The sequence below is a fragment of the Lampetra fluviatilis genome, chromosome 29 (assembly GCF_964198595.1).
Source record: "Lampetra fluviatilis chromosome 29, kcLamFluv1.1, whole genome shotgun sequence".
NCBI lineage: Eukaryota > Metazoa > Chordata > Hyperoartia > Petromyzontiformes > Petromyzontidae > Lampetra > Lampetra fluviatilis.
The window spans coordinates 10,535,401-11,495,425 of record NC_136303.1 but is presented as its reverse complement, the minus strand read 5'-3'; the positions used below and the strand labels follow the sequence as shown (position 1 = coordinate 11,495,425).

Here is a 960,025-nt window from a genome sequence, read left to right as displayed (position 1 = left end):
ATTGAATAATAATTAAGCGTGACTACCAATGAGAGAGATGCAGGATGCCTTATCCTGTCATGTGCAGATTATTTTTTGTTAATGAACAGCATTTCAGTGTAAGTATATACTTTAAACGTTTGTATTTATATACTTATTATCAGTTGGCCTCTCCAAATCATCCCGAATTCTGGCTTACCAAATCTGGCTTCGAGGGGTTTCACTGTGACAGTGGAGGTTATATGGGCTGTGTAATCGCACAAGTATTACACTTACGTTGTTGTAATGGTACATAATGTAGTCTGTGCAGTGCCGGATTAAACTAGTGCGGGGCCTGTAGCATATGTTATAAAGGGGCCCTAAATAAAAAAAACCCACAAATATTTAAAACATTGTTTTAACTTGCATAGTAATGTGATTTATCTTTTTCATTGGCTATACATCCAGATAATACGACAAATCGCTGACCTTAAAACCAGTCGTTCATACAAGTTGAAGGCAGTATAGTACTATAGTAATAGAGCAAGTGGAGAATCACTTAACCGGAATTGATAGATTGAAAGCATTTAGCGCGGGGCCCTTGAAAGTGCGGGGCCCGTAGCTACATGTGTTACTTGTGCTACTAGGATAATCCGGCACTGAGTCTGCGTCCAGTAAGAATTATAGTTAAATAGTGGGTTGTGGAAGAAACATCGCGCGGTTTTTCGAATGTAAATCCCATTCTAATCTGCGTCGAGACGTTAAAATCATGGGCAGGGGTAAACTGAGCCCATAATGCCTCTATAGTTGGTAAAACAGTACAATAGTCCCTCTGTTTACGATGCCAGCGATGGACGATATTTCTATTAAGGATCCACCTCCCATGAGGTCCCATTGTCTATATTAGCGATAGATGTTCGATGAACAATATGGGGGTTGACGATTTCACGCGGTTCCGCCAAATTCCTGCCAATCGGAGCGCTCCGAAATAGGCCTCAGCGGACCTCAGCCAATCAGCGATGCCCTTTTAATGACCGTTTTGAGTGCAACTGGTTGCTCGCTTTTCAATGCTTGGTGGTGCGTTGCTCATGAAAACAGCTCCCTTGAATACTTCATATGTTTACTTAAAAGTTTAATAAGATCAATAACAATGGCCCCGAAAATAAATGTGAAGAGAGACAAGAAAGTGGTGAGGAAACCAATGAGTGAAACTATTAAATATCTCCATCAACCCCTTGTGCCATCCATCTTCTTAGCCTAAGGTAAGAATGTTCATGTTATGCTCTATTGATTAATTGTTTGCCGATGTCTCTACTAATATTAGCGATTTCATATGTTCTCATAACGTTTATTTATTAAAATTGCGTGTTTAAATATTACAAGCTATATTTGTAGGGCGAAAAAGGTCAACTTCCGATCGTCTTGGAACAGATTAAGCCTTTCGCGTGCATTTCCTACATTCGATTAACGATCATTGCAATCAACGATGGTTTTTTTGGAACCAATTAATGCCGTTAACCGAGGGACCACTGTACCACTTTATAGAAAGTGAACGCTTAAATGTTTTTGTTCTATGTTGTTTTATATTCGTTTTGCTGTGATAGACTTTCCACAGCTATAGAGAGGTGGAATTTCCACCTCCGTCTAAGGACTTCTGATGAAGATATAACTACCCCTAAATATTTGAGCAAGGACACGATATGAATGTGCGCGTGTTTGACGTTCGCTGTGGGCATATAAATATGAACAGTCGTATCGCGAATAATGACAAAAAGGCAATTTCGTCAAACAACAACGAGGACTTTTTTTTATTTTGTCTGGAAATAATTCCAGAGGACGGGCACAACCAAGGAGCAAATGTTACGCAGGTTTTCCAGTCTGGAGCCGATTTCCAGCAGCAAGGGTTAATTTTAGATCTTTCTGCCGTCACAGACAGAGAGAGAGAGCGAGTGGATCGGGTTGTCACGAGCACTCACCCCGCGAGGCCGGGCCCGCGAGTGAGTCGCCTTTTGAGTGAGTCGCCCCGGTGAGTGAGTCGCCCCCGTGAGTCGCCCCGTGGCTGCGCTGCTGCTGCTCCCGAGTGACTCGGATCCGTGTCATCCAGCGCCTCTCCGTGAGTCGCCCTCACCGATCGGCCACCTCGTTTTCCGCTGAGGTCGGGCGGCGAGGGAAATTCGAGTCGATGTGATTCAGGCTTTACCGCTCAGCCTGCTCCTGCTGCCCGCCCCGTGCTGCCAAACGCTGCAACTCGCTACCTCCCCTGTCTGTCTCTCCCACGCTGAACACGTCGTCAGATTGATTGAATATAGTCGAGGTTTTGTGAGCTTTACATGTAAAATTAAAAATATCCCGTTGCATTCGAAATTCATATTTGATGTGATGCTACTGAAATTGTGTGCTATCAAATTGCCGCGAGGCTGATGGGATGTGTCAAATATACTTACCTTTAGTTTTACACAGAGGGATAGATATATGAAGGAGGCGCGTCACTGAAGGTTTCCCATGCAAAGTAGGCAGTGTGTCACGTGTCTCAACGGACCTGCATTTCCATCTGCTGGTTCAATTGCAGCATTCTGTTGTGGGTTTGCTGATGCTCATTAGGTTCACAATGTTGTAGGTCTATCCATAAGGGAGGTTTGTGGGTTATATCGCGTAAATATAAAAGTGTCGTTAAACCCGCCACCACCCGACAAAGCCTATTAGTAATGTTTGTCACGTGAACAAAACATCCAAATTCGTTACTAGTTCAGCACTAGCTGATGCGTTGGAGAGTAAATGTTGTAGGGAAACTCTCCAACACACGGGTTAGTGCTGATCTAGTAACTAACAATCTCTGTACGTGCACAGGGGTGACGGTGGGGTATGGAGGGGGACGAGTGGTGGTGTTCTTTGTGAACTCCACTGGTGAATTTCAGGCAAGGCGTCATCACTTACGACTCAGCGACCTTTCCGAGTGAAACGAAGTTTGTTTGATGCATAAAATAGGCACGCGAAGCAAATGCTTCCTCGACGCTTCATGGCCCGGGCATCATCATCATCGACATCATCAGTGATCCTTCGACTGTGGGGAGCCAGGCCGAGCTACTGCGATGAGTCACGAGTCGGCGCTGCACGTGAGAGCGTCTGCGTGATTTACCCAACCACCCACCCCTCCCATCTTATTGAGCCGGCGGCGATAAGAACCGAGTCGGCTAAGGGCACGCGGAGCACGCAGACTGCCCGCGATGACGCGCGTCCCTCCGTCCCTCCGTCCGTGTTGTTCCCTCGAGCGATTAAGGGCGCGCGTGCGAGATCCCACGGGCCCCGTTTCCACGCGAGGCCGTCACCGTCACCGGTGCTCGACGCGCGGCTGCCGGGTGCCACCCAAACAAAGAGCACGAGGCCAGAGCCCCCTTCGCGCCCGCCACACGCTGGTGCCCACAAGCGAGCCGAGAGGAGGGCCGCAAAGCCACATCCTTCCACACGAGGCGCCGATAACCCTCGCTCGCCTCGCCGAGATGACCGGAGACAGATAGGGCGCCCGCGGAGGGTATTTATAGCCCCCATCATGGCACACGACGAGACCGATGTGCACCTACAGCGGCGCGCTGACGAAGAAAGCGCGTGGCATCGTTTCCAGGAAATGTATTTGCGTGCCGCCGTATCGCAAGCGAGGAAATGATGTAATGTCGTCAAGTGTGGAGAGGACGCGAGATGATCAAATCGCTCGCCTGAACGGTGTCATCGGTCCACGCCGTCGTTGTTTTATCGACAGCCATTCTCTCAGATGGCCCCGGCCGCCGACCTCCCTGTGCGTGTCTCTCCACACCGTCACATCGCCTGCCTCCCACAAAGTGGCTCATGGTGACACAGAGAAATAAAAAAAATAACTTTGTCTAACTCACAGCTTGAGCTTTTTTGTTTTTCTTTAAATAATAAGACGTTTAATATGCGTAATTGCATATTGCCAACGACATTTGCGCAGAAGTTAAGGTGTGTTTTAAAATACAATATTGACGGCTTTTACCTTGTGAGTGTTTTTCTGGCCTGGTACAATATCCATCATGCAGTGCCCCTTTAACATTTTCGGATGTTTACAACAAATGCACCAAAATAAAAAAAAACAATTCATATTGGAACAAATGTTCAAAATCACCAGTCACCCACTTTTGTATCCATTTCATGGCATTCAAAAATTATCCCCTGAATAACAAATCGCTTAACAAAAAGCCAACAAACTTTCTCCACCCCAACCTCTGTTGACTGTCCGTCGTCGACACGCAAACTAGAGACGCGTCCCACTCGCGCTGCTATCGAGACGGGAAACTCGTCCCAAATGCGCAGTCTCCCCCTTCGCTTTGAAGCCTGCATGGCTCTCATTGCGGACGGGAGCTGTTCCACCCGTTAACAAAAACGTGGATTTCCCGCATCAATGTCAGAACAGGCGTCCCCGCCGTCCAGGGCTTTCACAGCTGACGGTTCACGCGCTGAACTTTTAATTGAGCGGGATTTTGTTGACGCTTGTCCATGACAAGATAAATGGCAGTAAAAAGGCACCGAGGGTTACGCATAGAATAGAGGGTGCTTCAGAAAAAATGTCAACACTTCTGAGGATTTGCAACAATACCACGAGAAATGCGCCTCTTGGCTCTGGAGACCACATGGAGAAGATTCCAGGCGTGTGTTGACAATGATGGCGAGCAAGTGGAGAGACTCTTTGACTTTTTGTCGTCATGTTACAGCGTATTATCGGTTCTTTTTTCATTAAAAACGATGTAAGTGTGAACATTGTTTTTGAAGCACCCTGTTTCGTGCGCAAGGCTAAGGGGGGGGGGGGGGGGGGGAAGGTGTGGAAAGCCACACTGCACTAACGTGGTCTAATTCACGTGGACGTGATCCAGCTCAACCACCTCGATGCGAGGAAGACGATCCCACGGTGTTTGTAGAAAGGCAGTTTCTCAGTTGTTGTCGCCAATCATGGATCAGATCGCTGCTTTCTCGAAGAGAATCGCCCCCTTTGAGTGCACAGGCTTCTCCTACTTGTGGATGTGCAGCTGCGACGATGTCTTTGTCTGCGTTGTGAATACCGCAGACGCACCAGGGGTGAGAGGACGTCTCATGGGGACGGTGAACTCGGCTCGCGCTGGGTCCACGGTTCGCTCCATCGCAGCTCGGCCAGAGACGGTGGCGGATCGATGATTCGCTCAGACAATACGAAGGGGAGGGGCTCAGTTTTCACCTCATCGATCCTCGTCCAGTGAAGTCATTTATTTGTACAGGGTTGTGGTCCAGATGTATTGTGACCCCCCCCAAATTAATTGCTCCCAATAAATTTTTCTTCCCCTTTACATATAAATTTCTATACTCTTTGGTTATTTCGGTAAAGTCACGTAGGTATAATATTCTCTACCCACGTGACTTTACCGAAATAACCAAAGAGTATGGATTCCTGCAGTCACGAAAGCTTCAAATCAAGATATTAATTTTTGATTTAAATTAAACTTGCTTTAGAAATAATAAGTCGTAGGGAATTAAATGAGCGGGGGCGCGGGGCGGTGGGGGCAGGTCACAAGACATCTGTACCACCCTGCACAACTCAAATGAAACGAGCGAAATCGTGTTAGTTGGCAGCCGTAAAGCGCAGGGAGATGGGCCCAGTGTGGCTGGGACGGCGTTTCTTTGGGATCGCTTCTTTGGGATCGCTTCTTTGGGTTCGCGCTGTCCTGGCGTGAAAGCAATTTTCCACTCACCACAAACACGGCGGGGAAGGTTGTGAGAATTCCGCGTTTAAGAAGTTTCGCGTTCTGAGTGAGCCTTACAAATTTCCGACTTACGCCCCCCCCCACCACCACAATCCCAATGATTACAAGACATTTGTGACTCAGTGCCGTGACTTTTAAAATTAGCCTCGGCTGCGGCTGTGTGTGTGTGGACGGCCTGTGTGTGTGTGTAAGGCGTGTGTGTGTATAAGACGTGTGTGTGTAAGGCGTGTGTGTGTGTGTAAGGCGTGTGTGTGTAAGACGTGTGTGTAAGGCGTGTGTGTGTGGGCCGCTGCGTTGGCAAAAGGACGATGGGTTTAGAAATAAAAAAAACGACAATCCAACCCATAATCAGCATGCGATGGGCAAGAACGCACGCAAGACCCCCATGCCCCATCCGGGCCGCGTGCGGCTCCAGGGAGCAACGCGCTGATCGAGGGCTGATTCACAACCACCGCGCACGCCGGCTGCGATAGCCGCCGCTACCGCTGCTGCTGTTGGCCACTCTGCACGTCACAGTGCGGAGAAGGTGTGACGTCACAGTGCGGAGGGGGCGTGACGTCACAGCGCGGAGGGGGCGTGACGTCACAGGGGCGGCTAGTGGTGACGCGTCAACAACAATGGTTGTGACCGAAATAGCTTCCCACAACCCCCGCTCGCCCCCACCCCCACCGCACCACCCCCACCGCACCACCCCCACCAACAGACTCGGCCAAAAGAAATCCACAGCAGCGCCTCGACTCAGATGGCGCGCGCGGCTCTGAGACTGACTGCCTGTCCAGTGCGAGCCCGGCGCCCCGAGCTCATCAGAATCAGCGTCTGTTTTTATCCTGCAGGAGTTATAAAGTTACTTTTCACTCATGTCCAGTTCGATTCCCGCTCGCGGCCAACACCAGTGGCGTTTATCTGAAGCGGTCCTGGGCCTCCCCTAGGTAGACTCAGCCTCAAATGAGTTCCCGGTGTGGTGTGCGGAAATCGCCACGAGGGAGACAAAGGCGGCCGGGCGTGTGGTGTTGGCCACCCACCCCCTCGTGTGCCGTGCCGGCCTTCATAGGTGCTACTCGCTAACGGCACTTGCCCCTACATTCTGTTAAGGATACACGGGGGAGCTTTGTCTTTGTTTTGCCTGCCTGGATGTCAGCTGACGTGAACTCCTGGGAGATTCATAATGGTTTCTCGCTATTGAGAAGCTTGTTTATGCAAATCATTAATCAACCCCCCCCCCCCCATTAATTTTTCAAGTGATTTTTTTCGTATTCATTGCTGCAGACATTTTTTTCTGGATTTTTGGGTGGTCATTAATTTTTGTCGCGGACACAGTTACAATTTGTGTTCTGCTGCACATATGTGAAAAAATTAACCCGTAAAAACAAAGTTTTTCACTATAAATCCTTTATATGCGTGGCATTGGTTTTATTTTATTATTCATTTCTGTTTTTCTTGAGTAAGAATTTCATTTTTATCACATTGGTATTTTAAATTAAATATAAGGAAAGTCGTATATAAGGACATTGGTCTTTTAAACGGGCGGCTAGAGTCCTCTCGTCCTCTGGCTTGAGATGGCTGCCACCTATGGGTCAGATGATTGCCTGCCACAATTAAGCAATTGGTAATTAAATATAACTTTTTTTTCCCTAAAAAGTGGAAAATTTAGGAATTTTTTTCACGAAAATAAATTGTCACGCACAACGAGTCTGTGAAAAATGTCAGCTCGATTGGATCACGGGAAGTGGGTTAAAAACGACCGAAATATTTGCACGGTCGTAAGCGCGCAAGCAAGTGAACTTAATATAAAGGATTTAAAAAGAGCTTCATAGCTCATCGGATTTCTCCAGAAAAAATACAATTTCTGATTCAGTTTGTATTCACCCAGTGCATTGCCTTTAGATTCTTTGTTGGTGTTCACGTGTCGCAGATGCCTCTCCTTGGGCAGCAATCTCTGGGTTACCTTAAAGTTCACGAGCCAGATTTGGAATTTAAATTTGCTGTATGTTTGTGTGTGTGTATGTATGTTGAACTTTTGAACTTATTTCGCACCGTACGTAGCCATCCGTGCTAATCCGAGGGGCGGGGAAAAGACAACAAACTAAACACAAAAAACAGTTTTAAAGAAATGAGTCTTCAATCGAGATTATTTAAAAGTGCACAGCTCCGGTGGCTTCCTAATGTCAGAAGGCAGAGCGTTCCAGACGGCAACAGAAGCGCATCTGAAAGCGCGCGATGCGGTGACCGCCGCCTTTATTCGATGGTTCGCCAAAAGCCGCTGCTGCTGCTGCTGCGAGGATGAGCGGAGTTTGCGTGATGATGGTTTGTGCTTCTTGACGAGATCAGGGAGGTATTGTGGCTCCTTGGTGGCAAGTACTTTGTGTGAGGCAGTTTGCTTGGCCCACAGAGTAGAACACGCGTTAGGTAGAGCGGCGTTTAGAGCGATAATACCATCTGTGATAGGGTGTATAATGAAGCCTGTTTATATGTTCAGCCTTAACATTTATGACACATTGAATTCTCCTTTTGATAAAGAAAATACTCAATGATTTTCTGTGCTTAAAACTGTATTTCTGGCCTTTTGCTTAAACGTTTGCATGGGTTCCATGTATGTATGTTGAACTTCTTTCGCACCGTACGTAGCCAACCGTGCTGATCAGAGGTGCGTAATGAGTGTCTATATGCGTGTATGTAAGAATCTGTAATGTTTGTACAAGGTGTGTATGCGTTTCAGTAACTTACAGTCCAGGGTACATCAAAATCATATAAGATACTAATTTTACTACAAATATAAAACGTGTTATGATGTGCCATTTGTAGCTTACCTATGAATACACTGGCCCTCGTCATTAGAATGTAAACTTTCCACCAATTATTCACAGCTGACAATGGAAATTAACATTGCCCAGTGCTGAGTTTAGTATGGAGACACTTATGCATTTAAAACGTACGTTTAAACAATATCTACACATGAGAATTGTCACCGTGGTAATGAATAGCAATATTACGAATGAGTGTGAGATTCAGTATATGTAATGGTCTACAAGGGAAGCAGAATTAAACGTAAGCCGAAAGCGACGTGTTTTGTTCTCTTACACTCTGAGTATGCCACGTGCCCATGTGGCGGACGTCGTGAAACGGCTTCGTTTCCTCTTTTGTAAACCAAAGAAAGCAATTAACACCAATAAAGTACCCAGAATAAAATGCAAGCATTTCCAAAATCTAAATAACCAATTAACATTCAGATGAACGTTTAACCGTGAAAATAAAGACCCTGGACGTGTAAATATATAGCGGAATACAGTATCTAATATTTAGATTTATGTCTATTAAAGATATGAAGGAATTTGACAGAAGCCTTTAACCACCCCGTACCATCGGATACTCTGAATATAAAGGTTTAATAGTGGGGTGCGTAAACTGTCATGGTCATCGCTAAGATGAACCTCTGAACAGTCGTATCTTGCTTCATCACATGGTGCTGGTTTGTAGTTGATTTTGATTCATCTTGGTATTGTTATCATAACAAGCTTTAGACAGGATCTTAGCACACTTTAAATTAATGAAATACTATGTTAGAGATGTTAAATTAATGTTTATTTTCATTCCATTAATTTAACCTCTCCTTTATTAAATTAGCAAAATACAAATAAATACTCACAGTTGCGTAATGCATTTCTCAGGGTTTCCTTTGCAAGGAATATCTGAGAAACTCTATCGACAGACAATTTGCTCGGATTATGTATCGTAGTTTATCTAGTTTATTTGCAGATATTTTTTGAAAACGAATTCAAGGCGACATTTGAAGAGGCGCCAACCCATACACAGTCTGTGGCCTCCATAATGGGAACGTGAAGGGTCTACACCCGGCTCGCTGGGTCCGTTGCGTGGTGCACGAACCACTGCACCACCACTCCCTTCTCAAGCTGGAGACATGCCTTCGATTCCTGGCCATAGCCAACATCCCCCAGCGAGCGATGTTTGAATCAGGCCTGGGCCTGCAACCTTCACCAACAATCATTGCGGAGGGCGATCAAACAGCTGACAGAGAATCCATCAGTGGCTCGACAAAAGGGGGCTGACGAGTATTTAGGATCGAGTCGAGGCTGTCCACGTGATTAATGGCGTTGGTTGCATGGAGTGGTTGGCACCACTCGTCACGAAACCGGTTTACCCGCGAAAGTCACCAGTTCCATTTCTGAAGCCGCCCAGTGATGATGGAGGGTAACCATTGTTGGAATTTCCATAAGCGGTTTGTATATATTTTTTAAAGTGGGCGTTTAAAAGCCCGTTGTGTGATTCAAGGCAGTGGGCCTTTACGTTCCGCTACTAAGGCGACCGCATTGCAAAAACAAATCTGAGCCCAAACTCGCGACGAACAAAGCGTGTCGCACACCCGGCTCCGAATTCGCATCTCGACGAAAAACTCTTCCCAACGCCGCGGACTTCCCAGGATTTCTCCCTCGAGCCCCCCCCCCCGCTTATCGCGCGCGCGCACGCGGCGGGGAGCGGCGCGTGCGCGCGCGCCACCTCCCGTGCGTGTGCGCGGGAGCGGTGGTGCAGCGGTCAGCGCTGCGCTGCGCTACGAACCTGGCCACTCGAGTTCGATTCCCCGCTCACGGGCCAACACCACCGGTGACGATTTATCTGAACCGGTCCTGGGACTCCCCGAGGTCGACTCAGCCTCAAATGAGTACCTGGCGCCGTGTGTAAATATTGCCACGAGGGAGACAAAGGCGGCCGGGCGTGCTGCTGGCCACCCACCCCCTCGTGTGCCGTGTCGGCCTTGATAGGTGCTACTCGCCAACAGCACTTGCCCCAACCGTCTTGTGAAGGCTACGCGGGGAGCTTTGTCTTTGTGTGTGACGTCGTGTTTTCACTTCGTGTGAACATCTGGCCATTTAAAAGGCCCCCGACTGTAGCCGCGTGGATTTTTTTTGGCAATGTCCGACTGTGATAGCAAAAATAAACACGTGTTACGCAGAGTAAGGCACGCACGCGCACCCAATGGCACGATGCGAGCAATGTTATATAAAACAAACTAAACCCCAGGTGTTTAGTCCAGAGAGCTTGCCATCTGGAGACGATGGGATTACCGGCGAAGTATTTTAAGTTCGCAAACTCGTTCTCTATTCTGGGGGTTGGAATCTCCCAGTTTGGTGTTTGCGTGGCATTATTCTACTATTATCAGAAGTACTCATGAGGGAATTATCAGCCCTCTGGAGTGGGCGGGGAGAGTCTCTTTAAACGAGCAATATATTTTTCAAAGGTTGTCTCATTGGGATAAACTTTCCCTCACCGTGGCAACGTGGAATTTCCCTACGCTGGTTCAGGGGGGCGGTGATAGACCTCGTTTGCCTCGCCCGGTTTGCGATGCGAGCCGAGGCGTTGCGGATGCCCCTCGGTTTGGCGGAGCGGCGAGTGAGTCGAGCGGACACGAAAGCGTCAACGAGTCCTGAATTGGCCGCACGCGGCGCGTCGCACCTCGAGACCCAGAAGGTGGAAACCGGCGCAGAGCTCCTAACCGTGAACGTGCGTGTCCGATGGTGACGTCGTTAGCTCTGTTCCACATTGCAGTCAATACTCATTTACACCTTGTCCACAAAGACAAAGATCCCCCATATTGTCTGCATAGACTGTTGAGGCAAGTGCTGTTAGCGAACACCTATAAAGGACATCACGGCAAACAAGGGGGTGGGTGGTCAACACCACTCCTGACCACCTTTGTCTCCCCACTGCCGATGCTTTTACACACCGTGCCCAGGTGCTCATTTGAGGCTGAGTCGACCTAGGGGAGGCCCTAGGACCGGTTTAGATAGTCATCACTGGTGTTGGCCGTGAGCGGGAATCGAACTCGGGTCGCCGGGTTCGTAGCGCGGCACGGTAACCGCTACACCACCGCTCCCCTCTAGGTCCATACGGACACACGCGCACATATATACATATACATGGCCCTCTGCTCCAGCGACCAAGGCCTGCGTTTCGTACCCCCCACCCCCCCCCCCCATGAGCCGCCACTCAAGAGGAAGTCTCTCGTTCTCCTTTGCTCTGGCGCCACTGTCTGCAACTCGCATCCGTTGGTCATTCTCACTGCGAAACGTCCCCTCGGTGCTCAAGTTCAGGGTGAAGTGCTTCCTCTTCTCGGCTGCCTCTGGCTCGGGCCCGGACTTGAACTCCATCCTCGTGTGCAGGGCACTGTAGTTCTTGTTTTGTTCGCTTCGTTAACCTTGGTGGGCAAAACAAAAAACACGCAAACAGACTCCCTGCCGTTGTCTTGGTGTGTGCTCGACGACTGTTCTTGCTGTTGTTTTGCTGTCTTGCACAACCTTGGGGATTGGTGTACAGAACTTATGCAAAATTTGAACTCATATATTTATTTATCTATTTTGAGTATTCATTTCTAGCCATGTAATTTTCCCCCATGTACTTTGCACTCCGATCGTTTTTTTTGCATTGTGTTGTTGTGACTTTTGATCCGCCCCGTCCGGACATCTGTGAAAAAGAGCTTCATAGCTCATCGGATTTCTCCAGGATAATAAAATATTCTGATTCTGAACTCCCTGCTTACACGCGCCTCTCACTCATCCTCCTTCAGCATCTTGAGAAAAAATTGTCCTTTCGATTTGACGTCAATACAAATAAAACAAATTATTTGAGTAGCTTGTTCTTGTTGATTAAGATAACGTGATTTCAATAGTGCTTCATTTCAGCCAGAAACAAATTATGAATCTCATTGAAAATTTTTTTTACCAGGTAAGGCCCACTGAGCTATGTAGCTCTTTCTTCAGAAGCGACCTGGCCGCAGATGATAGCTCAACGAAGTGGTTTATCATCATGTGGAAATTAATAGCAGCCCAATACTCTAAACGCACGTTTCTAAATGTGGAGGGAAAATCGGAGGAGCCGGAGAAAAATCCACGCAACCACGGGGAGAGAGACACGCAAACTCCAAATATACAGTTGTCAGGGTCGAGATCGATCCCACGACCTCCTGTATACAAGACGAGATAGTTAACATCTTTCCAACATTGTTTGTGAAATCCTGCGTATACAATTATTCTGGATCGCGGTTCCAAATGATTTTGACAAGCCACATCTCTCTCACCTTATTTAGTCAAGACGTAGTGGTGCTGTCTGGTGGTGGTGGTGTGTGTGGTGGTGGTGGTCGCCTTCCAAAAACAACAGAGGGCAGATGAGCAACGCTCACAACAACGAGCGGAGTGCCGGGCGGATAAAATGCTGCAAGTTGGCACAGTAAGGCGCACAGCTGGTGCATCTGCAAGTCATCTCAGTCGGTCAACCCATGGCACCTGCAGGGTCTGTCCCGTGACCTCCTCCTGTCAGCAGCGAGCCTTCGACACTTTACGTGGCCTCAAAGTGCACCTGGCCTGGCACAGGCGCCGTGGTGACGTCACCGTCACTTAGTGACGAATGGCGGCTGTTGGTATTGGTAGTGTGTTTGGGGTATGATGTGGTGAGTGTGGTGGCGGTGTTTACAATGGTGGTATGTGGTGGTTGGGTGCGAAGTGTTGTGAAAAATCCGTGCGTGAATAGCGCTCACGGCAACCAGATATCCTTAAGGACTGCAACTGGGAATATACAGGGTGCAATAATATCCGATTATTATGGACAGGTGTACCTTGTATTCTAGTGGTAGTGCCTTATGCCGATAATCCATACTCCAAGTCAGCCTAGCAGCATTCCAGAAAATATCGAGTGAGAAACTTAGTCCTGGTACCCAGCACAAAAAGGCCCCAAACATTTGGCTGTGTTTATCTCCCATCGCGTTGCACAAGTAGACTTGACCTCGTGAGTAAGTGGTGTGGAAAAGGAATATTTTAACGAGATGCCTTAATTAGCGCCGCTACGGAACGCTCTAATCGTAGCGGCGCGTTTCGTTGTTGGGGGAACAGAACGGCATTTGATGAGAGTCCACTTTTTATTGAAGGGTACGAAAAGGGCAGCATTTCTCAGGCATCTAAGCTTGTGATTAATTTGGCCCAGTGTGTGTGTATATATATATTTTACAACAGACGTTTTTCCAAGTATCAAACGCACTCCCTTGTGTTTTTCACTTTCCAGACGGCAGGGTGCCGTTGCGTCTGCCCTCCCGGAGCTTTCCAGCGGGAGTCCGTCGTGGTTTTCGGGACGGTCGCCTTCGCGAGGAAATCGCTTTCCGTGCCGCTCAGCAAACCGCTCGCCAAGGCCAGACGTGTGTCAGGCGACCTTTTCCCTTCCCCTTTGTAGGCATCGCGATATTAATTTATTTACGTGTTGTTTTAAATATATATATACAGTAGACTCTTGATTGTCGGCTCTAATGGCGGGGAGGACGAGCGCGGATAACTCAAATCGCAGATAATTCCAAAATATAAATTTTCGGTGAATAGCTATGCGAAAAACCACTCATATAGATATCAATTACCGATCGATAATGCATGTGCTCAGTGAGACCCCTTTCCTGGCTCCCGCCCAGCAGAAGACCCGGCCCACTAGGTGGACAGCAGAGCCACGCCGATCAGCATCAATCAAACTCCGCCCCACTGTTGCAACTACTGTACTGTAGAGGCGATCTCGTGGATTTCGGATTAACCGGAGCAACATATTTTTTCGGTTTAAGCATGTGACTTGTAAGAAACATTTCCAAGAATAACAATGTATAACTGTTTTAAGATGATTAATTTGGGCTGAAGTGAAAATCCATCAGTGTTTAATTTATGTAAAAATCTCAGGTGCGCGGTGAATCCGCAAATCTGATAAACCGCACATGGAGGATCAAGAGTCTACTGTATGTACATTATGTTTTTGAAGGCGAAACCTCACCGATCTACACGTGAACCCTGCCTCTCTTTCCCAAGTGTGAGCCACTGGATTTTTGAATTCGTCACAAAGCACATGTGCGATCCAATCGCAAGATATTTTATATCAAATGTAAACTTTCCTCGGGTTGAGACAAAGGGCATGTCATGCTTGGCCTTGCACGCTATCGCTGTAATCTGACGGTGGCGATAACAATTGTTTTGTAACATTTCCCCTCCTGGTATTTGCATAAACCGTTATCGGAACACGATATGCTTGAGTGTGAACGAGATACGTTAGTCGATTCTGATTGTGGCGTGCTCGTGAAGTTGAATCCGAAGGCTCCGTTTACACAACCATCCCTCAACATCTATTGCTGATCACTTGCTGCAGGGTGTCTCAGTCAATTTGCCACCGTTTCAAAATTTGATCACTTCTAAAGTACAAAAGCTACCACGGCGATTAATTTACCATGACACAGATGTCCATAGATGTTGGAATGCCGCACCCTGTTGTGTGGCATTCCAGAGAGCGACCTTGTCAAAGCATCACCATCAGTGTGGACGTCACCTGCATCAGGGCGCAGTTTCATGGCATCGTTCAATCTGCGAGGACACGTGAGTGGACTGTCGCAGGGCGCTTCGCGAGTAGGGGTGATGGCCCACGGTTTGAGAATGGCAATGGAGTGGCAGCCAAGGCATGGAGCCCGTCTGCATGCCCGTCTAGGAGACGGAGCGGAGAAATCGGTTCGTGTGCAAGGATGCTGGACGGGAAATTACATCGCGCGGTCGTGAGAAATGGTGCTGAATTGGGGGAGGCCCTCATCCAGCAGTGGATTGACCCACGGCTGATGATGATCGATGGCAGAATGTCGTTGGGCACATTTCCTCTGCACGTGCCTCGTTAGGGCGAGACATTCAGCCCGACCCGTGAGTTGAAAAAAAAACAAAAAACCGCACAAACTCTGACTCGCACGTTGCTCGCTTAACGCGTGATTTAATCCACCAGAATGGTTTAAAATAACGTGCAAAGCAAAGGGGCTCAATGAACCCACACGAAGTGCTGGACTAGCACATAGTCATAGTTAATCAGCCAACTCGACCTGTAATAAAGGAGTGACACATCAGCCCTTCAAACCCCAGAGGATGCTGGGGCTAACCATGCATAGTCACCTTTTCTTTGTGATATATTTAGCTCGACGATAGCTCTCTCTCTCTCTCGTGCGAGCTGCAGTTACAGCACTGCGAAAGAAAATTTAAAAAATCACGCAATCTGGAGGAATTGTGAAATATCCGTGTGTGTACGCACGTTTGTGTCCGCTGAATACATGCACTGAAGGGTATGCCTTTACTTCAGTGATTTCTAAGTGTCCTGTTGTTATGTTTGTGTGGATCTTCCCCGGGTTCTCCGGTTTCCTCCCCACATTTACGAACGCTCATTATTTATCTGAAAGCATTTTAGCATATAAAGAGGACTTCAAATCTTGGGCAATTGTTTGTAGTGCCGGCTCAATGCCTGCCTGCTGCCATCCAGCTGATCTGTGGTTCCTTGGCGGTTGTGAGAGACGCAATTTGCCTGAACGATAATGCTTCCTCTTTACTACATATATAAAACAAACAACTAAAACGTACAGTTGCCTTCGTTGTGTTTCGTAAGTTGCTGAATTTGTCGTAACGGTTTTGGGCGAAGCAGTTGGCTACGTGGTTGGCTTGTGGCTGCTGTGTTGTTGATTTGATGCTGTGGTCGATGATGTTTTTGTTTGTCACGGTGGTTGTATTTAAGTCGCTGTTGTGATGGTTTCGCTTGATCTTTAAACGCTCAATGGAGCTGGTTGTTGACTTGATCGTCGAGCGCTCGCTCCTTTCGTCTGGTTGCCGGGTCGTGGTTGGATCGATGACCACAGGCATCGGTGGCCGTTAAACGGGACGAGCTAACCACGGTCGCACGCTGCTGCGGGGACCGCGTCTTGCTTCTCGCTGCGACTTTGACTCGTCGGGCTCTCCTCCTTGCGCGCAGCAGCGGAGTTGGCCGCCACTGTGTGTACGGTCGCGCCCAAGGTTGGCGAGTGAGCCGGTGGACGGTCATGCCAAGGTTTAGTGAATGAGTTGGTGGACGCTTTCAGGAGCAGCCTCAGGGCGAAGATGCGAAACGCTGCTGGTCAATGTCTCGAAGCGGGCAGTGATGGTACTTGGGGCGCCACGGTGGCTAGGAGATGTTAACTGCCTCGCCTGGTGTACAGGAGGTCGTGGGTTCGATGCCGACCCTGACGCCTGTGTATTTGGAGTTTGCGTGTCTCTCTCTCCCCATGGTAGCGTGGATTTTTCTCGAGGCCCTCCGTTTTTTTTCCTCCACATTTTGAGACACGCATGTAGAGTAGTTGGTTGCTACGAATTTTCATGTCTTAAGCCACTTGGTCGAGCTTTCATTTGAGACCCCACTGAGCTATATTAGCTCAGTGGGGCCTTACCTGGTTATAAAAAAAAGAGTTACATTTCTTTCATAGTTTAACCAGCAACCATCGCCGCACATAATTAAGCATACCGACGCGTTCCTTGGGGAAGGGATATTTCGACCACACAACAAAACTCGACGCCGACTCTTTTTCAAATGTCAACGGATTGTTGAGCGCGGCTGCGAAGTCTCTACCGCTCCCTCTCTCCAGCGACAACCTCCACGTGGAGCCCAGTTCCTGTGCCGAACTCGCACGCGTCGGTCCGGGGAGTGAGCGGTGGCCTCCTGTTGGCCGTCTAGACACACTCCGACTTCTTCGTCTGGGGATTCCGGCGAAACGAGCAGCTTGCACAGAAGGCGCTGGGCCCCTGCCCTGCCTGGAACGGAGTCATCTCCCGTCCCTTCTTCAGCGCGTTCGCGTGGATGGCACTGAACCAATTCCCACCGTGGTGCCCTTTCTCTCGCCGGTATACACCTGGTATACAACTGGTATACAACTGGTCTGTACCTGGTATATAATTGGTATATACCTGGCATATACCTCGTGTATCCTGGTACGTACCTGGTATACACCTGGTCTAACTTGATCTAAGCTCCTATGCTGCCCACGTCTAAGCTCACCACATTCGCCAAACCCGCACTGAGCAGCGTGGTGAAGTATGGTCAAATAGCCCCCCCCGCCGCCACTCCCCCCGTACGACCAGCAGCGTGACGTGGCGAGGCCATCATCCAGCAGTGGATTGCATCCCTGCCGCTCGCTGCGCGCGACTCGTGCTCTGCGCGGGTGGAGACGGATCATCTCGCCTCTCCCACCCGGGGCGATTGGGGGAATTCACGGCCGCTGCTGCCGCCACGCAGCATCGGGGTTGCCGTTCAAATGTTTGTCGCATCGTGTTGACTGGTTTCGGGGGGGGGTGGTCACCCTAACCCAGGGGTCGGCAAGCAACATAACAAGAAGAGACATCTGTTTCGAATTCGGTAAAGTAAAAAAACAACAATTCATAATAAACGTTTTTGGGTTAGATCGCGTTATTTATAAATGTGTCGTAACCCTCCACCTCCCGACACGGCCAATCAGTCAAAAAAGTGTCAGATTGACAAAAGACAAATAGGTCACTACTTTAGCCCACCAGTGTGTTGAAGAGTGAATCCACAACATTTACAATTTTGGAGTACGATGTTTCGCTGGTAATTACATCCAGTTTACGACACATTTATAAATAACGCGATCTAACCCAAAAACGTTTATTATGAATAATATTGGTCGCGAAGGCCGACGTGTTAAACAAAAACAAAAAACAACTCCGTATTTCAAGAGCCGCAGTGCACTGTGGCGAATACGAGACGGCAGCCCTCAATGAATAAAGTCACGAAGCGTTGTCCTTAAAGAGCCGCATGCGGCTCTGGAGGCCCAACCCCAAACCAATTCACATACAAAATTGCTGTGCACCATATTGTATATACCGATTGAAAAAACAACAACCCACCAAGTTAATTCCGCCGTGAGTCCACCACACTGGGTCGCGAGCTTAAGAAGCGACGTTAATCACCGGCTGATGCGTGGCCCGTCGCTCGCACCCAGCGTGTCGAGGGGAACAGGTCATCGGCGTGAGCGACGGCTTGCGGCCTTCTTCTCACGTTACTCAACACTCGAGCGTTCACGTTACTCAACACTCGAGCGTTCACGTTACTCAACACTCGAGCGTTCACGTTACTCAACACTCGAGCGTTCACGTTACTCAACACTCGAGCGTTCACGTTACTCAACACTCGAGCGTTCACGTTACTCAACACTCGAGCGTTCACGTTACTCAACACTCGAGCGTTCACGTTACTCAACACTCGAGCGTTCACGTTACTCAACACTCGAGCGTTCACGTTACTCAACACTCGAGCGTTCACGTTACTCAACACTCGAGCGTTCACGTTACTCAACACTCGAGCGTTCACGTTACTCAACACTCGAGCGTTCACGTTACTCAACACTCGAGCGTTCACGTTACTCAACACTCGAGCGTTCACGTTACTCAACACTCGAGCGTTCACGTTACTCAAGACTCGAGCGTTCACGTTACTCAACACTCGAGCGTTCACGGTTTTCCTCAAATGTCGAGTCTTCCCGTGACTCAACCAGCGCTTTACGAATCGTCGCTCGACTTTGAAAATTGAAACCCGAAAAAAGTTGCCCGGCACCGATTTCTTTGCCTCCACTGCGGTCGATTCCAACCGACTCTGTAAAAGACGAGAAAAACCGACTTATCGTCACCACAGCCTAATAGTGCGGCCTGTAACAAGAACACACGGACATTTGCGTGTCTGTATGGTGATGGAACACCAGGAGACCACGATGCACTTCTTCAGGAAGTGTTGTTTTAAATGTGGCTGTCGCCTGATGAAGCTAGTTGTAATTACTGACGAAACGTCGTACTCAGATTGTAAATGTTGTGGCTTGTCTCTCCAATACACCGGTGTGCTGTACTAGTGACGAATTGGCACGTTCTGTTTACGTGACAACCCTTACTAGTTGGCTGTGTCGGGTGGTGGCGGGGTTAACGACACATTTATATATTTACGCTCTCTAACCCCCCAAAAAAGACCACTATTGTGGGTTTCTTTAGGCATCGCGCACGGTGGCTGTGCGCTGAGTGCACGCGTTTGTGTCGTGGTTCTCTCGTCGTTGTTCCCACGCAAATCTGTCCACAGCTCACTCTCCTCGACAGAGGCCTCGCTACAAGCCGTGGTCCTGGAAGCCATGCCCCAATAGGCCGATTAATGTATGTGTGTATGTGTGTGGCACAAGCGTCGTGGTGACGTCACCGCCACTTAGTGGCGAATGGCGGTTGTTGTTGTTGTTGTGTATGTGTAATAAAGGACTCTTTCTCAGTGTCGATCTCCGTTGTCCTTTATTTGGGTTCGTATAAATCTCACTCACACGGCGTCCTCGTTCAGGCCCGCGTCTCCTCCGACGATCACTCCACAGCCACCCTGCTGCTCCGTTCTGCAGCCTCACTGCTGCTCCGCCCTGCAGCCACACTGCTGCCCCGCTCTGCAGCCACCCTGCTGCTCCGCTCTGCAGCTAGCCTTCCACAGCCCGCTAGCCCTCTGCGTCCTGACACCAATGGCTGACGGTGCCGACGTCTCCCAACACGTGGCGATCGCGCCACTCTCCCCGTACTGCCCAGTGTGGCCTCCTCCCGTTTCACTCCGTCTCAACTCCCCGATCCCCTTCCGGTTCTCTCCCTAACTCCTCTCCCCCACGTGACCCTAACTCCTCCCTCTCCTCACGTGACCCAGACTCCGCCCCCCTCAATCCTTGCTCGCATTACACGACCCCCCCCCCCCTGATGAAAAACCCAGCCGTCCCCGGCTGCAACAGAATAAAATAATGCGAGCAACTTTTTAACCATCGGGCATCACCGGACAATGGAGATTATAACAAGACGATAACAAGAACAACAAGAACAAGAACAACAATCAACGAAAGGAAAGGGATTTGGAATGCGTGAGGGTCGCCGGCCCGTCCCGAATGGGCAGCGGCCCCCCAACAGACCGAGAACGCGACGGGGTTTCAAGAGCGACGGGATTAGAACTGCCCGCCACTGTTGGAGGCCCGTCAACGCCAAGGTCCCGTTCCCCAGAGAGACCCGAGTCCGGGGTCTCCCGCAACCGTGTCTGTGGTGGGGTTAGAGGGGCAGCGTGGTCAAGTGTCCCCGTCGCCGTGGTAGGCCCACCCAGAGCAGGATTCGCTGCATCCGCCTGTGTCACGGCCGGTTCGTCTGTAGAAGGCACGACAGGCGCGCTTGCAGGGTCAACATGCAAAGGCAGAGGTGCGTCGGGTGCAACAGACACCGGCAAGGCAACATCAAGAGATGACACATCCGTCAGCGGGGCCACGTAGGGCTTCAACCGAGACGTATGGACGTACCAGCGCCACGATCCGAACCAAACACGCGCGGACTGCGGGTTAGGGACCTCAATAAGCGTAACCGGCCCTTGCCATGGTTTGTGAAGCTTAGGGGGAGGTCCCCGCCCACACCTGCGGGCAGTGCAGCCATGCCATGTTCCCCACTCGCCAGGGGCATTTACCATTCGAGCGCCGGGCGCAACGTTCGTTTCGCGCCTGGGTCTTGGCAGTAGCCAATCGGGCCGCCTCCCGTGCCTCGGTGACGCATCGAACAGTGTCTTGAATGTATGCGGGGAGAGGCTTAACAGGACCCTTCACCCCCGTACCCAGCTGTACGTCCACCGGCGGCACATTCTCGCAGCCGTACATTAGAAAAAATGGAGAATACCCTGTGGACGCATGAGGCGTCATCCGATACGCGGAGAGTACCCCAGGTATATGCAAATCCCAATCAGCTTGTTTCTCGTTAACCGTGTGACATAGCATGGCCGACAGCATCCGATTAAGCCGTTCCACCATGCCATCCGTCTGCGGGTGGTAGGGAGACGTACGAACCTTCTTGGTTCCCAGAGCAGCGCACACTTCCGCCAACAATTTAGAAGAAAAATTTCGCCCCTGATCCGTGAGTAGCCTTTCCGGCGCCCCTTTGTCCAGTACATATCCAAACAGGAAGGCGTCCGTGATAGACGCCGCCGACTGGTCGGGTAAGGGCCAAGCCATCGGCCAGCGGGAAAGATATTCCACCCCGACCAGCAAAAATGTATTGCCCCTAGCGGATGGCGGGAAGGTTCCCAAAATATCCAACGCCACGAACTGTACCACCAGACGCCAGCGGTCGTGCAACCCCTCCCTCCGCATGAGCAACCCATCCCAGAGAGCAGCCCCCGGCGTCCTACCGGACAGCAGTCCCCCCGCTCCCTTCGCAGCCCGACTCCGTAAAGCCCCCAACGAGTCATCAAGCAATTGCTCGCGAATCCATACCGAGCGCGGCAGGTTCAGAACCCCATCGGCCGGTCCTGGGCACACCGGAGCCTCAGGCACCTCAACAGCTGACACAACAGGCCGAGGGGGTAGCTGAACCGGCGTACACCTATTCGTACCCGACGCGCAAGCGCAAGGGGAGAGCGCGTCCGCGTTCGCGTGACGCGACCCCTTCCGATATTGAATTTCGAAGGAAAATTCCTGCAGGGTTTCCAACCATCGTGCCAGTTGGCCAGATGGTTGGTCAACTCTCATGGCATATTGCAGAGCTGCATGGTCCGTGCACACAATAAACAAACGGCCGTATAGATACGGCCGATATTGGCAGAGAAAATAGCCAATAGTTCGCAGCGAGTAACGCAGTAGCGGGTTTCTGCCGGGGACAGCACGCGGCTACCGTAGGCTACCACGCGTTCCACGCCGCCCTTGGACTGTGACAGAACGGCCCCGATCCCGGTGTCACTAGCGTCCGTATCCAGAATAAAAGGTCGATCAAAATCCGGATAGTCCAATGTCGGCGCCGTCGCCAAACGATCGCGCAGGCCCTCAAACGCCATTTCCTCCGGCGGTCCCCAACTGAACCTCCGACCCTTCCCCGTAAGGAGGTGCAAGGGCCTAGCGATCATAGCAAAGTTCGGAACGAACCTGCGATAATATGAGGCGAACCCAAGGAAGCGACGTACGTCCCCAACTGAGGCCGGGGTTGGCCAGTTGCGAACGCACGTCGTCTTCTCTGGGTCCGTGGCCACCCCGTCCGCACTGACTATGTGTCGCAAATAACGCATGGATCGTTGCAGTAGGTGACACTTTTTGGGTTTAAATTTCAGATTGGCGGAGCGCATCCTAGCAAACACCGTCTCCAATTGCTGTAAATGTTCGTCAAATGTGCGGCTAAAGACGATGACATTGTCTAAATATATCAAACATGTCTCCCACTGCAGACCCGTTAACACCAGCTCCATCAACCGCTGAAAAGTGGCGGGGGCAGCATTCAAGCCCATCGGAAGACAATTAAACTGAAATAAGCCCTGCGGCGTACGGAAAGCCATCTTTTCCCTCGAGGACTCATCCAGGGAAGCTGCCAGAATCCCGAGGAGAGATCAAGCAAAACTTCGCCCCGGACAAGGCATCGAGGGAATCATCCATACGCGGCAGGGGGTACGCATCTGCCACGGACACTTTGTTTAATTTGCGAAAATCGATGCAAAATCGCAATTTCCCATCCTTTTTCTTCACAAGGACTACCGGCGCGCCCCATGGACTGTTAGACGGGGATATTATGTCAGCAGTCAGCATGTCCTCCACTGCAGCGCGAACATGATCCCGCTCCGTCGGGCTCCACCGATGCGAGTTCAACCGAATCGGAGCGGCGTCCCCCATATCAATGTGGTGGGAAAGCAAGGAGGTGCGTCCCAAGTCAAAATCATCCGAGCTGAACACGTCGGAATGGCTTAGCAACAGCGCGCGAAGCGCGGACCGTTGTTCCCCGGTCAGGGATGAGTTCTCCCCGCACAACTCGGCAACCCATCGATCATCTTGCCCCGTGGGGCCCGAAACCCCCCCTACCATGTCCCGGCGGCCCCGGTCGTCATGGGCCGTGAACGCAGTCGTGGCGTGAGCCAAAACCGTTCTGGCCGGTACGCTAACATTCTCCACACTCCCATTCAGCACTTGTAAAAACGGAGGCTGGCCTGGCCGGACAATCGTTTGTGCCCCAACTAGCGCCGAGCCGCCCGTTATAGCCGTGGATGGCGATAACAGAACCCCCGCCGCTCCCTCAATGCCAGGCACTGGTTTTCGATATCTCAACGGGATAAGCATCTGCGAACCAGGTGGAATGTCAACAGATACCTCGGACAGCGCCTGCACCTGGCAAACAGGGGCAGACTGGCCCCAGGGCGACGGCAAGAACGAAATTTTCCGACCCCCGGTAATTCAATGCAATTTTGATTAACCCTTATTTGAATGGGCATTTTTGCCAGGAAATCGGTCCCCAACAAACAGGGCACGGCGAGGGACCTGGAGATCAAAACGGTCCCTGAAGCCGACACCCCCCTATTCGATATGTTGGCATCCACCTGGCCCACAATGCCCATACCTCCCCCGTTCGCCGCTATGCAAGAGTTATAAACCGGTCGCACTCTCCCCGGCGGAATGCCCAAGAGATGGAAAATGACGTCCGAGATAATGGTCGCGGACGCACCGGAGTCCACCAAAATACGCACCTCGACCCCCTGAATAGAACCTGGCACAGTGGACGACCCAGTAGCGGCCGCAACCACCCTCCGTGCCAATCTCCGCCATTGCGTCAGCGAGCGACACGGGTCAATCGGCGGCCCCCCGTTGTTAATGACACACGGACCGCGCGGTGATGGTGATGCATGAGGTGACAGGCCTTGCCGGGTGTCTGATGCACACCGACTTGCCTGTCCTGGATGGTCCTTTCGCGTCACGTCCGTGGTCGAGGCCTCCTGTTGGGGCGGCCCCGGGATGCGAGCCCAACAATCCCTGGCGAAGTGGCCCTTACGGCCGCAGCGGAAACACTCCAAGTCGTTTCGGCGCGAGGCACCCCCTCTGTCCCGACGCTCCCGCGTCGGCGGCCCGGACCTCAGCCCCGCTCCCCCTCCGAGCAGGCCACTGGGCGGAGGCGGCCGTCAACTCCTGCGGACCCTTGTCGTCAGGAACGTAAACCGCCTTCTTAGGATCCCACCCCGTAGCACCGCCTTCGACGATGGGGCCCCCCGTCCAAGCTGACACCTGTTTCCAGCATCGGAGGTTAAATTGAGCATCCAAGCACTTAGCTGCAGCACGGGACGTCAACTTATCATGGCTGCACACCGGCATGGGGATCCCCAAGTCTCTAGATAATTCCAGCATCTTGCCCAACACGAGGGGTTCCAACAAATCCGGCTCCGTCTCGGGATATGCGGCCATCGCCAGTTCCAGAACGGCGCCTCGGAATGCCACCGGCGATTCTTCGGGCGCCCGTTGCCGCTGTACGAATCTACGATGGGCATCGTCCGGAGGCTCATACGCATCCGCCATTTCCTCAAAGACACCCAGTAGCGTCCTCTTCTTTTCGGCCTTGATGGAGCGGAAGAACCTGACGGACTCGTCGTCAAGAAGTGTTGGTAGAACTTCCAGGGCCTCCGCGTCCGTCCATTTTGCGGATCGTACAGCCGCTTGAAAACGGCAGGCGAACGCGCTCCAATCGCCGCCGATGGAGAATTCTTTAACAGTTGTTAAATGATGGCTGCGGGTCCTTGCTCCGCCGTCCTCCGTCGATGGTGACTCGCGCGGCAGCGACAAGATGGCGTCACTCCGCAACGTGTTCAAGATGGCAGCTTCCCGCGGTGGAGGGCGTAAGATGGCGGCTTCCCGCCGTTCCTCCTCAGCCACGCCCAAGATGGCGTCTTCGTGCCGCGTGGTGGAGAGGGCTGATGGCGACGGCAAGGCCCCGGCCCGCTGTTCCCCACTGGGCCTCCCCGAAGTCGTCGCCGGCGTCACGAGGTCGCGCAACTGCGTCAACACCATCTTCAGTGCCTCCAGTTGGGCCGCCACCTGTCGCCATCCTTCATCAACGTCCACTCGCGCGGATGGACCCACCGAAGCGGCAACGTCCTGCACCCCCGGACCGTCGATCGTCCCAGCGTCGCTTCCCCCCTCTATCGTCGGTAGCGCCACCGCTGGAGGGAGGTCGTCTTCAGAAGATGCTGCAGAAGATGGTGCAGGGACGTTCTTTCTTCTGAGCTGTTTTGACATGCCGTTTCACTTCTGATACCAATGTAATAAAGGACTCTTTCTCAGTGTCGATCTCCGTTGTCCTTTATTTGGGTTCGTATAAATCTCGCTCACATGGCGTCCTTGCTCAGGCCCGCGTCTCCTCCGACGATCACTCCACAGCCACCCTGCTGCTCCGTTCTGCAGCCTCACTGCTGCTCCGCCCTGCAGCCACACTGCTGCCCCGCTCTGCAGCCACCCTGCTGCTCCGCTCTGCAGCTAGCCTTCCACAGCCCGCTAGCCCTCTGCGTCCTGACACCAATGGCTGACGGTGCCGACGTCTCCCAACACGTGGCGATCGCGCCACTCTCCTCGTACTGCCCAACGTGGCCTCCTCCCGTTTCACTCCGTCTCAACTCCCCGATCCCCTTCCCTGTTCTCTCCCTAAATCCTCTCCCCCACGTGACCCTAACTCCTCCCTTTCCTCACGTGACCCAGACTCCGCCTCCCTCAATCCTTGCTCGCATTACATATGTATGTATGTGCGTATGTATGTGTGTATGTATGTATGTGTGTATGTATGTATGTATGCGGAACCTCTATTGCACCGTACGTCGCCAACCGTGCTAATCGGAGGTGCGATTGCTTTAGTTGGTGACACAGACTGGTGTCTCTGATCATTTTATTTCTGGAGTCACTTCAAGAGACCTTTCTGACCCAAAAACTAGATGGCACTCCTTCACGCGACGTGGAACACAATTTGCAGTTCGTAAATAACCCTTGTACTGCACGTGTAAATTGTGGCCCTCTTAGTCGGACGAGGCTGATTCAATGCAATGCAACCCCAAATGTGGATTCTGTGTTTTTTTTTTTTATAAATGTCAAACACCTCACGTACGTTCACATCTCACTGCTGCTACGCAGGCCCATGGGCAGACAACACGAGGTCAAGAGAGAGACCTCACACCAGAAAAGTTCGATGATGAAGCAACAGGCCCCGGAAGGCCTGGTGTGGACTGTACGGCAGCTGATGGATCTGGCAGAAGGAAGGGAGTGATGGCGAGGTGCGGTGGCATCAGCTGTGTTCCCCGTGGTGACCACTTGATCTGGACACTGTCCTTCTTCCCTCCACCCAGAGGTAGGACAGCTTCCACCTGACCTTCCGTACCCACACATTGCACTGCACACGTCTCGTCCTGCCAGCATGGCCACGATTCGTATGCTTGTGCCCCAATAATGAGTGGCACACACACATCTCTATTTGTGAATGACTGACATGAGATATTCATATGACGAACCACCTTATAATGCAAAATTTGCCCTTACATCGAAATAAACCTCACTATTATCACCATTAATATTGCTTTATTGTATAACAACATAGAGTTTCTGGTGAGGGGACTTTATCAAAAGTGGAATCAAGAATGCCCAGGATCCAGGAAGCCACTGAGATATGTTTTAGACACTGATTAACTATCAAACATATTTATTTATTTGTTTGTTTTACCAGGTAAGGCCCACTGAGCGACCTGGCAACACATTATAGCTCTTGGCTTATCATGTAGAAGTGTATAGCAGCCAAATACTCTCAACGCACCGGAGGACTCGGAGAAAAATCCATAGGACCACGGGGAAAACACGCAAACTCAAAATATTAAGGCGTCAGGGTCGGGATCGAATCCACAAGCTCCTGCACACCAGGCGAGGTAGTCAACATTTCGTCACCGCGGCCCAAAAAATAAACTTGATATTTTTTTTCAGAAGAATGTTTATAAGCCACAATTTATTACGATATATATATTCTGTAAACGTTTTTGATGGCCCTAGATTCCTCGTGATTTCCTAAACCTCTCCTGCGTTTCCTTTGAAATTTAATTAAATGGGTTACCGTGCGTTCTTGAAATCACGAATTGAGGTCATAAGTGTGTAATGCGTGATCTTGTAGCACTCGCGATTATATCACAATATATCAGGATAACGCTTCTATCAATGTTTAAACAACAAGTATCAGCACTCTCCACCGCTCTTCCTGATGGCCACGTGCTCCGCTTTTTGTATCTGCGTCTTGAGATGCGTACGCATTTAGACACTTTATTCACTTAAACTGTTGTGTATAAAATTCCCCACAGAGCAATTTTCCCAACATCAACCCATGCATGGAATTTCGCACTCTACGTGATTTAAAACCCAACCCCTAATCCGCCAGACGTATCGTCATCAGCACGGCTGTGTCTTCACGAGGTCGTTAGTTTCCCTTACCTCCGACGAGCACGGTTGGCTACGCGCGGTGCGAAAGAAGTTCGACAAACATCGCTAATAACTGAACTGTACTTTACACGGATTGACATAAATTTTCTCCTACTTCTCGTCTCAGACAAAGCGTCCCGATTAAAGTATCTCGCTTCATAAAGACGGTGCCGTTTCACCTCCCAACCGTGCAGTTTGGAGGTTGTGGCCAAAAGGCCACAGCTAAAGGAGCTGGTTCTACCAGTGTTCTTCTTCCTAGCGTTGTTCCCGCTGTGGCGCAGGGTCCGCTTTTCGGCATTGTCTTCTCCATTTGGCTCGGTCCAGGGCATCTTCAGGGGATGCGTTGACCGTCTTCATGTCTTCCTTTATTCGGTCCATCCATCGCTTCTTCGGACGCCCGCGTGGACGGCGGCCCTCTGGCTCAATACGCAAGGCAGTCTTGGCCACTGATGACTCTTCACTTCGCATCACATGGCCGTACCACCGAAGCCTTGCCTCAAGCATCTACCAGTGTGATTCGATTAAATAATTATCGTTCTCTTTGTGACACTGTGGTCCATATAGCGGCACCTAGTGGCGTCAGTGTCACACGAACCCACAACACACAAACACAGTCACTAACTCGCCTTCAACGAAGAGTTGATTCGTCAAGGATCTGGGTGGCAATTCGACTTAAGTATTAATTATTATTTGTGTTTACACTGTGGTGATTGTCGTGGCCACTAGTGGCTGCAGTGTCCGATGTTACATAAACAACATGGATTGTTCCAATCACGATTCGATGCATGTTTTTTTGAGCTTCAAAATCGATACCAATCGATGACTTGATGCATATTTACACCCAGACTATATAACAATGCATTGCTATTAACCAGTATTGTCAATGCTATATTTCCATCAGTATTTAATAATCATCGTCAGCCATGATCAATCCACTGCTGGATGAAGGCCTCCCGAAGCTGCCGCCATCTCTCACGGTCTCGCGATAGCTCAAATAATCCGCCCAGCAACGATTCCATCGCTCCATCTCCACGGTGGATATCCTCTTTTACGCGGTTTTTTTCCACGGCATTAATATTTTTACTGATTGTATCTATGTACGCATGTATGTCGAACTTGTTTCGTACCGTACGTAGCCAACCACGCTAATCGGAGGTGCAGGGGAAGGACAACAAACTAAACACAAAAAGCAGTTCTAAAGAAATGAGTTTCCAATGGAGATGATTTGAAAGTGCATAGCTCCAGTGGCTTCTGAATACTGTATCGGAAGGAAGAGCGTTCCAGACGCCTGCCAGAAGCGCATTTGAAAGTGTTAAAATATTAACAAAAAATCCTACTCGTATAATAGTATAACAGCAAGACTAAAAAATTACTGATAAAAACAATAATTCACTGGCCTGAGCAATGGCGTACAACATATTATTGGATGTATATTTTAATAAAGGTGCAAAACTGCAATTGCTGTAGTTATGGAGAGAACAACAACAACAACAAAAACAGTGCATTGAAACATTAGCATAACTTTTTGTTTATTCATTTACTTGCTTGAGTTTTCAGTGGAGTCGTATCTTATCAAGAGAGCATGAACACTTACACTACACGTAGGTCATTTTGGACTTAGTCACATGCCCGGCCTAGAAAGGTTAACAGAAACCACGAAACCCAAAGGCTGATTAGATGGCCACTACTTTACATCTCGATATGCACTCTCCCCCGCAATATACACGGGGCTGAGACGCTGTTTTCAAACACACGTGACACTCGCTGTGAGCGGCGATTGTTGTCCGTTCCAATTTTCCGACGGAATTTACTCGAGAAAGCTGTTCGCTGTCTGTGGTTTACAAACTCCGATTAACTGAGATAGCGAAAGGGCAGTTCTGACAAGAATGGTTGTAAATAATACGGCGTGAATACCTCTTTAGTTTTAACATTAAGTATTGGGGCTTTCGGTAACAACCCTAACCAACATATGTAATATGGGAAACAACGAAGCACATTGGAGTTAAATGTTTGAAGACAAACGGTGATTGGAGAGGGGACGAATTAATTCTGGGCGGTCACATCGCGTTGAACGTTACTCTCATCTCTACTGACTCCACTTTTTAATGCCATGTTTGCATTATAATTGATTCACTTGAACCGCCATCCACTCAGTATCAGCCCAGTTCGTTTGACGGGGGCAGAGGCGTGCACCGTGTGTGTATGTTGGAGATTAACACGAAGTGTTTGTCGTTTTGTGTCCGCTGTGTCTGTGTGTGTGTGAGAGTCACCTCACGCCCTGGAGAGCCATGCACACGAGACGTTCCATTATTCAGGCGGAATATTTAAATACATTAAATACATCAATTAATTATGAACCGTGGTGTGTATTTTGGTTTTATATTTCAACAAAAATGTACCGAGTGGTTATTCTTACACTGTTCTATAGATTTTACAAAAATGTTTATGGTATAATTCCATCGTCGCAACGAGTACGGCACAACTCTGCGCAGTGTGAACAAAGAGTTAAAGCGAATTTCCTTTTTACAATTTTCAGTGGAAATGTCACCTGACCAATAAAGAGCTTGGTTCGCATGTGTGTGTATGTGTGTGTATGTGTGTGTATATATGTGTGTTTGTATGTATGTATGTGTATGTATGTGTATGTATGTGTATGTATGTGTATGTATGTGTATGTATGTGTATGTGTGAATGTATATGTATGTATATGTATGTATGTGTATGTATGTGTATGTGTATGTATGTGTATATATGTGTATGTATGTATGTGTATGTATGTGTGTGAATGTGTATGTATGTATATGTATGTATGTCTATGTATGTGTATGTATGTATATTTATGTATGTGTATGGGGAGCGGTCGTGTAGCGGTTAGGGCGCTGCGCTACGAACCAAGTTCGATTCCTGCTCACGGCCAACACCAGTGACGATTATTTGAACCGGTCCTGGGCCTTCCCTAGGTCGACTCAGCCTCAAATGAGTACCTTGTCTCCCACTGGGGAGACAAAGACTGTCGGGCGTGGTGCTGGCCACCTACCCCCTGGTGTACCGTTCTGGCCTTCATATGTGCTCTCTAACAGCACTTGCTCCTACTGTATGTTATGTCTTTGGGTTAGATTGCGTAAGTATAAGTGTGTCGTTATACCGCCACCACCCGACGCAGCCAACCAGTAAGGTTTGTCACGTTAACAGAACGTGCCAATTCGTTACGAGTTCAGCCCACCGGTTGTGTATTGGAGAGTAAATCCACAACTTTGACAATTTGAGCCGCGTGACGTTTCGCTGGTAATTACATCCGGCGTCATCGGGCGATTTGGCCAGAATTATACGGACGTATGTTTAACTTCTTTCGCACAGTACTCAGCCAACCGTGCCAATTAGAGGTGCGGGGTTCACTGATGGCGAAGCGCTGCAGGCGCTGCGACCGTCGATTTGCGGAGCGCGCGTCCCCCGTCGCTTTGTTTCCATCAAAATCATTCCTCGCGAAATTAATTCCACCGTTGTCCGTGTGTTTTATTAACGAGCGTTGTTTTTTCTTTATTTCTAATACTCCTTTTTTAAACAAAAAACATTTCTCTTTCCGACACGTCAAACTGTCGGCGCCGTTGACTCACCCTCTTGCGAGCGCTCCGACTTTAATCTCGTGCTGAGGAGGAGTGCCGGCCCAGCCAGCGGCTCCGCGGAAAAGGTGGTGGCCCTCGATAGGTGAGCTCGCTGACAAATGTGCGGGCGGGCGGGTGGGCGGGCGTGCGTGCGGGTGGGTGCGTCGTGGGACACCATGAGAGGCGGTGGTGGAGGAGGAGGCTTGTGCAGGACGCTACTACTGGGCAGTTGGAGGCAGTCGCCCTTCGACAACAGCGGAGGGCGGAGGAGCGACGCTCACGAGAGGCGACGGGCGGAGAGTTGGCACAGTCGGGAGCCCAGCTGGTGGCCCAGTGTGGCAGATTCAAACAGGGTGATTGCCCCCCACACACACTCCGCCCCCTTGAGACCTTGAATATTGGTATCTTACTGATATTTACCAGCGAAGATACATTTTTTTTAAATGTGGGACCCTCTTCAAAAGACTCGAATATTTGGACTCCAACGCCCTCTCCCTCTGAAAGTGTCTCGATCCGCCTCTGCTGGTGCCTCTGCTCGGCCTGCACGAGTCCCTTGACCCTTGACCCGCCCTCTGCCGCGTGACCTCCTGCCAGCAGCAAGACACCGACGCTTCGCATGGCCCCAGGCTGCACCTAGCCTGGCACAAGCACCACGGTGACACCACCACCACTTAGCGGCGAATGACGGCTGTTGTTGTCCGGGCAGTGCACCTCGCTATGATCCAGTGACGCAGCTTCGATTACTCTTGTGATCTTGAACCGGGGTGAGGCTAAATTGGGCACTTTTCATTGTTTGACAAAGGGAACAGCGTTACGGCGGCGAGTGCACAGCGTTACGATGCTGGCGACTTGTGTTTGGTACCTTAAACCCGTGCCACTTATGTGTCATTGTAATGTGATCCTGGCCTGGCTCACCCCTGGGTCAGCGCAGCACAAAATGAGTGTGTCCAGTGTAGCGTGTCAACTTTCGCGCTTGTAGAGTTTAATGTGGCCACGTGCGGTGCAGGCCCCACATCCCTTTTGTGTTGCGCCGGCATTAATAGGCGCTCGCTAACCACAATCTGTGAGGATAAATACGCAGGTTACCTTGTTTTACACGTGGCAATGAGCTGCCGACAAGTGTTTTTAGATTTGATTTACATGTAATTGACTGTGCGTTGCATTTGTTTCTATTTTCTCTTCATGGCCATCTGCCATCTTCTGCATCCTTCCCTGGTTCTCTGAATTTAACAGAAAACACGGCGGAGAAATATTCCGTGCAGTTTATCCTCTGCACACAAAACGCAAGCGTCCTGCGTTAAGATGTAGCGAGTCTCTGCTCCTCTATTCAGGCCAGCACAGCAAACGTGGCGATGGGGATGTACTTGCGATGTATGTTGAACTTATTTCGCACCGTATATGGCCAACCTTGCACATCGGAGATACGTGGATAGTACAACAAACTCAACACACGCAAAGCAACCCTCGTGCGCACTGACACGCACTCTACATCGCCGTAGAGCAAAATTGTAATAGGAACTAAAAACCTACAAAATACATTCTGTGGACGATAAGAAGAGGTTTTACCCTTTCTGGCAATAAAACTGGTGTTGAGATGTTGTGAAGAGATGTTGAACGTATCTGTTTTATTGCCAGAAAGGTTAAACCCTATTTTTATTTTTCATACTTGGACACTGGCAAAAAAGGTCCCATTGATAATGTTATCGTCATTGTAAAGGCAGCATAGCGCTGCGCCGGTGTTGTCACGCTTGTGCTGTCTTCGGCTGCGTGTTCGAGCTGCCGTGGTTTTTGTTGCGCCACCGAATCATCGCTCCGCGACGAATCTCTCTCGCTGTTTCACTGCAAGAAGCCACGTGGCAGGGCTTCTGCGTGGAAAGATGGCCCGAGAGGAGAGTGGAAAATGTGTGTTCACCTCTCCCCCCACCACCCCATCGAGCGCGACCACACGAGCAATGTACGAAAGTGATTCATCTGTAGCGGCAGTGTGATGAATGCACTCGTGACACTCGATTTCTGCAAATAAATGCTCCCATCTTAGTTCGTGGAAATTGCGAAGGGGGTCTCTGTTGGTCGCCGCACTCCCCGCTGCAGTCGACTGCTCAAAGTGGAGCGGCAGCGCTGTGAGACACCGTCACCTCTAACATCGACATTGTATTTTATTTTCTAACACTAAGCAAACAATCTCTACACCTGTTATCCTGCCCTGAAGAAGGTCTCTGGACATGTCAGTCACAGTATTACTTCTACTCTGGCCTTAGTTTCTAGAATTTTTCTTCACTCTGCAAGGCTGACTTGGAATGGGAATTATCGGCATAAGGCACGACTAACTAACATTTTTATTTTTTTTTACCAGGTAAGGCTTATCATGTGCATATGTATAGCAAACAAATAATAAACGCATGTTGATTCTAAATGTGCAAGGAAAACCCGGAGGATCGGAACAAAGATCCACGCGACCACGGGGAGAGAGACATATAAACTCCAAATATACAGCAGCAGGCGTCAAGGTCGGGATCGAACCCACGCCCTCCTGTACACCAGGCGAGGTAGTGAACATCTCCTAGCCACCAGGGCACCCCATTCCCGGTGCAACGTATGCCTGTCCGTAATAATTCAAACATACTCGACCCCATTTTCCGATCAATCTTATGAGGAAAAAACAAGCAACGTCAGGGAAGACAGAATGAGGCGAGATGGATGTGGCTGCATGCCAAAATAAACCCTGGAGCACCGTCACGGACCGTTCCGGCTGAAATCAAGCGTGGGCTTCCCACTCGTATTTGACGCAGCTTGTGTGATGCCACTGCAGGCCACGAAGCCGCCAAACGTGCAGCAGGCAACGTCCGGACAGAAAGCGTGCGGCCATGAGCGGGCGTCGGGGTCGCGATGAGATTGCGTTATCTCTTGGCAGCTCTCCGAGTGCTGAGCTATGTTCATGCGCCACCCTCCCTGCGTACCTCCGGTGTCTAAATTCCTCTCAACATCGTCATCCATCATCGTCGTCGTCATCATTGTCATCATGCCATCGCAGGATTCAACTGTTGGTAAACAATGCGTGTGCTGTCTGAGACACGTGCACGTGCAGAGTGAACGGGCTCTTGAATTGGCCGCGGCGTGCTGCGTGTCGCACCTCTCATGGTGCCGATGAGACCCAGAAGGTGGAAACCGGTGCCGAGTTTGTGTTGCTCAAACAAATGCCGCCGTCTGATGTTGTTGGTCTCTGAGAGCCCACGGGCCGATTGGACTTCAACGCGGTCTGGTTCGTGTGTGGAGTCAGAGCGAGGTTCTACTCGCTCTCTCCTCTCCTCCTTGTTGGATGCGCCATCAACAAGGCCCATCGCCGCAGCCCGGAACGCAACCCGCTGTGGACGTCTCCCTCTGCAGGCCGCAGTGTCGTCGGCGAACGCATCGAGTTTTGTTATCGATGCAAAGTCCAAGGCGGTGTCCCTCGTGGCAAGGCCCGCGGGCCACTGCCGGCCCCTGGTGGCCTTTAGTGCGGCCCCCGACAGTAGAGAGAGAGTGACAACACCCCCATCATGATCATCATCATCGTGTTGCTGTCAAACCCAACAATGGTGTCAAATGTGTGGCGGCTCTCACATTGATGATGTCTTGTCGGCGAAAGTGCCTCCCCCCTTCTGAAAATGAGCGCAGAACACTGGGTGAACACTGGGTGAACACTGGGTGAACTCTGAGTGAACACCGGGTGAACACCGGGTGAACACTGGGTGAACACCGGGTGAACACTGGGTGAACTCTGAGTGAACACCGGGTGAACACCGGGTGAACACTGGGTGAACACCGGGTGAACACCGAGTGAACACTGGGTGAACACCGGGTGAACACCGGGTGAACACTGGGTGAACACTGGGTGAACACTGGGTGCATCGTATCGCCTCTTTTGCGCTTCTGCTGTACAACTCTCCGATGCGTTTTACGGGTCGTGGCGCGTGTTGTTCGGCACGATGTCCGACGTTTCGCTCCACGCGCTGACACGTTAAACAGAGCTGCGCTGCAAGATTTGTAAATAAAACTTATTTTTGTGTTGTACGGCTGATGTTGGTGTCGAGCAACAGCTTTAATTCCACATCGAGGTTGGCAAGCCCGATGACTGCGTCCGGAGTAGCAGAGTGGTGCAGATGCATCTTTGCGATGTCGCATTTGTAGCTGTGAATCGTCGGGCTTTGAGTCGTTACACGTCCCCTGCTTCTATTCCGGTTGGTGACTACAGGCACACATCGGAGAGTTTTTAATTCCCCATTTTCAGATTCAAATGCTGCTGCCATGGTTTGCGTGCGGGTGAAGTTCAACTATGACACTGTATTTTTTTATAATTTTTTTTATATTTCAATAAGAGCCCAGGACAGGTCTCGAACTCTGTGCTCCTGGTTTTAGATGAGGGAGGGGCGTGGGCTCACTGCCCCAGCCAAGTAGGGACCGCGAGCGGGTGGGGGATATGAACCTACAAAAAATACCACAATTTAAACCATAAATTATTCATTTTATTTTACCACGTAAGGCCCCCTGAGCGAAATTGCTTTTTTTAGAAGCGACCTGGCCACAAATGATAACCCAACGAAGTTGCTTATCACCACGTGGACATTTATAGCAGCAGCCTAATATGGTTGAGAGGTCGTGGCCACATGAGATGCATGACAGGGAGATCGAAGTCAGGGGGGAGGGGGGGAGTTCTTCTGCCTCGTGGGATCTGTCACGAGGACTCCTGTTCGTCTTTGCAAGCTTCATCGTCGTGGTTGAAGTTGCGTTGTCGAAGGCAACTCTGTAGACTCGTAACCGCTCTAGAAAGGGGCCATAATGTATTCACAAGCGAACGCGACCAATCGCGTTCACCTCCGGTTCGGGAAAAGACAGCCAGCTGGCAGCTCACTGACCTCACTGTTGCTGCATGGAGCAGGACTTCAACTTGACCTGGATTTCCAAACACGCGGGCGCGCTGTGACATCGGCGTCCCGATAAAGCGAAAATTTAAGGGAACGGCTCTCTCATCGGCGCTCTCCAGTTTGCACACGAACGGCGCACCAGCGAGAGGGTGGGGTGGGGGGATGAATGCTGCCAGAGCTTATCAGTGTTCTGTGAGTCTCTTTAAATGTCAGGAGTATGAGCTGTAAGCCCGGTTACACAACGGGAGCGATGATAACAGAGGCAGCCGGTGTTTACACTCGTATAGTTTTAGTTTTTTTTTAAAGTTCAGTTTCCCATCCGTAGTTGACCGCTCGCCGTGCGTGCGTGCGATGAGAGTGACCTCTGTGTGTGTGCGTGCCGTAAGGAGTAGCTGGTGCGATGTGTGGTAAACATCGCCACTCGGGAGACAAAGGCGGTCGGGCGTGGTGCTGGCCTCCCACCCCCTCGTGTACCGTGCCGGCCTTCATAGGTGCTCGCTAACAGCACTTGCCCCAACATTTTGTTGAGGCTACACGGGGGTTCTTTGTCTTTGTGTCTTAATAATGGCACGCAGTGCTCGGCTGCACTGCGATGATTTCACATTTGTCGTCCATCAAAGAGGACGTTTCAGATATAGTTGTTAGCTTCTGTATCGCGACTGTAGTGACGCACACCGTTCTATCTGCATTCTGAAATAAACTATATATTTAATGTTTTACCACGTAAGGCCCACTGAGCCATATAGCTCTTTTCTCAGAAGCGACCTGGCCACAATTAATAGCAGCGGATCGAAGTGGCTTATCAGGTGAACATTTACAGCGGCGAAATACTCTAAACGCGTGTTGATTTTTTAAAAGTGGAGGGAAAAAACGGAGGACCCAGAGAAAAATCCACGCGACCACAGGGAGAGAGACACCGCAAACTCCAAATATACAGCTGTGGTCAGGGTCGGGATCGAACCCAGAGGGTACTGCGGCAGAGTCCTGAGGGTGCAGGTAGAAAGTCGTGAACACAAAGCCTTCGTGGAGTTCAATTGCTCAATTCCTTTTGCCAATCCACTGCTGGATGAAGGCCTCTCCGCAAGGGAATTACCTCGCCTGGTTTACAGGAGATCGTGGGTTTGTTTGATCCCGACACTGACGCGTGCACATGTGGAGTTTGCGTGCCTCTCTCCCCGTGGTCGCGTGGATTTTTCTACGGGTCCTCCGGTATTTCCCTCCACATTTAGAATCAATGTGAGTTTTAGAGTATTTGGCTGCTATACATTTCCACACGATGATGATGATAAGCTACTTCCTTGAGCTGCTATCATTTGTGGCCATGCCGCTTCTTAAAAAGAGCGAAATAGCTCAGTGCAGGGTGTGGGGGGGAGGGGCTTATCTGGTAAAAAAAAAATAGTTTGTTTTTATGGGGCCGTCCATAAATGACGTCACGTGATTTTGGACGATGTTTGACCCCCCCCTCGTCACACGGCGTAACAAAAGTCAGACCTCCCCTCAAATATGACGTCACAAAGCTCTGCCCCCCCCCCAAAAAAATGAAACATGCTTCAAATCGCTTTTAACTATTGTCATTGTAGTGCGTATTTAATGTTGTAGGAGAAAACAATTATTAAAAAGTCTATTTTTTTAAGTAGAACGTGTTGTCTATATTTATTTAAAGTTGCGCATTTTAGTTCTTAGTGTAGACGCACAGCTGAAATTTCCGCATGCATCTCGGGGGGGGGGGGGGGGCGGCCGACCGAGGCGGCCGCTGCCTCGCAGCCAGCCGGAGCTGGAGGTCACTGGGACTGCACGCGGCCCTGGGTGGAACCCGGCCACGTTCCCCGCGACCGATACGCGAGAGGCCAGAGCCAAGCAGAGTTGACGCTTCGACGGGCGACTCGTGCACACCGCTGGGTGGTCGGAGTTTGGGTGAAATGATCCTGACGCAGGGTTCAGGCGCCGTCTGTGCGCAGTCCAAAGGGGTTCTTGGTTTGGCAGTGGTGCTACAATCCGTCACATTTGACATCGAACTAAAATCCTGTCTACTTGATCAATATCAAGTTATGCCATGATACTATTGATCAATAATAGAGGCGTTACACACAGTTACTGGGATAACATTTCTCTCTGAATAGAAAACGGTTCTTCCCGAATATCAGTCATGTCTTTTGGGGGTTCTGGAAAATCAAATATTAATAAGCAGAATGCCAGAAGTGCAGTGCATTGTTTCAGCAAAGGGTATTTCAAACTGGGCGCTAATACGGGATTACTGTGCTGTGCTTAGCTTGCTGTAAACGATGCACGTTGCATTACCGTTAAACATTCATTATGCAAATCCGGAATTTCTCGTTGTGCAACAATGATGTCAATTATGTAAATAAAGGATTACAATTGTATAAATCACTCGGTCGATTATGTAAATTTGCCCTTGCAGAGTTTGGAAAAGGCCAGCACTGGTCAACAGAGTAGTCAGAGGGCACAGCCAAAAACTCGTGAGATTGAACACAGAAACACCTCAATACAACAAGCAGAGGCGCTCCTGGAGATTCGTTCGTATATGGAAACTTCGTATATTGAATAACTTACAGCATTCGTAGCTTACTATAAACAGTTAATAACTATAAACAGTTGATAACTTACCTCCACACCCCTGATTAGCACGTCTGGCTACGTATGGTTGGAAAGAAGTCCAACATACATACATTCATATTGCAAACAAAGACAATTTATATTGAAAATCATATATTTTATACTGTACAGTGTTAAATATTAAAAACTGACGTAAAATAAACATAGTGAATAAACTTAAGTTGAAGAATAGGGTTTTCCCCTCTTTTTCTAGTAACAAAACTGAAACCTTTTTACAAGGAATCATGTTTGCATTAACCACAATACTTGTGGTCAGAATGCAAAAAAAACATACTCTGATAATTTCTGCATTGTCTTTGAAACTGATTGGTCCACACCAGAGACAGCTTTCTTTTGAGCCTCGTCTCAAACGGTGTTAGACCAGAGGACGCCAAAAGGCGTACTTTAACTTAAGTTTATTCTTTTTTGTATAGTACCGGAGATCGATAAATGTATTCTTTATTTAGTGATTTCAGTGGTAATGTATTATTTGCCTGCGTTTTTACCATTGAAATAATGATAATAAATTAGTTCTTGATGCTGAAACTTCGTATTTTGAATATTCGCATATCGAGGTATTACTGTAGATCATTGGCAGAAAATCCCCTAGGCATATGCCTCCCAAAGTCTGACATCCACTGCTCGTAACCTCGGAGTTACGAGTTCACATTTTGTCGCGGTGGCGAGATGTTAACCGCCTCGCCAGGTATGGAGGATGTTGTGGGTTCGATTCCGACCCTGATGCCTGCTGTATATTTGGAGTTTTGCATGTCTCTCTCTCTCTCCCTGTGACCGCGTGGCTTTTTCTCCGGGTCCTCCGGTTTTCCCTTCCACATCATCCATTTTGTGAGGTAGCCTAACTAGCTAAGTAACTGCAAGCGACTACAAATCAATTCAACGCACGCTTTGCGTGCGCAACATAATGTGTTAGCGCTCGCTGGCTACGCTAGGAAACCCACATTGTTTACGATCAATGAGTTTAGACAGGTAATCTATATCGTTCTCGGTTACCGTATGGATAGAAATGTTGTACTTATTTTATATCGGCAGATTCCTACGTGATTATTCACCAATTACTCTCATGATGGATATAATTTCACGCATTTAGAAATCACCTCGTGTACACCCTCGGCCATTGTCACGTGCCCCCGGGGGTCCGCGTACCCCCCCCCCCTCCCCACGGTTGAGAACCACCGCTCTGGAGAGGCCCTCCTGAGCCAACTCGAGTGGAGGCCCTTCCTACAGCTGCGTCCGTGAGCGGCAATTGCAGGGCTGCGCCTTTACCTTTTTTTACAACATCAGTGGAGTTGGCCTTGATGGTCTCTAATCCTCTTGCTCTTTGGCAGCGAATACGTCAACAACTGTGCATCTCACACACACGCACACGCACCTCTCTCTTCGTTACATGGAAGGGCTGACCAGCGCGAGTCTGGTGCCAAGGCGGGAGATCGCAAAGCCCTCGCGCTCACTTCGCCGTGAAGCTCGGCCACCCGCGGAGCAGCGAGCGAGCCAATGCGCTCCTCACCTGCTTCTGCTCACCGCGAGTCGCCGGCGTCGAACGTTGCCGCGCCAAGGGACGCGTCTCGCAACGGGGAAGTTTGCAGCTTCGTGCGAAAGTATCCACGCAGGGACTTGCGCTCTTCGAATTATCATAATAACTCTTGGAATTTGGTGGAAACTAAGACTCGAGATTCCGAAGCGATGACTGCTCCTGCGTGAGTAGAAGAGTAATGCATTCCGTCTTGGCGTGTGGGCGATAACGAGCAGCTGCGTGCATTTTATCTGGCCAGCCCGCCTCTTGGTGAAACGTGACCGGCATTCGATTCATCGTTGATCTTAGGGTGATGCGACGTGGTGATCTGGCCACATTTTTTCGGCGGGAAATCCTCCACCACCACTACCCGACGTAGCCAAGGGCATGACATTGTCGCCCGCACAAGTGGTTAACAACGCGCCCAAGCATTGAGTGTGTGTGGTGTGTGTGTGGTGTGTGTGGTGTGTGTGTGTGATGTGTGTGTGTGGTGTGTGTGGTTTGTGTGTGGTGTGTGTGTGGTGTGTGTGTGGTGTGTGTGTGGTGTGTGTGGTGTGTGTGTGATGTGTGTGTGTGGTGTGTGTGGTTTGTGTGTGGTGTGTGTGTGTGGTGTGGTGTGGTGTGTGTGGTGTGTGTGTGGTGTGTGTGTGTGGTGTGTGTGTGGTGTGTGTGTGGTGTGTGTGTGGTGTGTGTGGTGTGTGTGTGTGTGGAGTGGTGTGATGTGTGTGTGGTGTGTGTGGTGTGTGTGTGTGTGGTGTGTGTGTGGTGTGTGTGTGGTGTGTGTGGTGTGTGTGTGATGTGTGTGTGTGGTGTGTGTGGTTTGTGTGTGGTGTGTGTGGTGTGTGTGTGTGGTGTGGTGTGGTGTGTGTGGTGTGTGGTGTGTGTGTGTGAAGCTTAGGGATACTTCTCACAAGCAAACATATCAATTCGATTCAACGTTTCACGGGAAGCTGCATCAGGCATCCTCATGTCATGAAACCAGGAGAGTCATAATAAAAAATAATTGCATTTACCATCTGTTAATGTTTTAGGGTGCCATTAACGAGCAAGTTAAAGGAAAACGCAAGTTACTATAGTTTTACTCAGTCATTTTCCAGTTATGTCGTCAGCATCATGTAATTTTACGAATACACTTAATATTTCAACAACAACAACGACATACGCGGTACAGGGAAGAACTGGGCCAGAGTACGTGACATCCACACAAGCGGCGTAAACCTTAGCTGTGATCTAGCAAACAATGGGAATATCAAAACAAACAATGGAATATAAAAACAAAGAATGGGAATATAAACACAAACAAGGGAATATAAAAACAAACAATGGGAATATAAAAGCAAACAATGGAATATAAAAACAAACAATGGAATATGAAAACAAACAAGGGAATATGAAAACAAACAAGGTAATATAAAAACAAACAATGGGAATATAAAAACAAACAATGGAATATAAAAACAAACAGGGGAATATAAAAACAAACAATGGGAATATAAAAACAAACAAGGGAATATAAAAAACAAACAATGGAATATAAAAACAAACAATGGAATATAAAAAAACAATGGAATATGAAAACAAACAATGGAATATAAAAACAAACAATGGGAATATAAAAACAAACAATGGAATATAAAAACAAACAATGGAATATAAAAACAAACAAGGGAATATAAAAACAAACAATGGGAATATAAAAACAAACAAGGGAATATAAAAACAAACAGGGGAATATAAAAACAAACAATGGGAATATAAAAACAAACAAGGGAATATAAAAAACAAACAATGGAATATAAAAACAAACAATGGAATATAAAAAAACAATGGAATATGAAAACAAACAATGGAATATAAAAACAAACAATGGGAATATAAAAACAAACAATGGAATATAAAAACAAACAATGGAATATAAAAACAAACAAGGGAATATAAAAACAAACAATGGGAATATAAAAACAAACAAGGGAATATAAAAACAAACAATGGGAATATAAAAAACAAACAATGGGAATATAATAACAAACAATGGGAGTATAAAAACAAACAATGGAATATAAAAACAAACAAGGGGAATATAAAAACAAACAAGGGAATATAAAAACAAACAATGGAATATAAAAACAAACAATGGGAATATAAAAACAAACAATGGGAATATAAAAACAAACAATGGGACTATAAAAACAAACAATCTAACCTATATAATTCATTTTTTGTCTGTCTGTCCGTCCGTCTGCGTACGCTCCCTACCGGGGGATGTAGCACTCGGACCGTGGGGTTCGCCGAGATTACATTTTGCAGGTGGGCACGCCCCCGGCCCTGCGGTAAACTTAGGCATTTCCGATTTTTCGTCTCTAAACTTTAAATCGGACCGATTATCGATTTAGTGCGATTTCTCTTTAGTTATTTATTGTATTTTTATTTATTTATTTAATATTGCCGACCGGCGCGGACCACGGCGGTTGCCCCTGGCAACAGGTAGCAACGCCTTCGCTGCGGGGTGGACGCCATTTTTAATTCCCGTTAAAAATTTGCGCACGCATTAACACGCGACTCTGAGGTAAATTCATCAAAGTCTCACGTCCTCTTCACTCCCCCTCCCACCCCAATGTGTGCAATTACTATTATAGGGTCGGTAGATAATAAAATTATAGCGATTAGACAGTATTATTGTAGCGCGGGGGTGGGGGGGTAACGGCCCCAGTACCCAGCCTCAGCCGGCTGGGCAATCTAGGCGAGGCCGGAGGCTCTGCACGGTACGAGGCCTCGACACGCAACTCTGTCAGGCGACGACTTTGTGGTATAAACTCGATATACCCAGCGTTGCCTGGGGGAAAAATACATTTAAAATCTTCTGAAAACTTTAAAACATAACATACCAATGAAAATACAACTGTGTAATTAAAATTCTAAACCCGACCGCGCAAAGAATCGATTCTCTGAATCGCGAAAAGGAATCGAAGGTTGTAGATTCATTTAGAATCGCCCTGTTCCAGTTTCATATAAGTTTGTTATAGAGTCGATGTAAACTGCTACGAATGGGAAATATCCGGCGTTGACCGGGGCAAAAATATAATTAAAAACTCCTGAAAACTTTAAAACATAACATACCAATGAAAATAAAACTCTGTAATTAAATATGGAAACCTCCTACGCGCCAGGAATCGATTCTTTGAATCCGGCAAAGGAATCATCGAAGGTTGTAGATTCCTTTAGAATCGCCCTATTCCTGCCACGTTTGCTTAACATTTCCCACACACACATTCACACACTTAGCTTTTACATTTAACATACAAAACGTCAGCATGTACTGCTGTCATCATAGGTAAAAATATATACACCTTCACCACTCTCCCTCACCACTCTCCCTCACTCACCATCACCACTCACCCTCAACACTCACTATCACTCACTATCACTCACCACTCACTATCACTGACCACTCACCACTCACACTCACCCTCACCACTTACCCTCACAACTCACCCTCACCACTATTCCTCACTACTTACCCTCACCACTCTCCCTCACCAATCACCAATCACCCTCAAGCATACTTGGCGACACATAAGTAAGTTTTTAAAACGGGAATAGGGTGAGTGGTGGTGGTGAGGGTGAGTGTTGAGGGTGAGTGGTGAGTGGCTAGGGTGAGTAGTGAGGATGAGTGGTGAGCGTGAGTGGTGAGCGTGACTGGTGAGGGTGAGTGGTGAGGAAGAGTGGTGAGGGAGAGTGGTGAGGGAGAGTGGTGATTGGTGAGGGTGAGTGGTGAGGGTGTGATTGGTGAGGATGAGTGGTGAGGATGAGTAGTGAGGGTGAGTGGTTGTTGTGAAGGTGAGTGGTTGTTGTGAGGGTGAGTGGTGAGGGTGAGTGGTAAGAGTGAGTGGTGAGGGTGAGTGACGGTTGTGAGAGGTGATTAATGAGTGGTGAGGGTGAGTGGTGATTGTTGAGGGTGTGATTGGTGAGAATGAGTGGTGAGTGGTGAGGGTGAGTGGTTAGGGTGAGTGGCGGTTGTGAGTGGTGATTAATGAGGGGTGAGTGGTGAGGGTGAGCGTGAGTGGTGAGGGTGAGTGGTGAGGGTGAGCAGTGAGGGTGAGCAGTGAGGGTGAGTGGTGATTGGTGATTGGTGAGGGTGTGATTGGTGAGGATGAGTGGTGAGTGGTCAGGGTGAGTGGTGAGGGTGAGTGGTGAGCGGTGAGGGTGAGTGTTGAGGGTGAGTGGTGAGTAGTGAGGGTGAGTGGTGAGCGTGACTGGTTAGTGGTGAGGGTGAGTGGTGAGGGAGAGTGGTGAGGGAGAGTGGTGAGGGTGAATGGTGAGGGTGAGTGGTGAGGGTAAATGGTGAGGGTGAGTGGTGAGGGTGAGTAGTGAGTGGTGAGGGTGAGTGGTGAGGGTGAGTGGTGAGGGTGAGTGGTGATTGGTGAGGGTGAGTGGTGAGGGTGAGTGGTGATTGGTGAGGATAAGTGGTGAGGGTGAGTAGTGAGGGTGAGTGGTTGTTGTGAGGGTGAGTGGTGAGGGTGAGTGGTAAGAGTGAGTGGTGAGGGTGAGTGGCGGTTGCGAGTGGTGATTAGTGAGGGGTGAGTGGTGAGGGTGAGCGTGAGTGATGAGGGTGAGTGGTGAGGGTGAGCAGTGAGGGTGAGTGGTGATTGGTGAGGGTGTGATTGGTGAGGGTGTGATTGGTGAGGATGAGTGGTGAGGGTGAGTGGTGAGCGGTGAGGGTGAGTGTTGAGGGTGAGTGGTGAGTAGTGATGGTGAGTGGTGAGCATGACTGGTGAGTGGTGAGGGAGAGTGGTGAGGGAGAGTGGTGAGGGTGAATGGTGAGGGTGAGGGGTGAGTGGTGAGGGTGAGTGGCAAGTGGTGAGGGTGAGTGGTGAGGGTGAGTGGTGATTGGTGAGGGTGAGTGGTGAGGGTGAGTGGTGATTGGTGAGGATATGTGGTGAGGGTGAGTAGTGAGGGTGAGTGGTTGTTGTGAGAGTGAGTGGTGAGGGTGAGTGGTAAGAGTGAGTGGTGAGGGTGAGTGGCGGTTGTGAGTGGTGATTAGTGAGGGGTGAGTGGTGAGGGTGAGCGTGAGTGGTGAGGGTGAGTGGTGAGGGTGAGCAGTGAGGGTGAGTGGTGATTGGTGAGGGTGTGATTGGTGAGGATGAGTGGTGAGTGGTCAGGCTGAGTGGTGAGGGTGAGTGGTGAGCGGTGAGGGTGAGTGTTGAGGGTGAGTGGTGAGTAGTGATGGTGAGTGGTGAGCATGACTGGTGAGTGGTGAGGGAGAGTGGTGAGGGAGAGTGGTGAGGGTGAATGGTGAGGGTGAGTGGTGAGGGTGAGTGGCAAGTGGTGAGGGTGAGTGGTGATTGGTGAGGGTGGAATTGGTGAGGATGAGTGGTGAGTAGTGAGGGTGAGTGGGGAGGGTGAGTGGCGGTTGTGAGTGGTGATTAGTGAGGGGTGAGTGGTGAGGGTGAGGTTGAGTGGTGAGGGGAGGTTGAGTGGTGAGGGTGAGTGGTGAGCGGTGAGGGAGAGCAGTGAGGGTGAGTGGTAATATGTGAGGGTTTGATTGGTGAGGATGAGTGGTGAGTGGTGAGGGTGAGTAGTGAGGGTGAGTGGTGAGCGGTGAGGGTGAGTGGTTGTTATGAGGGTGAGTGGTGATTGGTGAGGGTGTGATTGGTGAGGATGAGTGGGCCAGAGTACTTGTCATCCAGAAAGGCGGCGTAAACCTTAGCTGTGATCTAGCAAACAATGGGAATATCAAAACAAACAATGGAATGTAAAAACAAAGAATGGGAATATAAACACAAACAAGGGAATATAAAAACAAACAATGGGAATATAAAAGCAAACAATGGAATATAAAAACAAACAATGGAATATGAAAACAAACAAGGGAATATAAAAACAAACAAGGTAATATAAAAACAAACAATGGGAATATAAAAACAAACAATGGAATATAAAAACAAACAGGGGAATATAAAAACAAACAATGGGAATATAAAAACAAACAAGGGAATATAAAAAACAAACAATGGAATATAAAAACAAACAATGGAATATAAAAAACAATGGAATATGAAAACAAACAATGGAATATAAAAACAAACAATGGGAATATAAAAACAAACAATGGAATATAAAAACAAACAATGGAATATAAAAACAAACAAGGGAATATAAAAACAAACAATGGGAATATAAAAACAAACAAGGGAATATAAAAACAAACAATGGGAATATAAAACAAACAATGGGAATATAAAAACAAACAATGGGAATATAAAAAACAAACAATGGGCATATAATAACAAACAATGGGACTATAACAACAAACAATGGAATATAAAAACAAACAAGGGGAATATAAAAACAAACAAGGGAATATAAAAACAAACAATGGAATATAAAAACAAACAATGGGAATATAAAAACAAACAATGGGAATATAAAAACAAACAATGGGACTATAAAACAAACAATCTAACCTATATAATTCATTTTTTGTCTGTCTGTCCGTACGTCTGCGTACGCTCCCTACCGGGGGATGTATCACTCGGACCGTGGGGTTCGCCGAGATTACATTTTGCAGGTGGGCACGCCCCCGGCCCTGCGGTAAACTTAGGCATTTCCGATTTTTCGTCTCTAAACTTTAAATCGGACCGATTATCGATTTAGTGCGATTTCTCTTTAGTTATTTATTTTTATTTATTTATTTAATATTGCCGACCGGCGCGGACCACGGCGGTTGCCCCTGGCAACGGGTAGCAACGCCTTCGCTGCGGGGTGGACGCCATTTTTAATTCCCGTTAAAAATATGCGCACGCATTAACACGCGACCCTGAGGTAAATTCATCAAAGTTTCACGTCCTCTTCACTCCCCCTCCCACCCCAATGTGTGCAATTACTATTATAGGGTCGGTAGATAATAAAATTATAGCGATTAGACAGTATTATTGTAGCGCGGGGGGGTGGGGGGTAACGGCCCCAGTACCCAGCCTCAGCCGAGTGGGCAATCTAGGCGAGGCCGGAGGCTCTGCACGGTACGAGGCCTCGACACGCAACTCTGTCAGGCGACGACTTTGTGGTATAAACTCGATATACCCAGCGTTGCCTGGGGGAAAAATACATTTAAAATCTTCTGAAAACTTTAAAACATAACATACCAATGAAAATACAACTGTGTAATTAAAATTCTAAACCCGACCGCGCCAAGAATCGATTCTCTGAATCGCGAAAAGGAATCGAAGGTTGTAGATTCATTTAGAATCGCCCTGTTCCAGTTTCATATAAGTTTGTTATAGAGTCGATGTAAACTGCTACGAATGGGAAATATCCGGCGTTGACCGGGGCAAAAATATAATTAAAAACTCCTGAAAACTTTAAAACATAACATACCAATGAAAATAAAACTCTGTAATTAAATATGGAAACCTCCTACGCGCCAGGAATCGATTCTTTGAATCCGGCAAAGGAATCATCGAAGGTTGTAGATTCCTTTAGAATTGCCCTATTCCTGCCACGTTTGCTTAACATTTCCCACACACACATTCACACATTTAGCTTTTACATTTTACATACAAAACGTCGGCATGTACTGCTGTCATCATAGGTAAAAATATATACACCTTCACCACTCTCCCTCACCACTCTCCCTCACTCACCATCACCACTCACCCTCAACACTCACTATCACTCACTATCACTCACCACTCACTATCACTGACCACTCACCACTCACACTCACCCTCACCACTTACCCTCACAACTCACCCTCACCACTATTCCTCACTACTTACCCTCACCACTCTCCCTCACCAATCACCAATCACCCTCAAGCATACTTGGCGACACATAAGTAAGTTTTTAAAACGGGAATAGGGTGAGTGGTGGTGGTGAGGGTGAGTGTTGAGGGTGAGTGGTGAGTGGCTAGGGTGAGTAGTGAGGATGAGTGGTGAGCGTGAGTGGTGAGCGTGACTGGTGAGGGTGAGTGGTGAGGAAGAGTGGTGAGGGAGAGTGGTGAGGGAGAGTGGTGATTGGTGAGGGTGAGTGGTGAGGGTGTGATTGGTGAGGATGAGTGGTGAGGATGAGTAGTGAGGGTGAGTGGTTCTTGTGAGGGTGAGTGGTTGTTGTGAGGGTGAGTGGTGAGGGTGAGTGGTAAGAGTGAGTGGTGAGGGTGAGTGACGGTTGTGAGAGGTGATTAATGAGTGGTGAGGGTGAGTGGTGATTGTTGAGGGTGTGATTGGTGAGAATGAGTGGTGAGTGGTGAGGGTGAGTGGTTAGGGTGAGTGGCGGTTGTGAGTGGTGATTAATGAGGGGTGAGTGGTGAGGGTGAGCGTGAGTTGTGAGGGTGAGTGGTGAGGGTGAGCAGTGAGGGTGAGCAGTGAGGGTGAGTGGTGATTGGTGATTGGTGAGGGTGTGATTGGTGAGGATGAGTGGTGAGTGGTCAGGGTGAGTGGTGAGGGTGAGTGGTGAGCGGTGAGGGTGAGTGTTGAGGGTGAGTGGTGAGTAGTGAGGGTGAGTGGTGAGCGTGACTGGTTAGTGGTGAGGGTGAGTGGTGAGGGAGAGTGGTAAAGGAGAGTGGTGAGGGAGAGTGGTGAGGGTGAATGGTGAGGGTGAGTGGTGAGGGTGAATGGTGAGGGTGAGTGGTGATGGTGAGTAGTGAGTGGTGAGGGTGAGTGGTGAGGGTGAGTGGTGAGGGTGAGTGGTGATTGGTGAGGGTGAGTGGTGAGGGTGAGTGGTGATTGGTGAGGATAAGTGGTGAGGGTGAGTAGTGAGGGTGAGTGGTTGTTGTGAGGGTGAGTGGTGAGGGTGAGTGGTAAGAGTGAGTGGTGAGGGTGAGTGGCGGTTGCGAGTAGTGATTAGTGAGGGGTGAGTGGTGAGGGTGAGCGTGAGTGATGAGGGTGAGTGGTGAGGGTGAGCAGTGAGGGTGAGTGGTGATTGGTGAGGGTGTGATTGGTGAGGGTGTGATTGGTGAGGATGAGTGGTGAGTGGTGAGGGTGAGTGGTGAGCGGTGAGGGTGAGTGTTGAGGGTGAGTGGTGAGTAGTGATGGTGAGTGGTGAGCATGACTGGTGAGTGGTGAGGGAGAGTGGTGAGGGAGAGTGGTGAGGGTGAATGGTGAGGGTGAGTGGTGAGTGGTGAGGGTGAGTGGCAAGTGGTGAGGGTGAGTGGTGATTGGTGAGGGTGTGATTGGTGAGGATGAGTGGTGAGTAGTGAGGGTGAGTGGTGAGGGTGAGTGGTGAGGGTGAGTGGTGATTGGTGAGGGTGAGTGGTGAGGGTGAGTGGTGATTGGTGAGGATATGTGGTGAGGGTGAGTAGTGAGGGTGAGTGGTTGTTGTGAGGGTGAGTGGTGAGGGTGAGTGGTAAGAGTGAGTGGTGAGGGTGAGTGGCAGTTGTGAGTGGTGATTAGTGAGGGGTGAGTGGTGAGGGTGAGCGTGAGTGGTGAGGGTGAGTGGTGAGGGTGAGCAGTGAGGGTGAGTGGTGATTGGTGAGGGTGTGATTGGTGAGGATGAGTGGTGAGTGGTCAGGGTGAGTGGTGAGGGTGAGTGGTGAGCGGTGAGGGTGAGTGTTGAGGGTGAGTGGTGAGTAGTGATGGTGAGTGGTGAGCATGACTGGTGAGTGGTGAGGGAGAGTGGTGAGGGAGAGTGGTGAGGGTGAATGGTGAGGGTGAGTGGTGAGGGTGAGTGGCAAATGGTGAGGGTGAGTGGTGATTGGTGAGGGTGTGATTGGTGAGGATGAGTGGTGAGTAGTGAGGGTGAATGGGGAGGGTGAGTGGCGGTTGTGAGTGGTGATTAGTGAGGGGTGAGTGGTGAGGGTGAGGTTGAGTGGTGAGGGGAGGTTTAGTGGTGAGGGTGAGTGGTGAGCGGTGAGGGTAAGCAGTGAGGGTGAGTGGTAATATGTGAGGGTTTGATTGGTGAGGATGAGTGGTGAGTGGTGAGGGTGAGTAGTGAGGGTGAGTGGTGAGCGGTGAGGGTGAGTGGTTGTTATGAGGGTGAGTGGTGAGTGGTGAGAGTGAGTGGTGAGGGTGAGTGGTTAGCGTGAGTGGTGAGGGTGAGTGGTGATTGTTGATGGTGTGATTGGTGAGGATGAGTGGTGAGTAGTGAGGGTGAGTGGTGAGGGTGAGTGGTGAGGGTGAGTGTTGAGTGGTGAGGGTGAGTGGCGGTTATGAGTAGTGATTAGTGAGGGGTGATTAGTGAGGGGTGAGTGGTGAGGGTGAGCGGTGAGTGGTGAGGGTGAGCAGTGCGGGTGAGTGGTGATTGGTGAGGGTGTGATTGGTGAGGATGAGTGGTGAGTGGTCAGGGTGAGTGGTGAGCGGTGAGGGTGAGTGGCGGTTGTGAGTGGTGATGGGTGAGTGGTGAGTGGTGAGGGGTGAGTGGTGAGCGTGAGTGGTGAGGTTGAGTGGTGAGGGTGAGTGCTGAGTGGTGAGGGTGAGTGGTGAGAGAGTGGTTAGTTTTGAGGGTGAGTGGTGAGGTTGAGTGGTGAGGGTTAGTGGAGAGTGGTGAGTGGTGATTGGTCAGTGTTGATTGGTGAGGATGAATGGTGAGTAGTGAGGGTGAGGTTGTGTGGTAAGGGTGAGTGGTGGTTGTGACGGTGAGTGGTGAGGGTGAGTGGTGAGGCTGAATGGTGAGGGTGAATGGTGAGAGTGAGTGGTGAGTGGTGATGGAGAGTGGTGAGGGAGAGTGGTGAGGATTAGTGGTGAGGGTTAGTGGTGAGGGTGAGTGGTGAGGGAGATTGGTGAGGGAGATTGGTGAGGGAGATTGGTGAGTGGTGAGTTGTGAGGGTGAATGGTGAATAGTGAGTGGGAGTGGTGAGTGGTGAGGATGAGTGGTAAGGGTGAGTTGTGAGTGGTGAATGGTGAGGGTGAATGATGAGTACAGTCAATATGCACTGCTGTAATCATAGCAGGTACCACCACCACAGAATGTGCTGCTGTCATCATAGCAGGTACCACCACAGTATGTACTGCTGTCGTCATAGCAGGTGCCACCACACTCGGTATGTACTGCTGTTATCATACCAGGTACCACCACCACAATATGTACTCCTCTCATCATAGCAGATACCACCACAGCAGTATGCACTGCTGTAATCATAGCAGGTACCAACACAGCAGTATGCACTGCTGTAGTGATAGCAGGTACGACCTCAGTCGGTATACACTGCTGTAGTGATAGTAGATACTGCTATCGAGTTGGTAGATACCGCTATAGTAAATACTAAAACAGTCAGTATATACCGCTACAGTCAGTCAATACTGCTATAGTCAGTATATACTACTATACAGTCAGTACATACTACCACGGTGGGTAGCTACTAGAGTCAGTAGATACTATTATAGAGTGAGTAGATACTGCTATAGATTTTGTAGTTACTACTATAGTCAGTGGATACAACTATAGAGTCAGCAGATACTATACAGTTAGTCGTTACGAGTATATAGTCGGTAGATACTACTGTAGGCCCAGTAAATACTACTATGGTCAGTAGTTATTACAGTCACTAAATACTACTACACAGTCAGTAGCTACTACTGGCTCAGTAGATACTCCGGTACAGTCAGTAGATACTACTACAGAGTCAATAGATACCACTTCCTCTGTTGTATGTAAGGTGTTGTTAGTATATATACCTACGAGGGGTAAAGATATTTTTTGAGGGGGGGGGGGGGAGACCATAATTTTCGGAAACCTTTTGACATCAACTATTTACCCCACACTTTCTAAAACTTTTTGGACTTGTGAAAGCCTCTTATATATTTCTTACAAACAGCCCACCGGGCTTTGACAATACCTTAGTATCTGTGTATATATATGTAAGGTTTTTAAAAAATATATTTTTCACCCGGGCAAAGCCGGGTACTTCCGCTAGTGGAATATAAAAACAAACAATGGGAATATAAAACAAACAATGGGAATATAAAAACAAACAATGGGACTATAAAAACAAACAATTGGAATATAAAAACAAACAATGGGAATATTAAAACAAACAATGGAATGTAAAAACAAACAATGGGAATATAATAACAAACAATGGGACTATAAAAACAAACAATGGAATACAAAAACAAACAATGGGAATATAAAAACAAACAATGGGAATATAAAAACAAACAATGGAATATAAAAACAAACAATGGGAATATAACAACAATCTTAATTTTAGAACTTTCGTGACTGCAGGAATTATTATTTGGTTCTTTCGGTTAAGTCACGTCTAAAGATAAAATAATAAATTAAATTAAATAATAGAATACGACGTTTCGATTGCAACACAAGCAATCATCATCAGGTATAATGAAATAGCGACATAAAATCTAACCAGAAAACTATAGACAGACATATTAGCAGACAGATATCACCAAGATACATAGCGAGAGCAACACAGGTAACAGAGAGGGGTGATCGTCTCTGTGGGGTGGCCTTAAATAGACAGAGGGGGGGGGCGGAGGCAGAGAGAGGGAGGGGGGTTAGAGAAAAAATTAGCATATCAATGAGTGGTCCACAGACAAGGCAAGCAAGCCTGAAAATCAGGAGAAGTACACACTCAAATTAAATAACCTACATTACATTTCGATATTAAATAACCTACATTACATTTCGATATTTTACTAGGTTATTTAATTTTAGTGTGTACTTCTCCTGATTTTCAGGCTTACTTGCCTTGTCTGTGGACCACTCATTGATATGCTAATTTTTTCTCTAACCCCCCTCCCTCTCTCTGCCTCCGCCCCCCCCTCTGTCTATTTAAGGCCACCCCACAGAGACGATCACCCCTCTCTGTTACCTGTGTTGCTCTCGCTATGTATCTTGGTGATATCTGTCTGCTAATATGTCTGTCTATAGTTTTCTGGTTAGATTTTATGTCGCTATTTCATTATACCTGATGATGATTGCTTGTGTTGCAATCGAAACGTCGTATTCTATTATTTAATTTAATTTATTATTTTATCTTTAGACGTGACTTAACCGAAAGAACCAAATAATAATATAACAACAATCAATGGGAATATAAAAACAAACAGGGGAATATAAAACAATCAATGGGAATATAAAAACAAACAATGGGAATATAAAAACACACAAGGGGATATAAAACCAAACAATGGGAATATAAAAACAAACAATGGAATATTAAAGCAAACAATGGGAAGATAAAAACAAACAATGACATTATAAAAATAAACAATGGGAATATAAAACATACAATGGGAATATAAAAACAAACAATGGAATATAAAAGCAAACAATGGGAATATTAAAACAAACAGGGGATTATAAAAACATACAATGGAATATAAAAACAAACAATGGGAATATAAAAACAAACAGGGGGATTATAAAAACATACAATGGAATATAAAAACAAACAATGGGAATATGAAAACAAACAAGTGGAATATCAAAACAAGGGAAAGGAAATGGAGAGAAAGTAAAGAACGGGAAGAGATAGACGAGACGATCAATATCTCTACCCCTTAATCTGACGGCGAGCAGTGCCCCACCGAATGTCAGAAGATGACATCACAGGACTGTTGCTGAAGTCGCTTCAGCAGCCTTCTGGGTCCACAAAGAACATTGCTATTAATCACGTGGCTCTCAAACTAACATTACCGAGTCCTCGCAGCTGAAATACGAACAGTTACGTGATGCCTTTTGGCGTCATCTGGTCCAACACCATGTGAGACTAGGCTCTAAAAAAAGCTGTCTCGGGTGTGGACCAATCAATTTCAAGGACAGTGCATACATTATCAGAGTTGTGTTTGTTTTGTTTGCATTCCGACCGCAGGTATTGTGGTCAATGCAAACATGACTCTTTGTAAGGAAGGTGTCAGTTTTGTTTCCAGATAAAAGGGTAAAACACCAATTATCAGTTACGTGATGTACCAACTTCAACGTGAATGATTTTATGCTTTCGTGAGTGACCGGGCTGAGACCATCAACTGATTGAACTTGAGAATTTGGTTTCATTGTGGGTGGCTTCAACCCAGATTTGAACCCAGAGTCTAAGCGGTGTTGGCTCTGCACAACTCAGACCCTTGGTGGCACCAGGGGGCTCGAGCCAACGCCGTAGGAAACCCGCGTGAAGAGCTCCCTACTCGAGTCCAGTGGGCGCCAAGGCAACGCTGCACTTGGGTTGTTGACGTGCTGGCCTGAAGCTGGTATGTGTGTATGTTGAACTTCTTTCGCACCATACATAGCCAACCGTGCTCATCTTGAGGTGCGGCAGAAGGACAACAAACTAAACACAAAAAGTTGTTGTAAAGATGGTGCACACATCATCTACTTAAGGAGCATTACCTCTGTGAAGGTATAGGCGCAGTCATGCAATTGCCTGCTCACGCTTCTGCTGGCAGAAGAGCGTCCACTGGAGTGGACGCGGCTGGTTACGTACGGTGCAAAAGAGATTCAACTGAACTATTTTTTCTTTTACCAGGTATGGCCCACTGAACTATATAACGCTCTTGCAGGAGCGAACTGGCCACAAATGATAGATCAACAAAGTGTCTTATTGCATGAAAATGTATTGCAGCCAAATACGCATGTTGATTCTAAAAACCACGAGGAGGGAGAGACACGTAAACTCCAAATATACAGTAGGCGTCAGGTTAGGGATTGAACCCATGACCTCCTGTATACCAGGCGAGGTAGTGAACATCTCGCTACCGTGGCGCCCTGGTGAATGGATTCTTACAATGTATTATATAACTATTTGATGCTGAGTGTCTGCTGCTGCTGTGCCTTGTACATCGCTTTGAGATCATTGATGAAAAGCCGCTATTTGAGTGGAATTATGATGATTATTATAAAACATTTAGCCCACTCTTCCATGCTGGCCAAACATCTTGGCCAGCATCGAAGAGTTACCCACAATGCAACTCCGCAACACACATGACCTGCATCGTCTCTGTAATGGGAGATTGCTCAGCGGTGCATTTGTGCATCCTTGCAAAGGTCATGCGCGCAGGCTGTGTTCGTGGTGCTGTCAGTGAACTCTGTTCCACCTACTTATCCAAGCAGCCCGAGGCATGCACGCCGAATCTTAAGTGCTTCCTCCCGTTTATCTGCCCGACCCTGAACCAAGAATAGTTCGGCACTAAACAGCCGAGGCCGCTCATCCAAAGTTCGAGTTCGGCGCCGCTGTGAAAGTCGAGCGCCGCTGTACCCCCAGCCGCTGTGTGCATATTTCAGCATTGCGGCAAAAGGCACAGCCGTGTGTAAGGGGCCGTCCATAAATGACGTCACGCGATTTTGGACGATTTTTGACCCCCCCCCCTCGTCACACGGCGTCACAAAAAGTCAGCCCCCCCCTAAAATATGACGTTACAAAGCTCTGCCCCCCCCAAAATAAAACATGCTTCAAATCGCTTTAAACTATTGTCATTGTCGTGCGTATTTAACGTGGCGCTGCACTCTGATGTTGTAGGAGAAAACATTTATTAAAAAGTCTATTTAATTAAGTAGAACGTGTTGTCTATATTTATTTAAAGTTGCGCATTTTGATGTGACCTCACACTTCTCACCCCCTCCCCCCTCGTCACACATCGTCACAAATGTCTGACCACCCCCCCTAGGTGCGTGACGTCATTTATGGACGGCCCCTAAGATGTCAATTTGTTAGCTGCTAGGCAAATCGTCGTCGTTTGTAACCTGAGTCCATTCAGACAAATCTATTTCCAATGGACCACTGCAGATGAGCGCGAATCCAATATAATATCATGTGTAGATAATGACCTGGCATTGGCGGATCGAATTATCAGAGTTGTCAGTACTGCGGTTTGTCAAACCGCCAACTTTAAAGTATTTTAGTGAACTCAACGGTGTGAATATATCTCAGTGCCACCGTCGAAACAAGTCGACCGCTTGGCAGGTTTTGACTTTGCTGAGTATCATCAGTGGAGTGTGGCCTGCTGACGAACGTGACGTGAGCTCTCCACCAACACCGTGGAGCTCAACACCCACCTGCAGCAAAGTGCCAGCAAGGTAAAAACAACTAAAGGCGCAGCCCTGCAATATCCTGCTCACGCCACTGCTGGCGGAAGAGCCTCCGCTGGAGGGTGCTCTAGAGAGGCCCTCTCGAGTGTACTTGGCCTACTCTTTCACGCTGACCAAATGTTTTGGGGGTACCCCCCCCCATTATTCCACAAGGTGCGACCTGCTGATGGACGAAATGCGGCGAACCCATTTACATTGCAGGGTGGATAAAGGCAGTGGGTGGGTGGGAGGATTTCAGAAAGGCGTCCCGTTGTTTCAGCTTCCGCGCCAAGAGATGGAGTTGAACGAATGCCCTCTGGAAGTCTGCTGGTGTCACGGTGCTCTCACCGTGACACTCAAGGCAACATCGCCGGAGCAAAGTTTAGAATCAACGCGCGTTTTGGGTATTTTTGCTGCTATGAATGTCCACGTGATCAGCCACTTCGTTGAGCTATCGTTTGCGGTCAGGTCACTTCTGAAAAAGAGCTGTACAGCTCGGTGAGCCTTACCTGCTAAAATAAAACTAGTTTAGTTTAGTTTAAAGTGTGACAAAACAAGAATGCTCAGACAAAACAGCCTTTCGCCCAGGATATCAGATTGACCACTGCCATGGGCTAGAGCCGTCCCTAGGAGACAGCGAATCGGGGCGGCCGGCCCGGGCCCCCTGCTTTGGGGGGCCCCCGCACTTCGATGTCATCGTGTCAGATGTAATACTTTCAGTTTAGTTTTAAAGCGTGGTGGGGGGGGGGGGGCACGCGGTGTGGTTTGGATCGCTCTTCGGACTGGAACAACGGTCTGGAACGCTCCGCCTTCTGATGTTAGGAAGACACTGGAGATATGCACTTTTAAATCATCATCTCGATTGAAAACTAAATTCTCGATAACTGCTTATCGTTGTGTTTAGTTTGTTGTCCTTACTTCTAGATGACAGCACACGTTCGCAGATATTTCCCCGCACCTCCGATTCGCGCGTTTGGCTACGTACGGCGCGAAAAGAGTTCACCATGCGCTCCGTCCGTTCTTCCCCCGGCCCCGCACCGCCCCCGTGTATGGCCCCTGTCCGGGGCAAGACTTTCCCACGAGCGCATCAAAGCCACCCACTCGCTGCCCGCGGTGCCCTCTTCTCAGTCCGGTCGACATTCGAACAGGCCCAGTTCAGTCCGGTGAACACGAGAGAGCAGCTGTGCGTACGATGCACTCCAGCCCCCCCCCCTCTCGCCGAGCTCCGCCACTCGTGCTGCTGCTGCTCGGCTGTTGACGCGGAGCGTGAAGAGTGCTCGAGGTGCCATCGAGCAGCGGCGGAGGCGGCCCAGTGGCCCACCGGGGGGGCTCTAAAAGCAGTGGACACTTACATTCGGCTTCCTCCTCTCTCGGCGTGTGACCTCCGCATGGGATGACAGAAGGAGTGCGGAACAACGAGATGCACATGAGATGGAGCTGTGGAGGAGGGAAGAGGCAGAGATCGTGCAGAGGTGGAAGAAGAGAGTCGTAGGCTAGAGACGGCTATGAGAGATGAGAGAGATGCAGACGACAGAGAGACGGGAGAGACTGGTGTATGGTTAGTCGCGCTGAATTGGAGATTACATTTTGGTCACCGCTATACATGTTTTTCTATCAATTCGAGTTCCCCCTCGGTCTGCTCGTGGCCCCAAAGTTCTTGTTTGGTTTCTGCTTCTTGCCCAAACGTCGCCTCCCTGTCCCCCAGGCCGGGGCTGTGGAGAGGATCCGTGGCGCGGGGCGCAGTGGCCGCGCGATCCTGTCGGCTGACCTCACGACCCCCTAGAAATGCACTCGCGGTGCGAATAGCAACGGGTCTCTTAACCCTTGATCCTCCATTCCTGCCCCCGCCATATCTCGCTTCTCTCGTATCTTGCTACTCTGACCCATCTCTCTCTCTGTGCCTCCCTCGTCCTGCGCCCAGTCTCCCTTCTTGCTCCCCTTCACTGGAACCAACTCCCACTGCAGCGCACAATAGCGGTCATCTTCACGATAACAACAACGAGCTGCAGATTCCGTTCCTCCCTGAAAACAACCCCCGTCTCTTCTCCCCTAGCCCATCACCATCCTGCTACTGATACTCCCTGCCTCCAGCCCCCAGCTACAACCAGGCCTCCCCAACCCCTATCACTTCCCCTTACCCTATTACTACCCCAACCCATATCACTACCCCTGACCCTATTACTACCCCTACCACTACCCCTTACCCTATTACTACCCCAACCCATATCACTACCCCTGACCCTATTACTACCCCAACCCCTATCACTTCCCCTTACCCTATTACTACCCCAACCCCTATCACTACCCCTGACCCTATTACTACCCCAACCCCTATCACTACCCCAGACCCTATTACTACCCCAACCCCTATCACTACACCTTACCCTATTACTACCCCAACCCCTATCACTACCCCTGACCCTATTACTACCCAACCCCTATCACTACCCCTGACCCTATTACTACCCCAACCCCTATCACTACCCCTTACCCTATTACTACCCCAACCCCTACCACTACCCCTTACCCTATTACTACTCCAACCCCTATCACTACTCCTAACCCTATTACTACCCCAACCCCTATCACTACTCTTTACCCTATTACTACCCCAACCCCTGACCCTATTACTAACCCAACGCCTATCACTACCCCTGACCCTATTACAACGCTAACCCCTACCACTACCCTGACCCTATTAATATCCCTACCCCTATCACTACCCCTGACCCTATTACTACCCCAACCCCTACCACTACCCCTTACCCTATTAGCAACTTTTGAAAACAGCACTCCGATTTCTGACGTGTCGCGCCCAGCACGAGGAGAGCTGTACGCCGCGGTGGCTAGGAGATGTTAACTACCTCGCCTGGTATACAGGAGGTCATGTGTTCGATCACAACCCTGGCGCCTGCTGTATATTTGGAGTTTACATGTTCTCTCTCTCTCTCGGTGGTCGCATGGATTTTTCTCCGACTCCTCCGGTTTCCCCCTCCACATTTAGAATCGACGTCACGCGTTTAGAGCGTTTGGCAGCTCCACATGTCCACGTGATAAGCCGCTTAGTTGAGCTATCATTTGTGGCCAGGTCACTTCTGATAAAGGTCTTTATATCTCAGTGGGCCTTTCTTGGTAAAATGAAGACTTAAAAAAAATAGTTTAAAATCGTTTACGTGAGAGAGACTTATTGATTTGCCCATTTTAATACGTCTGTTTACTGTTAATCTATTACACATTTAACAGTGCTGTGTGTTGCTGGCCGCTTTGCATTTGGACATTTGGGCATCTGCTTAGCAATTCAAATCCAATCGTCTTCATCAGTAATCTATCTTAATGTAGACCCCCGGTCTGAGCACCAATCCGTGTCCCTTGCCTGAGTGACGGAGCCCCAAGAGCTCACTCAAGGCAGGCAGGAGATCAGGGTAACGGGGTACTTATACTCGGGCCTAGTCTGACTTTACAAACATACTTAGTGTACAGAAACAAATGTGGAACTAAGGAGTGTCAAGGGACAAGCACCTGAACTGTATTCATCATCATCACCATCATTATTCATACATTATGGACCGTGCTTTGTATACTTCAGCATTGATTGATGATGGATGGACAGTGTTCTTGACAACCATTCTGTGCTGTCTTGTAACGAAATATGTGAAGGTGAAAAGCAGTGCACCATAACAAAAACAATCGATGCAATGTCTTGAGTGCGAGTGCTTCGTATTATGAAGCAGTAGCTAGTGGACACTTATTGTGTTTTTTTGCGTATTTTTTTTGTCATTCCCTCCTCCCCCCACTCCTAAATCGTCCAAGGAAAATCACAACATTGATATCACGAGAGGCGGCGGGGGGTTCGTTTCAAATGTTATAGGTGTTACAAACAATGGACATCGCAATATCGTTGGAGGTGGTGGAGGATTGGGGTGGAAGTCATCCAGCAGTAGATCGACCATGGCTGATGATTCTGGAGAGAGCAGACATCATGTTAGCGCTCGGCTCTTACAAAAATGGGTTTTCTTGGATCACTCCCTGGATTTTATACGGAGCCGTAACTGATGTAGATGACTTTGAAACCAGGCAAAACGGCTCAATGAGTGAACAAATTTAGTTACTTTGACAAAAAATATATATAGATTTACGTGAAAAGCGCAGACTGGATGGGCTGTGTGAGATTGAACAACGAGAGAGACGAGAGTGGAGAGAAAACCACTCAACTGGGTTGGCATGCACTGCCTCGGTTCTTAAAGCATTCAATACGCGTCAACAAACTCTATCAGCACTCGCAGCTTCAAGTGTGCCCTAGAGGCTGTCCTCTCCCACACTGAGCACACGGCCGCACGCCCGCACGCGCAAGGAATCACGAGCAGACGCACGCGCACAGACGCACGCGCACAGAATCGCGAGAGACGCACGCGCACAGACGCACGCGCTGACGCGCCGTGACGCGGAGTGACATTCGCCGCTCCCGACGCTCGCCGCGTTCACTCGACGACGGCGGTGGCGGCGTCAGCGGCGACAATCGCCAAACGCCGCTCCTGCGACCGAGCTGCGAAAATCGTCGCAAGGCCGCTCCGAGCGCCGGCCAGCTTACGCCGCGACACGCAAGCATCTGCGCGAGTGCACGCGCGTGTACGTGCGTGTTTGCTCCCCCCCCCAAAGAAGAAGTGCTCTTCTGAAGTTTTCCGCGTCTCGGATAGTTGACCGAGGACTTGGGAACGGCGTCGTGATCGCGAGGAGGGTCGTGAGCCCCCCGTCCGCAGGGAATATTGTCCCGCCGCTGGTTCGAGCGCTTGCGGTGCGGTGCCCCGGGCTGTTTCTGCGCGGCGCTCGCTGCAATGTTGAAGCAGCTGGGGCGCGGGGAGGACGACACGGAGGACGAGGACGTCAGCTTCGCCCGCTGGATGGGCAGCTTCTGGGGGAACAGGAACCGCGACGCGGCCTCTGCGGCCTCTGCGGGTGTCGCGGGGCCCTCCTCCTCCTCCAGCGGCCGTCGTTCCTCCGTGCCCTGCGCGGTGCGTGCTCTCCGACACGCCGGGAATGAACCACTTCGAGCGCGTGTAAACTAAGAATGGGTCTCGAGCCTTTACGGCGATGAAATAGGATGTGTTGAGATGTTCAACCGCCAAATCGATACCTGTTGCGAGCAGTCAGAGTCTGCATGAAGCGCACGTGGCGAACATGCAAACAAACGTGCTCTGGTAATGTTTGCATCGTCTTTGAAACTCATTGGCCTACACTAGAGACGGCCTTCTCTATGGCATTGCCTCACCAGTGTCAGACCAGAGAAAGCCAAAAGGCGATTTCTAGCTCGGGTTGAGCAGTTATATCTATGGGACCTTTTGCGAGTGTGTTGTTTTTTGGCCGGGCAGCGCCGTGGTTATAGAAACATAACGCATTCGAAACATTCGTCAATAACATCGAGAAAGAACCATTGCCTAGCTCGCGACGTGTTCCTTACTCATGTTGTTACTTCTATAGGTGTGGATGAGTCACGCTAGCGTCAATACGATTTTACACTTCTGCTTAGGTAACCAAGATGCGATGTGTTGGTAACTTAAAAAAAAACATTTTTTTTTTCTAAATACAAATTAGTTCATGAAATATTTTTCTTATACAATACGTATCTATGTTGAACTTCTTTCGCATCGTACGTAGCCAACCGTGTTAACCGGAGGTGCGGGGAAATGTCTACGAATGGGCAACTGTTCATCTGCTGTCATCTAGAAACGTCTTCACATTTCATTTTCACCAGAGCCCCATGGTGTAAATGGCTTATTGTTCGGTCTCTTTGGCCCTCTGTCTCTCTGCATTCCCAACAATCCCACCTCAACTGCTACTTTTAAGCTTCAGAATTAATGTTTGGGTTAGGCCACGTCATGAGTCCGAACCAATCTGTGTCGTCAAACCCCTCCACCACCCGACACAGCCAAACAAATCTATTGTCCCGTGGTGTGCCGGCATTTAACGTGCCAATTATGTATCAGCTGATTAGATAGTTTGCGTAGGCCTAATCCAAACATTAATTACGCATCCAAATATTAGCAGTGAAAACCCATTTGCTAAATTGTACTTTTGCTAAGCTGTCGTCAATCACACAGAATAACTTCATCCGCAACGAATGTTGGGGCCAGCTTTTCACTTTTTGTACCCGCTAATCCTGGATGTTGCTCACAGACACTTGACAGTCCGTTTGTATACGTACAGTATCGTAAAACACACGCACACATGCAATGCATCGGGTAAAGTAGACATACATTATCTTCTGCAATGACTCGAGTACCATATCTTTTTTACTGTATTTGCCAAAAGTGGGGGGTGGAGGTGGGGGAGGAAACAGTCATTATTTCAGCTGACAAAGCCTTCAAGGTCAGGACTCGTTTTCCATTGGCAATTGTTTGGCACGAGAGAGCTGGAACGGTGCCAGTGCTGTGCCTGGATGTCACAACGCAGGCGCCGACACCGAGGGTTGCCACCTCTGAGGCACAAACAAATACCGGGACACATCACGGGGAGAAAAAATATCTCGCAACGTCGGATAAGGGTCGAACTACGTGAAACTGTGATGTGTTGAGTGGTGTGCGGGACTATTATTACTGTGATGAAACAACTGGTTAAAAACGCGACTTTTAATGTCCTGGGAAGACTCGCAGACAGATATCCTAGGACATCGGTTTCTTCAAAAAGAGGATGATCCTGGGAAAACCAGAACGGGTTGCAACAATAACCAATACGAACAATATGGGATAAATTTAAACTGAAACTTTATTTTTTATTTTACGAGGTTAGGCCCACTGAGCTGTACAGCTCTTTTTCAGAAGCGACCCGGTCACAAACGATTTCTCAATGAAGTGGCGTATCACGTGTAAATGTATGTAAGCCGAATACTCTAAATGCACGTTGATTCTAAATGTGGAGGGAAAAACCAGAGGACCCAGAGAAAAATCCACACGACCATGGGGAGAACACGCAAACTCCAAATATGCAGGCATCAGGGTCGGGATCGGACTCACGACCTCCTGTACACCAGGCGAGGTATTTAACATCTTTCCACCAAAAGCAGGTTACAGCATTAGTGTGGATCTAATTAAAATAACTATATAGTACCTGCTCATACTGCACTCTCATCATGCTGTATTTGCGTGTTATTTGTATTTTCCTCTATTATCTGCTGCTATTCCTTCTCAACAGTTGAATTGTCACCGCTAAAACATTGCAGTTTTGGCATTTAATAAATTACTGACAAAAAATACATCACGAACGGGGTTTTGAATAACACGCGGTGCAGTTTTGATATGCAACGAACTTATCGACAGATAGCCATCTGTGTTACTCATGAGTGGACGCAGAGGGTGCACAGCAAGCATCGACGGGTTGAAGTCCCACGAGTTAGAGCTCCGAGGTAATATCAGAAACAACATTCGCACTCTGCATGCGGTTTTGGACTTATTTCCACATTTATTTAGTGTTGCTTAAACAACAAAAAACCGTGTTAATACAAGGAGGAAGCATTGGCTAATGTTTGGCCTTTATGCCATCACCCACACACAGTAAAATGCCTCAATCGCAACGGAATTCCCCCGCCCTGCCGATCGCCGCAACCATAGGGGCGGAGGTGCAGTGGGCTTTATTCGGCTGTATCGGGAAAATAACCGCGCAAGGCTTTCGAGAGGATGACCGCTCTCCGAAGAACCAGACGCCAGGCTTCCCAGATGTGCAATGCCCAGGTGGGGGCTCATAGCTTGCCCCAAATAAATAAATAATGCACAATCCTGCAATAAAACCCCATAGCAGCTGAGTAATGCGAGAGTCACGTTTCCAATAAGGCCACATTTCAGCAGCGCGCATACAATAAGTGCTGCCCACATTGCAGTACTTTGAAAAGTGTAGCTGCGTACCAGGAACAGTTAAGCAGTTTGCATTGCGAGATCATTCTTTTCAATTGGTCACCAAAAATAATATTATTTCGTTTGATTAGAGAGCATCTCGATAACGATATTCGACGTCCACTGTGTGGTATTTTAATAAGGTATCTTAATTTTATTTTTCAATAACACAATGTCTCTTTAGTTCAATCAGGCATTGGATAGTGGCCATCTCTTTTGCCAGACCTAAGCCAATGGTGGAAATTCTACATTCCTATGGTGTGGCCTTTTTCAAAAGGATGGCCACAATTTCTAATAAATGAATGTTAATTTATGGCCGATTTCTCTATAATATGCCCCACCTCAGAGCTAAACGTTGTATGCAATTTATTAGTTCATGTGGGTTCTGTAATTAGTTCATTTGAATTCCTCACAGCCACTAGAGGCCGTTACATTTACCGTAAAGTGTCAAGTAATTTTTACTCATATTTATGACAATTCACGGGTTAAACAAAGTAAACTATTACGATGATCGCCAACAGTGGAGGACCGTTTCTGCTGCAAGTTCGTGGACCCAGAGACCTCCATAAATGGCCAGTACGCCAAGGAGGATGAGGGATGATGGGCTCGGCAGGGGCTACTGGAGTCGGGCTGTAGTCAGCTGTTCGTGAGACATTCTTCGGGATTTCTGTGCCACCGATTCTAATGCGCTCGTGGCGCCCGCCACACCGCGCACGCCCACAGGAGCAGGAATTCCCGTGTCTCTTGCTGCTGGCCGGCCGGCCGGCTCGGCTAGCACCATCGCGATCACGGAGGCGATGGTTCGGGGGGGGGGGAAGGCAAAGCGTGGTCGTGCCGGAACGAATGCACGGACGTGTAATTTGATGCGACAGAGGCAGAATCTCTTTGGCTCGGGCGACTACAGCGAGGCCACAGGGAGGCCACAGGGAGGCCACAGGGAGGCCGCAGGGAGGCCACAGCGAGGCCACAGGGAGGCCACAGGGAGGCCACAGGGAGGCCACAGCGAGGCCACAGGGAGGCCACAGGGAGGCCACAGCGAGGCCACATGGAGGCCACAGGGAGGTTACAGAGAGGCCACAGCAAGGTCACAGGGAGGCCACAGCGAGGCCACAGGGAGGCCACAGCAAGGCCACAGGGAGGCCACAGGGAGGCCACAGGGAGGCCACAGCGAGGCCACAGGGAGGCCACATGGAGGCCACATGGAGGCCACAGGGAGGCCACATGGAGGCCACATGGAGGCCACAGCGAGGCCACAGCGAGGCCACAGGGAGGCCACATGGAGGCCACAGCGAGGCCACAGCGAGGCCACAGGGAGGCCACAGGGAGGCCACATGGAGGCCACAGGTAGGCCACAGGGAGGCTACAGGGAGGCCACAGCACGGCCACAGGGAGGCCACAGCGAGGCCACAGGTAGGCCACAGGGAGGCTACAGCGAGGCCACAGCGAGGCCACAGGGAGGCCACAGGGAGGCCACATGGAGGCCACAGGGAGGCCACATGGAGGCCACATGGAGGCGACGACAGGGAGGCTACAGGGAGGCCACAGCACGGCCACAGGGAGGCCACAGGGAGGCTACAGCGAGGCCACAGCGAGGCCACAGGGAGGCCACAGGGAGGCCACAGGGAGGCCACATGGAGGCCACAGCGAGGCCACAGCGAGGCCACAGGGAGGCCACAGGGAGGCCACATGGAGGCCACAGGTAGGCCACAGGGAGGCTACAGGGAGGCCACAGCACGGCCACAGGGAGGCCACAGCGAGGCCACAGGTAGGCCACAGGGAGGCTACAGCGAGGCCACAGCGAGGCCACAGGGAGGCCACAGGGAGGCCACATGGAGGCCACATGGAGGCGACGACAGGGAGGCTACAGGGAGGCCACAGCACGGCCACAGGTAGGCCACAGGGAGGCTACAGCGAGGCCACAGCGAGGCCACAGGGAGGCCACAGGGAGGCCACAGGGAGGCCACAGGGAGGCCACATGGAGCCCACATGGAGGCGACGACAGGGAGGCTACAGGGAGGCCACAGCAAGGCCACAGCGAGGCCACAGCGAGGCCACAGCGAGGCCACAGGGAGGCCACAGGGAGGCCACAGCAAGGCCACAGGGAGGCCACAGCAAGGCCACAGCGAGGCCACAGCGAGGCCACAGCGAGGCCACAGCGAGGCCACAGCGAGGCCACAGGGAGGCCACAGGGAGGCCACAGGGAGGTCACAGCGAGGCCACAGGGAGGCCACAGGGAGGCCACAGTGAGGCCATAGGGAGGCCACAGAGAGGCCACAGGGAGGCCGCGATGCAGTACCGATCAAGTCGGGTATCGTCTGGGAGAAAAATATTTCAGGTTTGTTTCTAAGAAATCTTTGTTCTCTGTATTTCAAGGAAATTGGCACTCTTGGATTTTTTCCGCTTCTATATTTACATCACTAATTGAGGACGTGTTTCTGTGGCGGAGCGTTCCTGCCGTGGCCCAAACCCCGAATATGAAAATTACGTTCGAGCATTTAACGAAAAATAATATCTCTCGCGATGGGACTGAGGTCATCCACACGTTCTGATGGCACACGTGACCATAATTTAATTGTCCCTATTCTCACGAATAATGCTTCAGTCTTGTGTCAGACAATGCAGGACTCACAGCCTCAACATGCCAATGCAAGATAAAAGCAACTTTTGGTTCATCGGTTTGCATTGTAATTCACGTCGTGTGCAGGTGCTGGGTAGATTATTTACGTCGCAGGGCCGTGAAAGGTGGAGGCGGCTTGGGGAGATCTTCATCCAGCAGTGGATTGACCATGGCTAATGCTTCTGATGATGATGAAGTTATATTTGTTTGATTGGACAATTAAAATTATATTGGAAGATTAAATGTGAAAAAGAAGTTGCAAATACTCAACTTTCCGGGAAATAACTATATTTTCAATTCGTATTAAACCCAATTTGTTACACACTGCACACACCTGATGATTGGTAATCTGAGTAAGCTGCACCTAGGGAGACGAAAAGGAATGGCATTTGAGAAACACTATCCCAGCGAGTGGACGTAATTGAACATCTTACTGTTGTGATCCATATTCCAGTTTATAAGAACATCTGCTTCGTCTAAAATTAGCAAATGGTATTATTTTCTCTCTGATCTGCGTCACTGGAATTCCCAAAGAACTCGGCGGTCAGTCATATACACAGTCCCCAGGGAGTCCGTTATCTGACGTAACCCTCTACCCAACGTTAGCTATCAAGACTTGCACTCTCCATCTCTCTGTAAGCCTCAATATTTCCAGTTAGCCATAAACATTGAGATGCTCCTCCCTTACCAATCACACTTGTGATGTCTGTTGTTGTTTTTTTTAATGTAATTTTTTCGTTTATCGAGGATTAGTTTAGAGAAGCAGAAGTTCGGAAAGCCAATCGGCCGTGGACCAACATTTTTTTGGATAGATGAGTGGAGACGCAGAATGGAGTTCTACTGTCTATGGAAAGGTGAACATCCACGCATTGTTTAGCGCAGCTGAGATGTGTCACTGTGAGTGAAACCTCTTTTCAAGGACACTTTAAGTGTGGCTAGAAGAGTGGCGGCCAACTTGACCTCACGTTTTCCAATCTCGGGTGACGCACAACGAGTGGTTTAATCGAATAATTGGAATACGATGAGAGTCGCCTCGTTAGAACTTACCCCCACCGGACGGTGGCATTGAAGTCGGCAGCTTCTCTAGTGAACCAGCCATGGGCGAGACCCTGATTCTGGGGCACTATTACACATTGGCCGCTTATTCCGCGTATCCTTGAGTCATCCGTTATGTGTCACTTGCAAGGGGAAAATGTTACATGGAGTTTGTCGCTTCAAACTTCAACCACGCCCCCCCCCCTCCCCCGAAAGAAACACAAACGATGTGAATTTGATGAAGCAGATTCTGAATATGACGTCTGCTGCGGCTACGTTCGTTTAAAGGTGCGGCACTGCAATTGCCTGCTCGCACCACTGCTGGTGGAAGGGCCCCTTCTGTGAGCAGCTCAACAGGAGCTACTCGACAGGGTATTTCGCCTGCTCGTGCACGCTCGCCAGACATCTGGAAAGAAGTGGGACTACCCACACTTTACCCCACCAAACGTGACCATTGCCGATTGACTATTTGGTGGAGTCATTTGTCGTACTGTCGTGCCGGGAGATCGAACGAGGGGCGACCCCTGGATTGCTGAGTTCCGTGTGATGGCCATGAACAAGGCAGCATCCGCTTTGGGTGAACGTAAACTGATATGTGCTCAAATAAAGGTGTGTTTGAGCAAATCCAAAAAAGACGTTCTAACGAGGAAGGAGAAGTTGCGAGTCACGATTGAGTGCACACTTTCCAAGAGCGAAATCTTCACTCTTATAAATTGGACAATGAGAACAAATGCGTTGAGTGATTTTTAGGGATGATGAGATTATGGATAGGGTTGATTTGGCCTCAACGAATTTAGACAGCTGTCCAAGCTGCAGAATAATGGTTTTACTCTTCATTTCAACAGTTTTTATTTGTACCAGAAAAAGCCCAATGAGCTTTTTAAAGGAGCAACCTGCCCACAAATGATGGCTCAACGAAGTGGTGTACCATGTGGACATTTAAACGTGGAGGAAAAAACTGGAAGACTCGGAAAAAAATCCACGCGACCGCAGGGAGAGCATGCCAGCTCCAAATCGACAGCAGGCGTCAGGGTCGGGATCGAACCCACGACCTCCTTGCACGCCAGACAGGGGAGATGACAACTCGCCACCACTGCGCAATGTCTTCACTTGCTTTCCTCTATTAACTCAGAGGAAGGGTTGGTGGATCACAAGCAGATGGAGCCTGCTGGGCAATGACGTGCTGTAAGAGGCAGCACAGCAAATAGGATGTGGATAATACAATGTCAGGATGGATTTTTTTTTGCGTGGGTTTTCCCTGGGCAAGGTTGGTTTTCCCCAAGCATACGAAATACTCAAAATAGAAAATGTCCATGCGGCCCAAGGTATGGCTCTCTCGCAAAGGTCTTGAGACTCAAAACCAGAGCAAGGAGACAGCATGTCACATCCTAGCTTAGAATGTCACAATTACCTTGATGAAGACAATATATTATAGCACATGCATATGTATGTAGCAGTTGCGGTAACTAAAAATACACGCGATGGTTTTGAGGCATTTCACAGTTGATATTTATAGAAATAACCACAACATTCATATAAACTTGACTCCTGTGGGTGTACGGGTTATTTATAGAATGTTATTGCTCGCTGCGTGCCGCTGCAGATAAGCCACTTCACTGTGTTTGGGGGAGAAGTACCGCATGACCCAGGATTCCAAGAATACATTCGTGTTGCAGGGCATTGTCTTCTGTGAAACCGTGGTGAAAATCCCCTGTTTGACACCAGCGTTTGCAGGTGTCGCTGCACCTAAGTGCTGTAATTTCCCTGAATGTAAAGGTCGCGCTCGCCAGCACACGTAAACACGCACAGTTCGGGCAGCGTTGGCAGTGCCGGTCGTTCATGCAAATAGACAAATTGGCGGTACACGGGCGCAGGATAACAAGACACCGGTCCTCTTTTTGATTTAAAGCTTTCATGACTGCAGGGATTCATATTCTTGGTTCTTTCGGTAAAGTCACGTAGAAGGGAAACAATAAAATAAAAAAAGGAAAAATAAAAAAATATAAAACAATACAATTCTCACTTTTATTGTTTTACATTTTTATTATTTTATTGTTTCACACAGGTCCTCGTCCTTGAGTGAGCTTCAGACTCTCAATCAGAAGTTGCACTTCGATTCAGCAGCTGCTCTACCATTGGAACGCGTGACAAGAATCACCATCTCTTAATGCCACCGTCCGCAAATAAATTATTCCGGGAATAAATCGAGGAACCGTCTGACCAAAGTCGAGAGTACGAGTCAGAATCTTGCCTTTGGAACACGGAGGCAGGCAATCGGCATCAGGCTGGGTGCTGCTGTACGGCAACAGACTGTGAAGCTCCTTCGTGTTCAGCCGCTCGCTAAAACGTTCGTCTTTCGGCCGCTTCGACATCACGAGAACGGATTTTGACGCGATACCACCACCACCACCACCCCATGATATTTTCTGACCGGGCTTTGCAAATTTCGGGAAAAAACAATAACTACTGCGAAAACTGCGGTTTCTTTTCTTTACCACGTACCGACCGGTGTACCGGCAATACGTTCAAATGTACAGTTGTGGAGAAAGAGGTTTCCAGGTGCAGTCCTGCAGCAACTGCTTGCATTTTGCGAGCAACGCAATACGGCTGACCTTCCTGCAAACATTGTGCGAGAGAGTGTGCGTGAATTGAGTCTATTGTACGGTTTGTCAGAGGTCGTGAGGCCTCGTCATTGTAGGTTCTGATGGCCTAGATACTGGATTCTATATCTGCGGCGTACATCTTGCTTGGTATACACTATATTCTTACACAAGCAGGCATGCACGTCTATTTGGTAAACAATGTTTTCACGTGAAAAAAAAACTGCTTGTACATTGTTGAGGTCAAGTGTTGTTAGTTAGCGCCAATAAGCTCACGGGATGCTCGATTCGTTGTGTGGCCATTGGCACGTCCTGATTAATCGATGCGAAGCACGACGCTTCACGCCAAACTGACCCAGAGTAAAAGCCCAGGTCAGATTCAGATACCAGTTTCCGCTGAACTCGGGTTACCTGGGTCACAGCACGTTCCCTAACGGCAGTGTCGTGGTTAGCGCCCTGAACTCCGAGCCCAGCGACCACAGTTCTACTTCCGCTCATGGCCAACATCAGCGGCGAATATCTGAACTGGCCCTGGGTCGTGTTGACCACATAGAGCATTAACAGACTGTAGGGGCAAGTGTTGTTAGCGAGCACCTATGAAGGCCGGCACGGCACACGAGGGGTGGGTGGCCAACACAACGCCCGGCCGCCTTTGTCTTCCTAGCGGCGATTTTTACACATCGTACCAGGTACTCATTAATATGCACACACACACACACTCCACACACCGATGCACTCACACACTGAGATGCCCCAAAACAAACTCTCCCCCCCCCCCCGGGCACTCTTCTTCTCGGCGTGCCAGCGAGAGAGCGAGTGCCAACATTTCGCTTGTTGTGTGGGAGTGGGGTTTTCTCTTGCCCACCCTCAGCAGCTTACCAGAAACGACAGCGACAAACACCCAGCTTGTGAGTTTCACCGAGCGGCTGAGTTCACAGAAAGCAAATGCGGCCACTCGGGAATTCCCACAGCTCTGAATGTGCACAGGGACACGAGCCCAGAGATTTTATCGGAGGTGATATTTTAGAGACAGTGTCGCTGCCTAAACCGCAACCGCTGCCCACACACGAGGAGATTGCAGTGAACCAACAGGTGGCGGTGTTGGCACGCGTACCTGTGTAGCCGTGCTCGTGGAAAGTTGGCACAGTCAGTGGGAAACACAATTGGTGCATCTGCCAGTCATCTCTTTCAGTCAGTCAACCCTGGTTCTGTTCCGTGACCTCCTCCTGCCAGCGAGCCTTCGACACTTCACGTGGCCTCAAAGTGCACCTGGCCTGGCACAGGCGCCGTGGTGACGTCGCCGCCACCGAGTGGCGAACGGCGGCTGCTGTTGCTGCTGCTGTTGATGTTTCCACATAGAGACATTTAAATTCAACCTGCGCTGCAGAGCTCAATGCCAGCCAAGGGAAATGAGAGTGACCCTTCGTGTCGAGAAGCAGGAAGTACGCCCCGTGCCCCAAGCGTCTCTATCGGACGCCGCTCCGCTCTCTAATTATTTGATGGCAGGATGATGGCCGTAATAGCGACACAAATTGAGGCCACTATCGCATGTTTAGCTCCGTGCCCTTCCCTGCTCTTGTGTTGTGGCCCTGTGGTGTTCTCGTCTCTCTTTTTTATGGAAAAATGTGGTTCGCAATGTCCAGCGTTTTAAGAATCAGTTTTGAGTGAATGCTGCTAAATAAAATAATAGTAATACTTGTTATTATTTCACGAGACTGCCATCTGGTTATATTGGCTACTACTGCTTGTAAATCAATTACAGTCGTCTAGAAACGTCTGAACTAACTCTGTGACGTCATGGCTCCTCAACAAAAGCCCCGTCACTTGTCCCATGGTCGCCCGCCCTCTGTTATGGAATTCTAGACTGTCTGTGCAGAATATTGTGAGTTATTTTAGCCATAGTACCAAAAACGAGAGTCATTTAGTTGATAGCCCACTCATTTCAAATGCTTCTCACGTAATTCACGATTGTTGTCCACTTTAAGTAATTGGAGCCACGACATTCATTGGCCCCCCAGGTGGTAGAGGCAGGTGATAGGTCTGGTCTGGGCTCATGGACTTTGACGCTTTGGTAGACTTATATATTCGTCTTCTTGTCCACGTGTTTTGTATTCGATTGGGATTCTCATTGGCTGAAAATTACATCAAGTTTTCATGATTATGAATAAGCACAATTGGATTAAATATGTGGCAAGATTGGTGAGCTCTACGATTAAGACTGTGACATCAATGATGGGCAGACTATTCACGTGGATAGAAAACAGAAGTTAGGCTCATTGAGCGAATTTCAGAAACACCACTTTTAAAACACTTTAACAATAGTAGTAGGTTTTTACCCTTTTAAACTGGTACAAAACCGATACCTTTATCATAGTGTAAATGCTTACCCCGAGCTCTCAATACTCTGATATTGCACTGTGTTTGAGTTGTACACCTTCTGGTGTCATCTGGTCCAACACCAATGGGGACTAGGCTCTAAAGAAAGCCGTCTCGGGTGTGGACCAATCAACTTCAAGGACAGTGCATATTATTATCATTATCAGAGTTGCTTCTTTTTGTTTGCTTTTTTGACTACATGTGTTGTGGTTATTGCAAACATGATGCCTTGAATAAAGGTGTCAGTTTTGTACCAGTTTAAAAGGGTAAAAACCTACTACTATATTTTGCCACTGGTAAAAGAGATCTCATAGTGTGAACACTTAAACAACTTTGCAATGCTGCTGTTACGCGATTCCAACAGGTGCACGCAAAAATGCATCTGTACAACCTCAAAACTTACGCCCACACCCACAACTAATTTCCAGGATATTTGTTCACTCGCCTTCGAGCAGACTGTCAGAGCAGTTGTGCTCTATTAGTGTCCCAGCTCTTGGTTCATCGTGAGGTTTTTTTTGCGTGCAATGGGTTGTGAATGTTTTTTTTGTCTTATTACGAAACAACGCAAGCCCAGTACAAAGCACCGATCACAGCACGAGGGGTCGGGGGGGGACAGAAACTCCGCAGGCAACAGTCCGAGCGAGAAGCGTCATGAGGAGGGAGATTTGGGCTCTCCGCTCCACCCACGTTGGTGGCTACGAGAAGGAACATGGCAGTTTACATGGGGAGGGAAGGGTGAGGGGGGAAAGACAACGCACCTCAAGTGGTGAAGGGGGTAAGGAAGCGGTGGGGAGGGGAGGGGAGTCCTGAATATGTTTGAAATGTGTCCTGGTAGCACCCATGAATAGAAAAGCACGGAGTTTGGGTTTTCATATGGATTTTTTTTTATCTTTTAATTCAATGTATTACTTCTACCCTTTTGTATGAAGATACACTGATATTGCTGCTATATTTACACAATGTATTGCGTGCAGGTTTCACACTTGGCCCGTGCCTTTGTTTGATAGTAAAAGCAGGTGCTGATTGCGCAAAAACGACAATGTATGTTTTGGGAAATTTTGTGACTGCGCTGAAGGAAACATGCAGTCACCTGGACTTAGCTGAAACGTTTCATTGCGTCCCTGGTGCCTTAAAGTACAATAATATATTGATTTAGGATCCAATGATATCTTGCTTTGGGATTATATTAAAATGGCACTTGTATTCAAACGCTAACAATGATCCATGAGTAAATTCATAGACTAGATTTATTGCGTTTACACACTACGCCTGTTTGATTATTTTTTTATCCGAGATAATGTCTGGTGAATATGTCAGGGTTATACAGAGTAATCATTTTTCATTTATGGGAAACTGGTGGTTCAGAGGTTTACGTGAAAAATGTTGTCTTGTTGAAAAGAAAAGCTTATTATTTATACCTTATTTTTTTCGAAACGTAAGGTTTCTTGGTATGATTTTATAATCTTGTAAATTCAGACGTCGGTCACTCTTACGTTGAAGTTAGTCATCTTTGCAATGATGCTGCTTACGTGCTTGGAATTAAAAGTGAGGGAGAGAAGAAAAAAAACCAGCCGCATGAATCAGGGAACAAACGCTCACCAGAGACATGGTGCTGACAGCAGTACACATCCCGAGATAGGGTGGATGATGGTGACAGGACGAGACCTGTGACCGAATGGCAGGCAAAGGAGAGAACCCGTCCAAGAGCGATGAGGTGATGAGATCGGCTCATCTGCGGGAGCGAGCTAGATGGCATCACGAGGGATGATGGTGATGGCGTGGGAAGGCTTTCGTCCAGCAGTAGATAGACAATATTTGATGCATACATATTTAAAACGTACATCTTTATTTCTTAGCTTCATCAAATGTCCTGCCTATTATAGCTGAGCTGGGCTTTTTTAAGCTATAAAATAACAGCTCTGAATATTAAACAAATTAGTTTGACTGTCATGCGATGGACATCACGGTTGTTGGCAAGGCAGGTGGGGAAGCGTTGCCCCCTACCGTGCGGTCTAGGGGGTCACTGTTAGAGATCTCAGCGGTAGCTCTGCCATATCTACTTCCGTGGGCGAGAGAGTTGCGTGGAGGATGCTTCGATAAATACTGCAAAAAAGCATCAGCGGTTTGTGGGGTGTGCATCTCGCATGTGCAATCAAACAATGCGACCTCCTTCCCGCTAAACCAGTCATACGCTCCGGTGTCTAGAGAGCCGAGGAGAGAGCAGCAAACGCGAGAGGGGAAGTCTTTCATTCGCGTTGCAATTGTGTGTGATTCACTCGACACGGTCGCCGCTATGAGGACCAGGGTGGCTATGTTGGACATAGGGTATCAGGAGAGTGTTGCAAGATTTAATAAGTGCATGGAGTTTGGTGGAAGACATGTAACATTTAGTTTTTATTATAATTTATCCCTATTTTTTGTGAGTATTTTTTTTATATATAAATGGATCACCCTGTACACAGAGTGTACGTGCATATACACACTAGCAGACAACACTGCTTAGACTGCTGACCACACAACCATGCGCTATGAATGTCCTCCACATTATAAGCTAATGTTAAAACTCGCAAGCATCATGAACTCTGCTTGTAACAAAATGAGAAATGTTTACAATGATAGAATTGTAATGCAAGCGAATGTTAATTCTGTTATCATTCGTAATCAATTTTTGGCGGGGGACACATCTTCTTCTTCTTTCGTACGGCCGATGTAGATGCAGAGCAACCACTACAATGTGTCACATCCAAGTGGTCAAGCCCAGACAGCCGCGTCAGGAGTAGCAGAGAAGACCGCTGCATCCAGCCACGCAATGATATGGCCACATTTGTGACGTCCTTGATTTTACCCTGACTTCCTAGAATCTTGTCCTGAAGATGATTGACACATTTTCAAGTGAAACGTCGCAAATCGAATTGCTAAATTTGGTTGTGAGGATTGTTATTCAACTTACCGATGAGAATCAACAATTATATTTGGCGCCTTTATGGCTTGTATACGTGACAATTTTAATTTGTTGGACTATGTTGGGTGGTGAAGGGTCTTCCGGCACAAATTTGACCAGACCATTATGTATTCTAACCCAGAAATCAATAATGAGCCGTAATATTGGCTGCAAAAACCTACGCATTGAATTCTGTTATTGTTCCCGCCCTCAGGTCTCGCAGTCCAAGTTGCCTCATGGGCATCGCCGCAGAGTCTCTGAAAATGCCCAGCAGATTTTCTCACATCCGGCCCAAGAGGAGCGTCTCAGGACTCCATCCCTACAAGCCTCTTCGACGCTACCCGGCTGCAGTCAGAAGCTCTTCACCAACACGTTTCACCCCGCATCGCAGGCCTCTCCAGGCTTTGCAGAAAAAGAGCACGGGGGCCGGGCGTCGTGGTTAGCGAGCAGAGGCCCATCGCAACCCTCGGGGCTACAGAGCGGGCAAGACGCTGCGTCGCTGCGTTCCAAGCCACAAAGGCTCCCCATCTCCAAGCGGAACAGCGTCTCGAGCCTCTTGGAACAACCGGCACGGGGAGTTCTGTCACAAAGTGAACGGGCGTCGGGCGTTCGTGCGGGCCCGGTGACACGGGCGGCGTCACCGTCGGAGTCGCCGCCCGACCGCTGCTCCTCCCGGCAAGGCCTCCGCGTGTGTGGCCCCAGACGAGGCGGCGGGGTCCCTTCCAGAGTGTCACCTGAGGGTGGGGAGCACAGCCTCCCTCCAGCTCCGCAGTCCTGGAAACTCGTCATCATGAAGAAGTTTGGCTGGTGGAGCAAAAAGTCGATGTCCTTTGTAAGTGTTGCTTTAAATAAAAATAACGTCAAAATTATTTCCGGCTCAAATGAGCATTGAGGCATTGGCGCCCATTTCCCGTTTACCGCCCTGAACCGGTGGTGGAAATTTTCCATGTTCCTGTGGCGGGGGCGAGTTTATCCATCGGACAACCACTTTTGACTTCCCCAGAAAGTAGTGCCTGTTTTATCGACCCCAGAGGAATTATGGGCTGACTGAACCCCCAACCAGGAATTGAACTGGCAAGCTTTTGATTATGAGCCACGAACGCTCAGCCACAATCCCTCAATAGTAACGGAGCAGCAATTCACTCCCTGTGACTGCTCTACCCCACAACTCTTTTTAATTTGTAATTTTATTCTCAAAAGTGAAAGATTTGCAATAGGTTATATATGGAAAACCCCTCATTCTTAAATGCTTATCCACCCTGGCCTCATTACTAACGAGGAATCACCTCAACTCTTTAGCTCTTTCGAGTCAATAAAATAAGCACCACTTTATTGGGAAGTTCAACAGCGGTTGTCCTCTTTTAAAACTCACCCCCAGCCATAGGAATGTGGAATTTCCAACACTGTCTCAGGGATTGAAAACGGACAATGAGCACTGCCCCATGCTCACTCAACTCGACGGGGGAAACCACTATGAATTTTGGGTCTTAGAAAGAGAAAAAAAAAGCCTATGCACCAGAGGTCACATCGAGTAATGCAGCACCGCGGCTCTTTTGAGGGGTTCAGGGGATTCGGAGCGATATTGGAGCCTGGCCAGCGGAGCTGGGCGTGCGGCCTCCACGTGGAGCCATTGTGGTCGGAAGTGGCCGCGTACGGTGCGTGGCCTTCCCTGGAGAGTAAGGCTCGGGCAATTGAAGCCACAGGACACAGTGACTCCCTGCTAAGATGACATTGGGATGATTTTCATCTCCGTTTGTGGCTCCGAGCTAGTGATGGAAATTCCACATTCTTATGGTCAGGGCCCAGTCTCTTCATATGACAACCGGTATTGGCTTCCCACTTCAGTGCTACCCATCACAGTGAATTAAATGGCTAAACATGTGGGTATTTGCTAAACGATTGCATTAAAAATGTAGTGGCAATCATTTGATTCTACACTTAATATGGTTAATTTTCATCTATGATCATTCAAATATCAGTTTGAGTGTTATGCAAAGAACATTACTCTCATTTGCATTTTCCCATGCACTCTACTAAAGTACCTTAAATGTGATATTTGCCTATACAGCGCATCAATTTGCATGTACAGTAATTTGTATAAACCAGAAAATATTGCTTTTTAGATGATTAAGTGCACATATTGGGACCGTGAGAAATATTTTTTTTCCTGGGCCCATGACTCTTGCAGACGAATTCTTGTTACACTCGTTGATCTCAGCGTGTTCTGCACAGAGGGTGCTTTGTGTGACGGGAGCGACTGCGTGTGGGCCTGTGGGGGGAGCGGTGTCGCAGCTGGCCTCTGCGTGACGAACCCAGCGATCCGAGTTCGAATCCCGCTCACGGCCGACTCCAGTGACGATTCTCTGAAACGGCCCTGGGCCTCCCCGAGGTCGACTCAACCTCAAATGTATACCTGGTGCGTTATGTCAAATTCGCCACTGGGGAGACGAAGGGGGTTCGGGCGTGGCGCTGGCCACCCACCCCCTCGTGTAGGTGCTCGCTTAACAGCACTTGCTCCAACAGTCTGTTAAGGCTATGCGGGGGATCTTAGTCTTTTGTGCTGTGTCTAGGACGATATGGAGGAGGTGTGCTCCGTGTGCAAGTCTGTCATGCACCCGGGCTCTGTGCAGCAAATCTGGTGCAGCCATCGCTTCCACAGGAAGGTGAGGGAGAGCAGCAGCTGGGCAGCATGAGGCTCGGCTCAATGTCACGTGTGAAGTAAATAACAATTGACGACGTGGCTGGTTTGTGTGAGAGCCGTCACAAAAACCTGTGGGTTTACTCTCCAACACACCGGTGTGCTGAACTAGTCCCGAATTGGCATGTTTTGTTTACTTGACAAACCTTAGGGGCCGTCCATAAATGACGTCACGCGATTTTGGACGATTTCTGACCCCCCCCCCTTCGTCACACGGCGTCACAAAGTCAGACCCCCCCTCAAATATGACGTCACAAAGCTCTGCCCCCCCCCTAAAAAAAGAAAACATGCTTCAAATCGCTTTAAACTATTGTCATTGTAGTGCGTATTTAACGTGGCGCTGCACTCTGATGTTGAAGGAGAAAACATTTATAAAAAAAGTATATTTAATTAAGTAGAACGTGTTGTTATTATTTATTTAAAGTTGCGCATTTTCATGTGACGTCACATTTCTCACCCCCCCCCATCATCTCCCCTCGTCACACATCGTCACAAATGTATGACCCCCACACCCCCCCCCCAGGTGCGTGACGTCATTTATGGACGGCCCCTTACTCATTGGCTGTGTCGAGTGGTAGCGGGTTTGTGATCGAGCTGTGTGCTCTGTCTGCTAGAATCATGGATGTTTAGCATCCTTTGTACTGTTTGGCTTGAGTGATTTTTAAAGTGAAAGTTGTAGGACACACAAACGCTGGACCAGTCCAGTTTGCTCAAACACAATCTGCCGAATAATATTGACCTCTATAGAATGCAAATAAACCGATGGATCAAAACGTGTACTTTTTATTTATATGTGGAGAGGGTACAGATGTGTGCCGACACAGGCCTTTACCCACCGTGAGGCCGTGTCTGTGTCCCTTGCGTGGGTCCCTGCGCCTCTGCTGCAGTGCATCCACGGGTGGCTGAAGCGACGGTGGAGCTGCCCAACCTGCCAGGCGAGGGCCCCTCCCCACGGAGGCCAGGGGGCAGCCTGAGCGGCCTCCTCCTCATCCTCCTCCAGGGTGCAGCCTGAGCGGCCTCCTCCTCATCCTCCTCCAGTATCCGTCCACTGCTGGATAAAGCCCTCTTCACTCTTCGTTTCTCATCTCTGATGTCCCACTTGAGTTCATCCCTTCCAACGGTTGCCACTCTGTCTCTCCGTTAAATGTAACCTGCAAGGGACTGCGTTGGCAGTGGCGGTAAAGAGGATGATTCCGATGCACCTCCCCCCACAGTGGTGATTGACGCTGCCTGCGTGGGGTTTCGCGTCTGTGTGTTTCGGCTCCCCGTTGTGCTTTCTGGATGTATCACGTGTTGTTCGGCGCGATGCCTCGACGTTTCGCCCCACAGCCTGGGAGCTTCTTCAGTGAAAGTTTAATATTCAATGCACCGATTGGCACGCGTGAATGTACAAACAACACTGCAGCCCAATTCACCACTGGGTACATTTTCGCTAGTTTTTCACTTAAAAGATAAAGGTGGAACCCTGCGATTGCTCGCTTGCTCGTAGGGAGCTTTAGAGGGTATTGATCTGATGTAATGATGACCAGACATCTTGGATAAGGTGGGCTTACCCACACTTTTATCCACCGCAGGCAACCTGCTGATCGACTGTGGTGAACTCATCTGTGCTGCTGGTGAACCGGAGATGGGGCATTCATGACACGTGCGCCATTCATTCAATTGCCATGCTGGGAGATGGAATAGAACCAGCGACCTCTGGGTTGCAAGTCAAGCATGCTCGTCATTTCACCATGGCAACTCCCTTCGTTTCTCGGTTACAAAGGTGAAATCGTAATATTTGTTTCTGGACATTTCTATATGTAATCGTTTTTTTCCGGTTAAAGAAAAATATATAGTTTAACAATCCTCGCGAGGATGTCCACCTACTCACGAGCTGTGACATGCTTGCGGCTGAATCACTGATTGGGCTGGGTGACCCGACTTTTCCAATGAGTAGGATGCAACTTGAAAGAGGCGCTGGGTGGAATCTACCAGCAAACAAATCTTCGCTCTGTATCTTTTTTTCTCGTGCAAGGTTTCAGCTGTGCCATATGCTATGGGAAATCCCAGCTGCTCTCACATCACCCCGTGGAATTCATGAACATTCACAAAATAAACAAATTACCCACCTGATTTTACAGGAGTTTTTTTTGCAGTCATAATTAATATTAATGTAATTACGTGTATTACAATGAATATGTATACTCCGTAGTTATTTTCATGTTAAATTATATGCGTACAAAAATATGGTCAGGGGATTTTCTAATTATTTTAAACAGTAATTGTTGATAAAATATCTAAAACTATTTTACTAACAATTAATCGTAAATTTTACCTCATTCCACAGTCATTGCGCTTCATATGCTATTCAGCAAAAATATTGCTTGACATTTTATTTTAAATTACAGTATTGGTTAAGTTCATTCGTAAGTGGTGATAACATTGGAAATGCCAAACATTTGGAGGTGTAATAATTTTCATAAACAGTTTTAGTATACTGTTGGATTCATGTAATTCCATAAATGTATGCCACAATGCTTTGGAACAAATTAATATCTGAGTATATGTTCATGATAAGGTTTCAAATAAAATATGTGGACGTCAGTTAATTGACTAAAGACTCGTATAAATAGTGTCCTGACGGATAAAAGACAAACATCAATATGATTTCAGTTGGTTAATAGTTAATACATTTTTTAATGGATAGTTTTTTTGAACGAGTTTGAAGGATGGATAAGTAGACCAAACACCCTCTAGAGGGGATTTCGAATGCTCCCTCTAGCAGATGCCATTCTGTCAGCAGTGGAATAAGAAAGCAATTATAGGGCTGAACCTTTGGCTTTTCTGGCCTTTTGATTTTCAGGAAATACAGAATGACAGCTGCAAAGTATGGAAGTGAAAAAAAAATCGGAAATGTTTTTACAACATTTCTGAATCTGTAAAGAACCATGTGATAATTATGGCATGTTTGTGTTATTCGAAACAATGGCTGTAAACATCGATTGCCATGGAGATTAGAGTAGCAATGGATAGTGATGGGAAATACCGTTAATAACGATGCATTTGGCTATCGGCAGAATTTGCCTAATTGCTCCTAAGACAGTCTTTGCAATACCAGCCTATACTGGGCAACAATAATGAGACTCGTGGTTACACTTGATCTTTTGAAAAAGATAGCACTAGTGAGAATAAGTACTGTACTGTACGTGGCAGGAAAACAAAAAAGGCAACAATCTTTTTGGCTTTGACGACAGACATTTTTGGCGTTTTACAAGAGGTTGCGATTAATGGTGCATATCGACATGCGATGTCGATATGCATTTGAGTTGTTTGTTGTTGTCACCTGAAATACAATTTATATTGGTAAAGCATCTATATGCAACCACGTCTCAAGATGTACAAAACTCGAGGGCATGCGTTGAGAGGGTGGTGAATATATTATCAGTGTGTTCGTGGAGAGGAAGATGGAGAGATAGATGTTGGTCATTTGTAAAAATAAGAAATGCTTAATTAGTTAAAATATATATTCTAAATCATATGTTTAACAAGCATTAATAACCAATCATTAATTTGGTAGTTTTAAGTTGGCAGGATCGTGATTTGTTGGAAATAATTAACCTGGAATAGAAACGAAAATATGTATGGAGGGTTCAATCTTCAACTGTTTATGTATGTTATCTGCGTATCGATGTATTCCTGTATTTATATTTAAATGTTTTACATTGGTAACGTATGTAGAAATTTTTTTTTAACAAAAAATAATATATCACGACGTTTCGATCGCAACACAAACGGTCATCCTCAGGCAGAAAAAATAATCCAGCAACCGGTTCAGCAGTTCCACTGCTGGATACATTTTTTTCCGCCTGAGGACGACCGCTTGTGTTGCGACCGAAACGTCGTGATATATACACAATTTCTACCTACGTGACTTTACTGAAAGAACCAAAGAGTATGGATTCCTGCAGTCACGAAATAATTGTATGAAATTTTACAAAATATTTTAAACAATAACTGAAAAGTGGTGGATGAAAATTAAGTATTTTTATTTTCGCTAAATACGATGAAACAATACATTTTAAGATGTGCTTCTGTATATATATAGATGGTAATGTTAAGAAATCTGACCATTCATGTGAGACAAACAGATAAAATAACAAAACAATAAATTGTCACCAGACAGGAAAACGAAACTATTCCTGAAACTGACCGAAATTAGCGAGTAAGCGAAACCCTAAAGTGGCTTGGGACATCTATAATAGTGCTGTATTATTCAAATGGATCTTTTCGTGGCTTTTTGAGTCTTTGGGGGTTTTCCACTGAATCCCAAGTCGTACATGTGCGTTTAAAACAGTGCGACTTTTTAAGCAAACGCTTATCCTAAAAATTCTTAACATTTTAACACTTTCAGGACTCAATTGTATTTAAACATGCTCACATCAAAAACCATGTATCCTTTGGTGATGGACGTCATTACTTTAAGTTGGTTGAGTCCTCCACCTCACACGCTACTCTTAATTGGTGCTGTATCAGCAGCATTAACACGTCGTCCCATTTTTTGTATGTATGTTTATGAACCTACTCAATCTAAATTCAAAACCATGGTACTGTACACAATTGTTTTTAATGCCAAAGCTCGAAATGGTGACACCTTCCTTTTCCTTTAAGTGAAATGTAATGTTTTTTTTCTTTCTTCATCGAAGCAGCAAATAAAAAAAATCTGTATCTTCATTTGGTTGAGGCAGCTTGTGGCAAGCCACGGATCTCGACTGGCCGTGAAGGCACGTGTTTCTTGTTTTCAATAATTGCTATTTATACGATCACAATTCTAGCAACACACACGTGCGTTGTGATTGCAAGTGCAGTGTGAAGTCACGTGTTTTTATTCTTTAACCAACGTGTTGTTTTCCCCTTAACTTGTCTGTGCTTCATATTGAGATTTGTTTATTGCATATTAACGGTCATTGGTGTGGTGATTAGATACGGTATCTCAGCAGGCACACAGAGATATTGTGTGTTGACAAAATGCATGTTGGTAGGCCTTGCAGTTACTGAAACTTTTGAGATGCTGGTTAAAATAATGCATCTCCCAAAGAAGAATGAAAAAAAAAAGAAATTCGTTATTGAAATTATGTATTTTAAATGTCGCCCGGCTTAATTTTCTTCATGTACAAGTTCAGCTGGCCGTACACAAGCTTGTAGTGAATGTTTTGTAGAAATAAAGCTATTTTCAATTATCACTTGTCTGAGTATTTCAAGAATCAATCCTAAATATTAACCACGACGCTCCTCAATCTTACACAAACCCGAGATGGAGGTGGCTCCTGCCTGTTTCAGAGCAATGTGCAGCACCACTGAGCCCCTGGGATGAAATCTGGGCAATTAGCCATGGTTAACCCGGGTCCTCAGCTGGAGCGAGTTGGTGATCTCGGACCATTTCACCAGAGACTACAAACACGCATCACTTAAATTCGGGTCTCACTTGCTGTAATTTGGCCTAATTCTAATCTGGCATGTCAAGTTCATACTTTGTTTTGTGGGGTGATTAACACACGGTGTGGAGAGATATTGTTAGCAGGACGATCAGAAGTCACATTCAAGTGGCTCCATGAGTATCGTAGTACTGGTAGTAACCTCCTGATTACACCAGCCCATAGGGGATTATTCTGTCCGTCCGTCGTGCATCCGAAAATGGGAGGGGAGGGGCTGGGTGGGGAGGGTGGGGAGAGGCTGGGTGGGGAGGGTGGGGCTGGGTGGGGGGTGGGGAGGGTGGGGCTGGGTGGGGGGTGGGAGGGGTGGGGCTGGGTGCGGAGGGGCTGGTCACCCCGTGGTGCCCTTATAAAACTCAACGTTTAACCTACTCACGCCGGTTTGTGCCCGCCCTCACAGTCGGGCATATTTGCGGAATACACCACGCCGCTGTTGACCCTGGCCATTGACCGAGCAACCCAACGTTCCTACCAGCTCCCTCCGCAGGAATATGTTTTTATGGTGTAATCTTTCATGGCCCTTCCCTGACACTTGTCAGGAGGCTATGGATTGTGGTTGAGTCTCCCAGACGGACACTTATTCACCTCAAGAATTCGTTTTGCTAACACTCGAATCATTTGCTGGGTAATTCATGTACTGTGCAATTGGTGATGACATAAAGAAGAAACGCTTTTGAAAGGTTGGTTTAAACGACGATGAAAGTCCAATCATTGTAATGCATAGAAATAAATGTTTGGTAACGAGAATTCCACGAATTACGCGGCAGGATGCTGCCACCTGGTGCAAGAATGTGGCCACTGCACAAATTAACGCGTTAATTCAGAATGTTGCAGGCTCGTTGAGATGCAGTTATTCTATAATCTTTCGCAAGGAGGGGACTTTCTAGACTTTTAAATTTGATATAATTTCTCAACAATGACACTTTGGGTCCCCATTGTCAGGGAGGTGAACATCGGATATCCACACATTTACAGCCCTTGGGCAGGATGGAGGCCTGCCACAACGTGTTGTTGATCATGGTGCTTATTTCACCATACTTCATCACACTGGTCAGTGCTAGTTTGTTCATTAGCTGCATTTTCATTAAAAAAATGTATATGATGGGATTTTTTTTATGCAAGACTCGACGTAACAAACACATTTTCTGAGGTAACATTGCGCATTTCGTAAGGCACTGTCACAATAAACTGCAAAAACCTCGCCAGTGAAAACCTTTGTTGCACTGTGTGTGGTTCGTTAGCTCTGACCATACCGTACATATTTCAGTTCTTTAGCGTCAATATATTAAATGCCTCTGTTGATATGTAAACTCTGACTTTAACATAGCCACTTCCGTGACCAGTTAAATGCTAATTCCTCACATTAACATCATGCTAATCTCCCAGTTACATGCTAATTTCTGACTTTAACATCCTGCTAATTTTCTCACATTAACACAGCTTATTCAATGCCAAATTCTTCTGTTGATATGTAAACTCCTTTGTCAAGGCGCTCTTCTCCTCCCACCCAGATTCAAATACGCTGCCAAGCTTAGCAGTGTTCATACTCTTAGGTTTTCTTCGGTAAAGTCACGTAGGGAAAAATAAATAATAATATAAATAATAATAGAAATAAAATTATGTTAAAAAAATACTTACTTTATTATTTCATTAATATTTTTTATTTATTTGTATTTACTTTTACCTACGTGACTTTACCGAAAAAAACCTAAGAGTATGAATCCTTGCAGTCACGAAAGCTTCAAATCTATAACTTAGCGGTGTTCATTGGAGCGCTGTCTTTCAGACAGCTCTGTCCGTCTTCACCTGAGGACGGCTGCTTGTGTTGTGGCCGAAACGTCGTGAGAATTTTATTTTATTATTCATTATATTTTAATATTTCCATTCTACGTGACTTTACCGAAAGAACCAATAAAAAAAAGAAAACCGTAGTGGCGTAGTACATACTTTACCATATGTCATGTGAAGTGGTGAGAAAATAAAAAAAGCGTTTTTCAATCGTTAATGGTTTACATCGCGGCCGCCGTAGCGGGTGTGGCCATTGCGAATAATGGCGGGAAAGCGCGCGAATGCAACACCAACAGCTTCATCAGAATAGCGACGTTAACAATTAGTAACATAATTAGACATTAACACGAGAGTTATATAACAGGCGCAAGTCGGTAACGCGGCCGGCTGTGGTCGTCTGCAGTAACCGGCATGGCTCCCCGCAGGAAGCGCGCTTCGCCTGCAGGTTCGATGGTGTAGGTTTCACTCGCGGGGGAGGGGGGGGGGGGGTTGGGGTTGGGGGGGAGGGGGGGGGGTCCAGATGTCTTGTGACCCCCCACCCATTTAGTTATCTAAAACTATCTAAGTTGCCTAAAAATGTCAAAAATTATATTTTACTAAGGCTTATTTAAAACATGCAAATGAAAACATGTTCGGGAGTCGATTAATTGGGGGGGTGTCACAAGACATCTGGACCACCCAGTGCACGGCATTCGTGTGTGCCTCGCTATCTTTCTATAATGTTTATGAGCATATTCTTGGGTCTTCCGGTAAAGTCACGTAGATAGGTTGAAAGAAAATAAAAAAATTTTGTTATGTTATTTTTGACACTTAATGCTCCGTGACGAATGTTATTTTTTGTTATTTTATTTGAACCTATCCACGTGACTTTACCGAATTGACCCTAGAATATGAATCCCTGCAGTCACGAAAGCTTTAAGTCAAGATTTGTATGCGAACATGCCGCCCTGGGTGGTGTAATGGTGTATAGCACTCTGGGTTTGCAAGCCAAATGCCCTCGGGGTCGATTCGATCTCCCGGCACGGCAGGTTAAACGACGGTGCGAGTCGTGACCCAGCACCCCATCCATCACCACCCGCCACCGCTGTTAAAGTGTGGGTGATTCCACCTCTTCCAAGACGTCCGAACAGCGTGGAAGAGTAGGCCAAATACCCTCTTGAGCTCCCTCGAGAGGCCCTTGCGCCAATAGTGTTTAGTTGTCCTATTAGCATGGTTGGCTGCGTACAGAACGAAAGAAGTATATAATCTTTATTTAGGTTGGATGAATCCGATGAGCTATGAAACTCTTGTTCACTGATGTCCAGTATTGGTGGGTCGTACATATACAGGGCATTGCAGGGCTGCGCCTCTACCCTTTACTGTGCACAGCACGGTGGACGTGAGCTTCCGTCAATAATGGCATCGTGGATTAACTTTCTTTATCCGCGGGGTAGGAAGAAGCTCTTGGAGCAAGGCAGGCTGCAGAGGAGTTGCGTTAGTGCAGCACTTGTGCATCTGGCCACTGTGCAGCAGAGGCTGAACCGAAGAGGAAGTCTGCCCGTGTGTCTGAGGAGGAGCGGAGGAGAAGCCCTGAGGATGGAGGGCAGCAGACTGACCGCTCGCACAAGGCTGATGCGGCTGATGCTGCTGCCACCAAGAAGTCTGCTGCTGCTGCCAAGACGTCATCAGGGTCAACCAAGGGACCCCGGGAGCCGTACACATGCTGGCTGATGAAGTCCGAGCCAGAGAGCCGCTTCGAGAATGGAGTAGACATGAAGGTGAATGTTGCTGTCGGTCATCGGCACTGTCGTCCAGAGCCTCGGTGAAACGGGTCCCTAGAATATATTGTTGCGTAGAGAGGCCAGAAAGTGAGTTTCCTTGCTGCGCGACAAGAACACATTTGCACATTCGTGCCACAAAATAGAGATGAGATTTATACATTTCGCTTCTACCCATAACAACTGCTTATAAATATCAAGTTCATCATCTTCATCACCATTATAATCATCATCATGACCACTATCATACTTCACCAGAATCATCGCTATCACCATAATTACCACCACAGCCACCATTCCAGCTCGCATGACAACCATCATCTCAATGAAGCTAAACATGGGAAGTGTTATCCCTACAGAAGAACACAAGTAAATGCCAAGAGTGGCATATTCTTAGGTTTTTTGTGCTTTTACCATCTACATGGCAGAGGCTCGGTCTCATTTGCAGCATTTTGTTATGTAGGCTAGGCGTAGTCACAAACCGAACCTCTCCATAATAAAGGCTCAGTCATTTGTTATGTAGTCTATTACCATCTACATGGCAGAGGCTCTGTCTCATATGCAGCATTTTGTTATGCAGGCTAGGCGTAGTCACAAACCGCACCTCTCCATAATAAAGGCTCAGTCATTTGTTATGTAGTCTATTCGTAGTCTCAAACCGCACCTTACCATAATAATGAAAAGTGAGCCGTTCCTGGCCCTTCCCCCCCCCCTCAACCATTATATATATACGGAGTGGTATCTCTTGTAATCTCTCATTGACTTGATACAGCTGTCGGGCTGTGACGGTTCCACCTGAAGACGGAAGCTTGCGTTGCCTCCGAAACGTCGTGATTTTTATTTTACTTTTATTAATTTTTATTTTTTACCTACGTGACTTTACCGAAAAAACCTAAGAATATGAATCCTTGCAGTCACGAAAGCTTCAAATCTAGAAAGAGTGGCATAGTTTGTCTCTTTTGCAAGTGAAATGGCAGTGTTCTGTGAGCCAGTAAAAGCAGCAAAAAATACAATTTCTGTGGATGTAATGGCTTTGTCCGGTATAACATTGTGTGAAATGAAACGCAGCAGGAGGGACTGATTGTTTTGAAATGTTCTTTAAGCTGAAGGCCTCATTACTACATTTTCGTGTCCAAAGGAATTAAAACGTACATTGCCGCCACAGCATATGGGCTTGCTGTTTCAAAGAGCAGTGAAAGTTCATTTTGACACTGCCTGCCTGCGTGCCTGTACATGTGTGTGTTTTGAAAATTAGAAATAATACTAAACTTGGAACGTTCTATTTTTTTTTTCTCTGTTCCTTTGTAGTTTGGCATTGAAGATCTGGCAGCCCTGCCAAACCGGATGTCATGTTGGGATGGAGTGCGAAACTACCAGGTACATCATTGACTCCCACCAATGTCTTATGTCGACAAAGAGCATTGCTGTTTTGTGTGCATCCGTGTGAGTAGATGTTAGTCAAATTATATTTGTGTATATATTAAGATATGCAAAACTCTATTTATGTAAGAGGACATCATAATTTTCATCTATTGTTAAAGTGAATGATATGTATTAATTATTCCAATTGACTAATTGTTTGGTAAAATTAACTGATGCAATATCAGGACAAATATCTGATATAAACAGAGGCAAGACAATACATGGTAAGAAGGTAATCCATTGGCCTGTATTGCTCAGTTTGTATTCAGTTTGACCAAATCAAAGGACATGGGCTAAAAGACAATGCCTTTTACTTCTCCTGCACTCTGAGTCTTCTTTCAAGGTGGCCTTTTCATCCTGACACGTTAAAACAAACAGCGAAGGGATCCATCACTGGGCTCAATTTGTGGAGCTTCAAAAAAGCACCTGCCACCAGACCAGCTAACTCTTTCAATTCTCCTCCCATTACACTGTAATCCCTCCCAGAATTGAGAATGGACTTGGGCTGCTGGAGCATCTGGGTTGCTGCAGGTGCTGCTATTGAGCAGCCATCACAGAGGGGATTCACGTTCAATAAAAATCAAGTCACACCCTTGCGTTGAGCAGCTCTGGGATCTATTATCTTCTAGCAGATAAAGCCAAGGCGAAAATGTTACGAAATGCCCTGGCGCTATAATTGCAACGTTGGAGTGCATTATTTGTTGTGGGCAGTTCCAATAAGTGAAGTTCCAACCGGGGAACTCACACTTTGCATTGTGAATGTATGTGCAACATTGGTGCATTTGTGTTTTCCCTCATTAAATGTAAATACAAGAGTCTTATTTATATTCTGGAAAACCGCACTGAGTCTCATGACTGCAAACAGTAGGGTTTTGCATTGGAAGGCAGGGCCAATTCCATGACGTGGATTTTGCATGAGGGATTAAACCAGTTGCTAGAGAAAATACACATATAAAAGGGAGTAATGTTTCTAATTCAAAACACATTGGCCAGTAACATATTTGCTGCACTGCTATATATAGGCTACATCTAAACCCAGCAGGTCGGTGTCCCACAGTGACATTTCCACAATTTCACTGTGGGAATTTTAGGTGCACGCATTTGAAAGAAATTAAATGGGCTTAGATAGGGCACAAGGGGAAGGTACCCAGGAGAGGGAATGTACACAAGGCCATGATCTAAGGTGAGATGGATGCTGGTGATTGTGAAATAATTTCCTACGGGTTGGGCATGAGTGCAGGACCTGAGAATCGATGGAGCAGCATCTGAATTATGGGAATTTTACAGGGCTGAGTTTTGCAGTGGTCCTTCCACAATTCGTGTTGTGTTTCTTTTAGGCACGTAATTTTATGCGGGCAATGAAGACTGGGCAAATGGCTTTTTTTTACCATAGCAACTGCAAAGTACCAGGCGTTGCTGGATTGGTCAAGGTATGTTCATTTTAATTTTACACAACAGTACCTAAAGATGTTTTTCTCTGATACCTTCTCCTCACCGTTTTCCCATTCAGCTTGCCCACTAGGAGGTTATTCCTCTGCTAGTCCAATAATATTACTTCCTTGTAATGTCTACCGTTTCGAAATCTCATTTCTTTAGAACAGTTTTTTGTGTTTAGTTTGTTCTTCCCCCGCACCTCCGATTAGCATAGTTGGCTACGCACGGTGCGAAAGAAGTTCAACATACATAACTTTTTTCTTCACCCCACTTTTTATCCAGGCGAAAGGCAGACTTATTGTGGTTTTCAGCCGACAACTTCCCACTGCTCGGCAAAGTACTCCCCTAGTTTTGTTCCATTCCTTCCGAGAAAACCAATAATAATATACACATTTTTGTAAGGCTCCTTCCACTAATGTCTAAGGCTGATAGACAATATACAGATGACTTAAACATCCCATCGCGCTCCTATTTCTTTATGAACACATGGAAGATTTACCGCAGTCACATAAAATAGAGACGAAACAATCCTCCAGATCTTTAGTCTGAATTTGATCTCGTTCAGTACATGAAGGTGATCAAACTCCATGGGCAGAACGCCTGGAGGTGTCCACTGCAATTATTGTCACTTGTTTCCACTTACCTCCTGTGCCAGCTTGCTGAGGCGATGCACATCTCTCTGGCACCAATCTCTTATGTCATCCAGCCATCCTCGACAGGGTCTTCCTCTTCTTCCAGTTCCCTCCATTATTCCCATCATTACAGTTTTATTTTTATTTTCCTGTTTTCCATTCTGCATATCTACCCAAACAAGCTGTTTCCTTCTCATTACCGTTTGCATTAAGTCTTCTGTTATGTTCAGCCTTTTTCATACTTCTACATGTGGTCACTCTTTGTATCTAACTAAGATGTGTTGTATTTTTTTGCGACAGATAGTTAAGGAAGCCTACACAGACCATACCCAGTTTGATCCCAAGGATGCACATTACGACCACAGCAGCAAGAAGAGCAGCCCCAAGTGGGACATGGTAAGGGTTAAGTCACCACATTTCCAGACTTGAGCATCACAGTGGTCTGCTGTATACAGTATAATTTAACCGACGATTTGGAATGAACCCTCAATTTATTTGTTGAATTGTTGCACAAAAGGTCATGGTTTAATGTTGCTACACTGCTTTGTTGCAGTAAAGCGTTTCAAAGTTAATTGTGGGAGAAATGCTTGTTTTATTATCTCCACTTTGTTTTGCATGTACGTGCATAAATATAAATTCAGTCATTTGGTGATCATCTGAAAGCAGGATCCTCATTAAAAACGAGTCCAGACACTCAGTAAATAGATTAAATTTTATAAATGTTCACCTCATATGCACAATCCAACCCTTCCTCTTGAGTAAATGGATTGCACGCTTATGCCACCATATCTACATTAGTGAATACAATTCCATTTATTTCATGTATATTTAACGAGGTGTTATCAGCATAACAGTAGACCAAAGTACCACTCCACGATTGTTAAAGGATGGAGTCGCTGACTGCTGGTGAGACACTGGAAACCAGTCTCGAGTTTTCTTGTGTTGAACCAATGCTGGTGAAACAATGCACTCTCAGAAGGCCGTGTGGCTGATGGGCTGTGTAATCACTTTTAATAAGAATGTTTTAGTATGTTTGTTTGTAATTCGCGCCATTATAACGCAAGGCCTTCACGAAGGCGCTATGTTTCACAGACAGTCTGCACTAGTTTCACAGTAGGTGGTGATTGTTGCTATGTATAATTCCAATTGAGTAATTTACAGGTACTTTTTTAATTTGGCAAACTTGGACTATTTTATGTGGAGGGACAGGTAAAGTGAAGGAGGAAGCATTTTGTAATTTTTTTTTTAAGGTTGGGAGTCACAGGTTGGATATTTTAGGCGCCACAGTGGCGAGATGTTAACTATTTCGCCTGGTATGCGAGGTAGGTAACATCTCTCCACTGTTGCCCCCAGGGTCTGGAATGCTATCACCAATAAACTGCAACTTGGATCACTTCCTGTGAGATCTTCACTCAAAACTGCTCTTGAGGAGTTGTCCACCCCTAGCTGCCACTCTATTCAGAATGGCCTGAAATCAAATGTATCATTCCGGATGACCGCTGCAAAGTATGATCTTGAGTTTTGATTATAGTGTGCTGATCTTTAAAGGTGTATTGAAAAATGTTGATTCTGCTACTGATACTCCTGCTGTTATGGTGTGACTCATGCAGCCAGCTATGGCTGCAAAGTGTGGTCGTACATGTTATGTATATCGTTTATTGTTAAATTTGAATCACAGTTCCTATGATCACTGTTACATCGCTTTTATAGCTTTATTTTGGTGATTTTGGAAACGTTTTGGTTTAGCCATGTTTGTTCGTTGTAGTCCAGAGTTAGCCTGATAACTTGAATCTACATTGTCTTATGGTTGTTATTGTTTGACTTGCATCCCACTGGGATTTTTTTCACACAGCGTTGAAATGCGGTGTTTTTTCTGGAAGACCGCTGTTTCTTCCTGGATTTTTCTGTTGCGTGTAGTCACTGTAAGATGTTTCGTGTTAATGTTTTTGTTTTGTTGCGGTTGCACCCGAGTCAATATCCGCATGGCTCACAGGGTTATACCAAATAAATGAAACTGAAAACTGAAACTGTTGACTCTATCGACCCTCACGCCTGTATATTTGGAGTTTGCATGTTTTCCTCATGGTCGCGTGGATTTTTCTCCGAGTCATCCGGTTTTAACCCTCCACGTTTAGAAACATGCATTTAGAGTATTTGGCTGCTGTACATTTCCACGTGATAAGCCACTTCGTTGAGCTATCATTTGTGGCCAGGTCACTTCTGAATTAGAGCTACATAGCTCAGTCGGCCTTACTGAGAAAATAAAAATAAGTTTAGTTTATAGTTTAGCTTGAGCTGAGAGTTAGGAACGAGGGTGCGCGTGGGCTGCCTGCAGGTGGACGTGCAGTTTGAGAGGAGGACCAAGCGCTTCCTGCCGCTGGCCGAGCTGAAGGAGTGGCACCTGAAGCACGCGTCGGAGGGTGGTCCGCTCCGCTCCATCGCCCTGTTCACAAGCGCTCGCCTCTCGGTGCAGCCGCTCACAAAGGGTGAGCCGTCCTTTAACCCCGACCTTAACGCTTAAACCGCCAGATACGCTTTTTCGTACGGCTTTTGAAATGCAATTGACAAAACAAAACTGCATTTTGAGTTTGATAATCCATTGAATGGCATCAGGTGTAGCTTCATGTACAGCATTCTTATCTCTTGTGTAAGTGTATAATGGGCAGTGGTCGGATATGCGATGGACAGATTGCACTTTATCACATTCACAATAGGACAACCTTCATATTAAACTATTTGTGAAGGATAGCCATCCTTGCCATGTATTCTTCGAACACAATTAAGCAAGGCCCATTGCCTTCTATGCAGTCTGAAGCCAGCTGTATTCTGCGTCGCATCTTGAAATAGTTTTTGTTCGGGACGTCACAGACCATCGACACTTGCACACACCTCCAGAGTGATTCTCATCATTTACGTAGGTGGTGGACTTAATTGTTTCCACCTCTGTAGTTTACATTTATCGAAGAATTTTCTCGTTAATTTTGCACCTAAAAGTACAGTGACATACAGCATTTTTAATCAAACTGTTCGTTCTTTGGAAAGTGGTGGATCAGTGGTGGGTGCTGGATGTTTAAAAGATTCATCGTAGTGCTATTATGAGGAAATGCATGTGGGGGCGCTCTTGCATTGTTCATGACACTGCTGTCATTGTTGCAAAGATAAGATGCTGTCACGCACAGCGCTTGTGTAGCTCTTACATAGTACGCTCTTAAAAAGTGGTACTCATCAATCCTCGATGGATGTCCTGTGTGGTCGCATATTCATTATCATGGAGATCGCATCGGTTATGTAAGTATTTTGATGTAGACTCGGATTTGCACCTGGTTTGGGTAAGGGTTCATGTTGATGTTAATATTTTTATTTATTATTATGGCATGCCACAGACAAATGATCAGAGGGAATGCATTTACGCTTTAAACCGTGGTTGGAAAGCATACACATATTTACGCATAGTCATTGATGTTGAGGCTGAGACCACCAACTCACTCATCTCTCTACAATTGATTTGGTATTGTTACTGGTAGTAACCTGGTTACACCAGCCCACATGGGATTATTGTGTCCGTCCGCCGTGCATCCAAAAATGGGAGGGGTGGGGCTGGGTGGAGAGGGGAGGGTGGGGAGGGGCTGGGTGGGGCTGGGTGGGGGGTGGGAGGGGTGGGGCTGGGTGGGGACGGGTTGGTCACCTCGTGGTGCCCTTTTAAAACTCAACGTTTAACCTACTCACGCTGGCTTGTGCCCGCCCTCACAGTCGGCCATATTTGCGGAATACACCACGCCGCCGTTGACCCTGGCTTTGACCGAGCAACCCAACGTTCCTACCAGCTACCTCCGCAGGGATGTGTTTATTGATGACGACTTGGGATTCCATCTGAGGACTCTTAGCATTGCCAGCTCCGTGCTCTGACATGGCCATTGTTTTCTTAAGCAACCTGAACTTCTTTGTGTGAGGGATATTTAAGAACAAACTCCTTCCTTATGGATATAATGTTTGAGTGCGTGTGTAGGTTTCATAACCCAGGCTCACAATCTGTTCACAGAATGTGATTATTTATTCATTCACCTATGATGTAGCATGCTTGGAATTAATTACAGCTTCTGTTGGCTGAAGCGATTTCCTTTCCAGTATGTCCAGCAGCCAAGCTTGCCTTGCTAATTAACAGAACGTAGGAATCAACATACAACGTGTAACTACATGGAACATGTCTTTTTTATGCTGACAATGGCTGTAGGCACATCCCATGCAAGGTTTTATAAAGATAACCTTGTAGGTCTGGCGTTACAACGATCCAATGTCAATGCTCCACCCTCGACAGACACGACTGTCATCAGCTTGAGAGCGTTAAGAATAATGTTTGCACTGGACAGCGGATGGTGTGGTCAGCACACTTGCCACCAAGGCAGTTTTGACAGGTTTGGCAATTCAAATCATTTCTGTTATCTGGTACATGTGAAGGGTATTTTAAGTGTGTTTTTTATCCTTTAAAATATTGAAAATGATGGTGAGGTCTAGTTTGTTTTAACAATGCTCTCACGCTATATGGGTAAATCTTTGACGTTGTGTGTGCACATATGTTAATATCGAGTACAAGCCCAACTTGTACGAACAACATAATAAAGGAAAAAATGGCATGGGCAGTTAACTTGTATTTGGAGCTATTTAATTATCTTTTGTAGTCAAATCGCTAAAGTTCGACATCTATGAACGTTTGTTTTGCAGAAGAGTTTGATTTTGTGTTGAGCTTGGAGGATGAAGAACCCGTTTGAAAAAAGGACAACGATCGATCATCGCCCTGGAAAACGGGACACATCTAAAAGTGGCAATGCATCTCTTGATTTTCAAAAGCACATTGTTATCGTGTCCACTTTGTAGTCAATGCGATGTCAGTTGTTACTTTTATGTATGTTTCTGAAAATGTAAACAATTTAACAAAACATGCCAATATGTTTACAACATTTTCTACTTTCTTCTTCTCATTTGTATATTTAGCTATACTTGCTCTTAACATGATCAGTTTGTCAGTCGTAACAAAAAAAAAGGGAAATTGTCAATGAGAAATACAAAATTAACCAAGGGGGGAAGCATTCAACGTACAGTTCTAGACACCTTCAAAAAAATGAAAGTTGACTGGTTCTTTCGGTAAAATCATGTATAAAATAAAATAATAATGGAATACAACGTTTCGTTTGCAACACAAGCAACCATCATCTTTCATTCTTAACTGATTATGGTTGCTTGTGTTGCAACCGAAACGTCGTATTCTATTTTTATTTTATTTTCTACGTGACTTTACCGAAAGAGCCAAAGAGTAATTCCTGTAGTCACGAAAGCTTCGAATCTAATGAAAGTTGAGTTTAGCCCTTTAACGTCGTGCCAATAAGGCAAACGTGGCAACCAATTAGACGGGGCATATATGACAAAGCGCTCTGTTTATTGCTTTAGCCAGAACACAAAGTTGTACATCTTCGAGGTTTTGGGTTTGAATCTGGACAGCCAGCTTTTCAAGTGTTGTAGGTTTGTCGTTTCGACAAGGTCAGCTTACTACATTCAGTTTTAACACTCACCTCAGCCTAGCCTCAGCTCAAACTGGTGACATTTGTAAATGTTGAGGATGATAGACATATTACAGTGAATGGCTTTTAAAGAAAGTTGCTGCTCCCAAAAAAGTTTGCTGCGTGATATACAATATAATACGTTCCAAATATTGGTATTGATTATTGAAATGCTGAGGTGTTAGATTCAATAATTCAAACTTGACATGGGTTCAGAGGGGAGGGTAGCTGATGTATTAGATTCATGCAGACAAGAGGAGGGGTTGGAAATTGTGGAAAGTTTGCTTTATGACATGTGTACATACGTTGCTGTTATTGCAGCTCAGAAAGGCATCCTAAAAATCACGACTTTACACAGACAATAAATGCCAAAAGACTGTCTCGTGTCCTCATGCACCCGCATTTAGAAAGCAAGTACCCTCACGAGTTGGCTGTTTTGCGATGTGCAGTACACTGAGACCGCTCAATCCAAATAAATAAACTGGAAACCTCTCCGATATGTCTTCGAGTTGTGTTGCTTGGCATGATGTCTGCCGGGTAAAAAAGCTTCCAGCACATGGAGCGCAACGTTGGACAATGCATGTCATGGTAAAACCCTGAACACACTTTGGGAAAGCTATATGGCACAACCACGAAAACCTGCGCAACAGAAAACCCGTTTTGCTGGCAATACTGTATTCTATCCAGAAGCCACATTTTTATAATACCCAAAAGTAAAATTGAGATTAAATGTGAAAAGGTCATTCGGCATTATGGAGGAGGGACGCTTCGGAGGTGCATCCCAATAGCCAATTAGACCCCAAACTAAACCTGACCCCATCATCCCTTGGGGTTAATCCAGCCTGCAGTCGCCTTCGTCCACCGTCTCACTTTTGGATATGACCTCACTTGAGAAATGATACTCCATTTTCCCTTGGAGTGCCATGCCTCCGTGTTTCCTGACTGCAAACGTTTTCGGATACGGCACTATTTGAGCTCCGCGAGCAACGTCCAGTGTTGTGTAAGCAAGGTCCTATGGAAGGTGACTGGCAGTAGTTTCAATAAAAAGTAGCAGCAATGTGCAGATTATGAGACGCAATAAATGGTCAGACTATACCTTCACACATACAAAGTTTAAACACATTCCTGCGGAGGGAGCTGGTAGGAACGTTGGGTTGCTCGGTCAATGGCCAGGGTCAACGGCGGCGTGGTGTCTTCCGCAAATATGCCCGACTGTGAGGGCGGGCACAAGCCGGCGTGAGTACGTTAAACGTTGAGTTTTATAAGGGCACCACGGGGTGACCAGCCCCTCCCCACCCAGCCCCACCCCTCCTACCCCCCACCCAGCCCCACCCTCCCCTCTCCACCCAGCCCCACCTCTCCCATTTTTGGATGCACGACGGACGGACACAATAATCCCCTGTGGGCTGGTGGAACCAGGAGGTTCCTACCAATACTATATATTGTTCACATCCAGGAAGCCACACGCACCGTCTGGGAGTGCATCACTTCAGCAGCATTGGTTCAACACACGCAAACTCTGGATATAGTTGTATGGTTCATCTTATGACACTTCACTGATAATTTAATCTGCCAAAGGACGTAAGCATATTTCTTTAACTCATAACTCCAATAGTATTACCAGGATATATGCAGTTGGCAAATATTGATCAAAAAGATAACAATGAATTCAATCGCACATACGTTCACGTAAACGTGTTGTGCACATTGGGAGTGTTTTAGTTTCACATTCATATTGTCCTTTCACACTGACATCCAGAATCTAGCAAGCTGTTTTGTACATTGTGGTGTTATATCTTGAAACCTATTTTATAAGTGGGAGACAATATAAAATAAAACAGTAATATTTTAATCTGCTGTTGTCTTGTTAATTATATTGTTCATTGGGATGTAGAATAAACTTGAAGCACTACTAACACCTCCACTTAACTTGTCTTATTGATTCTAGATTATCACTGGATGTTGAGTTTCCCCATGATTTGTGACCTCCCTGTCGAAGATAATTTTGGCTTATCCAGTTTATGGTGACTTCATATGCTTCAAGTGAGAAATTGGAAGGTAATTGGAGTGAAGTGATCAGTGTTTCTTCCACCAGATGTGTGCATGAAATCCAAGTATCTTTACAGAATAACCAGTCCGTTAACAGCCCAATGTTGCTCCATTATATATTTTCTTCCGATAACAATCAATCGATCCACCTTCATGTGTTAACTATAATTGGAAAACCAGAGACTCGACTAAAAGGGAGCTTACTAATTGTGTGGATCACATTTTAAAGCAATGGTGCTCGGTTCCCTGGTAAAATAATAGCATCTTGCATCAAGATGCCTAGAGCCATCCATGAGCAACGTGTGATCCAGAAAGTAGTCCTTGCTACAGAAACCACAATAACAGAAACATCTAAAGCATTTGATGTGTTACAAACCATGCCGAAGGTCACATAGCTCAATGTAACATGAGCATTGTTACTTGATTTTATTCTCCGGACTATCATTCGGAAGGCACATTGTTCTTTACTGGCTCCTGTTGCCTGTCAGATTCCCAGTGGAACTGGTGTACGAGGCCTCTCCTCGCTTATGAATCTTGGTGAAGTTGAAACGAGATCAGGGTTTCTTTGTTTAAACAAATGGCTCGAATGATGAAATGTTTTTATTTTGTCATTGAGTGATTTTTGTAAACTTGCATAATTTCTAAATATTTATGGCAGCAAATTACTGCATTCTTCAAACATGGTCATTTGTAATTTACACATGTAAGTCAGAATTTTTAAATTAGCTTTTTATCACGTGTTGCAAATTTGGAATGATTTCAATAGCTTTGCTCGTGTAATTGTGTGACGAGTATATATTAACATATTAATTTGAAAGATGTGGACTTACCTGTAATGTCGGCATATGTATGTGTTAACACATTTGGATTGTTTTGAATGTGTACGATTCAATTATAAAATATTTAAATGTTCATCTCAAATGTATATATTTTATTTAACAAGTGTTGAAGATGCGAGCCACTGTTGGGGTCCCATACCTTGTGTGCCAGCATTGCAGGCTGATGGGACTGTGGCCTGGATGCTGGCTTCAAGATTTAATAACGTTTAGAAATTCACCCAGTATAATTTCTCATCAGTACATTACATTATAGCTGTGTAAATGGTTATACCACCGTCAATCGGAAGGACATGTGTGGTGGAGTAAAGCGTTGAGCCCAACACATCCAGCTAGTGGTGGAAGAGTAGGCCACATACCCTCCAGAGGGACGTCTATAACTTCTGCGTGTGGAGGCCATTCTGATAGCAGCAGAATAAGCAAGCAAGCAAGCAATTACAGGGCTGTATCTTTACTATTTACATAAATTTACATGTATGAGCTTTCTATGGAGAGACTGGCCTCCAACATAGGAATGTTGAATTTATGGGGTCCCATGGTGGCAATAAGTTAATTCCCTTGCTTGCTATGCTGGAGGTTTTGGGTTCAATCCTGACCCTAAAGCCTGTATATTTTTAGTTTGCATGTTCTCCCCGTGGTCGCGTGAATTTTTCTTGGGGTCCTACAGTTTTTCCCTTCACATTTAGAAAAATGTGTTTAGTGGCTGCAACAAAAATTCCACATGCTAGACCACCTCGTTGAGCTAGCATTTGTGGCCATGTTGCTTCTGAAAAAGAGTGATATGGTAAAATAAAAACTTGGTTTAGAGCCACATAGGTGAGTGCTGGCCGAGTGTTTATTTGAACATAAATACATTTGGGTTTGACGTTTGTTACAAAAGCATTTAAATGACAAGCGTTTTCTTAATTTGGTACGATCTGTGTTTATAGTGAAGCATCATGAATTCTGGATCTTGCTACAATATTCAAACCATAAATCACAAGTGCCTCGAAGTGATATCATAGGGGTTTGGCAGATGTATTTAAAGGAACTATCTTACATAGCAACGAGGCTGCATTGTAAACTATACACGTGTAGTGACATAGAATTGGTCACTTAGCAGCATAGCGCTGGCTGCTGGCAGGGAATCTGCAGCTTGTAGCAGCCCTGACTGACAGCAGGCCACGTGATAGACCAGAGAGGGATATGGGAGAAAGGTTACGGAAGGGACACGTCGAGAGCCCGCTAGTCTGTTTCAGAAGAATGGACGATGTCTTTCCCACAGCATGGCTGCTTGCGTTAGTGTCGTCAGATTAGTCGTCCTTAAAACCTTAATCATCCTTCCTAACTTCGCCTCTCCCTTTCTCTATCGTCACCCTTCCTTGCCATCCGTTCCCCTGAACACTCAAACCCAATCCCTTTTCCCCATCAGCCAATACTAATGTACAACTTATAAATTTTGTATTAGCGCTTTCATAAAAAGTTCTATACAATCCTAGATAAGATAAATTATAATTGGTTGAATAATGTATTTATTAAATAATCAGCCCAACCTTGTAGAATGCTTGCTGATTTGGTCAAAGGCACTGTGTTCCACGGTGTTTGGTGACATTTTCTAAACTGAAAATTGCAATCGTGTGAAGCAAGTTACGTGATACTTTCTAAAGGGCTCTATCGAACCATTGTATGCGTCTTTGGGGAGAATGGTGTGGGTGAGGAGGAAGTTGTAAAAGTTGAGAATTACATTTATTGGCCACGTTTGACACTAATTGGTCTGGATTTTACTCGGAGAATATCTACAGCCTAAACCTGTGCTCGCCAAGATTTAATAAAAACATTTTTTTGGTTATTGATATATACTTCTGTAATACGTCTTCAGGGCCAATAATGTAATTCCAGGAATGCAATTGGCACATTATTCTTCAATAAGGAACTTTAAATGCCTGCCAAAAAGTTATCCGGAGAAATAGAAAAATGTCTCTGTGGCTAGCTGGCTTAAACGAGTTGTGACAATCTTACTCACATCTCGGAGTCCCGCATCACTGTACCGCGCTCTCACAATAGCCCAGTGGAAGCTCGTCATTGGGGCCAGTGAAAAAAGGAAGGAATAGGATCTCAACAGCACCCGCCTGCTTACTGTCAAGATTGTGACCTGCATACGACCAACCCCCTCCTTCCCTCGCTCCCCGGTCCCCCTTCCATCAATTTAATGACCCACGCGGCCACCACTGTATTCAGCTTTCCAAGTCTTAATTCCTCATCAACCTTCCTTAAGGTTGCTACTTTCACTTTAAATTTCGATGCGATTATATTCCCATCTATGACGGCACTACGTTCGGAGTGAAATGCCAACTTCGAGGTCTGCTATCCACGAGAGGGAATCGGGAGAGGGATCGTATCGTGCCACTCTGTGGAAGTGGCGCAGAATAAAGGCGACTTTTTTCGGCATTTAGTTCTGCTGATCACATTCTGGATTCTAATGAATGACGTTCATTTCGCCCAGTAGACGGTATTAGTTGTGTTTAAGGTGACAAGAAAACACGTTACAGGTGAGGACGAGGCTGGCCCCGTACGGTTGAAAAACGCCGCTATGTTACCTCCCCAGCTATTGAGGCGAAGACTGGCCACGTGGGGGTTTAAATGCCCCTGTGTCACCCACAGCTGTTGAGGCTGAGTTTGACCACGTGGGGGTTTAAATGCCCCTGTGTTATCCCCCAGCTGTTGAGGCTGAGACTGACCACGTGGGGGTTTAAATGCCCCTGTGTTACCCCAAGCTGTTGAGGCTGAGACTAACCACGTGGGGATTTAAATGCCCCTGTGTCAGTCCCAATTGTTGAGGCTGAGTTTGGCCACGTGGGGGTTTAAATGCCCCTGTGTCAGTCCCAGCTGTTGAGGCTGAGTTTGGCCACGTGGGGGTTTAAATGCCCCTGTGTCAGTCCCAGCTGTTGAGGCTGAGTTTGACCACGTGGGGGTTTAAATGCCCCTGTGTCAGTCCCAGCTGTTGCGGCTGAGTTTGACCACGTGGGGGTTTAAATACCCCTTTGTCAGTCCCAGCTGTTGAGGCTGAGTTTGGCCACGTGGGGGTTTAAATGCCCCTGTGTCAGTCCCAGCTGTTGAGGCTGAGTTTGACCACGTGGGGGTTTAAATGCCCCTGTGTCAGTCCCAGCTGTTGAGGCTGAGTTTGGCCACGTGGGGGTTTAAATGCCCCTGTGTCAGTCCCAGCTGTTGCGGCTGAGTTTGACCACGTGGGGGTTTAAATACCCCTTTGTCAGTCCCAGCTGTTGAGGCTGAGTTTGGCCACGTGGGGGTTTAAATGCCCCTGTGTCAGTCCCAGCTGTTGAGGCTGAGTTTGACCACGTGGGGGTTTAAATGCCCCTGTGTCAGTCCCAGCTGTTGGGGCTGAGTTTGGCCACGTGGGGGTTTAAATGCCCCTGTGTCAGTCCCAGCTGTTGAGGCTGAGTTTGACCACGTGGGGGTTTAAATGCCCCTGTGTCAGTCCTAGCTATTGGGGCTGAGGCTGGCCACGTGGGGGTTTAAATGCCCCTGTGTCAGTCCCAGCTGTTGAGGCTGAGTTTGACCACGTGGGGGTTTAAATGCCCCTGTGTCAGTCCCAGCTGTTGGGGCTGAGTTTGGCCACGTGGGGGTTTAAATGCCCCTGTGTCAGTCCCAGCTGTTGGGGCTGAGGCTGGCCACGTGGGGGTTTAAATGCCCCTGTGTCAGTCCCAGCTGTTGAGGCTGAGTTTGGCCACGTGGGGGTTTAAATGCCCCTGTGTCAGTCCCAGCTGTTGGGGCTGAGTTTGACCACGTGGGGGTTTAAATGCCCCTGTGTCAGTCCCAGCTGTTGAGGCTGAGTTTGGCCACGTGGGGGTTTAAATGCCCCTGTGTCAGTCCCAGCTGTTGGGGCTGAGTTTGACCACGTGGGGGTTTAAATGCCCCTGTGTCAGTCCCAGCTGTTGAGGCTGAGTTTGACCACGTGGGGGTTTAAATGCCCCTGTGTCAGTCCCAGCTGTTGAGGCTGAGTTTGGCCACGTGGGGGTTTAAATGCCCCTGTGTCAGTCCCAGCTGTTGCGGCTGAGTTTGGCCACGTGGGGGTTTAAATGCCTCTGTGTCAGTCCCAGCTGTTGAGGCTGAGTTTGGCCACGTGGGGGTTTAAATGCCCCTGTGTCAGTCCCAGCTGTTGGGGCTGAGTTTGACCACGTGGGGGTTTAAATGCCCCTGTGTCAGTCCCAGCTGTTGAGGCTGAGTTTGGCCACGTGGGGGTTTAAATGACCCTGTGTCAGTCCCAGCTGTTGAGGCTGAGTTTGGCCACGTGGGGGTTTAAATGCCCCTGTGTCAGTCCCAGCTGTTGAGGCTGAGTTTGACCACGTGGGGGTTTAAATGCCCCTGTGTCAGTCCCAGCTGTTGCGGCTGAGTTTGACCACGTGGGGGTTTAAATGCCCCTGTGTCAGTCCCAGCTGTTGGGGCTGAGTTTGACCACGTGGGGGTTTAAATGCCCCTGTGTCAGTCCCAGCTGTTGGGGCTGAGTTTGGCCACGTGGGGGTTTAAATGCCCCTGTGTCAGTCCCAGCTGTTGAGGCGGAGTTTGGCCACGTGGGGGTTTAAATGCCCCTGTGTCAGTCCCAGCTGTTGAGGCGGAGTTTGGCCACGTGGGGGTTTAAATGCCCCTGTGTCAGTCCCAGCTGTTGAGGCTGAGTTTGACCACGTGGGGGTTTAAATGCCCCTGTGTCAGTCCCAGCTGTTGCGGCTGAGTTTGACCACGTGGGGGTTTAAATGCCCCTTTGTCAGTCCCAGCTGTTGAGGCTGAGTTTGGCCACGTGGGGGTTTGAATGCCCCTGTGTCAGTCCCAGCTGTTGGGGCTGAGTTTGGCCACGTGGGGGTTTAAATGCCCCTGTGTCAGTCCCAGCTGTTGGGGCTGAGGCTGGCCACGTGGGGGTTTAAATGCCCCTGTGTCAGTCCCAGCTGTGGAGGCTGAGTTTGGCCACGTGGGGGTTTAAATTCTCCTGTGTCAGTCCCAGCTGTTGGGGCTGAGTTTGACCACGTGGGGGTTTAAATGCCCCTGTGTCAGTCCCAGCTGTTGAGGCTGAGTTTGGCCACGTGGGGGTTTAAATGCCTCTGTGTCAGTCCCAGCTGTTGGGGCTGAGTTTGGCCACGTGGGGGTTTAAATGCCTCTGTGTCAGTCCCAGCTGTTGGGGCTGAGTTTGGCCACGTGGGGGTTTAAATGCCTCTGTGTCAGTCCCAGCTGTTGGGGCTGAGTTTGGCCACGTGGGGGTTTAAATGCCTCTGTGTCAGTCCCAGCTGTTGGGGCTGAGTTTGGCCACGTGGGGGTTTAAATGCCCCTGTGTCAGTCCCAGCTGTTGGGGCTGAGTTTGGCCACGTGGGGGTTTAAATGCCTCTGTGTCAGTCCCAGCTGTTGGGGCTGAGTTTGGCCACGTGGGGGTTTAAATGCCTCTGTGTCAGTCCCAGCTGTTGAGGCTGAGTTTGGCCACGTGGGGGTTTAAATGCCCCTGTGTCAGTCCCAGCTGTTGGGGCTGAGTTTGGCCACGTGGGGGTTTAAATGCCCCTGTGTCAGTCCCAGCTGTTGGGGCTGAGTTTGGCCACGTGGGGGTTTAAATGCCTCTGTGTCAGTCCCAGCTGTTGGGGCTGAGTTTGGCCACGTGGGGGTTTAAATGCCCCTGTGTCAGTCCCAGCTGTTGAGGCTGAGTTTGGCCACGTGGGGGTTTAAATGCCTCTGTGTCAGTCCCAGCTGTTGAGGCTGAGTTTGGCCACGTGGGGGTTTAAATGCCTCTGTGTCAGTCCCAGCTGTTGAGGCTGAGTTTGGCCACGTGGGGGTTTAAATGCCTCTGTGTCAGTCCCAGCTGTTGAGGCTGAGTTTGGCCACGTGGGGGTTTAAATGCCTCTGTGTCAGTCCCAGCTGTTGAGGCTGAGTTTGGCCACGTGGGGGTTTAAATGCCTCTGTGTCAGTCCCAGCTGTGGAGGCTGAGTTTGGCCACGTGGGGGTTTAAATGCCTCTGTGTCAGTCCCAGCTGTGGAGGCTGAGTTTGGCCACGTGGGGGTTTAAATGCCTCTGTGTCAGTCCCAGCTGGGCTGGAGCCAGGCGGTGTCGCTCTGGAGTCTGCGTTGAGGAGGAGGAGCAGCTCGAAGCGATGGCGTCCGTGATGAGGCTGCTGCTACGCCGCCCGGCCGCCCTCAGGTCGCTCTCCACGGCCGCCTGCATTGACCGTAAGCCCTTGACCTTGACCTGACCTCAACTTATTGCTCCCCCTAGCCCCCCCCCCGCATAACCAATACTAACAGCAGCCTTTTAAATGGAGCGGTCGTCACGTGCAAGAAGCACAGCCGCGCACTGTGTGTTACACTGTGTGTGTCTTACACTGTGTGTGCCTTACACTGTGTGTGCCTTAACAGGTGCTCGCTAACAACAACTTTCCCCAGCAGCCTGTGAAGCTAAACGGGGCAGCTTTGTCTGTGTATGAGATTGTGTAAACTCCGCGCGTGAAAATTAGTCTTCATGTTGCACAGTGTGTGTGGTACAGTACACGTGATACAGTACACGTGATACAGTACACGTGTGTCATACAGTACACGTGGTACAGTACACGTGTGTGTGATACAGTATACGTGTGTGTGTCATACATGCACGTGGTACAGTACACGTGTGTGTGATACAGTATACGTGTGTGTCATACAGTGCACGTGGTACAGTGCACGTGTGTGTGATACAACAGTGGCCGTGTGTTACACGGTGTCATGCACCGTGTGTTACACTGTGTGTGTTACACTGTGTGTGTGTGTGCTACACTGTGTGTGTGTGCTACACTGTGTGTGTGTGTTACACTGTGTGTGTGTGTGCTACACTGTGTGTGTGTGTTACACTGTGTGTGTGTGTTACACTGTGTGTGTGTGTTACACTGTGTGTGTGTGTGCTACACTGTGTGTGTGTGCTACACTGTGTGTGTGTGTTACACTGTGTGTGTGTGTTACACTGTGTGTGTGTGTTACACTGTGTGTTACACTGTGTGTGTGTGTGTGTTACACTGTGTGTGTGTTACACTGTTACACTGTGTGTGTGTGTTACACTGTGTGTGTGTGTGTGTGTTACACTGTGTGTGAGTGTGTTACACTGTGTGTGAGTGTGTTACACTGTGTGTGAGTGTGTTACACTGTGTGTGAGTGTGTTACACTGTGTGTGAGTGTGTTACACTGTGTGTGAGTGTGTTACACTGTGTGTGAGTGTGTTACACTGTGTGTGAGTGTGTTACACTGTGTGTGTGTGTGTTACACTGTGTGTGTGTTACACTGTGTGTGTGTGTGTTACACTGTGTGTGAGTGTGTTACACTGTGTGTGAGTGTGTTACACTGTGTGTGAGTGTGTTACACTGTGTGTGAGTGTGTTACACTGTGTGTGAGTGTGTTACACTGTGTGTGAGTGTGTTACACTGTGTGTGAGTGTGTTACACTGTGTGTGTGTGTTACACTGTGTGTGTGTGTGTGTGTTACACTGTGTGTGTGTGTTACACTGTGTGTTACACTGTGTGTGTGTGTTACACTGTGTGTGTGTGTTACACTGTGTGTGTGTGTTACACTGTGTGTGTGTTACACTGTGTGTGAGTGTGTTACACTGTGTGTGTGTTACACTGTGTGTGAGTGTGTTACACTGTGTGTGTGTTACACTGTGTGTGAGTGTGTTACACTGTGTGTGAGTGTGTTACACTGTGTGTGAGTGTGTTACACTGTGTGTGAGTGTGTTACACTGTGTGTGTGTGTGTTACACTGTGTGTGTGTTACACTGTGTGTGTGTTACACTGTGTGTGAGTGTGTTACACTGTGTGTGAGTGTGTTACACTGTGTGTGAGTGTGTTACACTGTGTGTGTGTTACACTGTGTGTGAGTGTGTTACACTGTGTGTGTGTGTGTTACACTGTGTGTGTGTGTGTGTTACACTGTGTGTGTGTTACACTGTGTGTGAGTGTGTTACACTGTGTGTGTGTGTGTTACACTGTGTGTGTGTGTGTTACACTGTGTGTGAGTGTGTTACACTGTGTGTGTGTGTGTTACACTGTGTGTGAGTGTGTTACACTGTGTGTGAGTGTGTTACACTGTGTGTGTGTGTGTTACACTGTGTGTGTGTGTGTTACACTGTGTGTGTGTGTGTTACACTGTGTGTGTGTTACACTGTGTGTGAGTGTGTTACACTGTGTGTGAGTGTGTTACACTGTGTGTGAGTTTGTTACACTGTGTGTGAGTGTGTTACACTGTGTGTGTGTTACACTGTGTGTGTGTGTGTTACACTGTGTGTGTGTGTGTTACACTGTGTGTGAGTGTGTTACACTGTGTGTGAGTGTGTTACACTGTGTGTGAGTGTGTTACACTGTGTGTGAGTGTGTTACACTGTGTGTGAGTGTGTTACACTGTGTGTGAGTGTGTTACACTGTGTGTGAGTGTGTTACACTGTGTGTGAGTTTGTTACACTGTGTGTGAGTGTGTTACACTGTGTGTGAGTGTGTTACACTGTGTGTGAGTGTGTTACACTGTGTGTGAGTGTGTTACACTGTGTGTGAGTGTGTTACACTGTGTGTGTGTGTTACACTGTGTGTGTGTGTTACACTGTGTGTGTGTGTTACACTGTGTGTGTTACAGTGTGTGTATGTTACACTGTGGGTGTGTATGTTACACTGTGGGTGTGTGTTACACTGTGTGTGTTATACTGTGTGTGTGTGTTACAGTGTGTGTGAGTGTGTGTGTGTTACACTGTGTGTGTTACACTGTGTGTGTGTGTGTGTTACACTGTGTGTGTGTGTTACACTGTGTGTGTGTGTTACACTGTGTGTGTGTGTTACACTGTGGTGTGAGTGTGTGTGTGTTACACTGTGTGTGTGTGTTACACTGTGGTGTGAGTGTGTGTGTGTTACACTGTGTGTGTGTGTTACACTGTGGTGTGAGTGTGTGTGTGTTACACTGTGTGTGTTACACTGTGTGTGAGTGTGTGTGTGTTACACTGTGTGTGAGTGTGTGTGTGTTACACTGTGTGTGTGTGTGTGTGTTACACTGTGTGCTACACTGTGTGTGTTACACTGTGTGTGTGTGTTACACTGTGTGTGAGTATTGGCATAGTAGGGGACACGGTAGTGGGTTCACAGCTGGTCAATCTGCCAGTCACATCAACAGTCAGCCCATGGAACCTGCACGGTCTGTGCCGTGGCCTCAACGTGCACCTAGCCTGGCACAGCCGCCGTTGCGGATTTCTGCTCACGGCCAACATCGATGACGGATTCCTGGACCGGTCTCGAGTCTCTCCTAGGTTGACTCGGCCCTGAAATAAGTGCCTGGCGAGGTGTGTAAACATCATCATTGGGGAGACGAAGGCGGCCGGGCGTTATGCTGGACAACACCCACCCTCTTGGTGGGTAGTTCCCGCCTTAACAGGTGCTCGCCAACAGTCTGTGTGAAGGCGATACGGGGGGGGGGGGGGGGTCTTTGTTGTCTTACACTGGCGACCACCTTGTGCACAACGGGTGTTATAGGCTTGGGGGGGGGGGGGGGGCTACGTTGTGTGCAGCATTGTTGCAAACTCCGTTGTACCACACTGCGCTCCCACGTCTATGACCCCCCCTTCCTTCACCAATCCAAGTGGGCAAGTAACCCTCGAGACCTGCTCCTCCTCGGCCCACACCATAGGGTACAGAGCGAGGACGACGACACGAGAGCTTGGAGATGTGGCATCGCGTGATTCACTCCGTGGTGTCGTGTCAAGTCTATGGCGGGTGCACACTGTGGCAAGCCGTGTGAGCTGCAATTCGCGTGCTGCACGTGTGCTGACTTGTGTACACGTGGGTGGTGATGGTGATGTGGAAGGGGGGTGATGATGGTGATGCGATGTTACACTCGAGGGGCAAAACCGGTCGCGCCTGCAACACTGCGGTGCGGTCAAGACGTGGGCACAGGGCACCATCCCCCCGCTGTAAGCCGTGACACGGGTTGCACTGGTGAGGAGCGGTGGGTCACTGGTTAGGCGAGGACGCGACCACGTGGAGTGAAGATGAGGAGGCGCGGGGAGGGGCGGAGCTTGAAAGCTGCCGGTCTGCGAGCCTCTGATTGGCTGGAAGGCGGTGGGCGGAATTGCTTGGGCGAACGTGATTGGTCGGGATCGGGGGGGTGTGTCACCCACGTGCGTTGCATAACATTAAAACGACGACGACACGCAGGACACAATTATTGCTTTGTGGTGTCACCCACATCACTCGTTCCACTATGGTACGCACATTCCTCTGAACCCCTATCAGTGCCCTCTACCTTATTACAGACTAATTCAGACGTGATTGGTCCCCCCGTTCCCCTTCTACATCTCAACGTTCATCCTACAACGTCCCATCACAAGGGAGAAACACAAACAAATAGACATACATCTATTTTTGTTGCCCTATTGAAACGGCTGTACGCCGTATGGACCTGAACTCAAATTACCTGTAAAAGAATACCGTATACGGGTAAATCGTATGGGTTGACAGGTAACAACTCTATGTAAAAAAAAAACTTCCAGAACACGGGCCCAAAAGGGCCAAAACTTCAAACGGCCAACAGCAACAAACAGCACTTTTACAAATCAAAATTGTAAAAGTGCTTCTAGATTTGAAGTTTTCGTGACTGCAAGGCTTCATACTCTTAGGTTTTTTCGGTAAAGTCACGTAGGTAAAAATAAATAAATAAAAAATGTACATAATGGAAATAATAATAGAAATAAAATTAAAATAATAGAAATAATATAAATAAAATTAAAATAATAGAAATAAAAATAAATTGTTTTTATTATTATTTATATATATATATATTTTTTTACCTACGTGACTTTACCGAAAAAACCTAAGAGTATGAATCCTTGCAGTCACGAAAACTTCAAATCTAGAAGCACTTTTACAATTTTGATAAATAGATAAGTGTTGAACACATTTATTGAAAGAAGCCAGGATGGTATTGTGGACATTGTGACACGAGACGACGGGAGGGAATTCCAGTGGGGTGAGGTGCAGCATTTTTATTGAAAACGTGTGCTCACTTCAAAATGCTGATTTTTATTTTCTTAATTAACCACAGCATTTCAGTGTTGATACTGCACTGTGTGTACAGTATGCATGTTGCCAACCGTGCGAATGTGACAGCACACGTGTATACAGCACTTGCATATGTTTGTAAAGTAATGCTAAAATTAGCATGCTAAAATAGAATTCAACAATACAGTGGCCAATTTATAGATACCCCGCGGATTTTCTATCGACCCTCCAAGAGTACTCATGATCTCAGCCTACAACACAGTTTGAATGTTGTCCATTGTCGTGGTGTGTTGCCAGAGCACCCAGCCTGGCACAGGCGGTGCGGTGGTGAGGTCGCGACCACTTTTGGCTCTATGATAATAATGGTGTGCATGCACGCGTGAGCTTGCTCACATGCAGATTGCTAGTGACCCTCAGAGTACTGTACTTGGTTACTAAAAGGAAAGGTGCAGACCTGTAAATGCTTGCTCATGCCACTGCTGGCAGATGGGTATCTAGGAGAGAGAGCTCTAGAGAGTCACTTTAGAGGGTATTTAAGGACTCATTAATTAGCCAATAACACCTTAATAGATAGACGACCGCAGATCGTGGGCAATTGCTTTGGCACCGGCTTAACCGCGTTGCTGCCTTTCCTGCTTGTTTGTAGTCGTTCTCTAGGTTCGAGGGTTACTAAACTCTGTGCGCAGTGCAAGTTTGAAATGATTTAGGCCTGCTCTTTCAATGCTGCCCAGACGTGACTTGGAGATGGAATGAATATTTGTGGAATATACAATTATACAGCTGGGTGGACAGAGGCGGGATGGGATTTCAGGAAAACGGCCCATTTGTATGAACTGCCGCGCCGGCAGATCAAACCGGCGACCTCTGTCTTGCAAGTGCCGTACAACATTAACCATCACGACGTTCATTACCGTTGAAGTCTCGGAGTCCCGGTTCTCTACCCTCCTCCTCGCCTCACCTCGCCCGGCTGTGCCTCAACCCGTGATGCCCACCGTCTGCCCTGCCCGCTTGAAGCCGCTTTGAAGCAGCCGTCAGCAGGTCACTGTCATCGGTCACGAGTTGACAAACTCGGTTAGCGTGGACATCGCGTTCTCTTGCCTCGGTTATGGTTTTGTTTAGAACGAGGACCACGTGAACGAGGACCACGTGATTGAGGGCCACGTGAACGAGGGCCACGTGAACGACATCCACATGCCTTCACAGTGTCCACTGCACCTGGCCATCAATTGGAGTAATATGTATGTTTCTGCTTCATTCAAAATGTGAATCTCACTTGCCCTTGCTTCTATATCTCACTTTATATCGACATGGCTTAGCTCTGCAACACACCGGTGTGCTGTATTAGGGACGAATTGGCATGTTCTGTTTACGTGACAACCCTTACTAGTTGGCTGTTTCGGGTGGTGGCGGGTTTTAACGACACATTTATATATTTACGTGATCTAACCCAAAAAAACTGTTATGGATAATTAGTGTATGTTCTCTGATACAAGTGCCATGGTGGGGAGATGTTGACTGCCTCGCCTGGTATACAGGAGGTCGTGGGTTTGATCGCGACCCTGACGCCTGCTGTATATTTGGAGTTTGCATGTTCTCTCCATGGTCGTGTGTCCTTCCCCCGCACCTCCGATTAGCACAGTTGGCTACATACGGTGCGAAAGAAGTTCCAACATACCTACATGTTTTTCTCTGTCCGTATGTTACACAAGTCAGCAGATATGGGAAGTACATACTTTGTAATATCCCTGCACGGTTATTTCCCCACCCCACATAAGGGAAAGAATGATGACCAGATGAACGGTCAAAGCATACGGTGTGAAACAATACAGTGCCATCATTCACAAAGACGGACGGATGGGATAAGAATGATATTCGACGCTTAAGTGGACCATTGTTCATGGAGATACTAGAATGGAGAAGGTGTGGCTAATACACAGGTTCCACATACAATGTTCAAACAATTCCCAGGATCAATGGGATACAGATGAGACAGACGTTCTCTGTACACGGTGGCATGTAGCATCGTATTGACAAGGCTCAATTATTGCAACTCATAACTCGGCGGAACGTCTGACAAATACACTACCAAGCCGCAGTGTCTACAAAGTTCTGCTATATCCGACCTTGTCCATCCAGTGCTCGCCGAGCTGCATTGGCTTCCGGTTGCCGAACGAATCCATTATAAGGTCGCACTCATGACACAAAGTGCTTGCCACAGATGAACCACAATATCTCGCTGATCTCGTCAAGGAGCATACACCATCGCGCAAACTCCGGTCATCCTCGCAGTGGCTTTTGGCGAGCCATTGAACAAAGACGGTCACTGTCGCCCGCTTTTAGATGCGCTTCTGCGGCCATCTGGAACGCTCTTCCTTCCGATAGTAGAAAGCCACTGGAGCTATGCACTTTTAAATCTAAATTGAAAACTCTTATTTACAACTGCTTTTTTGTGTTTAGTTTGTTGTCATTCCCCGGCACCTCCGGGTTGCACAGTTGGCTACCTAGGGTGCGAAAAAAGTTCAACATGCATGACATCGACGGGTTTGGCATGTTGCATGTGCTTCCTCAAAGGGAACACTGGATGTCGCTATTTGCTGACAAAATCGCGAGACTTGAGCATTCCTGTCCAACAACGTGTTGATTCTCGTTTCAAACAACACACAAAAGCATGCACAAAAAGCACATTTATGCATTACGCAAAAAAAACCCATCAGCAGTTGCTGAAGAACTGCATGGTGGTCCTCTTGTCTTTCGTCGCAATTACATTTATATGAGCAAATGTGACCGACTGATGAACAGCAGTGACAACTGTCATTCAATTTCATAGTTATGAGGACGAATCGGTGCAGTGTAGTCACCAATGCTCACTGCTGCGAAGTTTGCCTCTGGGGATCATATATGTGGAGAGCCGCTGATTTTACTCTATGGGGCCCATTATGTTGGCTCATGCCTACAATAATCAAGATCATCATATTAGAAACAATGTGCATGCCAAAAAACCACGAGTTTTAAACAACACGCAAACACGTGTAAAAAAAGTTCCAGGCCTTTCGAATGGACTCTAAGTGTTTTCTTCAAGGCAGTTTGATTTCCGTTCACGGTCAACACCAGTGACAAATACCTGAACCGGTCCTGGGCCTCCCTTAGGTCGACTCAGCCTCACATGAGTACCTGTCCTGGTGTGGTGTGTAAACATCGCGGTGTTGGCGACCCACCACCTCGTGTGCCATGTCGGCCTTCATAGGTGCTCGCAAACAGCACTTGCTCCTGCAGTCTGTACGGGGGGGGGGGGTGGTCTTTGTCTTTAGACCATCGGGCATGAGCCCTCCCTAAGCCACCTTGCAACGTCCCAGTCGCTGAAACGCGTCCGCGTCAACCTGCTGTGACGCGGTGTCATTCCCAGCGCACGCAGCTTTCGCGCAGAACGGAGTGCTTGGCACGTTGCTTGAATGTATCCCGCGTGCAGATGTTGAAAGAAACAATCATGGCAATGTGCTAACCGGAGATAAAAGACACTCATGTTCTGCGTGGGGTTGGGGGGGGAATTTTAAAATAAAATTAATCCGCACCTACATTTTTGGGTGCAGACATGTGGCGACGTATATTTACAAGCACATTATTTTAATTGGTAACTCAGAACGATCTGTAAATATGGGGGCTCAAAAATAATTATTATAAAATATGTCCCAGAAACAAATGTAAACGGGTCTTCCATTTGGTAACCAATTCGATGGCCATTTATGGTGTGGTGCGGATAGAATCCAACAGCGTTACTTTGCACTTTAAACATGCAGCACAAACTTAATCCGACATTTGTTGTAAGCTTCTTTGCTTGGAAATTGTGAAGGTTTGGTACGTTCAAAGCTGTTGATGAGAGCCCATTTATTCGGGCACAAGCACACTGCCACAGTGGTGTGATGGTTTGCACTCTGAAGTTGAAATCCAGATGTTGTTGGTTCGATTCTGGCCAACGTGAAAGAATAGGCCAAATACCCTCAGAAGGGGCTTCCTCAAGTGGAGGCCCTTTCTACCACCAGTGGTGTGAGTGAGCAATTGCAGTCCTGCGCCTTTACCACCGTGAGCCCTGCTGTACTGATGGAGGTAACTCGTGCGAGGGCTGCGTGGTACTTTGCGCTGCGACAAGTAAGCGGTGATCAGTGTGTGAAAAAAACGGTGCCTGTAATGGGAATGTGGAATTTCCACGATTGGCGCCACAAAAAATAAACGATGAAGATTAGCACTGACCAATGGTCTTTTAAGCATGGGTTTACTTTGATTTTGGAATATGCCAATTACATATGCGATATGTATTCAGCTTTTGAAAGCTATTTTATTTTACTCTTTGGTTCTTTTGGTAAAGTCATGTAGAAATAAAATAAATCATAGAATACGACGTTTCGATTGCAACACAAGCAACCGTCGTCAGGTATGAATGAATGCAAGCCCGGAGAGAGAAACATATACCGAGAGAGAGAGACATTCACAGACACGGAGAGAGACACACAGAGAGAGAGAGACAAACACAGAGAGAGAGGCACGCAGAGAGAGACACACACACACACTTTTTTTCTCCCCCTCCTCTCTTTTAAACACAGGTGTGCGTGACGCTGACCCACGCCAATTTTGTCTGCAATTTAACAGTGATCATACGCTTCATTGTAGGACTGCCACTAAACGCATCGTATTGGAGAGAGGCACTTTCATAATCCACAGGGCCCAGAGCCAGCAATGGTAGCGCGTAGCGTGAACAAACATTGCATTCATACCTGCACTAAATGCACCACTTAAATCTGCTGCGTGTCTCACACCTGCACTAAATGCACCACTTAAATCTGCTGCGCATCTCACACCTGCGCAGCCACACCAGATCCGGGGAAGGAGATGCTCATTAGGACTTCAGAAGAGTGTGTCCCATTTTGAGCCATGAGGATGAGCACCGCTTGGCTTTATCACCAAATGCAGGATCAGAATGGCACGCAGCGCTTAAGTGGCCATTGTTTGTAGCAGTTCAACCTGATGTGCGGTGCCATGAAATATCGCCATTCCGGGGGCGTTGTCATTTGAGTCTTGCTTTTATATTGCGGTGCATTAAAATAATGGCGACAATGGGTCACACGTACCGATGATTCTCCACATGCACGGTTTGATGTGGCGTGACGAATTGATTTCAATCGATGAATTTTTGCATCGCTACAACCAGGGCTATGGCTCGCACAGAGTCAGAGCGCTGTGGTGCTGGCACTGCCCAGATCCTGGGCTCAAATCTCAGCAGCCAAGTCATCAGTGCCTGCACCAAACAAATACTGAATTTGGTTTTCACTTATTCTGCAAATGTTGGAGGACTGATGAGTTGATTTAACCTGAATGCGATTTCCAAGTTTGTAGATATGGCACCCTGAGTGCACTGCCATTGTCCTGTGCCAGTCCTTAATAGGTGCTGACAAACAGTACCTTATATTTAGATCAGTGAGATTACATGCCTTGGTGTGTTTACGAAATGGATGTGTGTGCGCGTGTGTATGTGTGTGGTAGTGTAGCAGTTAGCGCGCTGCAATTCGAACCCGGCGACCCGAGTTCGATTCCCGCTCACGGCCACCATCAGTGACGATTATGTGAACCGGTCCTGGGCCACCCGTAGGTCACTTGAACTGAGTACCTGGTGCGGTGTGTAGTAAACATCGCCTTTGGGGAGCCAAAGGGGGTCGGGCGTGGTGCTGGCCACCCACCCCCTCGTGTGCCGTGTCGGTCTGCATAGGTTCTCGTTAACGGCACTTGCCCCAAACGTATGTTAAGCTTATGTGGGGGATATTTGTCTTTGTCTTGTGCACAAGATAGGATTGTATGCCGCCGCTGTGAACTGGAGGAGCACACTGCCACACGCAGAAAGTTTCACTGGATCCTGAGGGTCTGTATAAAGCATCGTTTGTTCCCATTACTACATTACTAATGACCATGGATAATGGAAATCCATGAAAGAATTATTGCCGTTAAACAACATCAGTAAAAATGTTAATTAATTGTGGGAATTAAGCAATGAAAACCCCCCAAATGTCCCTTTTATTTCATTATCACAGTTGTGCAACTGGCATGTATGCACAGGGTAAGCTGTTTTACTCTCGAAGCCGCCCAGACAGGAGTGTTTAAAAGGAACCCACGCATTCCTTCTCATGCGCTGATTTCCGCTTGCTAAAACTTTGCTTGGTGAAAAGTATCTCCGCGTTATTGCTCCACGTTTCCGGAATACCCCTTGCCGCTTCTCGACAGCTTGACGCTCCCCCTCTTCGCTCACTCCTCTTTAATTTCCCGATGAGGCCAAAACATCGAGGATACTTCGGCACTTACTTGCACACGTGCCTTGACTTTTTTTTCTGGCACCTCTTGCTCCCCATGTGTTTGCGCTGCTCTTTTTCGGATGTCACCGTAAGACGAAAACATAGAGCTTGCTTGCACCTGTACCGAACTTTTTCTGGAACCTCTTGCGGTCATTAGATTTGCACAGGCATTTTGTTTTGGTATTTACGTGTGTTAAGTTTACGGCTGTTGAACACCTTTTTTAAGTGGTGCAAAATTGATTGAGGACCGTGCACTCGTTCTCCACAATGTCGATGTTTTTGTCATTGTTGTTGCTGCTGTGCTCGTGCACAGCACAGATCTCCCTTTGTGCAATTACCGGGAAAAGTGGCCGAACTGGATAATTCGTGTAGCAATCAGATCAACTCTCAAACTGACGGGTGAGCGTCTCCGTGTGGAATTCTCCACCAAATACGCACTCGGGGATGGGGGAAAAAAACGCGCGCTCAGCGTAAATCCAAATTGTAAATGTTGTGGGTGTTTTAATGTGTGCACGTCCATTTGGTAACCAGGCTGAAACCATCAATCCATCGCACTTTGGGAATCAATGGTTAATCACATGTAGTTGGACACATTATAACGGAGCCAATGATCCCGGCTCAGTATTTTGAGCAAGCCGGCATAAGCCTGCAATGTGTCACCCAGCCACGTCTGATTTTCGCCAATAAAACTTGCCAATGTTCACATTTCTAATAACAGGCTCAGGATAAATCCAAGAAAAAAAAACAAAGGTCACTAACAAGAAGTTCGATCAACAATCAGCCCTTCGAGGAGATGTAGCGATGAAATCGACTCGTGTGCAGGTGCTCTGTGTTTCTTTAAGGGATGGACTGATGCGGTACAGGAGGATGTGAAGCTGAGTGGACTTGCCGACGACTGATACCAGCAGTGTCAAGATAGGCCTCTATGGAGGACGCTACTGGGTAGTTGGAGCCAGTCGCACGCCAACAATAATTGAAGGCATAGGAGCGATGCTCATGATCGGAGCGCCGAGCAGCTAAAATTGTCTAAGTTGGCACACTAGGGGGCGCAGCTGGTGCATCTGCCAGTCATCTCAGTAAACCCATGGCACCTGGGTCTGTCCCGTGGCCTCCCGTTAGCGAGCCTTCGACATTTCACGTGGCCTCAAAGTGCACCTGGCCTGGCTCAGACGCCATGGTGACGTCACCGCCGCTTAGTGGCGAATGGCAGCCGTTGTTATTTAATCACGGGATTGTTTGAGATGGAGGTGGCTTGGGGAGGCCTTCATCCAGCAGTGGATTGACCATGGCTGATGACGACGACGATGAATAACATGGGCACAGTGAGCTGTACCCAGCCAGTTGGCGCAGTGGTCACGCTCCCAACTTGCAGACAGTTGAGACCTCACATCTGGGTCTAGGGTCGACTCGACCCATCCTGTCTCCGGAAAGATAAAGTGACTACCACTTTCTGGGAAGTCCACAGCGGGTCATAGCATGAAGAGAGCGCTCGTGAGAGTGTGGAATATTCATCGCTGGTCCAGGGCCAACATATGGCGAGCATCGTCAGATGTTCATTTTGAGCATGGAGGCATATTGACTTTTTCATTGTAATGGTACAAGGAAAATGTTTGATTTATTAGCGAATCTGTTTGATTTATTGCTCGTCGAATATGCGACCATTCTTATTCTAATACGGACAGGTGCTGTGTATTCATATGGGGCTACAGTATTACATTATTTCACTCTGTTTTTGCTGGACGATCTTTATATAAAAATGTATTTTTAAAGGCAAATGGAGCCCGACCCTGTGTTTGACAAGGAACAGAAAGAGGAAAACATTGCAAGGAAATGTGTTTCGTTACAAGAAATATGTATGGGAGGGCACAAATGTTATCACGTCGTAATACGTGTTCCTATAAAGCATGAGTATTATCAATATAAGCAATTGTGTACATTACGGTGAAAGGCAGGCAATACAAGCCACGTGTGTTTGTCATTTCACCTTCATGACATGATTGATGCTATGCACACGGATGTTCATTTGAATTCGTTCAAATTCATCACAGCAATAGCCTCCGTGTGTACAGAAACACGGTGCATGCGTGGTGGATTAGACCGGCGGTGCATTACTGCCATCTGATTAAAATAGAAAAGGCAGCTACCTAGATGAATTGAACATCAGCAGTGGCAATTTGCCTAGCTACAGGTGTCAGCGAGATGCTGCTTTATGTGCGCCGTCATCCCTTGAAATGCCGTAATAGCCGCCGCATTGTGCTCGCAGCTTTCACAGGGAACTATTCAAAGCCTCACTCCTTTGGCAATGCGCGCATAGTGCCCATTATTAAGTGGGCCATTGTTCATGGGTGATTGTGGAATATATTTATTTTTAATTATTTTCAATGTTATTATTTTCTCAGCACCTTCGGTGCACCAATCCCACTGTCGCTATCTCAATATGCAGCAAAATCAGATTTAGTTCCAGAGACGGAAGATCCATATCCAAAGGAGATCCATATTCATAGGAGATGCATATCCATAAAATATTGATTAGTATCTATAGGAGACTCGTATCCACAGAAGATCCACATCTATAGGAGATTCATATCTATTGGAGATCCATATCCATAGGAGATTCATATTCAAAGGAGATCCATATCCATACAGAGGCATTATCACTGGCCTCTCAGTATACCGCTGTTTGGAGCAGCAGTTGAAAGAATGGGGCCCGATTCCGAAATCCCCCTCTTCATCTCACTGGCTACTTAATTAATTGGCACGATTAAATTCGGGCATCAATTATATGTGAATGTAGCGGCCTATAGTTACGTTGGCGGTCATGTTAATCCATTAAAACAGCTATGAGTCTCGGAAGCGCCAATCCCTGTGCGTGCATTAAGAGTGAGACCAATCGATAGCGATCTAATCTAATCGGTTGAACTCTTGCCCACTCCATCTCTTGGGTCTCTCTGTGTGCTGTGAAGAAAGGCCATTGCCCAAAACGTCGCCCATTGTATTCGTTTCCTTTTGGGGGCAGTGTTGTTGACAGGTGGCGAGGAGATGTTAACTACCACGCCTGGTGAACAGGAGGTCGTGGGTTCGATCCCGACCCCTGTCGCCTGCTGTGTATTTGGAGTTCGCGGTGTCTTTCTCCCCGTGGTTACTTGGGTTTTCCTCCGGGTCCTCCGGTTTTTCTCTCCGCATTTAGAATCAACATCACGCGTTTAGAGTATTTGGCTGCTATAAATTTCCACGTGGTAAGCCACTTCGTTGAGCTATCATTTGTGGCCAGGTCGCTTCTGAAAAAAGAGCTATACAGCTCAGTGGGCCTTACCTGGTAAAATTAAACAAATTTAGTTTAGATGGGTTAGGTTTGTTTTTTTACACCGTCACACAGTATCACGGAACTAGCTCCTACTTCTCCGCATCGACTCGCACGCATTCACACTCACTCGGGTACTAACAAAGACAATTGGGAACTGAGGAGGAAAAAAATCATGCATTTGCATGGCTCCATGCTTGTGATGTGATCCCAGGATCTCGGCGGAGCTGGCCCGTCGCAGCGCTGTTAGCCCCCCGGAGGGGTGGCGAGGTCCCCAGCCACCTCGTGTGATTATTTTTGATGATGACACCGCAAACAGTGGGTCGCAGTCTCGCAACGGGCCAGGGAACGGACGTCCGACAGGCGTGTGCTCCCTTGCGAATTGCGGTTTGCACTGCACACGTCGCACGCACACACCGTGCAAACACACCATATATACACACCGTGCAAACACACCATATATACACACCATACATACACACGCGCATACACACGATGCAAATGCACGCTTTCAGATTCACATCGCACACACGCACCGTACACACACATGCACACTGTGCAAATACATGCACATAGACACCGTAGACAAAGATAAAGATCCCCCATATAGAATTTAACAGACTGTTAGGGCAAGTACTGTTAGCGAGCACCTATGAAGGCCGGCACAGCACACGTGGGGGTGGGTGGCCAGCACCACGCCCGGCCGCCTTTGTCTCCATAGTGGCGACGTTTACACACCAACAGGTACTCATTTGAGGCTTAGTCGACCTAGGGGAGGCCCATGGCCGTTTCAGATAATCGCCACTGGTGTTGGCCGTGAGCGGGAATGGAACTTGATTCGCCGGGTTCGAAGCACAGCTCGCTCAACGCTGCACTACCACTCCAACCGTGCAAACACACGCATGCACATACACCCGTACACACACAAGCATGCGCCCACACACGCATAGCACATCCATATGCATACACATTTATGCGTACATATGCGCACAGACACAGATTCTCCTGTTTAGCTGTATAGACCGTTGTGGAACGTGCCGTTGGTGAGCACCGATAAGGGCCAGCACTGCATGAAAGGTGTGTGGGTAAGAGCTACGCTGCCTTTTCTAGCCCCAGTGCTAATGTTTACACACTCGACCACGTAATTAGTTAAGGCTGAGTTGACCTGGGGGAGGCCGATGACCGGTTTAGATATACGCCACCGATGTTGGCCGTGAGTGGGAATCTATAGAATGCAATTCTACGACTACACTCTATATTTTTTATTTACCAGGTAAGGCCCACTGAGCTGTACAGCTCTTTTTCAGAAGCGACCTGGCCACAAATGATAGCTCAACGGAGTGGCTTATCATGTGGAAATTTATAGCCTAGCAAATACTCGAAATGCACGTCAATTCTAAATGTGGAGGGTTAAAACCGGAGGACCCGGAGAAAAATTCCACGCGATCCTCGGGAGAGAGACACGCAAACTCCAAATATACAGGCATTGTCAGGGTCGGGAGGGAACCTACGACCTCCTGCATGCCAGGCAAGTAAGTTAACATCTCACCACCGTGGTGCCCCAAACTCGAGCCACTGGTGGTAGGGTGGTGGTGCTAACCACTGTGTCGTCACTCCACTTGCATGCACATATAGACAAATATAAATATACCCCGTGTAGCCTGAACAGACTGTGCAAGTGCTGTTAGCGAGCACCTATGAAGGCTGGTGCGGCACATGAGGGGGTGGGTGGCCAGCACCACGCACGACCACCGCACCAGGTACTCATTTGAGGCTGAGTAGACCTAGGGGAAGCCCAGGACCGGTTCAGATATTCGTCACTGGTGTTGGCCGTCAGCGGGAATCGAACTCTGGCCGCTGGGTTCGTGGCGCAGCACGCTAACCACTACGCTGCCGCTCCACGCACGCACGGCACGCGCGGCACGCGCACGGCACGCGCACGGCACGCGCACGGCACGCGCACGGCACGCGCACGGCACACGCGGACACGGCATGAGATGCGTAAAGCTTTAGGTGGGAGATAGGGATGAGAGCGGGCGAATGCGTGAGCTCTGGGTCCAGAGCGTAATGAATCCAATCTCAACCCCGGTGGCTCCACTGCTGGGCGAGTGGTCGAGTAGGGCTCAGCTGGCGGCGGTGTTTGCACAGAATAGACCTCATCATCACACGCGCTCAAATGGATATCTGGATCTCGCATTTTGGTGGTTGCTCTCAAACTTTTTCTAGCTCTCAAAATGGCTTGAGGCCTGGGGCGGGGGGGAGGTATTGCTTTTGCAGGGGGAGGGGGAAACTGTTGGATGGTGGCGCGACAGTTTGCGTGCCAGTGTGTGTTTGTGTGTTTGCGTGCGAGTGTGTTTGTGTGCGAGTGTGTTTGTGTGTTTGCGCACGCGAGCGTGTGTGTTTGTGCGCCTCTCTGATGTGTTTTTCAAAAAAAGAGGAAAATATATCTATTTTTAAGGTTTTCTCAGTCATGTACAAACGACTCGGAGGAATGGGGGTTGAAAACATCGCTTGGGAATTGTTACGCTCTGATATGGAGAGGTACAATGAACACACTCAAACTCTCGACCCCATGGATTTGTTTAGACTAGCGCCTTTACCATATGAGACACTGCCTCACAGATGGCTGCAACACCATGTACGTGTTTAAATGATGGCCATTTATTTGGGCTGGAAACCTTCGATGAGTCTTAAGATCCCATTTCAGGAAGTTAGTGGAATATAACTAACTCTAATTAACATTTTTTTTATTTTACCAGGCAAGGTCCACCGAGCTAAATAGCTCTTTTTTCAGAAGTGGCCTGGTCAGAAATGATGGCTCAACGAAGTGGCTTATCGTGTGGAAATGTATAGCAAACAAATCGAACCCACCATCTCTTGCATACCCGGGAAGAGAGTTAACATCTCCCCACCATGGCACTTGTATCAGAGAACGTACGCAAATTGTCCATAAGAGGTTTTTTTGGGTTAGGTTGCGTAAATATATAAATGTGTCGTTAAAACCCAACTCCACCCGAAACAGCCAACTAGTAAGGGTTGTCACGTAAACAGAGCGTGCCAATTCGTCACGAGTACAGCACACCGGTGTGTTGGAGAGCCAAGCCACAACATTTACAACCTGGCTATCGCCTGATGAAGCCCCACTAATTCTGCAATGCGTGTCTTGCATGTAGAAGGAAACTGGAGTATCTGGAGAATACAATGCAAATGAGGTGATTTTACTCAAAACATATGCACAGGGTGGCCCAACATTCAGGACATGCAGGGTTATTATGTATATAGAACTGTCACCTACTTGCCATACTGCAATAGACTGGTCACCCCACAGCCCGGCTGATGGGTGTGTCCTGCAGATGATAATGCTTGTGCCATCAACCAACGCAGAGTTTAACATGCTGTATTCCCAGGCATGTCGTATTCATACCCACAGCATCAATCTGCCTGCCTGTCTGTTTCTGTCTGTCTCAGTCTGCAGGTCTGTCATGAGGTTGGCTACTAATGCTCTTAGTCTGCTCTAGTCTACATCTAATCTTGATTATAAGAGTTTTAGAGGTTGGTCGTGCATATTGGCACGTGTAATAGAGAAATAATCCAATTAGTTGTCATGCTATAAACCAAAAGATGTAGGTTGCAGCTCCTGTCATTTGGCAGAGGCTTACATTCACGTCCATTATTTCTGCCGTATTACGCTGCATTGTTATCAGATGTGACGTATTATATGCGATGCTTAAGGACGTGTGATCCTCGTGCTTGGGCGTTTTTCTAAGAACACCGGATAGAGCAGTTATTAAATGAACAATGTAAGGCAATAAAGTCGATGGATATGGAAACCATTCTGTGCGGCAGTAATGTCCCAGGCAGTGATGTCCATAGCTCAGTGGTCGCTTGCATCAATCGCATGAGACTTTAGCCGCAGGCAGTGGTGGATCTGGACACGGGGGCAGAGCTGCCCCCAGGGTACGGCAAATTTGGGCGACTGCATCGGGCCCCCCGCTTTGGGCGGCACCGTGTTTCATCGTCACGGTGTCTGATGTAATACTTCCGTATTCTTAGGGTCTTTCGGTAAAGCCCACGTAGATAGAAAAAATAATCAAAATAATAACAAAATCACGACGTTTCGATCGCAACACAAGCAATCGTCTTTGGGTGTTGCGATCGAAACGTCGTGATATTGTTATTATTTTGATTATTTTTTTCTATCTACGGGGCTTTACCGAAAGACCCAAAGAATATTAATTCCTGCAGTCACAAAAGCTTTAAGTCAAGTAATACTTCTGGTTTAAAACTACAACGTTTTTTTATTTTACCAGGTAAGGCCCACTGAGCTATGTAACTCCTTTTCAGAAGCGACCTGGCCACAAATGATAGCTCAAAGAAGTGGCTTATCATGTGGAAATTTATTGCAGCCAAATACTCCAAACGCTTGTTTCTAAATGTGTAGAGAAAAACCGGAGGACCAGGAGAAAAATCCACACGACCAAGGGGAGAACATACACACTCAAAATATATAGGCATCGTCAGGGTCAGGATTGAACATACAACCTCCTGTATACCAGGCGAGGTAGTTAACATCTCTCCACCACGGTGACCTCAGTTTGAAGGCATGGGGGGGGGGGGGTGTTTGCCCCAGGCTCTGCCCGCCTCCCCCCATGGAGTATGGGGGGGGGTCCCAAATATACATTTCCTCGGCTTTAACGGGTGTTGGGGCGATGATCGCCCGCATTGGCCCCCCCCATCCCCCACCTTTTATCTACCACTGGCCACAGTTTATTTTAGTGCTGATGTTTACTGTAATGTGTGGTCTGCATCGTGTCTAATGACACGTATGCACGCCATCCCTGAATCAGCCCAAGCCGATTCGTAATGGCCAGGTGCATGGCCAATGGATTTCGCTGGGAATTGCAGAGCAGATTCCGTGGACTGTTCAATTAGCCGCATTAGGTCCGCCGGGTGCACACACACACACGCACACGTCCGTGTCCACTCAGGCGGTTTCGTCGGTGCCCAAATAAGTTGTACCAGTGCATCGTGGAGACTTTGTGGTATGCTGTGTGTTTGGGGGATATTTACAGAGATGGTTTATTTACTCCTGGATGCTCCCGTGGTGGAATGGTTTAGGCCACTGGACTTGCAAATTAGAGGTCACCAATCTTGATTTGAAGCTTTCGTGATTGCAGGAATCCATACTCTTTGGTTCTTTCGGTAGTTAGACTACCTGACTTTACCGAAAGAACCAAAGAGTATAGAGGTCACCACTTGGATTTGCTGGTGCGGTTGAAACAACGAGGAAAGTTTTTTTTAAATTAAAAAAACAAGAATAGGCTTTACCTTTCTGGCAATTAAACATGTGTGTTAAGATGTTCAACACCGAATAGATACCTATTGCAAGGAATCAAGTCTGCATAAACCACACATACTTGTGGAAAAACATGCAAACAAACGTGCTCCGATAATTGTATATGCATTTGACTTTCCTACACCCGAGACAGCCTTCTCTATGGCCTTGTCTCGCCGGTGTTCTACTAGAGAACGCCAAAAGGCGATCAGTAAAAAGGCAATACAAGTAGCAAAGTATTAATAGATCGGCCACGAGTTGGAGCAGTTATATCTACGGAACCTTTTTTTGCCAGTATCAAAATGATGAACAAATACGAATAGGCTTTGCTTTTTCTGGCAATAAAACAGGTGTTGAGATGTTCAGGCACCAAATCGATGCCTACAACTCTGTCCACAAACAGCAGCATGAATGAGCACACCACAGTCAATTGATATGCCACGTGTGGTGGGGTAAAGTGTGGGTACGCTCACCTACCTGCAAAAGTGCCGGTCAGCATGGGAGAGTGGGCCCCCTAATGCCCTTCATGAAGAGGCTCTATAGGGCTCCCTCTAGCAAAGGCCCTTTCGCTGCCATTGGCGTGGGCAAGGAATTGCAGGGCTCCACATTTACCTTTAAATATTCACTCGGCAGTGTCTCTGAGAGCCAGTCTTGGGTGTACTCTGTGCCAGGCTCTGCAATGAAGCTGTTTTTTTCGCTTGTGCCAAGCAAGCAGTCAATATCACAGCTTCCCCTTTCTCACAGAAACTTAGACATCTCACCGTTATTTTAGTTCCTTTCAGAATTGACTGCTGTAGTGTTATTTTGAAAATTACAATATTTTCATCCCCGAGTGTAAAAATGCTTTTAGATGGGGTGCTGCATGGCATGATTGGCCAAATTTTTTTGGTATTTCCATGGATAATGTACACACACACTTATGGGATAGTTGTAGCAGGCATGGCTGTCTGTTACCGCTGTAATTTCTGCGCTAAGGGATGGGACAGCGCTTGAGAGGCATTGAGGCTTTGTGCATGGCGATTTAAGAGGAAGCACAGTCAGGGGCCGTGACTGAAGGGAAGATGGAGTGAGCACAAATACATCGGGTGGAATGCGAATGAGCAAATTTCATCGCAGCTTCACAGGGCGAGAGGCAGTGCTGCCAATAAGGGGACCGCCAAGTAGACGGATCGGGGTGGGATCTGGCATGAGACACTCAACGCCAGGGGCTAGCCAGGTGGCTTGGAGAATGCAGCACGGTACGAATGTGAGTTGGGGTTCAGTTCGGGGTAAGAGTGGGGGTTAGGTTGGGGTAAGAGTGGGGGTTAGGTTGGGGTTAGGTTGTGGTTGGGTTGGGTTAGGTTGGGTTTGAGGTTAGGGTTGGATTAGGGTTGAGGTTGGATTAGGGTTGGGTTAGGGCTAAGTTTGGGTTGGGGATAGGGGTTGGGTTGGGGTTAGGTGGAGGTTAGGTTGGGGTTGCATAGTTTGGTATCTGTGGGTGTTTTCAGTAACTTGTAACCCCCAATGCAAGTGTTGATGGGTGGGTGGGGGGGGTTGTCCTAGGTGCTTTCGTTTTCTCTCCTTTGCAGAAACGGTGACGAGACATGAAGTAGGGGGTGTCTGCTGACTTCTTCTGTTACAGTGAGACATTGCTCGAACATCCCAGCAGCTTTATTAAAGCCTCCCCGAAGCTCCGCCCGAGCAGCAGTTTCAATGGTTACCCTGCAGTCTCTCACCGTGTTTTTGAACTGTCTGGTCTGTAATGTCTTGTTTTGTCTTTAATTTGCTCGTGCTGTATATTTAAAACCCTGCTGTCTTCCTCGTTACGTCTTCATCGTGCTTTCCATCACATCAGCGTGTATTTGCACAATCAACGATAATGCATTATTGAGCATGTGATTTGATGCATGTAACGTTTTAGGGATAGAATAGATTGTTTTTATTAATGCCCCGATCCAGCTCTGTTTCCTACACGAAAGAGAGGGTTTCTCTACATGCCTCATTGTGACCCGTTGCATGAGCGGCAACTTGGAAGTGTAATTGGTGGATTACGTTGAATTTTGATGGCTTTCCAGACCTGCAGGACTGCCACGGAATTGGACCAAACACAGTCGAGCGAAAGTCCTTTGAATCTCGATTTGCGTGTCCTGTCGGTGCACGTGCGTGGAACATGTTGAGGAGCTGACTTTTTCGCGGGCAGTTGTCTCATCATTGTGCATGACATTGAAGTACTCCGAAAAATGTAGGTCGGTGCGGGGAAGTGTCAGATGAATAATTCACATCCATCTCCACTTCAGAAATGTCAGCACCAGATGGGTGCCTTAGGAAACTCGGGTTAGATCAGAAGGCAGTGTGTGTGACAATTGTTTGTGACCTTTAGAGACATTATAAGGGTGAGAGAGAGAGAGACGGCGAGTGGTTGTACATTGTTGTCTTCGTGCGATTGCACACAATTCAATGACTCCACTCCTTGCCTCCATTGAGTAGGCCATTGCATGCCAGTGTCATGGTCCAAATTCAGTTTAGAAATAAGTTACCCACAAAATGTCTGTTCATGAGATTACACGCAGCAGCAATCGTCGCTCCCTCACGGCAGACTAATGCCCACCTCCAGGCCTCGCAGGGACAGCTGGCACTGGGGGTGCCCTTTGAATGTTTGAGATATGATGCGATGTAAGGTGCTTTGAGTTGCTGAGGCGTTTAAGCAAGTGCTATATAAATGGAAAATATTATTTCAGAAGCAATCGGCCACACAAATGCAAAGAGTGGCTGTGATTTTTTTGGTCTTTCCTGTTTCCATACTGGTAACAATGGCATTTCAGTTGTCTTGAACTACAAGGTGATCCATGTATGGATATCCCACAAATAAGATCGAGACATGGAAGAGAAACAACAGTGTATTTCAAAGCCTCCACACATCTCCCGCCAATCTCAAGACACTTCTGGCATCTTTTAAGTCTGTAAGATGTGGGGGCCATCACTTTCTCAATATTCACTCGGCTGTCGAGAAGAGAGTGCGACGGGCGTTAGAAATCAATAGCTCATCTATCAATGGATTTCCATTTTAGTTAAAAAAAACATTAAAGCTGGTAAATAGCCCTTTGTACATCAGCGAAAATAACCAATATTAGTTTATCGCAAACCTTTTGACAAAGTCTTTCGACAAATCAATGACTTTGTTGAGGTTGATTGATTTTTCTCAACATTTTGACAAAAATACCCTCAACTCATTTCACGTAGATTTTCGTTGTTGTTATTGTTGTTGTGTGTCTACGCGATCGCATCAAACCGGATTATTTGCTTGCCTTTTGAAACGGCTGCCACGTTGCCCCCCCCACCCAAGCACAGATGCCCTCTAGAGCTCCCTCCGGTGAGGGGACATTGCGCCAGCAGTGTCCTGAGCAATCGCGGGGCTGCACTTGTGTTCATTCTTTTTTTTACGTTCACGCGAATTTCAATTCCGCATTTACATTCAGTGGCACTTCATAATAAGGACCGTTTCTTCAATGGGGGATTTACATACCCCCCCCCCGCCCCCCGACCATTCATGCCGTGCGATGCCGGGGCAGGGCTATAAATACTGCGCTTTAATTTCCGCAATATCTCCAGGGGCGTGCAATTCCCTGTGTGCGAGGCGTGTGTTATAAACAAAGCAAATCACCGTAATGGATGCAGGTTTTGCTTTAGAATGTGTTTAGACAATTACACAAATTAAATCGGTGCAAACGGATTACTTGAAACAATATTTAATTAACCCCGGGTTAAGCCTCCACATATCGGTAATGTATTATACGATTTTAATTATAGAAAGTTTCGCACCTTAAACTGTGATTTTAAAAAATCACTTTTGTCCATTGGGGAGAATGAGTTTGTGTTTGTATCCTAATTAATTAGAACATAGGAATAACAACATTTGTCATCCGTACACGTGTCCTGCCCAAGTGACGCTATCTTTTTTCCATGCAAAGTTTGTGAGCACAGCCCAAAAAGCCCAAAACGTCAAGTGGCAGAGTGAGAAGTGTTGCAGCATGGTGGTTGAGCGAGTGGATGGTGGAGTGGGTTAGTGACAAAGTGTGTGCGCGAGTGATAGCAGTGATGGAAGAGTGACCGGGAGGTTGCAGTGTACATGTCAACAATTTGGTTATGTTACATTTAGGCTGGAGAGAACAAAGCTTCAAAAAGAAGACATTAACAAAATAACCGATGAGTGATAGAAACTCGTCGGTAGCAATGAGACGGAAAAATGATCGATTCTCGAGTCGATTCGCCAAATTGAATTGCGACAATTCACTCATTTGTCAGGGATGGAGCTTTGCACCCTGAGTATTAAGCCGATAATTTATTAGCGCTATTTTATGTTTAGTTATTTTCTGTGCTGGATTTAATGCTCGGGCCCTGTGCGCTGTTTGTCAGAAATCTCCTTGCTCTGACCGGCTCAGAGCCTGGGTTCAACACTGGGTTTCAGCCACTTGTGGTTAAAACGCGTCAAGTAAAATTCTGGCAGAATCGCCCGATGGTGCTGGATGTAATTACCAGCGAAACGTCACGGTAACCAAATTTTACTCTCCAGCACACCGGTAGTGTGAAGTTGTAACTACTGTAATTTGAACATTTTGTTTCTGTGACAAACCTTACTAATTGGCTGTGTCGGGTGGTGGCGGGTTAACGACACATTTACACTTATGCGATCCAACCCAAAAAACCTTTATTATGAACAAGTTCAGCAAGTTGATGGTCTTCCCATGGCTGCACAATAAAACGGCACATGATAACTGGTTTGGCACGTAATTTTCTGTATATCGGTTTGTTATGTGACAAACGTATCTTTGTAGCAGTGTGTTCAGACTGGCTTTCATCGATGAGAACTACATTAATTTCACAAAATGCATCGTTGCAGTTCAGCCTAATTACTATAATCGTAATAATAATTCAAATGTCTAATGCTCATTCCATCCTGGGATCCCAATGCGCAATGCCTGAAAAGCAGGAAACAAAAACAATCAGGGCAACCGACCAACCTAAAGAGGGAAGGCCACTTTTAGAGATGGCTTAACTACATGGTTATAACACATTCCTGCGGAGGGAGCTGGTAGGAACGTTGGGTTGCTCGGTCAATGGCCAGGGTCAACGGCGGCGTGGTGTATTCCGCAAATATGCCCGACTGTGAGGGCGGGCACAAGCCGGCGTGAGTAGGTTAAACGTTGAGTTTTATAAGGGCACCACGGGGTGACCAGCCCCTCCCCACCCAGCCCCTCCCCTCCCACCCCACCCAGCCCCTCCCACCCCACCCAGCCTCTCCCTGCACGACGGACACAATAATCCCCTGTGGGCTGGTGTAACCAGGAGGTTCCTACCAGTAAAATGTTAAGGTATGATACTTTTTATGTACAGGTATCTTGGTTTTAAGAAAGGCACATTTTAAACGAAATACAGTTTAATTGATTGGTGACAAAGTGTGCAACCGAGCGTGTGGATTAAAAACACTTATAGGGGGATCCCAAAAGTAGTGCCTTGATGCCTCCTTCCGTAGGCCTGTCTTTGATGAAGTTGCATTCCTCTGTGAGAGTTCCAAATGGTCACTTCACCTCATTGACATGGAACTCTGGTACCACGAGAGGAATACAATTTAGGAATATATTGGCTGGATCAATCCCTGCAGACATGTCATTGATTTGGTTACACATTTTCCCTTTCTTCACCTTTATAGCAGGAGTATCACTGCTACAGTGATACTGTACATTCTACATGTACAGTGATGCTGTACATTGTACTGCTACAGTGATACTGTACACTGCTACAGTGATACTGTACATTCTACATGTACAGTGATACTGTACATTCTACATGTACAGTGATACTGTACATTCTACTGCTACAGTGATACTGTACATTCTACTGCTACAGTGATACTGTACACTGCTACAGTGATAGTGTACATTCTACTGCTACAGTGATACTGTACATTCTACTGCTACAGTGATACTGTACATTCTACTGCTACAGTGATACTGTACACTGCTACAGTGATACTGTACATTCCTCCGTGAGTTCGGAGGTCATTGTCATCCAGGTGACAGGTTGGGCCCTATGACTACGGGGTGACATCGAGGTGCTCGGTGAGCATCTCCTGGCAACCTCGGCTTTAAAACCCCTGTGACCAGTTGCATAAAACACTTCAAGTGTGAATCCCCCGTAATTGAAACTGATCTGCACAGGAAGCTGAGGGGAATTTCGTGCTTAAGTTGGTTCATGCAATGGACGCCATGGTTACCCGCCTATCGTAAAGATGGTAGAACAAACGAAGCCCAACTAAAATCGATGCATCAAATTAATTATAACGAGCGCAGTACAGGATTCGCAATCAATTATACAAAACTCCATCCGTTCTCTTCTTCCAGTCTCTTCACAGCCTTCATATCCATTCTCCCCTTTACCATCACCGTGTGATTGACAACTCCATGTACAGCACGTCTAATCGTATAAAAAGTCATGGCACAGTAAAAGGTACAGATGCAGCTTTGAAATTCCTTGCTTATAGTATTAATTATTATTATGTTTATTTACACGGGATAAGCCTCACGGAGTCTCATGGCCCTTTTTCAGGAGGGTCCTGCCAAGCAGTTACAGTAAATGGCAGCGATTGCTACAGATGTATTCCACTTGATTAATTTGCGTTGTAATGCTTTAACTTTGGCGAGTTCAAACCGTAGTGTCGGCGCACAATTCGCCTGCTCCTGCGAATGACGAAATTGCATCTTTAATTTCCGTTGTGCAACAGACGGGAGCCCTCGTATATTTACGGTGAATATAACCCTTGATACAACCCTTGCCCACGGTGCGGCGGTTGCTTCCGCTCAAGGGTGCGGCCTCTCGTCCCCCCAGCGTGCAGGAAATGCTACTGCTAGCTTTTCTCCGCGGTTGTCGTCGTTCGCGACGGACAGACCAAGAAGATTAACCGGGGCGGCCACTGGACTCGAACCGCAAACCTCTGCAACAAGCGGAGAACATGCCACTGCTGGGCTGCATCACCACCCTCGCAAACTCGGCCCAGCGTTTCATCCGCCGCACGGAGAGATGGAACCGGCGGACCTCTGGATTGCAAGCCCATCGTGGTGACCATTACACCACCGTGACAGCAATCTGTTTTTAATGGTCACAAAGTCAAATCCCATCTTCATTCAGGGGTAGGTAAAATAGGTACCACTTTGTTGGAGGGTTGCGGTGGTTTCCCCTGCAGAAGCTGTCTCGTGGGAGCGGTGACTTCCCACCCTCAGCTCAATGTCGACCAACTTACACACGAGCGCACGTCTCGGGTGGAAGCGGCCCATTGTTCAATTCGCTTGCTTCTAAAAACAATGTAATCTCATCTCAACCCATCGCTCGCTCCTTGAATTCACGAGGCCATGCTTGTTTCAAAGAACAATATCTCTCGGTCCCAAGGCCAATCATTAATTGTAACCTTACCCTCCTCTCATTAGGAAACCTCGATCCCAATGGATGTTTATTGTATTTGCATTACAAATCCAATGGACACTGGGTCTTGGTTGTGGTGTGGATGTTACCGTTCTTGGAAGAAACGTTCCCTGATGGCTGCACTTGGCGGCCTGTGCATAGGAGCATTGCTGTGACGTTAGAGACGGAGTTAGGCTGTGATATGCACATTCGTGGCAATTGTGTCAGTTTAACGTCAGCTCCCTCTGACTAACGTGGGTTTTGAGTCCATTCAGGTGAAGGTGTCATTGCTTATTATTGCTAAATTCTGCAACTGTTGCAAACTCGATATCCGTTCTCCAAGTTCTGCTCTTTCACTTCTTCCCCTAGGCCATTCTGAGTTTTGAAGTGTCTTGTCTGTCTTGCCAAGAAATTACTTTAAAAATATTATTATTTGTCCCGATGATATCCCGACTGTGCTTAAATATCCACTTGGCTATTTGCAGAACTCACGGATGCTTTTTAGCTCTTGGTCTGTTACAGGTTGGCCACCTCTGCTTTAAAGTAATCGGCTGCGATAAAATGTCCACTTGAAAAGCCACTTTGCGATAAAATGTCCACTTGAAAAGCCACTTTGTTGAGCTATCATTAGTGGCCAGGTCGCTTCTGAAAACGAGCTATATAGCTCAGTGGGCCTTACCTGGTAAAATAAAAGTAGTTTAGTATTGTATCATGGAGACAGGTAAGGGTTCCAGTCCGTTTATTCCATTTCAATCACACACAGCTCCCTCCTTCATCCACTGCCCCCCCACCCGTCACTCCTCCAATGCGTCCCCTCTCATCCACACGTTCCTCTCTCCCATTCCCTCTCTCGCTGGCCCCCCATCCCTGTCACCCGATTCTTCGGCCCCCAATCACATATCGCCATTTCTCAGACCATGGCCCCCCCCACCACCAATCAGATCGGCCCACCGCCGGGTTACTCCCTATCTCGTGGGAGCGTGGATTAACGTCTGTGTGTCGGTGGTAGGCAATGCCGATGTGGGGACCTTTGCGGAGGGACTGTTACATCGTGAACTGTGGAAACTGTAAGAGGATTACTAACAAACCTTTAAAAGTTTAAATAAAGTACTGCAAAGTTAAAGCGCCAATGGGTTGGTGAAGTATGGTCAAACGATCCCCACCACCAACAGCAATGTGGGGAGGCCCTCATCCAGCAGTGGATTTGCAAAGGGGCTGCACAGAAATGAACGAATATATTATATAGCACTCAAATATATATTTATTAATTCAAGAGCTTCAGACAGGAGTCTATTTTGATTAAACATTGGCAAACAGGAATGTGACTACATTTGAAAAGTCTGACAAAATTAAACTTTTTGCCGTATATCGTGTTTGGGAGCACCTTGGTATGAGTCGCTCAACTTCTATTTTATCCAACTGCCATCGGTCAACAAAAACTGCTTGCCGATTACAGTATTTACACAATGCACAGTGAATCTGTCCTCGAGTATTCTCCAACTATGCTGCCTGTTTCACTGTCATTCTGAAAATTAAGGGAAGCTGCCATAGCGGTACGTAGTGATCACAACCTGAGTTCCAGGTCGCTGGTTTGACCTCCGGTCCCAGCCGCTGAAATGAGGATGAGCGAGGTTCTTAACCTACCCCCTCACGTCTGGTCACCGAGCAGTGAAAATGGGTACAGCAGTCACGCCAATTTGCTGGTCGTGTGTGGTGGGGTGCATTGTGGGTACTCTCCCACCTCTCACAGCATGTCTGGCCAGCGTGGAGGAAGAGGCTGAAATACCCAATATGGTGTGGCCCCCTTAGAGGGAGCGCTTCCCTGCAGCGGGGGCTTCGCCAGCAGTGGGCATGAGCCAGTAATTGGTTGTTTCTCCGTGCCATTGCGCACGTACATACGCACACATACGCACACATACACGCGCGCGCGAGATAGGAGGCTCGCCTAGGAATTGTGATCCTTTCAATCGTGAGGAGACGGCGCGACGGAATCGACGGTATCCACAACTTAGCGGGGATTTTTGTTTTTTTTACGTTCCTGCTGCCTGAAATGCCAGTTTTGATCACTTTAAACCTAAGGAGGATAATCCCGCGGAGTGCGAGCACGGTGCCTCGAGTCTGTCAGTCGTGGGCGGCGGTGGAGGGATGAGGGGGAATGCGCGATATACGCGTGTCCCCGCGGGAACTCTGACCCAGCTCTCGGCTGCCGTGCCTACGGTTATAATTATCGCACAGTGGAAATCACAACTTTGCAGGATTTGTGAGTTTTGCAGATTGAGATCTTGGCACCTCCACGGGCTGTTTGCTATTGCAGTTAAGAGCGTATAATTGCCTTGGTGGCCTTAGGTGTGGCAGTTGCCGTGTCGGAACGTTGAGCCATCACCGCTGAGGTCTCGGGTTCAAATCCAGGCATTCGCCCAATGATGAGACAACGTGGTCGTGGTGGTTCACAGTCCTAGCGAGCCGAGGGCCACAGTTATTTCAACAAAGACCCTAGAGGCAAAGACGTCATCTAAATTGATGTGAGATTTTCACTGCACGTCGATGTTAGGGAGTTGTTTTTTTAAAAGACAATAATTTTTAAAATGTTCGAGACCATTTACGTGATGTTACGAGTTAACTCATCTTTGTGTGCAAACAAGTGACGTCTGTGGGGAAAAACGTGCGCACAATGGGTTTGAGGCCACCTACTTTGACGTCTACGTTTTCGGTATACAGTACAATATATTGCATGATTCATATTCTTTGGTTCTTTCGGTAAAGTCACGTAGATATAAAACAAAATAAATGTAATCACGACGTTTCGGGCGCAACACAAGCGTCCGTCATCATTTATTTTGTTTAAAATCTACGTGACTTTACCGAAAGAACCAAAGAGTATGGATCCCTGCAGTCACGAAAACTTCAAATCTAGATATTGCATGATTATTTTTGTGGTAAACCACGGTTATATGTATGTACGTATGTTGAACTTCTTTCGCACCGTACGTAGCCAACTGTGCTAATCGGAGGTGCAGGGGGAAGGACTAAAACCCAAACACAAAAAGCAGTTGTAAAGACATGAATTTTCAATCTAGATCGTTTAAAAGTGCATAGCTCCAGTGGCTTCCTAATATTGGAAGGAAGGGCATTCCAGACGGCCGCAGAAGCGCATCTAAAAGTGTGCGGTGCAGTTGACAGTCTTGGTGAACATGTTATGAAGCGGTGAGACCGAGTGCTTGGTAAGAGAAGCGTTTAGAAGCCACACAAAAGGGATGAAGGATTTGGTGTTGTTTTCTCGTAACCTCCCCTTGTTTGGCATGAGCTGCTTCTGACGAAAGCAGTTTTGGAGGGAACATTGCCATTTTGTGGCACGGCTCCACTGCCCAATTTGCGATGAAACTATAATTACCCAGTAAACGTGCAGCGTTGGGCCAAATTTGAAATGTGGTTGAAATCTTTGGACCAATGTTGGGGCCAGTTTTCCACATCTCAATAAAACGAAACAAGCGATTTAAAGATGATGGCGATAATCTCCTTTGCCATAGACTTGATAAATAAATGTTTAAAACCCATTGCTCCCAAACTCACTGGACATGTGTGAAAAAGAGCTGCATAGCTCATCGGATTTCTTCAGGATAAATAAAGATTTGTATTCTGATAAAGTGCTGCCATCACCTCTCCCTTGAACCACGGTGGTCGTGGGCAGGCTAGAGGCCTGGGCTCTCAATGCCCTCCGCTCCCGCCTGCCTGTGGCAGCGTCCCTGAGCTGCTCTGTCGGTTTAGCGTTCGGGGTAACGCATTATGAACAACACAGATTTATTTACCTTGGTATTTGTAGATAATATTTCGTAGCAGCCCAGTGGCAGATCCAAGGAGGGGATGGAGGACGGGGGGGGGGGGATTTCCCCCTCCTCAATACTCCCAATTGATATTTAGCAGAGAAGATCCGTTAAATGTTTTTATAACATTTCTAAGATTTTAATTTTAGGACTCCCTGCCCCCACGCCCCCTGGGACTGTGTCTCGCTGCGCGAAACTCGCACCGCGTGCTGTCTTCCGTGGTTTGACGAGACGTTTACAGCGATGATCGGAACATTCCCGCCGTTCAGCGACGTGCACGCTTCCAAACCTGTCCCTCGCATCCGAACTGCAAAGGCACCGGCGTCGGTGTGATGCGCCATTTAATTGTCCGCGCTACGCAGCCTCACTTTACGGCCTCGATCCGGTGCTCGGGCCCAGCGTACGTAGAGTTTAATTTGCTCGGTCAAATGGAACGGCGCAACATCACGGGGGCTGCGTTATTTGTGACTACCTGTAATGGGGTCGCCGCAGTGTTTACGCGAGTTTCTCCTGAGCGCATTTAAAAGCTCTAAAGACACCGTGACCTTCGCTTTGGTATTCATGACGGGGCGTAATAATGCGAAAATAAAATTTAGCTTTTTCATAACGAGCCTACTTCACGTTCCCTATTCGTGCAAATTGGTATTGATAGTACTGAACTATATTGTGTGCAAGTACATTTGTGAATGTGTGTGTATGTTGAAATTCTTTCGCACCGTACGTAGCCAACCGTGCTAATCGGAGGTCCACGGACCTCCCCCGAGATGAACTGGCCTCAAATGAGTCCCTGTTTGCGGTGTTTTAAACTGCGGCGCCGGGGAGACAAATAATGTTGGCAGACAACATCGCCTATCCTCCTGTGGCAGGATCGGTGTTGGGTTTGGATACCAAATGCCACCGGTGTTGTGAATAAAGCGCTGGCCAAGTAACAGCAGAGCGCCGCTTCAAATCACACCACGGCTCAACACAAAGACAAAGATCCCCCGTGTAGCTTTAATAGACTGTTGGGGCAAGTGCTGTTAGCGAGTAGCACCGATGAAGGCCGGCACAGCACACGAGGGGGTGGGTGGCCAACACCACGCCCGACCGCCTTTGTCTCCCCAGTGGCGATGTTTACACATTGCATCGGGTACTCATTGGAGGCTGAGTCGACTTAGGGAAGGCCCAGGACCGGTTCAGATACTCGCCACCGGTGTTGGCCGTGAACGGGAATCGAACTTTGGTCGCCAGATTTGTAGTGCAGCATAGCGCTAACCGCTACACTACCGCCCCCCACAGCTCACCAGACACACACATTCGTACACCCTCTCTCAATTTCACACACACACAGCAAGTGTAAATTAAGGATGGGTAAGAAGAAACGTTTTCGTACTCGGAGGCTCAAAACATGAACGGGCTGTCAGTCAGTCTGCCAGTTCTTGATTTTTCAACACGGCTCATGAATCCACTCATTCTTCTCATTTTGTAGACACGACAGTTTGATTTTGTAATGGAAATAACATTTGTATAACAATTTGTAAGTACAGTATCTCCTTCTCGCAAGCTTTCACGACACCCCTGTATTTTGTATAATATATAAACGTGCCCAAAATAATTAATAGAAGCGGTGTATAAGAGATGAACACTACAAGGCTTTCCATTTCTCAACAACTTTATCGACCACGTAGATTTTTGTTTTTTATGTATTCTTCGCGCAACTCAAGTTTGATGGACTCTGATCGGCCGTGGCCTCGGGGCAGCGACAGGGCGAGAGCGGCGCGCCGTGATGGCTCGCACACGGCCATGGGCCCCTGAAGCGACTCAGGCCACGGCGGGGCCACATTTGTGCCACCGATGGACGAGTTGCGGCCGATTCCGAGTGCAGCTGCTCGACTGCTCCGCAAACGTTGAGAGGCACGAGTGTAGCACGCCCAGCAGCACACGCTCGCCCACTCCACTCGCTCGGTCGTTGGCGGCCAGTTTTTGTCTCATCTGCAACGTTTTCAACCACCGCACTGCGGGTCACCAAACTTCTCTGTCTGCTTCTTCCCTCGCACTGCCCCACTTTGGAATTCCCTCCCATCGTATTTTCCTCGAGGTTTTAAAATACCCTTGCTCGTTTCACGAAGCGTGTTCACTCTGATCGAGTACAACTGTGTGCTGCTGGCTGCTTGTTAAGCAGTCGGTGTGCTCGCAGCTTCCAAACGGCTCAAACGTATCATCTCGCGAAAACTATTTCGGAGTGTCGAAATTAAAGTGGCTGGGTCGGCTAGAAGAAGGGCCGTTGCTTAACAGTGACAAAACACTGTTGACATTCAGTTCCGACCGTAGATGCGACCAAGTAAGTTTTAACTGGTTTTGCGTGAAATGGTTTTCAGACCGAACGGTGATCTCTCAGTAGCAGATAACACGCGGTGTGCCCGTCAGAGTTACCTTCTCAGCCATCGGGTAAAGTCTTTGCTGCGATCGATGAACTCCAAATGGAGCGTTGGCCACGACAGCAAATAAACAGTCAGATGGATACGCTTTGTATGGGATTCAGTACAGGAAGACTGAACATTGCGGTTTATTTGCAGAGATACCAACAGTGCAGTGTGAATACAACTGGTGGGAAAAAAAGCTGAACCCCTCTCCCCGACCGTCACGAGGCAGATCAATGGCAAGCGGGCATCATTACACGTGTTGGATTCTGCACGGAGCCGCAGTCGAGGTGGCGGGGAGTGACAAATAAAATAGCTTAAGTGGTAATTGAGACTTCAAGCCGTGAAGTCGGCGGACCTCGCTTTTGAAAGGCGTTGTGAAGTACACAACACGTTTTTTACTTTTCACATGCCGCCTACGAGTCACTGTGAAGTGGGAGGCATTCGATCGAATCTGCTTGACAGAGTTAAAGGTGCAGCCTTGTAATTTTTTAAAAGGAAACTATTTTATTTTACCCACTGAGGTTTGTAGCTCGTTTTCAGAAGCAACTTTGCTACAAATGATCGCTCGACGAAGCGGCTTTAGCGTGTGGATACTTATAGCAGCCATATACTCAAAACGCGTGTTTCTAAATGTGGAGGGAAAAACCGGAGGAGCCGGAGAAAAATCAACGCGACCACGGGGAGAGCGAGAGGCACGCAAACTCCAAATATACAGCAGGCGTCAGGGTCGGAATCGGACCCACGACCCTCCTGCATACTGGGCGAGGTAGTCAACATCTCCTAGCCACCGTGGCGCCCCACTGGGTATTTTTGACCGACTCTTCCAAGCTAGCCAGACTTGGAGCGAGTGAGGGAGTAGCCCACACTTTGCCACACCATACGCGAACTGCTGATCGACTCCGCGTGGTTGCACCCGCTGCTACCCGTGGGTGGACAGAGAGAGGCGGGGGGGGAGACTGAATATAAAAAAAACATCTCCCCCATTGTTTTGGCTGCCGTGCCGCGGCGTGGAATCGGTGACCGCTGGATTGCTCATCCTGTTCACTAAAACCGCTGCTTCACGCTGGCAGCATCGCAGCATGCGTAGTGCGTGTGCGAGCTGCGATCGAGGCACGAGCGTGCACACATTGAAACACGCGTGTGGAAATTTGCTACGTTATTATCTTTGCACTAATTCAGTCGAGGCTCTATTTTTGGAACTCGGGATGTGGACGTTGTGCGCGATGACGTCACTTTGTAGTTGATGGCATCATTTGGTGACAGTAAAATTGAGCTGAAGCAGGATTTATAAGGCGGCACGCATCACGGACAAAGCGCTCGCCACGAATGAACCATAGTACCTCGTCAAGGAGCATAAACCACGAACTCCGGTCATCCTGGCCACGGCTTTTGGCTAACCATCGAACAAAGATGGTCACTGCATCAGCGCGCTTTCAGATGCGCTTCTGCGTCCATCTGGAATGGTCACTGGAGCTGTGCACTTTTAAATCTAGATTGGGGAAAAGCGTGGGTACTGCGATCTTGTTCAAGACATCTGGCCAGCATAGATTGAAAACTAATCTCTCTAGAACTGGTTTTTGTGTTTAGTTTAGTATCCTTCCCCCGCACCTCCGATTAGCACGGTTGGCTACGTGTGGTGCGAAAGACATCCGTACGTACATATGAACTGCCTACCCCCATGCACGCTGCCTCACGATCACCTTGCAGCACGGGCGAGTGCTCGCGTGCACCATTCCACGTGGCCTGAATTCACATCTGGGCAAAGCGGCTGATGCCCCATCACCTTGGGGAGTTTTTTTCTCTCTTCGGTGGTAATAACGACCGTGCGGAGTTTTTTTTTAAATCTGAATATAAAAACATTGGCGACACGTTCGTTTGTCCTCGTGCGGAGTGAAGTGGCCCATTGCGTCTGGACACGAGAGCGCTTGCCAGTGGGTGCGACGTGGAACGCCGTTTTTGCCCCCCCTCCACCCTTGCGCGCGCGTGTGATGTTCAAGCATCGGCAGTGGCACCGGCGGCCTGCCAGAAGAGGTGACTGACGGGCAGCAGGCAGCAGCGGCAGCAGCAGCCGTATTTGAATTTGCTAATTGCATTTCAATTGATTGGCAGCACGCTTGGCAGGAAAGTGACGGTCCTATTTAACTCAAAATGAAGGCCATGATGCGCGCATGTCGTATTGATTTGTCGTCTCAAAAACAATCGATTTCCTTCTTGTTTTGGCTCCCTTAGACCTCCCTCCCCGCCTCGCTCCTTGGCCGCCGTTCTCCCGCACATTCTCTAGATTGCGAACGTCTCCCCTTTGTGCTCGACATTCCTTTTGATGTCTAAAATAATAAGCGCGGTGCCGAACGGAGGGTTTTGTCATTGAAATAACTTGTGAGGCTGCACGGGATGGTATTGTGTACTGGGGTGTTTTATGTTACACACACACAAAGGGACGGGCTCGCTGACAGCGAGGAGGAAACACGGCGCACGATTCGGCTGCCAGCGAAGATAAAGTGCGTGGCTTTCAAAATGCCTTTGTAAAGTCTCGGGCTTCAATTAGGAAGGGAGGGGGGAGGCGAGGGGCTAGCGTCGCCGATAAATACGGAGGCCCGGCGTGTGGGGGGCAGCCCTGGCGTGAGAAAGGTCTGCAGTTTAACGTCGTGGCTCACTCGGTCCAGGTTGAATCGAGCTGCAGCGCTGCCGATAGCCGCCCCCCACTCCTACCCTTCTCCGTCGCTCCGCCGCCCTTCGCCGAACCTATTCCGTCCGGAGGCTCTTTCTTATTACTTCGCCGATGTCTGCAACAATAATGAAAAGTGCAATTTCAAAGTAAATAAAACCGTGTGGCGCGTATTAAGTTTTCTTTGCACGCGCTCTGTATGGAGTGCGGGAGAGTGCACGAGAAGATAAGTCCATCTCGCCTGTGACCACGCTCGCAAAGTCACGGGACCAGCACACACTTCACACGATGCTTGAAAAGAGAAATGCGAGGTGTGCTTTTCCTGTGGTTATTATAAACGTTGCTGTCGGGAAAAGCTTAGACTTATGATTCGTGACAGCGTTGATTTGGTTTTGAAGTAAAGCTACTGGGCTGTGAAATGTGAATTGGTTATCAAAGCATTGGTTGTGATGGTGCTAACAGATTATTATGCTTGTTTACCCAGGAAAGCTTCAACACTCTTTTCAGGAGAGTTTTGCCAGATTTTGTGCTGTTGTTAGCCGTCCCAATTGAGTGATTTCCAAGTAATTTCTCAGCATTGGGACATTTGGCCAATACACGTTTAATGTTTTATTATATTACGGGAGAAAACCGGAGAATCCAGGGGAAAACCTAAGCAGGACAGGGGGAGAAGATTACAAACTTCGCTCAGGCGTGCCCTGAGTCGGGGATCAAACCCGGGAACTTATTTGCCGCGAGGCATGAGCGTCGCCACTGCTGCCACCCTGCCTCCTGCCAAAGCTTTTGGTTACATTTTCCGTGCTTGCGAGAAGTAGCGGTGGCAGATGGCTGCCATAGGGACACTAAAACGCAAACCGCCTCGCTCCTGTTTGGCTGCGACGGTGCCACAAGTCTCCCTGCTGTGCTCATGCCCGTGGCCTTGAAATGTGGTCTCCTGAAACTAAGTTTAAAGCGGCAAAGTGTCTTCGCGTCCCCTAAGCATTCGGCTTTTATGCTCGAGCCTAAGAATACAGACAAGGAGATGATGTGATGCCTCAGGGGGCTAAGTGCCCGTGTCGTGGCTACAATCCAGCACATCGTTGACACTTCCTTTTAAAGCGTCTCGTCCGCCAAGTAAAAACAGTCTCATGACTTCAAAATGGTTACATCGGCAAAAAAGATACCAGTCCTGTGGCTTTGACCAAGTGAATTCAATCTGTAAATGACGAGGAATCCCGTCGCAACGGAAATCGAGAGTGCAGGCTCGTAAATACGCATTCTAAACAACACGCAGAAGCATGTACAAAAAAAGCACTCTTCCCATTTCTTTATTTTGCAAAAGCCATCGGCGGTTCCTGGTGAACTGCAATGGTAGTCCTCCTGTCTTTAGTCACGATGAAATGAACTTGAGCAAATGTGACTGACTGATGAGCAGCAGCAGTCCCCCCCCCCCCCCCCCGTGTGATGCTATATTCCACGAGTGGACAAGCCTCCCCGCCCCACAGAGCTGAATTCCACGCGGGTAAATAAATTATGACCACCCAAGTCAACCTCGTCAAATAACAGCGCCGTGGTGTTTTTAAATGTAAAGGCGCGGCCCCGCAATTGCCCGCTAACGCCCACTGCTGGCGGAAGGACCTGCATTGGAGGGAGCTCTGTGGAGGCTATTCCGGTCTCCACTTCCACGCGGGGGGGCACCTTGGGGCCGGGTGGCAGAGAGTGGCGGGGGAGGGGGGCTACCGAGCCAATCCCCTGGGGCGCGTGCCGAGGTGCCGTCGTATATGCGCAGCGCTCGGGAACCGAACGGCGATCCTCTTTCCGCCCCGAGCTCTCTCTGACGGAGGGCGATCGCCCGCTCGGTCCGGCTGGTGCCACGGTGGGCCACAGGAGGGGCACTTTTACAAAACAAAAAAATCACGCAGCGAGAGAAAAATACAAATTAATACATTTTTGCAGCACCGCGGTGGAGGAGCCCTGCTGGGCGTCGTGGGACGCGTTTTCGTTCTGCCGCCTCTCCGCTTTCGTGTCCGCTTGGGTGAATGCTTCAACCTCTGATCCATTTTGCTTTCATTTCAGAGGCCACGGCCTGGAGTTTGACGTTATTAAATAGTCTTTTACTCATCCTTTTAAGATAAAACCTTCTAATATAGTGTATGCAAGTGTGTGTGTTGATTTATTTTAGCACTGTACATGGCCAACCGAGCTAATCGGAGGTGTGGGGGGAAGGACAACAAACTAAACACAATAAAGCAGTTGTAAAGAAATTCGTTTTCTATCTATATGATTTAAAAGTGCATAGCTGCGTCGGCTTCCTAATACCAGAAGGAAGAGCGTTCCAGACTGCCGCAGAATTGCATCTGAAAACGCGCGATGTGGTGGCCGTCTTTGTACGTTGGCGAGCCAAAAGCCGCTGCGAGAATGACTGGAGTTCGCGTGATGTTTTATGCTCCTTGACAAAATCAGCAAAGTCTTGTGGTTCATTTGTGGCAAGCATTTTGTGTGTAATGAGTGCGACCTTAAAGTGGTGTCGTCATCATCATCGTCAGCCATGGTCAATCCACTGCTGGATGAAGGCATTGCCAAGCCACCGCTGCCACCTCTCGCGATCCTGCGCATGAGCTGATTCTATCGCTCCATCTCCTTGGAGATGGTGCATATGAAATTAGGTGACCTTGCCAACGTTGTATTCCTGTCATGGCAGTTGAAGCTGTGGCAGAACGCTTAACAGTTGACCAGTAGGCCATGAGTTCAAGTCCTAGTCGACTGATCCTGTGGTCCATCGGAGAGTCGAGAAATGTGTTGCCACTGTGGGAGTTCATGTACGAGTGTCCTATGGATTGGTCATCGCCAATCGCGATGTCGATTTTCCACCACTAACTCGGGGCCACCATCAGAACAGCGCACTGTCTTGTTCTCATTTAAGTCTGGGCCACATTTTATTTTTTGCTTGAGATGCCTCTAAATGGCTTGCAAATGCAACATCTCAAAGAACATCCATTTTCCCTTCTCACTCTGGTTTCAGTTCATTATTAATATAAATAATTGGTAAATTCTCAGCTGCTGTAATTGCAAATTTATTATTAATTGAGTGGGGACGTGCCAGATTAGTTAACTGGATACAAAAATCACACTTTTGAGCGGATTTGCATGCTTCTCAAAATCTGATGTCTGTCATTTGACAATCATAACATTTCATCAGCCCAAGTGACTGGTCATATATAGGCTGTCTGCAGCACACGTGCCCTTGCGCTTGCCTGCCTGTGTGTGTGTGTGCTTACACCCGTGTGTGTGTTGTACTAAGATTGCGGGGAGCGGTAGTGTAGTGGTTAGCGCCCAGCGCTACCAACCCAGCGACCTGAGTTTGTTTCCTGCTCACAGCCACCAACACCGGTGACGATTATCTGAACTGGTCCTAGGCCTCTCCTAGGTCGACTCAACCTCAAATGAGTACCTTGTGCGGTGTGTCGTGAACATCGCCACTAAGGGAGACAAAAGTGGCCGGGCGTGGTGTTGGCCACCCACCCCCTCGTGTGCCGTGCCGTCCTTTATCGGTGCTATTCACTAACAGCACTTGCCCCAACATCTGTTAAGGCTATACGGGGGGATCCTTGTCTTTGCTTTTGTGCTCAGATTATATGCAGATGCGGTTAGCAAAATAAAAAAAGAAGAGCCCCATCTGCCCAAGATGCCTGGGGGCTTGTACGCTTTGTGCCGGGCACGTAAAATCTGTGTCATGTTACCCAGGAGGCAAGGGGAGGTTTTTTTCATTATCCAAAATTAACCGCGTCTCCACGACGGGCAAATTAACTTGGCACCCGCGGGCGGCGTGCGCGGAACGGCGTGCGACGCCGCCCGGCGGCCACGACGACGGCCGTGACGACGGCCGTGACGGCGCTCGCTCACCGGGGGCCCGGGCGGGCCAGGTGGCGCGGCCGCCGCGGCCACCACCGCAGCCGCCGCAGCCGCGCGACGTTCCACGTCGATGGAGACGGCTCGGGCACTCCCCGCGGGCTCTTTAGTTGTTTCGGTGACATCGTCATCGTCACGCTTCGGAAGTTCTCATTGAGTCTCGGGACCCCGTTTGAGGGAGGGTCCTGTCAAGTTGCGTGGAAGTAGGGGAGCGATGGGTTGCTGTGTACATTTCCAATGGAGTTAATTGTAGTGCCGTAGGCCACAGTGGCCTACTTTTGCGAATGACGTAAAGGGATCTTTAATGTCTACCGTGAGCCTTGGTAAGTTTACGGGTAATACACACGCAGCATTAACCAAGGCGGCCACTGGATTCGAACCAAGGCGGCCACTGGATTCGAACCGTGGGCCACTGCAACGAGTGGGGAAACAGTTGTGTCTCTGGCATGTTAGAGCTGGGTGTTGTGATGGTGCACAGTGGGAAGCGGTAGCATCGTAGCTAATGCACTGCGCTACAAACCCGGTAATCTAGAGTTTGATTCTTGGTTAATATCTGAACCGCCCATGGCCCTCCCCTAAGTGGTCTAAGCCCTAAATGGGTGCCTGGTGCCGACCTTCAAGGTGCTCGTTCACACACGATCGCCCTAACAGCCTGTGTGGACTGTATTTGGCGCAAAGATGAAGCTGCGTGCAAGAGTTGAGGTGGTACCTTTTAGTAGGTAGTACAGCAAGCGGGTTGTTGAATTAACCGTGTATGTATGCATGTTGAACTTCTTTCGCACCGGACCGAGCCAACCCTGCTAGTTAGTCGTTGCTCACAATAGGACACAATGACAATTAGCGACATTGTGCAGAATACAAGTGCCAAATGAATAAGCAGACAATATGCCTCTCCTTTCCCATACCTGAACGTTGATACCAGACTCAAGAGGATGAGCCTCTTGAGTCTGGCAAACATTGACAGGCGTGTCCACTTCGCCTCTGCCAACCAGCCCACGGCGCCTCCTCCGCGTGGAAGACGAGCCCGGAATAGCCTCCACAGAGTTCCCTCCAGCGGAGGTCCCTCCGCCAGCAGTGGGCGTGAGCGAGCAATTGCAGGGGCCGCGCCTTTACGTAAACAAAAAACACGGCGGCGCTGTTAATTTGACGAGGTATTACTTGGGTAATGAAACGTACTTTGCTGGCACGATGGCGATGATTTGTTTTCATCATCGCTGTTTGTTTTTACTTCTGGCGCTCCGACCTAAATCCTTGCCAATGCAGCAGCAGCGCTCTCTTGCCTGTTGCTACGCGGCGCCTTTGTGCCACGGTGAATTATTGATTTGAGAATTCGACGGTGAACGTGTTTCGACTTGTTTTACATGGCACAACAGATCCACTGTGTTCCATTAAACAAAATAAACGCATCCAAATGGGAAAAATAAGTTCAATGTAACATTCATTATATATTGCAACGGAATTAACCTTGCAGTTTTCCTTTCCAGATTGAAAATGCCGTATTCAAGTGTAAGTTTGCACAGCACAGTGGAATGAAAGTGCTATTTTGTACATATTCAATTGTCTTTAAGAGTACTCGTTACGTTAAATTGATTCATTTGCTCTAGTGCTATATGTGAATTAAATGTAATGCACCGTTATTTGTAAAAACAAATTATAGGTTTTACCATTTCTTGCAATAAAACAGATGTTAAGATGTTCAAACACCAAATAGAAACCTTTTGAAAGGAATCAAGTGCTGAATACATTAACTGCACGTAGTGGTGAACATGCAAACGAAACATCCTCTGAGCGGCCACCCTGGTTAACATCGATGCTGGCACACGTGGCCTTCTCTCTTTTTTTTGTAACACCGTCACGGGATATGTAACACCCGCCCTGAAGCAGACGATGCATCTTTCACTGTCAGTCTACTCGGGGTAACACGCTCGTCGTGTTAACCCGGGCGGCCTCCGGAATCGAACCGCGAGCCTCTGCGACGGGCGATGGTCGCGCTGCCGCTCGTCGCCACCGTACGGCTGGTCGTTGTGTACGAGAGATGGCTTGGAGGATGTCGGGCAAAGTTGTGCGGTTTGTCACTTCTGGATTGTTCCACGGCGTGACGCATCAGGATCTGAAATGGGACCCACCGACGCCTTTCCCTGCGACGAGATCTTGAGCACAATACGAGGATGCAATTTGTGAAAATGCAATAAAAACGATCCAACGCGTCAGCGCATATCAGCGCCACGCTCGTATTGGACAGTGCAGTTTGTATTTCTAGGTGGAGATATACAAAGTTTGTTTGCCCGCACAAGTTATTCCAAAAGCAATACGTTTCTAGTAAATGGAATATTGAATTGACACACACGGTAAAAATATCTTGCTTTCAAGTTTTACCACTATTTTTTAAAAAGATTAGATTTACGCCTCCCGATAAAATATGGCCACCTGGCACCTCGGATATACTTTATTGTTATCAGCTGGAGAGAATCGTATCTATCGCTATATCCGCGGATCAACTGGCACTCGAATGCATTTAATGTTGGCATTTTGCACAAATGCACGTATGCACATATATACCCAGACACAGTGACAACACAACCCCCAGTCAGCCCTGCAGACCGGAGTAGTCATTGCTATTAGTGAGCAAATATTAAGATTGGCAGGCAGCATCCACAGCTAGCCAGCTTTGTCTCCGTTTTGATATAATGCACCACCTCAGATGCAGGTAACCTCCTACGATTTTCCACTGGGTTTCTACCTGGCCAAGGATCGAACCCCGGTTTGTCGATGTGGTTGTGCGGGGCCCTTACCACCACGTCCCGTCTTACACACACCACGCATACAAATGACAGACACACACCTTGCTAAGTCAGACTGTTGGGGCAAGTGCTGTTAGCGAGCACCTATTAAGGCCAGCAAGAGCACACGAGGGCATGTGGAGCCAGGAACACGTCCGGCCGCCTTTGTCTCCCCAGTGCTGATATTTACACACACCAGTTACACATTTTAAGGCCGAACTGACCTAGCGGAGGCCCAGGTCCAGTTGACATAACCACCACTGATGTTAAGCCATGAGCGGTTATCAACTGCTGGATTGTCGCAGTGCGCTGACCACAACACCACAGCTCCCTACGTATGCACAGAGGGCTAAAAACAAACTTGTCCTGAAATGTCAAACTTCTTAAATAAGCCCCTCCCCCTACATTAATAACAAACAAAAACATTCCAATGTATTTCTCTGCTAATTATGATTACGAATAATATTGGTCGCGAAAGCCTACGCGTTCGTTGACATGGTGTTGATAATTACGGTGTTGACAATTATAAAACTCCATGCCAACGAACGCGTAGGCTTTCGCGACCAACATTATTCGTAGTAAAGTTGTGTTGGAGAGTAAATCCACAACATGTACAGTTGAGTACGACGTTTCGTGATAATTACATCCAGCATCATCGAGCGGATGTTGTGGATTTACTCTCCAACACACCGGTGGGCTGAATCAGTAACTAATCGGCACGTGTTGTTTACGTGACAAGCCTCACTGGCTGTGTCGGGTGGTGGAGGGTCACGACACATTTATACTTACGCGATCTAACCCAAAAAACCTTCACTATGGACCATGCCAATGTTCGGGGTCGCAGGAGGAGGCGGGTGGGAGAGGGGCAACCCCCTCCCATCTACCCCCACTCCGCACTCGGGATCCGTCACTGCCTCTCTCTCTCTAATGGGGTGGGGGGGGGACCTTGTGGATGTGATTCTGGGGGAGTGTGTGGCGTGGGGGGGGGGCACGCAGAGCTGCACAGGGGAACGATGCGAGGCTGGGTTCGTGCAGCAGAGGGCGCTGCTGTACCGACGTTGGGACCCGACCACGGCAGGAGGTGGTGTTTCTCTGCGGCAGCTGGTGCACGGGTATTCATCTTATTTGCACAATACTATGGGCTGAAACGGACCTCCTTGGGGAGGGGGGGGGGGGCACCATATTAAATTGGTGATTATAAATGACTCGCTCGGACATCTGATGCGTGCCCAGGAAAAAATCCACAGGCCACGGCGGGGCTGCGAACTGTTACCGCTGGCAGTGTCATTGCGGGAACGTCGAGACCTTTTCAGATTTAACAAAAAAATGCTTCGAGCGTTCAATGGAAATCTGGACGTAGTTTCCGCACGTTCGTACGTGTTGGGTTTTACGTACGTGGCAAAATGTGTGTCGCTGTCCAGCCATGCAAGGGAGGAGGGGTGGGTGTGTTTGTTATGTTTTAGTGCAGCCCCAAACAATACACATGGTGAAAACACCCCCCATCATCATCATTGTCATCGTGCTGTTGTCAAACCCAAAAATGGTTTCAAATGTGTGGCTGCTCTCACACACACTACTGATGTGAAGATCGCTGCTCTAAAGCGTCGTGGTTTTGTCTTCTCACCTTCGAGACGAGTTGCTTGTCAACGACGTTGCTCTGTTACCAGGTCACCTGACCAAACAGCCCCGTGGTTCGAAAACCCCAACGGGTAGTTCAAGCCATTGTAAACCCATCCAGGTCTTCTTTGCGGAAGTAACGTTGCATGTATTGCTCTCTACGATGTTGTTTCTTGCATCGTTTCCGCGCGTTGTTTGGCATTGCGTCCGCCGTTTCGCTCCCGGCTACCAACTCGGGCTCGATTCGGTTCCCAAAGAAGAAGCTGCCAGCAGCACATCGAACGAAACGTCGGACTTGGTTCCAAGCAGCGTGCGGTGCAACCTGACCACGCACGGGGAGAGCTGCACATTGCAACAGTGAACGACTACTCCGGAATTAAAGATTGTTTTGTGTGACTGTTGGGTTTTTGGTGAAGTTATAAATCAAGGGAATGTATTAAATGGAATCTAATTGGCTGGGTATTACATTAACAATACATGGGTATTGAGCACAGCATGAGCTGCCAATGCTTGGAAACTACAGGGGATCAACTTTGCTCATTACTCTTTTCTATGCGTCAATTGATTAAACCAGATTTTGTGAAATTGCTCTTACTCGGCTTATTGATGGATAATGTTTATGACTCATTCCGTATATATTTTTTCTCTGCTCTAATTGCATTGATTTCGTGTGCTTATAAAGTGTCAATAATTTCATTTTACATCAAAACCCTTTTGTGTAAAAGCAACAACCATGGATTGGTTTATTTAGGCATCAGCTCGTCACGTTCTGGGAGAAATATTTGTTGGTTTCGAGATCTTCGTTACGTGTTTCATCGTAGGCGGCTCTCTTCAGATTGATGACTCCTGGCCCGGTGGCTCAGCGGTAGAGCGAGTGGCTCTCAATGGGAAATTAACCAGAATCGAAAATTATTTATTTAGACTGCAGGAGGAATCCGATGAGCTATGCAGCTCTTTTTCAGAGATGTCCAGTTAGGAGGGGCAGATCAGAAAGTTACAGCAACGATACAAGGATGTGAGTTCAACTCCTGGTTTTGGAGTTGACTCGTCATAACATCCTTCTGCGGTGACTAAAATGAGTACCACTTTACGGGGAAGTGAACAATGGTTGTGCTATGGACAGATTTGACCCCGTCATAGAAATGTGGAATATCTACCACTGGCTCAAGGATCTGTGCGTGGGAGTAGAGCGTCGCCTCAATGTTCAGTTGAGCAGTGAATCACTGATTTGGCCTTTTATGAAGTGCTACAGTAGTTGTATTCTCTTAAGAGTACAGTAGTTTTAAACCCATACAAATGTCTTGGGATATATGTTATAGATTTCTGGTAAAAAGACATAATCTTAAAGGTGGCACATGTTCAAAGGGCTATTACTGTGTCCATATGAGAGTTAATCCAGCACCGGTGCAATTCTAAGTTAGTTTTTTTTTATTCCACGTAAGCTCAACCAGATTTTCCAGCAAAGTAAGTATGCGGCCTCAGCCTGGTGGCATGGTGATAGTGAAGTATTTTTTTTCTTTGCATCTAATTTAGTCAGCCTAGCAGCTTGGAGGACTTGTACAGTGGAAGCGTTGGCATCCTCACCATCACCACCACCACCACGTGTCATCCTCGTCATTGAGGGTCGATCTGCACGACTGATGCTTTCCACCTTTTATGTTCTTCAGCGTCTCTCATGCGTCATCCATTCCAGCTGCTCACATTGTCCCACCTTTCATTCTTCTTGGTCTCGTCCCTTCGACGTGTCTCTGCAGGATCAACTTCATCAGTTCTCCAGCTGAATATCTAAGGAGGCGTTCCGCGTACGATGCTTTTCTTCTCATCAGGCTCCCGAGTCTGCCCTGCTGTGTGTCCGTTCTCGTAGTCGCTCTTCGCTTATCTTCCTGTTATCCCAACTCACTCTTGACATTCGTTCTCCTCACTGCTGTGCGAGACTCGCTCTTAACCCTTTCTCGGTCCCGATGACATCGTCCACCGTGCACGTTATCGGGACGGGGCAGTTTTTCTTCCGCGTCCGTTCCGATGATGTGCGCGTACGCATTTTCAAAAACTGAAATAAAATCACTTTCGTTGGTACCCACGCTCCTACAAGGCCATGCAGGAGGAGGGCACAATGTGTCGCCGGCTATCGTAGAGTGCGGTCGTGTCGCTATGCTTCTCTGTGGCGAGTAACAATGTCTTTAAAGAAGCAACAACAACTGCGGCGCTACACCTCTATAGACAAAATTAACGCTGAGCCACCTGCACGTTCTGAGATCCGGTGGTGAACGGGACACCCCCCACGCCCCCCAACTTGCAGACAGTCTCGGAGCGGGAAAGGGTTAAGAGGGATATCGGGGAATGGCCGTCACTTCCATGCCCTTCTCTAATTGCACCTCGCATGCGACTTGTGGCTCTCGCTGTGTGATGATGGGGGCGGGGGCTTTGATGTTGCAAAAACTCCTCCTTTTGAGGGCATGGATGGTGGGATTGTAACGGTTGCGGCGCCGTTTAACGTGTCGGTCGTGTCTACGTTCTCGTATTCACCTGCCCGGAGGAGAAACGAATTGGTGCGAAACACAGTGGGATTCCTCTGATCCGCGACCCGAGTTTACGTGACTTTCTATACTGTAATTCCTCGTCAATGTGGCAGTGAAATTGCTGGCAGCGGTCCCAAGTTGAGCCTCCTGGAAAAACGCTCACATGATTTCCTTGTTCCTCAGTCAAAAGATATCCGATTAAATTCTGACAACGGACACACATGCTCCTCAATAAAAGCCCAGGTGTGCACGCAATCTGGCGATCTGGCCGAAACCGTTCAGATTTTTACGAAAAGGAAAACTACAAGTCAAGCGTAAATGCTTGTACGTATTGCGAAGTTGTAAATGTGGGGTTTGATTAAGAAAAAAAAACCACCGTCCGTATTTATTTGCTTAGAGTTTGGCCTAACGGTTCAATGTGACGCACCGTCGCGTTTGAGGCAACGCTGGCGATTGCCCGGGTCTGATGTCGAGCGTTAATATATTTTTATTTGAATGAAACGAAACACAGGCGCATCACGAGATTCGTATGACCGCCGTAAGCATTTGCGTGGGATCCATCCAATGCAGCTGTACTGACTCACAGGTCGGGGGAATTCATTCATTCTGATTGCTGAGACGCGTCTTGGGGAAAGCACCAGTCACCCCGGCTTGTCTGCCACCTCCAAGTCGGAAGCCAAATGTAAATGCCGATGAAGAGAGCCAGCCCTTTTGCGTCTTTCAAGGTGGGGGAGCCGCTGTTTTTTATAGACACTCTGAAGTACGTTGGTATCGTTCCATCACTTTTAAGTTAATTTATCTCACCGACGATGGTTTCACGTGATAAAATAATGCTTCTCACAAGGACAGGCCTTCATTACCTCCAATTACAACACTGCTGTTGGCTCACAAACGTAAACCTGGACATATAATTGGCACATTCTTGCCATATACTCGCAGAATAAGAAGACTACTGCAGTGTAATATATATTATTGTATGTAAATGGTGGATATAATATTCATGTTTGGGCCATAAAAATTGGCACTGTGATGCCTTACTCCTGTAAATTACATCACAGGTTCTTTCAATGTGCTCCATAAAGTGAGCCACACTTTGGCAAAACTATAATACCCAATGCTATGTTCAGCCATCTTTGGTAATTGAACCATAAACCCTGGGAAAACTGCCTAAACGTAGCAAATGTATCGTTACGCATGGGCCATGCTTAGCGCGATTCACACTGCTCAAGTAGCACCATTGGTTTGTGTTTGTGTAAAGTGTTCGATTGAAACTAAATTTAATCTAAACTTTAAATTTTACCAGGTAAGGCCCACTGAGCTACATAGCTCTCTTTGAGAAGTGGCCTGTCCACAAATGATAGCTCAACGAAGTGGCTTATCACGTGGCCATTTAGAGCAGCCAAATACTGTAAACGCACATTGATTCGAAATGTGGAGGGAAAAACCGGAGGACCCGGAGAAAAATCAACACGACCACAGGGAGAGAGACACGCAAACTTAAAATATACAGCAGGTGTCAGGGTCTGGATCGAACCCAAGACCTCCTGTATACGAGGCGAGGAAGTCAACATCTCGCCACTGCGTTGCTACTGTCATGTGACGCGGGTTTTTTTCTTTTCTGATTTCTGTTTGCTTCTTCGCTGCACTTATTTGTTTTGCTCTTATAATTTCGGTGACCCCCAGGTCACTTTTGAAAATGAGACTCTCCTCCTATCCTGGTCTCTCGAGCTCTCACCTTGTTAAACAAAATTAACTTAACTAGAGGGTTAAATCTTAAAGCCCACACATCGCTCATATTAATGATGTTTTTTCCTCTCTCGCAATTGAGAGGGCAACTGGATTATGATTTGTTCTTTGAAACATTCCCTTGGCTCGCAGCGGAGGAATTTGTTTCTCAGCGTAGGAGAGAAACACGAGGTGTTTGAAAGTCAACCCTACGCTGTAATCACTGCCTAACTTTTTTTTCATCCCCTTTTAGAAAATGCGTAGCGGTCTAATTAAAGCAGCCTGACTGGGGAATAGCAGAACAAAATGTGCGAGCGTCTAATTAATTTGGGGCTCCACGAAGCTTTAACTATATGCTGGGCCTGTTAACTGTGAACCTCAATGCTGATTACACAGTAATGTAGGGTGTCCGGTTGAGAGTTTAAAAAACAGAATGAAATAATGTTAGGATATACGTGTAATAATGAGCAGGAATAGCATGGTGGATTCAGGGCCATCTGGCGCTCCGCCACCACTATTCACTATTTCTCGCCGTGGTTGGCTCACGCGCACTTCAGAACTCCGAGCTCGGTGCTAAGACGACGAGGACAGGAGCCCTCTGATACCTCCTGTCCGCTGCACTGCCGGGCGGCGTCATGGCCTTGCCGTGCCAGTCTGCCGTGGCTCAGGAGTCGCCGGGTTTTGTTTTTTTCTATTGCAGGAGCCGAGCCGTGCCGCAGCGCGTCGCTCCACAGCGATGACGCGCGATGAGTCCGTGAACGGTGCGCTGCTTTTTGCGTTGAACCGGCCTCCGTAATTTCAGTGGAGTGGTCTCGCCAATAACATCCGGTAACCTCGGTAGCATTCATTGACCAAGCCTCACCATACTGTTGGGATCCAGAAGGTCACAACTGGGACAGAGTCTGCTTTCTTGAACAGATGCTGCTTACTAATATTGGTCCAGAGAGCCAATATGCTGATGGACTAAAACATATCTTGTGTGTGGAGACACAATACAGACTTCTGATCATATTTTCTTTCACCCATAAAATACTTCAGAAGTGAATCAATGTCACGAAGTGATACATTTCGGATTTTGCATTATGGTAATGTATATGGTACTGTAGAGGTTAGAGAGCTTAACTTGAACAAATAAACTACAATGCAGATGCTTGTGGCAAAGGCTATACGTGTAAATACCGTGACCTCTTATGACACGGCATGCCGATTGGAAGTTGAGAATAGGGCGTGGAAAGAAACGTTCGTTTCTCGTTTGTTTCTCAGTCCGCTTGTCCTGGTGAGGGTTGCGGCGACATCGTGTTGAGTAGTGGCGGTCCCCAGACCTCGTCCGGGGGAATTCCCGGGCGTTCCCAGGCCAGCCGAGCAACATAGTCCCGGCAGCAGCGTGTCCCGGGCAGGCATTTTTCGCGTGTAGTCAGGAAGAGGAGTTTGTGTGAATGGGGGAAGTATTTGCAGGGTGGAGGAGGGGGAATGTTGTTATTGAGACTGGCATTGGAGTGGCAGCACCGTGAGAGGTCCCAGGGGGGAAGAGCTGACTCGATGAGGCGCGAGGTTCTGAGAGGGGAGCGTGGAGGTCGCAGGGTGACTCTGGAAGCAGCAGTTGTGGCATCAGGCGCAAGGAAGTGAGGATGTCGATTGCTGTTGGCCGTGATTTATCCATCTCGAGAAGCTCCTCCTATTTGAGTCTGGTTTCAAAATTCAGGTATGGGGAAGAAGAGGCGAATGATACTTACGTAATCTAACCCAAAAGGCCTTCATGAAGGAGCAGCGTGTTGTCTGCTCCTTCATGTGGCACTTGTATTATTCGCAACAACGCTAATTATGAATGTGTTCTTTTGTTATGTACTGCTGTAATTAAACAAAGCTGTCAATTCCCCAACAATCTCAAGTTCACAGTCTCCTGTGCTGAAAGCAACAATGCAGCTTTGTATTTTCTTCGCATTTTTCCTGGCTAGAAAACACGTGCCCTAACACGTCTCGTGGCCATCGTCCAAATACACGGAGGACCTCAGCTTTTTAAATCCTTTATATTAAGTTCACTTGCTTGCTTGCTTGCGCGCTTACGACCGTACAAATCTTTCGGTCGTTTTTTAACCCACTTCCCGTGATCCAATCGAGCTGACATTTTGCACACAGACTCGTTGTGCGTGACAATTTATTTTCGTGAAATTTTTTTTCCAAAATTTTGCACTTTTTAGGAATTTTTTTTTTATATTTAATTACCAATTGCTTAATGGTGGCAGGCAATCATCTGACCCATAGGTGGCAGCCATCTCAAGCCAGAGGACGAGAGGACTCTAGCCGCCCGTTTCAAAGACCAATGTGGGCTGGGTTGTGGCCCATTGAACACGCATATAAAGGATTTATAGTGAAAAACTTTGTTTTTACGGGTTAATTTTTAAAGGTCCAATCTGGATGCGTGAAGCACCCCTTGGATTCTGTTCAGTGTTCAGGCTCTGCCCTATTGCCGTGTGGTTTAACACAATAAAATAAAAACATATAACGTGGCCAGCCGAATAAGCAATTCCGTGGAGTAGCCTTCACGTTCCAGGATTTAGAGCCACGTTGAAATAATTAAACGGAAGTGCAGACTTGACATAAAGTAGGATGCAATTTTGGGGAAATAAATCAATAAATAACGTGTGCTTTAATGTACAATAAACATTGTTTATTGAGTTGTCATGGTCTATGTGGCTAAAGTGGACACAGTATAATTAAAAAAAAAATTGTAATTAAAAAATTGGATGCTGCCGTGGTGTCAATGGTTCGCACGCTGTACTTGCAATCCAGAGGTCACTCGTTTGTTTTCCCGGCGCTGTCGTTGAAACAATAGGGGCACGTTTCTTGCCCTGCAACTGCTTCACTGTTGGCAAAAGTGCCTCCGCTTGTGGCAGCTCAATGGAGCCCCCTCTACGTGGGCATTTGGCCTACTCTTCCACACTGGCCAAACATCTGGGAAGGGGGTGAAGGTCGCCATACTTGACTTCACATGCTGATTGGCTCGCCATGGTTGCACCTGTTGATATGGCTGCTGGGTGGACAGAGGCGGAGGGATTTCAGAAACATGCCCCACTGCTTGAAATGTCGTTCCGGGAGGTCAAAAACGAAAGGGTGACCTCTGTATTGCAATTCCAGAGTGCTCGCCGTTACACCACAGTGGCAGCATCCTTCATATCACATTATCTACATCGGATTTGTGAAGCCACTGGCAAATCAGAGCAATTTAGGTTGGAATGAAATGATCGTTTTCTTTGTACATTCACAGCGCCTTCATCTTGGTGCCTCCGCCACCAAGTTTGGCCGCGATGTGGCGGTGTCTCCTCGCAAAGCGATGGGTCAATCAGTGGAGATAAGCCACGCTGCTAAAAGCGCACTTAACGTATGGGGCACTCGTGCTCGGATCGGCCGTCGGGGGGTTTTGATCATCCCTCCGGTTCCGGAGAGCGTGGTCCCCTGCTCCCCGAGTACGTTGAAGCCCCTCGCTATTCGTTATTCACCATGCTGCGCGCTCCCCGGAGGTTGGTTATTTTTTCCCACTCCCCCCCCCCCCCAGTGAAATCGCGGTCTGATGTCCACGCCCGCGAAAACCGCGAGATCGCAGGATCTCGTTAAAGCATTTTGGAAAAGAGCCGTTGGAGGAAATGCGGAATTGTTTTCGGCCATGTTTGCACGGTGCTCACTCGCCGTGTGTGAATGGTAATGCACGGTGTTTACAGTGTTGCACTCTCTCTGATGGACGGGTTCAATGGAGTTAAAGTCCCAACGCTCATTAGCGCAAGTAAAACAGATCAAATTGCAGCATGTATTAAAATGTAACTGTATTCGTTAAATATCTTTAATCGCCAAATTTCAAAAATTGTTATGGTGGGATTTGAAAGAATGTTGACGCCCATTCATTAGATTTTAAAAACGTTGAACATCAACTTCAAAGTGTGGCAATTTCGTGATTTTGTGCATGATCAAATATGCCTATTTACAGATAATTTATTTTTAATGCCCCTGATATAATCAGACAAGCGGTCATACAAATATTTGATCACTTATGCAAGAGAGGGACATATAATTACAATAAAAACGGGGTCTATTGCACATTCTGGGTTATCTTAGCCTCTCATTACGAGATTGTAATCAGCCTTGATCAATCCACTGCTGGATGAAGGCCTCCTTAAGCTGTCGCCATCCACCGTTACTACAAGCTTGACAAAATAAGTAACACTTTGGCAGATTTCAACAATCCTCTGGATAGACTGGCCCTCACATACAAATGTGGAATTTCCCACAAGTCTCTTTGGTCAGCTAACCGTATAACTTTAATGATCGACTTCTACTCACGAAAGTTTGAAGGCATTTCAAGCCCCCTTTTTTTCAGTGCAAATTCTTATTCATTTTTTCTCAACTTACGCGAGGAAAGGGGAGTACCCCCACAACATGGCAGAAGGGAACACTAAAAAATTGACCACTTTCTGGCAGCCCACTCGCCACACTACCCAATCCCCGCAGACAGCTTGTTGTCATTCAGGTGGGTGCTTCACCCGCACGTTTACTCACAGCAAAATACCCTGGCCATCGCAGCAAGTGGCATCACTCGGTCCGCTCCCAGGGAATGGGGATGTTGATTTTGACGGAGCCGGCGCCCTGAGAGAGCACCGACCGCTGGGCATTTCCGCTGAAAATGCAAGACCGGCGCCAGCGGAGGATGGTGCTGGACGGTCCCGATGGCCCCCGCGGGGCGCTGCCACGCGAGGGTGGCAGCTCTTGACGCGCTCCTCGTTAGCGAGGTAACGCGAACGAGGCAACGTGTCCGCCCACGCGCCCCACGCGCCCGCACTCCGTCCCTGGGGTCCTGCGTGTTATTAATCCCCCCTCCTGCCTACGAGGCCACTGATTTATTCACCTTCGCTGCACGGGAGGCACCGGTGCCGCAAAGCTTGGCATCGCCGCATGAGATTGTGTTGCGTGCTCGAGGGGTGGGATCGGAGGTGCAGCAGTTGGCGTGTCGCACTGCAGACCCGGTGGCCTGAGTCCAATTCCAAGGAAGGGCTAACATCAGTGGTGATTATCTCAACTCCTCTAGGTCGACTCAGCACGAGGACCCGGTGCGGTGTGTAAACATCAGCACTGGGGAGACACAAGCGGCCGGGGATGGTGTTGGCCCCACTTCTGCACCCTCGTGCGCCATGCCGCCCTTCACGGGTGCTCGTCAACAGCACTTGCCCCGACAGTCCAAATGTCGACGTGGAAGATCTCCTGTGTGCGTGTTTTTGCCAAACTATTTGCTCATTGGGGTAAAGTAAATCTCCTTTAATCCAATTCGAGAGTTTGACTCGGAAACTGGAGGGCTGTGAATTAAATCATGGCCACGAGGTCAACTGAACCCGTCACGCCTCTTGAGTTTTTGCCATGAGTATAGTTTACCCTTCATGAATTGAACAGAGACCATACTATGGAGAGACAGACCTCCAATGAATTGCCGATTGGGGAATGAGGCAGATGAGTGCCACTCTATTGCTTGTCTGAGTGTGGAGACATATCGATATGAATAGGCCACAGATAGATATGGCCTATTTGTGGAAAATTTAAATGAAATCCCCTCAAATGGGAGCCACAGTGGCGAGATGTTAACTACCTCGCCTGGTGCACAGGAGGTCTTGGGTTTGATCCCAAGCCTGACGCCTGTATATTTGGAGTTTGCATGTTCTCCCCGTGGTCGTGTGTTTTTTTTCTCTGAATCCAGGTTTTTCTCTCCACATTTAGAAACATACATTTAGAGTATTTGGCTGCTACACATTTCCACGTGATAAGCCACTTCGTTCAGCTATCATGGCCACGTCGCTTCTGAAAAAGAGCTATACAGCTCAGTGGGCCTTACGTGGTAATATATAAAAAAAAAATTAACTTTGTGGGTTTTCTCCAGGTGTTCTAGTTTATTACTCACCCAATCATATAAAAATGTGATGAAAAAAATTGGTTGCTTTTAATTTCAAAGTATCTTGGGTAAATGAACACTGTAATAAAGTAAGTGTTCTTAATTTAATCACCAATTATAATAATATATCATTTTGCAATGCAGACAAGGTTAATTGTAATTAAATTCAGTGCTGTTAAAACGTCTACAATCAGTTGTGAACCATTTGCAAGTCTAGGATTTGATCGGTGATAGGAGTACACAATGTCTAACATTGACAGATGTTGCTAAAGGGTCCTTAATGTTCTCATTACAGTTGGCTGTAAAGACCAAATACCCAAAAGAGCGAGCTCTAGAGAGGCCCTCTTGAGGGAGTTTTGCCCCACGCTTCCACGCTGGCCAAACATCTTGAAAGAGGTGGAAACGCTCACACTTTATCCCAACGCACACGCGAGATCTGTTGAATGTCCAACTGTATGTACTATGTATGTTGAACTTCTTTCGCACCGTATGTAGCTAACCGCGCTAATCGGTAAAGTCACATCGATACACTCAGCAGCTCTCCCGTGATATTTCTCACCTGATGATTGCTTGTGTTGCGATTGAAACTTTGTGATATTTTATTTATTTATTTACTTTATCATTTGATCTATCTACGTGGCTTTACCGAAAGACCCAATAATATCACATAGATAGGTTCAAAGAAAAAAACAAAAAACTACGACGTCATCAGAGACCTTACAACCATTCACTGGTAAGGCCGCCTCAGCTGTACTTAACTCAGCTCACCTGCTATCGTTAATTAAGGACATCTCACTATCTCCAGGTGATTTGCTCGTTAGTTTCGATGTAGTCTATTTGTTTACTAAAGTTCCTGTGCCTGACACCTTTGCAATCATTGAAGATTTGGTCCAACCAGGACTGAATGCTGATGTACCGGCCCTGGTGAGACGCTGCCTCACCAACACTTCACCTGGAATGGAACATTCTACAAACAAGTTGAAGATACCCAAATGGGTTCTCCCTTATCTCCAGTTGTAGCCAATGTTTTCATGGAAACAAATTTGAGACAGATGCCATCCAGGCATCCACTCTACGTCCGTCCTTGTGGAAGAGATACGTAGATGACACGTTCTTCATCTGGCCACATGGTCGACCAGCTCTGGACCAATTCCTCAACCACATCAACTCCATACACCCAGCCATCAGATTCCCCATGGAGGTGGAAAAGGATAGCAAGCTACCGTTCTTGGATGTTTTAGTCGAAAAAAGACCAGATGGCTCAATGGGCTATTTTATCTACAGGAAAGCAATCCTTATGGATGCCTACCTAGAACCTGACTCCTACCACCATCCATCCCAGAAGAATTCCCTCATCAAAACTCTACACCATAGAGCTCGATGTATTTCCGACCGTCATAACCTAGCCAGTGAACTGGAACATGTACACCAAGCCATCAAGATGAATGGATATTCAGACTACACAATCCGTAAAGCTATCACCACAACCGTTGGGAGATAACCATCTGAGGACCCAATCAAAACCATCACCTTGACATACATAGCAGGGGTCACCAAAAATATTTCCAAAATCATGAGCAAACACAAGATCCAGGTTTGATTTAACACAGTACATAAAATTCGTGATCTGATCCCATCTGTGAAGGATGTGATCCCTGACATGCAATAACCCGGCGTCTACAAACTAAGCTGTGTCTGCGACAGTTGTTACATTGGGGAAACTAAGCGACATGTCTCGGACCGTGTTTGTGAACATAAGGCAGATCTGAAACACAGTAGGACCAATACCTCGGCCGTGGCTAATCATTGTTTTAATGTGGTGGGCTCACACGAAATTGATTTCTCTAAGACGAAGGTACTTTGCAAATCCACTGGCTATCAACAAAGATTCGTTCATGAAGCCATCAATATATACAGACACAGACACAACTTCAACCGAGAAGATGGGTACAAACTCAGCAATCACTGGAAGGACATTATCAACCAGTTTAAGTCATAACTGGCTGTAATGTTTCCTTTTTAGACCTGGCAGCCCTTTCATTGGTGGAAGCCCACCACCGGAACCATCAGTGCCCACTACTACCATCACCACTAGCAGTAGTCCTTTATTGGTGGAAGCCCACCACTGCCCACTACTACCATCACCACTAGCAGTAGCCCTTGATTGGTGGAAGCCCACTACCAGTGCCGTTGTGGCCCTCTGCTACCATCACTTACATTAACATTAGCTGCCCCGCCCATGCTGCTACACCTGAGCTATGCCCAATGTTAAACCTTTACCTGGCAGCCCTTTAATTGGTGGAAACCCACCACCAGCGCCGTCGTTTCCCTCTACGAGTACCATCACTTTTACACCGCCCTACATCACCTTCTAGCACCCCCCTACATGCTGGGGCACGCCGTTTTTAATCCCTTACATTAACATTAGCTGCCCCGCCCATGCTGCTGACACTTGGGCTACGCCCATTTTAAACCTTTATAAACAGTTTGCCTTTTGAGGTTAACCCCCTTTTCCTGATGACGACCGCTTGTGTTGCGATCGAAACGTCGTGGTTTTCTTTGTTATTTTATATGAACCTATCTACGTGACTTTACCGAAAGACCCAAAGAATACAAAAAGCAGTTTTAACGAAATGAGTTTACAATCTAAATATAAATAGGCACACCTGCTGTGGCTTACCCATTATGCCAAGGAATTGTCCAGGCAGTAAAACAAAACAAAACTATTAAACTAAACTATTTTTATTTTACCAGGTGTAAGGCCCACTGAGCTATACTGGTATTGCTATTCTTCAGAGCCGACCTGACCACAAATGATAGCTCAGCGAAGTGCTTATTACGTCGACATTTTTGGAAGCCAAATAATCTAAATGCATGCTTCTAAATGTGGAGCCAAAAACCGGAGGACCCGGAGAAACATCCACATGACCACGGGGAGAACATGCAAACTCCAAATATACAGGCATCAGGGTCGTGATTGAGACCACGATCTCCTTCATACCAGGCAAGGTATTTAAGATCTCGCCACCACGGTGTTTGATCATCCATTGGTCATCCCTTGAAAATTACTAGACAGCTGCAGGGATTGAGCCACTATGTCCTGCATGCACTCTAATTACACTATTTAACACAGTTTTTGTTCCCGGGTAGTAAGTGTTATTTCGTAATTGCGTATGCCTAAAAAGTATAGAAAATGGCTATTATTCCCCACAAACTTTGCTTTTGTGACCAGGACAGAGCTATCTTGAAATGTACCTATTTTCAATGAGAAAACGGGCGATTTTGTGTCTTTACGTTTTCAGAAAATACCAACATATGAATCAAAATTAACATGTATTTATAATAAAGTAATAAAAAGATTCCTACAAAAGATTTAGAAGTGAGTAGTTTTTCGAGATTTACGATTATACTGTAAATCACTTTCACGAATCAGCCCCCAAATGTAGTCTCCTATCATGTTCTCGTTATACTGTCCTTAGTAGCGGCGTTCAAAGTCGAGTTTATCCTGGTGGAAGCGCTCACCTTGTTCCTCTGAGTATGCTCTCATGTTCTCCTTGAATTTATCAAGATGAGCATCAAGGATATGAACTTTGAGGGACATCCTACAGCCCATTGTGCCATAGTTCTTCACCAGAGTCTCAACCAGCTCCACATAGTTTTCGACCTTGTGATTGCCCAGGAAGCCGCGAACCACTGCGACAAAGCTGTTCCAAGCCGCTTTCTCCTTACTAGTGAGCTTCTTGGGAAATTAATTGCACTCCAGGATCTTCTTTATCTGTAGTCTGACGAAGACACTGGCTTTGACCTTTGCCTTAAACAGCTTAGGGAAGAAGTCTTGAAGGTACTTGAAGGCTGCCGACTCCTTATCTACAGCTCTGACAAATTGTTTCATAAGGCCCAATTTGATGTGCAGTGGTGGCATCAGCACCTTCCGGGGGTCCACCAGTGGCTCCCACTTGACGTTGTTCCTCCCCACAGAGAACTCAGTCCGCTGTGGCCAGTCCCGCCTTGGTGTCTAAATCTTTCGTAGTATTTTTTTATTACTCTAGTATAAATACATGTTTATTTTGATTGATATGTTTTTTTATGACTTTATGTGAACGAAAAGACACATTCGCCCGTTTTCTCATTGAAAATAAGTAAATTAAAAAATATCACTGTCCTGGGTCACAAAAAGCAAAGTTTGTGGGGAATGATAGCCATTTTCTGTACTTTTGAGGCATAAGCAATTAGGAAATAACACTTACTACCCAGGAACAATTGTTACACAGTGTTATCCTTATCAGCCATGGTCAATCCACTGGTGGATGAAGGCCTCCTCAAGCTGCCGCCACCTCTCCAGATCCTGCGATGTAACAATCCACCCAGCACTCTGCAGACCTGAGTCGACTTCGGGGAGGCCCAGGACTGATTCAGATAATCATCACTAGTGTTGGCCGTAAGCGGGATTCGAACTCGCGTCGCCAGGTTCATAGTGCAGCGTGCGAACAGCTACACTACCGCTCCCCTACAAAGATAAGCACACACATGCTCACAAACACGCGCACATTTACACACACAAATGCATAAATAAAGTAAAATCAGCCACCCAACAAATGTATGGGGTACGTAAAAAGATTGTCGCTGCTTAAGGTTAGAGTTTTAAGAGAGGTATTTACCAATCCTGTTAATATGCTGTAATGCGCCATAGGATGCAGGAACAAGCATGCGTGTTCCGGTTATGGAACTCTGCTGTCTCCAATGTACAAAACCAAATGTGTTTGTGCAGTACTGTACACATATAATCATACATACATTACTTACGCGTGCATTAGAGTCCCTTGAGATGCGCGTAATTTACATGGGGTTCCCAGAAATGTGACAGACCATACATCACATGCAGACAATCATAAATGAATCTTTAAAATAACTCTTGTTTAACCAGAGAAGCCTCACTGAGTCTCACAGATCTCTTTCAAGAGGGTCCTCGCTAAATGAATGGTTATATGACTGCAGTGTGTTTGCATGTAGAAGGAAATTACTGTTGCTGATGATAACTCATTCAAACACACACTGGGCCTGTCATAGGAATGTGGACTTTCCTCCACTTGTTCAATGCCATCGTTAGAGATAAACTCAACTTTTTATATTGCCAGGTAAGGCCCACTGAGCTACGTAGCTCTTTTTCAGAAGCGACCTGGCCACACAAGATAGCTCATCGAAGTGGCTTGTCTTGTGAAAATGTATAGCAGCCAAATGCTCTAAACGTGTGTATGTATGTTGAACTTATTTTGCCACCGTCCTTAGCCACCTGTGCAAATTGGAGTTGCGCATAGTTTTGAAAGTGGAGGGAAAAACCGGTGGATGCAGAAAAAAAATCCGTGCGACCACGGGGGGGGTGGGGGAGACCGTGCAAACTCCAAATATATAGGCGATAGGGTCGGGATCGAACGCAGGACTTCCTTTTTATCAGACGAGGTATGATAATAGGGGTTTCTCCTTTCTGGCAATAAAACAGGTGTTCAGATGTTAAAACAACAAACTGAAACCTTTGCAAGGAATCGTGTCTGCATTAACCACAGCCACTTGTGGTGAACATGCAACAAAAAAACATGCTCTGACAGTATGTGCATTGTCTTTGAAACTGTGATTGGTCCACACCAGAGTTAGTTTTCTTTAAAGCCTAGTCTCAAACGGTGTTAGACCAGGGGATGCCAAAAGGCGTCTCAAACAGTGCATGTTTACCACAAGTATATGTGGTTAATGCAGACATGATTCCTTGCAAAGGTTTCACTTTGGTGTTCTAAAATCTTAACACAACTGTTTTATTGCCAGGAAGGGGAAAACCCTATTATCCTCATTTAATACTGGCAAAGGAGTTATCATGAACCAGACGAGGTAGTTAACATCTCCTAGCCACCGCGTCGGCGTCCCGATGAGCAACTCCCCCGAGTGTTGTTTTGTTGCAATCGGAAAAGTAAAAAGAGGTGCAGCCCTGCAAGCGGCTTGTTCACTCCACTGCTGGTGGAAGGGCCTCCACTGGAGAAGAGCTCAAGAGATGTCCCTCTAGGTGGAGGGTGGCAGGGGGGGGGCAGGGGCGGTGTGAGGACTCATTCATGCTGACCCAGACGTCTTGGAAAGAGGTGGGAGCGACAATTTATTTCACTCGAATCCCATTGCAAGGTTGGGACACGGAATTTAAAGATAAAGCACAATCCACACACGACAGGCGGTGACACGCATTACTCGGGCAATGTTCGGTTTGAAAGAAGACCTCTCTGAATATTATTCCGGCTTTTCCCTTTCATGGCTGCTTGCCCTTCTGTGCCGGGAGGGGACGGGGGGGGGGGCACCGTGGCACGGAGGGGGCCCCGAGGCATTCCATCAGACACCGACATTAACGAAACAGCAGAGTCGGGGAGATGCTTTAATGAACGCTGACCCAGAGCGCAAGCCCTCTTTTTTTGGCCAGAGTGCTCCATTGTTCTGTAAAGCACACCGCACATTGAGTCACTGCAGAGCACGTGAACGCCTCGCTCTGCATCCGTCCTTGAAAGCTTTTCTAGTGTCACGACAATGGCGCCAACGGTCTCCGTTGAGCATGCACTTGTTGAGATGTGTTCTGTACAAGTGGACGGGACGAGTGACTTACTTTCTCTACTCTTGTATGCCACTGCTGCTGAAAGGGTCTCAACTGGAGTGAGCTCGAGACAGCCCCCTCTAGAAAGTCGTTTGTCCTAACCTTCTGTGCGTATGCGTTTATGTTGAACTTCATTCACATCGAGGTGCGGGTGAAGGACAACAAACTAAACACAAAACGCAGTTCTAAAGAAATGAGTTCTCAATCTATGCTGGCCATACGTTTCGAACAAGATTGGAGTTACCCACACCTTACCCCACCACACATGACCAGCGGATCGGCGAACTGCAGGTCACCCATTCATATTGCTCGGTGCACAGAGGCAGTGGGGTTGGGGTGGGGGTTAAGTGCCTTGCCCATTGTTTTTCAACTGCCACGCTGGCAGAATGAACTGAACCGGTGACCTCCATATCCCAAGTCCAGTGTGCTGACCATTCCACCTGGACCGCCACCCATTGTGGTGTTCGTATCGTATAGAAAAAAAAACCGTTGTGTTTATCGGCCGCGTGAATCAACAAATATTGTGTTGGTGCAACGTCCCGTTGCAATCGTTTGGACCTGCGGTGGTTTTGTGATGAATGCTTCGCGCGGCTCCTCCCAGGGGGCCCGGGTGACTCGGCTCGCGCCGAACCCAGGCCCTGTGGAGTCCGAGCCCCATTCGTCTCAATTAACACGCTCGCACGCAGCAGATGCATCATCTCGACGATCATTTGGAACTGTGATTTTCCCGCGCACTCTACATGACGTAAGCAAAAAAGTCACGTTTTGTGGAATGGGAGAAAATGAATAGATGGTTTGGCCAAATTGTCTTGAATAACAAAAAAATACTTTCTGCTGACTCGATAAAAAGCACGTTGTTTACAAATGCAAAATTATGATTTTACTTAACTTTTCTTTATTATTGCGATTCCCTTCTCATTAGGGTGTTCACCGTGAACCGTGTCACTGTGTAGGTTGGAGAACATTTACCCCGATAAATGTTATTAGAATATTTGACAGTCTGCTGGGAATTTCATTGTAGGACATTGGAGTGGATAAGGATGAGGAGTTAGGTGCAAAGGGCACCGACTTACACACCTCAGCAACTCCAATCCTCTTTCATAACATCTGAATTCAATCATTCCAATACCCGGCAGCCGTCCGGTCAACGCAACTGCCATGACCGACACTGCGTGGGGAGGCCTTCGTCTGACAAAAAGACCTGCGCATTTACGTCCCCAGTCCATCCATCCAGACAGTTCGGCAACCCACTTGCTGCCCTGCTTCTTCAAGGGTGCCTGGCGCACAGGACGGTGTTGGCCAGACGTCCCGGGGCCGACGTGCGAGACGCGCGATCGCATGTGCGCGTCCGCCGGAGCTGGATTATAATCAGGGGAGCAGGGTGGTGCGGACGGGGGGGGGGGCCCTCTTGGGAGGGAAATGTATCGTGTTGCACACATATAGAATTATGGTCCAACGCATGACCCACACCGTGACCCTGTGTTTCTTAATAAGAAGCCAGCAGTTAGGCGAATTAAACAAATGGCTCTCAATACCATTCATTCTTTTGTTGATGTATTGAATCCCCAGATTAAATGCCAATTATATACCAGAGCTAGATGCGTATCTCAGGGCTACAGGCTGCCCTGCTGTTATCTCTTGCGGGATTATCTACGCGTTATCCCCTATCATCCCTGGGAATGTTATTTTACACGTGTGTTTTACTTGCGGGTCAAACGCACCCGTGCGAGTGCATGCAGTGGTCCACGTGAGTGTGAGGAGCCACCGTGTGATGGGTGGAGTGGTGCCAGAGGGGGTGGGGGGGGGTGTTTTGTTTGAAGGATGTGGACATCACTGAAACACTGGGCATCTGTGAAAAGATCTTCACAGATCTTCACAGATTTCTCCAGGATCATTAAAAGATTTTGATTTCCGATTCGCTCATCCCAGTGAAATAAGACCGGGCAAACTTTCTACGATGTAATTGTACAACCCGTGATTATGCCTGTGTATAGAAATCGGGATGGAGCCACCGCGGTGTCTTGGTTCGTGCGCCCAGGGCGGCAATTTACACAACGGGGCAGGATTCCTGAATCGTGCTGCCTCTGTCCATCGAGCAGCATGAGCGGGTACACCAGGGTCAAGTTGGTTGGCAGGTTACATGTGTGTGGTGCATGATAGAGCAGGCCAAATGCCCTCGAGAGAGAGAGAGGGGTGGGGGTTTCAAGGGCTCTCGGTAGTGGAGGCCAGGCCTTTTTGCTAGCGGTTGCGTGAACATGCTGGCACGGCTGCACCGTTTCCCTTTGTAGCAAGGAATGCAGCCAAGCAAACCGACCACGTGTGCTCTTTGCCAGCCAGCAGCAGCAGTTGTTTCTCTCAGGGTGAATGTGCAGTGCCTTGTGCTGGTATTGCACTGCATGCTGTGCTGGGGTGAATGGGGTGCCACGGTTGCGAGATGTTAACTCTACCTCGCCTGTTATGCAGGAGATCGTGGGTTCGATCCCGACTATGATGCCTGTATATTTGGAGTTTGCATGTTCTCACTGTGGTCGTGTGTTTTTTTCTCTCGGTCCACTGGTTTTGCCCACCACATTTTGAAACGTATTTAGAGTATTTGGCTGCTATAAATGTGCACACGATAAGCCATTTCGTTGAGCGATCATTTGTGACCAGTTCACTTCTGAAAAAGAGCGATATAGCTCAGTGGGCCTTACCTGGTAAAGTAAAACACTATTTTAGTTTAGTTTAAAGTCAGAGCTTTGCTTCTTTTCCTTCAATAAAACATGAAGGCTTGGGTATTGAATGGGACTTTGCCCCATATTTTATTTTATTTATTGTGCTCTTACATTTTCATCACCAATTACACAACACACGTGTTTTAGAACCTGCTTCCATCAATTGATAGATTACTTTAATTTATGAGCAGCCTCTCTCGGTAAAGGGAGACTTGGGTTTAAAATAAATAAAGCAGCAAACACCTTATCATGACACAACAACCTTTCCCGAGTCCCGCTTAGATTTTTCATGTACAGCCCTGAGTCTGTCCGCCCAGCTGCAAATCACTTCACCAGAGTTAGTTGATCGGCAGGTCCGTGTGCCTGCCTGCCTGCCGGACGACTCGTCTTGTCCGTTGGCCTTGCTCTCCCACGCAGGTCAGACATCTTGAAGCAGGTGGCAGTACCATGCCTGGCAAGCCCTTCTCAGCGCCTACCTCGTTACAGACGAATTCAGACCGTATCGGTCACCTCGTGCCCCTTATAAATCTCAACGTTCATCCTACAAGGTCCCATCACGAGGGAGAAACACAAACACGTAGACATAACATGTTTTTTTGCCTGTCTTGAAGCGGATGTTCGCCGTATGGACCTGATAACTCAATTTCCCTTCCCTGTACAAGAATACAGAGTAAACCGTATGGGTTGACAGCTATGCAGTACCCACACCTCATCCCAACACATGTGACCTGTCGGTTGAATGACCATCAATTAACATTTACAACGCACATTGATAAGCAGAAGCCTGATTTCTCTCTCTCGAATATTAGCATAATTATACATTTTTAAAATATTGACTTTCATGGCATGCATAAGCATTGAACGCCAACAAAATGCAATGGATCCTAATCGGTGACAATATAATTGCATATGTGAGGGGAATACCATATGAGAGTTAGTGCATTGCGTGACAAACCCGGTGACACGAGTACAATTCCCACTCAAGGCCAATGAGTGGCGAAAATTGAAACTCGTCCTGTGCCTACCCTAGGTCCACTCAGCCTTAAAGTTAGTACCTGGTGCGGTGTGTAAATATCAGCATTGGAGAGACAAAGGCAGCCTGACATGGTGCTGGCTACCCACCTTCTCGTGTGCCGTGCCGGCCTTGCATAGGTGGTCTCCAACAGCACTTGCTCCGACAGTCTGTTAGAAGTAAAAAAAGATATCCCAAATTTATCAAAAGTGAAAAATAAAAATTGGAAGCACTTTTGAAATTATTCACGTTTGCTTGCGGATTCAATGGCTGAGTTTACTGGCGGTGAGACGGAGGGAGTTTGATGGCAACGATCCCAGCTGTGCCACCACTGCCCCCCCCGCCCCGAACCCTCGTCGCGTGCGGCCCGACGGGACCCGCGGTGCAGTGAGCGTTCCGCCGGCCCCTCGTCGCTCGGCCCAGTGGGCCGCATCGACGCATGACCGCGGCCCCTCCGTGCCCGGGATGTAGGCGTCACGCAGCCTTCCATTTACCTGTCGCTGCCTCCCGTGAGGCTGCCCCGACTCCCGTGCCTGCGCACACTTGTCCCGAGGCTTTAGTCCGCGGGGCGTGACATCCCTCGGCCACGCTCCTGAATTATTAAGACCGAGACCAAGGTCACCCGCCCCCCCGCTGTGTGGCCTTCACGTGCAACAGGCAGGTGCTGTTGGTGAGCGCCTATGGAGGCAGGCACGGCACACGATTGCGGTTGGGGAGGGGGGGTGGTGATGGTGGTGGTTGGTGTCGTGTGAATCGCGACTTAAAAACATAAAAGTCGATCACAATTCGGAGTCTCCAGATATTTATAGCTGGGCATATCATTCCGGTGAAAAACTGCAATGTACGGGCCTGCTTTTGGGGACGGCTTTAGTCAAACTCCTTTCCAAGTTACGTTGATGAAGGACAGCCTTATTGAACGGGACTGAGTTTGAATACATGCCATGGCATATGCAGTATTCATTTTGTTCGCAGTAAAAAATCGGGCAGCACGTAACAGCAACGTTTTCCCGTGGAAGCTGCATCATATTTATTCTCAGAATCAGGCCGCGCACTTAAATAATGCCTCTACGCGTCCGCGCAGAACCTGCCAAACAAAGCACCACGCTATAAGGTTACATTGACGGTGAGGTGACTTTACATTCTGTGCGGTTACATTGACGTTTGGTGACTTTGCATTTAGCACGTGGATGGGCCGTCTCGTCAGCGCGGTCTGGCTGGATCAGGCAGAGGCCACAGCAATTGGACAATCATGAAATACGATCCTCTGCGATGGCCAAAAACGGTGGTCTCATGGAGCTCGCGGCATTAAAGGTTTGGGTCAGAGAATCGGAACATCATGAGTTGAGACGTGCCCTTGTCCATATTCACCTGGGTAAAAGCGAGTCGCTGTTGGCAAGGAATATAATGAGGGGGTTTGCTCGCCTCTTGGCAGAGTAGAAACGCAACGACGTTTGTCAAGGTGTTTTGCGTCTGCGGGAGGCAAACGGTGGCCTCCCTTAGCAGCCTGATATGTCTGCAAGGCCATACTTGGTGAAATAAATACGGTATGACGGTATGTGCAGGGTATACTGCAGACCATGGCAGTATGCAAAGTGTCCACCGAGCATGGCAGTACACACAATACATGGTGTATACCGTTTAGCGTGTCGGTGTGTCGTGTAGACTGTAGTGCGTGTCGGTATACGCAATATTGTGGTCGGCGTGAGAGGAGGGGCTCGCGATGTCGCGGGGGTCCCGAGCCGGGCCCCGTGCAAGGACCTCGCCAGCGCGACAGAGCGGGCCGCGTCATCAGCGTGGGCCCGCGACTGCATGAGACCGACGAGCGTGGAGACACGGGACACGAGAAGGAGGAGAGGACGTCTGTTATAGCCAACCGCGCTAATCGGAGGTGCCGGGGGGCGGGGGGACACAACAAACCGAACACAGAAAGGCGTTCTAAAGAAATTAGTTTTCAATCTTGATTATTTAAAAGCACACAGCTCCGGCGGCTTTCTATTACGCTGTGTAACAAAAAGAATGTGTTCCTGGGTAGTAAGTATTATTTCCTCATTGCATATGCCTTAAAGGTACAGAAAATGGCTATTATTCCCCACAAACTTTGCTTCTGTGAGGGGCCATCCATAAATGACGTCACGCAATTTTGGACGATTTTTTACCCCCCCCCCACTCGTCACACGGCGTCACAAGGCGTCACAAAAAGTCAGACCCCCCTCAAATATGATGTCACAAAGCTTTGCCCCCCCCTCCCCCCAAAACCATGTTTCCATTTTTAAAATAAAACATACTTAAAATCGCTTTAAACTATTGTCATTGTAGTGCGTATTTAATGTGGCGCTGCACTCTGATGTTGTAGGAGATTTGTTATAACAATTAGTGTTGTTATAACAATCCTATATTCATTTAAAGTTGAGCATTTTGATGTGACGTCACATTTCTCACACCCCCCCCCCTCACAAATGTCTGACCCTCCCCCCCCCCCAGGTGCGTGACGTCATTTATGGACGGCCCCTGACCAGGACAGTGATATTTTGAAATGTACCTATTTTCAATGACAAAAACGTGTGCATTTGTGTCTTTCGTTCACATAAAGTCCTGGTCACAAAAGCAAAGTTTGTGGGGAATAATAGCCATTTTCTGTACTATTTTCTGTACTTTGGGTCTTTCGGTAAAGTCACGTAGATAGGTTGAAAGAAAATAACAAAAAATAACAAAAAACTACGAAGTTTCGATCACAGCGGCCGCTTGTGTTGTGATCGGAATGTCGTAGTTTTCTGTTATTTTCTTTCAACCTATCTACGTGACTTTACCGAAAGACCCAAATAATATGAATCCCTGCAGTTGCGAAAGCTTTAAGTCAAGATTTTCTGTACTTTTTAGGCATAAGAAATTAAATAATAACAATATCCAGGGACAACAAATTGTGTTACGTAGTGTTATCGGAAGGAAGAGCGTTCCAGACAGCCTCAGAAGCGCATCTGAAGGCGTGCGATGCGGTGACCGTCTTGGTTCGATGAATAACGTAAAGCCGCTGCGAGGATGACCGGAGTTCGCACGGTGGTTCATGCTCCTGGAGGTACAAAAAATGTGCCTCGTAATGAAAATATGTTCTGCCATGGGAATAGGAATGAGGGATGGATACAATTTGCATCACGCTGGTTACATATTTCCGTAGTTTTACAAAACAACTCAACACTTTTGCTCAGCTGGCTTTAATGCAAATTTTTTTTGTTGCGAAATTATGTCTGGTTATTTCACGAAGCCCTCCTGAGATGATCGCACGCGCAATGGCCCCCCAATCCAGTCAGAAATGTTCACACTGCAATACCGTGAAGATCGTGTGGCCGTGCCAGGTGACTTGTGTGCGTGTCCGAATGTCCCTGGCAGTCGTCTCTACGTGCTCAGTGCTGACACTTCTCATGTCCTAACAGCCGAGTCAGCGGAAACGAAGAAAGTGGATGAGGAAAAGAAAACCAAATGGCTGTAATGGGACAGAGCAAGTCTTGTTATGCCCTCTCATCGATATGCGAGCCACATTTGCAATCCTCCGATTCATCTGCTACTTAATGTATGACTTCGTGAGAACACGGTGAGATAAGTCTATATTTATTCTTAAGTATATGTGAGGCGTTGCGCAAGTAAGAAACAGTGGTAACAATGTTATTTGCAATGATCAACGCATGACGTTTATTATCAACATGATAGGAATTGACCTTAGTTCTCATTCCTGTCCCATTATGCTAATGTTTCGGGGAGTAATGATTCATAATAGAGATTTTTTTAGTTAGATCGTGTAAATATATAAATGTGTCGTTAAAACCCGCCACCATCCAACACAGCCAACTAGTAAGGGTTGTCACGTAAACAGGACGTGGCCAATTCGTCACTAGTACAGCACACCGGTGTGTTGGAGAGCCACGACGTTTTGCCAGTAATTACAACTAGCTTCATCAGGCGACAGCCACATTTGTGGAGAAGTCCACCTGTTTCGTTCCTTATAAGAGGCGTAGATGTGTTGACCACCCATCTGCGCTCTTGCACAATGATGGGGGGGGGGGGGTTACTGAGGCAACGTACATTATGCATGTGCATTATGTGAGCCCTTTGATATTTTCCTTCCTGTCTATTGTGTTTATTAAAATAGCCCTACCAACGGTAATCCCTATTGAAGTACGCTGCCCTTTGTAGGCATGCATTTAAATAATGTATTATATGTTGATTAGCTTGCACTAAGGCGGTTGCTATCCGAACGGTTAAAGTTATTTTGATTTCTTTCAATTTCGATAGATTCTCTAATTAGTCTTTGCCAGTAGTAGCTAGTTTTGCACAGAACTTCAACATTATCAAAATCAATTGAGTATCCTTGTTGGCACGCGTGTTCTGCTACTTCTGACAATTGTATTTGGGAGTATTTAATATTTTTCTGATGTTTTTTTAGGCTCATGCTGATCATTCGTCCTGTTTGCCCAACATAACATTTACCACACGTGCAGTTAACAACACATTTATATATATGTACGCGATCTAACCCAAAAACAACCTTATGGATGATATTGGTCGTGAAAGCCTACGTGTTAAACTGAGTAATGATTGATTTGCGCTCATTAATCATCCACGGTAAATTGAAGCATTTGAGCAATTTAGCAATGAAATTGAATAAAACATATTTTTATAACGTAGGAAATGTAGCAGCTCGTTCCTAACACTTAAATTGGTACATTTTGTATTCATTCCATTCTTATAGCGCGCCAGGCTATCGCTAAGGAGAGCACGGTTGTGTTTTGCAGACAGGCTGCGGTAGTTTCACAGTCGGGGGATGATGTCGAAGCTGTGTGCGTTCCCAATTGGGTAGTTTGCAGGTAATTGGCCCATGTCGCCAGCACGTGATGGCCTGCTCTTTTCAACGATGTAACAGGATAGATGAACGTTCACTGTGAAGCAGACAGCACATATTTTACAGAAACACAGCCGCAGTAATAACCAGGGCGGCCTGCTGGATTCAAACTGCAAAGTTCTGCAACAAGCGGCGAGACGCACTACTGCTGGGCCCCATGACGTCCCCAGACACACACGGCGCTTCCACACATGCGTTTGTACCGTGAGTTTAGAATCGACGAGTTAATGCATCGTTCTGATATTTGGTTGGAGGGGCTGAGGCTTGGGAGGTGGTGTGGCTTGGAGTGCTTTTCCTCCATGAGATGTGTGGGCAAAGTCGTAATTGGAGAGAAAATGTGGGAAAAAGTTTAATGCTTGTGGTGTCAAACAAACTTCAATATGATGATTAATTGCTGGGAAGTCATGTGACCGTGACTGCAACTGCTAGCCTTGGGAAGTATTTTTTTTTATAAATATGTATGAAATAAATCCCATTAAAAAGTCAAAGTGTCTCCCCGTGCTGAAATGAGCGTTGGCTTGTGGTCTGTCCATTGGGGATTGTGGGGCAGGGATGGAAGTTTCACAAACTTCTGGTGGGGGCCTACGTCTGCACAGGTTGGCCACTTCTGCCTTCTCACGAATCCTTGCGCATTTAATCAACCCTGAGATTGGGAACGCAACCTCACGATTCATTGCGAGTCTGCCATTGTGCCACATTGCCACACGGATTAATTTTTTAAATCAGTACTCAAGTGCATAGTAATCGGTCCACTTCTAAATGAAGGGTTGTCCACACTGTGTGATGCACTAAGTCCCCGTTCCAGTTTCTTTCCTTTGCCACCACGCCTGGTCAAATGCTCGCCGTTTCACCAGATTCATTTGTACTGTTATTGCCGTGGCGGAGCAGCCACTGGAGTGAAATCACCGGCATTTTGGTATTCGCGCTCTTCCGAGACGACTGCAAGTTGCAGGGTGGGTGTCCGGTTCACCGCTGAATCTCGGAACACGCGGGCGGTTCAGCGTTAATTTTATTTAGGTAGGAAAAGTGCCGTTGTTTTTTAGGACATTGAACTCACCGCAGAGAAACGTGGTCACACGACCGCATTCTAGGATAGCTGGCGGCAAACTGTGCCACGCGCCCTCCCGCATGGCTTTGTGGGAGCCTCGGTGCCGATAAAGTAATTTTAGTTCCTCTTTCGGATCTCTTCCGAAATGGAAGAAAAACTGATGACGTGCACGTACGTCATCGGAATGGGAAAGGGTTCACGTGCAAGCTCATAGTGCAGGGGCTATGTTTCACAGACGAAGGATAGTGTGCAGTGGTTTCCCAGTTGAGGGCACTATGTGGCTCTGCTCATTAAAGTATTTTGCGAGTCATTTTCTAATTCGGCACATTTGGACCGTGACGCCGGCACACGTGGCCCGGCCTTTTTTTTGGTCGTCGTCGTTTAATAACAATCGTGGGATCATTAACGCCCACTGTGAAGCAGACAGGCTCGCATTGTTCCGGCTGGGCCCGAACCGCCAACTCCTGCAACAGCGGCGATGCCGCTCGGCCACGCGACTTCGCCCACGAGGAGCGCTCTTCACAAACAGCGGCGCCGTCATCGCGAGCCTTGTCCTGTTGTTCCCGTCTTGTCGCCACCGACCGAATTCTCATTGGACGTGTGCCGCCACTACGGAGCCTGCTCCCCCGTTGACGGAGAATATTCATTGCAATCACGCATCGCACGCAGTGCTTTTGGACGTGTTTGGCAGCCCACCTTGGTGTTCGGAGCAATGGCGAGGCTATTTAGTTTTCATTAAGTTTCCAAATTGCCACTGCGGTGAGCCATTCGCGTGCGCACTTGTAATTTCCAAGCGCATTCAGCAACCGGGCACTTTAGCTTCCTTCAAATTGCCTCGCACAGCCCTAAACGCTGATTGCCGACGGCAAGGACCAATCACTCTTAAGTACTCCAGACGACCCGCACGTGACACACTTAACGCGGTAACGATAATCGTCTAGAGCTGGATTATATTGATCACGGACGCGTGGTGGGGGAAAGTGCCGGCCGGGGTCGTTTCTGCCACGAGGAAGAGACACGTGGCAGTGGTGACCGCAGGGCTGCCGGCGTTTCGTTACGTTGTGCCCCCTTTAAAAAAAAAAAATTGTATTTAAGGGCCACTCAGTTGACGGATCTGCTGCGCTGACCCCGCGGCACGGGGGAGAGTGTTGCCGGTGCGGGGGGTGTCCTCGACCTTGGGCACTTGATACGAGCGCGATTGCAGCTCGTCTGCGTTTGGTGTCGGTCGTCCTTACCCCGCACCTCCGATGGGCACAGTTGGCCACGTACGGCGGCGAAAGATTGCCAGCGTGCATCCTGCGCGTGCGTTGCAGAGAGGTTCGCGGCGGTTTGTATCCGGCAGGCCGCACCCGGTTATCGCTGAGGGTGTAATTGGTCATACGCACGCGCTGTCTTCTTCACAGTGGATGTGTAAACGTTCCAGTGACATCATTCGCAATGAGTAAGCTATTGTGTTTCGGCATTATGCGTCAAACATTAAACATTTAAAAATGTACCCACATATCACTCAATCATCGCCCTCCCCCGGCCTGCTGGCAGGCCGGGCGTTGAGTTGCCATGTGCAGCGCAGGGACAGCTCCCGCAGGGGCACCCTTTCATTCGTCTCTTCTTCGTCGTGATTCTCGTACCGGAAGCGATGCAGCAGCCAACAGCGAGAGAGAGAGAGAGTCTAGAGCAGCAGCAGCAGCAATTTGATACGATGAGCGAAGTGAGTTCTGGCTTTGGTTCCCTTGGATTTCCCCGCCTCTTTCTTTTCACTCGAATGTAAACGCGCACGCGCAAAAAAGAAGCACACAGAGGGCAAAGCGAAGTGACGTTGTCGCTTGTTAGTAATTTATTGAATTGCCCAATAGATTGGCGTAATTTTGTTTTGCACGGGTAGGTCGGTATAGCACGTGGGCAGGTGGACATATAGGCGAGCTGGTAGGCAAGTTGGTAGGTCGATTGCTGGGGAAAATAAGTAAGTTGGTATGTGGATTGCTAGGTGGGTAAACAAGTAAGTAGGTATGTTGCTAGGTAAATAAGTAAGTTGGTAGGTAGGTTGCTAGGCAGGTAAATAATTAAGTCGGGAGGTTGCTAGGCAGGTTAGTAAGTAAGTCAGTAGGTACTGTGGGTAGACAATAGACACAAGATACCCAGCTTCCAAGGAGTATCCTGACAGTCTCCCACCATCTGACTTTTGGATCTCCGCCGGGTCTCTGACCTCTGAGTGCCACCCTCATTTCTGGCTTAGGAAGCTGCCCCCCCTCTCTCTCTCCTGCGTGCATGCCCCACTCGTTACACAGCGGCGCGGCCCTACCACGCTCGCTCCCTCTCTCTCGTCACCGTCAGAGTTTCCGTCACTATCCCGTCAACAAACCCCCTCCTCCACATCCCCAACAAGCAGCTAAACCCAAAGGCCGGAACGTATTTTGTCGCTCGCACCATTCAAGCCCAGCTCCCCACCCTGCGCTGTGCTGCAGGCAGTGCTGTGGCGGGGAAGCGATGTTGTCATTGCATCTATGCAGACACTTTGATTCGTAAGTTAGGAGGCTGATAAATGGTTAATCGATCAGGGAGGTAGGCAGGTATGTAGTTATTCATGAAGTGCAAGATGTATATCTACTTTGTCGTGATATCATTCTTCTTGTCGAACTTAGTGTGAGCTTTTGGTAAATATGTCAGAATAATAAAAGGGTTGGTATTCTAATGATTAATGGGGCGTTGCTCATCTCTGTTTGAGACCTCGACGCAGCGATGTAAATTCCACATTCCTATGACATGGACCGGCCTCTTCCAAGCACAGGCGTTGTATAATTCGACAGCGCGGCACTCGGCTCATTGACCACGGAGGGATGACGGGCTGGGTCAACCCGCGACCAGGAGTTGAGCTCGTGACCCTTTGACATGGGGGCGAGCCACCGCACAGCAAGGACAAATGTGGGAACGGCGTTCGCAGGGCGGGCGTGCGGGTTGCCTTCATCACGCACAGAAACGCTTTCCGACCAAAGTTTTTGCATCCAAAGGACGTTTGAATAAAAAGCCCCGCACAAAAGCAATTTGTGCTTGAAACAATGCGCAGCGATGAATACATCTCAGTTCAGGTGATGCTGGCCACCACGGGGGAATCCGTCTGGTATGCGGCGTGCGTGCGCGTCGCATAAATACGAGGGCGCGTGCGTGCGCGCGCGTGGACAGCGATGGGTTATTTGCACTTTACCATCCGTACAGAGGGAGGAACTAATGCTGTGAAATTGCACATGCTGATAGATGACATGGTGGGGGGGGGGTCCCTCTGGGGGGTGCGGCCAATTGTACGGACGCGAGCAGCGGCTGCGCGCTGGGTATGACGCCTGGTGCGGCACGGGCTGCAATCAAACCCAGCAACACCACCAACAACAACAACAACACCAACAACACCACCAACAACAACACAACCAACACCACCAACAACACCACCACCAACAACACCACCACCACCAATACCAACAACAACACCACCAATACCAACAACAACACCACCAATACCAACAACAACACCACCAACAACACCCCCACCACCAACAACACCACCAATACCAACAACAACAACACTACCAATACCAACAACAACACCAACACCACCAACAACACCACCACCAACACCACCACCAACACCACCAACAACACCACCAACAACGAGGCGGGGGGCGAGGGGGAGGGCGAGGGGGAAATGTGGACGTGGGATAACGCCGTGCTGTGCAATCTTTAACACGCTAACCGCCGTGACTCGTCACCCGTTAACACGCTAACCGCCGTGACGCGTCACCCGTTAACACGCTAACCACCGTGATGAGTCACTCGTTAACACGCTAACCGCCGTGACTCGTCACCCGTTAACACGCTAACCGCCGTGACGCGTCACCCATTAACACGCTAACCGCCGTGACTCGTCATTCGTTAACACGCTAACCACCGTGACGAGTCACTCGTTAACACGCTAACCGCCGTGACTCGTCACCCGTTAACACGCTAACCGCCGTGACGCGTCACCCGTTAAAACGCTAACCACCGTGACGAGTCACTCGTTAACACGCTAACCGCCGTGACGCGTCACCCGTTAAAACGCTAACCACCGTGACGCGTCACTCGTTAACACGCTAACCGCCGTGACTCGTCACTCGTTAACACGCTAACCGCCGTGACTCGTCACTCGTTAACATGCTAACCGCCGTGACGCGTCACTCGTTAACACGCTAACCGCCGTGACTCGTCACTCGTTAACACGCTAACCGCCGTGACTCGTCACCCGTTAACACGCTAACCGCTGTGACGCGTCACCCGTTATTACGCTAACCACCGTGACTCGTCACTCGTTAACACGCTAACCGCCGTGACGCGTCATTCGTTAACACGCTAACCGCCGTGACTCGTCACTCGTTAACACGCTAACCGCCGTGACGCGTCACTCGTTAACACGCTAACCGCCGTGACTCGTCAATCGTTAACACGCTAACCGCCGTGACGCGTCACTCGTTAACACGCTAACCGCCGTGACGCGTCACTCGTTAACACGCTAACCGCCATGACGCGTCAATCGTTAACACGCTAACCGCTGTGACGCGTCAATCGTTAACACGCTAACCGCTGTGATGCGTCAATCGTTAACACGCTAACCGCTGTGACGCGTCAATCGTTAAAACGCTAACGGCCGTGACCCGTCAATCGTTAACACGCTAACCGCTGTGACGCGTCAATCATTAACACGCTAACCGCTGTGACGCGTCAATCGTTAACATGCTAACCGCCGTGACGCGTCAATCGTTAACACGCTAACCGCCGTGACACATCAAAATCTGCCGGGTTGCCAGCGGTGGCTGATCCAAGGCGGTGGTGGGTGGGTGGGGGGCTGTGGCAGCGATCACCCCCCTCGTGAGACCCCAGAAGTTGGTGTTTTATTCATAGTTCACAGAGAACATACATTTAATGTGTTTTTGATTGTTATTGTAGGGCTCAATATAAAATGCTGGAAATTATAAGTCTGCTCCCCCCTGGGCAAGGTTCGAGATCTGCATCTGGCTACGAATGAAGTGGCCAGGAATTTGCGGTACAGAAGATGGGTTCCTCACCTTTGATTTCAGATGTTGAATGTTATCCCCTTGCAATCCCCTTGCCATCCCCTTGCTATCCCCTTGCCATCCTCTTGCCATCCCCTTGCTATCCCCTTTCCATCCCCTTTCCATCCCCTTGCCATCCCCTTGCCATCCCCTTGCCATCCCCTTGCCATCCCCTTGCCATCCCCTTGCTATCCCCTTGCCATCCCCTTGCTATCCCCATGCTATCCCCTTGCTATCCCCTTGCCATCCCCTTGCTATCCCCTTGCCATCCCCTTGCCATCCCCTTGCCATCCCCTTGCCACCCCCTTGCTATCCCCTTGCCATCCCCTTGCTATCCCCTTCCCATCCATGGGTTTCCTCTCGAGGGTGCGATTTACCTCTCATGAAACATAAAGAATGCATCCGAATAAAAAAAATACACTTGACGACCTTTATAACAATAGTATTATAAATAAGTCCTGTTTGTGCGATCGGCATCGTGTCACAAGAACAGGACTCTCGTGCATCGCGCCATGCTAGAGAACGGTCCGCGGAAGCGAACGTCGCAGAACCACTCCCGAAATCTCTTCAAAGTGACCTCTCGTCGATGGTAAATGACAGCAAAATTGCCAGCCGCCGTGCTGCACAGTGACGCTGCTGGCACGGTGTCGAAACACCGCGAGCCCAACCCGTCGGGGTTACTTCGCCACGTTTCATTTGTCTCAACTTCTTTTCGTCTCATCTCCAACCGGTCTTATTCTCTCTCTTCCGCCTCTCGCTTTCCTCGCTCGCGCTCACGCTCGCTCCCTCCAGAACTTTGCTGCTCGACTGCCCCCGTGGTTATCACAGCGGGGTTTTTTCAGCTGGACGCTGGGTAAAAGTCCTAAAACTTCACAAAATTCAGACGCTTAATGAAAACGACACGGGTCCAGGTCGCGTAAAAATAGCACAAAGGATGCGTCTCCCGCGAAAGGTCTGCGATGGAAGACGCGGGGCACCTGTGTGCATTTCCAATTACCGTGACAGAAGCTCCGGGCTGCGTTGAACGGAAGAGCGTTTGTTCCTTCGCTGCGCTACGTAAGGGAAGGCTTTGAGGTGGCCGTGCGTGTGTGTGTGTGTTCACTCTATCGCTTAATGTGGGAGCCGTGGTGCAGCGGTTAGCGCTACGTTGCGCCACGAACCCGGCGACCCGAGTTCGATTCCCGCTCACGGCCAACGCCGGTGACGTTTTGTCTGAACCGGTCCTGGGCCTCCCCTACGTCGACTCGGCCTCAAATGAGTACTTGGTGCGGTGATGTGTAAACATCGCCACTGGGGAGACAAAGGCGGTGCTGGCTACCCACCCCCTCGTGTGCCGTACCGGCCTTCATAGGTGCTCGCTAACGGCACTTGCCCCAACAGTCTGTTAAGTCTATAATGTGGGGGATCTTTTTCTTTGTTCACTTTATCACGAGCAGCGTGAAAGCTCTGTGCTCTCTGGCGTTGCCAGCGCTGGGCCACGTGATCGCTCTGCATAGCGTGCCGCGTGGCACCAACCAAAAACGCGACAAAGCTCTTCCATGTGGAGCCAGACATCATCGGAGCGCATCAAAGAGGCGCGCCCCCGCACCAATTTTGTCACCGGAGCCGCTCTGAGCATTTCCTCAGCGTTTCCCAGCAGATTCGTGGCCGCGATAAAGAAATGGCAGTGATAATTGGTAAATGCGCTACACCTGTAAACAGAGCCTAAATACCTGTCTTGACTGGGACAACGAAGCCACTTGGCTGTCCCACTTCCCCTCCCCTCCTCCACAATTCGGATGCCCAATCATCAGCTGCTCTGTGGGACGAAGCGAGGACAACCGTCAGTTCCGTCAGGCATCTTGTCCGTCCGTGTGTCCGACCATGCCAGTGGCAGGCTGGGCCATGGAGCCCATGGAGCGCATGCATCTCAAACTGAAAATATTCTCAAGTTTTCTCCTGCTGCTGCTGTGCACAGCTCTCCAATGTATGCGCTGTTTATTGAATTTCATTCGCACCGTACGTAGCCAACCGTGCTAATCGGAGGTGTGGGGGAAGGACAACAAACGAAACACGAAAAGCATTTCTCAAGAAATGAGTTTTGATTCTAGATTTAAAGGTGAATAGCTCCCAATGACTTCCTGATATCGGAAGGAAGAGCATTCCAGACGGCTGCAGAAGCGCATCTGACATCAGCGGTCGGAGAGACGTGTGTTGAAAACAGGAAGAGCCCAACTAGGCACGGCATAGGCGATGGATGTTCGTTACTCAGCTTGATGAACTGTGATTGGCCATGGAGATATGACTCAATCCACCACAGTGCCGTGCCCAATACACAGAAGCTTGACCTTAGCCGAGGTTCGATGTTACGTGAGTGGACGTCAACTCGCGTAGCCACAGAGCCATGTGACGGCTTCCTCCAGGAGGTGCAGGACAACCAGTCCCCCCGGCACGCCGTGACGCACTGCACAGCCGGTGACGATGTGCGGCGGCCACCGTCTCCTGCTCTCCGCGCATTCCACACAGCGGGGTTGTAACGTAGTAGAACGCCCCATCGATGTTTGGAAGAAATCCGATGAGCTGTAAAGCACTTTTTCACGGATGCGTCCAGGTTTTACCGCCAGGTTTGCCAGGTGTGCGGCGCACACAACCGCTGCTGACCAACAGAGCGACGTGCACATTTGTCCGTGAAGTGTCCAGGCAAAAATGGGCGTTCATCAGACCACCATACCTCGCCCCGAAAGTGATGGGTCATGCTCATGCACCTGCACGCACATACACACACACGCACGAGAGCGAGAGCGAGCACACCTGAAGACAAAGATCCCCCAGGTAGATTACATTAACAGACTGTTGGAGCAAGTGCTGATAGTGAGGACCACTTGAAGGCTGGCACTTACACCGCATCTCCACACAAAGACGTGCCACCCTGTTTTAGTCTAAGATTTTTTCCTCAGTGTTGTTATTGACACGGTTTATGAGATGCTAACAGTGGCGGCTCCTGCAAAATCTCTCAGGGGGGGCAAATGTCTGGATGATTGATAAGGATAAGGTCCACCCATGCAATGGATAAATTAACAGCTTAAGCATGTAAAGGCAACTTCACTTCTTTAATATTAATGAAAAATAAAGTGACTCTTACAATACATCTTGTGTGTTTCTATACTCACTATTATTACAATCCACTCAGTTTCTTTTATTAAAGATTCCACTAGGTGGCGACAAATAATTTTGTTGACTGAAACGTGCTTACGTATGATGACGTAAGCACGTTAGTGCGAGCCCTCCCGGAAGCCATAGAGAATGCATTGCAGCGCCCGCCCTTCGAAAAAAAACATCTTTGAATGTAAGTCTATGGGACCACACGGGGCGATTCTCAGCCGTAGTGAAATCGCCCAAAAAGAGGCGGTACTCCACAGAACGTGACATGACGCTGATTGGACTATATCCAGAGGCACAGTAACGGCTAGCATAGCTCTGTGGTTGAATGAGATTGTTAATGTGATTGAAAAAGTCCCTTTCACACATTGGTGGTGCGTCGCCCAATCGCCCTAATGAAGAAACCGCCCCTGGATGCTAATATTAACAGTTGAGGCTACTGTTGTTCACGAATAAAACAATTAGGCCAATGTGGTTATAGTGAGTGGCATGGAAAACTCCACCAAACTCAATTCTGTACAAAGACAAAGATCCCTCGTATAGCCTTAACATACTTTCGGGGCAAGTGCTGTTAGCGACCACCTATGAAGGCCTGAACGGCACACGATGGGTGGGTGGCCAACACCACGCCCGACCACCTTTGTCTCCCTAGTGGCGATGTTTTTTAAGCACCACATACTCATTTGAGTCTAAGTCGACCTAGGGGAGGCCCAGGACTGGTTCAGATAATCGTCACCGGTGTTGGCCCGGCGCCGAAATCGAACCTCTCGTCACTAGGTTCGTAGCGCAGCGTGATAACTGCTACACTACCACTCCACCAAACTCAATTCTGTACACAGGCGCGCACACACACACAGAACATCTGTTTAATGAGTTAATCAGTGGACCATACAGGCAAATGTTGTAAATAATCGCCGACGATCAAGGCTGGTGGGGAGTTCATAAATAACCTTGTCCAATCTGATGGCAGCCGACAGCAACTATTAAGGCAGGTACTATTCCAAATCCCGAGGCTGGGTCGACCTAGGCGAGGCCCACCACCAGTTCAGCTCATCACCACTGATGGTAGCCGTGGCCAGGAATTGGAAGTGAGGTCGCGGAGTGTGTGGCTCGGTGCGGTAACCACTGGCGCCACCGCTCAACCCCTTCACACGCAAACAGTTCGCAATGTTGCACTATTTCTTCCAACATTATTTTTTACTTGCAAACATATGCCCTCTCCCTCCCCTCCACCACGAACGCACACCAACATCCCACATTTAATGGCCTCTGCCGTAAACGCGCTGGCTCCCTGTGGCGGCAGACAAATGCCATCTCCACAGCAGCGTGGAGTTTGTATAGTTGGAGCAAACTTCCTAATTTCCTGATAAACAAGGCCCCCTGCCGTGAGATGATGCTTAAAGCCCAACCTCGCCTCCACCAGCGAGTCCTGCATTATTTACAGACGGCGATGTTCAAGATTAAACATCCCCCATCTACCCGTTGTCACGTAGACGTTAGTAGTTAGGTCGTAGTTAGGTCGTATTTGTGTAGTGGTTATGCACCGAAGCTGTGTCCCGGCCATCCGACAAATGTTGGATGCTTAATGAGAAAAAAAAGACTTAAATTACGGTCGGATAATTCATCATGTTCCCATGGTGTGACGGTTATCGCGTTGGACTTGCAACCCAGACTTCGCTGGTTCGCTCCTCCAGCACGGCAGATGAAACTACGGGGGGGGGCAGTTGGTTAATCGGCAGGTCGCCTGCTCCTGCGGTGGTGGGGTGAAGCGTTTGGGTACTCCCACCTAGTGCGAGATGTCTGGACAGTGTGGAAGAGTAGGCCAAATGCCCTCCCTCCGGAGGAGGCGCCTTCGTCAGCAGTGGCATGAGCAAGTAATTGCGGGGCTGTACCATTACCTTAAACTTCACCGTCGCATTGTCAGAAGAAGGCAAACTTGGCTATTGTACTGTAATATCCTGCATCGTCTATGCTCCCCACCTTCAGCGCACCACACCCCACCCAGCACGGTCCAGACGGCGATGACAACAACGTACAATAACTTCCGCTGTCTGCCTCAATCAATCTCTCTTCCACAGGCGTTATCCGCTGCTCCGATTCACGCTGTTTTCCAAATGATGTTTTACCATGCAGCCATCACGACATTAAGAAACTCAGAGTTGTATTAAACCCAATTCACTGGAAAGCCGACAGCTGTTGTATTCTAGATTTTCGACGCAGTCATTGGCGGGCTGAACCGAGACCATTGCATTCGAAAGCAGAGATGTAATCTCGGCAGGGGAGCATGAGGGCTCGAACGCAGCAACCTGGAGTCACCCCCCTGAGCCTCTCCTTGTTTTCCACGTCGTGATGACCGGACCAATTAGCGATGGATGGAGGGAAAAACTCCGTTTGGTGTTTTGCCTCAAACCCAACCCCCCCACCCGGGCGACCGAAGGAAAGATGCGGGCCAGCGGTGTATCGCGCGCGGTGTGTTGCGCGCGGTGTCTTCAGTAACGCAGAGCCCTTGATGAAACGGAGGCTGCAAGGCTCAGCGGATCTCTTGGCACAGGTTAAATAGGGGGGCACCTGCAGTTGGCAACGGCTCGGTGAATTCTGCTCCCTTGAGACGTCTCGGTGCATTGTGGGCGCATTATAAATGTAAATTGTTGTTGTTGAGACTTTAATTAGCGAGGCTAATTTGTTCATCGAGTATTTTACACGTGACCAAATCCCGTGGATAATTAATTAGTGCTCCAGAGCACAAATTCAACACCTGGAGGTGGATTTCCACATTGTTATGGCGAGGACCAGTCTGTCTGTCGCGTAACCAACAGTCAGCTTCCCACAAGGTGGAACTCCTTTATTTAACATGCTGAGGGATTGTAGGCACAGCTAATCCCTGTCCTGCGACCTTGCATCTTGGAGTTAAACTAAACTAAACAATTTTTAGTTATTTTACCAGGTAAGGCCCACTCAGCTATATATCTCTTATTCAGAAGTGACCTGGCCAAAATAATAGCTCAACGAATTGGCTCATCAGCCAATTACTCTAAAACGCACGTTTATAAATGTGGAGGGAAAAACCAGAGCACCCGGAGAAAAAAGCCACGTGACCACGAGGAGCACACGCAAACTCTAAATATACAGGGGTCGGGGTCGAACCCATGACCTCCTGCATACGAGGCGATGGAATTCACATCACACCACCGGTGGCGCCTTTAGAGCAGCCCTGCAATTGCTCACTCACATCACTGCTGGCGGAAGGGCTTCCACTAGAGGGAGCCCTAAGGGAGCCACTCTTGAAGGTGTTTGGCCTACTTTTCCATGTGAGTAACGACACTTCACTCCACCACGTGTGACGTGCTTATTGACTGACTGTGGCGAACCTATTTACGTTTCTCGGTAGACAGAGGCAACATTGTTTCGGCTTGCCAACAGTCCACAATCTCATCGCATTGTGATCCGCCAATCCCACTCATAAAGGCACTTGTCACCATCGCCCAGGCGGATAAGTCACGGTTAAACGTGTAATGCCGGCAGCAATCGCTTAATAGCGTAGTCATATTAAAATTAGCATCAAGGAACCCTGAGGAGATAAACAAAAAAAACGCTTTGTTATTTAGATTGTAAAGAAATCAACGAAGCCCGTGGAATGCTAAATGAGGGAGATGCTCATCTTATTAAGTTGCGATTTGTGTAATGCATCAGCTCCTCTCCTCTTGTGATATTGGCGCAGGCCTGTGTGGGAACGAGCTGGATGCGCCTTTGTGAGCGAGACGCACCGCGTGCAATTACATTCGGGGGCCTGCTTCAATTGCACCTGAAAGGGCCCTTTAATGGAAGCTATTTTATATCCCTTCTCTCCAGATTTGCTTCAAAGTCCAGCTGCACTAACTGACGTGTGATGTGCGACACATGGATGAAAACGTGTAGATATCCAAGTTTCAAAGACACCGCTAATCCACTTGTATCGTCCTGCTGTGATTATCTTATGAGGAACTGCTGGAGCATTTAAGAGGACGGGACACTGAATGAGAACATAACACCCAAGCCCAATCTTCGTCGAGGCCTTTATCACCAGCTCCATGGTTACCCGCGGCCCTGCTATCCGTGAAACTGGCCTGGGCCACGTGTCTCTTGCTTGGCCTGGGTCGCGTGTCTCTCGCTTGGCCTGGGCCGCGTGTCTCTTGCTTGGCCTGGGCCGCGTGTCTCTCACTTGGCCTGGGCCGCGTGTCTCTTGCTTGGCCTGGGCCACGTGTCTCTCACTTGGCCTGGGCCACGTGTCTCTTGCTTGGCCTGGGCCACGTGTCTCTCACTTGGCCTGGGCCACGTGTCTCTCGCTTGGCCTGGGCCGCGTGTCTCTCACTTGGCCTGGGCCGCGTGTCTCTCACTTGGCCTGGGCCGCGTGTCTTTCACTTGGCCTGGGCCACGAGTCTCTCGTTTGGCCTGGGCCGCGTGTTTCTTGCTTGGCCTGGGCCACGAGTCTCTCGCTTGGCCTGGGCCACGAGTCTCTCGCTTGGCCTGGGTCACGTGTCTCTCACTTGGCCTGGGCCACAAGTCTCTCACTTGGCCTGGGCCGCGTGTCTCTTGCTTGGCCTGGGCCACGAGTCTCTCGCTTGGCCTGGGCCGCTTGTCTCTTGCTTGGCCTGGGCCACGAGTCTCTCGCTTGGCTTGGGCCACGTGTCTCTCACTTGGCCTGGGCCACGAGTCTCTCGCTTGGCCTGGGCCGTGTGTCTCTTGCTTGGCTTGGGCCACATGTTTCTCAATTGGCCTGGGCCGCGTGTCTCTCGCTTGGCCTGGGCCACGTGTCTCTTGCTTGGCCTGGGCCACGTGTCTCTTGCTTGGCCTGGGCCACGTGTCTCTCACTTGGCCTGGGCCGCGTGTCTCTCACTTGGCCTGGGCCGCGTGTCTCTTGCTTGACCTGGGCCGCGTGTCTCTCACTTGGCCTGTGCCGCGAGTCTCTCGCTTGGCCTGGGCCACGAGTCTCTCGCTTGGCTTGGGCCACGTGTCTCTCAATTGGCCTGGGCCACGTGTCTCTCACTTGGCCTGGGCCACGAGTCTCTCGCTTGGCCTGGGCCATGTGTCTCTCAATTGGCCTGGGCCGCGTGTCTCTTGCTTGGCCTGGGCCACGAGTCTCTCGCTTGGCCTGGGCCATGTGTCTCTCAATTGGCCTGGGCCGCATGTCTCTTGCTTGGCCTGGGCCACGTGTCTCTCACTTGGCCTGGGCCGCGTGTCTCTTGCTTGGCCTGGGCCATGTGTCTCTCACTTGGCCTGTGCCACGTGTCTCTTGCTTGGCCTGGGCCACGAGTCTCTCGCTTGGCCTGGGCCGCGTGTCTCTCACTTGGCCTGGGCCGCATGTCTCTTGCTTGGCCTGGGCCGCGTGTCTCTTGCTTGGCCTGGGCCACGTGTCTCTCGCTTGGCCTGGGCCGCGTGTCTCTCACTTGGCCTGGGCCGCGTGTCTCTCACTTGGCCTGGGCCGCGTGTCTCTTGCTTGGCCTGGGCCGCGTGTCTCTCGCTTGGCCTGGGCCGCGTGTCTCTCACTTGGCCTGGGCCGCGTGTCTCTTGCTTGGCCTGGGCCACAAGTCACTCGCTTGGCCTGGGCCGCGTGTCTCTCACTTGGCCTGGGCCACGAGTCTCTTGCTTGGCCTGGGCCGCGAGTCTTTTGCTTGGCCTGGGCCACAAGTCACTCGCTTGGCCTGGGCCGCGTGTCTCTCACTTGGCCTGGGCCACGAGTCTCTCGCTTGGCCTGGGCCGCGTGTCTCTCGCTTGGCCTGGGCCGCGAGTCTCTTGCTTGGCCTGGGCCGCGAGTCTCTTGCTTGGCCTGGGCCGCGTGTCTCTCACTTGGCCTGGGTCGCGTAGCTCCCTGAGCGCTTGCTCAGGGAGCTACGTGCGTTGCGAGTTTAGCCAAGGGGCCCTCGGATATAGTCGAGATGTCATCTACAGGGTCAAACCGCGGTACTTCTCCTTTGTGCGTACGGCTGCTGATGTAGATGCAGAGCAACAACTACAATGCCACATTCAGGTGGTGAAGCCAGACAACCGCGTCAGGATCAGCGGAGTTGTATCGCTGCGATGTCTCCTTCGTATTTGTGGATTGGGGCACTGCGTCATTATATGTTGGACGGTGTGTTCTGGATGACCACAGTTGCACATTATAGAGTTATTCATTTTACATTTTTTTACATCAGGTATCCGCATCTACCATGGTGTGTACGGATGCGGCTTAAGGTGACCATGAGCTTCATGGAGATCAAACGCGGGGATCTTCTGCATTGGGTCTTTCACAAGGTGTTTGTTTGTGAGCTCTTTTGAACTCCATTCAGCTCTTCAGGGTTAAACTCGCGGTAAATCATCGCGTCTCTTGCCAAGGTCAGCTGCACAGCTGTGTTGTGTAAGTCTCCAGTTTCGTTTCAACAGTGTGAGAACTCGAGACCAGGATAGTCCCATTTGCAAGTGACCTGGTCGTACAGGTTTCCGTGATGTTTCGATTACTTCCCTCGGTTTGCAGAGGGCAGGAAGGGGTCCAGTGCGGATGGGGTGAAGGGGTCGAGCCCCACGGAGAATCGGCAAAACAAAATGAGCCATGCTCCGCCGTCTTTAGAACATCACAGGGCGGCCGCGATGCTATAACGATGGCCAACTCTTCTGGCCAAATACTCAGTTTAGGATGATTGCCCAAACTTTGATCGCACAATGTCGGCGGCACTGATGCAATGCTCTTAACGTGTGAAGTTAGCCCTGGGCCAATGTTTGTAAATCGACACGTTTATATGCACTTACCTCCAATGTCACCTCTCTCTATGGTTGCGGTGGTGTGCAGATGTTGCCGATTGATTGAATTTGCACGGCACATCAAGGTTGTCGAGATACGTGTTACCTTCGGTAATTAATGCACTTTAAATCAAATTCTCAAGTAAGTTGACCGTATCAGTATGTTTGTTGCCTAACATACTGGCCTGTACCCACTCACGCCTTGGATAACTCCAAGTCAAACTTGGGGGTTCTTAACATCGGCACAGGACAGTTGTATGTATGTATGTTCTTTTGAACTTCTTTTGCACTGTGTGTAGCCAACCGTGCAAATAATTTGATCATAACCTGAGACAAACCGATGAGCTCCGAATGCAAAGCCTCGGCTTGCGTGGCAATGGTGGGACGTCACAGAGGAAGTTACATGAGTGGTTCAACTAAACAACCCGACTTAACTTGAACAAAACGACGGAATGATAGAGAGCAACAAAGAACAGCGATGGTGAAAATGCGCCCAAGTAGAGGATAAATTACGCTTCCAAATTCACGGTTATATAAAATCACAATTGTGGCTGTGGTTGCGGTATGTGTGTGTGTATGTTGAACTTCTTTCGCACCGTACGTAGCCAACCGAGCTAATCGGAGGTGCGGGGGGGAGGGACAACAAAGTAGTAGTTAAACACGTGACTGACAATTAAACACGTGACAGTTAAACACGTGAAAAGTTTAACACGTGAAACTTAAACACGTGAAAAGTTTAACACGTGAAAGGAAGTGGCTCACATTTTCGCAGTGAAATTCAGGAGGGGCATGCTGCATGTAAGATTGAGGAAAACAACAGAATTCCGTGATCGATAATTCCAACTTGCATTTGAACCGGCCTCTCCGCTCCATTTCCAGAGGCACCAAGCTGTTGGCTTCGCGCCCAGTTAACCTAGAGACGGTTATTTGTTTTAAGCTTCGATACTTTTTCTTAACTCTGTTATGACTCATCTTGCTCTTTCATCGCTATTCACATTTCACTTTAATTGAGCGTCTCTTAATTAAATGAGAGGCAATTGAGATGCATTTCTCAGCGATTGCACACAATTTGTATTAATAAGTGTATGAATGACGGGGGGGTCAGTGAGGGTCGATTATGGGGGGATTCATGCCCCCTAATCCAATGACGAAATGACACGATTGTTATATGGCAAGACAACGACAAAAGACCCCGTGTAACCTTAACATACTTTGGGGAAAGTGCTGTAAGCGAGCACCTATGAAAGCCGGCATGGCACACGAGGGAGTGGGTGGCCAACCCCCAACATAAAACATCTGAGCACAATGTTTTCGGGTGATTACAACAACCAGCTGCATCAGGCGATTTGCCAGAATTGGTGGGAGACTGCCGGGGCAGATCTCGTCTTCTGCTGCCACCCACGAGCTCATTGAATTGCCACCACTATCTCAGGGCCACGACTGGAGAACACCGTGATCCCACACTCATTTGAGTCTGCAGTAAAGTGCAAACTTAGAGACTAAAGCTGCCAAACCCATTATTGCCCCTATCACCACGTCGAGTACATCATTGGCTCTGCATTAAACGCATTGGAGGGATAATTAGGGGAGAGTGAAGGTAACGCAATGGGAACCTCAAGGATATGTTGCGCCTGCCGTCGACGCCCCTCGGGCCACGACGACGTCTCGGCCGTGGGGTTGAGAGAAGCCTGGCCGCCCGTGCCGACCGACGGAGGTGTCCCGTCATTGTGCATCGATGCGGCGGTGAACGCCAGAGCCTGCCCCGCACACGCGACGGCCGCGGGGGGGCTTCCAGTTTTGCAGGCCCCCCCCGCCCCGCGCTTAAACCCGCCAGAGATTTGTGTTGCCCACTGGCATTTATTGGTCATTACAGCCAGGTGTGTCGTGATATTAACGTGGAATTTCGCACTTGAAGTTTTTTTTTTTTAAAGCGGCGTAAAATCGTCTCGGTGCAAACCATTGTGGGTGCCTGTGGGTAGTTTCAAAAGGCAAGAAATGGGCCGCTGATAATTTTTTTGGTGGGGGAGGAGAAAAAAAAGTTAATACACCGTCGCAAAATGAGCGATTAAACGCAATTAAGGAATGTAATTACATTCCAGCCGTACGAGGCGTTCTAATTAGGCGGATGCTTTGGAAGAGATTGTTCAAAGCCGGCGGCGCGCCTTGCCCAGCGTTATCAAAGTGTCCGCTTGCCGTGCGTGGCTTGCAAGCAGGAAGCTCATGCTGCTGCAGGAGCCTCGTGCGGCCGACTTTCGTGGCTCTGAGAATGCATCGTGCGCCGACCGGTAGTTAAATTGCTCGAGCCCACGAAAGGAAGGTGGCAGTGAGATCGTTACTACGGTGGGTTTTGAAGGAGTTTGAACCTTGCTTGCCTGTGGACTTTGGTTCAGAGTGTAGCTGCTGCGCATAACTTTGCAGTACGCTTGATTAGGCTTGATTAAACGGGGTTCCAAGGACCTCAAAGAAAGTGAATAATGTGAGGTCCAGCCTCATTATTAAACTCTTCGTAAATGAAGGATTTGTGGTCCCTGTACACATGGCTGTGGTTTCTCATCAATTTTTACTTGCACCACTTATTCTCTAACCTTGTAAGTCAATGTAAGGCAGTTTGCATTCCGAAATGAGCATTGGGGTGGCACTGATGATCTAGCTCATGTTGGAACTCCACATTCCCACGGTGGGAGCCAGACTATATAGGACAACTAGTGACGAACTGCATAGTGTTACTCGTGTTATTGACCCTGGAAGGATGATGGCCTGATATTAACCCAGACTCGGATTTGAACTCTCACAACATTGCGATTGTGAGCAGAGTGCTCACACCACATTGCCTTCTGGCGAAGGGGGTTCTATTGCTCAGCAGATGATTGCTATTATTATTACCATCATCAATCATTTCTGTTTGTGCTGGAGTTTTGCATATGCTACAGCTGGGATAAATTAAAATCTGCATTGGGTGAGCTTTGACATGCCTTGCAACAGTGCCTGTGCTCAATTAATTTCATATTTTTGTGTAATTTGTCAAAAGTGATGCCCTAATTATTCCGTGGGAGTCAGATCCATCCGGATCATTTCCTGGCAGAAAAGTGACACCTCCACAAGCGATCCTGCAGAACACCCAAAATGCCACAGACCAAACTGGGGGCTTCTCCATCATTGTTCTCCATTAGCTAGATGGTGGAATACGGTCCACTTAATAATATTTTCGAGTGATCTTTCATCATGCAATTTGTAGTCAAATGGAGGCACTCCAAACTGGGATAACCAATCAAGCAAAAAGCCAAATTGTATAAATTTAGACACGGTGGAGCAGTGCACAGTGCATGGGCACTACGATCCCAGGAACCTGAGTTCAATTCCCAGCCAAAGCCAACAAGTGTTGGGAGATATCCCAACTGGTTCTGGCCATGCCCTCCCTGCCACACCAGCAATGGACGGACAAAGGCCTGTGAATTCAATTAAATTTGAGTCGCGGCATGCAATGAGAATTCTGTGCAGGGCATGTAAAAGATGATGTGGATAAAGACGCCAGTTTGGCGTGACCCCAGAAGTCTGCGCTGGGGCCAGTTCTCCTGCACAGGGTGATGCACCGCTCGCTGTCAGAGTTCCCAACGACACGGTGCCGAGAGCACACATGGCATGCACTTTCAAAAGAGCCGTAAGTAAAAACAATAAATCCAACGTGCAAAGATATCTCTAAACCAGTGGTTTTTAACCTGGGGTGCACGCACTCCGTGGGGGTGCAAGATGCCCTTTATGGGGGTGTAAGACGTGAACAGATTTCTTTTTTAGGAGGTAAATGATCGAAAACGCAAATTAAGCACGGGCACAGAAGTACAACTACTGTGTTTTATTAAAACCTATTTATTTTTTAACAGTGTACCTTTTTGAAATTATTGAAACCAAAGGGATGTAAAGCTGCAGCAAAGTTTAAGAGCCACTGCTGTAAACAATTATATATATATATTTTTTTTATAAGAGACCGGTACAAAGAGCGAGAAATAAAAGAAAGTGGCCCACAGGAATTCCGCGGACAGAAGCCCGAAACGCAGCGCTCACGGGTCAAGGGAGGATACGTGGGCTCGCTGTCCTCCTAACTTAGGGAAAACGGGCGGCAGAACGGAATAATGTTTTTTCAAGGCGAAGGGAAAGCAAGGGGAAATGGGACAAAAGTGAAGGGGATAAACAAAAGTTGGAGGTTAACAACGTATTTAACGATACTGTTTATCGTGGAGAGGGGGGGGGGGTACGCTATTAGAAACCAACATCAGCATGGCAAATATAAATTGTATCTGGAAACGACACTGGGAGGTGTGGCCGATTGCCTTTGCAGTTCCCCACTCCTTCGTTGGCTGAAAGCGTTTTGCGAGTGGTGCGAAACTGAGCATTGTGATGTCACCTTGCCAAGTACGCCGAGAGCAGAGGGAGAGGGCTTGCCAGAGTGGCTGGCGTGTCGCAGCCAATGGACGGAATCGGGGTTTTCTCATGGGCGACTAAACCTCAACTAATTAGACTCGCGTATGCCTACATCTTGTAGAGTGATGGGATTTGGTGTTCTACGTACGGCGTTTTAAGGACTGTAACATTGCAAGCACGTGTTAAGGCACTCAGCCCACCTGCTTTTGACGGCTTTGGTGTTGGTTGCTCAGCGTGTGGTTGGCAAGCCCATTTCAGATGTTATATCTGCCACTCATTTTAATTGTGGGGAGGAATCTAATTATATGATGCACGGTTCATAGTACTCTGTGGACGACTGTGCCAACCATATCCTTACGGATTATAATAATAATAATAAAGGCGTTAAGGTTCATCTACAGTTCCCCCACCAGCTTCATTAACGCTGCCTTGAAATAAATTATCCATTGTCGGGTCTTCTTTTTGCCAGTGGCCCTGCAGGGCAGATTGAATCAGTAATGACAACCTTCTGACCAACTCGCAGTAAGGAGACGAAATTTCACTCTGCAGTCGAGTTCCTTCAGAGCTCTGGAAGCATGGAGATGATTGAACATCGCTAAAAATTCTCACATGGTGCGGTATATTTATTACCCAGCATCTCATAGAAACTTGAGAAGTTATTTGAGCCCTTCTGAGAATCCAGCGTGCAAAGTAGATTGGCAAGAAATGTCATTTTTTGACCCATGACCCCTGCTCATTAACCCTGCAAGCTGAATTTTTTTCCAAATATAAGAATGGAAATTAGTCCAGGGTGAGGTAGGAAGGTGCATTTACACCAAGGGGGGCTATGGTCTACAACTGCAGCAGTGTTCGTGAGATCTGGACAATATCAAATGGTCTTTTGAGCGTTGACTACCATGTCATTTTGTAAAATCCACCCCATAAATCCCACTCTCCAAGCGCATGTGACCTGGGTACATATGATCTGTTGTATTACTCCCCCAGCCCACGTGGCCTGGAGTAAATATGATGCATTTTATTACAATGCACCTAAGCAGATATTATGGCTATTATGATTTGATTTTGATGAAGCGCCCTAAACACCAACGCATGTCAGAGCTCCTCTGGATCACGTATCATTACAAACGTTTCAAAGGAGACCCCCCCAGTGGCAGCTGTCCGTGTGGGTACAAGGTGACTCCGACATTAATCTGTCGGTAGGGGGTGATAATTGCTATGCATAATCACAAATGAGTAATTTGTGGATCATTTCAAATTTGGATGATTATATGAAGATATATATTTATTAGTTTTTTTTGGTTTGTTAAACAAAAAAAGGTTATTTTAGCATGGATAGGTTGTTAAGGGGAGCATACCACAGGACAGAGCAGTGGAGCCATTTCCCACACTTGCCCTGTAGTCCTTATCCAAGTCATGTGCTGATGTATTTAAAGGTAGGAGTTGGCTTGTCGGCCCCAGAAAGAGTTACATTGGGGTGAGACATGGGTGGGGAAAAATGAGATCCCTCTTCTGTGGGCATGACTGGACGTAGTGGCGAGATGTTGACTACTTCGCCTGGTATGCAGGAGGTCGTGGGTTCGATCCCAACTCTGACGCCTGCTGCTGTATATTTGGAGTTTGCATATTCTCCCAATAGTAATGTGAATTCTTCTCTGGGTCCTCCGGTTATTCCCTCCACATTTAGATTCAACATGCGTTTAGAGTATTTGACTGCTATAAATTTCCACGTGATCAACTACTTCGTTGAATTATGATGTGTGGCCAGGTCACTTCTGAAACAGAGCTGCATGTAGCTCAGTGAGCCTTACCTGGTCAAATTAAAATTAACTATTAAAGGAAATATGGTCCCCTGGTTCAGTGAACACCCAGACGGACATCATAATCGCACTTGTTAAAGGGGCAACTTTATATAAAAACGACGAAAATGAAAGCCACTTCATTTTACGTTTAATGAAATTGTTGAACATTCATCAGTCAATGTTATTTTTGGAAACACATTAGTGAAGGGTTAATCTTACCCACCCCTTCGACGTCACTCTACTGTGAAGATAAGAGTGGTCGGTGTCGTGATTTTAACAATTATTTTTATCACCATCAATTAATTTATTAAAAGCACAATTGTGCTTTTTAATAAAGACCATTATTTTTTAGCAATTAAATGAGATGCTCCTCCACTTTCTCATTAATCACAGTGCTAAGCTTTGCCAAATTGACCTCAATTTAATTGTCATTAAAATGCAACAAATGTCTCTGTAGTAGGTAAACACGAGTGTCACCATTAACCTTCGTACGCCCACCCATGTCAGAGCTGAAATCGGACACGAACGTTCAGTCACACACGACCTGTGAGGTCACAGTGCACGTTTGCAAATGGACTAGTTCACCATATCCTGTTTGCCTGCCTCAACGTTTCTCCAAATTAGCAATGTCTGTGTAAACACTGCCACCATGATGCATCTCTCACATGCAATGACTTATAAAAAAAATGATAATACGGTATAATTTGGATTCATATAGCATCTATATGGAACTGTCTCAAAACCTTTTACAACAATGGCATAGAAGCATCATGAGGGGGTGCCACCGTGGCTAGGAGATGTTAACTCCCTCGCCTGGTGTGCAGGAGGGCATGGGTTCGATCCCGACCCTGACGCCTGCTGTATATTTGGAGTTTGCTTGTCTCTCTTCCCGTGGTCGCGTGGATTTTTCTCTGGGTCCTCTAGGTTTTCCCTCCATGTTTAGAATCCACGTGCGTTTAGGGTATTTTTGGCTGATATAAATTGCCACGTGATAAGCCACTTCGTTGAAATATAGCTTGTGACCCGGTCGCTTCTGAAAAAGAGCTGCATAGCTCGGTGGGCCTTATCTGTAGTAATAGGTTTTACCATTTTAACTGGCAACAAAACTGACACCTTTATACAAGGGATCATGTTTGCATTAACCACAACACTTGCGGTCAAAATGCAAACAAAAAGACAACTCTGATAATGTATGCACTGTCCTTGAAATTGATTGGTCCAAACCCGAGACAGCTTTTCTTCGAGCCTAGTTTCACATGGTGTTGGACCAGATGACGCCAAAAGGCGCTGGAAGGCGTGAGACTAGGCTCGAAGAAAAGCTGTCTCGGGTGTGGACCAATCAATTTCAAGTACAGTGCATACATTATCAGAGTTGTCTTTTTGTTTGCATTTTGACTGCAAGTGTTGTGGTTAATGCACACATGATCCCTTGTATAAAGGTGTCAGTTTTGTTGCCAGTTAAAAGGTTAAAAACCTATTACTATATCTTGCTACTGGCAAAGGAGGTCTCAATGTAAAGGCCTTATCTGGTAAAATAAAAAATGGTTTAATAGTTTATAGAAAGATAGGTACAGAATAACTCCTCTTATCCATTAGCTTATTACCCTTGACTACTATTATCCATGGGAACTGCCCGTTTCATGAAAACTCTTATTACCCACAGTCATATTATTTCCCATTATCCACTGTTATGAGTGACCTTTCCCATCATGTCTGTTGGGACGGCGTCCAATTACACTGGTCTACAGCCAAAATGCTTCCGAAATAAATGTAGTCCAACTTTACTAATTCTGGGTCACTGAGAATGAAAATTATACTTTAAATTGTTGATTGGCTCTAGTTTTCAAGATATGCTACTGGGTCAGTATATACGACCCTTGACAATCCAAATACAAAAAAGGAGAGGAGAGTACTGTTAAACGCTGGGGATGTTAACACTCGGTAAAGTAGAATTGTACCTGTCAAATAAGATAGTCCAAATATGTGTAGTTAAATCTTTTTTTGCATGGTTAATAACATCTTTCCAATGATTACTCAGTTTGTACCTATCATCACGGTTGAAGTTATGTCTGTGTTTGTATATCTGGATGGCTTCGTGTACAAACCTTTGATGGTAGCCAGAAGGTTTGCAGACCACCTTGGTCTCGGAAAACACAATCTCATGGGAACTCACAGCATTGTAGCAGTGATCGGCAACGGCGGAAGACTCAATTTTGCCGTGTTTCAGATCTGACTTGTGCTCCGTGATGATGGGTACAAACTGAGTAATCATTTGAAAGATATTATTAACCATGCTAAAAATATTTAACTAAACATATTTGGACCATCTTATTTGACAGGCACTATTCTACTTTACCGAGTGTTGACATCTCCAGCGTTTAACAGCACTCTCCTCTCCTTTTTTGTATTTGGATTGTCAACCAACATCGAGTAAAACATCAACAAGATGCACCTACTGTCCTCTTTTAGCCCCGCCCACCCCCCCCCAACACGTTCCACTCATTGGCTTCCACATTCAGATAACCCCCTCCCCCTTCCCTCCCCCCTTAAACTTGTATTTAAGAGCTTGTGACGGTCCCACCTGATGACGGAGACATGTGTTACCTCCGAAACGTCGTGATTTATTATTCAAGTACCTCCTCGGAAAATTTCCAAGATTAAGTGAAGCTAAGATAAAGGAAGGTGTCTTTGTTGGTCTTCAGATTCGTGAACTTCTTCGAGATGATACATTTGACAGTGCACTGCGTGGCAAGGAAAAGACGGCATGGAAAGCCTTCCAGTTAGTGGCAACAAATTTTCTCAGAAACAACAAGGCAGACAACTACAGGGAGTTGGTGGAAAACCTCGTCAAGGCATACAAAAGCATTGGTTGCAACATGTCACTAAAGGTACATTTTTTTAACTCTCATCTAGATTTTTTCCCACCGAACTGCGGAGCAGTGAGCGACGAGCATGGCGAGCGACGTCACCAGGACATTGTGACAATGAAGAAACGCTATCAGGGCAAATGGAGCCCATCAATGCTTGCAGACTATTGCTGGACAGTGACAAAAGATGCTCCATTTAATGAATACAAGAGACAAGCCAAGAAGCGCCGAGTAGACACCGAATAAGGACTAAACTATGTACGTATATATACATAATAGTTTTTGCCTTTTTTTCCATAATTTTATTTAAATAACCCTTTTTGCTGATTTCGAAAGTGTTACATGAACATGACAGGTGACATGTTATCATGTAAAGCAACCATAAGCACATGAAAAGACCTAGGTTTACAATATACATAAACGTAAAATGTAACACTTTTTTATCTTGAAAACAGTAGCCAATCAGATGTTTTAATTGTCATATTTGAATTCAGCACGTCAAAATCTATAATAAAGAGCACATTTAATCTCTGAAGCAGATTACATCTAAAAAATCGTAGACCAATGTTATCAATAACATTTTGCAGATAAGAGGAGCCGCGTGGAATAATTATCCCATTATCTTCGAGTGTCTGTGATTATTTCCCACAGATAAGTGGACTAAATTTATGGATAACTCCACAGATAATATGATCCGTGGTGACGTTCTCCCACATCACAACAAATGAGAGGAGATCATTGTTTTTTTTACCCTTTTATCTGGCAATAAAACTGACACCTTTTTTTACGAGGAGTCATGTTTGCATTGACCACAATACCTGCAGTCGGAATGCAAACAAAACACATAACTCTGATAATGTATGCACTGTCCTTGAAATAAAAAAAGGTGTCAGTTTTGTTGCCAGATAAAAGGGTAAAAAAAACAATTATCATATTTTGCTACTGGCAAATGAGGTTCCAATGGTGTAAATGAGAGGAGTTTTGTATGTCCACATTCGCGACTGTAGTTACTTAAGTTTTGTTCTGCGTCTTCATGCAACATGCTGTGGAAAATGGTGGAGTAGCGGCGCACTGATGAGCGCTGCTACAAATCTGGCAAGCCGAGGTCAATTTCAAGGTGTGAGGAGGTCTTCATCCACCAGTGGATTGACAGAAGTTTCGTGACTTTAACTCTTATTGCTTTTGCAGAAACGTGCATGAAGAATAACGCGCTGGTAATTTCATAAGTTGGGGCAGGTTAACATCAGCAGCATGACCTATATATTGTCAAATGATGGCTTACAGGCCTATGCCACTTTGCTTCATTATCATGTAGTTTGTGTCCCTGCTCTCTCCATCCTCAGCCTCATGGCTATCGAGAAACAGTGGCCTGCTGAGGATTGGGATGGCGAACATCTGCCTCGCTCGACACTTGAGCTCCTCTCAATGGGGAGCCCAGGCTGAGCACAGTCAATTTGCATTCGCGGCCACATTTACAGAAAACACCAGGGTGGCTAGGGATATCAGTGTCCCCCCGCATGTGGAGGGGGAAACATAATTTATGGATGGATTTAGGAAAAGTTACACTTCTGTAAGTGGCGTGTATACATTTGGTAAAACTGCAGCATGGTCGAGAAGGATCCATATGGATGACTCCTCTAATTTCCCAAGGTCAGGTGGTTACATCATTAGCAGTGCTTTGTTTGAAGCATCTGCATGGCTCAAACGGCTCATGGCAGTTTCAGGGCACTTAGCCCTTGCACCTATCATGCTGGGTTCAAATCATGGACTGGCCCCTTAAAATAAAGCGACGTTTTTTACTTGTAGGTGGTTGATGGTGTCACTCAATGAACAATGCATTAGCACAGTCTTCGTGACTTAAAGTTTGTGTATAATTGTTGTTTGACTGAAATGTAGTTATTCACTCTTTAAATCCATCAGTGTGCCATCTAATGTTGTGCAAGACATTTAACGTTGAAACGACTCTTTAGCCATCTACTGAGGTAATCTTTCCATAGGAACATTGCTCTGCTGACCATAAGGATTATTCAAGGACATATGTGTCTCGGTTCTGGAAGGATAGTTTTGGTCTAAGTTAAAGACAATCATCAAAACTGTTAAGAGAAGTTAGTAGGTTTGGGCAGGATGTGTCGTGAGATGGGATGATGGCTGATGATGATGACACCATAATTAGTAATACAATCCCAAAAAAATAATGGATGACCCTTCTATAAATCACGGATGTATATATGCAGCATCCCTGTTGCTCCACCGGTTAGGGCAGCTTTACATCATGTGCTGTATCCTCCGGATTGATTGAAAAAAAGTCCGGGTGTTGGCACTGGCCCTGTGGGCTCCACTGCTGGACTGGATGTGCGGTAACGTTAAGCTCGCTGTGCGCGGTCACGCAGCCAACGGGGGGGGGGGGCGGGGGGGGGGTGTCCTGATTCGAGGCTGGCCTGCAGGCAATCCCCAGAGAGAGGGGGGGGGGGAGAAGTTTGATTTGATAATCCGGATGTTCACGTTGCTTTTCCCGGCCTGCACTCATCCATTCCTGCTGATGTCGAGAGGAAGATGAGCAAGCTGCTGTGTCGACTTGCAAGCGCTGTGGTGAAGGCGCAGTCCTGCAATTGCTCGCTCGAGCCACCGCTGATGGAATGAAGGCTGTTCTCTGGATGGCGTTCTAAGAGGTCCTCTAGAGCAGTGGATTCTTGACCTTCATTGCAGCCCGCACCCCTCTGGTTCTCAGGGCATCTCGCACCCCCAGGGTGTCTGTGCACTCCAGGGTAAACACCACTGCTCTAGAGGACGTTCTGGCCTACTCTGGCTCTTTGCCCAGCTGAACCAGAAACACAGCGCGATGCACCGGCCTTACAGACACAACTGAACCAGGCTCGGGGCCAAGCAGGGCCAGGTATGTGGTTAATCGTTTTGATCATACGTGTGAAGCGACTCGTTCATTGCATGTGACGATGGTGTCATAGCTCGGTTGCAAAGCGCAAAAGAGGTGTGAGAGAGTCGGTCTGATGTGTGGGCTCTACACATTTTATTTGCGATGGAGGTCTTTGTAAAATAATTCCTGTAATTCCAAGATTCATGTTGCTCTTCCCAGCCTGCACCTCGTCTCTTTCTTCTGGTGTAGGATGGATACCCACAGGAAAATTACAAGTGTGTTGTTTGGAAAAATGGAAGGAACCGGAAAGAGGAAGTCCTCAGAGAATGGCTTGATGACGACGACATATGAGATTGGTGCCTGAAAGATGTGGCCACGACTTTAGCATATTGGCAAAAGGCGGAGTAAAAATTGGAAACAAAAGACGAAATGTGAAGTAAACACCTATGGGCATTTTACCCATGGATCATGGTGATGATGAATTGCTACCATTTTTGCAATGGCAATAATCAACCGCCTATTTGCTATGCTCCTCTTGTAAAGCGAGACATTACTCACCTAGATTTACTGCCGAGTTTTCTTTGAGTGTGGATGTGAGCAGGTGATGGCGGTGAGGTTTAAGGTTCCATTTTCCTATTCCTGCCAGAGCTGGGATCGGTGTGTATATATTGTTGAATTTCTTTCACACCGTACGTAGCCAACCGTGCTAATCGGGGATGTTGATAAACCAAATGATTTTTGAGAAAGCAGGTACAGTTGGAGGACATGAGTTCAGATTACCAATGTTCAGTGTCTAGATCAGTGGTTCTTAGCCTGGGGTGCACGCACCCCCTGGGGGTGAGATGCCCTTTCCCTGGGGCGTGAGACATGCCAGATTTTTATTAGAAGATAAATCATCGAAACACAAATTAAGCACGAGCACGTAAGTACAACTACTTTATCATGGGACCTCCCTTGCCAGTATCAACATATAATAGCTTTTACCCTTTCTGGCAATAAAACAGGTGTTAAGATGTTAAAACACCAAACTGTTCAAATGTCCTGAGTGCATTGTCTTTGCACCGTTTTCTTTTTGGCATCCTCTGGTCTAACACTTTTTGAGACTAGGCTCTAAAGAAAGCTGTCTCTGGTTTGGACCAATCACTTTCAAAGATAATGCATCATATACTACCAGAGCATGTTTTTGTTTACACGTTCACCACAAGTATATGTGCTTAATGCTGACATGATTCCTTGCCGAAGGTTTCAGTTTGGTGTTTTCACATCTTAACACCTGTTTTATTGCCAGAAAGGGTAAAACCTATTCTTATACAACTGCATTGCTTCATCAAACCCACGTGTTTGTAATGACCGAAATTATTGGCCACTCAAATCAAGCAAATGTGCAGCCAAACAGACCTCCAGGGAGTAGGCCAAGGCCTCCTATTGGCGACGAGAGGCCTCCTCAATGATTGGCCCGGGGCGGGGGGGAAGTAAAGTTTGACGGGATTGGAGGAGAGGTTCAAACAGAAGGAGGCGGGAAGCGAAAGTCGAACCTGGCGGGGGGGGGGGGACCGTGAAGGCAAGAAGGACGGGGATTGGCTGGAGGAGAGGCGGTGACAGAAGGGGAGGAGACATTCGGGAGCGCGAGCTTCAAGCCACAACCCAAAAACCGCGCCTGGAGGTGATGCTGAGTTTAATGAAGAGGCTCCGAGTACAATGTGTGTCGGTGTCGTTAATTCTTATTCACGTGACTATACATTTATTTAATAATTGAGAACCAAAAGGGTGCAAGGCTGTAGCAAAGGGTAGAAACCACTGGTCCAGATAATAGTTTTGTTTGTGTGTTAAATCAGCCAACATTGCCTGCCACTGAAAAGTAATAAATTACTCTTTATTTTTTTTTAGAAAATTGTTCAGCAAACAGCAAAAACACAATTATTTATTCGCGCGAATTACAGTCTTCCCTCAATGCCAACTGTATCAAAGTGGGCAGATTTAATGAATAAGAATGTGACATTTGATAAAAGTATTTTAATATACGTATGTTACGTTTAGATTTATAAAGAAGCTGACAGGTTTTGTTTATCCCAGCCTCATTAATATTTCACTGCCCATAGGGAAAATTGCTGATTTTCTGTAGAGAAAAACATAACGAAAATCGCAGTAATTAGAAACAATGCAAGTTTGTTGTGGCAAAGAAGCCTTCATACTGTTTACAAAAGTAAATTGATGCAAATTAAGCAAATTGCTAGAATCATGCGTTTAGTTATTAATTGGTGGTTTAATCTTGTAATGTGGCTTTTGGTGCATCTGTAATTATAAAAAAAACATTACCAAGGACAATTCATAATTGGTTTACTCTGTGGGCTTGATCTTGTTGATACAATGATAATTTCAGCCATACCCGCAGCCATCTGACGGAGCCAATCAAATCAAGTTGTCACACGAGGGCAAACATAGCCAATTGATTTGGTACTGGTAGGAACCTCCTGGTTACACCAGCCCAAGGGGATTATTGTGTCCGTCGTGCAGGGAGGGGCTGGGTGGGGAGGGGAGGGTGGGGAGGGGCTGGGTGGGGAGGGTGGGGCGGGGCTGGGTGGGGGGTGGAAGGGGTGGGCTTTGGTGGGGAGGGTGGGGAGGGGCTGGATGGGGAGGGGCTGGGTGGGGAGGGGCTGGGTGGGGAGGGTGGGGAGGGGCTGGGTGTGGAGTGTGGGGCTGGGTGGGGAGGGGCTGGTCACCCCATGATGCCCTTATAAAACTCAACGTTTAACCTACTCACGCCGGCTTGTGCCCGCCCTCACAGTCGGGCATATTTGCGGAATACACCACGCCGCCATTGACCCTGGCCATTGACCGAGCAACTCAACGTTCCTACCAGCTCCCTCCGCAGGAATGTGTTTTATGGGCAAACTGTGTCGCTGAGCTACGTAGCTATTTTTCAGAAGCGACCTGTGCCACAATTGCCAGGACAACAAAGTGGCTTATCCTGTGGAAATTGAAAGCAGCCAAATGGTCTAAACTTGTGTTTCTCAAATGTGATGGGAGAAACACCGGAGGTCTCTGGAGAAAAAAAATCCACGCAGCCACGGGGAGTGAGACACGCAAACTCCAAATGTACAGGCGTCAGATTCGGGATTGAACTCGCCACCTCCTGGAATCCAGGCGAGGGAGTTAACATTTCGCCACCTTCTGCAAGCCTCTTTCCCTGTCAATCTCATTTCATAAACCCATCCTGGCAGTTTGTCCCCCGTGCATCCTTCTCGTGTGTCCATTACAATCGTAGTCTCGTGCGTTCTGTTTCACCTCCGAGTTGCTCCACTCGGCTGTTCCCCGATGGCCACGGTGGTTTTCATTCTGTCTCTTCTTGTTTTTCCCACCACGTGTCTCAGAAACCTAATTTCTGCTGCCCGTGTTTTCACTTTTCACTCGTGCTCCTCCGTGCTCCGTGTTGCTATCGCGTGCGCGAGGCGTAATACGAAACACGCCACGATATTGCACTGCGTGGGAATCTCAGTTTAATATAAAACCCTTCATGTAGCTGTAGAAATTGCCGGCTTTCTGATTCTGCTCCTGCTCTTCACCTCTGAACCTACCCTTCCATAGAGAACGGCGACTGTATTTGCAAAAGTTTTCAGTCTTCTGCGCAGGTTTTCGTGGTGGTGCTGCACAGCTATCCAACGTGTTGTCGGGTTTCCTGCCGATTGTTGCTTGGCACGATGTACGACTTTTCGCTCCATGTGTTGGGAGGTTCTTCAAGAAATGAATTGGTTCACTGCAACATTTCATATTTGTTCATGTTTTTGTCGGCGTAACTTTTTTCGTGCATTAGTAAGTGAAGTTATTTTTGGAGTGCATTGCTTCAGATAATATCCATAATTTCACAATAATGTGTTTAGACATAACAAGTGCAGTACATTATTGTACAGTATTTTAGTGGGTCCTAACCCAGATAAGTTGATTACAATGTGTTTGATAGAGACCTGGGTCTCACAGCTACATGGGTTGTTATGCAAGTAAATGAGGTAAAGGTACAGCCCTGCAAGTGCGTGTTTACATCAACCGCTGGTGGAAGGGCCTCACCAGTGGGTGATTTGGCCTACTATTCCCTGCTTGCCAGACGTCTTGAAAGAGATGGGAGTACCCACACTTTACCCCACCACGTGCCACTTGCCTGTTGGGTGAATCAGCACGGCAGCATCACTCCAATGTATTTCGACTCGCATCTGTTATAAGTACAGTACTGTATATTGGCACATTTTCACGCGTGGTATATTTATAGTTTTTTTCGTTACAACTTTTTCAGGTCTACCCATAACATGAACCATTTGCACATTTCAGATGCCCTACGTGCCTGGTGACCTTATTTAGGCATGGGATGTTTTGTTTGTTACGTGGAAATGTTTCTACAAAGTATACTGAATGCATTGAGGGACTTCCCTACCCTCAGATACGATTCAATATAAGAATGTTGTTTCAAGACGGAGGTTGATGTCGTGTCATGTCCACTTTAAGGTTGGCATATGATTGGACTATTTTCCAGCTTTGATGCACATTGAAGGCGACAGCTCTGCATTATCCTTGCAGAGCTAATTCTCTGTATTGCCATAGGTCCAATGCGCTTGACTTGTGATTGCAGTGTCGCATCCAGCACGGGGAGGTGGAAACTATTTTTAAGAACAACACTTGCTCCGCATAGTTTCGCAGATGTTAAAGACAATATGGTGACAAGTGTACGAATCGTGGGGAAGTTTTTTCCCTCCACATTTAGAATCAACGTGCGTATTTTTGGCTGCCATACATTTCCATGTTAAAAAGCCACTTTGTTGAGCTATCATTTGTGATTGCCAGGTCGCTTCTGAAAAAGAGCAATGTAGCTTCAGTGGGTCTTACCTGGAAAAAAAAATGATTATAGTTTTTAAAAAATCTAGATCTCTGTGGGAGTCTATACATCTCTGTATGAGTCCATTCTTAGACCAGATAGTGGGAGACTGTTAGGGCAGATCTATGGGTCTCTGTGTGAGGCTGTTGGTGTCTCTGCGAATCTGTAGATCTCTGTGTGAATTTGAGTCCCTGTGAGTCTCTGTGTGAGTTTATCTAAGAATAGATGGTGGGATACAGCCACAGCAGATCTTGAATGTTGCATGTCTATTGTGCAGCATCTTCATGATCTGCCAGAGGGTAGAATCAGTGGGCGAGGCGTGTCAGCATCAGCAGCAGCTTTGGCCATGGTAATATCTTGTTCTTGAGTGGAATCTGAATCACTAACTCGATGAAAATTATCCTGGCAGCCGATATGACCATGGAAAATTCAGTATTATTCAGGCTGACTTTGTATAATGCAGGCATAGAGAACACGTGGGCATGCTGCTGTGTGTCCAAGTCCCGAGTGGTTGTCAAATTTACTGAATGCTAAAGCTGCCAGCATCGCCATCAACTGCATGATGCAATTGTCAGTGTTCGTGGGGGGGCAAGAGTAACCCACGAGAGTTGGATGTGACGTGGTGTTTGCAGTGTGTTAAAAACGTAAGAGAAATTTGGCAGGTGATGTGGTATCATCTATATAATTAATTTGCTTCTACTTTTACAAGTAAATTAGTGCATTCAGATTGTATTTGGCCACAGTAAATCCTATAACAAAAGTAATATTTGTCCCATATTGATGTTTTTCCATAATTCACAACCCCCGCCTCTTTTCAATAAAGTGGCGGTTATTTACCAATGACATCTGAAGCATCTTTCAATATTAAAACAGAGGCATGGCGTACAGTAGTTCATAAACACTGTCCCGCTGACGCTGCTGCCACGGTGGTGTTGTGAATGGTGAGCAAACTGGGCCCGCGAACCAGAGGTCATGGTTCGACCCCATTGCCAGGGGCGGTTTGGTGAAACGGGATCTCTCCAACCCCCGCACTGAGGAGCGCACCAATGCCAACAACAGCCGCCATTCGCCACTAAGTGGCGGTGACGTCACCACGGCACCTGTGCCAGGTCAGGTGCACTTTGAGGCCACGTGAAGTGTCGAAGGCTCGCCGCTGGCAGGAGGTCATGGGACAGACCCAGGCGGTGCTATGGGTTGACTGACTGAGATGACGGGCAGATGTACCAGTTGTGTCCTCTACTGTGCCAACTTCCATTTAAGCCGCCCTGTGCTCCGCTCGTTGTTGTGAGCGTTGCTCCTCTGCCCTCCGTTGTTGTTGGAGGGTGGACTGCCTCCAACTGCCCTGTAGCGTCCTTCACGAGCCTCCTACATAGAGGCCGATCTTGACACCGCATAGTGAAGTATGATCATAAAACCGCTATGACCACCACAGCATGGGCAGCCCTTTATACATTCGTGGATTTACAAAGGGATGATAATAACGACTCATTTATAATTGTTTTACTCTGTCTAATTTCGAAAAGATGGGCTGCAGTGGGAGTTGGAAACCATTATTTTCATAGTTACAGTTGTGGGATATATACGAGTGTACAGGATGCCGAGGATAATATCAGAGTGACAGCCAAGGAATGGAACACCGAGGACAGAGAGCGATACCATCATCCCATGTGCCTGGAGGATTAGTATCCGGTGCCTGGTGGATTGTTACAATGCTGCGATTTCTAATTCAGCAGTGGGTTGATCGTTTTTGATGATTACGATGATGACACATTCATAGCTGTGGCAGCAGTTAATTGCTGCAAACTTCCCTTTCAGGAAACGTCAGGGACTGGTTCCGAAAAAGAAAGTGCAACATAATATATTCTCATTGCCTTAAGAGGGGAAAAATGAGGGCACGCTTCTTTTTTGTTAAATGATAATGCTTTATCATCTCGGCAAGAACTAAAATAATGTTATGCTATTACAACGCGGAAATTTCCTGTGGAGTTGAGCAATTTAAAACGTGGGTGCTCGTTATTTTAACATTAACATTCGGCTGTTTTTTAATGTTTCCTTTCGGTGGTACTTGGTCAAAGGGCATTGCTCTACTTGCTGGAAGCAAACGATTGCAGATCTGTTTCCAAAGCAGGCATATCCCCGCTTTTTTTTTGCGTAAAAGGGTTCAAGGCGCAGCCCTGTAATTGCTGGATTGCACCACTGCTGGTGGAAGGGTCTCCACGAGAAGGAGCTCTGGGGAGCCCCTCTAGAAGGTGTTTTTTGTGCCTATTCTCCTCCAGTGCCGCCCACCATTTTAGAAATGAAGCTATTTTGATCATCCATATTTAACGTATTATTTTTCTTATAAAAAAGGTGAATTTTTATATTGTGATTATGATTTATCTATACATTTTTTATTTCGCCTATTTGTCATTGTTTATTATTAATTTATTTCGCTGCCTATGTCAGTGTTGTTTTTTGTTGAGAAACCCCGATTTAAAATGTTTTGTCTCACAGGGTAATTCAAAGTAAACTGAACTGAACAGCAGCGGCTCGCCGTCTCAAGAGCAGCACGGCACCGTCGGAGCACGCTGTAGGTCCCTATCCCGTCGGTGGCCTCGGGATAGCCGGCAAAAACTCTGGTCCGACCGTGCTGTCGGCGAGTGCAATGCGTAACCAAGTATCGATTTTTTTTCGCCGATTATTTTTTGAACGATTAAACCTTCAGATGCCTGCAAGGGTGACGTGAACCCATTTCGCCCACCGCGCATTACAATTGGAAAGCAATTATTGTTGTAAATAAATGCTTCCGCATAGGGAGCTTCAGAATCGATATGAATTGATCAATGCGTCGCCGAGCGCCTACTATTTTTGTCACTTTTGAAAGAAAGATATAGAACACCGAGAACACGAAACTTATATTTAAATGAATCCTGAAGATCGATCATCATAATAACAATAATAATAATCCTGTCTTACCCAAGCAAGCCTCCCCTTTCACTCCCCAAACCCATATGTAGCAGCATCCTCAAGATGTTTTCATAAATTACCGGCTCGGTGTATTTGTGCATGGGACGAAACCAGAGTAACCTCAAAACGTAACACACGTTTCCAAGGAGGTACTTATGTCAAAATGTGTACAGGTAGTTCACCAAGGTATTCTACCTTTGTTGGGTATGTACGCTTGTAGGTCGAAATTATATCGCACTGTACGTATCCAGTTGTGCTAATGGGAGGTGCGGGGGAAGGACAACAAGCTAAACACAAGAAGAAAGTTGTAAAGAAATTAGTTTTCAACTTAGATAGTAGAGTTGGCAAAATGCCCTCTAGCAGGGCCCTCTCGAGCCTTCTCTCGCGGGAGCCCTTCCGCCAGTTACAGACGTTAGCAGGCAATCACAGGGCTCCGCACCCCTACCTTATGTAGGTGACCTCTTAGCTCAGCAGGTGTGTGTCATGCACGCACACGCGATGATGTCTTATTAGGAAGCCACTGGAGCTGTACACTTTTACATCTAGATTGAAAACTAATTTCTTGATAAATGCTTTTTGTCTTTAGTTGTCCTTCCCCCACACCACAGATTGGCACGGTTGGCTACATACGGTGCCAAATAAGTTCAACATATGTACATGCAAAGCCCGAGCCTGCACCTCAATACCAAAAGGGTATCATTGTGGTTGGAAGGCGTATAGCAGAGGGAGTTACCAAATAATATCAGTCTTCTAAAGAGCAGTGCAGCAACGGCGGTGAGAAGGTTCACATATTCGGAGGACAAATATAACTTCTTGACTTTATAAATCTAGGTCAGGACAGAAAACTACTGGGTTGGGAGATATCCAACGCATCTAAACTTTTTTAGAAGACCTTTGGTCTTGATGATCATGGCAGAAAAATGTATTCATCGACTCATTCACGTGACCTTTCATTACCTTTAGTGCACGTGAATGAGTCGATGATTACATTTTTTCTGCCATGATCATCAATGTAAGGCAAATAAATAACAGAGTGAGTTTACTGAAGTAACCAAACTAAATGTGATGAAAAAAATCAACTTGGCACGAAGCACCGTGATCAAGGATGTAATGCTCAAAAAATTATTCACGCATTTAAAGTTTTGGATCTCGTTAAATATGTTCAACGAATGACAACAGTAATTTATGGATGCAATCGCCTCGCCTTGAATTGTGTTGTTGCTGCAAAATGTATAGTAATTGGGCCTTTATAATTACAGGAAGCCACAGCTCAACATAAGAGACAGATATTGTCTTGTACAAACATTTCTTGGCTCTCTGTTTTGGCATGTCTTACAAAAAGTTTGGAGATTTGCTAACGAATAAAAATAATCGAAGTTTCTAGCCACGTGATCTTCACGCACACTGCTGTGGGAACACTCTTAATTAGCAAGATTGGCTACGTATGGTGCGAAAGAAGTTCAACATACATACGTACATGTTACGCCACAATTTGAGCCCTTTAAGTTATGCTTTTAAAAGTTGTAATCCCCACTGGTTATTCGCTCACCAGCGATTGGCTAGCTTATCACGTGAGTACCACAGCACTGAACTATAAAGAAATATCATCAACTATTTTTATTTTACCAGGTAAGGTCGACTGAGCTACATAGCTTTTTTTCAGAGGCGACCTGAGCACAAATGATAGCTCAACGAAGTGGCTTATCACGTGGACATTTATAGCAGCCAAATACTCTAAGCGAATGTTGATTTATAAACGTGGAGGGAAAAATCGGAGAACCAGGACAAAAATATATGTGATCACGGGAAGAGAGACACGCAAACTCCAAAATATGCAGGCGTTTAGGGTCGAGGTTGAACCCATGACATCCTGTATACAAGGCGAGGTAGTTAACATTTTGCCACTGTGGCACCCCTGTCTTAAAAGGAAAAACAATATAGGTAACGTTTTGTGCAAGGGCCCTTCCTTCTTCATAGCACATCGTGTTGTTATTTGTGCTTGTGCACTACTGCCAACGCAGAATCATCAAATATATTGCTACCACTATTCGAATAAACGTCACTCATCATCCGCACTACGTTCAACAATCACACTCCAGGTCACATCGACACAATATACTCACACATCCACTCACCCACTCACTCACCACACACTGCAGGTCACAATAACTTCCTCGCTCAACCATCCACTCACCCGCTCACTCGCCACACCGCTGGTCACCTCACTTCTCTTTCTGCTTCTTCCCTCGCACTGCTCCACGTTGGAATTCCCTCCCATCGTCGATTATCCCAAGTTCTTATAATAATCTTGCTCAGTTTAAGAAGCATATCGACTTTAGCTGGCATTGTGGGCTTTGGGGCCTGTGCTCAGCAATGGTGATGAAAGAAAAAGACCCCAGCTCCACCAACACGCACAGTGCGTGGCTATGCCAGCTTATGTCGCTTCACCCACAGACAGACGTTTCAAATTCTTGCTGGTGGCAAGCCTGAGTTGGCAGACGATTGCCTATTTTCCGGCTGGTGCTGTGTTCACCCTGTGCCGCCCAAGGGACAGCTGCCACTTGGGGGTCCCCTTGCCTAGATGTCAGCAGGGCAATGGGATAGTTGAGATTGAATGATGCGCTTTGTGTTGCTGAGACATTTAAGCAAGCACCATGTAGCCAGCATCTAAGAGTTGAATTTGCATATTCTTATTTATATTATATATATGAGCATATTTAAACTGACACCAAACTGTAGATCAATGTTGATAATGCAATGAAGTACATTATAACCGAGTAGTTATTTTACGTTCCGTCTTACTCTAAACATGTAGGCACTTTAACAACAGGAATCGACAATTGTATTCTTGAATCTATTTTTCACCGAGCCCTTGCCGCAGGACTCGATAGTACTTTTATTATCATCGTCAACATTAATGGCGACGCATTTAGTGAGAACGCACCGGAATGTTGATTTGGTTTATCAGCACCTCCGGTTGGCTACGTACGGTGCGAAAGAAATTTCGATTTAAAGCTTTCGTGACTGCAGGGATTCATCTTCTTGGTTCTTTCGGTAAAGTCACGTAGAAGGGAAGTAATAAAATAATAAAAATAAAACATAATAAAATAATTCTCACGACGTTTCGGCTACAACGCAAGCAGCCATCCTCACCTGAGGACGGCTGCTTGCGTTGTAGCCCTTCTACGTGACTTTACCGAAAGAACCAAGAAGGTAAGAAAGAAGTTTAAACATTCATATGGAACAAAGTTTTGGGAGCAAAGAGCAGGGCTTCGAGAGCCAGGTGGGTTTTTTCGGTGACTTGTATTTACGTGTTCACAAAGACATCCGCATCAATAAGATAATTGGCCTGCCGGTTCCCCAGGTAACGTGGAATGCGTCGGGGCATTTATAGTCGCGCTTTGCTCTTAAAAGATATTTGGTTTAATGCTAGTGAGTTTTAATTCGTGAAATAATTATGGCATTGCTTTTTTTTACTTACTCTCGTGTAGAAGTGTGACCCGCTTGGCGGTGCTGCTCGCCGAGTGCCGGACAGCGCAGATAGCGCCAGCCAGACATTCATCTCTTTAATTGGGGTCCGCAGTGACATTCGCCCAGCCCGTAATAAGGTTAGCGTATAATTACACGCATCAATTATCAGGCGGCACAATTATCGCACGCGGGGAACCGCGGGCTCGCAGAGTGGCGGTGGACGCTTTCCGTGCGGGAATGAACAGGTGAAAGAAAAAGAACACCCAAACCGAAGAATAAGAAGACTCTTCTTTTAACCCCTTATTTGAAAGGAATGGTTGTGTTTTTAATCAAGGGAATAGTGTTCGTCGGCATATATAGGTAGCATAATAACGTTAACTTCACCGTTTTTGCGCAGTGCCTGGGGACGTGAAATCAGCTGCGTGGTGTCCGCGGGTGTTGAGGTGTGCGGTTTTACCATTTGCTGTGGCTTTGATAGGGGAGAACGAGAAGGACCGCTGCATCACTGTTGCACCAATTTCACGGCCTGTGCCGGAGAGCACGACAGTAAAATATTTAATGGGGGGGGGGGGGGGGCAATAGCTGTGGAACTTTCTCGGAAAAGCGTAGAACATCTTAAAGCAAGAGAGGCCATGCGAGTGAAAAACGTGAACTCCCAGATGTGGCTTCGCTCCCAATTGCTCGATGTCACACCAGCCAATTCATGTCAGGATTCCGTCAACAACAAAAAAATGCAAGATATCTACATCATGATTCCTTGTAAAAATGTTTCAGTTTTGTTGCCAGAAAAAAGGGGAAAAACCTATTCTTATATTTTGGTACTGGAAAAGGTCTCATGATGTAGATGCACACCCCGAGCCCTCATTACTCTGATAGTGCATTGTCTTTTAGCTGTACGCCTTTTGGCGTCCTCTGGTTGAAACACCGTTTGAGACGAAGCTCAAAAGAAAGCCGTCTCTAGTGTAGACCAATCAGTTTCAAGGACAATGCATTTATTACCAGAGTATGTTTTTTGTTTGCATTCTGACCACAAGTATTGTGGTCAATGCACACATGATTCCTCGTGAAAAGGTTTCAGTTTTGTTGCCAGAAAAAAGGGGAAAACCTATTATTAAATGCAAGAAGTGTTTGGTAATGAGCTCTTAACAGCTGTCCCCTCGGCTATTTCCTGGTTGAGTCACCGAGGTCATAATTTGCGGTGGGTCAAAATGACAGTAAATTAACATTTGCTGAGCAAAACACTGTGCTTAATTTTGAGGTTTTTGCAGTGAGGTTGGAAGGCATTAAACGACGTTCACGTTGATGACGAAGGGTGTGTGGTGGTTCCCTCGGGTACGTGTCGTTTCGAGAATAAGACGTTTCACACGGGGAACCTATCGACCTTTTTTATGTTGCATTAAAGGAGGGGGGTGGTGCGCACTTCACACACACGTGTTCACGAGAGAGGCATCTTGGAGATCAATACTTTAAATAATCGAAGTTTTTCACTTAAAAATAAGTAATTGCACTCCACATTTATCTCGCATAAATCCTCAAGCTCCCTTAAAACTCCCCTTTGGCTATTTTTATCGTGGCATTTGTGGTAAAACCATTGGCATCCGGATAAGAGAGTGAAAAGCTGAAGTTTAAAAGTACTGACAGCAATTGTGATGAAATTATCATTGTTATCATGGGCATAGACTAACACTCATGGTTTACTAGCTCACGCATCCCGGAAATGTTATGAATCGTCACAATTCATAGACTTGGGTCTGGAGTTTGGGGAAGCACTGAGTAGGCGTGAGATCGAGTGGCTCTGCGGTAACAACCAGGGCAAAAGTGTACGGTTGGTGTCATGGCCACGTGTTGCTTCTTCTCCTTCTTTGTCCGTATGGCTGCTGATGTAGACGCAGAGCAACAACTACAATGTCACATTGAGGTGGTCAAGCCCAAATACGCACATCAGGAGCAGCGGAGTGTATGGCTGCGATGTCTCCTTCGTATTTGTGGACCCTGGGGCATTGCGTCGTTATATAAGTTGCACGGTCCCTTTTTAAATCCTTTATATTAAGTTCGCTTGCTTGCTTAGGACCGTGCAAATCTTTCGGTCGTTTTTTAACCCACTTCCCGTGATACAATCGAGCTGAAATTTTCCACACAGACTCGTTGTGCGTGACAATTAATGTTCGTGAAAATTTTTTTCAAAAATGTTACACTTTTTAGGACAAAAATATTATATTTAATTACCAATTGCTTAATGGTGCAATGCAATCATCTGACCCATAGGTGGCAGCCATCTCAAGCCAGAGGACGAGAGGACTCTAGCCGCCACGCATATAAAGGATTTATAGTGACAAACTTTGTTTTTACGGGTTATACTTATTTTATTCTGGATGATCACAGTCGCACACTGCTGCAGGAGAGTTTATAAGTTTCCATTTTGTGCATCAGGTGTCTGCATCTACTGCTGCTGACACGGTTAGTGCAGTGGATGCGATTTAGGGTGGACCATGATCACGTGTTGCTCGACACAATGGATTAATCTAGCAATTAACCCATTGAGTATTACTAATTAAGCGACTCATCAATTATTGCTATTAATATTTAATGCACTTAATCTCCCAAGCGGCCTACTGCTCATTCTGCTCATTCTGCCCAACGTAACTGATCGATATGAATTGAGTGCCCGAGTGCTGGGGTTTTAAACCCTTTTGCCCTGAAATATGCATTGCAATAAATAGTTTGGTAGTGACCGTTAATGGGCGTACCGTCCGTGCACCGTGTATTTCCATAGCCCCTCAATATAAATTTTCGTGTTATTAAACATTCATACGAGGGGCATTATTTTTTTAATTTATTCAGAAAGGTTAGAAAGTGTTTCATCCGCAAATTGAGCCCTAGGAGAGGAAACCTACTTCTAAAGACATCATCTGGCAATAATTATCCCTTCATACTTTTTTTGGGAGCAATTAGTGAACACGTAGACAGACGTACGTTCTGTTAATTGTGCAGTGGTATACTTTATATATATTTTATCCTTTTGACCATAATAAAACGTTATCAGGCACAATCCAGTGACTTGGAGATGGAGGGAAATAAATTACAGACACACCCATCAGCATAGCAGTTGGGTGCCTGCAAAGGCAGTCGAGCAGATAGGTTTTTGACTGTCTTCTCCTCTCACGTGTGAGTTGTCTCCAGGGTACGGTGCTTAGCAGCCGCATACAAAGCTGCTCGGAATGAATTGTCCAAACATTCATTCTAAGCGGGACCTTTCCATTAAATAGCATCGGACATTCATGAAGGCTTCTTCCGGGCACTAAATCACTACTCCAGCTGCTATCTTTATTCTGATAAAAGCATTAATGTCTTTATTACAAGAATTGCAATTACACGATAACGATGTAGTTTATGACATCAACACTACGTAAGTGTTTAATTAATCAAAGTGTTTTCCAAAACACTTCCTATTAATTGCACCTCCATTCAAATCCAGGGAGTGCTGTGAGGATTTTCAACGCTCCCAAAGCCACAATATTCTCTCCCCACGCCTCTGCAAATGAGTTGTGCACGGTGACAAGCAAGCATGCCGCCCGTGTTGACGACTTTGTTTACCAGGACTGACGGTGTTGTCTCGGCTCGACTTTGTTTAACGACCACACTGCAGGTCACAGCACTTATCTATTCTGCTTCTTCCCTGGCGCCGCTCGACTTTTGGAGTTCCCTCCCCACCGTCTCGATCCCCTTTGTGACGTTTTTGGGCCTTTGGGCCTGTGCTCTGCAATTGTGCAAAGCAATTTTTTTTGTTGATTATTAACGATGGCGGTTTCCGTTTATGGAAGCACGTTTCAAATGATGCAGGTTTTTCTTTCGTTGCCTCCCCGGAGGATCGCTTTTAAAGGCGTTCTTTGAGACAACTCAAGCGTTTCGCCTTGTTCGGCACCACTTCAGAGCCATTGCCCACCCTCAACCGATGCCCCGATGATGTTGCTCTCCCTTAACAAAGTTCCGGCTTCTGCCTCACTGCCATGAATGGATGTGCGCTCACAAGTAGCCGTTGAAACAATAGACCGTGTTGCTGCTGCAACTGCAGCTATGCCCAAGAATGTACGTTGTAGGTATGTTGAACTTCCATCGCTGCCAGCGGGCAGGCAACGATGGACTGAATAACTACTTGGAAGCTGAGCTGTGTGCATGTACATCCGTTAGGCCACTGTTAATCTGGCCAGATGGCTCGGCGCAAGATCGAAGAGGTTGCGAATTAAAATCCTAGTTTGGTCCTTGATGCAGCCCATCATCCATCCAGGGCCCATAAAACGAGTACCACTTTGTGGATCAGTCGATGATAGAATCACGCATTTCATAGAATGAGGAGATTCCACGACTGGCTTAGGGCTGTAAACGATAGGTGACCATATGTATCTATGTTGAACTTCTTTCGCACTGTATGTAGCCAACCACGCTCATCGGAGGTGCAGGGGAATGACAACAAAATAAAGACAAAAAGCAGTTCTAAAGAAATGAGTTTTCAATCTGTCGATAGTAATTTTACATGTCATGCAGAAGGCCTATTTGGCTGCTATACATTTCCTCATGATGGGCCATCTTGTTGAGCTATGATTTGTGGCCAGGTCGTTTCTGAAAAAGAGCTATATAGCTCAGTGGGCCTTACCAGGTGAAATAAAAATAGTTCAATCGTTTAATTTTCAAACTTTGCATATACTGTACTGTATTGGGATATAATGTGCGTTAAAGTCTAGTTTCCCATTCTACTGCGTATTTCGCTGCCCACGGAAGAACTATGGTGGTCCAAAGCCACGGGGTTCTGAAACGTTTAAAAAAAACAACCGCCGTGAAGGTAAGCAAACAATGGACTTCCCAGCCTGCCCTTGGAGCCGCGCTCTCCGTGGTGGTGGCGGCGGTGATGCATTCTGCTTTAGAGTCGTCACTTGTTGTGACTTATCGCTCACGTAATGCGCATGCCCTCATTATTATTTTTGTTGCTGAAATTCTACATTTGTTGGAGCGCACCGAAATTTGCGGACGATATTTTATTTCACGCGGTGGGGGTGAAAAGAAAGTAAAGCGCGCAGTGGGAAGGTTTGTAAGAATATAACACGATCAAACATATACATGCTAAATAAAAGCATCGCACAGACGCGTAAAACACACGTTTAAACACCTGCAATATATGAAATGTGTGTCTGCATACATGTGATTATATCTATTTATGGTGAATGCTCTTTATGTTTTCCAAGAGTAGATTGATAGTTGTGTATGTGTGTGGGCCTGGCTCTTGAGATAGAAATGTCCAGTGCCTGTAATTGCGTTCGCTTTTTTAAGTTTATGTTTTCATAAAGAGCACTTTGTGGAGGGGAAATAAGTCGCTTATCGATTGAGATCTCTGCTCAAGGGTGATCACGGGTTACTTATCATCAGCTGTGGTCTTACAGGTGGATCTTTGAGGTTGCCCGAGGGCAAATTGACCACGTGTGGAGTCGGTTTCAGAATGACGGTGCATTTTTTCCCCTTCACTCATTATTTGTTTCATACCACGTGCATTAGATGCATTATGTGTCATAAGCCAATGATAATGTGTCTCTGTCATAAATGTACATCTTATCTATTATCAGTGTCCCTTAGCCAGTGTTATAAGTTATACGTTTTCACGCGAACTCCGGTCATCCTCGCAGCAGCAGCAGCAGCAGCGGCTCTTGGCTGGACATTAAACAAAGAAGGTCACCGCATCGCGCGATTTCAGATGCCCTTCTGCGGCCGTCTGGAATGCTCTTCCTTCGGATATTAGGAAGCCGCTGGAGCTATGCACTTTAAAATCATTTAGATTGAAACTGATTTCTTTAGAACTGCCTTTTGCGTTTAGTTTATTGTCCTTCCTCCGCACCACCGATTAGCATAGTTGGTTACCTAGTTAAACATACATACATTCATATGGTAGGCATACGTCTATCCCCGGGCCAAGCACTGTTAAGGACAGGGATTTCCATTTACACAGAGCTTAAATACTACGACGGCATCTTAAAGCACATGCTGAACTCTCGCTGCTGCGTTACTCAGCATCACCGGGTGTGCTCAGTTTATGGACCCGTGGGGGAAGATTATGGCTGGGACTTGTGCTGACTCTTGGACTTGTGTTGGCCGTGGTTCGGATTTAAGCCCATATATACCCTTTCCCATTCCGATGACGTACGTGTCATCAGTACACGTACGTCATCGGAACTGAATCGGAAGTAAAAGGCGACGCGGGAGGGCGTGTGGCACAGTTTGGCGCCAGCTGTCATCGAGTGTGCGCTCGTGTCACTACAGTTCTCTGCAGTGAATAAAATTCACGCTGAACCCTTGCGCCTTCCGAGATTAAGCGGTGAACAGGACACCCAGCCTGCAACTTGCAGATGTTTCGGAACGGGTTAAGTAAGTACATTTATGTACGCGCAACTCTTATAACCTAGGTTATCAAAAGCGCCCTCTTGATGAGGATCCCTGAAGTCTGACCACGTGACACGGCAGCTCCAGGGCGCAGGAAGGCCGTGAGCGAGTCAAGGTGGGCGGTTCCCAAAATTACCGGTACTTTTCAGATGTTGTGCAGCCTTCAAATGAACTGGTGTTAGATTTGTGTGAACACTCATTATTGCGCAATAAATATCCGCTGTATCCTAAAACTTTCTGGAGGTTAAGCAAAGGCCACATCGACTTTAATTTCCACAGTGCCCTACAGCACTTTGAGTTGGGTTATTTAGAGCTGATGTATGTACTATGCACAATAAAGTCGAAATTCCATTCCAGGTTGCGATAGTATAGCAGCTGTAGGCTATATATGGAGGTATGTGTGTGTGTTTGCATGTAAAAGAAGAGAAGGGCTGATTGGGTACAGAAGGATGTGGAGCTGAGTGGACTTGCCAATGACTGGTACCAGCAGTGTCAAGATCGGCCTCTGTGGAGGAGGCTCATGAAAGATGCTACTGGGGAGTTGGAGGCAGTCGCCCTCCAGCAACAACGGAGGGGAGAGGAGCGACGCTCACAACAATGAGCAGAGCGCCGAGCGGCTAAAACTCACTGAGCTCGCACAGCGGGGAGCGCAGGTGGTGCATTTGCCAGTCATCCTAGTCAGTCAACCCATGGAAACCTGGGTCTTGTCTCTTGACCTGCAGTCAGCAAGCCTTCAGCACTTCACGTGGCCTCAAGGTGCACCTGGCCTGGCGCAAGTGCTGTGGTGATGTCACCGTCACTTACATGTATAAACGGCTGATCCCTCAATTTCCAATTTAAATGTTTCCTCTCCATTGCTCACCTCAATGTACCTCTGGCAGGCTTTCTGGTGCACACGTGATCACGCAGCTTTCACAACGCGCCGTCAAACCCCCAACGTGCTGGGACTGCCGGGTGATCAGGAGATGGCACTGGAGCAAGTGGGGTGTCTGTGACTGGTGTTGTCTGCTGTACGTTTTAGAGTCTTCTCCAGGCACTGTGGTTTCCTCCCAAGTCCAAAGCACCCGTTTGCAAATGAGCTCCCCAAGTATCCCAATGCAGGATCCTCCTAACACAGTCTTGAGACTCAGCGAGGATAATCTTGGTAAAAAAAAAAAGGACGTTGTTATGACAACGTTCTGACGAGTTCTGACGAAGTTGTTATGACACCATACTCTCTGGTTCTTTCAGTAAAGTCACGTAGATAGAAACAATAATAAAAGAAGACGGCCGCTTGTGTTGCGCCCGAAACGCCGTGTTTTCTTTGAACACGTTCCTTCGGAGTGGGCAGGTAGGAACTTGGTTGGACAGCGCATTCGTGCACGGCAAAAAGCTCGCGGTCACGTGACGCACTTCAACCAATCCGGGAGCGTACATGTTTGGGAGGGGCTATGCACGACAGACAAATAATCCCTGGTGGGCAGTGTGGAACTGTTGTTCCTACCTGTATTATTTTTTCTACCTACGTGAATTTACCGCAAGAACCATAGAGTATGGATTCCTGCAGTCACGAAAGCTTCAAATCAAGATTGTTATGACACCGTTGTAGTTGGGTTCGAAGCATCGCTGCGTCGATTGCGTCTCGGTGCAGCCTCCCTCGGTCTGTTGCACCGGTCCTCCTGGGACTCGAGTGAATCAGCGAGCGCTGGATCATCAACCAACGTAACTGCTCTCCCTCCACATTGAGTCACATGCTTTTAGATTATTTTGATTATTTGGCTGCTATACATTGCCACACGTTGAGCCACTTCGTTGAGCTATCGTTTGTGGCCAGGTCACTTCTGAAAAATAAGCTAATAGCTTAGTGGGCTTTACCTGAAAACATTTAAAATTGTTCAGTTTAATTGTATTTTTGCGTGTGATTTGTTTACCTTTCCTGTACTTTGCACTCCTATCGTGTTTTTGTCTTGTTTGTAGTTGTAACTTTCTGACACGCCCCCCCTGCTTTACAGCTCATAAGATTCCTCCGCAAGCATAAATAAACATTCCCGATTGTGATTTTCAAAATTGCGTTTCTGTGCTCGTGTATTTCAGCTGGAGCAGGCCTCACTGACGAGCAGAGGGAGTTCCAGAAGGTGGCTCTGGAGTTTGCCAAGAATGAGATGGCACCCCACATGGCCGAATGGGACCTCAAGGTGAGCTCGCGAAAAACCACCGCCCCTTCCGGCGCAATGCAGCGCGCAGGCCACAGTGGACTGAATCATCACTTGCTAGCCGAGTCGGATCATCCAGGTGATGGTGAGGGTTCACGTCGACTCCCCCGTGTGTGTTTGTGTTTCTGTATGTTGAACTTCTTTCGCGCGTGCGTAGCCAACCGTGCTAATTGGGAGTGCGTGTGCTAATCGGAGGTGGAACAAGTCGGGGGGGGGGGAAATGAACCTTTTAGTTTCTTTATATCATCAAGTAGGCCAATAGGTATGATGTTCGATGGCTTTTAGCTCTCCATCGAGAAAAGATGGTCACTGCATCGCGCGCTTCCAGGTGCGTTTCTGCAGCTGTTTGGAACGCTCTTCCAATATTAGGAAGCCATTGGAGCTTTGCACTTTAAAATCTCGGTGGAAAGCCCATGTCTTTGGAACTGCTTTTAGTGTTTAGTTTGTTGTCTTTCACCAGCACCTCCAATTAGCACGGTTGGCTATGTACGGTGCGAAAGAAGTTCAACATGCATACAGTACATACTCATGTGCAGGTGGTTAATGGTACGGGAGGTAATGCCCACCATTGGTTAATCTTCGTGCGCTACACACTCGGCTCCGACCAATCCCGTGAGAGGGCGGGCGGGAGTGAGCGAGCCATCTGCCCGCCCGGTTCCCGTGCCCTTCTGGGCAGGCATCCGTCGGGTTGTGCGTGAGAGAAGCTTCACCACGCGGCTCATCGTTGACTCTCGATGCCTCGTCAGCGCAACGCGGTGGGGAGGGACTCGGTTGAGCGGAACACAACGCAAGGGCACAAGCCAGAGGGGCACCTCCAGTTGATCCTCATGCAAACAATTCCCATCATTGTTGCGCTCATTCAACTTTACATTTGGATGAAGGATGGACACACAACACATGCCTGTCCATCCTCCCAGCCAGCTCCTTCTGAAATAGAGCGTGAGCATGTTGTACTTTTTTCAACATTGTTATGATAAAAAAAAGCTTACAATTATGCTTGACTGTTGTGGTGTGGACACTTGTGTTTAGTTTGTTGTCCTTCCCCTGCACCTTCGATTAGTACGGTTGGCTATGTCCAGTGCGAAAGATGCTCAACATACATACATCACTGAACGAGCACTTAATGCGTTGTCCAGGAACATGAAAAAAACACAGGGGATTTGCATTGAGCAGCATTCAATCCGAGTCAATTGTGGCTGTGAACGCAGCGTGTTGACCCATTCTACGCGACGCTTTGTGTTTACAAGTGGAACACAAACAACACGGACGCCTTAGCGGCAGCGCTTTTGATAGAATACTACTTGTGACGAATTGACCATTTGTATTCTGATCAATATTCTATTCCCCACACAGATAATGTGCTCCATCGGCAAGCCAATAAGCACAGCATTAACAGCAAACAACATAATCGTCTCTTGCTCGAGAGCGTTGCTCCGTCTCGGGTCAAGTGTTGCCACGTGTATTGATTTGCGTTGGATTCGAATGAGGACATGGGTGGATATACTCAGGTGGTTGACCATTTTCACTTCGTTGGAGACAAATTGCTGACGGATTTTAATTAACACTATTTATTAATGATTATTTTTGAAACAAGTGCAGGTGAAGAGCCACTGTGCGGGTGCCGCGCGGGTTTCCGCGCACGTCCGACTTGTTTACACGCAGCTCAGTGACTCCCGCGGAAACCTTGCGGGAAAAATATAAATCGTGGCCTTTTGTGAGTCCACGTTCTTCTGGCAGAGGGGTCTCCACTGGCAGAGGAGTCTCCACTAGAGGGAGCTCTAGTGGGGAGCCCCTCCACAGGGAATATTGGGCCTACTCTTCCATGCTGCATTGCGCGCTTTCAAATGCGCTTCTACGGACCTCTGGAACGCTCTTCTTTCCGATATTAGGACGCTATTGGAGCTATGAACTTTAAAATCTGAATTGAAAACTCATTTATTTAGAACTTATTTTTAGTGTTTAGTTTGTTGGCCTTCCATCCGATTAGCATGGTTGGCTACATACGGCGCGAAATAAGTTCAACATACATACGTACAATACATGCTGGTCACACATCTTTGATGAGGTGGCATCACCTTCTATTTACAAATACCAACACCCGCCATTCGTCACTTAATGGCTGTCACGTCGCCACGGCGCCTGTGCCAGGCCAGGTGCACTTTGAGGCCATGCGAAGTGTCGAAGGCTTGCTGGCAGGAGGTCACGGGACAGACCCTGCAGGTGCCATGGGTTGACCGAGTGAGATGACGGGCAGACGCAACAGCTATGCCCCTACCGGTGCCAACTTTACCAGACCACATGTGTGAGCTGCATTTCATTCTCTATCAATGTTTGTTCATGTGCGTTGTTGGCGGGATGAAGTTTAAAATGCAAAACAGCGCCGTGTTGCTCGAGTGGCTGTGGTTCTCCCTGCCCTGAGTGACGTGTTGATTTGTCTGCAAATGAACAACGGCCGGGTGACTTGGCTCCCCTGCGGAGCCTCGATCGGAGGGTTGCGAGTTCCAATCCTGTTTGGGGGTTGTCTCAGTCCATAATTCCTCTGGAGTGGTTAATTAAGATGAATACTACTTTGCAAGAAAGTCAAGAGTCATTGTTACGGATATGCTGATCCCAGCCATAGCAATGTGGAATTCCCACCACTGGCTCAGGGTTGTGAATAGTAGATAAGCATCACCTTAATGCTCATTTGGGCAAAAGTCACTTCAACCTTTTTTTAACAAAAAAAAACAACTTAAAAGTTTCAGGCGTGTGAGGGCTAATGTCAAGCATTGGCATGGCAATAATTGAATGATTAATAGTTTTTTTCCCCTCGCTCGCCACACTAATTCCACTTGACACAGCCGACTCTGGCAATTTGTGAAACCCATTTTGTCCTGTCACATGTAGTGAAAATTAAGTTTAGGTCTTACACAAGGTTTGAACAAAGCAGAGCATCGTTGAGTTGTTGTGCCAGGCAAGTAAGGGTGGTGGGCCTTGTTGTTTGAGAGGTCAAGCTGCATTATGGGAGCAATGCCACTGCTGGTTATTTCTGTAGAAGTGATCCAATGCGTTCACTGCTGGGCGGACAGAGCCAGGGACGTTTATGAAACTTGCCCCCATTGTTTCAACTGCCACATCGGGGCGATCAAAACTGACCCGGGGTGACCTCCTGAAATTTAACGGCCAGTGGAATAACTGCTACACCCAGGCAGCGTCCCTCTCTTGTGGCAGTTTTTAAAACATATATATATTTTCCATACACCACACAAAGTAAGAATGAAGTAATAAGAAAATGGATGCCAGCTGCCACAGTGAGCATGGGACAGCCGACTGGTCAGCGGTGCTGGCTCTGAGTGAGCGATTCAGTTGCTCAGAGTTGGCAGTTCAACTTGTGAGTTGGCACTCCAATTTCCACCGCTGCTGTTGAGTCAGCAGACATAGTTTGAAGTGCATTATATGCTCTACAGTCCCTGTGATCTCACCATTTATTAGATTAGTCCCCCTTGGTGTGCTGGAATCTAAGCCCAAGTCCAAAATGTAGTGCTCACAGTTCTCATTTAACTCAGGGTAGTTATCACACTGCTATGGACCATGCAGCATGATTTCGATTCTTGGCCAAAGCTAATATCAGTGTGGAGCAATATCTCAAACGGGCCTGCCCATCGGCCCTTGCCAACCCACACTGACCAGCGTGGTGAAGTATGGCCAAGCAACTTGCAGGACCATACATGGCCCTTGTCTAGCAGTGGATCAACAAAGGGCTGTAATTTTTACTTTGATTGTGCAACTACATTTACACGAATCTCCCTATAATCGTCTTAACACAAAATTTCACCCGCATTTAGAGATAAGCGCTACTTTGTGGGAAGTGATTAATGTGTTTTCTCGGGAAATACTGGTCCCCACTATATTGGCGCCACGGTGGCGAGATGTTAACTGACTCGCCCGGTATACAGGAAGTCCTGCGTTCGATCCCGACCCTGATGCCTGAATGTTTGGAGTTTGCACAGTCTCCCCGTGGTCGCACGAATTTTTTTTCTGCATCCACCGGTTTTCCCTCCACATTCATAAACATGCGCACCTCCGATTTGCACGGTTCGCTACAGACGGTGGCGAAAGAAGTTAAGGTGATGAGTTCGATCTTGACCATGACGCCTGCTGTATATTTGGAGTGTGCATGTTCTCTCCGTGGTGGCATGGAATTTTCTCCGGGTACTCTGGGTTTTTCCCTCCACATTTAGAAACACGCGTTTAGAGTCTTTGGCTGCTATAAATGTCCACGTGATAAGCCACATCATTAGGCTATCGTTTGTGGCCAGGTTGCTTCTGAAAAAGTGCTATATAACTTAGTGGGCTCTACGTGGTAAAATAAAAATTGTTTAGATTTAGATTACGTGCAATTTATACCAATTGCTCTGTGCTGCCAATAGTGATACGCTGCAGGAATACTTTTTTTCCTAGCAAAAGGATAATACACCTCAGGGGGGAGGGGGGGTATTCACCTGGTTAAATAAAGACCATTAAATTAAATTGTCCTCTCAGTCACAGTGTCTCCCTGCTCGAATGACCCTGGGGGCACTGCTCCTCATCTCCTTTGGTGACCCTCTGGCAGGGGGGAGACATTACCAATTCTGACCACTGTTGGCTTCCCACAATGCAACGTTATCTACCCCATACCTATCATCATGCTATAATGGAGCAAGTGTGAGTTACTCTGTCCAGAATTTGTTGTTGTTAAACAATCCCATTTTTCTTTATCGCATAACATTTGCGAAATATTATTCTGCAATTAGGTATTGAATTCACGTATTTTTTTTACATCAGTCAAGATGTTGATTTCAATATTTGGGAAAAATTGCATCCGTAATATCCATAATTGAGGTTTGTAGGTTAGATCGCGTAAATATAAATGTGTCATTAAACCTGCCACCACCCGACACAGCCAATTATTAAGGTGTGTCACGTAAACAAAACGTGCCAATTCGTTACTAGTTCATCACATTGGTGCATTGGGGAGTAAACCCACACCATGTACAATTCGAGTTCGAAATTTCGCTGGTAATTACAATCATCATCATCAAGCGACAGACAGAGTTGTGGAGAAATCCTCCTCCTGTTTCGGTCTCAAATGGAGGGATAGATGTGATGTTGTCACTTGTGAGCCAGTCGTGCGCATCCGGTTTACAAAACTGGGTGTAATGCGACGCACGTTTACGATGTGTATGGAGTATGAGGCCACCATTGATCGACTTGTGACACAGAAACCTCACTTACGACCCATCTTCCAAAGTGGCTGACACACACACGTGAGCGGCGATGTTTCTCCTGTGCAACGGAGTAGAAAGTCGGTGAGTTTTTTTTCGTCTCAAAAGGTAAACTCACTTTTGGCGCAGCAAGGAAGACGACAAAGGTAGGAAAACAATAATTGTCATCATTTGTATAAATGTAGTTGTGTAAATTTTGTGTTTTTGTTTGTGTGTGCGTGTCAATATCTTGTTTTGTTAACCGTGACGGGCTCAGTTGAGACCTGGCTAGGGATTTAACACGCAACTTTCATGTTGTATGTGGGGCACTCCAAGCAAAGGTTAATGCAATTAATTAAATCTGTATAATTATGCGGGGCGATCCAATTAGAGGCACCCCACTGATTTCTAATGAATCCCTAACTTTCTTCTCAACACGCGATTGCTATTGTGCAAGTGATGGCTCCAATGCTTACGGAGGAGGGAGAGTGTTATCGGTGCATTCAGATTGGTGGGGGATGTGTCGAGGGTTTGAAAAACTAGTTGTTTTCCCCATAATTTCAGTTTTATCATGGGGTGTTTATAAGTGGATCGCTATATATATTGTGACGTTTGTAGGGGTGATAATATTGATAATGAAACTTTCCCCTTGAGTCTGTTGATGATACCAAAACAACGCTTGATCATATGAAGTAAAGCCTGCAGCAAGCCTAACTTTCTTACTTATTCCTCCCGAATTAAAAACATGCCATGATTCAATAACTATTAGGCTTATATAAACGTGTTACCCTTATAGAGTAAGAAAAAAAACAATATTTCAAAATTACTTGTCAGCACATTGCATCTAAGGAGCTCACATAATTATCATTGCTACCCACTTCATGGTCCACAGATGTTTGTCTTGAGGTTGTTGTTGTTTGACTTGCATCCCACTGGGATTTTTGCACACAGTGCTGGTGTACGGTGCTTTTTCTGCAATATTTTGCTGTCTTTTCTTGGATTTTTTGTTTGCACATAGTCATGTTTTGGTTTTTTGTTTGTTGCGGTTGCACCCGATTCAAGAGCCAAATGGCTCACAGGGCTATACCAAATAAATGAAACTGAAAAACTGATAAGTGATCTCACGTGGGGTAAGGGAGAAACGCCACTGTAACTAGGCGCCAGATGTTAACTACCTCGCTTGGTATGCAAGAGGTCGTGGATTCGATCCCGATCCTGACGCCTTTTGTATATTTGGAATTTGCATATTCTCCCCGTGGTCACGCGGATTTTTCTCCGGGTCTTCTGGTTTTTCCCTCCGCATTTAGAATCATCATGCGTTTGGACTATTTGGCTGCTATACATTTCCACGTGATGACAAGCCACTTGGTTGAGCAATCACTTGTGGCCAGGTTGCTTCTGAAAAAGAGCTGCATAGCTCAGTGGACCTTAGCTGGTGAAATAAAGAAAATGTTTTTAGTTGTAGTTTTACCTCGCTGCGTGTACTCGTCCCGTGTCGTGGCCCCGTTAATTGGGCCAAGGCTTGAGAGAAGTTGTGTTTAGAGTGCGCAGCGTTAAGCAACGCGTTTCCTCGCTGCGAATTGAGTTCATGTCGACCGTCTCCGTAAGAGGGGTCGTTTTAGCAGTTTATGAGCGCAAGTTTTCCTGACTTGTATTTTTTTTTACTTCGACAGTTGATACCTGCGGTTGTTGCTTCTTTTGGTTATTTGTTTCTTATATTTCGAGAGAGAGAAAAAAAAGCAAACCACTTCTTTAAATGTGAAACGTGTATTCATGGGCCCTAATGGGGCGCCCATTCTTTGAAGTGCATTAGGCTGTGGAAACAGCACGAAGCCTCCGTGTCATCTCGCAGCCGGCAGCTGTGGGGAGAAGCGCTGTGCGGATCAATGGTGAGCCGACGGCTTTGTCACGGCCACAGAAAGTGGGATTGTGATCACGGCAGGATCCCCGCAAACGTGTTGCTTCATTGTGATCTGGGATTAAGTGTGTAGACAAAGCAGTAGCGGTGTAACTGTGCAACTATAGCAACAAATATAATCGTATGTTTTTTTATGAGAGGACGTGTATTGCGATGAGTGGACGGACGCATTCCGAGAGAAAAACGTCCACCGCAGAGATGGAGCGATGAAATCGATTCACGTCCAAATCCCAAGATCATGAGAGGTGGTGGCGGCTTAGAGAGGCCTTCAACCAGCTGTGGATTGACCATGGAAGATGATGATGATGATAAATTAAACGTTCGTTACTGGTTAACCTTTCATGGGAATTGAGAAATTACGTTTTATGATTGCTTATGAATGTGATTACTGTACTTCACAGCATTTTATTTTGGTTCTAAGCGCAGTTGTTTTCAAGGACACATTGCTGAGATGCGATCACGTAGAGTGCAGCCAGAAGTCGGAGTGCCTTCTCACTCAAACAAGTGTTGAGTGTTGCTCCTCTCCTTTGATGGTCCTGAGTGCTGGAAATAACAAAGTAGTACTTTGTGAAACCGTCACAGAACGATAGCTGTATCAAGTGAGAGAAATTCCAAGAAAACAGTCCTTGTATATATACTGGTTGAGGGTGGGAGGAGCCAAGGTAGGCCCTGAATATTATTTTTGTGAGGTTCGGTTCGGCTGAATCACACTCATTCCTAACAGCGTGCTTCAACCGCACCGAACCTCACAAAAATAATATTCAGGGCCTACCTTGGCTCCTCCCACCCTCAACCAGTATATATACAAGGACTGTTTTCTTGGAATTTCTCTCACTTGATACAGCTATCGTGCTGTGACGGTTCCACCTGAAGACGGAAGCTTGTGTTGCCTCCGAAACGTATTGATTTTTATTTTATTTTTATTTTACTTTTATTAATTTAAATTTTTTACCTACGTGACTTTACCGAAAAAAACTAAGAATATGAATCCTTGCAGTCACGAAAGCTTCAAATCTAGAATTAGTACTTTGTGTTTTAGACTAACGAGAGATGATGGGCTGCGTTGGTATTTTGAGATTTCAGCTTCGGCTTTTCAACTGTGAGTTGAGTGGTGGTCTGCCTCTGTGCCAAGTGATCTGTGATGGGAAGAAGAGTCTCACAATAGTGGCATGAGGAGCAAGCCATCGTAGGTGCAGCATGCTTGAAAACCCACAGTTGATGTGACTGAAAACAAACAGCTAAATAACATAGATTTTTTTTGCTTGTTAAAACAAGCTTTTATACTCATAGTCGTGTGGCACATTGTAGTACAGCAACTCTGTAAATCCAGTTTAAAACGTAACGCTGCTAAGCCAAATGTAAATCATTTTTTTACGCTGAGCATTGTTTCGGACCCATATTTTTTTTAGTGATGTATTTTTACAACCATTATTTTGTAAAATGTCATTGGCATGCCCCCATAAAAAAAAACACTTTTATTAGTTTAATTTATGTCTTCATGTGGCTCGTATAACTGTAATAGCATTGCACTTGTAATTCACGTTCAGTAATTGACATGTGCTGGGAAAAGACTTTCTAATTGCTGAGCCAGAACAGCGGTTAACAAATCCCATTTCGCTGTGAGTCTGCACCGCTGCCGTTTTGCAATATGACCGTTTTTGAACATCAAATGAAAGTGAGCAAATGCTCACTTTTGGCAAGGCTCCTTTATACCCCATTGTTTACAATCCTGCAGGCGGTGCTGTGGATAACCCACGCAGGTTGAAATTGGAAGTTACGAGTTTGAATCCGGTCCTGGGGTCGACTAAAAATATGTACATTGTGGATGGATGGGTGGCGTAGTGGCAACTTTCATCCCAGCAAGAAGGGTTTGAGTTAGACTCCCAACTCTGCACGTGGGTCTTCTTGGATCCCCACTTTTTTCCCGGAGCTAAAAACCCCACAATGTGAATTGTGTTGGCCAAACATCCCAAATGCTAACATATTACCTGCAACTCACTTAATTCAGATTACAATAAAAAAACAACAACAACTGCATTTGCAAATATTATTTGTAACGTTAATTCATCCTTACCCACGTATCGCTAGTTACATTTTAATGTGCAATTTTATTGAGGGACTGTCTGTCGTTGTCTTGGTGCGGTCTGGGACTCTTCTTGCTGTTGTTTTGCTGCCTTGCCGAAGCTTGGGAATTGGTGTGCTTATACAATTTGAACTTGTCTACTTGATCTGTGTTTTATGTATTTATCTTTATCGATTTGCTTTCCTTTCCTACACTTTGCACACCGATCATGTTTTTTGTATTGTTGTTGTTGCTGTAGTAACTTTCTGAACCCGCCCCTATTGGACATCTGTGAAAAAGAGCTTCATTGCTCATTGGATTTTTCCAGAGTAAATTCAGATTTTGATTCTGACCACCGCCCTCTACTGCAAAATAAACTTGGTCGGACCCTCCGGAAAAAACAGCCTTAAGACTCAGCGAGGCTTTTGTGGGTGAACGAGTTTAATGGAAGTGGAAAATGATGGCAAGCTACCATTCCTGAATGTTTTGACCGAGAAGAGACCTGATGGCTCGTTGGGACATTCTGTCTACAGGAAAGCCACCCACACGGATTCCTATCGAAAGCCTGATTCCCACCACCATTCAGCCCAAAAGAATTCCCTCATAAAAACACTACACCATAGGGCCCATTGCATCTCCAACCAGCGCCACCTAGCCAGTGAAACTGGAGCATGTACGCCAAGTCCTCAAGATGAATGGATATTTGGACCGCACAATCCACAAAGCTGTATCCCCAACAATGGGTAGAGAACTATCTGAGGACCCAATCAAAACCATCACCTTGTCATACATAGCAGGGGTTACCAAAATATTTACAAAATTTTAACAAACACAAGATCCAGGTAAGATTCAACACAGTACACAAAATCCGTGACCTGATCCCATCTGTGAAAGATGTGATTCCTGACATGCAACCCTGGTGTCTACAAACTAAGTTGTGTCTGTGGTAGCAGTTACATTGGGGAAACGAAATGACATGTCTTGGACCGTGTTCGCGAACACAAGGCAGATTTGAAACATGGCAGAACCAATACCTCTGCCGTAGCTCATCACTGATTGAACGCTGTGGGCTCACACGACATTGTTTTTTCCGAGACCAAGGTACTCTGCAAACCTTCGGGCTACCATCAAAGATTTGTTCATGAAGCCATCCAGATATATAAACACAGACATAACTTCAACCGAGAAGATGGGTACAAATTGAGCAATCATTGGAAGGACGTTATTAACCAGGTAAAGCCTTAACTGGTTGTTGATGTTTAGATTTAAAGCTTTCGTGACTGCAGGGATTCATCTTCTTGGTTCTTTCGGTAAAGAACCAAGAAGATGGTTGTTGATGTTTCCATCCTACTTGCCATTGTCAGCAGTTATTTCCGACTCTCTGAGTTACATTACTAATTTACTTTACCAAGTTAAATGTCTTTACATTAATGGGCTAAATGTCTCACTAACAAAACCAACGTTGCCCCTTTCTCTCGATGTGGCGGTGGCTCTCGTTTTTTTTAGCAGACTATAACTGGCTGTGATGTAGTTGTGTGTGTCTCTTTGTGTGTGTGTCTCTTTGTGTGTGTGTCTCTCGGTTTTGTGTATCTCTCTCTCTGTGTTTGTCTCCTGAAATGTCTCTCTCTGTCTTGTGTCTCTTTGTGTGTATGTGTGTGTCTCTCTGTGTGTGTGTCTCTCTCTGTGGCACCTGGGTCTGCCCCGTGACCTCCTGCCAGCGGGCGTTCGACACTTCACGTGGCCTCAAGGTGCACATGGCCTGGCACAAGCATCGTGGTGACGTCACCACCACTTAGTGGCGAATGGCGGTTGTTGTTGTTGTTGTGTCTCTCTCTGTTTCTCTCCTTATATGTCTCTCTCTGTCTTGTGTCTCTTTGTGTGTATGTGTGTTTCTCTCTCAGTTTGTCACTTTGTTGTGTACGTCTCAGTGTGTGTCTTTCTGTGTGTCTCTCTGGCTGTGTCCCTCTGTGTGCGTGTCTCTGTTTGTGTCTCTGTATGTGTCTCTGTATGTGTCTCTCTCTGTGTGTTTCTCTCTCTGTGTGGGTCTCTCTAGGTATTGTCTTTCTCTCTGTGTCTCTCTGTATGTGTGTCTCTCTCTCTGTGTGTCTCTCTCTCTGTGCTTGGGTGTGCCTCTCGGTGTGTGTCTCTCTCCTCCCCTCGATGTGGTGTAGTTCGTTTTCTAACGAGCTGGATGTTCTCACTAGCTTAGCCACCGTTGCGTTGGTGCGTCTGCATTGACATGCTAATCTCTCACAATACAATAGCAACCGCTCAGAACTCATCTCGGTCCCCATCTTTGGGTTTCCCACTCGCTCAGGCACAATCTCGAGCCCCCACCCTCTTTCCCGATGCGGCTACCCCCCTCCCCCCCTCTCGGCTCTGTATATATAAGGACTTGTTTCAGCAGCCTGTTTCACTTTCCCAACTGAGGAAGACCACTTGTGTGGCGATGGAAACGTCGTGATCTATTATTATTTTTCTACGTGACTTTACCCAAATAACCAAAAGTATGGATTCCTGCAGTCACAAAAGTTTCAAATCGAGATTTAATAATATCCTCGTATATAGGAGGTGTAAGTGCTCTGCATCAAGCAACTATGTATGTACGTTGAACTTCTTTCGCGCCGTATGTAACCAACCGTGCTAATCGGAGGGGTGATGCCTTCTATTTTATCTGATAATCCCATCAAATACATTACCACTTGATGTACAGTTATAATTCTGGTTTGCTTTTCAAGTGTCACACGAAATAAAAGTTACTCGCCCCTGCCATGGCAACGTGGAATATTCACTGCTGGCTAAAGGCTGTCAGCAGAAATGAGCACCCTTCCCCAGTGCTCATTTGAGTGTTTCACCAAATATCATTCTTCCAGTCCAAGCACCTTAACTCTTCACCCCCCAGCCTTGGAACGAGCCCTGATAGGTAGCAAACTCAAATTCGAAGCCAGGATTGCAACCCAGGATCTCTGCGCGTAGAGTCGTCTCAGTGCCCTGGCGGTTATTATGAACCCCTTGACCCAAGCGGTCACCTTATCATCTTAGATTTGATGGGATCAGGGGGACTGGTAGAGGTGGCACTCGCTTATTTTTAAATCGATAAACAAGTTATCCAACCCAGTCTGCCGTAGCTCGCACGGAGCGGAGCATTGTCGGCAAACCCGTGATGTAAATGCGCTCCTTTAGTATCTGCGTGAAAACTAAAATGTGGTTGTTTATTTTCCCATGTTAATTTCTACCTCGGTTTATAACAGAATAGTTTAGCACTATTTACCATTTCTTTCTTTCTAATTTTGTAAACCTATTTCACCGTTGTTGCGCCTCCTGAGAATATCTGCAGCTGTCTGTCCCTTTCACACATTTATTCCAGACGGGTCTCTCGTGCCACCTTAAATCTCTCTCGGGCTCACGTGATAAAGCCCAGAGCACTAATTCTGTCTCCGGCCTCGGCTTTTTTTTTATCACGGTTTGCCGAGCACATGGGACCCAAAAAACGGCAAAACCGTCCGGCAGCAAGCGCCACCATTGAAGTTGCATGGATAAGAGGGGGTCTTTATGCATTTCTTGAATTGAACGACATGTCATTAAGAGCTCGGTGGGGGGGGGGGCAGCGACGTGCTTTGGTAGATCGGGTCCTCAACATGGGCGGAGGAATCACTAATTCTAGATTTGAAGTTTTCGTGACTGCAAGGATTAATATTCTTTTTTTTTCGGTAAAGTCACGTAGGTAAAAAATAAAATAAATTAACTCACGACGTTTCGGAAGCAATACAAGCCTCCGTCATCAGGTGTAACTGCTCCAGTAAAATTGCTGTAGCGTATGAAGAGAGCTATTCAGAGACACCCGTTTTTTAGCACTCTATATAAAACTAAACACGTGTCTCCGAATATCTCTCTTCATACGCTACAGCAATTTTACTGGAGCAGTTACACCTGATGACGGAGGCTTGTATTGCTTCCGAAACGTCGTGAGTTAATTTATTTAAATGTTTCACCTACGTGACTTTACCGAAAAAACCAAAGAGAAGGAATCAGTAAGTTTAACCATGGTAGTAGGGATAGAAGATTGACAAGGAGGCGACTGGCTGGTTGATGTTCTAACCCAGAGGCTGTTCACCAGTGGCTTCGTTGGTGATGGAATCGGTTTTGTGCCTGACCACTCACCGGGTAAGGCTGCGTGATGGTTAGCATCTTCTTCCAGATAAGAAGAGTTCTGTACCTATATTTCTCTAAACTATGAAAACTGTTGTTTATTTTACCAGGTAAGGCCCACTGAGCTATGTAGATCATTTTTCAGAAGCGACCTGCCCACAAATGATAGCTCAACGAAGTGGCTCATCAAGTGGAATTTTTTCGCAGCCAAATGCTCGAAACGAATGTTAATTCTAAATGTGGAGGGATAAAACAGGGGGACCCGGATTAAAATCCATGTGGCCACGGGCAGAACATGCAAACTCCATATATACAGACGTCAGAGTCGGGCTCAAACCCAGGACCTCCTGTATACCAGGCGAGGTAGTTAACATCTCGCCACCATGGCACCCAAACAATCGCGACTCAGGTGGGATCCGAACCCACAACCCCAGCTACGGAGGGAGCCTGATGCCTCATCCGTTAGGCCACTGTTAATCTGGCCAGATGGCTCAGCGGAAGAGCGAGCGGCTTCCAACTGAAGAGGTTGTGAATTCAATCCTGGTTTGGGCTTGATGCAGCCCATCATCATCCAGGGCCGATAAAACGAGTACCACTTTGTGGATCAGTCTATGATAAAATCACGCATTCCATAGAATGAGGAAATTCCACCACTGGCTTAGGGCTGTAAATGATAGGTCACCATATGTATCTATGTTGAACTTCTTTCGGACCGTATGTAGCTAACCGTGCTAATCGAATGTGCAGGGGAAGGACAACAAACTTAACACAAAACGCAGTAACACAAAGAGCAGCCTGATAAACACACGTGATGGACTTTTACCGCTGAACCAGCTCGAACCTATCCGAATGGACCAGAGCTATCGTGCCAATAAGAGGCAAAGCTATAGACCACCCACCAAAACACAGAGGTCCTCTTTTTATCTGGTGTACCATCATTGATTGTGCTGACTGGTAAATCAACAGTGTTTTTTTTCTGTAATTCTCACCACTGACTCGTGACTGACAGTGGAGATTAGTGCTGCCCAATTAGGGAGAAACAATTTAAATTGCTCTGTTACCTGGGTAAATTAGCTACCTTCTCACGCGAAACGAATTACATTGGTATCGCGCGATAACAACGTACATTCTTTGTCAATCCCCTGCTGTATGAGGGCCTGCCGATGCCAAGTTGGTTATGAAGGTTGTTTGACCATACTTCACCATAGTGGTCAGTGTGGAATGATGAATCTTCTGGGAGGTTGGGCAGGAATTAGTTCAGATATTGCTCACAGCTGATGTTCGCCATGGCTGGGAATCGAACACGGTCCGCAGAGCTCGTAAGCACCTTGTGCTAACCTCTGCACCACGGCTTCGCCCCCCTCCCCCCGTACCTTATTCAAACCATATTTTTACGTGCGTTGCTGCTCGTGAAGAGTTAAACTTGATAATTTGTTTCAAATCGGTTTTTTTTCATGTTATATGTTATTAACACATATTCATTCTCACCAAAGAACTGAACAGTTGTGTCCCACTTACGGTAATCAGGAGGCTTTTAGCAAAGTGCAGTGTTTAGTTACAGGATGGTGGCTTGCTTAATGAGGCTTGTTTATTGAACATAATCAGACTGTGTATCTATTTCATGAGGGCCACGGCACAACACAATCTCGTCACGTGAACATTTACGTCGAGTTTTTAGTTTGTGTACAGAGTACAGCAGAGGGGCGGTGGAGTGGTGGCGCAGTGGTTAGCGCATTGCGGCATGAATCCGGGGACTGGAGCTATTCGATTGCAGGCTGCGGATAACATCGGTGGCAAATATCTGAAACCGGTCCTTCTCGTCACATCCAACTCACATTGGCCAACGTGGTGAAGTATGGTCAGACCACCCCATTACTGAAACGGCGTGGAGAGGTCTTTATCCATCAGTGGAATAACAAAGGCCTGTACATTGTGTATCGTTTAAAAGCAGAGGAACATCCTTGTCTTTATTTGTGTCGGAATCATTAGATTTTGAGACGTGCAGTACATGGAGTGTCGTTAACCATTAAAGCGTTAAAACCTTCAATATGAATCTGCTACTGTTGCTGTCGAAAGTGTTTTGGGTGCCGCGGTGGCGAGATGTTAACTACTCGCCTGGTATGCAGGAAGTCGTCGGTCAATCCCAACCCTGACGCCTGCTGCTGTATATTTTGAGTTTGGATATGCTCCCCATGGCCGTGTGGATTCTTCTTCGGGTCCTCTGGTTTTCCCCTCCACACATTCAGAATCAACATGTTTTTAGAGCATTTGGCTGCTTTCTATTTCCACATGATAAGCGACTTTCATTGAGCTTTCATTTGTGGCCAGGTCGCTTCTGAACCAGAGCTTTATGTAGCTCGGTGGGCCTGACCTGGTAAAATAAAAAAAAAATGTGTTTATCGATGTTTTTATTGAAAGCGTGGCCAAAGCTTCTTCGCTATCAGTGAGGCAGAGCGACCTTACTCTTGACCGCTCAGCAGTTCACCATGCACGCGGCTCTCAGGGCAGGAATCACAGCGCATTGTATCCTCAATGGGTCCTCATTCTCCTCAGCTGCAGTTGCAGCAGTCACAGCTCCAAGGCTTCTCCATTCACGTGTCAATCACCGACGATAATTTTGTCAATCCACTCTATGTAAAAAAAAATTTGTTATTCCCCTCAGGTATACCGTTAAGGGTTTCTATGTAATTTTCACGTTGCCTACAATCTACCGTGCCACTTTCGGTAAATGCCGCTGGACAATGGAGCCGGGTTGTTTGGGCTGTCTGCGCGCAGCTAAGAATGGGTAACGTGAGTCGTGTTTCGCCACGGCTTAGTCGACGGCGTACTGGGTTCCTTGATAGCCGAGTGGTCCAGGCAAGAGTCGCCTTGGAGTCAGGCGGCAGTGGGTTTGGGGGCTTGAACCCCCACACCTAGCCGAAGCCAGCAACCCCGCGTAAACGCGACGCGATTGGCGAGAACACCGCGAGAAAAGGGAAAAGCACAAACATGATGTGCGGTGTTTTGAGGTTTCTGGCTCTTCATTATAGCACCGAGATTATCCCAATTAGTTTTAGTTACATTTGTAATAAAAGACTCCGTCAGGCACTGCTGGTCTCCGCTTGTCTTTTATTCAGGTTCTTCTCCGCACCCCACTAGTCTCCTCCATGGACCAGCATCGTCTCACGCGCGCCCCCGCATGCGCTTCCTCCTCAGCTCCTCCACTCGTCCTCACACCCCGCTGGTCCTGACAAGGGACCAGCGTCTCCTCTTGCGTGCCACGCACGCTCCTCTCGCGTGCCACGCACGCTCCTCTCGCATGCCCCGCACGCTCCTCCGTCAGCTTCTTCTCCCGCTCCGCACACCGCTGGCCGACGGTGTGCCGAAGCCCCATCAGCCACATGGCTGATGGCGCGGCGGCCACCCAACGTGGTCCCCCCTCTTCACTCCATCAACTGGCCTCGATCTCTTCCGGGGTCCCCTCTATATCATCTCTCCCACGTGACCCTGACTCCTCCCTTCCGGATCGTCAGATCCGGCCTTCCCATACTGCCCTGCTGGCTCCACCTCCATTCACCTCGCTTCCCATTGGAGCCGAGGTGAACGGCGGCCCCTCTCACACGCCTCCCATACCGGGCTCCGCCCCCAATACCCCGGCCCGTGTGATTGGTCCAGAGTCCAGCAGCAACCCCATTTACGCTCGCATTACATGACCCCCCCCCCCCCCCGATGAAAAATCCAGCCGTCCCGGCTGCAATAGGATAAAATAATGCGAGCGACGGCATCACAATCAGGAATCACCCCATACACAACGGAGAGTACAACGACAAACACAATTAACGAAAGGGAAGGGATCAGGATCTGGTACGGAACATCGGCAAATCCTCCGCGCAACAAGCAAGAAGAATTAAGGAATGGAAAGCAATGCACAACAACGTTAACCGACACGCAAGAACGGCCGACGCGCATAAACCAGGAATGTGCCGAACTTGTCCAAATATTATTATTAAATAAAATTTTACGTTCCTCCTGTAATGCCCCATTTCCCCATTAGATGGCGCACTTTGTGTAATTCAACAAAACAAACAAAACTTAACTCCGAGTTCTCTCCGAATTTCACGAGTCCGTTCTAGACCCCACAGTTTTTTAAAGAGTTTTAAGCACAGAAAACATAATTAAAGTTTGAAAAATCATTAATTATACAAATTTTTCAATAATTTCCTTCTTCACTTCGATTAAAATTTTCTTTAAAAACTTCTTCTCACCAACATTACCACTCATTACCACTTTCTCCGAAGGCAAGTTTGTAAAAGAATACATGGTACAGACAGCAGACATCTTGTGTCCGGAGATCAAAAGCAAATTTGAAAAAGTCAGTTTATCACGCAGGACTGTGACTCGCCGTGTGGAACTGATTGATAAAAATATAGCCAGTCAATTAAACAAAAAGTCTGATTCCTTTGAATTATATTCACTAGCACTGGATGAAAGTACGGACGTAAAATACACTGCTCAGCTCCTCATTTTTATCCGAGGCATTGACGACAGTTTTGCGATAACAGAGGAGTTTTTGACCATTGAGTCCCTGAAAGGAACAACGCGGGGAGAGGACTTGTATAACCAGGTATCTGCTGTCATTGAAAGAATGAAGCTACCTTGGAGTAAACTTGTCAATGTCACAACGGATGGATCGCCAAATTTAACTGGAAAAAATGTTGGGCTGCTGAAAATAATCCAGGATAAAGTGAAAGAGGAACACCCTGTCCAGGATCTTATTTTCCTTCACTGCATCATCCATCAGGAATCCCTGTGTAAGTCTGTATTGCAGCTTAATCATGTCGTGAATCTAGTCGTAAAACTTGTGAACTTTATACGAGCAAGGGGACTTCAGCACCGTCAGTTTATTATGTTCCTGGAGGAAACTGATGCGGATCATCAGGACTTGCTGTACCACTCTCGTGTCCGCTGGTTAAGTTTGGGGAAAGTGTTACAACGAGTGTGGGAGCTGAAAGAGGACATCATCACATTTTTGGAGTTGATGGGGAAATCTGACGAATTCCCTGAGCTAAGCGACAAGAACTGACTTTAGTGACTTTGTGTTTGCTGTGGACATATTTTCACACATGAATGAGCTGAATGTGAAACTGCAGGGGAAAGATCAGTTTGTTCACGACATGTACAAACATGTGAAAGCCTTCAAATCCAAGCTCACTTTGTTCTCCGGACAAATTGCGAACAAATCTTTCGCTCATTTCCCCACACTTGCCATGCAGGAAGAGGCACCGCGAAACGCAAAAAAATACAGCAAATCGCTTGAGGACCTGGACGGAGAATTATGCCGTAGGTTCTCTGATTTCGAAAACATTGAACAGTCACTTCAGCTGGTGTCCTGTCCCCTGTCACAAGACCCTGAAACAGCACCACAGGAGCTGCAGTTGGAACTGATAGATCTTCAGTCTGACTCCGTCCTAAGGGAGAAGTTCAACTCTGTTAAACTGAATGACTTATATGCTTCACTTAACAGAGCCACGTTTCCAAACCTCCGGAGGACTGCACAGAAGATATTGACTTTGTTTGGCTCGACTTATGTGTGTGAGCAGACATTCAGCGTCATGAACGCCAACAAAGCCCGTCACAGATCAAAGTTAACGGATCAGCACCTCAGATATATCCTGAGAATTGCCACAACCAAAATAACTCCAGACTTGGATGCACTGGCAAGAATGGGAGATCAACAACACTGTTCCCACTGAAACTGAAAGTGATGATCTGTTGCTGCAGCGAAGTTGGAGCCAAATCTCCATCACACAGCCTGGGTGGCTGCACTAAGCTGTTATAGTAGATAATAAAAACGTTAAAGTGAGGTAATTGGTTTGGGCGCAGGCCTCAGATGTTTTCATGATGTTTCATCAGTCACGTTACAACATGTTTTTGTATTGTTCATGTTCGTGCAATTCATATTCTTAGGTTTTTTCAGTAAAGTCACGTAGGTATTGCAATTTGTTAAATTTCCTTGCAAATAAATGCTTTGCTACCTGTTAAAGGCCAAATCATTTCATGTAATGATTTTTACATGTCATTTATATTAGTTCACACAAACACTCCACCCATCTGTTCCTGGCCCGGCCCCTCTGTCAAATTTTAGAACCCATTGGGGGCCGCGAGTGAAAAAGTTTGCCCACCCCTGGGTTAGCACAACCGGTGACACCCAGTGTGGCAGGCGTCGGAGATCTGTGACGAAAAGGAGAACCCAACCCCTTGAGGCACAGCACAACGAAACGCACATATTTTATTATTTTCCTTCTACGTGACTTTACCGAAAGAACCAAAAAGTAATTCCTGCAGTCACGAAAGCTCCAAATTAAGATTGCACATCTGCATGTCGTACACGACAGCCACCTGGCCCCAGGGTAGTGGAGATGATCGAAATCCGGCCCGCGTAAAGAGAACCCCAATAAATACCCAAAAATCGACGCAATGGATGCCCCAGTATTCACATTTTAACTAAAAAATATTATTTACACGTGACAACAAAACATTTCCTGCTCTTGCCCATCAGCAGTCCTCCCTTGAGGACCAGCACAGACATCTCACATACACAGCATCTACCCACTGTCACTCGCAACACAGCCCCCGGCCGCACACCCTCGCATGGAGAGAGCCACGCTCCCCAGTGGCAACATTTAACTTGCCTTCGCCCACACCGTGGTTATCCAACCACAGCAACGTCCACTGGCCATACACTCGGCCAGTGCAATTTCGGGGACGAGGCAATGGCACATCGCAACAACTCAGCCACGCTCCATCCCGTACTATCCCATCACCAATGGACACACCCCAGCATCTTATAGTCTGACGCTTTACAGACAAGGGAAGGTTCATCCCTTGGCAAGGCCAGACCCCATCGACCCCCCCACGGGGCAATGTTCCCTTATACATTAAATAACGTCATAACCCAGAGCGGAACAAGTCCGCGGCCCTTCCCGCTGGAGGACCCGCAAGGGGAATCCCCGCCCCATGCTAGCCAGGTCTCCCCGTTCGCTGCCACGTAACGCAACCTCTACTTCTGAATTCCGTGAGCCCCCGGCCCACCAGGTTCACAGTCTGCCACCGCACGACGGAACCCCGACTCCCCGAGCCATATGAGCACACGGCCCATTAGTTTGAGACATACCACGGAGTGTCTCGCCTCCGGGCTGTCAGGTCAGCCATCAGCCATCGGCCATAGGCCGATGTGACCACAACTCGTGCATCACCCACTCAACAATGGCAGGCGTATACTGGTGAAATATTTGCCCCAGAATAGAACCCACGCCCCCCCTTAGTCAGACATGGGCCACTATGCTCCTGTTACCCCGATGGGCGCCAACACGCCAGCATTGCGCACAACACGCAATGCACGCACACAAGTTAGAGCGCAACACGAGCGTCAAGGGATGATATCCATAACCACATCCCCGCCGCTCGACGTATATACTCAAAATGGTGGCGGCACGCGCGAAGCGCCCCACGGAGGTTTTCCCCCCTGCGCTCAAAATGGCGGCCCCCTGCGCCAAGCGCATCCCCGCGATTTCCCGCGCGCGCTCAAAATGGCGGCCCCATGCGCCGAGCGCATCCCCGCGATTTCCCGCGCATGCTCAAAATGGCGGCCCCATGCGCCGAGCGCATCCCCGCGATTTGCCGCGCTAGCCAAAATGGCGGCCCAACGTGCGACCACGTCGGCAGTTTTCCCCCGTGCGTGCACCCCAGCTGCCCCTTGCTGGGGGTCACAACACACATCCCCTGTCACGTTTTAACAACCCCCAACGATAGGACGCATAGCCGCAGCTCGTTGCGCACAGCAGTTGTATCGGGGGAATTTTTAACCCATAGTTGACCAAGACGCATTGCTCATACACACCAACTCGCAATGCAACCCCTGGCCGCATGCAATCAATGGAAAGAGCGACGCCACTTGGCGGCAATTTATGGCCCCATCCCTCAACACTCGCAATTTACTATGAAGACACATGCAATCTCATGTGCACGAACACCCATACAACCAAAATTTAGGGTCCCCCCCGAATTGACCAATTTCCGAACAGGTACGCACAACTAATAACAATCCCAAACCCAATGGTCAAAACAATGCACCGCACTCCGTATCCGTACAGAAAGACAGTCTATACAGTACATGCAGTCAGCATATCGCGATTACAAGCAGCAAAGTTACACACAGGTCGTACATTATGCACAATCGCAAGTAGAGCTGCGGCAGACAACACACCGTTAACCCTGTCGCACCGTGCAGCAAAAAAAATCATTAAAATAACCACGTCGCACACAGCAACCCACGGGATGGTAACAGCGCGGGACACTCGACGCAACCGAATTAATAATTAACCTCGCCATCAAGATAACATCCCCATGCCGCAACGCATAACCACTATTTGACACAGAGCAACACAAGCAGACAGCCCGTCCATCCTCACACACACACACACATCCCGACCTGCGCTCCGCACGCTCGAGACATACAACAATCGCACCCCGGCACAAGCAAGATGGGTGAGGTGTGTGTTAGGGCCGGGTGCATATCGTGACGACTCGCCCATGGCTGCAGCGAGCAGAGGACAGCAGGGTGGTGACTTGAGAAGCCTCGAAGAACTCGGACGGTGAGCGCAGCATCCTCCTGCGACTGCTCCGGTGTCTCGCACACGAGTCAGGACGGGGGTGCTCCCGTCCCGGCAGCAGCAGCGTCGGCGCCCTCTCCTTGCGGCTCCTTCCCGCAAAACAGCTGCTCAGCAGCAGGATGCACACCACGCGGCGCCTCCGAGATGGCAGCGCATGGCAGCCTCTTCGCCGCGATGTTCAAGATGGCGGCGGCTTCCCGCCGTGGCGGCGACAAGATGGCGGCTTCCCGCCATTCGTCCACGACCACACCCAAGATGGCGGCGTCCTGCCGCATGTCGGGGAGGGCGGGAAGCGTCGCAAAGGCCCCAATGGTGGACGGCTCGGCCCCACCCGAAGGCTCCCCACTCGAAGGCCCGCAGCAAATGAAGCTGGACTGCCACGTGTCGCTAGCCGTCCTCGGCGCCCTTCGACGCAGACGGCCCGGCCGCCCCGATGACATCTTGTACTCCTGTCGTGTTGCTCGCTGCCACTTCGCCCACGCCTTCCATGGTCGGGACCCCTACCGCCGGAGGAAGGTCCTCTTCGTCTTCTGAAGATGGTGCAGGTATATTATTTTTCTTGAGATGTTTCGACATCTCGTTCCACTTTTGACACCGAGATTACCCCAATTAGTTTTAGTTACATTTGCAATAAAAGACTCCGTCAGGCACTGTTGGTCTCCGCTTGTCTTTTATTCAGGTTCTTCTCCACACCCAACTGGTCTCCTCCATGGACCAGCGTTGTCTCGCGCGCGCCCCCGCACGCGCTTCCTCCTCAGCTCCTCCACTCGTCCTCACACCCCGCTGGTCCGGACAAGGGACCAGCGTCTCCTCTCGCGTCCCACGCACGCTCCTCTCGCGTTCCCCGCACGCTCCTCTCGCGTGCCACGCACGCTCCTCTCGCGTGCCGTGCACGCTCCTCTCGCGTGCCCCGCACGCTCCTCCGTCAGCTCCTTCTCCCACTCCGCACACTGCTGGCCGACGGTGTGCCGAAACCCCATCAGCCACGTGGCTGATGGCGCGGCGGCCACCCAACGTGGTCCCGCCTCTTCACTCCATCAACTGGCCTCGATCTCTTCCGGGCTCCCCTCTATATCATCTCTCCCACGTGACCCTGACTCCTCCCTTCCGGATCGTCAGATCCGGCCTTCCCATACTGCCCTGCTGGCTCCACCTCCATTTACCTCGCTTCCCATTGGAGTCGAGGTGAACGGCGGCCCCTCTCACACGCCCCCCATACCGGGCTCTCCGCCCCCAATACCCCGGCTCGTGTGATTGGTCCAGAGTCCAGCAGCAACCCCATTTACGCTCGCATTACACATTGAACTATTATACCAGAGTGTGTGCTCTGTGGGGTCGTGGTTATTTGGTGAAGGGTCCACTCTAACCGCATCGTCCCTTTAGCAAAATATAATGCTTGTGATATTACGATAAAAAAATTTTCGATTATATTTCGAGACAAAATCTTTACGAAATGACAAACACAACAATTACAGTCCTCAATAAATACCTATTGCCCATGAAACAAGTGGTTTGAAGAAAGTTTCGTGGTGTAAATGATGGCATGGCGGTTATATCGTGTTTTCGTCGTTATAGTTTGCACATTTATTTAATTATTATTCTTATTATTTGTGTTACTGTCAGCATGCCCATTACAAGCGTTATTGATTTTAAAGGCGCAAATTATTAGAAGACGTTTTACTGGCTGATGTCGAGTGAGCTGTAGCTGAAAGGCGCTTAAGTAAATCGTTAACCGTGCAAAGCACAAAACAAAGCAATAAAAATGCGAAATACAGTTACAAGGTTATGCAGAACCAATAATCCGATAATCTTCATATCGTGAAACTTGACATCGTATCGTTTAATGAAGAATGATATCCTGGCAGCCCTAGTGGTCTGATGTAGAGATGACTGTAAAGGTCACATTGTATAATTTGCAAAAAGTAGGCCACTATGTGTTTAGTCCCATGACCCCAATCCAGTGATTTAAATTTACCATGATGACCCAAGTGACTGTATTGAGAATTGCCAGGCCTCAATTAGAAAGAGATGATGAATCTCCATTTGCTCTAAACCTCCCTAAAGGACATTGAATTGAATCAAAGGACATTGGCGAGGAAAGTAATTAAAGGACTTCACATTTGATTAAATTAGATACAGTTTCACCAGTTTCATTTCCTTAATTTCTTTTTTTAAGACGCCACGAATTAAGGTTGTCTTGTTCACTCAGCTGTCTTCGTATATGCACACTCGCCCAAAGTATAAACACGATTACATGCGTGTAATTTCATTACACAATGCTCCCTCTCTCCCTCCTGCCCCTTACACACACTGATCACACCCTTACGGCTGCACGGTATTTAACTCACCACGCTGCGATGGACAGCCTGCCATGGCTGGGAATGTTGAGGATTAGGTCTCCCAGACTCACTGTGTCGTCTGGAAGTGCCGGGAGATTATTTATCTCTCACGACGGCTGCGGGACCACGCTGAGACCACGCTGGGACTCGGCACGGGAGCGTGCGGCGGCGTCGTTCCACTTTGTTCCATGAAGCGGCAAGTCAAGAGAATCGCCAAACTTGCCACTGTGGCAAAGCCCCAAGCCATCAGAGGCATCACCGATGACAAGTGCACCGTCCGCGCACGTCCTGGCGGTATCGCCACAATCCATGCAGCGTTTACTGGGTGGAGGACCTTAACGTGCAACTGTGCCACTGTACAAAGTGTTGCGTCCCCACCCACCCCCATGCCATGTTTCGTCTCATCCACACTGTGTTCACCACACGTACTGCCAGTCAGTGGCAAGATGATAAATCCCTTGCCTGGTATGCAGGAGGTTGCCCTTTCGATCCCAACCCTGTATATTTGGAGTTTTGCATGCTCTTGCCGTGGTCGCGTGGATTTTCCTCTGGGTTCTTCAATTTTTCCCTCTACATTTAGAAACAACTTACGTTTAGAGTATTTGGCTGCTTTACATTTTTACATGATGAGCTACTTCGTTGAGCTATGTACTCGGCAGCTGTGCAAGCAAAACAAAATTAGGTGAAACTAATTTGTAGTGTAAGGTGTGGAGGTGACGGTGGAAATCCTGGCCAGACTGGTGGCCTGCGTTGTGAACCTTGGAACTTCAGTGGAGGCATTGAAGACATCCTCTGTGCATCTTTTCCTGGTGCTGTGCTTTAGAAATCAGACATTTACCTGAGTTCCTATCCTAAGCCACAGTAATTCCTATGACCGCTGCCCTCAATGTTCAAATTGGGAAAAATAATATCGTTTTATAATACAAAATAGTAAAATGTTAAGGGCACTTAACGATGCCTCGGCATCTTAAAGTGCCCTAGATCAGATCTCATCACAACCGTTCAAGAGGGGACACCTAGAATCACATTTGCCGAGGCCAGCGCAGGTTCCCGATCGCCAGACCTCCATTGTGGGCATCGTCGTGCACGCCGGACGGCTCGTTGTGCCAGTTCGTTCAGGGACAGCCTGCACCAGAGTGAGCGGTGATTCTAAAACGTATAAACAAGGCGATTTAGTTGACATTCACTGTTGTTGTCAGGACATGATTGCTCAGGAGTCTGGAGACAGTTTGTTTGGAGACAAGGCGTCCACGGGAACGTTATAACGAATGGCATGCACAGTAATTAGAACAAAAATCCCACGTGGTTAACGCACACCACTTGTCGGCAATAATTTCCAGTGAAATGACTTGCCACGGCTTGGATGTGTGGCGCTTCTGTAACGGCATTCAACTCACACTTCGAAAGTTTGTTAATTCCAATTTTGGTCGGTAAAACGGACCATGTTCCTGGGGGTCAATAAGGACCAGTTGTGTATGAAGCCAATGGTCGTCACGCTTTCAGGAGGCCTTTCCTCACCATTGCAAGATTGAATTTTCGCAGCTGGTTCAGGCTCGCAAATGAAGATGAGCATCTTCCCAGACTCACTTGAGCAGAGAGACGTTTTGATTTGACTTTGACACAACGCAGAGGGAATACATGAAATGGCATGTGAGCAAACATAATCATAAAACATATCAACACATTGTCAAAATAACTTTCAATGGGAAATGTTTGCAGACATTGTCGATCCAAAGCCACAACATCTAATTTTGCATCAAAGATGTGACAACTTCATATTGTTAAACTTTGGCAAATTTGGAAATAATTGTATCCCAAGACGCTGCATAATGGGAAGAACATCTGTTTACTGGGCGTGGGGGGAGTAGAGTAAACATCATCGGTTTACATCATCATCATTATCCGCCACAATCAACTGTTGGATGAAGGCCTCCTCAAGCCACCAGCTCTCACGATTCTGCGATAATACAATCCATCCAGCACTTGCAGAAGAGCCGATTTGATGATGATACATCCACTTGTTTTAGATGAACTCGATTTTTTTAAAATCTGAATAACTTAGATCGTAAATGAATGAATCAGAGGAGATGCTGAGGCAGCTGTTGACTTTGTAATGGTCTCCAGCCCAGCGTGAGTGCCCATATCTGAAGCCAACTCGAGATTGCGTTCATTGCGAGCAGAGTGGCCTGTTCCGCGTGCTTAAATCTGACTTGCGCCAGATGCGGAGGAAATTGAGCACATTGCAGTGTAAGCTCTTTTAAGAACCCATCCATATCGGCCACAGCTGGAGCAAAACGAAAAGCGCACGATCTGCAGTGGATGGATCCGTTCTGCTGCGAGGGGACGCGAGGGCACGCGAGCGGACGATGTCCGTGATACCTGCGCCGAGACGCGTCACGGTGGGTCCCTGCACGATGGAGGCGTCGTGATCGGCAGCGGGCGACGGCCTCTGTAACACGGCGTAGGCAAGCGCGACGGAACGCCCCCTCGCTCCGTCCGCCAGGCCAACCTCTTGCCAAAGCGCCCGTCGCGAGTCGCGGAATGAGCGCCGCCTCGGGAGGTTGCGTGGCTTGGTGGGAAGTCATCGGTGGTCGTCGTATGGATAGACTGGTTCCTGCCAAAAGGAATGTAAAATTTCTACCGCTGGCACGAGCGTGGAGACAACGTGATGTTGACGCGCGCGTCGCGTGTGATGTCATTGGTTGCTAGGTGTGTGACTGTCGATGTGAGGATGTGATGTCACGACGGGATGCTTTGTTTAGGAAAATATTTAAAAACGTGGAGATCCGCCAAAATGTTACGCTAAAATAATTATAAAAGTATGGGAAATTAATTCGTATAACAAAATCGATTGCTGTGTGATTGAAAGGATGGTTTTTTTTCATGTAAGATATGCATATTTCATATTGTATTGCTGATCTGCTTATTGTTAAGATATTTTAAAAAAATGTGTATTTTGTTTTTGCTAGGCCACGGCTTTGGGCAAGGGTTTCAGTAAGTATTCTCAGGGTGTCATATTTCACCAGTATTTTTGTATCTGAATTTGGCAAAAAAAAATACTTATCTAATTACAAATGCTCAAATTGTCTAATTTCACACAGGTATGTTCTAATGTGCTAAATGAAAATATAATTCCATTTTCAATTATCACAGTTAGAATTAAAGTTCGTGCAAATTAATTTTAGATGGTTGCACGATTGAATTAGACACCACTGCTCCTGTGTATTTAACCCTCTCTTGTCTTTCGTCTTTATTTTCCCCAGATAAATTCTGTGATTGTTAGGATTGTGTATCAGGCCCTGAATGCATCTGCGAGTTACCCGTTTTCTTTGTTTGCTTTTTGTTTCAACACAATCAAAAGCATCGAGTACTTGATCTCACGTCAGTTTGTGTGTCCATGATCGACGGTTGGTTTGCATGACAACAACTTCCACCTCAAGGGCCCAGTCTACAATGCTGCCGTGTTTCGGAACACTATTAAAACCACCGCTTTTTACCTGTTCATCACACACGAAAGAGCGAGTTGTCATCCCTATATCCATAATGGATCACACGAGGTCCCCGTGGCCAGGTGCTCGCTTGAAATGGCACATTTTGAAAAATGCATTGCGCCGATGTTTTTTAATGTATGGTCAAGTGACATGCGACAACACTTGCTAAGATGAGAACGGTGGTTTGCAACAAGACAGGATATGTGAACTACCTCGCCTGGTATACAGGAGGTTGTGGATTCGATTTCGACCCTGACGCTGGTATATTTGCAGTTTGCAGGGTCTCCCCCTGGTCGCTTGGATTTTTCTCCAGGTCATCCAGTTTTTCCCAACACATTTAGAAACACCCGTTTTGTGTATTTGGCTGCTATGCATTTCCATGCGACAAGCCAATTCGTTGAGCTATTGTTTGTGGCCAAGGTCACTTCTCAAAAAGAGCTGTACAGCTCAGTGGGCCTTTCCTGGTAAAATAAAAAATAGTTCAATGGCTTAGTTTAAACAAGCTTCATCGGCGTAGGGTTCATCGAAGAGCAGGTGGTGTGGTGTTGTGGGGGGACAGAGCAGCGACTGGATCTCTTGAGGCCAAAGTCTGACTGTGGAAAGAGGTGGAGGGGTTTCTTTATGGTAAAGGCGGCGAGGTCTTTGATTGCAGCCGTGACATATAGTATATTGTATGAGCTCGCTTTACACCTTAAAGCAGCGCTCTTCAATCATGTTTTCTCGCAGGGCCACATGGTAAAATTGGTGTGCTGGCAGGCCACCTGACGTCATAAGTTATGACATCACATGACGTCGTTGGGTCATAACATCTGCGCATGTGACCCCGTCTCCAGGCCTCTCATATCGCTGTTGTTCATCGAACTTGAATATCACTAATTTACAGCTCTCTCATCCATATCTCGTGTTTATCTCTCTGTTGTCCTGAACGTGTACCGTGTCTACATGAGCTATATCTCTCGGGGGACATTGCTTGACGGGGCCGCTCCAAGAGTCTTCACAGGCCTCGCCCAGCCCGCGGGCCGCCAGCTAAAGACCCGGCTTTAGAATGTGTTGCTGCTTCACCAAGCCAACACTAACACGACCGCATGCTCAAGGTACAAACGTGGCAGTGCTCATTTCCATTGCTGAGCCATTGTCATCAGCCATTGATCAACTCACCGCTGGATGAATTCCGCTCAAGCTGTCACCGTGTCTCCCCACGGGTTCTGAGATATCGCAATCCACTGAAGACCTGCGCACGGATCGATTGAATCACTTCATCTACTCTGTGCGCATCGTCCCGTTACGTTCCATTCCTTGGACCTTGAGCCAGCGGTCGAAACTCCACATTCATATGGTGGGGACCAGTCTTTCCCTAGAAGACCTATTGTTTACTTCCTACAAATTGATTTTCATCTCATTGATCCTGGAGGGATGATGGGCTGAGTGGAGCCCAGCCTGAGATTTGAATTTAACCTTCATTTAATCTTCATAATGCGAGCAGAGATCTCCAGATAAGGCACCACAGTAAATAACAAATAGAGCAGTTATTTCACAGAAGCCGTTAATACTATTCATATAATGTGCCCACACCCTTCTAACTGCCCCGCATCTGCGCGTTTATAGTGTCATTTAAAAGAAAAGTGTTTTTCAGCTCAGCGTTGATTGTCACAGCAGGAGACTTTGCAATTAAATTTGAACTTCATTTGCAAGTAAGGATAACATGAGCAGTCATTGTGAGCTCCTTGAGATATCTGGATGGCACAGAACAAGGCACTGCTACCTTTTTAATCTGACTAACAGCGCTAATCACTTGTGCAAACGGCTCTTTTAGGTAATTCCAGTTATCACTTTAATTGAATCCAAAATCTGGGAAATTGATTTCTATCAGACTTGGTAATGGCTTGCCATGGATCATCAGCTATGCATTGCAGGCTGCAAATGGGCACCCTTCATTAATTAACTTATTTAAATGTCAGTCTTAGATTTAAGTTTTTTTAAGGGTCAACAGTTATCTGGTATAGGAGAGAGAAGGACTAGAATTGTGTCCTTTTTTTATTCTTTTTAATGTGTGGCCCCAGGGATGTCTGGAATAACTTTAATGCCACCAAATCATTTTGGGTGATTGTCCAATTTCATGGCAATGGAATAAAATTGTTAAAATTGCATTGGCTGCCGCATTATTAAATGTCGACCGTGTTTCTAACATGCGTAGACTCGAGTCGCGAGGCAGTGCAACTGAACCATTTTGACATTCACTTTGAGCAGTAAGAAAAAAACATCGACAACCACTTTAATTCAACCACTTCAGCAACAACAACAGTTGCGTTAATATGAGAGCATAGCATTCAAACGTGGGTTAATTGCTTTAAGTTGCCGTACAACCCTCGGTGTCCAATGCATCTAAATACCACTGTGTCGTAAGATGCTCCGCATGGAAGTGTGGGGCACGTGGATTGCGTTTGTCTTGGGAAAGGAGTGGGATTTTTGCGGGTAGTAATTGTTTTGAGGAGACTGAATGTGTTCACAGTTTTAGAGCTTTCGGGGTTCGAGACATTAGGGATGGGAGATCTTTTTAATTTTTAATATCACAGTTTTCTGAACACGGGGCACCAAGGTCCCAAAACGTCAAGCGGCCGGCAGCACTATCAAAGTTGTAATAGACAAAGAGTTTGCAACACGTGGCTTGATGAACGAGGTTATTATAAGAGACGGTGGAAAGGGGATTCCAAAGTGGAGCAGTACGAGGGAAGAAGCTGAAAGAGAAGTGGTGTGGTGGGTGAGTGGGTGAGTGTGTTATTGTTACCTGCGGTGTGGTGAGTGGGTGGGTGAGTTACTGTGACCTGCGGTGTGGTGAGTGGGTGGGTGAGTGTGTGAGTGTGTTGTTCTAACCTGTTGTGTGGTGAGTGGATGGGTGAGTGTGTTGTTGTGACCTGCGGTGTGGTGAGTGGGTGGGTGGGTGAGTGTGTTGGTGTGACCTGCGTTGTTGTGACCTGCGGTGTGGTGAGTGGGTGAGTGTGTTGTTGTGACCTGCAGTGTGGTGAGTGGGTGGGTGGGTGAGTGGGTGAGTGTGTTGGTGTGACCTGCGTTGTTGCGACCTGCGTTGTGGTGAGTGGGTGGGTGAGTGCGTTGTTCTGACCTGTGGTATGGTGAGTGGGTGGGTGAGTGGTTGAGTGTGTTGTTGTGACCTACGTTGTGGTGAGTGAGTGGGTGAGTGGGTGAGTGCGTTGTTGTGACCTGCGGTGTGGTGAGTGGGTGAGTGAGTGGGCAGTGTGTTGTTGTAACCTACGGTGTGGTGAGTGGGTGGGTGAGTGGGTGAGTGTGTTGTTGTAACCTGCGGTGTGGTGAGTGGGTGAGTGAGTGGGTCAGTTTGTTGTTGTGACCTACGGTGTGGTGAGTGGGTGGGTGAGTGTGTTGGTGTGACCCTGTGTTGTGGTGAGTGGGTGGGTGAGTGAGTGTGTTGGTGTGACGTTGCGGTGTGGTGAGTGGGTGAGTGAGTTTGTTGTTGTGACCTGCGGTGTGGTGAGTGGGTGAGTGAGTGGGTGAGTTTGTTGTTGTCACCTACGGTGTGGTGAGTGGGTGGGTGAGTGTGTTGTTGTGACCTGCGGTGTGGTGAGTGGGTGGGTGAGTGTGTTGGTGTGACCCTGTGTTGTGGTGAGTGGGTGGGTGAGTGTGTTGTTGTGACCTGCGTTGTGGTGAGTGAGTGGCTGGGTGAGTGGGTGAGTGTGTTGTGGGGAAATCCCTCAGCCAGGAAAACAACGTGCACAAAGTGGGGAGGACCCTGCTGAGGCTGTGGTGCCTCAAATATTGGAGGAAGAAGTCGCCACCCCCTGTGAGTGGCTGGTTGAGGTGCCATCTGTTGAGGAAGTAGTGAAGGCGATCCAGAGTCTGAGACCAGGAAAGGCACCAGGCAGAGATGATCTCCCAAGCGAAATGCTGAGGGAGGGTGGCGTTTGTGGACAGACTGCCCTACATGACATGACATAATGACAACAGTCTGGACCACTGGACGGGTTCCACAGGATTGGAAGGATGCCCTGGTGGTCCCCCTCTTTAAGAAGGGGGACCACACAGACTGGAACAACTACAGGGGCATCTCACTCCTCAGTTTGCCGGGAAAGGACCTGGCAAGGATTATTCAACACCGCCTTGCCAGCCACGCTGAGGAGAGGCTTGCGGAGCCCCAATATAGTTTCAGGAAATGGCGGTCCTGCACAGATGCCATATTTTCTGTCCGTCTGCTACAGCAGAGGTGTAGGGAATTCCAACAAGACCTGCATTTCTGCTTTATTGACCTGGTCAAGGCCTATGATACCATCAGGAGGCCTGGGCTCTGGGTTGCTCTTCGTGCTTTCGGAGTCCCTGGCCCTCTGCTCACAATCATTAAGGATCTGTATGATGGTGAGCGGGCCCGGGTATAACTACGTGGCCGGGAGTTAGAGCCATTCCCTGTACACCTTGCATATGGTGCGTTGGTATCTTATAATCCAGTGATGTAATGATCCACTTAGCGCCACACGGACTGATTTAATTGCTCCGTCTCCGCTATGGACACACTCCTTAGACACCATTCCATCCTTGTTCTTGACTATCGTCCTTTCTCCGTGTTCTGCAGCTACGTAAAAAAACATAATTCTCGAATATTAATTTTGAATACCAATTGCCGCTTGAAAAACGAGAATTTGCTTTTCACCGGTTTAGAGGACAGGGCCGGTTTATATATTATTGATCTATGGCATGACAGGATTGGGGGCCAAAGGATGGCACACCTTTGACCATGAATGTTATTCTCTGTACACTGCGCTGCAGGGACACTGTGGAGCACAAAGAGTCTTATCGAGATATTCCTCTCTGCTAAAGGGTTTGGATAAGTTTTGTAAAGTTTGCGATGGTGCAGAGACGGTGGCCTTCACTTGCAAATGGTGCTTTGGTATGTTTTTTTCAAACCGAGCATACAAAGATATCCTCTGCCTTTGAATTGTACATTCAGTTCTGATTTTGTGCGAGGAGTTGGCGTATCACAGGGATGAGTCTTGCGGTGTTTGAAGTCGAAGCGCTGCGAATCCATCACCTTTGCACCTGTCGCCCACTTCTGGCAACCATCGTTATTCACTCGGGCAAAAAAATACGCGCAGGCAAGGTCAGCAACCTTGTTTCTGTCCTACATTCTGCAGGTGAGTGTCTCAAACATTTGCTGATTAACCGTGCACCCACGCTCTGAAGTTACCGATCTTCAAGCAGACACCAAGATGACCCCCTCCTCTCCCTGGCCACAAATATTGAGATAGAGCTGTCGCTTCGAGACAATTTTTTGTTCAGGCGCCGACCGTAGAGAAGCGGCGTCGCCTTATTGTTCCCCGTGGCTTACTTCTGAAAACAAGCGCTCCAGCAAGCAAGGCGGGACGTCTCCCCTTCAGAAGGACCACGCCTGCCGTTTCTGGAGCACCTTAATGGGAGACTCGAGATGGGCGCGTTCACACGGGCAAACTTTGTTTAAAACGTGAGAGCGCACGCGTGACCCCCCTAGGATTCTGGGCCAACCGAGACGCACCAATTACCATCACGGAAAGTGCTCATTCTCATCCGTGTTTGCTGTGATTGTTTTAAGGCCGCGCTAATTGGTGACAGCAGCTGTGGAGAGCGCAATAATGGGATGGTTTCGCGCGGGGTGGCGGTTGGGGCTTGCGGGCAACCGGCGCCAGATGACAGAGATGGATGCGCGCTTTTTTGCACGCGTGTTTGACTTACCAGAAAATTACGAGGAGAGATGAATGGCCACCGATTAGTGTCGTCGCCGCTTGGCCGTGGTTTCACAACATGCTCACGTGCTCTACAACGCGCTATGACAAACACCGCATAGATAATTGTCCGGTAAGTTAAGACTAAAGGTGCAGCCCTGGAATTTTTCGCTCACGTCACTGTCGGTCGAAGGGCCTCCACTCGAGAGCGTCTGTTTGGTTGCTAGAGGGACGCTCTAACAGAGCCCCTCTGGAGGGCGCTTAGTCTACTCTTCTGTGCGTCCGCGCAAGTTGCTTCATAGAGGCAAGCAGTTGGGTCGTGGTGGCCGACGTGCCGTTAGATTTACGGTATTTTAGTTTTGATCGATGCCGTGGCGTGTTGGGTGGTAGCACTGGGACTTGCAATCCTGACGTCGCCAGCTCGATCAGCCGGCTGCAGCATTTGAAGCAATGGGGGGGAACGGGGGGGGGGGGGGAGTTTTCTCTACTCCCCCTGCCGCTGCCTGCGCAGCAGCCAATGAATGGGGTCCGCCCGCAGTTAGTCGATCGGCAGGTGTCGTGTGGTGGGGTAAAGTGTGGGTACAACTTCCTCTCGAAGACGTCTGGCCGGCATGGAAGAGTGGGCCAAAATCCCCTCTCGGAGGGGCTCTCTAAAACTCCCGAATGGCGACAACGATAATCTATTTGCTTATCCAAAAAAAGGCTTCCAGTGTCAGGGCTTTCAGAAATGCTGCACCTTGTATATTTGGATATTACATTTTTCATACGCTGCTGTCGTTGTTGCTTGTGGGAGGAGACTTGGCATGCCCAGAATGAAACGAGAAGGCATTGTGGAATTCCCACTCGTGACTTGGGACGATGAACAATGGATGAGCGCATTACCATCACTCGTCCGAGCAATAATTCACTAATTTCTTTTGACTTTTGTGTTCAAGTCAACAGTGTTCGCCTCGTGGAGACGGCAATGAAAAGATTGTGTCCGAGTGTCTGTCTCGGTGGCTCGATCACTTCGAGATCCACCAACCCCACTTCCAAGTCTTTGGATTCTATTTACGCATCACCACTCAGAGCTTGCGTGCACCGTGATGGAATTGAAAAGTTTCGTGGGGTTTTCCACGGTGTCTTGCAACTAAATTATCTTTCAAAATAGCAAAAGTTTAACATTTAGCTCCCTGTATATTCTATTCAGCCACATTAAAGGTTGCATGACAATGTTAGATGATGCTATTGTGTGCCAGTGTCAAGGCCAAATTAATTCCTTGCTTCAGAGGCATACACCTTGCAAATGGACGTGGTCTTTTCTTGAGCAAACAGGACGCAAGCATTACAGAGATTGCCTGTGTAAGCATATGCATTTAAATATAATAAAGGACGAAATGGCAATCTCCTTTTGTCAGCCCGTGACTTAAAGGTCACCATTTCCTCTGCACGTGTTGTCTGAAAGTGCCGTGAGGGCATGGCCTTTGTGTCAGGCTCACTTTTTGCCTCGGGGACCTTGACTTGGGTCCGAAAATCACGACGCAGTCATCTGGTTGGAGCTTTTGAGTTGTTTCGTGCACGTGGGCACGGTTTGCACGTGTGTGGAAAACCGGTGCACACAAAACAAAGATCCCGTTATAACCTTTCAAGGACCGGTGTGGCAAGTGCTGATCGCGAGCATCGGAGAAGGTCGGCACGGCACACGAAGGGGCGGGTGGCCGGCCAACACCACGCCTGGCCACCTTTGTCTCCCGTTCACACACCGCACAAGGTACTCATTTAAAGCTGAGTCGACCTAGGGGAGGCCCAGAACCAGGTAAAAAAAAAGAACGTGCCAACGTTGTTGGTCATGAGCGGGAATCAAACTCGGTTTGCCGGGTTCGTAGTGCAGCGCGCGCTCACCACCGCACGCCCACTTTCCCCAGGCACAACTTACACGCTCGCGTGCTTGGACGCAGCGACCACCACCGTCGGCCACGAAGCGGTGGTGATGTCACCACCGTGGCACCTGTCTCTTGCTGCGTGGTGTTTTAGAGGCCGCGTGGGAAAAAGGGGACCCTTTTGAAATTGAGTTGAGAAGACTCGCTGGCGCTTGCCGAGGCTTGCCCATACGAACAAATACTTCGCTGTCAAAATATAACGCGTTGTTTTGTTATCTTCATATTCTCCAAACTTTTTGCTGAAGTAAAATATTACAGAGGAGGTAAATTGAACGTTGAATTGTACGTATTTTCAGTCCTGGTGTACAATACCACTTCATCTGGTTTCTTTAATTTGTATTGCTTTTGAATAAACCGTGAGTTGAGGAACTTAGCAACCCAAGGTGGTAATGGGGTCATCACCTGTTGCGTCGTGCCTTACTCTAAATCAATACAAACTCCCACGTCGAGACGTCACTTTCTCCACGCATTTCCAATTATCCGAGCCATGGGATGCCACTGTAATTAGATGATCCTTTAACCCCTTGCCACGCATCCGCACAAGAGAAAAAAGCAATAAGAACTACTCCCTCCTTTCAATTTACTTGCGTAGTTGTCCTAAAGCGTTTAAGTTCAGGTGGCGGCTTGCCCCTGGGGAATAACTCGGAGATTGAGTTCAGAGGTTGAGGCGGCGGCCGTGGCGGTGCAGTGGTTGTGGGCCGGTGGGTACGGCCGGCGTAGGGGGGGGGGGGTCACGGCGCGCGATCCGTTAACCCGTTTACTTGCTCGGGAGGATTCGACGGGCTCCGGCCGAACACGGGCGCTCGATGGACGAGTACCAGGGGTGGGAAGTGGGGAAATATTGAGCAGGAAGGAAAGCGCCGTTTTGTGGAGGATGCGACGGCACGATGGCGCGCGGTGAAAGCGAACATTTGTGAAATGCCAATGTTTGTTTTGATCGTGGTGCTTCGTGTCCACTCAGGCTGCTTGTAAGGGGCTGTGTACGATGCCGCAGCTGGTAGCTGTTCAGCTGCTGCACTCCTCTCGTCTCCTCGATTCGAATCCTCCACGTTTTCATTCACTAAAATAAAATAAATCCCTCCGAGGCAATTGTCACCAAGACAGCACACACACGGTCCCAATTCCATCGCGCCCGACTGTGTTCGTCGCTTCATATTTACAGGGGGCCTCCTGCCGACAAAGGGTGTGCAAAGCCACGTTGCTTACATTTGACTTCCAAGCTTTCCCTTCGAGTGGCCGCAGGTGGAAGGGCAAATGGCGAGCATCCCGAAAATGAGCGTTGTTTGCAAAATTACTGCTCCCGGGAAGTTGCACCACTCGTCCACGGCAATGGCAGCACGTGGGTTTAAACGACTTGCAGAGGCGCCTGGGTCCGTGTTTATTTAGCCGTTTAAGAAGCGTTTAGCACCACATGCCCCATTAAGCCCACGCAGCTGAGGACACTACCCAGTGTGCTCCGCTGCGTGGTGATTGTCAGGTGAATGCCGCGTGGCTTTGACGTGGACGCATCCCCCCCCCACCCCCCCAGGTCACTCTGAGAGACCAAGAGGAAGGCAGCAGCAGCAGCAGCTGCAGAGAAGCGCTATCAGGAACCCATGCAACACATGACCCATTACACAAGTGGTTTCTCACCTTTACTGCAGACTTGCAACCCTTTGGTTCTCAAATGTTATAAAAATGTACAATGTTAATAAATACACAGGGGTTTGATGAAACAAGGTGTTCGCACTTAAGTGCCCCGTGCTTAATTTGTTTTTCGATTATTTACCTTCTAAAAAATTATGTCCATGTCTCGCACACCCAGAAAGGGCATCTCGTACCCCCAGCGGGTGCATGCGCCCCAGGTTAAGAAGAACCACTGTGTTACACCATGGCCCAATATTCACTGTTTGGTGACATATCAGCTTTTTTAAAGGCATTCTTAATTATGAATGAGGTGAGTGTTTGTTTTGTGTGTGTGTGTGCACCACCGCCAACGCAGTATCACGTCTGTATTTATTTCATATTGGTGATGAGTTTATTTTTGTTTTCAAGCTGGCTGAGGTCAGCGTTGTGAACCGTGTAGTCGTGAGAGTGATCTCGTGGCCAAATGTGAATTGAGGTGGTGCCCCCTTGTCCTATTAACAGCCCCGAGTGAGTGGTGTACAATCCACATTCTCGTGCCAGAAGGAAGTCTCTCCATTGTATAACAATTGGGTTTACCCTTTTTGGCAATAAAACAGTTGTGTGTTATGATGTTAAAACATGAAACAGAATCCGTTTTCAAGGAATCCTGTCTGCATTAACCACATTTCCTTGTGGTGACCCCCGAGATATCAATGCCCTGATAGGGCATTGTCTTTGTGCTGTGAGCCTTTGGCGTTCTATGGTCTAACACTTTGAGACTAGGCTCTAAATAAAGCTGTCTCTGGTGTGGACCAATTAGTTTCAAAAATACAAAATGCCATATATATTATCAGAGCATGTTTTTTGTTTACATGTTCAGTACGTGCAGACAGGATTCCTTGAAAAATGATTCTGATTGGTGTTTTAACACAACTGTTTTATCGCCAGAAAGGGTTAAACCTATTATTATATTTTGATACTGTCAAGAAAGGTCCCATATTTTCTCTTTATTGTATGAATGTTGACCTTCCTTCGCAACGTACGTAGCCAACCCTGATAGCAATCGGACATCAACTGCTGACTTTCCCACAAAGCGCTACCCATTTTATTACCTTCGAGGGGTGATAGTTTGAATCACCCCCCCCCCCCCCCCCCAGTCAGGATTTGAACTCCTACCCTTCAGATTGCGAGCCGCTCTCTCTACCGCTGATCCGGGTGACTCAGCGGTAGAATGTCACCTTTCACCACGCTCTTCCAATCTTGTAAAATGTTCATCGTCTCGTCGTCCATTATTTCAGACTGTTTCTCACCCTGATTTTAACTTGACCAGTGACAACTTCTAATTTACCTTTCATATTAAAAAGTCCAATTGTTTCCCCCACTCCAATAAACATGGGGTGGTGCTCATCTCAACGCCTGTATATTTGGAGTTTGCGTGTTCTTCCTGTGGTAGCGTGGATTTTTCTCTGGGTCCTCCGGTTTTTCCGACCACGTTTAGAATCAACATCGTGCGTTTCGAGTATATGGCTACTGCTATACATTTCCACGTGATGAGCCACTTCGTTGAGCCATCATTTGTGGCGACCCAGGTGACTTCTGAAAAAGAGCTACATAGCTCAGAGGGCCTTACTTGGTAAAATAAAAAATAGTTTAAAATTAAGTTTAGAGCGATGGGAATATTGCGTTCCATTGGCGCGGACGATAGAACTTGAATTAATGTAACAACCGCGACCGGCTTTCATTGGAGTGTTACGCGCTGAGTAAACCCCAGAGTTAACGTCAGAGTTGACTCCAAACTGAGATTTGAATTTTGAACTTTGCAAAAGTGAATCAAACTGCTCTAGCCACGGTACATCCGTGTATGCCAATGGATTACATCGCAATTAATTTCAGTGATTTAATACACTGCCATTAATTAAATAAACACACACACGTATGTGTGTTGAATTACATTATGTCTCAAATTTGTCTTGTATGACTACCAGCTATACAGAGTGCATTTGCTTGCTTATTGAAACGGAAAGGCCCCTTCTAATTCATGAAGATCGAGCTAAATTAATCTAGGCATAAACTGAACCCGAATCATAATCAATTAATAGCACAGACGCATTCCCAGTGTTGAGGAACATACAAATCAAGCTTGTTCCCATGAAGCACATCACCACTGTCTTAACGCCTTGACTACGAACAATGCACTAGCACTATCAGTGGCTGCTATAAGAACATCTCGGCCCTCTCATATATGTAATTCCATCATCATCGTCATCCATGGTCAATCCACTGTTGAATAAAGGCCTCCGCAAGCTGGCATCATCTCCCTAGTTCCAGCAATGTGACGCTCCCCCGACACCTGCGCATACATCAGTGAATGTCATTCATTTAACCCTGCTCGGGTTTACTGAGATTCACTCTAAGGGGTATTCGCAATAACTGTATTTATATTCGAAAATTTGCAATGTTATAGCAATTATTGTTCGGTTTCTTTAAATTGTGATTTCACGTATCACAGCAGAGCACAATTCTGTCATCGTATGACCACTGCAAATGATAATGTCGCAAGGTATTTAATATCGCAGATGGGGCGCATGGGTAGTGCACGGGAGCATTCCTTGGTGGTTGCAGGACTGACCTCGTTTAAATTGGCTCTGCGATGATTCATTGTGATAATACACGTGCAGCTACATTGTCATCATCAGCCACGGTCAGTATACTGCTGGATGAATAGCTCCCAAAGCCACTGCACTCTCATATAATCCAGTGATGTAATGATCCACACGGACTGATTTAATTGCTCCGTCTCCACTATGGACACCCTGCTTAGACACCATTCCATCCTTGTTCTTGACTATCGTCCTTTCTCCGTGTTCTGCAGCTATGTAAAAAAACATAATTCTCAAATATGAATTTTAAAACATGTTTTAAAGTTATACATCAAAAGAGTATAAGGTATGATCTCCGCTAACTGGAATTGCAAGTGGACGGTGATTTCAATTGACATTTACCTATGTGCAGCTTAAGTAAAATACCTTCAGAGAAGTGACTCCAGTATAGATTCGAGTCATCGCTCTCAATAAATAATGCTGATGGAATGTCTTCGTGAGCCGCCCTCTTAGCTGAGCCGTAACCTGCGGTGTCAATCAATGATCACGTCAATAGCCTGACCTTCAACCTGGCCGCCAATGAGTGGCAGTTCAAATCTCAGAGGTGCCCATGTGATAAATGGAATCTTCAACCATTATGATAATGAAAAGAAAACATTGCGCGAGGAACCCGTACTGAACGGATGAAAATCCTTGAGGATTGCACGATGAGACACGCATGTAATTTCAATACCCCCGTTGAGTTGTAAAGGAACCCCATGGACTTGCAATGAGACAATCGTGCACAACGTAGCAATATATCGGTGTGTGTTCCACAAAACAACTCAAAAATTCAGCGATGTCTCTCGGCCAAAAAAAAATTATAACTTGGAGAAAAGCACTCCGGTGCTAGGCGATGCACACCAAAAGTGCACTTTACCCGCATAGGGGTTTCTAAATAAGCCGTGCCCAGCTACCAGCTGTAATAACTAATTGGGTCACTGTCAGTTATGAAAGCCAGAGACAAACTGCGCTGCCTCAGAGGCTTGCAGTAGCGCGAACGGTAGGGGTGCAACGATTGACTTTCGTCTCCCCGTCCCCGGGCAGTTGAAGGAATCGTTGCGGTTGAGGTTTTTTTCTGCGATTCCGCTCAAGAATGGATTCTCCCATCTTAGAGCCACGGCGACAGCCCGCCGGCCTCTGGAGCAGAGCCGCAGCCACGCCCGTGGAAGTTGGTGGGGTTCGACTCGTGCGGATGGTTCCCCGTGGTTACTGGGTAGGTTACGGGCAGGGTACGCGAAGTTTGCACCCCCACGTCATCACGGTTTGGATACGTTCTCTACTGTGCTCCAGTTATACTAAATCTAGCCACCTGCCGGCCACTGGCTCAGTGGTAAGCCGACCGTTCGTGCGCGACTGTCGTCATCATCATCAGTAGCCACCTTGTTGAAGGGAGAAAAATGTGGCGTCAACGACAAGGATTAGTATCCACAAACTTGTGGGGCTCTCTTAGCCACATCTAGACATGTAGTAGGTGTCTCTTAGTCACATCTAGACATGTAGTGAGTGTCTCTTAGCCACATCTAGACATGTAGTGGGTGTCTCCTAGCTACATCTAGACATGTAGTGGGTGTCTCTTAGTCACATCTAGACATGTAGTGAGTGTCTCTTAGTCACATCTAGAAATGTAGTGAGTGTCTCTTAGTCACATCTATACATGTAGTGAGTGTCTCTTAGCTACATATAGACATGTAGTGAGTGTCTCTTAGCTACATCTAGACATGTAGTGGGTGTCTCTTAGTCACATCTAGACATGTAGTGGGTGTCTCTTAGTCACATCTAGACATGTAGTGAGTGTCTCTTAGTCACATCTAGACATGTAGTGGGTGTCTCTTAGCTACATCTAGACATGTAGTGAGTGTCTCTTAGCTACATCTAGACATGTAGTGAGTGTCTCTTAGCTACATCTAGACATGTAGTGAGTGTCTCTTAGCTACATCTAGACATGTAGTGAGTGTCTCTTAGCTACATCTAGACATGTAGTGAGTGTCTCTTAGCTACATCTAGACATGCAGTGAGTGTCTCTTAGTCACATCTAGACATGCAGTGAGTGTCTCTTAGCTACATCTAGACATGTAGTGAGTGTCTCTTAGTCACATCTAGACATGTAGTGGGTGTCTCTTAGTCACATCTAGACATGTAGTGAGTGTCTCTTAGCTACATCTAGACATGTAGTGAGTGTCTCTTAGCTACATCTAGACATGCAGTGAGTGTCTCTTAGTCACATCTAGACATGCAGTGAGTGTCTCTTAGCTACATCTAGACATGTAGTGAGTGTCTCTTAGCCACATCTAGACATGTAGTGGGTGTCTCTTAGTCACATCTAGACATGTAGTGGGTGTCTCTTAGTCACATCTAGACATGTAGTGAGTGTCTCTTAGCCACATCTAGACATGTAGTGGGTGTCTCTTAGTCACATCTAGACATGTAGTGAGTGTCTCTTAGCCACATCTAGACATGTAGTGGGTGTCTCTTAGCTACATCTAGACATGTAGTGAGTGTCTCTTAGTCGCATCTAGACATGTAGTGAGTGTCTCTTAGCCACATCTAGACATGTAGTGGGTGTCTCTTAGCTACATCTAGACATGTAGTGAGTGTCTCTTAGTCACATCTATACATGTAGTGAGTGTCTCTTAGCTACATCTAGACATGTAGTGGGTGTCTCTTAGTCACATCTAGACATGCAGTGAGTGTCTCTTAGCCACATCTAGACATGTAGTGAGTGTCTCTTAGCTACATCTAGACATGTAGTGGGTGTCTCTTAGTCACATCTAGACATGCAGTGAGTGTCTCTTAGCCACATCTAGACATGTAGTGAGTGTCTCTTAGCTACATATAGACATGTAGTGAGTGTCTCTTAGTCACATCTAGACATGCAGTGAGTGTCTCTTAGCCACATCTAGACATGTAGTGGGTGTCTCTTAGTCACATCTAGACATGTAGTGAGTGTCTCTTAGCTACATCTAGACATGTAGTGAGTGTCTCTTAGCTACATATAGACATCTAGTGAGTGTCTCTTAGTTACATCTAGACATGTAGTGAGTGTCTCTTAGCTACATCTAGACATGTAGTGAGTGTCTCTTAGCTACATCTAGACATGTAGTGAGTGTCTCTTAGTCACATCTAGACATGTAGTGAGTGTCTCTTAGCTACATATAGACATCTAGTGAGTGTCTCTTAGCTACATCTAGACATGTAGTGAGTGTCTCTTAGCTACATCTAGACATGTAGTGGGTGTCTCTTAGCTACATCTAGACATGTAGTGGGTGTCTCTTAGTCACATCTAGACATGTAGTGAGTGTCTCTTAGTCACATCTAGACATGTAGTGAGTGTCTCTTAGCTACATCTAGACATGTAGTGGGTGTCTCTTAGTCACATATAGACATGTAGTGAGTGTCTCTTAGCTACATATAGACATCTAGTGAGTGTCTCTTAGCTACATCTAGACATGTAGTGAGTGTCTCTTAGCTACATCTAGACATGTAGTGGGTGTCTCTTAGCTACATCTAGACATGTAGTGGGTGTCTCTTAGTCACATCTAGACATGTAGTGAGTGTCTCTTAGTCACATCTAGACATGTAGTGAGTGTCTCTTAGCTACATCTAGACATGTAGTGGGTGTCTCTTAGTCACATCTAGACATGTAGTGGGTGTCTCTTAGCTACATCTAGACATGTAGTGGGTGTCTCTTAGTCACATCTAGACATGCAGTGAGTGTCTTTTAGCTACATCTAGACATGTAGTGAGTGTCTCTTAGTCACATCTAGACATGCAGTGAGTGTCTTTTAGCTACATCTAGACATGTAGTGAGTGTCTCTTAGTCACATCTAGACATGTAGTGAGTGTCTCTAAGCTACATCTAGACATGTAGTGAGTGTCTCTTAGTCACATCTAGACATGTAGTGAGTGTCTCTTAGCTACATCTAGACATGTAGTGAGTGTCTCTAAGCTACATCTAGACATGTAGTGAGTGTCTCTTAGCTACATCTAGACATGTAGTGAGTGTCTCTTAGCTACATCTAGACATGTAGTGAGTGTCTCTTAGCTACATCTAGACATGTAGTGAGTGTCTCTTAGCTACATCTAGACATGCAGTGAGTGTCTCTTAGCTACATCTAGACATGGTGTGAGCGTCTCTTAGCTACATCTAGACATGTAGTGAGTGTCTCTTAGCTACATCTAGACATGTAGTGAGTGTCTCTAAGCTACATCTAGACATGTAGTGAGTGTCTCTTAGCTACATCTAGACATGTAGTGAGTGTCTCTTAGCTACATCTAGACATGTAGTGAGTGTCTCTTAGCTACATCTAGACATGTAGTGAGTGTCTCTTAGCTACATCTAGACATGCAGTGAGTGTCTCTTAGCTACATCTAGACATGGTGTGAGCGTCTCTTAGCTACATCTAGACATGTAGTGAGTGTCTCTTAGCTACATCTAGACATGTAGTGAGTGTCTCTTAGCTACATCTAGACATGTAGTGAGTGTCTCTTAGTCGCATCTAGACATGTAGTGAGTGTCTCTTAGCTACATCTAGACATGTAGTGGGTGTCTCTTAGCTACATCTAGACATGTAGTGAGTGTCTCTTAGCTACATCTAGACATGTAGTGAGTGTCTCTTAGTCACATCTAGACATGTAGTGAGTGTCTCTTAGCCACATCTAGACATGTAGTGAGTGTCTCTTAGCTACATCTAGACATGTAGTGGGTGTCTCTTAGTCACATCTAGACATGTAGTGGGTGTCTCTTAGCTACATCTAGACATGTAGTGAGTGTCTCTTAGTCACATCTAGACATGTAGTGAGTGTCTCTTAGCTACATCTAGACATGTAGTGAGTGTCTCTTAGTCACATCTAGACATGTAGTGGGTGTCTCTTAGTCACATCTAGACATGTAGTGAGTGTCTCTTAGTCACATCTAGACATGTAGTGAGTGTCTCTTAGCCACATCTAGACATGTAGTGAGTGTCTCTTAGCTACATCTAGACATGTAGTGGGTGTCTCTTAGTCGCATCTAGACATGTAGTGAGTGTCTCTTAGTCACATCTAGACATGTAGTGAGTGTCTCTTAGCTACATCTAGACATGTAGTGGGTGTCTCTTAGTCGCATCTAGACATGTAGTGAGTGTCTCTTAGTCACATCTAGACATGTAGTGAGTGTCTCTTAGCTACATCTAGACATGTAGTGAGTGTCTCTTAGTCACATCTAGACATGTAGTGAGTGTCTCTTAGCTACATCTAGACATGTAGTGAGTGTCTCTTAGTCGCATCTAGACATGTAGTGAGTGTCTCTTAGCTACATCTAGACATGTAGTGAGTGTCTCTAAGCTAAATCTAGACATGTAGTGAGTGTCTCTTAGTCGCATCTAGACATGTAGTGAGTGTCTCTTAGCTACATCTAGACATGTAGTGTGTGTCTCTTAGCTACATCTAGACATGTAGTGAGTGTCTCTTAGCTACATCTAGACATGTAGTGAGTGTCTCTTAGTCACATCTAGACATGTAGTGAGTGTCTCTTAGCTACATCTAGACATGTAGTGAGTGTCTCTTAGCTACATCTAGACATGTAGTGAGTGTCTCTTAGCTACATCTAGACATGTAGTGGGTGTCTCTTAGTCGCATCTAGACATGTAGTGAGTGTCTCTTAGCTACATCTAGACATGTAGTGAGTGTCTCTTAGCTACATCTAGACATGTAGTGGGTGTCTCTTAGTCACATCTAGACATGTAGTGAGTGTCTCTTAGCTACATCTAGACATGTAGTGAGTGTCTCTTAGTCGCATCTAGACATGTAGTGAGTGTCTCTTAGCTACATCTAGACATGTAGTGGGTGTCTCTTAGTCACATCTAGACATGTAGTGAGTGTCTCTTAGTCGCATCTAGACATGTAGTGAGTGTCTCTTAGTCGCATCTAGACATGTAGTGAGTGTCTCTTAGCTACATCTAGACATGTAGTGAGTGTCTCTTAGTCACATCTAGACATGTAGTGAGTGTCTCTTAGCTACATCTAGACATGTAGTGAGTGTCTCTTAGCTACATCTAGACATGTAGTGGGTGTCTCTTAGTCGCATCTAGACATGTAGTGAGTGTCTCTTAGCTACATCTAGACATGTAGTGAGTGTCTCTTAGCTACATCTAGACATGTAGTGAGTGTCTCTTAGTCACATCTAGACATGTAGTGGGTGTCTCTTAGCTACATCTAGACATGTAGTGAGTGTCTCTTAGCTACATCTAGACATGTAGTGGGTGTCTCTTAGTCGCATCTAGACATGTAGTGAGTGTCTCTTAGCTACATCTAGACATGTAGTGAGTGTCTCTTAGCTACATCTAGACATGTAGTGAGTGTCTCTTAGTCACATCTAGACATGTAGTGGGTGTCTCTTAGTCACATCTAGACATGTAGTGAGTGTCTCTTAGTCGCATCTAGACATGTAGTGAGTGTCTCTTAGCTACATCTAGACATGTAGTGAGTGTCTCTTAGCTACATCTAGACATGTAGTGAGTGTCTCTTAGTCACATCTAGACATGTAGTGAGTGTCTCTTAGCTACATCTAGACATGTAGTGAGTGTCTCTTAGCTACATCTAGACATGTAGTGAGTGCCTCTTAGTCACATCTAGACATGTAGTGGGTGTTATTTAGCTACATCTAGACATGTAGTGGGTGTCTCTTAGTCACATCTAGACATGTAGTGAGTGTCTCTTAGCTACATTTAGACATGTAGTGGGTGTCTCCTAGTCACATCTAGACATGTAGTGGGTGTCTTTTAGCTACATCTAGACATGTAGTGGGTGTCTCTTAGTCACATCTAGACATGTAGTGGGTGTCTCTAAGCTACATCTAGACATTTATTGGGTGTCTCTTAGCTACATCTAGACATGTAGTGAGTGTCTCTTAGCCACATCTAGACATGTAGTGGGTGTCTCTTAGCTACATTTAGACATGTAGTGAGTGTCTCTTAGCTACATTGAAACACTTAGTGGCTGGGCTCCTGCAGGGCTCATATAGCTGAAGGGCATTGTGAATGTGCTACATACTACATGAATGCGCTACATACTACATGATGGATAGATTCTTCTACTCGTGATGCCATGCACAAAGGCGGCCGGGCGTGGTGTTGGCCACCCACCACCTCGTGTGCTGTGCCGGCCTTCATAGGTGCTCGCTAACAGCACTTGCCCCTGCAGTCTGTTACGTCTATTCGGGGGATCTTTGTCTTTGTCGTTACACCTCTGCTTGCTATTATATCAATGTTGCTTCAGCAAGGTTTATACACAAAAATAACGATAAATAAATTGGTAGGATTGCTCGCTGCGTTATTGATCTCACCCTTTCTGTCGGCTTGTCCTGAAGAAAGGCATTATGGGCACATCTCCAAGTGATTAGAGTGATCACGACTGAACTCGTTTGCACGAGTTGATGGTTCAATTCACACGGCCGATGGAAACTTCCGTTGGAATTAGTGGAGCTCTGCGTCAGCTGGAAAGTAAAGAGCACGCGGCGTGACATCTTGTGCAGAGGCAAATGCAATCCCGCAATTTGGCAAGTCGGAAGCGGGGTTGGTAAATCGCACCGAGATGGAAACTAATGTGATCGTGATGTTCACTCCTCGTCTTGGTAATGGGGTGGGGGTGCCTTTCAGAGGCAGTACAGAAAGTAGCTGTCTTTCATATTTACGTGATTTTTGAGTGTTCTCTCACATGTGTGGGTTCAATCAATCTTTATTTGATATGCCAATATCGCTTTCAAGTGGGCATCAGTGCACATTACAGCATAACGGGAACGGTGCAGGTGGCAGAGAGCAACCAGGAATGGGAAAAGAAACCCGTCACGACCTCAGCGGCTAACACAGACTGAGCAGAGTAAATTGCAACTGCCCGTGCCGAATACCATAAAAAAGTAGTTGGTGAATAGAAATAAACACAGTTCGTGAAAAGAAACGAGACGGTTTTGATGGTTAATTTGATGCGACGGCGAGTTTGAGTCGGTGTGCGTCTTGCACACATCACGGAATTGAGAGTCACTCGGCACGTTTCGGATATCCGGTGGCAGGCAGCGGGCGTGGTGGTGTTCCAGATTGTTGGGGCTTTGCTCGAGAAGGCTTCGTCCCCCCCACCAGCGTCAGGTGAACAATCCCGGGCACCCCAGTCCACTCCAATCCACGCCACTTGCAAAAGAGAAGTCTGAACTTGAAAGATCCAAAGCACCCTCTAGGCAAGGACTTATTAAGAGAGGGCTTTTTTGGCTCAAAATATTCAACGTAATTTGCAAGAGCAAGCCAACGTGTGATTAGTGCTGTCGCCCAAATCTCAAACTTGCTTGTTAGCTACAGCTATAGTACAATAGCTGCAGCTGTAGTACAATAGCTGCAGCTGTAGTACAATATAATGGTGGGACGGTTCACTTGGAGGTAGGTTAGTGTGTTCTCCCGTCACGGCAGTTGAAACAATGGTGCCCCTTCCTTAAAAAACCCGCCGCCTCCGTCCACCAGAGCAGGGTGAATGAATTCACCACAGTGGGTCGATCGGTAGGTCACGTGTGGTGGGGGTCACGTGTGGTGGGGTCAAGTGTGGTGGGGTCACGTGTGGTGGGGTCAAGTGTGGTGGGGTCACGTGAGGTGGGGTCACGTGTGGTGGGGTCAAGTGTGGTGGGGTCACGTGTGATGGGGTCACGTGTGGTGGGGGTCACGTGTGGTGGGGTCACGTGTGGTGGGGTCAAGTGTGGTGGGGTCACGTGTGGTGGGGTCACGTGTGGTGGGGTCACGTGTAGTGGGGTCAAGTGTGGGTACTCCCACCCATTCCCAGATGTTGGCCACTATGGAAGAGTGGGGCAACTGCCGTGTGGAGGGGCTCTCTAGGGAGCACTCTAGCGGAGGCCCATCCATCAGCAGTGTCTTGAGCAAGCAATATCAGGGCTGTGCCTTTACCTTGTATCGTAAGTTGAAAACAAAATTCCCCTTTGTAATCACTGTTGCTTTGTATTTCCTTGGTAAAGGACACTTTATTGGCCCTGTAGGCATGATGGACTGAGTAGATCCTCACAAATAGGCTGACAATTTGCGAAGATGCTCCCAGCACGTGGAGCGAAACGTCGGAAATCGTGCCGCATGAGATGTGGTACGACCCGGCAACGCATCAGAGAGCTGTGCAGCATCGCAACGAAAAGCCTACGCGGACACATGGATACTTCTCCTCGGTTTTAAGGAGATGATAACGTTGTGTTTTTTATACATTAGTGGGCTAAAACGTCGTATCTGAGTTAACTTGCTCAAGTAAGTGTGGGACAGTGTTCCTCTCCATGAAGCAGGAGTCGGGAAATTAATTTAAAATTGGCTGTAAATAATTGTCCATCGGCTCACCGTGTGAACACAAGTGAATGTAATTGCAAGAGCAAATCCCCGTTGCTGCATTAATTTAACGGTTGGGCTAATTTCAAGGTGGTGTCAAGAGTTTGTCGTTGATTGGTTCCAATCTTTTGTGGAGTTGGGTGTAATGAAATCTGAATATATGAAAAGCATTTTAGTGGTAATGATTTTTTTTTCCCATTTAAAACTACCATAGCTGATTAATTGTAATTTTTTTCTCCCGCATTAAATGGAAGAAATTGTGCAATTTAACAGAATTTGGATTGCTAAATAATGTCGTGAGTGAAGTCATTTGTGCGATACTGATCCATGCCTTGGATTAAATCCTTGGTCGACATTACCAGGTATTACTGTGTTTTGTATTAAATTAATTTAAATGGATGACTTTAATATGTTCCAAGGTATATTGTTAAAAATCACCATTTGGCAATCATTTTTCACAGTGTTGCCACAATGGCCTTTTCTCTCTTTGTTCAATATTCTCGTTGCTTTATGAGAAATAAAAGGCACACACGTGCTCGTATATGTAATAATCTGCCAATCCATCCTCCAGCAATAAATATTCCTGCAGTATTAAAAATAAAGAGAAGACAAGCAATGCACAGTTGGAAAGCTGTGGTTTCAAACCAGCGTATCAACTCTGGCATAAATAAAATGGGTATCATTTCGTGGGAAGGCAATCGTGGAAAAAGTGTTATTTAATATTTTATTTTATTATTAAACTATCCTTCAGGTATTCATACATTTATCTGCACAACCACTCAAAAACACAATATTGCTCGATGTAAAATCTCCAGGCTCTGGCACGAATAGCCCTGCAAGTTCCTTCGGAATGCCTGCGTCATTGCCTGGGTCCACTTAAAAGATTTAATGGAAAATAAATCAATTCCCATCGCTTTCTTTTTCCTTACTCAGATTAGTGACTCCAAAGAGTTCCCATGCCATCTCAAATTCAATTACTGCAGAAAATCTGGTCGAGCGATGTTGCTCTCTTGCCCATCACGGGTACCACATGTATGTGCACACACAGAAAGACCAAGGTGCCCCCCCCCCCCCCCCCCCGTAGCCTGCACAGGCCATTGGGGAAAGTGCTGTTCGCGAGCATCCATGAAGGCCCGCGTGGCACACGAGGGAGTGGTGTGGCCAGTAGCATGCCCGGCCGCAGTTATCTCTCCATTGCACTTGTTTACAGACCACATCGGGTGTTCATTTAAGGTTGAGTCAACCTAAGCGAGATTCAGGATCGGTTCAGATTTCAATCGCTGATGTTGGCTGTGAGGGGGAATTGATCTTGGATTACTGGGTTAGTAGCGCAGTGCGCTAACCACGACACTAACGCTCCACGCACATATGCATGCTCACACAAGTACATATATAACCACACATTTTTGTTTAATATTGAGATCCTTTGTGAGGCATCTTTGACCATTCTGACTGTCACAGCAAGTGCATGCTCAAGCCAATGTTTGGCAGTACCCATCTCCACTGGAGGTCTGGAATCATTTTAAATCACCCAGTGATATGGCTGGGACCTGTGTTTACGGAGAGTGTGTGTACCGATTCACCTTCAGATATTGTTTTGAAGGTGTGGAGGGTTATAGCAGACACCCTCGGTGGTCTTTTACCGTGGTGCATCACGCATCTCTTACACCTGATTCCGCACGCCTGACGTTCCCTGTGCAATCGTCCCTGCCATAAGATGTGCGCTGCTTAAAAAAAACACACGCACACAAACAAAGAACATCTCTCCCTGGGCAGGCGGCATGAGGCAACGGCGGAGGCTCTGCGTGGAAGGGTAATACGGTGCCGACTGCATTCACACCGGCCGCGTCTACGCGGTCCCACAAATCGTGACGGAAAGGCCAGGGTTCCACGTTCGTGCCTGCGTGTGCGAGCGTGCGCGAGCGTGCGCCTGTCGGGGTTTTTGTTACCGTATGTATGTTGGACTTCTTTCGCACCGTACATAGCCGTGAGGTGCATGGGATGCTTTACGAAAGGGTGGAAAGGAGGTTGTTTGAAGTGGGGGGGTTAGGCAGGTCGTAAAACGAAAAAAAACCCAACAAATGCAGTAATTACATAAAGGCGTTTCGAAGCCATGAAACTCCCCTCAGATGTGCCATTGTCTGTCTCTGGCATTACTCTTCCATTCCAGTCTCCGCGTCTGTCACGGGAGACCCGGTGCGGCTCGAGTTGTCTGTGTGAAATGCATCGCGGTCCTTGTGGAGTTTATCCAATTTCGCCAGGCCTCTCCTCAATGCACATGCGATAATGGTTTTCCCCATGTTTCTGAATAGATTACCACGGGGTCTCGTTCATTTTGGCTGCAGTTCCACGATGAAGGGTGGCATTTGGGCATTTGGGAAATACCCAGAGCTGGAGCAATCAGAGAGCCTCTCTTTTGCCTTGTGCCCAACAATGTTCAGAGTTTTGGCCAAGTACAGCTTTCGTTTCTAAGTCCTATAGCTGCCAAAATTGAGATATTTACAGATGTGTATCAGCAGCAACTGCAATTGGAATAACACCATTATCCCCAGATTATGAGATGCACACTTTTGCATGTATTTTTAAGCAAAAGTCCGAGGGGCCACATCTTATACTCCTCTACGTGTGTGTGTGTGTGTAACCAGTTTTGTTGTGACATGAATGGCGGCTGTTATTGTTTTTGTTGTTATTGAATATATTTGTATAACTTTACTGACACCAGGTAATAGTTTGCGGTGCATCTTACATAATAATCTGAAAAACCATATCCCAGGTGATAGTTCATGCAATAGATTCATCTCTTGGTTATGAAGAAGGGCCATTGTCTGAAAAGTCACCGATTATTATTTGGGTCTTTCGGTAAAGTCACGGAGATAGGTTCAAAGAAAATAACAAAAAACTACGACGTTTCGATCGCAACACAAGCGGTCATCATCAGGACGACCGCTTTTGTTGCGATCGAAACATGGTAGTTTTTTGTTATTTTGTTATTTTCTTTGAACCTATCTACGTGACTTTACCGAAAGTCCCACAGAATATTAATTCCTGCAGTCACGAAAGTTTTAAGTCAAGATATAAGTCACCGATTATATATATTTTTTACCTCTTTAGGACAAGGTCAGTCCATAGGCCAGAGCAGAAATTGGTACCACCTCAGGGAGCAAAACTTCAGTCGTACCGATGTATTCACATGGATAACACTGGTCAACACACTTTTTCTGGCATAAGGTATTCCAACGGTTTGAAGGCAATTTTGGGGTGCTGATTCCAAATCTGGCATCAGTTTTTGTCTATCACATCAGGTTTTTTTTTTGAGATATCAAATATTACATTTTCAATAAAAACTGAAGAAGAAAAATAAAATAAAAATACAGCACCATATTTTAACACTAAAGCAGTCACTGACTCGCAACAACTTGCAATCATAAGTGACAGAGTTAATTTCGGGTAAAATTTATAAAAATGGGGTATGCCGATATCATACAAATGAGATGTGATAGAGCAAATCTGAGATCAGATTTGGAATCAGCACCCTGAAATTAGTCTAAAACAGCTGCAAAAGTGCAGGCCAAAAAAAATGTTTTTTTCTTGACCAGTGTATTAAGTGTGAAAGATTTGACAACCCACTCAATTGTAATGGTGATCTCGTAATTCATTGTCGTGGGCCACAATAAGAAATTTGCGTCACTAAAGCTGTGCCACTTTATGTGGTACGGACGAGTGAAACACCAAGGCTTGGGCTCATGGACCGTGTTACAGATACATGGGGTGGCTGTTTGGCCTCTTATATATATATTTTTTTAACATGGAGATTTGAACCGTTTATGACTTTGCATTCAGAAGCTGGATGATTGGGTGGGTGGTTGAGGGGTTACTTGGGCCATGAAGCATGCAAACTTTTAGCACAAGGTGAATGTCACACCCAGCCAGGCAATGTATACTTGAAAATAAAATGAATAATTCACCGCGGTAGTGTGTGTCTTCAGAGCTGACCGTGCAACGAGTCTTTATAAAAACCACAGGTGAATGTTCCCTTGAAAAAAAACAAGCTGCACTTTCCGGGTGGCTGTGTCTGCTCCTGGCCAGTGAACTTGACGCTGAGCCACTTTGCATCGAGCTAGTCAATCCAAAGACTTCCACCCACCCTATTGAGTTTGTCGAGATCTTATTACTGCAATGTTACGTGCATAAAACAACCATTGTGATATCAAAAGCAGGCCTTTGTATATTACAGTGATGTCATCCACCTGACTTCAGAGCACATGGCAGTAGGTTAAGAATTGTAGCTAAAGTAGTCTCCTTTGCAGAGGAAAAACTGTGTTTTTTTCAGTAGGTGGATGAAGGTTATTAACGTAAATGTTTGTGATTGTGTACCATCATGAATTATTTCACCTTCAAACGCTGTGTTTTAAATTTTGGTTTAAAGCTTTTGTAACTGCAGGGATTCATATTCTTGCTTCTTTCGATAAAGTCACGTAGATTGGTTGAAAGAAAATACTAATAAAGAAATACAAACTATAACGTCATCAGGAGATAACGGTCGCTTGTGTTGCGATCGAAACGTCGTCGTTTTTTGTTGTTTTCTTTGAACCTATCTACGTGACTTTACCGAAAGACCCAAAGAATATAACGTTTATGTTACCAGCTGCTCTCACCTCATATAATGTTTGCACGGTTAATTTGTGTCATCCAAACTGTAACCAGTTATTTTGTCCAGCTTCAATATTGTGTCACAATGACCATTACATGACCGATGCTATTTTAATTTCCCTTGGGGGTACAGAGTTAGAGTGGTGTAAATTCCACATTCGTATGGTAGGAGCCACGTGTCAATGTCCAACACAGTGGCATTGCTATTGTAGCTGGTCCAACCCTGTCCCATCTCCTCCCTTCGTGAATCATTTCAGGGTGTGGGGCGGGAAGACAGTTCGGCTAAATAGACAACAATAACAACAACAACGTTTGGAGACGATGAGTCGTGACTCTGCGTTGTGTTCTGTCCTCCGGAGAAATGGGCGACTCGACAACAGCTGAACCCAGAGGGGAGGGGGAAGTTTGTGAAACGGCAGAACTTTATTTTAAAGGTCCTCTTCAGAAGGGCAACTTGTGTATTTGCTACGGCTATCAGAAACACCCTCCACGTCACAACATCGCAGCTGAATTCCTCGGTCCAAAATCCGCCCAAATCTAAATTGGGGACGTGCCTCGTACCTCTGCTGTGCACGTGGGGGGCTTGGGGTCCAATCTTTGATCACCATTTGCCTGATCTTAAATAATAATTTTAATACGCACCTAGCTACCTGCAGCTATGCACCATGGTTTCCCATATGCTACAGCGTGTACAATTACACGTGTGATTAATCACAGGTGGGCTCTCACCGGCTCCACTATCAATGCCAGATGGTTGATTGGCTGATGTGACCAATGACCTGATTTTGGAGCTCACAACCTTCAGATTGTAGCTGGACTTGTCACTCAGCTAATAAAAAAATATCTAAAAACGTATTGGCAGTATACCGGCGCGTTGTACCAGGGCTCGCAATAAAAAAAAAATTGTCGTCAATTTGAGCAAATTCTAATGTCGCATTGGCAAAATTGATGTAGCAGAAAAAGCCCAACTTCAAACTGATCCTGATACCAGAAAGGCTGGCCGAGTCGGCCGTCGTAACTGTGGCACCGAGCCTCACGAGTCCACCGGCGACTTGGTGCCTGTCACACCTTGGCGCTCGCAGGGAAAGGTTTGTTCATTAAAGTAGCGCAACATAGCCATTACCCGCAGGCTAGCTTGTGGTGCTACTCTTGATGAATTAATGCAAATGCCATGTGAGGTGTAAATTCACAAAGGAATTGGTCAGAGCACATTCCCATCTGCAGTCAAAAAAACCACCCCCAGTAGCTAATGAAGGCTGCCTCCATATTTCTATGAAAGGGCAAATGCCAAATTTGTTTAATTCACACTGCCGGGAATTATTTTGTGTGATCAGCGTATTTTATTCTCCTGATATTTTCTCATTTTATAAGCGTGGGGGGTGGGGGTTACATTTGTACCAGGTTGGAAGGCTGGTCCAGAGGACCTGGAATGCTCTTGTGGTGGTCCACTGTGCATTGGAACAGAGATACATTGCAACAAACCTGCGGCCCAGTAAATAAATGGACGAAGATATTCATGAACAGATATACATTTTTAAAACGTTACTCCGTGATTAATGGCGAAACTGCTGTTGGTTGCATGAGGAACACGTGCAGATGTAAGCGATACATATTACATTTTCTCAGGCTTAAGGCTTTATGACCCCTAGCTGTACTTTGTATCATGTTATTTTGACACTAGTTAAGTGCCCATACATCGGATATCACAGCATGACATGTTTGTTATTTATGAAAGAAAAAAAACACGTTGGTTCCCTTCCAGCCACACAAATTTCACTTCAGCCAGTGTCTGTGGAATATTTTAAGAACATTTTTATTATCGATGTCAGAAAAAGTGAATTCCCACCGTGCCGGGTATCTCGGTCCTCTAGCATAAGAACCCTGGCAGGGAGCAAAGGGGCGTAGATGGCAAGCCGTGCTTGCCGATATCCAACAAAAGCGAGAGCTCACGGAGCCGAACTGATTGGGAGGGAGAACCTTTCCGGTATGGGGGATGTCCGGTCACCAGTCACGTGTGTGACATGTGTGTGACACGTGTGGGCAACTATTACGAACTGTTTACATTGACTATGATCCCATGTGTACGTGTACACTGCGGTTTGTGTGCACGTGGGCATGTGGGGTGCAGTGGTGTAGCGCTTAGCGCGCTGCGCTACAAACCTGGCGACCCGGGTTTGATTCCTGCTCATGGTCAACACCAGTGACGATTATCTGAACCGGTCACGGGCCTCCCCGAGGTAGACTCAGCCTCAAATGAGTATCTGGTGTGGTGTGTAAATATCGCCACTCGAGAGGCAAAGGCGGCCGGGCGTGGTGCTGGCTACCCAGCACCACGCCGTGCCGGCCTTCATAAGTGCTTGCTCACAGCACTTGCCCCAACATTCTGTTAAAGCTCTACTGGGTGTCTTTGTCCTTGATGTGGGCATGTGTAGAATGGTGTCTAGCAAACTGTACTATGATCTTGGAGACGTGGATGTCATTCCTGGCCAATTTCAGTCACTTTAACACCAGTGGTGATTGGTATGGCATTTGCCCGTTATAGGCAATATAAAATGAGTATCCAATACGGTATTCTGTCATCAGCACTGGGGAGACAAAAGGTGGCTGGGCATGGGACTGAACTGAAATAAGCATTTAACCATAACTACGAGATTACTACTTTATGCTGCGTGGCTTCCTGTGCATTGTGGCAATCGGTGCAAAATTGTCTTCATCTTCACACAAGTGGTGGGTGGTGATAAATCTTCATTTGTAGCCCAAAGCCAGTATTGGAAATTCTACATTTCTCTGGTACGTGCCAGAATACACAAAGGGCAAGCACTGTTGGGTGTGTGAACAAGCCAAACTATACATTTGTGTATTTATCCTTCTGTATTCGGCTCAGTCAAATACGTGCAAAAGCTCATTTACTTTTTTTTTACGTTTTGTGCAATCTTCTTCTTTCATATGGCATTTTTGGGGATTGCAAAAGATTAAATAATGTATCTTGATTTGAAGCTTTCGTGACTGCAGGAATCCATACTCTTTGATTCTTTCGGTAAAGTCACGTAGGTATAATTATTTTTTTATTTTATACCTACGTGACTTTAAAGAGTATAAAAAATTTATGTCGAGATTTGACATCCATTCGACTGCTTCTGTAGTAGCCACGTGAATTTGTTTCAGATCGTCGTTGAATAATCCTATTGGGGCAGTCGTTCACGTTGTATAGTCGGAGATGTCGCACCACCACCACAGTCACAAACCTGGACTCTCGGTAATTTTTCCTTCATGGAGAAAGTGGCCACTTCTTCCGTGGAGTGTCCGGATCCGATTCAAGAAGGGCCAAATCTTCCTGGATAGGTCAGATCCGGGTTGGAGGATTGTGGGGGTCATTATCTTTGGTGACTTCTTGAGAACACTGTTGCCACGCAAGAAACAAGTTTTTAAAAAAATATTCTGGTGGGAGTCCAGATCTCGAAGCCCAGAGTCTCGGCGACGTTTGCCAAGTGCCCTGACACAGGCATCAGCCCCGTGGAATTGCCATCTACCTTGTGGTCTTCTCACCCACGGCTACCATCACATCAATAATATTGCCAATCAGCTGCGATCACTTCGAAGTTGTACAAGCTACCTGAATTTAGTTGTCTCTCCGTAAAAAAAAAAAGATTTTTTTTATTGTAACTGAACACGAGCTCGGCACAGAGCACAAACCCGTGACCAAGCAGGGAGGGCGCACAGAAACTCTGCAGAAGGGGGGGGGTAGTGAGGAATTGGGCTCACTACCCCACTCAGGTGGGGACGGTGAGCGTGAGAGTTTACATGGGCAGGGAAGGATGGGGGGGGGGAATGACAGAAGTAAGGGGATGAAGGGGAACCAGGAGGAGGGGCATGGGGAGAAGGGGAACAAGGAGAGGGGTGGGGGTACTTGACAAAATCTTCAAAGCAAAATAACTTACACACGCAAAGGTGAGCGTGTCACCAGCTGAGGTCCCGCGGAGCAGAGATTAGCTCCTGTCCGTCCCCGGAAGAGGGTAAAAACCCAAGGCAGCTGTCCCCTCCCCCCGACCTCCCTGCGTGCTTCCAGTTGCCTCTTCTAACGATGAGCACGATGTCTCGGATTTGTGTCTGTGTCTTGATGCGTGCGTTGTGTTTTTCTCCTCCTCTGGTCGCGCACATTGATCTGAAGATGGGATGGATTTTTTGCTCTTTGGTGCAGTTTTGAGCTTTTGTTCAATTATCTTCCTCGGTGACTATTTTTTATTGTCCATAAATGAAAGAATGATTGGACATTACAAAAAAAAAACACTTTTCTGGAGTACAGCAAAAAAATCCTGCAGCAATTGATGACCTCGTGAACAGGATGCCGACACGTGACCAATTCTGCCGTTAATCCATTATACAATTCAGTTGCGTACGATTGAGTGAGACTCACGTTCGCATGTGTGTGCCCAAATGAGAAATATCTGCAACTGGAATATGTTATTGCTGATGTGTGTTCGTGTGCCCTGATTCGTGCGGTAATTATTATTTATATAGTGTCAAATGGCAGGCTTGAATCCGAGTGAAACGTACTGTGGAGTTGCTCGTGTGAAATTGGTTGTACAAGATTTAGAGTCACCTTCAGGGTGTATGCCAGGCATGGCTGGAAAAAGATGGAAAATATTGAGTTGTATATTACAATCAGACGTTTCAATTACATTTCCACTGTGGGTGCATCTGGGATACCATTATTGTTGAGACATTGCTTCATATTTGACAATTGATTATGGATTCAAACATACATGCATTGGGTTCAGATCGGATTTGCTTTTGTGTTTGTTTGTTTTTTTAGCCAGAATGAAATTATGATTTATCGATTGCCAAGACGTGATCATACATTTTAAGGCAAAGTTTACAGCGTCGTAAAACGTACCAGGAAATTCATTTGCTTTTGATGAGCCCATGAAAAATTTCTTTGCTGTTACTTTCTGTCAAAAAGAGTAAATACCAATCTTGATTTGAAGCTTTTGTGACTGCAGGAATCCATACTCTTTGGTTCTTACGGTAAAGTCACGTAGGTATAAAAATTAAATAAAAATATATTATAATAAAATAAAAATAATATATGATTTTTATTTTATTAAATTTTTCTACCTACATGACTTTACCGAAAGAACCAAAGAGTATAGAGTAAATATCCTGTGTAAAACTTTTAAAGTGTATGTGTTTCATGATATCTTGTTCTGCTATTTTTCACATGCTCAATCACAGCCAACACGATATCGTGGTACTTTTGCTAAAATTTAGAATTCAACATGAAATCATATTTTTTGTTGCCATATTCCATTTTTGTTCGTGTCACCTCTCGCTGCGTCCCGCAAAATTGCGCAGTCGTAGCAACAGCGCAATGCGAAGAAGTATTCTTTGCAAACTTTCCGTTGGTTCGTGGGGAAGTGTGTCGTGCCAGGAGGGCCCTGAAATATGGCACTTGCGGACCGCTTCGAGGATCACACGGATAGGCCTCTCTTGCGCAACACTCGAGGGGCTCCTACACAGTTGGGTCGTCTCCACGGTACCTCCGCGTGGGCGTTTGTGCGGTTCTGTGCTGCTGCGTTTATCGGGTTGCACCTGAAGAAGCGGCCAGCACGTGGGGCGAAACGTCGGACATCGTGCCGAACGCCACGTGGTAAAGCCCTACAACACATGAGTGGTCTGTTGATGTCATTAAACTGATATATAAGAGTATTTAGAAATGTTATCTCTCAGTTTGAGTTGTACGTATGGATGTTGAACTTATTTTGCACCGTACGTAGCCAACCTTGCTAATCGGAGATGCGTGGGAAGGACAAAAAAATAAACACAAAAAGCAGCTCTAAAGAAATGAGTTTTCAATCTAGATTCTATGCTGGTCAGACAATGAAGAAAAAAATGATTACCGTATACAGCACTTAGTTTGGTTGAGAAGTTGTTAACTTACACAATTGATAACATTGCCCATAGTACACATAAATTAAATGCGTAAAGCTGTGTATAGATTGCACGTCTTCGGGGATCTATATTAGTTCAATACGAATGTCAAGCCTCCTAGGACAAGCTCAGTAGTATTTATTTGCAAGGGTTGATGTTTCTGATCCACGTGTAGTCGTACGTAGCTGACAATATGCGGTGATTGAGAACGTTGCTATTTAGGCGCGGCATTTTGTTACGCCACCGCAGCTACAGGAACTTTGAGCTCCTCGGACGTGGCAAGAGTTAACTATGAGGGAGTGTATGTTTGTGCATGCGGAGAAGAGCGCGGGGAAGTATTTTGTTGTATTTATTGTGCACATTAGCGCCATAAAAATGGGATGGGGGGGGGGCCTTAGAACCCATCTTGAGACGCAAGCAGGAGGAGGTGAATGGATCCGTAAATTTTGGGCCCCATGACATTTACAATTCGACTTTGGCCACGTGCAGATGGCTAGTCCGAGCAGTAAAACACGGGATAGTAAATAATGTCGTTACGCTGCTTGAATTCCCCGGCACTTTCTGCCGCTCCTTTTTAAGATGCCGCCGACTCGTAAGCTTTTCATCTGCTGGTACGTTTTGCATTTGCCGTGGGGTTTTTCTGGGAGGCGCGTTCAAGAAGCTGTCACTGTCCAGCCGACGTCCGGCCGCGTGCAGTTCGCTTCCCTCCACCGTTACGAATGCCTCCTTCCGCATGAGTAATGTTAAGCAGTGAATTACTCCATATTTACAATGTGGGGCCACCCCCCGACCAGAGCCAGTCTCTCCCCCCGCACACGTGTATGTGAGCGCGTGCATATGCGTGTGCGCACGGAGATTATTTTGCGAATGTAACATTCATGACGCCGTCGTTTAGCTCGAACGCCGATTTGAGCAGGCGGGCACGCGAACCGCATCGCGGCGTCCGCGGCAGTGCGGGGCCTCACATTTTCCTGCCGTCGTGAGATCGCAGCGACTCTAACAAAGACGGCTCTCCACGCCTGCGTGCGTGTCTTGAGGGGTCCGCGCCGCTGTGCGTGCCGTTGAGCACGGGCGCACTGACGTTTGGGAGCTTCAACGGGAAAACCGTAATTCGATACGCGGTAGAGCCCCCAAAACGCGTTGGAGGGCTTCATTCGTCAACAACAGCGGTGAAAACCTACACGGTAGTTTCACGTGAGTTTCATTGAACGCCGCATTGTCATTTGATAGTGTGTCATAGGAGTTGAAATGTGATGAGCGCAGTCCATCGATGAAGGAGAAGCCCCCCGGAATGTTTTGATTTTTGACGATGAGGTTGTCGGCGTGGAAAGTCTATCTTGTGAAATGTTACGGTCAAAAACGTAGATATGAATGAGCACAAAAGAGAGGCCCCTAACGAGGAAGCGTTGGGGAGTGCAAATTTTCTTTTTACCCCCAAAACAAACGCACTGGGTGCTGAAGGAATATGCGAAACCCAACTCAAAAAGCCCGATGCTCGGAGGTAATGTGGCATTTTAATGAAAATACACAACGCATTCCTCATGATTATTGATGGTTTTCGGGGATTGTATTTAAGCATGCCCTGGGCTTCTGCTGTTTCATGCATTGTGTGAATTTAAGGCTCCCTTACCCATGTGAGAATGCATTGAGATTAATGACCTCTTTTGCAAGTGGCATTTTCCCCTTAGTTTTTAATATTAAGTTGTACAAATGGAAAATGTCACCTAAAAGGTGTTTTACTCAGCTGGCTAACTGGGTGGCTGTACGTGCCAAAGAACATTTGTTAACGCGTTTCTTTGGGCGGCAGGGTGGTGGCGCAGTGGTAACACCGGGGCCTCGCAGCAAGAGGGGCCTGGGTTCGATCTCTGACTCGGGTGCCTTTTGTGTTTGTATGTTCTCCGCTTGTTCTGCTCCATGGGTTTCCACCCGACTGCGCTCTCCTCCCACAGTTAAAATAATGCACACTGTAACTGGTATTGGCCAAACATCCCAATGCTGAAGAAATTACATCCAAATGTGGGTGCCATGGTAGCAGGATGTTAACTCTCTTGCCTCGTATATAGGAGCGCGTGGGTTCAATCCCAACTCTGATTGACGCTTGTCTATTTGGCATTTGCATGTTCTTCCCGTGGTCATGTGGATTCTTCTCCGGGGCCTCCGGTTTTTTCCTCCACATTTCGAAAAAAAAACATGCATTTAGAGTATTTGACTGCTATACATTTCCATATGATAAACTACGTTGTTGAGTTATCATTTGTGGCCGTTGCGTCTGAAAAAGAGCTTTATAGCTCAGTGAGTTAATTGGGATCACACACACAGCGGCAACATCGTACCCGACTACAAAAATTTGGCAGGACCCTCCTGGAAAAGTATCTTGACACTCAGCTGAGCTGTCCAGGGTAAACGAGCATAAGAATAAAACAACACTCATGAAACGTGTAGGATTGTAATAAAAAAGTTAAGATGCAGCTGTGTGGTGCTCTCCACTCACAATCAGAAGGTTATGAGTTGAAATCCTGGTTAGGGGTAAACTCTCCTTATCATCCCTTCTAGATTGATAACAGTAATACTACTTTGTGGGGGGGTCAATATTGGGTGTCCTGTGGAGAGTTTGGTCCGGCCAGAATAATGGAACGGTACTGCTAACGGAGATGACAACACTCCATTGCTCATTTGAGTATGGAGACACTGAGGCTTGGGACATGAAAATGTCATGATGCTTATTTTCACATTTGCTATTTTGCTTCCAATTAAGTGTTATTTTTACACTCTCTTAACACATTTATAACATCTTTGCATTTTACATGTTTTCTGGTAGGGAATTTGCATGGTGCTCAACAATTAATTTCTACCCTTCTCAGTAAGGTGAAGGCGTAATTCTGGTAGTGTTAGTTCGCTCTTGGCGGTGTTTGGTCTCCTCCTCCACGCTGGCCAGTCGTCTTGGAAGAGGTGGACGTACCCACATTTTACCCCACCACACGTGACCTACTCATCAACTGGCTGATCGACCAGCTGACTGTGGCTAACCTCTGTACACTGCTAGTGGACAGAGATGGTGGGTGGGGAGATTTAGAAAACTTTCCCGGTGTAGTGACCGTTAGGCCACGGCGGTGCCCTTAACAAAAAAAACTGTCTAACATTTAAAAATAGATTTAGAATTTTGCACGCCTTTTTCTGAATAATAAATATTATATCTCAATAACAATGATTGATGAATTGATTGGATCATTGACATCAACATACATCAGTGTCTTTGGGGAATGATGGCAGCACATGCTCACGTGACCTTTGACATGCACAGGCAATAATTGGCCAGCCTCTGGGAATGAATGACAGCTGTCCTCGGTCAATAGCATTTGGATGAGGGGGGAGTTGTTCATTGAGACTTGAAATTAGAATCATCCATCATTAGTATTTCATTTTGCTTTTAATTGGTAATTTTGGCTTTTGGTGGCATCTTTCGTTCTGGATCATCATACACTATTAGCCGTGCTTCGTGATGGAGTCGCCAGTTCTCAGTGTGCTGACAACGCGACCAATGGTCGTTTCGTGGGTCGCTTTTCTCCTTGACGTTAAACAAATGTCTCTGGGATGCATTGACGAGGAAGATCCATTGGTCAGCGTGGTGAATGAACAAACACAAACGATATTTCTCGTACATTCATGCCTGGGCTGTGTGTATCCGAGGCCGTCTGAAACCACTTTGAATCTTCGTTCATCATCATTGATGAATCCACTGCTGGATGAAGGCCTCCTTAGGCCATCACGACCTGTCACGTCCATGCAGCAAATGACTTAGCGCTTGGCGCCCGCTTGTATCGGTATTTAAATGCTGTTTTCTAATTAAGCAAGTGATTACTCATTGAGATTCATTATTGTTTTGCAAGTTTCACCTTTGCATAGGGCCGTTAATTATGGTTCTACAAGTTAGTTGTGACAATTTTTTAATCAATGTATTGTTTGCATGTTAATGCTGACATTAACATGCATTGATTGGCCTACTTTTCAGAATGATTATGTCACATTGTCTTTTCAATGTACGCTTCGCTGCCGATGTGCTTTGGTAATTAATTTCAGAGGCAGCACGGAGACGCCGTATCCATCAGACTTTTGCACCTGGGTGGGTAGCAAGGAACGAGTACTTTTCAGTACAGCAAGTAGGTTTGTGCGCTCTCAAATTCGGCTTGTGACCACGTGTAACCGCTCACACATGGGTCATTCTTGCTCACGTTGCCTTCCTAGCACAAGCAAAGATGAAAGAAAACAAAAACATTGTCCATAATTCCAAAGCAAAAACTTCCAGAAAAGAGTCTGGATACCATTCTGTAGAGCTCTGACAAGGATATACTTTATAAATCTGGTATTAATGTCAAAGATAGTGGAACTTGTTTAAGCTGGATGTAGCGCATTCTGTTGTGCGTGTGTGCGTTCTCTAACATTTATTTGCGCCGTGTTGAAGCAACTGAATAATTCATTCTTAATCTTTACTCCCGCGAGCCTGACGGCAGGAGGGTATGGTTGGCACCTGTGCTGGTGCTTACAGCTCCTGAAGGCTGCTTTAGGAGTTTAGCACTCAGCTTGAGCGCCACGGTGGGAGGGGACAGACGCGGAATGACAAAACCGCGTTCGTCTCGTCGCATGCCACAACACACCGCGTCCCCTACAGCGGTGGCTAGGAGATGTTAATTACCTCGCCTGTTATGCAGGAGATCGTGGGTTCGATTCCGACCCTGACGCCTGCTGTATATTTGGAGTTTGCTTCTCTCCTTGTGGTCGTGTGGATTCTTCTCAAGGTCCTCCGGTTTTTCCCTTCACATTTAGAATCCACGTGCATTTAGAGTATTTGGTTTGCTATACATTTCCAAATGATGATAAGCCGCCACTTCATTGAGCTGTCATTTGTGGCCAGGTCTTTTTGAGAAAGAGCACTTATAGCTCAGTGGGCTTTACCTGGTAAAATAAAAGTTTAGTAGTTTAGTTTCGGTAGTCTTCATTCAAGGCAGTTTTACCTCATAATTCAAATGCAATAGAGGGTAAACGAAACACCAAAACCGCCGAAAATCCTGAACGGCACAGTGCTATGCTATGGTAGTCGCTGCCGTGTACGGCGCTAAACTGGGATCTGCCTGGTGAACGAGAATACTGCGCAGTGCGGAGATGCAGATGACGCGGAGTTTGTGTTGCTTTGCACGCTCTTCAACGCCTGAGATTGGGAATTATATTTGTAAATGTGTACAACAAATACATTCTTGATATCAGCAGCACATCGTTAAATATATGCCCATATTATTTAGAGGACACTTAGGGGACACTCGAATCGGTGTCAACAGCAGCTAGCACAGAAGGCTACGCAAGTACTTTAGGGGTGTAAGTACAGGAATTTATAGAGCAAAAGTGCGAATTGTATAGACGAAAAATAATAATAAAGAACCCGTTGAACTCCCAGGATAATTTGGGAGACTGCTTAGACATTTGTACCATTAATTTTAAATTTTGTCAGCTCATGACGATATCAAGTCTGCACAAGTGTAGCAACGACTACCAGTGATAATTAACGTTCCGAACTTTAAAAAAAACCTTGCAATCTAAAGTGAGAAAAAAAAAACACAAATAACAAACTCACAAATAGATAATTATTTATAATTGACTTGAAATGAAATATGGTATGGTATTGCACTGAATAAATCTATCGATCAGCTTCTTAAACATTTCCATTCATTACTTGATATAATGTTTTGGACATGTCATAATTTGGGCAAATTTGTATTGAAAGGCCCTCCACATACTGACACCTCCCATCACGGGCAGTTAATGATGCGCCAATTGTTACCACTTCAGCTAGACCGAAGTTAGCAATTGGTTATTAGATACTTAAGTAGCCCAACCTGAAAATGCTACTATAAATTATAATATTGACTGTGAAAACCCCAAGTTTAGATTTTACATTCATGTTTGCCAATAAGTGATTCAGTCTCTGAAATGTTATTTATTTGCATACTGCTCTCAACAGTCCCTCGGTGCTCATTAAAATCCTTCGCAAGTAACATCTGGCAACCAAAGCAGCATGCGTGCCCGAGTCTCTTTGGTGGATACTTACAAAATCGAGACAGGTTCATGGTTTACCTGCTTAAGCAAATACTGCTGGGAGACATCAATCTCAATGGCTCATAGGCTGATGGACTAAGCTATTTTTTTTCTTCTATGCGCTAGAACAGATCGTTCTGTTTAATTATTGTAGGCATTCCATTGACGTGCCATTAGTTGATCAGTAAGTGGCGTGTGGTGGGGTAAAGTGTGGGTACTTCCACCAATTTCCAAGATTTTTATCCAGAGTGGAAGAGTAGGCCAAACACCTCGAGAGCAGCACTCTATAGCTCTTCCAACTATTTATTTAAGATTTTTATGGATTCGTTATTTCACAAATGTTTTTAAATAGAAATATGGTGTTAAAAAGAGCAGATTCAATAGTTAGGATGTTGTGCATACCGGACGATACGATTCCCATGGACCTTATATCGTACGAAATATCGTAGTGTCACTGTATCGCGGAGATACTTAAGGTAAATTATGAAAAAAAGTCAGAGTGAATATAATGATCACAAAGAATAATATGATGTATCGGAACAGACTGCATCGCGGTTAAATAAATCATATAAATGAAAACCTCCAGTGAATCCAAAACAGTCGAGCGAGGCCTCTTCCTGCCGCATCTCTCCGGGCCTCACTGTCAGTGCGAAGCATTGCAAGCGCGTATCTTCAAAGTGTCGTTTCACCTTAATTTGGCGCCTTTGAATCCTCTCGAACTTCAGCGCCGCGCTGCCTCCAATTGAGCGTTCACTGTAAGCGGCACTTGCCCCGATCAGCCCTCGCAAAGATTGGCTTGGAAAAGCCACAGAGGCTGGCAGACGGACCTTTTTTTTTACTTTTACTTGTAGAAAATGGCAAATGTGTCAGGTAATTCTCTCGGACTCGTTCCGTGCCGGTGGCGTAATTGCACGTGCCCTGTGCGTGTGTGGCCTTCAGCCGTCCCGTGCGTCTTGGCTCGTGCTGCTTTCACACAGTCTTGGTGCCGTACATACGCACGTGTGTACGTTTCTTCACACTTTCCATCAATAAGCCCTCTCGCAAAATAAAAAAAAAACAATTGTGACGTTTCTATTGTAGGGAGATCGGTCAATTAGCAAGACAGTGATTTTCTCTGCAGGTTATGGAAGATAACGATTGTAGAGCAAGAATGAAATAGTTCCCGCAATGTTCTAATTATACAATTCGAGTTGTGCCACATCCGACCGGGTAGTACTGGTGAAGAAGAGCATTGACATCGCAATTGGAAGGTTTTGTTTGTTATATTGTTTGTTGTTATAACTCTCTGACCTCGTGCCCCGGCTGGACATCTGTAAAGAAAAAAAAAAGCTTTGTAGCTCATCGGATTTCTCCAGGATAAATAAACATTCTGATTCTGATTGTTTGACTCAGCCCATTGTCCTGCCAAGGTGTAGTCGACGCAATCTAAATAACGTTGTGGAAATTGGGCAACGGTTGCCCGATTCGACACACTGGCCCCTGCCATGGGAACGTGGAGTTGAATGACCCAGTGTGACGTTGGAATAGCAAAGCAGCGGAACCTCCGACACTCCCTCTGGACTCCCACCGTCATCAGGTAATCGAGAATGTCTCCCTTCTCAGGTGAGCATTCGGGTACCACCTCTCTCCACTCGTAGCCTTTAGCCGAGCGGAGGCATTCCTACATTGCCATGGCGAAAGGCAATCGCTCCACGAAAGTGGTTACCCATTCTACAGACCAGACGAGATGATGGGTCGCGTGGAGCTGCATCCCGAATGCGAAGTTGCAACCGTCCTGGTCGCTAACGGTGGCGGCGGTGCCGCTGAGCCGGTGCTGTGAGTGGCAGGTCGAGGTTTTGGGGTTTCTCGTTGTCGTTACCTTTGCCGGAGTAAAGCGAAACGAATGCATACAAAACACCGTTGTGTGCTTGTACAGTCAGGGCTTAAAATTATTCTGAGATGACCACATTGATTATTTTCACCGACTCACACTTGCCACTTTATCTTGCAATATACAAATCCTTACCATTCCAATAATTTTACAGTATGATTAGTGCTCACGCGGCAAGGTGAGCTCAATAACATATTAATAAGACTGTTTCACTGTCTGAAGCTCAGTAACCTTGCAATGTGTATTGTGTGTGTGCGCATGTGTGTGGGTGTGAGGAGTGGTTAAGAGTGGTGGCGTAGCGGTTAGCGCGCTGCGCTACGAACCTGCAGACTCGACTTCAAATCCTGCTCACGGCCAACACCGGTGACAATTTTCTGAAGCGGTCTTGGGCCTCCATTATGTCGACTTAGCCTAAAATGAGTACCTGGTGCGATTTGTAAAACATCGCCAATGGGGAGACAAAGGTGGCCGGGCGTGGTGTTGGCCACCCACCGCCTCATGTGCAGTGCCGGCCTTCGTAGGTGCTCGCTAACAGCACTTTCCCCCAACAGTCTGTTAAGGCTATACGGGGGATCTCTGTCTTTGTACTTGTGTGAAATGGTGGTGGCGTGGTTCGCGCACTCGCTGCGCTATGAACCTAGTGACTTGTGTTCAATTACTGGCCACACACAACACTATTAGAAATGCATATCCGGGCCTGACATGGGCATACTCCCAGGGTAACTCATGATAAAATGAATGCTCTGTGTGATGAGGTTAAATTTAGAACCGTGAAGCATAGGCAGTGATGTTGTGGTGAGGGTTTGTACCATGCCTGCAGGAGCTGTGAACATCACTCCCCCACAGCAGTCGCTTGGGCTAAGTAGGCATAATTTTTCTTTTTTCCGCATATTTAAAGTCACTTCATATATATGAAGTATGTCGAACACCCCACTTTGGACGTGTGTGTTTCTAACGCCGTTATTTTAAACAGGGTGGATTTCAACGCATAGATATTCCGACAACCTCAATAATATAGCGCATGAATAATTAAGTTCATATAAAAATGCATGAAGAAAATAAAGTGTTTTCAATTATCAGGAGCATGGGAGTCTGGAATTGAACATTTGACCCCTGAACTGAACCCCAGTTGGCCACTTGGGTTACCCTGGTGACATCACCAACACCCAAACACGTGCGGGCTTAACAACCGGGCGCTATCCACGCATACAAAATAGATAATGAAAAAAAATTAAACAAGTGCTGTTGATTGTCTGTTAATGGGAATGCAACTTTAATCGTACCATTTATTCTGGACGCATGTTTCGCATGTTTTATTCTGAGTGTGGTTGGGGGGAATTGCCTGATTTAGAATGGTTGGCTTGCATTGAGCAGGTTGCGAGTTCAAAACCCCATTAAAAGTGGGTCAACTCGGCATCTTACCCCTCCATAAAATGAGTCGCGCTTCTTTCGGAAGTCAAAAGCGGCTGTCCTTTGGAGATTCAAGCAACATCCTTAGGAGCGGTGACATTTCCACGGCAGCCCTTAAAGATCTCATTCACAATCATCATCTTCATAACCTTGTTCGTCATCAAGTATATTGATGAACGCCATGAAACCACCACGGGAATCCCAATCGACATAACAATGATGTAATGTTACCTAATCTATGCTGAGGTGAAAGATAATGAGAGTGTACATCACAGTATGAAATCCAACAAACAATGGTAAGCATTCCATTTGAACTACTTTTTGTATTGAGTTTGTTGTCCTTCCCGAGCACCTCCGATTAGCACGGTTGCCTACGTACGGTGCAAAAGAAGTTCAACATACATACATACATTCTTGGGCGTGATATAAATAACTCGATGTGATCCGCAACAAACGCCAATTATTATTTGGCGGTACGTGTTACGGAGTTTTGCGTGGATCTAGGACCCACATGAATATTTGCGTATAAACATCTGGGAAGTTCACAAGCGTTGGTTCCAGCGAGCCTGATGCTGCCTTTGAGACACTGAATGCTGAAACTGGTCCAGTGTTTGCTTGTGTTGAACAAATGCTGCTGAAATGATACATTCTCAGAGGGCTGTGTGGCCGATGGGATGTGTGAAAAAAAAGTACTTTTCGTTTTTACATGGAGGTACACATTTGTAAAGGAGGTGTATTGTCTACTTATATATTTTATGAACACGACATATACTTCAGATTTAAAATGAGTGTCTGGCCACCCACAGGTTTTGCTGCTATAAAACAGCAAAGCGGCAGCTAGATGTTCATGAAGTTCATGAGTGCTGCACGGAGGAACATTGTGGCCAGGCCTTGTGTAGAGCCACAAGCAGGGATGGCTGGGTTTGGCTGTGGAGCCGAAGGATTTATTGGTCACGAGACACACCCTGCCTGACTGCAGGTCCCAAACCGTTAGCGGGGGCATCTTGTCAAAATTCTTGAGCGTCCACATTTCACGTGGTCATTGCTCTTACATGATTGTGAATCTCATTTTCCCAAGACCAGCACAAGTTAATTCAACCTTGCACACTTTGACATCCCGTCCACACTGCAACGGCAATTAATGCATGCAGAAGTTTTTTTGCTTTCTTTTCTTCTTTGACTTATAACCCATTTCTGGTCAGGTGGCACTTCGAGACCTCTTTTTCCACTGTGCAACCAAGCCGTGCCGGGGCCAATGCCGGTGCTGTACCGGTGCCGTGCCAGGGCTCTGCCGGGGCCAGCCCGGCGCAGCTCAGAAGGTCCGAGGTCGTTTTTCGACTGCGTAATCAAAGCCATGCCGTTAATGTCAACTGGTCCCTCTAAACAATGCAACTGTGTTTGAGTGACAAGAATTGGCTTCTCATTGGGCTCAAGCCATGCAGTGTCTTGAGATACGTTTTTCATTTAGACGCCGTATGGATTAAAATTGTCATTATGATCCAGTGTTGATTTAACAATCAAAAGAAATATTCCTGTGAATAATACATTTGATAAATCGTGTGTAAGAATTGATTGTTTATGCAATGAAACAGTGGAATGTATGACAAGACAAATGATATAGTAACATTTAGATGCTGAAAATAGATCCTTAAATGAATTCTGCAGACAGCAGAATTGTTACGTGTCCGTCGGAAATTTTTTGAATGCTTGTTGTAGTCCTCTTTACTGGAGCAGATTATCCCATTTGACGTCATGACACCTATCAAATTTCAAACTCGCGCAAAAACTCTCTGTCCTTTCAAACCAGAATCATCAGCATCATTACCCGAATCTCTCACCAAATCAAACCACCGAGGTTTTCACCCCCCGAGTCCCCTACTAACCAGAAATCCCCGTCAACTCTCCATGTTGTTATCTCTGGCTCTATCCCAAATGTCTCTCCCACCGACACGGAGCTGGACGGGTCTCCCGTCTGACTCGCCGTGCACGTGACCAGTCCTGCAAAGTAAATCTTTGAATTATGGCGACACGCAATGTGCGGCGTTTGCTCCCCATCTGTTGTTCAGCTTGTTGCTTGATAACGTAGCAAAGCCATTTTATCTCTCGAATCCCTTTCACAATGCCTGCTGCCAGACCAGACTAGCTTTGTTTTTTGTTCTCATTGCTAATTGTTCTGCCTCGTGGCTCGGTGCTCTCGTGGCACATGGCTAATTAATCACAACGCGTGGGCAGTCGGCACACTCGCTGATGTTATCATTAAAAAGTACATCTCGCCTGATTCTCAACACTCTTCATTGGGACTCCACGCATTTGCATGATTGGTCAATTTCTGCTTTAGTAAAGGTTGCAGCCGTGCATTTGCTCCCTCACTCCACTCGAGGGAGCTCTGGAGAGCCTCTCTATAGGGTATTTGGCCTAATTTTCCATGCTGGTAAAACATCTTCGAAGAGGTGGGAGTAGCGATACTTTATTTCAAACGGGACTTGCCAGTTGACGAACTGGCATCTGGCAGGTTGGCAATGGACGGTGCGAAAGAAGTTCAAAATACAGACATGATGTGGTGGACACATTTACACCGCCAGGTGAGAAAAGGTTGGAGGGTTTCAGCACCCTGCCCATTGTTTCAGCTGGCACGTCGGGAGAGCGGCGGACGACCTCTCGATTGCAAACGTTGTCGCGGCAACAGCCCCCCTCCTCTTACGGTATTTATTTGTTGTTACATTGGAGGGGGCCCAAGGATGCCTGGAGAGGCACCCCCACGCAAGGCAGGTCAGCAGCTTAGTTGCTCGGCTGCCACCGATCGCGTCCTGTTTCCCGTCGTCGTGCATGTAACGGCTCGCCCAAACGAAGGGACACACGGACGATGGGCTCCATCGGCAACCCTGCCTGTTCTCCTCCATGCCGAGCCAGCCTTGATGCGCTGTGGATGGGTCATTCCAGAACCACGTCTTCTCATCACTGGAAGCGCAATTCACTGTTGTGAACGGGGATGACTTGTCTGCACGGTGGAAATTGAAGAGTCCTTTTTTTAAGCACTTCTCAATATTAAACGCGGCGTCCAAAATCGTAGTAATATATGTAATGTTGTGCGTGTCATCACGCAGTAATTGGTGAGCCATTAAGTGTGAACATTAATAAGGAATCGCTGCATAAGTTGGGGTAATAGACTGGTAAAATTGCACATTGGTCATGCGTCTCTGAATGCGTTGTTGAAATGCGCTCGCGTGCTTGCGTGCGCACGTGTGTGTGTGCTTGCTTGCGCACGCATTAACACGTTCTTTCCCAATTAGTCAAAGTCTGTTCCGTATCTTCGGCTATCCAAGCATCCAAACCTCCGTGCACTTAATTGTGTCACGGCAAAACAAAGCATGACCTCCTTTCCTCTCCCGCTAATTGAATGCCGTTTTTAACGGCTTTGAAAGACGGACGTTTTTTGGTTGTTTGAATTTGGATGCTTTTATGAGCCTGCGAGGCTCCGCTCTGCACCGTGCATTTCGTGTCCTGATCACGTTAACGACCTGACGTTGTCCCCCCTTTGCCTGCGATGAATAATTGATCTGGACACATGTTTTTACCCGGCGCGTCCCGCGATTGCAGCAGTGTCCTCCTGATTGCTCGCAAACTCTTTTCCATAGATTTGTAATTGTGCGCAACTCTTTGCCGCCAGTGGCGTTATTTCACTTGTGCGATTTGCAAGAATGCAGGTCTAAGGGGTCCTCGTGCCAACGCTGTTGATGCCACCGCGCCTTGCAAACACTTCCTTCCTTGTGCTCGTTTTCTCTCCGCTGTTTTCGCCGTTGATGCCCCACTCTCCCAGGTCTGCTCTCGTGGGCGCTCTCACTGTGCCCTCGATGTTGTCACTGCCCCTTGGTGATCGACACGATGGTCGCCACGCAGTCGCCCGTCTCGGCCGCCTGCACTCCCGCGACACACCATGTGAACACTGTCGGTGCAGTGTTTATTAGTTGAGGGGTGACATTTAGGATTCTGGATTTTCCCGTTTTTTAGCACAATTCTGTATATTTTTTGGGATGTTTGGATCGTTAACAACTAACTAATGGTTTGTATTTTATACAATATGAAATACCCATATACACTTTATTCAATAAGCAATGCAGCATACCTAAGAATATAATCCGATGCTACCTTCATAGAACATGTCCTGTAGCTTATATCATTACAAATCGACATGTACATTACTGTTCTCATTGTATGTGTATATAAATATACGATGCATCAGTAATGTGGATTTGAGGCAGTACATTTGCAGGAAAGGGTTAACATTATTATGTTCTGTGAATTACTAACGCCACATTGGATATCTCTGTTCAGTGCCCAAGCGTAAAGCGTAGCGCAGTAAGTTATTTGCCCGCCTTGTAAGATGACTGGTGTTTTATGTGAAAATGGATGAAATACACTTCCGTGCATTTATGAAACTCTATTCGGATGTGATCTACAGTCAGGCGTGCAGCCAGCACTACACATTTTTATTACGTGCGATATTGTCAGGGGTTTTTCCCCCCTCTTCTCTTCTTCTCTTCCCTCTCCTATGGCGTGGGATTCACACACGAGCGGCAAGGCAGAGCGAGCGAGTGGGTAAATAAATAATTAACGGGGGACTAGCGCGTTACCCGGCCGGGTGGCTCAGCGGTGGTGAATCGAAAGGTTGCGGAGAATCGGAAGTTTGCGGGTTGACATCCTGGATGGGGGCGGGGGGTTCGACTCAGCCCATCATCCCACTTTGTGGGGAGGTCAACGTTGGGTGACCCATGGAGCGACTCACCCTCGCCATGGGAATGTTGAATTTTCACTGGTGGCTCAAGGCCGTGAACGGGAGATGGGCACCGATGCTTCAGTGCTCATCGGAGCAGGACGACATCACTTTTATAGTGTAAAAACAAATATTTCTATGCTTTTTTGAAAAGAAAAATGTATATTAATAGTTGATAAGAGTTATGTTTGTGTTTGTTTTCATTGATAGCTTTGCTCATTTGAAAATAGAAGCAGAAGATTTGAAACTGCATTCTATCGGAGTTCTGATCGATGGCCAAACGTCCCTCTCCGGACAGAGGTGGCCTGACATGTCCACGCCAGGTGCTACTGACCTCATTTCGAGCTTCACCGCTTACTAGGATCGCCACCTGTGAGTCACAACATCCAGGACATGTCATGGAAAGGAGGGGAAGAAGAAGAATTCGTCACAATCGCGAGAGAGAAAATTCCATGCAAATGTGTTGTCTTCAGTGGCACATCGTCATGCAAACTGACAGACACGGGACTTTTCATGTTCTGTAAAGACCTAAAGGTGTCGCAGGACAGTGGCCTCAGAAAAGGGATGATCCTGGGAAAACCAGGCCCAGGCAGCATCACTAGCGGTCACATTGGCCACCCAATGTGAGTTTTGATCTCTGTGAAGAAATGTATTTAGGTGTTTTTTTGTAAATGGCTTCTTGAAGCTCAGAATCCCAAACTTTCGTGAAATAATGTTTTACAAAGTAATTATTAAAATGGACATTACAATTCCAGTGATGTTCTTTCACAGCGGTAGACTATTTTGTGCGAGCAACATGTTAGCTAAATCAAAGGGCACAATCTATTGTTAATTTGGTTATAAAAATCCCCCCTTAATATGCCTAGTGCATTATGAATTCCTTTAAAAGTCGATCCTAAATAATTATTACATAGCATTGGGTTGCTCCTAATTGTGTGGTTGGTCTGCGTTGTGTCTAATCCTCTGAAAGCCTTGTTTGTTACTGAAATGGCTGCAGATGCAATTGCAAGAGTTTTGCTACCCAGATATCCTGAAATTAGAAATACAATTGCACGTCTAGTGCTCTCGGTCGGTCGTCTCAACAGGAATATAGTCACATGTTCAGCTTTCCGAGCTGGTGATTTTTACGAGACTGAGAGCATTGTACATGCAATGTGGTGGTCACATCCCCCCGTCTCTTCTCTCTGGCCCATCCGACTGCGACTCCCTGCCGCTGTCCCCCCGCTACGACCACAGCCACCGCATCGTGCGCTTTCATATGCACTTCTCCGGCCGTCTGGAAGGCTCTCCCTTCTTATATTATGAAGTCACTGGGGCCTAACCCTTTCAAATAATCTAGATTGAACATTCATTTATGTATAGCTGCTTTCTTGTGTTTAGTTTGTTGTCCTTCCCCCGCACCTACGATGAGCAGGGTTGGCTATATACGGTGCGAAAGAAGTTCAACATAAAGCCTAGCCCAGCCCCTATCACTACCCCAGCCCCTATCACTACACCAGCCCCTATCACTACCCCAGCCCCTATCACTACCCCAGCCCCTATCACTACCCCAGCCCCTATCACTACCCCAACCCCTATCACTACCCCAACCTCTATCACTACCCCAGCCCCTATCACTACCCCAGCCCCTATCACTACCCCAACCCCTATCACTACCCCAGCCCCTATCACTACCCCAACCCCTATCACTACCCCAACCTCTATCACTTCCCCAGCCCCTATCACTACCCCAGCCCCTATCACTACCCCAACCTCTATCACTACCCCAGCCCCTATCACTACCCCAACCCCTATCACTACCCCAGCCCCTATCACTACCCCAGCCCCTATCACTACCCCAACCCCTATCACTACCCAACTCCTATCACTACCCCCACCCCTATAACTACCCGAACCCCTATCACTACCCCAGCCCCTATCACTACCCCAACTCCTATCACTACTCAACTCATATCACTACCCCAACCCCTATAACTACGTCTACAACTACCCTAGCCCCTATCACGACTCCTCCTTAACCACTCCCGCCTGTTCTCCTTTCACCGTAACTTCACCACCACTTTTAGAACAACCTCAATTTTAATCTCAACCACTATCATCTTATGTACAATTTTATAATTTTTTGCAAAGCACCTTGGAATAAGATAGGATAACAAGGATGCAAGGCATTTTGTTAGCTGCCTCCACACACTATCTAGAAGGGATGAGTTTGTATCATCATTTACAGAACGTGTTTAGTTTTGAATGTTCTGAAGTCTTTATTGTCGGTTGAAAATTAACCTTATTTTTCAGGCAGCTTAATGGTTTCGGGGGGAAATTGTTTAATGTTGGCAAAAAGCCCATCCCAGGATTGGAAATGCCAGTTTATAAAGATGATGCGAGTCAATATGACAATAAGTCTTCTTCCCTAACTCCTTAATGCAGTGCGTTATAGTACACTACATCAACACTTAATTTCAGCCGGAACAGTCCAGAATGCTGTTCCAGGAATAATTTAGACATGCCAAACACACCTTATTTTGTCTTCAAGATACTGCAGTGGTGTGTAGAAATATAGCGTACAAAAACACGCGATTATTATGGATAGGCCTACCTTGTATTCTAGTGGGTAGTGCTTTACGCTGATAATCCCGACTTACAAGTAGCAGCGTTTCAGAACATTTTGAGTGAGAAATTAAGCCCTGCATTACACTTAATAAAGTGTGAATATTCAGTTATTCAAGTAGCTACCAAACAAGTAGAGCAAAATCTTGATTTGAAGCTTTCATGACTGCAGGAATCCATACTAACATTATGCTAATCTCTCACATCATAGCTACTTCCGTGCCACGTTACATGCTAATTTCTCACATTAACATCATTAGACCCAGCCACTTCTTTATGACCCTTGGGCAACACCCATTTCAAACCTTTTAAAACAGTCTGCATCAGCAGCAGGCCACGCTTTCCCACCTGATGAAGGACGCTTGTGTTGCGCCTGAAAAGTCGTGATCTATTTTATTTTCTACCTACGTGACTTTACCGAAAGAACCAAATAGTATAGAGCGAAATCTTGGACACCAAAGCCGGAAAACACACGAAACAATCCGAAAAGACTTTGGAGAACTGATAAGAGCATCCTCTGCGAGCACAATAACGGATCACTTATCATTTTACCACTCATGTTAGCCATGGTCGGGAATGCAACTCGGGTCACCAGGTTTATAGCATGTTTGCGTGAACCACTGCTTGGCCACGACTCCACCCAGGATGAAGGGTTGACAGATGAATGTGTATATTGTAAACATGCTAAATAAGCATATGTGTAGATTTTTGTGTGTGCATATTTACACCTGTGGATAGAATAATGCCATGGAAAAAAGTAAGAATAGGTTTTATCCTTTCTGGCAATAAAACAAGAGGTGGTCAGACGTTCAAACACCAAAATAAAAACCTCTTGCAAGAAATCAAGTACTGCAATAACCACACAGAGTACGTGTGGTGAACATGCAAAACACAAAACATGCTCTGATAACATACTTGCGTTGTCTTTGAAACTGATTGGCATACACCAGAGGCGGCCTTCTTTGAGAACAATGCGTATGGCATCGCACTGCCTGTAGTCTTGCAAGTGTCCAGTAGAGGGCGGCAGCGCACTTCCATGGACCGCGTGCTACAGCCGTGTGGACGTGGAGCGCCTGGTGATTGTTCACAAAAGCCTTCTTCTCAAAGACAAAACAACCGTTGAGCCTCGTTGTGGAGAATAAGCAAACTGTGCGCAAACCTGACCCTCCACAGCGATGTGTAAGAGGGCGTTTCATTGTATTGTATTGTGGCCACGGTGGCTAGGAGATGTTAACTACTTCGCCTGGTATACAGTAGGTCGTGGGTTCGATCCCGACCCTGACGCCTGCTGTATATTTGGAGTTTGCGTGTTCTCCTTGTGGTCGTGTGGATTCTTCTCCCGGTCCTCCGATTTTTCCCTTCACATTTAGAATCGACGTGCATTTAGAGTATTTGGTTTGCTATACATTTCTAAATGATGATAAGGGTTTTCTCCAAGTCCTCCACATTTAGAATCAACACGCCTTTAGTTGATTTGGCTGTGAAACATTTCCACATGGTGATTAGCCACTTCGTTGAGCTATCATTTGTGGCCAGGTCGCTTCTGAAAAGGAGCTTTACAACTACGTGGGCATTACCTGGTAAAATAAAAGTCTTTAGTTCATAAGTCTTAACGTTCTTTGTGTCTTTGCGTTCTTTACAATAGAGATTATTACCGTCCCTGTGTTACAAAACATTGAATAACACTTCAATCGTAATATGGTATTATGGAAATATATTGCTTAAAAATCATAATAATGCCATCGCAAAAATTCGTTTTTAATGTATATGCAGGACTGTATTGCAGTATGTTGAACGTTTTTTTTGTGCTTATTTATATATGTATATTTAATTTCATGAAGTAACTTTTTAGTTTGTTGGGTGCTCAATGCATCGTGTATTTTAATATGCATTGCAAGGTGACTGGTGTATGATACCAAACTGACTTTACGAGCCCTCTCCGATCTTACATTTAACAGCAAATTTCTTACATTGACATGCTAATCTCTCACAATACAATGGCCACCTCCACAGCTTCGTTTGTCAAGATTTCTCCGATCTTACATTTACATGCAAATTTCATCTCTAGCCCCGCCCACTGGCCCTTGGGCTACACCAGACATGGGCAAAGCACGGCCCGCGGGCTGTATACGGCCCATTGGGCTTTTCAATCCGGCCCGCCGAACTTGTCCAAATATTATTATTAAATTAAATTTTACCTTCCTCCTGTAATGCCCCCATTTCCCCATTAGAGGGCGCATTTTGACCGTGAGCGTGGTGTTTCGGGCTCGAAAGGGCACATCATCTCGCAATGCTTTGTGGGCCATCAGCGCCATTTTCAGGGTTTGTTTACATTGCTGAGTTAGATACGGTGCTCCCTTTACTTTTTCGCTTTGCCCTGTGAGCCCTTCTGTAAAATGAGCGAATCAAGGAAATGAAAAGTGGACAATGAGTGCCGAGTGTTTAACACGGAGTGGACAGCAAAATACTTTTTCACTGAAGTCCAATCGAAGGCTGTATGCCTGATATGCCGAGAAAATATCGCAGTTTTCAAGGATTACAACATCAGCCGTCACTTTGCTACGAAGCATGCAAACTACACTAGCAAGTAGTCAACACAAGAACGGGCGGCTACGGCTCAGAGGTTGGCGGCTAATTTACAGACTCAGCAACATTAATTTCACCGACAAACTGTGATTCAAGAGTCAACTACCAAGGCAAGTTTTTTGGTGGCATTTGAAATAGCAAAGGCTAGCAAGCCTTTCTCCGAAGGCGAGTTTGTAAAAGAATGCATGGTACAGACAGCAGTCATGTTGTGTCCGGAGATCAAAAGCAAATTTTAAAAAGTCAGTTCATCACGCAGGACTGTGACTCGCCGTGTGGAACTGATTGATGAAAATATAGCCAGTCAATTAAACAAAAAGTCTGATTCCTTTGAATTATATTCACTAGCACTGGATGAAAGTACGGACGTAAAAGACACTGCTCAGCTCCTCATTTTTATCCGAGGCATTGACGACAGTTTTGCGATAACAAAGGAGTTTTTGACCATGGAGTCCCTGAAAGGAACAACGCGGGGAGAGGACTTGTATAACCAGGTATCTGCTGTCATCGAAAGAATGAAGCTACCTTGGAGTAAACTTGTCAATGTCACAACGGAAGGATCGCCAAATTTAACTGGAAAAAATGTTGGGCTGCTGAAAAGAATCCAGGATAAAGTGAAAGAGGAAAACCCTGTCCAGGATCTTATTTTCCTTCACTGCATCATCCATCAGGAATCCCTGTGTAAGTCTGTATTGCAGCTTAATCATGCCGTGAATCTAGTCGTAAAACTTGTGAACTTTATACGAGCAAGGGGACTTCAGCACCGTCAGTTTATTACGTTCCTGGAGGAAACTGATGCGGATCATCAGGACTTGCTGTACCACTCTCGTGTCCGCTTGTTAAGTTTGAGGAAAGTGTTACAACGAGTGTGGGAGCTGAAAGAGGACATCATCGCATTTTTGGAGTTGATGGGGAAATCTGACGAATTCCCTGAGCTAAGCTACAAGAACTGGCTTAATGACTTTGCGTTTGCTGTGGACATATTTTCACACATGAATGAGCTGAATATGAAACTGCAGCGGAAAGATCAGTTTGTTCACGACATGTACAAACATGTGAAAGCCTTCAAATCCAAGCTCACTTTGTTCTTCGGACAAATTGCGAACAAATCTTTCGCTCATCTCCCCACACTTGCCATGCAGGAAGAGGCACCGCGTAACGCAAAAAAATACAGCAAATCGCTTGAGGACCTGCACGGAGAATTCTGTCGTAGGTTCTCTGATTTAGAAAACATTGAACAGTCACTTCAGCTGGTGTCCTGTCCCCTGTCACAAGACCCTGAAACAGCACTACAGGAGCTGCAGTTGGAACTGATAAATCTTCAGTCTGACTCCGTCCTAAAGGAGAAGTTCAACTCTGTTAAACTGAATGACTTTTATGCTTCACTTAACAGAGCCACGTTTCCAAACCTCCGGAGGACTGCACAGAAGATACTGACTTTGTTTGGCTCGACTTATGTGTGTGAGCAGACATTCAGCGTCATGAACGCCAAAAAAGCCCGTCACAGATCAAAGTTAACGGATCAGTACCTCAGATATATCCTGAGAATTGCCACAACCAAAATAACTACAGACTTGGATGCACTGGCAAAAATGGGAGATCAACAACACTGTTCCCACTGAAACTGAAAGTGATGATGTGTTGCTGCAGCGAGGTTGGAGCCAAATCTCTGACACATAGCCTGCGTGGCTGCTCTAACCTGTTAATGTAGATAATAAAGAAGTTAAAGTGAGGTAATTGATTTGGGCGCAGGCCTCAGATGTTTTCATGATGTTTCATCAGTCACGTTACGACATGTTTTTGTATTGTTCATGTTCGTGCAATATGTTAAATTGCCTTGCAAATACATGCTTTGCTACCTGTTAAAGGCCAAATCCTTTCATGTAATGATTTTTACATGTCATTTATATTAGTTCACACAAACACTCCGTCCATCTGTTCCTGGCCCGGCCCCTCTGTCAAATTTTAGAACCCATTGTGGCCCGCGAGTGAAAAGGTTTGCCCACCCCTGGGCTACACCCATCTCAAACCTTTATAACATCCTGCCTCAGCAGCTCACCCGCGATATTTTTCACCTGATGACGATTGCTTGTGTTGCGATTGAAACGTCGTGATATTGTTATTCTATTTCTTTGATTATTTTCTATCTACGCGGCTTTACCGAAATACCCAGAGAATATAAATTTCTGCAGTGACGAAAGCTTAAAATCAAGATTTGACTTTATGAAGTAACAATGATAATTGACGTTTTATAAAGTGCTTTTCATATTGATATATCTCAAAGAACTCCACGTAAAAATATAAATCCAATCTAAATGCAGTAAAAGCCGATGATGATGATGATGATAACAACAACAATAATAACAGCTACACTCGCACGAGGGATATAATATAAAATACAACAGAGGCCAATCGTGATAAATACTCTACACTCACCTTACTGAGAACATCCAAGCAGACCACAGGGATCTTCACGTTCTGCAGATGTAGATGCCACTGGTTCTTCACGTTCTGCAGATGTAGATGCCTCTGGTTCTTAACGTTCTGTAGATGTAAATGCCACTGGTTCTTCATGTTCTGCAGATGTAGATGCCACTGGTTCTTCACGTTCTGCAGATGTAGATGCCACTGGTTCTTCACGTTCTGCAGATGTAAATGCAACTGGTTCTTCATGTTCTGCAGATGTAGATGCCACTGGTTCTTCACGTTCTGTAGATGTAGATGCCACTGGTTCTTCATGTTCTGCAGATGTAGATTCCACTGGTTGTTAATGTTCTGCAGATGTAGATGCCACAGGTTCTTCACGTTCTGTAGATGTAGATGCCACTAGTTTTTCACGTTCTGCAGATGTAGATGCCACTGGTTCTTCACGTTCTGCAGATGTAGATGCCACCACCACCATCTATTGTGCAGCAGTTGAACTCGCGACTCTCTGTCCGAACAGGCAACTGGATATACGGACAGGTTTGTTCGTATCTCTGAAAGTTCGTAAGTCGAATGTTCGTAAGTAGACGATTTCGGGCTGGATTTAAAAGTGCTGCTTACAGAGTCACTGCCCCCTGACGTGGGCAGGGACGGCAGCGTTTGCAGTCTTAGTGCGCAGCGACATAATGCGCCATCGCCTGTCTCCTCCTTGAGATTTGTTCAAAGAGCAGCAGCAGCCTGGATTTCAACGAGTGTACATTGCTAAAGTAACATAAAAAAGATACACCGTAATTTAACCCCGCCCCCCCCCCAAAAAAAAAATCACTCGTGTTGTAGATGTTAGTTTCGTGAGAAAAGTAACTGATCATTTGATCAGGAAAATAAAATGCACGCTATTATTATGCATGGGCTGTCATGATTCCCCCCCCAAATTCAGTAGCTTAAACATTACATTCCTACGCTACATACATCTAAATTGATATATTCACACTTGCATCGTTGTATGCATATATCATGAATGTAAGAAGCACTTTTAATAGATTATTAAATTTATTGCCAGACATCTATTAATAATCTATAACTCAAAGATGACAATGCCCTAGCGGTTGCAGCACCAAACTTTTGAAACAACCTTGTTTCTTCTCTTAACGTCATAAATCTTTCTTAAAAAAATATCCCGAAGCAGGAGATTAGTGCTGGACACAGCCACATTTGCTCACGCGATTTGTAACTTTGATCCTTACCCGTGTATTGAATGTTCACTTTTAACGTGCACTTTGATTGATGGAATGTGTGTTGTCTTGCTGTGGTCTGGGACTTGTTGTTTTGCTACCTTGCCCGACGATTGCATTTATTGTTGAAAAATCGGCAGGAATTGATATACTTTTGCAATTGGTACTTGTACACTATATTTACTTTTTCTCTTTTTAGTGACTTGCTTACCTTCCCTCGTACTTGTACTACTCTCCGTGTTTTGTATTGTCCTTGTATCTTTATGACCCCGTGCCCCTAACTGGACATCCGTGAAAAGGAGCTTCATAGCTTACCAGGTACCTCTCTTGCAGTCTAAACGAAGATTCATATTCAGCACCGGCCACCTCTGGACTGCAAGTCCAGTGTGCTAACCCATTATGGCCACGGCAGCGTTCACAGCTTGAGGAGGCAATCGGTAACTTGAGTTTTGCGGAGTTACCGTTCTCTCGTGAGCAATGCGACGTTGAGTTTCTTCTGTTGTTGACAGCACTGAGCTGATGGTGGACATTTCACGTTCCTACAGTGGAGGCCAGTCCTTATCAATTGTATAATAAAAGACTCTGTCAGGCGATGCTGGTCTCCGTTTGTCTTTTATTTAGGTTCTTCTCCGCACCCCCCACTGGCCTCCTCTCGGACCAGTGTCGTCTCGCGCGCGCCCCGCGCACGCTCCCTCTCGCGTGCCACGCACGCTCTCTCTCGCGTGCCACGCACGTTCTCTCTCGCGTGCCCCGCACGCTCCTCCGTTAGCTCCTCTATTCCCGCACTCCGCACACCGCTGGCCGACGGCGTGCTGAGGTCCTTCGGCCACGTGGCCGATGGCGCGGATCTTTCCTCACCACCCAACGTGGCTCAGCCTCTTAACTTCCCCGACTGCCCCGATCTCTTCCGGGCTCCCACTTACATACATTCCCCCCACGTGACCCTGACTCCTCCCCTTCCGGATCCTCAGATCCGGCCTTCCCATACTTCCCCGCTGGCTCCGCCCCCATTCACCTCGCCTCCAATTGGAGCCGAGGTGAACGGTGGCCCCTCCCACACGCCCCGCAGACCAGGCTCCGCCCCCCAATACCCCGGGCCGTGTGATTGGACCCGAGCCCAGCAACAACCCCATTTACGCTCGCATTACAATTGTATAGCCGCTGTTGACTTCCCATTAAGTGGTCCAGTACTCACTTTTTTGACTGGGAGGGATGAATGAAATCACATCCCTTTGATTGTGCTAGCCAATCATATTAAGAATCAAATAAATCATAGGGCTGAGCGGACCCTTCCCTGGAACTGAACTTGCAGCTTTCTGCTTGTGAGAACAGCACCACCTGTCTATATGTGACGAAATAATCCAGGCAGATTCGTCCTTAATTCACAATGTATCCCCCAAGTTATATATAAATATAATTACCACTATCGCCGGGGTTGCTTGTAAATACTCATTTACTGGTGGAAGTGCTGGATTTTGCTGCCTTTAAAAGCCACATTTGTGGAAAGAGATCTGTTGTTGAATTGTGTGTGCTTATCATAAGTGCTCTCCGCGGAACACACGGCACGATGCCAACTAGTGTTAAAGAAAACATAGTCAGGAACTGATGGTGGGTTTGACCATTTAGCAGCTTCAACAAAAGCTGCTTGTTGGATTTTTTTTTTTATAAGTAATGCATACATTAAATTGTTTCTTTATCCTGGGAATCCGGACAGAATCACATGCCTCGTTTTCATGAGAATTCTGTTTGGGAAAGTTTGGGCTGCCTGGTGCTTTATTGGCAAGAGATGCTCATGAACGCCGCTTGTCCACAATTCGCTTTGAGCAGTGCAGCAGCGTTGCATCGAATCGTTATCCACCATCCTGGTGGATTGTGTGTGAATGCATAAACAGATATATAGGTTAGGCATCGGTTTCATTGCTCAAATAGGACAACATTGAAGTAAATAGAAAATGGCCCTTAAGGATAAATATTTGTATTTAATCAGGGCACAGTCAGGACTGGTTTTGACTTTTATTGTTTCATCAGCAAGGTATGGTGTCTTGAACAAATGCTACTGGGTTGCCTGATGTTCTAGGTAAAATCCATTTGTTCAGTCGTGCGTGGACAGCAAAACAGATAGATCCACTGCTGGCCAGAGAGTGGGCATACAAGGTGAGTGAGACAGATGTGCAATGTTACAGACCGATGCACTTCTGAACAGATGTCAAGACAGACACGCACGGACACACACACTGCCTTGCAGTTGCGCGGGACAGCCGAGGCCGTCAGACAATTGCATACAGTGGCGGTCGCACACGAAGGCGCGCACTGTGACAACAACACTTCGTTGTGGATTAAAACCCAAAACGCAAATGAGATAAACCAACACAAGATCAACCACATCTAATTGAACGGCAAAGGTGTTTTTGTTGTTGTGCGGTGCAGCATATAATAGCATCACGCGCAGCCCTTGCCAATTATCGGGCAGGGTGCGCTTTGCTGAGCGCGCAGATGGTTCCATCCGTCCTCTCCGCGGGTCCTTCTCCCGGCTAACAAGCGGACGGGGAGGGGAGCAGGCTGCGCGTAAATCTGCGAGCGACGGAAATTCGCCCCCCCCACCACCCCCCCCCCCCCCCCAAAATGAGCAACTTTCCCCCCCTTGACAAATGGTCGCGGCGAGAGTAAAATTAAAGAGTTGAGGCCGGGGGGGGGGGTAGTAACGATGAGCAAAAAATAAAACATCGCGTTAGTTGACGCCATTAATTAGCCGACGACTGTCAAACAAATATTGCCATGGAGCACGGGAATTAATAACGCAACACAAATTGGCGCGTATTTTAGTGAACAAATGTTTTTCTCGAGGTTCCGACTGTGAGAGTGCATTGTGCGAGGCCTAAACATTAAGAGGGTGATGCGGATGGCTCTCTACACACATCCATATTTCGGTTTTTTTTCTGAGTTGTAAAACACAAACAAACCCTTGTTTGCATGCTTGTTTAGCTGCTGGCAATGTTTAAAGGAACACGTTTAATCTTTTTTGACCTTTGGTGATCCCTTCGCATATTAGGGTGGTGGGATTTGTGCTCATCTCCAGTCGATCTTTGAAACGCAAGCATCGCATTCTCCGTCGACATTATTGGGTGCCCGGCGCTCATAACACCATTTATTTAGGATGGCAATTAAGAAATTGATGATGCAAATGCAGTATTAACCAAGGTTTACATTTTCCTTCGTCATAGATGTCTGTGCACGAGTGCATGCGTGCACGTTGATGCAGCTATGTTGGCTTGTGGTTTACGGCGGGCTTGCTGCTGAGCCAATTAACTTTTAAGTGACTTGTTTGAATCGCGTACGCGCACGGACAACACCAAGACACTCTGCTTGCTGTGAACTCAACTCACTGAACATATTTAATTCACCGCCAATGTTATAATTTACAACAGTTTTATTTATTTATCCAGCAATGTTTCACCGAGTCTCAAGGCCATTGCCGTTTGGCAAATGTATATCGACTGAGCGTTTTGTATGTTGGTGTGGAAGCTCGGGTTGCCACCTGTGACGTACAAAAACCGAGATGTTTCATGGGAAGAAGAATAAGAATATCTCACAACACCGGACGAGGGCAGGACTGCACGTACATGCAATTTAACGTCCCGAAGACTCGCAGGTTTTTTTTCTCAGAGAACAGCAGCCACCTCAACACGCGGATGACCCTGGGAAAACCAGGACAGGTGGCAACCCTCAGTGAAAACTGGAGGGCCTGAACAGAACCCACATGTGAGAAGGTAACTCGTGAATACACATATATATAATGGACGCTCTGCTCAATACGCACAGATACTTTCACCAGCCACTGCATAGTTGGGGGTTATCGCACGTGACGAAATGTGCAAGATCAGCCAAGCCTCTCTTCAAAGGGCTTCAAGCAACTCGATTTTGGGAATGCACCCACCACCGTGCCTGGCTAATTATGTGAAGGGTTATCATTTACATACGTTTACAGACATCTGCTGTCTTTGGTGGAATGGTTGGCACGCTGGAATTGCTACCCAGAGTTCGCCGGTTCTATTCCAACTCTCGGTTCGGCAGTGCAAACAACGGAAGAGGTTTCCTAAATCTTCCCCCACTGATGTCGCTAACCCACCTCGAGGTGAGGCCCTAACCCTAAACTTTCCGCCAGCAGTAGTGTGAGCAAGCAATTACAGGGTTACTCCTTGACCTCACACGTAGATTGGGTTGGTGGATCCACAAGATATGAAGTTTACTTGACACACCCAGCCGCAGGGTAATGCTTGTAAGTCGGCAGTACAGCAGGTAAAAACAAAGTACAACTTGCTATGTGCCTTTGTGGTGCATGGTGAGTCGTAAAATGAACCGATTTCCTTCCATCATTCCACAATAATAACATGCTTGGAGGGCCAACAGCATAGGCATGTGGACTAAACGATATTTTATTTTTTATCTGGAGAGATTTTCTGCATATATTTATGGATATTGACTCTCATCCGTTAATCTGTGGGGCTTCTCCAGACACGGCAATTTCCTTCTACAGACATTCGGTTTAGCCTCAGTGTGGGTCTACGACACATACGGACCCATTCTTGAAGTTACGTCTGCTGATTTGTGGGCAATTTCCACACGTTCATTAAAAGTACATTATTAGTTAATTCTGTTGAGGCTACAAATAATATGCTGTCCTGAGTGAAACTTTCAAAATGGAAACATTTAAAATGTTTTACTGTTTGAGGCTACATTGAGCACAACATCCCAAATTACATTTGTGAGTTTAAAATAAACTTTTTGTGCATTAAATAATTGTGCTTTCTGCTCTCGTTTAAAATCACCCGACGTCTTCGCATCAATATTTCCCGTTAGGCAAAGCGAGTTGTCTAAGGAGAGTTTGGTTGTCGTATATGCACCTGCTTATCCTTGGCCTGCACTCGAGCGTCATGCATCCTTGACTCTTTTCCCATTGTATTTGTGTGTACGTTCAACTTCTTTCACGCCGTACATAGCCAACCGTGCTAATCGGGAGGTGCGGGTGAAGGACAAACAATTAAACACAAATAGCAGTTCGAAAGAAATGAGTTTTCAATTTAGATTTAAAAGTGGACAGCTCCAGTGGCTTCCTAATATCAGAAAGAAGAGCGTTCCAGACGGCCGCAAAAGCGCATCTGAGAGCGCGCGATGCGGTGACCGTCTTTGTTCGATGGCTAGCCAAAAGCAGCTGTGAGGATGATCTGAGTTTGCGTGATGATGGTTTATACTCCTTGACGAATTCAGCAAGGTATTGTGGTACAGCAGGGTACTGTGAATTCATGTTGCTCCTTCAACACTCATTCCTTGTTTTCTAAACACCGGATACAATGCACCCATTAATGCCAACATCCACAAATGTCCGCTCAGTTGGTATGGGGAGAGCAGTGTTGCCATTTGAGGTGCAACAAAAAGCCTGGACACATGGGTATAATTTCACAATATCGGAGGGAACCACTACGTGCATTATAGCTTCACAACTGAGTAAAACCCAAAACTTTTAAATGTTTCCTGAAGGATTATCATTTCTCAGGACAACTACTTCTAAAATGGAAATGAGAGAGAGACAAAACACAGACACGGAGACACACAGACAGACACACAAGCAAATTTAGCAATCTTTGGAAGAACGTAATCAACCAGGTAGGGTGTTGACTGTTGTGTTTGCCGACTCTCTGTGTTGTATTGCATTGCATTTCTAAGTTTACTAGGTTTGTTTTCTACCTGATGACGATTGTTTGTGCTGCAATCGACACGTCATATTCTGTTATAAAATGTATTTTCTTTCTACGTGACTTTACCGAAAGAACCAAAGAGTATTTTTTTTATTTCTCGTGCAATTCCCACAGCTCCGTGGCACTCTGGCATAACATCAGCAGCTTGACAGACAACAACAATACTCACTTAACTTCACTCGCATGTTTCCCTTTAAACTCAGAGCGCCAGAGGACCAGGTGCCACACGATATAAGCAGCGCTTCATTTCTCACTTAATCTTTCCTGAATGTCGCTCGGCTGGCTTGGGCTCGGGTTGATCGGCATAAGGCACTACCACTAGGCTACAAGGTATGCCTATCTATACTAATTCTGGATTATTTTGCCCTTTATTCCTATAAATCCTACGAACAGGTGAGATAGATTGAAAATAATTTCCAGAAAAAAATATTCTGGACTCTTAAGTGCTGTGCCAGTAATCTAGCAACATAATTGTGGGTTTTCTCGCTCCGTTTGCCTAAGCCATTGCAAGCAGAGCAGGCAGGCAGACTTAACATTCCATCCACAGTGTAACGAACTTCTTGATGTGTTTGCAAATGTGTGAATCCCGAGGCTAATTGTAATTGCTGGTACCTGTGGGCTTCTCTGCATAAAGACTCCCCCATTTCCAGAGCAGGTATGATCAATGATTATTGCAGCTCGGGATTTGCGCAGGCATTAACCTATTGCGTTACTTTACGTAGCAAATGCTCCAGTTGTAAAGTAGTAGAACTACTGTCTCATAGTACAACAATTGTGTTTTTGTAAAGGCATGCATGTTTTATATATATGAATGTATGTATGTTTAGACTGGAATAGACGTGCATGAGTGTGTATGTGTGTTTGGTTACTTAGAGGGAGTAGTAGCATCGTGGTTAACACACTGCACTATGAACCCGGTGACCCGTGTTCGATTTTTCCTCTTGGATAAGATCACTGATTAAGACATGATTCCCTCGTTATTCGCGAGGGATACATTCCGGAGGTGTTCGTGAAGAGAAAATTCCGTATTGGTCTATGAAAACCTATCGTTTTAATGAATTACCTTACGTAAATAAGCTGTTAAATATACCAAAAATATCATAACAAACAATTTTTTTGTTAAATATACATGTAAATAAAAATACCAAATTAATTATTAATTAGTTTATAAATGAACTTACCTTAAATTATGATAATCCTGTGCATCACCACTTTATCGCATCACATTGTCTCTCATCACTTCATCTCATCACTTTATCTCATCACTCTTTTTTCTTTCTCTCAATCTCTCAATGCAGTCGTGTAGAGTTCCGGAGGCGATTCGCGGATAGCAAGTTCGCGAATAACGAGGGAATACTGCATCTGAACCAGCCTCACTGATGCTGACTCAGCTGTAACTGCGTGCCTGATGCAGCGCGGAAACATCCGCGCTGGGGAGGCAAAGGTGGCCGGGGACACGACGTTGACCACGCCACCCCCCTTGTGCACTCAGAGATACTCGCTCGTCGCATTTGCCCCAACAGCCTCTCCAGGCTGTACAGGGAATCTTTACCTTTGTGTATTTGGTTAGTAGTTTTGGGGCCTCAGACTGTTATAATCAAGTTACTCTGGTTATTTCTCCACCTCACCAAAGTCCCAGGCATATTCACCGGGTGACACGAGCTGATTGATTTAAATGCGTCTTTTAATCGTCTGGAAGAGCATTACAACCGCCGTTTTGTGGAGAAATTGCATTAATATGACTTTCCTAGACCCCTGCCCCATGGGATCATTTGCGTTCAAAGCAAACATCCCCAAAGTACACTTCATCATATTTAAGCCGCTGGAATTGTTTTGTAGTTTGGGATGCGTGCAAGCGCATGTGGACTTGCTTGTAGAATCATCAGTCAGTGATGAGTCCGTATTTCTCTCACTTGCCCTTGGCTGTCCCGTGCGCATTGCTTTAAGCTGATGGTTTTGGTCACGTGAAGTTATCTTGCTTCTCTTCTCATTCGTCACCTCAGCCAACACAGACAAAGTTTAATTCACAGGTTTTTTAATGAGGGATGAAAATCAGATGCACGTATTGCAGATGCTGTTGAACTTCTTTCGCACCGTACACAGCCAACCGTGCTAATTCGAAGTGCAGGGGAAGGACAACAAATTAAGCACTAAAAACAGTTCTCATGAAATTAGTTTTCTATATAGATTATTTAAAAATTCATAGGTCCAGTGGCTTCCTAATATTGGAAGGAAGAGCATTCCAGATGACCGCAGAAGCGCAACTGAAAGTGTGCGATGCACTGACCGTCTTTGTTTGATAGCTAGCCAAAAGCCACTGTGAGGGATGACCGGAGTTTGTGTGATGAGATCAGCAAGTTATTGTGGTTCATTTGTGGCAAGCACTTCATGAGGTATGAGTGCGATTTTATAGGCCACGACTGTGTATCCATTTTCTCCAAACACTTGATCAATTTCTAATTGCAGTACTGCCGTGGTGTGATGGGCAGCACACTGGACAATCCAGGGGTCGCCGGTTTAATTCCAGCTCCCGGCGCGGCGGTGGAAACACTGGGCAAAGGTCTTAAATCTCTCTCCCCAACCTCGCACCGCCTCTGTCCACCCAGCGGTGTGAATTGATTCACCACAGTTGATTGGCAGGTCACCTGTTGGGGGGTAAAATGTAAGTACTCCAATTTATTCCAAGACTCCTGGCTGTTGTAGAAGAGGAGCCTTAAAATGACCTCTTGAGCGGCTTTTTAGAGGCCCTTCTGCCAGCAGTGCTGTGATTGAGCAATTGCAGGGATTTACCTTGAACTATCCACCCACTCACTTACTCTACCACCCACTCACCCACCCACTGCCCCACCCACTCACTCACGCACTCACCCACCCACTCACTCACCCATGCACGCACTCACCCACCCACTCACTTACCCACTCTCCCACCCACTCACCCATCCCACTCTCCCACCCACCCCACTCTCCCACCCACTCACCCACTCACTCACCCACTCACCCACCCTCCCACCCACTCACCCACCCTCCCACCCACTCACCCACCCTCCCACCCTCCCACCCACTCACCCACCCTCCCACCCTCCCACCCACCCACCCACCCACCCTCCCACCCACTCACCCACCCACTCACCCACCCACTCACCCACTCTCCCACCGACCCACTCACCCACTCACTCACCCACTCACTCGCTCACCAACCCACCCACTCACCCACTCTCCCAACGACCCACTCACTCACCCACTCTCCCACCCACTCACCCACTCTCCCACCGACCCACTCACCCACTTGACTCTATCTAAGGGACAATCGGGCTGGGTTTCAGGTCCCACTGTACGTTGATGTTGTGGATGGCCAGGAATAGAATCGGAGTAAACACAAAGTGTGGAAACCCCCAAAAGATGGTTCTTTATGCACACACATGCACACAAAACAAAGACAAAGATCCCCCGTATAGCATATAACAGACTTTTGGGGCAAGTGCTGTGAGCGAGCACCTAAGAAGGCCAGAACGGCACATGAGGCGGTGGGTGGCCAACACCACCACTCACCATGTTAAGAAAGAATAACGTCCCTTATATAGCTGTTAGCAGATTGGGGCAAGGGCTCTTAGTGAGTAGCACGGAGGAAGGCACGGCACACAAGGGTATGGGTGACCAGCAGACACCTTTTTTTTCTGAGTCGCAATGTTTAAACTCTGCACCAGGTACTCATTCGAGGCTGAGTCGACCTCGGGGAGGCCCATAACCGGTTCAGATAATCGGCACTGGTGTTGACCGTGAGCGGAAACCGAACTCGGGTCACCGGGTTCGTAGAGCACTGCACTAACCGCTACACTACTGCTCCGCACACACACACACAGCAATAACTGCTGACGTTCGCCACCAAGGGGATGTGACATAACCAGGGTGCTTGTGCCAGGCAAGGTACACTATGAGGCCACGTGAAGTCTCGGAGGCTCGCTTGCTGGCAGGATGTCATGGGAAAGACCGTGCAGGTGCCATGGGTTGACTGACTGAGGATGCTCCCCACCTTGCAAGCTCACACATTCACACAGACACACACTTGCACATATATACAATATACAACGATTCCCGTTTTCCCCTTCATAGACTGGTGCACACACTGTTGGTGAGCACCTATTAGGGCCGCCATGACACGTGAAGAGAGGGTTTGGTAAACCTCATGCCAGCCTGCCTTCGCCCACTCAGAGGTGATGGGTAACCACCGTGCCAGGTCCTCATTTAAAGCAGAGTTTGAATGTGGGAAGGCCTAGGAGGATGCCACTTGCTCTTCATGTTATTCGGACTCTGATATTATTTGTAGATTCCTTACTTATTTTAGTGACCCAGGTCATTCTTGCAAATGCATCTTTCCCTGCTCTCATCTCGAGTGCTCACCTGGTTAAACAAAATAAACCAAACAAATTGTTTGGTATCAAAATCCAGTTTTCCATAAATGTCGCGCGCTGTGTACCAACCACCGCGACACCGTTCCCTGCACACAGACACAACGTGTCTGGGTTTTCGTCTCATTTATCACTGATCTCCCCGAGGCAAGGCACAGATGTGTGGAGATGAAGATTTGTAACACGGTACAGAAGTTTCTTCACCGGGCTAATGAATGGTCTATGCAAGGAATATGATTGTCTCTGTGGATATTTCAGCGATGTAAACATATCTTTGGTCATTGTTGCTTCCAGCAATACTTTGTATCATTTAAACACTTCGAGGAGGAATATAAATTGTTGCTCCGTAAACTAGTACATTATTCAGCTGTTTTCATTAACTTAATTGAGTGTTTGTGAAATAAATATACTCGTTGTAGGACGTTGTTTCTCTCCTTTGGAGCACTGGATTTCCAAAAGGCAGATTATATTTTATTAATGAACCAAATGAACTGTATACGTCTATGCATATTCATACATTCTATTCATATCCATTATTTAAACTGGTGAGAATTCATTGATGTTCATAATTTATTTTGACGGGTAACCAGGGACACGTTGTGATAGATAAAATTTACTCCAACTTGGTTAAGGTTAGGCCTTTAAATTTGACTTTTGTATGATTATTCTACAATACATCACACAATCTTTAGAATCCACTTATTGTGGTATGGGGGCTCAACTTACCATCTGAAGGGTGTGAGTTGAAATCTTGGTCACGGGTCAACTCATCCAATCATCCCTATGTGGTCAAAGTAAGACGGACCACCATATCCAAAAGTTAACATTAGTTGTTCTGCAGAGGCACTATATCCCCACCGTAGGAATATGGAATTTCTAGCACTTGTTCAGGATGACCTGATGACCTGAATTCAAGATGACCTGAATTTTTAGCACTGGCTCAGGATGACCAACCGATTTACGGATCACTCCACACTCCTCTGTGAAAACACGTTGACATTGAATGGCAGCAGCTGTACTTTCGTCTTTACAATCCTCTTGTCGATTACTCGTCGCAGCAGGAGTTCTGCAGTCGGCCTCATGTACACACGCAGCAGCGACTCCCATCTATGCTGTTTGGCTCTTTGCATATAAAATCACACGTTATATTTTGGGTGGCTTGGAGGGGGGTGGTGGGAAGGTGGGCTAATGCCCTCAGGAAATCCAATTTCTTCCCACATCTGAACATCTCATTAATAAGGAAGTGGCCAACATCTCACACTGTGCAGAACTGAAACACGAGTCTTGATACTGAACGAGGCCTTCTTGGGTAGATAATGGTAATCTGTATTATCTTAAATCTTAACTTAAAGCTTTTGTGACTGCAGGAATTATATTCTTTGCGTATTTTTTTTTTACAAAAAACTACGACGTGTCGATCGCAACACAAGCGATCGTCATCAGGTGATGATGATCAGGCGATCGAAACGTCGTAGTTTTTTGTATTTTGTTTTTTAACCTATCTACGTGACTTTCGTATGGCAGATGTGGATGCAGAGCAACTATACGTGTGTGCACGTTGAACTTATTTTGCACCGTACATAGCCAATCGTGCTAATCGGAGGCGAGGGAGAGGGACGACAGCACTACAATTCTCACATTCAGGTGGTCAGGCCAGATAACCACGTCAGAAGCAGTGGAGTGTGTCGCTTCGATGTCTCCTTCATATTTGTGAATTGGGCATTGCATCGTTATACGTTGTATGGTGTCTTCTGGATGACCACAGGTCACATACTATTGGAGAGTTTTTAATTTCACATTTGTGCATCATGGTTTGTACGGATGTGGTTTAGGGTGGACCATGAGCTTCGTGTAAGATAGAAATAAAACAGGGATCTTCTGCGTTGGGTCTTTCATTAAGTTCACGTGTGGCCAGCGAGTCTCATGAGCTTGATCAGTGGCAGCACGTGACTATCAGGTGTGTGTGTGTGTGCGTGCGCGGTCGTACGAATCGGTCTGCTCGTTTGATGAAAAAAAAAGCGGAGATTTTTTTACGCTCGTGAAATGCATGCGAATCCGTGTCGCTTTCATCGAAGCACAAAGCCAAACGCAGGGGCCTTGAGAGGTGGAGGATCGGCAACTGTTATTCGTACGGAGCGTGGACCATGTGCTCACTGGTGTGAGGGGGGGGGGTTGGTTGGCCTGCGCTGTGAGTGCATTAATCCGTGCGTCCGTTTCGCGCAATGCTCACAAGGGCCCGGGTGCCGCAGACAAATAAGTCGCGATGTTTTTCAGCGGCGTCTGCCGCAGTGAGGAGTTAATTGAAGCGATGCTTCCTTAAAAGTTGCGCGGAGCCTGGCTCTGTGCCCGTGTAAGCCGTGAGTCCTTCGGGGACAGCGTTTTACATGTTGATGTGGAAGACAACTACATGGTTGATGGTGTCAATTAACCCGCGGCTCTGCAGGAACTTTGACCCTGCTGGCGGGAGGGAGCAATAAGAGGCAGGGCTCTGTTGGGGTTTGTCTGCTTGCGCGTAATAGCGCTGTAATAGGGACATTACTTTTGTGTCTCTGGCCACAGGCACTCACAGTCTTTTTTTCCTGTGCTCTTGTGTTTATCGCTCAGCTTTTGCAAATACTTAATTTGCTTGTACACCAACTTTCGAATATAATTTTTTTCATTTTGTTATTTGGATGTACACCCACTTCGAAAGAGTTTATCCTTGTTTCATAGCATTTGTTTTAAGGTTCATCGGCCGCTTATTGCATTTGCCGAGCTTGGCGGTACATGCCAGTAAATTCTCACCACTTCTTTGCAAATGGGATCGGAGAATCGCAGCAACAACGACCAAAGCGGCAGAGCATGTAGTGGAGCTGTGTGGACGAGCGAGTCCTGGGCTCTGTGTGTCTCTCTCGCCAGGTCCCCGCGGCTGCGTTTGAACCCGCGTTGAACGCAAATCTCAATTTCACGTGGATGTTCTTTGTCACGGCGCGGTCGTAGTGAGCACGTTGGGCTCATTCCGTGAGATTTTCATCTCTCGGAGGAAGCCCGAGACTTGAACCCAGGATGATCTCGGCGGTGCTGGCTCACAGGGCAAAATCTACTTGACAACTGCTTCTATATGAGTGTGTCGATCGTCACAGCCTTGAGTGGTGCACTTAATAGTCAATGGGGTTGGGTAGATGCTGTATGCCAGTTGACTAGAGAAATGTTCTTGGTTCTTTCGGTAAAGTCACGTAGAATGGAAATAATAAAATAATAAAAAGAAAACATAATAAAATAATTCTCACGACGTTAATTCTCACGACGTTTCAGTCTCTGTCTTCTCGACAGACCTGTTCTATACCTGAGGACGGCTGCTTGCGTTGTGGCCGAAACGTCGTGAGAATTATTTTATTATGTTTAAATTGTATTATTTTATTATTTCCATTCTATGTGACTTTACCGAAAGAACCAAGAAGATAGAGAAATGTTGGTTGTTGCATTGTCTTAGTCAACAGTGGCCTTTTGAAATGAATGTCTTGCTTCTTACCGAATGAAACTGTCAATACTAAATTGCCAACAACATCAGAGACGTACAGATAATTAACCTTTGTATTCTGAGCAAACACTGACCATTGTGCTGACATAACCAACCCCTTGAATATGTATTGTGTAACATTGAAAACGTGTTGCAAAATAAATATGCAGTGTACATGGCAGATGGCATTGAAGGGCTTGCAGCCATTAGATTGAATTCCTGGTGACAATTGTTCTCGGAGCTGCGTCTGGGTCTCCTCTGCGTCAACTCGGCCTCAGGTGACCACCTGCTGGGATACGTTACCGTCAGCACTGGAAGAGACGCGGAGCGCACGAGGCGCGCGTGGTGCTGACGATACCACGACCTCCTCGTGCGTCGTGCGCAGCTCACGTCACTGCCTCATGGTCACCAATGTAGAATGACTGCTGTCGAAAGCAAAAAACTAACTTAAAGTGATTTCCCGCTCAAATGAGCATTGAGATGGTGCTCATTGCCCGTTTACAGCCCAGAGTCAGTGGTGGGAATTCCACGTTACTGTGGTGGGGGGGGGGGGGTGCGAGCCTGTGGAAAGGGGCAAGCGCTTCTCAACGTGGTACTTGGCTTTTCGACCGTGAAAGGATGATGGGTTGAGTCAAGCCCACCCCAAGCGGTGGAAAATGAACTCGCAAGCTTTGGATTGTGAGTCACTCGCTCGACCGCTGAGCTACCTGGCCAGTTGCTCAATGGCTTCATTGAGCATGAAAAAAAGTTTTGACTAGACCACATATATATAGAAATGTAGATGGCCCATTTAAGTGAGAGTTGATTTGAAAAGTTTGGCAGGAGGAAAATGTAATAATAGCGAGTTGAATTCTTGAAGCTGCTGACATTTTTAAGATTTCGATTTAAATGCCAAGGTTCACTTGGTGGACTTCTTGTCTTAGCTTTCGGAATTAATTTGTTTTATTACAATTATCTCATGGGGTAAAGCATTTCAGTTGTACACGAAACATTGCCAAATTGAATTATGAATATTACATGACACTGTAATTGAACAACTTTCCTTGCAGGGGGAATCAACCCCCGATTTGAATGTTTTAAATCGTTGAGGACTAAATCTCGCGAGCAGTTACAATGGGGATCTGGTTAACGTGGCGTGACATCTCGGCGAATGATGTAAATGTCAAGAGCCTTTTAACAAAATAAATACATTTGCTCATAATTTGAAATGTACGAAATCTAGCTGCACGATTCTATGAAGCAATTTTCAGGGTGAATTTCGAATTTGCTGTTGAAAAATTGTTTGGTGTGGTAATGATACATTTTAAAGTGCTCAGACATTATGAGCGTTACTTGAGATTAAACATTTTGCACCCGTTATTTATGAATAATATTTACATAAGTTCTGCCTTTAGGGTTCCTGTATAAACAAGTAATTAATTCCTGTGCATATTTACATGCGCATCACACGACAATCCATCGATATTCAAAGGTTTCTTGGCCGTACATTTCACAGTTCACATTCAGGTTAATTTTGTTTAACCAGGTGAAAGCCCAAGAGACCAGCACCATCTCATTTGCAAGAATGACCCATGGGTCATTAACCCCAAAGTTCATCAAAATATCCTTGCATCTTCAATTTTCTTTAACAGATTGCGAAGAAGAACACCATCATTACGTACCTACCAAGCAGGGATTACATTTTAGGTGTTTTTTTTTGCACTTTTCGAGGAAAAGTAACACTGGAGCTATGCACTTTTAAATCATCTCGCTGGAAAACTCGTTTTTTTAGAAATTATTTTTGTGTTTAGTTTGTTGTCCTTCCCCCGCACCCGTGATTGGCACGTTTGGCCACGGACGGTGTGAAAGAAGTTCAACATACGGACACGGGTCTCTGCCATATTCGTGTAAGTACGTGGCCTCTTACAGAATGTGAGGTAGAACAGTCACACAGTTGGATACATAGCAGTGGTCACGATTCTTACGTGCCAATAACATACACAGCATAAGCAGAGGTTTGTGTCTCTACACACAAAGAGCATTTGTTTAAGTCATCATCTTCATCGCCTTATTGAGCAGTCTTTGTTTACGCATGCGATTTATGGACGCGTTTTGACCTTCTGGGTCTCATCAGCAGAGTAAGGGTTAAATTTCGATTTAAAGCTTTCGTGACTGCAGGGATTCATATTCTTGGATCTTTTGGTAAAGTCATGTACATGACTTTACCGAAAGATCCAAGAAAAAGAGTAAGGGTTAATAGAGGTGTTTTGGGTTACATCGCGTAAGTTTATAAATGTGTCGTTAAACCCGCCACCACCCGACAGCCAATTAGTAAGGTTGTCACGTAAACAGAACATGGCCAATTCGTCACTAGTACAGCACACCGGTGTGCTGGAGAGCAAGACCACAACATTTACAATCTGAGTCCGACGTTTTGCCAGTAATTACAACTAGCTTCATCAGGCAACAGCCTACGGGTTGAACAGTCAGGCTTATTAAGCAATTAGTGCTGGTTTGACAGATGACATTGGCAAGCGCACTCCATCTAAACGATGGGGGCCTTGTTTAATGCGATTTTTTTGTTATTTTACCAGGTAAGGCCCACTGAGCTATGTGTAACTCTTTTCCAGAAGCGACCTGGCCACAAATGATAGTTCAAAGCAGTGGTTTATCACGTGACAATTTATAACAGCCAAATACTCTAAGCACACGTTTCTAAATGTAGAGGGGAAAAAACGGAGGACCCGAAGAAAAATCATCGTGACCACGGGGAGAGAAAGAAGACATGCAAACTCCAAATATACGGGCGTCAGGGTCGGCATTGAACCCACGGCCTCCTGCATACCAGGCGAGGCAGTTAATATCTCGCTCGCGCGGCTCCCCTGGTGACCTTGCCTGTGACCTTGCCGTTGACCTTCCCGGTGACCTTCCCGCCCGTGAAACGACTCGGGCGGGCATCACGCGGCTCTCTGCGGTCCGTCGTGCGGCCCAAGTGCCGGGAATGGGCGGGGGGGGGGGTGTTCTGTCAGCCCGTGTGCGCGCGTGGCCTGCCCGGGGCCCCTCTTTGCGTGAGCGCAACGCTCACTCGGTCGCTTGCTCTCTGTCTCCGTTATTAATGATTTACGCTTGCATTTAATTGAATGGCCCGCTCCATTCCTGCTGCTTACCAGAGTCCCAGCACTGCGTGTGGGGGGGGGGGGGGGGGCTGAGGGGTGCTGCGGTTGGGGGCACGGTATTTTTACAATCGGCTGATAGTGAATGGCATCAATTCTACATCTCTGTGGGTTCTGCGTTATGAAAGCCAATGTCTCACAGAAATCGCTCTCTGTCCCAGCACTGCTTCTCTGGAAAACGTATGTACGCATGGTGGCGGGGTGTTTAATAATTTAGAAACGAGAGGTAAAAACCTGATTTGTGCCGCTTTGGGCTTTGGGCCGTCGCTACGCGTGCATCTCCCTTGTAAAACTTTTACTGATTTCCTCTGTGTGGTATTTGAGAGCGGGTGGCTCACTGGTGGAGAGAGCGGCTCGCAATTGGAAGGTTGCTAGCGAAATCCTGGTTTGGGGTTGACTCAGCCCATCATCCTTCAGGTGTCAATAAAATAACTACCACTCTGTGGGGAATTCAACAGTGGTTGTCCTATAGATGGACTTTCTCCCGTCATGGGAATGTGTAATCCCACCAGTGGCTGGGGTGAGGGCTGTGAACGGGTAATGAGGCACTGCGCCAATGCTCATTTGAGATGTATTATAAAACAGTGTGCGTGTGAGAGACCAGATTATTCCAAACGTGATTGCACAAGGCACGAGTTTGGGCTGCGTCTTACTTCCCGGAGAATCGTACAATCCGGATGTCACGGTAATTATTTTCTGGAACTCGCTGGAACTGCACACCTCCGATGAGCACGGTTGGCCACGTACGGTGCGAAATAAATTCAACGTGCATATGCACAGAGGGGGATGAATGGTCTGAGACTGGGTGTGGGCCCCCGTTAATCTGTGGATGGTGGGGGACTGGGCTAAGAGGGGGAATTTTGTTTATTGCCTCTTTGTTTACGGACGTCGTCGTTGTTGTTGCGTGTTTGCTGATTTTTTTAAAAGCAATTTTCCCATAATGTTGACACGCTGGTAGCACGTGAAAAAAGAGAATGGATATTGCATTTCGACCGGCCCTTGCGGCACCTTCAATAAAATAATTAATTGATTCACAAGCGAGCGCGAGTGAATATAGTTTTGTGAACAGGAGCACAAATGCATATTGTTTTATTATCCAGGCATACAAGCAAATATTAGTATTTTCTATAAACATGTCTTTGTCTTTTATTATTTATCTACTTTTATATAAGAACGAGAAAGGCCTGCCAGTCAAAATGTCAACACTTTTACATTTGCAGGTAATGGGTTTTATATTTTTACATATCCATGGTATGCAGGAATTGCCTCTGTGTGCATGCATGTGTGTGCATTCATATATATGTTGGGAGTGAGTTACACGGGCACTGTGATGCTAAGCACGTTGCACTATAGACCTGGTGACTCGGGTTCGATTCGTGGCCATGGAAAAACTGAAAGTGAGGTCCGTCTCCCAGGTCAGCTCGGCTGCAAATGGCAACATGGTTGTGCATGCTGACTGCATCAGCGTTCATCACTTCGCCTCTTCAACATAGGTGCTCACTAACATCGCTTATGTAACAATATAGGCAGCATTTTGTGTGTGTGTGTATATATATACGGTATATTGTTATTCGTGGGTCTTTCGGTAAAGTCACGTAGATAGGTTCAAAGAAAACGGCCACTTGTGTTGCGATCGAAACGTCGTAGTTTTTTGTTTGTTATTTTTTGTTCTTTTCTTTCAAATTATCCACGTGACTTTACCGAAAGACCCAAGAATATGAATTCCTGCAGTCACGAAAGCTTTAAGTCAGTATATTGTTGTGTGTTTGCATACATATCTTATGGCAATTTTTATGATACTAGCAAACCCTATGGCGCAGTCGTTATGCGTGTGTGGAAATTTGACCGAGGGGCACACCACATTGGCTTGTCCATGGCGACACGTGGTGCAGGACGTTTCCCACAATGCCACCGTGGATCTGCAGCCTTTCACTGCTCAGTTAGGAATTGGAGGGCTCTTGCTGCGTGGCGCACACAGCGAAGTGGCTTGTGCAAGCTCAGTGTGCGTTCGGGTGCATTTACTAACATCCGTGTTGCATGAGCTAAAATACCCAGTGGGAAGTACTGCTATGCATGTTGAGCTTTTTTCGCACCGTACGTAGCCAACCGTGTCAGTCGGAGGTGCGGGGGGAAGGACAACAAACTACAATTTCACATTCAGGTGGTCAAGCCCCAGATCACGACGTCTGGAGCAGCGGAGTGTAACCGCTGTGATGTATCCTTCGTATTTGTGAATTGGGCATTGCATCGTTATATATTGGTACAGTCTGTTCTACATGACACCAGTCGCATGTTGGAGCATTTTTTATTTTACATTTGTGCATCAGGTATCCGCATCTGTCGTGGCTTGTATGGATGCCGTTTAGGGTGGACCATGAGCTTCGTGGAAGAAACTACATTGCGATGGCAGGGACAAATCTCCCTGTTCGACCGTTTGTCGACCATGGAATGCAAACCGACTAACCCTGGAGGGATAACATGAGACAAGACAACCCTGGATGGGATTTGTGATCCACCATCTGAGTTCTACCCAACTGCACGTGTGCATATGACAAACACACACGCACACCATAGAATTCATCCTACCCATGCCCGATATAGATGGCGCCCGTCATAGATAAGCATACTTCTGGTTGGTAGGAATTTCCCCTTTGGGTACAGAGCTTTAATTGTCTTACCTTGAGTGATGTGTGTGTGTGGGATTAACAAACTGCAAAAACACGCTGTGGTCCACGGGATGATGGCCCACAAGACGTGTTTGGGTATTTGAGGTGAATGTCACCGCAGCACACACGTGTGACGTGTGCTTTGCTGCGTGATGCGACAGATGTACGCATTGTGGCCCAACCACGCGAGGTGTCTTTGCAGCTTGCACTCCTATGACAGGCTGTGGACATGTACACGTCCTGCAAAAAAGCCTCCAGAATATTAAAGATTGCAATTTATCGCAAGTGAAGTGAATGCAAATTTCTTAATTGTAGATAAACCAAAATGTTGAATGATAAAATGTCACCTTGGGCTACCAGTCACCCTCAGTACACATTTTCTCCCACCCCAAATATTAATTGGCGATGTTTATATTCGCTCCTGAGACGTAAGATATAATTTAAGATGAATTCCTTGGGTTGTGGACATGCAGGACATGGCAGCAAGAGTTAAAGTACAAGTACTCACGAAGAAACATATCAAGGCTGTGATGCATTGGAAGTAATTACTGCATAATGAGGCACGTAATAAAGTTTTAACTTTTCTTTCAGTGCGCTTCAAGCTTCACACCTCTGCAATGAGCACATCAGGGAGTTCCGCTGGTTAATAAAGTGGTCTGTGTAATATTTCTAACCGATGTTCGGCGGACATAATGGGGCTTTAGCTGACTTAAAACAAAGGGCATGGCTCGTGCTCCAAGTCTGTTAATATAAACGGAGTGTGTAGGAAGCAATACTCTGCCAGCCTTTGAAACACAAACATGACTCGGAGGGAGATTTGGTGGTGAGCCATGAGGTTGGCTGCCGCAGCAGTGTCACGCATTCGTTTAGCGTGATGTGAGACCGAGCATTGAGCGAGAAGTCACATTGAGCTAACACAGTGCATTGACCGAATCGTCATTATAATATTAAATGAGAAGGAATAACTGATGTACGATGATGGTATTGCACAGGGCTCTGTTTGAAGATAATAGCGTCTGTATATTCATTGAAATGTCATCAAAAGTATTTTTTTTTTGATATTGAGATTGCAGCATGCATATCAAAATAACGTTTTTACTGATAACAATTGTTATTTATCTTATGGTTGTGCTGTGGGCAGACTAGGCCCTTCCATGAGAATGTGGACTTTCCACCAATAGCTCAGGGCCCTCAAAATATACATGGCACCATCTCAATATTTTACTCTTTTAATTCCTAAAACTGCTCAATGTAAAAAGTTTAGTCCCTGTCCACTTAGCCCCCGACAATACTTGCACACAAGAGAAATACACTTTGTTTTCACTGAATTCTATCCAGCCCACACCTATGTCTCACAGTGAGGTCAATCAGCCGGTTGCCTGTGGTGGGGTGAAGTGTCGCTCCTCACGTCTCGTCGAAGACATTTGCCCGGCGTGGACGAGTTTGCCAAGGACCCTCCGTCGAGGGCTCCCTGGAGCTCCCTCTAGTAGAGACGCCCTTCTGTTAGCCGCGTGACGTGAGCGAGCACATTGCAGCCCTCCACCCTTACCAGATGTAGGGTCTTTGAATAATAGGTATTCATCGAATAATGAATGCAGCCTACTCCCCCATCGAGGAGTCTGGGTGAGAGGGATTCCACAAGGGAGACAGCAGAGGTGGTTCTGCGGTGTTCATCGCCCGCCTCGATCATTTGCCGGCGAAGATGCCACTCCGTGGGGATTTACTGGAATATGAGTCCTCCTTTGCCACGTGACTTGATACTAATGGCACAATTGGGAAATGCGGTAATTGGTGATTAAAGAGCAAAAACACTGAAAATGTGTTAAGTGCCACAGAGATGCTTGTTAATCTCAATGTTGTGTCTCACAGCATGCTCTGCCTTTCTATGGTGCTGAGAGTGAGCCTCAGACGTGACCACCACAACTGCCCTTTATACGTGCCACACAAGATAAAATTACAATGCAATGCGGATTTAAAACGCGACTAAATGCAATCCTGTTTTGAGACGATGTACAGGAGTAGGGGATGCAGCAGGGCCACGTAGGGTGAGGAGGGTGGGGTGAGAGGGTGGGGGGTTGAGGGGAGGAAAGGAGGTGATGGGAGGAGTGGGGGTGAGAGGGGGAAGGTGGGAGGGGGGTGAGGGAAAGGGGGTGGGGGGGGGAAGTTGGGGGGGGGGGGGGTGAGGAGAGGAGGGTGAGGAGAGGAGGGAAGGACGTGAGGGGGTAATGGGAGGAGGTGAGGGGGTGATTGGAGGAGTGGGAGTGAGAGGAGAAAGGTGGGGTTGAGGTGAGGAGGGTGAGGGGCAGTGGGTGAGGGGTTGGAGGAGAGTACATGGCATAGAGAAATAGATTGCTGGAGTGCATCATCATTATTCTTCTTCTGATTTTAAATCGTAGTTGTTGAGCACAGGCCCCATTGACCCAGAATGCCCAGTGGCCAGCAACGAGCACGGCTATTAAAATTGCAATATGTAAAGTAATCTGAAATATTAAAACATCATCTAAAACAATTCACGTTGCATTCGTGGAAGACAACGAAGCTGGAGCACCAAATCAGTTCGAGGAGGAGGAGGAGGAGGCGGAGGAAGAGAAAAATAGGAAACAGGGTCTTGAGCCAACACGCGGAAGATGTTCCAGACACACTCAGGGCAGCAGTGGAGAAAGAGCGACCTCCCACTGAGTGGAGCACCAGGGATGGTGCTAATAGATGCCCTTATCTGCTAGAGAGGAGGGCATCGGGAGCAGATGAAGTGAGATGAGGTGGAAGAGGTGGGCAGCAGTGAGTTTATGTGTTCACGATGGCTGCTGCTGCCGTGTATGAAGCTTTGAGGTCACAAACTCTCCCAGAAACTGCTGTTTGTTTATGCGCCGTAAGATTGATGTATATTGCAATTAATTGCAGAACTTGAGATTTCTGGGTGGAAGAGTTTGCACAAATGTTTACCGAAGCGCCCGGTCAACAGAGCCAATGTTGGGTTTAAGCCCAGGAACTATGTGGGTGTATTTGCCATTTTCAGCATTGAAAATTTGGCCATATCGGGGTTGCAACAAGGGATCCATAATGTTTTACTGGGATTGTTTGCGGATTCTTGTGCAAAGTGTGTGCTTTGACATAGGGAATACAAATGATAATCGCTTATTAAAAAAGATTGCGAAAATATATATCACGTTTGCTCTTTCCCTCCCTTCTGTAAACATTGGCACATAATGGAATTTAAGAGAGCGGCAGGCGAACAAAATTAGCTAAGCTTTAGTCTCTCCGTGGCGAGACAGATAGCCACTGCGCACAGAATAGGAGGAGGCTGGAAGGTCATTCACAGCTTGAGGCCAAACATTGCTTCTGCAGAAAGGTGACCTTTGCGAGGATGATTTTCTGTGTTTGTGCCAGACTTTGATGCCTATCACAATGTGTAACAGCTCTGCGCGGCCGTCTGCCGAGTTAATGGCCACTGATGGCTAACATCTGTCCCGGGCTAATGCCAAATCAAAAGGATCTGTGTAGCGCAGCAAACCTGAAGCTGATAGGACAAGCATTGATACGACTTAGTACTTCAATGTCAAAGTCATTTGAAGTTCAAATGAGCATTAGGTGATGCTAACTTCCGTCAGCTCAATGGTGGAAATGCTACGTTCCTATGGAAGGGGCAAGTGTTTCCAAAGGAAGGCTGTTGCTGACTGTCCGCAACTTTGGAATGATGATCACCGAGATGATCCTTGTCCGGGGTTTGAACCCAGAACCCTTTCATTGCGAGTTGAGCGTTTTGCACAAGCCACCCTTAAAAAAAGACATAGGGCCTCTATGTGTAATAGCCCATGGTATATGAAAAGTAGTTTCTTCAGTCCAATTAAAGTTTCAACCCAATTTTTCTCCATACATTTTTTTTACCATTTCATTCTTTCTGATTATGCATTTGTTCAATGTTCTCTTGCCCGCTGTAAAAAAAAAAGCCAGATCCATGTTCTTTTGAAACTCGGGGAGGGAAAAAACTTTGTAAATCTCACTCTAATTTTAGTCTTAATTAGGATCCGAAGGGAAAGTTCAATTGGTGTTTGGATACCTTATTAAAAGTCCATTGTCCGCTGAATGAAAGAACTTAATTAAAAAGTAAATAAGTAACTTTTCTTTAAAAACTGTTCAGTGGTACTTATTAAACAACCACGAATAATCTCCTCCCATATCCCAAGGTCTTTGACAGTTACTTTTTGTTGCAGGAGGTCGTTGTTTCTTAACATTAAACATTAATGAGAAATTGATTAATTGTACATTTAGAATAAAAACATCATGAAACATTGGAGATATTATTTTAGCACAATTAATGCAGTCATGTACTCTCAAAGTTTGACCGTGTTTCCATACTTTGTACATTTATTTAGCGAAAATGCTTTTTCACGTGACTGTCACACAGAGCACTCTACATATATGGAGTCTTTTGTTACCACTGAGGTGTAATTGTGAGCACGATGGACTTTCAATCCACAGGTCGTCTGTTTGATCTTCTGGGGAGGCAATTGAAACATTGCTGCATGTTTCTGAAATCCTCCTTACGGTACTTCTGTCCCTCAGCAGTACACATAGATGCACTGGGAGGATGAACTCTGATCATCCTCGCAGCGGCTTTTGGCTAGTCATCAAACAAATACGGTCACCACATCGCGCGCTTGCAGGTGCGCTTCCGCGGCCGTCTGGAACCCTCGTCCTTCCGATATTAGGAAGCCACTGGAGCTATGCACTTTTAAATCATCATCCAGATTGACAACTCATTTCTCTAGATCTGCTTTTTGCGTTTGGTTTGTTGTCATTCTCCTGCACCTGCGATGAGCACCGCTGGCTACGTACGGTGCTCAATAAATGTACAAAGTAATGGAAACACGGTCAAACTTTGACAGTACATGACTGCAATTATCGTGCTAAAATAACATCTCTATTGTTCCATTATGTTTTTCTTCTAAGTGTATAATTGTTCAAGGTTGAAAGCGTTAACGCTGCAGCCCTGCCCATCTATCCTTCTGTCCCTCCGTCTGTATGTTTAACTCTACGTTTACTGACGGGTTGACCAGAACTTGGCAATAGAAAAAACCCACCGTGAAATATTTGCCTTGTCCCCATTGCCATGGCATGCCATGGCACACGATGCCATCTCATAATTGTGGCTCGAACGCTGTTTTGCGGTGCATCTTCGTGAGCCGTGATCGATCCACTGCTGGATAAAGGCCTCCACAACAAACCACCTTTTCTCGCGCTCCTGCAATGCACATTGTTGACGTGCGATCGTGATCACGTGACACACCTTTAGGCTGCATAGCACCCTGTGAGACGCGATAAATACCATCCACCGGACTGTAATATGCTTGAGTATTTTATGGGCACTGGCAGTGCGCTTGCTCGGGATGTTGGTGAATGCGTGATCAGTCCAACCTCCTGTTAGGATAGAGTACTTGAGTGACAGTTAACATGTTACCATATTAACGGGTGAAATTGCCCGGACGGCTGCTGTGGGTGGCGCAACACGTTGCGTCGTGGTTTGCGACATCACATCAAAGTGCCTGACATCGCCTTGCAGCAACTCCTTGCACTCGCCCGTCCTAGCTGCCAGTTGCTCAATTTACAAAGAGGCCGAATTAGATATCCGCAGTGTCATCATGTTAACACCACTGTGTTCAGGATAAGTACACACTCTTTTCAATTACAGATATCCTCACCCTCATTGGGGGGTGGGGTGGGGTGCATTTTCAGGGTATGGCATTCTTCGCTGTAAGCCATGACGAGAAAAGCCATAATTCTGCTGTGGGGTAATGGTCTTTCATTCTCATATGAGGAAACCGCTGGAGCTATGCACTTTCAAATCGAGATAGACAACTCAATTATTTGGACCTGCTTTTTTGTGCTTGGTTTGTTGTCCTTTCCCCGCACCTCCGATGAGCACGATTGGCTACGTACGGTGCGAAAGAAGTTCAATGTACGTACGTACATGCTCAGCACACTGGGCTTGCAATTCAGAGGTCGCCGACTCCATCTGATCTCTCCGCAAGGCAGTTTAAATAACGTGGCAAGTTTATTAGTCCCCGCGCGCGTGCGTTAATGAGTACATGACGTCACTACTCGCGAACACGTGGTTTAATCACGACTGCCTCAAACTCGGATCGGGATCCCACGATTCGAATGGTGCTTCTTGCTCAGTCCTCTGACACAGCCACTGAGTCTCTTGAGGCGTACAGCCACATCAATTCAGATGTTTTTTGTATCAAACAACAAAAATGTAATTGCAATACTTTGAGCCTTCGCAAAGTGCCATTGTTCACATCAGGTTTCTAGAAGCTACTTTATATATTGTTTTCCCTGTGTGACAGGTAATGTGTGTTACATAGTCACGACAATGTTATTGGCTGAGCCCAGCTGGTCTCCCGAGGCCATCTCGACAAAACCAAACCCTGTTTGGATTCACGAAAGTGGTGGTGACACGTCCCCCGCTCTCATGAAATTGAGCTTCAAGCCATCGTTTTCAGAAATAAAAATCATAGCTTCGTGTTTCTTTACCCTCAAGCTAAAGGGGGACACAGACCCGCTTTGCAGGCGTGAAATTTCATTTGGGCGACACAATTCGGGATGGGGCATGGCCGTGGAGGAAGCCGGGAAGGCTGTAATGTCATTGTAGTCGTCCATAACAAAGTCGTTCTTATTAATCTTTGTCCCTGCTCCCCTTTACGGCTCAGGACATTCGTGGTATCGATTTAATAAAGTAGGTAATGTGTATATATATTTTTTTGGACTAGAAAAGCCTCGCGGAGTCTTACGATTCTTTTGTATGTCGAAAGAAAATGGAAATCTGGAGAAAACCCATGCACGCGGATTTAAATCTACTTGCTATACTGCCTCCAACAGACATTGTGTTGCCTTGCTAATATATTTCATGCTGGTCTTTGTCTTTGCATGATCTGCCAATCCTGTTAGTCCATGAGCCCAGACCAGATATTTGACCTGCCGATCCTGTAATACCCCGGTTTACGTCTCCCGTGTTGACGTCGTTTCGCAAATGCACCGTAACTTTTTTAACACCGCCACCTGATTAGTGTCGTCTTAACCCCACGCTTGCGTCGCTGAAAGCATAGCCAGTCCTTTCTGGTATCCGTCACCTCTCAGCCTTCACCTCCCATCTACCCTGTACGCGGGCTACTTTGCGTCGTGCATAAAGGAGTGTACTGTGCTATAGAGTACAATATATTATTCACTTACGGTATTTTGTTGATTTGGAAAAATTTGTTTGATTTTACATCGTTTCGATATTCGTCGTCGCACCTTTCAGAAACGCGTCCTCGACGTAAACCGGGGTATTAATGTGCCTCCTCTTATGTGGCCAATAACGGGATTATTTAATAACCGTTGAAAATGAGTGGGTTACCGAATGAGATACTCTTATTGGCCGTATCAGTAAATTGGTACTACTGACCTTAGATGGTACCACTTTCTCCTCTGGCACGTGGACTAAATCTCAAGCCATCTTATACATGGGTGCACTACCATCAGGCACCATACTTTGTGGATCTACAGTAAAAACACCTTGGAGTTACAATACTGTATTTCCTCAATGACAAACTTGAGTTACGTCAAATATATATATTAATACATAATGTGGGTTGTTTTGGGCACATTTCTCTTAAATATATATACCAGTCTTAAAAGATAATAATTCTGCTCCCTAGTGCATTTGGCTCAACGAGGAATGTCTTCAATGGCATTATGAACAAATAACAATATAATTAAATAAGTGGCCTTACTTTGGAACAGAATGTTGTCTCAATGAGCTTTCTGGATGGTATCAAGGCAGATCACTTAATTAGAAGTGTAAGGTTAAAAGTTAAATTCCTATTCAGTGGCCAACAGTGGTTGTCCTATTGAGAGACTTAAAATTTGGAAAATATGGAATTTCCACAATTGCCTTAGGGCCAGCAATGGAGGTGACCATTGCCCCACTGTTGTTTGACCAAGATGACAATTTGACGCGACTTAGGTCTTTAAAAAAGGTACCCTTATATTCTTGCATAATTTAAACTATAGGGTATTTGGCCTACTCTTCCACGCTGGTCAGACATCTTGGAAATGGTAGGAGTACCCAGACTTTACACTACCGTATATCCTGCTGGAGGGACAGAGACAGAGGAATTTAAGAAACGTTGCTGCTTTGTTTCAACTGGAGATCGAATCTGACCGGCGATCTCTGTGTATTGCAAGCTCACGGTGCTGACCATTGCGGCAGCTTTCGCAGGATAGTATTGTCTTGAAAAAGTTGCCTGATGATCCTGCAGCTTCAAATTGCAGTGAAGTAGTTTAAAAGGCTTGAGCTCTTGCAAAGTGCGGACTAAAATACCTGAACTCCAGAGTCCAAAGTTCACATCTAAAACATATATAGGGAGATAGTATTCTGGGTAGTGAATACTGTTTTTTCAAATGCTGGCTTTGAGTATAGAATGCGTGCCAAGGATGCTAGAAATTTCACCGCAGGACATAGACACACAACTTTGAGGTTCAGAGTCGAATATTGTGAATGCAATCAGGGATGAGAGGTTGTGATTCCTAGGGGCAGGATGAGGGCATCCTACTGGGACAGGTAATGGAGCAGAGAGGGCATAGATCAAGTGCAAGACCTAAAAGCCCATGGTGCATCGCTGGGCTTTCTGTGCTTGGTCACGAGAGCAAACCTGGGAGGTTGGATGTCAACTGTGCAGCAGCGCAGGATCTGTCAGAAGGAAGGAAGTCATTGTGACGTGGTGGGATCGAAGATATTGGCCATGGTGATCTCTTGGCCTCTGTCGAGTTGGGATTTGGGAATTGGCTCTCCATCACCGCAGATATGAAGGGATGTAGTCAATCGCAGCTCTGAAGGTTACAGATTTATTGCGATGTTTATTAATGATTTAGCTTTTTGTGAAGTTGCTGATGAAGTATGCTCAGTCTGTTTATTTAACACCGTCAAGTGGCAGCGTAATGTCTGAAACTTTCTGCCAAGAGGCCGGCACGCGCGCCTCTACAGGATGGGGAACATCTGCTAAATCTGACGTTAACAGGCAGGAACGACCGTGACAGAAACACAAATTACATCGGAAAGCGCAACCGGCAAAGGGCCCTACGCGGCAATAGTACCCCCAGAGCTCAGCGCTGTACACCTCCAGGTGCTTCGGCATTGGAAAGGGGATACCATTAGCCGTCGAGGCTCTGGATGGAAAATACAGCCTCGCGCTAAAAATGACCCACGCCGCTCCATAAATTACAGCCGGAGCCGCGCACTGAAGAAAAAAAGGCCACCAAAGAGAGTGGCGAGGGCTCGGAGAGCCCAACTAGAAAGCACGGCGACGGGCCACTGTTGGCGGAGCTAACAAGCAGCGGAGTGGCCGGGCGGCTCTGGGGAGGGGGGATAATGCGTCGTGTCAGGTATTCCGCGGTTAGCGTACGTGCAGTCCCGCCTGGAAAAACCCAGCGGTCGGCGGCTGGCAAAAACAAAAAACGCCATTCAACGTCGTTTGCAAGCGCGCGCGCACAGTCCGCTTTTTTTTAGGGCCCAATTAAAAAAAGTTAGTGAATAAATTTGTCGAAGTGCAATTATTTCTTCCCCCCCCAGTGATGTACAAATGCAAAAAAGGACGTGCGTACTACGTGTTCTGTTGGCCTAGGTAGACCGTTGGCTCCAGTGTTGTGAGCGAACACCTGTAATTGCCATCCCTAGCTTGCGCGCGACATCGCCGGGTGAGCTCTGCGCTTGCCGACACGCCTTTGTGCCTCCATTGTTGATCACAGGTGTAACGGGTACACAGATTAGTCTCATGGATCCATTTTCATTCGTGTACATGACTACAGTAGACGTTGAACCCTGGTCACCGGGATCATATGGAAGTGTGCCAACCACCACACCACCACTTACCATGTTAACAAAGACAAAGGCCTCCTATATAGCTGTTAGCAGATTGGGGCTATTAGCGAGTAGCACCTATGAAGGCACGGCACACGAGGATGTGGGTGACCAGCACAATGCCCGGCCGCCTTTTTCTCCAGAGTTGCGACGTTTACACTTGGCTGAGCCGACGTAGAGGAGGCCCAGGACCGGTTCAAATATTCGTCACTGGTGTTGACCGTGAGCGGGAATCGAACTCGGGTCGCTGGGTTCGTAGCGCAGCGCGCTACAGCTCCCCACTCACACACTTGCACACCACATACACACCACATACACACACGGGCAAGCACAAAGAAAGATGTTACACTTTTCCATTCACTGCGCCTGTGATGAATGCGCTTCTTTTTGACCCTTTCATTAAATTCTGAAAGGGAGGAGGAGGGAGAGTACCTTGCGTTTTCTGGCAGGGTATTCTCTGCCTGAGTGCTCACACCTATATGTGTGTGTGTGTGCGTCTGTATAGCTGCATCACTCTGGACGAGAATCCACATTTTTGGGGTGTAACGGGAATCCATACGGCTCAGTGCCCAACTTAGCCACCTTCAACAGAAAGTGCACGGCGCATATTCGAGTAGACCAAGACATCCGCAGAATATTGCAGTGTTATTACGTGCAGCTGCCATACAATCCCTGGCATATTACCCTTCACTCACTCTCATTGCTAGGGATCCTTCACTGTGGAATGTTTTATGGCAGTTGCAATCGAGGGAGGGAGTCGTCTCTGGAGAGCGGCCCGTGTGTGTGGTAGATTAAAGATGATTTTCGCGTGAGCTGGAATCCTACAAGCCGCTGAAATTGTTTACCGGTCTCGTGGACACGCTGTTATCGCCACCGACTCTCTGCACACCCAAAACAGTCAATATTTTCGTGGCTGCCAATCAACCGTGGGATGAAACGCATGGCGCTCAGCCGCGCCGTGACAGAGAAACCAAATTTACATGCAAATTGAGACAATGGTGACGTGGAAAGCTGAGCCATGTTGGACCCTGAGGCCGGAGAAGCCAATGCCATGTACTTAAGATCAGAACACGCCTTCCATTCCACACTCTCCCACCACTGTTTAAAGATTTATCGTAATGGAATTATAATGGGAATAGCAATCAGGGCTGCGTTCTGTGCAGACTGCAGATGGGTATGACTTTGCACATGCGTGTGTGCAGTGCACATTGCAGCGGAGTTGGTCGGTGTATGTTCTCGCGGGGTCTGGAGGTTTCCCAGGTTCACATCCGGGCCCTAGCTACTTTGGTCAGGCGGCTAGGGCACCCGGCTCACAGTCGGAAGGCTGCCCATTAAAATGCTACTTGGGATGAACTCAGCCTCGCATTCCTCTGAGTGGTGGATCCACTAACCACCAATTTGTGGGGAGTCAATCGACATCAATGTTGGAGAAAAAGGCTGCCACCATGGGGCATTAGGAATATCCACACGCGACTCAGAGGCGGTCACTAGAAATGACCATGGCCAAATACCCATTTTAGCGGAGATACAAGTTGCCTCTTGATTGGACGTATTCCTGAGTGCTGTCTCATTGCTCGAAACGTGGGCAGGGAGACGCCCTGCCCTCAGTGTGCTCTGGAGACGTGGTGAGAATATCTTCATCATCATGTGTGGCCTTCACGCAGTGGCCTTCAAAGCACGAGCACGCAAGCAAATGAGAAACACAGGTTTTTTTGGGGGGTTAGATTTAACCCACAAAACCTCATCAATAATATTGGTCGTGAAAGCCTTCGCGTTAAACCGAGAAACATCCCATTGACCAACTCTGTATTTAAATGTCAGGTTATAATAATGCCACTTCTCTGAATTTTAATTGGGAGAGATAACAGTACATAGCTTCGCTACTCTTCTCGACTAATGCCTTTGAGCTATATGCTATTTATGTTATCACAAGTAATAGGCAGTTGATTTAATTACTTTCACATCGTGCTGGTTTTTGGAATCAGTTCATCCCTGCTCTGCGATGGTACACATCCTCTCATGAATGTACAATTGTATAAGAGGTAAAAAATAATATCCCAAGGCTCTGATGGCAACAGCAGGCTGACGTGTCCTGCCGTGGTATGCCAGATGCGCAGAATCATCCAACTTCTTAGATTCTTGCCCGGGCCGGGCCAGACAGTGATGATTGGGAGACAAGTTTAATATGGCCCACTCTGAATGAGGCAATTCCTGGGATATGGATGGTGGTTTTGAGCTGTATGTGAATTTAGGCAACAACAGAAATCTGATCGTACATTTTGTGCAGTTCTTAGTGACCAGGCTGAGAGAATCAGCTGACTACCCTTGAGAATCGGTTGTCATCAGAGCAGCAACTGGGATTAAAATCTAGGGGCTTAGCGGTGCTGGCTCTGTGCACTGACGCATGAGCCACCCAATCACCTATTTTTAAATGTTATTGTGTTATGTTGAAAAATGCACACGCATATTGCATGTTCAACATTCCCAAAATAAATACATTTCCCTGTTTAGTGTGTTATAATAGTAGTAGACACGTGATATTCACCAATTTATATTCAAGGCAAGATGTTACATATGCATGTTTTTATTTTTATTTCAGGATTTGTTTGTTACTCAACAGCTGCTATTGGGGAATTGTTCATATGGTCACAGATCAATGTTGAACTTGTTCGTTCGTTTGTTAGTTGGCTTGTCCTGGTGAGAGTCGCGGCAGCAGCGTGTTGAGTAGAGGTGGTCCAGACTTCCCTCCCCCTGGTAACAGACTCCCCCAGCTCTTCCTGGGGAATTCCCAGGCGTTCCCAGGCCAGCCGAGCGACACAGCCCCGCCAGCAGTGTGTCCTGTGCCGGCCCCGGGGTCTTCGCCCAGTGGGACGATCTTGGTAGAGTTCCAGGGGGGAGTCTACCGGGGGGCATCCTTATCAGGTGCCCGAACCACCCCTCTCGATCCGGAGGAGCAGCGCGGCTCGACTCCGAGGCTCTCCCGGGTCACCGAGCTCCTCACTCGATCACGGAGGGTGGCGAGCCCGGCAACCCTGCAGAGAAACCTCAGTTCGGCCCCTTGTACCCGCGATCTCATCCTTTCAGTCATTACCCAAATCTGATGACCATAGGTGAGTGGGGGAATGTAGCTCGACCTGTAAACTTCGAGCTTTGTTCGAGAACTCAGCTCGCGATTCGTTTATTTTAAATTTCAGTTGCTGAGCACAGGCCTAAAAGGGCCACAATGTCAATTGGCCAGCAAGAAACAGATCTTTTGAGGGTGTTTATATATACAATGAGGGAAAAAGTATTTGATCCCCTGCTGATTTTGTACGTTTACCCACTGACAAAGAAATGATCAGTCTATAATTTTAATGGTAGGTTTATTTGAACAATGAAAGACAGAATAACAACAAAAAAATCCAGAAAAACGCATGTCAAAAATGTTATACATTGATTTGCATTTTAATGAGGGAAATAAGTATTTGACCCCTCTGCAAAACATGACTTAATACTTGGTGGCAAAACCCTTGTTGGCAATCACAGAGGTCAGACGTTTCTTGTAGTTGGCCACCAGGTTTGCACACATCTCAGGAGGGATTTTGTCCCACTCCTCTTTGCAGATCTTCTCCAAGTCATTAAGGTTTCGAGGCTGACGTTTGGCAACTCGAACCTTCAGCTCCCTCCACAGATTTTCTATGGGATTAAGGTCTGGAGACTGGCTAGGCGCCTCCAGGACCTTAATGTGCTTCTTCTTGAGCCACTCCTTTGTTGCCTTGGCCGTGTGTTTTGGGTCATTGTCATGCTGGAATACCCATCCATGACCCATTTTCAATGCCCTGGCTGAGAGAAGGAGGTTCTCACCCATGATTTGACGGTACATTGTCCCTTTGATGCGGTGAAGTTGTCCTGTCCCCTTAGCAGAAAAACACCCCCAAAGCATAATGTTTCCACCTCCATGTTTGACGGTGGGGATGGTGTTCTTGGGGTCATAGGCAGCATTCCTCCTCCTCTAAACACGGCGAGTTGAGTTGATGTCAAAGAGCTCCATTTTGGTCTCGTCTGACCACAACACTTTCACCCAGTTGTCCTCTGAATCATTCAGATGTTCATTGGCAAACTTCAGACGGGCATGTATATGTGCTTTCTTGAGCAGGGGGACCTTGCGGGCGCTGCAGGATTTCAGTCCTTCACAGCGTAGTGTGTTACCAACTGTTTTCATGGTGACTATGGTCCCAGCTGCCTTGAGATCATTGACAAGATACTCCCGTGTAGTTTTGGGCTGATTCCTCACCGTTCTCATGATCATTGCAACTCCACGAGGTGAGATCTTGCATGGAGCCCCAGGCCGAGGGAGATTGACAGTTCGTTTGTGTTTCTTCCATTTGCGAATGATCGCACCAATGTTGTCACCTTCTCACCAAGCTGCTTGGTGATGGTCTTGTAGCCCATTCCAGCCTTGTGTAGGTCTACAATCTTGCCCCTGATATCCTTGGAGAGCTCTTTGGTCTTGGCCATGGTGGAGAGTTTGGAATCTGATTGATTGATTTCTTCTGTGAACAGGTGTATTTTTTACAGGTAACACGCTGAGATTAGGAGCACTCCCTTTAAGAGTGTGCTCCTAATCTCAGCTCGTTACTTGTATAAAAGACACCTGGGAGCCAGCGATCTTTCTGATTAAGAGGGGGTCAAATACTTATTTCCCTCATTAAAATGCAAATCAATTTATAACATTTTTGACATGCGTTTTTCTGGATTTTGTTGTTGTTATTCTGTCTCTCACTGTTCAAATAAACCTACCATTAAAATTATAGACTGATCATTTCTTTGTCAGTGGGAAAACGTACAAAATCAGCAGGGGATCAAATACTTTTTTCCCTCACTGTATGTCGATACAACAGTTTATACATCCCTTGGCTTGAGCAAGGTTGTAATAACTTTGCGAAAAGTGACGCGATGGGTGGGAATTCTGAAGTGGAGAGCGGTGCGATGGAAGAAGCAGCAGAGAAGCTTTTCTTATTGGGTGCAATAGTGAACAACAGCCATATCAGACATGAGTACAATCAATCGGCATAATCATTGGTTCACTGCAGCTCAAAGACTCAGTTCCTACAAGGCGTGCGGTGAAGTTACGCGGTGTCCCCTGTGTGTGAGTTCGGCATTTGAAGGCCTGAAGACCAGAATTGGTGATCTCGCTGACAATGTGTTCATCAGGGAGGCAGTGCCGTATCTGGACAGCAGAGTGAAGGAGGCAGCTTCTGTCCAGGGAGCAATGTTCTGGCAACTGGGGGGGGGGGGGGGGGGAAGTGTTATGACCGTGCAGTGTGGTGGCTAAACTTGATGTGGTTGAGATGAAACGGTCAGAACTGGTTGACTGAACTGGTGTCAAACATCGATTGCCTCAGTTGCGGGATCTTCACGCAGGACTTTTCCGTAGATGAGTCCTGAGACTCGGCGAGGTTAAACCCTGACTTACAAAGTGCGTGCTGCAATTATGAATTTCGTAGGTGGACAACCAAGACATGCATTATCTGTTGAGTATTTAAATCAAACTAGATACGTAAAATCTTAATTTTAGAACTTTCGTGACTGCAGGAATTATTATTTGGTTCTTTCGGTTAAGTCACGTCTAAAGATAAAATAATAAATTAAATTAAATAATAGAATACGACGTTTCGATTGCAACACAAGCAATCATCATCAGGTATAATGAAATAGGGACATAATATCTAACCAGAAAACTATAGACAGACATATTAGCAGACAGATATCACAAGATACATACATAGCGAGAGCAACACAGGTGACAGAGAGGGGTGATCGTCTCTGTGGGGTGGCCTTAAATAGACAGAGGGGGGGCGGAGGCAGAGAGAGGGAGGGGGGTTAGAAAAAATTAGCATATCAATGAGTGGTCCAAAAGAAAACGTGGTGCTGCGAGTACGATGGCACAGCAAGCAAGCCTGAAAATCAGGAGAAAGACACACTAAAATTAAATAACCTAGTAAAATATCGAAATGTAATGTAATACAACACAGAGGGTCGGTCAACACACAATTAACGCATAGCCTGGTTGATTACGTATTTCAAAGATTGCTTGAAATACGTAATCAACCAGGCTATGCGTTAATTGTGTGTTGACCGACCCTCTGTGTTGTATTACATTACATTTCGATATTTTACTAGGTTATTTAATTTTAGTGTGTCTTTCTCCTGATTTTCAGGCTTGCTTGCTGTGCCATCGTACTCGCAGCACCACGTTTTCTTTTGGACCACTCATTGATATGCTAATTTTTTCTAACCCCCCTCCCTCTCTCTGCCTCCGCCCCCCCCTCTGTCTATTTAAGGCCACCCCACAGAGACGATCACCCCTCTCTGTCACCTGTGTTGCTCTCGCTATGTATGTATCTTGTGATATCTGTCTGCTAATATGTCTGTCTATAGTTTTCTGGTTAGATATTATGTCGCTATTTCATTATACCTGATGATGATTGCTTGTGTTGCAATCGAAACGTCGTATTCTATTATTTAATTTAATTTATTATTTTATCTTTAGACGTGACTTAACCGAAAGAACCAAATAATAGATACGTAAATTGAGTATTATTATTATTCAAGCTAAATTTGGATCCGTCCATTTTTGGCTTGCTGTGAACGGAATTTTTTGGATTGGTTTAAAATTAATTTCTAAAATCCGGCGCTATTTGAACGGAAACAATGCGCCCAATGATGTTGGAAGAGCAGGTTTTGTTCCGATTCTCAATAGTCATGCGGCACTGTTAATGCCCTGGCCACTGGCGGTTAAGTTACTTTATTACTCATATGTTTTCAGACCAATAAAATGTGGCATACAGATGTTTTGACAGTGTTCTATATGTAAATGGAATTTCACGATGATGATCCTAATTAAGTGCATTGTGTTGAGCACATGTTTAACTGTCAGCAGGCAGGCAAGGCTGCAGCCCATGTAGAAATAGTTGAATGAGATTTCTTTCTACTTTAGGTGAAGTGCTAAGTATCCTGTTCCCTGAAGTAAAAGTTTGCTTTGTTTTATTCAGATTCTATGCAAAACAAATCGAATGGCCAGAACAGAGAGTTCAATGTAAATCGAGCACACATCTTCTACCCACGTGACTTTACCGAAAGAACCAACGAGTATGGGATTCCTGCAGTCACGAAAGCTTCCAATCAAGATTCACACATCTTTCTTTTAAAGAGGTTAAGGTGGCGCCCTGAAATGTCTTGCCTACGCCACTGCTGTCGGAAGGGCATCCACTCGAGGGAGCTCTGGGGAGAGGCCCCTCCAGTGGGTCTTTGGTCTACTCTTCCACGCTCGCCGGGTGTCTTGGAAGAGGTGGGAGTGCCCACGCTTTACCCCATCACTAACTATCTTGTTTATACAAATATACAATACTATTATCAGCATATATGAGTTTGGTGTGTGTATATATACGCCACATTATATATATATAAAAACTACAGAACATGCAAATGCATTTCACCCAATGATTTTAAATGTCAGGAATGCTAAATGTTGAATTAAAACACGTGACTGTAATAACATTATCAGAGGCAGGTGAAGCCATCTTCCTACATAGTTATATTTTGACGATGTTATTGAATTACCATTGCTCAGCTTACGACAGTTCACTCCTGTCTATGATTACTGTCGTATTTTTTGTTGAATTAAAGGGGTAATGATGAGCTCAGCACCTTGGATCAGCATCAGACCGATAGCACAGCAGGTCATGCTGCAGAGCTGAAAATAATGCGATAGTGTCGTAATTTCAACTCAATCCTGTATTTGTCAATCCTGAAAAATCCATCAGTTTATCAGATTGCGCTACTTTGATAATACTCCAAAAAATATATTTATAACCCCTTGAGTAATCAGAGGCTGATCACATATCCAAAGTGATCGTTCAAACGCTCATCCAGCAGTTGCCTTAAGAAACCTTCTTTACACAACGTCAACATTCTACCTACTAAAATACCAATGGCTCAGTATGTTATATCTATGAATTCACAAAAAGCCTCACATCCAGAAGTGACCTACATTGGATTGTTTTATCAATTTCCTTTCCATAACAAAGTTGGACGTGGTGATAAACCACCGATGGGTTACCAACCCACTCACTTGCTGTTCCTCCATCAGCGAGCTATCTTGCAGCTGAGTCTCACAGCACGTGACTAAATAAGTGGGTGTGATTCACCAACCCTGTGTGCCACTACACGCCATAAAACGTGCTTTTCCCAGTGACGTAGAACACGTCCCATCTCTCCTGGTTTTCCAAGATGGCAGTGCCCGTGAACCAACAGCCTTCTTCACCGGTTGTACATTGAACAGGCTGGTCTGCACTTTCATGGCAAAACTAGACAGCCATGCAAATCTGTGATGACAGTGGCTTGAATTTGCTGATTTTTCTGGCTGGCAATTGCAACCAGCTGGCAGTGTGGCGTAGACGTCTGCTGAACACATTCAACATGCGAAATGTGGAGGGATAAAAAGTTTCATTTTTCGGGCTATAAAATTTCTCTGAACAAGGGCCTCTGCCATTTTATGAAGAGTTGTTATTGCCCATGTGTGAAGAAGGGCTATTGCCTGGCACATCCCTTCAGGGGCAGTGTCATTGACAAATGCGTAGAGGTTTTGTTATTTATGCGTTTGCTCCACTGATACCGCAGTTTTAACGTGATTTTTATATTTATTTAAGTGAAACGGTAGCGTTCGGTCATGAATTGGACAGACCCATTCGCAGGGCACTTGGGTTGCTTGTAAGTGGCAGTAAAGCAAGTAGGTTGTGAACACCTTTATTGTTCTTTCCTTTTCAGGATGTGGCAGTTTCCTCCCATATACAACATCACACAGCCAAGCAGGACCCTCTGAATATCGTGTCACGAGACTCAGTGGGGATCCTCTGGTTCAATAAAGCACTGATACCAGTAGAGTGTCAAGCTAAAGATTACCGTGACGGTATTAGAATGTTACGTGGGGTGCTATGGTGGCGAGATGTTAACAACCTTGCTGGTATACAGGAGGTTGGAGGTTCGATCTCAACCCCGACCCTTGCACCTGTATATTTGGAGTTCGAAAGTTCTCCCCATGGTCGCGTGGAATTTTTCCTGCGGGTCCTCCGATGCTCCCCTCCACATTTAGAATCAATGTGCGTTGAGAGTATTTGGCTTCTATACATTTCTACATGATAAATCACTTAATTGGGCTATCATTTCTGGCCAGGTCACTTCTGAAAAAAGAGCTATGTAGCTCAGTTGGCCTTGCCTGATGAAATGTTTTAGTTTAGTTTATAGTTGTATAGTTTTACATGTTACGTGTTCAAGAGAAAGAAAATAGGAAGAACGTTTTCTGGAAGGTATGACTTGGGTAAAAAATTAAGTTTAACCAAAGGATAATTACAACTAAAGACAGTATATATGCTTGGTTCTTTCGGTAAAGTCAAGTAGAAAAAAAATTAAAATTAAAAATGTGTTTAAAATAAAAGAAAAAAACCACCACGTTTCGATTGCAACACAAGCCTTCTTCATCAGGCATAGAGAAAAGAGGGGGCAAGCATCTGAGTTTAAAACCGTCGTCTCGGTTGAAATTGTGTGTATATATGGATGGCTTTGTGAATTAATCTTTGTTGATAGCCAGTCAGCTTGCAAAGTACCATCGTGAGGAAGGAGCCATCTGAAGATCCAATCAAAACCATCACCTTTTCTTACATAGCAGGGAAAACAAAAAATATTTCCAAAATCTTGAACAAACACAAGATCCAGGTCCGATTTAACACAGTGCATACAATTCATGATCTGATCCCATCTGCGAAGGACAAGATTCCTGACATGCAATATCCCGGCGTCTACAAACTAAGCTGTCTCTGCGGCAGCAGTTACATTGGGGAAACTAAACGACATGTCTAGGACCGTGTTCGTGAACATATGGCAGATTTGAAACACGACAGGACCAATACTTCTGCCGTGGCTGATCATTACTTTAATGCGGCTGGCTCACATGAAATTGATTTCTCTAAGACGATGGTACTTTGCAAGCCGACTGGCTCTCAACAAAGATTCGTTCACGAAGCCATCCATATATACAGACACAGACACAATTTCAACCGAGACGACGGTTTTCAACTCAGCAATCATTGGAAAGATGTCATCAACCACTTTGGGTCATGACTTGATTTGTGTTTTCTTGTAAACCTCTACCGTCAGCAGCGTGGATGGGTGTAGCGAGGTGCAATGCCCCCCCATCTCTACCCCCTCTCTCCCCCTATCTCTACCCCCACCTCTCTCCCCTGGCTCTGCTCCCTCCCTCCCTCCCCCCATTGTCTAACACACTTGGACTGCGCCCTCGCCTTCAGCTCCACCCCTATCTCTATCCCTCCCTCTCTTCCGCTGTTTCTGCCTCCTCCCTCTCCCTATTGTCTAACGCACTCGCTTTACTTGTGCCACTTGTACTTGTGGTGCTTTGTTCCGACATTGGCGCTGGTTGCCCCGCCCATTCTGTTGACGCCGCACAGCTTTGCTCACTCTGAAAGCGCCTTAGAAGCAGTTGCATTTGGAGGCGTGCCCCCTCTTTTCTCTCCGCCTGATGAAGACCGCTTTTTCTTGCGATCGAAACGTCGTGTTTTTTGCTTTTATTTTTATTTTTTATTTTATTTTTTATTTTAATCTATTTTAATTTTATTTTCTATCTACGTGACTTTACCTAAAGAACCAACAATATGAATTCCTGCAGTCAAGAAAGTTTTAAGTCAAAACTAAAGACAGCTTTGTTGAATTGAATATTTTACCAAATGATTTGTGAGCTGATGATTAACAATTTCACTCATCATAATAATAATTGTGTTCTCTTAAAGAGTAGATGATTAAGTAATTCATGTCGCTTCTTATTCTCTAATTTTAATTTGCAGCAACGAATGGCTAATTTATCTTTTTCTTCCTCCGTAAAGCACTGTTAGAATTTCACATTTAAAATATCGTTGTGCATTTAATATAGCATTTTCGCGAATTATTGTAGGGTGTGTTTCAACTCCCTGCAAGGATCCAATTGAGTTTGTAATGTCCCCTTAATATTTTTGTGTGACTATTACAAAAGTCACAGTTAAATAGCGCTGAAAAGGCCTAGTTATGAAATGCCATATATTAAAATGTAGATAATTCTGGCAATCGCATGACAAACCAGACTTGGCTATTACTCCTTTTCTTTTTAAAGCAACCTTTGTAACGAAAATCTAAAATTACACGTGACTATCTCCATTGTTATTTTTATTATAACGTTAAATAACAATTTATAACCTTTGCCAATCCGTTGCTTCATAAAGGCATCCCCATGTCTAATGTTCGTGAATCACTTCTCCGCTGATTCCCTCTGGTATATGTACATAGGTTTTTTTTTATTGACCAATGATGTTTTATGTGATATAAACATTTAAATATCCTGCTAAAATTCTGAGTCAACATTAAAGCTAAAAGGTAATATGAGAAAACGGAATATGCTATGTTCCAAAATGTTTTATCCAAACATTTTTGAAAATGTTTTATCCAAATATTTTCAATTTGTCGTGTGAAATTAAGTACCAATCCTGACAGTATTACACGTAATTGTGTTTACAACTTAATGTGAATTTCACTTGCAGTCACGTCACCATCGCGATACCAAATCTGCCTTTCACATTCCCTGCAACGCATATATATAACACATTTTTTCTGTATCGTGCATTAAATGTGTACACATGTGACACTCGTCACGTTCGTGATGTAAGAAATGAGGATGTCCAATGTGTTCTATTCTACTCGAAGCAACATGAAGCAATATATGGAAACAACGAGCAAGAGGAACATTTTGTTTTACTTGCGTGTGTCTAATGCGTGATGTCAGGAATTATTTCTCGGTGCCAAAACATGGGCCCAGGACCCTGGGACCGCATAGCCACCTGCCGTGTTCACTTTTGGAGGCAAGAGCGAACCCACTGGGGGGTATTTGTCAGCAGGAAGGTGAATGAAATTTAATCGATAACAACGTTGACAAATGATGGACGTAGACATCTTATGTTTGCCCCGTAATAAATACAGTATCGAATGGTTCAAGTCACACCCATTGGTTCCACCTGCTCTCCGAACTGCAGTTTACAGTTATTTATTGCGCGGAAAACCTTCAGAGAGTATCGGCACAAAATATCACACCTCGACTTTTGGGTATTGATTTCTGGCCGCAATGTGCATACGATTGCTTTTTTCGAACGTTGTTTGAACTTTGCTGTGATCGAACATCACACCGGGCGGTTAGCGTGCTCAGCTTACCATTTCAAAGTGTCATGAGTTGATATCCTGGTAAGGGGGGCAGGGGGGGTCAACTCAGCATTTCATCCCTCTGGGGTCAATAAATGGGTACGGCTTAGTGGGAAGTCAACGGTTCTTGTCCAACGTTTAGATTGTCTTCCGCTGTCGAATTTCTTTTTTATTACAGCTCTTTACGAGCCCGATACAAAGCCGCCGGTCGGTTACCGAACCAAGGAGAGGGTGGAAGGGGAACAAAAATTCCGCGAACAGCAGCCTCGAGTTGGACGCGAAAGGGCCCAGAGAATGGGGGACAGACTGGGCTCGCTCCCCCACCCAGGTGGTGGGGACCACATGCGGGAGGGACGTGGAATTTTTTGTTATATGAGATGGGGAAAAGGGGTAAGGGGGGAAGATGACCAACATACTGAGAAAATTAAAGGGACAGGGGGGTGGAGGGGAAGGGGGAGGGTCTGGGGGGGGGGCAAAAGAGGGGAAATGTAAAAAAAAGACCGCGCATAAAAATCATATACACACGACGCGTGAACGTGTGTGCTAGTGAATGTGTGTGCTAGTGAATGTGTGCGCTGGTGAACGTGTGAGCGAGTGAACATGTGTGCTAGTGAATGTGTGCTCACGTGCCCCAGGGCAGCACTCCGCTTCCGCCAGTTCCTGGCCAAGGGGCTCGACCCCCCCCCCCCCATTCACCCATCCCCTCCATCCCACCTCCTCACCCAGGAATCTTATTCTGGGCTCCGTAAGAATGGGGGGACCATATGTTCTCAACTCTCGTTTCCTGCCTTTAAGCTTGTGGCTTAAATGCCCAATGCCTACTCAGTTTAAGAGGGTGTTATGCCACTGTTTCCACGAAGGAGGTTTGTGATATTTCCAACTGGTCAATATTACCTTCCTGGCAGATAAGTGTGCTGATGTTTCAGGCCCCACAGAGTGATTTTGACCGAAGGAGTGAGATTGCCACAAATTGTTGGTATAGAAGTCCATGATATCCCGATGAAATGTAACTATGTCCGGGAATTCACATCACAGGCCCAGGGCCACCAACAGAGAAGAATATTGCCCCATGCTCGCTGGAGTGGCGATACACGTTACCTTCCTGGTTTTACGAGAGACGTTCCTGCTGTCCACGCTGAAGCTGTACTCCAGCCATGCGGTGCAGAAATGTAACCACAGTACCCCATCCTGGCAAATATTCCACACTTGGTGAAGACTCCATTAGAGTATGTGCCCAATCTGGCATTATGTCGGCAAAATACTACGTAGACTCTTTGAGGTGCCATTGATCCTGAACCCTCCTTTTGCTTGTACAGTATTCCGTTTGCATTTTTTTTTATTTACTTCTCAAATATTTTCCACGTGCGATTTGGTATTTACGTAATGCACTAAATAATATCACCTTGTTGGAATGCTTATGTTTAATTCAATTCATTAGGAAATATGAAAAGATCTGGAAATTATGTGGCAATGTAAGATCATATTCCACCTTCTTGTCTTTACATGCCCGTTTCCAATGTTGTTCCTTTGATCTCCTTTGGAGGTAGCCTTGTTCTTAGTATAAATTGAAAGGGGCCAAAGTGCCACGCAGTCATTGCTTCTTATAAAAGAGGCAATCTGATGCCAGCACATGTCCCATTGGTTGCTTCGCTTTTCATCTCCTCAGAAGCATTTGAATGCATTTATAATACAACAGGTGAACTCATCCGCTACTGCTTCCACAGTCATCTTCAAACGCATTAAAAATACTTTTGATTCGGAGAGAAAAAAACACCTCAAACTGAGCTGCCCTGCTGCCATGGGTTTCAAACTTTGCAAATGAAGTTCCATAATTGACGTTCCAATTATTGTCATGGTTTTTTACTTCTCGATCAGCTCGTGAGCAGCCTTCTCCCCTCGACTTTGGTATTGCCCTCTGCTAAGTCAGTTGAAACATCTCTTGTGGTAGAGTAAACTATGGGTGACTACATTCTCTCACGAACTTTGTGACCAGTGCAAAATGAAATGTTACTGGTAGGAACCACCTGGTTCCACCAGCCCACAAGAGATTTTTGTGTCCGTCCGTCGTGAATCCGAAAATGGGATGGGTGGGGCTGGGTGGAGAGGGGAGGGTGGGGAGGGGCTGGGTGGGGAGGGTGGGGAGGGGCTGGGTTGGGAGGGGCTGGTCACCCCGTGGTGCCCTTAAAAAAATCAATGTTTAACCTACTCACGCTGGCTTCTGCCCGCCCTCACAGTCGGCCATATTTATGGAATACACCACGCCGCCGTTGACCGTGGCCATTGACCGAGCAACCCAACGTTCCTACCAGCTCCCTCCGCAGGATAATGTGTTTGCTCCAATGTAATAATGGTGTGAAGGCCCTATGAAACACTCACACAGGAGGCCCTCGGTTAACGTTTTTAACTCCTAATCGAATCTTGACTTAAAGCTTTTGTGACTGCAGGAATTTATATTCTTTGGGTCTTTTGTTAAAGCCACGTGGATAGACATTTATTTTTTCTATCTACGTGGCTTTACCGAAAGACCCAAAGAATACTAATCGAATGTAGGGATTACACGTTAAAAGCTTTAATCCGTTCGAAGACAATCAGAAGTTAACCTTTTTGACCCGAAAAACATAATTTATGAGGCTAATTACTTTCCTCTTCCTCTTTTCCTTTTGCGAATTCCCTTTAGGGGCCATTACAATCACTATTAATTCACTTGTGACTTGAAAAATAAGTAAAAATCACTGAGTCTGCAAGAGAGCCGTTTGCACTGCCAAGACAGAAAATATAATGCAAAAAAAGCCAGTCGAGCTCTAAACACTCTTAGATGGGCATCGCTGATTGGCTGAGGGCATGGCTCGGCCCCACCTATGAGCGCTCGCATTGGCCAAAATTAGCGCCCGCGTGCAGAACGAAAATATTACCGTTAAATGGAATTTTAACGTTCGTCGAAACCATGGAGTCCTATGGGAGGCAAAACGTTAACCTTTAAACCGTGAACCGATGACAGTGTTAACCGAGGGACTCGACTGCATCTTGTTTGTAAAGCACAGGACTGCAACGGCATGTTTGTGAATAAGAGTTGAATGTGAGGATAGAACCACTTTTCGGTGGGGGTCTTCCGCATTTCAAGCGTTTAGGAAACAGAGTCGCTTGTGCAAATTATATTCAAAGTCGGCGCACAGCTCGAGTCTGACTCGGGTTTGGCTGTGGACCATAATCCTCTTCAGAACCGGATCCGATCCCAATCATTTGGGATTTGATTTAAATATATTGTGTAATAAAACTGCCAGTCGAAATTCCTGCTAAGAATTAGATATATTTTGCTTAAAAGGCGTTGTATAATTTAAAATATATACACGTATACATGTAAGCATATTAATACAGGAGATCACCATCTTGTTAAATACATGGTGTTGATACAGCGAATGTTACTTGATCGAGAAATATGTTTGAGACACCCCTAGGGGACCAGAAAATGCTCTTACATTTCGCATCATCACGACAATTGGACGAGTCATTAACCAAGCATAGTGTTAGCGAAGCAGAAAGGAGGTGGATATTGTGAATGCATTGATGTGAGAAATCAAGGGTCTCGTTTCCTGATCTTCAATAAGCCCGAAACTATAGTGCCATGATATATAGGCCAAGTCTGCGCAGTGCACTTCAGGATAGTTCAAAAGATTGCAACATGGTCATTGCTTTCGGTTGACAAAGATCAATGATTAGGTCACGCTCATGACACACAAAGTGCTTGCCACAATGAACTACAACACCTCGCTCATCTCATCGAGGAACCATGAACCAACACGCGAACTACGGTCATCCTCGCAGCAGATTTTGGCTGGCCACCGAATAATGAAGGCAATTCTTGCACTTTCAGATGCGCTTCTGCGGCCGTCTGGAACGTAATTAAAAAGCCACTGGAGCTATTCACTTTTAAATCTCGATTGAAAACTCATTTCCTGAGAACTGCATCTTGTGTTTAGTTTGTTGTCCCCCCCCCACCCACACCTTCGATTAGCGCGGTTGGCTACGTGCAGTGTGAAAGAAGTTCAACAAACATGCATTTCTTGGCCTTGTGTTGAGTTTATTGCAAATTAGTTGCAGTGTCCATAATACGGTGGAGGTTTTGACACCAAGGCCAAATCAGTGCATTGTTGTATAGAGCACAAGGTAATTGGTCAGACAGAGCTTTGGTTCTTGTCGTCACTAAACTTCTCTTCAATCTGTGCAATGGATAGAAAGTTAACATCGGTGGAAACAATATAATATAATCCACTTCATTCATTATGCGTTAATTATGGGCATTGCCATTATAATTAACGCATAATGAATGATGTGGATTATATTATATTGTCCTTTGTGTATTATTGAGGATCTCTGTTGGTAACAGCATGTGTTCATGCACACATTTTGAGCTCTGTCTCTCCATCTCGTAGTGCAATTGAAGACGAACACTTAATGCCTGTGCGCAGTCAGTCATGATTCTCTAATGTAAGATTTTAAATGAGTTACTTCACCTCACCACGAAGTGCACACAGTTATGCATATTACCATCACTCACAGGTGGACATGAGCATTACATGTAGCACATTGTTACAATGAGCGCGCGTTGGATTAGTGAGCAGAACATTCACGGAGAGTATTTCTGTCATCCATTCATGGCACCACGACAGTGCTGATTCCCGATAACAGGGAACTCCCTTCGCACCTGTGATTTTGATACGCTGCAATGACGTTGGGGTACCGCGGCGGCGAGATGTTAACTGGCTCGCCTTGTATACAGGGGTTCGTGGGTTCGATACCGACCCTGACGCCTGCTGTATATTTGTGGTTTGCGTGTCTCTCTCCCCGTGTTCGTGTGGATTTTTCTCCGGGTCCTCCGGTTTTTTCCTCCACATTAAAAAAACATGCGTTGTGAGTCCGACTACTATACATTTCCACGTGCTAAGCCACTTCGTTGAGCTATTATTTGTGGCCAGGTGGCTTCTGATAAAGAGCTATATAGCTCAGAGGGCCTTACCTGGTAAACAAAAAAATAGTTTAATTTAGTTTTATCGTTTGGGGGATGCTGACGTATCTTCTTGGTTCTTTCGGTAAAGTCACGTAGAAGGGAAGTAATAAAATAAAAAAAATAAAACATAATAAAATCAAATAATTATCTTATTTGATTTTATTATGTTCTACGTGACTTTACCGAAAGAACCAAGAAGATGAATCCCTGCAGTCACGAAAGCTTTAAATCGAAATTTGATGCTGACGTACTTTAGAGTCCACTGGAGTTGCAAGCTAGAGGTTGTCAGTTCGTTCTCACGGCATGGCACTTGAAACAATGGCCTGGTTTCTTGAATGCCCATGCCCTTTGTCCACCCGAATGGGTAGACCACAGTTCGTCGAATGATAGGTCTCGTGTGGCGGGGTGAAGTGTGGCTATGCCTACCTCTTCGAACACATAATCGTCAACATGGAAGCGTGGACCAAATGCCCTCTAGAGTTCGCTCAAGGGAGGCCTTTTTATTCAGCAGAGGCATGAGCAAGCGATTTCAGTACTGTGGCTTAACTTTTACGATGAAATGTAGATACTGCAGCTATACTCTTTATTTTTTTAAGCTGGTGGCTTGATGGAATTCTTATATTATCGTTTACAGGATATACACTTTGGAGCAGCTTGCAAGGTGTTGTGGGTGTTTTCCTGTGACGGCACGAGGTGTAAACATCTTTCACCTTCGTGCGTACGATTGGACACATCATTGAGCAATCTGTTGCGTTTCTCCTAAGCATAAATAATACCGCTTGTAACACACGTTTGTCATCGCTTTCTACTAAGGTTTGTGTGACAATGCTACCAATGTGATATGTCATGCCTTGTGATAATGAAACACAATGTACCGAGAAGATGGATTCTGGCTCAGCAATCATTGGAAGGACGTAATACACCACTTCGGATCTTAACTGATTGTTGTTCACGTTTATGGTGACTTTCAGACCGCAGTCCACTCACTGGCATTAACTGTGTATCTTGTGTTCTCCACAGGGAATGCATTATTTGCTCCGCTGCGGATCTCCTGCCACCGTTTTCCCATTCACATGTTTCATTGCTTCTACATACTATTAACATGCCCTCCCTTTGTTAATGCTACCCCCCCCTCCCTTTGGTGTTGCTGATCCTGCATAATGCATGGGCATAATATGACTTTGAAACCCCCCCGCCCACCTCCTACGCATTTCCCATGAATATGCTAAATTCCTCTTGATATGCACATTCTTTTGTTAAGGCTCTCTTCTTCTTCCACCTCCAACTCAACTTATATATAAGCTCCTAGCTTGGCAGTGTCTCATTCTTCACCTGAAGACGGCTGCTTGCATTGTAGCCGAAACGTCGTGAGAATTGTTTTATTATGTTTTATTTGTATTATTTTATTACTTCCCTTCTACGTGACTTTACCGAAAAAAACCAAGAAGAACAATGTACCTTTGTATTCTCATCTCCTAGTGCAGTAATCGGTAAATACATCACACCTTCATGCTGAATTATAAATGCTTCCATAATAAGATTCCTAATTACCTGCCCTCACAGTTGAGCACAGTTATCTCTGTGTGATCATCAGCCAAAGCAATAATGCAATGAAAGGTATTACAACATGTTAAAACGGCTCTGTATTGCATTTTGCCTGAGTGAGCCGAGAATACATGAAGTCGACTGTTACTCAAGATTACTTGCCTTGGATTTCCAAAAAATATATATAACTGATTAGATTTATAAGCAGATCTTTGAATAATGTTAGGATATCGAGGCATTCCGTTGCACATTACATTGATGCATCTTCACAGACTTTCCATGTGTTGTACAATTTCATCGCCGATATTTTTTTTCATCAGCGTATGAAGAATTCTTCCTTTCAAATATTACATGGTAAAGTGAGATATTTGGGTTGCACAGCATCGTTATGAAGATAAGTTACACCTATGCCAGCTAATATGTCTCAATGTGCACTCTAAATATTAGCACAGTCAGGGCGCGTCTCTTGGCCTCAACAAGATTCCCACCAAGTCTTACTAAGTGTCGTCCCATGAATAGTGGACGCCTCGGTGACGAGATGTTCACTACCTTGCCCGGTGTACAGGAGCTCGTGGGTTCGATCCCGACCCTGACGTCTCTATATTTGGAGGAGTTTGCATGTTCTCCCTGTGGTTGTATGGATTTTCTCGGGGTCCTCCGGTTTTTCCCTCCACATTGAAAATCAACATTCATTTAGGGTATTTGGCTGCTATAAAATTCAACATAAGCCACCACCTCGTTGAGCTATCTTTTGTGGTCAGGTCGATTCTGAAATAGAGCTATATAGCTCGTCAGCCTTACCTGGTAAAATTTTAATAGTTTATAGTTTTAGTTTATAGACTGGTTTATCTTATGTGATGTGTGGAACTTCTACGATTGACTCAGGGCCACCAAAGGAGTGACAAACTTTTAGTTGACTTTACATTTTTATTAAATAATATACAGCCAATTGTCAATACACTGCTAGATGAAGACACTCCCACCTTGTATGAGTCATGGGACTATTTGGCCATACTTCACTGCACTGGTTCGTGCGGGTTGGTGAAGGATGAGAGTTCAAATATCACTCGCGACTGATGTTACCTGTGGATGGGAATTGAACTCGGATCACCGTGGTCATGGAGGCGTGCATTCACCACCGTGGTCATGGTGGCGTGCATTCACCACCGTGGTCATGGTGGAGTGCATTCACCACCGTGGTCATGGTGGCGTGCATTCACCACCGTGGTCATGGTGGAGTGCATTCACCACCGTGGTCATGGTGGCGTGCATTCACCACCGTGGTCATGGTGGAGTGCATTCACCACCGTGGTCATGGTGGCGTGCATTCACCACCGTGGTCATGGTGGAGTGCATTCACCACCGTGGTCATGGTGGAGTGCATTCATCACCGTGGTCATGGTGGAGTGCATTCACCACCGTGGTCATGGTGGAGTGCATTCACCACCGTGGTCATGGTGGCGTGCATTCACCACCGTGGTCATGGTGGCATGCTTTCACCACCGTGGTCATGGTGGCGTGCATTCACCACCGTGGTCATGGTGGAGTGCATTCACCACCGTGGTCATGGTGGCGTGCATTCACCACCGTGGTCATGGTGGCATGCTTTCACCACCGTGGTCATGGTGGCGTGCATTCACCACCGTGGTCATGGTGGAGTGCATTCACCACCGTGGTCATGGTGGCGTGCATTCACCACCGTGCTTTCACTCTAGCCCACTTGCTTGCAGAGCTAGCATTATACATAATGGAGAATTACAATAATAATAAAATAATGAGCAATTTATATCTCGCATTGTGTACCTTAATCATCATCAACCCACCAATTGTATAGCCATAATGATGAACTCAATCATTTCACAGCTCGTGTTATAATCTCACTATCCTGATCATCAAGTTTCCAGCCACCGATAAAGCCAGCCGCCTCTCAATTGGTTGTCCATCTTCTACGCGGTGGGATGGAGCGGTGGTACAGTGGTTAGCACTGCAACTATGAAGCCTGCATCCTGTGTGCAATTCGCAGCCGCAGCCAACATCAGTGGCGAATGATGTCTGTACTGGTCCTGGGTACTTCCTTGGCCAGCCTACACCAACCAGCGTGGTGAAGTATGGTAAACCTACCCTGAAGACGAACACAGTGTGGGGAGGTTCTACTCGTCGATTGGCAAGAGGTTGTAAATTATTGTTATTTTCATGATAGGCTGACAAAACATACAAAAAAAAACAAACAAAACCTTGACACGAGTGGAAAAAAACACTTTGGAAAGGTTTTCCACAATCTGCAGCGGGACAGCCACACACGTGCGCACGTTCTACGTTTGCCCCTTTTGGAAAGGCAGACGATGTTATGTCAAGGGGTGACAAGTATTGTTGACTGTCAGTGAGCATGTTACGGTGTCTCATTATTTCCCAAAACAATACTTCCCCACCCCTCCTCTGCTGCTGTACTTTTAACCCCCCCAGCATTCGGTGCACGGCGTTTTTCAGAAGCGTTCCGCGGTCCTCTTGCGGATAAAGGGGGGAGGGGCAGTCAAGTTGCACAAATGCCATGTTTTTGTTTTCTCTGACAGAGAGCCGATCATTATTTTTCCGGTGTTCTCCCGCCCAGCCTCTGATCGTGCCCTTGATTCAAGAAGCTGCGTCTTCACTCGCACCCCCCTCTCACGTGTCGGTGGAAGGGCCAAAGCGGGGAGGGTTGGCGGGGAGGGTTGCCGGGGAGAAACCCGGCGAGACGGCTCGGCGGGAGAAAAGAGTGGGCCGCCGTTATCCAACTCCAGTCGCAAACTCATTCATCACCCCGAGCTTCTAAGGTCCCACCGCTGTGTACCTTCAACATCAGCCACACGTCCTTCCCTATAACTCACGGAGTTTTAATTAATCTGTGGCATAGTAGAGACATATGGAGTCCCGCAGAGGAGTAATGACACTGGCCGAGCACATTTTTTCTTTTTTCCTTTTTCCGGGTGCAGCGGCGATCTTTGCTTGAGGTGTTCAGAGGCACACCGTGGGTTTTGATGTTTAATTTAAATTGGTAAATATATAAATTAAGCCTTTTATCTAACCGAGTGAGAGACCATAGATGAATGTCTTTCTTTTTTACAGCAGTCCTGCTCAACTATAATTTTAGCATTCATTTGTATATTACGGTATAGGTTCATGTAATTTCCAGTGTTGAAATGTCATCTCTGATACAGCTGTACAATAGCCTTGTCCCGAGAATGGTTATCGTTTATTTATATATTTCGCCACCAATTATATCCCAAGCGCAGTGTGACAGTGATGTTGAAAGGCGACGAAATTAACGTTCACAACTCGGGCAAGCTTCTCGTCTTGCCAAAGAATATCCCCAGAACAACTTGCACGACATAGCTGCCATTGGAATAACGTGAGAAGGTTATCATATATGTAATGGCAGACCACTTGACTTGCAGTCTAAAGAGCATGGGTTTATATCCTGGAAAGTGGTGGACTCAACTCTTTGGAATAAAAAAAACAGTTGTATTGTGGGGGGAAATGGCATTGTTACAGCAATGTGGAATTTCCACTGCTCGTTAATATCCGTTTAACACGTAGGCTTTCGCGACCAATATTATGCATAAGAGGTTTTTGGGATATATCGCGTAAACATAAATGATTGGCTGTGTTGGGTGTTGGCGTGTTTAACGACACATTTATATTTACGCAATCTAACCCGAAAACCTCTATTATGAATCATTCATATCTATTAGCTAAGATAATAACTGTTTTATTACACTTTACACGTGGAAACATATTTTTTTTAAATAGCCTCAGTGAAATGTATAAACACACCTTATTTAAGAATGATAGTAATAATGTCAAATTTCCATCCCGAAAAGTCTCTTTTACTCCCAAGACGCTTCTATCGCAATGGTCCTCCTTTGCCATATTCGGGCAATGCCTTCATGGAGTGTTGTGAATATCGGAGAAAACGAGAAACACCCAGAGAGGCACACGCACAGATGTCTGGGGAAAACGATAACAGATTGGTCTGCATTCAGTTTGCGGTGTTGCCATCAACTGGCCACTTCATAGCCCAACACATGGGCCATCTACAACGGGATGAACACTGCCTGACTGCAGTGTTGTCAAATTATGGACAATATTTCTGCTACATGAGAGATACGGACTCTGCTATTTTGTAGAAACATTACACTGTAATTGTATTTATACAATTTAGTCATTGCACGCGTTTAGATTTGTGATTTGGAGCACTGATGCTGATAATTGTCTCAAGATATGTAATGTCCACTTAACCGCCTTGGTCATATATTTAGCAAATTTTCCATGCAATTTGTCAGGCAGGAGTAGGAATTGTCAAAACGGGGTTAGGGGTCCATATGTCTATCACCAAGCTATTCCGTGACTCCACAATAGTGTATCTGCTTGTGAGGTGTTCCAATTTATGAATGTGCGGTCGTATATTTTGCATAATAAAGATTTTTAGTTTTCGATTTAAAGCTTTTGTGACTGCAGGGATTCATATTCTTGGTTATTTCGGTATTGTCACGTAGAAGGGAAATAATAAAATAATAAAAATAATAAAAATTCTCACGACGTTTCGGCCACAACGCAAGCAGCTCAAAACAACCTTTATTATGAATACTATTGGTCGCGAAAGCCTATTATTTATCGTGTGATGTTTTTCTCATTGATAAATATGAGTTTCAGAACTTATTACCATCAAACGCATACAGATCAGTCGAGGAACACACATTGTTACAATGTGAGTCTTACAGCACGAAAATGTACATAAAGGAGAAATGGCCCTTTCATCCTGTCTGCCTCCATCCTGCTTTATTCATCTAGTCACTTTTAAATATTTGTTGTAAATCTGAAATACACACACGATATGCACAATTGCTTCGCTCTCTCCTTCATTACAAAGCCAACCTCAACCACTCTCTTCCTGTCATCACTCAACAGTCTGTTGAGTGTCTATCCGCCTCATCCTCTGCTGCTCTTGAAAGATAAACAAATGACAACTCTATATATATTTCTGTGACAGCAGGTTAAAAGTAGCATGTTACTGTGGGATTTGACAATTCATCTTGAGCAAATGTGAATGGCAGCAAGACGTTGAGGATTCCAAAAATAAAAATGGCAGCGATGGTATGATACAGACAACATGGGTGAGTAATATCTGAACTGGTTCTGGGTCTCCCTGAGGTCGACTCAGCCTTAAATGAGGACCTGGTGTGGTGTGTAAACATCAGCACTGGGGAAACAAAGGCGGCGTTTGCACCCAACCCCGTCAAGCGCCGTGTCGGCCTTAATAGGTGCTCGCTGACAGCGCTTGCCCCAACAGCCTATTAGGGGCTACACGAGAGGGTCTTTGCCTAAATACTTAAAGTATATGTGCGTGTATAATTCAAAGTGCTTTTGGCTTTGGGGGGAAAAATAACATTGCGACATCATAAATTCAGCGACGAGCACTGTTCTGGGAGGAACTGCGCTGCGTGCCGTTGAGTGGCTGTCTTGCCAGATACAATGCGATACTTTCTAATTGAATCCTGAGATCTAGCAAAATGTAATTATTTCCGAGAATGGAATGTCCCCAAAAATGCGCTTCATAGAGCGTTTTGGGGGTGTTGGGAGTGGCGTGGCTCGCTCTTTTTGTCAGCCGGGGCCCCCTCCTCTGTCTGTGTGACAACACACAATCTGGGCCATGAAAGTGACCCGAAGGCCACGAGGAGGCTAGGCGAGTCTTAATGCCCGACCGCTCCAGCGTTAAAAGTGTTTTTTTTGTTTTGTTTTATGCAGTGAATACAGAGCCCTCTATTTGCGACAATTCGGCTGAGGAGTATCCTTAGTCACAATTTTGAGTACCGGTCCTTTTGTATTGTCTGCGGAGAGGCGACGCTGCAGTGGCCATTAATGAGGCCCTACTTTTGTTTGGCTTCTTTTGAGGCCCATCGAACCCCACCGTCCTCCGCTTGCAATCCTCTCCGCAGGGTCCCTCCCGCTGCTCCAGCTGCCAGGAATCAAATGGCCAATCGTTAACATTGCACTCATTAACTTGGCACATCATGGGCAGGATAAATTGGGTTCAGGAATGGCTCGCTACGAATGTTGTGAAGGTACTTGAAAGCCAGCGTAGCCATTGGCGGGTAATAATGGCGCAGTGCTTTTGCTCCGTGTTGTGTTCACTGCCACACGTTGTGAGTCATCTGCAACACAACTTTTAACCACTATCTTGTTTCATTTAAAGTGTCTACTGTCATGCGAGCAACGTTTCAGGAGTAATGCATTAATAGGGCACGTATCGTATCAACGCAGGTACTGTCAAAAACAACAATGTTACAGCTCTTTGTTAATTCACTGACAGATGAAAGCTCATCCTTATAGAGTCAGTTGTTTGCTCCAACTTCACCACACTGATCTGTGCAGGTCGGGGAATGAGGCGTCTTGGAACTTGGTCCGTTCACAATTCGCCACCGATTTTCGCCATGGTCGGGAGTCAAAGTCGGACGGCTGGGTTCACGGTTGAGTACGACTACGGCCATGCCACGTCTCACCTGCGGCGCGTCAATGTCCTGAACAGCGTCGGCTACATTATTGTGATTCCAAACTCGGATGAAAAGGATTTATATGTGATTATTCTAATCACTACACTATTTAGCTACTTAGCAATGTTAATACATTAGTACTGAATTGTGGTTTTCCGCCTAATTTATTTTTCTTTCATAACAGATTTGTTTTATTTAGACTTGATCTTTGGCAAATGTTCACGTGACACAGTAGAGGGCCAAAATGTTAAGAGTCATTTGCTGATTTTTTTTATTCCATAATTCAGAAGTCAACTTTTCTTCCAGTTAATTTACCCCAGGCCAACTATTTGACTGATCAGTCCAACGCGTAGGCTTTCGTGACCAATATCATCCATTATAGAGGAGCGCAAGAGCGTGGTCACAACATCTACGCCTCTATATAAGGAACGAAACAGACTTCTCCACAAATCTGGCTGTCGCCTGATGAAGCTAGTTGTAATTACTGGTGAAACGTCGTACTCAGATTGTAAATGTTGTGGCTTCGCTCTCCAACACACCGGTTAGTACTGTACTAGTGACGAATTGGCACGTTCTGTTTACGTGACAACCCTTACTAGTTGGCTGTGTGGGGTGGTGGTGGGTATTAACGACACATTTATATATTTACACGATCTAACCCAAAAAACCTCTTATGTTTGACTGATGTTTTAATTTTCCCACAACTGTGAGTCCAATTGGAAACCCACATTACGATAATGACACATCGTCCACAATATTTCGGAAAATTATGTATAATTTCTGTTTTAATTAGCGAAAGTACAATCTTGTTTTTCACACTAATTAAAAACCTCATCACCCACATTTACATTATGTTTAGTTACGGACATTTCATTTTACTTCGTTTTCTAGCGTTATTGAGAGAACATACAATGATACATGCAACAGCAGAAACTTAGGGGAACTGGTTGAATTAGGATTTCCTGAGGAAAATGTTTCCTCGTAGCGGTTGATCAAGTATGCAGACTAATTGAGCTTTTTTGGCATAAATTAAAAAATAGTGAAAGAGCAAATGCATAATAAATGTAGAAATACATCAAACAAAAAACACATTTGAATGTAGACACACTGACTTTCTTACTCGAGGCAGCACAAATTGTCTGTACTTTTCCATTTAGTTAACTTATATCCCGACGAGTATTCATAACAACGAAATCGTAAAAAGGGGGTATGGAAATTTTGAACACAAGTTGTTAACGTTTTGAGGACTCTTGATATTTTTGAATTCACCGAAGGTTTAGGAACACACCGCAGATGTTTGGAAATATTGCACCGTTACAATTTGGCGTCGAACCAAACTGCGAGCGATCTACGGCATGTCGTCTCGTCCTGAAGCCGTCGCTCTTCTTGGGACATGAGCATTGAACTCGTGGCACGATTGAGTGGCGTGCGAAGCAGCAGAAGCAGCAGCACGCAATGATTGCCTGGGAAAGTCGTGGAACCGAACCTGGATATTCCGTGTGTAGCGGAGTGTGACATCTCCATCGTGACACGTGCCTTGCTTCCGCCCAGTCTCATACGCTGTACGGCTCAATAGATGCTCACTCACAAACCTTACCCCACGTGCGTATGTAAGTTAAAACCATACACTGTGTATTAGTTGTACATTGAAGTGCATCGGCATTCTCGATTTTCAGCATTTGATGACTACAGAATCAGATTATTTATTTTTATCCTGGAGGAGAAATCCGATGAGCTACGAAGCTTTTTTTCACAGGTGTCCTGTAGGGGCTCGGGGTCAGAAAGTGACAACAACAACAGCAATACATGATATTCTTGGTTCTTTCGGTAAAGTCACGTAGAAGGGAAATAATAAAATAATTACATATATTTTTAATAATAAAATATTTTATTTGTATTGTATTATTTCCCTTCTCCGTGACTTTACCGAAAGAACCAAGAATATGAATCCCTGCAGTCACGAAAGCTTTAAATCGAAATTTAACAATACATGATGCTATGGTTTCCCAAAAAAATTAGTCGCTTATATATGAGAGAACACTCAAAATATGCACATGTAGTTGAGCAAATCTGCTGTTTGTTGCCCTGTCCCAATCAGGAACCTCACTCTGCGTGATGCACGAATATCTCCGCACCTTGCACCAACCCTGCCTCCGAGTTGCTGGCTCACAGGGCATGTCGCCCCCCCCCGCGACGCGTCTGCATTTGATTTCCGACGCGTAGTGAAGCGTCCGCGTTCAACTTGGCGGGGCTTCGCGTCATACACTGGCGTACGGCGCGTAGATCAGAGGTGTCGCGCGGCAAGGCGCGGCGATTTGATGCTGAATTGATGTAACAACCATCGCTTGATTTCCCGAAACTGCGCGTTTTTTTCCTGGTGTTGCAGCGGCGTAAACCAATGTTGCCTGCCAACGTTATTGCCAAACATTGGCATGTGAGAGAGGAATGTGAAATAAATGTAACGTCATGGGCAATAGTCCTTCACAAATGTAGGTGAAGAGGCATTGCTTGAGACAGGATTTTATTTTTACACGTTAGCCATTTTTGTGGTGTATTTATATGGGAACAACGGGTATCAACTAACACTCGAATAGCCAGATGTTTAGCAGGATTTGAAACCTAATTTTTGTGATTTTTATTTTTTTATAAAGTGAAACTTTATTTACCAGTGGAAATTAGAAACATTAGCACCGTGACTTCCCTCGACATTCTTCTGAAGACACATCGTCCAGCGAGACATTTTCCTCGTCAACCCTGTGTTTACTGTGCTCTGAGGCACATATGTATACCAACATTAGAATGTTGATATCGAAGTGTTAATTATGTTTTATATTGACACACAAATGGGCATTCATACAAACGGTATTAATGTTTGGAGAATAAGATACATTTACTATAATTAACACAGAAACGTTTCACTAGCCTAAGGCTTCTTGGAAGCTTCATCTTTGTGCTAATTATAATCACCGGACTAGCCATTCCTGTGTTTTTCTTTCGTATATATGTGCACAGGCTGTGTATGATGCATTAAGACCCTTTTTGTGCACAAATCAGTTTGCCTCAGTGTCCTTTAGCCAGGAGATAGCCCTCGGCGATCTAAGGAAGGCGGTTATCATTATTCTTTTATACAGTGCACTTACTACATTGCTCCATAATTTGAGTTTCAGATTTGTACCTGGTGCATAACTGCCTAGCGCTCTCAACGTGATGTCACCATCATGACCATCATCAGCCTCGATCATCAGCCTCGATCATCAGCCATGATCATCAGCCACGTCTGGATGAAGGTGCACCAGGATAAAAACGGTGCAATAAAGAGGGGAACAAGGGCAGGGTTTGAGAGTGATTTTGGAAAACTGAATTTGATAATGAAATGTAGCGTTGTGAAGAAGGACATTTCCCGTCGGCTCACATTGCCAGCTATGCCATGATAATCATACACACAGACATGGGCAATACAAATGGAGCAAAAATTACTTTAATCTGCAAAGGCTCACGAAAGGATGCAAGCCTAAAATTAGACCGAGGGGCAGAAAAAAGGAACGAATCCAAACCAGAAGCGTCGCGTTGACTGCAGAGAAAGGGCTTGGGAGGACGGCGCATTGTTACAAGGATTGATGGTCAATGGACGTGACGGGTGATGGAATGACAGCCGAAGAAGAGGAGGACGATCACCACGGCGATGGAGCAGCGAGATGGCTTTGTGCGCAGGAGCGACATGGATTGTGGCCTTTCAGGACCATGAGGGAAGGTGATGGTGTGTTGGGATGTCTTCATCCGGCACTGGGTAGACCATGGCCTGCGATAATGATCGCTTTGTGCCACCTTGTTCTATCAAAAGGTGGCTCGTGATAATATTTTATCAAGGGCGACGAGGTTTTTCTAATTCGTCAAAAGCCTCCATCACTACGGAGGCTTTGCGTGGGAGGGGACTGTGGCGCATAATGCACAAATATAGAGATCGGTGACAGTGTGAGCCAAATCCCCACGGAACGCCAAGTCAATGAAAGGAAATTGAAGGGCGGATGCATTTTGTTATATGTTGATTGACATTATTGGTTCCACCTGGCGTGGGGAATTTTAAATTCCCATTGCGGATTAAAGCACCACATCCTATCCCCTGCTTCTATCTCTGCCTGCTCTGAGTCATTATGTTTATATTATGGGATTTGTGCAAACAAGCATCCAACAGCAGGTTGTGTGGTGTGTGAAGCCTATTCTTGGTGCTTAATTTTAGCCGGAATCAGGACCGCTGTTCCAAGAATTGTTTTAGCACGCCACATCCATCTCCTTGTTTTGTCCTCATTGTACTCTATATTGCTGTATGCCTGTTCTTAGGATGAAGGAAATATAGTTGCAGTAATGTAGGATTATTATGAATAGGCACACTCTCTGCTCTAGTCTTCTTCTTCTGCCGCTTGGTTTTGCTGTAGAATAGCAGATTTATATGTAGGGGAGCAGCGAATTATCAAAGGTTTTTGTCACAGATCTTTAGCCAGTCCAGGGCCTCTGGGGCAAGGTTGCAGATTTGCTTCGATTCAATTCATGCGGAGAGGCGCATCATTCGACGAGGTGCTCCATTGTTTATACGCTTCCGCAGTCACAGAGTGGGATGATGCTTTCAGTCTTCCACTTGTGGAGGAAATGAGCTCAGGGACCTTAAGATGCGTGGATTCTGGTCGGCGTGCACCACAGGCTGCATGGTCGGTGAAAGCCTGGCGGTGCTTGTGATGGGGTCATCGATGAGTTCTTTATTATTGACGTGGGATTCCATCTATTCCGCCTTCCCATCTGCCGTTGATTGCTTCGGATGTGCTTGTCACAAATGAACCACAACACCTCGCTGATCTCGTCAAGGAGTATAAACCATCATCACGTGAACTTCGGCCATCCTTGCTACAGCAGTTTTTGGCAAACAATCGAACAAAAACGGTGGTTATGCATCGCGCGCTTTCAGATGCGCTTCTGCGGCTGTCTGGAACGCTCTTCCGATATTAGGAAGCCACTGGAGCTCTGCACTTTTTAATCTAGATTGAAAACTCATTTTATTTTTTGAACGGCTTGGTGTTCAGTTTGCTGTCCTTCCGCTGGCACCTCTGATTCGCACGGTTGGCTGCATAAGGTTGCGAAAGACGTTCAGCGCCCATAACGTAACGTAACATCCGTGAGCCGAACCGGTTGGCGAGGATGTTGTCCGTTGTCTAGGTATATCTCGGCTTCGCTGCACACTCTCTCCAGCTCCCGCTAACTTGCCGCGTCCCGTCGAAGTCGAACCCGGGCGGTGGCGATTTTGGAAAGTGCTGGGAGCCACTGCAGAGGGGCGTCGATTTGAGGACTCCTGCGGTACGTCGCATTGCGGCGTCGAGGCCTAGCGTCGGCGGTCGCCGTGCGGCTGCCTCGCGCCCGGACGGGAACGCAGTGCTCGGCCGCTGAGGAGAATAACGAGCGGCAGAGTTGCGGAGGGCCAGCGTCGAGGCGGACGCTCTCCAATCGGTGCCCGAGGGGCTGCGCCCGATGTTGTGGCGTGCCTTTACTTTCTTGCTCTGTGAGGTGTGTGTGAGGTGCCCTTTGTACGTGTGCTCTCATTGGTGGAGTATGACGCCAAGGTGAATTGGTTTTTGCCTCGGAAACGCACTGTGTGGATCCACAGAAAGGAACGCGGAACCGTTCTGCTCGCTTCGCGGCTGGCCAGGTGAAAGGTGTCGGTCACGAAGCTTCGAGTCGAGCGCCAAGCGACTTTGTGGGTTGATATTCTGCCATTTTAGCTGAGCTGTATCACGGCCATCCCGTGATGGCTTGCTGCTCCGAAAGGGAGGCTGATGAACTGCATTCGGTCTGCCATTGTGATGGTATCGGTTTTGCTGAGCACTTAACAGAAAGGACCTCATAAATGTGAGCATCTTCCTCTCCTGTACTCTAGTGGTAGTGCCTCACACCAATATTCTCTACTCCACAGCAGTCTAGCAGAGTTCTGGAGTATGTCGAGCCAGCAGTTAAGCCCCATATGTATAAACTTACACCCACACATTATGGATGATGGTATGTTCCCTGCCAATCTATGGCTTGTCAAGCTTTTAAAAAATCTGGCAGAAGGAAGCGATGACGAAATATAGTGTTATAAGCAGTATTGGCCAAGATTACTTTTTTCATGTTGAGCTTGTGTTTTAGAGCCAGGCCATGCAAGGCAATGCATAAAATAAAGATTCGCCTCTGCTGTGAGCCATCTGCATGCAGTATGGATGAGAAGCAGCATGGTCGACTGCATGAAAGCCAAATATCCTGAATAGATTTTGAGCATCAGCACAACTTGTGACATATTCCACATCCAGTGCAGATATTGAGAAAATGCTGCAGATATTTTTTTTTGTATGTGCTGCAGCATCATATAATCATAGTTTAGTAAGAGTAGTTGTATGCCTGATTGCCAATCAGATACCAGTATTTTACACATGGACCTAAATGACCACCACGGAAATCAGGATGGAAAAATTTATCTCGGCTCTTTATGCGATTGCTTTGCAAATTTTGGTGGATAAAGTCTTGTTAACTCCCTCGCCTGGCATGCAGGAGTCGTGGGTTCGATCCCTACCCTGACGTTTGTATATTTGGAGTTTGCGTGTCTCTCCCCGTGGTCGCATACATTTTTCTCTGGGTCCTATGGTGTTTGCTCCATATATAGAAACGTGCCTTTTGGGTATTTGGCTGCTATACATTTCCACATAGTAAGCCACTTCGTTCAGCTATCATTTGTGACCAGGTCGCATTTGAAAAAGAGCTCTATAGCTCAGTGGGCCTGAACTGGAATTTTTTTTGTTTAGTATAAAGAGGAAAACCACTTCTGAAGAAAACAGGATGATGAGCATGGAAGCACCAGTGTGGACACTGAGAGGCAGGCATAGAAAGAGATGGTTCGAGGTGGTGAGCCAGGCGCGTAGAATGAACGTAGAGATGATGGCATGGGACAGGAGTGAGTGGAGAAGGGGACTCAGAAGGCAGGGCCCACACGAGTGGGAAACAACGACAGGAAGCAGAAGACATTTTATGTTAACAGATTTCCCAATCAAGCCACCCGTTGTTTTTTTTTTAAACACAAAGCGTCTATAAATGTTGGTGTGTCTGTATTACTGTGTGGGGAAAGGTGATCTAAGTTATCTCCTGTGAGGCCTGGTGTTCAGGTTCTGGGTTGTTGCTGGACGATGTGACGGGGATGGACTGTGTCGAAGGCAAAGGAGAGGAACACCCTCTAAATGTTCACATTTCTTTGCATAATTAACCAAAGAAGCCGGCATCAATACATCTGCCAATGCATAATTAGCTGTGCAATTTAATTACCATACACCACAGCTGCATATTCAGGGTAGGTAGGCTCCATTTTCTAAATTGCTGCACCTGAGAATATTTCAATGGGCCCTTTTCCCCCCAACATTAACTCAGCCGCCCCACCACCCCATCTCTCAGGTCTCGCCGACACGCAACACGCGTGCGCGTCTTTGTGTGTGTGTATGATGCCACGTGCCCAACATGGAACACGCCTAATTAAATGCACCGCAGCTGTGCTGCCACGTCGAGCCCCTGTGCAGCTGAGCAGGTGTATGCCGTTTAATTTGGATATTTTCCTCTGGGGTGTCATGAGGACTAGAGCCGGCTGATTTATGGCACAGCGGATGAAACGCGTGCTGTCAATGACGGGCAGGTTTTTAAAGGGTTATGCGGTAAGGATTAATTTTACTCCTAAACGAAGTCGCCAAATATGTTATGAGTGCCTGAGCATCATTTAGCTAACCAGGTTACATTCCATTCGTATCCAGGACTTCTTTTGAAAGCATAAATATTAAACGACAAAACTGTATTCGGCAAACTTAAATTACAGTGCCCTCCGGCAACCTCGAGGGTCGCTAAGCTTTGGAAAATTATCAGTATGCTTATAAACATTTCATAAAAAAATCCAATTATACATGACAGGAGTGAAATAACAGTAACGTGCAGTTTTTGCCCTCGCGCGTACATGGTTGGCTTATCTTTCCACATAACACCAGGCAGCAGAGTATCATTGGCTTAATTTTGTTAAGAAGCCCCGAAAGTTGCTGACGAGACTCAGAGAGGCGAAGGCGGTTCACTGTTTGCCTGCAAAAAACAAATGCTGCTCGAACGATTCTCCCAGAAGGCTCATAGGCTGGTGGACTACGACGTCCCATGATTTCGTCGCAGGAATAGGGCCTTTGACTGTTCACTAAACATTGACCCGCACGGTGATTCCTGACGTTTTACTTTTGTAGGCTGTTGCGCCGCTAGCTTGGTTCATCGCACCACGTGTTCACCTTTTCACTGCTAGCAACTTTGGAATTCCGAAGCCCTTTATCACCGTGCTTCATTCAAGCAAAGCGTCGACCCGAATCTACGACAACTCTGGGCTGTGCTAGTTGTTGCTGGCCTTGACATTACGGGCCAATGCTCGTCAACTGTGAAGCACAAAAGGTACTGTAAGTCATAAAATTGAAAATACCGTATGTATCAGATTATAGACTTGAAGTAGTTGCATTCTCCACAGAGGATGAAGACACGTCATACAGCATTGGGCAACGGATGCCTGTTGGAGTGATAGCAGATGTAGCTCTGTGGTTTTATTTTTCATGGCCGTTCTCTAATGTGCATTGAGGCCCTGCAAATGGAAGACCTTTCTGAATGAATTTTCTGCAGTACTCGTGATGCTGTCATGGTGGATCAGTCAGCACAGATGAATCGCAATCCAGAGGTCACCCATTCAGTCTCCACAAGTGGCAGTAAAAAAACCCAGAAATGGAGCCAGTTTCTTAAATCCACCACCAAGCCTCTGCCCACCGAGTTGTAATAAATGGTTGCACCCTCGGTCGACCGGCAAGTCGCGAGTTAGTGTGGCTAAAGTGTGGGTAAACCCACCTATGCCAAAAACGTCTGGCCATTGTGGAAGAAGAGACAAAATACCCTTCTGCAAGCAGTGGTGTTGTATCGTCTATGAGTGTACTATTGCACGATCGGAGCACCCTGCCTGATGGTAATACTCACAGCAGTGCTGGTAACTGCCACCACAATCCGCAGATTTCTGGGCCAATTGGGCGCATTTGCTGTTTGCCTATTTATTCCTTTTCTTCTTCCTAGCGTTGTTCCCGCTGTGGCGCAGGGTCCGCTTTTCGGCATTGTCTTCTGCCTATTTATTCCTTATGCCTATTTATTCCTGATGCCACCGCCTTGGGAATTTTGAAGGGAAATCTAATTTCTTTCATTAACACATCGGGCCCATTTCCTCGGTGTTTTTTTTTCCTTCTTCATGGTGTGACTAAATTATTTGAGGACTGAGTGAATTGCAATGACTCTAAATCCAAAAGTGAATCCACTGTCATGCTGTCATGTTGATTTCCGGCAATGTCAGCTTGTGCCGGCTGAGAATATTTTTCATCGGAGTAAGTTAATATTTTCTACCACAATCATCTGGGAACACAGTCTGTAAATTGTTACAGAAACATGTTCGCATATTGACAAAGCCTCACAGAAACTAAACAGTTTTACTCTACTTCAGTCATACATTTGCATTCCTGATTTTGTTAACCTAGTTGTGGGTGTTGTTTATATAGTATATTATATATTTTTAAATCCCACATGTTTTAATTGTGCTATAGGTGTGATGTCTGACGGCACACCTCTCCATGCAAAGAGTGTTAGCCACGTGACGAACAAGATTATTCGAGGCATTAGAAATGGATTATGTCGGAGTTAATGGAGAAAACCATCTTAAGTTGATGGACGTGAGCCCCTTAGATTTTCCCTTTTCACAAATTAGTGGTTCTGATTTGCCACAATGAAAAAAACCAAACTCAACACATTCGTCAATAAGACTTGCTTTGAAGAGGAAAATATATCATGAAAAAAATATATGATAGTGACATTTCACGCAAGGTCCTTTCTTCATGGTACAAACAAATATGCTATGAAGAATACTTTTAATGGGCTATGAAGAAGCTATGCTTGTGCAACGCAGTATCACCAAATCATTTGTAATGACTCTGTCCTTTGCACTCTCGTTCACGCTATTTCTGTACTATCTTGTATACACACCATGTGACCTGCATACACACCACGTGACCTGCATACACACCACGTGACCTGTATACACACCACGTGACCTGTATACACACCTCGTGACCTGTATACACACCACGTGACCTGCATACACACCACGTGACCTGCATAAACACCACGTGACCTGCATACACACCACGTAACCTGTGTACACACCTCGTGACCTGTGTACACACCTCGTGACCTGCGTACACACCACGTGACCTGCATACACACCTCGTGACCTGTGTACACACCTCGTGACCTGCATACACACCGCGTGACCTGTATACACACCACGTGACCTGTATACACGCCTCGTGACCTGTATACACACCTCGTGACCTGTATACACGCCTCGTGACCTGTATACACACCTCGTGACCTGTATACACGCCACGTGACCTGTATACACGCCACGTGACCTGTATACACACCACGTGACCTGTATACACGCCTCGTGACCTGTATACACACCTCGTGACCTGTATACACACCACGTGACCTGTATACACACCTCATGACCTGTATACACACCTCGTGACCTGTATACACGCCTCGTGACCTGTATACACGCCTCGTGACCTGTATACACACCTCGTGACCTGTATACACGCCACGTGACCTGTATACACGCCTCGTGACCTGTATACACACCTCGTGACCTGTATACACACCACGTGACCTGTATACACACCTCGTGACCTGTATACACACCACGTGACCTGTATACACACCACGTGACCTGTATACACGCCTCGTGACCTGTATACACATCTCGTGACCTGTATACACACCACGTGACCTGTATACACACCACGTGACCTGTATACACACCACGTGACCTGTATACACACCTCGTGACCTGTATACACACCACGTGACCTGTATACACGCCTCGTGACCTGTATACACACCTCGTGACCTGTATACACACCACGTGACCTGTATACACACCTCGTGACCTGTATACACACCTCGTGACCTGTATACACACCACGTGACCTGTATGCACACTTCGTGACCTGTATACACACCACGTGACCTGTATACACACCACGTGACCTGTATACGCACCTCGTGACCTGTATACACACCTCGTGACCTGTATACACGCCTCGTGACCTGTATACACGCCACGTGACCTGTATACACACCACGTGACCTGTATACACACCTCGTGACCTGTATACACACCTCGTGACCTGTATACACACCACGTGACCTGTATACACACCACGTGACCTGTATACACACCTCGTGACCTGTATACACACCTCGTGACCTGTATACACACCTCGTGACCTGTATGCACACCTCGTGACCTGTATACGCCCTCAAAGGCAGCCGCATTCGTCTCTGTCGCCGCCGCTGCCGCCGTGCGTGCTCGCGACGTTTGGGGCTCGTTCCACCTCTCCGCCTTTGGCTACACACCCCCCGCCCACCTCTTTAGACTTTTGCTGAGCGCTGAGGAGCGGGTCTCCCGATGCAACCCCTCACGCTCGCTCACGGACGCGCGTCCCGCTCGTGCGCCCCGCTCGTGTGCCCCGCTCGTGCGCCCCGCTCGTGCGCCCCGCTCGTGCACGGTCAGCAACCGCGGACAAATCGGGCGTGCGCACAAGCGAAGCGCTCTCCGTTACGCACGCCCGGGGAATGCTGGCGGTGATGTGAATGTGCTTTGGCCATGTGGTCCGGAGCGGGTGGCTCGCGAGTGGAAGGTTGCGAAATGAAATCCTCGTTGGGCGTTTGACTTGGCCCATCATCCCTGTACCACTCTGTGTGAAAGTCAGCGGCGGTTGTGCCGCGGTTTGTCTCGCGCCAAGAGGAGTGAGGAATTTGTATCACTTGGCTCAGGGCTCTAAACGGGAGGTGTGTACCACCTCAATGCTCATTTGAGCAGGAAATCACTTTGCCTATGTGAGTTCAAATCTTGGCTGGGTAGACATTCAGCACCTCAATCATCTGGGATTAATACAATTAATACTGCTTTGTGGAAAAACTACACAAAGTGCTCTTGGCCGGATTGACTGTCCTCTGCCATGATAATGTGGAATTTAAAACTGCTGGATCAGAGCCAAAAATAGAGATGAGCGGTGTTCCCTCTGTTTTTATACGCGTCATGGCATCTGCTATGAGCACGGTTGGCTACGTACAATGGGAAGAAGTTCAACATACATACAACATACACACGGTCTTTCTGTTCATTTGAACATTCACAACACTGGTAAGAGGGCCCCAAACCTGCCAGGATAAATTTTTTATTTAGACAGAAACATTTCAACTACAGTGGGAATGCGGTTAGAAATGCATTAAGGGGAATACATCCATGGGCATAGTTCAATCGTGTAAGCGAGTGATATGAGCCTTGATGCATATGTGACAGCCACGTGTGACGCAGCGCAGTAAGTTTCCAACCCAGGCGTGTGAGTTTGTGCATAATTATACACACTCATTATGCATCGTTGTGAACTATGGGTATAATAGTATATAACAATGCTCCACATAAACGCGTAAAGAGTCTGTATATAATATCGCCTTTTGCGTTGAAGAGTGGCCCTATCGTTTAAATGGAGTTTTCAAATAATATCTCCTTACTCTTTGGTTCTTTCGGTAAAGTCACGTAGGTGTAAAAATATAATAAAATAAATCACGACGTTTCGGGCGCAATACAAGCGTCCGTCATCAGGTGGGAAAGCATGGCCTGCTGCTGATGCAGACTGTTTAAAAGGTTTGAAATGGGTGTAGCCCAAAGGTTATGAAGGAGTGGCTGGGTCTAGTGATGTTAATGTGAGAAATTAGCATGTAACTGGGTACGGAAGTGGCTATGTTAATGTAAGAGATTAGCATGATGTTTTTAGCAAGTTACATGCTAATTTCTCACATTAACATCACTAGACCCAGCCACTCCTTTATAACCCTTGGGCTACACCCATTTCAAACCTTTAAAACAGTCTGCATCAGCAGCAGGCCATGCTTTCCAACCCGATGACGGATGCTTGTGTTGCGCCCGAAACGTCGTGATTTATTTTATTTAATTTTTATACCTACGTGACTTTACCGAAAGAACAAAAAAGTATGAATTCCTGCAGTCACGAAAGCTTCGAATCAATATCTCCTTACCTTGTTGGCTGCTGATGAGATCCAGAAGGTCCAAAGCGAGTTCACAGATCGCTTGCTTGAACAAATGGTTCTGAAAGAGGGTCGACTAATTGTGCTCCTCCCGGTGTACAAGGAGGAGCGTGCCATTACATCAACGATTGGACCAAAGATGTGGCCACTACTTGAGCATATTGGCACAAGACAGAGAGGAAAGTAGAAACAAATGAGTAAATGTGCAGTGGACAGCAACGGGTTAACTGCCCATGGATTGTGATGATGATGATTCATCCTCAACCTTCTCTTATCCTTTAACATTTCTGTCAATTATTAACAAACTCAATGCATCTTTGTAGAAGACAGTGGTGGATCAAACCAAGATGGGGGGGGGGGTGTTGAAACCCAAATATGTGGAGTTATTGCTGTTTACCACAGCAAAATAACATTGATAGTTTTATTATTATAGGATCTTCCCCGCACCCACACCCGTGGGGAGTGTATAGATCCGCGTCAGGTGGGGCAATAGACTCGAAGGACTAAAAAAATAACGTATTTAATTTCATGTGCAGAGAAATAGATAATAGAGTTGTTCTTGTGCAAATGCTTTTGCCCGTGAAGCTCCAGAAGAGCACCTGTCGTATCATTGGCATGGCTTTGTGGCAGCACCAGAGAGGGCTTTTGCGTGGGCCTTGTTGAGGTGGATTGGTTGCTCCTCGTGCCCCAGGAACACCATCAGGGCCACTCAGTGCCGTACGCCTAGCGTGGCCTTCCCACGCCCAGCTCGTTAATTAACTGTCAAACACATTTTTTTTATTTTTAGCTATGTATCTCTTTTCAGAAGCCACCTGGCCATCACAAATGATAGCTCAACTAAGTGGCTTGTCACGTGGACATTTATAGCAGCCAAATTCTCTAAACCACACGTTTCTAAATGTGGAGGGAAAAACCGGAGAACCCGGAGAAAAATCCATGCCAACACAGGGAAATGGATATGCAAATTCCAAATATACAGGTATCAAGGTAGAAATTTTACCTACAACCTTCTGTATACCAGGCGAGGTAGTTAACATCTTGCCACTGTGGCGACCTTGTGTGTAGATGCTGGCGAGCCACTGCAGCCCACTAATTCGTAAGGGGTTTGGTGGATCAAGCTTAAACATACCAGGGTCCTCCTATGAGGCAGTCAACCAGGTGACGGTCCGTGTGTTTGGGGTTTTGCAGAATCTTTTTTGAGGCATTTTGGTTCCCTCTGATTTGTAAATATGCTTGAGGTGGCTTTCATGTCAGTGCAGAGCCAGCACTGCCAAGATTCGGGCTTGAACACTCTACATGTCCCCTGCTCTCCACAATTAAACTGGGTTATTTAAGAGTCATGAGTTTATGATCCCCAATGGTTAAAAACAAAATATATATGTATGGTCAGGAAAGCCACAGAAAGTCTTTCTGACAAAAGACGTAATGTTAAGATGGTATGTATGCTGCTTGCGTACGTATGCACGTGCATGGGTGTCGGTTCATTTCGATGATTTTCTGAAGAAGTCATGCTGCAAAAAAATAATTGTATATATGTCAAAGCAATTAACATGACCAATGCCCGCATTTGACTGCATGCTGTGAATTCAAATGGAGGAGTGCATCATAATAATACCCCATGATCCTAAATATTTAGTGAAGCCGTTACGCATCCTTTCTGTTAATTGACGAAAAACCACACTCGATTTCTCTGCTCTTCGGCACTAATGCAAGTTGCCAATTACTGCGCAGCCATTACGCGCCGCTATAACCGCACGTTGCCTTCCTCAGTTCTTCGTCGGGGAAAGAAAAACAAAGAGTCCACTTTAATTTGGCGCGAACGAGAGCCGGTGGCTTCACCGGTTCTTGGCGACGCGTTCCGCCCCCCGCTCCAAGGTTAAGCGAAGGGATGACCGTCAGCGCAAACACGTGTCGCACGTTGAACTTTTGTCATCCGCCCCGCGCGCAAACAACGTCTTAACGAGCCGTTTTTGTAGCGAAGGCCCCTAATTAGGCGGCATCGAGGGCGAGCGGAGGGAGCGCCCTCGGCGCAAGAGAGAGAACCCGCGCCGCTATTGGCAGTTTTGATCGTACCGCCACCCGCTGGGATGAGGTGGCTCTTTTTTTGCCCAGGTGCGCGCAGAATAATTGGCGGCTGTGCTGTGAAGTGAAATATACACGAGCGTGGCGGTGGTGGAGGTGATGGCACGGTGCACATGCCACCTGCTCCTCCGCTTCCCACTCAACCTTGCCGTGGCGAAAAGGGAACTTGCAACTGAGGCAGCGGAACATTCAACATTTGGCTCTGGGTTATAAGCGGAGCGCTCAAAGCGTTTTCAAAAAAGCGATGCGAAGGAGTTGCATCAGTTCACGTGCAGGTGCTAGGTCAGGGGTCATCCACCTGTGGTTCAGAATCCGCACGCCCCTCTGTACGGACCTGCTTCGGGACGGAATGTACGTATGTGTAGCGACGTTCAGGGTGTCGCTATGGTGTTAGCGCCAGGCACTGGCATAAGAGTGCTGCTGTGCGTCTGGAACCTCTCCCTGGGGCCAAAGTGAGTGTGGCATGCGAGCGGGCCCTAGGGGGCATCGTCCTGGTGACGGCCTGAGAGAGGGCAAGTCAGGACACGGTAGTCTGGGTGAACCCGAAAGGTATTCACGTGCAATTGCGGCTTGTGAAATATTGAGTTTGTGTACCGAATTCGAAAAAAATAAACGGGTCTTATGGTTGCCGACCCCTGTGCTAGGTGGACCATTGCATGGGGTGGGGAGTGGTAGTGTCGTGGTTAGCGCTACGCTGCACTACGAACCCGGCAAGCCGAGTTCAATTCCCGCTCATGGCCACCAACACCAGTGACGATTATATGAACCTGTCCTTTGCCTCCCCCTAGGTCTACTCAGCCTCAAATAAGTACCTGGTGCGATGTGTAAACATCGCAACTTGGGAGGCAAAGGTGGCCGGCCATGGTGATGGCCACCCATCCTCTCGTGTGCTGAACCGGCCTTTTCTAGGTGCTCGCTAACAGCACTTTGCAAACAGCCTGTTAGGGGCTACAAGGAGGATTTTGTTGGTCTTTGTTATTACATGGGGTGACTTGTGAGAGGTAGCGGCAGCTTGGTGAGGCCTCGACCCAGCAATGGATTGAGCCATGGCTGATGGTGATGATGAATGTGTCTGTATCCACGTGAGTATGGCATGGTTGATGCGCTACAATCCCAGCCACATGGATTCCATTCCCGACCACGCACACAACATCAGTGGCAAGTGCCACCTAAAGTTTTCCTGGATTTTCTGTCGGTCGATTGAGTCTTGAATAAGTTCCTTGCACATCAATGCTGATGTGTATATACACATCAGCATTGGGGAAACAAGGCGAGGTGGGGATGTTATTCTCACCACAGCATCCCCTATTGGACCTCGCCAGCTTCACCGTGTGTTGAATAACAGCACTGCACCTAAATAACAATCATAGCGGGCTAAATTAAGGACTGTGTCTTCACGTGTGTGAGCACAAATAAAAAATGAGTCGAAGGCTCACCCTCTTACCCATCTTGAAACAACTTATTTTCTTTTCACCGTTGACATTTTGGCGACGTTCAAACCTCTCTCAATCCAGCGATGGTACCTTAAAAAATATAATTATTTCTCATTAGTAACTTTTCCATAACAACTTATAAAAGGGCGTTGTGTATAACGGTGTATGTATAAGGGCGTAGCCAGTATTCTTATTTTTAATTAATACAGTGATCCCTCGTTTATCGCGGTTAATGGGGACCGGAACCCCTTGCGATAGGTGAAAATCCACGAAGTAGGATTGGCCCCCTAGGAATTTCCGTATATGTGTGTGTGGGTACCAGGATGTTTAAAATATGTATATTTATACTTTATATATATATTTTACTTAAATCTATTTAATTATAAAACCTTAATATTATACATTCACTCTCTCTCTCCCTCATACGATACGTATTATGGTGTTCTACACTCACCAATGACAGTAGTATCTTGAGACTTGACTCCAGTAATGGCGACGACGATGACAATGACGATGACAATGACGACGATGACAGACCTGTGCAGTTATGATGAATGTGATGATGAATGATGATGATGATGGTGTTACTGCACAGGTATAATGAGGCCTTTAAATCAGTTCGAAAAATCCGCGATGCACTGAGGCCGCGAAACTTGAACCGCGAAGTGGCGAGGGATTACTGTACATTCAATTTACTGTGCATTTGCTAAATTACATCTACTGCTACTGCTTGGACGCTTTTGCCGAAGTCGTTTGTGGATTGACATCACGAACACGGAGTTGTGTTTAGAAATTAGGCCTCAAGCAAGGCTGCTTTCTTTTTAAAACAGCACTCTCATGTATGATGCTTTTCTTTTAATAATCGTTTACGTAAAAAAACCACGACGGGCTGAAAGGATGTCACAAGAAATACATAGTTACATTCTTTTATGGTTATGCGTTCAGTTAATTTGAAAATAATGGAATATTCTAAATCAAACGTTAAATCGATTTCTGACGAAAAGCCATTCTCATTTAAGATATACGGTTGAACAACTACGAATTGCTGAGATAGTTGTGCTGTTTTTGCTAATGCACCTGCTTTTTTTTACAATGACATGGGTTTTTTTTCAAATTGCTTCAAATGAGATGTATTGAAAAACGTTATTTCTTTATAAAACAAAAGTTGTTGAAGCATTTTTTGCTTAGCTTCATAATCATGTTTGTAACACTTTAGAGATGTTTCTGTTTGTCACATACTCATCTCACCCGGTGTGTTCAATCAAATCTCTAAATTTGGAGTATAATCCACAATACCAGAAATAATGAGTGCAGACCCCAAAACCATGCGTTTCACACAAGACACAAAGATGTGATCTTGTGTGATGTTTGAAACTCTGTGTGCGCTCTTATATTTACTGAATATCTGTGGTAAAGGTATGTTCTGAAAAAGAGCTATAAAGCTCGGTGGGCATTACCTGGTAAAATAAAAAAAAAATAGTTTAGTTTGTAGTTACCGGGTCTGGTTTGGTGAACGCCAGCAATTAAGGCATCTGAATTTGAATACTACTGGCCACAATAATTGTTGTACAGCATTATGGATTTAATAAGTAAGACTACTTCCCAGCAGGACCTATCCTCAAAGTACATAATACATCTAAATGACAAGTTGGTGGGTTTGGCCTACGTATGTGCACCCACTCTTGATTTGAGAACAGATGTGCGTAGTCATATCTTACTTATTGGCAGAGTATGTATACCGTTGCGATCAGGCATATTAGAGCTGTACGATTGGCCTATGTTTATAAATGTGAAATCATACTGATACACTAAAAACACATTTTAGTTGATATAATTCAAATAGAGTAATCCCTTGCACCAATGCACCTATTTTCACTTTTAAATGTTATTAACGGTGTTACTATGACTACTCAATAGACCAGCTAGCACATCTTGTTTTAAATTGAAACAAAAGCTGAATTTAATAACGCAGTCATAATAATAATAAACATCCAACAACTTGGGAATGTTGGCCAAGAAATGTCATCTCCTAATTTAACCGTAGTGGTTTATAGCTTAATTATGTTATAATTGCCCTTTAATGGAATGCTATACAATACTTATTTATTTATATTGACTCTTTGTTTTAAGCTGAGTAACACTTTGGTCGACTTGCGATCAGAAGATTGGAAGTTCAAATCCTGGCCGTGGGCCAGCTAGTCTCATTATACCTGCGGGTTGGATTAAGTAAGTTTCACTTATTGGGGAATAAGATACGAACCCTAGGTCGACTCAGCTGAAAGAAAATCCTGGGTTCGGATATGAACCCAGGATTTAGTGGCGCTGTCTCGGTGCACTGACAAGGACTCTACTCACTTTAGTGATCCAATTAGTTATTTTTCATTTGGTTGTGAGGCTTTCTCTACAACTTAGCAGGGGTCTGGAACAATTACGATTGGCACGTCAAACACGTGTACACGCATTGAAAACACCTGTAAACATGACAATATACTTCGTTTGGTGGAGGGATACACAACAAAAATTTGTCCAGATGATTACATGGTCTAACCAAAAAAATCTAATGATTCAATCCTATCACGGCAATTTCTGGTTTAGTTAGTCTCTAACATTGATCGCTGTTTTTTGTTTGCATTTGACTGCAAGTATTGTGGTTAATGTTAACATGATTCCTTGAAAAAGGTGTCAGTTTAGTTGCCAGAAAAAAAGGGGAAAACCTTATTAGTATAAGTGTATCCTGCCTGGGCACAGGAAGCTTGGTCATTTTTGTTCTACGTGTAAGTCTTATGTACTAAAGAAAGCTTCAAGAAACTTGTTGAAAAAAGATGCTGGTTTATTACAGGCACGCCTGTGGCTGAGGATGAAAAACTGCATGCAGCCAAAGAAGGCGTAGCTAATCGCGGGGAGCGTATCGCAGCGCATTTCTACTAAATAAACTAACTCGGCAAGCGGAATGCATTCTGCTCATGACAAAAGTATTGCGTTACACGAATTGTTGGTTCGCTTGGTATAGGCGCTGCGGCCTCTGTTGACGTCAGCAAATTTGAATAAGAACGATTTCCAGCACCTTGGATGCGATGGTAGAGACAATGATTCAAACCATTCTGCCTGATGGGTCTTTGTGGTCAGGTGCTGTTAATCAGCACTGAGCGTATCTAATGCAGCAGTGCGTTTTGATTTAGGTGACCTCGGTTTAATGCTGATGATCTGGATTCCTGGCTATATATGACATATTTCGTAAGTGGTTTCCGAATCTGTTTTGTTTCCCTAGATCTGCTCAGCCTTAAATGACAATTACGACTTAGTATCGTGTATGAATGTCAGTGGTGGAGAGACAAAGGTGGCCTGGTATGGTACTGGCCACTCCACCACCTTGTGTGCTGTGTCGGATATGTTTTAATCACAAGTATCGGCACAGACACAAAGACACGGACACATGCATACATATTGCCACAGAGATAAGCACACACACACGCACTCACATTACGTTGCATATTCATTAGTGTGGAGTATTTTGGTGTTGGTATAACCATTGGGAAGAGTGGCTGATTTTCCATAAATATAAACTCTTTGTTTATAAAAGTATTGACTTTCATTGAATTCCTGACTAATTGAAATTCGCTTGAAGGCTTTATTAATGGATTTAATCAGCTAAAACGTCTTGTTTATTTTTCACATTATTCCAATTAACGTCCTATTTATATGATGAGCTGTGTTGTGCCTTTTGAAAGAAATTAACATTTTAACCATTATACGCTTAACACTCGGCGTTAAACATAACAATGCACCTGCACAATTTGATTTTGTTTGCCGGGCAATTGCAGAACCTAATTGAGACCAGTCGGTTTGTTAAATTGTGTGCAATGGACATTAATTCATATTGCATGATCTCTAATTTGCAAGTTAAGCAGGGGATAAATATTCATTGGCTTTTGAATTCAACAGTACGCCCCATAGCGTGCGGTGGCTAGCTCAGAAAACAAATGCCTGGGGTACGTCGCAAAGGCGGTCGCGTAAGCGGTCGAGAATTTAAGGGGGTGCTGCAAACTACCCGAGCACCAGCTCTTCCTGCGTGGCATATAGAGTCGGCACTCCTGAGGTTTTGTACATTAATCTTGGGCAGTCAGCTGAGATGTAAAAAAAACAACAGATTTTCAAGTGCATTGAGCATATGGTCGCAGCCTGGGTCACCAATCAGTATGTAACGTGGCCAATCCAGTTCCGATGACATTACCCTACTTGCCAGATTATTTTGGCGCGGAATAAAAGCGTTCTAAAAAACGGTGTGAAGCGGAGCACCGGCTGGTGTCTGAGAGAGATGGGCCCTGCGGGGTTACACCGCGATACGCCGCTGTCTTGTCTTCATCATTCTTGGGGATAATCTGCTGGTGAATCTATCTCTCTGCTGCCAGCATGGAGAGATCTGGAGTTGGAAGGCTTTGCCTTATGACACGACTGATAGCGCATTTTGGGGCTGTAGCTTGTGGTAGAAAGTGAACCTCTCTCAATTGTAGTCAGCAAATTAAGTAAATTCAATATTCACCAGATGAGAGCAATTTGAGATTCGTTCGTGCCTCATTGGCGTGGCACTCCCAACTGCGTGTTCTGCAGCAAATGGGTTCCTGACTATCCCTGTGCAGATTTTAAATGGTATTCCCTTGTGTTCATGGGTTTTGTCTGGACACTCCAAAGTTTAGTACACATGCACTCAGAATATATTTATGCACACACACGTATAAATGTTGAGAAATATATCAACCAAACGTCCCTTTCAGAACCCATCTAAAATAAATATGTTTCTGGAAGAAATGTCTGCGCAGATGTGGACATCGAACAACAACCACCACCGTCTCTGAACAAAGCTGTTCGGTGACAAAATGCATTCATCTGAACAATGGATGGGATCGTAGAAATCCATCCGGAGGCTAAAGCAAGCGGCTCAACAGCAGAAGGTTGCAAGTTCAAATCCTGGTTGGGGGTTGACTCAGCCTCATCGCCCCTCTAGTGAAAAGTGGTTGTCCTATTAGAGAGGCTCGTCTCCCTCCATAGGAATGTGGAATTTCCATCAATGGCTCAGGGCAGTAAACAGGAGGGGAACACCGCCTTGACGCTTATCAGAGCAGGGCATTCCTTTGACTAAGGAGCATGCTTTACAGCGTTTAAAATGCTAAATCATAAGAAATGTCAACTGACCGTGTGGATAACCAATCCGCCTGATTGCAGAGCTGGAAATGATTGCCTCTGTTGAAATTAGACCAGCCCCAACAGCTGTCCTTACCGCACATCGGAGTCTCTGGATGCAGCACCGAATGAGCAAGAATGAATGAATGCTGATTTGGTGGCGGAGGCAAGTGCACCGATGCCCTGCTGGCTTGTAAGGCGAGTCACGGGAGGGTTTAATGTGTGGGCATCAAGATGGCCCCCCTGGGAAGGACAGCGGTCAGTGAAGCGTCGCGCTCGGCGCCGGGGGATCGGGCCGTGTCTTCTCAGGCAGCGGAACCCTCCGTTCCTCCAGCACGAGCCGCCTGTTGCTGTTTTACACCGTCGGACTGCCGATGCTGCCGTGGCGTTAAAGGTCAACGGACTGGACTCACAATCCAAAGGTCTCCTGTTCGTTGTCCCGGCGTGGCAGTTGAAGCAATGGGCAACGTTTCTTAACCCCTACCCCCTTTCCTCCCTTGTGCCTCTCTTGTGAGTACACCGCCTCTTCTAATACCTCTGGCCAAAATTGAAGAGTAGGCCGAATACCCTCCAGCAGCAGTGGCCAACTGGTGTCTACCGAGCTGCATGCGGATCTTTGATCCATCCACTACATACGGCTCTATCGAAGGTGCATAACGTAGAACGTACTGTCACATTAACAAAGAATAATGAATGTCTGCCGTGCTGTGTCGAAAACTGTCTATATACACACACACTTATATTCGTACACTTATATTCGTACACTTGGCTCTTTGCAGAACTCACGGGTACTGTTTGACTCTCGGTCTGTTACAGATTGGCCAACCCAGAACTAGAGGAGCTCTCTCTAGGAGAGGCCCTTCTGCCAGCTGAGGTGTGAACAAGCAATTGCAGGGTTGCCCCTCTACCTCCCGTTTTATGTTTGTCGCTTTGCATGCCGTCTCTTTAAACTGCCCAGGTCTGGCATTGGCTGCCCATTGTAATTGTCCTGTGGTGAGACTGTCACCTGCCATGGGAATGTGGAGTTCCCTGGCCCCTGGCTCAGAGTCGCCAGTGGAGATGAGCACACCCCCCCCTCCCCCCGGTGTCTGAGGAACACGGAGGAGACACTTTGACTTCTGGATTTGATCCCATATGTTGAATGATGGCTTCTGATGGCTTGTTCAGTGGTGGCACTTTGCTCAACACAACATACGGGTATTCTGGCACAAGAATGAGTTATATAACACAGCAAGGGGGTACACAAGACAATAAGCGCGGTATATAATACAGAACGGGGGTATATGACAGAGCCAGGGGGTATAGAAACAGTCAGGGCTACTATCTCAGTGTTCCTTAACACATTTGGAGGGTGGTAGTGTTCGTCATCTAATCTGGAAATTGGTTCGACATGCCGACCGGTGTGGGCTGTCAGGCCGTGCTGCACAGCAGAGAGTGTGTGTGTGTGCGTGCGCTGCGGTTGTGCGTGCAATATGAATCAGAATCATAATGTTTATTTATTCTGGAGGAATCCAATGAGCTATCAAGGCAGACACTTTTGTATCTTTGTAACATAGGACAAAAACAAACCCCCGCCTAAAAACATCCAAATTGTTTAAGTCGTAAAAAAGGGGGAATTTAATGGCATTTACTTCACATGTTTCAGTCAAAATTCGTTGAAAACATAAATAATGTGGCAGTAACTATTACATGCTTAACCACCAACATTGGCACTGCTTCACCGGCAATTACCTTGAGCATCATTTATTAACGATTTCAAAATACCCCAAAGCACAATATGTTCCCTTTGATGTCATACAACAAAATTAGTTATAATGAACAATTTCACTATGACTTTTAAAGGCGCGCAGGAGTACATCTATCCTCATTTCTATCACTGACAGTCAGAGGGATAATTTAAATGGCTGCATCTAAACGGTGCTTTACACTTCAAAACACGGTTTAAATCCATGTAGTCTGCACATCTTTAGGTGGTAGGCAGTGTTATGGTATTGAAATTCATATAGCACACAGATTAGCTTAAATATGCATTCACCGTTCATTATCATCCACTGGAAGATAGCATTGTGGGTAATGACATTACAAACATTGATTTAATTTGCGACTAAATACACGTTTTATCTGAACAGCTGTGAAAGCAAACAAAACGATGCATACATGTGAAGTGACTTTGTAAATTGAAAATGAATTTCTTTAGAACTGATGTTTGTGTTGAGCTTGTTCTCCATCCCCCGCATCTCCGATTAGCACGGTTGGCAACGTACGGTGCGAAAGACGTTCAACGTGTACATACTATACTACCATCAGTTTTCAACTTACAAACATGATGAGTTCATGAGGCCCGTTCGTAAGTCGAACGGTTCGTAATTCGGAACACAACAATGTACTCTATTTAAATGCCCATACGGTCATTGTAATGAAATGTATTACGGTTCAATAAAAAAGGGAATTTTTGTTATACTTACATATAAGAACTAATGTACATTTGCATGTAACACTGCAAATTTTGTATAGTGAATAAAACGTATAATGAAGTAACTTAATAGAATAAAAATCCGCTTTATATCCACTTACCTTGAGTCCCGATGCTGGGACTCAATGTAAGTGGTAGAGTCTGTGTGTGGTGCAGGCCATGTTGGTGTGAGTGGGGCATGATGTGTATGGAGATAGATCGGTGCGTGCGAGGGGCTGGTAACCCCTCCACCTGGCACTTTTCTCTACCTTGCATCACGGTGGAAACATCAAAATAAGCTTGTGCTAGAGACCAGGGGGAACAGGCGCTCATGATGCCATCTGGCCAAACTCCACCTGGCAGAGCCAGGAACCGGAGAACACTGGGATTGGTCATGGAATATTGCGGAGGAGAGGCTGCCACTCCTCTGACTGGAGATGGACTGGTACCACCTGGATTTTTGTGGAATACAGGAGGTCCGGTTGGACCGGTTCTGGTTCCAGTCATCCTGAGCGGTGGACAGTTCTCCACTCGGGGCAGGAAACGACCAAACAGCAAGGAGTGGCACTTCTTTTGAACAAAATAATGAAGGGGGTGTGGGACCGTGGCAGTGAGGTGTGGGAAGCTGTAAGTCCCAGGCTACTGTGGGCTCGCCTCCCCATCAACTAGAGGCGAGCAATGGTGGTGGTTGCTTACGCCCCCGCCAACGATGAACATCAGTGGAGGGATGCAGACAAGGCCAATGAGACAGACGCCTTCTATAACCTCCTTACCCAGGTGCGAGCTAAAGTGGCCCCTCGGGATAGAGTCATCCTGTTAGGTGACTTTAAGGCCTGAGTGGGTCATGACGCAGACTCCTGGGTTGGAGTGATTCGAAGGCATGGTCCAGATCAGCTCTAAAATAACGGACGATGCTGCTAGACTTCTGTGCAGCCCATGGGCTTGTAATTACGAACACGCTATTCCGGCAGCGACGCATCCGCACAACATCATGGATGCACACTGGGTCCAAACCAGAACATCTGCTGGACTATATAATTACGGACCAGTGGATGCGGGCCCATGTCATTGACACCAGGACCTACCGTGGAGCTGATCTGCTCACTGACCATCGAATTGTGATCTGTAAGATGTCCCTGCCATTCTTCCACTCCAGTGGTGGCTGTACATCGAGGACAATGTTGCACACATACGTGGGGGGCGTGCGCGTATGCACACAGACACACACAGACAAAGAGACACACGCACACAGACACACACTCCAACGACAGACTGTTGGAGAGCAGTGCTTATGAAGGCACCACGCTCAGCCACCAATGACCACCATTGACTCCCCAGTGGTGATGTTTACACATGGAACCAGGTATTCATTTAAGGCTGAGTCGACCTAGGGACCCATTCAGATCATCGTGTTGGTCGTGAGCAGGAATCTAACTTGGGTCACCTGGTTGGTAGCGCGGCGCACACAACATTGCACGACCACTCCACACACTCACACAGGGGCACGTGTATACACACGCGCGCGCATGCATGCACACACGCACACACACTCACTTTCACACGCACACATGTGCGCGGGTGCACACACACATGCACACACACTCACTCCCAGCGCGGGGTGACTCATTACATATGGTGAAGGATCGCTCCGCTGAAGGAAATAGTTCCGCGTTTCAGTTTGCAAGTGCGAGTTCACGTTTTAAGTCAACGTGAATTTTTTTTTACATTTCATGGAAGCTGGTTCGTAAGTGCAAGTGTTCATAAGTGGAGGACTGCCTGTATACACGACTATACACTACGTTATACACTACACATACATACTTGCAACCCGCACTGAGCGGTGTGGAGAGGTCTCCGTAGAGCAAGAGGATTAGCAGATGGTGGATACGTTACAATTATTAGGGCGGCAGATTTGCGCAGTGGCAACACTTGTGTCTTACAGTAAGAAGCCCTGGGCTCGATTCCTGACGCGGGCACCTTTCCGAGTGGAGATTGTATGTTATTTTCCTCTTCTGCATAGATTTGCTGCGGATATTTTGGTTTCCTTCCACAGCTAACAAGCATGCAATGTGATTGATGTTAGCCAAAGCAACCCAATGCAGGACCCTCGTGAAATATAGTCGTGAAGTATTGTGTGGCTAACCCGAGTAAATAAATAATAAAAACAATTATGGTAAATAACACTCGAGGGTAGAACGAGCTATGTCGATACGGCATTGCTTGTCCAATAAACCATTTATGCGGCCCGGATCGGAGCAAGGCCAACTGAACCACATCGTTTGTCACTGATACCTGATACATCCGATCCATTACCCCTCCGGACAGATGTCTGCGCAGCGCAGGTCGTCCGGTGGAATCTATTAAGGTAGCCTTGTTATAATTAAGAGGGCCCAGCGATTTGTCAATGTGGCAACCGTGAATTCCAACGTATTGGTCGACGAACGGAGTGTAATGAGCGTCCCAAGCGTGGCAGTGATGGAAATTCCGCACTGCTGCGTTCGCACCGCACCAGTGTCAGGTTGCGCGTGTGGGCCCGAGTAGGTAATTTGTGAACCAGAAGAAAACAGGTGGGCAGGTCAGGCTACAAAACGATGGTTTTATTCGTACATTTAATATTGGCATTGTGCAAACAATCAGATTGTGCCGGATTTCATCGCAGGAGTACATTAAGTGAAGCGTATGCCCTTTCTTACGGATGTACTTTGCGTATAATGTTCCTGCAAGTTTGCACTTATAATCTGTGTATGATATCCATTCTAAATGCTGAACTGCCCAAGTAGTATTGTGTTTGGGACATACAGTATAATTTACATTTATATTGCATTTAAATGTAACCATATCTCAAGACGCAGCAGTGGGAATATTTCTTTCATAGACAGACAGTCAGTCGTAGGCAGAAGGAAAAGCAAGGATCGTGAGTTTGGACTTGAAGAGGGAGTCAACAGCACGGGTGGCTGAGGGAAGAGTTCCAGACCGTGGCACAGCAGAGGAGAATGAGCGACCTCCCACCGAATGACGCTTGACCGGGAGCTTACACAGAAAGCCTTGGTTACTGGAGCGGAGAGACCGTGTAGAGCGAGAGTATATGATGGGGAGTAAATAGAGACGATAGGGGGAGAGGCGGGGGAGAGTGGGGAGCGAAGGAGAGTGGGATGAGATCAGGGGCGGATCGCAGGGGTGAGTCCGCGGAGGATCTTGAAGACGACGGCGATGAGTGTGATCGTCAAATCTAACTCTGTTTGGATTGGGAGCCAGGGGAAGAGAGTGAAGTGTTGGGATGGTGCCCATCTCATTTATGGGTGAGGTGGAGGAGTCTTGCAGTGGCGTTTTAAATGATCTGGAGCCTGGAGATGATTGGGGGAGGCTTCAGAGGAGAGAGGTACATTCGTGAGGTCTGGATATAGTGAAGGCAAGGATGAGGGTCTCCATGGCAGCCAGGCTAAGTTAGAGGTGGATGCAGGAGATGTCTCACAGTTGGAGGTATGAGGTCTTGTAGAGTTGAGAGACGTGGGAAGAAATCGTGGCAGGGATTGATTCATTTATTATTTTTGGGTCTGTATAATAACTACAAATGTGTGGGATGTCACTGGGGATTCTCCTACACATTGACTGGCTTTCGCCATAGGAATGTGGATATTTTACTGCTGGTTGCAGGCTTTATATGGAGATGAGCACTCCCCCAGGCGTATATTGTGTGCAGGGAGATACGTTTATATGAGTTTAAGCCGACCAACCTATTGATGGCAGCCCCTCCAGTGGTGAAATATCTTATACATCACATTGGTACGGTCTCAACCTGCTGTTAATATTCTTCGAGCGAGTCAAACGTATTCCCTCCAAGGCCATCAGATGCTCGTTAAATCTGTTCTGCTTTGACATCTAATCCGCAATTATCGCCCCCTATTCACGCTGAACTGCACGTGATGCCAATTCTTTTCTTAAAATTTCTAAACTATGGAACTCACTCTAGTGGGTATGTTATTTTTTTCACGAGGAAATCAATTGCTATCGGAACGTTACTGCTGAGGGTGTTAAGGATTAATGCACGTTACTGTATCTGACCAGTTTGGGCTGTGTGGCAGGATGCTTGACCTAATAACCAGAATGTTGTGCGTTTACATCCTGACCTGATCCAGCCTGTCATGGCTCCATGGTTCATGTCGTCGCTTATTGATTGTCCTCTTGAGAATGTTCAAGTTTCACCACTGGCCCAGGAAACGGTAATGTCTGTTTTTGAACGCGGATACACTGAGATTTCTTTTGGCTAAAAAATATGGAGACCGTCTCTCTGGCATAGATGTGATCTTTGCTCCATGTTATAATTTTCTCTGGTTTCAAATAACACATTCTCATCCGATGGGTAAGGCTCCCACTTTACTTTGCGTCATTCGAGAATATTATAATACATTTTTTGTTCTTTCTCTAAACTGTTAAAATACACATGTAACGAAGCATATTAAACCATTTTCCTTTGCAGATTAATTGTATGAGTGCTGGACAATAACGCTTTTTCATGGATATTCCCGTATGCAGACACAGGCAGACGCACAGTATGAGGCCAATTATCTGGATGAGTCAAAGTTAACTTAAAGATGTATATATGAAAACGAATCCTGAATTTGTCTCTTCAATTCTGACTGAATTTTTCCAAGGATTATGCTTCATTAAAGATAGTTATTAGCTGTTGCGAACATAGACTCCGAGTTTGTGTACATTGAGGCTGACAAAAAGATTGTTTTTGACCTCGCAGTATGTGATTGTAAAATGTGACCCTTGTAGAAAATATAAGTAAAAAAAACCCTCACTTTAAAAATGTACATTTTTGAGGTAGACAGATGGATCATAGGTCAGAGCACTGAGCCATGACTCCTGAGATTTGTGTTTGAATGCGGTTCTGTCATGTGTGATTAAACTGATTTCTAAAGTATCGCAAGCCGATGGTGGAGCCACAGTTAACATGGGAGACAAACCTGCAGCGCATTGTATTCACTGGCGGAGGCAGTCGAGAAAGTAGGATTCACAATATAAGCCCCCCTTCTCCTCATCACCCCTCTTACTTAAGTTGATCCTCCCTTGTCTTTCCTCGCCCACATAAAAGTCCCCACTCGGGGGGAGGGGGTGGGTAGTGAGCTGACTCTCCTCCCTCCTCTCAACGCAGGAGTATAGAGTCTGGGACCTGTGTCCCGTGGAGGTCCTGAAACCCCCTCACTGCGTCGCGCTTATTTAAGCACAATAACAAAAACAATACAGATGTAGTGGTGATACGCGCTGGGTGTGTACGTCATGTGCCAGCGCGTATGTACGTGTGTGTGTGGTGACGCGCGCTGACGGGGAGGAGCAGGCGTCAGTGCGCGGGTGGGGGTAGTGCTGCTGATTGGCTGTGTGCCGGTGACGCGCTGAGAGGGAGTGATCGGGTGGCAGCGCGGTGTGATTGGTCGAGGAGTGGAAACACGCGCTGGGCGGAAACGGATCGTAGAGATAGCGCGTGGTGATTGGGTAACTGAGGAGCGGTGCCGACGTTGAGGTCCGGATCCGCTCCGTCTCCCGGGAGGAAGAGATATATAAGATGATGCACAGAGGAGTAGAGGGCAGAAGTGGAACCATCTAAGAATGAAGACGAAGGTGCAGAGATAGAGCCCGGAGAGGAGAGTAATGGAGAGGAGAGGAGAGTAAGGGAGAGTAGAGGAGAGTAAGGTATAAGTGTGTAGCCAGAGAGAGAGAACGGTCTACACGAGCTGAGTGATGTATAGTGTGTAGCCAGAGAGAGAGAAAGGTCTACACGAGCCGAGTATGCATACGGTGTAGCCAGAGAGAGAGAAAGGTCTACACGAGCCGAGTATGCATACGGTGTAGCCAGAGAGAGATGCAAAGTCTACACGAGGCGAGTGGAGAGTGTAGCAGAGGCGCAGAGTCTACACGAGACGAGAGAAGAGTGTAGCCAAGGCGCGGAGTCTACACGAGGCACAGAGAGCCAGCAGCACAGAATCTAAGAGAGTCAAGAGAAGCGTAGGGTGAAGAAGAAGAGGTCACGAGTTGTACCGTTGTATGGTGACCGCATTGTGGAGAAGAGAGGCCACGCGTTGTATCGTTACAAGTCAAGATTTAATAAAAGAAGTGTGTTCCCGTCAAGGAGTTTCCTGCCGTCATTTTCCAATACTTCATCTGGCGTCAGAAGTGAAACGGGCTTCCAAGCATGGAGACAAGGAAGACCCGTAGGACCCACGGGATTGACCGCGAGGAAAACCTGGACGACTCGGGGCCGCTGGTGGCGGGGGGTGAGGAGGAGGACTTGCCCACGCTACAGGATCCGTCGACGGCGCCGGCCGAGCGACCGGGGACCAAGGCCGTGCTTCGTGAGGCGCACTCCCGACTGGCGGAGCTGCTGCTCGCCGCCGCGTCCATCTTGGCGGAGATCAGCTCGTCGGGAGGAGCGGGGACGGTGGGGGACATTTTACAAGGTCGCCCCGCAGATTCCCGCCAAAACGAATGGGGGATTCCCGCCATTGCGCCTGGGCCTACTTTTGGCGGGAACGGCGAGCGCCACGTGGTGGTGGGTTCCCAAGCGCGCGCATCGACGTCATCAGCGCGCGAGGGGGTCCGCCATTTTACGTCTGCCGCTGGAGCCGCCATCTTACACACCGACGGAGAGGCGGAGAGGAACCACGAGGCGGATGACTTCATTTTTCAGCAGCGTCTGCCCACGTTGTCAGCCTTCAAGGCGGAAGGCGGAGACTGGGGCAAATTTCAGCGAAGGTTTTTGGCGCATCAAGAGATGTCAGCGTGGTCCGATGCTACGGCGCTGCGGGCGTTGCCTGCCCTGCTGGACGACGATGCGCTCGCGGCCTTCAGGTCTGCACGGAAGTCGGACCGCTCCACGCTGAAGGATGCGCTGGGTTTGTTGGCCAGGGTCTACGGACCTCCCTCGGCGTGCCGCCATCATTTCTACGCAAGACGGAAAGCGGCCACGGAGACCGCGCTGGCCTATCGCACGGCGTTGCTGGCTCTTGCTGATGCTGCGTTCCCTCGGATGGACGAGGAGGGCCAAGACGCGATGGTTTTGGAGCAGCTGCTTAAGTTGGCGCAGGACCTGGGGGTCCCTATCAACACAGCTGACGAGATTGATATTTCTTCTTTGAGAGTCGCCACGAGTATTCAAGCGCACGAGGCCCTACAACGGAAACAAGGAGTTGGTTGCAACGCTGCTGTCGTCGCAGCTCCGGGTTCGGTGGTCACCGAACCCCAAGTCGTCAGCCCACGAGAGGAGGCGTTCGCCACGGGACGACCAGGGGACTGGAGGCCGGGGGCTCGGTCGCCTCTGCGATCGGGCCGAAAGTCGGAGCAACCAAGATCTACTCCGACCCTCGTCACGTGCTATAACTGCGGCCTCCGGGGCCACGTGGCGTCCGGGTGCCGCGCTCCGCGTCAGCGCGCCATGGGTGCTCGGCTGGACGACGACCGAGATCCCAAGTCATCTCTACAATCCCCGGCAAGTCGCGGCACCTCACACGCTCGGCCTGTTTATTCGGCACACATGGGACGCCGCGTTGCGGCGGAGGAGGGCCGGTTAAGGTTCGGGGATTCGGTTCGGCGAGGGGGGTTCGGCCGGGACCAGGGAGACATTGAATGGGCGGAATTGGGGCATAGAATTGTGGCTGCTTCGGCGGGTTCGTCCGTTGTTACGGGATCTATTGATGGGGTCGAGATTAGGGTGTTAGTGGACACGGGGGCATCGGCAACTATTATATCGGACCTCATTCATGATATTCTCCCAGTCCAATGTCGTCCGCTGCTTCCAGTGGATGTGCCATTTTACGCCGCTAATGGGGGATCGTTGGGCATTATCGGTCAGATTAGGGCGTCCATTTGCATTGGAAATATCAAATTGTCGGGACCCGTTTTCGTTTCGTCTTCTTTGGCGGTTCCGTGTCTTTTGGGCACTGATTTTTTGGCTAAAATGCCCATTAAAATTCTTATCGATCAACGATGCATTGAACTGCCATCGGGTCGCCGGATTGCATTTTTGACGAGCCCTACTGACATTCGGACGGCGTGCGCTACGATAAAAGCGGTGGCGACACAGACCGTGCATGTGCCCCCGGGTTCACAGATGTTGATTCCCCTCCGGTTGCGGAAACCATGGGTGAGGGAGGCTTCGGAACAAAGTATGCTTTTGGGTCCTTCTAACAAGGCTGTCGGGGGTCTTGATTTATCGGTGGCTCACACTTTGGTGCGGGCTGACAGGGATCCGTTTGTGATGGTTTTGAACGCGGGGTCGCGGCCAGCTGTCATTCCACAGGGCACCGTGCTGGCTCACGCGGCGCGGGTCCCTGTGGATGATGGGTTGGTTGCGCAGGTGGGCTCGAGCCCCGCGCGGAACGTTGAGCCAAGGGAAGACCTTGAGTGGGTCCATTCGCTATGCGCCGCCTCGGACGATTTGTCGGCGGCGCAGTTGGGTGCGCTGCGCGAGTTGCTCATAGAATTCTCTGATGTGTTCAGTAAACATGAGTATGACATTGGGTGCACGGTTTTGTTGCACCACCACATTGAAACGGGCGATGCGGCGCCGGTCAAGCTAAATCCCTTCCGACTGAGTCCCGTGGAGAAGGAACATGTTCAGTCGGCTGTTAACGAAATGCTAGAAGCCGATATTATTTCGCCCTCCTCTAGCCCGTGGGGAGCGCCTATTGTGCTGGTTAAGAAGCAGGACGGGTCCCTGCGATTCTGCGTTGATTTCCGTCGCCTGAATAAGATCTCTGTGGCTGACGCGTATCCGCTCCCCAGGATGGATGAGTCCCTCGATGCATTGTCTGGTGCGCGATATTTTTCGACTCTTGATTTGTTATCGGGGTTTTGGCAGTTGCCGCTCGACGAAGAGTCGAAACCTAAGACAGCATTTCGGACTCCAGGGGGGCTGTTCCAGTTTAACCGGTTACCCATGGGACTTCACTCCTCTCCAGCGACGTTTCAGCGACTTATGGAGTTGGTTTTGTCGGGCTTGCAGTGGGATACATGCTTGATTTATATGGACGATGTCATTGTTTTCAGTAAAACGTTTGAAGAACACCTCCAGCGATTGAGAGGGGTGTTCTTGCGAATGCGATCGGCTAAGCTGAAATTTAAACCGGCCAAATGTCACCTCCTTCGGAAGTCGGTTAGATACTTGGGTCACATTGTCGATTCTTCGGGGATCTCCACCGATCCCGCGAAGACGGATTGTGTCGGTTCGTGGCCGACACCTACGTCCGTTTCCGACGTGCGTAGTTTCATCGGGTTTGCTTCTTATTATCGGCGGTTCGTTGAGCACTTCGCCACTATTGCAAAACCCTTGCACGCTCTAACGGCGAAGGGAGTGAAGTTCAAATGGGGACCGGAGGAGAAGGCCGCGTTTCGCTCCCTCCGGGACGCCTTGGTGGGTGCCCCACCCTTGTGTTATCCCGATTTTGCGAGTCCCTTTTTGCTGGACACGGATGCTAGCAACACGGGCATTGGGGGGGTGCTATCCCAAGTCGTTGGGGGTGTCGAAAGAGTTGTCGCCTACGGTAGTAAGGTGTTGTCTCCGGCGGAGCAGCGCTACTGCGTCACCCGTCGCGAGCTGCTTGCCATTGTCTTTTTTGTGCAGCAGTTTAGGCCATATCTCTATGGTCGTCACTTTACGGTCCGAACGGACCACGCGGCGCTACAGTATTCATTGAGGGTCGCCCAACCCTCGGGCCAGTTGTCGCGTTGGTTGGAAGTCCTCCAGGACTATCAGTTTACGACTACGTACCGTAAGGGGTTGCGACACACAAATGCCGATTGCTTGTCGCGGTTGTTGCCTTGTGATGAATGCGCGTGTTTGTCGGGATCGGCGCGCTGTAAACCGACGCTTGCGGGGGAGATGGGGGCACTGGCTGCGACAGCGGGCGCACCGATCGTGGATGATTCCACTGCCTCTCAGGGTCGGGACTCGCTGCTCTCGTTGTCGCTCAGCGAATGGGGCCGTCTCCAGATGGCGGACAGCTCGCTGCTAGCATTGCGCCGCAAGGTTGGGGGTCCCGAGGGGGACCAGGAGCGTACCGGCTCCTATGTACTTGAGCAGGGCATGTTATTGAGATGGGACAGGTTGTCCCGGCGGAACGCACTCGTGGTGCCTTCCGCTGTAAGGGGGAGGGTTGTCTTGGCGGCACACGAACGCCTCTTGCACTTGGGAGTTAACAAGACGCTTGCCCTGCTTCAGCGTGACTATTACTGGCCGGGAATGGGAAGTGATGTGGTAAATATTCTGAAGGGGTGCGTTGAGTGCGCCAGGCGTAAACCACCGCCCGTGGCAGCTAATCCACCGCTGCAATCTATTCAGGTCTCGCGTACTAACGAGCTCGTTGCACTCGATATTTTGGGGCCCTTCCCAGTCACGCCGAGAGGGAATAAATATTTGTTAGTGGGGGTCGAATACTTTACCCGATGGCCTATGGCGTGGCCTCTCGCTAACCAGTCGGCAGCGGCTGTGACGGACGCCTTCGTCCAGGGCTATGTCCTGGACAAGGGGGCTCCCGAACGCCTGCTGACCGACCAAGGTAAAAATTTTTCGAGTAAATTGTTGCAAGAGGTGTGCGATCTGTTGGGTACCAAGAAGGTGCATACCTCCCCGTACCACCCGCAGACAGACGGGATGGTGGAGAGACTCCACAAAACTTTGACTTCCATGCTGTGCCAGCAGGTGTGCGAGGCACATGTAGATTGGGACCTGCAGGTCCCGGGAGTCCTTGCCGCGTATAGAATGGCCCCCCATGCAGCTACGGGGTTTTCCCCATTCTATTTGATGTACGGTCGGGAAGCTGACCCGCCAATGGAAACGCAACTTGGCCTGTCCGCTCCACGAACTAATTCTAAATTGGCAGAACATATTAAGTTTAATATTCACAAGCTGACAGAGGCGAGGGAGGCCGCACGGCTTAATTCCCGGGCTCGCCAAATTGCTAATGAACGGTTGCGGGCACGGAAGGTGTCCGGGCACGATTGGAAACCAGGTGACAGGGCCTGGCTGCATTGCCCTCAGGCACCCTTGGCTACGTCGCCTAAATTGTTGAGACCGTGGAGGAGACCCGTGGAGGTCGTGCGCGTTGCACGACCCCAGTGCGTTCAGATAAAGTGGGGAAAGCGCCGTTGGTACGTTCACCCCTCCCGACTGAAACCGTTCTCGCCTCCATATGGCCTCCCCTTGTGTCGTCATGGCCGAGCGTGTGACGTGACCGGCGACCCACAGGGGGAAATGTCTCTGCCTGATCCACGCGTATTTTCGCCTGATCTGCTCCCAGGTGTCTCGGATCTGACAGCTGCCGACCACCGGCGGCCGGATCTCCGCGGCGGGGCCGGCCCTTTCAGGCCCGTTCCGCGCCGTCTGGAGCAGCCGGAACCGTCGGACGGTCGTCAGTGTCCCGCCCCATACGACGGACCAGCCAGACGGACTCGCGCCAAGTCGTGCTACTTTGCGCGACCCGCCTCGTGAGGAGTCGGGGCTGTTGGTGCGCCTCGTCACTGCGTGTAGTCGCAGGGACGTGGGGCGCGTTCGTTTTTTGGAATTTGCTCGTATCGTGTTATTGTTGACTTTTCGTGTTCATTGTCAATCTGTACATAGTTATTCTTGTTGTTGTTGTTGTTATGTTACGGGGCACACTCGGGGGGTTACGGGTTTTTTTTTGTTGGTTGTCGTTTTATCGTCGCGGTTGGTTGTTGTTAGCAGCCGGGCCGGCTGCGAGCTATGTGGGAGGGGGTGATGTAGTGGTGATACGCGCTGGGTGTGTACGTCATGTGCCAGCGCGTATGTACGTGTGTGTGTGGTGACGCGCGCTGACGGGGAGGAGCAGGCGTCAGTGCGCGGGTGGGGGTAGTGCTGCTGATTGGCTGTGTGCCGGTGACGCGCTGAGAGGGAGTGATCGGGTGGCAGCGCGGTGTGATTGGTCGAGGAGTGGAAACACGCGCTGGGCGGAAACGGATCGTAGAGATAGCGCGTGGTGATTGGGTAACTGAGGAGCGGTGCCGACGTTGAGGTCCGGATCCGCTCCGTCTCCCGGGAGGAAGAGATATATAAGATGATGCACAGAGGAGTAGAGGGCAGAAGTGGAACCATCTAAGAATGAAGACGAAGGTGCAGAGATAGAGCCCGGAGAGGAGAGTAATGGAGAGGAGAGGAGAGTAAGGGAGAGTAGAGGAGAGTAAGGTATAAGTGTGTAGCCAGAGAGAGAGAACGGTCTACACGAGCTGAGTGATGTATAGTGTGTAGCCAGAGAGAGAGAAAGGTCTACACGAGCCGAGTATGCATACGGTGTAGCCAGAGAGAGAGAAAGGTCTACACGAGCCGAGTATGCATACGGTGTAGCCAGAGAGAGATGCAAAGTCTACACGAGGCGAGTGGAGAGTGTAGCAGAGGCGCAGAGTCTACACGAGACGAGAGAAGAGTGTAGCCAAGGCGCGGAGTCTACACGAGGCACAGAGAGCCAGCAGCACAGAATCTAAGAGAGTCAAGAGAAGCGTAGGGTGAAGAAGAAGAGGTCACGAGTTGTACCGTTGTATGGTGACCGCATTGTGGAGAAGAGAGGCCACGCGTTGTATCGTTACAAGTCAAGATTTAATAAAAGAAGTGTGTTCCCGTCAAGGAGTTTCCTGCCGTCATTTTCCAATACTTCACATACAATAAAACAAATATATATATATCAGTCTGGAATTTGCTTCGTCTCAAATCGCACGTCTTCCTTCAGGCACTCCAATTTCCCATCACATGCCAAAAAAACTTAATTTGGTCAAACATACCAATGGAACAAACCTCCCGTAAAAGGTAAATTGAGAGCCTATGACTTATAATTAACAATGTCAGAGGATACACATACTCGCACAAGTGTTTGGTGGTAATCATCATTGTTAGTAGTGCTGAATCAGTGGTGTAAAACAAACACTCTGCTGTGATGGGGACCTGCATCTTCATCGTGAATTTGCTTGTTCTCCATTACGAGCGCTGATGTGTTTTATGTTTTGCGCAGCGTTGCATTGCGTGCAATTCGCGTGCAAACGCAGAAGTCAACGTGTGTACCCCGTATTTTTTTCTGCATTGTCAAAATATTGATTTTGTATTCAGAATAATTTATTTAATCAATTTACATGTCTGAACCATTCCTTAGTGTGGCTTTCGCTTAAATTGTCGCCACATGACAAGGTAAGTATTGTTATCGATGTTATTATTTTTCCAAATGATCCTTATGGCCGTACCCTGGGGTACCAAATAATACAAAATGGCCGAGGCAATTAAATATTTTATTTCTAGGACACATTTTTTTACAGGGGTGTACTTCACTCCGCGACTGGGGTACCAATCAATCCGAAATCAGTGCTAATCCGCGATATCGAAACGCAGCGAGGACGATTGCGCTGAGACCCTGAAAGCTCGTACGCACCATAGTGGTGCATCGTGTACAGCTCGTCGAGATGATTCGATTGCTGCATCGCCGACCATCAACAGACTAAAAATGACTGCATCACGGACATTGTGAGAGAGCCGGGGTATTATAGAATGCCGTGGTACCGCCATAAGGTTCAATTAAGAGACTGCGACCGCCCCATCGTCCTTTTGGAATTTACATGACAACTTCGGCGTTACCTACTGATATGACCATGACATCACCCTATTAGACAGCTCGCTACTACCGTGACGTGGTGGGGTAAAGTGTGGGTAATCTCACCTCTTCCAACATTTAAGTCCAGCATGGATAAGTGGTCTAACTAAATACGTCATAGAAGGGCTACGAAGAGATCCCTCTAGTGGAGGCCCCTTCCTCCAGGCGGTGGCGTGGGCCAGCAATTGTTGGGCTGCACCTTTGACCTTTGCGACGACGATCAAACACAACGTCCACAAGTGAAATGCATAAAAAACGAATACGAGAAACGCACAATCGGCGATGAACCTCAATTCCTTTGTGTGATAATTGCACGCCGCTGTTGAAGCCGAGGCTCGTGCAGTCAGCTAGTGGTTTGCTCACAAAAAACGCTCGACGCTCATTTGCACAATTACAATTTAAGTTGTTTCACGCTGGGAGTAAAACTAGTTTTGATGAAACCCTATTGGCCAAACACTGACGATCTGCTATTTTTCTATCTCAGCACGACCTTAATTGCTGGATTATTTTCATCGTTTAATTTAATTCTGATGGGAAAGTGAACTGGTGTAAAACAACTTTTTGATACGTATATATCAAGGAGAACCAAAGTGTTATGAAATGTTGGAACATTTTATTTTAGGTGGTTGATGGCAGCATTAATTAATTCCATGCGAACACCAACGGCTATGTGTGTGTGTGGTTATTTCATATGGGACAGGTTCCAACCATTGGCATTAAAGCGATCCAGATATAACTGCAGTACAGTACATTTGAGCTGAACTACTTTTCTCGGGTTATCAATTTGAGCCAACAGATGAAAAGCTAATGGAGTCAACTCTTTATGATTTCACTCGGTATTATCCTCAGATTTGAGCGCTTTTAACCTGGCTGGGTGCCTCACCGAGCAAATGCCACTGCTGAGTTTCTCGGTTCAAATGCTGTCCCGGGCCTCACAATAAACTGGAGCTCTCAAGTACTGAACACTCTCAGCCAGGAGCGCTGAGTAAATGTAGTTTGTTACTTAATTATGTGGTCCAGCTCTGAGCATTAGATTGTGTGACCACCATGCAATGGATATTCTTGTTTGGAAGTCGTTTAAATGTACAGATAAAAGTCCTTCTACAAACACAAAATAAATCATTTATTTTGCTTCATATCTACGTGACTTTACTGAAAGAACCAAAGAGTATGGATTCCTGCAGTCACGAAAACTTCAAATCTATATTGATTCCTTCTACAAAGACTGTGAGTATTTTGTACGATGCGCTCTTCTGAGCAAGGTTCTCTGACACGGGGTGACGTTACGCTGCTCGCTGTGGGAGTTCCAGATGTAATTGTTTTTGTCTTGTTCAATGATAACGGTTCCAGAATTCGAATAAGTTGCGATAACTTAAAAAAAATTAACCGAGTGTGTATAGCGATCTTAACAATCAGCTTAATTAACAACGATTTTTACGTATTTTGATCTGCGCTTTCGCAACCGTCCGCACCGAACAAAAACATTGTCTCCCCATGCAATTGGGTTGAAGAAGTATGACATTGTGATGCATTTCCCCCCCCCCCCCCCCCCCCCAATAACACGCTCCGGGAATTCTCGATCTCACGCTCTGTTTCCCCCCTCGCCAGCCCTGGGAGAAGGGGTCCACCCCTTCCCCCCCCGTGCTTTGTCGAGATTTCCAGCGGCTGCTAACGGGGTAAGGTCCCCTGGAAAACGGCTGTGGGGGAACCCTGCTGGGTAGCGTGGAGCTGGAATTGATAAGCAACAATGTCCCTCCAGCCCCCGGACAGCTGTTAGCCATGTGCTGTGATGGATGCAGGCTGGGTCACGGGCAGAGCCCTGCCATCTGCTTCCTAAGCCGGGCCTCGCAATTTAATGCTCTGGCGCGGAGGGCAGCGTGCGAGAGTGACGGCTTCTCCGTGACGGGGGAACGGACCGCTGTTGTCTGTCGCGTTGCTTCGCGGCGGTTGTAGTCATGCATTTTATAATTTCACAACGCACAATTTCGTACATTGTGGTTGTAAAGTGTATCGAGATTTATATATGTGTGTGCATTATGGATTTTTCCTGGTAACCTGCGTTTGATTCTTGGCCATGCTCAGGTTGACTCAAGGTGGACAGGCGAGATGTGGGCCACACCACCACCTCATGTGCCTGTGTGGCCTTATTCGATGCTTATGAACAACGCTTGTCCTTACAAATTGAGGTTTTTTTTATATTACACTTAGGGGTTCGCAGCGAATGTCACAATGATTCATAATCGAGTTTTGCATTAGGCCGCGTTATCGATGTGACCGCGTTTGTGTCGTGAAACCCTCCACAACCAGACACATCCAAATAAATTAATTGTCACGCGGCGTGCGAGCGTTTGACACAACAGTCATCGTTGTTTCAGCTCACCGGTGAGTTAAAGAGCAACGCTCACAACCAAATGTTTCTTTGTTGCGGTGTGCGTGCGTGTGAGATTTTAGGCGCGTGGGCTGATGACTGTGAGGGACGACGAGAGGGTGACGGAGTCCAAGCTGGTTAAGGGAATCTGCAAAAGAAATGCGGAGGGTACCAGGGGGAATCATGTGCCTCGTTTGCCACCTCCACCCTTTGTAAACCTCAAGCTGCAAAATTAAACTAGTCACTGCGATGGCTTGCAAATGATACATTACCATGCTCAACAATAATTTGCCTTCAACTAATGATAAACTGCACAGTTTATGAAATAATTAGTTCGGGGTGAGACATTTATCAAGGCTCTTGATAGTGACTTCTACTGCATGCATTCATTACCCACAATGCAGTATTTATATGCACCCAACTGTGTTTTGTTTTTGTAATAATATAATTTGTAGTCAATAGATTCTTTAATTTTTAATTAGTTACTGAAATATGACATGTAGCGCAAATGTGTTGGATCTTCAATGCACAGTCGTTAGTTTGATTGAACTATTGCTGTCAATATGAAAATGATTGAATATTTTAATGAAGGCTTTCTCCATTGAGGTGTATATGAAGGATGAGTGCTGGTTGTTAATGCATTTGTTCTCGCATACATTACGTGCCATTTGTATATTTGGCCTTAAGTTCGTTATTTTTGGCAGACGATGATGCTGACAAAAACCATGATTTCAGTTTTTTTATACTCTTGCAAAATATTTTTTTAGACGTGCGTTCAGAGCGTTATAAATACATTTATCTTTGCTTTTAGACCTTAATTATAACCAATTACATCTAACTGTCAAAACATAAATTGTATACGTGAGCACTCACGGCCAATATTATAATTCGTAATTAGGTTTTTGGGTCAGGTCTTAGTGTAAAAATGTGTCGTAAACCCTCCTAAAATCGACACGGCCAATTAACACAAGTGTCACGCGAATCAAACGTGGCCATATGTACGACTGCTTCAGGAGCACCACTGGCGTTGTTGTTGTAGAGGAATCTCACAAACTTTACATGGGTGCGCGGACGTTTCGCTGGAGATGGCGCCCTGCATCGTCAGCTTTTTTGACCCAGATCTCGAGTGAAAACGCTACCTGATCCGAGTCAATGTGAGATCACATTTAAATATTTGAAAGCCTTATTTTACTAAACAATGTTTTATTTTACCAGCTAAGGCCCATTGAGCTATATAGCTCTTTTGTCAGAAGCGACCTGGCCACAATTGATAGCTTATAATGTGGAAATGTATAGCAGCCAAATACTATAAATGCATGATTATAAATGTGGGGGGGGGGGGGGGGAAACCGGAGAATGCAGAGAGAAATCCACGGCGAGAGAGAGAGACATGCAAACAACATATATACAGGTGTCGGGATCGGGATCGAACCTATGACCTCCTTCATGCCAAGCGAGGCAGTTAAGCGAGGCTGTCCTTACGTAGATGCAATGACGTCTTCAGTGTACAGTCATGCACGTGATCTAATAATATAATCAGTCGATTGGTTGTGACTGGCAGGTTATGTTGGGGCAATAAGCTGAATCTGTTGAGCCATTCATGAAAATAGGCTATCATTAACGGTACATACGTACGTATGTTGAACATCTTTCGCACCATACATAGCCGACGTACGGTAGGAGACCAAGTTTCGAATGGTGCCTTACAACGGTGCTCTTGGTCCACATGGGTTTCTTCCAGCTGCACGAAATCGATGTCATGAAATTTGAGGATCTTCGCAATATAATCACATTGTGCATCAGAGGCGCCTTCAACTTTCACATTTCTTAGGCCTTGGGAAGGCCCGTTTGTACTGTTGCTTATCAGGCCGAGATATACCTTTGTCGGGCAATCGGCCGCCAGTTTGATGGCATTCGTTGTGCTTGTAGCAGGCGAGACGGTGAGCATTTGTTCTTCAATCTGCTGGACCTACCGGGCATGGCCAGCGTGGATGCTGCCAGTCCAAGTAGACATATCTGCGGCAGCCGGGGCGTCCCGTGTCCTGACGCCAGGCATGCTGAACGGACTGCCTAGATGTTGAGAGGATGAGGCTCGCTCGTCAGGGGTTCTCCGACCAATTCCAGGCGCTGCTGTTAAAATCCAGGAGGCCACCCACGCGATGTCGCTAGAGAGGCCGTGGTCGTTGTGCCTGGTCTCCGTTGCCCCTTGGGACCTAGTGCCTGGGGTTGGACGTTCTCGCGAGGCCGCCGTATGAGCCGATGGCCACACCCTCCATGGCCCTGTGGAGTTTTGCTAATGTGTATAGAATAAGAACGGTATTTACTGGATAAACACGTTTTTCCACACATACAAAATCTAATTTATAACTGCAATTCCATCCATCTGGATGTTTGAATTAGAATAAACACTGAGCATTTAATTAGTGATCCTCTTATATATATCCAAGTTTTGTTCAATCACATTCTAAATAATTGCGGGTAACAAAGGCTGAAATTTGCTAAGACACTGATTCCCAGCAGTCTCATCTTGTAGAAGATGTCACAGAGTATTTAATGTACATTTTACAGTTGTTCATTTTGACAATTCCCTGCTGTGGGAATCATAGTCTAAATTGTGTTAAAATGGTTTTGCCTCGAGGCTACCAAGCGATCTCTTCCTGCAGGCAATACTTTTGACTTGGGATTTATTTTCATGGGATTCACAGTTGAGATAAATGCCTCACAATATTCCATTGTGGTCTTGCTGGTGGGATATGGTCACGTGCCAATGCAGATGGGGCCATTACGCGTTTGAAGTGGCGTTGCATAAAAAAAAACTACTCGGCAAAGTAAACGGCATACGTTGAGATGAATTACCTTCTACAGGCGTGGGACATTTTGGTTCATTAAAAGGCACAATTTGCAGTTAGGGAAATTTGTAATGTTGCTTTTCAAATGGAGCGCGGTGTTTAACATTACCGTGTGAGAGGGAAGGTTAGATGAGGAAAGGAGGAAAAGGAAATCACAGTGCATAGCACATTGCCTAGGGATAGGTTAATTATTTTTGACGGTGTATAAAATAAAAATTGTATTGCAGTCAGTGTTCGGCAGAGAGCTAATGTGATCGTACATTAGTCTGCTTTCGCGAATAAATCAACTGTAATTTCCACAGAAGAACACAACAGTGCTTTTAAGTAATTTTTTTGGCAACTCTAAACGATCAAAGTCATAATTTCAAGCATCGGTACCGTTTTTGCCGACTGGAAGATTCGGCACAGACACCTGGAATCGTGCCTGTTTCAAGAATGGCCCAACGCCATATTTAAATGTGAGGTTTGAAGTGTCACAGATAAAGAGCTTGTTATTTCAGGTGATATTGTTATTGTTATGTTCACGTGTCGTTTTCATTCTTTTTGAAAAGTGAGTAATCTCAGTGACTGATCTTACCTCATGCACATCTGTCTGCCCATCTGTTCCTCCATCCATCAGTCTGGTCCATCCATCCATCTAGCTGACTGTGTATGAATGATCGTTCATAAGATCTATGTACATATTCCACAGTGACTTACTTTACATCTACTTTACAGCTACAGCTCTCAACCCGTTTGTGTCACGACGACGATGATGATAATGCCATGAAAATTACATCACTCATCATGCCCTCTGTCAAAGCAATGCACAAATGGCACTCGATGATGATAGGTTTGAATCCAAGAATTCAACGGTGACCTCACAAAAGCACCCTACAATTTGTGTTGCAAGCAATGTTCCTCGGAACACAGCTGTGAGGGCTAAAAATCGTGAATGCATTGCGTTATTTTTGACGATTGACGGCCAGGAGCATCGTTTTACCGAGCGTGAAGGAATGGCGGATCAACGCTGAGTAAGAGCTGTTTGTAAACGTGACACTGGAAGCAGTCGTGGTACCGAATTGCAAAACTGTTCCTTGGTGAGTTGTGATATTCTGGTGAATAAGTGAATTGTGGCAAGACAATTTTCTGAAGTGATGTGTCATGAATCGAATACGATCATTGGCATGTAATTGGAGATAAAATATAAAAAAACAATATCGGTCAAATCACATTGGATTTGCCTGAAGTAGCAACATTCCTTTGTTACGAGACTATCCTGTAAATGTGCAGCTCCCTATATTATTGCGTCTAAAGTCTAAATGTGTTTTTATTTTCTGTTGGAAGGCCCCCATCCCCACTGTTAAAATGTGACCCAGAACGCAGCTAGAATCTGCTCATTGACCACCCCTGGAGATGAATACTGCGGGCCGCTGGTGTAACTTGAACGTCCACAACTAAACGTGTGTGTTACAGGTGTTATTTAAGAATGGCATAGCATTGATATCGTAACGGTCAAGCAGCCGCGGCAGAGGTGGGAATAAAAAAAACCTTGTGCAGTGGGAATTGTTTGCAGAAATGCACAGGCATCCCAGGGAAGAAGTGTAACGATCAGTCATCCTGATTGATGTCTGATGCATCGGTTCAGGCTGTATCTCAGGGGCCGTTTGTTGTTATTGACTTGAAACTTGGAAGTTGTAACACAAACACAAAAACCACCCCTTGGGGAATTTGTTGGATAATGTTGACTTTAACCTCCGGATCAATATGGCAGCCAGGTGGCCACCGTAAGCATTTTTTTTCTTTCTTCAAATCTCTTTCATTTCCAGTCTTTCCCATATTGTTGGACAGATGTTGCTGCCATTGTATTGTGGACTGACATTACTCCTGTGTTGGTTATATTTTGTTTAAGGAACGTATGATTGCTCTCCACTCATGCTGCACGCATGCCATTGCGGTAATACGTGCCCATTTGTGTCTGTGTATGCATCTTTGCTACTGCACCTGTTTCAGCAATGTCTAAAGCTAGTTGGGGGATAATTAACTTGTTCTCCTACACGAGGAACCCAGTTTATTTCTGTACATGCCCTGTGTTGTGAGCCAGGAATTTCACACATTGCATAAGTGTGGCCATATGTTTCCGCGTAGCCCACAGCCGTAGGTTTGTTTCTAGACATCCATGAGAATGTATTGGCTTAGGCGTGGCCTACAGACACATTTATTGACTTACCCACTCCTAATAATTGAGCAACATTGGGTTTTCTCGCCATTCGCAAATTTCAGGGCTATCACAAAGGAGCTGTGTTTCACAGAGGGATCGAGTCTTGCCAGGAGGGAGTGATGTTACAATGTGTGCATTTTTTACATTTGGACCACGACACAGGCACACAGTGGCCTTCTCCTTTTGAGTTAGGTCGAGGGATCTTTACCATCCACTGTGAGCCAGATGGACCCATGAACCTCTGGAACAAGCGGGATACGCGCTGCCACTGGGCACAAACCACCACCCTGACTTCTCGTTATGTAGATTTTGGGACCTGATGTGGTCTGCTTACAACCCCCCGAAGTCCAAATGTCTTCACTTTCCCCAGTTTAGTTACAACAGACACTGTGTTGTATAACTATTTCTCACACATGCAGTCCTCTTAACTTGCATTATTGACTAAAGTGACTCGCAGAAAAAAAAACATTGAATCCTCTTATTGTCTATATTTTGGCTATGTATGTAGCCAACCGTGCTTATCGGAAGTGCAGCTATTCCTGTCTATACATTAAAAATAGCAGGCTATTATATGACCTCCTCTAAGAGGTGCATTAGCCACTCCACATGGCCAAGCTTTGCACCAAGCCTAGCACAGTTACAGTGGTAATGGAACCGCAGTTTATTTTCTATCGTGCCACATTCCTGTTTACGATCAAGCAAACATGGGGTTGGTTCTTCGCTGTGTACAATAGCATAGTGAAGTGTTGTTAGCGAGCGCTTATTCAGGCAGGCAAGGCACGTAGGGTTGCCACCTGTCCTGTTTTTTCCAGGATTGTCTTTCCCTAGGTCGACTCAGCCTTCAATGAGTACTTGATTCAGGATTCCAACATCGGCACAGGGGAGACAAAGGTGGTGGGGTATGAGGCTAGCTATTAAACTTTCTCATGTTGTTACAACTGGGGATGTTTAATGGGAAGAATAATATCTTACCATTCCGGAAGAGGAGAAAACGCACGTGTGAATGTATTGTCTAGAGTTGCGAATGACTATTATCATTACACAGCTGACTAAGACTGGGACTTTTAATGTCCCGGGAAGATTCACATTTTTCCAGGACTGCAGAGTATCTTGATCCAACAATAGGACGATCCTGGAAAGAAAAAAAAACAAGACAAGGTGGCAACCCCCCTGCGTGCAATGGTGGCCTGGAATAGGCGCTCGCTAATATCACTTGCCTCTTGTGGTCTGTGTGCGTTGTTTTTGGTGTGCCACAGGAGATATTTCCAGTGGAGATGCTGCACAAGGCCGGGCAGCTGGGGTTTGGTGGGGTGTACGTGCAGCCAGAAGTGGGGGGCTCCGGCCTCTCCCGCCTGGAGACCACCGTCATCTTTGAGGCCTTGTCCACAGGCTGTGTCAGCTCAACGGCCTACATCAGCATTCACAAGTGAGCCCATCATCCACAGTTGAGCATTCACAAGCCTATCGTGCCAGAAGACGCATTGTCGCTTACGGACTCAACATTTTTTTAATATTCATAATAAAAAGGTAGCATTGCATGTCTTTTTTTTTAAATCCTTTATATTAAGTTCGCTTGCTTGCTTGCGTGCTTGCTTGCGTGCTTGCTTGCTTGCTTACGACCGTGCAAATCTTTCAGTCGTTTTTTAACCCACTTCCCGTGATCCAATCGAGCTGACATTTTCCACACAGACTCGTTGTGCGAGACAATTAATGTTCGTGAAAAAAAATTCCCAACATTTTACACTTTTTAGGCAAAAAAAAAATATTTTACATATATTCAAATAGAACGCACAGTGTAAGAGCCCAGAGCGTAACCCCTCCACAGGCCGTGGCGGAGTAGCGCAGTTGGTAGCGCCCTCGCTTCCCATGCCAAAGGTCGCGGGATCGATCCCCGCGTCCTCCACAGGCGAATATATTTTTAAATCCTTTATATTAAGTTCGCTGCCACGCATATAAAGGATTTATAGTGAAAAACTTCGTTTTTACGGGTTATACTTATTTACAGTGCATATGTAGTGGTGGTATTGACGTGCGCCGACTGTGACAGTGATAGATCACGGGGCGGCGCGGGGTGCGGGGTTGGGCACGCGTTGTGGGCGTGGTGTGGACGCGCGCGCCGGGAGTGACAGATGACGGTGCGGCGCGGCGTGAGTGGTGAGGCACGATGAGATGTGGGAAAAGAGGATCGTAGCCAGCGCCCGGCGATTGGTCGAATAAGTGGGTGCTCGCAGCGACGTCCGCAGGTGGGGTATAAAGGGGGACGCGCGAGAGCACTCGGGGAGAGTTACCCAGTTGAAGACCCGAAGACGGAGCTGAAGACCTAGTGCTCCGAGTAGCTCAGTGGCGTTAGTCGCCGAGTAGCTAAGTGGATGTTGGTCATCCGAGTAGCTCAGTGGCGTTAGTCGCCGAGTAGCTAAGTGGATGTTGGTCATCCGAGTAGCTCAGTGGGCGTTAGTCGCCAAGTAGCTAAGTGGGTGTTTGTCACCCGAGTACTAAGTGGATGTTGGTCATCCGAGTAGCTCAGTGGGCGTTAGTCGCCAAGTAGCTAAGTGGGTGTTTGTCACCCGAGTACTAAGTGGATGTTGGTCATCCGAGTAGCGAGTAGCTAAGTGGATGTTGGTCATCCGAGTAGCTCAGTGGGCGTTAGTCGCCAAGTAGCTAAGTGGGTGTTTGTCACCCGAGTACTAAGTGGATGTTGGTCATCCGAGTAGCTCAGTGGGCGTTAGTCGCCAAGTAGCTAAGTGGGTGTTTGTCACCCGAGTACTAAGTGGATGTTGGTCATCCGAGTAGCTCAGTGGGCGTTAGTCGCCAAGGAGCTAAGTGGGTGTTTGTCACCCGAGATACAAAGTAGGTGTTAGTCACCTGTAACCAAGTTTGATAAAATAAAGAGTGTGTTACCCGTGAAGTCGTCTCCCGCCGAGTTACTACATTACAACTGGCGTCAGAAGTAAACCTGTCTTCAAGAAGTATGGACACAAGGAAGACTACCCGTACCCACGAGCGAGGTCGGGACGACGACGGCGTACCGGGGACACCAACCTCGGGAGGAGAGGACGAGGAGTGGCCGCCGATGCAGCACCTCGCGGTGATGGCCGACGCTCTGCTTGCCTCCGACACCAGCCTCCAAGACGCACACTCCCGGTTGGCGGAGTTGCTGCTCGCCGCCGCTGCAATCTTGGCCGAGATCTCCGTTCCAGCGGGCGGGAAAACGGCTGCGGGGTTGGAGGAAGGAGCGAGGCTGGCGGGATCCCGCCAAAAGGCGCTTCGCGCCAAAAGTCTGGAAGTTCCCGCCGTTTTTGAGGGGCCGCCATTGATTGGCGGGAAAGACGGACGCCACGTGGCCGGACACCTCCGCGCAGCGCAGCCCACGTTATCAGCGCGCGCCGGAGCCCTCCATTTTGCGCCTGACAACCGAGCCGACATTTTACACAACTCCAGCGGAGCGCGGGAAAATCTCTCCGACGTCGACGACGATCGGGTCCTCCAGCAAAGATTGCCCGCGCTGTCGGCGTTCAAGGCGGATGGGGGCGACTGGGGAGCCTTCCAACGAAGGTTCCTCGCTCATCAGGAGATGTCGGGGTGGTCCGACACCACTGCCCTGCGTGCGTTGCCAGCGATGCTTGACGACGACGCGCTTGCAGCCTTCACATCTGCTGCAAGGTCGTCCCGCTCTACGCTCCAGGCCGCACTACACCTGATGGCGAAGGTGTTCGGGCCGCCCTCCACGTGTCGCCACCAGTTCTACGATCGGCGGAAGGTGGCTGGGGAAACGACGCTAGCCTACCGCACGGCACTACTCGCCTTGGCGGACGCAGCTTTTCCCCGCATGGATAAGGAGGGGAAGGACGCCATGGTGACGGAGCAGCTGCTGGTGTTGGCCCACGAGTTGGGGGTCCCCATCAACGTGGCAGACGAGATGGAGATCTGCTCCCTGGCGATCGCCACGAGCATTCACGCGTACGAGGTCCTCAAACGCAAGCCGGGGGTCGTCTGCAAATGGCCGGGGAACGCGGCACTGGCCGCCACGATCGCCGAACCTCAGCCAGCTGCGGTGCAGGAGCAGGCCTTCGCTGCATCGCGTCCGGGGGAGTGGAGAACGGGAGGTCGTTCGCCCACACGTTCGCCCCGCAAGCTGGAGCAACCGAAACCTACGACGTCCGTCGTCTGCTACAACTGCGGCCTTCGGGGTCACGTCGCAGCCGGGTGCCGGGCCCCGCGTCAGCGCGCCGCAGGACCACGTCGGGACGACGACCAGGGCCACAAGTCATCCCAACAAAACCCGGCAAGTCGCGGCACCTCACACGTTCGGTCCACAAACACGGCACATTCGGGTCGCCGCTTCGCGGTGGGGGGTTCGCGGCTGGGTGCCGGGGGTTCAATTCGGCGAGGGGGGTCCGTACGCGGCCCGCAAGCAGTCGAGTGGTCCGAATTGGCTCACAGGATCGTGGCTGCGTCGGCCGGGTCGTCCGTGGTAACGGGGTTCATTGACGGGGTTGAGGTCCGGGTGCTTGTTGACACGGGTGCGTCGGCCACCATCATCTCGGACCTTATTTATAACATTCTTCCCGTCCAAAGTAGACCCCTTCTGCCGGTAGACGTGCCATTTTATGCGGCGAATGGGGGATCCCTGGGGATCATCGGCCAGATTCGGGCGACTATTTGCATTGGTGACATTAAATTAGCGGGCCCTATTTTTGTATCATCATCGCTGGCCGTTCCCTGTTTGCTAGGTACGGACTTTTTGTCAAAAATGCCCATCAAAATTCTTATAGATCAGGCCTGCATAGAGCTTCCGTCAGGTCGGCGGGTTGCCTTCTTGTCGAGCCCTACCAAAGTGCGCACGGTTTGTGCGACGGTGCAGGCGCTGGCGACTCACACTGTACGGGTGCCCCCGGGATCGCAAATGTTAGTACCCCTTCGGTTCAGGAAGCCACTCGAGGTGGGTGCGGAGGCACAGGGGGTGCTGTTGGGGCCGTCAAACAGAGCCAGTAAGGGCCTCGACTTAGCGGTTGCTCAAACCATGGTGAGAGGGGACAGTGAGCCGTTCGTAATGGTCCTGAATACGGGGTCGCGGCCGGCCGTAATTGCGCAGGGAACGGTGCTGGCTCACGCCGCGCCGCTACCCGTTGAGGAACGGCTCGTGGCTCAAGCAGATTTCACTGTCAAGTCGCATCCTCAAAGTGATGAGGGGACTGAGTGGTTGGACTCGCTGTGTGCGGGTTCAGATAACTTGTCCGGGGTGCAATTGGGAGCATTGAGGGGTTTGCTCATCGAGTTTGCTGACGTGTTCAGCAAACATAAGTACGATATCGGCTGCACTGACCTGTTGCGCCACCACATAGCTACAGGGGACGCGGCCCCTATTCGTCAGAATCCCTTCCGGCTCAGCCCGGCCGAGAAGGAACATGTGCAATCGGCGGTTAATGATATGTTGGCGGCAGATATCATTTCGCCCTCTTCTAGTCCGTGGGGTGCTCCTATTGTCCTAGTAAAGAAACAGGACGGGTCCTTGCGGTTTTGTGTCGATTTCCGCCGCTTAAACAAAATCTCGATGGCGGATGCGTATCCGCTCCCCAGGATGGATGAGTCGCTGGATGCCTTGGCGGGAGCGCAGTTTTTTTCCACACTCGATCTGCTTTCTGGATTTTGGCAATTGCCACTCGATAACGAGTCTAAACCTAAAACTGCTTTCCGAACACCTGGGGGCCTATTTGAATTCAACCGTTTGCCCATGGGCTTACATTCCGCTCCCGCCACGTTCCAGAGACTCATGGAATTGGTTTTGTCGGGGCTCCAATGGGATACCTGTTTGATTTATCTTGACGATATTATCGTCTTTAGTCGGACTTTCGAGGAGCACCTCCAGCGGCTGAGAGCGGTGTTCCTCAGGATGCGTTCCGCTAAGCTTAAATTTAAACCGGCTAAATGTTTTCTGCTTCGGGAATCGGTCAGGTATTTGGGCCATATCGTGAGTCGTTCAGGGATCTCGACGGACCCTGCTAAGACGCATTGCGTCAGCTCATGGCCAACGCCAACCTCGGTCACGGAGGTTCGTAGTTTCATTGGTTTTGCCTCCTATTACCGTCGTTTTGTCAAGCAATTTGCCACCATAGCCAAGCCCCTGCACGCTTTGACGGCTAAGGGTGTGAGGTTTCACTGGGGGGCGGAAGAGGAGGCTGCGTTCTGCTCCCTCCGTGACGCTTTGGTGCAGGCTCCCCCCTTGTGTTACCCCGATTTCACACAACCGTTTTTGCTTGACACGGACGCCAGCAATACGGGTATCGGGGGGGTGCTCTCACAGGTGGTCGGGGGGGTTGAACGGGTGGTCGCCTACGGTAGTAGGGTTCTTTCCCCCGCAGAACAACGCTATTGCGTAACTCGTCGTGAATTGTTAGCCATTGTGGTTTTTACACAGCAATTCAGGCCGTATCTTTACGGCCGTCATTTTACGGTCCGGACGGACCATGCGGCTCTACAATACGCTATGCGCGTGGCACAGCCATCGGGCCAATTGTCCCGATGGTTGGAGGTCCTTCAAGACTACCAATTCACGACGATTTACCGCAAGGGGTTGCGGCACTCAAACGCGGACGCCTTGTCGCGGTTGCCGCCGTGCACGGACTGCACATGTTTGTTGGGATCAGCGCGGTGCAAACCCCCGGTCGCCGGCACCCCGGGAGTTGCGCTCGCCGCCACTGACACCCCGGGAGAGGACGCCCCCACGGGGAGGGATTCGCTGTTGTCGTTGTCCCTCATTGAGTGGGGCCGCCTCCAGATGTCCGACAGCTCCCTACTTACGCTGCGTCGGAAAGTTGGCGCTCCCGAAGAAGGGGAGGCGCGGGTCGGTTCCTGGGTGTGCAGACAGGGCCTTTTGATGAGGTGGGACAACATGTCCCGGCGTCACGTGCTCGTTGTGCCTGTTGCTATGCGGGGTAGGGTTGTTCTGGCAGCTCATGAACGGCTCATGCATCTGGGTTTTCACAAAACGCTCGCCCTAATCCAGCGAGACTATTATTGGCCGGGGATGGGTAACGACGTGGCGAATATTCTTAAGGGATGCGTAGGGTGCGCCAAAAGGAAACCGCCACCATTGGCAGCTAATCCACCGCTGCAATCCATTCAGGTTTCGCGTATAAACGAATTGGTAGCGTTGGACATCTTGGGGCCCTTTCCGGTTAAACCAAGGGGAAATAGGTTCCTGCTGGTTGGCGTGGAATACTTCACCCGATGGCCTATGGCATGGCCGCTCGCCAACCAGTCGGCTGCGGCGGTGGCGGACGCCTTTGTCCAGGGTTATGTGTTGGACAAGGGCGCCCCCGAACGCTTGCTGACGGATCAAGGGAAGAATTTTTCGAGCGTTTTGTTGCGCGAGGTGTGCGACCTGTTGGGTACAAAGAAAGTGCGTACTTCCCCCTACCACCCGCAGACTGACGGGATGGTTGAGCGTCTGAACAGGACGATTACGTCTATGTTGTGCCAACAGGTCTGCGACGATCAGGTTGATTGGGACTTACAGGTGCCGGGGGTACTCGCGGCCTATCGAATGGCCCCTCATGCGGCGACGGGGTTTTCCCCATTTTTTCTTATGTATGGGCGGGAGGCCGATCCGGCCATGGACGTCCAACTGGGGATTTCCCAGCCACGTGCAAAATCTAAATTGGCAGACCACATCAAATTTAATATCGCCAAATTGACTGAAGCGCGGGAGGCGGCAAGGTTGAATTCGCGGTCGCGGCAAATTGCAAACGAGAAATTGCATGAGCGGAGGGTGCATACGCATGATTGTAAACCAGGCGATAAGGCCTGGCTGCATTGTCCACATGCACCGTTGGCTACGTCCCCCAAGTTGTTGAGACCTTGGAGGGGACCGGTGGAAATTGTGCGGGTTGCACGGCCCCAGAGTATACAGATAAAATGGGGGAAACGCCGTTGGTATGTGCACCCCTCCCGACTGAAGCCCTATGCGGCACCGTGTGACCCCGTTCTGTGCCGTAACGACCGGGCGTGTGATGTGACCGTCGACTCGGGGAGGGAGGTGTCGCAGGCTGCTCCTCACGTGTTTCCACCTGACCCACCCCCAGGTGCCTCGGGCTTGACGGCTGCTGACCGTCGGGAGCCTGAACCCCGCGGCACGCACGGGTCCTCGGTGCCTGGCCGATGTCTTTCTGAACCGCCGGCACCACCGGACGTTCAACCGCGTCTGGTGCCGTACGACGGACCGGCAAGGCGGACTCGGGCTAGGGCTCGACAATTTTCATGAAGACGTTTTTTCTCTACACCGAGCTCGCCCGGTGTTCCCCTCTGCCGGGGTATTGTCCCGTTGTAGGGACGCTCGGAAAGAAGGGGACACCGCACGAGTCGAAAGAAAAAAAAAAAAAAATTTTGTCTATTTATTTTCCTTTCTGCATACACATTGCTATTGTCACTCGCCGGTTTGTATATATTGTTCTATTGTCGCGGTGGCATTGGTTGATGGTTGCTGATGGTAGTGTTCGCGTCGTGTTGTGTTGTTACGTTAGTTGTTGTTCTTGTTGTTGTGTTGTGTTACGGGGCACACAGGGCGGTTTGTATATTTTTATAGCAGCCGGGTCGGCTGCGAGCTATGTGGAAGGGGGTGATGTAGTGGTGGTATTGACGTGCGCCGACTGTGACAGTGATAGATCACGGGGCGGCGCGGGGTGCGGGGTTGGGCACGCGTTGTGGGCGTGGTGTGGACGCGCGCGCCGGGAGTGACAGATGACGGTGCGGCGCGGCGTGAGTGGTGAGGCACGATGAGATGTGGGAAAAGAGGATCGTAGCCAGCGCCCGGCGATTGGTCGAATAAGTGGGTGCTCGCAGCGACGTCCGCAGGTGGGGTATAAAGGGGGACGCGCGAGAGCACTCGGGGAGAGTTACCCAGTTGAAGACCCGAAGACGGAGCTGAAGACCTAGTGCTCCGAGTAGCTCAGTGGCGTTAGTCGCCGAGTAGCTAAGTGGATGTTGGTCATCCGAGTAGCTCAGTGGTGTTAGTCGCCGAGTAGCTAAGTGGATGTTGGTCATCCGAGTAGCTCAGTGGGCGTTAGTCGCCAAGTAGCTAAGTGGGTGTTTGTCACCCGAGTACTAAGTGGATGTTGGTCATCCGAGTAGCTCAGTGGGCGTTAGTCGCCAAGTAGCTAAGTGGGTGTTTGTCACCCGAGTACTAAGTGGATGTTGGTCATCCGAGTAGCGAGTAGCTAAGTGGATGTTGGTCATCCGAGTAGCTCAGTGGGCGTTAGTCGCCAAGTAGCTAAGTGGGTGTTTGTCACCCGAGTACTAAGTGGATGTTGGTCATCCGAGTAGCTCAGTGGGCGTTAGTCGCCAAGTAGCTAAGTGGGTGTTTGTCACCCGAGTACTAAGTGGATGTTGGTCATCCGAGTAGCTCAGTGGGCGTTAGTCGCCAAGGAGCTAAGTGGGTGTTTGTCACCCGAGATACAAAGTAGGTGTTAGTCACCTGTAACCAAGTTTGATAAAATAAAGAGTGTGTTACCCGTGAAGTCGTCTCCCGCCGAGTTACTACATTACACATACAACATACTTTGACATACGGCTCGGAAATATGGTCATTGATCAAAAACTTTGGGCAAAGAGTAAAAAGGGCACAAGGAAGCATAGAGAGAAGTGTGCTGAGAATGCCATTGAGAGACAGAAAGAGGGGCACCTGAAATAGAGGACTGACACAAACTACTGCCATTAGATCTGTTAAACACGTGTGTGAGCTTTGGGCAGATACGTGGCTGGAAGGGGTGTAGAGTGCTTCAGGCACAATCAGAACGTTAGTTTGAGTTTTGGTTGAGGGTCGATCTTTGATCGAACCAATTATCTCTCTGGGGGGTTTATGAAAAGAATACACTTTTGTGCAAAGTAAACGGTGATCATTTTATGGAGGAACTGGTACAGGGCACAGGAATATGGAATTTATACCTCTGGCTCAGGGCACCGCAGTGGAGAGGAGTACCGTACTTCCCAACGGCGTGTATGTGCAGTGAGACACTTTGAGTCGGCCTGAATTGTATTTCCTTGTGTCATACCACTGCTGTCCAAAATGACTTAAATGTTGTCCCCACAGTCTGTGTTAAATTGGCTATGGGGCTGAACCAGGGTCCGTCCTAGTAGGTGCAACCGCCAAGGGCCCGATTAACCAACAACAAGACCATGCAGGCTTACGGGACTCGGGGACAATCTGAGGGAGGAGATGAAGCCACAGCCGCTGACACGGTTGCGGTTGCGGTGAAAAAATATTGCAGTGACATCGCACTCACAGAGGCCTTTGTTGGTGCTTGGATGGCGGGTAGCTCAAGGGACTAATGCTATGGTCGTGTCAGAGCACTGAGTTAGCACTGTTGAGATCCCAAGTTCAAACCCCCGGCTCCCAGATAAAATAAAAGCATATTCTCTTGTGGTGGAGTGTTTGATTGTCTCAGCCTGTTCATCAATGACTGCACAAAAAGCTATTACATAAATTCAGTTCTTCACTTATTTTGTTTTATTACAGGTCTGAGAGATAAAATGTTTTTTGTATTGGATGATATATTGTACATTTATTCTTCGTGCATTGCGCTATGTGATGGACTCCGCCTTAAAGTGGGGGTTCGACACAGTCACTGGATTGAGGAGGCACTGGAAGGACTTGGGAAGTGGCGTGGGGGTCATTCTCCTTCACGTTATTTCTCTTCGGTGCACAAGTGCTTATTTATCTTTGGCTATGAAGGCACATTTGGGATACAGTTAGTGATAAAACTAACAAAAAAGCACATCTAAAACCTTTAAAATGTATTCACTATATATCTTTCAAAGTAGAACAAAGTATTTCACACCCCTATATATATTTAATCAGAACGGGGACACTATATGTATGAAATATTTTGCAAGGGAAACCTTGCAATAAAAAAAAAACATTTAATTTCGTGCCTTAAGGAGCAGATTTGCTGATTAATAAAGAAAGATACATATATGATAATGAGCAGCAACTTGTAGAAAGTTCACAGAAGTCATTTTTATCTAGAGACCTAGTGCATGCCTTTTGAAGGTGGAATTTCCACAGCTGGATCACCTGTGGTGATTCGTACAACCTTAGTGCTAAGTTGAGGATGGGCCCCACTTTCCCAATTGATTTCTCAATCCTTGTAAAATTGACTCAACGTGGTATGTGTGCTAGCCGCGTTCAGCCATCTGGAATTAAAACCTTTGTTCTGGTTACAGCAGCCACGCTTGTTTGTTCCACACACAGAATTGCCCGAGTGCACGCACAAGCAGGCACATCTGCCTCCAGTCTGCCAACTTGCCAGCCAGCCAGCACATTAGCCAGCGAGAGCGCTCATACACCTGCAAGCTAATGTCTAGACATTCACACACCTCCCCCGTGAGAGCTCGCAAGCAGATGTGAGTTGGCCTTAGCCCATGGCCATCGGCTCTGCAGAAATCATGGCTTGTCACTTGCCAGCTGCCGTGGCCGCTGTTACCGCCGCAATGGTGAGAGCCCGAGATAGGGAAACACTTAAAGGGTGTGCTCTGAATCCCATGCCAATGTGCGTATTCATGTTATGTATCCTTTACCACTCGCAGTTGTTTGCATGACACGCGATCCTGGCTACCCGTGTCGTACACAATAGCAGTGGCAAGAACTGTGGGAATCTGCCAAGGGATTTCCGCAGCCAACTTGGCCTCAGAATGGATACCTGGTATAACGTTTGCGTGAATATCAGCAATGAGTAGATAAAGGTGGCCGGGCGTGCATGGAGCTTGTACAATGCTATCCTCGGGAGGTGCTGGCTACCCTCCTATAATGGAATTAGCTGCGATGGTATTTAAAGGAAAATGGGTATATTTTACCATTGTGTAATACCATAACCAGAATCCTTATTTATACTGGAGGAATCTGATGAGCTATAGAGCTATCTTTCACAGATATCCAGTCGGGTGGGTCAGAAAGTTACAACAACAAACAGTACAAAAACACGATAGCAGTGCAAAGTATCTTAAAAGTATGCAAATTACTAATTAAAAAAACCTATTTTTTATTTCACTTGGTAAAGCCCACTGATCTATTCGCTTATTTTTCGTAAGCGACCTGGCCACAAATGATGATAGCTCAATAAAGTGGTTCATGTGGACATTTATCGCAGCCAAATAATCTAAATGCATATTTTCTAAATGTGGAGGGAAAAACCGGAGGACCCAGAGAATAATGCAGTCAGTGGTGGAAATTCAACATTCTGTGGCAGGGGCCTAGGATTTCCATGTTACAATGCTTTTGATTTCCCATCTAGTGGCACTCATCACTTTTGACCCTGATGTCACGGTAGCTGAGTTGCCGCTCGACTGGGACTTGAAGACTTTGAACTCGCAACCTTCCAATATGCTGTCCTGCGTGAGCGCGAGAACGCACGCATGCCTCTAGAAATCTTAAACTCCGCAGTCGATTATAAACACATTCAGTTTAACTCATTATATCGTTCTTCCTCCTGCTGTCAACATCGGCCACCTGCTCACTCTGCTCGGTAGAAGTGGTTGTAATACAAAACACAAACGCTGTAGTTGGCAACTCGGTCACAACCTATTTGTATCAGTGGTGGTATTTATGGTGATTGATGAGAGTAATATTAAATGGGTTTGGGGCATCGGACCCCAGAACACTTGACATGGTTCCTAAGCGAGTTAGGCACGAATCTCCAGGAAGGAAGGCTGAGCTGCAGAATGGCAGGTGCCCCCATGGCTCTCAGTGGGCTCCCTGTTGTGGCACCGTTTGTATATAATTACAGCAATCACTCCGAATAAAAACCACCGTGTTCCGGCTTCTTAATGTGATGTCGTTGTTACTGTTTGGCCATGCTGCACACGTGCGTGTGCTCATTTCCTTCATTGCTCTGCAAGGTGTCTTAAGAGTGGGACATTTGATTTTCGCCACAGAATATTTGTGTCTGTGTGTGATGTTTACGTGATGCATTTGTCCATTCATGTGCATCATTGGTCACGAGTGGTGTCTGAACTTACCACGGGCCTCCCCTAGGTCCGCTTAGCCTTAAATGAGTGCCTGAGGTGTGTGTGAACGTTGGTAATGAGGAGGCACATTTGGGCAACCGTGATGCTGGCCACAGCACCCCCCTCATGTGCCATGCAAGTATGAATAGTTGCTCACCAACAGCGCTCTCACTGCAGCAGTCTACAAGGCTATATGAGTGATCGTCACGTGTGTGTGTGTGTGTGGTACGATTGTATCGTGGTTAGCACGAGAGCTGGGTGATTCCTTCAGGAATCGTACTTAATTTCAACAACAGACCTGGGAGTGGAGTTTGCAACAGCTGCAGCGGCTGTGGGAAGGGAAAGAGCGATGGCAAGGTATAGATTGGCGGAGTCCACAGTTTTGTCATGACGACCTCCTCACCTCAATGCTTAGAAAAGGGATTGTGCAATGTACACCTGCTGTATATAATTTTATTCCAACACGGTTTTAAGTGCCCTGTCTTGTTTCGCCACCATTATTGGTGTTTTAGCATTGCTGTGGCTTCATCGTGAGTGCCTGTGAGTTTGTGAGCGCTGAGCAATGTGAGCTCGGCAGCATGGTGAAATTAACCAGAAGCACGCGGAGAGCAGTTTCAAGTTTTGTTTTCGGCAGTTTGGAAGGAGCGTGAAAGCCAATCCACGAAGGGAGCTTTAACGAGATGTGCGGGTGAAACGCGCACCTGCACACGCACGCACACGTTGTTGTTGTGTTCAGATATCCGTGTGCTCACGCGCATTCGTGCGCCTCATGCTGGGATGCTTGATTAGGGGTGCGCGGAGAAGCGTGGAGAGCTGCATGCTCGGAGTTACGTTGAGATGACAAGAAAGAGGAGTCGGGCTAGAAGGCTGCTTGAATGACAATCAGTTTGGGTGGGACACGTCTGTCGAGGGAGATGGAACGATGAACATCGGCTCGTGCGCAGGCGCTGAGTGACGGGTTGCGGCGGCCTTCATGCAGCAGCGTATTGATCATGGCTTAAGATTATTTTTTCGTCACGTATCTTTTTTTTTTCCCACAAGACCCGGTACGAATATCGTCATTGTTATTGATGAGCTGGTAGTAAGTTGTGCGGCGAATGCTGTCGGGGTCTTCTGATTATTGCGAAATGTGTTCAGTGTCCTCGGATAGAGGGACGGACGGATAGACAGACGTAATATTTCTCAGGCGTAGCAAAAAAACAGACTGCCAGCTCCTTCAACAGCAACTGCTGAAGAGGCACTTGAGATGTAGTTCAGGTGCTCCTCTGCATACAACTTAGAACGTTGGATTTCCCTTTGCAGGTGTTACTTGCTCTTTCCTGGAGAGCAGTCGTTAAGCTATTATACACGAGCACGGGTGCAATACTTTGGACAAATTGTTCAGCGTAAGTGTCAGTCCCTCCAGAAAAACGCGGAGTTTTTTGGTGATTGTTGCGGGCAAAAATCGTTGATTATGCGGCACGTTTTCTTAAAAAATGCGATGGAATATGCGGGATATTTATGCAATTTTATGCGATTAAATTACGGGAACTTGCAAAAATTGCGGGAACTTGCAAAAACTGCGGGAACTTGCAAAAACTGCGGTTTGATGAAAAAGAGAAAAAAAAGTGATTCCCCCAACACCCTATTCACTAGGCTACTACTTTAATGTAAAGAGTCATTTCTTATTACTTCCTATGATAAGCAAGCATACTACATCACAGAAAGTGCTGGGAATATTTAAGTTCTCATCTTGTTTTATTTCAGACCTTAACAAACAGATGGCTCAAACTTACAAAACATTGAGTCGAACAAGTTCTGTAGCTTTACAAAATGAATATGCTACAACTTCTGTAAAAATGAATAAATAAAATATAAAAAAATAAAATGTGTGCTTCCTGTTTTACAGAGGTAGCTATACAAAACAGACATCTTCTGTTAAAATAAGTGTTTTCAGTGCACAGTAACGTAAGCAATACAGTAACAGTACAGTCTTACAGTAATGTAAATTTACATACTACTAACAAAAAAGTGCAATCTTACAACTGCTTTGCGCGGTCTTTTGCGCTTATGTTTGTTGGTAAATGAGAAAGATTTGCGGGCTTCATCATGGTTTCATTGGCATCGCGGGGTTTGCAGCTTTTCAATGATGTCGCGTAATGAGTGACGTTACTTCATAACGTTCCCATGGCAACAGGGGAAATGGCTGCACTTGTGTGAAGTAAACACAACATTTTTCAACTTTCTGCTAAGATATATGTGACTTTTTGCAAGGAAAATGCGGGGATTATGAAATCATGCAAGCCCGCATATTTTGCGCGCGGAAATCTGCAATTTATGCGGCGAAAGTGCGGCGTATTTGAAAAAACGCGCCCCCCGCATAAATATGCGGACTTTGGCTGATTTTGCGTGGAATCATGCGATCGCATAATCGCGTTTTTCTGGAGGGACTGAAGTGTTGTTAACACATGGCAGTTATAGCTGTGTAAATTCAGAAAGAATGCGGAGGAGTAATACAATTAATAGGTTTGAGCTTTAAAATGCCTCTTACAATATCCAAATATCCAGTTCTCCCTCGTCGTACATGAGATGTTGTGCTGTTCCCTACATTCATTGAGTTGTTTCGTCCTTTGTAGAACGTAATTTCACGCAGGCTGTATTGTATTTGCATTGTTTATTTGCACACACAAAAAAACATGCGAACGACAAAGTGCAAATAAAAAAACAAGGGAAAAAAAGGTGACCAGGTGAGGTTGGAAACTCAAGAGGGCTTGTATGAAAAACCACACCAAAAAGAAGAACAATCTATATATATAAAATCGCAAATCTGTCTGTCTGTCTGTGTGTGTGTCTGTGTGTCGCCGGACCATACGCAGTTTCATTGGACGGCGGTTGCCCCTGGCAACAGGTAGCGACGCATTCGCTGCGGGGTGGACGCCATTTTTAATTCCCGTTAAAAATATGCGCACGCATTAACACGCGACTCTGAGGTAAATTCATCAAAGTTTCACGTCCTCTTCACTCCCTTCCCACCCCAATGTGTGCAATTACTATTATAGGGTCGGTAGATAATAAAATTATAGCGATTACACAGTATTATTGTAGCGCGGGGGGGGGGGGGGGGAACGGCACCCGTACCCAGCCTCAGCCGGGTGGGCTATTTAGGCGAGGCCGGAGGCTCTGCACGGTACTAGGCCTCGACACCCACCACGCGACTCTGAGGTAAATTCATCAAAGTTTCACGTCCTCTTCACTCCCCCCCCACCACAATGTGTGCAATTACTATTATAGGGTCGGTAGATAATAAAATTATAGCGATTACACAGTATTATTGTAGCGCGGGGGGGGGGGGGGGTAACGGCCCCGGTACCCAGCCTCAGCCGGGTGGGCAATCTAGGCGAGGCCGGAGGCTCTGCACAGTACTAGGCCTCGACACCCCACCCGTGTCAAGCGACGACTTTGTGGTATAAACTCGATATACCCAGCGTTGCCCGGGGGGAAAATACATTTAAAATCTTATGAAAACTTTCAAACATTACATACCAATGAAAAAACAACTGTGTAATTACTTTTAAACCCGACGCGCCAAGAATCGATTCTCTGAATCGCGCAAAGGAATCGAAGGTTGTAGATTCCTTTAGATTCCGACGATTCCCGTTTACTATAAGTTGCTTAAAGTCGATATAAACTGCTACGAACGGGAAATATCCGGCGTTGACCGGGGCAAAAATGTAATTAAAAACTCCTGAAAAAATAAAATAACAATGAAAATGAAACTCTATCATTCAAAATGTAAACCCCCAACATGCCAGGAATCGATTCTTTGAATCGCACAAAGGACTAATCGAAGGTTGTAAATTACTTTAGGATCGCGCTTCCTGTTTAATATAAGTTGGTTATAGAGTTGATATAAACTGCTACGAATGGGAAATATCCGGCGTTGACTGGGGCAAAAATATAATGGTGAGGGCGGTTGCGAGTGGCGATTGTGAGTGGTGATTAGTGAGTGGTGAGGGGAGGTTGAGTGGTGAGGGTGAGTGGTGAGGGTGAGTGGTGAGGGTGAGTGTTGAGGGTGAGTGGTGAGTGGTGATTGGTGAGGGTGTGATTGGTGAGGATGAGTGGTGAGGGAGAGTGGTGAGGGAGAGTGGTGAGGGTGAGTGGTGAGGGTGAGTGTTGAGGGTGAGTGGTGATTGGTGAGGGTGTGATTGGTGAGGATGAGTGGTGAGGGAGAGTGGTGAGGGAGAGTGGTGAGGGAGAGTGGTGAGGGAGAGTGGTGAGGGAGAGTGGTGAGGGAGAGTGGTGAGGGAGAGTGGTGAGGGAGAGTGGTGAGGGAGAGTGGTGAGGGAGAGTGGTGAGGGAGAGTGGTGAGGGAGAGTGGTGAGGGTGAATGGTGAGGGTGAGTGGTGAGTGGTGAGGGTGTGTATATATGTAAGGTTATTAAGAAATATATTTTTCACCCGGGTAACGCCAGGTACTACTGCTAGTGGAAATACAAAACCCTTCACACACCCACTTAAGTTGATTCATATTATATGAAGGCACACCCCCCCCCCCCAGCTTGACCTGTACACTCGTGCAGAGCTCCTTTGCATGCAGTTGGTAATGGTGCATCAGACCCTGTCCGTTGACTTATTATTAATAAATATATTTATTATTTGGAAATCCCAGAAATTGTATTCATTGCAATTGCAACTAATATATAGTACACGGACACTCAGTAAGTGAGCGATGTGAATTCCAGTGCTGTTCTGGATGAGATCACCTTAAATTTGCACAAATATAGTCGAAATTATTCTCATAACTAAAAGAGTCCCAAAACTACTACTTTCTTCAAGTTTGGGTTCCATAAAAATCGGGGCATCATGAACCGTTTGAATTTTAAACTTTGGTCGATACATATTTGCATCTGGAGGTCTTGAAAGGGGCTGAATCGAGATGTTATGATTCACAATTGGTTTATTTTGGGTTAGATCGTCATGACTTGTATGTATATTGAACTTATTCCGCACCTTACGTAGCGAACTGTGCTAATCGGGGGTGCGGGGGGAGGACAGCAAACGAAACAAAAAAGCAGATTTAAAGAAATGAGTTTGAAATCTAGATGATATAAAAGTGCATAGTTCCATTGGCTTCCTTAATATAGAAGGAAGATTGTTCCAGACGGCCGCAGAAACACATACGAAAGCACGCGATGCGGTGACTGTCTTTGTTCAATAGCCAGCCAGAATCTGCTGCGAGGATGACCGGAGTCCCTGTGATGGTTTATGTTCTTTGACGAGATTATCAAGGCATCGTGGTTCGTTTGTGGAACTTTGTGCGTAATAAGTGCCACCTTATAATGTATTAGTTCAGCAACCGGAATCCAATGCAGCTCAACGAGCACTGGACAGACATGGACGGATCTTGCAGTACCTGTCACAGCACGTGCCAAAGAATTGTGTACATGCTGCAACTTGGTTATGTTGTTGGCAGACCTCCCATAGAGCAGTGAGTTGCAATAACCGAGCCTTGTCGATACTATTGTCCTAGCCCTGACATCTCTTTGGTCACAATTGTGTCGTGAAACCCTCCTCCACCCGATACAGCCAATTAAAACAAGGGTAACGCGAATAAAACTTGGCCAAATGTATGACTGCTTCAGCAGCAGCAGCAGCATCTGTGTTGTGTTGTTGTCGTTGGAGAGAAATCTCACAACGATTATATGGGTGCGCACGACGTTTTGCTGGAGATGACCCCGAGCATTCTCAGGTCGGTAACAGGGGCCCAGATCTCGAGTGAAAGCGCTACCTGATTGGAGTCGGTGTGATATCACATTGAAATGTTTGAAAGCCTTATTTTATTAAACTATTTTATATTTTGCCAGGTAAAGCCCACTGAACTTTTTTTCATCAGCAACCTGGCCACAATTGATAGTTCAATGAAGTGGCTTATGTGGAAATTTATAGTAGCCCAATATTCTCAACGCATGTTTATAAATGTGGAGGGAAAAACCGGAGGAGCCAGAGAAAAACCCACACAACCACGGGGAGAACATGCACACTCCAAATATACAGGTGTCAGGATCAGGATCGAACCCACGACCTCCTTCAAACCAAGCAAGGCAGTTAACATCTTGCAAGAGCGTGGATAATAGATGTAGCGTCCCAATGCATGTATTTGGACTCTATAAACAAAAGAAGGGGCCCTTAAGGATTATGATGAATTTGCAATGGCTCCCAGATGGTTTTACCATACAAACATTCTTGTTTGTTTTTGCAACATGTCTGGCCAATTTATCTTCCTGTCTCCAAACCCATCAATAGTAGGGGGATATGATATTAGGTTTAGTCATTAATTGCATGGATTATAAAAGTTACAGTTAAAAAGTCTGCAGACAACAGCTAGTCCATTGTAATTCTTCTGGCATGTACCCAGCGAAGCCTCATTGTGGCTTAACCTGCATTACCAACTCTTCATGACTTTTTTTCCATATGGGAGGAAAGCAAGAGTGCCAGGTTTACACCGATGTACACAAAGCGTGAAGATTCAGAGCCTGCACAGGGAGGTAATCAACCTTCTTGCTGTACCGCCCCTAAGAGGTATCTCGGTCACATGCTTTTGATCCCCCTGTCATGATGGACGTCCAAGACGCTGGCTCGCAGACACGCACGGTCACACTCGGGGGGTGGCCATTCAGCGGGCCTCAACGCAATTCCGCACTGCAGGCTTAATCCTACGGTCAATCAGGCATGACCAAGCTGACACGTGCTCCTGGGTTCATCTCATTAAAACTGCTCAGCGTTGGAAAAGTGTAAAAAGTGTCAAGTGTCATCTTCCAATGCACTCTGCATCCAACTTCAGTGTTTGTGCATCTTGCCGGAGAAGACATTGGCTTTGCATGCTTCTAGAAAAATTCACTGCGAACATCACTTTACGTTAAATAATGTATACATTTGCCACGGCGTAGGTTTATTTCCCACTGAGAAATGTGCTTGCATTTGTGCACGTGCGTATTTGACAGCTTCCCATTTGAGGAGCAGTTCAAGTTTCGACACAGCCATTGATGCGTTGCACAGGGATTTTGCAAACGCCGTTCTGTTAAAATAATGAGACCCCAGCCGAGGGCTCCGACAGCAGCTGCTGCTGATGTCCTTCATGGCGTAGGTTTTCTGCTTTTAGTCCAAATTTAAGCCACCAATGATGCAATGACATACAAGTATGTATTTATGTTGAACTTCTTGCGCGTCGTACGTAGCCAACCGTGCCAATCGGAGGTGCTAATCGGAGGTACTCATCGGACATATGATTTCAAAACACGGTCGATTATTAACAAATATAATAATTGAACAAATACCAATAATGCGCAAAGAAACGTGAAGAGAAGCAGGCTTGGGAGTTGTGTTGAGTGACATAAAGAGGAACACGGGGATTACAGAACATACTCAGATTATTGCCACGATTCAAATTGTTTATAAGAGAAATTGGGCTTGGGCAGCGTACGTTGCTAGATGGGGTGATGGTCAAGACGAATTATGGGAAGGCTGCCACAGAATGGAGTTGCGATTCTGTTCAGAAGTGAACTAATTAGGACAGTTTTGTCAAGACGTCACGAGGCAATGGTGGTTTTCCTTTGAAATGCACTGGTCTATGCCATAGCAATGTGGGCGAACATCTCGGAGGACCAAGCTCTACGCCTTCTGATCACAAGTTCTAATCCCACAACATGAATGCTAACAATCAATTAATCAGGCCATGTCAAGCCTCAAAGTCTTCCAGTGTTTGCTGGTGCGTGTTGGGTTGTGAAATGCGCGTTCCGCGAGAGGTGTGTGTCTGTTGTGTGCGAGCGCTGCAATGCCTCACTTGCCATAAATGATAGTGCCTGTTGGGAGGCTGTTGGCTTCCACTCGAGGCAATGAGGAAGCTCAATGAAACGCAAATGCCAAAGCACAGGAAGAACGAGCAGGACATACACACAAGCGCGGAGCAATGTCACACCAAGCACAATACCGACCGCACACGTTACATCGCTGTCGCCGTGCGGCACCTTTGTTGCGTTGCATTCCCAGGCGAACTCCGCAACTTGGCTCTCCAATAGGTATTGGTGTTTCCGCCTCGCAGTGTAAATTAAAACAACAACAAAAATGTCTACAATTTCTTGACTTAAAACTTTCGTGACTGCAGGAATTAATGTTCTTGGTTCTTTCGGTAAACGTGACTGTACCGAAAGAACAAAGGATATGTATACAAACTCTTTCATTTGCCCAGGAAGGCCTCGTGGAGCCTTAACCATTCTTGTTTAGAAGCGTTCAGATATTTGGCAGGTGACATTCTTATTTTGAGTCTTAATTGCTAGTGGTTCTTCTTCTTTCATATTGCGAGGCGAAATTTGCAAGGCGATATTTGTATATCGAGGTTGCTGAGGCATTTTATAGCCTATGTAGTGGCTTGGTGGACACATTGCTGCCCTTATGAGTACAAAAGCATATGAAAACCTCACCATCCTTGCCTTTAACACTGGACTATAGCCTAAACACGTCTCGTGGCATAATCATGAGGCAATGACCCTTCTTGAGAGCAGAGGAGTTTGACTGGCGTATCGTCAACGATTAGCAATTTGCGATATGGAGCCTCTTAAACACAGGGGCATTTGGAAGGACTTGAAATATTCAGTTTTCCATATTGGGTATTTAACAAATCTCTAGGAAGTAAACAAAAAGTAGAAACATTTATTGATTTCAAGAACAAATGATAATTGATAAACGGTGATGTTATTTTATAGCTCTCCAGCGTGCTTTTTGGGTCATTCTGCGTGACGTTCGGCACGATGTCCGACATTTCATTCCACGTGCGGTAGCTTCTTCAGCAGCACCACGTGGGGCGTGCTTGTGAGGAAGTGGAGACTTTCACCCACCAGTGGCTTGACAAAGGGCTGAACATGATACAATTTTAAAGAGGGATTATTGCACGAGTCAACTTTCAACTTGGCTTTCGATTCATAACATCACACTACCACCAGGCCATCATTTGGATGTGATTGGTGATAAATGTAAAAACTGAAAATTAAAAGTGCATGCAGCTTAAATTATAAATGTGGTTATTACTTTTTAAAGTGACCTTTCGGCAGCTTAAGTAGTTGCCCGTGTCTTCTTGGCTTATGCCAAACACGTGAATGTTTGGTCTTTTATGCCGATCAATTCTGCAGGCCTGGTAAAGGTGGGGCCTGGAAATATCCCCGTCGCTGTCCTCACTCTAAATGATTAATGCAGAATGCATTTGTATTAAATTTGAATGTGGTGATGCTCCTGCTCTTTATATAATGCAAACAGGCCATACAAAATGTATAGTTGGAATATCCCTTTTTTTGCTTTGGGTGGATAATTTAAAATGCATGCAGCTTGCTTATGTGAAGCAACCACCCTCGATTAAAGGTACAGTGTGGAGTGGGCAGCACTATTTTCCCGCACCGCCGATTAGCATGGTTGGCTACGCGCGGTGTGAAAGAAGTTCATGAATACAGCCTTGTCTGCCTTCGAAGGAGCTCACTCGTAGTACTTTGCTCCATTACTCTACAGTATCACCTAACATTGAGTACATGTGCGCGCACATGTGTATGCGAGTGCATATACGTTTGTGTTCTTACCCCGTGCATGGTTGCATGTGTGCAGTTTCTCAATGCCTGCATGTGTGTCCTTCCGTGTGCATGTTCGTTCATGCGTGCAACGTGTCCGCCGCAGTTGCGTGCCCGTATTTGTACACACGTATGTGTGTGCATCTTTTGTGCGCGTGAGTATAATTAAACGTTTGCCTCGCGTGTGCATTCCTGTCCTAATCACTCGCAAGTTGAGATCAATTCAAGTGCTGGGGGCTTAGGGCTACTTTGGCTGGCATATTATTCATTAAATCCGGTGCTGTTTCTTTTGCCTCATAAATTAAATAAGCTCCCGGCTCTTAAACGAATAAGCCATCAAATTGGTATCGACTTGTCTGCACAGATAGAGTTGTTGTTGTCGTCGTCGTTGTCCTTGATTGAAAGATGATTGCGGCATGTCCGTCTGTCCTTTCCGCTCACAGCATGTGCAACTGGATGATTGATGTCTTCGGGACAGTGGAGCAGAGAGAAAAGTACTGCCCGGGACTGTGCAGCATGCACAGTCTGGCGGCGTACTGCCTCACTGAGCCAGGTGAGCCACCCCACATGCAAACACACGGGCGAGCGTCACGCACCACGGCCCAGGACACCTGCCGCGCCGTCTACACGAGACGTTCACACCACGGCGCGCCACGTGGCCAGGGGTGCCGCGCCACGTGGCCAAAAAGTAAATCCACGAGGACGCTGGTGGGGGGGGGGGTAAGGGAATGGAGGGGAACCTCCGAAACGATGATGCCCCCCCCCCCCCCCCCAAAAAAAATATAAAAACGGCTGACCCTGTCACAAGTCACTGCTTTATTGCGATTTAAGTTCAACCTTTGATTCAAGACTACAGTAAATGGTTTAACGATGCAGTTAATGTAGCGGCATCTAGAGGCTGCAGGAATAAATTAAACTCATTACATGCAATAAAACGAATCTTACACAAGCTAATCTGTGCAGGTACAATATTAGGAGCTTCAGAATGTACACGAATCCGTTCTATTCTATTCTTGCGCACGATGAAAATATGTTACCTAGGTAAGAGCCAATGTTGAGGTCTGCCAGTCACGAGCGGGCTTCAGGAGAGCGTTTACTCTTCCTTCATTGAAGAAGCGCAGGCTGCAGTGGTCTACGATATGTTCGCCAGTGAATAGATACATTGCTTTATCGCTATCGGCTCACTGAATTTGTTTCTGTTCTGAAGAATTGGGTGAGTGTTTTTGGTTTGTTCTAGTATGCAGGCACTCCTTGACATACGGGATGATAGAAGCGTTCCGGGAAAAGCGCGCGTATCTCAAAATCACGAATGTCAAAAGCAACTTTCCCATAAAAAATAATGGTAAAGGAGGGGGTTTTGGGGATTTCACTCACACTCGCAGACATAATCGCCTATATTACCCGAGCCCATATCAATACATGTACAGACAATATAATACTATAAATAAAAACCTAAATTACGGCAAATCTAATATAGTTCTTATAAAATAAAAAGAAAGAAATACAGAATCACTTACTTGTAATTACGCCGGAGTTGCATGGTGGAGACAAGGGGAAGAGTGGTGTACACGTGGCGAAATGCTGTCAAGTGTAGCACACTTGGTGATCGTACCGCACTCGCTGCTGGCAACGCAATTGGGTCACAGTGCCAGGCTAGGTGTGGCGAATGTCGCGTTGCGGATGAGGTTATGAAAGGCCTACATACAAATCGCGTGTTATTCCAAAATGGCGGACCACAAAACAGCGTAAACTGAGGATTGCCTGTACTACAACTACCAACACAGTCTTACTTTTAGTTCAGTAGAGTGTCAGGTTCTTTCATCCTCCCTCCCACCACCTAACCGGAGGTTTGCCATTGGGAAACAGGAGCGTGGTTTGCAAACATGATAATCATATGACCCCAGTCACTGGGCAATCCACATCACTGCTTCAATCACCAGCGTCATGCACCGAAACACCTCATGTCAACATCATCAGAGCAATTCCTTCTTGAATGCTCATGTTTTACTCAAAAGTAACACCACTGCTTAAAACATATTTGTTGTATGTATCTTGAACATCTTTCACACTGTAAGTATTTGTTGCTCTGAATCTGTGTGTAGTTTATATATGTAGTGGGTTCTAAATCGGCACACACCGAGTCTTGGAGGCAACACGTTTATTTACTAACACAACCCAAACCGGCTAACATAACAGATCGCTGCGCAACGCTCCGAGGTTAACTATGTACATTATAGGTTAACTACATAGGGTGGTGGCCACCGCTCCTAACCACCTAACCACTTGAACGGGATCACTATATGGTTGGACCAGGACAGCTAACACGCTGCCTGGCCCTCGTGCGCGAAGACCGAAGAGCGAGGATCGAAGAAGGCGGCTTCATTCCCGGGTCGAACAGCCCAGCTCCCTCTCGGGACTGGGTTTATATCTGTTGCGGCGTGACCGGGTTCCGCCCCTGGCCACGCCCCCTTCTAGATCCTTCGTGGAGGCTCTCGGTCCGTACCACGTGGCCCCCTCCCCGTGCCCCCTCGTCCGGTCACGTGCTCTGGCGGGTTCACACAGGCTGTCATGTCCTGACCCGACCTCCGTGACACCTGGACCCTGCCATCTAGTGAGCCCCTTAATGCGGTACACACACTGGTGCCATAGAACGCGTACAGTACCACTCTTCCCTCGGTACTGTCGCTGCACTGTAGTGATACCATTTATGTCGCTACACATATGTGGATGTGTATTTAGTGTAGTGATTAGTGTGCTGCGCTACGAACCCGGCTATCGTAGTTTGATTCCTGCTCACAGCCAACTCCAGTGACAATTATCTGAACTGATCCTCCCCTAGGTCGACTCCGTATCAAATGAGTACCTGGTGCGGGGTGTACAAATCAGCACTGGGTAGACAAAAGCTGCCGGGCGTGGTGCTAGCCACCCAGCGCTTGCCCCAGCAGTCTCTAAAGGGCTGTATGGGGGATCTTTGTGTGTCGGTGTACGTACCAGTGAGTAGACCTTTGATGGTTTAGTTCTGGCTAACAAATTAATTCCTGGCGGTTGTGAGGACGTTGTGCTGCCTGCCTTGTGACACACTTGACGAGAATAGGAGACGTTGAGATGATGCCACTTCCCAAGTCCGACATCTAAAATAAATGAACCTCAACTAATTCCATCACCCACCTCCCCCCCAATAAATCCATGATAGCCTCTTACTTGGTCAGAGAAGGGACATGAAATTGGATGTTTACTCTATCACCCGATGCAACACCAGTTTCGTTTGAAACGTTTTCAATGGGTTTCAGTGAGGCTTTGTTGTTGTTGTTATTGCCCCTTTCTTTCTTGGCAGCAATGGAGTGTTTAATGAAAGTGGCAGCATGCACAGCAGGAATGCACTTTATTTACAGTGGTGGGCTGAGACGATTGGTTACTGCGCGGTGCGGGGTATCGTGTTTGCCCCCTACCTTTGGGGCCGAGGTACGTCGGTCTCGGTACCTCTGATATAATATTGCAACGTCCATTTGTGATAAGCAGACCAATTTATTTTAAGTATTTTTAAAGCGCGCCCGGCTGGGCAAGCCATGTGGTTAGAATATTGGAATCGCGGGCGAGAAATGCTTGGGTTGAACCCTCGTCGTGGTTCAACTCGGTTCCACCATCCATTCACAGCCGATACAAAAGTATGATTCTGTGGAGTCACCAGTGGCGTTCTTGCAGAAGGACTGGTCTTTATTACGTAAATGTGGAATTTCAAGCCATGCTCGCAGCCTCTAACTACTCACCACTCCATTGAGCACGGAGACACCTTGACCATAAAAAAAAGAAACATGCCTTTTCAAGTATCTTTCTACGAGTCACTTTTCCACTAGCTGATAGGATGCGACTGGCTGTGTGCAAGCAATACCAAAAAGCTTGTGAAGTGGCAAAGAGGTCTAAAGCAATGGACTCGGCCAACATTACGAAGATCCTTTGTTTTAATCTCAGCTTCCTATGCAATATCAATGCAAGGTCATCTTGGATGTTCGCAAAAATAGCATCTGCTTATTCAACAGATTTAATGGAATCGAATTTTTTTTTTGCGCACGTATAAGTCAAGCTCTAATGGCGTTTTTGACAAATGCTCATGAGCTCAGTGACCCATTTGTTTGTACAAAGCGTACAGGCATTACTTTCTCAGATATACGCGCAATGCATTTTGAGAATGATGTTTCACGTGCAACAGCAAAGTGATGTAAATGTATCGACTCAACACGTGGGTTTTCTCAGCCAATATTGGGCTTCATTATTCAAGTTTAGATTTGGCCCACGTAATGATCTGACCAAATCTGTGACGGAAGACCCTCTACCACGTGATGCAGCAAACACATTAAATTGTCGCGTGCAAAAGTGTTTAATGCGCCAATCATGAGTGTCCAGCTCACTCACCGGTGAGATGGAAAATAATTCTCACAACCAAACATTGCGTTTAGATGCATGACTTTTTCGCTTGACACTGCATCAAGCATCTTCAGGAAAATCTAGGAAGTCAGAATACAAATCCAGCAAGTTTAGAATAACTGCCTCGTCTGTAACCCAGCTTGTCAAATATGTGTCATGACGTCAGTTTCAAAGTATGAAAAATAAGAAGAGGTTTTACCCTTTCTGGCAATAAAACAAGAGATGTTAAGATGTTTAAACACCAAATAGAAACCTTTTGTAAGGACTCAAGTACTGCATTAACCACACGTACTTGTGGTGAGCATGCAAACAAACATGCTCTGATAATCTCTGCATATATTTGTGGTCAACATGCAGACAAACATGCTCTGATAATATATGATGCATCAGTATCATATTCTTTGGGTCTTTCGGTAAAGTCACGTAGACAGATACAAAAAAAATGAATATAAAATAAACAAGAAACTACGACGTTTCGATCACAACACAAGCGATCGTCATCAGGAGGAAATAGGGGGAAACTGCTGAATAAGGTATAGTCCTAGGGTCATAAACGAAGTGGGCGGGGCTAGTGATGTTAATGTGAGCGATTAGCATGTTAATGTGCGCGGGTGGCTATGTTAATGTAGAGATTAGCATGTTAATGGGAGATCACAGAGCCACTGCGGGGTAGAGGTCGGCGTCTGGACGTCGCCGCGTTGGCGCGAGAAATTCAACCTGTTAATGTGAAATCGGAGAGCCGAAGCCATGGGGAAAAAATAAAAAAATAACATCGGAAGGTGGCATGATGGGAACATCACAGCCAGTTATGACTTAAACTGTTTGATGACGTCTTTCCAATGATTGCTGAGTTTGTACCCATCCGCTCAGTTGAAATTGTGTCTGTATATATGGATGGCTTCATGAACTAATCTTTGTTGATAGCCAGTGGGCTTGTAAAGTACCTTCGTCTTAGAGAAATCTATTTCGTGTGAGCCAACCGCATTAAAACAATGATCATCCCCGGCCGACGTGTTGGTTCTACCGTGTTTCAAATCTGCCTTATGCTCACGAACACGGTCCGAGACATGTCGCTTAGTTTAATTTGTACCTATCTACGTGACTTTACCGAAAGACCCAGAGAATATGAATTCCTGCTGTCACGAAAGCTTTAAGTCAACAATTTACATCAGTGTCAGTTTATATGAAGTTAAACGCCCCACTTATGGTTCACTGTCTCCGTAGAGCAGGTGAGGGGCTGGACAGTGACATTTTCGTAGGAAAATTCTAAATACATTGACTCGTAAACATTATTTTCCTAATATGGGGTGTGGAGTTCCCGCGCATGGCGGGGCTGGATCTTGTGATTGCTTGGGCAGTGTTTAGCGTGTGCATGCACATATATGAACCACCGTAGATCCTTTTCAGTGACTGGATACAAAATGTAAGCGCGTAGGTGAAATAGTGGCCCGGGTTGCATTGTTGGAATTGCTTTCTGCTCTTCCACCGAGTACAGCGAGGTCATATCACTTGAATGATGACGCTAATTCATTCTCCAGCCAGGAGGCACTCGGGCGGTAGGCTCCTCTTGCACTTGGAAGCCTACGAGTTCAAGTCCTGGGTGTGGTCAACCCCAGGCTATCATCTCTCCAATGGTTTTAAAATAAGTGTCGCTTTGCAGAAAGTCAACGGTAAAAAGATGATGATCGTCGCCATGGAAATGGAATGTGGGCGCTTGTATTAAAGAGGATATCTCATGTATGTATGTTGCATTTCTTTCGCATCGTACGTAGCCAGCTGTGCTAATTGGAGGTGTGGGGGAAGGACAGCAAACTGAACACAAAAGGAAGTTCTGAATATAGTTGATAAATATTTGTATAGAAAACACGTAAGTAGTTCCTACCTCACTGCACTGGATAGATTTCAAAGTGAAGCAGTCACAGTGATTGATGATCCAGTACTCACCAGGTTCACGCCAGGTCACTCGCTCACCAGCGGTCTGTCGCCTCCTTTTCACTCTTCTATCGCCACTACCCTGGTTACCGTTCTCGTGAACTTCACTCGTTGATTCCTCCACCCACGTTGAGGACTCGGGGTCAACCAGACACTCATCCACCACACTGCAGGTCTCAAGAGCACAACAAAGACAAAGATCCCCCTATAGCCTTAAACGTATTGTTGGGGCAAGTGCTGTTAGCAAGCACCTATGAAGGCCGGCACGGCACACTCGGGGGTGGGTGTCCAGCAACACGCCCGGCCGCCTTCGTCTCCCTAGTGGAGATATTTACACGTCGCAACAGGTACCCATTTACGGCTGAGTCGACCTAATGGAGGCCCAGACCGAATCAGATAATTGTCACTGGTGTCGGCCGTGAACGCGAATCGAACTCGGCTCGCCAAGTTCGTAGCGCAGTGCGCTAACCGCTACACGACCGCTCCTTGCTCTCAATAACCTGCTCACTCACCCACACTGCGGGTCACAAGCACTTCTTTTTCTGCTTCTTACCTTGCGCTGCTCCACTTCGGAATTCCCTCCCACCGTTGCTAACCGCACGTTGTTATGAATAATATTGCATAATTCCATCAACGTTTTACACGCTTACCTATTACAGCTTTGAGAGTGCTGCTCGTTGCTGGTCACTTGATGGTTTGCGACTTTGGGCCAGTGTATAGCAACCTGTACAAAAAATGGATACTAACATGTTGTCATGCAATGATACGCCCATTTACGCGCTCTTGTTTTAAGTACTTTCGCTATAACGTACTCAAATTATTGCATACCTGCCAACCCATACGGTTTACCCATATTCTTGTACAGGGAAATAGAGTTTTCAGGTCCATACGGCGTACAAGAATTTCAATACGGGCAAAAAGCCCCATAATTTTGATCTATTTGTGTTTCTCCCTTGTGATGGGACTTGGAGGATGAACGCTGAGATGTATAAGGGGCACGGGGTGACCAATAAGGTCTGAGTTGGTGTGTAATAAGGTAGGGCACCGATAAGGGATTGACAGGTACGTTATTGCGACCCAATCCCGTTTGATGTACTACTGTGATAGCTCGCCAGAACATACTCGCGAATTTACGAACTTTACCATTAAGACCCAACATTGTTTACGCTGCATAGCGACATTTATGCCCCAGATGGAGCCAAAGCATTAGCGTCCCTGACCACAGGGACGCTAATGTGTGCGCTCGATTCATATCCCCCCCCCCACGTACCGTATTTATGGCGACTATTTTTTATACACGTGTAAACCGTGTTTTCATACGATAAACAACGAATAAGAATAATACATTGAATATAATAGACAAAGGAATATATCGTAATATATCAATAACACTATGAAACACAATTTTTCTTCCTGGGTAGTAAGTGTTATTTCCTAATTGCCTAAAAAGTATAGAAAATGGCTATTATTCCCCACAAACTTTGCTTTTGTGACCAGGACAGTGATATTTTGAAATGTATGTATTTTCAATGAGAAAACGGGCGAATTTGTGTCTTTTCGTTCACATAAAGTCAGAAAAAAACAACGTAGTAATCATAATTAACATGTATTTATACTAAAGTAATACAAACATGACTACAAAAGATTTAGAAGTAAGTAGTTTTTCGAGATATACGATTATACTGTAAATCACTTTCACGAATGAGCCCCCAAATGTAGTCTCCCATTATGTTCTCGTTATACTGTCCTTGGTAGCGGCGTTAAAAGTCGAGTATATCCTGGTGGAAGTGCTCGCCTTGCTCCTCCGAGTATGCCCCCATGTTCTCCTTGAATTTATCAAGATGAGCATCAAGGATATGGACTTTGAGGGACATCATACAGCCCATTGTGCCGTAGTTTTTCACCAGTCTCAACCAGTTCCACATATTCTTGGTTCTTTTCGGTAAAGTAACTTAGAAGGGAAATAATAAAATAATAAAAATATAAAACAATACAAATTATCACGACGTTTCGACTGCAACACAAGCAATCATCATCAGGTGTAAAATCAACAGCAAGAAAATTTGAAAAAAGTGGCGTTTTATCCACCACTTTTTTCTAATTTTCTTGCTGTGGATTTTACACTTGATGATGATTGCTTGTGTTGCAGTCGAAACGTCGTGATAATTTTTATTTTTTATTTTTTATATTTTTATTATTTTATTATTTTCCTTCTACGTGACTTTACCGAAAGAACCAAGAATATGAATCCCTGCAGTCACGAAAGCTTTAAATAAAATTTCAGCTCCACATAGTTTTCAACCTTGTGATTGCCCAGGAAGCCAAGAACCACTGCGATAAAGCTGTTCCAAGCCGCTTTCTCCTTACTAATTCTAGATTTGAAGCTTTCGTGACTGCAAGGAATCATATTCTTATGTTTTTTCGGTAAAGTCACGTAGGTAAAACATCAAAATTAATGAAAATAAAATATTTTTTTTGGGGATTTTTGTTTTATTTTATTTTCATTAATTTTGATGTTTTACCTACGTGACTTTACCAAAAAAACCTAAGAATATTCTCCTTACTAGTTAGCTTTTTGGGGAATTCATTGCACTCCAGGATCTTCTTTATATGTAGTTAAAGATAGCAGGGAAACTTGGTAAAACCGCCTTGGAGACCCATCAGGAATGCCACCATTTTGAAGTCTCCGATGACCTCCCAGCCATACTCATCATACTTCAAAGCGTCCAGAAAGGTCTTGATGCTGTTGTAATTCTCTTTGAGGTGCACCGAGTGAGCCAGGGGAAGAGACGGGTACTTGTTACCATTATGGAGCAGCACGGCTTTGAGGCTCCTGGATGAGCTGTCTAATGAAGAGGCGCCACTCATTCTAGTTACAGGCGATTCCAATTGCTTCGAACAGACTTGTCACATTGTGGCAGAAGCAGAGCCCATCTTGACGGGTGAAGAAGCTGCAAAAAGGTTGGTGACGATTCCTCTGATCTGCGACTTACACACTTTCATTCAACAAGTTTTACTGCTTGAGGCTAGACGTCAAAAGCTCGGCATTGGACTTGGTGAGACCAAGGTCTCTGATCAAGTCGTTGAGATCTTTTTGGTTGTGGTAATTTCTCTCCTGAGCTCCACCTTTGAAATTGTCATTTGGATCTATGTCTTCCTCGCTCTCTGACTTGCTGCTCTCTTCTAAAAACGGCTGCTCTCCGGAGGAGTGGGTATGGGGAACTCATGGCAGTGTGGTACCGGGGTGATGGATGAAGGAAGGTCCGGATACATGATAGCAGGTGCATTCTTGCCAGTCCGACGTTTGTAAGGGTCCACCATGCAGAAGTAGCAGTTGCTTGAGTGGTCAGTGGGTTCCTGACAAATTATTTGGATAGCGAACTTCATGACTCTCTTTTCCCCTCTGTACCATCCTACAAAAATAAATTTATTTCACCTATGACTGTGTAAGAGATTCTCACAACATTTTTCAAACGTGGTATATTTTTTCAATAACATTGAAAATTGTAAAACATTTTAAAATTAAAAACTTTTATAATTTTGAAAATGGTAACAATTTTTTCACGTAAAATTCCGAGCAACAATTGTACATCTTACCTTCCAGAGTTTTTTTGCAATGCTCGCAGATGAAATGAGGTGCCCAGGGTTTGTCTTGATCCCCGACAGGCATGCCAAAATATGCCTTGTAGGCCTCACAAATCTTAGCAGATGCTTTCACAGAGTACTTTTTCGCTCTTGTCTTGATAAATTGGCTGCAGACATCGCAAAATGCAACTGCCGGATGCTTGCAGCCTCTTGATGCCATCTCAGAAAAATGTAGATATGTATCCACTTAGGCAGCTGGAACTAAACTTAACTGTTGGGCTTAAGGCCCCTGTATTTATACTATTTATATTACTGGAAAGTCCTAGAATGTTCTAGAAGTTACTCCAAGTCTACTCAGCACTGAATGTTCTGGAAAATAGATACATTTAAAAATATCACTGTCCTGGTCACAAAAGAAAAGTTTGTGGGGAATAAAAGCAATTTTATTTACTTTTGAGGCATAAGCAATTAGGAAATAACACTTACGACCCAGGAACAATAAAAACAATCTTACACTTTAATATATCACTTAATTTCCACACCGATGGCTGTTCAGTATAGATGCGCAATGGGTTGACTGAGAATCCTCTGCTGAGGTTATGTACCTACTCGTAATAGTACGTACTAGTAGTAGATTCCGTACCACGTTACAATCCACCAACTCTAGTAGTAGTAGTACCTACGACTATTACTAGCAGTATTCGGTACTGAATCACGTAACGATCAACCATCCCATCTCTTCGCATCTATTTCATTACTTTTGATAAGCATTCTGGTTTCCAGGAACGCATCCTGCTTGTATTTACCCCTTCTGCTTCTTATGTTCCGATATTCCCCGAGGTCTCCCTTGAAACGAGGATATCCATGCCTCAGTGTCCTCTTACCTGGCTTAATAATGACCACCAACCCACAGGGGAGATGCATCGTCAAGAGGTTATGTATTTTATTCCCAGTCACTGCATTGCCAACAGAACCATAATTTATCAGAGTATAACCATAATTTGGAGATATTGTTGTGCAGTATTTGATGGCAGTGCTAACACCATAAACTTACTACATGGGAAAACCTCGTAAAATGTTGGCTGAGGTATAAATTCTGGCACATTCCCTCTCTGCTCCAGAGCCCCTGCCACTTGGGGTGTATCCATTTCACCCAGTAGAGGGAGCACATGACCTTTGATATTGTCAAACAAGCTGTATATCGTTTAATTGAGCTTCTGTCTTGAATCATGGATTAATTTTATCCAACTCTGTCCGGTTCAATGATCCAAAAAAATATGTTTTCATCCGGCACACCACATTCAGTATTCCCCTCGCTATTTCTGCATGTGCTACCTACTCCAATCTACCAGTGACCCAAACATATGCAGTGATACAGTAAGACGTGTATACAATGCATGTTTTATAATGTCTGAAGTTACTTCCAATATCTCAATAAAGGGAAACTTTTATTCCAAAATTCTACTTGACTTCATACATAATTTCTTTTGCAATTTTCTTTGTTTCTAATTTGCATAATCAACTTGGAAAATTTAATCAAAATGATTTCCCCAGCGTTGCAGCACATATTAAACCAACAATACAGATATTAACATCAATGTCAGCTGCATTGCAGAAAAGTTGCACCATTTAAATCTGGCTTCACATTCACTTTTATCTTGCATATCATATAAAAAATAACCCTTGTACTGTGCCGTAATTTAGCATAGTTTCAATTTGCCTCAGAGAAACCACGGGCCTTTTATCAGTCATAGGAGGCATGTGTTCTTAGTCAGCCACAACGATGTGGGTATACAATGCACGTATATTAGCTCCCAGAGAGGGTAATTTTACATATGTGCATTTTATAATATCGAACCTGCTGTGATGCAGTGACCCACAGCCAGACAGTGCAGGACTTGCTTAATGAGACTTGGGAAATTGACACTTAAATCACATTGGAATTAACGTGCTGCACTCTTTCACCCACGCATAACTAATAGTTGTCTATCAAGTGTCCTTGAATAGCGGACTATTTAATAAGGCATTTGAGCAATTGTTTGGAAATTACCACACATTTGAATCCATCCATACCGTGGAAAGGAATGAGTCATTTTAGAATGTTTTCGGTTTTCTGGGTGCTCTCGTGGCCCGCACACTCGCCACTTAGCCGGTTTTCTTCGATGAGGCAGTGTGGTTCGTTCGATTTCCACTGCTGGCTAAAAATGTCTGGGAAATGAGACTAACCCTCCCGATGGCGAGCCTCGAGAATCAGTGAGGCTCTGTTGAATATATCTTAAGTCGGAGTGATATCCTGCACAAATGAGCATTGAGGTGGTGCTCATGTTATCTTTATAGTCCTGAGCCAGTGGTGGACATTACACACATGGGGACGCGTCTATCTCTGGGGACGAGTCTATCCATAGGACAAGCACTGTTGACTTCCCCACAAAGTAGTATTTATATTATTAACCTAAAGGGGATGATGGGCTGAGTGAACCCCCAACCAGGATTTAAACTCAAAACTTTCCCACTGTGAGCCGCTTGCTCTACCACATAGCCTGATTTTTTTACGCAAATAAAAAAAAATGCTGATTTGAATCACAGCAGTGGTATAACAGAAATGTATTACTGCATCTAGGTTATGCAAAATATACATACAGTGAGGGAAAAAAGTATTTGATCCCCTGCTGATTTTGTACGTTTTCCCACTGACAAAGGGATTATCAGTCTATAATTTTAATGGTAGGTTTATTTGAACAGTGAGAGACAGAATAACAACAACAAAAATCCAGAAAAACGCATGTCAAAAATTTTATGAATTGATTTGCATTTTAATGAGGGAAACAAGTATTTGACCCCTCTGCAAAACATGACTTAGTACTTGGTGGAAAAACCCTTGTTGGTATTCACAGAGGTCAGACGTTTCTTGTAGTTGGCCACCAGGTTTGCACACATCTCAGGAGGGATTTTGTCCCACTCATCTTTGCAGATCTTCTCCAAGTCATTAAGGTTTCGAGGCTGACATTTGGCAACTCGAACCTTCAGCTGCCTCCACAGATTTTCTATGGGATTAAGGTCTGGAGACTGGCTAGGCCACTCCAGGACCTTAATGTGCTTCTTCTTGAGCCACTCTTTTGTTGCTTTAGCCATGTGTTTAGGGTCATTGTCATGCTGGAATACCCATCCACGACTCATTTTCAATGCCCTGGCTGAGGGAAGGAGGTTCTCACCCAAGATTTGACGGTACATGGCCCGTCCATCGTCCCTTTGATGCGGTGAAGTTGTCCTGTCCCCTTAGCAGAAAAACACCCCCAAAGCATAACGTTTCCACCTCCATGTTTGACGGTGGGGATGGTGTTCTTGGGGTCATAGGCAGCATTCCTCCTCCTCCAAACACGGCGAGTTGAGTTGATGCCAAAGAGCTCCATTTTGGTCTCATCTGACCACAACACTTTCACCCTGTTGTCTTCTGAATCATTCAGATGTTCATTGGCAAACTTCAGACGGGCATGTATATGTGCTTTCTTGAGCACGGGGACCTTGCGGGCACTGCAGGATTTCAGTCCTTCACGGTGTAGTGTGTTAGCAACTGTTTTCTTGGTGACTATGATCCCAGCTGCCTTGAGATCATTGACAAGATTCTCCCGTGTAGTTCTGGGCTGATTCCTCACCGTTCTCATGATCATTGCAACTCCACGAGGTGAAATCTTGCATGGAGCCCCAGGCCGAGGGAGATTGACAGTTATTTTGTGTTTCTTCCATTTGCGAATAATCGCACCAACTGTTGTCACCTTCTCACCAAGCTGCTTGGCGATGGTCTTGTAGCCCATTCCAGCCTTGCGTCGGTCTACAATCTTGTCCCTAACATCCTTGGAGAGCTCTTTGGTCTTGGCCATGGTGGAGAGTTTGGAATCTGATTGATTGATTGCTTTTGCGAACAGGTGTCTTTTATACAGGTAACAAATTGAGATTAGGACCACTCCCTTTAAGAGTGTGCTCCTAATCTCAGCTCGTTACCTGTATAAAAGACACCTGGGAGCCAGAAATCTTTCTGATTGAGAGGGGGTCAAATACTTATTTCCCTCATTAAAATGCAAATCAATTAATAAAATTTTGACATGCGTTTTTCTGGATTTTGTTGTTATTCTGTCTCTTACTGTTCAAATAAACCTACCATTAAAATTATAGACTGATCATTTCTTTGTCAGTGGGCAAACGTACAAAATCAGCATGGGATCAAATACTTTTTTCCCTCACTGTACATGCATTGGGATATAAAGCGTATGTTTAAAAAAAATCACATCAACTCATCCATTTAAAATATGTAGCAATCTCTATTCCTTATTAATTGCAAAATAGGTAAGGGATGTTAATGGGGTTTCACCTGGTTAAGTAAAGGACATCAATTACTTGCGTTTTTTATTCATTTAAGAAATGACAATTTATTAGTGTCAGATTAACACCTATTTTAATAGGAATTTAACACCAACGTTTTGTTGTTGACACATAACTCTAAGGCTCTGTTGTGTGTAATGTTATTTTCCATTTAGTGCGAAAGCTGTGGTAATAGTAAACTAAAATTACTTTAAGCCACAATTTTACTTAGGAAATCTAACATGTCACATTTTAAGTTGAAAAAAGAAGAAGAAAAGATCTTGTAAATTAATTATTTATGTCGATTGCCCAACATCAGTGGTAGAAACTACACATCCTTCCGATGAACGCTGGACTGTTTAATAGACACCGACTGTTGACAAAATGGTGCTCATTTTATCAACACGGTAGGAGAATGATGGACAGTGTCACCCCTCAACTGAATTTTTAATTCAAAAACCGCCATCCTGCGATATTTTCGAGAATTATTTTGGAAATGTGATTTTGTTACAATGAAATGTAAACATAATTGGTTTAGGCCGTGACAAAATCAGACTCCCGGGCATAAGATGGATGAATTACTAGACAGATTTACTTTCTGCACATAAGTGATAACCTTTTCTAGTCCAGCAGCCTATGGGCACTCCAGGATACTGTGGTCCATGAACATTCGATAACGAAGCAAAATGCGAATGAGAAATCTGATGTCTTATTTATATATTGGCCATAATGCTATTTGGCAGTCCATTCTGGGTTTAAAATATATTATTTGATGATACTATGGTGGCAGTTGTGCACACGAATAATAACATATTTTTTAACAACACTGCTTTAAAAGGAAAATAATATAATAGACGATGGATTGACCTATGCTCCTTCTTCATTGCACTTAGAGAGATAGAGTGGAAAAGAGTTGGAAACTGAACTTTAACACCTTGGAGCCTGATACGATTTAAATGTAAAAGTGTTTCCTGATGAACAGTTATCAAATTGGAGCATGAATGATTACCTATTAGTGGATATCGAGTAACAGATAAATCCTTCAATAATCATAAGCGTATAACTAAATAAGCGAAATTGCATGAAAAGTCAAATTATTAAATGTTGCTGGCACATTGCATTGTGGGTAGAATTGTTGTAGTGAGGCCAATGAAAACATGATTAGCGAAGCCTTCCTTGATCCCAACTGTCAATTTAATAGTTATTGCAGTGTGTGCTAAACAGGCATCGTAGCCTGGTGGTTGGATCTCGCTAGCAATATCTGCGATCCCTGTAGTATTTCTTGAACAAACATGGCTGATAGTGAGACACACAGTCGAAGCTTGCCTAGCTATATTTTTTTACAAGAACAAATACTTACGGATAATATTAGCCTAAAGATCCTATCGGCTTATGGACTATATTATATTTATTTTTACATGGAGAAACGGATGTTTGTATTTTTTATTACTTATTTCCTCTTCCTCAATCCTCCGTGACAGTGCTCATGATGACTACTCTTAAAAATCTAATAGCTGTGCGTACTGACTGTGGTGGTACCTGCTATGATTACAGCAGTGCATACTGTGGTGGTACCTGCTATGATTAAAGCAGTGCATACTCTGGTGGTACCTGCTTTCATTGCAGCAGTGCATACTGTGGTGGTATCTGCTATGAGTACAGCAGTGTATACCGACTGTGGTGGTACCTGCTATGATTACAGCAGTGCATACTAACTGTGGTGGTACCTGCTATGATTACAGCAGTACATACCGACTGTGGTGGTGCCTGCTATCACTACAGTAGTACATGCTGACTCTATAGCAGTATTTATCGACTCTATAACACAAAGTACTCACCTGACAGAGTGGCGTGGTGAGGCCTAGTCCCGTGCAGAGCCTCAGGCCTCGCCTAGATTGTCCAGCTGGCCGAGGTGACACCTTGGCAGGCTGGGGCTGGGCTGCTACCCCTGAACCCTGAACCCCTCCCCCCCCAACCACGATCTCCCCGGCCGCTCTGCAGTAATATCTACGACCTATAGTGGTAGCATCTAGCGACTGTATATATTAGTAACTGCACGCATTGGGGCGGGGGGGGACATCACACAGTGAAGATTTAAGTTCAGCGTTTAGTGTATTTTTATAGCATTTTTAACGCGAAAGAAAATGTCCCCCTCACTCCCACCGAAGGCGTGCGACTTGGCACGGGCCACCCCCCCCACCAAAGGCACGTGAGTTGGTATGGTCGTGCACACGTCATAAATAAATAAAGAGATAGTACGCAAAAATCGCACTAAATCGCTAAATAAACTAATTTTAAATTTGATGGATGTGAAAAAGGAATAGCGCTTGCTCACGGCGGGGCTTACGGCGTGGTACCTGGCTATTTTCATTTAACGAAAACCCCACAGTTGGAGAGCCAAATCATTCGCAAGCGCGCGAACACACACAAAGCCACACACAAACCCACAAACAGACAATGTTTTACTTTTATGTATATAGATTAATGGTTTTGTTAATATATAGATTAATGTTGTGAATAATTCAACATTACATTTCACAATCGCCATACAGAAGCTTAACACTTTAGTTTGATATTCTATCAAGATGACAAGACGTATGTAAGAATTCAACTGTAAGCTCTTTAACAAACCAATCCAATCGAAAGTGCACAGGCTACTTCGCTATTCTGTAACCTTAAATGTAAATAAAAATGACTGCATTATAAAAAAAACTGAAAGTTGAGAATCATTTTAAAGTGAACACAATTTTCAATATTTCAGACCAAAGAATGCACGAGCGAGTTGTCGGCCTATCACAGTTTGATGTCATGCCACCAAGTTTGCAAGAGGCGTGCCATGAAGCTGTAATTTCAGTAAACAAAGCCAGCAGGTAATCTTTATGTTTCGAGATTTAGGCAGACATGTCCCTCAAAGCAATGTTTTTTATGCTCTGCGGTTAAAATTGGGCTTTTTCTTGACAACACATTTGGCATGAATTTTAGATGGAATTGACCACGGCACACTATAGTCTATCACACCTTGTCCTTCCCTTTAAACAATGTCATGAGAACAGAGTGAATGCGTTAAAATGATAAGTATAAAGTGTTTTCCTCACTTTTACCTTTTTGCAAATAAGAAATACAGATCTGCTGGTGTGTATTCATCTTTGAAACGCTATCATCCTGCCGTTTTAATTACGCTGCACTTTTCACATGCAATACGCCTCATAGCTCATAACCACAAAGACCATTCTGATATGTTTATTCGCAAAAAAATATCCTAAATTACGGAAATGGCACTCCGTTGCCTTATTATTGTTATTATTATGCCGTTGAAAATGTACTTCCTAAATTACATACAAAATGTTTTCATCTATTTTTATACCAAATTAGTAGTTATCCATATTTGCGTGTCCGTGTACCTGTGTACGTGTGTGTTTGGGCGAGGAGTGGTGGTGACGTGATTGTTCAAGCATTCCAATCACACACAACAACAGCAATAACAAAAGCAACAACTGCAACAACAACAGCTGCAGCAGCAACATCAACAACAACAGCACCAACATCAACAACAGCAGCACTAAAAACAGCAGTAACAACAGCAACAGCAGCAACATCTTGTGATGGCGACGCTATGACTGCTGCCCGGCTGCTTGCGGCTGGGCCCTGCTCTCACAGGACTCCGGCTAACTGAGCCGAGCGGTCTGGTCAAGCAATTCTTCCTCCCCTCCTCCCTGGACAATGGGGGGGGGGGCATACCAGTCTCTTGGCTCGGGTCGACAAAATAATTCCATCTCGCCTAAACGTCGCCAATGCTGCGGTGGGACTCGCCAGCAGACTCAGCCCCACATCCGATGTGCAGAAGGGAGTGCCGATCGGCCGACTTTCCTGTTCAAACTGCTCGAGTTCCGCACCCCACTGTGCTGTGATATTCTGTGGAAATGCAAACTTCCTACCCGACCATGCTCGTCACTTGTTGCAATACCTGACACATGGTTGTCCTGGAGATGTGGGTCAGTTCTTCTTCCGCCCTACATCTACACGATCATGGAAGAGTGCTTTCATCGCCATACCGCTGCTGATGTTGCGTTTTGAGCCAAACCCTGGACCAGGACTCCTCAGCTTTGAATTGGTCAACGCACCTTCCATGGTCAACAAGACGGCGCTGATCCGTGATCTGATGAACGATTGTGGACTCGACATATTGGGCGTTACCGAAACCTGGGTATATGACGACTCGCCGTGGGGCTGCACCTAACAGATACGCTATTGTACATCAGCATCGTCGTGGGAAGCCTGGCATCGGCAGCCCACATGGCGTTGGGATCGCACTGATCCACCGTGAAGACATATGCGTGAAAGTCCTGAGCGACTCATTAACAATCACGTCATTCGAGCTGCTACCTGTGAAAATAACGAACAGCATTCAGGGGCTTTTGATCGCTGTAATCTACTCAACTGCCGTCTTCACTGCTGTTGGAATTCTTTTCCAACCTTTCCGGTCTGCTAGGCTCTGGATCACGTGGCTCTCACTACATCACCTGTGGTGACCTGAACTGTCCCGGACCGACTAGTTGTTGTGGTGAAATCAACAGCGATCTCACCAAGATTATCGACAGTCACAGTTTAACCCAGCACGTCAGCGGTGCAACATGTCGCTTGGGAAACATACTGGATCCGCCGATGCCATAACTGTGGCTGACGTTGTTATTGAAGACGTAGGTATTTCAGACCACAGTCTTGTGACGTGCAAAGTGGCATTACCAATTATTCGCCAACCTATCACAACGATATAATAAATAGACTGGAAACAACTGGACCACAATGCTTTCCATCAGAAGATCCGGTCATCATCGGCGTGTCTAAATTCGGCATCGACGGTCAAGTAATTTGCAGCTCAATTAGAAAAGAACATCATGGCTGTTCTTGATCAATTCGTACCCATCTGAACAAGTGCAAAGAGAATGGGGAAAGCGTGCAGTAACTGGCTGTCACTGGAGGTGATCGGTGCGAAGCAGACGCGAAGGAGGCAGAAACGTCTTTGCAAGAAAACTGGTTTCGAGTTTGTCCGACTTTGTCTGACTCACTTACAGAACCACCTGCACATCTGCCAACTGACTCCAAATTGAGTCTTGCAGATCGTTTTATGCACTGCGTGTCAACGAGTTGGCTCGCGACCCCCATGCTCTGTGACACGTCGTGAAGGGTCTGCTGCACTCCTACCACCCATCAACCAGTCAACCCGGTCTGGGCACAGTACTTGTGACGTTCTTCGCCAATAAATAGTAACGATCAAAGGTGGTAGTTTCCAACTTGAAGGCAATGCATTCTCCCGTTCTGCCATCAAAGTTTGATCAACCTGGAAGCAATGCAAAACTCGAGACCCTGGAATCAACATCGGTGGTAGAGGTGTAGATGTTCATCGCACGGCTGCCAAAAAAGACATTGGTGCTCGACTACATCCACACGTCGATTCTCAAATCATACTTGGACGTGCTTGCACCACTGATTGTCCACCTGGAAAATATTTCATTCAGCGAGGGCTGTTTCTGAAACTGGTTCCAAATGGCGCAAGTAACACCGCTCCTGCAAAAAATAGGCTGGAGCCATAGTGACCCCGCAAACTATCACGCGATCTGAAACCTGAGTACGATATCAAAGTTCATAGAGTGCCTTTGTCTGAAGCGGTTACTTTCCCACGTCGCTTCGACAGGCAGATTAAACCCATTGCAGTCGGCATACCGGAAATTCCACAGCACTGAGACGGCTCTACTACAGATCACCGATAACCTCTACAAGATCGTGGATGACCTCTACAAGATCGTGGATGGCCTCTGCAAGATCGTGGATGCCCAGTGCAATGCAGCGTTGTTTGGTCTCGATCTTTCAGCTGCCTTCGACACCATGGACCGTGAGATACTCACTGGGTAGCTAAGGTTAACGTTCAGTGTATCGAGTACGGCACTGGAGTGGATTGAGTCGTACCTACATGGTCGATCACAGTCCATCAAGTTTGGTGATGAACAGTCGTTGCCGATGCCATGCCTGGTTGGTGTATCACAGGGGTCCGTCCTCAGGTCCTTCCTATTTTCAACGTACGTCTCTACGATCACTGATGTTACCTCATCGCATGACATCAAATCATCAATATGCTGATGATAAAAATTGCACACCGCAGTGAAGTCAAAGTTAGATATGGAGAGCCTTCGTAATGTTGAGGATTGCACGCGAGCAGTGCACGTGTGTTTTGCACAAAACGAAATGCTGCTTAATATTGGAAAATCAGAGGTTCTGCTGGTTGGCACTCAGGCGGGGGGGGGGGGGGGGTGGTGGAAGGTGTAGGTGGTCACAGACTCCAGGATTCAGTTTTGTACTCATCTAAAGAGCCTCGGCACCATGCTCGACCAGCATATGTCGTTTGATCACCACTTGCAAAATATAGTCACGTCCTGCAGTTCTCATATCAGGCCTCTACGACACATTTGACCACTAATCAGTTATGACATAGCCAACACAGTGGCATGTAGCATAGTATCGACAAGGCTCGATTATTGCAACTCACTACTCTATGGAATGTCTGGAAAAAACATGACCAAGCTGCACCGTGTAGTACATTCTTTGGCACATGTCGTAACGGGTACTGCAAGGTTCAACCGTGTCCGTCCAGTGCTGGCTGACTGCATTGGCTTATGGTTGCTGAATGAAGACATTCTAAGGCCGCACTCATTACACACACAGTGCTTTCCACAAATCAACCACAATACTTTTGCTGATCTCGTCAAGGAGCATAAACATCACACAAACTCTGGTCATCCTCACAGCGGCTTTTGGCTAACCATCGAACAAAGACGGTCACTGCATCGCCCACTTTCAGATATGCATCTGTGGCCGTCTGGAATGCTCTTCCCATATTAAGAAGCCACTGGCATTAGGCATTTTAAATCTAGATTAACAACGTATTTCTTTAGAACTGCTTTTTGTGTTTAGTTTGTTGTCCTACCCCCACACCTTCGATTAGCAGTTGGCTACGTATGATGTGAAAGAAGTTCAGTATACATACCTACGTAGTTCGCCGTGCCACAACTTCGGCAAACTGGGTGCAATTTCTCACCATTATAGCCAGTGGCACTCAGTGATTATGCCTGTCCTGGTTCACCTCTAATACCGCTTTTCCACTGCACATCCGAGCCGTTCCAGGCCCGTGTCGATCCAGACCCACGGGGCTTATAGGCACCAAGGTTGTACTTCCACTGCACAACCTGAGCCGTGTCACTGATGTTCCATATGCAATGTGTAATTGACTAACCCCTCTCCCGACCCTAGTTTCAGATGTCTTGCAAGGCCAGGGTATCACAGTTTATTTCCGGCTCAGCTCAGCAAACAGCCAGTGGAAAAGAAGTCGAACCATGAGGGCCCTGTGCTGGAGCGGCTCGGATGTAGTCGTGGAAAAAGAGGTACAGGTTGATGCTGGTTTACATGAGTAATTTGTATGGTTTGTATAGACATTACAACTGGGAAGACACATGTATGGTTGTGGTTCTCACCTCAGCACTCCCTCATGTGCTTTAGTATTAGTAGCACTTGCACTTACGCGTACAAGCCCACACACACACACCCACATGCACTCATACAAGCGCACATAGACATAAACACACACTCAAACACTCTACTTACATTTGGGATTTAACCAATCGCAAGTCATCCTCAAATAGATATGTTTTTAAATGAAATTTAAAGTCACCAGAATTGAATAGATAGCACATGTGAAGCAAGTTGCATTACCCGGGCATCGGGAAGAGCTGCAAAGCACCACTGGGGTTGCTGGGCTTAAAACTCTGAGCTGGGTGGAAAAAAATAAATGGATGTTGCCTTATGGGGCTTGAAGGGCTGGCTCTCAGAGGGCATTTAAAGTCCTCCATGTCTTTCGCTTGCTCCGAGAGTCAGCGGGTGGGGTGTTTTTGAGGGTTGGGTCTATAGCAGCAAGCAAAGTCTGGAAATCCGATTTAAAATGAAGATTATTGGAAGGGGCTCCTGGCCTTGCCTTGACGTCCGTGAATGTGTGCCGAGATTAGTTTGCACGGCATTACAAATGGGATTGAGCTGGATTATCCAATTATGATAAGTAATCTATGACTCAACTGATAATCAGTTCGACTATTCGATGGATCGGATAACGCCTCTGTTCCCACCGTGTGTGGCTGGGCAGGCGGTGACATAGTGTCCTTGTGGCTCGTCGGGAGTTTCTCGCCTTCGGGAGGCAGTGTGAGGTTCGCCGCCAATTTTTTAAAAAATGTTCCCGATGAAATCGACCATGAAACTGTAAAATTGCAATATGTAGACCATGAATTGACCTGGACTTAGTTGACGCATTGTCCCAGCTCTAAAATACAATGCATAGGTTATGAGTATTAACTAATTGTTAACAATGCAATCCATCTAGGTGTAACTAGTTAACTAAAACGATCAACCAATGTCTATCTTGGTTTAACAGGAGGTGGTTGAACTTGGACTGCTCTGTTCTCCCTCATCGTAATGTGGAATTTCCATCTCTGGATCTCAATGGCCAACAAAAATGAGCGCTACCCAACTCATCGGAAAATGGTGATACACGCGTTGGTCTTCGTCTACTATTCCCTATTCACGTCAGCGTTGAGGAAGGCACAGTCCGGCAATTAGGTAATGCCAGGTATCTCTTTTAATCTGCCTCCAATCCTGCCTTTTACAGAATAATAAATCACTTATCTGGGCCGGTGTCAAGGACTGTTGTGGTGGAAGTAGGCTATTTTTAAAAAAGCACAATAAAGGAACGGCATCAGAGTGAGACAGCGAGACAAAGGAGCCATTTCGTTGATCAAACTTAATTCTCGTTGGGTAAAAACCAGAACTATCATTCCCCTCCCTCCACGTTCCTTGCCTCCCGCCATCTTGGCTGCTATTGAACTATTAAACTTTGCTCCACGCGCTCGCACGTATGGACACTAATTGACTTTTTATTAGGAGCGCTGTGCAATTTAAGGAATGACTCCAAGTGGAGGCTCGTAGGTTTTAATCGAGTGAAATCATTGATTGAGCCAATTCGTTCAAAGTAATGTTTACATAAATAACTGTATCCTTTAAAAGCACTCAGAAACATTAGTGTTGAGTGTGCATATATATGTGTGTGTGTACGTACGTTGGGAAATTTAGTGAATTTAAATCAAACAAAGGCTCACCGAGGAGGGATGTCTCCATGATATTTGCAGCGGCAATCCACGTACGGGTGGAGGGGTGGCGCGGTGGTTCCTGCGCCGTGCTCTGAACCCGGCGGCGGCTTGCGTTTGATTGATAGCCATGGCTCACATCTGTGGTGCTGAGTGGCATCTGAAGCAATTCTGGGCCCTCCCCGTCGCCAACGGGCGCCGAACAGTTTGGCGAGGGATAGTCAAACAGTCCCCATGACCGACACGGCGTGCGGACGCCTGTATCCAGCAGTGGATTGATTGACAAAGGGCTGAAAATGATTATAAATGTTATCAATGTACATGTACACAAACACTTACATTTGGGCTTAGCTACTGTGGAGTAACGTTAGGTGAGTGACTTTCCTATCAACACCAGAATGTTACGGCTGAATCGGTGCACAGGAGACTCGGTAAAACTGCCACTGATGCTGTGCATGGACAGGAATGAAAGCCAAGTTCCCTAGCTCATTGCACAGTGCCCTCTGACATATACACAAAGACATAGATCCCTGCTTAGCCATGCTGGGTAAATAGTGATCATGCGCCCCTATTTAGGCCAGAATGGCGCAGACCAGAATCGTGCCCAGCTGCCTTTATATCCCCAGTGCTTGTGTTTACACACTGCACCAGGTACTTATTTTCAGGTTGGGTCAGAGACTTCAGGTGGAGTCGAATATCACCCGTCTCTGATGTTTGCTATGGCTTGGTAATCGAACTCAGACCACTGGGTCCATGCTACAGCTCCTCACTCATACGCCTATAAAACAAATATCTCCCATATAGCCTTAGCAGACTGGAGCGGCAAGTGCTGTTAGCGAGCACCTATGAAGGCCGGCACGACACACGAGGGGGTGAGTGGCCAGCACTACGCGCTGCCGCCTTTGTCTGTCCAGCGGCGATGTTTACACACAGCACCAAGTACTCATTTGAGGCTGTGCCGAACTCGAGGAGACCCAGGAGGAGTGCTGAGATATAATCGTCATCGGTGTTGGCCATGAGCGAGAATCGAACTTGGGTCGGCGGGTCCGTAGTGCAGCGCACTGACCGTTGCACTATCGCTCCCCACACACATATACAGACATACTGCGTACTCTGACTTTCTTTGTAAATGAAAAATCAACGGTTCCGATTGCGCGAGCTTTTATTTCATGTTTTGCCGAATGGTTTGATTAATTACGTTCGTGGATTGATTGTCACCAACGGTTGCCAAACGCGTTGAGTGCTGGTTATGGGTTTCATGAGCACATCAAGAAAGTCCACTTGAGAGCCCTTTCCCCAATGGGCGTGGGTTCAACTCCAGCATACGAGCGATTCACTTTGATTCGCCGCGTTGCCCAGTGAATGCCTCCCACAGGTCAACTTAAACGTGATGATGAGTAGCTGCTGCCCTGCTCGTGATGCCGAGGACGAGGGAATGAAAGCTACCGGAGCCTTCTCTTGTGCTGGCCGTGCTAATTTTCCTGCGCACTGCCACTCCCGGACGTGTGACAGTTGAGAGGCTCGAAAGTAACGTGTGATTTTTAAGTGAAGTTGTTTATTCTTTTGTCCTTCGCACATGCAATGTGTGTACGTACGTGTGTCTGTGGGGTGTGGTTGAGGGTGGGGTGTAGCGGTTAGCGCACTGCGCGATGAACCCGGGGACTCGATTCCCGCTCGTGGTCAACATCAGTGACGATTATCTGAAGCGGTCCTGGACCTCCCCGAGGTCGACTCAGCCTCAAATGAGTACCCAGTGCGGTGTATAAACATCGCCACTTAGGGAGACAAAGGCGGCCGGGAGTGGTGTTGGCCACCCACCCCCTCGTGTGCCGTGCCGGCCTTTATAGGTGCTCGCTAACAGCACTTGCCCCAACAGTCTGTTCAGGCTATAGGATGATTTTTGTCTTTGTTGTGATATCCCTGCACCTACTGACCCCTCCACACTCAACCGTCTAGCTTATTCCTTAAATGCTTTCTCTGCCATTTACATTCTGGAGCTGTCTACCACCATCTCCAAAACCCGCCCCACTTTTTTCCTCCCCTGATCCCCTTTCACCTTCCTTTCTTCCGTTCATTCTCCCCACGATTATTCCATTTCTCTTGGCTCTCTCTAACTCTTCCCGCTCCTCCGGCATCTTTTGCAACTCTTATTAAAGCACCATCATCGTACCACTTCTCAAAAAACCTTCTCGAGATCCTCCTGTCCCTGCACACTTTCGCCCTATATCTTTGCTTTCCTATTTCTCCAAACTGCTTGAACGCTTCGTCCACTCCTGCCTCTCATCCTACATCTCTTCCAGCTCACTGCATCCCCTCCACCAGTCTGGGTTCCGTCCTCTCCATTCCACTGAAACCGCCCTCCTTCACATCCACAACCAGCTGGCCAACTCGCGTCACTCCGGTCTATCCTCTGTCCTTATCTCTCTCGATCTGTCTTCTGCTTTCGACACCCTCGACCACTCCATCCTATCCACTCTCTCCAAACTCGACATCTCTGACACCCCGCTTTCTTGGATCCGTTCCGACCTGTCTTCCCGTTCACCGACTGTCTCTTTCAACCGCTTCTCTTCCTCCACCACCCCTTTCATGGTCGGTGTTCCCCAGGGCTCTGTGCTCGGTCCCCTTCTGTTCTCCATATACACACCTCCCCTAGAGTCGATTCTTTCTTCCTTCGATATCTCCTATCACCTCTTTGCCGATGACACTCAAATTTTCTTCTCCTTCTAAACCATTCACCCCCCAATCCTTCCCTCTCCGTGTCTCGTCCTGCCTGACAGCCGGAGAAGCGTGGATGACCGAACATTTCCTTTCCCTAAATCCTCCCAAAAGCTCGGTGCTTTTCTTTCCATCCTCTCGCTCACCCCCCTCCTGCACCCTCCATTTATTCCCCACCCCCGTAGCCTCTTCCCAAACTCTACCGCCCTGACTCTCCGTGTTACCTTCGATTCCACTTCCCACATTGGCAACGCCACTCGCACATGCTGTGACCGTTTGTACAACATCAGGATGTTCCGCCCACTCATCATTGCTACTGCTGCCAAACTCCTCATACACACTCCCCCTTGTCTTCAATCGTCTGGATTACGGCCACTCGCACCTGGTCGGTCTCCCTGCTTACGCCTTCAACCCTCTCCAACACATCCAACATGCAGCTGCACCGACATCTCACTGCTCTCCTCTCCTTCAACAACTTCACTGGCTTCCTGTCTATCACCGCTGTCTTTTTAAATACCTCACCCTCGAGTATTCAAAGCCTTGCACGGTATTGCCCTGCCCTACCTCTCTTCTCTCATTTCTTTATATGTCCCTTCACGCTCCCTTCAATCTCAATATGCCCGTCTTCTCGCTGTTCCGTCACCTCACTGCGCCGAGTCTCGCTTTCGTTCTTTCTCTCTTCTTGCCCCGTTGCACCCTGAGACAAACTCCCACTCCACGTCAGACTCTCACCCTCGCTTTCCACCTTTCGCTCGGCCCTCTGCTTCTTTCTGTTCTCGATCGCTTTTTCTCTTCCACTGCCTCCACCCCAAACGGTTCCTTCGCCCACCTCTAACCCAGTCATCTTCCTCCGACGCCCATAATTCCTGACCCGGCTCCGACATCTTGATTTCCATGTGCACCTGGCCACATCTCTCCCCCAGCCCTACACTGTGCTGTCCGGCCACCAGACCTCTGCCCCCACCACCCTCCGCCTATCTTCACCCGTGCCCATTTCACAACTTCAGGCATGTCCCCCATACCCCACTGCCTCTCATCCACGCTGCACCCATCAGACACCCTCACCCACCATCAGCTTCCACATTATTCTGCCTTGCCTACCCCTGCAACATCAGCTCCATTCCCAGCCCCTATCCCTCCATCAATTCCATCACCTTCCTCACTGAACGCCGTCGGATTTCATATTAAAGTGCCCTGGAAAAGGCGCTATATAAATGCGAAATAGAATATAATAGGCTATACGGGAGATCTTTGTGTGTGTGGGTGGTGCAGGCTGCGTGTGTGTAGGCCATGGTGCTGGTGGTGCAGACTGTGTGTAGGATGGTAGTTCGGTTAGTGTGTGTGTGAAGGGTTAGTAACCCCTCCACCAGACACTATTTTACTGCCAAATACCACGGTGGAAATGCCCAACAAAGCTTGAGCTGGAGGGCCCGGAGGGACAGGCGTTCATGACGACTTCTGGCAAAATCCTATTTGGCAGGGCCAGACTGAACCCCCCCTCTCGGGGTCCCTCAAGGAGCAGGAGACTTATTCTTGGTTCTTTCGGTAAAGTCACGTAGAAGGGAAGAAACAGAGCTGCAGACGGCTGCTTGCGTTGTGGCCGAGACGTCGTGAGAATTTCATTTTATTATGTTTTATTTGTATTATTTTTTTTTTCCCTTCTACATGACTTTACCGAAATAACCAAGAATATTAATCCCTGCAGTCACAAAAGCTTTAAATCGTAACAGGAGACTGTTGCATATGGCCACGTGGAATGTTTGAACTCCCGCTGCGGAGGAGAGGCTGCCAGTCCTCTGAAGGAAATGGACCGGTTACGACCTGGACCTCTGGAATACAGGAGATCCAGTGGACTGGTTCTGGAGAGTCCTCCACTCGGGGCACGAAACTGACAAACAACAGTGAATGGCATTGCTTCTAAGCCAAATAATGAAGGAGTGGGAAGCTGTGAGTCGCAGGCTGCTGTGGGCTAGCCTGCCCATCAACAAGAGTTGGGGAATGGTGGTGGTGGTTGCTTACATGCCTACCATAGACGAACATCAGTGGAGGGATGCAGACAAGGGCGATGAGTCGGATGTCTTCTGTAACCTCCTGTCCTAGGTGCTCACTAAAGTGGCCCCTCGGGATAGGGTCCTGCTGTTGGGTCACTCGAAGGAGTTGGAAGTTCTGCTGCTGAACTTGTAGCGTGCCACCAAGAGGTGAGGTCCTACCATCAGCCCCCCAAAATGTAGCACCTGCCTGGATATTTTTTATCATCCAATACTCCACCCCCTCAACTCCCCATGAGTGATGGGACAGTTGTGGAGAAGGTGGAGAAGTTTCCGTACCCTGGGTAGTATGCGTATGACAAGCTCCAGTTTGGCAGCAGAGGTTTCACTCTGAATCAGCCGAGTGGCATTATCTTTTCATCAGCTGCATAGCGCTGTGGAGAAATTACCTGATCTGTTGCCCTACACAACGCTCTGGGTCTTCTGAGCCACAGTCATGCCCTCTTTTTTCTTTGCTTGAGAAAGTGGACCCTTTTAATTGAGCATACGCGCCGGTTTGAAACTTTCAGGCTGGCCTGCCTACGATCCATCCTGGATTTCACCAAGCTGTATTGTGTGAGCTCACAAATCCTTGTAAGAGCTGGACACATCCTTTGAGTGAACTCTTCCGGTGGGCAAGGCTAAATTGGCTGGATCATGTAGTCCGTATGCCCAACTACAGCATGCCCAATCAGCTTCTGTTTGGCCGGATAGAGGGAGCTGAATGGGCATGGCACGGGCTGGAGAAGAGATGGAATGATGCAGTACAGGAGGATGTGAAGCTGAGTGGACTTGCCGAAGACTGGTACTAGTGGTGTCAAGATCGGCCTCGATTGAGGAGGCTCGTGAAGGATGCTACTTGGCAGTTGGAGGCAGTCACCCTCCATCTCTAGCAGAGGGCAGAGGGCAGAGGAGCAACGCTTACAACAATGAGCGGGGCGTCGAGCGGATAAAACGCAGCAACCCGTAGAACCTGGGTCTGTCCCGTGATCTCATGTCAGCGAGCCTTCAACACTTCAAGTGGCCTCGGTGTGCACCTGGCCTGGTACAAGCGCAATGATGATGTCACCGCCACTTAGTGGTGAACGGCGGTTATTGTTGTTGTGTCTATAGAATCTTTATCCCTGTGTTAATCCCTGCTACGGGCTAGCCATAAGTTAACAGTCCAGCAATGGATGTTTGAATCTATCAGCGTAGAGCTTAGAGTGTTATCAAGTCTTAAAAGTTCTCCGGGTATGCAATTGTGGTCGCCCAAAAAACAGCGCGTGGAATAAATAACGACTCGATGCCCGATTCCCGGAAACCATGAAAGGAATACACTCCGCTACTGCTGACACAGTTACCTGGCTCAAGCACATCAATTTAAACGTACAGCTCTGCAGTCAACATCATCCACACGGAGGGGGAGAAGTAGGAGAGAAGTGTGACGCCCTCACATGCGTGGGTGTTCGCGAGGGTACTCCGTGTCCTCCTCATGCCAAACACTCTTTGTTTTCTTTCCTGCCCGTGATGGCCGTTTGTTTTGTGTTTGTAATTTTATTCTCGTTTTTGATTGTAAAGGACTTTGGTACCTTTGTTTTTACGACTGGTTTCTTTATAAAACGTAAATATTCTTATTATTAGTCATGAAATTGGCCAAATATACCAGTGCTGGACCGTTGTGAAAAAATCTCTTGAGATTCAGTCAACTTGCCCGAGTAATTATTATCGTAAATTACAATGATCAAGTAAAGTCAATTGGGTCCTTCCACAAATGAGTGTGGCTCACTCCTGTCTCTGTTGCTCACGCTGAACATCTCTATGACAAGGGGCAGTCTCTGCATAGAACAACCACTGCGGACTTCCCACAAAGCGGTACATATTTTATTGAACCCAAAAGTAATGGTGGGCACAACTGACCCCGAACTCCCGAGTTCATTCTGCCACTTTAGTGTAATTCACCAGCAGCATGACAGGTCTCGGGCATTGGTTTTACCTATCCCTGTTTAAAATGATCAAAATTACCACATGCTTAAGAATTGATAATAGTGTAATGAATTATGTTGATAGTAATAGTAAAGGCCATTACGATAAGAGAACTGTTCCTCTTGACCTATGTTATACCTTATTGGAGCATTCTAAATTCAGCATCACCCAGCCAATTGGCGGGTCACCACTGCGGTATATAACGCGTTAAGTACTGCACGTTAATTTTGGCACGTAGTTAAATAAAAAGATTTACAGATTGGATTCTAATGACACGAAATAAATCTGCATAGACGCAATAAGAATTGTCTTTGAACAATAAATTGTTATATATTACAAATAAAAAAAACCCATTCCCTTTGTGAAATTAACATTGTAAATCCATAACATTTTCAGTGGCAGTGGCATTTATCTTCTGTCATTATCTTGTAATGAAATCATTGTAAGCATCAGTGAATGGAAGCCCAGGGCACATTAAAGCCTTAGACAGCACTTCATGGGAGAATGAGAAGCCATTGTCCTTCATTCAGATTCTGGAAATAGTTACCTTCAACCACAGTAATTGGCACCTAAACTGACTTTTATGAACAAATAAACTTTCGTATCTCCTTGCAGTATAATTTTACTATTTTTGTATTTGCTTATATAGAGGTTAGCATGTGGTTGAGCGGGTTTGTAGTCTGCAATAAGCCAAACACCAATCATATCCTGGGTTTGAATCTGGGCAGTGACCCATGATGAAACCGGGCTCTCCTCAAGTCTCATAAGTTGATGGTCTTGGGAAGGTCATCAAATGACTGCACAGGAATGTCATATCACGCTTGGTTTGTCATTTGCTTGTTTGATTTGTCATTTATTTGGTTTCTCATTTCTTTTTGGATGTTCTCCAACACGAGGTGGTATACTTTTTCACTACGAGAGCTCCTCATGGAAATTTAATTTTGTCAAGAGCACAACTGGAATATAATTTTGGGGGGTGAACACTTTTGATTTTTTATTAGATGAATTGTAAAATCTGTAACACTCACAAGTTCAGATAAAAAAGTACATTCAGAGGCATGAGATAATACATTAAAGAGCAAGTCTTTATATTATGACAGAAATAACGACACCGACGCCAAAATGCACAGTGAGAGAGGAGGGAGTGAATTATAGACGAATGGAGCTGCGGCAGAGAACAGAATGATAAATGTTGGGACAGTGCATCGGGTCCTCATGTATGATCTGTATATTATTACTGCAAGTTTTGTGAATGCCTCACTGCTTTTGGCTAGTGATCGAACAGAGGCTGTCATTGCATTGCATGCTTTCAGATGCGCTTCTGCAGCCGTCTGGAACGCTCTTCCTTCCGATATTAGAAAGCCACTGGGAGTTATGCATTTCGAAATCTAGATTTAAAACGAAATTATTTAGAACTGCTTTTTGTGTTTAGGTTGTTGTCTTTCCCTCGAACTTCCGGTGAACATGAATGGCTACATATGGTGCAAAAGAAGTTCAACATACGTACAATGTGATTTTGCATTGTACTCTGTGTTGTTTGGCATGCTGTCTGAGTTTTTTGCTCCACATGCTGGAAGCTTCATCAGGAACTGAACTAATCGATATTAGAGTTGTTTTGGATGAGATCGCGTAAATATAGCCGATTAGTAAGGTTTGTCACGTAAAAAAACATGCCAATTAGTTACTAGTTCAGCACATCAGTGTGTTGGAGAAAAAACCCACAGCATTTATTTTCCAAAACATTGGTCTGCTGAACTAGTAACTAATTGGCATGTTTTGTTAACGTGACAACCCTAAGAAATTGGCTGTATCAGGTGATTGTGGTTTTAACGACACATTTATATTTATGCAATCCAACCCTAAAAAAACCTCTGTTATAGATAATATTAGTCACGAAAGCCTACGTGCTAAACTAAGCTAATCGAGTCACCCAAGTGAAATCTCGGACGTGATGTCAAACAGGACACGGCAAAACAGCACAACTGCGAAAGCATCAATATGTCTCACTTATTGTTAGAACATCATTTTCAGAAGTCCACTGCTTTGGGCTGTTTTTTTTTTACGTGAATGTTTTCACGTGGAGAAGAAAGCAGGAATGACAGGAGAGAACCCACAGATTTTGAGAACAAACCATTAAAACCCTGCACAGATAGGTTCCTTGCATACTTTAACATATCCCAGTCATGCCATTAATATTTCAGCACAGAGCTTAATGTGTGTTCCTCTTCTGAAATCCTTTGCAATCGCGGAGCCACAGAGCTCACGCCATCCACGACACACAGTGATGCGGAGTGGTTGGCATGGCTCCTGGTGCACGGATTATTACACGGGAACCCCCCCCCCCCTCCTATCACATTTGCCCCTCTTGGTGCCCCGGCTCCTGGGCCCCTCCAGCCCTTAGGGGCCTAACGCACTCGATGTAGCTACGCCTCTGCAGCTGAGTGATTTCCCTTGCGCCGTTTGGAGGCGACGCCGATGTTGACCGATTTAAGTGCAAAACCGAAAGTATGAGCCGTTAAAAGTTTAATGGATAATACTTAAAAAAACATTTTAATGGATAATCCTTTCATGAAAAATGATATATATATTTTAATGGCTAATACTTTTATTAGCCACAAAATGTTTTTTGTCAATCTATAGCCTATAAAATATTTTTGTTATGTATTTTTTATATATTTGTTTTTATTTCATGCGTGGCCATTGGTGGATGGGCCTCGAGTGTGAAGCTCGCTACGCTTCAGAACGTTGCTTTTGTCACTGGCGGGAGCCCGCCGCATCTCAGTGGCGCTGGCTGCGCATCGACCCCCAGATCCATCCCGACGAGCTGAGGTCAGACTTTGTCGACGCTTGTACTGCGTTCCTAAATTATTGTTTGTTTTGAGTAGTTGCTAATAAATGTTGCTCGCCATTTTATTTTCTAAACAAATTTGAAATCGTTAAGATGAAGAAACAGTGTTAAATGGCTAGTGAGTAGTGCTAATTTACATATGTTGGCATAAGTGGTCACCAGTTTATCAAAACTGTGCTGATTTGACCCCTTCCCTCTGTGATCATAAGCAATTAATTATGAATCTACTGTTGGATCAAGGCCTCCCCAAGTCTTTTCCATCTTTCTAGCGGGGCCGTGATGTAAAATCTACTTAACATCTGCACACGAGCTGATGTCATCGCTCTGTCTCCTCAGTCGATGGACCCATGATCAACGTGTTCCCTCCTTTGACTGCCACTCTGTCGCTCGTCTCACCCACCGGCTGTCATCTATTCGAGTCGCATGGAACTCCTGAAGCCAATTTACTTTCCTTCACTTCCTACGTACGTCATCAGTTTTTCTTCCGACGAACATGTATGTTATTAGAACAGAATCAGGAAAAATGGGAAGAAAAACTAAAATAAAATAACTTTATCGGTCCCGTGGCTCCCACACGGGCCCCCACAAGGCCATGCGGGAAGGCGTGTGGCACAGTTTTGCGCCAGCTATCATCGAGTTGCGGTCGCGTATTTGACACTGTGACATTTTCACTTTGTCGAACTCAGGAAAATAAGGCAGTGAATTAAACTGACGAGCAGATATTGTTTGGCAACCACTGGGTCTGGTATTTTCAAGTTAATTCCACAAACTGATGCAAATGATGGCGCCGGTTTTTGATGTTTCATTACTTCTATTCAATTCAGTTCATAAACAGACACCGACAGCATTGCCGAAGCAGTAGTTTATGTGATAATGGTGACGTCGTGAGGTGTTTTTTTTCTTTCTCCAGTCCGTGCCATACACCTACTGCCAAGACAGTTGCTAAATTAGAACTATTCAGAATTTTCGAACTCCGGAAAAAAAGGTTCACGAACTCTGTTCGACGGGCATGTGCCACAGCATTGCGACCACTGTGATTTATGCGCATGGTTGTTGAAAGCCTCTACGGGGTCGTTGTCGTGAACCTGAATTTGGTGCGGCTCATGAGGCGGGTCCCTATTTCCCACTTCGCAGGGGCATATTGTTTATTTATCGCGGCGGCTCTGCTAAATTGGCCGTGGCACGGAAACACGACGGCTCTCTCTCGCACACAGAGTGTTGTGAGATGCCGTATGTCGGCAAACAAGAGTGGCAGGCGCTCGGCTGAAGCCAGACATTGTAAAGTGATGGGTTGGTGGTCGTGGATGGGTGAGCAGATGGACGTCATACACGTATAGACCCAGGTCGCTTGAAGTTGAGACGGAAGCAACATTTCGTCGCGCTCCATGCAAAGTGACGTCAAGCAAAGCGCTCCCTCCCCGGAGTGGAATTGTCCACTTTGGCGCGCGTGTGCGACTTGCAGGCGAGCATGCTTGGAAGCCGCGCATCGCTTTCAATTTACCGGCGCAGATATAAGCCGCGTTGGCGAGCAAGCCCATCACAGATTATAAAATATAATCATGAAGCGTCGCTGCGGAGAGACGCATATGGGATGGAGGAATTATTTGTCATTAACATTCACTGAAATAAAGCCAGTGATTGTTTTGCAAGGATGTTTGCCTATATAAACATCTGGCAATTCACCAGCATTGGTTTTAGCAAGCCTGACTCTGTTGATGGGATACTGGATGTTGAAACCGGCCCAGACTGTTTTTATAGAAGCAATGCTGCTGATGAGATGCACTCCCAGAATGCTGCGCAGCTGATGTTTAAAAGACACTTCTTTTTATGTGGAGAGACAAATATGGTAAAAGGAGGTGCTAATTAAATTTCGATTTAAAGCTTTCGTGACTGCAGGGATTCATCTTCTTGGTTCTTTCGGTAAAGTCACGTAGAAGGGAAGTAATAAAATAATAAAAATAAAACATAATAAAACAATTCTCACGACGTTTCGGCCACAACGCAAGCAGCCGTCCTCAGGCGAAGAATGAGAACATTATCAAGCTAGGAGCTTATATAGGTGTAGCGAGGAGGAGCGCCTTAACAAAAGAATGTGCATATGAAGAGGAATTTAGCATACCAATGGGCAATGCATAGGAGGTGGGCGGAGGGGTTTCAAAGTCCCATTATGCCCATGCATTATGCAGGATCAACAGCACCACGGGGGGGCGCAAGGAACAGCGTTAATAAAGGAAAGGAATGTTAGTGATATGTAGCTGCATTTGCCAAACAACCACGTTTGGCAAATGCAGCTACATATCACTAACATTCCTTTCCTTTATTAACGCTGTTCCTTGCGCCCCCCCGTGGTGCTGTTGATCCTGCATAATGCATGGGCATAATGGGACTTTGAAACCCCTCCGCCCACCTCCTATGCATTGCCCATTGGTATGCTAAATTCCTCTTCATATGCACATTCTTTTGTTAAGGCGCTCCTCCTCGCTACACCTATATAAGCTCCTAGCTTGATAATGTTCTCATTCTTCGCCTGAGGACGGCTGCTTGCGTTGTGGCCGAAACGTCGTGAGAATTGTTTTATTATGTTTTATTTTTATTATTTTATTACTTCCCTTCTACGTGACTTTACCGAAAGAACCAAGAAGATGAGGTGCTAATTATTTTTCTATAACAGATTATGTATTTTCACGCATGCTATTTTGTACCTAAACATTGCAAGAACATCTTACCCGCGTTTTTTTTTTAAGCAGTGAGTTTGATAATAGGGTTTTCCCTTTACTGGCAATAAAACAGGTGTTAAGATGTTAAAACACCAAACTGAAACCTTTGCAAGAAATCATGTCACTGCATTAACCACATATACTTGCGGTGAACATGCAAACAAAAAAAACATGCTCTGACAGTATGTGCATTGTCTTTGAAACTGATTGGTCCACACCAGAGACTGTCAGAATTTTTTTTGCATGTTCACCACAAGTATATGTGGTTAATGCAGACATGATTCCTTGTAAAGGTTTCAGTTTGGTGTTTTAACATTTTAACACCTGTTTCATTGCCAGAAAGGGGAAAACCCTATTATATTTTAATACTGGCAAAGGAGGTCTCATGATGTCAGTAAGTTTGATATTTACTGCTGGTTTGTAACTAATTCGGCACTTTCGTTTTATCTGAGGTGTAATTAATAGAAGCGTTATAATGTAAATGTACAAAATTGATACGTTAAACTTGGACGTGGCCGAGTGGCTCAGAGGTCAGGGCAGTCAAACGCTTGAACATAAGCACCATGAAGCTGAAAAGGAACGGTCCTCATTTCACACATTTATTTTTCATAGTAAGCTCATAAACCTACTTGCTATACTTCCACCTAGAAAATGTCCATGGCCCTCAAAGTGGGTCTCCAAGTAATCCTACAAATGTGACCGAAATGTTTGACGATGGATTTTTTTTTTGCTCATGGTGTAAAGTGATATTCTTGCTTCATTTGCCGTTTGATCCATTGTTACGAAGGCTTTATGAGTTTGCCTGTGCGTGACTCGGCAGGAGGGTAAAAATATCGCTGCCGTGTGCATTTGAGCGTAAACAATCTCAGCTGTGCTGCCTGCTGAATTGACACCCTCAGCCATCTAATTGTGTGAGCAGTCATAATAACACAGCCATATAATAGACTTTGCAGGAATTAGCTTATGTTCATTTGAAAGTTTTGTGGATTTATTTTGTGCCAAAGATAAACTGATTACAAATAAATCAGATATAGCTCCTAAGGGGTTTGTAATATATATATAATTCAAATTCACTAATTGTGTTTTTTCATCTCTTTACCAAATTAGAAGAACGTAATTACAGTCGGTTTTTTTCGTCTTTCCTCGACCATGCTGACATAGAGTACAATTATTTCGGGGAATTTCAGCACCACGGATGAACTTCATAACCATACAGCATAACTTAATTTCGATGTAAAGCTTTCGTGACTGCAGGGATTCATCTTCTTGGTTCTTTCGGTAAAGTCACGTAGAAGGGAAATAATAATACAATAAAAATAAAACATAATAAAATAATTCTCACGACGTTTCGGCCACAACGCAAGCAGCCGTCCTCAGGTGAAGAACAGGTCTGTCGGGAAGACAGCGTCTGTATGAAAAACCCCAGGCTTGGAGCGTATATTTAAGCTGGGTTGGAGGGGGAAGAGCGACTTGACAAAATAATTTGCATATCAAGAGGAATTTAGCATATTTATGGCAAATGCAGATATGGGATTAGTCACTACTTCTGAAATGCATAGGAGGTGGGCGGGGGGTTTCAAAGTCATATTATGCCCGTGCATTATGCAGGATTAGCAGCATCAAAGGGAGGGGATAGGGGTAGCATTAATAAAGGGAAGGAATGCTAATAGTATGTAGCTGCAGTAACTAAACCACCACGTAAAAAACTAAAGTATAAACTACATAGTATCAGCAGTATACTAAATATACTCTCCAATAGGCTGAGCTACTAACAGTAAGTAATACATTACAATTCTACGTCGCAAAAAAATATAATATGCTTCCAGCTAAACTTTTTTCTCTTACATCACACGGGTCCACCCCGTACTATATACTGCCATAGACAAACCCAACATTAAATTATATACTGTATTGCTATACACCACCCTATACCTTCGACTATACATTGTAATATTACACTATGTATTATTCTACCCACCCTACTGTATAACACACTGCTGTATATTCACTATACAATTACGATACTATATATTACCTTATACATTGTATTAAACATTACAATTTTATAATATTTATTATTATACAATCTGCTATACATTATACCATTGACCGTCGAGTGAAAGATGCTAAGAGGAAGCAACGAAATATGTCATTGGGAGAGTGGTGGTAGGAGACTTGCAGCGGAGCAAAGAATCCATTCCCTGCATAGAATACAAGATATATAGTCAATGCCAGTGAGTGGACTGCGGTCTGAAAGTCACCATAAACGTGAACACAATCAGTTAAGATCCGAAATGGTTTATTACGTCCTTCCAATGATTGCTGAGCCAGAATCCATCTTCTCGGTTGAAATTGTCTCTGTGTTTGTATATGTGGATCGCCTCATGAACGAATCTCTCATGGTAGCCAGATGGCTTGCAGAGAACCTCTGTCTTGGAGAAGTCAATGTCATGTGAGCCCACTGAATTGTAACAGTGATCTGCCACGGCTGAGGTGTTTGTCCTACCGTGTTTCAGGTCTGCTTTATGTTCACGGATGCGGTCCGAGACATGTCGTTTGGTTTCTCCAATGTAACTGCTACCACAGAGGCAACTTAGTTTGTAGACGCCAGGGTACTGTATGTCTGGAACCACATCTTTTACAGACGGGACCAGATCACGGATTTTATGTACTGTGTTGAATCGGACCTGGATCTTGTGTTTAATCAGGATTTTGGAGATCTTTTTTGTGACCCCAGCAAAGTAGGGTAAGGTGATGGTTTTGAAAGGCTCCTCAACAGGATCCTTCTTGATGGTTGGAGTGATGGCTTTGCGGATTGTGTAGTCGGAGTAACCATTAGCCTTAAGAGCTTGGCGTACGTGTTTGAGTTCACTGGCAATGTGTTTCTGGTCGGAGATGCATTGGGCTCTATAGTATAGAGTCTTGATGAGGGAATTCTTCTAGGATGGATGGTGGGAGGAATCCGGTTTTAGGTAAGCATCCGTATGGGTGGCTTTCCTGTAGACAGAGTGGCTCATTGAACCATCAGGTCTCCTTTTAATTAGGACATCCAAAAAGGGTAGTTTGCCATCTTTTTCGACTTCCATGGTGAATCTGATGGCTGGGTGTATGGAATTGATGTGGTCAAGGAATTGGTCTAGAGCAGGCCGGCCATGTGGCCAGATGACAAAAGTGTCATCTACGTACCTCTTCCATAAGGTCGGGCGTAAAGTGGCAGTCTGGATGGCGTCAGTCTCAAATATCTCCATGAAAACGTTGGCTTCAACCGGAGATAGGGGGCAGCCCATTGGGATGCCCTCAGTTTGTTTGTAGAAAGTTCCATTCCAGGTGAAGTATGTATTGGTTAAGCAGTGTCTCACTAGGGGGGTACCCCAGTATGCAGTCCTTGATGAACAAAGTCTTCAATGATTGCGATGGTGTCAGGTACAGGAACTTTGGTGAATAAGGAAACCACATCAAAACTGACAAGCAGGTTTTCTGGGGACAGGGAAATTCCCTTGATTGTCGATACCAGGTCAGTAGAGTTTAGTACCGCAGAGGTGGTTTTTCCAGTGAAAGGCCGCAGGATTTCAGACAAAAAACGAGCCAGTTTGTAGGTGGGGGAGTTGATAGTAGAGACAATGGGACGAAGAGGTGTATCTTCTTTATGTATCTTTGGCAAGCCATATTATCTTGGTGGCCTGGCTGCAGAAGGTTTCAACGAGAACTGTTTGGTTTGATCAATTAATGCGGTTGAATCAGAAATGATTTTGTTGGTTTTAATGACGAGGCTGTTGGTGGGGTCTCTTTTTATTTTTGTATAGCTGCCATCGTTGAGTAGTTCTTGAATTTTGTTGTTGTATTCTATTTTGTCCATGATGACAGTGGCATTGCCTTTGTCGGCTGAGAGGATGACAATGTCATCCCTCTTTTTTAATTGAGCTAATTCAAAACGTACATTGTCAGTAGACCCACCATACGCAAGCGTACGCATTTGGGTTAATTTGGGTTAATCCCCCCTCCCCCCTACATGCGTACGTACCAGATGGATGGCCCCCCAAATGCTTTGCCAACCTATTGTGATATTTTCAAATAGCGTTAAAAGGAGGTATTACCCATTTTTTTGTGATAATCGATTAAATATATTTACCCAGTTAAGCCTCAGTAAGTCTTGAGACTCTTTCACGGATTCCTGCTAAGTTTTGCTATCGAGTCATTTTGTGGGTATATTTTTTTCTTAAACATAAATTCGAACTGTGATAGGCTGTAATTTGGAGATCAAAGCAAAATAATAATACCCAATCCATTTGGCTGCTTACGAAATCAAGCGCCCACTCCACCCTCACCGCAAATGAGTACCTTTGTGCAAGTATTGCCAACTTTGTAGTCTCCAGCGTTATGGATTTGCTGTGCAGTTGAACAGAGTGGCATTGATGCTTGAAAGGCATTTACTGTGACAGCTGCAGGCTGTTGTGTAAACACCATGTCGGTGTAATGCATTTTTTTTTCTTTCCGGAGACAAATGGCATCTGAAAGGAAATAGTGTCTGCTTTCAGGCAAGCAAGGAATAGGAGAAGAAAACACCCCCCACACTTTTTCTGTTTGACTGCTCAGCTACGCGCTGCTTCATGTACAAATGTCGAAATGTAATTACCAAACATTTCGCATGGATGTAACCACTTTAGTCACATGTGTCGGACATGTGAGTGTTATCCATGAGCATTACCTTTTGGTTCATAACATTCACATCTTTGGTTTTAATATTGGTGATATTTATTTACATTCTTCGATAGTATTGTTGCTGGCGGTGCTTGTGATGGTTACATAATAAATGCATGTACATGTATATAACACAAATACCGTGTTTACTATCGAAGTTGAGTCGATGTACTCGGGAACCAGGTGCGGCTCACGGGGAGCGGTCTCTCTTCCCGTCTACACGTTGCAGCGGAAATTTGCCACTCATTTGGCTTAAAATGTAAATCTGATTGCCTGTGAGTGCGGGCGCGATTGTAATATTTCCCCCATTACTTTATCAGCGCTCTATTTACGTCCGCATCGACCGCTGCGCAGCGGCGGTGGCGCTCGCAACATTTTTTGTTCCCGCTGCCACTGTGATATCCGTGATAGCCCACGGGCAATGTTGCATTCGCCGCGTCCTGCGCACGATGCCTTTCCATTGCGGGGGGTGGGGGAGGGATAGTGCATGTCCCGTGTGATGCGGGGAGACGGTTGCACAGTGTGCGCCGGTAATGAGCTATCCCCGTTGCGTTACCTGGGTGGTGTTCTCTCCCTTGTTACCTGTGGGTTTTCTCCGGGGCGCTTGTGACCACACCTCTTGGTGCAGGGGATTTTTTTCAGACTCAATGAATGTTTGCTTTGGTTCAGATAATTTATTTGTTCCTCGGTTAGTGCTGTTTGTTGCTGGCCCACTGGCCGTTACATGCCTTTGGGCCTGTGCACAGAAACCGAAATAAATATTTGGATACTATTTGTTTTGGAAATAAAAAAGGGCCACTCTGTAAAATCAAAAGTTACCTTTGTAGTACGATAACAACTCAACACATTTTTCAACAAAACTGCCTTAAAAATTACATATTTAAAAAAATAGGCAATGTTTCTGGCATTGGTCCTTCTTTGTAGATTCACGCGACATTTTGTCTTTAAAGGCCACAGAGCTATTGATGAATGTGTTGAGTTTTTGTTGTTGTTGGTTAATTGTGCATGTTCACCACTGCCAACGCAGATTTACCAGTATATCGGACGACATGTCTAGATTGTCAAATTCAAGTGCCTCCATCCTTAAGCGTGTCTTGATAGCCTTGACCCAGTCGTAGAAACTCCACTTTCCTATGATGGAGACCAATCTTTTACCATTTCGGACGAACATGGTTAAATTCCCACCCACTGCTAACAGCGTGAGCAGTGCTGTGAATGTTACCCAGACTGTGAGGGATGTCGGAATTGACAACCTCCAACTGGGATTAGTCCTTATATCCTTTTGCTTATGAGTTGAGGACTCTTGCCACGGTGCCACCTCGCCAGTTTTAATATTTGTAGCAGAGTAAAACGTCTCTTGCCCATGACCCCCGATATTTTCTGTGACCCCCAAATTGCAACACCAAATTCATCAACGAAATTCCCCCCCTGTTTTATTAACCGGGATTTCGCATCCAGAAGCGGTCGTGAAAGGTGCTAAACTTCCTCCTATTCACCATCATTATTTAGCATGTAAATATGAGTCATGCAGTGATCGCTGGCGGCTACTAAATTAATCATATTATCTCGAATTTGCTTTGGATAAGAGGCGCACAAGATGACGGTTTCGATGATTATGATGAAGACACCAACAACTATGATGATAATGATCATAATCATGCTGTTCCTCCTGCTGTTACTGCTGCTAATGATGATGATCATAATGATATTCGTCATAACGTACACGATACACTTTTACATTGTAGATCTTTGGGTTTGCATGCAATCCCCAGAGACTACGCTGAGATCACCACCAACAACTGCACTTAGAAGTCAGTTTAATCATGGGTCACTGCCTCGATACAAGCATTAGGCGCCCTATGAGCCACTCAGCCACCTAAATTATAAACTTAAATAACACTCCAGATTAAAATTGCTACGCAGCAGAGTTTTGCTTCGCTAAATTTATAGATAGAGCAACTCATGTGGGCCAATATATGATTGTGTGTGTGTGCGTGACTCAAAGACAAAACTCAGTGGGGAGCGGCAGTGTAGATTCCCGCCCACGGCCAAAACCAGTGATGATTATCTGAACCGCTCCTGGGCCTCCCCTAGGTCCACTAAGCCTCAAATTAATACCTGGTGTGATGTGTAAACATCGCCACTGGGGAGACAAAGGCAGCCGGGTGTGGTGTTGGCCACCAACCCCCTCGTGTGCCGTGCCGGCCTTCGTAGGTGCTCGCTAACAACATTTGCCCCAACAGTCTGTTTAGGTTATACGGGGGGCCTTTGTGCGTGAATCAAAAGAGAGACCTTATTGTTGCCAGCTAGTGCTGCTGGCTGGGCAACATGCCTTTTGGTGATTAAATATCATAGCAATTAATGAAAATAATTTGTATTTTGTAGCCCGTGGGCCTCCTGGATCGCCAAATGAAGTGCTAATTAGCAGAGCATACGTTTGTTATACTTTCAAATTAATATTAAATAATCCAAAACTCTGAGTAATACTAAAACTAATAACCTTTAGAAATTGTACATGTTATAGTGACGTGTTATCGTGGCGTGTTAGAACGGTGTAATCTAAAATGAAAGTGGTGCAGTTGATGGGGCATTTTACTTGCATTTCAAGGCTTGTGAGTTCAAATCCTAAGCATACATTGATTAAACACATCATCCTCGTGGGGATAATAAAATAGCTATTATTTATTTGGATGTCAACAGTGTCCTGTGGAGTATCTGTCGCTGGCGACAGCCATGGCTGGAAATTGCACTCTGGTTGCTGGGCGAGTCGTGCAATGCGTCAACCGCTGAGCCACCACCCCACAGAATGCATTATTACTGAACAGAATAACTTTTCTTTGGTTTTGTAAAATAAAAAATCACCTGAAAAACAAAACAGTGTTGGCGAGTTAGACGGTAACGACCGTCGGCGAGCGAGCGGCTGCGCGTGAGGCTTTGCGAAGCCGCCCGCGTGCGTGGCGTTTGATTATGAGCAGCTTGAGTGGAACTAGCAGAGAGCTGCTGTGTGGAAGGGAATGGGGGGGGGACATCGGGGAAGGTTGCGGATACCCGGGGAGCCGAATACCCCTTAGCCGACCGTCCTTTCTCCTCACACGAATGTATTTGAATTGAGAATCAAAGTTTAGGCTCCAATGTGAATCTATTATACACGATGCTCGGTCCTTATGGTGGCGGTGAGATTCCGCACTCACACATTCCGTCCCGAAAGATCGAGTGCTCTGTGTGCGCGCGTGGGGTGCAGCGGTGAGGCTGTATTCCCAGAGATTTGAGCTTGATTTCAAAGCCATGCCCGCCATCATTTGAAAGTCGTACCTAAACCTGTCCTGGCTCCGTTCTAAGTCAATTCAGCCTTAAAATGAGTACCTGCTGCAGTATGTAAATATCGTAATTGGAGAGACAAAGGTGGCCAGGCTTTGTGATGGCCACAGCTCCAGAGAGACAAATATTTGTAAAGGAACTCACCTCTCTGAACCGCAACATCGTAAGCTCATGTTATATCAGTGTCACTCCTGTGGATAACAATTCCCTGTCAGGGGAATGTGTAATTTCAACCACTGGCTCAAAGCCACTGCCCCGTTGCTCATTTGAGACGCTGATATGCAGTACCATGTGACTTGGAGATATACATTTTTCTGAAAGTGAGTGGGCCTCGAGAAGACGCTACTGGAAGTGATAATGGCCGTTTGTGTAAAGAATGCATTAGCAGTAAGTATGGCCTTGATACGCAAAAAGATGCTTGCTAATGGTACATTTTTTTAAAGTTCCTTTAGCCCATCTCATTAAAACAAAAGTTTCAATAGCTTTTTTTTCATCGTGATGAATCACGACGTTTTTTTATTAACCTTGACAAAGTACGTTTCATTCTAGCTGTTCGTGTATGTGTCTGCGTGTATGTGGAGTGGCAATGTAGGTAGTGATAGTGCAGCGGTTTGCTCGCTGCGCTACGCAACTGGCAACCCGGGTTCCATTCCCGCTTACGGCCAATATCAATGATGAAGAGCTCTCAACTGTTCCTGGACCTCCCCTATGTTGACTCCGCCGTAAATGAGCACTTGGTGCAGTGTGTGAGCCTCGGTACTGGGGAGACAACGGCGGCTGGGTGTGGTGCTGGCCACGTGCAACGTCAGCCTTAATAAATGTTTGCTGTCAGCACTTGTCCCAACAGTCTGTCCAAGGCTACACGGGGGATCTTTTTCTTTGCCTGTGCGCACATCAGCGTGTGTCGTGCAGAGTGTGTTTTGTAAACATAAAGGGATGCAAACCATTAGTGAGGAGAAAAATCGAATCAATGCAAAAGTCCATTCTCTGTCACACAATGGAGATGACAGTGTCTGGAAATAAAGTGAAATCAATTCATACAATGCCGCAATAATCACAACTAGTATTTTGAGACTTTACTTTGAGAGTGTATTTACAGTTTTATTTAAGTGATATGTAGACAGACAGATAGCCAGTGCAAAAATAATCACGTGTTTTATTACATTTCATATTTGTTTTGTTTCAGTGTGTGCATTCAGAGCAACAGTGTTAAGAATAATATTTATTTGCCAAGGAAGTATTGCTGTGTATTCATCCTCATTTGCTTGTGATGTTTTATCCATTCATATGTGGATATTATTCCAAGTTGTGTCAGTGACCTGGGTTTGATCCCAAAGTCAAGGGCTATAACATCAGTGGCCAGTGACATGCGTATAGGGGCCTGCTCATCCTACACCAGTTCAGTAGCCGGCACTGACCGATGTGGTAAAGTATGGTCAAATATGGTTAAACAACACCCTTCACTGAGGTGGTATGGGGAGTCCTTCAACCAACAGCAGATCGGCAAAAAGGCTGTAAAATGTGTACTTTCTACATAAAAAAATATTATGGTGTAGTTTATTGAACTTCACCAGTTTGTTGTGTGTGCAACAACTTAAAAAAAGTTAACTGAATAAAAAGTCTACATTTGTGATTTGTGTACATATTTGTGTGTGTGTGTGTGTTTCTTGTTTTGTTATTTGTTGTTGTGTATCATGACAGATTTCAGTGTCTGCTGCGATTTCAACTGGGGGCAGAATAAATGTGTTTGCTCAGAATGAAGGGGGGGCCCTTTGAATTCACAGCATGTAGCACATCAGTATTGCAGGAATGTGCTTCTCCAGATTATGTGAAATGTGCTGTGTTTGTTCCATCAAAAGCAGCTGAGATGGAGAAGCGTTGAAACTCTTCAAGCACTCTGCAGGTAGAGAACACGGAGAGAGGAAGTGTGCTCAAAAGTTGCCGAGCCTGGACGATGGTAGGTGGCTTGGGAGAATAATGCATTTGTGAGGGCATTGAGGTAGCAACCACTGGGATTTAACACTTTGAATCCCACACTCACATCTGAGATAAACAAAAAAACAGTTTTTCTCTCTCATACATCCATCCAGTTGGTGGGCTCGACCCAATTCAAATGATGGCACGCAAAATACCACTGTGTGTAAAATTTGTTTTGCTCATCACTCAACGTGGCATATTCACACGGGATACCATCAGATGCTAGATAAGACGATACTCTTGCCATATGTATTGCACGTCATGGCTCTTTCCCTTGAAAATGATATCACCTGAAAAGGTCAGATGCTATAGTTGGTATAAATATTTGAATATATAAGTAATATATAAAAAAAAAACTTTTTTGAAAACACGCTTTAATGAAATGTACCGTACTAGTAATGAAAGAACTCCACGACTCCAGGAAGTGGCCCCGAAGCTTGCCATAACATAAGGGACCGTAGTGATTTACAGCCAACGTCAGTTGAGCGTGGACAATTAGACCCAACCTGAAACATAACATATTAAAAAGAATGTTTAAAAATATATATTTTATTTTTAATGATAGAATATAGTATTGTCATCAGTATGACATAAGTATACCAAGTTTGCAGTCTATACCACATTGGGAATTTGGTAAAATTTTACTTACAAGATTTGAGGATACAACAGACAAAGTTAATAAAAAAGACAGAGTTGGTAAAAAAGCGTGTAATAAAAGTAAAAAATAAAAAGGTGAATGTGCAGCATTCGTTGGCGCACGCCACCACGAGTGGGTCGTGTTTACCGATCACTTAGCCATTGGCATTTTTACTTTGCCCCCCCCCCCCCCCCACTTTCAGTGCGTTACATTGGAGCTATGCACTTTTTAGTACGCTGCGAAAGAAGTTCAACTCACGCGCAGATATTGTTCGCTGATTCGTTATTTAAATTGGTGACATCCATTTCATAATTTTACTTCTCTAGCGATTTGATTCCGTTTTTTTTTTTAAACCAGTCTTACGTTCTCCCACCTCTTGGACTAGACGTTGACCGTCTTGATTCTTCCACGCCGTCTCTCCTCCGCGTTGTGCTCGACTGTTGGTTGCCATTCGTCGATTAACTACTCAGAAGTCCCCGAAACTGCTTTTTTATTACTTTTTTTTGCTGAAGGAAATTACTCTAACTATGTTTGCGAAGAAGACTCACAACATAAATCTGCTTTTGGTTTAGAGGGCCATTTGACTCGCGGTGGTTAGCCTATTTATAGTGTGACGTTGGTTAATAGCGACACGGGTTTTGCCGTAGCCCCTAATGTTATTGGATATTTATGCCTGCAAGCTGCCCGGGCAGCACGCACAGATTTGTTCACTCCATAGGATGCGATGCTCTACAATACTGTGTCTGCCACGAGACACCGGGGGCTAGGATTTTACGTCAAAACAATAATCTTCACCGTGCTGTGGTCACAAGATCAAGCTAATGTAATTCTGTACGTGTCGCTCAGCTGCTGAAGGTCCGCGCTCCCGTCTGTGGGATTACTGAGTTCACATCCTGGGCAGGGCTGACCCAGCCTGTTGTACTTGACATGTCAACTCAAAAGCCAAATTGTCTCCCTGCTTCGCTCTGCAATGGAGCAATGTTCATCTCTCTTGGTGGCTCACAGCCAAAAGTTTTTGTAAATACAGAGTATTTTGTTAGTGCAACTACTCACTTTGACTCATCTCTTCGACGTGGTGAAAGAGAACAGTTTTAAGGAATAAAGAAATGAGGAAAAGAGCAGGGGCTCATTGAGGCTGCTGTCACAGCAAAAGGAGGCGAGTGGCAGTAGGCGGAAGGTGTCGTGAGAACGACTGACGAGAGGCGAAACTTAACGACGGAGCGGAGGCTGAGAGGAGGGAAGAGAATCGGAGGGAGGTGGCGGAAGAGACGGCATCAGCAGCAGCAGCAGAGAGACGATGTTGCAGAGAACGACTGACGAGAGGCGAAACTTAACGACGGAGCGGAGGCTGAGAGGAGGGAAGAGAATCGGAGGGAGGTGGCGGAAGAGACGGCATCAGCAGCAGCAGCAGCAGAGAGACGATGTTGCAGAGTTCAGAGGCCGCGACTGGACAGGAGCGTCCGAGCAGAGGAGGGGGGATGTAAGGGGATGAGGGAGGCCTTTGCCCAGCAGGGGGAAGTTGCAGGACGACAGCAACGCAACCTATTGAGAACACACGTTTATATACACTACGTGTGTATGTTGAACTTCTTTCACACCATACGTAGCCAACTGTGCTAATTGGAGGTGCGGGTGAAGGATCGCAAACTTAACACGAAAATCAGTTGTAAAGACATTAGTTTTAAATCTAAATTATTTAAAAGTGCATAGCTCCAGTGACTTCCTAATATCAGAGGGAAGAGCGTTCCAGATGGCCGCAGAAGCGCATCTGAAAGCGCACGATACTATGTCCATCTTTATTCGATGGCCAGCCAAAATCCGCTGCGAGGATGACCGGAGTTCTCATGATTTTTGTTTATGTTCCATGACGACATCAGCAAGGTATTGTGGTTCATTTGTGGCAAGCACTTTGTGTGTAATGAGTGCGACCATACATACTGTTTATATGGCACTCTAGCCCGGAATCAAAGGAATATGCTTCAATGAGCAAAGCATCACATCAGCGATCACCTCTGGGACGGTCGGTACCACAGAACCAGCTCTTGAGTCACTTCAATGGACAAATATTACCGAATGTCAAGGAAATCTCTTTCATGCTTTACAAAGAGCAGCTCTCTGCATGTTAATTACGTTAATTGTGTGACTTGGGTGCAGTCGTGCGTGATTACGCGGGGTTCTTAAGTGCAGCATCGTCACTACGTACTGAACAAAACATTACCACGATGTGACATTTTGGTGTTTCAATTAAATAAGTAATAAAACGTGGATTTATCTGCAGTTATATATTTGGTTTGTTCCTAATCTTTTAGACAATTTTGCGGAAAGTTTTTCACACTGAATAACCTCGTAATTAGCACATATTACTGAGAATGTGGTAACTGTTAAATTCTCCTCAAGTTTAAAGTATCTTTTTGTGCTCAGATGGGCATAGAGGACGTTGCTAATCTCCATTTACTGTCCCAAGTCAGCAGTATAAATTCCACATTCCTGTGACCAGGAATAGGGAACGGACAGTCACGTTCAACTTGTTACATTTGTGTTGAGGCATGGAGAGATGCTGGGCTGAGTCAACCCCCTGGCTGGGTTTGAAATTGCAGCCTTCCGGATTTTGACTTGGGTGCTCTAATCACAGTGCCACCCGGTGAGATATAATATCTGCAGCTATCCCACAGCGCCCGTGAGTCATTACCAGTGCATAAAATCTGCCTATTTGTAAGATGAGGCTTTTGTGCAGCTGACACAGTTCGTTATGAAAGGGTGGCAAAGTGGTGCAGTGGTAACACTTGTGCCTCATAGCACGAAGTTCCTTGGTTCGATTTCCAACTCGGATGCCTCTCTGTGGGGAGGTTGTATATTCCTCCGCATGCTTGACATGGTTTCCTACTCCACGTTTTCCAGTTTTTTCCCCATTGCTTCAATGAACAAATAAATACAATGTAACTGGTATTATCCAAACATCCCAATGCTGAAAAATTACCTGCAAGATATTAGTTTGGGATTGCTTAGAGCAACATCTAAAACTTGTCAGGACCCTCCTGAGAAGGGGTGCCACAGTGGCGAGATGTTAACTACCTTGCCTGGTATACAGGAGGTCATGGATTCGATCCCAACCCTGACGACTGTATATTTGGAATTTTCATGTCTCTCTTCCCGTGGTTGCGTGGCTTCTTCTCCGGGTCCTCCGGTTTTTCCTCCACATTTAACAACAGGCATTTAGATTATTTCGCTGCTATACATTTCCACATGATAAGCCACTTAATTGAGCTATCATTTGTGGCAATGTTGCTTCTGAAAAATAGCTATATAGCTCAGTTTAGACTCGGTGAGGCCTTACGTGGTAAACAAGTGTAATAATCATCATAATGTATAAATATGTATGCAGCACAGATTTTCTTTGGCACTGTTTGTCTCCTGGGAAACTTTTTAAGATCATCTCTGTGCATGTGTGTGTTTTGGCAGCAGAGGATATTGCCAGGCCTGGGAGGCATGTTGGAAAGGTAGCCACTTGCCACTGGGACCATGCTGCCAGCATGCAGACTCAATGTCAACCACTTAGCTAGACAATTGAAGCGTTGCCACTGTCTCTGAAATGGAACCGCGGTCAACTACCCCTTTCCTTCCATCCACTGGCTGCAAACCCAACCCATCGCTGATGATATACATCGATAAACCAGCTGGCGCAAGCCGAATTAGGGCTTTCAGCATGCAATGCGAAATTCAGAATTGATTTTGTGGCATGTTCAGCCACTCTCACACTTCTGCTATTGGCATTTCTCAAACAAGGATGTTGTGTATGCTGTACGGAATGCCATTTTATTGATCGATTAGATCAAAAGGGAGTCGATCAATCAATAAAGTTAATTACCTATGTTTACACAGCTCAGTGCTTATTGACATCCATTATCTGTTGTTTTTTTTTGCTAGGGAGACCTTGGGTGCCTGAGTAATCTATATATATAAAATCGCAAATCTGTCTGTCTGTGTGTGTGTCTGTGTGTCGCCGGACCATACGCAGTTTCATTCGACGGCGGTTGCCCCTGGCAACGGGTAGCGACGCATTCGCTGCGGGGTGGACGCCATTTTGAATTTCCGTAAAAAATATGCGCACGCATTAACACGCGACTCTCAGGTAAATTCATCAAAGTTTCACGTCCTCTTCACTCCCCCCCCACCACAATGTGTGCAATTACTATTATAGGCTCGGTAGATAATACAATTATAGCGATTAGACAGTATTATTGTAGCGCGGGGGGGGGGGGGGGGGGGAACGGCCCCGGTACCCAGCCTCAGCCGGGTGGGCAATCTAGGCGAGGCCGGAGGCTCTGCACGGTACTAGGCCTCGACACCCAGCACGCGACTCTGAGGTAAAATCATCAAAGTTTCACGTCCTCTTCACTCCCCCCCCCCACCACAATGTGTGCAATTACTATTATAGGGTCGGTAGATCATAAAATTATAGCGATTAGACAGTATTATTGTAGCGCGGGGGGGGGGGGGGGGTAACGGCCCCTGTACCCAGCCTCAGCCGGGTGGGCAATTTAGGCGAGGCCGGAGGCTCTGCACGGTACTAGGCCTCGACACCCCACCCGTGTCAAGCGACACCTTTGTGGTATAAACTCGATATACCCAGCGTTGCCCGGGGGGAAAATACATTTAAAATCTCCTGAAAACTTTCAAACATTACATACCAATGAAAAAACAACTGTGTAATTACTTTTAAACCCCACGTGCCAAGAATCGATTCTTTAAATGTTGACTGTACAAATAGTCATTAAGCTGGGTGAGCGTACTGCCAGTCTATAATGTAGACTGTAGCCTGGTTATTAAATTGGGTGAGTGTACTGCCAGTCTATAATGCAGACTGTAGCCTGGTTATTAAGCTGGGTGAGCGTACTGGCAGTCTATAATGTAGACTGTAGCCTGGTTATTAAGCTGGGTGGGTGTACTGGCAGTCTATAATGTTGACTGTAGCCTGGTTATTAAGTAAAGTTAGTCAATTTGTAACACGTACGCTTTCGCGACCATTATTCATAAACAACGTTATTGGGTTTAGATCGCCTTATTTATTAATGTGTTGTAACCCTCCAACACCCGACACGGCCAATCAGTAAAAAAGTGTCACGTTCATAAAAGACTAATAGTTCACTGCTTTAGCCCACCGGTGTGTTTAAGCGTGAAACCACAACAATTACCATTTCTGATGAAAAAACAACTGTGTAATTACTTTTAAACCCGACGCGCCAAAAATCGATTCTTTAAATGTTGACTGTTCAAATAGTCATTAAGCTGGGTGAGCGTACTGCCAGTCTATAATGTAGACTGTAGCCTGGTTATTAAGCTGGGTGGGTGTACTGGCAGTCTATAATGTAGACTGTAGCCTGGTTATTAAGTAAAGTGAGTCAATTTGTAACACGTAGGCTTTCGCGACCATTATTCATAAACAACGTTATTGGGTTTAGATCGCCTTATTTATTAATGTGTTGTAACCCTCCACCACCCGACACGGCCAATCAGTAAAAAAGTGTCACGTTGATAAAAGACTAATAGTTGGTAGTGAGGGGAACATTTTATTTTGCGTTAAAAATGCTTTAAAAATACACTAAACGCTCAGGTAAATTCTTCATTGCGTGATGTCCCCCCCACCCGATGCGTGCAGTGATTACTACTATACATTTTCTAGATGCTACCACTATAGGCCGTAGATATTACTGCACAGCGGCCGAGGAGATCGTGGCTGGGGGGGGGGCAGGGGTAGCAGGCCATCTGTGTATATATGTAAGGTTATTAAGGAATATTTTTTTCACCCGGGCAACGCTGGGTACTTCTGCTAGTAGTAGTATATTTTAGTTGTATCACTGTCATTGCAATTTGAATATATTTTTACTCTAGCCAGGTTGGCTCTGTGGCATTGCTCAGAAAGATGTGATTTCAAACCACAGTTAGGGGTTTCATGAGACCATTATTATCATCATCTCTGCAATAGATAAAAGCAGTGCAAAGTTGTAGGAAGTCATCAGTGATTGTACTGTCGAGAAATCGGTTGATCATTTAGCAGAGATAATTTATACAGCTGGCTCAAGGCCACCGATAGAGATTAGCACCACCCTCTTCTGATTTCAGCATGGTCACACTTTGGCCTGACCTTAATTTAATTGTAGGTAATTTGAAACTTGGCACTTGGCTCGTGACTCCGGCACACAGACGTCTATCCTTTTATATAACGCGACAAGGCCTTGAGCACACTCCGCACAACGGAATCCACAATTTGGCAATGCCTCAGAGTATTACCGGGGTGGGCGGGATAGGGGGTGCTGGGGGAAATTTGAAATGTGTGACCCTGTTCAACTCCTGTTTTGTAGCCTGCGTGCTGATCACGAGGATTTACAAGCATTAAGCCAGACCCACCGCACCTCGCATAAATGTCTCCACTCACGGGTGCATGGCTATTATATGTTCTCTCTGTGGTCGCATGGGTTTTTCTCTGGGTCCTCCAGTTTTTCCCCTCCTTATTTAGAAACATGCGTTTAGATTATTTGCCTGCTATACATTTTCGCATTATATGCCGCTTTCTTGAGCTGTCATTTGTGGCCAGGTTAATTTTGCAAAGAGCTATACAGCTCAGTAGGCTTTACCTGGCAAAAAAAAAAAATGAGACATTAAACTCAGAGGTGCTATTTTCCACATGGACATTAATCATCAAGTGAGACTTCTGAATAAGTGCAGCGACATTACTATGACGCCTTGGCTAAAATCCCAACAGGTTTATAAGCTAACTGGCATTGCCAAGAATCCTCCTCCATGGTGGCTAAAAGGTCGACTGAATTCCATGCACATGGAGACTGGGCATTGTTGCACGTATCTCAGATGTATGCAGCCCAGTAGATATATGGACGTATTGGCGGTACACCGGTGCAGCACAACATTCCGGTCCTTATAAAACAGTCAGAAATCAAAATTTGAACTGACATTCGTCTTCCAACTGCTTCAACATCATGAGAACTGATTTTGATGAACCTCGTGAGATTTTTCTGATCGGGGGGTTGCAAATCGAGGGAAAATAAATAATTATTTTTCGATTTAAAGCTTTCGTGACTGCAGGGATTCATATTCTTGGATCTTTCGGTAAAGTCACGTAGAAGGGAAATAATAAAATAATAAAAATAAAACAATCAAATTCTCACGACGTTTCGGCCATAAAAGATCCAAGAATATAAATAATTATTGTCAATTTCATTTTTTATACCGCACACCACCGGCGCATCGCCAATAGTTCATATGCAGCATATATGTATGCTTGGTTTGCACACTTTGGGTGTTTTAATTTGCACATGCGGATCAGTTTGTATTGAAAATACGACCCCATACTCATCAAATCAGGTCTATGATTCTACAGACCCGATCCGGATTGTTTTTTATTTATCATTGAATCCTGAGAGATTGTTTTTTTAAATGTAATCCTGAGAGATTGGGTTTTTAAATCATGTAATCCTGAGAGATTGGGGTTTTAAATCATGTAATCCTGAGATATTGTTTTTTTGTTTCATGTAATCCTGCGAGATTGGGGTTTTAAATCATGTAATCCTGTGAGATTGGGTTTTTATGTCATGTAATCCTGAAAGATTGGGTTTAAAAAAATCATGTAATCCTGAGAGATTGGGTTTTTAAATCATGTAATCCTGAAAGATTGGATTTTTAAATCATGTAATCCAGAGAGATTGGGGTTTTAAATCATGTAATCCTGAAAGATTGGGTTTTTAAATCATGTAATCCTGAGAGATTTGGGTTTTAAATCATGTAATCCTGAAAGATTGGGTTTTTAAATCATGTAATCCTGAGAGATTGGGTTTTTAAATCATGTAATCCTGAGAGAATGGGTTTTTAAATCATGTAATCCTGAAAGATTGGGTTTTTAAATCATGTAATCCTGAGAGATTGGGGTTTTAAATCATGTGATCCTGAAAGATTGGGTTTTTAAATCATGTAATCCTTAGAGATTGGGTTTTTAAATGATGTAATCCTGAAAGATTGGGTTTTTAAATAATGTAATCCTGAGAGATTGGGTTTTTAAATCATGTAATCCTGAAAAATTGGGGTTTTAAATCATGTAATCCTGAAATATAGTTTTTTTAAAATTAAGTAATCCTGAGAGATTGGGTTTTTAAATCATGTAATCCTGAAAGATTGGGTTTTTAAATCATGTAATCCTGAGAGATTGGGGTTTTAAATCATGTGATCCTGAAAAATTGGGTTTTTAAATCATGTATCCTGAGAGATTGGGTTTTTAAATAATGTAATCCTGAAAGATTGGGTTTTTAAATCATTTAATCCTGAAATATTGTTTTTTTATCAAGTAATCCTGAGAGATTGGGGTTTTTAAAATCATGTAATCCGGAAAGATTGTTTTTTTTTATCAAGTAATCCTGAGAGATTGGGGTTTTTAACCATGTAATCCTGAAAGATTGGGGTTTTTTTCATGTAGTCCTAAGAGATGTTTTTTTAAGCATGTAATCCTGAAATATTGGGTTTAAAAAAAAAATTTAATCCTGAAAAATTGAGTTTTTTTCATCATGTAATCCTGAGAGATTGGGTTTTTTAAAAGCATGTAATCCTGAGGGATTTGGGTTTTTAAATAATGTAATCCTGAAAGATTGTTTTATTATTATTATGTAATCCTTAGAGATTGAGGTTTTTAAATCATATAATCCTGGGAGATTGGGTTTCTTTTTTATCATGTAATCCTGAGGGATTGGTGTTTTAAAATCATGTAATCTTGAGAGATTGGGTTTGAATGCGACGGGGCACCTGCCCGCGAGCTGCCTTTTCTTGCGTGATTTCTTCAGTGGTTGTCCTCTCGGAGGCGTTCTGCCCCTTGGCTCGAATTCCATCGTCACTCTTGACCATAACAAGAGGTTTTTCTTGGGTCAGATTGTGTAAATGTAAATACTTTGTGAAACCCGCCGTCACCCGACATAGCCAATTAGTAAGTTTTGTCACGTTAACAAAGCATGCCAATTGGTTATGTGTACAGCACACCGGTGTGTTGGAGAGTAAACCCACAACATTTACAATGGGAATATAAAGGTCTCATATTTACAATTGGGAGTGCGCCGTTTCGCCAGTAATTACAACGAACATCATGATGATGCTAGTTTCGGTCCGAAAGAGGGATGTCGGCACCTGGTTGGCTCACAAAGGGGTGGGGGGTTAACGCTATTCTCACTAACAAGTCACTCTCGACCATCATCATCCCCTCTCGCGGACATGCCAGTCAAAACCCGGTCACTACTCTTAATTTTTTATTGATGTCTTTAAACGTCTTCCTCTTGCTGTCTCCCGGTGTAATTATGAGCGTGAACGTCTCCCTGCGTTGCGCAATTTTCGGTCTTTGTTAATTTGTTTTGGTTAATGACTGTTTCCCAACAATGTGTCATAGTAGTACCCACTGAAAAAAAAAACCTCTCTTCTGTAGGCACATCGGTATGCTCATTCCCACTATCAAGTTTAGCTTTCCAAAAGCTTCCAAAATCGATCGTTAGCTCTGAAATAATTACATCTGTGTATCCTTGGTAACAGATTATCACAGCACAAACTCACCGGCTTAAATAAAGGATAGCATATTAGAAATGCACAGAGCATTACATTATTATCGTTAAATCATATTTTTGGGGATTTGAGGTTGTCTAAAAAAAGACGAAAATACAGTCTAACTCGGTGGCTCTTCCCACACAAAAGCAGCATCTCACACAATCAATGTGCACCAATCAGCAGACTCCCGGTATCCCCTGAACAGGTAGACGCATTTGAACAGATCCGGGCATTTGGGATGTGGTGTCATGATGAATGCAATGGATATCAATGCCGCCGTTGGGTAATTGTTCGCACAGGGGACTGGTGAACCTGATGACTCCGGTTCAGTCTCCCTGCGTCAATGTTGAAAACAGTGGGGCAAGTTTCTTTACTCACCCCCTCCAAGCCTCTGTCCACCCAGCAGTGTCAATGGGAACACCACAATGAGTCAATCGGGCAGGTCACGTGTCGTTGAGGGAGGTAAAGTGTGGGTACTCTCCTACTTCTTCTGATACGGTGTCCAGGATGGAAAAGTGGCTCTCTATGGCTCTCAATAGTGGAGGCTGATCCGTCGGCAGTGGCGTGAGAAAACGATTGCTCTCTCAGCTGTTGCTTTCTCACGCCATTGCCCAAAATGTTGTCTACTCTATGTCTATGTGTTTCACTTTTAGAGAGTGTTTTTGATAATTGTGCTGGTTTTCTGTCGAGATAATTGACTTGAGTCAACACCTGAATGAAATGCACACCGCTCACACGACAGGATTGTCCTCGCTGTCAAAGGCATTGTCTGTGTACGGTTTACATATTGTTTATATTGTTATATTGTCATATGCTGCACACGTGTAAGTATAATTCCGAACGTTAAAACGAACGGCATGCACTGCACTGCAATCAGCGATTTTCATGTCTGTGGGAAGTCAACCGATTAGCCAGTAATCAACATTCCATATTCCTATGGCAGGGGCCACATTTTTTTTTAGGATCGCCAGTGGTAATTTCCACTCACTTGTTTGCCGAAGCGTATTTTAGTCACGATAATCTCAGCCGCGATCGTTACCTGAATGTACTGAACACAAGTCTGTTTATTAACATATCAATCACATTTAAGTTCACCGTTGCCATACATTGTAATTTAAACGCAGATCTCGCAGTATATTGAAGACAAATATGTGATTTTTTTTATACATTTGTTTAATTTAACTGTCATATTTACAATTGGATTTCGTCATACATTACAATTCTGCGTGCATGTGCTTGCATGCATTGTATCTGTATATTTTGAATATGTATATTAGTTATGGGAAGCAGGCACTGCATTGGACATTTAATTGTTCCTTGAACGTAATTATATGTGCATGCAATGCACAATATAACATTGCATTTGCCTTCGACCCACGTGAATTGAATGTTGGAGTTTCTTCGTGCGTGCTGTGTGTAGTTTGTCACACTATGTTTATTAATGCGTTTGCTGACAATGCCCTGAATGCAAAATATGAAATGAATTTGCAGCAGTGCATTTGACTTGATCGTGCATATGCTTTGCATCCTTAAGTTCAAGGAGCAGCTGCAGCGTTGGTGTGGCGGTCAGCGCACTGGACTTGCAATCCAGGGGTCGCCGGTTCGATTCTTTCTCCCGGTACGGCGGTTGAAGCAACGACGCAAGTTTCTTAAACAGCCCAGCGCCCGTCAGTATGAATGGGTACGTGGCAGTTCGTTGATCAGCAGGTCGTTCATGGTGGGGTCAAGCGTGGGTACTCCCACCTGTTCCAAAAAATCTTGTTAGTGTGGAAGATTAGGCAAAATGCCCTCTAGTGCTTCCTCTAATGGATGCCCTTGCACCAGCAGTGGCGTGGGCAAGTAGTAGCCAGGGCTGTATCTGGGCTGAGGTCCACGTGAAATTATTCAACTATACTGTATGTTTTTCCAGTACCACAGATAATCGGCTTGTGTAAGGATGAATGTTGAGGCCAAAAACATTCACAATTCAACGGAAAGAAATAAACTTTTCCTAGCCTGCACAAACGATGGCTGACTGTAATCTGTCATGTAAAAATATACGTGTGCAATACGATGTTGCCGTGATTTTCATGACTGAAAAGGGAAGGCAGCTTGGAGGTTTGGAAGTGTCACGGGAAACAATGTAGATGTAATCAACGAGAGGAGGTTGTGATTGATGGGGGCAGATTATCCAGGCATGCATTGGAGTGGCATCCAGAGGTAGTCGGCCAAGGGGAAGACTGATAGAATGATGATATAATACTCTGAGAGAAGACCTTGGAGGTCAAGTGTCAAGTGTGAAACAGCTGAGGGATGAGGGATGCGCCAGAAGAAAGCAATGATGAAGTGTGATGGCAAGAGGAGTATTGGCTGCAGTGACCCCCTTCACCTTGGTCTTGATCTTGGTGGGTTTTTTCAGAATAACTTCGCGAATTTAACGTACGGTGGATGTTGCTGACAGTAATTACAAACAAAATATTCGTACTGTATTCGAAACCCAGGCCGTGCTTTTCTTTGTCTTTGAGCAAGGTGCATTTAGGAGGCAGTACAGCAAGTAGGTTATTCGATCTATCTCCGTGGCGTTTCAGTCCCCCCCCCCCCCAAATTAGTTAGGTGGGCTTTCTCCATCTGCTTTCGTTTTATTGTAAATGTAAAATTAATAAAAAAAACGGAATTTGCAAAAAACGGAACATGCTGAGACAACGCCTAAATTCAGCATTTCATGAGTAAATCAGTGGTTATTGTTGCTAACAAGCCAGTTAAAGAAGGCCTTTTACCACCGTAAAAGGCAAATAAAGGTTCAGGCCTGCAATTGCTTTTTTGACACTGCTAGTGGAAGGGGATGCTCTCGAGTTTCTGCAGAGGGCTGTTTGGACTTAATCTTACACTCTGGGCAGATAATCTTGGATAAGGTGGGAATATACAAACATGACCCCACCATAAGCAGCCGGCCGATAGCCTAACCGTGGGTAGTGCAGCCGTAACGCCAGAAGCTGGAACCATCAAATCTCTGGATTGCAAGTCCGGTGTGCAAACCTTCACACCACGGCAGTATCCCTTTCCTCTTGTAAAGGCCCTAGATATAAGCATTACTGGGAGTCGGCGGGGCGGGGGAGACTCATTTCGGTTGGTGACCCAACGCCAGTCATGGAAACTTCCACGTCCACTTAGCGGAGAGCAAGTCTGTCGGACAAGCACTCTTGACTTCATGCCAAGGGAGCTCACGTCATCGCTCCGTCTCTATCGTGGTCATCCCCTCAGGCATGTTCCCTCTTTTGCCTGTGGGCATTCTGTAAACAAATTTCCATACATCGGGCCATCATCCCGGCAAGCGGCCGGGATTCAGCAGTGGTCATCCTGTGGAGGGACTGAAGTTGCTACCACTGGTTTAACGCCAATTAGAATCAGCTGCCCTAATGAGCATTTGACAGTGGGGACAGCCACTTTGACGTTTGGCTTCAAAGCCTGCAACGCACTGGATACATGAGATTACCAGCCTCTGGATTGTCTCTGTCCCATTCTAACTCAGCAAATAATGCTGCTCCTACTATTGCTCATGCATGGCGAAGAGCTGAGCCACTTCTTTGCCTGAATAACCTTCCCCTAACAGACACAACTTTCAATAATATGGTTTTCCCCTTTTTTCTGGCGACAAAACTAAATTTTTTTTCAAGGAATCATGTTTACTATAACCACAATACTTGCAGTCAAAATGCAAACAAAAAACAACACTCTTGGTAAAAAAACGACGCCAAAAGGCGTCATCTGGTCGAACACCGTATGAGACTAGGCTCTAAGGAAAGCTGTCTCTGGTGTGAACCGATCGGTTTCAAGAACAATAAGTAAATTAGTGTTGTTTTTTGTTTGCCGTTTGACTGCAAGTATTGTGGTTAATGTAAACATGATTCCTTGCTAAAGGTTTCAGTTTTGTCGCCAGAAAAAAAGTGGAAAAACCCCTATTATTATATTTTGGTACTGACAAAGGAGGCCTAATGATGTAGACACAACTTTGTTGCACTGTTTAAATGTAGACAAAGGACTTATCCCCCCTCCTACTGCATGAAATGATCTCATTTAACCTTCTCTGGTTCTGCAAAACCCCCACGTAACTTTCTTCCTAGCATCCAAAGACACTTCAAATGTGTGTCCTGGTGCTGTGCAAAGAAAATTCGGTAGAAATCTACGGAATGTAACTTTTGAAACTTGAATTACACATTTAAGGAAAGCACAGTCGGTTCATCTCTGAAGCTACAATAGGGAGTCGGAAAAACTTCAATTCGGGGAAAAAAACGGTGGAGCTCCCATAGGGGGCTGATGGAACCACAATGGGAGGTTTATGAAACACAATGGGGCATTCTTTGAAACTGCTGTAGGAGGTACGGGCGCTTCAGTAGAACGAATATTAATGAATAATTGGGTCTCGTGACATCACAATAAGACTCGACGGGAGCCAGAGAAAGGGCAGTGATGCAGCCACAAGTCGTTGCCTTTTAAAAGAGGGTCTGTGGGGGTTATGAAGTGAAATAAAATCGCTGTGCAAGGTGCGTTAAAGTTACATGCATTCCCATAAATAAATAGCGTTTATAAATAAGTCAGTGCTCTCTATATGAACTTATGACTGGTGCTGTTCACAGCTCACAGCTTCTCACGACAGACATGGAATAAATTTGCATTAAGGGGAAGTAGGTCCATACCAAACTTTATAAACTTTATGGCTGTGCTTTCTTCAGGAATACCCATTATGTAATGGGTATTCACACACAGCCATAAAGTTTACGTTTACCTAAACGTATGGATGGCAAATTACTTTGAAACAGGGGGCTTGCTATCCTCGCACACGGCTTACTTAGAGGAAATTCGGCTCCAGCAGAGTTACCGTGAATCAGTGGGAACATCAGAGAGCCTGCTATCCCAAGGCCATGGTTTACTTGCAGTGTGCTTCTCGAAATTCTATTTAGTTCTGTACCATTTGCATAAGCACATGAATTAAAGCTGCTAAACGGTAGAAGGAATCAAATGTTTCAGAGCTAAGTCTGCACTCATTTTCATCTCGCCACGGTGGCGAGACGTTATCTCCCTCGCCTGCTATAAAGGAGGGCGTGGGTTCGACCCCGACCCGTGGGTTCGACCCCGACCCTGATGACTCTATATTTGCAGTTTGCACGTCTCTCTCCCCATAGTCGCGTGAATTTTTCTCCGGGTCCTCCGATTTTCCCCTTCACATTTACAAAAAGGAATTTAGAGTATTTAGCTGCAATACATTTCCAAGTGGTTAGCCACTTCGTTGAGCTATCATTTGCAGCCAGGTCGCTTCTGAAAAAGTGCCATACAGCTGTGTGGGTCCTACCTGGTAACATAAATAATAGTTGAGTTGAGAAAAAGAGTATGGAGACTCAGTGAGGCCTTTCTTTGTGAACAAGTGTAATACTCATATTTTATAAATAACGAAGACTGAATGCAGCACACATTTTCTATGGTACTGTTTGTCTCCTCCGTAATAGAGGTTTTTTGGGTTCGATCGTGTAAATATATAAATGTGTCGTTAAAACCCGCCACCACCTGGCACAGCCAATTAGTAAGGGTTGTCACTTCATGTCGATTATGTGTATTAAAATAGCCGTACCAACGGTAATCCCTATTGAAGTATGCTGCCCTTCATAGGCATGCATTTAAATAATTTATTATTTGATTATTCGCTTGTACGCAGCACTAAGGCAGTAGCTATCGGAAGGGTTACAATTATTTTTATTCATTTAAATTTCGATAGATTCTCTAATTAGTCTTGGCCAGTAGTAGCTATAAGATGATATTGGTCGTGAAAGTCTCCGTGTTAAATTGTTTGTCTCCTGGGAGACTTTTCAAGATCACTTGGTTGAGCTATCGTTTGTGGCCATGTCGCTAATAAAAAAAAATAACAAAGCTCAATGGGCTTTATCGAATAAATAAAACATTGTAAATAGTTAATTTGAATGTAATTTGTTCTGAAATGAACACATTACATTAATAAATAATACTGAGCCCCTAAAAGAAAAAAATAATGCAGCGTTTTGAACAATGGCCCTTATTAATAGTGGAGAGATAAAAGGTTGATTTATTTTTAAAAAACAAACCACGGAATTAAATTCCATATACAATTGCAGACCTGATCAGAGTTCTAATCCCATCATTCCTCAGAGGTTAATATGGGAAGACTGACATTTTTTTCCGTGGGAATGTGGACTCTCCACTTCTGGATTTGGGTCACCAATGTATGTGGATGCAGTGACTGTTCAATTGAACCTTGTGGCAGGACCCCGGGGTCCCATAAGCCCCTGGCCCTCACATAAATTGCGTTGCGACGTAATTTTATGTCTGTTGAAGGTGAACGATATGGCAATCTATTCTTCTCGACGAACTCTACACGATGAGTTAATCAAAGTTTTGTTTCTTCTGCGCATTCGTCCTCGTTGAGCTTGGACGACACGACAACAGAATGAACCGTGCCAGGTGGGTCACGGCGTTTATAAATTAATTAGGATTTTGACTTCCGTTTATTCGGGACCCCGGGGTCCCGCCATAAGGTTCATGTCAGACTAATTGGATTTTTGTATTTTCTTCACATTTTTTTACTACCTCGAAACCTTATTAAAGTCGACATGACCTTAGCATGAGAATTCGTCGCACTACACAATTGGGAGACATCCAAAATGCCACAGTGGGGAAACTTGGCACACATTGACAACAGCTGAATGGAGTACGTGGCAATTTGTTGACATTGAATCTTGACCTTGACAACTCTGACAACTCATTTCAGAAATGGCTTGCAAACACATACACACATTCCTCACTGTACCTCATCTCTCGCCTCATTTTTGATGACAATGCCTGCCTGACTGTTCAAGGTTTTTCTTATCAGGGATACTTTGTCTATAGTACAATACAATAATACAATGATTGTTGCACAGTGAGCCACATGGAACACTTAACGAGCCCCTCAGGCCTGTAAGTGCTGCCTTGGCCTCGATTCTTCAGGCTATTGTGGGAATTCAAGCCGAGACTACTTGACCTGTTCATGAACGAGGCTGTCTCACTTTCCAATGGTCATGGGGACATGGCATTTGTCGGGAGGAGAGGGATGACTGCTCACGGTGTCCCTTTGTCTTTTCTTTGTAAATACACAGGACTTCACAGGGCTGGCTTTGGCCCAACATTGAACATAGAGACACAATGATTTGAATTCGCACTCTCGCTTGTGAGTGAAGTTGGCAGCTCTGAAACCATCCTCCCCCCCAGGTTGAAAACGACTCAGGGATTTACAGATCCTTGCGATATACTACATCATCGGAGTCTTTGTCTTTCGAGAACATTTCGCCACCTAGAAATGAACAATAAACTCTGAATATTGGGCAATGCATTGCATTGCTTTCATTACAGTTGATGTTTATCAACATATTCCCCCAGCCTGGAACTACGAAGTGTTGGCTTATAATAATAGCAGGCCAAATAGAGACAGTCTGGTGTTGAACAGATACAAACATGATGGTAATAATACAGTAATATAATATCCATATCACATTTTGAAAACAGGCAATAACATTTTAATATACCGCAAGCTGATATCCACATCTCCAGATTAAACGAATGTTGAATGCTTTATTGCGGGATTCCCGTCGTGACATGAGAAAGACAGTCTTATAAGAGATCACACAAACAAGATTAGCATTATAGAGAAGAGTATATCTATACATTTATAATGTTAATCTGTTATCCAAATGTAAGTGATGTCTCGGATGACTGTGTCAGTTTCAACTGTAAAGCGGATGTCTTTTGATGATGAAAGCAAGACAATTGTGTTTGATACCCAACGTCATATTTCGCCAATCCAGTGGATTACATAAATCTGGTCTATGGTAGCAAAACATTTCTCAAGTTATGTTGGCTAATACCTTCAAAAAAGGACGGAGAGATTATTCAAAACTTGCACAATTAATTGACTTCACAAAGAGAGTAGACAAATACAAGTGAGATAAGGAGTGAGACAGCGTGATATTCTCTCTAGAAGGTGCTGGACACGCTGGACAGACACTATGGTGGCTTTGTTTGTGTCGAGATACTCTTACAAGTCCGGTACAATGCACGTGGGGTGGGGGGGGGGCTTCTAGGGAGGGGGCCAGAAAAACCGCGATGGGAAAGGGGGGAGGAGGGAAAGGGGGGAGGGGAAAAGGAGGGGTGGGGAAAGGGGGGGATGGGGAAAGGGGGGAAGGAGGGAGGGGGAAACGGGAGAGGGGCAAACGGGGGAGGGAGAAACGGGGGAGGGGGAAACGGGGGAGGGGCGGAAGAGGGAGGGGCGGAAGAGGGAGGGGCTTTCCAGCTGCGCTTGCAGGAGTCTATGGGTGGGGAGAACAACATTGCTCGGTGCCCATACAGAGTGGGGGGGGGGTCCGACAGATGGGGGTAGAGGAGGAGCGGTGTGCTTATGGGGGGCCGGGGGAAAGAGGGGAAACCGCAACAAACGTTCTCGGGGTAGAATGTTGGTGCGGGCCAGGAGCACAGTGGTTTTCAATCAGTGCCTGCCACAGCATACGGATCAGAGGGCGTGGACGCTGACGAAGGATTTGGGACAACAGCTGAGAGATGCAGCTGCGGCGGGGGGTTGGGACAGGGGTGGGGACAGAGCCAGATGCAAACAAATATAAAGAGATATTCGATTGAAACGACTCGTGGAGAAAGAGCGAGCGGGCCACACGCGTGTCAGGGAACAGATGCAAATCGGAGGCATGTTGTTGGTTATAGAGGCGAGTGGCCACTGTTGGGGCACACGTTGGAGAGAAGATGATGGCTCGTGAACAAGGCTAGTGATGGAATGGCAGCCAAAAGACAAACGGTGCCCGAGGAGATGGAGAGATGAAATGCGTTTGTGTGCAGGAGCAAGATTGGCTGTGGGATTACAGGACCACGATGGATTGTGTGAGGAGCTCTTCATCCAGCGGTGGATAGATAATGAATGATGAGAATTAAATAATCGCTAATCATTCCCAGATTAGTAATGTAATTTAAATATAATTGTAAACACACTTGAACAGTTTTTTTTTTAATATATCACTGTTCAGTGTTATTCAATTACATTGATTCACTGCTTTGTGAAATGAAGCACGTTCCACTTATTTTCCTCCTACAGGTAATATCTTGTCCCCTTGCCACGACTCTGGCATATTATATGACGACTGTATATTTCTGCGGAAATTTCCAAAAGCAACCACTTTGGCATCTGATACCGATAAATTTAAAATCGCGTTCAAAACATGATCCTGGGTTAGACCGCCTGTACACAATAAAAAAACACTCATGTGCTTCAATCCACAGACAGAGGTCTGTGTGCTGCTATAAATTGTACCCAAAGTAGCAATATTTTACGATTGAACGGGTGAAAAAAACATTCATTGTACATTTGAAACCCATTCCAAATGGCAACAAATGTGGGTGTTTATGTAAAACGAACATCGTTGTAGTATGCATTGATGTCACCCTTCTGTTGGTGCTTGTGATGAAGCGGTTTGTCGTCGGTGCTCGCAAGTGGCACGGAGATTGCTGTAGCCTTGAAACACCGGGACAGCAGAGCTGCACGTTGGCCATCAGAGCTGCACATCGGCCAGTAGAGCTGCACGTTGGCCAGTAGAACGCAGTACAGAAAATAGATTGGTGACCTGGCTATCGCTACTGCTACTGAGACGATAACCTATCTCGTCACACTTTTTTTTATTTATTTAGAAGGGATTCTATGGCACTCGATAGCTCCGATTTAGGTAACTATTCACATGCCTATTTAAAAAAAAAAACTTGTCATCAGGAACCGTCTTTTAATTGTATATCTCACAAGGTCCCCCTTGGTGGAAAGTGCAGTCCTCCAATCCTCGTGAACCTTGTCTCTGACAACTCCTCGATGTGCCATGAAAAAGGGCCATTGCTTAAAACATCCCTGATTCTAAAAAAATTAAGCCATATTATTGGCGAATGTGTTGAATATATATATTAAAATCAGTACTGAGCGTCCCTTATTTGCATCTTGATTTATCTGGATGCAACGGTTTGTTCTCATGTAAATTACTCAACGAGGGATTGGCCAAGCATCTTGGGCATCATTAAAAGTCGTCTTGAGACTCAGTGAAGCCTCGTGGATAAATATTCATAATTGTTAGTTTTAATATCGTAATTAGCCAGTGCTCCATGCATACTTTCCATTACAAACGATTCAGTCTGCGAAAGAAGCGCGAGGTGCGGGCGAATGAGAGACGTTAGTTTGTTGATGCATTTCAAGTGCTCTCGCTTCTGCTACTGCTGCCGCTGCTGCCGCTGCTGCCGATGTTCCCTCAGGCAGTGGCAGCGATGCGGCCTCCCTGCTGACCATGGCCTCTCGGCAAGGAGATCGCTACGTCCTCAACGGCTCCAAGGTGAGCTGTCGGTAGGCCGCACGCGATGCGCCGCTTGCCGTGAGCTTTAGCATCGTGGCTTTGCCGTGTCCAGCGGTGTGGTCGCGGGGTACGTGCACGCAAACATCCTTGCGACGGTTTCACAATTTACATCGAGCTTAAGCCCCCCTCCGATTACCGTATTTTCCGCATTATATGACACGCTGCGTCAGTTTGAAAGCTGAAGTTGTTGGAGCGTCTTGTGAGCCCGCTACGTGGCCTGAAAGCTGGCACGTGGATGTTCAAAGTTAAAATTGCGCTCCGCCTCCAATCAGCGTGCAGCACTTTTGGCCTACTCATTGCCTTAGTCCAGTTAATGGGTTTTAGGAATTGTCCAGAGAGATAACTTTTATACAGGCCTTTGCACATACTTATTATACTTTTTTGTTCACATGCGGAGACATTTCGATTTAAAGCTTTCGTGACTGCAGGGATTCATCTTCTTGGTTCTTTCGGTAAAGTCACGTAGAAGGAAAATAATAAAATAATAAAAATAAAACATAATAAAATAATTTTCACGACGTTTCGGCCACAACGCAAGCAGCCGTCTTCAGGTGGAGAACAGGTCTGTCAAGTAGACAGAGTCTGAATGGCACGCCCCAGGCTTGGAGCGACTATTTATGCTGGGATGGAGGGGCGAAGAGCGCTTTGACTAAATAATTTGCATATCAAGAGGAATTTAGCATATTTATGGGGAATGCAGATATGCGATTAGTACTACTTGTGAAATGCGTAGGAGGTTTGGCGAGGGGTTTAAAGTCATTATGCCCATGCATTATGCAGGATTGGCAGTATCAAATTGGCAGTATCAAAAAAAGATGCGGAGACATGATATGGAGTTTCACGAATATGCTTTGACCTGTGCTGTTTCCAGTTTTTTGAGAACTAGTGCCATTGTGCGTCCTTTTTAATACAATGCAATGTTAGTGTGTCGTAGTACTCATATTTAAAATGTGTCTGGGCTGCACCTAGGTTTTCTCAACCTAAAATTGAATACCCAGTGCCGAATGTCCACTTCAGAAATGGAGAGCCAACAGCATATTTAGTCGTGTGTTGAAAATGCCCTCACTCTCATGTGCTCTGAGAACCTCAGTAGGTGCTCGCTAACATTCAGTGATCCTCCACTAAATTGTGTTTTTGTGTGAATAAGGGAAGCAACTGCATTCACAGAACTTAAATAAATCCGTTTAACACGTAGGCTTTCACGACCAATATCCATAATACAGATTTTATTTTGGGTTAGATTGCGTTCATATAATTTTCTAAATCTGGATGTTGCCTGATGATGCTAGTTGTAATTACTGGTGAAACGTCGTACTGGAATGGTAAATGTTGTGGGTTTACTCCCCAACACACCAGTGTGCTGAACTAGTAACGAATTGGCATGTTCTGTTTACGAAACAAACCTTACTAATTGGCTGTGTCGGGTGGTGTCGGGTTTAACGACAGATTTATATTCACGCGATCTACCCCAAAAAACCTGTATTATAAAATAAATCCATCGACGCAAAAGCGACAACATTTACTGCAGGGCAAAGCTTATGTTTATAGGAATACATGTGCTTAGGACACATAGAAAACACAATTGTACGTTGTTTAGTCGTAATGATCGTTTATGCACGCATGTCTATGGTGCACGTATATACATCTTGCCATCAATAAATAAATATCATTTGGTTGGCCGTACTGCAGTGTTAGTGCACGAATAACGTGGATTGTAAGTAAACCATGTCCGATGTAAATTACATTTAAATTATTGCACTGTTGTATGGTGGTACACAGCTCAATGTCAGAGGCAACATTTCCCACATTTCCCCCTTGCACAGCAGTCATGATTCTCAAGCACGTTATGGGGCATTGAATTGCATTGAATGACGTCACAGTTATCTTTTGTTGATTAGCAATGAAATCAATATATTGGTAAAGTTTTCTTTTAGGGTGTTATTGTAAAAAAAATAAACATCATTGTTCAGGGTCTTGCTAAACAAATATAATAGCAATGGACAGACACTTACTACACAAAGGGCAACTCAGATGAGTTGAATAGATTTTCGTGAAACATGCTGTGCTCACTGCATTATATTCATTGCATGCCAACATTGAGGCATGGTTGTCCTATGGCTTTTATCTAGAAAGACTGGCCCCTACCATAGACACGTGTGCTTTCTACCAATGGCTTAGTGGGCCACCGTTTGAAAGGATCATCACAAAATCCTTGTTTGAGCAGAGATACATTGGCACCTAACTTAACATTGAAGCGGATTGAGGCCATCGGTAAAGCCCCAACTCATGATGAACTGAAAAGGAGTCAATTAGGAGCCATGATTTGTCACTGTTTGTATTTAATAGGCCCATAACTGATCACGGTGCTGATAGTTGCCCCACGAGCAATTGCATATATATGTAAACACTTCCAAACAAAAAGTCACTGAAATGTAAAAAAAGATGAAATCGCTTTTGTTTTGGAGGAAGAAAAGCGATAAATGTCATCTGTTCTTGGCCCGCTTCCCATAGTTGATGTGGAAAAATTGAATGTGGGTGTTGTAAATGGAGAAATAAGGTCACCAGTGCCCCCAGCGTGAGGCACAAAGGGCTCCACAAGATAAATTGGAGGTCAAGACCGAGCTGTTTATTTTCCCCCAGCCGTTCCCTTCAAATTTAATTCAAATTTCTCATGCCTATTGCCAGAGGTCAGTGTACAATGAAAAGCCATGTTGCTGAACACTTGTGAAGGTTAGGGTTAAGACTTTGCCATGAATTTTCGAGCAGAGGAATGTTTACTATTCTTTGCTGATGTCCTTTAGCGGCCCTGTGCGGTAAATGTGATTTTTACAGTAATTTGTTTTTTTGTTGGCATTTTCTGGACTTCGAAAATGTAGGAATTTTTAAATTAAATCCAGATTTAGTTTTTTTTTTACGTTCCAAATATTTCCCCCGAGATATATTATTACCAGGGGTTGAGCGGTGGCACAGCGGGCAGCGCACTCCACTAAACAGCCATGACTGACATCAGTGGAGAGTGATATCAGAGGCAGCTATGGGCCCCCATTCACCAAATGGCACTGGTCAAGCAACAACCACGATTGACAAGATGTGGGGTGGAGACCTTTTCGACGAGCAGTGGTTTTGAAATAGTCTTATTACGTATGTGCAGAGCACACACTATGTATTTACATACCATATATGTGTAATATTTAATTTCCTTTATATACCATGGGGAATGGTGGCATGATGGGTTAACCACCTGTTTTGCAATCACGTCTACCCGGGTTCACTTCTTGAAATGAAGCAACATCAGTGGCAAGTGGTTCATAAACGTTGCCTTGGCCTCTTGCGTGAATGCCGTTACTGGTTTATGAATTATCAGCGGAGGAGAGGCAAGAGACGCCAGGAGTGTTTGCTGCTGACGGCTCGAGTGATTTGCGAGTAGCGTACGAATGTGGGTAAACTTTTGACCGTGACCGTACAAATGGCCCGGTCTCTTTTCGAATAACATCACGGGATCTTTAATTTAACACGTAGGCTTTCGCGGCCAGTATCATCCATCATAGAGGTTTTTGGGTTAGATCGCGTAAGTATATGAATGTGTCGTTAAAACTCGCCACCACCCGGCACAGCCAACTAGTAAGGGTTGTCACGTAAACAGAACGTGCCAATTCGTCACGAGTACAGCACACCGGTGTGTTGGAGAGCCAAGCCACAACATTTATAATCTGGCTGTCGCATGATTAAGCTGGTTGTAATTTACTGGTGAATCGTTGTACTAGTACGAATTGGCATGTTCTGTTTACGTGACAACAGCCAGAAGATTTGCGTTTAGCGTGCTCACGCTCACGAATCGTGCTCTGAAGTTTATTTGCATTGCCTTACTAGTTGGCTGTGTTGGGTGGTGGCGGGTTTTAACCACACATTTATATATTTACGCGATCTAACTCAAAAACCTCTATTAGGGATCTTTAATGTTCGCTGTGGAGCAGGCGGCCCGTTTTTGTTTAATTCGCCCGCAGTATTAACCGAGGTGGCCGCTGATCTTCAACCGCAAATTCGCTGCTGCTTGGCCGAGGGACAGCCGAGGATTTCGTTTTGTGCGTGCTGCAAAAAACGCGAGTTGCACAATGGTCGGTTGACGTGACCGACGGTTGGGGCTTCACCACTTACCAAGGAGACCTGCCAGGTACCATAGACTCACATGGAGATCCATGGATTGACACAGAGATCCATAGACCCAAGTGATTCCACTTAACGTGATTGCATCAAGAAAGACGGCATCGCGGTGGTATTGAAACTACATTTTTTTGTGTCGCCAGAAGATTTGCGTTTAGCGTGCTCACGCTCACGCTCACGAATCGTGCTCTGAAGTTTATTTGCATTGCGATTAACAACACGACAGCCTGCGCATTCCATGGGAGCTTGGGCAAGGGACACAAATGGGGCTGTTTGGACTGTCTGATTTTAAACCGTGCACAGCACCATTCATTGTTCATAAACAAATCTGTGCCGTTAACAGTGGAGTGTTATTTGTACGGTGGCCGCCAGCATACTCCCACTCCGTACATCAGGACACCGTCCTGTGACTGCCAGTTGTGCCTTTGTTAGTAAGCCGGGGACATTATTGATGGCATTACTGTTCGGCAATGTCATATACCCTTCTAAAAAATAATGCGTGCCTCACATTTTCTCACAATGCTGGCCAAACATCTTGGAAGAGGTGGGAGAACTCACACTTTACCCCACCGCACACGAACCTGACAATCGACTGGGGGGCAGGGGATAGGGGGCGATTTAATACATCCCTTCATCGTTTCAACTGCCTTGCCTGGAGATCAAAACAGGTGGCCTCTGCGTTACAAATAAACCAGGTGAGTGTACGAATCACCTTAACCAGCAGAGAGGCTAATAATCCCACCCTGTAACTGTTATCATCGGGTCATGACATTCCTCTTACTTAACGCACATCAGCCTTTTACGATTACTTTCACTTTCGATTTAAAGCGTTCATGACTGCAGGGATTCATCTTCTTGGTTCTTTAGGTAAAGTCACGTAGAAGGGAAGTAATACAATAATAAAAATAAAACATAATAAAATAATTCTCACGACGTTTCGGCCACAACGCAAGCAGCCGTCCTCAGGTGAACAACAGGTCTGTCGGGAAGACAGCTGTCTTCACTTTTTTGTTACAATTTGAGCGTATGCTTGATTTGAGCTTCGAACTCGCAACCTGGCTGAGAAAAATCCTAAAATAACATCCGCGAATCTACTTTTTTAGTGCAGTGCCTCATCAAGTCAAAGTGTTCTCTCCGCTCTCAAGCAATCTGTGGGTGGTGTTTGTCTGCATCAGAAGTTCCGAGCCAGCTGTAGTAATTCCACATTTTATGGTAGTACGAGGGGGGGGGGGGTGGAATTAATCCATCGTCCGCGATATCTCCGAATGAAAATTGCACTGTTGTAGTTTGCATTTGGAGGGATTTAGGTGCTTCGTGATGGAGGCTATGATTATAATCTCACAGTAATTATGCAGCTGTCATAAGGTCAATTATTATTCATTAACCACTATAATCAATGCTGCTTTGCCTATTCCCAAACATACATGTGGTAATCATTATTCGCCGCATGTGTTTATGCGTTTGTAATGCAAAGTATGATTTTGAATGCGGCATATATTTTTCAGTGGCGTACAAGTTCGATTTAATCAACAGCTCGCTAATATCTGCAGAGAATTTCGGCACTGCGCTATGGTGCACCGTGTGAACATTTCAGTTGCACATCTTAATTCACAAGAGCACACTACAATTTGGGATCAGAGCCCAAATCTCCTATTTTACTTTAATGCTAATAAATGATGTGCAGCCCTTTGTCAATCCACTGCTGAATGGAATCCTCTCTAAGCCATGTCGGTTGTCGGGGTTGTTTGACCAACACACTGGTCATTGTGGGTTGGTGACGGGACAGGGATCTATGTACATATCACTCACCACTGTTGTCAGCTCTGGCCAGGAATCAAACTCGGGTCGCTGGGATCAGCCCGCAGTTGGCTAACAACCGCACCATCACTGTCTCCATGGAGGCCCTTCCACCAGCAATGGTGTGAGCAAGACATTTCGGGGGCTGCACATTGACCTTTATTTACAGTCACAAACGTGAACGTTACCTTCAAACGTAAACCAAGAAAGGTTTGTTCATGGTTGCATACTCAATGGGCTGTCAACTCTTTAAATCAAATGGTGTATATATTCAGCTCACAAGTTACCAGGGCTCTGCGGTTGCCCTGTGCTGAGCTCACTGCATATGGATGTCATCTGCGGAATTTACGGACCTTTTAGACAAATCACAAACCTTGAAGAATAAGTGATCCGCTAAATTGAATGCAAGCCACAAAATAAGGATGAAGTAACTGAAGTTCAGCGTGCTGGGGTTTGGTTTTACTGGTTCCGGTGTGTGATCCCCTATTACGTGAAACATTGCTCAGTGTCTGTAAAATACATCGTCTAAGTCCACACGTTTGTGAGGCCGTTTATACCTATGTACACATAAACGATAAAATGACGCTCTTCTTTGCAGTAAAATATATTTTTTATTAAGTGTGACAAGAATACTAATACTATTTACCAAGTCAGAGCAATTGCCAAGCAACATTACTTTGTGTCAAAATGTTAATATAAGCACGCACAGCATGGCTTTGCCAATATCTCGTTGTGACTACTGACCCACAGATTTGACATTTAATCAATTGCAGAACAATAGTATTACAGTCCCAAAAAAACTACAATCTAATTTTGGGGAATTAGAATTCAACACTGGCATTGGCTCGATAATTAAGACAACTTTAAGGACCTTCGTGATGTGTGATTTTAAAAACATACAAGAGAAGTTATGAAAATCCCAACATGTATGTCACCACTGCTCTTGAGCAGCACCCAACACACACACACGTGTGAAAACGGGAACACTGATTCTTTGGCTTTATTTGTCAATAGAAAAACATGCGTAAAACAAATTACGTTTCTCAATGATGAAAAATTATGTGTTCATGTGTAAATAAATCTCAAGTAATAATCAAAATAGTGTAGAGCGTGAAGACTTTTGAGCAAGGTACTTAAATTGAGCACACAAATCACCGTAGCTTGCTGTTTTATCGTCGCATAATGGGACGCTACTATTACAAATGTCGGTGGTGATACGATAAAAAAAATTGCAGCTCCTTCTCTGTGTGGAGCATTTCATTGTGCGGTGTCTATAAGGCTTTGCGAAATTGCTGAGCTCCAGTTGCGCAGAGTGTTCCATGCACACTCGTGCGTGTTTATAGATATGCAAATGCACAGCTATTTTTGTTGAGTACCAAGAAGACAATATGTAGACTTGTGTAAATGCAACTTGTCACCATGCTCAAAAACGTTTCGGGGGCTGTTTTTCTGCATTTGCAGCACAGGGTCAGTGGTAAAAATTCCGCATTTCTATGGCGGAGGCTGATTTTGCATTGCTGAAGCTATGAAGACGTGATTTTTTAGGTAATGTGTACGAATACCGGGGGGGGGGCGGGGGGTCCTGCAACTCGCAAAGACATCACACACCTTTTGCCGTCTTTAATCCACGTGCGATGTGTTGTTCCGTGGCCTACCGTCGCACCGCCTCGCAAGAGGCAATCTTTATAATGGTGTCGCAGCACCCCGCAGTACCGCCGGTGTGTTTTTAATCAGAGCACCGGGCAGTAAAGCTGGATAACTTATAGTGCGACAAATACTGATGACGGTTATAAATTAGGTGAAACGGCGAGACCTTTCTCACGGCACTCGGCCGTCCGCGCTGTGCCGGTTCGCAGTGCGAGCGGCCGCAAGGCGTCGGATGCTCCACGTGAAAAATTGGAGGGCAGCCAAAGGCACACACAGTGCTTGTGTTGCCTGTTGTTTTGGGACATTTCAGTAACTTTATATTTAAAAAAAATAAACCGAAATTCAATGTTTTCCTGTCACTCTGGCCAGTCCATATCATGTCTACCACATACCCTTGATCATTTTGTTGTTGTTGTTTCTGTGTGGTGTTGTCATCTCTCTTTGAATGTCTTGGACTAAGGCACTCCATAATTCTATATAAGATGGGATAATGTAAATACGTGGTTCGCAGTGTTGAACATTTCGTAATGTATTTCACATTAATGAAGCTATACAGAATTGTATTGCTGTTATTGCTGGGACCGTGAGTTTGTAACCTTTCCCTGGAAAGCCTCACTGAGTCGCGAGATTCCTTTTCAGAAGGGTTCTTCGTGGGATATTTGGAGGACGCTATCATTTTGTTGAGTGTGTTCACCTGTGGGAGGAAATCGGAGCAAGCCAGGGAAGAAGCCACACGCGTGAAGAGAGAGCAACCGAAAGTGGCACGGAATAGTTATCCAACCTACTTGGTGTACTGCCTCGTCCACGCACCTCATTGGAGGAGTGCGCCTCGCACTCATGATAGCTCCATCTGTGTGCCATCAGACAACCGCGCCTCCAAGTCACGGAAGGAGGAGGGCATGCAGCATCATTACACCGAGCTATTACTTACACCATCCACCAAAGTGGTCAAATAGTCACTTACGCTTTTGGTATTAGTGTGTGCAGGCAGGACTGCAGATTATTAACGACACACACGCTACTATTTATTAGTTCCCTTATTTCCGTTGTGCTATCAGTCACTTTGCATCGCCTAGGAGCGTTTTACAATGCAATTTGCTTTACATAGCATTAGATTGCTAATGCATGTAGACACCACAAAGACAGGGAGGGTGAGAGAGAGAGGATTTTGCTGAATTAAATGCAACGTTCCCAAACGATGTAGAATGGCAAGCGAAAAAAGTATCGCCACACTCAAATGAACCAGTTTTTTGGGAAATTCCACATTACTATGACAAAGGTCATTTACCCAATAAGACTACCAATCCTGATCTCCTACGAATACTATAGAGTTCCTCTCATCTGCACCAGTATCACACGTGATTCCTATTATCTGCGGAAACTAAAGGGGTCCACGGTTATCTGGGCTTTTCCCCATCCTCCATTGCAGCATGGTTTCCAGATGTATTTTCACGTAAAAGTGGAGTACATTTGTGGATACCGTGATTGCCAAAACTCTGCTCGGCCAGATCAGTATACGGCTACATTCCTTATTTTACAAAATGTATTGATTTCAATTATAAACGTCGTTGGTTTGTTCATGTTTCAAGAGTTTATTATACTAGGATCGTTTTGCAGAGATGAAAAGAATTGCATACAAAGTATAAGCACTAATCAATGTGCCACACGTTATGTTACGACCTTAACGTTCAGCCAATTTTCACGAGTATATTGTTTATTTCTCAGTATTTGCCATCCAACGGATGGTCATACCTGTGCAATTGAATGATACGTAATGCCACACCTTGAGATTTTAACGATAAAACTTTTTTATTTTACGAGGTAAGGCCCACTGAGCTATATAGCTCTTTTTCAGAAGCAACCTGGCCACAAATGATAGCTAAATTAAGTGGTTTATTACGTCGAAATTTATAGCAGCCAAATACTTGAAACACACGTTTATAAATGTGGAGTGAAAAACCGGAGAATCCGAAGAATAATCCACGCGACTACAGGGAGGACATGCACACTCGAAATATACAGGCATCAGGGTCGGGATCGAACTCATGACCTTCTGTATACCAGGCGAGCGAGTTAACATCTCTCCACCATGGCGTCTCGGATGCTGATGATCACCTTCCACATGTCCCTTGACAAGACGAACACACCACAAACCACAATGGGGTGAATAATGGTGCTCTCGGGAGGAATGACCTCTGTGTGTGTTAAACACATTGCGCAACGTCGAAGCTCTGTTCACGTTGCCCCAGTAGCACTTCTAGGTGATTTGCGTCCCGAGATTTGGGACTGGTTTATTGCGCCTAATTATTAATGCGTTTCAAATCCTATGGCCATCTGACTTATGTGGTGTCGTTTGTCTTATCAGTGGAGTTTGTCACTTCAGAGAACACCACTGGGGGATGTTCTCACAGCGTGTGTGTGTTCCTCTTCTACGCCGTTTGCTTGATCATTGTCAGGGCTTCCCGGGGGGGAGGGGGGTTCGGGGTTAGGCTTAGGGGCAGAATCTGGCAATTTGCTCTGGGTTTCACACAAAAGAGGGCACCAGAACAGGCAAGATTCCATTGCATATTCTATCGCTGTAGGTGTCACGAACGCAAGTGCAAAGTAATAAATGGACATTGTTTTGATTGCGTTAGTGGACTTTTGTCTAAAAAAAAATGAGACGTAGGGTTTTGAACACCGTGGGTGGTGGAACGATGGCGGCCCACGTGGCATTTTGCCCTGGGCCTCCAGGCACCGCTGGGCAGCCCTGGTCATTGTTCTTCTGACCATGAAAACCCCCTTCACCCGAGGTTAGCGGGGAGCTTGTCTCAACCCACTATGCATTTGCCTCTACGTCTGCTGCAGAACTTGTGAATACAGAACTGCTCGGAGTTAATTCTATTCTTTGCTTGCATTATAGGACCATGTAATTGCATTGATCATCATCATGATCCTTGGTCAATCCACTGCTGGAGGAAGCTTCCCCAATTTGCCGTTGCTATTTCTCACGGTTCTGTGAAGTACCATTCCATCTATCACCTGTGCAGGAGCTGATTCCATCGCTCCCTTCACCTCGGTGACCATCCTTCTTGGTGTGATCCATTCCTTGACTGCCACTCCATCATTGTTCTTGACCATGGCTTCAGCAAATGAGAACACTGTCCCATGCCATCAGGCAGAGGTCGACTGCCTACCATCCTTCTAGGATCAATGGAATGTGTAAGTGTTCGCGACAAGTCAACGGTGTATTTTTATATTGATGGACTTTGCTCTGGCACAGGAAAGTGAAGTTTCCACCACTGCCTCATGTCATGAACAAAGATGAGAGTGGCGAGATATTAACTATGTCGCATGCTTCTTCTTGGTTCTTTCGGTAAAGTCACGTAGAAGGGAAGTAATAAAATAATAAATATAAAACATATTAAAATAATTCTCACGACGTTTCGGCCACAACGCGGGGGGGTTTCAAAGTCATATTTTGCCCGTGCATTATACAGGATTAGAAATGCAGGTATGTGATAATATGACTTTGAAACCCCCCCGCCCACCTCCTACGCATTTCACAAGTAGTACTAATCACATACCTGCATTTCCCATAAATATGCTAAATTCTTCTTGATATGCAAATTCTTTTGTCAAGGCGCCCTTCCCCCCTTCCAACCCAGCTTAAATATACGCTCCAAGCGTGGCAGTGTTTCATTCAGACCCTGTCTCCCCGACAGACCTGGTCTTCACCTGAGGACGGCTGCTTGCGTTGTGGCCGAAACGTCGTGAGAATTATTTTATTATGTTTTATTTGTATTATTTTATTACTTCCCTTCTACGTGACTTTATCGAAAGAACCAAGAAGATGAATCCCTGCAGTCACGAAAGCTTTAAATCGAAATATGTCGCATGCTATGCAGGAGTTCATGGGTTTCGATCCTGACCCTGACAGGCTGTATATTTGGAGTGTGCATGTTCTCCCCGTGGTCACGTGGATTTTTCTCCGGGTCCTCCGGTTTTTCTCTCCACATTTAGAAATATGCTTTTAGAAAATATTTGGCTGATAAAAAAATTCCACGCGATAAGCCCGGTCGCTTCTGAAAAAGAGCTATGTAGTTCAGTGTGCCTTACCTGGTAGAATAAAAAAATAGGTTTTGTTTAGTTTATTCATTTGAACATGGAGACACTTTAAATTCACGTGTTTCTCTGGGACAGCCTCCGCATTTAAAGACTTAGGAGGACATTGCTTGGGACGGTTGGCCAGTTTTTTGTTGGGTGTTTCTGTGTGTGGGAGGAAAATGGGTCTGAAACCTTAATGCTGTACTGCTGTCCACTGCAATCTTTGTAGCCTGTAGGGGAGGTTTCTTAAGAGCACGATAGCTCCATCTCAGCATGATCCACTACCCGGCTTCAAAAGCACTGGATTACAGGCCTGCACCACCACACCCAGAATGTGCGTGGCACAGTCAGATCAGCCTCTCCCCAGCCACTCTACTTTCAAGTTTAAGTGCCGGGGGGTGGGGGGGGGCTCTGCGAACCAATATAACGTACCGTAACATAAAATTGATCTTATCTGCCAATTTGCTTTTTTTTTAGACACCATCTGATTTGTTTATGAGTCCCACGTGACCACAGCTGCTTGCCGAGAGCATAGATCAGAGGCAGAGCAATGCGAACGGATACAAAAAGAGACAGATGGGGACGAGCATCTTCGTCTCGTTCCATAAATATCTGATGTTCTCGTGTCCTTGTGCGTGTGTTTGGCTTCTCGCGCTGCCTACCACACAGCCCCGTGGCCCTCTATTACGTTGGCGCGGACCATGGTGGATAATGTGGCAAAGATCATTCGCATTGATGCTCAAGGAGAGAGGGCTGTTAAGGGTTATGACTGCGGGAGAAAATAAAAAAAAGACCCAACAAAACAGGCTGATGGCAGACGCAGCAAAGTTGTGCCCGTCGTAGCGCGTCCATTTCTCTGATCAATCACCCATCTCGTCACCATTGTGCTGGAGATGGAAAACCTTGGGCTTTCATCGCGAGTAAGGAATCGCTGGGAGTTAACCAAACCAAACGGCTATGAATTGATAGGGTCGTGCTCTCTCCGCACAGTGCAGGTTTAGAAAATATGTCACTGGGTTGGCGTGGCTTCTATTGAACCGCTTAGTAATCTGGAAATGCGAAGGGGTCATGGCTGCTTGCAAATGCTGAGCCAATAGGTCGACGTTTATATCATCATAATCGTCATAATCATCAGCCATGATCAATCCGCTGCTGCATAAGGGCCTCACCAATCTGTTGCCACCTGTCAGTAAAATTGGCGATGTTTAGTCTATGAATTTGGTTGGCTCGTGCTGTGTTTGAGCAGGTGACTTTAAGTACAGAGAGGTTGCAAATTCAAATCCTGGTCAGCCATTGACACAACCGGACGATCCTCCATATAACAAATTGGAAGTCAACATGGGTTGTTCTTTGGAGAGACTGGACTCTGTCATAGGACAATGGAGTTTATACCACGGGCTTACAGGGCCACTGGTGGCCTAGTGAGCTAGTGGTAAGCCGTGAGAATACACTTTAGTGTGTTTGTGCGGGGGAGCGGTAGTGTAGTGGTTAGCGCTACTTTATGCTGCGCTACGAACCAGACGGCCCGAGTTCGATTCCCGCTCATAGCCAACACCAGTGGCGGCTATCAGAATCGGTCGTTGGCCTCCCCTAGGTCGACTCAACCTTAAATGAGTACTGTACCTGGTGCGGTGTGTAAACATTGCCATTGGGGAGACAAAGGCGTCCGGGCGTGGTTGCTGGCCACCTACTCCCTCGTATGCCATGCACCTCTTCATAGGTACTCGCTAACAGCACTTGTTGAGGCTATACGGGGGATCTTTGTCTTTGTGTGTACACTTGTAACTCAATAAATGCACTTCGAGACTTGGGGAGCCCCCCCATTGGTAGCTCCCATTGTAAGCCTCAATAACTCATCGGGAAATATTGACCAAGTAATCCCTGAGCCCAAAGGTACGACTGCAAATGCGCGCATTGTTGTTTTTGTAAGCCGTAGTTGCAAGCATCCCGGCAATAGGAACCTGTTTTCGGTGAATGCTAAACTCTCGACCATGGGGATTTGGAAGTTGGCTTTTCATAGACGAGCTCTGTGTTCACCCAGCCCTCCCGACATGCCTTCTGGTACAAATACACTCCACGGACTACTGACCGGTGGATTTAACTGTACACAAGAGGTGTGCAGAATTTGCGTGTACACAATTTCTCGGCCTTATTGAGACCACCAGCTCTCAGGAGAGCTGAATGTATTCTTGATTCTTTCGGTAAAGTCACGTAGAAGGGAAATAACAAAATAAGAAAAATAAAACAATACAATTCTCACGACGTTTCGATTGAAACACAAGCAATCATCATCAGGTGTGAAAACCACAGCAAGACATTTTTTGAAAAAAGTGGCGATTTTTTTCTTAACGTCAGCACCACGGGCAGCGACTGGCGGTTGTTCAGACGAAAGAGTCCATCTATGCTCGGAACGGAGGAGGGGAGAGAGAGGGAGAATGTGTGAGCCAGTTTGGTGGATCAGACCGCCAACTCAAAGGGTTGAGAAAATGTGGCCATCCCACAACGGGTGGCAGTGAAACGAAGACGCGTCGCGAATCTCAATACGCTTGTGAAATCTTCAAACACTCTTTTAAGACCTCGCCAGGCTTGTCCGCTTCTCGCATTCGGTGACCCTTAAGCTGCCGTCATTGAAATTTCAGTGGGGTATCTATAGATGGGTCACCCTATATGTATGTGTTGAACTTCTTTCGCACCGTACGTAGCCAACCGAGGTGCGGGTAAGGAAAAAAAATTAAACACGAACAAAAAACGCACATATATAGGTGTATGCAGAAGATGCTTGGGGAATTGTCTGGTGGGGTATTCCGTGGTAGGGTAAGCAACTCGGAAGCGTAATCGGGAGCAGGAGGTCAGCAGTGGGTAAGATAGAGGAGGGGGAGGGCTGCCGAGACAGACACTGGAGTGGCACCTCCTCGAGGCTAGAGTCCAAGGGGAAGCCCCGAAGGCAGACTGTGGGGTGCTGTAACAGCAACAACGGAGGTCCTTAGCAGAAGGAAGCGACGGCGAGGTGCGGAGACATCAAAGGCACCGACCGTGACGGCCTCTTCAAATGCGTCTCGTGTTTTTTTTCCCTCCTCGCCTGAGAGCGTCTCCTCTCACGCACGGGAAGGTGCATGCCTCGGCAAGGAGTTCCCGATCGATGACGCGGATCGCGCAATTGAATGAAAACTTTACTTATAAAATTGCAACAAAATATGAGTTTTTTTGTTTACCTCATCCTAAAATTATAATAGCATGGAGTAGCAATGAGCACTGATGCAGTCATCATCATCGTCATCATTACGACCCCGTAGGTGTCCACTGCACATTTCGTATTTTGTTTCCACTTTCCTCTGTCTTGTGCCAATTTGCTCAAGTCGTGGCCACATCTTTCTGGCATCAATCTCTTCTGTCATCGTCGTGTGAAGCCACTCTCTGTGAGGTCTTCCTCTCTTTCTGGTTCCTTCCATTTTTCCCGAACAACACACTTTTAATTTTCCTGTTGTCCATCCTACGCACGTGTCCAACACGTGACAGTTTCCTTCTCATCACTGCCTGCGTCGTCAGGTCTTCTTCAACGTGTGCAACCTTTTCCTTATACGTCGGTCACTCTTTGCGCATGATACTATTGACACAGTCTAATGCACCAACACGCACCTTCGGTTGTCCTGAGAGTGTCCATGACAACCGAGGGTCAATTCTCACACGGCCCGTCTTAGCAGCGACGGTTTTTTTTCTCCTGAGGGCTCGTGTTACGCTGTATAAGTTTTCCGCGCGTCACGCTTTGTTAGCACCCTCTTTTTTTAATGGCTCTGTGGCCAAAAGTGGAAATCCCGTTAATTCAATGTAATGTTGTTTTCTCACCCAATTATATGGTCCAACACCTATGGAGAGGTGTAACCCAATGATCGTGGCAGAAATGCCCCCCTCCCCTCAGCCGAGTCGATTTCTTTTATCCAGTCTGTTACTCTGCACACACTGAACGGAGTCAAGATGGTTATAAACAATCAGCATGAAATCGGTAGGGCATGCGTTTGTATTTACTGCGGCAAGAGCGGTTGACTCGCCATGCAAAGGTCGCAATCCAGTCAGAGGGTCAACTGAGCACATTGTCTCCTGGAGTCAATAAAGGTTGGCACCAATTTGTTGGAAGTCGGTAGTTGTCGCCTGTTGGAGAGAAGCCTCTGCCATGTGAACGTGGAATTTCCACCCCTGGCTTAGGGCTATTAACAGAGACGACAACAGCCCCACGCTCTCTTTGACTTGGCCTTTTACTTATTTTTTTGAAATTTGATTTGCTGCACGTGTATGCTGGAAGGAAAGCAGGTGTTAAACTATAATTACGAAAGATCAGCGGAGGTGGGTGTGAACCCGAGAATATGGTTTCTGCAGACGTTAGGGAGTGGCGGACCCAAGCAAGGCTATATATTGCCAGGGCATAGCTTGTATTGTATTGCATTTGAGACAATGTTGTGGGATGCGTCCGTAAAAAGGTACTTGCATTTCCCCTCGGCTATTTATGAAGTCCACAATCATCGAACTGGGTAAAGGTGCAGCCCTGCAATTGCCTGCTCAAACCACTGCAGGCAGAAGGGTGTCCACAAGAGGCAGCCCTAATAAGTGTTTGGCTACTACCAGTGCTGGATTATCCTAGTAGCAAAAGTAGCAAATGCTACGGGCCCCGCACTTTCAAGGGCCCCGCACTAAATGCTTACAATCTATCAATTCCGGTTCAGCGATTCTACACTTGCACTATTATTATAGTACTATACTGCCTTCAACTTTTATGAACGACTGGGTGTTTAAAGTTAGCGATTTGTCGTATTATCTGGCTGTATATAAAATGAAAAAAATACACTTACTTTACTATGCAAGTCAAATTTTTTTATTTTAATATTTAAGGTAGGCGGGGGTGAGTCCCTGATGGATCTTGAAGACAGTGACTGTGACATCAAAGTTGTCTCTGAGACTGGAATGGAAGCCAGTGGAGGGATTAGGGTATTTTGTTGTAAGGAAATGGTCGGAACCAAAAGATGTGACGCAGATGGGGGCATTCCCGAGGTCCTGCAGAGTTGAGATGCGCAAAGAGAATGACATCTCGGCATCAATGACAGCTCCAAAGTTGTGCCCACGCTTGAGCAGCGCGCGATGTCAGAACTCGGGAGGTAGACACACTCAATCCGGAGTCTTTACCAAGTGTATACTTTGTGCTAATTTGGGAGAATCCACCTCATGTCACCTCCAGCCACCAATTTGCTCAGTGACCTCGTATAACCAAAGCGAGTCAAGAAGGTGACATGGGAAGAATCGGGTCTGCAAGAGGCACACACAAAAGGTTCAAAGAGCAAGTTGACAACAGCAATGGCACCTCAACACAACCAGCGACCCAGACACCAACCTGTGACGTGTACATCATTTTGTGGCACGTGTCGTGACCGATGCTGCAAGATCCAACCACATCCATCCAGTGCTCGCTGAGCTGCATTGGCTTCCGGTTACACTCATGACACACAATTGTGCTTGCCACAGATGAACCACAATACCTTGTTGATCTCGTCAATAAGCGTAAACCGTCATCACGCGAACTCAGATCATCCTCGCAGGAGCAGCGGCTCTTGGCTGGCCATCGAACAAAGATGGTCAAGGCATCGCGCGCTTTCAGTTGCACTTCTGCGGCCGTCTGGACCGCTCCTCCTTCTGATATTAGGAAGCCACTTGAACTTTGCACTTAAACATAGCTTGAAAACTAATTTCTTTAGAACTGCTTTTCGTGTTTCTTCTTCTTTAGTGCTGCCTAACGGCGTGTGCGACTTCACGATGATATTGGTCCCGGTCTAGCACGGCGTGTAGAGTTTGTGCTGTTGTTAATTGTAGCCATGTTTTGATGTTACTGAGCCATGTCGTTTTTGGCCGTCCTGGTCGTTTTTTCCCTTCGATTTTTCCTTCCAGGATTTGCTTTAATAGCCGGTATTTGTGGTCGTTTCGGGCAATGTGGCCTAGGTAGTAACACTTCCTGCTAATGATGGTCTTCAGCAGTTGCCTGTCAGTGCCCATATCTTGCAGAACTTGTGTATTGGTGGTTTTGGCTGTCCATGGGATTTTCAGCATTCTTCGATACAGCCACATCTCGAAAGCTTCGAGCCTTTTTGTTGCTGTTGTTGTCAGTGTCCACGTCTCTACTCCGTACAGCAAAATTGACCAGATGTAGCATTTCAGTGTGCGCAGTTTCAGTGATGTTCTCAAGTGGCGGTCTGCAAGGAGTGTTTTCCATTTAATAAATGCTTGCCTTGCTTGTTCAATTCTGCTCTTGATTTCGACTTCATGGTTCAACTGATCGTCAATGATTACACCAAGGTATTTAAATCGGTGTACTTGTTCCAATTTTTCGCTGCCAAGCTTGATTGTTATTTCGCTTGTAGTTCGGCTGACCTTCATAACCTTTGTTTTCTTTTTATTAATTCGTAAGCCCCATATTTGACTCTCTGTGGCAACCTCGTCCAATATTTGTTGTAAGTCTTGTTCCGAATCGGCCAGCAGTGCAGTGTCGTCGGCATACCTGATGTTGTTGATGTATTGTCCATTGACTTTAATACCAATGTTTTTATCTGCTAGTGTTCGATCAAAAATCTGCTCCGAGTAGATGTTGAAAAGACTGGGTGAAAGTGGGCAGCCTTGTCGTACACCTTTTTGTATTGGTGTTGGGTCTGTCAATTCGTTGTCATATCGGAGTTGGGCTGTTTGCTTCCAATAAAGAGCAATGATGAAGTTGATGTCGTTTTTATCTAGTCCCAGTTGTTTTAATAGATCTGCTAGTCGGTCGTGGTCGACTGAGTCAAAGGCTTTCTCGTAATCTATGAAGCAGATGTACACTTCTTTCTGATGTTCGTAGCATCGCTGTAGTAGTATCTGTAGACAGAAGATTGCTTCTCTTGTGCCTAGTCCTTTGCAGAAGCCAAACTGTGTGTTCTTCAATGCATTTTCGCATGTGGAGCGTATGCGCTGTTGGATCACCTTCAGGAAGACTTTCAGCACGTGGCTCATCAAGCTTATCAGTCTGTAGTCCTCGCATTTCCGGCTTGTTGCTTTCTTTGGTATGGCCACAAAGATGGATTGTAGCCAGTCGGATGGAATTGTATTGCCATTGTATATTTGATTGTACCAATTAGTCAGTTGTCGTATGTTGTTACTGTCTAATAGTTTGAGCAATTCTACATGGATTTAGTTTGTTGTAATTCCCCTGCACCTCCGATTAGCATGGTTGGCTACGTACGGTGCGAAAGAAGTTCAACGTACACACGTACAAGTCCAAGTGTGCACGTATCTATCTTAACGAAATCGCTGGGAGCTTTGTGAAGGTGGAGAAATTGTTTGGGGGGGGGGAGGTGGGGGTGGGTGCGTAGCGTGTCGGTGGCCATCTGTGGAAAATGGGTTGAACGCAAGTGACAGAGGAAACGCCTTGCTGCTGTTTATTATTATTATTATTATCTTACAATGAAAACGTTATTCATTATCTACGTTCACTGAAGTATGATGCCTGACAGTTTTACATCAACACCATCAGTAAAATTAATGCTGATAATCTGGAACGTGCCGTGAGATGTAGGCGCGCAATTTGAACGTCTCCATAATAGTTTAAGTGGCTTCACTGAGGCCCTAGAACGATGCAATAAACATGCTTGGTGGTGATGATGGTGGTATTTTATGCGATTGCAGTCAATTCTGGTCGCTGTATATTAGGGTGCGCAGTGTGGTTGCCGTGTGGTGATAAAGCCCCAGATGAAGTGCCAGATAAGATGCTAATGGTGATCTACAGCAGGACTGCCCCTGTTGCCCAACCAGCTAATCGTCATAACCATTATCGCAGGACACTAACTCGCGTGAGGCAGCAAAGCCATTTCCCCACCTCTTTTTTGTGGGAATCCTTGTGGAGAAGCAAGAATCGTGCATATGTTGCCGCTTATAAATAGTGTAATATATTTTGGGCGTTCTCTTTACAGAAACTCTTTAAATTAAACGCATTGATTCCTGTTATAGACGTTGGTAATATTCAAGAAATGAAAAATTGTTGCTTCATCGTTTGTCCGATAGGCCTTCAAGAAAGGTGGACACAACATGGGACATGCGGATGCGTTTCACACTCCCCAGGACTCATCAGTGAGCCATGTCCAGCTACAGACTGCCATGAACAGCATTTGTGTTGTTTGCAAGGAGACTGCGGCTAAACTGTGGGTCCCTGAGACTGAATGAGGAATAAGTCAAATTCTAGATTTGAAATTTTCGTGACTGCAAGGATTCATACTCTTTGGTTTTTTCGGTGAAGTGCCAGATAAGACCCAATATGGCTGTTGGTAATGACATGCAAAGCAATTAAAAATATTTTTGTCAGCAAATATGCGATTTGTGCGCTGTTTGATGATACTTGAGGTATCGTGGAAGTGTGGCCCTGGTGTACGGCAGAAAAAGTCAAGTGATGCATCCCGGTGAGACGTGATTTCTGAAAGTACCGCATTTGTATGCAATTGTGTTTGATAGAGATCTAAGCAAAGGCAAGCTAAAGGTTTCTCGCAAAATGAAGATGATTAGACAACTGAGCCAATTGCCCTGGGGGGAAAAAATTATGCATTCAACCTTTTCTCTTGATTCCTGGTTAAAGTAATTTTTCCCTATACAGCATTGCCAACTCTATTATCGTATGAAGAGAAGTTAATGAGATGCGGAGTATCAACAGATGTGGGTTTTGATGAGTTAACTTCTGAAATCTGAAATGAAATGCTGTCCACCTGCTCATCCCCCATTGGCAGCCATGAGTTAGTGCTGGAAATTCCACATTCATATGCTGGGATCCGGCCTCTTTGTCAGACTGAGTTGAACCCCGACCCCTGCTCTGCGAGGATTCAAATTCTTGTTCTCTTCACCAAGTCAAATTTACCAAAACCAAAGCACCCAACCCCCTGCCCAACTAGTCGATGGGAAAATCGTAAGTGTCCATAAATGCCCGGGGTTGCATTGCATCTCGGTTGCCTGAGCATGGTGACGCATGGAGGCCGGCAGTGTGCAGCCACCCACCTGCGTCGCAGCAGTTTGTCCGTGAGAGGCAGCGAGGCGACTCGTTTGCTCGTCCGTTCGTGCAGCGTTTGGGTGTCACATTCTCTCATATACTGCGGTGTTTTCGAGACATTTGCAGTTTGCTCACCACGTGTGGATACAGGTGTGCAAGTAGATTTGTGAGCAAACTAATGTAGAAGATGAGTATTATACAAATATCGCAAGCGGAAACTTCATGAACAAAAACATACATCTTGAGAATTGGTGAAATGTTCGCGGATAACTAAATAAAAAAATAATTGACAGGAATAATTATATTATTGGTTGGATCATTCTTTCGAACAGGAAAACACGTACACAAATAACAAATACATACAGATTACCCTTCTTATATCGCTACATCCATGGTTACTGTGAACGTCTCTCACCAATCTTTCGACCCATGCCGAGGGCTCGGACTACCAGATAGACCGTTATGGCTCATCTTGCACACTGTTCAACCATCGCACTTCGGTTCCACAGCGGCGCACTCTTTCACTCGCTCGCCCACCGATCCACTCACTCGCCACATTGCAGGTAGAAAAACACTTCGTTTTTTGCTCCTTCCCTCACACCGCTCAACTTTGGAATGTGCTGCCACCTTCTCTTTTCCCATGCTCTTAATGACGTTCCTCAATTTAAGAAACGTGTTCACTTCGATAGTTAGTTTAGCACGTGGTAGGCTTTCGTGACCAATATTATCCACAGTAGACCGGTTTTTGGGTTAGATCACGTAAATAATAAAAAAATACTGTGATTGTGCTGTTTGCTTGCACGCTGCTTTATGGTTCGAGCCTTTGGGCCCTGCGCTCAGAAACTATCTAAAGTAAAAAAAAACGCACGAAGCAATGCAATTTCAGCAAACTGCATTAAAAATAAGCATACAAATAGGCGAGCCTTGTGCAATACAATATGTTTCTACAGGGGGAATCTTGATGAGGTAGGCTGGACAATGTTTTTTTTTTCAAATCGCACACTCGTGCTTATGCACAAAGAAATCCCGTGGGCACGCGCAGCTGCTTGTGCAGTAGAAATGACATGCACACATCCTCCCATCGACGTCCGCGTGCGCTCTCGAACGGCCCATCCAGCGGCACAAAAGACCACGAAAATGAATTAAGGCTTTGAAGCGAAACCAAATAGATTCAGAGCTACTCCTCACTTCTGTTAGACATGCTTTTGCATGTCAACAGGTGAAGGTCCGCAGGGATGTTTCTTTTTTTTTCTATGTGGGGGGGGGGGGGATACTGAACTAGCAGCACATGCATTTCAATTAGACACTTTGGTCAGCCGTGGAATTTTAAAACGGCATTTCTCTATGTTGACCGTAATTGAAATATCAATATTTTATCGCACACTCTGCAACGTCCAATTAACTCCTCCCAACCTATGACATTACTTTTGTTTTCTTGGTGCTGGTCGTACATTTAATAAAAAGGGCCTTTGTGTAGTGCTGGAAAATAAAGGTGTGGCCACTGCTATCCACAGCTATTCTTGCATGGGTTAAAAAAAGTATCTCTAATTTTCTTACGTAAAATAAGGTTGCAAGCTCTGCTTCATGGAATATTTTAAATATCCATTGATGTCATTAAAACGTATTGGCTTTTATTCGACAGTGAAATGGTTAATGGACATATACGCAATCTGTAATGGTATTCTGACAAATGATCTCTCAGTGATATTTTTTGTGGAATAATTTGCATTTTGTCATTGTGGAATGATCGAAGGGTATGAAAGTAATCCTTTGCACGCTATTGCTGTCCTGGTTAATTTGGCTCTTATGCTGACACAAATGCTTTCTCTTGGGATCAGTGCTTTTGTCTGCGCAGCAGGACACACATTTACTGAAACGTGCAATCTACAATCACATTTCATGGTCTAAGGGTACATGGCTTGTATGATGATAATCAGTTTTTATCTTTGAAAATGAGGGCCAAGTACATGTACACTTCAGATATTGGGGGTGATCGGAAAGTATGTGGCGTCTTAAAGAAAACAACTATTGACAGCAATTAAACTGTGCTCTTCTCTCTATAGTCCATTTAAGTACTTGCTGCATTGATTTAACAAACCTTGAATCCCTGTTCAGAAATACCTTGTTGGCCTTTCTCCATAACTGTTGTGACTTTACGTATGTGCCCTCGACTCCCAATCACAGGTGTTACGAAATCAAGTTCCAAGCCAGAGTTTATGTCGAATATAATTTCCTTGAGATACACTTGCATTTAGACATTGCAATCAATACAAAGTTGGCGGTATTGTTTCCAACTATGTGGGACAGTCAGCAGCGGTTGCCCTCATCATGGGCTGGTTCCCACATTCTGAATGTGGAGCTTCTACTCTGGGGTCACCAATGGAATAAATACCAGCTCATGCTCACAGCAACAAGGATATGCTTTGACTTTTTTTTTAAATGTTAATTTACATGACATTGCAGTTATATTTTGATTTAAAGCTTTCGTGACTGCAGGGATTCATATTCTTGGTTCTTTCGGTAAAGTCACGTAGAAGGGAAACAATAAAATAAGAAAAATATCAAACAATACAATGCTCACGACGTTTCGACTGCAACACAAGCAATCATCATCAGGTGTGAAAAACACTGCAAGAAAAGAAGAAAGTGGCGGTTTTTTTCTTAACGTTAGCACCACGGACAGCGATTTTGGCAGTTGTTCAGATGGACGAGTCCATCTACGTTCGAAAAAGAGGAGGGGGGAGAGGAAGAGAATGGAATGCGGTCTGAAAGTCACCGTAAGCGTGAACACGATAAATTATGACTCAATATGATTGATGAAATCCTTCCAATGATTGCTAAGCCAGAATCCTTCTACTCGGTTGAAATTGTCTCTGTTTGTATATGTGGATAGCCTCATGAACGAATCTCTCATGGTAGCCAGATGGCTTGCAGAGAACCTCTGTCTTGGAGAAGTCAATGTCATGTGAGCCCACTGAATTATACCAGTGATCTGCCACGGCCGAGGTGTTGGTCCTACCGTGTTTTAGGTCTGCTTTGTGTTCACGGATACATGTCATTTGGCTTATCCAATGTAACTACGACCACAGAGGCAACTCAGTTTGTAGATGCCAGGGTACTGTATGTCCGGAATCGCATCTTTTACAGATGGAACCAGATGACGGACTTTATGTAATGTGTTAAATCGGACCTGGATCTTGTGTTTATTCAAGATTTTGGAGATATTTTTTGTGATCCCCGCAATGTAGGGTAAGGTGATGGTTTTGAATGGCTCCTCAAGGTCCTTCTTCATGGTTGGAGTGATGGCTTTGCGGATTGTGTAGTCGGAGTAACCATTAGCCTTAAAAGCTTGGTGTACGTGCTTGAGTTCACTGGCAATATTTTCCTGGTCGTAGATGCATTGGGCTCTATGGTGCAGAGTCTTGATGAGGGAATTCTTCTGGGATGGATGGTGGTGGGAATCCGGTTTCAGGTAAGCATCCGTATGGGTAGCTTTCCTGTAGACAGAGTGGCTCATTGAACCATCAGGTCTCTTTTTTATTAGGACATCCAAAAAGGTAGCTTGCCATCTTTTTCGACTTCCATGGTAAATCTGATGGCTGAGTGTATGGAATTGATGTGGTCAATAAATTGGTGTAGAGCAGGCCGGCCATGTGGCCAGATGACGAAAGTATCATCCACGTACCTCTTCCATAAGGTTGGGCGCAGAGTGGCAGTCTGGATGGCGCCAGTCTCAAATTTCTCCATGAAAACGTTGGCTACAACCGGAGATAGGGGGGAGCCCATTGGGGTGCCCTCAGTTTGTTTGTAGAAAGTTCCATTCCAAGTGAAGTATGTATTGGTTAAGCAGTGTCTCACCAGGGGGGTACCTCAGTGTTCAGTCCTTGATGAACCAAGTCTTCAATGATTGCGATGGTGTCAGGTACATTAACTTTGGTGAATAAGGAAACTACATCAAAACTGACAAGCAGGTCGTCTGGGGACAGGGAAATACCCTTGATTGTCGATACCAGGTGAGTAGAGTTTAGTACCGCAGAGGTGGTTTTTCCAGTGTAAGGCCGCAGGATTTCAGACAAAAAAACGAGCCAGTTTGTAGGTGGGGGAGTTGATAGTAGAGACGATGGGACGAAAGGGTGTATCTTCTTTATGTATCTTTGGTAAGCCATATAATCTTGGTGGCCTGGCCGCAGAAGGTTTCAACGATAACTGTTTGGTTTGATCAATTAGTGCGGTTGAATCAGAAATTATTTTGTTGGTTTGTATGACGAGGCTGTTGCTGGGATCTCTTTTTATTTTTGTATAGCTGCCATCGTTGAGTAATTCTTTAATTTTGTTGTTATATTCTATTTTATCCATGATGACGGTGGCATTGCCCTTGTCGGCTGAGAGGATAACAATGTCATCCCTCTTTTTTTAATTATATAATTGAAAACGCTCAGTTATAATTTTGGATATTCCTTTTTTACATTACCACTTACGTTGACACCTAAGTCACAATAATGCAGTTATGGATGTCCTATTCATGGCAAGGTGCAGGTTGTGCTGCTAAACTAGGTAATGGAGAATGAGGTCACAATTGTAAAGGGAAGGTGATGTAAAATAGAAAAAACTGTTTCTTGACCATTATTGTCATATATTGTCATCCATATTCTGAAGCAACATTTTTTTTCTTAGAATAACCCAATGTGCAGAGATTATTTTATTTGAGGACAATGGATATGAATCACGTACCGAGGACAGAATTGTAACGTTAAACGTGTGATCTTTTTTTATAGGAATCTTTATAAGGTTTGTGAATCGACAAGGATGCTGTAATGAAGAGTTCACGATGATACGTGTAAATTATAGCCGTGACATTTTCTGTTTGGTGCTTACGAGTCGAGTTTCCATTGTTTCTAAATCACTCTGCCACTTAATTAACCTTCTGGGTGTGTATTTGCAAGCTACACAATGGCACAAAGTGAGATGTGATCATTCTTCACCTCATGGACAGGTATCGTGTATACGCAGTCTGATGCATGTGTTTTCATCACTGGGCAATGTATGGTTTGCTGCCATGTGTGTGTTCTTGTGAGAGAGGTCAATCGTTGATGTTCTGCAAGAAAGAGAGGCCCCACACGATGTTGTACAAATCAAAATAAAACAAAACGGGACTCGTTATAAACTGTCCAATAATTCCACGAATTATTTTATTTTCGATTTATCCAAACGTATAATGTCAGAGGAAATGGCATCACGTATCACATCACTTTCATAATTTTTCCTCCGTCAAGTGGCATTACAGTGGCAGCTCTCGCAGTACGACACAGGGTTGACCACCCTGGCCTGCCAACTGACATTTTACCAATTTGGTAAATTTTCACCGTGACGCTTGCACAACATGGCTATTTTGTCGTCGTTTCATATGCATGGAATGTATGTTGACATTTTTCGCACCGTACGGAGTCAATTGAACACAAAACACAATCACTTTAGCCAGCATGAAGAGAGACGTTAACTTAATACAAAATGTCAATTATTGAAAAAAAACTACTTTTTCTTTAATACCATTTCCGTGATCCTTTAACTTTCCATTCATTTCGGAATCGGTGATTGTAAGTTCACCGCTCGCGAGGAGGTGAACTGATACCTACTGAGCTTACCCAGTGAACACAGCAACATGAATCAATACCGATACAGTAAAGTACTGTATTACAGCAATACAAATGTTTAACTTACATTAGACACGAGGGGACTGCTGTTTGCTTGTACCTTTTCTTTTGTAAGCTTGGGTAAATGATGAAGGTGGTGAGGAGTGTTGTGCTCACGACATTTTAACCACGGCTCTTGACAGTAATAGAGCGCTGTTTGCATTTGTTACCTTAAATGCCATTATTTAGCAAGCGGTGTCAGTTCACTATTATTATAATAATAACATGACATTTTCTGGCAGCGTGGCACTTGTGTGCATTAGCTGTTCCTCATTAAGTTCCTGAAAGTTGACTCTTTCAAGCTACGTGACCGTATAAAATCTGAGATGTCGTCCTAAAAGTGAAGTTGACGTGCCCACACATTTTGCAAATAGCACAAGACAGCATAGGGCACACAAAACAAACCGCTGCAAACATTTAAACATCTGGTCATGCCCGTGGATTATTAAGCCGTATATTACTGGAACATGCAGGTTGTTGAGTGCCACTACTTTTTATATTTTATTTATTTGCAGACACACAAGTGGTGCAAGCGTCACCAGAGGGTGCTCGTTTTACTGATGAACCAACGAATTACAAGTCCTTATTAGTTATATAACAGATATTAAATTCATTGATGTAGTCGATTCAGAGAACGTCTCCACTCCAATAAGTGTGGGGTAGTGCCCTGCCTTCGTCGAAGGTTCCTGAACCATTGGTGACAATCAACTTTAGTTGCCTTCAACTCTAAAGCAGCGGTGGCCAACTGCCGTCTCCCGAGCCGAATGCGGCTCTTTAATCCACCACGTGCAGCTCTTTAATCAACCACACGCAGCTTCATGGAAGGGGCGTAACGTAGAACGTACTATCACAGTAGTAGCAAAGAGTAATGAATGTCTCCCGTGCTCGGCCGAAAACTGTCAATATATATACACATATATATACACATATATACACACATATATATATACACACTGGGCACTTTGCAGAACTCATGAGTATTGTTTTGGCTCTTGGTCTATTAACAGGTTGGGCTGCTCTAAACGTTTAAGGTAAAGCTGCAGCCCTGCAATGACTTGCTCGTGCGACTGCAGGCAGAAGGGCCTCTACTAGAGGGAGCTCTGGGAAACACCTCTCCAGAGGGTATTTGCCTCACCCTTCCACTCTGGCCACACACGCGATCAACTTGTGGTCATGACTGTGTTGGTACCACAGATCTCATTCCATGATTAAAATACTTTGGTCCTGGCCATTGTTTTAAAGTGTATAATAAAATACACATGTTGGTTATGGCATCCTACATTTTGGTATTCTGAGTTTGCAAAAAAAAAAAGTGTAGAACCCTATTCAAATTTATAAGAAAAAATATTCCACCAAAATACCGCCTTATGTCATAATGTTTTTTTTTTATGCACCTTTACCCAAGAAAGCATCGCACATTGTGAGAGTGGGGGGGGGGGGGGGCATGCTGCTGCTGTTTCATCCCAATTGAGTAATGTGGAGGTAATTTTTCAGCAATGGTATTTTGGCCAATACCCAGTTGCATTGGATGTTTTTTTAGAGTTATGTATAATGCATTTTATACGCAACACAACTATAACATCAACATACCCTTTTTTATGTATATTGATTTAACATGAAGTAAAACAACTATACACGGTAGGATTAAGTCATATATGTGTATCAGCATTTTAGTTTTCCCAGTTTATTTTGTTTAATCAGGTGAGAATTCAAGAGACAATGGTAAGTGCTTAACGTACTACGCTACGAAACCTATTGCCAAAGTTCAATTCCCGGCCAAAGCTAACATCATTGGTGATTATTTGAACCAATGTTGGCCTTTCCCCTAGTCGACTGAGCATTTAATGAGTACCTGGTGCAGTGTGTAAAGTTCAGCACTCGGTACATAAAGATGGCTTGGTGTGGTTTTCAGTTTTTTCAGTTTCATTTATTAGGTACTAGCTTTACTACCCAGCTTCGCCCAGGACTTGGATCCACCACGCGCGGCCGCCTTTGTCTCCCCAGTGGCGATGTTCACACACCACAGCAGTTACTCGTTTGAGGCTGAGTCGACCTAGGGGATGCCCAGGAGCGGTTGAAATAATCGTCTCCGGTGGTGGCCGTGAGCGGGAATCGAACTCGGGTCGCCGGGTTCGTAGCCCAGCGCGCTAACCACTACACTACAATGCGTTACGCTTTCACATGCGCGGGTCACGTGACAGATTTGACGTCACAGCTCACTTGCCGTGCAAAAAATATACATTATTGAGCTCCCTTCCCCCCCCCCAAAAAAAACAAAAGTGTATTTTTTAAATGTTTGCATGGTGTATAGTCTGGAAAGTACCCACATGGCAAATTTCAAGTTTGTTGCATGTCGGAAAGTACGCTAAACATTTTGAACAGACACACATATTCACAACTTTGCCTTTGATATATATGGAGATAACCCTGTGAGCCATGCGGCTCTTGACTCGGGTGCAACCGCAGCAAAACAAAAACATGAACAAGAAACATCTTAAAGTGACTAAAGTTGTGGTGCTGGCCACAACCACCACCCGCTCGTGTCCACGTTCACTGTGCCCGCCTTCATCGGCGCTCGCTAGCAGAGCTTGCCCCAGCAACCTGGCAAAGCTATATGGGGGATCTTAATCACGTGCACTTAACGAGCAGTGGTTCACGGGCAGTGCTATGATCGCGGCAAATGGCATGTGATATCTGAACCTATACCGGTCCTCCTGTACTTCTACTCAGCCTTAAATAAATACCTGTTGCGGTATGTCAACATTAGCACTGCAGAGACAAATGCATCTGTGCATGATAGGTTGTCATTCCCTCATCCGCAGTGTCGGTGTAATTGCTCCTACACAGGTGTCTGCAGTTGTTCTGTACAGCCCTCCAATGTTCTTTCGAGGGGCTGTACCGTGAGTTGTTCAGACATCGGTACGACCCAACAACTCACCGGAGACGTTATAATTAGTCGTTTCGTCCAACTGCAGCCGCCTGAAAAGCGTATGCAACGGCAAACAGGGGCGCCGCGTCTCTTGGTGTGTACTCGTAGGCGTTCATCAGTGGAGGCGGGGAAGCAGACATCTATGTGGTGATGTGTCGCACTGGCGGAAAGGGCGCCAAAGGCATCTCCTGCATCCTGGTGGAGAAGGGAACCCCTGGCCTCAGCTTTGGCAAGAAAGAAAATAAGGTACGTTGAAATAAACGCGCTGGTTCCATTGGCCTATGGACATTACTCAGAGCGAGAACGATCCGTAAATTGTGATTTTGACACTTAATTTGGCAGAAATATGGGCATGGGTGGCCGGGTGGCTCAAGGGGCCTCTATTGATGTACAGCGCTCAGCACATCAATAGAAGCTGGAATTCCCAATCCCAAATTACCAAATTAGCCTTTTTAACAAATGGAACACTCCACATGCAATGTCCCTCATGTGTTTATCTTCATGAGAGTGCTTTGCAAGGCTGCACACAGTTGTGTTTAGTTTGCTTCAAAGCTGAATTGGAAAATGCTCTCAATTTCTCTTAGGTTTTGCGAATTAACACGCTCTGTGCTGCCATAACCATCAGACCCAAACTTAACCCAGGGATTCGCTTATTTCAGATAAGATAAGAAATATGGCTGCGACGCAGGATATTTGACTTGCTAATATGAACTTCTTGTCACTCCTTTAAGCCTCGGACATTCCCGCAGAGACAGTGAGGAGTGCACTGATAGTGCGATGCAAGGCACAACATCGTGAGCGTTAATGAGCTCGTCGGCGCAGTTAAAAGGCAAATTACAAGTCTTACATGTGATGTCACCTCACACTACCACCACCACCCTTGGCTTTACATAGGAATAAATGGCAGGTGCTCAGTCATTAATTATTCATGACCAGATTGACTTCATTTTCTCCCCCGGCGCAGCAATATAATTTTAAATCAGATGTATTTTGTTTTTTTCCATCAAAAACCTTTGCAATGAAAATAATGGTAGTTCCAGGAAGTTCATTGATGTCGCCGAGATTAATGGCAGTAGGCCCCTCCGGTTGTGGATCCTCTTAAAGTACAGAGGAGAAACATGAGATCTTGGCTGTTTTTAGCTTTTTTCTGCCCTGTGTGTTTTGCCGTACCTACCGGCATAATCTCCAGTTCCCGAAGAGGCTACACAGCCCAACCACGAAAAAACACCCCACTTTGTAGTCTTCTCCATTGCTCGATGAATGGCAATCCCTGAGGCCTGAGTCCACGCTATCTGGACGGACAGCGTGGGACACTTTGCATTGTGGACGACGATGGGGGGAAGTGGCCCCGCATAGCGGGGCACAGCGGGAGGCTCGTGGCGTGGACACGGCGCAGACGACACGGCACAGCAACCCCGGTTAGCACAATTGGCTACGTGCGGTGCGACAAGTTCAATGTACGTACACACGTGCAGCCGACACGGCACGGCCGACATGGCACAGCGCTGCGGGAGCAGTCTCTCCATGGCGGAACTCGTTAGTCATCTTCAGTGTCTTATCGGTGTCCTCTTTAGGATGAAGAGGCACGGCTGCAACTTTGATTTGTTTCAGATATCGCCTGAATGTATGTCTTATTCCGATTATGTAATACACACGTAATGATTTGGAGCCCATTGTCAATCCACTGCTGGACGAAGGCCTCCCTTCACTCTGCTACTCATTTGGTTTGCTGACCATGTTTCACCGTGCTGAGCAGCATCGGTGATGAATGGGCTTGGAGGGAGGGCAAGTCCAGTTCACACAACACTCGTGACTGATGTTAGCCGTGACCAGGTTTATTGCAGAGTGGGCCAAGCACTGTGGTGGCCCGAGTCCACCTCCAAACAAAAGTTCAACTCGCGCACTTGCAGTTGTGAAGTCAAGCGCTCGGCCACATCATCACACAGTATGGATAACAAAAGAGTACCAAAGATGGTTGTTGAGACTTTTACAAAATAATCGTTTCAGCATTGAGACGACTAGCAACATATTGGCAAAACGAAATAATGATATCATAATAAATTGAGGCAAATGCACTCTCATATTTGTAGGAACTGCTTTTATCAGATTTACAGCTCATCCACAATTCACTCTCATTAAGCAATAAAACATGACACATTGGCACATCCATGGCTTTGCTATAAATAATAAGATTGCATCAATTACGCACCTCTCTAGCCAACCTTGCATGGGTCTTAGCACACCCAAGCGGGCAACATCGCTGCGTGGCACAACGCAACATGCGCGTTCTCCCCCGTGACATACAAACCGCTAATGATAGATGTATAGTGCGATGAATAATGAATGATTTATTATCGGATGTGAAGAGCCAACTGCAGCCGGCTCTTGATTGTAAAGTGACTCGAAATTAAAGGAAGGAAAGGTCAATGAGTAGGTGGAGGAGCGATGAAGCAGAGTGAACCATCAATCAAGTGTCGTATTGTGGGAATTTTATCAAATAAGCTTGCGATCCAGATGTTCCAGCTGCTAAATGGAGCGTATAATAATAAAAATAATAAAATATCTCACGGTATTGCAGGTGGCTTTGTGGCTCAGTGGATTATTCCATATCAAAGTACTTGTACTTATTAACACGTGGGGTTTCACAGACTATATTATGATTCATAATTAAGCTTTTGGTCAGTTCACGTAATGATGTCGCCAAGATGCTCTTGGAAGACCCACCACCCACCCAACATAGCCAAAATAATTAATTCTGAAATTATTGTATATATTTATGACTTCCTGGATTTTGTCCTGAAGATGTTCGATGCAGTTTCAAGCCAAACATCGTTATGTGGCCAAACCCAAAAGCAATTATGAATTGATTATATTTAATTTCTCATATTTTCAAAAGTTACCACATCAACGCATACACATGTATAGTGCACATATAAAGTAAACATGTGCATGTGCAGATACAAAGCACTGCACGAATGCAGTATATTAACGGGATATCCGACTGTGTGGACCACTCATCTAACATTTGGAAGGTTGTGATTTAAATTCCCACATAGGTGTTAACTCAACCCATCATTCTCATGGGATTGTTCAAATGAGTACTGCTTTGCGGTAATTGGTTGTCCAATGTGGACGTTGAACCTGCCATAGGAATGTAGAATTGGCATCACTGGCTCTGGGCCGCGAGTAGAAATGAGCATCCACTCATTCTCACCTGAGCAGGGAGAGGCTTTGACTTTGTTCTAAGATTGGCTCTCGGTTATTCGTGATTTCCTGAACCACGATGGACATCGAGTTCCCTGGAATACGGTCGCTCATGACTGTTTAGCAGATTCTTTGAGTGCAAGTCAAATTCCTTCCCATGACTCATTCTCAAAACCTAGTCAGAATCAGAATCATAATGAGAATATGTATTTGTCCTGGAGGAATCCGATGAGCTATGAAGCTCTTTTTTTACAGATGTCTAGTAGGGGCATGTTAGGAGTGCAAAATATAGGAAAGGCATACAAATCACGTAAAAAATTACAAATAAAGCAAAATTATTGTTATATTACCAGGTAAAGCCCACTGAGCTATTAGCTGATATTTCAGAAGCGACCTGGCCACAAATGAAAGCCCAACGAGTAGCATATCAAGTATGTTGAGCATCTTTTTAAAATTTTGAGTTCATTTCATGCAAAGTAGTTGCCTTGGGTAACAGAACTGCTGAACATATTTAGATTCTTTCATTTTAAAGGAGAGAATAGATTGTTTTTGCTGAGATATCTACTTCAATGAAATTGCATCTGTCAGCATCCTCCAATTTTCATGACGACCAAGTGTAAAGTGTTGGGTGGGAAGCCTCAACATCCAGTGAAATATTTAGTCCTTTTTGCTAGCTCCCAAGTTTGGAAATGTCCCCATGAAACAGAAGTAATATATTCTAAATAAACTGCCGCATTTCTTCAAGGGAAAGTGTTCACTGTGTATTCCAGCAGTCACCTTACATGTACACTTAGTGATCATAAGGTTTCTACTGAGGTACATCGGTCATAACAGTGGTGTTATAAAAGTCAAAGTGTCTTCATTCTCAATTGAATTTAAGGCCGCAATCATCCCCGTCATTTGCCATTTGTTTGATGGCGGGCAGTGTCTTGAACGGGCACTCACTCTCAACTTCCCACACATTGGCAATCATCATTTCATCAACCCCAGGGAGACGATGGGGCAAGTTGACCCTGTACCGAATTTGAACCCAGATTGTGAGCCAAGTTATTATTACTATTTTTACTATTTACTCTTTTTATTTTACTAGGTCAGGCCCCACTGAGCTGTATAGCTCTTTTTCAGAAGTAACCCAGCCACAGTTGATAGCTCAACGAATTGGCTTATCATCACGTTGAAATGTATAGCAGCCAAAGACTCTGAACGCACGTTGATTCTAAATGTGGAGGAAAAACTGGAGGACCCGGAGAAAAATACACACGACCACGGCAAGCTCCAAACATATAGGCGTCAGCGTCGGGATCGAACCCACGAACCCATGAACCCATGAACCCACGAACTCGTGTATACCAGGCGAGGTAGTTAGCACCTCGTCACCGCGGCACCCACTTATTGCCAAAGTGGCAGCACATTTAAATGTGCGGTGATATGATTTATTTTAAGTACTCTTTGGTTCTTTCGGTAAAGTCACGTAGGTATAAAATAAAATAAATTAAATCACGACGTTTCAGGCGCAGCACAAGAGTCCGTCATCAGGTGGGACAACCACAGCAAAGGAGTATGGATCCCTGCAGTCACGAAAACTTCAAATCTAGATCTTTGAAGTACCTGCTCCAATACACTCGCATGGTCTGTGAATATAAAGTGACTATGGTGTAATTCAGAATTTTCCCCTAATATTGCTAAAACTAAAGTTTGGTCCTTGCTTTGTTTGCTTGTAAAATATGCCTACCGAATAGCATTGGTTTTACATTACTGATGAGACTCGGTGATGTAGAAACCAGTGGTAGGAGTTGCCCTATTAATTTTTTTTACTAAAATACATTGATCACGCATTCTCCTAAGTTTTGTTGAATAAACAAAGCCCGCAGAGGGGTGCTCTGTAAGATCGCCGAAGCTCATAATTGGAAGGTCATTACTTGCAATCTTAGTCGGTTATCAACTGCGGATACCTTCCCTTCATGATTAGTACAACGAGTGCCAATTTTCTGAGTGAACAGTGATTGCTCTGTGGATAAACTGTGGAGTGTCCACCACTGGTTCAGGGATGTCAAATAGAGATGGCCAGATGGGTTGGCATTTTAGCAGGGAGCCACTTAGACTTGGCCGTTTAGTTCAGAGTTCTTCACTCATTGTCAAAGAGGGATCTGGGGGGCAGGGCAGGCACTTTCGCCGATAAGACATCATCAGTGTGTGAGGACCACCACAAATTTGAAACCATTGGGGGTTTGACAGCACGATAATGATGAGTTATGTTGTCACATGTTGTTTACTGTTGGGGGGGGGGGTGCACGTCAGGGGCCGCACTAAAGGCCACCGGGGGCTGCCAGTAGCCTCCAGTGGCCTTGAGTTTCTTTGTTTATTTACTGCCACGCATGTGACGGAAGAGTGCGTTGGCTCCGAATAATAACAGCTTCGAATGCCTTCGTATCAGCCTCTGTGAAGCTTCTTTCTTCGGTGCTTGAAAAATTATTAAGTTGTTTTCGAAATAAAATGTTAAGGTGAGAATGATAAATGAAGAGGACACCTCACACATAATGTAATGAGCTTAACCAAAAAAAATACCGAAATCGCTTATTAATTTAAGGCACGAGTTTGCCGTCACACGCAATTTGGAATTACTAGCCTTTTGCCCGTCCAAGGACGGGTTTATTGCAGTAAATCTGAAACCTGCAACCGAAAAGCAGACCGCGACGTGATATTCATTGCATCCATTCGTGTGCAATTTGTAAGGCCGCGGTGACACAGACTTAATTCATTTAAAGATTATAATCCCTTGTTCATCATGACATCCTTTTTACTTTGATGTCTCAATAGCGTTACGGAGATCACGTGACGTGAGGGTTCTGCCTTTGTAGTGAGGGTTGTAAGTTGACGCCGAGGAGGGGGGAGGAGGCGCCTCGGCCCCCCATGTGGAGTGACGTCACCCGCTAATTATTTTGAATGGGGAGGTGTCCATTTGGAGGACGTCACCAGTTCATGATTATTAATGAGGGGGGCTGTTCGATGTGGAGTGACGTAAACTGCTCATGATTATTAATGGGGGGTCCATGTGGAGGACGTCACCTGATGATTATTAATGATGGGGGCTGGCCTACGTGGAGTGACGTCACGCGTGGGACACACAGACATTCTCGGCTCATTGTCGTAGTAAATTTACTATTTGGGCAGCACGCGTCACTGGGAGGGCGAACTCTCGGTTCGTCGATGCGACGAGCGTGCTCATTGGCTAATCAGGTGACCCCCCCACCGCCCCCCCCTGCTTTCCAATCCCCGCCCTCCCCCCCAACCAATGCGCACCGTTCAATAAGAGCGAACATCCTCCTGCGCAGAGCGCTCTCTCCCCATTGGAAGGGCATCCCCCAGGTGTTTGAATGCACAAGCCCGCCACCTGAGTGGACGATCCCCCGTTGAGGTGTGATGTAGCGGCGACCGGCGTTCGTTGGCATCACCGCGTGGACTCTCGTGATTTTGACGTTGACTTTTAGAAATGGCCCCCCGCGACATCGCCCTCAGTGGACGTTCTCGGGCGAGGTTTGGTGCGCTTTGCTTACTGCAAGAGTAGGGGCCATCCATTTAGTACGTACGCATGGAGGGAGGAGGGGTGGTAATCCAAATGCGTACGCTTGCGTATGGGGTGGTCTACTGACAATGTACGCATAGGAAACGGGGGGGGGGGGGGTGTGAAGCCTCGATAATAATTTGTCTACTAATGAGTTCAATAGTCCGGCGGTGTGGACTATCTGTTTGCTTAAACACGTTAATAATATTAAACCTTGATCGTTTCTGCGTGGATTAAATATTGACCGTTCTATAGGATTCGGGGGGGGGGGGGTAAAAAATCTGCGTGCGTCCAGGGAGGGGTGGAGGGGTCAAGTTTTGACAGATTTTTGCGTACCTGCTAAATGGATGGGCCCGTACCAGGTGTTCTCATCTCGCATGATGGCACAGGGTATAATTTGGAGTCAGTAAATGAAAAGAAAACGATTGTCCTCTAAACATTTTGGTAAAACCTTGCTTTGTCTATGCGAGGCTCACGCATTTAAGTAACTCCTAAGAATCCTGTACGTACTTAAGATATATTTACATCGTAAATTAATGTGGCGTGTGAGATGCGGAGTATACACAGTACAAGTGCTCAAGAAGCCCCAGTCTAGCTACAGTGTTAATTCATTATTATTCAAATTGAGCTGCATTGGGATTCTGACCCAATTTATTAGTTGTTTTACGTCCAATGCTAATCAGATGGTAATTGAGGAGCTGATTGAATTTTTTTTGCCTGTCAGTCTAACTGTCAATTAATACCCGTTAACACCCGATCTGTTGCAAACTCACACCACAACATGCAAATTGTAGCTATTTTGGTAAATTGGACTCACATGTAAATACGAGCAATAAAATAGAATTATAATTAATCCCCTCAAGTGGAAGTTGCTTATTAGGAGCTTCAGGAATACATTGGCTAATAAGTTATTAATTAAAAACAACAAAGAAAATTGGTTTCTTAATGGGATTCTGACAGTCGCGGTGGTCAAAGGTAACGAGTGAATGAGGTGGTGGGTGTGAAATCTCTCCCACTGCATAAGAGTTTACATTGAAATCTCTTAACTGGCTCATCATCTGTTCATACGTGGGACGTCAACACTGGCTGTCTCGCGGAGAGATTCGCCGTCGTGATGTTGGCGTTCTCTCCCCACGCGATGAGGCCCATCAGTGGAGATGAGCAGCACTCCACGCATGCTGCGAAGGCAACAACCCCCGCGTGGTTCCACTGCACTCCCATGGGGTTGTCAGGGACGACGGTCATGTCGGAGCACTGAACTAACGACGTTTAGGAACCTGGGTTCGAATCACAGCAAGGCAACTGCGATTCAGTCTCAAGGAGTCGATGGTCTTGGTCTGGCCACCATTGACTGCGCTCAAATAGCCGTCGTGTTTCATTTGACTTTCTCTGAAGTTGTGTTTCAGCTATGAGGGCGGCACATAAATTATTTGGCTTTGTGTTTGCCCTGTTATAAACACTCTCCTGCTGTTCAGGCATGTGCAGGCATCGGTCACCGTCATTGGGCCAGGGACTGTTTGTCTGCATGAGTGTGCAGTTGACTCACAACAAGGAGCGGAGCGCCGGGTGGATAAAACACGGCAAGTTGGCACAGTAGGGGGCACAGGTGGTGCAATGGCCAGTCATCTCAGTCGGTCGAGCCGTGGCACCTGGGTCTGTCCCGTGACCTTCTGCCAGCTAGCGTTCGACACTTCACTTGGCCTTAACGTGCACATAGCCTGGCACAAGCACTGTGGTGACATCACCGCCACTTAGTGGCGAATGGCGGTTGTTGTTGTGCAGTTGGCGGTGGATAGAGAAAGAATGCAACGTGGTGGGGGGAATAAGGAAAGTAATGAGGTTGTTAAGCAATAAGGCACTACCATTAAAAGGTGCCACCGGTGCATATGCATTGTTATGCAAGTTTTGCTTTCAAATGTGGTGCCTTAAAACGAAGCCAAAGGACTAATCCTAAGTGCCTGCATGTCGATTTATTGGGATAATTAGCACTAATGCATTTTTAAATATGGTAATTGGCACTATAAGTATGACATGGGCACTAATTGCCGCTTAGATGTATGCATTATGTAAAACGGCCATTATCGTTTATTTGCTCCGTAAACAACGATGGCACGCTGCATTAGTGTCCTCGCTAAGCGTCGTGTTGATAAACATTGACAGTCCAAATATATTGTTAGGCTCTAATGGGGTCTGCAGCTCCACAAACAAAGGTAAACTTCCAACACTATTAGGTAAATATATAGATGCTGAAGCTTCTTCATGGATTTATTACAGGACTTTCCAGGCTTCAAGCAACCTCGACACAGTCACTTTAACAACTTGAATATCGAACATTCTCGTCGGTCTGAGAATTAGAACTCAGCCCTGTGAACACATCAGAGGACTACTCAGTACGACTGAAAACCTATGCGGCGGTGTCACCGTGCAATTCCTGGCATCCTCTGTGTGCCCCTCTATTCCAGTGCCACGGGTACATTTCGTGGTGAAGCTGCATTAAAGTCAACCTCTCTGATCTGCCACCCAGAAGTTCGGAAACCACACATCGCCGCACTGTTTTGGAAGTATGGCGGAAGCTTGAATTTCCTGGCGTTGTTGCCAAGTGCGTGTGCTGCTACCGCGAACGTCTGCAGGTTTCACCCGAGAAAGTGACTGTGCACGTTTCTGCAAATGGCGTGAAATTAATGGCTCGTATGGAGACACGGGTCAGGGACCTGAGTGGCTGTTGGCCTGGTTAGCGCACTGAGCATAAGTGTTCCAGCGTCTCCCTTACGGGGTTGAGATGTTTTTTTCGTCTCGAATTCTGGTTCCCAACTCAAAACATCGGCCGCCTAAAAATGACCGCCAATCTGGCCAGGTGGCACTGTGGCCGGATGGCTTGACGCACGATGGCAGGGTCGTGAAGCATTAGACGATTCGCAATCGAGTGGTGCTGGGTCTGGGTTCTTGTGTTACACTTAGGCGGCTGCAAGTTAAAATTCCATTAGCTAGTTCACTCAGCCCATCACACCTCTGCGGTTAATATAAGACGGAGACTTGTGTTGCCTCCGAAACGTCGTGATTTAATTGATTTATTTTAATTTATTATTATTTTATTTTTATAATTTTTTACCTACGTGACTTTACCGAAAAAACCTAAGAGTATTAATATAACGAGTTCCAACTTTTTTTGGAAGTCAACAGGAGTTGTCCCTTTGAATAGACTGGATTGTGCCATAAGCACGCGCACATTTCACCATGAGTTCTTGGTCACAAGTGGAGATGTCGGATGGCTCAACATTCGTCTCAGCAGGTTGACACTTTGACTTAACCGTATCTAAGTTCCATTTTGTGTGCTTTCTACCCTCGCGCAGTATATATACACACCCATGCAAACTCCGATTATCACGGTTGGCTACATACAGTGTGAAAGAAGTTCAACATATATGTGTACCCATCCCACGGATATAAAAAACATAATTTCGAGGGACTGTCGTGTAATGGTTATTGTACTGCACTACGACCATTAGAATTCTGACAATGGAGAATTCCACACAGGTTTTGCTTTATGAAAAAATAAAACATTGCTGCATCATCTTTCTCCAGATTTACTTTACCCAAAAATAAGCAACGGTTTCAATGGTTGGGGGAAAACATCAGCAGTGCCGCGCGTACGTGGGACATAACGATGTGCGCTTACTCAAAATGAAACGTGTCATCCCTAATGGGTGCTTATGAACAGTAATTGCACCAGCAGTCTGCAAGGCTAAATTCACAATCATATACTTTGTATACAAAGTTTGCACTTAAATTGTTTCGTTAAGATTTTTTCCAAAGATGTAATTGTCCTTTTTTTTCTATTGTAGTCATTACGTGTTAAAACAGAACAGCAATTGCTCCAGCCATTACTGCGTTATTGTGGTCCTAAAATTGTCCCCTGTGCAATGACTCACATGCAGTAGCTGACCTACAGTGAGGGAAAAAAGTATTTGATCCCCTGCTGATTTTGTACGTTTGCCCACTGACAAAGAAATGATCAGTCTATAATTTTAATGGTAGGTTTATTTGAACAGTGAGAGACAGAATAACAACAACAACAATCCAGAAAAACGCATGTCAAAAATGTTATAAATTGTTTGCATTTTAATGAGGGAAATAAGCATTTGATCCCCTCTCAATCAGAAAGATTTCTGGCTCCCAGGTGTTTTTTATACAGGTAACGAGCTGAGATTAGGAGCACACTCTTAAAGGGAGTGCTCCTAATCTCAGCTTGTTACCTGTATAAAAGACACCTGTTCACAGAAGCAATCAATCAATCAGATTCCAAACTCTCCACCATGGCCAAGACCAAAGAGCTCTCCAAGGATGTCAGTGACAAGATTGTAGACCTACACAAGGCTGGAATGGGCTACAAGACCATCGCCAAGCAGCTTGGTGAGAAGGTGACAACAGTTGGTGCGATTAGTCGCAAATGGAAGAAACACAAAAGAACTGTCAATCTCCCTCGGCCTGGGGCTCCATGCAAGATCTCACCTCGTGGAGTTGCAATGATCATGATAACGGTGAGGAATCAGCCCAGAACTACACGGAAGGATCTTGTCAATGATCTCAAGGCAGCTGGGATCATAGTCACCAAGAAAACAGTTGGTAACATACTACACCGTGAAGGACTGAAATCCTGCAGCGCCCGCAAGGTCCCCCTGCTCAAGAAAGCACATATACATTCCCGTCTGAAGTTTGCCAATGAACATCTGAATGATTCAGAGGACAACTGGGTGAAAGTGTTGTGGTCAGATGCGTCCAAAATTGAGCTCTTTGGCATCAACTCAACTCGCCGTGTTTGGAGGAGGAGGAATGCCGCCTATGACCCCAAGAACACCATCCCCACCGTCAAACATGGAGGTGGAAACATTATGCTTTGGGGGTGTTTTTCTGCTAAGGGGACAGGACAACTTCACTGCATCAAAGGGACGATGGACGGGGCCATGAACCGTCAAATATTGGGTGAGAACCTTCTTCCCTCAGCCAGGGCATTGAAAATGGGTCGTGGATGGGTATTCCAGCATGACAATGACCCAAAACACACGGCCAAGGCAACAAAGGAGTGGCTCAAGAAGAAGCACATTAAGGTCCTGGAGTGGCCTAGCCAGTCTCCAGACCTTAATCCCATAGAAAATCTGTGGAGGGAGCTGAAGGTTCGAGTTGCCAAACGTCAGCCTCGAAACCTTAATGACTTGGAGAAGATCTGCAAAGAGGAGTGGGACAAAATCCCTCCTGAGATGTGTGCAGACCTGGTGGCCAACTACAAGATACGTCTGACCTTTGTGATTGCCAACAAGGGTTTTGCCACCAAGTACTAAGTCATGTTTTGCAGAGGGGTCAAATACTTATTTCCTTCATTAAAATGCAAATCAATTTATAACATTTTTGACATGCGTTTTTCTGGATTTTGTTGTTGTTATTCTGTCTCTCACTGTTCAAATAAACCTACCATTAAAATTATAGACTGATCATTTCTTTGTCAGTGGGTAAACGTACAAAATCAGCAGGGGATCAAATACTTTTTTCCCTCACTGTAATGGTGGTGGGTGGGGGGGGACCACCAGATGATGAAAATAGAACTGCATGCCAGCAGAGGAATTGATGTTGTACATTCATTGCTCATGTATCTCAGTCTTGTAAAATGGGATTGTCTCTTCCCTGCATCCTATAAACGCTGCCCTTCATTTAATCCTTCAAGCGATTGTCATTTTCAATGTGGAACATTGTGTCTTATTATCATATCTCACCGAAACCTTGGACAGCGTTTGGTGGTTCTTGACAGCTGTGAAAGAGAGAAATACAGGGTAACTTTTAGCACAAGTTAAGAGCAGATGTTGTTGACTGTTGACTTTGCAGCACAGCGTGAGTGACGCATTGTGCTGTACTTGGTACCAAAGCTTCATTTTGTATCTAACGCCATCAATGTACAGTCTTCCCTTTCATGTAGGATTGTTTGAAAAGGGCATTCAGTGTACCCTCGTTATTGACGATAGATACGTTCCAGAGATGCTCGCGAATTTCACATTTCACGGATAATGACATTGGCCTTCGGAAACCTATCTGTTTAATTGATCACATTCTTAGGTTTTTTCGGTAAAGTCACGTAGGTAAAACATCAAAATTAATGAAAGTAAAATAAAATAAAAACAACATTATTTTATTTTCATTAATTTTGATGTTTTACCTACGTGACTTTACCGAAAAAACCTAAGAATATGATTCCTTGCAGTCACGAAAGCTTCAAATCTAGAATTAATTGATCACCTTAAATTTATACGTACATAATACATCTCATGACATTCTCTGACATCACTTTATATCCTCACTTTCTCCTATCACATTCTCATCACATTATCTAATCACTTTAATCTCATCACTCTATCTCTCGTCACTTTATTTCTCATCACTTGATCTCTCATCACTTGATCTCTCATCACATCACTGTCTTTCTCTCTCGATGCAGTCGTGTAGAGTTCCAGATGCGATTCGTGGATAGCAAGTTCGTGAATAATGAGGGAATACTGTACAAAGGCACGAACGCATCACTCAATAACCCCAAAATAAATCACTCTTTTTTGCCAAAAACCTAAAAAATATTTCCGCTAATTCTTGTCTTTCCAATGACTCGAGCACCGTAAAAACGCAGTAAGAGTATTGTACTTTATACATTGATGAGTGCTACTCGGTTTTGTTGGGTAGCCTGGGATGATTTGCCCTCATGTGCAATGGCTGATGAACGATTGGCCGATAATGCATTTGACACATCGATAACTTATCTCAAACGTTCATCATCTCATAAGTGATAGCTTTCCTTGCAAAGAGATCATAGCCCATATTAAATGATCTCATCAGCGATTTGCATCATCGGATCTGAGACACCGTTTGTTTTAAGAGAATAACCTTATTGAATCAAGGACCTATCGATTTTATCTTGTAAATAAAAATAAGAACACTTGTTATATGTTCTGCCTGGAGCATTGTACTCATTGGAAGCAGATGTTAATTTGAGGTATTAATGGTTGCGTTTGTTACAATAACTATTTCATTTAAGAAAATACAGAAATTGGTGACATTTATCCGACTGGTACTTTATATCGAGATACAACATCAGGCATTGCTACATTTTGACAAGAACATACGCAGTTTTTTTTACAATGAAAACATTTAATTATAAATCGAGATAACAAAAACTAGTGTTTACATTTTACGTATATGTTATATAATTAAAACAAAAACATTTTGGAGGTATCCAGGTGTCTATAGACCCGAGTGCGGAGCTGGCACCCCTGGGATCTTGGATGTGAATCCTGACGGCCCGCCAGTGATTAAATCGGGTTCTCAAGTGCAGAAAGTTGATGGTTTTCAGGCAGGTCACAAATGACTGCAGAAAAAAATATACAATTGTAGCTATGATGATTAAAAATATAGGTTTTTAATGTCATTTGAAAAATATTACTCTCACATGGGAAAGTACTGTCCTCTACTCGGGTTCACTTGGACCAGAGGTCACTTGAAGGATCTCAGAAGTAGCTCTGTGATATCTGCTTCCGAGGGCCGTTCTCCCAGATGCAGGGATTGCTCTGCAGATGCATTGTGGCCTCATACCAATAGCACAATCAGAATAACATTGAGAGGATATGACAAGAGAAACACATTTGTTGTAATAAATAACAGTAGATTCAACGTATAATTGATATTTCGTAACATTTATCATTAAACACACTGATGCAAACGTATTTAAATAATGTTATAGTCATTATCATGAGAAAAAAACATTTCTCGAACATGAATAATTGTAGCATCTGAAATACACCCGAGGCTATGAATTAGCAATGGCTCCACTTGAGTGTTTTTTTTTACATATTTGCTGAGTAACGAACGGCACTATGAAAGTTGTAATAGTGTGAGTTTATTATCTTGTTGCATGGGTGGTCCCGTTTAGCCAGCTTCCCGGCTATTTTACGGGGGAGATCCGTGGGGCGTGAGCACAGCAACGGCAGCAACAACAAAGCAAAGACAAAAACCGTTGACATTGCAGGCAACAATTACGGCGTCATTGGGAAACATTGTGCAGCCATCAAACGACGTATTTGACGGTCATAAATGAAACTCACGCGAATAATTACAAAAATTTGCAAATATGAGAGGAATTGCCGCCAGAAAAAGTGAGGTACTATTGCAAGTGAAGCTCTATATTTTAAACTTGATTTGAAGCTTTCGTGACTGCAGGAATTACTCTTTGGTTCTTTCGGTAAAGTCACGTAGAAAGAAAATAAATTAAATAATAGAATACGACGTTTCGATTGCAACAAAAGCAGTCGTCCTCAGGTAGAACTACATTTGAGTGAGAGACAAAACACAGATACGTGTTTTGTCTCTTCGTGTGTCTCTGTATTGTCTCTCTCTGCTTGTGTGTCTGTCTGTGTGTCTCCGTGTGTGTGTTTTGTCTCTCTCTCAAATTTAGTTCTACCTGATGACGGTTGCTTGTGTTGCAATCGAAACATCGTATTCTACTATTTAATTTATTTTCTTTCTACGTGACCATATTTTAGTCTAACGGTGACGTACACACAGGCGATTCGAAAAAGGCAATGTAAACGTGAGAGCAAGCGGTGCCACGCAAAAAAAAAAGTTAGGTAGACAGGAGTGAACACGTTTTTTGAATTGAGAGAGGTTATAAGGGCTTGGGAAAAAGAGACGATCGGAGGGGATTCCACTGCGGAGCAGTGCGGGGGAAGAAACGGAAAGAGAAGTGAGGTGACCTGCAGTGTGGTGAGTGAGTGAAATTAAAGTGTTGCCGTGACCTCCATTGTCGTGAATGTGTGAGTGTTGTGGAGGGGGAGTAAAGGAGAGTAGGGGGTACAGCTGGTGCATCTGCCAGTTATCTCAGCCAACCCATGGCACCTGGGTCTGTCCCGTGACCTGTTAGAGAGCCTTCGACACTTCACGTGGCCTAAAAGGGCACCTGGCCTGGCACAGGCGCTGTGGTCACATCAAAGTCAATTCGTGGCGAATGGCGGATATTGGTATTGTAGCGGTTAGTGCGCTGCGCTACAAACCTGGCGACCCAAGTCCTGCTCACGACCAACACCACTGACGATTTTCTGATCTGGTCACGGGCCTCCCCTAGGTGGACTGAGCCTTAAATCAGTACCTAGGGAGACAAACGCAGCCGGGCATGGTGCTGGCCACCCACCCCCTCTCATGTGCCGTGCCGGCCTTCACTGGTGCTCGCTAACAGCACTTGCCTCAACAGTCTGTCAAGGCTATACGGGGGATCTTTGTCTTTGCTGTGACCTGCAGTGTGCTGGTGAAATACAGCCGTGGCGAGTTCTCCATCGAATCCTTGACATCGGTGGAGGAATCAACGAGTGACTTACATGGGAGCAGTAACCATGGTAGTAGCGATAGAAGAGTGACATTTAAGTGGCTACCTGCTGGTGAGTGGATGATTGGAGTGAATCAATGAGTATTGGATCATCAATTGCCCGTGACTGCTTCAGTCTGAATTCTGTCTGGTGCAGTGAGGTAGGAATTCAGAATCAGAATCAGAATATTTATACTGGAGGAATCCGATGAGCTATAAAGCTCGTTTTCACAGATGTCCAGTCGGGGCGGGTCAGAACGTTACACATGGGCAGTAATTCTACACAGCCCTCCGTGCTTGTTTGTTTATAAGTCCAGTGTCCAGCTCGTCCGTCCCCCATGGACAGGAATTCCACACAACTCCCCCTCTGCCCCACCCCCCCTCTCTCTCTATTTAAGGCCTCGACACAGAGACGTTGTATTTCTGTGTGCCTATGTTTGTGTCTCTCTCTGCTTGTGTGTCTGTCTGTGTGTCTCCGTGTCCGACTGCTACAGCAGACCTACATCTTTGCTTTATTGACCTGGTCAAGGCCGATAATACCATCAAGTAGGCCTGGACTCTGGGTTGTTCTTCGTGCTTTCAGAGTCCCTGACCCTCTGCTCACGATCATTAAGGACCTTCATGATGGTGAGCGGGCCCGGGTAAAACTACGTGGCCAGGAGTCAGAGCTATTCCCTGTACACCTTGGGTGCGACAGGGATGTCCTCTGCCTCCCACATTATTTAACATCTATTTTGACCACGTAGTTCGTGAAGCCTTCAATAGCTGTACCGGGGGAATTTCCATTTGGTACAGATATAATGGGAGGCTGATCGATGACCGGGTGCGGTCAAGGGATGGCTCCCTATTGGTCAACCACGTTATGTATGCCGATGATCTGGTCATTGCTGCTCACTCAGATGAGTTGGAGGCACTGCTGCTGAACCTGGAGCTTACCATCAGCCCCACCAAAACTAAGCACCTGCCTGGGTATGTTTTACCATCGAACACTCCACCCCCACAACTCCCAATCAGTGATTGGGCAATTGTGGAGAGAGTAGAGAGTTTCCCATACCTGGGCAGTGTGCTCATGACCGGCTCCGGTTTGGCAGCAGAGGTCTCACTCCAAATCAGTCGAGTGGCAATATATTTTCATCGGTTGCGTAACACTGTGTGGAAGCTGCCTGGTCTGTCGCTCCGCACGGAGCTTCAGGTCTTCTCGGCTACAGTCATTCCCTCCCGTTTCTACGCTTGCGAAACGTGGACCCCCCTAATGGAGCATCTTCGCCGGTTAGAAACATGTAGGCTGGCCTGCCTACGATCCATCCTGGGTTTAACCCGGCTGGATTGTATGAGGAGCTCACAAATCCTTGAAAGATCTGGGAAAAGTCCCATTGATGAGCTCCTCCAGCAGGCAAGGCTGCGTTGGCTGGGTCATGTAGCCCGCAGGCCCAGCCACCGCATGCCTAAACAACTTTTGTTCGGCTGGATCGAGGGGGCTAAACGGGCGCAGCACGGGCTAGATAAGAGATGGAGTGATGTGGTACAGGAGGACGTGGAGCTGAGTGGGCTTGCCGATGACTGGTACCAGCGGTGTCAAGATCAGCCTCAGTTGAGGCGGCTGGTGAAGGACGCTACTGGGCAGTTGGAGGCAGTCGCCCTCCAACAACAACGGAGGGCGGAGGAGTGACGCTCACAACAACGAGCGGAGCACCGGGTGGATAAAGCACAGCAAGTTGGCACAGTAGGGGGCACAGGTGGTGCATCAGCCAGTCATCTCTGTCATCTGTCAGTCGACCCGTGGCACCTGGGTCTGCCCCATGACCTCCTGCCAGCGGGCGTTCGACACTTCACGTGGCCTCAAGGTGCACATGGCCTGGCACAAGCGTCGTGGTGACGTCACTGCCACTTAGTGGCGAATGGCGGTTGTTGTTGTAGTTGTGTCTCCGTGTCGATGTTTTGTCTCTCTCTCAAATTTAGCAATCTTTGGAAGAATGTAATCAACCAGGTGGGGTGTTGACTGTGTTGTTGGCCGACTCTGTGTTGTATTGCATTATATTTCGAAGTTTACTATGTTAGTTTTCTCATTCATTTGTACCTGATGATGGTTGCTTGTGTTGCAATCGAAACGTCGTATTCTATTATTATTTAATTAAATTTTTTTCTACACGACTTTACCGAAAGAACCAAAGAGTAATTCCTGCAGCCACGAAAGGTTCGAATCTAGTTTGAACGTGACAAAAATTGGGTGCTCCATGCCAGAAATGACAACAGGATTCCATCTTGATTTGAAGCTTTCGTGACTGCAGGAATCCATACTCTTTGGTTCTTTCGGTAAAGTCACTTAGATATAAAATTAATAGATCACGACGTTTCGATTGCAACACAAGCAACCGTCATCAGATGAGACAAACACAGCAGGAGAACTGCTGACGCAGGAGAAAAAGCTGCTGCAACACAGGATTCCAGCCGAAGCCGAACTCGTTCTTTTGTATAGCAGTGAACAATGTTCGAAATGTACAAACATGACCAAACATGGAGAAAGTTCCATCCACACTGAGTCTTATTGAGCCAGTTACTAAGCAGAGCACACTCGCGTTCGGGAAGCCACATGCGCGGGGAATACAATACCTCTCGATTAAGCGTCTTGTTGCCCAATAATGACTTCCAAGTTACAATTGATTACCACCCACAATCCATTTAGAGACACGGCATTCAATACACGGCGAGTTGGTTATAAATGTGTTGATTTCGAGGATTTCGTTCTCATTTTACATAACGGTAATGATTCATATTCAGCTACATTTGTTGTAATTTACTTAACGTTTCTGGATGTTTATGCCAACTAAAGGGAAAAATAATTGGACAATTCCAGATGGCACTGAGGTTGTTTTTCTCGGCTCGTATTGGGAAGACTGCGAGTTAAAATCCTCGCTGGGGATTAAAACAGTCCATTATCCATTTGGCATTGATAAATGAGGACTCTTCTATGTTGGGGGGGGTACCTGATTACCACCATAAAAACGTGGAATTTCCACCACTGGTCATTGGTGACGTGACACTTTGACTTAACTTGGCAATCTTTGCAATTGCCAGTCATAATTTCACGATAATAAAAACAAATCCAAAATTTCATTTCACATGTGAAAGGAACCTGGATTGCCGAGAGTACAACACTCATACTAAGCAGACATATGAACCAGCTTGCTGTGCTGCCTTCGATAAGCACCGCTGTGTTGACTTGTGAGGTAGATGTCTCATGTACACTGCGGTTCCATCCATGTCTGATACATAACCCCGCACTCCACATCGCATTCCAGTTGGGTTTATAGGCACATAAGCTCTGTGTGTCTCTGTGTTGTCTCTCTCTGCTTGTGTGTCTGTCTTTGTGTCTCCGTGTCTCTGTGTTTTGTCTCTCTCTAGTTCCACCTGATAACGACTGCTTGTGTTGCAATCGAAACGTCATATTCTATTATTTAATTTATTTTCTTTCTACATTATTTTACCGAAAGAACCAAGGAGTATATGCACATACTGTTTGAAAAGTATGTCACATGCTCTTAAAATCATGTTACCAAAGCCAGCGCTGTATGATACTAAGTTCATATTTGGCCTTCTATTCCTTGCTGGCCAGGCATCTTGGAAGAGGTAGGCGTAACCACACTTTACCCAACCACACACAGCCTGCTGATTAACTGTGGTGTACTCATTTAACTGCACGGTGGATAGAGGTGGGGGGGGGATTTAATAACTAGCGCGTTGTTTCGACTGCCGCAACTCTGGGCTTGCAAATGTAGTGTGCTAACCGTTGTTACACCAAGGCATAATCTCTCACTGCACGATAATGCTGCTCGCAATATAGTGAAGTGGCTGCCGGAACAAGATTGCTCCTGTCCTTGGCCCAGTAACAGCCTCACAACTCGGCTTTACAGCCACCTGAGTGGTCATCTCCATTACGTTTATGTCTCTTTAGGAATGTGCATTGGTGCCTGCTGAATATTGGCCACCAGCAATGATGAGCACCTACACATGCCTGTTTGAAGAGGAGGAACACTTTGCCTTTGACTATTAAAAGCAAAAAAAAATGCAAATGGATTAATTATTCACGGAAAATGGCAGACCAAAGCGCACGATTTAGACTTTGCCTTCCTGTTGTACCTTCAATGCGATTGAGATATAAATTTGGCGCACGTTTTCCAGAGATAAAAAAACTATGACTTTCAGTGGGGAAGCATACGTTCAGATTCGCTCCACTGCTTTTGAAAGCTTTTGAAACGCGACCCAGTGTTAAAGTTCCCCGCGTGCATTTTAATGGGTATCCCATGAGCACCGGGACTTAGAATATACAAAGCAAATCACAGGCATACATTGCTGAGAATAATATTTTTAATTGTACTGTGGTTCAAAGTATAAGGATTTATTTTAAACACGATGTAAATGTTATTTATTTTTGCATGTCATTTAACAAAAAAATCAAGTTTCAGGTTTTTTTAATGTCACACAAAAGTTAAAATGATGTGTAGGTAAAAAAAAGCCTAATCTCCCCGTAATGTATCTTCAAGCAATGAAATGTGTCCATGGTGCTGGTGATTGTGTTTGAATGTGCAACAATTTATATGTAGCATAATGGAAATTAAGCAATCCTGACGCCTTATATCCTCTGCTGAGAATGTGGCACATAAAGCAGGCTGTCCTGAAGTCATTTGGGGATAGCTTTTGCTGTTTCTCAATCATTGTTGTACACTAACAAAGCGAGGGCTGATCAAAACGTCTTTGGCCTGACGTAGTAGGCGATGGCTGACCTTGGTGAAACTGTGCTTTCTGTATAGTTCAATTCAAGTGCAATGCTCTTGGCCCATTGATATTCCAAGGCTTTTAATCCCCGCGAGGGAGAACTCTTTGCCTAGCTCCTAATACCACTTCTTCACACCATACATCACTTCATTGTCGCTAGGAAATCGCTTTCTCTGCAAGTAATTCTTTAAGTTGTGATACGTGGAAGGCAGCGGGATTCCAAAATCAGGTGAGTTTGGATTTGTAAAGAATTTTGCTGTAATTTTCACATTTCTATAGTTTTAAGTTATCATATCTTCCTCACGCTCATGCAAACAAAATTCATAACTCAAACAAAAAACATAACTCTGATAATGTATGCACTGTCCTTCAAGCATTATGACTGCAGGTATTGTGGTCTATGCAAACATGACTCCTCGTAAAAAAAGGTGTCAGTTTTGTTGCCAGATAAAAGGGTAACAAAAACAATTATCATCTTTTTTACTGGCAAATGAGGTACCAATGGTGTAAATACGTTTTAGCAGTGTTGGATGAAGTCGTCCCACGGCTTGGCTCGGATAGCTAAAGTCGCAGCTTCTTCAGTTAACTTGCAAGATTATTTCAAGTGCCTATATAAGTTGCATTGTTAATCTCTTACTGTGGAATGTATTAATTTGTCAATGATTACACATCATTTTAACTGAACATGCTCCATTCATAACTTGTTTTACTTTACTTTGCATTGAAGAGCAATTGCAATAGTTCCTAAATGACAAAAAATACCGTTGCTTCCATTAATACTACTTACTCATTCACTTCCAAATTTAATATTTCCACAAATTAGTTTAAATTCGGTTTACTTTGTGGAGAGTCAACGATGTTTGTTGTTGTCGCGTCCTGACCGCCGTGCCCCTCCTGGACATCTGTCAAAAAGAGCTTCATAGCTCATCGGATTCTTCATCCAGTATAAATACATTCTGATTCTCTGCTTCACATATAGTGGGGCTCCTGCTATGGAAATGTGGAATTGCCACTGTTTGCCCTTGGCCACTGAACATCTTTCCAGTGCTCATTTGAGGAGAGAGGTACCCTAACAAAGCGGTTTATGCGACAAGCAAACCTCGTCACCGAAAGAGAGAAAGCATATTATGTTATCCAAGCTCCCTGCTGGCAAGGGATTGATGGTAAATCCCATTGTCGTCTTTAACAAACTTCTCATCATCGCAGCACTTTTTCCAGCATCACATTCAATGAACTGCTCTTATCCACCCTGTAGGGAGCAATCTTTTGCCGCATGCAGTGACGAGTTGTTGCTTCATCGTATTTCCGCCGCTGTTTTTTTGTGTGCACCCTCCGAGATGGGTATCACTGAATCAAGTGCAAAAAACAATTTGGGATGGCATTTTAGCAGACACTAATTGGGCTGAGACCAACAAATGTGCTGTTGCATGACAACTTTTTTGTGCTTGACTCAAGGGGGCACCCAGGACTTTTGCAAGTGCTGCCTCTGTGAAATTGGGCACTAGCACTCCGAAACCACTCACACGCTTGTCTCAAAAAATGAAAGTCAAGCGATAATTTAAAATGTTCTGTCTGCTGGGACTACGCAGCTTACGGTGTTCCTCTCCACTGGCAGTTCCGTTCCACTTTTGTAAATTCCACATTCTCAATGTGGGGAGGTGGAGGGGGAAGTGGGACTACTTATTTGTAGATCAGAGGCATGGTGGAATAAATCAACCCCAATTGGGGATTTGAACTCATCAGCTTTCAGATTACAAGATTGCCTTAATTAAACAGATGCTACTGGGCAAGAGAATGTGGAGAAAGCTCTGGACAGAAAGCTCCGGACAGATTTATGTTTTCTTTGAGTGAAAAAAACGCTCTTAAAAAATGGACAGGCAAACTTGCCGATTGACAACAGATGTCAATGTCACAATAACTTAATAACGTAAGTTTTTTTTTTAATTGAAAGTGATGTGTTAAAGAATAGAAAATAGGGCCTGGGGGATATACATTTATTAACCAATAATTGTATTCTTAAAAACAACATGAAAAACGATGCTGCTTTTAAGTTATTATGTTGGATTAGCCCACTGATGAATCAATGCAAATTAAACCTTTTGTTTTAGCACTACAAGAAGTGTTAAGGCCAACGTGACAGCCTTGAGTGACCTGTAGAAGCTTCAGACCTTGCAATTCAGATGCCCTTGGTCTCCAAATGGGGTCTCAAATCGCACGTCGAGGATGAAACGAGTTTTTCTCTTTTTGGCACTGTGACAAAAAAATAAAAGCATCTGTGAGTACAAAGGCATTTGTCAAATCTACACTCACGCTGCCAGAAACGAAATAATTGAAGGAATAAACATCCGTAAGAGCGAGCGTTTGCGCTCAATCATCAGGCCAGATGGAACCGTGGTTCGACCGCTAAATGCACAATAATAAAAGTTGAGCTCAAATTCTGGCTGATGGTTGGCTCAGTCAGTTATGCTACCGATATTGGCCAAAATGAGTCTCGCTGTTTTGGGAAAGGAAAACTCGCATTTAGTGGACAGACTGTCCGATATCATAGCAATGTGGGCACGTCTCAGAACTATGAGCAGGGATGAGCATGGAGAGATGTTGCAACCTGCTCTTCGGGAGCTGGGTTATATTTCAATGTTCTGTTTGTCACGGGTTCCTATTGACGACACGCACACATTTCCAGCTTATTCATAGGCTGTCAAGACTAATGGCAGTGGCGTTTGAGGTGTGTGTTGGAGGAGCCAGGCAACGGTTATAATGTGTGGGTCCCACCTTCTCTGCCGTGCCACTGCTTGTCACCAGAGGCTGCCACCTGCAAGTATGATGCTTGTTTCAAGCAAACGAGGTGAAGGCAACCAACTGATTCAGTCGGGGACCTCCCTGTTTGTTTATGGGAGCAGAGGTTTGTTTTTAGTGAAATTAAGTTGTTGTGCGTGGTGCCAAATTAACATGATGCATTGTGCTACTCTGTGTGTGAGTCTTTAAAATGTATGAATGCAGTGTAGTACTTAGTCTGCAATGATGTGAAAATTGCAATTTGGGGCTGATACGATTCTTGATATTCAAGAATGGTTGTCTTAAATTATCAGACCCATGCAAGGTGAAATGTGATCATTTTAGGCAATGCCATTTTATGAAGGGGTGTTTTTGAGTGGATGGCATTATAGGTAATTCCCATCAAAGTAGATATCACCAGTGGTTAAAATCAGTAGGATTTAAAAATGTAGGCCTTAATAATATAGGATTATTATAAATAGACATACCTTTTACTTCAGTGGTATGTATGTATGTTGAACTTCTTTTGCACCTGCACGTAGCCAACCCAGCCTAGCATCAGTCAAGAAAAATATCAAGTGAGAAATTAAGCTCAAGTATGTGATATATATTCATATAGTAGGTAGTGTAAGATAAATAATGTGCTTCAGCATGAATGTCAAATATTGTTTATTTAAACGAATAGCAATATACAAATGATCACGCCCAAATAAATATGATACTGATTGTGACGAGACATTAGCTTACTCTTACATGCTGGCCAGAAGTCTTGGAAGAGGTGAGGGTACCACACTTCAACCCACCACACATGACCTGCCGATAACTTCACTATGGTGACCCCATTTATACTCCTGGGTAGACAGGCAGTGGGAAATCTAAGACACTTGTCCCATCGTTTCAGCAATGCGTCCGAACTGAACCGGTGACCTCTGGATTGCAAGTCCAGTGCGCTCACTATTATATAAGTTGCAGCATCTCCGTTACAGCTGGCCCGTGGTGGCTGTCCTCACCTGTAATCCAGCGCTGTGGAGGCGAGGGTTAATGGATCGCACAGTGTTGTGAAACTCCTCTCCCTGGCTTGCGATGAGAATGCGGTAGAGCAAAGTGCCGACTAAAATCACCCATCGGCATCTGTGTGGGATAGAGTGTTTAACAACATTCATTTAGAGTATTTGGCTGATATACATTTCCACGTGGTAAACCACTTCGTTGAGCTATCATTTTGTGGCCAGGTCGTTCATATAGCTCAGTGGGCGTTACCTGGTAAAATATGAATCATGTTAGTTTGTGTTGGGTTTTTCTCCGGTTTCCTCCCACACGTAAAAAAACACACTCATTATTAATTGGCTAAAAACTTTTTAAATGTAGGCATCTCCACGTTTGTGGTCTTTACGGCGTTGTGCGATGCAGTTTGCACAAACGCAAAACATACCCGTAATCCTCCTCGCGATGAGGACCCTCCAGAAAAAGTCTTAAGACTCGCTGAGGCTTTCTTGGTTAAATATTCCGATATATTATCTTTCTCGTTTGTCCAATTGAATGATGAACATTGTATCACTTACCAAAGAGCAGTGCTCGTTGTAAAATTGCAGCAGGCACGGTGAGCTTGGAGTCACCAATTAAAATTGAAACCACCCAAAAAAGTATATTTTTATGTTCTTGAATAATGAATAATAAATGAAACAAAAAATGAATCTCATTTTCACGCAACTTTCTTTTCCGTTAAATATTTAACTATAGTTATAAATGACCCTAATTTACACCACTGGCTTCGTGTATACACTCTTAATGAACCGTTGAGAAATAAGCTGAAGATAGTTAATAATTAGTCGAAAATATAATTGTTACATTTAGTTTACAATGACAATAACTTCATATTTACCATGCTAATTCATGTCATATGGTTCAATTAAAGCATCTAGTTTACGTTTCACAGAGTGCCAAGATTAATTGCACAATTGAGATGCCTTCCACTTTTTAACGAGCCTCGTAAATTAAAAATCACTTCACCTTTATGAATGGCACTACCCCGGTAATCAGGGGCTACGCAAACAAAATTGCCCTCCCGCTTTATTTTAGTCAGGTTAATGTTGGGGAGTCAGCACTTCAGAGTTATTCTTCACAGTCTAAAATGCGTTCTTTGCCCACGGCATACAATTTCTTAATCGGCGATGAAATACCCCGGACGTTTGTGTGCAGCTTTACCGTTTGAACTCTTTGAAGCTTTGACGTTTGTTTTTCAAATGTATGTGCCCAAACTAATCAGATGTCACAAGCTAAGCAGTTTGAGCCTGGATAGTGCTTGGATTGACAACTACCATGCATAAGGTCTTCTAGGCTGCTGTGGGACTGCATTATCAGCGGGGGGCAGTTTAAGCAACACAAATTGTTGTACTGTACTCTGCACTTACGTCTGTGCTTCCCACCTTCACCATCTCATACCGACCAGCATGCAATATCGTCAAATCACTCCCAAGACCCTGCACGGCATAGGGAGGCTCTCATCCAGCAGTGGGTTGACAAGGGGAGCTGCACAATTACCCGTGGGATCTAGCAGACAGAAACAGGCGGTGATCGTGTGTAATAGGCATCGCTGGCGATGGACATGATGACCACTTGACTCCTGAAACATGTGGTCACTATTTCCTACCACGAGCACGGAAAACAAACTTTTAACGCCCCCATTTCCATCACTTAAATTAACTTCCGTGTCCCATTATTGTTGGTGGCAATGGCACTTGTATTGATTCATCATAGCTTGTGCACTTGGCAATACACAATGCCTTACACTGCACGTATAAAAAATATATATAAATCCTTGCAAGCGCCGGATAAATTGCGAGTCTGTGGCACCGCAAGGTGCCAATCAAAGTCCCTAAAAGAGCGCTCTCCAGTTGCCGGCGCAGGATAGAAAATGCCAAGCCCGATTAGACGCAGGGGAAGGGAGAAAAATCCGAGAGGCTGGTGGTCTCCCTGTCTTGCCGGGCTGACATTGAGTAATGGAGGCTGCACACTGTGCCATTTATCTCGGGAGGTGTCTCGACTGCTTGTCACGGGGACAGACCAAGGACACTAGGGAAATGTGTGGGAGGCTGGGAGGGGTGGTGAGGGCAGGGTGAGAGAGGGGGGCAAGCAGACAACGAGGCAGGAGGGCAGGCAACGGGAAGGTTTGGGCGCATTAGCATTTCCCAGTGAGCAAACTCTGCCTTCGTGCAAGCTCTGTGAACAAGGGGTATGAGAATGTGTCATTGCGGAATATGTAAACAAGTGGAATGGCACTCTAGTGTTTGCTGACGTCCGCCGTGGTTAGCGCACTCGATTATATATTTCGGAGGTAGCGAAGTGAAAATCCTGAATCGGGGTCAACTTTCCGTTGGTCATCGTTCCTCTGGGGTCAATAAAATGAATGCCACTTTACGGGAAGTTCAGAAGAGCCGGGCAATCCCTGCGGGATGCACATCTGGTGCCTGTGATTGCACCACTGTATTATACCGGAAATAATCGTTACCCAGCAATGGGCGATTCTACCCCATTCTATTTATGGTTTTACCATTGCAGTAAGGGATGGCGGTGATGAAGATGATGTTGACATTTATGCTAATTCATCGTTTGCTCTGGGTGACAACGGATAACAAAAGTTATAATGATGTTGGTAAATTTCTATTTAAAGCTTTCGTGACTGCAGGGATTCATCTTCTTGGTTCTTTCGGTAAAGTCACGTATATTGGAAATAATAAAATAATAAAATAATGAACACCACCAAGCTTGGCAGCGGTGGTGTTCATTCAGACGCTGTCTTTCCGACAGACCTGTTTTCACCTGAGGACGGCTTCTTGCGTTGTGGCCGAAACATCGTGAGAATTGTATTTTATTATGTTTTATAATTTTTATTATTTTATTATTTCCCTTCTACGTGACTTTACCAAAAGAACCAAGAAGATTTTGGTAATGTGGATCAGAGTGTTGGTGCTGCCAAGTGCAGATGTAATGATCACTTGTAAAGGACTGTGGTGATAAAGCCACCGCTGCAAGTGGGTGATTGGCAAGAGGGGATTGCTGTGGGTGGGGTACGTGAGAAGGATGGAGGAGGTCAAGTTACCGAGACAGGCACAGGAGTGGCACTCAAAAGATTGGCGATCACACGCAAGTCCTCGGGCCAGATGCTTGAGATACCATGAGACTACGAGAGTAGGCCTTGGAAGTTAGGTGTTCACTAGCCAACAATTGAGGTATTGAGCATGAGGTAGAGGATGATGTGGTGCAGTAGCTTCAGTGGTGGTGGTCGTGAACAACCCTTGATCTTCATCTTCATGCAGCTTAAAAACATTCATCGTGGAAAGTCATTATCGTAAGTAGGCCGCCACCTTGAGAAATGAGTTGGCAAGGTGCTGGATACAGGAAGGGCTGAAATAACTGTTAGTTTCTCTGGGAGTGCTGAGGCTGTTGACAGGACAGTGTTTACAGATGCGTGTATTGACCTCAGCTGACAAATCAACGGCCCCAATTGATTTAATTTGATGGAGTTTTCTTTTTTACTGTGGTAGTTTACATTATGCAGGGCCCCACAGAATATTTTTCCTTGCCATTTTCACAAATGATGTCACCAAATAACATGCTGACACACTTCACCGATACAAAAGATGCATCTGTAGCAATGCTGGTATTCCAAATTTTGAGTGTGAAGCCTGTTTCTACCCCCATCTATCCTGCAGGTGATACAATCACCCATACATCTCCATGGTCCTTTTAGCTAAATCGCACTGAGAAAAACCACAGGTGAAGGTGCAGCCTCGCAATTGCACGCTTAGTCCACTGCTGAAAGAATGACCTGAATTAGAGAGGAGATGGGGCTTACCCACACTTTACCCCACCACACACGACCTGCCGATCGACAAAACCGTGGTGTGCCCCTTTATACTGCTGGATGGACAGAGGCAGGTGGATTTAATCAAATGTTGGCCTTTATTTTTTTTTATCTGAAGAAGCTTTGCCTTGACTTTACTAAAATTCCACACTGAATCCCGCAACCCTTTTTAGAGGCAGCTGCTTTGTGGAAGTAAAATTGTGCCTATGCAATTAACAGATATGCGGTTGTTGGCAAATGTTCGCATCTGTGGCTCGAGCCACGATATCAGCCATCGGCGCACAATGGTATGCTCTTGCAAAATACGTCACTGGAGTTTCTAGACACCCTGGACATATCCACCACATATCAGAAGGCAAATTGGGCAATTCCCCGCAGAAATTCACAAAAGGCTGCAGAAATAAAACTGTCAACCTCACGAAAGTATTTTACTTGCACGATCGATAACGGGCCAATTTAATTTCCGTTGTTTACTTCCATAAGCCAGCGACTCGATCTCAGCGATGGCGAATTATTTTCAGTGTTCCCTTCGCCGTGTTCCCACTCATGCAGATGACAGAGGACGTATAGTGTGTGCATCTGCAGAGTGCAGTGAGTCAGGGATGTATACAAAATTCGGATGTTGGCGCGATGAGTGATAAGCGGCGAGACGAGGTTATTGTGTGCGCTCGGAGATAGTTTGGCAAGTGACGCGGAGATGGGTCGCGCGCTCGCAGCACAGCCGTGTGGTGCCAGGGTCTCAAATGCAAGTTTAGCGGCACATAAGTCAGAGTGTCTCTAGAATGCCGCCTAACAGATGGCATTTTGGGGATAGCAGCAAAAGTAAAGGTGCAGCCCTGAAATTGCTTGCTCACGCTCCTGGTGGTGGAAGGGCCTCCACTTGAGGAAGCTCTAGAGAGGCCCCTTGATGGTACCGTGGTCGAACTCTCCCACACTGGCCAGATAATTTGTAAGAGGGAGGGAGTACCCACACTGGAATCCACCACGCGCTACCTGCCCATCGACTCACTTTAATGCACCCATGTATATTCCTCAGTGGATGGGGCGATTTGAGAACGATGCCCGAATGTTTTCAACTGCCGCGTCGGTAGATGGAACCGGGGACCTGTGGATTGCAAGCCCACGGTGCTGCTCACCGTTAGACCACGGTTGCGACATCCTTCAACTCGATGTCGAAGGATGATGCAACCGTGGTCAAACGTCAGTGTGTCTGCAAAAGGTGTTTTGAACATCTTAATACCACGTGTTTTTATTGCCAGAAAGGGTAAAACCTATTCTTATTTCTTCATCATTTTTTGATACTGGATAAAAGGTCTCGTAGCTGTAACTGCTCGACCCGAGCTATACGTCTTCTGATACTTGCATTGTCTTTGTACTGTTCGCCTTTTGGTGTTCTCTGGCCTAACAACACTGGCGAGACGCGGCCATAAAGAAGGCTGTCTCTGGTGTAGGCCAATCAGAGCATGTTTGTTTGCGTGTTTTACCACAAGTATGTGTGGTAAATGCAGACCTGATGCCTTGCAAAAGGTATCTTTATTTTAGTGTTTGAAAATCTTAATGCCTGTTTTATTGCCGGAAACCTATTCTTATTCTTTTAAATAATTTTTGACAGTGGCAAAAAGGTTCCATAGATGTGCGTCTTCGGTCAATTAAGCAAGGACGTGGCCATGTGCCAGTGGTGGGATATTCACATTCCCAACACGCGGGGAAGTCTCTTTCCATAGTACAACCACTTTTGGCTCGCCATCAAACAAAGACGGTCACTGCATCGCGCGCTGCGCTTCTGCGGCCGTCTGGAATGCTCTTCCTTCTGATATTAGGAAGCCACTGGAGGTATACAGTACACTTTTTAAAGCGAAATCGAAAACTAATTTCTTGAGAACTGCATTTTGTTCTAGATTTGAAGTTGTCGTGACTGCAATGATTCATCCTCTTTGGGTTTTTCGGTAAAGTCACATAGGTAAAAAATAAAAAAAGATTAAATCACGACGTTTCGGAGGCAACACAAGCTTCCGTCTTTAGGTGGAACCGTCACAGCAAAATTACTGTATCAAGTGAAGAGATTCACGAGAATATATACTGCATTTTCTGTTTAGTTTGTTGTCCTTCCCCCACACCTCGAATTAGCTCGGTTGGCTATGTACGGTGTGAAATAAGTTCAACATACATATAATATCGATCAAAGTGGTACTGAACAAATGCTGTTAGCAAGCACCTATTAAGGTTGACATGGGTAATGCGATGGTCGTGTAACCAGAACTTCACATGCAAGGTTGCCTTTGCCTTTCTAGCGCAGATGTTGAGCACATTGTAATGCTTACTCACTTGTGGCTGAATTCACCTTGAGAATACCACGTCCATATTTAAATGCCAATAGTCTCTGGAGTTGTGTACTGTATCATGACCAGGAATTACATTTGACATTCTGCAATTTGAGCGCAGTGTGCACTGCATAGTACCACCTCTCCGTACAGCATATGGCAGCACACACAAAGACAAAGATCCCCCATATAGGTTTAACAAACTGTTGGGGCAAGTGCTGTTAGCGTGCACCTATGAAGGATGTAACGGCACATGAGGGGGTGGGTGGCCAGCACCACGCCGGCCGCCTCTGTCCCCTTAGTGGCGATGTTTACACACCGCACCAGGTAGTGATTTGAGGCTGTGTCGACCTAAGGGAGGCCCAGGACCGGTTCAATTAGTAGCCTCTGGTGTTGTGTATTTTGTCCAGGAAGTATATTTGACATTCTGCAAATTGAGTGCACTGTGCACTGCATGGCAGCACCTATCCGTACAGCATACGGTAGCACACACCACGTCCTCCCCACACACGCATACACAAGGGCAGAATGTTGGGGCAAGTGCCGTTAGCGAGCAACTATGAAGGCCGACACGGACATGAGCGGGTGGGTGGCCAGGACCATGCCCGCCTGCCTTTGTCTCCCAAATGGCGATGTTTACACAACATAGCAGGTGCTCATTTGAGGCTGAGTGGACTTAGGAGAGGCCCAGGACTAATTCAGATAATCGTCACTGGTGTTGACTGCGAGCGGGAATCGAACTCAGGTTTCCAGGTTCGTAGCGCGTCGCACTAATCGCGATGTTACCACTCCCCAAGCACTGTGCACACACACACACGTGCACATCACGTGCCCATGCACACATTTTATTTTATTTCAGGACATGATCGAGGGCGTATTTTTACATCACATGCCCAGTCTCAGATTGTAATTATTCCTAACCCATCCCCTGGCATGCATGGTAGTCTAAAGGCGCTCACAGGATCGCTGCAGTTCACGTATCGCAATTCACGAGTGATGGTCCCCTATGGAGTACCCGCAACAGCCTCACCAGTGTGACTCACGCACGCTGTGTCTCACTCGAGAAGGCAACGCCAACACGAGGACACAAAGACGAAGATCCCCCGTATAGCCTGTAACAAACTATTGAGTTAAGTGCTGCTAGCGAGTAGCACCTATGAAGGCCGGCATGAAATACAAGGCAATTGGTGGCCAACACCACGCACGGCCGCCTCTTTCTCCTCAGTGGCGATGTTTACACGCTGCACCAGGTACTCATATTCTTAGGTTTTTTCGGTAAAGTCACGTAAGTAAAACATTAAAATTAAAATTAATAAAAGTTAAATTAAATAAAAAATTAAATAAAAATCACGACGTTTCGGAGGCAACACAAGCTTCCGTCTTCAGGTGGAACCGTCACAGCACGCTTGCTGTATCAAGTAAATGACTTACTTTTATTAATTTTAACTTTTTTACCTACGTGACTTTACCGAAAAAACCTAAGAATATGAATCCTTGCAGTCACTAAAGCTTCAAATCTAGAACCAGGTACTCATTTGAGGCTGAGTCGACCTAGGGGAGGCCCAGGACCGGTTTAAATAATCATCACTGGTGTTGGCCGTGAATGGGAGTCGAATTTAGGTCGCCGGATTCGGAGCGCGGCACGCTAACCGCTACACTACCACATGAGGACACACATACACACACGAGCATCTTCTCTTCTGTATGCATGCATGTATATTGAACTTACTTCACACCAGACGTAGCCAACCGTGCTATTAGGAGGTGCGGAGGACGGGCAACAAACCAAACACAAAAATAAGTTCCAAAGAAATTAGTTTTCAAACTTAAACGAAACAGTGAACATCGGTAAGAGCATTCCTCTTCCCTCCCCTCGCCCCCTCCACTTCTTCCCGTCCCTCCCCTGCGCTTTCGTGACCCGCGTGCGTCCTCTGTTACGGTCACTCTCTCATTTCCTCTTTCATTCACTCTCTTATTCCTCGGCCCTTGGACACCCCTGCCATCTAAATCACTCGATTTCTTTGTTACTGCTTTATGAACCACGTACCATCGCCCTTGAGCCAAGGTGCTCTATAAATACAAAATAAAGATGTTGGAATCTCAATTCGTAATTGGCGAATGCGTTTTCGTTTTTTTTAATGCTTGTGAAGGTCTTCTCCAAAAATGCCGGCAGTTTTAACTCGGTGTGCTGTGAACGGCAAAGTAACCTGCTGCTGTGTGTGCCAATATCCTGTCATTAGCTTTGGATTTTTATGCACCCCTGGTAAAAAAAAAAACATGTAAAATAAGGTTTTTGTCAGCACAACTTATCACTTGACAACTGTAGTTAATGACAGCGTTAGCAAATAACAGGTCACTGTACTGGTTGTACCACTGGCATTCATTAATTGGTAGGATACCGCCAACTTCCAATGCACGGCTATACCCCTGCGTATAAATGTTAACTAAAACAACATCATTCACTCATCGCGATAAGTAAGCTAAAGTAACCTCAATTGCGTCATAGAGATCTGTTACCTAAAGTAACCTCGTTTGCCCTCATAAAGATGTGTCAGAATTAGCAAACAACTGTTCACTGTGGATTTATAATTATCGAACCAAAAAAACACTGAGAACCCATTCGCTGGCAGTTGTACTCCTGCAACTGCCATAGTGCGGCTACAGGCCTGGTTTGCATACTGCGCTTAGCCAGTGAGCACCCCGTGGATATTTGCCTTTCAAAGAATGCATCTGGATGTTGGGATTTGTCCCGTGGAGCTGTTTACACGTTGCGCATTTCAATCAAATTAAGCACCCAAGCGTCACCTTCTTGTCCCCTGTACATTTGTGCGAACAGATTACCGCCATTATATATTTATTTCCTCGCCGCGCCTCGCTGTGCCCCAGGTGTGCGCACCGCACGTCTGATACAAAGGGACGGAAATTGACGGAAAGAGAGAGAGAGAAAAAAGAAGAGAATGGTGGCGCATAATGCCCGGTGATTGATGCAGTCATTGTCGGGGGTGGCACGTTACTTATATTTAATTATGAATTCCTCGCGCAGGTCGGCTGGAACTGCCAGCCTACGCGCGCCGTCATCTTTGAGGACTGCGCGGTGCCGGTGGCGAATCGCATTGGCGAGGAGGGCCAGGGATTCAGCATTGCCATGAAGGGCCTCAACGGCGGCCGCATTAACATCGGTAAGTGTTGCCCCCCCCCCTCCCTCGGCTATGATGAGGCCTTCCCTAACCTCCTTGACCTCTCCCGCCTCTGTCCTCCTAACTGTCACCGGGACCACACCGCCGCTTTTAATAACCCCGCTCCTCTTTATCTTGAACCCACTATCATCTTACGTACAATTTTATAGTTTCTGTCAAAGCGTCTTAGAATAAGCAGCTATATGAGGTAACAATTGGTCGCTGAGCTGACACCGTAGAGGGCCTGGGTTTGAATCCCAGTGTTTGGCACCTGTGATTCAACTCTAAACTATTTGTTATTTTAGCACGTAAGGCCCACTAAGCTATATCACTCTTTTCCAGAAGTGACGTGGCTTTCACAAATGATAGCTCCACGAAGTGGCTTATCACGTGGACATTTATAGCAGCCAAATACTCTGAATGCATGTTCATTCTAAACGTGGAGAGAAAAAACCAGAGGACCCGGAGAAAAATCCACGCGACCACGGGGAGATAGACATGCAAACTCCAAGTATACAGGCATCAGGCTCACAATCGAACCCAAGACCTCCTTTATACCAGGGGAGGTAGTGAACATCTGCACCACTGTCGAGTTGTGTTGTCACCCAGAGCTGCCGTGGTACGATGGTGAGTATGCCAGGCTTGCAGTCCAAAAGTTGACAGTTGCATTCCATGTTGCACAGCGGCAGTTGAAACAATGGTGCAAGTTTCTTTAGTTTCCCCCTCCCGCCGCCTCTGTCCACCCAGCGGTATAGATGGGTGCGCCACAATTAGTTGATCGGCAGATCGCGCGCGGCGGGGTAAAGTGTGGCGCGGCCACCTCTACCATCACGCCTGCTCAACGTGGACCGAATACCCTCTAGAGTTCGCTCAAGTGGAGGCCCTTTCACCAGCAGTGGTGTGAGCAAGCAATTTCAGGGCCGCACCTTTACCTTTTACCTCAAGTGTCGTCAGTTTTATGGTCTTGGTTTGGTCACCAATGACTGCGCAAAGAAACCCATCGCGTAACGTTTGATTCTGCATTTCATTGGGCCAAATCCCAGCTCTGAGAAGTCAAATGTTGGATCGACTGTCACGTGACCGACCTTGTTCATACGCAGAGTGGGTGGGAAGTGCTGCCCTCTGCTTTGTGTGGACCATATCATATCCACTTTGTGATATTCGCCTCCCTAGACCATTCTTTCGAGAGTTCTGAAAGGATGATTCATCTCGTGACATGGTGCCGAGAGCACAGTCGGATTAACTTTGGGGAGTAAAGTTAACAAACAAAAAAGTTAAATGTGCATGGGGCAACGGTCGGTTATTTTGGCGCCCTGAGCCGGTCATGGAAATTGCCCATTCCTATGCTAGGAGTCGATGGTCAAGAATAGTGACACCCAAGGAATCAAATGCTCCAAGAGGATATTACCAAAGAGATGGAGCAATGAAATCAGACCGTGTACAGGTGCTAGGTGGATTGTTATATCGCAGCAACCATAAGAGATGATGAGGGCATGGGGGAGGCCATCATCCAGCAGTGGATTGATCTTGACTGATGATGGTATGGAGCCACTCTCTGTCAGATGACTCTTGACTTCACACAAAGTGGTACTCATACTTGTAGGAACCTCCTGGTTACACCAGCCCACAGGGGATTATTGTGTCCGTCCGTCTGTCGTGCATCCAAAAATGGGAGGGGTGAGGCTGGGTGGAGAGGGGCTGGTCACCTCGTGGTGCCCTTATAAAATTCAATGTTTAACCTACTCACGCCGGCTTGTGCCCGCCCTCACAGTCGGCCATATTTGTGGAATACACCACGCCGCCGTTGACCCTGGCCATTGACCGAGCAACCCAACGTTACTACCAGCTCCCTCCGCAGGAATGTGTTTTTAATTGGTCCGAGTAGAACCAAGACCAAGATTTGAACTGAGTGGGAGTTAAGCAACCTATCCACCACGTCACCTTTCTTGATTATTTGTCATCACTGATGCGCTATAAAAGTGCGTACCAGTACATTTTGGTAGGAATGAGCAAATAATTTCCCAGCTGGTGACACCGTCATAAAGCAACTCAACTCGGCAATCTGAAATTCCCACTACTGACTCTGGTCTGCAACCAGAGATGAGCACTGTGCCAAGCTCAGCTGAGTTTGGAGACTCTGCGACATTGGCTTGATTGATTAATACATTAATGAGTTTATTGCATGCTTGTTTAAATAATGAAGTGTGTTTATTGAAACACATTGATTTTATGGATTGATGAATCCTGCGTAACCAAATGCTGCCAGAGCATTGGGGTGTCATACATCTCCCCTTGCAGCAGGAGCTGTGTTCTCCCCGGATGCATTCCAGATGTTTAAAATGCAGCATGCTTTGTAAATTAGTAGCAGCATTATTATTGGGTGAGTAAATACTGAACGTTGCCATATTGGCGAATAGGGTGCTGCCGTGGTTGTTAGTGGCTGGCACAATGGACTTCCAGTGGGTGCAGCCAGTTTGATCTCTTGGCGCTGCAGTTGAAGCAATGGTGCAGGTTTCCTGAATTCTTTCGCCTATGCCCACCCAGCAGTTCGTAGAACGGCAGGTCACGTGTTAAGTGTGCGTACTCCCACCTCTTCCTGGAAATCTGGTCAGCGTGGAAGAGTAGGCCAAATATCCTGTAGAGGGCCTCTCTAGGAGCTCCCATAGATGGACGACCTTCCACCACCTGTGCTGTGTGTGAGCAATTGAATGTAGGTGTGTGTGCTTGACTGTAAGATTCCAACGTATTGCTGTGACTGAGCAATATTTCGCGACGCGGCCAGGCAGGGGCAATGGATAAACAAGTTTCACCGAAGTTACTCGCGCGTCGTGACGAACGCGATCCTAATTTCTACCCAAGAGGCCACCTTACGAGCAACGGTTGTGAGCATTTGTCTTGATTGGGATGGGCCACGGCTGTGTGAAAACCCCTGCGTGTGCACATTGTTTTGTGACTCATGAGCACGCGTATGTATGTGAATAATAGAGTATGCAGGCACAATCCTTTACTCTTAAATGATTTTTTTGCGTTGTTTTTTCCTCCCTTCGGCATTGCTAGTATCCTAACAATTTTCGTTAAATGTAAAAAAAATGTTTTTGTTTGAATACGAGCCTGTGAAATATGTTATTGTCTTTTGTCTGTACGTTCGTTAACATTGGTATGACCCCCAGAAATAGCTTCTACATCGATCATCCAATAGTGCTTGGCATCTGCCATAGAAATGTACAGTTTCCAAACATTTGCTCAGAGGACCTAAGCATCACCACGCATACTATTAAACATAGAGACATGGAAAAAAAATGTAAGTTCTCATTTTTGGCTGAGTTAACCTGGTGGATGCCCATACCAGGGTCATATACCGATTGCCACTGCATGCCAATACATAGTGGAAGAAAATCCATATTGTGGAAATGCTAAGATTTATAATTTAAGGGGAAATTATAAACACCAGTAAATGAAAGAATGATCTTTTACATATATACAACGTGTGTAAGTCAGATATAAATTATGCATTGCTGCTTGTTAATCTAGCCATTAAGCCACTACGTTGTTACACAATTGTCTGCTCTTTTAAACGGGTGTCGTGGGATCCCTAATGTTCTGAAAGTTGACGGAACATTTGGCTTAATTCACCCTTTGAAGGATGGCGCTTTACTGCGTTCGTGACCACCGCGTCGCAGCAATGGTGCCTGCAATTTGGTGTCAGACCAATGTCTTTCATACGTCCTAGCCTCTAAGGAGGCTGACACAGTGATTCATTAGTCCAATATATGCTGCATTCCCTCCCTGTGACTACATCATGGAAAACAGGCACTTTTGTCACAAAGATGAATACCATTAATAATTCAATATCAATGTAAAATGTTAAGCTCATCATTACCACGTCCCACTAATTCCCAGTGCGGGTATCCACTTAGATGTAATGTGGGGTCTTTCATATTAATGTATGCTTGCATGTAGGTATGTATATGTATGGAATGTACGAGATTATGTCCTGTATTTATCCAGGGAAGCTTCACTTGAGTCTCAATGCTCTCTTTCAGGAGGTTCTTGCTTCAGGTTGTTTGACCAATCCATCAGTGAACGTTTTGCATGCGAAAGAAAAACAGAGTACATCTGGCTTAACGTAAATATCTGTACAGATGGATTCAACAATTAATTTTGCTGAACCACCATCTCATGCCCACCTCACTTCTCAGTCTGTTTGGATTTTATTTAGAAAGGACATCTCTAACATCAGGAATGCCATCCCGGCCTCACACCCCAGAATCTTAAGATGGAAAAAACACACACACATCCTTCTCCCCCGTCAGGGCTTCATCGCAACACAGCCTTCCCCCGTCATGGGACCTTGAGCCGCCCTCTCCACAGGCTCTAGATTGATAACCACGTATTCTAATTAGGGCAGTGTATTGGGGATATTTAGTTGTTTCCCAGGTAGTAGAACTATGGCGTGAGAATCTGGCGCGTGCGATGGAGGGAGGGTGAGCGTTGGCACTCGGCTGAAGAAATCTGCCTGCCAGTGCTCGGCCACATTCTCGCACCTGGGGCATGTGTGGGTAGATGGGGCACCGCGTGGCCACACACTGAGTGACTCCCATGCCCTTTGCTATGCTATCACTGCCTTCGCTAGTTTGGAAATTCCACATTTAATAGTAGAGCCCAAAAGGTTCCTAGGAGAGTACTGGGTTAATGTAATTAAATCTGCCTGTCTCGACTTGGCAGTAAGATATTATATGGGCTGCTCTTAATGCCATAGGAGCCCCAGTATGTGGGTAACTTGAAAAGCTCTCTTCATAAGAACGCTTCATCTTCTGTTGAGTACAGGGGCAGTAGTGGGCCCTGCTTTGTCTCATACCCGGTGTTATTTATCACGTAGTGTGCAGGCAAGCTGATCACTGCATTTCAGTGACCAGAATATTGATGCAGAAAGCTCAGTGCTCTTACGACGAAAGGACATTGCAGTTCAGGGGCCCTGCCTGCCCACAAGCAATCTGCCCTTACCTCCAAACAGCCCAGATTACAGGCGAGTAAAAGAAATTCCATGTCAGGTGCTGTTGAGGCCAAATCCATCCCATTTGTTCCACATGAACAGTTCAGGTTTTGTTGATTCTAAATATAGTATTTGCAGCTTTTTTTTCTCCCGGATACCATCTTGAGGCTTGCAGACAGCAATGTGTACATGACAACAAAGAACATTCAAGGTACTGCAGGGGTTCCCATAATGCCTTGCAACTTGCTTGTATTTTACATTCGTCATATTTGTAATGAGCCATGCTCAAACCACTGCTGGATGAAGGCCTCCCCAAGGCACCACCACCTCCCGCAACACCCTCCCTCGCAGTACATACTGCAGTCTGCTGACAAGAAATGTGCGAATGACACGGCTGTATTAAATCTGGGTTTGTATTCGTGTTTTCGTGGCATTATTTAATTTTCGGAGTGCGGCTTATCGCCTGCTAACACCCGCAACATGCCAGCAAGGCCACAAACTCAATCATTGTTGAAAAGTCACTGCATTCTGCAAAGTAGGTAATGGAAAGAGCATGCAAGATTGAGCATCTGCTTACTTGAAAGTGCGATTTTAAAAATATATATACAAGTAGAAAGTATTCATTAATAACATTTTTTTGCGTATAATTTGATTAAGGACTTGACAGAAGGCAGGCATTGTGCAAATATGGTAAAAAAATAAAAACATATACCACTCACCTCTCGCTTCCTTTAGGAACGTGTTGCCTGAACAGCTCTGCCTATCGGAATAAATGTTAGTGAACTGGCCGAAACTAGACTCTTGGATAGCAGATTACAACCCAACATATAAAATGTTACTTGGTGAGAGATGCAAACTGTTTGCAACTAAGCATCATGTTTCACTTCAGATAGAAAATACTTACATGTGCATACCGTTTTATCTGTACACTAGCGTTGCCCAGGCGAAAAAGACACACACACATCGATTTACTTACACACAGACATCGACCCACACACATACAAACACATCGACTTACACACACACATATGGACTTACACACACATATCGACGCATGCACAACAACAACCGCCATTTGCCACTAAGTGGCGGTGACGTAACCACGACACTTGTGCCAGGCCATGTGCACCTTGAGGCCACGTGAAGTGTCGAACGCCCGCTGGCAGGAGGTCACGGGGCAGACCCAGGTGCCACGGGTCGACTGACTGAGATGACCGAGATGACTGGCTGATGCACCACCTGTGCCCCTTAATGTGCCAACTTGCTGTGCTTTAGCCACCCGGCGCTCCGCTCGTTGTTGCGAGCGTCGCTCCTCCGCCCTCCGTTGTTGTTGGAGGGCGAAAGCCTCCAACTGCCCAGTAGCATCCTTCACGAGCCTCCTCCACAGAGGCCGATCTTGACACCGCTGGTACCAGTCATCGGCAACTCCACTCAGCTCCACGTCCTCTTGTATCTTGTACCACATCATTCCATCTCTTCTCTAGCCCGTGCCGCGCCCGTTTAGCCCCCTCGATCCGTCCGAACAAAAGCTGTTTAGGCATGCAGTGGCTGGGCATGCGGGCTACATGACCCAGCCAATGCAGCCTTTCCTGCCGGACGAGCTCACCGATGGGAATTTGCCCAGATCTTTCTAGGATTTGTGAGCTCCTCACACAATCCAGCCTGGTTAAACCCAGGATGGATTGTAGGCAGGCCAGCCTAAATGTTTCTAACCGGCGAAGATGCTCCATTATTGGGGTCCACGTTTCGCAAGCATAGAGAAGGGAGGGAATCACCATGGCCGAGAAGACCTGAAGCTTCTTGCGGAGCGACAGACCAGGCAGCTTCCACACAGCGTTACGCAACCGATTAAAAGATATTGCTGCTCGACTGATTTGAAGTGAGACCTCTGCTGTTAAACCGGAGTTGGTCATGAGCACACTGCCCAGGCATGGGAAACTCTCCACTCTCTCCACAACTGCCCTATCACCAATTGGGAGTTATGGGGGTGGAGTGTCCGATGGTACAAAATACCCAGGCAGGTGCTTAGTTTTGGTGGGGCTGATTGTAAGGCCCCATCTCTTAGTGGCAAGCTCCAGGTTCAGCAGCAGCGCCTCTAACTCCTACTCTGAGTGAGCAGCAATGACCAGATCATCGGCATACATAACATGGTTGAGCAATAGGGAGCCATCCCTTGACCGCACCCGGGCAACGATCAGCCTCCCGTTGTATCTGTACCAGATGGAAATTCCTCCGGTACAGCTATTAAAGGCTTCACGAACTACGTGGTCGAAATAAATGTTAAATAATGTGGGAGCCAGAGGACATCCCTGTTGCACCCCAAGGTGAACAGGGAAGGGCTCCGACTCCCAGCCACGTAGTTTTACCCGGGCCCGCTCACCATCATGAAGGTCCTTAATGATCGTGAGCAGAGGGTCAGGAACTCCCCAGAGCTTAGGCCTACTTATGGTATACTTGGTCTTGACCAAGTCAATAAAGCAGAGATGTAGGTCTTGTTGGAATTCCCTACACCTCTGCTGTAGCAGACGGACAGAAATTATCGCATCTGTGCAGGACCGCCCTTTCCTGAAACCACATTGGGGTTCTGCAAGCCTCTCCTCAGCGTGCCTAGCAAAGCGATGTTGAATAATCCTTGCCAGGACCTTTCCCAGCACACTGAGGAGTGAGATGCCCCTGTATTTGTTGCAGTCTGTGCGGTCCCCCTTCTTTCAGACAAAAGAGAATTGAGAGTGAACTATAGTTGTACGTTATTCCAGATCCATCGTTGCTTACTAGCTGGTGGCAGGGACAGATGAGGATTAAATTCAAAGCTGGTTCAGGGATTAACTCATGAAGACTGTATTTTATGCATGAGACCACAATATAATGTTTTGTTGAAAGTTGTTGATCCTTTTGTGAAGCCATTCACCATCAGCCACTCAGATTGGTTTGAATAATAAGAATTGTATATCGAGTCATCCATGGAACTTGCATCTGAAAACAGTGACGTGTACAAACTACACATTCACATCAAAGGGAAGAGCACAGGACTGTGAAACAAACAGACAAGATGGAGTGCACACACCGAACCCTTTGAGTTCCCTACATCAGACAAAGTCCCACGGCGTGAGCACGCAGGTGCCGATCTCGCCTCAACCCTGGAGGGTCTCCTCGGCCCCTCATTCCGATTCACGCGGTTGGCTACGCACGGTGCGAGAGGAGCTCAGCATACACATTCTAGCCCAGAGTCCCCTCCCCGGGGAGTAGGAGTGCTGCCTCTGGGACCCTAGCAGCCCGGTAGTGCCGCCCAGGTCTGAACTCCACACGGATACCCCAGAACCTCACAGCTGGTGGGAGTAACACCCCCCCCCCACCACCGCCTTTCCTGGGTAAAAAGAAGTGCGTGTTGAGTTCCAGAGTTTAGGGTCACGGGGTTTGAAGAAGAGGATGAGGCAAAGCGGTTTGTTTGCAGGTCAGAAAGTCGGGTAAACGCGAGTGACGAGGTGAGATGAAGCGAGGCGGGTGACGCGGGGAGTTGGTTGACTCACGGGTGGGAATAATGTGATACGTGAGAATAAGAAGAATGTGACACGTGAGAAGAACGGTGAGCGTAGGAGGTTCTGTGCACGTCACTGGCCTTTATTAGGCATGGCGAGCAAGAGGCAATGATTAATCTGGGTACCTATTGTAAGCTCAGAAATAGGGTAATGTGCAGCTTATTGTTCTGAGTGCCGATAATATATAATCGGTTGCAGGAGATAAGCTGCATATTGTGATTTATCCATACTGACGTTGGTCCCATTTCTGTCGTGTAATCGGTGCTCCCCTCCCCCCTCCTCTATGTAAGTAACTCAGCTACTTACTTACCTGCTCCGACAATTCAAAGTTAATTAAAGGAGTTTCCCCCTTCCCCACTGCAAGCTGATTAACGACGTGTCGTTAATATATGGGTTAACTAAGTTGTGCTTTAAATTTATAGATTCTCAGCATTTTTGTATAAATTTAATTGGACATTATGCAATGTTTTGTGAGTATCTATTATTTATATATGGTTAAATATATATGTTGTATTCCGATCTCTTTCCCCAGGCCCCAAACACATTAATTGTACTCCTTTAAGAAGGTAAGGGCCCATTGAGATTCAATTTCTCTTTGCAGAGGAGACACGGATAACAGTGGTCTATTTGCCAATAGCTACGTAATACGTATCTTAAGGCTACATTGGAAATGTCTAAGCCCTAAAAAAACCTTTCCACGTCCAGCAAATGTAGGATGTGACCTTGCACACAATGATCTCCTCTTGGGAGTAAAATATTGTACCATGGTATGAGCCATCTTGACTCAACCAGCCATTGCCTGGTGATGCTTACCACGTGACAGAAAGGGCTTACCCGATGGACTAAAAAATCTGTTCTGAGCAGCAGCAGCAGCATCATCATCGACATCTTAAGCAATGATCAATCCTGCACCGTGCTTTCTACGGCCAACCTTTCATTGCTGCAGGGTTTTAGTGCCTGGCGGCTGTTCTATCGCGAGTTTTACTCCTCAAACGCTAATCCCTTTGTCCTGCGCAAGACCATCTATTTTACGACAATAGTGATTGTGACATCTGGATTTCGTAGTTTTTTCCTCTTCTCTTAAGCACGTGTTTGTCAATCATATCTCCGCCGGCCATTCTAAGCCTTGCACCTTTGCATATGTTTTCTTTGTGTGATTTTGAACAGCGAAATAGCTTTTTCTTTGAAAAAAGAAAAGAAAAGTCTTCAATCATTTGACTCTGTCATCCGTGACGTATGGATTGGAAGAATTGTCGTGATCTCACAAAGAAAATTGTACAATCGTTGAAAACATTCTGCGTGGGTATTGTTGTGTACCTGTGTCTGTGTGTAGTTGTGATGCATTGGGTGTATAGACTGCTATATGATCATAGCAAACGGACAACCTGAGTTTGATTCCCAGATATTAGCTGAGTGCCAGCAGCAAGTGGTATGTAATCCTCTATGCGAACCTGTATTGGACTTCCCCCCAGATCGGCTCAGCCCTGACTGAATACCTGGTATGTAGTATAAACACTCGTAATCGGGAGAAAAGTCCAGCCACACATCGCGCTGAATCCTCATGCACTGTGTCGGCCTTAACGACTGCTCTCTCACAGCACTGCCCTCCAAGGGTAATCGTTTCAGTATATATGTGGATTTATATGGCTACTTTTTGTTGTATTAGTGGCATGCAACAAATGGCACTTTGTAAACATAATTGCTCGCAAATACTATCTCAAGCATCTCTTGGTGAAAATCTCTAGGTTTGCACTCTCATGCCCTATAATGTCTGGGAGCAAAGCCATCTCGGTTGATGTCACAACCCATCTCGTTTGTGCTATTTCACGAATGGGATTAGTTGGGTAATTTGAATGTTCTCTCTCACAATGGTCTATTAGGCTGATAACATGGCCAGCTAGGGTTGAGTGTTTTTGCATTGCCTATAGAACCCAATATCTTATGCAGTTGATCCTATCTTCTCCGTTTGTTGCCCCCAATTTCATCCAAGGCTTTGTTCCATTTTCGTGCAAATCAGCCCTTTCATTGTTCTTCGCTGTAACGGTTTTTTAATATCTGGATAATTCGGGAGGCTCACTTGAATTAGCACTCGTGCTGGGCAAGTCAATTCCACCGTGGATGGCATTTAAAACTAATCTAACATATATAGTATGGACCTATGGAAGCATTCATCAAATAAATACTTGCTTAAGTAAGTTTTCGTGAATCCCTCCATCTATGTTAACCCAGCTGTGCTGTGATCCTGCTTGCTGGGCTAGGCGTCTTGTCAGCACCAATTGTTTGTATGGATGTATGTTGAGCTTATTTGTAGCCAACCTTGCTAATTCGAGGTGTGGGGGAAGGACGACAAACTAAACACAAAGAGCAGTTGTAGAGAAATTAGTTTTCAATCTACATTTAAAAGTGCATAGCTCCAACGAATTTGTGAAATTATGTAAAAGGGGGAGACCTACATCGGGGTATCTTTGCACCTCTACGTTCTGCTGCTTATATACGTTTGTGCACACGGCATTAACTTCTACAGCTCTTTATTAGCAAAGTTGTTTGACAAATGTAAAGGGTAGTGCACAACGTCATCAGAAGGCACGTGAGTTAATTGACGTTACACTTTTACAACGAGAGATTAACATGATGAACCATTATATTCTTACATCGGAATTATTGAAACGTATAGAGTCGGACGTCGTTGACAGGGATTATTACTGTGAATTTAAATGAATACTATTGTGTCACATCTAAAAAAAACAAGACAGTGGTGTAAAAATGCCATACTTGTATACCAGTAAAAAAAATCTCTTACCTGATATCTTATTCTACATGCCTGCCAGGCAGACAGAGGATCTGTTTTATGTGCTCTCGGTGCATGTTTCCAATTCCTTGGGACTGCATGCGGATAGTTTTTGTGTTTTTTACAACCTTTTTTTTATTATGCTCTTTGCTTTTAAAATATTTCAGGGATTTTATTGCAAGTTTCTTCTCTACTGTGCTATTAGAAGTGAGTTAATGCCCTTCCAGAGAGCTCTTCCAGTTGGCTAACCTTCACATCATGCCAGAGAACGGCTCTGAAAGATGACACTACAGAACTGCTTTTGTAGTCACTTCATTCTGCATTTAGCACTGAAGCTCATGCTTGGTGTAAAGGGTGATTCGCGACTTGTCAGTAAACAACTATCCTTAGCACATTCCTGCGGAGGGAGCTGGTAGGAACGTTGGGTTGCTCGGTCAATGGCCAGGGTCAATGGCGGCGTGGTGTTTTCCGCAAAATATGCCCGACTGTGAGGGCGGGCACAAGCCGGCGTGAGTATGTTAAACGTTGAGTTTTATAAGGGCACCACGGGGTGACCAGCCCCTCTCCACCCTCCCCACCCAGCCCCTCCCCACCCTCCCCACCCAGCCCCTCCCCACACTCCCCTCCCCACCCAGCCCCTCCCTGCACGACGGACGGACGGACACAATAATCCCCTGTGGGCTGGTGTAACCAGGAGGTTCCTACCAGTAAAAATATTCAGCTCTTGCGGCTGAGCAGAAGATGAATTTAGTGACTGATACAGCCATTGATGGATGATAGCATCACTGGCCGAGACAATAAACTCGGTGTACCTGAGAGCCGAGGGTGAATCACCGGTCTTTGCCTCGATTCAAACTTACGACCTCGTTAGTACTGGTTTGCTGCATTCGTTCCCCGAGCCACCCTTGAACCAGCCAGCAGCCGCTGTCTTCGTGAGTGAATTTCTTTTTCAAAGTCGTTTTACTATTTTCATAGGTTCGAATGAGGATCCTTGCAACAGTACTTTCAGACGAGACAAGCATGTATTCAGAGGGGGGGGGGGACAGAGAGTTTGCTGTAAAAAAGGCAAGACCCGATGGAGAGTGGGAAATTCGTGGTTCCATGACTATGGGGGGGTGGAAGGGTTTGGATTAAAATGGAAACTGGTTGTGCAGGTGCTGAATGTAAGTTTGAGACAAAGTTTGTTCAACACCGAGAAACACAAACAAGTTAATTTAACTTCTTGACGTGTGCTTTGTGGTGTTCAGTGTTGTACAGTTATCTGCATTAAACCTGCTGAAGAAAAGTTGTTTCTTGCAAAAATCAATAATTTGTTGGAGTGAGTTATAGAAACCGTGGTGTTTTTCAATGCCATTCTTATTACCACATCGGTATTATTATCTCAGATGTGTCAGCTGATTGAAATGCATCCTCTGACTGCATTCCGAGAAGGGATTGGGAGTTTTCTAGTATTCAATACACTTCTCGGTACTCTGCTTATTTGTAAACTTAAAAGGAAAATAAATGGGAATATTAATATAGTGCTATTTTGTAATGCACACATGCCAAATATATTTTTGTTGCTGTTGACATTGTTTTGCTCTAAAGTTTTTTTTTTTTCAAAGAAAATAATAACTTGGAAAAATGGTAACTTTCTCACAGCAAGTCAATAACCTAATTTAATATCGCGACATACACACACTATCGTCTGTCTTTCTGGGATCCTATTCACTTCCCCAGTGGCGTCAACACAATGGAATGAGCCGAATTCCTTAATCAGTGATTCTCATTTTTCCCATTCTTTTATCACCATAGTATGTGGGTTAATTAAATCGTACTGCCCTTTTATGTTCATTGAAGCCCAAGAGAGTTGCCTTTTGGTCACAGTTGGTGGCTCCTGCACATCATAGTTGATGGAATAATTCAAATGAGGCTTTCATCTGTTCACTGCCATGCAGCCAAACTATTTTAATGCACTGAAGTTCCACGTGCTGCTGCATGTTGAATGCACAAGGTGTAATAAAATCAACCGATTACAGGTGTGCCATTGCCGTTACGGGAAATTAATGCCACCATCTAAATAGGAGTTTTGACAGTCCTCGAAATATGTGCGCTGTAATTGTACTTATTCAACGGAGCTCGCGACGATCATAGAACGCAACGGCGGCACTCGTTTGATGGAGACGACGCCGTCAAATGGCCGGAATGTGCGGTCTGAATTGAAATGTTGGAAGAGCGGTTTTCTGAACCCGAATTTGTCTTAGGCAAGGAATGGTCGGTGACAAAGGGGGATTGTGCACTATATATATTGGAACATGATTGGATTATTCAATTTCTCTTTGTTGTAGGACCGCGAGCACGCTGCGCAATTGCTCACCGAGAGAAACAAGTGAAAAGATTTGACATTCCAAGCGTTGCAGATTTCAGCAGCGCGGCAAAATTAGCAAACCAGATGAGACCGATGGTCCCATGGGGATGGGCCCATGGGGCGACTACGAGCCGCCAGGAGACAAAATAGAGATTCTTCTTATAGAAATTTTTATCGAGAAAATGGGTGTGCGTTTTTAAGCCATGTCAAACCCTCCCACGTGTAGGCTAGCGAAAAATAAATAGGAGTCATGCGTATATTGAGGTGATAGCGGCAGGTAGCCCTGAGGGTCAAGAACAGCAGTGTATGCAGGTCACTGAGATGTGAAGGAGCTTCGCGCTTAGCCTTGGAGCCAGCCACACTCTTTAAACTTATTGGGAAGTAAAGCCATTCGGCAGCTTTAAAACTCTGTTTCAATATATATGAAAAAACTGTTTTGAAGACAAGGTGTCAAAGCCAGATTAACATATCTTTAAACTCGGGGCCAAAACTTTTTGCTTGGGTCACTCCCCAGGAGGTGAGCCAGTGGGAATACGGGGCAGTACCATCGCTGTGTTTTCATCAGCAAGTTTTTCTGCACTCAGAACTGTGTTTGTAACCCTGAACCATGCCGGAACCATACCATATCGTCGCCCGTAGGCCCACATGCAGCCCTCTCGAGTTGTGCTTCACTCGTCCCTTGAGCCTCACATTCACACCGCCTCCATCGATGTGCTCCTTGCGGGCCTAGGGCTACATAATTTATTTGAGTGGCTTTTGTCCACAACATTGCTGCCCATTAGCATGGCTTCAACAGGCCCACACATTTATCTCGATACTCATTGTAGCTTATACGTATCGAAGCTTCTCAAATTACTCATGTACAATTAAACGTGTCTTCGTTGTGAATTAAGCGTCGAGCATTGCTCATCTCCACTGGTGGCCCAAGGTTAGTAGTTGGAAATTCCAAACTTTTTTAAGCACAGTCCCATCTTGATAACCACTGTTAATTCCACGAAATAATAGTACTGTATTATATCATGGATGGATACTGTGCTTAGACACCCTATTAAGTATCTCAACTTGAAAGGTTTATTCGTGAGATGATTGCTCTGGAAAAATTATAATATATAATTTGGATATATTATAGTGTTTAGTCTCAGCGAACAAACCCCGTGCCTATTTTTTTTTATAACCATCACAAACTTTTAACTGTACTACAAACTTGGTTGTAGTTGTATTGGCTATCTTGCACTGCAGATGTATTTCCTTTTGCAAGCGAGGTCACAAGTCGACTCTTGATTGTGCAGGAGTGGGTTTTGTTTGTTTGTGAATGGCATTAGGATGGTTGATGTTCTTGTGCATGGAGTGAAAGTTCCCCCCCCCCTCGCTTTTTCATGATGAGTGAAGGTTGTAAGTGTCCTGTTGTGTCATGTTCCTGTGTATTGGACTTGTTGTTCCCCTGGATGAAGGTAATTGGTGTGTATATATATATGGCTTTAACAGGCCACGCATTATGGACCTTGTCAATGTCTTTGATACCATCAATTCTTTGTACTTTTGGAGTCCCAGACCATCTGCTCACAATCATTAAGGACCTTCATGGTGGTGGGTGGACCCGGATAAAAGTTGCGTGGCCGGGTGTCAAGAGCTATTTTTGTTCACCTTGGGATGCAACTGAGATGTCCTCTGGCCCCAACACTCTTGAACATCGTCTTTGACCATGTCGTTTGAGAAGCTTTCTATGGATGTAATGGTAGAATTCCCATCTGGTATAGATACAAAGAGATACTGTTCGATGCCCAGGTATGGTCAAGGGATGGCTCCCTATTGGTCAACCATATTATGTATGCGGATGATCTGGTGATTGCTGCCTACTCGAAGAAGGAGTTGGAGGTGCTACTCGTGAACTTGCAGCATACTATTTAGAAACGGGGCCTTACCATCAGCCCCACAAAACAAGCATCTGCCTGGGTATGTCATCAAACACTCTCCTCCCTCAACTCCCCATGAGTCTTGGGGCAGTTGTGGAGAGAGTAGAGAAGTTTCCGTATGTGGGCAGCGTGCTTATAACCGGCTCCGGTTTGGCAGCCGAGATTTCACACCAAATCAGTCGAGCGGCATTATCTTATCATCAGCTGTGTAACTCTGTGTGGAAGGTACCTGGCCTGTCGTTTCATACAAAGCTCTGGGTCTTCTCGGCCACAGTTATGCCCTCCGTTCTTTATGTTTGCAAAACATGGAGCCCTCTAAAGGGACATCTGCGCTGGTTCGAAACATTCAGGCTCGCCTGCCTACAATCCATCCTGGGCTTAACCATAGAGGATTGTGTGAGGAGTTCACAGGTCCATCAGTGAGCTCCTCTGGCAAGCGAGGCTGCACTGGTTGGGTCTTGTAGCCCGCATGCCCAGCCATCATATGCCCATTCAGCTTCTATTCAGCCAGATACAGTATATGGGGCTAAACGGGCACGGTGCGAGCTAGAGAAGAGATTGATTGATGTGTTACAGAAAGATGTGGAATTCATTGGACTTGCGGATGACTGGTACAAGGAGTGAGGAGAAGGTTTGTGAAGGAAGCTGGCAGGGATGGGAAGCAGTCGCCCTCTAGCAACAACAGAGGGCAGAGGAGCAACGCTCACAACAACAAGCGAAGCGCCGGGCAGATAAAACGCAGAGTTGGCACAGCGGGAAACACAGTTGGTGCATCTGCCAGCCATCTCAGTCAGTCAACCAATGGCACCTGGGTATGTTAAGTAACCTCCTGCCAGCAGGCCTTCGGCACTTCACGTGGCCTCAAAGTGCACCTCGCATGGCGCAAACGCCATTGTGACGTCACCGCCACTTAGTGGTGAATGGCGGTTGTTGTTGCGTATACATTATATGTGCGGATAATGGTTTAAGTGGTTTACACGTGAAATGGTTCAGAATGATTAAAGCTGTCCCATGACTTACAAGTGAGACATCGATGCTTCACGTGGCCCCTAAGTGCACCGAGACTGTGGTGACGTCACCACCACACCTTATGGAGAACGGCGGCTGCTGTCGCTGGAGAAGATTGGTGTGGTTACGGAGCAGGTGTCGTAGAGAGAAGACTTGAGATCTGCGCTTGCAGCATATGCACAGACATAAAACAATTCAGTAACCCCTTTGAGGATTTTACAATATTTGCAGTTGCTATTCGAATCATCAGTCACTTTTTAATCGTTTTTACTATATAATATGTATTGTTTCTGTGGTTGTCTAGTTTGTACAGTTTTGTTTGCTACATTATACTAAATATGAAATTCGCTATAATTTTCTAAAATTCTTAATAATACATTCTTACATTCACAACTCAACGCATATACCATCGCCAAAATAGATTCATTATTAAATCTAGACATTACTTAGAGACCTGGAGCAAGTATGTGTTTGTGTGTGAAGAAAAGAAAATATGAACACAACTATGGTCTGTGTCTCAACATTTTTATAAAGACAAGTATCCATTTTTATCCATCAGCCTCTTGGCTCTCCAGACCTACATGACCCTGCAGCATTTGGTTAGGCATACAAACTCAGTACCAGTTCCGACCCTCTGGGTCTCATCAGCAGAATGAGACGTGTTCAACAATTTTTTGCTGGGTTGCCAGATGTTATTGTTGAGACCGCTCCATATCAACGATGAGGCTGCGTTCAATGATAAAAGCAATATTGGGTATGAAGAGTGGAATGATATGGAAGCGAATCCCATCCCCCGACATAGTTTGTCCGCTGTGTATCTGGTGGTATGACTAGTTTTGCGTGTGTTCAAGAGGAGTTTGGAGCATGCCTATCCCTGTTAAGAAATGTAGAAGAGGTCTGGGCAAGGGCCATTCCACATAGCACTCAGATCTGATCCCCCCCCCCAGCGAGGCCACACAAAGAACACTGCATGGGGGGTGGAGCAGGAGGAAGGAAGACGCGTGCAGCAGGAACGAGCCATCAGCAAGAAGGCCCAATCTCTTGTTGGGAATTTGTAGCAACCACCCAGAGTGTAGCAAGAGGGCCTGATTCATTGCTGTAGTGTGGAGGTGTGACAGAGTGCAGCAAGGGCTTGATCCACTGCTGGAGTGTTGAGGAAGCACATCCAGGGCCGCACGAGTCTTAAGAAGTGCTGCCTTAGAATCTGCGAGTGCTGTACCCGGAGCTGAGTGGGGTGTTTCTGAGGGGCGTGGGTGCAGTGTCTCCTGCTGGAGTGCCACGAGGAGGGCTCTTTGTAAACTGTTGGGAGTGCGGAGAGTCACCACTTCACGAGCTGGGTGAGCGGTGTCTACTGCTCGAGTGCGGGGACCCACCACGCCAAGGACAACAAGAACGTCGATAGCCGCAAGGGCCTCGTCTTCTCCTTTCACGTGCAGGGCGACATCCAAGAATCGCGAGCGCTGCATCCGCCACCACAAGGGGAGACGGACCACCGCGAGGAGCGGTGGACGCTCCGTTCGCCACGCGTTGTGAGAAAACCGCGCCCGCAGTGGCGGAATTTTCTCCATCTACTGTTGACGAGTTTGTGAGGGGACGATGCCGGGCGCCGTTGTTGTTTTGTCGAATGTGAGAAGACCACGGCACGGCCCAGGGGAGGAGGGCCTCGTCCACTCGTGTGGGAGCGCGAGTGCCGGGAGATTCAAGGGCCTGTGGGTTGCAGTGCACCCCGGTGCCGAGGGGGTCCTGCGACGCGAGCTGTGCGACGCGAGTGGGTTCGTCGAGTCGGTTGCGACGTCAACAATTGTTTACCTGCCCCCTACTAGACATCTGTGTGTGTGGGGGAGGGGGGGAAGAGCTTCGTGGCCCGTCGGATTTCTCCAGGACGAAGAAAGATGCCGATTCTGTTTCTCATATGTTGCGGTTATGCATGCTCGTTTATCTGTTGTTTAGAACTGTAAAGGAGTAAGTGTGTGGTACACACAGATCATGAGGCTATCTTGGAAACCGGGTCACGGTGAAGCCCTGGTTTACCAAGGGAAGCCATTAAACTTGTAATGCCGCAACTGAAACGATATGTAATAAAGAGTTTAAAGCTATACGTGAGGTTTGGTTGGTTACGGAGACCACATCTCCTAACATGCACTAAACTGTATTCTGATTTGTTACAGAGAGTTGTTTGAGTGTTTGTGTATGGGACAAACAACGAATGCTGGAAAGCTTTGTGCATGGCTCATGGGCTTTTTGTGTGCCCGTGCGGAGTAGTTGTTTTGATGTGCCTGTGTATGGACAGGAGGTGGATACTTGGTTGGCTTTTATACTGAATCACGGATGGGCAACCCCGGACCTCATGGGCCAAACATTGTCCATAATCCCTTTCAGATCTGGCTCCATCAGATGAGGTTTGTATTGAAAGCCAGTCACCTGCACGGCACAATCAATTCGTATAAGAGCTAAGACTTGGTACGTCCATTGTACAATCACGAACGCATTTCAATTGAACATTTAACCTCTGGCTTTCGACATGTGAAAGTGCACGGTATAAGACTGGAGTTGTGAACCTCCGTAGCGCTACATACATCTATTCTTTGTTTTTTTTTTACAATGCACGATTCGTTAGGCATCTCAATGACTCAGCTGGTGCATGCGGATACAATTCAAACTCGGCATAGCTTGTTAGAAATGCAGAACAGCATTTGCCCTCGGATGAGACGGCGCTATGTCACGGGCATTTTTCGCATGGCTGTCGAGGCAGTTCCACGTGGGCCAATCAATTTAGTGACCACAGTCACTCAAATAATTGCAAAAGCAATACATTCCACTGCGCGATTTGTAACACCATCATCCCTTATACGTATTGGCCAATTGCAGTGACATTTAAAACACATCGTGTTTTTTTTATCTGGGGCAGTGGTTGCCAACGTGTGGTCTGCGGAGCACCGGTGGTGCGCCGGGTGGCAGCAATCGTTCTGTGGAACTGTTGCAGATACGATGTTTGTAAGGATGTCAAGAGTACGCGGACCCGCTCATCCGCGACCGACCACGATTCATACTTACGCCTTGTGACTCGTACTTTCGCTACACGCACAGGGCGGGAAGCGAAGAGTCAAATCACCCCCCTCCCCCTATGCCATCACGCGGACAAGGATTTGAGGGCATTGTAACGCAATGGCCCATGCAAGAAACGAGTCCACCCAGCTCGCTTGTTTCGTATTTAGCATATACAGATGATTAGTGAATCATTTAATAAACAGTACTGTACTTTATTAAATATTTATGTGCATTTATTTTCATTTTATATGCACTCTTACATTGCATATACTGCGCTCGTACAGAAATTTAGTAGTATATACTAGTCTATAGTAACATAGTAATGTATAGTAATATAGTAGTATATAGTGGTACATTATATATCTACACTCATATAGGCGAACCCCAACTTATGGGAAATCACGCTTACGCGGGGGTAGACGGAACCTAACCCCAGCCGCGTACTCTGGGACCTGACTGTGGACAAAATTTGTTATTTTATTGCACGGTGGTCAGCGGGAACTGTTTGAGGGTTAACATTTTGTCGGCCGGTCCACTGGTCTCTCAGCTATTTGGACAAGATATCAATTAAAATAACAGCGCGTGCATTCATTTGATATTCACGTTTAAATAGTACATTGTATATTGACACGTTTTTGATGTTATTGCCGCCGCAGTTAATGAATTATATACGCAAAACTTTTTGAGGAAAAAAGGTTAGTCTCCAAGTTACCAAAGATGCATCCTAAGATCATTCCAGATTCGACTGCCGACACTTTTAATTTGCTCAATGGAGCAGCTTTATGCCCAGTATACACTTGATTGTGAGCTCTGCAGCAGTGTGTAGCATTTCTAAGCCTCTTATGCATGCGCAGAGTGGCTTGGGGGGGGGGGGGCAAGGCTGCGTGCTGTTAATGTTTGTGCCCCATAGCAAGAAGTTGCTGAGTTCAATTCCCGACTTGATGCCTTCATTTGCGGCGTTAATATGTTCTCCCCGAGGTTAAGCATGGGATCCCTCTGGGTTCTGCAGTTTCTTCCCATAGCTAATAAACAAAAAAAAATTACACAACCTAACTGGTATTGGCCAAACATCCCAATGCTGAACGATTACTTTCAATTTACCTGATATGGATTACACAGAGCAGCAGCAGCGGCAACGGCAGCAGCAGCAACATCGGCCCCTCTTGTGGAGTGCCGGTGTTGGAAAAACATCAGCCCCTGCGTCGGCCCCCCCTAAAACTTGGCAGGACCCTCCTGAAAAAGAGTCTTGAGACTCACTGACGTTTCCCTGGGTAAACAAGTGTAATAATAATGAGCCATTTGAAAGAAGAAGAAAAAGTCAAATAATATAATTTTGGCTTTCGTGAAAATGAGTAATTTGTTGCAAATCCACCATTTGATTTGCAAACGTGCACAGTGCATTTCATTTAGTTGCTGATTGCTGTGTGTTGGTGTCTTCTCCGAGCTGTGGTAATGAAGCTGCTTGTATTGCGAGATGCGTAGCACACAGGGTGCATTGAAAACATTAAGCAATAGTCCACTACATATCATGTTAATGAGGTATGGACACATTGCACGATAAGAATTTTGAGAAAACAAAACCTCAAAAGTGAATTTTTACGTGGAGTGAGTTCAACTGATTCGCAGACGTACTCTTTGGATGCAACACATTTATTAACACCAACACACGGGGTAACTGCCCCTTTACAGAATAACAACCTATGGTGGTGTACCACCAGGCTCACTACATTGATTACACCATAACTAGCTACAACGGACCAGACCACAGCTTGGGTCCAGGTCCACGTGTTGGAGACTCTGTAGGACGTAGAACGTAGACGAAGGTTTCTTCAGGATGAACAACAGCAGCCGGTCCCTCTGGGGGACCTGGCTTTTGGGTGCTACTATTAATATCCACGTGATAAGCCACTTCATTGGGCTATCATTTGTGGCCAGGTCGCTTCTGAAATAGAGCTATATAGCTCAGTGGGCCTTAACTGGTAAAATGAAAATAGTAAAAAACTAAATTAAAATAATCATCACGGCTGACACGGCATGGGGAGGTCTTCATCCAGCAGTGGTTTGTGAAAGGGCTCACCATTATTAATTATTGTTATTAGCATGTGAGTCACTGTGGAGAGAAGTAGTGTTGTGGTTAGCGCACTGCACTACGAACTCAGTGACCCGAGTTTGATTCCCGCTCATGATCAATAACAGTGGTGAATGTTTTAACCGGTCCTGGGGCTGCGTTAGGGCGACTCGAGCTCAAATGAGTACCTGGTGCAATGTGTCAAACATCGTCACTGGGGAGACAAAGGTCGTGGTGCTGGCCACCCACCCACTTGTGTGTGGTGCTGGCCTTAGTAGGTGCTCGCGAACAGCACTTTCCCCAGAAAAAGTCTGTTCAGGCTATACGGTGGATCTGTGTGCGTTTAATGAATAATCCAATGTAAAAATGGTGCTAATGTGCCCCGAGTTTGTAAACAGTTATTCCACTCCTTTTGTTATTGAGTTTTCTCGTTAGCAAGGTGAAAGCCCATTGAGATGCATCAGCCTTTTCAAGAGAGACCTCTATGCAAGGAGGCTGGAGGAACATTTCTAATTGTTTGGGTCTGTTTTGTTGTGAGAGACGTGAAGAAGCAAACTTGGCTCAGAGGATGATGGGGCGAAAAAGCACGTGGCCTTGAGCAGGACAAAGCTCCATAGTAATGGATAGAATATCAGCCAAATAACAACAACAACAACAATGGTAATAAACTCTGTGAGGAGAAAATGTCGCTGGGAGGATGGTCGCTGTGCAGATGGAGCAACAAGATCAGTTTGTACGGAAGAGAGAGATACATGGTAGCATCCCAGGAACCGTCGTTGGTGAGAGCATGGCAAGTCCTTCATCTAGCAGTGCATAGACACTGGGTGGTGATAGATTTTTGGTCATATTTCAGATTTTATATTTGGGTTGTAATCATGACACGCAATTTATCACATGTTCTATAATATCCACTCTGTTGTTGGCCCTCATTTCTACGTAACGTTCTTATCCGCCCCGACTGGACATCTGTGAAAAAGAGCTTTATAGATCATCGGATACCTCCAGTATAAATAAATATTTTGATTCTGATAAGATGACTGCTGCTGAGCTTTGCACCCAGATGTGTTGGTCCCCAGAGGGAAGACAGGCTGAGTCAGCACTTGTCTGGAGTATGAACTCAGAAACTTCCGTTTGCAAGTCAAGCACTCTAACCGTAGCACCATTCCGCTGGATGTTTGATATGAAAATAAGGAAATTACGACTCCTGAAATGCTTCTCTTTATGTAAAAATAACATAGTGTATCCTTGTGGCCCTTTGGGAGTGCATCTCATCAGCAGCATTGGCTTAATACAAGCGAATTTTGGTTTCGATATTCAGTGATTGACCAGCCGAGCGTGCCCCACTCAAACCATTGCTCGTGAACTGCCCAATGTTTACAGGCAAGGACCCCTATTTGATAGCTCATTCATATATATTCAGCTGTCAGGCGGAGGCATACATCATGCTGCCTGAGGAACGAGCAAATGATGTCAATATGCCAAGAGATGCTACGGGCATGCCTCACGCCTCCGTGATTGACTCTATTCTGCCGATACTCCAACTTATCTGAGACAGACATGCGTCGGTGATTGAATAGATCACGTCGATAAAGAATACGTCCCAATGCTAAAATTGACCTCTAGTGATGAAAAGATTTTCGCTGTGAGTCGACGCCAGCTGTAATGCCCTCTTGTAACACGTCTTCGCCTGTGACATCCAAAGTGACATACAGGCCATGTTCCATTGCTGGTCATATGGCAAGCTGATAGTGGTAATTGAATAGAGATATAATTAGATTCTTAATATCAAAATCTTAAGATGTGTCAAAGTACCAATATGGATTAAAGCTAGTGTTTATTTCTTCACTTAGTCACATGAAAGAATATGCATCGCTTGTACACTTAGCCCATCTACTGGCGTAATGCACAGCTTGAATTCCATTTAACGAAGATCGATAAGAGGATTTAATAGGAGACTGATCGAGAAGCAGGGGGCGTCTAGTAAAGTTGGGGGGAGTGATGTGAAATAACTCGAAGTGGTGATACGTGTGCAGGATCGTCACCGTCACATTACAAACGTGTGCGAAGGCACCGTATTACATACGTATTAGGCTTCTTTTGAGGATTTTGCATAGTGAAGAGAAAATTCTTAAACTGGGCAGCAGTAGGTAGGAGGCTGTGAAGGCAGGAGCGGTGTCAGCAAGGCGCGCGCGCAGCGGTGGCTCGAAAGCGGCACCGTGGGCGCAGTCAACGTGTGCTCATCCTTGTTGCTCTGCAGCTCCATCCCGGTAGCGTCATTACGGCGGCGGTGCTCATGTGTGGTGAGCGATTGGATGCAATGTCGCTTAGAACGGAGGCACAATACGGAATCGATGAACATCTTGAAAATGGCATCATAGGGGCCGGCATCCTGGAGTCTGCTGCAGTAACTTCAGTGAATGCCTTGTAAATTGATTTTTCTTTGCTGTATTTGCTTTGTTTCTCATCGATGAAGGGGCTCATTTGTTGTCCTTGTCCGTGCATATCATTTATCTATTTTTTTCCACATATAATGACAATACAACTCTGGGTTTTATTTAGAATGCTCTGCCGTGCTATTGTAATATTTCCTGCAGATCTATTGCTGGCACTCCATGGCCATACATCTTATTCATATCAACTTGCTCTCCGTAGGACTTTAATTACCGTCTAAGATTTCCAGAATGTATGATGCTATCAATTATAATGAGTTATTTGCCGCTTTTTGGTTATTGCAATTATACGTGAAAAAACGCGTGAGTAAGTTGTTAGGTTTCGTCACAACAGGATTATTAGCAGAGCATTGCCATGAAATATAATATGATGGCATATGTATCTTCATCAGCTATGGTTAATCCACTGCTGGATGAAGGCAATCCCAAGCCACCACCATCTGTCAATATCCTGCCATGTCATAATCCTCCGTATATTAATGGAGCTTAACCTCTAAAACCATATGCCGAACAGCATGCCTGAGTGACCTTAATTCTACCCTGCACAATGTCCCATAGCTCTATTACCAAAGCACTCCTCAAAATGCAACCCTTACGTGTATAAATATTATCGAGTACGTTAAACAGAGAATGAGCGTTTTAGATTTTAACTTCTCAAACTCAACGTGTATTGCTGCTGAAATGAGTGTGACGCGATGCCCATTTTAATAATTAAAACAAAAATCCATTTGTGGAAATGTCACATTCCTGTGCCAGAGCTGAGTCTGTCAATTGCTAACTTCCCACAAAGCATCCCCTCGAGGGATGAAAGGAGAAGTTGACTCCTGACCGACATTTGAACTCACGGACTTATGGCTGCGACTTTGATGGACTTTTTGACCCCTGAGGTGGGGTCAATTGTCAAATGTCTGTTTGCTAGGTATCAATATCCCTGGTCAATCAATATGAAAAGCTTCACTGTATCATATTGAGAGCAAAGACGTCTTTCATGCTCTGTCCTTCGATAACAAAGCTTGCTTTTTTATTCTTCCTGTCCTATTCTTGGTTCTTTCGGTAAAGTCACGTGACTTTACCGAAAGAACCAAGAATATGAATCTCTGCAGTCACGAAAGCTTTAAATAAAAATTATTTCTGTCCTGTTTACTCACTGACTAAATGTTGGTGTCCTTGATTCATTAATGCCCTCATTGCATGTACAGTTCACGTCATTCTGATTATCAGCAGCCATGGCCAATCCTCTGTTGGACGGGGCATGTGTGGCACATTAGGAATGGATCACTCTTTTAATTATGTCCTTGTGCAGCAAGGGAGTGAAGTGTGGTTCTGTGAAAGTCCTGATGTGCTGTGCGGTGCATCAATGCATGTGTGTACAGCAGCATGTGATGACTGAGTTGGGCCTGTAGGTGGCTGGCAGGGTTAATGAATAACCGCACGTGTAAACCAGCCACATGGCTAATGGCGACTCGGAAGAATTGCTGCGTGTAACACGTGCTGTTGCATTTTACAGGTAAAGGACCCAAAGGTTGTTTTTGATCGTTATATAAATGTTCTAGACTTGTTCTAGACTTTAAGCTTGGCTTTGAATTGTTCGTTTGTGATATATGCAATTAGAGGCTTTTTAGGACTGTGCATTGTAAAGGGATGACGCACTGTAATTACTTCCTGTCATTTTAATTCTCTAACTCTAAGACTGTTTAGTCTATAACCATGCCCATGTACCCAGAGTATAACTACTTGCAATGCTATTGAGAATAGAACACATGTAAAGTAGTAAGCTGTACAATGGTGATATACAGTACATATACTGTACACATACAGTACATATAATGGGTGTAAGATACCGATATAAATATTCTTAGGTTTTTTCGGTAAAGTCACGTAGGTAAAACATTAAAAATTAATAAAAGTAAAATAAAATAAAAATCACGACGTTTCGGAGGCAACACAAGCTTCCGTCTTCAGGTGGAACCGTCACAGCCACGACAGCTGTATCAAGTAAATGAGAGATTGCAGGAGCTACCACTCCGTTTATATAATGGTTGGAGAAGGGGGTGGGGTAAGGGCCAAGTACAGCACACTTTTTATTAATATGGTAAGGTGAGGCTTAAGAGGGTGAGCCTTTGTTATTGAGGTACGGTTTGTGACTCAACCTGTGACAAGGAGACAACCACTAAACATGGTAAACCTGTAATAGTTGTCTGTCAAATAAGATTGGCAAATAAGTGTAGTTAAATCTTTTTTGCATGGTTAATCACATCTTTCCAATGATTATTCAGTTTGTAACCGTCATCACGGTTGAAATTATGTCTGTGTTTGTATATTTCTATGGCTTCGTGTACAAACCTTTGATGGTAGCCAGGAGGTTTGCAGAGAACCTTGGTCTCGGAAAAGACAATTTCATGAGAGCCCACCGAGTTGTAGCAATGATCGGCAACGGCCGAAGAATCAGTTCTGCCGTGTTTCAGATCTGACTTGTGCTCGCGGACACGATCAGAAACATGACGTTTCGTTTCTCCAATGGAGCAATCACCACAAATGCAACTCAATTTGTAGACTCCAGGATACTGTAAGTCAGGAACGACATCCTTCACAGATGGAATCAAATCACGGATTTTATGCACTGTACTGAATCGGACTTGGATCTTGTGTTTTTTTAGAATTTTGGAGATCTTTTTGGTCACGCCTGCTATGTATGGTAACGTGATAGTTTTGGTCGGAGTTTCATGTGGCTGTTTCTGTGTGGTGGGAGAAACAGCTTGGCGGATAGTGCGGTCAGAGTATCCGTTCATCCTGAGGGCCCGATGTACATGTCTTAATTCACCGGCCAGGTGGTGTTGGTCAGAAATGCCATGGGCTCTGTGGTATAGCGTTTTGATGAGAGAATTCTTTTGAGATGGGTGGTGGTGGGAATCCGGTTTCAAGTAGGAATCTGTGTGGGTGGCTTTCCTGTAGACAGAATGTCCCAAGGATCCGTCAGGCCTACTCTCAAACAGAATATCCAAGAATGGTAATTTACCGTCTTTCTCCACTTCCATGGTGAATCTGATGGATGGGTGTCTAGAATTGATGTGGTCCAAGAAGTGGTTCAATGCTGGGAGGCCATGTGGCCAGATGACGAAAGTGTCGTCCACATACCTCTTCCACAGGGAAGGACGCAGGGTGGATGTCTGGATGGCGTTTGATTCAAACTTTTCCATGAACATGTTGGCTATAACTGGTGACAAGGGGGAGCCCATAGGGGTACCCTCATTCTGTTTGTAGAAGGTGCCATTCCAGATAAATAGGTGTTGGTGAGGCAATGCCTAACCAGCGCAGGTACATCAGAATTCAATCCATGTTGGACTAAGTCCTCAATTATTGTTAGGGTGTCCGGTACTGGGACTTTGGTAAACAAAGATACTACATCAAAGCTGACGAGGATGTCATCAGAAGATAGCACCATGTCCTTACCCTTAGAGACTAATTGGGTTGAGTTGAGTACTGCCGAAGAGGTCTTGCCTGTGAAGGGGAGCAGAGTATCTGATAGAAAACGGGCTAGTTTGTACGTAGGAGAGTTTATCGTCGACATGATGGGTCGTAGCGGGGTGCCTTTTTTATGGATTTTGGGAAGACCATAGAGTCTGGGAGGTCTAGCCGCCGATGGTTTTAGAGAGGGACGTTTGCTTGGTTGGATTAGGGAAGTCGATCTCGTGATGATACTGTTGGTTTTTGTCGTTAGGCTTTTAGTGGGATCGTTTTTAATTTTGGAGTAACTCCCATCATTAAGAAGGTCCAGGATTTTGTTGTTGTATGAATCTTTATCCATGATGACCGTGGCATTGCCCTTGTCTGCCGAGAGGATGACTATATCATCTCTCTTTTTTAGGTCCGCGAGTTCAGAGCGTTCGTTTTTGCTGATGTTACTAGTGGGTTTCTTAGCATTCTTAAGAATAGTAGCTATTTCAGCTCTTGCTACATCCGCATGGATGTGTCCTATGCCTCTGAGGGCTACATCAATCTGAGAAATCATATCCTCTACTGGTATATATTTAGGGGTGACGGCGAAATTTAGTCCTTTGGCCAGTACCATTTTTAGATTGTCAGAAATTGGGATGTTACTCTGATTAATCACGGTCTTGTTAACATCTAGCTTTGCGATGTGTGGCTCTGGTTTCTTCTTAGATAGGAGGTTGAATTTAGAAATCAGGTTAGCTTTGCATTTGGCTGACATTGAGTCAGCAGAAGCAGAAGTCATGTTATCAACGTGGTTCCAATCGGAAGGTGACATTTTTTGTGTTAACATTAAATGTGTTTGTAAGAGAGTCTTGTCTAAGTTATCGAGTTCAGATCGGAGTAACCTTATTCTCTCCGAGATTAGTGATAGGCTAGCTTTAAATAAGATCTGTTTAGAGTTCGGTGAGGACACAGCAGCGGATGTGAGTGTGAAAGCGATGGGTATTACCTCCAAAACAAACATAAGATCCAAGTCCGATTTAGTACAGTGCATAAAATCCGTGATTTGCTTCCATCTGTGAAGGATGTCGTTCCTGACTTACAGTATCCTGGAGTCTACAAATTGAGTTGCATTTGTGGTGATTGCTACATTGGAGAAACGAAACTTCATGTTTCTGATCGTGTCCGCGAGCACAAGTCATATCTGAAACACGGCAGAACTGATTCTTCGGCCGTTGCCGATCATTGCTACAACTCGGTGGGCTCTCATGAAATTGTCTTTTCCGAGACCAAGGTTCTCTGCAAACCTCCTGGCTACCATCAAAGGTTTGTACACGAAGCCATACAAATATATAAACACAGACATAATTTCAACCGTGATGACGGTTACAAACTGAGTAATCATTGGAAAGATGTGATTAACCATGCAAAAAAGATTTAACTATACTTGTTTGCCAATCTTATTTGACAGACAACTATTACAGGGTTACCATGTTTAGTGGTTGTCTCCTTGTCACAGGTTGAGTCACAAACCGTACCTCTCCATAACAAAGGCTCACCCTCTTAAGCCTCACCTTACCATATTAATAAAAAGTGTGCTGTACTTGGCCCTTACCCCACCCCCTTCTCCAACCATTATATAAACGGAGTGGTAGCTCCTGCAATCTCTCATATACTTGATACAGCTGTCGTGGCTGTGACGGTTCCACCTGAAGACGGAAGCTTGTGTTGCCTCCGAAACGTCGTGATTTTTATTTTATTTTACTTTTATTAATTTTTAATGTTTTACCGACGTGACTTTACCGAAAAAACCTAAGAATATGAATCCTTGCAGTCACGAAAGCTTCAAATCTAGAATTAATACCGATATAAGTGGATGGTATAGATAGACATACAGCTTAGGATTAAAGTAATATTCGAATAGTGATGTGCAAATGTGATTGTCAAAGACAAAGATGGTTTATCAGTAGTAGAATTGGGTTTAAGGGAAAGGGTTAATGAATAACCGCACGTGTAAACCAGCCACATGGTTAATGGCGACTCGGAAGAATTGCTGCGTGTAACACGTGCTGTTCCATTTTACAGAGTGAAGGTGCTGTTCTTCACAAGATTAATATTAACCACAATAAATAAATGTGCTTGTGCTCGATTTGGTGCACCTGCCCACTATCCTTCATTTCGAGTGTGGTAATATAGGTGTTGGTGGGAGGCCAGTGTATGTGCTGTCGTATATATTGACTTTTCTAAGCGTTTACATGTTAAGTTTTATAAATTGACTGAACAGAGCAGTGAATAGCATGTAATTACTTTACTGACCTAAAATGGAACCCATTAAGTTTGTGAGTATTTGGCTTTATTCAACTTCTAGATGTTGAAAATCCAATTCGATTTTACGGAAACGATGCATTTCTAATTAACCTGTTTTCTGTAAGAAATACTTTTAACACTTTGCATCTGATTTGGCACCATTCTTATAAGCATTACTAGCAGGAAGTACCTGGTGTTGCCCGGGCGAAAAATATATTTCAAAACTTCTCTTAAAAACCTGACATATACATACACAGATAGTCAGCTATTGTGAAAGCCCAGTGGGCCGTTTGTCCATTTTTCCATATCTCGGCCTCGCTGTGCGCTGCGTTGCACCGCTAGTCGAGTAGGTAACCTTGCGTTCAATAAACCCTCGGAGCCAGGATGAACGTCCGACTCCAATCGTCATTTATTGATTTCAACAAGGTAAAAAGATAATGCTTCTTAAGCTCCCACAATGGACAAGTGCGGCTGCGGTCTCACTGAGATGCGATGCGTGCCGCCATCTTGACTTATCTGTGTAATGGCCGACGCCCGCGTGGTACAGTGGAAATCTAACATCGTCACTTCCTGGTCACGTGACCAACATTAGCATAAAAAAACAAGAGCTTCATGTGACCGTACGCTCCATATCTGCCGTGAGGCAAGACACTCCCCGTCTGGTACCTAGGAGATACCACCATTTATTTCCTATCTCATAAACAAGTGTATAACAACTTCAACGGGTCGACTTATTTGTCCATATCTTTGCGAGAGAGAAGTAGTACTATCTCGACTATGGGCCTGATGAAAGTTCTTGCGACACCTTGCTTCGCAATCATAACCTCGACCTTTCGAACTTTTCCATCGGCACTTGTAATCGACTTGAGGATGCGGCCCATTGGCCACTCATTCCGTTTGGCTTGGTTGTCCTTCAGTAGGACAAGGTCGCCTTCTTGGATGTCTGGTCTGTTAGACTGCCACTTGTTGTGCACTTGGAGTGTCGCAAGGTACTCGTTTTTCCAGCGACGCCAGAACGTGTTCGCGAAGCTCTGCACTTGTCTCCATTGACGTCTGTAGAGGTCTGCAGTGCTGGCCTCCTCGTTAGGTGCTGTGAGCACATCTGTCTTCTGGGTAAGAAGTGTAGCAGGAGTCAAGATGAATGGTGACTCCGGGTCGGTTGAGACGGGGATCAGGGGTCTTGAGTTAATTATGGCTGAGACCTCGGCCATGAGAGTGGTCAAGACCTTGTGAGAGAGCCGTGTGGACCCGACATCACATAGCATGGAGTCGAGAATGCGTCGAGCAATCCCGATCATGCGTTCCCAGGCTCCACCCATATGCGAAGAGTGGGGAGGATTGAATATCCATGTGCAGCCTTGGTCACTAAGGTATTTCCTGACAGAATGATCTTCGACATTCTCCGTATTGATCTTAAGCTCTTTACATGCTCCTATGAAATTGGTTCCACAATCAGAACGGAGTTGCTTGGCTGGCCCTCTGATGGCGAAGAACCTCCGGAGTGCATTTATAAAGCTCGAAGAGTCCATGGACTCGATGACTTCGATGTGCACTGCTCGTGTACTCATACAGGTGAACAGCACTGCCCAACGTTTGCTGTTCGCGAGCCCTCCTCTGGTGCGGCGGGAGATGACTGTCCATGGTCCGAACACGTCGATCCCTACAGAGGTGAAGGGAGGTTCCACACTGAGTTGATCGGCTGGGAGGTCTGCCATTTTCTGTTCTTCCTGTTTTCCACGTAGCTTGCGACACCGGATACACTTGTGGATTGTGCTGGCGATGCACCTCTTTGCTCCAACGATCCACAGCCCTGCAGATCGGATTGTTCCTTCTGTGAAGTGCCGACCTTGGTGCTTGACCTTCTCATGGTAGTGGCGCACGAGTAAGATTGCGATGTGGCTCTGGCTTGGGATTATGAGGGGGTTTCGTTCATTCTCGTCTAATTTTGCATTCCCTAGCCGACCACCGATCCTGAGCAAGTTGTCTTTGTCCATCCTGGGGTTTAGCTTCCTGAGGTTGCTGACCCTAGGAAGGTCTTCTCCCTTGTTGATGGCCTTGATCTCACTTGCATAAGCTGCCTGTTGCACACAGCGGAAGATTGATTTCCTTCTTCTGGAAAGCTCGTCTTCAGTGCGTGGCACTGTGCAGTGATGCCATCCCTTGCCTACCAGTGGTGCCTCTCATCGGGCGATGGAAGCAGTCTGCGATATGCGTTAAATGTGCTATCGCTCGCACGAGCATCGTCCATTTCGAGAAATGTTCAAAATGGTGTGGACTCAGTGGACTTCTTGGTCGCACATTTGTTACGAAAGTTGTCACTTGAGGACGAATCTCCTTGTCGGACTCGGGCTCTATGAGTCCAAAGGTCTCCTTGGTAGTACATGGGCCACCATCACGTCGTAACAGGAACGCTGGACCCGTCAGCCAGATGGTTTGATTCAGCAGAGATGCAGGGACGGACCTAGTTGCGAGATCTGCTGGATTCTGGTCAGTTGGAACGTAATTCCATTGCTCCGGCTGCGTCGATCTCCTGATGCGTTCCACCCGGTTGCTGATGTAGGTGTAGAACCTTCTGGTTTGGTTGTTTATGTAGCCTAGTACGACCTTACTGTCCGTGTAGAACTTGACCACGTCCAGTTTGACGTCAAATTCGTCTAAGATCAGTTCCGCCACCTCTGTAGTAAGAACCGCTCCACACAGCTCAAGCCTTGGGATGGTATGTTCTGGTTGTGGGGCCTTGCCGTGGAACTCCTTCCAGAATTCCCACTCAGATGACAGCTCCGGGTCTAAGAACGAAGAGGCCACGGCCGCAGCAACCACCACCACGACCACCAGCAGAGCGACGAGCAGCGGCTTCGTCTTTGGCTTCCTCTTGTCAGTGAGGACTGGCTTGGAGAAACGTGGAGGAACAAAATCCAGCGAAGATGGTGGATGTACATGCGAAGTTGTGGTGGTTTCTTTGTAAGTCTGCACGGTACAGCCTTGACTTCTCTCTTTGAGTTTATCTTCCAGCGTGAAGTGGTTGGGGCACAGTTTGAAGAGCGACGTGCGTCCATTTATGAGCACACTCGTTCTGAATGTGCTAATGTGGTCTGGTTTGTGTGTTCCATCGAGACAAACATCACCTACGATGACCCATCCTAGGTCGAGTCTCTGGGCGTAGGGAGCGTCGTGAGGTCCATTGCGTTGGTCGCGAACCTTGTGGACTCTCAGCACATCCCTGCCGAGCAGAAGTAAAATCTGTGCCGCGTGATCCAATGGCGGGATGAACTCTGCTATGGGTTTCAGGTGTGGGTGGTGACGTGCAACTTCGGGCGTGGGAATCTCACTCCTGTCGTCCGGTATCTCGTTGCACTCTGTCACCGTAGGAAGGGCTAGCTTCATGGTGCTATCTATGGCTTCCACCATGAGGCCGCTCGCTCTTCTTCCCGCTGTCTCCATCAGTCCTGAGCATGTTCTGAGCGTGTATGGAAAGGAATTCCCACCTACACTTAGCTGATCAAAGAACTCTGACCTTGCCAAAGACCTGTTGCTCTGGTCGTCCATTATGGCGTACATCCTTACTGCCCTTTCAGGATGTCCTTTGGGATAGACTCGGACGAGGCATATCTTTGAGCAAGATCTTCCTTTGAAGCCTTCTCCACAGACTTCTGTGCATTTGGTTGTGATTGACGAAGTGAGTGCGGCGGTTTCGCCTTGCTCCCTGCCGTGCTCTGCTTTGGGATCGGAAGCCTTTGTGCCGCTGGGTTTGGAGTAAAATGTGTGCAGAGCAGTTGCGTGCTTGTCGCTGCCACATTCCACGCACTTGATATCTGCCTTGCAATTCCTTGCAAGGTGGTTTGTAGAAGCATAGCATTTGAAGCACACTCCAAATTATTTCAGCATGTTCTTCCGCTCTTCCAATGGCTTCCTCCTGAACTCACGGCATTTCTGGAGGGAGTGAGGTTTCTCATGCAATGGGCATTGCTTCTCTGGATCCTCTATCTTTTTCTTTGTGGTGGTTGCCTGGACAGAGTTTGTGAATGTCGTAGGAGAGACCTCAGTCTTGTGTACGGAAATTGGCACTCTCGCTGTTCCTCGTTTCGCCAATGCTCTTTCCATTTTTGGGAGATCTGGACTGGAAATCCCCGTGGTGCCAAACATGAAACTCGGGTCATTTCTAGTCTTAGCCAGGTTGCGAATAAACTTTGAGAAAAAAGAGAATGGGGGGAATGCAACCTGATGCTCTGGCTTGTATCTTGAACCCGCTGTTCTCCATTTTTCCTGCACGTCAAATGGCAATTTCTCTACGATGGGGTTCACGCCATGGTAGGTATTGAAGAAAATGAGACCTGGTAAGTAGGGATCAGCCTGGGCTGATTCGAGCTCCATCAAAAGATCTCCAAGCTCTCGTAACCTTTTATTGTCCCTTCCAGAGATTTTTGGAAAGTTCTGCAACTTCTTGAAGAGAGCCTTCTCAATAGTTTCTGGGCTACCATAGCACTCCTCGAGCCTCTCCCACACCGCATGCAGGCTTGAGGTGGGGTCATCAATGTTTGCTGACCGGATCCTCTTTGCGTACTCTGCAGATTCATTTCCTAACCATTTCACCAACAGGTCGAGTTCTTCACTTGCAGAGATGTCTGCATTTCGGATTGCATTCCTGAAGGTAGATCCTGTGTTGATTAGTTCGCGGTGAGCCAGGTACCTAGCAAAGTCCCCTAGTCCTGCTGATCCAGGGTGTGTCCATACTGGCGCTTGTGAGGTGGCATTATTGTCTGTATTGCCTTGCATGCCGTCATTTGCGATGGCGTTGGACTGTGGGCCCAAAGGGTTTCGATCACGTTGGTTGGATCCCCTTATGTGACTGTCTGGAATGTGGGTCTGACTTGGTGCATCCACGTCTGACCCCACGTGCGCGACGCTGAGTTGGCGACTAACTGCCAGGGCAGGATATGCATTTCCACCATTCCTGTAGACAGCATTCATGTTCATTCGGTGTGGAGATGGCGATGCCTGAACGTCCACCCTTTGTTCAGTATCGTTTGGTGGAGGAGCATTGATGCATTGTTCAGACCAGTCCAAAATATTTTTTTCTGGTGAGTTGATCACGGTCCTTGACAGGTATCTGCGTGCCAAACTCACTCCAATTCTCTTCCTTATCCAGGTTGGCTGCTGCTTCGAGCACCTCTGCCTGGGCCATTGCAGCAGCTGCTTCCTTTTTGAGTTGTAGGGTGCTTAACTTAGCATCCAGCTCAATTCTCTTCCGTGTGGCAGTAGCCCCTAATATACTCTCTTGCTCTCGTGTGGTAGCAGTTGCTAATATACTTTCTTGTTCTGCGAGCTCTGCTTTCCTCCGTGCGGCAGCAGTTGCTATGCTTGCTTCTTCTTGTATGCGAGCATTTTCAATTAGCATGGCTTCCTCTTCAGCCATGTAGGCAATACGGGCGTTTGCTGCTTCTGCTGCTGCGCGTGCCTGAGCTGCTGCTATACTAGTAGATGATGTTTTTGAGTGTGCTGAGGCTTTAGATTTTGTGGTGGACCTGGATGAGACAGAGTGCTGAGATAGTGTCTCTCTTAAGCCCTCCACACGGTCCATTGCATCTTGTATCACTGCCTGTACATTATCATCGAGCAGTTCGAGGAAGTGCTCTTGTCTGCGCACTCCCTCAATGCCCTCATCTGTTTTCACCTTCATCAGGAGGGAGATGTATCTATTTGCCAGGAGCTTGTAGCTTGAGCTGCTCACATTCACTCGCTGGATGGCCCGCTGAATTGAGGCCACTGTGTCTGAGGCATTTGAAGCTTCAGATAAATCTGCTTCAACCCGGTTCCATGCCCGTTGTATCCTGGAATCCAGGTCCTGTTTCTCAGCCTCATAGCTTTCCAAGGCCCGTTGCGTCAACCTGACCTCTCTTTGGGGCCTTGAACTCCCTTGGTCCTCTTGAGGCAGGATGGGAGGTCCTGGATTGCTTAAATCACCTTCTTCAGTATCTCTCCCTGCTGGACTGTGGCTGTCCATGCTGCGATGCTTGCGACACGATTTTAATGTAGACTCTTGCCGAGCTGGTTGCTTGCTGCAGGCTGACTGCTTGAGAGCGCCTCTGCTTGCTGCAGGCTGACTGCTTGAGAGCGCCTCTGCTTGCTGCAGGCTGACTGCTTGAGAGCGCCTTTGCGTGCTGCAGGCTGACTGCTTGAGAGCGCCTTTGCGTGCTGCAGGCTGACTGCTTGAGAGCGCCTCTGCTTGCTGCAGGCTGACTGCTTGAGAGCGCCTCTGCTTGCTGCAGGCTGACTGCTTGAGAGCGCCTCTGCTTGCTGCAGGCTGACTGCTTGAGAGCGCCTTTGCTTGCTGCAGGTTGGGAGCTTCAAGATGAGTGTCTTTTTACTGCTGCAGGGCTGGCTGCAGCACTTCTTGGGAGCTTTAAGAAGACTATCTTTTTACTATCTCGGCCTCGCTGTGCGCTGCGTTGCACCGCTAGTCGAGTAGATAACCTTGCGTTCAATAAACCCTCGGAGCCAGGATGAACGTCCGACTCCAATCGTCATTTATTGATTTCAACAAGGTAAAAAGATAATGCTTCTTAAGCTCCCACAATGGACAAGTGCGGCTGTGGTCTCACTGAGATGCGATGCGTGCCGCCATCTTGACTTATCTGTGTAATGGCCGACGCCCGCGTGCTACAGTGGAAATCTAACATCGTCACTTCCTGGTCACGTGACCAACATTAGCATCAAAAAACAGGAACTTCCTGTGACCGTACGCTCCATATCTGCCGTGAGGCAAGACACTCCACCAACAAAATTATAAGAGGCTTGCACAAGTCCAAAAAGTTTTAGAAAGTGGGGGGGTAAATATTTGATATAAAAGGTTTCCGAAAATTGTTGACCCCCCCCTCCCCACCGCTTAAAAATATGTTTTACCCCCGCGTAGGTTTATATACGTACACACCCTACAGACAACAGAGTAAGTAGTATCTATTGACTCTGTAGTATCTACTGACTGTACAGGAATATCTACTGAGCCAGTAGTAGCTACTGACTGTTTAGTAGTATTTACTGACTGTAGCAACTACTGACCTGAGTAGTATTTACTGGCCCTACAGTAGTATCTACTGACTCGATAGTAGTAACTACTAACTCTATAGTAGTATCTACTCACTCGATAGTAGTATCTACTGACTCTATAGCAGTAGTTACTGACCGTAGTAGTATCCACTGGGCCTACAGTACTATCTACTGACTGTAGTAGTAACTACTTAGCTAAGTAGTATCTACTGGCCCTGCAGTAGTATATACCGACTCTATAATAGTAACTACCAGAGGTGGGACAAAGTGATTGTTATGCAAGTCCAAGTCGAGTCGCAAGTCATCAAATTCATGACTCGAGTCTGACTCGAGTCCAAGTCACATGACTCGAGTCCACACCTCTGGTAACTACTACCTCTATAGTAGTATTTGCTGACTATAGTAGAACTACTAACTTTATAGCAGTATCTACTGACTATAGTAGTATATACTGACTGTATAGCAGTAACTACTGACTGTAGCAGTATTTACTGATTGTAGTGGTATATACTGACTGTTTTAGTATGTACTAACTCTATATAGCAGTATCTAGTAACTCGATAGCATTATCTACTATCACTACACCAGTGCATACCGACTGTGGTGGTACCTGCTATCACTACAGCAGTGCATACCGACTGTGGTGGAACCTGCTATCACTGCAGCAGTGCATACCGACTGTGGTGGCACCTGCTATAACTACAGCAATGTATACCAACTGTGGTGGAACCTGCTATGATTACAGCAGTGCATACTGACTGTGGTGGTACTTGCTATGATTACAGCAGTGCATACTGACTGTGGTGGTACCTGCTATGGATTACAGCAGAGCATACTGACTGTGGTGCTAGCAAACAACTAACCTGACAGAGTGGCGTCGTGAGGCCTAGTGGCATGCAGAGCCCCCGGCCTTGCGTAGATTGTCCAGCTGGCCGAGGTGGCACCTTGGCAGGCTGGGGGCTGGACCGCTACCCCCTCCCACCATTTCCCCACCCGCGCTACAATAAAACTATCTAAGCGCTATAAATATTAATATCTATGGACTCTATAGTAGAAACTGCACGCATCGGGGTGGGGGGGGGGGAGAAGAGGACATCACACTGTAAAGAATTAACCTTAAGCGTTATGTGTATTTTTATTACATTTTGAACGCGTAAAAGAAAATGTCCTCCTCACCCCCACCAAACGTGTGTGGCTTGGTAGGGGCTGTCCCCCCCACTGAAGGCGTGTGAGTTGGTATGGTCGATCGCGTGCAATTTAATAAATAATAATCTAAAACAGCACAAAATCGCTTATTCAAGTACTTTAAAGTTGACGGATGTGAAAACGGAATAGCGTTTGCTTACCGTGGGGCTTACGGCGTGGTATCTGGCTATTTTTTTACGTAAACCCCATGGTTTTCGAGCCAAATCCTTCGCAAGTGTGCGCACACACACACAGACAAACAAAAAATGACATTTATAGGTAAGATTTATATAGACTCTTGCACACAAGAGACACAACACATTTAGCAAGATGCGTTATACAGTTGATATAAAATAGAGTGCTTTCAGTCTTCTAATGAAAATGTACACAGCACGCCACCCGCTCCCTCCTTGAGTCACAGGGTTGTCTTCACTCATGTCCCACGCTGCTGCCGTGTGTGTGTGTGCGCATGTGTCCCCGTCCTGGTTGCTCACTGCCGCTGCCTTTTGCTCCTCGTGTCGGTCTCCGCAGCTTCGTGCTCCCTCGGAGCAGCGTACGCCTCCATCTTGCAGACAACCGAGCACCTGACCGTGCGCAAGCAATTCGGGGAACCCCTGTCCTCCAACCAGGTGATTATACACAAGCGCTTTGGCCACATGGAGCCGTGTCAGTAAATTTTGCCCTGTCAGTCTCGTTCTCTCTGTGTCGATAGGGAGTAATGTGTTGCTAAAATCGGACATGAACCGAAATAGATACAAGTAAAAATTCAAAGGTCACCATGGATTCAAGTACAAATGAGCACTTGGACATTGATCATAATTATTTTGGACCTGAGGCAGTGGTCAAAATTTCACATTCTCATGGTGAAGGCCAGTCTCCAGGAAATGATCCCTGTTCCTTGATGATATATCTCATACAAAGTGGTCCTCTTTTTATTTAGCTTGTAGGAATTATAAGTTGAACCTACAACTGACTGGGAATTGAATTTGTAACTTTTCACTTTGCGCACCATAGCAACTGTAAGATGCCATGATGGTGCCTGTTCAATTTGCACTCTTGAATCTGCCCTTTTCATCAGAATGCAAAAGTTTACTTTTGTGAAATTACATTTTTTGGACACATGTCCTTGTTTGTAATATTCATGAGACACTAACAAGAGCCTTCTACTCACCTTCAACATCTTCAGCGAATGTTATAATTTCTTGCTTTTGGCCATTCATGTTTGACACGTAAATACTTGCGGTGAGTGCTGCCCCTGTGGTAGTTTTTCCCCTCCTGTGTTGTTGGATTCCAGATTGTGGCAGGAGGGGCTTTGTGTAAATTCTCATGTGACGGATGAGATGTGAGCGCTCCATGGCACCACATGATGGTGGGTGGTGAGCTTTTAAAAAATATGTATCCAGTCTCATCTGATTTAACATCACTCGGGTGAGCTCTGGTCTAGATTCAAAAATGTATTTTCAAACGAAGAATCAAAGCAGCACATGTATTGCACCTACCCAGTATGTGTTGCATATCTGCTTCTCACAGTGGCTCTGGTTCCTCCCTTGTGTGGGCCTTGCACTCGCATGAAACACACGTGTTTTGTTTTCAAGCAATTAGATTCTGTTTATGCTTTTGGCATCGTGTTGTGAAAGTTAAAACAATCAGTTTGAGACGTCCGAGTGAGCATTGCATCACCATAAAAGTTTCCATGAGATAATTATTTCTGTGAAGGAATCATCAGCGGGCCTCAAATCCATGCTCCTTTTTAATTGCTGCAAAGAGTGTCGTGTCATTTTGCAATAAAAACAAAACATGTAATTCCCAGAATGCAATTTTGATAATTGAGTGGCAACCCATCTTTTTTTTGTACAGTCGTTAGTGTTTAGGCTAACATCATCACCTTACTACACTGGAGAAACCATTTTAATCACAGGCAGATACCTCGATTAGAACCTCTGACGTCAGCAGAAATCCTGGCTCAGTACTCTGATGCCATACTTTCAAACGTTCTGTTTGGTTTTTTATGTAGCATTAAAAGAAAAGAACGCAAATGCTCCCTTGATGGCATGGATCGCCAATTTACTTTTCTTCATAGCTTGTGCGAGATTGTACTGCCTGCTATGTATTCATGCGAGCGAGCGAGGTATCTGTGAAAGTTGCTATCAGGTAGCAACAGGGAGGGCTGGGCTCATTTTCAACGACTTTCTGCAGTCAGTCAGAGTTTTTCACTATGATTTAATCGGCTTTCTGCATTAATCACATGGACTGCTACAATAATTGTTTTAGAGTGATTGTTAACATGCTGTATGTGATCAAATCACATCGTAAGCACATTCTGTACTTGTGCCATTCTTATAGCGCAATGCTATCCCGAAGGAAGGTGACCATGTCTCGCTGACATAATCTGCAGTAATTTCAGCAATTCGAGGGCAATGTTGTTATGTGGTTAAATTTTTTGTACTCTGATGAAAATTAATCTTCCATAATACTGGTCTACAGCCAAAATGCTTCCAAAATAAATGTAGTCCAACTTTACTAATTCTGGGTCACTGAGAATGAAAATGATGCTTAAAATTATTGATTGGCTCTAGTTTTCAAGAAATGCTACTGGGTCAGTATATACGACCCTTGACTTGGGAATGGTGGAGGATAAGTGAGTTATAAAATGAAGGGATCTCAATTTAAACCAGAAATGACTAAAATACATCTTTGACTGGATTAATTAATCAATCTATGACTGGGTTTGGACAGTCCTTGCTTTTTGAGCAAAAAAATGAATGATGCAATCTGTACCTGGTATTGTGTCATACATGATATGAATTGCATCATGTTATTCCTAGAAGTCATGGATAATGCAATCATAACTAGCTTACATCCCTCTGCTGAACAAATTGCCCTATATCAGCTCTAGAAATCATACAGTGTCGTGCTCTCTCATTTGTCAGTGTTTCATTTTACAAAGGGACACATTTCTGTTTAGCCAAATTGAGCAGAGATGCCTCGTACTTGTGTGAACAAAGCAGATAACTTCTGCTATGTTTGTGGTGAAGTGACTTTTGCATCACAAAAGTGCAGTATACCACTATGGTTAAGAAAGCCTATCACCTTTATTTTGGCTGGAAAATTGAGATCAAGACAAGATGTGGGCCCCACACATATGCTGCAACAAATCTTCGCCAGTGGTTGAACAGGAAATTATGGCTTTTGCAGTGCCAATGAGCCAACAGATCATATCAGCAAGTGTTACTTCTGCATGGCGCCTCCAGTTGGGAAAGGTGTGTCAAAGAAGAAAAGTGGACTGTGCATGTTCCAAACATTCCATCAGCTATACGCCCAGTACCCCACGGAGAAGGACTGATGGTTCATGATGCACCAGAATCATTCACAGTTGAGTCAGACGAGGAAAAGGATGAAACTTCTGGCCTGAACCATCAAGGTTACATGACCCAGATTTTCTTACATCCTCCTCCTCTAAACCACACCTCATAATACAAGGTGAACTGAAAGACCTGTAATAAAGGACTTCGCCGACACACTGCTTGGTCTCCGTCACTCTTTATTCCCGTTGACGCTCGCACTCCGCTGGTCCAGACAACGGACCAGCTGCTCCTCGCACGCGCCCCGCACGCGCTCTCCCATCAGTCGCTCCGCTCCCCCGCTCCCGCACACCGCTGGCCGACGGTGTGCTCGAAGCTCCTCCAGCCTCGGAGCCTTTCCGGGATACCACCTATATTCCCTTCACCACGTGATCCTGTCTCCTCCCTCTCACCACGCCCTTCACCGAACCTTCCAGATCCGGCCTCCGCATAGTGCCTTGCTGGCTCCGCCTTTAGGTTCCGCCCCTGCACACCTCGCATCCGATTGGACCCGAGGTGAGCGGCGGACCTTCACATATGCCCCCATACTGGGCCCCGCCCCCCAATATCATGGGCCGTATGATTGGCCCAGAGCCGAGCAGCGAAACCCCGCTTACGCTCGCATTACAGACCTTGTCAGAGATTTGGAACTACCCTAGAGTAAGGCCGAGCTGTTGGGCTCCAGACTGCAGCAGTGGAATTTCCTGGCAGGTGATGTTAGGGTTTCAATGTTCCGTGACCATCAAAAGGATCTTGTCCCATTCTTCTTCATGGAAGGTGATCTTGTAGCCTGGAACAACATCGATGGTATGATGGTAGCGCTCAACATCGTTCATGATCCAGATGAGTGGAGACTTCATTTATTAATCGAAGATCAGTCTTAAAGCTACATAATGGCAATGTTTTGCCATCAATTCCAGTTGGTCATGCAGTCCATGTGAAGGAAAGCTATGACAACATGAAACAACTTTTGAGGTGCATAAACTATGACCAACATCAGTGGCAGCTTTGTGGAGATTTGAAGGTTGTTGCTCTCTTGCTTGGTCTGCAGACTGGATACACAAAGTACTGCTGTTTTCTCTGCAAATGAGATAGTCGTGCGAGAGATTCGCACTACATCAATATAGATTGGCCACTCCAAAACTTTTATTCCCAGGCTCATTGGAGCCTGGGAAGAAAAGTGTTCAGCATCCACCACTTGATAATTGATTTTTTACCCTTCTATCTGGCAACAAAACTGACACCTTTTTACAAGGAGCCATGTTTGCATGGGCCGCAATACCTGCAGTCATAATACAAACAAAAGAACATAACTCTGATAATGTGCACTGTCCTTGAAGTTGATTGGTCCACACCCGAGACAGCTTTCCTTAGAGCCTAGTCTCACATGGGTTGGACCAGATGACGCCAAAAGGCGCACAACTCAAAGACAATGCACCATCAGAGTATGAGAGCTCGGGGCAAGCATCTACACTATGGGAACCTCATTTGCCAGTAAAAATATGATAATTGATTTTTTACCCTTCTATCTGGCAACAAAACTGACACCTTTTTACAAGGAGCCATGTTTGCATAGACCGCAATACCTGCAGTCATAATACAAACAAAAGAACATAATTTTCGATTTAAAGCTTTCGTGACTGCAGGGATTCATCTTCTTGGTTCTTTCGGTAAAGTCACGTAGAAGGGAAGTAATAAAATAATAAAAATAAAACATAATAAAACAATTCTCACGACGTTTCGGCCACAACGCAAGCAGCCGTCCTCAGGCGAAGAATGAGACATTATCAAGCTAGGAGCTTATATAGGTGTAGCGAGGAGGAGCGCCTTAACAAAAGAATGTGCATATGAAGAGGAATTTTAGCATACCAATGGGCAATGCGTAGGAGGGGGGGCGGAGGGGTTTCAAAGTCCCATTATGCCCATGCATTATGCAGGATCAACAGCACCACGGGGGGGGCGCAAGGAACAACGTTAATAAAGGAAAGGAATGTTAATGATATGTAGCTGCATTTACCAAACAACCACGTAGAAAACCAAAGTAAAAACTACATAAAAAAAACTAAAATATAAACTGATACTTACTATACTCTACAATAAGCTGAGTTACTAACAACAAATAATAAATTACAATTCTACGTCGTAAGAAGTATATAATATACTTCCATCTAAACTTTATTCTCTTAGCATATACAGTACTATAAACTGCCATAGATAAACCCAACATTAAATTATATACTGTATTGCTGTAAACAACCCTATACTTTATACATTTTAATATAACACTATGTATTATTCAACTCACCCTAATGTGTATCGAAATGGTTTATTACTTCCTTCCAATGATTGCTAAGCCTGAATCCATCTTCTCGGTTAAAATTGTCTCTGTGTTTGTATATGTGGATCGCCTCATGAACGAATCTCTCATGATAGCCAGATGGCTTGCAGAGAACCTCCGTCTTGGAGAAGTCAATGTCATGTGAGCCCACTGAGTTGTAACAGTGGTCTGCCACGGCTGAGGTGTTTGTCCTACCGTGTTTTAGATCAGCTTTATGTTCACGAATGCGGTCTGAGACGTGTCGTTTGGTTTCCCCAATGTAACTGCTACCACAGAGGCAACTTAGTTTGTAGACGCCAGGGTACTGTATGTCTGGAATCACATCTTTTACAGACGGTACCAGATCACGGATTTTATGTACTGTGTTGAATCGGACCTGGATCTTGTGTTTAATCAGGATTTTGGAGATCTTTTTTGTGACCCCAGCAATGTAGGGTAAGGTGATGGTCTTGAAAGGCTCCTCAACAGGATCCTTCTTAATGGTTGGAGTGATGGCTTTGCGGATTGTGTAGTCGGAGTAACCATTAGCCTTAAGAGCTTGGCGTACATGTTTGAGTTCACTGGAAATGTGTTCATGGTCGGAGATGCATTGGGCTCTATGATATAGAGTCTTGATGAGGGAATTCTTCTGGGATGGATGGTGGTGGGAATCCGGTTTTAGATAAGCATTCGTGTGGGTGGCTTTCCTGTAGACAGAGTGGCTCATTGAACCATCAGGTCTCCTTTTGATTAGGACATCCAAAAAGGGTAGCTTGCCATCATTTTCGACTTCCATGGTGAATCTGATGGCTGGGTGTATGGAATTGATGTGGTCGAGAAATTGGTCTAGAGCAGGCCGGCCATGTGGCCAGATGACAAAAGTGTCGTCTACGTACCTCTTCCATAAGGTCGGGCGTAGAGTGGCAGTCTGGATGGCGTCCGTCTCAAATTTCTCCATGAAGATATTGGCTACAACCGGAGATAGGGGGGAGCCCATTGGGGTGCCCTCAATTTGCTTGTAGAAGGTTCCATTCCAGGTGAAGTATGTATTGGTTAAGCAGTGTCTCACCAGGGGGGGTACCCCAGCATTTAGTCCTTGATGAACCAAGTCTTCAATGATTGCGATGGTGTCGGGCACAGGCACCTTGGTGAACAAGGAAACCACATCAAAACTGACAAGCAGGTCGTCTGGGGACAGGGCAATCCCCTTGATTGTCGATACCAGGTCAGTAGAGTTTAGTACTGCAGAGGTGGTTTTTCCAGTGAAAGGCCGTAGGATTTCGGACAAAAAACGAGCCAGTTTGTAAGTGGGGGAGTTGATAGTAGAGACAATGGGACGAAGAGGTGTATCTTCTTTATGTATCTTTGGCAAGCCGTACAATCTTGGTGGCCTGGCTGCAGAAGGTTTCAACGAGAACTGTTTGGTCTGATCAATTAATGCGGTTGAAGCAGAAATGATGTTGTTGGTTTTGGAGACGAGGCTGTTGGTGGGGTCTCTTTTTATTTTTGTATAGCTGCCATCGTTGAGTAGTTCTTGAATTTTGTTGTTGTATTCTATTTTGTCCATGATGACAGTGGCATTGCCTTTGTCGGCTGAGAGGATGACAATGTCATCCCTCTTTTTTAATTGAGCTAATTCAAAACGCTCATCTTTGCTGATGTTGCTAGCTGGCATCTTAGCGTTTTTGAGGGTTACAGAGATTTCAGATCTTGCTACGTCTGCAGCGATGTGACTCAAGCCCTTGAGAGCTACATCTACTCGAGCAATTATATCATTAACTGGTATGTGTCTAGGTGTGACTGCAAAGTTTAGTCCTTTAGCTAAAACGGATTTCAAACCTTCAGAAATAGGACTGTTACTGCGACACTTATCTTTGAGTGCAACAATGTCCACATCGGATTGGGAACACGTGGAAAAAATGACTGCCTCTTCAGCTGCCGCTATGTCGACTAAATGTAAGGACAACTTGATTTCCAAATTCAACCGCCTCTCAAACAAGAAACCGGACCCACACATTGAAAAGCTAGATGTTAACAAAGTCGTAATTAATCGCAGTAACAGTCCTATTTCTGAAGGTTTGAAATCCGTTTTAGCTAAAGGACTAAACTTTGCAGTCACACCTAGACATATACCAGTTAATGATATAATTGCTCGAGTAGATGTAGCTCTCAAGGGCTTGAGTCACATCGCTGCAGACGTAGCAAGATCTGAAATCTCTGTAACCCTCAAAAACGCTAAGATGCCAGCTAGCAACATCAGCAAAGATGAGCGTTTTGAATTAGCTCAATTAAAAAAGAGGGATGACATTGTCATCCTCTCAGCCGACAAAGGCAATGCCACTGTCATCATGGACAAAATAGAATACAACAACAAAATTCAAGAACTACTCAACGATGGCAGCTATACAAAAATAAAAAGAGACCCCACCAACAGCCTCGTCTCCAAAACCAACAACATCATTTCTGCTTCAACCGCATTAATTGATCAGACCAAACAGTTCTCGTTGAAACCTTCTGCAGCCAGGCCACCAAGATTGTACGGCTTGCCAAAGATACATAAAGAAGATACACCTCTTCGTCCCATTGTCTCTACTATCAACTCCCCCACTTACAAACTGGCTCGTTTTTTGTCCGAAATCCTACGGCCTTTCACTGGAAAAACCACCTCTGCAGTACTAAACTCTACTGACCTGGTATCGACAATCAAGGGGATTGCCCTGTCCCCAGACGACCTGCTTGTCAGTTTTGATGTGGTTTCCTTGTTCACCAAGGTGCCTGTGCCCGACACCATCGCAATCATTGAAGACTTGGCTCATCAAGGACTAAATGCTGGGGTACCCCCCCTGGTGAGACACTGCTTAACCAATACATACTTCACCTGGAATGGAACCTTCTACAAGCAAATTGAGGGCACCCCAATGGGCTCCCCCCTATCTCCGGTTGTAGCTAACATCTTCATGGAGAAATTTGAGACGGACGCCATCCAGACTGCCACTCTACGCCCGACCTTATGGAAGAGGTACGTAGACGACACTTTTGTCATCTGGCCACATGGCCGGCCTGCTCTAGACCAATTTCTCGACCACATCAATTCCATACACCCAGCCATCAGATTCACCATGGAAGTCGAAAATGATGGCAAGCTACCCTTTTTGGATGTCCTAATCAAAAGGAGACCTGATGGTTCAATGAGCCACTCTGTCTACAGGAAAGCCACCCACACGAATGCTTATCTAAAACCGGATTCCCACCACCATCCATCCCAGAAGAATTCCCTCATCAAGACTCTATATCATAGAGCCCAATGCATCTCCGACCATGAACACATTTCCAGTGAACTCAAACATGTACGCCAAGCTCTTAAGGCTAATGGTTACTCCGACTACACAATCCGCAAAGCCATCACTCCAACCATTAAGAAGGATCCTGTTGAGGAGCCTTTCAAGACCATCACCTTACCCTACATTGCTGGGGTCACAAAAAAGATCTCCAAAATCCTGATTAAACACAAGATCCAGGTCCGATTCAACACAGTACATAAAATCGGTGATCTGGTACCGTCTGTAAAAGATGTGATTCCAGACATACAGTACCCTGGCGTCTACAAACTAAGTTGCCTCTGTGGTAGCAGTTACATTGGGGAAACCAAACGACACGTCTCAGACCGCATTCGTGAACATAAAGCTGATCTAAAACACGGTAGGACAAACACCTCAGCCGTGGCAGACCACTGTTACAACTCAGTGGGCTCACATGACATTGACTTCTCCAAGACGGAGGTTCTCTGCAAGCCATCTGGCTATCATGAGAGATTCGTTCATGAGGCGATCCACATATACAAACACAGAGACAATTTTAACCGAGAAGATGGATTCAGGCTTAGCAATCATTGGAAGGACGTAATAAACCATTTCGATACACATTAGGGTGAGTTGAATAATACATAGTGTTATATTAAAATGTATAAAGTATAGGGTTGTTTACAGCAATACAGTATATAATTTAATGTTGGGTTTATCTATGGCAGTTTATAGTACTGTATATGCTAAGAGAATAAAGTTTAGATGGAAGTATATTATATACTTCTTACGACGTAGAATTGTAATTTATTATTTGTTGTTAGTAACTCAGCTTATTGTAGAGTATAGTAAGTATCAGTTTATATTTTAGTTTTTTTTATGTAGTTTTTACTTTGGTTTTCTACGTGGTTGTTTGGTAAATGCAGCTACATATCATTAACATTCCTTTCCTTTATTAACGTTGTTCCTTGCGCCCCCCCCGTGGTGCTGTTGATCCTGCATAATGCATGGGCATAATGGGACTTTGAAACCCCTCCGCCCCCCCTCCTACGCATTGCCCATTGGTATGCTAAAATTCCTCTTCATATGCACATTCTTTTGTTAAGGCGCTCCTCCTCGCTACACCTATATAAGCTCCTAGCTTGATAATGTCTCATTCTTCGCCTGAGGACGGCTGCTTGCGTTGTGGCCGAAACGTCGTGAGAATTGTTTTATTATGTTTTATTTTTATTATTTTATTACTTCCCTTCTACGTGACTTTACCGAAAGAACCAAGAAGAAGAAAAAGAACATAACTCTGATAATGTGCACTGTCCTTGAAGTTGATTGGTCCACACCCGAGACAGCTTTCCTTAGAGCCTAGTAGTCTCACATGGGTTGGACCAGATGACGCCAAAAGGCGCATAACTCAAAGACAATGCACCATCAGAGTATGAGAGCTCGGGGCAAGCATCTACACTATGGGAACCTCATTTGCCAGTAAAAATATGATAATTGATTTTTTACCCTTCTATCTGGCAACAAAACTGACACCTTTTTACAAGGAGCCATGTTTGCATGGACCGCAATACCTGCAGTCATAATACAAACAAAAGAACATAACTCTGATAATGTGCACTGTCCTTGAAGTTGATTGGTCCACACCCGAGACAGCTTTCCTTAGAGCCTAGTCTCACATGGGTTGGACCAGATGACGCCAAAAGCGCATAACTCAAAGACAATGTACCATCAGAGTATGAGAGCTCGGGGCAAGCATCTACACTATGGGAACCTCATTTGCCAGTAAAAATATGATAATTGATTTTTTACCCTTCTATCTGGCAACAAAACTGACACCTTTTTACAAGGAGCCATGTTTGCATAGACCGCAATACCTGCAGTCATAATACAAACAAAAGAACATAACTCTGATAATGTGCACTGTCCTTGAAGTTGATTGGTCCACACCCGAGACAGCTTTCCTTAGAGCCTAGTCTCACATGGGTTGGACCAGATGACGCCAAAAGGCGCACAACTCAAAGACAATGCACCATCAGAGTATGAGAGCTCGGGGCAAGCATCTACACTATGGGAACCTCATTTGCCAGTAAAAATATGATAATTGATTTTTTACCCTTCTATCTGGCAACAAAACTGACACCTTTTTACAAGGAGCCATGTTTGCATAGACCGCAATACCTGCAGTCATAATACAAACAAAAGAACATAACTCTGATAATGTGCACTGTCCTTGAAGTTGAAACATGGCTCCTTGTAAAAAGGTGTCAGTTTTGTTGCCAGATAGAAGGGTAAAAAATCAATTATCATATTTTTACTGGCAAATGAGGTTCCCATAGTGTAGATGCTTGCCCCGAGCTCTCATACTCTGATGGTGCATTGTCTTTGAGTTGTGCGCCTTTTGGCGTCATCTGGTCCAACCCATGTGAGACTAGGCTCTAAGGAAAGCTGTCTCGGGTGTGGACCAATCAACTTCAAGGACAGTGCACATTATCAGAGTTATGTTCTTTTGTTTGTATTATGACTGCAGGTATTGCGGTCTATGCAAACATGGCTCCTTGTAAAAAGGTGTCAGTTTTGTTGCCAGATAGAAGGGTAAAAAATCAATTATCATATTTTTACTGGCAAATGAGGTTCCCATAGCATCCACCACTTGTTGAATCAAGGAAGATTTTGTCTGATGAATAACTTTGTCAAAGCCATGGACAAAACACAAGCAGCTTTCAAGTACTTTGTGAAACATTTCCAAGGTTAAGTGAAGCTAAGATAAAGGAGGGTGTCTTTGTTGGTCCTCAGATTCGTGAGATGATGCATTTGACAGTGCACTGCGTGGCAAGGAAAATACAGCGTGGAAAGCCTTCCAGTTAGTGGCAACATTTTCTCGGAAACAACAAGGCAAACAACTACAGGGAGTTGGTGGAAAACCTCCTCAAGGCATACAAAAGCCTTGGTTGCAACACGTCACTCAAGATACATTTTTTGCACTCTCATCTAGATTTTTTTCCCCACCAAATTGCGGAGCAGTGAGCGACGAGCATGGCGAGCGATGTCACCAGGACATTGCAACAATGGAGAAACGCTATCAGGGCAAATGGAGCCCATCAATGCTTGCAGACTATTGTTGGACAGTGACAAGGGAGTAGCCAATCAGTTGTTTTAATTGTCATATTTGAATTCAGCACATCAATATCCATCATAAACAGCACATTTCATCTCTGAAGAAGACGACATCTAAAAATTGTAGACCGGTGTAATAGACGTTTTTTGGGTTAGATTGCATAAATATAAATGTGTCATTAAACCCGCCACCAACCGACACAGCCAATTAGTAAGGTTTGTCATGTAAACAGAACGTGCCAATTCGTTATTAGTATAAAATAAACCTGCCTGTCACCTGATGATCCTAGTTGTAATTTACTGGCGAAACGTCGTACTCGAATTGTTGTGGGTTTACTCTCCAACACACTTGTGTGGGGAACTCGTAACGAATTGTCATGTTTTGTTTACGTGACAAACCTTACTAATTGGCTGTGTCGGATGGTGGTGGGTTTAACGACACATTTATATTTACACGATCTAACCCAACCCTACTACGTGTTAGACTGAAATTAATCTTGTTTTTTTTACTACACAATGTTCGTGGTCTGACGAACAAAAAGTGACCAGGTTTGAGAATAAGAGGCAAAAACAAATGAAACAACTATCTACAAGATTAATTGCATGTATTTTCCTGCGTGTTCAAATGTTACGTAAATATATGCATATATACATGCATGTCTATGCGCATGTGTATATGCCGTTCGAAAAGGAAAAGAGACCGTTGTAATACATTATTTCAATTGTATTTCAATGAAGCCAATTATGTAAATGAGGGAATTCCATTGTATTTCAATTAAGGCATTTTGAAATCTACATGAATTTAATTATGACCTTATTCATTAAAACAGAGATGGGCTGTGTAGTGCCTGTATATGTAGATGTATGTGTGAGTGAGGGGTGGTATAGTGGTTAGTGCACTGCGCTTTGAGGCCACTGACCTTCAATCCACAACCATGACTAACATCAGTGGTACGTGTTACATGAGATAATTGTGGTAACCCCACTCACACTCTTCAATCTGCACTGACCAGTGTGGGGAAGTATGGTCAAACAACTGCCATAAGGCCGTTAATTTGTATCGTGTATGTATGTTGAACTTCTTTTGCATCGTACATAGTCAAGCAAGCTAATCGGAGGTGCAGGGGAAGGACACCAAACTGAACACAAAAAGCAGTTCTAAAGGAAGGAGTTTGCAAGTGCATAGCTCCAGTGAATTCCTAATGCTCCAGTGTGTTCATCCGTATTTATATACATACATGCATATGGACAAACACAAATACGTTTTGTATGTATTTATATATATATACATACACCATATATTTCCAGGAAAGAGCACGGGCAATTGACCTCATTTACTGAAAATGTCACTCCGTAATTCTGGGAAACGGTGAAAGTCACTGGAGATCACATGGGAACATAATGTTGGCTGATTGAGAGATTCTCATCGAACTGAAGGACTCTCTGTGGGGAGTGTCTTGTTTATGATGAGCAGGAAGGGGTCAAATCGCCTGTGACTTCCTTGGCAATGACTGGCAGGCACCTGCTGTTACAAACCCAGGGTGAATATGTGCGCGTACAGACAGACTCTGATAAAGGTCATTTGGCAACCTTGAAATGTCCTGCGGTCGTATCATAATAAGTTACATCCCTTTGTTAGTATACTATTGGATGTAGGCCTCTTCATGCAATCTCAGTCATCTGGGTTGTTTTACTATTTTTATTTTACCAGGTAAGACCCACTCACTCAGCTATATAAAGCAATTTTTCAGAAGTGACCTGACCACAAATTATAGCTCAACGAAGTGGCTTGTTAAGTGGAAATTTCTAGCAGCCAAAAACTCTAAGCGCATGCTTTTGAATGTGGAAGGAAAAACTGAAGGACCCGGAGAAAACTCCACGCGACCACGGGGAGAGAGACACGCAAACTTCAAATATACAGCAGCAGGCGTCAGGGTTGGGATCGAACCCACGACCTCCTGTGTACCAGACGAGGTATTGAACATTTCTGAGATCGCCAGTTTTATGGCACAGTGTGCTAACCAATGCGGCACCACTCTGCACCCAGGCATCCATATACCACCATTGATGGGTGGGCTACTGTATACTTTTCATCATTATCTGGCCTGGAGGCGCAGTAGCATTTGATTTGGAGTAGAAAGATTGCAAGACAAAATTCTTATAAGGACTATGAGATAATGACTACTTTATGGGACGTCAACGGTGGTTGCCCATTGAGTCGACTCACCCCTATTGTGGGAATGTGGAATTTCCACCGCTGGTTGAAGGCTGCCAAAGGAGACGATTATCATCCCATTCTCATGATTATGATATCACCGTTATCATTGTCATGATCATTATCCGTATTGTACCTATTATTGCCTTGAAGCACCATATCTAGACAGCTCAACATAAACACATTAAGTGTTTCTAATATTTTGACACACAGGAAGCAGTGACAGATCCAGAGGTGGGGGGCCTACGAGTTTGAGTGCCTCTGATTTGAGACCCCAAAAATGTATTTTATTGTTAGATACTAGAGAAAATAGATGCAATGCTTTTTAATATCAATTCAAGGCTCTATTTTTAAAAAAAATCGGGACCCCCCTCTCTGGGGAAGTTGCTAGATTCACCTCTGCACGTAACTTGGTAATTTGTTCTACCGATAAGACGTGGATTCATTATCGCCATCCACAGCCGGTTGTCAATCACTTAATAATGGGCAAGTTGTCTCCCAATAATTATTTAGTACCTCAATGTGGTTGAAATAAAGATTGTGGGCGATTACGCCACCTTATGAAAGGCTGTAATTGTAAGTGAAGGGCTTCTGTTGTGAATGGAAAACATTACAAGTGGCCATCACGAATATTGAAGCTACCGTCTTCAAACGTGTACCCCTAATGCACATGGACTGCATCTGTCACATGCCGCGCATGTGTGGACCCAGCGATTTCTTGTTTACTTGTTTGGGACAGTTGGTACTTTTTGAAGCCCAGGGCACACGAGGCGCAAAGACAGTAATCAATACTGTGCTCGACATGTGTCTGGTTAAAGGGGCCGGAGTAGTCGATAGAGAGCTAGCCTTGACTTTGTCACGTGATGCTGAAGACACATTCCTAGACACTTGACATGGAGGGGCGCGTTCCATGCGGTCTGGCCACGGCTTGGCTTTACTTCACGAGAGGGGTCTCGCAGAAGCTTCGCAGGCCTGCTTCAGGAACATCATGTATGTATGCATGTTGGACTTCTTTCACACCGTACATAGCAAAACCGTGACAATCGGAGGTGTGGGGGAAGGACAAACAAACGAAACACAAAAAGCAGTTCTAAATAAATGAGTTTTCAATCGAGATGATTTAAAAGTGCATTGCTCCAGTGGCTTCCTAATATCGGAAGAAAGAGAATTCCAGACGGCCGCAGAAGTGCATCTAAATGTGCACGACGCGGTGACCGTCTTTGTTCGATGGTTAGCCAAAAGCCGCTGCTGAGGATGAAAGGAGTTTGCGTGATGGGTCATGCTCCTTGACACATGGGTTGATCGAAAAGTATGTGACTTGATATTGAAGGGGGTATTGCTACAACATCGTGCCAATTATCTGCCCTATTCAGCCAAGTGTCCTCGATTTCTAAAAAAAAATCCTTTATTTCATAGCAATACATCAGACTTTTATATGTATAGTCCTCTCAAATGATCTTTACTGTGCGTTCACTGAAAGAAATATATATCTGAAAAAAACAAAATTCTGGATAAGAATTTGAGATAATCTAGAGAAATCTTGCTCAAGTGAGAAAACCTGTGCGTAAGTGATCTGGCTCTCAGTGTCTTCAGTATGTTTCCAGTTACAAAATCACTCGTGAGGAAATGCTTTTTTTGTAACGTCGAAGTGACGTGTTCACCAAATTAGTGGTTTGAGTAACAAGACAAAGGTTTCTTCTGGGTTGGGGTTAAAGCCTCAAAATGATGACCCAAATGAATTTCACGTCAAGGAGACCGTGTATTAAAATAGCATTTCTTGTTATGTTTTGCTACCGGGCATTTTCCAGGTCACCTTTCATGCCACTGACACGTTTGAGCATGAACCAGAAGTTGGGCGTGAGCTTATCTAAAAAAAAATGTGAACAGCATCGTTTGAGGCACACAACATCAACGCCTGGAAGTGGTGGCACAACAACACAGGGCTTTCTCTCGATCCGATGCCATGAGCATCTCGAAACGTCTGGTGCCCGCCGCTCAAGTTTTCAAGTTCTAGTGAATTAGTTTAATCAGGAGGTGAGAACTCAAGAGACCCAGGCCAGGTCTCATTTGCATGGGTGACCCCTGGGGTCACTGAAATCAGGCCAGTCATGTGACCCCCAACACCTGCTGCATCCACTCACCCTGCGGGGGTTTCCTCAGTGTTGTTAATAAAGCACAAACATGGGCAAGTGCCAGGATATATCAGTGGAATAGTCCCACCCTCACAATTGTACATCGCATAGCCTCTACTGCTGCAGTAAGCACTGATATGCATTCATGAGTAAACACGCGTAAGCACAATACGTACTGTCGTTGCCACTTTGGCCATCATTAGCAAGCTCTTGAGTAAGCACTGGTATTGTCACTATATTATAGGAAGAGCTGTAGTCAGCATAGTAAGTATTAAGATGCACTGTGTAAGAATATAAATTAATACTTATTGTTATATTAGGTTAATTAGTATTAGAAGGCACTGCGGTACAAATAATAATAATTTGTGCAGCATGAAAGTATTCAAAATACATCTCTCTCAAGCATACATATTAACAAGTACACCATAGAGCAAGCACTTGCAGTTGGCTAGGTGACTCAGAGGTCACAGCGCCATTGGGGTCCTGAGTTCAATTTCAGGCAGCTGTCTAATTAAACCAGTTCCTGAAGTGTAGTGAGTTTATAGTCTCAGCCTGGTCACTAATGACTGCATGTGAGAAATGTCAGATTAGATCCTGGGATTGCACTTTATTTGACCACATTCGACCTTTGAAAATTAATGTGAATAGATATTCTGGGTTGACTGTTATGCGACAAAGATCTGATTGTAGTACGCAAGAAAAAGTGCAACGCCCTACGGCATAAAGGATAAAAAAGAGAACTTCGACAAACATGCTGGCCATCCTCTGACACAGAGGACATGCCACACTGTGAGATTTCCAAAAGGGATGTTGAACAAACATCTCAATGCAGGGCTCTGATGACAAGTCTTGGAACTCAGTGATGCTATTTTGGAACGGTTGATATTATCACAGTAGTCTCTCAATTATATCTGGGAGAATTTGGAGTGGGGGGAGGGATGCCCCAGGAAAATATATATACATACGCGTAAATTATGGTAAAAAATACATTGTTAATGGTACCAATGTAGATATTGAATTGCGTTGTCTGCTTTTATTGCTTTGTACATAATCGGTATACTCTCGGACATGTTTGTGGCCACCTGGGCACTCAGTCACTGACCCACAGTGAGTGAGGACCAGCCAATAATTAAACCCGTACACCGTTAATCCATAATCAAAATATATATGCCGAAGTACAATCGAGAGTGAATTTGATTGTCTACTTGTTAAATGCATTCGCTCTCGAACATGTGTTTAAAAAATGCTTGTATGGTAAAAGATGCTGAGAGTGGGTTTGAATGTAGCTCTGAAAGTTAAACCTTTGCATGTGCATATTTGTCTGGGATACAAATAATATATGCAATAAAACATCGTCATAAATCGGTTCATAAACTTACTGCAAGCTATTTTATTGGCCTACTGAAGTTACATACCAAACAGGGAATAAGCCGCAGTTTTATTATCGCGAATGCCACTATCTCTAGCATGATGGGCTGTGTGCTGCAGTAACTTCACACGGAGGTTTTCACAGCCAGGATCATGATTCATATTTAGGCCTTATAATGATCTGGATAATTATTTTGTCATGTTAACCTCCACCACCCAGTAGAGGAATTCTCACTTCCAGGTTTAATGATCTGAGTATTAATGTGTATTCTTGATTAATAACTACATGTGGTTGTGGGAATTGTCCTTCAGCTTTCTGTTTAGTTGAAACAATAAATGGCACGTTCTGTTTAGTTGCAACAGTAAATGGCACGTTAAACGCTTGATCACGTGACAATATAATTTGTTTGGCTCTGCCAGGTCGTGGAAGGCTACACGACAAAGGGTTGGTGACATGTTTACTTGGCCTAACCCAGCTTGGTGACCATTGACAATCACATGGGCTGGCAACCGGCCTTGACATTTAAAATGTAGCTGAGTTCACTGTCATTCATAAAGTCAAGTGGAACATATTAAGAGTACCATCTTTTTCAAAGAAGACGTGTGTGACACAATGTAAATAAGCAGGTGAGATCTCTAACTACAGGACCCTTTCACCAGTATCAAGATATTGAATGATAAAAAATAGGCTTTACCATTACTGCCATAAATACAGGCGTTAAGATGTTCAGACACCAATTTACCAGGCATCATGTTGAGTAACGACACATTTTTGTAAAAGATGCATACACATTTTTTGACAATGCGGGCCTTCAAACTGATTCGCCTTTGCCAGAGACAGCCTCTTTTATGGCATTGTCTCACCAGTGCTAGACCAACGGCCGCAAGAAGGTAAGCAGTACAAGGACAATACAATGACCAAGGAATTAATATCTCAAGTTGAGTAGTTATAGCTACGAGGCCATTTTGCCAGTTTCAAGGTATTGAATGATATAACAGACTCTAGCCTAACAGTTGTATTTCTAATATACTGTGGTAAAGTGTCGGTGTGCCCTCCAGCATCATTTGATTTTGCAAAGCAAACCATTAACTTGTTTTTACTTAAATAAGCCTCATTAGCAAACCTTCACGATGCCATGAACGTGGTTCATCTGGATTGTCAATCCCCAAGATGGTTTGCTATGCTCAGGTCTCAGAACACCTGAACAAAAACTGTATTTGCAGCAGGACTCATGTTTCTTTTAAGTTGCATATGTTCTATTCTGTTTGGTTATTTGGCATATGGAAAGTATTTATAGGCCTTGCTGGTTGTCACAATAACCGTATGGGGTGCCTCGGTGGCAAGATGTTATCTCTCTCGCCTGGTATGCAGGAGGTCGCGGGTTCGATCCCGTCTGTGACTCACGTTGTATGTTTGGAGTTTGCATGTTTTCTCTCTCCCTGTGGTCACGTGGATTTATCTGTAGGTCCTCTGGTTTTTTTCCCTCCACATTTTGAATCGACATGCGTTTAAAGTTTTTGCTTGCTATACATTTCCACATGACAAGCCACTTCCTTGAGCTTTCATTTGTGGCCAGGTCGCTTCTGAAAAAGCGTCTTTAGCTCAGCGGACCCTTACCTGGTGAAATAAAATAGTAATCATTTATATTTTACTGATTTTCTTTGAATCATTAATTGTACATGTAAGGGTTTCTTGGCCTCTTTTCATACCTACTGCCTATATCAGTCAGTGGTTCTCAACTGCTTTGGTTTGGCAGCCCCCCCCCCCCAATCAAGTCTATGCCCCCCCCACCCTACCACCAAAACATGACTGTGGTTACTATGACCACAACTCACAGAGAGGTCACATGTTCACGCCTCTAGTCAACACAGTGTTATTAAGCCATTCGTTTCCTGCTGTGCATTAGTGTTTCTTTGCTGCAATGTGGAAACAGTATCTATGTCACATGCATCTCGGTATCCTTGCCTCTTCCATGCCACCCGCAGCCTGCATCCCTTGCGGTTCTCAAAGCAGATTGAGAACCACAAGCCTCGCGTTTACAATTCCAATCTTGATTTGAAGCTTTCGTGACTGCAGGAATCCCTACTCTTTGGTTCTTTCGGTAAAGTCACGTAGGTAGAAAAAATAATAGATAACGACGTTTCGATCGCCACCACAAGAAATCGTCCTCACTGTGTCTAAACTTTTTTCTGGAGTCCATTGTACCAATCCTATTGGAGACTAGCTGTCATCAGCGTTATGTTAATTTTCAACCAATGTCTCAGGGCTATGAGTAGAGATGAGCAACTCCCCCATATACAATATTGCTGGACCCCGTTGTGAATATGGAGTCGTTTTGCCAATAACCAGCAGCAATTCGTTAACAAGCCGGATTTACTAATGAGACCCAGAAGATCAAAATGGTCCAGATGTTACCTTGCTTAAACATTATGCTGGATAATATTGGTTTCTTAAGCCACTGTGCCATTGAACTAAAACACTTTTTAATTTACATGTGGGGACACGGAATATAGTTCTGCTCTTACCTTCCCAATGCTCGTTTGACCACAAAGACACTCTCTCTTCTGACTTGACTTCATATTTAGTCTCATGCAGGGTTGCGTTTGATTCAAATGCATTCAGGCAGTACTACTCCTGCAGCAAATGCAGATCATTTTTTATCCAGATGCTCCGAGAACTTTGTGCATCTATTAAATCATGCACGATTCACATGTGCTGATGCCAGTACTGCTTACGTGAAGCGAGCGGCTCTGCGCATTTGTTTTGCCATTTAAAATTACACTACAGATGAAATAATGACGGACGTTTCCTTAAATACTCCCCACCGCCTCCGCCCACCCAGCAAGATAAATTAGTTCACTACAGTTCGTCGATTGGCCGGTCGAGTGTGGTGGGATAAAGTACGGGTACTCTAATCTCCTTCGTGATGTCTCACCATCGTGGAAGAGTAGGTCACATTACAATCTGGTGGCTCGCTCAAGCTTCCGCTAGAGAGTCTCTTCCTCCAGCAGTGGCATGAGCAAGCTATGTGATGGCTGCACATTTACCTTTTACACTGAATAAATGAATAAATATCAGCAAGTGGGCTCAGCATTGACCTATTGGGCACGGTGTCAAGGTTCAATCCCCGAGAGATGCTCAGTAATTTCTCTGGAGAGTTACCAAAGTGGCGCATTTTCTGTGAAGTGTATGTTTAAAGTCCCTCTGAAGGCATCATTTACTTGAGTGCTATTGTCTTCAACACCATCCCAAATAAATGGTTTCCCAGGGCTTCTTATAAAAATATCAAATTAAAGTATATCAGATGTGGCACGTGTAAATCAATCACCCATTACGCACAGAGTTGTCATTATCTTGAGTAGTTATAATCCAGTGATGAAGATTTCACATTCCAATCATAGGAGCAGGTATATATCTGAAACGGCTGAATTACCACCCAGATGATGCTCATGTTACACCCTCCAGAAGGATGATGCTGATACTGGGCTCTTGTCAACCTTGCACGGAATTTGAACTTATGCCATTACAACACGGGGGCCTCCTGCTCTGAACATTTAAAGCTATCCTAGCCCATGGCGCATGACCTTCAAAAGAACACGCGAGGTTGTTGCAGTCCTTTGCTGGACTCACTTGCACCATGTACAGCGAGTGCACAGTGTGGCCAGGGATTAAGCAGGACACGACGCAGGGTAGGGTGAGCGCCAACACTTCCGTTGCAAGTGTCCCTCAACAGACACTGGAGGTGTGCCTCCTTGCACCTTGCTCGTTAAACCCTCGAAGGGTTCTTCTTAATGTGGATTAAATGAGCGTTTTTGTACAAAGTAGACGGCGCACGACCAATACCAATTGGTATATGGCTTAGGGGAAGAAAAGAAAACCCATGAGTCATTCCTTGGTCAATGTTTGATGGATTTTTCATTCCTATTCCTAACTTTTAATTATTTTTCAAATAGGCCGGGTTTACAGAAATCCATAACGGTTATTACTTGTTAATTAAATTAGAGGATTCAGCATGTCTCCGTGATCAAATGAGCAATTGGGCAGTGCTCCTTTTACATTTGAGGTCATGGCCCAGTGGTGAAAAATTCCACCTTCATATTCTCACGACAAGTTTATGCCACGTAATAATCGCTGGTTATTCGCACAAACTGGTCGTCATTGACCCAATGGGATGACGTGCTGAGTTTCAATCACCAATATTTATAAGATTGTGGCTTTTTGTTTGAGAGTTGAATACTCTGCCACAGTGCCACCAGGGAGAGTTTACTCGAATGGATTATATACACAAGTGTATTACTGCCAACACATGTACTACTTATAGACAGAACAGGACAATAAATGTTATATGTATGTATGTTGAACTTCTTTCGCACTATACGTAGCCAACCGTGATAATCGGAGGTGCAGGCGAAAGACAACAAACTAAACACGCAAAGCAGTTCAAAATAAATTAGTTATCTTACTGCTATGTGCTATACTGCTGCTATACGACTGCTATGTGCTATATGACTGCTATCTGCTATACTACTGCAATACAATAACGGGGCATTTTGTCTTCAAAGAAGATATGCTTAATATTTGGTTTTCTTATGGAGAGACGAGCTGATACCATCGGACTGTAGAATTTCCAGCGATACATCAAGGCACGAAAAGTGCCTCCATGCTTCACACCTTGCCACGTTTATCTGAACAAACACTTCCACTCTTTGACTATTCTCTGTGTTACACACACACATGCAGTACGTACACCCTTTCTAAATGAACGGGTGGAAAGTTGCACGATTACATCAGATGAGTGACAGTTGCACGGATCCACATGAGGCCACAAACACACACAAAATATCACGAAACCCAGGCAGTTGGGAAGCAGAGGCCTCCTTAATTTCGTTGCTAGATGTCCCGCTCAGCGAGAGAGAGCGACGCGATGTTGAAGGCGATGGCCCGCCGGTGTAATTTCCCGAGCTTTGGACATTTGGGGCGAGCAGACCGCAGCGATTTGAGGCTATTTGAGCAACAGAGGCGCGCGGCTGACAAGGGGAGCGGCTCCCGGGGAAAGCCAAGCTGTCATGTCCACGCCCCGCAGTCATTCCCGTCCGCCGAGTCCACAGCAGCCACGAGCCGTGATGGAGCGTAAAATACCAGCCGAGCCCAGAAGGCACTCCACTGCGAACACGAGCGAATGTGTCTGAGAGTGCGTGCGTGTGAGAGTGGGGAGCAGTGGCTACGAACCCGGACGACCTGAGTTCGGTTCCCGCTCGCGGCCAACATCAGTGACTATTATCTGAACTGGTCATGGGCCTCCCCTAGGTCGTCTCAGCCTCAAATGAGTACCTGGTGTGGTGTGTAAATATGACCACTGGGGAAACAAAGGTGGTCGGGGGTGGTGCAGACCAATCCACCCGCTTGTGTGCCGTTCATAGGTGTTCGTCAACAGCACTTGCCCCAATAGTCTGTTAAGGCTACACGGGGAAGCTTTTGTCTTTTTGTATGACAGAGGTGGGCATATGGCCATGTGTACACTGAGAATCGAGAGCCTCTCTCTATCTCTCACTCCCATTTATTCCGTGGAGGAGTTATATTTTATTTATTTTGTGTCTGGCTGCGTGGTATTGTGGTTAGTGGGCTTCACTTACGTCTGGGATTGTGTTGCGTTTGAATAACCCCCCCTCCCCTCGATGGCCGAATAGGTCAGGCAATGCCACATTTGAGGATGTCAACAACAGTTGGTGCTACGGAGAGCGTGGACCCCTTCTATGGGAATGTGGAATTTGCATCACCAGCTCAGATTAGCCAATGGTGTGTTAACTCTGCCACATTTATTGTCTGAGAGAGGGAGGCTCCTTGATATGCCTAACCCAATGTGAATGTATATACAATCTCTCTAACTGTAGCACCAATATCACAGTACTTTTATTATCAGTATATAAAATACCTGAAGATTATGGTTTCAATCAGGCTAAGGGAAAAGGCAGAGAATACTGGCGCAGTGGTTTATCGCACTTGATGACCCGAGTTTGATTTCCAATCACGGCTAACATTACTGGCAAGTGATTTCTTAATCGGATCTGCGACCCGCCATTCACAAACATGCACTGACCAGTACGGTGAAGTGTGGTCAAACAGCCCCCTTGCCCAACATCGTGTGGTCCGATGTTTTTTTATCCTGCATTGGATTGGCAAGGGGCTGGGTTTTTTTCATTATTGCATGTAATCAGCTCGGGTTTTTCTGTATACCACTACTAATGACATCCATTAAATTATATTCGAATGAATAACAAACACAATTCACTGCAGGTTAAAAGTAGTTGACGATTGACATTTTTGTAAACTAGCATTGTTCAATAAAAAAATTATACGTAATAATATTTTTTTGACAAAATCTTTTTTTTTACAAAAAAATGTCTCCATCTCACCTGGTTATAGGACAGCCAAAATCGAATGCGGGTTTTAATAGGTGGCAACTGTGCACGTGGATGGGAGTCAAATGAAAGAAAGGGAGAGAATGAGAGTAGTTCCCTGACGATGAACGCTCGAGTCGACTGCACACTCCCCCTCCGGCTCTGTTGTGTCCCGTCAATAGGCCCGGCGCATTGACGCTCCAATAACCTGAGCACATTACATTTGTGAATTAATGTCGCAGCAGTCCTAATGCATTCACGAACGCTGAGCCGCGTTCGCCATTGCCGCATTAGATTCCCTCAGGGCAGGCGAAGAAATGTCGGCTGCTTTTAACCCATCGCGCGCCGTGCCGTGCTCCGTGTGGCTTACGCGGTGTGGGTAATGGAACCGGGCCCCCCCCCCCCCCCTGGTCAGCCATAGGGAAAGAGATGTATGCCCTGGTGAAGATTTTGCTGCAGCGCCCCCCAAGGATATTCTCAGCGTTTATCCTGATCCTGCTTGGAGAGGCACAGCTGGCAACAAGGCAATCTGCCAACGCTCGTCCTCCCAGCTTCAGACTCTCCAGAATTTCCGCCCCCCCCCGCCGCCCCCTCCGCTGTGGGAATCTGCGATGGAAGAATATCTCCTCCCTCCCCACCCAAGCAATTGCAATTGGTCATGGCTGTCTTATTGTTTTGCCTGTCGACTACTTCTTGAATGTGTATATGGAAGTAATATTGTAATAACCCCTCTGTCCGGGGTTGTCCTGTGGGAGTGAGCTTGACTACTAGCACTCAAAAAAGTAACAAGTGGCCATTCATCCTGCTGAGATGTTACGATACAGCGGTTGTTCGATGGGAAAATCAATGGCTCCAGCACACGAATGAAGAGTCTACACATTGTTTCCCAACGCCGTCAGAAAATTGTGGGGAAAAAGTAAACTTACGAAGAATAAGAAGTATCCAACAGTACACGTGCGGCCCATTTGTCTTTCCACTGCTGCATGCTGACCACCCCATTGCCATGCAGGTCATGCGGAATGTTCGACCGTACTTCACTATGCTGATGGGCTCATGACTGGTTCGGATATCACTCGCCACCATATGTAGCCAACCGTGCTAATCAGTGATGCGGGGGAAGGACAACAAAAATAAACATAAAAAGCTAAAATTATTATTTCTAAGGACGTTATAATGGCTGATGGTGATGACTGAACAGTAACTGTTTTATCAACTCATTTGAGAATTGAACTCGCAGCCTACCGATTGTGATTTGAATGCTCTGACCGCAGCACTCCCGGGATGGTTTGTGGCTTGTAAAAAAATTGGCCAGGTCATGGCCGTTTCGAACCGGCTGTTTTGAGAACAGCCCCTATGCACCACGTGCTGAGTATGGGGGGCACATCCATTTAAATATCAAAGCATTGTTGTCACCCTCCACACACAGTTTCAGACTCGCAAAGCTATTGCATAGTGCCTGCAGATGGGAAATGCTTTGAAGACAATGATAGTGATTCGGAGCTATGCAATTCAATAGCTGATATGGCCATTTTATTAAGTCTCAAAGCAGTGGTGTGGACGATCACTTTTTTATTAATGCATCTATTCATATATACACAATAGGAGATGCAAAACATGCTTCATATCCAACTGGGATAGAAAACCTGAAATATAGTGGCACCTGGCCTGTATCAATTCTGTGCGTGCTTTCTTTGTTTGAGCTGAATCAACAAAAAGGTATCCATGTTCTGAAAAATAATGCATTCAAAGAGTGAAATGTAAATTGAAGAAGTGGTAGAAATTCCACATTTATATGGCAGGGACTGTTTCATATATCATCAATGGCATCATCATGTTTTATTGTATTTGCAGTGCATCAATTATAAAGCACCGAACCATCGAATCATCCATGAACTTATCTACAAATCTAAAGAATAGGTGAAAACAAGCAAACAATGAATAAGACCTCCTTCCCATATTTGTGCCTCCACACACTAAGGAATAATAATTAACGTCGCACGGCCCTCTGGGAGCAACATGCCATCATCAGTATTGATTCAGCAAAAGCAACTTTGGACCAGTTACGACGTTCACTACCTCATCGGCAGAGTGAGGGGTACATTAAATGAACGCTACTGAACTGCCCAACGCCCATAGGAAATGGCCCTGTCTGTAAGGGGCCAGTCGTAATAAACAGGGGCGGTATACAACTCCAAAGGGCTCAAAGTTAGGAGGGTAGAGATTTTTTTTAAAGTAGCAGATCTATATTTAAACTTGCTTTTGTGTGTTCAGCATGCATTAGTAGCTGATCCTTACGAATGTTATTGTCAGTAGGCTTTCGCGACCAATATTATCCATTTACGCCATCTAACCCAAACAAAAAACCTCTTGTGAATATTATTGTATTGTCCAAAATCAATACTCCTGTCCCCTGTCGTAGGAATGTAGAACTTGCTTAATTTTCTCCACAAATGTGAACCATCATACGCTCAATTGAACAGATATATTTACTTCGAAATTTCTAAAGGGTACATTTAGGTAATTGTTTGCAGGAATCACTGGGTGAAGGCGATAGGAATTAAACCGTTGGCTCATTTGCCAAAATGCCGCACACCTCAATAATCAAAGCATCCATCAGAGCTGGACACGTTTCATGTCTCTTGGCAAGCATTGTCTTCCCACTGAGAATAACCGATTAATATATTCCCAAGATGAGCAATAAGCACCATCTCTCAGACCAGCAGTAACACCAGACTAAGTCACCTAAAATATCAGCGCCAAATCTCACCACTTAGAATTACTCGCGCTCGTGAGTCATCAGCAAGACCTGCTCTTGCACTCACACCCACAGACACATGACAAAAGAGACCCGCTTGTTAAGACCTCATAAGATTAAGGGGTAAGTCCTGTTAGTGAGCACCTATTAAGGCTGTCCTTTTAACTAAACAGAGTGCTTTTACTATTGTTTTGCCAACACGATGCACAGCCTCCTTTGTTTCTGAAATGTTAATCTTCTTCTCTACACCAGTGGCATTTATGGATGAGTCGGCAGAGGAGAGGGGTATCATTTTCTATTCAGATAACACATGCTACGATGTTATTCACTGACTGGGGATCACGTTGGTGAGATGTTAACTGCCTCGCCTGGTATTAAGGAGGTCGTGGGTTCGATCCCGACCCTGACGCTGTATATATTTGGAGTTTTCATGTGCTGCCCATGGTCGCGTGGATTTTTCTCTGGGTCCTCCGGGTTTTCCCTTCACATGTAGAATCGTGCAGTGAGAGTTTTTGGCTGCTATACATTTCCACATGATATGACACTTCGTTGCGCTATCATTTGTGGCCAGGTCGCTTCTAGTAAAGAGCTATATACAGCTCAGTGGGCCTTACCTGGTGAAATAAAAATAGGTTAGTTAAAATAGACTTGGAGGGGGAATAGAACTCGGATCACTAAACACTGCACTACTGCGTCCCAGATGTATGCACACCGTGTACAGCAAAATGTCTGCAGTTGCACACAGGCCAGTCGTTTCTTGAGCCCTTAATTGCTTTCAAATTACTATGCATAATGCTCCACAATTACTAGTGTCTGGAAATCCCAACATTAGTGAAATATGAATGAAAAATAAATCAAGCAGACATTCTACTGCTTCATTGGCTCGTACATTATACTTGTGGTCCGTGCACAACTACAGTCGAGGATTGCACGTTAACCCATTCGTGAATATTAGTTTAATGAGCGGTGGGGTCGCAATCATCTCCATGACTGACTCTGAGCCAGTGATGGATATTACACATTCCTATGGCAGCTAACATCTTCATAGGACAACCGCTGCTGACCTCATAAAAAAAGTAGTTCTTGTTTGATTAGCCCTGGTGGAATAATAGGCTCAAGCAACCACGTTTAGGATTTGCACTTGCAACCTTATAATTGTGTTTCCTGTGCTGTGATATTGACTCTGATACCCATCTGGTTATAAAAAAAAAGGCTCTGGGTTTTTTTATTTCCTAACTTCTCACTATATGTGTGTGTGTGTATATATATGCAATACGTGCCTTTGAATATTGACATAATATATGAGCTGGTCATTAAATCTAATAAATTATCTTTAGCTACCTGATATTGGGCTGTAGCTAAGTAAATGAGAAACAAAAGACTTAAGCAGAATTTACATCTTAAAATATCTGTCCCTCTCACGAAATAAATTGAAGTATGTTCACATCCTGTCAACCACATGGCCTTTTGGAAGTGCATTATTTCAATACAAGCAAGCTCTGGACCAGTTTCGACACAAGGTGTGTCATCAGCAGTCAGGCTTTTGTTGAACTTATGCCGATGAACTGCCGGATGTCAGAGGCAAGAACCCTCTCCCTTAGATATTGGTCTGTGTTCGGCACACAATTAAATCATGCATGAGACAAAATAATGTTGTTTTTTGTTGTCAAATAAATGATAGCAGTGTCTTAAAATATGAAGTCTGTACCTCTTGCTTCTCTGTTGTGATAAAACAAATATTTATATAATTGACAACATACCACAAGTTGATTCCTCAACTTAATTTTTCTTACAGACATTGTCATAAAGTTTCCTTGTCCAGATTTGGTGGCTCATGAGGCTAATGTCTGAGTCTGAGCACTGATCTAACACCTCTCAGATATTGGGCATGAGTCCTGGTTCATCTGCCTGTGAGTTAATTATAATGTCTCGAGGAGCAATTAGACGGTCTCAGAAAGCCCACCAGTGCCCTTAAAATAATCCAGGGGTAAAGGAGCAGCCATGCTAAAACGTAATGCAAGTCACTGCTGGAATGAGGGTCTCTGACCGCTCACTAACACGATGTGATTCACTGCTCTTGGGAAACAAGGCTAAGCCCACATCTAACGAGTGAGTCCATGCTATAGCTGAGGGCCTGTGAGTTCAGGTGAAATGGTTATTTAAAACAATAACCGCCAAAGGTGAGAGCACATGTTGGACGCCTTACATGGTATTAATTTCCACACAATCCTCGGCTCAATTGTGACAAATGAGTGTGAATCCTGTGACCTCAGACCCTCGATTTGTGCCATTTGATGTCATCTTCAGGATACTGTCAGTTGCTGAGAGTAAAAGTTACTGCTAAAATACCCTGCAATTTGTGCTCTAAAGACACCTTAACTCCGTAGGAGTGCAGTATTTTTACGTTGCTATATTAGTAACAATTTGAATCCTAATTTGGGGGGGGGGGGGGTGGGGGGGCGCTAGAATGGAAATGAGCGCTGCCAAAGTGCTAGTTCGAGTAAAGGAAATGTTTAGACATTTTTTTTTCCAACGCTATTGTGAATGTTACGCCTGTGTTATGGCTACACTCGTGGGACACTGATGCAAAATATGGCTTTTGCAAGTGTAATTTCAAAGTCAGCTAATTTTGGTCAGAAGAGATTTTTAATTACATGACTTTCCTTTTCAACCAAGTTACAATTGCAATTCTTGGCTGGGTGGTGGTATGGTTAGAGCACTTGCCTCTCACTTTTGCAAGTTTGCCAGTTCGGTTCTGGTGAGGATCGACTCGGCTGATAAAAAATCCCCTGACATGGGAATGTGGAATTTTCACCACTGGTTCTTGGCCACCGATGGTTACGAGCACCTCTTTGTACTCAGTTAAGCAAGAGAGCCACTGATATTTTCACTTGGCGTATTAAAAGCGCAGCTGCACATTAGCGTACGTGCACGTTTTTTTTCCTTTCGTACAAATTATGTTGTTGATGTTTTGCCAATATTACAGGTGTTGTGACATGAGGGCTGCCTGGTGCTTCTACTTACATTGATGACACTAACACCCCCACGTACAGTCTGTTAACCCAACCAGCTGCACACGTCCTCAAGGCCTCACTCCAGATCCTCTTGGATGTGTGTGGGGGGGGGGCAGTAGAGCTGGGGTGGGGGGGGTCACCGTAACAGCGATACACAATGAAGGGGAGAGTGAACTTGGTGGGCCAAAGGGAGATTTGTTGGTGAAGGGCCCAGCCCAGCAATCTCTCGTGCCAGCACACATTTATTAACAGCTGCTCACTGGCTCCATGCAGCTGTAAGTCTCCGGGACTTAATATCTGGTTAATTGTGCAGAGTTCATTAGCTGAGCCCCCTTTTAGCCACCACTTTGGAGATGTCGGCCCCATCTGTCTCCCTCGGTAGGTTGGCAACAGTGGCCAACTTGATTCACTTATGTGACTCATGCCACAGCCTTTAAAATATCTTAAGACCTTTAAAAAAAAATCCTTACCACGTTACTTGACAGTGTTATGACTCAAGTCATATACCCTATGCAAGCTGTCACAATGGACAATCACGAGACGCACACATGGTCACTAGTTTATTGACATTGACAAAATGTGGATGCTATCACTGCATTGTGTCCATGCTTTTCAACATCGTAATCTTGGTTTAATTGCCACGTGGTGGTCAGTCTGCTGTACTTATAAATTGATTTATAGTAATTGGTGCATGCAGTTTTTTCTTCTTCTTGGAGGTGAATCTTAATGCCACTGCAGATAGGAGTGAAAAGGCTGACAAGTGCTGTGAGAGATGCGATAATGGCAACATGTCTCATTGTTAATGATTGCAAGTCGATTATGTTCACAAATGCTTATTGTTTTACGTGAAATCTCAATATTGATAACGAGCGAGTAGAATATTGACATAAAGTCAGATTGTGGGATACTGCGTGGGTTGACTCGGGAGGTCAGCTGCTGGCACTGCAATCGTGCTGATGGTGGCATCAGTGGCATCGGTCTTCAGAATGTCTTGACCTTGACAATATTGAACCTTTAAACAAATATTGAGCCAATTAAAAAAGGCAACCTGGATGTGTGTTGTTTCTTTGTTGTGAAGTGATTAACACACAGCACTGCGAGCACAGCAACTCATATGAAAAATAAGAATAGGTTTTACCTTTTCTGGCATAAAACAGATTGTGTTAAGACACTAAATAGAATCCTTTTGCAAGGTAACAAGTCTGCATTAACCACACACGGTACTTGTGGTGAACATGAAAACAAAACATGCTCTGATAATATATGCATTCTTTGAAACTGATTGGCCTACACCAGGGACAGCCTGCTTCATGGCCTAGTGTCAGACCAGCGAACGCCAAACGGCGAACACACTTGATGCCTTGCAAAAGGTATATACTTGATGTTTGAACATCTTAACGCCCATTTTATTGCCAAAAAGGTTAAAACCTATTATTATTTTTCAAACTTTGATACTGCCCAAAAAGGTCCCATGATATAGCAACTCACGTTCTAGTCTCAGCCATGGTTTACATCAGTGGTTTCATATTTAAACTCACCCTGGGCCTTCACTAGGTTGTATGTATGTACGCATGTTCAACCTCTTTCGCACCATATGTAGCCAACCGTGCTAATCGGAGGTGCCGGGTGAAGGACAACAAACTAAACACAAAAAGCAGATAACTGATATACAAGGGTGACTCGGCCTCAAATAATTGCCTGGGGTGTCGTGTGAACATCAGTTCGGGGAATACAACGGCTGAGCGGCGTAGTGCTGACAAAACGTCTCCTTCCTGTGTGACGCCGGCCTTATCAGGTGCTCACTAACAGCGCTTGCCCCAATAATCTGTTAAGGGCAATACTGTACGGTGGTCTTTGTCTTTGTGATGCACCCGTGCCCATGCCCTTGTGTGCCTTGTTAGCCTAAATATGTGCTGAACACCAGTACTTTCCCCTTCGAGTCTAAATGGCTAAACACGACGAGGACCTTTGTATTTGGGCCTAGATGGCAGGAGTGGTGGTTGTCCTTTGTTGCCCCTCTGTAATTTATTTAACTTCATTTAACTTGTCAGAGCTAGGTCAAGGTCATCCTCGTAATTGAGCTGCTTAGCTCAATGGACCTTTCCAGCTGATATAAAGTCTCGAGTTTAATGAGTTTTTCGCAATCCTTTATCACATCGAATTTCAGACTTGGTCTCTAAACCAAGTGTAATGTGGTGTTTATTCACGCGGACAACTTCGTCTTTTCTCCTGTACTACTTTATTCACAGCATCCCACACGGATGCTCCTCTTGTTCAACACCACGTACTCCTGCCGCGAACTCTTCCTCTGCTAGCCTGCTACTTCGAGCTTACTCTCTCTCACTCCGCTAGCCTGTTACTCCCCACTCTCCTAGCCTGTCACGGACTCTCTCTCTGTATATTCTGCTAGCTACTCACTCCGCTAGCCTATCACACTCAGACGAAATAATTCCGCTAGCCTCTCCACTGCTAGCCTGCCTACACCCGCAACTCCAACCGCGCCCATTGCCCCAGCGAGGGTTCAGCCAACACCGCTGGTGAGGACGAGGTGTGGAGGGCGAGGTCCCGGACTTCTCTTGAATCACTTCACTGCTTCATCTCCAACCAACTCAACCCCACTGCCTCACACGTTCCCCTTATATCCCTCTCCTAATTAAGTGCCCTCAGATGGCCCTCATCAAGCCGGCGTCCTTCCCGCCGTCCCTTGCACGTGTTCTCCCCCTTATCGACTCTATCTCTCGCCTCCATGGCACCTACCCCGCGTTTGCATTTACAGCCAGCCAATCACTGCCTCTTTCCCTAATTGCTGGCGTCTCCTCTCTGTCTGCTGTGACCCAGGCCACCTGCCTGCACCTGCTCGTCCTGAGCTGACCTCACTGTTTACAAACCCTGCGCGCGTCACGCCTCTACACAAGTATGAATGTTGCTCCCCTCACTTCTGTGTAACACGTAGGAGGATTTCACGACCAATATTATTCATAAGAAGGTTTTTGTTTTGTTTAGATTGCGTAAATCTAAATGTGTCGTTAAACCTGCCACCACCCGATACAGCCAATTAGTAAGGTTTGTCACGTTAACAAAACGTGCCAATTCGTGAATAGTGCAGCACACCGGTGTGTTGGAGACTTTTTTTTTTGCGTGTTAACTCTTTTTGCCTGTTAACTTTTTGGGAGGAAAATAAACCTCAACTCGTCTATGGCCAAATGAGCATGAGATTATTGCGTTGCTCATCTCTATTGGTAGCCCTAAACTCTTGCTTCAAATTCCATATTCCCTGGCAGGGGATAGTCTCTTCAAAGAGCGATCACTTTTTACTTCCCACATGGCAGTATTTCTTTTATAGACATCGAAGGAACAATGGGTTTAGTCAACCCCTGATGAGATTTGAGCTCATAGCCTTCTGATCATAAGTCAGACACGCTCAAAGAAACCATCTGGCCCAATATATAAAGACAATTATAATGAGTCTATAGGGTGGTGACATATCAATGAACACATTGCAATTCAATGCCAGCCACAGTTTTGTTACTGGCCACACACAACGTGCTTGAACTTTGCTGTGCATTGACACCAGCAGTGAGTTAACATCACCACTGGAGACACAAAGATGGCTGAGTACATTTCTGACCACAATGCCCTTTCTATATGTATGCCAGGCTGAGCTCAAGGTGATACCTTTGCATTCAAATCGTATCTCAGTCTTACATTGCACAGTGTGCGGTGAATAATTGGGCAAAACATGCATAAGAACGTATAAATAACCGCATATAAACAGGTAACAAATAAGTGAACAGAAGCGTACATTTTTCACTTGAGTTACAGCCACAAATTTGCGTGTGGTGTAGTTATTAATATCGTTTGAGGGCATAATTTTCAGAGCACACAAGCGTGTGATCATTTCCTCCTGCCTAAGCCGAAATCATTACTGAGATTTTTGTGTGAAATGAGCTTTCCAAATCCAATGAAGGTACTGCTTTTTAGCTGGGCATCAATAGGTAATATTCAAGCACTTATTAATCGAATTAAATAACGGCGTCTTTGTGGATCGGATTGAATTTCTTCCCAACGTGGTGGCAGATGGTTACAGTTAACCTCATAATGTCTGATGGTGTTGCATTCATCCAGAGATTTGGTTCTGATCACTTCACGTGTTTGTGTTGCTCTGTGTGCAAGTAATAAACATGACACTCAAATTTGACACAGCATTTACAATTATTTTTCTGGCCGAGTGGAACGATGGTAGATTATTCGTCTCACAATCACAATGTCATGAGTTCAAATCCTGATCAGGAGTCAGCTATTCTCATGATGTCTCGGAGTTTGATCCAAAAAGAAATGAGTACTGTATTATGGGAAGGTAACAGTGGTTGTCCTACGGAGAGAGTAACCCCGTATAAACGTGCAAATTCCACAACCGGCTCATGGCCATCAACAGACAACGACTGCCTGATGCACAGGTGAGCACTGAGACACGTTTGCTATTCTATTTAAATAAATATATGTTATGCTTAACCGATAAGAAATCCCATCAACAAGGAAAATGTTCACAGGCTGATGTTAGACACCGAGTGGCCTTTCTTGAGTTGCAAGGTCTTGAGATGCAGCTACGTTTAGATGCTAATTTTATTGTTTTTTTATAATTCCGTGCAGCCTAAACCTTTGTTACAAATACACATCTTAGATTCATGTCTGTCAGCTCAACAGTGATAACAATGCCCCATTTTCCATCTTTTTCGCAGCTTCACGTGTATTGGGTGTTGGCACACTGGACTTGCAATCCATATGTCCTCCGGTTCGATCTCTCAGCCAGTAGTTGAAACAGTAAGCAAGTTTCTTAAATCCCCCTCCTCCCCGCAACTTGTGTCCACCCAACAATATAGATGGGCACGCCACAGTTAGCCAATGGGCAGGTGTTAAAGAGCACATGTATCTGTGGTTACACATACAGCATTGCGATCATGAGCATGCAAGGAATCCAGGCTCAAGCAATTTGAAACCTGGAGCCGGGTGCACTACTTGGATAAAAAAGAGGCCACATTTTCAGTTGTTTATACAGCCCTCCTAATATGAAAACTGTCACTTTTACGAATGTAGACACGGATGTGGTTTGCCACCAAAGCACCACTGAGATCCCAGATTTGGGGCCCGAGGCAAGCGAGTAAAACATTGATATTACCTCCTCGCTCTCAAATTGTTCCCCTTTGCAGGAAATATGATGGTCTCGGCTGTAGCGCCTGTGTTTGACAAATAAATAAATAACGTGACTGCAAATTTCACCATGTTACTAATGCACTGCATTATGTGAAAACTCCCACTTTAACATCGAGGCATTCTCTCTGTGATGGATTCTCTCCATTGTCAACTTGCTATCATGTGGTTTTTCTTTTGATTCTTTTTGGTAACGTAATCAAGAGGGACATTATGCCACCTCCGTAAAAGGCCATCTCACCTCACCATCACTTGTGTTATGGGCCAGATCCTAGTTGCATAGTCAACACTCCTCGTTAAGGCCTCCATTCCTGAAAGGCTGCCCTCATCTGCCTCGATGTCTGGCTTGGTCACCAGCCTCTGGATGCCACTCGCCTGTATCGGGAACCTGCCCTCCTGCACCCTGTGCATGTAACCCATACAATCAAAACGACATGTTCCTGACGTCTACAATGTATGTTGATACTTATTTCGCATCGTACGTAGCCAACCGTGCTCATCGGAGGTACTGCTTTCCTGCCACCTTTTAGTCCGAAACTTTGAAGTTGCTTTCCAAAATAAGTTATTTCTTCACATACTCGGAGTGTATGCGCTTACTTTCTGATGGCTCTGAAAGAAGCAGCCCTCTGATCAATCTATAATCCGACGCTATTTTAGTCTCAACCACCCTTCTGTATGGTCAAGTATCTGAGATTGTGTGTGTGTGTATACATCACTGCTAATGCACTACCTTCACTTTACATCAACTATCTTGCCTTGTTGATACGTACACAGGTTGTTTCCCAGATTGTCTGGCACAATGTTGAAGCATCGTTAATTCCCAGAGTGAATGTCAGACGTGGTGCAGTAACTCTTGAGTGACTTAATCAAACAGAATCCCTTCACTTTTTGTTTTGAATGTCAGCACAGCATTGTCACTGTAGGTGGCATTTTCGTAAGTCACCTTTAATTGTTGTAGTTTTGTATACACAATGGCAAGGAACACAATCCCGAAACCCCCTACCTGAAGACCATGGCACAGATCTCTGTATGCCTTGGCAGCGACGAAGCACCTTAGCTACAAGCTGAAGGGAAAATAACGAGAATAGAAGGAGGCGATATGCCCCCCCCCCATTTCCTTGAGAACCCCCGAATACCAGGCAATACCAGAACGATAAGAGGAAAGATAATGAGTGGTGAGTGGGGGCTGGAGTGGAGGACCAGGCGATAGACACCACGTTACTACTATCACATTCTCAGTCACTGTTGTTCCCATGAAGGAAAAATGCAGAACCAATTAGCGCGGTTGGCTGCGTACGGTGCGAATGAAGTTCAACATCCGTGTTATTTATATTTAGTATTGTTTTTATTTGGTTATGGCACCCCCCCACCCCGTTACCCCCCTCCTCATTCTCCCCCCTCCCTAACCTAATCTCCCTCTTCCGATCTTTGACCCTACTACTGCAGGGAAGAGAACCCGGTGAACTTCAACCGGCCCCCCATTAGGGAAGGGGAATCGCCCAGAGGGTGCCGCTTCCATCGATCCACGTGTTTCCCCTGCGCTGCCGTGCCGAATTTGTTTGCTCTCTGTTGTGTCTGTGTTGCGGTTTGAATAATTGTTTTAGTCTAGATTTGAAGTTTTCATGACTGCAAGGATTCACACTCTTCGGTTTTTTCGGTAAAGTCACGTAGGAAAATAATAATAATAATAAAATAAAATTATAATAAATTAAAATAACTTTGATACAGTAAATTTGGCTGTGACGGTCCCACCTGAAGACAGATACTTGTGTTGCCTCCGAAACGTCGTAATTTAATTTAGTTATTTTCATTTATTATTATTATTATTATTATTTTATTATTTTTATTTTACCTACGTGACTTTGCCGAAAAAACCTAAGAGTATGAATATTCTTCTTTTGTATTGTTTACGAATCTTGAAACTTGTCGGGCAGCCCCACGACACAGCCCGAGTGCATATGAACAACATTAATGTTTAATTTTAAACCATGCATGCCAATATATGCGTTCAGGCTTATAGGCCTTACGACTAGTGTGTGTGTGGGGGTGTAGTTTTGAAGATTGTGAACATTAGCATTGACTCGTTTAGAGCTGTTAGAGATGTTCAACTGATTGTGAATGTTGATCCAGTCTATTTTGCATTTGAACACTGGGATGTCTTGCACTGTGTCTGAACTTGGCTTGAGCGACCACTCGCACAAGATAAAGGCGTAGGCCTGCAATTGCTTAGTAATGCAACTGCTGATATTTTAGCCTACTCTTCCTCACTGGTCAGAGGTTGTCAGTACTCGCACTTTACCACACCATGCACAACTTGTTGGTATATGGTGGTGCGTACCAATTGTGTGTTCACCACTCAAGACGAGTCAGCCTCAAATGAGAACGTCGTGCTGGGTGTGAGACTCAGCACTGGGGAGAGAGAGAGACAAAGTGGGCAGGTGTGGTGCTGGCCACACACCTCCCTGTCATACTCCACGCTTGTCCTTAATGGGTGCTCGTGAACAGCATTTGCCCAAACAGTTTATGAAGGTAATTGGAGGAGCTTCCATGGTGTGTGTATGTGTACATGTGTAGTGAGTCCAACTGAGTCGCAAACGTTGTCTTAGGGAGCAACACATTGTATTAAACTATTTGCACAACATACTCGAGGCTATTAACACAACACACACTCGGGTGGTGACCGCCCAACTAACCACGCTACGGCGAAACTAGACACGGTTCCACTATCCCGGTCCGGACCACAAGCTGGGTCCCGGACCGCGTGGCTGGAGGCTTCTTCAAGCTAGACGTGGATCTCCTGCCTCTCCAACAGTAAGAACCCCGAGCCCCTCACAGGGCCCCCCTTATATTGGGCCGGGCTGGGGCTGGCTCCGCCTCTCGCCCCGTCCACCTTCTCGATCTTTCTCGCCCTTGCCCGAAGGCTCTCGAGAGTTCTTTCTGGACCACGTGACCACCCTTTGGCCCCCTCCACCGGTGGCCCCCCTCCAGTATCATCCAGTCACGTGTCCCCAGGTTAGCCAGAGTATCATGCCCCCAACGTAACCCTAGCTGGCTGATACTTTCTGGCTCTCTCAACGGGAGCCCACACCGCACGCTGTGCGTGGTGCCACTGCACTGAACCAGCGCTCACCCATGCCCCCACTAGGGCTGGTACTTCACCCCGTGTCTAGGGTGTACACACAACAGTCGACATCCCGCCGTGGCCTCGCAGGCCCGGCACCACACAGTGACATTCCCAGTCACTACTCATGTATGCATGAACGGGAGCGGTAGTCTCGTGGTTAGCACGCCGCCCTACGAACCTTGCGACCCGAGTTCGATTCCCGTCCGGGACCAGTTCAGACGATTCTCTAAACTGGTCCGGGGCATCCGCTAGGTCGACTCAGCCTCAAATGATTACCTGGTGCGGTGTGTAAACATCACCACTTTCCCCAACAGTCTGTTAAGGCTATTGGGGGGATCTTTGTCTTTTTGCATGAACCCATGCACGCACACGCTTACAAATGACATTTGAATCCAACTCATGCCTATATACTCTGTGCCCCAAGCTAAACCTTTATGGTGGTGAACTAATGAAAACTGCTAACTTTTGCAGTTTAGGACATTCTGAACCTTTGTGTTGACTCTTAATGTTGCAGACTTGCAACTGATTGCCAATTTTATTACAGTGGGCAGTGCCTTAGGCTACTGTGGTAAATGATAGGCTCATTTTAGCTTCAATTCTACTCAAACTTTAAATATCAGTGCCGAGCCAACGCGATGGGTTGGCTGCTTTCCAGCTTGAGGCAATTACAATTTGATCGTTGGTACATTGCGTTAAATAATTTTATAAGCGATCTGCTTAGTTAAGTCACTTGTCGACACACGTCGCCATAAAATCATTTACTGTAAATTTAGTAAACGAACGAGATTTACTAAATGCACTTCTGCATAAAGCTGTTAACTTATGAAAAGTGCTGGATTGATGCGCGTTGGCGATGGCAATTGAAGGAACAGTAAATTTGTTCTAATGGTTTAAAAGCCTCAGAAGACTGATCATATGCAGGCTGACGTTGTAAGTTACCCTGATATCAGTCCAGGTGTCAACCCTAAAGCGCTGGTGGAAATGCCACTTTCCCCATGGTGGATCCGATATCTCCATAAGATGACCGCTCATTACTTGCACAAAATGGTACTAATTTTATTGACCACCCTGGCTATGCATGTGTAGGTATTCTTCTCCATGTAAATAAGTTGGCGCTTATTAATTGTTTACCATTACGAATTAAATTTTACTCGAAGGCTTCCTACCTGAATGGAAACAGCTCTGGGCCGACACACCTCAAATTTCCCTCCCTTTTCATGCAGATTTTTAAGTAAAAATAAATTGAATTTTATGCCATAAATCACGTATTGTTATATGCAGTTACCTCCCATTTGCACCGTGATTCAAGGTGTGTCACGAGCTGGAATCCCCCCTTCGTATGCAATTGTAAACGGTCCCACATGGTGACGCCGCAGAAATATGGCAGTCATATTATAGGGGAAATGGACTGTGTGGTCTCAACGGGCCCTCGCATGCTTCTGAAATAAAGGTCTCCCATTCCTCCTATTTCTGGGGTCCCTGAATTTAACCTCTCTTATGCAACGCTGCGCATACCCGACGAATCTTTAAACTAAAAAAAGTGGTTCCCCGTGTAGCAATCGTCCGATACAGGTCTACATTGTATTCGTCAGAGCTGACCTTCGTTTGTTTTGCGTAGGCCTTGTTGGCCAGGCTGAGACCACCAATGCCCTCCACTTGAGGCACGTGGTTAAATAAACGGGTGGCTGCCCAGATTTGAACCCAAGATATCGGTGCCCTGACATTACATCAGTCCCCCGAGCCAAGCCCCCTGTCACCTCCTGAACTTTTCACTCGTGCCCTTAATAAGGCACCCTTCACCTGCAGAGAGGCATGCACCCTTCCAGAACGAGCAGAGTCAACGTTGACAGATCGCAGAGGAGATCACATTGTGTATGTGTGGGCAGCCAGCTGATGACATTACAGCGAGGTGGACTTCTGTCAAATCTATACTTGAACCTTATGGCGGGACCCCGTGGTCCCGAATAAACGGAAGTCAAAATCGCAATTAATGTATTTATTTTGGCGACTCCGTCCCACCGCGCACATAAACGCCGCGACCCACCTGGCGCGGATCATTCTGTTGTCGTGTCGTGCAAGCGCAGCGAGGTCGAATGCGCAGAAAAAAACTAAACTTTGAAACTTTGATTAGCGCATCGTGTAGAGCTCGTCGAGAGGAATAGATTGCCGTATCGTTCGCATTCAACAGACATAAAATGACGTCGCAACGCAGTTTATGCGAGAGCTTATGGGACCCCGGGTTCCCGCCACAAGGTTTAATTGATGGTTCATGTTTCATCTTCTCATATGTGTGGGTTTTTTTTATGAGCGCCCCAATTTCATCTTGTGTAAAAGCACTCTTTTAAAATGTGCGTATGCATTGGCCATATGTGTTGTGTGTGAATATTTTATGCGTCTTATGTATGGGACAAATATTTCAGAGCCCTTAAAAAAATATGAATATTAAAACTCGGTAAGAATTTCAATGCAGTTTAACGCGTAGGCTTTTGCGACCAATATCCATAATAGAGGTTTTTGGGTTAAATCGCATACATATGAATGTGTCGTTAAACCCACCACCACCCGACACAGCCAATTAGTAAGTTTTGTCACATAAACAAAACATGCCAATTTGTTACTAGTACAGCACACCGGTGTGGTGGAGAGTAAACCCACAACATTTACAATTCGAGTACGACGTTTTGCCACGAATCACAACCAGCATCATCAGGTGATCGCCAGAAATGTGGAGAAATTTTACTAATTGGCTGTGTCGGGTGGTGGTAGCTTTAGCGACACATTTATATTTACATGATCTAATGCAAAAACCTCTATTATGGATTCAATACAAATGAAATGGCACAAAGACAATATTAAAATATGCGTGTTCCAACAACAGGATTAGTTTTCATTTAATTGTTTACCTGATACTGGAATTTCATTAGCCAATAAGCCGATGGACTCATATTTTATTTACATGTGGAGATAGCACCGATTATGTTCCACAACAACGCACAATGTGTTTGTGTACAATATTGCATTCTCCATTGAACATGGCCCCATCATTTAGATTGAGGGCCCAGCAGCACTTGCTTAGCGAGCCTAACTTAGCTGATGAGACCTCGAAGGTCGAAACCAGTCCAGAATTTGCTTTTTTAACAAATGCTGTTGGGTAATATTTGTCTAGAAGACAATAGGCGGATGGGGTATAAAAAAGACCGTTTTATATTAGGAGACACAGAATGGAGTTCTGATTATATTTGCATTCACTTATAGTGTGTTATTTCTGAATGAGCTGAGACCATTTACTGCTGTAAAACCATCTCAGCGCAAGATGACATTCTCAATGAACCCTTATCGGGATAGCTTGCTACAGACGTGCCCTGTGTTCTTGGGGTGGTGTAGGTCACCTGACTTTGCCTGCGCTAATATCTGGGGTCGTTGTCAAAAGAGTGTCATTTAATATTCATGCATAGGTGCATTTATTTTAGCACCACATGAATGTTAAGTGATTCTTTAGGATAAAAATAGTTGCACATGCAGACATGTTATATTTTACTTCGATTTTCTTCCCTACAGAAATGTAAACACGCCACATTTACATTGACTTTGTTTTTAAGCAGACACAGGTGTTTTTGTATTATTTTTTCGTGGCATTTCACTGTAGCACAAATGCTCAACGTGTTTTGATTACAATTAACAACTCATTCCGTTTTTATTTTTGCTTAAAAACACAAGTGAAACGAGCTCTTGGTTTCTAGTCGATAACTGACATCTACAAGAAATACAGCCCTTCCCAGCTCTGTGGTATCCTAGTCGAGCACATGTCATGCTGGGTTATGGTTGGTAGGACAATGAGTAGCTATACATCTCTAAGTGTTTTTTTTTGTGTGTTCATCACAGTTCCTGAGCACAGGTCTTAAAGCCCAAAACACCAAGCGACCAGCAACGAGCAGCACTATTTAAGTTGGAAGAGAATGACTTCCGGGTTAGTCATGCAACTTTAGGGGTTAGTGCTCCTGAGGCTTCTGATCCCTACAAAGCGAGTCTGGTTTTCTCTTCATACATTTCTTGAACGGAGCAAGGTTACAAGTAAGGTGACGGTGAGAGGGCATTACACTGTGGAGTAGTGGGAGGGCAGTAGCAGGTAGGGGAATGTTACCTTCAGTGTGGTGAATAAACACAGGGTGGATGAGATGAAACAAGTCAATCTGGATGTCATTGGCAATGATTATCTAAGTCCCATTGCTCTGCTGTGCTCTACCTTATCTTTGACAGTTGTACTGCACTCGGGCAGCTTACAACAGTTGCAGAATCAGACCAAAGGAATGAAATGGTAGCGATACGTTGGGGCCTCAAGGACGATGGAGATGGAACCCGCAACCTCTGGACTACAAGTCCAGTGTGCGAATAACAATTGTACTACAGCAGCAACATTCCTGTGATGTTCTGTGGAGGAAGTGGTGAATTCAGGGATTGTCGGGAGCACATGATGCCTGGACAGTGCTGTGTGACAGTGAGGCTGATTGGCAGTACAAGGTGCCCCGAGAGACAGGGTTCAATGCTTGGGCTGCGCTGGAAGCCAAACATGCAGTGTCTGTGCTTGGTCCACGGGGTGACCCAAGACGTGTCTCTGCCAGGGCTTGATTCTCCCGTGTGGCTGTGCGAGATGGCTTTATTAACGAGTTGTCTAGAGCCAGCAAAAATAAACCATCTGGTTTCACCGGGACACCAAATATATTCCATGTAGAAGCGCAAATAAAATCATCATTATCAGCCGTGGTCCATCCACTGCTGCATGAAGGTATCCTCAAGCTGCCGATGCCATCTCTCGCATTTCTCCGATGTAATATATGTATACGTAACATATTCATATGAATACATACCTGTTCTTTAGTTTATACAAGGAAGGCCTCAAGATTTATTCAGTAGACTTCCGCAATGAGTTGTTTGGCTGTTATTTCTTTCATGAGTATTTTGCGTGTGGGTGGAAACTGGAGTCCCTGTCTGTCTTCCCCCACCTCCTCCCTTCTACCCTCTCCCCTTATATTTCAAATATATTCCTGTCTGTTGCATACTCGAGTAATAATAACGCTGAATCTACTTTGATATTTCTGTAGCTCGTGTTGGGTTTTTTTTAAGTCATTTGTCCAAGTCAACTTTTGTTACTGGAAATGTATCACATTTCATATTGACTCTATTTGCATGCTGTTTTCTTTTTTCTTTAGCAAATGTCGTTATTTATGCTTGATTTCGATTTTTTTTGTTTCATTTATTCGTGGTTCTTTCTCTCATTTCTGTTTGCTTAATTGGTGTCCTCAGTTTTGATGTTACTGCTTTTGTCATTTGTGTAACCCAGATTGACCGACACTCGTCTCTCTGGGGGTTCTTGCCCGTTTAACGCCAACATAAGTGCGAGCTTGAAACTATTTTGTTTTATCTGTACCCCCATGCACTCCTGCCACCCCGTCCCCACGCAGTACCTGCAGTTCCGGCTGGCTGAGATGGCCACGTCTCTGGTGGCATCGAGGCTCATGATCCGGAACGCGGCACGAGCGCTGGACCTGGGCGACCCGGCCGCTGTGCCGCTCTGCGCCATGGCCAAGCTCTTTGCCACCGACGAGTGCTTCAAGGTTTGTTCCTCGGTGCCACGCCAGAGCCTGCGGTTGTGGTGCATGTGCCGCAGAGTGGCACAGAGCTTCATAGCTCATCAGATTTCTCCAAGATAAATAAAGATTCGGATTCTGACCTGCCTCACAATCATACAAACAGGGGGCTATGAGATGCAATGATGGGGGGGAGATCACCACCCCCCCCCCACACTCCTTAATTTAGACCTCAAAGTTGAGGTGTTATTTAGGATTACCAGTGAAAAAATTTGCAATTTCAGGACCATTCCCCACTAGGGAATCCTCAAGTTCTGCATCTGCTTGGCTCATCACATCACCGGGGTTAATAAAATGTCCAATGCTTGCGGGTAGTCACCAGTCATTGTCCGATGGGTGAACTGGTCTCTGCCATGAGCTCGGGCTGCTAAGGGATAGGAATGCCAAGCAGTGCTCATTGGAGAAGAGGTTTGCTTTTGAAATGTTGACTTCAGTGAGCAGGTAGTGCAACCCAGCGATTGCTTGTTCACACCATACTTTGCAAGCTATTATAATCTATAAAAAAATGTTATGTACTGGGCCAATGGTGGAAATTCCATATATATATGACAGGGGCCAATAACTCAACAGTAAGACCACTATTGACCTTCTACAAATTGTAATAACCCTAGAGGGATGAAGGACTGAGTTGATCTCTGACCAGGAATCCAAACTTCACAATATGAGTCGTGTACTCTGTGCCACCTGGCCTGTTCTCATCATCATCATTCATGACTTCCAAGTTCTCAATCGACCAATGTGTCCAATTTATGAAATATGTGGGCGTTATAAATTGAGGTTAATATTATCATCATCAACCCACTTCTGGCTGAAGGCCTTCCCAAGCTGCCAAAACCTCTCATGATACAGCTATGTGATAATGCACCCAGCACCTGCATATGAACTGACTTCATTGCTCCGTTATACATGTGTATATGTAAGTTGTACTTGTTTCGCACCGTGCGTAGCCAACCGTGCTCAATCGGAGGTGTGAGCGAAGGACAAATAAACTAAGCACAAAAATCAGTTCTCAAAGAAAGGAGTTTTCAATCGAGATTTCAAAGTGCATAGTGCCAGTGTCTTCTTAATATCAGAAGGAAGAGCATGCCAGACGGCCTCAGAAGTGCATCTGAAAGCACGCGATGCGGTGACCGTCTTTGTTCGATGGCCAGCCAAGAGCCAGTGCGAGGATGACCGGAGTTTGTGTGATCGTTTATGTTCCGTGATGAGATCAGCAAAGTATCGTGGTTCATTTGCGGCAAACACTTTGTGTGTAATGCTCCATCTCCTTGGTGGATGTCGGCTGGGATGCATTCGCTTCCTTGGCTGCCACTCCGTTGTTATTCTTGACCACCGTCCATCATCCTTTCAGTTTATTTACAGCTAGTAATTACGTTAAAATATTATACGTGTGATCTTTAATTCGTCTTGATTCCAGCTGACATATTCCATCATCTACATGTGCAGAATCTGGTGCAGTCTTTGAAACTTAAAATTTACATTAAGTAGAGCGTAGCAATAGAGGCCTGCAGCATTAAAATGGAACTGCATTATGTCCCGTAGCCTTTGGCGAGAGAATATAAGTGGTGTCTTTGATGGTACTTGCACAGGATGTTAATTTAAAACATTTGCAAATGCCCATTAGCTAGAACTGGCGGTGCTGCCACAGACATTCACATTAACATTTGTCTGTGCTCTGACTTTGAGGAGGTGAGATCTGTTTTGAAGTAATAACATACTGAGTGAGCAGAAACTTTCTTAAGCAAAATTATATTAATGCCGGGCAATAATTGCATAAAATATCGTTCCTTTTTTCTTACATTTTTTACAGGGCTTATTAATGAACGAGCTGGAACATTGGTTCCAGTGCTTGAGAAGGATTGGCTGATATAATGCGTGGCCATTAGCGGACCTCAAATGGTACATGTGTCGTGAGTTCAACTGAGTCGCAGACGTACTCTTTGGAGGCAACACATTTATTAACACCAACACCCGGGGTAACTACTCCTTAACAGAATAACAACCTATGGTGGTGACCACCAGGCTAACTACGCTAATCACACCGTAACTAGCTACAACGGACCGGACCACAGCTTGGATCCTGGTCCACGTGTTGGAGACTCTGTAGGATGTAGAATGTAGATTTCTTCAGGGTGAACAACAGCGCCGGTCCCTCTGGGGGACCCGGCTTATATCCTCTGTGGTGGGGCTGGCCCCGCCCTTGGCCACGACCACCTTCCAGAATCCTCCAGCAGGATCTCGATCCTGACACGTGACCACCCCTAACCCCCACGTGGGGCCCTTTGTACACGTAACCGGTCACGTATCCTCTCGGGTCAACCGGAGTGCCATGGCCTATAGTAACCCCATTCCTATGGCCGGCACTTCCACACCCTATCCTGTAGGGCTGGCACTGCACGCCAAGCGTGATGCCATCCAGCGCTGTCAATCAGAGCTCACCGAGCCCCTCTAGGGGCGGTACTGCCCCCACATCCTCGTGGTGTCCGCGATGTCAATACATCGCACGCTGTGCCTATCTAGGGCCGGCATTAAATAGTGACATCCCGCGATGTCACTACACATGGATTGCCATGATTTGCAGTGCGAATTGGTACTTTTTTGCCTCACGTATCCTGTCTATCTGATTTGTACTTTTGGCACCATCTGAAATGTCTAATTTGCACTGTCATGTCGGAGCCATTTGTCCCGTTTGCACCATCTCGTACTGTCGATACAATGCCATCTCGTTTGTCCTGTCCCTCTTTGTTTGTTCCGGCTCTCATGCGAGGTCTCATTCGTACCATCGCATCTCTACGGTCTCATTTGTACTGCCTCGTTTGAGGCATCTGTCTTTCTCGTTCTCATTCCTTGTAAAGCATTAACCTCAAGGAAACACGCACACATGGTTGCGTGAATTCAAAAATAATCTCACGAAAAATGCAAGATATGTTGCATTTTCCACTTCATGAAAACGATTGCCCTTCCACTCGGGCTTTGGCAAAAATAGGGGGCCTTCTATTTTGTTTTCCGTTTAGCTTTGTTCATGAACAAGTTGGTAGGATTTGTTAAATTTTGCCAGAAAGCCAGTTTTCACAGTCAACCCCTTAAAATCCCTATCGGCGACATTAATACATTTTGAGAGTGGTGGGTAGGCACGAATTTAAACCCAAGAACTGGTCTTAGAATCAAATTTATAGCCACACGTAATTAAACTGCATGCACAAGTGCAGTGATTGAATGTGCTCAGCTCGGTAACCAAAAGACTGTGCAAAGAGTCATTAAATCAAGTCTAGCATATTCCAGCTGTGAGAACTCAACATTTTACATTGGTTTCCATACGAAGAACACCCTTTGCAGTGCATATAAAGATACACTCCCAATTGTGGATTGGAAGCAAATTGAAAGTTAAGGTATTTGCTGAAACGAGTGTTGAATGATGGTCATTCTCATTTGTGGCTCTGGGCCTCGAATGTAAATTCCACATTTCTATGGTGAGAACAATCCATCCATAGAACTGCTATTGATTTCTCACAATGTTGTATTTGATTTATATATTATTCGGGGCTGTTGAACCTCGATTGGAAATTTAAATAGAAATGTTCTGATTGTCAATCATGACAACATTTTCCACAGTGCCATCTAACAGCTATGCAACTTATTGAGAGAGAATGTTTTGATTGGCATGTATGCGGAAATTGTTATGTTAATACACGCGCTGGGCATGGCAGAAATGTGTCCCGTTAAATTTAGAGAGGGTATCAATCGTTAATTATCCAAGTTGCTCGCCTGACTTTGATTGATGATGTTTTCATCAACAATTTTTATTTGGTATCACGACACAGTAGTTTTTTTTTTGAAGCAGCAGCCGCTGCCTAAAATCCAAACATTATCGTGATAGGGTTGTAAAGTAAGACATTGACTGGTATTGTACACTCCGTGGCACAAAAAAATGGAAGATTAAATAATTTTTTTTACATGGGAGAGGTGGGAACAGGTTGCCTATGTTATCATCTCTTGGCAGTTCACTTTCGCTGGTGTGGAATGTGCGTTCATAATTTATATATAACTTATATATAATTTATATACTGTACCTTTTTTATTTTTTCCACCCAACTTCAGATAATTGACAGGTCACATGGGGAAAGTTAATCACAGCATCTTATTTTTTTCTCAAGAAGAGTCGAAAGGTCTGCTAATAACACACGCCACTCTTTCTCTTTATCATCACTTTTTACTTTCTGTAATAATACGAATAAAATGCTGAGCATTACTAAGCACATCGGCTATTCTAAAGTATTGCAAAGGAATATGAATAAATTTCAGCCATGTCAATCCACTGCTGGATGAAGGACCACCCCCCATAGCATGTAGTGAGATGTTAACTACGGTGACAAGATGTTAACTACCTCACCTCCTATACAGGGTTCGATCCCGACCCTGATGTCTGTATATTTGGAGTTTGCATGTTCTCCCTGTGGTCGTGTGGAATTTTCTCTGAGTCCTCCAGATTTTTTCCTCCCCATTCAGAAACATGCATTTTCGAGTAATTGGCTGCTATGAATGTCCACGTATTGAGCTATCATATGTGACTAGGTCACTTCTGAAAAAGAGCTACATCGCTCAGTGGGCCTTGGCAAAATAACATAAAAACCGATTTTATATTTTTTAAATAGTGTTGGTCGTGGAGATTTGTTTGACCAGATTGGTTAGTGTGAATCAGTGAAGAGAAGGGTGGCCATGTTCTTACGAATGGTTCAGATGTCACCCACCACTGATGTGAGTCGTGTGTCCACTGCTCGTCTCTGTTGGTGTCACTCTGCTTGCGATGGAGATTCCACATTCACATCGCAGGAGCTATTCTCTTCACTGCTGAGTAGCTACAAAGAAGAACTCCTTGTATTGACCCCAGATGTATGAGATGCACTGTATGCGAATAATGTGTATGAGTTTCGATTTAAAGCTTTCGTGACTGCAGGGAGACATCTTCTTGGTTCTTTCGGTAAAGTCACGTAGAAGGGAAGTAATAAAATAATAAAAATAAAACATAATAAAATAAATCTCACGACGTTTCGGCCACAACGCAAGCAGCCGTCCTCAGGTAAAGAATGAAACACCACCAAGCTTGGAGCGTATATTCAAGCTGGGTTGGAGGGGGGAAGAAGAGCACCTTGACAAAATAATTTGCATATCAAGAGGAATTTAGCATATTTATGGGAAATGCGTAGGAGGTGGGCGGGTGGTTTCAAAGTCATATTATGCCCGTGCATTATGCAGGATTAGCAGCATCAAAGGGAGGGGATGGGGGTAGCATTAACAAAGGGAAGGAATGTTAATAGTATGTAGCTGCAGTTACTAAACAACCACGTAAAAAACTAAAGTATAAACTACATAGTATCATCAGTATACTAAATATACTCTCCAATAAGCTGAACTACTAACAGTAAGTAATACATTACAATTCTATGTCGCAAAAAATATAATATGCTTCCAGCTAAACTTTTTTCTCTTACATCACACGGGTCTACCCCGTACTATATACTACCATAGACAAATCCAACATTAAATTATATACTGTATTACTATACACCACTCTATACCTTCGTCTATAATATTACCCTAAGTATTATTCTACCCACCCTACTGTATACCACACTGCTGTATATTCACTATACAATTACGATACTATATATTACCTTATACATTATATTAAACATTACACTTTTATACTATTTATTATTATACAATCCGCTATACACTATACCATTGACCGTCGCGTGAAAGATACTAAGAGGAAGCAACGAAATATGTCAATGGGAGAGTGGTGAAAGGAGACTTGCAGCGGAGCAAATAATCCAATCCCTGTGGAGAATACAAGATATATAGTCAATGCCAGTGAGTGGACTGTGGTCTGAAAGTCACCGTAAACGTGAACACAATCAGTTATGATCCGAAATGGTTTATTACGTCCTTCCAATGATTGCTGAGCCAGAATCCATCTTCTCGGTTGAAATTGTCTCTGTGTTTGTATATGTGGATCGCCTCATGAAGGAATCTCTCATGGTAGCCAGATGGCTTGCAGATAACCTCTGTCTTGGAGAAGTCAATGTCATGTGAGCCCACTGAATTGTAACAGTGATTTGCCACGGCTGAGGTGTTTGTCCTACCGTGTTTCAGGTCTGCTTTATGTTCACGGATGTGGTCCGATACATGTCGTTTGGTTTCTCCAATGTAACTGCTACCACAGAGGTAACTTAGTTTGTAGACGCCAGGGTACTGTATGTCTGGAACCACACATTGACTTCTCCAAGACAGAGGTTCTCTGCAAGCCATCTGGCTACCATGAGAGATTCGTTCATGAGGCGATCCACATATACAAACACAGAGACAATTTCAACCGAGAAGATGGATTCTGGCTCAGCAATCATTGGAAGGACGTAATAAACCATTTCGGATATTAACTGATTGTGTTCACGTTTACGGTGACTTTCAGACCGCAGTCCACTCACTGGCATTGACTATATATCTTGTATTCTCCACAGGGAATAGATTCTTTGCTCCGCTGCAAGTCTCCTTGCACCACTCTCATTGACATATTTCGTTGCTTCCTTTTAGTATCTTTCACGCGACGGTCAATGGTATAGTGTATAGCAGATTGTATAAATAGTATAAAATTGTAATGTTTAATACAATGTATGAGGTAATATACAGTATCGTAATTGTATAGTGAATATACAGCAGTGTGGTATACAGTAGGGTGGGTAGAATAATACTTAGAGTAATATTATAGACGAAGGTATAGAGTGGTGTATAGTAATACAGTATATAATTTAATGTTGGATTTGTCTATGGTAGTATATAGTAACAGGGTAGACCCGTGGGATGTAAGAGAAAAAAGTTTAGCTGGAAGCATATTATATTGTTTGCGACATAGAATTGTATTGTATCACTTACTGTTAGTAGCTCAGCTTATTGGAGAGTATATTTAGTATACTGATCATACTATGTAGTTTATACTTTAGTTTTACGTGGTTGTTTAGTAACTGCAGCTACATACTATTAACATTCCTTCCCTTTGTTAATGCTACCCACATCGCCTCCCTTTGATGCTGTTAATCCTGCATAATGCACGGGCATAATATGACTTTGAAACCCCCCGCCCACCTCCTACGCATTTCCCATAAATATGCTAAATTCCTCTTGATATGCAAATTATTTTGTCAAGGTGCTCTTCTTCCCCCCTCCAACCCAGCTTAAATATACACTCCAAGCTTGGTGGTGTTTCATTCTTCACCTGAGGATGGCTGCTTGCGCTGTGGCCGAAACGTCGTGAGATTTATTTTATTGTTTTATTTTTATTATTTTATTGCTTCCTTTCTACGTGACTTTACCGAAATAACCAAGAAAATGTGTATGAGGTAACTACACCACCATGATCGTGCACCTGTTTCATGTGGAATGCATTGTTCATGGCTGGAACCCCACAGTGAGTCTATAGTGTTTTGCTTTCTCAGTTTTAAATTGCTTCACGACCTTCTCATGGTGGGGGCTTATTCTATGAATAGCACAGCCAAAATGTGCAGTCAGATTTAATATCTATGTAAAGTTGAAAATGTATATACCTGCTTGTGAATTCAGAAACAGACTCGGAAATTAAACTCCTCAAACACCTAAAATCCTAACTTTTGCCTTAAAACTGAAACTTTTGACTCAGTTAATATTGCTTTGTTTACCCTGAAGTGAGAGCACATTTACATTCTATTATCTGTTTTCAGATGAGAGTTGAAAACTTCTACTTTGGAATGATGCTTCATTGACCATTTGTGATTCAGCACACATTCAATATAATTACTTTTGAGCAAAACCATTCGCCTGACAGATATCCACCTCTATTTACAGCAGTGCAGGAAGTAGGTTACTGACATCTGTCCAATGTTTTTAGTATTTTCATCTTACGTGTTGAGTTTTCTCCCAAAACTTTGGTTTCTTCTAACGTTCAGAACACACTCTTTTGGGAATTGGCTAAACATCTGGGAAGGAAAACAAAACTATGAAACTACTTGGTAGGGATTATCTTGATAATTGCATTACTTTTTTGCATAGTCATGTGGAGCGGCAGTGTGAGAGAGAACTTGACTCACAATTTAAATGTGTGAATTTAAATCCTGGTTGGGAGTCAACCAAACCCCCCACCATTACTTGAGGGGGTACTTTGTTATTGGAAGTTAACATTGGAACTTCCACCGATTGCTCTGAGCTATCCGTGGAGATGAGTGTGGTCAAATTCTCACTTGAGTGTGGAGTCACGTACAAAGCAAAAAAAACCCAACTACATTCGTACCCTCGCAGTGGAGCAAAGACCCACTTTAACCACGGGCCACAACAAACCCCAACTCAACTCTACCCACCAAAATCCACACGCGCACCACGCTCGCGTTCTCACAACTTTCACCACTCACAATCACAAGCTCCTTCCGGTGTTCACCTTTTTTTGTTCGGCCATGGACGTAGCCCTTCGTCCTCCGCTCGTTATGAGCAGCACCCTGCTACTCCCGGTGGGCAACGATGAGCCAGTAGACAGCGGAGAGAGTTTTGCAAGTTGGCAAGGGAACACACAGCCTTCAAGCATGTTGTTCAAGGACAGTGTTTTGCCGTTGCAAAATACAAAGGTTTAAAACAAAATACTTTACCGTGAAGCAAGGTGACCTTTTCACATTTTATGTTTTCTTGGAATTTTCATCGGACCATTATGTTTCAGAATTGTTTATTTATATATACACACACACGCATACAATGTCTCGTATGTGTGTTTGTCTCAAAATGGTTGGGAGCAGTGGCGCAGTGGTTAGAGCGCTGTGCTTCAAATCCGGCGACCAAAGTTCGATTCCTCCTCATGGCCAACACCAGTGACAATTATCTGAACTGGTCTTGGGCCTCCCTTCGATCTACTCAGCCTCAAATGAGTACCTGATGTGGTGTGTAAACATCGCCACTCGGGCGTCAAAGTTGGCCGTGCGTGGAAGCTGGCCACCCACCCCCTCGTGTGCCATGCCGGCCATAATAGGTGCTTGCGAACAGCACTTGCCCCAAGTCTGTTGAAGGTTATACGGGGGATCTTTGTTGTCTCAAAATGTGCTTCTCCACTCCAGCGAGCATCGTGTGGCAATCATCTCCATGGCTGCCCCCCCCTGATCCAGTGGTAAGAATTCCACATTCGTATGGTGGGACCCCAGTATATTACATAGTACAACCACTGTCGACTACTCGCAACGTGGAACCATTTTTTTTAAACCAACCCTGGAAGGAAGATCGTCTGAGTTGGCCTACGACCAGAAATTGTTATTACAACTACTGTGAATCGAGCGCTCCATGTGCAGCACTACCCAACGATGCATTCCGTAAAGAGATAGACGAATCCACGTGATAATTTGAATTGCGTGCACTGTCCCTCTGTAAATTGTGAGGCTAAAATGTGAGCAAAGGGCTGTGCAGCAAAATGATGATCCCCACCATCGCCAACCCGCACTGGCCAACCGCGATGGCCACCGCGGTGAAGTACGGTGAAATAAAACCCGCCGCCCGCGCAATGCGGGGAGGTGCTCGTCCAGGAGTGGCGTGACAAATGTATCGTACGTACGTGTGCGTCTCTTGTTTTATGAACGCTCAAACAACTCTGGATAATCGTGGTTTTAATTCACGACCTTCACATTCCCTCGCGACACAGACACACAGTACAGGCAGTATACAGATTCACACAGCAAGACAAAACAAGGTCATTATGAAACATCTGTGCTGTTTCTTACTCACCAGTGTATGTGGCAACTGCCATCTTTTTAATTGATTAGCGAGGGGGTACGATGATTTGCAACATGTGATTTTTTTTTACTTCAGGCGCATAAGCAGGACAGTTATGTCCAACATCAACTTTCCCATCATACTTAAATGTTTGTCCATGCTGGACTTAGTTTACATCAATGGCTCTACATGTAAATATTGGCTGTGCAAGTCAATAATGCTTCAAAAGTAAATATATTGGTCCCGGACAGTGTTTACTTCACTGTCTAGAAACATGAAACAATGCCTCCATTTGTGCTTTGAGGAAACTGTGGAGAGAGGCAAGAAAGGAATATAAGCTTTAAAGGTCAAAAATGTCAACGTGATGTTGTACTCAAATGGATATAGAGATGGTGTTCACTTCATTTTTGTGTGATTCAAGTGATGGTCTCTCCACACCAGTCCTGAAGCATCATTAGACCTCCTTTGCCAGTACCAAAATATAATAATAGGGGTTTTCCCCGTTTTTCTGGCAACAAAACTGAAATCTTTTTTACAAGGAATCATGTGTGCATTAACCACAATACTTGTGGTCAAAATGCAAACAAAAAACGCACTGATAATATATGCATTGTCTTTGAAACTGATTGGTCCACACCAGAGACGGCTTTCTTTTGAGCCTCGTCTCAATTGGTGCTAGACCAGAGGATGCCAAAAGGCGTACAGCTCAAAGACAATCCACTATCAAAGTAATGAGGGCTCGGGGTAAGCATCTACATCATTAGACCTTCTTTGCCAATACCAAAATATAATAATAGTCCTGAAGCATTGATGTAAAATCCACGTTCATCTATCAGGAGCGACACCAACCATAGTCTAACCACCATCGACTTCCCCAGAAAGATGGCACTTTATCGACCACGGAGAGCTGATGAGCAACACTAAACCAGGATTTTAAATCACAACCTGCGTATTGTGGGCCGCTCACTCGTCGCTTAGCCACCTGTCTCTCACCGTGTCCGACCATGGCCCTTCAATGTCTTTCCTTTGCACTACAACCTTTGTGTCCTACTCCACTGGCTGTCTCGGTCGGCTGCCCTCCTCCGTCTTGCAGATGTGCTCCACCCAAGGTGATCTCTATTTACCGGCCATGTCTAACGATGACTTTTCTGCCACATTTATTTTCTCTGCTTCCATGCTACGTTTCCTCAAAAGGCATGGGAATCTGTTTTTTTTTGCATAAGCAACATTATAAGTGATTCGTGAGTAACGTGTTAATTTGCTTCAATGTGTCTGCCAGAACTCCACCAGACAAGTGAGGTGAGTGAACCTTTAAAAATGCATGCTGACAGCACAGTGGCATTTTGTTAATAATAAGGATGAGTGCAGATGACTGGTGTGGAGAGACCATCACTTGAATCACACTTGTAAAGTTTGGGCTGGGAATTAATCGTTGTGAGTGACACTAATTAGTCCGGGATTAATGTGAAAAGCTATCATCTCTTTGTGGTCACAGCGAGAATGCAGATGACCTTTAAACTCCTGCTGATGTGCAAATTGTAGCCAGTGATGTTAATCACATGTTTGATTGAAGCACTAACACAGTTTGCTCAGTATTTGAAATATCAAAATGTAGCGTCACTGGGGAGATAATTGGTAAGCGTAGTTAAAGTTTCAAGTTTATTTGTTACACGGATGATCCCATACTCGTTCTCTGAAAAAGTTATGGGGGTTTTTTTTGCCTTTGTTTTTGTTGCTGCTGTGTTCATGCACCACGGAACTCCCTTGAAAATAGCCTGGTTAACCGGCTAAACGGAATCATCCGTGTAACAAATAAAATAAACTTAAACTAACAAAAGGGGTATCTAACTGTTGTCAACAAAAGAACACACGCAAATCAAAAAAAGAAACAGTGCACATTTAATTATAGCAAGAGGTTCCAGAAAAAATGAAGTACGTGTGCAAGTAAGCTCTATAAACACATGCACATCGAAAAATACACTTTTGAGTGGAGTTGTGCATTGGAACTGCACTTGAATTATAGTCAGCAGTGGGAAATATTGCAGAGAAGCACACACAACAAACATATTGGCTGGGTTAATCAACCGCCTGACATTGCAGAAAGCTTAAGAGCTGCAGGCAATGTTTGCATCAGATAACCACATTGGAATTCCTTCCCATCGTATATATTTTATGCTTCTTATAACCTTTTGCTCAATTCATGAAATGTATCGCCTCATATTTATTACAACTTTTAATGGTGCTTCTTGTCGTGGGCTGCTTGGCGTTTTGGGGCCTTTGAGCCTGTTCCCAGGAACAGTGATTAAACTAAAAAAGCAACATTCTGCGAGTAGAAGCACTGAAATGCTGAACATTTGGTCAAAAAAAAAAACTGGGTGAGCACAGCATAGAGTAGACCATCGTTAAGGAAGGAACTTTTGCACATGCAATCAATGGGCATGAAGCTGGCTGTTAAGGGAAGGCCTTGATTACATGACTATCATAGGCAGTCAATCGTGCCGTGAGTAGATGGCTGTATATAAAGTGAAGATTCACAATTTTAATTCATTAAAATACACACCGTTCAGCATGCAAAGTATGTACAGTTTGGAAGCAGATCTTCTTTGCAAATACTATTTGAAACATCGTGTACAATGATCCACAAGTTTAACACCTTACATATTACAAGCACAGCTTCTGAGTACAGATCCAAAGGCTCAAAACGCTAAGCGGCAAACAACGAACAGGATCATTTTATTTTGATTTACAGCTTTCATGACTGCAGGGTTTCATCTTCTTGGTTCTTTCGGTAAAGTCACGTAGAATGGTATTAATAAAATAATAAAAATAAAAGATAATAAAATAATTCTCACGACGTTTCGCCACAATGCAAGCAGCCGTCTTCAGGTGAAGACCAGGTATGTCGGGGAGACAGCGTCTGAATGAAACAGCACAATGCTTAGAGCGTATATTTAAGCTGGCTTGGAAGGGGGGGAAGGGCGCCTTGACAAAATACTTTGCATATCAAGAAGACTTTAGCATATTTATGTGAAATGCAGGTATGTGATTAGTACTACTTATGCCCGTGCATTATGCAGGATTAGCAGCATCAAAGGGGGGGGGATAGGGGTAGCATTAATAAAGGGAAGGAGTGTTAATAGTATGTAGCTGCAGTAACTAAAACCACCACGTAAACAACTAAAGTATAAACTACATAGTATCATCAGTATACTAAATATACTCTACAATAAGCTGAGTTACTAACAGTAAGTAATACATTACAATTCTACGTCGTAAAAAATATAATATGCTTCCATATAAACTTTATTCTCTTACATCACACGAGTCTACACCGTACTATATACTGCCATAGACAAACCCAACATTAATTTATATACTGTATTGCTATAAACCACTCTATACCTTATACATTGTAATATAACACTATGTATTATTCTACCCACCCTAATGTATATCACACTGCTATACATTCACTATACAATTACAATACTATATATTACTTTGTACATTGTATTGAGCATATAAATGTTATACTATTTGTTATTATACACTGTACCATTGACCGTCATGTGAAAGATACTAAGAGGAAGCAACGAAATATGTCAATGGGAGAGTAGTGGGGCAAAGAATCCATTCCCTGCAGAGAATACAATGCCAGTGAGTGGAACGCGGTCTGAAAGTCACTGTAAACGTGAACACAATCAGTTAAGATCCGAAATGGTTCATTACGTCCTTCCAATGATTGCTAAGCCAGAATCCATCTTCAGCCAGGCCACCAAGATTATACGGCTTGCCAAAGATACATAAAGAAGATACACCTCTTCGTCCCATTGTCTCTACTATCAACTCCCCCACCCACAAACTGGCTCGTTTTTTGTCTGAAATCCTACGGCCTTTCACTGGAAAAACCACCTCTGCGGTACTAAACTCTACTGAACTGGTATCGACAATCAAGGGAATTTCCCTGTCCCCAGAAGACCTGCTTGTCAGTTTTGATGTGGTTTCCTTATTCACCAAAGTTCCTGTACCTGACACCGTCGCAATCATTGAAGACTTGGTTCATCAAGGACTGAATACTGGGGTACCCCCCTGGTGAGACACTGCTTAACCAATACATACTTCACCTGGAATGGAACTTTCTACAAACAAACTGAGGGCACCCCAATGGGCTCTCCCCTATCTCCGGTTGTAGCCAACGTTTTCATGGAGAAATTTGAGACTGACGCCATCCAGACTGCCACTCTACGCCCAACCTTATGGAAGAGGTACGTAGATGACACTTTTGTCATCTGGCCAGATGGCCGGCCTGCTCTAGACCAATTCCTCGACCACATCAATTCCATACACCCAGCCATCAGATTCACCATGGAAGTCGAAAAAGATGGCAAGCTACCCTTTTTGGATGTCCTAATTAAAAGGAGACCTGATGGTTCAATGAGCCACTCTGTCTACAGGAAAGCCACCCATACAGATGCTTACCTAAAACCGGATTCCCACCACCATCCATCCCAGAAGAATTCCCTCATCAAGACTCTATACCATAGAGCCCAATGCATCTCCGACCAGGAACACATTGCCAGTGAACTCAAACACGTACGCCAAGCTCTTAAGGCTAATGGTTACTCCGACTACACAATCCGCAAAGCCATCACTCCAACCATCAAGAAGGATCCTGTTGAGGAGCCTTTCAAGACCATCACCTTACCCTACATTGCTGGGGTCACAAAAAAGATCTCCAAAATCCTGATAAAACACAAGATCCAGGTCCGATTCAACATAGTACATAAAATCCGTGATCTGGTCCCGTCTGTAAAAGATTTGGTTCCAGACATACAGTACCCTGGCGTCTACAAACTAAGTTGCCTCTGTGGTAGCAGTTACATTGGAGAAACCAAACGACATGTTTCGGACCACATCCGTGAACATAAAGCAGACTTGAAACACGGTAGGACAAACACCTCAGCCGTGGCAGATCACTGTTACAATTCAGTGGGCTCACATGACATTGACTTCTCCAAGACAGAGGTTCTCTGCAAGCCATCTGTCTACCATGAGAGATTCTTTCATGAGGCGATCCACATATACAAACACAGAGACAATTTCAACCGAGAAGATGGATTCCGGCTTAGCAAACATTGGAAGGATGTAATAAACTATTTCGGATCTTAACTGATTGTGTTCACGTTTACGGTGACTTTCAGACCGCGTTCCACTCACTGGCATTGTATTCTCTGCAGGGAATGGATTCTTTGCTCCGCTGCAAGTTAAACCACTACTCTCCCATTGACATATTTCGTTGCTTCCTCTTAGTATCTTTCACACGACGGTCAATGGTACAGTGTATAATAACAAATAGTATAAAATTTATATGCTTAATACAATGTACAAAGTAATATATAGTATCGTAATTGTATAGTGAATATACAGCAGTGTGATATACATTAGGGTGGGTACAATAATACATAGTGTAATATTACAATGTATAAGGTGGTTTATAGCAATACAGTATATAATTTAATGTTGAGTTTGTCTATGGCAGTATATAGTACGGTGTAGACTCGTGTGATGTAAGAGAATAAAGTTTAGATGGAAGCATATTATATTTTTTACGACGTAGAATTGTAATGTATTACTTACTGTTAGTAACTCAGCTTATTGTAGAGTATATTTAGTATACTGATGATACTATGTAGTTTATACATTAGTTATTTACGTGGTGGTTTTAGTTACTGCAGCTACATACTATTAACACTCCTTCCCTTTATTAATGCTACCCCTATCCCCTCCCTTTGATGCTGCTAATCCTGCATAATGCACGGGCATAAGTAGTACTAATCACATACCTGCATTTCCCATATCCCCTCCCTTTGATGCTGCTAATCCTGCATAATGCACGGGCATAAGTAGTACTAATCACATACCTGCATTTCCCATAAATATGCTAAATTCCTCTTGATATGCAAATTATTTTGTCAAGGCGCCCTTACCCCCCTTCCAACCCAGCTTAAATATACGCTCCAAGCATGGTGCTGTTTCATTCAGACGCTGTCTCCCCGACACACCCGGTCTTCACCTGAGGACGGCTGCTTGCGTTGTGGCCGAAACGTCGTGAGAATTATTTTATTATGTTTTATTTTTATTATTTTATTCCATTCTACGTGACTTTACCGAAAGAACCAAGAAGAGGATCATTTAACCTGTAATATGCAAGAGTTCATGCATTTGTTGAAGACCTGACCAGTTAAATCATAACCTGGGGCATAGACATGGGCAGGGATTTAAGTAGAGAACTCAAATAGCCTTGGCCAGTTAATCATAATCTGAGACCCAGTCCTGGACAATGAGTGATCGGCAAGGAATGTGGCACAGGGGTATAACAGAGGAGGGCAAAAGAGAGAGAGAGGGGAGTTGTGGATGTGGAGTGCTCAAGGGTGGTGCGTCATCTATAGGTCATCTAATAAAGGCACATTTGCTGAACACGCCGTGAGCTGAGTCCATTAACATTAATTACATTTATGAACGTTATAAGCACGTGGGGAAATGTATGATGGGAGGGGATGGTACAGAATAACATTGCAAGGAAAGATCTGTGTTAGCAAGCAAAATGTTAAAAGACGAATATTAATCCTGGCCAATAACTGACACATTTTCAAGCTACCTCCGACTAGCTATCTTTAAATCCTGGTCAAGGATAGATTCAGCCCATCATCCAGCTGGAAGGAATAAAGCAAGTACTAATTTGTAGAATACCAACAGTGGTGGCCTTGTAGACTGGTCTTGCAAAAGGAAATTGGAATGTTCGCCATTAGCTTGGGACCACTGCTAGAGCAGAGAACCACAGTCATTGTAGTTTTATCATGGATGTCATGTTGACATGACATCACTATACAACTCACACTGTGTCATTTCTCTTTGGTTCTTTCGGTAAAATCAAATAATAATAGAATACGACGTTTCGGTTGCAACACAAGCAACCATTAGGTAAGAATGAATTATAAAACACAGACACGAGAACAGCATAGGCAGATACGCATGCAGAGAGAGACACATACAAAGACAAAAACAACCGCCATTCGCCACTAAGTGGCGGTGACGTCAGACGCTTGTGCCAGGCTATGTTCACCTTGAGGCCATGTGAAGTGTCGAACGCCCGCTGGCAGGAGGTCACGAGGCAGACCCAGATGCCACAGGTCGACTGGCTTATGCACCATCTGTGCCCCATCTGTGCCAACTTGCTGTGCTTTAGTCACCCGGCGCTCTGCTCGTTGTTGTGAGCGTCGCTCCTCCACCCTCCGTTGTTGTTGGAGGGCGACTGTCTCCAACTGCCCAGTAGCGGCCTTCACAAGCCTCCTCCACAGAGGCCGATCTTGACACTGCTGGTACCAGTCATCGGCAAGTCCACTCAGCTCCACGTCCTTCTGTACCACATCACTCCATCTCTTCTCTAGCCGTGCCGCGTCCGTTTAGCCCCCTCGATCCGGCCGAACAAAAGCTGTTTAGGCATGCGGTGATTGGGCATGCGGGCTACATGACCCAGCCAACGCAGCCTTGCCTGCCGGAGGAGCTCACCGATGGGACTTTGTCCACATCTTTCAAGGATTTATGAGCTCCTCACACAATCCAGCCTGGTTTAACCCAGGATGGATAGTAGACAGGCCAGCCTAAATGTTTCTAACCGGTGAAGATGTTCCATTAGGGGTGTCCACGTTTCGCAAGTGTAGAGAAGGGAGGGAATGACCGTGGCCAAGAAGACCTGAAGCTTCGTGCGTAGTGATAGACCAGGTAGCTTCCACAAAGCGTTATGCAACCGATGAAAAGATAATGCCGCTCGACTGATTCAGTGAGACCTCTGCTGTTAAACCGGAGCCAGTCATGAGCACACTGCCCAGGTATGGCAGGTGCTTCGTTTTGGTGGGGCTGATGGTAAGGCCCCACCTCTTAGTGGCACACCAGTTTCAGCAGCAGCGCCTCCAACTTCTCCTCTGAGTAAGCCGCAATTACCAGGTCATCGGCATACATAGCGTGGTTGACCAATAGGGAGCCATCCCTTGACCGCACCCGGGCATCGATCAGCCTACCATTGTATCTGTACCAGATGGAAATTTCTCCGGTACAGCTACTGAAGGCTTCACGAACTACGTGGTCGAAATAGATGTTAAATAATGTTGGAGGCAGAGGACATCCCTGTTGCACCCCAAGGTGAACAGGGAATGGCTCCGACTCCATGTAGTTTTAACCGGGCCCGCTCACCATCATGAAGGTCCTTAATGATCATAAGCAGTAGGTCAGAGACTCCGAAAGCACGAAGAACAACCCAGAGCCCTGGTCTACTGATGGTATCATATGCCTTGACCAGGTCAATAAAGCAGAGATGTATGTTTTGGTGGAATTCCCTACACATCTGCTGTAGCAAACGGACAGAAAATATGACATCTGTGCAGGACCGCCCTTTCCTGAAACCACATTGGGGCTCCGTACGCCTCCTCAGCGTGCCTGGCAAGGCGATGTTGAATAACACTGGTCAACACACTTTTTCTAGCATAAGGTATTCCAACGGTTTTAAGGTAATTTTGGGGTGCTGATTACAAATCTGGCATCAGTTTTTGTCTATCACATCAGGTTTTTGAGATATCAAATATTGCATTTTCAATAAAAACTGCAGAAGAAAAATATTAAATAAATGTGGATATCTACATAAAATGATATTATAAACACACTATCCTAAAAATACAGCACCATGTTTTAACACTAAAGCAGTCACTGACTCGCAACAACTTGCAATCATAAGTGTCAGAGTTAATTTAGGGTAAAATCAATGAAAATGGGGTATGCCGATAGCATAAAAATGAGATGTGATAGAGCAAATCTGAAATCAGATTTGGAATCAGCACCCTGAAATTAGTCTAAAACAGCTGCAAAAGTTCAGGCCAGAAAAAAATGTTTTTTTTTGTTGACCAGTGTAATCATTGCCAGAACCTTTCCCGGCACACTGAGGAGTGAGATGCCCCTGTAGTTGTTACAGTCTGTGCGGTCCCCCTTCTTAAAGAGGGGGACCACCACACAGAGCGAGACACACACCAAGACAAACAGAAGGACAACGAATCTGTGGCGAGGCCTTAAATAGAGAGATGGGGGAGGGGCCGGGGCAGAGAGAGGACTGGGTAGGCGGGACCAGCGGACAAACGAGGGGACAAGGAGGGCGTCAGTGTGGAATTCTGGACCACAGTGGCCGGAAGAGAGACAATGGTTTAGAGCAGGGGTCCTCAAACTACGGCCCGCGGGCCACATGCGGCCCGCCGAGGACATTTATCCGGCCCATGGTCACTAATTGGGCTGCGCTTGTGAGCACTAATTGGGCTGCGCTGGTGAGCACTAATTGGGCTGCGCTGGTGAGCACTCATTGGGCTGCGCTGGTGAGCACTAATTGGGCTGCGGTGGGGAGCACTCATTGGGCTGCGGTGGTGGGCACTGATTGGGCTGCGGCGGCGAGCACTGATTTGGCTGCGCTGGTGAGCACTGATTGAGCTGCGGCGGTGGGCACTGATTGAGCTGCGGCGGTGGGCACTCATTGGGCTGCGCTGGTGAATGGTTCAATGGGCCAATTGACTGGACTTGCCCCCCAGGCCTAAGGCTGCCAGCCCTCCCCTGGCTGCGCTTGACTGGCTCTCCCTCCCTCAGCTCCCTCACTTGCCCCTCGGCTCCACTCCCAGTGATATTCCTGTGTGCAGGGGATGTAGATCCCCAGCACACGCACCGCTGAGTAAATGATAGAGGGGTAATAACAGAGTGATCTCTGATCTCTGGAGGGGCTGCCTGCTGTTTTTCCGTGCTGGTCAGTGACAGACAGCCGAGGAGTAGGAAACCCAATTTAAATGACAGTAAGGGCATTTATTTTCTGATTGCTATTCATTTGTATGAGGTTATATGTTGTATGTTGTGTAAGCCCCGGTTCATACTGTTGCGATCTCTGAGCAGTGCGAGTTCAGCCATATGCTTGTATGGCTGAACTTGCATTAGATTCGGAAGAAAAAAGGCACATGTGCCTTCTTTTTTCCTGCAGTGGAATCGGATCGCATGGGTCTTCTCCCCCATGTGATCAGATTTCTATGCGAGTTCGCAGATCGCATTGCGATCTGTGAACAAAACTGCAGGTGTAATGAATTTTTAATGGCACCCGCACCAGTGTGAGCCTGGGGTGAAAGCGGAGTTCCCCCAATCAGACTGCATTGATGGGCAGTGCAGTCTGTATGTCTCTGTGTGGGCAAAGTTATTGCTGGTATATTGTTTTTGTAGCGCTGTATATATATTGGTATTTTACTAATAGCAATTTTAACTCCCTAGGAAACAATGATGTCAAGAAAGAGAAAAATTGACTCGGAGTGTAGGATATTCAAAGAACAGTGGACTTATGATTACTTTTTCATGCAGTACAAGGAAAGAGCTATGTGTCTGATATGCCAGAATATAGTGTCTGTGTTCAAAGAATACAATGTACGTCGACCCTATGAAACTCAACATAAAGATGAATATGATTGTTTGGTCGGATAAGTGAGAAAAGATAAAATATTAAAACTGAAAAATACATTAACAACTCAGCAAAATACTTTGGTGAAGCAGAAGCAGCTAAATATTTCATCACTGCGAGCAAGTTTTCAAGTTGCCAAGCTAATAGCGTGCACTGGCAGACCATTCGTGGAGTGAGAATTTGTTAAAGAATGCCTTCTTTCTGTTGCCAAAGAGATGTGTCCAGAGAAGGCCGATTTATTTAGTACAGTGAGTCTTTCAGGACCTACAATTACACGGAGGATTGAAGAAATGGGAGACAATTTGCATCAGCATTTGCAAAACTACGCAAAAAAACTTTATTTTTCCTTGGCACTCGACGAAAGCAATGATGTTCGTGATTCTGCACAACTTCTAATTTTTATTCGTGGGACGAATGACTATTTCGAAGTCACAGAAGAGCTTGCTGCACTGCAAAGCATCAAAGGAACAACTACAGGAGAGGATATTTATGAAAAGGTTTGCCAAACTGTGAATGGTTTGGAGCTGAACTGGGCTAAACTAGCCAGTGTGACAACTGATGGTGCTCCTAGCATGGTGGGGTCTAAGAAAGGAGTAATTGCTCGCATTAACCAAGAGATGGACAAACATAACCATTCTCATCCAATAGCCATACACTGCCTCATCCACCAACAAGTGCTGTGTAGTAAATAACTGAAGTGGGACTCTGTAATGAAAATTGTGGTATCTTGTGCTAACTTCATTAGAGCTCATGCACTAAACCACAGACAATTTCAGGAATTTCTGTCTGAGCTAAATGTTGACTATGAAGATGTTCTCTACCACACAGAAGTCCGTTGGCTGAGTCGAGGGAGAGTTTTGAAACATTTCTATGACTTACTTCCACAGATTACAGCTTTTCTGCTTTCAAAAAACAAAGAAGTACCAGAGCTCAATGATGCAGAATGGAAATGGCACCTTGCCTTTCTGACAGATGTAACAGAGCTACTCAACAGTTTCAATGTGCAACTTCAAGGAAAGGGGAAGCTCATCTGTGATATGCAATCACATGTCAAAGCATTTGAAGTAAAATTAGGCCTCCTCATCAAACAAGTGAAGGAGGAAAACTTCTGCCATCTCCCCACAACTCAAAATCTGTTAGCGGAAAAACCATTGGTTGCATTCCCAAACAAAACATGTGTGGATTCACTGGAAAAATTGCAAAAGGAGTTCCAATTTAGATTTATAGAGCTTCATCTCCATGAACAGGACATACAGCTTTTCCGTAACCCATTTTCTATTGACATTGAAAATGTGGATACAATTTACCAAATGGAACTGGCTGAACTGCAGAATTGTGACTCTCTGAAAGACGCATTCAAGTCAAGCAGCCTTCATAATTTCTATGCATCTCTCCCCTCTGAGACATATCCTCATCTCAGGAACCATGCACTCAAAATGGCAACCATCTTTGGCAGCACTTATATCTGTGAACAGACTTTTTCCAGAATGAAACATTTGAAATCTCCAACCAGATCTAGACTAACGGATGCACACTTGCATCACTTGTTACGACTAGCAGTGACAAATATGGAACCGGACATTGACCATCTCATTAGCCACAAGCAGGCCCATAGTTCCCATTGAAATACTGGCAAGTTTGTTGATTTAACTTTACTTGTTCTTCATTTTATATATTGTATTTGTTCCCGTTTTGTTTCTTCACTTCAAAATAAGATATATGCAGTGTGCATAGGAATTTGTTCATAGTTTTTTTTAAACTATAGTCCGGCCCTCCAACGGTCTGAGGGACAGTGAACTGGCCCCCTATTTAAAAAGTTTGAGGACCCCTGGTTTAGAGCAAGAAAATCTAAAGTTTGAGAAAGCTAATTTAGTAAAATTAAGTGTAATGCAATGCTGGTTCCGGCTCCCCAGTCCTCTCTGCCCCGGCCCCTCCCCCCTCTCTCTATTTAATGTCTCGGCACAGAGTCGTTGTCCTTCTGTTTGTCTTGGTGTGTGTCTTGGTGTGTGTCTCGCTCTGTGTGTCTTTGTGTGTGTCTCTCTCTGCATGTGTGTCTGTCTATGCTGTTCCCGTGTCTGTGTTTTATCATTCATTCTTACCTGATGATTGTTGCTTGTGTTGCAATCGAAACGTCGTATTCTATTATTATTTTATTTTCTACGTGACTTTACCGAAAAAACCAAAGAGTAATTCCTGCAGTCACGAAACCTTCGAATCTATTGTGTCATTTGGTTAGATCCCAATTTATAATAGAAACATTGGCCTATTTCTATATTCCTCTTCGTAGTCATGGAGGTAGTGAGGATTTTCTGGGTTGAGCGACAGGAGGTTTTCTGCAGCCATCAGCAACTGCATGATACAAACTTGCTTCATCTGGAATATTGTATATATATAAATACGTGGAAGAATATTCGCATAAGTTAAAACTCATGACATTAATGCATTTTGACAAAATGCACAGAGAGTTGGGAAGCTTGATAGTTTTGACTGTGGTCCTACTGTCTTGGAAACTACACAATTCCAAGCCCTAACCAACTGTAATACGATTTATCAGAAGCTGACAGTTGGAATTATTTACACATACTTTGAAACACAATCCAGTGTCTGAAAATAAGTTTTTTTCACTCTCTGCTCTAAGTGAGTCTGGCACCTTATATGCACACCACCATTGGTTTTTGGTGGCTTGTTTTTTTGTACAAGCAGAATTGTTGAAATTAAATGTCCGCCAAGTTTTTTTTTCCACCAATTATATCCAAATTGTTGCTTGCAGAATATATGTCCAAACCAAAGCACGTTCCATTTTGAATCCGCCGCTGCAATGAAGGCATAATTTACACGTTGGTAAGTGGCCTAGAAGAGAGATCAAAGATCTTTTTATTTAAATTCCCTGCGAAAGCACAACACTCTTGGCTGTGCAATAATATCAGGCTGCGTGCTCTACATCTGAAACAAAGTAATGCCCAGTTGGGTATCACTACGGCATATCATTTGACTCACAGATTGGAAAGTTGTGAGATGAAAAGTGGGGGTCACCGCTATAAAATGAATAAAACTTCATGGAAAGTCAATTGGCAGCTAGAATATGAGAAAAAAAACTGGCCCCCTCCATTGGAATGTGAAAATGTAACCACCATCAACACTGCATGCTTTTTATCCAGACATAACTCTGCAGGACTCACGCGCACAGGGCAACGTCTGCCATTGACATACCTTACTGACTCTTTGAAGATGGTTTGTTTAATCCTCTTTTTTAAAAGTCTAAGTGAATCCCTGCTCAAGTGAACATTGAGGCAGCGATCATCTTTTACAACCCTAAGCTAGTGGTGGAAATTCCACATTCACATGGCAGGGGCGAGTTTTTCCATAGAACCACTGTTGGCTTCCTTACAAAGTGGTGCTCATCGACCCAGAGGGACGATGTCCTGAGTCAACTCTCAACGCGACTGTGAACTCTGAACCTTATGATTGCGAGCTACTCGTCCTACTGCAGAGCTCGACTAAATACGGTGAAGAAGATAGACATATGTATAGTTAGGATTGGAATACGAAACATTGCAGCTTTGTGCCTTATTCATGACGTTGCCAGTAATCATTATTTGCACGATACAACGTCGGCTGAAATGCAAAGTGCACATGCTGTCAACACGACAGCTGGTAATATGGCTTTTGAAAGTATGTGTTGTTCAAACCAGCAATTTAATTGGTCTGCTTTATATAAAAAAAAAATTCGAGTATTATTATTTTATTTTGGGTGTTTACCATTTGAGTTCTGTCTGAAGGAAAGTTTGTTACCGTAATTAATTTACAATTCATTGTTATCATTATCACAGTATCTTTGCAATAAACACTGTCGCCAATAAAATATAATTGCATCATAACACCGTAACACGCATTCATAGTGAAGTCTTACTCGTCATGTGCCGTCTAGAATACATTCTCACTGAATTTTTTTTCCAATATTAGCGACCAGATTGCCATTCTCTCCAACGACTTCAAGGTTAGGCAGATGTCCCGTTAATGACGGGCGTGCATTTACAAATGTGCCCACCTCGCAAACGGCATTAACGAACGGCGCTAATATTTACCTGTCAAGATTTTAGCGAAGGTAAAGGCAGCAGCGTATCTTTGGTCCTGCTCATTTGGTTTTCAAATTTCGCTAACGGAGAGTCTCTGATAAGGATCCGACAGGCGCGAGTTTTCAAGGACATCGCTGCTCATTTCCCACGCGCGCTATTAAAATGTACGAGATGTACAACGAAAGGCAGCCATTCTGAAGCATCATGAGAGAGGGAACTCGTCATGCGAAAAGCGCAGTCCAAATTTGTGACTGCGCTACGATGAGATAAAAGTGTGTTTGACATAAAAAAAATCACCAGAAAATAGATCATTAGATTTAGTTTTTTTACACTTTGGTATAAATTAATGAGAGAAAAGACATTTATATGGAAAATATTCTTTAAGAGTGATCTTTTACCGTCCCTCGTTTGATTGAATACTCGTATAAAACCCATTATTATTTGCACAATTAATATCCCACTACATTACCAGACCTAAAGCTTTGAAACAACTGCAACATCTATATGCCATAGCTTTTGCTTGAACGATTCGGTAGAGAGAAAAAGATATGTTATGTTAATCACCAGAAGCGTTTTACTCCAGTGATCTTCTAGGGATAATATGTAGTTGTGAGCAATTCTATGAAAGCCGGTTCGACTGCTTTTATGACATTTTATTCGATAATGAAACGCAACAAACCTATATGCCTGAAGAGAAAGTGTTTAATCAGTGCATATTACCCATGCAGATAGATGGATCAGAAACATGAACACTGACGAGGAAAATGTAACAAAATCTCATCAGTATACAAAGAAGCATGTAGAGCTGCATGCTGGGAATGCCATTGAAAGACATAAATATGAACACATGGTTTAGACAAGAGATCCAAATCAGAGACAACACAATGACTCAAGAAAGGATATTGGGTTTTGCAGGTACACATCACTAAAAATGTTGATGGCCAATGGAAAAGACTGGTAACAGAATGGCAGCTAAGGATGCGATCGTACCCAAGATAATGGTCACCGCAGACATGAAGCAATGCCATTAATGCCGAAGTTGAAATGGATTGGGGAATCACAGAATCATATGGGGTGGCTTCATTCGGCAGTGGATATCACACATTTATGACCACGTGCTACTTCATAGTTAATAATGGCCCTCACATTGATTTATGGTTGATGGAAATCATCACCATCAGCCACACATTGTTACGCCAGCTTGTCTTACTACAACTACAGAAAGCAGATTGCTGGGCCATAAAAGCTTTGGCGAGCGCCCATCACACACGAGCACAAGTCTTAAGTAGATTACAATTCCAAGGATTGCCTTCTGTGCGATTCATGCTGGTCCAACCCCACACCACACGTGCCTGTCCAGCGCACACGGATTTGACGGCAATAAGGATGTTTGCGAGTGGGCACCACGGCATAAAGACATCTACGCATCATGTCGTCTGGGAAATTACGCGTGCCAGCGCTGTTTGAATGTCATTAGTTTGCGTTAACGCCACGGTGGTGTGATGTGATCTTCCTCGCTTGGTTTGCAGGAGGTCGGGAGTTCAATCCCGACCCTGACTCCTGCTGTATTTGAAGTTTGCATGTCTGTCTATCCTGTGGTCGCGTGGATTTTTTTTCCCAGGTCCTCTGGGGGTTTCCCTCCACATTTAGAAACATGCATTGAGATGATTTAGATTATTTTGGTACTATAAATGTCCAAATGATAGTGCCAATTTGTTGAGCTATCATTTGTGGCCAGGTCGCTTCTGAAACATAATTTGATACCTCAGTGGGCTTTGCCTGGTAGGATTGGGATGGTTTAGTGTTGAATTTCTGTTTGCGTGATTTGTTTACCTTTATTGTACTTGGAACTGCTATCATGTTTTGTACTGTTTGTTGTAACGTTCTTACCCTCCACTACTGGACTTCTGTGAAAAACAGCTTTATAGCTCATCGGATTCCTCCAGTATAAATAAAAATTCAGATTCTGAACCTTGTTTTGCACACATTACTGTGGTTTTTTGCTGCTTATCCCGAGCCCTATTAAGACTCAGGCAAGTTGTGAGTCCTTCACCATTCTCCCGTGTGAATGGCTCTTCATAGCAGAGTTCACTCACTTCTTTATTAGAACATTTCTGTGGGCTGTGAGTCAGCTCAGAATAACACAAAAACGTACGTTTGTCATTTCATCTTTCGCTTCTGCAGTAGAGACGGGGAAGACGACTACTATTTTGTTTAGTTTGTAAGGAATAGGAAGGTAAATGGTTTCGAAAGTGAAGTCTGAAAATAAATACAGGCATTAAAGTTACCAGTCATGCAATCTTGATGTGTGCATCTGAGGTTTGAGCACCTGACTAACAATCACAATGTCATGGGTTTAAATCGTGATTTTTTATTTCGCTCAGTAAATCATCACGCATAGGTCATTAAAATTGGTACAACTTTGTTGGAAGTCGACAGTGTCATTTTATGCAGAAACTGGTCGTGCTGTTAGGAATGTAAAATTTCCGTTAGATTCACTTTGTTCATAAATTATCTGATTTATTTTGTTTTTATTTGAACTGTGCTGCCTGATGGGTTGTGACATTGAAGACATGGGAGGAATTTATATTTGCAATATTCTCACCTAAAACTAATGTATTGATGTTTGCATAGCGTGCATAGTCGTGTTAATATCATCCTTGTAACAGCAGGTTGCATTATTAAAAACCTTTATTTGCTGTCAACAGCACTTTTATCTGTGTCCAGCAAGTTCGTTTCCATTTGCTTGTACTAATTTAGTAATAATGTCATACGCATTCGCAGAGAAAGCAAAATGTTAGAGGTGGCGATGCTTGCTGTTCCTTGAACATGTACTGCACATCTTAAGTTTAATATAATTCTGTAGTGTATTAGATTTGAGCTGTTTAAAACAGTTGGCGTAGCAATAATTACTGCTAATGTGATTTGTTTTATGGTAATGGTGTTCAGAGCATGGTTTTATGAATGCCGATTTGTTCTCACCACATAAACCTTCAGTGTTGTGCTCATGTCTAATTTTATTACGGGCGGGAAATAAGCTGAACTTCACCTCCTGTAGCAAAATGTACATGCATTATCCCATCAATGTGTTTCTCCCCTACCCTAGATTGTCTGTATGCCTTTGTTTTATCATCATCACGATCCATGGTCAGTTAGCCCGTGGGTGTCCACTGCACAATTTCTTCATTTGAATACACTCTTTTCTGTCTCGTGCCAATATGCTCAAGTAGTGCCACATCTTTCTGGCACCAATCTCTTCTTATGTTGTTAAGCCATTCTCTGTATGTACATGTGTTGACCTTCTTTTACACCGTACATAGCCAACCGTGCTTCACAAAGTCTGATAATTGAGCATTTGTGTAAAGAAAATACTCCCATTCATTATTTTGCATACACTTTTTTATTTTACTATGATCAGCCATTTGGTATTTCAGTTAGTCCTATGTTGTAAAGCAACATGTGTTTAAATGTACAATATCAGGAATCGTGTGAGTGTACGGCTAATGCTGTATATGTGTGCAGCGGTGGTGCAGTAATTTGCATACTATGCTATGAACTTGGCCACCTGAGTTCGACTCCAGTCCGTGGTTATTTTCAGCAGTGAATGATATCTGAAATGGAACTGGGGCCTCTTATCAGTTGACTCAGCCTTAAATGAGTGCCTGTTTCAATGAGTAAGCATCAGCACTGGCAAGACAAAGGCAGCACGGGTGTGGTGACGGCCACACCACCACTTTGTTTGCTGTGGTAGCATTATAGGTGGTCACTAACAAGGACTTAACCCAACAGTCTGTTATGTTCTAGATTTGAAGTTTTCGTGACTGCAAGGATCCATACTCTTTGTTTTTTTCCGGTAAAGTCACGTAGGTGAAAACAAAATAAAACAGCTAAATTAAATCACGACGTCTTCTTGGTTCTTTCGGTTCTTTCCCTTCTACGTGACTTTACCGAAAGAACCAAGAAGATGAATCCCTGCAGTCACGAAAGCTTTAAATCGAAATTTAAATCACGACGTTTCGGAAGCAACACAAGCATCCGTCATGCGTCTCTAAATATCTCTCTTCATACGCTACAGTAATTTTGCTGGAGCAGTCACACCTGATGACGGATGCTTCTGTTCCTTCCAAAACGTCGTGATTTAATTTAGTTGTTTTATTTTTTATTTTATTTTGTTTTCAGTCTATAATGTATCAACATGTGGATCTTTGTTTTTTAATATAGGCATACATTGCATGGTAAAAAAAGAAAAACGGACTGCTGCTCATGTACAGCTTGGTTCCCTCCCTTACTGCCCTCTTCATTTCCCTATTCAAACAAAACACAGAGCTGACTTGCACGCAACTTTTTGTCTATCGCCTCTTTGCTCTCACACGTTTGCACCATCATTCGTCGATTTGCTTGTGTTTATGTCACTGTTAGACTCAGATGTAGAGCTTACTCACACATGAACTCAGTGCCTGGGTTCATTTCCCAACTCAGGCACCTGAAAAATAATATTGAGACTCGGCGAGGCTCTGCTGAGCAAACAAGCGGAGTAATGGAAGAACGAAAGGATTTACCATTATTCAGGAAAAAATACATTTCGCATTTGTGTTAGAGTTAGAATCAGAATATGTATTCATACTGGAGGAATCCCATGAGCCGTGAAGCTCTTTTTCACAGATGTCCGTGAGCACAGCGGTGGCCACGACGTGGATCGCAATCTAAGGGTAGATCGCAGAAGGTTTTGTCGTGGACCTCGGAACAAATCAGAACAGTGACAACAACACAACCATTCTCATTATGCCTCACGACAAATTAATCTTATAAACGGAAGTCAAAATCGTCATGAATTAATTTATTTTTGGCGACTTCATCCCACCGCGCACAAATGCGGCGACCCACCTGGCGCGGATCATTCACCAAGCACCCGTCGTTGCCAAAATTGCCGAAGTCATAAACATAACTTTGAAACTTTGATTAGCGCATCGTGTAGAGCTCGTCGAAAGGAATACACTGCCGTATCGTTCGCCTTCAACAGACATTACATGCGTCGCAGTTTATGCGAGAGCCGGAGGCTTATGGGACCCCGGGGGTCCCGCCATAAGGTTAAAATCCTCGACTCGTAATTCATACACTAACTAAAAGTGTTCTACCAATAGATGGCACTTGTAGTTTATCTTTACAGTATATTACGGGGCTTAATCTGAGTAATTGTGGATTCTAGTTCTCTGGTTAATCCCAGAGCTCACTGAGATCCACCAAAGTAAATATATAAATGTGTTGTTAAACCCGCCACCACCCGACACAGCCAATTAGTAAGGTTTGCCATGTAAGCAAAACATGCCAATTCGTTACTTGGCTCTCCAACACACCGGTGTGCTGTACTAGTAACGAATTGGCATGTTTTGTTTACGTGACACATCTTACTAATTGGATGTGTCGGGTGGTGGCAGGTTTAACGACACATTTATATTTTTACACGATGTAACCCAAAAAACCTATATTATGGACAATTATACTAAGTGTTTTATTTATTTCAGACCGAACTGGTTCACTTCATGTTGTTGAATTATTGAATTTTTTAAGTAAACTTATTCAAACTGAAACAAGTGCCAGATAATAGCACTGTTTTGTCGAGATAAATTCTGTTTTAAAAATTATGTTCATATCCTTGAAATGACTGGCAGTGAGGCAGTGGCGAAGTGGTTCGTGCGCTGTTCTATGAACCCTGCGAACTGAGTAAACATTACTGGCCACGGCTGACGTGCGTGGCGAGTGATATCCTAACCTGTCCTGGGCTTTCTCCATCTTCACCAACAACAACAACAACCGCCATTCACCACTGAGTGGCAGTGACGTCACCACGGTGCTTGTGCCAGGCTATGTGCACGTTAAGGCCACTTGAAGTGTCGAACGTCCGCTGGCAGGTCACGGGGACAGACCCAGGTCCTATGGGGTGATTGACTGAGATGACTGGCCAATGCACCACCTGTGCCTGCTACTGTACCAACTTCATCTTCACCAAACCCTCACTGACCAGCACGGGGCAGCATGTCAAACCAACTCCATGACTGACATGGAGTGAGGAGGATTTAAACCAGCAGCGGATCAATTCTGACACACTTGTAGGTGCATCTTAACCTATTTCGTCTAACCTATGCAATATTACTACTGCGTACGTGTTCGCGGTCGGGCTGTATAGATGTCCAATGTGTTGTAGGGCTACCGTGCGTTGCTCAGCATGATGTCCAACTTTTCCTCCACGTGCTGGGAACTGAAATGAATTCAGATACTGAAGAAGCTCCGAGCATGTGGAGAGCCCCTCTAGAGGTATTAATTGACGACACTGCACCATGCTCGTGAGTTTTGGGACATCATGCTCAACAACACAACCCAAAAAACACATTGGAGAGCTACACAATTTTTACTTTCACCGTAATCCTATCGCTCTCGTTCCACCATTGAAAAGTCATCATCCATTTTGTTTTAAGAACCTAAGTATATTCATCTTTCGAGGGGAACAGTTATTTAAGTTTACAGTTTAGTTTATGGCCATTTCAATTTTTATTTTATTTTGGTTGTTTAAATGATGACAGAGGACCATAAAAGTATACCTTTACTTACGTAGGGCATGCACTTTTGTTAATGGTATTGTTAATGGAAATGCTCTAAAGTGATCTGTCTATTGACTAACTGTAATGCATGTGCTCTACTGCTAATGTCAATATTAAGTGGTGCTTAATTGCAGACGGATGCCTAAGTGCTAATGGCAGATCTTAAGGGCCTTAGAATATTACAATGCAAACTACATTTGCATCTAGACTTTGTTTGTATGGCATTGCAGTGTCAAGTTGCAGTCCAGAAAACGTCTGTTCATGCTTGTATATGTCTTATTACTCAGAATCGAGGATTCTTGTGGGAATGGCTGCAATTCTGGCAGCAAGGTTGCCAACTGGTAACACTTGCACCTCACGGAAAGAAGGACATTGGTTCTCTTCCCGACCCGACGCCTTTCTGTGTAGAGTTGATATTCTCTCCCCCTCTCCTGCAGTGTGAGTGAGCGTGTGTGTGGAGTTGAGGTCAACGAGTTGGCCTCAACATGCACATAGCCTGGCACAAGCGCCGTGGTGACGTCACCGCCACTTAGTGGCGAATGGCGGTTGTTGTTGTTGTGTGTGGAGTTTGTTATCTTGTTCTGCATGGGTTTCCTCTGGGTTGTCTGGTTTCTTCCCATAGCTAAGAAAAACCCCAATGTAACCGGTATTGGCTAAAACAGCCCGAAGCTGAAAGGTTACCTGCAAATGCCTCGATAGGGAATGCACACAGCAGCAGCATTGCCCCCGACTACAAAAACTTGACAAGAACCCCCTGAATTATAAGCATCTTGAGACTCAATAAGGCTAGCCTGAGAAGTCAATCATAATGAAGTAAATCAAACCAAAAAAATAATCATATATCTTCAACATGACTCGGTAAACACAGGTGTTACAACTTGTAAAAGCAGTTAATTGTATCGTGAACAATGCTGCTGACTTAAGTGGTGGTATGAGAAGGTAGTAAGAGTGTCTGCCCTATTCCTATTGCTGTGGATGTTCACTTTTCCCCTCACTCTACGAACTCCGGTTGCTACCCAAGAGGTCAAGGTGCAGGCCGGAAAATGTTTAGCCCATGCCACTGCTCCCAGAAGCACATTCACTGGAGAACGCTCTATAGAGCCCCTCCAAGGGTATTAAAGCCTACTCTTCCATGCTTGCCAGTCATCTCGGAATCGGTGGAATGGACTAAACTCTGCAAACGGAACAAAACAATTGAGGAGCAGTACAAACAAGACGGTTACAATGAGACAAATATTGTCCTTAAACTGGGCCGTGACCCTGAATTGTGGGAAGGTAAACTGTTAAATGCCTAACAAACATTTCATCATCAGCCATGGTCAATCCATTGCTGAATGAAGGCCTCTCTAAGCTGCCTCCACCTCTCGCAATCCTACGATGTGCAAAAAAAAACTTGAAAATCTTTAAAACACTGCCAAGTCTTTTATGTCAAAACTTATTCACTCAATTATGTATCTGTGTCTCCTGCACATAATGCATAGCAGCATTATATTTGTATCTTCATATAAAAAAAATCCGGGCATCCAAGAAGTGTTCATCTTCTGCCTTTTTCCACACACTCCTTCAATGCTTCTATTACTATGAAAAATCATTCTCGGAAAAAAAAAGCGTGTCGAGTTCAGAGTTTTATTTATAGCTAAGCCACTTACACCCATGTCAAATATTCGGTTCAACAACAGCAAGGCATTTCAGCAGCTCTATTCATGACTGTTTTTCCACTTTACGTGTATTGGTAATTGTTTTTTTTGTCTGCAACATATGTTAAAGGTAAGGGTGCAGTCCTGTAATTGGTCCTCACGTCACTGCTGGCAGGACCTCCATTAGAGGGAGCTCTAAAGAACTGAGAGAGGCCACTTTTGGCCTAATCTTTACATTCTGACCAAACATCTTGGAAGAGGTGAGAGTAGACATGCTTTGCTCCACCACACGCGACCTACCGAACCACTAACTGCGGTGTTGAGCATTGCTACTGTTGGGTGGACAGAGGCGGTTGGAGGGGTTGTTTAAAAATAAAAAAAAACTTAGCCCATTGTTTCAATTACCTCGCCGGGAGGTCGAACCGGTGAGCTGAAGCCCAGAGTGTGAACCATTAAACCATGGCAGCATCCCTGTGTGTCTGCATATGGACATCGTGTTAAATGCCCCCCCCCCCATACTCGAATGAGCATGGCAGGAGGGGGCGCCTGTTTCTCGTGGGGATCCTGGATTGGTTGGCAGTGCTGATTCCACTGCTTGTTCGGGGCACCCTACTCTAGACTTTTCACAAAGTTGTACTCATTTTGATCAACCCTGGAGGGGCGGTTTAATACAAGTGATGAGAATTTTAACTCGCACGCTGCTTCCAAATGTGAGTTGAGCGCCCTTCCGCAGTTGCCACCAGGCCAGATAATTACCCCAAAAACTAAATTAATGTTTAACGGATTTAAGTCACCAAAAATGTTGCTTCCAAACACTTCCATGGAAAAACTAAAAAGGCCCACACCTTTGTCATTAACACAGTGTCATAATATTAGAGGGGAGTACACATTAGGCTCAAATGGCCTTTCTTCATACGAGTGGTTGAGATTTCTTTTTTTTCTTAATGCATTCGGAGGTTTGAAAATTTTAAAGCAGCGTTTTAGTTTTAGATGAGATGGTTGTGTTTTCTCTAAGATCTATTTATGCTGTCCATGCCTCTGCAGTTCATGCCTTTGCATCACATGTTCTAGTCTCTTCATAATGATCATCCTATTTCCAAGCTCAGTGTTTGATCAACTCATTGTAAGCGCCAGCATTTGTCCGAACGATTCCTACCATTCCGCACAAGGCCGGGTCAAAATAACACACCCATGGATGGAACATTATTTGCTACAAATTCCTTCAGGGATGTGCTTTTGGCCCATTACTGTCTCTGCTTTATATCAATGATCTTGCTAATGGCAAAAATGTTATTTTCAAACAAAGAGTCCACGCCTGCTGATCTACTGCAGTTCAATGACCTTGCAGATTTCAACGTTGCTAATCTCGTTGTGCCCGGCCTGTTATCAATAGGTTGTGCCTGACCACATAATGAAAGTGCAGTTGATCACAAATGGCTCCTGGGAACACCAAGTCAAGCCTGATGCCCTCCTATCTCTAGTTCTCGGTAATAATGCCATCAGCTCCACACGGTATATTAAACTCACGGGTGTCTTCATCGATCCCGAGCCTTTGCTTGAGAAACCTGTTTACTCATTGCTTAAGGAATTCCCCAAGTTCCTTCCGACTGCTTCATTAAGGCCCTGCCAATGTCCCCATTGTAAATAAGCTCCGTGTTGTGTGGCGCGCTCTCCGGCAGCCATGAAGTTGCGCTGAAGACCCGGCAATATATCAGCAGCAGCGCAATCCTTCATGTCCCCATTATGCAACACAACCCGTGCTCTGCTGAAAGGTCCACTTTCGCCAAAGGCCCAATTGCACTAATGTCTTGAGTTCATGATTCCATATCAGCTGTCAAAACACCTATTTACGTACAATTTGAGCGATATATGTTTAAGTTTTTTTTTTACTTTTCTAAATGTCATTACCCTAAGAAAGAAGTGAGTTAATGTATGAGTCTACATTTAACTTGGCTCATCATCCCTCCGCGGTCAATAAATAAGTACCACCTTGTGGTGCAAAACATTTGCTCCTCTCTTGATTTTAGAGTCGAAGATTCAGACCAGTACATTAATACCGGTATTATTGAGTTTCTACATATTTCAACTTTAACCAGTTTGGAATTTTCCTGTCACATCCACGCCACTGATTAATTTTCCACTCGAGCCTGGCCTTTTGGATCCACACTTTGATCTTCTGGTCTGTCTGACGTCCTCTTGCACTCCCTCACATTTGATGAGCAGTTAATTCAGGACATCGGTGTGATTGTGTGTGTCTGTACACGTATACGATTGGCTGTATAGTCTTCGCTTTCTAAAGCTCCACGGGTGAAAGTTCGACAAGGCAGTAGGGCATATTACGTTTGCAATTCTGTGTCGTTTGTGGTTATTATGAAAGGTCGAGAAACACGTGCCTGTTTGGAAACCGAGACGACAAAGTCCTTGTGAATTTCAAAAAGGATGCAAAAAAGACACCTGTAAGGAATCTCGTCCTTTAACCGACCTGCACTCTTGTATTATTGTTTCTTTCGGTAGAGTCACGTAGATAGAAAATAAAAATAATAAGAATAAAATAATATTTAAATTGTCTTTTGCATTCCAGCCCACCATGGAAGTGCACCTACGCTGTGTTGAATAGGAACCCACTCTGTATTGTTACGGTCTCTTTGCTTCTCTCTCTCTCTCTTTGCTTCGAGCGTGCTCTTTTATTCCTCACATTATCCAGGAATTGCTTTTTACACAAACCAAGAAAAATACATGCAAAAAGGCAAAAGCAAAATGATCCCCGTGTAACCATAGAGACTATTGGGGCAGGTACTGCTAAACTGGAACACGTGGAATTGAGCCGCAGAAGCTATTTCCCACTGCTGTTGGCCATGACTGGGAATGGAACTCAGGCCATTGGTAATGTATGGCAGCATAAAAATCACTCAGATACTTTTCCCCAACCAATCATCAACCCAACCACCACGAGCATCACTGTCAGTAATAACTGTACTGTTGTATTTCTGGCATATCTAAGGGCGTAAAGCCCCATTAAGCATTTGTGATGGAACAATTTAGCAATTTCGTGTGAAGAGATCCCTAAACTTTGTGATGGCTCTAGGACATCCTGTCCTAAATTTGGCTTGACCATGTCTGGTCATATTTTACTTTCACATCATGTGTCAGGCACAATTTGTGTTGTGATATGTTGCCATGTACTACTTCATGAATCCAAGTTCGAATCCACTCAGGGGTGAACTCATAGCTGTATCAACAGTGGATGTCCTGTGGATTGACTGGCTCCTGTCATGGCAGTCAACAATTATATCGGCAACACTCAAGCCATTGCTACCGACTGAGATGAGTGTTTCCCCTTGCGTGTTTGAAAACGGATATAATTTGACTCTTTGACTCGGTGTTTTATTTCCAAGCTGCGATGATTGGATTTTATTCCCTAAACTGCACGCAGAGGCAGGCGCCTATACCACAAGACCACCCAGCCAACTCAATCCCGATGTCTTAAAGGAAGACCACAATTTGTGACATATGAATGCTAAGTATAGCAAGCACTGTTAATTAAACCAGCCAGAGTATGACACCCATTTGTCAACTTTGGCAAAAGGAATGTAACAAAGCCCATGTGTTGAATCAATCTACACCCTTGTCCGAATTTTAACACTGGCCCCCGATTACTCTGTCAGTGTTGAAGTGTTCCTCAGCCAATTAACTTCTGCAAGTTGTGAGTGTGGTCCGTGTGTGTATGCCTAATTGTGTGGTTAGATGTGAGTGTAGTTGCGTGTGGATGTAGGTGTGTATGTGGACAGATGTGAGTGTGGTGGTGGTGTGTGGCTGCAGTTGTGTGTGGGGAACAGTAGTGTTGGAGTGGTTAGCACGCTGCGTTTCAGACCTGCTGACCCGAATTCGATTCCCACTCACGGCCAACACCAGTGACGATTATCTGAACCGTTCCTGGGCCTCCCCTATGTCGCCTTAGCTTCCAATGAGTACCCTGGTGCGGTGTGAAAACATCATCACTGGGGAGACAAAGACGGTCGGGTGTGGTGCTGGCCACCCACCCCCTTGTGTGCCGTGCCGGCCTTCAACGGTGCTCGCAAACAGCACTTGCCCCAAGAGTCTGTTACAGGCTCTTTGGAGGATCCTTATCTTTTTGTGTGTGTATGTAGTTCGAGCCGTATGTGTGAGGGGCTGGTAAGCCCCTCCACCTGGCATTATATCTTACCAAATACCACGGTGGAAACGCCCAACTAAACTCGTGCTGGAGGCCCCAGGGGACAGGCGTTTATTGAGCATTCTGGAAAAACCCCATTGGGTGGAGCCAGACTGAAGCCTCCCTATTGGGGTTCCTCCAGGAAGAGGACACTACTGCAGTTGGCTACGTGGAATGTTCGAACTCTCGCTGCAGGGGAGAAGCTGCCATTCCTTTTGTCGTGAGATAGTCCGGTACCGCCTGAATCTCTGTGGAATATAGGAGGTCCGGTGGACTGGTTCTGGCTCCAGTCACCATGAGAGGTAGACAGTCCTCAACTCGGGGCAGGAAGCTGCCACACGACAAGGAGTGGCATTGCTTCTAAACAAGAGAATGAAGGGGGTGTGTAAGTGTGGAGGCGAGGTGTGGGAAACTGTGAGTGCTTGGCTGATGTGGGCTTGCCTGTCCATCAACGAGAGGTGAGGAATGGTGGTGGTGGTTGCTTACACCCCCACCGAAGATGAATATCAGTGGATGCATGCAGACAAGGCAGACATACGCCTTCTACAACCTCCTGTCCCAGGTGCTAGCTAAAGTGGCCGCTTTCGGATAGAGTTGTCCTGTTGGGTGACTTTAATGCCTGAGTGGGTCATTACGCAGACACCTGGCCTGGAGTGATTGTAAGACGTGGCCAGATCAGCTCAATAATAATGGTCGGAGGCTGCTTGATCTCTTTGCAGCCCATGGGCTTGTAATTACCAACATGGTGTTCTGACATTGACACATCCATCCACAAAACATCATGGATACATGCTGGGTCCCAGCAAAAACATCTGCTGGACTATATAGTCACAGAACAGCAGACACCAGGACCTACCGTGGTGCTGATCTGCCCACTGACCATTGGCTTGTCATCTGTAAGATGCGCCTTCCATTCTTCCATTGCAGTGGTGGCTGTCCACCTAGGACCCTTTTCAAACTCAGAGTAGCCTGGTCTCAGCTAGCTGATGATAGTTGCAAGAAGTAATTTCAATGTCGCTTGCAGCTGGGGTTGGCATCATCCCCCACTGCTCCTGATGCTGAGGGAAAATGGTTGAAGTTCAGGACTGTGGCTCATGCAGCTGTCAAGGCTGTATTGGATATGCAGTCCAGATTTCCCCAGCGACCCGAGCTCAAAGAGGAGTTGTTCTGGTTGGTTGAGAGAAAACAATAGGCCCACTCCCACCAGCTACAACATTCCACATCGGAGAATGAGGAGGCTTTTACCGCAGCTTTCCCTGAGATGTTCAGAGAGCCTTGCATCGCTACAAGTGTTGTGCAGTAAGACCACGCGGATATGGGATTAACTATAAGGGCTGTTGCCATTTATCAACACTGTTGCACACAACACTCTAAACTTACACCAGAGGTGGGTGCTATCTATTCTTGGTCCTTGTCCCGCACACTATATTGTCCTTACCCTCGGCTATCCCTTGGGTCTCTTTCTCTCGTCCGGCCGGAGCGGGGGATCATCCAACACCGCCCGGCGACGTGGAGAGAGAACCCTCTCTCTCAGCCGATCTTTACTGAATACTTGGAGCCCAGCTCTCGGCTATCCCCTTGGCTCTCCCACTCATCTGCCCGGGACGGGGGTTCATCCAACACCACCCGGCGACGAGGAGAGAGAGACCTCTTCCAGCCGATCCTTGCTCTGGCTCCCCACAACGACGCCGCCTTCGTCACAGGGGGTCCCCCTTAAGTACCCCCTTTGGCGGCGCCACCCCCTAGCTCAGACCCGCCTTTGTTCCCAAAGGTGTGTACCCCCTTACAGCTCCCGTGACATGACGTCATCCTCGGCTGTCAACTTGCTCGCACCTCCCTCTGTTTGCCCCCTCATGGTTGCTCACACTACTCCTCTACACAAGGATGAGTGGTGGGTGACGGTTGCTGTGGAAATAGAAACTACCTCGATAGCTCGTGTTCGCAAGACACTCTTTAATTCCATCAAAAAGTAACTCGCAGTACCTTTCCTATCGCCATCCTTTTTTGTATTTGTTTTGTTATATTTCAGTAGGAACCCAGTACAGAGCATGAGCCACGATGTCGGGGTGGGGCACCTATCACCATCCTTAAGGGAAAGAAATGGTGATCCGATCTCAGACTCCCAGTAACAGGTCTGCATGTTTGCGGTGCATTTATGTGAGGTCTTAGGGAGGGGAATTCCCTCAGTCCAGATAACATCATTGGGTAAGGTGGGGACGACCCTGCTGCGGCTGTGCCTCAAGTATTGGTGGAAGTAATCACCCCAAGCAACTTCTGTTTGGCCAGCTAGATGGAGATAAATGGGCACGGCATGGCCTGGAGAAGAGTTGGACTGATGCGGTATAGGAGGATGCAGAGCTGCGTGGACTTGCCGAAGACCAGTACCAGCCATGTCAATATCGGCCGCTATGGAGGAGGATCGTGAAGGATGCTACTGGGCAGTTGGAGGCAGTTGCTCGCCAACAACAGCAAAGGGCAGGGGATCGATGCTCACAACAACGAGCGGGGGGGGGGGGGCTAAAATGTAGCAAGTTTCCACGGTTGGGGGTACAGGTGGTGCATCTGCCGGTCACCTCAGGACACTTCACGTGGCCTCGGAGTGCACCAGACCTATCACAAGTGCCGTGGTCATGTCACCGCCACTTAGTGGCGAATGGAGGCTGTTGTTATTGTAAGCATGTGAATGCATGGCCTTCCAGTAAGTGCGCTTCTTGAAAGCAACTGGGTTTGAGTCCAACCCGTGAACATCAGCAGCAGAAGGTTTTATTTTATTTTATTTATCGCGATTGTTGAGCACAGGCTTAAATGCCCAAAATTCCAAACAGCCAGCAACAAACAGCACCACGAAAGTTATGATATTTACGAGTTAATTTGTTCCTTTAATTGCGTAGTATTATGAAATTCAGAAAAGAGATGATGGGAGGGATTTGGAGGGAAGTGGAGCAGTGCGAAGGAAGAAGTAGAGGAGAAGCGTTGTGACGTGCAGCATGGTGAGTGATTGAGTGATTGGGTGGGTGAGTGACTTGCTGTGATCTGCAGCCTGGTGAGTGAGTGATTGAGTGGGTGATTGAGTGAGGGACTTGCTGTGAGCTGCAGCATAGTGAGTGAGTGATTGATTGAGTAGTGAGTGAATGAGTGAGTGATTGGGTGGGTGAGTGAGTGAGGGACTTCCTGTGACGTGCAGCATGGTGAGTGAGTGATTGGGTGAGTGAGTTGCTGTGGCCTGCAGCATGGTGAGTGAGTGAGTGATTGAGTAGTGGGTGAGTGAGTGAGTGAGTGATTGAGTGGGTGAGTGAGTGAGTGAGTTGCTGTGACCTGCAGCATGGTGAGTGAGTGATTGAGTAGTGGGTGAGTGAGTGACTTGCTGTGACCTGCAGCATGGTGAGTGAGTCAGTGATTGAGTGGGCGAGTGCAGTACAACGGGCTTGCGTTGGTTGAATGTATTTTTCAAACATCAGCAAGTCAACGTTAGTTACACATTTGTCATTGCATCATACAATATATGCCAAAGTAAAAGAAATTGCTCCAGAAGGTGTTCAGAGTTTGTGGGTGAGTGATGGCAGTAGTGGCATACATGTTAATGCAATTGTCCCGGTGCTATTGGAACGGAGTCTCCCCGAGGCTGACTCGCACACCCACGAGTTTTTCGTGAGAACTGTAAACCTCAGCACTCGGGAGTCAAATTGGCCAGGTATGTTGCTGACTAAACAGTACTATCCTTAATTGTTGCTCACTAAAATGAGTGTGTGTATAATATCATAGTATACTGTAGCCTCGTTACCCAGTTTCAATTCCTTGTGTTTTCATTCCCCCATTGTTTATTGGGACATCTTAATTACTACAGTGTTGTGTTCTCTGATTTATAATCTTGAATCCTAGTTCAGGAGGGCTGAGTAAGCCCATTATCTTTCTGTGATTGATACAATTTTGTACCACGACTGGAAAACAACGCTAGCCATTCTATAGATAAACTTGCAACCACCGCGGGAATGTGGAATTTCCACTACTGGCGATGACTTCTGTTTGAGATGATGACCACCCTATTGCTTCTTTGAGCAGGTAGTATTTTTGCATTTTTTGTTATTATAAACGAGAGCATGAGGACATATTTTGCAGTCACACTAACTCTTCACTCCACATTGAAATGCCAGTGCCTCACTCGATAGACTAGCGTGCCCAGCTTGCTGTGAATTCAGAAGAGACACTGCGAATGTAATGTTCAGAGGCTTTTGCTCTAACCAAAAATCTTGCGTTCATGATGAAACTTCGAGCAAGTGACCCATGTCTGCATTGTTTCTCCAAAAGAAAACTTTTCTTTCAAGGACGCAAGAACATGTGGAGTTTGTACAATAAAAGTGGAATAATCCCCACGGAAGGTTGAATAATTCCACAGTCAAACTCTTGCCAGGTTCTAGCCGTCTCATGCTGTATTATGCAGTAAACCGACATTTCTCTCCCCACAAACTCCACTTTATCTGGTGACAAGCTTTTGTAGGAGTTTTCAAGAGATGTTTCTGCGGGAGTATTGGGCACCCATATGTTACATTAACTATGTTTTTAATCCACAAGTCGTATGGCTTGAGAGCAATAAGTCCATTTCACAGAGTGAGTCGTTAACTGTGGACAAATCAAAACTTCACAAGGCCCTTCCAGAGAATAAAAAGCGAGCTCTTATGGCTGGTAAGCTGAGTATGCTTCTTGCCTTTACACAGCTCAACAGCAATAACATATATAACATTAAATGATTGCCTTTTGTCTATCCCTTAATTAATGAGCAATACACTATAACAGCTTTTGTTATTATAACACAATAACATCTACATTTAGATAGCGTGCAAGTACGACCACACTTCAAGGCTCTGTACAGATACATCTAGAGCAGTGGTTCTTAACTTGGGGTGCATCACGCACCCCTTGGGGGTGCGAGACATGGCCAGATTTTTTTAGAAGGTAAATCATCGAAACACAAGTACAGGCACGTAAGTACAACTGCTTTGTTTCATCACACCTATGTATTTATTAACATGTTGTATTTATATACAAAAATATTACGACTGAAAGGTTAACAACCATAGATCTAGATAATGTAAAGGATCATCAATCAACTCCTGGATGAAGACTTCCTCCAGCCAATGCCACCGTTTACGACCCTTCAATGTAGCAATCTACCTTCTTCTTCTTCTTCCTAGCGTTGTTCCCGCTGTGGCGCAGGGTCCGCTTTTCGGTATTGTCTTTTCCATTTGGCTCGGTCCAGGGCATCTTTAGGGGATGCGTTGACCGTCTTTATGTCTTGCTTTATTCGATCCATCCATCGCTTCTCCGGACGTCCGCGTAGACGGCGGCCCTCTGGGTCAATACGCATGGCAGTCTTGGCCACTGATGACTCTTCACTTCGCATTACATGGCCGTACCACCGAAGCCTTGCCTCAAGCATCTTGTCCACAATGGGGGCCACACCAAGTCGCTTCCGAACGTCTTCGTTCATGACACGATCCCATCGAGTGAGTCCGAGGCTCCATCTGAGCATCCTCATCTCCATGGTGTGGAGAGCTTGTTTGTGTACAGTTGTGGCTGGCCAGCACTCGGATCCATAGAGTGCCACTGGTCGGACGATGGTCTTGTAAATTTTTCCCTTCAGCCTATCCGGAATTTTCCGATCACAGAGGACTCCGGTGACTTTCCTCCACTTCATCCATGCCGCATTGACTCGTGACCTCACATCAGTCGTGATGCTACCATCTGAGCTGATGGTGGAGCCTAGGTACTTAAAGTCCCTCACTTTCTTCAGATCTTCTCCGTCAATGCTGATGGTGCCGTCGGTTTGGGGGCCACACTCCATATACTCCGTCTTTTTGATGTTGAACCTCATCCCGTTTTCGTCCAAACGTTCCTTCCACAGGTGCGTTTGTCTTTCCACTTCTCCTCTCTCTTCATCTGAGAGGAAGACGTCATCCACGTAGAGAATTGACCATGGCAGGGGCGTGTGCAGGTCGGCAGTGATCGTGTCCTTGCACAGGATAAACAGGAGTGGTGACAGGGCCGATCCTTGGTGCACTCCAACGCTGATGGGAAATGGCGGTGATATGCCCACTGCACACCTGACTGCACTGGTGACGTTCTTGTATAGGAGTTGCACCCAATGCACGTAGGTTTCAGGGACTCCATGGGATCGAAGCCAGTGCCAGATGAGGTCGTGGGGGACCCTGTCAAATGCCTTTTCAAGGTCGAGGAACGACACGTGCACAGCTTTGTTCTTCTCTCTGTGCCTCTCCAGCAGAAGCCTCGCCGCGAATATGGCGTCCGTAGTGCCACATCCTTTGACGAAGCCGCATTGGTTGGGTGATAGGGTGATGATGTTTCTAATCCTCGTGTCCAAAACTCGCTCAAAGATCTTCATCGCATGACACAGGAGCCGGATTGGCCTGTAATTCGAGCATTCTGCCACATCCCCTTTACCCTTCCAAATTGGAACCGTCGTGCTGGTCGACCAGGCTTCTGGGACCTCACCGGTGCTCGTGATGGTGCTGAAGAGCTGGGTAAGGAGGGCAGCACCCTGCCTGCCAAGGATCTGCCAGGCCTCAGCAGTGATATCGTCCGGGCCAGTCGCTTTCCCATTCTTCATTTTCTTGATAGCTTGTTCCACTTCGGTGATGGTGATAGGTGAAACCGGACCGAGGACGTGTTCAGCGCTAATAATAGGTGGGTGGGGAAATTCCTGGTTGCAGATTCCAGAGAAGTAGTCGCTCCAGCGTTGAAGGATGGCGGGTGGGTCTCTGAGAGCGCTGTGATTCTCATCCTTTATGCATTTGACCTGACCAATTTCCTGAGTCGAACGATGGCGCGCCTCTGCCAGTCGATAGATCTTATTGGCACCTTCTGGGGTGTCCAGTTCGACATACAGTTGGTCGTATTGAGCTAATTTCACCGCTGCTACTACTCGCTTCGTTGCCGATTTGCAGTTTCTGTATTGTTGGTAATCCAGATCTGCGAGCGTTTGGCGCCACTTCTTGAAAGCTAGCTTCTTCTCTTTCACTGCTAGCTGAACTTCTTCGTTCCACCACCATATTTGCTTGTCAATGAAGTGTTTTCCCGGCTTAGTTAGCCCCAGTGCTTCCGTTGCTGCTGTGCACAGTTGGCCGGCGAGATCTTCTACCAAACACCTAAATATGAACTCATTTTATCGCTCCATCTCCTCCGTGAATGTCCTTACGGATCTATTCCATTCCTTGGCTGCCACGCAATCTGCCATCATCCCTTCTGGTGATGGTGTAATGCTGTGAGGAGTACAGCAGAATTAAGGAAACGACTTGACAGTTGGGAATGTATATGCCAAGGTGGTATTCAAGATATAACCCAGAAGAGGAAATTGTGATGAGTGGGACAAGCGTGTAGGATGGAGGAGGCATGGGCATTGCAGTGACGAAATGTTAACTACCTTGCCAGGTATACAAGAGGTCGTTGGTTCGATCCCAACCCTGACATGTGTATATTTGGAGTTTGCATGTTCTCCCTGTGGATGTTTCGCCGGGTCCTCCGGTGTTATATATTTCCACATGATAAGCCACTTCGTTGAGCTATCATTTGCGGCCAGGTCGCTTCTGCAAAAAGAGCTGTACAGCTCAGTAGGCCTTACCTGGTAAAATATAAATAGCTTCGTTTAGTTTTATTTGACTGTGATAGATTAGAGTGGCCCTTACAGAGGTCATTAACCAGGCAGGAGAACTGCAGGCAGAGGGCGGAAAACTGTCAGAGCGGGCCTTGCAGGTTCGAAGGCAACTGTTGAACATTTTTGGGAACTGGCAAATGAAGGAAATTATTGCGAGGAAGCATCAAGGTTGTGATAACGTCTTGAAGTTAAAATGCAGCTGCATTTTAATCCTGAATAAATACAAATTCTAATTGCCACTGACATCTACCAAACCACGTCCGTGTGTATATCCAGCCCACAATCTCAGGTGCTGCTTCACACACGTGTTCTTTGCTTGCTTGCAGAGCAGTCAGCAAGGGGTAGACCACACCTCGGTGTGGGAACAGCGGCCACGGGGAGAAGAGGAATATTGCCAGGAAAGAAACTTGTCTGCATGCAAATACAAACGGTTTGTGCCGTAATGTGCCAAACGCTGTTTACGTTGGATTCTTCCCTGTGCTTTTGACCATTTTTTCTACGTGTGTGTGTGTGTGCGTGCGACACAGATATGTAACCAGGCTCTGCAGATGCATGGAGGTTATGGGTACCTGAAGGACTATCCTGTGCAGCAGTACATGCGAGACACTCGCGTGCATCAGATTCTTGAAGGTAAGTCAGGACAGCCAATACCTAAGGGGAATTAATGGGATCAACTGTGCTTCGTTACATACATTTAACGGTCAACGTTCTTTCCTGCTCAAATGAGCATTGAGGCAGTGCTCATCTCCCGTTGTTGGAATTTCCACATTCCTATGGTGGGAGTGATACTATCTGTAAACAACCACGAGTTGACTTCGCCACAAAGTGCTACTCATTTTAAGATCCTGGGTGGGGGGGGATGATGAGCTGAGTGAATTCCCAACCAGAATTTGAACTCGCAACCTTTTAACGGCGAGCTGATCGCTCTGCAGGTGAGCTACCTGACCGGCTCATGCATACAAATCCTGGTCCAGAAACACTGACAAATACAGTGGAACACACGCTGGAAAGGATATATAAATGAGCACAGTGATGCATTAGAGTGGCACTTACAGAGGTCATTAACCAGGCAGGAGCCCTGCAGGCAGAGGGCGGGAGACTGTCAGAGCGGGCCTTGCAGGTTAGAAGGCAACTGTTGAACATTTTTGGGAACTGGCAAATGAAGGAAATTATTGCGAGGAAGCATCAAGGTTGTGATAACGTCTTGAAGTTGAGATGCAGCTGCATTTAAATCCTGAATAAATACTAATTGTAATTGCCACTGAAATCTACCAAACCACGTCCGTGTGTATTTCCAGCCCACAATCTCAGGTGCTGCTTCACACACTTGTTCTTTGTTTGCTTGCAGAGCAGCCAGCAAGGGGTAGATCACACCTCGAGACACGTACTCGGAATTATACGAAGAGACAGAAAGGGAGCACATGGATCGTGGAGTTATCCAAAATCAGCGTCTTGATTTTTTATGAAAGGCACCATATAAGCTGTGTTTATTATAATTATATTAATTGACTGTTAAGAAACCTGAGTCAATGTGGACATAATGGATTGCATAAAAGGCATGATGAGTGATGAAGAAGACTGTGCCGGAGAGGGCGGCCTCTGACGGAGATGGAGCGATTAGACCGGCTCCTCGTGTGCAACAGAGAGATGGTTTGCAGAAGCAGGTGACTTCATCCAGCCGTGATTAGACAATAACCAATGATGATGACTAAATTTAGCACAGTTTGTGTCTCCTTGTTCAAGCGAGCATCATGGTGATGCTCAACACCATGCGTGGCCCGAAGCCAGCGGTGGAAAGTCCTCATTTCCATGGTGGGAGACAGTTTCTCCGAAATGTCATTGGGGATGACGGTTTGAGTTGACTCTTTCCTGGAATTCAAATAAATGTACTGTACTAACCACTGAGCAGTTAGGAGTATTTAAAAAAGTAATCACTTATACTCGTAGCATTAGTGTAAAAAACATACATTTAGGGGATCCTTGTTGAAATTATAGATGGTGCTTGTGCAGCCTGACTAAATTAGATCGAAGTTATACCATAACACACACAAGCACACGCACAAAACACCTGCCACGCACACAAGGGGTATCAATATAATTTGTCAATAAAACTCGATATAAACCTATTTCCATTCCAATTATTTTGCTGTTAATATAATTAGTTCACAGATATTGATTGCGGGCAAAAAAATAATCAAACAGTGGTTGTGTAAAACAAAAGGCAAAGGCACGGCCCTGCAATTAAATTTTCACGCCACTGCTGTTGGAAGGGCCTCCACTAGAGGGCGCGCTCGAGCGCTCTTCTAGAGTGTATGTGGACTACCCTTACACGCTGGCCAGACGTCTTGGAAGGAGTGGGAGTACCCACACTTCACCCCACCATACACAACCTGCTGATCGACGAACTGCCACGTACCCATTTATACTGCCGGGTGACTTTGAATATGTTTAGACGAAGTGGCATGTCCCTAAGCAATAGTTATTTCGACAGTGCACACTACCCACTCACAATGGAATTAATTAGCGATACTATATATAAGCAATCCAGCAGGCATCTGAATAGCCCACTGGCCTCACACTTTGTGGCAGGGTAGTGAGCCGAGGGTGCCGTGTTCCAAGGTTCAAGCCCCAAGGGTGAACAAATGAAAAATGAACATTGTCTCCTCGCGTGAAACGGCCTCCGTGTCCGCCCAGTGAAATGGCGTACACCTAGCAGGGATGACTGCACCCGCACAAAAAGAATAACGTGTGTAATGACTGCCGCTCGCCCGCCCACACCCCTCCCCAAAAAAATGTAAGTGGCAAAAGTTGAATCGATTCTGTTCAGCTTGAGAGTATAAATTGAGCAATAGTTTGCAAGTTGGAATTAATTGCTCAGTCGAGTGGGGACACACTGATGTCCTGAGCTCACATATTGCGTTCCGTTGATGGAGCCAGAACCACGTGCTTTTTTTAAGTAACCTAAAAATTCTGTTCGTTGCCCCATTTTTGGGGGCCAGGTGAGAGATCCCATTAAGATATATGATCTGTTTTCTTGCAAGTAAAACCTTTTTAGCTCGAGTAATGTAGGAGTCGTTACGAGTTGTATGTACCTTTTACAATATTTTATTTGAACTGTCAACAATAGCAAGCACATCCGTAAAATAGGGGCCTCTATTTATGATATAGGAAACAATAGGAGGGCAAGGTAATGGAGAGGGGAGACGTGAGACAAGAGGAAGAGGTTGAGAAGAGAAAGGAAAAGGGGAGGAGAAGAAGAGTGATGGCGGTGAAAGGTAGAAGATGGGGCAAGTAGGGTAACGTCAGGAAGTAGTCGAGAAAACAGGGCCACATCTTCCTCCAGCAAGCCCTGCGATAGTCTTGGAGGCATTCTTATTTTGGATGTTGGATTTAACGCTGGCACACCACGGCCATCGCAGTTCGTGTGTTTATAATGATGGAAAAAATACCAGAAAGGAATATTAACAAGGTGCATCAGCAGATAGCCAAGGACTGTGTGAATTTAATTATCGCGATGTTATTATGATTGCGTGTGTGTGACATGCGCCTACGTTTGATTTTGCAAGTACTGCCTTGTACAGTTCATTCCTACCATTACATCTTGTTAAACTTGCAATCAGTGTGATAGCCAAAAGTTGAGATTGATTGGACTCCCTTCTGAAATAATTAGTTGGCAATCATCTCAGATGATAGTCCAAAAATTAGTTGTGGAAATGCTCTGCTCCCATATCTGGGATTAGGAATAGGGACAACTATTGGTAAATCATTCCAAAGTTACTCTCTTTATCAACCCAGAGTGGATGATGGATTGAGGTTTATTTATTTCACCAACTTGTTCCAGCGTGGGGAAATATGGTCCAACAACCTTGGTGACCTACATCACAATGGCTTTCAGTTATTCATGGTTTTTTATGATGGTGGTGAGAATGGTGGTGATCGGGTGATGATAATGAACACAACATGCTAGTGATAGAGACTGGCCTGGCTTACCTTCTCGCAAGTTACTCATCAAATTGAAAGTTACTGATTAAATCAAAATAATATGACATTCTATCTGCACTGTGCAGGGCTGCATTTGTCTCCATCGCTGTCTCCTGCTCCGCAACCCCGTAGCTGACCCCCGCCCCCCTAGCCCCCACCTTATTAGAGCTGCCCTGACCCCCCGGGGTATTGAGTCTATGCCCCCTTTAATCGTCTGCATGATGCTGTGTATGCTGACCTGAATACAAAGCCCAAGATCCCCCGTATAGCCGATAACAGACTGTTGGGGCAAGTGCTGTTAGCGAGTAGCACCTGTGAAGGCCGGCACTGTGGCCGCCTTTGTCTCCATTGTGGCAATGTTTACACACCAGACCAGGTACTCATTTGAGGCTGAGTCGACCTTGTGGATGCCCAGGACCAGTTCAGATAATCGGGTGGCTAGGTTTGTGGCGCAGTGCGCTAATCGCAACACAACTGCTCACCCGATACATGTGTAATGCGGGCGTAAGCGACCTTCCGGATGTGACGTCACGGGGGGTGGAGTCATGTGACGTGGGGGGAAGGTTCGGGTCCTTAAGCGGGTAAACCGGAAGGGGAAGGCAGTCGGGGTGTGAGCGGAAAAGAGTGAGGCCACGCGGGCGAGTGTGGAGAGGGGGGGGGCGCCGACGGCCATCGGGAGCCAACCCCGAAGATAAGAGGAAGCTGCGGAGTGGTGTGCAGCTGCAGAGGAGACAGCCAAAAGGGCTGCGTGTTAGAGGCAGCGGTGTGGCTGCCAGGAGGAGCTGCGGAGAGAGAGAGAGAGAGGGCTGCGTGTTAGAGGCAGCGGTGTGGCTGCCAGGAGGAGCTGCGGAGAGAGAGAGAGACAGCAAGAGGCTGTCAGAGCTGCGGAGGGAGAGGAGTTGCAGCGAGTACAGCCAAGGGGGGCTGTGTGTGAGAAACAGCAGCGGAGCTGCTGTTGTGGATCGGGCCGACATTGGAGTCAGCACCGTGGAGAAGCTACAGAGTAAAGACAGCCGTGTGGGTGTACAGCACGAACCGAATAAAGGACACTGAGCCAGACATCGTGGTCCAGTCGTTTATTACACTGGTGTCGGAAGTGCAACGGCATGTCGAAACAAGTGAGGAAGAAAGTTAATCCGGCGCCTGCATCGGCTTCTTCGTCCGACGACGACGAACTCCCTCCAACCACGGATCCTGTTGGGGTGGTGGAGGAGAGCCCGGCTGAGGCGACCACGGGAACGGGAGTGGAGGATGTTGGCGCGGTGGCGGGTCCGTCGACATCATCAGACGCGGATCAACGATGGCAAGCGATGGCGGTACAACTGGAGGCACTTAAGGACGTCCTGGCGCATCTATGCCATCTCGTCGCGCCAGGGACGATGGATGATGCAAGTGGTGCTCCGCGGGCCGCCACGTTGCCTGTCCTGCCGCCGCCATTGCCCACGCGGCAAGAGGCCGCCATTTTGCGCGCTCCGTGGCGCCAAACCGCCATCTTGGCCACGCCGCGGGCCGACGCCATTTTGAATTTGCCATCACAACCACCACCATTGGAAGACGGCGGGAAGAGGAGTCGGAGTCGCCACCTTACAACGGTTAAAGAATTTTCCGTCGGTGGGGACTGGAGCGCGTTCGCCTGCCGCTTCTTGGCGGCGGTACGCACAGCAAGATGGACCGATGCGGAGGCTTTGGAGGTGTTGCCGACTCTCCTGGACGACAAATCTGTCCGATTCTTCCGTTCCATAACGACCGATAAGAAGGCAACTTTACGTGGTGTTTTTCAAGAAATGGCCGATGCTTATGAGCCACCAGATGATGCGCATCGGCGATTCGCTCAATGACAACGAGCACCAGAGGAGTCGCCCGTGGCGTTCAGGGGTGCGGTGCTGGAGCTGGCCATGGCAGCTTATCCTGAGACGCCACAGGACCTGCTCGAGCCTCTCATATTAGGGAAAATGTTGGAGCTGTCTCGGGATCTAGGGATCCCCATGCCTGTGTGTGGGCATGAGAAGCTAACTTCCCGGACGGCTGCTAAGTGTCTCGATGCGCAATTCAACCTCCGTCGCTGGAAACAAGTGACGGCGTGGACGGGGGGGCCCGTCAAAGAAGGGGATGCGCTGGGGTGGAACCCTGCGCAGGCTGTCTATGTTCCGGATGACCGGGGCCCTCAACAACTGACGGCCGCCTCCGCTCCATGGACGGGACGCGGCGGGCCGAGACCGCGCGCGGCGCTACCAGAACGGGGCCGTCAGGAGGCGAGGCCTGCGCTTCGGCGCAACGAGGCCGAATGTTTCCGCTGCGGGCGTAGGGGCCACTACGCCAGAGACTGCTGGGCCCGCTTCCCGGCTCCGCCGCAGCAGGAGGCCTCGGCACCGGTCAAGTCGGCTAAAGATCCTCCGAAACAGGCATGTCGGCACGCACCAGACACTCGGCAAGGCTTTACACCTCACCCATCACCGTCGTTGCGCCATCCTAACGTTGTGGTTAAAGCATGCCCTTCGACGGGGCCTTGTCGCTCGGTCACGCAATGGCGCAGGTTGGCACGGAGAGTCGTCGCGGCCGCTACGGGCTCGTCCACTGTACCGGGGTCTATACAAGGGGCGGACGTACGCATTTTGGTCGACTCCGGCGCGTCTGCGACTATTATTTCGGATGTCATTTTTCATCTGTTGGGCATCCCGCCGGGGGCTGTGCGTCCGGTTTATGGGTCGTGCGTCGCTGCCAATGGGGGTAGCATGGGTATCGTGGGTCAGGTGGATGCTAAGATATCTATTGGGGATGTGTCGGCCTCGGGTGTTGTGTTGATATCGAGATCTTTGGCGGTTCCTTGTTTGTTAGGCACCGATTTTTTGGCTAAGATGCCCATTTTGATCAAAATCAATGAGAATTGTATTGAACTGCCGGGGGGCCGTCAAATCTCGTTTCTGCCGTCGCCCTGGGGGCGACCTGCTTCGGCCGTACAAGTGCAGGCGCTGTCCGTCGCATCTGTGGACATCCCACCTGGTACACAGATGCTTATACCATTGCGGTATCGGAAGCCCCTGCCTGATCGGCTAGGAGCAGTAGGGGTCTTGTTGTCACCGTCCGCCGCGATAACAACCGGGTTGGCGTTAGTGGGGGCACAGACCATCGTCCGGCCGGATCAATTACCGTTTTTACAGGTGCTTAATGCGGGGGGAGAAAACGTCCGTGTCCCGGCCAGTACGGTTGTGGCACATGCCACTACGGCGTTTGCGACCCATGATTGTCCACATAGCCGGGGAGTTGTTGCTGGGGTTTCCGAGCCAAGGAGTTCGGATGATCGTTGGGTTGCTCATTTATGTGACGAAAATTCTTCCCTGTCCATGGAGCAACGTGGTGCGCTGCGTAAATTGTTGTTGACATATTCCGATGTGTTCAGCTCCGATGATTTGGATTTGGGCCGCACTTCGTTGCTTTACCATCACATTGAGACGGGCGATGCTGCCCCTATTCGATTAAATTCGCATCGGATGAGTCCTGCGGAGCGAGAACACGTACGGGGGGCAGTGGAAGACATGTTGGCTGCGGACATTATATCGCCATCTAACAGCCCATGGGGCGCTCCAGTCGTCTTGGTTAAGAAGAAGGATGGCAAATTGCGATTTTGTGTTGATTTCCGCAAATTGAATAAGATATCGGTGGCAGATGCGTACCCCCTGCCGCGTATGGATGACTCCCTCGACGCATTGTCGGGGGCTAAGTTCTTTTCCACACTGGACCTCTCTTCGGGATTTTGGCAGCTTCCCCTTGACGAGTCCTCACGGGAGAAAACCGCATTCCGTACGCCGCAGGGGTTATTTCAATTCAACTGTCTCCCGATGGGATTGAATGCGGCCCCTGCTACATTTCAAAGATTGATGGAGCTCGTTTTGACGGGGTTGCAGTGGGAGACATGTCTTATATATTTGGACGATATCATTGTCTTCAGCCGCACATTTGATGAACATTTGACGCGGCTGGAGACAGTGTTCACGAGGATGCGTTCTGCCAAATTGAAATTCAAACCAAAGAAATGTCACCTACTGCAACGGTCCGTCCGCTATTTGGGGCACATTGTGAGTGCTGAGGGAGTGTCCACGGATCCGGAAAAGACGGCGTGCGTCCGGGATTGGCCGACTCCGGCCACCGTGGGGGATGTTCGGCGGTTTTTGGGATTTGCCTCGTATTACCGAAGATTTGTGCCGGGTTTTGCGACGATTGCGAGGCCCTTGCATCTCCTTACGGGTAAAGGACGGAAGTTTGTTTGGGGACAGCCGGAGGAGGCGGCCTTTCGGAGTCTGCGTGATCTATTGGCCACGGCCCCAACATTGGATTATCCCGATTTCGATCACCCATTCATTCTTGATACGGACGCGAGTGACACAGGTATTGGGGCGGTGTTATCACAGTCTAAAGGGGGTGTAGAGCGTGTCGTGGCGTATGGTAGCCGAGTCTTGTCTCCTGCGGAAACCCGCTACTGTGTCACTCGCAGAGAACTATTGGCGGTTGTTTTTTTCCTACGGCAATTTCGACCATACCTCTACGGTCGTTCTTTTATTGTGCGTACGGATCATGCGGCCTTGCAATATGCCCTTAAAATTGACCAGCCATCCGGACAGTTGGCACGTTGGTTGGACACGCTACAGGAATTTTCCTTCCAAATTCAACATCGGAAGGGAGTGCGCCATGCGAACGCTGACGCACTTTCCAGATTACCGCGGCGCGCCCCTTGTAAATGTGAGTCGGGGACGCATAGGTGTTCGCCGATTCCAAACCCCCCTCAGCCGCTTACGTTGGCCGTCGAGAAGTCGGACACTCCGATGGAACCGGGACCGGCTGACGGGGTTTTGAATCTGCCGCGGTCTGTCTGGATCCGGGAACAGATGATGGATGAGTCATTGGTGTCCTTGCGGAAGCGGTCTGCTAAGGACAATGGGAGTCCGAGTACGGCTGTGGGGCCGCAAACCGCTCTCCGAGATGGTCTGCTTATGTGGCGGGAGGGGTTCCAGGAACGTTGGCGCCTGGTGGTACCAACGTCCTTGCGATTCGAGTTGATTAGAACCCTCCATTGTGACACTCTCTTACATTTAGGGGTGCAGAAGACCTTGTTGACGTTGCAACGTCATTATTTTTGGCACGGCATGGCGACAGATGTCGTAGGGCACGTGCGCGCGTGCCCTGCGTGTGCACGACGTAAGCCGCCGAAACATCCTTACGTGCCGCCTCTCCAGTCGATTCAGGTGTCTCGAGTCAATGAATTGGTGGCACTGGACATATTGGGACCTTTTCCACCATCGGCGAGGGGTAATAAATATTTGCTGGTAGGGGTTGAGTACCTCTCCCGTTGGCCGATGGCCTGGCCGTTGCCCGATCAGTCGGCCGCGGCCATTACCGACGCCTTTTTGTTTGGGTATATTATGGATAAGGGGGCGCCTGAGAGACTCCTCACGGACCAGGGCAGGAATTTCTCTTCTAAATTATTGGCGGAAGTGTGCGCGGGCCTTGGGACTAAGAAAGTACGGACATCCCCATACCATCCGCAGACGGATGGTATGGTTGAACGGCTGAACAGGACATTGTCTGCCATGCTTTGCCATACCGTGAGTGAACAACAATCAGATTGGGATCTGCACATCCCCGGGGTGCTTTCGGCGTACAGGATGACGCCTCATGCGGCTACAGGATATTCGCCGTTTTACCTTATGTATGGTCGGGAAAACGTGCCGCCGGTGGATGTGCAATTGGGAACTGGGGTGAAGGGACCTCGTAAACCACTTCCTGAATACATTCAGGACACGGTTCGCCGAGTCACGGAGGCGCGGGAGAATGCCCGCGTGGCTACGGCCAAAGCCCAGGCCCGGAACGAGCGATATGCGCGACGGTCTGAGGGGGAGTGCCCTTGGAAGGTTGGGGACCTAGCCTGGCTTCATTGTCCACAGGTACGTCCGGGGACCTCGCCGAAATTGCACAAACCCTGGCATGGTCCCGTACGCCTCATTGCGGTTCCCAACCCACAGTCAGCACGCGTCCAGATTGGGTCTCGTCGCTGGGTTGTGCATACGTCGCGCTTGAAACCATATGTTGCTCCCTTACATGATGCGTCATCCCCCAATGTTGCCTTGCCGGGGTCTGTTGCTGCTGACTCTCCCCTGCCTGCGTCCATTGATCTTGCTGGAGCGCCTGTCGTACCTGTTCCAGACAGGCCGGCCGTGACATTGCGGGGGACGAGGGGCCCTGCTCGGAGGACGCCTGCCAGGTCTGCGGGACCTTCGAGCCCTGCAGCCCTTCCGACCCAGCTGCGGGCACGGTCACAGGACAAGCCCAAGACTAACTCTTTAGAGACACGGGACGGCGGTGGACTTCCAGCTGCGACAGGGGGATTACCCCCTGTCATTCCTCGACTTTCATCACGTTCCCGTTCTGCGAGTGGGCCGCCGACCGTCCGGGACGGGCCGGCGACCCGCACACGTTCCAAATCGCTTACGTTTCGTTGATTGTTGCTGTCTTGTTATTTTTTTCTTACAGTTGTATTTATTGCATGCTTTTTGTACGTTCGTTGATGTTAATTGCGTTGTTGTTGTTGTTCTTGCTGTTACATTGTATGCTTAGTGTCCTTTAGGGGGGGAAGCTCGGTTCGCCGCATTACGATTTGCTATTGGTCAGCCGAGGTCGGCTGGGATTTTTCTACGGGGGAGGGTGGTGTAATGCGGGCGTAAGCGACCTTCCGGATGTGACGTCACGGGGGGTGGAGTCATGTGACGTGGGGGGAAGGTTCGGGTCCTTAAGCGGGTAAACCGGAAGGGGAAGGCAGTCGGGGTGTGAGCGGAAAAGAGTGAGGCCACGCGGGCGAGTGTGGAGAGGGGGGGGGCGCCGACGGCCATCGGGAGCCAACCCCGAAGATAAGAGGAAGCTGCGGAGTGGTGTGCAGCTGCAGAGGAGACAGCCAAAAGGGCTGCGTGTTAGAGGCAGCGGTGTGGCTGCCAGGAGGAGCTGCGGAGAGAGAGAGAGAGAGGGCTGCGTGTTAGAGGCAGCGGTGTGGCTGCCAGGAGGAGCTGCGGAGAGAGAGAGAGACAGCAAGAGGCTGTCAGAGCTGCGGAGGGAGAGGAGTTGCAGCGAGTACAGCCAAGGGGGGCTGTGTGTGAGAAACAGCAGCGGAGCTGCTGTTGTGGATCGGGCCGACATTGGAGTCAGCACCGTGGAGAAGCTACAGAGTAAAGACAGCCGTGTGGGTGTACAGCACGAACCGAATAAAGGACACTGAGCCAGACATCGTGGTCCAGTCGTTTATTACACATGCACACCGACAAACCCACGCAGGGCACACACACACACACATGCCGGCACCAATGCACACAAACGTGCTCACAGACGCATACGCATATACAGCGACAAGAACAGCCATTCGGCGCTCCGCAATTGTCACGTCATCACGACGCTTGTGCCAGTCTCGGCGTACTTTTTTCTCTGCGTATGCTCAAAGGGCAACACACACGACATGCACATTCACAAATGCGTACACATATACAACGTAAATATGCACATACAAGACAAGTAAAGTACAAAGACAAAGATCCCCGTATAGCCTCAATGGATTGTTGGGGCGAGTACACAATAATATATGAAGATATGCACACAGGAAAATAATTATCCATTATTTATGCGTTCTGCCTTTAGGGGCAAGTACTGTTTGAGAGTACCAATTAAGGCCTTAAAACACGAAGACACAAAACACACATAGTATATAGACACACCGGGGAAAACACATGCACATACGCCATTAAGCAAAATAACAGACATAAATATAAACATGTACACACACAAACAAATATCTCCCTATGCACCCCTTTGCCTGTAGGGCAAGTGCTGCTAGTCAGCATCAATTAAGGCCAAAAATAAGCATACAGAAACACCCCTGCAGTTTTATATATTGAGCCATGTATACATTATTCTCAAAACTCCAGTCGTCAGACTTATCAGTAGGCAATATGTGAATGTTTGTATGTATGTTGAATTTCTTTCGCATCGTACATAGCCAACTGTGCTAATCGGAGGTGCGGAATGAAGCCACTAAAATAAAAAGAAGGATACTTTCAGAGTTGATGACAATACGTTAACTTTTGTAACATTGTCACGTTGACTGCCATATCACCCACATTATGCAACCAAACCCTCCCTGGTTTTGCCCATTTCCTTTTTCCTCCCCCAGCGGCTGATGGATCTTGGGCACCACAATGCAACAAGGATGGCCTAATGGCTCCACAGAAAAAGCACCATGTGACCCACAGTGATTAATCTGGCAGTTTCGTTTCTTTATAATAAGGCATTCATTTAGGAAAGCCTCAATGAGTCCCAAGAGCGGTTTTGGGAAGTGTTTGCATTGGGTTTCTTTGACCAATTCAACGTTTTTCATGGGTTTTTTGTCGTTGTTGCACGTGAGACATTAACAGAGTACCTGGCAAAAAGAAAACCCCACATGCCTGCAAAGTGATCATACTCAATGGTCTAGACCAGAGGTCGGCAACCTGCCGGTCCGGAGCCCCATGTGGCCCTTCATGGACTGCTTCGTGTACATAATGTCTGTACGTATTCACGTGCATTGCAGCTCTTGAATTGTTGAGTTTTTTGTACCGGATTATAAAACAAATGGCTCTCCTTGTTATTTTGGTTGCCGACTCCTGGTCTACACTAATAGTTTAACACGTAAGGTTTCGCGACCAATATTCATAGGCTTTCGCGATTTGCCAGCATCATCGGGCAAATTGGCCGATGATACTGGATGTAATCTAGATTTTAAGTTTTCGTGACTGCAGGGATCCATACTCTTTGGTTCTTTCGGTAAAGTCATGTAGGTATAAAATAAATTCAATCACGACGTTTCGATGATGATTGCTTGTGTTGCAATTGAAACGTCGTGATTTAATTTATTTTATATTATACCTACGTGACTTTACCGAAAGAACCAAAGAGTATGGATACTGGATGTAATTACAAGTAAAACGTCGTACTCAGATTGTAAATTTTGTGGATTCACTCTTCAACACACCGGTGGGCTGAAGTAGTAACTATTTGGCGTTTTGTTTACGTGACAAATCCCTTACTGATTGGCCGTGTCGGGTGGTGGAGGGTTTAGACATGTTTATACTTACGCGATCTAACCCAAAAACCTTTATTATTAACTAGACTAATAGGTTCACGAGCCCACGCGTTATGCTGCAATCTCCTGCCCACCCCACAGCCCATTGGGTTTGGCAGTTTTACAAATCCACACGATCCACTGACCCTTGTTGGGATATATTTGGCCGTTTCTTTATTGAGTTATTATACGTGCTGAGAGATGCTCCCGTACTGTCATGGTTAGCGCAGTGAACTTGTCATCCAGAGGTCACTGGTTTGTTCTTCCAGCACGGCAGTTGAAAGAATGAGCAAGTTTCTTGAATCATTCTGCCTCTGTCCACCCAGCAAAATAAATAGTAATAGACTAATTGATCTCGTGTGGTGGGGTAACTGTGGGTTTTTCCACCTACTCTACGACATCTCGCCAACAAGTAAGAGTAGGCCATATTCACTTTAAGGGGTTAGGTCCCTGTAGTGGAGGGTTGCGCCTTTATCACCGACACATACCTGGTAAAAAATATATAAAGTTTAGTTTTAACAGATTTATTTTTAGTGATTTGCTTACCTTTCTCTATACTTTGCACTCTAATATTTTTTTCGTATTTCTTGTAACTTTCTGACCTGCCCCGACTGGACATCTGTGAAATAAAGAGTTTCAGAGCTCATCGGATTTCTCAAGGATCTCATAAAGATTCTGATTCTGACACGTGTTTACAAAATCGGCATTGCGTGGAGAAAATCCTCCATCGTAGGGGCCACCTCTCAATTCTCGGCAGGTGGGTGTTTATTTACAAAATGACGTAGTTGCGTGTGATACATGAGCCCTACGATCTCCACAGCGTTGGATGACACACGTGAGTCATTATATACTCTATTGGGAATAGAGAAGATTTCAATCCAACGCAAACATCTTTGCTCATCGTGGCCCGATTCAAATAGTGAACAGGATTACAAGAAGCACCTGCAAGTCGATTAGGCACGCGGCAGTTGAATGATCTCTGTCACACGTCACTCAAACCTGCTGAGTAATAACATTTAAAAACTATGAACCCCCAAGTGAAGCTCAGGTTAGGCTTCGTTTTTATCAGGTGCTGCGTCATTTTCTGTAATTCTGTAATTGTATTGTTTGGACAAGTTCTGTAACTGTATATCTGTTAAGGCCAGTACAGAGCATGAACCAGTATCTACACATGCACATAGGTCAGAACCCCTTTTTCTGCACCGTACGTGGCCAGCGTGCTAGCCGGAGGTGCGGAGAAGGGCAACAGGAAGTGAGGCCAGCCTCCGACGTGGTTGTCCTTGATACAACTGAGGCAATGTCCATTACACAGGTTAGCAATTGGGGTGATGGTCATCTCCATCAGTGGCCCAGAGCTAGGAGTAGAATTTCCAGTCTGTTGCCAGGCGGCTTACTCCTTCCATCTGACAACCTCTGTTCATCTCCCTCATAGTGGGTCCCCATTTTACCACCTGCAAACGGATGATAGGCTGAGTTGACCTTACCACGTCTGCTCATTTTAGGCTGAGTGAATGCAGGGGTGGCCCAGGTCACGTTAATATGACATTCTCCACTGCCAGGAATCGATGTGGCACAGGAGTGGTGCCAGCCACCCACCACACCCCTGCCATCCATGCACATCCAAGCGGTGTGGCTGCGATCCCTACGGCGTCTGCTACCTCCTTGGATAGGTTGAAAAAAATGAGCATTAATCTGTAACACGTGCAAACACTGTTGCTGTTCCATCCTGCCGTACGAAAGAAAAACTGCATCCTAACACGAAGATACTCACCCCCCTGTTCATCTTTGCATCTTTTATGACCAATGCTGTTAGCGAGGCCACCATGAGGGTGGCATAGCCCACAACGGGACACAAACACGCCCAGGCACCATTGTCTCCATCACGTTCATATTAATAAACCGCCCCAGGCACTTGTCTAGGCTGAGTCAAACAAGGGGGAGCTCAGGATTAGGGTCCAGACACCATGTGCCCTTTATGTTGTGCATGACCAGAACTTGTGCCCAGGTAGCCGTGCACTGAAATAATTACTGTGCCACTGCGCGCATACACGCGTGCATGCACACAGCCTCACACACACACACAGCCTCACACACACACAGCCTCACACACACACAGCCTCACACACAGCCGTCAGCTTCTATTAATCTCTCCTTAGTCTGTTAAATATCACTGTCTGGCACTATGCATCAGGCACTTAGCATGCTCACTAAAGCATGCAGCCAGTATGTTTTTTTTTACTATTGTTGCAATCAGCCTCAAAAGAAATTGTCGGCATTGAAAAAGTTTTGCTTAGAGAAATATGTTTCTTAATCGAAAACGTGAGCAACTGCACGACACGCTGCGGCTTCACGCAGAATGCAGCAGATAATGCGCTGTAGATGTTTCCCGCGCAAGCTGTTTCCACCATCTCAGTGTATACATCAAGAGAGCGGAGTATTTGTGTTTGCCATTCCCTGCGCTCGATGTTGACACAGTGGCCACTGAGCGCTCCTTACGCGCGTGAGTTGTATGCGAGCGATGAGATAGGCACATCACGTTCCGTCAAGGCCGGCTTTGACAACCTTGCATCGCTCCATCCCGTCCATTGATGAGCGCGCCGTTCGTGATGGAGCATTGCCCTTGGTAAAGGTGTAGCCCTGCAATTGCCTGCTCACGGCGCTGCTAGCAGATGGGCTTCCACCAGAGGGTTGATCCCGATATTCTCTCTGGGGAGGGTGTTATGGCCGCATCTGTCCGTGCTTACCAGAACATCCTGAATAAGGTATTGACTTTGGGGAAAGGGGGCGAGGGGGAGAAAACATCGCCCCTTTGTTCAGTGAGCATCATTCCCCTGTGTGGTGATGCCATTTGCATGGCACATGATAGCCACTCAGTTTAGCGCGATATTATCTTTCACAATATGCTACAACATTAATTTCACAATATCATGATTGGGATATCAGTTTCCCTTAAGTTTGTATGTATTTCACATTTGTATATCTCCCATAAGTGTTTTGCATTTTGATATTTGTTGTGCTTTGCTGTACTTCCAGTGTGATTAAAGATTGCTTTAACATTATTTAACTGCCCTTCACTAGGTTGACGCCTGCCAGATGTATTGGTAATCATTACAGTCGATAACGCTTATCATGCACGTGCTGCCAGTCACACTCCATTTCATTAAATATTTAACTCCAATATAAACATTATTGCATCGTTTACCGCGGAAACATTTTACAAAGCAATAACTAATGGTTAACAGCCATCTATTATGCACAACGATGTTTGCGTAGTTTGATATATTTAAATGATTTTTTGTCAGGAAATAACATACTTGAAAAAATGTCTTGAGCAACGATCATAATGACAGTTTTAAGGTATTAAGCAAAACGTATGATATTATTACTGTGGATGTTTTATCGTACGATGTGGTATTGCCGTGACGCGCCAACCCATGCAGCAGCTCTTTAGGTCCTGTTACAAGGAACGTGTTATTATTGTAATAAGATTAGCAAACACAGGTAGCCGTAATTCTGTATTACTACTCAATTCTGAATGTGTCATCAGATTGCAATTGCTTATCATGTAGCGGTAACTCTTTATATTTATGAATACATTTGTAAATTGTTTGTTTTCTTCTTCAAAAACAACAACCAGGTTGAATAATTGTACCAGCTACATGGGTTAATGTGGTGACAGGAACCGATATCGTCTCCAAAGTCACATGGAGGAGGTGGTGGTGGTAATAAATGTGGCGCATATGCAGGATGGAAGAGACCTGGTTATCAAAACAGACATAGTCGGACTGGCAGCAAGAGGTCGACAACCAAGGTGAACACCTAAAGCCAATGTCAGGACACCATAGGATCAGACAGAGGAGGGAGGCTGGTGATCAACATTAGCAGGTTCTGGCAGAAACAAGCAATGGTAGTGAGGTGTTGTGACATGATCAGAATTACTTATGATATCTTCTTGATCTCTCTCTCTTTTGTTCCCATGTTGCATTACTACTGCAGACTTTCAAATTACACAGATGCTTTTAAAGCAGGTAGCTTTACGAATCTTTCATGACATTTGCATGGCATTTTTTGGTAAATCCCATGATGCTGCGTGGTATAATAACCTTCAGCTTCACTTGCATTGTTTAGCATTATTCAAGCTCTGCGTTTGTGCTTGGCCCCAAATTGATTTTGCTGATTTCACTGAATTGCTACACGTGGAAAACCTGGTTTAAGCTCCGATGCCAGAGATCTATTTGAACTCGGGATATTAGCAAAGCTGAGTTAGTATTGTGACACAGGAATTTTCCCCTTGAGCCTCCCAGCTACCAACTGTTTTTTTTTAAATCCCCCAATGCCAAATAAAATCAATTGCATTAATGTGATGGCTGTGTTGTGCAGGCACTGTTATGTTACCTCTGTTGGTCACCCTTGATGTATGCAACAAAAACTAAGTGTATCTGATCTCTAAATATAAATGCGGGATGAGCGATTTTGACAAATAACATTCAATAAAAAAGAAATGGCGGTTTGTCAGGACAAACCGCCACTTTTTTTCAAAATTTCTTGCTGTGGATTGCACACCTGATGATGATTGCTTGTGTTGCAGTCGAAACGTCGTGAGAATTTTTATTGTTTTATATTTGTATTTTATTATTTCCCTTTTACGTGACTTTACCGAAAGAACCAAGAATATGAGTCCCAGCAGTCACGAAAGCTTTAAATAAAAAAAAAACATGAAATAAGTTAGATTACATCTTTTTTCATCATACATCTGGGGATGCTTCGTTAAGTACCACTAATTGGGAAGTCGGTAGGGGTTGTTCCGTGTATATATTTTCTTCCGCCAGGTGAATTTGGAATTTCCACTAAAATTTGGATGAGGTCAATCCCAATGCTCGCGAGAGTAGGAAGAACGTGGGCTACGCTCTGATTGCGCTCGTTATTCAGCGTATGTTTAATCAACCCCAGGCAGTGAGACACCAGGATTTAATTCGTTACAGCAGTGTCATTTGGTACCCCAGTTAGTCGATGGGAAAATCGCTTGTGGCGAGGTAGAGTGTGGGTGCTCCCAGCGTGGAAGCAGGCCAGAATATCCTCTCGAGCAGTGTTCTTCACTATTTTTCAAGGTGGGGGGGGGAGGCACTTTCCCCAATAAGACATCATCAGTGTGAGGTCCGCTATACCGACTGCAAAGGTTTTTTTTTGTATTTGTGTATTGTTGGGGGCCAAACGTCAGAGGCCGCACTAAAGGCCACCAGGGGCCGCTCGTGGCCCGCTGGGCCTTGCCATGAAGAACACTGCTCTATAGGGACTCTCTAGATCTCCCTCGAGTGGGAGGCCCTTCTGTTCGCAGTAGTGTCAGCAAGACATTGCGGGTCCTCTTTTCCTTTCTTCACATACGTTCTTGGTTTGCAAATAGGGGAAGAAAGCCAAACGAGTAATATAAGCAAACAGTACTCTTCATAATCACTGCTTAGAGCTTCAACTCCCGGTTGGGAAGGCCCTGCGTGAGATGGTTTAAGTGACATTGATAAATGGGCACATGCTGAAGGAACCGTATTGCACATTTAAATCACCAATTTATATGTTAAAGGGGAAAAAAAGTGTCAAAGGAATCTTAATTTCCTTGTTTTGTTGTGAGATACTGGCTGTGAACCATGTGGTCTCGCGTTCCGCTGCCCCCAGTACAATGCGCGGTGATGGGTTGTTAAGTTTAATTTTGTTTGATGCGAACCATGAACTATATTTAAAAGGGCCTCCCTGACTGACGGTGTAATGTGTTTACCGTTGGCGTCATGTTGAGATAGCATCGGATCGGGCAGCACGGGCCATGAGTTAATTTAAATAGCAGGGGGCTCGAGCTGTCTGGCTGCGAGAGCCCTGATAACGTGAGCTGTATACACGCAGAGGGCTTCCCTGTTATCTGCTGAGTGCAGCTGTCTTCCCCATTTTTCTTCAGGTACCAATGAAGTGATGAGAATGATCGTGGCCAGGAGCTTGCTTGAAGACCAGTGAACAAGACTCAGGATTTATGTCCTTCAAGATGACAAGCGTCTCTCCTCACACCACATTTTGTTTATTTTAATTTGTCATGATTACTGATTTTTCATTTATTTGTTGCACGTGCCTATGTGTGTGTGCACATACAGTTATCGGAGTAGTGATGTTTCGCACACAAGGTGCAATTCTAAGCCATGTTCAACTTTAATGGAAAATGGTGCAACCCGGCCTTAAGCGAGTACCTGGTGCGGTGTGTAAACATCAGCAATGGGGAGACAAAGGTGGTTCTGGCCACACCACCCTGTTGTGTACCGTGCTGGCCTTTAGAGGTACTCGCCAATAATCCTTGCTGCAACAGCCTGAAACGGCTCTTTGGGGAATCTTTGTCTTTGTTTTGTGGACATATAGTTGTTGAAATAGGAGCATAATGGTGAGTACAAAAGATTAAATTCCTCGCCATGCACAGCATCACTGAAAAATAATAACTGAACCAGTGAAAGGGTCAACTCTGGCCTAAATTAGTAACTGGTGCGATACATGAACATTAGCACTGAAGGGAGTTCAAATGTGGCTGGACGTGGTGCTGGCCACACCATTTCCTCACCAGGTAACACCACCCAAAATATATTGATTTGATGATTATAATGATGGATAGACGTTGGTGGATCTAGTTGACCCTGTTCTGGATTTAAACCAACCTGAAAGGCCAAATGAATAATTGGGTAATATTGGTAAAAATGTGTACATTTTAGTTTAGAATTTAGAAAATCATTAAATGCAATGTAGACCATTACCACAGTATCCTGTATGTAATTTATTTTCTAAAATTGACATATTGGTGATGGCATATCAATAGCATTGTCAGCTTGCTAAAGACAACCAACAAACTTAATAATTTGCATATGTAATTAATTCCCATAATTTCTTATATAAGATGTGTATTCTTATAATTTTTGTATAAAGTCCCAATTTTAGGAAAGGATTACATAAGGATCTGGATTAAAATTGTGGAGTCTCCATAATTGCTTTAGGAGTAATTATGGGATTTAATTTCTCACGTAGTAAAATGCATTTCTATTTTAATCAACAATAGGTTATCACAGGTTATGTCTTTGGGCTGCCAGGCTTTCTGCGGGGGCAGTGCTGCATTTAATAAGATTGCAAACTGCTTAATAAATATCATAGTTTCATTAACATGTAATTGCAGTGATACATGAACTTTAGCTCAAAATATTGCAAATTAATTGCACAAAGAAACTTCGAAATGAATTCCGTATATGTTTTACATTGAATTCAGCTTTTAAATAGATCAAATCCCAGCAATCTGATCTAACCCGGCAATAATCTCAGGCTCGAAAGATGCTTATACATGGCTGAGCAGCTTAGGTCCTAATTAAAGTCGTGTGTGTGCAGAACTTGTCACGCTCGCCTACAGAATTTATATATGAAATGGGTAAACTTAAGGGCATTAAACCTTTCGTCACTTCTACGTTTGGCTGATAAATTTTCACCACGATGACTCTCTTAAGTCAGGGAACCAACGGTACGCACTCAACCATGACAAACGATAACATAAATATGTAAATCACATAAACTTGATTTCATTGGTCTTGAGAATAATTTTTATTTGCCTAAATTGAGAATATTTGTGAGCACTGTTTTTTTCCTCCAGTATCTATGCCTTGGAAACGTACACTTTTTCTGTGAAATTACGGAATAAAAAAAAATTGAAGAAAAAATTATTGAACTGTCATTATTTACTTTGTTTTGCCTGTGGACCTTTTCTCACTTGACGCACTGATTTTCATGTGTTGTTGTATTGCCAACTTCTACACAGTCTTGTATCTTGACACCAATTGCCGACATCAATTCTAATTCCATGAACACCTTGCAGTGTGCCTGATGGTGATACATAATTTGTGAATGCTCTTCGGTGACATTTCAAATTTAATTCTTTAATTAGCAATTTAGGCTACGTTAAATTGCAATGCATTAAACACAAAGCGGATGTTCACATATCTCCGTGAAGGTTAAGCAGGGTCCTTTACAGCTATTTTGAATGATGAATAAGATATATTTAAAAAATGATTGGCCAGTCGTTGACATCTTGTCTCTATTATTCCCATCACATTCGCCGTTTGTTTTGGAGGGCGTTTTTATATATGTTATCTTCTGCTTATTGAGTTCCTTTAATAGGAGATTCGTTATGTTTAATATTTTCACTGCAGGGGGGAAAATATTTTTCACATGGCAGGTGGTGAGTAGGTATCCGTGCAGAATGTGCTCAGGAAATGAAATTGTCTGGCCTATAATAACTACGCTTGGAAATGTCACCTTTTCAAAGTTCTAACCTCATTGATTCTACTTTAGCCCATATATTGGAAACTTTTCTGCATCGGCTGTGATAACATTTCATTCTCAAAATTCAAATCCGCGAGTGCATTGAATTAGATGCAGTCTACAATGCTGTGGTAAAAATCACACTTGCCATGTGATGGACTTTTTCAAATCACGTTAATTTAAATGAGTTTTACATATATGTTGCGTTTCCACTTTGCTGTAATGCTTTACTGTTTGAAGTTGATAAATACATTTAGGCATGATCCTACAACCGATATGCCACCATGTCAAACCTGCTTATGGGGCCGTCCAAAAATGACGTCACGCGATTTTGGACGATTTTTGACCCCCCCTCCTCGTCACACGGCGTCACAAAAAGTCAGACCCGCCCTCAAATATGACGTCACACAGCTCTCCCCCCCCAAAAAAAACATATTTCCATTTTGAAAATAAAACATGCTTCAAATCGCTTAACTATTGTCATTGTAGTGCATATTTAATGTGGCGCTGCACTCTGATGTAGGAGTGTTGTTATAACAATTAGTGTTGTTTTAACAATTCCATATTTATTTAAAGTTGTTGTTGTTGTTGTTTGACTTGCATCCCACTGGGATTTTTGCACACAGCGTTGGTGTACGGTGTTTTTTCTGCAATATTTTGCTGTCTTTTCTTGGATTTTCTGTTTGCACTTAGTCACATATTCACTTTAAGATGTTTTTTGTTCATGTTTTTGTTTTTTGTTTGTTGCGGTTGCACCCGATTCAAGAGCTGAATGGCTCACAGGGCTATACCTAATAAATGAACTTGAACTTGAGTTGCGCATTTTGATGTGACGTCACATTTATCACCCCCTACCCCCCCGCGTGACGTCAATTATGGACGACCCCGATGTCGATGTTCCAGAATGCTTCAAAAGTGTACGTGTGTGTGTGTAAACAGAAATTGTGTCCACATAAACAAGTCCATATATGTATAGGATTAAGCTCATTTTGTGAAACGTGAATGGAACACCTCAAAGCATTGAAAGCTACCCATGTTGGTCTTATCGATGATTGTGTGTTGCTGTGGTGTAATGGTTAGCACAAAGGCTTGTAAGTTGAAATAGTGGGCACAGCTTGTTTGATTTACAATACATTTTTGGGTCAGGTCGCGTGATTAAAAAGTGCATCATAAACCCTCCGCCACCTGACACTGCCAATTAATAAAGTTGTCACGTGAATAAACGTGCAAATATATGACTGCTTTAGCACACCCCGATGTGTTAGAGAGCAATTCACAAATTGGTACAACGTTTCGCTGGTACTTACAGCCAGCAAATGTCATCTCCCAGAGGCTGTGCTTTAACGGTGAATTATTTATTACTCTCTGTAAGTGTTAAACAAATTGTTGTGGGTTTTTATTTTACTTATTTTCATGACACGATTCTAATATAACAATTTTAACACAGTTGGGATAAAAAAGGTAAGGCAATGTAATTAAGAAACTATAAATTCAGTTGTGTTGCCTACAAAGTGAAACATTTTGATTGTGGAGTTCCCTCAAGCAGAAATACGTCACATTAATGTTAAGAATGGTCCCTGGAACGTGACACTGAACAATAATTCGTGGAATGACTTCATATTGCCTCTCCTACCTCACACTTAGATGTTTTGTATACTTCATGCTCTATGAACAGAGGTCTCCACATGTCATCTGATATAATACAATTTGACCCTCAGAGCTGAGCTATATTGAAGCAAAGTATATAACTAAATAACTATTTTAGATGATCTATTTTGTGCAGTCACTGGTGAATGAGTGGGGAATATCAATTTTACAATTTTGCCCACTTCAGCAATTGTTTCTTGCTGTGGTCGTCCCACCTGATGACGGACGCTTGTGTTGCACCCGAAACGTGATTTAACTTATTTTATACCTACGTGACTTTACCGAAAGAACCAAAGAGTATTAATTTCAGACTTGAGATGTTGGCTCGATCACAGATGGGTGTGTGGATTCAAACCCAGCGTTCGATTGGTGCTGAATCAGCTCTTGAGGTAATAGCCCAGACTCTCTTTCTGGATTCCTCTCCACAAGTTAACAAGTTTAACAATCTACACTATGGGAACCTCATTTGCCAGTAAAAATATGATAATTGGTTTTTTACCCTTCTATCTGGCAACAAAACTGACACCTTTTTAGAAGGAGTCATGTTTGCATAGACCGCAATACCTGCAGTCATAAATACAAACAAAAGACATAACTCTGATAATGTGCACTGTCCTTGAAGTTGATTGGTCCACACCCGAGACAGCTTTCCTTAGAGCCTAGTCTCACATGGGTTGGACCAGATGACGCCAAAAGGCGCACAACTCAAAGACAATGCACCATCAGAGTATGAGAGCTCGGGGCAAGCATCTACACTATGGGAACCTCATTTGCCAGTAAAAATATGATAATTGGTTTTTTACCCTTCTATCTGGCAACAAAACAGTCATGTTTGCATAGACCGCAATACCTGCAGTCATAAATACAAACAAAAGACATAACTCTGATAATGTGCACTGTCCTTGAAGTTGATTGGTCCACACCCGAGACAGCTTTCCTTAGTTGTGCGCCTTTTGGCGTCATCTGGTCCAACCCATGTGAGACTAGGCTCTAAGGAAAGCTGTCTCGGGTGTGGACCAATCAACTTCAAGGACAGTGCACATTATCAGAGTTATGTCTTTTGTTTGTATTTATGACTGCAGGTATTGCGGTCTATGCAAACATGACTCCTTCTAAAAAGGTGTCAGTTTTGTTGCCAGATAGAAGGGTAAAAAACCAATTATCATATTTTTACTGGAAAATGAGGTTCCCATAGTGTAGATGCTTGCCCCGAGCTCTCATACTCTGATGGTGCATTGTCTTTGAGTTGTGCGCCTTTTGGCGTCATCTGGTCCAACCCATGTGTGACTAGGCTCTAAGGAAAGCTGTCTCGGGTGTGGACCAATCAACTTCAAGGACAGTGCACATTATCAGAGTTATGTCTTTTGTTTGTATTTATGACTGCAGGTATTGCGGTCTATGCAAACATGACTCCTTCTAAAAAGGTGTCAGTTTTGTTGCCAGATACAAGGGTAAAAAACAATTATCAAGTTTAACAATGTTAGAGCCACTCATTACTCTGCAGGTAGGCATACCATGCATCCGTCTGTCAGCAGGTCTGCTGTCCTATTTGTCATTATTAGCATGTCCCGTGGATATATCTCAACATAAATATATACGTGGTGCACAAAAAAGATATTGTGCACCACGTATTAATTTATCATCGGTGCATTTTATTTGAATTCTGAGCTGATCAAATGCAGCAACGACAACAGGAGTTGCGGCTTAACGTTTTTTTTTTATTTACATTTGTGTACAACTGAGTTAAATGTAGAATTCGGTGATTTGGGTGCAGTTAATGTATGCCATTTAGAAAACTTGAAGCAACGCCAATTTGTTGCCCTTGTTTTATATTTTTTTAAATCACAGAGGCTCGCCCTTTACTTCCTTCAATGATGTATAAGAGATGTGCCCCCTCCCCAACTCCTCTTCCCCCTGCCACATCTCCGCATTATTTTTTTAAATGAAAAATGTCTACAAATGCATTGAGCACATTTAAACCAGTCAGAAACGAAGCACCGTTGCTATTGCAATGTTGTGTTCTTATTGTTACATATTGAATGGCTGTTTTTAACAAAGCAAAAACAAAAATGCAGTGGCTAAGCAAATGCTCCAAGTGTATAATTAAAAGTGACCAGCAATAGATATGGAGTACTCATCAGATGTGCCGTACCCCTATCAGCCTATTATGTAATCCGAAGTTAATCGACAGGCTGATGTGTTTTTTATACCAAACTTTTAATAGATCTAATTCCAGACAGAACAAATTGAGTATCTTAGTAAGTAACTTGTAAGATCGGGATGGAAGGTGGCAAGAAAACATTGCAAATGCAACCGCGGTAAGTGGACTCTACCACGGGTCGAACGCGTGTGTGGACAGGAGGAGGGCAGTTTACCAAGACGAGGATTGCAGCAGCACACAGCTCAGTTATATACGGAAAAAGAATAAAACCGGTTTGTAGGATATGTGGGATACGGTCAGAGCAGGCTTGAGAGGCTTGGGTCGTGCAGAAGATGGAAGCATTGGCCATGATGTCGACTTGATCTTGATGGAATGAGAGGCATTGGGGACGAGACAGGAAGGGGATTGAGGCCAGGTGGTTTGTGGCGACATGACTGAGCCTGGCTCCAATGTTTTGGGGCACGGTCCCTGTGGTGCCGTGCCTATTGTTCAGGCAGAGGATGTATCAAAGGAACATAGCACGAGGCAGCCATCAATTGACAGCAGTGTCTTTGATTCATAACCTTGCAAATTATGAGATACACAATGAATACTAAACACTGCATTCACAAGTGTTGGGTATTATGATTTAGTTTTACTTGGAAACGCATATAGTTGGTCATTAGTTGTATCTGTGTAATGTAGCTCTCGGAGACACCGTCTTGTCTTTCCGTATATTTATTATATATATAAAAGGTAAATTTGTGAATGTGTGTCTGTTCAAAATGTTTAGCATACTTCCCGACATGCAACAAACTTGAAATTTGCCATGTGGGTAGTTTCCAGACTGTACACCATGCAAAAATTATAAAAATAGACTTTTGTATTTTTTTTTGGGGGGGGGGGGCGGAATAATACATATATTTTGCACGGCAAGTGAGCTGTGACGTCACATGTCATCACCCGCGCATGCGGAAGCGTCACGCAGTGTGCCTGCTGACGTCACACACCCCCTCCAACCCTCCACGAGTAAAGTGCCATACAAATTTCGATTTAAAGCTTTCGTGACTGCAGGGATTCATCTTCTTGGTTCTTTCGGTAAAGTCACGTAGAAGGGAAGTAATAAAATAATAAAAATAAAACATAATAAAACAATTCTCACGACGTTTCGGCCACAACGCAAGCAGCCTGAGGACGGCTGCTTGCGTTGTGGCCGAAACGTCGTGAGAATTGTTTTATTATGTTTTATTTTTATTATTTTATTACTTCCCTTCTACGTGACTTTACCGAAAGAACCAAGAAGATGCCATACAAATGTGTTGCAGGTCTAAGGCGTTCTTCGCGCAGCATTGCTGCTTTACCGAAAGAACCAAGAAGATGAATCCCTGCAGTCACGAAAGCTTTAAATCGAAATTTATTATTTCAGTCGTTTACTGCCGTACGCACCCTGAAAGTTGTGTGTCTGCAGCAAGCGCGTGTATGTGTACCTATGGACGCGCGCACGTATGTGTGTGGGGGGAGCGGTAGTGTTGTGGTTAGCGTGCTGTGCTACGAACCTAGCAACCCGAGTTTGAGATTCCCGCTCACAGCCACCACCGGTGACGATTATTTTAACCGCTCCAAGGCCTCCCCTAGGTCGACTCAGCCTCAATCGAGTAACTGGTGTGGTGTGTGAACATCGCCACTGGGGCGACAAAGGCGGCCGGGCGTGGTGAATCCAAGTCCCGGGCGAAGCCGGGTAGTAAAGCTAGTTATGAATAAAATCCACTGACAACAAGTAACCACAAGTGACTCTATACGTTTGGGTAGTTAGACGACTCTATTCTGAGACAACATAGCTTCTGGTCTCCAGACAACTCGGAGACGACCCGTTCCAAGGCAACAGCGGCGATTCCCCCATACCAACAACAGCCCCCAGGTCCGGTTTGTGCTGCCTTTTATACCTCGCCCCATCCGGCCACGCCCCTATTCTAGAATTATCCTCGCCGCACCTGGCTCCATCAATCTCTGCCCTTAGGGGGCGTCCATTAATAATGTCACGCGATTTTGGACGATTTTTGACCCCCCCCCCCTCGTCACACGGCGTCACAAAAAGTCAGACCCGCTCCTCAAATTTGACGTCACAAAGCTCTGCCCCCCCTCCCATATTTCCATTTTGAACATGAACATGCTTCAAATCGCTTTAAACTATTGTCATTGTAGTATGTAGTTAATGTGGCGCTGCACTCTGATGTTGTAGGAGAAAACAGTTATTAAAATGTATATTTAATTAAGTAAAACGTACTGTCTTTACATCTTTATATGCTACGTAGAACTAACAAGTGCGTTCTAGCGCTTACCATGCATGGCACATACACTTACCACTTTAGTCTATTAATTCGTAACACCGGGATCTGTTGTATGCCTTCATGGCGGTTAGCCTTCCCCGCTAGACATGCCCTCGACAAAGTGCACCTAGCCTGGCACACGCGCCGTGATGAAGTTACCGCAATTTATTGGTGAACAGAGGGCCGTTTTTTTCATTATGTGTATGGAATAGTGATGCACTTAGTGCACACACTTTGTTCTTTCCATCACTAACTTTGTTTGTCAGGCACGGGAGATATAATTGAGGTAGTGCACGTCGGGAATATCGGAGCAATAGGAGCGGGATAGAGGATTCATGTAATGTGTATGGGTAATTAACAATGAGTGTATCTCAAGAGTGTAGGGCTTCCAAGACAAAGTACAATGGACAATGCTATAAGCATTCCCCTTGTGGTAAAGGCCCTTCAGTTTTCCTTGATAATTATACAATCACAATAACATCAGGCTGGTAAAGATTATATATGCAGAGGTTGGGGCTAATACATTTCTATAATCATATGACCAAGAGGGTAAGCATTGGTAATTTCATATCACTACTCATTTAGTTTAATCAACTTAGCACTAGCTATTACAAGTTTATTAAATTGTGCGACTATTACTTTAAACTTTCAAACGTAAAAAAAGATCCGCAATCTAAAAGCAGTTGGGCCGGCAAATTCTACATAACCCTGGTTCTTATATTACATGTTAACTTAACATAATATAAAACAAATAGAGTAATCAGATTATTTATATTTTAAAAAATGTGGGATAATATTCCATTACATTGCATTATAAGACGTCCACTAATCAGTACTGCAATAAGGCACTGATTACTTTTAAACGGCAATCTTGGCAATAATGTGTGCACGTAAAATCGAAAACATGTGCATTTCAAATAGCAATGTTTTGCTATCGCTGCGTGTATGTTTTATGTTCATATGTTTTATAAACTTTTATACGTCTGTGCTTGTTGGTGAAGTGGTTTGTGGCAGGCGTGTTGACCGTGTTGCCGTCTCTGTCAAGGGACTGGTTAAATATTGCTCGCAAATGCTCGGGGTTGTGAGGTCATTTTTCATATGAACCTGCTTTGTACAGATAACCTTGAAGCTGGCTCTGTCTACCATTCTATCCCTAATTGTGCAGGAATATATCAAATGTTACCATTTACCAAGCTATTATTCATATTACCATAACAATTTACTGCGCGTCAAAAGCGTTTTCTTTTATGAACGACTGCAAGCCTCAGATAAGAGCAGTAGTGAAAAAAACTCAGGATAAATATCAACAGAAATAGGCAATATTGCTCTGGCCATTTTCACATTATTTTCACCACTGAAGTTTCTCTCCAGTGAAAAACGTGCTTAGACTTCCTTTCTGATTCCCATTTAATGTTATCTATTTGTATTGTGTCGGATTATTTCTGCGTAAAGCATCAATGTGTTGCCAGCAATGTTAATAATGGCCATTTCTACAGAAATGCATATGAACGAGGGGGTACGGGATACGGTTGCAAATAATACTTAGACGAAAATTCCGAATGTCGTCTCAGAATCGCGATGCAGACTCGTGCTGTTCAATGGGGTTCCAAGATCATAACCGAGCCGAAGTTCCCCACTTGCTCGATCAAGATATATGGTGGTAGTCAGTTTAACACGTAGGCTTTCGCGACCAATGTTATTCATAATAAAGTTTTTGGGTTAGATATCGTTATTTATAAATGTGTCGTAACCCTCCACCACCCGACACGGCCAATCAGCAAAAAAGTGTCACGTTGACAAAAGACAAATAGTTCACCATTCTGGAGAATTGCCCGACGATGCTGGATGCAATTGTCAGCGAAACGTCGTACTCAAAAATTGTAAATGTTGTGGTTTCACTCTTCAAAGTAGTTAACTATTTGTCTTTTGTCAACGTGACACTTTTTGCTGATTGGCCTTGTCGGGTGGTGGAGGGTTACGACACATTTATAAATAACGCGATCTAACCCAAAAACATTTATTATGAATGATGGTAGTCATTATCACCCTAAGCATGTGGAGGAAATTCCTCATTTCTATGGCCAGAGCTATTCAACCCATAGCGGACAAACACTGTTCAACTCACACAAAGTTGTATTCGTTTTATAGCTTTAATCAGGATCATGAGCCAAGTCAACCATCAACTCGGTTTTGAACTCTCAACATTGCAAATGTAAAGTCCAGCCCTCTTGCAACTGTGGCCATGCAATTCCAAAGTATAGCCCAAATAGTAAAGCAACTGCAGTCTGTGCTCCTTCAACGGAGGAACAGGAAAACTATGCACTCTCTCCTGAAGTCGACCTCGACAGTGACATTCAGCACGTGAACATGTTGACGCACGCAAGATGTATTTACTGTTCTTTTTAAATGTATCCATCTATGCCATTTTTAAACCAGAATCATAACATCCAAAACTGCCCGTCCCATTCTCTGTAAGCTGATTCTGATTTAACAGCCATTTTTAAATGGCGGTCATACCAACCTATTTTTAGTTAAGTTAATTAATGTGAAATAAACATGAATGTTCGGTGTGTGTTTGCTTTTCAAAATTTGAGGAGAGTAAACAATACGTCAATGCTTTTCCAAGTGACGGGAATTTTCAAGGCATCATGATGTGGTGTGGGTGGTTGTCTGACTAGAGCAGGGGTCGGCAACCTACGGCTCCGGAGCCGCATGCGGCTCTTTACGGGCTGCTTCTTGACGATATGTACGTATGTACAGTATATGTACATAGATGCATTGCGGCTCTTGAAATACTGAATTTTGTACCGAATTGGAAAGAAATGGCTCTTCTTGTTATTTTGGTTGCCGACCCCTGGACTAGAGGCTTTGTTAAAATGACATTGGTTCTCAGCAGTGCTTTCGCAGATCTCACTCCTCCGAGTTAAAAATTTGAATACCAACTTCTGTATGCTCTTATTGATTTAACACTATCTTTTGTCAACCATGTTCACAGATTGCAAGACGAATGTGAGGTTAAAGCTATGAATTCCTGATATCTACTTGACAGTTTCATAATTTCCATCCTGGAGCCGATGTGAGCTTGTCTGTGATGAATAGCACGTGTACAGTAATTTTGCACTAAGCAGCGTGTTGCAGTCCAGAGGGGCCAAGTAACAGCTTTGTACTGCATCTTGCTGCGTATTGCATGTTTGTGTGAAATTCCCACGTGGAGTGAGACTTCTTGTTCGCTATATATTTACTGCATACACGAGGGTTCATGATGCCAAAGCGACTCGTGAATTAAAAACTACTATAAACGTGATAATAGTTTTTTTACCCTTTTATCTGGCAACAAAACTGACACCTTTTTTTACAAGGAGTCATGTTTGCATTGACCACAATACCTGCAGTCAGAATGTAATAAAAAAACATAACTCTGATAATGTATGCACTGTCCTTGAAATTGATTGGTCCACACCCGAGACAGCTTTCCTTAGAGCCTAGTCTCACATGGTGTTGGACCAGATGACGCCAAAAGGCGCACGAGTGTGGACCAATCAATTTCAAGGACAGTGCATACATTATCAGAGTTATGTTTTTTGTTTGCATTCTGACTGCAGGTATTGTGGTCAATGCAAACATGACTCCTTGTAAAAAAAGGTGTCAGTTTTATTGCCAGATAAAAGGCTAAAAAAACAATGATCATATTTTGCTACTGGCAAATGAGGTTTCAATGGTACTATAAACATTTTTTTTACTTTACCAGATAAGACCCAATGAGCTATATGAAGCTTTTTTTCAGAAGCGACCTGGCCACAAATAATAGCCCAACGAAATGGCTTATCATGTGGACATTTATAGCGGCCAAATACTCCAAACGCATGTTTCTAAATGTGGAGGGAAAACCCCAGAGGTAAAAATCCACACGACCATGGGGAGAATAAAACTCCAAATATACAGGCGTCAGGGTCTGAATCGAATCTATATAGTATGTATAACTTCTATCACACCGTACTTTTCCAAACATGCTAATCGAACCCATGACCTGTTGTAGCAAACGAGGTAGTTAACAGGGCTGAACGATTTAGGGCAAATATCTAATTGCGATTTGATTTGCGATTAAACATTTTTAAGTCAAGCTTCAGTTCAATATTCACAGTTTTGTTGCCAGATAAAAGGGTAAAACATGTGATGGAGCATTACCACATGATACCATCAAAATATGAACTCTATATTCTAATTCAAGGATGACACCTTAAAATATATGAATTGCTTTCAACATGTATTTATTAAAATGTTTTAATTGAAATAGAACAATCAAACATAGAACAATTGTTAAGTGAAATAAATAAAGTTGTAATAATAAAAAAGCAATTCCAATAAGAAAATAATAGGACTTTTCAAATCGCAAAAAATCGCAGCCTTTGCGATTTGCTAATCGCATTGTTTCAAATTGCGATTTCGATTTGAAATCGATTCATCGTTCAGCCCGAGTTAACATCTTGTTCCACAACCCGGGCACATTAGGCCACGTCCAAACAGCTGTAGAATTCATCTTTAAGGCAGGACGGGTCCATTTACTGTATGTTGAACTTCTTTCGCACCGTACACAGCCAACTCCTATATAATCAGAGGTGCGTGTGCCTGCTTAAACATGTGTTTTTTGTGTTATGGCTGTCCAAGCATAGGCCAAAGGCCTTGTATGCCCCAAAAATTCCAAGTTGTCAGCAACAAAACAGCACAGAGTTGTGAGCGGATGAAGAGTCGACACTTTTAGCTGCGGAGAATCTCGCTGTATAAAGACGCCGACAAGCGTTGCGACTCGGAACTTTATTTTCTCCAAGTTGTTAATATTGATCCAAGTCATTTATATTGATCCAAGTTATTTATATTGATCCAGCCACGGGGGGGGGAGGGGTGTACAACTTCCGCGATCCTCTGAGCATTTTATTTGGACGCAGCACCGACACGAGAACCGGGCTTCATCCTTGCTGCTTGAAGCTCGCCCCCCACCCTCTCTAGCTCCCACCCCCTCGACCCCCCCCCCCTTTGCTCCCCCCCCCCCCCCTTTGCTCCCCCCCCACCTTCACTTCAAAATCTTAATCGCTCCGCCGGCCTCTCTGCATCAATGTGAGAGGCCTTTAACTCCGTGACTGTCCGTGCCTGGGCTAGTTGTTAGGCAAGTGGTCGTCTGTTGCTTCGATCATTAACATCTGCATACCTGTCAACCCCTTGTCAGCGCCCTACCTTATTACAGACCAGTTCAGACCTTATTAGTCACCCCGTGCCCTTATAAATCCCAAAGTTCATCCTACAATTCCCCATCGCAATGGGAAAAAGCACAAATAAATACACACTTTTTGCCCCTATGGAAACGGTTGTCCGCCGCATGGACCTGAAAACTTCCCCGTACAAGAATACGGCTAAACCGTATGGGTTTACGGCTATGCATCTGCATGGGGTCGATTGTATCACCTGATCATCTGTGCAATGCTGGACGGAAAATATCGTGCAGGGTTGTCCGGATATCTTGTGACCCCCCCTCCCTCATTTAATTCTCAAAAACGTAATATGTTTTTCGTGAAGCTTGTTTAAAACAAAAATGAACATGGAAAGGAAAATGAATGTTAGTGGTCAATTAATTGAGGGAGGGACACAAGAAAGCTGGACCACCTTGTACAGTATTGGTAACAATGTTAGTGTGTCTGTCAGCCTGGCGGGCATGTTCATGGCCTGCTGCCCATGATGGACTTAAGAGTTGCCACCTGTTGCTTCCAAAAAAAAATCAGAGACTTGCGGACAAATGCTATGTCTGTGATGTTGGTTTGAGTGCTGTGTTATTACGCAACTGCCAAAAACGTGGGCCCTTTAATGTCACGGGAAGATCGACGTATTTCCTAGAACACGTACCTGAGCAACAGGATCATCCTGCGGGAAGGACAGGTGGGTGACCCGACCAGCACTCTGCGTGCAGACCACCCAAGAGGTGACTCGGGGTATTTAAATCATTGACGCCTGTGAACGTAGTTGTGGATTATGCAGATATCTACTAATGTGCAACACAAATACTGCACTTGTAATGCACTCTTTTAAATGTAATGCCACATTCCAGGTCTACCTCGGAATCTCTACCTGGCATATATAATTGCTCTCAAATATTTTACCTGTTCAACATGTGTAAGAAACAATATCATCTTTTTTTCATCAGTGCAGTCCAAAGCTTTTCCGGAATTCATAACTTCCGTTTTAACAACTATATCAGTTTAGACGGGTATTAGGTCCTTGCAGAAGGTATTGAAGTCATTAGGAAGGGATCTTTAAACTGTTAACGCATTTGATGAACCTTTGGCCATTCAAGAAAACAAGTGTGAACAACTTTGTGGAACGCCCCTAATGATTGTTTTCAGAAGCAGAGTTCACATTCTTACTCTTTGGTTCTTTCGGTAAAGTCACGTTGGTAGAAAAAATAATAGATCACGACCTTTCGATTGCAACAACAAGCGACCGTCTTCAGGTGAGAGAATCAGACTACTGTGGACGAGGCATTATATTGACCCGAGAGGGAGGGAGGGGGGGTTGCCGCATCGGGCAAGAGAGTGGGGCCAGCGATTGTGAGGAACTTGTGAGCATGAGAGTGCAATCCAAGACATCGGCTGTAGGGGTAGAGAGGGGGGTGGGGAAGGTGTGGGGGGGGGGGTAGAAAGTGGGACTCTGCAGCAGCACTTGAGTCACTGGGAGAGAGATCGGCTGTAGGGGGTTTAGAGGGGGGTGGGGAAGGGGGGGGGCGAGGCGCTTCCTCTCCCCTCCTCGGTGTCAACTTACAACCCTCACTACAAAGGCAGAACCCTAACGCCACGCGATCTCCATAACGCTATTGAGACATCTTAGTAAAAAGTACGTCATGATGAAATAAGTCTGTGTCACCACGGCCTTACACGTAACATTGTGTGTTGGTTAAGGGAAATAACACGTTTTAAAGTGGATTCAAATAAACCAATAGTGTACATTTCAGTCACTGATATGAATAATTTACTCATCTAGATATGTATCTATATGTAGCTGAATAAGGGCATCTGAATAGTGTACATTCATCGAGCCTGTTTTGACTTTTGTTAGTGTATCATTCTCCGTACGTTTGAACTGTTCCATGTAATATACGGATGTTATTGAATGTCTGGTCAGGCAGCTTTCCTTGTTTCAAACTGCAAAGGGTACAATTTACTTTAAATGAAACATCTGGCAATTACTCTCCTAAAAGTGGGTATTAAAGACATCTTTTCAAGCTCAAAAGTCCCCCATACCCCCATACCATTGGCAATTTCTTTTATTATTCAAAGGAATTAAATGTTAAGAGGAATTTCAACCTGTCGACATCAAGATATCTACTGAAGTTTGGGAGCAAATGGGAGTAGCTTCCTTTAATCCTGAGAGCCAATATTCAAGGTTTTCAGTGCATACTTTCAGCAGACCTTTCTATTTTGCCACATCCAATCAAAATCCTCAAACTCTTGTGAAATAACAATGTGCAGTGCATTCTGGGAATACGTAACTTGAAAAAATTGTCGAAAAAATTGTCCAAAAAAGTGTCACGGTGGCTTATTGAATTTAAGCAGGTTCATAGATTTAAAAGCTAAAATATAATTACTTTATTCATATAGGAATGGATTGCATTTGCCACGGCATGAACAAAATATTGCAATATAAATGTGATTTCCCCTCATAGAAATATTCTAACACGTGACACCTCCACACCACCCTCCCTCCAGCCGTGTATCCCGTCCAAATGCGTGGGCAGTGCTGGTTGTATTGCAGGCCTGCAAGTGCTTGCTCAGGCCACTGCTGGCGTAAAGGCCTCCATTAGAGGGAGCATTTGACCTCTTTTTCCCCGCTAACCAGTTGTGTTGAAATTGGTGAGGTGAGAGTAGTACTCTCACCTCACCAATTTCACGTGTGACGGGTTAATGTGTGGGTACTCTCAGAGTACCCACACATTAACCCGTCACACGTGACCTGTTTGGTGATCGATGTGGTGGACAGAGGCGGTTGTGTTTATAGAAAACGTCTTTTTCCAAACACAAAATAATAATTTGCGTCGCTGTGGAGAATATAGTGGACGGTGACATGGCCTAGCGGTAGCGCATTCGCTACTTGTTGCAAATATTCAGGGTCTTACTAATCGCCCACCCTGACTTATTACTGCTGGTGTAATACGCATAATACTACAGCTATCTGCTTCACGTGAGGGCTCTTGCATTACCACGTTGTGAAGTTGTTTGCTACTATAGTTAATACGTTTTTACCAATACATTCCAGAAGAAAGACATGATATGTATGTTTTATTAAATACCCTAACCCTAAGCTATCTCGAAAAAAATTATGAATTAGGTAACAGATCCATGAATTGTTAAACCCGGTGCTGTCAATCAAATCTTTTAAATGACAAATGAAAATCAAATACCTTTATGCTGGCTTGTATCGACTGTTAAGAGCATTTTACTCGGTGGAAATTAATGCAGTCATCCAAGTTCTCACAAACCAAGACCTTGATAAAAAAAATATTTATTGACCTTGTGAAAACCATTTATTTAGATGAAGAAGCCACCCTGCGATTGTATGAAGACAGCATAAAACTACATTCCAGAGGAGGAGTAGGGCAATAAGATACGCCCCTCTCTGGCTATTCAAAGCAACAGTATATTTAGCCCTTTGGATTGTCATAGAAATAAACTACAATGAATAATTGAAGATTATTTTTAAAAAAACTGCAAAGTTCAGATCCAGATAAATATGAGAAAATCAAAAGTCACTATCAACAAGTTTGCGAAGCAATTAAATAACGGAGGAATGAAACTGAAAAATGCAGTAAACAAGCATAATAATAAAATAAGTAAAGCAAATTTTTCACAATTATTTTCTGCAAATCGGGATGAAAATTACAAAGTAAAATTAGAACTCATGAAGTAGATCAGTGTTTTTGTAAAACTTTGTTTGCCAATGAAAGGCAATAAACCAATATGTAATAAGCAGAACTTTTCATTCACAAGTGGGCTTAGACAGTAGACATCACCAGATGGGATGAAGGTTGATGGACATGACTGCTTATGGAATAGCTGCCAAAATAAGGAGCATGCCAGAGAGGATAACAGTGTTGTAGAGGTTTTTGTCCTGCAGCGGATAGCTGATTATGAAGATGATTCCTCAAAGGTATGGGTCTATTGCACTGCCGCAATTATATTTTTGATAACTTCTTCGGCTGTAATTCAAGGTATTCCTATATAATGTTTTGACTCCAGTAGCACAGTAGGCAATACAATTAGTGACAGCCTTTTAAATATATGGAGGAATTCATGAAAGGAATTGTTGGGGAAAATGTATCCAACAAGGTACGAATTAACACTTTCATTAAGTGATGCAATTTCAAGATATTGCAGATTATTTAAGTGAAACTTTCAGTCTGTGCATTTCCGAACGATTAAGGTTTTTTTTTTATGTGATAACCACTGTTAGGATGATTTTTTGTGTGGGTTGCCTATAGTGATGCTGAGGCATCAGGGACTCTCTCTTTTTGTCTAGGGCAGTGACAGCTGGGGCAGTGACAGCCGGGGCGCTTTCGCGTATTTTCCGCTCGCTGTAGAATTTCACGATTCTAGCCCCGGTGGCCAGTTTGGCTAATGACGTGGGTGTCTTCACCGAAAACATACTCCGCCCGCTTCACACGGCACGTTTAAGATCCATGACGTCATGTGAAACAGAGTAGGCCGTGTGTGCATGCCTGCCTCACGGTCCAAATTTGCAAAATTACGAATGGCCTAATTGGATAAAGCCATATATAAATATTTTCCCTGACTGAAACCACTGCAGACTACACTCATCTCTGTAATAGTGCCGTCCTTTCGGATAGACTTACACGATAACAATGGCGCAAATACAAAATGTATGTAATTCTTTGATTATATTTTTTGCAATTCAGTCTCAAACAGTAAAGAGTCTCACTGATCAAGTGAGCATTGGCTCAACGATCATCTATTGCCAGCTCCGAGCCAGTGGTGGAAACTCAACATTTCCATGGCAGTGACCAGTCTTCTGAAAAGGACAACCATTGTCCACTTAACATACATTTTAACTATTTTTACCAACCTCAGGGGAATTATGAACTGTCCACCCTTGAAAAAATGTAAACTTGTAAGCTACCGACAGCTCCCCCTCGAGCTTGTACAACATGATGAGCACTTAGAATATCCCATCTAAATTGGCTCTGGCAGTGCTTTACTCTGGAAAGCAACACAAGTTGGAATGGTGATCGGATACTGGATTTCTGCATGTGCAAGAGTTAACACAACCCGAGCCTGACTTTGGAAGGACCATGGGCAGATAATCCGATTTATGGTCACTGCTGTTTCTAAACTGAAATTTCAGAGGCTTTTTTGCTTTTCTCTGGATTTAGAGAGATTGCATGATTGCGATTGTGATTCCTTTCTTGATTAACCCACGATGTTATTTTCCACAACATCTTGCAACAGTTGGCATTAGATGATCCCACGGTGGCGGCGCAAGAGAAGATTTATTTTGTCTCAGGATTGTTGGTTTGTTTCAACAGTCGTTCACAGAACTTAAATGAGATTGTCTCAAAAGTCGAATAAATCATTTTGTATCTCCGTTGCATTCTCTTAGCATGGCCCACCATTCAAGAGATTTGAGCTCAACGTGTCTCCTTAATTAGCCAGGCATCGAATCATGCCCCTCATAATTACCGTTCAACCCAGCCAGTATGCTCATTCAATAATGCGTATATATGTGGGACCCTTTTATGTATCAGTATCAAGATGATACAAGAAATACATACAGGTGTCCAGATGTTCAAACATCAAGTGTACAATCATCACAAATATGGTAAAACATGCAAACAAACATGCTTTTATAATGTATGCATTGTCCTTGAAACTGATTGGCCTGCACCAGAGACAGCCTCTTTTATAGCTTTGTCTCGCTGATACTATAGAGCAAAATATGCCTAAATGTGAACAGTACAAGGACGATGCAAACGCCAAAGCATGAATAGCTCAGGTTCCGAAGTTACAGGTCTATCCACGTCTACTACTGGTAAGACACAGTCGTAAAGGAGGCCGTCTCTGGTGTAGGCCAATCAGTTTCAAGGACAGTGGACACATAATTATCAACACATTTTGTTTGCATGTTTTGCCACAAGTCTCTGTAGTTAATGTGGACTTGATGCCTTGCAATAGGTGTATGTTTGATGTTTGAAAATCTTAACACCTGTATTTATTGGCAAAATAAGTTAAAGCGTTTTCGTTTTTTTTTTATCAACAATGCTTGTTCACATATGGGAAGAGAACACTTCTTGATAAAAAAATGTTAGATGAACAAAAGTTTGAATAGAGAATAATACAAGTCCATACGGAGGATGCTATGAATTTCATTGCACCGAGAAGTCACGGGATCCAAGGGTAAACAAAACAGCAGCTGTACGTTGGGATACTGTAAGCATGTGGATGCTGTTGTGGCGCAATGGTTAGCAACACTGGTCTCGTAGTCCACAGGTTACCAGTTCAATCACCTGGCACCCCCGCCCCACCTGTGTCCACCAGCAGTGTAGATGGTTACACCAGAGTCAATCGGCAGACCACGTGTGGTGGTGGGGGGAAGTGTGTTGGCACTCCCATCCCATGGAGAAGATTGACTTTGGAAGAGTATCCAGACTTGTGCGTTATTAAATTATGTCATTGTTTTATTTCGATTTAAAGCTTTCGTGACTGCAGGGATTCTTGGTTCTTTCGGTAAAGTCACGTAGAAGGGAAGTAATAAAATAATACAAATAAAACATAATAAAATAAAATAATTCTCACGACGTTTCGGCTACAACGCAAGCAGCCGTCATCAAGTGAAGAATGAGACACTGCCAAGCTAGGAGCTTATATATAAGCTGGGTTGGAGGTGGAAGAAGAGCGCCTTAACAAAAATAATGTGCATATCAAGAGGAATTTAGCATATTCATGGGAAATGCGTAGGAGGTGGGCGGGGGGGGTTTCAAAGTCATATTATGGCTTTGAAATTATTTTATTTTATTATGTTTTATTTGTATTATTTTATTACTTCCCTTCTACGTGATTTTACCGAAAGAACCAAGAAGATATGTCATTGTTTGTTTTAGTGATAATATGGACCTGAGTGGGCACGTCTTTGGCCAATCTTGGCCAGCTGGCGCAAACCTTCATAAATAAAGACATATGTTCATCATGGAAGAGTCGTCTAAAGTAGCATCCAGAGAGGTTCTCTACAGAGCTCCCTCCAGTGGAGGCCCTTCTGCCGGCCGTGGTGTGAGCAAATAATTGCAGGGCTGTACCTTCACCTTTCGCTGTGAGGACAGACCTTGACAGTCACACGCAACTTCGTAACAGTCGAAGGATCCAATAGAAATGTAATGCGGGCGTAAACGACCTTCCGGATGTGACGTCATGAGGGGGGAGTTACGTCACGTGGGGGAGAGGGTTCAGGTCTATAAGGGGAGAAACCGGAAGAGGAGGGGGAGTGATTGGAGACTGGGAAAGAGTGAGGCCACGCAGGGCGGAGAGTGAGTGAGTGGCGAGATCGCCACATACACGGAGAACGAGGTTCGGCACCGTCGGCCAACGGTGACCGACCCCGGAGCAGCAGGAGCAGCGAGGAGGCTGCAGGGAGCAGCGGGTCTGCAAGGGGAGTTCGGCAGCGGGAGTCTGCATACAGAGTTCAGCAGCGGGTCTGCAAGGAGAGGAAGGAGGTTACAATAGTGACAGCAGCCTGGGGCTGCAAGCAGAGGGTCTCTAGGGGAGTGCCATGAGGGAAAAGCTGAGAACCCAAATAAAGGACACGGAGTCAGAGAGAAGCATCCGAGTCCTTTATTACAGAAGGAAGGAGTGACAGGTGCAGATGTATGAATAGCATTGGCCATGTTGACCTTTTCACCTCGATATGCACCAATTGGTCCTAAACTGCCAGAATGGCGACGGCAAAAAAACTGCACAATAGCCACAAGTGCAGTGCAAAGCATCATCAAGCTGTGTTGCTCTATTGCGTCTGCTGTTCAAAGCCTTGCGCTGTTATAAATGCTCATTATCCCAGAGGGGCTATGTAATGTCATCACACACAGACAATAATGTATTCGGGCCACCCATAGAATCATTCTGCCAATTTGCTTTTATATCATGCAGGGCTCCCTTATAAAATCACCCGCTGTTTATTTCTCGTATGCTTTGTGTGTATACACTGTATATACCCATGCGCATGGTGCCACATGGCAAATCCTGTATCCCGTTATATTTTATTGCATACCCCACACGGTTTTGTCTCTGTGCATTCCTCCACCATCCAAAGTGCTAAAGAATTAATACATGTTGCTCTCAGAAAATACCTTCCGTCCTCTAATTTTTATGATTGAATTCCATTGCTTGTTTGTCTGTGTTTGTGGGAAGCAGTGGTGAAGTGGTTGCAGCAACACGCTATGAACCCCAGTGACCTGAGCTCAGTTCCCTACCACAGATAACATCAGTGGCAAGTGATATTTGAATTGGTCCTGACCCCTTCACTAGGTTTACTCAGCCTTAAAAAGTGTAAAACGGTGAGGGTTATAAAGATAAACAATTGGCAGTTGAAAGCCACGGGGCGTGGCGTTCACCGCATCAACTACTGTGTGCCGTGCCAGCCTTAATAGGTGTAAGCAAACAGCACCTGTCCCTACAGTCTATGAGGGTTCATAATAGCGGTTTGTTTTGGGTTAGATCATGTAAATATAAATGTGTTGTTAAACCCACCACCACCCGACACAGCCAATTAGTAAGGTTTGTAACGTAATCAAAGCATGCCAATTATTTACGAGTTCAACACACCAGTGTGTTGGCGAGTAAACCCACGACATGTACAATTAGAGTACCACATTTTGCCGGTAATTACAACCAGCCTCATCAGGCGACAGCCAGAATTGTGAAGGTTGTATGGGAGTCTGTATTGTGTATGTGGAGCAGTGGCACAGTGGGTCGCTTGTTGGGCTACAATTCACACAGCAGTAAGTGGTATCTGCCCGGAGTTCCACACAGGTTACTTCAGCCTTAAAATGAGTACCTAGTTCAGTGTGTAAACAATATGAAAAGTGACACAAGGTGGCCAGGCCTGGCCCTGCCCAGACAATGCCCTCAAATACAATTCCAGCCTGAACATGCCCTTGCTAAAAGTACGTGTCCCTATAATCTATGATGTGTATTACAGTATTTCTGTTTTTGTGCCACCAATAAACATGGGGATCAGTGCACTCCCCTAATGTATTGGCTACATGGGTTCGTTTCCTGACTCCAGTGGAAATGCATGTCTAGTTTAAATTCTGCTCACCCGTTGGCTAACTAAGCCTACATTGCGAGCCTCATAAGACAAATGTAACTCGGTGCACTCGATATTAGCCACACCACCCCCCTCATTCAATGTGTCAGATTTTATACGTGTTTGCTATCAGCACATGCCCAACAGTTGACATAGTCAAATGTGGGTCCTTTGTACTGAGTTTATATCCAATATGTGCTGTAAAGCTGATGTCTAGATATTCGATGGTTCCCATTGGGGAAAAAAAGGTAAAGGTGCAATCCTGAAACTGCATGCTCTAGCTACGGTTAGATAAAGAGTTTCCACTCGAGGAGCTCAAGAGCACCCCTCTTAAAGGGTATTTGGCCTACTTTTCTACGTTGGCTGGACGTCTTGGAAGAGGTGCGAGTACCCACACTAACCCACCAAATTCCACCTGCCAATCCACTAACCATGGTGTACCCATTTATACTGCTGGGTGGACAGAGGCGGTATGAAGTAGGGGGGGGGGGATTTCGGAAACTGGCACTTTGGGAGATCGAATTGAACTAGCTATCTCTGGATTGCAAGTCCAGTGTGCAAATCATTATACCAATGGCAGAATCCCTTTAGGTTCCCATTATGGAGAGGGTTAATTTTAGGAACAGCCATAGATCACAGGGTGCTGGTGCTAGTCAAGCCTTGACATGACATCTAACCCCAATGAATGGCTCAGATGACCTCTGCTGCACTGTGTGCAATGAAGGCCATCAAAGATGGCCAAATCTTGATGGCCTATAACTTTGTCCATTGCATGTTACTGCATCAGTGGTTATACCCAGGGATGATTGCAGAAACATTGCTTGAGTTCATTTTCTGGTTGACAAAGAATCAATATTGCAGCTAGCTCGATCTTCCAAATCAAATGTGGCAGTATTGTAAATTCCTTTTCTAAATTTCCCCAAAAAATAAAAGTGTCGGTGGTGAAAATTCCATATCCCTATGGCTAAAACCGGTCTCTCCACATTAACTTCCCACAAATACTCACCCGATAGACCATTACGATGAATTGAAGTCAACTATAAACGGAATGAGATCTTGTGATCTGTCAAGTGCTATCCAGTAGCACTAAAAATCAATAGTTTAACATTTTCTATAAAAATAAATTCACTTTTTTGTACATCATTTTGGACGCTTTTTTTTGCCTAACTTAATCCTCTGTGTGCACGTACATGTGCAGCCTTTTTGTAAATCCACTGCTGACCATGCATTGCAACGCTGGTCAGAAATGCTTCTTGTGTTTGGTTTGTTGTCCCCCACCACACCTTCGATTGGCACATATGGCTACATACGCTACGAAAGAAATTCAACAGGTGGGGATCATTAGAAAAACTCTAAGAATTCAGAACATCCTTTGGTGCATGCACTATCAATGTACTGTACACTAAATTCCTAAATGTATTTTTAAACTGTAAATCGTGCACATTTTTAATGCCAATCCTCTATATGCAATGTTCATTTCCTTGACGTGCACTGGCAGGCTCAACAGGCCCTGCATCCCATATCAGTCTACCGACACAAAGGGCCCTTTCCAATTCCACAGTGTTGTTCAGCGTGAATACCCTCTTAAAGGTATGCTCATATTATCTTTCTACAAGATAAATAAGCTTGTCAGATGACAAAAACGCCCGCGATAATTTAACCATTTAGTGACAGTGCGTTATTGAGTATGCTTGGAATGTATTGATGGGACAGCATTCCAGTTGTTTGATTTAAAAAAATGCATTGTGACATGAAGGTATGAATAGGTAAGCTTATGTTGTCTAATCCCTATGAGTAGGTAAGCTTTTGTTGTCTAATCCCCATGATAAACGAGTTTGCAAAGCATATACAATTTACCTTGCTTTACGAGGGCTGAACGACAAGGGAATTCATACTAATTACAAAATGTAAGAATAGGTTTTGGCAAAGGAGGTCCCATGATATAATTACAAAATGGTTCAACAAAGAACCAAGACAAGTTTAAAGTGCTCAAAACGTATACTTCTGGGAAACGAATTAGTCAGTATATTGTAGTACAGCAAGTAGGCTATTGCCCTTTAGAGATTGGTTCGTGTTATCCATGCTTGTGGCCACTCCACTTAGAGACTCAAACAGATGAGGAATTCAAAATAGAGTTTTTTTTGGGTTAGATCGCGTAAATATTTAAATGTGTCGTTAATACCCGCCACCACCCGAGGCTTTTCTGGGATAACAAAATGCCTTTGTTATGACATTGTATTACCAGTGATTTAATAATTTGTATTAGAAAAGATCACGCGGCAATGCAACAGATTCACATCTGTACAAATAATATAACACATGCACATTCATATATATGTCAGCATTCATCTCTATTTAGATCAATATTCGGATGAGCTGTTCTGAAACTGCAAATTAATCCCTTTCAATTCATGTCAGTAGTGCAACTCAGCAGCTATACAGCCTGACCCGTGTATTGAGATCATAAGGTTCTGGACCCAAGTATTATCCACCTCTGTCTGTATTCAGCCAGATGGCACTGTTGCTATCCTTGAGTTAAATCCAAATGGCAGGGAAGCTCAGCTCATCATTCCTCCTCAGCCCTGTGACAGGAATGTGGAATTTGACTCCTGGATCATGCCTGATTGCCTTCCTATTGCCTGGTGCAGCATGAAGACAAGTTCCCTTGACTTGTAGCTCCACTCAGAGGTCATCACCGTGGGCGAAAGTTGAATCTATGAAACCCTGATTTTGACACAATATGGCAAGGACATGGTACAAAATACGGTTTCCTTTTTGCAAAAAGTGTTACCCTATTGGACCATGGAAAATACAGGTAAAGGCAATTTATAAAATGTCTCAAACAGAATATGTCAACGTCTCCATGCTCAAATGAGTGATTACAGGGCTAATATTTGAGGTCGCTCTGAGTCTGTGGTGGAAATTCCAAATTCCTATGGCAATGGCCGTTCTATCCACAGGCCAACCATAGTTAACTTTCCACAAAGTGACAATGATTTCCTCGATGATGGGTTGAGTTGCCAATGACGATGACTTGAACTTGGATCTCTGCGATTGTGAATCATATTTTAACCATAGGCGGAGTTTGACTTCTATATTTGGGGGGGTGGGGGGGGCATGGGTTCGCTTTGTCCCTCTCATTAGGAATCGCGGGTGCATATAATACATTTATGTAATAATAATTGTTAACAATTGAAAATGAATGAATTCAGGTGTTGAAAACTTCCCCTATGATGTGAGGGGGGTGGCGACACAGCCCCCCTTCGTCTCGGGAAGAAAAAATATGACACCTGGAATCTCTAGCGAGGACTTTAGCCAATGCTACGAAGCTCTTGTTTGGGCCCTGCAACCCGCAAGTGCTCTTTCTGCGCATGCCACTGCCATAGCTTACACTTTGAATCCAAACAAATTCTCAATTAATGGTCTCTATTTGCCTACCGTATGGGTACAATATTCATGTATGCACACACATAACCAGAGCTCTTGTTGCTAATTTTTTAAATGCCTCAAGATTAACCTCATTGCTTGCCTACAGCTCTAAACTGTCATCCCATGCTACAATCATTAATCTGCATTTGCATATAATGATTAATATTGTCTGCAGCTAATACATAATTGAGGCTTTGTTGGGAGTTTGCCACACATGGGGTTATCCTGTTCTTTTAATTTTGCTTCAATGATGAGCATGCTGTTGTATCTTTAGGCATTTTCTCACTGATAAGATTTCATGGCAAACATGATTTATTAAAGAATTAGCAAGAATCCTGCCCCAAGACAGGAAAAGTGAGTTACAATGGAAATCAAGCAGTTAATTAGGAATAAATGTTAATTCACTTAAAGTTGCAGTGCCAGGGGTGCAAAGGGCTTGAGGTGATATAAGAATTTGTTCACATCATCACAGGCCCAGACGAACATTTCGAATTCTCAAAAAGAAAAAAAGGTCATCCAACCAATTGTATTGACCCATAACCTTCCAACAGTCATTCTAATTCCAATGAGACCACAGAGTTCGGTGCTGCACACGGACAAATGATTCATGGGCGGGAGATGTTTCTGGTTTCGCATGACATCTACGAGCACGAATGTTCCACAAAAACCTGCCCTGCTCCTGTCGTGGGGGGCAGTTTTGCCATCAACGTGTAGAGATGATTAACAATTCCCCGCACCGTGATGCGATTCGAATCATGATCACAATGGGGGTCATGATTCGCTGTGAATCGGTTATTATTTTCCCGTGGATGTAGCATTGGACTGATATAATTAATGTTATTTTTGCGACTTGCTATCCCTGGTTTTGATCTTCAGTGAAGCTCATAGTCCACCCTAAACCGCAGCCGCTGCACAAACCATGACAGATGTAGATAAATGTTGCACAAATAGGAAATTAGAAACTCTCCAGTGTGCGACTGTGGTCATCCAGAACAGACCTTGCAACGTATAACAACGCACCACCCGACTCACAAATACGGAGACATCACAGCGATGCACTTCGCTGCTCCTAACGCGCTTATCGGAGCTTGACCACCAGAAAGTGAAATTTGAGTTGTTGCATCTACATCAGCAGCCGTATAACAACAAGAAGAGACTGTCTTACCCGTTTCTCTATTTTTCACTCGTTTCGTTTTGTACTATTCGTTGTTGTAACTTTCTGACCCACCCCTACTGGACACTTTTTTAAAAAGAGCTTCATAGCTCATCGGATTCCTCCAGTCTAAATGTAGATTCTGATGTGTATTAGGAGAGTCATTTGAACCATCTGCTATCCGTAATATTTGATCAAATGTGTATGAATTACTTCATAAGTTAGAGATTGTAAGATCCTGCTGACAGGCCATGGCATAAAAACAACATTGTTTTCTTGCCATAGCCATGACAACAACACCTGTGTATTCACTTTGTGTTAATATGTTTACGTTTGTTTACCCAGGAAAGCCTAACTGAGTCTCCAGACTATTTTTCAGGAGTGACCTGTACATTTTTTCGTAGTTGTTGGCAATGCTGCGATCTCTAATCCCAATTGATTAATTATTGGGTAATCTTTTAGCATTGGAACGGGGAACCAAAAGGAAACCTGTGCCAAACAGGGCAAGAACGTACAACGTCCACAGAGAAAGGCACTCAAGTTGGGAATCTAACCCAGGTCCTTCATGCTGTGGGGCACACGTTTTCTCTGTATCCACGCTGCTGCCTCCAGGCCACCGAGTTAATCTTAACAATGATCAATTCCCGTTGGGGCCACGGAACGTGATGCATAGAGAGTTTTTGAGGCTGTGCCACTCTGCCAATCCAGCACCAAATCTCGATCCCTCGCACGTTGCCAAATCCTCTCTGACAATTTGCAGAAAGGCTTTAGAGAGCTTCAGTGGAGAAGTAATGTACAACTGTGCTTCAAAAATGTTCCGTATTTTCCCGCATATAACCCGCGGGGTATACCACTATTTACAAACAAAACAAGACCCTGCGGGGTATATGGAGGTGCGGGATATCCCAAAAATATTTTACACGTGTGACATGTCACAACTCGTTTCATGTTTTCATGGTAGGACTATCCACTATGCAAAACTTACCTTTGACTAAAGCACTGCTGAATAAACCACTCACACTAAAATTGCACATGTTATCGCGTTTTAAATTATTCGAATTGTTTGTACAATTAAACGACAATGTTTGAAGTGGGAACACTTTCTTTACAGTGGCTGTAGGGGGGTGCGAAAGTTTCAGCTGAGTCTATGGATTGCACAATCGTAAGGGCCTTAACAAGCGTCTACCAGACGCGGAATCATAATTGCTGAGTCCCTTAGGCTGCTGCTATTAGCTGAGCACTATACAGTCGCGACCCATGAGCTTTGTTTCAAACTTCCAATGGCTTTGTTGCCAGGAGGCAATGGTGTTACCATAGCGCCACTATTGTCTGCGCAGTGCGCAATCTACCAGTGCTAAAACTGTACAGGGGTAACTACCGGTCCAGTAGCTGTAATATGATGACGTCGCATGCTGGTAAGCCTTACAGTTCGCTTACTTATCTACCAGTTATGTGTTACTTATTTATTGGATATTTACTTTTGTTACTTATTTACTGTTTTACGTTAACTCGTTTCCGGTTAGGTTGTTTTCTTTGTGCACGTTATGATTTTAATGTTAACAATTTATAGTGGAATGTATTACAAAAGTAAACTTTGTATTAATATGATGGAATTAAGCTGCGGTAACGACGTTAAAGATATGAATGCATGCGGGGTATATGGAGGTGCGGGCTATCTGAAATTTTACACAAAACGCTATTTTTGCGGGGTATACACGTCTGCGGGTTATATGCGTATGCGGGCTATATGCGGGAAAATACGGTACACATCAACACGTGTGTGTACATATCAAAGTAACAGTTAAGGAGCCATCGTGGACAACGCTGTTCATGATTCCATGCCCCATCATCACGGCCATCCTCTGCAACTTTTGCAGAGGTGACACCCAAGCTCCCGGGGCAACAGTATTACCCACTATCTGGCTTGAAGGTGTCTTCTTATATTTGGAGCCAGTTGCCCTCCACCAGGCCCATCCGTCACAACCTCCCCTTCATCTGTAATTATGTGTGCGTTGTTTTTTGGCCCCGTTCTTTTTGTAACCTCAAAGCGGCTTACCTTATCTTATCAAGTTAATAGGTACTTGCACACACGGGCTGTTTGACTTGAGTTAACACAGACATTGGCCCTGCACCAAAATAGCTGTTCTCTAAACACTCATGTTAGCTTCTCTGTCCTTCCAAGGTGCTTCTTGTAGTCCTACTGAGTTGGATGTATTTTCCACAATTCCCAACAACCGAAATCGGCACGTCGTCGGTGTACTGTAGAGTGTAGTCAGGTTTCCCGCAGATTTTTATGGAATGTGCCAGAAACCCCACCTCGTGTATAGCCAAGAAAAAGCGAGGAATGGGTCACCACAGCCATTCCACACCCCCAGGTGTGCTGCTCCAGAAACTATTCCTGGGAGGGGGGGGGATGTGCATTTGCCCTCATCACCCCTTCCCCCTCGAAGCTGCCACTGCCTCCGACCATCACAACACCGTCATCTTACTGATTATGCTTGCAGTGCTTTCCTGTATTATTTTATTACAGACTTCAAAGTTGCGTACCCTGTCCTGTAAATGTCTTAGTAGTGTAGTGACGGTATATCGCCCACTAGGGGGTTAGAGCGCTGTTGCCCACCCACATGGGTACAGCACACGAATGGTCCCTAGGGGGGCGTGATTCGTGCAGTCCATAGAGCGAACCTTCTGGAAGATGCCAGAAGGGGGGCGTGGCCAGGGGGCGGGGCGAGGCCACGCTCAAGTGGATAAAGGGGAAGCCCAGAGATCGTCGGGGGTCGATTTGATGGATACATTCAGTGAGCCTGCGCCACGTCGTCTTGTCTTGGATCTTGAATAGCCTCGGTATCGTGGGTCAGTTGGTGGTTGTGCTGACTGATCCGTTCATTGAGTAACTCGCTACCCACATAGTGATAGGTACGTCGACACCAACTATAGAACCAGTTCCATTAATAGTTCCCTACACAAGGAAAGTGTTAATAAACGGGTTACCTCCAACCACAGAGAGTGTGTCTCAATTTTCACCACTACAGTAGTATTCAAATACAGCTACCGTACACTCTCAAGGCCCAAGGGTTCGTTTCGACTCGCTATCCTAAATCTCGGCTTTATGTCATGTGTATTCAATATATTAAGTGCACATAGTGTAAACTGGCCAATGCGTGTATTGAAATTGCATGCAATTTGACTTACACAAGTAAAATCATGTGAATCCCAACAAAGTTTATGTATAGGTCGCAGAAAGAAACAAAAGACATATGTGCTAAATATGCATGATCTCATTATGCAGTGTAGGTGTATATTAAACACGAAACTTTAAATGTGCATTTTTATTAGCTGGTCTACATGAGATCTGCTGACACAAACTTTTGGTTTGTGATAAGCATCGCTGCAATTCTATGAAACTGTCTCCTACTTCTAAGATACAGTCACCCTCAGCCCCCATGGGCAAGAGGGGCTGCTGAAATGTTCGCAGTGGAGGGGAGCAATGATGACACTGCCCTTGGGCCTGGTTCTTTTAGGCACCCAGAGGAATTGAACGGAGGGCCTGCATTTACACAGAACAGAGGGTTGGGGGGGGGGAAGAGGAGAATGGGTGCTGAGATGTTGAAAGGACCCCACTTCTGCTTCCTGTCTTGAGAGGTGTACGTCTGTGGACCCGCATTTTAATATTCAGTTGGGATTTCTTTCATCTAATAGTTTCTTGTATCTCCCCGTCTCCCTGTCTCGCCTCTATCCCCCCCGCCTCATCTCACTTTATAATGCCACACACCCCTCGTATATCTGATTGTTCTGTTAAACGGTAAGCATAATTGTTTTGCTTTATTACATTCTGCTTTTATCCCTGTCACGTAATAAGCGAGTTCATGGCGCGAGTTCAATATTTGGTGCCAATCTCTGCCCTTATCTGAAACGCAACCCCCCCCCCTTGTATTTTTGTACAATGCAAACCTACTGCACTCTACGTCTGGCTAAACGGAACGCAGGGCAGTAAAATGTGCCTTATTTACAGCTTAAGTGCTTTCGTCCCAAACAATATTGTATATTGGTTGTAACATCACTGATATCACTTTTACTGGAGGTGTTTTCCCAACGTGTATTTTCATATTTTTCAGGATTAAATGTTTTTGTATCACTTGCCTGACCTTTCCCGTTAATATGCATGTGTATATGTGCACAATCCTGTTTCCGCTCATTTTCCATACTTGCCTGCAACCCTTGCACTGCAACACACTTCCCCTCCACATTAAGCAAGCACCCTCCCTGTCGAGTTTCCGCTCCTCCATCAAGATCCACCTCTTCTCCCTCGCCCATCCCTCCATCCCTAGGTACCCCAGTAATTTCCGTACCCAATAAACGCCCTCCCCATATCCATCCCTATTCACCATATCACCGTTAGCTACCCTCATTGTACCACTCATAACCCATTCAAAGCGCCTTCGATAAAGGCGCTGTATAAATTTAAGATAATATTAAAAAAAATTGTTGATATAACAATATGGTGTCAAATTGCCTGTATAAATTACAGGTGAGTACGATTCTGATCGCCGGGTTATGAGTTCAAATCCCAATTGGCAGTTGACCCAAGCCTATCATCCCTCCAGGGCGTACTAAAGCAAGAACTGCTTTGTCTGAGGTCAGCAACATGGTCGCCTTAATTCAGAAACTGCCCCCCTGCAATACAAATGTGAAATTTCTAGTGCTGGCTCAGGAAGTGGCAGATCTAGGGGGGAGGGGGGGGGGGGCAACTGCCCCCCATCCTTGCCGTTGAGACCTCAAAACATAGTATTTAATTGATTTTCACCACGGAAAATACTTGAATGTTTTTATTCTTAATGTAGGGCCCTAGTATAATTTTCAGGACCTGTCCCCTGCACCACCCCCTGGAAAGTTTTTAGATCTGTCAGCCAACACAGATGCGCACCACCCCATTGCTTGCATAAGCACTCTAACTTGACTTTAATAAATGCTTTTAAATCCTTCTAATGAGCAATTTCCCCTCCCCAGCAAATAGTCCCTTTTGGCAAAATACTTTGACACATAAATTGGTATGTGTATGAAAATGGTTCTGACGTGCACTTACTAATGACTTACTTGATCAGTTTGTACTGCTTCCAATTTATGTTGCTCATAGAGGAGAGAAACTTGCCCTTTCAGAAAACCCAACTTAACCTATTTATTTGTATAATTAGCTTGTTTGCCAGTCCTAGGACGGAAGCTGTAATATTTACGAAAAAATTGAGCAGAGTATAATTGTATCTTGTGTAAATTTGATGGCAGTGACTCTTGCACAAAAGTATGTCATCAAACACTTCACTGCATTTCACTGTAGCACTGTATTAATGGCAGTGATTCTGGCACAAAACGAAGTCATAAAACACCTGACGTCATGTCACTGTAGCACTGTATATAACTGACCTTCAATTTGTTCAAATTCACTGCTCTGATACTTTATTCTCTTCTGCTTTCTGTCACTGGGGTTGAAATAAATTGGAATTCGATACAATATTTGGAAAATCACCAAGAAATGTCTATTTTAGCATAATGTAGAATAATAAATTAGACTTATCTAATTTCAATACTATTGTAACCCCTGATGTCAACAGTTAGCAGCCTATTAGAGACTGCTCCTTGCCATAGGAATATGGAATTTCCACCACTGACTGAGGGACGCCCAAAAACCCGTTTGACCAAAAGGAGGCACTTTCTGTTGTTTGTTAAATTGATACAGCAAATGAACGATATAATTAAAAAATTTTCTGGATTTTTTTTTTTTTAGGGGGCATTTACAAATGTATTTCAAGTACTTCATGCTGCATTAGGCCAGTGCTCAAACACAGGTGTCATTCAGTGGACGGCTCTTTACAATGTATTGTTTGCACATGTAAATGTGTAATTCCCAGGTGACAGGTACATTATTGTTTGCACCGTCAAGCACGCAAATGATGGACACATTCTTACGTGCACCATCAAAGCCAGCATCCTGTTAAAAATCATTTATTGTGATAACACGACAGCAGCCGAATAAAAACCATTACACTGCCGGCCCGCTCAATCAATAAGCTCTTAAAACAGAAAGCAATTTTAAGGCAGTGCAAATGACTCTGGAGAGGAAGGAGGTTGAACAGCACGGACGTATCATAAGCACCGTTTTTTCCATTAGTGATGTTTTTTTTCCTTCACCCGATTTATATTATCTGAATAGGTGTTTATTTTACCTTATCTGACGAGGTGGCTCGGCGGTAAAGAGAATGGCTCGCAATCAGAAGATAGCGAGTTCAAATCCTGGCTGGGGGTTGATTCTAGACCCATCATCCCTTAGGAGTCAAGAAAATAAGTGCGAACAGGATATGAGCACTGCCTTCCTGCACATTTTAGCAGGAAATCACTTTTAATTGTGATGTGTTTTCTCATTTGGTGTGCCTTCTATACATTTGGAATTTTATTATCTTACTTGATTATGGCCTTCACTGGAATATCCTTTAACGTCACCTCCACTGTAAGTACATTTTCAGCGCGATATAATTTCCTTGACTGACAGAGTAGAACCAGCACTTGTAAATCACTTCGAATAATTTGCACGTTTGTTTAACAGCTCCTTTGGTCCTGGTAATTGGATGCATATTTTATTAATTAGTATGATTGCATATATTATATATACAGAAGTGACAGGGTTACTTTTTTTTACATAATTGTTAATTAATGCTTATTACTCATGGGTTTTGAAGGAAGATAACACATCCCCGTATTTGTTCATTTTAAATGGTGCGACCTTGCACCACGGCGGGTTTTTGCGGTTCTTCTGTGCGGCTCTCCGATGTGTTTTTCTAAGTTGTGCCACGCGTTTGGCACGACGTCCGATGTTTCACTCCACGTGATGAGCAACCATCTTCAGGAGCTTATTTCCCGTCGAGCAACACGCCGCTCAAACCCGGAAGCTCATCGCATGAGCCATCTCTTTGACTACCGAATATGCTTTCTAATACATATACAATACAGCGTCGCGTGTGTGACTGGGGATTGAGGCATTGGTGGGTATGTCATGAGGTTGGATATGTGAACATTCTATATAAAATTACACTGTACATATGTTAATATGGTAAATGGGTGAGTTACACTCTCCTGTACATATACGCTTTTTAGTCTTGTGCATGTCAAAATTTCTCGTAAATGGCACACAGTCGCATAAAATAAATAAATATGTTGATTTCTGGGGTCGATAATGAAGCCGTCTGTTTCAAAGAGAACGTGTCCAGTATAGATCACCGGTTGCTTTGCATTACCAGACGGAATGCGTGTTTAGATCAATCAGTGAAACAAATTTTGCAGAGAGTGGTTTCATGAGGTCAGCACATCAAAGAATTGACGTGCTGTCGACACATGTCTTGTGATGAACGTTTGGTTGTATACGAGCATATAACTACTGGTCGATAATATTCCATGCAAAAAAAAACGTTTTCTTTTTTGAAGATACATATTCTGGCGAATGTATCAGAAACTGTGGCCCAATTAATTAGACCAGGGGGCACTATGGTTAAAGTGCATGACTTCGAAGGTGCATGAGTTCACGTCCCAGGCTGTGTTCACTTCAGCCCATAATCCCTCTGGGATTGATAAGATATGTACTACTTTGTGGAAAACAACTGGCCTTTCTATGGATGGATGGTCCCCTATCATAGGAATGGTGGATTTTCACCACTGGCTCATAGTTACTAAAAGATAAGCACTTGTCACATTGCACGTTTGAGAAGTGGGACACTGACTTTTTGTGTTATCAGAGATGTCACCTGGTGATGAAATGTCCTTCTCAGACTCCCTCAATCAGCAGAGCATTTGTCAAGGAATTGCCACAGAATACGATGCAACAGAAATACTTCTGGAGTCACTTATTCAACACTCGATGTCTCTTCTCTTTCAGACTCTACACATGCACTTTGTGAGACTCATCTCATACACTCAGAGTGAGCGACCTGAGCTTGATTCCAAGCCATTGCTGGCATCACTTGTGAGATATATTTCAACTGTTTATTGCCTTACATCACCACGTCGGACTGACTTGGTCGCACAGGCTCCCATGACCAACATGGCATAGGGAGTTCTTCATCCAGCAATGGATTAACAACTTGCTGAATTGATTCATTCATACACTTCGATGAGAGAATGTTGTAAGCTGAAATCTCACCCCCCCCCCCCATCTCTATGGGGTTGATAACATGTGGAATAATTTGTGGGCAGTCAGCAGTGGTCATCTTGGGGAGAGAATGGCACTGGCCAAAGGAATGTGGAGTTTCTATCACCTGCTCAAGGTTGTCAACAAATCTCAGCTGCCCCACATTCCTTGTGTGAGCATGTACAAAAAACTTTGCCTTTTGACTTTTACATTTTATTTAACATTTAATGCGCCCGATAATGAAAAATAGCTAATACGTGTTTAAGATTAAAATCTTGATGCAATTTTTTAAATGCAATATACATTTCCACTGTCACGCAGATGAATGAAATTATTTGAAAATGTTTCATAAAAATTTCATTTTTTAATATTGCCCCGCGGCGTTATCATTCCAACCTCCCCATCATCACCCTGGAAACCTCCCAAAAAAAACTCCCCATGAATCCAAAGCAACTAAGTAACAAAAAAATCAAGGAGTGAAATCGATCAAACCTATCTAGGAGCCGAGCTTTTTGTTGCCCTATCTGTTTCCATCAATATTAAAGTGTGTCAGCCACACATCCGCGGCCTCCTAACCCCGTGTTGCACGAAGCCACATTGCCACCCTCCTTCCGCGGCGGTTTGTTATTGACTCATTTGTCACTGACTGTGTGAGTTTCATTTTGCCCCGCTGGACATTTTCAAGATTCACTGGGTGACAGAGGCCTTGGCGAATAATGCTGATTTGAAGCCTTATTTTGTTGTTGTTGTTGTTGGGGTGCACGGGGGGGGGGGGGAAGGGAAAAAATACGCCTTGAGATCTCAGAGTAATTTTATGGGTTTTTATGCTGAGACGAAAGCAACCGGCGTGGAAAGTGGCCATTTGTCACCGCGTTAGCGGCGCGAGTGGAAACAGATTTCGGATGAAATGTGCGTCTGCTGTATCGGGGCGTTTAACAATTTTATAACGGTTCCTTAAATGTGTGCAGGCTTGGTAGGTAAAGAGAGAGTTACCATTCAATGGGACGTGTTGCCAGCACACGAGAAATTAGCTCAACATTAAATAAACTAATCTCTGCTTCATTTTTGGCTGACTGTGACCAACTGCAATTTGGAATGCACTGAAATTACCAGAAAAGTAAGCTCTATAACGTCGAGTATCGCAAGAAATAGAGGTGAGCCAAATAGTGTAAATGTCTATGATTAACCATAGGGGTTTTTTGGGTTAGATCACGTAAATATAAATGTGTCGTTAAACCCGACACCACACGACACAGCCAATTAGTAAGGTTTGGCATGTAAACAAACCATGCCATTTTGTTACTAGTTCAGCACATCAGTGTGTTGGAGAGTAAACTCACACCATTTACAATTTGATTACGACGTTTCGCCAGGTTATTACAACCAGCCTCATCAGGTGACGGCACACTGGTGTGCGCACCAGTGTGCTGTACTAGTAACTAATTGGCGTGTTTTGTGTAAGTGATAAAAATCACTAATTGGCTGTGTCGGGTGGTGGCGGGTTTAACGACACATTTATACTTACGCGATCTAACCCAAAACACCTCTTTTATGGATATTGGTTGCAAACCCCTTTGTGTTAAACCGTCTCTGATTAAATTCTTAGGACACATTCTTATGACAGGGGCAAGTATATCCATAATACAACTATTGTTGACCCACAGAGTAGCAGAATTTAGCAGCATTGGTTTATTAAGCTGCTTGGGATGTAGCTGTAATTCCACTATGGTTAACGTAATGATCTTGACATAGTGATAACATTTGTGTCTCGCACCAAGAAGGGCCTGGATTCGATGCCTGACTCGTAAACCTTTCTGTATGAGTTTTCTCCAGATTCTCCGGTTTCCTCCCACATGTATAAATAATGATTACTGGATCATGGAACCTTTTTGCCAGTATCAAAGTATGAAAAATAAGATTAGATTTTACCCTTCCTGGTAATACAACAGGTTTTAAGATGTTCAAACACCAATTAGATACCTTTTGCATGAAATAAAGTCTGCATTAACCACACGTACTTGTGGTGAACATGCAGAGAAACATGTTCTGATAATATATTGGCATTGTCTTTGAAACTGATTGGCCTACACCAGAGACAGCCTTCTCTATGGCCTAGTCTCACCAGTGCCAGGCCAGAGAACGCCAAAATGCAAACAATATAAAGACAATGCACGTATCAGAGCATTTATAGCTCGGGGTGAGCAGCTACATCATGGGATACCGTTTTGCCAGGATCAAAGTATGAAAAATAAGATTAGGTTTTACCCTTTCTGGCAATACAACAGGTGTTAAGACCGAATATATATCTATTAAAATATAATAATGAATGGAGTTTGTCAAACATCCCATTGTGTGAACACAGAGCTCGCACAATTGTCGGTGCCAGTTTCTAGCTGCCTTCCTGCTTGTTTGTGGTTGTCCGTGCCCCTGAAGAAATCTCGCACTCTCTCTATCTAAGAGTGAACAAAAAACGGTGTGCGTTACAAACTCTAAATAACACTGCTTTTGTTTTTTACGTGGCATAGAGCCTAGCTTGCTTTCTGCAGAAGATTCAGCCACTGATCCCATGTATAGTGTTTTCGTGGCGAGCGTGCTGACCACCAAGCTAACAGGCCTCAATGGCAGAACATGTAAATATCCAAACCATTGGAACGCACGCCTTTACTTTCTTTAATTAAATGACACACATTCCTAGAACTTGTAAGTTGACATGCTTACCATGTTAGCTTTAAGCACACCTCATTTTACTGCTTTTCAACCGTTGTAATTTAATAAAGGGAGCGATTTTTATTATTTATTTCCATTAACTGAAATTTACACGGTCAAATACAAACGATATTTGACGTTAATCTGAAATGACGTTAAGTGAAAGTGTCACAAATTCACTGAACGTGTAATAGTTTTCAGCTAAATATTGTGCCCGTCACACAGTAGTTAATTGAAAATGCACAAATGCAATCTAAGTTTAACCCATTCAACTGTGTCCTGAAATCAATTAAGATATGGCGAATTTGCATTCATTTTCTGTGACACCGGGTATGAAAGCGTAAAAAGACAAATTGCCTCACATAGTGCAGTGTGCCTTCAGGAGAGTGAAAGAAAACACTGATTTCATGATGTTCACTTCTAAAAAGTTCTGAGGCAAAAATAATAAAATAACATCTTCAGTGGAAAAGTTAATTTCTAGCCATGGGCTGTCTTCACCCAGCTGATTTTTTTCTTAAATATATTAATTCCCAGACACTACAAGTTTCACTACCAGCCTGAAGGAATAAATGGATCAATTTTCCAATTCATCTAATTTATCTTCACCATTGCTTGAGCAAACAGCAGTGATGTTTAGATAAACACATTTTTATTCATCATCATCAACCATGGTCAATCTACCAATTAAATGGCTGCCAGGTAAAGGTTTAACATGGGAATGATGGCACAGGTAGTGGCAACCCACCACCAACGCCGGCCGTCGCCCATCACTTATATTAACATTAGCTGCCCCACCCATGCTGCTGACATTTGGGCTACGCCCATTTTAATCTTCTTCTTCTTTTTCTTTTTTATATATAAAAGTCTCCGCGTGCTCACGCTTCCGGAGGATTTGGCTCTCGAACGGTGGGGTTTAAGACCGAAATCATTTGCCAGGCGGCACGCCCTAAGCTCCGTGGTGGGAATAGGCTATTCCGTTTTCCCCTCCGTAAACTTTAAAGTAGTTTAATTAACACATTTGTGCCGTTTCTATTATTCATTATTTATTTATTGCGCGACATCGACCGTACCAAGTGACGCCAATTGCGTGGGGGGGGGGGCGGACCCTGCCAAGTGATGCGCGTTCGCTCCAGCTCACGGGAGACATTTTCTTTTACGCGTTTTACAGTCAACACGTACACACATAACGCTGCGGATATTTATTCACAGTGTCATGTCCTCTTCGCCCCCCCCCCCCCAACACGATGCGTTCAGTTTATACTACAGACTCCATAGATAATAATATTTTACTGCTTACATAGCATTATTCTTGCACGGGCGCCGGATGTTGGAGAGGGGGTAGCGGCCCAGCCCCTAGCCTGCAACGTGCCAACTCCGTGCCTCGCCAATGTAGGCCAGGACGGGGGCTGCGCATCGCACAAGGCCTCAACACGCCTATGCTAAGTACAATTTTCCTTGCTTCTTACGCTAACAACTCAAGTCCATTGTTTATTATTGTTAAACACATTAGTTGACAAACATTACAATAATAATGTTTGTGTGCAGATAAAAACTCAGCTTCATTGTTTACCATTATGAAACAAGTTCACAGATGTTATAATAATTATGTTTGCGTGAAGATAACAACTCAGGTTCATTGTTTACCATTATGAAACGAGTTGACATGTTACAATAATTATGTATAGGTACACAAAACTTATTTGGATTTTGGGTTGCTCAATTTCCCCTTTTTTTTGCTGCGCTTTTATAACGCTGCCACTGTCTACTGCCAGTCTGTGATTTCTGCTTTTTTCTTAAATGCATTTTTATTGTTTCCATCGCTCACGTCACGCTATTTACTCATACGTAGTACTTGCGATACTGATAGCTGTGCCATCATCGGGGATTGCTGTGCCCGTCGATGTGTGTGTGTGAGTCCATGTGTGTGTCTTTGAGTCCATATGTGTGTGCGTGTAGAGCCACGCGTGTCTTTAACTCCATGTGGGTGTCTTTTTCGAACGGACAACGTCAAAGTGTTTATGTGTGTGTGTTAGTCCATATGTGTGTGTCAGTCGATCTGTGTGCGTGTACGTCGATGTGTATGTCAGTCCATATGTGTGTGTTAGTCCACATGTGTGTGTAAGTCTATACATGTGTGTGTCATTCGATGTGTGTGTGTGTAAGTCAATGCGTCTGTGTGTGAGTCCATATGTGTGTGTTAATCCATGTCTGTGTATCTAAAGTAGATATCTGTGTGTCACAGTCCATATGTGTATGTGTGTATGTCAGTCTATGTATGTGTAAGTTCATGTGTGTGTGTCTTAGTCCATATGTGTGTGTGTGTAAGTACATATGTGTGTTCTTGGTTCTTTCGTTAAAGTCACGTAGAAGGAAAATAGTAAAATAATAAAAATAAACATAATAAAATAATTCTCATGACCTTTCGGCCACAACGCAAACATCCGTCTTCAGGTGGAGAACAGGTCTGTCGAGAAGGCAGAGTCTGAATCTCTGCCTTCTCGACAGACCTGTTCTCCACCTGAAGACGGCTGCTTGCGTTGTGGCCGAAACGTCGTGAGAATAATTTTATAATGTTTTATTTTTATTATTTTATTATTTTCTTTCTACGTGACTTTACCGAAAAAACCAAGAAGATGAATCACTGCAGTCACGAAAGCTTTAAATCGAAATTTACATATGTGTGTTTATGTCGATGTGTATTTTAGTCCACGTATTGCTGTGTGCGAGTCGGTGTGTGTGTGTGTGAGTCGCTGTATGTGTGTACGTCCATATATGTGTTTGCAACTCCATGTGTGTACATCTCAAGTGGATGTCTGTGTGACAGTCCACATGTGTATGTGTGTGTACGGCAATGTGTGTGTCACTCTATGTATGTGTGTCGCTGTATGTGTGTACGTCGATATGTGTGTGTAACTCCATGTGTGCGTATCTCAAGTACATGTCTATGTGTGTGGCAGTCCATATGTGTGTGTGTCTGTAAGTCGATGTGTTTGTGTGTGTCAGTCCATATGTGTGTGTGTGTGTCTCAGTCCATGTGCGTGTGTGTTAGTCCCTGTGTGTGCATGCCTCCATGTTAGTCAGTGTAACTCCATTTTTTTGCGTGTCTGTAGGTCCATGTGTGCATCTTAGTCCATGCGTGTGTTTTATTGACCTGCTCAAGGCCTATGATACCATCAGTAGGCCTGGCCTCTGGGTTGCTCTTCGTTCTTTCCGAGTCCCGAACCCACTCATCACCATCCTTAAGGACCTTCATGATGGTGAGCGGGCCCGCGTCTTAACTACGTGGCCGTGAGTCAGAGCCATTCCCTTTACACCTTGGGGTGCAACAAGGGATGTCCTCTTGCTCCCACATTGGACCACGTAGTTCGTCGAGCCTTCAATGCCTGTACCGGAAGAATTCCCATCTGCTACAGATACAATGGGAGGCTGATCGATGCCCGGGTGCGGTCAAGGGATGGCTCCCTATTGCTCAACCACTTTATGTATGCCGATGATCTGCTAATGGCTGCTCACTCGGAGGAGGAGTTCCAGGTGCTGCTGCTGAACCTGGAGCTTGCCACCAACAGGTGGGGCCTTACCATCAGCCCAACCAAAGCTAAGCACCTGCCTGGCTATTTTGTACCATCGGACACTCCACCCCCACAACTCCCAATTGGTGATGGGCCAGTTGTGGAGACAGTGGAGAGTTTCCCTGGGCAGTGTGCTAATGACCGGCTCCGGTTTAACAGCAGAGGTCTCACTCCGAATCAGTCGAGCTGCAGTATCTTTTCATTGGCTGCGTAACGCTGTGTGGAAGCTACCTGGTCTATCACTCCGTACGAAGCTTCAGGTGTTCTCGGCCACGGTCATTCCCTCCCTTCTCTACGCTTGCGAAACTTGGACCCCCCTAATGGAACATCTTCGCCAGTTAGAAACATTTAGGCTGGCCTGCCTACGATCCATCCTGGCTTTAACCCGGCTGCATTGTGTGACGAGCTCACAAATCCTTGAAAGATGTGGACAAAGTCCCATCGGTGACCTCCGGCAGGCAAGGCTGCGTTGCCTGAGTCATGTAGCCCGCATGGCCAGCCACCACATGCCTAAACAGCTTTTGTTCCGCCGGATCGAGGGGGCTAAACGGGTGCGGCACGGGCTGGAGAAGACATGGAGTTATGTGCTACAGGAAGACTTGGAGCTGAGTCCACTTGCGGATGACTGGTACCAGCCGTGTCAAGGTTGGCCACTGTGGAGGAGGCTCCTGAAAGACGCTACTGGCCAGTTGGAGGCAGTCACCCTCCAACAACAACGGAGGGCGGAGGAGCGACGCTCACAACAACGAGCGGAGCTCCGGGTGGCTAAAGCACAGAAAGTTGCCACAGTAGGGGCCACATTTGCTGCATCAGCCAGTCGTCTCAGTCAGTAGACCTGTGCCATCTGGGTTTGCCCTGTGACCTCTTGCCAGTGGGCGTTCGACACTTCACATGGCCTCAAGGTGCACATAGCCTGGCACAAGCATTGTTGTGACGTCACCGCCACTTAGTAGCGAATGGCGGTTGTTGTTCAGTCTATGTATGTATGTGAGAGTCCATTTGTGCGTGTAACTCTATTTTTGTGTATCAATGGATTTGCGTGTGTAACTACATGTGTCTGCCTTTTTCGCCCGGGCAACGCCGGGTACTTACCGCTAGTCATTTATAAACAGTTTGCCTTTAGAGGCTAACCCCCTTTTCCTGATGACGCCCGCTTGTGTTGTGATTGAAACGTCGTAGTTTTTGTTATTTTCTTTGAACCTATCTACGTCACTTTACCAAAAGACCCAAAGAATATGAATTACTGCAGTGACGAAAGCTTTAAGTCAAGATTTGTACGGTTCGTGTTATTTATAAATATTTGTTTTTATTTAGGCCTTTGTGAGAGCTTGGATGACTGCACCAATTTCTACTGAGGCATATGTTATCATCTGTACAGGCTTAGCAGGATGGTCTTTGAAATACATAAGCTCTTCCAGAATCTGACGAAAAATTTGTGGTTGATAGTAGACAAATCTTTCCCTGCTTGCTCCCAAGGGGTGATTGGCCACTAAATTATAAGTAACAGTAATCTGGTTATAAGATGGAAAATTGGTAATACTATGGGACTGCTGGGCTTCTCTTTGTAATCTGATTGCATGAAGACATTACTTATCATGCTTTACTTCCCAGAATCATAGATGGACTGAAGTTGGACATTTCTGATTTAACTGAAATGATAATTGTTTCGAGGTGGTCACAATTTTAGCAAGACTGTCCGATGCTAATTCATATTCATTGGCAATCAGCTCACAGATTCTTGCCTTTAATGTCACTGCAAAGAAATGTTTCTCTGATTACTTAATTATTCCTACGATTAAATCACTTCATGGAAAAGCTCATTGAATTCCAACAGACCCATATGGTACTTTAAATGAAGTTATAATTCCCAGATATAATCCATTTTTGGGCACAGACAAGTTTCAAATGAACAGCTTTTAGATTTGTGCTCACGTGAAAATATAGTACGGTTTGTGTTCTTGTCTTTTAAATTGTCTCCTTTGTATAAACATTTCAATATTTAATATGTTGCAAGTATTAATACCACAACCAACAAAAAAATTCACATACATGTATGATTTTTTTGTTCCGCAAAACAAAAACAAAACAAAATAATTGAACCCATCGTTGGAAGGGCTGATGGGCGACGGCCGAGACTGGTGATGCATTGGCAGAGAGCACGCTGGAGAAGATGACCAACAGAGAGGCGGAGCAATGAGGTGAGCTCGCGTGTAGGAGAGGGCTCCATTGTGGTATTGCAAGACCATCAGGGATGCTGACATCATGAGAAGGGCTTCATCCAACAGTGGATTGATCATGGCTGCTGATGATGAGGATTTAACCAAGTTCAACCTGTCCGCACATCTTGACTGTCGTATATTAAACACATTTACAGCATTTAGCCAACAGGTTATTATGTGGGCACCATCGTTGCGAGATGTTAACTGCCTCACCTGGTATACAGGAGGTCGTGGGTTCGATCCTGACCCTGACGCCTGTATATTTGGAATATGTATATTCTCCCCGTGGTCGTGTGGATTTTCCTTCGGGTGCTCCGGTTTTTCTCCACATTTAGAATCAACGTGCGTTTAGAATATTTGGCTGCTATAAATGTCCACGCGATAAGCCACGTCATTGAGCTATTATTTGTGGTCAGGCCGCTTCTGAAAAAGAGCTGTATAGATCAGTGGGCCTTACCTGGTAAAATAAAAAATTAAACCGTAAAAACTACGTTTTTCACTATAAATCCTTTATGTGCGTGGCGGCTAGAGTCCTCTCGTCCTCTGGCTTGAGATGGCTGCCACCTATGGGTCAGATGATTGCCTGCCACCATTAAGCAATTGGTAATTAAATAGAATTAATTTTTTCCTAAAAAGTGTAAAATTTTGGAAAAAAATTCACGAAAATAAATTGTCACGCACAACGAGTCTGTGTGCAAAATGTCAGCTCGATTGGATCATGAGAAGTGGGTTAAAAAACGACCGAAAGATTTGCACGGTCGTAAGCGCGCAAGCAAGCAAGCAAGCGAACTTAATATGAAGGATTTAAAAATAGTTTCGTTTATTATGCTTCTTCGAAATTAACGCCAACGCATCTCGCATCTCCGATTATATTATCACGCTTGGCTACTTATGGTGCGAAAGACGTTCAACATACATTTGCACACACCTGCGATCCAGTGCTTCGGAGGTGGGGTTTGTGGACCACATAAAGACAGTCATGTATGCCATATCATCACCTGCATAATTAAAAGGCAGTGGGAGGCTGCAAGGCAAGCAAGCTATTGACCTATCTCCATGGATATTTAATTGCGAATTCTCAGTCATGTGTGGTTGTCCTGGCACTTTTTCTTCCTTTACGACACTTATTAAATACCTATTAAAATAGACTGGTCACGCATCTCAAACAGGACCCTCTTTAATAGCTCGTCACGAGACAGGGTCCCCCAATGTTTTAATATTCACACATTTTACACATAAGTCACTGCAAGGTCAAAAATATGGCGATATTTTACATTGAACCATGTTTGGACCATTATGGTCAAATCTGGAATTGTTCTGATAACGCCACAGGGTCATTAAGGTCCATCTCACTGCAGACACGGAGCTTCGTGCCCTACGGAATCTAGCGGGCAGCTGTGGGGGTGGAGCCACTGACCCTTTGCAAGCTGTCTCAGTGGTAAGTGCACTAACCACTGGGATATATGGCTGCCTATTGATTTATGTGCTTAAATCATGCTGTTTAGCTGCTGTTCGAGTGAAAGTACAATTACATTTCGCGCAGTATTCACAGACACTGAACAACACGACCCTTTTAAATAACACTGCTGGGTTGTGTGTAATTTTATTTTCTGTCTGAAAGTCACAGTCACAGTCAATGTGAATTCTTACTTAAATGATCGCAGTGCGATACTCAAAACTGCATGAAGATGGCAGCGATCCGTGTCGGTTTTATTGGTGCCCAATGGCTATACCATAGGAATGTGGAATTTCTACCATTGACTCAAGGCTGCCAACAGATTAACATTGCCCAGTGCTCTCATGAACATGACGATTCTGTCTATTTGACTCTGCTACCCTGGTGCTACTTTATGAAGTGTACTTGGCTAGCTGTGTATACCACCCTCTAGCATACAATGCCCAATATGTAACAAAAACACATTCTTACACACAACAAGGATGATTCGAGTTTCATCATGAAATATTTAATGCAATATTGCGTCTAAAACCAAATAAACATGTAATGAGAGTTTTTGTGAGTAACCCTCTCAAAGCACCTGTGAATGAGTAAAACAACAGAATAAGGAACATATGGTCAGATGTACAGGATATAAATATAAAGAGATAAATGAACAACTCTGTAAAGTGATGAAGTAGATAGGTGGAGCAGATGGACTGTTTGATTTCATCATTCAGAAAACACCCAGGGTCATATAATGCCGAGGGAAACGGCGTAGTGTATATTTGAAGCCATTTAAGCACACGATGCAAATAAAATAACACGATAAACAGCATAAATTTAAGCACACACGCAAATATAAAGATGAACATAAAATAAAATGCGCCGAGTTGAGGCTGCATTAACACGGCATAAGAGTGCAGATGTCCCAGGTGTGGGCTCATGGGAACTGTTTTGCGAGTTCATGGCTGAATCTCCGGCATTATTATCCAGCCTTGCTGCAAGTTAACCCTTACTCGCTTGTCAAGCCCAAACATTATCTTTGTTTTTTTATAAATACAATACACATACAAAACAAAATCACAGTCCAAACATTCCTCCAAGAGTGATCCGTGTCCATACAACGTTAACAAATAAGTTGATTTTAAATGACCACATAAGGCACCCTTAGGCACAGCTTAAAACTACACCTTGAGATATATGTGCTAGCTTATGTGGCCTTGTGTGGCTATTGTCTGTGATTAATGCTTCGCTTTTTGATACATATGCTTAAGACTAATTCCCTCGATGCTGGCCTTTTCAAGTCGGGTGTTTTTTCAACTCCCCTGGGTCTGAGTGTCATTGCAGGTGAGATGAATGAACATTAGCTTTCGTTTTCAGCACTTGGATGTGGATATCTCAACATCACATCCACACGGAACAGGGTTAAAGCGGCCGCCGTGTCTCCGGGGTCCCTATTACTGGGTCTGAAAACTCCCCACTGCCATTCCGCACACAAAACTGACCACATGAAAGCAACTGGCTAAAGAAATAGCGTGAGAAAAGCTGACGGGGCTAAGGCATTGGATTGCTACTCTTCAAATTGCTCTGGGGAACCACAAAAGTACACAGCACTTTGCCGTGTGTATGGGTGGTGTGGGGGATTTTGGAAAGGGAACACTTTGGCATGCACAATTGGCACTCGTGAGAACACGCAAATCGTGTCTCAGTCACACCACTATATATTCTTTTAATGACAAAAAACTTGTGGTGGATTTATGTATGTAACAAATGTGAATTCTAAGGTGGTCTAATAATAATGATGGTTTAAGAAATGTGGAAATGCATTATATATCATTGGTTGCTAGGTGGCTCGTGGGGGTTGGCTAATGGCTGTTGGAGCATCAAGCTAGCATGGCTGACATGGGTTTTAGTTCGTGGGTGGCCTCCCAAAACTAAACAAGTTACTTTGTGTCGTGAATTGATTGTCTGTGTTCAGTTTATTATTTTATTTTTTACACACTTATGCAGATGCCCCAAAGCCTAACCCATTCCCATTTCAAGTTGCAGGGCGAGTCCTGTTCACCGCCGAATCTTGGAATGCGCAAGTGGTTAGCTTTAATTTTATTCACAGAGTCGTAGCGCCGTTGTTTTCAAGACATTGCCCTCACGGCAGAGAACTGTAGTAACACGGCCGCACTCTATGATAGCTGGCGCCAAACTGTGCCACACGTCCTCCCGTGTGGCCTTGTGGGAGCCTCGGTACGTCTTCCAACCTGAATACGCACCGGTAAAGTTATTTCATTTCATTTTATTCTGACGTACATGTAAATATACGTCATCGGAACGGAATAGGAAGAAAAAAAACGAATGATGAACATGTATGTCATCGGAATAGGAAAGGGTTAAAAAGCCAGCTCTCACCATAAGAATTATAATTTCCGCTACTGGTTCTGGTCTATCAACAGAGGGAGGCAATTTGAGTATTCAAACATTCGTAATGTATGGCTGCTATAATCGATTTTATTTCGGATTCACTGCCCCTTGTCAGTCGACTTTTGGATGAGAACCAACGCATGCCGTGCAGCATTGGGGCTTGTTTGGCCATACTTCACCATGCTGATCAGTGTGGGTTGGTGAGGATAGTTAACATTATTACACATTAAATTTACACGAAAAACGCACACCTTCAAGAATATTCCACTGACGTTTTCCAAACTTGTAAAACTATATCTAAATGAATAAAATACGCTACGGTAGAGACTCCCCTTACCAGCAAATTGTTCATAGTCAAGTGGAATTCATGGGAAAATATATTTCAATAATTAATTGTTTATCCACTCTTTTTTGCCGACAATGGAACAAATTCATGGATAGCCCCACATGATTATGATATGTTATTTCCTACATCAGTGGAAATAGAGAGAGGAGCACTGCTGTATATTTGTTTTTTGTTCTTTCATTTCAGGGGACCATATTAATGCTCATACTTGCTTAACGTTGCGGAAAGAAGACCAAAACGCGTTTGAAACTTGCTCGTGACAAAAATACATTTCATGAACAAAACGCGACCTGATTTGTGAGGCGTCAGCGCATTGCCACCCTTTCTTGAACCGTTCATTAAGCGTGAGCTGCGGCGCAAGTTTTAATTGTCAAAATGTGACTTCCTGCTATTCAACTTTTTTTCTTCATATCTATGTGCATTTGAGCACGGATCATTGACGTATTCAAATAAGTAAAACATGAAATGGACTTAAAAAAAGCCTAATAGAGTTATATGTGACACATTTTGGTTATTATTTGAAAACGACAAACAAAAATACATCACGATATCACAAGCAATCACACGCCATCTCAATACCAAGCAACAAAAACAGTTAATTGTAATTATAGGGAAAACAGCAGCAGGTTGTCATTAAATATAATTAAATATAAATGTACTATTCCCCCATACATTTTGAGCTGTAATACATTTAATTTTAAGTGGTGAGCAATTTTACATTCAATTAGCTTCAGGGGACTTTTCTAGCAATGTCTGGGCAACTTTCACATGAATTCACGCGTGCACTCATCTGATCACTTACACCCAGATCTTCCTTGACAATTAATTTCAGAGATGCAGAAAATACTCAACGGGATCTTGCCAAGTTCAATAGGCAACTACTGTATGACTATTGCATCTGGCCAGATGGTGGTGTGAGTAGAGGCACTTTGATTTCAATTAGAAGATTGATAGTCTAAAATCCTGGTCAAGTATCTGCCTCAGCCCTTCATTTATCCATTCATGCGAATTAAGTGTATATCACAACATACAGCTTCATATGTTTTATCACGGTTCCTGAGCACAGGCTCAAAGGCCCAAAACATCAAGTTGCCCGCAACAAACATCACTATCAAGCAGGGGCGGTTTCTTTATTAGGGCGATTGGGCGACGCACCACCAATGTCATTCAACCACAGAGTCACGCTAGCCGTCACTGTGCCTCTGGATATAGTCCAATCAGCGTCATGCTACGTTGTGTGGAGTACCGCCTCTTTTTGGGCGATTTCCCTCCAGCTGAGAATCGCCCCGAGTGGTCCCATAGACTTACATTCAAAGATGTTTTTTTTCGAACGGGGGCGCTGCAATGCATTCTCTATGGCTTCCGGGAGGGCTCGCCCTAACGTGCTTACGTCATCATACGTGCTTACGTAATCATACGTAAGCACGTGTCATCCAACAAAATTATTTGTCGCCACCTAGTGGAATCTTTAATAAAAGAAACATGAGTGGTTTGTTTTAATAGTGAGTATAGAAACAAACAAGATGTATTGTAAGAGTCACTTTATTTTTCATTAATATTAAAGAAGTGAAGTTGCCTTTACATGCTTAAGCTGTTAATTTATCCTTTGCATGCGTGGTCCTTATCCTTATCAATCATCCAGACATTTGCCCCCCCTGAGAGATTTTGCAGGAGCCGCAACTGCTATCAAGTACTAATGGATTAGAGTTCATACATATCTTGAATTGTGCAAGGTTATTTGAAGAACTTTGGAAATTAAACGATGGGAGTGACTTAAAAAGATTAGCAGTGCGAGGGAAGAAGCAGAGATAGAAGTGTTGTGAAGTGCAGTGTGGTGAGTGAGTGGGTGAGCTTGTCAGCAGGTGAGTATATGAGTGAGTGAGTTGTTGTGACCTGCAGTGTGGTGTTTGAGTAAGTGTGGTGAGTGAGTGAGTTGTTGTGACCTGTAGTGTGGTGGTTGCACATTATAGATAAGATGAAACAGCCAGTCTGACAGACTGAGGCCTCAGCATGAGTGGAGGAATCGATGAGAGAAGTTCAGGGCAACAGTAACCATGGAAGCAGCAATAGCTAGTCAGATGGTGTGAGCAGTAGAGTTGAAGGTTAACTCAGCTTATCATTACTAAGAGATAGATTAAATTAGTATGGCTTTGCAGAGAATCAACAGCGACAGTGTGATTGATGTACTGGCCGCTGACGAGGGAATGTGGAGTGTATATTGATGACTTTAAGGCCATCGATAAATAAGAGCTCAGACACCATTTTTGAGTTGGGAGACCCAAACCATGTCCCCATACCTCAACAAGCTTGGGACAGAGCTGATGTCTGTTGACAGTCCTGAGCCAGTGGTGAAACTTGCACATTCCTGTAGCAGGGACCAGTATAATGGTGTCAAACATTGGCTGAGCCAACCCTTGATGCGGATTTTAACTTGCGTACCTCATGATTGTGAGTCGAGCTCTAAAACTGGCAAGCAGAAGCTGGGGAGCATCAGCACTGGTGCTACGGACATCAACGGTGGCCCTTCTGCACCTGAGCACAGTGCACCAGTATGGACCAGAAGTAGTCACACTCGACATGTTGATGTCCAACTGAACACTGCAATGTGGTGTATCATTGCAACTCTCGAGTCGGCCCCAACACCCCGGTTGCCCGTGCTGTCATTAATCTTCCCTACTCATCCCCCACAATACTGCAACCCTCCGGGAAGTCCTGCGAATTGAGGAAAACAGTCGCCTTCCCATTCATCGGGACCTCAATAATGGCCCTCGTAATTGAAGTTTGGACCCACGTGCTTAACGATGCTCATGGTCTACCCTGAACCGCATCCGCGCAAACCATGGCAGATACGGATACCTGATGCACAAATGGAAAATTAAAAACCCTCCAGTGTGCGACTGTGGTCTTCCAGTACAGACCGTACAACGTATAACAACGCAGTGCCCGATCCACAAATATGAAGGAGACATCACAGCGACGCACCACTCTGCTGCTCCTGATGGGGTTGTCTGCCTTGGCCACCTGAATGTGACATTGTAGTTGATGCTCTGCATCTACATCAGCGTACGAGACAAGAAGAAGACTCCAGTACTACCTGGCAGGATATACACAAATTATAGACGTCAATAAATAACTGGATGATTAAATAAAAATGCATTGGCCACTTTCACATGATTTTCTCAGTTACATAAGGAGACGTCCATTTCATATTTGTTTTGAACATCAAGTGAATTGACTCCTGAAATTCTTATTTGAAAAGCAGTTGTCTTTGTTCAAGTATACATATGTAAGGGTTAGGCCTGGCGACCAACCATGTGTCTGTGCATAGGATAGCCTGCCAGAAGTCTTAACGACTTCACAGGGAGGCCAAGTTTAAAAGTAGCAAAGCCACTGACAACCGACTTGGTCGGTGACGCCACACAGCAATCTAATTGGAAGTTATCGGAGCATTCAAATCACACTGGTGCAAAGGGAAGAGGCGGAAAGATTAAAATGATTAATAAGGTATGGTTGATAACCGTTGGAAAAAGAGAAAGGGGATTGAAAGAAAGATGAGAACCTGCTAGAAAGGGGGTACAGGATATATAAAGAGCTCGAGAGAGAGCTCAGTGCATGCTGGAGTGAAGCATCTCAAGTATGGTCTATATGTATTTGCACATTGTCCGCGAATACACCATAAAGTTGAGTTAGACTTGCCTCATCCGAAGTCCTCTTCACATATACAGTAGCCTATAACTGTGTTAAAATTGCTTTAATCTAAATGTCCTGCAAAGAGACACAGATCAGCTGTTAATGCAGTAAGAATTACATTGGTGGTTCTTTACCCTTCTATCTGGCAACAAAACTGACACCTTTTTACAAGGAGTCATGTTTGCATAGACCGCAATACCTGCAGTCATAATACAAACAAAAGAACATAACTCTGATAATGTGCACTGTCCTTAAAGTTGATTGATCCACACCCGAGACAGCTTTCCTTAGAGCCTAGTCTCATATGGGTTGGACCAGATGACGCCAAAAGGCGCACAACTCAAAGACAATGCACCATCAGAGTATGAGAGCTCGGGGCAAGCATCTACACTATGGGAACCTCATTTGCCAGTAAAAAATATGATAATTGGTTCTTTACCCTTCTATCTGGCAACAAAACTGACACCTTTTTACAAGGAGTCATGTTTGCATAGACCGCAATACCTGCAGTCATAATACAAACAAAAGAACATAACTCTGATAATGTGCACTGTCCTTAAAGTTGATTGATCCACACCCGAGACAGCTTTCCTTAGAGGTTCCCATAGTGTATATGCTTGCCCCGAGCTCTCATACTCTGATGGTGCATTGTCTTTGAGTTGTGCGCCTTTTGGCGTCATCTGGTCCAACCCATATGAGACTAGGCTCTAAGGAAAGCTGTCTCTGGTGTGGATCAATCAACTTTAAGGACAGTGCACATTATCAGAGTTATGTTCTTTTGTTTTGTATTATGACTGCAGGTATTGCGGTCTATGCAAACATGACTCCTTGTAAAAAGGTGTCAGTTTTGTTGCCAGATAGAAGGGTAAAGAACCAATTATCATATTTTTTACTGGCAAATTAGGTTCCCATAGTGTAGATGCTTACCCCGAGCTCTCATACTCTGATGGTGCATTGTCTTTGAGTTGTGCGCCTTTTGGCGTCATCTGGTCCAACCCATATGAGACTAGGCTCTAAGGAAAGCTGTCTCGGGTGTGGATCAATCAACTTTAAGGACAGTGCACATTATCAGAGTTATGTTCTTTTGTTTGTATTATGACTGCAGGTATTGCGGTCTATGCAAACATGACTCCTTGTAAAAAGGTGTCAGTTTTGTTGCCAGATAGAAGGGTAAAGAACCAATTATCATATTTTTTACTGGCAAATGAGGTTCCCATAGTGTAGATGCTTGCCCCGAGCTCTCATACTCTGATGGTGCATTGTCTTTGAGTTGTGTGCCTTTTGGCGTCATCTGGTCCAACCCATATGAGACTAGGCTCTAAGGAAAGCTGTCTCGGGTGTGGATCAATCAACTTTAAGGACAGTGCACATTATCAGAGTTATGTTCTTTTGTTTGTATTATGACTGCAGGTATGCGGTCTATGCAAACATGACTCCTTGTAAAAAGGTGTCAGTTTTGTTGCCAGATAGAAGGGTAAAGAACCAATTATCATATTTTTTACTGGCAAATGAGGTTCCCATAGTGTAGATGCTTGCCCCGAGCTCTCATACTCTGATGGTGCATTGTCTTTGAGTTGTGCGCCTTTTGGCGTCATCTGGTCCAACCCATATGAGACTAGGCTCTAAGGAAAGCTGTCTCGGGTGTGGATCAATCAACTTTAAGGACAGTGCACATTATCAGAGTTATGTTCTTTTGTTTGTATTATGACTGCAGGTATTGCGGTCTATGCAAACATGACCCCTTGTAAAAAGGTGTCAGTTTTGTTGCCAGATAGAAGGGTAAAGAACCAATTATCATATTTTTTACTGGCAAATGAGGTTCCCATAGTGTAGATGCTTGCCCCGAGCTCTCATACTCTGATGGTGCATTGTCTTTGAGTTGTGCACCTTTTGGCGTCATCTGGTCCAACCCATATGAGACTAGGCTCTAAGGAAAGCTGTCTCGGGTGTGGATCAATCAACTTTAAGGACAGTGCACATTATCAGAGTTATGTTCTTTTGTTTGTATTGTGACTGCAGGTATTGCGGTCTATGCAAACATGATTCCTTGTAAAAAGGTGTCAGTTTTGTTGCCAGATAGAAGGGTAAAGAACCAATTATCAATTACATTGGTGCCCAATTTCTACATTTTTCTCTCTATCACTTTAACTTTAGGGTATCTGTTCGCGAATATTTGTTACTATTATAACACGAGCAATTGCAACCATTATTTCCCCATTGCTTTCATGTGTAATTATCTGCACAGCCATAATTACGTTTCTGACAATTACAATCACAATTTTACAACATTCTTCAACGTAGGTAATTTTTCCATTTAAGACTTTGCACATCACTAATGTTTTTTTTTTATCTGAAATTTACGCAAGTTCACGTTTTGTAAATGCTTTTTCACGGATGCTAATTATAATAATTATTATCATTCGGCACCATTCGTGAGTATAATTACAACAATATATTTGTTGTAATTATAATAATAATAATGCTCATCCATTTGGCACGTGACTCAGTCAGAATGCAGTGAGTCCAGATATCGCTCACGGGGCCAGCACGACTCATCATCCCTGTGGGGGTCAATACAACTGGAACTATTTTTGCTTTCGGAAGTTATGTAATGTTTTATGTAAGTGTGTAATTACCGCCATTGCCATTATATGGGAACTCCACTGCTTATTGCTTTCTTGACGGTGGGAACATCGTGTCATTAAAACTGTGAATTTCGGTGGCACTCGTACATGCCACTCTGATACAAAGTTCAGTTATGGATGAAGACACTTCGACTTTGGTGTAACTGGGCTTAATTAAAAGCAATTTAGTCCGAGCCAAACCTGCGTTACAGGAAATGTATTTTCATTAATATCGTTTTTTATGTTTGTGCAGTATTTCAAATTCTCCTGGAGTGAAAATGCTTTGCCCTGATTTTCTATTTGCTTAATTGCTGTATTTTAGACTATTACTTATTTTAGACTATTCATATTTATTTACATTATCGTGACCCTGGTTACCACTTGCAAACGAGACAATCCTGGTCTCTTGCGTTCTCAGTTGGTCTAACAAATACATTGATCAACTTGAATATCGCACAGGTGTACACTCTAACATATAAACTGAATCTCGATGAGGTCTCACATGGCTTAACAAGGCACTGAATGAAATATATCAGTCACTTCGATTTAAAAATTTGCGCCATGCTTTGAACGGACCGAAATGGCCTAAACTAACATTGCCATGAAACTTCAACTGAGCACGAGACAAAGTAGACAAAGAAGAACAATTGAACAAGTAATTAGTCAGGCCAATCCTTCTTGTATTTCCAAATAGTTATAGATCAGTGGGATGGTTTGCCAACACATTGCCATGGTGGTGAAATCCATCAGATCATTAAAAAAGCACTCTTTGTAGCCTAAGTAAATAGGGTGTGTTTGAGCGAAACGTAGAATATTTACGAGTGAAGAAAAGTGCGCATTTTGTCTTTAGTGTTTGAAAGTGCCATAAGGAAGTGGCTCGCGGCTTTACAACGAAAGCAGATGAAGGGCACGATGTGCCTGTCCTCCAGCATCTAACGCCTGCATTTGTAAACACAAAAGCCTTGCGTGTCTAATCTTCAAATAACAAAATAAATAAGCAGAAAAGATATATCTTCATATATCTGTAACGCAGCAAAAAAGTTTTTTTTACTTCCCGTCAACCAAAATTTCATGAGTAATCTCAAAACGCCAAGAAATGTATATTTGAACATGTACTTGAAATACCACAATAAAGGCCGTTGATGTGAGTATACTATATGCAATTTTTTTCTGGGGAGTCAACATTGGTCGCCCTATGATGGAGGCAATGGATAGAAGTGTGAAATGTCCACCCGTTGCTTAGAGCCACACATGGACATGAGCAGAACCCAATCCTTAGTTGTGCCTACGAAACACTTTGGGGCCCGATTCATTTTATATTTTGTACGCACACTTGCGTGTAATTTCCCGCACAATGTGAATATTGTGCAAACCTGATTCCCCCTAATTCATGTTACTGCCGCTGGTCCAATTCCACCACTCGCTTAAAACAAGAGGTAAGCAAAGACAATGATCACTACTCCATGCTCGTTTGAGCAGGGGGTGGAGGGGGACAATCTCCAATAATAATTTTAAAACACCTACAATGTAGCCAATGGTTCAGGGGTTAGAACTCTATTTATTAGACTGCCTATGCAGATGATAAAATATAACATTCTGCCCAGAATATAGTTAACAGCAATCAAGGGACCTCCTTTGCAGTCCAGAAAGGCCTTGGGCTCATGCCGGTTCATGAATTTCCACATGTTAGTGTTCCTCTGCCGCCACTCATTATTGCAGCTAATACAGGTGTGGATTTATTTGGCCGGTGATATTGCAATTGTTTTATATGCTTTATACTTTCAGACACATTCCGAGTGCTTATTCTGTAAATAGTTTTCTGACAGCAGCTGTGGACTTAAACGTAGTTATAAAATGGTAGTTAACCTATGGCTATGTGCCCAATTCCCATTTGCACTCAGGCACAAATTGTCGGAATAACATGGTTAACAATAGCTTTAAAAGCATATTTTACAAAAGAAAATTTTAAGCAAGCCTAACTTACACATCAACTACAATATTCAGAATGGAATTCACATGTTCCGCGAATGCATGTACGTGTCATTTTGTATAAATATTAACATAGAGAAATAGCGGAGGAAGTTTTTTTTTATCGTTATCATTGTTTTGTACAACTGTCATTATTTACAGCCTGCATGGATTAAAAAAATGTATTGCAACATTCTACAGATATCTTTAAACTATTCACAAAAAAGATTGATCTATTTCACGGGCATGGAGTGGTGGCAGAGCAGTTAGCACATTGCACTCTCAGCCTAGTGAACAAAATGTGATTCACAGTCACGGCTAACATAAGTATCGAGTGATATCTGAACCAGTTCTGGGCATCTGTACATATGTATTAAATTAATTCAACCTAATGCTATTTAAGTGGTGATCATAAGAGAAAATCTAACTAACAGATTTGTGGCTATTTCCTCACTTTAAAAACTTTCATTATTTGTGACCAACACTCTGTAGCTATCCCACGATGGCTTTCTTCAACTCATTATCGTCAGCCATGGTCAATCCATTACTGGGTAAAGGCCTCCCCAAGTCGCATGTCTCAAGATCCTACACTGGAATAATCCACCCAGCACCATCAGACGAATTAATTCCATCACCCCATCTCCTCGTTGGGCATTTTCTCAGACGCCGTTCCTTTGCCTTCAAGCAATGCTTGCATCAACGAGCCGCTGAAATCGCTTTTAAATTTATTAATGTCTCACTTATTTTGTTGTCCAACTGAAGTCGAAACATGTCATTGCTCAAATGATCGCAAGAAGGTGCTCACCCCCTCCCTCCGTTGGTCGTCCTGGACCAGTGGTGGAATATCCAAGTTCCGATTGCGAGTGCCAGTCTCCCCATAGGACAACCGCTCACTTATCAACATCAGTTCGCTAGGTATTTAAATATCATATCACATCACGATGATGTGACCGTAAGCCTCTCACAAAGAAAAAGGAAACACTTTGCGTCTGCACAAGCTGCACTTTGATAATTTTGCACAACATTTTTTGGCATGTCTTAATAAGGCCCCTTAGGGATATTAATTTACAATTATGGTGCACATTAGTGTCTGTTGAAGAAAGAGCTTAACGCATAATGAACTTTGTCAGGTTGTTTGCGTGGGAACCAGGTTACATCACTCGTGGTGTTTGACGTTCTGTCTCTCGCTTCGTCATTGGCAAAGTTGACAACTTGCCTAATACTGGTAGGAACCACCTGGTTCCACCAGCCCACAGGGGATTATTGTGTCCGTCCGTCCGTCGTGCATCCAAAAATGGGAGGGGTGGGGCTAGGTAGAGAGGGGAGGGTGGGGAGGGGCTGGGTGGGGAGGGGAGGGTGGGGGAGGGGCTGGGTGAGGCTGGGTAGGGGGTGAGAGGGGTGGGGCTGGGTGGGGAGGGGAGGGGCTGGTCACCCCGTGGTGCCCTTATAAAACTCAACATTTAATCTCCTCACGCCGGCTTGTGCCCGCCCACAGTCGGCCATATTTGCGGAATACACCACGCCGCCGTTGACCCTGGCCATTGACCGAGCAACCCAACGTTCCCACCAGCTCCCTCCGCAGGAATGTGTTTTCCAGTTACCCCAGGTGGTTCGTTTGGGAAAATTCAGCAAAGCTCTGCCCTATATAAATTTTAGCAGGCAGATCACAGTATGCTCATAGAAATCTGGTCACGCGTCAATAAAAACTGTTCAGACGATGCGTAGCACATGCTTCTACCCGATGTCTGATAGTGGACAACTGCTCATACGTCAATTCAAAATGCAAAACGGGTCGCGTCAATTCAAAGTGGTCGATATGTCAGCTCCAAATGCCATTGCTTTCAAGGCAACACCGTGTGAAGGGTGAACTTCACCTACAAGGGAGTCAATCTTTGCGCTCTGAAAAAAAGAGCCATTGTTGCTTTCTGTGTATGTTTCCTTTATGGATCATGCATGGAACTGGAAACCCTTCCTGCAGTTGACCACTCTGCTGCTGTAGCACCAACTCAGCCTCGTGACATTAGTCCAAATAATAGAAATTGAATATACGTATTTAGACACATAGGAAACAAAACAAATGAAAGGAGTGACGTCAATGGATTTTCAATGACCGACAACTCCCGGATGCAGCGAAACGTGCATCTGGACACATAACATCATTTTTCTTGCGGCTTAAGGAAAATGCGATGAGTAAGATGCATCCATTGCCCGTCACAGTGAATGTCTTCCAGTGGCACGACCTCATTACAAACAATTTATTTTGAAAGGACGTGTAATGCCAGAACCGTGGGTGTGAGGCGCATCTACATCAACAAAAGGGCGTTCCACAGCAAAGTGTTCCGTTAACCCGTGTGCCCACCCTGTGTCCGTCAGCTTCTGGCCGAGAAGCCTCTGCAGGATCGCCGGTAGACAAGCGGTCAAATTTGTACGCGCGAATGAGTTGAGTAAACTATTCAGGTGTGATGTCCCATCTGTCATTGTTGACAACCCATTCGTTCCGTTTCTTTTTTCGTTGCACTTGAGAAATTCATGCACACTTGGCCCATTTCAGCCTCTGCTCCATTGATCTATTGCCGTTCACAGCCACGAATATTTACATCATGAAATTGTGCTGCTGGTATCAAGGTACGAGCCCAAGAAATGTTATTTTTTACAAACAATCAATAATTTTGTGTCTCATATAGTCCCGAAATGTTTAATAATGTGACGCCACCTAAATAGTTCAGTATCCCCTCAAAATTCATTTTGCATCATCAATGCCATGAGACAATTATCCTTTATGCTATGTAAATAACATTTTGCTACCGAACTTATGGTTACCACCAGCCAAGGTCAATCCACTGCTGGATGAAGGCCTCCCCAATCTGCTGTATCCTCTCACGGTCCTGTTGTGTGATCGTCCACCTTGCCACCTATATTTGATAATTTCACTTTAAAGTAATGATGTTGCGTTCAAACCAACAATTGCGTAATGATCTCCTGTAAATCATTGTGCTTTTTTAAAATGCGTTTTGATTAGCCATAGTTGCTCACATTGATGGTCACTCTTGCACAGCACAGGACGATGCAGACGAATACTGGCACAGGTCTGGTCAGCCTCACAACCTCCGTGTGTGAACTATGAAAGAGAGGTGAAATTGCAAAAAATATACATCTATAAAATATTTGTGAGCAAGTGGTGCGGAACAAGATAATGCACACGCACATGCCCTGCTGGAATGTGCCACACTTGCTGATATTCCCCGAAGTTACGATTCCCCACCTATGCTGTTTAATGTATAACACCAAGCTTCATTTCACCATGCCCTCCTGACCCACACTGGTTCAGAAGAGCACACATTCTTTGCAATTAATTAAACATTCTGGGAGGGTTTATGGCCAAGAAAGTTTTCTCCATTATTCATGCAACTTTTAAGATTTGTAGAAGTGTATGTCAGATTTATATGCTCCTCTCTATGGAATTAAATACATACTGTTACCAGTACATTCGAGTAATGCGTTTCAGTACTTGTACTTTGTAATCAGATTATTTAAATGCAGATATCAATAATTTTATGTAATCACTAGAAATGCACCATGTAATCGGATTAACATTACTTATTATGCACTGCGAATTTCAACAAATATCTAATTGCAAACATCTTTTGGAATTATCGTGTAATGTTGTCGTTGGCGCTCAAACAAAGTTCCTCACGGCCTGAAATGTCATTGATTCATAACACTAAAAATGTCTTGTTTTTAAAGACAATAACTCAGAATATCCATGTCTGAACCAGATTGCGGTTTTGTGTATAAACACAATCTCAGAAAAAAATGGCTTTGTAACACATCCCACCAATATTTTAGACTAAACTCTCTTACGTGTTAAAGGCCAATAATAAGATTGCCACAGAAATGTGGAATATCCACTCATGCTGAAAGGCTACCAATAGAGATCAGCTTTCTCTCCCAGCCAGTCTTGTTTGACTGGGAAGACACTTTGGATCCAATTCCTGCAGCTATTTTGGTCATGACTTTGCCACTTTTGGGCAGAATGGCGGTCATTTTCACAAAAATAGGACTCATTCCGCATTTTACAATTTATATGATGCACCCATTATGCCACAATTGCAGAACAGCTCTATTCGGGGAGAGTTAGTGTGACGCAGAATCACATCAGTTACACACTGGAGACATGGCTTTTTGTCAAAATCTGCAACATTTAGTAACATCATCATTGTGACCACTTTATTTCCGTCATAATCATTTATAGCATGATCATCTTGAACATCATCCACATGATCGTCATCATGATTGTTTTTACGTAGCGCTGACATGGTCCGGTGATAGCGCATTCACTGCTTGTTGCAGAGGTTCACGGTTCAAACTCGACGGCCACCCTGGTTATTACGTTCGATGGCTGACCATCGAACATAGATCAGTACCACATCGCGTGCTTTCAGATGCACTTCTGCGGCCGTCTGGAACGCTCTTCCTATATTAGGAAGCCAATGGAGCTTTGCACTTTTAAATCTAGATTGAAAACGCATTTCTTTAGAACTGCTTTTGTGTTTAGGTTTGTTGTCCTTCCCCGCATCTCCAGTTAGCATGGTTTGCTATTTACGGTGCAAAAGAAGTTAAACATACATTACTGCGACTGTAAAAAACATAAAAACACTACGTGTGGTCTGCTTCACAGTGGACGTTAAGTTCCCCGACGTCTTTCGAAACGAGTTGGCCTTTTTATGCCGGCATCAAGGTCAAATTCGCCAAAAATTACCCGCAAACTATTCAATTGTGATTACACAAACTATGAAACTAAACTAAACCACTTTTTTATTTTACCAGGTAAGGCCCACTGAACTGCATGGCTCTTTTTCAGAAGCAACCTAGCCACAAATGATAGCTCAAAAAAGTGGCATGTCATGTGGAAATGTATAGCAGCCAAATACTATAAACGCATGTTTATATGTATATATGTTGAACTTCTTTCACACCGTACGTAGACAACCATGCCAATTGGAGGTGCGGGGGAAGGAAAATAAACCAAGCACTAAAAGCAGTTCTAAAGAAATGAGTTTTCAAACTAAAATGTGGAGGGGAAAAACCAGAGGACCCAGAGAAGAATCCACACGACCATGGAGAGAGCATGTAGATTCCAAATATACAGGTGTACTGTTGTACTCACACGGACACTCTTAACTTTCCACCTCTGTCACTTTAGTTACCTTGCATCCAGTGTGGATGCTCCCTCACGCTACACTAAACACACACACACACTTGTTCCGAACTCTACGACTTCCCCTTACTGACCCTCCACGCGCCCCGTGCGCGGTAACCACTCTATCTCTCCCATTATACTCTGCTATCCCTAACTCCCCTCCGCCTGTCCTGCTTCCCCCATACGTCTCCGTCACTGCCCCAGCAGGGGGATCAGCCAACACTGCTGGGGAGGACGAAGTGAAGAGGCGAGGTCCCAGGCATCTTCTCCCTGACTCTTGCCTCCATCATCCCTGGATCACCCATCCCGTGCTGCTCCGCACAACTCCCCTTATATATCCCTCTTCATTTGGAGTCCTCACTACTCCCCCCATTAAGCTACCCGCCTCCGGCACGCCCCATACCCCCACTTATCGCCTCCATCTCCTGCCTCTCCGGCGCCTGCCCCGTGCCCCACGCTCACACCTGCTCGTCCCCAAATGCACCCACTCAATCTATGCTTCCGCCTAATTGCTGCCCACGCCACACCAGTGTCGCACCTCACATCACCCCTCGCGAACCCCGCGTGTTACGCCACTACACAGGCATCAGGATCGGAATCGATTCCTCCCCACCCCCCTCCCATGACTTCCTGCACACCAAGCGAGGGAGATGAAATCTTGCCACCGTGCCGCCCATAGCCCTCAAAGCACTCATTGCCACCTATGGACAATACTAATGCCCATTGCAGGCCAGGTAATTAGTCACCTTGTGCTCAGGATAACTGCGACCGGGTGGTACCCTTTCAAATGCTTGAAATTAGATGTGTGTTGTAAAAGGGGTGAGCTATATATATATAAAAAAAATCAACCAGTATCATTATAAGCCATCATTGGCTTAGAGCTACAATTCTGTGCCGGTTATTGGAAGGATATTGAGTGAGCTGGCAAGGTAATGAAGCAGCCCCCACATGCACATTTTAGCATGTGTGTTCACGTGTTTGTTTTGTGTTCGTGTGAGAGGGAGGCTCGTGAAGGACGCTACTGGGCAGTTAGAGGTAGTCGCCCTCCAACAACAACAACGAGCGGGCACAACTGGTGCATCTGCTAGTCATCTCATTCAGTCAACCCATGGCACCTGGGTCTGTCCCGTGACCCGTCCTGTCAGCGAGCCTTCGACACTTCATGTTGCCTCAAAGTGCACCTGGCCTGGCACAGGTGCCGTGGTGACGTGGCGCGCCACTTAGTGGCGAATGGTGGCTGCTGTTGTTGTTGAGAGGGACACAAGCCTGATTGGTCGGCTCAGTGTGTCGGCTGGGCGAGCCGTGCTGAATTTATCACACACAGCCCCAATTCCCGTCGACGAGGTGAGGTTCCAGCCATGCCGAACGACTAATTAGATTAAAAAAATGTTTACATGAATTTGGCGCCACCGCTTTTACGGGATTTCAGGCTATTCCCGTAATTCCGCAAAAGCGTGAAAGCTAAATTCTGCGTGAATTGGACCCTTTAACTTGACACGTTGATCATGTGACAGGCATTTAAGATGCGTCAATGAGATTGTGTTAAATGATGTTCCGGATGAATACATCTGCAGATCCTTGGCCTTGATTGGACATTCAATGATGGAAGCATTGCACAGCGATTGTCTTGAAAACTGTCATTGTTATTGGACCCATCTGCAGACCTCGCTCGTTATTGGAAGGATATTGAGTGAGCCGGTGTGATAGATTTGATTGCTCATATGGTGTGTACGTGTAATGGAGTTTATTTTGGTTTCACATATAAAAATGAAAGCATTATCTTGATTGATTAGATCAATCAAGCTTCCTTTTAGTATGGTTGGACAGGCACTTATATGCATTTTGGCCAATTTCAAGCATCAATAACTCTGCAACAACATAATAGATAATTATGAATCTTTAAATTCGTCACAATATTGCCCCCAATATATTGAGATGTAATGATTGATTCAATTATTCCTGGTTCATGATTTTTACCAAAGCAGATTCCAACAGACGTGTGTCACGCTCGATTTTACAGTGGATGCTGCTGTACTGTAATGGTCAGCACACTGGACTTGCAATCCAGAGGTTGCCTACCGCAGAGGTTGATAACAAAAGGTGCGCACGTTTCTTAAACCCTCCCGCATTTGTCCACCCAGGAGTATAAATGCGTTCACCACAGTCGTGTTTGGTGAGGTAAATTGGTTGTACTCCCAACTTAACCTAAGTGTAGGCCAATTGCACTCTAGAGGCGCTTCCTCCAGTGGAGGCCATGCCGACAACATCAGTGGTGTGGAGAAAACAGTTTGGTGGGGCTGCATTTTTACCTTTCGTTCGGAACGCACCACAATTACTAAATAACAATCGTGAATTCATCGTGACGCAAAATCTTCCCGATTCATTTATTTATAAAGGAGGTGAATTGTGCCATGCCTACCGTCTGTGCCCCATTATATTTTTGCCAAAAGAGGTGATTCAGCAGTTTTTATTTATTTATATAGCCCAAATCTTGTTGTTTGCCTAAGTAATGTTGTTGGGGGTTTTTCTTCAAACATACGTGGTGAGTGAATTGTGCCACTACTGCCAGCAAGGTTGGCTTCTTGTTGTATCACTCAAACATGTTTCTAAATGGCCACACTGGTTTCCCTGGATGTTGCGTGTTTTGCTAGATCCTATGCTGTTTCTTTTATATTCGTTTTATAAATAAGCTAAATTTTTATTTCAAGCTCATCAGTGAACCTCAGCCTTCCACCTCTGCTTCAGTTGGGTTTACTGGACATCTTTGAAAAATAACTTCATAACTCGTAGGATTCCTCCAGTATAATATTCTGATTCTGAGTGACTTAAATTAAACTGTACAGTGATATTTGTTGTCTCTTTTGTTATGTCTATTCTCCACAACAACGCTAACGATTATTTTGAGTTACATACAGCTTTGATTTTTTGTACTATGTTGTAATGATTACATTGTACATATTCATTGCTGTTTAGATGTCCTTGGTGTTAGTTATACACAATAATTAATTCTTATCAGTACGCCAGACATCTGCCATAATAACCGTAACAGCTCCCCTCCATTGTTCGCCTGGCTTTGGGAGCTTTACCGAATTGGCTTGAAGGAAGATCCAGGCGACAACAAAATTGATTGCTGTTTTGCACCATTCTAACAACAACATTGGCTCATGGAAATGTGGAACTGTCACATCTCAGATCCTAGCTCTTGGCCAATGGACAGTGTGTCTTGGCTAATGTGTGGTGTGGCACCACAAAGCACTTTACAAATCCTTCCCCATGCGCTGGGCTCCACACAGTGGCATAACCACACTATCAGCTCAGGGAGTGCGGCAATTGGTCAGGTAGGGTCCCACTATTTGATTTGTCCCGCACAGTCACACCTAGGCTCTATATTGCACCTCATATTGCTTAATCACATCATTGCATAAGTTTTTGTTATTTTACAATGTTTTCGAAAACATCTCATGGAGGTTGTCAAGGAGGCCCCAACTCGTAGCTTTGGCCACCATGTTGGTAGCGAAGGCACCCTCTACCTGCCCCCACGCTTGTTACACTACTGGCTCTGAAGGCTAACACATGAAGGCACCCGCTGCATCCCATGTGTTGAGCCGTGGCCAACATAACGGAACTCCCACCTTGTCTGTAGAGATGAAAGGACTCCGCTCTGGCATTGACATCACTAGTGGCACTATGGTAGTGAGCCTAGCAGTGCCACAGGTGGGATTTGCTATCATATTTTTTATCACTAACTTCTAACTCGTGTCAGATTTGCCATGAAGCACAGCATGGGTAGGCATCTATGAAAAACACATGTATAAAACAGCTGTTTTAATGTTATTTCTCCCTGTCATGCTCTAGAATAGATGTTTATCTTAACAACCTGATCACAAGAGATAATTACAAATACAACTGAATGTAATGTAGATCTGTGTTCAATCCACTCCTGGATCAAGGCCTTCTCAAGTTGGCCGTGGGGGGTTATTTGACCACGGTTCACCACGCTTGTCCATGTGGCTTGGTGAAGAGTGCGCGCCAAATAACCGGTTGACATATCATTCCCCACTGATGTTTGCCGTGACCGGCGATTCAAACCCCGGTCACTCGCTGGACTGCAACACCACCACTCCCTGACACAATTACAACTGTGTTATTTTAAATGTCAATAGCATGCATTGTTTGTGAAATTTACATTCATTACCCTTCAAGGGACACTGCCATTCAGGAGTAAAGGTTCATTGCTATAAACACGCACGTGCGTGCGTGTGTGTGCGTGGATTTGTGTCTGTGGGGAGAGGTAGTGTGGAGCGGTTATCACGCTGCGCTACGAACCCGGCGACCTGGGTTCGATTCCCACTTATGGCCAACACCAGTGACGATTATCTGAACCCGTCCGGAGCCTCACCAAGGTCGACTCAGCTTCAGATGAGTACCTAGTGTGCTGTGTAAACATCGAGACTGGGGAGACAAATGCGGTCGGGCGTGGTGCTGGCCACCCAACCCCTCGTGTGCCGTGCCGGCCTTCATGGGTGCTCGCGAATAGCACTTGCCCCAACATTTTGTAAAGGCTATATGGGGGATCTTTGTCTTCATCTTTGTGTATTCAATGTGGGGCTGCCATGGTGCTGTGATTCCCACACTGCTCTGTGGTGCCAGCAGCCTGAGTTCAGTTCCCAGCTGTGTCCATCATCAGTGGCAAATGGTATTTGAAGGTGTTCTCGATTTCCTCTTACAGTATGTGAACATCAACACTGGGGAGGGACCAATGCGGATGAGTGGGGTGTTGGATAAACCCCCCGAGATCGTCTGCCGTGCCGACCTGAAGACATACGCTCGCGGCAATCGTATTCATGCCCTCCTTTGCCCAGCGGAAGCGCATTCACCGCTTGTTGCAGTGGTTTGTGGTTCCAAAAGCCGAGCAGGGGGCCCTGGTTATTGGGGTTTGAAGCGTCAAATAGCCTCTGTCGGCTCCAAGGGTGGACGTTAAAGATCCCGTGACGTCCCCAGTCTGCGTGATGTTCCCCGTGTTCCCTCTTCTTCTTCCATGTTAATCTGCTGCTCCCGATTGTTTCCCACGCTACTATGGTAGGGCAGGCAGCGAGCCCCAAGTGCATTAAAGACGCCCTCCCCCCCCCCCCATTTGAGGGTGTATTATTATGGGTTCGACATACGTTAGCAATTTGTATCTCCCTTTGTGATGTCCGTGTTCTGGGTTCTTGATTCGTTACAATAATAACAGCAACAACAAAAACGATCCCGTGACATCATTCAAAATAGGAGGAAAATGTTGCAGTGTTGTCCCCTCTTGTGAAGCTAATGCAGACTGTGTCTGAAACATTGCACCTTCTTTCGTGATAGCCTTGAGCTATAAGAATGGTGCAATTATAATGTAATGCTCTCAGCTATTATTACGTATGGCTTAATAGAGTACAATACTATGACTATAAATTATTATATCCCGATGACGAACGGTTTGATTACATTACAGTCATATTTGCTATTTTGAGCAAATGTACGACAATTTACATTATGATGTGCCCATAATGTAGCGAGTGCAGGATTGCAAAGGGGGAAAAGGCAGGCAGTCTGAGGAATAGACATTTAGGATTCACATTGCACTCATAATTGTGCGCATGCACAGCCGCATGCTTTGAGTTGGCGTATGTTGATGTATGATGCTAATAAGTGATATTCAATCTAAAGTTAAGCTGCTTCCTGGATTAAATTAAATGCAACGGATTTGCAACTCTTGGGAAGTTAACAATCATTCGTGCACACGCTTAATGGATAGGCCTTCCAACTTGCTTTGGTTTACGCACATTTAATATTGTGTGAGCAGACAATTACAAATGCAGTTTTTAGTGGTAATTTAGCAAGTTTAGCACGTTGTGTCACGCCGTGCCTTTGCGGTATTAATCTCCTTGCAAAAAAAAAACTATCCCGGTACTGATAGCTCTGAAATTATTGTACAACGATAGGCGACGGTCAATGTGAATGGAATTCTTCACTCGAGGTTGCATCGCTAATTTTCAAATCATTCCTCTGCTTGTCAGATCCATTATTTCCCATGCTGCGTTCTCAAGTCGGAATGAATGGCAATGCCGATAATGTATTCAGGCTGTCTTTTATTTGCATATATTCCATTCCCATGTCCTGCGTTTTATATCAACTGAGAATGCATACCGATATCACTCCATGTGCGTTCTTCGGAACCTGCAGCCATTTCCTCAAAACTGTCATTAATTGTAACCAAACGTAGACCTTACACGGAAACGTGCAAATAAATTACCGCTAAACTTGTTTTGTTTTTACAGGAGCATAAAACAACTTTTTCATTAAAACAACTCCAATTATGATTACTTAACATTTTATATTTATTGGCCACGATAATCCTCACTAAGCAGTGCTTTATTTCAGCCAGAATAGTTCCGAATGCTGTTCAGGGAATTATTTAGATATGCCACATCCATCTCACTTTATCTTCTTTAAAAAAAATATATATATATCTGTACAATGATTAGAAGTAATACACGTACAATGATAAATTATTATGATGGATAGGCTACCTTGTATTCTAGTGGCAGTGCCTCATCCCGATAATCCCAAATTGCAAGCCAGCATAGTGTTATGGAAAATATCGAGTGATATTAAGCCATGAGACTAGGTGTAAGTACCGACTGGGGATGTTTCACCAGTTATTCCTTTTTGAGTACATGAAAGGAAATCGGAGTGCCTGAAAAGATTCCACACACGTATGATTTTACTTGCTGTGCAGTACTTCTTCACTGCCAATAAAGGTGTTTGTGTGACATCCACATGATCTCAATGCAACCCACCAACCCTACCACTGAGTTCTGAGATTGCATGAGAATGTGTGCCAGCACACCAGTAAAATGATAAACCATGTTACGGGGTTGGCTCATGGCAGGCAAGAGTAAAAAGTCCCAAGCATCACACTGTGGCTCTGAGACGCGGTACTGCTATTTAATTACAATGTGGATTCTCATTTAGGGGACTGGCTCACAATAATTTTTACTTGATAAGCGGGGGGCTGTTTAATATCATTCCCTCCTAATGCATCACTAGCAGACCACTGCACGAATCATTCTTCCACACTGATGCTATCCATTAGTCTTCCCGCAAGAAAAGACACGACTGATCTATTCACCCTGTCACCTTACACACTGCCGTGTCCTCATCTCCACACCCAACATCTGTTACCACCAAAACTTATTCGGAATTCATGAGGCACCTTGAGCTAATTTCTTTCTCATTATCATCACTTCCAAATTATCTTCTGGAGCTCCTTCACCCTCCTTGACCATCGCCACTGCGTGTCGTTGAAAAATGTGTTCATTTGATCTTTAATATTTCATTTGTGCATTTTTCATAGGAAGGATTGCCATATAATGTACAGAGAGTCAGGCCATATCATGGGAATGATATTTCACAATACCAGCAGAGGGGACAACTACACACAATTGCGTTGTCTTGAGTTGTGTATTACTACACTATTGGCAAACAACAAGACTTTTCACGTCCAGGGAAGACTTACGGTTTCCCCAAGACAGCAGCTACATCCTCAGCAAGGGACAATTCCTTTGAAAACAGGAAAGGTAGCAACCCTATTCATCAGTTGTAACCTACAACATATAATCATCAGTCAGGCCAGCTCTACTCAGAGGTTGTGATATCAATTTGCAGTTGTAGATGGACTCAACCGAACATTTCTCCGGGTTCAAAAGAACGAGAACCACTGTGAGAAGTCTACAACAGGCCAAGGCATGCTCGTTTTTACAGCTGAAGTGAAGTTCACGTGCGCACACGGAACGGGCGCCGATTGCTTAGCAGCCGTGATCTGCTCACACCCAATTGCATTTTCTTTACAGTCAATGTTACGTCTCTAATTTAAATGTCTCCTCGAACCAATATGTTCCATATTCTGAGTCTCGGTGGAATTCCAAGCGTGCGACTCTCCACGCTTCTCTGCACACCTTTGAGCTTTCGTTCCAATTTCTTTGTCAACGTCCGTGTTGTTACGAGACGTGTGATGTGTCAAACTGCAGTGAAACCACGTGCCTTTTCGAGTTCCCTCTTCACGCATGAGCATGAGTTGGTATAGTGCAGAGATGCAACATGAAATGCTGCGTTGGGTGGGGCAGGGTGAACTTTGTTTTTTTTCTGCTTTCATTGTCGAGTAACTCTTGTGGATGAGAGAGGCTGCCTCGAGCCTGGTGTAGTTATACGTTGCTTTGAACTAAAGAAAATACTCAGAGCGCTGTCACGTGTTTATTTTTGGGGAAATTAGTTTTAACAAGAAGAAACGTAGAACAGTTGTGAATCGCTTGGCTTTACTTTTCATTTACATGTTCTTTCCGGAAGACAACTGATGAAATAGAACGAAGGAAAGTGGCTTGTGCAAGCCTACCTGTGCCAACTGTGGACATCAAGGCACACTTAACCTGTTAATGTAAAACCATTCATGTAAAACCATTAACAGGATAAAATGTCTTTATGGTAACAGGTTAAATGTCTCACTAACACGGCCACCGTTGCTCGTTTTCCTCGATGTGGCAGTTGCTCTACAATCTTACATTGACATGCTAATCTCTCACAATACAATGGCCACCTCCGCAGCTTCGTCGTCGTGGAGGTAGCTCTCCGATCTTACATTGACAGCGCAAATTTATCACTTTAACATCACTAGCCCCGCCCACTTCGCTTATGACTCTTGGGCTACACCCATTTCAAACCTTTATAACACCCTGCCTCAGCAGCTTTCACGCAATTTTTTCTCCTGATGACGATTGCTTGTGTTGCGATCGAAACGTTCTAGTTTTTTGTTATTTTTTTGTTATTTTCTTTGAACCTATCTACGTGACTTTACCGAAAGACCCAAGAATATTTGAGAGTGATTATTGAAAAAAGGATGCAAAAAAGGGTATGATCATTTTAATTTTTCAGAAGAGCTGAGATGTGAAGACATCTAATGAAAAATAAGAATACGTTTTACCCTTTCTGGCAATTAAGCAGGTGTTAAAATATTCAAACACCAAATATCAAGTCTGCAGTGACCATACATAGTGTAGAGAAAAAATGCAAAAAACATGCTCTGATAATATCTGCCATTGTCTTTGAAACTGATTGGTCTACACCAGCAGAAGCCTTCTTTATGGGCCTAGTCTCACCGGTGTTAGACCACATAATTCCAAAAGGCAAACAGCACAAATACAATGCAAGCATCAAAGCACTTATAGCTCAGGTCAAGCAGTTATATCTATGGAACCTTTAACACTGGTAAGACAAGGCCATAAAGAAGGCTGTCTCTGGTGTAGGCCAATCAGCTTCAAAGACTGCATATATAATTATCAGCATGTTTATTTGCATGTTTTGCCACAAGTGTGTGTGGTTAATACAGACTTGATGCCTTGCAAAAAGGTACCTATTCGGCATTTTAACATTTTAACACCTCCAGTTTTATTGCCAGAAAGGGTAAAACCTATTCTTATTTTTCATAATTTTTTATACTGGCAAAAAGGTCCCATAGATATGTGAAGACATCTGTGTATGTTTTGGAGAATGTGTTTAGCATACATAGAATATTGTTACAGTATTGCTGATATCTATATATATAAAATCGCAAATCTGTCTGTCTGTCTGTGTGTGTGTCTGTGTGTCGCCGGACCATAAGCAGTTTCATTGGACGGCGGTTGCCCCTGGCAACGGGTAGCGACGGATTCGCTGCCGGGTGGACGCCATTTTTAATTCCCGTTAAAAATATGCGCACGAATTTGTGGTATAAACTCGATATACCCAGCGTTGCCCGGGGGGAAAATACATTTAAAATCTTATGAAAACTTTCAAACATTACATACCAATGAAAAAAACAACTGTGTAATTACTTTTAAACCTCGACGCGTCAAGAATCGACTCTCTGAATCGCGCAAAGGAATCGAAGGTTGTAGATTCCTTTACATTCGGACGATTCCCGTTTACTATAAGTTGCTTAAAGTCGATATAAACTGCTACGAACGGGAAATATCCGGCGTTGACCGGGGCAAAAATGTAATTAAAAACTCCTGAAAAAATAGAATAGCAATGAAAATGAAACTCTATCATTCAAAATGTAAACCCCCAACATGCCAGGAATCGATTCTTTGAATCGCACAAAGGACTAATCGAATGTTGTTAATTACTTTAGGATCGCGCTTCCTGTTTAATATAAGTTGCTTATAGAGATGATATAAACTGCTACGAATGGGAAATATCCGGCGTTGACTGGGGCAAAAATATAATGGCGGTTGTGAGTGGCGATTGTGAGTGGTGATTAGTGAGTGGTGAGGGGAGGTTGAGTGGTGACGGTGAGTGGTGAGGGTGAGTGGTGAGGGTGAGTGGTGAGTGGTGATTGGTGAGCGTGTCATTGGTGAGGATGAGTGGTGAGGGAGAGTGGTGAGGGAGAGTGGTGAGGGTGAATGGTGAGGGTTAGTGGTGAGTGGTGAGGGTGAGTGTTGAGGGTGAGTGGTGAGTGGTCATTGGTGAGGGTGTGATTGGTGAGGATGAGTGGTGAGGGACAGTGGTGAGGGAGAGTGGTGAGGGTGAATGGTGAGGGTGAGTGGTGAGTGGTGAGGGTGAGTGTTGAGGGTGAGTGGTGAGCGCGTGTATGTGTACCTATGGACGGGGGGCACGTGTGTGGGGCGAGCGGTAGTGTAGTGGTTAGTGCGCTGCGCTATGAACTCGGCGACCCGAGTTCGATTCCCACTTACTACCACCACCTGTGACGATCATTTGAACCGGTCCTGGGCCTCCCCTACGTCGACTCAGCCTCAAACGAGTAACCGTGGTGTGAACATCGCCACTGGGGAGACAAAGACGGCCGGGCGTCGAGAATCCAAGTCCCGGGCGAAGCCGGGTAGTAAAGCTAGTTATATTTAAAGTACAAGCGCTCGATATTCTGCAGAAGTAGTGGGTCAGTGTGCGTATGGTGCAATTACGTGGATTGGTAGAGTTCCATTTTTGGGGCAGTTGACAGGGCCCAGCGGAAGCGCATTGACCGCTTGCTGCAGTGGTCCATGGTTAGAACCCAGCAGGCAGCCCTAGTTATTACGTTCAGTGTCCTAACCGTAAAATAGACTCCATCTGCTTCAAGGTGAACGTTACAGATCCCATGGTGTCATTCAAACGAGATGGCAGCAGCTCCACGCAAGCTGGCAGCAGTAGCCATCGATTTAATCCCTACTTTCCCTCTTCCATCCCTTACCTCCCCTACTTCTCTCTCCTCTCTTCCCCTTCTTCTTGTCCTCCACCGCTGTTATTTGTTTTAGTTATTATTTTGGCGACGCCTTTGTTTTGTTGGAGGCGCCACTCCTCGACCACGTCTCCTGCCTGCTTCCACGCCCGTTGGGCGTCATATCGGCAGCCTGGCTGCCAGCGGTTCCTCGCCGGACCGCGCCGCGCGGCTTCCTCACCGCCCCTTACGATCGGTGCTGCTCCCCTCCCGAGTCTCCTGCCTTCCCCCGCGCCCACCAGGCGTCCTCTTGGTGGCCCGACTGCCGGTGGTTGCCTGCCGGGTCACACTGTCGCCATGCGACTTCCGCACCATTCCGCGTGACCCGTGGGCCGCTCCGTCACCCGCGTCAGGGGGCTCCTTTTCCGGGCCACGTGTCCGCCGAGGATCGGCAGCCCCCAGGACATCGGGGCTTTGTACGGTCCCCAGGATGGGAGGTTGAGTTCTTGCCGGGGGAGTCTCCACCGTGTCAGCATGCCGACCACGGAGGGAAGCTTCGCGTCCGTGGTAAGCGAGCTGGGCGGAGGCTGCACTTTCTTCCTCGTCGTGGGCCCGGCCGGGACTCTGCTGCTTCACTGCACAGACGTTGCAGACGTCGTCAGCAATACGGGGGACCTTTACCCTCCTGGCTCCAGCCCCTCACCGCCCCCCATTGTCTTCCCAATGCAATGATGCCTGATCTATTGTTCAGTCCCCCAGCTTTCTGTCGCACCCCAATTGCGACCAGGCCTATCCCAACCCCTCCTTATCAATCCCTCTTGCTTTGATGCATCAAAACTACACCACGTACAATAACCCAATTCTTTATTTCAAATCATTATCACGCTAAATACAATTTTACAATTGCTGTAAAGCACCTTGATAAAAGTGCTATTTAAATCTCATGAAGATGAAAAGATCATGGGTGTGGCCGTTGCATGCCTCCTGTGCAGTCGTTGCATTGCAAGCTGCTGGTTGTCCTCTGCTGTGTTGAGAGATCTTGTTTTGTGCATTTAAGAAGCCACCTCTCAGAATTGGCTGATGTCATCGTGGAAGAGAATGCCAGATACAAGCTCGAGGGGTTTTCAAGAGCTCCCTCTAGTGGAGGCTGTTTTGCCAGCAGTGGAGTGAGCGAGGAATTGCAGGTCTGTTGCTTTATTTTTTTTTACATGTTATTTGTATGTAAAATACAACATCAGCAGTGGATTGAAAAAAGGACGAAATTATTATTTGGATGTAAATTCACGAGATGTGACAGTTAGTTATGGACACATTTAAATTTTAATCACTGCTTTGACAGTGGGTTTTTTGTGTACATGTTGTGATTTGTTTTTGATCTGTCTGTTGCATTTTGTCTCATAGACGTGTCTCCGTTCACATTGCCCAGCCCTAGACCTAGGGTTGTGGCCAATGCTTTGCTTTAGTATTTTGAGCTATTTGAAGCCGTTGAACTTTCAGCATTGGTCATGCCTCTGATCTTCCTTTTTTCCCATAAAAAAGTCACCTACTGACAGCACAGCATGTGCCTTCTGGTTGTGATCAACCCCAGCACAGAACCTCATCCAGACCCTTCCATCAGTAATCCTCTTAGGCAGCAGCCCCTTTGTTACGGGGACCTTCTTTAGCCGTGTCGTACTATTCCCCCCTCATTCTGTCACTATTTTATAACCGGTGAGCCGGCTGCAAAGTGCCATACTGCTTATTTGAGAATAAACACCAACTTGAAAAAAGGCTTTGAAAACACAGCCACTGGTGATCAGGATGACACCTTCATACTTCTGATGGGATAGTGTCCAGATTTCTAAAGTATCTGTAACCTCCTCGCACAACCCAGTTTAATTAAACCCAGGGTGGGTCGTTTTCATGCCGGGCTGAATTTTTAAAGTCTTTGAAATTGCTCCGATTTTCTTCCACATCGAAACACTCATTAATTGCCTGATAACACCTTAATATATAGAGGACAACAGGACCTGTGGGAGAATTTGCTGCCGGATCATCGCCTGGCCACCTTTGCTGCTTGTTTGTGGTTCCTCGAGCCTCGGAGTCGTTCTCTCTCTCGATGAGTGAACACTGTGTGCGCTACAAGTTAAAATAATTATATTAAAATTACTAAATTATTTATAGTATGCCGGACCTCTTTATCCTTAATGAGAAAGCTTATTAGACCAGCTTAGGGTTTTCCATACTGCTTGGAGGGATACCACATCGGGTTTTTTTTACGGAAGAGAGTCCAATCTATATAATCGTTTTCTTGGGGCAGAATCAGAAACAGTATTTAGACTGGAAGAATCCGATGAGCTATGAAGCTCTTTTCACAGATGTCCAGTAGGGGCGGGTCAGCAAGTTACAACAACAAACAATACAAAAAACAATAGGAGTGCAAAATAGATAAAAAGATAAACTGATTGACATTAATTAACAATGAAGTAAAAAGTCTGATTTTTCAACACTAAATGCAAGCTTCAGGAAGGTAGCAAAACAAGAAAACAGTCCCAGATCACTCCAAGACAACACACAGTCCCTCAATAAAATTGCACATTAAAATGTAACTATACCCAGGTAAGGATCAAAGTTACAAATCACATCGGCAAATGTGGTCATATCCAACACTAATTTTCTGCTTTAGGGTATTTTTTGAAGGAATATTTTACCATCTTAAGGGAGGAAACGAGGTTCCAAAACGTTGGGGATGTAATGGAAAAGGCTTTGCCAGCTATTACATGTATCGTTCTAGGGATACATGTCATAGGTGACAAAACTGAGCGATTTAAGTTTAGTCCAATATTTTTTAATATAAGAACATAATTGCACCGAGCATAGCACCTTGTGGGAACACTCTTTGTTTTAATATTTGTGGACGAGGTCACTTCTAAACCAGTGTATTGCACTCTCTGAAAGTAGAATAATATCATAGTCAACAGTGCCAAAGGATATTGGCAGGTCAAGGAATAATGCACAGCGGTAGTGGCCTTTATCCAGGTTACTAAAGAGAAAATGTAATACATGTGTCATTGCTTTGGTGGTGCAGAAATCCTCACGAAAACCAGACTGCTTACTGTACAGGAGATTGTGACTTTTAGGTAGCAGTCTTTAATAAATAATTTATTTCTTTATCCCAATATTTCAGTAACTTGTGAAAGAATAAAGATTGATCTATGATATGCAGTTAGTTGACTGGCAGGTCACGGGTAGAGCAGTGAAGTGTGGGTACTTCCACCTTTTCGAATACATCTAGCCAGCATGGAAGAGTAGGCCAAAATGCCGTCGAGTGGTTCCCTAAAGTTCCTGCTCGTGGAGGCCCTTCCGCCAGCTGTGAGGCGAGTGAGTAATTGTAGGGCTGTACCTTTACCTTGACGTGATGCGAGGCTCTGCCGATAGTGGTTGTCCGACGAAGATGTTCCTTTCATGAAAATGTGGAATTTCTATCACTGGCTCATGGCACCATCATCCCATGTGCATACGATGTTAGAGTGGACTCATGTTTGCTGTTCATGCCGAGCTTAGAAAATTACAAGATTTGGTGTAATATTGGTTACATCGCAGAAGTTAAACTGCCCTTGTATATGTAGTGAGTTCAATGAGACGTAGACGACGTAGTCGGAGGCACACTTATGTATTATAACGTTTCACTCAGCACAGGCCAATGTATACAACACTCAAAGGGGTAACGGCCCCTTCACCCGTCTAACAGGGAGACCCCAGTAACTCTAACCGGCTAGCCTACTCCCAGGTCCTCCACTCGATGAGCTAGGGGAGGCTAGCTGATCCAGCTCTGGTCAAGCTAGGATCACGGCACCCTTAGCCAACAGACCTGCTCTTACAAGAGCATCGGCTCTGGGCTCTCGGGGCCACGCCACTGGCTTGCCCTGGTCGGTCCTTAGAAGGACAGCGATCCAGGGGAGTCCCAGGGCCTATCTAGCCGGTCTTCACTCTTCACTGGTTTAAGCTGAACACTGAACCCCGAGCCCACCGGCTTACCGCCTTATATAGCAACTCCCCCCCGAGGGGTGGGGCCGTGGGGGATCACAGCGCCGTTACAGCCCCCCAGGGCTAACCGATGCGCACGTGGATGTAAGCATCCTTCCGCGTGCGGGCATAACCACCCCTTGTGTGTTTGTTCGCCCTCCCGTAACACCCCTACATATATACTATCTGACTGGCTCTTTAAACGGCTGTGTCGTTTGTACTACAGCAATTATGCAAATAAACAATAAAGTGGACCAGTGTGGCGAATGATCTCACAAATTGTCACCATGGCGTGTAGATCAAACATCACACAGCAATAAAAACAAATTGTCCTGGCAAATACAGCATTGTAGTTGATAACACCATCAAGACTCGGATTTTAATGTTTGGGTCACCACCTGTTACAAGATTTGTGCTTACGTCGTGACTAACTTGGAGACGTAAGTTCTTGGAGACAGTTCTATTATTAAACCGAGCACCTTTTTGACAATGCACACCCTATACTTTTACACGCTCCTCTGTCTCTCGTTTATACGCAACTCGACACTGGTTGCTAGCCTACACACAATGCTAGCCGTCTGACACTGACGGCACTGAACCGAGACAGCCAACTACTGTCTAGCAGCGCAATATGAAGTGACGACGACAGTGACGAAGGTGGCAAGACGACAGCGATGATGGCAACGATCTTCAGCAGCAACGACGACGGGATCCCACTCCAAACGACAGCCCCCAGGTCCCCTCCCGGGGCCCCTCTTATCCTGTCAGCGTGGCCTGGCTCCGCCCCGGCCACGCCCCCCTTCTGGAACCTTCTAGCAAGCTCTCGAAGTGTCCCTTCCGTAACCTTTCCCCTACATCCCTCTCCGGTCTATCACGTGACCTGCTGTCAGTCAGGGCTGCTGCAAGCTGCAGATCCCCTTACCTGCCAGCAACCAGCGCTATGCTGCTAAATGACCAATTCTACGTGACTACACTTACATCAAAGCAGTGGGGTGTTAATGGTGTAGTGTTCGAAAGAAGGAGTAATAATATGTAGTATTTGTGGTTATAGGTTTTGTATTTAAATTGGGTACGATTGCTTGGATAACACGGTCGGGGATGAAGGCAGGAAAACATTAGCCACAAATATCCAGCACGGATTTCTTTACTTTTAAGGAGTTAATTTTGTTGTTTATAATGTTGGCAAGACGAAACGAGAGTAAATTCTACTTGCAGTAATAAAGTGTGCCCCGTCTGTCCTGTATGGATGTCTTAATTTGAACAGACATTTGCTGAGGAAGATGCATTCATTTTTTAAAAGCGTGTTTTTTTACCTCAAAAAAACCTCCCAGGATATTCTAATGGTGCTGAATTAAATATTGTCTGGGGCGGTGCGACAAGAAATAATAAATGTTGTTGGTAAAGTGGAAAAAAAGCTATTTTTTTACGTTCAACCCTTCGCAAAATGAAGTGCTGCAATAAAACAGCACTTAACGAATACCAGCAATTAATTTGCTATTTACCTGTTTGGCCGTTTTTAACCCTTGTAGCTATGCATCTTAAACCTACCAAAAATAACTTGTTGTAAAAACACAATAGATGTTTTAATCAAATTTCCATTACAAATGTCAAAATTCTAAATTGTTTAATGTTTTATTTTAAAGCTCATCGCATGTTCTTTCATTTATGTGTGTATGGCCTCAGGTATTATATATACCGTTCATTTTGCATTGAACAGTTCCACTTTATTGCTGTAATGTAAAGGATTTCACAGATGCGTAATGTGCATCCTCAGCGAGACCATAATGCTGTTATTTAGCCAACTCACCACATATACAACTCTGTTGTTTTAAGTGGCCTCCGTGGTTAAAGAAAGCATCATTGCCTGGACAATGCGATAGATGCATTGTGGAATATCTCCAATTTGCCATTGCCCTTCTTGCATATGGCAGCAATATGAACTAAATGCCAAAGTAGAGGTCTGGTAGCTCTGAGAGGCCTTCAGCGGAGAGTTTGTGTACTTTTGTTATTCCTTCTCTGTTCATGGAGCACATACTACATTTGATTACTATAAGGTCAATTGTTTTGGTTGTATGGTCACAATTTCAATGTGGCTTGTGGCTTAAATTTTCCGTTCATGACGGAGATGTGTGCATCAACCTAATAATGTTCTATTGCGGTTGATTGTTCCACCGTGTTTTTGAGGAATGTCAAAGCTAGGAGGTGTGATATTTGCGTTGAGAATGAGGTGTTTGTTATAAATGCTGATGTTGTTCCCCTCTCTTCACAAGCATTTTTCCGGATCTGGATGAGATTCTAGGATGGTGACAGCGCATTCCCGAAAGGGGGATCAGGACTTGAGTGACCAGCGAGGAAGGTCTTGGTTGGTGAAGGGTAGGTGGTTGTCGTTGGCAATAAAACGTGGAAACTCCCGTGCAGTTTTCGCCGTACGTCTGAGGATATTTGGTGGCAGAATGTTCTCCTACTGACGATGCGCTCCCCAAATTTCACCAGGCTCACTGTTCATGAACTCTTGAAAGTGCTTGCACAAAGGATAGTAACATCTCATCCTGTGTTCTTTGGAATCATTCCAGAACAAGGAGTCGGAGGGTCGGTGTCTGTTTCAGCGTTCCAGTTATGATGCGCATTACATTGCTGAATTGCGCGTCTAGCAGTTGCGTGTATGAGTTCCCAGACAAGGCTGAAGCACAATATATTGCCCCTGAGTAGATCGTTGAGAGTGTCGCAGTTTGGAGCACGTCAACTGAAGGCACCCTAGGTTGTTCGTGTAAGTTTCTGTAGCAGGACCATTTTTTATTGTCTTTTCATGAATCTATTTCATGTGGGGCTTGAAGGTCAAGCTTCTGTCGTTGATAACCCCTAGATATCATAGAGTGGGGTCACAGCACACAGGGCTATCACAGGCCATATCAAGGGTGCAATCTGCAGCTTGATTGTTGAGGTGGAACGCACTGGCGGTTTTGGAGGGATTTTTTGGAGTCTGCATGCAGTGACAGCAATATAGCCCCAATGAAGTTTGATCAGCTGCTAAAGTATTAGCAATGTTCTCAGGGTTTGTGCCCTGTGCAGAAAGGTCTATGTCACCTCCACAGGAACTTTCGAGGTGATGTACCTGGCAGGGCACTTAAAGGTATGTTAAATCATTTCCGGTGTGAGTGTAGTACCGTCGAATACAGGTCGACACCCGGGGTTGAGGCACACTGAGTTTTATTACAACAACCGTCGTGACATACACACTTGAGGGGGTATCGGCCCCCTCACCCGTCTTTCTGGGGACACCTCTCCTAGCTAACCCTAGCCTGCCTCAGAGTCCTCCTCTCGTGGACTAGGGGAGGCTATCTTGGCCCGACACTGGTCAGTCGGGCCCGGTACTCAGAGTCCAGACCAACCCTGGCTCTGGCTCTGGCACCACGCCACTGGCTCGAGCCTGCGCGGTCCTGACAAGGACGGCGTAGCAGGGGGAGACCAGGGCTCTATCTGGGACGTCTTCCGTCTTCTCTTCTTAGCTAACCCAACTCTCCCTAGCCCCCCGATACATTCCCCTTTTATACATCCCCCTCCCTGAGGGGTGGGGCCCCGGGGGATCGTAACGTCCGAAGCGCGGACGTCGTAGAGGGCACCTGCCCGTGCACTGACGTAGCCCCGCCCACTGTGCTAGTTTCCCGTTGGATCCCATACATATCAGCTCGACACATATTCCCTCCGTAAGACCCCTACATCACCCCCCCCTGTACAGCTCGCAGCCGTCCCGGCTGCAACATCGACAATAAAAGTTTATTCAGCCCTCGATACCCCAGCGTGTGCCTCATTGTTTTTCAACAATAACGCAACGAGCAGAACAACAGGAAGAAAGAAAAAAAAATAATCCGACGAACCCCCCCCGCGAATAAATACGAAAACCGTAGGACGAGCGTATATACACGTGTATCTTTACCTGGAGTCCCCCTCCAGCCCCCCCCACAGACGACGCACAACACACACAACACACACAACACACACAACACACACAACACAATAATCGTACAACGCAGCGCGGCACGTGCCGGGAACACAGCACGGACGCCCCACACCGTGAGCACAACATGCGAATGTACACCGGCAAGAGAAACCACAAAAGACTCAAAAAAAAAAAAAAAATTTCTTCTCTCTTTTTTTTTCACAAGAGTCTGCGCATTTTTGCGCGCGTCCTCGCCGCCGGCCCGTCACACGGGACAGGCGCGGCCGGCAGGTCGTCGGCCGGCAGGTCGTTGGCCGGCAGGTGTTCATCACAGAGCGAGTCTGTTGCCGACGTCGCAAGACCCTCAGCATCACCTGCGGGGGTCGTCGGGCGTGAGCCCGTCACTCCCGGTGCGCCTGGGGGTGGGACAGCCGGCAGCACGTTAGGCGGGAGCAACGGAGAAGACCCCTCTGAGTCGGACGCCCCCCCACATGCTTGGCCACGCGCGTGTGTAGTGGGATCTCGCACCGCAACGAAGGGTTTTAGCCTGGCAGGGTGTACAAACCACCGGCGCCTCCCCCATTGAATGCGCACGCACTGAGGTCTCAGGACCTCAACCACCTCGACGGGACCCCGCCACGGTCTCAGCAGTTTAGAGGAGGACGCGAGCGGTACCTGGGGACAGTGCAAGCACGCCCTGTCCCCCGGCTTCCACTGTATTTCATGCGCGCGACCCATTCTGAGGCGCTCATTAGCCCTCTGCCGCCTGGCAGAATTTTGCATGGCAGCATCCCGAGCCTCCGTCAATTTTTCCAGGTTGAATTTAACGTGTTCGGCCAATTGAGTTTTTCCTTGCGGCGCCGGGATCTGCAGTTGGGCCTGAACAGGTGGCTCCGGTTCGCGGCCATACATAAGGAAAAAGGGGGAAAATCCCGTCGCAGTATGGGGGACCAACCGGTATGCTGACAGGACCCCCTGAATTTTCAAATCCCAATCCGTCTGTGAGTCAGAAACGTGCTGCGACAGCATCGACGTGATGGTACGATGCAACCGCTCGACCATCCCGTCGGTTTGTGGGTGATATGGAGAGGTGCGAATCTTTTTAGTGCCAAGGATGTCACAGACCTGTTTGAGCAATTTGCTTGAAAATTTTTTACCCTGGTCGGTCAGCAGCCTCTCGGGAGCACCTTTGTCAAGGACGTATCCCTGGACAAAGGCCTCCACGATGGCTGCCGCCGACTGGTTGGCCAGGGGCCAGGCCATAGGCCAGCGCGTGAAATATTCAACCCCGGTTAGCAAATACCTATTTCCCCTAGGGGTGGCGGGGAACGGTCCTAGAATGTCCAGCGCGACGAGTTCGTTCACCCGGGAAACCCTGATAGATTGCAGGGACGGGTTCGACTCCTTCGCTGGTGGTTTGCGCTGCGCACATCTAGGGCACGATGCTAACAGATCCCCGACATCCCTTGTCATGCCCGGCCAAAAGAAATCAAGTTGGAGCAAGGCCAGGGTCTTTTGGGTACCCAGGTGGAGGAGGCGCTCGTGAGCGGCCCACACCACCCTACCCCGTAACCCCGAAGGGACCACTAGCCGGTGGCGATGGGATTTCCCGTCCCAATGCATTAACAACCCACCGAGCATTTCCCATGCGTCGGCATCACCCCTCCCCCGCCCCCGGTCCCTGACGCGGCGGCGCAACGCAAGGAGGGAAGCATCTTCCATTTGCAACCGGCCCCATTCCGTAGCAGGCAACCCCAACAGGGAATCAGAACCCTGTTGTGCGATAGAATTAGTCATTGATGCTGCGTCATCAGCAGCCGCCAAGACCGGGACAGGCAATTCAGCAGGATGCCTGCACCGACCCGACCCCAGGAGGCATGCGCATTCGGGGGTGGTCGGCATGCGTGACAGGGCGTCCGCGTTGGTGTGGCGAACGCCCTTACGGTACGTGGTCTGAAAATCAAAATCCTGGAGAACCTCCAGCCATCGAGACAATTGTCCCGATGGTTGTTGGACTCGCAGGGCGTACTGTAGCGCTGCATGGTCTGTACGGACGGTGAAACACTGTCCGTACAGATACGGCCGGTACTGCTGCATGAAGTAGACAATTGCCAGCAGTTCCCGACGCGTGACACAATATCGTTGCTCCGCCGGAGACAACACTCGGCTACCGTACGCGACCACCCGTTCGACGCCCTCGACCACCTGGGACAGCACGCCCCCAATACCTGTGTTGCTCGCGTCAGTATCGAGCACAAAGGGTTTTGAGAAATCTGGATAAACCAGGGGAGGGGCATTAACCAGAGCGTCACGAAGTGAGCGAAACGCAGCCTCCTCCTCCTGTCCCCAATGGAAACGGACCCCCTTTGACGTCAAAGCGTGCAGGGGTTTAGCAATGGTGGCAAAGTCCGCGACAAAACGTCGGTAGTATGACGCGAAACCCACAAAGCTCCTGACCTCTCCCACCGAGGTGGGAGTCGGCCAGGAGCTGACGCACTGCGTTTTGGCGGGATCGGTAGCAATACCCGAGCGCCCTACGATGTGCCCCAAATAACGTACCGATTCGCGCAATAAATGACACTTTTGGGGTTTAAATTTCAAATTAGCAGCCCGCATTTTGAGGAAAACGGCCCGCAACCTCTGGAGATGCTCGTCGAATGTTCTGCTAAAGACGATAACGTCGTCCAAATAGATTAAACACGAATCCCACTGCAATCCAGCCAAAACCAATTCCATCAATCGCTGGAAAGTCGCCGGCGCCGAGTGTAATCCCATCGGCAACCGGTTAAATTGGAAGAGACCATGTGGCGTACGGAAAGCGGTTTTAGGCTTAGATTCATCATCCAGAGGAAGCTGCCAGAATCCCGAAAGCAAATCCAATGTGGAGAAGAATCGCGCCCCCGCCAAGGCGTCGAGTGATTCATCAATACGGGGAAGCGGGTATGCGTCAGCAACGGAAATTTTGTTGAGGCGGCGAAAATCGACGCAAAACCGCAACGATCCATCCTGTTTCTTTACCAGAACGATCGGTGCTCCCCACGGGCTGGTAGAGGGAGAAATGATATCGGCGGCTAACATGTCATCAACAGCCGATTTGACATGGTCCTTCTCGGCGGGACTCAGCCGGAAGGGATTTTGGCGTATGGGCGCGCTGTCACCAGTATCAATATGGTGACGCAGCAATTGGGTGCAGCCCAGATCGAATTTGTTTTGACTAAACACATCGGCGAATTCGCGCAATAGTGTCCTAAGTTTTTGACGCTCTACATCCGACAGGTCCGTCGATCCCGCACAAAGCGCCTCAAGCCACCCTTCATCGGTGTCCGAATGTGGAGTCGGCAGAGTGGCAGCATGCACGTGATTTGCGACAGACTCCTCACAGGGCACCGGCGTTGCGTGAGCAAGCACGATCCCCTGGGGAATTACCACGGCCTGCGACCCCACATTGAGGACCGCGATGAAGGGGTCCCCGTCCCCCCTTACAATGGTCTGAGCGGGAATCAAATGCGGCCCGCTAACCCCAGCCCTAGATGGGCCGAGCAGGACACCCTGGTCCCCAACACCCTTAGCGAAGGGCCTACGAAGCTTCAGGGGTACCAACATTTGTGCCCCTGGCGGCACGCGAACCGTCTGAACTACAAACGCGGGTACCGTCGCGAGCGCCGAACGATCCGTAGTAGGGGAAGGCAAAAACGCCATCCGCCGTCCCGACGGGAGTTCAATGCAACCCTGATTAATCATGATCCGAATCGGCATTTTGCCCAAGAAATCCGTCCCCAGCAGGCACGGAACCGCCAGCGAGGAGGACACAAAAATAGGGCCGGACAATTTAATATCACCGATAGAAATTTGCGCGCGAATCTGCCCCATGATACCCAGTGAGCCCCCGTTAGCAGCGTAGAATGGCACATTAACCGGTAGCAAGGGACGACTTTGGACAGGGAGAATGTTGTATATTAGTTCCGAAATGATGGTTGCCGACGCACCTGTATCGATGAGGATACGCACTTCGACCCCGTCAATATACCCTACTACGGCCGACGAGCCCGACGGCGCAGCTAGAACGCGATGGGCCAACACGGACCACTGGGCTGGTTCGAATTTGGTCCCCATAGTGGTTCGTGTTGGCCCCATGGTGTGCAATGTTGGCCCCCCGTTCGTTGCGGCGTGTACATGTGTAACGGGTGTGTGCTTTGGCCAAACATGTGGGGTGCCGCGACTCGCCGGGTCATGTCGGTGGAGCTTGGGAGGAGGAGGAGGAGGGCCGGCGTCCCGGCGAGGCGTCGTCCCCCGCTGTCGAGGGGAACGGCACCCCAAGGCGACGTGGCCCCGGACGCCGCAGTTATAGCAGCGCGGGAGCGCAGGTGGTGAAGACGGGCGGTCGGGGCGGGTCGGGCCATCCCGGTCCGCCCGCGCTCCCATCCGTTGCTGCTGTCGGAAGTCGGCGGCGTAGACCTCCTCCGTCGGTGAGGTGACGGCAGCCACCGTACGGCCGGCAGCTGCCCTGCTGGCCTTCCTTCGCTGCGACAGGAGGTTGGCGTGGAGGAGGCGCGCCGCTTGGAGGGAACCCATCTCCACGTCCTCCTGCGCGACGATGGCGACGTCCAGGTCGTCCGCCAGCAGAAGGATCTTCTCGGTGACCATGGCGTCGACGCCTTGGTCATCCATACGAGGGAAGGCCGTCTTTGCGAGCGCCAGAAGGCTGGTACGGTAGGCGAGGGGCGACTCCTTCGCACCCCGCTGGCGGTCGTAGAATCGCTGCCTACACTCGGCCGATGGTCCGTAAACCCCAGCCAGCAATTGCAGCGCCATCTGAAGAGTAGAGCGCTTGTCCCTCGATGCGGACGTAAGAGCGGCGAGGGCGTCGCCGTCAAGGAGCGCCGGTAGTGCGCAGAGGGCTTCGTCGTCTGACCACCCCGCCATCTCTTGATGCGCGAGGAAGCGCCGCTGAAATCCCCCCCAGTCGCCCTCCTCAGCCACGAACTCCTTCAGCGGGGGTAGTCTTTGGTGTAGTGCCGCGACCGCCGTGGAGGGCCGCACTTTGATGTCCCCGCGACTCGGCCGAGCGTCAGCACGAACGGCAGCTGTAATCGCCTGTCGCGCAGATAGTGACGCTCCGTCCGAAGGCGGTGACGCGGCAGCTCCAGCGGAGTCGATGTCGGACCCCAAGTTGAGGTTGGCCACGCCCTCGGCAGCTGCTGCGGCGATGGCGGGACTTTCAAAAGTGCCGTCGTTAGAAATGGCGGAAAGGTGCAACGGCCGTCGGCTGTCCTCGCCTCGCGGTGGTCCAGCAGCCCCCAGCCGAGTGATGGTCTCGAGTGTGGCGGCAGCAGCGTATAGCAGCTCCGCCAACCTCGCGTGCGCCAGCCGCAGCCCGTCGGACAGCGACTCCCCTTCCTCCCGATGGCCCGGTAAGGACGCATTCGGTCCCGGCTGCTCGTTGGCCCCCTCAGCCGTCTCTGGTACCGCACTTCCCGCGGTGTCCTCCGCCTCCTGCACCCCGGCCCGAGCTGTTCGGCGCGTGTCCATGTTCGTTGTTTACTTCTGACGCCAGATGTAGTACCGTCGAATACAGGTCGACACCCGGGGTTGAGGCACACTGAGTTTTATTACAACAACCGTCGTGACATACACACTTGAGGGGGTATCGGCCCCCTCACCCGTCTTTCTGGGGACACCTCTCCTAGCTAACCCTAGCCTGCCTCAGAGTCCTCCTCTCGTGGACTAGGGGAGGCTATCTTGGCCCGACACTGGTCAGTCGGGCCCGGTACTCAGAGTCCAGACCAACCCTGGCTCTGGCTCTGGCACCACGCCACTGGCTCGAGCCTGCGCGGTCCTGACAAGGACGGCGTAGCAGGGGGAGACCAGGGCTCTATCTGGGACGTCTTCCGTCTTCTCTTCTTAGCTAACCCAACTCTCCCTAGCCCCCCGATACATTCCCCTTTTATACATCCCCCTCCCTGAGGGGTGGGGCCCCGGGGGATCGTAACGTCCGACGCGCGGACGTCGTAGAGGGCACCTGCCCGTGCACTGACGTAGCCCCGCCGTGCTAGTTTCCCGTTGGATCCCATACATATCAGCTCGACACATATTCCCTCCGTAAGACCCCTACATGAGTACTAAATCGTTCCAGTGCTAGTGAGGGAGGCTATTGTTCATAATTATCTTGCGGCTGTATTTACCAGCGAGAGGTGTACCCTGAAAGTACTGTTGCTGAGCTCCGCATCAATTGTTTGTGGAGTAAACCAGCATCTGATGATATTGAGCATCTTCAGCAGGCGGCCATGAGGCCCAAACGGTGTCAAAGGCAGCAGCAGAGAGGTCAATCATTGCTGTGCCGGTTTTCTGTTGGCGCTGGAAACCACCTTCTAATGGGGTGTGGAGAAGACAATGATCTGTTTACAGTAGCTGCTACGGTTATAAGAGTTTTTTTTTTAGGTCGCGTAAATATAAAAATGTGTCGTTAAACCCGCCACCACCCAACACAGCCAACTAGTAAGGTTTGTCACGTAAACAGAACATGCCAATTCGTTACTAGTACAGCACACCGGTGTGTTGGAGAGCCAAACCACAACATTTACAATCTGAGTACGACGCTTCGCCAGTAATTACAACTAGCTTCATCAGGCGACAGCCAGATTCGTGGATAAGTCCTCCTGTTTCGTTCCTTAAATAGAGTGGTAGGTGTGATGACAACTCTTGTGTGCTCTTCTTGCGCAAAGTGGGGGTGGGGGGGATTAATGAATGCATATAAAAGACTATGGGTACCCATTGCCGTTTGGGTTATTTATATGGTAATAAACGTACATTATGCATGTGCATTATGCAAACCCATTGTTCTTTTACTTCATGTCGATTGTGTGTACTAAAATAGCTGTACCAACAGTAATCCCTATTGAAGTATGGTGACCTGTATAGGCATGCATTTAAACAATGCATTATTTGATGATTCGCTTCCAAGCAGCACTAAGTCTGTATCTATCTGAACGGTAATAATTATTTTTACTTATCTTTATTTCGATAGATACTTTAATTAGTATTGGCCAGTAGCAACTAGTTTTGTAAATAATCTCAACATTATCAAAATCAATGTACAGTGGTACCTCGGTATACGTCGTTAATTCGTTCCAGAAGGTAGGACTGTTGTATACTAACCCCTTCTTCCAAAATTGATTAATAATATTTGATGATATTTTTATATATTATCTTTTTACTTGTTTTTATAATGAATGAAAACACACCGAAGCGCAGCAAACTGCAAAACACCAGGTGTTGTTAAGTAATGAACTGAAGGAGGGCTAGGATGGCAGAATTTGCAACCTTGCTTCAAGGAAAGATAAGGCCTGATGAACGGGCACATGTCACCCGTGCAGGCGGCAGAGACAGTGGGAGAGTCAGCCAGACATAGTTAAGGCAAAAAGCCCAACCATCCTGCATGGTTTTAAAGTAACGTCAAAATTCGAAATTCAACAACAGAGTAGGCTAAATTATCGATCCTCGCGCTCGCTCAAATTGGAGACCAGGCTGCGAGCTACATCAATGAACCATTGCCCATTTGCTAATCCAATACTGAATGTTAATATTACTGAAGTCAAAACAAATTCTATGACCTCAGCACATGGGCGAATAATAGGGCAGTGTCAACTCAAAGGCAATGGAAGGGAACAGAGGCGCCTTTGTCTAAATCACAACCACAGAAAGCCAGGAATCATCACTGATTGTGTGTTTAGGGATTCCGAGCTAATTGGAACACATGCACACAGGGAGGAGGTAGAAATACGCCTTGTCCTCCTGCAGCTGAGGGAGCTGATTAAGAATAACACTCCCAGAGCAGAAGGTTGGATGACCACAGTGAGACGAGAATAAGAGTGTTGTGTATCTCTCAAGGATGCAGACTCAGCTGAACAACAAGGCTGCGGGGGTCACCAGAAGTTCGCATTCGCCTAGTTAAGACAAAAAGCTCAATTATTCTGTATTGCTATTAAAGTAACGTTAAAGTCGGAATTTAACAACAGGGTAGGCTAAAGTTATTGATATGAAATGTTATTTCCATACTTTAATACTTTACAACTCGACCCGAAGCATATGCGGGATGAATCACCACCAGGTCGAATATAAAATACATAATAAAAGAGCGATGTTAAACCCAGGGTCGGAGAGAAAGGGAGATCCCGGCCGTCTTTGTATCCCCGCAGAGCGGGATAGGAGTGTGTATACGCTCGGGGAAACACCTCCACTTGAGTCAAGCACCACGATGGGAAACGACAGACCTTAGGTTACATACAGAATCATAACTGTGAAATGGTAAGGGACAAATGTTAACTTAAAACTTTTTAACCATTTCTTTGTGCGTCGGTGAGGGTCGGGGGGAGTGTTGCCCCTCCCTCCAGGTCGTGCAACACGGACAAAGACGCCTATGAGACGATTTGTAAACGTCTGTGTTTTGGTTCATGAAGAAGGCCAGACAAGAGATAATATCGCACCCAGACAGAGAGACGACCTCGAGGCAATTTGTAACACCTGATTGTTTGCTCGTGGATTTTATGGAGGGAGTATGACAACGGAATATACCGTGGGTGATGCACACAAGGACATACGGACGTACGGACACACACATGGACACACCTACCTACGAACAGATCCTGACACAGTAAATCGAAAGAAACCCCGCCTTGTGGGCAGGATCTAAAGGGATTTTTCGGCATAAAAGAAAGGACCCTGAGTATTGGAAACCAGCTCGACCGGGAGGGTCGACTCAGGAGCGAGCTCGACCAGCGGGTCGGCTCGACTCATCTTCAGCTCGTCTGGGACTCAGCCGAGTTCGATCGGCTCACCGGAGCCGACTCTCGGGGCTCGACTCAAGCGGCTCCCCATCTCCTCTGCAGGCGGGCAAGACCCGCTTGACAGCTCAACTCGGCCTGCGTGGGTCAACCTCTGCCGAGTCGGAGGTCTCTGCTGCCGCCGGAGTGGTGAGCGTCGCGGTTTGGCGACGAGGCTCCGTGCTCACCCTGGTCGACGACCCAACACTGCACGCTGCGAGCGAGCTGTGGGCGCCACCTACCGACCGGGTTCCGAACTGCGACAGCGTATCAACGGGCATCCGAACCAGTTCACCACGGTGACAGGGGAGCGACTGATATGTATGACGCGCACCGCCCCCTCACCACACGACCACCAGGCGTCTGTTTGACATAAAGAACCGACTCCGAACACTGACTATTCAAGACAACTCTTACCACTCAAACACACTCGAACCCATAAGCCATCCGTGGCTGTGAAGGCATCACAACGAGACCGAGTGATGGCCATCCGTCGTTTATAAGAGTATTCGTAATTTTTATCTTTAATATTTAGTGGGCTGTACTCTTAATCGCATAAATTCCCAACAGATCCATCAATACGAATTGATTCTTGGCACCTCCTTCCGCCGAGCCACGGTCACGTGGGGAGTGGTGGCCCACCAGATCCTTATCAGGTGATCTGGTCCCCAATTAGTAAACTTGGTATAAGATAACGATCTTCGGAAAAGGAGCACCGTCGCAGGCCCTTACTCCGAGCCATTCTGTTGTCAGATAACCTGCCGATGTATCTGTTGAGATTGGTGCCTTTAAGAATCATAACTGTTTTGATTGTGTTTTTTTTTATCGCCGTATAATCTTTCAAGTATCTTTCAGTCATAATCGCCGCACGTACTCGCATCCTCTACAGAATATTCAACTGTCCCGTGACCCAAGGTGCTAACAACGTGATAAGGGTTGCGTATGATCAATAAGGAGTGCGGTACTGCGTGAACAATATTGAGTATAATCATTCATTAACGTTAAGGTTTTCCTTAGCATAGTATTTGCATATTTTAACGACTCTCTCTCTCACTAACAACCATCGCGTTATGCGGGATCCATGTGCTGTTGTCAAAGTGAAATCAGACAATTGTTGATGATACTGTATTGATGCCGTGTTGACGTTCCGGGATTGAGAGTTCGCATACTATATCATAGTTGAGGTTGAATTAGTAACAAATTGATTAATACAGAAGTGGTTGTGTGATTCTTTCCTGAAATCTATGCATAAAATCTGCTTCTGCGTTGAGATCTGAACTTGGTGACCTTAATAAACACACTAATACATACTCAGTAAATGTTAAAGCGATAACGGGGTGAACCGGGGACCTAAAATATAACCACGAATACCCACTCTGGGAATGTTAAAGCGAGAATGAGACGAACCTAGACAACGATGCTGAGTTAATCTAAGTTAATCTTGCATACTTACACCACACCTGCATAACTGCATACGATTAATTGCCTTATTCCGATCGATAACCCACCCTCGTCACCGAGGCGGGGTCTGGTTATCATAACGACTTGCATTATCATAATTACACCCACTCGCATAATTACTACGATTACCTCTCGAATTGGCATAATTAAATGTGCATAATTACATAAATTAACATATTTCCGGATAATTACACATTTGGCCAAATTTCATTTGATTATTATTATTTTCACTGAATATTCATAACCCACATATACAACATAATAATTTCACCCACGTACGCATACAACATAACAAATTTTGATAACCAACATATACAACATAATGGGGGCTCGTCCGGGATCTCTCGCAGACAGTTTATGCATGAATTCAGGAACGAATCACTGTTGTGTTAATCAAAGTGTTGTGAACTAACGTTGCCTTGTGATTGTAAACGGGGGTATACAAACAAAACGCGCTCTGAAGGGAAATACCAGAGTAGCAGAGTATAACAAAGACAGCTGGGCTGAGATTATTTGCTCGAGTTGAACTGACGCATCCTGTGATACAATTGTTTATATGTGCTCTGAAGGGGAATTCTAGAGTAACTCACGCCGCACATGAGATGTTAGAATTAAGATACACTCTTAAGTCTATTAACCACACTACGTAATAGAGATGGCACAGGATCCACAACATTCTGAGTTTGACACACCAACGCATAACACTGATACAGAGTGGACCTCTGAGGAGGAGATGGAATCTATGGAAAAACAATATCGGGAATTTGTGTTAAAACGTACTGGACGGACTGCTAGCCAGCAGACGGAGCAGAGAGATATATGGGAGGGGAGCCATACAGAAGATGTTAAGGCCCATAGAAGGAAACTACTTAAGGACGTGATGAAATGTGGCAAAGCCAAACGTGACGTAAAAATTGCAGAAATAGCGAGGGTAGACTCGTATCTCCTCGCACAGACAGACAGAGAAAGATTATGGAATGAGGAAAAATTTGAAAGGGAAAGACAAGAGAAACTGTCCTTAATGGAGCAGGTAGAGCGTCTGCACGCCCTCGTGAGAGAGAAAGAATCCGCACTAAATGCACCAGTGAAACACCCAGACGTTGATACACAGAACACATATGGGAGTAACAATTTACCACACTCCGAGCCACGTGGACGTAGCCCAGGGCCAGATCCCACAATGAGTATGGCTACTGTGCAAAGCAATTTTGATAAAGAAACACCCTCGCAAATCGAGGAGAGAGAAGAGGAAATAATAATACAAACGGGAAAACATGAGGCCGACCACCCCAACGTTAGAGAGAGACAAATAATTAACCCTAAGTCATCAGGATACACTGTAATGATAGGGCGGAAAAGGGCGGAGCTGGTGCAAGACGGGAAACATGACATAAACAGCACACCAGGCAGACGCACGCTACGCAAGTATGACCGACATGATGCAGATGACAGAGACAGCTCACCAGAGAAACGCACCTCGCACAAACACGACCAACACGACACGGGTAACAGGAGCTCACCAGAGAGACGCACATCACACAAGCATGAGCCATGGGATAAGCAGAAATCACCGAGCCAAGTTGACCCACGTTACAGGTGCAAAAGGCACTACAAAAGTTATGTTAAGCAGAGCCACCGTGATGGTGACGGCTCATCTGACACTGACTCCTCTGACGATGACCAACACGACACGGGTAACAGAGAGAGCTCACCAGAGGAACACACCTCACGCAAACATGACCGACATGATGCAGATGACAGACACAGCTCACCAGAGAGACGCACCTCACGTAAACATTATCAACACGACATTGGTAACAGAGAGAGCTCACCAGAGGGACGCATGACCCGTAAAAATCACCCACGCAAAACCACCCGCACCACAGATGACAGAGACAGGAATCCCGATAACCATGAAGCACGAGACAAACATAAATACAACACCTCACCTAGCAGGCACCACACACGTAGTAGGCAGCATGAAGGTCAAGGACAAAAACACTCACCACATAGACACCGCTCAAGGAGATCACGCACACCAACCCACAAGCACGAATCACAAGACCCACGTAAGGAAAACAAGAGACACAAGCAACGGGACAGATACGAATCCTCGGACAGAGGGAGATCACGACACAGACACGGGAAACATGACAACAGTGGTAGTGGAGACAAGGGTAGCTCAAGTGAGCACTCCTCAGGAACCGACACCACTGATGACGAACAACACACTTTTAACAGTAAAACACTAAAACTAATGGACAAAGCACTCGTGAGAATTCCCTATTTCGATCCACATAACAAGAACAGGGATATACACACTCACATAGCTACAGTAGAACAGGAGGCTAAGATCCGGGGTCTGGGTAAATCAGCAGAAAAGGCATGTTTATTATCAAGGAGCCTACATGAACCCGCCAGACCATGGGTAGCCTCCCTGCCAAATAGGGTGAAGAGTGACTTTAAACAATTGAGCCGAGCAGTAGTTAAGAGATTTGGGGAATACTCCACACTATCCGAAGGATTGAACGCGGCAAAGTTGATGACCCAGCGTGTAGACGAAGACCCACGAGATTATCTCCTACGCCTTAAGAAAGCATATTACGCAGGGGACGTGGACAATGCCCAGGGAGATAAGACAGTCTTAAAAGTGATGTTCTTCCAATCATTGAGACCTGAAATAGTGAGAATAGTAGGAATGATGTTGGACCCCGAGACTGCCTCCCTACGCCAGATTGAAAGCAAGGCCCACACGGCCTGGGTGAACGGACGGAAAACCACTAGCATAGCCAAAACCCACATCGTCACCAGAGATAAAGAATGCCTCGATCTGGAGGGAAGCGAATCTCCAAGGAATAATATTAGCGCCACACGGGGTGGACATGAATTCCCCCAGGAGAGGGCGCCTAACCCAATAGAATCAACACCCGTCCACAACACGCTGAATAACGTTCCACGTGGGGGGAGGAACGAGGCCAGAGGAACCTGGCACCCACAGCCGCCACCACCATGGAATGCAGAAGAGGGCGGAGGCTGGAATTATGGAGGAGGAAAAGCGAGTGACGGGCCATACCTACCCCGCGGAGGCCGACGCCCACCAAACCAGTCACCATATCGTCCCCCACTGCCGCCTCCACTAGCAATAGAGCATAGACCACCGTTAGCTAACAGGAATCGATATGCTCACCACATTAGGATGGAAAAAGAGCTCCTAGGGAGTATGAAGACTCCCATGCAAATAGCGAAGGGAAGAATACCAACTATACCCACACAGGAGGAGGACACACCCAGCGCAAAGGTAGCCCAAGTGAACGTAGGGAAGACAAGAAGCCCCGAAGCAATCACCGAAGTGGTACCAGAGGGAAAATTGTACCATCTGGGGGAATTGATTCCCGTAGGACCAGTCGGACGAGTCCACGTGGAAGTAATACTGCAAGACACCCTGACCAGCCAGGGCCTTTGTGATACTGGAGCAGAAATATCCATGATATCCAGAGAATTATTTGACGAACTCCAGACTGCCCTCCAGAGGAAGAATGAAACACTACAGATGATGCCAAGTAAACTTACCTACTCAGGATGTGAAGGGACCCACATGCGACCATTGGGCAAAGTTATGACGAAGTTGACGTTCAACAAAATCAACATGAACCATCCCCTATATGTCGTACGGAACCCCGGAAAAGAGCTGATCATTGGGATAAAACTACTGAATCGCCTGAAACCCATTATGAACCTTGAATCCCGACAAATTTGGGCACAGTCAATGCCGGAGCAACAAAGGGACTCAGAAGATGAAGACGTTATGAGAGACTCCACGGGAATCCAAGTGATAACACAAGAGCTCAACGACCTATCAACGACAATCAGGAACGAAGACGAGCTCCCAGCAGGAATTCGAATCACTCAGCTAATGACTAACAGACTGAGAGAAGACCGAAAGGAAGCCGACTTAGAGTCAGTATCACCAAATGACCGTCCCCTCATGGAGTATATACCGCCCCCTGAAGGCCAAACCGACGAACTGCAAACCGATGAAGGAGAACACAAGGGCAAGAGCGTATTACCCTCGGATGAAGCCAAGGCAACTCAACCGATAGTAACGCAAAAGAAACTTTCAACCGAGCCGCCCGAAACCACGAAGGCCTTGGACCCAGACCCAGGACAAGGAGTCTCCATAATAGAAGAACAAATCGAACAACAAATTGAAGCAGCAGACGCCCTCGAGAACGACACTCAACGAAATGAGCTTCGTCAACTGCTCCACAAATACCACTTCCTGTTCTCAGAAGGACTTATACCGAAAATTATGTATACCAAACGAATTTTTCCCATAAGAAATAAAGGGAAAGGAAATAATCCGTTCCAGAGTATAATAAATTACATTTTATATGGCATATTATACATTAATGGGGTTGTATAAAATAATTTAGACACTACTTATTACTAAAATGCATATAATAAATTAAAATAAATTCATAAATAAATTAAAATGAGTTGAAATAAAATTTTACATGACTTTACCTTGCTGAGAGGAGTTGATAGCCCACGAGGATGGTGGTGAGGAAGGGGAGGAGTCGTGAACGGGGCATACACGGGTACGCGGTGACTCATCCCGACCCATACAAGTTCTAGCAAGCGCGTCGTATCCCAAGCAAGACGTCGTATCCCAAGACATTTTTTTCTCGTCAAAACACGACGTATACCAAATTCGACGTATTCCAAAACGGTCGTATACCGAGGTGTGACTGGAGTGTCCTTAATGGCACGTGTGTTCTGCCACTGTTTACAGTTGTATTTGATAGTTTCATATTTCTTTGGTGTTCTTTTAGTCTCGTGCTGATCATTCGCCCTCTTTGCCCAACATAGCATTTGCCACAATTGCAATTAATCTGGTACACACCTTTTGTTTAAAGCTTCGGTGATACATCTTTTGTACCAAATATTAATTTCTGTATTTTATGTACCGTGCAAAATCTGACTCTGATGTTTTGTTTTTCCAAACATCTGGCAAGTTAATCAGTTACTCCCGCAATGCACGGTATTTTAATAGTTTTAATTAATTGGTCCGTTTCAATGCTCGTGTTATTTCATTTGGTTTTGACATTCAATAACCTGTTGATTTGTACATCATTGTAACTGTTCAATTACAGCACTTCTTTAAGATGTTTAATTTCACTTCTCAGACTATCACCTTCTGACAATTTCTTAGCCCGATGTATGAGCGTCTTGATGAGAGCGGATTTCTGCACGGGGTGATGGTGTGATTACATTCAGATAGGCGTCAATGTGCATTTTTTTTCTGTCGGTAAACACTGTGTGTTATTTTACCATTTCGACCACGTCCGAGCATAATATTCAGAAATGGTAGAGTTCTACCAGCATCCACTTCCATGATGAACTGCATTTCACGAGCAATGGGCTAACCATTACAAAATGGCAGCGGTTCCTCATACCAGGTCATGTCAAACGCCAGTGGATATCCTGCTCAAATGAGCATTAAAGCAGGGATAGCAATTACACATTCCTATAGGATGTACTTGTCTGTTCATAGAGCAACCACTGTTGATTTCCCCACAAAGTGGTACTTATTTCATCAGACCCCGAGGGATTGAGCCATTCATGCTAAACCTCCGAGCTGGTCTTTAATCAAAAGCCAGGATTTGTTTTATTCAGACTAATTGCATTGGGATTGCAGCCACAGCCAGACTCGCACGAAAAGCAAGATGCCGTTGACGATGTCATTGGGGTGGATGATCTTGGCATAATCGGATGCGGTCTGAAAACAAGACATTGACATTTCAGAGATTAGTTCATTGAAGGATTGGTCTGTTATTTTTATTAACACGTTTTTCCTGCTAGACATTGGGAATTATCTGCATGCAGGCACAAGTGTAAGGGTTTGTGTCGAGTCCAGACTTTCGCCATGATTTCGCCACGATTCAAGACCACATCTGAAGTACGTCAAGGATGCATGCTTGCACCGGCACTGTTTTGTTGGGCAATCGACTGGATCATGTGTAATAAAAGACTCGGACGCTTCTCTCTGTCCTGTGTCCTTTATTTGGGTTCGATCTCTTTCCCTCACGGTACTCCCCTATATACTCTCCACCCTGCAGCCCCAGGCTGCTGTCGCTCCCGTAGCCCACACTCTGCAGCCCCAGGCTGCTGTCGCGCCGTGCAGACCTCTGCTGCCGACTCCTCCCTTGCAGACCCGCTGCTCTCTGCAGCCTCCTCGCTGCTCCTCCTGCCCCCGGGCCGGTCACCGTTGGCCGACGGTGCCGATCCTCCTGGCTTGGGTGTGTGGCGACCTCGCCACTCTCTCTCTCACCCTTCGCCCTGCGTGGCCTCTCACTTCTCCTAGTCCCCGATCACTCCCGACTGCTTCCGGTTACCCCCCTTATAGACCCTTACCCTCTCCCCCACGTGACGTAACTCCTCCCCCCATGACGTCACTTCCGGAAGGTCGTTTACGCCCGCATTACACATGTAAACATGACCCATGACTTTGGAGTCAAGATTAGCCGGCACCATTTCACTGACCTCGACTACGCTGATGATCCAGCCTTGTTTGTTGAGGAGCATCACACGTTCACACCAGTCCTCCAAAATGTCCACAACAATGCAATAAAAATGGGACTAACTGTTTCATGGCAGAAAACAAAAGTCCAGAACTTGGGCTGCAGACTTCCAGAAGCACCTTACGTAATCAAAGGCAATGCTGTCTAAGCAATGAAGGAATGTTTCTACCTGGGATCTGCACAGACCACTGATGCACAATGTAGACCTGATTTCATGTACCGGATCAGCTTGGCCTCAGGAATAATGAATGGTCTGAACCACATTTGGTCCCAGAAACGGTTAAGTTTGAGCACAAACTTGAGAGTCTACCAGTGCTGCGTTTTGTCAGCTTGTTATATGCTGCTGAGGTCTTGACATTGCTTCAAACTGATTTGGATCGCAGCAGTCCTTCCACATGCGATGTCCAAAAGACACCTCCTTGGCATCCATTGTTTCGACTTCATCAGAAATGTCACTATTGCATCTGCGACCGGTCTCCTAGCAATCAAGAGCTTAGTTTAAGGTTCTCACTTTTTGGACACGTCGCCCGCCTTAATGTGCAACCTCCAGCAGCAAATTGCCTACTTCAGTTGGCCGTTGATGTTTGAAGTGATCTGCGACCCTCAAAGGAATGGCGCCGCTCCCGTAGTCGCTCCCATGATACGCGGATTAAACAAATCACTCCAGACAACGGTATGGCAGCAAGAGCAATTTTTGTGAATGCTGTCACAAGAGGTCACACGTTTGGCACAATGGTCCTTCGCTGACTATGCATGATGAATAAAGGAATACCCAAGATAGCGTCACTGCGTCTCAAGACATTTTTCCGGAAGAGTCCTGCAAAATATCGTAGTACAGGGGGAAATGATTGCCATGCATTTCCCACTTAAGTATTTGACATTAAGGGAGTTTAGACCACGAATACCACACAATGGCCTACTCTTCTTCAAATGACCTCACGGGATATTTGACGTCCACTGTGAATTGGAAGGCACATACCATAGGTTACAGGACATCCTGCAAGACTGACACTGAGCACCTCTGCAAGTGTGTGCTTTGCTTATGTCAGTGCCCCACAATAGGACACATCACAGGAAGGTTAAGTTGATAGTTCTTTGTTCATAAACAGTTTACAAGATTTCGATTTAAAGCTTTCAGGACTGCAGGGATTCATCTTCTTGGTTCTTTCGGTAAAGTCACGTAGAAGGGAAATAATAAAATAATAAAAATAAAACTTTATAAAATACAATTCTCACGACGTTTCGGCCACAATGCAAGCAGCCATCCCCAGGTGAAGAACAGGTCTGTCGGAAAGACAGCGTCTGAATGAACACCACCAAGCTTGGCAGCGTATATTTAAGCTGGGTTAGGGGAGGAAGGGCGCCTTGACAAAGGAATTTGCATATCAACAGAGGGATGCGTAGGAGGGGGGGGTCGCAAAGTCATATTATGCCCGTGCATTATGTAGGATTAGCAGCAACAAAGGGAGGAGGTAGGGTTAGCAGTAATAAAGGGAAGGAATTTTAATAGTAAGGAGCTGCAACAGCCAAACCACCACGTAAAAAAACTAAAATATAAACTACATCAATATCATCAATATACTAAATATACTCTCCAATAAGCTGAGCTACTAACAGTAAGTCATACATTACAATTCTATTTCGCAAAAAATATAATATGCCTCCAGCTAAACTTTTTTCCTTACATCACACGGATCTACCCCGTACTATATACTGCCATAGACAAACCCAACATTAAATTATATACTGCATTACTATACTATATACTGCCATAGACAAACCCAACATTAAATTATTTACTGCGTTACTATACACCACCCTATACATTGTAATATTACACTGTATTATTCTACCCACCCTACTGTATACCACACTGCTGTATATTCACTATACAATTACGATGCTATATATTACCTCATACATTATATTAAACATTACACTTTATAACTATTTATTATTATACAATCTGCTATACACTATACCATTGACCGTCGCGTGAAAGGTACTAAGAGGAAGCAATGAAATATGTCAATGGGAGAGTGGTGACCGGAGACTTGCAGTGGAGCAAAGACTCCATTCCCTGCGGAGAATACAAAATATATATAGTCAATGCCAGTGAGTGGACTGTGGTCTGAAAGTCACCATAAACGTGAACACAATCAGTTAAGATCCGAAATGGTTTATTACGTCCTTCCAATGATTGCTGAGCCAGAATCCATCTTCTCGGTTGAAATTGTCTCTGTGTTTGTATATGTGGATCGCCTCATGAACGAATCTCTCATGGTAGCCAGATGGCTTGCAGAGAACCTCTGTCTTGGAGAAGTCAATGTCATGTGAGCCCACTGAATTGTAACAGTGATCTGCCATGGCTGAGGTGTTTGTCCTACCGTGATTCAGGTGTGCTTAATGTTCACGGATGCGGTCCGAGACATGTCGTTTGGTTTCTCCAATGTAACTGCTACCACAGAGGCAACTTAGTTTGTAGACGCCAGGGTACTGTATGTCTGGAACCACATCTTTTACAGACGGGACCAGATAACGGATTTTATGTACCGTGTTGAATCGGACCTGGATCTTGTGTTTATTCAGGATTTTGGAGATCTTTTTTGGGACCCCCGCAATGTAGGGTAAGGTGATGGTTTTGAATGGCTTCTCAACCGGATCCTTCTTGATGGTTGGAGTGATGGCTTTGCGGATTGTGTAGTCGGAGTAACCATTAGCCTTAAGAGCTTGGCGTACGTGCTTGAGTTCACTGGCAATGTGTTCCTGGTCGGAGATGCATTGGGCTCTATGGTGTAGAGTCTTGATGAGGGAATTCTTCTGGGATGGATGGTGGTGGGAATCCGGTTTTAGGTAAGCATCCGTATGGGTAGCTATCCTGTAGACAGAGTGGCTCATTGAACCATCAGGTCTCCTTTTAATTAGGACATCCAAAAAGGGTAGCTTGCCATTTTTTTCGACTTCCATGGTGAATCTGATGGCTGGGTGTATGGAATTGATGTGGTCGAGGAATTGGTCTAGAGCAGGCCGGCCATGTGGCCATATAACAAAAGTGTCATCTACATACCTCTTCCATAAGGTCGGGCGTAGATTGGCAGTCTGGATGGCGTCAGTCTCAAATTTCTCCATGAAAACGTTGGCTATAACCGAAGATAGGGGGGAGCTCATTGGGGTGCCCTCGGTTTGTTTGTAGAAAGTTCCATTCCAGGTGAAGTATGTATTGGTTAAGCAGTGTCTAACCAGGGGGGGTACCTCAGTATTCAGTCCTTGATGAACCAAGTCTTCAATGATTGCGATGGTGTCAGGTACAAGAACTTTGGTGAATAAGGAAACCACATCAAAACTGACAAGCAGGTCGTCTGGGGACAAGGACATTCCCTTGATTGTCGATACTAGGTAAGTAGAGTTTAGTACCACAGAGGTGGTTTTTCCAGTGAAAAGCCGCAGGATTTCAGACAAAAAACGAGCCAGTTTGTAGGTGGGGGGGTTGATAGTAGAGACAATGGGACGAAGGGGTGTATCTTCTTTATGTATCTTTGGAAAGCCATATAATCTTGGTGGCCTGGCTGCAGAAGGTTTCAACGAGAACTGTTTGGTCTGATCAATTAATGCGGTTGAATCAGAAATGATTTTGTTGGTTTTAATGACGAGGCTGTTGGTGGGGTCTCTTTTTATTTTTGTATAGCTGCCATCGTTGAGTAGCTCTTGAATGTTGGTGTTGTATCCTATTTTGTCCATGATGACAGTGGCATTGCCTTTGTCGGCTGAGAGGATGACAATGTCATCCCTCTTTTTTAATTGAGCTAAATCAAAACGCTCATCTTTGCTGATGTTGCTAGCTGGCATCTTAGCGTTTTTGAGGGTTACAGCGATTTCAGATCTTGCTACGTCTGCAGCGATGTGACCCAGGCCCTTGAGAGCCACATCTACTTGGGCAATGATATCATTAACTGGTATGTGTCTAGGTGTGACTGCAAAGTTTAGCCCTTTAGCTAAAACGGATTTCAGACCATCAGAAATAGACTGTTACTGCGATTAATTACGACTTTGTTAATGTCTAGCTTTTCGGTGTGTGGGTCCGGTCTCTTGTTAGAGAGGCGGTTAAATTTGGATATCAAGTTGTCCTTACATTTGGTCGACATAGCGGCAGCTGAAGAGGCAGTCATTGTCTACATGTTCCCAATCCGATGTGGACATTGTTGCTGTCAAAGATAAGTGTGATTTGTAGAGTGTCTTGTCTAACTGATCTAGTTCGGAGCTGGTAGGAATGTTGGGTAGCTCGGTCAATGGCCAGGGTCAACGGCGGCGTGGTGTATTCCGCAAATTTGGCCGACTGTGAGGGCGGGCACAAGCTGGCGTGAGTATGTTAAACGTTGATAAGGGCACCACGGGGTGACCAGCCCCTCCCCTCCCCATCCAGCCCCACCCTCCCCACCCAGCCCCTCCCCACCCAGCCCCTCCCCACCCTCCACACTCAGCCCCTCCCAACCCCCCCCTCTCCACCCAGCCCCACCCCTCCCATTTTTGGATGCACGACGGACGGACACAATAATCCGCTGTGGGCTGGTGTAACCAGGAGGTTCCTACCAGTATTAACCCCATTGTTAAACCCAAGAAACATAAGACATCCATCTAATTTCCTCTTAATCTCCCAAGAACAAGAAGAGAAATAGGTAACAAAGCCTTTGCCATTGCAGCACCAACGTTTCGGAGCAACCTTGTTTCCACCATTAATATCGAAAATTTTCCTTCAAATAATGTTATCAAGCAGAAGATTAGGTCTGGATACCACCGCATTTCTAAATGTGATTCGTAACTTTAATGCTTCCCATGTATTGTTTGTGACATTTTCACGTACAATTTTATTGAGGGACTATGTGTTGTCAGGGACTGTTTTTGCTGTCGTTTTGCAGCCTTGCTTGGAAATTGGCCAAGGGCATCCTTATTTTTGCGAGAATTCGTTATAATGAGCAATTTTTATTTAACCCAGTCTGTTCGCAAAACGAGCAATCATTTGCGAAACGAGCGGAAACCGATTGATGAAATGCGTGCCGTGGCGCCAGGGCCGCAGTTGTTTGGTTGTATCGCGCGCTATCAGATCCGCTTCTGCGGCCATCTGGAACGGGGGGGTCGAAGGGAGGGTGGCGCTAATAAATTGCAGATGCTGAGATCAGGCTCCTGCATTCACTGTAGTTCTTCATGTGTGGTAATGGTGAAATTTGATTTTGTTACTTTCTTTTAATATTAATATCATTTGTATTGTTCAAGAGTGGGAAATGTTGGGGCTGAAAAGTAACACGTCTTTTAACATGGAAGTCAATGGCAAAACTGTGATCGTTTAACGCATTTTTACTTAACGAGCAATTTCCGCGGAAAATTTCTCGCTTGTAAGCGAGACACACCTGTACTTGATCTATTTTATTGTTTTATTTTAGTGATTTGCTTAATTATCCTATACGTTGTCATCCTGTCGTTTTTTTGTATTGTAATTTTCTGACCCATCCCTACTGGACCTGTGTAAAAAGAGCTTCATAGCTCATCGGATTTTTTTCCAGGATATAAATCATGATTCTGATTTGGTCAAAGGCTATCAACCCACCCTTCACAGTGCCACCACAAAGCAATTACTGTATACGTTACTACCTTTACTACCCGGCTTCGCCCGGGACTTGGATTCTTGTCTTGGATGAATACACGGCCTACTCGGAGGGTGGGGGGGGGGTGACGTCAGCAGGCACACTGCGTGATGTCAGTAGGCACACTGCGTGACGCTGCCGCATGCGGGTGACATCACAGATGTGACGTCACCGCTCACTTGCCGTGTCAAAATATATCCATTATTGCGCCCCTCCCCCCGCCCCCCCAAACAAAAGTCTAGTTGTATACTTTTTGCATTGTGTACAGTCTGGAAGCTACTCATATGCCAAATTTCAAGTTTGTTGCATGTCGGGAAGTATGCTAAACATTTCGAACAGACACACATTCACAAATTTCCCTTTTATATATATATAGATATACGTATATTCTACAAAAATAAAGTCCTTCCGTCCGTGTGGAATCCAATGTCGTCAAGCCCTTGCTCCGGCTTAGCAGTGCAGGGCGTTCCTTGAGCCAAGAACTCTTTCTTGGCCCGTCTGCCCTCATGGTCACATTTGGTGCCGTCCATCGGTGGTTGCTTGACCGGGGGCCCAAGTTGGCCAGATTCAGGAGCGCTTGTGGAGTTCTCCTCCGGGTTGAAGGTTGTTTTTTTCTCCCAAGCACTCGGTGGAGTAATGCGAACATGTTGCCACAATATCGCCGACATCACCATCAAGGTAATGAGCTTAAACATTTTCGAGGAGTGAGCTGGAAAAGCGGCCTCTCCAGAAAATGATCGCCAGCGAAGTGCGCTTCACTCCCGTGACGTCACTGTCACGAGGGCCGTGAGGAGCGGCCACGTGACCAAATCGCTGTGAAAATACAATCTCGCTGTGACGTCACCGAAACAGCACACTTATGAATAAATTTCGCATTGGTAAATATTCTCGATTCTTTTTTGCATTGTCGTGCTTGGTTGATATTCGAGGGGTCGTATTTTAAATGACTTGACACGAAATACTGTACGTGACTGGAGCGTGTCCAGATCAAGGATCCGTACCTTTCCTCGCACAACCCAGTTTAGTTAAACCCAGGGGTTGGTCGTTGGCAACCGAGCCTGAATGTTTTAAACCCTCACTAGTGCTCAGGTTTCCTCCTACATCTAATCACTCGTTAATTGCCCAATAACACCTTCGTATATCGAGGACCACAGGACCTGTGGGAGAATTCGGTGCTGGATCTTACCTTTGCTGCTTGTTTGTGGGTCCTCGAGCCTCGGAGTAATTCTTTCTCTTTCGATGAGTGAATACTGTGTGCGCTACAAGTTTAAATAATAATTGTTATTAAAATTACTAAATAATTTACAGTATGCCGGACCTCTTTATCCTTCACTATGGGAACCTCATTTGCCAGTAAAAATATGATAATTGGTTCTTTACCCTTCTATCTGGAAACAAAACTGACACCTTTTTACAAGGAGTCATGTTTGCATAGACCGCAATACCTGCAGTCATAATACAAACAAAAGAACATAACTCTGATAATGTGCACTGTCCTTAAAGTTGATTGATCCACACCCGAGACAGCTTTCCTTAGAGCCTAGTCTCATATGGGTTGGACCAGATGACGCCAAAAGGCGCACAACTCAAAGACATAACTCTTTATCCTTACTCAGAAAGCTGATTCGGCCAGTTTAGGTTTTTCTGTACTGCGTGGAGGGATACCACGTAGGGTTTTTTTTACGGAAGATAGTCCAATCTACATAGTCGATTTCTTTGGGCAGAATCAGAATCAGTATTTAGACTGTAAGAATCCGATGAGCTATGAAGCTCTTTTCTCAGGTGTCCAGTAGGGGTGGTTCAGCAAGTTACAATAAGAAACGATGCAAAAAACGATAGGAGTGCAAAATAGATGAAAGGATAAACTGAATGAAAATAAATAAACTATAGTAAATGTACGACTTTTCAACACTAAAATGCAAGCTTGAGCAAGATAGCAAGACAACAACAGTCCAAGATCACTCCATGGCAACACCCAGTCGCTCAATACATTGATTGGCACATTAAATATGAACCATCGATGCACGGGCGAGGATCAACGTGTTAGTGCTTGATACCTGCGTGAGCCGAGGGTAGAAATACTCGCCCGATCTTAGGGTGACAAGATGAGGATGACTTCACAAGGAAAGGTAGAGAGAGAGACAGTGATGTCGTCGGGGATGTCAAGACAAGATTGAAACGAGAGGAAATTCCACGTTTGCAGTACCGGTATGTTATGGATTTTTTTTTTTATTGAACAGACATTTGCCGAGGAAGATGCATGCATTTTTTTTAAAGAGTTGTTTTCACCTCAAGAAACCTCCCAGGATATCTCAATGTTGCTGAATTTAATATTGTCTGGGGTGGTGCTAAAAGTAATAAGAAATGTTCCTGGTAAAGTGTAAGAAAAAACGTGAATGAGTTTTTCTTTTCACGTTCAATCCTTCGCAAATTGAAGTGCTACAATAAAACAGCACTTAACGAATACCAGCAAATAATTAGTAGCTATTTACATGTTTGGCCATTTTAACCTTTCCAGCTACGCATCATAAACCTTGACAAAAATGACTTGTTGTGAAAACACAATTGATGCTTTAATAAAATCGCAATCACAAATATCACCATACTAAATTGTTGAATGTTTTATTCGAAAGCTCATTGCATGTTGTTTCATTTACGTACGTATGGCCTCAAGTGGTGTATATATATGTACCGTTCATTGTGCATTGAGCAGTTCTACTATACTGGTTTAATGGTGATGCGTGATATGAAATGGCAAACACCAGAATGCTGTCATTTAGCTATTCCCCTTCTCTTGCTATTCCTCCTTTGTTGAAGGAGCTCCATTTACATTGGTTTACTATATGGTCCATAGTTTTGGTTATATGCCCACAATCGCAATGTGGCTTTTGTCTTTAATGTTCCATTCATGATGAAGATGTGTGCACCAACCTAATGATGTTCTAGTACGGTTGATGGTTCCACCTTGTCTTCGAGGAATGTCAAAGCTAGGAGGTTTGATATTTGGGTCTAGGATGAGGTGTTTATTATGGATGCTAGCGTTGTTCCACTCTCTTCGCAAGCGTTATTTCAGAGCTGGATGATATTCTAGGATGGTGACAACCAAGAGCTGAACGTTGAGCTCTTGGTTGGTGAAGGGTTGGTTGGTGCTTGTCGTTGGCAAGAATGTTCTCCAGAACAGGGAGCCAGAGGGTTGGTGTCTGTTTCAGTGTTCCAGTTATGATGCACATTGCATTGTTTGTGTATATATCAGTCTTGTGGATCAGCTCCCAGACCAGGCTGGAGCACAATATATTGCCACTGAGTAGATCGATGAGAGGGTAGCAGTTCGCAGCACATAAGCTGAGAGCACCCTAGGTTGTTCCTGTACATTTATGCAGCAGGGCCATTCTTGATTTGGTCTTTTCACGGATTTGGCTCATGTGGGCCTTGAAGGAGAGGCTTCTGTCCTTGATAACCCCAAGATATTTTAGAGTAGTGTCACAGCACGCTGAGCTATCACATGACACATCAATGGTGGCATCTGCTGCTTGATTTTTGAGGTGGAAAGCATAAGTGGTTTTTGAGGGATTTCTTAGGAGTCTGCATGCAGTAACAAAAATATACCCCCAATGAAGTTTGATCAGCTGCTGAAGTATTAGCAATGTTTTGGGGGTTTGTGCCCTGTGCAGAAAGGACTATGTCACCTGCACAGGAACTTTCGAGATTATGTACATGGCAGGGCACTTACAGGTATGTTAAATCATTTCCGGTGTGAGTACTAAATCGTCCCAGTGCTAGTGAGGGAGGCTATTGTTTTTCACAATTATCTTGCGGCTGTATTTACCATTGAGAGGTGTACCCTGAAAGTACTGTTGCTGAGCTCCACATCGATTGTTTGTGGAGTAAACCAGCATCGGATGATATTGGGTATCTTCAGCAGGCGGCCATGAGGCCAAATGGTGTCAAAGGCAGCAGCAGAGAGGTCAATCATTGCTGTGCCGGTTTTCTATTGGTGCTGGAAACCATATTCTAATGGGGGCGGTGAAGGCAATGGATCTGTTTACAGTAGCTGCTACGGCCAGTTCGAAATCAAGCTTGTTCGGGAGCTAAATATAAACAATAAGGTAAAGGTGCAGTCCTGCAATTGCTTATTGAGACCATTGCTGGTGGAAGGGCCTCGATTATAAGGAGCTCTAGAGAGCCGTAAAACGTATTTTGGTCTATTTCTACACTGGACAGCAGTTAAGAACGAGTAAACGTGGACAACATTCAGAGGCAGTTGAATTTTTTGTTTTACTTCATTAGTGGCACCAATAACAGCATTCAAGTACATACAAGTGTGTATACGAATGTGTGTGTTTGTGTATCAGTGTGTGCGTGTATGCATGGGTGGTGGTGGTGCCACCCGAGTTAATTTCCAGTTCAAGGCCACCAACACCAGTGATGATATCTGAACTGGTCCTGGACCTCCCCTCGGTCGACTTGGCCTCAAATGAGTCCCTGGTGTTGTGCGTAAATGTCAGTTTTGGAGAGAAAGGGCATGGTGTTTGCCACCCACCCCCTTGTGTTCCATGCCAGCCTTCCACAGCACTTTTCCCCAACAGTCTGTGTATCTGTATATAGTTTAATCTCACGGCTGTATGTTTTGGGCATGAAGAAGACGTAAACTTTGGTTGTTTCTTGTCCATTTCAGGAAGGTGTCAGGTCAATGTCTTCATGAGCAACGTTTCCAATGGTGACCAAAGATTTCGGAAGTCTTTTATTCATTTTACTTTGGGCTTTTTCGAGTTCATATTGAAATGTATTCATGTTGCGACACACAGTCCTGATCTTTTTGCAGGTGGGCCATGACAGGTCCTTTGAAAAAAACAAAAGCAAGATTTTTTTTTAAGTAGCTGTGTTCTATCTATAGCTGGATGAAAACCTCCAAGATGCTGTCTCCATCCCACAGGATTCCATGCTACCACAATCAGTGAATACAATTACATTTAATGATCTATGCTTGCTGCCACTAGAGAAAGCTCTCGAGGGCAATTTGTCTATTCTTCCACACTGACTAGATGTGTTGAAAGAGTTTGATCGACTGTGGTTTGCCCATTTTTCAAGTAAACTTTGCATTTCATGTGCAATGGGATAACCATTACACAATGGCAGCTCCTCCTCATAGCAGGTCATGTCAAGAGCCAATGGATATCCTGCTCAAATGAGCATGAAAGCAGGGATATAAATTACACATTCCTATAGGATGTGATTGTCTGTTCATAGAACAACCACTGTTGATTTCCTCACAAAGTGATACCTATTTAATTAAACCCGGAGGGATGATGGGCTGACTCAACCACCATCCAGGATTTGAATTCGCAACTTCCATTTGTGAGCCATTCACGCTAAGCCTCCTAACTGGTCTTTAATCAGAAGCCAGGATTTGTTTTACTCAGACTAATTGCATCGGTGATGATGAGCAGTCCCCTTACCTTTCGGGATTGCAGCCACAGCCAGACTTGCACGAAAAGCAAGATGACGTTGACGATGTCATCGGGGTGGATGATCTTGGCATAATCTGATGCGGTCTGAAAACAAGACATTTACATTTCAGAGATTAGTTCATTGAAGGATTGGTCCATTATTTTAATTAACACTTTTTTTCCTTCTAGACCTTGGGAATTATGTGCATGCAGGCACAAATGTAAGGGTTTGTGTCGAGTCCGGACTTTCCTCACAATTCAAGACCACATCTAAAGTATGTCAATGATGCATGCTTGGCCGGCACCACTTCATTGGCATGGACTACGTTGATGATCCAGCCTTGTTTGTTGAGAAGCATATAACTTTCACAACAGTTCTCCAATATGTCCACAACAATGCAACAAACATGGGAATAACTGTTTCATGGCAGAAAATCAAAAGTCCAGAACTTGGGCTCCGTACCTGCAGAAGCACCCTGCATAATCAAAGGCAAAACAGTGTCTACCTGGGATCTGCACAGACCACTGATGGCCTATGTAGACCTGATTTCATGTACTAGATCGGCCTGGCCTCTTGAATAATGAATGGTCTGAACTGCATTTGATCTCAGAAACGGTTAAGTCTGGGCACCAACTTGAGAGTCTACCAGTGCTCTGTTTTGTCAGCTTTGTTATATGCTGCGGAGGCCTGGAGATTGCTTCAAACTGATTTGGATCGGCAGCAGTCTTTTCACATGCCATGCCCAAAAGACACCTTTTTGGCATCCAACGATTCAACTTCGTCAGAAATGTCACTGTTGCATCTGCAACCGGTCTCCTAGCAATCAAGAGCTTAGTTCGAGGTTCTCACTTTTTGGACAGGTCGCCTGTCTTGATGCGCAAATTTCAGCAACAAATTGCCTACTTCAGTTGGCCGCTATTGTTCGAAGTGGGCTGCGACCCTCAAAGGAATGATGCAGATCAAACAAATTACTCGAGACACCGGTTTGGCAACAAGATAAATTTTCGTGAATGCTGTCGCAAGAGGTCACACGTATGGCATAATGGTCCGTCGCTGACTATTCGTGATGAACAAATGAATATCCAAGATAGCATCACTGCGTCTCAAGACTTATTTCTGGAAGAACCCTGCAAAATATCGTAGTACAGGGGGCAACGATTGCCATGAGTTTCCCACTTAAATATTTGACGAGTGATTCAAAACATTTGAGGAGTTTGGACCATGAAGGCCACACAATGGCCTCATCTTCTTAAAATGACCTTATTTTACGTCCACTGTGAATTGGACGGCACATACTCTAGGTTACAGGGTATCCTGCTAGACTGTTACTGGGCATCTCTGCAGGCGGCGAAAGTACTGCCGCTGGGCCATGCCACCGCCGTTATGGTATTCAACTCTTGCTGAACGAGGGTAGTCTGTACTTAAACAAGGCTAGCTTCTTTGGTTCACGGGGAATCTTACTTTAGCTCTTTTCTAGGCCAGTGTGTTTTGCTTATGCCAGTGCCCCACAAGATGACACACAATAGTAAGGTTAATTTTATAGTTATTCCTTCCTATACAGTTTACAAGATATTTAGGCAACACTGTTCTTTTGAAATTAAGGTCCTGGGTAAAATTCAGATCAATACACGTCTAGCTACACATGTTCAGCCTTTCTGTAAATTCACTGTTGGATGATAGCCACACCACACTGGAGGTTACCTGACCATATTTCATTGTACTGTGGGAGCATAGAATCACAGTCAACAATAGATGTTACTGCAGTGCCCTCTGCTAACCACCACATAACCCCGGAATTGCCTATGACAATCCGGTATGCGTGGTGGTCACCCATCGAAGCACTATCCAGGCTCAACCCTATTTAGCTTCCAATATTTGATGAAATCTTGATCATTCTGGGCAATTTGTGATCTCTACTTAAAATCGAATCTCACATCACTTGATGCGAGACGACATCTACATTGGACCCTGCTCATCCCTAAAATCTGCATTGGCAAATCTGCGCTGTACTTAATACATTAACCCCATTGTTAAACCCAAGAAACAGAAAATGTCCTAATTTCCTTTTAACTATCCCAAGAACAGGAAACGTTGACAAAGCCTTTGCTATTGCAGCAACAAAGTTTTGCAGCAACCTTGTTTCCACCCTTAACATCCTAAATCTTCATTCAAAAAATATTATCGAGCAGAAGATTAGTTCTGGATACTCCACTGCATTTACAAACGCGATTCATAACTTTAATCCTTACCCACGTATTCTTTGTTACATTTTAATGCACACTTTTATTGAGGGACGCTGTGTTGTTCTTGGGCTATGTTTGCTTTTGTTTTGCTGCCTTGCCCAAGCTTGTAAATGTTTTACATTGTCGCACTTTGTTTTACATTCGAGGGGTTGCATATTAAATGTCACCTGACACGAATTACTGTAGCGAAACATGGCAGCCGCGTGGATCTCCCCCCCCCACGTCACTCCCCTCTGATTCACAAAGTATTTTACTGTTCCACAATCGCGTATTACGACTGTACAATAAATTGCAAGTACTGTGTTAACGTTATCAGAATATTTACTTATACTGGAGGGAACCGATGAGCTATGAAGCTCTTCTTTTTGAACATGTCCAATACGTAGCCAACCGTGTTAATCGGAGGTGCATCATTATAGCTACGGATACATCATACCATATACTATTAATTAATTTATGTATTGATATTTTCACTTGTGTTTAGTTGATATTTGCACTCATTGATATGTATCCATTTATTTACATTTGCATCCATTCATTTACATGCGCATATATTTGCATTCATCATTGTTCAAGGTAAGTGAAACAATACAGTAATACTACTATACAATATACAGTACGTGTCTGTATTAATTAATATATACGTAGTTTATACGTGTTTGTTGAAATGTGATGTGTATGTTGTAGCGGTTGTGTGCTCGCCTGTGATTAATCACACGCACTGTGTAATTGTGCACTCTGGCATATGGGAACCTAAGACACAATTTGCATAGATAACCAGGTGCGTTTTATTATTATCTCCGATATTAATATATAACTTAAATTAATATTACTTGGAACTCGGCAGTGTCAATTGACTGTCGGTTGAGTTATTGGTGGGAATGGAAAATATGCACAATAAACGACTTTCGAATCGATAAAGTTGATTTCAATATATTCTTTGGGTCTTGCGGTAAAGTCACGTAGATACGTTCAAAGAAAATAACAAAAATAACAAAAAACCAAGATGTTTCGATCGCAACGCAAGCGGTCGTCATCAGGCTGAAAAAAAGAGAGGAAAGCTGCTGAGGCAGACTGTTTTAAAGGTTTGAAATGGGTGTAGCCCAAAGGGTAATAAACGAAGTGGGCGGGGCTCTTGATGTTAATGTGAGAAATTAGCATGTTAATGGCAGATCAGAGGGCGACGTCCACGAGAAGCGCGCAGAGGTGGCTATGTTAATGTGAGATAAATTAGCATGTTAATTTAAGATTTGATGACGACCTCCACGACTAGCGAGCAGAGGTGGCTATGTTAATGTAAGAGAGATTAGCATGTTAATGGCAGACCCGAGGACGACCTCCACGACGAGCGCGCGGAGGTGGTTATGTTAATGTGAGAGAAATTAGCATATAATGTAAGATCGCAGAGCCGCAGCCACGTCGGCGCAAGAGGTGGCTGAGACATTTTTAAATCAGAAAGCCGCAAATATCTAACATCGGAAGGTAGGATGGAAACATCACAGCCAATTATGACTTAAACTGGTTAATAGCATCCTTCCAATGATTGCTCAGTTTGTACCCATCTTCTCGGTTGAAATTGTGGCTGTGTCTATAAATATGGATGGCTTCATGAACGAATCTTTTTTTTGTAATAGTTTTATAACATTTGGTCTTATTGTAATTGCGTTGCGCTCTTCATTGGGAAGGTACAACATGAAAGAATAATTGTTGAATGTTTATTGTCAGTATAATATAATTTCTCTAATTTACATTTTGTTAATGCAATTTCATTTAAAAATTAATTATTGTATAAGTACGTGCTGTCTTGTTGATGTATTAGCTGGGGCTGTAGGAGGTGCTACAGATGGTTTGGGCAGATGTTGGATGTTAGATATTAAAATGTTTCTGGTTAAATGTTTATAAAATAATATGTATGTTAAATGTTGTTAAATATGAAAAGTGGCTTTTATCACAATTGAGATTTGGGCTGTCTTCTGCACCGAACAATTCAGCTGCAGTGTTGTGACTTGGATGGCATGTCCATACCTGTCAACCCCTTATCAGTGCCTACCTTATTACAAACCAAATATCAACGTTCATTCTACAAAGTCCCATAACAAGGGAGAAACACAAACAAATAGACAAAAACATGTTTTGCCGGCATTGAAACAGCTGTACGCCGTATGGACCTGAACACTCAATTTTCCTGTACAAGAATATGGGTAACCCGTATAGGTTGATAGCTATGTATCTCTGATCGCTATTGCAGATATGCAATTTCCCCTTATGAAGATGACCTTTTAAATTAAGTTTTTCCTTTTCACGAACCCCCTGGTGTTCAGCTGCTCAAGGTCTCTAAACTTTATTATTTGTATTGTTTTCTATTTAGCTAACCTGTACCCCCCCCCCACTCGAAAGGATTCACGACAGGAGGAGAGGGGGCAGGGTGCACCGGCTACATATGATTATATTCCCTTACCCTGTTTTTGTCATAAGCTTTACGTATTAATATTAAATGGCCTTTTGTTTGCAGAGGTTCACTGTTCAAGCCCAGTGCCTCCCCTGGTTAATACTGCAGGTGTACTGTGCCACAATCTGTGCCATCTGCTTCACATTCGACACTAAAGATCCAGTTATTGTTTTGTTAAAAAAACGTAGGCCCTGTTTGTAAATGTCTCAATTTGACAAATATAACAAATATACCGGCAAAATACTTAATTTGCTAAAACTACATAGCAACATGTATTCCTACTGTTCAGACAATAGTCGTCTGTGGAACATAGTACCTCTGTGATATCCTTGCCTACATGATTGGAGCAATTACTAAATGTACTTACGATTGAATTTGACTTGCTAATTAAACAAACATTGTTGTTTTTCTTATCAAGTAATATCTTCTGCAAAACATTAATTACTTATGTTTTCCCTGTGAGTAGGATGTGTTTTGGCAGGTTGCATACATTTATATTCTTTTTAACTTTTATTTAAATAAGCAACACTTAATAGAACAGATAAGGGATTTAGTATATACATGTTTAGCATTTTCGATACTGTAATTGCATACAAAAAATTGTGCTTTAGCTGTTTGCCGTGCATATACAAGTATCTAAAATGAAGAAGGCTGCACAAGTGGGCTCAAGATACATTTGCACATGGGGTTTCTGGTGGGGAGCCATGTGATTGGAGGTGATGCCATGTGCAATACTTGGCCTTGTAGAACCTACCACAGAAACAGCGAATATATTATTTTTATAAGTTCTTTGGTATGCCAGGCACTGCATGGGGTTCAAAGAGTGATGAATGTGCCAATGACTGACTTCAACAAAACTGGTTTTAAGGAAAGTTTTAAACCTAGCTTTCTTACTCAAAGCATGGAGTGTCATTCATCTCCTATAGAGCCCTGATCTAGTAGTGGGACCAATGTTATTCTTAGGACCAACCCTTGTTGACATAGTGGTACTCACCACAGAGTCGTATTCTATAGGCGCCTAAATGCTGAGTAAATCAAGTGCACTCAACCACACCACATTACGAATGTCTCATGATGGGTGGCACCACACAGCCAGTGCCTTCTCATGCCACTCACAGAAGTGTCAACTCAGTGTGAGCAATTTGTAATGCAACTTTTTGTTTTAATCTCTCCTGTAGAGTTTACTTATCATCATTGAATGATAATTTCAAAGGTCAAACTAAGCGAGCCACTGTTTAAATGGCAATTGTAAAAGGTGCGTGTAGGAGAAACTTCAAAATAAGGCGGAAGCCAAAAAGCCTGAAGAAGTTTGACTGCAGTCGAGTCACTTGACCTTACTACTCTTGAATACAAATTCAAGTTTCTCTTGGTCGTAAAATATGATTTTTCTACTTCTGAGAATGAGTGTGTACAAGTGTGGGTTTGTGTGAGAGGTAGGAATGTCGTGATTAGTACACGGTTTCAGCCAGTTTCAGTCACCTGGGTTCTATTCCCACCCATGCACATCAGTGATAAGTGGGATATGAGCATGTCTTGGGATTTCCTTAGGTTGGTTAAGCCTTAATGAGAAGCCAGCAGAGGGGAGACAAAGGTGGCAGGGTGTGGTAGTGATCATTATATACATTGAGTGTTGCAAGTTTTACATTGAGCAAATATGTGTAGTGGATTCAATTGAGTCGCAGACTTTCTCTCTGGAGACAACACATTTATTTTCACCAACATGTAACACAAAAGGGTTACTGCCCTTTTACCAGATAACCTATGGTGGTGGACCACCAGGCTAACTACGCTAATCACACTGTGAGTTAGCTACTACGAACGGGACCCTGGCTTGGGTCCTTGCCACGTGTTGGTGACTTCTTCTTCGACGACGTAGAATGTAGATAGTAGATCTTCAGATGACAGTAGAAACGGTCCCTGTGGGAACCCCACTTATATGCTCCCGGCCACACCCACCTTCGAGAGAGCTCTGGCTCTCTCTCGACCTTTCCCGTCAGATCTTACCCAGTCACGTGACCACCCCCTAGCCCCCACTTGTGGCCCCCTGTGTAGATCTTACTTGTCACGTGACTTCCAGGGTCAACCAGAGTGCCATGGCCTAGGGTAACCTCTTCCCATGGCTGACACTCCCACACTCCCTCCTGTAGGAGTCAGCACTGCACGCCACGCATGGTGCCACTGCGCTATCCCAGCGCTCACCGAGCCGCCGCGAGGGCTGGTACTGCACCCACCTACGGGGTATCCGCGATGACAATGCATCGCACGCCATGCCTCGCTAGAGCCGGCATTACTCAGTGACATTCACGATGTTGCCACATACGTGATGTCCGTGATGTGAGTACATCGCACGCAGTGCCCCTCTAGGGCTGGCACCATACAGTGATATCCGTGATGTCACTACATATGTAATACGTTCTAGATTTGAAACTTTCGTGACTGCAAGGATCCATACTCTTTAGTTTTTTCGGTAAAGTCACGTAGGTTAAAAATAAAAAATTAAATCACGACGTTTCGGAGGCAACACAAGCCTCCGTCTTCAGGTGGAACCGTCACAGCAAAATTACTGTATCAAGTGAAGAGAGCTCTAAGAGACGCGACCTTATATACTGGTTAAGGGGAGGAGCCAGGATGGGCCGTTGGGGGGGGGGGTTATAAGCTGGTGAGGTGGACGACCAGTGCTGCAACTGCGACTATGCCTGGAGCTGCAGCCGAGGTCTTGTGATGTAGATGGCGTAAGTAGATAAGCGAGCAAGGATTATGCCGCCTTTTGTTTTGCATGCCAGTGGGTTGCAGGCAAGCAGTGTGTGAAAAGCTAAACAACTACTATGGTTGTACAATTATAAGGCAGCTAGAGTTTGGCTCGGTTGATGACATCTTTCCAATGATTGCTTAGTTTCAAACCATCCTCTCGGTTGAAGTTGTGTCTATGTTTGTATATCTGGATCGCTTCATGGACAAATCTTTGGTAGTAACCGGGAGGTTTGCAGAGTACTTCGGTATTGGAGAAAACAATATCATGAGAACCCGCTGTGTTGAAACAATGATTGAGTTGTACCTGTGGTGACTGCTATATCGGGGAGACGAAATTACATATTTCTGACCGAATTCGCGAGCACAAATCAGATTTGAAACACGGCATAACTAATTATTCGGCCAGAGCTGATCATTGTTTCAACACAGCGGGTTCTCATGATATCGTTTTCTCCGATAACAAAGTACTCTGCAAACTTCCCGGTTACTACCAAAGATTTTTCCATGAAGCCATCCAGATATACAAACATAGACACAACTTCAACTGAGAAGATGGTTTTAAACTAAGCAATCATTGGAAAGATGTCATCAACCAAGCCAAACTCTAGTTGCCTTATTATTGTACAGCCATAGTAGTTTTTTAGCTTTTCACACACTGCTTGCCTGCAACCCACCGGCGGGCATAATAAAAGGCGGCGTAATCCTTGCTCGCTTATCTACTTACGCCATTTACATCACAAGGCCTCGGCTGCAGCTCCAGGCGTAGTCACAGTTGCAGCACTGGTCGTCACCTCACCAGCTTATAACCCCCCCCACGGCCCATCCTGGCTCCTCCCCCCTCCTCTTAACCAATATATAAGGTCGTGTCTGTTAGAGCTCTCTTCACTTGATACAGTAATTTTGCTGCGATGGTTCCACCTGAAGATGGAGGCTTGTGTTGCCTCCGAAACGTCGTGATTTAATTTTTTCTTTTTCTTTTTAACCTACGTGACTTTACCGAAAAAACCAAAGAGTATATGTAATACGCTTGATTAAGTGACCCCAACCATATGAAATTGGATGACATTTAACACTTTTTCTTTGGGTTTGTATCATTGTTTCCCAACCACAGCTGTCAAAATGTGCAATTTGTCAGCATTTAATTAATCAATTATTCATACAAACACATTGATGGGTAATAGTGCTCCTCATCAATAATTTAGCAACAAATATTGATAGACAATCATGTTCCCAAGGTGACTCATGAAAGGTTTAATCAGATATAGTGTATTCTATGAGGAAGACCTAAAAGCAGATTGTGGGTTTGGATATTGATTGCAAGGGCTACAGAAAGATATGGCAGTAGGAAGTGATGGCAAGATGTGATGGCATCCACTGAATTGACACCAGTGACCACATGTCCTTGAAAACATATTTTTTCCCTATTTAATTAAAATGTAACAATCTCAGATGTGGTGAGTTGACTTGGAAGACTAAGAGTGGCATCTCTGGGATCCTGGGTTCAATTGTATGCAATCGTCAATGATTAAACCCTAGTTCTCAAATATAAAAATTAACTCTCAACCCAGTAAAAAAGTAAGTGCCCTTAAAACTCCCATCGTGATTATATGTTTACTTAATGTTCCATTTTTAACTTTGGAGACTAAACAAATTATGTGATTGCTATGCATAAAACATCTCTATACCAGAGGCAAGAGACCATATGGATCACCTAGTGTGTATGAGAGGCAATGCAATTAATCTCAGAAGTAGTTAAGTGATATCACCTTTCAACCATTGATAATAACATGCACTTCATTCTAACGGTGCCTAAATTTAATGTATTAGTATCGTGATATGATTGATGTCATGATTAGAATATACAATATAAAGCTATGTAAAACTGAAGTGTCGAGTTGGAAAAATATCACACTGCGTGTATTTGCATCATCATTGAAATTAACCACCTTGCTACAAAACCATTATTATTGCTTTAAAGTATAACTGATGCTGCAAAGAAACTGACGCAAGTCAGTAATGTTTCTTTAAAAAATTTAATAATTTACTCTACTCAAAGGAATCCAGGTGAAATGTGGAAATACTCATAACTGGTAAGTTATAGATAAAATGCCTCCCTGTTGAAATAAGAAATGGGATGGCACTATTATTGACTTCTGGAAATTGCACATTCCTTTGTAATGGACCAGTCTATCCATATAATGATCACTTTGACTTTCTCACACCTCCAGTTAGCACAGTTGGCTAGGTACGGTATGAAATAAGTTAAACCTACGAACATACTTCCCATAACGTGGCATTCAGTTGAGCAACCCTGGAGATATTTTATATCTGATAAACTATAAAACTTGTACAGGCACTTTATTTTACATTGTTAGTGTTAGCATAACGATATTGTGCTCAATACAAATAGGACTTGGGATTAAAGTACACTTTTAAAGGACACATTGATCAATGCCTTTTAAATGTTTATGCCACAGGCGACTTTGTTTAATGATTAGTAATTACTAGCGGTGAGTACCCGGCGTTGCCCGGGCGAAAAAGGCAGACACATGTAGTTACACACGCAAATCCATTGATACACAAAAATAGAGTTACACGCACAAATGGATTCGCACATACATACATAGACTGAACAACAACCGCCATTCGCCACTAAGTGGCGGTGACGTCACAACAACGCTTGTGCCAGGCTATGTGCACCTTGAGGCCATGTGAAGTGTCGAACACCCGCTGGCAAGAGGTCACGGGGCAAACCCAGATGGCACAGGTCGACTGACTGAGACGACTGGCTGATGCAGCACCTGTGGCCCCTACTGTGGCAACTTTCTGTGCTTTAGTCACCCGGCGCTCCGCTTGTTGTTGTGAGCGTCGCTCCTCTGCCCTCCATTGTTGTTGGAGGGTGACTGCCTCCAACTGGCCAGTAGCGTCTTTCAGGAGCCTCCTCCACAGTGGCTGATCTTGACACGGCTGGAACCAGTCATCCGCAAGTGGACTCAGCTCCAAGTCTTCCTGTAGCACATAACTCCATGTCTTCTCCAGCCCGTGTCGCACCCATTTAGCCCCCTCGATCCGGCAGAACAAAAGCTGTTTAGGCATGCGGTGGCTGGCCATGCGGGCTACATGACTCAGGCAACGCAGCCTTGCCTGCCGGAGGTCACCGATGGCACTTTGTCAACATCTTTCAAGGATTTGTGAGCTCCTCACACAATGCAGCCTGTTTAAAGCCAGGATGGATCATAGGCAGGCCAGCCTAAATGTTTCTAACCGGCGAAGATGTTCCATTAGGGGGGTCCAAGTTTCGCAAGCGTAGAGAAGGGAGGGAATGACCGTGGCCGAGAACACCTGAAGCTTCGTACGGAGTGATAGACCAGGTAGCTTCCACACAGCGTTACGCAGCCAATGAAAAGATACTGCAGCTCGACTGATTCAGAGTGAGACCTCTGCTGTTAAACCGGTGCCGGTCATTAGCACACTGCCCAGGGAAACTCTCCACTGTCTCCCCAACTGGCCCATCACCAATTGGGAGTTGTGGGGCTGGAGTGTCCGATGGTACAAAATAGCCAGGCAGGTGCTTATCTTTGGTTGGGCTGATGGTAAGGCCTCACCTGTTGGTGGCAAGCTCCAGGTTCAGCAGCAGCACCTAGAACTCCTCCTCCGAGTGAGCAGCAATTAGCAGATCATTGGCATACATAACGTGGTTGAGCAATAGGGAGCCATCCCTTGACCGCACCCGGGCATCGATCAGCCTACCATTGTATCTGTAGCAGATGGGAATTCTTCCGGTACAGGCATTGAAGGCTCGATGAACTACGTGGTCCAATGTGGGAGCCAGAAGACATCCCTGTTGCACCCCAAGGTGTAAAGGGAATGGCTCTGACGCACGGCCACGTAGTTAAGACGCGGGCCCGCTCACCATCATGAAGGTCCTTAAGGATGGTGATGAGTGGGTTCGGGACTCGGAAAGCACGAAGAGCCACCCAGAGGCCAGGCCTACTGATGGTATCATAGGCCTTGAGCAGGTCAATAAAGCACACGCATGGACTAATATGCACACATGGACCTACAGACACGCAAAGAAATGGAGTTACACTGACTAACATGGAGGCATGCACACAGACACTAACACACATGCACATGGACTGAGACACACACACACACATATGGACTGACACACACATAGAAATGTACTTGAGATACGCACACATGGAGTTACACACACATATCGACGTACACACATACAGCGACACACACACACACACACACCGACTCGCACACAGCAATACGTGGACTAAAACACACATTGACGTAAACACACATTTGTACTCATACACACACATATGGACTAAGACACACACACATGAACTTACACATACATAGACTGACACACACATAGCCCTACACACACATACACATATGGACTGTGACACACGGATATCTACTTTAGATACACAGACATGGATTAACACACATATGGACTCACACACAGACGCATTGACTTACACACACACATCGAGTGACACACACATGTATAGACTTACACACACATGTGGACTAACACACACATATGGACTGACATACACATCGACGTAAATGCACACAGATCGACTGACACACACACATGGACTAACACACACACATAAACACTTTGACGTTGTCCATTCGAAAAAGACACCCACATGGACACGCATGGCTCTACACGCACACACATATGGACTCAAAGACACACACATGGACTCACACACACACATCGATGGGCACAACAATCCCCGATGATGGCACAGCTATCAGTATCGCAGTACTACGTATGAGTAAATAGCGTGACGTGAGCGATGGAAACAACAGAAATGCATTGAAGAAATAAGCAGAAATCACAGACTGGCAGTAGACCGTGACAGCGTTATAAAAGCGCAGCAAAAAAAGGGGAAATTGAGCAACCCAAAAATCCAAAAAGTGTTTTGTGTACACAAACATAATTATTGTAACATGTCAACTTTTTTCATAATGGTAAACAATGAACCTGAGTTGTTATCTTCACAAAAACATAATTATTGTACATCTGTGAACTTGTTTCATAATGCTGAACAATGAAGTTGAGTATTAATCAGCACACAAACATTATTATTGTAATGTTTGTCAACTAATGTGTTTAACAATAGTAAACAATGGGCTTGAGTTAGCGTAAGAAGCTTGGAAATTTGTACTTACCAAAGGCATGTTGAGGCCTTGTGTCATGCGTAATCCCCGTCCTGGCCTACATTGGCGAGGCGGCGGAGTTGACACGTTGGCAGGCTAGGGGCTGGGCCGCTACCCCCCCCCAGCATCCCACGCCCGTGCAAGAATAATGGTATGTAAGCAGTAAAAGATTATTATCTAGGGAGTCTGTAGTATAAACTGGACACATCGTGTTGGGGGGGGGAAGAGGACATGACACTGTGAAGAAATATCCGCAGCGTCATGTGTGTATGTGTTGGCTTTAAACGCGTAAAAGAAAATGTCCCCCGTGATCTCGAGTGAACGCTGCAAGTTGGTAGGGTCCGTCCCCCCCCCACGTAATTGTCGTCAGTTGGTACGGTCGATGTTGCGCAATAAGTAAATAATGAATAATAGAAACGGCACAAATGTGTTAATTAAACTACTTTAAAGTTTACAGATGGGAAAACGGAATAGCCTATTCCCACCACGGGGCTTAGGGCGTGCCGGCTGGCAAATTATTTCGGTCTTAAACCCCACCGTCCGAGAGCCAAATCCCCCGCAAGCGCGAGCGCGCGGAGACTTTTATATATAAGATAATAATAATATAATATAATAATAATAAAGAAGATGAAGTATTCATCAAGAGCTCTGCTTCGTGGCATTGCAAGATTCGCATCGGGATAACACATTGTCAGCCATTTGAAGGTGATTGTGCTGAAGTTATCTTCAGGAGGAACTAATGAGTAATGAAAGGTACATGTTTATTAAACACGTGCTGATTAGTTTTGATTATAAACAGTGCAATCTGCACAAGTGCTGGGAGCATGAGCGTAACCGTGCAGCTTACAGCAAGACATGAGATGAATGTTTCCATCTTGAATTCACAAAGCAAATTCTAGCCATGATAGCTCCCATCAGACAATGCGACAGCCCTCCGTAAAAGTCAAAACAGACGAGCAGACAGCATGGCTTTTTCATATGTCAGTCTCTCCACACGCAGTGCCACATACAGTACAGTGCTTGTTCTTTTCACACAACCCATCGGCGCTATGGCCTGGGAGTTCGTAAATTCAGCATCGTTGTGCAGTGTCTCATTAGCAGTCAGGCTTGCTTGAATCAATGGTGGTGAGCTGCGAGATGTTACCGCAAAGTACGGTTCCACGAACTATGGGCAGGTTTCCGCAAAGTAATACAAACTATGGACTGATTCCCGCAAAAACCCATAAAACTAGGGACATGCTACCATAAAGTACGACGAACTATGGACAGGTTACTGCAAAGTACCACTAACTAGGGACAGTTTACCACAAAGTGTCACAATCTACGGACAGTTTACCGCAAAGCACAACAAACTATGGACAGGTTACCGCAACCACCAGACAACTCCCAACGCCCTCGCCTCCGCCCCACGCACCACCCACGTAGCCCCACCCCCCCGGAATTCTCCATCTCCAGGAGATCTACGTTCTCTCAGCCGCGATGTTGGGCACTAGTCAATTGAATAACAAGTAAAAACATGTCATTTTTAAATGCTATGCATTGCATAAAAATTGCATTGTATTTAAGTGGCCAGTATGTGTTGCATTGTAAAAAAAATTGGTCAAGAATATGCATTTCATTTCTCTAGAGCGAGATTATTAATTTCAGTGTAAAAACAGTAGGCTCGCAACATCCCTCACGCTATGTGTACTTAAACCACGCACTTAACTGGGCTAGATCATAGTACTAAGTTAAAAATTGGTGGAAAATAACAGTAAAAAGTCAGTGTCATCAATTTTAACATTTCCTTAACTCCTTACCACTAATGTAGCAGTTCAAAGTTCTACAATTTTTGCTCAAACCTTTAGTGGTGATTCATTATAATTAATTTGAAATGGCTTTCTGCCACTTAATGGCTTCTGGAATTGAAATTCTTCCAATTTACTTTAATGAGCAAGGTAATTTTTACTAGGTGTTAATTTAAAAAAAGAGGACATTCACAGGCTGTAAAAAAAGTTATCATCGAACACTTGTAGTGGCCTCTAAGTGTTGCCAGTTAAGAGTAATATCTGTAATGGCCCCCGACTGCAAATACTGTACAAGCGAAGTGCCTGCCAAGTGGTAGATATTCATCATCCCCAAAGGAACAGCGAGATGAGTTTGACCCCAACAGAAATTTGATCTAAAAAAACGTGCAATGCTTAATTGCTCACTATACCCACACCACCACTTGGCTGTATATTAAAGTAGAACATGTATAGTGAGTTTAACTCAGTCGCAGACGTACTCTTGGAGGCAACACATTTATTTAACACCAACACACGGGGTAACTGCCCCTTAACCGAATGACAACCTATGGTGGTGACCACCAGACTAACTACACCAGTAACTCCACTAATTACAACGTAACGAGCTACTACGGACCACAGCTCGGGTCCAGGTCTACGTGTTGGAGACTCGGAGAATGTAGAACGTAGACGAAGGTTTCTTCAGGATGAACAAAAACGCCGGCCCCTCTGGGGGACCCGGCTTATATTCTCTGCAGCGTGGCTGGCTCCGCCCTTGGCCACGACCACCTTCCAGATTTCCTCGAGCAGGATCTGGACCCTGACCTCGTGACCACCCCTAGCCCCCACTTGGGGCCCCTTTGTTGACTTAACCGGCCACGTGTCCTCTCTGGTCAACCAGAGTGCCATGGCCTCGAGTAACCTCATTCCTACAGGTGGCACTCCCACACCCTATCCTGTAAGGCTGGCACTGCACGCCAAGTGTGGTGCCATCTAGCGCTATCAATCAGCGCTCACCGGGCCCCTCTAGGGCCGGTACTACACCCACACTATTGTGGTATCCGCGATGTTGTTACACCGCACGCCGTGCCTCTCTAGAGCTGGCACTGCACGTTGGCATGCCGCGATGTCACTACAAATGTGTAGTGACATCGCGGGATGTCACTGTGTAGATGCGGCCCTAGAGAGGCACGGGGTGCGGTGTAACATTGCGGATACCACTATGGTGTGGGTGTAGTACCGGCCCTAGAGGGGCTTGGTCAGTGCTGATTGATAGCTCTAGATGGCACCACACTTGGCGTGCAGTGCCAACCCTACAGGACAGGGTGTGTGAGTGCCGGCCGAAGGATGAGGCTACTAAAGGCCATGGCACTCTGGTTGACCAGGGAGGACACGTGACCAGTTAAGTCTACAAAGGGGCCCCAAGTGGGAACTAGGGGTGGTCACGTGGTTCGGATCCAGATCCTTCCCGAGGATTCTAGAAGGTGGTCGTGAGAGAGGGACCCGGCTAAAACCTTCATGTACATTCTCCGTTCAACGAGTCTGCAACACATGCACCTGGACCCGAGCTGTTGGTCCCGGTCCATAGTAGCAGTTACGTTGTAACTAGTGAAGTAAGCCTGGTGGTCACCACCATAGGTTGTTATTCTGTTAAGGGGAAAGTTACCCCGTGCGTTGGAGTTGAATAAATGTATTGCCTCCAAGTCTATGTCTGCGACTCAGTTGAACTCACTGCACATTTATTATAGCCCTTTGTTAACCCACTGCTGCATGATAGCTCCCACATGCCGGATTGGTCATTGCAGTTGTTTGACTATACTCTACTACTCTGGTCAATGAAGGGGGGGGGGGGCAAGGACTGGTTCAGGTACGGCATGCCGTCTTATCCACGTTCACGAATCAATCTCACATTGCTCTCTTTATATTACTGCACCATCCCTGCCCGGTTGGTTATAAATAATTTATATTTAAACGTGTGTTCAAAAACATCCCTCTTATAAACATTCCATTGAGTACATGTATGCTGCTGTAAGATACAACTGGCGGTCTGGTTAATCTTTTGTTCAATTTAGCTTGATTGAGCCCATCCATGTTTTTAATTGATACAATTAGTGCTACATTGTAGAATGTTAACCGTGGTTATATGGCAAGGTTGTCCCTCAACGGAGGAATCTGGAATTTACACACCTGGCTCTCTCGATGCCACTGGAGATGAGCAATCAGCCACACTTTTTTAAATATTGTGGAGAAAACATGTTTTGGAACGTTATCATTTGCAATTAATTTAAATTGATACAGGAGTTTAAATGTAATTATACTCATGAGCACGTTTTAAAAGTGTAAATGTTTTTTTTCGACAAGCAACGTTAAGGAATGGTATATATATATTTTTCGTTTCCAAAAGTGTGTACGCACCTCTGTGAAGAGTTTCAACAGTAATTGACTAATGCGATGGGAACAGAAAGTGGTTTTATATATATAATTAGCAATAATGTCAGAATATAAGCGAGGTTATGAAAATGATGGGAAAAATAATTCAAGACCCAATCAAATTTTTTTTGCGTCAGTTCTGTTGGGGGTCCCAGGTCCCACGTGACAGTATTAGCTCCGGTTGCAGGACCAATTTGTAAGAACACTTTGGGGTACCTCGCAGTCGGAGGTAGTCACGATGCAGGGTTGCACTGGCCACTGCTGTGCACCTGTGTCCTATAAACATGCCAACGGTCATGGCATTAAACCGTACGGGAGACAAAGACACTTGAGCAATTGATTACGCGCTTTTCCATTTTATAAATCCCCTATAGGCGGCAAATGCGCCTCCGGTAAGTGCTTTTGAAGAAGTTTATACATTTCCAGCATGGTTTTTATCGCTTTTACCCTGACCTGACCCCTGAAATGCTTGTATGTGCTTACATCTTGTCTTGCCAACAGACTGTTATTATTTATTCATGTTATACGAGGAGACTATACCTGAGGATGGGAACTGCCGAGCATAAGTGCTAGAACCTCAGTCTGTGTGAGGTGAGTGGTAGTATAGTGTAAGGTTGGTACACCGTACTATGATCCGAGTAATCTTGGTTCAATTTCTAGCCATAGAAAATAATTGCTGAAAGTGTTATCTGAATCTGTTCTGAGCTTAGGTTGGGCTCCGCATTAAATTAATGGTACAGAGTCTGACCTTTAGCACTCGGCAGACAAAGGTGGCCAGGCATGGTCCTGGCCAAAACACCCCTCATGTGCCATGCTGCCTTAATAGGTGCTTGTGAACAGCACTTATTCATATTGTTTATGAGGCTGTAAGATATATATGTGTGTGTGTGTGCAATTGCCCAGCCAACGATCCCATTCTGCTAAGATCTGCACTTTCTTCGCCTAAAATAACGATTTTGTGAATTGCTGTGGAAACTGAAGCTTCCTACAGGGATGCATACACAATACATGGCGACATGTTATAATGGGGATGTATGGCTTTCACGTTTTGTCAATTTTCCACCATAAAACCGACGTGCAGTGTGCGTTAGTGTCTGCCGACAGCACTGTGCTGTAGAGCAGGGAAGAAATGGGATAGTGTTTTACGCACTGCACTATTATCATGGCAGCCTGTGTTTAATTCCAAGCCATACATAGACCACCAGTAATCAGTGTGATCCTGCATTGAACCTTTCTTAAGTAAGCTCGGCCTGGTGGTCAACACAGAGAGACAAACGTGGCTGGGTGTTCTTCTGTTCACATTACGCCCGAAGTGCTGTGCTAATCTTAATGCTGCCCAAACAAATATTTCCATACATGTTTACATAGGTAAATGGGGCACCAGCGTGGTGAAGTGTGGTCAGATAACCCCCGTGACTCGCACAGAGTGAGGAGGCATTAATCCAGCAGTATATTGACGGAGGGCTGTAGGCTACCAGATGGCATTGCCCCACTGCAGTGGACAGACCGACACTTGTGCAGATAGGAGATTATTTCCTTGTAACATTGCCAAGCTCATTAGTCAGCTGAGAAAATGTTATCGCTGATTGACAATTTGGCATTGTTGAGACATACCAGTGATAATGTGCTTGCATTATTTGGAGTCCCAATACAATTCACAGTTTTTATTTCAGTAACAAAAACGAAGAATAAATCGTTAAAAAAAATCCCCTTTTCAGAATTTGACGTAAGTTGTTCCTGCCCCTATTTAGTTTGACGAAGACGTAGCTTTCAGTTTGCTTTATTGCATTGAATTACATGCGTATAAAGTGTGCATTGTGGCTCATGCAATGGCACTCTGGCATTCTCATAACTTAATTCACTCACCCCCCCTCATGTTTCAAATTGGCTGCAGCAATATCAGTGTATCTTACAGACGTATCCTTATCCAACAAACTGCCAAGCCAGTCAATTACATGAGCATTGTCTTTGTAAATCTATTTTGTGTCAAACCAAGTAGATTTTTTATTATTCATAATAAAGGTTTTTGGGTTAGATCGCGTTATTTATAAATGTGTCGTAACCCTCCACCACCCGACACGGCCAATCAGTAAAAAAAATGTGTCACTTTGACAAAATACAAATAGTTCACTACTTTAGCCCACCGGTGTGTTGAAGAATGAATCCACACCATTTACAATCTTTGAGTACGACGTTTCGCTGTTAATTACATCCAGCATCATCGGGTGGTGGAGGGTTGCGACACATTTATAAATCACGCGATCTAACCCAAAAACCTTTATTATTTTTTAAATTGTTTTTTTTCTGTTGTAAAACTTGCGAAGTATGGAATGCATATGAAGCACACTTGTTTCGGCTCAAACGAACAAAGGAAAAATAATCCACATTTCTCTTTCAGTCCTGAGCGGTGGAATTTCCAAATTCCATTAACGGGGAGGGGGGGGGGGCAGTCTGTCCATATGACAGGTACTGTTGTTTTTGTCCCAAAGTGATCCTCATTTATCAACCCCAGAGGAATTGAGCTGAGTGGATTTCACGCCCTTCACAGATTGGAGAGGCAGGTGCTAAAACAGTGCCACATGGGCAATGTTAGAGATTGAAATGAGGCAAAGGAGCAGGCCTGCGTTTACTTGTTCACAGCACTGCAGGCAGGAGAGCCTCCACTAGAGAACCCTTCTAAAGCCCACTGAGCTATAGAGTTCTTTTTCTGAGGTGTCTTGGCCACAAATATTATCCAAATTAAGTGGCTTATCATCTGGAAATTTATAGCAGCCAAAATGTGGAAGGAAAAAAACGGAGGACCCGGAGAAAAAATCAACGCGACCACGGGGATAAGATACAAACTCCAAATATACAGGCGTCAGAGTCGGGATTTAACCCACGATCTCCTGTATACCAGGCGAAGTAGTTAACATCTCGCCACCGTGGTGCCTAGAAAGACATGGAGTACACAAATTTTAACTCACCACGTAAGATATTCCGATCAACTAATTGCGATTTATCCATTCATACTGCTGGATGGACAACGATGGGAATTAGAAACTTGTCCATTCTATCACACTGTGTCTCCTTGGCTCTGTGGGATATAATCTCGTATAAAGCTGCCTATCCAATATTCTCACTGATTCACTGCAGACACTCTCATCATTGATCTGTCACACCCTTGTCTCTGCTGCTGCTGCTACCATCACAGCCGTTGATCTCAGGGGTTGTGTGCCTTAACTTCACCTCCGATTTTTGGAAAATCTTTGACACTTACGGTAATCACCACTTCCGGTGCTGCGTGCAGTTGAAATTGGTGCAAGATGAAAAAGAACACAAACTGCACATTTTCCCTGACATGACCCAGTGATCGCGTTTGCCGCTCATCGCAGAGGTTCGCAGGTCAAGTCCCCCGGGCCGCCCTGGTTAATACTCCAGTTGTATTCATTACAACTACTCGCCGTCTGCTTTACAGCACATGTTAAAGATCCCATGACGTAATTAACAAGAGTAGGCCATGTAAGCAGAGTGCCAAATTCGAAAAATTACTCGCAAAATTGCATAATTGGGAAATGCGTGGCAATCATACGTGTACCCCCCCCCCCCTTCCCGATTCTGCGAAAACCAAAATCATCGCCTCCTCCTGGCAGACTCCTGTCCGCCTGCAAGCTTGGTGATGCGTTTGTACCCCACAGGAACAGCTGCCAACATGGGGGTCCTCGAGGCAAAAACAAGAATAAAAAACTTCAGCTGGGCACAGGAATAATTGAGATGAGTAGTGATGTGAGGTGCTTTGATTTTGCGGAGGCATTAAAAAAAAATGCACATCCTTCATGAAACCTACTACTTTGACTGCGGCTCTTTTTTGGTGTTACCCACTTTGCATCGCAGGCATTCATTTAGTTTTGGCGGGGGCTGCATTTCACGCGCTTCAGGTTTTCCCCACAGTGCACAGCCTTCACAGCTGAATCTCAGCGACAAGTCGCTCACTCCGCGCACGGTACTGGAGAGCGGTTGTCATGTGTGTAGGTATGTACGTTGAACTTCTTTCGCACTTCGTGCGGCCTACCATGCTAGTCGAGGTGTGGAAGGACAACAGCATGTGCAAGCACGTTTTTAAAGTTCACGTTTATTAATTTAGTATATTTTTACATTACACAATTTCCAATCGTGCTGAAAAAATAATCAAGTTTTTTGAAGTTTTCATCTGCTTGGCTGTTAAATTTGATCACGTGCTAAAGAGACTTAGAGGTAAATGTAGATGGGTACACACCTGCCAAGAACAGTAAATAATCAAGTTCATCTTCTTTCTTATATATAAAAGTCTCCGCGCGCTCACGCTTCCGGAGGATTTGGCTCTCGGACGGTGGGGTTTAAGACCGAAATAATTTGCCAGGCGGCACGCCCTAAGCCCCGTGGTGGGAATAGGTTATTCCGTTTTCCCCTCCGTAAACTTTAAAGTAGTTTAATTAACACATTTGTGCCGTTTCTATTATTCATTATTTACTTATTGCGCGACATCGACCGTACCAAGTGACGCCAATTGCGTGGGGGGGGGCGGACCCTGCCAAGTGATGCGCGTTCACTCCAGCTCACGGGAGACATTTTCATTTACGCGTTTTACAGTCAACACGTACACACATAACGCTGCGGATATTTATTCACAGTGTCATGTCCTCTTCGCCCCCCCCCCCCCAACACGATGCGTTCAGTTTATACTACAGACTCCATAGATAATAATATTTTACTGCTTACATAGCATTATTCTTGCACGGGCGCCGGATGTTGGAGAGGGGGTAGCGGCCCAGCCCCTAGCCTGGCAACGTGCCAACTCCGCGCCTCGCCAATGTAGGCCAGGACGGGGGCTACGCATCGCACAAGGCCTCAACACGCCTATGCTAAGTACAATTTTCCTTGCTTCTTACGCTAACAACTCAAGTCCATTGTTTATTATTGTTAAACACATTAGTTGACAAACATTACAATAATAATGTTTGTGTGCAGATAAAAACTCAGCTTCATTGTTTACCATTATGAAACAAGTTCACAGATGTTATAATAATTATGTTTGCGTGAAGATAACAACTCAGGTTCATTGTTTACCATTATGAAACGAGTTGACATGTTACAATAATTATGTATAGGTACACAAAACTTATTTGGATTTTTGGGTTGCTCAATTTCCCCTTTTTTTGCTGCGCTTTTATAACGCTGTCACGGTCTACTGCCAGTCTGTGATTTCTGCTTATTTCTTCAATGCATTTCTGTTGTTTCCATCGCTCACGTCACGCTATTTACTCATACGTAGTACTGCGATACTGATAGCTGTGCCATCATCGGGGATTGTTGTGCCCGTCGATGTGTGTGTTTGAGTCCATGTGTGTGTCTTTGAGTCCATATGTGTGTACGTGTAGAGCCATGCGTGTCTTTCACTCCATGTGGGTGTCTTTTTCGAACGGACAACGTCAAAGTGTTTATGTGTGTGTGTTTGTCCATATGTGTGTGTCAGTCGATCTGTGTGTGTGTACGTCGATGTGTATGTCAGTCCATATGTGTGTGTTAGTCCACATGTATGTGTAAGTCTATACATGTGTGTGTCACTCGATGTGTGTGTGTGTAAGTCAATGCGTCTGTGTGTGAGTCCATATGTGTGTGTTAATCCATGTCTGTATATCTAAAGTAGATATCTGTGTGTCACAGTCCATATGTGTATGTGTGTATTTCAGTCTATGTATGTGTAAGTTCATGTGTGTGTGTCTTAGTCCATATGAGTGTGTGTGTAAGTACATATGTGTGTTCTTGGTTCTTTCGGTAAAGTCACATAGAAGGAAATTAGTAAAATAATAAAAATAAAACATAATAAAATAATTCTCATGACTTTTCGGCCACAACGCAAACATCCGTCTTCAGGTGGAGAACAGGTCTGTCGAGAAGGCAGAGTCTGAATCTCTGCCTTCTCGACAGACCTGTTCTCCACCTGAAGACGGCTGCTTGCGTTGTGGCCGAAACGTCGTGAGAATAATTTTATAATGTTTTATTTTTATTATTTTCTTTCTATGTGACTTTACCGATAAAACCAAGAAGATGAATCCCTGCAGTCACGAAAGCTTTAAATCGAAATTTACATATGTGTGTTTATGTCAATGTGTGTTTTAGTCCACGTATTGCTGTGTGCGAGTTGGTGTGTGTGTGTGTGTGTGAGTCGCTGTATGTGTGTACGTCCATATATGTGTGTGCAACTCCATGTGTGTACATCTCAAGTGGATGTCTGTGTGACAGTCCACATGTGTATGTGTGTGTACGGCAATGTGTGTGTCACTCTATGTATGTGTGTCGCTGTATGTGTGTACGTCGATATGTGTGTGTAACTCCATGTGTGCATATCTCAAGTACATGTCTATGTGTGTGTCAGTCCATATGTGTGTGTGTCTGTAAGTCGATGTGTTTGTGTGTGTCAGTCCATATGTGTGTGTGTGTGTCAGTCCATGTGCGTATGTGTTAGTCACTGTGTGTGCATGCCTCCATGTTAGTCAGTGTAACTCCATTTTTTTGCGTGTTTGTAGGTCCATGTGTGCATCTTAGTCCATGCGTGTGCTTTATTGACCTGCTCAAGGCCTATGATACCATCAGTAGGCCTGGCCTCTGCGTTGCTCTTCGTTCTTTCCGAGTCCCGAACCCACTCATCACCATCCTTAAGGACCTTCATGATGGTGAGCGGCCCCGCGTCTTAACTACGTGGCCGTGAGTCAGAGCCATTCCCTTTACACCTTGGGGTGCAACAGGGATGTCCTCTTGCTCCCACATTGGACCACGTAGTTCGTCAAGCCTTCAATGCCTGTACCGGAAGAATTCCCATCTGCTACAGATACAATGGGAGGCTGATCGATGCCCGGGTGCGGTCAAGGGATGGCTCCCTATTGCTCAACCACTTTATGTATGCCGATGATCTGCTAATGGCTGCTCACTCGGAGGAGGAGTTCCAGGTGCTGCTGCTGATCCTGGAGCTTGCCACCAACAGGTGGGGCCTTACCATCAGCCCAACCAAAGCTAAGCACCTGCCTGGCTATTTTGTACCATCGGACACTCCACCCTCACAACTCCCAATTGGTGATGGGCCAGTTGTGGAGACAGTGGAGAGTTTTCCTGGGCAGTGTGCTAATGACCGGCTCCAGTTTAACAGCAGAGGTCTCACTCCGAATCAGTCGAGCTGCAGTATCTTTTCATTGGCTGCGTAACGCTGTGTGGAAGCTACCTGGTCTATGACTCCGTACGAAGCTTCAGGTGTTCTCGGCCACGGTCATTCCCTCCCTTCTCTACGCTTGCGAAACTTGGACCCCCCTAATGGAACATCTTCGCCAGTTAGAAACATTTAGGCTGGCCTGCCTACGATCCATCCTGGCTTTAACCAGGCTGCATTGTGTGAGGAGCTCACAAATCCTTGAAAGATGTGGACAAAGTCCCATCGGTGACCTCCGGCAGGCAAGGCTGCGTTGCCTGAGTCATGTAGCCCGCATGGCCAGCCACCACATGCCTAAACAGCTTTTGTTCCGCCGGATCGAGGGGGCTAAACGGGTGCGGCACGGGCTGGAGAAGACATGGAGTTATGTGCTACAGGAAGACTTGGAGCTGAGTCCACTTGCGGATGACCGGTACCAGCCGTGTCAATATCGGCCACTGTGGAGGAGGCTCCTGAAAGACGCTACTGGCCATTTGGAGGCAGTCACCCTCCAACAACAACGGAGGGCAGAGGAGCGACGCTCACAACAACGAGCGGAGCGCCGGGTGGCTAAAGCACAGAAAGTTGCCACAGTAGGGGCCACAGGTGCTGCATCAGCCAGTCGTCTCAGTCAGTCGACCTGTGCCATCTGGGTTTGCCCCGTGACCTCTTGCCAGCGGGCGTTCGACACTTCACATGGCCTCAAGGTGCACATAGCCTGGCACAAGCGTTGTTGTGACGTCACCGCCACTTAGTGGCGAATGGCGGTTGTTGTTCAGTCTATGTATGTATGTGCGAATCCATTTGTGCGTGTAACTCTATTTTTGTGTATCAATGGATTTGCGTGTGTAACTACATGTGTTTGCCTTTTTCACCCAGGCAACGCCGGGTACTCACCGCTAGTTCATAATAAACGTTTTTGGGTTAGAGCGCGTTATTTTTAAATGTGTCGGAGCCCTCCACCACCCGACACGGCCAATCAACAAAAAAGTCACGTTGACAAAAGACAAATAGTTCACTACTTTAGCCCACCGGTGTGTTCAAGAGTGAATCCACAACATTTACAGTTTTTTTAGTATGACGTTTCGCTGGTAATTACATCCAGCATCATTGGGCAATTCGCGCATTATTCATTCCTGACTTCTGACTCTGCCGTTCACTTGATTCATTAATGTATATGGTCAAATTACCGAGAGAGTCACTCACAAGTTTCTGACGAGTGGGAAAATGTTTCTACGCAAACATTGGATTGCCCCGAAACTCTTAGGTTATACAGTATTAAGGTAATGTGAGTGCCTTAATACAATTTGAGTGATAAAAAAGTGTGAAGGGTATAATTGGAGATTATTTTTTTTATATTATACTTTTTAGTTTTGTTTCATTTTCGCACACTCAACCTGGCTTTTTTATTACCCAGCTCAGCTGTAGTTTGTATAAAGTTGATTAAAGATCGCCTGTAATATGAGATTTTCAAGCAATAAAGCAGAGTGAGCTTTAGGTTATGAAAACGGAATTCAAAGTTTTCAAAAATGAAGAGTGCATGGTAATTTCATATTTAAGTAAAGAATATGTATTAACCTGATGAATTTCTCTGATCTATACGTATAAATGTGGTCAATAATATTTATTTGTATATTTAATAATCCTTTGTGTCCTTCATTTCTCTGCTCGTTGGCTGTGTGTGCCGGTGCACACCTGTAAGTGATGTGTCGGTAGTAGGCAGCACAACAACTCGGCTGCCGGCGCATGTGTTGGGAATTTGGAGTGGTAACCACACGAGTGGGAGCTTTCTGGCCACTCCAGTGTCCTCAAGCGCGCAGACATTCTGTCAGAGGAACTTGTCATACGTCCCCAGCAATAGCATCGAGAAAAGACTTTAAACGAATTTGCGGTTTTTGTTGCTCAATGGCATTTAGAAGGAAAATGAGCATTTTCTTGGTTCTTTCGGTAAAGTCACGTAGAAGGGATGTAATAAAATAATAAAAATAAAACATAATAAAATAATTCTCACGACGTTTCGGCCACAACTCAAGCAGCCGTCCTCAGGTGAAGAACAGGTCTGTCGAGAAGACAGAGTCTGAATGACAACCCCAGGCTTGGAGCATCTTTTTAAGCTGGGTTGGAGGGGGGGAAGAGCACCTTGAAAAATAATTTGCATATCAAGAGGAATTTAGCATATACATATAAGCTGGGTTGGAGGTGGAAGAAGAGCGCCTTGACAAAATAATTTGCATATCAAGAGGAATTTAGCATATTTATGGGAAATGCGTAGGAGGTGGGCTGGGGGGTTTCAACGTCATTATGCCCATGCATTACGCAGGATTAGCAGCATCAAAGGGAGGGGGTAGGGGGTAGCATTGACAAAGGGAGGGAATGTTAATAGTATGTAGAAGCAGGAGACCCGCAGCGGAGCAAATAATGCATTCCCTGTGGAGAACACAAGATACACAGTCAATGCCAGTGAGTGGACTGCGGTCTGAAAGTCACCGTAAACGTGAACAACAATCAGTTAAGATCCGAAATGGTTTATTACGTCCTTCCAATGATTGCTGAGCCAGAATCCATCTTCTCGGTTGAAATTGTCTCTGTGTTTGTATATGTGGATCGCCTCATGAACGAATCTCTCATGGTAGCCAGATGGCTTGCAGAGAACCTCCGTCTTGGAGAAGTCAATGTCATGTGAGCCCACTGAATTGTAACAGTGATCTGCCACGGCTGAGGTGTTTGTCCTACCGTGTTTCAGGTCTGCTTTATGTTCACGGATGCGGTCCGAGACATGTCGTTTGGTTTCTCCAATGTAACTGCTACCACAAAGGCAACTTAGTTTGTAGACGCCAGGGTCTCTGTCGTAGCAGTTACATTGGAGAAACCAAACGACATGTCTCGGACCGCATCCGTGAACATGGTGACTTTCAGACCGCAGTCCACTCACTGGCATTGACTGTGTATCTTGTGTTCTCCACAGGGAATGCATTATTTGCTCCGCTGCGGGTCTCCTGCTTCTACATACTATTAACATTCCCTCCCTTTGTTAATGCTACCCCCTACCCCCTCCCTTTGATGCTGCTAATCCTGCATAATGCATGGGCATAATATGACTTTGAAATCCCCCAGCCCACCTCCTACGCATTTCCCATAAATATGCTAAATTCCTCTTGATATGTAAATTGTTTTGTCAAGGTGCTCTTCTTCCACCTCGAACCCAGCTTATATATATGCTAAATTCCTCTTGATATGCAAATTATGTTGTCAAGGTGCTCTTCCCCCCCCTCCAACCCAGCTTAAAAAGACGCTCCAAGCCTGGGGTTGTCATTCAGACTCTGTCTTCTCGACAGACCTGTTCTTCACCTGAGGACGGCTGCTTGCGTTGTGACCGAAACGTCGTGAGAATTATTTTATTATGTTTTATTTGTATTATTTTATTACTTCCCTTCTACGTGACTTTACCGAAAGAACCAAGAAGATGAATCCCTGCAGTCACGAAAGCTTTAAATGGAAAAAAAAAATGAGCATTGTTTTACTGCATAAGAGTTGAACACATTTTGGACATACAGGCCTGTCCTCGGACCTAGGTCAGGTTGCGTTCCTAGAAAAGATGCTGTACGTCGAAGTGACATAAGTCGAGACCAATTTTTCCCAGAGAAACAACGATATAATAGGGGTTGCGTTCCTGACCAAGGGTCCGATATGCAACTTGTTTATAGCTATTAATCGACTTCCAATTATATATCAGACATCCGAAACGTTCTGAGTGTCTCAATCCCGTGGTCTGTGCAAGACACTCATTCAGACTTGCTTTTCCAAAAAAAAAAATTGACATTTATAAATAAAAACTCTCGATTTGAAGCTTTCGCGACTGCAAGGATTCATACTCTTAGATTTTTTTCGGTAAAGTCACGTAGGTAAAAAATTATAATAATAACGGTCCCACCTAAAGACGGAGACTTGTGTTGCCTCCGAAACGTCAGGATTTAATTTAGTTATTTTCATTTATTACACTGGTCAACACACTTTTTCTGGCATAAGCTATTCCAACGGGTTTAAGGTATTTTGGGGTGCTGATTCCAAATCTGGCATCAGTTTTTGTCTATCACATCAGGTTTTTGAGATATCAAATATTGCATTTTCAATAAAAACTGCAGAATAAACATATTAAATAAATGTGAATATCTACATAAAATTATATTATAAACACACTATCCTAAAAATACAGCACCATATTTTAACACTAAAGCAGTCACTGACTCGCAACAACTTTCAATCCTAAGTGACAGTTAATTTCGGGTAAAATCAATGAAAATGGGGTATGCCGATAGCATAAAAATGATGTGATAGAGCAAATCTGAGATCAGATTTGGAATCAGCACCCTGAAATTAGTCTAAAACAGCTGCAAAAGTCCAGGCCAGAAAAAAAAATGTTTTTTTTGTTGACCAGTGTTATTATTATTATTTTTTTACCTACGTGACTTTACCGAAAAAACCTAAGAGTAAAAAAACTCTCTTTACTTTCCGTTTATTAATTTCTATTTACTACTTACCTTACGCAATTCGTTGCGCACGGTTGTACTTATTTTTTGCGCGCGGTTGCATTTTACTGTTCTCAGTCTGCGTTAGCCGCTGAGGTCGTGACGAGTTTCTTGTCTCATTCCTAGTTGCTTTCTGCCGCCTGTACCATTCCCGTTCTGCTGTAATGTGCACTGATGCCCACTTGAATGCGAGATTGGCATATCAAATAAATTTTGATTGATATATAAAGTACAATAATGTTTAGAAAGTTCTAACCTTGATTCTTCTTTATTCTCGGCTTATTCCGACTGAATACATTAATGGCCTTTTCTGCTTTATATTTTTTGTTCAACGCCATGATTAGAGCACTGACCTTTCCTTTCATCAGCCATGTTTAAGGATGAAATGAAGCAAACACGCTTTGCAATCAACTCAGTAATGCAAAGAGCTTCAGCATCGGAGCTCTGCGTCGGGAAGCAGCCTGAACGGGCGTCGCACCTTGCCGTGTGCCGTCTGTGCGCAGAACCGGCGCCTGAGTCCGTCCCGTGCCGTCGGTGCGGGTCCGTAAAAACACGGTTAATTGGCGCGGATCGGTGCAAGTCAAACCGCACTTAAGTCGAGGACCACGTGTATACTGTATTTAAATGAGATGCTTGTAAAAAAAACATATTCTCTGGATTAAAACATGCCCTTTTCCCCTGTGTTTTTATAAAGCGAAAATTGGTGCCTCTGTTGCGATTACAGTTATGTATTGCTGTTAAAGACACCTTTTTGTGAATAGAAGATATTATTTCGATTTAAAGCTTTCGTGACTGCAGGGATTCATCTTCTTGGTTCTTTCGGTAAAGTCACGTAGAATGGAAATAATTAAATAATAAAAATAAAACATAATAAAATAATTCTCACGACGTTTCGGCCACAACGCAAGCAGCCGTCCTCAGGTGGAGAACAGGTCTGTCGAGGAGACAGAGTCTGTCGAGGAGACAGAGTCTGAATGAGACTCTGTCTCCTCGACAGACCTGTTCTCCACCTGAGGACGGCTGCTTGCGTTGTGGCCGAAACGTCGTGAGAATGATTTTATTATGTTTAATTTTTATAATTTTATTATTTCCATTCTACGTGACTTTACCGAAAGAACCAAGAAGAGGATATTATTTGTTTCAAGTCTACACACATTTCTATCTGGCTGTTGGATTGCATCTTCAGTTAAATTGCTTGCATTTGGTATGAAAGATAAATGCATATGTAAGATCCAAATGGATACATTACTGTATTAAAAATAATGTCAGTAACAGCCTTGTAAATAAACTGGATGTTAAACTTCTTTCGCACCGTACGTAGCCAACCATGCTAATTGGAGGATGAGTAGGCTCTGACCTGGTAAAATAAAATAAGAATATAAATATCACTCATTTTAAAATTACTTTAACAATACATATTTTAGAGTATTTTTTCATAAATAATACATGGAATTGGTAAAGAATAACACCAACCAGTCAACAACAAAATAAATTATATTTAATCTTACATTTAATTATAAAGGCTTATTTTAACACTGTGGTTGCATCTGCTGAAATTTGCATTTTATTTCTGCAGGCATTAAAAAATTGATAAGAAAGTGACTTAAATAAATGATGTGAATGTATTTTGAACGTAACTAAATAAAATTGCTGACATATCTCACGTGAAGGTCTTTGTTCATTGGGAGTCTTGGCATGGAAGATTTCCCCAATGTTCTCAATGTTTCATTAAATATTAATCCTTCCTCCATCCTTCGTTTTGTGTTTTCTATACAAGATGTAAAATGTCATGGTATTTTCCATATAAATAATCATCCGAGGTTTAAAAAAAAATGACTGGCGCAGTGCAGGAATTTTAAATTCTCAGCAAAAGCGATCATGTTTCCTTTATTACCTGCTTAAAAAAATAAAAAATACCAATCGCATGTTATTCATATTGTTTAAAGGTGGACATTTTATTTTATGTAATAGGTAGTACATCATACAAATTGTCAACCGCAACCATTAGAATAACGTATGGGATATAGGATGTTCATTTTTCACAACACAGTGGTGTTAAGAAAGTTTTTTAGAAAGGAATGTGAGCACGCCTCTAAAGGCAATTACATTTACGATGTTAATAATATTGCGCCGTTGTGCAATGTTATAGTGGCAGCGGATGAATGTGGAATTTTACCCCAAGCCTTGGGTCAAAGTTACATTGTAGATTCTTGCTTTTGATCATCCCTATGTTTCAGTTAAAAATAATAGCGCTTAAGGCAGTGCGTGAGAGAAAGGTTATACACAATTCTGGAGTGTTTTGAGATGTTTAAAAATAAAACATCTTTTCGTAAAAAAAATGCATTTAAGGGATAAGAAATTGCAGGAAATGTTTTATGCATGTGGCTGAAACTTTTGCCAAAGTGACCAGTTTGACTATATTTTTAAGCTCATCTATTAAGGTGTAATCTATTCTTGAAGGGTCTCTTGTATGCTGGCAGGTAAAACATCTGTAAACGATTGTTCCTGACAAAAATATTTCGTTCGAATTAACAAGTGCATCAGAGTCTTCCCATTTTGGAATATCTTAATATAGATGTCGGACGTGTAATGTCCAGGCACGTGGCTTTGAAAATGGCCTCTTGATGGGAGTGTTGAAACTGCGGTGGCAAAGACACACAACGATGTATGCCCATCATGAAGGGCAGGGATTGTATACAACACTGCTGTGTGTCTGATGTCTCAGAAGCACAGCTGTGCTGTGTAACTATGCTGCTAATTGCGTCAGGACAGCCGGTATTAAGTACCAAAGTCATAATACATTATCAATCTGGCTCAAGCCGTGGCCATCTCTTACAACTTGGCGATGCAACAGATGTGACTAGTATCTGCATATGATGTATATATGTTCAACTTGTTTCGCACCGTATGTAGCCAACCATGCTAATCTGAGGTGCGGGAGGACAACAAACTAACCACAAAAAACAGTTTTAAAGAAATAAGTTTTCAATTACGCAGTCAAAAACAGCTTTTACAATAAATTATTATGGATGTTGATTATTTTACCATTGCAAAAATAAGAATTGCAAATTAAAACAATATGGGCACTAATAAAGTAAGGACAATCACACGGCTGAAATTCACTGCCTCACTCGACGCTGGGGCGCGCGATGGGGTGCGTGGGAGACGAGGTGGAGATGGCACCGTGTGTGCTCTTCTACGGAAGCAGCATCATTGCGAGCAGTTACAACATACCTGTCAACCCATCGGTTTACACAAATTCTTGTACACGGAAGTTGAGTTTAAAAAATTTTCTACATATATTTTTTAGTTTCTCCCCTTGTGATGGGACTTTGTAGGATGAATGTTGAGATTCATAAGGGGCACGAGGTGACCAATACGGTCTAAATTTGTCTGTAATAAGGTAGGGCACTGATAAGGGGTTCACAGCTATGAATTACGATGCGTACAGGAATCTCGCGGTCAACGCAAATGGTCGAGCCACGGGAGAGCGATCGGCGAACTGTGCCTCAATGCATTTGTCGTGAATGGTCAAATCCGCGATGGGGAAATGAGTTGATGTAATCGCTCCATCTCCCAGGGCGTTCTCCCCTTCTGCTGCCACTACATTAGTAAAATCTCGACCACCGGCCACCATCCCTTCTTGCGAGTGACGTGTTGATCAATTCTTGTCTTAGTAGCGTGTGTCGTGTTCAGCGTAAGTGCTGTTGTGATGCAGTGAATTGGCCCAAGTGCCCTCGAGGCTTGAGGCACCCATAGCAAGTCGGCTTACTCAGCGAGAGGCGAGACAGAATGTGCTCCCCTTCAGTGTGGTGAAGTATGGTCAACCCCCGCCCCCTCATTACGGATGTACTGAAACCATGGCCACCCAGTCGCCATGTATCATTGCAGCCAAACATTCACTCTGCCAAGAGAAGCACAGACAGGTACCATATTACCGTGTTCCCAGTATATAATCCAATTAACATTAATAAGTAGATAGCTTTGATTACTTATTCTTATTATATATTAAACATGAGTTAAATAACAAATTAATGGGGGAAATTATCACACCAGCAACATGGGTTAATGACGTATGTTTTTACATGACGATAAAAAAAACTGAATAAATTTGACGCAAAGGGATTTGCTGTCCTGGCAGATGCATTCCATATGAAATCGTGCAATTCATGTGCAAAGTGATAATTGAACTGTCAAAATATACATTTAGGGGAATGGGGCCATAGTTTTTGGCAATTGCCTTGATGCAAAGTTGCCTCCTGCGAGAAGCCCTGGATGAAAATACCTCATCATTGTCGTTAACACACGACCCTGCATATGGAAAATCTAGAGAGTGGCTAATGTTTTTGGCAATGGGCCTTTCAAGAGCAATATATGCTGAAGGCAGAAGATTGTGACGTCGGAGTAGATTGACCATTAAAAATGTGATGCTTTGCATGATTTTGAAGTTTTTAATCAAATTATGCTGTCCATCTTATTCTCTGTACACCTGTCCCCCCCCCCCTGTACTTTACCAAGCGTCAACAGTTTGTCCGGGTTTTCGCTGCCACACCTAGCTACTTATCGAAATCACTTTGTACCTTTTTTCCGTTTGCACATCCGAGCTGGGCCAGCACGTGACAAGTGGTTGTCCACCCAGATTTTCCTCGAGCCGCTCTACGCTGGCCTCGCAAGTCATCCTAGTTTGGATCGGGGGGGGGGGGTCCAAACCGTCCCAGTTAGCAGGGTTTAATGGCGTATGCAACGCACGTGACGTCAGGCAGAACAACCAAGCACAGCATTGTTGCATCATCCACGTGCGTCTTTAATGTCACGATTTGCATGCGATGTAAATGTCATGGCTCGAAAACTAAAACTATATAGAACAAAAAATATTTAACCAGATAAGGCTGAATGAGCTGTATAGCTGTTTTTAGAAGCGACCTGGTCACAAATGATAGCTCTACGAAGCGAGTTATCATGTGGGAATGTAGAGCAGGCAACTACTCTAAATTCACGTTTCGAAATGTGGGGAGAAAACACGGAGGAGGCAGAGAAAAATCCACGCGGCCACGGGGAGGACGTGCCAACTCCAAGTATACAGGCGGTAGGGTCAGGATCAAACCCACGAACTCCTGTATACGAGGCGAGGTATTTAACATCTCGTTCAGAAGCGTGAGTGGAAAAAGAGGTATTGGTTTCTGTCTTTAAAGTATGGGTTGCAGACTAGCTTTTTTTACCCATCTCCAGAAAGTCTTGCTATAATTGGTTCTTGCTGTCCATACGATACCACAATCATCCTCTCCACCACCATAGTTTACATCTTCCCGTAGGGGGAGTATGGGCTTTAGCCCCCATCGCCTCCTGCTTGGATCCTCCACTGGATCTTCCTCCTCCAATCTGGTGCATTTATTGTTTTAATCAGCCAAAGGCCCATTAAAACGCACTCCCTCATGCAATGTATGCAGAACTTATTTTGTGCCATTCTTATTCAACCGTGCTAACTAGTGGATATGGTAAGACATACCATTCAGCCATGTAATGTGATCATCAACGCTTCTCATTCAGTCCTTAGTGACCTTTGGCTCTGTTTTCGTAGATAGTTCATTGAAAGGAAGATGATTGGTTTGTTGGGATGTAATAAGAACATTAAAGTCATACTATTCAAAACATATATTTGATGGCCAGCAGGAGGTGATGGCAGTTGATCTTGAGTGATGATGATTAATACATTTCATTAACGAAGGATACACCTGTGATGTGTGGAGTGAAATGTGCAATGAATCTTATTCATCTATTGATGAGAGCATTGGAAATTAACAAAAATAATACTTTTCACTTTTATCTCCCTGGTATATATATATATATTTTTATAATGATATTTTAAACTCTCAGAGGTCAGTGCATCACCTTGTTGGGAAATGGTTCCTGAAGATAGTAGTACTGGTTTTAAAGTCACTGGAATGGTTAGGCCCTATATCCCGAATCAATGGCACTTGGACAGTGGCACGGCAGAGCGGTTCGTGCCCAGTGTCCGCCCTGGCTAATAACACTGCAGGTGTATCAACCATGAAAAAAAAACGCCCACTATCTTTTTCACAATGATTTTAAAGATCCTCTGATTTTTTTTTTAAAAGAGTAGACCGTGTCATGGTCTAAAATTTAATTTTAAAAAGTTTGATAACAAATTGCTTCAATTTGAAAAGCCACATTGCAATATTGCCCCCCTACCGAACAAACTAATGCACACACCAGTGCTGCATATGTAGTGGTGGTATTGACGTGCGCCGACTGTGACAGTGATGGATCACGGGGCGGCGCGGGGTGCGGGGTTGGGCACGCGTTGTGGGCGTGGTGTGGACGCGCGCGCCGGGAGTGACAGATGACGGGGCGGCGCGGCGTGAGTGGTGAGGCACGATGAGATGTGGGAAAAGAGGATCGTAGCCAGCGCCCGGCGATTGGTCGAATAAGTGGGTGCTCGCAGCGACGTCCGCAGGTGGGGTATAAAGGGGGACGCGCGAGAGCACTCGGGGAGAGTTACCCAGTTGAAGACCCGAAGACGGAGCTGAAGACCTAGTGCCCCGAGACCCCTAGTCCCGCCGTCCTTGGGGGGGACCAGGGCCCTGTGTGGCTCGGAGGCGAGGCTGTGGGACCCGGGGTCCGACGCCCCCGTGGGTCGGGCTGGGGACCCACAGTCGAGACGGATACCCCGGGCAGGGAGTGTCCCGAGTAGCTCAGTGGCGTTAGTCGCCGAGTAGCTAAGTGGATGTTGGTCATCCGAGTAGCTCAGTGGCGTTAGTCGCCAAGTAGCTAAGTGGGTGTTTGTCACCCGAGATACTAAGTGGGTGTTTGTCGCCCGAGATACTAAGTGGGTGGTTGTCACCCGAGATACGAAGTAGGTGTTAGTCACCTGTGAACGAGTTTGATAAAATAAAGAGTGTGTTACCCGTGAAGTCGTCTCCCGCCGAGTTACTACATTACAACTGGCGTCAGAAGTGAACCTGTCTTCAAGAAGTATGGACACAAGGAAGACTACCTGTACCCACGAGCGAGGTCGGGACGACGACGGCGTACCGGGGACACCAACCTCGGGAGGAGAGGACGAGGAGTGGCCGCCGATGCAGCACCTCGCGGTGATGGCCGACGCTCTGCTTGCCTCCGACACCAGCCTCCAAGACGCACACTCCCGGTTGGCGGAGTTGCTGCTCGCCGCCGCTGCAATCTTGGCCGAGATCTCCGTTCCAGCGGGCGGGAAAACGGCTGCGGGGTTGGAGGAAGGAGCGAGGCTGGCGGGATCCCGCCAAAAGGCGCTTCGCGCCAAAAGTCTGGAAGTTCCCGCCGTTTTTGAGGGGCCGCCATTGATTGGCGGGAAACACGGACGCCACGTGGCCGGACACCTCCGCGCAGCGCAGCCCACGTCATCAGCGCGCGCCGGAGCTCTCCATTTTGCGCCTGACAACCGAGCCGACATTTTAGACAACTACAGCGGAGCGCGGGAAAATCTCTCCGACGTCGACGACGATCGGGTCCTCCAGCAAAGATTGCCCGCGCTGTCGGCGTTCAAGGCGGATGGGGGCGACTGGGGAGCCTTCCAACGAAGGTTCCTCGCTCATCAGGAGATGTCGGGGTGGTCCGACACCACTGCCCTGCGTGCGTTGCCAGCGATGCTTGACGACGACGCGCTTGCAGCCTTCACATCTGCTGCAAGGTCGTCCCGCTCTACGCTCCAGGCCGCACTACACCTGATGGCGAAGGTGTTCGGGCCACCCTCCACGTGTCGCCACCAGTTCTACGATCGGCGGAAGGTGGCTGGAGAAACGACGCTCGCCTATCGCACGGCACTACTCGCCTTGGCGGACGCAGCTTTTCCCCGCATGGATAAAGAGGGGAAGGACGCCATGGTGACGGAGCAGCTGCTGGTGTTGGCCCACGAGTTGGGGGTCCCCATCAATGTGGCGGACGAGATGGATATCTGCTCCCTGGCGATCGCCACGTGCATTCACGCGTACGAGGTCCTCAAACGCAGGCCGGGGGTCGTCTGCAATTTGGCGGGGAACGCGGTACTGGCAGCCACGATCGCCGAACCTCAGCCAGCTGCGGTGCAGGAGCAGGCCTTCGCTGCATCGCGTCCGGGGGAGTGGAGAACGGGAGGTCGTTCGCCCACACGTTCGCCCCGCAAGCTGGAGCAACCGAAACCTACGACGTCCGTCGTCTGCTACAACTGCGGCCTTCGGGGTCACGTCGCAGCCGGGTGCCGGGCCCCGCGTCAGCGCGCCACAGGACCACGTCGGGACGACGACCAGGGCCACAAGTCATCCCAACAAAACCCGGCAAGTCGCGGCACCTCACACGTTCGGTCCACAAACACGGCACATTCGGGTCGCCGCTTCGCGGTGGGGGGTTCGCGGCTGGGTGCCGGGGGTTCATTTCGGCGAGGGGGGTCCGTACGCGGCCCGCAAGCAGTCGAGTGGTCCGAATTGGCCCACAGGATCGTGGTTGCGTCGGCCGGGTCGTCCGTGGTAACGGGCTTCATTGACGGGGTTGAGGTCCGGGTGCTTGTTGACACGGGTGCGTCGGCCACCATCATCTCGGACCTTATTTATAACATTCTTCCCGTTCAAAGTAGACCCCTTCTGCCAGTAGACGTGCCATTTAATGCGGCGAATGGGGGATCCCTGGGGATCATCGGCCAGATTCGGGCGACTATTTGCATTGGTTACATCAAATTGGCGGGCCCTATTTTTGTATCATCATCGCTGGCCGTTCCCTGTTTGCTAGGTACGGACTTTTTGTCCAAAATGCCCATCAAAATTCTCATAGATCAGGCCTGCATTGAGCTTCCGTCAGGTCGGCGGCTTGCGTTCTTGACGAGCCCTACCAAAATACGCACGGTTTGTGCGACGGTGCAGGCGCTGGCAACTCAGACTGTAAGGGTGCCCCCGGGATCGAAAATGTTGGTACCCCGTCGGTTGAGGAAGCCACTCGAGGTGGGCGCGGTGGCACAGGGGGGGCCGTTGGGGCCGTCTAACAGGGCCAGAAGGGGCCTCGACTTAGCGGTTGCTCAAACCATGGTGAGAGGGGACAGTGAGCCGTTCGTAAGGGTCCTGAATACGGGGTCGCGGCCGGCCGAAATTGCGCAGGGAACGGTGCTGGCTCACGCCGCGCCGCTACCCGTTGAGGAACGGCTCGTGTCTCAAGCGGATTTCACTGTCGAGTCGCATCCTCCAAGTGATGAGGGGACAGAGTGGTTGGACTCGTTGTGTGCCGGTTCTGCTAACTTGTCCAAAGTGCAATTGGGAGTCGACGCTCCCACGGGGAGGGATTCGCTGTTGTCATTGCCCCTCATTGAGTGGGGCCGTCTCCAAATGTCTGACAGCTCCCTACTTACGCTACGTCGAAAAGTTGGCGCTACCGAGGTAGGGGATGCGCGGGTCGGTTCCTGGGTGTGCAGACAGGGCCTTTTGATGAAGTGGGACAACATGTCCCGGGGTCACGTGCTCGTTGTGCCTGTTGCTATGCGGGGTAAGGTCGTTCTGGCAGCTCATGAACGGCTCATGCATCTGGGTTTTCAAAAAACGCTCGCCCTAATCCAGCGAGACTATTATTGGCCGGGGATGGGTAACGACGTGGCGAACATTCTTAAGTGATGCGTAGGGTGCGCCGAAAGAAAACCGCCACCATTGGCAGCTAATCCACTGCTGCAATCCATTCAAGTTTCGCGCACAAACGAATTGGTTGCGTTGGACATCTTGGGGCCCTTTCCTGCTACACCGAGGGGAAATAGGTTCCTGCTGGTTGGCGTAGAATACTTCACCCGATGGGCCATGGCATGGCCACTCGCCAACCAGTCGGCTGCAGCGGTGGCGGACGCCTTCGTCCAGGGTTATGTTTTGGACAAGGGCGCCCCCGAACGCTTGCTGACGGATCAAGGAAATAATTTTTCGAGCGGTTTGTTGCGCGAGGTGTGCGACCTGTTGGGTACAATGAAAGTGCGTACTTCCCCCTACCACCCGCAGACTGACGGGATGGTTGAGCGTCTGAACAGGACGATTACGTCTATGTTGTGCCAACAGGTCTGCGACGATCAGGTTGATTGGGACTTACAGGTGCCGGGGGTACTCGCGGCCTATCGAATGGCCCCTCATGCGGCGACGGGGTTTTCCCCATTTTTTCTTATGTATGGGCGGGAGGCCGATCCGGCCATGGACGTCCAACTGGGGATTTCCCAGCCACGTGCAAAATCTAAATTGGCAGACCACATCAAATTTAATATCGCAAAATTGACTGAAGCACGGGAGGCGGCGAGGTTGAATTCGCGGTCGCGGCAAATTGCGAACGAGAGATTGCATGAGCGGAGGGTGCATACGCATGATTGGAAACCAGGCGATAAGGCCTGGCTGCATTGTCCACATGCACCGTTGGCTACGTCCCCCAAGTTGTTGAGACCTTGGAGGGGACCGGTGGAAATTGTGCGGTTTGCACGACCCCAGAGTATACAGATTAAATGGGAAAAACGCCGTTGGTACGTGCACCCCTCCCGACTGAAGCCCTATACGGCACCGTGTGACCCCGTTCTGTGCCGTAACGACCGGGCGTGTGATGTGACCGTCGACTCGGGGAGGGAGGTGTCGCAGGCTGCTCCTCACGTGTTTCCACCTGACCCACCCCCAGGTGCCTCGGGATTGACGGCTGCTGACCGTCGAGAGCCTGAACCCCGGGGCACGCACGGGTCCTCGATGCCTGGCCGATGTCTTCCTGAACCGCCGGCACCACCGGACGTTCAACCGCGTCTGGTGCCGTACGACGGACCGGCAAGGCGGACTCGGGTTAGGGCTCAACAATTTTCATGAAGACGTTTTTTCTCTACACCGAGCTCGCCCGGTGTTCCCCTCTGCCGGGGTAATGTCCCGTTGTAGGGACGCTCGGAAAAAGAAGGGGACACTGCACGAGTCGAGAGAAAAAAAAAATGTTCCATTTATTTTCCTTTTTGCATACACATTGCTATTGTCACTCGCCGGTTTGTATATATTGTTCTATTGTCGCGGTGGCATTGGTTGAGGGTTGCGGATGGTAGTGTTCGCGTCGTGTTGTGTTGTTAGGTTAGTTGTTGTTCTTGTTGTTGTGTTGTGTTACGGGGCACACAGGGGGGTTTGTATATTTTTATAGCAGCCGGGGCGGCTGCGAGCTATGTGGTAGGGGGTGATGTAGTGGTGGTATTGACGTGCGCCGACTGTGACAGTGATGGATCACGGGGCGGCGCGGGGTGCGGGGTTGGGCACGCGTTGTGGGCGTGGTGTGGACGCGCGCGCCGGGAGTGACAGATGACGGGGCGGCGCGGCGTGAGTGGTGAGGCACGATGAGATGTGGGAAAAGAGGATCGTAGCCAGCGCCCGGCGATTGGTCGAATAAGTGGGTGCTCGCAGCGACGTCCGCAGGTGGGGTATAAAGGGGGACGCGCGAGAGCACTCGGGGAGAGTTACCCAGTTGAAGACCCGAAGACGGAGCTGAAGACCTAGTGCCCCGAGACCCCTAGTCCCGCCGTCCTTGGGGGGGACCGGGGCCCTGTGTGGCTCGGAGGCGAGGCTGTGGGACCCGGGGTCCGACGCCCCCGTGGGTCGGGCTGGGGACCCACAGTCGAGACGGATACCCCGGGCAGGGAGTGTCCCGAGTAGCTCAGTGGCGTTAGTCGCCGAGTAGCTAAGTGGATGTTGGTCATCCGAGTAGCTCAGTGGCGTTAGTCGCCAAGTAGCTAAGTGGGTGTTTGTCACCCGAGATACTAAGTGGGTGTTTGTCGCCCGAGATACTAAGTGGGTGGTTGTCACCCGAGATACGAAGTAGGTGTTAGTCACCTGTGAACGAGTTTGATAAAATAAAGAGTGTGTTACCCGTGAAGTCGTCTCCCGCCGAGTTACTACATTACACATACACCTATAGCCACATAGGGACATGTGTCATTGGGGGGGGGGTGGGGGGGTGGGATCCATTTGGCTTCGGCTAGACAGCAGCAGGGCATTGACATTGTTGAGATATAATATGTATTTAGGTGCCCTGTAAATTAACATTATCCTTGTAAGTTCCGAGGATCGCTTTAATCACATGGAAATTACTTAAATATCGGTCCTTAAATGAAGTGGCATAGCGCATGTAATACGATGGTGCCTCATATTTTTCATTGCCTAATACAATTACCTTCAACTGTAAAAGGTGCTGGTAGAGATTCCTGCAATGATAAATGCAAACAATGATAAAACTGACGTTGGGAATGTCAGGTTTTCTTGTCGTTTTTTTTTAATAGCAAAAATGTCATCGGTTGCTTAAAAAATGTTTAGCATATGATCCATCATCCTGAAAGTTTAATGAGGTGAGCAGCACAAATGGTTATGGCCAATGAAAGATAGATGGAGCTTTTTGGTCAGAGTTTGGAGACCTTTCATCCCTCATCCATGAAGATTTATCAGGAAACCTTGCAGAAGCTGCCTACACATGTATATTTCATGAACCTTAAAAAATGACTATAGCTAAAACCAGGAACATGATGTATTAAAAGCTATTGTCACATTACATTTCTAATAACCAAAGGTTTCGTCGAAACATGAGGTGTGAAATGGTACTATTGCTGCATTTGCAAAAATATGGAGAGAAAAAAAGTGAGTGTGGGAAGAGGTGGTGCAGTGCTTTACCTACAGCGCGAGGAATCAAGTTTCCTGACGTTGACTCCTCTCCACGGCTAACATCAGTGGCTGGTGATATGCGAACCAGTCTTGTACTCCCCCTGCCCTTCACCAACCCACACTGACCAGCATGGTGAAGTATAGTCAAAACAAGCCCCATGATTGATTCGGTGTGGATTGGCCTTCGGACATCATTGGATGGGCAAAGGGGGAGTGGTTTTTTTATATTAATAACTCAACAAAGCAGACGTTGAAAATGTTAGGTGTAGATTTCGCCTTAAGTGTAAAACGATGGGAAAAATAAAACAAAGTATTTTTGCTTGTCCATTATTTATGTTCAATCCTATTACACAGTCACACGTTTATAATTTTCTCATTGTGTTTTTCCTTTTTAATGACAGAAAGTGCATTGAGATTTGGGATTTATTTTTTTAAAGTGGCTTTCATGTTGGTGTTAAAGTCCCTTTACAAATACCGGAACTATCTTACGTATTTACCTATACGTGGTTCAGGTAAATTTCACTTCTAACCCTATGGTATCTTGCATCCTGTTCTATGATTTGATCTATTGAATTGGTTCGAACTTGTTCTCACTAAATGTTTCCAAAACAAAAGTTATCCTCATTGCCAAGCAAGTGCCCCTGTCACGAAAGGCTCCAGTTTGAGCGCGCACCTCCTAAATTCTGAAACAAGTGGCAGGGCGTGCGAAACCTTGGAGGAAACCTCGCCACGGTGGCGAGATGTTCACTACCTCGCCTGGCATACAGGAGGTGTTCGATCCCGACCCTGATGCCAGCTGTTCTCCCCGTGACCATGTGGATTTTTCTCCGGGTCCTCCGGGTTTTCCCTCCACATTTAGAAACGTGTGTTTAGAGTATTTGGCTGCTATACATTTACACACGATAAGCCACTTCGTTGAGCTATTATTTGTGCCCAAGGTCATTTCTGAAAAATAGCTATACAGCTCAGTGGGCCTTACCGGGTAAAATAGATAATATGCTTTGAATCCCCAGCACTTATTCTCTCTTCCCTCACATCTCCATCTGCACAACATCTCACTCATTCACAAATGTTATGCTCCAGTCGCTGCTTGTAACCACATTCCTGACTCGAATATTTAATTAAAAAATAAAATGGCTTATGCCATAGGAATGAGGAATTCGTATCCACTGCCTCAGGCCCGCCAAATTTTGCTCCAACGCTCGTCATTGTCATCATCAGCCATGGTCAATCCACTGCTGGTTGAAGGCCTCCCCAAGCCGCCACCACCGCTCGCCATCTTGCGTCGCGGCAATCCAGCCAGCACTTGCACGCGTAGTATTGTTACAACTTCAGGATTTGGTGCCAAAAAAAGTGTGGAAAATTCGCAGAAGATAATCAAAATCTGTTGCGGAGGGAGTAGAAATTATTCATAATGGGATAAAATACCAGTCAAGAAGCTTGCCTTTGATGGAGCTTTAACGGTGCATGGACCGACATGAAAAAGATAACTGCAAATGGTTTGAAGGTAGACTTTCTGGAACATTCAGATGCTATGCTTAGATCGGGGTGAAGAAAAAAACCAACAAAAGAGATCAAACACTGAAATGTAAAAAGTCAAAGGATGGGTTTGGGTAATACACTTTTGAGAAATGGTGCACAAAGTATGACCATGAGCCTTGATACATTTATTAAACAGTGAATGGACAGAATGAAAAGTCATTATACACTCGAAGGAGGCAATGCTATTAAAGTCCTGGTGAACTGCGCTGAGTTACATTACCTCATGTACTGGGCGAACGTTGCGAGGCGTTAAATACTGCCGTGAGTCTTGGAGTTAGTCGTGGCGGTGTCAGAGACGCAATGTGATAACTCAACGTGTCTCCCTGCTCAAGTAAGCATTGGCCTGTGCTTTTTCCCTGTTGGGATCACTTAAGGCAGTGGTGGATAGTCCCCATTTTCTGAAATAATTCGGCCTCCCACTGTCGCCTTCCCACACTGTATTGATCTCAGAGAGATGATGGTCTGCTGAGAAGAACCCTGGATAGCATTAGAACTGACGTTCTTCCCTCATGAGTCAAGTGATCAACGGCAGCACCGTCCAGCCTGACGACAATAACGTGATCATTTGTATTCGTAAAACGTACAAACAGCGAGTTATTTATGTTATACAGATGATAGACAACAGGTTGTCACCGAATGTGGATGTACTAGTGTGTTTCACGTGTAATATGTTAACATCAAAGACGCTGCTGGGAATGTACTATGCTGTCTCGGAGAGTTCATGTCAAGTGATAGACAAAATAAATTCCCCCCAATGAAACAGGCGTCGGTACTCCATTGAGCCAGTGGTTGAAATTCCACACCCGTGTCTTCCGGTGGCCATTCATGCCATAAGACAACCAACGTTAATTTGGCAACACAGTCCAAGTGTCGATTTAAAGCGTTCGTGACTGCAGGGATTCATATTCTTGGTTCTTTCGGTAAAGTCACGTAGAAGGGAAATAATAAAATAATTAAAATGTTATATATATAATACAATTTTATTGAGTATATTGATTATATTGATGTAGTTTATATTTTAGCTTTTTATCGGTTCACTATATGGTAGTCATTATATAGTGTAGTGTATACTCAGTTACTTAATGTGAATAGCTCAGCTTATTGGAAAGTATATTGAGTACATTGATTAAATTGATGTGGTTTATATTTAGTTTTTTCACATCGGTTTATTGTATGTTAGTAGTGGTAATTGCAGTTCTTTAGCGTCAATATCTCAGTTGATATGTAAACTCATTTGTCAAGGCGCTCTGCCCCTCCCACCCAGCTTAAAATGCGCTGCCAAGCTTAGCAGCGTTCATTGGGACGCTGTCTTTCCGATAGCTCTGTTTCTTCACGTGAGGACGGCTGCTTGTGTTGTGGCCGAAACGTCGTGAAAATTGTATTATATTATGTTTAATTTTTATTATTTTATTGTTTCCCTTCTACGTGACTTTACCGAAAGAACCAAGAACATACAGTCCAAGTGATTGTATCAACGCTATGGGCTGTGTCAACCCCAATGTGATGCCAGGGTTTTAACTTGTAATCTTCCGGTCGTGAGACATTAGCTCTCCCCAAAGTTACCCCCTCGACCGGAATTGTTTAACCAGTAGAAGGAGATTATGTTTCACTTGGCTGGAAGTCTGTGTGTAGCGTCCTGGTGCAAGCCTACATTGGTCTTGGCATTGCAGCCAGCAGTGGCATTTTGTCAAGACCTTAAAGTGTGATCTTATCTACGATAAATACATTACATATCTCATGGGGCCCGAAGAGAGAGAAACACAAATCAGACGTTAACCTTGGTGTCCCACCCAAAATACCAATACAAATGTAATTTGATATTGGAATTAAATTATGGAAAAATAGCTTTGGAATTGGTTTCCTTAGATCGTCCGAATAACATGCGTCTGTCCATATCAGTGAATTTTACACAATCAATGCCGTGGGGTGGCGTATTGGTTATACGCTCAGCTCGTCATCAGAAGGTTGCCAGTTCAAATAGCACGGTGTTATTGACTTATTACATACATTTGAATTACAAGGCAGTATTTGTTAATAATAGTTAAAGACGGTGCTCGTATGCGCAGCAATGTTCCTCTGCACCACTCTTTATGGTGCTGTACAAAACATTAATTACATTTCGTAGACCTATAGAGGAGAGGTGTGCGTGCTTGGGATAAAAATGAGAGACAGAAAGAGAAACGCATGGTAGTAGGGAACATTGGCAGGTTAATGACACAATTCAAACTATTAAGAGACGTAAGTGGATTTTAGCAGGAAAAAAAAACAAATGGACAATGGGTCAATAATAATCATGGAAAGGCAGCCAAGGGATGAAAAGCTTCCTCTACAGAGGATGATGGACCAATTACATCAGCTTGTATGCAGGTGCTCAGCAAGTTGTTACATAGAAGGACCATGAGAGGGGAACGGTGGCTTGGGGAGGCCTTCGTCCAGCAGTGGATCGATCATAGCTCATGTTTGATGCCACGAAAATTATGGTTCAGGAGCACGTAGCCATTCGGGCAATTCCGCATTTAAAGACACTTCGTCTGTAATGTGCAATCACTCGTGTGGTCCCACGAACTCCATTATGTAGCAGAGCCTGTGAAAAGTGCTGGCAAAATGACACGTGATTAAGTGGAATTGTACGAGCTGCTAGGTGGGGCTCATACTGTAAACGAGTGAAGAAGGATGTGTGGGTGGTCAAGGGTGGTTTGAGATCAGAATGAAGGGCTGAGCTGGGAAGAACTGAAATGAAGAGAGGGTTGCAGGCGATCACTTTTGTCCTCCTAATGACACCGCACTTCACGTCGCTCTACCCGCACAAAGATTACCAAGGGATGCCATAAACGCTAATAGCACAGGGAATAAATTTGACATTATTCATGCTGTAGCCCTTGCATGGCTGCCAGCTTAAGGTTGACGTGACGAGCTGATTCGTTCGTCACGCAATTGAGAGCAGCTCACGCTTTGGTTCGGAAAGTTGACTCATTCCCTCGCCCTTTCGAGTCATTAGCATGGATCCCACTTCATTGGAAGCTCTTTTGATAATGGAGCATTTTATATGAGGCCTTTGGGCTGTGGCTACCAACACACACAGGGCCCGACTTTTGCTAATTTTTCTAAATTCTCTTTAATGTCTAATAGAGAGACAACAGTTGTTTGTGTTGTGGAGAGACTGGTGTTGAGGCGTGCGCGCGCACGTGTGTGTGTTTCAACAGGTGAGGCCGCGGTGGACTCATTTGCAAGAGTGACCTGGTTTGGAGTTTCCACGACCGGCCTAAGTCAACCAAGAGACAACCACTGCCCAATGCTCATTGCAGCGTGAATACTCTTGGACTTGTTTGCGAGGTAAAACATTGTATAGGATCAGTGATATTGTATTATGGCTCGTAAATATTTTACAGTTCAGAGAATGTTAAGGATATTGACTCCAGACTGTAATTAGATAGCGGTATGCTTGATTTGTTTCACATCTTCTCAGATGTCTGGGCAGTATGAAAGAGTAGGCCTAATAACCTCTAGAAGGGCTCTTCAGAGCTCCCTCAAAGTTGAGGCCCTACCACCATAAGAAGGGTGAGAAGTGTTTGTTGTTGTAACTTACTGACCCGCCCCTACTGGGCATCTGTGAAATAAGAGCTTCACAGCTCATCGGATTTCTCTCGGATAAATAAAGACTGATTCCGAGAATTAAATGTTAGGCTGCACCTTTACCTTTTACACTTGATTTACACAAGACACATTCCTTCATGTCTTACCCATTGAAGAAACACCAATATATAAACATTTATTGCTGGAAAGGAAGTACCAAAAAGAGCGCATTTGACAGCTAAGGTAATGGTGTGATTTTGTTGTTGGCGGGAGGAATGGTAACCTTGATGTAGATGTCCCTAATGTGAGTGTCTGTGGAATAAGCGATGTCATTTGGCAGGAGGCAATGATGATGAATAGTCAACCCGGCTCCCTGTTGCAGGCAGCTGTCATGAAAAAGCAGATGTGTGCAGGGTGATTGTTAGAAGCGTATCGTTTTTATTGCTTAATGATAGATGATCCTGTGAGCTGTGAAGTCGCAGTTTTATGTGAATGTTCAGACCATCAAGCCATGAATTACTTCCTTTAATGGCCGGCTTAGTCAAGGTTCTACAATCCAATGTAATAATGACCTAAAGAAATAATGGAATGGGGCTGTAAAACTACTATTGGTCTACGCATTCCCTCAGCAATGTATTTTTTTTACATTCATTACAAGGCAGCATTTATAGGTTTAGAAACTGTTTGTTGTAGGTTATAGTACCATCGATAGCAATCATCATGGCCTGTACGATCGTAACTTTTGCAGAAAAATATTATTACCAATACACATTTGCTGTGGCATTGCGTATATATGTGCATCGGTTTAAACAAATTATTCTTGCAGTCATTGTCATATTACCTTCTCAGAAAGTACTTGACATGTTTGAAATATACATAGTAACTTAATGGGTGTTATTCATATTCGCAGACAGGTTTGGCAGATGTTGCAATGCTGCGTGGATAAAACACCCCTAATTAACTATGATGTGCAAAAAACAATGTGCTGTTATGGTTGAATATAGGTAATGGATTTAAATATTGTAAAAAAAATCATCCCACCACGTAATTAAATATATCTACCGTTTTTGTTCCCCAATCGTATGGGTCTTCTGGTCCAATATTTCCAGCAACATTTTTTTATGAAGGCGAAATGTGGACGAGTTTGGGATTTCTGGGTCTCCGTCAGTAGTCGTGCGAATTTAATAGAGCCCTCTATGGACACTGTAAGCCCTGCCATGCTGGTGTAAACAATCACTGCCCAGCAGAAGATTGGAGCCGGGTCCACACCTGAGCCACCAGTTGCGCAACTGGATCGCTCTCGAGACCGCGCAACTTAATCATCCCCTGCAACAGCTCTGCCCACATCCGAGCAAGTAGTTGCGCAAACAAGGACATTGAACAGTGCAAGCAGGATTGTAGCAACCAATCATGGCTCAAACAATTCCATCGCGTGATGAAACATGTCACTGCAAATCGCTGAGTATATCGATGCTTGAAAATAGTGTCTGTTTCTACTGTAAGCAATCTGTAAAGCAACAGGTTGTGTAGCTGGTCGAAACCGGTTGCAGAGACGTGAACATGTGCGCTATTCAATTGCATGCAACTAAGATGCACAACGTAGGTGTCGGTATGGCTTCATTGTAAACAAATGTGCTTGTGGCATATTTTGTAATGGTGGTGTAGTTGTGCACAGTGTTATGGCTCAGACGAGCTGTGATAAATTCCTGGTCCGGCCTCATACTAGGGGCAAATAATATCAGAACGAGTCCTGAACCCTCCATTCATCAATCCACACTGACCGCCGTGGTGAATTGTAGTAAAAAAAAACCTCTCGACTGATATAGTGTGTGTGGGGTTTGGGGGGGGGTTGGACTGAGGCACAGTGAAATTCACATTCATAAGTGATACAGAGGCCCTGGTTTGAATTGCAACACGTGGAATTGACCCATGTTCTGCAAAATCAGCTATCATTCTGCCAAATATGGGCAGAATGATGCCTGGAAAAAAGTCTTCAAGTTGATCAGAGATGTCCCAAAATCACCTCAATCACTGGCCAGTTTATGAAAAATATACATCACAGCCACTGCCATTGATGCCTCAAATGCCTCTTCTGCTGTATTCCACAGCTGCCACGCAGTCAATACAGGCTGACTCTCAGGTCTGCTCTTGTCGTATCCCAATATCACCTTCAACACTTTACATCTTCCCTGTGGTCATCAACCGCAATGGTTCCATTCTAGTGCCTGTCATAGTAACCTGCGCTCCTTCATCTTGGACATTACAAATGAACCTCATGGCGGGACCCCGGGGTCCGATTAAACGGAAGTCGAAATCGTAATTAATTTATTATTTTTTGGAGACTCCGTCCCATCGCGCACATAAACGCCGTGACCCACCTGGCGCGGATCATTCTCTTATCACGTCGTACTCGCTGCGCTTGGACAAATGCGCAGAAGAGTTGAACAAGCGAATGCACTCCATGCTCGAGTATGGGCAGGATCATGAGTCTTATCCAAAGCTTCTCAAATTGCCGACACGACTTAAGTCATTTGTCATAACGGTATGCATAACACAGTGAAACTGCTCTCTTATCTTCATTATTATTTGTGACCTACCAATGTCTGCAGCCAGGATCAATCGAAGACAATCCTATTACCTGCAGATATTTAACAGATGAGATGCGTTGCACCGTTAATTCCTCTTGTTTGATAATACTTATCTTGTCCGTATGCATCGGTGGAGATAGGTTTTCTTTTGCGGTTAAGCCATAGTCCCGACATACCGCTCGTATCAATGCGGATAAGAGGAGCGGCGATCCACTACTCTATAGAGTAACATTGGTATAAACGCTTGTTACAATATGAACAGCGCATTGAAAACGCATACTACGTACTGTTTACAAAGTGTGTTCACAAATCCACACAGAGAAACACGATGATTAACAGAGGGGTGTAAATAATTTTTTCGATAGTGTATTTAAATAGAGGCACTGCAGGTAAGCAGTTTTCAGTTTTAAAGGCATAGTTTAACAAGAAAACGCTAGCCACCATCCTTCAAACCCATTGGTGAAAAAGAGCAAAGTTTTTGTTTACATTATAACATAATGTTTATGCGAGAGCCGGGGGCTTATGGGACCCCGGGGTCCCGCCATAAGGTTCACATATAAATAAATGCAAATACAATAAATAAAACACGTAGTCGTTTCCTAAATAACCTGTATTTTGAGCATACATTATATCGATTTGTTTTTACATGATCCGTCTATTTTATTTAAAACATGGTAATTCACTATGTTGGGTGCTCCGAAAATATGACAGCCATGATACAAAAACTTACATAATATTTCTGTCATCTTTGAAAAATCCTTTTGAAATTGCACACTGCACTGATTCTGAACTGTGTGCCACTCAATAATACCAATTAAATGTGGGATTACACATTAAAATGATGGGCTTTGCGCTTTGCATGAGAAAGGGGATGGAATTTAATGAAAGGATCATGGCATTTGTTTGAGATTGTCCTCTGCGTCCTGTGATATATCAGACAGATCTAAAACTTTATACGAATGCGGCAGCGAGTGTGATGACAAGCAAATTTAATCTGGTTTCTTATTGCACTGTAGATGGATATCCCAATTCCAGGAACTCTCTGTTGATTCCAAAATGCTGGCAATGTTTGGCTTTAATCTATGTGAATATCTGTGTGTGTCTCTCTCTCTATTTGTGGAGAAGCATCCATATGGGGCCTGGAATAACTTGAAAGCCTCTTTTTAATGCATGACAACTTGCCACAAGGAAAAATTCAAATACTATGAAAACACATTTTCTAAAACCATTCCAAATTGTTTAAAAATAACGTGAAAAATACTCTCAATGATATTGTGACATTGGAAACGATATCTAATAAGCAGCAAAAGGTGTTTGCTGAATAGTGTGCCAGCTAGGAGTCCACGATCATTCCACTGCTGGGTGAAGGCCTCTCCACACTTTGCCATCTCTCCTGCGATGTATCGATCCATTCAGCGCTTGCACATGAGCTGATTCAATCACTATATCTCTGGTGGATGTCCTCTTAGATGCATTCCACCCCTTGGATGATATTAAATGTAATGTCATCTTCTAAATAACAGTAATTTAGTTCTAGTAATATATATACGATATCCAATATACAACCTAACATTTTAATACGTGTAATATTATAACATGAATTTAGTATACATTGAGTGTACATTATATACTATGTCACATTTTCTATTGCATTTAATATATGTTGCATATATACCACGTAAATGTTCATGTATTTAATAGTCGTTTGCATGTCACACGTATTACACATATTGCTCGTCTCACGATATACCAGCATTACATTTGATTTGTCATGGAAGGGCTGTCATGTGCCTTGCACCTACGCGTGTGATGCACGGGTGAGCAGACACTGACAACTCGAATACGGTATCGAATCGGCTCCGCGGTTTCAGCTACGGTAAATCCTAGTGAAAAAGAAATCTGCAAAATCAAATCTAATCCAAATCTCGATTTAGCTCGGCACCATTCATTGTATATTCTGTGATTAGCCAGGGATACATCTGATGATGACCTGCCGATCCAAACAGAGTTGAACAACCTTCCAATGATGTACCTGAGATCGAGGGAGCCAATTCTGAACACGGCATACACATTCAACGGCACGACGGGCAGTATCGAGACTCGCAACAACAACAACTAGGGGAATGTTACCATCATCCTGAGTAAACCCCTCACAGAGAATCTCACCACCCCCACCCAGCCATCAGGAGACTTACTGCTCCCCTGCCCCAAAAGCAGTGAATAATGCCTTGCATCATACTTGAACTGGACATAACAAACAGTGGAACACATCTTTTTTTAGTCTATGCATCTCTGTGGGAATATATGGGCTTCTATACGAGTCTATGGGTCTCTTTGTGTGAACTCATGTCCACTGCGAGCCTTCGCCGAGGGCGCGAGTGTTTCACACTCACTGTGCTCTGAAGCGTTGCGGCTAGATTTACAACTCAATTCATATCAATAGGAAAGAATGAGACCGTAATGGACGTGAGTCTGACTGACTTGGACATCATTATTGCTATGTCTCTTTTTTTGCCAAAGAGTTTCACGGACGTGTCATCGATGCGGTTTCACTTCTGTAATTTTTTCTGCTAAACTTCAATTAAAGTTTTAATGGGGAAAAGTAATGGCTGATATTGAAGTGTGCATTTAGTTAACCTCCAGAATCTTGCTGCAGAATTATTGTACAACTACCACTGTGATGATGACAATACAATTAACAGTCTAATTTTCAAAGTGTCATGAAGTTTTAACGAATGTAATTGCTTCACTTTATAAAAAAAAAATCTGAATTGTAATTTGCTGAAAACATAAAAAAATCTCCTTTATATATGTTATGCCAATTTAACAGAATATTAGTCAGCTTTCATATATATACCACACATTATTGAAGATTTATTTTTCCATTTTGGATTAAAAATTAATTGCTTTTTGAAGTTTGTTGAAATCGCAAAAAATATAATAATTGGCACAGGTCTGCCAATTAATTTCTCAAACCTTAAGTCAATACAGTCACTTGCACTTATGAAGGCTCCGATGTGTATAGAGTTATTTCATCCGTGGCTGTGCGAATGAGAGTCCAGCCCCTGCCAACAGAATGTGGAATTTCCATTGGTGGCTCAGAGCCACGAAGAGATATAAATGTGGCCACGGTGCTAATATCACCGTGGAGACACTTGGACTTTGTTGACGAAGGTGAGGATGTAACTTTGTGAGTATAGCAGTAGAGCCTCGATCGGATTTCTGGTTCGTACGTTTTTTTAATGTTCAACTTTGTGAATTCTGAACAGAATCATGCATCCAAAATAATTCACGCAAAGGCAACAGAATGTACTATATTGAACAAATCCACAGTGTAATCCATGCATAAGAAGACATTTATATGATATAACTGCATCGTGTGCAAAACTCTTTGACACATGTCGTGATAGGTACTGCAAGTTTGACCATTTGGTGCTCACCGAGCTGTATTGGTTTCCGGTTGCCTAACGAATACATTACACACAAAGTGCTTGCCACAAATGAACCACAATACCTTGCTGATCTTGTCAAACAGCATAAACCATTACGCGAACTACGGTTAGCCTCGCAGCGGCTTTTGGTTAGCCATCGGACAAAGGCAGTCACTGCATTGTGCGCTTTCAGAAGCGCATCTGCGGCCATCTAAAATGCTCTTATTTCCATTATTAGGAAGCCACTGGAGCACGTTTAACACTTAGAACGAAAACTCATTTCTTTCTAACTTATTTTCGTGTTTAGTTTGTTATCCTTCCCCCACACCTTCGATTAGCGTTGTTGCTTACGTACGTTGCAAAAGAAGTGCAACATACATCTGTTTTAAAATATTGTTTTCGATGTGTGAATCGTACTTGGTAAGACTTGATAGTTTGTTGGGGAGGGCTGATTTGTGCAGAGCTTTGACGGTTGTTGTCGCAGCCCGGTTATATCGCGCTGTTGAACCCTAATAATGGAAAAAATGTAATTTGTTTCTGATAGGTGGCACTGTGGCAGAGCACCAGTATAAGTCAAAACATGTTCTGTTCAAATCTTGATCAAGGGTCGATTCAAGCCCATCGTCCTTTTCTGGTCGATAATATCAGTGCTACTTTTTTTAGAAGCCAACAGTGGAAGGCAACAGTAGAAATACTGGAATCCACCAAAATAATGTATACAAACCCATGCATTGTTGTGGATAATATTGGGTTAGAGTATATATCAGCAGAACTGTGTCTCCACTTAATATTAAATAAATGCATATTTTAGTTCCTCAGTCGATTGGTTTTCCGTACCAATATTAACGAGCCGCATTCGTTTCAGCGAGCGATCTCTGGTCCAGTTTTAACTACAATGATGGTGTCGTCTCTACCACTGTCTCGACACCACCAACGAAGATCAGCTCTGTCACGTGCAGATTCCAGCAGGGAGGCTTCCTTGCCTCTTGGCATTCACTTTATCCGTCACATTGCAAAGATGTGGCCACTCGTGTTACTTAACATTCTAAGTTTGTTGCATTGCTTAGCAGTGCCCAAGAGGGCCTGTACTGCAAAGTGGCCGGCACCTGGACAAGAGTGTGGATGATAAGCTGTTGCTTACTCTTTGGTTCTTTCGGTAAAGTCGCATAAGTATAAAATAAAATAAATCACGATGTTTCGGGCGCAACACAAGCGTCCGTCATCAGGTGGGAAAGCTGTGGCTTGTGTCATCGGCTCACTTTCTGAGCTGAGCGCAGACCAGATGGTGGCAATCACAGAGCACATTCTCCTTTCTGTTTACTTCAACGAGAACAGCGCATGAATGATAAATGAAACAAAACTCTTTGCAATGTCATGTGGCGATGCCAATGGTTTTTTTTATTCACTGTCAAACACAGGAGAAATTGTTAGCTTAATGCTCGAATAGTTTGCACTAAAGCACAGTGGGCTGGAAAACGTTATCATGCCAGATTAAAAGCGAGAGGAAAATGAGAAAAACAACTTTGAGATCACAAAAAAAATCTCATTAGGTTTATAGAACGCAGTCGGTGGGATTATTATTGCAGTAATGCCAACTCTCTGACTTTATCACGAAAGCCACAATGTGTCCCTGTTATCATATATTCCTAATTGCATTTTGGTGCATGGAAGGTGTCTAACATGGCTAATGCCCATGTCAGATCAGTGAGCTAGAACCACTGAGATTAAAGGTTCTTGTCCCAGGACAGAAAATCAAAATGCTGTCTCCTCAATCTGTTAAGATTCATATATTTTTTGGAAATATAACAGTGGCACTCAGCAATGACTGCACCAAAACACCACCCGTGACTAGTGCTTGCATTTAAAATGTCATGCAGTCAGTTTCGTTCGGTTTATTTCAGGTAAGGCCCAATTGAGCTAAGAGGCTATTTTTTTTTATACCTACCATAGCTTTGGAGAACCTAAAATGAATGCACATTTTTACATGGTATGTGTCACAGTCTAATGCTACTAAGTGGGCCCAATTCACATATTGTCTGGGCCATCATTTAACCCATTTTGACAAAATTATTGCCATTTCAGAAACTTGGCCGTATTCCACAGATTGCTGTCCATGCCCTGCCTCGTTTTGATGGTGGAATAGGGTGCATGGTATAAGTAAGCTGAACCACACATTGGCAGACTTTTCCAAACAATTCTTAATTTCATGATATCCATCGGAGAAATTATGGCATTACACAACTTTTGGGGATTGGCTACTGAATAATTCAGTGTCAGGAGAGTGACAAATGCTCTGTTATTTAAGTAGCATTCTACCGTGTACATTCTGAACACATATCAGAAGCCTGCATAGCAAATGGTATTATTGCCTTCATGACCCATTCTCGCATTGGCTGAATGGTTCCAAGAATGGCAGTCAGTATGATTCACATTTTCACTCATGTGAGTTTCATACTCTGTATGCAATAGCACATTTGTCTTGTGGAACCATTCCAACTGGGAGTTTCCTGGAGGAAACCCACAACCCACACTAGGGTGTGATGCTTGGTACCATCATCCACTGGCCACCTCGCAGCCCTGCATTTACAACATCAGGCAAGCCCTTGTCCACCCATCTAAGCACTAACCAGGTTCCAGCCTGCTTATATTCTGAGATTATTTTGATGTCATGCATTTACAGTGATTTGGTTGTGGGCAAATTAATATTCAGTCACACACATTTTTTTTAATTCAAACTTTGTATAATTTGAAAATTAACCCCCCCCCCCGCCCAAAAAAGGTATCAATTGTGTTTATAATGTTTGCAAATTTGATCATATTGTAATTGAGCATTTGCTGACTAGCTTGGTGAATAATATCTTGGTTTAGCTGTAATGGCATTAAAAAAAACACGTACAATAGTTCACCACAGCTCTTGGCAGGCAGCATGTGATATGTGTGGTCATTGAAGTGAAAATCCCACTCCAGTAAGAATAATATTTTTTTTAATATATAAAGAATAAAAAATACTCTTTGAAACAGAGGGTGACTGGTCACTCAGGGTGGCAGTGGCTGCAACAGAGTACTGAGCCAGCACGTCTGAGATTCTGGATTTAATCCAGGATTTAACAGCCTTTGGTGAAGTCAGCTTATCGAGTGTAGTACTTTGACCACCTCATTCCAATCACTGCAGGGTGGGAAAAAAAATCGTCAATTAGTCTTTGAAAAGTTATTTGGCATAAGCCCAGCTGACGAGTGATAACAATTATAAATAAATCACTTGAAAGTCATTAGATCAAACAAGCCTTTACATTCAATCATGAATGTCGCCTTGAACTAGAATACATTGGTCAAAGATAAACAAAGGAGATTGTGACGAAAATGGCAAAATACAAATCAGAAGGGGAGTCAGACAAGCAGATGTGCTTTCTTTAAGGCGATCAACAGCACAAGAGATGATTTCAAGTTCATCCACCAGGAGGACATAACAACTGATGAATTTAATTTCAACCATTCAAACTTACCCACCCACTCTTGGGAATTGATTCCGTTGCTGACTCTCTCATTGTTATGCAATTTCCTATCACAGTTGTGCCAGCCTGCCTATGCACAATGGGGGTGGGGTAATTGCATTCAATTATATAACTACAAGGGTGCTTTCAATTAACTTTTTCAAGAATGTATTAAAATAAACTACATTCTTCAGAGGACTTTTTCACAAATAAACCTGTGCAGAGCTACGAGCAGTCCCATGCCCTGGTCATACATGTTGTAAATGTTGTAGTGCATGCGTTTGTTGTTTGTATACTTGTGTTGCACACTCGAAATGAAGGCCGTAGGCAGGTGCTCCAAATCGAGAGCAAACACATTTATTGTGGTTAATCTGTAAAATGCAACAGCATGTGTGTCACACACAGCAATCCTCAACCGAGTTGCCATTAACCACGTGACTGGTGTACAAGTCCGGTTAATCATCAACCCTGCCAGCCCCCAACAGGCCCAACTCAGTCGTCACATGCTGGTGTACACACGTGCATTGATGTACTGCACAGCACATCAGGACTGTCACAAAACCACACTTTACTCCCTTGCCGCACAAGGAAATAATTAAAAGAGTGGTCCATTCCTAATGTTCCACACTTGATTTTGCTATTTGTAGTGTGTGTTGTCGTTGTTGGAGAACAGCAACATGATGGCTAGAGGACTGTACGATGATCCAATTGATGCCAAGTGGCCAGAGAAAACGGCACGCTTAAAAGTGAAGCAGATAACAGTTACATTTTGATTTAAAGCTTTCGTGACTGCAGGGATTCATTTTCTTGGTTCTTTCGGTAAGGTCACGTAGAAGGAAAACATACCCTACATTGCGGGGGTCACAAAAAATATCTCCAAAATCCTGAATAAACACAAGATCCAGGTCCGATTCAACACAGTACATAAAATCCGTGATCTGGTCCCGTCTATAAAAGATGTGGTTCCAGACATACAGTACCCTGGCATCTACAAACTAAGTTGCCTCTGTGGTAGCAGTTACATTGGAGAAACCAAACGACATGTCTCGGACCGCATCCGTGAACATAAAGCAGACCTGAAACACGGTAGGACAAACACCTCAGCCGTGGCAGATCACTGTTACAATTCAGTGGGCTCACATGACATTGACTTCGCAAAGACAGAGGTTCTCTGCAAGCCATCTGGCTACCATGAGAGATTCATTCATGAGGCGATCCACATATACAAACACAGAGACAATTTCAATCGAGAAGATGGATTCTGGCTCAGCAATCATTGGAAGGACGTAATAAACCATTTCGGATCTTAACTGATTGTGTTCACGTTTAAACAGTGACTTTCAGACCACAGTCCACTCACTGGCATTGACTATATATCTTTTGTATTCTCCGCAGGGAATGGAGTCTTTGCTCCACTGCAAGTCTCCTGTAACCACTCTCCCATTGACATATTTCGTTGCTTCCTCTTAGTACCTTTCACGCGACGGTCAATGGTATAGTGTATAGCAGATTGTATAATAATAAATAGTATAAAAGTGTAATGTTTAATATAATGCATAAGGTAATATAGTATCGTAATTGTATGTGAATATACAGCAGTGTTGTATACAGTAGGGTGGGTAGAATAATACATAGTGTAATATTACAATGGTGTATAGTAATGCAGTATATAATGGCAGTAAATAGTATGGGGTAGATCCGTGTGATGTAAGGAAAACGTTTAGCTGGAGGAATATTATATTTTTTGCGACATAGAATTGTAATGTATGACTTACTGTTAGTAGCTCAGCTTATTGGAGAGTATATTTAGTATATTGATATTGATGTAGTTTATATTAATTTTTTTACGTGGTGGTTTGGCTGCTACAGCTCCCTACTATTTAAATCCCTTCCCTTTTTTACTGCTAACCCTACCTCCTCCCTTTGTTGCTGCTAATCCTACATATTGCACGGGCATAATATGACTTTGAGACCCCCCCCCCCTCCTACGCATTCCACAAGTACTGACTAATCCCATATCTGCATTTTCCATAAATATGCTAAATTCCTCTGTTGATATGCAAATTCCTTTGTCAAGGCGCTCTTCCTCCCCTAACCCAGCTTAAATATATGCTGCCAAGCTTGGTGGTGTTCATTCAGACGCTGTCTTTCCGACAGACCTGTTCTTCACCTGAGGACGGCTGCTTGCGTTGTGGCCGAAACGCCGTGAGAATTGTATTATTGTATTATTTATTATATATTTTTATTTTATTATTTCTATTCTACGTGACTTTACCGAAAGAACCAAGAAGATCAAGGAGTGTCGTTCATGGGAACAGTCACCGTGGTAGTAGCGACAGAAGAGTGATAAGGAGGCAACTGAGCATCGGTGAGCGTGACTGGAGTGAATCAGTGAGTGGTGGATCATTTATCAATCTGGGAAATAGTATTCAAACCAGGTCCTACCTCTCTTCTAGACCTAGTACTGTGATGGCGTAATGAGCGTTTGTGTTAAAACAACGCTGCTGAAAATGATGCACTCACGGAAGTCCACGTGGCTGATGGAATGTGCAATTTAAATTTGTGTGTGTGTGAAAGTACAGATTATGGGTAAGGAATGCTTTTTTGTACGTTTTGCTGTATTCATTAGTTTATAAGCAGGCAGCGACTTGGACATGCTTTGTGTGTGTGTGTGCTTACATTACAATGCAAACAGAAAGCTTATAAGGCCCTTTTGCAGCAGCATATGAGTCGATCAAATACAGGCCTTTGCGGTGGCTACATTTTACAGGAAGGACAATGTAAGTATTGTTTGTGAAAATAGAGTAGGCTAACAATTGGCTTTCATACATTTTGTGGGATTTCAGAAAGCATGTGACATCGGTATGCAATTGATCTAAATATAAACGTCGGCTCTACTCCCAGATACATGTTTTATTCTCCTGTACAAATATGCATTCTTAGACAATTTAGATTACCGCTATTTTACAGTGTAAAGAGGTATTTGCCGTATGTATGTAATGTTGCATGCAATTCACATGCGCAATAAAATGCCTTGTGCTAATTCTACACAATTGGCTGCCTCTCTAAATTTCTACTCTGGATTTTTGCATTTGAATCAAACAGCAAAGAGCACACCAGCAGCTCAATAGAATAAAAAGCAATAATTTTCTGTCAATAAGTAAGATTCCCCAGCCAAACGTCTGAATAAATATAACCAGTAAAACAAAGTTTTTCACTCTAAATCCTTTATATGCGTGGCGGCTAGAGTCCTCTCGTCCTCTGGCTTGAGATGGCTGCCACCTATGGGTCAGATGATTGCATTGCACCATTAAGCAATTGGTAATTAAATATAATATTTTGTCCTAAGAAGTGTAAAATTTTGGAAAACATTTTTCACGAACATTAAGTGTCACGCACAACGAGTCTGTGTGGAAAATGTCAGCTCGATTGGATCACGGGAAGTGGGTTAAAAAACTACCGAAAGATTTGCACGGTCGTAAGCAAGCAAGCAAGTGAACTTAATATAAAGGATTTATAAGTATAACCCGTAAAAACAAAGTTTTTCACTATAAATCCTTTATATGCGTGGCAGCGAACTTAATATAAAGGATTTAAAAATATATTCGCCTGTGGAGGACGCGGGGATCGATCCCGCGACCTTTGGCATGGGAAGCGAGGGCACTACCAACTGCGCTACTCCGCCACGGCCTGTGGAGGGGTTACGCTCTGGGCTCTTACACTCTGACGTTCAGCCAAAGCCATGAATGCGTTCTATTTGAATATATGTAAAATAAAAATTTTTTGCCTAAAAAGTGTAAAATTTTGGGAATTTTTTTTCACGAACAATAATTGTCTGGCACAACGAGTCTGTGTGGAAAATGTCAGCTCGATTGGATCACGGGAAGTGGGTTAAAAAACGACCGAAAGATTTGCATGGTCCTAAGCAAGCAAGCACGCAAGCAAGCAAGCACGCGAACTTAATATAAAGGATTTAAAAAAAACAATGAATGCCTTCGGAGCAAAGCATTAAAACATGCAAGTGCCTTAGAGAACACATTCCAACATCTAGGCTGTGCCTCCAGATCACGAGTATCCACATTGTGGGTAAAGGTTGTTCCTTATAACCAGGGCCTAATTCCTTACTCAATTAAAAAATATATACTGGTAGGTTGGCTTGGAGTATACATTATAATTGGTGTAAAGCATTACTACCACTAGTGTACAAGGAGCAACATTCCATAACAACCCTATGCTATTGTAGCCGATCTTCTTTCTTTCCTTTGAACAGGTATATAAAAAAGACGCATTTACTCACCGCTGCCGTAGGTGCGATTTCTGCCATATCATGAGTACAAAATACGGCAAGATGGATGTGGCCGCCAAAGTAATTCCAAGAACAGCGTTCCGCACTGTTCAAGTTGAAATAAAGCAACTACTTACAACAGCCCTGGGAAACAATAAATGCTTCCTGGAGGGTTTCAGTTAGAGAGTTCAACTTATTCAGAAAGATGTGAATTCAATGCCTGCTTGAGTTCGACTCAGTATATCATTCTCCCCTGAACTCAGAATGACATAGTGGTGGCTTGCCGCTTTATTGAATCATTTTTCTATTAAAAAGGAAGACAAAACTGATGTTTTTAAAGAATTGCAGACCAATGAGCCTCGTATAATCTGTGTGCAGAACACAGAAGATGATTAACCGCTCACAAAGACCGTGAGCACTTTATGGGTCAACCAACCGCAAGAGCAAGCTGGTTTTATAAAAAGGTCTCTCTACCAATGACCACATGCATACTCTACAGAATCAGAATCTTTATTTAGAATCTACAAACGTTACACGATTATCAAACATTATTATGTTTAGTTGTTGACTGAAAAAACATTAAATTCGATGGAAACTGATACAGGCATACAAATTCTCACAAAGCAAGGCCCAAAAAAATGTGACATTGGTGAAAACTAAATCTAAAGATACAACAGCTGTATTTAGACAGCATAAAGAAAGCAACACAATCGAGATCGGAATAGGAGCCAGGCAAGGAGTTGTGTTCTCTCCAAGACTATTCAGTGACGTGAGCAGATATATTTTCAAATTACTTCAGAAAAATAAATATTTCAGATTTGCAGATGACAGTCATTACAGCAATCGGTGGGGGATCAACGACAAGAATTAATTAACTATATCAAAAAGAAGGCTGCAAAGTGGGGCTGAAGATAAAAAATCAGCTTCAACTAAAGCCACGTATAACAAATTTAGTGAACAGAAGATATTTCTTGGGAGGGAAACAATTGAACATCAGAAGAGGATATGCATATCTAGGAAAATTATGACTGCATATTTAAAAAGGGGCCGTGACAGGAATAATGAATGGAACGATGACATGGCCCAGCGGTGGTGCTTTCCCGCCGGCTTCAGAGGTCCACGGCTCCATTCCAGTGGCCGCCCTGATTAATGTTTGAGAATAGTTGTGCTGTAAAGTGCTCTGATACTCTCTTCCGAATATGGCGTCATTCGACAAGTATACAACTCATTATCATTAATGTCTGACATTTTATTCAATAGAAATGTATTTGCGCTTTGAACCAAGTTCTTTGATTAGAATTAAACCACACATATTTAGATGCGTTCATGTCATTCATTGCATGTGCCGATAGAATAGCACTGCTCCCATATCAAAATGCATCCGGTGGTTTGAAAGGAAAATCAAAGCAAAATATAATACATGTGGATAGGCATCTGCATCCTTGCAGAGTATTTCAGATCACATTGAAAGTACTGAAATGTTGTTTGTTTATCCATTTGTTTCAATAGCTGTCGTGTTTTATTTTGAACAGACGTGCACCTGTTACCTTGTTTAAGACGTGTGAAAGATAAGTCTGCTTTGCTGTTCTTCCAAATTTCCTGATTGATGCTATCGATGTTATCGGTAAGTTTCTACTGTCTTCCAGCTTGTTGTGATTCACTGTTTGACATTGTAAAGGCCTCTTATCAGACCATGACTGAGGTAACGTGCACTCAATGTTAGCAAGCTGCTAAAATGTCCTGACACTTTTCAACATTTTAATCTGTTATCGTTTGCGTTTGTGAATGCCACACACCAATTATTTGCCCAGGAAATCCTCACCGAGTCTCAAGACTGTTTCTTTTTCCTCAGGAAGGCCTTCCACCATTGGAGTGTTTGGCAATTGCATCAAGTCATGAGTGTTTGGAATTTGGGATAATAGGTGGATAACCTGGAGAGAATCCATGAACTCAGCACTGCCGTCTGCTATGCCTCGAAACACCTGGCAAGACCTGGCGGTTATCCATTGAGGTGCTCGCCAGGCTCCCACATGCTTAGCTTGCAAGATCTCCTCCTGCCGCACCTCCGGCTCCTTCTCCCGCACCTCCAATTCATCCCCACCCCCCACCCCGCCCACCACTTATTAGCACGGTTGGCTAAGTACGGTGCGAAAGAAGTTCAACATACATACATCTCACAAGATACGAAATATTCAGGGTGAATTGGTCGTAGTCTTCCAGAGCCAAATTAAGGTGACATGTGGTCGGTGTGGCTGTACATCAAACTGGGTTCATAGCATTCTGATTAGTTGACCCTGCATAATGAGTCATCAAATGCAGGCTCTTCGTGTGTATTTTACTTCATACAAGTACTTTCTTTTGGGCTCTTTTCTCCCCAAATTATATTGCAATCACGCTATGGTGCAATTAGATGAAGAACTTCGTTTAGGAAAAAATGCTCTCAAAGGGAGCGTCGCGTTGCCACGACAGTTGTTTGATTGGGTCGATCGAGTTCCACTTCGACTTGCGCTCACCTCATCTCTAACCCTTCGTTACCTAGTCCCTGTTTTTGGTGCAATATGCCCGTTTTTATTTTCTTAACATTGTTAATTTGTTATTCTTTAAGCGTTATTTTCCGCTGCACCTTTGACACGTTCTGTTACGACGTCCGCTCCTCCAAACGGATCACTTTGACGTTGTTGTTGCTGTTCGGTGCTGATAGCACCATGCATCTCCCTTGGAAACTAGCTAGGTAACTGGCTACACGGGACTTTTCACATAACAAACATTGACGAATCGATTGATCTCATGTCCGAGAACAGTCCCTGGAATATGATATTACAGAACCACCAGACATTTCAAGTCACTTCACTGCCCCTCTTATTCCATTTCGGTGGTTCAAATCCAACACTTAAAACCCATCACAACAGGAACAGGCATGCATGCTGCAATCAAATAGAAATATCAATACACAAATGTGTGCTCACAAAGAACAGGAAGCCACGACCCCCATCATGTATTGCATGCCATGTGACTCAGACAGCTGCCTGATGGGACGCCTACATTTTCAATTATTTGAGTAGGTGGTTTAAACAACATTACGGCCACGTGTTCAGATTTTGTGGAACTGGTGGTCTGGACTAGGTTAGGAGCTTTCTGCATGCAATGGGATGGTCGGATGGAATACAAGGCACGAAGGGACTCGTGCCTTCTTGGGGTTTGTGACCACACCTCTGTGCGTTTGTTTTTTAAATCCTTTATATTAAGTTCGCGTGCTTGCTTGCTTGCAAGCGTGCTTGCTTGCTTGCTTAGGACCGTGCAAATCTTTCGGTCGTTTTTTAACCCAGTTCCCGTGATCCAATCGAGCTGACATTTTCCACACAGACTCGTTGTGCCAGACAATTATTGTTCGTGAAAAAAAATTCCCAAAATTTTACACTTTTTAGGCAAAAAAAAAATTATTTTACATATATTCAAATAGAATGCATTCATGGCTTTGGCTGAACGTCAGAGTGTAAGAGCCCAGAGCGTAACCCCTCCACAGGCCGTGGCGGAGTAGCGCAGTTGGTAGTGCCCTCGCTTCCCATGCCAAAGGTCGCGGGATCGATCCTCGCATCCTCCACAGGTGAATATATTTTAAATCCTTTATATTAAGTTCGCTTGCTTGCTTAGGACCGTGCAAATATTTCGCTCGTTTTTTAACCCACTTACCGTGATCCAATCGAGCTGACATTTTCCACACAGACTCGTTGTGTGTGACAATTAATTTTCGTGAAATTTTTTTTCCAAAATTTTACACTGTTTAGGGAAAACAAATTAAATATTTAATTACCAATTGCTTAATACTGGCAGACAATCATCTGACCCATAGATTGCAGCCATCTCAAGCCAGAGGACGAGAGGACTCTAGCCGCCACGCATATAAAGGATTTAGAGTGAAAAACTTTGTTTTTACGGGTTTACTTGTTTAACCATGTGGTAGACCCTAACACACCCGGCGAAACATGCTCGTTGCATGACAATTGAACCGAGTCTTGATCCTCAAAGCTGGAATAAGCTAAATTAAATCACTACACCCCAAATGTAAGTCTTTGGTCTATTCATTGGTAACTAGGCTGAGACCTCCTAGGTAAATATGAGAACCTGGTGTATTCACGGGGAGTTGAAACACAAATTCAGAGCGAGAACGTCAACAGCGTTGTCACTGCTCTGGCATGGTTTTAGTCTCACAAGCCACCTGGGCATTTCTCTACATGAACATTTCAAGGGGAATCTTTTCTAGAAGGCTGCTATTACCTTTTTTAATATATATTATTTTACGAAGCGAGGATAACATCGGAACATGATGTGGACATGTTGGTACAATTAAAAATAATGCATCATTGAAGCAATGAATATGGAACTGGGGAACTGCTTGCAGAGATGCTGTAATTATATGAATGCAGCTGCATTTGTGGAAGGGCGGTCCCTTGCACATTTAATCGAAGACTGAGGGCCTTTATCCATGAATGGGTTATAAAGAGCACCACCACTACATAATTGAACATGCCACATACTGCACCTAATACATTAATAGTTGTGGCACACACCTGTAATCCAGCCCTTTGGAGGTGGGATTGTAAGATTACTCATTGTCATGCGTATGAGACACCCACCTGCATGGTTATGAGATAGCCTGCAACGATGTGTGTGTGTGTGGAAGGAAATTGCAGCACAAAGAGAGGCATACGCGCACAATAAATTACACTGAATGTTTAATTTAAAAAAGATGACCAACCTTTCTGGGATAATAATGCCGTCTGCTCAATATCAAGAGGTCTTCACGGTCGATGCTATTGATGCCACCACTCCTCACCATTGCTTCATTCCTTCTGTCAGACACCCGAATTCCAAGGTTTGATAGCACAGTATGCTGCTATCTATCTTTCAGCCTCCTCTGCAGTCGACGACGTCTATATGCCTCTCCAGTGCCTCCTCCGTAGAACCTCATTTCCCCACCCTGCACATGTGCCAAACTCCTTGCTGCCTCCTCCATGCGAGTGTCTACTGCAGCGGTTTTCTATGGAGGTTATGTTCCAAACTTCCAATTTTCTCACCCTATTCAAACCACGGGAGTGCCTAGCATCTAATTTCTCATACGTACACATTTATGCACAAGTTAAAAGCTTTTTTTCTGACAACTTTGGTTTGGGTTCAGCTCTCCGACTTGTACAGTAACGTGAACATCACTCCTTCCTCAACGTTTTCTATTAATTTCCAGTGACAAGTTGCCCGAGTCACAATCTTTGCACAGACAAATTAAAAACAAACTTATCATGTCTTACAAGGCTTGTGAGTAGAGCAATAGCTTCTGGCTGTGCGTGACATTGTCTTTGCTCATTTAGCTGAGTGATTCTATCGATGCAATTTCTCCGCGAGCATGGCAGCACCTGGACAAAAAAGTCATTACGCATTGTGTGTTGCGCGTTTTACGGTATGCAGCGGCAGAGGCATAATCAAGAAGAAAATATTGCGATTGGTGGGACACGCTTGTACAACAGAGGAAGGCAGGCGGTCGAGAGAGACGTATAGCAGTGGGTACCCAGACGAAGCGACGCTATGCAGATGGGTCCACACCCGAGTGATCAGTTGTGCAACTTATTAGCTTGCGACTGCATCGCTCATGTGGACATCTCTGCTACCAGTTTTGCGAGCGGTTGAACAATCGGTTTCTTACACTGGAGATGGACTCTCCTTTCAAGTATTGGTCTGCTGACCCGTTTGACGCGATGCACTGAATCACGTGCAGCACGGTCGTGAACTGCGGTTCTTCGTTACAATCCCGAATATGTGGTTCAGTTACCTTGCTGCGCAACTGCTCGCTCAGGGGTGGGCAAAGCAGTTGCACGCGATTAAGTGGACCCGGCTGGAGAGCAGAGTTTAGAGGCCGGTTATTCACAGTGCACACGTTGCAGGATCTGATAAAAGGTGGGGAAATGTCACGCCATTAACAGTGTTGGTCCTTGTGACTCATTGACCTTTTTTTTTGGAAGAGGTGGCAGTACTTTGAAGGATAGAACACCAAATTTAGATGTGGCCTGCATCACAAAGGACATGTCTCAGTCATTCAATGTCCTCAAAAGAAAACATCTGCAACAGCTCCACGGTTAACTTCTCACAGCTTAGCAGATCACCAGCCGTTTACGGACAACAGAAACCATTGCTCTAGAGTGACTGATCTAGAGTGATTGCGCTAGAGCAGTGGTTCTTAACCTGGGGTGCACGCACTCCCTGGGGGTGCGAGATGCCCTTTCTGGGAGTGCGAGACATGCCAGATGTTTTAAGAAGGTAAATCATCGAAAGACAAATGAAGCACGGGCACGTGAGTACAATTACTTAGTTTCGTCAAACATATTCTCAGGTTTTTTCGGTAAAGTCACGTAGGTAAAACATTAAAAGTAATGAAAGTAAAATAAAACAAAACAAAAATAAAAATAAAATTCACGACGTTTCGGAGGCAACACAAGTCTCCGTCATCAGGTGGGACCGTCACAGCCAGATTAGCTGCATCAAGTGAAGCAATGATTCAAAATGTAATCCCTTATAAGCAAGTTGAAGGGGGGGAGGAGAGGGGGGGGGAGTTCATCAGAATGTGGTAGCCAATGAATGGAACGTATCGGGAGGGAGGGGGGTGGGAGGGGGAGGGAGCCAACAAAACATTTGGCGACGGCTTGGACGCGGCTGCTGCGCACGCCAACACAATGGGCAGAAAGGGGGGAGGGGAGGTCTGATAAACATGATAGAACAAAGGAACGAAAATGCCCATGTTTATACCAATGCAGGCTGAAAAATGAAGAGAGTACTGTTAAAAATAACTGGGGATGTTAACACTCGGTGAAGTAAATTAAAATAGTGCCTGTCAGATAAGATGGTCCAAAAAGTGTAATTAAGTCTTTTTTGCGTGGTTAATAACATCTTTCCAGTGATTACTGAGTTTGTACCCATCATCACGGTTGAAATTATGTCTGTGTTTGTATATTTGTATGGCTTCGTGTACAAACCTTTGATGGTAGCCAGGAGGCTTGCAGAGAACCTTGGTCTCGGAAAAGACAATATCATGAGAGCCCGCCGAGTTGTAGCAATGATCGGCAACGGCCGAAGAATCAGTTCTGCCGTGTTTCAGATCTGACTTGTGATCGCGGACACGATCAGCAACATGACGTTTTGTTTCTCCAATGTAGCAATCACCACAAATGCAACTCAATTTGTAGACTCCAGGATACTGTAAGTCAGGAACGACATCCTTCACAGATGGAATCAGATCACGGATTTTATGCACTGTGCTGAATCGGACTTGGATCTTATGTTTGTTTAGAAACATATTAACATATTTTTTCTTAAGATTGAGAACCAAAGGAGTTCAAGGCTGCAGTAAAGGCAAAAAACCACTGCTCTAGAGTAACTGCTCTAGAATGATTGCTCGAGTGTGATTGCTCAAGGGTGACTGCGCCTATCGAGGAAACGTTGGGTTTCCTCCGATGCTGGCTGAGGACCATCATTGGAGATCAATACCACCCGACTGTTCATTTGAGCCCAGAGACTTTAACTAATTTGCAGCACATCATAAGAATTGTAAAGCCACAATGTGAAATTCAAGAATGCTTTATAATCTCAATACCGGAGGGGGAGCAGTGGCACAGTGATTATTGCAGAGCGAGAGGTCCATTTCCCACGGTGCAATGGCTCATATACGATGTTGGCTATTTCGTTGGAGATGCACCTCCTTATTTATATATACACACGTGTCAAAGTGATTTCTTACTCAAATAAGCATCGCTGCAATGCTCATATCCCGTTTACAGCCCTGAGCCAGTGGTGAAAATTCCACTTTCTATGGCAGGAGTTAATCTATCAAGTGTATCGACCCCAGAGGGGATGATGGGCTGAGTCGACCTCTAGCCAGGAAGTGAACACTCGCTACTTTTCGATTGCGAGCTGAGAGCTCTACCGCTGAGAAGGGAATTTTTTTTTCAAACTAAATGATGGATCGCACTGGGCGTTAATGAACCCGTTTAATATCGCATGATAATTAACATTTCTTGATAGTGTCACTTCCAAATTGCAAAACTGTTTAAAATGTAATGTCCACGATCAGCTGTTGAGCCAGGGGTTTTCAAAACTTGAGTTCAAACCCTGGGCAACCCCTTTGGAAAAAAAAAACATTATCCCATGCAATTGGTTTGATGGCCTAAGTTCAGCATCCAATAATTGCACTGATGTATCTGTAATTAATATGCGCACTTGCGTTAGCCATGTCTTGCTCAAGCTGCAAAAGTCAAACGTAGAATTTGGTTTTATACGTTTGGGGAATTTGGGCCCAAGGTGGAAATTCCGTAAGAGTAATTCCACCAAATTAATTTACAAATATTTTTTGTTATATATTGGCTGTACAGAATGGGTGGAGTCCCACTTTCCAAAAAACGCATCACAGGCAATTGGTAGTGGAAGGAGTGTGGAGGAAAATCGTGGACTCCCACGCTGATGTCAGCACACTCTCCGCGCTGATGGACCGAGTGACTATTTCCCAAGTGAACACAATGCACATTGTTCCAGTGTGGGAGAGGTGCTGCACCCTCCAATGAGGGGTAGAAATCGTAGTGTCAAACAAACAAAGAATGGCGAAGCACCAATGCGAAAATAGAGTGATGATGGTAAAGTAAAGATGATGATGATGAAGATGAACGCGAATAATTGTGGTGATGAGGATGATGAAAACGAATGTTGACGATTATTACACAAGTGATGGTTATTACTGTCAGAATCAGCCCCACAGGAATTGTTGACTGTGAAAATGGGTCTGATTTTTTACTTTTTTTTAAAAGGCCATCATTCCACCAAGAAGCAATAGAGAACAAATATAAATAGCCACATGAATCCGGACCTCAACCTTGTGGTGGTGCACCATCCGTTTTTACTGTTGCGTGGACAGAGGTGGGTGGGATGTAACAGACTTACCCCATTGGTTCCATTGCCGCACTGGGAGATCGAATCGTATTGGTGGCCTATCGATAGTATTAATAATAGTGGAGTCACTCTATTAAAACAAATGTAATGTGTATATATTGTTTTAATGCGTTGTGCTACTCCATTCGCAGTACATTTGACAGTCTGCGCTTTATTTTTTAGTTCGATGTGAAGCTCAATTGTACTAAAATTAAATCGTCTTTGTGGGTTGTAATAAAATGTCCCTCCGTTAGTTTTATTAAAGGCAATTAATATTGAGTTGATGCTAACCAGCAGATGGAGCCACGACCCTTTAGGACATAAACATTGGGTGGCTGTATATAAAAGAGTGTCCATTCAGCAGCTCACCACGTTCATTGAAATGATGATACAAATTAACACCTCTGTAAAAACTTATTTGGACGAGGTTTAAACAAATGGGTAAGGAATATAGTCGCATGAGCATAATGAATAGCTAAAATAACAGGAATCCATAGAGTCCTCCACAAGAATTAGACATTTAAACTCGACAAATGCTAATTCATGTAATGACTGGTTCAGAGAGCATTGCATTCAGAGTTTTGTCTATCACCTTGCACACCACCATTGGCCATAGGTGTCTGTTCCTGACTTTGATCATCCCGAGAGGCAGGGCAGATTTAAAATGAGCACCGACCCTGAGTCTCTGACTACACAAATGGGAAGAGAGAAGTTGGTTGAGTGAGTTTCTGTTAAAATTACTCTCTTGCGTGTTGTGTTGGGGCTTTAATAGATGTTCACTAACAGCACTTGCCCCAGTGGTATTTAGCTCTAAACGAGAGCTCTTTACATCTAAGAGCACTTCCAACAACGATCGCTGTTGTCTTCGTTGCGGCTGTTTTCTTTTTTGTACCGACCAACAATTTTTTTCACACGATCATTCAACTTCCTTAGAAGGGGTGATGGTTGGTGGTCTTTGATACGAACAGAGTGGCAGCCAAGGAGCGGAACGTGCCCCTAAGGATGCCCCCTGAAGGGATGGGGAAGTTTAACACGTAGCATAGTAGGCTTTAGCGACCAATATTAATCATAGTAAAGGTTTTATCTGGGTGAGATCGAGAAAATATTAATGTATCGTTAACGACACAATTATCCCCAGGCGCTTGGTGGATCGTTACGTCGCAAAATCGTGAAAGGTGGTGGGATGCCTTCCAGCAATGGATTGACCATGGCTGATGACGATCAGGAAGGATCACATTGACGATCAGCAGGGATCACAATAATATGCCCTGATTTTATGGATTTGTTTTTAGTTCTTACCAGCACCGATAGCTTATTCATGTAAACAAATACACGAGTCACACTTTTCTTTGTGCGATGCTCTCGCCAAGTCGAATGCAGCTGCTGCTGTATTATTTGGAAGTGAGCAGTAGTGAATCGTGAACTCTCATGATAGCAATGATAAACGGGCCACAAATTTTAAATGCATTTTAAACAGATAATTATAGTTGTGTATCTTTCAACTGTAATATATTTGTTAGTTTTTTTTGTATAGTCAATTTACCTCGTGGTTGATTTGTTTTTATACACAAACGAAGTAATCTGAATATTAATTAAACGAATCGCGTCTTTTGAGACAATACTCTATGTCATGGAAATAAAATAAATGTTAATTTCAGTTGACACTTGCTCCTAACTTGACTCGTTTCATGTCACCACATATGTGAAATATTAACTGATTGTTGCACCTGAAATGCCAACATTTGATATGTATATACTGTATAAATTAAAACACGTTAGATTATTTTCCATTGAAATGGCAGGCAGATTGAATGGGCTCAACAGTTTCAAATCTATCTCCATTTGTGCGTGGAATTTTTTTTTACTAAAGACTTTGTGATGTGACTTTACGAGCATCAGTCATTCTGTGCCCCAAACGTATAAAATCAACAAATCTCGCCAAATAAATGAACACTGGGACATCGCTTATCTTCATTGTCAGCCCTGAGCCTATGGTGGAGGTTTAACATGCGCATGCCTTGGTTGTCAATGTCTCACCACGTAGTACTCATTTTATCAACCGCAAATATGCAGCTTTGACCTTTGATCATATTTAAAACTCACAACCCAACCATTGGGTTGAATGATTTCATGGCTACGTCACGTTCCTTGATTGTGTAACATTGTAGTGCCATTACCAAAATTGTGCATATTTTAGTCATATCCGACATCATTGAAGTTTATAAAATAACTGTCCTTTTATGACATATCTCATATGGTAAGGAGCCCTGGAGTTCCATCGTGTGAGTCCCTTGGGCGAAACTGCAGTGCTGCTATAATTGGCATATGGTACAAACATGATTGAGGATATTCATATTTAATGTTCCTAAAAAAGACTGTTAGTGTTATTGACTTGATTTGTCTTGGAGGTAAAACTAAAAGTGTATTATAATTGGTACGAGCGGCCCCAGGCATCTTTTGAGGGTATGATTCTCTATTCATTAAGTCATTATTTTTAAGTCAAAATGTGCCTTTTGGCAGTTTTCTAGTAATTGGATACTGAGATTCACTCATTCTCTCTCCTACCAGATTATCTGGCTTGGGAGGTGTCCCACCAGTCTGTAGAATGTCACCGTTTGTTGTTCACTGACTTGGACATGTGGCAGGGTGGATATGTGGCATCGTAACACTGTCCTTGCAGTGTCCAACTTACAATTACAGGCGGCAAGTTGGAATCTTGGTTTCGGGTGATTGGGTTGTTGACAGAATAGGTAACACTTCGTGATAAGTCAACATGGTGATCTTAGGCAGGTATTGGATCGCACCTTATCAATGTGGAATTGTCACCACTTGCTTAGTGCCAATGCTCTCCTTGTGAGCGTGGAGCCACTGACTTTGATGCGGTAGCTCACTTTAGTTGGTATTAGAGCAAGGGTCCCATCATCATCCTCATCATAATTTTCATCTTTCCTCTAAGGTAAGTAAAATGAGCACCACCTGGTGACTCTGTACACCTTGGTAGGAGATTGTGGTTGTCGTGCTGATAAACTGGTGCCCTGCCACAAAAATGTGGATTTTTTTTTTTACAATTCTGTTTGACCAGATAAGGCCTACTGAGCTATACCATGCAGCTCTCTTTCCGAAGCGATTTGGCCACAATTGAAAGCACAAGGCAGCACCTCGTCATGTGGATATTTATAGCAGCCAAATACTCAAAATGCATGTTTCTGAATATGGAGGGGAAAAGCGAAGCACCCGGATAAAAATGCATGGGACCACAGGGAGAGAGACACGCAAACTCCAAATACACGGGCATCAGGATCGGGATCGAACCCATGTCCTCCTGCGTACCAGGCGAGGGAGTTAACATCTCGCCACTGGGAGTTAACATCTACTGCTGTTCCTGAACCACTGCTGGAAATAATCATTGGCTACTGCTGGTTTGTGTCAGGGTATACATTAATTTTGTATGAGGACATTTCGATTTTTTTTAAGTTGCCTCTAAGTTACTCAGTCTTGTATCTGTCGCGGAAGCTAATAAGGCAGTTAAACTGCGGGCATCGAGCAAAGAATCGAATACAATTTGTTTATTTTCTTAAAATATCTTGTCATGATGCTTAGCTGAGATAGCACTCACTCTTTTCAGTGTGACTACGCTTTAGGTTTGGGTCACATGCAATTGCTGAAATTATTGACATTCCATATATAACATACAATCTGTAGAAAAATTAAGCGACAAATTGGATAAGTGTTTACATAATTGGCCTCTTACAGATACAGGCCAATTTATCTCATTACCGTAATGCATGGACACAATGGAATATCGTAAATTGCATTTCAAGACAATTTAAAACGGAACCAGCCGTGTATAATACAGGTATGCGCGTTAACCTTCGAACTATACAGGGTTGTGTTGGAGAATGATTAAGAAGTATTTCTCGCAACTATGACTAACGTTTAGTGAATAGATGTAAGAGATGTACTTCATCCAGTGCGACTGCAGTCATCCGATGGAGAATCTCGCCGGCGCCATGGGAATGTAGAATTCACGTGACTGGAAGACAAAGTCGAACGAGGGAAGGACCAGGACCGGTTCAGATGTTCGGGAATCGAACTCGGGTGGCCCACAACAACAACAGCAGCAGTCGCCATTCGCCACTCAGTAGTGGTGACGTCACCACGGCGCTTTTGCCAGGCCAGGTACACTTTGAGGCCACGTGAAGTGCCGAAGGCTCGCTGACAGGAGGAGGTCACGGGACAGACCGTGCAGGTGCCATGGGTTGAATGACTGGGATGACTAGCAGACGCACCAGCTGTGCCCCCTACTCTGCCAACATACACACAAAGATCACCCATATAGCCTTAAACGACTGTTAAGGCAAGTGCTGTTACCAAGAACCGATGAAGGCCAGAACGGCACACGGGGGGGGGGGGGGGGGGCAGCACCACGCCCGACCGCCTTTGTCTCCCTAATGGTGATGTTCTCCACAGCACACACACCAAGCTACACACACCAAGCTACACAGACACACCAATACAACAACAACAACCGCCATTCGCCACTAAGTGGCGGTGACGTCACCACGACGCTTGTGCCAGGCCAAGTGCACCTTGAGGCCACGTGAAGTGTCGAACGCCCGCTGGCAGGAGGTCACGGGGCAGACCCAGCAGGTGCCACTGGTCGACTGACCGAGATGACCGAGATGACTGGCTTATGCACCACCTTTGCCCCCTACTGTACCAACGTGCTGTGCTTTAGCCACCCGGCGCTCCGCTCGTTGTTGTGAGCGTCGCTCCTCCGCCCTCCATTGTTGTTGTAGGGCGACTGCCTCCAACTGCCCAGTAGCGTCCTTCACGAGCCTCCTCCACTGAGGCCGATCTTGACACCGCTGGTACCAGTCATCGGCAAGTCCACTCAGCTCCTTGTCCTCCTGTACCACATCACTCCATCTCTTCTCTAGCCCGTGCCGCGCCCGTTTAGCCCCCTCGATCCAGCCGAACAAAAGCTGTTTAGGCATGCGGTGGCTGGGCATGCGGGCTACATGACCCAGCCAATGCAGCCTTGCCTGCCGGAGGAGCTCACCGATGGGACTTTGACCAGATCTTTCAAGGATTTGTGAGCTCCTCACACAATCCAGCCTGGTTAAACCCAGGATGGATCGTAGGCAGGCCAGCCTAAATGTTTCCAACCGGCGAAGATGCTCCATTAGGGGGGTCCACGTTTCGCAAGCGTAGAGAAGGGAGGAAATTACTGTGGCCGAGAAGACCTGAAGCTTTGTGCGGAGCGACAGACCAGGTAGCTTCCAAACAGCGTTACGCAACCGATGAAAAGATATTGCCGCTCGACTGATTCGGAGTGAGACCTCTGCTGTTAAACTGGAGCCGGTCATAAGCACACTGCCCAGGTATGGGAAACTCTCCACTCTCTCCACTACTGCCCCATCACCGATTGGGAGTTGTGGGGGTGGAGTGTCCGATGGTACAAAATACCCAGGCAGGTGCTTAGTTTTGGTGGGGCTGATGTTAAGGCCCCACCTCTTAGTGGCACACTCCAGTCTCAGCAGCAGCGTCTCCAACTCCTCCTCTGAATGAGCAGCTATTACCAAATCATCGGCATACATAACGTGGTTGACCAATAGGGAGCCATCCCTTGATCGCACCCGGGCGTCGATCAGCCTCCCATTATATCTGTACCAAATGGAAATTCCCCCGGTACAGCTATTGAAGGCTTCATGAACTACGTGGTCAAAATAGATGTTAAATAATGTGGGAGCCAGCGGACATCCCTGTCGCACCCCAAGGTGTACAGGGAAAGGCTCTGACTCCCGGCCACGTAGTTTTAGCCAGGCCCGCTCACGATAATGAAGGTCCTTAATGATCGTGAGCAGAGGGTCAGGGACTCCGAAAGCACGAAGAACAGCCCAGAGCCCAGGCCTACTGATGGTATCATAGGCCTTAACCAGGTCAATAAAGCAGAGATGTAGGTCTTGTTGGAATTCCCTACACCTCTGCTGTAGCAGACGGACAGAAAATATGGCATCTGTGCAGGACCGCCCTTTCCTGAAACCGCATTGGGGCTCCGCAAGCCTCTCCTCAGCGTGCCTAGCAAGGCGATCTTGAATAATCCTTGCCAGGACCTTTCCCGGCACACTGAGGAGTGAGATGCCCCTGTAGTTGTTACAGATTGGGACCACCAGGGCATCCTTCCAATCCTGCGGAACCTGTCCAGTGGTCCAGACTGTTGTTATCATGTCATATAGGGCAGTCTGTGCACAAACGCCACCCTCCCTTAGCATTTCGCTTGAGAGATCATCTCTGCCAGGTGCCTTTCCTGGTCTCAGACTCCGGATCGCCTTCAGTACTTCCTCAACAGATGGCACCTCAGCCAGCCACTCACAGGGGGTGACCTCTTCCAATATTTGAGGCACCGGAGCCTCAGCAGGGTTATCCCCACTTTGTGCCATGATGTTTTCCTGGCTGAGAGATTTCTCCTCCCCCAGGACCTTACAGAAATGCTCAGCAAATCTGCAAACCTGTTCCTGGGGGTCGGAGATTGGATTACCGTTTTTTCCCCTAATGATGGTAATAGGTGTGGCGCTGCAGGTTACTTTTTTGGTGGAGTTAAATAGTGATTTGTGATCGCCGGCCACTGAGGCAGCCTCTATCTCCTGAGCAACCCGCGACCACCACCCATCCTTGCAGCGCCTTACGGCTCTCCGAACCTCTGAGCGAAGGCTGCGGTAAACCTCCTCATTCTCTGACGTGGGATGCTGTAGCCGATGAGAGTGGGCCTGTCGCTTTTTCTCAAATAACCTGAACACCTCCTCTGTCAGCCAGGGTTTCTGGGGAGGTCTGGACCGCGTACCCAAAGCAGCCATTGCAGCTGCATGAGTCACAGTCCTAAACCTTGCCCATTTACCCTCGATATCAGGAGGAGTGGGGGACGATGCCAACCCCAGCTGCAAGCGATGATGAAATTCTCGCTTGCAACTTTCATCAGCTAACTGAGACCAGGCCACTTTTGGTTGGAATGGGGTCCTGGGTGTACACCCACCACCGGAGTGGAAGAATGGCAGGCGCATCTTACAGATGACTAGTCGATGGTCAGAGGGCAGATCAGCTCCACGGTAGGTCCTGGTGTCAAGGACATGGGCTCGCATTCGCTGGTCCGTCACTATGTAGTCCAGCAGATTTTCTTGCTTGGACCCGGCATGCATCCATGATGTTGTGTGGATGTGCCGATGCCGGAAGAGCATGTTGGTAATTACAAGCCCATGGGCTGCACAAAAATCTAGCAGCCTCCTACCGTTGTTATTCAGCTTATCTGGCATCATGACCAACTCGGGCATTGAAGTCACCCAACAAGATGACTCTGTCCCGAGTGGCCACTTTAGCCAGCACCTGTGACAGGAGGTCATAGAAGGCATCTGACTCATCGGCTTTGCCTGCATCCCTCCACGGATGTTCATCTTTGGTGGCGGCATAAGTAACCACGACCACCACTCCTCGCTTCCGGTTGATGGGAAGGCGAGCCCAAAGTATCCTGGGGCTTACAGCTTCCCACACCTCACCGCCACGCTACCACGCCCCCTTCATTCTTTTGTTCAGAAGAGCCACACCCTGTTGTTTGGCAGTCTCCTGTCCCGAGTGGAGGACTGTCCACCCCTCATGGTGGCAGGAGCCAGAACCGGTCCACCGGACCTCCTGAATGCCACAGAGATCCAGGCGGTACCAGTCCAGCTCCCGACAAAGAAGTGGCAGCCTCTCCTCCGCAGTGAGCGTTCGAACATTCCACGTGGCCATCCGCAATGGTTTTTCGTTGTTTCTGGAGGAGCCCCGAGGGTGAAGATTCAATCTCCTGGCTCCGCCAATTGGGGTTTGGCCAGGAGACGTCATAGACGCCTGTTCCCCCGGGGCCTCCGGCACAAGCTTATTAGTTACATATTTATGTTTAAGTCGTGGTTTCGTGGTAATGAATTGAAGGTGGAGGGGTTACGTGCCCCTCGCACCCGTCCAGAGCCCCCGTTTAGCCACTGTGGTGATCACAGATGCCATTAGGGGAAAGGCCAATGGGCATTGGCCCTCCGCCCATAGCAATGTTCACGACAGTATTGCCCGTCCGGCACCGCGAGGAGGCAGGGGGTTGTTTTGCCGGACTCTAATACACACACACACCAATACACACACACACACCAATACACACACGCATGCAACCTGGACAACTAAGCGGCCATTCAGTTCTGTTCATGCCAGGTTTGATGTCAAAGACTTGTTTCCCCATGCTCCGTGTCCCACATCTACTTCATGGAGTTGGGCCAATGCACAGTTTGACTCGTGCTTGAATCAACACTGACTGCTCCTGGCTCTCCAGTGCAGGTAATTACTTCCTTGAGCTGTGACCCCTTTAACAAAACTTAAATGGCCAGTTCTGTTCACAATATGTGAACGTATATGTCTCAAATTGTTGACATTCAGGGCACGTACTGTATCTTCATCAACATAACCGCCAAGCTAACTGCCAATAATAGAGGGCCACGCGTCAAGACTGGCACAGCACATGGCGAGCCGCGCGACCAGCACCAGGGTTGCCCGACAGCCTTTGTCTCCCCATGGTTGATGTTCAAAGTTACTTGGTTACACCAGCCCACAGGGGATTATTGTGTCCGTCCATCCGTCGTGTATCCAAAATGGGAGGGGTGGGGCTGGGTGGAAAGGGGAGGGTGGGGAGGGTGGGGCTGGGTGGGGGGTGGGAGGGGTGGGGCTGAGTGGGGAGGGGCTGGTCACCCCGTGGTGCCCTTATAAAACTCAACGTTTAACCTACTCACGCCGGCTTGTGCCCGCCCTCAAAGTCGGCCATATTTGCGAAATACACCACGCCGCCGTTGACCCTGGCCATTGACCGAGCAACCCAACGTCCCTACCAGCTCCCTCCGCAGGAATGTGTTATTCGGCTCAATGATCTACAATGGGCCAACTATTACAGTGTATCGGCTCATCATGACCCTAAGCACAAAATAATGACCAAATCATATTGCTGCTTAACATATTTGCGATGTATAAATATTTTCTCGTCACATTTTCTATGGCGAAAAAAAAGTCACGCATTCGTCTTCGTGGAATGTATTAATGTATATATTCAGTTACTTACAATCTGGTGATTATACAAATTTTCCTGACTTTTTTTTTTAAGCAAAAGTGTCTCCATGCTCAATATAAGCTCTGGGTTGTTATTCACATACATTATATCAGTCCCAAAACAACTGCGGATAGTCCTTTTTCCCATGCAAGTGGCTTGTCTCTCCATTGACCATTGCTATATTTGATCAATCCTGGAGGAGTAATGAGTTGAATTGACCTCCGACTTTGATTTGAATGTTCAGTCCAATGCACTCAGCAGAGCACCACCTGTCTCGAATCGGGACGCAATAGGTGCAAATGCAGAAAAAAGCATTTGAAGCATAAACACATCATGGTTGTGCCATCCTTTGTTTAGCGGCTGGACACGAAGAGGCATGAAATGGTTTAAATTGAACACAGCCTCATGTGGAGCTCTGCGAATCATTATTGTTATTTCGGTTTAAATTGTATTTGTTCATATTTGAAAGGGTCAAAACGTACACTGCAGGCTGTGTTTGGGCAATTGGGCAGCCGAATATAGGGGCCTGCTTCATGAATAGATGGGTAGGAATGTGTTCGCCTGTGGACTTGACTCCACATTGGTGACACGTACATTTATCTTGGGCGCAGAGCCATCATTGCGCCTGGCTGTGTACAAGTGGGGCTTTTCAGAAAAAGCAAGCTGGCATCTGTATTCTGTCAGCAGGGGTTAAGCTCCTGGCAATGTTGAATTTTAAATTGGAAATTGACCTTGCTGTTTATACACAACCCCACGGCTATAATGATTTTTAAATGGAACTCTCCTATTAATACAAAATGTCTGGTATGCATGAAGTCTGGTGGCACGATATGAACCAGCCTGTTTCACCCTGTGTTGTAAAACCAGGCTTAAATTTAACTGCACATGTCTTGATGCGTATCGCGTGCGAATAAATCTAGAGAAATAAACAGTAATAAAATAAATAAGCAGACATAATGCCATCCAACAATGTTTGTATCTTTATATAAAATAATAAAAGGTTTAAAACAAGCAAACTCTGAACTGGTTTCAACATTTAGTGTCTCATCAGCAGCCAGGCTTAAACCAATGTTGATGAACCATCACATCTTCAAAGGAAAGAATCCTTTCAGAAATGGGTCCTAATCAATCCGTGTTTATGCATGGTTGTGTAATAAACGACTCTCTCAGGCGATGCTGGTCTCCGTTCGTCTTTTATTTAGGTTCCTCTCCGCACCCCCACTGGCCTCTTCCTCGGACCAGTGCTGTCTCGCGTGCGCCCCGCGCACGCTCTCTCTCTCTCCCAGACCAGTCCTGTCTCACGTGCGCCCCGCGTACTCTCTCTCTCCCTCTCCCGAACCAGTCTTGTCTCGCGTGCGCCCCGCATACGCTCTCTCCCTCTCTCTCTCTTGCCCGCACACTCCCCCATTAACTCCCCTATTCCCACACTCCGCACACCGCTGGACGACGGCGTGCAGAGGTCCTTCGGCCACGTGGCCGATGGCACGGATCCCTCTCACCACCGAACGTGGCTCAGCCTCTTAGATTCCCCAACTGCTCCGATCTCTTCCGGGCTCCCACTTATATACATTCCCCCCACGTGACCCTGACTCCTCCTCTTCCGGATCCTCAGATCCGGCCTTCCCATACTATCTCTCTCTCCCGCTGGCTCCGCCCCCATTCTTTTCGCCCCCCATTGGAGCCGAGGCGAACGGTGGCCCGTCCCACACGCCCCGCAGACCAGGCTCCGCCCACCAATACCCCCGGCCGTGTGATTGGACCCGAGCCCACCAACAACCCCATTTACGCTCGCATTACATGACCCCCCCCACCCGATGAAAAAGCCAGCCGTCCCGACTGCAATAGGACTAAATAATGCGAGCGACCACATCATAATCAGGAATCACCAGACCCAACGGAGAGTATAACAACACAATTAACGAAAGGGAAGGGATTTGGAACGAGTGCGGGTCGCCGGCCTGTCTTTCACAAGAGGCGGCGCCCTCAAAAGTCGCAGTCCCGATAGGGTTTGAGGAGCGGTGGAACCGGAACCATCCACCGCTGGTGGAGGCCTGTCCGTCCCATCACCCCGTTCCCCAGAGAGGTCCGTAGTCGGGGCCCCCTGCAACTGCAACCGCGGCGGGGTTGGAGGGGCAGCAGGGCCAAATGTCCCCGTCGCCGTGGTAGGCCCACCCGGTGCAGGAATCCCTGTGTCCAGCAGGATCACAGCCGGCCCGTCTACAGGAGGCACGACAGGCGCGCTTGCAGGTTGAACAGGCAATGTTAGTGGCGCATCGGACGCGACAGACACCGGCAAGGCCACGTTAGGAGATGACGCATCTCCTCGCGGGGCCACGTAGGGTTTCAATCGGGACATGTGAACGTACCAACGCCGCGATCCGATCCGAACGCGCGCGGACTGTGGGCTAGGGACCTCAATAAGCACAACCGGCCCCTGCCAGGGTTTGTGCAACTTAGGGGAGGTTCCCACCGGTACCTGCGGGCAGTGGAGCCAGGCCATGTCCCCCACTCGCCAGGGGGACCCACAATGAGAGCGCCGGGCGCAACGTTCGTTCCGGGCCTGGATCCTGGCCGTAGCCAATCGGGCCGCCTCCCACGCCTCCGCCACGCGTCGAGTGGCATCACGAATATACTCGGGGAGGGGCTTAACAGGACCCCTCGCCCGCGTGCCAAGTTGCACTTCCGCCGGCGGCACATTCTCGCGGCCGTACATCAAAAAGAAAGGTGAGTGCCCTGTCGACGCATGCGGTGCCATCCGGTAAGCGGAGAGCACCCCAGGGATATGCAAATCCCAATCGGCCTGCTTCTCGCTAACCGTATGACAGAGCACAGCCGTTCAACCATCCCATCAGTTTGTGGATTGTAGGGAGACGTCAGAACCTTCTTAGGTTAGAAGAAAAATGTCGCCCTTGGTCTGTAAGCAACCTTTCCGGCACCCCCTTGTCCATCACATATCCGAACAAAATGCCTCCGTGATAGACGCCGCCGACTGGTCGGGCAAGGGCCAGGCCATCGGCCAGCGGGAAAGATATTCAACCCCGACCAACAAAAATTTGTTCCCCCAAGCGGACGGGGGAAAGGGCCCCAGAATATCCAACGCCACCAACTCGTTAATCCGCGAAAGTTGTATCGACTGCATTGGGGGAACATACGGTTGCTTAGGCGGCTTCCGCCGGGCACAGTCGGAGCACGACCGAATATGCCCGACGACATCAGTCATCATGCCGTGCTAAAAATAATTCTGCTGTAACGTCAACAAGGTTTTCTGCACACCGAGATGTAACAACTTCTCGGCGTGCAAAATCCGAATCAACTCATATCGCAACGACGACGGCACAACAAGACGCCAGCAATCGTGCAAGCCTTCCCTCCACATCAACAAGCTGTCATGGAGAGCCGCTCCCGGCGTCCCATCGGATGACGGATATCCCCTCTCCTTTACAGCCCGACTCCGTAAGGCCCCCAGCGAATCATCGAGCAATTGCTCTCGAATCCAGATGGAATGCGGAAAATTCAAAACCCCGTCGGCCGGTTCCGGGCACGTGGAAGCCCCGGGCATCTCCACAGCGGACACAACAGGACGCGGAGGCTGTAGAACCCGCGTGCATCTATTAGTGCCAGAGGCACAGGCGCAGGGGGATCCCTGCGGCAATCGGGAGAGCGCGTCCGCGTTAGCGTGACGCGACCCCTTACAATATTGAATTTCAAACGAAAATTCCTGCAAAGTTTCCAACCATTGCGCCAATTCGCCCGACGGTTGGTCAACTTTCAGGGAATATTGTAGAGCCGCGTAGTCCGTGCGCACAATAAAGTTGCGGCCATACAAATACGGGCGGTATTGATGGACAAAATGCACTATAGCCAACAGTTCCCGGTGGGTAACGCAGTAGCGGGTCTCCGTCGGAGATAAAACGCGGCTCCTGTAAGCCACCACATGCTCAACACCAACCTTAAACTGCGATAAGACGGCCCCAATCCCTGTGTCACTAGCGTCGGTATCCAGAATAAAAGGCAGAGTGAAATCAGGGTAGTCCAGCGTCGGCGCTGACGCCAAGCGATCGCGTAGGCCATTAAACGCCGCCTCCTCCACCAGCCCCCAGCTGAACCTCCGGTTCTTCGCCATAAGGAGGTGCAACGGCCTAGCGATCGTGGCAAAATTTGGAACGAAGCTGCGATAATAGGAAGCGAACCTGACAAAACGACGCACGTCACCCACCGTGGCCGGAATCGGCCAGTCCCGGACGCATGCCGTTTTCTCCGGGTCCGTGGCCACACCGCCAGAGCTGACTATGTGGCCCAAATAGTGCACGGATCGTTGCAAAAGGTGACACTTCCTGGGCTTGAATTTCAAATTGGCGGAACGCACCCTAGCAAAAACAGCATCCAATCTTTGAAGATGCTCCTCAAACGTACGGCTGAATACAATAACATCATCCAAATATATCAAACACGTGTACCACTGCAGACCGGTCAACACGAGTTCCATCAACCTCTGGAACGTAGTAGGGGCGGCGTTCAACCCCATGGGAAGACAATTAAACTGAAACAGGCCCTGCGGCGTACGGAAAGCCGTCTTTTCCCTCGAGGACTCATCCAGGGGGAGCTGCCAGAACCCCAAAGAGAGGTCAAGAGTGGAAACAAATTTCGCCCCAGACAAGGCATTGAGGGAATCATCCATACGCGGCAGGGGGTAAGCGTCCGCAACCGACACCTTGTTGAACTTCCTAAAATCGACACAAAACCGTAAAATACCATTCTTTTTTCTTTACCAGGACCACCGGAGCGCCCTACGGGCTGTTGGACGGAGAGATAATGTCAGCGGCTAGCATATCGTCCACCGCGCCGCGTACATGATCCCTCTCTGCCGGGCTCACCCAATGTGGATTCATCGGAATGGGAGCAGCATCCCCGGTATTAATATGGTGGGAGAGCAACGAGGTGCGTCCCAGATTGAAATCGTCTTTACTAAAGACATCAGAATATTTCTCCAACAGCGCACGAAGCGCGGACCGCTGGTCCGTAGTCAAGGACGCATTTTCTTGGCACAACCCGGCGATCCATCGATCGTCCTGCGCCGTCGAGGCCGAAACCCCCCCTACGAGGCCCTGGTGGCCTGGATTATCATGGGCCGTGAAGGCGGTCGTAGCATGTGCCAAAACCGTTCCGGCCGGCACGACGACATTGTCCGTGCCTCCGTTCAACACTTGCAAAAACGGAGGCTGACCCGGCCGAACAATCGTTCGTGCCACGACCAGCGCCAGGCCATCCGTAACCGCGTTGGACGGCGACAACAACAACCCCGCCACCCCCTCGACCCCAGGCACGGGCTTCCGATAACGCAGTGGGATAAGCATCTGCGAGCCAGGTGGAATGTCGACCGAAACATCGGATAGTGCCTGCACCTGACGGTCTGGAGTGGACTGTCCCCACGGCGACGGCAAAAAGAAAATCTTCTGGCCCGCCGGTAACTCAATACAATTCTGATCAACCCTTATCTGAATGGGCATCTTTGCCAGGAAATCGGTCCCCAACAAACACGGCACAGCGAGGGACCTGGAGATTAACACCGTCCCCACAGCAGACGCACCCCCAACCCAAATCCACGCCTCCACCTGACCAACGATGCCCATACTCCCTCCGTTCGCCGCAATACATGAATCGTAAACCGGTCGTACCCACGACGGTGGAATGGACAGGAGATGGAATATCACGTCCGAGATGAAAGTTGCGGACGCGCCCGAATCTACCAAAATCCGCACGTCGACCCCCTGTATCGAACCCGGCATGGTCGACGACCCAGTAGCGGCTGCGACCACTCTCCGTGCCAATTTCCGCCACTGTGTCAGCGAGCGATGCGGATTCCTTAGAGTCCCCCCGTTAGAACAGGCCCCCGGAACGCATACCGACGGTGATGCATGAGATGACAGGCCTTGCCGGGTGTCTGATGCGTACCGACTTGCCTGACACGGTTGACTCTCCCTGGCCGGGGACTCCGGCTGAAGAGGCAGGCGAGGGCGACTCCGACAGTCCCGCGCGAAGTGTCCAAGATGCCCACAGCGGTAACACGACAAGTCGGCCCAACTCCCGGCTCCCCCTTAATCTTAATTTTGGAGCTTTCGTGACTGCAGGAATTATTCTTTGGTTCTTTCGGTAAAGTCTCGTATAATAATAAAATAATAAATTAAATAATAGCATACGACATTTCGATTGCAACACAAGCAATCATCATCAGGTATAAATGAAATAGCAACAAAAAATCTAACCAGAAAACTATAGACAGACATATAAGCAGACAGATATCACCAAGATACATAGCGAGAGTAACACAGGTACAGAGAGGGAGATCGTCTCTGTGGCGTGGCCACGGAATTTTCACACTTAAATTCTAACTTAGCAATCTTTGAAATACGTAATCGACCAGGCTATGCGTTAATTGTGTGTTGACCGACTCTCTGTGTTGTATTACGTACCATTTCGATATTTTGCTAGGTTATTTAATTTAGTGTGTTCTTTCTCCCTCTCTCCTAATGTTCAAGCCTGCGTACTTTACTACGCGTTCTTCGTACTCAATGACATGTAATTTTTTTTCTCTAACCCCTCCCTCTCTCTGCCTCCGCCCCCCTCTGTCTATTTAAAATTTACATGTCAATGAGTACGAAGAACGCGTAGTAAAGTACGTAGGCTTGAACATTAGGAGAGAGGGAGAAAGAACACACTAAATTAAATAACCTAGCAAAATATCGAAATGTTATGTAATACAACACAGAGAGTCGGTCAACACACAATTAACGCATAGCCTGGTCGATTACGTATTTCAAAGATAGCTAAGTTAGAATTTAAGTGTGAAAATTCCGTGGCCACGCCACAGAGACGATCTCCCTCTCTGTACCTGTGTTACTCTCTCTATGTATCTTGGTGATATCTGTCTGCTTATATGTCTGTCTATAGTTTTCTGGTTAGATTTTTTGTTGCTATTTCATTTATACCTGATGATGATTGCTTGTGTTGCAATCGAAACGTCGTATGCTATTATTTAATTTATTATTTTATCTTTATACGTGACTTTACCGAAAGAACCAAAGAATAATTCCTGCAGTCACGAAAGCTCCAAAATTAAGATTGAACCACTTCTACGGGGAAGTTCCAAGTTTACCTTTTTTCTCTCTCTCTGGGTTTTTTGTTTTCTCTCTCTGCCTGTGTATTTAGTGTACTTTTTTCTGTCTACACTCGTTTGTTGTCGTTCTTATGTTCTGCTCTGTCTGTGTGTCTCCGTTCCTCTTGTTTTTATGTTTTGTCTTTCTTTGGAATTTTCACACTTAAATTCTAACTTAGCAATCTTTGAAATACGTAATCGACCAGGTTATGCATTAATTGTGTGTTGACCGACTCTCTGTGTTGGATTACATAACATTTCGATATTTTGCTAGGTTATTTAATTTAGTGTGTTCTTTCTCCCTCTCTCCTAATGTTCAAGCCTGCGTACTTTACTACGCGTTCTTCGTACTCATTGACATGTAAAAAATGTTTTCTCTAACCCCTCCCTCTCTCTGCCTCCGCCCCCCTCTGTCTATTTAAGGCCACGCCACAGAGACGATATCCCTCTCTGTACCTGTGTTACTCTCTCTATGTATCTTGGTGATATCTGTCTGCTTATATGTCTGCCTATATTTTTCTGGTTAGATTTTTTGTTGCTATTTCATTTATACCTGATGATGATTGCTTGTGTTGCAATCGAGACGTCGTATGCTATTATTTAAATTATTATTTTATCTTTATACGTGACTTTTCCGAAAGAACCAAAGAATAATCCCGGCTCCCCCCCGTCTCGACGATCCCTCAGCGGTGGGCCGGAGCGTGACTCCGCTCCCCCTCGAGGAACCCACTGGGCTGCCGCTGCAGAGAGATCGCCAGGCCCCTTCTCGTCCGGCACGAAGACGGCCTTTGACGGAGTCCACCCGGTGGCGCCTCCCTCGACGGTCGGGCCCCCCGTCCAGGCGGTCACTTGTGCCCAACGGCGCAAGCTGAACTGCGCGTTGAGGCACTTGGCTGCCATCCGGGAGGTCAGCTGCTCATGGCCGCATATCGGCATCGGAATGCCCAAGTCCTTGGACAGCTCCAACATCTTACCCAGTATCAAGGGCTCCAACAAGTCGGGCTCCGTCTCTGGATACGCGGCCATGGCCAGCTCAAGCACAGCACCCCGGAAAGCCACAGGCGACTCCTCGGGTGCCCGTTTCCTCTGGACGAATCTGTGGTGTGCGTCGTCCGGAGGCTCGTACGCTTCCGCCATCTCTTCGAATGCCCCTTTCAGCGTCGCTTTCTTCGCGGCCTTGATGGAGTGGAAGAATTTAAAAGACTTGTCGTCCAGGAGCGTTGGCAGAACCTCCAAGGCCTCCACATCCGTCCACTTGACGGATCGGACGGCCGACTCAAACCGCCATGCAAATGCGCTCCAATCTCCCCCAATTGAGAATTATTTAATCGTCGTCAGGCGATGGCTGCGAGTCCCCGAGCTGCTGTCTTCCGATGCAGGAGTTCCCTCCGGCGGCGACAAGATGGCATCTCCCCGCCGTGGCAGCGACAAGATAGCGGCTTCCTGCCGCGGCGGCGACAAAATGCCGGCTTCCCGCCATTCATCCGCGACCACACCCAAGATGGCGGCGTCCTGCCGCGTGTTGGAAAGGGCGGGAAGCGTCGCACAGGCCCCAATGGCGGACGGCTCGGCCCCACTCGAAGGCTCCCTGCTTGCAGGCTCGCCGCTTGGCCGATCCGGCATCGTCGGTGGCGCCACCAGGGTGACTAAATGCAGCAGAACGGCCCGCAGCGAATCAAGCTGGACTACCACGTGTCGCCAGCTGTCCTCGACCCCCGTCAACGCAGACGGCCCGGCCGCCCCGAAAACATCTTGTACTCCTGGCGTGTCGTTCGCCGCCACTTCGCCCACGCCTTCCATGGTCTGGACCGCTACCGCCGGAGGAAGATCATCTTCGGCTTCTGAAGATGGTGCAGGTATATTCTTCTTCTTGAGATTTTTAGACATCTCGTTCCACTTCTGACTCCAATGTAATAAACGACTCTGTCAGGCGATGCTGGTCTCCGTTCATCTTTTATTTAGGTTCTTCTCCGCACCCCCACTGGCCTCTTCCTCAGACCAGTGCTGTCTCGTGTGCGCCCCACGTACGCTCTCTCCCTCTCTCTCTCTCTCTTGCCCGCACACTCCCCCGTTAACTCCCCTATTCCCGCACTCTGCACACCGCTGGACGGCGGCGTGCAGAGGTCCTTCGGCCACGTGGCCGATGGCGCGGATCCCTCTCACCACCCAACGTGGCTCAGCCTCTTAGATTCCCCAACTGCCCCGATCTCTTCTGGGCTCCCACTTATATACATTCCCCCCACGTGTCCCTGACTCCTCCTCTTCCGGATCCTCAGATCCGGCCTTCCCATACTATCTCTCTCTCTCCCGCTGGCTCCGCCCCCATTCACCTCGCCCCCCATTGGAGCCGAGGTGAACGGTGGCCCCTCCCACACGCACCGCAGACCAGGCTCCGCCCACCAATACCCCCGGCCGTGTGATTGGACCCGAGCCCAGCAACAACCCCATTTACGCTCGCATTACCATTGTACTTGAATATGTGTGCCCTTGGTCAATCCACGAGATGAAAGTCTTCCCATGCTGGATTGGTTCTTTTTTGTTGATGTTCATATGTATGTGTACACATATATTTAGGGAGTGGAGTGGTGGTATAATAGTTTGTATATTCTGTCTATTTCTTCCAGAAACCTGTGGACAATTCCTAGCCATTCCAATAGAATCAGAACAATATCGGTAGATATGACTTTATTCATGGATTCATCAATTTAAATAATTTGTTTTTCATTTTTGATATACCCTTCGAACTGCGCGTGTTATATATTCATAACAAATATGTACAATCTATGGAACAAATCATGCATATGTATGACATTTAAAAGAATACAGACAATACAAATAAGTTGGGCATAACACATAATTTGAGGAGTACAAATAAGAGAGGAGACACCACCTACATGAAAACAATCCCACTGACTGTGTTCTTGCACAGAAGGCCCATGGTGTAGACAGGGTTTCTTAACCTTTACTGCAGCCTTGCACCCCATTGATTCTCAATCGTATTTTGTGTTTGTTATAATTTAATAGATACATAGGTTTGATAAAACACAGTAGTTGTACTTAATTTGTGTGTTCGACGATTTACCATCTTAAAAAGATCTGCCATGTCTCGCACCCACACAAAGGGATTCTCGCCCACCCAGGGGGTGCAGCGTGCACCCTAGGTTAAGAACCGCTGGTGTCGAGAAAGGGTGCTTACCAAGAACCAACAGTGCCGGAATTCGGGTCGTGTGCCTGACTGCTGATGAACATATATAGGGTGAAACCAGTCCAAAGTTTGTTTGCTATACAAGACATAGACTAAACAAATGGGATGATTGACTAAAAATATTTTTAATAAGGAGATATGGAATGGAGCTGATTCATTTAATACTTATTTGTATGTAATGTTCCTATATTTATTTGAACATACGAAACTATCTTCTTCAAATTGTACTTCATCTAATCGCATATGCAACTAATCCTTTTTATTGGAAACAAATAGCAGTTTGTCCATAATAAATATGATTACAACGAGGTGGACTGATTAATAATAATAAAAAAAGATGATGAGCAGTTAATAAGTTATTGTGCATTCATGCATTCCGAAGTAAACAGTGGTACACAAGTGTCTATCAGTGTGCCTTGTTATGGCCAAAAGGAGATGCTTACGATGTGAATATTTTGCATAAAACCCCAGGGAGGGAACACGAGTTAATTTGAGAACCAGTTTGTGATGCTCAGAAATGAGTTTCGAAAAATCACCCTTTGGATGTTATTGGAAATGTCTAATTTATACTCCTTCGTGTGATTTTTTTTTATTGTTTTCTCTCAAATGGCATGGCATTTCGGAAATTTTATTCCTTTAGCAATAAAAATGTAAATCCAGGATTGATCATGTGATGAGCAAATGCGCTGTGCCTGTAAGGTAAATAACAGGGCTCTGCACGTGATTTAAATTGTTACCCTCATGTTGAACATGACTTAGGTGCCTGTAGGCAGCCGAAGCAGCAATCCCGAAAAATAGCGTGCGCGCGCTAAAAGAATGCCACTTTCTGCATGCCTCGGTGGATGTGCTACAAACACGGTCCTAAAAGGCAGTAAGTGGCAACGCAGAATGGAATCGCAATTCCATTGCTTTTTTTCTCGCCTCCACGCTCAAATAGACTCGTAGTGCCGCGCGATGAAAATTTCCAATTGGCGTCTTCGAGCCAGCCGTGGGAATCACACGTTAAGCTGGCCACGCTCATTCTCTCCGGAGGACGACCGCTGCGGACTTCCCCAACGGGGGCATACTCGTGTCGATGACGAGTTGAGGTTAACGCATGACCGTGCCCCTCACAATGTGTGGATCAGTGCGTGTGATGTCTGTTTTCTGAAAATTGTTTTTACGGCCCGTTTAAGGCAGTACAGCAAGTAGGATACTGACTTTTTTCTAGATTTGAAGCTTTCGTGACTGCAAGTATTCATACTCTTAGTTATTTCGGTAAAGTCACGTAGGTAAAAAATAATAAAATAAAAGAATAATAAATGAAAATAAATCAATTATTTATTTTGACGGTTCCACCTGAAAACGGAGACTTGTGTTGCCTCCGAAACGTCGTGATTTTATTGTTTTATTTTTATTAATTTTAATTTCATTTTTTACCTACGTGACTTTATCGAAAGAACTAAGAGTATAGGATACTGACTTATTTGCACAGTTTTTTTTTTGGAGATGTCTCACACGTGCGGGTTTCAATGTGTATTTCAATCTCTTCACACGTGCAAATTTACTTTACGGAGTTAATCAAATATCTGGCATTGGATGACGGTAAAAGGGTTTTGAGACCCAATTGTGCATTTACTGGGTAAATAAAGGATTACATATTTTAACTGTATGCCACCTTGCTGCTCGTATGGTGAGGAAGACATTGAATGTGTTGACATTTATTTATGGGAAAACTGTACTTCAGGTAAAATCCCTTCAGCCTCTCTCTATTGCGTTAATTATCCCACGGTCCACGTTTTCAATCATCTGTTAATACCTCTGTCCTGCCGTTTATTCATCTCCCAATGAATCCATGCACAAGACCGCCAACTTTATCTGCTTGACATCCATCATTCCATCCACATGTGGGGCGCCAATTCATTCGCTCCCCCATTCATCCATCTGCATTGATTCGGGCTCTGGTTGGTTGATTTAGTTTACCCTGCAGATTTCAATAGGCAGATTCCTCACCAAACACGGGGCAATTTATTTGCGCCCCAGGTAGTCCTGAAATGAGTGGGCGTGGTGCATCAATACTGCGGTCGGCCCGTAATAACAAATGATCGCCAGGCGTTGTCCCCGACGTGTTGCTAGGGGTGGACTGTGCGGAGGGCTGAACGATTTTGGGAAAAATATCTAATTGCGATTTTTCTGACAGATATTGCGATTTTGTGATTAAAAATGTTTAAGCCAAGCTTCAGTTCAACATTCACTGTGTAAAAGATTTAAAACATGTGATGGAGCATTGCCACATGATACTATCAAAATATGAACTGTATTCAAATGCAAGGATGAGAATTTAAAATGTATTAATTGCTTCCAACATGTATTTATTAATTGTTAAGTTAAATAAAAAAAGTTAGAATAATGAAAAATGAAACAATTCCAATAAGAAAGTCATAGGACTTTTCAAATCGCAAAAAAACGCAGCCTTTGCGATTTGCTAATCGCATTGTTTCAAATTGCGATTTCGATTTAAAATCGATTAATCGTTCGGCCCTAACTGTGCGTGTTCTCTCCATGGCCAAAGCAATGCTGAACTTTACCTTTAAACGTGATATTGAAGGCTACCGCCGTGCTTTAACGGTGCTCACACTGGACTTGCAATCCAGAGGGGTCGCCGGTTGAATGTGATCTTCTGGCAAGGCAGTTGAAACAACGGTGAAAGTTGTCTATTTCCCCTCGCCATCAATATAAATGACTAACACTAGGGATAGTTGATTGGCAGGTCACGTATGGTGTGGTAAAGTGTGGGTACGGCGACCTCTTCCAAGATGTATGGTTAGGGTGGGAGAGGAGGCAAAATACGATATATAAGGGCGCTCTATAATTTCCCCTCGGATTCCCTCTGCTCAGTGTGTGTTGATGAAGGGGAGATCCTGGACCAGTTTAAAAGTCACTTATGATCACCAGGAATTGAGCTGAGATCACCATAATTCATAGTGCAGTGCGCTAACCACTGCACAACTGCTCCCCCTAAAATATGCACACATATTGTACGTACATCACATGTGTGTGCATATTCAAAGTAGAGAGCAAGACCAAGAATATAACCATATTGGAGATGGAGTGATGAAATCAGCCCAAGATGAAGAGTGGATAAATAATGGCTGATGATTATACAGTTGTATTTTATATGTTACAATTGATAGTAGACTAATACAAGAACAGTATTTACACAGACGAAATACACGTACGTAGCTCTCTGATGCGCTGTTAAGATTGCGCCACGTGCTGTTCACCACGATGTCCGCTCTTTCAGTCAGCGTGCTGGGAGCGACAGCGCAATCGCAAAAATCTACGCGTTATAAATGCACTCACTTCTTGGGGGTTGGTTTTGAATGCAGCAGAGCATGACCCAATCGCTAAGGGAGCAGTGACTTTTCCTTCTTGACCCTTGTAATGCTTTAGTAAACAATGTACAAATAAACCCTTCAATTAACCTAACGACTGGTGCCATAATAACCCTCCTAAAACAGGATAGGAAATGTAATAATTATTAATGGTGCCAATTAACTTGTAGCCACGAGGCACCAATAACCGGACAATAGTTTGAATTTCAACCTTTTACTGAAAACCAATTTCCCTCGCACCCCAGGGCAGGTGTAATGCTCTCAACAAACCAACAGAATAATCCAACGTACCCAGCACAATCAAACCGATTTATTGCGACCACCTTGCAATAAAACTACACTTGAATCGCCATTTCTTTCTTCACGCGTAATGTGTCTAGAGTTTGAAAAACACGCACGCACACACACGCGCGCGCACGTACAAAGACAAATATGCCCTGATTAGCCTAATAGACCGGCAGACGCAAGCGATATTGGAAAGCGCCTACTAAGGCTGGCAGGGCACATGAGGATGCTTTGTGGCGGAACTGCACGTGGCCACCTGTGTCTCTTTCATTGCCGATGCTCGCAAAACTGCACCAGGGTTACTTCAAGGGAGACCCAAGACAGATCCAGACACTACGTTGCACAGATGCGCATTACCACAAACTGAACTCGAGTTAACAGGATTGTAGCATAGTGGATTAACTACTGATTCCCCCCCCCCCCACACACAGAGCTTTCACACATAATTCTGTACACACCACACGTATGTGCAAAACTAAAGATACCCCGTATAGCCTTAATAGACTGTTGGGGCAAGTGCTGTTAGCGAGCACCTATGAAGGCCGGCACGGCACACGAGGGGATGGGTGGTCAACACCACGCCCGACCGCCTTTGTCTCCTGAGTGGCGATGTTTACACAGCATACCAGGTAGTGTGAATATGCGAACGCAGGGACACATTCACACTTTATTCCAAACAAATGTTTTTGTCCCAGTAGTATGTAATTAGTAACTGGTGACATGACTGTATTGGTGTTTGATTATTTTACTAGCATGGACAGTACATCTGGATCATGAGTTCAGTGAGCTGCGAGCTACGACACCAGAGTAGATGCATTAAAACCATTTTTTTTAACAAAATCTACTTTGTGATCAGTATTATCTACATCAATATAAAATAAGTCAAACTGTCCCCATGCCAATATTAGTTTGGGCGGTGATCATCTCTGATAGAGGTCTGAAGTAACTTGTAGAAATACCACATTGCCCTGGCAGGGATTAGTTCCTCCATTGAACATCCCCCCTTGACAGTCCACAAAGTGGTACAGATTGTATGCACCCTGTCGTGGTGATTGGTCAAGCACTACCCAGTATTTCACAGCCGGCTGCACTTGAAATGCATACGTTTTATATATTTTTCATATTTGCGTAACATATAGTTTATGAATGATGTACACTATATTCAGTCATCGATGGTACAGACATTAAACATGCATCAATTGAACATATAATTCCTTAACATCGTCAAGTGCTTAGCGTTGTTCTCTTAACGAATACCAAAGTAGCTATTAAAGAGACCACGCAAGTAAGCTCTCAAGCAGGATTTGCAATCGTGTTTAATAAAGCTTTAAAAGGTTTGCATAAATCTATAAATGTAATTAAATGGTTCTCTTAACGTGGCAGTCTTGGATACATTATCTCTCGTTTTAAAGACACGATTGTGCAGTTAAATGATGATGACGATGTTTGAAGGTGGGTCAAAGTGTGTGCCATTCTGTTTGGGGGGGTTCAGCTGGGGTGGATCGTTACACTGCACTTCAGTCTGTTATGCCAAACAGGGGGATCGTGCTATTCGGAGCAGTTTGTTAGCACTGACCTTGACTGTACCCTTGAATGCGAAATCAGGGTCTTAATAAAGCTGTCAACAGTTTCTGATGAGATTTTGATTTCCCCTTACTCCGTCGTGAGTGTGCAGCCGTTAGTCATTCACCGCCGCGTATCTGCTGATTGTCTGCGCCCGCAGCAGGCAAGATGCAACCAGGACCTCGAGAAATACGTTTACAGTCCCGCGCCACCACCCCTTTGAACACTTAGCCACATGCTCAATGTGCAGCAATTGTGATTAACATTTGACTAATAAATAACCCCAAGCTGACAAGCTACTCAAGGAAGTGAGGTCCTCTGGCCAATTCCATAAAACAAAACAACCTGAAGTGAAAATGTTTCTGAATGTATACTCATTTATTCTATCCAGGGAATGCTGTCATGGTGCAATGGTTACTTCAGTGGACCATCATTTCAGAGGTTACCGATTCAATCCAGTTGAAACAACCGGCACGTTGCTTGAATCCCCCTGCCTTTGCCCAAGAAACAGTATCGATGGGTATACCGCAGTTAGTCAATCTGGAGGTCGCCTGTGGTGGGGTAAAGTGTGGGTACTCTCACCTCCTTCAAAGATGTTTGGCTGGCGTAGAAGAGTAAGAGGGTGGGAGGGTGGGAGGGCGCGCTCTCGTGAAGCTCCGTCCGGTGGAGGTCCTTTTGCCAGCAGTGGAGTGAGCAAGCAGATGCAGGGCTACACATTTATCTTTTTGCGTCTACCTCTTGCATCCTCGGTTTGTGCTACACGGAGTTCCAAAATCGAGGTTTCACACCCTGGTTGGGAGCCAACTCAATCCATCGTCACGCCAACGCTCGATCATTTGAGTCAGGAATTCCTATTCACGGGGTTCTTACATTTTCAAAAACGGCTCAGAGTTTACCCAGAGATGTGCCCTGCCAAATGCTTGGGCAAGCACGGGGACACTCTGACATTTGAATGTTGGTGATGGTTACAAATTAAACAATAAAGACATAAATGACATGCTACATTTTGTCCACTTCTTACAGACGGCTCAATTTGGAACATTTAATTACATTATGCGGAACACACTTGCTGGTATGCTTATTTAAGCGTAGTATTAAGTGTGGTAATTGTCAGTGTCGGTGCAGCAGACCTATGCACAATCTGCTCACGTTATAAGCTGCCGTTGCCAAATTCACAGCAAAGGCGCAATGAATCTCTCACTCACCCTTTTAGAGTCCTTGACTTTCTCATAAGGTCATCTTATATGAGATTATTTTGTCCGTAATTTTATTTAACAACAAGCAGTTGATTGCATTACATCAGCTAAGCTGATTGTAGAGTCAATCTTGATTACACGAGGTGACGCAGATAGAATAGGCACGCCTCTCCTGTGGTTTATTTAATGTAAGGGGTGTAATGTGTTAACACATTGCTGTAATAAAATTAGCAAAGGCAGATGCCAGTAATCCCATTATTAGTCTTTTTTTGTAGTAATACATAATTAATGACATGATTTGAAAAGACGCGTTGCCACTCCACTGGTAGAAAAATAACACAAGTGGAGCATTGCATCCCACCACAGACTACACACACTTGCCTGAAACAGTTGTTTGGGCCAGATCACGGGTCAGTTCTAAATGATCTGGCCAAATTTGTGTTGTAAGACCCTCCACTACCTGCCACATCCAGACAATTTTAATTGTCACATGAACAAGTGTTTAACCCACACAGTTTTTCTATTTCACCTCACCAGTAAGTTTGAGAACAATTTTCACAGCCAAATTATACAATTTGGTATCTAATTGCGAAACTGCCATTATGCGGCCTCACCCTAAATTATGTTAGGATCACATTTTCCCTTAAAATCTTGACGCTTGCTGACAATAGAGATGGGCTTTGAGATGGAGATCAGTGACCAAGAGGAAGAGCTCAAACCAGATGGCTTGAATATTTTAGCAGAAGTCATTGGGGGTTCCGTATCACTGGCAGAAGGAAGCAATGGCGAGGCGAGGTGTCAGAAGTGGCATTGGTGGTAATGACCTATTGATCTTGATTTATTTTTTTAGCCACAAGTCCATCGAATATTAAGGCAATAAATCGCTCTTCATGGCACGGGTCAGTTCTAAAAGGTTTTGTGGTTGCCGTGCCAGGAACAACATGAATTATTTAAGTGAGGTATTGTTGTGGGTGTTTCACTTACACTTGACCTGAGGCACTGTCAATCTAAGGCTTTGTATATATAATTCATCTCCCATAGCCAGACTGTCTTCGATGTCAGCAATCACAATTCACATACTTCTCAGGACATGGCTGCCTAAAATACATCAGATGTGTGGACCTTTTATCCACCGACCATTCATGCCCATCATCTGATGCAAATGGGAGGACAATACATGGTGAAAAAAATATAAATGTTAGCAACTGGAATATCAGCAGGACAGAGGGATGGCCATCTGCATTATTTGGTTTTCAATGTTCTTATCACCGTTAGTTTCACAAATGCGTTTTCATTACAGTATTGCAGGCCATTGCCGAACTACATCATGTGCTTAACAGTGGATGTTAAAGGCAAGTTAAGTCAGACACACATATGCGTCCTGCTCATTTCTCTTGGCCGAAGGGCGTCCACAAGAGGGAGCGCTAGAGAGCCCCCCCCCCCCCCCACTCCTTAAAGGGTATTCAATAATTAATAATAATTTAGATTTATAAAGTACCCTTAAACAATCGCTCTCAGGGCGCTTTGCATGGAAAGGCGGAAATTGTTTAACATAAACCAAGGAAAGACTAAGTGAGAAAGATGTTTGAAAATAACTAAAGAGAGAATGTATTTTGCCTACTCTTCCACACTGGCCAATTATCTTGGAAGATGTGGGAATACTCGCACTCTACTCCACTACACACAACCTTCCCATAGTGTCCGAACTGTGGTGAATTTATATGTATTGCTGGGTGGACAGAGCCGGGAGGGTTGAAGAATCTTGATCGTTGTTTCAACTGCCATGCTGAGAGATTGAACCACAATCTCTGGATTGCAAGTCCTGTGTATTCATGGCTTAATCACAGCTGGCGATCCTCCTTTACAATCATTTCAGAGCATCGCTACACGAAAGGGGCGATCCCCCTGGGAAAGCGATTCAACTTCAATTTTGTTGCAATCCATATCTTGGAAATCTGCCAGATACTCGTTGGCATATCCAGGATGCAGACGCACATTGTCGCTTAAACAACAAGGTGTAACTGATTATGTAGTGGTAGAGTGATATAGCCTGACGTGTGTGTGTGAGAGAGAAAAGAGAGTAAAGGGAGCACGTAGGAAATGGAAAGTATGGAGATGGATAACACATGTAGATAACACAGTGCAAGGAGGGATAGAGGCAGAGGGAGATAACAGATGGGAACAGACAAAGAGACAGAGATGGAAAAACGGAGAAAGAGAAAAACAGATGCAGGAACATAAACATCGCCACAACAATTACTAACAACAATTTGTGCTCTGACGACAAAGGGGAAGCAAAGCACTCAGTTCAATTGAATTGGCCAAACATCCGAACCCAGCATGCAGCTGAAAACGAGTCTTGAGACTCAGTGAGGTTTTCCTGGAAAATCAATTACATTTTCAGTTGTATAATCAAGTATGAAATGAGACTGCAGTTAAGCTTTATATTAGGGTTTTAAGGTTTCAACATGTCTGATTAGAACAGGGGCATGCTGCCACTGTGGTGTAATGGTTAGCACACTGAACTTGCAATCCTGAGGTCACCGGTTCTATACCCCAGCATGGTATAGATGGGGACATTTCAGTCTAAACAAGTAAATAATTTGCATTACACCAGGTAAGGCTCTCAGTGAGCGATATAGCTACTTTTCAGAAGCGACCTGGCCACAAATGATAGCCCAACGGAAGTGGCTTACCATGTGGACATTTATATCAGCCCAAATACTCGAAACACATGTTTCTAAATGTGGAGGCAATAACCCGGAGGGAAATCCACATGGCCACGGTGAGAATACACAAACTCCAAACATACCGGAGGGCGTGGGATCGAATCCACGACCTCCTGTATACCAGGCGAGGTAGTTAACATCTCGTCGATCGGGCAGGTAGAGTATAGTGGGGTAAAGTAGGCAAAAGAGTAGGCCAAGTACCTGGAGTGGCTCTCCAGAGCTCCCTCGATTGAAGGCCTTTCTGCCAGCAGTGGTGTGAGCGGGCAAGAAACAGTGTCAGACGCTTGATGTCTCCATTGTTGTGTTATCCACCAAATATGCTCCCATGTACACTCGGTAACAGGCATTTGCCACTGCATATTATTGTTATTTTAAACCTATATATACGTCTTCGCTTTAGATATAGTCAGTCTCAGTGAGCTCTCACCTGATTGTTTGTATGATTATCTTTATTAGTTTAAATCAATAAAGTGGAAGGCACAAAAGCAAATCCTAACTGTGTGCCTTTTAAGTGTCAATTGAAGGGCCAGTTTTTAGGGCAGGCAACACGAGGAATTCAAATTGCAATGTTTTGGGCACAGGACAGTTCTCCAATGCAGGAACAAAACTGCTTCAAAATCATGGCCATCATCACCAACTTTAACTTGATCTGGTATTGATCAGCTGACCTCTGATGCACTCACATCGAATTTTTTCCCCTAGGCATTTGGTCGCATCTGAATGGCAGACATTGATTGTGTACCTTTCGCGTGTGTGTGTGGCTTCTTGTCTGTGCGTTTGTATATGCATGCATGCAGTTGAACAGTCACCGTTATATGTTAATCTATGACACCCGTCCTATGGCCTCCTGTCAACGAGCGATCACCACTCTTAAGTGGCTTCAAAAGAAATGGCATGCGAATGCTACCGCCATTCATTGGTGAATGGCGAGTGTCACTGTGCATGCAGAGTGTGAGGATACATTTAAAACTTATATGTATAAGTTTAAAAAAATTATTAACGTCATTGAAGTGACTACTATTACTGAAAGAACCAAGAATAATTCTACATTATAGACTTCCAGTATGCTCACTCAGGTTAAGAACCAGGCTACAGTCTACATTACATTTTTTATTATTTTAAATTATTATTTTATATCTACGTGACTTTACCGAAATAAATCAAATAATATGAATACAAAGAATATATTACATAAGGAGACAATACTCATGGTTCCACCAGTGCTCCTGAAATTATGCACTCCCTGAAGGCTGTGTGGCTAATGGGATATGTAATGAAATACTTTTACAGGTAGGAAACAATGTTCCACACTGCCCACCAGGGATTTTTTGTCTGTCTGTCTGTCGTGCATAAATACATATATAATATAAACAGCTCTTTGATTGGTGGAGAGCTACTGCAGGGTACGGAGAGGGGAGGTGCCTAAGGGAGGCGGGTCAGGGGAGGGGCCTAAGGATATGGGGGGGGGGGGTGGTCAGGGGTGGGCCCTAAGGGAGGGGGGGTCAGCGGAGGGGCCTGAGGGAGGGGGGTAAGGGGAGGTGCCTAAGCAAGGTGGAGGGGCCTATAGTTAAGGGGGTTGAGGATGTCGGGGAGGGTGGGGGGGAAGGTAAACACGCCCAATCATCCAACTTCTCCCCCCAAACGCCGAGCGGGGCCGCCATTGGTAGAGGTGGTATGGAAACACGCCCACTCATACCATCCCCTCCCCACCAAACACCGAGCAATGCCGGGATTGGTTGACGATGTCGGGGAGGGTGGGGGGGAAGGGTAAACATGCCCACTCATCCAACTGCTCCCCCCCCTGAACGCGCGCTGAGTGTGTGTGTGAGTCTGAGAGTGTGTGTGTGAGTCTGAGAGTGTGAGAGTGTGTGTGAGTCTGAGAGTGTGAGGGTGAGTCTGCGTGTGTGTGAGTCTGAGAGTGTGAGAGTGAGTGTGTGTGAGTCTGAGAGTGTGAGAGTGAATGTGTGTGTGTTAGTCTGAGAGTGTGAGAGTGAGTGTGTGTGTGAGTCTGAGAGTGTGAGAGTGAATGTGTTTGTGTGAGTCTGAGAGTGTGAGAGTGAGTATATGTGTGTGTGAGTCTGAGGGTGTGAGAGTGAGTGTGTGTGTGAGTCTGAAAGTGTGAGATTGAGTGTATGTGTGTGTGAGAGTGAGTGTGAGCCTGAGAGTGTGAGGGTGAGTGTATGTGTGTGTGAGTCTGAGAGTGTGAGAATGAGTGTGTGTGAGTCTGAGAGTGAGTGTGTGTGTGAGTCTGAGAGTGTGAGATGAGGGTATGTGTGTGTGAGAGTGAGTGTGAGTGTATGTGTGTGTGAATCTTCGCCAGTTGGAAACATTTAGGCTAGCCTGCCTACGATCCATCCTGGGTTTAACCAGGCTGGAATGTGTGAGGAGCTCACAAATCCTTGAAAGATCTGGGCAAAGTCCCATCGGTGAGCTCCTCCGGCAGGCAAGGCTGCATTGGCTGGGTCATGTAGCCCTCATGCCCAGCCACCGCATGCCGAAACAGCTTTTGTTCGGCCGGATCGAGGGGGCTAAATGGGCGCGGCACGGGCTAAAGAAGAGATGGAGTGATGTGGTACAGGAGGACGTGGAGCTGAGTGGACTTGCCGATGACTGGTACCAGCGGTGTCAAGATCGGCCTCTGTGGAGGAGGCTCGTGAAGGACGCTACTGGGCAGTTGGAGGCAGTCGCCCTCCAGCAACAACGGAGGGCGAAGGAGCGACGCTCAAAGCACAGCAAGTTGGCACAGTAGGGGGCACAGGTGGTGCATTAGCCAGTCATCTCAGTCATCTCAGTCAGTCGACCCGTGGCACCTGGGTCTGCCCCGTGATCTCCTGCCAGCGGGCGGTCGACACTTCACGTGGCCTCAAGGTGCACATGGCCTGGCACAAGCGTCGTGGTGACGTCACCGCCACTTAGTGGCGAATGGCGGTTGTTGTTGTTGTGTGCGAGTCTGAGAGTGTGAGAGTGAGTGTGTGTGAGTCTGAGAGTGTGAGAGTGAGTGTGTTAGTTTGAGAGTGTGAGAGTGAGTGTGTGTGAGTCTGAGTGTGTGAGAGTCTGAGAGTGTGAGGGTGTGTGTGTGAGTCTGAGAGTGTGAGAGTGAGTGTGTGCGTGAGTCTGAGAGTGAGTGCGTGTGTGTGAGTCTGACAGTGTGTGTGTGTGAGTCTGAGAGTGTGAGAGTGAGTGTGTGTGAGTCTGAGTGTGTGAGAGTCTGAGAGTGTGAGGGTGTGTGTGTGAGTCTGAGAGTGTGTGTGTGTGTGTGAGTCTAAAAGTGTGTGTGAGTCTGAGAGTGTGAGAGTGAGTGTGTGTGTGAGTCTGAGAGTGTGAGAGTGAATGTGTGTGTGTTAGTCTGAGAGTGTGAGAGTGAGTGTGTGTGTGAGTCTGAGAGTGTGAGAGTGAATGTGTTTGTGTGAGTCTGAGAGTGTGAGAGTGAGTATATGTGTGTGTGAGTCTGATGGTGTGAGAGTGAGTGTGTGTGTGAGTCTGAAAGTGTGAGATTGAGTGTATGTGTGTGTGAGAGTGAGTGTGAGCCTGAGAGTGTGAGGGTGAGTGTATGTGTGTGTGAGTCTGAGAGTGTGAGAATGAGTGTGTGTGAGTCTGAGAGTGAGTGTGTGTGTGAGTCTGAGAGTGTGAGATGAGGGTATGTGTGTGTGAGGGTGAGTGTAAGTGTATATGTGTGTGAATTTCGCCAGTTGGAAACATTTAGGCTGGCCTGCCTACGATCCATCCTGGGATTAACCAGGCTGGATTGTGTGAGGAGCTCACAAATCCTTGAAAGATCTGGGCAAAGTCCCATCAGTGAGTTCCTCCGGCAGGCAAGGCTGCGTTTGCTGGGTCATGTAGCCCTCATGCCCAGCCACCGCATGCCGAAACAGCTTTTGTTCGGCCGGATCGAGGGGGCTAATTTGGCGCGGCACGGGCTAAAGAAGAGATGGAGTGATGTGGTACAGGAGGACGTGGAGCTGAGTGGACTTGCCGATGACTGGTACCAGCGGTGTCAAGATCGGCCTCTGTGGAGGAGGCTCGTGAAGGATGCTACTGGGCAGTTGGAGGCAGTCGCCCTCCAGCAACAACGGAGGGCGGAGGAGCGACGCTCACAACAACGAGCGGAGCACCGGGTTGCTAAAGCACAGCAAGTTGGCACAGTAGGGGGCACAGGTGGTGCATCAGCCAGTCATCTCGGTCATCTCAGTCAGTCGACCCGTGGCACCTGGGTCTGCCCCCTGACCTCCTGCCAGCGGGCGTTCGACACTTCACGTGGCCTCAAGGTGCACATGGCCTGGCACAAGCGTCGTGGTGACGTCACCGCCACTTAGTGGCGAATGGCGGTTGTTGTTGTTGTGTGCGAGTCTGAGAGTGTGAGAGTGAGTGTGTGTGAGTCTGAGAGTGTGAGAGTGAGTGTGTTAGTCTGAGAGTGTGAGAGTGAGTGTGTGTGAGTCTGAGTGTGTGAGAGTCTGAGAGTGTGAGGGTGTGTGTGTGAGTCTGAGAGTGTGAGAGTGAGTGTGTGTGCGTGAGTCTGAGAGTGAGTGCGTGTGTGTGAGTCTGACAGTGTGTGTGTGTGAGTCTGAGAGTGTGAGAGTGAGTGTGTGTGAGTCTGAGTGTGTGAGAGTCTGAGAGTGTGAGGGTGTGTGTGTGAGTCTGAGAGTGTGTGTGTGTGAGTCTAAAAGTGTGTGTGAGTCTGAGAGTGTGAGAGTGAGTGTGTGTGTGAGTCTGAGAGTGTGAGAGTGAATGTGTGTGTGTTAGTCTGAGAGTGTGAGAGTGAGTGTGTGTGTGAGTCTGAGAGTGTGAGAGTGAATGTGTTTGTGTGAGTCTGAGAGTGTGAGAGTGAGTATATGTGTGTGTGAGTCTGAGGGTGTGAGAGTGAGTGTGTGTGTGAGTCTGAAAGTGTGAGATTGAGTGTATGTGTGTGTGAGAGTGAGTGTGAGCCTGAGAGTGTGAGGGTGAGTGTATGTGTGTGTGAGTCTGAGAGTGTGAGAATGAGTGTGTGTGAGTCTGAGAGTGAGTGTGTGTGTGAGTCTGAGAGTGTGAGATGAGGGTATGTGTGTGTGAGGGTGAGTGTGAGTGTATATGTGTGTGAATTTCGCCAGTTGGAAACATTTAGGCTGGCCTGCCTACGATCCATCCTGGGATTAACCAGGCTGGATTGAGTGAGGAGCTCACAAATCCTTGAAAGATCTGGGCAAAGTCCCATCAGTGAGTTCCTCCGGCAGGCAAGGCTGCGTTTGCTGGGTCATGTAGCCCTCATGCCCAGCCACCGCATGCCGAAACAGCTTTTGTTCGGCCGGATCGAGGGGGCTAATTTGGCGCGGCACGGGCTAAAGAAGAGATGGAGTGATGTGGTACAGGAGGACGTGGAGCTGAGTGGACTTGCCGATGACTGGTACCAGCGGTGTCAAGATCGGCCTCTGTGGAGGAGGCTCGTGAAGGATGCTACTGGGCAGTTGGAGGCAGTCGCCCTCCAGCAACAACGGAGGGCGGAGGAGCGACGCTCACAACAACGAGCGGAGCACCGGGTTGCTAAAGCACAGCAAGTTGGCACAGTAGGGGGCACAGGTGGTGCATCAGCCAGTCATCTCGGTCATCTCAGTCAGTCGACCCGTGGCACCTGGGTCTGCCCCGTGATCTCCTGCCAGCGGGCGGTCGACACTTCACGGGGCCTCAAGGTGCACATGGCCTGGCACAAGCGTCGTGGTGATGTCACCGCCACTTAGTGGCGAATGGCGGTTGTTGTTGTTGTGTGCGAGTCTGAGAGTGTGAGAGTGAGTGTGTGTGAGTCTGAGAGTGTGAGAGTGAGTGTGTGTGAGTCTGAGAGTGTGAGAGTGAGTGTGTTAGTCTGAGAGTGTGAGAGTGAGTGTGTGTGAGTCTGAGTGTGTGAGAGTCTGAGAGTGTGAGGGTGTGTGTGTGAGTCTGAGAGTGTGAGAGTGAGTGTGTGTGCGTGAGTCTGAGAGTGAGTGCGTGTGTGTGAGTCTGACAGTGTGTGTGTGTGAGTCTGAGAGTATGAGAGTGAGTGTGTGTGAGTCTGAGTGTGTGAGAGTCTGAGAGTGTGAGGGTGTGTGTGTGAGTCTGAGAGTGTGTGTGTGTGAGTCTAAAAGTGTGTGTGAGTCTGAGAGTGTGAGAGTGAGTGTGTGTGTGAGTCTGAGAGTGTGAGAGTGAATGTGTGTGTGTTAGTCTGAGAGTGTGAGAGTGAGTGTGTGTGTGAGTCTGAGAGTGTGAGAGTGAATGTGTTTGTGTGAGTCTGAGAGTGTGAGAGTGAGTATATGTGTGTGTGAGTCTGAGGGTGTGAGAGTGAGTGTGTGTGTGAGTCTGAAAGTGTGAGATTGAGTGTATGTGTGTGTGAGAGTGAGTGTGAGCCTGAGAGTGTGAGGGTGAGTGTATGTGTGTGTGAGTCTGAGAGTGTGAGAATGAGTGTGTGTGAGTCTGAGAGTGAGTGTGTGTGTGAGTCTGAGAGTGTGAGATGAGGGTATGTGTGTGTGAGGGTGAGTGTGAGTGTATATGTGTGTGAATTTCGCCAGTTGGAAACATTTAGGCTGGCCTGCCTACGATCCATCCTGGGATTAACCAGGCTGGATTGTGTGAGGAGCTCAAAAAATCCTTGAAAGATCTGGGCAAAGTCCCATCAGTGAGTTCCTCCGGCAGGCAAGGCTGCGTTTGCTGGGTCATGTAGCCCTCATGCCCAGCCACTGCATGCCGAAACAGCTTTTGTTCGGCCGGATCGAGGGGGCTAATTTGGCGCGGCACGGGCTAAAGAAGAGATGGAGTGATGTGGTACAGGAGGACGTGGAGCTGAGTGGACTTGCCGATGACTGGTACCAGCGGTGTCAAGATCGGCCTCTGTGGAGGAGGCTCGTGAAGGATGCTACTGGGCAGTTGGAGGCAGTCGCCCTCCAGCAACAACGGAGGGCGGAGGAGCGACGCTCACAACAACGAGCGGAGCACCGGGTTGCTAAAGCACAGCAAGTTGGCACAGTAGGGGGCACAGGTGGTGCATCAGCCAGTCATCTCGGTCATCTCAGTCAGTCGACCCGTGGCACCTGGGTCTGCCCCCTGACCTCCTGCCAGCGGGCGTTCGACACTTCACGTGGCCTCAAGGTGCACATGGCCTGGCACAAGCGTCGTGGTGATGTCACCGCCACTTATTGGCGAATGGCGGTTGTTGTTGTTGTGTGCGAGTCTGAGAGTGAGTGTGTGCGAGTCTGAGAGTGAGTGTATGTGTGTTAGTCTGAGAGTGTGAGAGTGAGTGTGTGTGTGTGAGTCTGAGAGTGAGTGCGTGTGTGTGAGTCTGACAGTGTGTGTGTGTGAGTCTGAGAGTGTGAGAGTGAGTGCGTGTGTGTGAGTCTGAGTGTGTGAGAGTGAGTGTATGTGTGTGTGAGTCTGAGAGTGTGAGGGTGAGTGTGTGTGTGTGAGTGTGTGTGAGTCTGAGACTGTGAGTGTGTGTGTAAGTCTGCGAGTGAGTGTGTGTGTCTGAGAGTGTGAGAGTGAGTGTGTGTGAGTCTGTGACTGTGAGATTGAGTGTGTGTGTGAGAGTGTGAGAGTGAGTGTGTGTGAGTCTAAGAGTGTGAGAGTGTGTGAGAGTGTGTGTGAGAGTGTGTGTGTGAGTCTGAGAGTGTGAGAGTGAGTGTGTGTGTGAGTCTGAGAGTGAGTGTATGTGTGTGTGAGTTTTAGTTACCTAGAGTGTTATACAGGTAGGAACAACAGGTTCCACACTGCCCACCAGGGATTATTTGTCTGTCTGTCTGTCGTGCATATCCGGAATTCCGCCCACCCATGCACCTCCCCACCGAACACCGAGCTATGCCGCGATTGGTTGACGATGTCGGGGAGGGTGGGGGGAAGGGTAAACATGCCCACTCATCCAACTGCCCCCCTGAACGCCTCGCTGTCCAACCAAGTTCCTACCTGCCCACTCCGAAGGAACGTGTTTTATAGAGAACTGCTTTTTGTGTTTAGTTTGTTGAACTTCCCACCGCTTTGTACAGTGCGAAAAAAGGTAAACATACATATATATGTAGCACTTAGTACACTGCGCGATTATCTCAATGGCCTGAGTTCGAGTCACAGCCATGAACAACACGAGTGGCAAATATGTTGTTCCTAAACTAATACTGAACCATACCCTATGTTAACTAATCCATGCATATGTATACATCACCACTGAGGAGACAAAGGTCGGGTGTTGTGCTGACCACATCACCACCTCGGGCAGCATGCTGGCCTCAACAAATGCTTGCCAACAGCATTCATTGAGGCTAATTGGAGGCCCTTGTATGCTTCTCTGTGTGCGTCTATGCATGTGTAGTGGGTTCAACTGAGTCGCAGACGTAGACTTGGAGGCAACACATTTATTCAGTTCCAACACACGGGGTAACTTTCCCCTTAACAGAATAATCTATGGTGGTGACCACCAGGCTAACTACACTAGTTACAACGTAACTGCTACTATGGACCGGGACCAACAACTTTGGCCCGGGTCCACGAGTTGGAGACTCGTTGAACGGAGAACGTAGACGAAGGTTTATTCCAGGATGAACAACCACCCTGGTCCCTCTCGGGACCCGGCTTATATTCTCTGTGGGTTGGCCGGCCCTTGGCCACGTCCACCTTCCAGAATCCTCAGGAAGGATCTGTGTACCAATCACGTGACCATCCCTAGCCCCCTCTTGGGGCACCTTTGTAGACTTAACCGGCCACGTGTCCTACTGAGTCAACCAGAGTGCCATGGCCTCGAGTAACCTCATCCTTCGGCTGGCACCCACACACCCTGTCCTGTAGGGTTGGTACTGCACGCAAAGCGTGGTGCCATCTCGCGCTATCATTCAGCACTCACTGGGCCCCTCTAGTGCCAGTACTACACCCACACCACTGTGGTATCCGCGATGTCGCTACACCGCACGCCGTGCCCCTCTAGGGCCGGCACTGTACCCAGCATGTTGACATCCAGCGATGTCACTACACATGTGTAGTGTCATAGAAAATATCACGACAGTGTAGCGACAGTGCTGGGTGAGTGGTACTGTATGTGTGGAGCCTCTGCCTGGCACCTGAGTGAGCATACCAGGGAAGAGGTCGGGTGAGGTCACGACAGTCTGGATGAACCCGAGGGGGGCATGTGACCGGATGAGGTGGTAACGAGGACCAGGGAGGAGGTGAGAGGAACACGTGATGTGAGGCCAGAACCGTCGAGAAGGATCTGGAAAGAGGGCGTGGCCAAGGGCGGGGCCTGGCCACGCCGGAGTGGATAAAAGCTGAGTCCCGGTGGGGATCGGGGTCGTTCATCTCTGGGAAGAAATCCTCCGTCTTCGTGGGTCTTCCGTCTCCAGTCTTCATGCAGAAGGACCAGGCAGCGTGTTGGCTGTCCTGGTCCGAGTTAGTAGTTATCCCATCCAGCATGTAAATAGACCCGCCCAGTGTATATAGTTACCCGTGGTGGTCACCACCCTTAGTCGTTATCCCGAAGGAAAGAGTTAGCTAATAAACGTGTTGCCTCCAAGATCGCGTATGCACCTCAATTGAACCCACTACACATGGATACACATCTTTGTTTTTTGTGTGGGTTGCATTTTTGGGTTTCCGTGAGTACCGTATAATGCCCCTAATTAAAACTGGTATTAGATCTACATGTGTGTGCGTGTGTTGGGCGCGGTGGCGTAAAGGTTAGCGCACTGCATTAGGAACCCGGCGAGCCGAGTTCGAATTCCCGCTCACGGCCAACACCAATGTCGATTATCTTAACCGGTCCTGGGCCTCTGCTAGGTTGACTTAGCCTCAATTATGTACCTGGTGTGGTGCATAAACATTGCCACGAGGGAGACAATGGCTATCAGGCATACGTATGTATATATATATATTGAACTTCTTTCACACTGTACATAGCCAACTGTGCTAATCGGAGGTGTGTAGTGCTGGCCAACCATCCCCTCGTGTTCTGTGCCGGCCTTCATAGTTTCACGCGAACGGCTCTTGCACTTAAAGTATATTTGAGTTATATGGGGGAACTTAGTTTCGTGCACACATAAGTGTGAAAATTTCCTGCAGATATTTGGAAGAAATAAATGCATTTAAAACCCCATTATGTCTCTATATAACTAATACGTTAAGGTTTTCCTTAAAAATTTCTTCACGGATTTCAAACGGATCCCTCTTGGTTAATCACGTGATATGTATTGGCTGTGTTCACAGCAGTTTTATTGGGTTTAAATCTGTAAATATCATAATTTATTAAAGACATTTCTCAATGCAGTTGCCTCAAACTGCGGTGCCTGGCAAATTTTGCTCGCGCACTCTGCACATTTGTTTGCAATTCGTTCCTACGTTGAAAATTGCGTCCTTTTGGCATAATTGGGGGGGGGGGTCGAACTGAGAGACGGGAAAGAGGACGCGGGGGTCGAACACGGCCACGGGTTAAAGAACGTCAATAACGACTGCGGAGAAAAGTAGTCTCGGGCAGGAGACGTTGCTGGAAGAGACGATGTTGCCAGTCGGTGAGAATAATATCAAGTCATCAGAGGGGGATGTCGTCCACCGTTGAGATAGAGCGATGAGATCAGCTCGTTTTGCAGGTTGTCCGTAGATCATTATATCATGGTGACTATGACGACCGCTTGGGGAGGCCTTCATCGGTAATGATGAGGAGGATGATGACGTGTATACATTTAAAATGTGATCTATTAACCGCTACGATGTAGCGCACAATGACCACGTCCGGCGAGATAAGTTGTAGGTTTTAAGCATAAAAGAAAGCGGGCCAATGATGCCTCGTACAAATGTCCGCTAGCAAAAAGGCATCAAACAACTCGCTCTGCAGCTCAGCGGCGAGGGTTTGCAGACTTCTCGTAAAATCCATAATGAAAACATTTACCAGGAGAGAGGACACAGGACCCCCCTGACGAATGACACACACACACATCAAGCTCCACAGAACTCCGTGGACTTAAATAAATTATCCACGAGGACAGGACATGGGCACCGTAGCGTTTATTTCCACGAGAGCACACGAGCAGTTGCTGCCTCCGATTTCCGTGCACTATGGCTGGATGCTCCTCAGGTTTGTGGCCTGTGCCGGGCAGTCATGTTCCTTCCCCAAGAGCTTTAAAATACATCTTGTTCAGGGGATCACAGCAGGGTGAGTGCATTTGGAAGGAGACTTTTCCTACTCTCTCTATAGGTCACTTGTTGTTGTTGTGCTGTAGACCTTTCGGGATGAATAGGTCGGTGAATTCTTGGTCGATTGAGCATCGCGGCAGTGTCCATCTCCCGTATACAACTCTGAGCCAGTGGTGGAACTTCGATATTCCTGTGGCGGGGGGCGAGTCCATCCATCGGACAACCACTATAGACGTTCCCATTTAGTGGTACTCATGTTTTTTAAAATCAACACACCCTTCCGATTGCACTCTAAATCTGGGGTTATAGAGTGTCGGTTTTTCAAGTTAAATTTGGGATGACACAACTTATTCGTTCTTAATGAGGTCCTGTATCCTACTATTAACGGCACTGTGATAATGCCACGAAAAATAAAAATAGGTTCTACCCTTTCTGGCAATGAAACAAGGAGGTGTTCAAACACCCAATAGAAACCTTTTCCAAGAAATCAAGTCTGCATAAATCACACGTACTTGTGATAAACATACATGCTCCGATAATGTTTTCATTGTATTTGAAACTGATTGGCGAACAGTACATCAAGTCCCATGATCATGATATAGTTGCTCACCCCGTGCTATAAATGCTCCGATACGTTCATTGCTCTTGTACTGTTCACCTTTTAGCACTCTCTGGTTTTACAGTGGTGAGACTAGGCCATGAAGAAGTATGTCTCTGGTGAAGGCCAATCAGTTTCAAAGGCAATGCCATATATGATCCTTATGGCGGTACCCCGGGGTGCCAAATAATAAAAAATGGCCGAGGCAATTAAATATTGTATTTCTGGGACACTATTTTTTCCAGGGGTGTACTTCACTCCGTGACTGGGGTACCAATCAATCCGAAATCGGTGCTACTCCGCGATGTCGAAACGCAGCGAGGACGATTGCGCCGAAACCCTGAACGCTCATACGCACCGTAGTGGTGCATCGTGTACAGCTCGTCCAGATGAGTCGATTGCCGCATCGCCGACCATCAGACTAAAAGTGACTGCATCACGGACATTACGCGAGAGCCGGGGTACTATGGTGACCCCGGGGTGCCGCCATAAGGTTCATATTATCAGAACATGTTTATTTGCATGTTCACCACAAGTACGTGTGGTTAATGCAGACTTCATTCCTTGAAAACAGTATCTATTTGGTGTCTGAACATCTTAAAACACGTGTTTTATTGCCAGAAAGGATAAAACCTGTTCTTATTTTTTTATACTTTGATCTTGGAAAAAGGTCCCATTATATGATAATGACATGTATTGAGCTTGAATAGAGCACAAATTATTATTAACGTCATTGAAGTGACTACTATTACTGAAAGAACCAAGAATAAGTCCACATTATAGACTGCCAGTATGCTCACTCAGGTTAAGAATCAGGCTACAGTCTACATTAGTTTTTTTATTATTTTAAATTATTATTTTCTATCTACGTGACTTTACTGAAATAAATCAAATAATATGAATACAAATAATATAATACATAAGGAGACAATACTCATGGTTCCACCAGTGTTCCTGAAATGATGCACTCCCTGAAGGCTGTGTGGCTAATGGGATGTGTAATGAAATACTTTTACAGGTAGGAAACAATGTTCCACACTGCCCACCAGGGATTTTTTTTGTCTGTCTGACCGTCTGTCTTGCATAAATATATATATAATATAAACAGCTCTTTGATTGGTGGAGACCTACTGCCTGGTACGGAGAGGGGAGGGGCCTAAGGGAAGGGGGGTCAGGGGAGGGGCCTAAGGATATGGGGGGGGTGGTCAGCGGAGGGGCCTGAGGGAGGGGGGTAAGGGGAGGTGCCTAAGCAAGGGGGAGGGGCCGATAGTTAAGGGGGCTGGCTACCTGGCTGGCTGCCTGGCTTCCTCAAGTCAAGTTATCTTTTATACAGGTAGGAACAACAGGTTCCACACTGCCCACCAGGGATTATTTGTCTGTCTGTCGTGCATGTTTGTCTGTCATGCACGAATGCGCTGTCCAACCAAGTTCTGCCTGCCCACTCCGAAGGAACGTGTTTTGTCTGTTGTGCATCGGAATGCAGCCCACCCATGCCCCCCCCCCACCGACCGCCGAGCAGGGCCACGATTGGTTGAGGATGTCGGGGAGGGTGGGGAGAAGGTAACCACGCCCAATCATCCAACTTCCCCCAACAAACGCCGAGCGGGGCTGCCATTGGTAGAGGTGGGGTGGAAACACGCCCACTCATGCAATCCCCTCCCCACCGAACACTGAGCAACGCCGCGATTGGTTGACGATGTCGGGGAGGGTTGGGGGGAAGGGTAAACATGCCCACTAATCCAACTGCCCCCACCCCCTGAACGCCGCGCTGAGTGTGTGTGTGAGTCTGAGAGTGTGAGAGTGTGTGTGAGTCTGAGAGTGAGTGTGTCTGTGTGAAGACCTACATCTCTGCTTTATTGACCTAGTCAAGGCCTATGATACCATCAGTAGGCCTGGGCTCTGGGTTGTTCTTCGTGCTTTCGGAGTCCCTGACTCCGATCATTAAGGACCTTCATGATGGTGAGCGGGCCCGGGTTAAATTACGTGGCCGGGAGTCAGAGCCTTTCCCTGTACACCTTGGGCTGCGACAGGGATGTCCTCTGGCTCCCACATTATTTAACATCTATTTGACCACGTAGTTCGTGAAGCCTTTAATAGCTGGTACCGGGGGAATTTCCATTTGGTACAGATATAATGGGAGGCTGATCGATGCCCGGGTGCAATCAAGGAATGGCTCCCTATTGGTCAACCACGTTATGTATGCCGATGATTTGGTAATAGCTGCTCATTCAGAGGAGGAGTTGGAGACGCTGCTGCTGAGACTGGAGTGTGCCACTAAGAGGTGGGGCCTTAACATCAGCCCTACCAAAACTAAGCACCTGCCTGGGTATTTTGTACCATTGGATACTCCACCCCCACGACTCCCAATCGGTCATGGGGCAGTTGTGGAGAGAGTGGAGAGTTTCCCATACCTGGGCAGTGTGCTTATGACCGGCTCCAGTTTAACAGCAGAGGTCTCACTCCGAATCAGTCGAGCGGCAATATATTTTCATCGGTTGCGTAACGCTGTGTGGAAGCTACCTGGTCTGTCGCTCCGCACGAAGCTTCAAGTCTTCTTGGCCACAGTCATTCCCTCCCTTCTCTATGCTTGCGAAACGTGGACCCCCCTAATGGAGCATCTTCGCCGGTTGGAAACATTTAGGCTGGCCTGCCTACGATTCATCCTGGGTTTAACCAGGCTGGATTGTGTGAGGAGCTCACAAATCCTTGAAAGATCTGGGCAAAGTCCCATCGGTGAGCTCCTCCGGCAGGCAAGGCTGCGTTGGCTGGGTCATCTAGCCCTCATGCCCAGCCACCGCATGCCGAAACAGCTTTTGTTCGGCCGGATCGAGGGGGCTAAATGGGCGCGGCACGGGCTAGAGAAGAGATGGAGTGATGTGGTACAGGAGGACATGGAGCTGAGTGGACTTGCCGATGACTGGTACCAGCGGTGTCAAGATCGGCCTCTGTGGAGGAGGCTCGTGAAGGATGCTACTGGTCAGTTGGAGGCAGTCGCCCATCCAGCAACAACGGAGGGCAGAGGAGCGATGCTCACAACAACGAGCGGAGCGCCGGGTGGCTAAAGCACAGCAAGTTGGCACAGTAGGGGGCACAGGTGGTGGATCAGCCAGTCATCTCGGTCATCTCAGTCAGTTGACCCGTGGCACCTGGGTCTGTCTCGTGACCTGCCAGCGGGCATTCGACACTTCACATGGCCTCAAGGTGCACATGGCCTGGCACAAGCGTCGTGGTGACGTCACCGCCACTTAGTGGCGAATGGCGGTTGTTGTTGTTGTGTGCGAGTATGAGAGTGTGAGAGTGTGTGTGAGTCTGAGAGTGAGTGCGTGTGTGTGAGTCTGAGATTGTGAGAGTGAGTGTGTGTGTGAGTCTGAGAGTGTGAGAGTGAGTGTATGTGTGTGTGAGTCTGTGAGTGTGTGTGTGTGAGTCTGAGACTGAGAGTGAGTGTGTGTGTGAGTCTGAGAGTGTGAGAGTGAGTGTGTGTGTGTGAGTCCGAGAGTGAGTGTATGTGTGTGTGAGTTTTAGTTACCTAGAGTGTTATACAGGTAGGAACAATAGGTTCCACACTGACCACCAGGGATTATTTGTCTGTCTGTCGTGCATATCCGGAATTCCGCCCACCCATGGACCTCCCCACCGAACACCGAGCTACGCCGCGATTGGTTGACGATGTCGGGGAGGGTGGGGGGAAGTGTAAACATGCCCACTCATCCAACTGCCCCCCCCCCCTGAACGCCGCGCTGTCCAACCAAGTTCCTATCTGCCCACTCCGAAGGAACGTGTTCATATTTTATACGAAGGGACAGCCATGGAGGAAGCGTATCCGTCTGCTTATTTGTTGTTGTTGTTGAATTTCTCGAGGATAGCTTCCGTGTGTCCCAGAACTTCTCCACAACCAGTGTACATTAGCTGATATAACATATATAGTGCTGTACAGCAGGAACAGGATTCCTTGAACATTAAATATTGTATGAACCTGAAAACACTGCAATATGAACAACAGCCACCACATTTGCCAGAGTTTATACGTTTTTAGATTGGCAGTTTTTTTCCCTCTCGCTGTGCTCTATGATGAAGGGTTATGAAGTAAATGAGAAATCGGAAAGAGATGCAGCGATGAAATCAGTTCATGGCAGGTGCTGTGTGGATTGTTACTTCGTAGGATGATCGTGAGTGGTGGCAGGGGCTTCAAGGCCTTAATCCAGCAGTGGATTGAAAATGGATGATGATGCTGATGATGAAGATGAAATATATGCAGTGCTTAAGATGCGTAATGCAATGCAGTATTGCTAATTTATACATGCAGTTAAGAGCCGTTTGCATGTTTATTTCAACGTGATTTATTTTACTGCAGCATAAAATGTGCTTGTCGAACAATATTGAATTCTGACCCTCATATTTATTTTACCCTACTGCATTGATTATCCCATAAAATGCTAAACTCAGCGGATGGTCGGGGAGGCTTTGGTCGGCAAACTGCCTGATATTAAATTGCTCAGCAATGCCATTTCTCTTTATTATTTGGGTTTTGTGTAGTTCGTTTCATAAATATTTTTACTGCATGCGATCAGTAAGGCTTAAAAAAAAGTCAATTGGCAGCAGTGAGAGAGGAAAAAAAAGATTAAATGTGCTGTAGTCTGGAAGTGCAAACTTAGAAAAGCAGTGCCAATCATTGATGCATAAAATTACTTATTGTTGTTTTGAATATGCTTTGATGTCACAACAATCTCATGGCAAAACAGACTTCACACGTTAATGTGCGCGTGTGTTGCATTATGGAATGCACATCTTCAGATGTAGAGAAAACTCTGTACCCAATGTTAATTGGTGGTGACACTTGCAATAGAACATAGACTTTTATAATGCATATTCATAATTTCATTTGGGAATGAGCAGTGGTTAATGTGCACATTTTGCGTGGAGTTTTGTTTTAATCTGTCAGATCATCACGGTGCTTTTAATCACCCCGTTAACGGGAACATTAAATACGTGGGTGTAGCAGCTGGAAACGTCAATCGTCGCTCAATTAATTTATCCGTCATTGTAAATATTAAGTGTTGCGACGTTCTATTTTAAACCAGACATTATTTTCCATATGAAAGTTATTTTATGACGTTTGCACATTTGCATTCAAATAATAATAATTAAGACCATAGTTTTGAAGACGATAAACAACAAAATAAATGAGCAGATAAAGCACACTCCAATACCATCGAGAAGTAGGCATATTACAAATCCCATCAGCCACACGACATTTTGCGTGCTTGCATAATTTCAGCAGCATTGGTCCAAAACAAGCAAACTGTTTTCGACCACTTTCAAAATTCAGTCTCTCATCAGCTATGCGCTTCTGCAGCGTCTGGAACGTTCTTCCTTCTGATATTAGGAAACCAATTGAACTGTGCACTTTGAAATCTAGATCTTAAACTAATTTCTTTAGAACCGCCTTGTGTGTTACATTTGTTGTCCTTTGCCCGCACCTTCAATTAGCACAGTTGTCTATATACGGTGCAAAAGAGGTTCAACACACACAGCAGTCATACAAATCATGCTTTTTTTTGTAAAATTGGGGACACCACACTTTGAAAATTACAACTTCTCTGCTTTTAACTATACGAGGAAGTGGAGTGGTGTTTGTATGTGTCGTGTTCCAATTCACAGACACCAGGAGGAGGTACTCTTTTATTCCAGCCTTCACAGCCTTAGAGGATAACTATATACCAGGTCGGGACAGCCAACATGCTGCCAAACCCACAGCTTGCAGAGGGTGAAGATCACAAAGACGACAGCACGACGAGTTCCACTCCAGATCGCAGCAGCCCCGACTGAATCAGAGCTCGCCTTTTATCCTGAACAGCGTGGCCAGGCTCCGCCCTCGGCCCTGTACCCCTCTGGATCCCCCAAGGGCTCCGTGCCTTGCCCACAGGTGCAACTGTAAGAACGGGCTATTACCCATAATTCTCTTGTCTACAAATCTCCCAGCGGCACGCGCTACAGTGATTCATACCATGCCACGACATGTGTAGCGAGTCATTTCAGAGACAATATTTAGGAGGCAACGATTATTCTACAATTACGTAACACCGTTACACACGGGACTAAATACACCTATCTCTCACTCTTGTTACACACGGGACCACGTGCTACGTCTATGTCGAAGACGTAGCACTTGGGTTCCACTTCACCTGCAGACAGCTCGGATTTGTGATCGGGGCTTCCATTTTATCCCTCTCGGCGCGGCCTGGCTCCACCCTGGAGCCTAGTCTCAAAAGGTGTTAGAGCAGAGGACGCCAAAAGGCCCTCCAAAGAAAGCTGTCTCTGGTGTGGACCAATCAATTTCAAAGACAATGCATATATTATCAGAGTATGTTTTTTGTTTGCATTCTGACCACAAGCATTGTGGTTAATGCAGACATGATTCCTTGTAAAAAGTTTAAGTTTGGTGTTTTAACATCTTAACACCTGTTTTGTTGCCAGAAAAAAGGGGAAACCCTATTCTCATATTCTTATATAGAAAAAATCGTAGGAAAGCTGCTGAGGCAGAATGTTTTAAAGGTTTATCTTTTGTGGAGGCTGGTCTGTTTTTTCGAGAAATGTGAAATGTATGACATTGGCAAAGGGTATTTTATGCAGATAGGCACAATCCTACTGTAGCTCATATGCACATCGAGACGCTTTGACTGTTGACTTTGAGGGCTCATCATTTGGTTGCCGATCGGGAATGCCACTGCAGTAACAGATCTGCAGCCACCCTGGTACGTTACGCAGGCACCCAAGACGTATTGTAAACCTGAGCATTACCAGAGACAAAAGAGAACCTCTGGGTCGGTTCCCACAAGTGTTAGCTTGATGTTGTATCCAGCACAACCTATAAACGTCCAGTAATTCTATGAATTGCGAGTGAACATTTGACTGCCCCTATTTCATTCACCCATCATTCTGAAGGTTCGACACTTCCTGTGGATATATGTTCCATACTTTTGAAGGCCAAAAATAAGTGTTTCGTGTTTTTTTTATTGTTTGTACTAAATTGAGTAGTGACATACCAGTGGATTGGATTGATGGACAGCAAAGCAGGCACAGATATTATTTCCCAACAAATAAATGGCAATTATCTGCTGTGAATTCCTGGTGGTTGCCGATGCAGCCCTGACATTGGAATGTTTATATTTCCGCTCAATACAAATGCAAGTGCCAGGTTTACAAATGCCTTGTTATGTTTATTAGCGTGGAAATGCCAGATAATACACACAAGCTCAAGGTATGTTTTCCCCACTGAAATAACCACACGGAAGTGCTCATCTTCAATTGGTGGAGCTGAATTCTGGGTGGAGATTCCACATTCCCATGACAAGTGCCAATTCCAACATTAAATTCTCACTCAATTGCCCACAATTTGGTCCTCATTTTATTTACTCCCTTTAGTTGGGTGATAGGCTGGGTCAAGCAACATTTGCAACCACAACCAAGACAAGCAGTCTAACAATAGCACCATGCTGGGTTAATATAGGACTGGATTAATAAAATTAGACCTGACCTTGTAAATAAAAACGTACTTAATTGGTAGTTTCTTTTATGGATCGCTTCATGCCTTCTTGGTCGTGAATGCTCGTAATTAAATTTGGGTCCAGTGATGCCGTTCTGCCCAGACTCATTTAGATTTGTGTACGTCCATTTTCCCAATCGCGCTGTTAGTTTACCCATCAAATTTTAAGGCGCATCTTTTCAGGCACAATACCCTCTGAGGAAGTAGAGCACAACACGGCAAAAGTTTCCCAGGCCCCCCCCCGAAAGTTAAATATTTAGAGCAATTGAATGGTGCCCTCAAATTGAATGTTTCAACCTTGCTATTGAGCGCGGCATAGGCACCGTGCTTGAATAAATCATACCCACGTGTTTTCCCGGGCACATTAAAGAGTCATGAACCAAAAAGTATTTGGCAAGGGACAGACTTCACATTGTACGATTTTTCATACTCAACAACTCCTTCAGTGGCAGCGTGGTGTTCATCCAATGGTTAATTGAGACAATGAGGCAGCCATGCATTATTAATTAGCAGGCCATTACATGAGTGTGTATTGTTTTAGGGTGCTAAACCACAGTGTAGCTGAAGGCAAACATGATCACTTATTTAATTAATAAGCTAGACATTGTTCACTTTGTAATTTGGCGCATTCAGCAATACATTGCATCCTCACCTGTTATTCCTGTGTAAACAATTTGCATATTAGTAGGCATTCCAGACCGATGGCATTTACTTCATTGGCCACACCCTGCTGTTAAGACTCAGTAAACCCCTTCCAGGATTCATCTTGTTTAAACCAATGCAGCTGGAATACACCGATTGATAAAGCCCCACTGGTAGATGGATATTTGTGATTTTATTTTGCCAATGTAACAGGTGACCTATCTATATATATAAAAGGGACATTTGTTAATGAGTGTCTGTTCGAAATGTTTAGCATACTTCCCGACATGCAACAAACTTGAAATTTGGCATGTGGGTAGCTAACAGAATGTACACAATGGAAAAAGTGTAAAAACAGACTTTGTATTTTTTGGGGGGAAGGTGCAATAATAAATGTAATATATTGCACGGCAAGCGAGCGGTGACGTCCCATATGTGATGTCACCCGAATGCGGAAGCGTTACGCAGTGTGCCTGCTGACGTCACGCATCCCCCCCAACCCTCCGCGTAGGCCGTGTATCCTGCACAAATGCGCGGCAGAGCTGTCTCAATTTTCTAAGTCAACGCGACTAATTTCAGCTTGCTCTTAAATATAAAGCAGAAAATACATATTTTGTGTGAAGCAGCAAAAACTCTCGAACGCGGACATCTGACGTCATGAAATTTGCACAGCTGGCGCTGTCTGGAATTTCTAAGTGAACGTGACAATTTTCAGCTCGCCACGTCATTCCCTTCACGAGTTGCCTAAATCGACATTACGTATAAGTGGGTTAAGGTTGAATTTTCCTTCAGTGAAAAACATCCGATTTAGTTAAATTGATTTGTTTTTCTTTCTTGCAAGCATACATTTTTTTCAGGGTTTTTCAGTGAAATATGAGGGAATATGAAATTAATAGAGGACAAGATTCCAAGCCCCGGGCGAAGCCAGGTAGTAAAGCTAGTCTTATATATGTTATACTCAGTCCAGTGATGCAGCCCGTATTCAATTGAACATCTTACCTACTAGACGAAATCATCCACCGCTATTCATGATTGGATGTCACAATGTGGCATTTGTATTATGCATTGTTTTCTGCCTCGTTTGTGCAGTTTTGCTCAGCCAATTAATCTCAATTCAATATTAGCATATAATTTACATACAGCTCACTTGTCTCACGTATGATTTGATTAATTGATGCATTCAAAATATTTCAACTTATAGTTGTGAGCTGTCATATCTGGGGATGGAGCCCCGATTTCCTAGCTCACTGTGCAGTACTTGATATAATTCAGTGTTACAGCAGTCCGAGTGATTGATAACCCAGCACTCACTGAATCACTCTGGTCACTCGCTCACTGGTCATTAGTTGCCTCCTTATCACGACTACGATGGTGAACTTCCCTCATTGATTCCTCCCCACCCATGTTGAGGACTCAATCGACCAACTGACTGTCTCATCTCATCCATGCTGTGTTCAACCACTGCACTGCAGGTCACAACAACACACTCTCTCCTCCACTCACTCGCTCGCCGACTAACTCGCACACAACTATGCACTTTACTCGCCACACCGCAGGTCACCTTCTCTTTTTTCCTCGCACCGATAAATTTCGGAATTCCCCCCCCCCCCTTGTTTCCATTCCCAATCTCTCATTATAGTTATGGCCAATTCAATAAATGCGTGAACTCCTATCCATCCCAAGTGTCGTTGTGCTGTTTGTCGCTCAAGGTTTCGGGCGTTTGCGCCTGTGCTCAGCAGCTGTTGTTAAGAAAGAAGTTGGACTCTCTAACGAGTGAGCTCCTCTCGCCGGATCACAGACAGTCGTATTCTGCATTGCGGAGCCACGATAGCGCATTTTACATGACTTACTGTGTGCTGTAATGCTGCTATTGCAATTTTATGTGCTCTGTTTTGTTGGATATGGGATTGCCTTGCCTGATATCAAACCTTACTGTAAAAATACTGGTATTTTTCATTACACAGTAATTTGCTGTAGCCATTTACGCCGAAGGTCAAACATATTTTGACTGTGGCCATTTATCTCCATTTTAGCTGCTTGCAGGATGGTCTATGACAAGCCATGATGGGCTGTAGAGGGCTGGTGCCATCTCTGGGAATTATATTAACGGAAGAAATATCTGCACCTATTGGCACTGACAATAGAGTATCCCACTTCTAAAGTGTTATTTATACATTTTGCATTCCTAGGGCAGGGTTAATGAGTTCAGAGGTTGAGCTATACTTGTGCTGTATTTCGACATTAGCAATATGGAGATGGAGCACTCTAGGCATTCATGTGCAGGGGTGAGATTTATTGTGGCTTTGCAGGACCACAAGTGATGCCATGGGAGGCCTTCTTCGTCCAGCAGTGGATAGCTGATGATGATGATGTTTGGTTTTATATTCATAATGTACAGCGAGTCCATTGTTGTGCTGTTCAATACTTCGTAAAATAGGGCTTATTAAACCTTTGTCAGCTTTTACGAAGAAAAACATTGCAATTGCGAGTCAATAAAATTTGACGATTGCAAGTTAAAATGCAAGCCAGCCGATCATCTACTGGGGTCAATACAATGAGCACTACTTTGTTGAAAATTAGCAGCTGTCAAATGAAGCGTATGGTCTTTTTCCAATGTGAAATTGCCACCACTGTCTCAGCACCACCATTGGAGATCTGTGTTGTACTCTCAATCTATTGAGAAGGAAGACACTTTTATGCGTGACATACTTTGTTGTCAATCACTGTAATCGGATATGTCATTGCATGGATTAAATAACAAGCAGAAGAGAAAACAAGATGTTGAATCCCTTAAAAATAATTAAGCTTTAAAAACACAGGCTGTTTAAAAAATATGGACCCGATTTGAAATCACTATATCCCTGCAACCACGAAGCGCCCATTAATGAAACTCTTACCACTTGAAAGGGCGGGGCATAACGTTTGAAATGATTACCGCTCGATGCTTTTCCCAGTGCACAAACAGCCCCTAGCCTCAGTCATTCGCAAGATGGCGACCCCGCAACACAAGGCGTTTTGCGTTCTGCAGTTCAGCAAGACTGAATCCGTAATTGCGGTGGAGCGTGCGTTTCAACGGCGTTTTGGCATTGATCCGCCAATGTCAAAGTGCATTCGTCGTTGGTACCGACAATTTGAGGAAACAGGCTGCTGTTTATGTGAGGGGAAGAGCACAGAAGAAAACGTGAGAAGAGAGGCGTTTGGGACGAATTCAACTATCGTCTCCATGTTGTCTGTACAGCATAGAGCATTTATAAAATGGTTAGTAAAACTTGATAACTCATTAAATCGTGTGTAACTTTGTGTAATTGTAACATGCTGCTATCGTGATATATACTGCTTGGAAATTGGGTCCATGTGTTTGAAACACCCTGTACATTGAAAACGTGTGAAATTCCATTATTAGTGTACTCAGATACATGCGACTTTTTAAAGCCGTAATGAGGAACCCGTGCATGTCTGATTACTGGGATGGTTTCATTAATGTTTTAGTTTCTTGAAGTACACTAGAAAATTATTTCTCCTAATTATTATAGAGAATAATTAGCATAATAAAGAAAACACATTTGAAACGTGATCAACACATCCCTTTGTTTAGTTAACGTATTTGAGAAATATTTACGACAAATATTTACATAGGATCTTACAAAAGTTTTAAAATATTTAACAATGCCCTTTACTTACCCAGCAGGGACTCACTGTGATTTATGACTTTTATAGGATGGTCCTTCATTGGCCACTGTGTTACTCATTTAGTGGTAGGATATAGCGGTAACCATTATGATTTGTCTAAACATTTCTGAGTCGTGCAAATGAGTCAAAAATTCAAACATTGGCTACGTAAATTTCGATTTAAAGCTTTCGTGACTGCAGGGATTCATCTTTTTGTTTCTTTCGGTAAAGTCACGTAGAAGGGAAATAATAAAATAATAAAAATAAGACATAATAAAATACAATTCTCACGACGTTTTGGCCACAACACAAGCAGCCGTCCTCAGGTGAAGAATAGGTCTGTCGGAAAGACAGCGTCTGAATGAACATCACCAAGCTTGGCAGCGTATATTTAAGCTGGGTTAAAGGAGGAAGGGCGCCTTGACAAAGGAATTTGCATATCAACAGAGGAATTTAGCATATTTATGGAAAATGCAGATATGGGATTAGTCACTACTTGTGGAATGCGTAGGAGGTGGGGGGGGTCTGAAAGTCATATTATGCCCGTGCATTATGTAGGATTAGCAGCAACAAAGGGAGGAAGTGGGGTTTTATTGTGTTTTATTTTTAGTATTTTATTATTTCCCTTCTACGTGAATTTACCGAAAGAACCAAGAAGATTGGCTACGTAATCAGATACATAATATGTACAACGTAAACACACATCGATTCATCACAAGCCGATATAGTAACGTCATTAGATCCACTGTGTGACCTCTAAAGCTTAAAGCGTTCATTTTTTTTTCCCATTTGAAGTCACAAACGTGAATTGAACTATAACGCTGCTTTTAAATCTCCAATTCCACGAACAATAAGGCCACCTTCAGTGAGGACTTGTGTCTTTCTGGGTGTTGGTCAGGGTTAGGCGCTGGGGGATTTATTGCTTCCACAATGGCTCACGCTCAGTGTCACAGGTTTGCGAGCTCGTGGTGCAAGAAATCACTGATTTGTTCCTCCGACAAATAATTGTTGACTTAAAGCCACTGGCTTTCCGTGAATAGATATCCCCCAGCCACATCTTACAGTTGCAATGTTAAACAGAAGAGTGTGACCCATGGGAATTTAAACATTTTACAAACATGAATTTAGAACTGGTGTTTTTAGAAGCTTTTCATAACCAATCGTGATGTATTAAATGAAAAAAAGTTACATGCATTGGGCAGTGATGCAGAAGCACAAATGACAAACATTAACCGGCATTTATTTATTTAATGACCCGACTGAAACATGGCTATTGTGAGTTGAACATGTAGGCTTTCACGACCAATGTCATTCATAATGAGGGTTCTTTTTAATTAGATCGCGTAAATATGTCGTTAAAACCCGCCACCACCCGACACAGCCAACTAGTAAGGGTTGTCACGTAAACAGAACATGCCAATTAATAATAAAGGTGTTTGGGTTACATGACGTTATTTATAAATGTGTCGCAACCCTCCACCACCCGACACAGCCAATCAGTAAAAAATGTGCCACGTTGACCAAAGACAAATATTTTACTACATTAGCCCACCTGTGTGTTGAAGAGTGGATCCACAACATTTACAAATTGAGTACGCCGTTTCGCTGGAAATTACATCCAGCATCTTCGGGCAATTTTCCAGAATCGTGAAGCCATCCACCTGATTCCGGTCTTAAATCGTGCAGGAAGACGTCATCATTGTTGAACCCCATCAGAATTCGAGATCAGAGGCGGAGGTGGGGGTGGGGGTGTATACAATTATGTAATAGATCACTAATTAGGCACTTAGTATGTGAGTCACGTGTAAGGAATTGCAAGATGTGTTGTGTATTACTTAATAATACGCTTCGCGGCTGTGCTGAATCTATAGCTATCACAGCGATTACAATTATTTGAATTGTTCTAAATTTCAATTGATTCTCGAACTAATCTTGGCCAGTAATAATTAGTTCTGCATAACACTGCAACGTTATCAAAATCAATTGAATGTCCTTGTTGGCGAGCATGCTCTGCCACTGCTGACAGCTGTGTTTGAGATAATGTAATGTTCCTTTGGTGTTATTTTAGTCTTACGCTAGTGTTACATCCCGTCTGTCCAATATAACACTCACCGCACAAGCAATTGATCCGATATACACCTTCTGTTGATAACTTCGGTAATTCATATTTAGTACAAGACACTCGTTTTTTATTTTGTGTACCGTACCAAATCTCACTTTAATGTTTTGCTTTTGCAAAACACGGGCTAATTGGTCAGTAACTCCCGAGATATATGGTATTTTAATTGTTTTGATAATCTGATCACTTTCAGCAGTATTGTTGTTCGATCTTGATTTGGCATTCAATGCTCTGTTAATTTGAGCATTATTGTAGCCATTCAGTCTTAGTGCTTCTTTAACATGTTTAATCTCTTTCCATAAACTTTCACCATCTGACACTGTCTTTGCCCGATGTATGAGTGTCTTGATGAGAGAGGTCTGTGCTGGGTGATGATGCGAATCTGCATTCAGTTAGGCATCAGTGTGCATTCTCTGTCGGTAGACACTGTGTGTTATTTTGCCATTTTGATCGCGTCCAAGCAAAATATCTAGGAAAGGAAGTTTGTTATTCACCTCCATTTCCATGGTGAACTGAATGGCTGGGTTTTGTGCATTGAGATGATTTAAAAAATCATTAAGTGTATCTTTACCATGTGGCCAGACAACCAAAGTGTTATCGACATATCTAAACCAAAAACGATGGTTTTAATATACTTGAGGCAAGTGCTCTTGTTTCATAGTTTTCCATGTACAGATTTGCTATAGCAGGAGACAAAGGAGAGCCCATTGCTGCTCCACAGTTTTGTTTAATGAAGTCACCTCTCCACAAGAAATGAGTGTTATTTATACAATGGTCAGGTGGTTTTGGAATATCTTCTGGTAAACCTGTCTTCTTTACCAGTGTATCAAATGATTTAAGCGACTCGTTAACTGGAACCTTAGTGAACAGAGAAATTACATCAAAACTTACCAGAATATCATTCGGGTTAAGTTTAAGAGGCCATCCATAAATGACGTCACGCGATTTTGGACGATTTTTTAACCCCCCCCCCCCTTCGTCACATGGCGTCACAAAAGTCAGACCCCCCCTCAAATATGACATCACCAAGCTCTGCCCCCCCCCTAAAAAAAAAACATGCTTCAAATCGCTTTAAACTATTGTCATTGTAGTGCGTATTTAATGTGGCGCTGCACTCTGATGTTGTAGGAGAAACATTTATTAAAAAGTAAATTTAATTAAGTAGAACGTGTTGTCTATATTTATTTAAAGTTGTGCATTTTTATGTGACGTCACTTTTCTCACCCCCCCCCTCGTCACACATCGTCACAAATGTCTGACCCCCCCCCCCCCCAGGTGCGTGACGTCATTTATGGACGGCTCCTAATATCTTTAATCACATTCACAAGATGTTCTGAATTTCTTATTAACGAAGATGTCCTTCCGATGTAGGGCTGTATTTGTTTAGTTACATATCTTGCTAATTTATATGTGGCAGAGCCTATTGTACTTACTATCGGTCGTCATGGGATACAGATTTTATGAATTTTTGGTAACGCATACAATTTTGGTGGTTTTGAGGCCCGTGGCTTAATTTGGTATTGCTCAGTCTTGGGGATTAATGAACTTGCAATGATTTCAGACGTCCTGCGTTCTAAAGTATTGGTTGGATCTCGTTTAATTTTAATATTGGTATCTTCCTCCAGTAAATATTTCATTTTATTATCATACTCTGATCGGGACATCACTACAGTAGTGCGCCCTTTATCAGCTGCCAGAATTTGAATTTCTTTATTTAATCTAAGCTCTCTTAAGGCTTTTGCTTCACCAAAGCAAATATTCATTTTTGGTATTTTCTAATCTCAATTATTTTGGCAACCTCGTGTCTAGTCTTCTCTGCCTCGTTATGTGGAAGATGTCTTACCGCCGATTCCACCTCGGCAATTATCTCATCTACTGGAATTGTGAGCGGGACAACGACAAAGTTAAGGCCTTTCGAAAGGACGGAAATCACGTCACTGGTTAAAGCCGTGTTAGTTATGTTCATTACAGTTTTGTTTTTAAATTGTTCGTTATTATTACCGGATGTAATTTCCAGCGAAACGTCATTCTCTCTTCAACACACCAGTGGGCTAAAGTAGTGAAATGTGTCTTTTGTCAACAGGACACATTGCTGATTGGCCGCGATCTAACCCAAAAACCTTTATTATGAACTAGCGGTGAGTACCCGGCGTTGCCCGGGCGAAAAAGGCAGACACGCAAATCCATTTATACACAAAAATAGAGTTACACGCACAAATGGACTCGCACATACATACATAGACTGAACAACAACCGCCATTCTCCACTAAGTGGTGGTGACGTCACAACAACGCTTGTGCCAGGCTATGTGCACCTTGAGGCCATGTGAAGTGTCGACCGCCCGCTGGCAAGAGGTCACGGGGCAAACCCAGATGGCACAGGTCGACTGACTGAGACGACTGGCTGATGCAGCACCTGTGGCCTCTACTGTGGCAACTTTCTGTGCTTTAGCCACCCGGCGCTCCGCTCGTTGTTGTGAGCGTCGCTCCTCCGCCCTCCGTTGTTGTTGGAGGGTGACTGCCTCCAACTGGCCAGTACCGTCTTTCAGGAGCCTCCTCCACAGTGGCCGATCTTGACACGGCTGGTACCAGTCATCCGCAAGTGGACTCAGCTCCAAGTCTTCCTGTAGCACATAACTCCATGTCTTCTCCAGCCCGTGCCGCACCCATTTAGCCCCCTCGATCCGGCAGAACAAAAGCTGTTTAGGCATGCGGTGGCTGGCCATGCGGGCTACATGACTCAGGCAACGCAGCCTTGCCTGCCGGAGGTCACCGATGGGACTTTGTCAATATCTTTCAAGGATTTGTGAGCTCCTCACACAATGCAGCCTGGTTAAAGCCAGGATGGATCGTAGGCAGGCCAGCCTAAATGTTTCTAACCGGCGAAGATGTTCCATTAGGGGGGTCCAAGTTTCGCAAGCGTAGAGAAGGGAGGGAATGACCGTGGCCAAGAACACCTGAAGTTTCGTACAGAGTGATAGACCAGGTAGCTTCCACACAGCGTTACGCAGCCAATGAAAAGATACTGCAGCTCGACTGATTCGGAGTGAGACCTCTGCTGTTAAACCGGAGCCGGTCATTAGCACACTGCCCAGGGAAACTCTCCACTGTCTCCACAACTGGCCCATCACCAATTGGGAGTTGTGGGGGTGGAGTGTCCGATGGTACAAAATAGCCAGGCAGGTGCTTAGCTTTGGTTGGGCTGATGGTAAGGCCCTACCTGTTGGTGGCAAGCTCCAGGTTCAGCAGCAGCACCTGGAACTCCTCCTCCGAGTGAGCAGCCATTAGCAGATCATTGGCATACATAACGTGGTTGAGCAATAGGGAGCCATCCCTTGACCGCACCCGGGCATCGATCAGCCTCCCATTGTATCTGTAGCAGATGGAAATTCTTCCGGTACAGGCATTGAAGGCTCGACGAACTACGTGGTCCAATGTGGGAGCCAGAGGACATCCCTGTTGCACCCCAAGGTGTAAAGGGAATGGCTCTGACTCACGGCCACGTAGTTAAGACGCGGGCCCGCTCACCATCATGAAGGTCCTTCAGGATGGTGATGAGTGGGTTCTGGACTCGGAAAGCACGAAGAGCAACCCAGAGGCCAGGCCTACTGATGGTATCATAGGCCTTGAGCAGGTCAATAAAGCACACGCATGGACTAAGTTGCACACATGGACCTACAGACACGCAAAGAAATGGAGTTACACTGACTAACATGGAGGCATGCACACACAGAGACTAATACACACGCACATGGACTGAGACACACACACACACATATGGACTGACACACACAAACACATCGACTTACAGACACACACACATATGGACTGACACACACATAGACATGTACTTGAGATACGCACACATGGAGTTACACACACATATCGACGTACACACATACAGCGACACACACACATACATAGAGTGCCACACACATTGCCGTACACACACATACACATGTGGACTGTCACACAGACATCCACTTGAGATATACACACATGGAGTTGCACACACATATATGGATGTACACACATATAGCGACTCAAACACACACAGACCGACTCGCACACAGCAATATGTGGACTAAAACACACATTGACGTAAACACACATATGTACTCACACACATATGGACTAAGACACACACACATGAACTTACACATACATAGACTGACACACACATAGCCCTACACACACATATACATATGGACTGTGACACACAGATATCTACTTTAGATACACAGACATGGATAAACACACATATGGACTCACACACAGACGCATTGACTTACACACACACATCGAGTGACACACACATGTATAGACTTACACACACATGTGGACTAACACACACACATATGGACTGACATACACATCGACGTAAACGCACACAGATCGACTGACACACACACATGGACTAACACACACACATAAACACTTTGACGTTGTCCGTTCGAAAAAGACACCCACATGGAGTGAAAGACACGCATGGCTCTACACGCACACACATATGGACTCAAAGACACACACATGGACTGAAAGACACGCATGGCTCTACACGCACACACATATGGACTCAAAGACACACACATGGACTCACACACACACATCGACGGGCACAGCAATCCCCGATGATGACACAGCTATCAGTATCGCAGTACTATGTATGAGTAAATAGCGTGACGTGAGCGATGGAAACAATAGAAATGCATTGAGAAAATAAGCAGAAATCACAGACTGGCAGTAGACCGTGGCAGCGTTATAAAAGCGCAGCAAAAAAAGGGGAAATTGAGCAACCCAAAAATCCAAAAAGAGTTTTGTGTACACAAACATAATTATTGTATCATGTCAACTTGTTTCATAATGGTAAACAATGAACCTGAGTTGTTATCTTCACAAAATCACAATTATTGTAACATCTGTGAACTTGTTTCATAATGCTGAACAATGAAGCTGAGTATTAATCAGCACACAAACATTATTATTGTAATGTTTGTCAACTAATGTGTTTAACAATAGTAAACAATGGGCTTGAGTTGTTAGCGTAAGAAGCTTGGAAATTTGTACTTACCAAAGGCATGTTGAGGCCTTGTGCCATGCGTAGTCCCCGTCCTGGCCTACATTGGCGAGGCGGCGGAGTTGACACGTTGGCAGGCTAGGGGCTGGGCCGCTACCTCCCCCCCCCCCCAGCATCCCACGCCCGTGCAAGAATAATGATATGTAAGCAGTAAAATATTATTATCTAGGGAGTCTGTAGTATAAACTGGACACATCGTGTTGGGGGGGGGGGGAGAAGAGGACATGACACTGTGAAGAAATATCCGCAGCGTCATGTGTGTATGTGTTGGCTTTAAACGTGTAAAAGAAAATGTCCCCGTGAGCTCGAGTGAACGCGCAACTTGGTAGGGTCCGTCCCCCCCACGCAATTGTCGTCAGTTGGTATGGTCGATGTCGCGCAATAAGTAAATAATGAATAATAGAAACGGCACAAATGTGTTAATTAAACTACTTTAAAGTTTACGGATGGGAAAACGGAATAGCCTATTCCCACCACGGGGCTTAGGGCGTGCCGGCTGGCAAATTAATTCGGTCTTAAACCCCACCGTCCGAGAGCCAAATCCCCCGCAAGCGCGAGCGCGCGGAGACTTTTTTATATATATAAAAAGAAAGAAGATAATAGCCTACGTATTAAACTGAGAACATGCCAATTCGTCACTAGTACAGCACACCGGTGTGTTTGAGAGCCAAGCCACATAGCTTGCTTCGGCACCACTGCCCAATGCATATTACTTTTTAAAAATGTTGTTGGCTGTGTTGGGTGGTGGTGGCTTTTAACGACACAATTGTATATTACTATTATGGATGATATTGTGGCAATATGACCACAGTGAGAAAATCCTTAGTTTGAGGTCTGATACGGGCACATTTTATCTGGAATTCCGTCATGAACCTGCTAAGGCTAACGTCAGTGACAAGTGACATCTGAACTCCCCACCACTAGCCCTGATTGCTCAGGGGCGCTGAAGCAACGATCAACAACCCCCCCCGGGTGACCTTCGCAAAAAAGTGTGAAAACAAACTCTCTACGCATCGGGGCTACTTCTTCTCAGAAGATTGTGAGTTCACATTCCAGAAGGGAGCCGGCTCATCCCAATGCAAGTGTTCATCTTGGGTTAAATAAAATAATAATTATCGCTGACTCGGAGCCGACCGCGCTTGTCTTCGGTTAGCACAGAAATGTGAAAATCCGACCGCCGGTCCAGGGGGCAGCGGCGGAGATGAGCACCGCTCACGCGCGTAGAGCAGGGTAGATGTGTCGATATTCATATTTTATAAACACTCAAGACGCAGAGGTGGCAGGCCAGTAGCACTATTGCTTTATTTGTACCGTACATCGTATGTGTGTGTAAATCACGGTCAGTGGGCATTGCTCCAATGGGCCAAAACATGAAGCGGCCGGTAACGAGCAGCATATATGCCTTTATTTAAATTGAGGGAATTCCAAAGTCATTTGTTGAATCGTTACACAAATGTAAGGGTCTCTGGCAACATTGCCCACAGCTGTTGACGGAGTGCTCACTTGGATTATAAAAATGTTTGTTCTTTGGTTATTTTGGTAAAGTCACGTTGATGGGAAAAAAAAACTCACGACGTTTCGATAGCAACACAAGTGGTCGTCATCAGGCGGAGAGAAAAAAAAGAACCAAAGAATATGAATTCCTGCAGTCACGAAAGTTTTACATCAAAATTTCAAATTGTTTTCGTTTGCACGATAGTGTAGTGCTGCTGCGGCTGCCTCGTGCGTGGTGTTGCAGGGGGCACGAGCTGACGTGGTGGGGGGTGGGGGGGCGAGTGACTGCGTGGGCCACGGCAGCGTGAACAGAAGAGTGCCTTGCGGAACGAGCGAGCGGGGGAACAAGGCCCCGAGCACGAACTTTCCCCCCGCGCGCGCTGACGCAGAGGCAGAGTCCAATTTGTGGTTCACGAATCCTGTGACCGGTCACTTCGCCCCAGTGACAAATCCGCGAGCATTACCCAACCAAGGGCGTTGCAATGTTGCATTTTTTTTGGTGAGGGCAAAGGAATAAAATAACACAAATATAATGCCAGATGTTGCTCTTTCCCTTATATAACGTTTTTTTTTAATGTCAGCAGTTGTTCAAGCAAGCAACAGATTCGCCTGGTGTGATTAATGTGGCTACTGGAAAAATAGCTAAAGCGCTGCACTCACAATCAGACAGTGGAGAATTAAAACCTCGGTTAGCGTTTTACTTAGCCATCATCCCTCCAGGTTAAATACAATAGAATTGTCCCGCTCTATGGCAATGGTGAATATCCAGCACTGGCTCAGGGCTGTAACAGAGGAGTACGGAGCGAGTACTTGATGTCGCAGAGAGATGTACTCACTCTGATAGAGAGGTTGTAAACCGACAGGCCGTCATGATTAATATTGTGAGTGTGTTAACTATAAAAAATATACATACCTTGAAATTACTTGATTTGAATTACACTTAGCAATCATTGTCCCCTACTGGCATACTAATGGCCACTTGTAGGCCAGGTGATGTGACACACAGAGACATCTGCCACTGGGGGTGCACTTTGAAATGTTTGGGATGAGGTGTGATGCAAGTCATCTATTGTGTGTATAGACGTCTGAGCTGCATAAAGGGCACCACGTAAAAAAACACTTTTTAATGAGAAATCATAGGCATCGCATTTTACTTTCATTGTACATCAGACAACTACACTGTGGTAAATGTAAGAGGTCATGGCTAATCGGTTGGCTCTGTCAATGAGTGGGGATTGTGCCACGATGTCACAGTGCTGTGCTTACATTTCCTCTGAGCTGGCACTAATATAAGACTGGCAATTGTCATTTGACTCATTGCGTGGATAGAGTTCGAGGACTTATGAAGTGCCATATTTGACCGATTTTCATCTGCAGCCATTACTCGGGGCACCAATTGGTAAATTTTGCTCGTGACAATTGCAGTGCTGGCTGGCAGGAGGAAGGTGGAGGCCAGAGGCATTGCTGGCAGGTATTCATGGTCATGCTTGGGTGCTAGTGATACGCGCCGTGCATGTTTGGTTTCGTGTGTTGCTTGCGCGTGAATGTGTGAGACGCGTTTCTCGCGTACAATGCCCGAGATCTGACAGCTCTGCATGGCGAGCAATGCAACTCTCTGGAGGGATCAGGAATGGCAACAACAATAATGGCAGAAAGTTTCCTGTCGGTGGAACTTTCCGCCCCAAACGTGAATTGCACCCCCCAACCATCTGACCAGAACAGCGACACAATTATATTACTCCTGACTCAAACGCCTGATCAGTTTATTGGACCCCCCCACTTACTCTGAGTTTATATCCAGCAGTGTAAATGGTTAACACAGCTGACTCCACAAAGAGTCCTTGGTGTGACATAGACTGCCAAGGGAAGCTATAACCAACCTCTGAATTTATTTTTTATCACGCGTTCATTTTTTTTCCGAGCAACAATCTGGACACGGCGTTAATAAATAACATTGGGCACGGCCATGCGAGTATGCCCGACAGCCAATAACTCATTCTGTAACAATCGAATGCTAGTTTTAGGCATTAACCCGAGGAGGCAACCTCATGGGGGATGGAGCAGTGGGTGCGGGGGTGCATCTGAATATGTGACGACGCTGGGAGAGTTTTCCTTGCCGGAATGAAACGTCGCCCGGCTCGTTGCCAGAGGCTGCGTGACGGCCCGCGCGCAGGTGATCGTGCAGAGCGGCTCTTTTGGCGCGGCTCGATCTCTCTTTCTCTCTTTCTCTCGCGCTGGGGAGGGGGAGGAATCGTTTAGTATTCTGACCTTAACACGAGCTGCACCTCCGGGAGCTGGCGCGCAGGCGAGGCACGCTTGAATCTCAGCCAAGCCAATCGATGCGGCGCATTGACGCAGAAATGCCGGCGCGAGGCGAAGATTCGAAGGCAATGATGGACGCTGAAAGAAATATACTTAAACGTAAATAAATATACGCATACCAGCCGCGATGGTGTTTATATATCTTTTATTTTTTCTTCACATGACAAAACACGTTTGGGGAGAAGGTCTATGGGGTGCATCAGTGCAGGGGGGAGGGGTCTCAGGGAGTTTAAATTGTCGGAATGTGCGGCTATAAGTTGCCTTGAAATTTAGTTTCGTACGTTTTAAAAGGCTTCGGTGGCAGCACTTGAAGGCTAAATTGTAACTCCCTGCTCGCGCAGTGAAGTTGCCGCGCGGCGGTGTTTTGCGTGCGCGCTCCGCAACAGCGCAGCGGCGGACAGCCATGCCCGGTGCTCGATTCCGCCGTGTTTTTAACATTCAGGACAAGTTCCAGAGACGCCGTTAATGGCTGAGGGGAATTGAACCAAATAATTCCATGCAAATGGCTCGATGCTGAGACCACTGAGCATCAAGGTTACGAAGCCAATGGTGACATAGCTCAAAGCGTCCTGCCTCTACGGTGTTCACGCCAATGAAGGCATTAATGCATTTGATTTATTTTACATGGCTTCAAGTGACTACTTTACTTGCAGCTGTCAAGGTCAATGTGAGATATCCTACGTGGATCCTGTACCTTGGATCTCATTTCCTCATGAGGTTTGTCTTCATTTAACCGTCCCCATTTATGTATTTGTTTTTGATTAGGTAACTGAGTGGCATGCTGAGTTGAGCACTCAACTCGCAACCGAAACGTTGTCAGTACAATATCACTCTGGCGAAGGTGAAATGAGCACTATAGTACTTTCCTTACAGCCAATATTAGTTTTTCTCTGGAAATACTGGTCCCTGCAATGGGGGGTGTGGAATTTTGTCTCCTGGCTCTGTTGAGTTCTGAGTGAGTTTACATCTCAGAAGACTGTGAACATATGCAAGGGCATAGTTTAGTTTAAAAAGAAAAATCAGAAATTAATACAATAAATGACTGCAAACAATTGTGCCAAATTCAGTCTTCTCCAATTAAACATGGAGTGTGTTCTTGGCTTCAACAATCACACCACTTTGTGATACTAAGTGCTGTAAATATCATGTATCGGTTAACCTTATAACCAGCCAAATGCATTTCTATCAATTTAAACGTGATGTATTAGCAAACATGGATTAAAAGTGAATGTATATTTACCTGTACAAATGTGACTCCAAATCCTGATATATTTAGCTGAGTAAAGTGAGGTTTTGCGAGGCGCAGCGTATAATGCTAGAAAGAGGTAATTCTATAAATGTGCAATACGTGTGCGTACACTTACAGAAACACGAACTGGGGGTGGGCGGGGTGACAGTGGTGTCTGCACTGTCGTTACAAATTTGGTAACCTGGGTTCCTTTCCCGGCCATGCAAGTGATACTTGGACCTGACCTGGACCTCTCCTCGGTCAACACATCTTTAAATATTTACATGTGGGGGCACTCGATGGTGAAATATTAACTACCTCGTCTGGTATACAAGGGTCCTGGGTTCGATCCCGACCCTGACTTCTTGTATATTTGGAGTTTACATGTTCTCCCTGTGGTTGCTTGGATTTTTCTCCGGAGCCTCCGGTTCCCCCCCTCCACATTTAGAATCCACGTGCGTTTAGAGTATTTGGCTGCTGTAAATTTCCACGTGGTTGGCCACTTGGCTGAGCTATCATTTGTGGCCAGGTCGTTTCTGAATAGAGCTATATAGCTCAGTGGGCCTTACCTGGTAAAACATTTTAAATGGTTTATAAATCAGTACCTGGTGAAGTGTGTCAACATCTGCATTTGGGAGACAAAGCTGGACAATTGCCTGCTGCGTTAAGGCTGGTGTGGTGTACTGGCCTCAATAAGCGTTCGCTGATAGCACCTGTCCAAACATGAATATGGCAATGCACGGATCGATGCATTTAGTTTGCTGATAGATTGTTTGGAGGAGCAAGATGAATGGATCGTTGTTTCATATTTACTGTACTTATATTTAAAGTTCTTCCGACATAAAATTATTTATTTTAGTAACTTGTACCAATAATGCTTCATAAAACACAACACAAGGGCTTCAGATTAAACTCAACGTTATTGCCATGGTCAATAGACCCAATGCCAGCTTAAATTATGGCGAGAGTGCTTGACTTGCAATCATCACGTTACGGTACAAATCCCTTCTGGGTGAAGTCAGACAATCTTTGGCCTTTGAACGAGTTAACGGTGGTTATAATTGGGCATAATTTCCACTGGAGCTATCCGGCCACTGAGTGGTTGGGACAGCATCACACCCGGTTTACATTTGTATATCTTGTGCCAATATTTACATATCAAGGTTCTCACTTAAGGCTGACCTTAACTGGTGTAGGTACAGAGATATGGTAAGTGATCATTCTTGTCATTTGACGTGCATGCCTGGGAATTGAACCCATATTGTCAGGATTGCAGCCAAGCGTTATAACAACGTTTCTCATGATCCTCTCATATCATTCTCACGTTGTTACCACCACCGTCACCACATTACCGTCATTATATTACCACAACCACAGTAATTATTAATACGATATGTGCCATGACTTGATGATCAGCAATCCACATTAACAAGCCTTTCCAATCTTAACCCTAGCCATAGAAAAATAATGTTATTTTCCTTTTGATTTGCCAGCTATGGTGAGACCTTCAAATGTTTCTATCTAGCATTGTAAAAGCACCACGAACGCCACAAAGTCTTTCTTTTTGAAATATCGCATTAAGTGGTGTCTGCTTTGATCTATCATTCAGCTCATCGCTTGATTAGATGGCTGTGCTGTTTGACTTTTAAAGATATCACGAATGTGAAACTTCTTTTCAGACCTGCAATCTTCTCTTTACAAATTTGCAGAGATAACGAAATAAACAAATCAAAATAAAAGCACACAGAAAGACAGACGCACTTGCAATCATACATGTAGCATTTCATATTAAATATGAATACAAAATACCTGGCACACACTTAACATGAGAATCAAAAATGTTGTCATTGTCATCATCAGCAGCCATGGTCAATTCACTTGCTGGATGAAAGCCGCTGCCACCTCCGAACCTGCGATGTAACGATCCAATCAACACCTGGACATAAAACGGATTGTATCGCTCCATCTCCTCGGTTACGTCCTGCCAGTCGCGTTTCTTATTAACTGCCACTCACTCATAATTCTTAACCATGCCAATCATCCATTCTATTTGTCAAGCCCTTGTTTACAGTTTCTCATTAATTGCAGTAGTATGACTCTTGTTTTTTTTTCCATACATACCTCACAAGTCGTGTATGTATGTTTCACCAGCATTTGGAGAAAGAGAAAAAAACCTAGAAAAATCTTACGACGCAAAATGACTGCAATTGTTTAAAACGAGGTTTGTATTAGAGATCTAAGAACATTAGTAGCTTGAATTGGACTTAAGGAACAGCTGACACAATCACAAAACCAGCAATTGCACTATTGGTCTCGTTATTGACCAGTTAAATTAAGTAGTGTCCATTCATTCAATGTGAAGAAAAGGTGGTGGGATAAAATGAGCACGTGGTAGTGCTCATCTTAAACTAAACTATTTTTATTTTGTTGATTCTAAATGTGGAGGGAAAAACCGGAGCACCCGGAGAAAAACCCACGCCACCACTTGGAGAACTTAAAAAAAAACTCAAAATTTCCAGGCGTCAGGGTCGGGACGAATCCACGACCTCCTGCTTACCAGGCGAGGGAGTTAAGATCTCAGTAGCACCCATCTCTAAGCAGTGGGACTCAAAGTTCACGATGAATTTGGAATGTTATTTCCACTTTGCTATTGTTAACATGGTTTAACGTCAGTTCTCTCTGTAATTTCCTCTATTTCGTTTCCATTGATTGCTGTAATGACTGCGATAAGCAAATCTCTCACGGTTAATATGTAACCAATTAGTATTTAAGCCTTTATTTATTAATTTAAATTATCTGAAAACATTCTGTCGCTGTGAACAACTGTGGCAAATACACAGACTGCAGGAAGTGATAGATCTTCATAGAAAAGGTTGCAAAATAGGGCTCGGGGTAATTATGAACGAAGCAAACGTGACGCGCAATAAGTTCGCCAGACATTTACACACATATCTGTTGGAAGCACGCGGCGAGAAAACACGTGAGAATATGCATGATGAGGTGGAAGGGGGCGGTTTTGAGTGCTTTTTGTAAAATAAATATAACTGTGGAATAGAAAAACAATGTGGGCCGAAACAAGCATGGCGTTAATCAGTGTGTGTTACTATGATAAGAAGTAAGGATTATAATAAATGGAGATATTGATAAAGACAATGGATAAAAATATAAAAAGTGCGGGAAAAAAAACACATTGAGAGGTTTACGCTTGGAATAGCGACCATCTACAAGCTAGAGACATCATTGTTGCGTGTTGCGTGGTCGGAAAAATAAGAGGACTTGGGCAGGACACGTCGTCACCATCGTGATGATGGCTGGCGGTAGAGACTCCCAAGTCACAGCCAAGGGATAGAACATACCTGAGAGGCGATGTAGTGATGGAATCAGCTCGTAGTGTGATAGTGGTCCTTCAGAGCCCAGCTGCACGAACATATCGAGACCCAGCAGGTTGCACCATGTGCCGTTAATTTAACTCTGCCTTAAATTAGCAGGTGAAGCTAAGGTTTCTCCATACTCATATAATTAATGGGACTTTCTTTATCCACGCTCAATGAAAACCTGACTCACTAATAATTCATTACTGCCAACATCCGACTTGGTACGAATATATTTCCATGGTCGGGAATATCATTACTATGTTTCTGGAAGTTAACGGTCATCATCCAATGGAAAAACAACAAAAAATGTACCCCAGCGTTGGCTCAGGGCAGCCAACAGAGGAGAGTGCTGCCCCACACAGGGGGACACTTTGGCTCTTGGCATCTTTGTTAGTGGCCTTCAGCCAGTGGTGGAAATGCCACATCTCAATGGAAAGGGGACAATGTCTGTTTAGGATGACCACTTGACTTTTGCATTGTTATTTTTATCATTACATTTGTTTTATCCAGGAAAGCCTCGCCGAGCCTCAATATTTTTTTACAAGAGTCTCTTGCCATGTTGTTCGCCGTATGGAGCGGTGTTGCCACATGCGATCCCAATTGAGTGATATTTCATCATTGGGATGTTTGGCCGATGCTGGTTTCAATATATATTATTCGAAGGAAAATGGGGAACCCATGCAGAAGAGGGGGAGAACATACAAACTCTACGAAGAAAGGTGCCAGAGTCGAGAATGGAACCCAGTATCTTCTTGCTGTAATGCACAAGTGTTACCACTGTGACACTTACCTCTAACCTTGGGGGGGGGGCATATTTTTTAAAATATAAAAGTCACCATCGATAGAGTTTCTCTCGAATCATAATTTGAGCTTGCAAAGTTGACACCTGTGAGAAAACTGGCCATGTTAGACACCTGGTGCAACTAAGTTACCACCTTGACCGGCAAAGGCAGAGAAGACAAAGTCAGCTTGCCATGAACCTGGCCCCACACGACTCCTTTTACGTGCTGGTTTTTTGTTCTTGTTCATCGCATCTCGAGGTGAAAGTGAGTGGGGCGAGCTGGTGTATATTAGCACGCCCATTTAATCTGTCGCCTTGGCATTTCAAAATGAGGTCGGCGGCAACCTCCGTGTGCCCCATGAGCGCCACGAAATTAATAAGCAGCACTTTACGTGCGACCTTTCTCCAAAGTTCAACGTTATAAGTCCCCCCTCTCTCAGATGTGGATAATCAGGGATGTAAAAAGAATACGTGGTGAGATTATTTTTTTTGTCTGTCAAAACACACCCAGTTAATGTTTTGTGATATTTCCATTTGCAGCTTTCCAGTCTATAGTCTCTCTCTAGGCGAAAACAACACTTTTAATTTATTATAAAAAAACGAGGTCTGTATATTGCTTTATTTAGCGACAACACAGGCTAGGAAATACTCTTAGGTTTTTTTCAATAAAGTCACGTAAGTAAAATAAAATAATAATAAATGAAAATAAATCAATTAAATCACGACGTTTCGGAGGCAACACAAGTCTCCGTCTTCAGGTGGAACCGTCAAAATAAATAATTGATTTATTTTCATTTATTATTCTTTTATTTTATTATTTTTTTACCTACGTGACTTTACCGAAAAAACCTTAGAGTATGAATCCTTGCAGTCACGAAAGCTTCAAATCAAGGCTAGGCAATGCTTACAATGCTTCGACATGTTTATAGCTCACCGAACAAAATATATTTAGCAAACTGCGTTTTCTGATGCTGTATGTGTTTTTTTCTTTCACGTAATGCACGAGGGCACACGGATGGCAGCAACAATGCAATGACCTACAATGCTCACAGCTCATTAGGGCTCTCGGCTTCGTAGCCTGCACTTCTTTGTTTCCAAATTAAAAGGCGGTCGCGAGGAAATAACAATAAAGGCTGCTGCAACAACCAAGACGATGCAAGGAGCGCAGAAGTCGTTTGTCTGGTGCATAGGAGGCGAGACTTATTAATGTGTCACTCAGCACAGCGCGGTCGGAATATTGTGCTTTACTCTGAGAAAAGCACAAAATTATGTTTTACTTTGGAGTGTTCTTTCTGCTTTCTTCCCCTTCAATTTTGTTTTCATGAGGTGGGATGTGGGATTTCTTTTTCCACACTCTCTCCCTGTAACTTTTAACGTAGTGTTGGTGAAAGGAATTGATTTGTTCAATAATGCTTGTTCCAAGTAAAAAATAATAACACATCCTCCTGAGAATGAAGTTTATTGTTTTACTTTTCCACTCTGGTTACGTTAAAGTAAGGAGATGAACTTTTGACTCATATGAGAACGTTATACTTGGCTATACTCACACATATAACTGCATTTATTATTCAAATTAGTTTGTATGCAAACTATTAGCTCGCACGCACATCTGTCCCTCCCTCTTCTCCCAGAATCAGAATATTTATTTAGACTGAAAGAATCCAATGAGCTACAGTATGAAGCTATTTTTCACAGATGTCCTCCAGCCGGCCAGCCAAGCAAGTGATCTGACTGTATTATAGCGTCCGGGCCAGGTGACATCATCACGCAGCTGTGCAAAGTGACATCACCGCTGCGCATGCACACTTGCCTGCTTGCCAGCTAGGCAGGCAGAAATCCAGGAAGGAAACCTTTTTTTCTCATGTCGTATGATTCGTTTATTAATTTATTTCAGGCATCTTTACTTTACTCCACCACTACAGTTTAATGTGCATATCCTTTTAAGCGTGCTCTTTGGTGCGGTTTAGTGTCAATTATAACTTGACGAAAAAGCAATAACTTTGTACTGTGACAAGGGAAAGGATATTGATGGTGGGAAGTCTATGCAAGATGGAAGTCAGCAGTTGCAGGTTGGCCGGCTATTGGAATGGGGAATAGAGAATAGAGCTGGTCTCATTACCATATTAAGTCGATTAATTGACAAAAAAAATTCGTGGCTGATTAGTCAGTCCAATTCAAAAATGTCAGCCACCAAGAAATGTTACCTCCTGAAGGCGGGAAATCTCCAACAATCCATACCCAACGTGACGCGACTGATGATTGCAATGGCGTCGCCAAGCCCACCTATCACCTCCCATCCAGCGGCACACTTGAGAGACGAAGAGAACAGAAGTGACACAATTTCCCACCTAATCTACAAAGCCTAATATACTGGTCAACACACTTTTTCTGGCATAAGGTTTTCCAATGGTTTTAAGGTAATTTTGGGGTGCTGATTCCAAATCTGGCATCAGTTTTTGTCTATCCCATCAGGTTTTTGAGATATCAAATATTGTTTTTACAATAAAAACCGCAGAAGAAAAATATTAAATAAATGTGGATATCTACATAAAATGATATTATAAACACACTATCCTAAAAATACAGCACCATATTTTAACACTAAAGCAGTCACTGACTCGCAACAACTTGCAATCATAAGTGACAGAGTTAATTTCGGGTAAAATCAATGAAAATGGGGTATGCCGATAGCATTAAAATGAGATGTGATAGAGCAAATATGAGATCAGATTTGGAATCAGCACCCTGAAATTAGTCTAAAACAGCTGCAAAAGTCCAGGCCAGAATTTTTTTTTTTTTGTTGACCAGTGATATTGTCCTGCAACATTTAGTAAATCAGACTTTTCAACTTAAAAAAAATAAATCTATCGTGCAGTCCAAAAGAAGCTGCCATGTTGTCATGGTCAGCACACTGCGCTCGTCATTCCGAGGTCACAGGTTTGATTCAATCTCCTGGCATGGTAGCTGAAACGATAAGACAACTGTGTTATATCCAGTCCAGTCTGCTACGTAGTACACCGTGGCAACATTGGATACACAAATCATTAATATTTGAATAGGTAAAGGATTTTTTTATCTATTAATAGTGTATTAAATAATGAGGGTTTAAGGTTTATTGTTATAAGACGCCTGAGTCTGGAGAGTGGTTCTGGTCACAGTTCAATGAAGCTAAAAGATTCCACGTGGAGGAAAACATCTTGTGATTTACACTCAAACACAAAGGTCACATATGGTAGAGTCGAGGCAATGGACTAGGGGACAATATACGTCTTTGCTATAAATTAGATGAATGGAAAAGTCGTAACAATCTAAAGAGCATTTCCCTTTGTTTTCTTTCGTGTGCCTTGGTTGTATAACTTTGCTCAAAACCGAGCGAACTATGTCAGTGGTGGTGGAATAGAGGAAGTAAACACATCATCTAGCAGTGCCTTATAACGTTAACATGACCTCACAACATAAGCAGTTTTATTTTTAAATAAATAGTAACATTGCCTATTCGTTTAAAGTTAAGTCATATTAAATCCCTGCCTACATGGGCAAGGTCTTGGTGGTCTTTGCCACTTGAAGGCCATGAGCCAGTGGTGGAAATTCCACATTGAGGCTTTCAGTTTTCACAGAACAACTGGTGTTGCAAGTGGCCAGACTCATCATGAGATGACCACTTTAGACTTCCCCCAGAGTCGTACTTATTGTATTTATCACAGAAGGGTTGTTTAACCTTGTTCACCACCAACTGGGATTGGAACTGATCACCTATTGTTGGTGTTCTAAACACAGAGTCACACTGCCAGGTAATGTAATCATAGGAATGGAAGGGTGGCACAATCGATGGGACGATCAATTATTCTTGTTTCCTTATGAGCGATGCGTTTCATATTTAAAACCTTTGGATTTTTTCGGGGAGGATACAGATGTTTTGATAATTTTCAGATCATTTATATGGAATGATTGAAAGTGTCTTCCTGCTACCACGAGGGACAGTACCCGAAGCCTCATGGCATCACTATTGGCGGCAAAAGCGTGGATGTGACTTCACGTGAAATATCTTCATGTTTTTTGGATGAATGGAAATATTTAGTTGTTTCCAGATCGACATAAATGTCTTATCTAGGCCCAAATATTGGGCACATGTGAACAATCCTTACTCGTCCATAATACAGGTGTTTTTTTAGGGGGGGGGGGTTATTGGTTGCGAAAACCTACTTGTTAAATCCTTACTCGTGTTAAAGATCTTGAAGGTTAAGGTGCAGCTCTGCATGCACCGGTGGAAGGGCCTCCACTAGATATAGCAATAGAGAGCCACTGTAGATGGTAATTTTTGGCCTACTCTTCCAAGCCACCCAAACGTCATGTAAGAGGCATTGCTGAAGTACTAATGTTAAAATATGCCACACTGGCAACTGGGGAATATTACGCACGGCACCACCGCTGCAACAGCTTCAGAATGTCAGAAAATCTACAGGGCATGGGGGCCTGGCTTTTGTTTTTTTTTAATGGGTGGGTGAGGCAGTGTTAGCTGCAGGCTGTTTAAGACGAGCTCAGGATGCTTGCATTGCATACCAAATACACGGGAGAAATAAGAAAGCAATTGGAAAGCTAGGTAAAGCAATAGAGATCCCACTCCAGCTTGTTAACCCTTCAAGTCACCAGCTGCATGAGTGTAAGCAGTGGTTACAGACAAGTAGCAAGCTAAGCCTTTTATGTCGGTGCTTCAGCTGGATAGACGAAAATTGGGCGCCACGGTATACAGGAGGTTCCTTGGGTTCGATCCCGACCCTGACGCCTGTATATTTGGAGTTTGTATGCTCTCCCCGTGGTCGCGTGGATTTTTCTCCGGGTCCTCTGGTTATCCCTCCACATTTAGAAACCTGCGTTTAGAGTATTTGACTGCTATAAATTTTCACGTGATATACCACTTCTTTGAGCTATCATTTGTGGCCAGGTCGCTTCTAAAAAAGAGCTTTACAGCTCAGTGGACCTTATATGGTAAAATAAAAAATAGTTATAGTAAATTGTTTCAGTGTAGTTGTTTTGTTAAGACTCAATATGAGAGGTTGTCTGAGTTAAAATCCTGGATGGGGGGATGGGGGTTAGTTGACTTCGCAATCAAGTCTCTTAAAGGGTCAATACAATGAGAACCGCTTTGTGAGAAGTCTAAACAAATAAAAATGATTTTTTTCACCAGGTAAGGCCCACTGACGGATATAGCTATTTTTTGGAAGCGAGCTGGCCACAAATGAAAGCTCAATTAAGTGTGCTTCTGATGTGCACATGTATAGCAGCCAAATATTCTAAACACAACGTTGATTCTAAATGTGAAGGGGAAAACCGGAGAATCCAGAGAAAATTCACGCGACCACGGGGAGAACATGCAGACTGCAAATATACAGGCGTCAGGAGCTGGATCGAACCCACGACCTCCTGTATTCCAGGCGAGGTCGTTAACATCTCGCCACCGTGGCACCAAGTCATTGGTGATGGGTCCGGTGAGTAACTGGCTGCTGACATGGCAATGTGGAATCTTGACCAAGTGTCTGAGAGCGACCAACGTAGATGCGCGATGCACCATACTCATTCCAGCCGAGGAGTTTCGCCACTTTGAGTAAACAAAAAGTGTCACCTTGACTGCAGAACGTCAATTGGCTCCATTGATTTAAAGGAAAATAACACAATACTGCCCATTTTCCTACATTTGCCTCTCCACATAAAAAATAGATATTTTACACAACACATCAGTCACATGGCATTCTAGAGGGGCTTAACAGCAGCAGTATTTGTTCAATGCAAATACATTCTGAATCTGTTTCGACAGGAGCTTGAACCAAGGGTGAGCTGCTAGATGTTTATATGCAAAGACTGTGTGAGCACTGAGTGCCTTAGGCATCATCGTTGACGACATTAAGGCTGCATTACAATTGTTTTTTTCCCCTCTACGAGCGATAATAATCTTTATTTCTTGTCTGATGCCTCCATATGGTATTTGAATAAGATAGTTTCTAAAAAAAATACATCGTAAACAAAAAATCATCAACATCTTCTCATTTTCTCTGAATTGATAAGAATATAAAGGCTGATCTTTTGTGTTTAGCCGCAGTAACAAATGCACTTACAAATGCACATGTACCCATGGTCTCAAAAGCTTAACAAGGGATTTGTCCTCATTGGGATGGCGTAATGTTGCCAAATATAGCAAATTTCAAATGTTATAATCTGACAAATTGTGAGAAGGCATTTGTGTATGTGGAAGTGCAGAGTGTACCCATGAATGTTAGATGTCTCAAAGTGCACCTGGTCTGGCACACTCAGTGGTGAAATTGCTACCACCTTGGCAGCTGTTGTTGTTGGTGTAAGCACTGTTGGCATTAGCACTGTTGGCACACTGCACTGTGATCCCAGAAGAAAAAAAATCCATTCCTGCCCTTGAACACCAGTGGTAACGAAATTTGAATATGGCCTGGGCTCATCTTAGGTCAACTTAGACTAAAATATGCAATGAGCAGTGTTGGAACTTCAGCTTTAAGGCTAGAAAGGGACCACATTCTATTTTGTTCCTGTGTATTTCAATATGTTCAGGATCTAAGGTGTCTTAGCCACGAGAGGGCTTCAGTAGAGAGTTCGTGTAGTTTTGTTATTCCTCCTTCGTTGAAGGAGCACAGACTACAGTGGATTACTAAAGGGCCCGTATTTTGGATTGCATGGCCACAATTGAACTGTGGCTTGTCTTTAATATTCCATTTATGAATGAAAGTGGCCAAACATAATGCTGGACACACCACCCTTTCATGTGTTTTTCTGGTTTCTGCAGGTTCCCAGTGCCTCAATATATCCTGCAGGAGCTCTTTATGTGTGTGTACGTGTGTGCGTTTGTGTGGGGAGCAGTATTGCAACGGTTAACACGCTGCGCTATGAACCTGGCGACCCGAGTTCGCTCACGGCGAACACCAGTGACGATTATCTAAACCGGTCATGGGCCTACTCTAGATCGACTCAGCCTTAATTGAGTACCTGGTGCGATGTGTAAATGCCACCACCGGAGAGACAAAGGCAGCCGGGCGTGGTGCTGGCCACCCACCCCCTCGTGTAACCTTCTGACGTTCATATGTGCATCGCTAACAGAACTTGCTCCAACAATCTCTGAAGGCTATATGGGGGATCTTTGTTTTGTTTGTGTGTGCGCGCGTGTGCGACGTAATGCGATAGTCTGAGAGTGTAAAGTGGAGGAGGCCGGGCTCAAGCCAGCAACGGAGGTGTCAAGAAAGAGAAATGAGACTGCCAAGAGGCATTAGGCACGCAAAGCGGGAGCAGAAATTTGCAGACTGAAATGCACTGGGCATGTTTGTAAAAGGCGAAGAGACACGCCGGTGCCCGTGGGTGCTGGTGCGAATGGGGACCCGAATGAATTAAGGAATGCACGTCCCGTTGCCGTGGTCGCAAAGTGATAGATTGCTGTTTAGAATTTGACCTCGGCCTATCCACGCTTACATGTTTATTCCGTGCATGTGTGAATTACGTGGAAGGGGGGGAAGTGATGTGATGATGCGTAAAACAAGACTTATTCCTGCCCAGTTTTGTTTTCTGTTCATTTATTGTGTGGCTAGAGCTCGGTTGGTAAAGCAGCAGCAAGGCCACCCAGTCGAAATGCCGTTGCTCTCGTTCAAATCCCGAACGACGTACACATCCGCCCAACCATCATAAATCATCCGCATCATTATCGTGAAATTGTCAACAATCACCATCAATAATAATCATCATCACCATCGCAGGCGGATCTAGCAACTTCCCAGTTGGGGAGGAGGGGAAATCTGTCCTGACATTGAAAGCATTTAGACTAGGACCTTCATTAATTAATAGATCATATAAAAGGGAAATTTGTGATTATGTGTATCTGTTCAAAATGTTTAGCGTACTTACCGACATGCAACAAACTTGCAATTTGCCATGTGGGTACTTTCCAGACTGTACACCATGCACAAATTATAAAAATAGACTTTTGTATTTTTTTTGGGGGGGGGGGGGGTGCGCAATAATGCATATATTTTGCACGGCAAGTGAGCTGTAACGTCTCATCTGTCATGTGACCCGTGTGCGGAAGCGTAACGGAGTGTGCCTGCTGATCGCGGGTAAAGTTAAATAACAAATTCCTGCGGATGGAGCTGGTAGGAACGTTGGGTTGCTCGGTCAATGGCCAGGGTCAACGGCGGCGTGGTGTATTCCGCAAATATGGCCGACTGTGAGGGTGGGCACAAGCCGGCGTGAGTAGGTATAAACGTTGAGTTTTATAAGGGCACCACGGGGTGACCAGCCCCTCCCCACCCAGCCCCACCCTTCCCACTCCCCACCCAGCCCCACCCTCCCCACCCAGCCCCTCCCCACCCACCCCTCCGAACCCAGCCCCTCCCCACCCTCCCCTCCCCACCCAGCCCCTCCCCACCCTCCCCTCCCCAACCAGCCCCACCCTCCCCACCCAGCCCCTCCCCACCCTCCCCTCCCCACCCTGCCCCTCCCCACCCTCCCCTCCCCACCCAGCCCCTCCCCAATCTCTCCTCATTTCCCCCATGCCCTCCCCCCCACTTCGTCGGGATTTGCCATCAGCATCACACAAAGTACTGATAATGAGAATTTCCCGGTCAGAATTGATCAATTATGTTTTCAAAATATACTTGATTAAATATCCTACGGATTACATTTTCTGCAACCCTTTGTCAATGTATTGCTGGAAAAAGGCCTCACGATTCATATTCTGGTCAGCCGCAATGTGTTGACCATACTTCACCTTTCTGGCCAGTACGGATTAGATGTCACCAAGAATGTTAGCCATAGCCGACAATCAAAATTCAGGTCCCAGTATTCATAGCTTAGTGCCCTATGCACCATGCCACTGCTGCCCACGGATTTCAACGAAGTTATTGAACACAAAGTTGCCATTTGTGTTACCATCTGACCATATAGGACCATGGCAGATGTGCCTGGCCCAGAAGAGTCTCAAATCCTGGCTGAGGGTCAGTTCCACTCATAGTGTTACGAAGTCAGTAAAAATGGATATCACCTTGTGGGAGGTGGTGAGCGGTCACCCAAGACAGAGACTGGTTCCTGCCGTAACAAAGCTGGAAATTTCACCACTGGCTCAGGGCCGAAATTGAAGATGTAGGGCTGATAATTTTCCTCGAATTAACATTTATCTTTTTTGCCACGGGTATACGACGTGCTTTTTTAAATTCATTTTTGTTTTGCTCTGCACATTTCAGACGTTAATTGCTTGTGCTGTATAATTTATATGATTATGTAACATTTTATTATATACAGCATATTCTGCTGAAATATACGCAGTGCTATTTAAACAAATTGAATACATTTTAAGATAATTACCACACACATACAGGGTTCTGGTAGTACTCTCTTCATGAAGTTAAATAATGAGCAAACATCTTACATGGTGTTTATTATTTCAGATTCGTGTCTATTTCTTCTTTATACTATTCA

At 45.7% G+C, this 960,025-nt stretch overlaps 2 protein-coding genes and 1 long non-coding RNA gene across 5 annotated transcripts; 2 read left to right on the top strand and 1 right to left on the bottom strand.

Annotated features, from left to right (window-relative positions):
• Positions 1–86,058: 86,058 nt before the first annotated feature.
• Positions 86,059–97,021, top strand: THYN1 (thymocyte nuclear protein 1). Its single transcript, XM_078870237.1, has 7 exons — positions 86,059–86,232; positions 87,297–87,544; positions 88,853–88,921; positions 90,304–90,396; positions 91,333–91,428; positions 93,368–93,518; positions 95,752–97,021. Exons 1-7 carry the CDS (start codon positions 86,199–86,201, stop codon positions 95,796–95,798), a joined length of 738 nt encoding a protein of 245 aa, XP_078726363.1. The 5' UTR covers positions 86,059–86,198; the 3' UTR covers positions 95,799–97,021.
• Positions 97,022–105,514: 8,493 nt separating this feature from the next.
• ACAD8 (acyl-CoA dehydrogenase family member 8) lies at positions 105,515–705,784 on the top strand. Of its 3 annotated transcripts, XM_078870130.1 has the most exons (11): positions 105,515–105,666; positions 223,213–223,313; positions 407,347–407,516; positions 429,116–429,225; positions 494,963–495,039; positions 524,516–524,653; positions 558,335–558,470; positions 597,118–597,215; positions 640,332–640,484; positions 685,508–685,610; positions 704,033–705,784. In XM_078870130.1, exons 1-11 carry the CDS (start codon positions 105,591–105,593, stop codon positions 704,086–704,088), a joined length of 1,218 nt encoding a protein of 405 aa, XP_078726256.1. In that variant the 5' UTR covers positions 105,515–105,590; the 3' UTR covers positions 704,089–705,784. The 3 variants fall into 3 exon arrangements, with proteins under 3 accessions (XP_078726256.1, XP_078726258.1, XP_078726259.1); XM_078870132.1 differs by lacking the exon at positions 685,508–685,610 and having other exon boundaries at positions 105,516–105,666; XM_078870133.1 differs by lacking the exons at positions 105,515–105,666; positions 223,213–223,313 and adding an exon at positions 249,982–250,071.
• Positions 705,785–845,225: 139,441 nt separating this feature from the next.
• On the bottom strand, positions 845,226–907,298 carry LOC144943072 (uncharacterized). The gene is made up of 3 exons (XR_013639446.1): positions 907,260–907,298; positions 846,042–846,140; positions 845,226–845,365 (listed from the first exon to the last, which is right to left on the bottom strand). It is a non-coding gene; the product is annotated as an uncharacterized LOC144943072 (long non-coding RNA).
• Between the last annotated feature and the right edge of the window lie 52,727 nt (positions 907,299–960,025).

Bases quoted from the DNA above. Each gene is read 5' to 3' on its own strand.
- THYN1 (XM_078870237.1), top strand. From the start codon at position 86,199: ATGGCTCCCCGCAGGAAGCGCGCTTCGCCTGCAG. The intron at 86,233-87,296 runs GTTCGATGGTGT...GCCACTGTGCAG, and splicing joins GAAGCGCGCTTCGCCTGCAG to CAGAGGCTGAACCGAAGAGG. The intron at 90,397-91,332 runs GTATGTTCATTT...TTTTTGCGACAG, and splicing joins GCGTTGCTGGATTGGTCAAG to ATAGTTAAGGAAGCCTACAC.
- ACAD8 (XM_078870130.1), top strand. From the start codon at position 105,591: ATGGCGTCCGTGATGAGGCTGCTGCTACGCCGCCCGGCCGCCCTCAGG. The intron at 407,517-429,115 runs GTGAGCCCATCA...TTCCGCTCACAG, and splicing joins GCCTACATCAGCATTCACAA to CATGTGCAACTGGATGATTG. The intron at 429,226-494,962 runs GTGAGCCACCCC...ATGTTCCCTCAG, and splicing joins GTACTGCCTCACTGAGCCAG to GCAGTGGCAGCGATGCGGCC.